The sequence below is a fragment of the Lepidochelys olivacea genome (assembly GCF_965140295.1).
Source record: "Lepidochelys olivacea isolate rLepOli2 genome assembly, chromosome: 8".
NCBI classification, from domain to species: Eukaryota; Metazoa; Chordata; order Testudines; family Cheloniidae; genus Lepidochelys; species Lepidochelys olivacea.
Genome location: NC_140418.1, coordinates 13256674 through 14207542, shown reverse-complemented (window position 1 = coordinate 14207542; position 950869 = coordinate 13256674). Strand labels below are relative to the sequence as shown.

The 950869-nt window shown below is 41.5% G+C and overlaps 1 protein-coding gene across 1 annotated transcript; it reads right to left on the bottom strand.

Annotated features, from left to right (window-relative positions):
* Nucleotides 1-178716: 178716 nt before the first annotated feature.
* On the bottom strand, nt 178717-669658 carry FSTL4 (follistatin like 4). Its single transcript, XM_084635901.1, has 17 exons — nt 669564-669658; nt 669285-669334; nt 659961-660096; nt 629842-629875; nt 512669-512917; nt 386928-387118; nt 378174-378294; nt 258148-258314; nt 229036-229156; nt 216135-216296; nt 215022-215156; nt 213376-213402; nt 207863-207981; nt 190278-190427; nt 189567-189674; nt 185964-186073; nt 178717-180481 (listed from the first exon to the last, which is right to left on the bottom strand). The coding sequence occupies exons 3-17, from the start codon at nt 660084-660086 to the stop codon at nt 179779-179781; spliced, it is 2523 nt and encodes an 840-aa protein (XP_084492027.1). The 5' UTR covers nt 660087-660096; nt 669285-669334; nt 669564-669658; the 3' UTR covers nt 178717-179778.
* Nucleotides 669659-950869: the final 281211 nt, after the last annotated feature.

Here is a 950869-nt window from a genome sequence, read left to right as displayed (position 1 = left end):
ATAGCTTTCAGTTTGGCCATACAGATCAAACTGACATAGCCTGAACTAGGGCCCTTTCTTGTTCTTGCTCTATTAAGCCACAGGATGAAGACACCACAATCACCATTCTTGAAGGATTTGTTTGATGAACCATCCGTGGACACAAGAATCTGTAACACATACTGGTGTACTGATCCCACATTAGGTCTGTAATGCTGGTGGACCATGCCAGCTCATGTCAAAGTCCCCAATTCTCAACTGAACACTGGCAAATACATAGCTGGGATCAGTCTTTCTCAGTGGTGGGTTAGTATTGTTAAAATAAGTAGTAGAATGATAAGAATATGTTTAGTGTTTAGACTCTATTGAATGCTTGTGAGTTGCTTCATTCATTAATCTCCCTTGTAATCTCACTGTATCCCATATGATGAGGTAACATTCGAGAGGTTGTATTGTGAGCCTCTGTGACTGTAAGTCAGGAGAGAGACATTAACTAGTGTGATGTGCTCATTGCCAACAAAAGCTGTTACATTTGTTTCTTGCCCTCCCCCTGTGAAGATGAGTCATGCAAGTGGATTCTTCCCAACAGCTGAGTTTACAGCCCAGATTGCAGGGTTAGTGGGGGATAAAACCCTCAAACAAAAGGAACTGATTACCTCTATGCTGCTTGGACTTTGGGCATGGGTAAGGTTTCTAGGCATAAGCAAGAGATCCCAGCTGCTTAGCCTGCATTATCCCTAAGAGACAGATGGAGCTTGTTTATTATAGAAGCTTCTATTTCCTTTTGAAACTTAAGATAGAAACTCATTTGTGTATGTATGTTTACCTGTTTTAACCTTGTAAATAACTCTTATTTCCTTTTCCTATTTAATAAATCTACACATAGTTTATTATAGGATTAGCTACATTGTCTTTGGTGTGAGATCTAAGGTGCAATCTACCTGGCATAAGTGACTGGTCCTTTGGGGCTGGGAGTAACCTGAATATTGCTGTGATTCTTAGTGTAAGAGACCATGTATTACAAAGGTACACTCCCGTGGGTGGCAAGATAGATCGGTATACCCAAGAGGATGGTCTGTGACTCCATGTTAAGGCTGTTATAATGCCTCAGGCATTTACACTTGAAAGCTGGTTGGTGAAATCAAAGCCTAGAACTCACACCTAAGTTGGGATTTCTGCCATGCTTCTTCAGTCTCCCCATGAGGTTGGTATTTGTGCTCTTGAGCCACTGCAGGCAGCATTACATGGTCTTAACCTTCCAGCCAGCCATGCCAAGAACCAGGTGTCTTGTATTTAACTGAAGAAGGTCTAAATTGATGTTCATCCCAGTATCTATGCAGGGAGCAGATTTAAGCTTCCAATTGCTCAGGATTAGCCTTTGGGTCTTCCAGGCTCATCCCTTTTCCAAATGGCCAGGTATGGGCAATAATAGAGTATTTCTAAAATAAGTGTCATTGAGTCCCAAAAGTCATGGTGGTTCTTCTCCATAAAGCTCTTTGGGATGTTCCAGCTTGTTGTTTTTGGTTTATATTATAGCAGTGCCTACAGGCTCCCACTGAGATTGTAGAAAAATGCTTCTCTGAGCACTTCAGAACCTTCCAGCAAAGGTTATTATCATGATTATTTGTATTAGAGTAGTAACCTACAGGATCATTCTCCATCATGTTGTCCAAGAGACTTTACAATCTAAATAGACAAGTCAGACAAAGGGTGGGAGGGAAAACAGGTACAGAGAGGGGATACTGACTTGCCCAGTATCCATCACACAGCAGCTCAGTGGCAGATAAAGGAGTAGAACTTGGTTCTCCTGATGCCTAGGTCAGTGCGCTATCCACTAATCCACCCTGATTTCCCTGACAATAATGCTGCCACACTTACTCATCCTGGGACCCCCATCGAGGTTGACTAGATGTCCTGATATTATCGGCTTTGTCTTAGATAGGCAACTATTACCCCTCTCCCCATCCTGATTTATCACACTTGCTATCTGGTCACTGTGACATTGCACCCCATAATACTTTATAGAAATATGCTTATGAGTGTACATATGACATAACTGGAATATGTTTTATGCTAGATATGCCATGTAACATATCTTTGCAAAGGCTATGTTCTACTGCATGTATTCATCCTATTCATATGCATGTATCACCTTTATATCTGGAGTTATACGCGTTGGCTCTATGCTTGTATTTAAAGCGTTTGCTGTAGAAAGCACCTAAGGCAGATTTGGTCAACATAGTGTGAAGGGGTTATTCAAGTAATTGGGAGTACTTGGCTAACAATGGACCTTGATAGATGCCAATCCACATCTGAGCTTTTCTGGGAATGTTTGGGCTAATGTGGGCAATGGCATCTGCCTGTAGAGAACTGAGTCATGCATGGACATGTGACTTGCCCATTTGACTCCAAAACTCCATCTTGTAGCTGTGATTCTACACAGGGGGAGAGAGGGGTTTCCACCCACAAGAGACAGACTATATAAGCCCCTGGAAACCCCTTCATTTTGTCTTCAGCTGGCTCAAGAGATAGCCTCTCCACCCCAAAGAAATGCCTGAAAGAAACTGGAACAAAGGACAGTAACTACAGGGGTGTGAGTGATTGCCGGACCCAGACTAGGAAGGAGTCTAGTCTGTCAAAGAAGCTTATTGGAACATCTCTGAGGGTGAGAATTACCTGCATTTAGTTTCCTACTGTATTAGGCTTAGACTTGCATGTTTTTGTTTTATTTTGCTTGGTAATTTGCTTTGTTCTGTCTGTTATTACTTAGAACCACTTAAATCCTACTTTTTATACTTAATAAAATCACTCTTTACTTATTAATTAACCCAGAGTAAGTAATTAATTCCTGGGAGAGCAAACAGCAGTGCATATCTCTCTCTATCAGTGTTATAGAGGACGAACAATTTATGAGTTTACCCTGTATAAGCTTTATACAGAGTAAACCGGATTTATTTGGGATTTGGATCCCATTGGGAACTGGGTATCTGGGTGTTGGAGACAAGAGCACTTCTTAAGCTGTTTTCAATTAAGTCTGCAGCTTGTGGGGGACGTGGTTCGGACTTGGGTCTGTGTTTGTAGCAGGCTAGTGTGTCAGGCACAACCAGGCAGGGTTCTGAAGTCCCAAGCTGCCAGGGAAAACGGGCTCAGAGGTAGTCCCAGCACATCAGGTGGCAGTCCCAAGGGGGTCTCTGTGACACAACCCATCACAGTCACTGTAACCCCATCCCACCTCTCTCAAAGCATTACACTTCTGTCCAGCTGTTTATGATAAGGACGCCCGTGGCCTGTCAGTAACTTTTACTAAAAATATACATAACAAAATGGGGAGCTCAGCTGCAGAGCAACTGTGAGGGCCCGCTCCATGCTCTGGGGGTCCCTACCCCGCTGTGAGGGCTTGGAGCTTCAGAGTCCCCCACCACTGGCAGCAGCCAGGAGCTATGGGGCGCCGCCTGGCAGCCAGTAGTGGCTTGGAGCCCGTGGTGGACCAGAGCTTTGGGGGTACCCCCTGCCTGCAGTGGCTTGGAGCTCCGGGAGGTCCCAGGGGGTCCTGCTGCCCACAGCAGCCAGGAGCTGCACCACTGCCACCCCCGGCCGCTGGGGCTGAATTCACGGAGGTCGCTGGAAGTCATGAATTCTGTGACTTCTGTGAAAAAATGGTAGCCTTAATGATAAGTTGTCTCTGGTTTTCCTTCATTTTAAGATTTGGAGCCTGATCCAAAGCCCACTGAGGTCAATGGGAGTCTTTCCACGGCACAGGCCCCAAACTAATCTCCATGCATGAACTGGGTCTCATCTCATTGTCAGTATAGATTCTTGACTCTAGGTAAGTGCTGGAATGAGAGGCTGAGATTGTAGAAAAGTTTATGGACCTTTAAATGATTCAATCCAATATTCTTCCAAGGTTTCTTCTCAAGCATCTTTTATAACCAGTCTTTCATTTGTAATAATTATCCTACCTTTTAATAGTTAGGAAGGCAGATTAAAAGTTTTGGGCCTTGTCTTGGCTGCTTTTCCACACTCTTGTCTGACTCCGTATCTGATTTCCATGGTAGAAAGTCGTATTAGCTCATTCCCTAACTGATGAATTCCTGTCCTACAGCTCTGTTTATTAGAGAGACAAGCAAACTATTAAGAAAATTGGTAAGTCCTTTTCCAGTGCAGGTTTTATTGAAAGGTGCAGTGCCATTATTGTCATATTGCAGTGAGGAATTTATTTTGTAAAACCAAATTAACGGGAAGCAGTTTCATTAGTGAGTATTGCCGCTTAATGAATTATTTTGATTTCAGGCTTTTTTTTTTTTTTAAGTGTCCTTAAAAGCTATTTGGAACAGCCTGAAGAGTCGTCGTTTATTCAACTAAAATTGCTTTTATTAGATAACTGAGACCAGAATGTCTGATAACACCATAAATATATTTAAAATGCCACAGAGGCATCATAAGTTGGGGTGATGGTTCTCCATCAGGACGTGGGTTGGATTCCACTTAGCCCAGAGTGAGTGATTTGAACAGTGCAGTGAGGGTGAATATAGGACAAACACCCTTTCAGCTGCCCCTCGTTACAAGAAAGCCCTCATATTAGATGCATTTTCAGCTTCACCCAAACCTGAGGTTATCCCACTCCTATTATTGTAGATTTGCGTCAGAAATACTGATGCATGAAACTGAGGGTGCAGGCAAGATTAGTTATACGAAATAAAATGACTGCCCTAGCATGTGATGCTTCCTGTACTAGTCTTTTTATTTTCCTGTCCCTCTTCTTGGGCCTTTGTCACATACTGGGCCTGATTGTTAAAACTTGCCTTCCCTATTTCTGCAAATACAATTTGGTGTGGAGCAAATGAGGACCCAGAGGCCTTTAGTTACCAGATTCTGGCCACAGCTAGGGCTATATTTCTTTATTTGATCTTGTAGATAACTCTGCCCTTAACATTGTTCCCACTATTGTTTGCAGGCTTAAAAAAGAGCTGGCTGAGTGTTAAAGATCAGCCCTTGGGGATCACATTGAGAAGGCTACGTTTACTCTAGATGGTAAGAATGGTTTTGTGGTGAAAGCAAAGGCCTACATGCAGTAGACATGACATCTATTCTCACTTCTGCTACTCGCCTCCTTTGTGACCTTGGGGACATTAACATCTCTGTTGAATTTTTAATCTGTAAAATGGGAATATTTCACCATCATCCTAGAGGTGATGTCAGGCTAGTCATTAATGTTTCCAAAATGTCTGTGGATAGAAAGTTGATTAGAAGTATTAAGGCATGATTCACAAATGCAAGCTGTATTATCCTTGCAAGCCAAATTGTCCTTGTTGCATGATCACAGTCTTTATTATATTGAAATACCCAAACTGCATGTGTGTGCTTTAGAGGCTGAGTGTAGATTAGATGCTGTATCAGGGAAAGCTGCAGGAACCAGGAGTCCAATAGTCCCCAGTCAGTACAATATCTTTCTTCATGCATTTAAAGGCAGAGTTTTGTTTTGTGAAAGGAAAATTGAATCTCCTGAAAAGCCAGTGCTAGCAAAGAATGATCAGTATGTTAAAAATCCAAGTGGGCATTGAACCCTCTGACTGAGTCAGATTCCTGGGGAGAACACAAGTGATCTTTGTAAATATCCTTCCCTATCTGTTGGGGATGCTATAAAAGGAAAAAAGAATGATAGTTCTATTGTGGATGTTTCATACATTAGTGTCACATTAATTATAATGTTGCCCCTTTGGTCTAAATGGTTAGCAAAAATACGGGTCTTAGCTGGGTTGTTTCTGTTTGGATGAGAAATTAGTGATACACATTGGGTATATGCCTAGTATAATCTTGTTTGCTTACCCAAAAAAGTACACAAATTTCAGTTTCCCAGAGCGCACTAGAAACAGAGAACAGGATGAGGTTTTCTTGGTCAGAAATCCCCAGATGTACCACTGCAGCAAACTCTGTGCCTGAGAAGTTGTGTCTCTTTACTTCTTTTCAGGGTCATGCTGAGAACTCCTTCTGCTTTGACATGCTCCCTCCAACACCCATAGCCTGCAACCAGTATCCTGTGTTTGGAGCTCGGAAAAACCCCTATTAATGCACAAGGTTTAGCTCTGGCTTGGCCATGTGACTTAGTCCTTGGGTGGTAGCTCCTATCATCTGCAGCTGGTTTACTTCATAAAAGGGCTAGGCTGCACATTCTGTTGAGCCAGAAAGTGTTCAGTATATCTGTTGGGTCTAATGAGGTCTGTGATTGTCTTTGGATCCTAGACACATACTCCTCATGGCAGCTATTATAGCATATTATTATTATTAGCTAGCTATTAATAGCTATTATTCAGCATAACAATATTTTGGATCTATATAGCAGTTGTTCATCTGTAGATCTCTACATGTTTTACGAAGGTGGGAAAGCATCATTATCTCCTTGGTATAGAGGTAGCTGAGGCTAAGACTTGCCAAGAATTGGGACTAGAACACCAGGTTTCCTGATTCCAAGCCTCATGTTTAGTCTACTAGATGTCACTTGCCCTTGCCCAGTTTGGAAAATGTGTGCAATAACCCCACTATCTCTTGCTTGCTAAGAAAGCTCTCTAACTACTCCGCACAGCAGTGGGATGCAGAGTCCTGATTGATAAAGGCCTCAGTCCAGAAAAGCATTAAAGCACATAGTTAACTTGAAGCTCATGAGTCATCCCAGATCCAGGGGCTATAGACAGGAGATGCACTGTACAAGGAAAATAGTTGAGACATGAGCCTGGAGCACCAGCCCAACAGATTGAATGCTTCACGATGAAAGAAGCATTTAGGGGAGGGTAGTGTTTTTAACAGGTACAGGCATTCTGTGGCCTGCCACGAGCTTACCTGTATAATGCTTGGTCTCCAATGAAATGGAAATCAACAGGCTTTGAGGTGTATAAGGCCAATAAGACCATGGAAGATGCTTAGAGTGAGGAGGCTGATGGCTGAACCATGGTTTGTTGGTAAAGCCTGTACCTGTGACATGCTTCTACGTCACTGACATTATTTCCATATGCATATTGCCACTTTCCCTTTTCATTGGGATTTCTGGTTTATTTTTCTCTCATCTCATATACAGGAGAACCCAGGGGAAGGAAGGTCTTGTGCTCGTGCACAATCACGCATTCAGACAGAATAGGAAGTCTATGTGGTCCATTAGGCAACTCATATAAGGCATTTTTCTTAAATTATCTTGTCTATTTTTCTTAGATCCTTGGGGAACTGATTCAATTTTCTGCCAGCCAATAATTTATTTGTTGTGATGTCCATGCTCTAGGTAAGCCCCCAACAGCTGAGAGGAGAGGGAGAAACAGAGGCGGGTTGCTGTTGCAGTGAGGTTGTGGCTTTTAATGTCAACTATTCATCCAAGTCTTTTCCCCTTCCTTTCCTTAGGGAGTTAGAGTTTTATTAATGACTGTGGTCTCCTGCAGCTGTTAAAAGGAAACTAGATGTTCTGTGTTGGGATAATGTTTGAAATCTATTCACTCTCACCTCTGAACTCTTTTCCTAGCAGATGTTAGACAATAGGTTTGCTTGATACGTTTCCTGTTTTACATACAACTTCCTAGTGAGTAATTGCTTTTCTTATTGCTCAGCTGCAGCAAAGTACCTAATGTGCCCTCCTGGTGTTTAATGTGGAGTATATGCTACATCAAGGCAAAGCATTATTGGCTGCACTGATTTTTTTTTTAATTAGATATACTGCACATACATGATAGGGAAGGAGTAGGATAAGGCTAGCTAACCTAGGGATATGTTCTAAATGCTTATACAGGAGCATGAGAATAGATGCCAACTACCCAAAAGTGTGAGCTGAGGGTGAGGGAAAGAAAGGTTTGTTAATGAATGGAAAAAGAAGGGAATGCATTTTTGCGTTAATAAATCATACTCTGCACATACGATACGTCAGTGCATTTGTCAAGGGATCTCAGAGCATTTAACATCCATGCATACTTCTCAATGCTCCTGTGAGGTAGATGAACATTCTTGAACCCCTTTTGCACATTGGTACACTAACACAGTTGCCCCAGGTCACAGAGTGAGTCAGCAACAAAGCAGAGAGAATACTGACCATGAGTTTTCATTCATTCATTTGGCCACTAGACAGACTCCGTGCCATTTAGTAGCATTAGTAACATGAAAATTAGGATCATGTATAATATTTAAAACCAAATCAGAATCAGTCGTGTAATTTACAAAATCAGCTCCTATCCCTGGCGCTATCTTGTTTTCCATTTTCCAGGTTGTCTGTTATTGACTATTTTGGGAGTGGTGCATTGCATTTGGGAGTGGTGCATTGGTGCTTCTTTATTCAATATGCTTATTTCCTCCAGATCTGCTGAGAAACTATCACTGTACAAAAGAACTGTCAGTCTAAGTTTGAGTTTCATTCACCGAGAGCATTCAACCAAAATATTTTCTAATTTTCTGCTGGAAAGCAAGTCTCAATCAGATTTTACTGGGAAGAATTAGTAATTGCTTATTACACTGGAAGAATATCACAGTTTTATGTGCTTGAGGAAAAGTCAAGAATTGCCTCTCCAAAGTAAATCTGAAAAGGAAGATTAATCCTCCTTAAAGCACAAAGGGGGAATAGTGCTAATTTAACAGATGGTGTTGGCTAGAAAAGTCTGTTTCCTGCTTGCTATTAAAAATAAACTTCGAGATGTGAACAAAACTATTCCTGACAGTTGACAATACATCTAACACCTGCTTTTCTGCTTTCCCTTTCTTCCTCCTCCCCCAAATTACTGCTCTGCTCAGTGGGGCTCCTGTAAAGGTTTGCAAGAAATATTGGTAAGGGGTCATTCAGTAATTTATCAGGAGTATAAAGTATTCCAGGAAGTGAGGCGGAGGAAACAGCATTAGAGCTCAGTGTACCCTGCTAGGATACGCAGTGCTGAAAATCCCTCCTTGCCTTTGCTGGTTGTGTTTGATTCATGGACTATTGGAGGGGAAAAAGAATACTTCCTCCTCTTCTAAACCCTGTGGCAGAGATGGGTGGGTGCCCCTCTAAGGGGAAGAAGGACTCATCCAGCCTTCTGTGACTGTTCAACACAGGCATCAATTGCGGGGAGAGGCCTCATAAGGGAGTTGGACCTAGGAAGGGGTTAATGGGGGTAGCTGTTACACCTGGTGGGCGGGGGGATGGGGGTGGGTCAGGCAGGGTGGAAGTGAGAGGAGGGGGAAGGGAGCACATACAGGTTTCTCCTCCTTGTTGGAGCAAGAGGGAGTGCTGAGGAAGGCTGTGGGAAGCAGGACAGCCAGCTGCAGTAGCGGTCTTTAGGGAGGGGAAAGGAACTGACAAGGACTGCCGGAGAGGAGGTTCTCTTGGCAGTGCACCCTGGAGAGGGGCAGAGGACAAAATAAGAATCCAGAGCAGACTAAGGCTTTCAGCCTGCTAGCACAGAACATGCTGGAGTCAATTTACTTAATTACTTACATTTTGAGGGGCCTCAGGGGTCCCTGGCCTAGGAAAGAGGGGCTGAATATCCATTTGTGGTATGTTGTGTTTTCAAATCTGGATGCTGGGACACTGTTACCCTGGAAGGGGTGAGGCTATACATGACCTGGCTGGAGGGCAGAGTCACTATAAGAACTGGACCACCAGAGCCTGAACGGCTATCTGAAGGAGGTGACCTAGGGGAAGGTCCTGAAATTCCACACCTTGGCCACAAGGGGGTGTGCCAATGGGTGAGTCACACTTCTACACCCTGATTCTGGAAAGCACATAGGGCACCTGCTTTACTTTGGGAAAGCACATGCCTTACGACTGTTTTGCTAGCTCTTGTGATTTTATCTCGGCTGTCATATCTTGAGTGTTTCTTAAAGCCTCAGCTCCAGGAAGCAGGTGATGATGTGAGACTCTCCGCTTTCGTTTAAAAAACGAAGTACGTTTCTCAGCCTCACAATTGCGGAGAAAAGACTGGCAATCAAAAGAACCCAACACTTACTCTTTTTTTAAATAATTCATTATTTTGCAGGGAGCAGGCTCCTGATTTTTGAGTGCTTGGGGTCGGCAGTCCTGTTAAGTGCTTTCCCGAATAATGGCCATAAAGCTACAGAATGGCTCCACACCTCTTCCCCAGCTCAGTTTGAATCAGCCTTATGAACAAACAATGGAGAATGATCCTTTGTGTTTGTTGGAATCTTCCACTAGAGGTGGGTTAGCAACAGCCCTTTATCCTTGTCCTGCGTTAGGTGACCTAACAGCTCTTTCCCAACTTTAAGTTCGGTGATTCTTTGAAACATTTATGCCATATCTGATTTTCTTTGTTGTCCTCTAGTTATTTTCTCTTTTCTTTCTTGTCTGTCAAGCAAATGGCCTGGTGATTTATTTTGTTACATTTACTTTTGATAGAAACAGGGAATGCAGCTCTGGTCATCCAGGAAGTTGGTTTCTGTCTATTGAGTACAATGGTGACATGAGTTAACTTTTTTTCAGTTACCCCAGGATGTACCACAAGACATAGCATAGTATAATGCAGGGGTGGGCAAACTACGGCTCGCGGCCTGGATCCGGCCCCTCAGGGGTTTGGATCTGGTCAGTGGGATTGCCCCCCGTGGTGCCGCAGGCCCCGTGCCACTCTCAGAAGTGACTGGCACCACGTCCCTGGGGCCCCAGGGGAGGGGGGGGGCAGAGGGCTCTGTGTGTTGCCCTTGCCTCCAGGCACTGCCCCCCCCCAGCTCCCATTGGCTGGGAACGGGGCCAATGGGAGCTTTGGGGAAGGTACCTGGAGGCGAGGCAAGGACAGCGCGCGTAGCCCTGTGCCGCCGCCCCCGTCTCCCACGGGCCACGCAGGGACGTGGTGCCGGTTGCTTCCCGGAGCAGCGCCTTGTGGGGCCAGGGCAGCCATGAAGGGAGCCTGCCCTGGCCACGGTGCGCGCCGCTGCCACCCCGGAGCTGCTATAGGCAAGCGGCGCTGGGCTGGAACTCGAACCCCTCCTGCACCCCGCCCCCCAACTCCCTGCCCTAAGCCCCCTGCCGGAACCCGCACCCCACCCCCCTGCCCTCAGCCCTCGCCACACCCCTGGGCACCCCTGCCCTCAGCCCCCACCACACCCCTTCTGCACCACAACCCCCTGCCCTGAGCCCCCTCCTGCACTCTGAGCCCCCTCATACACCCCGCACCCCTCCTCTGACCCAAGCCCTTGCCCTGAGCACGTTCCTGCACACTGCACCCCCTCCCACACGCCGCACCCCAACCCCCTGCCCTGTCCCTGCGTACAATTTCCCCACCCAGATGTGGCACTCAGCCCAAAAAGTTTGCCCACCCCTGGTATAATGTAACAACTAGTGTGTTACTGCTGCCCTCTGCTGGATGGAATATCACTCTGCTCTGGTCCTGTGTGTTTGAGAGACTTCGGCTGAGATTTTTAAAGGAATTGAGGTATTGCTAAGCTCAGTGTTGATTCACCTAACTGATTTAGGAGTCTAACTCATTTTTGAAAGGGATTTAGGCACTTGAGACCCTAAATCCTATTGACAACAATCCCTATCTGGCTTTAAAAATCTGGGCCTTTGTCGCAAATATTTTTACAACCTTGGATGAAAAGTGCTGTATAAGTGCTAAATATTATTATTTTTAATTATTTCTGTGTCCAAGAAGGATTCTGGTTTAATCCAAGTTCAGGATCCCTGAGCTTTTTGAAGCGGAAGGTCCTGAGTTCTGTTCACACTGGGAGTTTGACAGCCAGGGTATCACCATTAAAGGAGAGCATGAACTGTATTTTTGGAAAATGACCGGATGTTTTCCGTAAAGGGGCAATGTCTTTCCTCCTCAGTTCTTGCCCCAGCTCATCCTTCGATGGTCCACACAGAGCTTGGTGGATGGTGTCAGGGAATAAGAAACCAACTTTCTCTACCTGCTATTGAATGCTTCTCCTTTTTTTTTTTTACTGCCCTGCCAGTTCCTTTGCTTCTGGAAGCCTAGAAAGAATTTGTTTATTTGTTTGAGATGCATGCTAATCAGGTTCCGCAAACATTTCAGTTCAATTCTGTACATTCATTAGATGAGTAGAGTAATTACCAGTATGACAAGTCTGTAGGTCAATCTTGGCTTTGGAGATAAGAGGAAAAATGATAACTCAATTTCAAATGTAGATCTAGTTGCATTTAACATTTATGAGTGGCAATAAAAGTGAAGGTTGCAATTGTATCTGCAGCATCAAGCCACACAACCTAATTTTACACACTCAAACATCTGTTTCAGGATCATAGCTGAGAGTGTCAGATAATTGGCTTTTTTTTTAGACCTATCAGTTAGGCACCATCGAGTTTATTATAAATTCAAACTAATTTATTAGTAAACAATACTTGTGTTGAACAATGTTACAGTATAATAGTCATGGGAATTGTAAGTATGCAAGACATTTGGAGCAAGAAATTTACATGCTGCCAGTTCAGGATGATGTTGATACATGATGGAATTAACTATTCTGCGAAGAGGGGTCAGTTGGCAATGCTAATGCTGTGTAAGGATGCTCCAAGGAAGATGCCAATGATTTACCAGCTTTCCATTAATTCCTGCCAATTAGCATCTGGGAAGCATGGCAATGAATAACAGTGAAAAGATGTTTCAGCTTCCTTGAAAATAAAAGCTAGATTGAGCCCTCCTGCCTTTGTATCCTTTGTAGGGATACTGTGTGCACCATATCTGTATGTCAGTGTTATATTTTTGAGATTGTACAGTAATACTCACAGTATTCCTGTGCTAGGTAAATAGCTGATCCCCCTATGAAGGACTAGCAACCTAAGATCACAGGCTGGGATGGCACAAAACAGTAAAATATGATACCAAAACAGGTACAGAAAGAGAGTGGCAGGTAAGGTGTGTCATAGAACAGGGGAGTTTTAATTATGCATTTCACCTTGTGCACAAATATTGCTACTAACCTATCAGAGTCCAAAGAACAGTTAAATGAAAGATGAGAACTCTTTGCATACCCTTCCCCGCTGATTACCAGTTCACCTTTCTCAGTAAGAAAAAGTGTTGCATGAGTCTGGAATTTCTAGCATCATTTCCATCACAGTGAGTTGTTAACACATCAAGAAATTAGAGGCAACCCACTTCTGTAAAATAAACATCAAATATGGCACCCACCACATTCAAGCACTACTTTGCTTCTTCCTCTAGTTAACTTCCTTTTAACTTCATCTATGCCATTACCTCTTTCCTTTCCACCTGTTCTCCACATTGGGGCAATACGGTTGGGTCATGAAATAGAGACCAAGGAGGGTTTAGGATGGGAGTTGTAGATGAAGACCTCGGTTTTCCTCTCAGTAACCTCTGTGACATTCTGGGTTGCAATCCATACCAATCAGGGGTTGTCACAACCTGCCCTGCAATCTTGGGTGCCTCACAATAGTTTACTGGTGTAGCTCCCACCCCGGCCTCTCACAAACAGCCTGCCAGCATGCAGATCACATGCTGAGTGTCTGTGTACAGCTGCAGCCTGCCAGCCACACATCAGTCACACTGGTTTCCACCAGCCTGGGTTACTATTTTCAGGGCAACCACAACGCACTCCCAGTCTCGTATTTCCCCCCAAAATGTGTTTTCTTCACTGTCCGGCCCTCTCTTGGATAGCCCAGATATTGTAGGTCTGTTGCCACTGATAGGGGTCAATGTACAACAGTTTGCTACTTTAAATTGAGTTACCCACACAGTTCAGTTTAAAGACAATACTGGATTAGTTTTGATTAAAGAATAAAATGAGTTAATTTAACTACAAAGAGAGAGATGTTAAGTGAGTACAAGTATAAAACATTAAAGTCAGCAATGGTCACAAGAGAAATAAAGATAAAATACTTTCTAGTAACTAAAATTTAACAAACTTGATTTGATTCAAGGTGAAATTCTTACCACAGGTCCCCAGCAACATTGCTGACCAGATTCTTAAATCAGGATCTGTCCCAAAGTCCAAAGGGCTGGTTTCTGTTGTCTTCTTCAACGAAATAGAGATGGATAGGGAGAGATACCATGGGTAGAGTTGCCAACTGTCTAATCACATGAACACCCTTACACCGCCCCCTTCCTGAGGCCCCGTGCCTTCTCTGCCCCTTCTCTGAGGCCCCGCATGACTCACTCCATCCCCTCTCCCTCTTTTGCTCACTGTTCTCCACCCTCACTCACTTTCACTGGGCTGGGGTAGGGGGTGGGGGTGTGGGCTCTAGGCTGGGACTGAGGGATTTGGAGTGTGGGAGGGGGCTCAGGGATGAGCCTGGGGCTAGGGGTTGGGATGCAGGGGGCGTGTGGGGTGAAAGCTCTGGGAGGGAGCTTGGGTGATGGAGAGAGCTAGGGCCTGGGGGAGGGGCGTCAGGGTGCAGGGGGAGATGTGGGGAGATGAGGCTCTGGGAGGGGGCTCAGGGTTTGGCACAGGAATTGGGGTGTGGGAGGGGGTGAGGGGTTCAGGCTCTGGGAGGGAGTTTGGGTACAGGAGGGGGCTCTGGGCTGGGGCAGGGGGTTGCGGTGGAGGAGGGGACTCAGAGTTGGGGCATAGGATTGGGGTGTGGGAGAGGGTGAGAGGTGCAGGCTCCAGCCAGGCGATGCTTATCTCTGATGGCTCCTGGTCGGCGGTGCAGTGGGGCTAAGACAGGCTCCCTGCCTGCCCTGGCCCTGTGCCGCTCCTGGAAGCGGCCAGCACATCCCTATGGCTGCTGGTGGGGTCAGGGGTCTCCACACACTGCCTGAGCACTGACTCTGCAGCTCCCATTGGCTGGGAATTGTGGCCAATGGGAGCTGTGGGGGCAGAGCCTGCCTTAGCCCCACTGCGCTGCTGACCAGGCAGCTCCACGTGCTGCTCCCAGAAGTGGTCAGCACATCCCTATGGCCCCAGGGACTGTGGAATTGGCACTCGGGGCAGGTGCAGAGACCCCCTGCACCTTCCCGGGGGCGCAAGTCATGCTGGGCGCTTCCAGGAGTGGGGCCAGGGAACATAGGAAGCCTGCCTTAGCCCTGCTGCACCACCAGATTTTTAGCTCCCTAAAATCTCCTAGTTTGGCTTCAGTAGCCTCCAGGAGATCGAGCCCGATTTTGGGAGACTCCTGACGAAACCGGGAGGGTTGGCAACCCTAACCATGGGGTGTTTTTGCCCCTCACTTTTATGGGCTAATCACCCTTTTTCCTGAGGGTTATCCCTAGATAAAGTTCATTCTCGCTATGAGGATAGAGGCAAGGAGGCTCATGGTGAAAGTGGTTCCATGCAGTTGGTTGCTAAAATGCAGACTGGTCTGTTCCTGCCCCCTTGCTGTCTCAAGGACGTTGTTTACTACTTACATGTAAACTAGGTAAACACACACTCCTTTGCTTAAAATAGACCTACTTGACCCTTCCAGCCTAAGGCTACAGGGTTTGGACATGTGCTATCAGGGCTACAGGGTTTGGACATGTGCCACCAACATCATTCGGGGGAAATCATAACATTACATATAATATTGCTATACATTTTGCCATAATATATGTGTGTATACAGGGATGCATTTGGTTACAATCTCACCATCTCTTTGTCCACCAGGACTGATTGAACTGCAGTACAGTAGAACCTCAGAATTATTAACACCCTAGGGAATGGAGGTTGTTTGTAACTCTGAAATGTTCGTAACTCTGAACAAAACATTACGGTTCTTTCAAAACTTTATAACTGAACACTGACTTAATACAGCTTTGAAACTTTACTATGCAAGAGAAAAATGCTACTTTCCTTTTATTAGTAGTAGTTTGGTTAACACAGCACTGTACTGTATCTGCTGGGTTTTTTTTTTTTTTTTGGTCTCTGCTGCTGCCTGATTGTGTACTTCTGGTTTCAAATGAGGTGTGTGGTTGATTGAGCAGTTCGTAACTCTGGTGTTCATAACTCTGAGGTTTGAATGTACATTTTTTTCTGTTTCTTCTCTGTATATTGCTGTTGCAGAAATTGTTTACAATTTGTCTGTGCAGTCTTTGCCATTCTGCTGATACATAGGTGATTTTGTGTGTGATATTTCTGAGTTAATCCGCAGTGGAGTTTTGGAATCCGGAATCTGTTCTTAACTCTTTTACTGGATTTAGATCAGGCAGTTTTCAACAAAGCTGTGCAGCTGGCTAATTATTGAGCCTCTGTATGTTACTGGCCTAGTGGATGCAAGCAGTAGATGTGCTATAACTTGATTTTAGTAAGGCTTTTGACACAGCTCCACATGACATTCTCATATGCAAACTAGGAAATGTGGTCTACGTGAATTTACTATCAGGTGGGTGCAGAACTGGTCGAAAGACTTTACTCGAAGAATAGGTCTCAATGGTTTGCTGTCAAGCTGGGAAGGTGTATCTAGAGTCCCACGGGGGGTCAGTACTGGGCCTGGTACTATTCAATATTTTCATTAATGACTTGGATAATGGAGTGGAGAGTATGCTTATAAAATTTGCAGATGACACTAATTGGGGAGGGCTTGAAAGCACTTGGGAAGACAGGATTAGATTCAAAAGGACTTTGACAAATTGGAGAATTGGTCTGAATTCAACAAGATGAAATTCAATAGAGCAGGCGTCAGCAACCTGTGGCATGCATGCCAAAGATGGCACGCAAACTGATTTTTACTGGCACGCTGCTGCCAGCCGGAGTCCCAGCTGCCGGCCCAGCTAAGTCCACTGCCTGTCTGGGTGAACGGAACCCCAGGCTGGCAGCAGGCTGAGTGGAGCCAGCGGCCGGGATCCCGGGAGGCAGGAGCCGGCGGACGGAACCTCAGACCAGCAGCGGGCTGAGTTGCTCAGCCCGCCGCCGGTCTGGGGTTCTGTCCGCTGGACCCGCTCAGCCCGCTGACAGTCTGGAGTTCTGGCCACCGGCCCCTTGCCAGCCTGGGTCCCAGCCATCTGCCCCGCTCAGCCTGCTGCCAGCCTGGGATACCAGCCGTCAGCCCCGCTCGCCTCGCTGCTGGTCTGGGGTTCCAGCCGCCCAGCCCCCTGGCAGCCGGGGTCTGGGCATCTGACCCTGCTCAGTCCTCCTGCCGGCTTGGGGTACTGGCAGCCAGCCCAGGGCTTTGCTCCTGGCCTGGGCCCAGTGCTCTGCAGCCCTTATCAAAAATTACACTACAATTAGCTTGAAAACTTGAAAACTTAAAAACTTAGTATATTACAGTAATCATTAAAAAATGTATAATGTTAATAAATACATAGGTTTGATGAAACAAAGTAGCTGTACTTATATGCCTGTGCTTAATTTGTGGTTTTGATGATTTACCTTCTAAAAAAATCTCATGTCTCGCACCCCCAGAAAGGGCATCTCACACCCCCAGGGGGTGCGTGCACCCCAGGTTAAGAACCACTGCACTAAACTGATAAGATCTGCATTTTACTTTAATTTTAAATGAAACTTCTTAAACGTTTTAAAAACCTTGTTTACTTTTGTAGGGAGCCAGGGTGGCTCCCCTCCGAACCAGAGGGTAAATAGCCACCCTCTGAGCCTGAGTGGGCGGGGCCAGGCCAAGCTTCCGCCAATCCCCGGAAGGGGAAGGGTGGGACAGGAAGTACAAAGGGCAGGGCCCTCTGCCCAGTGAGGAGAGCACCAGGGAGGGAGACAGAAACAGGCTGCTCCCTTGAGATCCTGCAGCTGACCCAGGCGAAGCCCTGGGCAAGGAGGAGCCTGACCGGGGGGAAGGCCTGTGGCAACCAGGGCTGCCGGCCGCTGAATACCCAGAGGACCTGGAGGGGCCTGACTGCAGCCCGGGCCAGCGTGAGTCCGATACCGAGGGGGTGCGGGGGTGGCCCGCAGCGGAATACCCGGAGGAGATGGAGGATCCGGAGCTGCCCGCAGCGGAATACCCGGAGGAGATGGAGGATCCGGAGCTGCCCGCAGCGGAATACCCGGAGGAGATGGAGGATCCGGAGCTGCCCGCAGCGGAATACCCGGAGGAGATGGAGGATCCGGAGCTGCCCGCAGCGGATTACCCGGAGGAGATGGAGGGACCGGAGCTGCCCGCAGCGGAATACCCGGAGGAGATGGAGGATCCGGAGCTGCCCGCAGCGGATTACCCGGAGGAGATGGAGGGACCGGAGCTGCCCGCAGCGGATTACCCGGAGGAGATGGAGGGACCGGAGCGACCCGCCTGAGAGAGACCAGGTAGGAAGTAGTCCAGGAGCCCAACTACTCCGTGGGCTGGGTGTGTTTCGTCAGCGGGTGCGGATTGCCCCACTGACCCAGCAGCGGGACCTTCGCCTCCCGCCACTGTCAGGGCCCTGGGCTGGAACGCAGTGGAGTTAGGTGGGCCTGCGTTCCCCTACCCCAGCGCTCCCCTGCCGAGGAGCGCGCTACTGACTCTGGCCGGCGCTCCCCTGCCGGAGGGGCGCGCTATTGACTCCGGACGGCACACCTTCCCGCTAATTCCCCAATGCCCAGGAGGTGGGGCCGAGGCATGCCACGGAGACCATTGCTCTCCATCGCCCCTAGGGGCTCGGAGGACCGACTGACGCCTGTCACAACTTTACATACAATAGTTTAGTTATATAATATATAGACTTATAGTGAGAGGCCTTCTAAAAACGTTAAAATGTATTACTGGTGCGCAAAACCTTAAATTAGAGTGAATAATTGAAGACTCGTAACACCAATTCTGAAAGGTTGCCGACCCCTGCAATAGAGATAAGTGGAAAGTACTTCACTTCAGAAGGAAAAATCAGATGCACAACTACAAAATGGGGAATAACTTTCTAGGTGCTAGTACTGTTGAAAAGGATCTGGAGGTTATAGTGGATCACAAATTGAATATGGGTCAACAGTGTGATGCAGTTGCAAAAAAGGCTAATATTCTGGGGTGTATTAACAGGAGTGTCATATGTAAGACATGGAGGTAATTGTCCCACTCTACTTGGCACTAGTGAGGCCTCAGCAGGAGTCCTGTGTCCAGCTTTGGGCTCCACATTTTAAGAATGTGGACAAATTGGAGAGAGTCCAGAGGAGAGCAACAAAATTGATAAAAGGTTTAGAAAACCTGACCTATCAGGAAAGGTTAAAAAAACAACAACTGGGCAGGTTTAGGCTTGAGAAAAGAAGACTGAGGTGGGGGGACCTGGTAAGAGTCTTCAAATAATGGAAGGGCTGTTACAAGAAGGACTGTGATCAATTGTCCTCCATGCCCACTGAAGGAAGGATTAGAGGTAATGGGCTTAATTTACAGCAAGGGAGATTTTCCCCTCATATCTAACCTAACTTTCTAACTATAAGGAAAGTTAAGCACTGGAAGAGGCTTCCAAGGGAGGTTGTGGAATCCCCATAATTAGCGGTTTTTCAGAGCAGGTTGGACAAACACCTTCCCAGGTATAGTCAGGACCGTCTTTAGGCATATGCAGAATACAAGGCTCCGTAGGGAACCTAAAAATTTGGGGCAACACTGGGTCTTAGTGTCCACCCTCCTGACTTTCCTATCCCTCTTCTGACCCTTCCTGCAGGCTCCCACAGTTAGCTGCTGCAGCCTGGTGACTCTTACTCCGGTGGGGATCTAGTAACTTAAAAGTGAAAAAGCCTGCCAGACCTATTAGCACAACATTGAAACTGGTAAAGAGCCATTCAGGTGGTAAAGAAGCCATTTAGCAGGCATTTGCCAAACCGCAAGTATACACTGTCAGTTTCTGAATTTACTGACAAAAACAATTGTGCATTACTGTAATATTTACTCAGAACATATTAGTCTACAGGACCTTAGTTTAAAATTTGCTTTAAAAATATTTCATTAGTGAGTTGGTGAAGTTTATAAAATCACATCCAAAAAATCCTTGCATAGATTTTTAGGTGCAGAATCATCTTTAGCCTTAAATGCTTGGATCTTCAGACATATAATTTTTTAAATAAATCCTTCAAAAGATCACCCTTAAATAAAATACACATTTTAATTTTAATTACTATAGTAAAAAAAACTTGCTTCCAAAGTCTTCCTGTCCTTTCTGTCCATCCCTTTCTCCTTTCATCCCCCACCCACCCCTTGAAGAGAGCCCTTAAAGGGAAAACACCCCTTTCCTTCCAGATAGCTGGACAAAGAGTTTCCCTTTCTTTACTTCTGACTATCTGATGAATTACTTTTAAGAGGACCCTCCAGCAAAATCAGTACCTTAGTAAGATACAAAATCCTTTGTTATGCCTAAAATCTTTGGAAACATATTTTTTAAAGTTGGTGGGTTTCAGAGTAACAGCCGTGTTAGTCTGTATTCGCAAAAAGAAAAGGAGTACTTGTGGCACCTTAGAGACTAACCAATTTATCTGAGCATAAGCTTTCGTGAGCTACAGCTCGCTTCATCGGATGGATTTAAAGTTGGTGAAGTTTCATAAACATGTCTATTGTTATGGAGATCACAAAAAGTAAATTAGTGTTCCCTTTTTCGATAAGCAATGAACATTGTTATGAACACACTAAACCTCTGTGACTGATTAATTTAAAATAATGTCTTATTTCAGTGAGTTAAATATGTAGTAATCTGGAATGATTACTTTATGAAGGCTTAAGAGTAATTTAAAATATAAAATCAGCTTAGAGATACTGATTAAGAAAATGTAAAACAGAGAAGAGCTGCATCATGTGTTCCATAATATTTAATGTTGTATTCAGCAAGACAGCTGACTCACCCTTACTACAAAGTTTTTACAAATAAATTTCTGACAAACTTCAGGGCATATCAAAAAACCTGTGATTGACATTTTTTATTCCCAAGTTTAGTGCTTTTATTTAGGTACATTCTGCATATTCATTCTGTGTGAGGAGTGGGTACGCAGGTCTCTGCGGGGAACTGGGACTCTCCGCCACCGTGAGGTGGGCCGGGCGTCTCGCTATCCTTTGATGCCCCATCCCCCACCCCGCCTCCCGGGGCTGCTGTCAGGCATAGGGGCACCAGTTTAATAATACAGCATAGGGCCCCATAAATCCTAAGGACGGCCCTGGGTATGGTCTAGGTTTACTTGGTCTTGCCATAGTGCAGGGAGCTGGACTTGATGACTTCTTGAGGTCCCTTCCAAACCTTACATTTCTATAATTCTATGTTCTCTCAAATTGATTTTCACCATATGTCATTATTACATTGTATTTATTACGTACAGTATTTCCTCGCTTAACGTTGTAGTTCTGTTCCTGAAAAATGCTACTTTAAGCGAAATGATGTTAAGTGAATCCAATTTCCCCATAAGAATTAATGTAAATTGGGGGGGGGGGTTAGGTTCCAGAGGAATTTTTTTCACCAGACAAAAAACTATATTTTACACACACACACACACACACACAGTATAAGTTTTAAACAATTTAATATAGTACACAGCAATGATGATTGTGGAGCTCGGTTGAGGTAGTGAAGATAGATGGTGGGATATTTCCCAGGGAATGCCTTACTGCTGAATGATGAACTAGCATTTGGCTGAGCCCTCAAAAGTTAACACATTGTTAATGTAGCCTCACACTCTACAAGGCAGCAGGAATGGAGAGAGGGGAGACAGCATGGCAGACAGACACACATCCTGTGTGTGGGAGGGAGAGAGAGAGATGCGCATTTCCCCTTTAAGTACGCTGACCCCACTCTAAGTACACTGCCTTTAAAAAGATCAGGAAGTTGGGGCAGCAGCTGCGGCCAGCAAGCTCCCTCTGTCCTGATCCCTGTCCTGTCCCCACCCTGCTCTCTATGGAGAAGGGGTAAGCGGGGGGGGGGGGGGGTGGAGAGGAGTCAGGAGTGGGGAGGGACACCCTGACATTAGCCCCCCTCTACCTCCCCCTCCCCCCCTCAGCAAGCATGAGGCTCCGGGACCAGCTCCAAGGCAGAGGGCAGGAGCAGCACATGGCAGTGGGGGGAGGGACAGCTGAACTGCCAGCAACTGGTAGCCTGCTGGGCGGCTGCTGCACAGGAAACTTAGAGGAAAGGGGAGCTGATCGGGGGGCTGCCAGTCCACCCTGGTTCCAAGCCCCCACCAGCTCACTGCAACGGGCTGCTCTTCCTGCAAGCAGTGGACAAAGCAGGTGGCTGCCAAACAAACTTATAAGGGAGCATTGCACAACTTTAAACGAGCATGTTCCCTAATGGATCAGCAACGTAACAATGAAACTATTTTACATTTGGGGACAATGTATACCTTCAAATCAGCGGCACTGCTATGGGTACCCACATGGCCCCACAGTATGCCAACATTTTTATGGCTGACTTAGAACAACGCTTCCTCAGCTCTCGTCCCCAATGCCCCTACTCTACTTGCGCTATATTGATGACATCTTCATCATCTGGACACATGGAAAAGAAGCACTTGAGGAATTCCACCACGATTTCAACAATTTCCATCCCACCATCAACCTCAGCCTGGACCAGTCCACACAAGAGATCCACTTCCTGGACACTACAGTACTAATAAATGATGGTCACATAAACACCACCCTATACCAGAAACCTACTGACCACTATTCCTACCTACATGCCTCCAGCTTTCACCCTGACCACACCACACGATCCATTGTCTACAGCCAAGCTCTGCGATACAACCGCATTTGCTCCAACCCCTCAGACAGAGACAAACACCTACAAGATCTCTATCAAGCATTCTTACAACTACAATACCCACCTGTGGAAGTGAAGAAACAGATTGATAGAGCCAGAAGAGTTCCCAGAAGTCACCTACTACAGGACAGGCCTAACAAAGAAAATAACAGAACGCCACTAGCCGTCACCTTCAGCCCCCAACTAAAACCCCTCCAACGCATTATTAAGGATCTACTATCTATCCTGAAGGATGACCCAACACTCCCACAAATCTTGGGAGACAGGCCAGTCCTTGCCTACAGACAGCCCCCCAACCTGAAGTGAATACTCACCAGCAACCACATACCACACAACAGAACCACTAACCCAGGAACCTATCCTTGCAACAAAGCCCGTTGCCAACTGTTGCCCACATATCTATTCAGGGGACACCATCAAAGGGCCTAATAACATCAGCCACACTATCAGAGGCTCGTTCACCTGCACATCCACCATTGTGATATATGCCATCATGTGCCAGCAATGCCCCTCTGCCATGTACATTGGTCAAACTGGACAGTCTCTACGTAAAAGAATAAATGGACACAAATCAGATGTCAAGAATTATAACATTCATAAACCAGTCGGAGAACACTTCAATCTCTCTGGTCACGCGATTACAGATATGAAAGTTGCGATATTACAACAGAAAAACTTCAAAACCAGACTCCAGCGAGAGACTGTTGAATTGGAATTCATTTGCAAATTGGATACAATTAACTTAGGCTTGAATAGAGACTGGGAGTGGCTAAGTCATTATGCAAGGTAACCTATTGCTAGTTTGAAAAGCCCTTAATGACCGAATCATATATTTTAAAAAAAAATCATTGTCATCCAATTATAAAGTGTAAAACTTAAAAGCTGATCTTTGTGAAGCCATAGGCTTACAGAACTCGAGAGCCTGGTCAATGAAAAATTAGCCAATTATATTATTAAATGCAGCATTGACTGTTGTTTTGTTAAAACACTCCTCTTCAAATCCAGTAAAAATACTCTGTAACTGCCACTTGGCTTAATAATATGCTCTCCCACAGTGTAGAAATGACATCTTACGTTGAAGAGAAGTTGACATCTCCCATCAAGAATACCAAAGTGTGCTAGGGAAAGAAAAAAGAAAACTCCTGCCAAGTCCACTATGACATTAAATAGTTGTCAGGCAACGTGCTTTATTATTTACAACAATTATTATTACTACAATAGAATCCAGAGACTCCTAACTAGGATCTGGGCCTTGTTGTGCTAGGCATTGTAAAAAACAAACACACACCTTAAGAAACTGTCCTGCCCTGAACAGTTAAAGACAAAGTATGGGAAAAAGGAAGTATGGGGACTTCCATGCTACAGATGGTGACCAGAGACCTTGAAGAGTCTGTGACTTGCGTAAGCTCACCTAGTGGTAGAAACAAGAATTGAACGCACATTTCATGAATCCCAGGCCTTAACCACAAAACCATCTTGCCTCTGCAGCAGTTGAGCCGTAAGTAGTCCAAAGACAGTAGCTTTACCAAGTGGGCTAAAGTGGTAGGATTTTGTGAAGCTTGTCTTCCTTCCATTTTAATGAGATACATGAGAGAGCCCATCTCATATTTGTCACCAGTTCTTATCTAGTGGCCGGAAATAAGAGGTCTGATTTTCTGAGCCCTACTTCGTAGAACAAGCAAATCCCTCAGTTTGCCCGTGCCTCTCTGTGTACGTGCACAATTTACACAATTTACACATGTGCTTGTTTGTGCAGAGGAGGCACATGTTTGTGTGCGCTAAAGTACAAACACACACCTATTGGGGCAGTGAGAAGTATTCTGGCTGCAAAGAACTAGCTGCAAAAATATTCCAAACACTAAATATATTTGTCCAAATACCTGTTTATTGGATCTTGTCGAGCAATGGTACTGGCCGAAACACAGCTTTCGGGAGTTTGTGTTGAGAGGTCGTGTTGTTCAGTGGATACTGCACTGGAGTCATCTTCAGGAGACCTGGGTTCTATTCCTAGTGCCGTCACTGCCACCTTAGGTATCCCACGTCTTCACCTTGTGCTTAAGTATCCTGATCCTTAATGTGGGGATAGTGATTCCTTCGTAAAGCACCTTTGCGCTGGATGGATGACAAGGGCTGTATATCAGAGAAAGGGAGTTGAAGTGAGGAGGCATGGGTTCTATTCCTGATTCTGCCTCTTATGTAATCTGGAACAGGTCATTTAACCTCGCTGTGCTTCCTTTTCTCTGTGGATTACAGGGTGGGGACTCCTTTTGTAAAACTCTTTGATATCTTCACTTGGAAAGTGTCATGTGTGTGTGATTATTATTATGATATTCTCATAATTAGCGTTTAAGTGGGAAACATAAATCTTAACAATCCAAAAACAGAGTGGGGAAACTCTCTAGAGTCAGTTGCATTGCGTTTCTCTTTAATTTATTATATATTTCTCTTTTTCTTTCTCAACCCTCCTTAGGCTATAGGAAAAACTATTTTAAACGTACTTTGCTTAAATAATTTGAGTCCACTGCTTATTTAAGTTTCTGATGAGTATGCAAGCTGTTTCCATGAGATGGTTGAACCAGATTCCTTCCTCTCATCATACAGCAGTAAGCATATTTACTTGATCTTGTTGAAGAATATACTTTGTCCTGGATAGTATAGATGGTTCTCTGCTGTCTTCCGTCCTTGGACCTTGTCTCATAGTTTGGGATGCAAACATGATCTCTTTTAGCAGCAGAGGACTTCAGTTCATAGCACAGAATAGAAGAATATCACAGTCCCAGAAACTGTATGTATCCTCTGTTTGTTAACCAAAACCACACTACAAAGCCAGGAATTCTAGCAGATCATCCTTGGATTTCCTTCTTCCTTGTACTACATGTTTTGAAATACCTAACAAAACCATGAACACATCTTGTTCTGTTCTGTGCTCTAAACAGCAGTGTCTCAGTTATCTTGCAGATGTTTGTTCTGTGCCTACCGATGGCTGTGACAGCAAGAAGTACTGCATTCTGTGAGTGTCAATAGTGTGCCAGGTTTTTTCAATGGGCAAATGATGTGTGGCCAACTAGAATTCTTCAGATCAATAATTCAGTGACAGACAGCTAGAATGGAAAATAACAGTAGTTCTGTGTAGCATAGTTCTGTATAGCGCAAAGAATGAAGAGACACATAGCTGGATTCTATCCACATGTCAGTTCTGCCAGCGACTATTAAGTAGTATGAATAAATGTTGTATATTTCTCTTTATAGATTAACATGAGTTGGCTTGCATAGCTGTGTAGGCCAGTAATATACAAGAGTTCTGAGACATATCTGCTGGAGAGGGAAAATTGCACAAGTTAACCAGCTCCCAGAATGAATTAATTTTCATTACCAGGCAATGACGGAGCTAGTTTGCCCTCAATAGAACTTTAGAGCTGTCAATCATTTCTCGAACAGCCCATTTCACCAGGGCTGAGCTTTTTTTAATGTACAAATAACAGCTCTAAAAACATACAGTGTCACTTGCAAATGCACCTTTAAAGATATGTTAGGCCCAAATCCTGCAATTCGATGCCCCTAGGAAGCCGTGTTGAAGATAGTGGATCTCCACAGGGGTTTGCCTGCAAGGATCCAGTGGAAGGATACACGTACAGTGGAAAGTACATTCCTGGCCCTTTAAAATTCCTCCTGTCCTTCATTGGGTTTTCTATCCCACGGCACAGGGTGTTTCTATTGAGTTCCTGTTAATAATACACTTCTTTCCTGTTGTACGTGAGGAGCTATAAAGTTCTAGGACTGTGGTTTTTACGTCCGTTCCAATATTCTTCATGCTCTAGCAAACCTCCCCATTGTGTCCACCAGATATCACTAGAGTATCTTACTTGGGCAGTATGCATTTTAGCAGCATTTAGCTGCCTGATGGCATGGCTTCTTCTTCCCTTCTTCCCTTCCAGAGACTGGGGTCACCACCTCCACAACACAATTAACCTCTACCGGCCTAACAAAGGGTCCCGCCTCTTTTCCTTCACTTGGTCTTTGGCCGGGGGAATTGTTCTGCATGGAATTTGCTAAGAGCTTTTACTGTGTTCACTACTTTAATGTTAGCCTGACCTTGCCTTTGTGCCCTGAATTACCTTCCTATTACTATCCTAACTCTTTCTTTGTATTTCAAGCCTAGGATTGCTTTATGGTGAATTTTGAGAATGATTAAAATATCTTTAATTGTGAGGTTTTTGGTGATTCAAAGCCATCGAGAAATTCAGACCCCACTCCACCACTCCTTCCATTTTATGTCCCTGACCATTGTGAGAGCCTTTTAACCTTTTAAAAACATCCCAATGGTCTGAATCATTCAGCTGCTATTTTCTTGTAACTTCATCTTTCTGACTGCATTGTATGGTTTCATGCTCCACCAACTTTGATCACAATGCTGTCAATGCCTCGTGAATCCATCACCAGAAGAGAGCACAGATACGATGAATATAGAGTATCACTTTGAAAGCATTCCCAGTATTTGTCAATACACTCGACTTTTTAAGGTGGAAGTCCACAGAGAAAAACTGTGACGTGGCCTTTTGGCCCATCACTTATTCTGCCTATGTGTTGACTAAACTGTCTTGCATCCCTGAGCCTCACTTTATTATGTGGGTGATCTTTCTGCCTCAGTAAAAGGCTGCTGTTGCAATATCAATTGAGCTGCCATTTTTGGCTCTTGCAGAGAGTCCTATGATGGATTTATACCATTTCTAACAAAATTAGGAGAACTCTGTTTGGCTTTTTTTTTTCCTTTTCCTCATCAATTTGCATCTTTTTGAAGAACTGTGACTTCCCCCAGTGGACTGGCTTGTTGAGTGAATTTACTCCAGCTGCACTGCAAGTTAAGCTGATGTTCAACAGCAAACCACACAACATGGGGTGTGATTGTGAGAGGATTTTCCTCATTTAGTTATGCTACGAAGCATGTGTGTGTGTGGGGAGGGGGCGTGGGGCGGGCAGGGAGTGACCTGAGTTGTACACTCCAGTCTCTGGTGAAGATTATAATATGCTTCACTAAACTGTCAAGGAGAATTAGTTGGAAGTTGAACATCTACTGAGGAGTATCCTCAAATCCTGTTTTCGGTTCTCACAAAAATCTAGTGTTTCCATGGCAAAGTAAAATCCATTTTGACATGCTTCATGTTTTTTTTCCTCCTCATTTGGTTTTGTCATCTCTATTTCAGACATAAGTAAGGCAAGCTGACAAGACAATAAACCATGTAGCTTAATAGCTGCTTCTTGTTCGTCACATTTTACATCTTCATGGGATTTTTGCAATTGGTAGAGCTAATCCTGAACTGACTTCGCTTTAGTGTAAAGATGGGCCAAGGCCATTTATTTGAACCTGCTTAGGCTCTGGTTAGAAATAAAATGGGACCTAAATATGGAAAACCTCCTATAGTTTTCCCAAACTTTTGCATTTTCTCTGTGTCCTTAGTTAGTGGTCTGTCCAAGATGGTGTTCCACAACTATTCTCATGTTGCCCCAATGAACTTCAGCCTAGAAGCAATGATTGCTCGTCAGTAAGCTCGTCAGTACCCAGTACTTGTATTGCTTTATTGCTGTGGGATTAAATGTTACCATTTTCGCTACAAAAAGCCATCTCACTGGTGAAAATGGACAATATTCAAAATTTGTTGTGAACGCTGACATTTTTTTGTAAAAAATAGATACCACTGGTCCAAGAAACAGCTCCATGCAGCTGATCAGTTTGGAGTGGCGCAGATACCAGGCAAAATGTTTAAAACCAGTCTGTGCCATTGGCTTTCAGTGTGATGTAGGCTTCAAAGAGCCAAATTTTCATAGTATTTTTCATAGTTACTTAGGTGCCTAAAGATTGCAGATAGGCACCTACTGGGATTTAAAAACAGGCATCTAATGTCCGCTGATTTCAGTGAGACTTAGGTGCCTGACTTAGGAACTTTTGAAAATCCTACTTGGTGCCTATCTGCATCTTTAGGTGCTCCAATGCCATTGAACAATGAGCCATATGTTCAAGGCCATCAACTAACTGGTAACAGACTTCTTGGGCATGGTGCTGCAGGAGCAGAGGCTTACAAAAAACTAGGCAGCGACTTTCCAAGGAGCCGACTCCCTTTGGGCAGGTAGGTAAGTGCTGAAACTGAGATCTGAAAGTGGTAGAAATCTCTGAAGCTATTAACAGTCGCTTTTCTATTTCTAGGACAGTAAGCCTTGGATAGAGAAGGCAGTCCTTTTAGGATGCAATATCAGTTGTGCACTTCCGGCAGTTTGCCTTGTGGACAAGATCCTCAGTAAGCTCCTTTCCCACTTAGAGGATAATATTTGTCATTCCTCAGAGCAGTTTTTTGACACTCATCTGTGGCTTTTCAAGGGTTCCCACCAACACCAATCACACCACTTAAGTTTACATAAGTGAAATTCAAATGAGGTATGAGCCAAGCACAACAAATATTGTGCTATGAAGTTTGGGTGTGAGTTACAGGGGAATAATCTACTCTTTTAGTTCCAGTTCTTTAAAAAAAGAAAAAACTCTTCCAGATGCAGCATTTAATCCAGTGTAGCTGGTACTTAAATGCCGCTGTTCTGAAAGACCAACTGAAAAGAGTTTTTAGATTTTTGACAGTTTGTAGCTTAAAAAAGCATGTAATGATTAAAATGGTATTCTGCCGGCAGCTCGGTTTCTGCTCCTTTTTTGATATTTTAGATTAACTGATTTCTGATATTTTGTTACCAAGTAGCTTTTAAGAACCCCGAAACAGTTAACTTTTATTCCTTGTGCATTTGATTTTCACTGTCATGGATTTTTTTTAGTTGTCAGTGAAGTGGAGTTGAGACCACAATGTAACAGATGTAACTGGCAACAGATCAGTCATTATGAAAGTGTAAATGTGATACCAGTGGAGATGGTTTCCCATGCACTTTATCATTGTTGCAACAGATGTGAAAACTGGAGTACTCTTCTATGAAGAACAATCTACGTGCCTGTTCCAAAGCCCATTGAAGCCAATGGAATGAATCAATGGCTCCCGTTGATTTCTAGGTCTCGGAGAAGGCCCTAGATGATTGCTAATCCCATTCATAATATCTTCAAGCTCAAAGGAAATTTCCCATACAGGTTCCGCTTCTGCAAGAAAAGCCAACCAAAACACCATGCACACAAAAATAATATATACAAATCCATATGAAAAACCCCAGTAAGAATCTGATGTTGAAACTGAGAAGAACAAAGAGAAGTGGAAGGAGAGGTTGACTTTCCATCTTTAACTCATCCCTTTGGGCCTGGGCACTGCAGAACTTGGTCCATTGGACCAGTGAAACTTATTTTCAGAGTCAAACTGCTTTTGTAATTCTAAAATTCCAGCCCTGGAGAGGCCATAGAGAGGTAAAGTAAACCTGAATTAGAGCAACATCAAACTCACACACAGTGCTTTTTGGGAAAGGCCATGTGAGGCTAACGTTGGGTTAGGGAACTGGCCCTATGTATTCATGAGTTCTACAAAAGAACAGTGTAGTGGTTAGAGAAAGAACAAGAGAGTAAGGACTTCTGAGTTGAAATCCTGCCCCACTGAAGTCAAAAAGTTCCGGTGCTGCATACCCTCTTTTTCCTGGATGACCTTGTGTATGACTAAAGAAGTGGCAGGATTATAAGATGCAAGGGAAAATTAAATGGGTGAATGATTTTTTTATTCAAACTGGTTAAGAAACTTTTGTTGTTGTAAAAAACCTCATTGATGAAAACCTCTGCATAACTCTAGAGAGAGAAGTACTTTTGTTAAAGTTTCAATTAACTTCAATTAAGTACTGGGATCTCACGCGATCCATATCACTGGGACTTCCATGTCCTCTAGTAAACACCAGGAAAGATATTTCTGACACTGCTAATCAGGCATGAGAAGGAGAGTTAGGGACGGAGTCCAGACACTATAGCCTAAATATCCTTTCATTTGTAGAATTAAATTAGACCCAGAAATTATTTGTGGGCTTTGGTAAAATTAAGGCTCTTCAGGCCTACATCTGGCTAGCGCTGCATTCGTATTTGTATGTATAAGGCGACAAACTATTTACTGTGTATAGTCAACCAGTTACTGTTCTGAAATAGGTCTTTAGTCCAAAAGATGGCAGTGTTTTTCTATTTCCGTGTGAAGCAAATTCCCTTTCACAAATGAGCTTTGTTCACTATTGAACTTCTCCCCAGTGCATTATTTTCCAGGGCTTTACGTACAGTAAAGCCCATTATTGTGAAGGCCAAATTAGTGCCTAAAAAAAAGTCTGTCTGTCTATCTATCAAATAATATCACAACATTCTGATGAAAAATAACACAGGGAAGGAGCCTTCCTCAGTTATTAATGGCCAGTATTTGTAATATTATTGTGTTTCATTCTGGAAGCCTTGGTGGAGAGATGCAGCTTCACAGAGTGAATGTCACTTCAGCTGGTATTTTATACATTTTACAAAGAAAACCCAAGCATATTTTTAAAATTTAATATTAAAAAAGGGAAGACATGTTTCCTTCAGTCCCGTTGGCCTTGTAACAAAGAGGCTAGGTCCCTGGCAGCGTAAAGCGGCCTTCAAGCCATTTGAACTAGCTTTCTGAGGATTTCCCCAGGCTAGGGAGAATCCCTCGGTGGCCCAGAGCTGGTATAATTCTTTCTGCAACCATGGTAAGGTGATGAAGTGAAGCCTGGCTTCTGGCATGCCCCCCTGGAGCCATAGACAGCTAGGAGTAACTGGGAGTAGCACTGAGGCTGCTCTAAGTCGTGCTAGGGAGAAAGCCAGCCCATGCTTGGTCCCAGGATCAGGAAGCTACAAAAGGGGCATTAAGTAACCTTTCCTCCTCCCCTATCCAGCCCCCTGAGCCTGCACTGAATGCAGCTTGGGTGGGCCTGAGGATATGGTTACATGATCAGGTATTCAATGGTCACCCACATACCTGTTATCTCAAGGCTAGATTACTATGGTACACTCCACCTGAGGCGAGTCTCAAAAGCCTGCAGCTAGTGCAGAATGTGGCTGCCAGCTGGCATCTATGTAGGGAAGGGGGATGGGTGCAACCTTGTAGGAGTGGGCCCTCCCTTCTCTCTCAGTGGATCCTCGTGCTCAATCTGACCACTTTTAAAATGAGATGTAAAAGAGCACTTTGTGCAGGGTTTCCCCTGCCTGTAGATCTTGGATTTGTTGGACACTTAGGTCCAGATCCTGAGCCCCACTACAATCGCTTTGTGCTGCCAGAGTGGCGTAAAGCTGTCTGAAAGGGATAGCTGAGGGATCCCAAAGCATGGAGGAAACCTGGATCAGAGTAAAGCTGGGATTGCTGCCATTGCACTAGCCCTTCCTACCCCTGCCTCCCCACTCCTTAACATGAAAGGACAAGACTGGAGCCAGAGGACTGGGGAAATGACATACTGGAGAGGGAAAGGGCTACGTGACATAGTAGCAGGAAATGAAAATAGTTCCGACCCCTTCTTTAGCCAGGTGAATATCAGCTGGTAATGACCGCAGAGCAGTCATGGCAGAAATAAGCAGAATATTACTGCAAGCAGCTTGCCACTGCATCATGCTTCCTTTACAAGCTAATAATATTGCTCCCCGACAATATGCTTCTCCCCTCTTCTGTATGGGACTGACTGGCTGTGACCAGCTTAGTTGCACCTAGGGTGACCAGATATCCCGATTTTATAGGGACAGTCCCGATGTTTGGGTCTTTTTCTTATATAGGTTCTTATTATTCCCCCACTCTCTGTCGTGATTTTTCACATTTGCTGTCTGGTCACCACCACTTTCTCTATTCCTGAGACCTATTGTCACTAGTCCATTAGGTACACATCCTATATCTTAAACAAGGGGAGGCTGTGATTTACTAATGCAATGCAAGCTCAGTGCTGCTAATACAAAACTCTGCAGTTTTAAAAGGCATAAAAATAAGATGGAGTGGTAGAAGGTGGGATGAAAGTAGCTGCTGTGTAGTATAGTTGTTTTCCAGCAAGAAGCTATGACATACTGTAGGCTACCTCCATAATAGCCAGTCTGGTCTTGCTGTGCTGTTACATTTTTCCCCCTCCCTCCTGGGAACTCTATAGGATAACTGATGGCAGTATTTCAGTCCCCGCATAATGTCCATATAACTGCCTGTGGCAACCCAAGAAATGAAAATATAAAACTACAGGGAGTTTAAAAACAGGTTGAGTGATCTAAATGCACCTCCATCCCCTGGTGAATTCACTTAGTCGGATTGCTTAATTGGAGGTGATAATGCAGGATTATTTGATCTGGCAACATCTATACTGCAGTTTATGAGACAGGAATAGTCAAGCAAAGATCCCAGCAAGGGAGAGAGAGTGAGAACAAATTGTTTTACTTCAGTAAGAAAATGCAAATAGAAAAAGATGAGAACTTTTAAGGCCATCTTCAAATAGAAACCTCCACAAATCCGTGAAGTTGTGTTTTATTAAGTATAATACTCCTAAGAACAAGAAATAACCTCCTATAATAGACACACAGAAACAGGACTAAATAAAGAATGAATGAAGCCGTTTTCTAAGTTCAAAGGTACTCCTTGAACACAAGTCAATGGGATCTCTGGATACGTACCCCTTTAAAAATTTGGCCATTTATTTAGTGGCTTAAATCTGTGTTCAGATGGCTAACTTTAGGCACCCTTGTTTGAAAATTTTGGCCAAAACACTTGGGCAATTTTAATAACCTCAGAATAATGTGGACAGTAAGAAATATTTTCTATTAATACATTGCTGCTGAGAGATTCACACATGGGTGTTTTTTAAAAACTAATTTGCAATGGTGCTTCCTGAAACATATACAAGTGCATACATATTGATTCTATTAATGAAAATTAAGCATGTACAAATCTGCTTCAATGGAGACTGCGGGGTATGGAAATGGAAAGTTAATCATACTTAGCATTTATATAGTGTCCATCGTCAACATTCCTTACACATATCCAGTCAGTGTCAGACCCTTGATTGGAATGCTGGAGTTACCAGCTGCCAGGCCTTTACTTATATATGCAGACCATGATACTCAGTATGAGGGAGAGAAAATGGAAATATTAAGTGTCAGAAATAAAGATCTAAAATCCAGCTGATCTTGACATTAGATCAAAGTGGTTTGGGCCAAAAAGTCAGATACAGAAATATTGTGAAGCTTTTCTATTTTTAAAAGTGAAAATAGTTTTTAGCTTGGATTTAAACATTCCGCTGTGGGGTTAGCAATCCAGACAATGCAGCGTTGTGCTAATGCACAAAGACCAGGAAACAAAACTGACCAGAAAATAAATGTGATGTTGGCTAGTCTATTTTCAATGCTTAAACTTGGCTAAATTGGTGACATGTAAATCAGTTTTTTTTTAAATAAATCACTGTTTTAATAATCTAAAGCTTTATTGGTAATGCAGGCAAGGAATTTTATTTTTAATATGCTTTTTAAGTGAGTGTCTCGTTAAATGCTTGAATACAATGGCAATGAATAACTTACAGATTGATGAATGGAGCTATGTCCTGCACCAGGGCCTACCGCCGTAGTAGTGTTTGCAGGATTAGCACAAGTACACTTCCTGCAGACACTTAGCGCCAGGTTTTCAAAGATATTTAAATGCATAAAGATACAGATAGGCACCCAGCAGGATTTTCAAAAGTATCTATGCAAGTTCAGGGCCTAACTCCCATTGGTTGCTAATCCTACTAGGTGCCTAGCTGCATCTTTAGCCACCGAAATACCTTTAAACATCGGGCCCTTAGTGCTTGTCTGAAATGAGCCGGCAACGCATTCGATGCTTTAGTCTTCAGATAAAACAGAGGGATGCTATAGGTTCCGATGGTTGATAATTAAACAGTTTCTGAGAAGTAACTGAATGATAGGACTTTTCAGACCTATGATGAGTTCAAAATTGCTCAAGCCAATGAGAAAATAATTGCTGCAGATGTGCTGGTTCTTTTATGCAGGAGGCATGCTTCAAAGGCCTTTAGCTGTTGTTGTTTTTCATTTATGCTGGAGTCAGAGCAGGAGAGATTGCTATTGGCAGCAGTACATGAAGCATATTGGGAATTGCCTGGGTCAAATAATTCCGCACTCTCTTATCAAATGGTACTTTTAGGAATATTATTCCATATATTGGTTATATTAGTGATCTGGTTCATCCAGTAACTGAAAGGCAAGTGTAGCCTGTCTGTATTGCAAGAAGACAACCTCCCTTGACAGAGACAGAGTGGAGTGGGTTTATTCAATTCTGCATATAAATTACTTACTTATTTTGATAAGACTGTATTGAAATCCAGAAGAGAGATTTGAGCTATAACTGTAAAATGTCTATCACCATAAAATAATGCCTGCATTTTATGCTTTTTGTGCTGAATAGCTTATATGTTACATTAAATAGATAGATGCCATAGATGGGTAATATATATTATCCTTTGTGTCTACATATATACTGATAACCTTAAAGGATCAAGGCCTTTTCTTCCTAGTCAGACCGGACATAAACAGAGAAAGTTGCCTGGTGGATCAGCCAGCTAAGAGCGTGCACACATTGCAAGTCATTGTTTTTCCTTTTGACGTTGATACTATTAGTTCATGTGATATTAGGGGTGCTGGAACAATTTTTCTAGTGGGAGTGCTGATGAGGGAACCTGTGTATTTGGTGTTTGTTATTATTACTTCAAGCCGGGGCTGCAGCAGGGCCTCTAGTTCCAGCACCATTGTGTGATATTCTTTATTTGTAAGAAAAGGCAACTCTCTTTTCTTTTTTTTTGGTATGTATTTTGTATTTTTTATGGGTCTGTATATATAAGAGAAAATGAGTCACAGTCATTAGGGTTCCCCACAGCAGAACTGGCTTTTCTCCTGTGGAGGGTTTATGGCTCATTGGTGTCTGTACTAGCTAATAGCAAAAATTAAGGATTGGAACAGACATAAGTTGTTTACAGAATGACATTCATATCTAGAGGAAGTAGCTGCAAAAACAGGGTTAAACTCGGAGTTATGCCTTTTCAAAACACTTTTGAAGTGTGCTGCTATGAAATGGTCTGTACTTTTAAAAAAGGAAAAGAAAACAACCCTGTGTCTTTCAAACAACTAATTAGCAGGCTTCCGAAAAATATATTACTCAAATGTTTGGTACTTCAAGCCTGAGAGAATGTTGCGTGAGATTGCCCAGTATTAGCTCTGCTCACTTAATGACTAGCTGGGAATCAGTCTCACTAAAGACAAGCAGACAAAAGCTTGAGTTTAAAGAAGGGATGCATGGGGTCTTCCAGCTGGATTTGATTTGCACATGGGGCAATTTAGAATTTGACATAATTGGAAAAAAATTCCTATCCTCTCCCATCTGTTTACTATCCTAATGATATCCCCTTAGTGATTCATGCTTCCTCAGGTCATATCCTCCTTGGCCTTCTTTTTAATAAATGTGGTTCCATTTGAGTAAACCAAATAGTTATATGATCCTCATCTATTTCCCAGCCAGGTCACCTGCCCTGATTGCTGAGTGTTCTAATTATTCAGTCCAGGTTTAAAATCAGCCAAAGTGAGCTCATCTGGAATGAGCTTTCCAGTTTGAATCTTTGTGGGCAGGAAGAATCAGAAAAAGGGAAGATCTGCCTCAAAGTTTTTCCAAGTCAGTCAGGTAACTTGTTAAAGTTGACTAAAGTCAGTAAAGTCAACATTTTAGAGGCATTGGGCTTATGCTCAAATAAATTGGTTAGTCTCTAAGGTGCCACAAGTACTCCTTTTCTTATTGTTATCACTGACTACTCTACATCTGTTGTAAGAAAGCAGATTGAAACCAAGTACCTAGAAACTTATGCAAGCGTTAATTAGAGCTTTCCACAAAACCCACCTGTGAAGGACATCTGTTTGTTTGTTATTGTGTTTTTTGTTATTGTGCAGAGAACCAACTCCTTTCAAGTCTATCCCCAGCCCCAGTGGTGGTTCAAGAGATACAGGGAGACAAAGAGCTTGGGATTGATAAATGGACATCCCTGAAATTCAGGTTAGAGAGACGGAGGCTGTGGAGGTGCCAGCCACACTCACTTACAAAGTCCTGGAACTGGAGTTGTCTGGATAAACTAGACCTGCCTAATCTTTAGATAAGTCAATCATACATATACACTATTGGGTTATCCCCTCCCTCCCTTTGCTCTTGTTATGCTTTGTTCCTAGTCCTGAGATTAGACAATACTTTGTTTTCGAAAGACTGTTTTTATATTGTGTTCACAGCTCCCGGGTGGCAGATTCACAAGGCTTGAGCCTACTCAGGCCTGCTGAGGAATCACGGTTGGGACACAGGGTGCGGTACGTTGGGGCTCTGTCTGAGAGTGGGAGAATCACAGGATTCCATCCTGAGAGGTGAAGTTGCAAGGTCAGTCACCTAAAGAGGATGCTCCCGGATGAGGAGCCAAAGGTGAAGATAGCCCCAAACGGTCCCACCACAGGCAGCAGGGAGCCTCACGGAGAGCTTCAGAGCAGTGCACCGCCCAGGAGAGGCCATGGAAAGCAGTTTTTCTGCAGACATGTACCATAATAAAGCAACATTTTCATACAATTTGCAACACTGCAAACTGCTTCTCTCAGCACAGATCCAGAATACTTGAGTTCTGATCCAGTGAAGTATAGGAGGAGCTATCTTGGTGTCCAAGGTCTGCACCAATGAGCTGCCTCTGTGGGCCCAGATGGGCATGGTTAAACCAAAAGTCAGATTCTAGGCTGGTGGATTGACTGTGTATGAGAATACCCTACACAGGGAGCTGTTGGCCCCTTAGTCTCACAGAAAGCTAGGACAGCACTTGGCCTGCATGTCTTTCTGATACACTGTAGAGATTTTAAAAAAAATTCCATTTTAATAGAATGAAAAGGATGATTTCTTCACAAATTGATGCTTTGCCATGTTTTATTAAATTAATCCATTCTGCATTGGGTATTATCTGAGTTTGTATTCAGTAGCCACCCTTTTTTGGAGTCAAATAAGTGACTAACAACTAAAAACCAAAATAGATCCATCCCAGCTCTTGTATAACACCCACAAAACATGCTTTCCTCTAGTATCCCAAGCCATGTTCTTTGACTTAGTTTGCGAGGGTGCAGTGCATGGTGTGCATTTACTCAGTAGTGGTTGGCATTCGCCCTAAAGCCAGTTAAAGAGAAGTGACATGAGAGTACAGCAGGAAATCCAAATTATGTGCAATGTCATTACATTTGTGGGGCTTTTTACTGCTTAATGTCATGTGGTGCCAGACCACCTGTTTGCTTCCAATTGCACATTTGGACTTTTTTTTAAATGATTACACTGGCGTAGTCAGTGCTGGGGACTTTTTGCCTTTCAGAAGGGTAGCTATATAGAGCATCAACAGAAATATACACAGATGTTGGGCTCGTTTTTATGTGTCTGTGTTGCTCCCAGAAGTACCACCTTGAAAGGACAGTACTTTGGGGACAGCATATGCCAGTTAATTGTTGGGTGCTTTTGGTAACATCATGTGTTGTGGTAACTGCTTCAAAGCGGGTGAATTAGGAAAACTGACCTTCTCGCAGAACTCGACATGCTCTTTTTATCTCTTCAAGTGGTAGCCCTGGTGCTGAAGACATTTTAAAATGTTGATTGAACACAGCACTCAAGAATAAACTATGGGGAAAGAATCCTGCGCTGGCAGAGGGTGGAATAACATTGTTTTTCACATCTAATTTTTGTGGTTTACTTCTGCCCTCAGGAGTAGTTTAAAATAGTCTCTCCCCTCTTTGTATTTCCAGGGTGGGACCATTCAGTGGTGAACATTTTCCATGCTCTAATGATGTATGAAGAAACACTTATTTACAGGTGTCCTGATCTTGCAGAGGCATCATTCCCATCAGTAATGCCTGGGCCCTTTGGTTTGCTTAACATGAAAGCTTTGGTGGTGGTCTGGTATGATTCCTCACACTGTGTACGTCTGGGGCTGTAAAGATGCTCAGGTGTGTCTTTGTCTTGAAGTTATTCTATGGACCTTTCTGGCCATTGCTGGTGTGTGTGAATGGTTTAGTAAATGAAGGCACATTTTGAGTAGTTCTTGGTCCAAATTCTATTCCATGAGTATAGGTCCCTAGAATATCTAATGATTTCAATGGAGTTACTTTAGATTTATATTCATAACTGAAAGCAGAATTTGACAGCAGCGTATATAATTTTTGGCTGCATTATTCAGCAGCATGAATAGCTTCAGTCACATCAGTATTCGCAAAAAGAAAAGGAGGACTTGTGGCACCTTAGAGACTAACAAATTTATTTCAGCATAAGCTTTCTTCATAAGCTCACTGCATTGGATGCATTCAGTGGAAAATACAGTGGGGAGATTTATATACATAGAGAACATGAAACAATGGGTGTTACCATACACACTGTGACGAGAGTGATCACTTAAGGTGAGCTATTACCAGCAGGAGAGCGGGGGCGGGGGGAAACCTTTTGAAGTGATAATCAAGGTGGGCCATTTCCAGCAGTTGACAAGAACATCTGAGGAACAGTGGGAGGTGGAAGGGGGTAATAAACATGGGGAAATAGTTTTACTTTGTGTAATGACCCATCCACTCCCCGTCTCTATTCAAGCCTAAGTTAATTGTATCCAGTTTGCAAATTAATTCCAATTCAGCAGTCTCTCATTGGAGTCTGTTTTTGAAGTTTTTTTGTTGAAGAATTGCAACTTTTAGGTCTGTAATCGAGTGACCAAAGAGATTGAAGTGTTCTCCAACTGGTTTTTGAATGTTATAATTCTTGACGTCTGATTTGTGTCCATTTATTGTGTTCTATTTATTCTTACCCAAGATCCATAAACCTGGAAATCCTGGATGCCCCATCATCTCAGGCATTGGCACCCTGACAGCAGGATTGTCTGGCTATGTAGACTCCCTCCTCAGGCCCTACGCTACCAGCACTCCTAGCTATCTTCGAGACACCACTGACTTCCTGAGGAAACTACAATCCATCGGTGATCTTCCTGAAAACACCATCGTGGCCACTATGGATGTAGAAGCCCTCTACACCAACGTTCCACACAAAGATGGACTACAGGCCGTCAGGAACAGTATCCCCAATAATGTCACGGCAAACCTGGTGGCTGAACTTTGTGACTTTGTCCTCACCCACAACTATTTCACATCTGGGGACAATGTATACCTTCAAATCAGCGGCACTGCTATGGATACCCGCATGGCCCTAAAGTATGCCAACATTTTTATGGCTGACTTAGAACAACGCTTCCTCAGCTCTCGTCCCCTAATGCCCCTACTCTACTTGCGCTACACTGATGACATCTTCATCATCTGGACCCATGGAAAAGAAGCCCTTTAGGAATTCCACCATGATTTCAACAATTTCCACCCCACCATCAACCTCAGCCTGGACCAGTCCACACAAGAGATCCACTTCCTGGACACTACGGTGCTAATAAGCGATGGTCACATAAACAACAACCTACACCAGAAACCTACTGACCGCTATTCCTACCTACATGCCTCCAGCTTTCATCCAGACCATACCACAGGATCCATTGTCGACAGCCAAGTTCTACGATACAACCGCATTTGCTCCTACCCCTCAGACAGAGACAAACACCTACAAGATCTCTATCAAGCATTCTTACAACTACAATACCCACCTGTGGAAGTGAAGAAACAGATTGACAGAGCCAGAAGAGTACCCAGAAGTCACCTACTACAGGACAGGCCCAACAAAGAAAATAACAGAACGCCACTAGCCTTCACCTTCAGCCCCCAACTAAAACCTCTCCAACGCATCATCAAGGATCTACAACCTATCCTGAAGGACGACCCATCACTCTCACAGATCTTGGGAGACAGGCCAGTCCTTGCTTACAGATAGCCCCCCAACCTGAAGCAAATACTCACCAGCAACCACACACCACACAACAGAACCACTAACCCAGGAACCTATCCTTGCAACAAAGCCCGTTGCCAACTATGTCCACATATCTATTCAGGGGACACCATCAAAGGGCCTAATCACATCAGCCACACTATCAGAGGCTCGTTCACCTGCACATCTACCAATGTGATGTATGCCATCATGTGCCAGCAATGCCCCTCTGCCATGTACATTGGCCAAACCAGACAGTCTCCATGTAAAAGAATAAATGGACACAAATCAGACGTCAAGAATTATAACATTCAAAAAACCAGTTGGAGAACATTTCAATCTCTTTGGTCACTCGATTACAGACCTAAAAGTTGCAATTCTTCAACAAAAAAACTTCAAAAACAGACTCCAATGAGAGACTGCTGAATTGGAATTAATTTGCAAACTGGATACAATTAACTTAGGCTTGAATAGAGACGGGGAGTGGATGGGTCATTACACAAAGTAAAACTATTTCCCCATGTTTATTCCCCCCCTCCACCTCCCACTGTTCCTCAGATGTTCTTGTCAACTGCTGGAAATGGCCCAACTTGATTATCACTACAAAAGTTTCCTCTACCACCCTCCACTCTCCTGCTGGTAATAGCTCACCTTAACTGATCACTCTTGTTACAGTGTTTATGGTAACACCCATTGTTTCATGTTCTCTATGTATATAAATCTCCCCACTGTATTTTCCACTGAATGCATCCGATGAAGTGAGCTGTAGCTCACGAAAGCTTATGCTCAAATAAATTTGTTCAGTCTCTAAGGTTCCACAAGTCCTCCTTTTCTTTTTGCGAATACAGACTAACACGGGTGCTACTCTGAAATCTGTCACATCAGTATTGTGAGGGGATTCATTGGTACCTCTGTCTGTCTGACTTGGGCTTGTGAGGCTATAAAATTGCAGAGGAGATGTCCAGGCTGGGGCTGGCACCTGAGCTCTGGCGGTAGCATGACTAGAAGTATTCCCCACTCTTGGTAGGATGCTCTAAGCTCTCAAGTCAGTCATTGGAAGATGCTACAAATATTTTTTAAAGATCTGCATTTACTTTAACTGTTGCAGAATACTCTGCATGTTCCTGGAAGCAATGGTTAACAATATCTTAGTTTTGGCTTCGGAAAAAATTCTTCCAGAGAATGAAACATTGCTTAAAATATACTTTCAAAATAGCAGTGCCATAATGCCACGTCTGCAATAACACCCGTCGTGCATGAATGATGAGACTTCTGGATATGAGAGAGTTGCCCTTAGTTTAAAGTACAATTTTTTCTCACTTTACAATGATCAAGATCAGCTATAATGTATCATAAAAAGATCACAATTCTTAACTATAATATAGGTTGAACATTGATACATAAGCAGCAGCATGAGTAATACTTCAGAATATTCAGAATTGACGGGTATTCTATTAGTCAGATGGTTTAACAGAGGCAGTAATTTAGGGAGCAGGCTTAGAATAAATGCCAAGGATCCCACTATGTTTTGATGATCATCTTTGAGGAGCTGAGCAGTTGAAAGATAAGTCGGAGTAGTACAGGGCAGGGGTTTAAATGCATGCTTTTCAAGCACTCTCTGTTTTTTAATAAACTAGGAAGATGCTGTACTATAGTATATGGAATTTCTGTGAGGCAAACTTGCAGCCAAGCCAGGGCTGCTCGCTCAGTGAGCAGAGTTTCTCCAGGCTGTATCCACTGCTTTCCTGGATGCTTTCAAGGAGCAGTGGGTTCTGTCCAGGGTTCTCTGCTCAGTGTCCCCTCTGCATCTCTGGGTCCATCACTCCCGTCCCAGTTTTTCATTTGTTGTCCCCTGAAATTATTTGATGTCTGGGTTCAGTGGCTCCTCCCCTTAAGATGGCTTGGGCTTTAGATATGAGCAGGCTTATGCTCACGTGACCCCAGTGCTTCAACAGGTGCCCCTCCACCGAAGCTGCAGTGAGTCAGGACCCAGGCAGCAACACTGACTTACCACTCCAGCAGAGCTTGCAGTGACTCAGCCCTCCAGCATGCATCAGCAACCTATCGCTAAGCAGAGTCTGGGTCAGCTGATCCCCAGAGTCAGGTACTTCCACAACCCCACCAGGACTGCAGATCAGTCTGAGCAACAGCGCTACCCAGCCAGGAACCATCCTGTTGCCTTGCTGCACACCAGACTCTTGTTTGCTCCTGTTTCTGGTCCTTCCCAAGGCTTGCCTGAGACCTGTCCCAGTATTGTCTTTGCCCTACGCCAGCCTCACTCCAGACCCGTTCCAGCCTTGCCTCCACCTTCTGCAGACCCTTGGACTCTGACTACCTGGCTTTGACCTTTAGCCTGTATCTGAACACTGGCTTTGATATCAACTTGGCTTATCTTTGGACCCTGACTACCCAGCTTTGATTTCTGGCCTGCACCTGGACTCTGCCTATGGCTCTGATTCTGGTTTATCTATGGACTCTGATCTCGGTTTTGACCTCAGCCTACACTTGGCCAAGGCCCAACCTTATGCCTAGCTGCAACCTGTGCTCCAACCAATAGACCTGACTATTGGAGGCAGCGCCTGACAGTTTCTGCCAACTGGCCAGCTGATCATGGAAGAAACTACATAAACATGTAGAAATCTAGTTATACTACAGTATGTGATACATAAAAGGTATATGCTATTTTAAGCAGAAGTCTAGGAGCTTGAGTTGGCTTTAACCAAGCTACTTGATCTCAGTTTGTGCCTCACTTTACTCCTCTGTAAAATGGGTATAAAAATAACTCGTGGTTTTTGAGACTTCCTGTTTGTAGAGAACTTTGAGAGCCTCCTATGAAAGGCACTGTGTGAAGTACACAGTATCATTATAAAACTCCTTTTAAATACTGCTGTGTATGAGCCTTTTTGCATTAGCTTTTGTCTGGAGTGTATTTACAGCTCATGTCCCTCAGACTGCAATGTGAATTCTTAAAGATCAATGTCTATAATAAAAACAATTAAATTCAGAAAATAATTGTTCAGGATAAGCACTGATTTCTTCTACTGTGCCCACTGGCATGTGGATCTGACAGTCTTTCGCTTTTTGTTATTCTAAGGAGCGCCACTTAGCGATCTCAGATATTCTACATTCAGTGTTTGTGCACTTTAAGTGGATTAATGTAGTCAATTCTGTACTGTGCAATCAAGAAGCCATTACACAGCATTCAGAATTGCAGTGCTGCAGTCATCATAAATCTCTGTTTTTGTTTTTGTGTACAGCAGCTTGGTTGTTCAGAATGTTTGCAGTAGGCACAACTCATTCAGCCTCTCACTGAAAGATACTGATTTGTTTTTATTCCCCCTTTCCACAAACTGCTAAACAAAAATGTTCAGGTTAATTGAAGAGCCATACACAGAGGAGGAACACAGCATGGACTTTTTAATTATTAACAGAGAAGCCAGTATTTTGAATAATATATATATACTGGAAATTTTGTACGGTCATAGGACAAAATTCAGCTGTTGTCACATGCTAAAGCAATATAGATATCTGTGTCTGTCTATTTTATCTAGTCTAATCTATACATCCATGGAAATAATAATTACATGATGATGGCAGAGCCATGATAAATTCCTTTATCATGCACTCTTGACCTATCTCACATGCATTGTGGCCGTTGTAGCTTGATGGAGTTCATTGAGGCTTCCCACTCAGTTATTAAACCCTGCAGTCTTCTCCTGGCAGACTCCTCAGCCCACCTGGAGCTAGGGGCTATCTGGGTGTATCTGCACTGCAGAGTTTCCTGGGTCTGGGCACCTGGGTAAATCAAACCTGCCTGCAAACATCCGCACTTAGGCCTAGGTGGTGGTGTCCACACTGGTGCTGCCGTAGCCCAGGTTCAGCACTTGGATTTCTGGAGACAGACCCCAATGATCTTAGCACCTGACTAAGACTGAGATGTTTTAGGAATTGTTTTGTGGTATATTGTGGGACAACTTCTTTGTCCTCCCCAAGCCCTTGCATGGCAGTGTCCTTAGCTCACCTACGCAGTAGCATAAACTGTCTCTGGCTCAGCATGTTCCTCACCTCTGTCTATTCCAGCTTTTGTTAAGGCATGAATCCAGGACAGGTGAATGAACTGTTCCTTGCTTTTGGCTGTGGAGTTGTTGCAACAGGATGTAGACCGAGAGAATGGGACATGGTGGAAGGCATTTTAGCAGTGACTTGTGACCCTCCGAAGGTGGTGGCGGGTCTTGGCCAGGAGATCATGCAGCCTGGATGCTGCCATGGTGGAGCGGGAAGCAGCTTATGCATGCTACCATTGCTGCAGATTCCTCTTATGCAGACTGGCACTTCTGATACAGGAAAACTAGCACCGAATGGTGGGATCACCTCTTCATGCAGACCTGGGAGGGCTACAGAACTTCCTCATGAGGAAGGCCACCTTCATGGAGCTCTGTGAGGAACTTGGCCTGACTCTTCAGCACCAGGCCATGCAAATACAGGATGCCATATCAGTGCAGAAATGGGTAGCTATTGCCATCTGGAAGTTGATTACCCCAGACTGTTACAGGTCAGTGGACGACCAGTTTGGTAGAGGGCAAACAGGCCAGAGTGTGGTTACCAATATTGGTTTTAATCCTCTTTCAGGTTGGAGAAGTCTTCAAGGATGTTAATGTACTGGATATCCCTGATTAAAAGAGGGATCAATTTTTCCATGCCTGTGGTAGAAGACCATTTATATGCAAAGAAAATATTTTATCTCTTGTTGCCTGATCAATGAATGGAAAAGACTAGTAAGCTTGGCCATTGGAAGTTTGCCCAGGCCAGGAACCTCACTCATTGTGTTGTGTTTCTCTTGCATGAAAAAATCTCAAGCATCCCCTGAAAAATTCAGGGAAAAATTCAGAAGAATATTAACAGGAACCTAAACTAGGATGAAGACGCTTGATAAGAACAGAACTGCCTTTTCCCCTGACCCTCACCCACCTGGAGAGAGTGCCAAGAGGTCAAGTACCACTGTCACCAAGGGACTTTTTCACTTAGTACAGCCACTGGGATGTATAAAGCAGGCTGTCTGGAACAATGCGGTAATGCTACTATTGTATGACACAATAGCGGTACACAGGTATGATGGACTGACTGCTCTTTTTATAACTCTGTATGGAAATATGCACTCGTGATTGCAATCCCAGCTTTGATTCTTTTTGTCTCCAGTAATCAGTTCAAATGTAGCTAGAATAAATCAATGGCTGCATGTTTAAATCCCTCCCTCACCCCCCCCCCACACACTTGGAATCATGTTGGGAGAAAGGAGGGGGCAGGGAAATGGCCAACTGAAGGTTACCCCAAACCACACAATATCCTCTACAATATTTGCATTGCGGGGAAACCCTCCCATTTATGCTGCAATTTCCCCAATAATAACAACAAAGATGGCAATTTCCCCCATAATAACAACTTTTGTGGCTGTGATTCTGGCTCTGATTCAACTTCCTCTGCAACCCATTCCTGGACAGATCCTCGGAATATGGCCCTTAGGACATCACCCAACTCAGATGGTCACATGGTCAGTTCTGTAGTCTGTTTCTGTTCTTCTGCTCCCTCTGCCAGGGTTTTTTTCTTTGGTTTGCAGTTTTGACACCCCACTCATAAGTTGTACAAGAACAATGTATGTTCCACATTTAACTTGCCTGCAGAATGCACTCATAAAACCCCCCCAAATGGGTGAAGATGGAAGGATGTTGATGGTATATGGCACTTTATCAGAATAACGACTTTTCTAATTTTAAGGACCAAATAAAATGCCCTTTACCGAAAAAGTAACACCTTTACAAAGTACAACAGAAAGGAAAATGGGGAGGCTAGCACTGTAATGGGGACAGAGTTAAGGGTGTTTGGCAGCCTTATCTGTCCATTTCAATACTTTCAAATGTTTATGGAGTCGTTCTTTTAAGATTAACATAACTCTGAATTTCCTGTGTTTATAAAGGTGATTTGTTTGACAACTACAATCATCTTGTTAGATAATACTTTACCGTTGAGTTAGGGATATATCATGATGAACACAAACACACAAACACACACCACACACATTTTAGAGATATGGTAACAGGAGAATTTGAAGTGTCTATGAAGAGTTTTGGTACCTACACTGGTGGTACGTCATATTATTTATGCCTTGCCAGTTTTATAGTCCCATTCTGATGGCATCAGAGCAGGCTTGGCCATCTGTATATAATTGAAGGCATGATTTGTCCCGTGTAGGAAATTTGGGTCAGATGCTTGATCTTGTATAAAACTAGCAGGCCTGTGACAGAAACAGCAAAAATCTATACTCCCCTGCTACATAGACTCTAAACTGAGAGTTTATGCTCACTCAGGCCATTGCTTGGTATATAGTTGCACCACCATAAGAGCAGACCAAGGGATGAATTGTGACACACAGTCACAGTTTGTTCGCTGGTTCACCCCTTACTCCAAGGTCTATGTAAACTGCTGCTGGTCTACACCAGAAAGAGATTGTTTCACTCTCTCTATCAGCTGAGCTCTGCCAGCCAGTGCATTAGGACGGGATGGAGCTTTTGGGTCCCCCTTTCCCTGCCCCTGCACACCCACTCCTTTATGTTTGCACTAGGGTGTACTGCTTTCCCTGCTGCATTACATAAGGGAATAAGGGCACCCTATACCACTTTACTTCTCTGCATACTCCTCTGGGATAGCTCAGTGGTTTGAGCATTGGCCTGCTAAACCCAGGGTTGTGAGTTCAATCCTTGAGGGGGCCATTTAGGGATCTGGGACAAAAATCGGGGATTGGTCCTGATTTGAGCAGGGGGTTGGACTAGATGACTGAGGTCCCTTCCAACCCTGATAGTCTATGATAAACCAAATCTTGTAAAACATCATACCATGGCTGTTATGGAATAAGCATTTCTCAGTAATTTACAAATAGTATAGCATAGTACAAGTGCCTCTTAACTTTATTTTCCTAGGTACATGTATGAGTGTCTGTCTAAGTGAAAATTAGGTGCTTCTTTTGTCTACATCATCAGTGGTTGCAGTTCTGTACCACAGAATAAAGGCAGATTGCACTTGGAAAAATCATACCTAATCATAGCACACAATGTCTTGAAAAGGAAAGGAAGGAGAAATGCTGTAATCTAGTAGTTGATCATATTTTTTTCTGCTGTACTGTCAGAGGTGGGGATGGTAGTTAAGGTTTCTGGATTCTATTCCCAGCTCTACCCCTGCCAAGTGATCTTAATCTTTTGTCAGGCCTCTGGCGAATCACTTCACCATTTTGTGCCTCCAGTTTTCATTTGTAAAATAGGTATAGTGAAACCTACCTGCATTACATAGGTGTTGTCAGGTTTAGTTAATTAAGGGCACTTTGGAATCTGCAACTGAATGATACAATGTCAGCGTTAACTAGTATTGGTTATGGGTTTAAATCAAGTACTTTCATTAAGATGATGAACCTATACTGAAAATATTAGCTGATCACATGAAGCTATAAACTAGTAACGGATAACAAAAAGTGAGCAAGTTAACTATACTACAAATATTTTGGGGCTTAACACAATGGCTTAACACAAAGTAAAGTATATTTTCAAAGTGCTAACCAATGACTTGCCAGAATTCTGTGGGAAATGACATACAGAGTTCGTTTATTGTTTTGAAAGACAGGTTTTGAGTGCTAATAACAATCCACCCATGCTTTATTTTTTACTCTCCATCCACAGCTATCCACAAATTCTGGTTTAGGATTCTGGCTGGTGTAATTCAAGAGGTGTTTCCTTACTAAGAAATACTAAAATTACGACTACCACTAGACAGCATTTTAAACTATGCACCAATTAGTACATTGTGGAACTGATTCTTCCCTCAGACTAGTTTTCCCCCATTCTGTCTCCATTGACTTCAACAGAGTGATCCTTTATTTATGTGAGCGCAGCTAAAAGAATCAGGGGCTACAGGTTCAGTCACTGTGTGCACAGAATACTTACATCCAATTAGTGACTATTGTCTAACACTGGTACCTTGAAACCTCCCTCTCTAAAAAGAAGGAATTGAAAAGCCAGTGCACTGTTCTGAATAAATAACCCAACCTAACTTTTGTTCATTAACATTGACTCCCGCCTTCCCCCCCAAAAAAGAAAAGTACTGTTTTAATGTGGTAACCAAACAGAATATTTGCTAACACTGGGTCTCACTACCCATCTGGGCTTTCCCATGATCATCCAAGGAGATTTGGGCAGGGGACAGCACTTACCTCAGGTGGCGTGGCTCCCAAAGCGACCGGCACCCCCCCCCTCCAGCAGCGGCTCCTAGGCAGGGGGGAGGGGGTCTCTGCACGTCATTGCCTGCAGGCTCTGCCACCCTCCTGCAGCTCCCATTGGCCGCAGTTCCTGGCCAATGGGAGCTGCGGAGTTGGTGCTCAGGGTGGGGGTCAGCGTGCAGAGACACCCCTGCCCCTTCAGGGACATGCCAGCTGCTTCTGGGAGCGAAGAGGCACGGAGGGAGGGAGGCAGAATGGGCAGGGAGCTGACTTAGCTCTGCTGCGTGGCTGCGGGCATGTCTCTGTGCGCCCCTTGGTCGGGGGGGCAGCGGGTCTCCGTGCGCTTCCCGGAGTGGGGGCAGCATGTAGAGCCACCTCCCCCCTGCCAGGGGCACACAGAGACGTGCCAGCAGCCGTCCGCTACTGGTAGCGGCGTGGGGCCACTGGCCAAGGCATGCAGGCAGCCTGCCTGCCTGAACCCTGCTGCGACACCGGCTGGGACTCGGGGCAGGTTGTCAGATATTTCTCCTGCATTTTGGGGGGCCCCCTGTTGTTGGAGGCTCCTTGCTACCACACGGTTTGTTTTATGGTAAATCCACTCCTGTGTTACAGTAATTTCATAATGCCTTTCTTTTTAGGCAGGGAGATCCTAGATCAGAGGTGGTCAAACTGTGGCCCGCAGGCCACTTCCAACCCAGTCCCTGAGCTCCTGGCCTGGGAGGCTAGCTCCCGACCCCTTCCCTGCTGTTCTCCCCTGCAGCCTCAGCTCACTGCATGGCTGGCACAATGCTCTGGGCGGTGGGGCTGCGAGTTCTTGCCGGGCAGCGCAACTGCAGAGCTGCGGCCTGAGCCAGTGCTTGGTGGTGTGGCTGGCTCCAGCCGGGCAGCACGGCCACCTGTCCTGGTGCTCTGGGTGGCACGGCTGTAACGCCACCAGCCACCGGTGCTCCAGGCAGCGCGGTAAGGGGGCAGGGAGCGGGGGGGGGGATTAGATAGAGGGCAGGGGAGTTTGGGGTGGTGGTCAGGGGCAGGGGTGTGGATGGGGTCAGGGCGGTCAGAGGGTGGGGAACAGGGGGTTTGAATGGGGGCAGGGGTCCCAGGGGAGCAGTCAGGAAGGAGGGGGGGTTGGATGGGGCAGCGGGGAGCAGTCACGGGCAGGAGTTCTGGAGGCAGTCAGGGGACAGGGAGGGGTGGATGGGGAAGGGGTCCTGGGGGGGCCGTCAGGGGACAGGGATCAGGGGGGTTGGATGGGGCAGGAGTCAGGGGTCGAGAAGCAGGCGGGGTCAGATGGGGAGGGCAGGGCCATGCCTGGCTGTTTGGGGAGGCACAGCCTCCCCTAACTGGCCCTCCATACAATTTCAGAAGCCCGATGTGGCCCTCAGTCCAAAAAGTTTTCCCGCCCCTGTCCTAGATGCAGCGACAGAAGAGCAGGAATGCACAGTAAAAACACTTTTTGTTCATCTTCGAAGAAAACAATATTTAAACTCACAGCTTGATATTACGGCAGAAACAGAAACAAGTGTCTGATTTATTCGCTTTAAGCTTATACATTTGTATTAGTGAATGATTCTTAGGATTAGATTTGAGTAGTTCTCACTTCTCTTTGTGCATTTTGTCTTATTTGCACCCTTAAACATTAATATTTGGATGGAAATTGCTGAGGAACAGCCTGGCCTCTATACTGCAACTGGGGGAAGTGTGATTCCCAGCATGGGTAGACAGATTGGAGCTCGTGCTAAAAATAACACTGGGGTCCATGCAACACTGGTGGCAGCTCAGGCTAGAGGCCTGAGCTCTGACCCAGGGGATCGGGGGTGTGTGCCTTGGACTTGGGCAGCTGGCCTAACTGCTGCTAATGCAGCAAAATCCACATTGTTATTTTTAGCACACTAGCTTGAGTCTGTCTACACCTCCCAGCTTCAGTGCAGACATACCGGAAAGTGTTTGTCACTTTAAGCTTGCTAAGAATCTGGCCCATTGTGTTTTTGTATGTGTGATAGGGCATGAGAATCTAGAAAAGATGTCTCTTGGGTAAGAATCATGAATTAATAGATAATGTATCCTATTGAAAATTAGGGTAATGGCTCCCACACGTATGTTAATAAGCATTACTTTATTATGGGGCCTCATACTGGTTGGAACCTATGGAAACAAAAATGCAGTTCTCCTCAATTCTTAATTGATAACAGAACCTCCTTTAACTACTTTAAGTCTTAATACCCATCTTTAATTATATTTCTGCCTAATACTTTGAATACCAAAATGCAGAGAGTACCTGAAGCTACAATACATCTTACAATATAGCACAAGACTGGGTAAAGCACCTGTACTGGCCAGAGTGGTATGACCTCACCACTATTGCAATCCCTGAAAGAAGCTGTGAGCAAACACCAGAGTAGCTCTGTACAAGATAATGGCAAGAAAGACTCATTTTCTAACTATAGGTTTCAGAGTAGCAGCCATGTTAGTCTGTATTCGCAAAAAGAAAAGGAGGACTTGTGGAAACTTAGAGACTAACAAATTTATTTGAGCATAAGCTTTCGTGAGCTACAGCTCACTTCATCAGATGCATCCGAAAGCTTATGCTCAAATAAATTTTGTTAGTCTCTAAGGTGCCACAAGTACTCCTTTTCTTTTTTCTAACTATACTATCCCTACAAACAAACACAAATGGGAAGTACCTTTGGAAAGCAGTTGCCTTAAGCAGTGATGACTAGTGACCTGCTAAAAAAACCCATCACAGCTGACCTCCACCTCGTTAGAACTTTCTGAACAGACACTCCAAATGCATAGCTGTGTGTGTGTGTGTGTGTGTGTGTGTGTTGACCTTGAAAGGTAAACTAGGGCCAGGATTTGTGTAAAATGATTAGTGATTTTGGATGACTAAATTTTTGAAAGTCAAACCGGGGTTTTCATAGGATTGGTGCTCAAAATTTGGCCCCTGAAGCACCCAGAATCACACATCACTTTTGGAAATAATTTGTCTTGCCGGACAGGAATAAGCGTTCAATAGGAAACAATCCTGAACTGGCAGTAGGATGGATTTGATAGATTTAACTGGTCTTCTCTCTATGATTTTGGGTCTAAAACTAATCCTTCACAAAAGTCCCTGTGAGCTGGAAAAATACTAAGCCAAAAAAGCACTTTGAGACTGCATGAAGATTTGTAACAAATAAGCCAAGAGCCACTCTGAAAAGTAATGATTTAGGCAAGAGGTGTATCACATTTTTTATGATCATTAGCTCATCAGTTGTGTTGAACTGACCAGGAAGTGCTAGAATGGAGGGAAAAAGTTGATCCTCCATCTAAGAGACAGATTTGATTTCTCAAGTAAAAATCATATTATTAAAGATTTGGCACCTTCAGTTGATCATGTTGGATATACATTTGGTAGCACAGGCAAATACACTGGACTGCTATTTATCCCATTGACACAGTGCTACTAATTTGCTTCAGGAGCTATGCAAAATAATTACATTATAAAAAGAGAAATGAAAGGGCAAAAATGAGTTGGGGTTTTAGGTGACTCAAACTCTCTGGGCTTTTGATGTACTTCAACATTTTATAACATCCTGCGTTACTATATCTATATTGATTCACATCATTATGCAAATACCATAAATTGCAATAAAATCAATTAATGTGCCATTAACGCTCATAAAAATGTGTAATCACCAGTTTGCTGAGACGGTATTTCTGGTTTGATTGCTGGCAGTCTAATGGCCCTGCTAGAGGAGGCCTGTGAACAGCACAGTTGCTGAATGATCAGTGAGAACGCTAGTTTTTTTGTTTCTATGCTGCAAAAACGTGGGCCAAAAATTTCAACTTCAATGTCTCAAGCCAGGCACCTAAGTTCGTATTTAAGCGCCACTAAAGAAAGGCTGGGATGAGACTGTGCCACTAAGAAGGACGATGCTGGCTTTTAGCTATCTTTGTAACCCCATGATTCTTGGCTGCTCCAAGAGTAATTTAGATCGGCTCTGTGGGCCTGCCTCAGTTAAGACAGCCTCCCCAGGTTACCATGGTGGGCCACAGCACAGCCCCAAATTTCTGCAGCATTGCCACCCCAATGGGCTCCTCCAGATCTGCCTCAGTATGCCCCCTATGCTAAAGGCTTGTGAGCAGGCCCTCAGAAGTCAGTGGCATGGCTGTCTCCATCAGTTCCGACACTGGAAGAAATCCTCCTCTGGCTAGATAATGGGACTTTCCAGGTCCCTTTACTGCTTTGTTAACCAGTATATTGTGACTGGAGCAGGTGTGAGGCTCTCACCCCACTTTTTGGAAGTGCTGAGTGGCAGGTAGCCTGGCTTTTTAAAATTATACCATTTTTGTTTAGGCATCTAACTTTAGATGCCAAATTGGAATATTTTGGCCTGGGTTTTTAAACGTCTGAAGTTTCTGTGTGCTTGCCTGGTTTGTTCTCTTTAGGTGTAGCTATTCACAGGGACAGCTCTTTAATTTGTCTTGCATAAGAACCTGAAACAAGCCTGCCAGCAAATTGACATGTGAAACAAGTGTGACCAGGTCTTCTGAGATCATTAGTGCTGATGTGGAACTTTACATCTTCAAAGTGCCTTTTAAATAATAATGACATAGTACTTGGTCTAGGCTCAATCATCGAGAGGTAACAACTATTAGCAAATCCTGCTATGTCCAGATTTGGGTATCAGCAGGCTCTGACTGCTGTGAAACCATTGTAGTCCCACTGTGCATGGCAGAATGGGGCAGGATTTAGGCAGCTTGTGCAACATGGGATTTGCACCCTTTGTGAGCTGCAGAAGAGAACACCATGACTTCTTGCCTCTCAGAAGGAGATTTTTGTTTGGGGGGAGGGAAGGTGAGGATTAGTACTTCTTTGACTGATTATGCAGCTCCACGGGAGCTCCATGGGAGCTCCTACATGCTCCCATGCACCAAAGCCATAGGCATCTTCTGCTGCTCAGCCTTGCTCTGCTAACAGCAGGAGTCAGAAACCTGCTTGAAGAGGCTGTGTAAAATCTGCTGACTCATCATGGAGTTAATTTAACAACAATCTAGTTGTTAATTCCATCCAGCTGGCCAGAAACAATGAAGTTCTGTGGCAGATAGGTTTCAAAGGGTGACTGGCCCATTTAAGGAGAGATGCACCCCCCACCCCCACCATGTGATAGATCCAAGCTGGGGGATGGGGCCAAGGGATTCGGAATGTGGGAGGGGGCTGCGGGTTGAGGCAGGGGGTTCGGGTGTGAGGGGGTGAGGACTCTGGGCTAGGAGTGTGGGCTGTGGGGTGCAGGAGGGGGCTCTGGGTTTGGGGGCACTTGGGGGTTGGGGTACAGGAGGAGGTACAGGCTTTGGGTTGGGGGATCAGGCTCTGGAGTGGGGATGGGGATGCAGGGTTTGGGGTGGAGGAGGGGGCTCTGGGTTTGGGGGGCTCTGGGCTGGGGCAGCTGGTTGGGGCATGGGCTTACCTCAGGCAGCTCCTGGTCAGCAGTGCAGCGGGGCTAAGCTAGGCTCCCTGCTCGTCCTGGCTCTGTGCTGTGCCCCAGAAGTGGCCAGCAGGTCTGTCTCCTAGGTGTGGGGGCAGGAGACTCCGTGGCACGCGTTGCTCTTGCCCGCAGGCATCGCCTCCCCCCCCCACAGCTCCTATTGGCCAGGTGCGGAGCTGATGCTTGAGCAGCGCACAGAGCCCTGTGGCCCCCCACCTAGAAGTCGGACCTGGTGGCTGCTTCCGGGGCGCAGCACAGTGCCCCAGGAGAGGTAGGGACTTATTCCTGCAGCATGGCTGACCAGGCTTTTAATGGCTCGGTTGGTGGTGCTGACCAGAGCCACCAGGTTCCCTTTTCGACCACGTGTTTCGGTCGAAAACCAGACACCTGGTCACCCTACTCTGAAGCATACTTTGGCATAGCCTCGATCCTTGCCAGGCCAGTGAGCTAGCTGAGTGGCTTGCAGAAGTCCTGCAGAAAATCCTAGCACAAGTCCTGGTTCAGTAGAAATTGTAGGCTGAATATTCCTTTTTTACCATTAAAGCTGAACCCTAAGATTTGACTTTGCCTATCAGTTTGTTCTGATGAATTCTCTGTAGTGATGTAGCATATGATTCTCGGTAGTATCTGAGTGGTTCCCGGTAAACTTAATCTTCATGGTAAGATTCCTAATGGACTCCATAGAGTTTTCCGCTCTTCATCCTTGACTGATTAAAGGAGGCTCTTCTTGGGGAATGATTTCTCAGAGAGGAGGCCCTAAAGGTAGTCAGTTTCTGCACTGGCTAAGGGAATCCCCTGTTAAGAGAACTTTATCTCCTACTCTCACAGGCTTTGTTCTGGGCTTTGAGAGCTGCTTTATCCCAGAAAAGCACAGGATTTACTCTACAATAAATACAACAAAAAAAAAAAAAATCCAGAACATCATTGTAGCTTTCAGCACTGCTCTGCTGGTTCCACGTTCCTTGGGAATGCGGCCTACGGACAAGTTATGCCTGGCAGGTGCTATTGCTCAGAGAATGGTTCTTGATTCACTGTGATTCTTGTTTGTGGTACTGCTGGTGAGCAAATTGGGTGCTGTGTCCTTCTCTGACCCATCTTCAAAACTACTGACCCTTCCCTTAGACCTTTGCACTTAAAGGGAGGAAATTCAGCAACCTGCCCTAAAAGGGGGAAGAAAAGGAACTTACGTAGTTTTTATGGGAACTTATTTTATGTCCCTAAACTGGGGAACCTAGTCACATCAGTTTGAAAACATTACTGTGAAGGATTTTTACCTGAGTGCAATACTTTTTTTTTCCCCCTGAGTGCAATATAGTATTTTATGTAACACTGAAATATCTTCATTAACTTATCGAGCCTCAACTCTCTGTTTGGCCTTAACAAGATCTTAAAGTGTGTGTCAAGGCCTGACCTATCTGAAGGGTAGTTTAGGAGAAAGTGCAATTGGCCTATAAATAATTCACTTCAGTGCCTTGGCTACCATTCACCGTAGTCCCTTTTAATACCCTATAAACTCAAATGTACCATGCTATTTCTCTGTTTCCAACAGCTCTCTGGGGGACAGAGATAGGAATAGCACCATCAGACCATATGCTGTGGCGAGCAAAGCATATGAAATTACAGTGGCACTGACTCACACATAAGTGCTTGATTTTCTAGGTCATAAAGTTCATGCAGTAAAACATAGCTTATTTCTCTGTCCCTGTATTATATATATTATATAGATATGTTGAGAAAGTTTTAATGTCACAGGTCTTATTCAGAGTGCGATACCTTTTTAAGCATCAGACTGCGGCAGGGCGCTAAGTATGTTGTGAGGTCAATTTCAGATTGCTGAGTGTTTTGGTGAGCAGGGAGCCCACCGGAGTCTGTCTGTCTCAGGGAGTTTTCTGATACAGAGGTAATGTCACACAAAAAGGGGTGAAAGAGGAGCAAGCCTTGTTCCAAAGCAAGTAGTTTAATTTAAAACGTTAATGCAAGGTGTCTCTGTAAGGCCCCCTGCCTCTCCTGTTGAGAGTACTCTTCGGAAGACTTTTCTGTGCTCCCCCCCACGAGTGACGCAAGTTACAGCAACCTAAGCGCTGTCCACACTGGTGCTATGTCGGCAGGAGGCATAGCTTCCACGCTCTTCTGTTGGCATAGGCCGTCTTCACCAGACTTGCTACAGCAGTGCAGCTGCACTGATGTAGCACTTCTAGTGTAGACCTGCCCTATGTCAGTGTCCTATGGGAGTGGAAAATAAAATCAGGAATTGTCTCTGCTCAAGCTCGCCGAAGAATGTCTGAGCAATCTTCTGAGATCAAAATATGGGACTCCATGGAGGGACAGAGACCCAAAATGAAGCACACATCCAAAAGTAATAGTGCATTTCTCTTTCTAAATGACCTGAGCTATATCATTTCCCACAAGCACTATACTGCTTGCTTCCTACCAGGACACCAATGACTGTCACTCAGGTAATGGTCTAACACACAAGATGTTTAATATAGTACCCCTATGTAACACACATGGAGCTAACATTGAGCAAAGCAGCAAACTCTGCAATGTCCACATCCAGGGATTTTAGGTAGGGCCCACCTCTGTAGCTACACTCATAGAAATAGACATGGAAAATCCAAAGCCAGCACTTATCTAAGTGTGAATCTTTGTTTTGATGCACCATATTTGTTTTCTTGTAATTGATAATCACAAAATGGTGGTTACACTGGGCTTGAGAGATCACACAGGGCATCAAGGTGCAAAGGAAGTGCTTGTCAGATTTTATCATTGGAGCCTGACTCTCCACTCACTTATACCGATATTACATCTGTGTAACTCCAAAGACTTTGGTGGAGATACTCCCGATGTACACCACTGTAAGTGTGAAGAGAATCTGGACCTTGGGCACCTTGATTTTGTAGATAAGCCATCCCAAACTAGTCTATCTCTTTCCTCGGTTATAAAACATACATTACCTTTAAGGCAGTTGTCCCAGCTGGCATGAGACCTGGAATCTCCAGGTCTGTCTTGCACAAGGTCTTCCACTAAGCAGTACAAAATTGGTCCATTTATAATTCATTTTAAGGTCTAAATCTCAGGATGATGTTGAAATGACTACAGCTCCCTGGAAGGCAGCTAGGATTTGTTCTACCCTTCTCTTGTTCTTCAGAAAGAAATTTATTTTCAGCACAAAAACTCAATTAGAACAACAAAAGTGAGAGAGACAGCGCAGGGAACAAAAGCTTTCTCCTTGCTGTGACCTCCTTTCAAGAGCTTTTCAGACAAGGGGTGGGCTTGGGTGCTGGCATATTGGAGCTTGCTTGTAAATGTATACTGCAAAAGCTCTCCAAAGTCCTGCATGGCGGGCATGGCACTACCTGGGCCAATTGTACAGTCTACTTCCCTTACTTTAGGCTCCATCTACCGTACAAGCTAGGTGTGTGATTCTTCTGCTCTCATGCACACACTCATGTTAGTGCTCATTGAGTTAGTGAGTGTAAATAGCAGTGCAGCAGCAGTAGCATGGGTAGTAGCACCAGACGCATGGCTTAGCTGGGTGGAGTATGTGCCCATGGGGTTCAGCTGGGATTGTGCTTGGCATAGCTAAACCATGCCGCTGCTGCCAACCCTCTTCTACCATGGCTACAGTGCTATTTATACTCTCACTGGGGAATCATACCCCTTGTCCGTAGGGTAGACATAGCACATGTTGAATTAGTTCTCCCTTCCCCACCTTGATGAGTTGTTTATTATGAGTAAAGCGGGGGTAAAGCTTTCATGTATTGATTTACCAATTCCCAGGCTGAGCCAAAGAGCCATTTCCATTCCACAAATTTCCAATGTCCAATAAGTCAGTGAATTGATAATATGACTGTGAGTAACCTGAGAGGTTTGAATCCTCCCATACCAGAATATTTTCCTTAGCTGGCCTTTCTAACTAGCCTAAGATCTGCAGGTTCTGTTTTCTGGTCTTAGTAATTTTCACCCCACCTCTACATTATGTCCCACCACCACCAATGTGGTAACATTTCCTGAGTTCTCTCTGTAAGTATCCATTTGCATCGCTGATGACCAAATAGAAATGTTTCCTCTATAATCACCTCCTTCTCCTGTTGCCTGATTCTTTCAATAGTGTTGCAACCCAGGGATTGTGCTGTGAAATATGCTGGACTGTGGCATTACTAGATGAATCTGACAGGAAGAATAGGTCAATTAGCAAGGGGAAAGCTTATGTTTACATGCAACTAACCAGGTCATTAGAACAATGGTAATGGAAACAACGTGCACAGGACGTTTAATAGGGCTTGGGGAGAAATTTAGAAAAATCATTCTCTGTTCTGCCTTAAAGATCTCTGCTGAATATTCAGCACTGGTTCCATATGTGGAATTTCAGTTGGTATCAGTAGGATTTCCATGCGTGGATTAATGTGGACTATAGACACTTACACTGGAGAAGGGAATTTTATCCTTAGGTTTTATTGATTTAGTTGGGGATTGGTCCTGCTTCGAGCAGGGGGTTGGACTAGATGACCTCCTGAGGTCCCTTCCAACCCTGATAGTCTATGATTCTATTTCCTTTTTGTCACTAAATGACTAGTGAGAGAATACAGCCCCATTTCTACCAATAGAAAATGAGCTAATCCTTGCTCCTCTGAATCTCTGCAAAGAGAAGTGCTATGGTGTCTCCATCAACATCCTCCAGTCTGTCTGTGACACCAAAACAATCTGAACTATACCATTTCAGAAACCCATGTACCAGCAAAGTGAATACCTGCATACTCAACTTGAAGCAGGTGTCATCACAGTCATGATTCCAGTGCTGATTGCCCTGGATTGGGAATCTAGAGGAAACAGACATTTGAGAAAAACTGACCTTTTTAAAAGCAAACCATGTCCTGGGGTGGCCAACTTTATCACAATCAACCTAGTTCAGTTGGGTGTATAGACAAAAGGCTTTGGTTGCAATATACAAACAAGGGTGGTTTTTAATTTTGTAAAACTGACAAAATAGTCTTGTCAAGCTTCTCAATAACTGTTTTTTCTTTACTTTTTTCTAGTTGTCCTTTGAACATAGGGTTTGAATGAACCCAATATCTCAAGAGTAAATCTCAGTTGACCCAGCCAAGGTTTGCCTACATTTGCAATTGAAAAAACCAGGAATGTTGCATTATTTCAATGGAAAACAATAAATCATCTCCAGATTCTGGCTACTGGAATGTTAGGAAGACGAGATTAACTTCTTGTCATCGTTTTCACAGGTTATTTTTTATAATTTGAAGGAAGGCAGTGTTTTGATGTTTCAGCCCCAATTCAGCAGTGAGCCTCCCAGGACATGGTCTGATTTTAAAAAGGTCAGTCCTCCCCAATTAATGAAAATTAAGCAGAGAACACATTCCTTTCTTTGAGACTGACCTGTTTGCCAACCTCAGTTTAGAACATGTTAATAACATCACACAATGGAATCTTATAACTTTACATACAGTGTTGAGACACATTGGATCAGGATGCTAAAAACCAGCAAATTATATGTTTTCAGATAATATATTACAAGGCATACTTTGTATGAAGATGATTACAATAGTGTGTTAGGGTGTGGACACAGGTATATACTGTCACAGCAACCCCTACATGCCTTTAAAATCCAGACCTAACTCAGGTTTCCTGGATTCTGTTCTACTATTGCTTCACTCTGTGACTTCAGGGAAGTGTAACTGCTTCTGTGTGCTAGTTTATCCAACTATAAAATTGGGTATAATGACAAGACATATAGTCACAGTTTGGTGGAGGGTCCTTTAGTTTGTAAAAAGTATCTTGCCCCAAATGGAACAGAGAAGTCCAGTATCGCTAAGCAGAGCAAGATAACTACCTTGCTTGTAGAATGACATTCCAGCCAGTGAGTGAAGGGGTTAGCAGGAGAGGCCATGTAACAAAAGGACAACTATCTTCAAATACCTGGAATAAACATTGTGATGTCTCTTTATATGGCAGTTACTCATAGTGGCCAGTCCATTGTGTGGAAACCAGGTGGTCTGTTGTTAGCCATGTGCATCTATTCAAGCAAACTTGGCAGGGACATCTTGCTCAGCAAAGCGGAACACAGAATTTATCTGAGTGATGAAATTTCGCTCTTCCACCCTAAAAAGTACAGTTCCTCTTGAGACACTTGTTTTAGTTGCGCTGCCCCAGGGCTATTTTGTTTCGTTGAACTGTTCACTTGAGTAAAAGCTGTGGGAGGGTTGGGGAGGGGGGCGGGTTTTTTTTTTTAAGAGTACCAACATTAATCACCTTCACAGGATGATTTATAATATGAAGCAGTTTTAAAGAGCATGGGGTATGGTTTATCTTACCATAATATTTTCTATTTTGTGTTTCGTTTGCTGCATATAAATGCAGGTGGCTGTGCACAGCTGTGACGGGGGGTCGGGGGGGGGGGGCTGGTCAAAGGTTTTTCAGTTATTATTACTTATTAAATACTTATGTTCCATTTGTGCCAAGAGGCTAATCAGGGTAGGCCCTGTTGTGCTAGGTGCTATATCAACAAATACCAAAGAGCTTAGAATCTAAAAGACACAACATGGAGAATGAGATGAAAAAGCAGGTTGGAGGAGGCAGGGTAACAACACCCCCGCACCCCACCAAAACCAGCGAAAAAGAATAACTCTCAGCCAGTGAGTACCTGTGATCACAACTTGCCACCTGCTTACCTGGATGGCGAGAAGAGAATAAGAAGGAAAAATTCCTTTCTTTTGAAGTCAATCTCTGAAAAATGTTAAGGCTAGTGACTTCTCTTAAAAAGACCAGTCGGAGAACCAACTATTAGCTGCAAAAATGCTGGAAAGAGCCCAGTTTGCTATTAAATTTATTTACAATCTACATGTGACTTTAAAGTTTGCATAGCAAGCCTTAACCCTGCCTGAAATCAGCAGCCTTAGATGAGAATTCATTGCCTAATTTAAGATGATCGTCCTTATTTGGCATTGCACAATAAGAGGTGGCATTATGATTCTATAAACTGCAACTAATTTCACCATTGAAACTAATAATTTTGCATGATTCAATGTGGTACTTAAGACCATACCAAGCATTTTAGTTCTCACAGGAAAAAAAGTTACGGATTTACATAGTAAATTCTTCTGCACTGCAGAAGAGCTACAATTTTCTGTTTGTTCATTGTGATGAATTGCAGTTGTAGTCACTTTAATACTGAACATTGCTATAAAAATAGCAAATACAAAAATTCTTTAAGTGTGTGTTTGGTTTTAGCAAATTACAAAGTCGTGATTTTAAGTTTCTGCATTCAGGTTTACTTCTGCCTCACAGTGGGATAATGCAATTTACAAGATGTACTCTAGCTTTTGTTTTCAAGGGATGATGGATAAACTCCCCAATATGTCTTGCAGCAAGTTAAACTAAAGGTGAATTTTCTTATTTTTTGCTTCAGTAACAAACTGATACTATTTAGGATCAAGACCATAGACTAACATTCCCAAAATTGGGCATAATTTAAGGTTTAAAACTATTTTAAATTAATGGACAGCCCTCAAATTGAAGGTGGATTCCTAATTTCCCATTTTGCACATGAAGTGCCTCTGAACTGTTTAGGCTGCTAAAAAGGACATCTAAATTATTAAGTTTATGGCATGTAGCTGACCTAGGGATCAGAGAATTTGCTTGACCACATTTTAAATACATTTGATGGCCAGATGTTTGAAATCTGCTCATTAAACCAGGCAGCTGTAACTGATGCCTCTTTCTCATATCTCTGGCTGTGCTGAAATTTTCCAAGAAAGCATGGTGACAGAGCAGTGGTGTTGCCCCATATCTTCCAGATTGTGCCAAATGTACTGGAACCTCTTACTCCTGGGAGGGCCTCACTAACATGTAAGTGTATTGTGGGTGAGTGTTGGAAGGATGCAGAAGCTTGGCAAGTGGCACTGAGAAGAGAAAGGAAGATAATTTAAGACTGTAGGAGGAAATGTCCTGGTATGTTAAGAGAGGCGAGACACCTGCTTTTATTCCTAACCTTGTCACTGTATCACAGTATACGTTGAGCAAGCCACTTGATCTTTGAGCCTCAATTCACTCTTAAATATGATTATACCAAGGACCTTACAAGAATGACATATCTTAACCTGGACATTGAAAGAGGAGTAGGAGGGAGTCTTAGAAGTGGAAGAAAGATTTTCATTTGGAAAAGGGGCTAATTTAACATTGCAGACATGCAAGAAAAGGGAGGTATCCTCTACTGAGCAGGGAGGAGCCTCTGCACCCCGCACTAGTGCTTCCACACACTCATGGGAAATGGTACATTTCTGCTACACCAGGTCCTAACTATGGCCCCAGTTCAGCAATCACACATCTCACTGTCAGCCTGTGAGCAATCCCATTGACTTCAGTGGGATTACTAAATTGCTTATAGCTAGGAATGTGTGTAAGTACCTTGCTGAATCAGAGCTATAAATGTAACCATATTGGTTTGTTTGTTGTATGAAAGTTTCCTGGGTATGCTCTTCTAAATACAGCTCTGAGAGAAGTAATCAGACAGAATAGGAATTCTCTATCCTCAGTTACTGAAATTGCTGCAAACTCAGGTATTGTTTGGTGTAAATGAAGCCTACTTCAGGCTCCCTAGGATAGCAAAATAAAAAAAAAAATTGCACTGCTCTGAATGACTGTTCAAATGCTGTTACCATATATGCAGGCTCAAGGCATTTTTGCATAGATACCAAAGCCCTTGTCAAATTTTCTGTGTGTCAGCTGCCACACAGAAAGTGGTCTCTGATTTATTTTTGTGCTGAAAATTTAATTAAGGGAAAGAGAGTCCAATTATTACAGTGCTGTCTCCCAGAGTGACCTGATTATTTTGGTTGCACCTTTCGTGACAAGCCATATTTTCTGAAGAAAAACTTTATCGATTCTAATATTTCTTGGGGCCTTCCTACAGGTAGAGTCCTCCAGCTTTATGCTGACTTCCGAACACAGCCCCACACACTGCTCCCAGGCCTCGGGAAGGCCCTGCTCTTTTTGAAGGAGCGACTCCCATTCCTCTCATCAGATAGCTTGTATAGCTATGAACATAAACACCAAATACAAACCATACAAACATAACAATAAAATACTCAAACAAAATTACTATTAAATATGTGTAACCTGATCCCATGTCTAAAACAACCTATCCCAAGCTCTTCATATTCACAGACGTTTTCAGAGGAAAGCAAGAATATTATTAAGGGCTTAGTATATGTCAGTAAACAGTCCAGGCCTTGGCTGTCGAGGGGAGTGCCTGGCTTTCCAGGTGTTGTGGTCGTAGGTGAGATCAGCTGAGGCACTCAAGCTCGTACCCTCTTTTTTCAAACAAACAAACCAGCACCAGTTTGGCTGGATGTTCTCAGTGAGGGTCACCCTCAGCTTTGTAACTCGCTCCTCCGCTCTTGCTGACAGACACCGAGTTTGGTAACCTCTAGGGCATGCTGTAGAGCAGGGTTGTCAAACTGCATTGCTCCTTGGCCCCCTTCTGACAACCAAAATTACTACAGGACCCCAGGAGTGGAGACCGAAGCCTGAGCCTGCCCAAGCCCTGCCACCCTAAGAGCTTCAGTCCCAGGCAGTGGGCCTGTAACCTTAGCCCAGCAGCCCAGGGCTGAAGCGCTTGGGCTTGGGCTTTGGCCCTGAGCCCCAGCAAGTCTAAGCCAACAGTGGCTACGCCATTAAAATGGGGTTGTGACCCACTTTGGGGTCCTGACCCACAGTTTGAGAACCGCTACTGTAAGCTTTCTTTTTTCTTCTGCGCTTTTTATTTGGAAACATAAAAGCATGAATGGATCTAGGTAGGTGAGTCTGAATCGTCCAGTGGTCTAGATGAGTGAACTCATTGTGGAGGCAGAGTAATTTGTTTTGGTCTCTTCATTTGTGGTGCTTGTTTACTTTACTGTAAATCTGTTGAGAGTTTGTTGTATTTTCAAAAAAATCAAAAGCCAAGATTTACAAAAGCATCTTGGGTGCTCAACTTGACACATCTTAAAGAGGCTGGATTTTCAGAAAATTCTGTACATCAAAACCCCTTTTGGGAATGTCAGATTGGGCACCAAAGTACAGACACCTCCAAATCACTAGTCACTTTCACAAATCTTGGCCTAAAGAGATACATAACAGGTGAATGAGTTCAAAAACACTTCACAGTAGCTCAAGGGGCTGATCCTGTGAGGTGCTGTATGCCTTTGACTCCCAATTAGATCAACAGGAATGAAAGACACATAGCTTCTTAAAGGAGATGCCAAGTCATTCATGGGACCAGCCCTAAAGACTGCTGTGCCCAAGAGGTATCTGAAACAAATCTCTGTAGTGTTCAGGAAATATTTGACCCTGAAACCAAATAATTATAATAAAACTTTGATCCAAGACAAACTGCTGATTTATTTTAGCTTTCATTGAATTGCCAAAGGAATCACTGAAAGTATTGATCATTGATGAAACATTCTATAGTGAATAGAGGATGCACAATGCTTGCGTATTTCTTCAGATGTGACAATGGCTTGTACCAACTCTGGAACTCCTTGATCACATGTTGCTCCATCTAATTCCCACAGATTCATTTTCTTAGCAAAGAGACGCTACAGCAATCCTGGAGTCAGCCAGCCTCACATAAATCACAGCTCGGTTTAAAAGAAATGAAATGGAGTGCACGTCTCTTGTCTCCTCTTCAGTTTCCAGGTTAGCTGAAGAGAGCAAATCCCACACACCCCTCTTTTTTTCTCCTCATGGAGGATTTGAAATTGTTTTTTCTCTATTCACTTTTCTCAAATTCTTTCTTTTTCCAAGAACTCATCCTGGACATACATTAAAATTGGTTTTCAAGCCATGAAATTGAAAATTGATATGTTCACACTCAAAATCATAAAGCAATGTTTTGTTACTTTCATCTTGTAACCTCCGTTCTTTGGTTCTTTAGATCGTCTGTGAATCTCAAAGTGTTTAATATTTTATCTGCAAAGAAACTAATCTGATTTTAAGAAGTAGAAATTTAAAAATAACTTTAGAATTTAAATCTATACAACTTAAAAAATGGCTTAAAATGACTAAGAACATCAGAATGACTATACTGGGTCAGATCAAAGGTCCATCTAGCCCAGTATCCTGTCTTCCAACAGGAACCAGTGCCAGGTGCTTCAGAGGGCATGAACAGAACTAGTTGCATGTCCTGAAATTAATAGCAAATGCCACATAGGGCACTTCTAGTTTCCATTTTCATAATAATCTAACCACTAAATACTCTTGGGGGAAAAGTAAAAACCAGGGTCCTGATTCTGTATAGCTGCTAAAGTCCTGCCACTTAATCCATAAGGACAGATCTGGGCCCAGATATGAGAATTGATCACTTGAATCTCATGTATAATTTGCATGTGGTCTTTTCTCTCTCTCTCACTCTCTCTCTCTCTCATATACCAGTAACCTTGGCGCAAAAGTAAAAGTAAGCTTCTCTTTTACTATAGTTTAGAAGTACAGTACTCAAAATCGTTTCTATTTGCTTGCAGGGCTTTTTTTGTAAATTGTCTCATGCTGCCAGCAACATGTCTGAAGATATCAGGGTAGACCTGTATTGCGATTAAGTAGGGCTGTCGATTTAATCACAGTTAACTCATGCAATTAACTCAAAAAAATTAATCACGATTAATCACAATTTTAATTGCACTGTTAAAGAGTAGAATACCAGTTGAAATTTATTACATATTTTGGATGTTTTTCTACATTTTCATATGTATTGTGTTCTGTATTGTAAATGAAATCAAAGTGTCTATTTTTTATTACAAATATTTGCACTGTAAAAATGATAAAAGAAATAGTATTTTTCAAGTACTGTAGTGCAATCTGACGTGAAAGTGCAACTTACAAAAAAAGATTTTTTTTTATTACATAACTGCACTCAAGAACAAACCAATGTAAAACTTTAGAGTCTACAAGTCCACTCAGTCCTACTTCTCGTTCAGCCAGACATTCAGGGTATGTCTACACTACGAAATTAGGTCAAATTTATAGAAGATGATTTTTAGGAAGTGATTTTTTACAGTCAATTGTGTGTATCCCCACTAACCACATTAAGTCAGCGGAGTGCATCCACAGTACCATGGCTAGTGTCGACTTTCGGAGCTTTGCACTGTGGGTAGCTATCCCACAGTTCCCACAGTCTCTGCTGCCCATTGGAATTTGGGGTTGAGCTCCCAATGACTGATGGGGCAAAAACATTGTCATGGGTGGTTTTGGGTACATGTTGTCAGTCGCCCCTCCCTCCGTGAAAGCAATGGCAGACAATTGTTTTGTGCCTTTTTTCCATGCAGACGCCATACTACTGTCAGCAGACAATGCAGTAGGACTGCTAACCGTCGTCATCATCCACTGCTTCCACTGCTTCCACTGCTTCCACTGCAACTCTGCTCTCCTGGCGCCATGAATCCACCTCGCAGGTGCTCTCATCATTCTGTATAAATACCTCATGGCATCAGTCGTCATCCACCACTTCCGCTGCAACTCTGCTCTCCTGCAGACGACATACCACAGCAAGTATGGAGCCCGCTCAGCTCATCGCTGCTGTTGTGAACATTGTAAACACTTCGTGCATTATCCTACAGTATGTGCAGAACTTGCAAAAGCAGGCGAGGAGGCGACAACAGCATGATCATGGTAGTGATGAGGACATGGACACAGACTTCTCTCAAAGCACGGCCCCTGGCAATTTGGACATCATGGTGGTAATGGGGCAGGTTCCTGCTGTGGAATGCCAATTCTAGGCCCGGGAAACAAGCACAGACTGGTGGGACCACATAGTGTTGCAGGTCTGGCTTGGAAACTTTTGCATGTGTAAGGGCACTTTCATGGAACTTTGTGACTTGCTTTCCCCTGCCCTGAAGCACAAGAATACCAAAATGAGAGCAGCCCTCACAGTTGAGAAGCGAGTGGCGATAGCCCTGTGGAAACTTGCAATGCCAGACAGCTACCGGTCAGTCGGCAATCAATTTGGAGTGGGCAAATCTGCTGTGGGGGTTGCTGTGATCCAAGTAGCCAACGCAATCATTGAGCTGCTGCTATCAAGGGTAGTGACCCTCGGAAATGTGCAGGTCATAGTGGATGGCTTTGCTGCAATGGGGTTCCTTAACTGTGGTGGGGTGATAGACAGAACTCATATCCCTATCTTGGCACCGGAGCACCTTGGCAGCCAGTACATAAACTGCAAGGGGTACTTTTCAATGGTGCTACAAGCACTGGTGGATCACAAGGGACGTTTCACCGACATCAGTGTGGGATGGCTGGGAAAGGTGCATGACGCTCGCATCTTCAGGAACTCTGGTCTGTTTGAACAGCTGCAGGAAGGAACTCACTTCCCAGACCAGAAAATTACCACTGGGGACGTTGAAATGCCTGTAGTTATCCTTGGGGATCCAGCCTACCCCTTAATGCCATGGCTTATGAAGCCATACACAGGCAGCCTGGACAGTAGTAAGAAGGAGTTCAACTATAGGCTGAGCAAGTGCAGAATGGTGGTAGAATGTGCATTTGGGCATTCAAAAGTACGCTGGCACAGTTTACTGACTGGGTTAGACCTCAGCAAAACCAATATTCCCATTGTTATTGCTGCTTGCTGTGGACTCCACAATATCTGTGAGAGTAAGAGGGAGACGTTTATGGCAGGGTGGGAGGTTGAGGCAAATCGCCTGGTGGCCGATTACGCACAGCCAGACACCAGGGCGATTAGAAGAGCACAGCTGGGCACCCTGTGCATCAGAGAAGCTTTGAAAACCAGTTTCATGACTGGCCAGGCTATGGTGTGACAGTTCTGTTTGTTTCTCCTTGATGAAAACCTGCCCCCTTGGTTGACTCTACTTCCCTGTAAGCCAACCGACCTCCCCCCTTTGCTCACTGCTTTCAGGGGCAATAAAGTAATTATTGTTTCAAAATCATGCATTAATTATTAATTCATCACACAAATACAGAGAAAATTCGCAAGGTTGCCCGGGAGGGGTGGGTGAAGAGGGAAGCACCGGGTGGGGTGGTGGATGAGGGGAGGAGGGAAGGACAAAGCCATACTACAGTTCAAAACTTATTGAATGCCAGCTTTCTGTTGCTTGAGCAATCCTCTGGGGTGGAGTAGCTGGGTGCCCATAGCCTCCCCCCCCATGTTCCTTATGAACCTTGGGGAGGAGGGCAGGCAATTACACAGGGGCTGCAGCGGTGGTCTGTGCTCCTTCTGCCTTCCTGCAGCTCCACCAGAAGTCGGAGCATGTCAGTTTGCTCCCCCATTAGTGTCAGCATTGCATCCTGCCTCCTCTCAGCATGCTCCTCCCTCCTCTCATCGCGTTCATTTAACGCTTTCCTGGACTCTGCCATTGTTTCCCTCCACGCATTAGAAACATTTGCAGCTGCGGGAGAAAAAAAAGGGAGACTAGTATTTAAAAAGATACATTTTAGAGAACAAAGGGAAGACTATTTCACACTGAATCAAGCGATTCACATTACATAGCACATGTGCTTTACCCCCCCCCCCACACCGCGTGGCTAGTATCAGGGAAGATCCCTCTCAACCAATTGCAAACAGCTCAGCATGAACGGGTCTCCCCTCACCATGTCGCAAAGGCTTTTAGAGTACCTCCAGGAGAGCTTCATGGAGACGTTCCTGGAGGATTCCCGCTCCATCCCTAGACACGTTAACAGACTTTTCCAGAAGCTATACTGGCTGCAAATGCATCCCAAGTCTTCAGGGCAAATTAATCATTAAACACCCTTGCTTTTAAACCCTGTATTATATTTACAAAGGTACACTCACCAGAGGTGCCTTCTCCGGCTTCATTGTCCGGGAGCCCACTTGGGAGGGTATTGGCTCTAGGGTGATGAAAAGGTCCTGGCTGCCGGGGAGCAGGGATTCTCCGCTTGCCTGCTGCGCGCTATCCTCAACTTCCTCATCCACAAAATCCTCATCCCTGTTGCGTGAGACTCCCCTCTTGCAGGTGTCCATGGACAGTGGTGGGATAGCAGTAGGCCCCCCCTTCCCCTTCGCAGAATTGCATGCAGCTCATCATAGAAGCGGCATGTATGGGGCTCTGACCCGGAGTGACCGTTTGCATCCTTTGGTTTTTGGTAGGCTTGCCTCAGCTCCTTAACTTTCATGCGGCACTGCTGTATGTCCCTGTTGTAGTCTCTGTCCATCATGCCCTGTGCGATTTTGGCAAATATATTGGCATTTTGTCTTTTGGAACGGAGTTCTGCCTGCATGGATTCTTCTCCCCATACAGAAAAGGAGGACTTGTGGCACCTTAGAGACTAACCAATTTATTTGAGCATAAGCTTTCGTGAGCTACAGCTCACTTCATCGGATGCATACTGTGGAAAGTGTAGAAGATCTTTTTATATACACACAAAGCATGAAAAAATACCTCCTCCCACCCCACTCTCCTGCTGGTAATAGCTTATCTAAAGTGATCACTCTCCTTACAATGTGTATGATAATCAAGTTGGGCTATTTCCAGCACAAATCCAGCTTTTCTCACCCTTCCCCCCCCACCCCCAAACTCACTCTCCTGCTGGTAATAGCCCATCCAAAGTGACCACTCTCTTTACAATGTGTACGATAATCAAGGTGGACCATTTCCAGCACAAATCCAGCTTTTCTCACCCCCCCCACACCACACACACAAACCCACTCTCCTGCTGGTAATAGCTTATCTAAAGTGACCACTCTCCTTACAATGTGTATGATAATCAAGGTGGGCCAGTCATGATGCTTGTATGTAAACTAAAAACTCCCCCAAAGCAAGAGGCAGTTTGGAGCTGGTGTTCCAGTTCAGGCCCTGCCATATTGCAAGGAGCAGAAATAATAGCAGTAAGATTCTTCAGCTGGCAGCACAACACATCAGAATCTCATCTTTTCTGGCAAAACAGCAAAGGAAGTAAGCTCTCCAGTCCTCACAAAACTGTTCCTCCTTTCTGTATATTGCTAGGGGTTGAAGTGTCAAAGCTCTTTCTGCTCCCTGTCTGGGAGGAAGCAGCACTGCTCTATAACTTCTGCTTACTCTTGGCTGGTGTGGTGAGAGAGCTGCTTTGTTGATTCAACCTACTTTAACCATTATGAGTGTTAAATGGAGTCTTAAACTCCACTTATCGTTCCAGCATCAATCTTATTTATTCAACCCAAGCCTATAACTCATTTGCAATAAAAGGAGATGCAGTAGTTCTTCCTGCTGCCATAAATAGCATGCTGCACCTCCAATTATATGATCAGGACCCCTTTTGTAGAAACTCTGGAGTCTTTCTTTGTGTGAACTGCTTCATGTTGCCCTGCAGGGTCAAGCAACGTTGCAGATGAATATGTAATGATTTCACTCTGGCTATATAACATGCAGTTTCTCATCCTGCTTGAAATTGATTCTCTGCTGTGATTATGATGGCTGCCTTCTTGGCAGACACACTGGGGATAGAACTGGGGACCTCCAGAACTAAAAGCATGAGCTGCTAAAGCAAAAGAGCCCAAACTCTGTGGCTGGGGGGTTGTAACAGACTCATAATTTCTGTGCACTGGTAGGGAGACCTATAACACCTGCTCACAATATTCTGCACGTGCATAAAAGGGTCTAGGTCAAATCTGGCCTTTTTCCAGTTTCATATAGCCCTGGATTGCATGCAGTTCCCATGAAAGTAATTCAAGGGAATTACTTGTATGAGGGTGACTTGCTGAAGATGCCCTTCCACAGTCACTTCAAAATGAAACTAGCTTCCAGTCTGAATGGCTTCATGTATTTGATTTGATTTGATTTATTTTTTACCTAGCAACCTTTGCTGCTAGGAATTAATTGACCTCTGTAAGAATATCATTGAGTAGCTGGTGTATAGGGAGAACTCCTCTTCCTCTAGCTACTGAAAAGGAGCCTCTTTCTCTAAGTTCACCACTGAAAGTGAGAACACTCCTACTTGAGCAGTGTCCAAAGGCCCATATGAACACAGAACTCCTCCATCAATCATATACTGGCATAAACAAGAGAATGACTGCAGCTTTCTATCATTAGTGAAACACAGTGGTGTCTGCAGGGCTGGCCTCCTTTCCCATGTTTTGCTCAAAATTTATTTTCATGCTCATCGCATGAATTTTAATGTGTGTTTCTGTGTTCTGTCTATTCCGTGCTCTGATACTGATTCATTGTTGGGGTCTTGAATAAATTGTTTACCTTTTCTGACTCAGTTTACCAAGCTGTAAAATTTATTTAGTACCATATAGCTCTGGTGAGGGTTTCAGAGGTTTAACTTCCAGCACTGGTAGTAACTTTTGTGAAGCACTTTGATTGACACCCTGCCAAATTTTTTATAAGTTTTTAATAATAAAATGTGTTTCACACCAAGGAGAAAATTAATGAATACCTCCTTGTAATTGAGAGGATGCTCGTTTTGGTATTGCGATCATTCATTCAGTGAACTTACTGGAGAAATGTTTAAATTAATACAATACCTTCCAGAGAGATCAGTGTGCTTTCTGAGGGGTGTTGCTCAGAAACACGAGGTTTCTATTCCCATAGCATCTTTGACCATTTACAGTTATCTCTAATTCTATCATAATCTCTCATTAGTTTTTAACAAACAGTTCTCATTGCTATAGCAACTCTACTGAAATCTCTCTGCCTAAATAGCCATGCCAATTTCATCCGATCAAAATCTGACCTCTACATCTAATTGTCTACATTTGACTGTGGTTTTTCTTTTCTCCAAGTAGAGAATTTGCTGTAAGAGAGAGCCCAGAATTATTAATAAAGTATTTTTTCTTCCTCTTCAGCTTAAACTGTATTTTATCTTCAGTGTATTAAACTATGCATATAAAGGAAAAATAAAAACCCTCTTGAGATGTAATCATCTTGTTCCCAGGCATATTACTGGTGGCAGAGCTGTATATTACAAAATGAAATAAGTGAAAATTCATCAGCGTCATAAAAAAGATGCATAGTAGAGATTTAAAAAATAGAGTATAAAGCTATGCAGAGAACATGGAGCGTCATTGACTATAAATTATACAGCTATGAATCACTGTGTTTAAGATATGGAAGCAGTGAACTCTCTGATTGAAATGATGCATTCAATATTGAAAATCATGAACTGAATATGAAAGCAAATATTTAGGGGTAATTTTTTCTTTGTATCCCCAGAACATGTACTGCAGCAGTAGTGTTAGCAGGCTTCCCAGCACTACCCTCAAAGATGTGTCTTAGCTTGATCCTGAAGAGGTGGTAGTTTATCCGCTACGTGAATTTTTTTGTTGTTTTGCCAGAACCTGGGAATGGGCCACAGGGGATGGATCACTTGATGATTATCTGTTCTGTTCATTCCCTTGGGGCACCTGGCACTGGCCACTGTTGGAAGACAGGATACTGGGCTAGATGGACCTTTGGTCTGACCCAGTATGGCCGTTGTACGAATTCACTCCTTCTTCTAAAACTAGCCAACACACGCTGCCAGCTGTAATGGTGGGTGATTTTTTTTGGTTTAAATTATTACTATTTAGAACTGCACTGAGACCACCATTTCATTTCACAAAGCTGATGATGGTGTCAGAAACCATCATCCTTTTCAGATCTGGGCTGGGTGTGAGCCACCGACCTATACAAATGAATCCATGTCATGTTACCGGTGCCCTGAGGCATTCAATCTCCCCTTCATTTTTACTCTGGAAATCTAACCGTGCGTATGACAGATGCTTATGTCTGTGTGCATAGCTGGATGGTGGATGGCCTCTGTTTTGCCACTTAGCTTCTGGAATAATATCTTTTGTGTAAACAGCAAATTTTCTCCCAGCTGCAGCTTATGAAAGAATTTTATAGGCAGGGTATTTTTAAAACGTGTTTAATTTTCGGGGACATGAGGCATATGATAAAAATAAGAGATCATCAGCGCAGTATAACCCTGAATTTTGATTGGCTGGCTGAATAAAAGTGTTATACATTCCAGAACTGTGTAAAGTTGAACAACTCTGGAGGCTAAATTATCCTCTTCTGCCTGACAAAGGTTTTCTTGCCAAATGAATGGCCTAAGTTGGGCCTGTGAATGATGGTGCTTTAATCATAAAAACCATCATATTTCACAGATTATAACCAATAGTGAAAGGAAGTTTGAATTAATTCAGAAGCAGAAATGGTCTAGCTAATGTGTATTAAGATGCTTTGCAAAAGGTATTGTGAAACTTCCATTATATCCTTCTGAACTCAGGTCTTCGAGATGGAGAGCTTGTGTTCTGTTCATCCTGTGGAGAAACATACAATATTTCCCCCTAAGATAAAGAGTCAAGATGGGTAAAAAAACTGCAATAGCTTATAGTTCCCTAAATCAGAGAAGTGCTTAATGAGCACAATACTGTGGCATTTGGGTTAATTTAATGTTTCTACCCTTGTTTTCACTTGTGACTGCTGAACCTCAAAAGTTCTGGAGTCTGATTTTCATTAGGGTTGGGATTTTCAAAGGAGTATAAGTAAACTAAATGCTCGAATTTCATTGAAACCAAGTGGTTGTTGGGTGTGTCTGTTTTATTCTATACAGGTTCATGAACCATGTTCATCTCCATAGTATCTTAATGCCATCTAATAATGCATTAAGCGATGTGACTAACATCCATCATGTGTTTAGTTCTCCTTGGAGAGACATGTATGTAGTGGGGTGTTTTGTGCTTGGATGTTTTTCATTACCATGCACACACTTTGCTGTTTGTAAGTTAGAAGAAAAGGTTAAAGAAATGTGCTCTCCACTTAGCCTGGAAGGTGGTGAGGTTCTTAGTTTCTGGGAGAGTTCATTCCACAGTCTTGGGCTAGGTCCTGAGAAAGCTCCATTTCCTGCATAAATGAGCTTTACCTGTACAGGGAGATTTTGGCAAACCAGTAAAGTGCCTGAAACCATGATGGCTTATTGCTAAAAGCAGTCAAGTCAGCAGGCTGTAAATTGGCCATGTCACAGCCTCAGTTTGACCAAGGCAGGAGGGGAGGGGGTTTTGGGTGCCACAGAAAGGGCAGCTTGACCCCGCATCCTTCTTGATAAGAATTGTGTTGAAGTTGCTGATACATGCACCTTAGAAGAGCAGGATGTGCCCTCAGGAATGTGTCAAACAGGGTCTCCAGGCTGCAAACTCTGGAAAAACCCACACCAAGTTAATCAATAATCAGAAGGAACCTCTTGCTTGATCATTGAAACTGCTTGATTGACAAGTTTTCTTTAAGGGACATGTCATTCTATTACTAATGTATAAATAAGGGGAAAAGTTTGAGGTAGTGGGACTCTTCAGGACTGGACTCTCCCTCTGGATACATCTTGTGTTCCCCACCGGCAGCCACTGTGCCATTCGAGAGCCACACTCAGCTTTGGTAATTATTGAGGGTTGGGGGTGTTTTATTAACCTGTTGCAGACATGTGTAAGTGCTTGAGACTAAGTAAAGTTTAGCTTTAAGTGAAAGCATTCTTGTGTTGTCCTGTTTGCGCCAGCCATCAATTGGTCGGACAGCCGTGTCTCCCTTGATTTATTTCCTGACACCACCTCGCACAGAGTAAAAGTTACCAAGAGCTTTGCGTTGAAAAAACCCCAGGTAATATACCCTTGTTGTAGAAAGTTCCCATGCACCAGAGGAGTATAGCTGTCAACCATGGTTTTCATCCTGGAGCTATAGATCTTTTAGTTGCCTTGGGTCCAGGCCATGGAGCTCCTTGAAGATAAGGACTTGGATATTCTATGGGAGATGAGGACTGGTTTAATGTGTTTTGAAGATCCCAACCATCCATCAGGATGGATGTCCCAACCTGATGAGTGTGTAAAATGGAACTTGAAAAGTCTTCAAAATCCTCTCTCATAGAATTTTTCAAGATGGTTGTTTCTGGTTGCAGCCAGAAAAGCCTCTCACACAAGACTGCTAGCTCAGGTCTAGCAGGGGGTGGGAATAGTACTTCTCTGAACATTTCATAATCCTCCAAAAAAAAGTACATTACAGTAGCCCCTGCAGGAATCATGGCCTCGTTGTGCTAGACTCTTTACAGGCACCTGAGAGGCAATCACTGCCCCAAAGACCATGCAATCAAAATAGAAAAGGCAAAGGCTTGGAGAGGAAATGGCGTCACAGACAGAAGAAGTGATTTGCCCAAGGTTACACTGTCAGTCGGTAGCAGAACATGGAAGAGGACAATGCAGTTGGACAATGTGTGATTTAACTTCTGAAAATGAACCAAGATTTCAGGGATTCCAAGCTGTTTTCCAGCCCTTAGTTTGCCCTGTTACATATGCAATTATTTCTTTAGATGTTTAGGAATATAATAAGCTATCTAAATGTAGACAGCATCTTTTCTATTTAAAGATTAAATGCCTGGTCTTGCATTCTATGCACCACCACATCAAAGGGCAGTTTGGGTACACAAGGAATGTATTATTGGGCCACTAAAGGCTACCAGCCTTCATAAGTAATTGCAAACCAGAAGAAAAGCTTCTGTACGGACCTGAACAGCATGAGTACATTCACATTTGAGGAGAAAGATTCTGTAAAGTAAGTTGGCAGAACTGTGGGGGTGTCTAGAATGGATACAAGAAAAACCAAACTGATAAAATGATAAAGCTGTTCTTTACAACATTAGCAGCTGTTTCCCATCGTTTAGACTTTCAGATTAGATTTAAATAGCCAGACCGTATGTTTTCCATTTATATGGTACACTGAAAATATTGTCATTGTCAGTCGTGCTCAAATGTACCACACTCACATTGGGTGAATCTTTCTTTGTTTGCAAACATGTTTAAAAAAGTAAATGAAAACTGAGTTTCTAGAATGATCTCTGCTTTTTGTTTTTTTCCTATCTTTGCACATTTCTCCCTCCCTTACACCAGGAGGGCCCACTGGTTTTATAGTACTGTCACAGGTACTTGGCTAACTGCACCTCTTACTTCTCCTTTGTTTCTTTGAGTGCACCCCCTTGCAGGCAGGAGAGAGAGAGCTATGGATAAAGCCGTCTTGGTTGCAGGGCTTCTGCTGTGGAACAAACTTAGAGGAGATCAGACAAATTGCAGTGTTGTTTTAAAAATTCATGACTGGTTGTATAACTCCTAACACTGTGAGACCCTGATCCTTAATCAGAGCCTCTAAAAACTACTACAATACAAATAATTACTATCTCATTTCAAGCAAACATCCCTGGAACTTTTTCTAGTGAAACACACTCTCCAATTCTTTTTTTGTTACTCTTAGTTACAAATTTTTAGAGAATGATAATTTTTATTCTGTTACATGTCTACTTGCTAAATTCATTATAACAACCTTATATCTACTCCGTTTTATGGGCATATCCTGGTCCTCTGTACACTTTTGTCTCCTTTTAAAGTTGCCTGAGCTTATTGTATATTTAGTAGATGTTGCTGTGACTAGCCAGACTCTTTTAATTCTTTCCATCTATCAAATATTCTTATGATGTAGCTTTTCTTCATCATGACAACCAAACCTTCTCAGATTACCTAGTTCAGTAATCTCATGAAATAACTCAGTAATACTTTCCAAAGCAGATAAAGAAAAAGTAATTGCTCATTTATAATTGCCATTTATAATTATAATGTTTTCTAATCAGAAACATTATTGTTCAAAAGTTTGAATCCCTGAAATAGAGAATAACAACTTCCCCTTCCATATTTTTTCAATGAAAGATAATACATGGGGAATTCAAGCATCCGTATCACTCAGGATTACATTAAAAGAAATGAATCTCCAGCTAAGAAATTCCCCGAATAGCTTCCATTTGTCTAATGGGACTCTCATTTCAATCTCCAACTGCTTATTTTTCTTGAAGTTTCTCTCTCAGCTTTTGGGAAGTTGGAAATGAGGGGGAAGTGTCCTTCTAAAAATAGTCATTCCAGGAGACATGCCCCACTCTCCCCAAAAGAAATGTATCAACTCGTTTGATAAGTTTGCCTGTCTGGCTCTCTCTTTCTGAATGGCTGATTTGGAACATAGGAGCTGGGATTGAGTAACCTCAGGACAAGTTCTTCATCGTCAACATTTCAGGAAACCAGTGTTTATCTTTTTCTTTTTTTAAGGTGCTGAGCACAGATGTCTGGATTGGCAGCAATTAGCCCAGTTAATGAATGCATGGCTCTCTATGAAGTGATGGATTATTTTGTGCAAATTCTGTACAGCCACTCAACCCTATCAAATATCCTGATGGCACAGATCAGATGAGTTGTGCTAGTAAACACCAAACGATTAGCTAATTAATTAATTGTAAGAAGACTGCATAAAAAGAGAGCTAATCTGTCTAATCTACTCTGTCCATCATCCCATGTTTGTGACTGTGTCATCTGAGCACCTGGGATAATCTCACCCCAGTACATTGACAATGATTTTGCCTGTGAATGAAACATAAAGCATTTTCGTGGGTTAGAAACTGGAAAAGAGGGTAGGATATGGGTAATGTTCAGTATGGCAAAAACTGAACAGTGGGGTGCCCCAAAGTTCCATACTGGGATGTGGGTAAGTTTGTGTATCTGGAGAAACGGGGTTCTTGCAAAGCCGAGCCAGTTAGGCAACAGCTCAGTCTCCAGTTGGCTCTTCAGCTCCTCCCCTATTTGCTTATTTCAGTGCCTGTTTCTATTCCAGCCAGAAGCGGGTGGAACAAGGCAACTGGAGCTACAGCTGAGAAACACTCAGCCTGCAACTTCTAAACTAACTCCATTCTCATTACCTTTCTGCAGAAAGGGCGCTTAACCCAAAACCGCCTCTAATCACTGGAGGGGTTGTAACATTCTCTGGCAAGTTAGTGGATACATGGGGTGAGGAAGCATGGATGAATTTGTTGCAGGCACTGAGAGAAAGGGTGGGCAGGCATGCATGTGTGTGTTGCCAATTCACTCTTGATGGTTGATTGCTAAAGCTCCAGCTTCTGGAATCAGGTGATTACCTGAGAATCTCAGCTTTCATTTTAAAAGTAAAACAAGCTTCTTGCTCTCATATTTGTAGAGAAAAGCTTGAAAATGGGAACCCTAAATGCTCCTAGGGAGTTGGTAGAATCTCCTTCCTCAGAAGTTTTTAAGGTCAGGCTTGACAAAGCCCTGGCTGGGATGATTTAATTGGGGATTGGTCCTGCTTTGACCAGGGGGTTGGACTAGATGACCTCCTGAGGTCCCTTCCAACCCTGATATTCTATGATTCTATAATTCTCCAGACCTAGAAGTTACTGAGCCCCAACCAGCTGCACCTGGACCCCCATCCTACCAAGTCCTAATCACCCAGACCCCCAGGAAGAGCCACCTGCACCCAGATTCCCCCGTCGAGCACCATCCCCGCCCACACCCAGATCATCCCGCTGAGCCCCAGTCACCTTCAGCTGGACTGCCCCCCCCACAGACTCCAACTCCCCCTGCACCTGGAACCCCCCAAACAAGCTCCTGTGCATCCAGATCCCCCTACACTGGACCCCCCCCCAGTGAGCCTCCTACATCCATATTGCCCCACACAGAACCCTCTCACCCCACACCTGGATCCTGCTTGGCTGAGCCTGCATGCCCCACACCTGGATTGGGGATCAGGGCTGGGCATGTGTGTGAGACTGTCCCTCTCACTCACTATTGTGGTGTGCCCAGTATGGAAGGCCAGGGCCTTGGGGTGTTTCTGGGGCAGGCCCAGCCCTCACGCAGTGTCAGGGTTGGGGGCAGCCTCACCGCAGTGTCCGTGTCCTGGAGGGGAGGGGCTGCAGGGTGACCCCTTCTCCCTCTGGGCAGCCAGTGGCCTGGGCTCCCCACTGCTGTGTTGGAGCCTCCATTCCCATTGCCCTTCTAATCTATTGTCTGTAACCTTTTCACTTCTAGTCCAGTGACTGTACAGTGCCAGCCAACTCGGGCTCAAGGGCTTGGGCTATTTCACTGCTGTGTAGACTTCTGGACTGGGGATGGTGCCCAGGCTCTAGGACCCTGCAGGGTGGGAAGGGCCCAGCGCTCTAGCTGTAGTCTGAGGCTGGAAGTCTGCACAGCAATGGAGCAGCCTCACAGCCTGAGCCCTGCAAGCTAGAGTCGGCTGGCACGGGTCAGCTGCAGGTTTTTCTTCACTGTGTAAATATACCCTTAAAGTCTTCTGTGCTTGACATGCATGGAAATATTAGTATTTCCGTCTGCTCTGTGAAGCCATATAGATGTACTAATATGTCTAGCAAGGAATCTATTTGCCAAAATACATTTCCTAAATCTTTTTTGTTGTCTGTATTGTAACAGACATACTTGCTGACAGGTATTTTGAAATAAATTACCAAAATAATTGAAAATTATATGATTATATTGTGTTATTTTCACAAATAAAATATGCAGAATTTTGTAGAGTTTTAAAATAGAGTGTGCAGAATTTTTAATTTTGGGGCACAGAATTCCATCAGGAATAATATATAAGGAGTCTCCTTGGGGTCCTCTTTCTCTGCTGGGGGATGGAGGTAGCTGCTGTTGTACCATTAAAAAGTGTATTTTTCAATGTGAACATAACACAATTTTTTTGAGTGTGTGTTCACCACAAAACTGGGCAATATGCTGGAGCTCTATATCTCTACCTCTCTATCTTGATGTTGCCAGCTTGCATTAGTTCATCTTTAGTCTTTTTTTCTTAAAGCTCCAGCTCATTTTCAACTTTCTTTCTTTCTTTCTTTCTTTCTTTCTTTCTTTCTTTCTTTCTTTCTTTCTTTCTTTCTTTCTTTCTTTCTTTCTTTCTTTCTTTCTTTCTTTCTTTCTTTCTTTCTAGTGTCTCAACCTTGTGGTTATGGAAAGAAGCTTGAAAATGTGACAGTTAAAGGCTCAAAAACAGAAGGCAGAAAAAATATTATTTTTAGACTCTCATGATTTTTGCAACCAAGGCTCTGACTTTTGTGGGGAGGCAGGACTGATCTTTGTTGGGGTTGGCAGTGTGGCTTTCTCGTAACTAAAGATGAAATCCTGGCCCTATTGAAGTGTATGGCAAAACTCTCATTCTCTTCAGAGTCCAGGAATTCACTATAAAAATCTGTTACTGGTGAGTCCAGCTTTAGGAAGCAGGAGGTGGTTTGGTGCAGGAGGATTGAGCCTCCTGTAATGCATCCATAGTGAGCTGTATCTTTGAATATTCAGGGGTTATAATCTTTTTGTTAAGATCTCGTAGTTATGCTAATTTGTGGGGTTTGTTAATTATTGAGCTTTAATGTTAATCACAGAAGCAGAACTTGCAACCTATGACTGCTTTCTAGACTCAGGAAAAATGCTGCAGCATGTAATTATAAAGTAAAGCACACAAATGTAAACATTTTGATTGTTTCTGTTATGTTGCTTAGGTAACCCCTTTCCCATGGCTGCATTATCTGCTTCACAAAGTTAGTTAGTTTTTATTTTAGCACTTTTCATCAGTAGATCACAAAGTGATCTGCATTACAAAGGAGGTAGGCATCATTATCCTCATTATACAGAAGGGGAAACTGAGGGACAGAGTGGCCACGCCACAACTAGAACCTAGGTCTCCTAAGTCCCAGTGCAGTGTGCTAGCCATTAGGCTACCTTGTCTTCCATGAGTTCATCCATTTATCTGTGAATCAGGGAAGTGTCATTGTCCTGATTTTACAGATGGCTATTCTGAACATTCGTGGTTCCCTGGTAAATAGTACACAACTCACCGTCCTGAAAGTTTAGAATAGAATAGAATAGAAGTTTAGAGATAGTTGTACAGAAAGAAATTGTGAATCTGTGTTTCACTGAAATCTTTAAGGATAGCAGGGTATAAAGCAATAGATAATATACTGTACTGTTACCCACTCAGAGTAAATTGAATTTATTCTTTTCCTCTGTGGCTGCACCACATAATAAATTTAAAATAAGAGATTTATTTCCCCTTGATATTCTCTTTTGCCCACTTGCTCTCCCTGCTGCTTTTAGGTTTCTGATTTTATCACAGAAAGGAAGTATTCTAGCTCAAAACTTTTAAATTCTTTTGTCGGCTCTGATGACTTGCCAGAGTAATGTTTTCTCATTTCAAGGCTCTCTCTCTTCCCCGCTGGTATTCAGATTCAAGACTTCAGGGATTCATTTTGAAGACATGCCTTAAAGGTTACTCCCTTCAGTTTCTTAATACCTATTATTTTAAGGTTAATCTGCAGTTTTTTCCTTAGAAGCCTTCAATTTTTGCTTTAAAGGACAAATGTCTTTTCCTGCTATTTTGATGGGAGCTCCTCATTTTGTACCAAGCCTCCAGCTTTTTGCCTTTGTGTTTCTCATTTTGATTCCAAGCAACTGTAATAATTCTGAAAAACGTCAGACCTCTCTCCTAGCATACCTAGCAAATGGGTAGATACCTATTAACACTGAGACAATGGAAGCAAATATTCCCCCACGCATAGTCCTTTGAATTCGTAAACAAGTGTTGATTTGACCCTGTTCATGAAATTTTTTTTAAGTTGGCTTTCTATGATCAACTGAGAAATTGAGTTTTACAGAGATAAATTCACATGAAATGTGAATTTTAAGCCAGAATGTTTAAAAAACAATCAGATTGAGTTGATGTATCACAGTGATTCTCAACCTTTTCGTATTGGGGATCCCCCCTGCTGTACCAGGACCCATCTCCCATATAGCTGAGACCCCCACATCATTTATCATTATAGGAATGGTGGGATGGATGAGGAAACCCCAGGCAGAGGACCCTTTGCATATCAAATTATAATATTCAAATTTCACGCTCTGCTGTTTAGTTACGTAAGTCATCAAGGAACAGAAATAATATGACATCATTTATATTGCTGGCCCACATCGTGCAGATTTCAAGGTTTGAATAATGAATATTCACAACCAACTGTTCGCGAGCTATTTATATAAAAGGAGAAAATGTCGAGAATAATTTCAAGATCTCCTCTTGAACACTTTATAAGACATAGAGATGAAGCTTGATGAATAAATTATTACTTATCAATTATTCACTCAGTTTGAGAACCGAGCTAGTTTTTAAAATTATTTCTAGAATCACCATAGTTGAGACCAACGTAACTCTTTGCTTGTTGTGTAATTTATTTATTAGCATACCGAGGACCAATTCTGTATTCCTCTTGAAGCATATACATGCATGTATGCACAGAAAAGAATTTCCAGTGTAGAGAAGGAATTAGTTATTAAAGGATAATATCTTCAAGTTCTTATTGAGGCATAGAAATGCAACTCCACTCTCCTATTCCTCTAAACAAAAAATCCTTAAGGGAATGGCAAAAACAAACCTTTCTTTGCCCTGCTAGTTTTGACAGCTCATCTTCCCTTTAGAGACTTCAAATACCTATGATTAGAGATAGCTTAGTAATAATAAATACATAACAGCTTCTTATAAAGGTAGACCATCGTGACACAGGGAGCTTTGCCAAGTAAAGACTGCAGGCCTTTCTAGTTTTCATCATTAACTTGCCCCTGATGAGAAGCTACAGAGATTTAGTTTCCAATTCAACTATGCTTTACTAAAGATTTCTTTCTCTGAAACATGTGTCTCACTATAATAAGCAAAATTCTCAGCTCATCTCTTAAATAGTTGGCATGCAATTTTTACATATACTTCATAATGTAAGTATTCTTGTACCAAACTAAGAGCTTAAACCAAAACCTGTTGAAGTTGGTGGGAATCTTTCTATGGACTTTGTATCAGGTCCTTAAAGTCAAATATAATGATAGTGTGTATACCTTCCCAATCCTTTATTAATTTTAAGTTCATTCTATGGTAAATATTAGGAATGAAAGTTACAGTAATCGGACAAGTATTGATGGATCTGGTTTAAATTGCCAGCTGGTGATGTCGTTTCTGGAAGGAAGACAAGTCATATCACCCCTTGCGTATGTGAAGTTCGATCCTGGAAATTAAACAAAAGCCTAACTCTTCTATTGTTTTCTCCAAGCATACAAAGAAATCCATCATATTGTGTATCTGCATGGTTATAAGGGACAAGAAAATAAAAGGAGGGGAGATGGATTTCAATCTAAGTGTCTCTTAGAGAAGCTGGTAAAGTCAAGACACATGTTCTTACTGAGTTTTGTCTTTCTCGGCATCAACTGGAAGACATATTTCCTGAGAAACTTCATAAAAAATAAAAGAAGTAAGCACTTTCAGGGACAAGAAGGTCAGTGTGTGGGAAGATAAGCAGAGAATGATATGCAGAGAATGTTACAGAGCCATGAACAAACACAACCTTCTACCCCTGTGGGAAGGGATTCCACGCACACATTTGAAGTTCACGTGAAAGCGTTTAATGAAATAGCAGCATAGCCACGGCCTCTTTTAGGGATCAATAGGCGATTCTCTCTTTCTCTCTAAAAAGCCATTTGACTGAAGTGATTGAATCTCACAGTGACCTTATGATGAAAAAAGCCATGTAATGTGGCTGTAATCAAGTTGGTAGTTGATTCGGATGCATGCCCTGTTCTACAGCAGTAGCAAAGGAGAGTTTAAAACTTAACTTCTAGAAACATAACTCAACACATTTTATGAGCTAAAAGTTCAAGATAACTTCAACACAGTAGCTGGCAAAATTGTTCCCTAATTTTGCCTTTACTATATTTGCTCATGCCTTTTGACATACATGTTTTAACAAAGAGACTCTGTCCCAGAATCTGAACTCCTTTCTCTCTGCTATTGCTCTAACACATAATTTAACATCTAGTACCTATTGCATTATGTCCCACATACCATCCTGTCTTTTGTTTTGTTTTTTAGTTTAACAGATTTCAATTGGGTAAGGCATCTTTAATATTAGTCACTTCTATTTTCCACCATATTCATCTTTGCTTTGGTTAATATGATCTGAAAAATGTAAGGAAGTGCTAGAGACATTTTGGATTCTATTACTGAGCTGAATATGCTGTGATAAGAAAGGCTATGACAGAGATTTTCCATTCATAGTTCAGAACTGCTCTGTATAGTACGATTTAAAGATAGGCTAAGCTGCAAAGTTCTTTTTTGGAGCTAGATACTGATTTGTTGATGTTTAGGGGTTATTGGGATATAGGGGCTTGGCTTAGGACCATCTCTCTTCTGAGTGCTGCCTATAAATACTGCTGAGAGATTGCATTCCTCTGGAATCCTGGAGTTAGTAGGCAGGAAGAAATGTCTTCCACGACAATACAACTTTTCCACTTATTCTGACATTGGACATCTTGCTCAGTAATTAGCCCGCTTTCATTGTTTCCCTGTGTTATTTGCTCAATCCCTCGCAGTGTTTACTGTGGGAAACAAAGTCAGTACATAAGGAATATAAGAACTGTGCTTGTCACTCCCCTCCGTTGGCTTGTCTGTATCCACCTGTTGTCTCTTGTTTTGTACTTGGATAGTAGACTCCTTGGAGCAAGGATTGTCTATTGGTTATATTTTTGTATCCTTTGGGGCCCTGATTTCTGATTGGGACCCCTAAGTGCTACCACAATACAAATAATAATAATAATTAATAATATAATAATGTGAAAGAATGTATAGGGGTCAGGGGAAATGTACAGTATCCCTTTAATGTACAGGCTGGGTCCTGCAGCCTGGGGATAATCAAGGAGGACTTTTTCTGCCTAGAGGCTGAGCCATATAAACAGAAAATGGAGCAAGAGAGAGGGGAGTAGAAGCCAGGCACCAGTAGACACCCTAACCCGATTCAGAGACTTGGGTGTGGACTGTAAGTGTGGGAGCCCTGAACCAGTATCTTAATGAACTGTTTTTTTTTCAATTATTCCTGTCCTGAAACCTGATTAAAAAGGGGATATGGCATTTTGCTAATGTGTCAGTCTTTCCTTGCCCTGGCCGATTAAAGTAAATCTGCTGCTCCAGTGGGGAAATGAAGGGGAGGGACACATTTGCGCCACCACATAGTGCCACAAGGATGTGCTCGGGGGCTGCCTCCACCTTTACACGCAGCATCTGAATAGAGACTGAAAATCCCTCTCCCATCAAGAAGGGCCGAGAAGGCAGAGAGGTGCCTATGCTATCTGGGGCTGTGAGATGTCTGACCTCCCAGATAGGTGGAGAAACTGCAATGACCCCATAAGTTCTCATCCCAGGGCTTGGCAGGGAGCCTAGTGGCTGCATTAGGGATGGGACAGGCCACCTCTGCATGAACATCAAAAAGGAGGGGGACTGGGGACATATGGTCCTGCCAATCAGGTGTGCGGACTGTTGGCAAGAGGGGTACACTGGTTGGGTCTGCCCCTGGGCAACCAGAGATGATCTGAATTGCTGGCTGACATGGGGCTCTGAGATTCATGGGGAGGTCTGGACTATTAAGGACATTGGGACCCAGGCAGCTGCAGAAGCTGAACAAAGGAGGCGACCTGGGGACAGGGGACTAAAGGAACACAGTTTTGGGCCATGAAGAGTGGTATTCTGTGGGTAATTTGCTTTAAATATGGGGAAGAAAGGCATGTTATAAAATGCTGACCTAAAAGAACTTTGGACTGAGGGACTGTCATTATGGAAATATATGAGATTACACTCCTGGGCTAGTCCCAGATGCTTGGGCCAGGGGGCAAGCTTCAGGGGTAGGGTTGTCCATGGGTTTTAGACTTTTCCCTGCTTGCCTGGGATGCCCTGACTCAGTCCTCGGCCACAGAGGATGAGTGTGTGAGGAGCTCAAGTAGCTTAATATAGGAGCCTGAAGAGCTCTGATAGGCAGCAGGGTTCCCAGGTTGGGGGAACTGGGACAAAGACTTAGAGGAAGTCAAAGGTTCATGGGGGTGACAATGGCTCTGATAGTCTTACTGAACGGGTAAGTAATTTGCAGACCCAAATGCAGGTTTTTCTACCGAAACCGGCTGAGCAACAGGAACAAATCCAGTGCCTAGAGGGCAGGCAGAAAGTACTGAAAAATGTTTCATGACCATTTTATTAGATTTTAAAATCATCACACAAATTAAAGTTGGCTACTCAAGCCTTCTATGAAGCACTACATCTACATCCTTCTTGGTTTCTTGTTATAATTTTGCACAACTCTGTTAATGAACTTCTTGAATGCAATGCATCCATCTTTGTTGGCTTCTTGTGTTTCTGGTACTTCCATTCCTTCAATTGATATGCGTATTAGTTTATTCACACGATCAGGCAGAAGGCGACTTCTTTCAAAACACAAAATTCTATTCAATGATGAAAAAGAATGCTCAACTGTAGCTGTTGTGACTGGGAGTAGCAAGAGATTAACTCCTACTTCTTTCAGCCCAGGAAAGATAGCGTAAAGATCGGATCGAGCCACTAGTGATAATAAAAAAGAAGTTGAAGTCAAATCTTCATTCATTCATCGTATGATATTCCACTCTGTGTTCAAATTCTCTATTCTGTCCTGAGCACATGGCAGCCCCATTGCTGGTAGTGCCTCACTCCACTCAACTGTTGGTGTTTTATAAGACAGGGATCTGTAAAAGCTACGCAGAGATTGAGTAGAATCTAGAAGTCACTGTTGTAGATTTTTAAGAATCAAGTCTGTGTACTTTTTCAGTTGTCTTAACAAACACTTCTTGTCCTCTTCACTTAAGGATTCAGTAAAAATGCCTTCTGGACTGAAATCTTTGCTTCTTCCAGTGCTTTTTCAATGGATAGCTCTCTGATTGATCCAAATGTAGCTTCTATTGCTGGACAAAGATCTACTACTGTTGTAGCAGATGCCTGGATGGCATTGTTTAATGACCCAAGTGGTTTCAACAGTAGACTTACAAGAGAGAGAATGGCAGTAGTTTTCTCTGAACGTAGTAGCAAAAGTAATCCACTAGCCTCACTACTTCGATCCATCCCATCTTGGTAGATACTTTCTAAAGCCAGTAATAATGGCTGGAGTAATTTTAAGACAACAGCCAAAGATCGCTCATGAGAAAGCCAGAGGGTTTTCCCAGACTAGACTAATTTGAACTTCAGTCCCAGTGTATCTTCTATATTTTCCAAGATATTCAGTTTTTTTTGGACTCTTGCTGAAAAAAGAATGTAATGAAGACATTACATTTATAGCTTTTTAAAATGTCTTTTGAAGAGTCTGCAGTTCATACTCGCGCTAGTTGGAGTAGATGGCCTCTGCAGTGTGTATAGGAGAGACTAGGGTTACACTTTTCTAGTGCTAGTGCTCCACCATGTCTTCCAGAGAAGTTTGCAGCTCCATCAAATGCACAAGCAGCCATCTGTTTGGTGTCCAACTGACAAGCATTTAACTCTTCTAAGATGTGGGTTGTCACAGATGCAGCCAATCTGTCTTCTATAACTTGAACATCTAGAAATGCATGTACTGGCCTACTACTGACATCAAGATAATGTACACATTGACTTAATACTTGATGACCATTTGCATCGGTGCATTCATCAGCCATGTATGCAAATTTTTTGAATGTGTTGAGAGAGTTCTTCACTTTTTCAACTGTTGAATCTTTCACTGTTGCACCACACATATCTAGCCAGTCAGTTGAGTTTCTTGCAGAAAGATAGTGAGCATTTGCTGGTCTTGTTCGGAACCAGTGTTCAACTTCAGGATGAACAAGTGACAATGCACTTAACATTGGCCTCCAGTTTGTAGTGTGTGGTATCTCTTGCCTAAATAGAAAATATGATGCCACAGCCATGTTTGTTTGCATGAACTGTGTTGTGTAACAGCCTCATTAACACTCACCAGTGTTGTCCTTGGTCAGTGGAGACTTAGAGTTCAGAGGTGCTTTCACATGAGTTCACCTCCCAGGTGTGGGTGCAAGAAGACACCTTTCTTATTCCTCCAGCTGCTCACTGTTCGCTCTGGCCACTGTTGTTTGTTGTGCCACCGTTCACTCCATTGTTCTGTTGCCAATGGCCCTGTGCCATCACCTTCTTCTGCCACCTGCCACTGTGACCTCTGTGAGTTGGTCTCTTGAGGTTCCACCCAGCTCTCCGTGATCTCAGCTGAGCTCTCAGTGGGGGAACCTCACTGTTAGTGCAGACTGGGCCATCTCTTCCACAGAAGTACTGTCCCACAGCGGGCCTAAAGCACTTAGACCTGATCATCAGTGATTTCAGCTGCAGTGGTCACATAACAGAACAAAAGACTATCTATGAAGCCTAATCAGCTCTGTCTTTAAACAGTGGAGAGGGGCAGGTCTAATAGTACTTGTGACTCAGGCAGACCATCAAGCAAAACACCTGTCCCCACCCTCTCTCTCAATGCCCTAAATCAGCACAGGCTAAGTACAGTTCTATTGCCCTTTACTCATACAATAAGAATAACAACATTTCATTACACCTCCATCCGCCCCCCGCCGCCCGCATTCAAGTGATTTGTAACCCAAACCCAGCCAAAATCTATCACTTGGGCAACACAGCTCTGTTTGCTGGATACCTAGGTAGATTAGGTGTGAATGTAAATACAGTCTGGTCCTGAAGCCTTTCCCCCCAGCCCCCAGCTCATCACTAGCTGTCAGGGAGAGCTCATTTAGACTTTGCTTATAAATCATAATTTGAAATTATTAGGTTGGCCAACATCACCAAAATGAATGCACTGACATGGTCATAAAAACAACAGCTGTACAAGGAAGCTAGTCTATGTTAATACTTTTCAAATCTATTGTACCTTTTCAGATACATGTATTTTATCATACACTGTATATGCTTTTAAAGTGTGTATTAATGTTTCAATTTCAATTCAAATTTCCAAACAATCACTAAATTGGCAACACTGCATGTAACTAGTTCACAAAACTGGGGGTGGGAGGTGTTGGGGAAATTCAGTATGGGTGTAGGGAAATCCCTGGCATGACTGGAGAATAGCCAATAGACTCTGAATCCAAGGAACGCCAGGTTGCCTGTCACTAGGAAACTCAAGTGGAAAAGGAGTTATGCAAAGGGAAACCTTCTCAGGAATTGGAATGGGAGAGGCTTGAGGAAACCCTACAGCTTGAGGAGCCACTCCTTAAAGGGCAGCTAGATATGATTATTGTGGTCAATGGACACCATCAACCAGCTGAAACAGGAGGTGAGGGACGCTGTGGACAGGCAGCACATCCTAGAGGAGAAAGACAGTACCATGTTGAAGGGTGTAAAGCTGCTGCCACACCAAGAACTGAAGTGAGCAGACAAGGAGCAACTACAGGAGATCCTGACCAACAGCAAGACCCAGACATCAGCACCTCCCAGGCCCAGCAGCTGCTGTCAGAAGTGGAACTAAAATGGGAGGTGGAGGAAGAGGAGACGAGTCTGCTAAAGGAACAATTGTGAAGAGGTCAAGACCTCTTGTCTCCAGGAAGAGCTGAACAATAGCTGAGAAACTGAGAAGGCAGCAAGAGTTTCCTGGGGCTACAGATGGAGAAAGAAGGTCTTTACAATGACAGCAGGACCAGAATCGAGGAGATTCAGCACAGGATGGATGAGGAGCTGAAATCTCTGCAGATCTGCAACCAGAACTGCAACAAGATATGCAATCAGCTATGCAAAGTTTCTTCAGGATGCAGAACCAGCTGCAGAGATGGCAGAAGGAGCATATGATGGCTCTGCAAGCCCTCTAGGATCGGAACATAGTGCTCAGTCTGGAGCTGCAGCAATGGCAGAGCAAGAAGGAGATGCTTGTGGGGCAACAGGATGACCAAAATGTTCAGCTGCAAGAGTCCTACTGAGACAAGAGCCACCTCCAGGAAAAAACTTATGTCTCAAGCCCTCTCAAGGTGGCTTGATTTCTCCGTAATGATGCCTCAAGAAAATAACTTCTGTATTATTGAATATTAATTTTTAAAACTACAGGTTTAAAGAGGTTGAGTTGTTTGATGGATGAGCACAGGACTGTGAGCTGGGATCTCCGAATGGTAAATGGGTTGCTGTACCTTGTGTAATGCTTTTAATTAGCACATGTCATTTCTCTTATGCACGCTTGCACTTCATCCATAGGCTTTTAGTTTTAGAAAGGAAGCATAGAGTTGCTCTGTGGCCTTGCTGGATGGCTTCTATTGGCTTAGACGTTTTGTTTTATTATTGCCTTGCATTGAAATTGCGGTGACCCAGTCAAGGACTGGAGCCCCATTGTGCTAGGCACTGTGCATATTCATAACAAAAGGTGGTCACACACAGTTTACAAATGAAGTCAGAAATGGTTTGCATGTGTGATTTGACATTTCTTTGGCCTGTCCAGGATGGGGATGATCATTCCTTTTTCCCATCGTTCTCCTCTTCTGTTTCCAGCATGAGGGCTGCCCTCCTGCATCCTGATTGCCTGGTTACTAGGTGACTAATCTATCTTCTTGAATAATGATGAAATGGTGCAACGGCATAAGAGAAAATATATCCTTTGAAATATTCCCCTGACTACATGCATTTTGGGGGTTCTGTTTAACATATGCAAAATTAAAAAACCTTTATTTTTCAATTCTCCTTTTTCACCGGAGATGCAAAAGTTTGAGAAACTCTGCTTTTGAGCACAAAATGCCTTGTAACTGAATGACCAGCTAGAAAGCTACCATTTAATTAGTCATGAACCTGCTATATGTATTCATTTAACAATTGCTGCTTAGGGATTTGAGAATACAAATCACCGTAATAAATCCAGGGAACACTTCATTTATGTTTCACCTTTGGCTGGTGGTCTCGTAAATTATATCCTCAAATTATACCCCAGGATGTCTCCAAATTATTACTGACTTTTACTTGCTAAAAGAGTGTGGTTCTAGTCAAAACATCTCTTCACTTCGATTGTTGGGCGGGGGGAAATGAGAGAGCCAATAATGCTGACAATAGAAGCAGCCACATGAAGGTTAGAGGGACAGTGAGAGGCTGTCAGATATAATGTATGATGTTATTAATATGAAGTCTTTGGGATCAAAATAGGGCTCACCCTTCTTGATCATTGGGTTAGAAGGAGGAAGTGAGGGAGCAGTGATTCTTACTTCCAGAAGAACATCATTTGCTAAGACATAGGCAAGTGATTCATCTTCCAGAGAGCAGAGGGGGAGGGATAGCTCAGTGGTTTGAGCATTGGCCTGCTAAACCCAGGGTTGTGAGTTCAATCCTTGAGGGGGCCATTTAGGGATCTGGGGCAAAAATTGGGGATTGGTCCTGCTTCAAGCAGGGGGTTGGACTAGATGACCTCCTGAGGTCCCTTCCAACCCTGATATTCTATGATTCTATGAGGGGAGAAGAGAATGGAAGACAGCAATACCAATATCCCAATAAAACTTAGCATTTATATAGTATATTGTATGCATAGCTCTCCAACAGCTTTACAAAGGTCTGTGGTGGTATATCCCCATCTTACAGACTGGAAAATTGAGCCACAGAACTGGTAAATGGCCACCAAAGACTATGTGGTAAGACAATGACAAAACTGGGAATAGAATCTAGATTTTGACTCCCAGTCAGGTGTCCTATTCACTGGGCCATTCTGCCTCTGAATGCGCCAAAGAACTCAGGCAGCCACACAATCTGGATTTAATTAATTATTTACTCATAATGTTTTCTCTTTCACAGTATTCTACTTACATATTTATTTAAATAAATATGTAAGTAGACTTGTCTGTTTTAGCTGTATGATCCCAACCAAGTAGCGGAACCACACAGGAGCTGTGAAGTATAATTTCCAGCTCAAATGTGTAAATCTGTTTGGAAAACAGGAAGCTCATAGAAATTTTCATAGAACAAACATTCAATGCCTTTAGAATGTGTTGCTTGTAAATCAAGGGAAAGCTGTTTGACAGTTGTAGCTACTCTTATAGTTTGTGAATTATCCACACAGGAAAGCTGTAGTTTCTATGTCTTTGGTCTAAATAATTCACCAGGTCGGTATATGGGTTGCTCAAAAAGTTTCACCGATAGATAGTCCTTTAAGTATCAAATGGACATATTGGCTACATGTCATGCTTCTGTTTCCTAATTGGATGTGCATAGCTCTTAGAAACAGATTTCTGCTGCAAATATTGTCCATTATAAATGTCTCTTCATTAATATTCTTCAATTATTGCTTAAACTTGGCTGTTTCCAAGCCTATTTCTGCCAGGAAACTTGTTTGCTAGAATATTCACAGAAAATAAAGACGAAAGGGGTGTGAATACAGTGAAAGTGAAATTGTTTAAAACTTGTGGTGGATTTTCAGTCTCTTCTTTGATTGTTCCAAAGTCCTGGTCAGAAATCTGGAAGATTTATTCCCAGGGCATTACAGTTGGTATTATTCCCATTCAAAAGAAAGTGAGTCAGTGGCAATTTCTGGCATGCAGACCTGAGCTCACTTCACTAAAGTGAACACGACAGCCATCTGAGTTTTTAAAAGCCTGAACCGTTGCGTTACTGAGGGTCTCCTGAAACGTATCCATCGTCATCCTCAGATCACTGATTTCACTGGGAGTTGAGGATACTCAGCACTTTGCAGGATTAGGCCTCTAGTCTGGTATTGGGTACTGTGTGGGGAACTTCTGCTTTGAAAAGCAACATTTGTTCTCTTGTGTAACACTGTATCGCCCAGGCTGGCCTTGTATAGTTGAGAGCTGGGTCCCAACGCTACCGCAGTCAGCCTATTTCCCTGATTTCAAGAACTATTTCCGGATAGCATCATTAGGGCCACTTGCCACCTTATTGAGGGTGGGTGTCAAGGTTCCTCCCCCACTCTGAACTCTAGGGTACAGATGTGGGGACCTGCATGAAAAACCTCCTAAGCTTATCTTTACCAGCTTACGTCAAAACTTCCCCAAGGTACAAAATATTCCACCCGTCGTCCTTGGATTGGCCGCTACCACCACCAAACTAATACTGGTTACTGGGGAAGAGCTGTTTGGACGCATCTTTCCCCCCGAAAATACTTCCCAAAACCTTGCACCCCACTTCCTGGACAAGGTTTGGTAAAAAGCCTCACCAATTTGCCTAGGTGACTACAGACCCAGACCCTTGGATCTTAAGAACAATGAACAATCCTCCCAACACTTGCACCCCCCCTTTCCTGGGAAATGTTGGATAAAAAGCCTCACCAATTTGCATAGGTGACCACAGACCGAAACCCTTGGATCTGAGAACAATGAAAAAGCATTCAGTTTCTTACAAGAAGACTTTTAATAAAAATAGAAGTAAATAGAAATAAAGAAATCTCCCCTGTAAAATCAGGATGGTAGATATCTTACAGGGTAATTAGATTCAAAAACATAGAGAACCCCTCTAGGCAAAACCTTAAGTTACAAAAAAGATACACAGACAGAAATAGTTATTCTATTCAGCACAATTCTTTTTTCAGCCATTTAAATAAATCATAATCTAACACATACCTAGCTAGATTACTTACTAAAAGTTCTAAGACTCCATTCCTGGTCTATCCCCGGCAGAAACCCAGCATATAGACAGACACACAGACCCTTTGTTTCTCTCCCTCCTCCCAGCTTTTGAAAGTATCTTGTCTCCTCATTGGTCATTTTGGTCAGGTGCCAGGGAGGTTACCTTTAGCTTCTTAACCCTTTACAGGTGAGAGGAGCTTTCCCCTGGCCAGGAGGGATTTCAAAGGGGTTTACCCTTCCCTTTATATTTATGACAGTGGGAAAGGGCTAAGGAGATGGAGCTGTGATCCTGCCCATCCTGTGTACTGGCCAGGAGAGGGGAGAACATGCTGCAGCCCATGGAGGCGTATAGGTAGAGCTAAGCTGTCTCACATGCCTGGGAGGTCTAGAAGGCATGTTGCACAGTGCCTGCTGGCTGCCTGCTCTGGTGGTACACTTCTGTCCTCTCCCAAATTGTGGACTAAATGCCATCTCATCCTAGGACTTCAGAGTGAATAAAGGGGGTGAATCACAAGCCATTGTGCTAATCCTGTAATTTTTAGGCTGTTCCATTTTGGATCTGTAATGATTAATCAGTTTCAAGGAAAGTTAAGAAAAGTTCCTGGGTTTTTGTATGTTACTGTGGGAGTGAATAAAAACCACTTATATAAAAGTTTATTTGGAGCAATGTATGTACTGGCTTGTTCAGACTTTTTGAAGGCAAGGTATAACTGCACCACTGTAAAAGAAAAGAAGGCAGTGCAAACGTAAATCTTTCTCCTTGATTTTTGTCTTAAGTGTAATCATAGGTTCCTTTGACTGGCCAGATTTTATTCCTGTAGTCTTACTCTCACTGCCATGGCAACATTTGTGGTGAGCACTGAGTTTATTCACTTCCATTACTGATAGGTGGGAAGGTTTTTGACAACGCTTCTGACAGGAAAAACACTTAATACTACAATACAGACTCATCATATGGTCATTGTAGCTCTTCCGTATTCTCTGCTCCGCTTCTCTGTTTGAACAGTTCCCTCCCCTCTCTGTAGGATTCCCATTCCCTTTCTTTTCAGCTACATCTAAATTATTAGCTACATGCCATTTGTTTTTATCATGGGGCTACAAAATGTGCTAGGAATTATGCTTCCAGAAATGATATGGAGCTTCTTATCCTGAGGAGTCTAGGGAATAATTATTTTAATATTTGGTGTTTTATGCAGATAATATATCAACATCAAATGTGTATATGAATGTACCACTTCCTTCCCCACCCTCTTCATTATCCGGGATCAATCATAATATAAACTGGAGAATTCACTTTCTCTCTTGGGTATTTTCCAAGCTTAGTAATTGATTAACTTTCTTTCTCGGAACCATGCAATAGTTCTTCGTCAGCTCAATTCATGTTGAGCTCAATTCATGTCGAGCAATTCATTCACAAAACGAGCTGAAGGATTTTCTGTGATTTGTGCCTAGGATGTCCTTTTAATCAAAGGAAATCTATTAGTATTTAGTTCCAAGAATACTATCCCCTTCCCATCTCTGTGAACCTTTTTGGACAAGGAGGAAAAATAACCGTCCATAGGTTCATATGGTGTACGCTGCACGAGTAAACATTGTTCGTTATTTTGATGGTCTTGTTCAAAATGTCATTGCTTCTTTTCTTTAAAGACATCCAAACCTCTTAACATATGAATTGAGCTTTCAAGTACCTCTGCTTTGAGCACTTTGTGCAATAAAGTATGTTTGACAGTCATGTACTTAAAAAGGTAAAAATGAAATGTCCATGGGATAAGAGGGAAGGTTCTCTCATGGATGGGTAAATGGTTAAATAATAGGAAACAAAGGGTCGGAATAAATGGTCAAATTTCAGAATGGAGAGAGGTAAATAGTGGTGTCCCTGAGGGGTCTGTAATGGGACCAGCCCTATTCAACATATTCATAAATGATCTGGAAAAAGGGGTAAATAGTGAGGTGGCAAAATCTGCAGATGATACAAAACTATTCAAGATAGTTAAGTCCCAAGCAGGCTGCAGAGAACTACAAAGAAGCAAAACTGGGTGACTGGGCAACAAAATGGCAGATGAAATTCAGTGTTGATAAATGCAAAGTAATGCATATTGGAAAACATAATACGAACTATACATATAAAATGATGGAGTCTAAATTAGCTGTTACCACTCAAGAAAGAGATCTTGAAGTCATTGTGGATAGTTCTCTGAAAACATCCACTCAATGTGCAGCGGCAGTCAAAAAATCGAATGTTGGCAATCATTAAGAAAGGGATTGATAATAAGACAGAAAATATCATATTGCCTCTATATAAATCCACGATATGCCCACATCTTGAATAACTGTGTGCAGATGTGGTTGCCCTATCTCAAAAAAGATATATTGGAATTGGAAAAGGTTCAGAAAAGGGCAAAAAAAAATGATTAGGGGTATGGAATGGCTGCCATATGAGGAGAGATTAATAAGGCTGGGACTTTTCAGCTTGAAAAAGAGGTGATATGATTGAGGTCTATAAAATCATGACTGGTATGGAGAAAGTAAATAAGGAAGTGTTATTTACTCCGTCTCATAACATAAGATTTAGGGATCACCAAATGAAATTAATAGGCAGTATGTTTAAAACAAACAAAAGTAAGTAGTTTTTTTCACACAACGCACAGTTAACCTGTGGAACTCCTTGACAGAGGATGTTGTGAAGGCCAAGACTATAAAAGGGTTCAAAAAAGAACTAGATAAATTCCTGGAGGATAGGTCCATCAATGGCTATTAGCCAGGATGGGCAGAGATGGTGTCCCTAGTCTCTGTTTGCCAGAAGCTGGGAATGTGTGACAGGATGGATCACTTGATGATTGTCTGTTCTGTTCATTCATAGAATCATAGAAACATAGAATATCAGGGTTGGAAGGGACCTCAGGAGGTCATTAGTCCAACCCCCTGCTCTAGTCCAACCCCCTGCCTTCTGGGCACCCAGCATTGGCCACTGTTGGAAGACAGGATCCTGGGCTAGATGGACTTTTGGTCTGACACAGTAGGGCCTTCTTATGTTCTTATGTCCCTGTCCATGGCTTATACAGAGTACAAGAGAGAATTCTGCCATGTAACCAAAATACCTAGCATCCTCTACAATGTGAGAATATAATGACTAAAATGTGAGGCGAAACGGAAGATTACATTAAATTTTCTTAAGGGAAATCTACTTGGTGCATTTTTGAAGTGTTGTTTGTTTACTGTGACATTATAACATCAAAATGCTACCACCTACTGATACGCTAATGGAAAATAGACAAGCTGCCTTGTGTGGTGCAAATATTCATTGTGTGGTAATTTTAAAAACAACAACAACAACAGAAACTCTTCTAATGGCAGAAACGCCAATCCAGTGTACTTTCAGCTTGCCTTATAACTTAAGATTAAAGGAATCTTAAGGAAATTCATTTATTAATGTTTGCATCCTTGAGGACTACAGTTTAAAGTGACTTGAAATTGAGAACTAACCTAGTTTGGTGATTCGTTTCATACTGAAATCAACTATTGTTTTTGTATTGTGGTAGCTTTTAGGGGTGGAGCCCCAGTCAGAGATCAAACTCCACAGGGCTAGGCTTTGTATACAAACAAGAAAAAGGTGTGACCTGCCCCCAAAAGCTTATCATCTAAGTAACTATATCCTTTCATTTTGCCTCATTTCACTCCCATACTGTATATATGTGTCTTAGTGTTTTGTACCTTACACTCAGTTCTTTAGTCAATCTGCCTTTACTGAAATGAGACACAATAAGCTATAAAAGTCTCTGTTCCTTTGGTATATTCCAACAATACTTTCATCTGGTGCTTCTATTCTACAGTGTTTTGATGGACTCTGGTGTATCTTTATTAACCGAGTGTTTAGCACTTTGGTTAATCTTTATTATTGTATTGCTAACTGTCTCTGGATTGATGATAATTATATTGCAGTTCATTTAGGCTCCTAACCACAAAAGTACTTAGGTGCCTAATGCCCTGGTTTAGGCTCCCCTGTGAGCCACAAAACACCTGTGAATGCTGTAGGTGCCTAAACTTACTTGACGCCTATGTTTTCAGGGTAAAAGTTCCCTTGGCCCCTAAGTTTCTGCCCCTGGGCATGTGCACTGCTGCTTCATGCTCGGTGTTTGGATGCCTATACCCTGCTTAAGCCCTAGAGCAACCCACAACCTTAAGTGCTTTGTGGATCTGCGCTTAAAGCCAGGAAGTTATCATGGGCAAGATGATAACTTCACTGATTTGGGTGAAGTCCAGAATAACTCCATTGCCGTCAATGTAGTTACTACAGATTTACACCAGATGTTATATTTCAGTTCAACTGGGGCCTCATCCAACCACAGCTTTGTTGGATAGGTTGCCAGCCATCAACCTTAAGCTAACTAAGGCTCTGATCCTGCAAAGATTTATGCAGCTGACTTCAGTGGGCCTATTCACAGTGCATAAATTTAGGCACAGACTTAAATCTTTGCAGGTCAATGATTTTCCAAGTGTGTTCTGCTGCATTACTTGTGTTATTTCAGGGGCATACACAGCAAATGTGGGCCTATATTTCAGATATTCTGTTTGCTAATAAGTGAATTAAAATTTTCCAGAGCTTAATTATTGGTAAAATGTAAAAAGGGACCCAACTCTTCACATTGCACAAGTACTTTTTTTTTTAGTTTTTGCTGAAGGCCTGGTTAATTTCACTGCAGTCAGAAATCATTTTTTAGGCTCAATCCTTCCTGTAAGGTGTGTGTTTCTGTGAACTCTGGCCATTCATAACTGTGCTTCTTCATACTGTGCTACTTCCATCAGATTCTGTATTCAGCTATGTTCTCTCACTGAACAGCCGTGCGTGGGAATCTGGCTCATTGTAAAATTCGTTGGAAGAATGTATTATCAGGTTGGATCGAGTCACTGCTATTAGCACATTACCGCCTTTAGAAAAGGGATAAGGCTGCATTTAAAAAGAGCAGAGAAGAGATGGGAGTCCAATTTTATAATAGTACAAAGTGAGCAAACAATGGTGCAATCATTCTGACTAAATTAATGAAGCAGGATGTTGTACGAGAAGGTGGGAGCACAGTACAGAGAGCTGGAGGATCTGCTGCTAAGGAGAACTTTCCCCACATATAAGGGGTGTATTAAATCCATGGGGTCTAGTACAGCCTCAGGGTTGCAGTGGTGACTACGAAGTGACTCTGCATCTAACAACAGCTCCACAGTTGGTGACTGGGTGCAGGGAAGAGAATTCCTTGCCCTAGTGCTCAACCAAGCTATTCAGCATGGGCCCTGGGGAGTCAACTTTGCCTGAGGGCACAACAGTTTAATTAGAATTAGTTTAAGAAATGCAACTAAGGCATGTACCGTCACGTCCCTGAGAAAATTCTCATTTTGCATGTATACTTTTGCACATCTCAGTCCCGATAGAATGCTTTAGGGCTTGGAATGCCGTTGCAGATATGCTACGTGCACCAGATCTGAAGAAGAGCTCTGTGTAAGCTTGAAAGCTTGTCTCTCTCACCAACAGAAGTTGGTTCAATGAAAGATATTGCCCCATCCACCTTGTAACTTGGTTTACAGTTAGTTTCACAATAAGTAGTCTTGTTTCTTATGGCAAGAGAGATGATTAGCAACATTCAAATAACCAAGTCTAGATAGTGAATAGTGTCAGATGTGTCATAGCGGAAAGCTGAGATGCCACTGGCAAATGATCAAAGCAGGCACTGATTTACAAAGTGGTCCATAGTTTGTGACTGGTGCTCACACTCACATTGTGCATTCTCTGCCATCTTCCAGAGATATAAAAGATGCCAACATCTGCCATGCAATGTTCTCAAATGGTTAAATGTGGACTATTGTTTCCTAAATAATTTGAAGCCTGGAAGTTCTTCTGTGGGGTTGGCAATCAAGTATTTGTGAGGGACATTAGCATTATCCCAGTATTCTTTCCATTGTGCCTCAGATTGAATGAGGATGCTTTGAGAGCTTTAGCCTGATTCCAGAAAGGCTTATGAGATTTAGGCATGTCTTTGGAAAGTTCTGGAGGTGCTCATGAATTGGTAAAGTTTAAGTTGGCCATGGTTCAATTATGCTGATAAGCTGTATGAATGTGTCTCTGGATTTGGGGTAGGTGTACATAAGCCACAGAGGGAAACAATTGAATGAATATTAATGTTCCAGTTATGATTCTCCTTGCAGCAGTAAATTGCATAGCTAAAGATTCACTGAGGCAAGGTGGCAATTTTCATGTGGCGCTCCTGTTACATGTTATTGATCAACAAAATAAATAATCAAAAAGCTACTGGACATTGATTTGTCAATGTGAAATTTGTTAAGACTCCTTGTCTGAGACAGCACAGACAAACCATAGGACCAACTCTATGTGTATATCAACTTAATGTGGAAGGTTTGTCACATGCTAAGTGTGACTGTCTTTCCAGAATTCTCAAGGTGAACAACCTTGACGTTGCTGCTCTGCAAAGGACAAAATGTATGGCTATGAATTTGTTGTTATCGTGCATGACACAATGCACACCAGGCACAGTCTTACAGATGTTTCAGTCCTGGAGGAATCCAGGACCATGGGAATCTCTTCACAATAAATGAGACCAGGCACAACTGGTGCCTAATGGAGCAACCCTCTATAGATGAACTGCACTGACTACACAGGTTCTTATATAATTTGACATGCCTTCAAGGTGTCCATAAATTGCAGTGTGCAACTGTAGTAGGTACACAATGACTTAGTAAGAGCTCTGAAACTACATTGGGTTATGCTATGTTTGTACTTTCGGCCAAATCTTGGTCCTATTCAGTCAATGACGAAAACTCCCATATGAAGTATAATTGGGCCAGGATTTATCTCTCTCTCTCTCTCTCTCTCTCTCTCTCTCTCTGTGTGTGTGTGTGTGTGTGTGTGTGTGTGAGAGAGAGAGAGAGAGAGAGAGAGAGAACTGTGTGCAAGGAGATCATGAATCTAAGGATCTGCCCACATAGATCTCTTTGCAGGATCAGGTCATAGTTTTGATACGTCTAAAAGAAGCTTAAGGATCATCTGCTCATCATTACTTACTTTATTTTGTCTAAACTGAATTCTATTACCAATTGGCCAAATGTAAAAATGTCATAGCTTTGCAGAGGAGGTAAACATTATTTCTGACATACATACAAATTCAGACTAAGCTCTAGGAAGTGAGGAGTGGGGGGAAAGGAAAAAGCAAAACCCTAGCAGGAATGGCACAGCTTACCAATGAAGTAATCAATTTATCAGGAGCAAATGCACACCCATTGTGACTCATGTTTATAGTGGTGAGAAGAACAAAGTCCCAAAGCTGTTCTTTCCAAAACCATGTCTGCTTAATTCAGTTACTTTATAACTTCAAATTATATAGATTCCCTCCCCCACTCCCCGTCCTTTGTGTTTGTTTAGGAGAGTGCAGAGAAACTGAGCAGTGCCGTGTGTGAAGAGACTGACGCTCCTAACTGATGGAATAAATTTAGAAAGGAGGAAGACAAATAGACAAAAACAGTCTAGGCTAAAGAGAGGGCAGGAAATAGAGAAAAATCAGTGTGATTAGAATAAGTAATAAAGAGGTGCCTCTGAGAACAACATATCAAGATGATGTGTAAGCACAGGCGCAAAGAAATAGTAAAGTCTGAGGAGAATAGAATACAATATCTCTGGAAGAGCCTTACTTACAGCTGCTTTCCAAACACCTTGCCTAGCATAGTCTGTGCACTGGGCCCAATACCTCCATGTCCTCCTTCTGGAGCAGTGCAGCTCTGCACTATCCCTTTATCAGGGGAGAAGGTTATATTAGATATCTGGCGTATAAGTCCCATATCACAGAATCATAGAGAAAAGATCAGTTAGCTATTTTGTCCATTGCTTTGCCAGCCACTGTGTTGTGGATCAGGATTTAGGTGGTCAGACCTAGAGATCAGGGCAGTGATGGTCAGGCCTAGCAGTTGGAGCTGGAGGGTCAGAGTTGGAGACAGAGTCAGGTGTCAAGCCAAGGGTCAGAGTCAGTCAGTCAGCCAGCCATGGGTAGGGAGCAGGAACTGGGAACAAGGCAGGGCTCAGGAGCCAAGTGAGAAGGCAGGGTTTGATGTAGCATTCAGACAAGGATTCACCTAGCTGCTCAGATAACTTTCTGTGCCTCTTTCTGGTTTAAATAGAGCGTCTGAGCCAATCAGAGAGGCTGGACATCTCTTCCAATCAGCAACGTTGTGGGCTGTGCCTGTGGTGATCTTGGGTCCACCAGCCCACCCTCCCTGCTGGTACCAGTGAGCTGTCAAGTGGTGATTGTGGTTTGAGGACTGCCGAGGGACCAGGGTTTGAGACCGATGATCCCTCACATGCTGTGGGATCATTGGTCTCAAACCACTGGTACCTCACATGCTGTGGGATTCTCTCTTAGTGGTTAAGAGTGGTTTTTCCACAGTCTAACAGGGAAAACTTCCTGACAGTGGAATCTGGCATTCAGCCTGAATTTTTGCTTTTAAAAATTCCATCCCTTTACAGCTAATGCCATCTCATACCACCTTAAATTATTTTCCACTGTGGGTTTAAACCCTTCAGAAGCTAGAATGGGTTATCGTGTCTCCTACTCCCCTGTGTCCTATAATTGTCATCAGCCAAGCTCTACGTATTTAAACCTATTAAAATTTTTCCCCCTGTGTTCTAATTTTGGAACTATAATGGTTGAAGGAGTCAGACACATAAAGACAAAGTTTTTAAAAGACAGGTTGATCTTCAGGGTCTTTCCAAGACTGGAGAATATAAACAAAGCATCTAAGTTTTCAGTTAGCAAACTGTGTGTTAGGACAGCCATCTGCACTTTACCCTTGGAACACCACTAACGGCTTTCTTTTCTTTTCTTTTCTTTTCTTTTCTTTTCTTTTCTTTTCTTTTCTTTTCTTTTCAATACAAGAATTTTATATGATATTGCAACACATCTAGTCTCCAAGGGTACACCTACACTGCGATAAAAGACCACGGCTGGCCCAGGTCAGCTGACTCGAGCTCATGGCGTTTGGGCTGCAGGGCTATAGAATTGCAGAGTACACACTGGTCTCAGGCACAGAGGTTTTCGGAGCCTGGCTACAGCCCAAGTCTATTTCCACTGTACATTTTAGCCCCGCAGCCTGAGCCCTGTGAGCCTAAGTCAACTGATATGGGCTCTGAGATGTGGGGCTGCTGCTTTTTTAATGGCAGTGTATACATACCCCAAGTGACCAGAACAACAACTCGGCGCTTCATACTTCTGCTGACAATGAGATAATAGCTGAGTGGCTTTCAGCTTCCATTATTCTGCATAGCTTTTAGGGCCACAGAAAACAACACAGGTGTCTCCTACAGAAATACCCAGCCTTCTTAGCTATTCACAATAATAGACAAATAAATCTGGAACAAAATTTGGATACAATGGCCTGCAATCTTTTTGGTTTATGTGGCTTAATGTATGTGATGTATGTTGTACCAGTTCTGCGTTAGGTCACCATATATTTTTTCTTGGAGAAACATATGCCAATGTGCTGCACTCTTTCCACAAATAAATGTAATTCAGCAACATCCACCTTAGGCTTTGCAACTTAAGCCTTACAGCTTGCTTTATAACAGACAAGCAAACATGGTGCAATGTGTTTTTAATTCTCTTTGGTGTTAAGGTTGAATTTTTCTGTAGCAAGTGGATCAGGTTGAAATACATGTAATGTTATGTCTAAACATAAACTCTGAAGGTACAATATGGTCATCTGCTCTCCCCATCCCTCTTCAGCTACTGCTGTCACAGTCTATTAAAAAGTCTTCTGTTCCCCCACTTTAAAAATATGTAAAATATCACTTTATTTAAGACTCAAGTCCAATATGAATATGGACTCCATTCATCCTTAGGTCACTGTTAAATTAATCTTAAATTAGAAGCAGTGTTGCCTGGTGGATCGATAACAGGAATGGGAGTCAGAAGAGCAGAGTTGTGTTCTTGGCTTTGCCACTGACTGTCTTTGTGACCTTGAGCAAGTCACTTCACCTCTCTGTGCCTCTGTTTTCCCTCCCGCCCTTTGTCTGTCTTGTCTATTTAGATTAGAAGCTCCTTAGGGCAGGGATTCTCTGTCTGTCAAACACATGTTAGTATAGCACCTATATGGGGTCATGATCATGACTGGCGATGATTGGTGCTCCTATAATAACAAACTTCGCAGCACCTGATGGTGATTTGGTGATGGGAAATGATTTGGTGGCTCAGTCCGAGAGTGCTAAAGGAGTTGGCGGATGTGATTGCAGAGCCATTGGCCATTATCTTTGAAAACTCATGGTGATCCGGGGAAGTCCCGGACGACTGGAAAAAGGCTAATGTAGTGCCCATCTTTAAAAAAGGGAAGAAGGAGGATCCTGGGAACTACAGGCCAGTCAGCCCCACCTCAATCCCTGGAAAAATCATGGAGCAGGTCCTCAAGGAATCAATTCTGAAGCACTTAGAAGAGAGGAAAGTGATCAGGAACAGTCAGCATGGATTCACCAAGGGCAAGTCATGCCTGACTAATCTAATTGCCTTCTATGACGAGATCACTGGCTCTGTGGATGAGGGGAAAGCGGTGGACGTGTTGTTCTTTGACTTTAGCAAAGCTTTTGACACGGTCTCCCACAGTATTCTTGCCAGCAAGTTAAAGAAGTATGGGCTGGATGAATGGACGATAAGGTGAATAGAAAGTTGGCTAGATTGTCGGGCTCAACGGGTAGTGATCAATGGCTCCATGTCTCGTTGGCAGCCGGTATCAAGTGGAGTGCCCCAAGGGTCGGTCCTAGGGCCGGTTTTGTTTAATATCTTCATAAATGATCTGGAGGATGGTGTGGATTGCACTCTCAGCAAGTTTGCAGATGACATTAAACTGGGAGGAGAGGTAGATACGCTGGAGAGTAGGGATAGGATACAGAGGGCCCTAGACAAATTGGAGGATTGGGCCAAAAGGAATCTGATGAGGTTCAACAAGGACAAGTGCAGAGTCCTGCACTTAGGACGGAAGAATCCCATGCGCCGCTGCAGACTAGGGACCGAATGGCTCGGCAGCAGTTCTGCAGAAAAGGACCTAGGGGTTACAGTGGATGAGAAGCTGGATATGAGTCAACAGTGTGCCCTTGTTGCCAAGAAGGCCAATGGCATTTTGGGATGTATATGTAGGGACATTGCCAGCAGATTGAGGGACGTTATCGTTCCCCTCTATTCGACACTGGTGAGGCCTCATCTGGAGTACTATGTCCAGTTTTGGGCCCCACACTACAAGAAGGATGTGGAAAAATTGGAAAGAGTCCAGCGGAGGGCAACAAAAATGATTAGGGGACTGGAACACATGACTTATGAGGAGAGGCTGAGGGAACTGGGATTGTTTAGTCTGCGGAAGAGAAGAATGAGGGGGGATTTGATAGCTGCTTTCAACTACCTGAAAGGGGGTTCCAAAGAGGATGGATCCAGACTGTTCTCAGTGGTAGCTGATGACAGAACAAGGAGTAATGGTCTCAAGTTGCAGTGGGGGAGGTTTTGGTTGGATATTAGGAAAAACTTTTTCATTAGGAGGGTGGTGAAACACTGGAATGCGTTACCTAGGGAGGTGGTGGAATCTCCTTCCTTAGATATTTTTAAGGTTAGGCTTGACAAAGGCCTGGCTGGGATGATTTAGTTGGGGATTGGTCCTGCTTTAAGCAGGGGATTGGACTAGATGACCTCCTAAGGTCCCTTCCAACCCTGATATTCTATGATTCTATGAGTCTATGATTCCAACTGTTAGTGAAGAAGAGTCCAGATCCTAAAAACACCCACCACATACACACTTGCCAGTAATTTTGTTGACAGTAAAGATGCCAAAGTCTGAATGGTCACAAAGACTGACCTATCCTCTAGTCCTTGGGAGTGGGTGTGGGAGGGGTGTCCCTCAGGGTCAGGGTTATGGCACGTTGATGGAGAGGTGTGGGGAAGCTTTGCATGCTTCATTGAATAAATAGCAGGCCTGTACATCCAGCAGTTTTCCTAGGCATTAAAAAAAATCACTTTAGAAATGAATGGCCGAAGTCGCCCCTGACCAAGAAGGCTTGCGCCTCCTTCTGAGAAGGTTCCAACAAAGGGGTAAAATATGCGATCTGTGTCTTTCTCTAATACCTTGCAATTAAAAACTACATATTGCCCTCCTCTCCCTGTCCACGGGGTTAACAGGCTGACTAAAGGCGTTCTGCCACCCAAAATTATTTTTTTAGGTTTGTTTGTTTTTTAATGAAGCATTAAGCACTCTTTGGAATCAATCAGCGGGTTGTAAAATTTAGCAGATGTTGCACCCAAGCCACTTGAGGGAGATTCAAATCAGTACGCTTTCAGGAGTAATGCCACGCTGTGAGTTCATACACTTGATATCTTGCGCTGGGGCTTGTGAGACAGGCACCCTTATTTATTTATTTATTATTTTAATCACTTTTTCTGGGTGCTGCATCTGCAGTGTTCTCTTCCCAAATGTAATGTATCTTCTTGGAGGAACAGAAGCAAATATTTATCTTTTGCAAAAATGTATATGAGTATATGAAGCTTTCTGTCTAAAATAAAACCCCCAAACCCTGATCTTTTAAAAGCCCTCTGTTCTATATATAAATGTTGAGAATATGGTCTGATGTCTGAATTCTCTTTGATGCAAAGCTTTTGTGTTAGCAATTGAATCAGTTTGATAGACATTTTAATACTGTATTTCAAACATAAACTATGAAAGTCAGGAAATTGTTATGTTTTCTCAAATGTTCATCTTGCCAACAGACACCCCTCCGACTCGGCAGCTAGGTGGTGGTTTTGTGTATGACAGAGAATATATACTGAAAGCAAATAAAATAATGGATTCTGTGCTCTAAACCTAACATATAGGGGCAAATTGATCCCTTGAGCAACTTCATTGATTCAGATGGAGGAATAGCAAGGGTGCATTTGGGCCATAATTCCACACATGGTTAACATATGGAGTCTGGAGCTGAGATTATGTTTTTCTAGGTAATTGTGATCAGACTTGATTGGAGCGTTCAGTCTGAGAACAGTGTCGCAAGCATTTAGAAGAGTGTGTGAAAACATAGCTATGTGTTGTTCTTACACACATACAAATAATGGTTGTGGTGTATTGAAAACTGTGTTAAAATTACAAATGATCACTTTAAGGGGCCTCCTGGTCCTGTTTGCAGGTTAGGGGGCCCTGCAGGAAAGCATGCAATATGAGCCTTAAACAGTCAGCTTGTAAAGAGACATCCTATAGCAAGATGGGATGAGTTGTGCCTCTCGGTCTTCAGGGAGCAGCCTGCTTTGTCTCTCTTTCTTTTTAGTTCTTGTGTATCAAGGATTTGGATTTTAAGAAATAAAGTAGTGTCATGTTGCAACCTTCCAAAAAGATTAAAACCATAAAATACTCTAACTTCTCTGTGTGGTATGCTGAGCTTAACTTAAGGAACGAGTAATGGTTTTCTGCTTTTTTTAAAATTATTCTTCAAAGCATCCTGGAAGTGGGGAACAAGCAGACAAATATAAGTCAATTACTGCCTTTGTAGTTGACTGTGTTCTATGGTAATGGATGGGAGAGAGAGGTGTTTTCAATCCAGAGTCAAAGGATCCCATCAAGGAAAACATAACCTTTGAGCATGGCGAGCGAACCTTTAAAAGTTTTTATCCACTGCATAATAGTCAAAGCATGTACTGTAAAGAGAGAGTTCACTGATGGCAATTCTGCCAGGTCAGGAACATCCTTTGTTTGGGAATAAAAAAGACAAATTACTGGGATTTGTTTCTGATCCTTCCAATAGGTTTGTAAGAATGAACGACCTTACCTTTGTCTCTTTTGGTGTTTATGGTGTTAACGTCCTTTGTATTTCTTGAACTTGTGCATTAGTTGTGAAAGCTATTATATAAAGGAACTGAATTGTGTGTATCCAAGCAGAGGAGTTCTTCTGGTACTCCAGTGTGGACAAAGGTACTGGTCTGCAGCAAGGATTGGGGTAAATCCTCTCTTACACTTTGGGCCTATGTCATTACACAGAGGGGCAGCTGCACCCCCATAGCGGGTAAAGAAACCATCTGAATAGGGATCTGTGCTAGGTTCTAAATCAATATCCAGTGTTGAGGATGTAGAACATCTTATGATATGAATAGAAAGGAGGAGGAGTAACCAGAACCACCTATCCTTTAAATTCTGGGGAGGGGAAAGGAATTGGATTCAAAAATCCGCAGGTAAATCCAATTTGGTTTTGGTTCCAGATCAGAGCTATTTTTTGGTTTCCATTAGGTTGTGGAAAGTGAAAATCTCCTGAGTTCAGAACAGCTTGTGAGAATCTGGTATTTTCAATCCTGACCCTTCCCCTGGTTTTGCCTCAAATCTTTATTCCAAACAGAAATCTGACCTAGATCCAGACCCAAACTTCACTGGCTCAGCCCATCTGTAAATATAGCAGTATCCTCTTGTGAGAAGTGTGCAGTGAGGCTAGGATGGGAGAGAACTTGAGGAAAACCTGCTTGGCAAGCAAACCTACTTACCTAAATAAAATAAAATGACTACAAATTGATGAAGCATATGCATCTGGGTGATTAATGGAGCCAGTGGGGAAAGAGTGCTGTTTTCTGTGTTTTTTGTACTCCCTTCTCCTCTCCTCTTCATCTCTAGTTATATAGCTAATATATCACATCTGGCTTTCATTGCCCCCTGCCCAAAAATGATATTCAGCACAAAATCAAGACTCACTAATTCATTTTCACTGAGTTGAGAAATTTCAGCCAGAAGTCGCAGAAACTCTGTCCCCATCCCTCTGAACTAATAATTTAATAAACTGTTAAATCTGGCTTGCGCAAGCCAAGAAGTGGCAGTGTGCTTGGTGGGGTCAGGGTAAGAAAGGTCATGAGGAGGCAGCTGCCAATACATGGGATACCATCCAAAGAGATTGTTGGAAGCCCTACTGAGGCGGCTGTAAAGGCAGGGTGGCTGCAGAACTTCTAACATTCACAGGGGAGAAGGAAGACCGATGATCCCTGTCAGGGATGCTGTGCTAAGAATAATGGAAGGAACGCTCTCCAAGGGACAGGTAGAAAATTAGATGGAGTTGTCTTCCTGGAAGACAAGACACAAGATATGACTGAGATTGGATCTGAGGTCAGTGGGCAAGGCTCCATTGATAATGGTGCATTATTGGCACTAGTGACATTGCTTCACATGATATCTCACAGATTATAGACAACTTCAGGGAACCTGGAAGAGTGCTGAAGGAGAGAAATATTAAGTAACCTTCTTGGAGATTCGGCCTGTTCTGTGAGTGAAGAGATACAGAAGGTGGAAGATTCTGGAAGTGAACCACTGGCTAGGTAAGTGGTGTAAGGTAAAGGGTTTTTGTTCTGTGCAACATTTAGTCTACCTTCTATGGGGAGTGGAGCTGTACAGTTTGGATGGGATCCATCTCAGTAGAACAGGAACTGATCTTCTAGGGCTATACTAGTAAGGAGGTTGTTAAACTAACAACAAAAAGAGAGGTGAAAGGGAGGAACAAATGAGTACTCATTTAGCACAAAATCAAGATGTTGAGAACAAAATTTAATCAAGGCACCAAGGGAGATGAAGAGAAGAAATTCTTTAATTGCCTATATACCAATGCTAAGAGATTGAATTTATGTTAATAAATTAGACATTTCAGTTCCTCTTGTTTAATTATTCAAACTGGTTGATGTAACTGAAACGAAGATTAGCACAATTGGAATGTTAAAATCATTGGTTATAACTTAGTTAGAAAGGCGAGGTGGCACTCTCAAAAATGTCATTACCTATTTTTGAGTTACTGGCTGTTCAGAAGTAAATGTTCTTGAGTGCTTGTGGATCAACTGTTCTAACAGATAAAGCACAATATGGGATCCTAGCCGGTGTCTGCTATAAAATGCCAAATCACACTAGAGAACAGGTTGGTTGACTCCTTAACTACCTATAATGTATAGGGGGATAAAAGCTCCCTTTTCACGGGGGATATCAATCTGTGTGACATACTGGAAGTTTCATGCTGTCAGTACTAAAACATCATAGGAATTTCTAAAAAAAAAAAAAAAAAGTCTAGATGACAATTTCCTAACTCAAGAAGTGTTGCATACAGCATAGGACAATTCTGCATTAGATTTTGTCTTAGCAGAATTGATCACAGGACCAAAAATTGGTGATAGCTTGGTTATATTTGTTATGTGCAAACATCATAAAGTCCAACCCAGTTAAATAAATATAATATAATATAAACTAAAACATATAAAATATATACTTGGTGCTTTAAAAGGGCCAGTTTCACAAAGATGAAAACAATTGTCAGACAAATCAGCTGGGCAAAAGCATTTAAACAAAAAACTGTGAATGATAATTGGGAATTCTCTAAGAACATTTTACTAGAGGACCAAATAGTCACAACTGAGAAAAAAGACTACACTACTAAAAAACCAGCCTGGCTTAAAGGGGAAGAGAAAGCAGCTATAATGTATTATCAAACATTATGGGGAGTCACGGCAGGGCCCAGGGCCAGCCCCCATTGCAGGGAGAGGGAGACGGGGGGAGGGAGAACCACCCAGTGCCACTCTGCCCTCAGCCCCAGCTACAGTCCACGGCCTCGGCCCCTGTCTCCCAGCCCTGACCATGGTGCAGCTCTGCTCTCAACTCCGGCTGAGGCTTTGCTACCAGCTGCAGCCCCAGCCACAGCTCTGGCCCCCAGCCACGGCCCCCGGCTCTGGCCATGGCCCAGGGCCACCAGTGGTTCTGCTCCCAGCTCTGGCTCCTGCCCCACTTCTGGGCCCAGCTCCCCACCGTGGCTCCCGGGAGGCACAGACAGATTCCATTACAGGTAAAGGGTGTGGGGCATGTTTGGGGGCGACTGATATAATGTATAGAAATGGGATGGGGGAGGGAAGTTGATAGGAATAAATATAAATAAGAAGTTAGGAATGATAAGGGAAGCAGGACACAAGGAGAAATCTATGGCCAGTAGAGTTTATGGCCATAAGGAGTTTAAGTATATGGGAACAAAAGGAGCCTAAACAATGGTATTGGTTCACTACTAGATGGAAATTATAGAATTATCAATAATAATGCAGAAAAAGGAGAAGTGAGCAATAAATGCTTCTGTTCTGTATTTGGGGGAAAAAGCTAGATGTATTAATCTCATATGATAATGATAAAATATTTTCTATTTCAACAGTAAATTGAGGAATTTAAAAGGTAGCTACTAAAGTAAGACCAAGAGGTCAGATAACTGAAATCTAAGACATTTAAAAGAGCTGGCTGAGGAGCTCTCTGAACCATTAATGTTGATTTTCAATAAGTCTGGGGAAAGTCCAAAGGACTAAAAAAAAAAACAACTAATGTTGTGCCAATGTTTACAAAGGGTAAAAGAGGATGATCTGGCATCAATCAGCCTGACATCAGTCCCAGGAATAATAATTGAACAGCTAATATGGGACTTAATTATATTACTCTCCTTTAATTCTTTATTAATCAATATTGGTCAACATGAATTTATGGAGAGTAGACCTTGTCAGACTAATCTGACTGGTTTTTTTTTTTTTTTTTTTTTTGAGATTACAGGTTTGGTTGATAAAGGAAATAGTGTTGGTGTAAGAAACTTCTGTAAGGCATTTGACTTGGTAATGGGGAATTTTGCTTAAGAAACTAGAACAATACAAAATCAACATGGCACACATTAAATGCTTTAAAAACTGGCTAACAGATACATCTCAATATAATTGTAAATGTTAAATCATCCTTGAGCGGGTCCTGCGGAGATCAGTTATTGGCCCTATTCTCTTTAACATTTTTAATGGTGACCTGGAAGAAAATGAAATTATGGATAAAATTTGCAGATGATGTAGATTAGGGGAGTGGTAAATAATGGAGAAAACATGTCACTTGTCCAGAGCAATCTGGATTACTTGATAAACTGGGGACTAGTAAACAAAACGTGTTTCATAAGTCTAGGAACAAAGAATGTAGACCATAGTTACAGGCTTCTATCCAGGGAAGCAGTGACTTGAAAATAAGTTTGGTGTCACAGTGAATAATCAGCTGAAGATAAGCTCCTAGGATAGTGCTGTGGCCAAAAGGGCTAGTGTGATCTTTGTATGTATAAACAGAAATATCGTGTAGGGAGGTTATATTTAGAGGCAGTTGAAAGTTTTCTACTAGAACAGTTTTCCTTTGGAAAATGGTTTCAGAGTAGCAGCCGTGTTAGTCTGTATTCGCAAAAAAGAAAAGGAGGACTTGTGGCACCTTAGAGACTAACCAATTTATTTGAGCATAAGCTTTCGTGAGCTACCGCTTTATGCATCCGATGAAGTGAGCGGTAGCTCATGAAAGCTTATGCTCAAATAAATTTGATGTGCCTTGAATGTGCCTGCCTGGCTTCCATGCTGTCTGGACTGCCCAACTCTCCATTGGCCCTCCAGGTGGGCTTCCTGGGTGGCCAGCTCCCTGCGTTGTTCACTTCCCTGATAGCCTGGCCAGATTTCCTGGGCACAGCGTGGCTGCTTGCCAGGCAGACTGTCCAGGTCGCTGGGGAGCGGGCCCAGAAATGTTCAAATATTTCTTTCAGTTCTTCAAAATTTGAAGGTGGATTTTTTTGAAAATTATTTTCTGTGGACTATTTCACATTTTCAGTTGTATTGTTCCAGTTTGGAATGAAGATGTTTTCTGCAGGACTGAAATTCTGTTTCCCACACAGCTTTAGTAATATTACCTACATCCTGGGTGCTCGTGCGACTGTTAGTGGACTACTGTGTCCTGTTCTGGTGTCCAGAGTTCAAGAAAGATGTTGAAAAACTGGAGAGCATTCAGAGAAGAGCCACAAGAATGATTGGATTAATACTAAACATGCCTTGTAGCAAGAGACTGAAAGTGCAATTCATTTTGCTTATCAAAGAGATGGTTAAGGGATGACTTGATGACATTTCACATGGTGAGCAGAAATTTGATAGCAGAGAGCCCTTCAGTCTCACACACAATGGACAACAAGATCCAATGGCTGGAAGTTGAAGCTTGGGCAAATGTAGACTAGAAATAAGGTGGACACTTTTTATATGGAGGGTAATTGACAATTTGTACAATTTACTTCTCCATTTCTGGAAATTTTAAAATGACGATTAGCTCTTTTTCTAATCTTTTTCTACTGGACGTGACCCAGTAATAAATTCAGAGAAGTCCTATGACCTCTGTTATGCAGACGATCATAATTGGCCTTAAAATCTATGAATCAGACATATTCCAATAATAGAAGGCATGATTTGTGGGTAAGATCTGATTTGTATATTGATCTGGGTCTGGGGCTTGGTCCTTTGGGATCGAGAACCTTTTTTCTTTTACTGGGGTATTGGTTTTCATAACCATTTGTCCCCATAATGAGTGGCATTGGTGGTGATACTGGGAAACTGGAGTATCTAAGGGAATTGCTTGTGTGACTTGTGGTTAGCCAGTGGGGTGAGACCAAAGTCTGCTCTGTTTGGCTGGTTTGGTTTGCCTTAGAGGTGGAAAACCCCCAGCCTTGGACTGTAAACTGCCCTGCTTGAAGCAATTTGTCCTGAATTGGCACTCTTAGTTGGGTACCGCCAGAACCTGCATTGTTACAGATGGACACCCAGCCAGTTAGCTGTAAAATTCCTCTTGGTAGCTGTTCTTTACTTGCTTTACCTGTAAAGGGTTAAAAAGTCCCCCAGGTAAAGGGGGGGAAAAATGGGCACCTGACCAAAATGGCCAATGGGAAGGTAGAACTTTTTAAAATGGGGAAAAAAATCTTTTCTCTTTGTCTGTTGGGCTCTGGGCTGGAGGGACATGGAGCAGCATAAATACAAATTATTTGTATAGAAAATGTTTAGTTAGACACAATCAGGTTTATTTCTTATTTTGGCTTGTGGCTCTCCTCTGTGCTAACCTGGATGCTTTTGTTTGTTTGTAACTTTGTTTGTTTGCTTTGCTGTTGGGGCAATATTCCTATTCCAAATTCCTGTTGGGCCATTGATTACACAAATTAGCATAATTTATTGTCTCATAAGCTCTACTTCTGACTTTTATTTCTGGCAACAGGTGGCTGTTTGTCATAGTCAAGAAGTTAATTGTTATAGTGCAGATAATTAGTAACATTATCTGAAAAACAATAGATTTATGACCCACACTTTCATTATCTCACTGTGGGAAATACAAGGTACCTCCTTTAAATGGTTACAGTTGCAGGAAAAATACTGCATAGAAGCTGCTTGGTTCTTCAAGTTGTAAATGGATGGATATTTATCTTTACAGTATGATATTAATGTAAAAAGCAGGACAGGTTAATGGCAAGAGGCAAGGGTCACAGACAGGTCAAGATCCAGACAAATGGAAAGTTACTTGACTTCCATGTTCCTCAGTCACCTGTGCTGTAAAACCGGGTCAATAATAGGAACTTTACTGAAAATGAAGATGTATGTATTCTGGATAAAGAAATCAAAAATGTCAGAGGCCCTATCAGAGGTTCCTAGGAAAAGAGAGCATGTATTTTCATGTGTGGTACATTTCATAATGATTAATGAAAACTAATAACTTCCAGAAAAAATAGGTGGATATCCTGGGTGCTGTGCAGTACGCAGGAGGAATTGCCTTTAAAGTTAAGAATGTGATTCAGTTTCCGTGGCCATTCCCTTCTTGGCATCTCTCCACTGAGACTGCCAACAAGCATGCCAGGTGGGGAGCTGGTCTTTGTGATGTGGATTCCTGTTCAACAGGAATTTCTGCAGGTCCATTTCAGAGCTGTATGATAGCTGCGTTCCGTCACTGTTAGCCTGGTTGGATTAGAACCGGCAACCAATTGATGACAGGCTCTGTACTGCATTATTGATCTCCTGAACCATCCACCCCCCTTCTCCTGTTATTGTAATGTATAGGAAATGATATTAGGCTAAATTTTTGTGTCTAGCTTTGTCACAATGTGACTACCTGAAACGACAGCCAGATTTTTAAGAAGGTCTTTTAAAAACGTTGCTTCTAAAACAGAATGAGCCTAATTTATCCCTGGTTTAACTCCATTGACTTCCATTGAGTTATACCACAGATGAATTTGGCTCATTCTCCTAGAAGCAACAATTGTAACAGGCTTCCTTTAAGGTACTCATACTGTGCTACCAGTTTAACTTTGCACTGCTAATCTATCAATGTGTTTACTGGGTCATTAGTAATGTATAGCATCAGCCACTTTTATTTAATATTTATAGATTGTTTTCTACCTCTCTTTGGCTCAAGCTAGGAGTTCACTTAAACACTGTTTTCACTAATGCTTTGTTGCTGGGGGATTTGTGATGAACGTAGTTTACCAATCTGCATTTGTATACAAGCCTTCCTAATGAATTGGACCCTTGAAATGCAGTACTACTTCTGCTAGTAAGAAGCAATAGTAGAGAATCTTGAACCACACTTATTTAGTCTGCAATAAGTATCTAATTATTTCCCTTAAGAATAGCTGTGAAGTGTCTGAGTGAGTCAAGAATCCCTTTTTGGAGGTGGGGGTGAAGTGTGCACATTTTATGAACAGTATACAGTTGTTCAGGTTTTCTGCCCTGCATAATTTGAACATAGTGAGCCAAATTTTTCCATAAAGTAACTTTATACATGCCAGTAGGATTGGAAGATGGTGAATGTTGGAAATGGCAAATTTCTCATTCTTTTCCAAAACATAGGGGATACAACGGGATCTTATACAGACTGGAGATTGACTAACAACCACCATTCCCTAAGTAACAAATTCATTATAGAAACAAGTATGAGAAACAGTCAAGGAGCTGGTTACAGATCTAGTCGAATGGCCCTTCTTGGGAACACAGACTACAGAAATGGTACAACCACCTCTACATTGGTACCTTCTTAGTACAACTACCAACCCCCAAAACTCTTATGTTGAGACTTCTAAAGGCACCTACAGGATTTAAACATCCAACTCCCATTACCACTAATGACTTTGAACATCTCAGCCGTAGTATGTTTCTATACAGTGTGTGTAGCCATACCATGCTTTTGTAAAGCATGGACGTGTGTTAAGGGCTGTTATAAAGAGGACTGTGATAAACGTCTGCTGAAAGTAGGATAAGAAGTAATGGGCTTAATCTGCAGCAAGGGAGATTTGGGTTAGTTAGTGGGAAAAACTTTCTAACTGTAAGGATAGGTAAGCACTGGAATAGGCTTCCAAGGGAGGTTGTGGAATCCCCTTCATTAGAGACTTATAAGAACAGGTTGTACAAACTCCTGTCAGAATAGTCTAGATATGATTAATCCTGCCTCAGCACAGGAAGCTGAACTAGATGACTTTTTAAGTCCCTTGAAGTTCTGCATTTCTATGATTCTGTGACATGCAGTCTTGATAATTACTTATTCCATGAAAAACCAGGATATTTGGAAGCAAAAAAAAACCTCATGCCCCAAAGCCTGATGTTTTGGTAAAATGTCTTTCAACAGCAATTCATCTGTTCTTTCGTGAGTGATTTTTCTGGTAGTAATTCCTCCTAGAATGGCATTTTATTTTGTGTTAAGGGAGTGCATGAAATCATCCGACATAATAAAGACCCTCCAGGAGCAGAAATCACCAGTAAAATTTTCAAACACAGGAGTTTCTTCTTACCAGATATTTCATGTTATTTACAGTGCCTATCATAGACTATCTTTATAAGGGAGCCTTTATGGGCATTTTTCTGCTAACCCAGTGAAGGTGGAATATAATTGTAGTCTTGGAAATACTGATTATATTAAAGGCCCTGGTAGATCTTTTTCAAACCCAGCTGAAATATTGAACCTAACAAGATTCAAAAAAGGTATTGAATATATACATGGATATTAAGAATAGCCAGAATTATCATCATTTCTGATGACAAATTTTGGAAAAGATATTAAAAGTTGTGCTTCAGGATTTAAGGTAATCTCAAACTATTATAGATGAGGATTAGACATATGTGGGAGTTCTTACTCTGCCCTGTGAAGTGCCTGGTTCTTGCCACTGTCAAAAACAGGACATTGGACCAGATGGACCTTGGGTCTGATCCAGTCTGAATATTCATATATCATATATCCAGTATATAAAATATACTGAACCCCAACTGGCAATAAAGCTGAGTTAGATGCTGAAGAATGGAATAGTGTCATGTTTAGCCAAGGAAATATAATAATGGTCCTTGTGATGGTGGGAGAGATTCCCCACCCAGTCCAAAGTTACACATCTTCACAATGTGGGGGAAACAAGATTAGTCCAAAACACTGCGGTGTCACAGGTGACAAAATGTTCATTGTGGCAGTTGCACCGTACGATGTAGCACCCAGTGGTGTCTAGAAAGAGGGGGTTTATATAGAGTAAATGGAGAAGGAAAGGAAGCTGATGACTTTGATTTCAGCTGTCATTAGGTCCAGGGTATTTCCAGGAGGGCTGTGACAGATCCTGATGGGATGATGTCAAAGCGAGGTGCTGGGCCACATGGATCACAGAGATTTTTTCATCTTTATTATAAAAGTGTCCTGATGCCACATCCCTTGAAACATGTTTCCGTTTCACTGATTCCAGCAATAGACAATAAACGCACTGTAGCAATTATCCCTCTGACAGGGGTTTTTTAGGTCACTGTTTTGGCTTGGATGTATTTCTGTTGATTCTCTTCAGACGGCCGGTCAGTGTAATTGAATTTCTTATGTCTATTTCTTTTGCCAATACCATGGTGGAAGAACACAGTTTTATGACTCCCTCCCATGAGCTTTTTGAGGCAAGTCTTGCACAGACAGTGATTCGTGGGCCTCTGATGGTGAAAATTGATCTTTGCTCCTGTCCTTTCTGAAGTGGTCTGTCTCATAGCACTGTAAAAAGTGTATAAAGAATTAAACATCTCCAGCATGACGCTTTCCTGCCTTTTAGGAATACAAAATTGGCTGTGGTGGGGTACAGTACAGTCACTATGTACATGGGAACCTATTTCCCAACCTGCAAAGAACAAAGCCGAATATTATCTTTGAGAAACTAAATTGTGCAGCAGCCCAGAAGCTAGATACTAAATGATTACACAGGGGACAGAAAAAATTACCTGGACAACGAATAGAGCAAAGCTGTGGTGATTGATGGCCCCAGAGTTCAAAGTTTTCTATTTATCTGCAGAGCATGGGGAATGGTAGTACAAATTTCCACCATACCATCTACCCAAAGTGCCTCACCACTGACCTGTGTAGACCACCTTGAAGGGTCAGAGGGTAGTTCACATCTAATCACTGCTTTAGCTCTCTTATGACACTGCCACCCAGGGTGCCTATTAGTGCCACTAGAGATTTGGATAACTGTTCACTAGGTAAATAGATTGTTCTTATTTTATGTTCATTTGAGCTATGAAAGAGAGAGGTATTATTACACAGACCCTTGAACTCTCACTATCATTCTGGGCCAGATTTGAAAGGGTAACCTGTAGAGGTAAAAGGCTGTCATCTTTCATCAGTTCCCCAAGCCATCCAGTCCTCTTGCTATCTGCACCTTTGAACATTTGCATTAAGATCCAGATAGCAAATAACTGGTCTCAGAACAGCTTACGAAACAGGAATTTTAAATGTATCTGGAATGGAAAATGTGGCATTCTGGAATCTAGCTTATCTGACTGTGCAGTAAACACATCGCATGCTGTAAGCAGCTCCTAGCGCTCAAAAGGCCATGTTGGAAAACAAGCTAGGTGAATTTGTCCTAAACTGAAATGCAGGCAGCCTTTCTGCAATCTTTCCTTCATAATGTGTTTTAATCAAGTCACACTGTGGAGAGTTTGTGTTCTTCACCGTTGATCCCAGCCAGAAATCTATAATCTGATTCCGAATTTTTATATATATATAAATAGAAACAATTTAATACTTTATAGAAAAGTTGTGCTCACCATATAACTTGGATTTCATGTGAAATGTGTTTTCTATGCACGTCGACAGGAAGTGCTTAAATGAAAACTGCAGGAATGATTAAATTTGTATTATCATGATCACGCTGCATGTGTGTTAGTCATGATAATTTCTCAACACAAGCAAGCCAATTAATGAAGCATTTTCTCTTACATTCTCCATAGCATAATCCCATTAGTTAAACATGGCACACAAATAGAAGCAAGTCATATGCACTGAGAAAAACAATTAGTGCAGCAGCCATTTTGATTGAACTAAGAATTACCATGAAATAGGAGTCAAGTCCACAGTGTTTTCTGACCTTCTGTTCTGACTGCCCTGATGTTTATGCCCACAGTTTATTGTGGATGCAATAAATGTGCGTGCAGAAGTGGAAGTCACATTAAGGCCCAGTTACCCCTGAAAACTGGGCACTGACACAGGTGAAATCCAATGCAAACTGGCTAGGAAGTAAAAAAACAGTTTGATTCATGGGGAAATAAATACATCAAAATATCAATGTAAAGATATGGCTGAAAATCTATTGGTAACAAACGGTTTATAGAGGTCATAACTCACAAAGGCCTGATCATTTAGTCATTGAGAGAGAATACATAAGCTGTTCAGGGAGGCAGAAGGTTTGATCCACCAGGGGAGCATCCTAGCCTGAGTCTTCCAACAAAGGGATATCATTTTTAAAATTAATTTCTTCTCTGTTTCCTCTTTGCACATATTACAGTGAGAAATAACATTTTCAACATTACCTAGGCCCTATGTTCTGAAAGTATTTCCAAACAAGCATACAGGGAGCGGTTGGTTTCAATCCCACTGTCATGGAGTTAGTCTCCCACCGTGTGTCCTTGTGGTATGACTGGGTCCTGGACTCACTAGCCTTGGGTCCTCAGTGTGGAGGCAGTTGACAGCATGGGTCCAGCTGTGGGACACTGAGCTCTCTGACTGAATCCCATTGGAGTGCACCCCATCTGGGGCTGTCAAAGATCCAAAGGGAAAAGAAACACACGTGAACTAACACAAGCCTGTAGCCAGCCTTGCTTCCTTCAGACAGCCTCTGTCAGGCTGTGGTCCTGGTCAGCATCCACAGGTGAGTCACTGGTAATAGCCCTGAGGTAACTGATCTGCATGAGGTCCACCTTCCCCTTGGGAGGGAGGAGAGAGGGTCTGACAGGCAGCTGTCCTTCAAGTGGTTTCTGCTCTGAGTCTCTGCTAAACCCTCACCAGGAACTACGGACTGAAGGTCTGCTCTCCTCTCAAGTCTGCCTACAGCTTTGAGCTGGGCTTCTCCCCTTTGGATCCTCCCTTCAGGTCTGATGCTCCTTGCAGAAGTGGCAGGGATCATCAAACACAAAGCAGTTCATGAACCTGCGCCTGACCAATGTGGGGTTTGTACATCCCATCACACGTACATATAAGCATTTTCTTTGACTTGGACAGCTACAACCAGACTTAATTTAATGTCTCTGCTTTGGAGTTGGAATGCAACTGCAGAAAATGAGGTAACCTGTTGTGGCATTGTGACTTGTACATCCAGTCTTTCAGTTTAACAGGCATTTATCAGGCCTATGGAAACCATAAAGCTAACTGATACATTGCTGCTGAGCTAAAGGTCAGAAATTAAGGCTGAGGGATTAGGCATAGAAAAATTATGGTAAATAAAAGCAGCACTGACAGCAAGGGGAAATGAATCATTTCACAAAGCCGAGATTGCTTAAAACTCTTGCATAGGACCCAGGGAGCAGAGACATAGAATTACAATGGGACTCATTTTATGCTAATTCAAAATTACAGTTTGAAGCCCTGGCAATTGCTGATAAGAATAAGATTAGCAAGAATCACTTCTACACGAATGCATTCAAAACAGGCGTAGAATAGCGAAAGGAGGAGGACACCAGCTCAGCACGTAGGACAACAGACTTTTTTCATGTCAGTTACTCTGCTACATGATCTTTGGGCTTAGCGATTTAGTTTCAACCAGGGAACCAGTTTGTCTGGTATTTCACAGGCCTATCAGAACCCTATTCACTAGATAATACACAACCTTTAAGATAAGCCAGTGGACACTTTGGAAATTCGTTTTTCAGCAAAAATTACTTACTCCTAACATACCATCAATATTCCTGGATTTCTTAAGCAAAGGTGTATATGCGAAATATTTTCCTTTAATTCAACTGATAATTCCTGAAGTGACTAGCTCATTTCATAAACCTTTGAGACTAAATAGTAAATTTAGCCGAGTTAAGCTTATGCTTGGGCAGCAGATTTAAAAAAAAAAATTAATTTCCAATACAATGCCTCCAAAATCGCTTGACTGTAAATGCAACAATTTTGCCTTTTCTGCAAGTTTCATGTTTTTATGACTCCCAGTTGTTAGTCTGAAGCTTTTGTATTAGTTTTGGAAATCTGATTCCCTGGGGAAAATTGTTAGTTTATCTCTATGTGTGACTTCTAATCCAAAATCCTAACAGAGAAGATAGCATCCCAAGATTTTATGTAATAGCCCCGCTTATTATATTTTGGGAGGCATTGTGCTAAAAAGGTTGTGGTAAAGATATAATACTTTTATAAATAATCGCTGTTGACAGAGGCACTGAAGGACAGCTATCTCACAGTGCAGCTCTCTCGATAGGTCTTGTGGGAAGGGAGGGGTGAGCGGAAGGCATTCTGGGTCTCTGCTCAGTGCCCCCGATGCACTGCTTCATGTCCCAGCAGCCCTATTACTTCCTTATTTCTTTCGTGGCATTTTTTTAACACTCCTTGCTGTCTGGCTACTTTCCTCGCCACATCTACAAGCAGGAATGGATCCTGCACTGCAGTCCGCTACGCTGACAGCTGTCACGTGCACATCTCTTAAACTTGCAAAGAGAACTGCAGTCAGAGATGCCTGATGAGCTGCCTGAAACGGAAATAAGTAACATTCGTTTGCTTTTGGCACTAACTGAGGAGCCACTGTGCAACGGCTTTTTTGGGCTAGGGAAATGAGCTCTGAGCGGTGGGATTGTATCGTTATGCATATCTGGGATGACGATCAGTTGCTGCAAAAGTTTCGGATGCGGAAAGCCACCTTCATGTCACAAGGACACCAAACTGAGAGCTGCACTCACTGTAGAGAAGCATGTGGCAATCGCATTGTGGAAGCTGGCAACTCCAGACAGCTACCGATTGGTAGCGAACCAGTTTGGAGTGGGGAGATCAACCGTCGGTGCCATGGAAACTCGTGTTCAAGGCCATTAATCGCATCCTACTGCGCAAGACCGTGCCTCTTGATAGTGTGCGTGACATGTTGGATGGCTTTGCAGAAATGGGCTTCCCTAACTGTGGTGGGGCGATAGATGGTATGCATATCCCTGTTGTTGCCCCAGCCCACCTTGGCACCGAGTATATAAATCATAATGGGTACTTCTCCATGGTTTTGCAGGCGCTAGTGGATCACCATGGGCGTTTCACTGATATTAACGCTGGATGGGCCGGAAAGGTGCATGACGTATGTATCTTTAAAAACACTGGCCTCTACAGAAAGCTGGACTTTCTTTCCAGACCAGCAGATCGCTGTCAGGGAAGTGGAAATGTCCATTGTGATCCTGGGAGACCCATTAATGCAATGGCTGAGTAGGTGCTGAGTAGTTGCTGTGCATTTGGCCGTTTGAAAGCTCGCTGGAGATGTTTGTACAGTAGTGGAAATGAGTGAGGAAACTATTCCCATGGTTATTGCGGCGTGCTGTACTTTACATAACATTTCTGAGGGGAAGAGTGAAAGGTTTACTCATATGTGGAGCATGGAGGCTGAATGCCTAGCTGCTGAGTTTCAGCAGCCAGACACCAGGGCTATTAGAGGGGCATAATGTCTGGCAGTTAGGATTCGGGATGCCTTGAGGGAAAAGTTTGCAAACGAAAATCCTTAAACTTTGCTGCTGTGATTGGGAAAGGAAGTGTTAACAGCATGTGCTGGGCTTCATGGCGGTTCTGTCTGTAATTTCAGTGAAGATAAAGTGTGCCTCTCGTGAACTGTGTACCTCTCGTGAACTGTGTGCCTCTCGTGAAGGTCATTTTCTTTTTGCGGTGAAAAGTCTGAGTTTCACCGCAAAAAGTCATTAACAAGTGTAGACGCTCCCATGGTTTTTACTCAAAAAAGGGATGTTTTGCACTTCAAATGGCAAGTGTAGACATGTCCTTATTCTCCCAGATTCATGACAATTTACGCAGCGGACAAGAAGGCAGGCATGATCCCTGAGCTGAATAGGAATAGGCAGGATTCTGGGGGATGAGAGATGGGGTTTCTCCCCTAAATAAGAATTAAAATTCAGGGAAAAGTATCTGGGTAAAGTTGTATTTGTTAATATGAATCCAATACAAAGCTGTATGCAAAGTGAAAAGGTAACTTACTTTCCCTGCAAAGCTGCCTTTCTGCTCATTCAAAACATAGAAGGGCTGCATCTTGTTGATCATTCAGGCTTAGGTTGCTTCTCTTCAAAGTTCCCCAGTGACCTGTAAATTGGGGCAGGAATGTGGAGAAGAGCTTTCAGTTCCTCCTCCTTAGCTCTCTTCATCCCGGTAAGCATTTTATCAGCCTATTTTCTGTTTAGTTTTCCTTGGGGCTTTTTTTTTGTGGCCAGTCCAAGAGGGAGCATGGACCAAAGCTCCCAAAAGCCACTTCTTTAAAAAAGTCCACAATTCAGTAATTATGGTTGTGGTTAAACATGCTCTGGTAGATAAGATTAAGCAGGATTTAATTTGATACCAGGTGGTGTCAATTCCAGGAAATACAAGGCTACCCATTGAATTATTTAATTATTTTAATTTATGGCCTTGGCCTGGGAGACCTGTTACTAAGGAACCTTAATGTGGAGAAGTTTGGGGATAATAAACCCTATAGGATTTGAATGGTGTCACCTTCCTTTTGGTTCCAGGCCCTTTATTGAAGCTCTTGTTCTTAATAATATGATTTTTGTTTCATAGATTTATAGATTCACAGGCCATAATAAACCTATGTGCTCTTCTAGTCTGACCTCCTGTACCACACAGACCATAGAACATCCTCAAAATAGTTCCTCTGATCTTGATTTAAAAACTGGCATTAAAGGAGAATCCACCATGCTCCTTGGTAAATTGTACAAATGGTTACTTACCCTCACTGTTAAAAATGTATGCCTTATTTCCACTCTGGGTGCTCCCCTGGGGTACAGAACGTCACAACCATATCAAAAGCTTTGCTAAAGAAAAGGTATATCACATCTATCGCTTTCCCTGTATCCACAGAGCCAGTTATCTCATCATAGAAGGCAATCAGGTTGGTCAGACATGACTTGCCCTTTGTAAATCCATGTTGACTGTTCCTGATCACCTTCCTCTCTTCCAAGTGCTTCAAAATGGATTCCATGGATACCTGCTCCATGATTTTTCCAGGGAGTGAGGTGAGGCTGACTGGTCTGTAGTTCCCTGGATTCTCCTTCCCTTTTTTAAAGATGGGCACTATATTTGCCCTTTTCCAGTCATCTGGGACCTCCCCCAATCACCACAAGTTTTCAAAGATAATGGCCAATGGCTCTGCCATCACATCAGCCAACTCCCTCAGCACCCTCGGATGCATTGCATCTGGCCACATGGACTTGTGCATGTCCATCTTTTCTAAATTCAATGAGTGAATTTGCCAATTTAGAAAATTAGTACTGCAGACTTGATAATCTTTGTTAATTTTTAATCCCTTCTGTTTGTTAAGTTTTTTACCCTTAGACTAGCTTCATTTACCTTTTTGACATAAGGTTAAAATGTGTATATATTTTTAATGGGCATAATAATGTTCTCATCACAAAACAATGTGGCAATAAGGCATAACTATTCAGAATGATCATTGCATTTGCAGCTATTAATTAGTGACTGGTTTTGAAAAAATTTTAGTAAATGTGGGAAGCATGTTAATAAGCCATTATGGTATGTGTTTGGATCAAATAATGATGTTATGTCAAACAGTGGATTTATTGCTCCATTTTAATCATTTCAAAATAATTAAGAAGTGTGTGCATTTGACTGCACAGACATGAACTAGAAACCATATATCTAAATTATGAACTGAATGAAGCATTTCCAGCAAAAATGAGAAGCAAAATACTTTTTTTCATAGTCATTTGACAGGACCAAGTGAATGTATGGTTTCTAACACAAATGACTTTTCACTGTTCATTTGTTTTTCCTCTGTTTGAAAGTTGCTGGGGGGCAGGGCAGAGGGAGCAAAACATAAATCTAAACCATGTGGACAAAACTTCAGTGATCATTTCAAGGTATGCACAGGCTATAGGTTGCTGAGCACCTCTGTCTCTCATTTAAAATCAATGGACGTTGAAGGTGCTCTGTATCATGTTGGAGTGGGACTTAACGGAGGGTAGTATCCTCTGTGATACGTGATGTTGATATGAAACCAAACCTATTGAAGTACCTTGCTGCCGGTTTTCAGTTTTATACATGTCTGATAGCAAAGGATTACTTGGTAATTACGTTACAAGCTCTCTGAGCCACCCAGTCACTTAAAAATGAAATAATTTATTCTTCTGTTCTTATAATTCTGAAAAGGCCAAACCAAATATTATCAACGAGAGATGGAAAAATTCACAGCCGTAAATTCTGCTTAAAACACCTGGTGAAATAATGCAATGGAAATATTAGGAATGTGGGGGTGAAAATCTTATTTTTAGAATAAAAAATGTTGGCAGCAATGGGATTATGTGAAAGTTGATAATTTCGTGCAGACTTTTGATCATTTCTCTGAAGAGCTGAAATAATTAAAATCCACTCGTAACTTGAATGAGCTGACAAGTATAATCAGTTGCACTTCAATGCATTTCCCATCATCTTGCTCCAGTCGGAATATACACACATTTAAAAATAACAATGTTTACATAAACCCAGGGAGAAGAAGCTCTGGTAGAAGCAGGGGCTCAGAGAGCTCCTTTGTGGTCATGAGCTGCGATGCTTCACTCCTTTTACTAAAATGGGGGGCCTTTGCACTTCTATCTGGTGCCTTTCATCTGAGAAACAAATGATGCTTTAAAAAAGTGAATATTCCCCCCCATTTTACAAAGGGGGAAACTGAGGCACTGGGTGGAAGTGACAGCTTCAATGTTACACAGGACACATGTATTGTATAATTATTTCTTATTTGTATTGCAGTACCACAGAGGCCCCGGCCCCATTGTGGTAGGCACTGTGCAGACATATAACAGAGAAAGTCCCTGCCCCAAACAACTTCCAATGTAAGTGTAAGCTAACAGGTGGGATATAGCAAGAAGAAAGGGGAGCACAAGGTAACCCTGAGATGTTGTTGTTCCCTGTTTTAACCATTATATGAAACTGCCTCGATAATAGCTCTGTTCTTGCTCAGAGAGGTTTGTGTGAGAATCCATTTGAAAACAAACCTTTTGAGATTCACCCACTGCTACTTATATCTGTTACAGATAATAATTGCAGAAAGTTTCACATTCACTTCAATTCGCAAGTTCAGTATTTTCCAGCTGTGTAGCTGAGAGATCTTTAGTTTTGTGCTTGTTAACGGATCAAAAGTCTGCTACTCTTCTCTCACTGTTACTTAGTTTAACATATTGGGGCTCTCCGGCTCTACATTTGAGGTTGAAAACCAGCATGGAGAATTCTTTGCAATCTGTGTTGTTGCAGCACTCGGGGAGCTCATGCTATGAATGCTACTTGGGGAAGAGAAAATAGACAGTATGTTCTATTGAGCTGAAGGAAGGGGTAGACTTTGTGAAGGCTATCTCCTTCAGTGGCAACACTAAACCCCTTTCAGGAAGGTTTGAATGGCAATGCATATCTCTCTTTTGAATGATATCTTACTTTTCTAAGCTTTCTTTTTTTCCTGGTTAAATTCAACTATATTTGGATGGTTGACTTCCATTTATTTTTGCACTGCTTACCCTGATCAGATGCACGTAAAAAGATCCATGTACTGCTGGGATATAGCATCCTCTATGATGTTGTCAAGAATGTCACACACCAGAAATCTAAGGTGCTGTCCTCTGAATAAAGCTTCGTAAATGCTTTGACTATCTGAATCCCAGTCAGTGCTCACTAAGCTCATTAAGCTTTTCTGGGAGAGCTGTAAGTGCGCTTCAGGGGGGTCTCCTGCTCTTCCCCACAGGCTTCGCTGCCACTTGTTTGGCTTTGCCTGGTAGTGCAATATTTGCTATTGCACTGGCAACAGGAAGTCCATCATGGTCAAGTGCCAGCCACTAATATCCATAATGAGAGCTCAGCACAGATCCTCTTGTTGTACTCCTCCAAAATTTGCTGTTCCAGGATGACTGTAACCTGATTGTGCAGCACACAGGAATCTGTAACTGACTCCTCTTTGCTTTAAAAGGGAGCTGACGCTTCTGTCTTGAGCAGTACCAAGCAGAAGAGTAATAAGGAAAACTATGTGAAATGTAGCTACACAGTGAGATCCTCTTGGTGTTCTTTCCAGGTTCAACTGTGAATATTTGGATTGGCATAATAAACCTTTTTTCTTGATCCTGTATTTTACAAACCTCTTAGAAATGGTACAGAGAGAAGGAAAAACACATTGAATTTAAATTCCTAGGGACTAATATGGTTACATTATTAAGGGAAAGTCTAAAGTTCTATCATTGGGGAAATGAATTCAAAAGCATTTCAGTGGTTAGCCAGTCTGAAGCCAATTTGTGCCAAAAATATTGCAAACACCAAATAGTCAAATGCTCAGTCTATAGCACTGAAAAGTGGGCTTTTTTCTTCTGTGGCAGGTAAACTTATGTGTAAGGTGACTAGCTCTGTAGGAACCATTCTATTATAGGCTGTCAGGAATCAGAAGTGAAACATTATAGGAAGGAAATTGTAACATGGCAGGCATAATGGCTTTTGAAAGCACTTTTATCCTTCTGAAGACACGAAGAATCATTTCTAATGGCTAAAGAACTGTTTTACTTTAAAAAAAAACCCTCCCAAATAATCCTTCAAACTGTTTCCATTTTAGGCAGGTTCAATGATGACTATAATCCCCATCAAGTGCTGACATTAAATATAAATAAGAAAAATGAGAAATGAAATGTAAGTTTTGTTAAAAGAGTTCTGGGAAGCAGAGGATGACTGCATTGTTCTCATGTCCGGAACTAGGGTGTGACACAGACAACTTGAAATGCAGCTAGTCCTGATGGAATAAGCGGCTTGTTAAAACAATACTTCTGCTGAGATGAGTGTGTGCCAGTCTCCCTGTGTTATGTATAATGCATTCTTAAATCCTCTTCAATAAGGCTTTTGGGAGACAATAAACACATGAAATGGATCAAGCCTCATGTGTCAAATAGAGGCGTGCAGTGACTGCTAGACCAAATATATAACTAAACCTTTTCAAGGGATAAATCCGCTGCATCAGTCCATGCTGATGCTACCTAATGATAATCTTCTTTATAATGACTGAGCCAGGAGTGAAACTCTGGCAGAAACGTACGTTTCTATACATGGGAACTAGAGTATGTGTTCACAAAGCCATACAGACTGGCTATATGTTTGCTCTCTGTCTGTGTGCTGTCAGAGAACTCGGTGGGCCTCCCTGTCCGTGTACTCCCTCCAGAAGTGTTTGAAATACAAATATGTCCAGTCTAGTAAAATCTTATGAGAGAAGGCTCTGGATACCTCAAAAGGGCAAGGGATATTTTATTTGCCAGGATTTTTACTTGCAATGAATAAATAGTGTCATTTGACGATCCACATTTGAAATTTAGAAAGACGTAGTTCATATTGGTAGGATTAAAATTTGACATCACTTTTCCTTCCGTATTCTATATGATTGTAAAGCCCATGTAACTTGGGCTATCAATTTCACACAGCCAGTTCTTAATCCCCTGGAAATACCCTGTTGACTTATTGTTGCTTATATAAATACAGTTGGAAAGCTCACTAGCTGTTGGTGGAATTGAGGTCAGGAAAATATCTTCCACATGGGGCTGCTGAACGGCTCCACAGCAGCTGAAGTAAATCCACTGTTCCTCCTCTCCAACTGGGGGATATGCATAGCAGTGGGTTCGTTATTCTTTTCTGCCCTCCTCCCATGTGATCATGTGCAGGCAGATCACTGGAAAGTCAGCTGCTGCGTGCTTGAAGTTAGTGTTGGATTGTGAAGGCTTCCAAAAATTCTGCTATGGTGTTATTCAGACACGAATAGGTGGTGTGACAAAGTTCCTCCTCTGCCTTGGTGGGTCCTATGCATATTGGTGGATTTTCTCACCTCACAGGTTCACGGCAGTCCTCAGTTTGGCCACTTCCGTGGCCCAAATCTGCCGTTCACTCAGTTAGCCTCATCACTGGCCAGCATGGGGAAAGGAAGAAGAACAATACCCGCCGTCTCTGCTGATCCACCTAGTGGATCGGGGAACAGGCCAGAGACCTTCCCCTCTGGTGGAACCCACAGTCCAGTTCAACTCCTCTGGTATCAAGTAGGGAGTTGGGGGGATGGAGGGATGGGGGGAACCCGGACCCACCCTCTACTCCGGGTTCCAGCCCAGGGCCCTGTGGATTGCAGCTGTCTACAGTGGCTCCTGTAATACCTGTGTGACAGCTACAACTCCCTGAGCTACTTCCCCAGGGCCTCCTCCCAACACCTTCTTTATTCTCACCACAGGACCTTCCTCCTGATGTCTGATAATGCTTGTACTTCTCAGTCTTCCAGTAGTGTGCCTTCTCACTCTCAGCTTCTTGCGCCTCTTGCTCCCAGCTCCTTGCACGCACACCACAAACTGAAGTGAGCTCCTTTTTAAACCCAGGTGCCCTGATTAGCCTGCCTGTTGTAATTGATTCCAGAAACTTCCTGATTGTTCTGGAATCTTCCCTGTTACTTTACCCAGGGAAAAGGGACCTACTTAACCTGGGGCTAATATATCTGCCTTCTATCACTCTCCTGTAGCCATCTGGCCTGACCCTGTCACAGTGGATTTACTTACTTACTGCTTCAAATATTCCTTTAGATCACAAGTGAAATAGACTCTCTGCTCTTCCAGTGGACATACTAAAGATAGTTGATACAAAAGTAGTAAAGATAGTTAAGACCCAGGCAGACTGTGAGGAGCTACAAAAGGATCTCTCAAAACTGGGTGACTGGGAAATAAAATGGCAGATGAAATTTAATGTTGATAAATGCAAAGTAATGCACATTGGAAAGCATAATCCCAACTAAATATAAAAATGATGGAGTCTAAATTAGCTGTTACCACTCAAGAAAGAGATCTTGGAGTCATTGTGGATAGTTCTCTGAAAACATCCACTCAATGTGCAGTGGCAGTCAAAAAAGCGAACAGAATGCTGGGAATAATTAAGAAAGGAATAGATAATAGGACAGAAAATATCATGTTGCCTCTTTATAAATCCCTGGTACATCCACATCTTGAATACTGTTTGTGGATGTGGTCGCCCCATCTCAAAAAAGTTATATTGAAATTGGAAAAGGTTCAGAAAAGGGCAACAAAAATTATTAGGGGTATGGAACGGCTTCCGTATGAGGAGAGATTAATAAGACTGGGACTTTTCAGCTTGGAAAAGAGACGGCTAAGGGGAGATATGATTGAGGTCTATAAAATCATGACTGGTGTGGAGAAAGTAAATAAGGAAGTGTTATTTACTCCTTCTCATAACACAAGAACTAGGGGTCACCAAATGAAATTAATAGGCAGTAGGTTTAAAACAAATAAAAGGAAGCATTTCTTCACACAACGTCCAATCAACCTGTGGAACTCCTTGCCAGAGGATGTTGTGAAGGCCAAGACCATAACAGGGTTCAAAAAAGAACTAGATAAATTCATTGAGGATAGATCCATCAATGGTTATTAGCCAGGATTGGCAGGAATGGTGTCCTTAGCCTCTGTTCGCCAGAAGCCGGGAATGAGCGACAGGGCATGGATCACTTGATGATTACCTGTTCTGTTCATTCCCTCTGGGGGCCTGGCACTGTCCACTGTTGGAAGACAGGATATTGAGCTAGATGGACCTTTGGTCTGACCCAGTAGGGCCATTCTTATGTTATTGGCACAACTCACAAAATGGCAACATCTGGCATACTTAATGTTTGTTCAGAATGAAATATCAGAGGCCTTCTGGCAAAGCAGTGGAGGACACTGGCAAAGTCCTGTATGTAGACCCAGGACTGTAATAACAGGGACTAGGACTAAGATGCAAAGATCGAGCTGTGTGGGGAAGAATGCATGTTGCTTGCCTACACTGTGCCTGACTTCAGTCATTTCTACAAGTTCTGGGTTTCATGATAACCAAACTCTGCCCATTTTTCAAAAAATACTGAGAATGTGGAAAGAAATTCAAAAACAAGCAACCGATTCTAACTCATCACTGTGTATTCTGTAGGTAGCACATGCTCTTGTTGCAGACAGGCCCCACCACTTTGTATATGTGTCTGGAGAAGGGAGCATTTCAAAATCCTGGTCCCAATTTCGATGTTTGGGTCCTCTTTGTTTGCCCAATTTTTGAAAATTCCAAATTTCTGAAGCTCTGGCTCAAAGCATTTTTGCTGACTTGATGGCAGTAGTTGTAGCAAACACACTATTTATTATGAGTGAGCAGTTTGTAATTGCTTTATGTTTATTTTCAGTTCTCAAATTAAAACCATTTACGGGTTGGAACAGATGTTAAATTCAGGGCTCTTGTCAATTGTTGGTGCTCCACACATGCACAAAAAGATGTTTAAAACCAGAAGCCTGATTGAATTTTAAATAAAACCACTTACTCTGGTTGGATCCAAAATAATTGAAACTGTAAACATTGCCTGCAAGAAGAAATGAGTGAGTCATGGAGCTGAAGAGAGATCCCTGATTTTTTTAAAACCTAGGATGGTGTTAAAGGGACACTAAATAATGGCTAGTTTAACTAATGCTAAATTATAGGAGAAATCCTCCAGCCAAATTTAATTCATGCTTTGCTGTATATTAGTATTGTGCCAAATACACAGAGCTTAATGGCTGTTACTTCAAAATGTTAGTAGAAAAGCTTTTAAAGATGGAAGGTATATTATTTAAATGTATGCTTCGCATTTTATCCACAAGTTGCAGGAGATTTCAACTCTTTTGGGGCAGGGGGATTATTTATTAATTGTATCCATTTTCGTTACACAAGGTGAGTGTGCGATTGGGTACCACCGTTTGTGTTTGTACATTGCTATACAGCTACCACTCTGCAACTTGCTACTTGGGTCGCTCACAGGCATTGTGTGTTCACCGACCCCTGATTATGGCCCTGGTTTAGCAAAGCATTTAAGACTGTGCCTATGCACTCTGCTTAATCAGGACTTAAGCCTCATTGAAGTCAATGGGGTTTAAGCACATGCTGAAAATTAAATATATGCTTAAGTGTTTGTCTGGATAGGACCTAGCACATTCTCATCAGGGAAGTGTGCATGCCCAACTTTAAAAATCTACTGCTGGTAATTTGTGGGTGTTGATTGTGATGAGCTTTGTCTCCTAGAGCATAACATGAAAACAAAGGTAATAATAGGAGGACTTGTGGCACCTTAGAGACTAACCAATTTATTTGAGCATAAGCTTTAGTGAGCTACAGCTCACTTCATTGGATGCATTCAGTGGAAAATACAGTGGGGAGATTTATATACATAGAGAACATGAAACAATGGGTGTTACCGTACACACTGTAACCAGAGTGATCACTTAAGGTGAGCTATTACTAGCAGGAGAGCGGGGGGGGGGGGGAACAACATTTGTAGTGATAATCAAGGTGGGCCATTTTCAGCAGTTGACCAGAATGTCTGAGGAACAGTGGAGGGTGGAGGGGGGGAATAAAATGGGAAATAGTTTTACTTTGTGTAATGACCCATCCACTCCCCGTCTCTATTCAAGCCTAAGTTAATTGTATCCAGTTTGCAAATTAATTCCAATTCAGCAGTCTCTCCTTGGAGTCTGTTTTTGAAGTTGGTTTTTTTTTTTGAAGAATTGCAACTTTTAGGTCTGTAATCAAGTGACCAAAGAGATTGAAATGTTCTCCAACTGGTTTTTGAATGTTATAATTCTTGATGTCTTATTTGTTTCCATTTATTCTTTTACGTAGAGACCTCCTTGGTAAGAGCAGCAAATCAGAGCTACGGCAGGAGGCAAGCAGAGCTCTCCCACTTCCCTTCAGGAGAGAGGACTTTTGGGATAGGGGAGAGGGAGCAGCTGACACCATTCTCACAGGAAGTGGGGAGAGCAGAAAGAGCCCAACAACTCAGGGTGGCCTTGCACCCCTTCCCCCTCCTGTGAACAATGGGTCAGTGTGCTCCCTGTTCCCCCTCACCTCTGCCCCCCTGCAACATCAGGCCTAGCACAGGGGAGAGGGGGGTGAAGAACCTGTGGAGCTTCCCCACTTCCCCAGGAAGGGCAGGGGGAGAAGAGCACTCAGCTTTCTTGCCTCCCCTCACACCTTAGGACAGGGTGATGAAGAATCCTGGAGCAGTGGATTGGGGGAGAAGGGGCAGGTGTGGAAGGCACAGAATTAAATAGAATTTGGGGGTTTGAGGAGAAGCTGAGAACTCTACATCATCATGAAGCAGAGAGAGCTCCTGCACTGGGGCCCAAAATCGCCTTACTCCGTAAAATTGGCAACACTAAGGCTATGTCTACGCTACCGCAGTAAGTTGACCTACGCTATGCAACTCCAGCTACGTGAATAACGTAGCTGGAGTCGACTTACCTTCGGTCTAGTTACCACGAGGTCTACACCGCGGGGGTCGACGGGAGAAAATCTCCTGTTGACTTACCTTACTCTTCTTGTTGGGGGTAGAGTACAGGGATCAACTGGAGAGCGATCTGCAGTCGATTTGGTGGGTCTTTACTAGCTCCGCTAAATCGACCACCAGTGGATCAATCTCAGAGCATCAATTCCCGAGTGTAGACCTGCCCTAATTTGCATCCTCTGTCTCTCACACACGTGCAGAGAGAGAGAGAGAGAGAGTCTAGTTCTGGTGTCCACAATTCAAATAAATTTGAGAGGGTTCAGAGAAGTGCCACAAAAATGATACATGGATTAGAAAACCTGTCTTATACTAGTAGCTTCAAAGAGCTCAATCTATTTAGCTCAACAGAGAGAAGGTTAAGGGTGACTGAGTGCAGTCTTTTCATACTACATGGGGACAAATACTTAATAATGGGCTCTTCAATCTAGCAGTGAAGGGTATAACATGATCCAATAGCTGGAAGCTGAGAGCTAGGCAAATTCAGAATAGAAGTAAGGCGTTAATTTTTAACAGTGAGAGTAATTGCCCACTGGAATATCTTACCAACAGGTGTGGTAGATGCTGATAATTTTTAAATCAAGAATGGAAGTTTTTCTGAAAGATCTGCTCTAGGACTTATTTTGGGGCCTGTATTATACCTGAAGTCAAACTAGATGATCACATTGGTTGTTTCTGGGCTTGGACACATTGGGAGGGGGAGTTCAAAAAACCAAGACTGATCAAAACACACCATATTATCTTTTGTTTACGCTCTTGACATTGGCAATGCTGTGGTCTGGTCTCTGCACCAATGCAGGAGCCTTTGAACCCTGACAGAGTTCTTTGTTCTGCTGCACGTCTTGGCCATTCCTGGTCAAACTAGTTTAATAGCCTGGCTAGAAACTGGCATTGTCCCTTAATGACTCTTAAAGACTTTTAATGATTGGCTATCTTGAGCCATCCTTCTCCTTCCCGCCGGTATTACACACAGACCCCTACTGAATTTAAATCAATACATTCATATGGTAACCACCGTCCCAATAATCAGGCTGACACACAGTATTCATAAATTATTACAGGGCAGCTCCATATGTCACCACCTGATGTAAGAAACCTTTGAAAGAAGCTTGCTCCTTTTTCTGGGATCCCTGTTGTGATGTATTTCTGAATCAGGTCCCATTTTTGATGTGCTTGTTAGTAAAATGCCAGTTATTTCAAGAAAATGGATATTAATTACTGAAAGATGAGTGAAAATTATGAAGGAAGATTGGTGTGCAAGTAATTGGCATTTAAAACCATTAAAACAAAAAAAAACAAACCAATGTCACATTCCCAAATTGTCAAATTTTATGGCAGGTTAACTCAGCAGCAGGCTGACATTGGTGAAAAAGTCCACAAGAAAACTTTCAGAGGCAACTATGTGACTGAGGCTCCTAAGTCTGATTTTTAACAGCCACGTAAAAGGCTAACTTGGGTGAAAAAGTCAAGAGACTTAGACACTTAGGAGCCCAAGGCCCATTGACTTTTTCACCCAAGTCAGCCTGCTGAAATGATATGTGTAAAACACCTCCCCTCCTCTATATGAAACCCATGGCCAGTGATGAGCTGCCAAAATATTCACAACCGGTTCCCGATAAAAAGTTCTGATTTAAGGGATGTGTCCCAGTATGTATTTTTTGTACCAACAGGGTTACCATACGTCCGTATTTTCCCGGGAGGAATTTTTTTCCTGGACAGCGATTTAAGAACCAAAAAGCCTGACCTGTCTGGGAAAATACGGACGTATGTTAACCCTGCCTAAAGTTCTTTTTTAAAAAGATGGGCCTGAACTAGAAATGAGCTCCGTTTCACATGTGTGGGTCCCCGCCACTCCCTAGGGGTGTGCTAGGGTGACCAGATGTCCCGATTTTGGGGTCTTTTTCTTATATAGGCTCCTATTATGCCCCACCCCCCATCCTGATTTTTCACACTTGCTGTCTGGTCACCCTAGGGTGTGCACATGTGTGGGTCCCAGCTGCTTCCTGCCTTCCTCATTGAAGCAGGTGTACAGCTTTACTGCCCTGGGAACTGCAGGGCACCAGTGGACGTGGGGCCAGCTGCAGACAGGGGCGTGGGGCAGGGCTAGCTGGAGGCTGGGGGGTGCAGGGCTGGCTGCGGGCAGGGCAGGGGGTGCAGAGATGGCTGGAGACAGGAGGGTGCGGGGTTGGATGGAGGCAAGGGGTGCAGGGCTGGCTGCGGGCAGGGCAGCGGGTGCGGAGCTGGCTGGAGACAGGAGGGTGCAGGGTTGGCTGGAGGCAAGGGGGTGCGGGGCTGGTTGGAGACAGGGCAGGGGTTGACTGGAGGTAGGGGCTGGCTGCAGGCAGGGCAGAGGGTGCAGGGCTGGCTGGAGACAGGGGCTGGCTGCAGGCAGGGGTGTGTGCGGCAGGGGCTGGCTGCGGGCAGCGGGTGCACAGGTGGCTGGAGACGGGCTGGCTGTGGGCAGGGCAGGGGGTGGCTGGATAAAGGGGCTGGCTGGAGGCGGGGGGTGCGGGGGTGGCTGGAGGCAGGGCAGGGGGTGGGTGCGGCAGGGGCTGGCTGTGGACAGGGCAGGGGGTGCAGGACTGGCTGGAGACAGGGCAGAGGGTGCGTGCGGCAGGAGTTGGCTGGAGGCAGGGCAGGGGATGCGGCAGGGGCTGGCTGCGGGCATAGGGTGCGGGGGTGGTTGTGGGCAGGGCAGGGGGTGTGTGCGGCAGGGGTTGGCTGGAGGCAGGTCAGGGGGTGCGTGCAGCAGGGGCTGGCTGCAGGCAGGGGGTGCAGGGCTGGCTGCGGGCAGGGCAGGGGGTGCGGCAGGGGCTGGCTGCAGGCAGGGGGTGCGGGGCCGGCTGTGGGCAGGGCAGGGGGTGGCTGGAGACAGGGGCTGGCTGGAGGCAGGGGGTGCGGGGTGGCTGGAAACGGGCTGGTTGCAGGCAGGGGGTGCGGGGATGGCTGGAGACAGGGCAGGGGGTGCGTGTGGCAGGAGCTGGCTGTGGACAGGGCAGGGGGTGCGGGGCTGGCTGGAGATGGGCTGGCTGCAGGCAGGGGGTGCGGGGGTGGCTGGAGATGGGCTGGCTGCAGGCAGGGGGTGCGGGGATGGCTGGAGACAGGGCAGGGGGTGCGTGTGGCACGAGCTGGCTGTGTACAGGGCAGGGGGTGTGGGGCTGGCTGGAGATGGGCTGGCTGCAGGCAGGGGGTGCGGGGGTGGCTGGAGGCAGGGGCTGGCTGCAGGCAGGGTGGTGGGTGCTCACGGGGAGAGCGGCTCGGAGCAGCCCGAGCAGCAGGACGCAACCCAGGCCCAGCAGAGCAGCCAGGGACCCACCAGGCAGCAGCGGGAGCCCCAGGGTCAGGGGAGCAACAGCAGCAACAGGGCTCGCGCCCAGGGCCAGGCAGCAGCCCAAATGGCTCCCGCAGCGCAGCGCCCCCGGTGGCCAGAGGAGGAATTACATCACTTCATGGCCGGAGCCCATCAAAGCCTCAGCGCCCCCTGCAGGAAAGCGGGTTAACAACCGGTTCTAAAACTGCTTCAAAATTTAACGACCCGTTCGCGCGAACTGGCTCCAGCTCACCACTGCCCACGGCTGTCAAAAACCTACTGCCTTAATGAGCCGTAATGTTTAATTTTTATGCACAGACTCATAACCTGTACATTTATTTGCAGAAGGATGTAAAAGGCCAGATACAGTTGGTGTGAAAAATGCTTTATATTGACCATGCAGCAATATCTTGTAGTACTGTATGGTCTTGTAGCACCTTATTGGTTTGAGCATGAGTCCACTGGAAAAGGAGTATTTCTAATAGTTATATTAGGGGACAGATACTCTATCTCCACCTCTGCCATGAACTTGCTGTGTGATCCTGGCTGAGTTCCATAACCTCTTAATTTTTCAGTTTAGCCACCTGTGAAATAGAGCTGACATTATGTTCCTATCTTACAGGGGTATTAAGAGACATTAAGAAACTTAATTGTTTGTAGAACACTTTCAGGTTTTAAGTTGCTATTTTTTTAATAACCTGAATTTGGTGCTTTTATTTTATAAAATAAATTCAACTTTACGAAAATGACCCAGATTGAAAATTTGAAATGTGGAGTCTAATGTACGAGCAATTACAAATATTGAAATGGAGTACTCTGAAACCTACAAATATTGAGTTGACATTGCTTTGGATATTTTTTTTTTTTAAGTTTAAGAGGGAAGGAATTTTTTAAGTAGGGTCGATTTTTTTGTAGGGGGCATTTCCTTACCTAACAAATGCCCTGTCTGTAAAACCTGAAATGTTATGGCCATTAATGTGGACAAATGCCTTAGGGTAACAAAATTGTGCGGGATGCTGTGGTTTGTACTTTGTGATGAAGCATTTCACTACATATGTACTTTTTTCAAGTGCACAATATAATATACAGATTTATACCACTTGCTGTGTTTTTTTAAATCTGAAAACTCCCATTGAGACAATAGACTGTGATTGTATTATAGTAAGCGCTAGATGAAAATTTCCTATTAGTAATAGGAGATTAAATAATTTACAAGAACACAACTCTTCTTGGGCTCTCATGGCTTATGTTCCTAATGCATGGATTAAAGGTCACTAATACTGCACATTGATATATTGGTATGATTGCTTTGATGTAGTAGGTCAAGTCTATCATTGTAATGATGAATGGATGAAGCTTCCCGAAGAGTTGTTAACTGGGTTATGCCGAAGCTTTTTAAATTGATTTAACGGATTGATTATTTATTTATTTAGACAATGATAAAATGCACCCCTTGCATAATCTGTGGGCACCTGCCCAGAAATGAAACAGTCCATCTAATTAAGGCAGTGTGTTTGTTACAGGGCTTTCATGTCTAAAATCAGGACTTTTGAGGGTTTATTTACATAATGAGTCACGGTCTGGTTTCTTTCATCCAAGTCAGCCTGCTGCTGAGTAGGATTCTGCCATAAACTTTTCAGTTTTGCTCTCATGGAGTATGGGAGGGTGGCCTGGGGTTTTAAATATTTTTTTATTGCATATAACAGCATAATTCCCTGCAATTAATGGGACCCAGCCCGCGACAATTTGCATATTTTCCCTATAATTTGTGACACATTCTTTGTCAGGACAAAGCCATGGCTTTTCTCATTGGAGTCAATTTAAATCGACTCCCTCCTCAGTCTATTCTCTCTGAGGGCCAGGTCTGTCCCAAATCCCCAGGTACACACATCCATGACCTCTGGGAACAGAGGGCGAGGTAACTTGCACTTTCCTCAGGCTATTCAGAGCCTGAGGCTAAGTATACTACACACTTCTGCTGGCATAGCTTTGTCAGTCAGGGTATGAAGAGGGGCAATCCCTGACTGACATAGCTGTGCCAGCGGAAGTCCCTAGTATGGAGGCAGCTCTAAGGGCAATCCCAAGCACAGTCCCATCCTAGGTACAGAGTAGGGCTAGCCCAAGCCAATGCCTCTGCTGGTTCGGCCACACTGCCATTTTTAGTGCACTGGCTTGAACAGAGCTATGTGTCTATCCGAGCTGGAAATATACCTCCCTGCCGTAGTGTAGACAAAGCCTATGTGTTGGTGACTTTCCTTGTAACCCCAGGGGAGTTCGTGCAGCTTCATTCATATCATAGTAAATAACTGCTTATGGTCAGCGGGTCTGGATATAGATTCACAGACGTAAACATCAGAAGGCACCACCAGAACATCTACTCTGACCTCCTGCATGACACAAACCATAGAATTTCACCCAGTTACTCTTGATTTCCATCCATTAATTTGTGTTTGACTAAGACATATTTAGAGTGTTGTGCACGTCAGAGTGATCTGAAGTATCCGTGTCCTTCCTCCACATATAAGCAGTGTCTGTTCTGCTTCTGCAATGCTCCTACCGCCTTTCCCATTTCAATGTATTTCTAATATACTTTTCATTCCATGCCAAGCTGTTTCCAGGCCGCGTCAAAGAGCGGTCAAAGACTCAGATACCGCGGGCAAGACTTGCAGTCGTATCCAGTCATACAATAAGGACCCCCTCCGCCCTCTCAGCAGTCTCCGTGAAACAGGGGGTCTCTGTGAGACAGGGAATACAAACACTACACCAGATGAACCAGGCAAACACTTTTTTGTCACATAGCCTTTAAAAAATGGGTGCTTTACCACAGAGCCAGCATTGTTCTCTTGTATAGTTAAAAAAGAAAAAAGAAAAAAAAGGCAAAAACAGATGTTTGTTCTGCTTTCTACAGCTGGAAGGAAAAACACACACCTATCCATCTTATTATTTACTGGATAATGCAAATCATGGGGAAAAAATTCCACCCCTCAAAGGAGAAGTTAGTGTTTTGAATACCTCAGTTCTCTTCAGTTTTTTTCCCCAGCATCTGTGTTACCTAATAAAAAAGCAATAAGATGGACAGATGAATTTTCATGGTTCTTTTTTCTTCAACAGACCATGGGGGGCAACATCTGTTTCTTCCAATCTTCTCCCCCCACCCCCGTACAGGAAATTAAATACAAATTACTATGTTAAGGTGACGTAAGAATCTATCTTTATTAAAAATTAGGAAGTTTAGGCTTTAATTTAAAGTGGTGCCAAATACAGAGGACCAACTCCTCAGCTGCAGCTGAGGAAGGGAGACAAAAATGCCTTTCAACTACAAATCCTGGACCATGTATGCTTTAAGTGAAACTGGCTGCCAATGGCTCTATAAACCATAATAGCATCTGCAGGAAAAACCCCAGCAGCGGCCTTGCCTCTCGCCACACTCCCTGATATGTGTACAGGGAGGGCAGTGGTGTAGCAGCCCCGAGGATAAGCCTCTGTGGTTGGCTTCAGGGACTGTAGAACTGCTTTGGCCCAGAGGTGCAATGCAGGGCAAATGCAAAGAAGAATTTGAGCTTGTGTTTCATCTTGTAAAGCTTAAGTTTAAGCTTAAGTTTAAAGTCTAAGTCTGCAGAGCTGGTGGACTAGGTAGAAGGAAGATTTTCTAGAGTTTGAAGTATTGGCAAATTGAAAGGCTTGCATTTATTTGAAATTAAGCTGGAATTGGATAGGTGAAAGCTTTCATTACATTTGCTGTCATTTTAATGTTAATGAATTAGGCTCACATTTGTATCATATTATTTTAGAAAATACCATGTACAAGAGGTCTACTGATGGAGAGACCTTGCAGAGATCCCAGAAGTGGTGAAATGTTATGGAGGTCGAGATTCTACAAATCTCTGGCAAGTTTTGGGGGATCAGAAGAACCACTTGGAGATTGTGAACAGTTTTTATTTTGTGATTTCAATCCATGTTTTTTTGTAGGAACATTGAAAATTTTAAAACAATGTTTTTCTACCTAAAAGGAAGCATGTGCTCAGCATTAGCAATAGGAGAATCTTGCCAAAGGTTAAACTGGTATAAGTGGGTGCTACTTTGTTTCTATTCAAATTCTCCTCCCCTCCCACCCAAGCCTCCAGTTTTATGGTATCTTTGTATTTGTTTTTAATTCTGCTTACTCTTCCATTTCTCACCTTACCTTTTTCCAAGGGATTTTTCCCTTTCTCTTCTGTGTTTGCTTCTTCATTATGGCTTTTGCCTTTGTGTAACACAAACCTAAACATTTGAACTAATAGTTGGACAAGTTCAAGCTGAGCTTTCAAATAGGCAGTGTTGAAGTGAGGTCAAAATTAGGGGTAAACAAGTTTGTCCCTTCCCTGTAACAACATCAGTCTTCCTTCAACCTTGTCCACCCGCTCTGCAGACTTTACAGAGAGCTAAGCTTCAAAATGGCAAACATGATACAACCTTCTTTAAAAAGAAGGAACAGGTAAGACAAGACAAATGTAATACCTTGGCCAACAATAAAAAGACATGAAATGCTACCTGCAATCTTTACATGGTCATGGAATTTTGTCCTGATTTGCAGCAATTCTGTATAGGACTATTTAGAGCTACGCCATTTTTATTTTAAAGTATGAGATACAACTTCTGTTAAATTCCATTTAACAGTTTGCAATCTTGATTCATGTTCTGTCATATTCACATAATAAAAGTCCTACATATAGAGCATATTGTTAGTCACTGTGATGTTTAGGCCTCTCCATACCTGCTGAACAGAGAAATGCTTTAAAATGATTGCTTTAATAGAAACAAACATATATAAAACTACACGAACACATGTACACACACCACACTTCAGGCCTGATCCAAAAATCATTGAAAAAATAAATGGGAAACCTCCCATTTAGAGTCTTTAAATCAGAGCCTGAATGACTTTTTCTTTTAGTTTTAAATTGAAGATGTCTTACTGGAACAGTCACTTTACAATGGTTGGTTCATAATTAAAGGGTATTTTCTAACAATGAGTCCCTATTTATTTTTTGTTTGTCTCGTTGTGTTCTTTTTGTGGCATGAACTGTAATAAAGCCATAGTGTTTCTATCTCTACACTGGTCAAAATTTTTTAGCTCAGATGCATATAAAAAGGTGTCATCAGGGAACAGAAAATGATACTTCTGGATTACAGGCAAAAGGTCTGGAGTCTGTGGTAGCCATGCAGGCTGACAGCGAGCAAGTTATGCAACCAGAAGAAATGGTAATTAAGTCACTGAGGCCCTGATTCAGCAAAGCACTTAGGGCCAGATTTTTAAATGTGTTTAGGTGCGTAATTGGATTTTCAAAAGCTCCTAGATGCTTACAGTACATTGATTTCAGTGAATGTTAGGTGCCAAGATGCTTTTGAAAATTCAATTAATGCCTGAATTCCTTTAAAAATCTAACCCTTAAGCATGTATCCAAGGTCCATTTAATCAATGGGACTTAAGTATGTGTTTGTGCTTTCTTAATTATACACTTTGAAGTTAAGCACATATTTAAGTGCTTTGTTAAATTGGAGCCTGAATAAGATAGCATTGTAATTATTTACAGCGTACCATAAGTGTGAACAGTGCATTGGAGACAAACCTGCCATTTTTTTGTTGTTGCTATTTTGTGACATATTTTCTTGTCTTTACATGTTTCAGAATAGCAGCCGTGTTAGTCTGTATTCCCAAAAAGAAAAGGAGTACTTGTGCCACCTTAGAGACGAACCAATTTATTTGCTTATGCTCAAATAAATTTGTTAGTCTCTAAGGTGCCACAAGTACTCCTTTTCTTTTTGTGTTTACATGTGTCTTTCCTGGCACTGAAATGTCATCTATTCAAGTGCTCAATATTTTGTTCTGTTTCATTTCACTATAGGAGAAACTAGGGTGACCAAAAGAATTCTATTCTCTTTTTGGTGATGGTTGTGTTCTCATTAGCATTTCCTTTATTCCACTTCTCATTTCATTCACCCAGCCTGAAATTGGTACTTGATTGTCATGTAAACCACTTTGCAATTGCACTTGTGAACTGCAAAAGTACAGTACCAGGCAATACAGCAGATTTCAGTAATGTTAGTTCAAAAGATATGATTCTATGGATGTTAATAAGGTCACACTTGCCATGGCAATCCACCTGACTGATGCTTTTTTGTGAGTTGTAGAGAGTTTATAAACACCTCTAAACTCTGTTCAAAAAAAGCAATTTTGTCACAATAATCTGATTTCACTCTACCATATGGCCTTATATCACTGGCATCCTTTTTTCCCTGGACAGTTTTTCCCTGTGCTTGCTATAGCAACTTCAGAATGTATTGCAAAGCTTGAAGACTGCTCCTAGTAGAAGAAAGTGCCTTGGTCAATGATTTTGCACTACGAATAGGCATGAATCTATTGCATGAGCAAAAGACGCAAATATTTAAATAACCATGACTCTCTGTTAATGTCTGTTTGCCTATTAGAAGGTCATCGAGATAGTGAAGAATGAAAAACACTTCTGAGTTTTGCTTTGTAACTTTCTCTCTTCGAGAAGGCAAAAGAGGGACACAACCTGGTGCAATTTGCACTGTGAGTTAATTGGACCAGACATCGAAGTCTTAGATAAATCATGCACTATAGCATTTGACACACTGTGTTACTTCAATTAGTATGATGTATGCCATTATCTAGACAAAAGGAAAGATGTACCGTGCTAATCAGGATATTAAAGTGACACTACTTAACAAAATGTGCATGGTAAACCAGATCCAGATAAAAATCTCAAGTCTGCAGAGTGTATATGGATTCATTTTTTAGGAAGTCTTGAGCATAATTCTGCTATCAGAGCTGTAGGGTATCTTTCAACTGATATCCAGCTTTTCCATCATATGCAGAGTTCCCATTGCTGCTTACACTGGGAGTTGTGCACACTTAGGAAGCACAGAGTATGCAAGTCAAGATCTTCTGCACGTCTTGTGGGAGCAGAATTTTGCCATATTTGTCTAGCACTCTGGGATTCCATCCAGGGCCTTCAGCCTGGAGTTTTATAAATGGTCTCTCTGCTAGTTGAGCTGACTACAAGTCAGTAGGCCAAAATCTGAGCTCAGCTTCATGTGTGCGAAGAAGTACTGATGTAACTGAGAGCATAATTTGGCATGCTGATTACTAAGCATGTTAAAGGGTCAGTGTTAAAATAGGTAGGCCAAAGCAGCTGTGATTTGGTTTGTGGACATGTACTTGCTATTTTATTTTCTGAGGAAGAGTCTTGTACCTTTCAATACCTTGCTGCCTGTTGGAGATGGAGCAGGAAGACAGAGGGCAGCCTGACCTGCGTAGGTATGCCTGAATCCACGATAATGAAAGCATCTATCATCCTCCTGAGTGTGTGCGCAGTAAAGTAAGTTCAGTCTTTTCCACAATAACTTTTATTTTGGGGAATAAGCACATTTTAGGGATCAGGAGAATGGCAAGGCTAAAAATATCCTCTATAGCATGTATGTTACATTTTGTGATTGGAAGGCCTAGAACTCTACATACAGAGACGTATAATTAGGATGTGCCCCTTAAAGTGCCATCTTCCCTTAATGTGGAATATGCCCTTAAATATCCTCCTAGAAAGTCTTTCAAGCACTGAAGAAATGTTTTTTTCAACCAATTTGCAGAGTAGAGTAGAATACTCAGTGAACGGAGCATAGTTTGGTTCCCTGACACTTGTCATTCCTGAATAGCCTAGAATTTTTTAAAATCAACCATTCCATTGTGGGAAGAAAGCATTTTCAGGAGGCAAATAATGAATCATTTATAATAGCGCTCCACTGAGTACAGCACCTCAGTATATTAATCAGCTCTCTGCCCATACTGATATTTATCCTTCACTACTGTAACTTCAAAGGTTTCTGTGCTTTGTTTAATAATTTCTTGAAGAGCATAGAGCTTTGGTCTATGTGTACTAGGTACCTATAAGTAGACCTATAATATATTCATTATTATTATTACAGCCATTTACGGTCTGCCCATCAATGTCTTATGTGGGCAAACTACATATAGTTCAGACTTAAGAGCAAATAACATAGCCCAGTAGCAAGGAAGTTTGATTGTATCTGACCTAGAGCACTGTATGCTCCCAGTTAGCTCCCAGTTTATTTACAATACCAATTGACTCTCTGTCCTTTACATTTTCCGAGCATTATATTATGGAAACCATAATAGCAACATAGTCATGATGAGTCACTGTGTGTGTGTGTGTGTATGAGTTGGGAGTTGGTAAATAACTTGCCCAGATAGATTTTTCAGTTTGGTGCAATTTGCCAAATCTAAGGTCCCCTACAACATTTGAACAAAATTGGTTTGGTTGATTATTATTTTGTCAAGTTCAACTCCCTCCTTCCCAAAGCCACTGTCCTCCCCAGAGATTAGTGGCCACAGATGACTTTTTGCATTGCTACAACTAAACTCTGGTTTTGAAGTGGACATTTTCCAGGTTGGAAGCGTACGGAGTAGACTTGCTTTATTGCGTCTGTAGATGAAAACCTAACAAAACCACCCAGATGTCTTTGCTAATGTATCCAAAGAAGCGCCTACACAAAGCATCAGAATGATCAGAGACTTTTGTTGTTTTTTCCCCTCCCAAATTATAGAAAGAAAAAGCCAGGACTGGCAAGAGCTGGTTATTGTTGGTAGAAGTACAGAAAATACTGTTGCCATGACGAACCTACAACTAACTATAAAGCAGTAGCACCAGCAAAGAATACCATTATAGAATCATAGAAACATAGGACTGGAAGGGACCTTGAGAGGTCATCGAGTCCAGTCCCCTCAAGGCAGAACTAAGTATTATCTAGATCATCCCTGACAGGTGTTTGTCCAACCCGCTCTTAAAAATCCCTAAAGATGGAGATTCCACACCTCCCTAGGCAATTTATTCCAGTGCTTAACCACCCTGACAGTTCGGAAGTTTTTCCTAATGTCCAACCTAAACCTCCCTTGCTGCAGTTTAAGCCCATGGTACCACGATCATGGTGCTCTCCTAGTCTGGGTCTGTTTATTATCAGTGCAGACAGAATTCTGATCATCAAGATATTCACTTATTAGTTCTACCTTCTGTGACTTCTTCTCCAAATGGAGCCCTTGGAAACTAACCAACATCGTTCTGGGCTTATTCTACTGGAAAGTTATGGCAACTAGTGACATGGATCATATGGAGAGTCTGACGTGGTAGATTAGTTTATAGTAGAAATATGACTCTCAAATCAATATCATCATGACACCATCCAGGCTATTCTTTCTGCCCTGAGGGACAATGAGGTTTCTGTTACTGTTCACATGCACAGTGGCATTCCTGCGTTTATGTTTGTTTTGCTGTCAGTTGTTACAAATATGTTTAGCCCGTCAGTGGCAATAACAACACCCATCCTCTTAGGTGTCCTATGTTGAGCACCAAAAAAATGAAGGTACCTAAAATCACTACTCACTTTTTGGACCTTAGTGTGTCAGCACCATCTTCTTGGCACTTAACTGTACCTCTTCCTACTGTGCCAGCAGGCAATATGTTTGCTTTTGGATATAATAGGTGGCACACTTTTAGAGCATGCAGGATGGTGCGGCCTGCTTTCCTGTAGTGTCCCCAGTCTGCCCCTTATGCCACGAAGGGGGCACAGTTATGACTCTCTCTTTTCCGTCTTTCCTTGCCTAACCCACTAGAAGTGCATGGAGGGAGCAGTTCCGGCATATTCCTGGGCACGGAAAATTCAGATTACCCTATTCTTTGTATGGGATGCTCCATGGAGAAAATTCTGCTGTATTTGTTGCAGAAGTTGGTAGGTGCATACTATTTGTAGTACTGGGCCAGGCAGGTCTAGACCCACCCATAACTAAAGGGCCCACTCCCTTCAATTAAGGGCCCACTAAACCCAGGCCACAGCTGATTTCTTGGGACAACAGATGAAAACAACAGAGCGGGAGTGGGATCAGCACCACCTGTACTAATGCCAACATGTAGGTTTTCGACATGGGGTGAGGCGGCCATGCCTCCTGGTTGGGGGGAGGGAGGAAGGGGCCCCAGCTGCCATTGATGGTAGGGAAGGTTGTGGTGGCAGTGGTGGGCGGAGGGGCTGTGGGCATTGGTGATGGGGTGGCAGCCATGGCCAGCTGAGCGTACTCTCTGGAGGCTGAGGAACGAGCAACCCCAGAGCTGGTGGAAGGTGGAGCTGCGGTCGATGGCAGGGTTTGCAGCAGTAGAGGCCATCGCTGCAGAGGAAGCCTTCCTGGCGGGGCTCTTGCCCTTTTTCTCCCCTGCCCCCTTCTGTTGATGGGGGCGGGGGTCCATTGATGGTGGCAGGTTTGGCAGCAGAGTCCCTTGCTGTGCCTGCTGCTGCTGCCCCATGGGGAGGGGGGGCGGGGGGGCTGGTGGTATCGCCGGCAGCATTGATGGTGGCAACTGCAGGGTCAGATGTGGGGGAAAGCTGGGGTGGGGCAACAATGGTGGCTGGGTCCCTGGGCAGGACAGGAGAGGCAGGTAACAAACAATAAGGGGGAAGCCTTGGGTGGGAATCAGGTAACAATCAGTGCAGAGGAGACAGGGGAGGCATGTAAATGTGTGTGTTGGGCGGGGGTGGGGGGGACATCAAGAACTGCAAGGAGAAGGGGGCCATTGAGACTGGAGTTGAGGGTTGCAAACCACAAGTGGGTGGGAGTGCCTGGTGGGCAAGCAGGGGGATGAGGAGGCCCTCCAGCCCAATGCAAACTGAGTGGAAGTCGAAGGGGGTACATGCACCCAGGCGTGCTTGTGGAAGAGTCTGTGCTGAAACAGTCCCAGAGAAGGTGAGTGGAGGGAGGCAGGCAGTCCAGCAAGCAGATGGGGTTCCGCAGCAGGAGTGATGGCGGAGTGGGTGAGGGCCCCACGCAACAACAGCAGCGTTGTTCTCCAGAAGGAACAGGTGTAGCAGCAGAGGCTCTGGTGTGTAGGAGCGAGGGAGAGGGTAGCAGGCAGAGAGGGAAGAATCTCACGGTTAAGGTAGTTGAATGCTGTCCTGGAAGATTCAGTTATATCCCTACCTCTGCCATAGTGTTCCAGTGTGATGCTAATTCAGTCACTTACAACCAAACTTTTCACAGTTGGTCACTATGTGTGTGGTCATATGTTCTGGCTGCCCAATTTGAGATGCTGAGTCTGATTTGCAGAAGTGCCGAGCACGCACAGCTGCGACTACAGGAGCAGAGTTTTGAACATATAAAGTGCAATATAATAGTAAGTATTCTGAAAAATCTGATCCTCGGAGTCTTAAATTACAATTAGCGTATACTTATGACCTTAATCTTTGTGTCTGTTCCCCATCTATAAAATGGGGATAATAACATCTTCCTGAGCTCATAGAGGTGTACTCAGAATAAATCAGTGAATATTTGTAAAGCAGTCGGATACTATAGAAATAGATGCCAGAGAAAAATCCATGAGGAAATTAATAATTCAGTTTTTGGAACAGAGATTGAATACTGTGCAGTAAATCAGGTCTGGGGCCACACATTCAACAACAAGGAGAAAACTAAATACTGAATTCCTGCTCATTAAGCAAGCACTGTCCATTCGGTGCACGGAAGGAGGCAGAACTCCTGTATAAAAAATAGCATGTGATCATGTAAGTAAAGACTGTACCATAATGCAAATGAACAAAGGGGTGGGGGTGGGGGGGTGTCACATTAAGGTAGCACAGGTAATCTAGATTCTGGCATTTCCTGACTTTCCTAACTTTTCCTGCTTGACTTTGCATCCTTAATATTCTTTTTAATGCACTTTTTGTATGCAATTATATTCACATATGAGTAGAACTGATCCAACTTTCGTGTTCTCTTTTACAGTTTTCATTTAAATGTTCTTAGCATTGGGCTGGGATGAATGCAAGAATAGTAGAGCACAAATTGGTTCTCATGTTTTCTTATAGACTGCAGAATATAAATCTTGAAAAATGTGCTTTGAATGGGAAAGGATACAACTTAATGATACACTTACTCTATCTGCTGCCTGGGCATTCAGTGAATTGTAATGCATATTGCAAACTCTCACTTGTGACAGAAGTTTTTCTGTGCTTATAAAGTAATTTCATTGCATCAACTGCAGTGAAGGCCTGTAAGCACTGTGGTTCCCTCTTTAAAATTATCTAATTGTTATCTGATTTAATAGAATTTTGAGCCCCCAAAATTACAGTCTGCCAAAAATTACACATATATATTATAACAATAATATTGCATTTATTTTCTGAGCTCTAAATAGCTATAGGATATATAAGAAACTTCTTTAGATATCATATATATCTAACCAAAGAAAATTACTTGAATGGGCGTAAAATGAAAATTTTGTGGATTATAGTTTCTATTTATAAATTTTGTTTCTTGCGTACCTGTTCCTCTTCCTTTCTGTTCATGTGGATACATTATGTGTGTTATCTGGCAGGGGGCTGAGCGGTAGAGATAATACCTCCTCTGTGACTGGTCGGATTTCTGCTCTCTGGATGGGCTTTGAGAAGGCACTTTCCAAATTTTATCATGATCCTTTGGATATACCTGGGCTCCACCAGGTCAGAACTGTAGGCTCTTCTTGAGTTTGTGTCAAGTCTCTCACAGAACCAGGAACTCATTAGGGAAGAAGTGGGATAAATATTAAAAGCATGGTTTGAAGACCTGGACTGTTTGTAATATTAGCTGACTCAGAAGAAATTATATTTTAATTATTCATCCTTGGGTTCTCTCCATCCATATAGCCTTCTAACTGACCACCTTGCTTCCAAGTCCCCTAATCTGCCACTTCCTTCCTGAACTCCAACCACCCCAGTACTTGTCTTCCAGCCTCTCAGTTCCCATCTTCTCTCAAGCAGCAGTGTATCACCAGGAAAACTAGAGTTTGAGAACCACTTCCCTAACCCCATTTCCCTTACTTCTTTCACAGTACAGCACAAGGTTAGAAAAGAAGAGTATCTGATTTTATTTGCTAGAAATTCTCTACCACACAGGGGGAGCTAAAAGGAACTCTTGTTTCATTTTAATGCTGGTGCATATTTTTTTATCCTGTTACAGTCTCACACACAGTAACAAATTACTTATGCCAGTGTCACTCATTTCCCCCATAGACCTTTTAACTCCCAAATCAGCATGTAGCAGGTTGCAAATGGTATTTGAAAAGGAAAACCACAGGCATTCTGTGGATGTCATCCAAATAAAGCAGCATGGATTACAGGCAGAAATCAAATTGGAACACATGGAAAGATCCCACTGAAAGTTTCCTTACTCACTCAACATATGGTAGCCTTGTCACAGGAGTCAGGATTTCCCATTTGACAACTGCAGACCACCATCAAGGGGTTAACTTTAAATGGAGCCTTCTATAAAAACTAATAGCAGTAGCAGGAAAGCTGCATTCTCACAACATTTTGCTTGATATAGAGAGGATACCCCAGACATACATTGTGTGCTCTATTGTCGTGGAGCGTGCTTACATTTGTTCTTTCCTATTTTGGTCTCTCTGTGTAAAAGTCATTCGGACTGAAAGTATATGGTTGGTTTTGCATAATGGAGAAACACCGTAGTATCGACCTACTGACATCGTGTTAGTGTATTCTAGATCAGTGGTTCTCAAAGCCGGTCCGCTACTTGTTCAGGGAAAGCCCCTGCCGGGCCGGGCCGGGCCGGTTTGTTTACCTGCCGCGTCCGCAGGTTTCGCCGATCAGGGCTCCCACTGTCCGCGGTTCGCCGTTCCAGGCCAATGGGGGCTGCGGGAAGGGCGGCTAGTGCGTCCCTTGGCCCGCACCACTTCCCGCAGCCCCCATTGGCCTGGAGTGGCGAACCGCAGCCAGTGGGAGCCACAATCAGCCTAACCTGCGGACGTGGCAGGTAAACAAACCGGTCCGGCCCGCCAGGGGTTTTCCCTGAACAAGCAGCGGACCGGCTTTGAGAACCACTGTTTTAGATCATGTGTTCATGGGAAAAATTGCTTGCTTTGTCACAGTTTAGTCTAAATAAAATACATGAATAGGTTATTTGTTTTGTGGAAGCCTTGTAGTAGTGTCTTCACAGCATCATCATCGGCACATAGCTCAGTAAATATGTTTGGGCTTAGTGGTCAGAGTAGGGGGCTAGGAGTCAGGATTTCTGTATTCCCTTGTCCCATGCTTTGCCACCGACTTGCTTTGTGTCCTTGGACATGTCCATTATCTCCTGCCTCAGTTTCCCCTTCTGACAACCCATCTGTGTCAAGCACTTTCAGACCTATTATTTAAAAGTGCTATATAAATATTCAGTATTAGAAGCCAGAGTCAGGATACAATGTGATCTCTCATAATCCCAACATGTAAAACATAAGTTACTTATATAGCATTCACATGCAAACTATGTCTATTTTGGTTCCACCTGGGATGTGAACATTTGATTAATTACTCAGAAGGGAAAACACCATTTATCTGTAAGATTTTATGGATTCAAAGTGCTTAGGGAAGATAGGATCCAGAGGTCACATAGGCCTTTCTTGGATAAAAATAAAATAATGGGCAATGACTGATTTGGGGGCTGGGGCCTGTCTGTAACCCTATGTGTGTGCATAGAGGATACTGCACACTGGAACTTTCAGAGTATGCCCAATATTGGACTTAACAGCAAACATTTTTTTCAGAAATATAAGGTCAGAAATGTTTATGGTAATTATCTCCCATTCCCTTTGTTAACATGTTTGCAGGCAAAGCATTATAAATAGCATTGATAATATTGCCTCACAAGCACCATATCTTGTTTGTTATAATAGAAAATGGCAGGGATGTAAAAATTGGAGGTTTTTATTAACAGGGTTAATAAAATCTTGCTTTGAGCCTAGATTAAATCACTTTGAAGTGCCAATCTTTCCTTTGCAATATTTTGCTTCTAGACAGTGACTTAGAATGGAATTCCCAAGATGTACATGTGTTAGTTATGAAAACACTTTTATAAGGTCTCTAAGTTTTAGTACAGCATCTTGCTTGCATTTGGCATAGCAAATATAGCTGTGGAAGTTTTATGGGGCTGGGCTTTTTTATATATCAGTTTGTAATTGATAACTGCTTAATGTTTTAGTCATAAATTTACTGAATTCATTTTGAAAAGCTTCTTTTCCCAGACAGCAGAAGAGAATACAACGATAAACTAAGCTAGGTCAAAGAGAAAAAATAATTTTAAATGAATCCAAACATCTAATTTATCTGGATTTCTAATTAATTGAAAAGTCTAAGTTGCTAAAGACAACAGTATTGTAAATCCTATTTATCTCTACTAAGATTTCCTTATTTCTTCCAACTCTTTCTTTTGCACTCATACATCAAGTCAATGTAATGTGACTTGCTCTAGTAAAGTGGAACCAAAGGTCAAGGTTTTCAATCTCAGGGTACCCATGGGGACACCTTTTTGTGTAACACCTGACTGATTCAAAAATGGAATTCTGGTTACCCAATCTATCAAGGCATGGAATAGTCTAATGTTCAATCTTGGCGGGGGGGAGTTCATAGTGTACAATGGCAGAATAAACACAGCAAATGGAGTTACTCCATGGATGATTTTGGCCCACTGTGACTATTTTCATTAGTATCTATTACCTTCTGACACTTTGTAATAACAAATGTATAAAATTGTTTTACAGTTGCGTAATACTCACTTGGTTAAGACCTTTCAGAACGCATTCATAGGATATCATAATGAATTATATTCACTCCTCTGCCAAATGACAGTGTAATGTAAAACCTCAGTGGATTGCTTTGGTCGACCTTTTTATACTCAACTGTACTGGTTTTGAGGTCTTTCCAGTTAGAAGCGGGTGACCTTGCGAACAATCTTGGGGAGAATAGCTTGTGGGGGTGGGTCTTTGAACAAAGGCCTCACATATGTTTGTTTGCTGCTGTTTGAATGAAGTACAAGGGCTAAAACAGGTGTGAGCTTGATTACAAAATGCTGATTAAAGAGGTTGCAAGGGACAAAATGTGCCGATAAACAGAGGAAATGACAAAGGACCCGTACCAATCTATTTGCTGTGTTGGCCTGTGTGACAGGTTTCCAGAATGGAGAGACCCATGTAACCATTCATATTCCGCCCCCTCAGCCCCATTTTACTTTGTTGCCATATTTAGGAACCCTTATCTCTTAATCTTTAATAATTCTCCTGGGAAGCAAAGATCCTTTTTTCCTTATTAGTTACACAGAGAGCAAAACGGGTCTTAAACAAGTTTTTCCAGCTCTCTAACATGTTTGTGCCATAGCAGGAACTATGAAGTGGACTGCAGAGTGATTTTTTTTCCTCTGTTACCATTATCAAAGCTGAGACAATACCGGAGTTTCTCCACCTTCTATCTGGATTGTGTCTGCGTGTAGAGGATAGTTTCCTGGGTTTATGAATGTTCGCTTCACCCGTTTTCGTGTCATTAGGGATTGTACCGTGCCGAGCACATTGGGGCCCAACCGAGTTGTGGCTTTTAGGAGCTTCTGTAATATAAACATTTAATAATAATAATCATTAATAAGTAGTAGTAGTACCAACAAACACGTGTGTAAGTACATACACGTGCAAAAAAAGCAGCTTTTGGTCATGGAGTTGCAGCACTGGCCAACTGAAGTTACCTGCTTTCATTATTATTACCCACAGGATTTCAGGGAATAACAGCCACTGGATCACAGGTAGATTGAGGACAAAATATCTAATCTAACTGTGGTTCTGGGTACACATTTGTATCTGGCTCCAACGATGCTCTAATTTTTCTACAGTAACTTTCCCTGATTCAAATAGCAAAAGTGGCTCAGAACAGAATAGTTCTGTTTGTTTTGCCTTTGAACATAGTCTAATGTAATGTGCTGCAAATAGCAGACAGACAGAGGATGAATATGCTCATATATGTATAAGAACATGGACACTTCTACTTTGAAATCGGTTAGGGCCTTAGGTCAGCTATTAAAAGGCTAGGAGTATTTGTGGCACCTTAGAGACTAACCAATTTATTTGAGCATAAGCTTTCATGAGCTACAGCTCACTTCATCGGATGCAAAAGCTTATGCTCAAATAAATTGGTTAGTCTCTAAGGTGCCACAAGTATGTCTTTTCTTTTTGCAAATACAGACTAACACGGCTGTTACTCTGAAACCTATTAAAAGGCTGTTCGGGTGGATGCAGTGCTTGAGCAGAAAATGCTAAGGTATCTGTCTCAGGGTGAATGCTTCCTCAACTCAAGGGCATTTTCTTGAAGTTCACCAACTTCAGTGGACTGTAACCCACTGAATGCCAGGAACAAGGCACTGGAAACTATTCAGTTAATGCAGAATTACTTATCCAAACAAGATGATGTGTCTACAGAGTGACTAACTTCACATATTCTCACATAACATACCGGGTGAAATCCTGGCCTCATTGAAGTCAGTCACAACTGGGTCAGGATTCCATTCATGGTGTTGTTCACAGCTGTTGCAGATCTCATGGCATGAATAGGTCAGAGAGACTGAACCACTAAGCATGGCATGAGGCTATTTTGTATGGCAGTGAGGGGAATCCAGCCCTGCCACTGCCTGGGCTGGAATGGCCATGCAGATATAAATGATAGGCATATACTGAAATGTAGCTTCCAGGAGATATTTACCCAGTTAATTGGCATTGGCCCAATAGTAAAGTAAGACACATAGTACACTTCTGCCAATGCAGCAGAGTTCACTCTGCATGACCTTCAATCCACCATGTTTCCTATCAATTAAATGCAGACAAAAACAATTGTAACAGCCCTTGGCATCAGACAAAGCTTGAGATGTTCCATCATTTCCCCCAGCAAACTGCAGAATGAATTCTCATCCTATTCCCATAGATCACTCTCATTTCTCTGCCCTTTTCTTTTCTTCTATATACAAGGGACTGGGTTCATTCCCATCATTGGCCAGGAGATACAACTTTATGGAAAAACAAATCTCCCAAGAGTAGGCATCTGAGGTGATTTTTTTTCCATCCTATTTCTGCGAGGAGGAGAGACAAAGACAAACACTGCATGTATTCATGTTTGTGTTGGGCTACCTCTGACAGACACACTCATGTTCAATTCTGATGTATTAAATTGGTCTTAGCACTTGGCTGTGAGATTTCTGAGGAAGTGCGGAATGAGTGGTAACTTGAACACACACATGTTGTAAGAAATTCAGAAAAGCATAACTTCAGAGAAGCTCAATAGAATGTAGCATATTGGAAACAATGTACTCTAGTGCATACCTTTCATCCTTGCCTTTTGAATGTGCTTTAAAAACAATGATGTTCCCTTTAGCTGTGTCCTTTTGGTTCAGTAGGCTTCATCGCATGAGAGAGAGCAAGCCAGATATGAAAGGGCAGCAGAAGAAAGGGAGAGGAAATAAATAGCAAACCTGTATCTCTGATGATAGTTTAAAAAAAAAATAGAAAGGGAATCTGTATTTTGTGAAAGAGAAAACAGGACACACTTTAAACATTGCAGAATTTAACTATTGCACATATGCACAATCTGTATGTGAAGTGACTATGATTGTGTCGGCTGCTATGGTAACTGAATGGGCAAATGCCTCATTATACCTTTTGCTAATGGCCTGGTCCTGGTGCACACCCTTAAATGTGACCACCCCCACAAGACAAGCTTCATTGGCCCAACAGGCGCTCTGCCTTCCAGACCTGCTCATCAGAGCGAAATCATGAGCCATATAATGCTTTCCTCCCATAAAAAGAGAGCACGAGAGAGCTGCCCTTAGGACAATCCCTGTATCTTCTACCAGTGGTTTTCACACATCTTATGTGTCTTAAATAATCCCTGCCCTATTCCATCCTCCAGTGTGTAATTTCAGCCTAAAACTGATTGATCAGTTTAAGCCCCTTGGAAGGACACACACCATCTGGCTTTCAGAATAAAAAATGGTGGCAGCAACATTCAGAATCAGTGAAAACAAGAAATCAAGACTGTCTGGTAATTGAGTGCTCCCTTCTTCTTAGCATATGGGCAATGTGGCTCAGCAATGCATGACCAGGATTCATCACCGAATTTGGTCCGCTGGTTGGATTATTCACTTCCTCAGCTTGGGCCAAGTAGTGACGGGGCATGCAACATGAATGCTGATCCATGCCCCCATTCAGTACTCCCAAAACAGAAGGAGGGAAACAACCGCTGGTAATGGAATGACAGTGTCCAAGAGTTAACGTTCCTTACTGAAGAGTGCAACTTTACAGTGTCCTTGACAACTAAAACATTGCTGCAGAGACAACAGGCCCAGCCTTGTGTTCATACTCTTAGCTAAAGAGGGTGCTCTTCATTGAGCTGGGCAATCAACATCCTCAGGCAGAGTTACCGGTGCCACCATCTGCTTTGGTAACTTGGGAGTTGTGACTGACTGGATTAGTGACTGGAAACTGCTTCCGTTTCTCCCATGCATCCCTAGGCAAGTTTCCTAACATAGGAAGCAAGAGGGGAGGGGGTAGTTGCTCATTAGTTTCGCTAGCTCTGGGAGTTTTCTACAGGGTCCCAATAGTGACAGTGAACATCTGGATGAGACATCCATCCTCTGCCTAAAAAAATAGCAGGGTTTGTTGTCCATCTCTCTAGTCATAGAATTATTTTACTTCACAGAATGTTCACAACAAAAACATTTTAGATCAGAGGAAGGCACAGATGATTAACTAAAAGAACCCACCCAATGAGGCAAGCTAAATCAATTACTTTTTCCACCCTGTGGATCTCCTGGTAAACAGGTAGGGCCAGTTTTCTCACCAGCGATGCAACAAATGTTGGATTAATCAGAAAGCCACGTTTGTGAATATTCATTAGAGGGCAGGCAAGTTTAACAAAAAGCTGTTTAGTTAAAGCTGTGTGTAGCAGCAAAATGAAAGGCCTAAAAATCATCGAACTCATATAATGATCATAAAACATCTTAAGAAAGCCTTGAGTATTAAACTTTTCTTTTTACCCATTTATTAAAGTGTTGCAATTCTGAACTTTGAGCGTGCTGTGCATGCTACTTCACTCCACAGCCCAGAAGAAGACGGGCTATACAGCAGAAGGGGCATGTTCATTATCTAAGAGTGAGAGAGCAATTTGCATCACGTCTGAGTGGAAATTTACCTGCCTCACTGTAATTAGCTTTAATGGGCATTAAACATGTAAATCCCCATACATAGGCATGAGGATATTAGTGATTGGATTATAAATACTTAGAATAATCATCAAAGGGATGGTTCCCACCCCTAGGGTTGCCAACTTTCTAATTTAAAAAAACTGTACACCCTTGCCTCGCCCTCTGCCCTGTGCCTTCAACAAGTCCCTGCCCTTGCTCACCCCCTTCCTGCTTCCCGCCGTCGCTTGCTCTCCCCCATCCTCGTTCGTTTTCACCAGGCTGGGTCAGGGGGTTGGAGTGCAGGAGGGAATGAGGGCACCGGCTGGGGGTATGGGCTCTGGGGTTGGGGTGAGGAATTTGGTGTGCAAGAGGGGGCTTTGGGCTAGGGCCGAGGGGTTCGGCGTGTGGGATGGGGCCCAGGGCTGGGGCAGTGAATTGGGGTGTGGGGTGTGTGTGTGGGCTCTGAGAGGGAGTTTGGGTGTGGGAGCAGACTCAGGGCTGCAGGCTCCAGGTGCTGCTGACCTCAGGTGGCTCCCAGGACACAACAACATGCCTCTCCAGCTCCTAGATGGAAGGGTGGCCGGAGGGCTCTGCGCACTGCCCCTACCCACAGGCTCCACTCCCGCAGCACCCATTGGTAACTGAACATGCCTGCTGCATCCCAGGAGCAGAGCACCTGGCAACCCTACCCATCTCCCACGAAAGATTTCAAATAATGATCTATTTTTCAAGGTTGCAAAACACTATGTATTTTGTTGATATTTTATACTTAGAAAACAGTTGCTTATTCCTATTATTTTTAGTCCAGTAGCACTTGTGCAAAGTGGTATCTAAAAATACAGGACAGTTGCTGTTCTCAAATGCTTAGACTCTACATAGAAAGCCACGTGAGGAAGAAAAGGCAGCAGTACACAAGCAGGACAATTAGTTCCTAGAGACATTTGCTGATAAATAAACTGAAAACAAAAACAACACTCACGGGACTGATGTGAAGCTTGGCACCCATCGCTCTAAGTGCTTGGACAAGGTGAATTATGCTTGACATGTAGGTTTCCTCTTCACTGGAGTGTTGTTTGGCTTCTTGTAATGCTTGATCCTGCTATTGATGGGAGTGTGGTTAAAGAAGCAAAACTTTCTAGGGTGGAGAAAGCCTAAGTTTGTGATTGAGTCAGGACTACCAGTCTTATCCTGTAACTACTAGTTGTTGCTTCCACCAAACACAAAAGCTCAGCATAAGATTTCTCAATAAATTGCAGAAGATCATAGAACATTTTACTTCTGACAGCAAGAATGAACTATAAATCCTCTGAAGCTGCCATATTCACTTTATGGAGTGTGCTGGAAACAAACCAGCTGTACTTAGGCACAGGTGACCTGGGATTTGTTGGCACTGAATTTTCAACACACAGAATTTGTTCGACCTTCCCACTCTTGCTGAGCAGGTGTGAAAGTGACATTAAATCTTGTTGACTCGCATTTCCACGATGGTCTCAAGGCAGTCGGTGGCAGTTTGAACAATGTATGCTACACAACGAGCATCCATTAACTGTCTTCCTAGTTTCTCCTGCAATGTAGAGAATACATTATTCCCCCGCAGTGAGCATCTCTTCCAATGCTGTATTAGTACAATTGCTAACTCATGAGCCTAATTTATTAGTATCGATAGTGCAGCTGTGGTTTCGCTCACTGCAGATGATGATTCAGGGTTTGGTAAGATGACTTAAAGAACCAATCTAAATCAGTCTCCTGTGGCTTAGTTTTTAATAACTGGAAGCCTCAAAGTAAAAGCACATTTAACACATTCTATATGATCCCAGTTCTGATAGGCATGAGAGCATGAGCAGCAGTCTGCCTCTGTGTTTAGGACCAGAAGTTCAGATGTTCCCAGCGTTTTTGAATCAGTTTAGATATGCAGGGCATTGGAGGACAGCTCTGATTGAGTTTCACAATACAAGCGAAGTGAAAACACCAGCCACTTTTTAGCTGATTACAGTGCTTTTCACCATGGACCCAAAGCAATGGAAAAGTATAGCTTCAGAGCTATGTGTGTTTCCTCTCTTTGGGGATGGGGGGAAAGTGAATGGCAAAAACAGTTACTTCTCTCACTTTAAAAGTGGCAAAGAGTCCTGTGGCACCTTATAGGCTAACAGACAGACTGGAGCATAAACTTTCTCTCACTTTGAGCCTTACCCAAAGCCCATTGAAATCTGTGGAACTATACCCACAGACTTTGGCTCAGTGGGAGGCCATGAACATTGAGCTGTCTGCTTCTGCTTATAACCCGTCTCTCCTCGCTATTGCGTTCTATTGATAGAGTGGTGCAACGTACTGAAGAACTGAGTCCAAGGTGTCCAGTGACATGGGGGGAGGGATAGCTCAGTGGCTGGGGGGAGGGATAGCTCAGTGGTTTGAGCATTGGCCTGCTAAACCCAGGGTTGTGAGTTCAATCCTTGAGGGGGCCATTTAGGGGTCTGGGCCAAAAATTGGGGATTGGCCCTGCTTTGAGCAGGGGGTTGGACTAGATGACCTCCTGAGGTCCCTTCCAACCCTGAGATTCTATGAGTGCATCCCTGCTGTAAGTTCATTGATTTCAATGTGGTCACATGGGGCTTACTGTGGCCTAGCGTATTTGCTTTAAGTCACAAGTAGTTGTTCAGGGATGGAAACAATGGAATGACCACTGCAAGATAATATGGAAGGCAGTGGGTTTCTTGTCTCGATGTTCAGTTAGAACATGGAGCGTCACAGTGGAGCATCCATGAACTGAATATGCTTGGAAACTTTAAGTTCCCTTTCAGCTTTGGAGGTGAAGGGCAGGTTCCATTACCATGCAGTGTGGAGGAGGCTGTTCTGTGAATAACAGAGGCTTTCCATCTCCAAAGATTATCAGCCTGAATCTTTTCACTAGCATTAAGTTGAATTTATAAAGTATAAAAATACTAATTAAAAATGGCCAGCTTGGCTGTGCCATAAAGGGACCATGGAAATACTTTGAAGGGCCCCCCCTCCCCTCCGGTACTGTTAAGGTCTAGTCAAAAGCATAACCTCTGGCAACGTTTGCTGCAGTTAATATTGTTGATAAGCTAGGATGTCTGCCACCTCTCGTGTTATGTCTTAATTAAGAAGAATTTGTTTCAGCACATAATGTTTGTCAAAAGTGTGTTTTGCCTTAGGACTACTTTACAGCTGCTGTTAGAAAATAAGCTATTCAGCCATCTGTGTCTTGGTGTTGCCCCAGTTTCATGGAAAGACAGACTAATTTCCCCTCGACTAAAAGCATAAAGATTAAAACAAAAGTAACAATGCAGAAAGGGCAAAGTCAGCTTTAAATATGTGCAGAGAGTATTATGGCACACTGTGCCTGAGAAGCGCATGTCTTACTGGGCTCTAACCCAGATGGTTTTCCAAGAACGTCTCTCTGAGGTTTCACTGCCAAATGCAAGATGGCCCTGATCCTGTCGCCTAAGGAACTCAGAGGTTATGGATGGTTCTAAGCAGGTCAGACAAAGATGTACAATTCATTTACACCCTAACCTCTCCTGTGGGGCCTTAAAGCACCTCCTACTTTAGCCTTTTGTTCAGAGAGAGCCTGAAGGTGGAGTTTGGCTCTTAAAGTGTGGCAAGAGGAGTGCAAAGGCTGAATAGGTAACACGTTACTTCCCCTCTGGAGAGCATATTATATTATATATGGGGTACCTAGCGCCTTTGAATGTAGAGTCCTCAGTTAATCTGCTTCATTAGTCTATTCATCAGAGTTACTTACCCAGGATGGCTAAGTAGGTCCATGGCCAGGGGAGATGTCCTGTGTTTCATGTGCCTGAGCATATTAATTGTAATTTACGATGCATTTTGCTGTTAATTATTTGCATTGTCCTAAACCACGGACCCCCTTTTTGGTTATAGATTTCAGAAGGGATGGCTTACATGGACACCTGATATCCACAGCTTCAAATGCAAGCAGAGTCAGCAAGGTCCTTTGTCCTTCCTGGTAAGATATATTTGTTCATATCCTTGGAGCTATACTGATTTACACAAGTTGAGGATCTGGCCTGTTGCTTCAATGTAATGTCTTATGTGTGTTTGTCTTTCAGAATATATCTTAAAAACCAAGATCTGTCTGTTCCACATGGACATTAAAGAGCTTCCGGTTCTTCTGGGTCCTAGAGTAGGGATTTACGCAGAAGGGTGTGGCCAAAATTTCCATACGTTCCCATTCCCATTGGATTGCCCACCTGGCTGCAGCATTCTACCAGAGGTGGGTGTATCCTAGCTAGGACACAATATTAAATATAGTTATTATTATTATCCACAGTGAAATCAAGAATCATCCTGAGGAATAATTAAAAAGTGAGACAATAAAACAGGTAGCAAACAGGCAATATTAGATCTTGAAACCATTTCAGAATCTGAAGTACAGTATGCAGCCTTATAGCTTTGATGCTGAGTAGCAATTAACTAATCACATTACTGGCCCAATGCTGCTCTGTTATGCCAGTCTAAATTTGCAGTAATTCAACTGAAGTCAGTGGTGCCACTCCAGATTTACCTGAGTGGCTGGGGGAGAAGATATATATTTTAAAAGGATTCTCCCTACCTTGCCTCAAAAAGAGTGAAAAGAATATTTTGAGTCAGGTATTAGCTTCCTCTGTTTTCTCTTTTAATTCCCATTAGAGTAAATGACATGTGTGTAATTAACTATGGGCAGTCACTTCTATCTAAACTCCGCCCCCGGTATGTTTTCCTCCTACAAAGTCTGCCTGCAAATCATTTGTTTTCATGGAATAGTTTTGCCGGGTATTGGAAATTGTAGAAGATATTCAGCAGGAAGGGTATTCAGCCTTTTATTTTCTAAGCCCCACTGAGCTAGATAAAGTGAAGGAGTGAGAGACTGCCTTTTGCCCATTAGCAATTACCTGAGCTTAGTGGTGACATGGGATTACAGGAAACTTGCTGAAAAGACGACAGATTTCAGTGAAACGTTTGAGAGAACAATATTAAAGTGAGATTTGTAGAAATATACTTGATGAAAAATGATGCTCTCACAGTTAACTGCTTTGATGCAAGGAAATGTACCTGGGGAGGCATCATTCCTTTTCCATTATCCAGTGGGGGCCTCTTTCATTGGCTGTCATAGGTCTTCCAGAGCAGACCGATTGACATTTCAAATGTCTGCCTCGCTTGGTGAACTAAGGGCACGCTGTACTTGCCGTTATTTCTTTAGACAAATAGGCCGGGGGAAGTGCTATTGAGTTCTATAAACGTTAATGTGAGTCTGAGCCTGGAAAGGCTGGAATGGGGAGGTGGCAGGAGCTGAGGGAGAGGAGCAGAGTTTTTGCATTTAAGGTAGAATTTTGAATAGCGGGTAATGCAGTGTTGTGCTGGGAAACATTCAGGGCCGGCTCTAGGATTTTTGCCACCCCAAGCAAAAACATTTTTGGCCGCCCCCGCTTTTTTTCCGTGCCCCCCTGTCCCCGGCTCCACCCCAACTCCGCCCCTTCCCAATCCCTTCCCCAAATCCCCAGCCCCACCTCCTCCCCTGGGCGTGCCACATTCCCCCCCCCCCCATTGCTTCCTGCGGCTCCCCCCTGCAACCCCCCACCCTAGCTCACCTCCCCTCCGCCTGCCCCCTGAACACACCACCGCTCCGCTTCTCCCCCCTTCCTCTCAGGCGAGGGAGAGGCAGCACGCTCAGGCGAGCAGGCGGAGTGGAGGTGAGCTAGGGTGGGGGGGAGCGCAGGAAGTAACGCGGGGGTAGAGGAACCGCTCCCTGTCCCAGCTCACCTCCGCTCCACCACCGCCGCCTCCCCCGAGCTGCTCGGCTTCTCCTCCCTCCCTCCCAGGGTTGCCAGGTGAAACAGCTGTTTTGTGCGGGGCAAGCCTGGGCGGCACGCTCAGGGGAGCAGGTGGAGGCAGAGCAGACGCGAGCTGGGGCGGCCTGGCCAGCGCCGGAATGCCGTCCCAAGCGCCTGCTTGTTTTCCTGGTGCCTAGAGCTGGCCCCGGAAACATCGTGCCGTCTAGAGGCACAATGCTGCCTGGTGTTGCTGTCACACCATCGGGGAACATTAGCAATGTGCAACCCTTCAGCTCAAGGGATCAAGCATGGGGCAAGTGCCACTATGCACTGGGGAAGTGGGAGCAAGTAGCTCTTCCACTTTCTCACCTCTGCATATCTGCACAGGGACCAGCCACAAGGGTGCACAAAGTTGCAGCTGAGATGCCATTATTCTTTATTCTGTCCCCAACACCCTTTTCTTATCCTCTCTTTTGCATGAATTATATTCCAATCTCTACTCTAATCCTCTCTGATGCTTCTGTCCCTGTACTGTTTTTCTCTTTCATCTTCCACCTCTTTTCAGTTCTATTTCTAGACTCGTCTTTCCCCCAACTTTCACCTTTAAAACTTTTAATCAAGTTTCTGTTGTTTTTAAAAAAGAGGGAAAGGCTGATTTTTATGACTAAAGCCGAGGTTGGGATTCAAGTAGTCTGTGTCCTAATTCCTAGTTCCTCTGACCTAGGCAATTCACCTAGCCTCCATGGGCTTCCAGGTTTCCTACATCCAAAATGAGGACAAAGCAGTATTCTCATTTGCAAAATGGAACTATTATCCTGAGGTTTGCAATGTGAATTGGAGGAACTTTCTTTTCTCTGATACGTTCCTAGTTTGTGGTAGTGACGAGCGACTAAGTATAATTTCATTTTTAGCTCAAATTTTGTGGATTTGGACAATTTTTCCCCCCTATTTTTCATGTTCATCTGAAGTTCAGGCATGTCCATATTTCCAATGAACCGTACAGTAATGGAAATGCTAACACAAGTTAAACAGTTGGATGAGTGAATGTGAGTTTTATTTAAATTTGCCAATAGTTGGTGTTGCCACCTCATGCTATTATATCCTGAAACGTGTGATATTTGGTGGTTGTCTTGAAGTCCGAGCTGCTAGACGGATGTGATTAGGAGACTATCTTTAATTTGTTTGTTTTTTTAAAAATAAGCTTATTGTCCTCATGATTGCAGAGAAAAGCTGGAACATATGACCCAAGTACAGCTTAGAACACTCAGAAACCGGGAGGCAAAGAAAACTGGTTCCTTATCCCAGCATACATTTATCAGACACGTTACTCATCTCTAGGTTTCAGTCTTCTCAGATGTCACATACTGTAAAAGTGAGATGCTTCAACCTGGTGAAGTCTGAACTTAGGGACTTGAGCTTTATCAAATTTTTAAAGGGCCTCAAAAAGTTCGAGGCTGCTGTACCTGAACATGAATCGGTACTTTGCTTTTCCTCACAATTAGTACATCTCAGTCCTACGCACTGGTAGAGAATCCAATTTTTAAAATGTATTTCTACATGTTATACCTGAACATCAGCTGAACCAGCTTAATAGCGTCCAATTATACATAGTTGTGTTATGTGGTCAATCATAGACTCAATCAATAGTTCAGTTCTAGTTGCGGTTTCCTCCATTTATAGTTAATTTCCTACTTTGCATCCTTTTTAGGGAGTTTCAGAATGGATCTATCAGAGACTCCAATAAATGGGATTGAGAGAGTACGTGGTCTTCCTCTGGCTCCCCTGTTGCGTTCTTAGCTGTGTTTATACAAATTAGCATGGAGGCAATTTTTTTATCCAGTCTAAAGATCTGTCTTCTATCAGTGCTTCTTGAATGTCGTATTGCTTGTTGGCAGTTCAGAAAGAGCATTTATGGGTCACTGGATGTAGTGCCTTTTTTCAGCCAGTGTTCCTTTAAGTACCAAAGTCAGGGGAGCAAGGCAGGGATGTTTTCTGCCTGGTTTAGCAGTCACTTGTTTTGGCATGGCTAATTTAAACATTTAAATACACCCTTCTACTTTTAGATACTTGAAGGGCAGCTGCTTGCTTTTGCCTCTGCCTCCTTGCAATCTGGTAAGGGTGGTGGAGTAGAAAGACCAGGGACTCTTCTGAGACTCTGCTTCTCAGCTTTCTGACTTCCCCTGTAAGGTAACTCCATTGTTTGCCTGCAGTAAGAGATTCACTCACTGTTCACAAAATACTGTGAGCTTGGAACCTAGCTGACGGACTGAAATAATTTTTAACTTGAGGCTCCAATCAGGACCTTTGCTCTGACTGAGATGCATGTTCTCAAACAGAAAGACATGCCGTAAGTGGACCAACTTTACCATAATGCATCTGAATCAATCACTAAGGATCAGAGTCTTCCCTGATTTCAACCCTGCACAATCCCATTAGCTACAATAAGATTGTACAGGGCTTGGTCTGAGTTCTGCAGCGCTAATCAACTAGAAACGGATACCTTGGCTCTCATGCCTGCATATATTAGGCTTTATACCCTTAAAAGAAATTCACAGGTGTCCCTATACTTGACAGGTACTATGCATGCCTAGAAAGAAAAGGAGTACTTGTGGCACCTTAGAGACTAACCAATTTATTAGAGCATAAGCTTTCGTGAGCTACAGCTCACTTCATCAGATGCATATCGTGGAAACTGCAGCAGACTTTATATATACACAGAGAATATGAACCAATACCTCCTCCCACCCCACTGTCCTGCTGGTAATAGCTTATCTAAAGTGATCATCAGGTGGGCCATTTCCAGCACAAATCCAGGTTTTCTCACCCTCCACCCCCACACACAAATTCACTCTCCTGCTGGTGATAGCCCATCCAAAGTGACAACTCTTTACACAATGTGCATGACAATCAAGTTGGGCTATTTCCTGCACAAATCCAGGTTTTCTCACATCCCCCCACCCCCATACACACACAAACTCACTCTCCTGCTGGTAATAGCTCATCCAAACTGACCACTCTTCAAGTTTAAATCCAAGTTAAACCAGAACCCCTGGCCCTGTGATGGTGTCCCCTGAATAAATATGTGGGCACAATTGGCAACGGGCTTTGTTGCAAGGATAAGTTCCTGGGTTAGTGGTTCTGTTGTGTGGTATGTGGTTGTTGGTGAGTATTTGCTTCAGGTTGCGGGGCTGTCTGTAGGCAAGGACTGGCCTGTCTCCCAAGATTTGTGAGAGTGTTGGGTCATCCTTTAGGATAGGTTGTAGATCCTTAATAATGCGTTGGAGGGGTTTTAGTTGGGGGCTGAAGGTGACGGCTAGTGGCGTTCTGTTATTTTCTTTGTTAGGCCTGTCCTGTAGTAGGTAACTTCTGGGAACTCTTCTGGCTCTATCAATCTGTTTCTTTACTTCTGCAGGTGGGTATTGTAGTTGTAAGAAAGCTTGACAGAGATCTTGTAGGTGTTTGTCTCTGTCTGAGGGGTTGGAGCAAATGCGGCTGTATCGCAGAGCTTGGCTGTAGACGATGGATCGTGTGGTGTGGTCAGGGTGAAAGCTGGAGGCATGTAGGTAGGAATAGCGGTCAGTAGGTTTCCGGTATAGGGTGGTGTTTATGTGACCATTGTTTATTAGCACTGCATGCCTAGAGTCATTCGTAGGCCTTTCCACTAGACTGTCTCTAAGCCTGTAGTATTTGTCCAATCTAGATTCTCAAATGAGCTTACAAAAGGAACTCGAAAGATAGGATGGGCCAAATTCTGCTCTTAGCTTGCAGTGGGAATTGCACTGGAGTAAATGTGCTCAGAAATTGGCCTGCTATACTTATGCACCTCATAAACTTACCGGGAATGTCAGTAAACTCCCTTCTTTACAGCACAGCGCCCAGATCCTCCAAGCCAATGAGCTGTTTTGTTACTCTCTCTAGTTATGTTAGCTCAGCTTAATGTAAGGGACCTGATCCTGCAAACCCTAAGGCATGCAAGAATTCCCATTGCAGTCAAGTTCTTTGGTACTGGCACATCCTCATAGTTTTTTGGTTTGTAGAGCAACGTGAATATTTATGGCCCTGAATAATAAATAAATTGTGAAGATCTCAATCTAAATAAACGTCAAGGTTATAAAGTTGGTCATTTATGTATTATACATGTAAATACATATTCCCAAACAAATACCAGACTGCTCCCCACCCATTCTGCTACCTTTACTCACGGGGCCTAGCACCTTATTTATTGCATCTCATTGACTTCAGTGCAACTGCTGGAGGAATAAGATACTATTGCGTAGAACCCTTATTCACATGTGGGGACTCATAGTTAAAAAGAACTGGGTCCAAACTGAGTTCTGATTCACAGTTTACACCAATGGGATTGCATGGGCTGTGCTGGTAAAATGAAATGTAGGTTGTGGGAGGGCAAAAAGTGCAACTCTGTGCTGTTAACATCTAAAGGAACGTTTTGTCTTCACCAAAGAAATTCAAGACAAATACTAAAAATATAAGCACGATATCCTTGGGGGGAAATTTTCCTTCCTGCATGCTGGTTTACAAAAATTGCTTTGGATTGCTTCTGTGACTTTCCTTCTATTTTTAATGAAGTAGAAAGACAAACATTGATTAAAATCTTTTTCAATAGTGTGTGTGAGGAACTTTGCTAGTTCAAGGAGGAACAGCCGACTTCTGTATTTAAATTAGTGAACTATCTGCAGCTTTGTTGTTGGTTCCCCGCATCCCCCCTCACGCGCTCACACAACCAGGCTTAAGGGCACAACAAAAAACAGTTTGATCTCTCTCACGCTGTAAACCTTTCAAATATATATTGCTTTGTCCATCTTACTAATAGTAAGGCATTCAGTGGCAAATAAGTTTTTTTCCTCCATTAGAGGAATATTATTTCCTTTGATTTAGGCCCACAACACTTATAATCATGTATAGGAGAGGAACAGAGTGGCTTAGGGGATTGGCAATAGGTTATTATTATTACTCTTCATACTATTTGTATTACAGTGGTGTCTTGAGGCTCCAATCAAAATTAGGGTCCCATTGTGCCAGGCACTGTACCAACATATAGTGAGAGAGAGAGAGAGTCCCTGCCCCAAAGAACGTAGTCTAAATAGACAAGCCGGACAAAAGGTGGAGGAGCAACAGAGGCACTGAGAGAGGAAGTGACTTGCCTGAGGTCGCACACAGAGAGCCAGGAGCAGCGCCTAGATCTGCCGAGTACCATATGCCCTATCCACTGGCCCATACTGGCATCCCTTGTTTAGGGCTCCGGTTTTAATTGGGCCCAAGTTGGAAGTGACAAACCATGAAGCAGCTGGGTTTGCTTGTGTCTGGCCATATCAGCAAACAGCACCATGATCACTCTTTGCAGTTGATCAGTCAGGAGTCAATGCAGGCGACAACGTCATGATACAGTTATTATTGTGGTTTACGCTGTTCTCGCTAATGTGTGCATTCAGGGTTTGGGCTGTGGCTTTTGCCTAGGTGCCGCAAATTATTTGTTGATGGGTACATTCAATAAATTGAAAAACAAATAAAATAGTCCAGTATATGAAGTGACAATAAATGAAATGGATCTGTCACATATTTTAGGTAGAGCTTATACAAAATCTTTTGGCTTATCCTCGGGCCAAATTGTGACTGGTACTTGCATGGGTGGATGATGCAAGGCGCTTCCCCACCAAAGCATCACACAAAAGGGGCAGGGAAAATTGCATCTCATGAGCCCAGGAATGTGGAGGAACTGCTGCCTCCTACAGGGGTAGGCATGAAGATGTGGCCGTGAGCAGAAAGGAGATATGGCCCAGCCTCCTTCCTGGCATGTGGAGTAAGCTGGGTGCACTGGAGTGGCAGTAGGGAAGCAGGCTGTACCAGCATAAAGGTTACAGCTGGTACATTTCCTCAGCCAATACACCCAAACTCCTTTACCCCCCCTGCAGAGCCCAGCTGCAGGACCCCACCCACCCAGATATGGGGGCCCCTCCGGCCCAGAAAGTCCCCCGCTTTGCCCAGACAGCTACCCACCTTCCCTGCTCCGTACCTCAGGAATCCGGAGGGAGAAATAGCCTGATACTCGGTCCCAGGCTTGCACGGAGTTTCCTGCACACTGCTGCCCTGTCCTTCCCTCAGGGCATGCTGGGAACTCTAGCTTTCCCCCAGCAGTGTCTTCTATGTGCGAACTGGACTCTGCTGGGTCCATCAGCCCTTAGTGGTGGCTAGGAGTACTGCAGCCCATTTCTGTGGGGGAAAGGAAATTCTGCATGCACAACATTAATTTCTGCAAAATTCTGCATTGCGCAGTGGTGCAGGATTCCCCCAGGAGTAATTTTCAAAAGAGGGGTCTAAGGAAATTCAGCATCAACTCCTGTTGAAAATCTCAATCTTAAGCAAAAACTGTTTTTTGTTTGTCTTAAATGGCCCCTTTTACTGGCATTGCTGAATGGCTGTAGTGAATGAAGTACCACTGTGCACCCTTGATCATAGCTGAAGGCAGCTCAAACTACTACTATCCATGGTGTGTTACTGCTGATACTAAATAGAGCAGATTTTTAAGGCTGTTGGGCACTTTTTTCACCAGTTCTATTTTTTTTGTTTGCTTTGAAAAGAGCGAGTGGGAGGCCTTACACACATCCAATGTAAAAGTGCGTATGCCAGGTTGGGAATTCCTGAGACTAAACAGGGATAAAACCGAGCTTGTCAAGATAAGTTTTTATAAGTTTTATTGTTAAAAAAATCCTCAGAAAAAGAGCATTTACGAGTACAATAATTTATAGATAGCTTTTGTGGCTCATAGACCAAGTTTTAATGCAAATACATTGTGTCATCGTTACTATATAATACATCAAAGTAAACACAAATTTATTTCAAATGTCACAAACTGTTACTGTGTCGGTACAAATTGCTCTCTACTAAAGTTGATGTATTAAAAATAATGTATATTTATTTTATAAATAAATAAGGGAAAAGGTCACATGTATAGTAATTACAACCAGGAGGCTTTTTGAGCTGAAAATGACCATTTTACATTGTTTGCATGTCACTGCTTAAAATGACAATCTGCCTGGAGACACACTAGAAATCTTGTTCATCTTTGTATGTGTGGATGGGGTCAGGGTATTCACAATATGGACCAGAGATGCTGGGTGTTACAGGACTAACTGGATCACAGAAGTTAAAATGTGATTTGAATGAGCTAAGGGTGGGAAACCAGCCTAAGCGGAAAAACAGCCAAAGTCCTCTGAGGTGTACAGTGGATCTGTGATCTTTATATCGGTTTGTCTGTACAATGAATTCACAATCCCTGATTTACAGAGAGAGACTTTTTTCTGGAGTTAAAAGAGATTGATTATAAAGTCAACGGCGGGACAAAATGTGCAACTGGGAGTGTTTTCCTGAGGCAAAGAGAAAAAAATGCAACATTTGAACTATCCAATGAGCAACAGTGGTGGGTTTAATTTAGGAGACATTATTTTGCTCAAGCTGTGCTGTACCTTCTCTCCAGCTGCCTCACAAGGACACATGGCAGCCTGTCCTTGAGCTCATCTCACATGCTGCAAATTAAAGTCATGGTCGCAAGGAAGTCTTGGCATTACTTTTCATTTTCATAACTGTTTGCTGCTGTGGCTGCAGCAGTGTGAATTTCCCAAGAGCTTTGTGATGCTATTTCTAGACTTGTGTTTAATGGCAAAGTTAATGGACACTTTGAAAGCCAGGATGAAGAATGAACCCACACGGGCAAATGGCAGTAAGATCGAGTGCTTCAAAGACGTTGCTTTGGCAAGCAGTCAAATGCGGTTCTATTAAAATGCAAATTAGCGTTCAAAATGAACCTATTGCCTTCTGCCCTCTGTGAGTTGAACCTTGGCTACCAGAGAAATTCTGGCTGAGATTTTTCAAAGCCAACTAATAGATTTAGTCACACAACTCCCATTCATTTCAGTCCCCTACTTGGCTTTGAAAATCTCAAGCCAGAGCTCCCTCACATTATATGCACTCAGAGTCTATTGACCATCAGGTTATTGCATAAGTCCTATCTATATAATCTTTTGCTGATGAGGGTGAATAAGGGGCAGTTGATTGTTGGGAGTGGATAAACTTCTTGCTTCGGTGGGAGTCTCATTAGTTTATTTGTTATCAATTAGGTATTCTGTTTCCATGTGCCCCCCAGAGACCCTGATGCACACATCTTCAAAATATGAAAGTAAAAAAGAAAAACCCATGGGAAACAACTCTTACTCCCATGTTATGGTCCTGCCCACCTTCCTTCTGAGGTTGAGTGCTGCTCCCTGCCTTGTCTTTCTTTGTTCTCAACTTTTCCATATAGCTTGGGTAGCTCTCCAGCTGGAGAGAAGGGAAAGGACTGCCTGGAGACAATATAGTTTAGCACTGCATCTCCCAATGCCTTTGCCTCCTTGCTTGTCAGTGCCAATAATACCAAATAATCTGAATGCCTGATGTAAAATGGAAGACGAGAACACATTTTGAATTACAGAAATATAATAACCCTCAGATATATCAATGTTTATTAATTATTTGGGACACTGTGCATGTAACACCAAAGCAAGCGATTTTCATTCTTTCGAAGGGACAAATGGCCTGTATTTTTAAAACAAATGTCTCCCATGCAGTTTATTAGATTTTGCAGGACAATGAAGGTGTTTTCAGGCTAGAGTAAATTAGTTTTACTGAGTTACAAGGTGGGTTGAAGCACACATTCTATATGGAAACTGTGTGTAATTAAATAGCATCACTAGACTCAGTGTTGTATTGCACGTATTTCTTTTTGATTTGTCCCTTCCACAGGAGACTATTTGGCCTTCTAGTGCAGCAGTCTACCTTTAATAGTGGTCAATTCCTTGTGCTTTAATAAGATAGCACTACAGTGCTCCTGATGTGTAGCAGCAAACACCTAAGGAAGATGGGGAAGAAAAAGGGTGAAGTTATACTGCGGTGTTGCAGTGAGATACTGAACCCTCTAGAAATTTTGGGCATGTTTTCTGATGAATGGTCTTGAGCCAAAGCCCAGTGAAGTGAAGGATAATCCTTGCATCGACTTCAATAGGCTTTGCGTCTGGCCCTATGTTATTATGAACGAATCTGTTTTTTCAGTTCCTATTTTCTTTATTTATTATTTTAAAAATTCTGCTTCTTTGGAGATGGGAAACGCTTGGGACACCTATGGCTGAAAACCCATCCTGGTTCATCAGTGAAGGCAGCAATCAGATACTAACAAAAACACATTTAAGAAATGGAAACACAGAGGACACAGATAGAAATCCATACATATTAGAAGCTATGGATTGTAGAAAATTGTTAAGAGAAGTGAACGATATCAAGGAAAAATACACCGCTGGAAGGGCTAAGGACAATACAAAGGAGTTTTAAACTGCATTAGGAACAAAAGAAGTTTTGCTATTGGTATAGGCCCTTAACTCAGTGGAAATAGTAACATTGTTAATAATGATGAAAAAAAGGCAGAAAAGTTAACTAAGTATTTCTGTTCTGTATTTGGAAAGAAGCAGGATGGTCTACTTGTATCACACCAGGATGATTAATTCCTTTGCCATACAATTATAATCTAGGTGGATGTTAAACAACATCTATGACGAATAAACATTTCTATATCAGCTAACTTGCTCTCAAACAGTTACCAGAGGAGATCTCTAGGCCCCTAGTGTTAAATTTTAATAAACCTTAGAATACTGGATAAATTCGAGAAGATGGGAAGAGTGCTGATGTTGTGCCAATATTGAAAAAGGGGAAGCAGGATGACTCCTGTCATCAATGCTGGGCAAAATAATTGAAAAGCTAATACAGGGTTCAATTAATAAAGAATTAAAGGATAGGAATATAATTAATGCTGGTCAACATGGTTTTATGGAAAATAGTTTACTTATCAAACAGACCTAATTTCATTTTTTGAACAGATTACGTTTGGTTGATAAAGATAATGCTGTAGCTATAATATATTTTGCCTTTTTAAAGACATGTAATGTAGTAGGGCATGACATTCTGATTAAAAAATTAGCACTCGACAATACCAATAAAGCACATGTTAAATGGATTATGTATTGGGTAACTACACATCTCAAAAAGCAGTTGTCATTGGGAGTCCTCGTCTAAAGGAGTTGTTTCTAGGCACCACCATTGGGATTGGTAGCAGGCCCAATTCTATCAATGATCTGGAAGTAAATATAAAATCACTGCTGATTAAAATTTGCAGATAATACAAATATTAGCAGAGTGGTAAATAATTATGAAGATGGTGTCATACCAAGTGAGCCAGATCATGCTGTAAGATGATCCCATTAAAACAAAATGTGTTTTAATACAGCCAAATATAAAGTTATGCATCTAGGAACAAGGAATGCAGGCCATACTTATAGAATGGGAGACTGTATCTTGACTCTGAAAAGGATTTAGGGGGTCAATGTGACCCTGTGGCAAAGAGAGCGAATCTGATTTTTAGATGCAAAAATAGGGGCGTAGTGAGTAGGAGCAAGGAGCTTGATATTTATCTCTGTATCTGGCATCGGTGAGACTGATATTAGACTACTGGTGTCTTGTTTTAAGTTTCAGAGTCGCTAGAAACTGCACAGCTGTAGTATATGGATGGGTAGCCATTGGGGGTTCAGACAGTGACATGGGCATGAATAAACATGAAGTTCAGACTACAGGGATGGAACCCTGTGGTAATCCAGAAACATTCATTTGACTTGCACTTCTGAAAATGCCAGTTCTCTAATCTTTGTGAACTTGGAGTGGCTTGTTTGACTAAGTAAGTGCTCTTTTTGGTTGCTTTAGTCATCTGGTTTCCTGGCCTCTTTTGTGTTTATGGGCTTTATCCGATGGTTTCAGGCAATTGTCAAAGACATACTATATAATGAGAGAGGTTATATTGTAGGGGCAGGATTTTAGAATTGCACTATAAGAATTAATGTATAATTTGATTTCATCCTGCTAGCCACCCCATTTGAATAGCAGAAAGGAATGACCCTCTGGGATTATGAGATTCTGTTTTCCCATATGCATTACAAATTGGGCGTTCTTTGTTTTAAGGTTTAGTTAGTAAGAGACAGGATTCTGTATTGTGTCTATGTTAAGTAGACTAGAGGAACACTGAAGGCCTGGGTCTCAGTGTAAATTGTCTTGGTTATTGATTGTAAAACTTAGCAAGGTTTAATTTGCAATGCCTTTTTGCGCGATATTAAATACTACTGTTTGTATTCTCAAAGTCTCTGTAAAAGACTGTTTGTGTGAATGAGGAATGCATTCATCATGAAAAGATAAGGTGTGAAGGCCATTGTTAACCAGATGCTCAAGAAAGGAGGAGCGAAGACACTTATCGAGATTTGTTGACTCCAAAGAACCATCAACGCATATCCATGATTGAGGAAGGGCAAATTGACAACCCTGAGGTGAAGGCTGGCACCCCTAAAGACAATTGATTAAATTGAAACCAGGAGAGGATGACCCTCTCAGAGGTGTTTTGGAATGTTAACACCAATCAAGGAGTAACTGGTCAGAAACAGACACTTCAACAGAGAAAAAGGACTATAAGAACAGGGTGCTTTGCCACGGGACTTTGGGTTCATCTTGCCACACTCCAGGAGCATTGGATTGCGGCCGACAGAGCCCTGCTCCCCATCTGGCTGGCCACTAGATTGATCCAGACTCTGGACTGGTAACTATAAACATCGACTCGCAGGACTGTGTGTGTGAGATTGACAAGCATATGCTAAGTGTTGTATTCTCAATAAATGCGGCGTGCTGCCTTCTTCCCTATAAAGCTCCCGTGTGCTTCTTATAACAATATGCTGAAGTTAATAATTAAGCTAGCTTCAAGGCAATGGCAGTCTGTGTGACAGAATTATCACAGTGAGAGTGATTTTTTTAATAGCATTTTGAGCTGTTTTGAAAATGGAAAATAAATTTGCAAACTTTTAATGCAAATGTATTTTTTTCTGTTTTCCAGTATTGTCAACCCAAACATTCAAAAATCACGTGTCAGCCCCACTCAATGCCAAATCCTGAGATGGGCTTAAAAATCAGGTTGTTTTTTTTTTAAAAAAAGCCACTTTGAGGAATTTAGTATTTGCCTTTAGGGTGTACTCAGGGTCAAGTTTTCAAGATCTTCTCTGCAACCAGGAGGGCTAGAAACTTACTTTTTGTTTTAAATGAAAGCTGAGCTTCATCACTGGTTTCAGTTAGCCCGGGCTCTAGTTAAAGGACCAAATGTCCGGGGACTTGTACAAAAAAAATCACACGAGTCGTTAACACTGGTGTTTGGAAGAAATTTTGAAAAATGTCCAGCTGGGTTGACTGGGGTTTGCCCTTTCTGGGCAATGCATTTCTGTGAACAGGGTGCAACTGATGCTTGGATAGGGCAGCAGTGTAGTCTTTGATATATCTGGCAGCGATACATAGGTATGGTTAAGGAAATAACCCGCACCTGCACTGACATGTAAGGTCCACCTATTTTGAGCAGGTGAAGATGGGATTTTAATATCAAAAAATATATCAGACTAACTGTTTTGCACTGATTTCTTTTGATTCACAGGTGCTCGTGAGTAGATGGTGGCTGTAACATAGTAAAAAGAACTGCATACGCTTTATTTAGACGGCTCATTCATTTGCATGGCTGTCTTTCAGTGGAATAAACAAAAGCTCAGGCCACTCCCTTCAATTAGCAACAGTTTTCTAGTGCAATCCCCAAAGATTTAACACCATCTTGATTTCTTAGGCACAGGCAGGGCTTCAGAGAAGTCCCCTCTTTCATTTTGGGTTTTGCCTTTTTTCCTACAAAATGTGAACATGTACAAAATTCACCAGTAAGCCAGATTTAAGCCTCTTCTTCCCTAATCCCTTATCTCTCTCTATTTTTTTAAACAAAATCTTGATGTTAAAAAATGTTTTTGCAATGGCTCCACTGGCCTTCCCTTTCCCTGTGGTTTTGTTACAGTCCATCGCATAGGAAATAATGTTTAGTTGCAGCATTGGTTTATTTAAGCCAACATTTTTCTTTGCTTATGCTCAAATAAATTGGTTAGTCTCTAAGGTGCCACAAGTCCTCCTTTTCATTTTTCTTTTTAGGCATTTATATCATGCTTGCTACTGTAATAGCTGAGCACCATATAATTGCTTAAAGAAAGGCACAGGTTCTTCTTTCCCCCGCTGCAGAGATTTTTTAATGGTTTTGTTTTTGTCCGGTCATGGCTCAGAATGCTAACAGCAGCAGCAAAAACGTCTCTGTACCAAGGGGACTGGGCTAGGCAATGAAGCTACTGGATGGCATGATAATTGTGGCTGACTCAGACAGGTATGATGCAGAGGTCGTTGTGTATGTGTGTGCATCCCAGAATAAGTAGTTTGAGCAGCAGCATCAGTCTATAGCGACGTAGGAGCGGGATGATGCAATTCACAGAGGACAGCCCCTGGCATTATCTATCTCAGAGGCTACTAGAAGTACAGCAAGACACGGGTTGAGGGGAGGAAGGGACGGGGTAGGCTGCATGGTGTTTGGGGTGGGGAGGGGGGAAGACAGGTTGGTAGTTAGGATGAAGAATAAACTCTTAGGAATTGGCAGAGGGGGTGACTTTAAAATTGATCTCTGGCCTGTTTTCTATAGCTTAAAGTGCTTTGCTGCTTCTGAAAGAGAGACAGTGTCCCTTTTGCAAAACAGCGAGTCAGGAAATGCAGTAGCTTTCAGATCAGAAATAGGGTGGGATTAGTAATCCCATCTGGAAATCAGCCACCACCTACTTTCCTTTATCAGACGTTGTGTAAAAGCAAGGCAAGTGGAATTTGGCCCTAACTTTTCACAACATAAGAGGCAAACTATGGGGGTATAAAGTGGCATGTTCTTAGATACACAGCCCATTTAGGCCAACTTCTGACTGGCTCTGGCTGCTCTCATGTTGACATGAGAAGTCAATAAAAGTCACACGGAATTTGGCTGTGTGGAAACCTGCTAATCAGGAAGACTTGTCCAGTCCAGTGGAGAGAATGCTAAATGAACAGAAAGCAACTGTACTCAGATAAACATATGGATATTTTTCTCATTTAAAATCCTGACAGGTATGAGACAAAGGGACATCATAGAAGAGACAGAACATTTATTTACTCCATCAAGCTGCACCCTTATTGACTAACCATGTTCTCATATAGATGTCACCCTGTACCTCTGCCCAACCTCCATCTTGTTAACGCCTTGTAAGATCATGTCTGATATTAGCATGTGAGCTCATTAGGGAACACAAATCATGGTCTTTTTACCTGTATTGGGAGACACCCAGCAGACTTTTGAGCACTGTAAGAAATAATAATCATGATATAAAGAAGATGGAGAGTTCCAGTGTAGATTTACTGCTCATTGACCCAAACTGCCAGGTCAAGATTTTCCAACACCCCCATTTCTATTCAAACGAAATTTCTGACTCGGTTTAGTGAACAGACATGAAAGTCTCCTGCCGCCACATTTTCACGGTTACCTGTAACAAATTACAAGTGTGCACCCATCCTAAGTTTGAAGAATGTCCAAGGATATTTAGTTGATTTATTCAGTGCAGAGGTTAAAAAAATCTCAGTAATAACAGGTAATTCACAGTTTCTGGTTCTAAATCTTAGTACTCCTCCTCTTTCTTTAGCTTGTACTGTTTCAAAACCAGCTATATGCCCAAGTCTTGGACTGCATAGCTAGCACTGCTAAATAAGAGGCCTTCCATATTTAGAAAATGAAAAAGAAAGGGGAAAAATTACTGATTAGAACAGCCATGTTATTTCTTTTGTATTACCATTTAATCTAAGCAGTGAATGATCAGGGACTAGATTCTTACTGAAATCAGTGACTATTGTCTGTGATCCTAGTGTCCATCAAATAGACGCCTAAGTGATACATCAGCATATTCAAGTAACTAATTATTTGCTAATCCAATTTAAATTCATTTCACTTAATCATTGCGATTAGTAATTCATTAGCCAGGAAAAATGTGAAGTGGTGAAGCACTTGCTACTTACATACCAAAGAAATGAAAAAGAAACTGCAATCAAGGAGATTTAATATGCTTGCAATCAAAGGCAAACACAAGTTAAACCTTTTTGGTACAGAGAAATGGGTGAGCGTTGTGGCATAAGAAAAAAAATCCAGAATAACAAATGTGCAGCACTTTAATGTTAGATTGACCATGATTGGAACGGTTCACAAGTAGCGTGGACAATCTAAATTGTACTTCATTGCCTAAGTATGCTAGAACCATTAGGATAATTTAGAAAACACGTCACCAGAACTTGGGCTGTGGAAGGAAAAATGGGAGCATCTTTGGAAGGTTAAAGTGGGAGTTGGAGTGACTTCTAGTCCAATATTTTGAGACAAACAGAAAGATGTGAGGGCTATTATACATCCTTCACAGCCTATTTACACCAGTTGTAAGAATATTTACCTGAACAGATATTTACATTTTTTAAAATATTCTTAAAAAAGTAATATTTGCTTGATCTATGACACAATGAACTTCTCTACAAGGAAACTTACAATAGACATAATAAAATATTCAAGAAGGCATAAAAGATAACACTAGCGCAGTGGTCTGGCCTAATAAAACACGTTTAGGATGACTGCAATGTATGGATACAACTTTGTTCTAGAAAGGAGTTGTGCATATTTAAAAGTACTTACAAAGTTGATCTCCTCCTTTCCTTACAGGTGTATGTTTCCTCACTAGATGAGTAGAGAATCATGAACACCACGCATTTCTAAATGAAGGTATGTCCATGTTTTAATGATGGGACAACGTCTTCTAAACTTTATGGCTCATAAGAGAAAATATGTAGGTTTCATCCTATCGATGCTAAAGGGCAATTTAAAGGATTTCATATCTAATGAATTCATAGGATTCATTGCCTTTTTTCGTCTGTCCAAACAGATTTATACTAATCAGAGAACTAAGATGGTTATAACTTACTTGATGTCTATAGCCAGCCTATAAAATGCAATTCTTTCGGTAAAAGCTAATGCTTAAAGGAATGTTATCAGTGTTACTCTGTGTCCTTTCAATTTAAAATCCCTTTTTTATGAGGAGGGTGACAAACATCTATGTTAGAAAATAGTTACTGCACCTTTAAGTATCACCGAATATATTCAACAACTGCTTTCGTATAAACTCTGGGCAGTCAAGGTCACGCTAGAGCATAGTTATACTTTCATGTAATTCAAAAGGCCAGGTGCAATGATGTAACAGATGCTGTCCCTGGAAAAGGGAGTTTGCACTAACATCAAGATTACATTTTCAAAGCAGTTTGTGGGATTTAGCTGCTCATTTCTTACTGTTTTAATAGTACTTGTCTGGCTTGCACCACTTTGGAAAGTTACCCATAACTACTCTTGTCCTAATTAGTTCATGATGATGAACACTGACAGCTACGAAACAGAACTGGAGAAAAGCTTTTTATGTCTATAAAAGTGCAAATGGAACTTAACTTTCTCACTGCCAGCTGTTGCATTCTGGGGTAATTTATTTGATTTTTACATGAATCTAATTTCTCATAACTAAATGGTAATTGAAGATAAAAAGGTGTAATATAAATGGGAGGAAAACGGCAACACAAAAATAATCTTTTCCAGAATCTTTGAAGAGAAACATGTAAATTAAGACTAAAATTATAATGGGTGAATGGGTTGCTAAAAATATGTTACTGAAACTGGTGGAGATGGAGTTGGCTATGTAGCCATTGTTTTATGAAGAACTAAGTCGCTTCAGTGTTGGTAAATTGCTAATGAGGGAAATGAATAATTTCTAGAAATGTTTCTGCCTACATTGAGCACAAGCCTGGCTATTATGCTATCTGGCAGGCAGGAAATGATTTTTCACACTATGTCCTATCTGACTTGAGTCACATGGTGCTGAAGGAAGAGTGCTTTATCTCCTGATACGATAGATTCTGCATATCTGACTACCAGTGTTTTGTGGCTTTCAAAGTCACCTTCCCATCCCCAATTTTTCCACTAAGAATTTTCTCGAATACAAACAGACGATGTTCTTTATACACCCTGCATTCCAATAGCAAAAGAGAGAAAAGGAAAAAAAAGAGAGTTGACCATAGATACTTCTGTCATGTTTGGTACTGAAATTATATCAAAGAATTCTTCTCACACCATCCCTCAAAGGAAACTGATCATTTTCCATTAAATGTATCACCTAGATGTCTGCATTTTGAAAACTGCTTTCTGTGATTTATTTTCCTTATTACAAAGGTCAGTTTTAAATGTGTTTTTACTGCTTACATGTTCAGGAAATGTTAAGGGTAGTATAATCAGGGCCCTACAGTCAGAAGTACAGTTGATTTGAAGTTAGACTGACTGAAAGAAAACTGATGACTTCAACATAATGGAGAGACTCATCAGTACTGAAACTCAGAAGCTGTTTTGTTCTACAGAATCATCAAGTTATGCATCTTATTCAATACCTTGGTAGAGAAATTATTCTCTTTCCAGGTATACATTCTTTTCATAAGCCAAGCCGTAAATCATACTTCCAAAAAATATCCCAACACAACCCAATTTCTATTAGCAGATCATACCTTATACTATAAAACTTGCAAGTATACCAGTGTTGCACCATGAAGCTTATACAGGTTTTTTTCCCAGTGAAAAAATATACAATGCGACTGCCTATTTGTTGCAGTGTAAGGTCCAATCAGTACTTGTCTGCTGCAGGCTCTAGTTTTGTGCCCTTTCATACTTCTCCAACCCAGACCACTGTGTTACCCCTCCTGATACCTGAAACCTCACAGTGTAATGTGTTTTGTCTCCCATTAATAACAAACAGTGAATTCTTAGCTGGTGTAATAAGATACTGTCCAAATAATCCACTGTCTTTCATAATTCTGGTGTAGCTGCTCCAGGGCCAGTCTTTGGACATGATAGGGTCCTTTAAATTCTTCAGTACATTCATTTTCCCTGTTGACAGCTCTACAAAAAGCACATCTGTTTGCAAATGTGACGTAGCATATATATAGTACTGATTGCCCTCAGTGAAAGAGGGTTGAAATGTCAGGTCAGATACGTGTACATTTGTTTGTAAGTCATAAATCAACTTGATTTCCCCTTGGATGGTTATTGCCTGGACTTTAATCCTGCCACTGTCTTCAGCTGCACTGACCAAATAGCGTCCATCAGGGGAAATATAGGGCGTACCCGATACGTCACTGTTAGGGCCAATCACAGAATCTGTAACACTGTCAATAATGAGCTGGGGAGAGGCTATTACTGATGTATTTTTTTTACACTGGACAAAGAAGTAGCCGCCCAAATGGGTATAGGCCATGCTCTGTGGTTTGCAGCTATAGTTTCTGAAGCGGATAGTCTTGATGTGGGTCACAGTTTCCAGGTCAATTTTGTGAACTGCAGATTTCGATTTGTTAAAGATGAAACCGAACCTGAAATATAAAACATGACACTGCCATCATCTCTGGAGCTGTGGCAACATGCTTGAGAGAACACTGAAACCAGCAGAAGTGGCAGACTCCATGCTGTTGTTTTCTATTGTGTGTAATAATGTTCGCTTTTCTCTATGAAACCTCTAACGTTTTAATTCTTCTGCTATGTGCTAAAAAAAACCCCTACATTTTTGGTTAACATGTCATTACGAATGAGGGGCATGACCCCACGAGCCGTTATACATGCAAGAATTCCTGGCTCACATGAACAGTCCCATCAACCGTGGGAGTAGTGTGCAGGATTGGGCACTTTATGTGTTATGCTGGAGTCACTTGCGTGAGTGAAAATTAATTTTACGTGGAATATCTTTTTATCCATTCGATACAGAAAGAAGGAAATTAAGTGAGATGTTTGTCTGGTCTTTGAAAGGTTAAGATTGCTTTATGAAACGTGACAAGAGACTTGTTTTCACACAGTTAAAATATATATTTTGCTTCAATCAGTGGGTTTATTTCTTTAATCTTAAACAGAATGTCAGTGAGACACTCAGCAGTGATTTCACTGCTGAAGAATTAGCCAATGTACCGTATGATCCCTTGAAAATCACTGAGCTTAGCCTTGCGTTTTCCCATTATGCTCGGATCCTTTAGAAACGTCACTTAAAATAGCTGCAGTAAAGATTTACATGGCATTAGGTGTGGAGGAAATAGGAGATGACACCAGTGTTTCTCCTGAATGAGCGCACTTGGACTATTTAAAAAAAAAAAGCCTTTCTTTAGAGCATTTCTTTCAAGACTCCCTTAATACTTGGCCAAGTGCCTGAATAAGAGAAAACCCAGGCTTTTATCATAAACTTTAATTTGAAAAAGTGGCTTAGAATGTGTGTTACGTGCACACAGCTGCTGAAGAGGTGCTATGCCTGTGTGAAATTTGTGCTCTGAAATCTCAGTGAAAAAACTTGCTCTTCATATTCTTTTAATGGACAGCCATCGAGTCTGTAGGGCATCCTGGGAACTAGCGCCCCCCCCCCAAAGAGAGAGGTGACTCACCCTGTGCAGTAACTGTAGTTCTTCAAAGATGTGCTCCTCATAGGGGCTCCACTTCTGGTGCATGTGCGCCCCATGTGCCTTTGATTGGAAATTTTCATTAGCAATGTCCGTTCAGCCCACACGTGAGGATATCAGCAGCATGTGTGATATCCTCACACATGCTGTTGATAGCCTCTCGGCTTGCACTGAGGCTTTATCAGGTTGCATGGGCACATTGCCGCTCAGTTCCTTTTTCACCACTGAGCCACAGAAGGAAACTCCAAAGCACGGGGAAGGAAGGTGGGTAACGGAGCAGTATTCCCATAACAAGGAGGGAACTTTGGAATCGATTCCAGCACAGAGGAAAAAAGTGCATTGCCAGCTGTTGCATCAGAACTAGAGGCATTGAGAAAGGCATATGTACCGAAAACCTTAGTGCAGCTCTCGGATACTGGACATTTTTAAGTACAGCCATAGATGTATGTAGATTGTGACCTCGTCAAGCAAACGGCGAGAACCCTTCAGTAGTGGTATGGCAGACTCTTAAGGCATCCAAATGAACCTTGAGAGAAATAAGTAATAGTCCTGTTTCCTTTAGCTGCAGCACATATTCCAGAACAACTGGATGTAAGGCAAATTTGGGGGTAGTATTTTGGAATTCACAACAGACACTAAATGTTCTCCATTTTTGAAGGTAAGTATTTCTGGATCTTTCCTATTTTTAAAATAATATCTGTTGTAACTCTGATGGACAGACCAACTAACCCCGCAAATCATTGAGGAGACACACCTTGAGGTGGAGAATGCTCACATTGGGAATGCAGCATTCCACTGGCATCCTGGGATAGGAGCTGAAGAGGGATTGGAAGATTTATCTCTGGACAAAGAGCTAGGGGAAACCACACCTACCTTGACTATGTTGGGGCTATTAGGATAACTCTGTTCTTGTCCTGTCTGATTTTGTTCACTGCTTTGAGAATCAGAGGCATTGGGGAACCACATAAAACAGCTTCTTCATCCAAGTGAGGAGGAAGGCCCCCACCAAGGAATTACGACCTAACTGAACAGAATAGATGGCATTTTTTGTTCGTAGTGGTAGTGAAGAGATCAACATCTGAAAATCCCCAAGTCTGAACTACACCAGCAATAACTTGGGAATCCAACTCCCATTTGTAGTCTTGGGAACAAACACCTGCTAAGAGTGTTGACTTGAAATTTTGCCTGCCTGGGAGATAGGTTGAGGAAATTCTTATGCAATGTTTTGTGCTCCAGTTCCATAACCTTAATGCTTTGGTGCAGAGGGAAGGAGATCTCACTTCTCCCTGCCAATTGATAATAGAATATGCAGGCAGCATTGTCTGTCATGACTTTGCTAGACCTGTCTGAGGAGAGGCAGAAAATGAAGGGAGACATTTCTGACTGCTCTGACTCTTAACAGGTTGATATGGAGGGTGGTTTCTTGGGGTGACCAGCTGGGTGTGGTCTCAGAGTGAACATGTATTGTTAGGTTTCAGAGTAACAACCGTGTTAGTCTGTATTCGCAAAAAGAAAAGGAGTACTTGTGGCACCTTAGAGACTCACCAATTTATTTGAGCATGAGCTCAAGTACTCCTTTTCTTTTCATGTATTGTTAGAGCATTGAGGTGTGCCTCCCCATTCTGACAGATGCATCTGTGGTTATGGTTAATGTTGGTGTCAGTTGGAGTAAGAGGACCCCCACCCCTACATTGCGATGAACCTTCCACCAGTCCAGGTGGCAGTTAACCTGTTGAGGAACTGACACCTGTTTGGCAAGAAAGCTGATCTGAGCCACCCTTGGAAACAGCAAAAGCATAATCTTGCATGTTCAGTCACAAAAATGCAAGCGGCTATGCGACCTAGAACTTTGTAGGGTTGCCAACCCTCCCGGTTTGGCTGGGAGTCTCCTGGAATCGATCTCGATTGCCCAGAGGCTACTGAAGCCAATCCGGGAGATTTTAGGCTGCTAAAAGTCAGCGACACACCAGGGCTAAGGCAGGCTCCCTACTTGCCCTGGCTCCATGCTGCTCGCAGAAGTGGCCAGCATGTCCCTATGGCCACTAGGCAGAGGCGCGGCCAGGAATGGGGAATGGCGGCCAATACGAGCTGTAGGGGTGTTGCCTGTTGGCGGGGTCAGCACACAGAGCTGCCTGGCCACCCCCTGAGCCTAGGAGCTGCTGCTGGACATGCCGCCACTTCCGAAAGCCACCTCAGGTAGGCGCTGCCAGGCCGGAGCCTGCACTCCTCACTTCCTCCTACACTCCAGCCCCCTCCTGCACCCAGACTCCCTCCCAGAGCCTGCACTCCCTCCTGCACCCCAACCCCTTGCCCCAGCCCTGAACCTCCTCACAATCCCAAACTCCCTCCCGGAGCCTGCCCTCCCTCCCCCAGCACAGAGCCTCTTCCCATGTCCAAATTCCCTCCCAGAGTCTGCACCCCCTCCTGCACCCCAACCCCTTGCCCTGAGCCTCCTCATGATCCCAAACTCCCTCCCGGAGCCTGCACCCCCACCTCCAGCACGGAGTCCCTTCCCACATCCAAATTCCCTCCCAGAGTCTGCACCCCATCCTGCACCCTCAGCCCGGAGCCCCAACCCACACTCCCTCCCACACCCCAACCCCCTGCCCCAGCCTGGTGAAAGTGAGTGAGGGTGAGGGAGAGGGAGTGATGGAGGAAGGGGGGCAAGACAAGGGTGTTTGTGCAATTAGACAGTTGACAACGATACCTAGAAGTTGAAGACCATTTCTGACTGAAGCCTGGGGGCTCCCTTGAATAATTCTGACAGAGTATGATAGTGTCATGATGTCCATGGGAAGGAAGGCCCTGGATGCGAAGGGGCACTAGAGTTTCCTCGGGACTGATGGCGAGGAGGGGGAGGTCTCCCGACCTGTCTCCAAAGTGAGGCAAAAGGAACACTCCATCATTAACAGTCACTGCTTGATTTCCTGGTTCTTCCGTGGCTTGGATTTGAGGGCTAAACAAGATGTTACACTTATGTGGCTCTCCCAGGCAACAAACACATAAAGTGTCCATTGCTGACTGGGATAGCCTCTTTACACACAAGGCAACATTTAAACCCCTGTGAACCGGGCATGCCCTATGCAGGGAAGCTTTCCCCAGAGGGAATAACACAATTTTTCAATAGCCAGTATCTAACTATTACTACTTACTAACAAACTACGTAAAAAGAACTCAGCGAGCAGCCGAGACAAGCACGATGCGGACACACTAAGCTCTGTCTCAGCCCAACACAGGAACTGAGGGCAGTTTTCTTGCGCAGCCTGATATAGCCTCAGTGTGGGACACGTGGGTATCAGAAGCACCTGCATGGGCCAAATGGACACTGCTAATTAAAATCTCCGATCAAAGGTGGCTGGGGCACATGCACATCTGACGTGGAGCATCCATAGGGGCACTACTTGAAGAAGGTCTAGATATTTATCTGAATTAACAGACAGTTGGAAGTGTCAAATTACTGTTTGTTTCAGCAAGCAGAACTATTTACATTGGGTCAAAACCTGCACATAGTCACACCAATGTCAGTAATAGTGTGGCAGTCATCAGTAGAACCCTAATCCAGCAACTAACTTAAAGGTAAGCATGTGCTTAAGTACTTTGTTGGATTGGGGTCTAAAAAGCAGAATATGGCACACAACTGAGCTATACTGGCTCCATAAAGTGATTAGTAGTTGTACTATAACGTGGTAGCAATAGAATCAATTACTATGTACTTACCATTGATTTCAACAGTTAACATGGAGTTGTCACATTAATGCCAGGAAATAGTGCATATTATTTTGAGTTAAGCGTGTTAGCTAAATTGTAATTCCCTTGGAAAATATTGTAATCACAATACCTGGTGCTCATTTTTTTAAAAATGCATGCACCATTTGTGCAGTTGCTGTTACTGCACACACATCTCATATTTCAGCATGCAAATGGTCAGTTATGTGTTCAACAGCCAAACTTTAGATGAGAATAAATTTTTTACCACTCAGCTCAATAAATCATAGGATATGTCTACCGAGTCCTTAGGGGCTTGTACTGGGATGGCTAGCCCATGCTGAAGCCTGTGCTGTCATGTGTTTGCTAGCTACTGTTGCAAACAGTACAAGCACACCTTAATTTGCAGTGTAGACATACCCTCAGCGGTACACTTTGAATCTTAGATTTCTTGTAGTATGGCTTTGTGGTTAAAGCATGAGCCTGAACCTCAAGTTTCTATTCCTGTCTCTACACAGACTTGCTGAATCATTTGGGGGCAATTTGCTTATCCTGTTCTTACATCAGTTTCCACATCAGGAAAATGGGGAAAATAATACTTAACCAGATCACATGTTCATTAATGTTTATATAGTACTTCAAGCTGATTAGACAGAAGGTTCCCTAGAAGCACAAAGCATGATGATGACGAGTCATTAGGACCATTCCTTACCTAATGTGATTAATAATAAGATTCGTAGGTGGTATGAAAAAATCATCCACATCTTCAAATGGCGTGCGGATGATATGCTGATTTTCCCCTGCACTTGCCTCTGATATTACCTACAATAAATAAACAAAATGTTGAGCATAGGGAAAACAAGAAGGAAGCGAGAAGTAAATACAGATTACAGAACTGCGTTACACCAAAAAGATTTTTGCCATGTACCTAGGACATTCAAATTGATTAATACTTTCAAAATAGTGTTTGGAGTAGCTGCCCTGAAAAAATGTTAATTAAAATGGCATTTGAAGATTGACATTTGTAAGGTAAGTGCACAACTCTCTTTGCTGTCATATGATGATGTTTGTATCCGTAGACAAAGCAATCATGCACAAGTTGAAATAGTGTGACAACACTAAACCTACAATAATGTATTCCAAACTGTTTAAAGAAAACATTTATTTCATATTTATTAACTCACTTAAATGCACAGTTTTAAGTTTTAATTCACTGGCTTGAATGGTCTAATGCTAAGTCCCACAGCAATTAATTATCACTTTGAAGGAGCAGAAATGTTCACCCATTGATTGCACCATGTAAAATACATGGAAGAGCAGAGAAAGGTACTCTCTCGAAATGCTGTCCTTCAGAACAAAGCAAACCTTCTGCTGCCATGGAAACTCTGATTTATTATCTCCCTTATAACCCCAGAAAAATGAGGAGGTAGAAATGTTCAACAATTAAAATGTTAAATACAGAAATTGTTTACTGGGATTGTTTTGATTCAAGATGGTTTAGGTCAATTCATTAGAAGTTTCTGCTAATGTAATGTGCTAACAGGAGTTCTTTTGAATGTAAGGCTAAATAATTCCTTAAAAGGTTTAGTTCAAACTTTCTGGTCATGCCATTTCAATTTCTTCCAATTAAATTGTTTGAGAAAAATGCCAATTTTTGCCGAGTGCTTTCATGAAGCCAGAAATAGTATTGTATATTTGCTTTCCCATAAACTAGTAACAACTGAACAATAGCAACCCCTTAATAGGCTGCATAACTTTGTTTAATAAACCCCTGATTTCTGAAGAGGGAGAAAATGAAGGTCAAGCTGTACAGCCGAATTTCTTTATTACAGACTGTGGGAAATCATTAAGGTTTTTGTTTGTGTGTGTGTGGGGAACCTCATCAAATTGACACTGCAAACTTTTGGTGGAGGTGGGAGGGAGGGATCAGAAAAAACAAAGGTAGACTGCTGCTGATGTTAATCTAATGCTATCCATGCGTATCTGCACTTCACAAGATAACGGAAAGGACCATCTGAGAACTATAGCCCTATAACAAGTTTCCAGCTGTGCAGTTGGTGTTGTCTTGTTAATAATCACAAGTCTGTGCCATCTTTCCTTTAATTACAGAAACCTCTCACAGCTGGACGGAAGCTATTAAGTTCGAAAGCGTAAAGAGAATCCATTTTGTCTTCCTGTATCTTGTCCAGGAACCCATGCTAGTCATCAGGAAAGTTAGCTGAGATTGCTTCTGAAACTTCTGTTTAGTTGCTGTTGTTCTGTTGCCAGAGGTTACAACAGTGCAGGAGTCCTCATTATTTAGCAGGGCCCAATTGGTTTGTAAAATCTGTATGGCAATATGGCAACTGCTGTAAAGAAGATGATTATTTATGTGTAAACGTCTGGCCTGAATAGTTTAACTGGGCACTTAGCTGCTGTGCGGGGAAGCAAGAAGAAGATCCTCCCACTCTCAAGTGCCAGCATAAGGGCTAGTGTAGACTCGAGGTGCCAGGTTCACAAGGTATTTGCGTGCCTAACTGCCTCTTTAGGCACCTAATGCCAACATTTGGTGCCACTGACATTTTCAGAACCACCGTCCAGCTGCTAGCTAACCCTGTAGGCATCTAAGTATCTGCTGGTGGGCCCACGTCACTGCTTGGAACCTGCACTCAAACTGAAACCCCAGAGCAGTTCTCAGACTGGACATGCCCATATCTCTCCTAAAGCACTCAGTTGCATTAGTATGTGCTAAACATGCCTATGGGCTTGGGCCCCACACACAATCAGGGCCAAGCAAGTTGGGAATTTTTTGGCTTGTGCTTGTGCGTGTCCCTAGAATACTCAATAGCCCTGCCGTTAGGGCACTTGCCTGAGAAGGGGAAGACTCAAGTTCACATCCCTGCTCCAAATCAGGCATAACAGTCTGGATGGCCTCCTCTGGTTTTTCATGAGAAAAAGTTGACCTTGTTTTTAGGCGCCTAACTTCAGGAGAGGGTTTGTGGATAAGAATATTGGCACTTCCCTCTGGCCTGTCAGTCAGGTGTCTAAGGCCACATCAATGGGAGTTAGCTGCCTAAATACTTTTGATTGGGGTCTAAGCCCCACCCCTTTCCTCTGCATTTCAGTCCTGGTTAGGTTAGGCCACGCCCTGCTCAGCTGGCTCCCAAGAATCTCCTTCTTGGGCACCTAACTCTCTGTATGCAATGCATGGGTAGCCCAGGCAGCTAGCTTGGGGCTCAGAATTCCACTAGGTGCCTATGAGCTAGGCATTGCAACACCTAAGTACCTGTCTGTAGCTAGCCCTAGATTCATCGTGGGGAGAGGGGATTAGATCATTGAATTGGATCTCCCCTATATCACAGGCCTTAAATTTCATCCAGTTACTCCTGTACTGAACCCAACAACTTGTAAAGCATATCTATCTTCCAGAAAGGCATCTGTGATCCTTAAGCTTCCTGCATTCCTATGAGGAGTGGAGGTAGGAGGTCAAGAGGATCTGTGCAATGGTAGATCTCCCAGTGCCTCACCACTTCCAGCCCACCCATCTCACTCTGTCTACATCCAGTTGATTATTTCGCTAGCCTCTTTTCACCTTGGAACTGATTTCCAGTACCTCATGGGGATTGCCCATCCCTTGCCTAGCCCTCCAGAGTCCTATACTGAATCCCTTCGTGTGGCAGAACCACAGTGGGGCCATTGCCTTGAGAGTCTCTGCAGACCAGAAAGCAAGGGCAGGAAGTGCCATTCAGGAACTTTTTTTTTTTTTTAATTTTGAGAGAAATAAAATCCAGTTCCTAGGACACTATGGTTCCGATTTCAGGGGGGCTGTGCACACACACAGTGCTTACTGACGTTAGTTGTGGGTGCTCAGCATGCCTGAAAAATCAGGCCCTGCACTGTTGGCATAACTCGAGAGAGAGCAGCACAGTACTACAGCTGCTCATCCAGACAGGAGGCCGATACTGGCAACCTAATGCAGTCACATGGCTTAATTCATTTTTATGGTGGGTACCAGATGAAAAAAATAGATGTCAAAATAACAGCATGAAGCCAAATCTCTGCTCTTATGCTAAACTCCAGGTCGGGTTTTATTGCTGCATTATTGGTAAAAAGAAAAGGAGGACTTGTGGCACCTTAGAGACTAACCAATTTATTTGAGCATAAGCTTTCGTGAGCTACAGCTCACTTCAACAGATGCATACTGTATGCTTATGCTCAAATAAATTGGTTAGTCTCGAAGGTGCCACAAGTCCTCCTTTTCGTTTTGCGAATACAGACTAACATGGCTGTTACTCTGAAACCTATTGGTAAAATGTTAACTTTACATAACACTTACCTGCAGTGTTGGATGGGACTTCTGCATGTTCCCCCAGCTAAGGACCCAGACTTGGTCGTGTGATTTATCATAATGTAATTTGGCTGGTAGGGGGTGAACATCCATAGACTTCAAAGAAACAAATATTTGTATTCATATTTAGTCAAGTGAAGGTGGATTATGAACATTATTTATGTTAACATTTGTTTACAAAGATTGATGTGAACATTCCCGTAGAATCCATTATCCACCCCCCACACTTTAGGGAGATGGAGGCACAAATTTGTGTAGTTGGCTGAAAAAAATCACAGTGACAGAAATAGAAATTAGGTAGCCTGATTCCAGTCCTCTGATTTGGCTAATCAGACGACACTCCATCTCCCACCACAACTTCTATCTACAGGGGCCAATTTCTGATAGTGATACACCTGGCAATCTGGTTATAACTGAGGTCAGAAACTGACCCAGTAAGTGTAGGTCAGAAATACTTTCTAGGAAGCTGCAAACATGACTGCAGACTTATTCCTAGGACTATGAGAATCATGCCATAAAGCGGTTTTTTGAGAATGAGGTTATAGCATGGCAAATGACGCAGTATACCCCGATGAGTGAAAATAGTTTATCTGTTCGACACATGAGCTCGGTCAGAGGTTCACTGGGTAGGGACCTAATTCTTTAGCAGATGAAAACCGCTTTGCCATCATGGAATAAATAGCTCTTCTGGTTAAGTACCTGCATGACTTTCTGTGTCTGGATATCAATGATGATTAGTCTGTTCTGCTTGGGCTGGGTCACATAAATATACTTGTCTCTGACATTGACAGCTGAAGCCCAGAGGCAGGACTGAACAGCGCCACCTTCAACTCTAGGACAGATCTCTTCCTGAAAGAGAGAAGAATAGGTTTAATTTGTGCAAGTTCAGGGCCATGCTCTAAGCAGCCTGCACTTTAGCCTGAAATCATAGAACAAAAATCCATGGGGACTATGGTATGCCTAAATTATCCCCCCCCCAACTTTTTACCTGGAAAACATGAAATAATTATTGTATTAAGTAGCACACTGTAGTCTGGATCTGTCCCAATGAGATTAAGCAACTGGAGCTTGCTGCAAGCTCCCATTTATTTTCAAATAATCATGATGCTGCACAGAACAGAATCTTCTGAAGTATCCCCTGGGACAAGGGGACTTATAGTGCTCTCAACATTTATTAGCAATATAAATCTCATTTTGGGTTTAAAACACAGTGATTTATGTTTTAATGGAATTATTGCACTGCATTGTTCCTATAGCTTCATTCTCAGTTTTAGAAAATCTTGCTCTCAGGTCCTTGTGCATTTAGAGTAGCAGCAGAAGAGTCCAAAAGTCTCCTTAACTCCAACCTGGAAACATCTTGCATTTAAAAGTATCATATGCTGTGGGCTTGATCTTGTTGACCTTACTCACAGCTGGGTCATTTGTTGAAGCCAGTGGGACTAAACATCATTAGAGCCAGCAGGATTTGTCCTTTGCTATATTTTCTGTAATGCTGCTTCTCCTTTTTGGTGATAGCTTTCTCTTCATATGCTTGCTTTCCCACCTTGTGCATTATTATTGATGACCGGTAAGTTATTCCAACAGTAATGGTACTTTTCAGTTGGTACCTCTCAGGTGCCTAATAAAGTACAATATCATTTAGTTGGGGATCTAAAGCTTGGAAGGCCACATTCTTGTTGAGTTCTGGCCCCTCTGCACTACTTTGTGGGTGCACAAAGGCTGGAAATCAGCTGGATTTAGCTGCTGAGAAGTCCTATGGTTTGGTGAACAGAGCTTGTGCATCTACGTCCTGGCCCACCACTCCCACCCGGTCCTGGCATAGAAGTAGGTTGGGGGGGATGGAGCTGGAGTGCACTGGGCCTTGGCTATCCTCTGGCGGCACGTGGTCCTTTGTGCACAGAGCTTTGAAAGTGAACCAGAAGGCAGAGCAAACACCACGATTTATTCTGTTCTTAAAATATCTCATAACTTTTAGGCCACTCTCATGATCTTTGAGTGCTACTTGTGATTTTCATAGGTGGGGGTTGGCAATATTCAGTAGCAAACTTGCAACCGGAGACTCAGGAAGCTATGAGTCTCCATGACAAACTTTTCCTTCCCCATTGCCCCCACTTTTGCAGCAAATGGAAACTTGGCACAGCAGAAAATCTGGGTCCAAGTGAACTGTCCAAGGTCCCGCAGCAAATCAGTGAGAGAGGTGGAAACAGAACCAAAGTCTCTAGACTCCCAGTGTGGTCTATTTTCCACCGGTCCATGCTGTGTATCTTAGAACAATAGTCTTCCTTATCTGAGATTAAGTAGAAGTGACTAGCATGTGAGAGGATACAAGCACAGCACAAAGAATAGTTTTAAGAAATGCACTAAAAATAACCTTTGGCCTGATCCTACAACCATTGAGGCCCCCAGCAAAACTTCAATGAGAGCTGTATAGCACCCTGCGTTTGCATTGTGGATGAGGCTGCAAGTCTATCACAGAGGTCACGGATTCCGGGACTTTCCGGGACCTCCGTGGCTTCTGCACTCAGTAGCTGCGACCCCAGGGCTACCCAAGCATCTCAGATGGCCCTGGTGACTGACCCCAGGACAGCCTGGCAGCTTGGGTGGCGCTGGGGCCAGCTGCGGTGGCTCCCCTCCCCACAACAGTGGGCCACCAGCAGTCCCAGGCCACCAGCAGCTGCGGTGGCGGTCCCAGGCTTCCCCCTACCAGCAGCCACTGTGGCTGTCCTGGACCGGCGGGGCCGCCCCGCAGCGGTAGTCACTGTCCTGGGCTGCCCCTGGCCAGCAGCAGTGGCAGCAATCCTGGCTGGTGGGCTGCCCCTGCCAGTAGCAGCAGCGGTGGTCCTGGACCACCCCTCACCAGCAGCAGTGGGCACCCTCGACGAGTACCAGCGGGTGTACCAGAGCCCCCCCCTCTAGAACCTCCTAGAACACCCAAGATTTAATCAGGGGTATATAGTACAAGTCATGGACAGGTCATGGAGCCTGAATTTTTTTTATTGCCCATGACATGTCCATGACTTTTACTAAAAATACCCATGGCTAAATCTTAGTCTTCATTATGGGTCATCCTAATGGGTGAACTTGCAAAAGTTCACCTGCTAACTAGCCATTAATTACTTTTGTTTCTTAATGGCTACTTTATTTGAATGCATAGTTTTGGAGCAGATACAGGACATGGGGAGGAAATAAATGCATGTGTGTTTTTGTCAGTGCAGCTGTGGCTCTTAGGCCTTGTCTCTACACAAAAGTTGTACCACTTTAGCTATCCCAGCACAGTGAACGGGATATCCCTGCTGTGGGTTCTGTTATGGCTTATTTCTGTACGAGAAGGGGAATGAATCAGCTATAAGCACTTTTCTATCAGTACAACTTCACCCATACTAGGGATTGTACCAATATTACTATTATAGTAAAAGAATCAAACGCCTAGCACACATAGTTACACCGGTCCAGTCACTGTGTAGACCAGGCCTAAGTTTTGAAGATAAGGGGCCAGATTGTCTTGTTTGGCTGAGTTCTGATATATGCCTCCCACAGATCCTGGAGCCAGCCAGAGTCCAGTCTGGTTCCTGGTGTAAAGGCTTGTCTACACAGGGAAACCCCCCACAGCATGTGGTGTACATTAGCTACTCTACACTGACTCCCCGTGCGGATACTTACTGTATGCTAAGAATGCCTTTGTGGGCATCGGCTTAGTGCAATTTGTATTAAGCTAACCTCCCTGAGGGCACTTTTAGTGCACAGTGGGTGTCCACATAGGGAACTAGTGTGAAGTACTTAGTGCACTTTAAATTCATACCCTAGCTTACTGTGCACTAACTTCCCCTTGTCATAAATATAAAGGGAAGGGTAAACCCCTTTGAAATCCCTCCTGGCCAGGGGAAAGCTCCTCTCACCTGTAAAGGGTTAAGAAGCTAAAGGTAACCTCGCTGGCACCTGACCAAAATGACCAATGAGGAGACAAGATACTTTCAAAAGCTGGGAGGAGGGAGAGAAACAAAGGGTCTGTGTCTGTCTGTAGTCGTCTTGGCCGGGGATAGACCAGGAATGGAGTCTTAGAACTTTTAGTAAGTAATCTAGCTAGGTATGTGTTAGATTATGATTTCTTTAAATGGCTGAGAAAAGAATTGTGCTGAATAGAGTAACTATTTCTGTCTGTGTATCTTTTTTGTAACTTAAGGTTTTGCCTAGAGAGGTTCTCTATGTTTTTGAATCTAATTACCCTGTAAGATATCTACCATCCTGATTTTACAGGGGGGATTTCTTTATTTCTATTTACTTCTATTTTTTATTAAAAGTCTTCTTGTAAAACACTGAATGCTTTTTCATTGTTCTCAGATCCAAGGGTTTGGGTCTGTGGTCACCTATGCAAATTGGTGAGGCTTTTTATCCAACATTTCCCAGGAAAGGGGGGGGGGTGCAAGTGTTGGGAGGATTGTTCATTGTTCTTAAGATCCAAGGGTCTAGGTCTGTAGTCACCTAGGCAAATTGGTGAGGCTTTTTACCAAACCTTGTCCAGGAAGTGGGGTGCAAGGTTTTGGGAAGTATTTTGGGGGGAAGGATGCGTCCAAACAGCTCTTCCCCAGTAACCAGTATTAGTTTGGTGGTGGTAGCGGCCAGTCCAAGGATAACGGGTGTAATATTTTGTACCTTGGGGAAGTTTTGACCTAAGCTGGTAAAGATAAGCTTAGGAGGTTTTTCATGCAGGTCCCCACATCTGTACCCTAGAGTTCAGAGTGGGGGAGGAACCTTGACATGGTGGCATAGTGGTGGGATTAACCTGAAATCATTTTGAGATCCAGTTGAGATTTTTTGAACTAGAAATACAGATTTTAAAAAGAATTTTTTTTCCCCTTTGGAAAGGAAGTCCAGAAAGCAGTTGAAACTGAAAGCAGATTGTTTTTTCTCTGCTTTGTGGCCAAGCAGAGACAAAAGGGGATTATCTTTGTGAATTGCAGGTTTTCTTTGCCTGGAGGCAGGGTACTTAACTCCTGCAGGGAAATTCACAGTCTTCCAACCCAGAGTTTTTTTTTCTTTTCTTCCTAAAAGTAAATAGGGGGGGTGTGTGCTCTACCCATTTGCCTGGAGACAAAAGTGGCAGGGTTTTTTTTTTTAGGATTTTGATTTTTTTTGTTTTACAAGGAGCACAGGTTTGAAAAGGATTTTTTTTTTCTTTGGGCTGGGTAAGCAGGTTTCCAAGTAGTTGGAGGTTTTTTACTTTAATTTGGGCCCAGAGCAGAGACAAGGGAATTGTCTTTTTCTGTAGGCTGACAATCACTATCAGAGAATAGGTATTCTATTCCAGCACAGCAAAATTTTACAGCCAAGTTTTGTTTGTTTATTTCTAAACCTTGGGTGTAAAGTTAGTAAAAACAGAGAGGTTAGAATGGCAAAATCCGCGGCTCGACTACAGCTCGAATTAGCCAAATTTCAGGCTGAGGAAAGACAAAGGGAACATGAAAGACAGATAGAACTCATGCAGCTGAAGAAGGAACAAGAAAGGGAGGCAGAACAACACCAAGCGGCTGCTCACAGGAGAGCTATGGAAGCGAGGGACAAAGAACTGGAGGAGAAGGACAAAGAGAGGAAGTATGTGGAGGAGATGGAGAAGATAAAGGCTCAGCAGAATATCCCAACAAACCCTAGTAATCCTTCTCCAAGTACCACTTCCCATCCCAGAAAGTTCCCCACCTACAAGGCAGGCGATGATACTGAGGCCTTCCTAGAAAACTTTGAAAGGGCCTGCCTTGGGTACAACATCTCTACTGACCAATACATGGTAGAGCTGAGGCCGCAGCTCAGTGGACCCTTAGCTGAGGTGGCAGCTGATATGCCTAAAGAACACATGAACAAGTATGAACTGTTTAAATCCAAGGTGAGAGTCAGAATGGGGATAACACCCGAGCAGTCTCGTCGGAGGTTCAGAGCCCTAAGGTGGAAACCAGACATGTCATTTACCCGACATGCCTACCACATTGTGAAACATTGGGATGCCTGGATATCAGGAGCAAGTGTTGAATCTCCAGTAAATTTGCCCTTCCTAATGCAAATGGAACAATTCTTAGAGGGTGTTCCTGAGGAAATAGAAAGATACATCCTAGACGGGAAACCCAAAACTGTAATCGAGGCAGGAGAGATTGGAGCCAGATGGGTGGAGGTGGCAGAGAAGAAGAAAACTGGTCGCAGTTGGAGCGGAGACCAGAAGGGACCACCCCAGACCACACCCTATTACCGGGGGCCGCCCAAAGCCCCACCTACCTCCCAAAGAACCCTCCAGACCCCTTATCGTCCCACCACCCCGTTCTCCAGCAACCCTCCTCGCCCCAGTGACCCGTCAGCTGGACGATGTTTTAAGTGTAACGAGCTGGGGCATGTAAAGGCCAACTGCCCCAAGAACCCCAACAGATTACAGTTCATTGCACCGGAATCACACCAGAGGTCCACAGGCCCAGATACCTCCCAGATACCCTTGGAGCGGAGGGAAACTGTGAGTGTGGGCGGGAAGAAGGTCACCGCGTGGAGGGACACCGGAGCACAAGTGTCAGCTATCCATGCTTCCTTAGTGGACCCCAATTTAATCAACCCAGAGATCCAAGTGACGATTCAACCCTTCAAGTCCAACTCTTTCAATTTGCCTACAGCCAAGTTGCCTGTCCAGTACAAGGGCTGGTCAGGAATGTGGACTTTTGCAGTCTATGATGATTATCCCATCCCCATGCTGTTGGAGGAAGACTTGGCCAATCATGTGAAGCAGGCCAAGAGGGTGGGAATGGTCACCCGCAGCCAGGCTAAACAAGCCGTGAGGCCTAGCTCTGTTCCGGAAACTTCTATCAGGACCCAGTCAGAGGTGATGGACCCGGACCCCAGGCCAATGTCTACAACAGCAGTAGTGGATCCAGTCCCAGAGACCCAGACGGAACCAGTCCCAGAACCGGAACCAGCCAAACAACCAACACCAGACCCCGTGCCAGCACTGAATCCAGTACTTGCAACCTCAACACCAGAGGGCCCCACCGAACCTGAACTGGCAGCAGCCGATAACCCTACACAAGAGGCTCAGCCGGAGCCTGAATCCCAACATAGTGCACCAGCGGAGAGCGGTTCACAGTCAACAGAAACAGCTCCATCCCCTATATCGCTTCCAGAGGGACCAAGCCTAGGTCCACAATCCAATGAGGAACTGATGTCCCCAGCATCAAGGGAACAGTTCCAGACCGAACAAGAAGCAGATGAAAGCCTCCAGAGAGCTTGGACGGCGGCACGGAGCAACCCACCGCCTCTCAGCTCTTCTAATCGATCCAGGTTTGTTGTAGAAAGAGGACTTTTATACAAGGAAACTCTTTCTGGGGGACACCAAGAAGACTGGCATCCTCAGAGACAGTTGGTAGTTCCAACTAAATACCGGGCCAAGCTCATGAGCTTAGCCCATGATCACCCTAGTGGCCATGCTGGGGTGAACAGGACCAAAGACCGTTTGGGGGGATCATTCCACTGGGAGGGAATGGGCAAGGATGTTTCTACCTATGTCCAGTCTTGTGAGGTGTGCCAAAGAGTGGGAAAACCCCAAGACCAGGTCAAAGCCCCTCTCCAGCCACTCCCCATCATTGAAGTTCCATTTCAGCGAGTAGCTGTGGATATTCTGGGTCCTTTTCCGAAAAAGACACCCAGAGGAAAGCAGTACATACTGACTTTCATGGATTTTGCCACCCGATGGCCGGAAGCAGTAGCTCTAAGCAACACCAGGGCTAAAAGTGTGTGCCAGGCACTAGCAGACATTTTTGCCAGGGTAGGTTGGCCCTCCAACATCCTCACAGATGCAGGGACTAATTTCCTGGCAGGAACTATGAAAAACCTTTGGGAAGCTCATGGGGTAAATCACTTGGTTGCCACTCCTTACCACCATCAAACAAATGGCATGGTGGAGAAGTTTAATGGAACTTTGGGGGCCATGATACGTAAATTCATAAATGAGCACTCCAATGATTGGGACCTAGTATTGCAGCAGTTGCTCTTTGCCTACAGAGCTGTACGACATCCCAGTTTAGGGTTTTCCCCATTTGAACTTGTATATGGCCGTGAGGTTAAGGGGCCATTGCAGTTGGTGAAGCAGAAATGGGAGGGATTTACACCTTCTCCAGGAACTAATATTCTGGACTTTGTAACCAACCTACAAAACACCTTCCGAACCTCTTTAGCCCTTGCTAGAGAAAACTTACAGGATGCTCAAAAAGAGCAAAAAGCCTAGTATGATAAACATGCCAGAGAGCGTTCCTTCAAAGTAGGAGACCAGGTCATGGTCTTAAAGGCGCTCCAGGCCCATAAAATGGAAGCATCGTGGGAAGGGCCATTCATGGTCCAGGAGCGCCTGGGAGCTGTTAATTATCTCATAGCATTCCCCACCTCCAACCGAAAGCCTAAGGTGTACCATATTAATTCTCTAAAGCCCTTTTATTCCAGAGAATTAAAGGTTTGTCAGTTTACAGCCCAGGGAGGAGACGACGCTGAGTGGCCTGAAGGTGTCTACTACGAAGGGAAATGTGCTGGTGGTGTGGAAGAGGTGAACCTCTCCATGACCCTTGGGCGTATGCAGCGACAGCAGATCCAGGAGCTGTGCACTAGCTGCGCGCCAACGTTCTCAGCCATCCCAGGACTGACTGAACGGGCATACCACTCTATTGACACAGGTAATGCTCACCCAATTAGGGTCCACCCTTACCGGGTGTCTCCTCAAGCTAAAACTGCTATAGAACGGGAGATCCAGGATATGTTACAGATGGGTGTAATCCGCCCCTCTGAAAGTGCATGGGCATCTCCAGTGGTTCTAGTTCCCAAACCAGATGGGGAAATACGTTTTTGCGTGGACTACCGTAAGCTAAATGCTGTAACTCGCCCAGACAACTATCCAATGCCACGCACAGATGAACTATTAGAGAAACTGGGACGGGCCCAGTTCATCTCTACCTTGGACTTAACCAAGGGGTACTGGCAGGTACCGCTAGATGAATCTGCCAAGGAAAGGTCAGCCTTCATCACACATCTCGGGCTGTATGAATTTAATGTACTCCCTTTCGGGCTGCGAAATGCACCCGCCACTTTCCAAAGACTTGTAGATGGTCTCCTAGCGGGATTAGGAGAATATGCAGTCACCTACCTTGACGATGTGGCCATATTTTCGGATTCCTGGGCAGACCACCTGGAACATCTACAAAAAGTCCTTGAGCGCATAAGGGAGGCAGGACTAACTGTTAAGGCTAGGAAGTGTCAAATAGGCCTAAACAGAGTGACTTACCTTGGACACCAGGTGGGTCAAGGAACTATCAGCCCCCTACAGGCCAAAGTGGATGCTATCCAAAAGTGGCCTGTCCCAAAGTCAAAGAAACAGGTTCAATCCTTCTTAGGCTTGGCCGGTTATTACAGACGATTTGTACCGCACTACAGCCAAATCGCTGCCCCACTGACAGACCTAACCAAAAAGAAACAGCCAAATGCTGTTCAGTGGACCGAAAAGTGTCAGAAGGCCTTTAACAAGCTTAAAGCGACACTCATGTCTGACCCTGTACTAAGGGCCCCAGACTTTGACAAACCGTTCCTAGTTACCACAGATGCGTCCGAGCGTGGTGTGGGAGCAGTTTTAATGCAGAAAGGACCTGATCAGGAATTCCACCCTGTAGTGTTTCTCAGCAAAAAACTGTCTGAGAGGGAAAGCAACTGGTCAGTCACTGAAAAAGAATGTTATGCCATTGTCTACGCTCTGGAAAAGCTACGCCCATATGTTTGGGGACGGCGTTTCCACCTGCGAACCGACCATGCTGCACTAAAGTGGCTTCACACCGTCAAAGAAACTAACAAAAAACTTCTTCGGTGGAGTTTAGCTCTCCAAGATTTTGATTTCGACATCCAACACATCTCAGGAGCTTCTAACAAAGTGGCTGATGCACTCTCCCGTGAAAGTTTCCCAGAATCAACTGGTTAAAATCGTCCTTGAGATGTGGAAAATATTGTTAGTCTTTATGTACTTGGTAGTATATTTAGAGATGCATGTGTCTTATTAACTCTGTTTTTCCTAGAGCTCCAGGAAGAAATCCCAGCCAGTGTTTCACCCTAGCTGAGATTTGGGGGGCGTGTCATAAATATAAAGGGAAGGGTAAACCCCTTTGAAATCCCTCCTGGCCAGGGGAAAGCTCCTCTCACCTGTAAAGGGTTAAGAAGCTAAAGGTAACCTCGCTGGCACCTGACCAAAATGACCAATGAGGAGACAAGATACTTTCAAAAGCTGGGAGGAGGGAGAGAAACAAAGGGTCTGTGTCTGTCTGTAGTCGTCTTGGCCGGGGATAGACCAGGAATGGAGTCTTAGAACTTTTAGTAAGTAATCTAGCTAGGTATGTGTTAGATTATGATTTCTTTAAATGGCTGAGAAAAGAATTGTGCTGAATAGAATAACTATTTCTGTCTGTGTATCTTTTTTGTAACTTAAGGTTTTGCCTAGAGGGGTTCTCTATGTTTTTGAATTTAATTACCCTGTAATTGGCCCCCAGTCCCAGTCTCCCTCCTTTTCCCACTCCCAATCTTCTCCCACCTTTGGCCTCCAGCCTTCTGTCCCTTGGCTCCTTGTCCCAATCCACTCCCCTCAACTCCTGCAAGGTCCTTCTCCCCTGTGCATTTGAGTCAGGCAGCTTTCTCCTCCATGTTACGTGGGCACCTGATACAGTATGCTCTCATATGGTTTGAACAAAAATAAAACATTCAACTGAAGCCATTAAAAATCAACATTTGCCAATTGCTACTTTACAGTTACTACAGATACATTGCACATGTTACACATATTTTAAAGCCAGAAGGGACCATCTAGGCAGCCTTCCTCCAGAAGAAAGGCCATGGGACTTCACCCAGTAACTCCTGCATCAAACCCAACAACTTGTGATGGAGCTACAACATATCTTTTAGAAAGACATTCAATCTAAACACATCACATCATGGAGAATCTACCACATCCTTGGTAATCTGTTTCAAAGGTTAACCCACACTATTAAAAATTCCATCTGACACTGTCCCCAATTAGAAACCTCACTGCTACAAACGTATCTCCATTTTTATTTTTTCTAGCTTCAACTTCAAGCACCTGCATCTTGTCATCTATTTGTATGTGAGATTAAATAGCTTTGCAGTTTTGGATGTCTCCTCCCTATATAAGTCCTTACAGATAATGATACAGAGATTTCTCCTGTTCTAATTCTAAAGTATAGGTCCCTCAGTTATCCGATGAAGTGAGCTGTAGCTCGCGAAAGCTTATGCTCAAATAAATTGGTTAGTCTCTAAGGTGCCACTAGTATTTCTTTTTGCGAATACAGACTAACACGGCTGCTACTCTGAAACCTGTCATGGTGACAAATGTTGACGTTTAGGGTGATCACTGTACATACATGTATTGTTTACATTTAATGACAGAAAATTAAACCCAACTAAATAAAATGCACATCTGATTAATACAATTACATGCATATTATACATTAAATAATCAGTTATTGCTAAGTCTATGATTTTGGCATGGAAATTTTAGTAAATTTCATAGCAGAGGTGTGGGAAAAATATGTAATGGAAAAGTCACCAAACAATGGGGGATGGAGCAGGTGGAGAGTGAGCCCACTCTGTACTCACCTTAGAGAGGTGGCTCCTGTCCTATGGGGCTGGGGCTGGCTTCGCACTCCGGCGGTTGCAATCTTGCACATGGAGTCGCAGCTCCACTCAGGTTTGCCCTGTCTAACCCTCCATATATGGAGACAGAAAATCAGACAGATCAAACCTGAGTGGTTTTGGAACCCAATATGCCAGGTCGCAGTGCCCCTCAGTTTCATGGACTTTATTTAAATTCTCAATTTCCATGACCATGATTTCCATGACAAAATCAGAGCCCTAGTTACTGCCAATTTAGTCTGGAACATATTTTTAGAGATAATTTTTATATTAATTTACTGAAGCTGGGGACACATTGAGTGGATGGCCAATCAAATGAAAGCTGGTTTAACACTGAATTATTTACCCATACAGTACCATATGCAAAATGTCAGAAAGAACAATAACATTAATCAAATCAGGAGTCTAGCAATTGTTTCATCATATAAATATTTTCAACCAGATGGTTTGTTTTTCCAAGAAACCATTTACTCTTAATGTGGAGAAAAAACAAATAGAAAATACTTGAAGTGTGATTCTTTTCTGAAAGATTAAAGTAAAAATGTCACATTCTAAGTCAACAGATCTGCCCCTATGAGAATTCTGAACCTTATTTGCTGATAAAAAATTTTTGTAAGGCTTTACAGGTTCATTACCCCGGCAGAACCATCACAGCTATAGGAAAGTGAGTTGGGTTCATTTCCAGGTAATGCATCAACTGAATTATTAATTAAGTTGAGACTGCTATTGTTGGCAATGGGCAGTCTAGAAAGAACTCATCTTGACATTCAGATTGCAGACAAAATCTCAGATACTGGCAGCAAGGGGGCAAAAATCTTTTACTTGTAAACTGTGTTCAGTTAGGACGTGATCCCTGCAAGTAATTACAAATATGCTTAATTTTATGCATAAAGTTAAACATGTAAACAAATGTTTGTAGGTTTGGAGCCTTGATCTGTAAGTCATTGAAAGAGAATAAATATGGAGGATTATATCCTGACCCCATTGAAGTCAATCGGATTTTTAACACTGATTTCAATAGGGCCTGGGTTTCACCCTCAGTCTCTTCTAGTCTTACAAAATTAAGACTTGGATAAAGGAGTAGAGGGTATGCTTATAAAATCTGTGAATGACTCCAAGCTGGGAGGGCTTGCAAGCGCTTTGGAGGTCAGGATTAGAATTCAAGATGACCATGACAAACTGGAGAATTGGTCTGAAATCAGCAAGATGAAATGCAATAAAGATAAGTGCAAAGTACTGCACTTAGGAAGAAAAAATCAAATGTACAACTACAAAATGGGGGAAAACTGGCTAGGTAGTAGTCCTGTTGTCATAAATATAAAGGGAAGGGTAAACCCCTTTGAAATCCCTCCTGGCCAGGGGAAAGCTCCTCTCACCTGTAAAGGGTTAAGAAGCTAAAGGTAACCTCGCTGGCACCTGACCAAAATGACCAATGAGGAGACAAGATACTTTCAAAAGCTGGGAGGAGGGAGAGAAACAAAGGGTCTGTGTCTGTCTGTAGTCGTCTTGGCCGGGGATAGACCAGGAATGGAGTCTTAGAACTTTTAGTAAGTAATCTAGTTAGGTATGTGTTAGATTATGATTTCTTTAAATGGCTGAGAAAAGAATTGTGCTGAATAGAGTAACTATTTCTGTCTGTGTATCTTTTTTGTAACTTAAGGTTTTGCCTAGAGGGGTTCTCTATGTTTTTGAATTTAATTACCCTGTAAGATATCTACCATCCTGATTTTACAGGGGGGATTTCTTTATTTCTATTTACTTCTATTTTTTATTAAAAGTCTTCTTGTAAAACACTGAATGCTTTTTCATTGTTCTCAGATCCAAGGGTTTGGGTCTGTGGTCACCTATGCAAATTGGTGAGGCTTTTTATCCAACATTTCCCAGGAAAGGGGGGGGTGCAAGTGTTGGGAGGATTGTTCATTGTTCTTAAGATCCAAGGGTCTGGGTCTGTAGTCACCTAGGCAAATTGGTGAGGCTTTTTACCAAACCTTGTCCAGGAAGTGGGGTGCAAGGTTTTGGGAAGTATTTTGGGGGGAAGGATGCGTCCAAACAGCTCTTCCCCAGTAACCAGTATTAGTTTGGTGGTGGTAGCGGCCAGTCCAAGGATAACGGGTGTAATATTTTGTACCTTGGGGAAGTTTTGACCTAAGCTGGTAAAGATAAGCTGAGGAGGTTTTTCATGCAGGTCCCCACATCTGTACCCTAGAGTTCAGAGTGGGGGAGGAACCTTGACACCCCTGTAGACAACCTCTAAGTTGGAGCAGCTCAGAGCACATTTAATTTAAACCTGTCTACAGGCCCCAGCAACTTTATGCTACCATAGTGGTATAACTGAGCTGGAGCAGGGACCAAAATCTGTCCCTATGGGTCTAATACAGCACTCACTTCAAATTTAACACATTCAGCCTTCCCCATGCTAAATGTTCTTTTATGCCGATTGGATAGCAAATGAAGCTGTTTCTGTTGTAAACCCACCAAAGGTTGGCTTGTTTGTACAACCACATCACTGTTTACATGGCTAATGTTAAAATAATAAAAAGAAAAAAGTAATGTAAATCTAAGTTATTTAGAACTATCTGAACCAGGATCTACTCCTGCACTCATTGAAGCCAATGGCAAAGGGCCCCAAGACTTCAGTGGGAGGCGGATCAGGTCTTCAGAGGTTTCTCTAGAGATCAGACATATAGCACTGCTAAAAGTTCCTTTTTAAACCCACCACTGTTTTCTTTAAGTGCCCTTATTTCTTTGTTCTTTTCAATTTGAATTTCCAGTACCACCTTTCCAATATTTACAGCTCGTCAGAAAAGAAACCCAGAAGTCTGTCTTTGAGTTATAAAACCTTATTACCGCTGTTACAATATGTCCACATAGAGTGCTCAAAGGTGAGGATCAGAGTGTCGATTTATAAGGTGATATATTAAAAGGGTCAAATGAAGGGAAAATATTAATCTGAGAGTTATTGATATTTAAAAAATACTTATTTAACAGAATGATGCCCTTTCTTAGAATTATAGAATCATAGAATATTAGGGTTGGAAGAGACCTCAGGAGGTCATCTAGTCCAACTCCCTGCTCAAAGCAGGACCAATCCTCAACTAAATCATCCCAGCCAGGGCTTTGTCAAGCCTGACCTTAAAAACCTCTAAGGAAGGAGATTCCACCACCTCCCTAGGTAAACCATTCCAGTGCTTCACCACCCTCCTAGTGAAAAAGTTTTTCCTAACATCCAAACTAAACCTCCCCCATTGCAACTTGAGACCATTACTCTTCGTTCTGTCATCTGGTACCACTGAGAACAGCCTAGATCCATCCTCTTTGGAACCCCCTTTCAGGTAGTTGAAAGCAGCTATCAAATCCCCCCCCCCCCATTCTTGTCTTCTGCAGACTAAACAATCCCAGTTCCCTCAGCCACTCTTCATAAGTCATGTGCTGCAGCCTCCTAATAATTTTTGTTCCCCTCCGCTGGGCGCTTTCCAATTTTTCCACATCCTTCTTGTAGTGTGGGGCATAAAACTGGACACAGTACTCCAGATGAGGCCTCATCAATGTCAAATAGAGGGGAATGATCACATCCTTTGATCTACTTGCAGTGCCCCTACTTATACAGCCCAAAATGCCATTAGCCTTCTTGGCAACAAGGGCACACTGTTGACTCATATCCAGCTTCTCATCCACTGTAACCCCTAGGTCTTCTTCTGCAGAACTGCTGCCTCACCAGTCGGTCCCTAGTCTGTAGCAGTACAGGGGATTCTTCTGTCCCAAATGCAGGACTCTGCACTTGTCCTTGTTGAACCTCATCAGATTTCTTTTGGCCCAATCCTCTAATATGGTAAATAAACAATCTTCAATATGGTAAATAAACAAATGACAAATGAAACATTTCTGGCCATATTTCAGTACCTGTATTTGAAGATATTTTATAGTTCAATGAGATTATACAAGCGATGCCTTATTGTGCAATAGCATGACATAAATACTAAAAAAACTTAATTCAAGGCCTTAAAGGCATGTGATATCTCGCTATTACACTTGTCATGTTGTGTATCATTGCATTTGATCCAATACTAAAAGTTCACTGCCACTAGGACAAAATTTTCCTTTACCAGTTTTCTTTGAATTCAGATAATCCTGGATTTAAAAAAATCCCAGTGTTTGTAGAACATTCCAAATGGACAAATAGGGAGCCCAAGTAGTCTTTATTTGTAATGGAACTTACACAGAATGTTCAGTAGAGGTGTAAACTTCTCCACATCACTATCCCCACATGCTGCCACTGTATCTCAATTCTGACTTGGGAAGCCATTGCATGAAAAGCTTATATGCATGTGAATAAGGTAACCATAGTCAAAGGCTCTGTGCCACATTAATAATCCCCATGTCAGAATCATAATATGCATTGTTTTTATTTTTAAAATCAGCCTTAGAAGCATAGGGATTGCCATAATGGATCAGACCTGAAGTGAAGACCAATTGCATATCTACCCTGCAGAAGAGGTTACTCACTTTGTGCAGGAACTGCGGTTCTTAGAGATGTGTCCCCCTCTTGGTGCCCCTTGATCAGAGATTTTCAGTTAGCAATGTCTGTTGGGCCCATGCATGTGTCCTATGCCTCCTTGTGCCAGATATCGAGGCTATATGAACTGCCCTCAGTTCCTTATCCATCCAAACATTCCCTAAGGAACAGTCTGAAGCAGAGGGCAAGGAGGGAAGGTAGTGGAGCACCCATGGATACACATCTCAAAAAACTGCAGTTAATGTATGAAGTGAATAACCTGTATTTCTTCTTCCAGTAGTATCTCTATGGGTGCTCCACTTCAGGTGACTTCTGAGCAGCAACCCCCGGTGGAGAAGGGAACTTCGAAATAGAGTCCAGAACTGAAGATAGTACTGCAGAACCAAGTGCTGCATCAGATCTGACTGCATGGATCAGGACATAATGTTTCAAAAACATAAGGACTAAAGCCCATGTAGTGGCCCAACATTTTTCAGATACTGGCACAGTCTGTAGTAATGCCGTAAATGTTGCCTCAATTTGGTTGCAGACCAGAGAGTCCCCAGACTCTTAATAAACCTACCTGATACCAGATGAGCAAATATGGAGGATCTTTCTACTAGAAGATGGAAGCCTGATATTGCAGCCAGAAGGACCTTAACTGCACTAGTTGATAACCCTAATTTCTTTAGATTCAACAAATAATCCAGGTTGACTGAAAGGGGCAGCAAATCAGGCAGAAGGCAGCAACACCATCTATTTCATTTCTGCAGGTGCAGGTTGACCTCTTTCAACTGTTCAGTAATACCTGTTACATTTCCGTAGAGAAGGAGGATTCTAACCCCATGAGCCATGCCCTGAGGCGGAGAACCAATAGCTTGGGAAGAAGCACATGACCTGCATCCTCTGACAGGAGATGAGGCATGGTTGCGAGTTTGAATGACGGTTGGACACACAGGTAAAGCAGGTAAAGGTACCAAGCTTGTCTTAGCCAGGTCAGCACTATTAGAATATTTCTGGCTCTGTCCTGCCTGATATTGTTTATCACCTTTAATATCAGCAACACTGGCGGAAACACACAGACCAGACAGTTCTTCCAAGATAGAAGAAAGGCATCTCCCAAGGACTGGTGGCCCAGACCCTCTCTTGAGCAGAAAAGAGTACACTGCCTTTTCCTGGAGGTGGTGAAGCGATATACCTGTGGAAGTCCTCATTTTAGGAACATGTTGGGGAGAACTTGGGTGTCTAGCTCCAATTTGTAGACCTGCGAGAGGTGTCTGCTGAGGACATTCGTTGTGGTGCTCTGAATACCTCAGAGATAGACCACTGAGATTCGGATCTGATGAGCAATGTACCAGTTCCATAGCTTCATGACTTCAGGGCACAGAGAGGGAAATCTTCCTGCTCCCTGTTTGTTGATACAGAATGTGCAGAATACGTTGTCCGTCATGACCCAGATTGATTTATCCCTTATGAGGGGTAGGAAATGAAGGCAAGCCTTGACAGCCCTGATCGCCAACAGATTGATGTGGATACTGGTTTCTTGAGTTGTTCATCTGCCTTGATTTGTGCAGGTACTGAGGTGGGCTTTGCATCCCAATAGCGATGCATCTGTCGTTAAAGTCACTGATGGGGCTGACTGACAGAAAGGAATGCCTGCACAGATGTTGAGTTGGTTCTTCCATCAGTCTAACGAGTTCATCATTTGTAGAGGAACTGTCACCTCTCTGTCCAAGATGTCTCTGACTGGACAGTAAATTGTTCTAAACCACCCATTTCCTCAGCCCTCAGCTGGGGAGACCTAGTTGCTTTGTGGCCCAGTTCTGATTTGGTAGCATTTTACATCCACTTGGCACAGCTGGAAATGACTACCCAAGGTGTTGGATATTGGCAAGCCAGGCCCGAGACACTCTGTGATTCCAAGGATAAACTTCCTTCACCTTTTGCATGGCCACAAATCCCCGCCTTGCACATCCTCAACTGGACACTTTGAAAATGTAACATTTTCCTCGTACTGTATATTCTCTTCACAAGATCTAGGGAGCACAAGCTGACAGATGACTTGGATACTTTATTACAAAAAATCAAAACAAAAACTTACATAACTTGTAAAAATCCTCTCAGTGGGTTTGATATGTCTTCGGATCTCACATTCGTTTGGCTGAATGATTGTGATCCCATCATTGGAAAAGACATAAAACATATTTCCCACACTTAGGCCTTTAAGAAAAAAAAAACAAAGCTAAATAAGCAGAATTTAAAACAACAACAACAAAACCACATTTCTAGACTTTTATTTTTGGAAGAACAACAAAAAAATCACTTTCCAGAAAAACTGGTAATTTGGATGCAGTTGGTGCATTCACAAAAATCAAACTTCATGTCATAACAAGGGCTTCAAGGTGTGAGGAAGGAGATACAGACACATTCAAAAACACATTGCTTTGGTGGCGGCAGTGACAAAGTTAGGGAAATATCCTGAGGTCTTCCATGATTATATCTGTGTCAGAATTTGAATGTGTGTGACATTCTAGCCTTGCCAAATCATGACTTTTTTTCTCTTTCCATTTACACTGGAAATAGTTTGCTAACTGTTATGCAACCAAGAAGGAACTGTCAGCTAAAAACACACACACACAAAAAAAAACCCCTCAAAGTCACACAGTTACAATTAATTTGACCTTTTGCAATTTGCAAATTGTAAAGATGAATAAAAGCATTGCTTGATTATTTCATGAAATACATTTTAAAAAAATCCATCCTGTATTCTAAAACCACCTGCGTGAACCAAAAATAGCCACCAAAACAAATACATTTTTGAAATTTTGCAAACTGTAATTCACAAATGTGGAATATTTCAGCATTGCAATAGCACTCATCTATCAAAACTGGGGCATTCCAGGAGCTTTTGAAAAACTGGCTCCTTCTCAGTGGATTTCTGGTGTAAGGTTACAGTTTCATATTTCTGTTTAGCAGAAATGCCCTACAACACTGATAGTTTCTTCTTCAGCTACATGCAAATGCAGTAAATAATATCTTAGAAAATGGATTAGGGAATCTTTTCAAACACTATACTCAGAAAGATCCCAACACTCTTTAAATTTTTATACCACCCGCTAAATAAATTCTTCCAATGGCCTTTGTTATCTCAGATAATGTTGATAGTGTACTTATCTGCCAAACTTCCATGGCACTGGTGATATAGAATTTTGTCTTTAATAAAATTTGCTCCATAGAAAATAAGGTCCTGATCCTGCAAACACTTAGAAACATGAGCAACTCCACACTACTGGGACTAGGTTCTCCTTAGATTAGCATCTATAAATCCTATAGGACTACTCACATCTAAAGCATTACTCCACATGCGTTAAGTGCTTCCAGGATTGGCGCCTGAATCATCATAGGAGATTTTTACAGCAAGAACTACGTATGATTGGGACTAACACAGTTTTAGCAAATTTCATAAAATATTTGCTGTATTTATTTAAATGAAATTTCAGCATGGGAGGGTGTTCCTTAAATCTAAACTATCTTGGTGTGAAATATCTGGCTTCAGAGTACAACTGCATGTAGAGAGACTTTTTAGCTTTTGATAGGTTTGTTGCTGCACTGAGAATCTGATGCTTTAAGATTAGCCTCTGAACCATACCACAGAAATACCCCAGTTAAGGCATCAAGCGGATACGGAAGCTGTGATCCTTGAAGGTGATGCCACAGTGAGGGACCATGCATTCTGAAAAAAGCATAAATGTTGAATTTCTACTCAGGCTCTACCTAAGGATTAAGTAGCTTGGTAGGTGCTAAGGGCTAATTTTCCAGAAGTACATTACCAGGCCATTTTGCCCAGCCATTATAGCCAAAAATCTACCCTCACTGCATGCACATAGCTCCCACTTATTTGAATGGGAACTGAGTGTATGTATTGGAGAGCAGAATTTGGCCCTTTGTGCAATGAGTGAACGAATTTTCATATGTAAAATAAAAGTTTCATTTTAAAAAGTGAAAACAGTCATGCAATAAATTATGACAATTGTGATAGATACATGTTATTATCTGCATGCACATTATTAGTGTTATTTTATTCAATGATTTGGTTAAGAATATGAATGCGAATTTCAGCTTTTAGTAGTCCTTAATAGCAAAAACACTGCTTGATAATGCCTTCAGTTCTGTGCAGATTTGGAGTTACTCTTCCAATTTACTTTAGTTACCTTGCAATGTTTTAACATCATGATCCTGAATCTACTTCCACTAAAGTCAGTGTGAGTTCTATGTCTAACTTCAATGGAAGCAGGACCAGGCACTATTTAAAACATTAAGATGTTTGTTGAAGATAACACTCTTTTCGAGGTTTACAGGATATTAAATTAAAATGCCCTTATGGTTAGTAATTTTCAATCCATCTTTTGAACACAAAAGTTACTTTTCACTAGTTAACCCTTGGAGTTCGACTGTCATATCAAAAACGTGCACCTCAGTCCTGACTGGTTTACACACAGGAATGGTCCAATCGGTGTCAATAGGGCAATCCATGTAATGGTTTTCCTCATTCTAATCCAAATTGATTGAAGCATTTAAATAGCTAAAACTGGTAATACAAGGCTTTCGTCTATAATACTGATGATTATTTGTGTGCTCTCCCTGTCCTCCCTTGCCCCAGACATAATGAAAAGTATTCCAGCTTTGAAAATAGTGTGACGATTAATTCTATATCTGAGCCACCCACTCTTCCATCCACTATTTTCACTGTACAAGATATATGCACATAAAAGCATTAATTATTGCATATATTTTCAATTCTATGTGAAACTGGCTGAGAATGCTGTGTGCACTCATTATATAACTGGGTTATAGTTGTGTACATGAAAACTTTTGAAAATATAGCCCTCTTTCAATGATCAACTGTAATTATTTTAACTCTGATTTAAAGCAAAAAGCTTGCTTCATGCAGCACAACATACAGTCATTAACTCACATCATTAGTTTACTGCAATATCTAATTTATTGTAATATGACAACATGAGAATTTGATCACCTTAATGCAGCGGTTCTCAGCTTGTTCAGGGAAAGCCCCTGGAGCGCTGGGCCGGTTTGTTTACCTGCCGCGTCCGCAGGTCCGGCCGATTGCGGCTCCCACTGGCTGTGGTTCGCTCTGCCCGGCCAATGGGGGCTGCGGGAAGGGCGGCCAGGACGTCCCTTGGCTCACGCCGCTTTCTGCAGTCCCCATTAGCCTGGAGAGGTGAACCGCAGCCAGTGGGAGCTGCAATGGGCCGAACCTGAGGACGCGGCAGGTAAACAAACCGGCCTGGTGCGCCAGGGGCTTTCCCTGAACAAGCAGTGGACCACAGTTGAGAACCACTGCCTTAATGGACTCAGCTGTACCCATCCTTTTGGTTAATAATATTTATTAAATCACCAGCTTTAATTTTAACAGCGAGGAAAAATAAGTTAAATTAAATGTAAAAAAAAAAACCCAAAAAGCCCTCTCTCTCATCCAGCCTTTTCTCTTTGCCAAGTTTTATCTCACTAAATTAGCTCCTTTCTCTACAATGAATTTGCAGATCGAATATTTTACAACTTAATTTCTAATATGGAGGGAAAGATTTATATAATCGTATTCTAAACACACAGTTATTTCAGGAACATTGATAGTAAATCTGCTATCACAAGCACTGTTTCTCCCTCTAAAATTCAGAATTTAATTTAGAAATGTGCAGGTTTGATTCTGATCAGTTTACAGTAACTACACTGTATTTAGTAGAACTATTATTCAACTTTACGTATTCCTTTAATTCCTTTATTCCTATACTTTTCTGTCTGCTTATTCTATGTAAAGTTATCTCACCCCCTCCCCTCGAGGATCTTTAAGGTAGAACATGGGATACACAGTATATAAACAACCATGCACCATTACATAGGTGACGCTTGACTGATTTAATTCAACAGCAATTTCAGATCTGAGCAAACTATACACTCGAATAGAGCAAACCTAAATGCCCACAGTGCAATTTACATGAAGCTCAGCAGTGGAGAAACAATCTCCATCATTGTGTATTACACAGTAGCTGGTGCTGAGTTGGGAATAGGGAACAACTGTCTCAGGATAATCTGCTCAAGTTAGTGATCCTGCCACTTCTAATGACCCAAAACCTAATGCTTTTACACATATGCCATCAGCACTACTGGAGAGAATGGGACAGTGGATACTCTCTGGGTGTTCATATGCAAGATGAAGAACTAGAGGTCACTGAAAACTGTCACTCTCCTTATGCCTCTAAAATCCTGAGGGCAAAGCCAAAGCAAAACAAAAAGCCCTAAGCCAAGTGAAGCAGTAAGATCCTCTCTTTGCATATGTAGAGGACCGGGTGTGAAGTGGTCCTCATACTCTCAGCTGGTAGGATGGAAATATATGCTTTGCCTGATGGCAGAAGGAAAGGATGCTTGTGCCAGATACATTAAGGAAATTGCTCAAGTACAATGTATTCACTGGTGAAGTCTCGATCCATAATGCTAGTAGCCTAGTATGATCTAGGCTTCCTTGTGTGGAAGCTACACAAATTAAGCCTGCACCCAATGCAATGCCAGCTTATGACTGAACTTTAAAAAAAAAACCCACCATTCACATCTTTTTAGCAGGTGTTTTATAGTCCAGGGGCCAATTTTTCCAGTGCACATATGCAAGATCCATGCAAGATCCAAAAAGTGCACAGAGCCAAATGTCCACATTTGTGCATGCAGTTGCCATAACTACGTATGCAAGTGGATAAACTGTAAAATATCCAGTTGGGGCACAACTGTTTAGATACTTTTGCATATTCATTTACTGCCATAGCATATGCAAATCAGTATGTAGATATATTAATACCCATTTTTGCACATAACTACAGTACTACACACAAGATCAAATCAAATATTGGCCACAAGTGTCTCCTAAAGGAGTTTGAGTCCATTAGCTACTTAGGATGCTTTTTTCCTCTAATTTAGCCTTCAAGTTACAGAAATTTTGACCTTGTGCAGGACACACTATAAATCTGATCAGATTAGAGTTCTTAATTGCCAATTAAAACAAGAAGAAATGAGGCATCCTGTGCCCCGCATATCTTTAAAGGATTGGAGGGAGCAATAACTATGGTTTCACCCAACACATATGAACACAAGCAGTGGGTGTGTGTGGTTTACATAAACAGTTGTACATACTGTACTAGTAAAGAACAGGCCTAGAACAACATGAACCACATGTTTAAAAATGGAACATACTGAATTTATATCTTACATTTGTTCATTTGCAATAAATTGAGATCATAGTTGTTCTGGAAATTCTGTTAAGCTATTGATATTTGCTAAGAATCTGACATTAAATTGCATTAGTGATTGTTTCTGCCAAATCAAGAATTTCAAATGTATCATGATCACCTATTATTTTATAGGGAAAAAAATCAAAGGGATTATGTCCAGGATTTAGATCACGAAAGTGACATATATTATATGAAGCTTAATCAGACAACCGTGAGAGCCGATAAAGTTAGTGGCAAGTCAGTGGAGAATGGCCCATTATGGAATTATTGAAGCAGACAAGCACATTATCACTACAACAAAACAACTTTACTGCAGTACCTTCCTCTCGCCACAGTATGTTTGCAACTGCAGCATCAGAAAATTGGGAAAGCCAGAAAATAATCAAGAAAAGAAAAAAAAACATACAATGTCAAAATTTTCATTGTAGCAGTTAACTGAATTAATACTCTGATTTTAAGTGAACTCTTTAATTTGTGAAAACTTCATAGCATTCATCCAGGCAAAGTATTTAATTTGAATAAAACATCAGGAAAAATAGACATTTCCAAAGTCAAACTTCTCCTTGTGGGAGAGTCCTGCAGTCCTTGCACTGGTAAAATTCCCATTACAATGAATGTGAGTTTTGCCTGCACCAAGACTGTAGGATCAAGCCTTGATGTACAAAATGTTCTCCTGAATGTAATTGTAGGTATGGTACAGACAGTGATTTCCTGTACATTTTCATTAAGCAATTATAACATCTTTCTGAAGCCTAGAAGAGATAGTTATACCAACAAAATGCTTCCCCTGGAAATGTTATGCAACAACAGTTAGGATTCAAACAACATCCTTAGGTATATTAATTGAATTTCAGTTTGTAATATTTCAAATTATTTCTCACCAGGATATAATTTCCCTTGCCCAAAGGTTCAAGTGAAAGTGACTGATATTTGCAAGAATACACAATTCTACTAAATGAACCAAGTATTGCCATGAGTGTGTGTATCTATTGTTAACATCTAATTCAGAATGTGGTGTATTTTTGGGAGGTGACCTAAGCAGCCCACACCTGTACAATCTGCAGAACCTTTAGAAGCGTCATTTGCAGAAGCACTCTGGAGAATTACCCCAAAGTGGCAACCAATCAGCTCTTCCGATATTGCAATTTCATGTTGGGTAGTGCTAATATAACACTGCTGCACTCTAACTGAAGATAGTGGCTAAGATTTGGATGGCAAAATATTTGTCTTTGTTATGGAAAATAATCTTAATATTTTAAAACCCATTTTGCTTCTTTTCAATGTGATACAGGAACATGAAAAAATTCAAGCAATCTGAACTGATGACATCCCTTAAAGTTAAAACAGTTTCACAGATCACTATTCTAGGCATCCAATATTTGTCTATTTTGAGTATTAATTGTCTTGAAAAAGGAAAAGTCTGTACAAACAGAACAATGAAATTTCATTTTTAAAATCAGGCAATCGTTAGAAGAAATCTCTGGGTTGTAGTCTTTTACAGCCAAAAATATTAGCAATGTGTTACTTTAGTAAAGCTATCTATGCTTATATCTCAACACAACCCTAACACACAAAAGACCCTCAACGATGTGATACAGTAAGTCGTCTATCATACCTCATGTGATATCTTCTCAAAATAGAGCCTGATTCTGTAATCACTATGTGGGCAGAATTCACCCTAGCTTCAATGGGAGTTCCACAGATTGTGTGGACTGATTCCAGGACCAAGTTGTAATTGCAAATATGTGATGCTTATTTTAGTGGACTAAAGAACACAAGGCAGATTACATTCAGGTTAGGCCTCTTCGTGTAAATCCTTACTAAGGCAACATTTCCATTGAATGTGTTCAGGTACACAATGATTAAAACTAAAGAGGGGAAATGGTAACTTCAGATAAACCACATAGCATTAGAACAAAAATAAACAGTGGGTTCCTAAAAAGATAAAGGAAAAATTAAGCTTACGAGTCTTCCTGGCTGAATCTTCGATGAAGAGAGACGATATGTCCTCATCCACTCCCACTTCATTTTTAGCAATGCATGTATAGGCACCGGTGTCTTCATATCGAACACTACTGATATGAAGTTCACTTCCATTTGCTGCAACGAAGACATCCATAAACTGTTCCTCACTGTGATAACACAGCTGTTCAAATGCCCTAGCTTCCTAAAGAGGCTTGTCATTACAGGCTTGCAAAATGACAAGTTTTTACCTGTGAATATTTTCCATGTTTAAACTGAGATTTTGAAGAGTTTGTGGATTGCTAGAAGATGGAAGTGTTTTCTTTTCCTAGTGTCAAATACAGACTTACCACAAAGAAATAAAGTGAAATTCCACACCCAAACAGAATGCAACATCTCACTTATTTGCCTCGAGTAAAACTTTGTAAAATTCCCCCTTTTTTTTGGTGCACAAAATAATACAAATACTACACATTTTTTTCATCAAACCAATGAAAAGCTGATTTTTCACCATTTTAGCAGAGGGTGTGAATGTTTTCTACACAATCCCACCTATTGTGTAGTTCTCCTATAAAGCACTATCATTTAAAATACCCTTTTAACCGTGTGTTAGGTGAGGTCTCGTTTCGTTATATTTCTATTGCAAGTACAATTTACACATGATCCTGCTCGCTGTTAGCTTTTAAAAATGGGGGTCTAAAATTAGCAATGAGAAATAATTTCATTTGCAGATGTTAATCTGAAAAGGGAGATACATGAGTCTGAGCCTGATTCTCAATAGACTTGCATCTTGTGTAGTCATTTACACCTGTACAAAGTGAATGTAATATATTGCCTTTCTGATTGTCCCTGATTTAAACCATGAGCGAAGCAGTGGAGAATCAGGTACACTGTGTTTTAATAGAATGCTGTTATTGTTTATACCAAGCAACATTGTACTTTATGGAAAAGTCACTGGAGAAAGAGATAGAAAAAAAGAACAGAGGTCATGGAACATAATTTTCATACTTTTGTGACAGCAAAAGAAAAAGAACATCTATTTTTAGGTACAACATAAACCATTTAATTCCTTTTTTTTTTTAACAGTACATAAGTTAGCCAGAATTCTGTCCTTACCTAGGAGTGTTAGTTGTTTGGATAATTTTGGCATGATATCAATGCCATTTTTTAGCCAGGTAATTCTGGGATTAGGAATGCCTTCTGCGTGACATTTGAGACTTGCGGATACGCCAGGTTCCTGTGCCTGAGTTTCGGGATATACACGAATCACTGGTGGCACTGTGGAAATAAGGAATTGGTGATTTTAAACTAACCTGTCAATTGTCATTTCTCTTTGTGCTTTGTAATCCACTGACTTTGATCTCTGTTGTAGAAAAAGCCTGATCCAAAGGATTGTGAAATAAACAACATTCTCTTTTCCATTGTAAACTAGAGTTAAGGTTGCAGTGTAGAAAAATCATTACTGTATTCTGTTGACTGAATCAAAACAAAAATGCTCCAAAATTAACTTCAAGAGGTTATCCTTGAATCTGATTTTGTAGTCAAATCACCTTTGATTTTTTTGTTCACTAAGGCCTTAAACCAACTCCGACTGAAGTTATTGGAAAGACTCCCATCAGCTTCAATGAGAGTCGCATTGGGACCTAAGGGGATTACTCATGTGCTTAAAGTTAAGTATGTGCTGAAATGCTTTGCTGGCTCAGGGCCTAACGATCTTGCTCTCTAACAAACTGGAAACATTGCCCTGAAATTGGTGGGAGCAGAATTGGATTCTCTGCCTGCACTTATTCAACAAAAGGCACACAACTATTCAATATTTTTAATTATTAAGAATGAATTAAAATAAAATTGCTTAAATATTTACTACATAAGATTCTGAGCAAGTAGGCTATTTATAAATTATTGATTAAGTTGGAAGGTATCAAAAAATTGACAGGCTCTTGCAGGAAGCATTTGTGTACTGATTGGAAGAACTACTAATTATATTACAATTTCAAACAAGTTAATTGATTTTGAGTCATGTTGCGATCATTGCTCAATTCAACAAACCTTAGTATTACCCATTAACCATTCCTTCACTATCTACTCTGGTATGTTTAAATATTTTAAAATAATTTCATAAGTGTTTTTAAGTTTTTAATTATTTAGTTTTTCAGATAGGAAATTTTGGGAGTCAATGAAGTAACAGTTTAAAGACTCGCAATTCTGTAGGATGCATAGGCCCCAGGATGATAAAAGTACCTTCATCTAACAGCTGGTATAGAAGGAAACACCACCAAATGAACCTTATCTACGGCTTGTTAGGGTGCTTGATATCTGTCTTGGGGCAGTTCTAGTAATTAAGTTCAACAACACGCTCCTTAAAGCTTCTTTTTGATGAGCATAACTAGTGAGAGAAGATTCCATTCTCTTTCCCTTGCCTACTAGGTACCTAAAATGGGTATTGAGTTATCACCCCTGAGTAATCTTTTCAATGGAGTCAGACATGAAAGCAAGGCTTCAAGTCTGATTTTATGGATTTGAAAAAGACTGTTCAAGTGACTAGAGGCAATGAAGAAAAAAAGCCACTCCAGAATTTACAACAAAGGAATGTTTTTAGAGTCTACCTATGCATTGGGTATTTAGATTCATTTTATTTCCTATTCATAAAGGAGCACAGTGCACCATTAGTGCCCTGTCATCCATGGCAATAAGTAACACAAACCACAAGTACTTTTAACCAGACTGACAAGCTTAGTTTCTGACCCTGCCATGTCTACTAATCATAGTCTGTCTAGAGGTATAAAATGGTTTAGATTTCATATTTCAAGAGAGCTGTGTGTAGAGGCTACTATAAAAAGCAAGCTTAGTTTTAGTCAATTAACATTAGAAGGATGCAGTTCCTAAACAAATGGATTTATTGGCATTTGACTTAATCCTCCTCCTATTAAAATCAATGGCAAAGCTCCCATTGACTTCCGTGGGTGTAGGATCAAGCCATAGGATAGGAAAGATACATATTTTCTAATATAAATTATCCTGGGTTTTTTCAGCCCATTTCCTGCTCAAACGGCCTTTTAACTTTTGACTGCTCAAAGGACACTGTTGTGATAGGGATCTCCAAGCATGTCTGATGATTTCAGATTTTATTTTGGCATGGCAATTGCTGGATTTCTTTTGTTTAATGCAAAGCCTTAGGGTTAGATAAAGGCACACTACTTAACAAAGCTGAGACTTACTGGTCTCATCAGTAGGCTGCAAGCCAGAAACTCCTGAGCAGCAACCCCAGTCTTGATATCAATTCCCCATGTAGCTTTCAACAAACCCATTAAAGTTCTCTGATTCAGTGTTCCCACCTGTGAAATACATAATCACCTCACTGAACTTTTATGAAGACCTGGAGTGCAGTGTTTGTTTCATGGAGACACACAAAGGGTAACATTTTCGAAAGAGCCAAAGTGATTTAGGAGCTTAAATCCCATTTTCAAAAGCATCTAAGAAGCCTAAGTCCCATGACAGTCAATGAGGTTTGTTTTGATTCCTAAGGGCTAGATTTGCTAAGGTATTTAGCCTCCATGCAGATAGTTGCCTTGCCGGACTTTCAAAAGCACCTAAGCAAGTTAGACACCTGTCAACTGGCACACAAGCATTTTGAAAAGCCCACTAGGCACCAATCTTCTTTGTCAGGTGCCTAAATGCCTTTGAAAATCTGCCCTTTAGAAGCCTGAGTTTCACTGAGAGTTAACGGGATTTAAGCTCTTAAGTACCTCACTTCTGAAAACAAGACTTTCGCTCCCAAGTCAGTTAAGTGTTGCAATGCTGAGAAAAGAAACACTGAGATACCTTTAAAAATCTGGGCCTAATTCACTTTTGAAAATGGGACTTAAACTCCTAAGTCACTGAGGTGCATGTGAAAATCTTACCCTAAATCTAGTGGTGCTGTCTCAAGCAATCATTCTTTAACACATTCATAGCACTTTCTGAATATTACCTAGTTACCACTCACAAAAGCTGTGTAGATTGATTAGGTGTCATTGTACTCTATTGTACTACATCATTCGGGGATTTATCCAATTCCCATTTAAGTTAATGACAAAACTCTCACTGACTTCAAGGGTGCATGTTTAAGCCCTCTATGAACAGGGTACTAATGAACAAAGCAGAGGTTACTTGGATCTTCCTATTTCTTCACGTTGCTTACTTGGATTAAAGGCATTCACGTACTTTATTAGCAACCAGAGACTAGAACAAATTTACACTGCCAAATGTAGCCACTAGGTATCCTAGGCACTGAATCAATGTACTACACTAAAACTGGCTTAATTTGAAATTATGGCCTGCTGCACATCTTTCTCAGAATGGTTAATAAGGGAATCACATTACTCTCTCACCTTCAAAATAGAGAGCATCTACTCCTGCTTTTTCCCCACACTTTGCTTCCTCTGGCCCCATTTTAACATTTATTGCCTTTCTCGTTTCTCATCCTAATTCATTATACAGGCAAGTCATTATGTGCAACTGGTTTATGATAACCGGTAAACTACAGACTGCACTTCTATTGTCCTTGCTACAAATTAGTACTGTCCAGGTAAGCACATTTGTTCTTAAACTGGCAAAGATATCAGCGTAAGACTTTGGAATATATGGACTATAGTTTGCCATTTCCCTTTGTGAATATATATCTCCAAAATGATACTATGTCTACAGCAAAAGGCAACATAAAAATGCCATTATATTAAACAAAGTTGTAAAGGAACAGGACTCATGCAATAGAGAGATTCGCTAAATAGACTTGTCTGCAAAGGGCCTGATTCTGCCATCCTTACTCATGCCGTCTTACGTTGTGAGTAGACCCATTCATTTCTGTAGAAGAGCTCACAGTAATAAGGTGCAAGTCGCTATGAATAAGGATGACCAAATCAAGCCCCAAAGCAATACATTGCTGCTACAGTATATATGTGCTTTAGTGATTATTTTAATGAATGGATTAATCATTCCTCATATGTTTTAATTCTTTCAGTTCGCAAATGAAAAGGCTCTGCAGCCCTCTCTCTTTTCAGTTAAATGCCACACAACAAAACATTGCATTGTTCAAAACATGTCTCCACTGCTGGCAAATTCTCCTAGAGGATCCTCATAATTGAGCTGAAGAGCCAACTACCTATGGAAACTGTATTCAAGGAACACATTATTGTGAGTTATGCTGATGTTTTTCAGAGCATAGAAACAAAGGAAAATTATTCTCTACACCCAGCGGTCTCTTGATTTGCAAACTATCAGTTTTTGTAGCTGATTACAATTTTACAAGTGTCTTTATCCTCAGCAAAATCTTTTTGTTAGAAATGATAAACTGCTTTTTCTCCCACTAAACTCAACATATGCAGTACAGAATTTTCATGTGATTTCAGGAAATGGAAAAGAAAAAACATTTCCAAGTACTCTTCCTATCAAAGATCTATTTGCAAGGACAATGTGGATGGATTGGTTTTAATTTTAGATCCTTCAGCATGTTCATTTCTTCATAAGACATTAGGAGCAAGCTAGTGTATGTATATTTGCTCTCTGCTTTTGCCACTGCTATACAAATCATGAGATACAGACACATCAGATCACACGTTACATGTGCCACATAGCCACTACATATGGTGTTGAGATTTTTGTGGCAGGTGCCTTTATGCTTGTGGCATAAAGGATGTTAGCTGACATAGTTTATCCAAGCCCGTATATCCTTCCTTGTACTAGCTTTCTTATGCATACACATCAAAACTAGCATCAGACTTTATTTACATTTCACTGTTAATAAACTCTTTGACCATGTCATTGGTGGTATTTCTAAGTGTGCCTTAGGTAAAATGTGATCACGATTCATCACTGAATTTGGTCTGCTGGTTGGATCATTAGCTTCCCTGGTCTGGGCTAGGTACCAATGGGGAGTGTGATGTGAATGCTGATCAGTTCCCCCCAAGCCATATTAATACTGCATATGTGGAAATGCTAACCATATACCACCCTTGATGTTTCCTATGAGAGGGGACTCACAGTCTAAACTGGAAGTCAGGAAATGTGGGTTTCATTCCCGGCTCTGCCACTGACTTTCTGCTTGACCCTGGATAAGTCATTCAAATTGTCTGTGCCCTGTTTCTGCCTACGTAAAATGGGGACAATGCTTACTACGTCATAGGTCTGAGTCTTCATTCATTAATGCCTGTGAAGTGCTCTGAGATCCTTGGGAATCATTTACAGAACTGCAAAGTTATGAAACCATTAGCCTGCACCCAGGGGCTGATGTTAAGAAAAATGCAGCTAAACATTGCACTGAGGTCCCCAAGCCTCGGATTACAAAAACAAGAAGACAAAGGCCCACATCCACCATGATCCTCAAAAGCCCTGTAGGGTGCCACCTAACCCTGGAGTTGACTACATTTCTGCTGTTAAAGTTCTTGAGGTGCTTAGGGTTTCTGCCTCTGGGTATATGCACTGCTGCCTTTGTTCTGGAGCGTGAGGCCTAAGCCCCAGCAGATCCTCAAAGTAGGTATACTAGATGTTGCCCTGCCTATCTCACCTGTGGGGCCTCACCCAATAGGCGTTCTCAGAGCATGCCTAACTTCAGACAAAATGTGCTGGTGGGGGGTGCGGGTGATAGAGTAGGACTCTCTTATAGCCTTTAACCCAATGGTTAAGGCACTCATCCAGGACATGGAACTATGGGATATTCCGAGGTGGAACTATGGGATATTCAACTCCTGTTGAAGCTGCTCCATTAATAAATAAACATGCACTGAGCCAGAGAGAGACTGAGACTGACTCATTAGTCCTGTGGCTAGGGCACTCACTGGGGAGGTAGGAAACCCAAACTGAAATCCTTTCTCCTCATCAGGCAGAGGGGGGAATTGAATTGGGGTGCCAGCATCCCAGGTGAGTGGCCTTACCTTTGGAATAAAGGTTATAAGGGAGCCCCCCCCTCCGCTACCCCTTCGCCCCCTCAACCAGCTAGTTTGTATGGAGTTAAGTATTGTCTCTGCTATTCTTACAAGACACAGCTTAGGCACCAGACTTCAGGAGAGGTCCACGGCTCTGGATCTCAAGAGAAAATAGGCACTTCCCTCCAGCTCAAACTTAGGTACCTAATTTCTTAGGCATGGGGATCAGGTTTAGGAGGACACATCCCTCTCCTCAGCATTTGCTATTGGCTGTGTTAGGTTGCTCCCCATCTGAAGTGCTGGCTTTGGTGGATCCCATTCTTAGACAATTCTCTTTCCCCATGCCTCATCCAGGGTTCATGGAGTCCACTGGGTGGCTAAGCATTTAAAAGCTTGATGCTGCAATGCTGAGCATTACAGCCCCTAAGTCCCTTTGTGGATTTGTGTCAAGAACAATAACGTCTTTGAAGCATGGTTGGGTCAAAAGCAACAACAAAAGAGCCTAACAGCATGCTACAAAGCCATAGAACCATTAATATATCTTACAGCTGAAGCTTCCTGTAATGGAAGTATATGTGTGGTGTGTCATTAGAGGCAAAACAAAATTATCTGACCTAATGAAGTAGAAAACCAATCAAATAATTGAAAGAGAGGCCTGAGGAAACATGTTTTTCTTTCTTTTGCTCATATATATTTGGATAGAAAGGGAAACATTGTGTTACAATTAGCAGTAATGTGAAACTAAACCTATGTTTATTCTAAGATTCAAATGAGATTCTGGAAAGGATCTTTGTCTTCAGACAGTGACATTCTCTCTGGAATGCAGCCATCTTCACTGTGACAAAAAGGGAACTAGTGTGAACAGTTTATTAACGTGGTTGGGTGAAATGAAACGTTTCCAGAGGTGGATTTGCAATAAATGAGATTATCCTGTAATACATTTAACTAACAGAGATCGGCCCGAAACTAAACCCTGCATTTGAACAACATTTAACTTTGGGAGATGTTTGGATCTGGATTAGGATCTGAACTTCATGATTCATGCCTATCTTTAACCTAATCAATGTGGCATCACATGGCAATGTTACATTCCTAAAAGAGACAAAGGAGATTCCTGAAGTTAATCAGAAGATTGGTGTTTCTGGTTGGATGGAGTATACACTGGGGCCAAAGGCATTTCCTTGTATAAAATTAAGTGGAGAAAAAGAACAGAGGAAACATGTTTTGAAAACTGGAACTGCGCATGCTTATTGGGTATAGTTGTAACTATGCATTTAGAACTGTTGCATATATGTGCCAGGATGTGACAGGGGATGTGTTAAATCAACACATCATTAAATAGGAAAGCAATGACTGACTGAGTGCAAAGGAAAGAAATAATACAAAACCGGCCTGGCATGTTAATCGTGGAATGATTTAGAGTAGCAGAGCAGAACATAAGTTTGTTCCTTTCTTTGTTGCTTGCTGATATTGCCAAATGAGATCTGAAAGAGGACATGAAGGCCTGCAAATATACTAAGTACCACATGTGCCCTTGAAGAAACAACTTCATCCCCCCCTGCTTCCATCCTGCTAACAGTATTACCGGCTGCTGATTTAGGCAGGTGCTCAAGAGATTGCCGCCTTTCTTTTCATTAGGATCCTTCAGAACCTTCTGCTTTTTCACAAAAGTGTGTTGCTTTATCAATAATCCTAATCCAGACAAACGAAGACCAACCACATAGCACTATTACATTACATTTGATTATTCAGACCCCATCAACCTAGAGCGTAAATTTGAGGATATTGTTTTTCCACTTAATTTAGCTTCAGCCAAAATACTATTTAGGATGTATCAATAATAGTCTTCGAAAATACCTTAAAAATGGTCATTAAACCTGGAAGGATGAGGAACGTTGTTTCTTTGTCTACTTACAGTTAAATGCATCTTCACTGCTTTAATAAACCAGATGTGTTGAAAAGCATTCAGTTGCAACAGACTGAGGCCAAATACACTGCAATGTTTCGATGCCCCTTTCTATCATGGTTTTCTCAAAAAGAATACACTTCATATTTCTGAGGTATTACCTCCTTGGGTATTACCATCTGTAGGGATTTGGGTTTTGTAACAGGAAAAATGTCAGTGGTTCAAATATTCCCTTCGGGCTGCATTGTGGTCATGAATAGAGTCAGTTGCAAATATACCAGCTAAATATTTTTCTCATTCTGAATTTGCTGATTTGTCAAAAATCAAAAAGTTCCATGGGGACAGTTTAATTTCAATTAAGTTCTTATGGAACCCAGGCTGGGTTATGGCAGAAACCAGCCTGCCAGGCAGGTTTTCCTTCTAGCTTGTCTGCCTGAATCTTCAGCAGCCTATGATTCCTTGGAAGCCCACACTTTCAGGCTCTGAGGGTTCCTGGGTCCCATGAGGGACTGACCCAGCATCAAGGTTCCATTGCCTTTCATGGAGAAATTCCAGGATTTGGGGTTATTTTCCCAAACTGGGACAAAACCAAATTTCAGAATATCAGAATCCTCTGTGGAATGGAATTATCTTTCTCTGCCCATCTCTAGTATGCTAGAGTTGCAGTAGAAGGGTGCAGGGAGCTACCATGAAGAGTTTAAATCAGTGGTGTTCAAACTTTTTTTCTGGTGACCCAGCTGAAGAAAATTGTTGATGCCCATGACCCACTGGATGAGGATGGGGATGAGGGATTTGGGGTGTGAGAGGGGCTCTGGGCTGGGGCTGGGGGTTTGGGTGCGGGAGTGGGGGTCAGGGCTCTGAACTGGGGCTGCAGCTCTGGGGTGAGGTTGGGGATAAGGAGTTTTGGGTGTAGGAGGGGGCTCCGGGTTTGGGGGTGCTCAGGGCTGGGGCAGGGGATTGGGGCCTTACCTCCAGTGGCTCCCAGTCAACGGTGCAGCAGGGCTGCAGAGGCAGGCTTCCCACCTGTACTGGCACCATGGACTGCAACAGCCAGCAGCAGGTCCGGCTCCTAGGTGGAGGTGTGCAAGCGGCTCCGTACAGCTTTCGCCCGCAGGCACCGCCCCCCAGTTCCCATTGGCTGGGAACCAAGCAATGGGAGGGTGGAGCTGGTGCTCGGGGCGGGGGCAGCACGTGGAGCTATTGAAGTCCTCAAATCATGAGGTTTAAACCACTGGTTTAAATAGGTACATATAAGACATCACTGACATATCTGACTGCTTCTAACATTCCCCCTCTGCCTATGGGCATGAGGGGTACAGCGGGTTTACCTGGTGGAGCTTCATGGCTCCAAAGGTGTGCAATCATTTGGGTTGTGAGCGCAATCAAGATTCAAGCCTCCTACCTACGTGTTTCACTGCAAGCAGCAGCAGGTGCAGGGCAGTGGGAATCACATGCTACCCTCTTCTGAAGCATTGCTGTTGCTGAGTGCAGTACCCTGGCACTCCTAAGCCATTCTGCCTGCAAGTACCCATGTAGGCAGAATGACTCATGGGATCTCAACTCAGCAGCTACAGTTCTGCTCCTTTCCTCTTCTCTGCTTCCCTGGGGAATTTCCAGAATTTCTCCCTAACTGTTAAGTAAAAAGACAAGAAATTCCTGAGATGTACTGTGTCTTGGGACCCCCACAATGTCTTCTTTTGATGAAGCAGCATATTTCTGTCATCAGTTTTTGTTCCATTGCCCCAACATCAGATGCTGCAACAAGTAATCACTCAAGTATAAAAGCAGAGTTTTAATGATGTGGGAGAGTAGCCAAGCACATTAAGAACTACAACAAAGCAGCTTTGCAAAGCTCAAGAGCTCACATGGGAATACGGGACACTGTGTAAGACAAAGATTTCTACAGACTAGAGTATTACTAGGTCAAACTTGTGGTTCTCTTTGACATGAGTGCATATGACTTTAATATTAGTATTTGGGGAGGGCACTTTACAACATTACAAGGCAAACGAAGATGAAAGTTGTAATGTGAAGCCCTCCTTTCGATAAGAAAAACTTCAGAGCTAATCTGCAAAACTCTCCCCCACCCAGCACGTTCATCCACAAATACCACACATCCCTCCCAACAAGTTACATCTGAGAGACAAGCTTGAGTATGCCTCTCATTAGAGCCACTGACTGAAAAATCCCACTTCCTTTAATCTTTGCATTTAGGTTTTAGTTTCAAAAGCCTTTGGGCCTTGAATTCTAAGTAATGACAAAGTCTACATTGTTGCCTGCCAACTAAACTCCATTCAAAGCTCATAATACGTCATATAATGTACAAAAGATTACGTTGTTAGTCTGCTTTTTTCCCACCTGCCAGTCATCTCACAAGTAACATTTTGAGAAAGGAAACCTATTCTCACTCATTCTAGTTATCTTTATTCTAAGACATTGCAAGTTACCAAACCAAAAGATGAGAAATTATTGTCCATAAACATTAGGATAGATTCCAGTCAAACGACCTGCAAGCTTCTTCCATTTGGCCTGCCCCTGTGTGTTGTATGATCTTGCAACAGAATGAACTGTCATTTGCAGGGGAAGGGGAGGAAGAAAAAAAAAGCACCTGAGTCCAGTTAAACAATCTTTCAGAGACGGCTGGGCCTACATAAACCAAACCAGCTCATTCTGAGAAGATGAAAGGAAGATGAGGCAACCTTCTGGAAGAATGAAGCAGTTACCCAGGGAAAAAACAGCTCCAGAAAAAGGCAGGTGAAGATACAAACAATGCTGGGAAAAATATAGACAAAGTGGTTGAGGTAATATCTTTTACTGGACCAACTTCTGTTGGTGAGAGGAACATGCTTTTAAGCTACACAGAGCTCTTCTTCAGGTTTGGAAAAGGAACTTAGGGTGTCACAGCTAAATACAAGGTGGAACAGATAATTTAGTATAAGAAGTTAGCACATATTCTAAGGGACCATTCAAGGTGAAGTGGCCTTTAACATCCTTGGAGTCATAGGACAAAAAAGAGGGTTAGTGGATTACAGATTGTTGTAATAAGCCATAAATCCACAGTCTTTATTAAGACCATGATTTTTAGTGTCTAGCAAACTTATGAATTTGAGCTCTCAGCTCATCTTCTGAAAGTGTTGTGCAGGTTTCCTTGGAGCATGGGGACTAATAGGGCAGATATAGAGTGATTGCTTTGTGAAAAGTGTTCACCCACAGGTGATAGGCTATTTTTGTCTTATTATTTTCCTGTGTGAGTTCATTTGAGAGCATAGTGGTTGTCTGGTTTCACCCACATAGTTATTATTGGGGCATTTAGTGCATTGGATGAGGTATATCACATGTTAGGCATGTGTAGGACCCACAGATCTTGAAAGGTGTGTTGTGGGGGGTGGTGATCATTGTAGCAGTGGAGATATGTTGAAGAAAAAGATACTGAGCTTGGGGACAGCTGGCTGCAGGCTGTGGCTTACCTCCCCAGAAATCTGTAGACTTGCCATAGAGAAAAGAGAACTACTCTCCTCCCCAATCCCACTTTTCTTTGTTGGTCAGGGTATCTTGGCCCACCAGATGATAGCTTGGAGACAGACCTCCCTGAACTTATCCACAAGGCCCCTACCCTGATCATACTTAAGTTTCCCAAGAGCCCAACTATGGCTTTAGTTGACTTGCATAAAAATTCCTATTTATTATTTCACTTTGCTTTAACCTCCACCTACTGATCTGTCTGTATTTTTCTGTCTTTCGCTGCTCTCAGGCTATGTCTCTTTTTGAATGTCTGGAAAGTACACAGCTCATTAAGGATGCTCCTGTAAAAATAATTTGTTGTGACAAAATATTTCCACAAAACTAAAGCCCTTAAAATATCAGACACACAAGTATTCATTCAGGTGGAGTGGAGTAAACACAGCTATGTTTTGCAAAAAATTTGATTCTCTGGCCAAATTAATATATTGGCTGAAGCTAGAGTGTATCAGTCTGTGCACTAACAATGATCATTTTCAACAGTGCCAAGAGAATATGAAACGCTATCAAATCCAGACAGTAGTAGTAACATCCACTTTGCACATGGGGGAAGTAACATCCACTTTGTAAATGATGGCACAGGGGAAAGGCTCTGGAAAATCAGGCCCAGAGTGTTTAAACAAATTGTTACATTGCATGAGTTGGGGAGCTAAGGGCCTTCTAAAGGATATCCATGTGTGGGGCCAAAGTCTGAATCTGATGCTCAAGTTGAATATACCTTACTCACTGTGTATGAATGAAGTCACTGAGCCAGATCCACCAGTTCCTCAGTAGCACCGATCAGCCAGACAGTTGCCTTAAAGGGACGGCCGAGGATTAGCCAGTGGTGAAGAGCTGACTCTTTCACTCCTCCTTCCTCCAGGTATGGGACAGTTAAGGGCAAGGAGGAATTGGGGCAGAATGCTCTTATGCTGTTTTAAACTATGCTGGGGGCCAATCCAGCCACTAGCCTTGGGAAAGCAAAAAGGTGATTCACAAGTGAATATAAGCTCTTCTCTGCTGGAGATCTACTCCACAGCACTCTTTAAGAAGTAAGGTGCTATTACATCAGAGTAAGAATGTCAGAATCTGTCCCTACGTGATCACTCAGAAAGATGTTTATAGTTGTTGAATAGTTCCACAGTGTTGTTGAATAGTTCCTCTTCACTGTGGAATCCAAAGAGCCAGATTCTTAGCTGGTGTAAACTGGCCTCAATGGAACTATGCTGATTTACACCAGCTGATAGTCTGACCTATACCAAATAATTGGCTTTAAGAGTATTGTGCTATCATGGTATATTTATTTAAGCATTCCAAACTATTTAATACAACAGGAATCAGTTTCTGAAATATGAAATTAGTGATCTGAAGTAATACTCCTACCGATAAAAATAGCCATTTGTCCACACTATGCTGTGAAGCACTACAGCTTAATACAAGAAAATACCATAGTATACTACCAAACATTTTGTTTGTTTTATAATGACTGATAGGCTTTAGGAGGCAAAACTAACTCTATAAGGCTAGATATATCTAACGAATACTAACATAGCACAGTATGATGATGTGAATGTGCAAACCAAGAGCTGTGTTTTTTCCTTTTACAGAGAAAATTCGACATGCTCCATTTCATAACTCTTTGAGAACAAGATTAACATTCAGCATTGCTTACAGGAACGTTTTCAGTGGATTGTCATATATGCCATTTACTAACCATTCACCTGAAGGATGTGGGTCTGATACAGCTCTTCATAGCCGTAGGCGTGACAGGTGTAATTGCCCATGTGAATAGTTGTTACCTTGGTGATGTAGAGGGAATCATCTTCTCCAAAATCCTATAGGTAACCAAAGACAAGAAAGAGGCCTTATTTAGCAAATTTATTTTAAATGTCACACAAGACTAGGCTATCTTTTTCAGCTTGTTTTGATAGGATCTCAACTTGGCAACACAACTTGAATTTTCAGTAGTAAATTTTGGAATGCATAAATCAGTATGTGAGAGGAAATGAGTGACAATTTATGAGTAAGATGATGCAACTAAAGTAATTCAATTGAGTGTGAACTTTTTTGCTTGGTGTTAAAAAGATGCTCGATGCTTGTAAAAAGATGACAGTCTCCAGCCATCTATCAGTAATTTATAGTGGAATTTAATATCTGTCTACTAAGGTTATAAAGCAATCTCTAACTTCTGGGTGAGTTAAAGACCATTTGGATCTATGCTGATCGCTAACACAGTGCATCTTGACCTAGAGTCTCGATGAGAAAGAATTGAAACTAACAGTTATCTATAAAACACCTTATATCAAAAAGGATTTTAAAAACAGCCTAGTTAGGAGGTAAGGAGAAAGAGCATTTCTTTCAAAAATGTTTTGATATTTTTAATTGGTTATGTGCCTTTCCCTAGCTGTCATCTGCAGCAGCTTTACTTATATTTTCTCCATGTGTAAGTTAAAATGAAAGTTATTCCAGAGAATTCTCATGTCTGTGTTGCTAGGTTTGGGTATCTGGATATTTTGCCCTTGTGCTCTGCTTATCAAGTTATTGCAAGTGATCCCAAACAGGACTATATTGGGGAACAATATACACAGCAGCTTCTTTTCTCTCTTCATTAGCATTCAGACTTCTGCTGCTCTAAAATGTTTACACTTTTATGCAAAACCCAGAAGGAAACACGTAAAAAAACATAGTTAATTAGCTCAAAGAATGATTTTTCCTTAATTAGCTCAATGCATGAAGCATGCTAAATGAAATCCTTTGCAGAATTTCGCTGGAGAAGTACAGTAAAATTTCATGCTATGTAATAAGAGGAATACAAAATAAATACAACAGGATGAATAATAAACAGGGTTCAAAATTACTCCACTGGTTAAAACCCAAGAATGTTTGACCAAACTCCAAGTGTGGCTGGATGAAGGAAAGCTGCATATGCAATGTGCAACAGGAAAATCCCCACAGGAAGTTTTATCCGTTATGACAGCCTTTTTAAATACTCCCATTCAGAATAAAATACAATCCATCTGGTTTGTTTGATATGATCTTGAAAAGATACAAAATTTAGTTAAGGGGCCAAATTCTGAGTTACATGTGTCAAACCCTCATATAAGTGAGAACAGTGGAAATCTATGTAGGCCAAAATGTGTGTCTTTGTTCAGGACCAGTGGAGAAAGTTTCCATAGGGATGGGACAGATGCATCCAATGCTGCCCCCCAAACCACAGGCCTGGAGGTGCTGAGGGAAGCTAAGGTCTTGCAGTCAGCAGACTTTACCCCGAGCAAGCCCTTTATCCAGATCCTTCCAGCCACAGTTACTGGGCAGGAGGGCTCTATCATCTCCCATTGCAGGACTGCCACCCCAAGTGTTTCAAAAATTGAGTCAGGATCTCCTACCCTCCTCCAGTCATGAGATTGGTTTTAAAATAATGAGATTTATTTTGTTTTCTGGTTTATTTGTCTTTTTTTATTTGTTTTCTGGTTTCTGAGCCACTAAGGTTCCCTTCTTCATAAAGATTTTTCTCTGCAACCATGAGGGTTAGAAACTGACTTTATTACAAGGTGGAAGCTGAGATTCCCATTCAATCTCTTGATTCCAGAAGCTGGGGCTTAAAGAAAAATATTGCTAACTGACTCTTTTAAATCTCTGTCCCTGAACCACACCAGGCATCAAAGAGGGTACACTATCAATACAGGGCAGACCATGAGTGGGTGAAAAGGTGGCCCTGGAGCTCTGTTAGGTTTTGTACACGTTACAAGATGGAATAAGGAAGTGCGTGAAGCATGAGTGGAGCTTGCCAGTGGGACTAACATGCCCCTTCGTCCCAGATCATGCTCTTTGATGCCTACAACGTCACAGGTGGCAGAAATAACTGCGGACGTGGCTACTGTTGTTTCTGCTAGCATGACCTTAGCACATAAACTATGGTTTTGCCAATGCTTCTTTACAAAGTTGTGTGTCCCCTTCAATTTTTGGTCTGCCTTCAAACATCTACTCAGAATTTGGTCCTAAGGGTGAAATCCAAGCCGCAGTGAAGTCAATGAGAGTTTTGCCATTGACTGCAATGGTGCTAGAATGTCACCCTAAGAGTTTACAATGTATAGTCTGATCTATTGGAAATAGCTAATGGAAAGTTAGGGCCTGAACTTGCAAATGCTACTAAGCATAGTGCATTGATCATTCCCATTGAGCTCAATCACTCTTCTATCATAAATCTGTATTCAGGGAAAAATGTCTGTCTAACAATATAACATGCAAGATGCAACTCAGAAAATTGTATTGCATGACTCCTGGAAACTAGGCCAAAACTTGCATTTGTATTGAAGCAAAGGTCTGTCTTGGGGCACAGCTACACTAGAGTTTACAGCAGCACAGCTGCACCGATGCACTTGAGCCGCTGTAAGATCTCTAATATAACCGCTCTAAGCCAATGGGAAAGAGCTCTCCTGGCCTGCTCAACTACTCCAGCCTCCATGAGCGGCAGCAGCTATGTCAGTGGGAGAAGCTCTCCCACCAACATAGTGCTGTCTACACCGGCACTTATGTTGGTGTAACTTACGTCACTCGGGGGCTGATTTAGTCATAAGTTATACTGATTGTAGGGTACAGTGTAGGGTAGACATAGCCTTTGGTAATCAACGTGCTGAGACTTTCTAAGGTAAAGGGCAAACTCAGGCCACAGATCTAAAAGACAGAAGTAAATCTATATAAAATAGATTCAAATTCCTCCTCTGAATGTGGCAGAAAGAAGATTTGAATCCACATCTGTTACCTCTCCCAAGTGAGTGCCCAAACCACCAGGCTTATGAGTCATTCTCTCTCTTGTTGGCTCAATGAATATTCATGTATTTATAAAAGGTAGAGCAGCTTCAACATGCGACACTGACAGCTAGCTACCTCAAAATAGACTATAGCCAGGTAGTTTGGGCCCTCACCAGAGAAGGTCCTTGAGTTCAAGTCCTTGCTCCAGAGTGGGAATTCAAACCCACTTGAATCCCTTGAATCACAGGCAAGTATCTTAACCACTGGGGTAAAGGTTATAAGGACACACAGAAATACATACACCAAATATTTTCTGGTTTTTCAGATTGCTGGCCAAACCGAAAAAATCAACCATTCACTCAGCTCCAGGTGGCAACCATTGTTAATAAAAAAAAAAAAATTGCACCAGATAAGCAAACTGCATATTATACAGGATATTTAACATTTTTGAAAGCTAATCCTAGTTGCAGCTCAGATTGAGTTTCGATCAATAAAAGTAAGATGGCTACTTTTATGGAATGATTTATATGAAGTTATAGAAAAACAAAACAATAAAATCTTTCTTTCAAATGATGCTTCCTTATAGACATTACTGAATAATGTTTGAAACGCTTGGTTGGTGCTCTGTAATTGTCTTTTTATGGATGATATATTTTCTCTGATGCATACAAATGTATTAGTACAAGCAAAGATCCTTCCAAAAACAAACAGATGCAAGATTATACTATTATTCCTCTCCTCTAATATATTGTTCCTCTAAGAAAAGCTTTTTTCTTAAAAGCATGGTTTTGACTTTTAAAAGCTATTTTCTGATTCTTAAAAAATAAGTTTATCAAATATGATTGAGATAACACCATATTTTAATGTCAAACATAGAGGGGTAATATTTCCAGTGTGTAGGCGGTCATGCATATATAGTAAATCCCCATGACTGAAGATAAGAGCATTATTCAGGATGACCGATATCAAAACCTGGGATTATTACATTCTATCCCAATGAATTATCCCATTCTATCCCATATTGTCTACAGAAAGAACATCGTATTTTTGTAACATTAATGACTGTTTTTTCCTTTTTGCATCTTATGGTTTTCTCTGTTTTTTCCCTATGGACCTTATCAGTTAGTACATCAGAATTTTACATTTACGTATGCACATTGTAACAAACTGGGAAAATATCTGTTCCGTTTATGAATATGATGCATACATTTGCTATGGAGTTAGACCAAAAGGGGTTGTTAAAAGAACAAAGGAAGAAAGATAAAATAATGGCCTAGACAAGGAGCATGCCCACAAACACTCTAGCCCAATAGCAGACTTACAGCCATGAAGAGGTGACTACAGCATTTTGCCAAGGCTGAGAAGAGGGAGATCAAGGGAACTAAGCCATTACAGGACCCAAGGCCTAGAAAAGGGAAGGCGTATGGGTGAGCTAAGGAAGGCTGCCCACGAACTGCCAGTGAGAGCTAGGGTGACTGTCCCGCCCAATTCGGGGCAGATGTTCCTGAAATGCAGAGTTGAAGTCCCATTCCCAAGCCGAATTACTGCAGATTTCCTGTGGCTCCACTCCATACCTGCCTGAGGCTCTTCCTGTCGTCGGGGGGCCTGAGGTGGGTCTTATTCTTTCCCCCCTCCCCCGCGAGAAGGCCTCCCCCCGCTCCTCCTCTCTCTCTGGGGCTCCATGCCTGACCAGTCCAAAAGCCGAAGCTGGGCAGTACTAAGAGACACTAAGGGAACTCCGGCTGTTGTGGGGAGCCCGGGGGGGGGGGCGGATGGAGACACAGGCCAGGGGCTGCTCTTGGGCCCCCCAGCCCCCTGCCTAGGTCAGGTGGAGGGTCCAGGACTCCCCACAGAGGGACATGGTCGCTGGGTGGCTCTTAGCACGGCCTGGCTCTGGATTTCAACCTGGCCAGGGAGTGGGACCTTAGGGGGAAGAGGAGGAGCAGGGACAAAGCCTTGGGGGGAGGTGGGGGTTGGGGGCTCCAGGGGAAAGAGGAGGCGCAAGGGGGTAGGGGGTCTTGCATGTGTCCTGCTTTTGCCTTTTGAAAAAGTGGTCATTCTATTTGCGAGCACACAGCAGAAGTCACTCTTGTAGCTCGCAAGGCAACACACAGACAGAGGACATGCTGCAAGCAGGACAGTCTGCTCCTCCCAGCCAGACATGGAGTTTGGCTGACCTGAGGGGAACTTATAGAAGCTGTTAGGAAAGATTAAAGTGTAACTAAGACTCATGTATATAGATCGCTTATTGTTTTTACTCTTTGCTCTGTGTGCTTGGACCTTTTGGGGGAATGAATAAATAATGCTTTGCTTTGAAGAGACATTTTGTGAGTCACTTTAATCAGCTCACAGGTCCCCAAAGTGAAAGGGCTTACAGGTGCCTAACACAGTTGGGCCTGTTGCGTTATCATGGTTGAGAAACAGGGAGACTACTTCCCAGAGAGCCAGTCTAAAAGTGTCTGGACTGCATGGTTCCAGCAGTGAGGTACAGGAAACCAAGCACCTAATGGGGTCTAAGGTGCCATTTGCCCTAGAACGGTGATATGCATGCACCCACCCTATCTCAGAAGAACATTATGTAGGTTGAAAAGTCAAGCATTGAAAGTTAGGTAATGACAGAATTAAAGTTGCCTTTGTATGTGGTACATTCTAATAATCTCATTATAAAACAACTGTTAAATGTTTTAGTAAAAATCCTTGTTTTTCAGCAGGTTCATGACTGATAAGTTCAAGCCGTGACAGAGGGCAAACTGTCTTATTCTACAACCTGTATCACTTTTTCCCCTCTTGGAAATAAAAAATGCTGTACTTCCTTGTGAGTATCATTTACATTTTGCAGGGACCCTTCAAAAAAAGGATTGATAATTCACTCTCTGGATACATTCAAACTTTGCAAAATTAAAAGCCAGTGTTTTAAATTGATCAGAGCCTGCTATTATATTTAGCAATCTTAAAGTCATGACCATACACAGTCAATTTTAAAACAAAACTACTCTAGACAAATGACACACGCCTTTTCTGTGTTCCATTTCCCTTCCATCTGTACTGATTACCAGGATTTTGCATGTTTATTTATCCTACTTCTCCTTCCCAATACATTCATTGACATCACGATCTGCTAAGGTTCTGAGACATCACATTTAAAGAAGTGTAAACTTTTGTTTGTAAATCCAGTTCACATTTTGCCACAGGTGAAACAATTTCATTCACAATTCCACCATGATTTCAACAATTTCCATCCCACCATCAACCTCAGCCTGGTCCAGTCCACACAAGAGATCCACTTCCTGGACACTACAGTGCTAATAAACAATGGTCACATAAACACCACCCTATACCGGAAACCTACTGACCGCTATTCCTACCTGCATGCCTCCAGCTTTCACCCTGACCACACCACACGATCCATCATCTACAGCCAAGCTCTGCGATACAACCGCATTTGCTCCAACCCCTCAGACAGAGACAAACACCTACAAGATCTCTGTCAAGCTTTCTTACAACTACAATACCCACCTGCGGAAGTAAAGAAACAGATTGATAGAGCCAGAAGAGTTCCCAGAAGTTACCTGCTACAGGACAGGCCTAACAAAGAAAATAACAGAACGCCACTAGCCGTCAGCTTCAGCCCCCAACTAAAACCCCTCCAACGCATTATTAAGGATCTACAACCTATCCTAAAGGATGACCCAACACTCTCACAAATCTTGGGAGACAGGCCAGTCCTTGCCTACAGACAGCCCCGCAACCTGAAGCAAATACTCACCAACAACCACATACCACACAACAGAACCACTAACCCAGGAACTTATCCTTGCAACAAAGCCCGTTGCCAACTGTGCCCACATATCTATTCAGGGGACACCATCACAGGGCCTAATAACATCAGCCACACTATCAGAGGCTCGTTCACCTGCACATCAACCAATGTGATATATGCCATCATGCCCCTCTGCCATTTACATTGGTCAAACTGGACAGTCTCTACGTACAAGAATACATGGACACAAATCAGATGTCAAGAATTATAACATTCATAAAGACAGGTTTCAGAGTAACAGCCGTGTTAGTCTGTATTCGCAAAAAGAAAAGGAGTACTTGTGGCACCTTAGAGACTAACCAATTTATTTGAGCATGAGCTTTCGTGAGCTACAGCTCACTTCATCGGATGCATACCGTGGAAACCAGTCGGAGAACACTTCAATCTCTCTGGTCACGCAATCACAGACATGAAGGTCGCTATCTTAAAACAAAAAAACTTCAAATCCAGACTCTACTGAGAAACTGCTGAATTGGAATTCATTTGCAAATTGGATACTATTAATTTAGGCTTAAATAGAGACTGGGAGTGGCTAAGTCATTATGCAAGGTAGCCTATTTCCCCTTGTTTTTTCCTACCCCCCCCCCCCAGATGTTCTGGTTTAACTTGGATTTAAACTTGGAGAGTGGTCAGTTTGGATGAGCTATTACCAGCAGGAGAGTGAGTTTGTGTGTGTATGGGGGTGGGGGGGGGTGAGAAAACCTGGATTTGTGCTGGAAATGGCCCACCTTGATTATCATGCACATTGTAGGGAGAGTGGTCACTTTGGATGAGCTATTACCAGCAGGATAGTGAGTTTGTGTGTGTGGTTTTTGGGAGGGGGGTGAGAACACCTGGATTTGTGCAGGAAATGGCCCAACTTCATTATCATGCACATTGTGTAGAGAGTTGTCACTTTGGATGGGCTATCACCAGCAGGAGAGTGAATTTGTGTGTGGGGGGGGGGGGGTGGAGGTGAGAAAACCTGGATTTGTGCTGGAAATGGCCCAACCTGATGATCACTTTAGATAAGCTATTACCAGCAGGACAGTGGGGTGGAAGGAGGTATTGTTTCATATTCTCTGTGTGTATATAAAGTCTGCTGCAGTTTCCACGGTATGCATCCGATGAAGTGAGCTGTAGCTCATGAAAGCTCATGCTCAAATAAATTGGTTAGTCTCTAAGGTGCCACAAGTACTCCTTTTCTTTTATTCACAACCCAATATGTGATTGTAATGTCACAAGTCCTGTACTGCTACATAAGTGAATGAAGCTGAGAGAAAGGGAATGAGTAGCAAAATTTGACTCATTGGGTTCAATCCTCAGTGTGACCCAGCTTTCTGCTTGTGCACCTAAGAGCAGGTGAAAGGTTCAAAGGAGGCATTGATGTTTTTCTGGCTTCCAGTCCTGGAAGGCAGTTTGGCCCACAGTGCATATTAGAATAGGCTCATGGCTGCTTAAAGTGTGTGTATCTCTGACACTGAGGTGGGAGAACTGGGTGACGTAGAACCAGCTACACTGACTCTGTGTTACCTAAGAAAGCTTGTACAGTATACAAAGGGGAATGCCCAGCTGCCCTTCTAGGGCAGGTTTGAGGTCCCTTTGCCCTGCCAGAGTGATGCAAAGGGCAATTAGCACATATTAAGATTGTGTGTATTTTATAGAATGATTTGTAATTGTTTAAGCAAAAATAATTTGGCTTTACAAAAATAAAAAGGGAGAAATAATGGAAAAACTATAGCCCGGTGTCATGAGTGAAAGCATTCTTTCTGTGCAGGGCTAGTACCACCTAATTTTTTAATTTTCAAAGATAAACTTGTGCAATCCCAAGTATCTACTTTGTTGAACAAATACTCTGAGCATGTACAAACTGGTCTCTTTCTGTAAGCAAATAGCCAGGTAGACGCTAACTGCTAATCTGCCTGCACATCCATAGTATCATCATGTGCAAATAAGATGTTTGACCATATTTGAAAACCTGAGTACATTGTGTGAACAGACCAAAAATGTACATCATGTACTATTATAATTACTGAACAGTATTAGTGCTCCTAGTAGTGAACAAAGCAAACACAAACTCCTGGTTCTTTCACCCAGGTCTCTCATTTTGAGACATATAATTAATTTAATCACAGCTGCCTCAGTTCCACATACCTTTGATGTCCCTTGCTTTTATTACTGAAAATTATTTACATCAGAAATAAAGAATCCTACAACTGTGGTTACTGAGTTATTTACACTAAAGGAATGAATCCCACAGCACTTTTCCGATTATCCTGCATGAATAATCATAGTAATGTACAGCTGGAAGGGAGCTTGAGAAGTCATGAAGTCCGACCTTTGCACTCAGAGCCAAGTAAATCTAGAGTAGACCATCCCTGACAGTTGTTTGTCCAACCTGTTCTTAAAAACCTCCAGAACTGGGGATGCCACAACCTCCCTTGGAAGCCTATTCCATGGCTTAATTGCCCATCGAGTTAGAATTTTTTTCCTAATACCTAATTTAAATCTTCCTGGCTGCAGATTAAGCCTCTTTTCCTTCATAGTCTTTGTATGGTCTTCATTTTGGATCTTTCTCACACACTGTACATCACTGGATGTGGGCTTTGGCAGGGTGAGAGGTATGCCTTTACCAAACTATTCTGTCACAGCCTTTACGCATACCATATTGTGGTCTAGCCTCACAGCAGAGAAGAATTTTATGCACATCTTTCTTTAGTGGGTTGTTGCTGAAATACTTCATAGGAAAACTGTATTAGAGATGGACTTGTATGTGGTATGGACGATCACTTGGACATATTTAGTTCTTTCCTCTGTCACTAACTCTTAGCAAAAGGAACCACTGTGATTCATCTTGAAAAAAGGGTGGGAATGGATCAGGGACATCACACTGGGAATATGCACTGTGTGGGCCACCGCCGTGCTCAAACTTGCTGTGTAACAGGGGCAGGTGCGGTGGGCCATAAGAGAGGGGACAGGAAGATCCATTGCTACATAGTGCATCATGTCGGACCTCCCTGAGTGGTGGACACTTCTAGTGGAATATAGGGCTACTTCAGCATTTGGAATGGCTCTGCAGACTCAAGGGGACCATCCTTCTGCCTTCCTCCTACATATCTGACCAATGCCTGGCCTGGAGCTAGATGTTAGGCTAAGGTAGCAAGGACACAGAGGGAACTCCAAGTTACAAATGCAGTTATGGCTTTGAATTCTGAACACCCCCAAGTTTAGTCTTTGCTGGTTTGGCCGATTGTAAAGATTTGTACACCTTCCATCAGAGTTTGAATTTTAAATTCACCCAAACTTCAGAGGAGATCAGATCTGAGGGTTTGGTTTGAGCCCAACTCTATTTATAATATTTATGTCTGAAAACATCTGGATTATCTAAAAATGCTTCTGCCTGCTGCCTTGTGTACCTAGTGAAAACATTGTGTGCCCCACACCCCTCCCATTGTGCTGACCCAGAGTTTTAAATCCTACTCATCCTTGATTTTAACTAGCATCAGCTTCCCAACGCTGATAAATACCTGTCTAAAGGGTGACTGAAAAGGCCCTGTGGATTTCTAATTCGATGATGATAAAGAGCTACCAATGCCAGTAATTACTAGCAGCTGTCAAAGGGTTGATATCAAGGCCTAGCAACATATACAACCTCAGCTAATGATATTCTTGTCATTTGAGTCCATCAGAACTTACATGATATGAAACACCCCATGTAAAAGCAAGAACAAAGGATCACCATTTGAGCTGTTAAATGCATTTCATAGACTGGATGAGACATGATCTCCTGTCCACTGTCTCTCTAGAACTGAGGTTTTTCAAACCCACTGATTACAGCATTTCAGGGCTGATTTTATGCCTCACTATGCAATGTATTTCTCACTAAAGGTAAAGAAACAGTGCCAGTATTTATTGATGACCACTATTGTGATTAAAATTTGGTGAATTCTTTTTTTTTTGTATTCTGAAAATCTTGCTTGATCTTCAGAGTCCCAGAAACAGCCATCTGATAATTTTTAAAACAAAATGTACCCAGAAATTTAATGAGATTATAATTACAATGCAAACTCTACAACATCTATCACTTTGAAAATAATTTCTCCACACTAACCAAATGTCTCATCTTTTTTACAATAGATTCATGAGTGATTCATATAAAAACTAAATTAGTCATGGACTCTTAAATCATTTTCTTTTGCCCTTTTAATAATTCATTTCCAGAGACAAGCTGAGAACTTATGCTTCATTAGAATTATTTGTTCTTGATTTTAAACATGCTTATTGTGACAGATATGGCAATCTCCTAAAATATCTTTGAGAGATCTTACTATATTAATTTTATGTATCACTGTGAGCCAGGGATTGAATGTACTTTCATGGGGGAGGGTTACCACAGCCTATCAGGGACTAAGAACAGTGAAGGATGATTAGGCAAATTCACTCTGGTTGTAACATCTCCAGAGACGTATCACTACCTGGAGAGGCTCATAGACAAACACCTGTCAGGGATAGTGTGATCTGCCAAATTGACAGAACCCTCTGTCCCAGGCAGCTGGGTGGCAATCCTTCCAGATGGAAAGACTGATACCTACTAGAGCCTGAGGTTGGATTTGGCAGGGGTGATCTAATAAGCTTATTAGCATGAATATGGTTTCTTTTCTTATTTTTAATATGTTTTCTCTGTCATGCTTTAACTCTAAGAATAACTATGCTTGCTTAGAAACAGCTGTGTGGTAACTCATAACTGCTGGCAATTACATTATTCATAGCCTTTGAAGAGTAAGCAAAGTGCAGATGCAGGCCTGTTTAGACAGTCTGGCTTGCTGGGAATAAGTGTAGACAGGGGACTGTGCAGCCTGGAAAAACCCCGGGCAAGAGGGAGAGACACGTGGGTCTCTACCCAGGAGAGGAGCTAGGAGCCTAGAATTGGGTGCCTGTGGTGGACCATGGAGGAGGAATACTGGTGCACTTGCCCTGAACTGTGACATTTATCTTTTCAATAATTTAAATGGGGTTAAATTCAGCCTTTAACAAATGCAAGAAAGCTACTGCAAAGGCAGCCTGATGGAGAATTTAGTTTTTCTTTTTCTATTATTGTACTAATAAGACATTTTTTCTGATAGACACATATGGAAAGGGGGCATTTTCCGGAGCTTCTTTATTATACTGTAGATAATAACTGACTTCTACATGCTCCATGAATTTAATACATATTCAAAGTCAATACTATAATAATAATCAAGGAGCAGACTTCCTGATGAGTTACCTCGGAATGAAGGTGTTACCATATCAATAGTCTTAAGATGTAATGCCTGATGGCAGAGGGCAGGCAAGGGGGTGTTCCAGAACAGAAGTCAAGGGTGAGCAAGTGGTCAGGTAGCTGGCAGGTCAATCCGTGTCAGGGGCAATGGTCAGAATTCTCATAGAGGTGAGTAGCCAGAAGATCCAATCTAACGGGCCCAGTCAGTGGGTCTGGGGAGGTGACGTGGGGCAAGCCAGCAAGTCAACAGGGTAAGGTGGTCTAGGCAGCAACCAGCAGGCACCGATCTGTTGTTCAGACCGCTTCCTCTTCCTGTTATGGACTTTATATAGTCCAGACACCTAGTGAGAGTGCTGCCTATCCATCCAGTCAGGGGCCTGAGGTGTGGCTGCTGTGGGCTTGTAGACGTTTAGCACTAAGGCTGTTGGTCAGGGGTAGCGGTTCAGTGCATCTCCGTAACACAATGACTAAGGATGCCGCCAAAGGACCTGGCAGGACTGGATTCAATGCTGGTGTCCTGACAGATGCCTTTAATAGTTCACTGTACCAGAAATTCCAGAAGAAAGCAAATCACCAGTCCCAGATGATGCACTTGTGCAATGGTATATCATGGGAGGAGATTTCTTTTTGACTCCAACCAATAATCATCTTATACTCTGAACCATAAGAATTGACCGTCGTTGACATTTTTATTCGAGCTACTGTAACTATCTTTGTTCATTTGTGTGTGAAATCATTGAAGTCCAATGATCTCAATGGGTCAGGATTTCAACCTAAGATTGAATCAATTTTTTGATCTTATTATCCTATTTGCCTCAATACCTTGCAGCAGTGAGTTCCCTCAGTTAATTTATTTCTCCCTTTTAATTTTAGGAGATCTCTGTTGCGTTCATGGCTCTGCTTCTCTGGTATGTTGTGAAGCTTTAATAAGTAATGTTTTCAGATTAATTCAGATTCTCAGATGGAATGTGCTGTAAAAAACAAAACATGCGTGCATATTTGTATACTTACCTGTTTTTACACACACACACAAAACAGAGTGTATCTGATCCATCTATAGCGGGATTACATCTGACATTCCAAATTTCTCAGAAGCTTCAAACACCTGCCATCTGTTTTTTAAACAAACCACAAGCATAATATTTTCTTCTTCCTCCCCAAATGTGGACTTTTTCTGCCCAAAATTACATAGATTTGATGTTAAGGACAGACAATAACCTGTCATTCAATCCTGCAGGTTTAAAGTCTGTTATATTGTGACTCTTCTTGGCGAAAAATGTGAGTGTTCCAAATTTAGCGGCAAGTATCATATATCCCACTGGAAAGTGACACTCTTCCCATTTCAATGGCATAAACCTCTTGCGTGAAATCCTGGCCCTATTAAAGTCAATGTCAAACTCCAATTAACTTTAATAGGGCCAGATTTTCACTCAGGTAGGTCATGAAATCAGACCCTTTTAGATATTCTATCCCCCACTTTATCTACCATCTGCCTACCTAATCTAAGTGTCCACATAGCTCTATGTATTTCTAAAATGCTTATTAGTGATTTATTGTCACCAATATTTTATTACTTTCTTTGTACTCACACACTGAGCTATTTTCTCTGTAATGAATACTGGGATAATTATTTAAAAATGTGCATACAGAAAAGTCTCATGAAGAAGGGAGGGAAGAGCAATCCTAATTCACTACAAAGTCTCTGCTAATATACACCTCTGCTAACACATTCTGCTCCCTGGTTGCTCCTTTTGGGAATTACGATCAAATTATTAATGTTTAGATTGTAAAGAGGTTTGGAACAAACAAGGTATTGCTCTTATTTCCTGTAATCAGACAGTTTCTAATAATAGTTGTGATGGGAGGACTATGGATGGCAAGTGTTCAGGGATAGCATCAGGAAAAGAGATTTAACATCTGCTCACTAGTGCATTTGAAAAAAGAAAAGAGAAAAATTAAAGTCTCCTGAATAATATAAACAGTTCAGACCTCCTGGAATTGTGATGTTTCAGAATATGCAGAGATACACCTGCATCAAGTTTACCTTGTCTCAAAGATATATATTTGTTTCCCTAATGTAGTCTGGGAAAAGAACATTACTGCTGAACAACATATTCAAACAACGTGACTCACCATCTAAAAGTGCAAAACCCACAGATTCTGTTAGCTGAAATCATTAATTCAAATTGGTATTCACTCTCCTTGTCTACACTAGACATTGTGAACTTTATTCTGACATTTTATACTGACATGTACACACACCTCCCTGCCTCCCCAGCTTTGGAACGCCACAAAGGTCTCCCCACTGAGTTGACTCCAAGTTGCTCCTCATGGGGACGGCATCCTTCTCCTAAGGAACAAAGTTTCTGTTCACCTTCCAGAACCTATGGATTTCAATGGGCGTGTCTGAGGCACAGTGCCATGCTTGAAGAAACCCTTTGCCTTCCCTCTAGCTCTGTGGTCCACTGTCCCACTATTTTCCTTCCCTTTAAAGGAGGTGTGTGTGTGGGGGGGTGTATCTTCACTGCTGAGAGGGTACCTACAGCTTTATTACCTTTTCTGAATAATCTCAGGACTATGGAGGGAGTAGATGTACATCACACCATGGGCCTAGCTCTACTAGCTACTTACTTAGATTGTAGACTCTTTGAGGTAGGGAATTGGCACTACATTAGCCTGGAAAAGGGCTAATGTAGTGCCAATCTTTAAAAAAGGGAAGAAGGAAGATCCTGGGAACTACAGGCCAGTCAGCCTCACTTCAGTCCCCGGAAAAATCATGAAGCAGGTCCTCAACGAATCAATCCTGAAGCACTTAGAGGAGAGGAAAGTGATCAGGAACAGTCAGCATGGATTCACCAAGGGAAGGTCATGCCTGACTAATCTAATCGCCTTCTATGATGAGATTACTGGTTCTGTGGATGAAGGGAAAGCAGTGGATGTATTGTTTCTTGACTTTAGCAAAGCTTTTGACACGGTCTCCCACAGTATACTTGTAAGCAAGTTAAAGAAGTACGGACTGGATGAATGCACTATAAGGTGCGTAGAAAGTTGGCTAGATTGTCGGGCTCAACAGGTAGTGATCAATGGCTCCATGTCTAGTTGGCAGCCGGTGTCAAGTGGAGTGCCCAGGCGTCAGTCCTGGGGCCGGTTTTGTTCAATATCTTCATAAATGATCTGGAGGATGGTGTGGATTGCACTCTCAGCAAATTTGCGGATGATACTAAACTGGGAGCAGTGGTAGATACGCTGGAGGGCAGGGATAGGATACAGAGGGACCTAGACAAATTGGAGGATTGGGCCAAAAGAAATCTGATGAGGTTCAATAAGGATAAGTGCAGGGTCCTGCACTTAGGACGGAAGAACCCAATGCACAGCTACAGACTAGGGATCGAATGGCTAGGCAGCAGTTCTGCGGAAAAGGACCTAGGGGTGACAGTGGACAAGAAGCTGGATATGAGTCAGCAGTGTGCCCTTGTTGCCAAGAAGGCCAATGGCATTTTGGGATGTATAAGTAGGGGCATAGCGAGCAGATCGAGGGACGTGATCGTCCCCCTCTATTCGACATTGGTGAGGCCTCATCTGGAGTACTGTGTCCAGTTTTGGGCCCCACACTACAAGAAGGATGTGGATAAATTGGGAAGAGTCCAGTGAAGGGCAACAAAAATTATTAGGGGTCTGGAACACATGACTTAGGAGGAGAGGCTGAGGGAACTGGGATTGTTTAGTCTGCTGAAGAGAAGAATGAGGGGGGATTTGATAGCTGCTTTCAACTACCTGAGAGGTGGTTCCAGAGAGGATGATTCTAGACTATTCTCAGTGGTAGAAGAGGACAGGACAAGGAGTAATGGTCTCAAGTTGCAGTGGGGGAGGTTTAGGTTGGATATTAGGAAAAACTTTTTCACTAGGAGGGTGGTGAAACACTGGAATGCGTTGCCTAGGGAGGTGGTGGAATCTCCTTCCTTAGAAGTTTTTAAGGTCAGGCTTGACAAAGCCCTGGCTGGGATGATTTAATTGGGGATTGGTCCTGCTTTTGAGCAGGGGGTTGGACTAGATGACCTCCTGAGGTCCCTTCCAACCCTGATATTCTATGATTCTATGATTCTAATATCATTTTGTTCCCCATCTGTACAACACCTAGCAGAATGGAGTCCTGGTCAATGACTAGGTTTTTTAGGTCCTACCTCAATACACATAATAATATTAATTAATAGCGACCCCCCCATCCCTCATGCAATTACTGGACTCCACAGAGAACTCTCTTTGGGGTCCAAAGGACAGGGACAGTGTATGTGGCCGATCTCTATGCCTTTCCATGCAGGACACGAGAGGGGAACTGCCTGAACCAGTGATGCAATTTAGGTACCAGAAGTAGGAAGGCTCATCTTTCATTTAGGCTCAGCTCTCATCTTGAGAGCTTCTGGAACTTCTGGGGTTCTAATGCTTTGAAATAATTCCAACACCGGGCTAAACACCGTTGGGGCTAGAGTGTATCTTGTTTTGCATAGACGCATGAAGTGGGGATGAGACTGGAAGGCAAGTTCTCCTCTGCCTTGCAGCACTGCAAAGGGTGAGGCACTCCTTAGCCAGGGACAACGGAAACCCAAAAGGAGAAAGGGGTGTTGAGGCATGTGCCTGTTTCTACTCAACAATGACTAGCAGGAGGCACTGAAGAGGGGAGCCTGACCTGTACTCTTTCAAAGCAGCAGACACACTCCCAGAGACATTCTAAATAAATAACAAGGCCCCAGATTGTACTGTTCATGGTAAAGACAGAGGATGGTTCAAAACCCCTTGTTGATCTAAATTTTCATCATACATGTTGATGTTTTACTGAGAACAAAACGGTCTTACGTTCTAAGACTGTGCGCTTCAAAGGACAAAACAAACAGCCAGCTGTTTCTCATGTTGATATTTTTGTGGTTGCACTGACAACCTATTTAATTTTAGCCTCTGAACCAGAAAAGAAATATTCCATTGAAGGCACCAAATAGATACAAGATCTGTGAACCTCATTATGATGCTAGTACAAGAGATTATGTATCCTGAAAACATCATAAATATCAATTTTGCATTTAACCTTCACCATCCAGGGCCTAGAAGGACCTAATTCGCTTGCTAGGTATTGTATGACCAATTGCAATTTCTTAATCTTTGACTTTAAAGAAAGAAGCTTCTCTCAAACTGTACAACATGCCATAATTTCCTCACATCACTTGATTACTGTATAATCTAAGATGGCATGAGAGCTTGATCGTTTTAATAGCCTCTGTTCCATCAGCAAGGGTGTTCAGAAGGGTTACTCCCGTGTGACCTTTATATTAGTTAACAATGGAAACTACTTTAAGAACAAACAGGACTATTCCTCCTTCATACAGCCTGCTCCTATGAGAAGTTTAACTTAATTATCACATGGGCTGTTAACTCTAGAATGGATTTCAAAATCACACATTTAAGATGGATTTTTAAGAGCAGATTTATTATATACATCCTAAGGGGTCTGTGGATTGGATCCGGAATTAGCCAAAATAAGGTGGATGTGTATGGGGAATGGATCTTGCAAAATAGAGGGATATGCGTGGATGTGGGAGGAGAACACATATCTGAAATATGATTTTCCATCCTTGTCATCAGCAGCTGACTCAAGTGCATATCTTTAATTACTCCAGCAACAGAGTGTGAGCAACTAGTTACATGGGGAGCAGTTCCTGTGCACTTGCTACAAGGAATCCAGGTTTTGCCATGTCAAGGTTCCTTCCCCACTCTGAACGCTAGGGTACATATGTGGGGACCTGCATGAAAAACCTCCTAAGCTTATCTTTACCAGCTTAGGTCAAAACTTCCCCAAGGTACAAAATATTCCACCCTTTGTCCTTGGATTGGCCGCTACCACCACCAAACTAATACTGGTTACTGGGGAAGAGCTGTTTGGAAACATCTTTCCCCCCAAAATACTTCCCAAAACCTTGCACCCCACTTCCTGGACAAGGTTTGGTAAAAAGCCTCACCAATTTGCCTAGGTGATTACAGACCCAGACCCTTGGATCTTAAGAACAATGAACAATCCTCCCAACACTTGCACCCCCCCTTTCCTGGGAAATGTTGGATAAAAAGCCTCACCAATTTGCATAGGTGACCACAGACCCAAACCCTTGGATCTGAGAACAATGAAAAAGCATTCAGTTTTCTTACAAGAAGACTTTTACTAGAAATAGAAATAAATAGAAGTAAAGAAATCACCTCTGTAAAATCAGGATGGTAGATACCTTACAGGGTAATTAGATTCAAAACATAGAGAATCCTTCTAGGCAAAACCTTAAGTTACAAAAAAGATACACAGACAGAAATAGTTATTCTATTCAGCACAATTCTTTTCTCAGCCATTTAAAGAAATCATAATCTAACACATACCTAGCTAGATTACTTACTAAAAGTTCTAAGACTCCATTCCTGGTCTATCCCCGGCCAAGACGACTACAGACAGACACAGACCCTTTGTTTCTCTCCCTCCTCCCAGCTTTTGAAAGTATCTTGTCTCCTCATTGGTCATTTTGGTCAGGTGCCAGCGAGGTTACCTTTAGCTTCTTAACCCTTTACAGGTGAGAGGAGCTTTCCCCTGGCCAGGAGGGATTTCAAAGGGGTTTACCCTTCCCTTTATATTTATGACATGCCATAAGGAGGCCTGCCCCTGCCTACTGCAGATCTGCAATTACTGCTCTCACTCTGGCCCCTTTTAGCCTAATATGTGCCAGTACACCAACTTGGGTACAGTGCAGCAGAGAGTAGCCATGTTGTGTGAAGTATTGCTTAGGATTCAGACTGAGTAGTGGGTACACAACTGTAGTGATGCACAAAACTCCTGTGGGGACTGATGCAAGGATAGTCCCTAAATATGGGTTTTTTTGGACACATACAAAACCAGAACCTACAAAGTCAATACAAGTTCCTTAAATATTGAACATTTCATCTGCAAAAGGTACAAACTGTAACTCCAGATAGTTTTCAGGATCTGCCCTCTCAGGACTCAACCTGCAGTCTTAATTCAGACAAAAATCCTACTGAGTCTTTGGAATCCAATCAAAGTTCCAGTAAAGTCCATGGAAATAACTCCATTAACTGCAGCTGGATTGTGCTCTTGGTGAGAAGTCCACAGATGTATGAGATGCTGCAATTAATTTTTTTTAACTTTCCCTTAGCCAGTTCACCAAAAAATAGTGACCAATTCATCAAAAAATATGATTGGCTTCTGCACTGTTTAGAAGATGAAAATGAAGAAAATCTGAACCCAGGTAAAATTGGGAATTTGTCCAACTCAGTAGTTTGCTGTTCTGGCAGAGGAAAGAGTTTTCTGTAGCTGGAATGCTGGGAGACCAGGTGCCAGCTCTTGCCAAGCACTAACAAATTCATTGCTGGAAACCAGTCTGTTTCACGTATGTCAGGGTGGGGAACTTGCGGCCCGTGGGCCGGATCTGGCCCATTGCTTAATTTCATCCGGCCCGCGGCAAGTCTCGGGGCCCCCATGCAGGGCTGGAGCCATGAGAGCTGGGTCGCCCTGCTGCGGGCGAGAAACCCTAAGCCTCCATGCCCTCCCCTGCCATGGGGCTGGAGCTGCGAGTGCCACTTGCCCTGCCATGGGGGGAAGCCCCAAGATCCCCCCCCCAGATGGATGAGTTCAACGTTTTATATTTTTCTCTCTCTCAAATCCCCCCACCCCCAAATTAAGTTGCTTTTTACTTGTGTGTGGCCCGCGATAGATTTTTTTCTGTGAGTCAATGGGCTGTGATAGAAAAAAGGTTCCCCACCCTGATGTATGTGTTAGTACAGTTAAGATGGCTATTATACTTATAACAATGTGTTTAGACTTTATGCAGTTTCCACGGTATGCATCCGATGAAGTGAGCTGTAGCTCACGAAAGCTCATGCTCAAATAAATTGGTTAGTCTCTAAGGTGCCACAAGTCCTCCTTTTCTTTTTGCGAATACAGACTAACACGGCTGTTACTCTGAAACCTATGAAATCCTTGTAAATTAATGCATGTATTAATCTCACTTATACTAACTTTATCACATGCTATAAAGTAATATTTAAGTTTTTGCTTTTTGACTGTAAAAATGTTTGCTCTGAAACCGTGAACCGAGTCAGGAGGGATCTTCTTCTAACCATCAAGAAGCCTATCAAAACTAAATGAGCCTTTGTGGGACATCACAATACACAGATGGAGAGGATACATGCAAAAGGGCTTGTCCCATCAGCTTGAATTCTGGAAGAAGGAAATAAAAATAGCTGACAAAAAACATTTTCATCTGTCTTTTGCTGTTTGGTCTCTCAAAGGGCTGGAGCTACAAAACAGAAGCACAGACCCCCAGGATCAACATGGTTAGCCCCTGTGTGACCAGATGTCCCAATTTTATAGGGACAGTCCTGATATTTGGGGCTTTGTCTTATATAAGCGCCTATTACCCCCGTCCCGATTTTTCACTTGCTGTCTGGTCACCCTATTTAGCCCTTAAAGACATTCAGAGCTGACAGAGGACTACAAGTCTGTCACCTATTAAAACCATAGACTGAAACTCATTTATGTATATATGCTTACTGCTTTAATTTTGTAATAACTCTTTCCCAGTTAATAACTCTTTAGTTAGCCTATTACAGGACTGGCTACAAGCACTGTCTTTAGTGAGAGAAATAAAGTACAAATTGGGGTACGTGACTGGTCTCTTAGGACTGGGAGCAGCCTGAGTATTTTGAGAGCTTTGGTGTATAACAGCCAAGTGTCACTAAGTTGAGCTTGCCTGGGTGGCAAGATAGACTGGAATGCCCAATGAGAGTGTCTGTGACTCCACGGTAAGACTGTTATAGTGCTTCAGGAGTTCACGTTTGTTACTAGGTTGGTAAAATCTAATTATAGAACATACAACCAGGTTGAGGTCTCTGCCCTGATTCTTGACAGTTTGCCCTGAAGTTGGCACTCACGGTCATGAATCACTCCAGACAGCGTGACAGTAGCTAAAGGATGGTTTTCAATCGGCAAAAGCTTGCCTTTTTTGTTTTCATCTAGAGGGTAAGAACTTTTTACTTTGTTGTGAAGCAGTAGAAATGTGATTTCTTTTGGCTGGTTTTGCTGGCAGTGTGACTGACTATTTTTTAATCCGTTCAGTGCTGTGCTTTGCTCAAAACAGATGTTTCTTTACATGGGATTATTATTAAACCATATTCACAGCTGATGAGCACGATAGCCTGCGGTAGTCATATCACATGGCAGCATGTAATCGGAAGTGTCTTGAGTTTCTGAGGCAAAGTACCGTACCGTCTCATGATGGAATCATTACGTGCAAACACTGGCCATCATTTTTAAAACTGGGTGACTAAAACTGGACATATATTTAAGCACCTAAAAAATGGCCTGATTTTCAGAGGTGCTGAGCCCACTGACTCCCACTGCAGCTGTGGGGCCATGTAAAAATCAGGCCACTTATTTATGTGCCAAATTGCGGGTTTAGGTGCCTTATTGTAGGTGAAAATAATATACTCCTCTGTTCTCAAAATTGTAGTGAAAGGTATGAGAGCTGAAGAAAGTTTGGAGAAAAGATCAGTTATTTAATACATGGTACATAAAAATAATATTGTATCTAAAAGTCTTTGAGGCTTCTGGGTTTTCTCAACATGAACTGTTTGACCAAGTAACACTGTAGCTATTAGAAAAGGAGTACTTGTGGCACCTTAGAGACTAACCAATTTATTTGAGCATACGCTTTCGTGAGCTACAACTCATGGAGCTGTAGCTCACGAAAGCGTATGCTCAAATAAATTGGTGAGTCTCTAAGGTGTCACAAGTACTCCTTTTCTTTTTGCGAATACAGACTAACACGGCTGTTACTCTGAAAACTGTAGCTATTCTAATATCTGTTTTACAAGGAGGGTGGTTAGAGGCTGGTCTGAAGGTCCACACATTGGATCTTTGAAGAGCTATTTTGTAAATGACTAACCAGTGAGCTGGCTGCAGCTCAACTCAGACAAAATGGAGGTGATGTTGGTGGTAAAGGGAAAACATACAGAATTGTTCCCTCTTTCGAGAGTAGTGCCTTTCTTTTGTGAAGGGGCTTCTCAGTTTTGGGGGTCTCTTGGATCCTCAATAGCTACTGGATCTCCAGTTAGCAGCGGTGACTGGAAGTATTTTTTTCACTTTGCCTGGCCAAGAGATTGAAAACTTTCCTCTCTGATCCAGACTTCATAACAGTGGTACAGTGGTAACTGGCACGCCAGTAGTGAGCAGGAATCCAAAAATTCCCAGACTGATAACCTTCTTGAGGAAGTTTAAACTACTGCAGTGTACTCTATATGGGGCTACTGCTGAAGACAACTTAGAAAGTGCACTTATTTGATATCTCTTATTTGTCTCTTTTCTAAGGTAAACAATCCCAATCTTTTAACCTCTCTTCACATGAGAGTTATTTTCCATTATATTCCTCACCCTGGTCTAAACCGGCTCATATTTGGTAACCTCTGTTCTGAGATGAGGTGACCAGTACCGCACATAGTACTCCAGATGAGAGAGTGCCATCAATTTATATAATAGCCGTATAATCTCACAAATGTTCAGGGTAAGAAAATAAAAAAAGAGTGAAGTGTTGAATTAAGGTTTTTTCTTCTTTTAAGAAAAATTCCAATTAATAAAAATAAAAAAGCATAATGCTAGAGTGAATGTGTAGAACTGCTAGTGGACAGCTCTATAAAAGGGAAAAACTGGGGACTGTGACGGGGCAAGGCCAGATGGCTATGGAAAAGTAGTGGGAGATAGATATATTAGCTCCAGGCTAAACAAATGCCTGGTACCAGGATAAGTGAAATGGCAGCTGCTCCAGGTCAATTAAGACACCTGGGACCAATTAAGAACTTTCCAGAAGGCAGGGAGAAGGCTAGGTTGATTGGGACACCTGAAGGCAATCAAGGGCTGGCTGAAACTAGTTAAAAGCCTCCCAGTCAGTCAGATGGGTGTGCATGTCAGGAGCTGTGGGAGGAAGTTGTGCTGTTGGAGAAGCTGAGTAGTACGCACCATATCAGGCAAAAGGAAGGAGGCCCTGAGGCAAGGGTGAAGTGGAGCTTGAGGAAGTGAGGGTTGCTGTGGGGGAAGTAGCCCAGGGAATTGTACATATTATGTTTCTAAAAGGTCAGCTACCATAGCTGATACTATTAGGGTCCCTGGGCTGGAGCCCAGAGTTGAGGGTGGGCCCGGGCTCCCCCCCCCCCGACACACCTTTGCCCCCTGATTAATCACTGAGACTGGGAGACAACAGAAACTGTGCAAGGAAGGATAACTTCTCCTCACCTCCCTCTGGCTTATGATGAAAATGGCTCAGTAGACTGTGACCCATGTCTCTAGAGAGAGGAGGGTTATGTGCAGGATCACAGTGAGCCTCTGAGGCTAGTGAAATCCGCCAGGAATGCAGGATCCACGGAGGCAAGGACAGAGCTTTGTCACAGGACACAATGGAGAATTTAGCCCTACTGTGCTTGTCACAAGATAAACTAATTGACACACACAAGCTACAGAAGTAAACAAACTATATACTGCATTTTGTTAACTTCTGGGAGCACATTTTATAAGGGAAATTATTGATTTTTCATCAAACAAGTGGAAAGATGAGCCATAAACTAGCTACTAAGTACTCCTGCTTCCATGCATTTAATTGCCTGGTGTGTCTTCAACAAGGAAGCACTTGGCTTTTGGGGTTTGCGTTTGTCACTAATCAAAACTTTAGACAGCACGTAACTTTCATCCTATCCAGCATCAGCATCAAACCTATATCTTAATGATGTGTAATAAAAAAAAAACATATTTTTGGACTAATGACCTAATGGGGATTTAAATGAAAACTGTACAGATTAATGTGAAATGTGTAATGGAAGGCAGAGATGAATTCATGTATTAGCTATCCATGTGATACTTGGTAAGCCAAGAAGTGCTTGCTTTCTTGGATTCTGCAGTCCATTTGTTATAGTTAAATTGTAAGCCAAATTGTTTGCGTATCTGTTCTTTCCATATTTCTGGAGGAGGCACTCAGTTATTTTATGAATTTAGATAAATTCCAACATCTCTGCTGAAACATATGAGTTTAAAACCATTCTATGTGCCAGTTTTTTACACAGACCAATATGAAACAGCTCTGCAGATATTATAAATACAGTGGGATCTATAATTTGATTTATTATATTTTGGACTTAGGAGTGGTTTCCTAATTTAATATATTAGCAAATGTTCTAATTGTTCTTCGAGAGCAAAATGATACACTTTAGAAAGAAAACAATTTAATCATTTAACTCTTTATAATTAGATAACCTGTTGTCACTATCTAAAGCATCTACATTTCAACTAAGGGACAAATATAAAAAATAAATTTTCATTGTAAGAAAATGGATGTAGCTTCTACTTCGTAGTCACAAAGGTTCTCCTTATGACTAAATATTATTTTGGTGTGTAAGGCAATCCTAAATGTTTTCAAGGGGAAAAAAACATTTAATTACATATATCATTAGGATGGCATTTTGTAATAGCTATGTGACTGAATTCATTAACAGAGCTCTTAATAGATCAGACAAGATAAATTGTTATTGTGTTACTCATGAAAACTTCTCCTTAAATAAGCAGTGAAAAGTGATTAATATTTTGTTGCCAATCAAAATGTCTTAAAAATATTATAAAGAAAAAGGCATATAAATAACAAGGTTTTTTTTAAAAAAGAAAAGGAGTACTTGTGGCACCTTAGAGACTAACCAATTTATTTGAGCATAAGCTTTCGTGAGCTACAGCTCACTTCCTCAGATGTGAGGCGCATCTGAGGAAGTGAGCTGTAGCTCACGAAAGCTTATGCTCTAATAAATTGGTTAGTCTCTAAGGTGCCACAAGTCCTCCTTTTCTTTTTGCGAATACAGACTAACACGGCTGTTACTCTGAAACCTGTCATTATGCAAGGTTTTTTTAATCTTCTAGTTTTAGTGTCTGTGTAAATTCAGGATTAATCCACTCTTTTGTTGTCCATCTTTGTCAATTCCTATTTTAAGTTAGATCATATTTCTGTCTTCTCACAGTACAGTTATCAGGAGACTGAACAGAGCAGTAAAATACAGCTGAATCACTTAGTCATAGAGTATTCCTAGTTCTGTACTACAGCTTGCAGGAAGGATTCTGATTACCACTCATGGTCGGGTTTATATTTTGATCTAGTTCCCTGAATAACCATTAGCGTTTAGAGGAGGGAGAGTCTAATTGAAGTATAATATGTGGGTTTTTCTGAGTGCATGAAGATCCAGTAGGTTTGTGTGTGATTGCAACTGTGCCAGAAGCAGGGAGGATTTCCCTGAAGTTAAAAAGGTACAACTAATCTCTTGCTGCACTTCCAGTTAGCCAAATTTCTAACCTTATTGTGAAAAGCAGAAATGCAATTGAGTTTCTGCTTGAGGCATACTAAAAGAAAAAACTGAAGTAATTAAATTAACTGACTTCAAGTATATTAAGAAGCATACTGTCTTTCCTTTCTTGCCCCAATGCCTTTAAATAGAACACTGAATAATGTGAATTTCAGTACTCACAAGAGACACTGCAAAGCATCACAGTCAACCTTTAAATTATCTAATGTAGCCCACATCCAACTGGAGCAATGGTACACAAATCTCTGAAAGAGTTGACACCCACATTGCAAACCTGAATGGCAAAAATTGCTAGCCTTTCCAATCCCATGTGCTCAATCACCCAAGAAATGCCTATGCATACATACCAAGATGCAACATCATCATCTCAAATGCAACTTCATGTTGCATGGGATGCAATGTTGTAAGATTGTGACAAAACAGAATGACCTTGGGAAGTGGTGTCAATGCCAGTATACCATGTTTTTGGTCCACGGCACTCATGGGCAAAGGAAGCGTTGCTGGAATTACCTGCAGAGACTCGTGCCTCATTTTCAGAAATGAGCAGCACTAACTCACTGCTGCTTCACATATTCACATCCCAGTTCCATACCTGAAGAGTGGGCTGAGAAAGACAATTGTATGGACATAAGATTCCCCCACTCAGAGGATGCTGATTTAATGATGTTTAGGGAGGGCGTGAGACATGCAGTCAGTTTCCGCAGATATTCCCTACACTTAGACCATAGTTACTGAAAGGTATCTAGTGGTAAATGATGACTTTCTAGTGGCAACCACTGTATTCATCCCTCAAATCTCCTCCTTCTGGGCAATACTTGAAACACACAGCCTCTCCCCACTTACTAGATGATGTATGTGAACCCACAGAGTCCTTTAGATTATTCTGATAAAGGGCTGGAGGTGCAAGATCATAATTCCAAAACCTACTGTGTGACACCACTAATAACAAGAAGGAATAATACAGATGCCAGTGGAGTGTCAGTAGTAGTAAAAGTCTTTGGAGATTAGTTAAAGGAAAAGATGTCAAGGTGTTTAATAGCTGTAAAAGCTGTTTACTGTAGTAACGTGTTAGATGACAAGATGAAAAAGATAGCAAACTGTAATGTGAAACATTAAAATGGAAAAACAGATATTGCTTCTCCTCCATGTAAGTCTTTGCAAGTGCCATTTTGATAAACTTTCCAGTGATGTCCCCTTAGCAAGAGGCCTAGCCAGCACGAATAACTGAGAGCAGAGACAGGTTTAAAATGTGAAGGATTGACTGAGATCATTTCAGGTCCAAAGTGAATACTAGTCAAAGGAGTGATGAGATTGTGCATAAATTATCCCATTTATGCGTTAGGACATATTTCCTCTTAACATTCAAAGACAAGTCTTGTTTATAATCAACTCACCAATACCAGGCACAGTTGTAAATCATGTAAACCAGGAGTCCACGTGTCCTAATGCTAAATTTATGTGATTTAAAAAGGAATTAAAGTGTTCTTGGTTTTGAAAGTTTTCTCTTAAAAATTCTAATTAATATAACAAAAGTTAGATTTTATCTGAAACCTCAAACCAAGCACCTTCTAATTTAAGGCTGTGTGGGAATTTAAATTCCTGGACTTTGGTTTTGGTTCCAGGTCACAAAGAGGGCCTCCAGTGTGGATGTGGACAGTATCTCCTAAGAACACCTGATCTCATGGATTTCCCCAATTTTTGGTTGAAATCTTGTTAGAACCTACTCTTGAGTGTGAAGATTCAAAGCAGTTAAACCTGAACCCTAGCCCTAGTTTAACCTTGAGCTTGACCACCAAGTCCTGTCTTAAACCTAATCCAGAGCTGGGTACTAAAACAGTTTTCTCAGACCATATCTAGTGAAAATTATAGCCAAAAAATTCTGTTCCTGGACTCCTGATTAACATGACGCTGACTGACTTATGATTAGCTAAACTAAACATTTTGGTGAGATATGCCACCTTCACCAACTACAAATAACGAGTCTAGTCTGTGATTAGAAAGAGGCTAATTCCAGAAGATTATTTGTACCAAATAGTAAACACACAGTTATTTATTAACAAAACCACACAATGCATTTTGTTATGTCATTTTCCTGCTATAATTTTGAAAGCCACAATTCTACACTTAGTATCTTGGCAAGATTCCATGCAATAATGACCCAAAAGTGGTTATTCACATCATACCATTGAAGGATATTTATAAGAAATCAGGTCAGGTATACTGGCTTCTGGCTAGCTTTGCTACCCTGCCTGTCTTCATTAAAGTTCCTCTACATTCCTATGTTAATATTATAGCAATATGTTGCCTGTTTCAAGTTGCATTTCAGTGTCATGTTCCAGATGGCAACACGAATTACACTTGAAAAGGGTAGCACTTGCTTTGATGGAAAGAACAGAATGTTTAAAAAGGTGAACATAGCCAGTTTGTGCTTGCAATAAAATAGTCTTTAGGCATACAGGTTCCCCGCATCTAGGATGCGCACACACACACACGAACAACATTTTCATACAGTGGCAAAGAAAAATGCAATACAAAGGTGCAGCGTTCACTTATATCTTGCACTTTGTAGTTTTCACTTTTTAATGCAGACAATAAAACAATGGCTTCTCTACATTTCAGCAATCCAGATTCCACAACAATTTAGTGGGATATAATACTGTATATACCAGCTCTTAACCTAAATTAATAAATATTAGGATTAACAAGAGCTGAACAAAAATATAAATCAACTAATATTGTTCTGTAATTAAAATCTGATGTACTGCATATTTTAATGCTAAGAGAAAAGAAATAGGCACCATATTTTCTGTACACTATTTCCCACCCTCTCTAAAATGAAATGTTATTAATGAAATGAATAAGCTTTTATCATTATTCAAGTATTGTCTTTAATATAGTCCATAACTCACCAAGTTAATGTAAAAAAGCACAAAGAAAGAAAGCAGCTAGCCCACATATTCATAATTAGGCATCAACATAGGGTAGTAGGATGAGTTAATAGATACACTTCCTGGATGTGCATTGCCATGCCCTATAGAATGAGCTGAAACTTCAAACTTCCCAACAACCAACCAGCAGCTCATGAAAAGTTTAGCCCTGATCATCCCAAAATATAAGTGGAGAGTAGGAGAAAAGGGGGTTAAAATGTATATTATTTGACTGGATGTATAGGAGAGATTTCAGTCAACTACAGACTTGTGGTTTCTCGTGATGGATAAATATGTTCCTTCTCACTGGGAATAAGATGGCTGGGAGATTCATGGCTTATGTAGCCAGTCTGCCCATGATTTTTAGGATTGGCACCCATTGGCCCTCGGTCTCGTTGGACTGTCATGAACCATGAGGGATGAAATGTTGGTGGTAGGTGTACTACGTTACATGTACTACGTTGCACTACGTTATCCATGCTCCAGCTGTTTATTTTGTCTGAGTCAGTTTCCTTTTCCTCCCTAGTCGTAGTCCATACTGAACAAAATATCCATCTTCCAATATTCCATTGTAATAAAACAGATCACTTAAAGGTATCATCTTTTAAATGAACAGTCATACGCAATCCACTAGAAAGCAAATTAAAATCAAAATTCAAAACTTACGTTGATATCTTCCAAATCTAAGAAGTTCAGTATGACTCCATTGCGTTTCCAAATAATTGGGGGCCTAAGGGTTCCATGGATGGCACAGGTCAATACAGCGCTCAGTCCGACTGTTACTGTGGTAATGCTAACCTTCTGTTCCTCCGGAAGAGTGAGTTGAACCACCTCTGGAAAAAGGGAGACATTATCAATACCAAAACGAAGCCATTATTTTCCCACTGATTCTTTGGGAAGATTTCAAGCTTTGACAAAGATATACACAGTAAAAAGGACCAGCCTAAGCAACAAAGCAAAACAGGATACATTGCAATGAAATCTTCTGTTATAACTGCTCATGGTCTTTGGATGTCAGACAGCTTCCTTGCGAATTAAAGAAGAGCACTGATCTCAGATGTGCTCATTTCCTCCATGAAGAAGCAGAATTAAAATTACATATACTGAATCAACAAAATATTGTAACTGCATTTTTGAGTAAATCTATTTGTTTTGAATTTTTAAAGTAAAATATGGAAGCTACCAGTGTTTAAAAAAAATCAACATTTGCCAAATATTACGTGGCATGTGAGGTACCACTTTTTTCCTCTATTAAGAAATTGCAACATCTTTCCTATATTTTAAATTTAAAATTTTAATTGATTTGCACCTACATCTAAAATACATGTCTAGTTCAGGCTCTAGGCACCTTTAATATTTCTTTAAAACCAAAGAAGGTCATACTGTTTTCCTGGCCAATGGTTATAAAGATGTACGGCTGTATGTATAGGTAAGACCTTTGATGTCAGAATTACTGCCAATGCAGATAGCAAGCAACAGGGCAATCAAGCTGCAATGTCATCAAAACTGCAACCTTCACAATTTTATCTTTCCTATGATGGTTTTTTTTCACCCCCTTGTCCCTCTTCACAAGTCTCCAACAAGAAAAATCCGTGAAGCTATGTCGCATTGAAATGCTCAAAACTGGGCTTTCAAGTTAATAACCCATTAAGATAAATGTGGAAAGTTCAACACCACTTTTGGTGCTATATTGCCTCAGTCTCTGGCTGCAGAATGAACAAGACAGCAGTGCATTGATTTAGAGAGCCCCTACATCTACGGAATCCAGACATCTTCTGTGCCTGTGGATTTCTATTGCTTAATAGTTGCTGTATAATGCTAACTGAAAGGCAGCGGCCATGAGGGAAACGGCAAAACAAGATTTTTATTTTAAGCACAAACACTGACATTATGGAAATAAAAACTTGTGAAGAAACAGCAGGAGTCTCATCACGATTAAGTAACGAGAGTTATCAGACCTGGAATTTGATTCAGATAATAGCACTTCCCCCTTAAACCTGTCACTTCTCTGGAGACAATTTCAGGAATATGGAAACATTAAGTACTTTTCTTCATTTTGATAGCGATGGGGATGCTTTAAGTGACACTGTTTAAATGGGTACACCAGACATATGACATGGGCCTATCACTGGGCAGCTGAGTGGCCGTGAAAAACCAGTAACAATATTACAGCCACAGTGACTGTGCTTCCAGACAATCTGGAATTTGCAAGGAAGACAATAGCAGGAAAACACCACTTCATCCTTTGTGTATGTTAGGGCTGATTAGCTTTTGTCAGAAACTCTGATTAGGGACAGAATCACTGGAACATTTGATTGCGTACCCTCTGCTGGCTGAATGTCTTTTTCCTTTATTCATAGCCACAGAAATTAACTAGCTGGTGTGAGATAAAGATCAAAGGAATTGAGACTGCCTCCGCCACACATTTTAGGAAAAACTTACTCTGACCAATGCCCAAGTTGGAATATGAAATGCTGGCGTGGGCCAATTTATTTCCCCTCAACCCTTAATTTTAATTGGCAACATAAACATCTATCCCTCTTTCCCTTTCCCCATTCCAATTAGCGAAATGGACCCCTGTGCAGAGGGCCAGCACAAGTCATCTAATAGAATTAAATTAAACTTAAGTGATACATATGCCCTCTTCTGGCCCTCTGAAGAGGGATGAATTTCATATAATCTGAACACTCATTTGTCCCATACTGATTAATGTTCTAAAAAACTGCTTGGGGGCAGGAACGTGTAATCGGTTTTCTTACTTAGAAAGCTTATGCTCAAATAAATTTGTTAGTCTCTAAGGTGCCACAAGTACTCCTTTTCTTTTTGCGAATACAGACTAACACGGCTGCTACTCTGAAACCTGTACTTATTTATTGTTTGCTTACTATGTATCAGTACAAAGCCTAGCACAATGAGGCCCTGATCTTGGTTGAGGTCTCTAGGCACTACCATAATGCAAATAACAATAATAATTCGGCCGAATATAATTTTTATAGCTACTCTTTCTTGCCCACAATTTGTGCTCTTTCTAAAGTAGCCCGAGGAATATGAAGTGGAAGAAGGTCTGATCTCTTGCATACTGCACATGGAATGTTATATTGATTTTTTTACAGTCCTGAATCAGCCTAAGACCTCCAGCAGTGGACACAATTTGCAGCACACTAGGCAGTAATTACCTTCTGACTTAGTTGGGGGGAATATGGACAAGAAGGATGCAGTGGTCATCTTTTCTGAGCTGCCTGTCTACTTTGATGCTGATGATTGTTTCATGCCACATGCCAGCCACCTGAAAGGCCTTTGCACACAAATGTTCACAATCATTTGATAGATTGACAAACAGTGGGAGCATATGAAGTAAATCCTTTTAGTCTTCCCAATGCTACCAGAGGGAGAAAACCCACTAAACCAGAAAAGTCACCAAGTTAATTACTCAAAAGGAGCCAATGCAAATGAAAAAGTCAAAAGAAATTAAAAGACGTGGAAAATATTGTTTATGTTCATGCATAGGTTGCAACGATAGATGCTGTTTTCCTTTTAATTTAGCACATTGCATATGGTACAAGTCAAGGTAAAGGAGAACATTGTATCTTTAATACAAGCAGTGCAAAAGATATTCCTTATAAAGATTTTCATCAGAAGGGGAAATCACAGCCAGTAGGAGAAATCACAACCATGTTCCTGCCCTCAAGCAGTTTACAATCTACATAGACAGGAGAAACAAAGAGTAAGAGGGGAAACAGAGGCACAGGCAGGTGAAGTGACTTGCCCAATGTCACACAGTAGAGCTGTGGCAGAGCTGGGAATAGACCTCCTGAGTCCCAGTTCAGACGAGTTCCCTACCCACTGGATTACAATGCTTCTAAAATCCTTTTGTCCTTGTTCATGGAAAACTCCAATTGGTGTATTCATCTTAGGACTGTGCAATACGTAGCCACAGTTACTAATTATAACACCATATTCTATCACAGGAGCGGGCAAACTTTTTGGCCTGAGGGCCACATCGGGTTTCTGAAATTGTATGGAAAGCCGGTTAGGGGAGGATGTGCCTCCCCAAACAGCCAGGCATGGCCCAGCCGCCACCCCCTATCCGACCCCCCCCTGCTTCTCGCCCCTGACAGCCCCCCTGGACTCCTGCCTTATCCAACCCCCCCTGTCCCCTCAGCCCTCCCCCGGGACTCCTGTCCCATCCACCCCCCGCTCCCTGTCCCCTGACTGCCCCCGGACCCCCTGCCCCAACTGCCCCCTGCTGCCCCATCCAATCCCTCTTCTCATTCCTGACTGCCCTCCTGGGACCCCTGCCCCAGTCAACCACCCCTTCTCCCTGTCCCCTGACTGCCCCCTGGAGCCCATGCCCCCCTGCTGCCCATCCAACCCTCCCTCTCCTTTCTGACTGCCCCCCCCGGAGCCCCTGCCCCCATTCAACCCCTCTGTTCCCTGCCCTCTGACCGCCCTGCCCCCTGTCCACATCCCCGCCCTCTGACCACCGCCCCAAACTCCCCTGCCCTCTATCCAACCCCCTCTGCTCCCTGCCCCTCTCACCGCGCTGCCTGGAGCACCGGTGGCTGGCGGCACTACAGCCGTGCTGCCCAGAGCACCAGGACAGGCGGCCGTGCCACCCAGCTGGAGCCAGCCACGCCGCTGCACAGCACAGAGCACCGGGTCAGGCCGCAGCTCTGCAGCTGCGTGGCCATTCAGAGCATTGCGTGGGCCCTGCAGTGAGCTGAGGCTGTGTGGGAGAGGGAACAGCAGGGGAGGGGCTGAGGGCTAGCCTCCCGGTCCAGGAGCTCAGGGGCCAGGCAGGAAGGTCCCGCGCGCCGTAGTTTGCCCACCTCTGATCTATCATCATTTCCTTACTTTCTGACCTGTGTATGCACGCTGGTTACATGTTTTAGTAGTGTAGCTGTTTTTGAATAAAGTACAGAGTTCCTTTTTATGCATTCTGAATGTACTTGACAGGATAACAGTTAATTAATATAATATGTAGCATGCAGTCCGGCTAATCAGGACCATCTTCCTTTAAAGATAAATGAAATAGAGGATCATTCACTAGAGAATTGGGTTTTATTTCTTGTTAAATTTTTTCCTTAATCTCATGCACTGGTTCTCACACTGCATTAAATTCTATGAAACACTCCTAAAATCTATCAACACCCTCTTCAGCAGGATTTTGTTTGAGTGATTTACCGCAATAAAAATTAGATGTCTCTGCAAATTGTAGCCAAACAGGCTTTAGTTTTGCATGTTAGAAGTGCACTAGTGGAAAACAGATCTACTTCTAGTAAAGGAGAAAACTTAATAGTTGCCAGACTTTAGTGAAATAATATCCATGAGGTCACTTTGAGATTACAATGCATAATAAGTACAGATCAATTGAAAAACAAAAACACCATCAATTTTTGTTTTCTCACCGAGTATGTTTGAGAGCACGCGGTGAGTAGCACATTAAGTTCCAAATACTTTTACATTAAAACAATTATAATTATTTATCATGCCTTTAATCATTGCTTTACCAAAGATTTTTATCATTATCCAAGATATGCTTATAAAATCAGGTTTATTCAGATGCAACTCTATGTTAAATGGACATAATCAACTTAAAAACCACACTTCTGTGTTAATGTATTCGTTTTTAGCTATTGTGCTTACAAGCAACAAAAGGAGTCGAGAGAAATTGCCGTTTGTTTGTTCATTTTGTATATTTGACAATATTTTGAGTATACTCAGTTTTACTGTATCCTTTGTTTAGGCCCTGATCCAGCAAAGCACTGAAGCTGACAATTAACTTTAAGAAAGAGGGTTGTCCCAGTGAGTATTCATGTCCACAGGACTACGCATATGCCCAAAGTTAAACATGTGCTTAACTTAGCTTTGTCGGAACAGGGCAATAGTGAGTTTCCCATGTTATTTGTGGGTCTTTCACACAACTGCTGCAGAGAAGAAAGACTTAAAAAGATAGGAACATATGTCAGTACCGGATTTACCATGGCGCCGGGCTCACGGTCCAAAGGGGGCCCAGCCTGCTCTGCTCCGCCCCCCGCTCTCTCCTGTAGGCAGTGATGAGCTGCCAAAATCTTAACAACTGGTTCCCTCCTCACCCCACAAGGGGGTCGTTGCCCACCCCTGCCCCCTGGGACTCCCACCCCATCCAATCCTCCGCGTTCCTTGATGCCTCCCCAGGCCACCGTATTGGGTCCCACCCCACCCCTGAACCAGAGGGACCTGCCGGGGGGTGAAGTGGGGAGTCCCGGAGGTGCTTACCTGGGGCAGCTCCCAGGAAGCATCTGGCAGGTCCCTCTGGCTTCTCTGGTGGGGGAGCGTAGCTAGTGGGGAAGCAGCCACTCCCCTCACTGTTCACATCAAAAGTGGCATCTTAGGTGCCGACTCTGTGGGTGCTCCAGGGCTGGGACACCCACGAGGAAAATTTGCTCCCCACCATCAGCTCCCCACCCTGCGCCCGGCCCCAGCTCACCTCCGCTCCGCATCCGCCCCTGAACGCACTGCCCCGCTTTGCTTCTCTGCAACCCCCCTCCCTTCCCCCCCCGGCTTCCCGTGAATCAGCTGTTTGGCGGGAAGCCTGGGAGGGCTGAGAAGCAGGCGGCGTCTTCACACTCAGGCCAAGGGTGGCGGAGGTGAGCTGGGGCAGGGAGCGGTTCCCCTGTGCCCCCCCCCAGGTTACCTGCTGCGGTGCGGGCGGCCCTCATTGTGCACCCCAGCCCCAGCTCACCTCCGCCTCGCTGGGCCTGAGTGCAAAGCCGCCGCCTGCTTCTCAGCCCGCCCCGGCTTCCCGTGTGAACAGCTGATTCGCGGGAAGCCTGGGGCAGGGCGGAGAAGCAGAGCGGGGCGACACGTTCAGGGGAGGAGGCGGAGTGGAGGTGAGCTGGGGCCGGGGGTGGGTTGGGGTGGGGAGCTGCCGGTGGGTGCTTTGCACCCACCAAATTTTCCCCTTGGTTGCTCCAGCCCTGGAGCACCCATGGAATCGGCGACTTTTGGCCAGTTAAATTTAGAAGCCCTTTTAGAACCGGTTGTCCCTCGTGGAACAACTGGTTCTAAAAGGGCTTCTAAATTTAACAACCGGTTCTAGCGAACCAGTGGGAACTGGCTCCAGCTCACCACTGCCTGTAGGGGCAGAAGCTTGATGCTGCCAGCAACCAGGCTCCTCCCCGGCCTCTTCCCCCAGCGTGCTATGTTCCCTCCCCTCCCCCTATCCCTGCCGCCGATCAGCTGTTTGCCGGCAGGAGGGAGGGGGAAGAGCAGATCCTCAGAGTGCTTGCAGCTCCAGGGAGGAGGCAGAGAAGAGGCAGGGACAGGGCCTTTGGGAAGGGGCTGGAATCAGGGCTTACCACCTCCAGCGCCCTGCCATGAGCACCCCCACAACCCCAGCCCACACCCCCAGCCCTCTGCCCACCCTGACCCCTGCACCCACCTCACACCCCCCCAGCCCCCTGCTCTGACCCATGCACCCCCTCACACCTCCCCAGCTCTGACTCCTGCACCCCCACACATAACCAGCCCCCCCCACACCCCATGGCCCTGACTCCTGCACTCCCCATCCCCACCCCCATCCTGAGCACCAAACGGGAGCTCCTGAACCCCCCCCCCACATTCCCACCTGCACCCATCACACCAAACATGAGCTGCCCCAGGTAAGCGCTCCACACCTCAACATTCTGCCCCAACCCTGAGCCCCTTCCTGCACCCTTCCTGCCAGACCCTGCACCCCAATAGTTTTTTTACAATATTTGGAAAGATGATTAAGTGGTCACACTTGTGGGGAGGGATAGCTCAGTGGTTTGAGCATTGGCCTGCTAAACCCAGGGTTGTGAGTTCAATCCTTGAGGGGGCCATTTAGGGATCTGGGCAAAAACTCGGGATTCGTCCTACTTTGAGCAGGGGGTTGGACTAGATGACCTCCTGAGGTCCCTTCCAACCCTGATATTCTATGGTCCGTTGAGACCCTCTGTGATTTTCAAGTGGTCTGTGGAAAAATAAGTTAGACTACAAGAACAATCAAGGTACCTCACTTTATTTTCATTTACTTGCTATTACTTATAGGAGGAGGATGAAGAAAAAAAGAATGAAAAACAGGGTTGGCGGGGAGATAAGAGAGAATGTTCTTTTTCTTGGCTGGGTCCCAAGGAGGGGCCCCAAAAATGAAGCTGAGCCAGGGGGCCCTCCTAACTCTACATCTACCACTGGTTGTCACGTCATCTGGGCTGGGGATACTGTGTCAGCTGATCCCCACAGTTTCCAACCTACCTTGGCAGTACAGCAGACAAGGCCCTGCCCACTACCTCCTATCCACTCAAGGCTTAGCCCTCTCACTTTTAAAAATGATTGCTTCCCACCCCCCCCCCCCCACACCCTCCACCTGGCTTTTCTGGCAGCCCTGTTGCCAGGCATCCAATTTTACACTGGAAACTCCAGCAGAAAACGGGACCTGAGTGTCCGGTTAGTAGTGCTGACTGGAAACTAAAAGTCCAGTTATAGGAGTAACCACATTAGCCTCCGCTCCTCCCACTCCCAACACCCACCCGAGAGGGCTGGAAGAGAACCTGTCCTGCTGCTGTGGGAGGAGGGGCAGCTCAGTGCAGAGAGAGACGAAGATAATGGGCTAGAACCAGGGAGGTACCCGCTGTATGTGGGCAGGGGCGGGAAGGGGGGGGGGGGATTCTGTTTACTCCCTCCCCAGCCCTGGTGCGCTTGCAGTTTACCCCTGGCCCCTCCCTTGCTCCAGGGACCAACCCTAGCTCCCGCCCCACTGTGCTTTTGCTCTCAGCCCCCTTTACAATCATTCCCCAGCGGGGCCCACAAATATGTTTGGCACCGGGCCCACAAAAAGTTAATCCGGCCCTGATTGTAATACCACAAAAAGTAGATGAAGGGTCTGTTTGCCCTCTAAAATTGGTTTCTGATCTCTCTTAAAGGCATCCGATGAAGTGAGCTGTTGCTCACAAAAGCTTATGCTCAAATAAATTTGTTAGTCTCTAAGGTGCCATAAGTCCTCCTGTTCTTTTTGCGGATACTGACTAACATGGCCACTACTCTGAAACCTGTCTTAAATCACTGGCCTTGGTTAATACAGTGCCAGTAAATCAGTGCAGATTAATTTTGACTTGCCTTTTCTTTTAATTGGGTAACTTGTATTCAGAGCAAAAGTAGGATGGTTGCCTATAATCATTCTGAGCTGTGTTAAACATGCTGATTTCTATTTGCATAGTTTTGAGTGAAACTCCTGTGCATTCTAGGGAATCTGGGCACTTTCAACACGTAACCAGTGAGTTTCACCACTCTTCTTTGCAGAGATATAACAATCTCTCTAAAAGGCTGTAAGAAATAAGGAGAATTGGCACAAAAAGGAGGAGGTAAAAGCATTTAATAGTTGAGGAGAAGGGTTTATGTCTACTTAAGTCACAGACATTAAAAAAACAACAACAACAAAACTCAGCAACAATTGCACAGTTGTAAAAAGAACAGATTGAAAATTCAGCCTATATACAAGATAGGATGTTGTGATAGGATGACCTGCCAGTTGACACCCAAACTTGCTTCACTGAGTAATGCAAGTCTAGGATCCATTGCGGGCAATACAATGCAGCAGAGATAGGCCCTCATTACTTTAGACTTACCTTTAGTATTTAACTAATGAAACCTGAGCTATTGGATTGGATTTGGATCGATGTGGGTTTGGAAATGCACTGGGTGCCTTAACAGATCAATACATTAAAAAGGAAGATTTTTTTTTTCTTTACCAGAATAAGCCGAAGTATACAGTGTGGGTCCATTTCTAAAATATTTTAGTTAGTGGTCAGTGATATTCTAGATGTTTAGTATTGCTAGAGAAAAATCCACAACTGCTTTAATGATTGATATATCAGAACAAACATTTTTTAAAAATTCCATGAGTGCTTTTTTAAAAAAAATATACTGACTCAGTGGCTTTCAGGTTCCTGTTTCCTTCCCAGTTGTTTGTGAATATGGTCCAGACTTTTAAATCTGGTTCCAAGCTGCCAAAAACTGCTTGTTTGCTGGAGTAGGTTCATTTTTCAGAAATGGTATGGAGTGGCTTCTAGAAGTCAACTGTACAGTACTGCCAACTCCAAGCATTGAAAAACCATGAGTCTGGTCTGCCAAAATCACAAGACTGGTTTAAATATCATGAGATTTTATATAAACAATACATATTAAAGAGGTTTTATTTGCCTTCTGGTTTTTGAGCCTTTTTTGGGGGGAAGAGGGGGGGAAGAGGGGGCAGTTGGATCAGATTTTCAAGCTTTTCTCTACAGTAATGGAAATACCATGAGGCTTGTGATAAAATTGTTAGTACTGGCAACACGAGGAGAAGGGCAAAACAAATCCCCGAATTACTATAAAATATGCCTTGGGAGGACCCATTGTAGCTCAGCACTATGCTAAGTTATTTATTGTTATTAATATCAAGATACCTTTTCACATGTTTTCCCTATTCCTTCTCCTCTTTCCTATTTTATTTCTTAGATTGTTAAACAGGAGTTGTATTGACTTACACAGCAAGCTATGCATGCTAATGTGAGCAGGTATTACTTCTTGTGCTGTTTTATCATGGAAATCTTTCCTCTCCTCTCATCTGCAGCCCGCCAAAGGCAATCATAATTTCACAATGAAGACATGTATAATTGAGGTCATTATAGGGAGCAACCTGGAATGAGCATCTACAGAGCAAAACTCATTGGTTTAACATGGTTTAGACATAATTTACATAGTAAATGTGGGTTGTCAGCCCTCCTTTTCTCATGTGACACTCTATACAGAAGTTGATTCTATTTTTTAAAAATACTTTGTATCTTTAATTAGATCTTTTCAGTTTAAACCCTATAAATAAATTGTTACTACCTTTCATCATTGTTACATTTGTTCACAGATACCTTTTTCAGTGCTTGGAAAAATGAAACGGTCCACTTTATTGCTTAAGCTCTGCTTAAAGGACAAAATAATTTTTATCCTATAAGTGTTCTTAATTAAGATCGGACGGATGAAAACTTAATTCTCACCTTAACGTAGGGATGGATGAACTGTTTTCCATGAGATAAGAATCAAATATAAACCTTCACCCAAAACCTCAGAATGAGCTTGAACAAACCCATGTGTTTTGGGGTGGAGATGGAACAATGGGTTGTGCAGCCCACAGGTGTAGGGCATTGTTACTCCTGTCCTGGGGGAGTTTAACATGTACTACATGGGACAAAAATTTATGCCTCTATGTACTTCACCAGTACCTGCAATTTGTTTTAGAAGATGAATACTTCACTAATAAAGTCTGTTCACTACCCTAGGGCCTGATACGGCACCACGGAATGCCATGAACATTTTGCCATTGATTTCAGTGGGAGCAGGATCTGGTCTTCTCTGTCTGAACAAGGCTCAGTTTAATAGCTATTGTCAGAAGGGAATACTAACCCAAGAAAACAAGAACATTAACTGGGGGAGGGCAGGAGATGCTGAAAATTATGGTAAGCCTTTTATCATGATTTTTCATTTTCACATGACCTCAGCGGAATTAGTCTCTGTTTCAACAGAGGCTTACCCAAGGAAAAAATGGCCCTTAGTTACATCTGGGCTGAATTTGGCTCATGGACTTTAGAATGGCAGTGGGATGTCTGACTAGGAAGAGCTGTCTGATGGTAATTGTAAACATAAGGCTGAAGAAGAGGAAAAGGACAGGCAGAAAAAGGATGAATCTACTGGCTAGAGAGACATTGGATGAGATGCTGAGGGAAGATGTGGTTATCTAATTAGACAATGTAGAGGAAGAGGAGACGATAACCAAGGACAGATTCCTGTGTATATATGCATGATGTGTTCTAGAGATAATAACTATAACTGACATAAAATCTATGGTATTAGGAAGATGTATTTGATTTTGTTCCCAGCCCCAGTGGACAGACCATGTAACAGTGTTGAGAAAAACTTTCACACGTGATCTGTTTTTTGTTAAAAATTATTTGCATGTGTCATAAATATAAAGGGAAGGGTAAACACCTTCAAAATCCGCCCTGGCCAGAGGAAAAACCCTTTCACCTGTAAAGTGTTAAGAAGCTAGGATAACCTTGCTGGCACCTGACCAATGAGGAGACAAGATACTTTCAAAGCTGGAGGGGGTGAGAAACAAAGGTTCTCTCTGTCTGTGTGTTGCTTTTGCCGGGAACAGAAAAGGAATGGAGTCTTAAAACTTAGTAAGTAATCTAGCTAGATATACGTTAGTTTCTGTTTTGTTTAAATGGCTGAGAAAATAAGTTGTGCTGAATGGAATGTATATTCCTGTTTTTGTGTCTTTTTGTAACTTAAGGTTTTGCTTAGAGGGATTCTCTATGCTTTGAATCTGATTACCCTGTAAGGTATTTACCATCCTGATTTTACAGAGGTGATTCTTTTACTTTTTCTTCAATTAAAATTCTTCTTTTAAGAACCTGATTGCTTTTTCATTGTTCTTAAGATCCAAGGGTTTGGGTCTGTGTTCACCTATGCAAATTGATGAGGATTTTTATCAAGCCTTCCCCAGGAAAGGGGGTGTAGGGTTTGGAGAGGATTTTGTGGGGAAAGATGTTTCCAAGTGGGCTCTTTCCCTGTTATATATTTGTTAGGCACTTGGTGGTGGCAGCAATAAAGTCCAAGGGCAAAAAGTAAAATAGTTTGTACCTTGGGGAAGTTTTAACCTAAGCTGGTAAAAATAAGCTTATGGGGTTTTCATGCAGGTCCCCACATCTGTACCTAGAGTTCAGAGTGGGGAAGGAACCTTGACAGCATGGCTTCATAAAGCTGTGGAATAGACACTTTAACAATATATATTACAAGGAACATGGCCTTGCTGTCACAGGTTCTGCAGGTTGTTGAGGGTCAACAAACCAATCTTATTTAGAAGTGTTTTATCACCTCCTCAGCTGTAGACATGTCCAGAGTCAATGGAGTATCATCCATCAAACAAAAACAAACAAAACATTTCCTGAATAACAGTCTGGAAACATAGAAAAACCAGCCTTGCTACTGAACATCACCAGGGGTCTGTTTTGCTTTCTCTTCCCCCCTCCATCAATATCAGGTAAAGGATGAGCTGAAACCAGGATTTGCCAGAAAGCTGCCTTATGGAAAATCAAAAGAGTACTGAGCATCCATAATCCCTGTTCTGAGTGGAGGCAGGGGGAAGGGACCTCAGTAAGCCACTATATACTCAAAAGTAGGTGTCACTAACTGAGAGGATATTTGGCTAGGATATCTACACTAAATCAGTGGATCTCTGAGGCAGCCTCTACCAGTGGGGCTCTTATGTTTTCCCCTAGAGGAATCCTTGAGGGGGACAGCAGTTCGAACACTACAACCCTCCCCCAACAAAATTCCCCTCTTTGGTTTAGCTGCCCCATCTGGCATTAGGGGTTCTTGTTTCCACCCTTCTGTGGCAGCCAGGGAGAATCACATCCCTTAGTAGCGATCAACCACTGTCTATTTTATTGCAACAATACATTTTCAGAGTTTGATTTCTATGGAAAGAAAATGCAGCAATGCAGTATTGAGATAAGGCTTGTAAGCTGAATTAATATATATAACAAAATGATTTCTATAGCCAAGTGAAAATAAACACACCTCAGCTTTATTTTGTAACTTCAATAATTCAAATTATTAATGTAATTTATAAATCCTCAGTATCTTGGGTATGCTACCTCAAGGAGTATTTTATTGTAAATCCTCCATTAAATTAGTAATGCTGTTTTCAGAGTCATAAAAAGGCATAACCATATTTCTAGAGGTATGAAAGAATTTAGTACCTTAAACCTTTTCTGTCATTACTCATGAAGTCCACGAGCTATGACTCTCTAAGATAGCTTTCTAATCTTGTACTGAAAATATAAAATGATGTGGAATTCAAAATATGAATGGGGACATAATCATCATTTTACTGAAGTGATTCTATGTACTGTTATTCTTAGAGAAGACAACTCCCTCTCTCACGCCAATCAAGTTTGGACAATTCTTCACAGTCCAGATGATAATGTATTTTAGATTAAACAAAATATGACAATGGGGGAATTTTAAAAAAAGAAACTAAACATTAAAACCCCATTTAACTGTTCTTCAGTAACTGACATAATATATGAACCCCACTTGCCCATCCATCGTGATGTGTATTAAAGTCAATTATATGGACAACAAAAATAATCAGAGTTATAGAAGTTAGTACAATCAAAGAGTTTTGAAAGGATAAAATCCTCATGCTTAAGAGTTTAAATCAAATTCTACCTATGAGGGATTCAGATGAGCTTTCATTGGGCAGATTATCCCATATCTGCCTACTGTGGGGTTTTTACACCTTCCTCTGAAACAGCTGGTGCTGCCCATTGTCAGAGGCAGGATACTGGACAAGCTGGACCACAGTCTGAGACAATATGACAAGTCCTATATTTCCATGTTCCTGATTTTTATGCTTACTGGGTAGATTAACAATATTCCAGCTAGTGAACATGTACATCTAGAAGAGCAGTGAAAGAGGAAAATGAAGACGAATCACAACAAAGGTGATGAGAGGTCCCTCGACACATATTCCCATTAGCTTCAATGGATGTTAGAGTCAGAGATTTTCAGGCCAGAAGGGACCATTCATTTAAAAGGACATTGAGGCACCTAACTCCCATGGGAGTTAGGCATCTAAATCTTTCTTTGAGGATCTGGGTTTGAATGACTACTTAGATATTTATATGCTTTCTTAATCATATACAAATTCCTTTAAAACCATATTTTACCATTTAAATTTGGACTGACACTGTATAACTCTCCAGTTATTCACATAGTATGTACATTTGTTGATATCAATTATATTAAAGTTTAACCAAGCAAACACTCTGTACACACATTTTTTGAAAGCTAGGTTCCCTTTTCTGTTAAAGGAGTCAGCATAACATATTTTCTATTGTAAAATCCTATCCTTCCATCCATGTTACTAATCAGAGGGAAAATATTAAGTGTACGGAGGAAGAGATCATTCATTCACTCTTGAAAGTACATGAATAAATATAAGTTGTTCACTGCTTACTTATCTAATCTCCTAAGGGTGATAAGTGAGGGATTTGTTATGTAAATAGGTGTAAGTAGACTATTTTAGAGAATGGTTTACATAAATATATTTGTTTTTATATTAAATTCCTATTTACCACAGATTCAAAGGGTGATCTTGATATGATTAATTTTTGGTGAAACATTCCCATGTTGTGTCAACAGTGCCATGCATAGACTATAATGGCCTTACATTTTTCTAGTCAATTTATTAATTTCAAAGGTAAAATTGCTAATGGACTAATGGCTTCTCCTAATTACTCCTAACAGTCATCATGCCATTAAGACACTTGACTCGCAATTTTTGCCCATTCTAGTCAAAAAAAAAAAAAAAAAAAAAGGAGGCAGAGACATACTGTAATTTCCAGCTCTGTCCTGCTCATAGAATAACATGGAGAAAGTAATTTTAAAGCCAGGAGATTTATTTCTATGTTTTGACATTGATGAACGAGTGTTTAGTTGCTCTCCTCCAATTAATGTCAAGGACAGTTGCACTCGTAAATCTTTGAATATTGTTTTGGTAACGTAGAGGGTTAAAGTTAATGCTTCCTCTGAGTTCTTAATTCACCATGTTCTACCGGAATAAGGTTGTAGGAGTCTGTTATCTGTATATGATATTATCTACAGCTGTGTAAACTGCACAATCTCAAATAAGTCCCTTCAAGAACCAACAACAGGCCGTATTACTTTAAGCTTGTGGCTGCAATCAGAGCAAATACTATTAGACACGTGAATGTATCTGTGTTATCGCCTGATACTGGGAGTCTAAATGTAAGTCACTGATTTTGGTATAATCCATGTATTTCAGATACTATGCTGCACAATAGGAAAGTGTACTAAAAAGAAGTATGAAAACCTAACTATTGTACAGTTGCTAATTTTAAACCTTAGAATTTTCACTGTAATATTTTTGCTTTGAATTGTCTATTTTCATGGTTCTTACAATGACATCAGCCCTGTCTCTGAGTCTAGGACAGTAAACTGAACATGCCCAGAAAGTCAGCTGCAAAAGTAGCTTATTAGCTCTCCCCTAAACAGTTTTCCAACCCTTTCTTGCCTTTCCAGTTAAAAGCTGGTAGTGTAAAATAAAATTAGTTGTTTCAATGGTCTCTGTGCTTCTGTAACTCTAGAATAGCTTAGTTCAAATATATACACTTGAAATGTCCACTGCCTTTAAAGCTTCTACTAGTCTTTCAGATAGGCCCTATCTTTAAAATGGGAATGGAATTCAATTAGCATGGGCAGTCTTTCAAACTAAAGGAACTTTTTAAGGGCAATCACTGTATATATTTGAACTATGTTGTCTTTGAGTTATAGAAGCACCGAAAACACCTGAAAGTACTAAACTTTTTTTAAAAACTCCTATAAGTTACAGTGGCTGAACACATTTATACCTGATTTGAGGAGAAAAAAAAATAGCTTCTAGTGTAGGACTTGGCATACCAAATTCTCCATGGAGTGAATTTTTATGGCTGCTCTGTAAACCCCTAGGGTTTATCGTGGAAACATTGACAGACCATTAACTATAGCAGCACTTGTGGGAATTGCTATAATATGTAAGTAAATTACTTTGAAAATAGAGACAAGTCAGGCCATAGGGCATTGGGGGTTCAGCAAGCATTCAGAAATAGTTTAAAACTACTCAGATTTCACAAATAGCTCTATCAAAATGCTTCGATCCAAAACCCTCCATTCCAATTTATGTTGTGACTTCCTAAAGGTTGCATCATACTGGCATCATGCAAGTAGAATAACGCATGTATGCAGAATAAAGACGACTAATAAATGATCCATGATGTTTCTAAGATTGCTGGAAAAATTCCAGGCATTTAAGTTTATATTTACACACTACTTTCAGCATCTCTCAGCATACAGTGTTAGTAAATAACCAATCTGGGATATCATATCTTTTGAGTTTGTAAATGAGCATTGCTAATATTATTCCCGGAACTTTCACTGCTGTTTCCAGGGTTGATTGTGAATTTATCCTTGATGCTTATGCTGGGTTTTGCATCCTTTCTGACTGTAACCATGCTTAGGCTACTTAATAAATACGGCGCTTCAGCTCTCTCCATGTCCACACTGACCAAAGGCAAAGCTTGAGCCTTTTCATCATTCTCCTATATGCTTGAACTTCTACTCAAGCTGTCACCCACATTGGATTCTGCCCTCACTGAAGACAGTATCTAGTTTCTCTCTAAGGCACTCAGTGATTGCCCCCACTAACAGTTTCCAAAGCCCCAGTCTAGGTGATTAAAATAAAAACAGATTTTATTGGTAAATTACAGTTATGTACAGAAAAAACAGAAAATAAAAGATAACTGAACATAAACACACATAGCTAGATACTTACAAAATGCATCCCTGGGCAGGCATAGAGCTTGCATTACAATATATAGAAATATTACCTACAGCATTGCAAAACAAAACCTCTCATTTTAAAGGCTCTCAGGGTCTCAGCCTGCCACATGTCTCTAGGAAGCAGCTACTCTCCATGTCCCATGTGCAGTTCATTTTATGGTCTTCCTCTTGGCTGACAAGTGTTTAATCTAAATTAACATATGGTGTGACGTTATATCTGTGGATCCGGACCAGAATGATACAAATGGTTTGAATTCAGTTTGGATGACTACATAACTGCCACTGTCATCAAAACAAAAATCATTTGATGTTATCTGAACAAAATGGGTATATGGGTGACCTGCATACATTTGCATTAAATTTACATAAATCTGCATACCATGTCCTGGGCTCATGCTTTAGAGGAGGGAAGAGAAAGACACACACACAGATGGTAGTGGAAGGACTGGAGTGGCAAAATTGAAGGGTCTGAGGTGGAATGGGGCAAGATGGGAGAAGAGATTAGATGTTTTGTGGGTGACCAGAAATAAATTCACTAGAGGGCTGCTATATCCTCTCCACCTCTGTCTAGCTTTTGCTCTTTCCATCCCACCGTCTGCCTCTCTGTCTCATGCCATTTCCAATCCCGTCCCACCTCTCTCACTCTTTTTCTCCCTCCACCACTTCACTTTATATCCTTCCAGCATTTCACTCTCTCTCTCTCTCTCCAACCAACCCCCCCAGCATTCATCTCTCTAATTATCTGTTACTTTCACTGAGCACCAAGTTCTCCACCCACCTCCACCTCCCAGACATGTAGTTTGGGGCAGCAGAACTTCACATCGCCTCCCAGACACTAGTGGGAGCAGCAGCTGATTTAAAGCATAACTGATATTCGTTCCTGTGACTATGGTCCCAGCTCCTGGAATACTGTGATCAGGAATCTCAGCTTTCAGTTAAAGAAAAAGTGTCAAGCCAACATTGTTGCAAAGAAAAACTTGAAAATGTGATGTCTGTCTGAGTCTGTAGAGAGCCTGAAAACAATACCTAAGAGAGATGTGAATTGCTCCATAAATATCAGTGAGGTATTAATGCCCAGACTCCACTCGGGGGGGGGGGGGGGCTTCAAACACCACTTCAGCCAAAGACTGTGTGTGGCAAGAGAAGAGTGTGGGGGAAGGGGGGTGTCTGGCCTATGCACACATCCAGCTGATACACTTGGTTGTTGGGGTAAGTACCAGGGGCTCCCCTCCTTGCTGCCACTTCACCTCTCCGGGGGGGAAGGGGGACCCTGTAGTCAGGATTTGGAGGAAAATATGGCCACTGCCCTTTCTCTCTGTAGGGAGAAGGGTCTCCTGCCATTGCTACTTCAAATGGCAGATGGGCGTGGGCTTCTCAGTTTTGGATGTCCACTTTTGCTAATGTATTTTCCTGTTTCCAAACATACATGAGTACTTCGGTAATATTTTCCTTAAGCATGCATTATAAATATTGCTTTCATAGATGTTATAGGCTTTTGTTTAAATAATGACTCCAACTAAACAGGCCAAAGGCAAATCTGGGAGCTACCTAGCCAGTTAGACTCCAAGTTACTGCCAAGCAACAACACAGTTTTATTCAGATGACACGTATCTTGCATATTTTAAGAACATATTGGCTCATAATATCATAACTTATGCATCAGCTATTTCACATATGACCATACCATGTTCTAAACACAACCTGTATCTTAATAGAAACTCAGAAGAATGCAAAAATGTACAGACAAAATAAGCGTAATATTAGAAAGAAATATATTACTAAACAAAAAAACCAAAAAATACTGGAGTCAACTGAAACAAAAGAAAAAAGAATAGTAATCCCCCCAAGAGCCATTTGATTTATTTAATCAGCACATCTATTGTTTTGACCAGGTTTTCTTGCAGTTAAATCCTTTAAAATGAGAACCCCTACAGTTAAAAACCTTTTAACAGTACCACATAAACTGAACAGATAATTAATCAGCGCTCATCTCTGATTCTTGGCAGGCACCGAGAGCTTTTTACAAAATTTTGAATCAGCATTTCAAAGACACATGGCTTGGAGTTTCAGTGGGTTTAGTCTCCACAGGGAGTTCTAGTACTGACAAGCAAATCCTTGGAAGGGACCACTAGGTAAATGGTAAGTACAGGTTTTATGTGGCCAGTGAGGCAGTTTATCCCACTGGAGCGGAAATCTCTACAGAGAATATTTCAAAGATCAGGGGAAGAAGGTTAGATGAAAAGAAATCACATTGTAGTTTTTGTATGACACATGATTGTTGTGAGTATACCTTCAAAATGGCGGTGTTGTCAACACCCATGATTTATTCATAAATGTCATATGGTTTGTTTTTTTCTTTAAAGCCCTAGCTCCTGGAGTCATGATTACATGAGAATTTCAGCTTTCATTTTAAAGAAGTTTTCCAGCCCCCATGGCTGCAGAAAAAGGCTGACAAGCATGAATCCTAAAGGCTGAAAAAACAGAAGGAAAATAAAAAGACCCAAAACATTATTTTTTAAAAAAAATCTTATGATTTTTAAGGCAATCTCACTATTTTTGAATACTTGGCATTTAGAAATACAGAAATGGCTCTAAAGATTACACTGCTATAAAGTTTTAGTTGAAGCTATACTTACACTGATTGAAAATAAATATTATGGACCAAATTGTGCCCTCGGATATCCATGTGCATTTTGTAAGCTCATGGGATTTGCTTGTGGATATCTAAGGGGAAAACATGGTATTTTTTAAAGAAGAATTGTAGTGGAGAAGAGAAAATAAATGATACCTAAAGTCATCTCAAATTTAATTCATATAGTAGCTTTTGGACAATGTGGTTTTATCAGTTGCAATATCCACTGGAAAAAGATTGATTTAAATTGGATCTATGATTGTGATTCCAACAGCTTTCCTCTGATAACTCTGATTTTCACCATCTTAAACAAAAACACCTCCTTTCCATCTCAATTTTTCATGTGTTGCTTCTAGCCAGAGAATAATTTATAGAGTAGGTTCTCAATTCTAGTTATGAATTTTGCCAAAATCTGGCAGCATTTATAAACTTCTTGTAAGGTCTGGTGGAATTTAGAAGCTCTGCCAACATAAAGCTGCACTAGCAGAGTTTCAAAACTATGTCAAATGACCCATCTGAATTCAAAGAGTTTGTAATTTTCATTAGCTGAAGAGGAAACCTATAAACTCTGCTGGTACAGCTGGTGGAGTTTGTATATTCCATCAGTAGAACCAATCAGGTTCAAGAAGATTACAAAATGCTGCTAGTGAAATATTGGATCCAAATCTATTTCATTGAATATTAGAAATTGTCTTTATACCACAAATGTACCTAGAACAAAATATAATGTATTAGAGAAAATGGGTGGTAATAATTTGCAGCAAGTTTTTGCATGCTGGTGTTTTAAAAAACTCTCTTAAAATATAAGGGAATTCCCAGACGAAAATATTGCAGTTAAGGTTGTAATAGTGAGTAGACAAGAATGTACTAAAATCACTAATTATGAAAAACCAGATATTTTAAAGCCTGGAAATTTGTATGTTTGTTTTTAATTCTGGACCTGTATTAATGTTGATCCTTGACCTATCTACCTACATCTGTATTACCCCAATCACTATATAGCCACAACCTTCATAATACATCTAGGTTTACAATATGGACCACAAAACCTCTTTGCCTTGAATACAGTAAAGACAAAGAATCAGAGCCACTGATGTTACCACAATATGGAAGTCATATGCTTTTGACTAAATTTCATACTGAAAATACCAAAAACAATCATGTAAATTTATAATACACCCATTATATGTGGGGTATCCACTAGTACATTGAGTTTCCTACACTGCAACTCCTCATTGATAGTAAAAAAACCAACCAAACAAACCTGTTAATCTGATTCCTTATCTCTCTTTATACTATCTACTTCATGGGTTATCAGTAGGGTTGCCAACTTTCTAATTGCACAAAACTGAACACCCCTGCCCCACCCCTTCCCCGAGGCCCCACCCCCGCTCGCTCCATCCCCCACCCTCTGTCGCTCACTCTCCCCTACCCTCACTCACTTTCACGAGGCTGGGGCAGGGGTTGGGGTGTGGGATGGGGGTTGAGGACTCTGGCTGAGGGTGCGGGCTCTGGAGTGAGGCTGGGGATGAGGGGTGTGGAAGAGGGCTCTGGGCTGGGGCAGGGGGTTGGAGTGCAGGGGGGTATGGGCTCTGTGGTGGGGGTGTGGGTTTTGCGGTGGGGCCAGAAATGAGGGGTTCAGGGTGCGGGAGGGGGCTGGGGCTTGGAGTGGGGTGAGCGCTCTGGCTGGGGTTGGGGATGAGAGGTTTGGGGTGCAGGAGGGATCTCAGGCTGAGGGGTTTAGATTGCAGGCTCTGGGGTGGGGCAGAGGGTTGGGGTGCAGGGGAGGTGCAGGCTCCAGCTGGGGGTGTGAACTCTGGGGTGGGGCCTGGGATGAGAGATTTGGGGTGCAGGAGTGGGTTCAGGGCTGGGGCAGGGTGTGTGTGGGGGGTTGCAGGGTGCAGGCTCCAGGAGGGAATTTGGGTGTGGGAGGGGACTCTGGGCTGGGGCAGGAGGTTGGGGTACGGGAGGGGAAGCGGGGTCCTGATGGCGCTTACCGCAACTTCTGGAAGCGGCCGCCACATCCCTGCGGCCCCTAGGCGGAAGCACGGCCAAGAGGTTCCGTGTGCAGGCTCCCGGCCAATGGAAGCTGGGGGCACTTGGGTGGGGGCAGCGCATGGACGCAGCAGTTGGTTCCGGGAGCTGTGCAGAGCTAGGACAGGCAGGGAGCCTGCCTTAGCCCCGGGCCCCGCTGCACCACCAACTGGACTTTTAATGGCCCGGTTGGCTGTGTGGACTGGAGCTGCGAGGGTCCCTTTTCGACCAGGCATTCCAGTCAAAGACGCGACGCCTAGCAACCCTAGTTGTCAGAGACCTACAGAGGTTCAAATCCTTTTATAGGCTGCTACTTAGTAATGACCATTACAAGCTTCTATCATGAGCTGAAGGAGTAAAACCTACAACCGTAACAACAACAATGAACCCCGTTACTTTTACCATTTTTCCTTCACTCACCTCCAAAATTGATTAAAAGTTGGTTATAGAAAGATGTTTCTAGGCAGTCACACATCTCTCCTCCACCCCATCAAAAATAACTAAAGAAGGCAGAAACACAGGTACTTTCAGAGCCCTAGCATTGTACTGAAATATGTGAAAAATGTTACAGTGGGTTTTCTTATGTATTTGTAAGACATAAAGGAATAAGAAACCCCTATGTTAGGTAGATGATGATTCATTCCACATGCATCCTTAGGAAGGAAGATAAATTGTAAGCCCTGGTGTGGTCACTGGTAAATTCTCAAAGCTGAGATTGAGTGATTAAGGCACCTAGTTTAGAATTTGGGAATCTTGGGCTTAAGTCCCCTCTCCAGCTAAGACTTTTTGTGTGACCTTGGACAAGGAAGGCCAAAACACAACTGGAGTTGCAGCTAGCAAAGGATGTGAAGGGTAACAAGAAACGTTTCTACAGGTATATTAGCAACAAGAAAAAGGTCAGGGAAAGTGTGGGACCCTTAATGGACGGGGGAGGCAACCTAGTGACAGATGATGTGGAAAAAGCTGAAGTACTCAATGTTTTTTTTGTCTCAGTCTTCACAGACAAGGTCAGCTCCCACACTGCTGTCCTGGGCAACACAGTATGGGGAGGAGGTGAGCAGGACTATTTAGAAAAGGTGGACATGCACAAGTCCATGGGTCCAGATCTAATGCATCTGAAGGTGCTGAGGGAATTGGCTGATGTGATTGCAGAGCCATTGGCCATTATCTTTGAAAACCTGTGGTGATCAGCGGAGGTCCCGGATGACTGGAAAAAGGCAAATGTAGTGACCATCTTTTAAAAAGGGAAGAAGGAGAACCTGGGGAACTACAGATTGGTCAGCGTCACCTCAGTCCCTGGAAAAATCATGGAGCAGATCCTCGAGGAAACCATTTTGAAGCACTTGGAGGAGAGGAAGATAATCAGCAACAGTCAGCATGGATACACCAAGGCCAAGTCATGCCTGAACAACCAGATTGCCTTCTATGATGAGATAACTGGGTCTGTGGATATGGGGAAAGCAGTGGACATGATATATCTTGACTTTAGCAAAGCTTTTGATACAGTCTCCCACAGTATTCTTGCCAGCAAGTTAAAAAAGTATGGATTGGATGACTGGACTATAAGGTGGATAGAAAGCTGGCTAGATTGTCGGGCTCAACGGGTAGTGATCAATGGCTCGATGTCTAGTTGACAGCTGGTATCAAGCGGAGTGTCCCAGGAGTCGGTCCTGGGGCCAGTTTTGTTCAACATCTTTATTAATGATCTGAACGATGGGATAGATTGCACCCTCAGTAAGTTTGCGGATGACACTAAGCTGGGGAGAGTGGTAGATATGCTGGAGGGAAGGGTCCAGAGTGACCTAGACAAATTGGAGGATTGGGCCAAAACAAATGTGATGAGGTTCAACAAGGACAAGTGCAGAGTTCTGCACTTAGGACAGAAGACTCCCATACACCGCTACAGGCTGGGGACCGACTGGCTAACTACCTGTAGGGGGGTTCCAAAGAGGATGGAGCTTGGCTGTTCTCAGTGGTGGCAGATGACAAAACAAGGAGCAATGGTCTCAAGTTGCAGTGGGGGGAGACATAGGTTGGATATTAGGAAAAACGATTTCACTAGGAGGATGGTGAAGCACTGGAATGGGTTTCCTAGGGAGGTGGTGGAATCTCCATCCTTAGAGGTTTTTAAGGCCCACATTGACAAAGCCCTGGCTGGGATGATTTAGTTGGGGATTGGTCCTGCATTGGGCAGGGGGTTGGACTAGATGACCTCCTGAGGTCTCTTCCAACCCTAATCTTCTATAATTCTAAATCACTTAACCTCAGTTCCCCATCTGTAAAATGGGGATAATAGCACTCCTCTGCCTCACAGGAGTACTGTGACGATAAATACATTTTAAAAGATGGCTCAGATCCTAAACTCAGCTAACGTGATAAGATGGCTCAGGTATTACAGTAATTTGGGCCATATAAGTACCTAAAATAGAAACCATGTCACTAAATTTTAGCTTATGTGGATTCCCATTAAAGACCATAAGGTTTCACAGATAAAACCAGGTGTCACACTGAAATTTAATATGTGGAAATGCTTTTAAGGGGAGATTCCAGGCAATTGATTCGAGAAACATGAGCTTGTGGTATATGAAGAAGATAAAGTTTTAAACAGTGCATCCTCAAAAATAATAGGAAAAGAAAATAATCTAGTATATCATATTAAAAGATACATTAGAAACCAAAATGTGCCACTAGTAAAATACTATTCATTTAGTGATATATGCATACAACCTGACATAAGATCCTTAAGACTAATAAAACCTTGTAGCAAGATGATTGACTAAAGCCACTATGGATTTCTTTTATATTACACACACAAAAACTACATTAAAAGAACATTATTAAGGTTGCAAAGTCAAAAACTCCAAAGTTATGAAATGCCAGAATTACGGTTGCCTTTGCAACATTAATTCAGCCCCTTTGTGAGTATGCATTGTGACAGGGTCTTTAATTACGTGATCAAATATTCTTTGCACATTATTTTTGCACAGGACCCCTGCCTTATACAGTGCACAGAATGGATGATGCACATTTAAGGAGCAGCTATTCAATATTTTTTTCTCATTGTTGTTCAATATGTGGCCTCATGTTCTATTTACTGCATGCTATTCAATCCCTACTCTGAAAACAGAATTATTTTCCTCATGGGCTTTTCTATGGTACTTATCTATGTAGTTTCTGGGTGCTTCACAAATATTAATTAATTTATTTTCACAACATCTCTGTGTAGTGAGGGGGTGGTATTATCCTCATTTTACAGAGGGAAACAGAGTTAGAGTGTTTAAAGTCAAAAGTGTCCACTAGACTTGGGCACCAAATTTGAGATGCTTAGGACCTGATTTTACAGAATACTTAGAATTGTATGACACTTTATATACAACTCCCATTGACTTCAATAGCAGCTGTAAGTGCTCAGAATCTAGGTTCTCAAGTCAGGCACCCAGAGAATGAGGCACACACAATTAGTGAAAAGTTTGGTTTAAGTGACTTGACTAGCATCAGATAAGAACACTGTGGCACAGGCAGAAATAGAATACAATTATTCAAGGTAGCTGGCGTCCTTGCCCAGCCAATCCCAGTAACTCCAATTGGCCCCCAGTCCCAGTCTCCCTCCTTTTCCCACTCCCAATCTTCTCCCACCTTTGGCCTCCAGCCTTCTGTCCCTTGGCTCCTTGTCCCAATCCACTCCCCTCAACTCCTGCAAGGTCCTTCTCCCCTGTGCATTTGAGTCAGGCAGCTTTCTCCTCCATGTTACATGGGCACCTGATACAGTATGCTCTCATATGGTTTGAACAAAAATAAAACATTCAACTGAAGCCATTAAAAATCAACATTTGCCAATTGCTACTTTACAGTTACTACAGATACATTGCACATGTTACACATATTTTAAAGCCAGAAGGGACCATCTAGGCAGCCTTCCTCCAGAAGAAAGGCCATGGGACTTCACCCAGTAACTCCTGCATCAAACCCAACAACTTGTGATTGAGCTACAACATATCTTTTAGAAAGACATTCAATCTAAACACATCACATCATGGAGAATCTACCACATCCTTGGTAATCTGTTTCAAAGGTTAACCCACACTATTAAAAATTCCATCTGACACTGTCCCCAATTAGAAACCTCACTGCTACAAACGTATCTCCATTTTTATTTTTTCTAGCTTCAACTTCAAGCACCTGCATCTTGTCATCTATTTGTATGTGAGATTAAATAGCTTTGCAGTTTTGGATGTCTCCTCCCTATATAAGTCCTTACAGATAATGATACAGAGATTTCTCCTGTTCTAATTCTAAAGTATAGGTCCCTCAGTTATCCGATGAAGTGAGCTGTAGCTCGCGAAAGCTTATGCTCAAATAAATTGGTTAGTCTCTAAGGTGCCACTAGTATTTCTTTTTGCGGATACAGACTAACACGGCTGCTACTCTGAAACCTGTCATGGTGACAAATGTTGACGTTTAGGGTGATCACTGTACATACATGTATTGTTTACATTTAATGACAGAAAATTAAACCCAACTAAATAAAATGCACATCTGATTAATACAATTACATGCATATTATACATTAAATAATCAGTTATTGCTAAGTCTATGATTTTGGCATGGAAATTTTAGTAAATTTCATAGCAGAGGTGTGGGAAAAATATGTAATGGAAAAGTCACCAAACAATGGGGGATGGAGCAGGTGGAGAGTGAGCCCACTCTGTACTCACCTCAGAGAGGTGGCTCCTGTCCTATGGGGCTGGGGCTGGCTTCGCACTCCGGCGGTTGCAATCTTGCACATGGAGTCGCAGCTCCACTCAGGTTTGCCCTGTCTAACCCTCCATATATGGAGACAGAAAATCAGACAGACCAAACCTGAGTGGTTTTGGAACCCAATATGCCAGGTCGCAGTGCCCCTCAGTTTCATGGACTTTATTTAAATTCTCAATTTCCATGACCATGATTTCCATGACAAAATCAGAGCCCTAGTTACTGCCAATTTAGTCTGGAACATATTTTTAGAGATAATTTTTATATTAATTTACTGAAGCTGGGGACACATTGAGTGGATGGCCAATCAAATGAAAGCTGGTTTAACACTGAATTATTTACCCATACAGTACCATATGCAAAATGTCAGAAAGAACAATAACATTAATCAAATCAGGAGTCTAGCAATTGTTTCATCATATAAATATTTTCAACCAGATGGTTTGTTTTTCCAAGAAACCATTTACTCTTAATGTGGAGAAAAAACAAATAGAAAATACTTGAAGTGTGATTCTTTTCTGAAAGATTAAAGTAAAAATGTCACATTCTAAGTCAACAGATCTGCCCCTATGAGAATTCTGAACTTTATTTGCTGATAAAAATTTTTTGTAAGGCTTTACAGGTTCATTACCCCGGCAGAACCATCACAGCTATAGGAAAGTGAGTTGGGTTCATTTCCAGGTAATGCATCAACTGAATTATTAATTAAGTTGAGACTGCTATTGTTGGCAATGGGCAGTCTAGAAAGAACTCATCTTGACATTCAGATTGCAGACAAAATCTCAGATACTGGCAGCAAGGGGGCAAAAATCTTTTACTTGTAAACTGTGTTCAGTTAGGACGTGATCCCTGCAAGTAATTACAAATATGCTTAATTTTATGCATAAAGTTAAACATGTAAACAAATGTTTGTAGGTTTGGAGCCTTGATCTGTAAGTCATTGAAAGAGAATAAATATGGAGGATTATATCCTGACCCCATTGAAGTCAATCGGATTTTTAACACTGATTTCAATAGGGCCTGGGTTTCACCCTCAGTCTCTTCTAGTCTTACAAAATTAAGACTTGGATAAAGGAGTAGAGGGTATGCTTATAAAATCTGTGAATGACTCCAAGCTGGGAGGGCTTGCAAGTGCTTTGGAGGTCAGGATTAGAATTCAAGATGACCATGACAAACTGGAGAATTGGTCTGAAATCAGCAAGATGAAATGCAATAAAGATAAGAGCAAAGTACTGCACTTAGGAAGAAAAAATCAAATGTACAACTACAAAATGGGAGAAAACTGGCTAGGTAGTAGTCCTGTTGAGAAGGATCTGGAAGTTATCATTGATCATAAATTGCATATGAATCAACAATCTGATGCAGTTGCAAAAAAGGCTAATATCATTCTGGGGTGTATTAACCTAAGAGATGGGAAGTAATTGTCCTGCTCTACTTTGCACTGGTGAGGCCTCAGCTGGAGTACTGTGTCTGGTTCCAGGCTCCACATTTCAAGAAAGATATGGACAAACTGGAGAGAGTCCAGAGGAGAACAAGAAAAGTGATAAAAGGTTTAAAAAAACCTGATCTATGAGGAAAGGTTAAAAAAACTTGGGCACGTGTAGTCTTGAAAAAAGAACCCTGAGAGGGGGAACTTGGTAACAGTCTTCCAATATGTTAAGGGCTATTATACAGAGGACAGCCACCAATTATTTTCCACGTCCACTGAAGGTAGGACAAGAAATAATGGTCTTAATCTGAAGCAAGGGAGATTTAGGTTAGATATTACGAAAAACTTTCTACTATAAGGATAGTTAAGCACTAGAATAGGCTTCCAAGGGAGGTTGTGGAATCCCCATCATGGGAAGTTTTTAAGAACTGGTTAGACAAACCTGTCAGGGATGGTCTAGGTATCCCTGGTACCGCCTGAGCACAGGGTTCTCAAGTATATGAATTCTCAAGGTCCCTTACTTTTCAGAGAATTACCTTTTATAAAGTTAACTGCTTCAGAGACTGTGCTTGAAATACAAACTTCAGCTGAAATAAAGTCCAGAGGCGGGTTTTTCATTTTTCTCCCCAAGAAAATAGTTTTCCTCTGAAGTGGGACTTTCTCAAGAAATGGAGAATCAGAGACACAAAAATCTTGATGCCTACAGAAGTAATACATACACCCATATTTTTTCTCTCTCATACACATACACACACACATACACATCACACTACTTTTTGTGTGCCATTTGCACTCTTTGACAATTTAATTTTTAAATATAACTTTCATATGTCAGTTTTGCTTCAGACTGCAACTCAGGTACTGAAAGTGTATTATATTCAATGCCTCGGTCACGCTAAACCTTTTGTAATTGCATTTCACTCTCCTTTTCTTACCAAACCATTTTCAGATTGACTTTTACAAAACTATCCAAATTGTCTATAGTTTACATGGTCACATAGATTATGGAAATCTGTTTGAATAAACTTATGAATTCAATGAGAGTATTGTAAAAGAGTTGCATAATGAATTGAAGAGATAGTCTAGACTATGATAAAAGGTCTCCATAGACGACAAAATATTTTTCTCTCACTTGAAAAAGTTTCCCTTTTGAGAAGCTCTCTCTTGTATCATAAAAGAAAATCAGCAGCTTTATAAATGGTATTTAAATTCTACAGAAGATAATTATTCCTTTGGTCGGAATACTTTTTGTTTGTTTAAGTTACAAAAAAGAAACCTATACATACAAGGAGAAGACATTCTTTCTTGATATCATGGAATTCTTCAGGATATAACTTCAACAAATTGAGAAGTGATTATTATTTCACAGTGGTTCTCAATCTTTTTACCATTACACTCACACTTTTATCCAAGCAAATGAGATTAGGTCCCCACTTCACATGTGCTAGAAACAACATTCAAATACATCAGCTACCAATGAAACAGCAGAACACTGAAGGATAAACCATTATACAAGCTTTGCCATTATATGCTTCAATGAGATGGGGGAGCTTGCTTCTGGCACAGAACTTATCCAACTGGGCAAAGATGGACCCAAAATTGAAACTGGAGGGTGATCCGTGAGTCTTCAAAGGGAGGTCCCTGGGGAACATGATGGGGGAAACAGGGTCTCAAGAGGAATGCCTCTTCCTTCAATCTATTTCCGCCCCCCCCCCCCCCGCTCTTGGGCCAATCCTCCCAGCCTGGTTCCCCTTGAACTTCAGCTGCCTTAGCCTATTCCTCCATTCTTCCCCCTTCCAAGCATCTGTCACTCCATTACCTACTGAGGGCTCCTGCCATCCCATTCCTTCCTTCTCACCTCTCTGCTAGCAAGACCCTGAATCTGCTGCCACAACCTGCACCTCCTCCTCCTCCTCTTCCTCCTGAGGTGTCTGTATGCTGACTGGTCACCAGGAGAGTGAGGCGGGTCACGGTTGCACTGAGAGTGGAGGAGGAGTGCTTAGTGCTGGTGCCTCAGTGGCTCCACTGAAGAGACTTGATGCATTGAACATAACTTTAGCATAAAAGTTAAAAGCATTTCCAGATAAAACTTGCAACCCAATAGCCAATATTAATAAGATCAATAGCCAGTTTGTAAATGCCAGCATGTATTATCTATTGCTTAAATTATAGCTTTGAGAAAAAAAGGCTTTTCACAAACCTAACGTGACATTGATTCACTAAGGCATAATACATAACTGTAGGGCACCCACTGACAAGCTTTCTGCAAGCTTTGATGTATACTCCTTTATGATTTCTATCCATTCAAAGCAATCTCAAATCCTATATTTTTAATTGGCTCAACTATTTATTATTATTAATTTGTGTAAATAATTAATAGTAATTTATTGAGACATTATTTAACCAATTCTAACACTTCAGTTGTAGTACTAGAGTTAAGTTTTCCCAAGTTTTGATTAGATATTATGTAAAGCTGGGCCTCATTATTATTATTATTATTATTATTATAGTATCTAGAGCAGTGGTTCTCAAACTAGGGCCTCCGCTTGTTCAGAGAAAGCCCCTGGCGGGCTGGGCCGGTTTGTTTACCAGCCGCGTCCACAGGTTCAGCCAATTGCGGCTCCCACTGGCCACGGTTCACCACTCCAGGCCAATGGGGGCTGCAGAAAGGGCGGCCTGCATATCCCTCGGCCCACGCCACTTCCCGCAGCCCCCATTGGCCTGGAGTGGCGAACCACGGCCAGTGGGGGCCGCAATTGGCTGAACATGCGGACATGGCAGGTAAACAAACCAGCCCGGCCCGCCAGGGGCATTCCCTGAACAAGCGCTGGCCCTAGTTTGAGAACCACTGCTCTAGAGCACCCAATCAAGATCAGAACTTCATTATGCTAGGCTCTGTACAAAGACACAGTAAGTTACAGTTCCTGCCCTGAAGAGCTGGCAATCTACACAGAGAAAACAAGGCCAAAGTGGGGATGGGAAACAGAGGTATTGTGAAGTGACTTGCTGAGACAGAAGTAGAATCCAGGATTCCTGATTCCCACTTAAGTGTCTAGACATGGCCTCCCATCTCCTGAATTTTATTGCAGAAACCAGAAGCAGCATCTGTACTGAGCTGTTCTGTAAACTTACAGATACAAGGCCAGCTATTTATACTTAACTGTATGACACTAGCATATTCTTCTAAAGAAGCATGGTCGTGTTTCCTAAGATCTTACATTTTTAAAAAGCACTAGGAGGATGCACACTTGCTTCTTGGTCTTTTGAGACAAAGCATATTTCTATTTACAAACTCTATAGACAGAGAAGATTTTGTTTTTTCCTGACAAAATAAAAAACTCTGAGTACCCCCACAGACTTGGAGAAATGTACTCATTCATATTGCTATGTTGTGGTACATGATACTTATTGTATGGTAGAGGTGGCAAATGTGATCATTCCACGCACTGCTTGTTTTTACCATTTCCTTCAAGCTCCATCAGCCTGTAGCCTCCCTGATTTTTGCATGCTGGAAATATGACCTGTCCTTTTGCCATCGATCACTCTTTGAACTTCTCGTTGAAAGACTTTGTATTTGGCCCCTGTGTGGTTGCTCAGAAATGGGAGGGTGGGCAAGCAAGCAGGTCCCTTCTACTTCTCGTGCTTCCAGAATGTAGGGATCACTCACTACTACTCCCCACTAGTGTGAGCAGTGAGGCCATAACTGCCACCCCAGAGTGCAGCCCGCACACTAGTGGAGCAATCTGTGTCCTAAGACATAGAGCCAGTCGCTAGCCTCATGTCTGTAATGAGCAGCACATGGTTTAATGGTATCCCGTAGGGGTCCCAGTGTATGGTGGGTAGGAACAACTAGGAATGTGCAGTTGGAAGGTTTTTTTTTCCCCCCATATTGAAGCAGTTTCTCTTGGGGTATTTGTGTGGCCCATTGCACAATGCGATAGCTTCTCTGGTGGAGTGTCCTCATTTGGTGAAAATGGTTTTAAGTGTGTTAAAGTGTGTACTCTGGTCTTTCTCCTCAGAGCATATTCTGAGTGCTTTGCTGCAGATAACAAATTTCTTGCTGTGTTTGGGGTGGTTACTGAATCCGTGAAGGTAAGTGTGATGATCCATGGGTTTATTGTATATAGTAGTCTGTAGGGTTCCATCACTGAAGCTGATCGTGGGGTCCAGGAAGTTGATGCTGGTGTGGGAGTGTTCTAGAGGTAGTTTGATGGATGGGTGGTGGTGGTTGAAGTATCATGTATCTTAGATATCTCACACAGAAAACTGATAAAAAGACAAAAACACGGTATCATCCATGGGCGAGCACTTTTCACAAAATGATTTCTCCATGTTTGACTTCTCAGCCCACTTCCTCAACGGAAACCTACGTAACACCTTCAAAAGATGAGTGTGGGAGTTTAAATTCAAAACTTTGTCAGACATTAAAAATCATGGACTTAATAAAGACACTGGATTTATGGGTCATTACAATAATCTATTACCTACTAACCCTCCTTTGTCCTATCACCACAGAGGTGTTAGCTGCCCTCTTTACCTTGAATGGTCTCAAACAACATGTTAACTCCTCCCACTAAACAATTTGTTCCACCTTGTCTATAGCTGTGACACTTTGAGGGCTTGTCTACACTTAAAATGCTGCAGCAGCACAGCTGCGCTGCTGCAGTGCTTCAGTGAAGACACTACATACACCAATGAGAGGGCTTCTTCCATTGGTGTAGGTAATCCACCTTCCCAAGAGGTGGTAGCTAGGTTGACAGGAGATTTCTTCCATTGACCTAATGCTGTCTATGCCAAGGGTTAGCTTTGTTTAATTGCATTGTCCAGGGGCTGTGGATTTTTCACATCCCTGAGCAACATCATCATACTGACCTAATTTCCTGGTATAGACCAGGCCTATGTACCTTTCCCAGACCTGAAGAAGAGCTCTGTGTAAGCTTGAAAGCTTGTCTTTTTCACCAACAGAAGCTGGTCCAATAAAAGATATTATCTCACCTACCTTGTGATGAGGTCACAGTTGGAGTTCAAGCCAGTTTACATTTATACTAACGCAAATCTTGAACTAACAGCTTAACGCCACAAGAAATGTTATCTAAATACTTCTTGCATCATCATGCTGTTATACTGTAAATTCGTCACTAAAGTGGCTATTACTGGAATCTTTTGATCCTTTCCTGGCTTTCCCTGGGATCTGAAGCCTCATGTTGTCAACCTCTTCAGATAAGAAAATAGGCAGTGCTATCTCACCATACTGCTTTCTTTAGGAATAGAAGCAATGAACCCTATCCTTTGTAATACTAACATCTCTCCTGGCTTCTCACATTTCTACTTGAGCAATAAGTAACACTCTCCCTGCCTGTTTCTGAATGAAGAAGCAACATTCTTGTTGTAGAATTCCAACCCACACAGGTGTATTCTGGTAGATAAAGCTGAATATTTCTGACCTATGAAGGCTCCTTGTCAAAGTAGAAACTAAGGGCTACATTGACTCCTGACTTTCTAGATCCTCACAAAGTTCCCTTTCAATCTCCTCAACCTGTCATCTTCAACCATATTTATCATCAAGAACTGTGCATAGATAGGAAACACAATGGACTTACTCTGGATACATCATTTATTTCTGCTTGTTATTGATGACCTTTCATAACTCCTCTTTGCTTTACCACTCATGAGTTATGAGGTCATCAATAAATCTAGGAAATAAACGGAGTACCCAGAGTCAGCCTATTGTATATCCTCATGTAGAGTGCCTTTTTATTATCAACCTCAAATAATTTATCTCCTGGTATCTTGTTTTTCAGTAGAATAATAGATACAAACACAGGGGCACATAAGAGATAGATCAAACAGTTTCACCTCATTTTAGGTTTCATTGAACAAAATTGGTTATTCAGAGGTTTGTGGATAAGAGTTTAAAATATATTAGGAAGAAGAAGTTACTCACTTTGTGTAGGACCGGTGGTTCTTTGGGATGTGTATCCCTATGGGTGCTCCACTTCAGCTGTGCATACGCCCCTCGAGCCCTTGATTGGAGATTTACTATTATCATTGTCCGTTCACTCTGAGCATGGGCTGTATACAACCTTGTGCCGCTCTCTGAGGGCATACAGGGGACTGTGCGGGCAAACCGCCCTCAGTTCCTTCTCTACCTGAATGTCCAGCAAAGAACAGTCCGAAGCAGAGGGGAAGAAGGGCTGATAGCAGAGCACCCACAGGCACCCTACTCGAAGAAGCAGCAGCAAAAATTATTGAGCCATCGGGTGAAAAGTGAATCAAATGCCTCTGAAGTTCTACAGCTACCAAAATTCTGCAACTCCACTTAGGATCTCACCACTTGCACTGAGGGAACCCTATGCTCAGTAATAAGTGAAACAATCAGATTGCTGGATGTTATGAGCATTCTTGGAAATAGGTTTGACATAGAAATGACAACAAAATATACAATGCAAATCGGTACAAGGATCCAGAGCAGGTTTTTGAGGGCTACACACAGGAAGTGCTTTTTTATCCTTGATCCAGAATTGTTATACAATAGGTACAGATAATGACCCTTCAAAATCACCAGGTTGGCAACATTTCTCTAAAAGTTAAGTCCGCCTTTAAAAAATCATTTTTGTCTTTGACCATCAGTAAAACAACGGTCTGAAATGCCAGAAGATTTATATCACATGGTAGAATAATCCTGAAGGTAATACTTAAATTCTTCAGTTGTTTTTGTCTCAGAAATCACTGTGTTCCAATATCCTTTAATGACCAGTTTTAAAGGTCATATTAGTCTTTATTTTTTATATTTACTTCTCCCCCACCCAATTCTTCAGTTCAGCACAGGTTTTTCTTGCCACCAAGAAAACTGATGTGAAACAATACTCACTAAGGATCCTTAATTTTACAATTCGTGAAACAATGACAAATATTTGGTCATTGTTCTAGCTGTCAGTCAGCATTTCCATTCCAAATTCCAATCTGGAGAGGTCCTTAATTAGGCCATCTAAAGTCATGTTAGTTTGAATCTTGCTACACAGCTGCTAGTCCAAAAGAAAACTCTGAGCCAAATACTGCTATTACATATGTATGCACAACTTGAAGTTGGGCAGAATTTGGTTCTTTGTTTTTATATTATAAAAATATTTAATTTTATATTCTAAAAATACATTGCAAATCAGATAAGATATTTTTACTTAAAAATGACAAATTATTTAATTTTCAAAATCCAGAGGCAGAGTAAATAATGAGGAAAAGTGGACTCATTTTCAAGACATTATACGAAGGTTTCTAACCATCAGAGGAGTGAAGTTCTGGAACAGCCTTCCAAGAGAAGCACTGGGGGGCAAACGACCTATCTGGCTTCAAGATTAAACTCGATAAGTTTATGGAAGAGATGGTATGATGGGATAGCATGATTTTGGCAATTAATTGATCTTTAACTATTCATGGCAAATAGGCCCAATGACCTGTGATGAGATGTTAGATGGGGTGGGATCTGAGTTAGTACAGAGAATTCTTTCCTGGGTATCTGGCTGGTGAATCTTGCCCTCTAGCTCAGGGTTCAGCTGATCGCCATGTTTGGGGTTGGGAAGGAAATTTCCTCCAGGGCAGATTGGAAAAGGTCCTGGGGTTTTTTTGCCTTCCTCTGCAGCATGGGGCACAGGTCACTTGCTGGAGGATTCTCTGCACCTTGAAGTCTTTAAGCCATGATTTGAGGACTTCAATAACTCAGACATAAGTGAGAGGTTTACTGCAGGAGTGGGTGGGTGAGATTCTGTGACCTGCATTGTGTAGGAGGTCAGACTAGATGATCATAATGGTCCCTTCTGACCTTAATGTCGATGAGTCTATGAGACATTTTGGATTTTATAAGTGATTGGAGTTGCAAAAGGCAGATCCTGATCGATGTAAACAAATGTAAAATAACTAGCCTCTGAGCAAAGAATCTGTCTAGGTGCTAACTATAACAATCACGCAACATACTGTTCAGGATTTGATTTGTTTTTGTAGAAATCTTTGAAACCATCAGATCTCAATGCACAGCAACAAGAAAGAAAAGTAAACTGATACTATTACTGTCTGAACAGAATGCAAAAGAACAGGTTGACTCTTGCTTCAGCAAAAGGCACTTGGGTAGATCTTCACTGGGAATATTACATCACTGTAGGTTTGGAAAGCTATTGCCTTGGTGAAGGTGCAGAGCAGGGAAACAAAGAAGAACCAAATAATAAAGATTTGAAATGATGAGGAAAGTTTAAAAGATATAACTTAATTCTCATAAAGAAGAGAGAAGGTCAAGGTTACCTAATAAAAGTTTTCAAAAGCGTAAAAAGGTTGGAGAACCGTGATGATACTGGTATACAGTCACATTAGTAAGGGATAAAAATATCCCAAAGTTATTTAATAATCCAAGGAAACATGGACTGAGCTGGGAGCTCAGGTAGAACAACTTCAAACAAAGAAAAAGAAACCTCTGGAGAATGTTTTTGGGAAATGTATGTAAAGCAAAAAAAATAAAGGGGTCAGGAAACACCACCGCTTGTTTCTAAGGGGTGTGCTAAGAATGAGAGCTGTGTGAATAATGGATTTTTTGTTTCACTGGCAATTTGGAAATATAAATTAAAAAAAGGGGGTTGGATCACACCAAAACCAAAATATTTTGAAATTTTCTGCAAATAGGAAAGTTGAAAATAATTTAGTTTAAGGTCATCTGCAACATTTGTTTGGCCCAAAATTAAATGCTTGGGGGGATTTTGAGCTTTGAAAAATGTTTTAAAAGTTATTGTGAAGGAAATTTCTAAACAAAGTCATTTTGAACAGAAATATTGAAATGTTCCCTTTTGAAAATGTCAAAAGGGAATGTTTTGACTTTGGGGAAATTTTTGTTTGTTTGTTTTTGGCATGAACAATTCAGTGAAATCAATGTGAACTTGCAAAACATTTTGCTGTTGTAAAATCTGCATTGTTTGCCAAAAATATATTTGGCCAAAAAATGTACCCAGCTGTAGTGGGAATCAGAAAGGTGGGCTATTCCTAAGAGAGATAATTAACGATCAATACGTGTTCTCTATTGGCTTCTTTGCGAAGATGCCTGAAATTCCCCATAGCTTGATGGCACAATTTCTGTTTTTTTTATTTTTAAATTTAGAATGGCCATCATTGGAAGCCTAATAGGCATATTCTGGCCTTACGATAATGAATGAACCTGGCTGAAGGGTAGGAAGCTCACAAACTGTAACTTACTTTGAGGGGCTTATTCAGCAAAGCTTCCAACTCTGACAAGCATTTTGCAGCAGCTCCACAGTAATTACATTTCTGAAGCTTGTGAGGCCCTGCGTGGTCAGCGGATAAGTATGTTGAAACCATATATTGGAGGGATTTGTGCTGAATGAACAACTAAACCAAATCCATCCTCTCTGAACTGAAACAGCGAGAAAAATCAATCCACTAACCCTTTTTTGTTATGAAACAATTATTAATGCTTTGTTACTTATATGGCACGTATGAGGATCTGAAAGCATTACATAAACACTTACTAAGACTCCAAACATTTCTGCCCCCATTTTACAGATGGATAAAACTGAGGCCAAACAATTTCTCTCTTGGTTAAAAGAAAGGTTAAATACTAAAATAAATGGTATTGTGAAATTGTGCTTACTTTATTGCACAAAAGCATAGCAATTCAGAGCAAAGAACAGTGTGGACTTGTGTCAGTATTGGGAGAGGATCTCCTTACAGGGACAATCACCCTATTTAATCTTACTGTTCTAGGTTACTGCAGCTTGTATGTTCCCTACCATATGGATCCTAGAAGAATGGATTATCTAATATATTATACCTGCAGCAGTGATGAAAAGAAGGAATGAGTAGTAGTTACCACGCATTCGGCGTCAAGCAAAGATTATTGCCATTTGTAAGACAGACAAGGACCCCTACAAAGTGTTGAGTTTCTGCCCAAAATTCTTGCTGTCTGTATTTCAAGGTGTTTGAGCCTCCAGCGAATCACTCCGGATTTGGATGATGTCTTGCAGGTCAACGAGTGGTCAGCGGTGACCATTGTCAGTCATTCTCTTGTCACTGACCCAACCATCTGTCCACCAGGTTTTGATCTGCCAAGGCACCTGTCGTAATCACTGAATTGGTTTCGAACAGAACTGGGCAACTGTGTGGCCAATCTCTTTCAATGGGGCTTTTCTGATGATCCGAGATGCAGCTGTGGTCAGCTTCAGACTTTGGCTATGTCTACACTAGCACTTTTGTGGGCAAAACTTTTCTCAGTTGTTTTTTCACACCCCGATTGATAAAAGTTTCACCAACAAAAGTGCCAGTGTGGACAATGCTATGTCGGCAGGAGAGCATCTCCTGCCAACAAAGCTGTGGGTTGTTTAATCATGCCAGCTGGAGAGCTCTCTCTTGCCAGCCTATAGCGGCTATACAGGAGACCTTACAGCTGCAGCTGTACAGCAGAGCCGCTGTAAGGTTCGTAGTGTAGTCATAGTCTGTGTTGCCTATCCTCAAAGAGTGTCCACTGACGTATTTCAATGGCGGTCTACCTGGCTGACGATGATGCCATCAAATGGGCAGGTGCATTGTGCATAGGCTGAGAGAATGATGAAAGAAATGCAGCAGACTCTTGGATCACTGCACGCTTAAATTTGCATTTCTCTCAGGCATAACAATGAGGTGTGTGACCTTGTAGAGCCTCTAAAAATTGGCTGTTCTGTACACAATCGTTTCATGTTCCAGATGTGGTCTGTTATATCCCCCTGACAGGCAAAGTCTTTACTTTGCTGCCATTACTTTCAGCTTGTTATGTGAATCAGCAACTTTTGAAGCAATGCCTCCTTTCAAGCACTGACAGGAGGACTGGGGTCCAGAAAAGCAGATTTGCAGAGTGTGTAACCTGCGGAGCAGTTTATTGGCAGCAGGGTAGCAGATTTTTACAATCTTTTACAGTTGAACGGGGAAAACTCAATACCATTAACTGTCATAATCAAGTATAGTTATTTGCTTCGAACATTTTTTAAAATAAGCCTGTCATTGAGACAAATACCTTGTTATTGGTAGGAATTTCCCAACTGAAGCATTGAAAAACTAAATCATTAGCCACCTCTTAAAGCCTTTTTATCCAAGCTTTACCCCACCACCATCATTGCCATCTTCTGCAGGTGTGTTTTCGTGTGCATTGCTGAGCTGACACCCTCCCTCTTGATTCCACAGACCTATATAAATAGGTTTATATTCACATTGTTTTCTACTTGATGTTGATTCATCTTGTCATAGGTCCTAGAACTAGGGGTGCTGCCACACCCCCTGGCTTGAAGCAGTTTCCATCATATCCAGGGTTTACAGTTTGGTTCACTTGTTACCCTGTACACAATGGCTCTCAGCACCCCTACTATACAAATTGTTCCAGCACCCCTGCTTCTTGGGCCATTCATAAGAACATAAGAATGGCCATACTGGGTCAGTCCAATGGTCCATCTAGCCCAGTATCCTGTCTTCCAACAGTGGCCAATGCCAAGTGCTTCCATTCCCTGTTGTCCTCTCCCAGTTTCTGGCAGTCAGAGGCTAAGGGCACCCAGGGAATGGGGTTGCATTCATTTTTAGTTATACTTACAGCTAAGGAAGAGTTCAAATTATCTGGGGGAAAATAGGGGTTCCTCCATATAATGTATAGACACATACATTATTGACCACCCTAACATAGCGGGAAATCACTATTTTGTAGAGATTGGTTCAAAGGCATTTTTGTTCTTTGATGTCATGCAAAACCCACCACCACTGCATCATGTTTTGTAATATTTTATTATTATTTACAATACACCTGTCATAAATATAAAGGGAAGGGTAACCACCTTTCTGTATACAGAACTATAAAATCCCCCCTGGCCAGAGGCAAAACCCTTTCACCTGTAAAGGGTTAAGAAGCTAAGATAACCTCGCTGGCACCTGACCAAAATGACCAATGAGGAGACAAGATACTTTCAAAGCTGGAGGGGGGGGGACAAAGGGTCTATCTGTCTGTGTGATGCTTTTGCCAGGATCAGGTCAGGAATGCTCTTCAGAACTTCTGTTAAGTTAGTAAGTAATCTAGCTAGAAATACGTTAGATTTCCTTTTGTTTAAATGGCTGGTAAATAAGCTGTGCTGAATGGAATGTATATTCCTGTTTTTGTGTCTTTTTGTAACTTAAGGTTTTGCTTAGAGGGATTCTCTATGTTTTGAATCTGAGTACCCTGTAAGGTATTTACCATCCTGATTTTACAGAGGTGATTCTTTTACTTTTTCTTCAATTAAAATTCTTCTTTTAAGAACCTGATTGCTTTTTCATTGTTCTTAAGATCCAAGGGTGTGGGTCTGTGTTCACCTATGCAAATTGGTGGGGATTTTTATCAAGACTTCCCCAGGAAAAGGGGTGTAGGGCGTGGGGGGATATTTTGGGGGAAAGATGTCTCCAAGTGGGCTCTTTCCCTGTTCTTTGTTTAACACGCTTGGTGGTGGCAGCATAGAGTTCAAGGACAAGGCAAAGTTTGTACCTTGAGGAAGTTTTTAACCTAAGCTGGTAAGAATAAGCTTAGGGGGTCTTTCATGCAGGTCCCCACATCTGTACCCTAGAGTTCAGAGTGGGGAAGGAACCTTGACAATACCAAAAGATTGATCAGCACTGTCCAAACAAATGGAAGAAGACAACCCCTGAGCTAAAAAGGCTATGGTCTAAATGTGTGTGAAGGGTTGGGCACAGGCTGTGACATGACTGCATTGATATTCTGTAACTGAAAGCCGTTCTATCCATAAAAAGCCACAGTAAAGAGAAATAACCATTTATATTAGCCTAAAGAACACAATGTGTTATCCTCTCCTAATCTGAAGAAGTAGGTATTCACCCAAAAAAGCTTATGCTCCAATATGTCTGTTAGTCTAAAAGGTGCCACAGATCTCTTTGCCGCTTTTACAGATCCAGACAAACACAGCTACCCCTCTGATACTTCATACAACACTGTAATCATGTTTTCATATCAAAATATCAGTGGTTTAATATTTCTCTTGCCTTGGATACCAATAAATATTGCTGAAAGGGATGATTAGTAGGATTATATTTTTGATAGTATCTTTCCTCCGGACATTTAAATATTTTAAAGTTTTCTATTATTAAGTTCTGATTCATGTCCTGTGAGGTCTGATTTTAATCTGAAATTGCTGGTCAAAGTTTTAATGAAGAGTTAGCTACCTCTGAGCCCCGGATCATTAATAGCATCTGGAGCATGCAATAATAGTCTTGCACTTGAAATGACCTTCACAGAGTGAGGTCTACTGAAATAACTGGTTTTCCAAGGTTCTTCTTGAAATAAGAGAAATATATCTTCTAGAATGTAATTTAAGAACTACTAGGCTGATGGCAGTTTTGATTTTATTGATATTAGTATAGTGAGTACTGTATATTGTAAAACTGATAGAGTGGGGAATAACTTCACTACATATCAAATTTGATGGAGCTGGTAGCTTACTGCAAACATAAGCATGGGAGCTATCACCTAAAGACGCACTTTATATTTCTTTGTGGTGTTTCTTTTCTTTTTTTATGTTTCATTTTCAGAATAACTTAAAACAGTGTCCCTGAAAACAATAAAATATGCTTGTGTAATGCTGCCATTTATGTGCAGTTACACTTCATTATCCCTATAATCTAACACGGTGGCTCAGAAAGAAGAACATGAACATTTTCTGAGTGATTTAACAGTATGCTTTAATGATGTATTGAAAACGAACATTGACCCTATGTAATAGGTGCTAAACTGACACTTGAAAGCGCTCCATCCATTTTACTCAGACGGACTATCTTTCTTAAATCACTGGTGTGTCATTTTTATGATGTAGATCCATCTATTGAAGCTATGGGACTGTGAAATGTCATATAAAAAAGGCAATAAGAAAAAATAAAATTAAGTTGCAGGTGATGTGCATTAGCATTTCAAAAACGTTCTATTGTATTACACTATTATTCCCTCTCTGTCAAGGGGCAACAAGATTCCATTCTCACCTTAAAGAGTCTGTGTGGCTGAATGTATTAACTCAGTGTGTGAAGAACACTAGGTGTCAGCTGAAGGGCATTTTACAATAATGGTAAAATATATTTAGGACTAAATTTGATAGGACACTAGGGCTGGCCTCCTCCTCAAATGACAAAGCTGTGATTGCTTATCTTCTTCTTTGTTACATTCTGTAGCTTCCAGGCTTTTGACGAATTAATGTTTTCAAAGTTTCTACCTGCAGAAAAAGATGGAAATAAAACACACCAAGGCAAGGGAGTTAACTGTAACCCTAAAAGGTCAGAGTCTTTCACTGCCCAGTTGGCAAGGTTCACATAAGTATTTATGTGGAGAATACTAAGCACATTCTGTTGTGAAAAACAACACAAAAGTGGCTCCCTTAGCTTATTTCCAACTCCATGGCCACTAAATGGAGGTGAGATTGTAAAGGGTCTTAAATCTCCTAAAATCACCACAAGACAGAGAGGTTGCGGTTTTGGAATACTATTTAAGGGCATATGTGAGACTCTTAGCAGCACTATAATTAAAAATTTAATTATTCATAATGATTTCCTGGAGGGAAGCAGGCCAGCAGCTCGATGGTAAGAATCCTTCAGATGTTCCTATTTGCTATGTGTAATGGAATCATTTGAGAGAAACTAGCCACACCAGTGGGTTTTTAGAGTTAGAGACCCTCAAAATGACTAATAGAAATACATAATTAAATAATTCAACAGACCTGGATATTTATATCTATCTATCTTTGGTAGTTATATGGCCCTCATTGCCATAGTATCTCAGTGCCTACTGATCTGTAATGGATTTATCCTCACACCTCTGGGAGGAGAGGTGGGCGGAAGTTCTGTTATCCTGCTCATACAGATGGAGAACTGACACACACAGCAGCTAAGTGACTTGCCCAGGTTCACACAGGAAGTCTGTGCCAGAGCAGGGACTTGAACCCAGGTTTCTCAAGTATACTTAAATAAAATTCACTCTTAGACTAAAAATTTCAAAGCCACCTCAGGGAATTAGGAGTCCAAATCTTTTAAGTGGCTTTGCAAATCTCAGCCATAATTGTCATGAATGGTGGATTGTAAATGGTGGATTTTTTTCCCTTTTGGTCCTAATAAAACCTTCATATCTCTCCACATCATTGTGGATTCTCTACATGGCACTGATCTCACAGAAAAAAAATGTGTAGAAATATTTCAGATTCTGTACTCCTCTTGTCCTTCCTCTGTCTCCTCCTTCCAGCTCCTGCTCCCAACCCCTTGCTCCTCAGGCTCCTATCCCCCACCCTGACATCCCTTGAATCTCACGTTGAGTCTCTTATCCCACTTCTCTCATCTCTGAACCCTCTGCATTCAAATCAGGCAACTTCCTCCTCCTCTATACTGCCTGGTTGTCAACAGGGGGAGCTTTGACCATGCAAAAGAGACAATCTTACTGCCCTTAATTCTGGTGCTAGGCATCACAGTGGCCTCCAGCTGAGGAGAAAAAAGCAATTGCAGGGAACATCCTGCTCAGTCTTTGCATGTTTAATTGCTCAGTGAAAATGGTGCACGTACAATCCAGTCACCTGTAGGAGCTGTGAGTGACTGGAACATACTCAATGCAGACAGAATCGCTAGAGAATTTAGCTGTCAAACTCTAACAAAATATTGGGCATAGAGGAATTACGTTTTTTCAAAGACTCATAGCTTGGCCAAATTTGGGTGAATTTTCACCGGGATGACTAAAAGCGCATCCCTGACACCAGTGTGATGCCCTTCCCAAATTGCAATTCCCTGCTCCAAAGCATGAGGGCACTAGAGCTTCTCAGTGAAACCGTTGTAAGAACTTTTTTTAAACCAGGCAAGACAATGTATTTTTCCCTAATCTTATTCCTGGAAACAGATGAACCATATTAGCTGAAATTTTCAAAAAAAAAAAAAAAAAAAAATCAAGCGAACACCTGGCATGGAAAAGTTCAGGTTGAAAAGTTTAAGTCTAGTAGTTATAAGCAATTGGCAACAGGGTCTTGTAAGAGAAAGTGCTGATCAACCTTAACTACATGTCGGGTGCTATTGATACATAAATAACAACATAGTACATAATAATTTTAGGAAGATTGATACACATACACACTACAGGGAGAGCTTGTAGTGACCCTAGATTTTGGTTGCCTAACAACTTTCCATTATTATGGTTTCTAACAACTTTTTTTTTGTTGAGATGCTCTCACACCACCATTGTTTGCATCAAGCCTTTGATATCTGGCAGCAGGAATCACCTCAGGCTATGGAACTGCTTTTTCTTTGTCTCACAAAATTCCATGAAGATTTAGCTCAGAGTATGCATTGTACAGTAATAAATAAATACTAACCCAGCTATACCAATTAGAAATCAGTTAAGGCATATTACATTTTCTAATAGATTGGGGCTGTATGGGCTGGTTTTGTTCAGTCAGGGCTTCTCACTTTGGTATTTATTTGTATGCCCCAGGGGTTCACAAAAGGTGTCAGGTGGCTGCAACCACCCTGCCTATTCTATACTGCTAAATGGAGGAAGATCTCAGCTAGATCCGTGCTACATAGGAGAGGGAGGAGGGGCCAGTGAAGAAAAGGGTTGAGATCCACTGTATTGTGTTACTTGTAGGGCAGAGCCAGAATTTGCATCTGTTTATGGGTATTCTAATCAATGCATAATTAAGCTCTATTAGTTTATGTTTATACTCTGTTCCTACTGCAGTCTGTTGCAAAACTCCTGTTGTAATAAATGGGGAAATGATTTGGCTCTTATTCTAGTCTACAAGGAAACATTTGACTCCCCAGGCCATATTTTATCCTCATTTATACCCATGTGTATAGAGTCAAGTTCAAGGTCTTGTCTTTTTATTTATCAATGGCCTGGGGCCAGGATATCTAAAAGAGCTGAAAGCTTCAGGAAGATGTCTGCAATCAACAACCAACTGTGCTCCTCTGGCACATTGGAACATTCTACTGTAAGAGTGAAACTCAGCTGCGTAGGGGACTGAGCTTTCTTAGGGACCAGCCAGAGACCTTGGAACAAACTCCCCCAAGAACTAAGGACCATCACAAACCTCACCACCTTTCTCTCCAAGTGCAAGGTGGACTTCTCCAACTTGCCTTCTCTGACATAAGAGAAGCAGCAGGTAATTTAAAGAAAATGAAAACAAAGACCCTATCAGAGCAAGACATGGCCCTGTACCTACGTTTCTCCAGTGCGGGAGAGGATCAGAAAAAGAACAAACCACAGAGATAGATGCAGTGTTGCTGTAGTCATGTCAGTCCCAGGATATTAGAGAGACAAGGTGGGTGAGGTAATATCTTTTATTGAACCAACTTCTGTTGGTGAGAGAGCAAGCTTTTGAGCTACACAGAGCTCTTCTTCAAGACCTGAAGGACAGCTCTTTGCAGCTCAAAAGCTCATCTCTCGTACTTACAGAAGTTGGTCCAATAAAATGGATTACCTTACCCACCTTGTCTTTTACAGTGAGAGATATAATTCACGCCGCTTAATTTAATCTCAAAATAGGCATCAGACACAATGGTGATGAGGGCAGTGTAAGAACCTATACAGAATACCTTCACAATAGACAAAATCTACCACCCCCTTACATCCGAGCAGGCAATATGAAAATATGCAAGCTCTTTTTAAAAAAAGAAAAATTCAACAAGCCAGCACAATCACAAACCCTAAAATACAGGCATTTTCAAATATCTCCTGATAGTTTGGATAGAAAATACTTTACCTGCAATTAATTAATGTAGTGGCATGGGCATGAAATTACATGTGGTATAAGGATTTGTGGGAAGAGCCTGTTTAGGCAATTCATCAAATCTCTAGGTCAAACAAAAGACATTTACATCACACTGCCAGAGCATAATATTAGCATACACAATATGTCAGGAATGGCCCTGTTCTCAAAGCAGGTATCCTTCTCTCTTTTTCCTAGTCATTACAGAATGTTTAGCAATACAGTTTTAACAAGTATAGTTAGATTGCAGCTAGTATACTGATAGATAATTGACCAACACTTCATAAATAATATTACCATTAATAATTATGCATTTACAGTATAAAAAGTGTCTGTCATCTGAGGATCTCAAAGCTCTTTACAATCATTAGTCTTCCCAATACTCCCGTGAGGTACGATCTTCAAGTGTTATGCCCCTTTTACAAATGAAAGCATAAAGATGTTAAGAGACTTGCTCAAGGTCATAAAGCTAATTAGTGGTGGAGTTGAAAACAGAACCAAAGAGACCTGAGTCCCAGTCCTGTGATCTGATCACTACATCAACCTCCCTCCATCTCACTTCCACTTGCAGAATCATTCCAGTGTAGGACATTCAGAGTAAGACTACCCCTCCAAAGAAGGGAAAAAACTAAATCTAATATTTGTACCTCTCTATACTGTTGATCCATTGTGCACATGTACAAATGCATAAATAATTGTACTAGAAGATGAATGCAAAAGATTATATACTTTATAATCACATTCACTATAACCTCCACTATTACTGGTGTTGAGATGAACTAGTTAACACTATGGTAGAGCATAGACTTCACTCACATGTAAGGGCAGAGCCTTATGGTAGTGTGCAGTGTTAAACAACAGCTAGTTACTTGACCATTTACCAAAATCAATTGCAGATTAACTTATACACCATGCATCCCTTTATCTGGTGCTATGTTTAATCATTTAATTTGATTAGAATTTTAAATACCTTTTAATCATCCTAAATATTCTTATTATTGCAATGTATTATTGGAATGTTAGATTGCAATTTAATTTTAAAAATATCATCCACAGATAAATTATTCCATGTTCATTCTACTGTAGTCTTTTTGGCATTTTCATGTAATAATATAACTCCTTTTATTACTCCAGGAGTGCCTAAATTATAAGAAGATAAGAATGGCCATGCTGGTCAGACCAATGGTCCATCTAGCCCAGTATCCTGTCTTCTGACAGTGGCTGGTGCCGGCTGCTTCAGAGAGAATGAGCAGAATGGAGCAATTATTGAGTGATCCATCCCCTATTGTTTGGCCCTGGCTTCTGGCAGTTAGAGGTTTAGCATGAGGTTGGTTCCTTAAAATCTTGGTTAATAGCCATGGATGGACCTGTCCTCCATGAACTTACCTAATTCTATTTTGAACCCAGTTATATTTTGGCAATGAGTTCCACAGGTTCACTGAGCATTGTGTGAAGAAGTACTTCCTTTTGTTTGTTTTAAACCTTCTGTCTATTAATTTCATTGGGTGACCCTTGGTTCTAGTGTGATATAAAGGGGGAAATAACACTTCCTTATTCACTTTCACCACACCATTCATTATTTTATAGACCTCTATCATATCCCCCCTTAGTCGTCTCTTTTCTATCTAACCAGTCCTAGTCTTGTTAATCTTTCTTCATATGGAAACTGTTCCATGCTCCTAATCATTTTTTGTTGCCCTTCTCTGTACTTTTTCCAATTCTAATATGTCCTTTTGGAGATGGGGTGACCAGAACTGCACACAGTATTCAAAGTGTGGGTATACCAGGGATTTATATAGTGGCATGATATGATATTTCCTGTCTTCTTATCTATCCCTTTCCTAACATGGTTCCTAACAATTTGTTCACTTTTTTGACTGCAGCTGCACATTGAGATCTTTTGAGGGAACTATCCAAGATGACTGTCTCCACTGTGAAAACTGATCATTTATTCCTACTCCTTGTATCCTATCATTTAATCAGTTATTGATCCATGAGAGGACTTTCCCTCTTATCCCATGACTACCTAGTTTTACTCCTGGGGACATTCTGTGCCAAAAAATTAAAAATACTGCAAAATTCTGAAAATTTTGTTTGCCAAAATAACACTACATAATCACGCCAGTTTCAATTATTTTGGTAATTTATTTCAAAATACCTGTTAGCAATTATGTCTGTAACAACAGACACACACAAATTTCCCTCCGGGAATAGAGAGTTAACCCCGCCCCCCATGTCAACCCAGTTCATGTTTCCCTGCCTCCTTCCCTCCCACAGAGCCCATCCAGGAAGTCAGACCACAACCCCTTCCCCCAGAGCCCAGCCACTGCCCCCCCACAGCCAATACATCTGAACTCCTTTCTCCCCCACAGAGCCCAGCCACAAGACACCCCTGGCCCAGATACCAAGCCCCCACCCCCCACGAACCCAGCTGCAGGCCCCCTCCTTGCCCAGTCTTCAGGGGTGCAAAGAAATGTTTGAAAAAGTGAACCCAGGGTAATTGATCTTCTCCTGTCTGTCTGTGTCTGCGGAGAGCCTGAAACAATAGCTCTGAGAGGAGTGAACGTCATGAATCTCAGTGAAGTTTAATTTCAAGACCCTGCTCGGGGACATGCTGCAAACATCACTCAAAGGGCTCTGTGTATATCAGGAGGAGGAACTTGCAGTGGACCCCTCCAGAATAAACCCAAGCAGATATCCCCCAGCTGCTGGGGTACGGGCTGGGGGATGCCCTGTTGACATATTTGGCTGTCCACAGGGAAGAGGGGACTCCTGCCACTGCTCATGGGGAGAGAAGGTGCTCTCTGCAGCTGCCCTGCCTCTTTAGGAGAAGAGGAAGTTCTCCTGACACTGCTGCTTCAAGTAGGGTCATGGTGCAAAGATGGGGCCCACGTCATAGTGCACTAGGGTCCCAGACTCTCTTAAATCCAGCCTTGCTGCAATGTGGCTTCATTGCCGTGCTCTACTCATTCTTCTAAAACATTTCCTACCCATGAGTCACAGGGATGAGGTCAGCAAAGTCAACAGCACATCATTCACACTGCACAAGTGTTCTCCTCTGAAATGGGTCTGTGAAAAGCCTTTTCAGAACAGAATCACATTGTACAGAGTTCACAGCCAGATGCCTAGTGAACAAAGCTCTGATACCTGGCTAGGCACTGAAATACCAGTACCTAGCCAGGTATCAGAATATGGGTACACGAATGGTAGAGAGGTAGAAAAAGACATAGGGGAAGATTTTCAAAGGAACAAATGGGAGTTACTTGCCCAACTCCATTGACTTTCAGTGGGATCTGGGTATTCAACAGCAAAATTTTGTGCTGACTTAGAATGAGGTGTGGTGCAACTCAGTGCCAAATTTTGCTTAGCAAATATTGGAAATTCATATATTTTAAAACAAAGACGACCCAAATCAGAACATAAGGGGGAGATTTTCAAAGACACAAGGGCACTGACTTATATCTTATCCAGAACAAGGAGCAATGGTCTCAAGTTGCAGTGGGGAGGCTGAGGCTGGATATTAGGAAAAACTATTTCACTTGGAGGGTGGTGAAGCACTGGAATGGGTTACCTAGGGAGGTGGTAGACTCTCCATCCTTAGAGGTTTTTAAGGCCCAGCTTGACAAAGCCCTGGCTGGGATGATTTAGTTGGGGTTGGTCCTGCTTTGAGCAGGGGGTTGGACTAGATGATCTCCTGAGCTCTCTTCCAACCCTAATCTTTTATGATTCTATGATTTTAGGGATAATTGCACAGCACAGCTTATTCCAGAAGGGGATTCCTACACATCTCATCTGAGGAGCAAACTTAGGCCTGGTCTTTACTAGAAAATTCAGCTTTAGATATCCCAGCAAATCCTAGAGTACACACAGTTTATACTAGCAAACATGTGCTTTTTCTGGTATAGTTTAATCAAAGCTATATCAGAAACACAAGAATTATGTCTACACTAGGGCTTTGGCTGGTATAAAAATGTTTTTAAAAAATCACTCCCCCTAACTGACATTATTATACCGCTAAAAGTTTCTAGCATAAATCTTGGCTTAGAGTTAAGCTGCAGTGGGATTGATAATAAATTACATTCTGCTTTACAAAGCTGTGAAGAAAACATTCAACAGATGCCTGCCACGTAGGGTAACATTTGAAATATCATGCAGTTTTTGGCTACAGCCTGTTTCCTTTAAACCATAGGCAAACCAGGTCTGATAGTGTTGTGTAAATGACAGATCATTCTGCAGGGGCTGGGTAACTACAGTATCTAGTTGTGAGCATTCTGATTCATGCCATGGTACTAAATCAATAGGGTGCTGATGCTAAGCAACTGTTTATTCCTCTGTGGAGAAGAAACGTTTGGTATATTTTCTGCTGCCAGCAGAAAATTAGTTACATTTTTTTTTCCATTTTGTAGTTTATGGGTCCACAAAAGGTGATTGTGTCATTACTGTTATCTAATGAAGGGAATATAGCTAAGAGTCAACCACATGTACAAACGTCTTTCTTTCTTTCTTTTCTTTTCTTTTTTTTTTAATTTTAGGTGTCAAAATTTTGTTTTCGTTTTCTATCCCACTTTACACATTGCAGATAAGTGGGACAGCTGACCAAAGAAATCACAATCAAACCACAAATGCAGCGGATCACTTATTGTGTTGGGAGTATATGACACTAGTGCTATGGGATCTGCATTGTTTGCCTGCTGATTTCCAGGCAGCGATTAAGGTATTGTCTATGACTTCTAAAGCCTTAAATAGCTGGCACTGGCCTACATGGGGACCACTTCTTTCCCCATTGCCATGCTGCCACCTCTGTGGTCTGCAGGGACACTTGAGCTGGACCCCTTGTGAGCGCTCCAAGACTCTGGAACTTGCTGTCCTCCCTTGAGATGGAATAGCCTGAAATTCGTGACTTTCTGGGAACGCAAAAGACATCCGTTTGAGAGGGGGCTTTGCAAGGGCTGAGGGTATAATGCTGAAAAGGCAGAAAGGAGTTTCTGTAGGTGGATGGATGTCTGAATTCCTATTGAATTGATTATTCTAATGCTGCTGAGATTTAAATTGCATTGCTAATGGTATGTTAGTTGTGGCCTTGGATAAGCATCTTTTTACTTCCACAAACATCTATGGAACTGTATCAGGGCCTAATCATTCCCATTCACCTAATCATTCCCATTCATTTCTACTCAGAACACCAGTTAAGCCCATAGGTACTGGAACTAGGGGTGCGGCGGTGCTGCACACCCCCTGATTTGAATCACAGAATCATAGGACTGGAAGGGACCTTGAGACGCCATCTAATCCAGTCCCCTGCACTCAGGGCAGGACTAAACATTATCTAGACTATCCCTGACAGGTGTTTGTCTAACCTGCTCTTAAAAATCTCCAATTACGGAGATTCCACAATCTCCCTAGCCAATTTATTCCAGTGCTTAACCATCCTGACAGTTAGGAAGTTTTTCCTAACATCCAACCTAAACCTCCCTTGCTGCAATTTAATCCAATTGTTTCTAGTCCTATCCTCAGAGTTAAGAAGAACAATTTTTCTCCCTCTTCCTTGTAACAATCTTTTATGTACTTGAAAACTGTTATCATGTCTCCTCTCAGTCTTCTCTATTCCAGACTAAACAAACCCAATTTTTTCAATCTTCCCGCATAGGTCATGTTTTCTAGACCTTTAAGCATTTTGTTGCTCTTCTCTGGACATTCTCCAATTTGTCCACATCTTTACTGACATGTGGCACCCAGAACGGGACACAATACTCCAGATGAGGCCTAATCAGTGTGGAGTAAAGCGGAAGAATTACTTCTCGTGTCTTGCTTACAACACTTCTGCTAATATGTCCCAGAATGATGTTCGCTTTTTTTTGCAAGTGTTACACTGTTGACTCATATTTAGCTTGTGGTCCACTATGACCCACAGATCCCTTTCCGCAGTACTCCTTCCTAGGCAGTCATTTCCCATTTTGTATGTGTGCAACTGATTGTTCCTTCCTAAGAGGAATACTTTTCATTTGTCCTTATTGAATTTCATCCTATTTACTTCAGACCATTTCTCCAGTTTGTCAGGATCATTTTGAATTTTAAATCTCATACTCCAAAGCACTTGCAATCCCGCCCAGCTTGGTACCATTTGCAAACTTTATAAGTGTACTCTCTATGCTATTATCTAAATAATTGATGAAGATATTGAACGGAACCAGACCCAGGACTGATCCCTGCAGGATCCCACTCGTTATGCCCTTCCAGCATGACTGTGAACCACTGATAACTACTTTCTGGGAAGGTTTTCCAACCAGTTATGCACCCACCTTACAGTAGCTACATCTATGATTCATTTCCCTAGTTTGTTTATGAGAAGATCATGAGAGACAGTATCAAAAGCTTTACTCAAGTCAAGATATACCATGTCTACTGCTTCCCCCATCCATAAGGCTTGTTACCCTGTCAAAGAAAGCTATCAGGTTGGTTTGACACGATTTGTTTTTGATAAATCCATGCTGACTATTACTTATCACCTTATTATCTTCTAGAACAGAGGTGGGCAAACTACGGCCCGCGGGACCGTCCTGCCCGGCCCTTGAGGTCCCAGCCGGGGAGGCTAGCCCCTGGCCCCTCCCCTACTATCCCCCCTCCCCTGCAGCCTCAGCTCGCCGTGCCGCCAGCGTGGGAGGGGGCTGCACTGCAGGGGCAGGGGAGAGCAGGAAGACAGGCTAACCTGCAGCCACAGGGGAGAAGGTGGGCGGTGCAGGAGCGTGGTAAACGCGGGTGGAGGACTCAGGAGGAGCACCGTGTGGCCGCACAGCTGGCCAGAGAGAAGTGGTGCTTTGAAGGGGAAACCGCTGCTTCTCTCCAGCTGCCCCTGCTCCTCCTGAGTCCTCTGCCCATGTTCGTAGGGCTGCATTCTGAAAGGGGCTTAAATGGGGGGTTGGATAGAGGGTGGGGTCCCGGGGGGCCTGTCTGGGGGCGGGGTTGCAGATGGGGTCCGGGTAGTTAGGGAGCAGGGGGGGTTGCATGGGGGTGTGGTTCCAGGGGGGGCAGTTAGGGGCAGGGGTCCCAGGAGGGGGTGGTCAGGGGATGAGGAGTAGGGGGGGTTGGATGGGTCAGAGGTTCTGAGGGGGGCAGTTGGGGGCGGGAAGTGGGAGGGAGAGGATAGGGTTAGGGTTTGGGGAGGCACAGCCTTCCCTACCTGGCCCTCCATACAGTTTTGGAACCCCGATGTGGCCCTCAGGCCAAAAAGTTTGCCCACCCCTGCATTAGGCAGTCACACTGGAGAAGGTGAAGTGGTGTGCTTTGCCATTGCTATAGCTAAAACGTTTGGGCCAAGTTTTCAAATGCCCATATTCGAAAATGGAGGGTGCATATCACACTCTTGGGTGAATTCTGCACCACTACACAATGCAAAATTCGCACAGAATTAACATTCTGTGCAGATTTTGTTTTGTTTTTTTGCAGAATTAGCGCTCCAGAGTTGCTGGCCACTGCTAAGGGTCGCTGGACCCAGCAGAATGCAGCTTGCAGTGCGCCTGCATGGGAGTCACAGGCAGGCTGTGATTTTGGGGTTTTTCTGGCCCTGCTTAGTCATATGGTGTGGCCAGGCCCTCTCCCTACTCAGCACCTGCCAGAGCCAGCTGTGCCCCACAAGGAGAGACAGGAGCAACAGCTGGGCGCTGCAGGGAGGGGCCGCTGCTTTCTGAGAGGGGAGACTGAGAGTAAGCAGGGGAGCCTAGCCAGGGGGAGGGGGTGACTCAAGCTGTTCTGGGGGTGGCCGAACCTTTAAATTGTACCCCCCCACCACTGTCAGCAGGTATGGGTAGTCTCTGCCCAGTGGGACAGTAACAAAGCTGCATGGAGTGGAGCCTGTGGCTGAGCTTTGATAGGAAAAGGAGTGTGGGTGTCTGGGCCAGGGGACCACCCGTGGCTGGGCTCTGGGGGAGAGGGGGTGCAGGTGTCTGGGCTGGGGGTGGCCATGTAACCCCCTCCAACACCCCACAAATACCCCATCCCAGTACACACACACACCTCCAGCACCCCTAAATACCCTCTCCCAGTGCACACACATCCCTCCAGCACCTGCCAAATACCCCATCCAGCCGCTCCCAACTGTATCCCACCAGCTCCCCTTCCTCTTCCCCCTCCCCGTTCCCATGGCACTGTCCTCTATTTGGGAACTTGAAATATGGTAACCCTACAGCAGCAGGGCTAAAAACCAAGCATCAACTAAGAGAGGGAAGGGGCAGAGTTTTCCCCCAAGATGTGCCCAGCTGAAACGTGTGACAGACCCAGACTGAGATGCCCGACAAAAGCGTAACAGAGAAACAGGAACTGGGTTGTCGTAGGGGTTTGTTTAACACTTGACTCCTGGGGGAATTTTTTTTTGGTGTCTGTCTTGCTACAGACATAACCGGGGAGAGGTATTTTGAAATAAATTACCAAAATAATTGAAACAGGTGTGATTATATTGTGTTATTGTGACAAAAAAAATTGCAGAATTTTAAAATATTGTGCACAGAATTTTTAATTTTGGGACACAGACATTCCCCCAGGAGTAGCATATGTGCGGCTACCTGAATTAGACATGTAAATATACTGATGCATACATGCAGGTTAGGATTTGCTACACACTTGGCGCACGTGCACAAACCAAGATAAGAAGGATTGCTCCAGGGTATTGGCAAATCTGACTGGCTGGCTCACACAAAAATACATGCATGCATTTTCAGATTTGACCCCTTGCCGCTAAACATCTTTACACTGAACCTTTCTATGTTTACCGTTATCATTATCTCTGGATTGTTGTTCTGAGTGTGCAGCTGTAGAGGGCACGCTGAGGTGGTTTGAAACAATCCGTCTGTGCCTTGCAACTGCAGGCAGAATAGATCAGAGGTTTGGGGACAGAGTACTTAGCAGTAACCCTAACCCATAAAGGAGCAGTATGAAGTACCCTTAGAGTATTTTTTGCAGCTATTAGCAGTGATGTAGGAGGGTGGCCTCACCCCTACCACACTTCTAGCCCCCTTAGGGGCTGCAGATACATGACACTCAGGAAGCACTCTCCTAGGTACTGGGCTGGGTGAAAAGACAGTTCTTGCCCCCTTTCTGTCCCCGCCTCAGCACATCTACAAACAATTAGCTGAAATTTAGCTCATAGTATCGTGTCAGTCACTTATTAATTGGAACCAGCATGCTTCATTTATTTGATTTCCACCCACCCCACACAACTTATGTACAGCTATTTAAGCACTAGAATATTTTCTGTTTTGTTGTTGTGAAGAGTGAGAATATTAATAGGGAATGTGCCTCGTTGCCAGTGTGTCTTGTGCTTGATGCAGTTTCTGATTGCTTGCGTGCCTTGTGGTTTAACGCATTGCAGGCATACCCTGGGGCTTAATGCATGCATAGAAAGGCTTTCAGTGCAGTTTGGCTCACTGCCAAACCATTTTGTTTCGATGGGTGAAGCCCCAGCAGTGCTAATATCCCTGCATAGAAGGAAGTGTGAAGTTCGGGCTTTAGAAAAGAGGAAAAATGTTGTTATAGATTCTTTCATGAGTTTGTTTCAGAAGTTTCAACAGCTATCTTTTTAAAAGGAGGGGTTTTTGGGGCACAATGAAAGAAAATGGCCTTAGGTCCTGATTCAGAAAAGCATTAAAGCATGAGCTTAAACCCCTATTCAAGACAGCGGTTAAGCCTGTGGTTAAAATAATAAAAAAAAAATCCAAAAATCCTTACACACTCTTCTCACTCAGTCACCCAGGGGAGAGTATGAGAGAACAAACATGTGACTGATGTCAGTCATTTGCTTAATGTAATGTAGGTGCTTAGATACTGTCATGATGAGCGTGGGATAAGACCTTCTATAGAACAGACTCGAAGACGTGGTCTTAATCAGGGGCGCTGGAACAATTTTTATAGTGGAGGTGCTGAGAGCCATTGAGCCAAATTGTAAACCCTGTATATAATGGATTGCGGCTGAGGTGGAAATAGGAGACAGACTTGTTGAAAGTCTCTGGGTATGGATAAAAGGGGTAAAAAAATAAGGGTGATGTCATGGTAGAGGTCTACTACAGACCACCTAACCTGGAAGAAGAAGTGGATGAGTCTCTTTTTAAACAACTAACAACATCATCCAAAGCACAGGACTTGGTGGTGATGCGGGACTTCAACTACTCAGACATCTGTTGGGAAAATAACACAGCAGGGCACAGATTGTCCAACAAGTTCTTGGAATGTGATGGGAGACAATATTTTATTTCAGAAGGTGGAGACAGCTACCAGCGGCAAGGCTGTTCTAGATTTGATTTTGACAAATAGGGAGGAACTGGTTGAGAATTTGAAAGTGGAAGGCAGCTTCAGTGAAAGTGATAATGAAATGGTAGAGTTCATGATTCTAAGGAATGGTAGCAGGGAGAACAGCAAAATAAAGACAATGGATTTCAAGAAGGCAGACTTTAGCAAACTCAAAGAGTTGATAGGTAAGATCCCATGGGAAGCAAGTCTATGGGGAAAAACAACTGAAGACAGTTGGCAGTTTTTCAAAGAGACATTATTAAGGGCACAAGAGCAAACTATCCCACTGCATAGGAAAGATAGGAAGTATGGCAAGAGACCACCCTGGCTTAACCAGGAGATCTTCAATAATCTAAAACTCAAAAAAGAGTCCTACAAAAAGTGGAAACTAGGTCAAATTACAAAGGATGAATATAAACAAATAACACAAGTATGTAGGGATAAAATTAGAAAGGCCAAGGCACAAAACGAGATCAAACTAGCTAGAGACATAAAGGGTAACAAGAAAACACTCTACAAATACATTAGAATAGGGGCAGGCAAATTTTTTGGCCCGAGGGCCACACTGGGGTTGCAAAACGGTATGGAGGGCCCAATAGGGAAGGCTGTACCTCCCCAAACAGCCTGACCCCCGCCCCCATCTGCCCCCTCCCACTTCCCGTCCCCTGACTGCCCCCCTCAGAACCCCCGCCACTAACTGCCCCCCTGTGTCTCCACTCCCAATCCAACCCCCCCTGCTCCTTGTCCCCTGACCACCCCCTCCTGAGACTACCCCCTCTATCCATCCCACCCTGCTCCCTGTCTCCTGACCTCCCCCCACCCCGAACCTCCGCTCCATCCAACTGCTCTCTGTCCCCTGACAGCCCCCCAGGTCCTCCTGCCCCTTATCCAACCTCCCCTCCCCCACTCCCTGCCCCCTTACCATGCCACTCAGAGCGGCAGGACAGGCTTATTGGAAAGCCTGGGAGGTGGGGGGGGGGCGCAAGCCGCGCAGCCCGGCAGGAGCGGCGGGTCAGAGCATTGCCCATGCAGTGGCGTGGCTGCAGGGGAGGGGAGACAGCAGGGGAGGGGTTTAAAGAAAACTTGGCACTTTGTGCTCAGTGCCACTTTAAATATGTGGTCACTGATTCATGGGTCTGTGAGACCCACGCACCCAGTGCAGAAGCTCACCACAATGCATGAGAATAAGATGTACAATTTCTTAGATGTCTTTTGCAGTGTGAAACTGTTTGCACAGCTTACATTTCAAGATAAATATTTTAAGTGATGAAACATTCTTCATTATGACAATTTGTGTCAGGATTTTTTTTTAAAAGTATTTTAATGAGTTTTCTTTAGCATGGCTCTTGCAGGTGTCAAGAGAGAGCCACATGGATTTATCATAAAAGCATTATTTCTGTTGGTCTTTTTTTAAACAGAAGGTTAACTAGCTCCTTTCAATGTTGTAGCATCTGCGGGTTGATGTATTTCTTAGTTTCTTTCTAATTAGAGGCAGATAATCATGGTGACAGTGATAAATGTTATTGCACATAGTAAATTTAATATTACAAATACCACAGTCTGATTTTTACTGCATTGTCAGAGCTCTTTGTATCAAACACAAATTAGGAAGGCAGGTTTTTAAACGTTTCTTTGTAAAAAACCTATCCAAAACCACCCAAGGTTATTTCAAGGCATACCAATCTAATTAGCAGGCTGCTGCTTAAGTATAGCATCTAACTTTCTGGTAATGGATCTCACATATGGTTTAAACTTTCAGTCTATTTTGATATCAGTACATGTAAATCAGGAATTCAGCATTATTAATGTAATGCAAGATCTATTGGCTATTACTCTTTTTTTATAGTTTATTTTAGTTTGTGTGAATTCAGGGAAATACCAAAACCAGAGGAAATATTGGGCATTCTTTGGTACATAAATAAATGATATCTGTGTTTTTTTCAATTGCGCAAATAAACAGGAGGGCTTTATAACAGAAATGAATGCATCATTTCATAAATTAAAGAAATGATACAATGTATTTGCATTTCACTCGCCATAGGAAAATGGTTTGGCACAAGTGTATGGGCTCCAGACCCTAAAAATATTGTAAAACAATTACTTTCCTATATGACCTGATTGCCCCTCACCCTTCAGTGGTTAGACAAAGGAGACAGCACAATACCCTTTTACTCTCCTTGTGTTCACCTCACAAAGGTCAAGGACAATTGCAATCTGTGCTATCAGAAGCACTGGGACTTCTCTCTCCGTTTACACCAGATGCAAATTGACCCCTTGGGGCAGAGAGTTGATTGGATAATAATGCTCCAATCCTCTACCAACACCAGGTCACAGAGCTGGCCCACCACACTAGGGAAACAGCTTGCACCATCCCCTTTGCATAGTGGGGACCTCCTGAAGCATAACATCTTCTGGAGTTTCCCTTGGAGGTTGCAGCTCCACACCATTCCCTGGATAAAGACCATCATCTGGCCCCCCACAAGCTCACAGGTGCTATGTGTTCACTGATAATAAATCATTCGAGTTTCCTTTTCTCTTTACTTTTCTATGGACAAATCACATGGCCATTACCTTAAACACAGGCCTAGAAATTCAGCACTCCTTACATACAAACCCAAAGACAGCCATGTTCAGGGGCAGGGTGCCAGGCTCACGTGTTCAGGAGAAGACTGGCTACATGAACAATGAGAAAAAATAAACTGAACTCCCAAGTCTGCAGGAGAAAAGGTGCTGAGGGGCAAGGAGTGTGGGAAGGTCACGGCCTCCTGGTGAGTGCAGGATTGCAGTGTTGGTGGGAGACTAGCTAAACAGGTAAAGCTCCTTTAGCATGCTCCCCAGAATCCAGGAGACACTATGGCTGAAAAGAAGCATTTAACATCTCCTTAACTTTGCAGCTGATCCTGCAATGAGCTCCAGGTGACAGACCCCATGCACCAATGTCTACAGATTTCAATAGGGTTCTATGCAGGTTCCAGGATCCATTATCATGGAGCAATGAGGCCATAGTTTGCTCTGTGTTTCCATCTTTCTATATATAACACTCACAAACACGCACACAAATAAATATATTTTATAAATATGAACAATATTTCTCTTATTAAACACATGTAATCAGACTTTTCATATTGTTATTCTGCCTAAGTTCCTACTTCAAATTTGGGCAGCTTGTATGATATTAAAACACAAAGTTTTGCAGAATGTACAGTTTGTGTGATTAATGTCTGCACTCTAGAGGCATAAATGTTCACCTTATTAATAAAATCATTAAATTATACCAGTGGTCTCATCAAGGGACCAATTTATCTCTCTACATACGATATGCTACTAGGTCATGTACTAGTCCACTGAGAAGACAGAGGAAAGTTTGCTCAGGATTCTCTTAGATTGTACAGATGCTAAATGAAATTTCAATTTCATAGAACTTTGAGCAGTTAATTTCCTGTGTTCATAACTTCCATCTGTGTTAGCAGCAGACCCTTGAAAACGTCTAATGAAGGATTAATAGAAAAACCACATAAAATCTTAATGCTGATTTCCTTCTTCACTGTAGTTATATTATTAATGTCATACTTCTTGGACAAGATCACACATGCTTCTTTAATGGACAAGCAATAAAATAATTAAATTAAATTAGCAGATCTGTATGTGGCTCTGATATATTAGGGTGCCCTATTTTTCATAATCCGTTAATTTAAACTGCGATTGTTTCATCCAAGTGACAAACAAATGCCTCCTGGAGATTAACAATATTTTATAGGTACCTCTTTTAAGTTAGTTAAGAATTATCACAAACAGATGTTACATGTAACTTGAGATTTAAGGAAAAAATTATACTGCAGCAGCTGCATGTAATATCTACATAAAACGTGAAGAACATTGTGACATTGTGTAAATACCAGGACTCAGATGACTATACATTTATAGCTTGTGTAAATATACATTGAGTTGCTAACTGGAAATTTCATAATTTACTCCAAGTACAGGACAAATACAATTACTTTCTGAACATAGGCTGTACATTTTCTATTAAATAATATAAAGATAAAACTGTATCTAGTTAAAAATGTCAATAGTCAATTATATTAAATATTTAACTGGAAGGTTTGTTTCCTCTGTAGATGCACTGAGTATGTACAGTGTTATTTCTCTCTAAAGATCTGTCTCAGGGGAATAAAAAGAATTCCTCTGGTTCTTACAAAAATTAACCCTACTGTTGAGTTGAACAAGAAATCAGATGTCTAGGAAAGTATGCAGTGCCCCTAGTGGCTGTGCACATATGAAACCTCCAACTGGTCATTACTGTATAAAATCCATTCATATTCTAAGCGGGGATGATAGTGCTGCCTATTATCAAGGTTGCCCAACATTTTCCATTATAAGATCCTGTTTTCAGTTGCTTATAACTTTGCCCAATCTTTAATCACTGTGGCTGAAATTTTGCTTATTGGGTATCTGCCTCAGACAGAATTTTGTGAAAAATTTCAGAAAAACAGTTCAGCCATTTCCAAGATTGAGTGTAGGGAAAAATAAATTGTTTTGCCTATTAAAAAAAATCCTGATTACCTTTTTATTTGAAAAACTCTTACTGCCCCCATGCTTTGAAATAGGAACTTGCAATTGACAGGGGTGGGGTGGGGTGGGGAAGGGGACTGGCCTTTGTACTGGGGATGTGCCTTTTGCTGTCCCTGTGAAAATCCATACAATTTTGACCAAGTTAGAAGCCTTTGAAAAATCCCATCCCCCTCTTGTGGTGGTCCACAAAGAGGATGGCATCCTACTACTGCTGTCATTTATTCTGTTAGCTTAAGTGGCAGAGCTGTGTGTGGTGGATCTAAAGGTTCCAATTCTGCTGATAACCCATGTGGGTATCAATATGATGCAACATAATATAATTTCTGCATTTTTTTCAGTTTGCTTCTTTAAAAACCTAAGAAATTACTTACACACACACATACACACACGTACGTTAAAATAACATTATAAAGGTTGGCAAAGTCAAGCACACAACAGGTAAAAAAATGCCAAAATAAAAATTGCTTTTGCAACCTTAATTCTTACATATACGATATGATGGTCTTTAATTACATGATCATGTGCTATTTTTTTCACATAGCCCCTGCCTCATTCAGTGCAGACGATGGATCTGCTCTGGGCATGAATCAGTGTTGGGGAGTAAAAACGACTCTTGTCCGTAGGACCACTGCTTAATTTATTGCAGAAATTGGAAGGTGTTTTGTGTATGAGGCAGGGGACAGCTGGAAGAGAGAAAGATGGTCGCATTGTTAAAACAGTTGAATGTTGCCCTGGAGAACTGGATTCTATCTCTGCTTCTGCCATAGATTTCCTATGTGATGCTACTCAAGTCACATAAACCACACTTTTCACAGGTTTTCACTAATGTTTCTTATTTTCTCGGTTCCTGCCTTGAGACTCTGGAGGCTGATTTACAGAACTGCTGAGCACTCACAGCTGTAACGGAAGTCAACGGGAGTGCTTTGAACATATAAAGTGCTATATACTAAAAAAAAATCTGAAAAATCAGCTCCTAGGCATCTCAAATTGGGCACCCAAAATTAGAGGATACATTTGCCCTTAAGTGTGGCTCAGCTCCCCATCTGTAAAATGGGGATAATACTTTCCCTCCAATCTGCGCACGGCTGTTAAAATAAATTCATTCATATCTGTGAAGCTCTCAGATACTATATTGATGAGCACCATAGAAAAGCACATAAGGAAATTAACAATTCTTGTCTTCAGAGTAGGGTTTGAATGGTGTGCACTAAAAAGGGTATGGGGGCCACATATTGAACAATAAGCAGAAAACAAAATATTAAATGAGCATCGTTCATTCTGTGCACTGAATGAGCCAGGGAAAAAATAGTGTGCAATCATAATGCATATACACAATGGGACCAAATTAAGGCTGAACCTTAGTTCTAGCATATCCTAACTTTGGAAACCATATTTTGACTTTGCAACTGTAATCATGTTCTTTTAATGTAGTTTTTGTGTGTGTAGTATATATATGGAATGCACAGCATTAGGTCACCAGGAATAACATCTTAGCAGCAAAGTTTCCATTATTAAACTTAGATAAAATATTCCACCTTCCATCTGAGAGAAATTATCATAGTTCAGCCTCTCTAGCACAGGCATAGACAGCTGGAAATAGGCTGCATTTTTAACCGAAGGTATTGCACTTGAATAAACAGTTTACTGGCAAATGTTAAGAAATTGTTCTTGATCTCAGCAGTGAGCTTCCGTTTTCAGTCTCTGTGTATATTCTTCTGTTAATTTAATTCATTCACTTTAGCAAAAAATTTCTTGTAGGGATCTGCTCTACAATTTAAATATGAATCCTACCTATGTTACCGTGATCAAATCCATATTATTACTTTGCTTTAAATACTCAGCAGTTATACTGTTCTACATAGGACCTGAGACTGATTGCAATATACTAGAACAAATCAGGAATAGGTCAAGTGAAGTCAATGGAGATACGTTGGGACTGAAGCGAGATTAAGTTCAGAATCAGGCCCATCATGGTTTATTTTTGGTAGTTTAGTATTTATAACAGTTGCATTTTAATTCTCCCCTCCTGCACTGAATCCCATTTTATGACATTAATAGAGGTGACCTTTCTAGTGCATTCATTTTGCAGTCTTATTGGCTTATTCTCTCTAGTACAATAAAAATATTTAAAACACTATTTCATGATTAGTTGTACAGTGTCCCATGTGAAATCAATAGCATTTAGACGTGAACTAAGTAATGCAATCTGTAACAATGAACACAATCTGAACTTGCCAAAGAACACACATAATTATTAGAATTATAGTTTGTATTTAAAGATCTAGCAACTTTCCCAGTTAAATTATGCACATATAGAACATAGCATAAATATCGTTACACCTTAGGCACAGAACACAGTCAGTGCAAATACAGGCACACAGCTTTTACTTATGAATACAGCTGCAGAGTAATTACGCAGCAAGAAAGCTAATGCAATTAAAAATAATGCAATATAAAATAGTGTGGAAATTTAATATGTTATGCTGTCTCTTTCCCTTGCTTTACTAGAAATGTGTTTTTTTTTTCCCCTCTTGGTCCAGGTGACAGAAGTAATGCAAATAAGCCAGAATACATAACCACGGTGTTTCATTAATGGGGTAATGAAGAAATATTGATCCTGGACTGTTAATACTGTTGAAACAATCTTTCTACATTGGTAACACTGGTATTCCATTAAAAATTTCCAGACTGTATTAACAATATCAGGATTTACTGTGGGTTCTTTTTGAGGCTAATGTATATGTGCATTTACCATACAAACCCTGGCAAAGTGATCCCCACACACAGCAAGACTCTTCTGCAGAATTTCCTTATAAGATGAAGATTGAATTTTGTTTAGCTTGGTTAAAGAAATAGGGTCGGGTAGAGCAGGGCACTGTCGGCATAGCCTACACTTAAAAGTTTCACCAGTATAGGGATATGGGTTCGGAGTATGATTTTTTTTTTTACTGAAATAGTTATATTGGTATAACCAACAGTGTGGATGCAGTTATACTGGTATAAGGGTGATTTACACTGTTATAGCTTGCTCCTCCTTCCCAAACCAGCATAAACTATCCGGTACAGGTATAAGTACTTTTATACTGTTGTAACTGCATCAACATGAGGGAGTGGGGTTGCTGCTTTCACTATAATGGTATAGTCATAGTGGCAAAACTTTCTAGTGCAGACAAGTTCATAGAGTGAAGACCCAATCATGAAACTTGTAGTCCTTTCTTTGGACACTTTCATGTCAACGAGAGTTTTTCTAGAGTGCAAAATTCAGGACTGGGCCCTTGATTTTCCCTATTTTCTCTTTCTGGTCAGCAAAATATAAAATAATTTGGGCCACAAATCCCTTTCAGAGATTGTCCTCCATTGACCTTTCAGAGGATTGAGATTTGCTTCCCTTTGGAAGAGGCAGCATCCAGACCTGGAAAGTTCCAGGAAATTCATGGGAGACAACGGCTATCAGTGGAAGTCCTATATCTCACATAGCGTCTCTGGCCACTGGCGATTCTTCCAACTTTCTGCCATGGTGGCTTCCACACACAGTCCCACACACCCTGACACCTCCACTTGCTCTCTAACCACGGACTCTGGACCACATAGGGCGCATCAGGGGTCCAGGGAAGGGTAGATGCTGCCACTGAGGAGTCTGATCCTTATTTCCATGCAGAGGAAGGGTTCTCCATTAATAGAACATGGTGAAAATGAACCATGCCTCTGGTACCAGAAAGAGTACAGCTTTGCAAAAGTCATGGTAATATGGATGTAGAAACATATTTTTGGATCTTGATTTATCCGAATGAAGGACAGATATTTTTTGTTTTTCAAATTTTAAATAAATGTTACTGTGTGTAAGCCTTGCTGGAGCCCTAGGCATAACTAGCAGTGTGAACCAAGGGCTATGAACCAGTGTAGGTCTGGCCTTGGCAGAATAGGAACACACCAGGTATTGGCTAACCAAGTAAGCACATTCCTGACTGGAGAGGATGGTATAAAAAAACCCACACACATCTCTCAAGTACCAATGTAAATGCATTCCTAAGAGATGGCACAGGAAGACGCCAACCCCTCCTAAGATAAGTATGGATGACAGGATCAGGGTGTTTTGTTCCAACTACAGGTACAAGGAGAAGGGTGGTAACTGAGAATGTCTGGAGTGTAATACGTAACTTATTTGTATCAATGTAAAAGAGGAGAAGTCATAGGAGGGGCAACTTTGTAGAGCATCCTGGAGTGCTAACTGAGCAGGTACCATTGTTGCGGGCATGTGTGTATTAATGTACCCGTAGCTCCTATGGGGTGCGAGTACCCTGCTTTGGCAACAATGAACCTGGCTGAGCGCCTTCACCACTTAACCGAGCCTGTGATCGTTCTTAAGAATACTATCAAGGTCTGTGGAACGAACATGCTGCACTGTCTGCGAGTTCAGCTGGCATCACGACGCCAAGAACAGTAACACTGGCAGCAGTAACAATGCTGCAGCAGCGTTCCACAGCACTAACAATGGACACCTACTAGTTAGCAGTTTTTAAAGACTAGTGCCAAAGTGCCATGTGCATAAATTACGTAACTATTGGGAGTTATTACAGTAATCCTGGAGTAAGTTACTGTGTAATTACCACACTTTCCAATGAAGTGACTATGCCAGATTTTCTGCTGGCATAACTCCACTGAAGTCAATGGTGGTATGTCAGTAGAAAATCTGGCCCAGGATATTGAAATTTTGTCATTAACTCTATTAATACCAAGGGCCACTTCTGTGCTGACTTGCACTGTTACAATCCTATTGATAGGTTTCAGAGTAACAGCCGTGTTAGTCTATATTCGCAAAAAGAAAAGGAGTACTTGTGGCACCTTAGAGACTAACCAATTTATTTGAGCATAAGCTTTCGTGAGCTACAGCTCACTTCATCGGATGCAACTTCATAAGCTTTCGTGAGCTACAGCTCTGTAGCTCACAAAAGCTTATGCTCAAATAAATTGGTTAGTCTCTAAGGTGCCACAAGTACTCCTTTTCTTTTTGCAAATCCTATTGATTTCAGTGTGGTTGCTTTGGAGGGGAATGGGGTGATCCTGCTCCCAGTGTAGTCAATGGCTCTCAAAGAAAGTGACAGAAGGATTGGGGTCTAAATTAGGCAATAATTTAGATTCAAAAGTCAAGGATCTCTTAGAGAATAACAAATTTAAACCCACTATCTAGTTATGATTCCGTAAAATACTTTGATGGGAGTTTTGCCTGAAAAGGGACATCAGAATTGGGTCCCTTAATTTAGTGACATGACTGAAAGCTCAAGGAAATCATCACAGCTTTCTCACAGTTCCCAGGTCACCATCACAGTTTCCCTTTACTAAATCCCCTCTCTTTAAGTGTACGAGAAAGAAGTTTCCTCTTACCAGATCCCAACACTGCAATGGAACCAAATCTACCCTCAGATTATTCTTTATTACTCGCAGGTATGCACAATGCTTTACAATCCCTGGGCACTACCTGGGTCCAAAACCATGAGTTTATAATCTCATTTGGCTAAAACCAGCACACACATTTAAAGCATCAGTCACAACAGCAGGAGCCAACAGGATCACAGGAAACCATCAATCAAACCAGGCAAGCCTAAAATAGTGGGCCATAAAGGGAGATTTGAAGAAGGAGATGGAGAATTCTGAGCATATAGGGGGGATGAAAGAAATTTCAGAAAAGGTGTGCTGCTCCACTGACTCCAAAGTGAGCCAGATGCGAACATCCAAGGTTAGGATTCTATTTGTCTGTTAAAATGAGAAGCACAGCATGCAGCTAAGAGCAGAACTTACCATGCAGGCACCAAGGGCAGCACGAATGGCCAAGATAGAACATCATACTAAAAACAAAGGGGAACAATATGTCTTACTGGAGGTTTGTGAAATCCAACTGTACAAAGAGGATTTAAAGATGAAGCAAAAGATGATTTTGAATTCTTATGGGAAGTCTGAGTTTTAGAACTGCGACAGGGTGAAGGAAGGACTGTCATTTGTAAGGGGGGGCTTTGTGAGCCGGAAGGGAGCAGGAGAAGAAATCATTATTTCCATTAATAAAAGGAAATTTATTTGTGAAATATACTCAACATAACAGGAGCTCTATATTATGCTGGGAAAATTGAGATTTGGATCCAGGTGGGCTGGGGACTGCCAGGTGTTGTTCAGTCCATTAGAGTGATATGAAGCCAGGCGTCTGATGTCCGATTTGGATCATTGTCTAGTTGGTAGAAAAGTTCCCAACACTTTTTATTAGTACCCAACTTGATATTAATTTCATGACCATTTTCTAAAATTATAGAAATTTGGTGCATTTGATATCAATGTTACTTGCTAAAAATGTTACGATCTGTTCAGATAAACCAGGTCAGCTTCTCAGTACTTGCCCAAACTGAACCTTTGGAGGTTCATAGGTGAATAGGGATAAAGCATTTTTTAGGAGTAGCTTATAAAGCAATAGCTTTATAGAAAAGACACATTGTATAGAGAATAGGAGCGTTTTCATGTGTTTTGCAGAAAAAAAAGAGTGCATGTTGATTAGAAATGAGTGAACAAAGGTTACAACAACATTACTAATGTATATAAATACTATTCAATAAAAATCATAGAAAGTGTTTGTTAAAATTCCAAGCTATCCTAGTTCTGCCACTGACCTTTTGTGTGGCCTTGAGCAAATCACCTCATCTCTCTGTGCCTTTAGCCTTGTCTGCTGAAAAAAAAAAGTTTGCTTTTTACCTTGACAAACGAATGTGAGCTATCCAGAGGTGAAAACACAGTGAAGACAAGGCCCTTTCATTTTACTTAGGGAAACTAAGTGAAGTCAACCCCAGGCAGTTGTATAATACTGACTTGTCTAGTTTACCTAAGCAAAACTAAAGTCTTTTGTCTTCACTGTGTTTTTACCTTAGGATAGCTCATGCACATTAGCTACTCTGAGGTAAAAAAATGCACCCTTTTTAGCAGTGAAGACAAGGCCTTTCATTTCCACTCTCACCTTGTCTGTCTCATTTACTTGGATAGTAAGATCTTTGGGCAGGGACTGTCTCTCACTACGGCACTCATCCTGCACGACGGCACTCAGTTGCAATGATGCCAATGGGAAGGTTTAAGGTGTGTAAAGTTAAACACGTGCATAAGCCTTTGCAGGATGTTTTTGTACAGTGTCTAGTGCAACGAGACTCCCAATCTCATTTGGAACCTCTAGGCACCACCATAGCAAAAATAATTAATAATAATAATGAATGCAATCACTTTTTTTTTTGTTAAGTAATATAATTGAATGGAATCATGATCTGTGCCAAAAGCTGTGAATGTTTTAGTCAGTATGTATAAAATCACTATTGTTTTTTCCCTTATATTAAGAGTTGCTGGAGATTTTCTAGGAAAACTCTTTGACTTGACAATAAGGAGAAAAAAAGCTTATTGTATGACTTATTGTGTGAGTGTGTGTGTGTGTGTGTGTATCTTTATGTATCTATATTGTAGTGAATTAATTAAATTGTAAATTAAATAATAAATTACTTGTAGGTTTTCCCATAAGTTTCATACTATAAGAATATAAGAGGTATTTTAAACTCTTTCAGAGTCTATCTGATAAAAATGCAAAAAAAAAAAAAAAAAAAAAAACCACCACCAAGAAACATTACCAATTAGCACACCCTAGCAGAACGACAAATCATAATAAACATGCCTTCTGTACTATCACACTACCATTAAAGACTTCACGTTTAAACCCTAAATATTACTAGCACTTAACATCTACATTCTCAAAATATTAGGGATATTGCAGGCTTTCTAGTAATTTTGTGTGTGTGATATTCTCAGATAGGTTTGCCTTGCGTACATGGGATGTAAGCACAATAAAACAGAGCAAGCTTTAAATTACAGATGTGTGTTTCATACTTATGATGAATCAGTGCAAGACATAAATAGCCACAGAAAAAAAATGCTTAAAGTTGTACTCTGACAAAGTTGAATAATTAAGAGCCAGATTGTATCCCGAAACCCATGGGAAGTAATTAGAGAGGCTAGGAAATTTTGTAAGGTTCACCTTGTGGTATTTAATTCAAATTGTTCCCTCGCAGGGAAAGGTCGGAGAGGGAGTGAATCTTCGAAGGAGGTGGGGGTACAGTCTCTCAACCTTGTGCAGTCATGATCTGAAGGAAAAGGGGGAAGAGAACCTATAGCTCTGCGGAGAGTTAGGAGCTTTGACTTCCTTCCTAGCTGACCAGGCACCATATGCTGTACACATCTCTGTGGCACTTCAAGCAGCTTTATCTCAGGTATGAATACCTGGGGGGACATCAACCAGCTTTGAGGGGTGGAATGTTCCTATTCCTACATATGGTGCTGATCCAAAGCGTATAGGGCAGGGGTGGCCAACCTGTGGCTCCTGAGCCGCATGCAGCTCTGCAGAGGTTAATATGCAGCTCCTTACCTAGGCACTGATTCTGGGGCTGGAGCTATAGATGCTAACTTTCCAATGTGCTGGGGGGTGCTCACTGCTCAACCCCCTGCTCTGCCCCAATCCCTCCTCCCACTCCGCCCCTCCCCCAAGGCCCCTGCCATGCCCTCACTCCTCTCCCCCATCGCCTCCTGCGCACATGAAACAGCTGACTGCAGGGGGAGGGGAGAGTAGGTGCTGATTGGTGGGGGCTGCGGCAGGAGCTGGGGGCTGGGGAGCAGATGGGGGGCTGCTGACGTATTACTGTGGCTCTTTGGCAACGTACATTGGTAAATTCTGGTTCCTTCTCAGGCTCAGGTTGACCACCCCTGTTATAGGGTCTTCCATTGTATCATACCAGATGGGTTGAAAAAGACTGATGTCTGCTGTTTTGTTTGAATTTCTAGAAAGTATATTTGGAAATTGAAACAGAGGACATATATCAGTATGTCTTTTTGTGTTTCTGATAATGCATTCAATTTCACTCCAATGACTTCATCCTTCTTTCACTTGCCATGTAGCTGTTGTGGATTGTTTATAATATAAATGAGGATAAATGATGAACTCACTTCAAATGAGGAAGAGGTACAGTCACAGTTTCACCTGAAGCTGCACAATCTGAATTTCTATAAAACAACAGTCTCTGAATGTATGGAAAACTTGACTCTGCTATTTTGTGATTACCTTTATCCCTGACTGATACAGAAGCATCATTACAGCAGGCCCCAGTTGGGATTGTTCATAAAGTATAGATTTCAGAGTAACAGCCGTGTTAGTCTGTATTCGCAAAAAGAAAAGGAGTACTTGTGGCACCTTAGAGACTAACCAATTTATTTGAGCATAAGCTTTCGTGAGCTACAGCTCACTTCAAAGTGAGCTGTAGCTCACGAAAGCTTATGCTCAAATAAATTGGTTAGTCTCTAAGGTGCCACAAGTACTCCTTTTCTTTTCATAAAGTATTTCAAACGTTCCAGGCTCATTTCAATGATGTAAACATGAGTATGTCAATTCCTCCAGGGATGTAGTATGATTCTGATGATAACATGTTCCCTTAAATAGAGATTCCAAAGAAACAGTTTCCATTATTTCCATTTCTGCAGAATTGGTAACGTACATTTTATTCTTGTGATGTGAATCATTCAGCTAAGTTGGTGCATGTTACTGATGGAGAATCAGGGAAGAAAAACAAAATATGCATCATCCATCTTATCCTTTGCTATGAGGGTACTGTATCTCCATGATCTCAGATACCTATAGTTGGTGAAACAACTCCAATTTTGAAGCAGAAAAATAAAAACAAAATGAAAATAAAATTCTATTTTGAACTACTTATCTGTAAGGTGAGGGAGAGCTCTGTGGTTTGAGCATTGGCCTGCTAAACCCAGGGTTGTGAGTTCAATCCCTGAGGAGGCCATTTAGGGTTCTGGGGCAAAACTGGGAATTGGTCCTGCTTTGAGCAAGGGGTTGGACTAGATGACCTCCTGAGATCCCTTCCAACTCTGATATTCTATGAATCTATTTTAATAAAAGATTTTTTTAAAAAAGTTAGCTGCAACTCATTGTATGTGTTATTTATGTACCACTATATACAGTACACATTGACCTAAATATGGTATCTCGCTTATTGTTGTGTTAACTGGGTAAATATTTTTGTCTAATATGACCTTTTCAGTAATGGCTGGCACCATCTCAGAGGTCATAATTTCTGCAGTAAGGTTTGGTTTTGGGCTCATCTGATGTTAGGTAATTAGAAATATAAAGGCTAGTCTCAGCTTTCCTTTAAAAAACAGAAAACATAAGTCCACTCATTTAAACACTTAACTTTAGGTGCCTAACTAGGCTCTCAAGTGTGAAAATTTTGGCCTATTTTTTTCCTTGCAGATATAATCTTGGAAGAGCAAATCAACCATCATGAAGAGGGATGAGAATTTCTCCTTGTGATTTTTCCTAAAGACCATGGATTATTTATAGTCCTCTTTCGAAATGTCCAAAAAACCTGTCTTGTCTTCTGAGTTGATGTGGCCTTTGGCCACAGGAAAGGATACCTTGAGATCTAATGGACTGCGTGTGGGACTCAGAGCTGGAGATACCTGTGCTTTAATTCCAGTTTTACCCTACATCCCTCTGTGTCTGCAGTCAAGACACTGAACTTTTCTGTCTCAATATCTCTATGTGTAACAAACAGGCAAGACTTACCTACCTATCTCACAGTATGGGGTTGTGAGGATGTTAATTAGGGACAGACTAACACCCATAACTCCATTTAAAGTAAATGAGAAAAGTGGGTGCTTGACATCTCTGAAAATCAGATGTTTTGTGACTGGATCATATGACCACATCAGTGCTGAAATTCACCAGAATTCACATAAAATCCTCTAGTTACTGGGGCTCAAGCTGCCCTGAGATCCCCTGGTTATCGGGATAACTGTCCCATGGAAATATTTTCTTTTTGTTGGCAACCAGTCACAGTACCAGCAGCTGGGCGCTGCTTCCTCATCAGCAGAAAGCTGTCAATGCCATGAAGATTGACTTCCCTCCCTCTTCAGATGAAATGATTCAGGTAAGCAAAGAATCATCTCAGTGATCCTCACAAAAGTCTGGGGCTACCACTGTATAATGGCTTGAGGACAACGGAAAGAAGAAGATTTGGAGAGGAGACAAAAACTTGTTCTGCAGGTCCACTCGAAGTTGCTCAGGTTCTGCCTTCCTCCCCCAGCCAAGTCACTTGTATTGCCTTGAACATTACAACTTCTGTCAATGCTGACTGACCATACAAGTGACAGGATTGTTGGACATGATGCCTGGAAAGAGTAACACTTTTGAAAATGACCTGAACATACAGCAGCTCAGTGTTCTGTTCAGATTCCAAAGTAGGCAGGTACCAAGTGAGTCTAGTCAGACCTTTTTTCACTTCTCCCACTGCAGATTGAGAACTTTGTCATTGATTTATACTGGCAGTTGAATTAGTGGTATTAGTAGGATTATAAATCATTTATAAATTTTACCCAAATGTTTAGACATGATATCCATGACCTTTATGACACGTAATTTTGCTTTAAAGAACTTCAAGGAAAGACCTTCTAAATCAACTTGCTTTTTCTTTTTAAATGTAAAACTGTCAGCTCTAGGTGATCCTGGTTCAGTAAAGGTCACTTAAATTATCTTTCTTTACTATATATTTTAGAACAGGGTAGGAGACACAGATTGAAAAGTGGATGAGGAATTTTCTGGCACATGAAACTGTCAATAGAATAGTTAAGCTTTGTGCTTCCACTTGGCCAGTTTCTATTCTTCATGAAAGGATATCTGAAACAATTAGGCCTGTAATATGCTTCTATCAAGCATTTGTTCCTGTTTGATCTTATACGCATAAATAAAAACATAAAGATGGGAATGCATTTTTATGACATTCACATTTTTTATTTTCTCAGTGTCCAACAATGAATTTTAATTTCAGTTTGTGGAATAAAAAAACCTCTGAACACCAAGATTTCACATTCGAAGATTTAACCATGCTCTACTATTTGCAGGGACCAATACCTGTAATAATGCTGATGACAATCTCAAGATTTGTACTCCCAGGACCTACATTTGGTCTGCAAATTCAATCAGTTCAGCAGTGTTCTTACATCTACAACTACAGGCCTGGCTCCAAGCGTGATAGTGGAATACATGTACATATTAAGGTCCCAAATCAGCCAGGTACTTGAGCATGTGCCTAACTTTCGGGATGCAAATAATCCTGTTGACTTTAATGGGATTACTTTCATGTTTAAATCTCATGTGCTTGAATACCTAGCTGAATGGGGTCCTAATCACATAGTGTAGTGTACTGTAGACCAGACTGTGTCTGACCCTTATGCAGGTGTACAGGAAAGGGGCAGGAAGAAGCCTACACAAGGGCCAATCAAAACTGAAGTCCCTTCAGCCACAAGGAATGCTGGTACTGCTTCCTCTGTGCATTCCTGGGGATTCACATTGCCTCCAAGGGATTGGGAAGGAGCAGGGCATACAGATGCGTGAAGCCGATTCTCTCCAGTAGGAAAACGAATGAAAAAATCTTGGGGTTGATTTTTGCAGATGGAGACACCTGACTACATGTGAAGCATCTTGCACAATTCAAAATGGACATTAAACGTGGCCATTAAGAGGAGAATATTTCCCTACATCTCTATTTGTTTGAGCTCACTATGGAGAATTGTGATATTTGGTTCAATATCACAATGATTTGCCCTTGTGACAGTTGCCTATAGCATTAAGGACACACACAGGGAACTGCATAAGTCAGCCTGCTCATACGTTGCAGATCTTATGCTGTTCACTTTTGTGTTGGTGAATTTGCAAAAAGGGACATGTTTGGACAAAAAAAAATTAATGGAATTATAAAACCCTGAAATTCTTCATTAGCTATGGCTCTCTCAAGTGGATTTGGATTTAACTGTGGACAAGTATTATTATTACTGGATTTTAATTTACTCATTTGAGATGTTGACGACTCTGGCTGTATGTGATTTTAAAAGTTTCTCACACTTATTCTGCTAGAACTGGAAATGTGTCCATGGGATTTTGTCTGTTTTTATTCACTGGAGAATCATAAACCCAGAATTACCTGGTGTTGGTTCTATTTCAAGTTTGATTAGTTATGCACATGCGGCCAGATTTTCAAAGGTGTTTCGGTGCCTAAAAATGCAAGCGGATACTTAGTGGGATTTTTCAAAAGCGCCTAAACAGATTAGGCACCTAATTCCCATTGAGCTCAATAGAACATGGGAGTTAGGTGCTGAGGCACTTTTGAAAATCCCAATAGGTGCCTATCTGCATTTTTAGGCAACTAAATACCTTTGAAAACCTGGCCCATAATGTCCAGGATTCTCCATTAAATAATGGTCTCTAGGACTAGCAGCCTAGGATCTTGTAGTTTCATCAGCACTGATTGTTCTTCAAAATGCTATGCATATTTAGTAAGATGGACAAGCATGGGTTAAAAAAGCATGACTGTAATTAGTGCCTATAGCAGGGATCACAGAGAAAAGAAACTCTATTGATTAAAAAGGACCTTCTGAAAAGTAAGGGCAGAAGACCACGTTTGTCAGTAACAATAAAACTGTATATTTGTATTCAAAAGAAAAGCACTCATTATGAAAGAACTTGCTTCAACTGCTGGTAATCCTTTTTATTTTTCTTTAAAGGTTGATTTGCATAACAAATGAAGAATGGTGTTTAATTGGAGTTGATGAAGTAACAATTGTGAACTAAGTTGCAAAAAGCTTGTTTTAAATGTTGCACTTTTAACATATGGATTATAACACAAACTGCAGGATGCTACAAACTGCCTCAGGCTTTGCAGAGTTCCGTATGCTGTCAGTAATTATACTGGGCCTAGAATGTTTATCACACCAAACTCTTGCCCTGGCAGAACAATAGAAGCCTTCAGTTACCATAAAATTGCCAAAAGCAAATTTATACTTATTGCATTTTCACAAGACTGCTGTTGGTGGTGGCGATGATACCATTCAAGCCCCTACCTGCGCAGAACCTTTTTACAGAGGATTCAGAGCTTCGCTATTCACCTTTTGACTTGCCAGGAGTATATTCATGGTATGGTGCAGTGAAATATTGGAAATGTATCGCATGACTGATGTCAATTAAAAACAAGGCTTGTTGAACCAAAACGTTTTGCAAATGATGAAGCATACTCAAATGCAGATGCATTTCCTGTGGTTTATACTAATGGTGTGCAGGTACTGGTGGGGGGGGGAAGGGAAGCTAAATTGTGTAAAAGAAGATCATTGGATATTGAACCTTTCTGCCATCTGAACTTTATGGAAAATGTAATACAAATTAGACCATGCAAGAAGCAAAGAGTGCTCAACAAGCAGAGAGCCATCCTCCCCCTCCATGCTCAACTGCCACAAAACAGCTTACAGGTATCAAATATTCAATTCATTGATTACTTAATAAAGTTACAGACAGATGTTTAATATTTACATTAACAGAGAAGGACTGGCAGGGAATGGATCAGTTATTACTTTATTGTGATTCAGCATTATTGTCAAGGCAGGAAGGAGAAAAGAAACTAAGAACTACGAGAAGAGGAGATGCTAAAAGAAGACTAATACAAGAAAAAGGTAACTGCACTGTGGACTTTCTCACCCTAACAATCAACTTCCTAACCCACCAATTATACGTCAAACTATCCCACAAAGAACATGAGGAGCATTCTTATTTAAGATATGCTAGGTAGCAGTGAGTGATGTCCTGGAACTCTGGAGAAGGGCTAACATACCACCCATCTTTAAAAAAGGGGGAAAAGGAGGAGCCAGAGAACTATAGACCAGTCAGCCTGACCTCGATACCTGGGAAGCTACTAGAGCAATGTATAAAACATTCAATTTTTGAATACCTGGAGGATGAATGGGTAGCAGCCAGCATGGATTTACTAAGAACAAATCATGCTAAACCAGCTTGATTTCCTTCTTTAATAGGGTAACTAGTTTGGTGGATAGGGGGAAGGCAATGGACATAATATACCTGGACTTTAGCAAGGCTTTTGACACAGTCCTGCCTGACATTCTGATAAATAAGAAATGCAGGGTTCAGAGGAACTACCATTAAGTGGATACATAGTTGTTTAAACAACCACTAACAATGAGTGACTATTAATGGAATGATGTCAGATTGGAAGGAGGTTTCGAGTTGGGTTCCTCAGGGATCCACAGCATAGTTCTCAGTCCAGTGTTATTTAACATCTTTATTAACAACCTGCATGTAGGTATAGAAAACATACTGATCAAATTTGCAGATGACACAAAGCAGGGGGAAGAGTGTAAACGCTTAGGAGGATACAGCTACAATTCCAAGGGATCTTGATAAATTGGAAAACTGAGCTATAGGCAACAAAATTAAATTCAACAAAGATGAATGCAAGGTGCTACACTTAGGGAAGAAAAATGAAATGCACAAACAGAGAATGGGGAATAACTGGCTTGGAATTTTGGAGTTGTGGTGGGTCGCAACCTCAACATAAGTCAACAATGTGATGCTGTTGCAAAAAGAGCAAATGCAATGTTTGGTTGCATTAACAGAGGCATTGCATGCAAGTCACTGGAGGTAGTGCTCTAATCAGTGCTGGTTAGGCCTCAGCTGGAGTACTGTGTCCAATTTTGATCACCACTGTATAGAAAGGATGTAGGGAAACTAGAAAGGATCCAGAGGTGAATGACAAAGCTGATCAAAGGGATGGAATGCCAGCCATATGAGCACAGGCTGAAGGAACTGGGTATGTTTAGTTTGGAAAAGTGGAGATTAAGGGGGGCATGATAGCAGTCTTCAAATACTTGAAAGGCTGCCATAAAAAGATGGAGAAAAGTTGTTCTCTCTTACCACAGAGAGCAGGACAAGATGCAACGAATTCAAAGTACAGCATAGCAGATTTAGATTAAATCTCAGGAAAAAACTTCCTAATTGTAAGAACAGCAGGACAATGGAACAGACTGCCTAGGGAGGTTGTGGAAGCTCCTTCGATGGATAGCCATCTGTCTTGGATGGGTTAAAAATGACAAATCCTGCATCTTGGCAGGGGGTTAGACTAGATGACCCTTGCAGTCCCTTCAAACCCTACGATTCTATGTCCCCAAAAGGGTGTTTCACACTGCTGGGGAGTTGTCTGTGAAGGCCAAGTGTGTATTGTTGCTAACCACGGTTTCTGAAATGGTGCGGAATGTGTTATGTCCTTGGCTTCATTTGCAGTTAAATCACAGTCACCACTGGTACAGTTGCACCTCTTGGTAACACCCTTTGCTGGCAACATTCAATTTTGCTAAAGTAGATAAGGCTCAAGAAAATGTGTGTGTGTTTTTTGAAATTCCTCAAGTGCTATAAATGGATATTTCTATTAGTGAAAGCCCAAACCTTATGTCGTAGAAGCAGTATGATAGAGAAATAACTGCATACATTCCATCTCAGATTCAATTAATTGCTCATGCAACACATTCCTGCCTTTCCATAATAATGACAATTGTGTCAATTACCACCTAATGCCAGCATAGTATGTTTTAAAAACAGATCAGTACTTGGTGCATCTTCTTTTTCTGCTACATGAAGAGATGGCTTGCAACATGATATGGAACACAAGATCAATGCAAAACCCCCCTAAGGCATTTCCTGGCAAATGAGAATGAGTTACATTGTAATCATTGATACCACATATTTAAATACAGAAATTACAAAGTGAAACCTGTGTTCTGGGTGGATGCCAACTAACATTTTTGCTCTACATAATTTAATTTGGCATTCATGGAATAAGTGAAATATGCAATTGGAAAACTTGAAATGAATGTAAGTCAATTAGCAATGGAACAATGTTTTCTCCAAAATTTTGCATCTCTCTTGAGATAAAATAAATGCACGGGGTTCCATAGCATGTGTGCTGCCCTAGAATGAATTGCCAGTAACAAAAATATTTTATATTGCAGCATGCACAATAATCAGCAAAGCTAGGATAAAAAAAAGGATAACAGTTTGCAATCCATACTTGGCAAGTAGTAAGTACATGCAAACTTTTGTTGCAAGATCCACAGCTTTAATTTATAAAACAATAACACTACCTGACACCTACAGAGAATGGTTTTGTGCAGTTATTTAATTTATATATATATATTCATAACATTAATACAGATATTGCCCACATTCTTCAGAGATACTATACTTAAATCTTCTACAGAAACATTGGAACATTGATTTCCCAAGCACCAATGAAGTACAGGGTCAGTTAAACACTTATAATGATGCAGAAGCAAATTAAATAACTACACCAAAAAGAACCCCATTCTGCATAGCTGACTGGTGCTATTGCTTTATACATTAAATGTTGTGGACCTTGCAACTAAATTTGTTTGATACAAATAACTATGGACTTGGTGATTATTATGATGTGTCTGGTTTTATGGAACCCAGGAGTTAATCCAAGCTGGTATCCACAGGTATCCAGGAACTCAACACTGATTTCCATTCAGTTGCCTAGTGCGTGAATGGACAACACAGTGAATCGACTGCTGACAGTCTGCCTCTGACCCACCTGCATTAAGAAGTCTGTCCAGAGGACAAGAGCCCTACTCAAAACCTCAGAAGTCTTTGGGAAGGAACTCTTAAACAAAGTAACTCTGAAATAGATAAAAGACAGTTTGTGACCTGAGCGAGCCACCCACTGAGTGGGGAGGTCAGACTAACAGAGAGGCAAATGTTGCAGAATGTTTGGGGATGCCCAGGTCAAGTGGGACCTACTTAAACAGGCAAGGAAAGGCTAAGTTTAAGTTAGACAATGTTCATTAAGTCTTTTGGCTTTTTAAGCCTTTTCTTTCTATCTGTTCCAGTCCTATGGATTAACAAATAATACTTCAAAGAAGCTGTACTTAGTTATTGCAATTTCATATAGGTCATTAGTTCCTGAAGTCTATAGAAGAGCCAACCTAGTTGGGCCAGCTGATGTGATACAGTTGGTAAGCAGGGCATACTGTAGCCTGGTGATCCAGTTTATAAGTGGGGTGAATGACAGAGTTCCACTCAGAGAAGTGCTGGTGTAGGCCTGTCACTTGGAAACGATTCCCACGGAGAAACACAGCAAGGGCAAAGTTACAGCTCATCCTTGAACCATCACGCCCACTATGTCTAGGAATGGGATTCAACCTACATAGCTGTGATTTCTAATCAAGGCATATGTGTTGTGTCCAAGGGATACAAAATTTATAACAGGAGTCAGTCAATCACAATGTAATCCATTAACAGCGGTATCTATAAAATGATTGCATGTTTGTATTCTGCTAGAGTTGCCCACAACTGAATCTTGCTCAGTGAAGTGGTTTCTCCCTGGTTTGTATTGGCAGAAAAGGTGAAGTCAAACTGATTAAAAAAAAAAAAGGCTTTCAATTCTACTATAAAACTGCTCTCTTCTTCAACTTGGGACCCAGCTCTGCAGCCCTAATTCATGTGATTATCCCTCTGTAGTCACTGGATGCAACTGGAAATTACTAGGGCTGTCAAGCTATTAAAAAAATTAATCACGGTTAATGGCATGATTAAAAAATTTATCATGATTAATCGTACTGTTAAACAACAAGAGAATACCATTTATTTAAATATTTTTGATGTTTTCTACATTTTCAAATATATTGATTTCAACTACAACACTGAATACAAAGTGTACAGTGCTCACTTTATATTTATTTTTGATTACAAATATTTGCACTATAAAGAAATAGTATTTTTCAATTCCTCCATAACAAGGACTGTAGTGCAACCTCTTTATCATGAAAGTTGAACATACAAATGTAGAATTATGTACAAAAATAATTGCATTCAAAAACAAAACAATGTAAAACTATAGAGCCTACAAGTCCACTCGGTCCTACTTCTTGTTCAGCCAATTACTCAGACAAATAAGTGTGTTCACCGTTGTGGGAGATAATGCTGCCTGCTTCTTGTTTAAAATGTCACCTGAAAATCAGAACAGGCATTTGCATGGCACTGTTGTAGCTGGCGTTGCAAGATATTTACGTGCCAGATGCACTAAAGATTCACATGTCCCTTCATGCTTCAACCACCATTCCAGAGGACATGTGTCCATGCTGATGACAGGTTCTGCTCAATAATGATCCAAAGCAGTGTGGACCGACACATGTTCACTTTCATTATCTGAGTCAGATGCCACCAGCAGAAGGTTGATTTTCTTTTTTGGTGGTTCGGGTTCTGTAGTTTCCACATCAGAGTGTTGCTCTTTTAAGATGACTGAAATCATTCTCCACACTTCATCCCTCTTAGATTTTGGAAGGCACTTCAGATTCTTAAACCTTGGGTCAAGTACTGTAGCTATCTTTAGAAATCTAACACTGGTACCTTCTTTGTGTTTTGTCAAATCTGCAGCAAAAGCGTTCTTAAAATGAACAACATGTACTGGGTCATCATCCGAGACTGCTATAACATGAAATATATGGCAGGATGAGGGTAAAACAGAGCAGGGGACATACAATTGTCCCCCCAAAGAGTTCAGTTACAAATTTAATTGACACATTATTTTTTAACGAGCGCTATCAGCCTGGAAGCATGCCCTCTGGAATGGTGAATGAAGCATGAAGGGGCATACGAATGTTTAGCGTATCTGGCACATAAATACTTTGCAATGCCATCTAAGAAAATGCCATGTAAATACCTGTTCTCACTTTCTGGTGACATTGTAAATAAGAGGGCAGCATTATGTCCTGTAAATGTAAACAAACTTGTTTGTCTTAGCGATTGGCTGAACAAGAAGGAGGACTAAGTGGACTTGTAGGCTCTACAGTTTTACATTGTTTTGTTTTTGAGTGCAGTTATGTAAAAAAAATCTACATTTGTAAGTTGCACTTTCATGACAAAGAGATTGCATTACAGTACTTGTGTGAGGTGAATTGAAAAATACTATTTCTTTTGTTTATAATTTTTACAGTGCAAATATTTATAATAAAAAATAATATACACTTTGATTTCAATTACAACACAGAATACAATATATATGAAAATGTAGAAAACATACAAAATATTTAATAAATTTCAATTGGTATTCTATTGTTTAACAGTATAATTAAAATTGTGATTAATTTTTTTGAGTTAATCATGTGAGTTAACTGCGATTAATCAACAGCCCTAAATTACATTTGCAATTGTAGACAATGGGACTAATTGCATAACTAAGGATGATTCACATGAATGCGAGTTGGAAGATGGAGTTTCTTGTTTTGAAATTTGCCTTGAGCTACTAGGTTATGTTGTCTGCTAACCTCTGTTCTTCAACCGATGACAACTAAAAGGAGTATAGGTATTTTACTTCAAGATTTTGACCTGAATTTCAGATTTTTGGAAGGGGTCTCACACCCTCAGGTGACTAGCCCAAGCTATTGACCGTGCTGACGCAGCCATACTGGTATTGTTAGAGACCTAGCTTGAGCACAGCGAGCGCACGTATGTCTACCCGAGCTGGGAATTACAGTTCCCGGCTCCAGCTGCGGTGTAGACATACCCTCAGATATCATGGCCACAGACATTACAACCATGAAAGTTATGGTGAATGGACTGAAACTGAGAGTCTAGACAGACTAAAAAGACATCTCCAGAGTTCTTGAGTCCCACCATTATCCAGATTCCCCTACAGTAATGAATATTATTTTTCTCATTTAATAAAAATAATATCTGATTTCTGCTTCCCCTTGAAACAGTGCCAGGAGGGGGAGAAAGAAAATCAGGCAATTTCTGATTGTAGGCAGGAACAAGGGAGCTTTCTTTACAGTGCCCCTGGTAGCTTTGAATTTCAGACTGAGTCTTCAATCACGAGATCCACTTCTTTACCCCAGTGCTTTCCACTTATACAGGTGTGGGATGGAGCGGAGGGTAGTTTGATAAGCATGTATATCCTGCCTGCTGGGTCTAGAGTCAGTTCTACCCCCTGGTACTGAGTGATGTTAAGATGCTGACTGTCAACTGAGATTTATAGACAACAAGTATTCAAACTTGCCAATTTCTGAGAGCGAGAATTGTTATTCACCTCTAGGCAAGCACCAACATTTCTAGCTGAATGCCTGCTGCTAGACATCAGAAAAGGAAGAAACTCTATTGTACTTTACATTCCGTCTTTTCATTGCTTTGTAGGGCCACTGTAAGAGTGAAGACATTGCAACCCAATTTAACATATTCCAAACAATACAAGAAGCCACATTTAGAAGAAGCAAGACATGTGTTAGTCTCAAAATACCCTGAACAATATATACTTCTCAAACCTATTTATCCTGCTTACCATTACATTTCTTTCTCTCCAGCCCAGCATTGTATTAGATGGTACTACATTGCTTTTATGTAAAATATTTACAGTAAAAATCACATATTGCTTACCTCAGTATTGCCTTTCACTGAACCCCAGCCTTTTGTTAAGTTTTGTAGTGTGAATTCAAGGCCTTTGAGATCACTCAGCTTTAAAACAGTTTCGATTGATCTAGTCAATAAAAGGAATTAACAGCCCCCTGAAAGTTAGGTAATTTGTTTTAAAACATAAACACTATAGGGTTGTGGTGTTTCAACTAATAGCTTTGGACCTAATTTTCTTCCAGTGTAAATAAGGAGTAACACTTTTGAAGAAAACAGATTTACACTGATGTAAAACTGATGTAAGCAAGAGGAAAAAGAGGAGTTGACAGCAGTTGAACCTCATCAAACAGTGTGAAATAATTGATTATGAATGTGCTAAAAATGCCTTTTACAGGGCTGGTGGCAGTATACCACATTTGAAGTTGACAAGTTCAAAGAGGGCATGATTTGTTCCTTGTCGTGAAACATGAATCACTATTTTCTCAACAGATGGAGTGAGAATAATCACGTTACCTCTCAGGTAAGTTCTCATGAATTACCTGGATTTTGAATTTTCAGTTAACACGTAATTGCCAAAGATGGCTCCCCTCCATATTGTTGCTACAATGCAGTAAGAAAGGCTGAAATTATAACAGAGTGAAATATCATAAGCAGGTTGTTTTTGAAAGAGAGCAGACATCTTCTGATTTTGGCTTTGTCTTCAGGAAAAAAGGTGTATTTTAACGTTAGTTAATATCTGTTAAAATCTTAGTCTACACAAAGCAGGTTGTTGTTTTAATATGTGTTAGCTAGTTAGAGGGTTCAGCCTTTTTCCTAGTGTTGGCATGACCCTTATGAAAGGATTTAGGGACACAGTTTGATTTCAATTATGGCAAAACCCCCAGTCAGCATTTATCTACATCTGGTCCTTATTCTCCTACCAAGGCTCCCAGAGAATCACTGTATGTATATATATATATATGAGTTTAAATACCCAGGTGGTAACCCAAAGCTAAATTCACTGACCTTTGAGATGAGGGAGATTCCGTTGAGTAGGACACAATGTATAAAAAGAGAAGATATGAACCCATATCTTCCCTTTGGCCTTTCAGACTTTGTATGAGAGGAATGAGAGATGACCAACTCAGGAGAGCAAACAGCAAAGGTCAAGCTCAGAGCTGGGTGAACAATGGGCTTTTTGGTTTGCAGGCAATTTTGAAAAATAATAATAAAAACAAGTTCCAGGTCAGATTAAAAATTTCATTTTTTTGAAATTTTCAATGTACCAGAAAGTTTAAAAAAATCACAGAGGGTCAAGGAAAGTTTCATTTGATTTGAAATGAAATATTTTGTTTCAATTTCAAACATTTTAAAATGTTTTTGGAATATTTTAAAATAAAATTAAAGGAAATTTTTAAATGAATTTTTTCCAAACAAAAAAATTTGAAACTTTCATTTGAAAATATCAAAATGAAACATTTCAATTTTTTCTGAATTTTTATAAACAGACAATTTGGCTAAATTGACAAGAATTGGCAAAACATTTTGGTGTCACTGACTATATTCCACTCTCCCCCTAAAAATATTTGACAGGTTTCAGAGTAGCAGCCATGTTAGTCTGTATTCTCAAAAAGAAATAAGGTGCCACAAGTATTCCTTTTGTTTTTTCTAAAAATATTTGGCCACCTAGCTTATTCAAGATATATATACAGATGAAACAAAAAGGCATTTATGTAAAATGTATGATTGCTCTCAGTTTTAAATTAAACACACACTATATAGGTGACATACAAGATTGTGTTGTGCCTTCATGTTTTGTTAATACGACAATTTCTCTAATGTGTTAAACGTAAAGAAAAAATTCCTCTGCTTTAGGGTTATAACTGGATTTAAAAATATTTGGATTAAACCAATTATGTGATAAAAGCTACAAGTCCCTTCCTGTAGAGAGAAGTGATCTGGTGAGCATGGCTAACATGTTTAGTGATTCAGTTTCTTCTTGATTCAATAAACAATAACCTAAAGGGTAAAAATCTCTGCTGCTGAAAGGTGAGAATAGTAATTGTATTTATCAAAGATACAGTAAGAAGCAATGCATTCGTATTTGTCAGGAACTAGATGAAATATGCTAACAGGTTTAGAATTTATTATTTTCCGTTAATACCAGGAGTATTATTTTAATTCCTTTTCATAGTAAGTTGTAAAATGACCCTGCTGTTGATAATAATGTGCTGCTGTGCATAATAGATGTTATTTTGATTGCAAGAGAATGACTTGGATAGGCCAGATTTAAAGTTGACAGACTGAAACAACAGGGATTTCTATTTAGATAATCCCATTCAAGTCCTGGGTTTTATTTATTTATTTATTTATTTGACTTATTTGTATAGTAATATTTTGATATACTTTAGTATATTAATAGTGATGAATACTATATCTCCTTCTTCTCCTTAAATAAAACAAGAACAACCGAGAGCCCTACCCCAAGGAGAACATTCTATAACCTAAAAAGGGCGGAGAGCTGGAAGGCCCAGAAAGTCTGCTATTCCCAACCTATTTGAGATGGAAGGTACTCAGATACTACAGTGTTACACAAAAGTCTTAGATTGCTGGAAAGACTCAGGGAGCCGGAAGAATTTTATAGCAAATTATCTTTTAGACTAATGACATATTTTTTTGTTCACAAATTGTTTCCAAATAGATTATTGTTTTCTCACATACTTCATTTGTTGAAGTTACTCAGTGAATCATTTTTGGCATATAGATTGTTCACAAGGAGATTATTGTGTCTACTGGATATCTCAAATTAGAAAGGTGCTGGTCAGTTTTGATTGAACACGTAAGTTGGTCCCCTCATTGAAAATGGATCAAATCTGCTATGATTGACACTGGTGTAAAGTAGAGTTGCTCTGGATTTACAATGGTATAAATGAGAGCAGAATATAACCCAATATCTTCATACTTTCCTGCACATGAGTTACTATGCTGTATAACCAATTTGTCTGACCTAAACAGTGAGGAAACAAAATCTAGCTGGGATTTTATTTTTTTAAAATATGTTGTAAAGCAGGGTGCATTCTTCTGGTTCTGTAAATAACAGACAACAAGAAGTTTTTTTTAACTATTCTTCTCACCTCTAAGTAGAATGGAATTTTTTTAACATTACAGCTCTTGGGTAAGGACTGTTTTCCTGCAGTGATTTAAAAACAAATAAACATTCTTCTTTTAAATAAACTAATATAGTTCTTGGAAATTGGCATTTTACTTTTTTACTCAAAATATTTCTGAACACCTGGAAGTTATTAGGTATAATAATCAACTCTTCTTTGCCTTCAGCCTATATTTCTCCTCAGGGTTCTCATGAAACATTTTTAATCCAATAAAAGGAAAACCTGATTCAAGTAGTATTGATTATAGATATCTTTTAATCTTTCTCACTTAGACACTCTTTTGACTGCAGATAGATGGCTGCGCATACAGCTTCAGTGTCTATACACCCTAACCGCACGTTCTAAACTGTACATTGTTAACCATTACCTTTTTATTTTTACAAGAAACACACTTGGCTTAAATGTTGCCCGCATAAAGATATATGTACAGCAATGTGTCATAGAAATGCCAGTATTTCAAAAGAGATAAATATTGACAGTGTGAGGTGTGAATAAGAGCAGAAGTCCATTCTGCCAAGTGAGTAAAGATTGTGATGCTGTAAATGACAAAGAGGGCCCTGTGTATCAGTGCTTCTGGAAAGGCAAGACATGGCTTTCCTTTAACTAACATCAGTCTTACCTCCATTGGGTTCAGTGGATGAGAGGAGAAGATACAAAACTAATGTCTTGACTACTTGTAGTTATTAAAGATCCCAGAGCACTTCCAAAAGTGTTACGGTACAAATTATGGTTTCTTGGCCACGTTTCAGTTTGGGTAATTGTAGTTTACTTTAAAATAATGTCCTATGTAATTTAATTGGATAATATGTAATGGCTTATTTATAGCCTTTGGAAGTTCTTACTTCTGGAATAAGAATAGACAGAGATGGTAATCTGAACTTAGCTGTTTATATACTTAGGGTCCATCTGAAAGTTTGCCCTGTAAATGTATGTTATTACCACCTTATCAATTATTTTACTTTTATAGTGATTATCAGTCTTAGGCAATGTTCCCTCTAATATTTTCCATCCATGTACAGAATAAATTTTGTTATGTGCACCGAGGTGTGTACGAATGTGCGCTACCAGCAGAAACAAAAAAACCTAGGATATAAAATATATATTTTTAAAAAGTTACCAAAGGGATAATTACTCCATCCAGGACAGGTTAGGCATTTTAGAACTCACTACTCAAATAATTAGATTTAAGTGTAAGAGAAATAAAAATTATGAAATGTATAGACCAGTCAAAACACTAAAATAACACACTTTGAAGGAATAAAATTACAGAGAATATATGTGCATTCCAGGAAATATCAAGAAGTAACAACAATAATAATACAAGTATGTGTTGGGAGGTGGGTGTGAAAGAGACAGAGTGTATGTGTGACCCAGAGACTGTGTGTGTGTGAGAGAGAGAGAGAGACTGTGTGAGCTGGCTGCTGGGGAAATCTCAGAAACTGTGCACTGTTTCTTTAAGAAAGGTGCTCAGTCACTCACCATTCACCACAGAAGCTCTGAGTCCTGAGCCAGGCTGTGTCCCCTCTCCTCTGTAGAGATGGGTAACAGGGGCATGGGGAGGGGGACACCCTGACATCAGCTTCCTCCTCCTCCCCCACCCCCTGCACAGCCAGCAGGAGTGTCCCACTGCAGGACAGAGCAATGCAGGGGGAGGGGCACCTGAACACATGCTTCCGGCTGTGCTCTGCTAATCAGCTGGGCGGCATTTGAATCTCTCCTGAGCGGCCGCCCAAGCGCGCAGCTTACAGGGAACACAGGATTTAGGGTTTTATATTGCTGCCTGTCACTGTAGTGTTTGAGCACCTTTGACAATAACAAAATCCCCGGTGGACTTCATAATGAACTTACTAAAATTACAGTATGATCTGACATTTTGTTTCAACTCAGACCGTTAAAAAACCACTATCTCATTACCTCTCCCACATTGTAATTTTTATTTGACTTTCTTTTTTTAAAACAATGCAAACATTGGCCAAAAAAAGCTTACTCAGTCTGAAGTCTGATCTTACATCACCAAAGCCAATGGGAGTTTTGCCATTGACTTTGATGACAGCAGAATCAAGCCCTTGGGGATCAATCAAATCAGAAATGGGGCATAACCACAAAGGCCAGAAACAGAAGTAGATGGAGTTCAAAAGGTTAATGGAGAGAAGTGAGTAAGTATTGACAATGTGATGCTGGAAATCAGTTAACAAAAGGAGGAAAACCCTGAGAGAAGCCACACTTCATCATCATATTACATGGCTGCAATGGGGGTTTTCCATCTATTGCTATAGCCGGATGCTGCAGGCCTGATACTGCTCTCTCTCATGCTGGTTTTACACTAATGTAGCTCCACTTACTTCAATTAACACAACTGACTTCAATTATGTTTTTCCTGATTTATACTGTTATAATCACAAGCAAACTCGGGCCCAATGATTTTGTGAACAAAGCACAGGGCAAAGTAGGAGGCTATGTTTGAGATAGGTGAAATCAATCTAGGAATGGCCAGTGATGGAGGCCATATGTATTCCTGCCTCCATCCTCAGGGAACTACCATTCCCAGTCTCTGTGGGTGGGTGGGTGCGGGGAGAGCAGGAGCTCCCCAGGACTGCAGGAGAGAGCCCATCTTAATATGGGCACCCTCTGATTGGTGGTTTGTTCTCCCAAAACGCTCAGACTGAATATTCTGAGGTGAGCTAGGTGGAAAGGAGGCAAGCTAGGGCCACAGTAGCAGAAGAGATTGACTGGGACACATAAACAGAGAGACAGAAAGAGGGAAGTATAGGGAATAACAAGACTGTACCACACATCACAGCTAACATTTTGCTTTTGTGTTGTTTGTCTGACTAGCTTATCTATTGAGATTCCTTTGGGGCAGGGAACTGTCTCCCCCGAAGCGATTTTGCACAGCCCCTAGCATAATTTGGGCACTATCACAACGTTAACATAATAACGACTATAAAGGGATCATCCTCTTCTATTCATAGAATGGGCCTGTTTTATTTCCTGATGTGCAAAGTGCATGTCCTTTGTGCATATAGTAGCCACCTATGGTACTGACAAACATGCAACATATGAGTGGTCTTCATCGGTGCAAAATAAATCAGGTGCATTGGAGTCATGGCTACATCCAGCTTCATAATGTGTTTGTGCAGCAAAAGTCACACAGACCATTCCATAAGCCTGCCACTTTCATGCAGCAGTGCAAACACAACGGCACTTAATGGACAATCATACTTCTGAGAGATCAATAGCAACGTAACCCAAAGCAAAGAGTATCAGAGCTAATGCAGTGAAGGCTGTGCTATGAAAGAGATCATCTGAGGAGGATAGGGGGAGTACTTTAATCAGATACTATAGTTTGTGTAGTATAAACAATTACCTTCTCTTCCCTTTCTCCTTCTCCACAACCCCAGCTAAGAGGATTTAGACCAATTACAACGTCAATTAATTGCACCAGCATGAATATTACCCTTCCATCTGAATTATATGCCTCAGGTAGCTGTTTGCTCTAAATCACTGCACCACCCTTGACAAAGTCAACAAGATGTGCACAATACAGCCAAACAGAAAAGTGAAAGGAAGATTCTTAGAGCAGCCAAAATTTTAAAAAGGAGGATTGTAAATATGGAAGTGTAACTATCAGACTAAAACAGTAACAATGAAACAAACTGCTAATTGCACCCTGTGGGGTATAAAATGCAACCTGTGGGATTCCAAAACCATGGAGGTATGGGTATTTTTGCCCTGCCTCTTGTGGTTTCTATGTAGACGCAAATAGTATCTAAGTGAACCATGAAAAGCTGAATCCATCTGAGAGTCAGAGTCCTAGAGTTTAAGGGACCATCAGATCATCCAGTCTCGCCTCCTGTATAACTCAGGTCACCAACACCAGCCAGAGCCCACACACTAAATCAAGCAACCAAAATGAGACCAAAGTATTACAGCCCACAGTCCTTTGAGAGTAGCAACAACGTAAACGTGTTTCAGAGTAACAGCCGTGTAAGTCTGTATTCGCAAAAAGAAAAGGAGTACTTGTGGCACCTTAGAGACTAACCAATTTATTTGAGCATAAGCTTTCGTGAGCTACAGCATCGGATGAAGTGAGCTGTAGCTCACGAAAGCTTATGCTCAAATAAATTGGTTAGTCTCTAAGGTGCCACAAGTACTCCTTTTCTTTTAACATAAACTTGGTAAATGCCTGCCTAGGCCAACAAGTAGCTTGTTATTTGTTCTTTTAACGTGGCATCTCTTACAGGATCCGTGATGGATGATCTGACAAAAGAGTCCTGACTAAATCTCTGAACACTGGTTATATTCTTAGTACCAGTAATGCACTTCCCATACTCTGCCTCTGACTTGTTTGTCTTTACAGCACTCCTTGGAAGGAGCAGATAAAGTTCTCTTCCTGATAAATACTGCTCTTTCATCTGCTGCTGGCCCAGAAGGGACTCTGTCCAGCATATGAACTATAGGGAACGGGGTGGGAGGGGAGGACAGTAGGGTCTGTCTGTGGGGATTGGAGAGGCAGCAGCAGGGACAGGTCTGAAAAGTGTTCCATGAATCAGTTCCAAAGCTAAATTTTGCCCCCTTTGTTTTTTAAGTCTCCACTGACTTCCATTAATCTAGCGTAAAATTCCCAGGCTAAACAAACAAGAATATATTTTGTTTTATTAAGAGACCTGTCTATCTTGCTTGATGGGCAGGTTCCACAAAGTTCAGTGTGTCGTACTAGATTATTTAAAGGGATACCATCAATTTAATAATCACACAAACAGTCTCATTTTTATCTACTATTGTTAAAGGTAATGCCTAAGGCCAATCTAGCTCAAAGAGAATAAGGAAAATATTTCCCAATCTATTTTTACTTTGTTTGTGCATTTGACAAGATTTTGGGTACAGTCAGTTTCATTATTTCACCTGTATAATTCCCCCTGCTCCATTTGCATATGTGTGGAGGGGGAGAAAAATACATTTTTTTAAAAAATTAAAGAAATGGATCATAAAACCACTTGGGGGCAAGAGTCCAACTTAAATTACTTTTAACTACATTTAGCTTATTGTTTTAAAGCGAATAATTTCAAGTCAATGGCACCTCTTTAACCTGCTCATTTAAACTTCACATCAAACATCACAAACAGCAAATGGAAATAACAAGGACACAGTCCTCCTACTCAAGAAAGCCAGGACACTCTTATCAAACAAAAGTGAACCTCTGCAATTGCCTTAGGGATGCAGGAAAAGTTCACACTTTAAGTCTAAATTTCAGTTTGTACTTTAAAGCCTTTTCTACACAAGGCAAAATGGAAACGTAGTAATTATTATACTGTATAAGTGCATTACAAATTAAGGACCCATTCAGTCAAAATTCCCATTGACTTCAAAGGGTAAAAGACTGATTCCTAATTGTAGTATATTAATATTATTGATTCCTATTATGGTAGTGCCGAAAGTCATAAAATCATAGAATATTAGGTTTGGAAGAGACCTCAGGAGGTCATCTAGTTCAATCCCCTGCTCAAGGCAGGACCAACCCCAACTAAATCATCCCAGCCTGGGCTTTGTCAAGCTGGGCCTTAAAAACCTCTAAGAAAGGAGATTCCACCACCTCCCTAGGTAACCCATTCCACTGCTTCACCACCCTCCTAGTGAAGTAGTGTTTCCTAATATCCAATCTAGACCTCCCTCACTGCGACTTGAGACCATTGCTTCTTGTTCTGTCATCTGTCACCACTGAGAACAGCCTAGCTCCATCCTCTGTGGAACCCCCCCTTCAGGTAATTGAAGGCTGCTATCAGTCCCCAATGAGTCCCCAATTTGGATAGGAGTCCAAGGGTTCTATGCATTATACAAACGTATCAAGAGACAGCTTCTGCCCCTAGATGCCGACAGTCTAAAAAAGCATATGCCATGACATCGAGAAAGGCTCACAAATTTGCAGGAAGAAAGTTTGATTTTGTTTGTTCTGATTATTCTGCTGTAGTTTTTGATGTCAGAGGAAATCATGGGAAATGGCTCTTGAAAACAAAAAGTATTTACTTTCAACTGCATTTATATTCAAATGGAGTAAAGATAAATTCCATATTCTGTCCTAATATGCTGCCATTTGCCTGCATATGCAGAATATTGAAGCCTATAGAAAGCTTTTCATCCCTCCCAGAAAAAAGAGTCAAGATGAAAAATGAGTACTCTCAACAAATCTTCAGCAGTCAATTTGTTAAGCAACCATGTAAGTTCCTTGTGTTTGAAGCAACTGAGCAATACCAACAAGATTCGTGTACTACTGCAAAAGCTGCATGAGGATTAATTATGTTATATTCTAGCATATGAATGTAAGGATAGCAAATGAATAAAATAGAATTTTATCTTAGTATTTGGCCAATGAAGAGCTATTCAGGCTATTAATGCTCTAAATGAAGAAAGCATTTAAAGTCTAATCAATCAAAAATCTTCTCACCTTGCTCACACAACGATTTAACCTCTTCAAAACCGAAGGCTGGGTGATAAGCAAAACAAGGATGAATGGTTTGAAATGGAGTCGTGAAGTGACATGCATAGGCCTGTTTGCATGAACTATATGCATTGCAAACATTTTGAGCCTGGAATACAAATACAAGCTCCAACAAGCATAAATAAATCAGGTTTTTTTCCTTTCTCATTTTCCACCACTGTACACAGACGATGTATTCCATTGTGGAAATACAGTCACACCGGGCCAGACTCTGATCTCAGTTTCATCAGTGAAAATCCTGAGTAAGTCCCCTGAAGTCAAACATTTACACCATTCTAACCGGGGGCAGAATCCAGCCCTCGGTGCTGAACATATGGCTGTAAAATTAAGAAAAATTATTTTTCAAGAGATTTATGGAGCTTACAGTTTGACAAGATTTCCTTTTAACGTGACTGAATTGCACAATATGTGTTTAAGGATGCAGAATGCATAGAAGTCTATTTATAAGAAGCCTTTTATAGACGTGTTTCATAAAAATGCACTTAAACGATCAGTAATGTTCTGTGATTAACTAGTAACATTCTCTGAGGTGATACAAAAAGTAGTTCGTTGGGCAGCAATCTCTTTGGCAACTAAATACAGGAAGCTCAATAATTGGATTAATAGAAACAAATACAAGTAGAAAGAACTAAAGATTTACTAATTCCCCTTGGCTAGATCAACCACTCCCCCTTGGTTTTCTACTGATAAGTCTGTCTCTCACTACAGCTAGTGTCCCATGTCTGTCTCTGTCTCTTTTAAGACTTAGGCCTAGTCTACACTTACAAGTTACGTTGACATAGCTATGGCGCTCTGGGATATGAAAAATCCACACCCATGTGCACCATAGTTAAGCTGACCTAAACTCCGGTGCAGATGTGGCTAGAATTTCATTGACCTAGCTACAGCAATTCAGAGAGGTGGATCAACTACAGCAATGGAAACCCCCCTGTCCCCTTCTGTCACTGTAAGAAGCATCTGCACTATGGCACAACAATAGCTTAACTACAGCACTGCACTGCAGCCGTGCCACTGTGGTGCCCATAGGGTAGACGTGACCTTAGGGTCTCATTTAGCCATAGCATAAGTGAGGGCAACGCCCACTGACTTCCATTAGAGTTGTACCTTTATATCAAGGCTATATTTTGTGCCTCTCATTGCTGCTTCCAGGGAGCATACTACACCCCCTTCCCCTCCCCCCCCCGTTTTGATTTGCTTCAAAAGCCCCTCTGTATTTTGCTACTTGAACTATTCTTCATCTTTCTCTTTTTCACTCATTTCCTTTCTCCTTCTCCATTTCCAAATCATGTTTCTCTTTTGTGCTTTAATACTTCCATGACTAGATTAGTCTCTAATTCTAGTTCCCAAGCCCAGATCTTTTCCATCTAGGGCCCTCTTTTGGGGCCAGATAAATAACTGACTTCAGTGAAGCTACACCAATTTACACCAGCTGAGGTTTTGGCCCTCTGCTCTGTAAAATATTTTATGTAAGACCAGGTCTACACCAAAAAGTTAGGTCGACCCAATTTCGTCACTCAGGGATGTGAAAAATCCCCGCCCCCCCCAACTCCCGCCTCCCATGTGACATAGTTAATCCAACCTAACTCCCAACATAGACAGTGCTAGGATGATGGAAGAATTCTTCCATCAACCTAGTTACCACTTCTCAAGGATGTGGCTTAATTACAGTGACAGGAACCCCCCCGCCCCGTTGCTGTAGCGTCTACACTGACGTGCTACTGAGGTGCAGCTGCAGTGCTTCTAGTGAAGAAATAGCCTTATTTCCACGCCCAAAAATGATGATCTGAAACTTCAGAAGTGCGAATACCAGATGCACACATGGGAGAACAATAAAGCTCTTAAAATACAGGCAAAAATGATTAACTGTTAAATATGCTAGCCAGATAGTAGACTAAACTGCATGGAACAACCTTGCAGTGTTGTTAAAATAAGTGTTAAGTGGCAAATGGCACACAGCTTCTCATATGTGTAGTAGCTTGAGTTCCTGTAGGTGAGCGTTCCTATTCCCAAACTTCCTGCACAAAACCTCTCTGTTATGATTTTCCGTTTCTTGCAAGGTGAAAGGGCAAAGGGAAAAAAATAAAAGATTTTACAGCAGCAACTGGGGATCGTGATACAAAGGAACATTGTCTCTCTCTCAAAATAAATTTCCACAAGGGAATCCACCTCTATAATTTCAGATTCACTGATGGAATGACAGAGCCTTGGTGCTTTGACCAAACTGCATTTCTCTTTTCATAGTTTCATACAGTTTGTTATTTTTCTAGGCGCCATTGAGGTTGGATAATAGTTCCCTTCAAAATGTCCCTTTGAGTTTTTGGAACCTGAAGGCTCTGGACATAGTTGGATAAGAACTGGTTAAAGGGGCCAGTACTGAAGAATGAACTGTTGGACTGGAGGGGAGTTACAAATGGAGTTCATCAAGGATCGGTCTTCAAAACAATCTTATTCAATATTTTTATTAATGACCTTGGCACAAAAAGTAGGAGTGTGCTAATGACATTTGCTGATGACAGAGTTGGGAGGTATCATCAATAAAGAGGAGGTTAGGAATATTATAAAGGAAAATCTGCATGAACTTGAAGGTTGGAGTAACAGAAATAGGATAAAATGCAGTAGTACAAAGTACTAGGAATGCATGTAGGGTCAAATAATAAGAGTTTCTGCTATAAGCTGAGGGCTCATCAGTTGGAAGTGGTGGAGCAGAAAGACCTGGGTGTGTTGGTCAATCACAGGATGACTATGAGCTACCAATATGATGCGGCTGTAAAAAAGGCAAGTGTGATCCTTGGACATATTGGGCAAGCATTTCCAGCAGAGGTAAAGAAGTGTTGATGCCATTGTTACGAGGCACTGGTAAGACTCATTTGGAATGCTGTGTACAATTTTGCTCACCCATGTTCAAGAAAGATGAATTCAGACAGGAAAAGGTGGGGAGAAGAGCTTCTAGGATGATCAGGGAAATGTAGGTTCTATCTTATGAAAGGACATTGGAAGCACTTGGTTTGTTTAGCCTACTGTAACAAACCTTGAGATTAATTGATATGATTGATCTCTATAAATACATCTGGGGATAAACAGCAGAGAGGGTGAAGTTATTTAAGCTCAAGGACAGTGCTGGCTCAAGAACAAATGGGTATAAACGGCCTATGAATATTAGCCTGGATATTAGAAGACAGTGTCTAACCATCAGAGGGGTGAGGTTCTGGAACAGCCTCCCAATAAGAATAGTGGTGGAAAACAACTTACTCGTTTTAAGTGAGAGCTGGACATATTTATGAGTCAGATTGTATGATGGGGGATGGGGACTGGCAGCCCTGAGGGTCCCTTCAAGTTTATGTTTTGTGCTTCAAGGCTTCAGGTGGTCACCTGAAGGGGTCAGGAAAGGTTTTTTCCCCCTCCTTCCTCTGAAGCATAAGAGATGGCCACAGCTGAAGATGGGACACTGGAGAGGGCCAAGGCTCTAATGTGGTACCAAGCATTCTCTCTTTCAGGTGTACTTGTGGCACCTTAGAGACTAACTAATTTATTTGAGCATAAGCTTTCGTGAGCTACAGCTCACTTCATCGGATGCATACTGTGGAAAATATAGAAGATGTTTTTATACACACAAACCATGAAAAAATGGGTGTTTATCACTACAAAAGGTTTTCTCTCCCCCCCACCCTACTCTCCTGCTGGTAATAGCTTATCTAAAGTGATCACTCTCCTTACAATGTGTATGATAATCAAGGTGGGCCATTTCCAGCACAAATCCAGGTTTTCTCTCCCACACACCCCCCCACAACCAAACCCAGGGCCTAATAACATCAGCCACACTATCAAAGGCTCGTTCACCTGCACATCCACCAATGTGATATATGCCATCATGTGCCAGCAATGCCCCTCTGCCATGTACATTGGTCAAACTGGACAGTCTCTATGTAAAAGAATAAATGGACACAAATCAGATGTCAAGAATTACAACATTCATAAACCAGTCAGAGAACACTTCAATCTCTCTGGTCACTCGATTTCTGATCTCAAAGTGACTATCCTTCAACGAAAAAACTTCGAAAACAGACTCCAAGGAGAAACTGCTGAATTGGAATTAATTTGCAAATTGGATACAATTAACTTAGGCTTGAATAGAGACTGGGAATGGTTGAGTCATTATAAAAAGTAACCTATTTCCCCTTGTTTATTATCCCCCCCCCACTGTTCCTCAGACATTCTTGTTAAACCCTGGATTTGTGCTGGAAATGGCCCATCTTGATTATCATACACATTGTAAGCAGAGTGATCACTTTAGATAAGCTATTACCAACAGGAGAGTGGGTTTGTGTGGGGGTGGGGGTGGGGGAGAGAAAACCTGGATTTGTGCTGGAAATGGCCCACCTTGATTATCATACACATTGTAAGGAGAGTGATCACTTTAGATAAGCTATTACCAGCAGGAGAGTAGGGTGGGGGGGAGAGAAAACCTTTTGTAGTGATAAACACCCATTTTTTCATGGTTTGTGTGTATAAAAACAACTTCTGTATTTTCCACAGTATGCATCCGATGAAGTGAGCTGTAGCTCACGAAAGCTTATGCTCAAATAAATTGGTTAGTCTCTAAGGTGCTTTTCTTTTTGCGAATACAGACTAACATGGCTGTTACTCTGAAACCTCTCTTTCAGGTGCTTACCTAGCTGGATCTTGCCTACATGCTGAAAGTCTAATGGATCGCTATATGTGGGGTTGGGAAGGTATTTTCCCCCAGGTCACATTGGCAGTGACCTGAGGATGTTTTCACCTTCCTCTGTTGTGTGGAGGTTCAGGTCACTTGCCAGGATTATGTGGGTCTCTCTCATTTAATAATTTCTCTGTCATCGAAGGGGGCTCAGGTACTGGTGCACCTCGGTTCCTCCTATTCTCTGTGGCACATAATAGTTATGTCTCCCGTGGGCTGTAATACTTTTGTCTACTTTTGGGGTACGGGTGATGGGTGTTAGTGATATACAGGAGGCCAGACTAGATTTTCTGGTGGCCCCTTCTGTCCTTATACTCTATGACAAGAAGGGCAGAATGCAGGATGGGGACATAGGCCTCAATCAACCTCTCCTTTCCAGGTGTTGTTTTTCTCCTCCTTGGCCAGTCATCTCCTGTTTTCTCTTGCTACCTTTACATTAGGCCTAGACACGAGAGGAGGATAATTAATTTATTCCAAAATTATCATAAATGCCACTCCATGATAGGCCATTGGTGGTTAGTCAGCATCTTTGTAATGTCTTTAACTAACCAGGAGAGTCCTCAAACCAGATTATGTTATTCATCATAAACCACACATTCCCCATCACCAAGAAAATGTTCTTTTAAAGTATATGTTGGGAAATGATTAGTCTGTTTATGGAGATCTTGGGAGGAAAAGGATCTTATCATCTGGAATGTATTTTCAAAAATTGTTTGACTTTCCTTTGGCAATTTGCAGTTCAATCATCAGAGAGAGGAATTCACATCTCCTATTTCTTACAGATGAGCTTCTTGAGATGAAAAAATTAATAGGATAACAATTATTTGCTGGGATAAAATATATTGGATTTGAGATTTATCATCTATATCTATCTTGCACTCAGCTCAGAAAAGCAAATATTTGTGCAATGCCATGATAGTCTGATAACTGAGGGTTCTGATGACCATGGGAGCAGGGCTATTGCCTTTTCTACAGTGAATGCCTTGTATACAGCTCCTCTGTCTCCCCTCCTATCTGCTTTCTAGCTTGCTGGTCTTGCATGCTCCTCCTTCCTCCATTAGAACCGCCACTGCAATGTGCAGACGTTTGAAACTGCAAGTCACAATGTCCTTAGGGTGTCCAGACAGCAAGTGTGAAAAATCAGGATAGGAGTGAAGAGGGGTAACAGGTGCCTTTATAAGACAAAGCCGCAAATATCGGGATTGTACCTAGAAAATCAGGACATCTGGTTACCCTAAATGGTTCCAGAACCCCTCTGAGACTTTCTAAATTGAGAAAACAGATTTTGAATTTGCCACACTTTAGAACCAGACATCAATCATCTTCCAAGCTGTTCAAGAGAGTAGGCCTACTTTATTCATTCCCTATATACCATCAGAACTGTTGCTACTTGCAGCTGGATAGCTCCAGTAGCTTCTCTCTCCTCTTCATTCTTCATCTCTTCATTGAGGAGAAGTATGCCAGGGCATGCAGCAAACCTCAGTGGCCACAGTTTGCCTCCTGACAGCTGAAAGTTGCTGTGCAATGGGAGTACAATAATTGAAGTTTCACATGTCAGACTTCGTATACATCTGAAACAGACTAAAAGAGTTTTCCAAAACACTAAATAGACCATTTGACTGATTTGAGTGAGTAAGGAAGCAGTTAAGTATGGTATGGAATAAGCCCTCTATTACATATACTATAATTAACCAAATGAGTAGTGGTTAGGTGATGATTAGGCCACGTCTAGATATCACAGCGAAATGATGGTTTATACAGGATTTAAGTCAGGGCACACTTTGGTCCTCTGCAGCTTTGGTTTCCTTCACTCTTTTCATGGCAAAGGTGTGTGTACTTCAGTTCCTTGCTTTACTGGTCTGGTTGTGACACTGTTGGATTTATATAACACAAATACCATTCTTCTCAATCTTAATGTGTCGTGCTGCTCCCAGTTTGGAATCTGCTCTTCAGAGTCATCCTGGCATTAAAGTTACTCTAGTTCTTCTGCGTGTTACACCAGGGTGATCCTTTCACCCTGTAGTTGTTACATTTCGGACAATGATGAAGACTGGCTGGCAGTGATTTTACTGCACCCCAGGCTAAAATAACAAGCACATCAGGTGGTGATGAGCAAGCCACAACCACAACAGCAAGGTCATCCTTCTGGGGAAAAGTCATCCTGTGATATTCAAAAGTTTCCAGCTGAACTAGAAGCAGATGGGCTCTTTTGGAGAGGGAAAAAATGAGATGCACACTATGGAAAACGTTTGCAGCTGTAAGCAACAATTTCAGTGTAATGGAATCTGCGCATTGTCAATGGTAACAATCAACATTTCAGAATCCCTTGGCATAAATGGAACAAGCTGAATCAGGCTGACAAAAAGTTGCCGAATCCAATGCTGAAAGCTATCAGGTACCTTCAGGCACAGTCATTGCTACAGCTCTAAATAGAGGGACCTTAATTGCCACACATGCTGACACCAGCTGCAGGAAGTGGCTCTTGAAAGAAGGAAGGGACATAGGGAGTCTCACTCAGCCCTAAGAAGCAGAAAATTGGCTATTGATAAGCAGAGTTTCCAGGAGAAGCAAGAGAAGCTTGTTTGCTGCAGGGAGCTACTCTGAGGCCTGTGCACCAAAACAAAACATTTATATTCACAGACCCTATGTCTGCAAGCCGTCTGCTGAAAAGCAAAATAAAATAAGGAAGGGTAAAAGAAAGCCAGCAGAAATCTCTGAGAGGAAGAGAATTCTGCTTAACTTTTTCTCACAAGCTGTTCAGAATTCAGCCAGTTCTTTGTACTTTATCTAGCACTTGAATTTCTAATTGCGGTTTTATTTTGCAGTACCTGTTAGAACTGATTGAAGAGTGGAAGCAATTTATTCACATATAATTTATTAGAAAATGAAAAGAAAAAGTTGGTCAAATAAACTCTACTGATGAGTACATTTTAAATAGACAGAAAAACAGGAGACTGACTGGTTAAAGACTATTGTAAAAGAGATAAAGAGACATTTAACTCTAAGGGTATGTCTATACTACCCACTGGATCGGCAGGCAGTGATCAATCCAGCTGGGGGGGAGGGGTCGATTTATCGCGACTAGTCTAGACACGATAAATCTACCCCCAAGCTCTCTTCCATCGACTCGTGTACTCCACTGGAGCGAGAGGCGCAGGCGGAGTTCACTGGGGAGTGTCAGCAGTTGACTCACCACAGTGAAGACACAGCGGTGAGTAGATCTAAGTACATCGACTTCAGCTGCGTTATTCACATAGCTGAAGTTGCGTAACTTAGATAGATCTCTCTCCCCTCCCCCAGTGTAGACCAGGCCTAAGACCCTGATTTGGGAAAGCATTCAGGAAAGCACATAAGCATATGTTTAACTTTAAGTATGGACTTAAGTGCTGTTGGTTCTTAAGCGCATGTTTAAATGTTTTGATTTGATTAAGCACATGCTGAAGTATTTTCTCTAATTGCAGCTTAAGTCACCTATTCAAATTTAGAGCTGGTTGGATGTTGTGACCAACAGTCCTCACTTTCTGATGGCAGTTTGGTGGCACAATGGATTGGCGATATCAGTTCAGTTCCTAGTGGACAAATGTCCAGATCACAACCACCACTACTGCATTTGGAACCCTCATTGGCAATCTTAGCAATGGAGAAAGACTAAATGGATGTAGCAAATAACCTAGCCATTCATTTTGAGAAGTAGCCCCTGCAGATCAGAGATATGGCACAAGGCTCGGGCAATGCAGAGAAGCTAGCACTAGTGTGTAAATAAAGAGAGGACTTCATTTATTGGAAATTTCAGATAAGCACTTTTCATGAGCCCTAAATCTACTTATAAATATAAAGGATGACTCCTGTTTAAGTAAATACTAAAGGAAAGCTATTAATTTCTTCACTGCATGCAGTGAAGTAAATACAAGAAGCAAAGTATGAACAGGAGGATGGGAAACAACAAATTTCTCATAGGTAGTAGAAGAAAGATTTTAAGGCATAATTTACAGGCAATTTTGCAAATAAAATATATTAATAGGAAAAATCCTAGAAAATATATTTTTCTACACCATTATTTCAAACATTCCTCAGAAACTCATTTTAATATGTCTGGCTCTTAAGCAAAATCTAACTCATTAAATAAACTTCTTTGGCTGGGGAGAGGGTTTTCAAATCCAAGAAAATTTCTTGTCAATCTGATTTAACTAAAAAACAGAATTTTGTTCAAATCTATGCTTGAAATACCTATTATTTTAAGTTATCCATGGCTCTCTCCCTGGATCTGTAGAAACTATGGACCAAATTCTGCTCTCCATTTCACCAGGGTTAATCCAGACTTAATGGGTTATGAACTTAATGAAGTTCATGAACTTAATGAAGTTAATGGGACTTCAGTGGAGCTACTCTTGATTAACACCTGTGTAGTCAAGATTAGAATTTGGCTCCTGGTCTTCATAACATCTGGAGCCAGGTATTTCAATTCCTCCAAATAAAGGTCCAGTTTCAATAGTACTAGACTTGTTACATATTTAATGGGTAATTGTAGAAGAGCTGATCTGAGCCTGGATAAGGACATCAAGTGACTATCATGTGAAATCAACGTCTGTTCCTGAGTTTACTGAAGAACAGAAGCAGAGAAAATAGAGAACACAGTCCCTATCCATCACATGATTCAGAAGCCTACATTGATAACCCTCTTTCTTCCTCTTAATCAGATCAAGCTCTGGATCACATAGAATCACAGAATAACAGAGTTGGAAGGGACCTCTGGAGGCCATCTAGTCCAACCCCCTGCCCAGAGCAGGACCAATCCCAACTAAATCATCCCAGCCAGGGCTTTGTCAAGCCTGACCTTAAAAACTTCTAAGGAAGGGGATTCCACCACCTCCCTAGGTAACGCATTCCACTGTTTCACTACCCTCCTAGTGAAAAAGTTTTTTCTAATATCCAACCTAAACTTCCCCGACTGCAACTTGAGACCATTACTTCTTGTCCTGTCATCTGCTGTCACTGAGAATAGTCTAGATCCATCCTCTTTGGATCCACCTTTCAGGTAGTTAAAAGCAGCTATCAAATCCCCCCTCATTCTTCTCTTCCATAGACTAAACAATCCCAGTTCCCTCAGCCTCTCTTCATAAGTCATGTGTTCCAGTCCACTAATCATTTTTGTTGCCCTTCGCTGGACTCTCTCCAATTTCTCCACATCCTTCTTGTAGTGTGGGGCCCAAAACTGGACTCAGTACTCCAGAAGAGGCCTCACCAATGTCGAATAGAGGGGAACGATCACGTCCCTCGATCTGCTGGCAATGCCCCTACTTATACACCCCAAAACGCCATTGGCCTTCTTGGCAACAAAGGCAAACTGTTGACTCATATCCAGCTTCTCGACCACTATCACCCCTAGATCCTTCTCTGCAGAACTGCTGCCTAGCCATTCGGTCCCTAGTCTGTAGCGGTGCATTGGATTCTTCCGTCCTAAGTGCAGGACTCTGCACTTGTCCTTGTTGAACCTCATCAGATTTCTTTTGGCCCAATCCTCCAATTTGTCTAGGTCCCTCTCTATCCTATCCCTACCCTCCAGCGTATCTACCACTCCTCCCAGTTTAGTGTCATCCGCAAACTTGCTGAGGGTGCAATCCACACCATCCTCCAGATCATTTATGAAGATATTGAACAAAACCGGCCCCAGGACCCACCCTTGGGGCACTCCGCTAGATACCGGCTGCCAACTAGACATGGAGCCATTGATCACTACCCGTTGAGCCTGACAATCTAGCCAACTTTCTACCCACCTTGTAGTGCATCCATCCAGCCCATACTTCTTTAACTTGCTGACAAGAATACTGTGGGAGACCATGTCAAAAGCTTTGCTAAAGTCAAGGAATAACACATCCACTGCTTTCCCTTCATCCACAGAACCAGTGATCTCATCATAGATGGCAATTAGATTAGTCAGGCATGACTTTCCCTGGGTGAATCCATGCTGACTGTTCCTGATCACTTTCCTCTCATCTAAGTGCTTCAGAATTGATTCCTTGAGGACATGCTCCATGATTTTTCCGGGGACTGTGGTGAGGCTGACCGGCCTGTAGCTCCCAGGATCATCCTTCTTCCCTTTTTTAAAGATGGGCACTACATTAGCCTTTTTCCAATCTTCCAGGACTTCCCCCGATCGCCATGAGTTTTCAAAGATAATGGCCAATGGCTCTGCAATCACATCCGCCAATTCCTTTAGCACTCTCGGATGCAATGCATCCGGCCCCATGGACTTGTGCACGTCCAGTTTTTCTAAATAGTCCCGAACCACTTCTTCCTTCACAGAGGGCTGGCCACCTCCTCCCCATGCTGTGCTGCCCAGTGCAGTAGTCTGGGAGCTGACCTTGTTCGTGAAGACAGAGGCAAAAAAAGCATTGAGTACATTAGCTTTTTCCACATCCTCTGTCAATACGTTGCCTCCCTCACTTAGTAAGGGGCCCACACTTTCCTTGGCTTTCTTCTTATTGCCAACATACCTGAAGAAACCCTTCTTGTTACTCTTAACATCCCTCGCTAGCTGCAACTCCAGGTGTGATTTAGCCTTCCTGATTCCATTCCTACATGCCCGAGCAATATTTATATACTCATCCCTGGTCATTTGTCCAATCTTCCACTTCTTGGAAGCCTCTTTTTTGTGTTTAAGATCAGCAAGGATTTCACTGTTAAGCTAAGCTGGTCACTTGGCATATTTACTATTCTTTCTACACATCGGGATGGTTTGTCCCTGTAACCTCAATAAGGATTCTTTAAAATACAGCCAGCTCTCCTGGACTCCTTTTCCCCTCATGTTATTCTCCCAGGGGATCTTGCCCATCAGTTCCCTGAGGGAGTCAAAGTCTGCTTTTCTGAAGTCCAGGGTCCGTATTCTGCTGCTTTCCTTTCTTCCTTGTGTCAGGATCCTGAACTCAACCATCTCATGGTCACTGCCTCCCAGGTTCCCATCAACTTTTGCTTCCCCTACTAATTCTTCCCAGTTTGTGAGCAGCAGGTCAAGAAGAGCTCCAACCCTAGTTGGTTCCTCCAGCACTTGCACCAGGAAATTGTCCCCTACAGTTTCCAAAAACTTCCTGGATTGTCTGTGCACTGCTGTATTGCTCTCCCAGCAGGTACCAGGATGATTGAAGTCGCCCATGAGAACCAGGGCGTGCGATCTAGTAGCTTCTGCGACTTGCCGGAAGAAAGCCTCGTCCACCTCATCCCCCTGGTCCGGTGGTCTATAGCAGACTCCCACCAAGACATCACCCTTGTTGGTCAGGTTTCTAAACTTTCTGCAGTTTTTCTGCAGTTTCATACTTGAGCTGTGAGCAGTCATACTGCTCTCTTACATACAGTGCAACTCGCTCACCTTTTCTGGCCTCCCTGTCCTTCCTGAACAGTTTATACCCATCCATGACAGTACTCCAGTCATGCGAGTTATCCCACCAAGTCTCCGTTATTCCAATCACATCATAATTCCCTGACTTTGCCAGGACCTCCAGTTCTCCCTGCTTGTTTCCCAGGCTTTGTGCATTTGTATATAGGCACTTGAGATAACCTGCTGATCGCCCCTTGTTCTCAGTCTGAGGCAGGAGCCCTCCCCTCTCACACACTCCTGCTCGTGCTTCCTCCCGGTATCCCTCTTCCCCACTTACCTCAAGGCTTTGGTCTCCTTCCCCCGGTGAACCTAGTTTAAAGCCCTCCTCACTAGGTTAGCCAGCCTGCTCGCAAAGATGCTCTTCCCTCTCTTCGTTAAGTGGAGCCCGTCTCTGCCTAGCACTCCTCCTTCTTGGAACACCATCCCATGGTCGAAGAATCCAAAGCCTTCTCTCCGACACCACCTGCGTAGCCATTCATTGACTTCCACGATTCGACGATCCCTACCCCAGCCTTTTCCTTCCACAGGGAGGATGGACAAGAACACCACTTGCGCCTCATGATTCTCAGCTCCAAATCCTACCGGCCATTTTCATGCCCCCTAGTTCTACTTGATATCAGGAACCAATGAACCTTCTTATCAATTCTAGTAACCCTACTTATTCTTGTGTTACAATCTTATTGTGGTTGTATTTTCCCTTTTTTAGTATTAATGCATTTCTTTCTGCTGGTACTGCTGGGGATGAGACAGGAACAGCAGACATAATACAGAGTGTCATGCCTGAAGAAGTAGGAGATAGCAAGTCTGTTGAGCCGTGTAAATGGAGAGACTTGCCTAACAGATTTGAAATGACTGACATTCCATAGTACCCTGAATTTCTTCCTGTTGTGGAAATGGTTAAGAAGCTTCTCTGTGGTAAGGAAACAGCCTCTTTTAGAAAGATTGCTGTGAGATATGAGATTTAAATTACTCATGAAAGTTCAAGATTTCCAATGTTTGCAGGATGAGGAGAAGTGCAGTGGACGAAGGCAGCTGAGGCCATGGGCATGTCCATCTGCTACTGAGATACAACCATTTCTAAGCAGAAGAAACTCGTACTTCTCTCAGACATTTGCAGCCCTGTTTTTAAAGCAGCATACTGGAGTTTATAAACTCCTTAATTTGTTAAAATGGCAATTGTGAATGTTCCTCCTGAGCCTTCATTTGAAAATGTTCATTAGCAGGAGGCTGGTGTACAGAATTAGTTAATTGAGAAGAAGTGAAGTATCTCTATGAGGAAACAAGTTGTAACTGCAGGCGTGAGTGAAACCCCTCCTCCAAAGCACGGCTCAAGCCTCCTTCATGATGCTTGCAAATTAGAGTGTCTTCTTGCCCTTCCTCACATGGGTTGGGTCCTATGTTCTTCATTTTTTCAGCACTTGGTGCCTCAACCCAAAGCGTCTCCTCTCTGTGTCTGACACACTGTGTCCTTTGGAAAATAACTACTACTCTGTTCACAAGGAATATAAACCAGTACACAAACAACACAATACGTGAATACAAGTTCCAAAACATGAAATGCCACACTTGGAATGAACAATATAACACAGGGGACTTTACTGGGGACATGAAACAAAGGGTCTAGGGAGGGAACAGGTTATGGTAACTAAAATAATGAAAGGTTTCAGAGTAACAGCCATGTTAGTCTGTATTCGCAAAAAGAAAAGGAGTACTTGTGGCACCTTAGAGACTAACCAATTTATTAGAGCATAAGCTTTCGTGAGCTACAAGCTTATGCTCTAATAAATTGGTTAGTCTCTAAGGTGCCACAAGTACTCCTTTTCTTTTTTTAAAATAATGAAAAACAACAATGTAACAAATCCCCACCTCCCTGCATTCACCACTTCACAAAGCCTCCCCCAGCTTCCTCCCTAGCACCTTTCCAGGCAAATGTTATGCTGAAGATAATACCTGTGACGAGTGTTGGCCAGTTCAAATAAAAAAGAAAGGTGTCTTCACCCCTGAGTGGGGCAGGGCCCTCTCCTGGCTCCTTGGTCTGGACTCATGTGGAGGTCTTGCAGTATTTAATTTGAAGTGAAAGTGCCAGGGCTCAAACAAGCAGTTGCTGGGGTTCAAGCATTTCTTTTATTTTCATAACAGATACTGCAAGACTAAAGGGGCTGAGGCTCTAAACAGCCAAGCCTAGAGGTGCTGGTGCTCAGCCCCAGTACAAATTAAGTACTGAGGTCTTGGCTGGTTCTAGGTAGCCAGCGCCAGGTTGTTTCGCTGCCCAGACTCCTGGTATCTGCAAAGCTGGCGCTTCCTCATCACATACTAAATCCCACCATCGTTAAAGTCCCCCCTGTGTGGGGAGCGGGAGTAGATTAGAGACTACCAAGGCTGTGCTGTTCCTCTCCTCTCTCAGCTCCAAATCCAAACAGTCCAAAAGAGAAACCCAAACTAATCCCTTTGTCTCCGAGACAGCCTGCCTCCTCCCACTGAGGGACTGAGCAATCCTGGCTCCTCCTAGACCCAGCAAACTGTTGATACAAATCACTTGCTTGCCACTGGCTTTTTTTAAAGAGTTTCCAGTCTATTCCATCCCTGGCGCTGGCAGGGAAATGCTTTCTGGAGCCTTTGGAGTCATAATTGCTGTAGTCCAGAGGGTGGTACCCCTAGAGGCTCAGTTCAGTGTTCCAGGAGCTGGCAAGCATCAAAGGGTGTTACATAAGCAACTTACCTTTCTCTCTTTCCTCTGAAAATAATTTGGGGATTTTGAATGTTATCTGTGACATGTACAGTAGGTTTGTTGTGTAAATTGAGTAATCTAGAATCAGCGCTCAAAGTGTGAGCATCATGGCATGAAATGGCATTTAGGGTATGCAACATAAGCCTGTGTTTGAGCCTCGGCTCAAATCTAACACCTTGCATCTACACTGAAACTGCACTAGCCCAGGGCTTAGACCCAGAGTTGCAGGGCTCAGACCTAGAGTCCCAGGACCCTGCAGGGCTGGAGGGTCTGAGCTTGAGTTAAGCTAGGACTCTGTGTCTGCGCCCCATTGCTTTGCAATGTAGATGCAGCCCTGCTTGATTTGGGTCCCAGGTGTCAGCCAGAAATATCCCATACTTCCATGGGACAACTTCCTTAGCCTTCAATATCCCAACAATCAGCAATCCACTTTATTGAAAATGGAAGCCACACCCCTGCTTTGCAAACTGATCACTGATCTAGAAGCACACTGTCCGAGAGCCTAGCAATGGAGAGCTACTTCCTGGTAACAAGCAGAGAGGGCAGTAAAATTTTCCCACAGTGCTCCATAGTCTAGGGCTAGAATAGCCACATTTCCGGGAGGTGGTGGGGTGGAGGCAAAGGGGTATGCTAGAGATTCTGGGATATAGTTATTTTTATTTGGGTCTGCAAACTGCAGTGTGGACACTAGGGCCCTGGGTTTGAGCATAGGTTAGAAAAGTCTTAACATAGGGATAAAATACAATGTAGACGCTCAAGTCCAGGGTTCCCTGACATGGAATAATGGGCATACATTGAAGTGTATACATACCCACAGGCACCTCTACATTTTGCTTTATCGACCTATTGATGGCAGGGAGGTGAAACAGCAGCTTCCATTGTTAACTGATTCTAGTCTAATCCTAACAATGTGCTCACTGATTTATTTTACCTAACTCTAGCTGCTCTGTCAGGAATCCCACTGGAAAATGCCTGTACTGGTAGGAAAAATGGAGCTCAAGACTTCCTAGCACCTGATCTGCAAATACTTACACATGTGTACCTTTACACATATGAGTAGTCCTACTGAAGTACAGTGGGCCTATTCAAATGACTCAAGTTATATACATGCATAAATGCAGACAGTGTTAGACATTCAAGAGTCCATATTATATAAACCTGTAAGAGAGACGGTACCAGAGTACTCAGAGTCTGAGGAAATGACATACTTAAAATACTCTGGGGATGCAAGGGGCACAAGACTTGGCATATCTGAATGGTCCCTGTAGTACAGCATCCTGTCTGACACTGGTCTATTATAAGATGTTTCAATAGAAGGTGAAACAACCCATCATACAAATGAGTAAATGTACAATGCTCTGATATGGGCAGAAATCTCTTCCTTACAGTTCATTACCAGCATGGGGATTCCAAGTGAGACATTAGCACTCAGATATCAATTCCATGGTCTTAATAGTTATGAAGCTATCTGTCACCAGTTCAAAGATGGAGCAGGGCCAGTGCCCCTGTGCCACATCAGTTGACCCAGATTAGGCTTTAAAAGAGGGCAGCTGGGCGTGGGGAAGGAGGAGCAGCCCAGTGTGAGAGACCTGATGAGTCAGAAAGCAGGGCTGCCAAAGTCTCCTGGGAGGGGAGGCAGTGAGATCCTGAGATGTAAAGAGTGAACGGAGGAACTGTTTGTTTGTTTGTGTAAGTTTGGGCAATAAAACAACCGCAAAGAGATTGTGGGTGTGACAGTGAAGTTCTCAGCAAACCGGGGAGGAGTCCTACCTTGTGACACTATCGTAATAGGGAATAATAAAGTTTAGCAGGCTAGAAGTAGGATATAGAGCCATTTTCCTCTAGACCAGTGAACTGAATCTTGATGGCTGGAATGACCCACCTTTGTTATCATTTGACAGCTCTTGAAACAAATGCAAACTGATCTCAGCCTAGTTTTTAGTGCACAAGCCCGCACATAAAAACAAAAATAAAAAAATCTCTTCCCATCTTAACTGGCCTCTCTGCTCTTCCTCTCAGCTGAGGTTTAACAGACTGAGTGAGCAGGATGACTGGACCATTCTCTCATTCCTAGAGGTAAGGAGTAAAGCACATTGGCACTGCAGTATGAGGACGCTTGAATCACAACTGCATATGCTGGACTTTTGCAGGGATTAAATAAAGGACTTCAGTTACCTGTGTTCTAGAAGATTAATGGCTCAAGTAAGATTTACTGAAATACCTTTGTTTTAGAAGAAAGGAAGATTAGAAAGCTTATAAAGCAGGAATATTATGCTCAATTAATTGTTTGTTATCACATGAGGAGAAATGGTTAAATAAGATATACCACCCAAGTCCCTTAATTTTCTTTTCCTCCCTTTCTCTTTCCTTGAAGAAAATTATACCGGCCAATTCATCCCCTGCCTAATATTTAACAAGGGAAATGTGATCGATGATTGCTAGGAGCTGTTGGTCTTATCCCTGGACCTAAAGGGGTGAAATTAACCCACCATTCTTCTCTCACCTCTTAAAAGCCTTGGAAGCAAGATGTTTATAGATAGCTGAGGAGAAAAGGAGAAATTTTCTATTCCCTAAAGGCTGCTTTTAAATAACTCTTACAGAGAGAAAATCTACCAGCTCATTACTTCTATATCCTGAGCATCTTCTGGAGAGAATTGTATTAGCACTTAGTTGCAGGGCCCAGGGCGAACTGGGCAAAATCTCAGGGTGCTGTTATAAATGGGGCACCTTTGGAGCAGGGGTGACCCTCCCCCTGCTGCTCTGCTGGTGTCTGCAGCCGCACGGCTCCTGCCCCCGCCTTGGAGCTAGCCCTGGCCAACTGCTGCCAAAGCTTCCTGTTTTCTATGGGGTGGGGGGGAGGAAGAGTAGGGGCACTGAAGTCAGGCTGTCTCCTGCCCCCCCTCACCCATGTGCCCCATCTCCACAGAGCGGGGGACAGGACTCACCAAGAGTGGGATGGAGCTGCTGTGTCTAAAGGTGCTGTGTCTTCAGACTGGTGAGTGCCACTCACTTAAAGGGGCAGCGCGCAGTCTCTCACAAGCTCCCCCAGCTCACACACTGTGTCTCTTTCACACTCACCCCTTATATTGTTGTTGTTACTTGCTGGTACTTCCTGCAAAGCACATATATTCTCTGTAATTTTAGTTTTAGTTTTTTGACTGGTCTATGCATTTCATAATTTTATTTCTCTCCTATGCTTAAATTTAATTCTTTGAGTAGTGAGTTCTAAAATGCCTAACCTGTCCTGGCTGGAGTAATTATCATTATTACTTTTATGATCATATTGTGGTTTGTCATTCATTATTTAAAGTGGTACAATCAAATAATAGTATCCTTATAGAACTTTAGCTTGTACTAACCTTAGCAGTGCCAGTTTAAAAAACATTAGCTAAACACGTAACTTTAGACACTGGGCAAATGAAGGTTGCTTATTTTCAAATTGTATTTTTAGTTATATCTGTAAAATAACTTGCATGAAAATCAATGCAGTTCCAACTATGATACTAATAGCAATGATGGAGTCAAACGTTAGTGAGTCACATACATGATTGTGATCAGTAAACATAAATGCCAAAATAATTAGAAAAATAAATTCCCTTACTTAATAAAAGAGAAAATAAAACTTAATCACATATGTTAAAATTATGTTTTTAGTGAAAAACAATTGACTAAAATAGATTAGATAATGGTAGTAACACAGTGTGTGTCTGTTAGAGAAAGTAAGCAGATTTTATTTATCTCTACTAAAGATAGTGTACAAAGTATCAAATGTGTGTTTCTAATATCTGTTAAAGCTCCAGAATTGATATCTCAAGGCTTGGGATTGGGAATATATTGCTGTATTATCTCCTGATCGTTCTAAATTTACATATAAACTTTTAACATGGCTTTAATGGAGTTTGTACATATTTTGTTTTTTCTTTAGAGCGCTCCTGTCAGCAAATTCCTAAGTTATTATTTGCAAAAACCCTAGAGTTTTCAGGTGCCTAAATAGTCCCTGGAATCATGGTTAAAGTTTCCTCCCACCTCCCAAAATCTGAAATGGTGCCCCGTGTGAGCCAGGACTTGCCAGAGGGCTGCAGGAGGGCCGTTAGCTCTGGCAAAAGGCACAAAATTGAACACCCTAGCCCCGCTCCTTCCAACGCCCCACCCCCTTCCTTGCCTATTCCTCAAAGCCCCACCCCCACTCACTACATTCCCCCTCCCTCCATGGCTCACTCTCCCCCACCCTTACTCACTTTCACTAGGCTAGGGCAGGGGCTTGGGGTGTAGGAGGGGATGAGGGCTCTGGGGTGGAGCCAGAGATGAGGGGTTCAGGGCATGGGAGGGGGCTCTGGGCTGAGGGATTCGGAAGGTGGGAGAGGGCTGTGGGTTGAGGAAGGGGGTTGGGGTGTGAGAGGAGGTGCGGGCTCTGGGCTGGGGGTGTAGGCTCTGGGATGAGGGGTTTGGGCTGCAGGAGGGGGCTCTGGGTTTGGGGGGGCTCAGGGCTGGGGCAGGAGATTGGGGCACAGGCTTACCTCTGGTGGCTCCTGGTCGCCAGTGCAGTGGGGGTGCGAAGGCAGGCTTCCTGCCTGTCCTGGCACCACAGACCGCACTGCATCTCGGAAGTGGCCAGCAGCAGGTCCAGCTCCTAGGCAGAGGCAGCTCTGCGCGCTGCTCTTGCTCGCAGGCACTTCCCCCCAGCTCCCATTGGCAGTTCCCAGCCAATAGGAGTGCAGAGCTGGTGCTCGGGGTGGGGGCAGCACACGAAGCCCCGTGGAACCCCTGCCAAAAGCCAGACCTGCTGGCCGCTTCTGGGGCACAGCGCGGTGTCAGAACCGGTAGGAACTAGCCTGCTTTAGCCGGGTAGCACCACTGACCAGACTTTTAATGGCCCAGTCGGCGGTGCTGACAGCAGCCACCAGGGTCCCTTTTCACCTGGGTGTTCCAGTCGGAAACTGCACACCTGGTCAGCCTACCCGCCAGTATCAGGCCACCCTGCCAGTGCCTTCTTTGTGCCAGGGCTGAGCTCTGGCATCTTTCAATACAAATTAAACACTGGAGGAGGCAGTAGGGCCCAGAGGTGATGGGGGGTGAGGGGGAACCCAGGGAGCCTGGAGTGATGGGGTGGGGGCACCAAAATACCAGTTCGCCCAGGGTGCCATTTTCACTAAGGCCGGACCTGGCAGAGCCTGAAAAGCAAAGTCCGAAAGGCAGCCTTTGGCCATTGGTTTATTCATTTGTTGAAGCCCTGTTTATGTGCTAGAACACAAACCGTATTACTTGCAACAGCATTTCATATAATTTGCTTAATGCACTAGAATCAATAGGTAACCAATGTTAACACATCGAGGAAGAAGTGATGTTACTTGTTTACTGTATTAAAAGAAAAGGGAAAACAACGTTCAGAGCCAAATCCATCTCCTGTCAACAGGGAACACTCTGGGGCAAATTCAGTGCTTCGGGCTACGGTGCTGCACCTGATCACTCTGAATTTGGCACACTGGGTCAGAGGGAGCAACTGAGGGGATTTCTATCTTGGGGAGACAGAATGCCTCTGAGCGGGCAGAGGAAGTGCACCTGCTCCTGCACCCATTTGTGAGTGCAGCTTCCCCCCGCCCAGCTGACTGGTGCTTGAGAGATCAGAACCATGCCATTGCCTCCTCTATACTCCGGGAAGAGAGCAGCCCTTCTGCTCTCCAAAATACAGGGATGTCAGTTCTGCCCAGGGCCAGATTTACACCTTACGTGCCCCTAGATACAGCATCTTCGGCGTCCCCCGCCCCAGCTGATCTTTGTGTTTTCCATAAAAAATTAAATGAAAATAAATATAAACACAGCCTCCCTGGGAAGGCATGAGACCCTCTGCCATGCACAGCACTCCCAGCCTAAGCCAGGACGTGGCCCACCTGTCGCCAGTGAGGCACAATGAGGAGGCTCTTTTCCACAGCGAGTGGTCCCCGGGTGTCTTCCGTCCCTCCTGCAGCCCAGCGCTCTGGCTCTGCCCATGCCCCTCCCTCTCTCTCCCTGGCACGGGGAGGATGCAGTGGGGCGGCGGAGATTGGGAAGGGGCTGGGACACCCCCAGGACCTTCAGCAGCTGCCCTGCCCGGCTGTGGCTCACAGCTCCCTCAGGTGGATTGACTCGGAGGCTCACCCTGCTCCAGCCCCACACGCTGGGTGGCCACCAATCCACATCAGGAGCCAGTAGAATCAGATGCTTTATTGAAACTCTGAAAGTATATTTTTAGGATTGTAGAACTAGTTCAAGTTCTCAATCCTTTGTATCTTGTAATTTAAAGCTTTTTATCTCACTGGTGAGTTCATATAAATATATATACATACACACACACACTCTCTCTCTCTCTCACACACACACAGTATATTAAAACAAGGATCTATTTTGATGTTTGTGGATGAAGTTTTCACTCTCACCCTCTTTGCTCTTTTTGGCACAATAATTTTATTATTGTTATTTCCCTACCCCACTCTACTCCATTTCACCCTGTTTCACCATGGGAGTTTTCCTTTTTACCCCTTCCCTCTCCAGGTTCATTTCTCTCTAGAAATCGTTTGGAAGTTTTAATGCCAAGAGATGAAAACTGCTTCATACTTGTGCCATGCTTCAAATAGCCATGAAGAAGGTGGCTGTTCTTAATGCTTGTCAGTATTCAGGAGTGTATCTAAGGTCTTTTGTAACAAATAATTCAGGTTTGTGTGGCAAACTGAATGACAGCTAAAAGATGCAAGTATGCAGTGTTGTTGTAGCCGTGATGGTCTCAGGATATTAGAGAGACTGGGTGGGCGCGGTAATATCTTTTAGTGTATCAGATTTGTGACCTTAGCTTACTAGGTAGATGAAAAATTCTCTCTCTAAGCATCAAATTTCCATTAATGTTGCATGGATATCAGTCCGTTGATTACAGGATCTGAATATGGCTTAAAATAGGAGGTGCTGTGACTATTTGTCAGTTTGCATGAATATAACAAAAATACAGCTGATGTATGATACACATAATAGGATTTCAGCATAGCTTCAGAAATGTGGCAGTACACACCGCAGGAGACATTTCTTTCTACATGTTGCGCATCACTTTCCCTTTGAAGCTGTGGACACTGGGAATCAAGAGGACACATGTTTAAAAATGACACATTACAGACACTACAGCAGAGGTTCCCAAGCTTTTTTTTTGCTGTGCCTCCCCTTCTCTATGGGAACCATGTAACAGCCCCCTCCCCCCAGGAACTCCTGCCCGTCTGGGGCAGAGAGTGACTCATCAAGGGGAGCTGGTGGCTCAAGCCCAGGGTGGCAGTAAGATCCGGCTTGCTCTATCTCTGGAGGAGCCCAGAACTGTGCAAAGTGGACTGGGCTCCTCCTTGCCTTCCCTTCCCCTTGTGTAGAGCTTGGTGCTCTGGAGGGGTTTAAAATCCATAGGGCTGTGGCTGGCCGGGTGCCCAGCGCAGGGCAGCAGCAAGGAGTGTACAGGGAGTCCCTAGCACTCACGGCGAGGGAGAGCAACACAACAGGCTGCTGCTGCTGCTGTGCCCCTTCTCCTCCAACAGCTGTGGACTCCCTGCTAGCTCTCCCCACTGCTGCCCCGCCTGGCCACCTGGCCAGCTGCAGCCCCACATCTCCCTGATAGTCTCACTGTGTCCCCGAGTTTGAAAACCAATGCGTACAGCAAAACCTGCTCTTGGGGCCAAATCCCAGTGTCATCATAAAGCCTGAGAAGCCATACAGTTTGCTGAGGTGTTCTGGGAGAGAAATCCTCCTCTGCAGGCCAGAGAGGAGCTGCTACCACAGCTTTATTGCTCCTGTCACCCTGGAGGAATGGCCATTACAGCCATGGAACTAGTTCTGCAGTAACTCAGGTTCTCTTCCCTCTCCACCTTCATAGTCCCCCTGCACTGCTCCCTGTTATTCAACCCTATCTGCCAGGTAGAACAGCAGCACAAGTTCCAGTACACCCCCTAATAATTATTAAATGAGATAAAAGGCACAGAAGAAAGAAAACATACGAAAAAACGGTGGCAAAGAAATAAAATAAAGAAGGTATTCTCTTCAGTACTTAATACACCAAAACCCAAGATGGTCCACTTGGGCAAACATTCCTTCTGTCCAAAATGCTTTGGTACACGTGTTGCCATTTTATCCTTCTAAGTAGTATATAAAACTGTACACCTCCCATATATTTATTATCTCTAAGACCCCTTAGTGGAAAAGCAGGTTTCTTAAAACAGCCTCTGCCTCCCCCCTCCCCGGCCCCATTTTTATGTATAGTATCCAAAAATGCTTTTACAGGATAGATTAACCATTTCTCACATTTGTCCTCTCAAAATCCTTAGCAAAACAGATAATTTCAGCAAAAATTTTAGAAAACTCGAACATTTTAGGGTCTGAATTTTAGAAAGAGCCTCCACTTCTGCAGAAAGAAAATTGTGCCAGCAAATAATTGTGCCTATAATTTTGCACTCACGGCTAATGCAAATTATAACAGACCTCTAACTACTTGAATACGCAGGTACAAATGTGTAGTTAGGGTTAGATCTGGATCCTATCATATGGGCCCACAAGTAACTGTGTTTACATTTAATTTTACTGATGCAATTTTGCATCCATAAGTAATTGAAAATACTATTATTTGCATGTGCAAAATTTCTTCAATGAACTCTGCTGGTATGAATCAAATAATTATTTGGGATATAGCGTTCAGCCAGTTTTATGCATCAGTGAGTCACCCATACACATATATAAATATTTAGATATTCCAATCTTGCAAGAGTGTATGAAGACATTTGACTACGTCACCTTTGAAACACTTATTTTACTCAACACTGGAAATTCTTACATCTAAAAACAGAGATAACAAATCAATGTCCCCGAAGAGCATTTTTAAATTACCAAAGCACTGTATTTTAATGAGTTTTCTTTGCAATTTGTACACAATAGATTTCCAATACCAACTTGTAATTAGTTCGTTTTCTCCAATCATTATGTATTAAGTCCACTAACATTTTCCAGCTGGTATCTTTTGAAATGAAAGGTATTTGGAAAAATTACTATGCTTTTGCAGTTGACATATAAATACATTGGCACTAGTGTGCAGTTGATATTGTAGAGTAAGAGAAAACAGTCAAACTGATACAGAGCATCAAAATTGGTTCTTACATCAAAGTCTCTGGTTTTGACTGCAAATTTTGTCCAAAAATTTTTGACCCCACAAATCTTAAAATAGTTAAAATAAATAAAATTTACCAACTCTAAAAACTTCTTGGTGATTCTGTATAACAGTTACTTCATGAGACTCCCTGTTCATCCACAGACAAATCATGTTGTCACAATGTATAAGATTTGTATTGATCTAATTTGCGTGTACAAGCTCAGAATTTGAAAGCATTCCCAAATTTCGCCCAAGGAAACTTGTTCATTCCATTGGCAAACACACCCTCCCTTGTGCATTTTTAATTCACATTAGGGATGCGTGAAGAATTAGAGTTTTAGAACTGAATTAGAACCAGAAAGGACGGGGGGAAAAATTCAAAACTGATTTTCAAAACAAAGCATGGGAATGAGAGTCAGAATGAGAAACATTTTTACATTTATAGACAAGAGGGTTCCTATTTGTTCCCCCCTTTTTTCCTGCCCTACTGCCACTAGTTTATACTTTAAAATAGTCTGATCTTGTCTGCAATTTGTTCTTCGTTCATTCTCCTGCAATGATTGTTCCTCCCAAACTACAGCTGTGCATTTAATGTGGATGTACTTAGAGATATATGTATCTCTCTCTATAAAGTGTTTATATGTAAAATGTTTTGAAATATGATAAGAATGATCAATGCATTGACTGAACAGCAAGTATTTCACTTTTTTCTTTTGAAAAGTATTCATTCAAATCCTTTTTTCCTAGATAGAGCATCAAGTATCTCAAAATCTCACTATTCATGTACTAGAAAAACTATTATATAGCAGGCTTTCCCAGGGCTCCACTTTGACAATGCCCAATGACAAGCATAGGGCACAGAAGGCAACCTTTGAGAGCCATAAGTGCTTTGAGATTTGGAAATTATCTTGTGTCATAATTTCTGACCTGATCTCGTGACATATTCATACTGTATCGAGCAACTTCAATCAAAAGCTCTCTAAACCCAGTGTGACCTACCAGCAATAGTGGAACTGTTTTAGGATAGTCAAAGCAATCTCTAAAGGGCTGTTTTTTGCTTTCCTATAATCTAATGAAATGCAAAGCCAAGCTGTCAAAAATGAATGTCAGTTTGAAAAACCCTAATGAGCTAATGATTTCTATCTCACTGTTAATAACCTCTTATTAACTAAAGCAATATTGACAAGACAAAGCAATTTTGACTGAATACATGTTTTCCTTGTCTTTGTCATATTTGTATTACTAATTGACCTGTCCACACTGATGTTATAATATAGAGCTAGAGTTTTCCCAGACAGTTTTGCATCTGCCAACCTTCTACTCTCTCATTTGGGAATGACAAAGGTAAGGCCAGCAATGACATACCTAATTTTAATTACTTCCAGTCTGACACAGTTCCTGAAGAACTACCCAAAAATCACTCATCTGGGCATGTTCAACATCCTACTCAGCTGAGTAACATGCTTGCCAAATTACTAGATTGTTTCCATGCTTATTAATTAGATGTTTTCTCTGCTCTAGTTCTTACAACAGCTAGGCCTATTACTACTTGTTATTCATTTGTTGAGTTTTATGAAAGAAAGATAGAAAGTAAGAAGCAGACAAACACATAAAACAGCCAACCTAGCACCTAACCAGCGTTCTTCACATTTCCTGGGATGTGGACATCTTGAAATAATCAAGTTACAGCTGGGATTTTTTTCACTATGTCTCTTGAGCCTGGATGTCTGATAAGGTTCAATAATCAGAGATTGGAAGACACCCACAATTTGCTCTTCTTGCAAGACCCACCAGGAAAATATTTATACTGCTTGACATGTTATTTATGTATGATCAGGAAGAATTTAAATATTAAGCATTTTTCTGCCTTGCTAACAGCTATTTAGAGCAATTTACATGAATGCAAACAAACTCAGAGGGATTGTACTCAGAGGATTAATTAAAAGGACAACGTATCTTTCAGAAAAGCAGAATAGAATGATTCATTTAGAGACAAAGTGAGATATCCATTATTTTGCCCATAATCCAAAAGTGAGAGTTAACTCAACACTTGTATGTAAATAGTTTATTTAAAACATCTGTTAAATTAGTACCTATTAGATACTAGTAGCTTGAAACCAGAACCATTCCACTTTTCAGGAAAGATAAGTTATGCAATTACTCTGGTGCATTCATTTACAACTGATCAGCATATCATAATGTTAAAAATGCTTTCTGGACAGCAGAGTGGGGAGGAAGGGAGAGAGAGAAAGCTACCAAGCAAGCATGAGAGAGGCAGACCGACAATTTTGTAGCTCTTACAGAAATGCCATGGGAGTTTTTAAAATGAACTATGATTTTAAAAGCAACAAAAGAGTGACACAGTGGAGAGTTCAATTCTTCAAACCATCAAGGTCATCTTTGTACCTCCCTTGGATTAGAGCATTCTACAGGTATATGGTGCATTGGGACAAATTTAACGGAACAATTTTGGGGAAGGGTAAATTTGATTCAGACTTTATGATGTCATTGAATTCTGATAATTAGATTTCACAGTCCGTTGAACAGCCATCTTTGCAAGCCTATTGCCATCATTCAAAAGTGATTGACTTAATTCATATGGATCTGAGCAAGAGAGATGCCAATGCACTGGGTCACACCTATGAAAAAGATGGGAGGACGTTGTACCTTTAAAAGCAGCACTTTGGCTTGGATTACTGACATTCTGGCTCATAATGAAGTGATTAACACAAAGTTCAGACACGCAAAGATTACAAAACCAAACTATGCACCTAAGACAACTATGTGAAGAGCAAACATTTTTGAAATGCATTCTACAAGATCATATTAATAAAATACATTTCCCAGGAAAAGTTGTACTTTAACCAGGATTTTCTTTTTACTTACAAAAGCTGCAAAGTTTCTACAGATACATAAACCATCCCACTTTCTAATTCAGGATGCTGACAAACCATTAACTTATCCTAATAAAAGCAGGTTATTTGGGGAAATCCAAAATGGAGAATAAAGTCATAAAATGGGCTAATTTTGTTGTTTGGATGGAGAATATTTTTTTCCACAGTAAGTTCTTTTGAAATATCTTAAAGAAAACCAAGAAGTAATACTACAGACATTTTTGAATACTTATCAATTACTGACTGTTTTTTAGGTAGTATCTCACACCTGTCTGATTTTCATTACCTATTTAAAATTCACTGAACTACAAATCCATTTAAAGCAATATTAGAATTTAGCTTAGGGTTCCTGTGACTTTGAAAACCCATTGATCCAGATATGCTCCCAAGTAACTGCATGTCAAGTCTTTATAGCTGGGTTAATTCACTTTATAGTCTTCTTAATGTACAAGGTTTTATGTTTTATTGCATATCTATTATTTGCAGCATGAGTTGATGAATTAAATGCATATGTGGTTTAAAACAGGTCCAAGGTGCCAGCTGGGACTAATTTTAGAGCACTTTAAAAATTATTATCCCAAACCTTTTTTAATTTAAAACTTGAAATGAACATAACAGAAGCCACTCACTTTAGAAAAGATGAGTATCTGTGGAAGCAGCAATTCTAAGGTGATTCCATTTGCCTTATTACTCTAGGTGGACAAATAATACTGAACATTAGCATGCTATTTCAGGAGATGTCAAGTGACTCAGAGCCCACTTCTGCTGCCCTTACTTATGATGAGCATAGAATTTAATTCTATGAGTAGTCATTGGGACCACTCATGGAGCAAGGTACTATGTTTAATGTGAGTAAGGGGGGGGGAGGTAGTATTGAGCTTTTACTTTGCAGTTCTGTAGTTTGTAAAGAGGAATAAGAGGCAGAAGCACCCGCTGAAATCATTTTTATCTTACAAATGTTAAACTGACAAGGTCAGAATCCTGTTGGAAATGCCCCTAGTTCCACTGATTTCAGGAGCACTACCTACATGCTTCAAGTTATGCATATACAGACATATCTTGCTGAAATAAGGGCCATAATATCTACCCTTCAGAGGGAGGGCGTGAAACTTCATTAATGTTTGTAAAGCCTTTAACATACTCAGATAAACAAGCTTTGTCTAAGCACAAAAAGTGTTATTATTTTTGGTAGAAATCAGAAGGGTGAGCTTTGAAGTACCAATACATGATTCATAATGGATACTGTTAATTACTCAAAGAAGAATCCATAAAACTTACCAACCCAGGCAAATAATTGATAACTCAAGAGCTTAAAGTTGCGCACTGCTTAAGTACACCTTGCTGAATCAGAGCCAGTATACATGTTGCGAATGGTTAAACAGGTACAGAGATTTGTCCCAAGATCACACGGCAATTCATTAGCAAAGGTGGAAATAAAAGGTATTGAATTCAGGCAGAAGAGGCAGGGGAAAAGCCTTACTTTTCTCACCCCTAAAATAACAGCTATTCTCACTCTGTGGTTAGCCAGGTTTCCTGAAAAAAGTTCTTGAGAAAATTCAGTGGCAAATCCTACAAGCACTGTTCCTTCTGGCTTCCTAAAGACTACATACATGTTCTACTTACATTTCCAGTAATCCAGCAATATCTTTTAAATGCCATTAACAAGAAGCACAATGAAAGCCAACAAAATAGTCCATTGCCTGTATCTCTTTATCAAATCCATAAAATTCAGTTATTTCCTGGTAAGCACACCTTACCTTAAGGAAACAATCCCCCGCCAATGCTGACACCGCCCCCCCCCCCCCCCGCATACACATATGATGGAAAGTTCAAAATGAAAACAGCTATTTCATACACACATTTCTGGAGACAGAACATTGTCCTAAAGGATATTCATATAACACCTGGACTGTAAGCCACATTTTGTCATTGCAAAGGAGAGGGGGGAAGAGCATCATGACTTACGGAATGCAGTATAGAGTTCTTGCAGGGTTAAGTAACCATCATTGTTGTAATCATCAAATCGGAGAAGATCTTCCAGCGTGCAATCCAAGAAATCATCCTCTACAGCTTCTTTCTCCATTAGCTGCGGGAACAGAAAGTTATACTAATGCTGAGTTGCGACACATTGTAATTTTGAAAGAAAATTTACCATTTCAACAAATAAAAATGATATGCCCCAAAAACTGAGAATGGTGTAAATTCTTGAAATCAATGCAGGTATTTTTATTTTCCTGTTTTTCATCTTTACAGTCCTATCTGAAATTTTTTGCAGCCATCTATTGTAATTTATGAGGCAACTGGTTGTGAATTGACTGTTGAGGGGTCTAGGATGTCAGCCATTCCTTATCAGCATGGGTGTAGAACAGGGCTTATCATAACTGTGACTTTTTTTCTTAGCAGTATAATTCTTGCACCCAGATATTCCAGCTGGTGAAGTGAATTAATTTGTTACTGAAGACTCCATGAAATGTAAGATACAAGGGTAATATTTTAGGATAATACCTGTCCTCTGATGAACTTGTTTCGAACAGTTGCACCTGGCACAGATGACATTGTTTCTTTGCTATTTACAGTATATTAGCGTAGGGGGCTAAAGCACAGGCCACTTCTAGTTTATTGCTGCATGAATAGAAATAGGGGCTAATTTTATTTAAAGTGTTCAATTCACTTATGAGGCTTAAGTCTCATTTTCAAAAGCATCTAAGTCACTTATAGTCACTGAGGGGGAGATTTTCAAACTCAGTGGCAGTCGGGCACTTAACTGCCATTTGTTCCTTTGACAATCTCCCCTTATGTCACTAAGGGGAACATTTCCAAAAGTAATTTCTGCATGTCGGACCCTAAGTCCAGTTGACTCTCCTGTGTGCCTAAGGGTATGTCTGCACAGGGATAAAAGCCCTGTGGCAGGGCCATGGCTGACCCAGGTCAGGTGCATGGGGTTCAGGCTGCAGGGATAAAAGATGCTGTGTAGACATTTGGGCTTGGGCTGGAGCTTGAGCTCTGGGACCATCCACCCTCTCAGGGGCCCAGGCTCCCGCCCTAAAGTCTACACAGTGATTTTTCAGCGCTGCAACCTGAAGCCTGTGAGGTGTTTTTTTATCCCCGTATAGACGTACCCACTGCTCCTACATGATTCAGGCACTTTTGAAAATTTTACCAAAGATCCCTTCCCCAAAGAAACTTATGAACTCAACTGCCAATACTGCACCCCTTGAAATCAATGGGGACAGAATCAGGCTACAGGAAACAAACATTTGCAACCTGGGGGACTCAGAGGAGAAGGAGAACTTAGACCCCAACACTGCACCTTTACCTCTGTACGGATGCATTAAACTCATTGTGGCTCTGCACAGTTGCTGGAGTCCTCTGCAGGGCATCTGCTTGCAGGATCAGGTCCCTTAGAAAGATTTTTGTTTGTTAATAAATTTGGTTAGTATTTGGGGGACTGGTTTCAGAGTAGCAGCCATGTTAGTCTGTATTCGCAAAAAGAAAAGGAGGACTTGTGGCATCTTAGAGACTAACCAATTTAATTGAGCATAAGCTTTCGTGAGCTACAGCTCACTTCATCGGTGAAGCGAGCTGTAGCTCACGAAAGATTATGCTCAATAAATTTGTTAGTCTCTAAGGTGCCACAAGTCCTCCTTTTCTATTTGGGGGACTAGCTGAAGAAATGAAGCCCACAAACGCTAACTCATGTCAATGTAATATCACCATCTCAGTATATTAATAAAAAGGAATTAAATGTCATAAATGGAATGTATATGCTTTATATCACTTGAGTAAATTCATATTTTAGTTGTTATTCCTTTGGCTTTTTCTGATAGTTATTACCGACTCACTGAACTCTTTTACCCTCAGTTGTTTCAGGAACATTCTCTCTTGTGACATGTGTGGACCTCTAAACTTGGAAGAAAGAAATAAAAAAGGCATGTCCTCCAACCCTTCGTTATAAAGTAATCTAGCCTTGCAGCAATTTACAATATGTCTATATGATGTGAAAGCATCAACTGCTCACAATATGTGGATCAAGCAACGTCAGTGAATGCTGCATTTTCTCTTGAACTCAAAGTACAGTTATTGGTCTTTCTTTTCAATATTTCCCAACCATGAAAAATCAAATTTAAGGTGTAGACATTTGCTTAAGATTAATAGAGGTTATGGGCCTGCTGCAGGAAGAAGAATCCTAAACACAATGGGAAGAAATTACCATATTTGCTTTATAATAAGATTCAACATAGGATATTTGTGCAGCATGCGGTGTGTTAACATGAAAATGAAATCTTTTGCCAGTAAAAGTTGTGCTACAGTGCATTAGGAGATTGGAGAACCTATCTTATGAGAGGAGACTTAAAGAGCTTGGCTTATTTAGCCTAACAAAATGAAGGATGAGGGGAGATATGATTGCTCTCTATACATACATCAGAAAGATAAAAGGTTGGGAAGGGAGAAGAGTTATGTAAATTATGGGACAATGTTGGCACACAAAAAAATGGATATAAACAGGCCATCAATAGGCAGATCTGTGGCTGCTAGTAGCAAATATCCCCAGTGGCTGGTGATGGGACGCTAGATGGGAAGGGCTGTCAGTCACTACAGAGAATTCTCTCTCAGGTGTCTGGCTGGCAGGTCTCACCCTCATGGTCAGAGTGTAACTGATCACCATATTTGAGGTCAGGAAGGAATATTCACCCTAGTCAGATTAGCAGAGCCTTGGGGCTTTTTTGCCTTCCTCTGCAGCATGGGAGACAGGTCACTTGTTGGTTTGAACTAGAGTAAATAGCAGATTGTGTGTAACTGGAAGTCTTTAAACCAACGGTGGGGAAACTTTTTTGTATCAGGGGCCATTGACCCACCAAAATATATATATATATATATACATCAGTGGCGGGCCACACATGTTCAACTCACCTGCCTGGGGGGGAACGAAGGCTCGGGGCTTCCCGCCCATAGTGGGGTGAGCCCGCATTCACAGCTCCAGCCCCGCAGGCACCGGCTTGCCCTGCTGTGGGGGGCAGCCCTGAGTAGTCCATCCCACCCCTACCTCCCCTGCCCGCCCCCGGGCAGGTGAGTTGAATGTGTGTGGCCCACAGGATGGATGAAAATGAACCTGCCCATGAGCTGTAGGTTCCCCACCTCTCCTTTAAATCATGATTTGAGGACTTCAATAACTCAGACAGAGATTATGGGCCCATTACTGGAATAGGTGGGGGAGGTTTTGTGGTCTGCAACATGCAGGAGGTCAGACTAGATGATCATGATGGTCTCTTCTAGCTTTAAAGTCTATGAAACTATTCCGAGGGCTGGCGCTCTCTCTGGTTTTGACAGGAAATGGCATGCTGAGGAACCTTCCCAACAAAAGTTTAGTTGAGAGTGATACATTTCCACCAAAAATTCAGTTTCCACAAATCAGCATTTTCCAAAAATACGCCCCCCCCCAAAATGTTTTATTTATACTAGTTGAAAGTGCCCTTTATGTACTACTCAAACTCTATTTAACGAAGTGCCATCTTTAGGTGACTTGAAATGATCTCTCCACAGCGCTTCATGTGATGAGAACAGAGCTGGACATCTTTTCTCTAATGAAATAATATCTCCTTGCAAGTATATCCAAAATATTCAACATGGAAAACTTAAAGGTAAAAATAATCCTAGACATAAAATAGATTATGTAGCCCTCTTAGATATGGACAAAATTATATTACTTGTCTTTATGACTAGTATAGACACCAGCCAAAAGCATATGTACTATACACTTATTTCTCAACATATGTTTTACCTCTGACAGTTGTTTCTTTAGAATATATATAAACCCTTTACACATTCCATTCTATATATATGGTCAGAGCTTTAGCAAACACTTAATTCAAAGATTCGTAATTAAAATTAAGTATAATGTAAACGACAGGATCTTTCAATTTATAAGAGAGTATAAAGAAAACTGCTGAAATGTAGAATATTCAGGGCAGAAAAATCTTTAAGAATCTTTCTTTTATTTACAATTTTAGTCTTGGCCTTATTGTATTAAAGGCAATTTGAAGTAATAATGCTAAAAAAATGACCCTTCACCTAGCAAGTAAAAATGTTCAATAAAAGTGAGATCAACCATAACTTCAGAGCTCAATCTTCTAAAGATAGAAATTTCCCTGTCTTCTTTTATATTGAAAATGTATTAACTTTTCATATGACTGACAAGTTTTTACTAGCTCCTTTGATTTCATGTCAGAAGAAAAAAAATAACCCGTGTTAGCTGCAATGTATTCAGTAGATTTATGAAAATGACTTTAAAATACATTGGAGTTTTAAATGGAAATAACATTCCAGTTACCACAGTTGTTAATAGCTTTGTATATCCACAACTCTGAAGTTTTTGTGATATTTCACCGTAATGAGCTCAGAAGGAAACTTCAGTAGCGTCATTCCATTGACTATGGCTGGAGTCGGATTAGGCCCTAAAAGGAGAAAATGTGACCATACTTCTTCATTTTTTATTTCCAAGGATCTTCTCTCACTGAACAAGAATTGTTTGATTTGAATTTAATAAACAAACTGGCAAAGTTATTCTCCCTCCTCTTAAGGCTGGTTTCTGTCTAGCCCTTACATGAGTGCATGGTGGGAGTGGGATGGAATAAGGAGCCATCCCCCTTGCGGAGTTTATATAAGAGACTTGCAGAAGTACAATGCACAGGTAATGCTCCTCATGGATGGATGATGCTCCAAAGCAGGAGGGGATGAGAAGAGAGTCGATGAGGCGGTGGGAGTGGATGACCAGTGGAGTTGGCTGGAGGCTCTAGGAGTTGTATGCTGCACTCCTCCAAGAGGCTGCATTCCTTCCACACTGCAGGGCTCTGGGACGCATTCTGCCTCCACTGCTCCTCCTGGGACAGTGCTGCTGCACATTGCCCCCGGAGAAGGGCTATGCCTAAATGCTACAATGTAGCCTTTAATCCTGACAATCAACTTAACAAACGAGCCTGGTTTTTACAGCAGTGCCTCTACCTTGCCGCTCTACCATAGCAGGTGAGATTGTGATTCCCTGCAGCCTATTTTCCCTTTTAAATAAATGAAAGGAAACAAGAAGTACCAACTTCTGTGCTGGCCACCGACAATGCGATCACAGTATCTCCCACAGCACCACATTTATTTTATTTACCGCTTCTGCTTTGCAGCAAAGCGCCCGTCTTTGGAGTTTCGGATTTAAAACTCTTACAAATTAAAAGACCCAGCTCAGATCAAACACCAACCTACGTAGCAAAGCAGGCAAATTAGTTGAGTTCACAAAGTAGGGAAATTTAAATAGATCCCTCCCTACGAAATCCCTGGGAAAGAAACTGGCCACGTAGCATACCCTGCAAGTCAGCGATGGCATGAGAGTTAAAAATAACTTTAAAAGCATTGTTGCAATGCCAGGAGTCCATTTCAGCACCAGACTTCCACTACCAGCGCTCTAGATCTTTTCTCTCTTGCTTCATCTGTTGCCAGTCATTTGTAAACAATAGGGAGGGGTGAAGAGGACACTGGGTAAGAGAATGCCTAGGTACCACTGTAACTGATACACAAGGACCAAAGATTACCATAAGGCCTGGTCTATATTGAAAAAGGTTTATTGGCATAATTCCGTCAGTTAGGGGTATGATTTTTTAACAGACATAGTTATGCTGGTAAAATCCCTAGTGTATATGCAGTGCAGTTATAGTACAGATTATTTCATGTCACTGAAAAAGAATAAACTATTCTGGTATATAAGTATAAGGTTATATCGATGCTGCAACTGAAGGTTTGATTGCAACTTGGATAGGCATACCCATTCTAGCTATGATTTAGATAGCATGGCTAAAAATAGCTAGGAAGACATAGCAGCACAAGGGTCAGCATGGGCTGTATAAGCCCCCCCAGAACCTTGGATCCATACTCATAGTGTCAGCCTGTGCTAAGGGTCTGGGCCACGGCATCTTTACTGTTATTTTGGGGCGTGCTGGCTAGATTCAAGCCAGTACAGTTACGGCAACCTGAGCTGCAGTCACACTTCCAGTTGCAGTGCGGGTGAATACATACTACATCTGCTACTATCAAGCATAGACAAGGCCTAAGCGTGTTCTCCTCTGGGAGATGTGGATACGCAGCACCCTGGAAAATCAAACCCATAGCAACTTGCCCAAAGCTGCCCAGCATATTAACGCTAGAGCTGATTTTAAAACTCAGGAGCTTCCAACTTCCACTCTTGTGCTGACTAGACCTTGCTGCTTCCTCACTGAAATAGTACTTCTTCTTAATTCTTAATTATAAACCAAACCCTACGCAAAAAACTAGCTCATTGAGTTTTGCCTTCTATTTTTTTCCCTAGAAATATGGAGCAAATGAGGTTACACTGTGTGATCTAATAACTATAAATGGCTAAACCTTTTTTCAGTGCAAGTTCAGTTTTAATGTCCTGATGGAATAAGCGTCACATAAATGGAGAATGAAATATGAGAGTAGAACAGACAATCAAGTGTCAGCCTGCGTAAAATAAAGATATTGTCTTACATCCATCACCTTTCCTTAAAAAAAAATATCATATTTAGATCAGCTACTTTATATATTCATAGCTATGAGATCTAAGAAAATTTACTCTGACACCTTGAATTGTCTAATCTTATGTCATGTCAACTGCATTAGGATTAAAGCTACAGGAAACTGTTCTACCTACTAATAAACTCATAAGAGGAGTAAGCTTGCTAGCCTGCCATTTGTCTAGTCGATTCACTTTCATGATAAAGCTGAAAGCATACATGCTTACCCAGAAGAGTGAGAACTAGAGATACTTATCTAGAGCGAAGTGATAAAATGCTAACTTTTGCAACTGAAGTGGCTTCCTAAGAGCCATTTGCTTCTAATTATTCTCATGTAAAGCATAATAGAATAGTAAATATATACAGATAATTAATTACAAACATTCTGAGTTTGTTTCCCTAATTTTAAAATTCTCTTGTGGTTTTAATTAGGTGAGCTGAGACAAACGTGCTAAGAGACCTGTGGAACTGTTATTGTTTTCTGTAGCTTGCTCCCCTGTGGGCTTTTTCAAACTCACTTCTGTCCACGGCCCATGGCTATCATTTAACATTCTATGATGCACTCAAATCCAACTTTACAGCAGAGAATTCTTATTCTTTAACAATTCTTCGGAAGATGCTCACCTTCCATTCAGAATGCAACTATTTACTCTCTGAACACTTTTCTAACACTGGAGCTCCTAAAATCCCAACCCCAGTTTTTTTGACAGGCAATGCCCTGCTAAAAGTCTACGAACACACAAACAACTTTTCTCCCCTTTTCCTGGATTGGGGGGGGGAGGGCGGGAGCAGCAATGTCCCCAAAATGGGCTGCTCTGAGGATACAAACGCAACTACTCCAGTGTCTATGACAAGTGACCATCACATCCACACCACCACTAGTCTCCCACTAGCATCCTCTGTCTGCCACTCCTGCATCACAGCAGGACTTAAGACTCGGGAGACAAGCTTCCTGCCGGCAGTGGGTTTAAGTGGGAGGGGTTTGTGCATTGGCCAATCCCACTCTCTCATCCCAGCCAGCCAAATGACTAACTGGTACAGAAACCTGCAGCAAGCAGGGTCACTGGCTTGGATGCAGCTATTTGACCCATAGCCAGGAGCTAATTTGTCACTTTGAGAAGTTATGCTTCTCTGCTCCAAAGGATAGCCACCTTCACCATTTAGTCTATGGCTGGGACTATTTATCCATGGCTGAGGCATGGTAGGTGAGTGCTAGGGCACATCCATCCATTGTGAGCTGACATACTACACCTCTGGGGCCCAGGCTGCCTGGAGATCCTTTACATGTTTAGCGGGTGATGGTGTTCCGGCACAGAACATGTGATGTATCTAATGCTGTGTGTTGTGTAGTGTGATTGCCTTCCTCTTCTTGCTTCATAGCCAGCAGCCAGCAAGCTTTGGCGAAAGGAACACAGAGTATATAAATCCTTCTTGCTGGTACATAGGGTACCAAGCTCAGGTCAGGGTAACCTCCATGGTCAGGACTCTCTCAGTACCTCCATTCTGGCACCTGCTGGAAACTGATTGCACCTTGAGTACACATGGAAATCAGTTCAACTCTCAGTGCTCCATGTTTGGTTAACTTTACCAATTAGATTAATTCAAACAGCATAGCATGTTGGTAATTAAAGATTATTATTTTTGCAGACTCTGCATCTTCTCTCATTTTATTATGTTCAATAATCAACACTTCAGTAACTGCAAAGAGATGTGGGGGGAACAAAGCTGTTCAAATATTTTAAACTTACTGTAACACTAATGCAGTGTTTGGAAGGTGGTGGAGGGGCAAGCTTCATTTTCTAATTTAAATCTATTTTTAAATGCAAATTAAGTCTATATTTGTCAGCAAACTGGAAGAATTTAAGGAATGATTGTAAATAGCGAGGGATTTATTTTTGGAGGGGATGGTGAGAGACCTGGATAAACTGCCATATTTTTCTTTGTAAAGTATCCTAAACTGCTTGAGAAAATGCCTCGGTCTCCCAAGGGAGGAGGGGAAAAGACCTTTTATATACTACAGTAGAATTTTCTTCCTTCACCTAATGTTAGACAAACAGTTACACACAACTATTCTCACAAGAATTTGGCTGTGTTATATTCAATTTACACTTTGAATGAAAAATGCAATCCATTTCATAATCCAATTTTCATTGAACGATAAACCCACCTGAGCCAGTTCAGAGCTGCTGAGGTGCCCGTCACTGTTTATATCCAAGTACTTAAACATGTCTTCAACTAACAAGCGCTTCTGGGATGTTCTGTCCTCTACAGGGCTGCTCAGCTGGCTGTGGTGATGAGCTTGAAGGTCCAGGAGTATGCTTTTAAGACGACTGTAGTCTGCCATTGTGCAAGTGTCACCTAAAACATAAGATTGTATTACTTGACCATGTATTTTTACCTTGATCTGTGTAAAGGACTGAACTTCTAAAGGGAAAAGTAAGGCACAATCAAAGACAGTCTGTCTGTGCAGACATTAGCTCTCAGATGCTATGCTTTAAGGAGATCCTATAGTCATTCCCTGTTGTAATAGCTAGCATTTTTAATAAATCCTACCTCAAGGAAGCTCTTAAACATGTTCCCATACAGATAACAAAGTTCTGATTAGCAGCTACATTACGCCTAATAATCTCCACCCATATTAGATTATATTCCTACTATATATTCCTTAACAACACTTATAAAATAAATACAGACACCCAATGATAAGGAAAAATAAATTCTAGCAAGCCTGAGTTTACAACACTTTATGATCATAAATAAATGCCACTCTAGAGCTCTGCACCATGTAAATGGTGGCATTGCCCTGACTAAAAACTGTACGGCTTTTTGGCAAATGAGGCATGACACACACTGTGATAGTAAGTATTTTATCTCACTGGCAACGTGCTACAAAAAAGAGAACCTTACATCCATCACAAGCTGATAAATTGGCCACCGGGAAAATAATAGAAGGTGTCAACCTTAAAGACCTAAATGCAGCTGGGGTTCATGGCACTGATTGTACCTATCACCCTGCGTGGAACTGAAGCAGAAAGTGATCGTGCTAACCCCTGAGATACTATCCAGTCCAGGGCCAGATTTTGCTTTCAGTAAAAACGGTGGCCTCAATGTAATTATTCTGGAGTGACATTGGTGTATTTGAGCAAAGAATAAGACTCAATGTTTATGACCTAGAAATTCCTACTGAGGCAGCATTGTAAAAGCATGAAAGGCAGTTCTCCAATGACTTCCCTCAGTGTGAGTCTGGAGAGCATCTTACTCTGACTTAAGAGGCTTATGACAGAGGTTCTTATTCAGTTTAATTCTAGACATCAGCTTTTAAAAAACTTTTTAATTTAAGGCCCATTATTGTCCTTTTTGGGGTCTGTTCCTAGCACAGGCGGAAATTGCTTAGGTAGATCTGGGGTGCATCAAGACAACAATAACTCAAAGTAAATCTTCTTTCATAGAGAAGAGGCTCTTTCAGGGACAGATTTTCCATCCTCTTTGTTGCTAGATTGCATCGTTTGATTGGTCACTTTGATGGGAGAAAAAGACAGGAGGAAATAAGGAGCATTTCCCTATCTGTCCCCACTCCAATCAAAACTGGATTAATACTACAAGGTGGGATGTATTTCTTTGACAGTGGACATATCCATTCAGAATATTTTTTGGCACCTCTGTGCTCAGAGCCTCTAAAAATACCATGATTCGACTAGATGTAAGGCATACAGGCAGGACCTACCTTCATTGCTTCAGGTGGCATTTTCCAATCCATGTCCTAGAGAGATCCATGCTGAGACTAATATCAAGAAGATACTTTGGATCCCTCTTCCCCTTCTGTCAACCCCCTACATTTTCTGAAGGCCTCTCTCCCCCCATGGATATAGACCACTCCACACCTGTCATCAAACTTCCTGCAGTGACCAGGAGGACTGCTGGAGAGCGATGCAAAGAATTCCCTCTCCTTTTTGTTATCTCCACAGAGCTCCTGGCCCTTCCTCCTTTTAATCTAGGAACGAGAACTGAATTTACACACACCTGTTTACCCTGTTGTGCTAATACTGGGTTGCCAATTTTCTCTTTTGCTTATTTATATTTACTTTTTCCAACATCATATCAACTGATTCCCATTCTGAGTGGCACCTAGATCTCTGTTTCTTTCTGTCACACATTTAGTTAGAGAAAAATCAACTGCCTTACCCATTGTAATCAAACAGTTTTGCTATCCTGATATATTTTTGGCTTTTGCTACTGCAATCATATTTTTTCCTCTCCAGTGTTCCAGATGAATATCACAAGTAGGGAAAATAAATCTGTCTGGTTTGCTTCCAGATCTGTTTTTTAAATTTATCTTATTATTATAGGTGGGCCATTTGTTGATACTGATACTGAGTTTGCCCAAACAACCCTGTCCATAAGAGTCATAATCAGTTCCTTAGTCATTCAGGGCAGGGTTTGCATGGTGTGAAGTCTCTGAAGTATAAATCCACATAGTGAAAACCTGGTTCAAAGCCCACTGAAGTCAATGCAAGTCTTTCAGTGGACTCTGTGTCTGGTCCTACATTAAGAAGATTGTATAGCTGCTTCATTCATTGAGGAACATCCATCCTCTGCACTCACTGAGGCAGGGGCCCTGGGGTAAAAGTACTAAGGGATCATGTAAATAAATACTATATCATAATGCATGTGCATAAGAGGGCAGAGTTAAGGTCACATGGGAAATATAAATGTTGGCATTACCTAACATATGAGTGCTTTGAATATTCGAATATAATTTTTGTATGTAATTAATTATAACAACTCTTTACTCATCTATAATGCCTTTCATTCAGAGATATCAGACTGTTTAACAAATATTCATTAATGAAGCTTCGCAATGTCCTTGTGAGGCCGGTTAGTGTTCTCATTCTCATCTTACCATGGGGGCACACAGAAGTTAAGGGTCAACTGCTGCTCCCAATGAATTCAATGAGCCTTTATCATTGACCAGGGCCATCCCCAGCTATTCTGGGGCCCTACGCAGCCCTTCCCCCCTGCGGGGGGGGGGGTTGCATGTGGGGCCCCAGGTCTCTGGGGGGTGGGGCAGGTCTCTGTGGGAGGGAGGGGGGTGGGGCTGGCTTGTAGGGCGGGGGGAACCAACCCCCCAGCACTCACCAGTGGCACGGCTGGCGCTGGGTTGCTGCACTTCCCACCGCCATGAGTGCAGGTCCTGCCCTGCTGCACTCCTCAGGGGAGTGGGGGCAGGGCTGGGGCGGGGCCGGGGCCACGGGCAAGAGGTGCGGCAGGGGCTGGAGCAGCACACCGCTGCGCCGGGCACCAGGAAATTTGGCGCCCCGCATTTCCTGGTGCCGTACACAGCTGCGTGCTTTGCGTCTGGGTAAGGACAACCCCGTCATTGACTCTTGGGGAGCTGGCAGGCTAAAAACAGTAGCATAGCTGCAGCGGCAGGAGCAGTGGCAGCACGTACAACCGCCTACCGGAGCCCCATAGGTACGTACTTGGGGCAGCTAACCCACGCTGCTGCCCTACTGTAACCACGCTCCCATGGTTAGCACGCCAGCTCAAGAAGAGTACGTCTACACGAGCAGGGATATCACCTTTCTGACAGTGAGGCAGTGGCAGAACTCTTGAATCCCGTCCCTGTGCTCGAACCATGCTTCTTTCCCATTTATTAATCTTAAAATTCATAAACTTTCTGGCCTAGACTTAATCACCCTAGAATGACTTGGAATTTGGCAACAGATCACTGAGCCATTACACCCCTATTTGCAAAATTAATTTGCTGTGGCACAGCGCCATGAATGCTGTGACTTGAGCCAAAAAGAGAGCGCAGATACGTATATAAAGAAACGTTATCATAATGCGTCAGTGCAATCAGATATATCAAATCCGAAAAGAATGGGAACACTGTATCACAGTGCCATTCTTATACCAGGAGCTTGCTCTGAACATGTTGCCAGATGAAGCAGAGCAGACATTTACAGGGAATGAGTGTTTGAACACAAACACCATGGGGGCTGGCATATCTTGCCTTTGGAACTCTTTGGAGCTAATTGGATGCTTCATTTGTTGTATAAATACCACTAAGCAATTAGACTCCTGAATAACTGGGTTGCTGGAAGGGATCTGCTGGGCAGAGAGCTCACTTCACAACCTCACCAGCTATTGACCCAATGTAATTTTTTACCCTTCCGTATGTGTTCTCTATCCCAAGGAAGTCTCATCTACTCAACCTGCTGCCATGTTTTTAAATGATGCTTGTGCCTACACCTACCCAGCAACCATCACTCATCCACATGGTGCCCCTTCCAATTATTTACGTGCACTGCTGGGCAGGTATAAAAATCAGAGCTGCATTTGTGACCAAGATGCGGGTGTGCACAAATTTCAGTGGCACATACATCACTAGGATTTTGTAAAGGGGTTTCTACCTGCTACCCACTCCTTCCTCACGGTCCAAGCAGCCACAGTCTTAAGTGGCACCCCATCACTATTTTTCCTGTAGATACTGCAAGTAATTATCAGATGGAAATGTAACAACTCACCACACCTCGCCTCATCCTTTGAAAAGCCCATCCCCGCCAACATGGTGCTTGCTAAAGTATGGTGTACTACAGAGATCTGAGCACACACAGGATTTGAAACTCAGCCCCTTAAACTGCAGCACAGATCAGTTCCAAAACACAACACAAACCACAATGGAGACCAGAGATGGACAAAGTCAGCAACAGCCACTAGCAGCAACTTCCAGAGGCTTTGCAAATCCTATCATATCCAGCAAAAGGCATTTAGAAGAGCATCATGTTGCTTTTACTTCCACTCCTGCTGCTGCTGCCATGTCCAGTGTGGGGAATTGTCCAGCAAAGATCTGCCCTGAACAGTATTATGGTGTCACGCTACTGAGTACTAACCAAAGAGAACCAATATTATTGAACAACATCATAGCTGCATTATCCTTTCCTCCAGGTTAAAAGAGCACAAACTGATCACAAGGATAAGAACAAACCACCACCACCACCAGTGTCATTTATCATCACAATCAGCAGAATGAGTAGCAAACTGCACAATCATTGGGGAAAAGGGGAAATTATGGCATTTTTAACTAAAGGAACTGGGGCAAATTCCTATCCTTACAAACAAAACTATGGCATCTTTGATATTGACATCTAAGAAACAGAACTGCATTTTTAAGGCCTCGCCCACTTAGCTATCATTATTTCTTCTACAATGAAGAATTCAGTATTACATTTTCATAGCTTATATCACTGTTACAGGGCAAACTGTGCTTTAGACTCCTTGTATTGCCTCTTGAGAACACCACTTTGGAGATAGGGTTAATTAAATTCACCCCTCTCTGGGCATGAATCATGCAGTTCAGCCACTCTGGAATGGGATACCTGGCTGTCCAGTGCCCCATTTCCCAACTGCATGAATGCAACAGGCCCTATTGGGTTTGGCAATACGGTTGACAACTTTCTAATCGCACAAAACCATATACCCTGGTCCTGCCCCCTTCCCTGAGGTCCCGCCCTGCCCTGAGGCCCCTCCCCTGCTCACTCCATCCCTCCTCCTCCTGCTCTCCCCCATCCTCACTCACTTTTACTGGGCTGGGGCAGACAGTTGGGATGTGGGAGGGGGTGAGATCTCCAGCCAGGGGTGGGGCCATAAATTTGGGGTTCCAGATGCAGGAAGGAGCGGGCTGGGGCTGGTGTTTGGTGTATGGATATGGTGAGGGCTCCAGTTGGGGGTGTGGGCTTTGGGGTGGGGCTGGGGATTAGGGGTGCAGGAGAGGGTTCAGGGTTGGGGCAGGGGTTTAGGGTACTGGAGGGGGTTCTGACTTGGGGAAGGGGGTTCGAGGCGGGGGCTCCAGTTGGGCAGCGCTTATCTCAGGCGGCTCCCAGAAGCGGCTGGCATGTCTGGCTCCTAGGCAGAGGGGCAGGGGACTCAGTGCACTGCCCGTGCCTGCAGGCACTGTCCCCACAGCTCCCATTGGCTGCAGTTCCTGGCCAATGGGAACTGTGGAGCCGGCACTCGGGGTGGGGGCAGCGTGCAGAGCCCCCTGGCCGACCCTGTGCCTAGGGGCCAGACATGCAAGCCACTGCCAGGAGCCACACAGAGCTAGGGAACCTGCCTTAGCCCCATTGACCAGACTTTTAGCGGCCCTGGGCGTTCTGGTCAAAAACCGGACACCTACCAACCCCATCTGGCAACAGTAAGAGATTCTCTTCAGAAGCCTGTGACAATAGAAATTTGCAGTGACACAGACCCTGGCAGCAGCTTCACAAGGAAGCATTATTTAGTCATTCACCCAAAGGCACAAGGCATGCAGAGCGAAGGTGTAGAAGATATACTCATTGTTGTGCCCCTCCTGTGTTTGTCGCCCCTCTGCTGGCAGGAGCTCAGGCCATCTGGTGCTTTGTCTCTTCCTGTAAGTTGGCCCTCTGACCAGGTCGCTTAGAGTCTCCCCCCTTCCAGGGTAATAAAAAGTTCAATGAAAATCTAAAATGTCTTGAATTTATAGCAGGCCTTCAAGCCTGGTCTCAACTCAGTAATCCCTGCCCCTTTATTCACAAGGCTTATACCACCTTTCCTGGAGCGGTTGGTAGAACCCAGGCTCACCCTCTCCTCTGGGTTCCAGCCCAGAAACACTGTGCTAAGCAGCTGAGGTCTGCTTCTTGTGATCCCTCACTACTCCCTTGGGCTGCTCCTACCTTTGCTTGTTTGCAGGAGTCTTTCACAAAATGGTAAAAACAATAACCGTTTATTGCATATTTCCCCTCACCTCACTCTTAAACTTTTCTTGAAGGCTTTGGTCCATTTAATCTAACCCAGTCATGTCCATCTCTGGGTTGGTATAAAGCAGACTTTCCTTCTCAAGGCATGCTCTCTCTGGCTCTGTGTGTTTCCTGATGCTCACTGGGACACACACACACACACACACACACACACACACACACTCCTTAGCTCACCCCCTTCCCTTCTCTAGGCCAGGGATCCTGTAATGCAGCAGTTCTCAAACTTCATTGCACCATGACGACAAAAATTGCTATACTATCCCAGGATGGGGGAGCCCTGCTGCCCCGGGGGCAGGGCAAAGCTGAAGCCCAAGGGCGCTGGGAAGGGGGCATGTAACCTTAGCCCTGGGCAGTGGGGCTTGGGCTTTGGCTTCAAACTTTCTCGGCCCAGGGCCAACACCAGCCTTGGTGACCCCATTAAAATGGGGTTGAGACTCACTTTGGGGTCCCAACCCACAGTTTGAGAACCCCTGGTCTAATAGTTTATTCTTCTTCTTTGATCCTAGGCATAGCCTTAGGGAAAGTAAACAATTCTTAGTCTGGATGGAGTCAGGTGTGGGGATTCCCCAATAAACAGCTTTTCTATTAAGAAAAGGAGTACTTGTGGCACCTTAGAGACTAACCAATTTATTTGAGCATAAGCTTATGCTCAAATAAATTGGTTAGTCTCTAAGGTGCCACAAGTACTCCTTTTTTTTTTGCGAATACAGACTAACACGGCTGTTACTCTGAAGCTTTTCAATTGTTTCCTCAAGGATTCTTCTCTGTGTCATTATTTTGCTTTTCCTGCTTGGTTGCTTTAACAGCCCTAATTGGTCTAACTTCACAGCCAGTAACCATCATAAACAGAAACACAGAGGCATGCACCATATGGATGAAAAATGATACAGACATTTCCCAATTCTCCATTACATATAAAGAAATTATAAAGAATGTTTATTAAAGTACAGGGGCAACATGAGGCTCCTATCCTCACATCCACAGGTACAACACCCATTGTATTCCAGGGCAGTTCACATTAGTCTGTTGGAGTCACTCCTAAGGATCTGAAGTTAGAAGTGGACCCAAGAAGCATGAAATATTTTATTAAAGTTAGAGATCAGTTTGAAGCAAACAATCCTAAATTTTGTGGATTTTCTATATCCAAACCTCAATCCAGGTCCATCTTGCAAATGGCCCTCGTCCTTATAACTGGCCAAACCAAAGCCCTGGATTCAACCTCCTCTGAGCTCAGGATGTCCAAAATCCAGATTCTGATCCACTTTTTGTAGCTTGAGCCTATCTCTAATTAAAATGCTATTTCCACTGTTCTCCATAGACCAAACTCCTCCCTGGTGTGACTAAACTGAGTTACACCAGGCAAGACTTTGCACCCATATACTCAGTGGAGTGCCAAGGAAGGGATAAAAAGAAAAGGAGTACTTGTGGCACCTTAGAGAATAACCAATTTATTTGAGCATAAGCTTTCGTGAGCTACAGCTCACTTCATCGGATGCATACTGTGGAAAGTGTAGAAGATCTTTTTATACACACAAAGCATGAAAAAATACCTCCCCCCACCCCACTCTCCTGCTGGTAATAGCTTATCTAAAGTGATCACTCTCCTTTAGTGCATTTATCCCTCACCACATCCCTCTGAGGTAGAGCAGTGCTATTAGCTCCATTTTACAGATGGGCAACTGAGGCAGAGAGAGATTAAGTGACTTGCCCAAGGTCACACAGGAAGCATGTTGCTAAGCAGGGAGTTGAACCCAGGTCTCCCAAATCCCAGATTAAACCACTGGGCACCCTTCCTTTCTGATACTCTACATCCTAGCAATGTGGTGTCTATAACAACTGCATGCAACTCACCCATATACAACTCTTCTGCAAGCTCTTTGGATTCATGTCTCACTCTCTCGAGTCAAAGGGGAAATGCAGACCTGGTGCAAGTCCACTGACATCAACAGAGTTGTACTCACTTGTGCCAGGTTTGAATTTGGCAGAAAACGTTTCACAAAACATTTCACGGGTGCTTCTCAGCAATTATTTTGCCATTTTCAATCACTCTGCGCATTGGCAGAACACGTTGGGAGTATGTGCTGTCACTGTTTTCTTATTATTTCTCCTGTCTACACTGTAACCTGGAAAATGTTACTACTTCAGTAGGCTTTGCCAGTCCTGATTTCATGGCCTGTTTATCAAAGCTATTCAGGAGTTGCTCTGAGATTCATTTAGCTCTGCAAGAACATTACAGTGTGCAGCTGTGAAAAGCTTACAGTGCATCAATTATTATTTGCTTTAAAAACTGACTCCTTTAAAATATGTGCTTGAGTCAAAAACTCCAGAAGATTTTGGACAACTTGGATTCAGATGTCAACTTTGCCACTGAGGACTATTTCAGTAATGGGCTGAACCGGAGTAGCCTATCTGAGCACCTCTGAAATTTGTGACTCGGTCTTGCTTCTAAATATTACCTAACAGGAGAGCTTTGAAGCAATTCATACACTATATATGCATATACTACAACTAAGGACTGATTGCTAAGACTGAAAGCTGTTCAGGGAGAAAAGTCAGTGGAACCAGCTTGATACTCAGACACTCAAAAGGCATAAGGCACCACTAAATCAACTGAAAGCATTAAGAAGAATTATTTAAGCATCAGTAATTGCTATAAATTATCATTGCTTTAAGTCATTTCCCTTAGAGACATTCCGATTAAACATGTCCTGATTAAGTAAAGTGTACACTATTAGCTTTAGCATCACAGAAACTGAGAGAAAAGGAGACAAGGAGAATGTGAATTCTGTCCCGATGGAGCATGCATAAGGGGCTAATTTTTAATACTATTACTGAACACAAGAGGACAGGACAAAAAAGAAAGAGTTGATCAAACCATATGAGCCCCAGAGGACAGCTTCAAGTGCTTTGCTTTTTTCCAGATACAGGAAGAGGGAACAAGACTGAGTGAGTACTTTTCACTTTCTAAATTAATGTCGTGTTTGGAAAGTTACCAGATAGCCAAACTAGAGCCTGAAATATTCCATCATCCACGGGACAGGTACAGCATGGGCCGGGAGCAGTACCTAAAACTTCCCCCACACCTTGTTTTTAGTCTGATTAGCTGAAATTTAGAAATGAAGAGTCATTTTGAACAGGAAAAATGGAATTTTTCCTTTCAAAAATGTTGAAGCAAAACCTTTGAACAGTTTTGAAAAAATATTCTTAACTTTTTTTTTTAAGTCAAGAAATTCACTGAAACCCACCCTGTTCATAAATGGTTTCAGTCTCCGTGAACTGGCATTTGTCAATGAAAAATTCCTGACCAGCTAGCTCTAAAGGGGAAGCACCTACAGGGTATAGGAAGTCTGCTCACATTAGTTGATAGGGGTATGCCCACCTTTTGTCAAAGAAGCTCCTAAGACAGAGGTGCTTCTGGCATCCCAAAGCACCTCAATTCACAGACAGTGGTGGTGGCCAGAAACACTTTTTTCCAATCGGCCTCTGGCCACGAGCTTGTGACCTCTTCTCTGAAGTAAATCTTGTCACTGTTATCCAGGTTTTTGTGACCTCCAGTGCAATTCAAGACGTTGATGTATAAAATTGTGCTTGGTTTAGGTATTGGCTACTGTTAGGATATAGATATTCAGGCCTGTCTGCAAAGGCCTGTACTTTAAGAATTTAGGTATATTCTTATCACTTGTCTAGTTCTAGAGGTATAAAAGAAAGAATCAAAATCACTGTCTGCTGGTGTAAGGGCCTTCTCTCACTGTGACAGTCTGAGGCCCTGTTCTTAGGCTAAGGCCTTTGGCTAAGCAGCAGAGGCAGCCATAAGCTAGGAAGCGAACAGTCACATCCTCCCATTCCAAACTAGTCACATTGAAATAAGGTGCTATTGGGCTGTTAGGCACTATCAGGACAGGACTGTATTCCTATCACATCCAGAGAAAGGGAAGTGCCTAGAAAATGTAAAAGGAAACTTAGTTTGATAGCATCCTGTATGGCAAGAACTCACTTATCAATAGCTGGGATGTGAAATCCTCACTTCTGTATTGTTTTGTCATTATGGTTCCCACTTTGCTATTGTTTGTCTGTATAATCTCTGTCTGGTTCTGTGATTGTTCCTGTCTGCTGTATAATTAATTTTGCTGTGTGTAAACTAATTAAAGTGGTGGGATATAATTGGTTACATAATCATGTTACAATATGTTAGGATTGGTTAGTTAAATTTCAGGAAAATGATTGGTTAAGGTATAGCTAAGCAGAACTCAAGTTTTACTATATAATCTGTAGTCAATGAGGAAGTGAGTGGGCGTGGGTGGGGGGATGGGAACAGGGAATGGGGGTGTGGAAATTGGAATCATGTTTTGCTAAAGGGGGAAATGGGAACAGGGAATGGGGGTGCAGAAATTGGAATCATGTTTGGCTAAGGGCAGGAATGGGAACAGAGACACAGGTGTAAGGCTCTGTGGTGTCAGAGCTGGGAAGGAGGATACTAAGGAAGGAAACTGGAATCATGCTTGCTGGAAGTTCACCCCAATAAACATCGAATTGTTTGCACCTTTGGACTTTGGGTATTGTTGCTCTCTGTTCATGCGAGAAGGACCAGGGAAGTAAGTGGGTGAAGGAATAAGCCCCCGAACAGCTACCTTAGTAATTATTTCTCTTTCACTATCTCTCATGACAGCAGATGAGAATAGCTGAGGCACATTTGCTAACAGCCACTAGGTTTGAACTTTGGAAGTCTGGAGGCAAGATATTTTTGGTCAACACTCCCTACACCTCTGTAATTTTGTTTCCCTGATGGTTTGTCAAAGAATTCATTGTTCATCTATTTACTCAGCTGCAGTCCCTTATATACATGACTAACTTCACACACTGATAGTCCCACTGACCTCATGGGACTACTCACCTGTATAAACTCACTCACATGCCTGTTTGGAGGACCGGGGAGTTATAACCTAATCAAACCTATTTGTTAATAAGGCACCAAGTATACCTATGGCACTGTATTATAGGGGAAGCTGGTAATAACTCCTATGTTTAGGCTGCCTAACACTTTCCCTTATAAAGGATTCTTGAGTCCTTTTAGACTCATAGATTTTAAGGTCAGAAGGGACCATTGTGATAATCTAGTCTGACCTCCTGCACATTGCAGGCCACAGAACCTCATCCTCCTGAAATAGACCCCGAACCTCTGCCTGAGTTACTGAAGTCCACAAATAACAGTTTAAAGACTTCAAGTTACAGAGAATTCTCCATTTACACTGGTTTAATCCTGCAAGTGTCCTGCGCCCCATGCTGCAGAGAAAGGCGAAAACCCCCAGGGTCTTGGCCAATCTGACCCGGGAAAAAATTCCTTCCCGAACCCAAATCTGATCTGTTAGACCCTGAGTATGTGGGCAAGACCTGCCAGGCAGATACCTGGGGGAAAAAATTCTGTAGTAACTAGAGCCATCCCAATCTAGTGTCCCATCTCCAGAAGTTGGGAATTTTTGTTACTGACGAACCACATGTCATTGTAGGCAGTTCCATCATACCATCCCCTCCGCAAACTTATCAAGCTCAGTCTTGAAACTAGTTAGGTTTTTGCCCCCACTGCTCCCCTTGGAAGGCTGTTCCAGATCGTCACTCCTGATAAACTCTCACACCTGCATTGTTTGCAGCAGACCCTTGTTATTTGCCCGGGGAAACCCCTTAGTTAGGGTAGTGCCTTTTCCTTATCCCAAGAAATTCCATTCAGCTTTTGTTGTGAAAAATACTATTTTCCTTCTCTCATGTACATTTCTCAAGAAAACTTCTTTCGTCCGCATGCCAGAATAATAACTAAGCATGCCAACTTTCTATGACTAGACACATGTCACCGTCCAAGCAACTGCAGACACTGGACTGGGAACACCTGGGAGCAACCAGAGCAGCTGTAGGAGGGGTAGGGTGGAAGCGAGTTAGTTTGGGGTGCCCTCACTCCTAGACCTGTTACAGGACCCCACTGGGGATGTCACATGGGGCAGGAATCACGCTGGGCTCCCTGTCCCTAAAAGTTCCCCCCTGGTGCTTCCCAAACCCAACACCTGGCCCCAGCACTTCATTTCCCCCCGTCTTTGAGGGCACAATGTGGAGCTACAGCTTCCTTTCTAAGAGAGAGCTCGGCCAAGTTCCCACACAACCAAGTGCATAGCCCCAGAAACCCATCCCCTCAAATGGGACTGGGGCTCCTTCAGCCTTAATTGAGATCCCTTGTGCATTATGATGCTATCTCTAAATATATGATCACACACTACAGTACTTGTTCCCACAGAACTCTGATCTTATTCAGCACTCAGAAGGAGGAGGCAGAATTAAGGCTGTATGGGCAACCATCAGTCTGGGATTTTCTAATTTTTTACTTTGTAACCTAAACACTGTTCTTTTAACAGAAAGAAAAGGAGTACTTGTGGCACCTTAGAGACTAACCAATTTATTTGAGCATGAGCTTTCGTGAGCTACAGCTCACTTCATCGGGTGCATCCGATGAAGTGAGCTGTAGCTCATGAAAGCTTATGCTCAAATAAATTGGTTAGTCTCTAAGGTGCCACAAGTACTCCTTTTCTTTTTGCGAATACAGACTAACACGGCTGTTACTCTGAAACCTGTCTTTTAACAGAGTTTTTAAAAAAAACCACACAAATAAATACACTTAATAATAAAACCATAATAAAAGATTCCATGTGCTCCAACTCAGGCGGACCATAATCTTTATTAAAAAAAAAAGTCACCTTCCTCATTTAGGCAAATTTTCTGTAGCATCCATGTCGCTTCTAAATATTGCTGCTCATAAAATGCAGAGGTAATGTCATCTGGTAGTAATTCTTTGTACAATACTGTAAGCCTTCTCCAGGGATAGCTTGCATGTTTTTTTCTTCCCATGATACGAGATACCAGGGGCGCAGAAATGTCTTTGTTTCCCTAGTACTGCTGGAGATCAGTCTGTTTACCTTCTGCGAGCTGTGCATGCTGCTTACAAGGATCTTAAAAGAAATTGCTTATGACTTTCAAATAAATCCCACACAAGGTGAATCCCCTCCTGTGAACTTTGGATAAAACCTTGGCATATTTGCCAAGTTCAAAGACTGGGATTTCTGGCAAAAGTTTAGATAAACAATCTAAATACCTACTTATCCTCCAGGAACATTCTGAAATGACACTTCCACCCCCAATCCCAGCCTCCTCCCTGCAGCCTGTGCTGATGTTGCATTACTTGAGATGAAGCCGAAAGCGAAACACACTGTAAAATTAACATAACATAGAGAAGTCTTTAATTTCTCTCTTACTTTCTATGGGAGATCTTTGAAGAAACAAGTCCTTTTTGTCTGTTTAAAGCACTTACAAAGCTTCTGATGCCTAGCCATCCTTAGAATTAGGAAAACCAAAAAAACAATAAAAAACAAAACAAAACAGAGTATTAAGCTCTGATTGCAAAAATGCTGCAAATAACACCTGTCACATTTACATGTTCCGTTCACTCAGAGCTATTCGGTTTTTTGCTATGTTTTTGTAGCAGCTGCACAATTCATTCTGTTTATAACTTCTGCAAGCTTTGGCAGATAAAATATTGATCAGCCTGCCAAGAAACATAGAGTGTGATTCTATTTTCATGTCAGAACTTGGTAATGAAGTACATTTATCAAGCCAGTCCTTTTTGTGAAAGGTCAGTGGAGAATGTGGCTAAATTGTGATGACACCTCATTAATCTAGCTTCCACAATAATTGCCCCCTTTTGAAAACTGTAGTCCAGGTTTCTGTGAATTGTAGCAGATTATTACAGTGGGATCCAAAACCGATCCTCGATTCATTTTTGAGTAAAGGCAGATAACAAGGAAATAAGAACTTTGGCAACTAAACATCCTTCAAAGGAACATTTTTAAAATAAAAACAAGGAGGGAAACGAAAGGCTTTCTTTGATGGAAAAACCTAATCTTGCTGCTAAAATATTATTCTGCAAAGGGCATTATAATGTGGCGCTTTTGAGAAATTTACCTGCAACTTAAATGTGAAGAATGATTTGATTCATAGATTCCAAGGCCAGAAGGGACGGTGACCATCTATTATGGCCTCCTGGATAATACAGGCCATAGAACGTCCTGAAAATAATTTCTAGAGCAGATCTTTTAGAAGAACATCCAATCCTGATTTTGAAATTCTCAGCAATGGAGAATCCACCAGGACCCCTGATAAATCGGCCCAATGGTTAATTAAACTCACTATTACCTGCAGTCTGAAGTTGTCCAGCTTCTGCTTCCAGACAATGGATAATATTATACCTTTCTCTGCTAGACTGAAGAGCCCATTATCAAATATTGTTCCCCACATAGGTACGTAAAGACTGTAATTAAGTCACCCCTTCACCTTCTTGTTACGCTGAACAGATGGAGCTCCTTGCATCTACCACTATACAGAAAGTTTTCTAACTCTTTCATCGAAGGCTAACCCTCTGAACCCTCAGCTCTTCTCTGAATCCTTTTACCAACACCTTTCTTGAATTGTGGACATCAGCGCTGGACACAGTATTCCAGCAGGAGTCGCACCAGTGCCAAACACAAAGGTAAATAACCACTCTTTTCTTCCTCAAGCTTCCCCTGTTTGTGCATCCAAGGACCTCCTGAGCTCTTTTGGCCACAGAGTCACACTGGGAGCTCGTGTTCAGGTGATTATCCATCACAATCCCCAATCTTTTTCAAAATCACGGCTGTCACAGTTCAGAGCAACGGCACATGTATTTCCCCTCAGTGGTCACTTTCAGGCTTCCAGCTCTCCAGCCATTGCCTCTCTGAGTGGAGACCCACGTCTTGCTCCTTTCTGTTTGGGGTATTTCCAGGCTGCACAGTTCCCTGCCTTCACTGTGTTTTTCCCAGCACAGACAGGCTACCCATGGAGACCTGCTTTCTCTTCACAGATAGTTAACAGCGGTAATTGCTACAGTTAAAAGTTACCACACTGCTAGGGTTGTCACAAGATACTGTCACATGATGAAACCTCCAGGAATTATCCAACAAAGTTGGCAACCCTACACACTGTTCTTTCTGTGCAAGCCTATTTTATTCTTAAGGTAAATACACCTCAGGGAAAATATATTAAACACAGTAAAAGAACCTACACACACTAATACGCTTAGCAGAGTTCACCGTAACATGGATTCTGGCAGGAGCAATCCTTCAAACCTCCCCACCCCTTCCACTTACAGGGATTACTTGTGGTCACAAGTTCATCACAGCTTCAGCTCAGAACAAGCACTCAGTCTTATGGGTCTTCAGTAGGCCCAGTCCTTCCACCCTGCCTAAAGATCAGAGTCCTCTGTGGAACAGAGGTCCTGTCTATTTGCTGGAGCAGGAGGAAAGCATTGGACCAGATTAATACCTTGCTATTTAGCCAAAACCCTTTCTTTGTATGTTGTCTCTGGAGAATCCAGTTTGAACTAGTATATGCATCTCTCTGCAGTGGGTGGTTTCAAAGATACATGCAATGCCACAATAACACATACACAATTCCATTTTAATGTTCCTAGATGCATTCATTTAGTTTCAGAGTAACAGCCGTGTTAGTCTGTATTCGCAAAAAGAAAAGGAGTACTTATGGTACCTTAGAGACTAACCAATTTATTTGAGCATGAGCTTTCGTGAGCTACAGCTCACTTCATCGGATGCATACTGTGGAATTGTATTAAAACACATATTGCTTGCTTGCGCCCAGCTAACCAAGTGATTCAGACTGATCTGTATCAGTGACCCATCCTCTTTATTATTTACCACTCTCCCAATCTTTGTGTCACCTGCAAACTTCATCAGTGATTATTTTATGTCTTCTTCCAGGTCACTGATAAAAATGTTAAATAGCTTAGGATCAAGAACTGATCCCTGCAGGACCACACTGGAAACCCACCTGCTCAATGATGATTCACCTTTACAATTACATTTTTACCTACTGGTTAGCCAGTTTTTAATCCATTTAATGGGTGCCATGTTAATTGTATATCTTTCTTATTTTTTAATCAAAATGTCAAGTGGTACCAAGTGAGTTCCAAAATGACCCATGTGCAGCTCCAATGCTTAACTTGAACTTAATGGGGCTACTTCCAGTCTGTGAATTTAAGCATGTGCATAAGTATTTACAGGATCCGTGCCCTAAACTAGTACAGGCTGCTGGATCCATTCCAATTTGTATCCACAGAAGTAAGACATCCATTATAGTTAGTTGCCGGAACCAGACGCCGTCAAAGTCAATGGCAAAATGTTCAGTCTTGTCAGGATTCCAACTAAGAAAGTGCAAAGGTGCCTGATGATTCAACTAAGAAAAATACAAAGTTGATCAAACTTTTTTTGAACCTCAGAAAACACAGGAGATGAGGAGATGTTTTCCTGGAAATATGTGCTAATTCTTATTTTATCCAAATCAAATTTACTCATCCCTACTTGTAGTAACAACGTGCTTAATTTGTGCCGGGGCTGAGCTGGGGCAGTCCATAGCCCCAGCACCTCTGGGTTTGCTGTGTCAGTTATGAAAGTAAAAAAATTGCTTGAGCCCTGATCCCTAATTGTTTGAACCTGGATACCTCTTTCATTACAAAGTAAGCACTGTATGCAACCTAGAAGGTTCAAATGGCAACACACAACTTTATACCCTTCTCCTAACCCATGCTGCAATCTACCTTTATGTATTTGCACGTTTGTAGCTAATCCTAATTCAGTACAGATTCTTTTGTTGCCTGAAGCTGGTGCGCTAGGATTTCATGATTGGGAATCGCATTAGGAGCCGTCTGCCTCTAGCCAGCAAGGTGAATTACACATGATTATTTATCGGCATGCTCAGCTGTAAAGCAATTGAGAGTGCTGTATTTGGCACCGCTGCAGTCAGATATTTGCCCTTAACTGCAGTATTGTGCTAGTGAAGGAACTCTGACCTCAGCTATTCCAAGGGTGAAGCATAACAACAATACTTGAAGACTCTACAGAAGGTGAACTCCAGTGGCACTAATTTTCAGGGCAACCCTTCACCACCACCGAATGTGGTAATAAAGAGGTGTTTGGAAAATGTCATTTCTAACTAAGAAGGCAATGGGAGGGTCATTTCGTTGTCCTTTAGTTGTCAGTTACTTTAGAATGCATTGGCTGTTTTAGGCAACCTGTCAGACGGCAGAACCACAGCTCTTATGGTAATTTCCTAGCTTGAGGAGCAAAAACACTGCAGAAGAAAACAACACTAAGAATAGCTTTGTTTTCTTTTCCTTTTATAAGTGGGGAACAAAAAGAAGTGGTTTTTGCAAACTAGTCCTTCAACTGATAACATCAAAGGCATTTGAGGAAGGGCCCATCTCGTCAGTTGTTCTGTTCAGATTTTGTCCAGTATTTTGGCAACTAATCCTACAATGGGGAAAAAAAAACCACATTTTTTCGACAAAGGTGGAATTTTGAAATTTTCTATTCTTATATCCTCACATGTCACTAGCTTTGCCTACTAGGCTAATCCAAAGTGAAACACACTTCTGTAAGCAGGATAAGGTGACATACTGTAGGCTGTTTTATTGTTTCTTTTATAAATCATATTAAAATTTGATTATCTGATGGAAAGGAAATGTCAAAGACCTAAGGCAGGAAGCGTTAACAAAATCCCTAATTAAAATTTTACAGAATCTGAATTTATTTAAGAAACATTCTAAATTTCCTTTCCATTTATGGCCAAATTGTCAATGGGCCATCTGAGTGCATAAAAGAAATCAGTATTATTTGCATGCCTATGATTGTAAAAATTTGGCCCTTAAACATTAGGTTCTGGAATCTGACTAATCCGATTACACGAACTCTTTAGTTCTAAGAATACACTGATCTCAGTTTTTATATTGCCAATGGCTGACTCTACCAGTGTACATGTTAGGGAGAGGAAAATAAGGGATGATTTGGGGGGGGGGTTTCTTATAAATACTTATTCTCCACATACAAATGCCCTACAACTCTCTTTCTACCATCTCCTTTTATTTATTATTATTTACTCTTTTTTACATGGTCAGATGGGTGTATCCTTTCTTCTCTCTGACTGCCTCTGTGTAGTCATGAGGGAAAAGCTTTAAGACCCTTAAACGGGTCAGCAAAGAATAACTTGATCAGCACTCCACTGGAGACATCTAGCAAAGCGCCAATATAGAGCAGACTCTAGAGTCCTGTGGTAAATTCAGAGCTATCTTGCAAAGTGGAGGACCCTTGTAAACTTTGAGCTTCTTTCAGCTGTGGGATTTGCTGGGTCTAAACATTGCCTCTGGGGAAACTGGTTTAGAAAAAATGAAAAGTGACCCAAACCTCAGTCTAAGCAAAGCAATCATTCGACACCTCGATTACTTCAGATACATACTTCCCATACCAGATCAGTGTCCATTTCTGCTTCAGCAAGCCATCCCACGGATACCACTGCTGGTTGTCCACAAAATCAATCAGAGGCTTTGAAAAGTCCTTATTGACATTGATGGGCTATCTTTCATTCTTGTGTGTTCTGCTGCTTCTCTGGACACAGAGCTATGTATTGTATTCTGAGTATGGCTCAGCCAGAGAAGCGCTTGAGCACATTCAAACCCTCTGAAACCTTGCAATGAATTTTGGGTCAAGAATATCCAAAAATGTAATTACCTCCTCATTTTTATCTTTGAAATATGATTCTGTATTCATTTCTAAGAACAAGATGGCTACTATTATCATTAAGCCAGTAATATGCTCTGCATACACAATCAACATTTACTTTTTGCTCATTTGTTTATTTTTTGACACCAGGATTCCTGCACTGTATTTTTCAATACATAGATGAGCAAAACTGCACAAACAAAACAAAATAAAACTAAGCAGCTTTTTATAAGTATTTATTTATATCATATTCTATAGTTAATTATTGAGGTTGCAGTTTAACTGAACACCTGGCCTTTGCATGCATAAAACGATCAATAGAATAAGCTCCCTCAAAGCACTCTCTCCTATTCCTCAAGTACTTGAAAAAGGATATACGTTATTACTGTATTTTCTTATGGAATTTTAGGACAGTGATAATCCATGCCCCTTCCCACAAAATCAAATAAACAAATTATTGTGAGATAAAGGCCTCAAATCCTATAGAGTGATGATAAGAGTTATTGGCATGGCAGTGTGCACACTACAGGGGAGTTAATTGTAAAGCCCACTGTGTTATGCATTAATTGGCCAGGATAAACTCTGCTGGCAAGCACTATAAGCTCCCTAGTGGCCACTAACGTAGCACTGTTTCAATCAGCGTTACAGTAACATGCACTAGGGAACTTTTAGTGTATGCCAGTAGGGTCTACCCAGGCCAGTTAGTGTGCAACATACTGGTCCCCTTAGAATTCATACCCCTTTAGTGTGCACTGCCAGGCCATGTGAACAAGCCCACAGTTACTGTAAAATACAGGACATTGTTTTACAATAACTATATTGTAGGCAACTTCACTGCAACATTTATACAATGTCAAACAACGTGGCAAATAACCCAACACACTGCTGCTGAAATCAAATAAAGCCAAAGACAATGATCTCTACCATCCATACACAGTGCAAGTTTAAGGCCCTACATTGGACATTTAAGTAGAATTTGGTTAATTTTAAAATGCTCCCATTGCAGTATGTTATCTGGCAGTCTACTTTACAAACCATTAATTCCCTCAGAGTCTAAGTACCTATTTTACTCCTGCTTTGAATTTGCATGTTAGCTGTAACTTTACCAGAGTTACACTTAAGAGGACCAGATGTTTAACATAATGTAAATTCATGAACAGTAGCAATCTTCAGCTGCTGCTACTAGAAAAATGCAAGTAACAAATAAATACCAAAACTAACTTGCCAATCTTAAAGATATTTTTCAGTTAATGCGATATCCATATTTTTCAGATAGCCATATTTTATAAAGCGGCAGAAGAGTGCACACTGAATAAATCAGGGAAATAGAACAGAATGTATATGATAGAATGGCTGCTATTAAGCACTGGACATTTACAACTTGAAAGAGTTAAATTTACCTCAGCAGCAGTGGTTTCATTTGATCACCAACAAAAGGAACCCATCCATTGCTCTTGGAGTTCTTAAAATACATTCAAATTCACAATGTTAAAATATATAGTCATTGCAACAAATAAATAAACTCTACCTCTGGCTGAAACATCATAAACCTAAGTAAATGCTATAGCCCTCCATCTGCCTCATCTACAAATGCCCAAGAAAAGAGATGAGCTTTACAGCTTTCATGGAAAGTTAATGAATCAGGACTTTGGTTTACCAAAGGGAAAAGGGAGTTCCAGAGTTTATTATGGCAAATGTTCTGTAAGTAGAATTGAAGGTGCAGGGGTGTGGAATGTTTGAAGTAGTCCCACGGGACATGGGTTTCTGGGCAGCATGCAAGTGAGAAGATGCATGACAAATGCAATTTATCACATGCCTCTATCACCACCACATCTGTGTATCCCGAACTTATAGATTTTAAGGCCAGAAAGGACCATTACAATACCTAGTCTGACCTCCTGCATATCACCAAATGATTTCTGCATCAGTCCCTTGACTTCTGGTTGAGCTACAGCATATCTTCTAGAATGATATACAGTTTTGATTTAAAGACTTCAGCTGACAGAGAATCCTCCACATTCCTAGGTAAGTTGGTCAAATTGTTAATTAAAAATGTGAGCCTTATTTTGTGTTTCACTTTGTCTAGTTTCAGCTTCCAGCTGTTGGATCTTGTTTATCTACTACATTTATCTACTAGATAAAAGAACCCTCTACTGTCGGAAATCTTCTCCCCTTGCAGGTACTTGTAGATCATGATCAAGTCACCTCCTGGCTGTGTCTTGTATAAACTAAATATATTCACTATATGTCCCACTGCATGGCAGGTTTTCCAGACCTTGAATCATTCTTGTTATTTTCTCAAACCCTTCCACATTGTCGACCATTCTTTTTTTTTAAAGTATGGATATGAGAATTGGACACAGTATTCCAGTACTGGTTTCAGGAATGCAATCACATCTTTCAGGTTCTATGCAACTTCCCGCTGCTTACACATCCAAGGATTGTTTTAGCTTTCTTAGCCACTGCATCGCAATTTGAGCTTATGTTCAAAAAGATTCCACCGTGATCCCCAACTCATTTTCGAGTCACTGCTTTCCAAAATACAGCATCTGTCTATATATGAGAGTTAGTCCAATACTGCTAAAACAATGTTCATCCCAATTCCATATGGATGTTCGTACAGCTTAATATTCATTACATGCAATTATTCGCACCAATCAGTTTTTGTTAACACTAATATTTGGGAAATGACTGTTCTCTCTCCATCAGCATTCACACACAAAAACGGGTATTCCTACTAACTACAGTAAAAGCTTTTTTATCCGTGCCTCCACCTAGGAGAAGCAGAGACATGTCACTGCTTCCGGGGAGCCACGCAGAGCCAGGTAGAGAGCCTGCCAGCCCCGCGCCAACCAGACTATAAACTGGTTATGAATATGAAGATTAGAAATGCCAATTTATAGTGCTTTTAGTTGGTACAGGGCCAGATAACAGTTTTTACTGTACTTGTTATTCACTATCTGCCTTTTATTACTTATGCTTCTGTTAAAAAATATCTCAGTAATGCAATCAGAAAGATGACCTGATACCATGTGATTTAGGTGCCCAATCTCACCCTGTGAATAAAGAATACTAGATCGTCAAAGTGAACAGTTCATGAATGATTCTTAGGCTTAGAATTTTTCATCCAAGCTACTCAGTGAATACTTGTGAATAACAAATACAACAACAGAAATCATGACTCTTTTACAAATGATTCACAAACAGAAATAAGGGACACATTCACTGCTTAATTTATTCACAATAACGAATTTGACCAGCCCTACTATTTATCCATTCCTTGATCCACATTCACACAAAAACAAGAGCTTATATACATGTACTCACATTACACAATTTTGTGTCTCTTATGCACTCTCCAAATTACACCTTCTCTTTAGGTTGCATTGTTTCTCCTTGCAAGCTAAATTTGTCATACCGCATCCTAAGACATAAAGAGCAGGGGGAAAGGGAGACCAAATGGGCTTTACATAATGAGACAGGAAAATGAGCTTAAAGAATGTCTAATTACTTAAGATTCCAACCCAAAACAAATTCACAGCATAATGAATTGATTCAATTATTGAGAAACAGTATGTTCATAGAATCATAGAATATCAGGGTTGAAAGGGACCTCAGAAGGTCATCTAGTCCAACCCCCTGCTCAAAGCAGGACCAATCCCCAACTAAATCATCCCAGTCAGGGCTTTGTCAAGCCTGACCTTAAAAACTTCAAAGGAAGGAGATTCCACCACCTCCCTAGGTAACGCATTCCAGTGCTTCACTACCCTCCTAGTGAAAACGTTTTTCCTAATATCCAACCTAAACCTCCCCCACTGCAACTTGAGACCATTACTTCTCGTTCTGTCATCCGGTACCACTGAGAACAGTCTAGATCCATCCTCTTTGGATCCACCTTTCAGGTAGTTGAAAGCAGCTATCAAATCCCCCCTCATTCTTCTCTTCCATAGACTAAACAATCCCAGTTCCCTCAGCCTCTCCTCATAACTCATGTGTTCCAGTCCCCTAATCATTTTTGTTGCCCTTCGCTGGACTCTCTCCAATTTCTCCACATCCTTCTTGTAGTGTGGGGCCCAAAACTGGACACAGTACTCCAGAAAAGGCCTCACCAATGTCGAATAGAGGGGAACGATCACGTCCCTCGATCTGCTGGCAATGCCCCTACTTATACACCCCAAAACGCCATTGGCCTTCTTGGCAACAAAGGCACACTGTTGAATCATATCCAGCTTCTCGATCACTGTCACCCGTAGGTCCTTTTCTGTAGAATTGCTGCCGAGCCATTCGGTCCCTAGTCTGTAGCGGTGCATTGGATTCGTCCGTCCTAAGTGCAGGACTCTGCACTTGTCCTTGTTGAACCTCATCAGATTTCTTTTGGCCCGATCCTCTATTTTGTCTAGGTCCCTCTGTATCCTACTCTCCAGCATATCTACCTCTCCTCCCAGTTTAGTGTCATCTGCAGACCTGCTGAGGGTGCAATCCATACCATCCTCCAGATCATTAAAGGAGATATTGAACAAAACCGGCCCCAGGACCGACCCTTGGGGCACTCCACTTGATACCGGCTGCCAACTAGACATGGAGCCATTGATCACTACCCGTTGAGCCCGACAATCTAGCCAAGTTTCTATCCACCTTATCGTCCATTCATCCAGCCCATACTTCTTTAACTTGCTGGCAAGAATACTGTGGGAGACCATGTCAAAAGCTTTGCTAAAGTCAAGGAATAACACGTCCATTGCTTTCCCCTCATCTACAGAGCCAGTTATCTTGTCATAGAAGGCAATTAGATTAGTCAGGCATGACTTGCCCTTGGTGAATCCACGCTGACTATTCCTGATCATTTTCCTCTCATCTAAGTGCTTCAGAATTGATTCCTTGAGGACCTGCTCCATGATTTTTCCAGGGATTGAGGTGAGGCTGACTGGCCTGGAGTTCCCCGGATCCTCTTTCTTCCCTTTTTTTAAAGATGGGCATTACATTAGCCTTTTTCCAGTCATCCGGGACCTCCCCCGATCACCATGAATTTTCAAAGATAATGGCCAATGGCTCTGCAATCACATCTGCCAACTCCTTTAGCACTCTCAGATGCAGTGCATCCGGCCCCATGGACTTGTGCTCGTCCAGCTTTTCTAAATAGTCCCGAACCACTTCTTTCTCCACAGGGGGCTGGTCACCTCCTCCCCATGCTGTGCTGCCCAGTGCAGTAGTCTCGGAGCTGACCTTGTTCGTGAAGACAGAGGCAAAAAAAGCACTGAGTACATTAGCTTTTTCCACATCCTCTGTCACTAGGTTGCCTCCCTCATTCAGTAAGGGGCCCACACATTCCTTGACTTTCTTCTTGTTGCTAACATACCTGAAGAAACCCTTCTTGTTACTCTCGTGACAAAATTTCTCATCTACCTTGGTGGGTCTTGCGCTTATTGGTGGATTTGCTTGCCTTGGAGCTTCATGGCAGCCCTCAGTTGGCCGTTTTTCTGAATTCACAGTCCAGGTCGACTCCTCCTGTGTCTGACCAGGAGTTGGGAGGTTTGGGGGGAACCCGGACCTGCCCTTTATTCTGGGTTCCAGCCCAGGGCCCTGTGGAATGCAGTTGTCTAAAGTGTCCTGGAACACCTGTGCGACAGCTACAGCTCCCTGGGCTACTTCCCCATGGCCTCCTCCCAACACCTTCTTTATTCTCACCATAGGACCTTCTTCCTGGTTTCTGATAATGCTTGTACTCCTCAATCCTCCAACCGTCTGCGTTCGCACTCTCAGTTCCTAGTGCCTCTTGCTCCCAGCTCCTCACACGCGCACCACAAACTGAAGTGAGCTGCTTTTTAAACCCAGGTGCCCTGATTAGCCTGCCTTAATTGATTCTAATAGCTTCTTAATTGGCTGCAGGTGTTCTAATCAGCCTGTCTGTCTTAATTGTCTCCAGAAGGTTCCTGATTGTTCTGGAACCTTCCCTGTTACCTTACCCAGGGAAAAGGGACCTACTTAACCTGGGGCTAATATATCTGCCTTCTATTACTCTCCTGTAGCCATATGGCCCGACCCTGTCACACTCTTAACATCTCTTGCTAGCTGCAACTCCAAGTGTGATTTGGCCTTCCTGATTTCACTCTTGCATGCCCGAGCAATATCTTTATACTTTTCCCTGGTCATTTGTCCAATCTTCCACTTCTTGGAAGCTTCTTTTTTGTGTTTAATATGAGCAAGGATTTCACTGTTAAGCCAAGCTGGTCGCCTGCCATATTTACTATTCTTTCTACACATCGGGATGGTTTGTCCCTGTAACCTCAATAATGATGCTTTAAAATACAGCCAGATCTCCTAGACTCCTTTCCCCCTCATATTATTCTCCCAGGGGATCCTGACCATCAGTTCCCTGAGGGAGTCAAAGTCTGCTTTTCTGAAGTCCAGCGTCTGTATTCTGCTGCTCTCCTTTCTTCCTTGTGTTAGGATCCTGATTCGACCATCTCATGGTCACTGCCTCCCAGGTTCCCATCCACTTTAGCTTCCCCTACTAATTCTTCCCAGTTTGTGAGCAGCAGGTCAAGAAGAGCTCTGCCCCTAGTTGGTTCCTCCAGCACTTGCACCAGGAAATTGTCTCCTACACTTTCCAAAAACTTTCTGGATTGTCTGTGCACTGCTGTATTGCTCTTCCAGCAGATATCCGGGTGATTGAAGTCTCCCATGAGAACCAGGGCCTCTGATCTAGTTGAAATAGCTAGGGAAGACTGTGCTTCTTGCAGGGGTTTCTCAGCAAAAGAATTGAACACACTTGCTGCTCTTCTCAGCACAGCAGCGTTTGCATAGCAACTATTTCCAGGTAATGGTATCACCATGAAAGTCCTTGATCATTGTGAATTGGCTGTAAGGAGTGCCTTACTGGACTCTGTACCAGCCTCCCTGGGAAACCCAGAAGTGGTGTGGATGGGCTTCAGAAGGAGCAGTGTTGTTATTATTGCTATTTATTATTTATTTATGGTGGTGCGTGCTATGGGAACTTTCTCAATACTCCAGAAGATTAGCCTCTTAGTGTTTCCTTGTGCTCCCCCATCTGTCTCCACCTGTTTGTCTCTTGTCTTTATGTATGTAGATTTGGGGCAGGGACTGTCTTTTTGTTGTGTGTTTGTACTAGGCCTAGCACAATGTAACTGTGATTTCTAGGCAATATGAAAAATAAATAAATTATAATGAGGCACAAACCATCTAAATCAGGGGTGGGCAAACTTTTTGGCCCGAGGGTCATATCGGGGTTGCCAAACTGTATGGAGGGCCAGGTAGGGAAGGCTGTGCCTCCCCATACAGCCTGGCCTCCTGCCCCCTCCCATTTCCTGCCCCCTGACTGCCCCCCTCAAAATCCCCGACCCATCCAACCCCCCCTGCTCCTTATCCCCTGACCGCCCCCTCCCGGGAACCTCTGCCCCTAACCACCCCCCCCCCCAGGACCCCACTCCCTATCCAAAGCCCCCCCAACTCCTTGTGCCCTGACCATCCCCTCCCAGGACCCCATCCCCCATTCAACCCCCCCCTAGTCCCTGTCCCCTGACTGCCCCCCGGGACCCTCTGCCCCTTATTCAACCACCCTGTTCCCCATACCAGCCGGAGCCAGCCACGCTGCCCAGCAGCAGCTTATGGCTGCAGGGAAGGGGGGACAGCAGGGGAGGGGCTGGGGACTAGCCTCCCCGGCCGCAAGCTCAAGCCCTGGGCAGGACGGGCCCATGGGTCGGATGTGGCCCGTGGGCCATAGTTTGCCCACCTCTGATCTAAATACAGACAGGCAAGCAAGCAGAGAGAGATTACGGGACAGAACACATCATCAGTAGGCAAATTATATACAAGCTAGATGTATTCCCTTTAGGCTTCACATCAGCAGTGGACCTTTAAGAGGGAAATAAATGCAGACAAGCTAGAGGCTGGTATGAGCTCAGGGAGTTTGTGCTATGCATAGACGCTCACGTGGACAAGGCTAAGAACACTGGCAAAGCAGAAGAGACAGGTGGCAATGCAATGTTTGAGAAGGGAGAATAGTGAGACACTGGGTTATGTAGAGCATTGGTGGTGATGGCAAGAAGTTTGAATGGGATGTGACAGCACATTGGGAGTCAGTGGAAGATTCAAGTCCTACCCTGTCAGAAGGATAATTACTAAGTGGGAACATTGCTGGGGCCTCTGAAGACTGAGAGAGGGGCAATTGTATACTGCCGCCAGTTGCCTTAGTAGACATGAACTCCTGAGAAGAGATAGTTAAACATGAATAAAATATTACTTTCATTGTGATGTAAAGAGTCAGGATGTGCTGGACTTTACATGGGTGTCTGGAGGCATAAGGAGGCTTCTCTCACCTGATGTCCTTCTGTAAAGGGGCTAGGCACAATTGCAGTCTGATGCTCTCCAGGAAGAAAGGACGGCTCTGGTCCTCATTAGATGCTAGCTACCCCAAAATCGGCAGAGAGGAGGTATGGCAATGAGCCAGACAATACAGGCCACAAAGGCCATGCAGCATGCTAAGCCCCCCTAAGGGTGGCTGGTGTGTTCTCTCTGAATGAAAGCGAACCCAACAGAGCATGTGTTACCCTGAGGTGCAATGTCTTCCAGACAGACCTCCCCCCATAGAAGAAGTGACTGTGCACCACTCCAATGTGGGCCTGTTCCTTGATGGAACATCTAGGCCAATAATATGACTTTCATATTTTTAAATCTTCACAATTAAAAAACAACCCAACAGGAAAAGACCTGCTGCTGGATTGCAAGAAGTGAGCAGGGCTCCTGAAAATGGAGAGAGAGGCATTCTGCATAAATTTAGGCTTGGATTTCTGTCTCGCTGCTTCAACAAATCAGAGGTAATTAGTTTAAGGAAATCCTACTGTGTAGAACTGACATCTCCATTAGTGCGATGCTTGCTATCTGTGGTTTAATCTTTTATCCCAAAAGTCTCATGATCCTGTGGGTTGTACCTTTTTTGAGTTGAATAGCGTGGTCTTGAGCAGAACTACAGGCATCTGCACTGCAAGGCTCCTTGCGTGTTTTGTACACGGATGCATTCTTAAAAAATCTTTTGGGCCTCCTGGGAAAACTTTTAAAAACACTTTCTAGAATCAAGTACACTTGAAATATATTTTCTCTACATATTTTCTCATGCTTTTATTACTGGGGAAGATGCATGGGAACAAAGCATTGTTTTTCATGGAGTGAACCCTTCTGACTTCCAGTGGGGATAGGAACGGCCCCGAACATGGTGGAGTTGGTGTGTTTGAACAAGAGAGCGAGTACAGGCAGGTGAATTACATTCTTCGTGGAGGATCTTTCCATGGGTACTTGCTGGTGCACTGACAGTTGCCTCTGCAGCAGAGGAGTGGAGGACACATGAGGAGGCTTGTTAGAGCTCTGAGGAGGAGCACTGCTATGTTCTATTGGTGCAACACTGTTCAGAACTTATTTACTTAGCCTGTTCAAAGAAATTAGGATGTGCCCTTAAGAAAAGAAGGATGGTTTTGTGGCTAAAGCATCGAATTGGAACTCAGGAGACCTGGATACAGTGCTTGACTCTGTCTCTTAATTTACTTTGTACTTCATTTCCCCATCTGTAAAATGAGGATAATGAGCCTTCCTTTCTCCCATTATTTGCCTGTCTTGTCTATTTACTCTATGTATGTATAGCACCTGGCACAATATGGCACTGGCTTCAGTTAATCTCCATGGGCTACCATAACACAAATGATCATAATAAATAAGGAGGCTCAAGAGAACCTATCTGGCCCTTATATCTGTGATTAGTTGAACTGATTGGTATAAGATGTGATTGTAAGCAGAGGATTAAGGCTTCAGGTGAAGTGGGAGATAAACAGCAGAAGCAGATGGATGCTAAGGCTACATCTACACTACAGCAGGGATCGATGCTCTGAGATCAATCCACCGGTGGTCGATTTAGTGGGTCTAGTGAAGACCCGCCAAATCGACAGCAGATTGCTCTCCAGTTGACCCCTGTACTCTAGCCCCGACGAGAAGAGTAGGGTAAGTTGACAGGAGAGTTTCTCCCGTCGACCCCCCGCGGTGTAGACCCCGCAGAAACTTGACCTAAGGTACGTGGACTCCAGCTACGTTATTCATGTAGCTGCAGTTGCGTAGCGTAGGTCGACTTACCACGGTAGTGTAGACATAGCCTAAGTTAAAAACCATATATCCTTTTTCTGTTGCAAATGTGCTTAGAAATCAAGGCCAAGGAAAGAACAAAATCAAGGAAAGAAAATATATGTAATCAGAATTGTTTCTAAATCAAATGCTTTCTGTTTTTTTGAAGGGAGGGAATAGACTGTTTGGGATAGAAACACCTAGGAAGTTCTGTGTCTGTCAACCTGTGGATCCATACTCGATCAACAACCTGTAAAATCTTCGCCTGGCAATGTACATCAATTAAAAAAAAGTCTATGACATTCATTTGCTGTATTGAATTAAACCGGATTGCATTCAGTGAGCCAAATTAATCCTTGGCATAACTACACTGACTTTGGTGGCGCACACCAGGGATGAATTGGGCCAACTAGCTTGTTTTTTTGACAGTAGCTACCTTTTCATTGTAGCCCCCATTTGCCACTTCAATTCTGAGAGAAAAAAATCTCATCACAACCTGCAGTCCAAGTATCCTGTAATTTAAATTAGCAAAACCACATGGACCTTTGTTAGATAAATGGTATGTTTGCTCAGTATGTCTGCTTCAGTTGATGATGCTATACAATCTGCTGTTTGACATTTTACAGTCCTCTATCTTAGTCCTATTATCAAAAGCAAAATTGGCTGGATTCCTTTGAGAGGTATCCACTGCTCACTTTCTTATGGCTGAATGGTACATCTATCATATAGTTCTAGATAGCAAATGTAATATTTGAAAACTTTAATAAATGTTAAAGCCCTCTGGCATTAAGAAAAAAATTACTGATATTGTTGTGCTCTTAAAATATATTTAACTTTCCTAACAATTCACCAGCTTTCTATTTTTAGAATCAGCTATTCACTATCATTTTGTATTGACTCCTGTGAATCATGCTTGTTAATAAGGATGCTTGTCTCTTTGATCTTGTTTGTTTGTACCAGCATAAAAACAGTGAATTCCTATGCAGGGAAAAATTGTCCAGTAATATTAATAAAGACCTGAATTGCCCCATCCTATGGAAACACCCATGAGAGAGGGGTTGGGTGGTGAACTCAGCAAGGATCCACTCACAGAGTCTGAACTGGATCATTCTGTGGGTGTGTATGGTTAGCTTTCCGCTATCCCCGCCATGTGAACCCTAGTGCTTGTGCCCACAGAACCCAGGGTCTTCTGTGCCAGCTCTAGGACCTCATGGTCTTCACTCTGGCTTCCTATTGGATTGCCCTGTTAGGAAATCCCTAGCCAGCAGCTGCCCCAGACCTCCCTTTAATGGTGGTTTGCCCAGCATGGAGGGACTGTGGATGAGTTTACACTGCCCCAGGCAGTATAGACTCTATTCAGGTTTTCCATGAAGACAAAGGGAATCCCCCAAGCCTATCACCAGTACCACTCACGAAGCGTGGATCCCTAACTCAGCAGGGAGGTCCAGGGTGGGGAAGAGGTTATTAGTTCTGTGGAGGAATCTGATTGCTGACCTCTCCCTCTACATGGGAAGGTTTGTGAGGAGGTTTAATATGGAAGTGCCCTTCCTCACTGGCCAGATGATTTGTCCCATAGTCATTTTGGTTTATCCATCATTACAGCAACATAGAGATCTGCATCGTTATTTCTATATTGTTTTGGTCAGGCTGATACTTATTAATCAATAAAAGTGACTTGATTTAAATCCAAAACATCCAGCTTTAGAGTGAGAGATGAGCAAGCAATTTCAGAAAGAAATAACACTTCCCCCTCACTAGCGGCATCTCCCTGAACCATCATCTGTTTTTACAGCTGAACCTTTTGCAAAGTTCTGAACCGCATGGTTAATTGTTTCACCCCCAATCATCTTTTATTTCCGTGCGGCTGTCCCCTTTCCTGTTGTGCCTGGGTGCAGAACAGGAAACAGGAAAGAGCAGAGTTCTCGTGATACTTCCAGTCAGACTAAAAACAGAAAGCTTCAGATATCTCACAAGGAAGCCTGCTCTGGAGATAGCCTTCCAAATCTTGCAGGCCGAAGGCATCCAAAGAACCCTCGTAATAAAACATTCAAGATTTTAGGCACTTCCCGAAACTGCACCCAGGCTCTGAAATTTGTACTATTCACGCGTTAAGTAATAAGGCTCAATAAGATTATTGTAAGTATGATTATTTCTTGTTTGTCAAGGACCTGTATAATGGTCTAATAATGACATGCTGTGGCTGTTATTCAGCAAGTTATTAGACCTCCAAGACATCCCATTATTAGATCATAATGTACATCCTAGAGGGCATTACTGCAATTTTAAAATGTTAACGTCTAAAGAAAAAAACTCATCAAAAGGAGGAAACAGTACTTCTAGGGTGAAGACGTTTTAAAAGAGAAATAAGGAACTTTAAATGGGGAACTTTTTAATTCATGCTGAAGGTTACATTTGATAATCTATAACATTTTGAACGGAAAATTTTACAAAACATGAGTGATTCCATCTCTCAAGCTGTGTGAATCTGAAACTACTCATTTTAAATAATTTGACAGTTTGTTAACATTAGGGCCACTTTTTCACACCTTTAATGACGTTACACAATATCTTTTTTCCAGGAGTGGTGAAATCAAAAAATCAGCAGGGCCCTTTGTGCAGTAAGGTCCTGCTCACGATGAATGAAGGCATCACAATTTGCCTTGAAGTTACTGACGTGCAATGATTGCCTGAAATGAAGAAGGGCTTTAAACTCTGACCCTACCCTCTTTGGTCAGGATTCAGCCCGTAGAACCCCAGGTCTTCCATTTCCCACCCACTAATTGTGCCACTAAACCATGTTGCTTCTTTTCAACATAACACAGGCCCTGGTCCTGTCTATAAATATGCAACTGCAGGTTTGGAATCTTGAAAACTGCAATGTAATAGGAAGAAAAATACACTTTTTTTTTTTACCAGCTACCCCTGAAAACACAAAAGCATTCTTTCTTTTCTCTCAAGGCAACAATTACGCTTGCTTTCTTTTTAAAGGTCCAAAATATGATGGGCAAAAATAATGAATTAGGAGACAGTAATTAAATAAAGGGTTATAAGTACAATAGATCTTTTGGACTGAATTCTCCGTGGAAATCTTCCATTCCTATTTTGGGATGTGCTTCTCTTAAACTGTGTAATGATAGATGATGAATGGGACAGTCATCCAAGCGCTACAGGTTCTTTGCTGCTGACAAGGCAAATAACCTTGGAGTGGCTCAGGGTACCAATTCTGAGGTTGATCAACTTGAGGCCCGTCAAGGTAACAATATCGCAAAATTGAGAAGTCGGCAGTGGAATTTTTCTTTATATGCTGCTGTTAAAGTACAAAGTGAAGCTTCTTACTGTAGAACTAAGGGGGGGAGGAGGAGGAAATGTTTTTCCTTATCTTTTCAGTGCTAAGAATGGCAGATATTCTAGGGTAACATGAATAAAAATCCAATACCTGGATGTTAATTCATGTGTGTGCCACACTGAACTCTGGTGATGGAATTAACATAATTCAGGGGCCAGTCTGCAAGTGCAACAAGAGTAGAGGGTGGTGACAGAGGCACTCAGCACCTTACCAGATCAGGCCATAGAAGGGTTTGGGAAGTTTGTTCATATCGTCCCTACTCTTTTGTTGTATGCAAGCTCAGGTTCAGTTAAAGGAAGCTGTCTATAGCTATAGATCTTCGGGGAAAAACCTTTCCCAATGAGATTTCCATAACTTTTTGCTGCTGATCTGGCCAGGTATACTGTAAAAAGACTTTTCTGTAGCAAACTGCCACTTTCACTTCCTATTTCAGCCAGAACTCTGCAAATCAGAAGTGTGGAAAGTGATAAATGATGGAGGAGGAGAAGGGGAGCACATGGCATAACTATCAAGCAGTAACTCTGCAATGTTAACAGACTCTTTGACCTGGGGGATGAGTAAGATTTCTGGAAAGCAAGTGGGAGGTGAGATTAAAAGGAAGAAATCCCAGCGGACTCTTCCAAAGTAGAGTCAACCATTTATACAACCTTCCTCATAACATATTTGCCATCTAACCCATCTCCTCCCCAAATGGTACCAAAAACAAACAGGAAGACCTGATTATAGCAATTAATTCAGTCTGATTAGTTTCAGACACAAGACATTTCTTAATCATATTCCCTGTTCCATATTCATAACTCTTTCTATTTGTTTCAAGTACATGGAATATAGTCAAGTGTTTAGATACAATACAAGCTACATTCCCCATTGATGGAACAACAAACATATTTCCTTATGCTTATGGTATCCACAGTGCTTTTGTGGCTTTAAGAGAATGAATAGCATGTTCAGGATGTGGCAGCTGACAGTGGGAGGAGGCAGATGGTTTGAGGTTAGACAGATAGTTCTCGAGTTAAGATGCTCTGTATATATGTTACCTATGTATCTAATAAAGACTGTTGTTAAGTTACTAGCAATGAATTATTATTAAAACTAGTAGATTACTTGAATATAAAACAACACAGTATCTATATATAGCCAGGAAGGTTTGATCCTATTAATGATTTACAGGCCAATTTCATTCACATATAGATCATCAAAAGCCAAAGTAGCTGTGTATAAACAGTACATGACATAAATGAAACCCCAAAAGGGGATAAATCTCTGAGGTTTATTGCAGTTGGAAGATTAGAATTCAATATTGCAGAATGGAAAGATGTTAAAATGTGCGGATTTTGTTTTCTTCATTCAAATGAAGAAATGGGAGGTCTGGTGCTGGCATGTCCGGTGTAACACTTTTACTGGCATGGATTGTATTTGTTGTTGGCTCATAAGAAAGAAGTGATGTATATTTCCCACTCACTCAGAATGTCCCCAAGTCAGAAAGTCCAGAGAGACCCTCTTTTCTACAAACACTTGAGAAATTGTTTATGATTAATCCATAATAAAGTAGATACAAAAAGACTGAATTTCAGTGTTCCATTCATGAGAAGGAATGCTGTCATAGTTAATTCTCAAACTGTCCTCTTTATAGTTGTGAAGCAAAAACACACATGGCCAGGGTAATTAATTATATTGTGCTTCAAGTTAGCTGAGCTTTATGGAAAGTGACTTCTCTGGTATTAGTAACTTGATCTTTGCTCCTATGATAAGTACATTGAAAAAGTGATCTAATTAAAGCTTTATATAGGAAAAGTCCTTCAAACACAGCAGGTTCTCTTAGACAATAGGGCATGTTGATAACATGTCTGCTTCCATAGCAAAAAGTTATTCTAATTATCTTGTAAATTTAGTAGAACTTGTTACGTTTGTACACAAGAATTAACATTAATCAGACAGCCTGATCAGTTTGTATATGGAGATGTAATATGTATGTTTCTCTTCTTGCTGAAGACAGCATTGTAACTAATGAGGATAAATTACAATTGGTTGTAGGAAAAGGAATGAATGCTGCTGCTCCTATGGAAATCGATGGCACAAATCCTATTGGCTTAACTGAAAGCACAATCAGGTCCTAAATGTTATAAGGTTTGTCTCAGGTACCTCCTAGTGCAGTGGTTCTCAAACTTTAGCAACCTGAGGACCCCCATTTTGATTTAAAATTATTTGGGGATGCCCAACCCCCTCAGCTCCTGCCCCGCCCCTGCCCCGAGGCCCCGCCCCCACTCACTCCACCCCCTCCCCTTCTCCATCACTCACTCTCCCCCACCCTCACTCACTTTCACCAGGCTGGGGCAGGAGGTTGCGGTGTAGGAAGGGGCATGGGCTCTGGGAGGGAGTTGGGTGTGGGAGGGGGCTCAGGGCTGGGGCAGGGAGGTGGAGTGCGGGAGGGGATGAGGGGTGTGGGGCAGGGTTTGGGGTGCAGGAAGGAGCATGGGCTCTGGGAGGGAGTTGGGTGTGGGAGGGGGCTCAGGGCTGGGGCAGGGGGGTGGAGTGTGGGAGGGGATGAGGGGTGTGGGGCAGGGGTTTGGGGTGCAGGAGGGCAGCGCTTACCTCGGGCAGCTCCCAAAAGTGACCAGCACATCCCTCTGGCAGTGCTTCCTAGGCGGAGAGACCAGGGGGTCTCTGCACACTGCCCCTGCATGCAGGCACCGCCCCCGCAGCTCCCATTGGCCACAGTTCCCGGCCAATGGGAGCTGCAGAGTCAGTGCTCGGGCCAAGGGCAGCACACGGAGACCCCCTTTCCCCCTCTCCTGAGCTGCAGGGATGTGCTGGCCGCTTCTGGGAGCAGTGTGGACCCAGGGTCCCCGTTCCTCCCCCTCCCTCCCAGCGCCTCCTTCACGCTGGGGAACAGAGTTGATTAGCGGGGCCCACGGACCACTTGGAGTACTCTCAGGGGATCCTCAGGGGTCTGTGGATCCAAGTTTGAGAAATAGTGCCTTAGTGTAGTATAAATCCAAACTACCACTAGAAGAGTGCTTCTTGTTATATTTTCACCAGCAAGTGCTGATGTGCAAAATAGTATTACAAAAATAAGTTAAACTGTTTAAAGCTCACAAAAAGTAAAATAAAGATTAGGTCAATCCAAATGTCAGGTTAGGGCTTATTTTATCTAGATCATATTAACACTGATGGGAGTTGATAGCTCAGTGGTTTGAGCATTGGCCTGCTAAACCCAGGGTTGTGAGTTCAATCCTTGAGGGGGCCATTTAGAGATCTGGGGCAAAAATTGGGGATTGGTGGAAGTTGGACTAGATGACCTCCTGAGGTCCCTTCCAACCCTGATATTCTATGATTTGTACATACATTGCCTATGGTTGTTCCTCTTCCCCTAATCTCTGCCTATTGTCTATTTTTAGATTGACAAGCGCTCTGTGTAAACTCAGGTTTCAGAGTATCAGCCATGTTAGTCTGTATTCACAAAAAGAAAAGGAGTACTTGTGGCACCTTAGAGACTAACCAATTTATTTGAGCATAAGCTTTTAAGATGCATCCAATGAAGTGAGCTGTAGCTCACGAAAGCTTATGCTCAAACAAATTGGTTAGTCTCTAAGGTGCCACAAGTACTCCTTTTCTTTTTGTGTAAACTCAAAAGCTTGTCTCTCTCCCCAACAGAGAGAGAGAGAATACAAGATATCACCTCACCCACCTTGTCTCTCGAATATCCTGGGACCAACACAGCTACAACACCATTGCATATCTTTAGATTGTGAGCCTGATCTTGAATGTTTTGAGAGTACCTAGCACACAGTGGGTGCTACCATAAGCAAATACTGATAGGGATGTAACAATTTTGCTCTGTGTGTTTAATTATATTTGCCCTTTCAAGCAGTTAAAGATTTCCTAACCTTTTCGTTTCCCATGGCACAGCACGACTACAGATCATGGCACTAATTCTGCTCTCTCTCTAGTTTCATACTGGTATAACTCCATTGACTTTAATGGAGTTACTCTGCACTCATATCAGAGTAAATAAGATTAGAATCAGACCCCATAGTTGCCAATGAAATTTATTTTTACCACTCTGTTTTTTCTACAATTAAAAAAAATCAAATGTATTTTCTAAATTTAATTTTTCAAACATGTAAAATACACATACTGTCATTTCTTCACCATGTGCTGGAATGCTCCTGTCTTTAAGAAGACAGTAGAAGACATCAGACCATCATTTTATAGGTTTAGCTGTATCCACATAAACAGAATAAAAAAAATTAACGGATCCTTTTGTTTGCTAATTTGGTCCTTGATAATCAGTGAACAGTCATATTAACACGACTAAGCTTCCAAACTGAAGCTTAGTCAAGCAAATAAAATACACTCTTGATTTTTTTTGTTAATATACCAGCCAAACATCTGAAAACTTTTAAAATGATAATATAAAATTTTATGCTTCACATGCTAGGTTTTGTAATATCACAAAACGTTTTGAGTTACAGTCAGTCAAGTAGAAAACATGTCTATGGCTGGCCGATAAATTTATTGAGAGCTGTGAAAAAATTCTATCGCTATCTAATGGAATGTAACATCCTGTCATTCCAAAGATACCAACCTACACCCATTAGCTTAATTCTTGTTTCAAAGACTTTTAAAGTGACCCATGAAAACAAATAAACATTAGTATACAGAACTTGTGTAGTGATGGCATGCATGAGTCAGATTTATAGTAACAGTGTAACAATACTATGCTCTTAAAAAAACCCAAAAAACCAAGAAAGCATTTGTAGCCATTTAAATGAATGCAGAATGCCAAGGGCCATTCAAAGGGTGAAATATGAAAATGCATGGATGGAAACCTTAGAATTACTTTTCCACTATTTGTTTTATAAAATCATTGTGCCCATCATTTCTGCTTCACCTGCAGTATGTTTGTGTAAAATACAGCGCATGCTGACCCACTAAATAAAATATCCAGTACTCAGCAGAGAGTATTGTCTTTTTTTAAAATCCTTGCCACTTATTGTACATATTTTGCCTACAGTAGCAAAAGAACTAAGACTATAATTTGAAATGAGCAATCTATTTGGCTAATTTTGCTTTTTTCCCCCCGGTCAAAAGTTGTCATGGAATTTTCTCGTTTGTTACTCAATATAACTTGCAAATTTTGTAGGTATGTAGCTCTGGTCTGCAGAACATAAATCAAAAGTTAATTGGTGAAAACAGCTTTTGTATTTGAATGTATATTAGTGAACAGCTTTCCCCACTATTTGCTCAGCTATAATTATCAGGATGTTTCCTGTATTTTGTGAGCTTTATGACATATCACGTCATGAATTTGTTCTAGGAGATATTCAAAATGATACAAGAATGATGATAAAATGTGTACTCCATTGATTGCTTGTCAAAATACAGATCTCATACTGCCATTCATTAACTCTCATTAGAAACAAATTAAATTTCCTTGTCAAATGGAGTGAGATCTGCAGGTTCTGTCAGGTTAAAAAGTGCCTAGGAATTTATCTTCAGATCTGAGCTTAAAAACAGAAAACACAAATCTGTATCATAAGATGGAAGAAACTGACTGTACAATCAATTTGTTTTTTCAGGTTAACTCCAACAAAAGACACATTAAAAAGTTGATTTGGGAAATAGTTACATTCCATTTGTATGTATTTTCCTTGGGCATTTCTTTGTAAAATATGGAGAGTGAAGAAAAAACAAACTGGAAATTAATCAAGGAAATTTTCTGACATCCATATTCACTGTTACATTCAGTTGTGATTTTGCAAATGAGGGATGTAATAGAGATCAGAATAGTGCTTGAGCCAGGCAAAATATGAACAAGGTAGCTCAAAATGGCAACGACGGCACATTTAAAACATCACCGGCTAGAAACATCTACTGATGCGGTTCCCTCCATTTATGAAATAATGGTCTGCTGCTATGGCAATTCATTAAAGGCGTGAAATGCGAAAGAACTACATTCAAATGAGGAATGGAGAAACATACAGCCAGAGATTGATGGACACTGTGAGGTTACCAGTAATCTTCTGTGTCATGGCACCATAGCAGCACTGCTGTGAGACACCATCAAAACTGCAGATGTTATGTTAGTTAATGCAAAATGCACCATGGAACATGAGACCAACCTGTATGTTGGGGCAAAATACATTTCCTAAGCATGTATTTGATGTTCACATTATTGTTGATAACAACTGGAGATGTGCTTGAACAAAAACCTCAAGAATAAATATGCACAAAGCTGTTAGGAGGGTATCAAGCCTTCTAAATCAATAGTGGATCTTGCAATTTCCTGTACCTCTCTATTGGGCTGTACCGAAATCCTGGATCAGAATATCCTTGAGGTTTGGGATGTCTGAAACCCAGATCCAAATCTGCATTTTGTGGCTTGGGCCTATACTTAATATTAGCACTTTTTAATAACTACTGCTAAAAGCTTTACCGCACTTCACCACCCTATTAGCTGATGCGCTTATAGGCGGTCATGAATATGGCTCATCAATTATTCCCTCCACACATGTGTGTGTATTTTAATAGGGAAGTAAGTTACCACTCTGTGTAGTGATTCCTTTGTAAATTCTGCCACAATAATGAATTGATTGAATGAGGTTTTTCTTCCCTTGGGGAACTGTAACAACTAATGCCTCTTAGACTTGCATGCAAAATTCGCCCCCTCCCCAAATTGTGTTGATGGGAGCTGTCAAGGTTCCTCCCCCACTCTGAACTCTAGGGTACAGATGTGGGGACCTGCATGAAAAATCTCCTAAGCTTATCTTTACCAGCTTAGGTCCAAAACTTCCCCAAGGTACAAAATATTCCACCCTTTGTCCTTGGATTGGCCGCTACCACCACCAAACTAATACTGGTTACTGGGGAAGAGCTGTTTGGACGCGTCTTTCCCCCCAAAATACTTCCCAAAACCTTGCACCCTATTTCCTGGACAAGGTTTGGTAAAAAGCCTCACCAATTTGCCTAGGTGACTACAGACCCAGACCCTTGGATCTTAAGAACAATGAACAATCCTCCCAACACTTGCACCCCCCCTTTCCTGGGAAATGTTGGATAAAAAGCCTCACCAATTTGCATAGGTGACCACAGACCCAAACCCTTGGATCTGAGAACAATGAAAAAGCATTCAGTTTTCTTACAAGAAGACTTTTAATAAAAATAGAAGTAAATAGAAATAAAGAAATCCCCCCTGTAAAATCAGGATGGTAGATATCTTACAGGGTAATTAGATTCAAAAACATAGAGAACCCCTCTAGGCAAAACCTTAAGTTACAAAAAAGATACACAGACAGAAATAGTTATTCTATTCAGCACAATTCTTTTCTCAGCCATTTAAAGAAATCATAATCTAACACATACCTAGCTAGATTACTTACTAAAAGTTCTAAGACTCCATTCCTGGTCTATCCCCGGCAGGAACCAGCATATAGACAGACACACAGACCCTTTGTTTCTCTCCCTCCTCCCAGCTTTTGAAAGTATCTTGTCTCCTCATTGGTCATTTTGGTCAGGTGCCAGCGAGGTTACCTTTAGCTTCTTAAACCTTTACAGGTGAGAGGAGCTTTCCCCTGGCCAGGAGGAATTTCAAAGGGGTTTACCCTTCCCTTTATATTTATGACAGGAGCACTATATAATAGCTAGTTTTTTTTTCTGATGTGATTGCAATGAGAATATCTTGCAGCTACCTAGCTGTCAAAAAGTGAGTATAATATGAAATAAACAGCTGCACTAAATGTGAAGTTGGAAAATATACTAACCTCCTGTATCGATGAAAGAGTACTGTCCCCTTTTGAATCTTTAATGACCAAGCTTGTTTCAAAGACACATAGCTCACCCACAGTGGTTCATGTCAGGAGACGAGATCACAGAATTCCTGTTCAATACTTCCTAGAAGTATTGGTTCTGTGAACCATCAGTTCATGATTTGCAACATCAATGAATTTATGAGCCTAAACTTTTCTGGATACGATGACAGTACATTGCTCGCTCCTGATTAGCTCAGCAGTGTGCAACATATGCGATCATGCTGTATAGTAACAAATAGCAATTCTAAAGGGGAGATCATAAGAGCCACAAGCGCCCCTAAATTATACCAGCTAGCTATTGAGTCCCTGACTAGCTTGAACCAAAAACTGGAAGTCTGTTGTGCACAAGAAAAATTGTCTTTGCAAAGCAGACACCTCAGATCTGAACATTTGGCCCTGTAAGAAAGTCAGAATGTAAAAAATTGAAAAACTTAGGTATGGTGATACATTACAAGTTTGTGAATATCAGCTTCCTCTAATATTGTAAGAGTTCAGAGCACAAACGTACTACACATTTTCCCTATGACAGAAAGGCACGTAAGGAGGTAGCCAACAGAGTTATCAAAAGATCTTCCATGCCTGTGTTGCAATTATTTTTCAATATATTCCTTTTCCTTGCAGTCTGCATTCTATGGAGCCCTCCAGCTGGCTATGGGCAGGCATCTGTTTCCTTTTTCAGACCAACTTTATATGTAGCCATATTAACTCTTCTATAGAAAGGTGGTTCTGTTGTCACCTCTGTAGCTTTAAATCTTATCAGTGAGTGATTTATTGCAACACAGAGTCAAGCAATATATCTTCCCAGCAAAACTGCTCACACTTGACATTTATTATATTAGTGTGAAGCAGAAAGCAGTTTCTTTTTATTAAAATATATAATTGAAGATTTCCCCCCCAGTATATTATTGTTAAAAATCACTGTGTTGGCTTAGATTCTGAATTTTTACTACTTTGACTTGAATCAAAAAGCACCTTCTTTGGCTACTTAGTGCACTCAGATATCCATCAGCTGTTAAAAATATCTTGAAAGACAACAGGAACTGAGTCATATCTGCAACCAATTTGGACACATGATTTTTAAAAAATGTTATTAAACTAATTTAAAATCAGTGTTCTGAAATGATAGTTTAAGTATTTTAACATTTGATAGAAATAATGGAAAATATAGGTAACTTTCTTTAGGTTAGATGCATTCATACCCCACTTACCTACATGTATGCATGCCTACCAAAATAACAGTGATTATAGCTCTTAAATGACTTAATAGAGGTAATGAATCACAAAAACAGAACTATAACTAAATATAAATTTAAGTACTTTGTAGGCTAGACACCCAGACTGTCAAATGGTGACACAAGGGATACATTTGAATACACATTCAACTTGGGAAATCATCTTTTTTCTCTCTAAAGATTAGCAACCTGGATCTGACATGCTACATACTGTATTTCTGTTAAATCTATAGGATATGGCATTCCTGTTTGGTGCAATTACTTTACCATAATAAACTCTCTAGCGTGTAAAATTAACCTGAGGCATGTAGTTTTTAGAGTTGTGCTTGTTATTAGACACTAAGTCTACTTACACAGTACTCAAGCTTCATGAGCAAAACTCTCATTGACATTATACTGAGGGTGACATAAGGATTTAGATTTTCTGGGACAATGCCTGACGCTATCATCATGCTCTTTTCTAAATCTCCAGCGAATGCCAAGTTAAATTCCTCTTCTGTGACTTACCTCACATATTGTTTTTCTAGTTTCAATAAACAATATGACATACTCAGCTGTAATAAGGATGTGTTGCTCTCCCAAAACACGTCCACTCGTGCTTGATTTATGAGTCAAGAAGCATAATGCATTGCCTACGTCATAAGTTCTGAGTGACAACAGCGTGTATCTTCATGGCCAGTCAAGCCCTTTTTAATCCTTGGGAATAACTCCAAGTACCTTGATGTTTAATTCTTCCTTCTTTGTCATTTTCAGAGGTTCCGTATTGTGACAACCCACCCTTACGTTGAAGGGGGCTGAACAGAACTTGTTAATACTGCTCTCACAGTCAACTACTTGAGGGAAGGTTGCAAAACGATGGCCTCCCCTTGGAGAGTGAATGTACTACATCTTCAGTACCCCCAGACACTGCTAATATGGAGAGCCTGGAATGAAGCTTGGACTCTCCCTAAGGCAATATTATACCTGCTCAATGGGAAGCACAACTCTAGCATGATTTTTTTTAAGACAGACAGACATAGGGCCAGATTGTAAATCATGTGCTCACTTTGAGTACTACCTTATTTCTCAAATAGTCCCACTGATTTCAATAAGGCAGTTGAGCAGTAAGGTACTATACTCAAAGTGAATATGGGGTTCATAATCTGGCCCGTAGAGACTACTCAGACAGATATTATAATATGACAATAGTATATTACCTCCTTGACCACTGTTTAGCTTTGGTCAAACCGCATCCCCACCCCATCTCAAAAAGAACACATGCAGCAGAAATAACAAAGGTTTTGAGAAGGACAATAACAGTGATTAGAGGTTTAGAAAGGTTTCCACAAATCACCAGGGACTTAAAAATATTAGGACTATTTAGTTTGGAGCTAAAATGAACAAAAGGGTACATGAAACTGGTATAAGAAATAATGAATGGGATTGAGAGGGTCAGCTGGACACTTCTACAGTATTTGCAGTCCCCTTTCCCATAACACAGGAAAAACAAAGACCATGAAATTGAAAGGCAACACATTTAAAATTGACCAAGGGAAATAATGATGCATCAGGCGTGGGAGAAAAAAAAGTAAGCTGTGGAACTCACTACTATAAAGTATTACTTAAAAATAGAGCGTGATAGGGATTGCAAAAGAATTAGACATTTACACAGATTCTAAGAATATTGTTCACAGTTACAGTAGCTACAATAAAATGTATAAGGGAAATTAACTCTCCTGTTTCAGGATATAAGTCACCCAGTAGCTGCCCAGAAGCTTCCCATATAGACATAGTTTTGAATAATTATTCTTTGGAGTTTTACACCTTGCTTCTGGCACTGGTCACAACTGGAAACAGAACACCAGGGTAGATGCATTATTGATTTGGTCCATTATGACTATTCCTGTGTTCTTATGTAATGTGTTGCCAATTGACTGCAAGGGCACAACATTTTACATCTACCAGAAAACTGCAGAAGGAATTGTATTGAAACAGAGCAAGTTTACAAAGATTTAGTCCACACATAAGGAAAGAATTAGGAAATCTCTCTAATTCTGCACAATTATTTGAAAATCAATATTCAGTTTATTCAAAGCCATCTAATAATCTACAGACGCCATTCCTGAACTCCTAAGCAAGTTGGCCAGTAGCGGGAGTCAAAAGGCTGTCCTCCATAGGGCTTACAGGGGAACCGATAGAAGAAGGAAAGGTCCTGTTAGAGCTGTGGAAGATATCAGAGTCTGAGAAGCATTAAGTTAGAAGATGGATCAGACGAGGAAAATACGCAACTAATGCAACAGCAAGAGGAAGAGGAAGGACTAATGCACATGAAGCTATTTATATCTGTACACAGTATATCCCACAAGGATCATTATCTTGTCCATTTACAAGGGCCACTACACCAAGGTAGCTCGGAAGATTCAGAGCAGAAATGGCATCTGAAATAAGCATACAGGCTCAGCTTGGGGAGTTAATGCGCAAATACTGTGGAGCTCAGTGCTCACTCTCTGCAACTCAGCTGGAGAATACTGTGCTCCTATGTGGTTAAAATCTTTATACACAAACCTAGTTGATGTAAAACGGAATCAAACGATGAGACCAACAAACACCAAGTGGCTAACGGTCCCTCCTTCTAACATCCCGCCTTCTAACAGCAGGTGTTACATTGCAGCAAAGAACCTCCCTGACAAAATTCAGGAGATACCACACCCACCACTTTTCAAAGACATATGGGAAGCACCTTGCCACAGACTCATCAGCAGAAGACAAATCTGAACTAAGTTACTGACCATCTCTATGCTGGGTGCTGCCACATTATGGCAAATAGAATGCGAACAAGTTGCTCCCTCTCTAGGAAACTCCTCATTCAGCCTGATAAGAAACTCCCTGGCTTCAAGCGGCCATGCAATCTCTGGTGAAAGTTCAAATGTGTCAGATGCAGGGTGGTGAGGTGTACAGCATATGGCCACATCTAGGGACTCAGGAACAGCCCTCTGTGTAACTGTGGTGGAGTTGAGGACACTGCACACCTACTAAATGTCTGCTCATCTCATGCTGGTTTATCACGAGGACTTTCCAGAGTCCACACTGCTGATCCTGAGACTACTGGATGGCTAAAATGTGTGATGCCTGTCTAAGCCCTTTTGATATTTTCCCCATGTTGGATCCTAGAGACCAATCTTACCTTGGAACTTTATCAGGCCTTGATACCCCTCCAACTGTACAGAATATGTCAAATAATGAACATTCATGATTGGATCGATAACATTCCACCTAACTTACTAAGCCATTAGCCACCAGAAGGCTAATATGGCTATTAAGTTTTGTAGTTCTTACACATCGTTGTTTTATCTCCCTCCTGTACATTTTATATTTTGTACCTTTTTCCATCTTTGTTGCACCACTTGTGCATTTGTTAATAATAATAGCATATCCATGATACCTACTAGGAAATATATTTACTGTCGTGTTTTAACAGTGTTGAAAGAAAATGTCAACTCTTTCTCTCCCAGTCAAAAACAAAATATATATTTCTGGTGATAGAAATGGGGACCATACGCTGATTCTTCCCACTTCTGTTTTCTTAATAAAATAAATAAATATTGATAACCATAATTTACTAAAGTAACTTTTTAAAACAGCTTCCTGTTTCCCTGGCAGAGTTCTCTTCATCCTGAAGAAGCCCTATGGATCCTCCTATTTTTTTCCCTTTTCCCATGGTTCAGAAGAAGGAGCATCACACTTGCTGATCTAAAAAGGACTAAAAGGGCCTTCTTTTGGAGTGTGTGGGTCACTACCAAGCAACATAGGAAACCTTCTGCCTCTCAGCTGCTGAACTCATTGCTTCTGCTGAACTAAGAGGAATGCTGACAGCCAGGGAAACAAAGCTCCAGAAATTGAAAAAGTTTATTTTGACTTCTGAGCAATATTCAGAACATAACAAGATAACAAATGGCAATAGCCCCAATATACTGAAAAATAGCAAGGTGCCAAAACTGGGAGATTCAGGCAACTGGATGGAGTGGGGCCAGATCCCTAGTTGGTATAAAATGAACTCAACGCAGTTACTCCAATTTACATAAGATAAACATCTAGTCACTTGTGTCTGAATAGTGGTAACTAAGTCCTGGTCTACACTGGGGGGGAGGGAGGAGGAATTGATCTAAGTTACGCAACTTCAGCTACATGAATAACGTAGCTGAAGTCGACGTACTTAGATAGACTTACCGTGGTGTCTTTACTGCAGTGAGTTCACTGCTGCCGCTCCCCTGTCGACTGCCTGCACCTCTTGTGGAGTACAGGAGTCAACGGGAGAGCGCTTGGGGGTCGATTTATCGCGTCTAGACTAGATGCGATAAATCGATCCCCGCTGGATCGATCGCTGCCTGCCGATCTGGTGGGTAGTGAAGACATACCCTAAGTGTTTCATGCTAGGGATGCATATACAAGTGCTTCTGCTGGCAACGTCCTTAATTTGATCATGACTAGTATTACCAAATAAATAATGGACATACTAGTACTGTTCTCTTAGATTACTGACCTATGGAGAAGAAAGGCATGGAAAATGAAGTCCTGTTTAAGCACAGTCTTGGCTTCTGATAGCAGTAGATAAGTTGCATTATTGGAGCTAATATAAGATGTCAGCTGACACTCATATGGGGGATAGAAACACTGAAGTAATCTGTTACTGATCTGTCCCCCTCCCCAAGGGGCAATATTGCTGGAGAAATAAGAAGGTAAGTGAAAGTTATGACAGGTATGGTAGGCCAGAGGGAAAAAAAGGTAACAAAAGAGATTACTGACCAAGATTTGCAGCAGAGGGCAAAAAAAGCAATAGAAAGTAAGAAGTCCCCTGCGAGTTTTTGTCCAACAGCAGCAGGCCAGGAAATATAAAAAGCACTATAACCAACACTAAGTGTTCAGGAACAGGAAGGATGTGAATGTTATTTTTATATGGCTGCCATAAAATCATGCACATCATTCTGTGGAATTTTGTTAGGAAATCTACAATAAGGGACATATTTGTAAAACTTGGCCTCTGTTTTTGTGTTCACCAGGTGCAAGTAACTGGACTACCATTATGTGTGTGTGCCTTTAATGTCACTTGTTATTGCACCCAAAGATCGGATACTAAAATGTCAAAGTTGCCTTCATGGCACCCACAATTAGATCTCCAGGCATGAAAGTGGAAGCCTGGCTAAGGCTTATGTATCACACACAATAAGCTAAACAGTAGGTGTGTGAAATCGGGGAGAGAAAGGGAATATTTAAAGGGAAGTTAAGTTTTCCACTTTTCGAAACCACAAAAAAAGTTACATTTTTTATTTCAGCTTTGGGTAAAGACCCCAGGTTGGTTCTCAGGTTTTGGTGACGATAGAGTTCTTAATAGCGTAAAAAATATTCTTAGCTGATGGACAAAATGAGATGCTAAAAATGAACAAGAAAATGCTGAAAGAAAACTTGAAAGGCATTCGGTAACATCTTAATTAATATGAAGAGCTTAAGGCCTGAAAGAAACTATAAATCCAAGATGTATAGATTTCTGATTAAGGTTTACCTTGTCATGTTCTGCAGGAGATTGGAAACACTTGTAATATGGAAATACATTAGTAAAATGATAGGGCTTTGTTACCAAAGATAAAGCAGTAAATAATTCAATTAAGTGACCAAATCAGAGGTGCAAATCCACCCTGAGAGTGACGTGGAAAATAGAAATGAATGCATCTTATTGAGGCTAGAGTTGCAGTTTCAAACTCTGGTGAACAAAGCTTTAGCCTATAATCTTCCCAGCTCAGCAGGCTCACAATCTATTGCAGCCTTCAAGTACCTCTTAGCAAGGCTTGACTGAAAAATGCTTAACAATGGGCATGTCACCTTTCTGTCTTGGTCCTGTGTTTATGAAACAAATATTTTCATTTAACCCCTATTGTGGGTCCCTCTCACTAGGAACCCTGCCCTGTAACATACAAGGTGGGGAAGAGCAACTTTCAGAAAAAAAATTAAGCAAGACCAGGGAAACCTTGCAAATGATTGAAAGGGAATTTGAAGCAGCCTGAACGAAGCTGCTAAAACGGAAGGCAATGGCCAGAACTAGATGGATGCATACTAATCTCACAGAAAAAACACAGGGCTAGATCCTCTTTATGTGTGACAAAATTCAGAAGGGAAAACACCTCCACATCTCCCACTGCTGCTGACCTGCCACGCTGCCTCCTCTGGGAGGTGGGTACATGACCCTTTCTGTCACACGGAGGCTGAGGCTCTGTGGAGCTTTGTGGGAATGAACAGCAAAATATGCAAAGGCCAGAACCCATGACGGCCAGAGCTGGGCCCCACCCCTGCTTTGTGCACTGACACATGCTTCAAGTTCCTTCAGCCTTCTCCAATCGCACTGCCCACGGTGATGGGGAAAAGCTGTGGAGGGGATGTTACTGATGAGTTTGTTGGTGGTAACTTAGGATACTTAAACGGACTGCAAAGAAAACATATTCATTTGTATGCTAGTCTTCTGATCCTTCCATCTTGCTCTCTGATCATAGCCCCCTTGGTCATAAGCCCTTCTGTAATGGCAGCAAAAGGAAGGAGATGTGGGTAATAAAACCCTTAACATTTAATCCCCCCCTCTACCCTCCTACAAGGGATTGGGCCATTACTCTCCCCTCCAATAGCACAAGCTAAAATGGCTCATGGTTTGAGTGAGAAAAGATTCATACCATATTGAACAGCGAGTATGTCAAAAACACCAAGCATCATCCAAAGGTGCTTGTACACTGCCCTATGATTCTCATGTAACTCTGCCCTGTAGAGAAGAGCTGGAAATGATGAGAGATAGTAGAGAGTCTCTCACTTCAAGGTTGAGCAAGTGCGTGTGTGTGTGTCTCCTACATTAAGTCACATTCTGCCAGGGATGACAGCCCCCTAAGAATAGATTTGTATCTGGTAACCTGTGTATATATCATCCCTATTTCTCAGAAAACTAACGAATCTGCATTCAAACCAACTACTGCTTTGTGTTTGTCTTATCTTGGGAGGGGGAGGGGGTCATCATTCACGACAACGTATATAGGAAAACACGGGGAGGGGTGAGCTAAAATCCAGTGTACTTGTGAGAGAGACAGGCAAAAAGAAGACAGCACCTCAATACACTACTTTCAAAGGCTTCTAATGTCAAAATGACCCCTGAAAGTGAGAGCACAGAAGAGGAGCATTGACCAAGCAAAAAAGAATGAATGCCATGAAAGAAATGTGAGAGTCACCAATAAGTATATACATCAGATATTGACTTATTCATAAGATCCCATTATTTCTCTCAGGACTAACAAAACAGGCCTTAGTTTGTTGACTAAATCCAGCAGTTTTCCTGAGCTGGCCCAGCTTTACTCCCAATGAGCATGATTGAGCCAGCATAGTATCAATGCCTTACAGGCTTGGGTCAACCATACATAAGCTTATGGAACTTGCATTGCATTTGTTAAGACTGCACACACACACGATATGCAGTGTAGAGATGTGCTGAAATATGTATTAATGTGCCGACGCACAGGGAAGTCATCACATCTTCTGCACGTGAACAGCAGGAGTCAGAGGAGGATGTATACAAGCTTTAATTTAGCCAGCTCTGTTATAAATTTAAAACAAGTTACCACCTAAAGGCAACTCATCCTGGCAACAGGAAAAGGGAAGAGGCAATAGCTGCAGTGAGCTGTCACTGTCCTGACCCTCTTTTTACACTCAAATCCAGACAAGTCTAACTTTCCAAGGCCTTATTAGTGTCCTTCAATCCATACCAACAGTCCAAGACCCAATGAACTGCAAGCCTTCTGCAGTTATCCAATGCACAGTGCATAACCCCATACACACAAAATGCAACACATGATGTCAACTCTATGCATGCAGTCACCAGCCTATAAGAGAAAGAGAGTGGGGTTTCTAGCAGGACGAGTGGAACAGGAAAAGGCTGGCTTTTGCCTACAGTCTCTTTTTATGGGAGTAGCCTGCAAGAAGTGCTGGGATTGGCCAATAGCAACCTCCTCATAGAGGTGTGGCTGCTGTTGGCTGTTAGGCACCACTGTCCTCCTCCAGGTGTGTGGACCATATTCCAAGCTCCCTTCCCCTCCCTCCTCCCCCCCTGAAATTTCAGCACCAGCAACCTTTTGCAGACAGTGGAAATTCTTCTCCAATATAGTCCAGTTTCCAGCTGCCATGCATATTTGGATTAGAGACTTGAAGATAGTGAGTTAAAAGGACAGTGGGGGTAATGTTTGAAAGTCCAAAAGTTTTATAACTTTGTCCTGAGCACACAGCAGGAGACCAAGACCTAAAAGTTTTCGTCTTTAGAATTAGATCACTTCTGATTTCCTTTAGGCACATATATAGAGGGCAGAGTATCAGCTGAATAGCCAGATCCATTCAATTATTCACTGCTAAAGGCTCCAGATAACTTTTAAACAATTCATATGTCCTACACCACTGAGTAACATAATAAAGGGCGCGTTTAAAAAAGGAGTTAATGTGATTAATCTCCCCTTGTACTTCTGGGATTTTGGAGGGAGGAGAGCACAGTGAGAAGTTGACCTGAAGCAATGCAACAGAATACAAAATGCATGGTATCAAATTAGAAAAAGCTAAAACTTCCAGCCAGGAAAGATGGTTGTTGAGCCCTTCTTAATTTATAAATATTTTTGAGGGGGAGGGTTTTTCTTTTTCCTTCTTTCTCTCTAAAAGGCACTGACTTGCAGTGTCTTCTCTCTATGCTGGATGTGTCATCCTACCATCCTGCCCCTTCAGCTACAATTAGGGTTGCCAGGTGTCCATTTTTTGACCAGAATGCCCAGTTGTAAAGGGACCCTAGTGGCTCCGGGCTGCTAAAAGTCCAGCTGTCAGTGCAGTGGGGCTAAGGCAGGCTCCCTGCCTGTCCCGGCTCTGCGCGGCTCCCGGAAGTGGACGGCAAGTCCAGCTCCTAGGCACAGCCAGTGGACTCCGTGCGCTGCCCCCGCCCCGAGTGCTGGCTCCACAGCTCCCATTGGCTGGTAAAGGAGAGGTGCAGCGTGCAGCCAGACATTCTGGATGCTTGCGGGAGTCGCCTGAGGTAAACACCGCCTGGAGCCCACACCCCAAACTGCCTCCTGTGCCCGAACCCCCTGCTCCAGCCCTGAGCCCCCTCCTGCACTCAAACTCCCTGCTGGAGCCTGCACCCACACCCAAACTCCTTCCTGGAGCCCACACCCCCTCTTATACCCCAACTCTCTGCCCCAGCCCTGAGCCCCCTCCTGCACCCAAACTCCCTCCCAGAGCACACACCCCCTCCCATACTCTGAACCCCTCAGTCCCACACCAGAGCCCGCACCCCCAGCCAGAGCCCTCACCCCTCCTACACCCCACCCAGTGCCCCAGCCTGGAGCCCCCTCCCACACCCTCATTTCTGTCCCCCCCCAGCTGGAGTCCTCAGCCCCCCGGCACCTCAACCCCCTGCTCCACCCCACACTCTGAACCCCTCATTTCTGGTCCCATCCCAGAGCCCTCATCCCAACCCCCTTCCCAAGACCAGAGCCCTCTCCTGCACACCAAACCCCTCATCCCCAGCCCCACCCCAGAGCCCACACCCTCAGCCATAGCCCTCACCTCCTCCCGCACCCCAACTCCCTGCCCCAGCCTGGTGAAAGTGAGTGAGGGTGGGGGACAGTGAGCGACCGAGGGAGGGGGGGATGGCGTGAGCAAGGTCAGGGCCTCAGAGACGGGGTAGGGAAGGGCGGGGCCTCGGGGAAGGGGCGGGGCTGAGGTGGGGCAAGGGTGTTTGGTTTTCTGCAATCAGAACGTTGGCAACCCTAGCTACAATCATAAGCCAGATGAGGTCAGTGACTAAGGCAAATCTTTTCCTTCATGGGCTGTCAGATACTGTTAGCTTAGCTCAGTCCCTGATGCCTAGAGTTTTTGGATCAGTTGTACAGATTGCAGTGAAACTGCAAACCCACCTAACCAAGGCCTACTTTAGCTGAACAAGATTAATTTAGACCCAGCTATTCTAAACACTCATCTCTGTGTGCAAGAGCGTCTGATACTTTTACACATCAGAAACTCACATGATATTGAACAGCAAGAAAAAACGAGTTAAAATGGGTTGCACATTTTGGGAAAGACACATCACATGATTCTCCTTTTATCTATCTTTAGTATTCACACTCAGTGCACCGTAGGGTGACCAGACTGCAAGGGTGAAAAATCAGCACAGGAGGTGGGGGGTAATAGGCGCCTGAATAAGACAAAGCCCCAAATATCGGGACTGTGCCTATAAAATCGGGCCATCTGGTCACCCTAATGCACTGCAGGACAAAGGCCTCTTCAGCAAAACTGTAGATTTTCTAAACTTCTAGAGCATTGGGGTATATTTCCCCTCTGTCCAAACGCTAGGTTTTATCGTCTCCTTTATCCAAAAAAACCCAACAACAACAACAACAAAAACCCCAGATATAAGCCACACCAAATCTGTATCTTAGGACCTGTGCCAGACTGAATACATTATATGAGTAAGTATCATAACAAACCTGTTACTAATAGCGCTGGTCAAAAATATTTGAAAGAAACGGTGTTTTTCTCCTCTCTTATTGAAAAATAACTTTGTGAAAAAAATGGTGCCCGTTTTATATTTTAATTATTTTCATATCAAAACATTACTGACATTATAATCAAAACAGTTATAGCAATTTATCCAGTTTTATGAAACAAAAAGCTATAGGCATCGTGATAACATTTTCGTTTAAAATTTCAAAAACAAATATTGAAAACATTTCACAAAAATGTTTAAAACCGGCCCACCTCAAACACTTTGAAATGAAAACAACTTAGAAATTTCCTCCTCCTTTTTTTTGTTTTTTTGTTTTTTCCCCTTTTCGAAAAATAGGTATCAGTTTTCAACCAGCTCTATTTACTAACTAAGAATTTTTCAGGTGTTCCCATGCTGCACACCTTGGTCACTAGGAACTTAACAATGACAACAGTACTAAAACACAGGCCTCCTGCTTCTAGAGCACAGACTTCTACTTTAGCTAAAGAAAACTCTCCATTAGCTAAAAGAAAAGGAGTACTTGTGGCACCTTAGAGACTAACCAATTTATTTGAGCATAAGCTTTCGTGAGCTACAGCTCACTTCATCAGATGCTCACGAAAGCTTATGCTCAAATAAATTGGTTAGTCTCTAAGGTGCCACAAGTACTCCTTTTCTTTTTGCGAATACAGACTAACACGGCTGTTACTCTGAAACCTCTCCATTAGCTGTTAGCAATATAGGGCCTATGAGGACATGCAGTAGAGGACAATGTTACGTAGGCAGATCAACACGAAATCTTATCTAGAGGAGACCAGCTCAAAATTGAAACTTTCACACACATTGTTATTTGTCTTTCTAATACTTTGACTTTTCAGATAGTATCGTCAACAAAAGACTAAAATGACAACAGATTATTTATTATGTCATTCACTATCCACAAATATTAATGGATTTAACTTAAGAACATATTCTTCCTCTTGATTCGAGAAACAGCTCTCTCCCTGACAGTAGCTTGTTCCACATGCATATCACAGGGACAAAAATATCATTTGTGCCTTTTTCATTTTCATAGCCCTTTAATAAATTAGACCTAGGAGCCAGGGAACAACTTGTTTCATTATGGAATATGCTGAATAATACAATATTTGGTTTGACACAGACATAGAATATGCCTTTTCAAGAGGACAGCAGGTCAGAAATACTTGTTGATTCTAATCTCTCTTCTTGAAACACTTAGGAACAGACACATATTACTAAAAGGCTATCGAGACAGATATTGAGTCCCATTAAGAATGTAAGTGGCCACTGGATGTCACAATTTCTATATAAAATACAATAGAAAGGACTTTTTTTGGTAGTAAAAACGAACAATGATCCTCAATGACATTAGTACTGCAGAAGACATAGGTACAATGCTTTGCAACATTGTTAGTTGCAGAATTGCTTCTTCACTATGTTATCTATAACTAAAAAAAAATCATAAAATGTATGTTACGGTATGAATTCCAATAATAAAGTATTATGATTGTGTCCTATGCTACAATTCATCCAACATTTCCACCCCCTAAGTGTTCTATCAATTTTTCAAATAGACATTCAAACAAGATATAGACTCATAGCACTGAAACAGAGCCACCTCTTGGGGGGAACTATGGCAGCTGTTTCATGGCACACAGCAACACTACACAACAAATGAAAAAGGATAAAATATCTGACTGAAGTGACAAGAAATTTCAAATTAGCAGAATGTAATTACCCAGTTGGGATCTAGCAGGGACTTTCTTAATTTATCCTTTAAAAATACATATCAGAGCAAGGGCCACAATGAGGGTAAACAATCCTGGTGTTATAAGTTCCATTATGAGAATTTATTGAGATTCAGATAGCTCATATTTATGGAAATTGAAAACTAAGTCCACAAAACATGCAAAAAGTGATGAATGAGCTCAACTTTATACACTGAGATTTAGTCCCATTGACATCAATGGGATTACCAATGGGACATGCAGAGTAATTTACATTAAGCATGTGCATACATTTTTGCAGGACTGGGATCTAAGGGATGTATTCTACTGTTAATTTTCATGCTTAAATTAAGGAGCCAAATTTTCCCATTAAAATTGTCATGCTGCACTCTCTGGCTTCAATGAAGCCAGATTATATGCATCAAAGGACAAAAATTTGGTTGCTACATTTTCATTATTGACATATAGAAACATACTCAAATTTCTATCATATTAAAATATACTAAAACATATGCCACCCATCTTCCATATGCAGTGTCACAGTGGGTATGCAATCTGATGGTCTGAGCAGCTGATTTATTTTTACCTCTATGTTGCTCAGACTGAAAAATATCCAATTCAGTGCACAAGCCGAACATTGCTACTTGCATATCTGTCAGGGAAATTTATTTTATGGACAGTTGAAGACATGACATGAAATGAATTGCTGGTAGAATTTCTCTGAAAGCAATCGTACATGTGGGGACTATGTGCCAGATACACCTATTGATAGCTGGTCTTATTTCTCACAAACTGATGAGAGCTCTGCTGCCAGTGGCAATGATTAAGAACGGTCATTGTTTAGGAATCCACTGATTGTCTGCACAGCTTGTTCAGTGCATTAGTTCTGGTAAAGCATTTTCACACCAGTGTTTTCTGAAACATCAGAAGGAAAAAACGCTTAAGAGGGCAAGCATGCATGCCCAAAAGTAGCAATCAGTGGATTCCCAAACAGTGACAGACCCTAAACATTGCTGTCTGTATGAAAGATTTAGCCCTAATATCAAATGAGTACCATAAAAGATTTGAAAATCTTAAAAAGAAAGCAAAAATGTGGCAATTGCCTTACAGCACCAGTATTTTTCTTCTGATCAGAGGATTTTCTATTACTGATCAACAGTTCCAAGAACATCCATTCCCTTCAATTCTACTCAGGGATGAAAGTAACTGAGGCCACTTACTGGTACTGGGCTGGGCGGCTCCGGCACCTGGAAGGGGCAGGGCTCAGGTGGAAGGGGCGGGGCTGGGGGTAAGTCTGGCTGGCCTGCGCCGTTCAGGGCTCTTGTGTTGATTTAAAGGGCCCGGGGGTCCGGACGCCGCTGCTGCCATAGCGGCAGTGGCGTCCGGAGCCCCAGGCCCTTTTAAATCGCCAGCCCCAGGGCAGTTCCTCCCTTTGCCCGCTTCCCCCCCCCCAACCCGTTGGCAGCTGGGAGGGGCCAAAAGGGGCAGGAACATTAAAGCGCTGCAGGGTCCTTTGCCACGACAGCACTTTAATGGTGCTGCCCCTTCCTCCCGCTCCGTCAGTGGCCCTGCCGGTATGGGCCCTACCAGCAGGGCCGCCGACAGGGGAGGCAAAAGGGGGCAGGGACATTAAAGCGCTGTGGGCTGGGTATGGGCCGGTGCGGGTTCTCACCGGTACACAGTACCGGCCCCTACCGGCTCACTTTTACCCCTGATTCTACTCTTGCTTAGGTGACCTGTATCTTGTCAATTGATACTGTGGATTTAACAAAGGCTCTTTTTGGCTAAATATACACACCAAGTGGTGAAACTTAGCTATACAAATGAAGCAGCTCTACATCACAAAAATTGCTAGCATCATTGTTTCAGCCTGCAGTCTGTCTTTGTATTGACTTCTGGAGCAAAGGAAGGCACTCAGGCATGTTCTACACTTTCTGGCTGAAGTAATGTGCTAGCCTGCATGTTTTCCTTGATATTCCATAGTTGAGTTTGGTTTGCACAGTCATAAGAAAGAAATCCTTGTTCACCCTGGTTAGGGAAACACTGCTACAATCATAGCAGCAGCTGCTCTTTGTAGACATCATTGCTGTGGGCACAACAGAAGCCATAGTGTGGATGGAACCTTTGTGTTGTCGATGGCTAACTCATTACCTAGAATTCGCTCCCAGCTAGTTCAGAAGTTAGCAGCACAGAAGTTTCTGGTTATTTGCTTGGCTCTTCAAAGGTCAGGGAGCCGCAGCTATTGTACCCTCAGAGCTAGCCCTGGGAGTAACAGAATGATCAGGGGATCTCCACAGCTGCAGAGCACCACTCCCCCACCCAAACTTCTCTGCAGAGCAGAGCTCCAGGGATTCGAATCTATGGGGACTCCTCTCTGAGCACTTCAAATCGTGCCTCACTCTGTCTAGCACTTTCTCATCTCCATCTCTGGAGATGGAAGAAAAATGACTTAAGATTCTCCAGTGCTAGTTGCTGTGGCGTGATTCTCCTGAGGAATACCACATTATTATATTTGCTGTGTTCTCTCTTTACTCTCCAGTCAATTGCTTGTTTTCTTATTTGTGTACAGTTGGGAAAACATTTGCATGAAAGAGCCTCAGTCAGATTTAAAAGGAGAGGAGAAGGGGAGAGAAATGCGAGAGTCCCAGTTAGTGTAATTGCTACTGTTTAAACAGCAACACTGAAAAGAGCAAGCCTTAATATTAGAGATGGTGGAGCACTGAAACTGATCAGCTGACTGCCTTCCACCACCCCACATGTCCTATTTTAACTGAATTTCGAACCTGGTTTTCAACTACACAAGGTTGAAGTTGGATTTGCCAAAACCAAACCCACTGAACAATGATTTACAAAAATAAACAAAAGCTCCCTTCTAGTGCTCAATGTCTCCACTGTGCATTTTATTTCTCTCTATTTCTGTTCAGACATGGATATTTCACTAATCTGTATGAAAATCTGGTTACAGTCCAGTCAATCATCTTCAGAGTCAGCCTGCACTCCTGCAAGGACTTTATTTTACTAAAGCAGCCCAGTCTAGTTGCAAACCTCAGCAGTTACACTGTAATTCCACACAGAGGGAAATTGCTTGGGCAATTGTTTGAGTTCCAGGCTATATCCTGAGGGAGATATTTTACAGTGGCAACAGGTTATCTCAGACAACCGAACAGGAACTGCTGTGCTGTCTGTGATGTATGTAGAATGAACTCCTAGAATCCATAAAAGTGACAGACATTAGATGGAGTGAACTCCTAGGCCTTCTCAAATTGTTTCTGTGTTATGAATGCCTCTTTGCCTACTTCATAAACGGGACTGGTCTGAAAATAAAGATTTATCTGTTAATACAAATGGCTTTTTCACAACTGTAGTGGTTAAATGCTCCTACCTTGAAAATGTGCACATTTGTGTGTGTATGTGTAATACACATGTATATATATATATTATACACGAATATGTATCTGTGTAGATATACATATCTGTTTGTGTGTATATATGCATATATGTGTATGTTCACATTTATTTCTATACAACAGGCACACGTGCACACACACACACACTTTTACATATATTGATTGCAGCACATAGAGTGAAGGCATAAACAAGTAAGGTTTTATCCCACCCTCAAATACGCAAAAGCATTTATCAGAGGGGGCAAAAAAATTACCCTAACTTCAATAGGCATTGTATCAGGCCCTAAAGTTTATTACTGCTAAAAATATATGTTTAAATGTACAACAAACATTTGAATCACTGTGACGATTTACTTTTGCTCCTGAGCTCAGACACCCATGCAGAGTGGGTTAAGAAGTTGTTCCTATTATTTCTCAGGTATCCAAGATTAAAAGGTTATTCATGTTTCCTCAGCCCCTTTTCTCCATTGGTTTCAATCCAGCTGTTTAAAAATATAGGATTGTAAATAGCATCCATGATTCCTGGAATGAATCTACTTCATGTTTTGGTACCATCAGTTTCTGTGTGACCATTTCTGGCACTACATGATGATGCCTAGAAAAAACCAGCTTCTGCTGTGAAAGTATTAAAAGTGCCATGCACCATTAATAAATGGCAAGAACACTTTATTTGAGACAGGACAACTTGAGCCTAAGTTGCTTTTCTGTATCAATAAGGAAGAATTGATGAAGATGGTGCCATACGCCAGCTTCACTTAGTGAGAAGTAATTTCACAATCATTAGTCTGTACTAATGCAGGAGCTGTGGAAGCTGATCAACGTTTCTTCCAAAACTTGAAAATTACCTGTCAATTTTCACTAGCATGAACACAATGCTGTAAAATTGGGCTTATGACTTTGACATTGACAGGAGAACACTGTTTCTGTATTGCTTCAACTGGTGAGCAAAAGGGAAAAGCCAAAAAGGAACACTCCAGTGCGTTGCCAGAAAGAACAATGAACGTCCACAGCCAATAGCTTGACAAGCTCTAAGTGAGTTGTTCTTCATCTTGACTGTATGCCTCCTTCCCTAACTCACAATTGCATGAGAGAACCTCAAAAAATATGGCCACTTTTACAGCTCAGAAAAGCATCCAGATGTTTGGATGCTGTAAGGGACTGCGGAAGACTTTGTTACGGCCTAGTTAGGGAACTTCCGCTTTCTCGGAGCCGACGGGTCACTGTAGGACATGGAACACCAGCTATAACCAGCTTTAGGCCGGTTTTGTCTGCCCTGTATGGCCCTTTGCCAGGTAGCGGAAAGCCCCTTTAGGAAAGTATCTAATTACATATTCATAAGCTGTTTCTGTGTACTGCTTATTATGGCTCGCTGGTCACCCCTTCTTCGGACTCCGTCCCAGGCAGAGCTCTGGTGCACTGGGTTCCCCGCCTCCGTGACAGCAACGCTTGGAGTCCCCGTCGCGGGTGTGTCACTTACCTTCAATAAAGCCAATAACTCGATGCTTTGCTGCGTGTAGGCCTTGTTCTTTCGGAGCACTCTTGATAGGCCTGTGGCCTAGCACAGAACAGATGCCTATTCATACCAGTTATGTATGACTAGTTAGAGTGGAGATCTCATGAGACCAGGATATTGTGAGAGATTTCAGGTATTGCTAGTTGGAAAAAAAATCACAAAGGTAGCCTCTCTCTTGGGATTTTCATTAGGGTTGCCAAGCGTCCGGTTTTCGACCAGAATGCCCGGTCGAAAAGGGATCCTGGTGGCTCTGGTCAGCATCGCTCACCAGGCTGTTAAAAGTCTGGTTGGTGGTGCGGTGGGGCTAAGGCAGGCCCTTGCCCTGGTTCTGCATGGCTCCTGGAAGCGGCCAGCATGTCCCTACAGCCCCCAGGTGGAGGGGCAATCAGGGAAGTTCTGCCTGCTGCCCCCGCCCTCCAGCACTGGCTCTACGGTGACCAGATGTCCCGATTTTATAGGGACAGTCCTGATATTTGGGGATTTTTCTTATATAGGAGCCTATTACCCCGCGTCCCACACACACACACAGTCCCGATTTTTCATACTTGCTATCTGGTCACCCTAGCAGGCTGGGAACCGTGGCCAATGGGAGCTGCAGAGGCGGCACCTGCTGGCCCCGAACCTAGAAGTTGGATGTGCTGGTCACTTCTGGGAGCCTGCCTTAGCCCCACTGTGCCGCCGACCAGGAGCTGCCTGAGATAAGTGCCACCCAGCTGGAGCCCGTACCCCAAACCCCCTCCTACACCCCAACCCCTGCCCCTGCCCTGAGCCTCCTCCTGCATCCCACACTCCCTGCCGGAGCCTGCACCCACTCCTTCACCCACTCCTTCACTCCCAGCCAGGAGCCCCCTCCCACACTCTGAACCCCTCATTTTTGACCCCATCCCAGAGCCCACCCTCCACCCCAGATCAGTGAAAGTGAGTGAGGATGGGGGAGAGCGAGTGATGGAGGGAGGGGGGATGGAGTGAGTGAGGGTGGGGCCTCAGAAAAGGGGTGGGGCAAGGGTGTTTTGTGCAATTAGAAAGTTGGCAAATCTAATTTTTGTGCCTCATTTTGTGTAGAATCTCTAAAATTTCACCAATCTATGAATTCATCTTTAAAATGTAGTTATTGTAAGCAAGCGAGCAAGCAACAGTGAACACTTTCTCTACCACTGTATTTTCCACTGAATGCATCTGATGAAGTGAGCTGTAGCTCAAATAAATGCTCAAACTTATGCTCAAATAAATTTGTTAGTCTCTAAGGTGCCACAAGTACTCCTTTTCTTTTTGCGAATGACTAACATGGCTGCTACTCTGAAACCTTTCTTTACCTCTCATCCCATATGGTGCACAAGAAACAAGACATGCTTTCTTGGCTGAGCTTTTTCAGCTAGCTCACAAGAACTCCCAACAATCTGCAACTAAGCTCAAGGTTTTCCTCCATAGGTTAGGCATCCTCTCTCATGCTTTGCTTAGAGGCTCTTTAGAGCAACCCGTCTTCTCTGAAATGCAGCTGAACATTCTCTGTTACTTACTCGGCACAGACAAACTTTACTTTGCTGCATTTGGCAAGGAGCTCTACTTCCTGCTGGGGAATCTCAGCTTTTCCTTAAGTCACAGATTTGATTTCCTACTGGTTGCAAGTCTCCAGTTCTAATTTTTGTTTACACAGAGCAGCACTGAGGTATCTTGATTGATAGGTTTTTGAACAGCTTTTTCTGAAATCTCATTTGAGCATCTTGGGTTGTTCTTTGTCCTTTCTTAAAGCTTGCCATAATCTGAAGATACTTTTCTCTTCACAAACTAAGTTACTTTTTGGTACCTATTCCATATCACAATTTAGGACTGAGCTATGTCAGACACCTTGGGGCATGTTCTCATGTAAATGCCTTTGACATTTGCAAGTGGATTGATGCTCATAGCAGTTACGAGCGTAAATAAAATATGCTGAAATGACACATTAATACTCATCAGCAGCAGTTGGAGTAAATCTGAACAGTCATTTGTCTGCAGTTGAAATTAGTTTTGTATTCCTGCATCAATACCAATCAGAACAGCCTTACTCCTTACCCAACCTTACCCCTGTCTGTGTCTTCTTCCTTCCCACCCCCTGGTCACAGCCCTGCTCCTGGTCCTGGCTCTGGCTCGGTGCAGGAGAGCACAGACAGGAATAAGCAGTGTATGACCCTCAAAAGTCTAACTAACCTCCTGGTTAGTTTTTGCATGAGAGACTCCTCAATGAAATCCCAGAATGCTGCAAGAACTGGTGATGGTAGTTTAGCTGGTTCTCTCCCTTCTGCCCCTCAGATGAGGTAGAAAAGATAGGATTTCACTGTTTCAGATCATTACAAATCCTCTGAGACTATCACACAGGATGTAACCCCACTGCCTAAGACAAATTCCACTTTGGGTAATAACCACATTTTGCCTACCAAATTCAGCTTGACGTTTCAATTGGATGCACTATTAATCTTTATTCGTATGCCAAATGGTTATATAATTTTGTTTTGCGCTCTGAATGTTCCATTCCAGAGCCAGTTGTATTTTAGTAGCAGGTGAAGTAATTTCTGCATGTAGTTTCTGAATATCACTGCAGTCTAGAAATACAGGCATTTTGTAATTGTAAGGTATTATCAACAAGACATTTGTGTACGTGCGCTGTCCATATGTGAGCTCCACCAACATCTCATCTCATAAACCAGATGTTCATCCTTTTAGTCAGCAAGTGTATAAAAAGGTGTTTCAGAATAAGCAGAAAAAAATTTGTTCGTAAGCATTTCCCCTATGATTGCTGAGATGATGTCCACTAGAAGCTATCTGCAAAAGGGAATTCTAATCTTTTTAAGAAGGGTACTGTTTATCAAGAGAAGCAAGGAATGTTCAGTAATATAATATCCCTATTTTGTCTAGTTGTACAGTAGTCTAAGGGAGTAATGGTCAATTTTTCAAAAGTTGGCTCCCGATTTGTTTCTGGGTGTAAATCTGCTGCCTGTACAAATCATATAACGGAGTGTAAAAGTACCCATTTCTGCAAACAATTATCTGACTCTTGTAGAAAAATACCTGCTTCTTAATACGACTATGCCCACAGTTTTTGGTTTTTTGGGGGGGGGAGGGCCGCAATTTAAACAGTTATTTTCTAATGTCAGCTTTTAGATCTTTATCTTGTTTTAATCCTGTTTTTACCACTACAAAGAACCTGTCCCTTCTTCCCAAAACGAAAAAAGGTAAAAGAAAAGTAACTACAAAGATAAGAATGTTTCAACGTTTGCAATAATATTAATACATAAAATAATAATAATTTGTATTGTGCTAGTGCCTGGAAGTCCCATTCAGAGATCAAAACCCTATTGTTCTAGGTGTTGAACAGATAATATGAAGTAGCAATACAGTTCTTCTCCAAAGAGTTTACAATCCTCTTTATAACAAAAGACAACAGGTGAACAAAAGCAGACAGACTGGGATGGATGGGAAGTGAAGGACAAGGTAACAGTGAAATGTGTAAGTTTTGCATGGTAAGCAATAGTCAGAGCTTACCACCTGTCTAGCCAATCTGCTAAATTCTTGCCACCTGCTTAGCAATGTCATGCTTTTCTAATTTATGTCCGGTATTACAGCAGTTTGAAAACTGGTTTATAATCTCTTACAATAAATCCGAGCTGCATACTGTCATACCTTGTGCCATTTTATGCTAAGGTAGCCTCCAAAAACACTAATGGCAATTATTTTCAAATGTTTCACAGTTCATTCAAGCTGAGAATTGCTTCTTTCCTTATAAAAATTCAGACTCTGGGCTGAGAAAAGTGTTGTTTTTCTTAAAGACACATTTTTTCAGACGTTTTAAATCTTACTTTTAAGGTTTTTCTAATCATTGTCATGTTAATTTGCTTTTGCTAAAACAAATGAGGTTTTCATGTGTTAGAGTCTTAAATTTACTGTTATGTTCAGAGTATTTCTTTGTGACAACAGGGAAAGGTATTTATAAATCAAAAGTTATTGATCTTATTAATAACAGACATGAGTTTTTATTGGCTGCAGGGGATTTAATACTATATTGAAATTCTGAGTGTCATTACTGCACCTGAATTCAATCTCTAGGCTTTAAATTCTCCTAAATATCCCTGTTTAGTCAAGGATAAAAACCTCGTCTTACAGTAATAAATAACTGCAACGTGGCTGTGAAAAGCCCCAAATCACATCTTCTTATTGATCAGTACTGGGCTGCTTTAATTTAATAATTTGTATGCTAATTTACAGAATTCATAAAGATTGGCATTTTCATTACATAAATTCATCAACATTTTTCATCTGAGGGAAAAAATATTATAGTGAATATCTTACAATAAAGTTCTATTCACTAAAAATTATTAAAAAAATAGAGAAGTGTAGCTAAATAGTGTAGCTCACACCACAGGGATCTAGGGCTAATACGTATGTATCAAAGATGCGTGTGCATTAGTTATTATGATAAGGCTGTAATGCAAGGCCTACAGGCCTACAAGATCATAGCATGGTCATAAAAGGCCTCAGGCCTCAAAGAGATTGGCATGACTAGTTGACTGTGAGATAACCCCATGCCAGTAAAGTATAAGATTACAGAAAAAAGATGTGTTAAAGTGCTGATGTTCTGGAAGCTATGCAGGAATAGACTGGAAAATATGCCGCAAAGAGCCAGTTAATACGCAAGACCCCAGATAGTACCCTTTGGGGGATTCTGTATTAAGTTCAAATTGCTATGGTAACTCATTGATGTCTACATCAGTGAGAATAAGGGGAACTAAGGGGGTAGCCTATGAGAAATGGGGCACCCTAAAATTCATGGGAGTCAAAGTGCAAATAAGGAAAAAGGAGTTGACACTCTCATGTATATGAGTGTGAGTATATTACTTGTGGTTACACATCCTCATGTGCTCCTAGAGTCTCCCAACCTGAGGATATTTCTAATGGTGGTTCTCACCTTGCTAATACCGATACTGTAGCACAAATCACTGTGGTTTAAGATACCATTGGTAATACCAACCGATCAATATTATGAAAGGCTACCGAAGACATGTAAAACAAATCAAGGTCATACAGAAGTAACAAATATAAAATCTTCCTAAATCCACATATAGTCAGGTGCTTTTCTCCCACATCTGAAAAAATCTAGCACTCCCCAGAATGTACTATATTCTAGAGCTCCTTTCCAATTTAGGCAGAATTCAAAGTAGGACGTCATATGCAATTCAGGAAGTCTTCAGACACATTACAGGATGTTGCACAGCCCTATACAAATTAATTTTGCCAACTGCATCTGCAACAATTTGCAAAAGACCTAAGAAGAAGAGAAGATGGCACCGATACAGAACACCAATGAGGTAGGTATTCGGTCTGGCGTAAAGCAGTGCTGGAAATGAGAGGAACATATGTAGCCAGTACAACTCAACATCAGGTTCTCAGACTATTAACACTAATTCATGCTACACGAGTCAGTCTCATTGTCACAGGCGGTGACACTAGGGTCAGTCTCATTGTCACAGTCATAGGACAATAGCAGTCTGGTACTACTAAAGATACTTTACTCCATGGGAACCTGCAGGAGTCACCACAATTCCTCTGACAAAGAAACCAGCCTGGGGTATTATTTTCTAACACGCACTCTGTCAGATCATACATTTCTCTTCTGCATACAGTATCATAATGTTGTGGAAAGTGAAATTACCTATTTTGTGAAGACAGCATGGTAACTGCAATCAAATGCAGCAATGGATTTTATGAGTGGTTTGCTGGGAAACCTCATTCAGGTTTGCAAATCAGCTCTGCAATATCCCTAATTCTAGCCTCCATGGATGGGTGATTTACTGACCACCATTTCATGCAGTCTCATTTGTCTAAAATCAGCCACTCAAACTCATGCTGCAGCTGACTCCAGTGCTGCTCTTTTTCAAGCCAGATAACTGTTCAGTTAGGGAGAGTGGGTAACTCATGTAATCCCCTTCTGCTCCGAAATAAGTGCCAGTTGTACCTGTTCTCTTGGACTAACCTTTGTCATATTTGCTAGCCAAGCAATTTATTTAATTTGTTTTCCAACTGAAGAGGTGAGGGATTGATTTACCTCCTAAACTATGATCAAGTATTCCACCAGCCTCTCTAAATGACTATCTGCCCCTTCCCTCAATTATCATTTGAACAAGAGAGATTGAAAATAGCTCTCAGATTTCTTGCATCAGTTTAAATAACTAATGATTGCTGACTTCTGGAGTTGTACCACCTGGTGACAGCGGCTAAAGAGACTTATTTTTTAGACTTCTTAATGTCTACAGCTATGTCTACACTTAACCCACTACAGCAGCACAGTGCTGCCCCGCTGTAGCACTTCCGTGGAGCCACTCGCTACAATGGTGGGATGGATTCTCTCTGTAGTTAATCCACCTCCCCAAGAGGCAGGAGCTAGGTTGACAGAATTCTTCTGTCAGCCTAGCACTGTCTACACCAGTGGTTAGGTCAGCTTAACTACATTGCTCAGCAGTGAGGATTTGTCACACTCCTGAGCAATGCAGTTAGGTCAACTTAACTTTTTAGTGGAGACATGGCCTATGTATTTTAGGGGTTTACACTACTTTTATACTTGTGTTTTAGGGTTTTATGTAGGGTGGCAGCATTGAGAGTGTCATTTTTATATTGGAAAGTCTTTTTTGAAGAACATACAGTTAACACATTTAGAAAGCCAGGTTTTACAGCAGACTGGTTTGTGACAGTTAGAAATAACAATCAGCATTCCTGAATGCCTCATCTTAATGACAGGGAGGAAGACAGAAACTAATCTAGAGAAAAAGTGTATAGAGGGGCACTTTTCCAGGGTGAAAGGTTTGCATGTATCAGAGTGTCCACACACGTGTTTGTCTTCCTGTTTTACCAGCCTCCTGGTCACAGATAATTCTCAGCAGACACTTCAACGATCTGATCTTTTAATAAATATTTTCTTTTTCTTCTTCCAATCTTCTCATCCTTTCCACACTTTGTCTTAATTATTAATCTATTGTTGTCCAGTTCTTTCACTCTTGTTATAAGTGACAATATCTTTTCCTAATTTGTTCATTTGGGGAGGAGGAGAAAGGAGATGGGTAGGTGCATTGCTGAGTTTTTTCTTGCAAATGATATGACTAGTCTTCTGAGGTTTGCAACCTGCCTTTACACTAAGGTGTTCCTTTGATGGAAAACATACAAATAAAGACTGAGTAATCAGATTAGTTAATCAAGCCATACTAAAGAACACAGTAGCAGCTAATTAAAATATCCAGTTAATCATATTTTCTTCAGCACAGTCTGCTAAAAGTGAGCCAGTAAAGCACATGCTTTTGAAGGAGATATGGAATGAAATAAGACAAAAATATGCTTTTCTTTCTTTGAGAACCAAAATGTTCAGAAATCAAAACAAAATGGTGAAATTGTTTATTTAGCTTCTTCTATTTGCACTGAGTGTGACTTCTAGACTTTAAATTCCATGGATTAATCAGAGCATAGAACCCACAGAGACAGGTATGGTCTTGTCGTCGATTGCTAATATCTGAGTGCAGTTTTACTCCTCATCACTATTGGTCCTGAGAGTTTCATTTTTATTCTTAAAATTCCTTTTACCTTGAAAATAAAAATGCTTCCTTTGAAGAGGAGGCAGCCTTTGTGCTGCCCATTGCCACAACATGCCTGCAAAGCATGAAAGACTCTTGGCAGAGCAGAGCAAAACAGAGCCAATGTAACTGCTATTAAAGCCTTATTCCCTCCTGATGCTGGAGGGAAGATGACAGTGCATAATGTTGCCAACCATGACTTGGGTCTGCAGCAAAGCACTCTCAGAGCAACTTTCAAGTATGAATCAGAGCCTGCATGCAGAGAATATAAAGCAGCTTCTGACCCTGGTATGACAAAAGAGGTTTTCTGATTCCCAGAACAAGGGTTATGCATACAGCAAGAGTTATTACCATTAGAGGTTGTGATACAGTCAACCTTATGGTTGTAGGTGAAATAATTAACGGTTACTGCATCAATGTTACAGCTCACTCTCTGCATTAGCATTACTCCAATGCTAACCTCATCATGTTGATCCTGGCCCATGACACCTTATAAGGCTCTGTTTGTGTGTTCTGCTACTAAATTACATTGATAGCAGGTTAGCAACTGTGCCTTCCATACAAAACTATGAATCTCAAGATTCAGAGAGCTGGATTCTTTTCTCCCTCCAGCACTTCTTGCAATCATTGGTGTAATTCAATTGACTTTAATGCAGTTATTCCTGCCTCGCACTAGCGAAGGTGAGAGGACAATCCGGCTCAGCATGTTATACACATGCTAGAGTTGCCAGGTATCCTGTCAGATCTACTGATCGGACACCCTAAATCCAGTTACTGCAGGCGGGGGAGACAGGGAGGTGCCAGTCATCACCTGCACCATCCCCTAATCAACCGGGGCCACCTCCTACCCACGTTCAGCGGCTGCAGCTCCCAGCCACAACTCCGCAGGTGAGTTCGACTTGGTGGGGGGGGGAGGAGGAGGAGAGGGGGAAAGCAGCGAGTGACTGGGGGGAGGGAGGAAAGAGGAGAAAATAGGGGCGGGTCCTTGGGGAAAGAGGCAGGGCCGGGGCAAAGCTTCTGGGGGAAGAGGCTGGAAATGAGAAGTGCTGGAAATGAGAAGAAGGGGCAGGGAAAGTTCCGGCACGCCTGCTGGTTTTTAAATATTACAAATCTGGCAACCCTGTACACACCATGGGGGGCTCGCTTGGCTTTCGCAGTTATCTGGAACGAAGTAGCTTTTTCTTTAAAAAAAAAAAAGTGCTATGCAGAACTTGCATCCCCTCCTACACTGATAGCTGTGATGTAGCTTGCTCAGGATCTTAAGGAGACCACTGTGTAACCCATGCCACCAAAAAAGTATAAAAGGGGGAAGCGTCACAAAAAAAGTTGCATTTGGCAACAGGCACCAGATGTAGACTGAGCCTGTATCTATAGGGTGGAGTGGGCAGCACAGAAGATGAGAAAACTGGGGTAGCAAGTTGGCTGGGGCACCTCGGAAGAGGCAGGGAAGGAGAAGGATATTGGGGTGGGCAGGAAGAAAAAATAAGTTACTAAGAAGCTGAGTGACTCTAGTTACCTTGGACACTCTGCTACTGTGCTGTGTGTTTGTCTTGCCCATTTATATTGTGAATCTGCAAGCTCTCTGGCACAGGGAATGGGTCTTACTGTCTGTGGTCATAGCACCTAACATGCTGTGGATGCTAGCAAGTTATTAATATATAATTTATTATTAATATTAGCAGATTGGAAGGAAGTGAGTAAATTACAAGATTTCAAACTGGCAGCATTAAACTAATGGGTGTGTTGGGTTTCTTTATGAGCTGGTTGCTTTTATATCTGGGCCCCAAAACTCTACCTCTTGGGCAAACTACTACTTACTCTATCTGCCTCTCTGTCTTCTGCAATGGAATTTTACATGTTTTGCATCATTCACCATCTGCAGTAGCAATTCCAAAATGTGAAATCTCTTTTTTTTTGGAAAATTTATATTAACATAAAAATTTCAAATGGGACCAGATCAAAATCCCTGTACCCAAAGATCCCTGAACTTTGTGAAAATCTGGATCTGGATCCAAGCCTACCCCTAATGAAATCTACAGAAACCATGTCTTTAACCACGAAGAGCGAATGAAGGGAGGGTGAAGGCTTTGTGTAAATTAGTTTCCTTCCCTGTTCGACTAGTCTCCTGATTTTTAAATGAATGTTTCCCTCTCTCTGACTCTTCCTCTGCTTCTACATGCCTTCCAATGGCAACAGGGGATTTTTATTAAAGTTCATCCAGCTCTGATGAAATGGCGTGGACTCCTGTGATCTCCACTCAGCTGTCTGTCGCTGGCTGGTAAAACAGTCTCTTATTGTTTCTTTTTAAAGTCTTGATTGTTTTTCCTTCCAGAGAGAATCCGATTGAGGACAATATCTCCCTCATCAACAAGGCACATTTTAATATTTCTTGAAGGACATTGAAACAAATTTTGTTTCCAGTTACAGTAGTGTAAATTCAGACTTAGTCCATTGACTTAAAAGACAGTTTTAGGTTTCCCTTGAATGGTTGGTGCATATCACTGAGGCAGGAAAGTATATCATTAGATATTTGTGTTTTGTAGTTTACTGGCAGGATGTGAGGAAGTAAGTGTCTACAGAATAATAGGTGAGCGACCTACCATTACTATTAGCTAAAGGCCATTTTTACTACCCTTACTTGTCCTGAGTAGCACTTATTTAACTGAAAAGTTCCACTGAAATCATACGATACAATTTGAAATCAGTGGGACAAGTCACAGAAACAAAGAGCTTAAAGATCGCAGAATCCATCACTATGGTAGTTCCTTTGGCTTACATGATGGAGAACGTGTGTTTCTGGAGCTTGAGGACCAAGTTTCTAGTCCCAGCTCTCCTGTGTGTGTGATTTATGTACCAATTATGGCAATGAGTCTGCAGTCCATGGAACTGCTGCAGTGTGACTAGTTACGGAGGTATGACATATGAGCTGTGGCAAGGGAGGTCAGTATCTGAGATTCATACAGCCAATGCTGTGGAACTGTAGGCTCAGGAATCACAATTAGGGTCCTCTTGTGTTGTGTCATGGAAGACTATGAAATCCACGCGAGCTGTACTCATGAGGTTGGACTTTAAGCTGGGTTCACTCACTGTCATGCTGAGCAATGCTTAATCATTGAGTTCACACACAGTTGTATAGTGAAAGATTGACAGCTTTTTCGGTACTGATGAAAGTGTATGTGCAAAATTATGCTGTTCTCAAGTGAGTAAAAAGGAGAAAAATTCACTGCACTAAGAAAAGACCAAATTAATGAGGTTTAAGAGTTTAGATTGCCAGACTTTTGCTCAGTTCTGAAATTCAAGGCTTTGCACAACATTTAAGGACCCAGAAAATCCACTGCTTTAGCCTTTTGTCTGAACAAATTGGGTAATTATTGTGCCTGAGACATCAATTATACACTAATGTAGAAGTCTCTCTATTTGGATCGAGATGATTTTCCTCAAAAACTGTAAATGCCGGAAGGGAGATCCTCTTCCTAATAAAGGCCTCATCTTGCAAGGTAAGCTGGAGTGGGATTTGGGACCCTCAGCACTTTGCAGGATTGGGTCCCAAACTTGTGTTTAAAATGGGATGTTGCAATCACATTTTATTGGATGAACAATGTATACAAAAACTTAAATCAGAGTCCAAAAGACATGTCAATTTCCCTGGCTGTTTTACAATAACTAAATCTATTTTCCAGTCATTTGTACTGCTCAACTTATTGATCTATAGCACCCAATAAACAATTGCAAAATGACTATTTTCATAGGTTGCTGAAGCCAATTTTGGTGTAATGCTAAAAATACAACTGTCCCTAGGTTGATACACACCTGCTTGTGTCATCTGTTATCCTTGTGACCTCATATTATTGCTATTTATTCAAATTTAGGAAGACTTGTTCATATCAAGACATAATGCCATGGGAAAGTCTGCTAGTTCTAGCTGTTGTATTTGCTAAATTAATAAGTAGGGTCTTTACTGATCATAAGTGACATCTACAGTGGAGCCTGCATTTTACTGATCCGATATGTCTCTGCAAGATGCCAACAGAAATATAGAGGATGCCAATAAAATGCTACATAATTCATTTAATTGCTTAGCGTCTGTGCTTTGTAATAGGTTATTCTGTGTTTTTATTTAAGCTCTGAAAAATACCAATTGGGGGCATTATACCAAAGGAAAAATGGGGGGGGGGATTTTTAAAAAAGTGCAGGGATCACCTAACTCTGCTCTAACTGATGGCAATGGGAGTTTTACTAGGCCAACACTGAACATTTTGAAAATCTCACTGTAGAAGTCCAAGATTAATTAAAAAAAGCTAAAATGCTTCTTGGAAATGTCTATTATTATTACTATAATAATTTATCAGCTACATTTCTGGAGTTTGATAAGATTTCTCTCTCTCTCTCCTCTGCCCCTTCCGCAATATATTTCCATGTTCAGAAAGCCTCATGGTATATTTTTTCCAGTTCCTTCCCTAGCTGTGCCTACACCAAGTGTTCTACTGAAGCCAGTATGGCTCATTTACTCAGTGACAGCAGTTGCACTATCCTGTGGCTGCAGGGAGTATGTAAACTCCCGGGCACACAGCAGGCACTTGGTTCATATAGTCTGCCCATCCACAAGTCAGATTTAATAATGCTTTCATATTCACAACTAGAGAAGGGAAACTGGCTGCAGACCAGGAAGAAGGTGTCTCTAACCCTGTTGCTGCTGTCTGAATTTATTATTTGACTATAAATTTCCTAGATTATAATCATCCTTCCTGATTATCTGTGATTATGTGTGATGTACAGAACAGAAGACTCAGTAATTCTTTGTGTACATGGAGAGATACTCATGATGAGCAGCTTGGCACACCTGCTGCTGTGGTGAAAGATGCTATTCTGTATTGTGCATATATTTCATTATCCAAACCTGTGTTTTGTTTTGTTTCTATTTTCTGTGATGACAGTTGCATCAACATTGATTCTGACCTCTGTGTCCTAACAGCCTAAACTCCCTTCTAAATAGCCCCTTGTCCTCTTGTTTAATGCAAAGCTGCTGCAATCCCATGTGATATCTTTGGGGACCACTGTATTAAATTTATGAATGATTTATGTATGACTGTGTTCCACTGTATGTGGGTGGTGATTAAGGCAAGTCGGGGGGTGAAACCATAAACAACCTCAGAGAAGTACCACCCTAGGGTGGTTTGCATACACTGGTTGAAGTTGGGTTTTCCAGAGGTCATGAAATAAAGAAAGGGCTTTTGGAATAAATGGAGGAGTTTAAACAAACTCCTGGTCTTCCTTTGATTCAACAAACTGACAGGATCTTGGTTCCTAGGGGGACCCCAAACTTTGCTGAAGGATTGGAAAGACTGCCACCTACCACAACACCTGTGTTGGAGTTTGGGGTGACCTCTGGTAAGTGTTTAGTCAGTGTGTAGAAAACTTTTTTCCCTCTGTACTGCTTTTTTTTTGCCATATGAATAAATGTACTTGCTGAGAAAGAGTTATGTGGTACCTTGTAACCATTGGCAATACATAGTCCATAGACCTGAGAGAGAAAGCAATACACAGGGGTTGGTCATTAGGTAGTCTGGTTTGCTGGTTTGACAGTATATGTCAGGAAGCTTAGAACTCCTGGTCAGAAGATAGTGAAACAAGGGTCTCTGCCCAGAGAGAGATGATGACTGAAGACCTGACTGGAGTGGACCATCGCAATGTTCTCTCTAATTTTTTCCATCCGTGTGCGGAATGAATTTTGTTATTCCAAATTATCAAGATAATGTGTGGATGTGCGCCATCAATAGAAACAAAAAACCTAGATACAATATATATTTTTTAAAAGTCATCATAGGGATAATTACTCCAGCCAGGTCAGGCATTTTAGAACTCACTACTCAAAGAATTAAATTTAAGCATAAGAGAGAAATAAGAATTATGAAATGCACAGACCAGTCAAAAAACTAAAATAACACACTTTGAAAAAATAAAATTACAGAGAATATATGTGCATTGCAGGAAGTATCAAGAAATAACAACACCACCAGTGTGTGTGTGTGTGTGTGTGTGTGTGTGTGTGTGTGTGTGACATGCACTGCTCCTTTAAGTAGACTGGCACTCACCAGTCTGAACCCTGCTTGTTCAGATACAGTAGCAGCCACCAGCAAGCTCTGTCCCACTTTTGAGCCCTATTGTGTCCCGCATCCCCCCCAGAACTCTGCAGAGATGGGGTACGTAGGTAGGGGGATGCAGGGGGAGGGGGACACCCTGACATCACCGCCCCCTCCCCCCAACTCTGCACAGCAAGCAGGAAGCTTTCAGGGTATTGAAGTCTTTCCAAGAAAAATTGTCCCAGACAATCCACAGTCCTCTGCTTGGTCTGTGCCAGATCCCCAGGGCTAGTAGGGGAGCCTGCCCTCTACTCCAAGTTCAAGCTCAGGGGCCCTCCAGTTAGCAGGCAAGGCCTGCACTGCTATCCATTGCTGCTATTTCCCTGAGCTTTCTCCTACTTTCCTGGCTTCCCCGCATCTGGGTTTGCCAGCCTCCCAATTCCCTCCTCTCAGGGAGTGTCATAAATATAAAGGGAAGGGAAAACCCCTTTAAAATCCCTCCTGGCCAGAGGAAAAATCCTCTCACCTTTAAAGGGTTAAGAAGCTAGGAGAACCTCGCTGGCACCTGACCAAAATGACCAGTGAGGAGACAAGATACTTTCAAAAGCTGCGGGGGAGGGAACAACAAAGGGTCTGTCTGTGTGATGCTTTTGCTGGGGACAGAACAGGAATGGAGTCTTAGAACTTAGTAAGTTATCTAGCTAGATATGTGTTAGATTCTGATTTCTTTAAATGGCTGAGAAATTAAGTTGTGCTGAATAGAATGGATATTTCTGTCTGTGTGTCTTTTTGTAACTTAAGGTTTTGCCTAGAGGGATTCTCTATGTTTTGAATCTAATTACCCTGTAAGGTATTTACCATCCTGATTTTACAGAGGTGATTCTTTTTTTACTTCTATTAAAATTCTTCTTGTAAGACCTGAATGCTTTTTTCATTGTTCTTAAGATCCAAGGGTTTGGGACTGTGGTCACCTATGCAAATTGGTGAGGATTTTTACCAGACCTTCCCCAGGAAGTGGAGTGCAAGGGTTGGGAGGATTTTGGGGGGAAAGACGTTTCCAAACAACGCTTTTCTAATAAAAATAAACCCAGATAAACGTTTGGTGATGGCAGTGGAAGTCCAAGGGCAAAGGGTAAAATAGTTTGTACCTTGGGGAAGTTTTAACCTAAGCTGGTAAAAGTAAGCTTAGGAGGTTTTCATGCAGGTCCCCACATCTGTACCCTAGAGTTTAGAGTGGGGAAGGAACCTTGACAGGGAGTAAACGTGGACTACCCTCTGTTGTCCTTAAAACACCTCTGTCCTCCCAGGGAGTGACTGCAGCCTGCCTTCCTGCAGCCAACTTCTGTTGCCACCTCCTGGGCTTTATACAGCCCCCTCCCTCCCCTGTCCCTGCCCAGCTGAGCCACATTTAATCAGCTTGTGCTCCCTGGATCCTCCTCCAGGTGCAGGCTGGAGAGCTAATTGGCCCTCTTAGCCCCTTCAGGCCTTGTGCGGGGTGACACCCATCACAGTGCCCATCGGGTCAGTGGATGAGAGTAAGGGAAGGAAATGTAAGAATATGAGAAAGAGAAAAGGGAAAAACAGACTGAACAAACATACAAATAAATGAAAAGAAATGTCACATTCCATAACAAACATAGTCTTAGCTAATAATGAAGTTGTGTGTTCTCAACAAAAACTAATCTTTCTGCAGTCTTTTGATATTAATGTGCCACAAGTAAATATGTTCATATTTACTGAGATTTCTGTTTTCTGAAATGTCAGAGTTCCTTTTGCATGTTGCAGGGGAAGATAGTGATAGAGGATGTGGAAAAAGCTGAAGTACTCAATGCTTTTTTTGCCTCGATCTTCAAAGACAAGGTCAGCTCCCAGACTACAGCACTGAGCAACACAGTATGGGGAGGAGGTGAGCAGCCCTTAGTGATGAAAGGACAGGTTAAGGACTATTTAGAAAAGCTGGACACTCACAAGTCCATGGGTCCAGATCTAATGCATCCAAGGGTGCTGAGGCAGTTGGTTGATGTGACTGCAGAGCCATTGGCCATTATTTTTGAAAATTTGTGGCGATTGAGGGAGGTCCTGCATGATTGGAAAAAGGCAAATATAGTGCCCATCTTTAAAAAAAGGAAGAAAGAGAACCCGGGGAACTACAGACCAGTCAGCCTCACTTCAGTCCCCAGCAAAATCATGGAACAGGTCCCTCAAGGAATCCATTTTGAAGCACTTGGAGGAGAGGAAGGTGATCAGGAACAGTCAACATGGATTCACCAAGGGCAAGTCATGCCTGACCAACCTGTTTGCCTTCTATGATGAGATAAATGGCTCTGTGGATATGGAAAAAGCAGTGGATGTGATATACCTTGACTCTAGCAAAGTTTTTGATACGGTCTCCCACGGTATTCTTGCCAGCAAGTAAAGAAGTATAGATTGGATGAATTAACTATAAACTGGCTAGACTGTTGGGCTCAACGGGTAACGATCAACAGCTTGATGTCTAGTTGGCAGCTGGTATCAAGTGGAGTGCCCCAGGGGTCGGTCCTGGGGCTGGTTTTGTTCATCATCTTTATTAATGATCTGGATGATGGGATGAATTGCACCATCAGCAAGTTTGTGGATGACACTAAGCTGGGGGAAAAGGTAGATACACTGGAGGTCAGAGTGACCTAGACAAATTGGAGGATTGGGCCAAAAGAAATCTGATGAGGTTCAACAAGGACAAGTGTGGAGTCCTGCACTTAAGAAGGAAGAATCCCATGCACCGCTGCAGGCTGGGGACTGACTGGCTAAGCAGCAGTTCTGCAGAAAAGGACCTGGGGATTACAGTAGACAAGAAGCTGGATATGAATCAACAGTGTGCCCTTGTTGCCAAGAAGGCCAACGGCATATTGGACTGTATTAGTAGGAGCATTGCCAGCAGATCGAGGGAAGTGATTATTCCCCTCTATTCGGCATAAGTGAGGCCACACCTGGAGTATTGTGTCCAGTTTTGGTCTCTCCACTACAGAAGGGATGTGGACAAACTGGAGAGAGTCCAGCGGAGGGCAATGAAAATGATTAGGGGGCTGGGGCACATGACTTATGAAAAAAGGCTGAGGGAACTGGGGTTATTTAGTCTGCAGAAGAGAAGAGTGAGGGGGGATTTGATAGCAGCCTTCAACTACCTGAAGGAGGGTTCCAAAGAGGATGGAGCTAGGTTGTTCTCAGTGATGGCAGACGACAGAACAAGAAGGAATGGTCTCAAGTTGCAGTGGGGGAGGTTTAGGTTGGATATTAGGAAACACTATTTCACTAGGAGGGTGGTGAAGCACTGGAATGGGTTGCCTAGGGAGGTGGTGGAATCTCCATCCTTAGAGGTTTTTAAGGCCTGACTTGACAAAGCCCTGGCTGGAATGGTTTAGTTGGTGTTGGTCCTGCTTTGAGCAGGGGATTGGACTAGATGACCTCCTGAGGTCCCTTCCAACCCGAATATTCTATGATTCCATGATTTTATAAGCACACTCTCCATTCCATTATCTAAGTCATTAATGAAAATATTGAACAGTGTCAGATGGAGGACAGATCCCTGCAGGAACCCACTAGTTTTCTCCTTTGTGCTTCTTCCTATTGCCTTTTATGTACCTTGCTAGGTGTCAACTTTTATGAGCTGCCTCAGGGCAGAACTCCTTTCTGTTTTCTCTACTTGTAGTTGGGTAGCACCCACAAAGAGAGAGGCACTATCCACATACATAAAGGAAGCCATAGCCCTTGGCCTACGGACCTTACTATCTTTTCTCTGCTGCATCTTTGGACTAATCCTGAGTAAGAAATAAGTACTGCATATCTGAAGCAGTGGAGGACCCACCACTCTGTTCCGTCACATAGTTTTGTGACTTTGATCTCCCAGGGAGGTCACAAACACATTTCAGAGGGACACAAACAGCGTCCCTCTCCTTACAGCTACACGGAAGGAGGTTCTCAAACTGTTTTCTGTTGTAACATAAAGCCCTGGTATGGAAAAGATTGAGAACCACTGATCTAGACAGATCATGGCAACCAGAAAGACGTTCAGGCAACCAGAAAGACGTTCCACATTTTACTGAGCAATTAGGCTCTTTTACAAAGTGATGGGGATTATATAAATGCAATGGAATTCTGATATACTAGGTGACAAGTTTGAAAAGCAATAAGGAGTCGTTCTCAGAGACAGAACTCTCATTGATTTACATGGATGCAGGATTCTGCATGGATGCCCGCATGACTAGGGAAGAAGGAAGCTGCAAGCAATTCTATACAGTCGAGAGAAAAGATTAAGCAGCAAAAGTAAACAGATGGCTGGGCTTGGACAAATTTATATCAAACATTAAACTATAAAGTAAGAAAGAGACAAAAATCAGAAATGAGGGAGAAATTAAAAGTGCCATCATTAAGCAGACTGCAAAGAATAATTTTAAAGACATCTGTACATGAATGTAAAATGCCAAGCAACTGCTATATGGAAATTAGACATAGATTGAAAAAGGGGGCTATTTATTTATATTAAAGGCGACATCAAAATGAGGAACTTGGAAGTTAAAAGAGTGTAAGTAATCTGAAGAATTTACTATTACAAGATACTATTGAAACAAAGAACTTAGTAGGATCCAAAAATGACAAGACACTTATAGGAAGAGCTTCTGCAATTACTTTAGAAAGGATAAACCCTCATAAGCCATGAGTTTTCAGGATAGAAACAAACCTCTCGCTGCCTAGGGTTAAGAAGAAAAATTCCCTGCAGGTATATTATATAATCATCTACTGTGAGTTTTATACCTTTCTCTAGTATTCTGCACTGTCAGCATACTGCACTAAATTGGTCATTGGCTTAGCTGGGTATAACAATAACAATTCTTATGTTCCCATGTCTTCAGATCAAGTAACATGAGGGTAAAAGCTGACACCTAGCAAGGGACATAAAAGGCAATAAGAAGAGGTGCACAGGAGAAACTAGTGGGTTCCTGCAGGGATCTGTCCTCCATCTGACACTGTTCAATATTTTCATTAATGACTTGGAAAGGGGAAGGAAGATACAGTAAGCAGCCAAAAAGAAAAGGAGTACTTGTGGCACCTTAGAGACTAACCAATTTATTTGAGCATAAGCTTTCGTGAGCTACAGCTCACTTCATCGGATGCATACTTCAGTCCTTTTGATGAAGTGAGCTGTAGCTCATGAAAGCTTATGCTCAAATAAATTGGTTAGTCTCTAAGGTGCCACAAGTACTCCTTTTCTTTTTGTGAATACAGACAAATACGGCTGTTACTCTGAAACCTGACATTAAGTAGCCAAAGATTCTGTTCATCATTCCAGAGCATATACGAAATTATGCAACAATATCAATAATCAGTTAGCCACATGTCTGTACAGCTTTGCTTCCATGAATAAAGTCTTCATCAATTGGAAAACAAATGACTTGTATGAGAAGAAATACACACAAAAACCAACCTCCTTTTGGATCACTGCCATTATACGCTGCCAACTGTTATCACTTTAAACAAGTGATAGACTCCAACGTTACACAGATGCTGCAAAAATCCCACCACACCCGAATGTGGCTCTATTTTAGATTCAATTTCTCAAAAGAAGCAAGTTTCTTTGGCAGTTTGAAAGTTTCCTTTTCAGTGGAGGTATGCTATATGCTGCATTGCCTATGCCCAAATCTGCTCTGGCAAATGAAAATGAAGCTTTTAAACTTTAAAATAGCCGAAGGTACTAGCTACATCTGAGAAGTGAGTCCAAAACTGCAGACTGCCACCTGCTCACATTTTTAGAGCGACACCAAAGTAACTTGTATTCTGATTTTGAACAACTCATTATGTAAAGTAAAATCTAATTGAAAGTCATCGTGGGACCACAAAAAGTCAGCACTTTGTCTTCCCATTCCATGCCAGAAAATCTAAAGCCAAAAGTCTCATGGGCTTCAGAGAGGGTATGAGTTTTTCATCTTAGCTGCCATTTACCCCAATTAGTGTGCAGTTCAGCCAGATCCTTTGCCAGTTTGTTGGAGTTTTTTTAGCTATTGAAAATCGGAAAAACATATCTAGAGCACAGCACATGACATAATAGATAACATCTACTAGCCACTGTTCTCCAGTGACCCCGAGACGGTACTGTGCTAGGCAGATCTAAGCTACAGACACAACTGAGGGATGATTTTCAAAAGGGCTCAGCATCTTAGGTGGATCTTTCTATTTGTAGGATATTCAACCATTTTTAATTTTTTTTCTATTCCCAAACAAAACTCCCGCCCCGCCTCCAACTAATTTCCCATGAAATGAAATCCCCAAAAATTTGTTTCAAGTCAATCATAACTTTTGGTTTAGATACAATCAAAACATTTCATTCCCATTTAGAACTTTTAAAACTTTGTATTTAATATAAAAATCTATTAATTCTGATAAGAAAAATTGAAACGTTCCATTCCACAAATGTTACGTGTCATCATTATTGAAACACTTATTTTTTTCAGACCAAAAAAACCATCAAGGCATTTTTTGTTGAAAAATCGTTTTGATGAAAATTTTCCAACCAGCTTTCATGCTCACCACTTAAAAATCTGGTCCCAAATGTCTCTTGAAAATAAGTGGCAGCAAATGATGGAGCAAACCAGTAACTTGTCTCTGAAAATAAACCTGCAAGGAATGAATCTGCTTAACTTTCTTACTGATCTCGTCTCAAGCAGCTTTGCATAAAGATTTAAAATCATGAACAAACCCCACTTCTAAGTCCATTCACACCCTCTGGGGACCAAACCTACTGGCCCTGTCTTCCCCTCACCCCACTGAGACATTGTTTCTGGCTTCCAATTTTTGTTCCATTAGTTTAGCAGCATGAGAATAGAGGAAGATTAAAGTAAAATGACAGAAAAAAACATCTTCTAACTTAGAACTTATTCACAATTTCCTGTCTAATTAATTTTTTGTCATTTCTCCATTCAAGTGACATTTCTCACATTTTGAGAGGGCAACAAGCCCATGTTCAGGCTTTAGCACATTGGTGGGGGGAAAAGGGTCTGATGCTCACTGTTATATGGAACAAGTGGGAAAGTAATGGAAAGCTCATACACTGGTCGGTATGGTGCTGTGTCCATGACTTCCATGCTGCATAAGCATACACTTCAGATTCCAGACAGCTAATCAAATTTCATTAAATCTGTCTAGTATTCTGTGGTGCATCAGAAACTTGAAGATGATCATGCATTTCAGCAGCCAACCTGCCTGTCATTTTGTTAATACAATCTACAGACTGCAGCATTTTCAATAAAGAAGCAAAAAACATTGCTCACTGACCTGCCTTTCCAGTCACAGGAAGGTGATTTCAACTAAACTGTGCAGCAGAAGAGAAAACGAATAGCTGTCTTAAATAACTGAGATATTAACATAGACAAACATGACCCTCAATAGAGAGGTTTAGAAGAACTAACTGCTCTAACTACAGGATACAAATTGAAAGAACTTGTTGGATGCAGTTTTAGAACATTTTATTTGCTGATATAAATATCTAGTAAAGTCTGGTTTCAGAGTAACAGCCGTGTTAGTCTGTATTCGCAAAAAGAAAAGGAGTACTTGTGGCACCTTAGAGACTAACCAATTTATTAGAGCATAAGCTTTCGTGAGCTACAGCTCACTTCCTCAGATGCATATCGTGGAAACTGCAGCAGGCTTTATATATACACAGAGAATATGAAACAATACCTCCTCCCACCCCACTGTCCTGCTGGTAATAGCTTATCTAAAGTGATCATCAGGTGGGCCAAGCTTATCTAAAGTGATCATCAGGCCCACCTGATGGCCCACCTGATGATCACTTTAGATAAGCTATTACCAGCAGGACAGTGGGGTGGGAGGAGGTATTGTTTCATATTCTCTGTGTATATATAAAGCCTGCTGCAGTTTCCACGATATGCATCTGAGGAAGTGAGCTGTAGCTCACGAAAGCTTATGCTCTAATAAATTGGTTAGTCTCTAAGGTGCCACAAGTACTCCTTTTCTAGTAAAGTCTGTCAGTTTCTTTAGTCCAAGGCACATTCCATTTCCTCCCATAAAGTGGGTCAGAATTTGCCTCCGTTACAGAATCTTCCCATCTTTACATAGGTGGCCAAGGGGCCAGGCCTGTAACAGACCCAGTAAGAAAACTGGAATAGTAAAATTCCTTATTTTTCCTTCCCTTTGGTGTATTTTTCCTTCCCATGTGCCCCTAAAACGTCTGTTATGTAAATACAATGATGTGGTTTCCCTTATAGTCTCTTTCTGTGTCAATACTGACAGGCAGACATGAAGTTCCAGAAATATTCCTCTTTTCCACCTTCATCTTCTGCAAGTACCCTATGCAACAGTTCCCAGTCCCCCTCCACTTCCCACTGGCAGGTTCATTAATTACCTTCATTGAGGAATTAAATTAAGTTCCTTGTTTTTCCAGCATAGAGTGCTTGGTTCTTCAGTCATGCATTTCTATAGCAGTTAGGCTATCTCAACCTAATTCCCAGTAGACATCTGAACACACAAACTCATTATACAAATGAGCCTAATGGGTCATCTTTTGTCCAGGGAGATCCAAAACTGGACGAGAAATGATACACCAGTGAGGAGTAAAGTGAAGTAGTACTCTGAAGTAACTCACACACGGTTGTCTGCACTGTGTTTTGCTTTAGCTGGAGCTATCAGACCCTCACTTTCAGGAGTTCTAAAATTTACCAAACTTAAAGAAATGATCATTTAGAAAAGAACTGTTTTTCATTCAAGTGACTTCTTTACATTTTGTTGCCAAAACAAAGGAAGATATTTGCTGCAGGACAAAATTTGTATAAGCAACTGTGACAATCCAGGTCCAGATGGGGCATGACGGGGAAGGGGAGGGAGAACAGAAAGTTTAAACGCCCAAAATAAGCAGTTAAAAATCAAGAGATGGTATGCAATGTTATTGTACCATAAAATGTATAGAGTAAGGTCTATTGGGAAAGCTTATAATGTTCTAAATTTGATCATCATTATGAGCTATGTATACAGGCTATGGTTATGGATTTATGCATTTGTGTACAGATAGAACTGTGCTCATAAACTTTGGCTCCACCTCTCAGCTGGGAGGCGAGCCATCAAATGGAGAGGCACCTCCAAAGCCAGGTGCTTATGCAAAACCTGACTCAAGTAATGATCCATTGTACAACCCAAGAAAAGACAAATGATGGGCCATTAGAGTTAATGGAAAGACGTTGAGACAACTGGGAATTTCCCCCTCTCTGAATAACAATCATGAGTCACAATCCAGGAGAGGGAGGAAAAGAAAGGAGAAAAGCCTTTTAAAAAGGAGACTTGAAACTGAAATTTTCATCCAGAAACTGAGGGACAGCCTCTAAGTGGGAAGCTGTCTGTGAAACCATGGATCCACCCAACAGTTAGGGGTATGCAGGGAAACTATTCAAAGGCAATAGATAACTTGTATTAGAAAAGGGATTTTTATCTAATATAGAAGCGTAAAGCTGGAGGTTGCATCTTTGTGTGTATTTTCTGTGTGACTTGTATGTGTTTGCTTCCCTTATTATTTCATTTTTGAAGGAGAATCATGAGTCTTCAAGCTTTTGCAATGCAAGTCAAAAAAAAGTTTTCTAGACTTGAGATGGAATCTTGCTGTTATTTAGGTCTTCTTGTTTTGGAAGATCCTTGTCCCCTTGAATATAATGGGATTCCCAAAGGATTCTCATGTCACAGCAGATTTGCGGGGGGTGGATATATATCCATACAGGAAGCCATGGCTGTGGCGCTAATTCTGCTGTGCCTGTAATGATCCACGTGACAATGTTAGGTTGCGAGTTGACAAGCGATGTGTGGGAGCTATGTGTCCAGACAGGTGAGCAGAAGGGGTCCATAGAATTTGTGGATCAGCTCTGAAGGTTGTCCCAGTCAGTTTCTAGACAATATTGACACACAGCTTTATTTTATCATGACTATTTTTCCAGGGGCTAGTGCTATGTGGGGCTTCGGTCTAATGTTTTGGGCTGGGACTGTGTCTTATCTACTGATCACAGAAGTCCACATGCAGTTCCACCCTAGTCTTTTGATTATTTAGATGGAATGATGACACAACAGTCTTGGCATGGTTTGCTTTTAGCTAACAATATAAGAAATATTCTGCCATTGTTTAAAGTCCATGGTTAGGATTTGTTCTATGACAGGTAAATCCTGTGCCTGTTTAGTCAGAGCAACATCATTAGCATAGACAAATTTCTGAGATGATGTTCTGGGAAGGTTGCTGGTATAAATGTTGAACAGGTTCAGTATTAGGACTGGTCCCTGTGGTAGGCTATCACTGGGAGTTTGTGACCTGCTGACGTAGTCACCAAGGAAAATGTGAAACCTATGCTCCTAAGAGATGGTTGAAAAAAAATAATTAGGCTTCTAAATCACCTCGGTGCTTTTGCAAATTTTGTCATTGGTCAGTCTTCTATCTTCCATAGAAATGTGCATTGAAAACTCTTTGCTTTATGTCTAGGCTACTGGTACTACTAACGGACCCATTCCAAGTAAGTTTTGCCATTTAATGCATTTTCTGAGTCTGTGGTACTCTTTAAACCGAAAACCGTACAGGGCAGAGACGGTCTCTTACATACATTTAGACAGTGCCCACCACAATGGGCCCTCAAGGCACTACTATAATACATAACGATAATAATAATTTCTAAGAAAATATACTTCTGGCAGTTCTTAGTTTAGCGAAGGTGCTTTTAGATAACACTCAGTAGTTGCACTAGCCTCCCTACCTCCCTTTATAGGATATACATGTATCTGAGGTTTTATGCAGTATTTCATGCTTTTCCTCTCTCTTCTTTTATAGTCACCTACAGTACTAGCCCAGGAGTGGGGAGTGACACAACTGAATCCTCCACTGCAGATCTGCAATGCCCAGTAGGACAGAGTTGATCAAAAAGCACCCTTTTGAAGTACCTCTCCTTGAAGGGATAAATGTACCCGATTGCCTGCACTAGGATCTGAAACTCTCACTGTCTGTCCAGTAACCCACAGAACTGAACCACAGCCACATGCTTCACACATTCAAATACACTTTTAAAACCTTTCATACAAAGAAGCTGCACTCCCTGGCACAGGGAGTCCCTCGGTTAACTGGGTGTCCAAGATACCTTGCACTATTTTAAAAATGCTTGCTCTAAGCTATTTTTAGAGCATATTTACCATATTAAAGTACCATGATATCTATTTTACAGAGTGTTTTATGACCATCTGGAAGAAAGCATCACTATCAAATAAACAGATTTTCTTATGCTAATGTAACTCACTGGTGAGTGCATTTTACAGGTCACCATCTGTGCCCAGTCCACAGAGAATATGAGTTTGCTACAGTGAAAACTAGAGTGAATTGATTCTTTAGCTCAACCTGTAGCAGCATGTGATTTTAGCTCTGGAGGTCCCCAGGTCAATCCCTAGTGTATCATCCAAGATGGAAACCATTACACTAATCTCTTACTGAACACAATAGACACTCCTCAATTCCTCTCCTCCAGCCTATCAGGGCATTTATCTAGGAGACAGATTCATTAATTTCAGCTAGATTTAAAAAGCAGAACACTAAGGCCTTGTGAGTTAAATAGTTTCAAACCAGGAAAGAGTTAACTCACAGCCATGAAATTTAGTGTCAGAGAATAAAAAATGGTCAGAGATAAATAAGTGTTTTCTAGAGAATAGCCCTTAATATGAATCTGGAAGCCAAAAGAAAAGACTAGCAATCACACCCTCTTTATTATATGACTCCTTATGATCTATACAGAGCAAAGCAAATAATCTGAATTGTAATGAATAATTTATTTGGTGATTTATTTATTTTTTTCTGCTTACACATTCTCCACAAATGCTAAGTTAGCAGATTTATTGGTTATTCAGAATTAGTCACTAAATTATACACATTGAGCTAACGGGGAAAGAAAATGCCATCCCTGCTCAGATTGACCTGTAGTTTGTTCATGAGCAGTTTGGTGTGAGTATAAAATATTCAAAATGTGAGCTGTTTTGACAGGTCACATAGCATGTGTCTTCTCCCAGAAGAACTCAGACTCAGGTTTCCACAGCAAGTATTTGAGACTACAAATCTGAATCTAGCTTTCTGCAAGTATTCGGCAACATTTTCTTAAAATTGGCTGCTTCAGCAACATTCCTGCCTGTAACTCATTTACTAAATATTCATGAATAGCAAACTAAAGGTCCACGGAAACAGCTGAAGTGCCTTCATATAAACATAAAATCAAATCTCCACTAAAATGTTTTGTAACATTTGTCCCTCTCTAGATTTATTAGAAGAATTTACAATAAATGCCTCACGTTCATACTGCAACTGTGACTTGAGACTCTCAAAACCTGCACAACAGGCTTGCCAAGTGAGGTAGAGGAGAGTGCTGTTATATCCATTTTACAGATGAGGGATCTGAGGCAACTGAGGAATGAGACAACTGGCTTTTCAAGGTCACAAAGCAAGTCAGTAGCTGACTGGAATAGAACCCAACCCCCTGTCTATTTGTATCAGCGCAACTAGATCGTAAAGTCTCTGGGGCACGGACCAACTTTTTGTTTTGTGTTGAAAGAATACCGAGCACTATGGCTGAATGCTACGGTATTCAGAGGCACTAATACAATACAAATAAATACATACATACATGCATATATATACACACGCCAATGCCAATCATCAGTGTAAAGTGCTTTGCAGTGGGGCAATATAGGGCTTGCAGTGATCCTACTAATCATAGCAGGGTTCCATGTTGGTGCATGGGTCTGTCTGTAGAGAGCTCAAGGCAGCACTGGGACTATAATCCCTGCTCCTACCACACGCACGTAATGCATTTGACGAGCATCTGCGTTAGAAGTGGGTAACGATGTTTGTAAGTGAAACTGTTCTCTGAGCTTGGATACCAAACTGAAAGGCCTGCATATACTCTGGATGCAGTGACGTTTGTTTCTATGTGCTTTGCAATACATTTATCACAGTTCTCTGAAGAAAGATAAATAAATAAAGCCCCGTCACTGCCTCAATTATTTTTCTGTGTAATCATATTTTGGAAAAATAAAATCTCTTATCATTATTCCCAAACAGCAGCTGCCTTCACTAAATTTGATAAACGAAACCATTTGGGTGGCAGAAGAAATGAAAGAATGAATAAATACATACACAAATAAATAAATTTAGCAACTAAGGTCCTGAATACGTGATTACAGTTATTGTGGAAAAATAAGATGGCACATTTTACAATTGAATCTTTGTTTAGCTCAGCAGGATGTTTTCAATTAAAATAAGCCCAGCTCAAAGGGAAGATCCTATTTTCAACATTTAGTTTGGATTGGCTGTGATGATATTCTCTCTTCTTGAAATGTTACGTTTTATATAACTGTAAACTAGTAAATTTGTCATTCTTCTTTGTAAAGAGTATCTTCTGCATCTGAAGAGAACTCCAAGGTGAAAGATCATAACAATGATATATTCCTTTTTTCTTCATTTCCACATTTTTCCACGTTTTCCTTCAGCAAAATTACTAGAAAATGCTGGAACCCATAAATTGTGGATTTTGCAATATTCACATACCTCTTGACCTTCTATTCCAGTGCCAGAATTGTGGGGGTTTGCCAGTTCTGTTATGTGAGTGAATGTACAGCAGTTAAATTGTTTTTCAAAATCCACTTCACTGAGCTTGCATCTACGTTTTATGTGCCCCTTCACGTAGTCCCTCCAACTTGCCTCACCCTCTGTTTTCTCCTATAACTCCATAGCTGGGTGTCACTCTCTCTCCTTTGTTCTTCTCCTTTTCTCTCTAAAGGAGATGGATGGCCTTGTGGCTGAAGCATGGGACTAGGAGTCTGAAGACATGGGGTGAAGTCCTGACTCCACTGAAGTCAATTTTTGCCATTGACTCTCAGGGGATCAGCACATCACCCGTAGGTTCTGTACCCTACCTGTCACAGAACTCTTGTGAGCCCTCATTAGGTAAGTCATTTAGGGCTAGACTGGGGCTGTAGATCTGCCTAGTAGGACATGTAAAATGAATTGCCACAGTGGAAACTCGAGGAGGCATGGTGACTAACTCAGGCACAGTGCTAGTGGGAGCACAGGAAACCCAATCCCTGCTACACCCTTTTACAGGATACAGCATGGGCTTCTACTGCACCAGCTCCACCCACTGATGTCTGGAAGGGGGAGGAAGGAGGATAGCCCTGCCTCTTCCCCTCCCACTCCATCAGAGAAAGTAGCACTTCCTCCAGCAGTCCTAGCACCAAAGGTTGAACATGCCCGTCTCCCCTGGGGCTTCTTGTCCCAGCTCTCAGCTGGGTCCAAAGCCGCCCTGGCTTCTTGCCCTTGCTCCCAGCTCCTGCTGTGAAACTGACAAGACAGCTGATGTAAGTAAAGCAGTGTCTACACAGACACTGTGTCGCCCTAACTACACAGACATAAGCCTTATGCCTTTCGTGGAGGTGGTTATTATGTTGGTGTAGTAGGGCACCTACATCAGTGGGAGGAAGGCTGTAGTGTAGACACTGACATAATTAGGCAGCTTATGTCAACCTAACTGTGTAGCATAGACCAACCCTCAGTTTCCAGATCTGTAAAATGAGGATTACTATTTCCCTGCTACTCAGTACTTTTGTGAGGCTGACTTCATTAATCTTCATAAATCACTTTGGAAACACACTATAAAATGAAAGGATTATTAGTAAAAGGCGTGTGTTTAGTCTCACCTGGCAATCTTTCCTTTTTTCTTTAACTTATGATTGATGCTCACTCAATTAGTGTTAACAGAATTTATAGGTATGCTTTACAGCCAAATAGACCACACAGGGAGATGCTCACATCAGATGTGCTAATTCATATAAAGTAGCCAGTCAAAAAGTACCCACTGTCTGCAGCTGTATTACTGTAAATTGCATACTCATCATCTCAATTGACTTCTGGCACCAGGGTCTTCACATGAGTCCATGAATTTCATGAGTCCCGAATTTCAGCTGTGCATTCAGCTGCAATGCATTGTGTAAGAACACTGCATTCCAACTGTGATCCTGGGTTCCTACTGCGCTATCAGTATGCAACCACCATAATAGCTATACTTTTAACAAACCATTCAATTTTAGATTGAAATTCCCCACACTCCCTCAGCTTTTTAAGCAAGAAAAGTGTCCACTAAAAGCGAGTTTTGAATTGCTATCAGGTAGTCCACATCTACAGATCACTCATTAGTGGAATGTGTCAAGTTTTAATGTGCTTCGGTGAAGTTTCATTTTTTAAAGAGAAAATATTCAGGCAGATAACCGAGTACTTAATAGACCTCAAACTAGAATACAGCTTCAAAACAAAATGCAAAAAAGCAACCTAGTAATTGCAAAGGATTTTATCACTACCTCACACTGTAAGGCTCCTGCTGTGTGCTGATTTTAAATAGTATTCCACTGACTTTTTGACACCTCCTATAGGAATCATTCCTCTGAATGCACATTAGCAAAAAATGTTTGTTAAATCAGACAACAGACAGTCAGCAGCTGAAATGAACTCTGATGGAAGTTGTATCTTTTTATTTTTCCTGTAGCCACTTAATTGAATTGGCAGCATTGAGGCTTTTAGTATTCCCCAGTATTTAGAATTTCAATTTACTCCATGGATTTTTACACTGAGCACCCAATCAAAATTAGCATTTGTGCTGAATGGGTTTTATCAGCTATTCTCAAATGTCAGACCTTCTTATCTTTAAAGCATTTCTAAATCTCCTTGCCTCTGAGTCTTCCTCAGTTCTAAAATTTATTCCATGTATTCAGTTTCCCTCCTTCGGTTTCCAGTACCCTTTATCATGGTCTAATCAGATTAATCTTTGATGCTCATCTCTATCTTTTAATCTTCTCAGTTTTCTTTTTAAAGTGATCTCTCTGTGTCTCCCAGGGTTCATTAAGCTATTAAGATTTTCCAAGTTTCAGAGTAACAGCCGTCTTAGTCTGTATTCGCAAAAAGAAAAGGAGTACTTGTGGCACCTTAGAGACTAACCAATTTATTAGAGCATAAGCTTTCGTGAGCTACAGCTCACTTCCTCAGATGCATATCGTGGAAACTGCAGCAGGCTTTATATATACACAGAGAATATGAAACAATACCTCCTCCCACCCCACTGTCCTGCTGGTAATAGCTCATCTAAAGTGATCATCAGGTGGGCCATTTCCAGCACAAATCCAGGTTTTCTCACCCTCCCCCCCTCCACAAATTCACTCTCCTGCTGGTGATAGCCCATCCAAAGTGACAACTCTTTACACAATGTGCATAACAATCAAGTTGGGCTATTTCCTGCACAAATCCAGGTTTTCTCACATCCCCCCCACACCCCCATACACACACAAACTCACTCTCCTGCTGGTAATAGCTCATCCAAACTGACCACTCCAAGTTTAAATCCAAGTTAAACCAGAACATCTGAGGGGCGGGGGGGTAGGAAAAAACAAGAGGAAACAGGCTACCTTGCATAATGACTTAGCCACTCCCAGTCTCTATTTAAGCCTAAATTAATAGTATCCAATTTGCAAATGAATTCCAATTCAGCAGTTTCTCGCTGGAGTCTGGATTTGAAGTTTTTTTGTTTTAAGATAGCGACCTTCATGTCTGTGATTGCGTGACCAGAGAGATTGAAGTGTTCTCCGACTGGTTTATGAATGTTATAATTCTTGACATCTGATTTGTGTCCATTTATTCTTTTACGTAGAGACTGTCCAGTTTGACCAATGTACATGGCAGAGGGGCATTGCTGGCACATGATGGCATATATCACATTGGTGGATGTGCAGGTGAACGAGCCTCTGATAGTGTGGCTGATGTTATTAGGCCCTGTGATGGTGTCCCCTGAATAGATATGTGGGCACAATTGGCAACGGGCTTTGTTGCAAGGATAAGTTCCTGGGTTAGTGGTTCTGTTGTGTGGTATGTGGTTGTTGGTGAGTATTTGCTTCAGGTTGCGGGGCTGTCTGTAGGCAAGGACTGGCCTGTCTCCCAAGATTTGTGAGAGTGTTGGGTCATCCTTTAGGATAGGTTGTAGATCCTTAATAATGCGTTGGAGGGGTTTTAGTTGGGGGCTGAAGGTGACGGCTAGTGGCGTTCTGTTATTTTCTTTGTTAGGCCTGTCCTGTAGTAGGTAACTTCTGGGAACTCTTCTGGCTCTATCAATCTGTTTCTTTACTTCTGCAGGTGGGTATTGTAGTTGTAAGAAAGCTTGACAGAGATCTTGTAGGTGTTTGTCTCTGTCTGAGGGGTTGGAGCAAATGCGGTTGTATCGCAGAGCTTGGCTGTAGACGATGGATCGTGTGGTGTGGTCAGGGTGAAAGCTGGAGGCATGCAGGTAGGAATAGCGGTCAGTAGGTTTCCGGTATAGGGTGGTGTTTATGTGACCATTGTTTATTAGCACTGTAGTGTCCAGGAAGTGGATCTCTTGTGTGGACTGGACCAGGCTGAGGTTGGTGGTGGGATGGAAATTGTTGAAATCATGGTGGAATTCCTCAAGGGCTTCTTTTCCATGGGTCCAGATGATGAAGATGTCATCAATATAGCGCAAGTAGAGTAGGGGCTCCACTGACTTCCTGAGGAAACTTCAATCCATCGGTGATCTTCCTGATAACACCATCCTGGCCACTATGGATGTAGAAGCCCTCTACACCAACATTCCACACAAAGATGGACTACAAGCCGTCAAGAACACTATCCCCGATAATGTCACGGCTAACCTGGTAGCTGAACTTTGTGACTTTGTCCTTACCCATAACTACTTCACATTTGGGGACAATGTATACCTTCAAATCAGCGGCACTGCTATGGGTACCCGCATGGCCCCACAGTATGCCAACATTTTTATGGCTGATTTAGAACAACGCTTCCTCAGCTCTCGTCCCCTAAAGCCCCTACTCTACTTGCGCTATATAGATGACATCTTCATCATCTGGACCCATGGAAAAGAAGCCCTTGAGGAATTCCACCATGATTTCAACAATTTCCATCCCACCACCAACCTCAGCCTGGTCCAGTCCACACAAGAGATCCACTTCCTGGACACTACAGTGCTAATAAACAATGGTCACATAAACACCACCCTATACCGGAAACCTACTGACCGCTATTCCTACCTGCATGCCTCCAGCTTTCACCCTGACCACACCACACGATCCATCGTCTACAGCCAAGCTCTGCGATACAACCGCATTTGCTCCAACCCCTCAGACAGAGACAAACACCTACAAGATCTCTGTCAAGCTTTCTTACAACTACAATACCCACCTGCAGAAGTAAAGAAACAGATTGATAGAGCCAGAAGAGTTCCCAGAAGTTACCTACTACAGGACAGGCCTAACAAAGAAAATAACAGAACGCCACTAGCCGTCACCTTCAGCCCCCAACTAAAACCCCTCCAACGCATTATTAAGGATCTACAACCTATCCTAAAGGATGACCCAACACTCTCACAAATCTTGGGAGACAGGCCAGTCCTTGCCTACAGACAGCCCCGCAACCTGAAGCAAATACTCACCAACAACCACATACCACACAACAGAACCACTAACCCAGGAACTTATCCTTGCAACAAAGCCCGTTGCCAATTGTGCCCACATATCTATTCAGGGGACACCATCACAGGGCCTAATAACATCAGCCACACTATCAGAGGCTCGTTCACCTGCACATCCACCAATGTGATATATGCCATCATGTGCCAGCAATGCCCCTCTGCCATGTACATTGGTCAAACTGGACAGTCTCTACGTAAAAGAATAAATGGACACAAATCAGATGTCAAGAATTATAACATTCATAAACCAGTCGGAGAACACTTCAATCTCTCTGGTCACGCAATCACAGACATGAAGGTCGCTATCTTAAAACAAAAAAACTTCAAATCCAGACTCCAGCGAGAAACTGCTGAATTGGAATTCATTTGCAAATTGGATACTATTAATTTAGGCTTAAATAGAGACTGGGAGTGGCTAAGTCATTATGCAAGGTAGCCTGTTTCCTCTTGTTTTTTCCTACCCCCCCGCCCCTCAGATGTTCTGGTTTAACTTGGATTTAAACTTGAAGAGTGGTCAGTTTGGATGAGCTATTACCAGCAGGAGAGTGAGTTTGTGTGTGTATGGGGGTGTGGGGGGGATGTGAGAAAACCTGGATTTGTGCAGGAAATAGCCCAACTTGATTGTTATGCACATTGTGTAAAGAGTTGTCACTTTGGATGGGCTATCACCAGCAGGAGAGTGAATTTGTGGGGGGGGGGAGGGTGAGAAAACCTGGATTTGTGCTGGAAATGGCCCACCTGATGATCACTTTAGATGAGCTATTACCAGCAGGACAGTGGGGTGGGAGGAGGTATTGTTTCATATTCTCTGTGTATATATAAAGCCTGCTGCAGTTTCCACGATATGCATCTGAGGAAGTGAGCTGTAGCTCACGAAAGCTTATGCTCTAATAAATTGGTTAGTCTCTAAGGTGCCACAAGTACTCCTTTTCTTTTTAAGATTTTCCAAAGCATCCATTTCATAGATCAAGATATTGCTATGTGGAGCGCTACCTGACAGAGCACTGGTTTAGCACACAGATGGTTATTTGTGCAGGCCTTAATTCAATTAGTAAACATTACCTGAAATCTGTCTGTGGAATTTTACAGTGACCGAAGAAGTAAAACCTCTTTGGTTTCACAAGGGGTTTGACGAAATGAGTGCAGGGGTTTGCAGGCTCATATATTTCCACAGGCTTCCCAGACCAAGGAAAAGCTCATTTCTAGAGAATATCCCTTCCTTTACTGAATATTTGAAAGGTTGTTGCTCGTTTTAATTATTCACCATTTGTCCAACAACGGTTTAAGGGCAAATGTTCTTCAACTTTCTTGACATTTTTACAGCAATGTAGAAAAGCATTTGATTGGCAAAGCATTTGATTTATTGAATGGATAGGAGTATGTTTTCATGATGCATGTGTACGAGTGCCATAAGGTGTACATAACATGGAAAAAATGTAGCCCATTGGGTGTACATCCTTTACCACAGGCAGAACATATTACTGGGAATATAGAAGAAGAGTAAGATAACATCCACTTAACACCTACTGGACTTGAATCAACACAGCAATTGTGTGTACCGACAGCTGCAAGACTGAGAATCCCACCTCAGAGGGCTAAGTAAATTCAAAGTCTGCTGAACCTTCTAAAAAAGAAAAGGAGTACTTGTGGCACCTTAGAGACTAAGCAATTTATTTGAGCATAAGCTTTCGTGAGCTACAGCTCACTTCATCGGATGCATGCAGTGGAAAATACAGTGGGGAGATTTATTTACAAAAAGAACATAAAACAAGGGTGTTACCATACACACTGTAACAAGAGTGATCAGGTAAGGTGAGCTATTACCAGCAGCAGAGCGGGGGCGGGGGGAACTTTTGTAGCGATACTCAAGGTGGGCCATTTCCAGCAGTTAACAAGAACATGTTGGGGGGTGGGAATTAACATGGGGAAATAGTTTTACTTTGTGTAATGACACATCCGCTCCCAGTCTTTATTCAAGCCTAAATTGGACACAAATCAGACGTCAAGAATTATAACATTCAAAAACCAGTCAGAGAACACTTCAATCTCTTTGGTCACTCGATTACAGACCTAAAAGTGGCAATTCTTCAACAAAAAAACTTCAAAAACAGACTCCAACGAGAGACTGCTGAATTGGAATTAATTTGCAAACTGGATACAATTAACTTAGGCTTGAATAAAGACTGGGAGTGGATGTATCATTACACAAAGTAAAACTATTTCCCCACGTTTATTTCCCCCTCCTCTGCACTGTTCCTCACACGTTCTTGTCAATTTACATTTACTTCTGGAAATGGCCCACCTTGATTATCACTACAAAATGTAAGAAAAAAAGAAGTGCTCTCCTTGTATAGAAGGAAGTTCATGGAGGATAGGTACATCAATGGCTATTAGTCAGGATGGGCAGGGATGATGTCCCTAGCCTCTGTTTTCCAGAAGCTAGGAATGAGCAACGATAGACCACTTGATGATTACCTGTTCTGGTCATTCCCTCTGAAGCACCTGGCATTGTCAACTGTCAAAAGTCAAAAAGAAAAGGAGTACTTGTGGCACCTTAGAGACTAACAAATTTATTTTAGCATAAGCTTTCGTGAGCTACAGCTCACTTCATCAGATGCATTCCTATGCTCAAATAAATTTGTTAGTCTCTAAGGTGCCACAAGTCCTCCTTTTCTTTTTGTCAGAAGACAGGTTACTGGGCTAGATGGACCTTTGGTCTGACCCAGTAGGACCATTCTTATCTTCTTATGAAGTGTACAAATAACAGGGCAGGAAAGGAAAAGTCAGAACAATATCTGGAATTGTCGGTGCCTGAATATTAATATTGTTGGTGCTGAAATGGTTCTATCTAGTTCTATTTCCAGGAGTTACTTTAGGCTTGTTGGTATTGCCTCCTTTACCCTTTGCACAGCCATTTTATCTCACCAATACCATTACTATCCCCATATTCTTCTGAAAGCTAGTTAATAATCTTCCTTTTTTTGTTACCCCTGCTTGAATCTCCAAATAGTGCAGAATTACTGTAGTTTGGCTTTCCCCATTTCATGGTAACTAGGCCCAACGGCCTGTGATGGGATGTTAGATGGGGTGGGACCTGAGTTATTACAGAAAATTCTTTACTGGGTATCTGGCTGGTGAATCTTGCCCATGCTCAGGGTTTAGCTGATTGCCATATTTGGGGTCGGGAAGGAATTTTCCTCCAGGGCAGATTGGAAGAGGCCCTGGAGGTTTTTCGCCTTCCTCTGTAGCATGGGGCACATGTCACTTGCTGGAGGATTCTCTGCTTCTTGAAGTCTTTAAACCATGATTTGAGAACTTCAAACATAGGTGAGAGGTTTTTCACAGGAGTGGGTGGGTGAGATTCTGTGGCCTGTGTCGTGCAGGAGGTCAGACTAGATGATCATAATGGTCCCTTCTGACCTTAATATCTATGAATCTATTCATGATCATCTGCTTCTGAACAGGACATTTCCAGTAGTACTTGCTTGATGCTATAATATTACCAGGGCTGAGTAGGTCTTGGGGCAGATCTTCAGTTGGTAAAAGCTGTCAAAGCTCTACTAAAGGCAATGGAGCTATGACAATTTACATCAGTTGAAGATCTGCTCACAGATTGCTACTACTCATAAAAAGTTCCGGTTCAATCTGATTCATGTTTTGTGCAGAAGTTTGGGTGGTTCTTATTTTATTTGAGGCAGCTTGTCCATCCTTAATAAAAATATGGCATGCCTTGGAATATAAAGTGGAATGAATGTTTTATTGTATTCAGGGTGATTTGAAACAGTGACTTTCCTAGAATTTCTTCCCTTTTGTAGATTTCGAAGAACATGGGAAATGACTGTTCTGTTTGTGTTTTATTGTGAAACAGAATGATAGAATATTAGGTCCTGATTCAGCAAGGTACTGAATCATGACTTTAAGGGTATGTCTACACTACGAAATCAGGTCGAATTTATAGAAGTTGTTTTTTTAGAAATCGGTTTTATATATTCGACTGTGTGTGTCCCCACAGAAAATGCTCTAAGTGCATTAAGCGCAGTAACTCGGCGGAGTGCTTCCACAGTACCGAGGCTAGCGTCGACTTCCGGAGTGTTGCACTGTGGGTGGCTATCCCACAGTTCCCGCAGTCTCCGCTGACCATTGGAATTCTGGGTTGAGATCCCAATGCCTGATGGGGCTAAAACATTGTCGTGGTTCTGGGTACATATCGTCAGGCCCCCTTTCCCTCCCTACCTCCATGAAAGCAAGGGCAGACAATCGTTTCGCGACTTTTTTCCTGGGTTACCTGTGCAGACGCCATACCACGGCAAGCATGGAGCCCACTCAGATAACCGTCACAGTATGTCTCCTGGGTGCTGGCAGACGCAGTACGGCATTGCTACACAGTAGCAGCAACCCCTTGCCTTCTGGCAGCAGACAGTGCAATATGACTGGTAGCCGTCATCGTCATGTCCGAGGAGCTCCTGGCTGCGTCGGCCGGGAGCGCCTGGACAGACATGGGCGCAGGGACTAAGTTTGGAGTGACTTGACCAGGTCATTCTCTTTAGTCCTGCAGTCAATCCTATTGAATCGTCTTATGGTGAGCAGGCAGGCAATACGGATTGCTAGCAGTCGTACTGTACCATCTTCTGCTGGGCAGGCTAGCAGTCATATTGCACCATCTTCTGCCGGGCAGGCAAGAGAGGAGGATGGCTAGCAATCATATTGCACCGTCTTCTGCCGAGCAGCCATGAGATGTGGATGGCTTGCAGTCCTTCTGCACCATCTGCTGCCAGCCAAAGATGTAAAAGATAGATGGAGTGGATCAAAACAAGAAAAATAGATCAGATTTGTTTTGTACTCATTTGCTTCCCCCCTCCCCTGTCTAGGGGACTCATTCCTCTAGGTCACACTGCAGTCACTCACAGAGAAGGTGCAGCAAGGTAAATCTAGCCATGTATCAATCAGAGGCCAGACAAACCTCATTGTTCCAATAAGATCAATAACTTAGGTGCACCATTTCTTATTGGAACCCTCCGTGAAGTCCTGCCTGAAATACTCCTTGATGTAAAGCCACCCCCTTTGTTGATTTTAGCTCCCTGAAGCCAACCCTGTAAGCCGTGTTGTCAGTTGCCCCTCCCTCCATCAGAGCAACAGCAGACAATCGTTCCGCACCTTTTTTCTGTGCGGACGCCATACCAAGGCAAGCATGGAGGCTGCTCAGCTCACTTTGGCAATTAGGAGCACATTAAACACCACACGCATTATCCAGCAGTATATGCAGCACCAGAACCTGGCAAAGCGATACCGGACGAGGAGGCGATGTCAGCGCAGTCACGTAAGTGATCAGGACATGGACACAGATTTCTCTGAAAGCATGGGCCCTGCCAATGCATGCATCATGGTGCTAATGGGGCAGGTTCATGCTGTGGAATGCCAATTCTGGGCTTGAGAAACAAGCACAGACTGGTGGGACCGCATAGTGTTGCAGGTCTGGGATGATTCCCAGTGGCTGCGAAACTTTGCGTAGGGGCACTTTCATGGAACTTTGTGACTTGCTTTCCCCTGCCCTGAAGCGCATGAATACCAAGATGAGAGCAGCCCTCACAGTTGAGAAGTGAGTGGCGATAGCCCTGTGCAAGCTTGCAACACCACACAGCTACCGGTCAGTTGGGAATCAATTTGGAGTGGGCAAATCTACTGCTGGGGCTGCTGAGATGCAAGTAGCCCACGCAATCAAAGATCTGCTGGTATCAAGGGTAGTGACCCTGGGAAATGTGCAGGTCATAGTGGACGGCTTTGCTGCAATGGGATTCCCTAACTGTGGTGGGACCATAGACGGAACCCATATCCCTATCTTGGCACCGGAGCACCAAGCCGGCAAGTGCATGAACCGCAAGGGGTATTTTTCAATAGTGCTGCAAGCTCTGGTGGATCACAAGGGACGTTTCACCAACATCAACGTGGGATGGCCGGGAAAGGTACATGACGCTCGCATCTTCAGGAACTCTGGTCTGTTTCAAAAGCTTCAGGAAGGGACTTTATTCACAGACCAGAAAATAACTGTTGGGGATGTTGAAATGCCTATATGTATCCTTGGGGACCCAGCCTACCCCTTAATGCCATGGCTCATGAAGCCGTACACAGGCAGCCTGAACAGTAGTCAGGAGCTGTTCAACTACCGGCTGAGCAAGTGCAGAATGGTGGTAGAATGTGCATTTGGACGTTTAAAGGTGCGCTGGTGCAGTTTACTGACTCGCTTAGACCTCAGCGAAACCAATATTCCCACTGTTATTACTGCTTGCTGTGTGCTCCACAATATCTGTGAGAGTAAGGGGGAGACGTTTATGGCAGGGTGGGAGGTTGAGGCAAATCGCCTGGCGGCTGGTTACGTGCAGCCAGACACCAGGGCGGTTAGAAGAGCACAGGAGGGCGCGGTATGTATCAGAGAAGCTTTGAAAACCAATTTCATGACTGGCCAGGCTACGGTGTGAAAGTTCTCTTTGTTTCTCCTTGATGAAACCCCCCACCCCTTGGTTCACTCTACTTCCCTGCAAGCTAACCACCCTCCTCTCCTCCCTTTAATCATTGCTTGCAGAGGCAATAAAGTCATTGTTGCTTCACATTCATGCATTCTTTATTCATTCATCACACAAATAGGGGGATGACTACCAAGGTATCCCAGGAGGAGTGGTGGAGGAGGGAAGGAAAATGCCACACAGCACTTTAAAAGTTTACAACTTTAAAATTTATTGAATGCCAGCCTTCTTTTTTGGGGGGCAATCCTCTGTGGCAGAGTGACTGGTTGGCAGGTGGCCCCCCCACTGCGTTCTTGGGCGTCTGGGTGTGGAGGCTACGGAACTTGGGGAGGAGGGCGGTTGGTTACACAGGGGCTGTAGTGGCAGCCTGTGCTCCAGTTGCCTTTGATGCAGCTCAACCATACACTGGAACATACTGGTTTGGTCCTCCAGCAGCCTCAGCATTGAATCCTGCCTCCTCTCATCACGCTGCCGCCACATTTGAGCTTCAGCCCTGTCTTCAGCCCGCCACTTACTCTCTTCAGCCCGCCACCTCTCCTCCCGGTCATTTTGTGCTTTCCTGCACTCTGACATTATTTGCCTCCATGCATTCGTCTGTGCTCTGTCAGTGTGGGAGGACAGCATGAGCTCAGAGAACGTTTCACCATGAGTGCGTTTTTTTTCTTTCTAATCTTCATTAGCCTCTGGGAAGGAGAAGATCCTGTGATCATTGAAACACATGCAGCTGGTGGAGAAAAAAAAGGGACAGAGGTATTTAAAAAGACACATTTTATAAAACAGTGACTACACTCTTTCAGGGTCAACCTTGCTGTTAACATTACATACATAGGACATGTGCTTTCGTAACAAGGTCGCATTTTGCCTCCCCCAACCGCGTGGCTACCCCCTCAACCCTCCCCCACCCCGTGGCTAACAGCAGGGAACATTTCTGTTCAGCCACAGGTAAGCAGCCCAGCAGGAACGGGCTCCTCTGAGTGTCCCCTGAAGAAAAGCACTCTATTTCAACCAGGTGACCATGAATGATATCTCAGTCTCCTGAGGATAACACAGAGAGATAAAGAACGGATGTTGTTTGAACGCCAGCAAACATACACTGCAATTCTTTGTTGTACAATGATTCCCGAGTATGTGTTACTGGCCTGGAGTGCTAAAGTGTCCTACCATGGAGGAGGCAATAAAGCTGCCCTCCCCAGAAACCTTTTGCAAAGACTTTGGGAGTACATCCAGGAGAGCCGCAAATGCCAGGGCAAAGTAATCCTTTCACATGCTTGCTTTTAAACCATGTATAGTATTTTAAAAGGTACACTCACCAGAGGTCCCTTCTCCGCCTGCCGGGTCCAGGAAGCAGCCTTGAGTGGGTTCGGGGGGTACTGGCTCCAGGTCCAGGGTGAGAAACAGTTCCTGGCTGTCGGGAAAACCGGTTTCTCCGCTTGCTTGCTGTGAGCTATCTACAACCTCATCATCATCATCATCTTCTTCGTTCCCAAAACCTGCTTCCGTGTTGCCTCCATCTCCATTGGAGGAGTCAAACAACACGGCTGGGGTAGTGGTGGCTGAACCCCCTAAAATGGCATGCAGCTCATCATAGAACCGGCATGTTTGGGGCTCTGACCCGGAGCAGCCATTCGCCCCTCTGGTTTTCTGGTAGGCTTGCCTCAGCTCCTTCAGTTTCACACGGCACTGCTTCGGGTCCCTGTTATGGCCTCTGTCCTTCATGCCCTGGGAGATTTTCACAAAGGTTTTGGCATTTCGAAAACTGGAACGGAGTTCTGATAGCAAGGATTCCTCTCCCCACACAGCGATCAGATCCCGTACCTCCCGTTCAGTCCATGCTGGAGCTCTTTTGCGATTCTGGGACTCCATCATGGTCACCTCTGCTGATGAGCTCTGCATGGTCACCTGCAGCTTGCCACGCTGGCCAAACAGGAAATGAGATTCAAAAGTTCGCGGTTCTTTTCCTGTCTACCTGGCCAGTGCATCTGAGTTGAGAGTGCTGTCCAGAGCGGTCACAATGGAGCACTCTGGGATAGCTCCTGGAAGCCAATACCGTCGAATTACGTCCACAGTACCCCAAATTCGACCCGGCAAGGCCGATTTAAGCACTAATCCACTTGTCAGGGGTGGAGTAAGGAAATCGATTTTAAGAGCCCTTTAAGTCGAAATAAAGGGCTTCATCGTGTGGACGGGTGCAGGTTTACATCGATTTAACGCTGCTAAATTCGACCTAAAGTCCTAGTGTAGACCAGGGCTAAGTGTGTCAGTTGTTCCATTAATTTGAACTCACCTGCTTGAAGCCAGGCACATGCTTAAGTACTTTTCTGTTTCAGAACCTTAGTTAGGAAAAAGAAAGATATCAGAAGTTGGTGATTTAAAACATTTTTTCTCATCTGTTCTCTGGCACCGAATTCAATGTGGTGTGATACTCCAGATGGCATAGGAAGTATTGAAAAAAGAGGCCCAAGGTAGTTTCACATTCATTCTGCCAAGTTTGAAATGGAACTCAGTGAGATCGTCTTTCATTATTGAGCTTTGTCAAATATCGCTTTACTTAACATAACATAAACTAGCAAATCCCTGGAAATCAGTATTTTAAAATAAATTCAAATATATATATATATACACATACACACAGAGTTTGAGAAAGGTGCTATAGGTGCATTCAACTGCATAGTTAATTGCCTCATCTACTGCAATTGTGGCCTGGCAATTTAGCTTTCAGGCATGGAATAAACAACAAATTTAGTATAGCTAATCTTTCCCTTAATTTTAGTATAATGTAACTCTCAATTACTGATGGAAGTCTCACCATTTCCAAAATGTACCTGCTTGGCGATTGCTGAACAAATGCAGAAGTAATCTCTCTAAATGGCAAAATGGTCAGCTGCTCAAAACAGTCCATGGGAATTACCTGGAGTTCACTACTCAGAAAACCAGGCATTGACTACATATTTAGCCTGAGCTGCTAATTTTCTTTTTATTTCCTGACACATTACTGGCAGTCTGTTTTTATTCCACTGGCATGGAATTTTGTGTTTTCAAAGAGATTTTTTGATCACAGATGTTTGTGTACCAATTCAAGCCTTTCCAACTGTAGGCAAGGTCAATTTTGTACTGAAATATAGAGGAGGTATCTAAGTGATATTGGAGTACAATTAGCTAACATCACAAATTCTAACTTTCAACGTTACATTTACACTTAAAACTGTATTGGCAGGCACAATAGTGAGCCCACTGATATACCAACATCAATTTACATTCTCCCCAACTCTGGAGACAGCTAGTCTCTCTTTATAAATATTTTAAAAACACACACACACACACTCACCAATTTCATATTTTTGTATGCTGAATGCACTTGGGAATAACTGAAAAATAATGATTTTTGTTTCTTATAAAAGCTTGTAAAGCTGTGGCCTCAGGTTTTCTAGGTAAAATTTTGTCTCTGCAATGAATTGCAAATATCTAAGTGAGGGCTTGATTCTACAACCTTAACTCAGATGAGTAGTCCTATTGAAGTTAGTCTACCTGAGTAAATGTTGCAGAATCTGGCCCACTGAGTATCAAGCACAATCAGGTACATTTCTGTTTGGTAACATTTCTACCCACAATTCATTATGGGTAAAGAGAAGGTGTTGAGCATTCTTCATACAGAGGAGCTGACTCTGGAAGGAGCTGTGAATGTCACTTTTGGGGTTTGAATCTACAAAGACAAGTGCAAAGCAATTCAGGAAAGCATCATCTCAGCCATCTTGCCATCAGCAGGGAGAAAGGCCCTGCCCACAAAACACAACAGGGTCACAACATCACAAATGATATCAGCAAACCAGAAGAGCCAAACTGGATTGATCAGATCACAGTTTCTTCAATAAGCTGCAAGACAGAAATGGGCAACAAGTTGCCTGAGTTGTCATATTCCGAATCAGTGCAGAAAGAATACACTGGAGAAAAAGCAGGTGTCAAACGCTTTCCTGAATACACTAAACACAGATCTCCCAGAGGCCTAAACTTAATGGAGGGCAGAAGGATGCTGTATGTAGTTAGGCATCTGGAGGGAGACGTCATTCTGTTTTCTGTGTACAACTGAGGAGTTTCGCCATCAGTTTCAGGCCAGACTGCAAACCAGTTACCATTGTTTGTTAGGCTCAGTTACTGTGTTTTCTCTTCTATGGAGACTACTTTGGTTTTCTCTCTTTCTTTGTCCTTGCCCCCCACAATAAGCCCCCCCCCCAAAAAAACAAAACAAAAAATACATTTTCTAGCTGGAAACCTAAATATTGTGCTCTCTCTGCAACGAAGATAAAAAGCCCATAACATTTATTTATTTTTAATTTCTGATGCTTTTAATGTAAATCAATTCACTCTCTCTTTAATTTCTGTCTTGAAATACTGCCTGAGCAATTCCAGGCTGAAGCACTTAAAAAGAGTTTTCCAATAATGGCAGATTACTGCACTGTGTGTACAGCCATTTGAAGCCTTTCAAAGTACAGTAAACACTTCAATTAAGAAGTAATTGGGTTTCTGGTCTTTACAAGGTCTTTTTAAAAAAGGGTTTTTAAAAAATAAAATAAATTATTTTACATGTTTGTGCTACGTTCCTTGTGGTTTGCCTGAAGAATTCTACAGCAGTGATTGGGAAATGTCCTAGCATGTGGTCCATGTTGCTTCTTCAGGTTCCTACAAAATACACAGCACACACTCAGCATCGAGGGTAAATTAATGGACTTGGTGACCAATCTCACTCTGTTCATTTTGATGGGATACCTGGAAGTACATTACAGCACTGGAAATTGTCATTTTTCTGGCACTTGATTGTTCGTTTCTGAATTACCACCTCACAGAACTGTAATAATGTCCAACTCTGTCTCACTGGTAAGGTAGCGTATGATTTTGTTGTAGCTAAGGGATCATTCCTCTAAATCTCTAAAGTTGCCGTCAGTGGAAGCTGCAAATATTCTGACTGTACTGGAACAATTTTTAGACCCTTCATTGCTTATCCAATAAATAGTGGGTACCGGAATCCATTTAATATGGACCAACACTAGAATTAGCTGCTAGTTAATGCTAAATGATAAACCGCATAGATAAGAGAAACCTGCTTCTCCGTTCTGGCTTCAAATATCTAGCAGATCTTGTTCTGCTGCCCAGGCACATGTACACTCTGACAGGAATGAAGAAGTTACAGCAATCTATGTGGGACGGCTGGCACATGACCGCTTGGGAATCAATCCGATCCTGCTGACAGCAAAATGCTCCAGTAAAACAGGGCAGTTGCCTCCTGAGCATCCTCTTCTGGCCAGAGGTCACTCTGCAGCACCCTGACTCTTTCTCCCTCCCTTATACAGACACTATCCACTTTTTTGTGGTCAAAATACCCCCGTTTAGGGTATTAAACCAGACAATCCTGCTTTTCTGGAGTTTCTCCCCTATCCAGGTTTCAGAGTAGCAGCCGTGTTACTCTGTATTCGCAAAAAGAAAAGGAGTACTTGTGGCACCTTAGAGACGAACAAATGCATCCGATGAAGTGAGCTGTAGCTCACGAAAGCTTATGCTCAAATAAATGTGTTAGTCTCTAAGGTGCCACAAGTCCTCCTTTTCTTTCTGCCCTATCCAGTATTCAGACAAAAGTGGACATGGTTTGTCTGGTATTGGATGGGGGACATCGTTTTCAAGAGTGCACTGCTCTGCCCCCACTGGTGACCTCACACTCAAGGTCACACTGGTGGGGGCAGAGCAGAGTACTCTTAGAAATGGCACCCCCCGTGTAGTGTGACCTTGCACATACCAGGCATGGGAGGTCATGCTGGCCGGGGTGGGATCACTCCAGCAGGGGCAGAACCACAGGGTTGCTGCAAGTACTGGAATGTCCGGTATTCCGGGGAATGCATGAGTGGCCACCCTATCTTGGGGTCTGGGTTTATTCACAGAAAGTAAACTCAAAATAAAACTCAAAGTCTTAAATTAAAGTCCAACAAACAAATGTTTCTCTTTCTACTCCTGGGCGTCTTTGCCTGCAGAGCTCTGCAGTTTTTTCACTACTTGTTCTGGGTCCCTCTCAGGCCTCCCTGCCTGGAGAGATTTTTATACTTGTTCACCTGCTTGCTCAGAGTCTCAGGCTACTCCCAGCCCTTTCTGGTGGGAATCTTAGTCCCAAATCCGGGGGGTCTACCGGAGCCTGCTCACTCCTAGCAGTCTCTGTGTCCCCCTTTAACTGCAGCTTCCAGCTGCTCATGATAGGGAAATAACACCTGATCCTTCTCCGGTAGGGCCAGGGGGACTTAACCCCCACTCACCCCCAGGCCCTGCCCCCACTCCACCCCTTTTCCCAAGCCCCCAACCCCGCCCCACCTCCTCCCGCCCTGGCCCCACCCCCACTCCACCCCTTCCCCCAATGCCCCACCCTCCTCTTCCCTGCCTCTTTCTGCCCCTCCCCCAATCACACCACATCCCTGCTCCTCCCCCTCTCTCCCAGTGCCTCCTGTAGGCCACGGAACAGCTGATCCATGGAGGGCAGGAAGCACTGGGAGGGAGGGGGAGGAGTTGATTGGCAGGGCCACCAGCAGGCAGGAGGCGCTGGAGTGGGAGCTTGGCTGCTGGTAGTTTTTTTCTGTGGGTACTCCAGCCCTGGAGCACCCATGGAGTCGGCCCCTATGGTTAGGGCTCATTCTTTAGTTAGAGTCAGTGTGTGGACCCAGGCTTCTCCAGCCTATAGGGCAAGACACCTTGTTACTGCCCCACAGCGGATTTCCTATCTCAAACTGCCTACTAGGAAAGTCACTCTTTAACTAGGTGGCATTCTCTCAGCCAGCATGATTTTCAAAAGGGAGATTTAGATTTATCTGCATATTCAAAACATGAGAATGAAATCTATAAACTCTGTTTTCATATACAAAGCAAAGCATAGCAAAAAATGAACTAGATATGAAGAAGCAATTTATAAAGTTACCTAACAAAGAATGAGACTTTGAGGAATGATGGAGAGCATCCGGGACCCTGATTTAATCACTCAGCCCACTAGCAAATGCAGTAAAGTTAACATTTTTAATTTTTTTTTAATAAATTCCACACCATAGTTTGGGCCCATTATGTTTTACAGCTCAGTTATTTAAGATCATTATGTCAGTATGAATATATTCTTTTTTATTGTAATAATTTCCCTTTACTGCCAGGAATGCTATCTTCGCTTTTCTACCTGTATAGAAGAATCTCATTAAGTAGATACACAGAGATATTATAGCTTTGACTTTAAATAATATATCCCTTTGGGCATTTCCTCATCTGCTTTTGGACACTCAGTTCCCATCATCCCTGAGCATGGATATTTGGATGTTGGTAAATCACTGTGGTTTCTTAATCATTCATGTGTAAGCAAGCACTGGGTTGGGTACATAGGATTGGGAATTGGAAACAGATACAACTAAAATCAATTACCCTGGCCAAGATGTCTTGAGAATGGGCTCCAAATGGAGTAAGAAACAAAAAGATGTGAGCAAATTTTGGTATTATTCCCTATTGGAAAATAGGAGAGAGAACAGCTGCATATCAGTTAGTAAATGTGGAGCTCTAGTCGAATAACTTTTTTCTTAGCACATCTCTTCCGTGTAATTGAGAGACTTCTCCGACTGTCTTCAGAGGACAGAAAGGAATTTATTCTACTAGCACTTATAAGAGTACTGGACAAATAGGCCAGTTTCACTATGGGAGGTTTTTTGCCTTCTTCTGAAGTATTAGGTAGCATTGCACCTGCCAAAGGTTGGGCAACAGGCTAGATGAACTGTTGTGATCTGACATGATGTAGGAATTCATGCTTGTGTGTCAATTTGCGTGAAATAATAAAATCGGGAAAATTGCAGTAAACTTGAATGCCACTAAACTGCTTTCAATGAACATCTGCAATGGGATTAACACAACTGGTGAGAATGAAAGTCCGATGTTGTACTGCTAGTGACATTTATGAATGTGACAAATTTTGGACATGTTTCAAACAATGATTCCTCTGCTTCTATAGATGGGCTCTTTTCATGCTTTCTCAGGTGGCTTTCATAAATCTGAATTACAAATGCAGAGTTTTATAGACTAAAATGTGGTTCCACTGGGGAAATTGAAATTCATATCACTATGACAAGGTCGGCCTTTCACTGTAATTGTGCTCTGAGGGACAGTAGTTCTATGGAAAAGCGGCCCTTGTCAGGAACTGCTGCTTATTACTACTACTGTACATCTAGATTAACATCAGGTTTTGCATACAATGAATATGATTATTTACTTTGGAATGCATCTTTTGAAAAGCACTTGCATACAAAAGTCAACAGCAGTTATCCTCCACTACCTCTAATGAACGGAGACAATGACCCAGCAGGTTTTGAAAGCTTGTTATGTTGGTATTGTACCTTTGTCACTGGCAATAAATTTTACTGGCAATAAATGTTCAGTATCATTAATTGATTTATGGGTTTTGGTCATATGAATAATTTAAAACTCACTTGCAACTGCTTTGTTAAAAATTAATAACATGTTTGTAAGTTGTTTTTATAGTAGGTCCCATAAGAGAAAACAGGTAGTTACTGTAGATATTGTTTAAATATTGAAGATGAACCCAAATCAACCCTCAGTCCACATATCTTTGATTTGGGGGAGATCTGGATCCAGATTCTAATCCTAATATTGTGACTGACCACTGCATAATGGCAAAATCTTTGATCTAAACACACTTGAGCATTAGGAAAATTCAAACCCCAATCCTGAATTTTGTAGCTAGACCCAACTCTATTGAACACATCATGAGCAATGTATTGTGGCAACATTTAAAGACATCATTTAGCTTCATGCATTCTTGAGGAATTTGAGTTCTAGATTTCCTCATTCCTTTTCCAGAAGAAATGACATCACAATCACAGGCCAATAAGGTTGAAAGAATAATTTCACTCTAAACCCATTATCACACCTTTGTAATTTTCCTTCTGGTTGGCATTTCTGAAGTTTATTCTCAATCCAGATGTGAACTGTTTTGAAACATTTTAATAAAATCATTTGTGCATTAAGTCATGCCAGAATGAAAAAACAACAGTTTTCTTCAGTGTCTCCTATCTAATGATCTCTAATTTTACTGTAAAAACATTGAATTAAGCCTCACAATTCAAGTACTATCGGTAAATAGCATTAACCCCATTTTACACATGGAGAAACTGCAACACAAACAGTGAAAACTGACTCACACAAATTCACACACACAAATAGAATTTAGATGGTGGTCATCATTAAAGAGTCAGCATCTACTAACAGTGACTATTCTGTAGTTTCTGAGATACTGAAGTGTGACCGGGTGCCTAAGATGGACCACACTGAGAATGCCACACTCAGGGCAGACTGCAAGAAATAGGGCAGTCAATCCTCAAAATGCTGGTGTTTTATTTTATAATTAGATTCACTAAACCAGTAACAAAAGAGCTTCCACAGTACCCGTCAATAACCTGATTCACTATACGTGAGGTTCTTCTAATCCCAAAGGATCAGCCACTTATATGGTCAATATGTATCTCAAATCTTACCCAAATATCTCACTGTCAGCCAATCCTTAGTAAATGAACTAAAGATTTATTCATAAAAGAAAAGAATAGAGTTAAAATGGTTAATATCATATATATACAAATTATTGCAAAGTCTTTATATCAGGTTTGTAGCAGTGACAGAATAGATGCTGGCTTGCAAAAGTCTCTCTGATAGCTTTCAAAAGATTGGAAGGTCCTCATTACATAGGTCAATATACTCCTTTTAGTTATAAATTCACAGTCCAAAGAATTAGAGCACGAAAGAAGCAAAATGGAGATGTCTCAGGTATCTTCTATATTCTTGGTCACGTACATGGCAATTTACTGTCCCAAAGAAAGCCCACAGCGCCTGTGTATGGAAAAAGAAAAGGAGTACTTGTGGCACCTTAGAGACTAACAAATTTATTAGACCAAAAGCTTTCTATGCTCTAATAAATTTGTTAGTCTCTAAGGTGCCACAAGTACTCCTTTTCTTTTTACAGATACAGACGAACAGGGCTGCTACTCTGAAACCTGTGTGTATGGAAAGCTACTGGCCCAAGATGGAGTCTCCGGTCACATGAGCCTATCACATGTCCTTACATGCTTTGCTGACTCACAGGGGGGTGGCCATTGGCTCCTTGTCCTTACTGTATGAGGCATCCGGGCAGGAAGACCTACTGGGCGGGATGCAGTTCTTCAATGGCCCATTGTGAGAGTTGAGTGCCCTTAATGTGCCATCAATACATAGCTGTCTAACCCTGATGTAAATCTGCCTGGGGGTTGTCACCCAGGACTACAACATATGTGTAAGATACAAGTACATAGCTAATATTCATAACTTCAGGTACAAAGATGATACATGTATATAAACAGGATAATCATACTTAGCCATTCATAACTTTTCTGTTGATCCCGTATATGACATACTTTGTACAAAACTTATGGAATGTGTGTGATTGTGGTAACAACAGTGATATAAATGGTCACCTTTCTGATACACAGCATCATATGCAGCCTTCCCTGTACAGAGACTAGGAAATAGCTATTGAGTGTTAGTTGTCATCAAGAACTAACTTTGCAATAATAAACCCTGTATATGCCTTTCTAAAATATTTTATTTTACTGATGATCTGAAAAATGCCAACATTCTAAAGATAATTAAGGACTGGGAGCAAAAAATGTTACATTTTTTTAAAGGATTCAGCTGAGGTCCAGACAGCCTATTCATTTGCCTATGTCAATGAATGTTCATAACTATCAAAAAGAGCGTGTACTCTGGCCTCCAAAAATAAGTAGTACCAACAGGTTTCAGAGTAACAGCCGTGTTAGTCTGTATTCACAAATCAGATGTCAAGAATTATAACATTCATAAACCAGTCGGAGAACACTTCAATCTCTCTGGTCACGCAATTACAGACATGAAGGACGCTATCTTAAAACAAAAAAACTTCAAATCCAGACTCCAGCGAGAAACTGATGAATTGGAATTCATTTGCAAATTGGATACTATAAATTTAGGCTTAAATAGAGACTGGGAGTGGCTAAGTCATTATGCAAGGTAGCCTATTTCCCCTTGTTTTTTCCTACCCCCCCCCCCTCGCAGACGTTCTGGTTAAACTTGGATTTATGCTGGAAATGGCCCATCTTGATTATCATACACATTGTAAGGAGAGTGGTCAGTTTGGATGAGCTATTACCAGCAGGAGAGTGAGTTTGTGTGTGTGTGGGGGGGGGCGGTGAGAAAACCTGGATTTCTGCTGGAAATGGCCCACCTTGATTATCATGCACATTGTAGGGAGAGTGGTCACTTTGGATGAACTATTACCAGCAGGAGAGTGAGTTTGTGTGTGTGGTTTCGGAAAAAAAAGGAGGGGGGGGGTGAGAAAACCTGGATTTGTGCTGGAAATGGCCCACCTTGATTATCATACACATTGTAAAGAGAGTGGTCACTTTGGATGGGCTATTACCAGCAGGAGAGTGAATTTGTGTGGGGGGGGCGGAGGGTGAGAAAACCTGGATTTGTGCTGGAAATGGCCCAACTTGATTATCATACACATTGTAAGGAGAGTGATCACTTTAGATAAGCTATTACCAGCAGGAGAGTGGGGTGGGAGGAGGTATTGTTTCATGGTCTCTGTGTATATAATGTCTTCTGCAGTTTCCACAGTATGCATCCGATGAAGTGAGCTGCAGCTCACGAAAGCTTATGCTCAAATAAATTGGTTAGTCTCTAAGGTGCCACAAGTACTCCTTTTCTTTTTGCGAAGTAGTATCAACAGTACCCCGAACTTACAGTACCCCCTAAGAAATCCTTGTTTATACCTTAGTCACAAACATTCCCTTTAGGCAGGAAAATAACAAGAATCCATTCGCACGAGGCAAGAAAATGCCACTGTGGGATATATCCAAAGCTCAGTGGTTTGAGCATTGGCCTGCTAAACCCAGGGTTGTGAGTTCAATCCTTGAGGGGGCCATTTAGGGATCTGGGGCAAAAATTGGGGATTGGTCCTGCTTTGAGCAGGGGATTGGACTAGATGACCTCCTGAGGTCCCTTCCAACCCTGATATTCTATGACTATGTCATACAGTAGGTGAGCAGTGTTGACCAACTAACTCTGTTACTACAGTAGGGTCAGACACTTAAGGGAATTCTTGAAATTGTCTATTCCTTTAGAATAATCCAACCACAGTTTCCTTTCTCCAGCACTACCAGATGAATGCAAGAATGGGCTTTTTTTTGTCTTGTCTACCCAGTTAGAAATTGTATGCATTGTTGCTGTAGCCACGTCGGTTCCAGAATATTAGAGAAGCAAGATGGGTGAGGTAATATCTTTTATTAGACAAACTTCTGTTGGTGAGAGAGACTTTCAAGCTTACACAGAGCTCTTCTTCAGGTCTGGGAAACGTACTTAATGTCACAGCGAAATACAAAGTGGAACAGAATATAAGTAGTTAAGACATATTTCAATACATTCAGTCCCCATCCTCTAAGGAAACCTGCACACCACTTTCAAAAGACGAGGCTGGGAGCTTAAATTCATAACTTTGCTAGACACTAAAAATCACGAACTGAACAGAGACAGTGGATTTATGGATCTTTGCAACAATTTACGACTCATTAACACCCACACACACCGCCCAGCTATCTCCCTTCCCTTTCCTACTCTATGACTGGAGGGGTGTTAACTGGCCACTTCACCTTGAATGGTCCCTTGAAATGTGCGTTAACTACTTACGCTAACCAATCTGTTCCACTTTGTATTTAGCTGTTTCCCAAATCTGAAGAAGAGCTCAATACCAGGGCTTGTCTACATTGGCACTTAACAGCGCTGCAAAAAACCACACCCCTGAGTGCTGCAAGTTTCAGTGCTGTACCATGCCAGTATAGACAGTGCACTAGTGCTGGGAGCCGCGCCCCCAGCGCTGGTAGCTATGCAGCTCGAGGAGGTGGGTTTTTAGAGCGCTGGGGCAGCACTTTAATGTCCTAAGCTGGAAAGCTGGTCTCTCTCACCAACAGAAGTTGGTCCAATAAAAGATATTACCTCCCCCACCCTGTCTGGTTAGAAATTGGCATGCAAGACCTCAGTTTGCAGTCAGTTGTTGTTATTATCTGATGGTTGTTTGGTGGCTTACATTCAATGAGTGGCCTCAGTCCATTTCCCAAAGGCTGCAATACTTCAAAATCAGCACCCCATATGGGGGTGGGGTGGGAGGAACCCTAAAAACCTTATCATAATAGGATACTAATTGCACCCATGACAAACTCTGCGGAAGAATAAGAGACTGATTGGATAGAAAGACTGCACTCTCTATGGCATTGAGGACACTCAGCACTTTCCAGGAAGTTCTCTGTACTTCCCAAGATCGGACCTTTTATGCACTGCTCTGTTTCCATTTTTCTACTGTATGGAGAAGCTAGAAGTTAATTTTCTGTGTGTATTGTGGCTAATATTAGCCAGGTACGAAAATGAAAGACTAGCACCCCGTCAGATAACAAGTGCACTAGTGAGCAGTACAAATGTTTTTATAGGAACACCAGCTAGTAAGTGTGAGCCACATCCTGGCACCTTTTCCCACATCCTTTCCTTTTAATTTCCCACCTATTTCCCCACACCTTTTGCTTTTATTTCCCACCTCCCTCAGCTTTCATTTCATTTCTCATCTCAAGTGTTAATGCTAGGCATCAAAATAAGCTTCATTCTCCCCTCTCAGCTTAAGTGAAAGGAATGCATTTCAGATGTTCCAATGGTGGTGTTTGAGTGGGATGAGTTTATGCTACCCTAAAGAATAATTAACTGCATTATGTATCTCTACCCTAAACGATCACTGAGCTGCTGCTCCAGCTGCGGCCATCTCACACTTTCTCAATCTCCTACCATGTCATAAAAATTTAGAGTGAACTTTTCTTTTCAGATGCAAATGGCTCTGTTGTGTGTTTCAGTAACTATATAAACAGCAATGATACCCTCCCTTATGTTCATACGTACTAGTGAACTGCCAAACTGAGTTTAATGTCTAGTTTGCTCAGAAGCAAGGTTGACAGATTGCATATTTCATAAATGGTGGGCTTATATGACCCCAGTTCAGCCAATCTGCTTTAAATTATAGGAGGGAACGGACTCAGAATGAAAAATCCTGAGGTTTTCTTCCTTTAACTGTTGGCAGTGCTGCAGGGACATCCCTTAATTATTTTGTCCACTGGCTGATGCACAATGTGATAACACTAGGATCAATTCTGCCAGGTGTTATGCATATACTGCAGGGTGCTGTAAACTTCCACTCTTGTTGTCTTTATGGATATTATGGTCACAGGCCCTCTAAAATCAAGACTGACAAGGATTCACAGATAGGTACTTATATAAGATGAGATGAAACAGCTGAAATAGAAAGGAGTCCATGAGTTAGATCCACAGACGTGTATCAAGGATCCTGCTCATGAATGACTTACCCCCCATTTAAAAGCAAACTTCATGCAACTTGGTAGAACAGCTCACATAATTCACCCACTCCTGCACTCCCAAAACACCACTGCCTTTTGTTGGAGTTTTAAAAGCACAAGGATGGGGACCATTTACCTAAAATCACTTTTTTTCCCCACCATTTCATCCGTGGTACATTTTTTTTATTTTCCATTACGGCTTTACTGACCATATCTGAAATCTGTCATCACACACAAGATTAGTCTGTGGCTGGCTGGATGCCAGTACACTGCAACATACATTTGGATTTCTTAGTGATGAACAGCATACAGACACCACACCTCTAGCGGGTTCCACTGAAGAGATGTTTTTACAATTAGCTTGAATAGTTTAACTTCCAGGGGTGTCTATTAACATAATTCTCTATCAAAGAGATAGAGATATCCTATCAGCCTGTAAATTATATCAAATATTTGCTTCATTAACAATTATCCTTTTAGGAGGAGGGGAAGGGAGGAAAGAGGTTCACTTGGAGTCTTCATTGGCTGTTTGTTAGTCTCTAAGGTGCCACAAGTACTCCTTTTGTTTTTCCAATGTAATTGCATACTTTTCCTTCTTTTATCCACTGTCCGCCTATACTATATCTGATGAAGTCCTTTGATTCCAGTCCCTTTTTCACCAGTGGGGTTGCCATTATAGGATGTAATGTTCCCAGACAAAGGTTTCAGTAGTGATAATGTGCATTAGACTCTAATCAGATGCTTTTGTTCTTTTATGATTCATCTTTGTTAGTCCAATTGGCATATGCTGTTGCTCTCTGTTGGGACTTCATCCGTGTTGTTTCTTTTGATTTTCTTCGCTAGGTTCATATTTTCTATTCTATTGGGGATTGTTACTACTTTTAACTTTAAACATGCAGGGCCTGATTCTTACGCAAGTCAAGTAATATCTTACTATGTAAATAGTCCTACTGATTTACGTGATAAGGGCCTGCTTGACATGAATAAGAGTGGAAGAATTGAGGAAGTATTTATTATTTAAATACTGAGAATGTTACAGAAGTCAAATTATGTTGCTTACAGAAAAAAATGGGCAAGAGAAATTTGAGTTTGCATTTTTTTTTAAATGGAGACAACTTGTCCTCCTTTGTGAACTGATAAAATGACAGGTTTCAGAGTAGCAGCTGTGTTAGTCTGTATCCGCAAAAAGAAAAGGAGGACTTGTGGCACCTTAGAGACTAACCAATTTATTTGAGCATAAGCTTTCGTGAGCTACAGCTCATTTCATCCACTGCATGCATCCAATGAAGTGAGCTGTAGCTCACGAAAGCTTATGCTCAAATAAATTGGTTAGTCTCTAAGGTGCCACAAGTACTCCTTTTCTTTTTGATAAAATGATGTGCACTGGGGGTTTAGTCAAGGACTTTTAAAAACTGAAAACCATCTGTTTGAGTTTCTGTATAAAGTGGGGATGTGTGGGATTAATCTACAAGAGGTGTCAAAGGGCACTCTCCCTAGAAAAACATAATATGTTCATCCTTGTTTTTTTTTTATTGTTAACATTTAAAAATGGGTATAAAAACACAAATACGTAAAAGAAAATTCATGAAAATAACTGTAATTAAATAATATATAAAGAGCAAAAATATTGGTACTTTGATATGAAAGGACAAGTCTAGAATCCTAACATAGCCTTTCTAATAAGGGACGGCGGGGAAGGGGGAAGAGAGGACAGGTATTTTGGACCCAAAGGAAGGGACCCAAAGTGTTTCTTTGGTTTCTCTACTGAAAAGGGAAATATTTTCTTTGTGCAAGATGAAATCCTAACACCCCTGATGTCTATATGTGTTTTTTCCCACTGACTTCAATGCAGCCAGGATTTTATTCAGAGCACTTTAAGGCTATATTACACACCCTTGGTGGCAGCGTGTAGTATACATATAACTGCACACAGCCGTGAAAAGCAGGCGGTGTCCACGCTGCAGTGTCTAGCGACATATGTCAGTGAAAGGGGAGAGGGGAGGCAACGGGGAATGACTGACACCCGTGCTCCATGCCAGAGTCTTTCCTTGCAGCGGGGAAGGGTTCCAGCAGCAGGGAGGTGGCAGGACACGACTCCACTAAAAAAAGCCATTTAGACAGGAAGGGAAGGCTTCGGAAAGTAGAGCGCACGTAGGGCATGCAATCGCATACATACCCATGCCCTTCAGGTTTGGCTGCACTCTACTCACCTGAGCTGCGTCTCACCACCAACACTACTATTTACCCCTGTGCTAGGGTAGCTATGTGCTCTACATGTTGCTGTAGGATGAATAAAGCCTTCACAGAGGAAGCCAGACAGCTGGATTTACAGTAAATAATCTTCTTCATCAACACCTTGAAAAGGTCTATTAACTAATTCTAGTATTGGATCCACGGGGAAATAGCCTCGGCTGAAGCTACACCAAGTCAGAATATGGTCCAAGAAGGATTTCTATTTCTTGGGAACCAAGCTCTTGATCACCCCTTAGGCCAGGGGTTCTCACAACAAATTTTTGGGTGGCCTCAAAGTGCGGCTACCAACTCTTGGTGGTGGACGTGCTGATAAATTTTTCCTAAAATATTTAATTAGCTTTAGGAAAAACAAATAAATAGGCACATACATGGGTCCAAATCATTCTAGTTTATTGAATCTTTTTGCAGACTCAATAATAAAAATAATGTAGTTGTCTCTGTTGTTTACTGAACCTACACAGAATAGAAACACAAATAAGATGCTCTGTGGGTTCTTGTCTTTTTTGTTGATGTTTCTTTTGCTTTTTTGGTTGCTTTTTTTAAAAGACTTTCTAGCTAGTAAGTCTGCTGCTGTGAAAAGTGATATTAACAAACCTACAAATATCACTTTTCACATCAGCAGACTTACTCAGTCCTGGCAAGCCCAGGGACAAATTAAGCCTTGGATGGGGAGGTTGGTAGGGAGGAAGTGGGGGTAACATGACAGGCTGGTGGAGGCAGTGGGGAGGTCAGGGGCGATGGGGGTGTGAGCCCCACAACTGGGGGTAGGAGCCCGGTGGCCAGAGCCTGATGCTCACCATCCCAGGGCTGGAGCCAACCCTACCATCCCCAAGAAGGTGGGGAACTCACTAGCTGCCTGCTTCTCCGGCATTTGTCTCTCCAGAGGGGGTCAGTGTCCAAACCCTGTGATGGCCCTGTGGGAGGGACCACTGCTTTGCCATCACTGCCCAGGAGGCTGTGGCCACAAGAAAAGCCACTGGTGGCTGCATTTGAGAAACGCTGCCTTAGAAGCTTCTAGTATGCACCCTGAATAGCTAGAGAATCAATCCCAAAAAGATGAAGTTAGGAGGGGGTTCCAGTTGAAGGGTTGGGGAGCAGAAGCTATTTAGCTTTGCTGGTATTTAAATGAGAAAGCAGAAGAGAGAAGCAGCTGTACATTGTACAATAGTGGATGCCTTTAATGTAGTTTATACAATTAATAAATATATATACCAGCTCTGTCGATAGCAAATAAATATTTTAAATGTAATTTTACTACACTAAAATATAGAAATACTACTATTTATTGTAGCTATCTAGTTTTACAATCCTAGAAATCCCTTAGATAGATGTCCTGGATACTGATAAGATCATTATTAATGAGGCAATCCTGCATTGTGAAGATCCGAGCCTCTTTCTAAATGGGATTAATCATATGCTTGCCACCAATTCTCAATATGCTTTAGTTCCACTGGAGGCATCTGAACAAGTAATATTGTAAATTTAAAGTGGCAGATACTAACAGTCAGCGGGACAGCTGTCATTGGATATCACACACACTGATTTTTCCAGCTGGACAGCTACATAGTGTGAAACCGAATAGATTTTCTGGAAGTTTGTAAACTCTTAAACAGAACTAGTTCATATGTATTGAATTCAACCAAATATATGACCGTCCTCTCAGAAATGTTTCAGAATGCTGAAGCCCGAAAACAAGCTGCTTCTAAGAGTGCAAGGTACAGAAGCCAGCAAATAAGATCCAGTAGTAAAAATAACACCAGTTGGGGCTGAATCAGTCTTATACAAGGCCAGTCGAAAGACACATTCGTTATCTGCCTGTGTGTGCTTTTTAATCAGAGGCTTTGTAGCTTACCTGCACTCAAACACTAAGATTTCTGTCAGCCTACAAAGATTATCTCGAGCTATTCATAATTAGAAAGAAACCTTCATAGTGTTGCAGAATGGAGAGAGATCAAGATCAGAGAGGTTGCAGATGGAAAAGTCCTATTAATCTATCCTATCCACACTCTTTCCCAATAAAGAATTGTTCATGGTAGAACAGTATATTTTCTAGAAATGGGTCCAGTCCCATTTTAACCCTGAAACTACTGTAACCAACATCCCTGATTAAATATATTATTCCAAAGCACTGAGGCATACTTATCTAAAGGCACTAAATCCATTTCCTTTCACCTGCCCAGAGTCCCAGGATAAAGAGCACATATTGGTAAATAGTCTGTATCATCATTTTGAAAATAGGGAACCCAGAAGCAACTATCTTCTATGCCCATTGAAGAGGCTATATGGAATTCCACACTGATTTTGTGCTAAATTCCGACCTTAGGCTCATGCATATGCTCACCGACTTCATCTAAGCGCAAAATTTGGCAAAAGTTTTATGAGGATGCAAATTGCTGCCAGGCCTTTGCTGCAAAATAAAATGATATATTAACGTAAAGGCACAAAATCTATTTAGCTTATTGAAAAAATATTACCAACATTTTGGGGGGAGTGGGAGGAGGAGAGAGAGAGAAAACAGGATTGGAATAAGAATATTAGAGTTTGTTCATGAGCTCATACATCTCCAATTTTCCAGTTAAATTGCTGTCAGATAAAATAAAATTAGAGATGTGGTATAGACTGGACGGAATCAAAATATTGATAAGGAAATCAGCATAGTACAGTGCGTTTGTAATGGAACGGTCAAGAATTTGTCAAGCTAGTGGCACTGAATGCATACAGTAGTACAAATTAAATCTGACAAGCTGTGGTGTAAAGTCACTGCAAATCCCAGCAAGAAAAACTGAGGTTTGTATAATAGGATGAAGAGGGTATGTCAGAATCTGACAAAAGTATATGCGAAGAATGAAGCAGGGAAAGTCAATGCAGCTCTTCATTCTGTAACATAGGTTTGACTGACAGGGGAGCATTTCAAGACTGCTGATCTTGCAAAAAAAAATAAATAAAAAACCCATGAAAAGGCAACAACATACAGTAAATCTAAATGGAAGAAAAATCTTCTAATGTGGGTACATTGCAAGGAAAATAAATTGTTACCAAGTGTTTGAAGAAACTCATAAATTAGGGGAGAAAATAGAAAGGAATTACAGCAAGAGGAATAGTGTATGCACAGTATTTGACACACAAAAATAGTGAGAGACAAATGAGTGAAGAGAATAAGTGGGTGTAAAGAAAAAGAAGAAAAGAAAAATGAATGGAAGTGGAAATAAAAGAACTTTTGCTATGGGAAAACAAAGTAAGGATGGCAAATCCCTGTGCTAAAAACAATATTTTGCTGTGTTGCCAAAGTGTGTCTGTGCATCTACTTAAATAGAAAAGTCACAGACCAAAAGTGCATTTCAAATAAGTGGAAAAACTGTGATTGTGTTTGTGGATATTTTTGACTGTCCATAATGAATATTTTTTCTAAAAGGCAAAGGAATTTCATTCTTGTATATTTTGTTGCCCAATTACAATCACTAAGCACTTAGTGCCCCAGTTTCAGGGCAACTGCGCCTGTATTGCCCTTCTATGGTTCACCAAGGATACCTGCCTTAGACTTCTGGCTTTCAGTCATCACCTTTCTTGGGCAGAGACCCATGTTTCACTCACTCCTGACCAAGGATTTTAAGGCTGTGTAGCTCACTCCCTTACACTGTGATATCCTCAGCAAGCCAAATTGCCTAAAAAGGCCAGGGCCTGCACTTTGCTTTCTCTCCAAGGGCTATGAACAGTGTATTGCCCACAGTTATAGGTTACCACACAGCTCCTTCTAAGCAAGCACATTTATTCTATTTGTACAACTGTACTATTAGTCAGAAAAGCATCAGAGTCCCACTGGCCCCTGTGGAGATCAGGAAGGTGAATTGTCATCCAGAGTCTGTTTTCAGATGAAGTTTTGTGGGGATCCAACTTCCTGTTGGGGAGCAGAATCACTCTTCTCCAATTCTCCCTTAGCCTGTGCCTAGTTTCCACCTTATTCTTCCAGTATTTCCCTAGAACTCATCTTTGAGCATCCCAGGTTCTCATGTAGATGTCTGTCCAGCTGGATCATCTCTTGGGTGTCAAATTGCTGATCAATTCCAATTTTGCAAATAATGTATTCCATGATACCTTTACGGTAAGGTCTTACAAAAACAAAATTTTGTTGTATCCTGAACATTTTTACTGATACAAATTAGTGGTTGTCCACACTCTCCACTCATTCAGCAAGTCTGTTTGCCAATCAACCAGATTACTTCCAGACAATTTGGTCCACCTGCAGTGGACTGAAACAACTTTAATACTAACCTAACTGCCGTCTGCTGGTGCTAATAAATGTTGTGATACTGGGACTGAGGAGCCAATACTGGGAAAAAGGGGAACAAAATATGAGTTCACCAGGATGAATCTTAAATCATCTTCCATGGATTTCCTGACATGAATGCCTCCAGGGATGATTAATTCTTCTCCATGAAAGCTTAGTGGAAAGCCATCAAACCCTTATTCCCTAGAAAGAGGTGGGGTATCCTTTTTTTGGGGATGGGGGTGAAAAAATAAAAGCATAAGTCTAAGGTAGGAGAGCGATCTCTGCCTAGGAAACTAACAGCTTTGCATAAGAAATAGAATGACCCAAATCAGGACACAGGCTGTCACAGAGACTGGTAGTAAGAAAAAATGCTCGGATGAAGACGGAGTTAGTTTAGGACTTTAAATATCCTTTATTTTCCCATTGTCCAGATTCAATTCCAGTTGCGCATTCAGCCTCCTAGTAACTATAATAGTACAGGGTAAAATGCCAATGAGGTACTGTGAATCAATCAACCTGTCCTTATACACTGCTATCTCCAAAAGTAGCACATCTGAGCACTTCACAGATCAAGAACATAGACAATTTTTTTAAAAAATTAAAATAAAAATTAAAAAAATGAAGAAACCAACATCTTAGACACTATCTTAGACACTTTGAGTAAGTGAAATGTGGTTGATCTGTAGTTATGTGTAAAGGCCATCAAGTCTGACATTTAGATAATTGGGTAAACTGGAAGACCATAAGGATTCAATCTATAGTGTTATTCAGATACTGCTACTTGGGGATTTTAATCTTAATTGAAGAAGCCAACAGGGAAAAGCACCTTGAAGAAGTCCTCTGTCAACGTAATCTTACTCAAATAATTTAAGTATCTACTTATGTTGATTATAGAAAACAAATAGAGAGCCCTTGCAGACTGACTGAGATAAACCTCATCTCTAGTTCAAACAGACCATTTTGCACTTTTAGGCTCTCTTCTCCAGTCCCTGAGATGGAACAGTGCAAACAGCTAAATTTATTATTCCAGTATATACGTTTATCAGCCTAACAGTTTATTATTATTAATATTCTTGTGATCGTAGAACGGCGCAATCTCCGCGAGGGCTGAAGGACTGATCGATCAAGGTGATCAGGCTGAATATTATTGTGCTACGTGTTGTGGAAACATACATTAAGAGACAATCCATGCTCCAAAAATCTTGCAGTCCAAACAGATAAGACCGATAAAGGATGGATTAATGGAAGCATTATTATTCATGGTCTACAGATGGAAAACCAAAGCACAGAGAGATTAGGGATGTAACTGCATTGCAATCGGAGGTGTGACTCCAGCACATGTGACCTACCCAAGCTAGCTGTGCTCTAGCTAGCTCAAGGGAAGCCACAGCAGAATGGGCAGCAGCATAGGCTATACAGACCCAACCAGGACCCTGAGCATGTATGTACTCGAATGGCTAGCCCACGATGCTGCAGCTGCCCTGCTATGAGGTACGTCTACACAGCAATCGCTGGTTTGATTGCTTCTTGTGTACACATACCAAAACTCATTTTAATCTAGGTAGCCCAGCAGTGAAGCCATGGGAGCATGCCACACCTTCACTTACTATTGGTACAAAGTTAGCTTGGGGAAGTCAACAACATGCGGCAGTCACACCTCCGATTGCTGTGTAGGGATACCCTTGCCAAGGTTACATGGGAATAGAACCCAGGTCTTCTGCCTCTCAGTCCAGTGTTTTAACTATAAGAAGAAAAGGAGGACTTGTGCCACCTTAGAGACTAACAAATTTATTTGAGCCTAAGCTTTCGTGAGCTACAGCTTATTTCATCGGATGCATTCAGTGGAAAATACAGTGGGGCATATTCTCTGTGTATATAAATCTCCCCACTGTATTTTCCACTGAATGCATCCAATGAAGTGAGCTGTAGCTCACGAAAGCTTAGGCTCAAATAAATTGGTTAGTCTCTAAGGTGCCACAAGTACTCCTTTTCTTTTTGCGGATACAGACTAACACGGCTGCTACTCTGAAACCTGTTAACTATAAGAGTATCCTTCCTCTAATGGTAAGTGGCTCTTTATATGTTTTGACTGGAGAATTTTGTTTCCGAATATCTGTAAAATCTATTTTTTTTTTTTGCTTGTCTTGTTTTTTGCCCAGGTGTGAAAGTTTTTTCACACAACTCCTATTCGCTGAAGAGTGACTCTAAACATTGCTCCATTGCTGAAATGTTTAAGGGTTTCTTGAAACCAAAACACAAAACTATTTCTTTCTGACATAATTTCATGGTTTATTCAGAAAACTATTCAAGCATGACACGGTATCATTAGATATAATGCAGCCATTGCAAGGACACTGATTACTGAAATAAGAACTCATTTTCTTTAACAGTATATAAAATTAAGAATGACTAAAAAACTGGTTCAAAAATATCATTTTAAAAGGGCAGACTATATGCAAGTATGAAAAAAAAAATTCCAACAACTTTCTAATGAGGAGGGAGAAGTATAAGGCCTAATTTTAAAGCTGCAATGAGCACTTGCAGCTGCATTGGCTTCAATTGAATTTGCCAGGGTTTAACACTTTGGGAAATAGATCACGAGCTCACTTGTTGAACCTGCTCTTTTTTAGAAAGTTAAGAGACACTATGATACTGTGTTTTCCAAACTGAGTATCTCTAATCTTGTAACTGGCTATGCTGTATGTGGGACTAGAGCACAGGGAACGGATATTCATCGCAAGGACAAAGTATGTAACTTGTTAATTACTTTGGCTCCCACTAATACGTTATTGAGGGAAAATGCCATAGATCAATTCATTCCAGTACAATATTTAATTAAATAAGGATCAGCATAAACTCCATGAGTAGAAACATTCGATTACTCTTCTAGGGCAAAATGAGACATCAGCTTGTTGCTGTTGCCTTGTTTCCCGTATTTCCAAAAAGACATCAATAAAAATGAAGCTTTCAAAAATTAATTTGTATGCGCAAAGTAGTTTGTTAATGGTTTATTTTCTGCAAATGAAACAGAATCAACAATATTTATAGAAATAGACCTAGGCAGATTCAAAAAGTTTATAAAACAAACTAATTCCACTGACCCACCTGTATTTTATTCTTGTATATCTGCCTTTACCCTCTCCCTTTTCACTCTTACTATTTAAAAAAATAATTCTGTCCCTTGTAAGACAAGATAAATTGATTTTGAGGCTAATTAGCTTTTAATGATAATGCATCACACAAGATGGGAATGGCAGCCATTTCTCCCTCATTAAAGATGGAAGGATAGCCCAGTGATTAGGGCAGGGTACAATTCCCTGCTCTGCCACAGAATTCCTACATGGCCTCAGCTAGTCACTTCGTCTCTCTGTGTCCCAGTTTCCCTTCTCTAAAAACTTCCCTAACTCACAGAGGGGTTGTGAGGACAAAGACATTAAAGATTATGAGGCATTCAGATACTATGGTAAGGAGGGTCATAGAAATACCAAAAATAGACGTATTTCTGCCATTGAATCAAACTTTTTTTAAAAAATACCCTTTACTATTATCATGTACAAACACTTATGAATAAACAAGGGGTGATGAATAGCTCTGCAGACATTCAAATACTTCTGAATATCAAGTGTCCAGTGATCTAAAGCTAAAGGAATTATTCTCATACTTGACCACCTAATTACCACTGGGAAATCTGGAACACCCCACTCTTCTTTCTTCTGGTACCCGGAGCTACATTTGATAAATGTAATTTTCAGCTACACTTTATATTCAGTCGTATGTGCTCTGTACGGCATGTCACATTATATTGGAAATAATCTGTGATTGCTCCCAGTACATTGCGTTATATCACATGGCTTCTGCTAGTGCAATCTCACTTGATTTGTGACCCTGCGGCACACTACCTAAGAAAATATGCTTTAAAAATCATGGAGCACAGCTCCCTTCAAGATCTGACCCATTGATAATAATGGAAATATGTTTGGAAGGAATTGGCTGTAGTTATGAATAAGCCAGTTGAGTATTTATATTTCCTATTTGTGACTAGACTCTTATTTAACATCTTTATAACTTAATTATGGTAGCGTTTAAAGGCTGACCAGGGCCAGACCTTATTGTGAAAGCTGTTGTAGAAACAGGGAGTAAAAGAGAGCCGACAGACAGCTTATCGTCCAAACCCTTGATCCTACAAATGGATCTGTGTGGGGGTATCCTTTGTGCCTGTGTGAAGTCTCATTCACTTCAATGGGGCTCCACATGGACATAATGGGTCCAACAATGCAGAACTGATTGCAGGTTGGGGGTGTAATGTATGAAACAGAAATACCCATATTGTTCAGTTATCTGTACCTACAGTATGAGTTATTACAGAGCCGCTAAATCTTTACTTTAAACCCATTCTAATCCTTTTGATAATCATGCTGCAATGACCAATATAATAATCTCCCTAAATTTCAGGCATATCAGATAGAAGGTAACAGAGGAATTAACAAAAGAAGAGAGAACTTGGTAGACTAGTTGTAGAAAGGGTTTTATAATGCCATCTGACCTTCATTATATTTAAGCAGCAGTGTGAGTTATACCTCTAAACCTCTCCCTCTTTTCTCAGATTAGTTGCTCACACCAACTCTAATTCTTCGTTGGTGTAAACTGTTATCAATCCACTGACGTGAATGGAGTTGTGCCAATTTGCACAAGCAGATAATTTGGTCCACTTAATTTTCTTTCTCCTTTTACAAGGAATGCAGTTTGGATGGCTCATGATGATACTGGGGAAGCCAGATATAATCCCTGATATGGAAGGCAAATTCTAAACCGAACATTTATAGTTGCGCTCTGACAACAGTTTCCTAGTTGGTAGATAGCTATCTTCCTACATGCTGGTTTTCACAATGTTTCTGTCTTGAAAATTTCACAGGTTAATGAGTGGAGAAGTACAGTTTCCAAAAGAGAGATTGTACAGCAAATCTAAATAAATACAGAAGAGACTACGCCATTAAAATTAGTTTAGAGCAACGCAAAGCTGATTGGATACACAGACCCAATGTCAGAGCTGTTGTAAGCAGGGACAACACCGTTAGGACTGGAGTCTGCCTACAAAATCTTCTTAGAATTCCTAATTTCTCTCAATTCAATTCCCCCCCATTTTTATGCTATCCCATAATTCTTAATGAGAGTTATACATTCCATGCATTCCAGGTAGGGCTGAAACTGAGAGTTGGTATAGGTACTCATTATGAACGGTCCCTGTTGTAAATCGAAAGGAACAGCTTTCAAGTCAATGGAGTCATGCTGGTATAAAACTAGCATGAAATAGAATCAGGTCCTTCATCCACATAATTTGCTTTTGAACTGGTCCAATTGAATTCAGAGGTTAACTTGTATTAGACATACAACAAAACTGTCAGAAGTGGCCACTTGTTCCAAGTGCCTCAACTTCTGGATGCCCAACTTGAGACACACTGGTCCTGATTTTTAGAAGTCCCGGATACTCGCAGCTTGATGTAACAGACCATTTGAACGCCATTTGCAGTAATTATCCTGCAGAAACTGTTTCTTCACAGTAATTATCTAGAGGTAGGTTCTCTGATCTCTGTCAATTAACCAGTTTCCAAAAACTTCAATGATATCTAAAGGAACGCCAATGAATCTGGAGCACTGCATGTATTCCCTGCTGCATTCATGATTTGCTCAATACCAAGGTCACTTCTGATTGAACTTGGAAGAAAGAAAAAACAGAAATCACAAAGACGATGAAGGACAATCCTAAGTGGGGGGTCTCTGGAGGAGAGTTCCATTTGTGTTAACTTTAGCTCTTGCCACTAATTCTGGTAGAATCCAGATTTTAATTGCTTAAGTGAATTGTTCACGTCCTGCATTTTGGCTATGTCAGATTTTTCTGCAGGGGACAAGCATTTATTCAGCCACGCAGCTGTTCCAAGACTGATATCACTGCTTCTGCCACTGTCAGAACAGACAACATTTGTGAATAGTGGTGTGTGCATTATAACTGATAGGGTCACTCTGTCTGTGGGAGCATCTCACTCCAGAATGCCTTAGCCTTAGGACATACTTCACTTTTTATTGGGCAGGTGTATTTATGAGTTAAATTGACCTGCTAATTATTACTCTCATCTTGTTCAGCCTTGGTCATGACAGCTTTAGCCTATTATTTCTCATATATACACTCACTATTTCCCCCCATCCCTCTCATCTCATCCCACTATTTCTTCTTGTCATTGCTGGCACAACAGCAGTGATCCAAATGGCATGGAAGATAATTAATTGGATGTATAGCCAAATACCACCAATACAATTCTTTCTTGATTGTTGCTGAAACATCCCTGGCACATCCACAAATCCTCTAATTCTCACCTACTGTGGAATCCATTGCCAAAACCCCAATAATGTGGGACACTAAGTTTCCACATTCAGTTATATGAGAAAATTATGACTTTCTGTTCCCCTCACAGAGCACTTATGATTTCCACTTCAACCCTTATGTAACAAAGTGTATTATTTCTAATGTGTTTGTCCCGTTCAAAGCGTTACAAAACAAATTCCATAGTAAAGTGTTATTACATTTGAAATTGTTAAGTACCTACTGACTACAATGCATACAATGTATACAATGATGTGCATTATTTACCAGTCTGATTTCATTCTGGGTAACAATGCTCATGGATTTAATAGCTTCATAAAGTGTCGTGCCAGAATAAATCACCCTCAAAAAAAATCCACTTCAACCCTTATGTAACAAAGTGTATTATTTCTAATGTGTTTGTCCCGTTCAAAGCGTTACAAAATAAATTCCATAGTAAAGTGTTATTACATTTGAAATTGTTAAGTACCTACTGACTACAATGCATACAATGTATACAATGATGTTCATTATTTACCAGTCTGATTTCATTCTGGGTAACAATGCTCAGGGATTTAATAGCTTCATAAAGTGTCGTGCCAGAATAAATCACCCTCAAAAAAAATCTCTTAGAAATAATATGTAGCACACAGTCATTTATCACAACTGAGGTAAGATGGACACATATAATAAATGATATCCTACCTTTGAAGAAACAGTCCTTGCTGTGGATAATGTAGATTTTCTTCCTCTGCAAGCATGAGGCTCGGTGGAGTTCACAGTGATTTTCATAAAATTTGCCATCAGATCCACAGACTGGCATATAACTGGGCTTGCAGTCTTCTAGGCATTTGCATTCAGGCTGATTAGTCTCCTTGTTCACAACACACTTACTTCCCCGGCCACAGTATTTTTTTTCGCATGATGCATGTAGGCCATCTTGCCCATAAAGCACTGAAAAAGTAAAAAGCTTAAACATTAACTATATTTCCTTAACAGAATTGAACAGTTCTTTTGTTTTAGCATGTACATTCCAAGCTTATAGAATATAAGGATTCCAAGGATACATAGGCATCCTATGGACAATATTGCATCTGTGATACAGAGAGTATCTTCATACACAGGCTAGCAGTTTTACAGCCCCCACTGAGCAATGCATTAAAGTGTGTGCTTAAGTGGTTTGCTGAATAGTGATTGGCATAAGAATGTGGTTAAAGGTAAGCATGTGCTTTGCTGAACCATGGTCTTCAGTTACTAAAACCTATACTATGTTCATTCTGCAGTTCTGATGTGGTATTTTAAGACTTTGTTGGGATTATATTCTTCCTTCCCAACTTAAACATTGAAAAATTAATGTCTATTGGCCTGTATAAGCATCGATGACCAAGCTAGATGTGGATCTTTTTTTCTGGTAAAACTAAAGGTTCTTGAATTCAAAGAAGTCTACTCAGGTATCACTCACTTGGGCCCTCTCATCTGACACTGGCAGAACCCACAGTGGCTATCAGTGACGCAATTAAGACTCTGAGAGCTGGTGAAAATTAAAAAAAGAAAGAAAAAATGTGTAGGACCGATCCATAGCAGGGGTCAAAGATTAATCATTTTTGTGTAGGGTGGAATTAATCATATTAATGTGCTAGCTTAACTTTGTGGCAGATACTTTGGTTCACATTGGCTGTACCGTATATTAGGGGTGGTTAGTTCTTTAACTTCATTCTAGTATTTTGCATTACTTAGTTATATGCAGGATAGATACCTATTGGCAGATCTCTTATAAATGTATTAAATAGATATCAGTAAAGAACTCACTCTACAAAAGCAAAACAGATATTTATTAACTATTAGTTAATCCATTGCTTTTATATCATAATAAACAAATCACTCAGATACTCTAACCATGCAAACCTCCATTTAGCACCCCATGTACTATGTGCCAGACACACTGGTATCCTCACCTATGCTGGCTATCAGCTTCCTACATGGGTGACATTTTCAAAAGTGCTCAATGTTGACCTAACTCTGCTTCCAGTGAAGTCAATGATAAAATTCCCATTGACTTCAATGGAAGCAAAGTTAGGCCAATACTGAGAGCTTCTGAAATCTCTCTCCTGCAAGGAGTCTCATCAGAGTCAATGGAATTACTAATGGAGTTAATTGCTTCCCAATATGAGTGAGGCCATCAGCACCGGGCCCTATGTAAATATAACAATAAATAATGTCTACTTTCTTTTAGGTATTAGCACAATATGATGAACTGAACATTACTTGTATTTTCTATTGTTTTATGTTATTATAAGCCTAGGAAATTTAATTCTAGGCTGTAATAGCACAGCACCTAAAATTTCTGCACTGAAGGGCTTACAACAGACCTATTATTACTATAATTTATAGAGGACAGGATATTTTGAAATAAGCCACTGTACAAAGAGTAATAACTAGCATTATACTCAATTATGAGTTTTGGAAAATTAGAAGATTACTGTGCTGCATTAATTGCAATAAGCATAACATTGAGAATTACAAAGGGATGTTGCAGAATGAATAATTAAAAAATGAAGGTAGTTTGGTAACCAATGTTTCACTGCAAGCTTTAATTAATCTCCCTTGTTGCCCATTTATGATTTCCCAATACTACATGCTGATAGAAAATGCAACAGTGTTAAAAAGCAAGACCTCTGAATCCATTGCAAACACCAAGGGGTTAAAAATAGTTGTACAAAATGCAAGTCAAAGTTTCCACATGTAACAAAACCCATTTTTGCTTGCTCCTTGTTAAGTTTTTGTTTTCATCACTGAAAACTCGAAAGGAAAATAATCTGTTATTGGAGGATTAACTATTTGACTCAATAACTCATTAAAATTCCTACACCTTGGCAGGCTAAGAAATATTGACTTTTTCCTGACCCATAATAAACTAGAAGGCCAAAAGTGTCTCTGGGCAGTTTAAAAAGTACAGTCCCTCAGAGGGAGATCAGAATATCCTTTATTCACTTCACTAATTGTTCAGCATGTCTCTTCAAACTATTCACAGCAATACACATATTGTGACCTCTACATGACCTACTGTCAAGGTCATCTGTCATTACAGTATCTATTGTTCATTTGTCAGAACAAAGGTTGCGTGAGTGAAGAAACCCTCTTAAACTTTCATTATTATAGTTGCTTGGCTTGTTCAAAAGAATGTGGCACACTAGGAAATGCATATCAGCATTTGCTGGTGCAGTTTAAGGTAAAATATTTATTTTAGATTACATTTTTTGTGTTTTGTTTGTTTGTTGATTCAGGTAAGATCATTGATCTCCCACCCCTTCTACAAAAATCGGAACTAAATTAGATCTGTTTCTATGCTTTCTTCTTCGATCCCAGATATCCTACAGAGTGATCACCCACACGGAGTCCACAGGCATTCTTTTGCAGGATGGAAAAGGTTGTGTTCCTGCAAATCCTGGTTGCTCGCTTAACACGGTAACCTGTCCTGGATTGTGTGGATGTGCTGGGTTGTGGAGGGGATTTTAGTAATGTTAAACGATCCACCCCTACACACACACACACCCATCCTTCAGCGAGGCTAGATTTCTAACTAGTACACAAAGCAGAGCTAGTTACTTTGCTCTCTGGTATATATTCTGCAGTGTGTTGCTAACACTAGCTGGGAGCTGCATGCTGCCCTTTTTGAAGAAAAAGCACACACTGCCCCCATTGCATATTTATTCCCCCCCCCCACTCTCTGCCCCAATCCATCCTGAGCCATCCTTCACTACTATAGCCACTCTTAAAACATAGTAGCTGTGTGCCCCGCCCACCTCATCATTATGGCTGGATAGGCAAGGACAAGATTTCTACCTTAGCATCAGCTTGATCTTTTTTGTCTTTTGTTGGTTTCTCTCATAATATCTGCGTTCTTGAAAAACAAACATTTGTGTTCCCATTGTAATGCAAATATTACTGACCTTTAATGCTGTGATCAAGTTTGGGTAAGTAACGATATATATAAGACCTCTAGGTACCTCAAGTCTTGCCTATTCTACATACAACGAAATGATCATTTAAAACATTTCTGGCTTTTGTTCATGGATAGATTTATGCCATTCTACTGGCCATGGAATTCCTGATGGTAACTTTTGTGCAGGCTAGATTCCAGTAACTGCTTGAACCCCCCTGTGGTCGATTTAGTGAGTCTTCACTAGACCCACTAAATCGACTCCCCAGTGGATCCATCACCTCAGTGGCGATCCCCGGTAAGTGTAGACATACCCTAAGTTAACTTAGACAGCACTACTAATAAAGAATAGTTATGACCAAGATTTAGGTCCATCAAACATGAGTAAGTAAACATTAAGCAGTCATGAGATAAGAGGGAAGGTCCTCTTATGGCTTAGTAACTGGTTAAAAGACAGGAAAAAAAGGGTAGGTATAAATGGACATTTTTCAGAATGGGGAGAGGTAAATTGTCATGTCCCCAGAGATCTGTATTGGTACAGTGCAGTTTAACATATTCATAAATGATCTGGGAAAAGGGGTAAACTGTGAGGTGGTAAAAACTGCAGACGATACAAAATTACTCAAGATAATTAAGTCCAAATCAGATTGCAAAGAATTACAAAGGGGTCTCACAAAACTGGGCGACTGGGCTAGAAAATGGCATATGAAATTCAATGTTAGTAAGCGCAAAGTAATGCACATTGGAAAAAGTTTCAGAGTAACAGCCGTGTTAGTCTGTATTCGCAAAAAGAAAAGGAGTACTTGTGGCACCTTAGAGACTAACCAATTTATTTGAGCATGAGCTTTCGTGAGCTACAGTAGCTCACGAAAGCTCATGCTCAAATAAATTGGTTAGTCTCTAAGGTGCCACAAGTACTCCTTCACATTGGAAAAAGAATTCCAACTATACATGCAAAATGATGGGATCTAAATTAACAGTTAACACTCAAGAAAGAGATCCTGGAGCCATTGTGCATGGTTCTCTGAAAACATCCACTCAATGTGCAGCAACGGAATGGAATGTGAGGAATAATTAGGAAAGGGACAGATAAGACAGAAAATCATAATGCCACTATATAAACCCACATCCTGAATACCGCATGCAGATCTAGTCACCCCATCTCAAAAAAGATATATTAGAACTGGATAAGATACAGAGAGGGCAACAAAAATGATTAAGGTTATGGAATAGTTTCCATTTGAAAAGAGATTAAAAAGACTTTTCAGCTTGGAAAAGAGATGACTAAGAAGGGATATGATAGAGATCTATAAAATCATGAATGGAGAAAGCGAAAGTGTTATCTACTCCTTCACATAACACAAGAAACAGGGATCACCCAATGAAATTAATAGTCAGCAGATTTAAAACGAACAAAAAGAAGTACTTCTTCACACAACACACAGTCAACCTTTGGAACTCGTTGATGGGGACGTTGTGAAGGCCAAAACTATAATGGAGTTCAAACAACAATTAGATTATTTCATGGAGGATAGGTCCATCAATGGCTATTAGCCAAGATGGTCAGGGATGCAACCCCATGCTCTGTGTGTCCCTAGCCTCTGATTGCCAGAAGCTGGGTTCGGACAATGTGGGATGGATCACTTGATGATTGCCTGTTTTGTTCATTTCCTCTGAAGCACCTGACATTGGCCACTGTCAGAAGATAGGATATTGGATCATTGGTCTGACCCAGTATGGTCATTCTTATGTTTTTATGAGTAGGAGGATCTCAGTCATACAAGAGGAATCCTCACAGAAGTCACCAATTGAGGCGCTGGAGCAATGGTCCCGGTGGCACAAAACTTTTGCTTGTTTCAGCTGTGATATTCTCTTCCCCTTATTTATAATTGGAAAATGAATATTTATTTGCATTATAGTAGCACACAGAGACTCCAATCAGGAGCAGGGAATGACTATGGTAGGCAATGTAGAAACATAAGGGAAGACAAGATCCCTGCCCTAAAGACCATACAACTGAGTGCCATAGTTTGGTCACAGGGAAAAACTTTTACATACAATTTAGTTAAATCCTTGCAAACAGTGCTGCAAAATGGAAATCCTGAAACAACCTTCAGTGTAGCAGCGCTTGATACTTTGGTTACCTTTGCAAATGGCTGCAAATTAAGTATTTGGTTAATGATAATGATGCCACTGGGACATTTCCCTACTTAGGAAATAATGCACCAGAACTTCAACTGTATAAGTCGGCACAATGCTATTGAAGTCAATGATTTGCATTGATTTATACCAGCTAAAGACTAAAACAAATTTAATGTCATGCTAATATTTGTAGGTTTGCCATTCTCAGCAATTAACTTAATTGAAGGATTATCTAACTGAAGGGTCCACATGGGGAAGCTACTGTGGTGCCCCAGACTGTGTGGTGCATCCCATTACATATTCTTTAGCAGACAGACTTTAAAGATAAAGGCTTAAGATACACTGAGCAGTCCAGAAGCCACATGGAGGATTTTAAAAGACATTCTTAATTAATTAGCAGCTAAGGTAAGTAAACGTCCCCCATTAAACTTTTGACCTTGGTCATCCAGTGTAAAATCTTTCTGAAGTCTCAGAATCACAGGACTGGAAGGGACCTCAAGAGGTCATCTAGTCCAGTCACCTGCACTCTTGGCAGGACTAAGTGTTATCTAGACCAGTAGTTCTGAAACTAGGGGTGCCGCTTGTTCAGGGAAAGCCCCTGGTGGGTCGGGCTGGTTTGTTTACTACCACGTCCGCAGGTTCAGCCAATTCCAGCTCCAACTGGCAGCGGTTCACCACTTCAGGCCAATGGGGGCTGTGGGATGCGGCGGCCAGCACGTCCCCCGGCCTGCACTGCTTCCTGCACTTCCCATTGGCCGAGAATGGCAAACCGCAGGCAGTGGGAGCCACGATTGGCCAAACCTGCAGAGGCGGCAGGTAAACAAACCAGCCCAGCTGGCCAGGGACTTTCCCTGAACAAGCGCACCCCTAGTTTGGGAACCACTGATCTAAACCATTCCTGACAGATGTTTTTCTACCTCTTCTCTTGCTACCTCTTGTGATGGTAATTTAGAACACACTTCATAACAACCCAAAGAGCATTCAACTGTAAGTAAACATTGAATTTCCATGGCTCGTCAGCTAAGAACTGTGCTGTAGTAGGGCCAGATAATGCTGGAATGGCATACTGGCACTTTTGCCACCTGGAAGACACCATTTTGTTCTCAAGCATGCAAGGTCACACCACATGTAGAATGTCATTTGGTAGAGCAAAATGGTGTCCTCTGCACAGCATGATGCGTGCAAGGTCATGCTGGCGGAGTTATTCCAGTTGTTGCCCGTTCAGGACTACACCATTGCTTAAAACACTGAACTTCTCTGCTTTTGAGACAAGAATGAAAACTGGGATGTAGTTCACTAATTAAACAAGAACCCCCTCAATATTTTTCTTTCACATTATGAAAACTGAATGAATTTCCCACTCCTACAAGGATTATAAAAAACAATAATGGAAAAGGTAATCAAGTGAAACTACCAGCTAACTGCTTGCAGTATTTATGAGCCCCACAGCACTGCATGAAAAAGATATAATTCGTTTAATTTATTAGTCATAAAGAAAGTAATTTACCTAGGTTAAAAAATGATCATCTTGTAAAACAAGCCACTTTTCAACACTAATTAAATTTACCAAACATGGCCAGAGACTAAGGAGTTATATTATATTAAAGTTAGTCCGATGAGAAGTGGAACTTCATTTGTCTCCATCAATGACAAGATTCTGTTCCTCAAATGGGGTTTTGGCTGGAAACGTGAGAAGTTTGGGATTCTGACTGAAAAACAAAGGCCAGATGTGGTTGGTAATACAGCTGCAGTTCAGGAACTGTGTCAAGTCCTTTAACAGGGTTTTGTTTATTTCAAAATAAAAAGTTAAAGGCAAAATGAAGATGTAATTCCTATCCTCGGACTTATGAGGCTATGCATTCTCTAACTACTGATTAATTCATGAAGACCGAGGCCCTTTCTGCCTTTTATACATTGTTGAAGATATTACAAAGTACAGTCAACTTTTCATAATTTTCCCATCCCTAAACCCTATTCCTTACTTTGGCAAAACTCCCAAGGAGTTCAATTCAAAGTTAGTTTGAATGAGGAGCAATATAATAAACTGGGCATCATCATCACACCCTACATTAAAGTCACAGCAAAAAATAGATACATTATATCAGGCTTTGGACCAATTGTAATTATGTAATTCTGCACCTGTAAATCACAAAAATGTAAATTATAATGTTTGCATAAATAAAAAGATTGCAAATTATTTGAGATGAAAACTGGACTTATTAATATCCATAGACACACTTTTGGAAGTTGTTAACTATTCCTGATTTACAATGTGGGAAACAATGCCACAAATCGCACAGCAAGTCGCTGTCAGAATAAAGATTATTTACTTGGTCTTCCTGGTCCTCAGTTTTCCCTTATTTAAAAGGGGAACTATCGTATGTTCCTGCTTCAGAGGTAGCGATAGGAACTCAGTGATGTTTGCAAAATATTATGTGATTTAAATGTATTTTTATTGTACCTGCATGAAAATCAAATCCTCAGAAGTGCAGGAACTACTACAGTAATTTCTTACGAACCAACCTGGTTTGTCCTTTAGATCTCATGGGAATCTAAAAAAACTAACAAAATTCATTCAGCCAGTGCTGAATTATGTGTCTGCATCATTTCTGTTTGGAATATATAGAAGAGGTGAATTATTTTTTTCTTTTTTAAGAAAACACACAGAAGCCCAACACAGCAGAAATTATCTGATAACAATTTAGATGAGGAAGATCCAACACACATATACTGAGCTGTGTCTAACCATGGAAAATTTACACCCAGAAAAAATTCATTTGAGAAAACATAAGCAACCTTAATTGCAGTGGTTTTCTACTACTAGAATATACTGGATAGAGGATGTAAAGGAAAAAAAATATATAACCTCTACTAAATAAAAAACCTGCAGTAAATCAACAGTTCATGTATTACTTCACTGCAGTTTCAAGTTCAGATTTTTTTGTACATCTTGATTGCTACCTGTAATAATCACGTACTATCTAGTCCTGCAAAAATATGATCCCATCTCTATTAGATATTAATGTTTTGGGAAGAATACAGATTGTAGATACATTTGTTGCTTGGAACTTCCCATACACTTGGCTTAACATAATTTATTTTACTTGTGCTGATAATAAAACTGCAAATACCACAGCATGGGACCTTCCACCTTCTCTGACTAGCGCATATATATCGTATGTTCATAGGATAATTCACGCATTGAAGTAATATCAGTTCAGACATATGCAAATAACACTGCCTCCTGTTCAGCTAACAAATATGCGTATCCAGTGTCATCGCTGCAGTAAAATGAGTGTAAAGCAATGGGCAAAAATTCATTAACAATTTGCATAACTCTTTAAGCAAATCTCTTTTTTTGCATTGCATGCCTATTATGAAAATGGAGCAGCAGCAAAAGGAAATTCACCTCAGAAAAACTACTTGGTGTTGACTGAATCATTACCAACACAACCATTATCTCTGTTGCTAGTCTTTCCTGTTCTTTCTTTCTTTCTCTTTCTTTCTTAACAAGATGGTGACTCATCCTGGAAGAAAAATATAGAAAATGGGACATATGCTTCAAGCTGTTTTGCTGATGATGCAACCTGCTAAAGTTTAAGTTTGCTCATGACATTTGGCACTGCCGTACTATTGAAAAGATGAACAGGTTTTATAACTACAAGGACTGCCCACTCTTTCAGGTAATAAGAAGGTTTGGAGGTCATGTGCATTATTCACAAGCACTATCTAGGGAGAGAAATACACACTTCTCACTCACTTTTCCAAAGGAAAGAAATACAGTATCCTTGGAGGAGAAGAAGAGAAAATTATCATCTACTACATTAATCTAGAGGCCCTATCAGAAAGGGAAGATACTGCATCTGAATGAGGACATGGAAATATTGTTCAAAAAGCCATAAAAGATAAAGCTATAATTGTTTCAGTTATAGTACACATTCAGATACATATAAACAAACAGACACACACACTCTCTTTCTATATCTTTATACATTGGCACCTCTCTAGATAGCTACATTACTTACGAGTGCCAAAGCCATGGATGGGTAATGCAAGTCATTGCAAAAGAGTGCCAACAGAATTTTATACCAGGCTGCACTATTTTATTTTCTGAGGATGTCACATATTAAATTAAAAAACAAAAACAAACACCTCCAAAATTACCTCACAATTTTAGAGATTTTTTTAAAATTGATGCTCGTTACTATATCACTGCATATCATACAAGGTAAATTAGTGAGAATGATTCCAGCTGAAAAAGACTCTGATGGAGATGAAAATGATTAGGCACAACTAAGAAGTTTCTAAAACTGACCAAAAATAGCTCTTCTATATGTAAGAATGTTGGGGTTTTCAGATCCAATCTTTCAGACTTTCCAGGCCTACAAGCAAATACTGTCTCCCCAATGGAAAAGTAGGAATCTCTCCATTCCGGTGGTATAAAGCTTATACTTCTAGGTCCTGACTTTGGACATTAAACCTGCCACAGTGCAGAAAGAAGCAGTGTCTCTTCTGCGCCTCAATATATTGTTTTGCAGAAATGCCAGATTGGAGTGGAAGGAGGAAACATTTCTCTTGCAGATTTTTTACTTAACAGCAGCTGTTTGAAATTGATCAGTTGTTAATAATGTTTGAATAAGTCCTGGCAGAGATGGAGTGGACTATGACCAGACCCTACACTAGTGAAGCTGATAGGAATTTTGCTATTGATTTTTATGGTGCAGAATCAAGCCTCTCGTGGGCAAAATTCAGGGGAGCCAGTCCAAGGTGTCTGCTAAATCTAACTTATCAACTCAAGATACAAGTTCTACATGGCATATATAAATTTTAAACAGCGAATATGCCAAAAATCAAGAATAGCAAATAAAGCTGGCAGCCATGAAAGCAATATTTAGCTACACTGTCATAAAGGGGATGCACCAATATGAATCAGTGAAGGAAACAGCTGCTGATACAAGAAGAGATTAAACAAGCTTTGGATTGACACAGGTGAAACCTATAAAATAAGGACAAATCAGTAACAGAGAAAAAGTCCCCATAATCAGTATGCTTCTATGAAAAAAAGAAAATTTTGCATTTGTAACCAAAGGGCAGGATACAATCTGTTCCTATAAAGTGTCCAATTTGAACCTGATCAGTCCTTTAAGAGGATTCCCAGAGTATAGCTTTGAAGGTACTGAACCATGAATTCACTGAATCAAGTGCAATTCTCCTTCCCACTCTCCACACATATCACTGGATTCCAGTTATGGACAACCAGAATAACTGTTAGAGGATGAACTCTCTCCTAATAATGTATAATCCTCAGAATCATATATCAAAGAGACTGGTAGTAGCAGGGGAAAATATAAAATTGTTACAAGAAAAGGAAAACCTATCCTGAAAAGACTTTTCATTATACGTTTTCTGTGACTGAACTGCAAAAGCCTGAAATCCCAATAATGTGCACCGAGGGAACTGCTTAATTTGTGTCAGTATTGTAATTATTTATCCACATAAAATCCATATTTATCCATATCTGTGGGATCAAAAGTTTGGTGTTAACACACATTATTGGCATGGTGTTATGTTTATGAGTATGAAACAAGAAACAGAGGGCATGGATACCAACAAATCAAAAGAGCAAATAATGTAAATTACACCTGGAGATAATTGCAGAAGAAAAATGTAAACCCGTGTTTGAAAAACTGGCCAAAACATCCATGCTATTAATGTGTGACAGCCAAGCTTTTGGGGCCATTCTCTTCTCTTTAGTGAGAAAAAACCTGAAGCAGATCAGTCATCAAGTCTTATTGGCTTATTTAGAGGATTATATATCATAGGTATTTAATAGTGAATGTAATTTTATGATATTATTACAATGTACCAAATACAGTTTAAAAGCTAAATTATGTTTGGCTGCTGTGTCATTAGGATTCATATTGATCCAAGGACAAAATTTGGCCCTGGGTTTCGTGACTGGAAATGTCATGAAAGAGATGACAAAATCCCTTTGAAAAAAAACACAGAAGTAGTGAGAAACATTACTGGACTCTACAGTTACATCCCCCCCATCCATCAGAAGGCCTTTCTTTTTAAAACTTAATTTATTCCAAGGTACCCAAATTTAAAGCTTAGTGAACAACTCAGTACAGGAGTTAATGTTCATATCTTTCTGTTATGTTTATGTTATGTCGATCACAGTGCTTCAAAATAGTGTGAAGCACACAGGAATGCATCCGATGAAGTAAGCTGTAGCTCACGAAAGCTTATGCTCAAATAAATTGGTTAGTCTCTAAGGTGCCACAAGTATTCCTTTTCTTTTTGCGAATACAGACTAACACGGCTGCTACTCTGAAACAGAAATAAACAAACACTCCAGTATCTGATTGGTAGGTTCTGGATCACAGTAACTGTGGGAAACAGAACCATTAAAGTTCAATACCCTACACACTTCTGAAAGAAAGATATGAAATCCTCATAGGACTTTGCTCAAGGTTGGTCCTGTTGCATTTAATTTCTTCCATTAGCCCTTCTCACTGCCCCAATCTTCAATCTTACTTTCAGGACCATCCTTCCTTTCCTCTTGTTTTCAGTTGTCTTTTACCCTTTGACCACTGCAATGAGTGCTTGCACTCCACGGGCTATTGTAAAAGATGTGAGCGATCAATAGTTCATGGTCATGTATCTACCTGCTATTCCTTAAGTGAAATTCCTGTGACAGAGTATATGAAAAGCTTAGAAAGTGATAAAGTAATAATTAGAGAGGACCTGTCTGTTTTCTTCAACTATATTCCCAGTGCAAAGAGCAGAAGCGAGTTGGAAAGATTAATTCTGGCTGATTATTTAGCTTTATTTGTTGATGCTTTTCTATTAAACTTTCATTTTGATGCCAACATTGGTGGGTTTGGTGTAAATTATCCACATAAACGTTTCCCTTCCCTTCTTCTGCTATTTTCCAGAACCCTATTTGAAGACTTTTTTCAAGTCTTGGATTGATCATTGCATTGGTCACACTTTTCACTTCCTCCTATACGTATTTATTTCTCTAAGGAAGCTAACTTTCTTTCTCAAAAAATTGCCTTCTTTCTTTATAAATTGCTGTGATTCTGAATACCTCCACATATAACTTTTCTCCCCTTCCCTGGAATAAGACAGAGTTCTCGCTTCACACTGTTTCAATAACTGGCTCAATAATATTTTTTTGCAGTGGTAGAAATAGATCTGGTGTTCTTGGTCAGATGTAAGCCTCCATAGCTTTTGAAGAAGTTCAGATCCAGATCATTTCCCTCTTTCTATTGGGTCCCATTAGAACAGCAAAGCCAAATACTCCTGAACTTTGGAAGAGTTTGGATTGAGAGACGAGTCTGTGTTTGAAATCCACAGCTTAGGCCCATCTCTTCTTGGAGGAGGATCAAAGCAATATCCATCAGTATGTTGCACCACACTGCAGCAAAAGGTGAACCTACCAACAGCCATCACTGTATGATTCCTATGCGTAAACAACTCATTTACTGTGAAAATTATTTTTTCTATTGTATTATTAGGCATGGTTCAGAAACAACAGAAGCTAAACTCTGATATGAGGAAGGACCTCACAGTCTTGAAATCTCATGGTCTCTGATTTTGGTCATCCACTGCCCCACTTTGTAGTCAACTCATTTACAAGAGAAAAATTACTTTTCTCATTTATTTTATACATATTTCACCCTGACACATGCATAAACCAGATGGCACTGCATAATGGATAGATTGATTTTTCAGTTTCCTGATTATTCATTTTCTCACTCAGTATATCAATTTATAAGACTCCACATCGAACCAAAATAGCTCATCAGCATATTTGTCCCAGAAATGGAAACATATCTGAATTGAATTTATTTTATTATTTTTTGGTTGCAGGATGAGCAGGTGACGAGATAGATATATTTAATGAATACCCATTTGGCCTCTTATTACATTATTCTCAAATGCTGCTCTTGGGGAAAAAAGATAGCATAGCTCGGGATGAGGGAGGATCTATTGCTCTGTGAGGTCTAAATGATGTGATTAATTATAGAGAGCTATAGACTTCATGATAGTGAAGCCTGTGTCAGCAAGTCCTTATTTTAGGTTTTGTGGTATGCAATGGTGTCTTGGCATCAGAAGTCTCATTCTTGGAACAATATTTTAAGTGCTCTCGGGGCAGGCCATATAGGTACAAAATGAGTGGCATTAAATTATCCCAAAATTCATTAAGCTTCCACAAAATGCTCTCACTGGTGGAGAATGAAAGAGACTGGCATCGTGACCTGGGCATCTCCTTACGAACAAATAAAATAAAAGCTATAGCTTTCTTCATTAAATTATCCCGCAAAATTCATTAAATTATCCTCTATTCAGTGGGAATAGAGCATACACAGTAATTTTCGGGAATGAAGAACTTAACTGCGCAAGCAAGAAAGGTTTAAAACCTGAACATTCACATGAACCTCACAAATATGTACACACATCCCTGCTCCTATAGTTTAGGTGGTCTCAAGAGAGAACAAGGATGGCCTCTTTTACAAGAGTCACTTTATAGTTTATTTTATTTTTTCCAAATTAGATTAAATTTCAGGTCATGTATCTAGAGAGACTAAACCAATAGTTTTAAATCCCAACAAATAATTAACAAAACCCATTAAGGAAATGTTCCACTCCATTTAGCTCACGAAAGCTTATGCTCAAATAAATTTGTTAGTCTCTAAGGTGCCACAAGTCCTCCTTTTCTTTTTGTGGATATAGACTAACACTGCTGCTACTCTGAAACCTTAGTTTCCTATGCGTCCTATGAATAACTAAAGATAGATAATGGTGCTAAAAAGATAGATTGGGCATATACAAAGTTTTATTAAGAGTCTATTTGTGGGCTTGAATATGTTTGGATGTAAAAGTTGCCAGTTTCAGAAAACAAATGGGAAGAAAAAAATAAATAAAGCCATTTAGCTATAATGGGTTTGTATTAGTGCAGGTATTTTGGGGTGGAGGGGGAGCTTACTGCTCAAAGCATACTGCATGTTTGACTCACTATTGCATTACTTGATTGAAGAGGCTCGTTCAGAAATGGGATTAGGATCATTCTGACATCACATCCCAATCAGCACAAACTTCTTGCTGAAAACTGTTGAGGTTGCACAGTCTTTTCAGATTTTTTCCCTCCAAAGAAATTTCATTTATGTTTTCTTGCCTCGATGCTGTACAGCCTCATACATTATAAGCAAAAGAGTCTTACCGTATAATAGAAGTGTGAGGCAGGAGCCAAACAGTTCCATTACAGGGAGAATTACAGTCATGTAACAACTGAATGAGGATGTATTACATCTGTGTGGGACACAGAAGGAAGGACATTTTTACAAATCAATCTTGAGCTGTTACTCAAGAAGGAAACTAACTAGTGGCAGTACCTACTCACCAGCTCAGTGTAAATAAGTCATTTGCCTGCCAGTGTACATTCCCTAACTTCACCCTTAATTAATCATTTTATTCCAGTCAATAAGATTGCAGAATGCAAATGAATTGAGGGGGAAAAGTAGACAGATGACAGAAGGGTGGTGGTCCATATCTACTACTTGACCATCATTTGTGATGTTGAGGGGGCTGTAATGGGGGGGATAAAAGTGGAGGAAGAGAGAAACAGAAAGAGAGAGTTTCTTAGCCACCATGGTAGTATGCATGGTACAAATAGACAGACAGACCACTAGCTCTTTCATTACAATTGTGGGCCTATGACAGTAGAAATCTATCCCTCCTCTACTTCCTTTTCCCTCCAATTATTTGATCTTGTCAACCTTCAAAATGCAGCAGTTAAGAGTCTAATGTAGTTAAATGTTCAACTCTCTCTCTAAAAGGAATCACTGGGCCAAATTAATCACTCATGTAAAGAGGCGCTTCAAAAAGGAGCTCCAATAACTTACACAAAGCGGAAGCATGGACCTGCCACTTGAAAGGGTCCATCAGGGGGCAGGAAAACTGTCTCAGCAGAGGCAGCCTACCAAGGGACTGTAACATTCTCAACCTGAGGGGTGAGCCTAAGTGCAAAAATATCGTGCTGGGCCACCAGAGAAATTCATAGATTCATAGATATTTAGGTCAGAAGGGACCATTATGATCTTCTAATCTGACCTCCTACACAACGCAGGCCACAGAATTTCACCCACCACTCCTGCAAAAACCCTCAAACCTATATCTGTGCTATTGAAGTCCTCAAATCGTAGTTTAAAGACTTCAAGGAGCAGCAATTCAAATTGCTGTAAGCAAGGGAGTCCAGGGGGTTCTCACAGCACTGTCTGAGACATAAAATAACAATCCAAATGAGATTGCTGCATCATGACCTCATTGTATACATTATTGTTTGTGTGTGATTGCGATTTGAACCTCTGAGGGAGAAGATCTTTCCCATTTTCTAAGCCCAAAAGGAACCCTTCATAGATCTCTTCTTTTGGGATTAGGGAATTTCAAAAATGAGGAGGCACGAGAGAAACCAGGAATTCCTTTAAAACCAATAGGGACAAGAGATTTCTTTAAAGTTTTATTGCTTTTGATACATATTTTAGAGCTCTTCTGAAACTAGGGAAGTAAAGGAAACCCTGTGAGCCCAGTCAGCACACGAAGAGCTCTATAAAGTGAAGAAAATTGAAAACCAATTTCATTTAAAAAAACAATAAAAGAGAAACTGGCTGAATTAGAAGAAAACATTTGCAAAGAGAAGGAAAGTCACATAAGTATGTATGTGCACATATTTATAACAGTGGATGGTGTCCTAAGCAATGATTGTCTGCTTAGTCGAGGTGGCTTTTAACTAAAAGGTTGAACAAAATGGTATTGGAAACTGCATAGGAATCTTTTTAAGTCATTGCCAACCAGATGTACAATGGTGCACCCAAGTTAGATGCACTCCTTTTCAAATAGAACTACCTGATTTTATGGAGACCACTGAAACACCTACTAAATACATGACACGCTGTTAAAAAGTTCATAGAATGGATGTTGTTTTGGACACTCCTAATGTTCTTAAAGGTATGAGACTGGAGCGGCCATAAGGCCAATGGCATTTTGGGATGTATAAGTAGGGGCATAGCGAGCAGATCGAGGGAGGTGATCGTCCCCCTCTATTCGACATTGGTGAGGCCTCATCTGGAGTACTGTGTCCAGTTTTGGGCCCCACACTACAAGAAGGATGTGGATAAATTGGAAAGAGTCCAGCGAAGGGCAACAAAAATGATTAGGGGTCTGGAACACATGACTTAGGAGGAGAAGCTGAGGGAACTGGGATTGTTTAGTCTGCGGAAGAGAAGAATGAGGGGGGATTTGATAGCTGCTTTCAACTACCTGAGAGGTGGTTCCAGAGAGGAAGGTTCTAGACTATTCTCAGTGGTGGAAGAGGACAGGACAAGGAGTAATGGTCTCAAGTTGCAGTGGGGGAGGTTTAGGTTGGATATTAGGAAAAACTTTTTCACTAGGAGGGTGGTGAAACACTGGAATGCGTTGCCTAGGGAGGTGGTGGAATCTCCTTCCTTATAAGTTTTTAAGGTCAGGCTTGACAAAGCCCTGGCTGGGATGATTTAATTGGGGATGGGTCCTGCTTTTGAGCAAGGGGTTGGACTAGATGACCTCCTGAGGTCCCTTCCAACCCTGATATTCTATGATTCTATGATAAGCTTTTATTTCAGTTTTGACCAATATGAGTGAGCCCTAAATATACCCTGATTTGAGACCAAAGCGAAACGCTGTCAAGCTGCAATACAATCAACAAGAGCATTTATACTCCTCCCTTTGACTCCTCTTATATCTTTATTGAAGCTCTTTCCAGGGCGAGTGAACATATAGAGAAACTTTATTTTCAAAAAAAAAGCATCTAGCTCTGTTGCTCATCACGCTGATTTTGCAAACTCCTAGAGCTGCATTTTGTATGATTACCTAACTACAATAGAAAATGTTACTCCAGCACTATTATATGCCTTATGCATTTCAATTTGGTCCTCTTTGTCACTGTCTGACACATTTTGGGGCTTTTGTTATTTCACAGGGTCCTTTAGCTATGTTTAGACAAACCGTTGACATTTTGACCTTTCTACTGGCTATGTCTCAAAGCTAACAGCCTCTAAGCTAATAGTTGCCTTTTATAGCTTCTTCCCTGGGGCATTACAGCTAATCAGCTCCTCTTCCTAAAGTATTGCACTCTCTCCTCATGAGAGGAAATTATTCTGATTCTCTCGTGGACGATTTTTTTCTTTTTTTAAGATACTGTTTAGTGGTCCCTAGAGATCTAATAGTTAAGTACAGGACTCCTGCTTCTGAATATCAACTGTTGAGCTCTTTTGATTGCTCTTGTGGATGTGTAGGGACAAAGTTCAATGCTGGTAGAGAGGCTGAGAACATAGCCATCCTAGTAAAAGAACATCTGGTTGATAATACTGAGATTTCTCTGTCAACTTGAGCTGTCTAGTACCACTCTGAAACCTGAAAAATTCTGATAACTTCTCCCTACCTTCCACCATGCATCGGCTCACATTTTATCATGCCTCTGAACTTTCTGGATTTGGCCAGAACCAGAGGTGGAAACGTGGGGATATTAAGAAGCCTTTAAAATATACTACGCAGGCAAAAACAGAATATGTAACACCATCCTTAAGCACTTAAACAAGCAAAACAGCAGCAATAACTTTCCACCCATGTTCCTCCTCTCCAGTCCTCACGTTTACGTACTTCTAGGTACACAGGGAAATGGAGAGAATTAAAACTACTGCTCTTAGATTACAAGACTTTTTCTGTATTTTGTTCATAGCAAATACGTATTTGCCTGATGGAACAGTTCCAATTTGTTAAAAGATAAATGCATTTTTTTCAAAACCTTCTGAAAAGTAATTTTTAAAAATGGTGGTGGTAAGAGAACCCTTAAGTTTTAAAAAACATTCATGTTGCTACATAAAGTGACAAAATGCTGAACCTGAAAGTTAACACTGACACACCATCCTTAGCTCCTGCTGCTTTTCTTTTGTTCCGGTTTTATCCACAGTCGTAGGAGCTGGGGATAAAATGACAGCCTAAATTCTGAATGTCACGGCTTTGTCAAGTTTTGTTACACTCTTAATGCTCTTTTAAACATAGTCTTTGGGGGTTATAATCCTCTTCACAACGTAGAAAATTGAGGGGAGGTTGAGATGGACAGAACTTGCCTACCGTAATAATTTAGCGTGTATTTTATAAAAAGCAAGCATAAGTAGACTTCAGTGGTGCTACCCCAACTTACATCAGCTTAGGGTATGGTCCAATTTATATGAAAATAACAGTAAGGCTGGCAAGAAAACTCTAAGCTAAGGTTACCTCATGACCGTTCCTCTGTCTAGTCCTGCATCACTAAGACTACCTTTATGTCACAGAAGTCATGGAATCCGTGACTTCCAGAGACCTCCTTGACATTTTCTGCTTCAGCCCTGGGGGCTGTGGGACTGGAGCTAGCAGCTAGTGGGGCCCTATAGGTTTCCAGTGACAGGCGATGGCCTCCTCAGGGGGTCCTCCTCAGGGTTCCAGCGACTGGGGACAGCTTTGCAGGGAGGTGTGGGAGAGAACCTTGCTACTCCCAGCCACCATGGTGGCAGGAGAAACCATGGAGCCACAGAAGGAAAAGTCACAGACAGGTCACGACTTCCATGAATTTTTGTTTATTGTCAGCGACTTACTAAAAATAACCGTGACAAAATCTTAGTCTTATACATCACTTATCTATTAGTGAACTGTAATACTGTAGTGCAAATGATGGAAAATGAAAGTTCATCCACACACTTATTCTGTGATGATTAAATACCCTAGTCATATGTGTTGTTGGAGTGGATAGATGTAGGACCTCCCTTTTCTGCATAGCCACTCCTCCACACTGCCACAAAAGTGACAGCTAGAATAAAGAGGGAATATGGTCTAGGGGTTAAAGCACCACACTGGGAGTTATGAGGTGTGGGTTCTTCTCCGGTTCTGCCATTGACTTCCTATGTGATTGTGAGCAAACCAGAACGTCTCTGTGCTTTAGCTTCTTACTGTAAAATGAAGATATTAATACATGTTTATGTCATAGGGGATATTGGGAGACTAAATGCATTAATGTTAGTAAAGCACAGAGATCCTAACTTGAAAGGTAATACAGATAGAGCAATTATATATGTATACAGCACTCTCCCTTTCAAAATGCTGTATACAACAGAGTAAAAACCCATATGCTAAAAACTATAAGGCGGCACCATGTCACTTACAATATAAAGACATTAAAACAAATGGGGGGATCCAATTTAAAAAGGGGGCAAAAGGGACTGGGATAAAAGATTAGGAATAAACAGACATCATCAATCATCCTAAACATATTTCTGAGGCAGAAAAAGCTTTATGGTGATTTTTAAGAGAAGGGACAAATGAAATAAAATGAATTTCAGGACAGGACACGTTTCACACAAACTGAATGAGAGCAACTTTGTACTCACCAGATGAATTGAGACAAAAAAGGAGAAAAACCTAAAGAGCACATCATGCATACATAGATACCCATGAGTACAAGGCTCAAAGAGTAACTCTCAAATGTAGCCAGGGCCAACACCATTACGGGCTTTAAAAAAAAACAAAACAAGAGTCCCAAATTCTAGTCAACCCCAACATAAAGAATGCTGTGTGAGGATAACATGACCACAAAAATGTAAACACCTATGCTTCTGCATTCTGAACAAGCACCAAGCAACTGAGCAGTCCAACCAAGAGAGTGAGTTACAACAACTTAGCTTCGTGCTGCTATTGCAAGATCGTGATGGTGCAGCCAATGCACATTGCAGAATTGAAATAACACTATTCTACTATGTCCAACCAATGGCATTCCAAGCAAATGGCAGGGTCAAAACAGCAGTAAAGATTCTTAGAATGCTTCCCTCCCTTTCTCCCCTTCATAAGGTATAAACAAGGAAGAATGAGACATCTAAATGACTTTTACATCCCAACAGTGACAAAAATTGTTAAGCATTGCTATTATTGTGGGTGCTTTCCCAAGTATTAACACTATTCCTCTTTCCTTTAAGCAGATGATCAGAACTGCTAGTTTGTGTGAAGATCAATGAGGACAGCTTTTAAGATTACAGCTGTTGCTGGGCTGTCAATTTATGCATTTTTCTTACTCTGTCTCTCACATGGCAACTGTATTTATTATGACAGAAAAACATCAAAAAGGAACTATGTAGCAACCATCAAATTTTCTGTTAATATGCAAACCATAAAGTTGAACAAAAATTAGCAACAAATGAGCAAAGTGTGGACAGGGTTTTATATTTAAGATTTAAAGCTGGAACTCATCAGATTTCTTATTAACTTGCAGTTGAAACTAATTCCTTGGTGGCTCACAAAAATTGAACAAATCTATTTATTTTAAAATTACGGGACAATGCAAGTATCTACTCAATTTGTCTTTTTCTGCCAATGCCAGTTCACCACATTGGGTCAGAGCATTCAATTTCCAGGGAACATGAGGGGAAACAAGTGATGATGACTCAGATAGCGGCAAATGTAAGTGGGACGAGTGCCCAAGGCTGTGTCTGTACAGATGCCTGAAGCACGAAGTGTGTGTTAGTATCTGTGGTAAACTTCTTTGACCTGCAATATTTGCCAGTCTTTTGTGGTGGTTGTTGTTTAAGCCATGGTTTCCCCATGATCAGGATCAAAGACATAATATGGGAGGACAGATACCAGAACATGCTGCAAAATTATAAATGATAAATGTGGTGTTCAGCCTCGCTAAAATGAAATGACAGCAGTTGCTCCATAGTTAAGGTACAAATTGAGTTTCCGTTTTCAGCCTAGTTTTGCTGTCTCCATATCTCTCCTGCCCATCTCCCATCCTCCCAGAATAACTGGTCTTAAAACAGATAGGTTACATCTAGGGATGTGGTAGAATGTTTGCTGCAAAACTTGAGTGAATGAAAGAAGGAGTTCCTGAACGACAACAACCTAACAACAGAGTTGTTAAACAAAGTTCCCAAATTCTACAGAACTCACTGACGGGTGGAGATCAGAAAGTAGAAGAGAGATTTATCCAGTTTACTCTACTAGCTGAGATCTAGTTGACAGGACCAAAAGTTCTTATTGATTAACATGAAATTACAAAAATCTTTAACATTTTCCTCAGCTACATCACGAGAGAACATAGCTCAGGCAATCTTAATACAGGAGTCAAAGAATTTCTATAAAGCTAAGATTTTATTTATAAAGAATAAACAACGGGTAGAATTTTCAAAAATTCTAAAACTCCTGTTGACTTCAATGGGATCAGAGTTATGCCACTTCTTCGTTTAATGTGAAAATTAGGCCCAAAGTATCAGTGAAACCAGAAATTTCCTCCTTTTCTAAGTAGAAGATCAATTTTTAGTTTTCTTTGAATACCAGCGATATTGAGTACATTGTAGAGTTGTTTCTCTTAATCTTTGGGACGGAGTTTAGTACAGGTTCACTGCTGCTAGAATATTCCTTCAGCAAACAATGAGGCTAACTGTAGAACAAGCCACTGATCCATGAGCTGACACAGTAGAATTGTGCTGGGAAGCTGTTTAAAACCTTCTTCTGATGGATTTACATGGGCACCTCTGTGCTGATGATTTAAATTGATTATGTTACATTAAAATATTACACAAGTATGATCAATACAACCATGCTGGTATAGGTGCTGCTGTCTCTGATGCACTTGGTAACAGAGAAGCAGTTTTGAAGCATGAGGAGTAAAACAGAATAAAATTATGACAGTTAAATATTCCGATCTAAAACAAATACATATTTTTGAAAGAAACACAAACTTCCAGTCTGCTTTCCTCAGCACAATTCTACTTCATGGGTGTAAGTCACACGACAAGTGCCTAAATGTCTTTGAAGACAGAAAATGAGATATGGCAAAGAAAGTTGCCGATGCTAAACTCGTACTGCGTCGTCCAAAGGGAGCACACAGAAAAGTTCATGCAAGGGACAGACTAGAATGCATTAATTCTCAATTAGATCATAGCATACAACAAAGTACAAGGCATTAGCGTCAGATTTGTTCACCCAAGGAGTAAGTGGTTCATTTCACTTCAGAGAAGTCTAAACTAATGAAATGTCATGGGGACTAAAAGACTTGATTTTCCTGCCTGCATTGATTTGGAGCTGCATGCTCTGCTACTTGTTCTGACCTGCTCATGCTGTTATTTTCTGAACAGCCAGATGTACTGTAGTGGACATTGCTTCACTTGTATTTTCTGCTAAATAACTTTCTAGGGACAACACACAGTATACAAACGTTTAGAACTAGAGATGCACTGTAGGAGATATAATCCGTTGGATCACTCTCACTATTGCCTCCTAATGTTAATTTGTCTCTATCCAGTAGCAGAAGATTCATACTGTTACAACTTACTTCTTGCAGGAGTTCACCAGAGCCTAAGTTTGGTTTCCGTAAGGGCCATGCTGCAAGGTTTGTAAATTCAAGCTTTTGAAAGATTCTTTCCTTGGTTCACATTGGGGATTGATGTGAGGAGCATGCATGTGTACAGGACAGGGATTGCCCCTTGCTAGACTGTAAAATGAAAGATTACACTTTTTAATGGTGTGTTATTGAGGGGTAGAATTTTCAAAAGTGCCTGAATGACTTAGGATCGCCAGTTGCAGTGAAAAATCAATAGACCCGTACGCATAAGTGACTTTGGCACTTTTCAAAATTCCACCTGGGGTCAAATATCTGTTTTTAGATACATAAAATTAATCCTCATATTTCCTATGTAGACCCTGAAATACAGCAAAGACTCCACCTACACAACTTATGGCCTTTGCTAATTAAAACTTCATAGACATATTGATGGAGAATATATCGAACAAAATCCAGAAGGAGGATTTTTGTATGATACATTTTAAACAGTCTACTGTAAACTAAAAGAGCAGCAAGGATGCAAAGGGAGCTTTCTCTGCACCCCCTACTTAGTAATAGTAGTGGAGAATATAAACATTGCCGGATAACTGCTCCACTAGAGCTAGTTGAATTATTTACTGTGAATAATATACATTGTGAATTCTGCTCTTTATTCTGTTCATGAATGATTTATGAACCAATCCAGATTTCTACAGCTGTATCAGTTATTCATAAAGTTTCATCTAATAGTATAGTAGACAAATTTTAGCCTGTGAGCTGTTCATAAACTGTTCACTTTGACTATTTGTGAAGTGCGAATTTTCACCTCAGTCACATGATATTGCATCTGTTCTTTGATGGCATGACTGAAGCCTTTTAAAAACGTGAGAACACTGAATGATGACTAACTCACATTTGATACAATTTTTAGATGAATAATCATTTGTGCTAATCTTTGTGCAAATATCAGGCTTCATAAAATTTTTCACAATTACCTATTGACCTTGACAAACTGGAGAATTGGTCTGAAATCAACAGGATGGAAGTCAATAAAGACAAGTGCAAAGTACTACACTTCTTTTACTACTACCTTTAGTCTTGGCCATATGAGGTCAGCTCTTTGAGACCTGCTCCATTCACTCTGTCTTGAAGCAGTTCCTCAGAAACTCCCCCGGTAATCTAATCTTTTAGTATAACATCTATCCATCTAGTTTTGGTCTTCCAAACCTTCTTTTACCCTTCACTTCTAAGTTTAACTCCCTTTCCTATGGATTCCCTCAGCTTTTCTATGTTTGATGTGTTCACACTTCCCCTAATTCATTTGTTCTGAACATGATCCATCCTTGTAACTCCAAGCATCCATCTTAACATTTTCTTCATTTCCACCATATTCAAGATCTGCTCCTGTCTCTTCCTCGGTGCCTGCCTTTGGGAATGATACAAAAGTGCAGGCCAAATTACAGTCTTGTAGACCTTCAATTTGATAGGTATTCCATTGCAGTTCATTCCACTCACTTTTCACCATTCAGTCCATGCTTTTCTTGTTCTGATGAAAGTTCGTCATTAAGTTCACCATTACGCTGTACTACTGAATCCAGGTACTTGACCTTGTGTACCTCTTGTGGTGGCTGGCCCCCCAGTCTCATTGTCATCCTGCAAGATATCATGAAATCTGCAAACCATGTACTCTGTTTTATCTCTGCTGATTTTCACGCCATTACTTTTAAGTATGCACCTCCATCTTTCTAACTTGTCTTCCACTTCCTCGTTGATCTTCCCCACAAGCAGTACATCATCTTCAAAAAGCATGTACCAGGGTGCCACGCTCTGGATGTTCTCTGTAAGTGCATTGAGCAACAATATGAATTAAAAGGGGACTTAGTTCTGAGCTATAATGTACTCCAGCTCATACTAAAAATTTTTTAGTTTCTCCACCTGACCTTCTAGCTGTGGTTACAGCACCGTCATACATTTCCTGGAGGAGTCCAATACAGTCTGCAGGTGTCTGTTTCATTCATTCTCATACACGACCAAACGACTTTTCTCAGAACATGGTCATAAACCTTCTCAAGATCAATGAATACTATGTGCAGGGTTTTCCTCTTCTATCTAGATTGTTCCACCAGCAATCTCAATGCAAAGATAAAAAGAAAGAGAGTACTTGTGGCACCTTAGAGACTAACAAATTTATTAGAGCATAAGCTTTCGTGAGTGAGCTGTAGCTCATGAAAGCTTATGCTCTAATAAATTTGTTAGTCTCTAAGGTGCCACAAGTACTCCTTTTCTTTTTATGAATACAGACTAACACGGCTGCTACTCTGAAATGCAAAGATAGCATCCATTGTTGAATTGTCTGGCATGAATCCACACTGATCCTCACCGATCTTTAATTGTCTTTGTAGTCTTCTATCAATAACTTCCTCTCAGATCTTCATCATGTGGCTATGACTTTAATGCCACAGCAGTTATCTTGTATAGTTCCTTTTCTTTTAAATATTAGTACTAGCGTGCTTTCTCCAGGTATCAAGCATGTTTTCAGTCCTAATGATTAAATGAAGAAGTTGTGCCAAAATGTTCACGCCTATTTGCCCCAGGCACTTCCATTCTTATGCTGGTATGATAGTCGGAAAAACTTCCAAACTGTAAGGGATATAAGGATATTTAAGCACTGGAATAGTCTTCCAAGGAAGGTACTGGATACCCCTTTACAGGAGATCTTTAAGAACAGGTTAGACAAACACCTGTCAGGAATAGTCTAGGTATACCTGGTCCTGCCTCAGTGCAGGGGCTTGATTACATGACCTCTTAAGATCCCTTCCTGCCCTACATTTCTATGGTTCTATTCTAGTATTCATGGCTCCAAAAACAGTAGTCAGTTGAACTCACTGCTTTCATATGTGCAAAATATCCAAGAATCATTTAACTTCCTTGCGTTTTATTTTATGATTTTATGAGAAAACTTTCAAATGAGTACCTCTTTCTCAAGTTACAAGGTCCACAGCAGGTCTGCAATAGATGACATTTTGGAAGCAGAGATCAGCTCAAAGAATATTGTTGCAGATTAACACCATCCAAGTATAAAACTCGGGTAAAAAAATCTGATCCTTTAATTATCCATTTTTTTAAAAATTACATGCTCCATTTCCTAATTAAGAAATTCCATTTTCTTCTATGCACAGAGACCAGGAAACAATGGGTGTTACCATACAGACTGTAACAAGAGTGATCAGCAAAGGTTCTATTACCTGCAGGAGAGCGGTGTGGTGGGCGCGGGGGCGGGGGGGGACCTTTTGTAGTGATAATCAAGGTGGGCCATTTCCAGCAGTTTACAAGAACAGTAGGAGGGGAAATAGTTTTACTTTGTGTAATGACCCATCCACTCCCAGTCTTTATTCAAGCCTAAATTAATTGTATCCAGTGTGCAAATTAATTCCAATTCAGCAGTCTCTCCTTGGAGTCTGTTTTTGAAGTTTTCTTGCCAAAGAACTGCCACTCCCAGGTCTGCAATCGAGTGACCCAAGAGACCGAAGCGTTCTCCGACCGGTCCTTGAATGTTATAATTCTTGACGTCTGATTTGTGTCCATTTATTCTTTTACGTACAGACTGTCCAGTTTGGCCACGTGTTACAGTCTGTATGGTAACACCCATTGTTTCATGTTCTCTGTGTATAGAAAATCTCCCCACTATATTTTCCACTGTATGCATCCGATGAAGTTAGCTGTAGCTCACGAAAGCTTATGCTCTAATAAATTTGTTAGTCTCTAAGGTGCCACAAGTACTCCTTTTCTTTTTATGGATACAGACTAACATGGCTGCTACTCTGAAACCTGTCATTTTCTTCTAAAGGCTTGTCTACATGGGAAGTTAAGCCGAATTAACTAAAGCTGTTAATTTAAAGTGCATTAAATCTCTGTGTGGACATTCTCATTCAGAAGCAAAAGTGGCCTTAGTTCACTTTAGCTTAAATTAATGTGCTTTAACTAAAGCACTCCTAAAACTCATACCTGCAGTTAATTCAGCTTAATTTTCCTGAAGGTCCCCATGTAGGCATGCCCTAAAAGTCTAATTTCTGTAGTAGCTCATGAATGAAGCTTTGTCTCTTCCTTTGCAATTATTCTTCCTTGCCAGTCATCTGGAGTTACATCTAAAACAGAAAAAGTACTGTGTTTGTCCCAGAGACTTCAATGTGTCTTCAATATAGGGATCAAGGGAGTGCAATATACCCAAAGTGTGTGCAGTATCACCAGCCCCTAGCGCTGAAAAATCATGAGCTAGACCATGACATTATGAGATTAAAAAATCCTGATTTTTTGGCCTAAAGTAATAAATATGAGGTTCTTTATTTACCTTATGGCTTTTGAGCCTGTAGGGTGCACCGCGGTTACATTTTTAAGGTTTTCTCCACAACCATGAGGGATAGAAACTCTCTTTTACGAAAGCTGAGATCCTCACATATTTAGAACACCCCTTAAAAATATCTACTATCCCAAGACTCATGATAAAATATCAAGTGTGTGTGCATGCATGTACACACACATGGTTACATACCACAGATGGAACCATCAAGAGATGCTGTTGGGATCAATGATTCTTACTTGAGCCCTGGAGCAAAAAAATCTTGAGTAGTGGATGGAGGGGAGCAGCAGCCATTGCTCCAGAGCATCCTTTTGAACAAAAGTTACAGAGACAAGTAACTTACAGTTTGGTTATGAATTCTATCAGAAGATTACACAGCTTATTGATATGGACAACATGAGGAAGAGGTAAATTTCAGCTGTTTGTTGAATCTCGTCAAGATGGTTTCTTAAAAGAGCAACTGCAGTCAGAACAGTGACTATATATAACTAATACCATGCAGGTCCACATTGTCTCACTCTTTTCCTTTAGCAAATGCATCCAGCTGGCAAATCAAATGAAGATTTTTCTAACAGGCTGCTTTTCAAACTCAACATGAGATCTGCAAATGAAGCTGGGTTCTTTCTTCCTTGTGCTCATTACCAGTAATAAACATGTTGTAATTTGGTATTAGATAATAATTTTGTTAATACGTACTAAGTAGAATGGAATCCGGATATTTCTCCACATCTACTTTGGTTCCAAAAGGAACTTGATTTGTCAACAAAGAAAAGAAGATATGTGTAGAATACTCACATAAATCAAGGCATTGTGGAAGAACTTTTCATTTTTACATAGTCACTTTTATGGCTTTAACTACACTTTAACCTCAGCAACACTTCATAATGATTATCTCCCAGTTAACATAGCATGTAGAAGACTGCCAACAGAATTATGTACAGCATCACTCTAGTTTTGCCTTGGATGCTTAGGTTAGATGGAATTATTCTGAGGCAACTCCTGCAGTGGTGATAATTGTTGGGTACAGTATTTTACAGTATAAATGACAACCTGAAAAACTGAAACATGAAAGGAACATAAGATTTGTCATACTGAATCATTACACTACATTACCAAATCCAGTGTCCTGTCTCCCACTATGGACAATACATGATGCTTTAGAACAAAGTGAAAAATTCACACACGCTCTCCCAAAAGCACCTTGCCAATTGTGGGATTCCTCCCTGAATCCAAACCTATTGGTTTATTCCCTGATCATGACAATTACTTACACTTATCTCTTCCTGCATATATTAAATGATGTACTGGTCCTAATATTGTACAACTCTTTCTAAAAGCCACCTATAGAGCATTAGAACTTACTGAGTCACCTTGCTGGTATGGAATGTGCCATGCAGCTTCAGCACTGAATGTAAATACATCTCATTAGTGCTGATTTTTTCTGAACATAGTTAATCTCCTTTGATCCTTGAATTAGCCCTACCACTGTGTATGTGTACTTTGTTTAAATTCCAGTAATGGCTTCCACTGACTGATTGTGACCAAACCACAGCTAATATTTTGCCGTTTTTAAAAATACTATGACACTGATAGATAGCAGGAAAGCACTTTCAAATGCTCACAAGGAAAGAAACATGAGCTTTTCTTCCTTTTGATGCTAGGATGTCTTGAATATTAGTGCTGAGCTCGCTGACTTTGCAGGAGATTGGCAAAATGTTCCTTTTGAGATGGATTAGACACTTCAGCTTCACTTTGCCTATTAATCTCAGCAAGCACCCGCTGCTTTGTATATTACACGCACTACGGATTATCCCACAATATAATCCCAAACCTTCTAAGTGTATTGTAGACAGGCTGTCTTCTACTACGGTACTGCTGTAGTGTTTTGTGTAACAGGGGTACAGGTGCATAGTGACAAACATTAGCCTGCTGTACAAAGGATGCAGTGGGAGGAGATGAATGATGTGAGTCGTATGCACAGTGCAAGAACTTTCCTACTGATGCTACACTGGTGATTCGAGGCAGGGGGTAAAGTAGGGGAGGAGAAAGGAATGTCCCGCTGATCACACATTACTGCTTCTTTGCAAAGGAACGGTGCACTCTGGGCTAACAAAGTGCTACAGACTGTGGCATACATTTTACCCAGCTGGGGGCCTGACTTTTGGGGTTGTGAAATACGAGCCCCAGTCTTAGTGATCTCCTGACACATAGCAGAGATTCAGCCATGCTCCCTGGAGAAAGGGGTTCTTTTCAGTGCAGCAGGGGACAGGACTTGGCCCTGAGTGAACACAGTTATCAGTGGGGTTAGGTGAACTGGTTCAGGAGAAGTAAGAACCATCATTCTCTATAAAAATCTTTGTCCAAACTCAAAGTTAATTCAGGGGGTTGTTTATTTAAATCATTTACAAAAGTACCCACCACTGAAATGACACCTGGGAGAAGGGAGAGGAGGAAGGACATCAAAATAATATTGTTGTTTAGAGATAATTCACAGGCTCAGTGGTTATCTACAATGCCCACTACCAGCTTTCAGCCTTCAACCCCTGCGTATAAGGTAACAACTGGAAACAGGGAGCTAAGTGTGCATGTAAAAAATTGACCCAAACAGGACAGACTTCCCCCGAATTTGGAAAACTGCCACAGGTGAGACTGGTTTCAGTGATTTCTGTAGCAGTTTTGAGTGCCTCGCATTTTCCACACTAGCTGCTAAACTATTTTCAAGAGCAGTTCAGCAGGGCCCTTTGTGACAAATACTGTAGAAGAGGCTTGAGAACAAATTCTGGGACAACGGCCCAACCAATGATAAGACACTGTCCTTTTGGGTTCAGAATGAACCTTGAAGGAGCCCGAAAGGACAACCCAGCTGATATAAATTGTTTTGGAAGGATATAGAATGGATTTTCAAAAGAGCTCCAAACTGGCATAACTGCACCCATTGTGGTCAATGAGACTTTTATCATTCAGTGGGAGCAGAGTTAGGCCAATACTGAGTGCTTTTCAAAGTCCTGTGCATAGACTTTAATAGAGTAAAAGAATCTGGCAAGTACCTTAATCCCAGGTTCGCAAATGCTTGGTTGGATACACTATTTGTTTTCCTCAGCCATTTGCATCCACATTCAGTCCAGAACCAGAAGTTTGTACGAAAGCCCACCCAATTTGCAGACTTAAAAGACAAGGCAGAGCCCCATCTTGTAAACCCCTCTTATACTTATAAGAATACGACTCTGCTAATTTAACAAGACCTAAACTTGCTCCCATTAAAGTCAATGGGAGTTTTGCCACTGACGTAAACAACAGAATGGATTCACCTTGCTAACACACCTGACTGTATTGCATTCTATGAATTATAATCAAACAAACTCTATAAACTCTATATAAAACAAACTCTATATAAAACAAACTCTAAACACATTAGTGTTCTACCAAAAAACAACAATAGCCAGGAAAATTAATATTAAGGAAGATAATCCATTCTTACCTCAAACAAGGGGGCTTTTTTATTAATTGGTTTTGTTGTTGATTTTGGTTGTTTTTACACACCATCCTAAATTAAACACAAAAGTGAGAGCCTTGAATTTTAATTACCTGGCTATGATTTATTTATGTCACAATCTCAATGCGAGTTAAACAAAAGGGTTGTTAATGCATTTAATGTACTTGAATGTTAAAAGAACAACATTTATAAAAGAGAAAAGGAAAAGAAAAAAACCGAAATAAACAAAAACCCTGCAGCTTCTCTGTGAGGTTATAAAATTCATAAAATTTACTTAAGAGACCAGATAGCTCCACGTCTGTGTTACAGTCCCTCAGTTAAATGTGTCTCTAAGCAGATCTCTCGTGTATTGCACCCACTGAAAAAAAGTTTTACAGTTGAATTATTTCACAGACTTTTGTTTATCTGACAGGTCGTAATGGGTTAAATAGACATTCTGATCTCATATTTTTATAAGTGGGTCTGGACTAGTATATCCCAGATATATTCTACTGGTGCATATCTAAATGTGCCTGATGTCTAAAATAGTAATGTATGTACAATATTAAGGAAAATCACAATTTGAAAAAAATTACTTAAGACCATTTCATAGTCAATTTACAAAACAATTAATCAGGCCACATTGTAAATAAATGTTTACAAATATATGCATTTTAAAATGTACCAGGATTAATATGCATCTAAAACCACATGCTATATGATCTATCTATAGTGCTATAAACATGCATCGTATTTTCCAGACAAAATTGCTAAGCCCTTATGTGAAGAAGCTTACTCCATAAAGGCCTATCAGTTTTATGTAGACTCAGTTGTAGGGACCATTGGGATTACTCACATCTGTAAGTCACTGTAACAATACATGATGTTAAGCATGTGCATAAGTCCTTAAAAGACTGGGCCTAAGCTGCAGATCTTATGATTGGAAGGGACCCTTGCCTCTCCAAGGAAACCAGTGATATCAGTAGAGCTCCATCTGGGCTCAAGGGTCTCCCTACGTGGATCTGATTACAGAGTTGAAGCATGAGATATCCATTCTGCAGAGATTTATTTACTGCTATGTGTACATATTTGTAGTTTTTAAAAAAAATATTAAAAGATGGAAGAGTATCCGAAATGAAGGGCAGAACAGAGCTGTGCAAAATATTTACCTTGAATCTCAAAATCACTTCCCAAATCCAACATGTATTCAGTTCATGTGTCGCAGCCCATCCTCACAAAAGCTTGCCAAGCAGGGGCTGAGCTTGTTCACACAGCTAGTGAACTTTCCTTATTTGAACCAGCCTCCCTTGCTCCTTAAAACATCCAACTCCTCCCATTGGAAGCCCCAGGGCACACCAACCCTAAGACACCTAAGACAAGAGAAGGGTGGTCGCAGGGGCTAGGATAGAGGGCCCAGATGTGTGGGGTGAGGAAAGAGAATTCATCTCCACCTCACATGACATGAACCCTGCACAGTTTGCACAGCCATAATATAAATTATGACAGCTTCCCTGAAATCCCTTTCTACTAAATTGCGTTCCTTCCTCCAGTGAAATTTCCCATAGTACCTTCTCCCCACCCCCTCACTGCTCTCTTCCTGCATCCAATTATTTCCCACCTGAAACTCTCTGCTATCGCTATATTATCCCCAACTTTTGCCTGAGATTTCCCAACATCAAGCACTTTGAATGATATCAGCAATGATAGACTTCATCCAATTACCTATTGTGAGCAGTTTGTACTTTACTCCTACAGATCAGCTAATGCACTGAAAAAAATCAGTAATATTTTATTAAAATGATCATGCTTGAGGAGCTATTGAAATCAATACCCTATGGAGTAGAACTTACCGTTTATTTTTAAATTATAACCCTTTATTTCAGTGGCAAGTTTGTAACATTTCAAATAAATCTTTACTATTGAAAAATGTTTGCGCTGTAAACAGATACAAATATCACAGACTTTTGCACAATACCAATACACGTTATTAACATGAATGGAGATAGCTTTACTAACCCTTGTGCAGAACTCAAGCATGATAACAGCGCAGAAACTTAATATTTCTATAGTGCTATAAATGTTCTACAGGCTTTACAAACATTTGCTAATTAATACATTTTAAAATAGGTACTAATTCAATAAACAGTAACCACAAAGTAGCATAAATATGATATATGTGTGGATTTGTTTTTGCAGAAAGCACATGCCACCTGTACAGTATATTAAAAATGTCTTAAATGTGTTTACTGTTACTTTAAGGAAAGGATATACTGAGCAAAATCCTGTCTCCACTGAACTCAGTGGCAGAACTTCCACTGACTTCAACGTGGCTAGGATTTCAGCTGTCGTCTTTTGATTGTCCTCACATAATTCCCATTTGTAGTATGAGGAGTCATATGGATACATCGAAGGCTCAGTTGATGCTACTGACTTCAGAACAAAGATTCTTGATTTCTAATGGCAAATCAGAACTTGATGTTGCTGATACAGTAGTGCAAGAGCTGTTGCTTATTGCAATTGAAGCAGAACGCCAACCCTCTTTCGGGCCGCACAACCCTACCAGTGAATGTAGACACACAATGTTTCAGTTTCCTTTACTTATCTCCATATTCACACAGCATTCTAGATACACACAGCATATTCTGACATCTAACCTTCCTGTCAGCAGTTGTACAAGAAGCTGTTTCAAACCATTGCAAGTCATTTTGAAACTACTCTGTAAATGGGCGACCAGTGCTAAGTAACAACCTAGACTCTATCAGGTTACTTCAGAGCAAGCTGAGTTTAGACTTTTGAAAACATGATATCGGTACACAACCAAAGTTATTTATTGCTACACTTCTGTGTGCTAGCCAGCATGCGAGCACATTTAGTCAACTAAGTGCATTACTTTACTTTATAAAAACAGATCTTGACTGACATTCATGTTGACTTAAACTTGCAAAGACACTGTACAAAATACCTTCGTTAAAAATATGTAGCATTGGTTTTAAGCATAAGGAAATTCTGAAGGCAGTCGTTCTGTTTTCTCTATAGTGCGTTGGTCTCTCAGGGAAGAAAACTATTTTGGCTCTCAAAAATACATCTATGTGGGACACAGAGTTCATGTTTCTGAACCATGCTGTCCTTTCTAATTCTAGCCTTGAAGTTTTCTGCACAGACCTAGCAGCAAAGTGTTTTTTTCCCCTTCAGAGGAAATAACCACACTAACCAAAAATAACTTGGGAGCTTCAGATGTAAAAGCTGTCTTAATGGTTAGGATACAAGTTATATGGTCACAGCGCAAATTACATTATGCATCCCCTGACTGCACACACTGAGATTATGACTGCTCACTGCACTCAACACACAGATGGTCACAAGGGATCACTAAAAGCAAATTCTGGCCCTGTCTATCATCCATAATTCAAGAGAAATCAGGGTTAAAAAAAGTGCATGAGCAATCAACATAATTTATAGGCTGCCATTGGGAGAGCTGGCAGTCTCCCGCATCATAAAGTTTAAATAACGGTAGTTTTAACACCAGATGTACCCACAGCTGTCCTGAATGTAATACCGTTAGCTCCATTACTGCATGAAGTAATACTTTCCTGGGTTCAGTATCCCTAGGAAAACATCACACCTGTCAGCCTTACTTCACAAACAGCCGACTTAATGCAAGATTTTACCAGTAACTTTTCAAAACTAATCAGTCAAATACAGACAAAAGAAAGTACTCAGAAGGAAAAAAAGACCCTGAAAAGTTTTCTGAAACAATGGTCAGAAAGGATGTTTCATGTAAAATTAAAGGGGGGAAAGGGAAGGAAAGAGCACTGGGCATCTTTGATGAAAAAATTACAAGATAGTCTTCTGTGGATGGCACACAAATTCGGAAAGGATCTCCATTTACATGAGCCCTTTTTGATTTTTGATCATCTGGACATTGTCTCCTGAGATGGGCCATTTCCCTGCTGCTGTAAATGGACCCCTCCCCCACACACCAATTTCTTCAGACATGACTTTACTCAAAAGGTGGTCAAATGAGTTCAATTAGGAAGAATGAAGGTGATCATTGATTTGTTCAATCTAAATTAGCTATAGGCACAATGCTTCAGTTTCAAAGTCTGACTGAAACCATAGATGGTTAGGTCCACAGATGTTTAGAAGAGCATTTTTTCCCAAAATCAGAGAATTTTAAGCAAAACTTTTAACGCTGAAAAAGCAAAACTTACCATTAAATGGAATTCTTTGGACATAACTCGTCCAGATGGAAAAGAATTGGAAGTAGAACTACAAGAGGCAACATTTGAGATTGTAAATTAGCCTTTAGTAAAGCATTCTTCACCTTCACTATCCCACTGCATTGACCATGGAAAAACTATATACACAACCACAAGGAGAATGCAGCTGATATGATACATGGATGTGGAATCAAATTTGTGCTTATACATTAAACAGTCACCAAGGCAGGCCTACTTTCTGACATTCTGAAAATGGCTGGTTTCAGAGTAACAGCCGTGTTAGTCTGTATTCGCAAAAAGAAAAGGAGTACTTGTGGCACCTTAGAGACTAACCAATTTATTTGAGCATGAGCTGTAGCTCACGAAAGCTCATGCTCAAATAAATTGGTTAGTCTCTAAGGTGCCACAAGTACTCCTTTTCTTTTTGAAAATGGCTGCTGCTTCTGATCTGAACCCTGGCTTTGGAAAGAACCATTGCAAGATGCCAGGCAAATCCTGGAGGTCTTGAGTGCCCTCAACTCTCATTGCAGTTGTTGGGTGTTGATGAGAATTGTTGTCCCCGTCAATTGCTCAGCAACTTGCAAACTCAGGCCTCATCTGTTTCAGAAGGAAAGGGTATATTCATTTGTGATTTCTCTCTCCCCTTCCAATAGCGAGAGAAGAATTTAAATCAGGTCTCTCCATAGTCTGCCTACACACCTGAACCCATATACACAAAGAGGCGAACATTTTTCTTTCATGTTTAATGGACACTATCCTTGGCTGTCAAAATCTTTTTTGGCTCTTGGCCTGCAAGAACTGAAAAAGAAGCAAGAGGCAGATGAATTACTGAGTCAACTCATGACTCATTGGAAAGAATGCTGGACAAAACAGACTAAGAAAGAAATTGCTATAAAACCATGTTGGGCAGTTTCCAGGGGTCTTACCATAAACCAAGTTTTGTTGTGAAAAGGGACCACCCTGGTTATTCCTGCATCACTGCACCAGGAAATCCTTGACAGACTGCATGAAGGACACCAAGGCATCACAAAATGTGGGGAGAGTGCTAAACAGTCTGTTCGGTGACCTAGGCTGAACAAACGGCAACTGAAAGTTGAGAAATGATATATTTGTGCTCACATGAGAACCAGTCCAACAGAACAGTTACTACCATCTTCTCTACCAGGGAGATCATGGCAGAAAGTCCGGATTGATCTTTTCTGTCTAGATTACACAACCAATCTTTGGTGACTGATTATTTCTCATGATTCACTGAAGTTGTCAGGCAGCTCAACACAACATCAAGTACAGCTGTGGAGAGGATAAAACCTATCTTTGTCCATTTGGGGATTCCACAGCAAATCAACTCTGACAGTGATCCTCAAGTTTCATACAACACGTTTAAGAGATTTGCAGATAACTATGGTTTCACTTGGGTCACATCCTGTCCATAGATCCTTCAGAGTAAATGGTGAAGCAGAATGTACAGTAAAGACAATAAAATAACTTCTTTCAAAATCCTCAGATCCTCATCTTTCCCCGTTGGAATACCAATCAACACCTCTAGCAAATGAATTCAGCTCTGCAGAACTGTTGATAGGAAGGAAGTTGCGGTCCACTATCCTAACCATCCCTTCCAGATGGCTTCCCAAGACCACAGGAGAAGGAAGATCAATATAAAAGCCACCAGAAAAGGGACTTTGACAGGTGCCATAGAGTCAAATCCTTGGGAGTACTGAATCCAGGAGATCATGTTTGGGTGAGAGATTCTCAAGAAAAGTGGACAGTGCTAGGACACCTTGATCCTACTTGGCTAGTGTGCCAGCAGGAATCATTCATCAGAACCAGAGTCATCTTGTGTCACCAGGTAGCTCTCCAGTTCACCATGATCTCTACCAAGAGACTGAACTTGTGAACAGCACCCCATCTGCTCACATAAAACTGCCACAGGTCCTACTGCTCCTCTCTGCAAGGACAGAACTAGTAAAATAAAAATTGCCTCCTGCATTCCCGGAGGATTACATAAGATCTTGAGAATTCAAGAAAGTCAGAGACTAGTCGCCAAATATCTTAAAAGGGCAGAATAAATCTCTGACACGAGACCAAAGGTTCAGGCAGTCTACACAGTCCTTCATGGTGCTGTTTATTCGTGTTAATATTTTATTCTTGTTATATGTTGTTTAATATAAAATTTGGATAAAGGTTTTATTACCCTTCCCCTTTCAGAAAGGGATGTGGTGTTAGTTGTGAATGTTTACATTACAAAATGCTGCCTTCAGGGGGCATAAAGCAAGGAGGTATGGGTCTGTGTAAACAGAATAAAGTCAGTCTTGCATTCACTCCACCTATGGTGTGCTGGGTCTCTAATCTCTACACCTGCTAGGGGATTTTTTCACTACTGACCCAGAGGAAAGAGTCCCACATAGTAAGTCACCAGGAGTCCTTGAAGTACTTTGATTCCCCTTGGATATCTCCTTTCCAAGTATTGACAAGCCTCAACCTTACATAGCTTATTACATTTGACACGATCACAACCCAAAGTGGCATAGCTGTAGGTATTCCTCTAGCAAGACTTATTATATGGATGAGTCATTTAACACAAACTTGTCTCGGCTTCATTTTGGATTTTTTTCTATTTGAGGAGATATCAGGGGCACAGAAAAGAGAATACTCGTTATCTGTCCATTCCAAAAGTTTTACATCTTCATTCCCACCCCCTTTCTACTTCCTTCTGCCTTTAAAATATTACATACAACCCTCTCCCCCTTTCACGAACATGGTGTCACGGTTCAGGTGAAAGTTGCAGCTGCGATCTCTCTCTGGGGGTACTCTTTCCAAGTGACAGGACTCAACCTGCACTTCCTCCAGAGTGGACCCCATGGTTCACCCCACTTTAGACGGGATCACCAAGCTACAAAATCTTCTGTTTTGTTAACTGTAATCTCATGTTTTAGAGTAACAGCCGTGTTAGTCTGTATTCACAAAAAGAAAAGGAGTACTTGTGGCACCTTAGCGACTAACCAGTTTATTTGAGCATAAGCTTTCGTGAGCTACAGCTCACTTCATCGGATGCATACTGTGGAAACTGCAGAAGACATTATATACACAGAGACCATGAAACAATACCTCCTCCCACCCCACTCTCCTGCTGGTAATAGCTTATCTAAAGTGATCACTCTCCTTACCATGTGTATGATAATCAAGTTGGGCCATTTCCAGCACAAATCCAGGATTTCTCACCCCCCCCCCCACCTCCCCTCAAAAAAACACACACACACACAAACTCACTCTCCTGCTGGTAATAGCTTATCCAAAGTGACCACTCTCCTTAAAATGTGTATGACAATCAAGGTGGGCCATTTCCAGCATAAATCCAAGTTTAACCAGAACGTCTGCGGGGGGGGAGGGGTAGGAAAAAACAAGGGGAAATAGGCTACCTTGCATAATGACTTAGCCACTCCCAGTCTCTATTTAAGCCTAAATTAATAGTATCCAATTTGCAAATGAATTCCAATTCAGCAGTTTCTCGCTGGAGTCTGGATTTGAAGTTTTTTTGTTTTAAGATAGCGACCTTCATGTCCATAATTGCGTGACCAGAGAGATTGCAGTGTTCTCCGACTGGTTTGTGAATGTTATAATTCTTGACATTTGATTTGTGTCCATTTATTCTTTTACGTAGAGACTGTCCAGTTTGACCAATGTACATGGCAGAGGGGCATTGCTGGCACATGATGGCATATATCACATTGGTGGATGTGCAGGTGAACGAGCCTCTGATAGTGTGGCTGATGTTATTAGGCCCTGTGATGGTGTCCCCTGAATAGATATGTGGGCACAGTTGGCAACTGGCTTTATTGCAAGGATAGGTTCCTGGGTTAGTGGTTCTGTTGTGTGGAATGTGGTTGTTGGGGAGTATTTGCTTCAGGTTGGGGGGCTGTCTGTAGGCAAGGACTGGCCTGTCTCCCAAGATTTGTGAGAGTGTTGGGTCATCCTTCAGGATAGGTTGTAGATCCTTAATAATGCGTTGGAGGGGTTTTAGTTGGGGGCTGAAGGTGACGGCTAGTGGCGTTCTGTTATTTTCTTTTTTAGGCCTGTCCTGTAGTAGGTGACTTCTGGGAACTCTTCTGGCTCTGTCAATCTGTTTCTTCACTTCCGCAGGTGGGTATTGTAGTTGTAAGAATGCTTGAGAGAGATCTTGTAGGTGTTTGTCTCTGTCTGAGGGGTTGGAGCAAATGCGGTTGTATCACAGAGCTTGGCTGTAGACGATGGATCGTGTGGTGTGGTCAGGGTGAAAGCTGGAGGCATGTAGGTAGGAATAGTGGTCAGTAGGTTTCCGGTATAGGGTGGTGTTTATGTGACCATTGTTTATTAGCACTGTAGTGTCCAGGAAGTGGATCTCCTATGAGAAAACCTGGATTTGTGCTGGAAATGGCCCACCTTGATTATCATACACATTGTAAGGAGAGTGATCACTTTAGATAAGCTATTACCAGCAGAAGAGTGGGGTGGGAGGAGGTATTGTTTCATGGTCTCTGTGTATATAATGTCTTCTGCAGTTTCCACAGTATGCATCCGATGAAGTGAGCTGTAGCTCACGAAAGCTTATGCTCAAATAAATTGGTTAGTCTCTAAGGTGCCACAAGTACTCCTTTTCTTTTTGTAATCTCATGGCTACAGGGCCCTCTCAAGTCAGACCTCTCTGGTGACAGGTCTCACTACCTTGACCTCTCTCTGAGTGGAACCACATACAGCACTACCGTCTCTGTCCAACTGCTGTCTGCATACAGCCCCCAGACTACGGGGGAAAAAACAACAAAAAACCCCGCCCTCTCTTTATAGAGACTGTTTAGTGTCCTTTAGATCGTGTCCCCTCAGCTTTGGAAAACTGACTGTGTATTTCTGGCTGGTGACTGGAAATATCATCTTCCCAGTTAATGTTCTAGCTTTTGCTCCCTGAACACACTTGTTATTTATCCAAAGATGTCTTATATCTGGCCATTGTTTAGTTTCCTACTTGTTCTTCGTAACAACCCCCTTTTGGGGTAACTCCCTGTACTCAGGCAGAACAACACCAAGCAGCTAAACCAAGGCATATATAATATTTCCCATACTCCACACATGGATACAACTAGATCATATAAGAGAAATGCATTTAGCCCCTATCCTTACTGAAACAAAATGTTAAGCTAAATGAAACATGACAAACGATGGAATATAGCCTTTTGGGAAGGTCAAATTCAAGTTTTGTGACCCATAATGTTTAGTGGCAATAAATAGTCAATCATAAATGCTTAGTGCCTTCAGGATGCTTTATTAACTAAATGAGATGCATTTCTCGTTCCAATCCATGTAGAGATTGCTTGAAGATTTGAAGTATTTTCTCCTCCTGATGGGTACATAACTTGAGTGCCACTTCACTGGACTTGAGTGCTGCTTCACATACCTGGTACAGAAGACAAGACGCATATGGGGTCCTGCCCCGGGTACCACATTCACTTTGAACTTCAGTATTTCAAAACGAACGCTGCAGTAGCATTCAATAGCAAAGGGGATAATAGAATGAATGATAGCTGGGCATTCAAGTCAAAGGGAGAATGCATTGCCATGTCTCTATTATAATCAGCGTGCCTCTATATTTTACAGAACCCAAAGCTGTGATTCTTCAGATTACACAGAGAAGTCAAACTATCCACTTGTTCAAAAGGACAACACAATAAAACGACCATTTTTTCTGCTAATGAATAACTTGCAAGATTGAAAAAGATATACTCTCCAGCAGCTAAGAGGTTCTGCACAAGAAAAAGGTTTATCTGATGTCCTCAAAGAGCTGATACTGGTAAAAGCGTCAATGTTAACAAAGGGACAGATAGGCTGATTTTGATGTTTTTGCTTTTTGTACTCAATTTTAAAAATTTTCAACATTGGGCTAATTAAAACCAAATTCTGTCTCATACACCCACACATTGCCAATGAATTCCTATGCACTTGGTACCTAGTGCAACTGGTAAAACTCCATATAGGCTGATGTCTAGTCATCCAGAAGGTGGGGTGATGTACAGTTACCCAGAAACACAGGAACATTTGAGGGTGATTTTGGACAGTAGTATCCATAAAGTGAAGTTCTCTCTCCTTCCAGGGAACCCTGGCATTGACTGGCCACCAACCATCCAGATACTACCGAGCCATAGTAGCCTATCTTCTGACTGATTGGTATCCCCTCCAGTATTTCTGGGCACTATTGCAACATTCCCAATCTTTTCTTCAGAAATACATATTTCATTATATGAGTGGCAGAAATCATATACGGAGTATTTATATCGCACAGAGATGTTCATAACTAAGAATTTTGTAAGAAGCTGGTTATTTATTATATCCCTTGGTCAGCTGTGAATAATGCATTAAGCAGAATTTCATTACACAAGTATATTTTCCAAGGGTACAAAACAGAGAGGAGCCCCCAGGGGTCTTATACGCCAGGTGAGTAATAATTAAAACATAATAAAATAGCTTGTAAAATTATTTCCCCACTCAACAAGGAAGAAAAGTGATTGATATTTCTGTCTGTTTTTGAGGCAGTTAAGTCATGTAAGAGCAACAATCTTCATTCTAATTTGGACAAAAGGGTTGTAGGCTGATTTGCAAATTTAATGAAACTTATTGGGGCTGTGACATGCTACCATTCTTTTGCTTTTTGACTACCCATATACAAAATCAGTTATTTTCTTAATTTTTATTAATTTGATCCTGGCTGAAACTTTGTCATTGTTGACAGCAAATATCACAAATATCAGTGTGAGAGAAAAATTATATATCTTTTCTCCAGGCATTCCCCCATTCCCCAAACACACACACATTTTTCATAGGGAAAAGGTACCATTTTGGAATAAAAATTGAGGGGGTTTTGTGTGTTTTGTTTTTTGGTGACTAAATTGCAGACTTCCACCCACAGAAACTGCCTTTCATTTTCCTGTAAAGATTTTGAAATTAAAATGGAGTAGATATGCAACAAATATTTCATGTGGACTCAGTAGTATTAGGATTGAGATGAAAAAAAATCAGCAACATTATTTAAGGCCCTGGGCTAGATTTACTAAAGTTAGCACAAGGAAATGTTATTAAACATTCCAGCAGCAGCCAGGATCCTTCTACCCCCAGCTGCTATTGTGTTTCATCAGGGTTTCTGTGGGGGAAGGGCAGCTTTAAGTTGCATCATGCCTCCATAGGAACCAGTGTCCCCTCTAATGTTCCTGGCCACTCTTACCCTCACCAACTGCCTACACTCTCTTTGGAGCAGCACTGTGCTGCACCACAGCGGATGCAATGATCATATCACTTTTCACCACCAAATCCTCCTCCTCTTGTCTTTCCATTGCTGGCACGTCCTCCAAGGTCTACACTAGCAGAAACTACAGAGACCTAGCGGTGCATCAGGACCTACAAATTTTGCAATTAGAAAATGTGTTTTGGTTGCAAGTGTGGCACTGCAGAGATACTGAAGTAATAAATAATAAAGAAAGGTTGTGAGGTGGTGTTAGCATGTTGGTGAGAGAGGGTGAGGTCCATCCACCCTTCGTCAAAAGTTACTGAATACTGAGGAGGCAATCCATCTGACTAGTAAACCTGATGGTTTTTTTCAAACCGTTTGATAGTCTAGGCACACTAGTCAAACTCTGAGGAGAAGTGTAACACAGTTAGGACAGCATTAAATCGTAATCAGAGAAGTATCATGGGATGTCTGGGAAATGTTGCAGAGGGTAGCATCAATCATTACTACTTTCAGTGGCAGAAAGCGTCATGGACTGTGGTGGAGGCCTTCTGAAAAGTTGTAATTAAGCAAAATATTTGTGAAGTAAAGGTGCTACTCAACTTGAGTAAGGGTCTGAGAATCTGGACGTTAATGGCTACTTCACAGTACTGACAGAGTACCCCCAAAATACCTTTCCTCTACAACAGCAGTTTTCAAACTTCATTGCACCATGACCCCTCTTCTGACAACAAAATTAGTACATGACCCTGGGTGAAGGGACAGGGGGCCTGTCATAAATATAAAGGGAAGGGTAACAAGCTTTATGTATGCAGTAACATAAATCCCTCCTGGCCAGAGGTACAGAATCACTTACCTGTAAGGGATTAATCGGTTCAATTAACCAGGTTGGCACCTGACCAGAAGGACCAATGGGGAAAGAAGATACTTTCAAATCTGGCGGTGGGAGGGGAAGGGAAGGTTTGGTTTGTGCTCTCTTTGTTGGTACCTTCTTGGGACAAAGAGAGAGACCAAGTAGGTAACCCAGCTCCTAAAAAAATCCTGAACTGATACAATTTCTGTAATTTTAGATGTAAGTAATAGCAAGGAAATGTGTTAGATTATCTTTTGTTTTAGTTTGTGAATTTTCCCTATGCTAAGAGGGAGGTTTATTCCTGTTTTTGTAACTTTAAAGTTGAGCCTAGAGGGGAATCCTCTGTGCTTTAAATCTTTTTATTTACCCTGTAAAGTTATCTTCCATCCTGATTTTGCAGGTGTAACTTTTACTATTTTTTTAGATAAAATTCTTCTTTTAAGATTTTCAGTGTCCTAAAAACCAGGGATTTGGTCTGTGCTCACTTTGTTAACCTATCGGTTGGTATATTATTCTCAAGTTCCCCCCACCCTCAGGAAAGGGGGTGAAGGCTCTCGGGGGTATATTTTGAGGGGGATAGGGCTCCAAGTGGCTCCTCCCTGAATGTTTGTTTAAATCACTTGGTGGTGGCAGCAATACCGTCCAAGGACAAGGAAAGGAATTTATGCCTTGGGGAAGTATTTAATCTAAGCTGGTGGAATATGAGTTTAGGGGGTCTTCCATGCGGGTCCCCACATCTGTACCCCAGACTTCAGAGTGGGGAGGGAACCCTGACAGGGCCAGAGCCCAAGCCCTGCCGCCCCAGGTGGGGATGGAGTTTGGCTTCAGCCCCAGATCCTAGCAAGTCTAATGCTGGCCCTGGTGACCCCATTAAAATGGGGTCACAACCCACTTTGGGGTCCTAACCCACAGTTTGAGAACCACCGCTCTACAAGAATTACTGAGGGTCCAATCCTGAGGCCACTGAAATCAATGGGAATGTTGCTATTCATTACAGTGGGAGCAATCTAATGTATTTATTCCCTTCCAGTTTGTCAAGCCATGGATAAACTCACTCCATCTACAAAAGGGAACTTAACTGAGTTGCAAAAAACAAAACAAAACAAAAATCTGTGCTACTTGTTTTGTTTTTTATCTCTGTGTGGCTGCATTAATGCTGTGTCAGACACTATCAGTGTCAGAAGATATATCAGTGTTTGCTGGAACTGCAGCACTTTCTGAATGAAAAAAGAAAAGAAATGAAAGCCGCAAGGAAAATGAAAATTATTAATTACCCTGGACATTCTCTAACTGAATTCTCCCTCCCAACTTCCCTCAGCTGCTGGCACATGGCAAGCAATGCAACTGCCTTTATAGTGACACAGTTGTGCATTTCTGGTTTATACCGTTCCTGTCCTATCAGATTTGTTATATAGTCTGTTTTTAGTTTTCTTTTTGTCTGGGTAGTGGTTTTTTGGAAGCAGGAATGGGAGGATCATTCACCACATTGAGGGATTATCCCTGTCCCACTGGCTGCATTCAGCAGAATGCTTCTCTCCTCTATAACAGGTTCATATGTTCTAAACCACTATGCTCACTTGTAGTCTATTACTCTCTATCATAGTTGGATATTTTCCCTTACCCTACAGTTGGGAACTCTTGGTTGTTTGTCACCAGTTAAAACAATCTCTGAGAGGTACAGCTGGAAAGAGGCAAGCTCTTTAGTCTCTATTAGTGATAACAGATCTTCGTCTTTTCATGATATTTTCTTTGGATAAGGGGAAAAAAGTACACAATGGACCATGCAGTGGGATGAAGCCTGTTACTGACAACTCCGCTCCTCTGGAGCAATGGAACTCTACAATAAGGGTAAAGGCTGTCTGGAGGAGACACAATGTTCTTGTGGGGGGCGGTCGAAGACTGTGGAATAATTTCCTCTAGGAAACATCACCACCTTCTGCTCCAAATGCAAGGCATGCTTCTTCGACCTTGCCTTCGCTAACAGCTCCCATTGTACGGGAATAGCGAACTGCGGCCACTGGGAGCTGCGGGCAGCAGTGCCTGCAGATGGTCAATGTAAACGAAGTGTCTCCTGGCCCACCAGCAGATTACCCTGACAGGCCACATGTGGGCCGCGGGTTGCCCACCACTGATCTAAAGAGTCACAACACCTTTAAATCTGCGAGGACTCAGAAGCTAAGCATCAATAATATGTTGGACACTCACAACATTTCATCTGCATCTCAAATGTGAGCAAAGAAACTGACAAATTCTAATACAGTGCTACTTACCCCTTATAATCCAGCTTGTGTCAGTCATGCAAATTTAAAAGGTGACCAAAAATGAACAGGTAACAGGATTTATGTTTCTGAGTACATAATTCATATTTAACCGTATCTTCATAATTTTTTTAATTAAAAAAATTAAAATTAAAATTATGTGCTAAAGCAAGTCATCAAGATGCAAGAATATTTTCAGGCTTGGATGCAATCATCATCAAACACTGCAGTACTGACAAACCCTAGCAATCAAATATCAGGTGTCAGATCCCCAAAAAATCAAGAGATTGTCCTACAATCATGGGTTTTTTAAAAAATAATTAAATTAGGGGTTTTTTTTAAATTTCTTCCTAGGATTTGAGGGTTAATGTTAACATTTAGGGTTAATTTTTTCAATCTTCTCTCATCAATCATGAGGATTTGAAACTTACATTTTTTTAAGGAATGCCAAAATTTTCACATAATCACAAGACTCCCAGATGGAGCTTTAAGAAGACCCCAAATATCAAAATAGTTGGCAGTACTGCACTGGCTGATGTAGCTCTAAAGTCCTCCCTGAAAACCAAGATAGAGCACCAAAATTAAGATATTTCTAATTGCATCCGAAGATTGTTCAAGTAAGTAGTATTGGTAGATGATACTCAAAGTGCTTTTCTACACATAGCATGTACCTCCAAAGTTACTCAGAAGATTAATACCATCTGCACTAATAAATCTACACTTTTTAACATTACTAAGATTTTTACAGGGGAAGACGGAAAGTCTCTATCACTCTCTTTCTGACACGAAGATCTGAACTTTATAAAAATCAAGGATACTCCCATCATACACCTTCTACAGACTTAATACAATCAGTTATGTTCTGCCCAATGGCAGTCATATGGAAAAATAAATATGTATTCCCCACTAAAGGATTTTATAAAGAAGTTCAGTGACAGAGGGCACTTAGCAGCCATTGAAGATAAAAGATATATGTGAAATTGAGTTACATTATCTTGTAGTCACAAGAAAAATGGAAGGATAATGGCAGAACATCAGAAATAAATCAAATTATCTTTACACTTTTTTTCCAGAACAAAATCTTAAATAGATTTTATTAGCTATACAAAGTTGAAACAACCAACTACAGTAAATACTGAAGATGCCAAGCAGCAGCTAATCTGTGCAACTGTGATTTTTCAATGAATTGCAATGAATTAAAAGAAACAAAGAAGCAGCAGTTTATTCCAGTAATTAATATATAGATGTACATGGCTTCAAAATCTGCATACTAGAATTGGTAGATGAATTATATCTGCCAATGGACACCAGAAATATCTGTTTGTAGCAAAACATATTTTACCCAGAAAATGGACATCTAGAACACTTTCGGAATGCTCAAACCCACCTTTCATGGAGAAAATAACATCACATGGGCAACAAAAGGGAGGAAAATAGACTATAATTTGCATAAATGTGGTTGTGATAAAGTAAATTCTTATACAAGATGTCATTACTAAAACCAGCATCACCACAATTATGGCCCAATGTTGCTCTAATTGCTTCCACTGAAGTCAAAGGAAGTTTTACCACTCATTTCAGTGGGAACAGAATTAAGCCAATGCTGAGCACATACATATGAAAATCCCACCCTACATTTTGTAGCTAACATACACTGAACTAATACCCTTGTGCCGGACCTCATATTAAAACAAAAATAAAGTCAAAATGAATGAACATATGTTTAACTCAAAATACAGATTACTCAACAGATTAATGTGGTATTTGGAGATCAAATTCTTTCCATCAGACTGTTGGTCCATTTCTTATATTTGACTAGATGGTTCAATTTCTTTCCCTCCACCCAGCAAGAGTTTTTATCAGAACAATTTTATCCTGGCATTTATCTGGTTATAAAAATAAAATGAATTACATGGGGGGCTTTTTTTTAAGTTTTGGAATTTTTTATTTGATTTTTTAACAAAAAACAGTTAACTGAGCCTGAAATCATAGTCTTTTCTGATTTTGAATCCTTGCTCCAAGAAGGAAGCGGATTATCAAAAAAGTACATCAGGAGGACTTGCCACTTCGGTTTCTTTATGCCTGAAAGCCTACATTTTATCTTTGGAATCAAAATGTCAGGGCATTCAAGGTACATTTAAAAAAAATGTCCTGATCCCCAAATGTTAATATTAAATGTTTATACTCCCCCGCCCATAACCTCCACATTTTATTCTGAATCATTGTGGGAGTGCCTGGAAGAGCAAATTGATATGGTAGGTCTTCAGTTCCCAATGGCTCATTTAAGTATTTTGGGAGATTTTAATGCTTGAATATGTCCTCCAGCAAACGCATTATTAGGGGAAGAAAATATTAAAAAAATTTTAACTTTCCCTTGAAACTCTAGAGATCAAGTGGTTAGATATTAAATTAAAGGCTTTATTAGATACATTGAATCTGATATCTGTAAATGGAAGTAGTGGGGGGGAGTGCGGGGGTAGAGAAGGACATTTTACATATATTTCATCAAGTCGATGAAATTCCAGGAAACTTGATTCCCTCTCCCAGGATTTCTCCATACTTTCTATACTGTGACAAAGTTCCTCCTCTGCATTGGTGGGTTTGCTCGCCTCAGAGATATATGGCAGCCCTCAGTTTGGTCACTTTTGCTAGTGGCTCAAACCTGCCATTCACTCAGCTAATCTCACCACTGGCCAGCATGGAGAAATGGAAGGAGAACAATCCCCACAGCTCTGCTGATCCACCTAGTGGGTTGGGGAACAGGCCAGGGACCTTCCCCTCTGGTGGGACCTACAGTCCAGGACAACGCCTCCTGTATCCAGTAGGGAATTGGGGGAATAGGGGAAACCCGGGCCCGCCCTCTACTCTGGATTCCAGCCCAGGGACCTGTGGATAACAGTTGTCTACAGTGTTTCTTGTAACAGCTGTGTGATAGCTACAACTCCCTGGGCTACTTCCCCATGGCCTCCTCCTAACACCTTCTCTATCCTCACCACAGGACCTTCTTCCTGATGCCAGATAGCGTTTGTACTCCTCAGTCCTCCATCAGCATGCCCTCTCACTCTCAGCTCCTTGTGTGCCCCTCACTGACTGAAGTGAGGTCCTTTTTAAACCAGGTGCCTGGTTAGCCTGCCTGTCTTAACTGATTCTAGCAGCTTCTTAATTGGCTCCAGGTGTCCTAATTAGCCTGCTTGCCTTAATTGGTTCTAGCAAGTTCCTGATTGTTCTGGAACCACCCCGTTACCTTACCCAGGGGAAAGGGACCTGCTTAATCTGGGGCTAATATATCTGCCTTCTATCACTCTCCTGTAGCCATCTGGCCTGTCTCTGTCACAATACGTTCTCGCCCAGATAGTGACCATCAACCTCTCTCTACAATTATGAATGATGTGCTCTTTTTAGAGAGAGTTTTAGTCCCATGGGTGAGGATGCCTTAATTAAAATTTCTGGAGCAATCTGGTTGTTAAAGACTAAAATGGACCCCAGCCATTTGTGACAAATTATCGAGGAAATTGGTGGACTGTGATGTTAGATTTCTTAGAGATGTAATTATTAAATCTGAGAGTTCCTCTCAAATTTGTGAAAGATATGAGTGCTGTGAAAGATATGAGTTCCTTACAGCATCTGTCTCTAAACAAATTGATTTTGGTTTTAATTATTCCAAAAATGCTTTCAAAGATGAGCGCACTTGGATTGATGCAGACTGTGTGAAGGAAAAAGTCTGCTGTGGTGCATACAGCTTATAGGGTAAGATGCAATTTTATTTCAGAATTTAGTAGGTGCCAGAAGAAGATATAAAGGTTTATTATATCATAAAACCCAAGAATATCTTAGATTCTTGTGGAAGGATATTGAAGCAGCAGTTAGAGATAAAAATTCTTCCATATTTTGGAAGATGGTGGCCTTGGGCTTTGGTAGCTATACTCCAGTTGAGGAACCCCATATTAAGGATGAAGCCTGGATTGCACATTTTGGCCAGGTCTTTAACTATTCCCTCCCACCATTTTTTATATACTTCTCCCATAATTGATTCAATGACAAATCCTCTCTCTGATTTACCACTCTGGCCTTCAGTAATGGACAGTGAAGTCCACTCATTAATTTTAGCCAACAGGAAAAAAAGCTCCAAGGGAAGATTTTCTACCCACTGAAGTTTTCCAGGAGACTCTTGATAGGGGGTATCTAGTCTTGGCTTTTATTGTCATTAATCATACTGGATGGATTTTGTCTAGCTCTAAGTCTAGTTCTATAGCTCCTATTTTTTTAAAAAAGGGGGCAGAAAGAATCCTGAGTCATGCAGACCTACAGTAGAACCTCTGAGCTACGAACACCTCGGGAATGGAGGTTATGTGTAACTTTGAAATGTTCGTAATTCTGAACAAAATGTTATGGTTGTTCTTTCAAAAGTTTACAACTGAACATTGACTTAATGCAACTTTAAAACTTTACTATGCAGATGAAAAATACTGTTTTTAACCATCTTAACATAAATGAAACAAGCACAGAAACGGTTTCCTGACCTTGTCAAATTTTTTTTTAAACTTTCCCTTTTTTTAGTAGTTTACGTGTAACACAGTCCCATACTGTATTTGCTCTTTTTTGTGTGTGTGTCTGCTGCTGCCTGATTGTGTACTTCTGGCTCCAAATTAGGTGTGTGGTTGACTGATAAGTTTGCAACTCTGGTGTTTGTAACTCTAAGGTTCTACTGTATTAGTCTGTTTGTTGTGGCAGGGAAAATTAATTCCAGATTTTTACTATCTAAATTTGAAATACGGGCTTTAGAGGCTAATTTACTATATGAAGAGCAGTCTGGCTTCAGGGCTGATAGGGCCACAATAGATAATTGTTTCATTTTATCCTATGTGATTTATAAATATACTGTGGTTAAGGGTACTAGAGTGTATGCCACTTTTATAGCTCTAAGATGGCATTTGATTCTATAAGCCAAGACAAACTTTGTGTGAAATTAAGAAGGACTGATACGGATTTAAATTTTTTATGTATTCTGGAGGCACTACACCAGAGCAACATGGTTAGGGTAAGAACTAAAGACAATGGAGGACGTACGAACATTTTCCCTGCTTGTAGGGGAGTACATTAGGAATGCCTTCTAGCACCTTTTCTTTTTAATTCATTTATTTTTGCTGTGGTGTATGTCAAAGAAAGGTAATTTCTTTCTGCTACAAATTAAGGGTAGACCTCTCTCCGTTTTATTATACACCAATTACATGCTCGTTTTTATCACAGATTCCAAGAGGACTCTGTTGCTTATCTTCTTTTCCTTCTTATTGTAATTCTCAAGACCTGGCTGTCAATTATAACAAGACCAAGATCATGATTTTTAGGAAGAATCTTCCACAAGTTGAGTGGAAATAGAAGGCCACCTTGAAGTACAAATCATGCTTTTAGTTACTTATGGATAAAATTTCATTATTTGGACAATGGTCCACTTATCCTAAAGGCTTAAAACAAAAGGCCCTTCGCTCTGCTCATATGGTGGGTACAGAGTTGCCCCAGAATGAAGTTTTTCTAATTCTGCTAACACAATATAGGAGAAGCTCTATAGGATCAAGGTTTGGATTATCATTAGAAGACAAATTTCGGTCTTAGAGATCATTCAAAAAACATTCAGGGGATTTAATTGTCCCAAACTTTACCCCTGCCTCATTTTTATATGCCAAGGTGGATATTTTTTTTCAGTAAGCAGGAAAGTTGTTATTGTTTTTTTAAATTTTGGTCTAAGATCTCTACTCCTCCAGATTATAGATTGCCCTGTTGTTGCATTCAGGAGATGCAGCAATAGCCTGTGTACTCCTTATTGCCATGGTATAAAACCCTCCGATTTATTATAGTTAGGTTGGGTGTTTCTATTAATCACTTACTGTCAACATCTTTTAATCATTGTAATCCACTATTTAAACAGAGAGTGACAGATATTACCCAACAAAAAGATTAATGATTCTAAGTTTGTCTTTTGGTTTTCTACTTTGAAGACGGCCATGGTTTTTTACTGTATTTGAATGAGTTATCAAATCCTCATTTATATAAGGCATACGCTACGTTAAGATTCCAAACTACAGAAACAGCTGTTAAAGGTAGATATGAAAAAGTTCCTTCATATCTTTGTTTTTGCCCATGTCAATCTGGAGTGTTGAAAAATCTACCTCATTATTTTTTGGATTGCAGAATTTTCCAGATGCTGAGTTCTACCTCTTTTGTATAACTTTTTTTATCACCACCTCAAAAGATAATGTTTTAGTATTTTCTCAATCCCTAATAGTAATTAAATCAGTGGTAATTTTTGGCCTTTTTAGCATTGTACCAAAGAAGAGAGTTTATCAAGTTCTGATTGGTATTTTGATGCACTATATGGATGTTGCTGTTGTTTCAGATTGCATATGGTTCTTGTTGTATTTGCAAAAGACATATGTCAGATGTGCTCTAATAAATGAAAATTGATACTTGATTCATAAAACAATATATCAATTATATGTATTTTTGCTTTCCTTTGTACTGATGCTGGTAACTATGATTGTTATATTTATTTAAAAGAAAAAAAATCAAAGATAAAATATCAAACATCTCTGAATCATATCAGAAAAATCTTGCAGAACCAGTGTATTGCCTGAGAATAACCTCCTGGCTTCCCACTAAACATGACAATTGCTGGTGTAGTGTTATAAGCTTTCAGAGCACTTTGTAGAGTGTGCTTCCCAGCTCGGACAGACAGACACATGCTACACCTGCAAAAGCTGGAGTGCTAAAAATAGCAGCAGAGCCAGGGGTAGCACAGTCAGTGGCTCTAGCTAGCTGCCTGACTACTTAGCCAAGCATTTAGGAGGGTTTATATTCAGCTGCTATTTTTAACATGCTAGCTTGAGCAGAGCTAGTGTGGGTATGTCTACATCAGCTGGGGATCACACCCCTAGCACCAAGTGTAGACATTGACTTACAGTCCCTTGTTCTTTCTGGGTAAATCCATACTAGAGAATTCATAGTATGTACAGTTTAACTCAGAACTGATAGGTTAACTTGTGTAACTGAAGGAGATAGGCCATTTATTTGCATAAGTATTTGACTTTATAATTTACCACTAGGCTTCAGGTACACTCCTCTGTGGAATGTATGAAGTTCCAACAGAAGCAGGAGCATTAATACCACTTGTAAATTACCAGTGCCTAAGTAATTTGGGCAACTGGGAATACATTTCAGAACATTTAAGTTTTAATCAATTCCTTCTCTGGAGCATTGCAGTGCAGTAGCATTGCAATCAATTTGCAGACTGACTATCAAAGCCCTACATGTGAGCTAGACTCTTACAGGATTTAAACCAGCCCCCTTTTTTTGTGGGGGATTGTTTACTTCTCAACATTTGGGAGTTTCTCTTAATATGCTACTTTTATATCTGCATCTAGTTAAAAATGAAAAGGAATATCGTGGCACCTTAGAGACTAACCAATTTATTTGAGCATAAGCTTTCGAGAGCTACAGCTCACTTCATCGGATGCATTCAGTATTTTCCACTGAATGCATCCGATGAAGTGAGCTGTAGCTCTCGAAAGCTTATGCTCAAATAAATTGGTTAGTCTCTAAGGTGCCACAAGTACTCCTTTTCTTTTTGCGAATACAGACTAACACGGCTGCTACTCTGAAACCTAGTTAAAAATGGTTTGAATACCTGAAGGGGTTTTAATCTATTTTCCCAAGTGGTATTGCTCTTGTTTGAAAGATTTAAAAGTTTAACTAATTGTTTTTGCTCCTGGCAAGTCTCAGGTGAAGGTAGCTTTTCTGAGATTATATAATAGCACACTGAAATAATTGTTTCTCTTTATTATTTACATGATCGATTTTGGAACAAACAAACAACTGCAAATTATAGTCCTATTGTCTGACCGGATCAAGGGGCCTGGTAATACCAAATGATGAAAACATATCTGGAGTGGTTTGTGTAGGATCCTGAGATGGAATTATAACTTCACTATGATAGCTGCTATTTAATTTTTTTTATATATGACACAAACATGATACCTTCTTTATCATGCAATCTTTCCCTGACTACTAAGATCATCATTTCTGGTCTGAAGAATGAGAGCCCCAAATCTGTCTCTAAGGATGAATCTTCCATCTCAGTACCTATAAATACTACAGAAGGAGCAATACCTAATGTAGGAGGGGGGAATAAGATGGACAACTGGAGTCATTCATCCAGGCTGAGTGGGTCAGCGGGACAGATAACTCCAGGAAGAGAGGTTTCAGAGTAGCAGCCGTGTTAGTCTGTATTCGCAAAAAGAAAAGGAGGACTTGTGGCACCTTAGAGACTAACCAATTTATTAGAGCATAAGCTTTCGTGAGCTACAGCTCACTTCCTCAGATGCATATCGTGGAAACTGCAGCAGGCTTTATATATACACAGAGAATATGAAACAATACCTATTCCCACCCCACTGTCCTGCTGGTAATAGCTTATCTAAAGTGATTTCCAGCACAAATCCAGGTTTTCTCACCCTCCACCCCCCCACACAAATTCACTCTCCTGCTGGTGATAGCCCATCCAAAGTGGCAACTCTTTACACAATGTGCATGACAATCAAGCTGGGCTATTTCCTGCATAAATCAGGAAATAGCCCAGCTTGATTGTCATGCACATTGTGTAAAGAGTTGTCACTTTGGATGGGCTATCACCAGCAGGAGAGTGAATTTGTGTGGGGGGGTGGAGGGTGAGAAAACCTGGATTTGTGCTGGAAATCACTTTAGATAAGCTATTACCAGCAGGACAGTGGGGTGGGAATAGGTATTGTTTCATATTCTCTGTGTATATATAAAGCCTGCTGCAGTTTCCACGATATGCATCTGAGGAAGTGAGCTGTAGCTCACGAAAGCTTATGCTCTAATAAATTGGTTAGTCTCTAAGGTGCCACAAGTCCTCCTTTTCTTTTTTCCAGGAAGAGAGTTAGATGGAAGGGAAGGATAGCATAGCGGGGGAGTTGTGACCTGATGATGTTGTGCATCCTCAACCTAGGGAACGAGAGCTAGAAAAAGAAAAATAACAGAAGGGCCTAGGCTGTAAAATGCTGATTCAGATCCTGGTTTTTCCAGTTTGGCAATGTTTGTATTCAGAAATTTGGTACTGGCTCACGTCCAGAAAATCATAACACTTAGCATTTTACTTTTTCCAAATATTCTAGAAACATTAGCTAAATACTCCTGTGCTATGAGGAAGGTATTGCAAATGCTGTCACCATTTTGAGAAGGCCTAAGAAGATTTAAAAGAGTTTCACAAGCAGCCAAATACCCAAACTTGGCTAAACATCCAGACCATTTAAGTTTTCCTCTTGCAACTTCTGAAGTATTGTATGGGATTCTGCAATACAAAGATGAAGTGGGAGGAAATATACATTGGCAAATTATACTTATATTTTAAACAAGTGCTATCAATCACTTATTCATATTATCTCACAAACATCTTACTAAAATACAATGTTTAATACACAGTCGATTCATGGCATAGTGATGTATTTGGAACCTGTAATGTTTGAATACAGTAGGAACTATTGTATACAAATTAAGCTCCCATATGCCAGAGTATTTTTATAGCACAGAATTCATAAGTTTTCTCCCTGTTTAAGCAAACAGCAGGGTATTAATGTTCATAAATGAGTTGAAACCACATATTATTTGAGAGAATGGATTATTATACATAATTTTCTATTGATTCTCTAGCACTCAGCTACTGGTACTTGTTTCATGTTCTCTATGTATATAAATCTCCCCCTGTATTTTCCACTGAATGCATCCAATAAAGTGAGCTGTAGCTCACGAAAGCTTATGCTCAAATAAATTTGTTAGTCTCTAAGGTGCCACAAGTACTCCTTTTCTTTTTGCGAATACAGACTAACATGACTGCTACTCTGAAACCTTTCTAAAGAAACGTGGTTTTGATTTACACTTCTCACCTATCCAATGACAGAGGGTGGTAGGAGAGCAGAGTGTCCACAGAACCTTAATGTTTGCATCAATTCGATGTTGCTGGATCCTAAAACGGCGGGTAAATAGTTCAGATTAATTCTTGTTGGCAAAGAGAGGTGCAAATTGCATCCACAAGGCCCACTGCAGTTTGTGTTTTTGTTGAGGGTGAGAGGAATCACTCATGTGGGATAGCAGATGCAGCCACTCTGCCCCTAGAAAGTACTCCAGGGAACTTCTATAGAAGTTGTGCCAGCAGAGACTATACACTGAATCAGCCCGTTCCCAAAATATGCTGGCTATCTCCCTTCTTCAACCAACGTTCCCACTTTCTGGGTGGATCAGGCCTCCTACAAGACCCTCTAAACGTCAGGACTTTTTGCCACAGTTTCTGTTAGCAAAGCTAACAGGTGTACATCCGGCATGTCTCTATCATCACAGAGTTCATGGCTGTGTTATAGAATGTGAAAACCTCTGGAAAAGCAAAATGTCAATCAATCTTTCCCATTTATACATATTCACTGTCCATTGGCGGAGACTACTCTATTAATAGAGAACATTGGTCTACTTTTTATCTGCTTTACAGTAAAAAGAAAAAAAATGAGTAGCATGCAGACAGAAGCAAGAGACAGTGAGATCCATATTTGTTTTCCCTTAAAGGATCCCACAGTTTTCCTTTCTGTCTACTTTGGCTTCAATTTGATTCAGCCTCTAATAATCGATTAGCATGAAAGTGACAATCAGGTCAACACAGTCTTAGGAGCCTTTTTGTTTAAAGATACAATTTCCTTTCATATTGCTGCGGTACTATTCACAGCAAATCAGACAAGGATGAAAAAATCTTTGAAGTGCTCTAGAATGTATCAAAATGTTTGAATGCTTCTCAAACTGAAGCTTGGATTTCTCTCCGAGCATATTTAATACATCCTCCCTCTCCCCCGCCCATTAGACACATCAATGTATTTCTTTAGGCAAAACTAAAATTAATAAAACCTTGGCTAGAACCTCTTTACGATGGGAACTGTGCTTTTTCTGCATTCTCTGTGTGTCCATGCCTCATATTTGTATCTCCTTTTGTTTTCCTACATATCTATTCCTATCTTAGGTACCATGGGTGAAATTCTGGCTCCACTGAAGTCCATGGGAGTTATATCATTGACTTCAATGGGACCGGTATGCCAACACAGGGACCTTTCTCTTCCTGGACCTATTTCTCTTCTCCAGCCTTCTGTGCCTCACCTAAAGTTATTAACTCAGCATTTCCAGGCCATTGCCACTCCTCACCTAACTGCTTGACATCCTTTTCTGAACTCACCTGGATTCTGTTATCTATCCATGATGGCAGGATATACTTCCTGTTGTGCTCATAAATTGGTGCTGCGTGAACCTCCTGTTGTGCTAGCATTTCAGCACGATACGGTTAGGAATCCTTATTACTTTGGTGTTGCTACTAATGCTTACTGGAATTATATTCACAAATCCTATTATAAGGTCTGTTCAGTGATATGTTTTCACCTTATGGAATCTGAATGAGTTTAAAAAAAAAAACAACCTTTCAAATGTCCCACAAACCATGAAGGATATGAGTTTTCCTGGTTTGCAAAAGTATCAGGTTATCTCTCCGTAACTTACTCATTAACTCTGCAATTCTCAGGAGGAAAATCTTTGATTAATTTCAGAAATAAAAACCATTTAAAAAACTCTTTCCACGCAATTATTTGGGAGCGGCAGCAGCAGCAAATGGGTTTTTTTCCAATGGACGCAGATTTTCTCCCAGTGTGAGCCACTTAAGATACACCGGATACAGGTAGCTCCTGACCTTCAACATTTTTGTAGACTCCAATTCTCTCCGTGAAGCATTTGCTAAAATGTTAATAGGGCTGCTTGAATTGCGGCTGTCTGTGCCAGCTCCTGTGAAAGAGAGTGTTCTTCAAATTTGTGTGTCTCCTCCCATGTTTAAGTTCAGAAGTCTACCCTTCACTTTGGGGGATTCTGATTTTTGTAAAGAATACAGATAGAAGTTTACCTGTAGAACTGACCACCATATTCTCAGATACTGCGGCATCTCTCACATTGAGGGCATTGCACATAGTTTCATGCTTCAATTACCAAAAAATGCTCCTTACTGTCAGGCTTATGATTTCAATAGCAAATGACAGCCCAGACAAATATCAGTAAAGGGACACCAGTGCTATACACTTCTTTCTGAGCTTTCAGAATGGAACTTGCTATTGTAGGAGATAATTTTTTGAGAGTCTAAAATTATGGTTTTCCTTTGATTGCCATGAAACAAAAAAAGCAATTACTTCTTTCATGGATTTCATTAATTCAAGTGGAGTTGACTTGCATATTCAGTTTAGGGGCTTTTCTTTTAATCATATATATTAATGTAGCCAGCAGGCCACGTTTTAGCTTTCCAGACAATAGCACCTGCAACTTGACTGTCTATGATGCTCACATGTACACACACACAGAGTTCATTCTATAAATATCTCAAGTAGATGTTTGAATCTCTGACTTTATTAATGAGCAAGAGAGTGTTCTGCATGACAACCTGTCTGTTTATTTAGCGAGCTGACACTGTCTCGGGTGGAGAAGGAAAACTCTGTACTTATTGTAATGTGCCTAGAATAAATTATACATTTTCAGGAAATGATACGATTCCCTTTCAGCTGTTAGAATGCATTTTGAATATCATGCACTTGCAACTTTAATAATAATTTCTTCAGTAGTTCTCTTTTTAAAGATTCTATTTAGATCCCAAGGCTCAAGAAAATATAGTTTATCATTCCTCTTATCAACAGTGACTGAGTTCATCCAGTGAGTTGCTTCATCAGTTTCCTTTATGACTTTCATCAGATCAAATCTAGCTTTTAATTTTTCATGAAGAACAACATTGCACCTTTTTACATGGATGGATAACTGGAGTAATTTACTTATCTACATTAAAACTGTGTTTACCCAGCGAGAAACCACTGATCCTTTCAAGCCTCTCATGATAGATGTGAATTAACTTAAAAAAAAATGCATTCACTTAAAAAAAAAAGCCATGGTTGATTTCCCCTCCCCCACAAACACATTTTCTGAATATTTGAGATGGGTCTGGCATTTTATGTACTGTATGATTTATGAAGCACACTTCCACATCACACATTCATGTGTAGTTGGAGGTCTAAGTGAAGGCACTGATCACCACAGCTAGGTGAAAATTTTTTGTTTCATGCAGATTTCATGGTGCAACTTAATACTTTCAGTTACGGTGAACGAATGCAAGAGAGTTCCATGCAGTGTCTCAGATTCATCATAAGCTATTCAGGACAGGTCCTTCCTCTACATCCACACAGTATCAAACACATTTTGGATGCTACTTTCAGTCTTTACATGGAGACTAGATGTCTTTCTAAAAGATATACTCTAGTTCAATCATAAATTATCAGTCAGGACAGCATTCACTTACGCAGTTAGAAAGCATTTGCATTAGGTGAAATTCCATAACATGAGTCATGCAGACTAGCTTATCATAGTCATCGCGTCTCACCTTATAAATGTATTTACTTTAAATTCTATGCAGACAATAAAAATTATGTGATAGGAGCAGCTATCTTAAGGTAGATTGAAAGTAGCCTATTCATATTATGCAAATCCACACATTACAGGTGGTTGATTAAGGAACAAAATCTTGTGTGCTTGACACTGCATCGGGGTTGCAAAAACAACCTTTGGGCAAGTAAGAGAGAGCAAAGTACATCTGGGGCGGGCAAGTGGAGTTCTAGACATTTTATAATCAGATCAAGGGAATAGAGAGATTGGATAGACAGAAAAAGGAAGGATGGGAGTGACAAGTCAGACTATACTTTTGTTGGATCATATTAAAGAAGTTCTGTATTAAAATCACAAATGAGTTTGATTCCCCATAGTTTAAATTCCAGGGTATTACTAATTAAGAGGTCTCTTGGTTTTTGGTACTGTTTCTCTCCCTCTATGTGTGAAACTTGCAAGCTGCTAATTGTGTTAGTACATTCTAAGACAGAGTCTGTTCTCAAAGCAATTCTTTGTAACAACAACTACTCACACAGAGAGAGACTCAAAGCAATACTCTGTAACAATAGAAACAGCACCCAGAGACTCCCCGCCCTTTTGCTGTATTCATCTCATCCCGGACAACTGGAAAAAGGCTAATGTAGTGCCCATCTTTAAAAAAGGGAAGGAGGAGGATCCTGGGAACTACAGGCCAGTCAGCCTCACCTCAGTCCCCGGAAACATCAGGGAGCAGGTCCTCAAGGAATCAATTCTGGAGCACTTAGATGAGAGGAAAGTGATCAGGAACAATCGGCATGGATTCACCAAGGGCAAGTCATCCCTGACTAATCTAATTGCCTTCTATGATGAGATAACTGGTTCTGTGGATGAAGGGAAAGCAGTGGACATGTTGTTCCTTGACTTTAGCAAAGCTTTTGACACGTTCTCCCACAGTATTCTTGCCAGCAAGTTAAAGAAGTATGGGCTGGATGAATGCACTATAAGTTGGGTAGAAAGTTGGCTAGATTGTCGGGCTCAAAGGGCAGTGATCAATGCCTCCATGTCTAGTTGGCAGCCAGTATCAAGCGGACTGCCCCAAGGGTCGGTCCTGGGGCCGGTTTTGTTCAATATCTTCATAAATGATCTGGAGGATGGTGTGGATTGCACTCTCAGCAAGTTTGCAGATGACACTAAACTGGAAGGAGTGGTAGATATGCTGGACGGTAGGGATAGGATACAGAGGGACCTAGACAAATTGGAGGATTGGGCCAAAAGAAATCTGATGAGGTTCAACAAGGACAAGTGCAGAGTCCTGCACTTAGGACGGAAGAATCCCATGCACCGCTACAGACTAGGGACTGAATAGCTAAGCAACAGTTCTGCAGAAAAAGACCTAGGGGTTACAGTGGACGAGAAGCTAGATATGAGTCAATGGTGTGCCCTTGTTGCCAAGAAGGCCAATGGCATTTTGGGATGTATAAGTAGGGGCATTGCCAGCAGATCGAGGGACGTGATCGTTTCCCTCTATTCAACATTGGTGAGGCCTCATCTGGAGTACTGTGTCCAGTTTTGGGCCCCACACTACAAGAAGGATGTGGAAAAATTGGAAAGAGTCCAGCGGAGGGCAACAAAAATGATTAGGGGACTGGAACCCATGACTTATGAGGAGAGGCTGAGGGAACTGGGATTGTTTAGTCTACAGAAGAGAAGAATGAGGGGGGATTTGAAAGCTGCTTTCAACTACCTGAAAGGTGGTTCCAAAGAGGATGGATCTAGACTATTCTCAGTGGTAGCAGATGACAGGACAAGGAGTAATGGTCTCAAGTTGCAGTGGGGGAGATTTAGGTTGGATATCAGGAAAAACTTTTTCACGAGGAGGGTGGTGAAACATGAAATGCATTACCTAGGGAGGTGGTGGAATCTCCTTCTTTAGAAGTTTTTAAGGTCAAGCTTGACAAAGCCCTGGCTGGGATGATTTAATTGGGGATCGATCCTGCTTTGAGCAGGGGGGTGGACTAGATGACCTCCTGAGGTCCCTTCCAACCTGTCATAAATATAAAGGGAAGGGTAAACCCCTTTGAAATCCCTCCTGGCCAGGGGAAAGCTCCTCTCACCTGTAAAGGGTTAAGAAGCTAAAGGTAACCTCGCTGGCACCTGACCAAAATGACCAATGAGGAGACAAGATACTTTCAAAAGCTGGGAGGAGGGAGAGAAACAAAGGGTTTGTGTGTCTGTCTGTAGTCGTCTTGGCCAGGGACAGAACAGGAATGGAGCCTTCGAACTTTTAGTAAGTAATCTAGCTAGGTATGTGTTAGATTATGATTTCTTTAAATGGCTGAGAAAAGAATTGTGCTGAATAGAATAACTATTTCTGATAGTGATTGTCAGCCTACAGAAAAAGACAATTCCCTTGTCTCTGCTCTGGGCCCAAATTAAAGCAAAAAACCTCCAACTACTCGGAAAACTGCTTACCCAGCCCAAAGAAAAAAATTTCTTTTCAAACCTGTGCTCCTTGTAAAACAAAAAAAAATCAAAATCCTAAAAAAAACCCTGCCACTTTTGTCTCCAGGCAAATGGGTAGAGCACACACCCCCTATTTACTTTTAGGAAGAAAAGAAAAAAAAAAACCTCTGGGTTGGAAGACTGTGAATTTCCCTGCAGGAGTTAAGTACCCTGCCTCCAGGCAAGAAAACCTGCAATTCACAAGATAATCCCCTTTTGTCTCTGCTTGGCCACAAAGCAGAGAGAAACCAAGCTGCTTTCAGTTTCAAAGCTGCCTTCTGGACTTCCTAAAAGTTCCTTTTTAAAATCTGTATTTCTAGTTCAAAAAATCTCAACTGGATCTCAAAATGATTTCAGGTTAATCCCACCACTGTGCCACCATGTCAAGGTTCCTCCCCCACTCTGAACTCTAGGGTACAGATGTGGGGACCTGCATGAAAAACCTCCTAAGCTTATCTTTACCAGCTTAGGTCAAAACTTCCCCAAGGTACAAAATATTACCCCCGTTATCCTTAGACTGGCCGCTACCACCACCAAACTAATACTGGTTACTGGGGAAGAGCTGTTTGGACGCGTCCTTCCCCCCAAAATACTTCCCAAAACCTTGCACCCCACTTCCTGCACAAGGTTTGGTAAAAAGCCTCACCAATTTGCCTAGGTGACTACAGACCCAGACCCTTGGATCTTAAGAACAATGAACAATCCTCCCAACACTTGCACCCCCCTTTCCTGGGAAATGTTGGATAAAAAGCCTCACCAATTTGCATAGGTGACCACAAACCCAAACCCTTGGATCTGAGAACAATGGAAAAGCATTCAGTGTTTTACAAGAAGACTTTTAATAAAAAATAGAAGTAAATAGAAATAAAGAAATCCCCCCTGTAAAATCAGGATGGTATATATCTTACAGGGTAATTAGATTCAAAAACATAGAGAACCCCTCTAGGCAAAACCTTACGTTACAAAAAAGATACACAGACAGAAATAGTTATTCTATTCAGCACAATTCTTTTCTCAGCCATTTAAAGAAATCATAATCTAACACATACCTAGCTAGATTACTTACTAAAAGTTCTAAGGCTCCATTCCTGTTCTGTCCCTGGCCAAGACGACTACAGACAGACACACAAACCCTTTGTTTCTCTCCCTCCTCCCAGCTTTTGAAAGTATCTTGTCTCCTCATTGGTCATTTTGGTCAGGTGCCAGCGAGGTTACCTTTAGCTTCTTAACCCTTTACAGGTGAGAGGAGCTTTCCCCTGGCCAGGAGGGATTTCAAAGGGGTTTACCCTTCCCTTTATATTTATGACACAACCCTGATAGTCTATGATTCTATGATTAACAATTGTGATTAAAATAGAGATAGAGGATGTATGTGGATGGATGCTTGGTGTGGATAATAACTAAATGATCAGGGAGGTGCCAGTCTAAGACTGCAGTGTCCATTGGCTGAAGAAGGCGTCAAGTGGAAATAACCAGAGGACCCCCGGAGGGCAGACTGAAATCCACCCAACAGCCTCAAGAATGGGAGAACCAAAAAACAAGATAACATCTGGCAGCACGGAGCCATCAGGAATGTGACATCTGCTGATTGATTCAGCAACAGCATAATGAAGCAATTCCCATAGACTGGCATAGGAAGAAATTCCTATAAAAATGGACTCTAGAAAGTGAGAACTTTGGGGTCTGATTCTGCAAACCAACTTCCAGGAGTATCAGATGTGCATCTGACGAGGCCCTGCTCCCTCCTCATGTCCAGGCCACCTGGCCAGTGGCTTGCCATGAGCAACTCTAAGGCTGGTAACTATGATAACAACCTTGCAGAACCTGTGTGTGTGTATGAATGAATGTGTGAATAAATATGAGATTGAATGGAATGTTATAGCTATAACTAACTGCTTACTATGATTCTTTCTGTATTCACAATAAATGTGGTATTTTGCCTTTTTCCCTTTAATAAGATCCTGCTGGTTTTTATTTTATTGGTATAACACTTTGAGTTGGACATGTAAATTCTAGGTCAAGGAGACATATCCACACTAGCTCAGATTGAGCTAATTGTGTGAAAAATACATTGTCACAGCAACAGTACAGATAGCAGGAAGGTCTAGTCATGTCAGAAACACTAGGCACAAATTCAAGGCAGCTTGCCCCTCCTGTTACGTGCTTTGCCATGACTACACTCTATTTTTAGCATGCTAGCTGGATCAGAGCTACCATGGGTATGTCTCATCAACCTAGAATTTACATCTCCAGCTCACAGTGTAGACATACCCTTGCCTGAGCCCACTACATCAAGCCTGGTGCCAATCTTACAAGGACTGACTGAAACTGGAGCTGGACCCAAGCTGCAAAGTTCTGATCCAGAACTAAATTACTGGTAACCCCGAAATTGGAGGGGGCTGTCTAGTGATATTCTAGTTCATTCCTATCTCTATATAATCCAGTTGGGCATACTCCTGTGCCTATGCAGGGTCCCATTTAAATCACTGTAGAACAAGGATCTTTTCATGATGAACTAGATGCAGGATAAAGGCCCAAATGTCTGATTTACAGTTTCTTTTCCTATTACAAAGGGCTCCTCAAGGAATCAATTTTTACTACTCACTATTTTTATATTTAATAACTGTGTTCTTCACATTCTAATTTTTTTATATGTTTTGTCCTGTAATTTATCACCAGACTTTTCCAAAATTGAAAACTGACAATTACTAACTTGGAATTCATGACCCTCTTATTTCCCCAAGAATGATAACTCTTACTATCTATTTTGCACTTATATTTTTATTAGGTTTTTTCATAAAGTGAACATAAAATATCACCCTGTTTCTTATTGAACTTAAAGTTTATATTTTGAACAATAGAATGAGCAGCAGAAAGAGCAGCTTTATTGGTTAAAAATGAAATTTACAAGATTATTTGGAGGATACTATTTATTGCACCAGCAAAGTAACATTGATAACACAAGTTCTGTAGACCTCACAGGTTCCCCATCATTCATGCACTGGTCTGGCTTTGAAAAGAAATGTCATAGCTGCTTTGTTTGTATTGTGAGGACAGTGGTGGATTTAAGAGGCACCATTATCAGTAAATTCCAACTTGCTCCCCCATGCAGGTAACATAAACAAGGGGAACAAAGGTAGGTAGGTAGGTAGGAACAGTAAGGGTGTGGAAGGTGGGAGGGAAGGGGAGGACTGAGACCCAGGATGGGACATGATGACTTGCCCTGAGAGGTCCAAAACAGAAGGAATTCAGGGGCTGGTGGTGAGAGAGTTGGCTTATGTGATGACAGGCATGTTGTATGTGAATGGGACACAGTGGTGCATAAGTGGATGTTTGTATTCAAGGCAAGTTAAGGGGAGCTAGGGCTGAATTTTATGAACTACTCAAAGCATTGTCTGGCCTACTGGCGTTTGTTAGTCACATCCTACACACAGTCACTTGAGCTGGACAAGCCCACAAAAGTGAGTAAAGAAAGAATTATTTGCATCTCTGATAACAATCCAGGCTGAGGAGGTATGGGGTCTGCATCTTCTCACCTACAGTGGTCAGCATCTCCAAGATGCCTAGCGTCTCCTCCTATCTACCTATCTTTTGTAGGCCTCCTTTAGTTATGGCAGACCTCTTCCTTCCTTCCAACAAACCTCGTTGGGCTTCTCAGTGTTCTCTTGCTCACACAGCACTTATTTTAAAATCCACCCTAATGACAGGAAATGCTAGTGCACAAATGTAATACTTCATTATTAGCTTTTGCACAGTTTCAAAATTTGCCATCTAGGGCCTGATTATGGGGAGAAAATATGCCTTGCCTTTGAGTTACTGAAGACAATTTGGAGCATCCTTTGCTGCAGCAACTGATCAGGGCATCCATTCAGCAAAGTATGTAAGCACACATTTAATCTCCAACATGAGTAGTCCCATAGAAGTCAGTAGGACTACTCATGTGCTTAAAGTTAAGCACATGCTTTAGTGCTTTGCTGACTCAGGGTCTGTATGATTTTATTAGGACCTGATCATGCAGCCCTTATTATGGAAGGAGTTCCATGTATTATACAACAAAAAAGCATATTTAGATTCTGTATACAGTTTTAGTTTGAAACACAGTTGCTAGGGAAATGATGGTACCCCCATTATCTCATCAACGAATCAATTTAAACTATTTTCTCAAGGTGCCCAGGAAACTCAAATTAAATTCCAGTTCTGATACCTTTATGTAGCAAATCCTCTCACAGTAAACACAATGGAGACTGTTCTGCCATTGCTTTATGAGGATTTTCTCAAGCAAAACATCACTCCACATTTGTGCAAGACCGGACATATCTGAACAGGTTATATCAAGTTCTACAGGGCCATATGATGCAATACATGTCCTATCCTATAGGGTATTAAGATGAAACCAATAGGGGTTGAAACTCTTTAGCATGTCTCAGGAAGCACTTAGCCCCTTTCTAGGAAATCTGGAAATTTTACAATAAAATGGGAGAAGGCATGTGGAATAACATTAGCAGATATGGCTGAATTACAAAGTCCATTTTGACACTTACTAAGAGGAGTAGAAATAGACTAGAAATGGCACATGGAAAAAGTTCACTTATGTTCAGGCTTTTCTCTGCAGCCGCTTTCATATTTATGGAACGTATTTCTTACTGGGAATGTTTTCATTGCAAGTGAAAAGCATTGCAATCTTGACTGAAAGCTGAAGCAAATATATTGTGACACTCAGGACATCCTTGAATCAATTTGAAGGCACTCACTGAGGTATTGAAACATATTTCAAAAGGACATAATTATAGATGCATTTTAGGAACTTAACAATTCTGACTGCCCAAAACATTTTGCTTTCATTGGCAATGTCATGATGTTTACAACATTCCGACCTCAGTTTAATTAAATATCTCCCATCGTGTTACTCGAATCGCCCTTTAATTAGAGATCAGTACACATCATAAACAGTTGAATGTAGTTATATGATGATGATTAGTTTTGGTGTAACCTCACTCGAATATATTTTACAGCCTCCTGTTTTACAAATGATTGAATTTAACAACTCTAATATTACAAGTCAAATAAACGTAATTGATTTCAGAGTCTTTTTTATTAACTCATGTTTAAAAAATTATAATCAGGCCACGATATAAAAGCAAAACTTAAAAAGTTAAATAATTTTTAAATAAAAAACACCTAAAACAGGCAATTAAGGCTACATTATAAAGAAGTGCTACCATAATCTGTGCAATTACTCACACAAATGAGCTCATTATTTGCATGCACAGTGATTGCAACTGTACTTGCCAGTCAGGATACTGTGTGTATAATAAACACAGAGCCAGAATGTAGCTGGTCCTTATGTGACTGAAAGAGGGCACATGGCGCAGTTGTGAAGAATCGCTTTATGAGACCTGCTGCCTGGGTAGCACAGAGGACTCCTTCCTCCCTACAGCCCAGTGACAATCAAAGGGAGAGGAATGGGATGGTGGTAGGGCTGTGGCCTTGTTTCCCCTTCTGCATTGGCCCATGGAGTTCGAGTGGCATCTGAAAGAGTGGGGCAGGTTGGCACAGAAATTAAAGTTATTGTGTCCCTAACTTTTTAAAAAAATCTTACCCAAAAATATGGAGAAGGCTGACGGGGCAGGGGGGTTGGGGGGAGGGGAAGGGATGGGAAAATAATATTAATACAAATAAATCCATGAAATATCAGTGGAAATCAATCTCAAAAGAATTTATGAACTAATACAATGCCCCTAACTTACCCCAGTTTATTACAACTCAGCTTATCTGAGCTCACATGGCACTGTGCTATAACATTATTGGGGCTATACTGGAGGAATTATTATATTATTTTTTCTACTTATGGCTAACCTATCAAGCAGCAGAGACTGACAACTATTTTTGTGTGTGTGTGTTGTGAAGCCACTATTTTCAGCACTATCCTCATTCCTCCCATTAGACATTCACTGCACAAGCAGTGTTGAAGTTATCCATTTAAAATGTTCTTGATTTGAGAACTTAAAAGAAAAGAACATTACAGACGTGCCCTTATGGACTTAAAAATTACTCCCCACTACAAATAGAAAATCGTTGTATCACTTCACATTTTGTATGAGCTCTTAAATACTCAACTGTAGAATGATTTAAAGTGATTTGGGTTGCACGTATGTTCCACACATGAAGATATAAAAATACTGGAATGCTCCAAAGTGTAAAAGAACACTATAAAAGCACATTTGATTGAAAGATTAATCAGCAATGCTAGGAGGCACCTGTTAAATCTTTCTTTGCTTGGTTTGAGTGATTGGTAATAGGATGGAGCCTTTCACTGGTTGTTTATTGTCTCCAATCTGGCCCAGGCTGCTAGTAACCAAAAGATGTCACACTCTGACAGCAGTTCAAAGGCTTATGTAAAATTATCTTAGTCTGCAGCCTGGTGGAAAAGTATTCACAGTACAGCATAATTGTCATAATTATTCCCTTTGTTGGGAATCTGCGCAGAGAAGAGAGGGATTAAGTTGCCTCTGTAGTCCCTCCAGGTGCTAGATTCTGCAAGTTGCTCAGTACTCTGTCCAGACCCTTAATTTTCAGCACATGAGTAGTCTCACTGAAATCATATGGGGCTACTAATACTAGAAAAGGTATACACATGCTCAAGCATGTCCAGGATTGGGACCCAAGTCTGTAGACTCCATGGGCCTGATCTAAGGCCAACTGAAGACAGTGGCAGTCTATTGTCTTTGGTCCAGGCCTAAGATGTGGTCCTAGATGCTTAAGCAGATCAAACCTCTAAAGCCATTGAGGGTTTATTCATCACTAGCTGTCCTAAGTATAGTGAAAATATTGGTATTACACAGCTGGAATCCAAGCATTCCATTGGTCATATTTAAAGCTCTGACAAAGCAGAAACAAAGGGTCTTTGTGTCTCAAGGCCCTGTAGAGAATTTGGATCACTTTCCTAATTTTCAAAATCACATTAGTTTATTACTAGTGGAGTTAAACATTTGAGGAACTGATTTACACTGAATTCTTTTTCAACTTGATTTATTAATGAATTCTACCTATTGAGTTTATCCTTCTAAAATACTTAAATTTTACAAACCTACCAAAAGATTTGGTTTTGCCTGTATATTGCTTTCAGGGAGATCATTAATATCTTATGACACTAACATCATAGGTCAGATTGAGAACATCCTGTAAATTTAGCAAGCATTACCATATCTATCCAATGATATATACTGAAGTAATCACTGTGTAATTGTCTCGGAGGCGTCTTTTATATACTCACAATGCTCAGATTATGTATAGGGTTGGATTTTTTTATGTCAATAGCCTATTTCTACATATGCAGCTGTAGTTTCTGATGAAGAAAGGCAATAAAACCAAACAAAAATCCTAGCAAGAAAAAAAATGGACTTTAATCCTATTAAAAAAAAATGACGACCTAATTTTTCTGGTCTAACATTCTTTTGTGGCAGTTCCATCTGCTAGAATCCAGCCTGTGTGTGATCTTCTTGGCCTAAACCTTTCCTCATTTAAGCTCATGAGCACTCCCTTATGCTCTCATTTCAAGATTTACCAAGTTTCACTTTCTGACTCAAAATGCCAAGACCCATCAGTATATAATCTAATCCAGTCTTTCATTACAACCCCACCTGTAAAACTGAACCTGAATCTGATCTAGTCCAGTGACCAGCCCACCAAACAGTTATCTAGTTGGCAGAGCTCAAGGGAACATTTATAATCCCATGATGTTTACAGAACATATGCAGAATGCTTCCCTATATGGGAACTAAGCCATTGATATTTCATACCAAATGCCAACATATTAGGAAATGTTTTTTTCATAAATCCCCTTGGTTTTGCTCCAGCAAATGTCCCCTTTCTTTACTATATATATGTCCTTTTCCTTACTGATTTCTACAAGATTCAGTGTAAAATTTTCAAAGTTTTCCTGCCAAAGTCTCACTGAAAGTCAACAAGACTTAAGGCATGTCTACACTTACCTTCGGAGTGATCAATCCAGCAGGAGTCGATTTATCACATCTAGTGAAGATGCGATAAATCAGCTGCCGAGTGCTCTCCCGTCGACTCCGGTACTCCACTGGAGGGAGAAGCACAGTCGGAGTCAACGGGGGAGTGTCAGCAGTCGACCTACCACAGTGAAGACACCGTGGGAAGTAGATTTAAGTACGTTGACTTCAGCTACGTTATTCACGTAGCTGAAGTTGCGTAACTTAGATCCATCACCCCGTGGTGTAGACCAGGCCTTAAATTCCTAAGTGCTAAGGTGGGATGGCTCATAAGTCATTTAGGCACTTTTGAAAATGTAATCTACTATATATTTTACTTGGAGAGCACTAAAATGTGATGAGCTGCTGAAGTTATTTTTACTCTTAGAAGCCCAGCATAGCACTTGCAGCCAGGGGAGGGATGGCCAATGTGGATTTAAACTACATTTGCACCCTTCCAATCCTGGGCTGCTTTAGGAGTTGAAGAACCTCCTGGCATAACTTTGGCAGCCCCGGGGCCCTGTATAATTTATAGCCTCCGCAGGGCTACTATATGTTCCTCAGCATTGCACAGAACCTTCAAAGGACAGGGTGCTGCAGCTCTGCCCTGCCACGCTTCTCCCCTCCCTACTCTTCTGCCCCAAAGCACACCCCTATGCCAGGGCTTGTGAGGTGGTTCTTGGGAGACAGCCTTATAGCTCTCTTCCATAGTATCTTCACTGGGAGACTCCTCCCCATGAAAGTTACCAGGCTTTTAGAGCACCTTTACACTGCATTAAAGGTCCACTGCAGGGGTGGGGATCTCGCCATACGTTGCTGTGAAACAATCACATCAAACCTTAAAAACCCTCTTGAATTTCACTGAAAAATCTTATTTTAATCCTCAGCAGAGGATGGTCAGACAGAATGACCAACATGCCCAGGGACAAGCCCTTCATTTAATTAAGATCCTCTAGAGAAGGAGGTGCTGTCAGGACTGAGGAGTATCCTTATCTCTGAACAAGTTTACCCTTCTCACTCCTCCACCCATGTGCAAGTCTCCTCTGCTCCAGGCGCAAGAAGTAGAAAGGAACTATAAGACTCCAAGGAGCTGGTAATATTCTTAAAGTACCTTGTGAAGAAAAAAAAAAGCTTTTGTTGTGCCTAATGGACCTGATTCTCCCCTTGTTTATACCAATGTACAAATTCACTTCAATGGAGTTCCTCTTAATTTACACCAGGGTAAGTGAGAGGAAAAATCAGACCACGGAGTTTCAAAAGAGGGAACTGGTGTTAAAACAACAGAAGTATTATTGCATTGTGGGCAGGAAAGCTCTTTGCAGATGCCATCTGTCCAAAAAAAAAAACCAAATAAGAACACAAAACATATACCTAATGTGATTTAAAAGCATTATGCACAGATCTAATTTAAGTATGCTTGGCTGGCCACAGCTTGAGTCATTGTTGGCTTGGTTGTGGTGCTTGTACTCCCAGCTCTGCTAGCTGGGACGGCTGACTTCAGAACAGACTTATAAGTTATAAATAGAGGTGACTGGGCTGAAAAGACTGGGCTGATTGGGCTGAAAAGAAACCTGGATGAACTTTCTCCCATCACGAACCCAAGCATTCTTCAGAGAAGTTTTCCCTACCGCTTCCAAATCTGCCTTTTATTCTCTTGTTCTTCTCCCACTGAAGTCCCAACTGACTTCCTACCCTGAATCAAAGCTCCTACTCAGCTCAGCCATTGACACATTGCAAGTAGGAGCTGCCAATGATTGGGGAGCACAGCCCCACTGTAGGTTCCCACTGCAAGCTCCCACCCCAGAAAACTCCCAACCCCTCCTTCCCATTTCCACTCTCCTCATTTAATCATATTTTTGCCCTCTAATCCTAATCAGAGTTCCAAGAAGCATGGAGTGAGGCCTAGTATACTGATAGCAGGGGCTATCAAAATGGGGTGACTGATGGGGAACGTGGAACCAAAGAAGAAGAGAGGAGCAGCCGCCAGAGGCCTCTGTGAGGCAGTTAGCTTTCAATGAGCATCCAGGTTATTTCTCCACATCATTACAGGGTTTGCCCATCTCCCCTTATAAACACACTGGTTTGTTGATAGAGATCAATGGTTCCATGGCAGTGGTGTTTTGAGTATCTACAATGAATTCTGAAGCCCTAAAATTATTCCTGGCCTGCAGGGTAAATTCCACTGAGTAACCCAAGGTTCTTATTAGAAAAGGCACTGCCTTCCTGAGAGACAGATGGAATTTTCAACCTCCAGGATGATAAAAGCCCACTTTTTACACATCATACATGCATGCATGATTCGATTTCCTCAGTGTCATACTAGGGGCCTGTCAGAACCATCAGCTTGCTTCAGGCTAGCCAGTCCATGCTCCTCCCTGTGCTGGGAGACCAGCAGGGAATTCCAAAGACTCTTCTATGAAAATGGATCATTAGATATTTATTTACTATTGCATTTCATTCTTAAAATAGGTCATTCATGCAAAACCATTTTATTCTATCAGTGAGTTTTCAAAGTCAGTGCGGTTGTCCCCAAATTAGTTATCTGAGTCAGTGCCAGTAAGTACCCTGATGCAACCATAGACCATTTTACACATTGTCAGTTGATGACTGGAAAAGCTGCACCCACTTTCTTAGCCATTTGCAAGTGTAACCCTTCTGCCCGTCAGAGTTGGCAGCAACAAGGGCCGGGTTCAATATCTAGGGGTTCCATTCCAATAACACAATGCAAACCGGCTCGAGCCCCCACCCAGTGACCTGGGAAAAATATATACCACCCCCGCTGGGCGCCTCCAAGAGGCAATACTTCCCCTCTCGCAAGCACATAGTCTGAGTGTAGCAAAAGTCTTTTAATAACAGAGAGAAACAATGTGGCATTATGTTGGGGAAACACCACCAACAGGATTCATAACACAACCCATGAGCAAAAACAACCCCACCCCAGGCAAATTGGGGCATGCCCTTTTCCCTTTGGTTCTTGAGTCCAGCAACCCCAAATCACCCAAAGTCCCAAAAGTCCAATGCCCCAAAAGTCTCTGTCCCTGGTCAGGGCAGCCCCAGAGTTCGAAAGTTTATCGGCGGAGCTTTACCTCCCAACCTGGGTGGAAATGGGACGGGGGTAAGAGGCACCTTACGTGATCTGAAGCTGACCGCCCCATAGCTCCATAGCGGCGCTCCGCCAGCCGCCCCACGAACTCCTTCGCTCAGCTGCGCTCCGCTCCGCCAGCCGCCCCACGAACTCCTTCGCTCAGCTGCGCTCCGCTCCGCCAGCCGCCCCACAAACTCCTTCGCTCAGCTGCGCTCCGCTCCGCCAGCCGCCCCATGAACTCCTTCGCTCAGCTGCCCCACGAACTCAGCTCCACGGCCCACAAGCAGCTCCTGCCATCCACACACTGCTCCGCGTCGAACTGCTCCACAATATATCTTCAGGCTCCCCCACTACTTAACACAACACTCAGTGATTTCAGCTCTTAGGTGAATTCAGCTTATAGTAGGGGAGCCCCAGTGCTGGTGCACTGTCAGCCCAAAGTGAGCTCAGCAGCCTATAACTAGACTTCTAATGAAATCAAAATTAGCTCTGATATTCCACAGTGGAGAGAGGAGGAAGTGCAATCAGCATGTAAGGCCCTCACCAAGGGGCCCATGCCACCAAGTACTACTACTTGTCCCCAGCCTCTCTCCATTCACACAGTTTTGGAACCCATGACCCTTGCCTAGCGAGTGCTACTTAGTTGATGGTGAATCCCTCCATCATAACAAAAGGCCACGTACAGTTCCAAGCACAGTTCCCATAATCAGGGTAATAACAATTTATTCTTCCTGCCCCAATAACAGAGACACTGGGGATCCCACAGCAGCCAAAGTGACCATTTGGGCAGCTATGGTCTCATTCTAGGCGTGGTGGGTGTGCCTATGCAAATGAGATCGGCCCCTGAAGTTCTTTTCCACAACTTGCCACACCTCACCACCAGATGTCAGGGTGGAGCTCATCCTGACACTGCTTACACAAGGTACTTTGAAGGTGGCCACCTTAAGGACAGCACAGCATTGAGGAAAATGAAGAAAAACCAAAAAGTTGCAGAATACATTTTAGATGAACATATTTATATCCACATTTGCAAGAATATGCCATGGAAAACAGCAAGCAGCAGTAACTAATTCCACTAAATCCTCTGAGAGAAGAGGAAGATTTTTCACTCTTTGAAACACAGTAATGGAAAAGCAATTCCCACATGCCCTGCCAGATGCAATCATCTTGTTTGAAGATATATATAATTATATATGTTAAATGCATCAGTCCACTTTCAAGATTAGTAATAATGATCTTACATTTTAATACAATCTTTCAACCCTGAGAAGTCCTAAAGGGCTTTACAAACTTAAGCAGATACACACCAAGACCACTGCAGCTACCTCTGGGGTGAAACTCAGCAGTTGTTTAACAGCTACATATATTGCAAACTATATATTATGGACTAAATAATGGCTGTCCCATAATGAGTACACTGGAGGGAGGCAGAAAGAGGGCGCAAGGAAACCTGTTTCCTATCCCTGAAAAAGCTGTCCCCAGTCCTTGACACATGATGGGCCTGCACATCCTTAGCACAAGGGGGTAATGGTATGTCCCACAAAACAGCACCACTACTTGCTGAGAGATTAAGACTTGGTTCTTCACATATAGGTTGGAAAGGCCTAGAACAGAGATCGGCAACCTTTGGTACGCAGCCCACCAGGGAAATCTGCTGGCAGGCCGGGACGGTTTGTTTACCTGCAGCGTCCACAGGTTTGGCCACTCATAGCTCCCAATGACCACGGTTCACTGTTCCAGGCCAACATTCCTCGACCCACGCCTCTTCCCGCAGCCTCCATTGGCCTGGCGGCGAACCACGGCCAGTGGGAGCTACGATTGGCTGAACCTGCGGACGCTGCAGGTAAACAAACCGTCCTGGCCCGCCAGCAGATTTCCCTGCTGGGCCATGTGCCAAAGGTTGCCGATCCCTGGCCTAGAATCTTAATAAGATTGACTAGCTGAATGATTTAGACATTCCATCCACAACAGAAAATGTACTGGGATGAAATTCATCCCTGTAATGAAGGCCCAGGCAAGGTTCCACATGAGGGAAAGCATGGGGGAGCCATAGGTGGAAAGGTCTCATACAGGAACTAGATGCCTTGGGAAGTGGTGATGGGGGGTGGGGAGGGGGAGGCAAGACTACAGTTCCTGTGTTTATGCACAATCTCGTTGCCTTTATATCCTGCTGGAGACTATTGTTGCTGCTATTGCAGGTCACAGCCTGGACTGTCTTGTCACCCTGGCTCTGAGTTGGAGATGGGGATTTTATAACTCTGTGCATTTTATTGGCCTAAAGCCTGGTATCTCAAAGATAAAGTGAATTTTTCCCTCAGGGCTTAAGTAATGTGGAGATTTTTGCATGGGCTGTGCATTGGCACTCAGGTAAATTTTATCCAAAATGAGAAATATTTGAAGTTACACAATCATTTTTAATATTGGCAGATAAAGAAAATGTGCTGTTTTTAGCAAGCAGGAAATCAAGATTCCACTATCCTTTATTGAATGCAAATCCAATACCTTTGGTATGATATTTTGGGACTTGGCAGTGGTATGGATAAGAATGATTCTCCCCAAACAAAATTTGTTTCATTATTTTGAAAGGGAAAAAAAAGATTGTAATTAGAGGATAAGGATTAGCTAAAAGAAGTAACTTTACAGTCTTTTGGGGCTTGTCTACACTTACCGAGGGATCGGAGAACAGTGATCGATGCATCGGCAGTCGATTTAGTGGGTCTAGTGAAGACCCACTAAATCAACTGCCAATCGCTCTCCCATCGACTTCTTTACTCCACCAGATCGAGAAGAGTAGGGGGAGTCGACGGGAGAGTGTCTCCTGTTGACATGCGTAGTGTGGACCCCACGGTAAGTAGATTTAAACTATGTTGATTTGAGTTACGCTATTCACATAACTCAAATTGCGTAGCTTAGATTGACTTTCCCCTGTAGTATAGACAAAGCCGAAGATAAGATTGTATTTCAGTGTAAGATAAGCTTGTAAAGGTAAATCATCCTCAGGTCTTTCCTCAGTATTTATGGATGGGATCGTAATATTGAATGTTGAGGGGAAAAAATACAGCAGTTTGCACATGAACATGTGGACCATCGTGCTTAAACACTTGAGTAAGGAGGCCAGAAAGCTGAACTGGATAACTGTATTACACACCATCTGAAACAGACTCTGGCCCCCACCCACTCGCCGCTGTCCTATTGCTTACAAAAGGTATATGGAGTCCAACTCTGCCAGCCTTTTGTGGAGTAGAACCTTGTTTGATTTCAATGGGATGACTCACAGTAAGTTTCAACTTTCCAGAGAGAAGGAAGGTAGAATCACATCAGCACTTCCGTGAAAGGACATATCTAAAAGTAAATCTAAGTCTGAAGTAAATCCAAGTTTTGCCATGTACTTCAATGAGAGCAGAATTTGGCCCTCAAACAGGGCTGCTATTGGATCACCCCATCCAGGAACTCTAAGTAGGAAGGGTTCCTATTTCTGGCCCTGTTCTTTACAGCTCACTCACCACCATGGTATGCAAGTAGAATATTGATGTTAATATATTATCCATCCATGAATACTGACCCAAGTGACTATTGTCTAAGGAATTGTTCTTCTCTTCTGTCTGACCCTCAAATGTAAGTTACAAGCATAACCTTCCTCCTCCGCTCTCAAGCATAGTCCTTGGCCTTTTTCATAAGCAACCTTAGCTGGGAGCAAAGAAAGCTTTTAGGAGAACAGGGCACTTTTAGAGGCTTTTAAATCATAAATAGCATCCAGAAAGTAATGATAAAATAGACAAAGGTTTGGCAAATCCCTATTTTGAGTTATAGAATAAAACACTCAATGATAGAAGATGAGTGAAAGAGGGAGACTTTCCACGGGCTTTAATGGGTTTGGAGTCATTATTCATTTAAGGTCAAATTTGTGGAGAAAGTCTTTGTGCACATTCTCCATGCTGGGGTAAATTTCACAAGTACTTAGGCTCAAATTGATCATGAAGAAAAAGGAATGGTAATAAATAATGTGACTGACATATGTATTTCAAACACAAGTAGGGTTTCAGTATGTGTGTTTTGCACCTATTATTTTATTTTTTCTGTGATTAAAGATGAACTGAAACCACAAAGCTTGGATCCTGATTGATATACTCCAAAGGTCAGGGGCATCTAGATGCAGAGTTTGGATGAAGTATGGGTGGTTCGGCCCATTTGCAGATATTTGGATCTGGATTCGAATTTCACACACACACACACACACACACACACACCCTCCCCACCAAGTTCAGGGTTTTTTGGATCCAGTCTATTTATTCAGATCCATCCCTAGTCCTTATAAACCTTTAAAGAACTGCTGAAACAGAATCACATCATATGCTTCATGATTTAACTGCATGTCTACAATACGGTCAGAGGGCTAAATATGTGCACAGACACTCTGTCCCTGGGACACAGCAGTACTGTACAAAGCTGATCAATGACAGGTTGTTAATGCTGGTGAATTCAAACCAGACACCACTTTGTTTTTAAAATGAAAAATTACTGAAAGACAATGAACTACCTAAAAATCAGTTTAGTTGTAATAGCAATAAATAACAATAGCTACAATTGAAGAATTAAACGTATCCATAAAGAGAGGACATCATTTAACTAATTTGACCATTAAATTTCATAGAAATCATAGAATATCAGGGTTGGAAGGGACCTCAGGAGGCCATCTAGTCCAATCCCCTGCTCAAAGCAGGACCAATCCCCAATTTTTGCCCCAGATCCCAAATGGCCCCCTCAAGGATTGAACTCACAATCCTGGGTTTAGCAGGCCAATGCTCAAAACACTGAGCTATCCCTCCCCCCATTTAGAAATACCAATACCACATTTAAGAGATGGAGCATATGGGAAGACAGGGAGTTACAGTGCTTTTCAGTCTGTCACCACACACAAACCAGCAAAGCAAAAAAAAACTATAAGATCAAACATTAGCTCTGGTACAATAGTCTAGAAAGAATAAGTAGCTGTTGACACCCAGATAGCAGCTATCAAAACAGCACCACAGCAGTTTCAAGAGAAGATGTGTTGGGTATATGAAAGTCATTTTATAAATCTAAGCAAGATATAGGAGAGAAAGGCAAACCAGGAGAAGTTATTTCAGGTAGAATTTTAAGGGCTATAGAGGGGGAAATTGGTCTGTGTTTTGTTCCTAAACAAGTCTGTGCAAACTCTGGAAAAGGTTGCCACACAGAATGGTATTGTGAAACTCTGGCTCTTAAGATGAGTTAGCATATAAATTAAATGCCCTGAAAACAAGCAGCTTCTATTATTCTATCTGGGGTTACACAAGCAAAAATATGAAGTTGTATATTTCAAATGGATGCCTGTATATTTTAAATCTTAGGCCTTTTTTTGAAATGCATATCATGTGCAGCTTGTAGGCTCCTGGCACGTTGTCAATTTGGCCCTTGTTGCAAAATCTGAGGAGCTCTGCTTCAACTGAATCCACTGATACAGACTCCATCAAGCATCGACCAGCAATATTGTTCTTGCTGTCAGGCTGGCATTTCAGTAAGAGAAAAGGGCAAACTAACAAACACACAGCTATTCCATTACACCACATCACAGATGCATGGGTTTGCCTCTAATCTAGGCAAAGAATATCCATTTACAATTGTTGCCCATAAAATCTTTCCAATGTTGTCTTTACAATATACTGAAATATATAATATTGCCTGAACTTCCCTCTATTTAATAAAGGGGCTACATGAGGAAATACTGAAGTAACATTAGTTACCTCAGGCAACTGAGCATTTTTTTTAAAGGAAGATCATTGCAAATCTTGCAGTTATATGTCGGGCTCAGTGTAGAGGGCTGCCTTCCCCAGAGAGGTATACAAAGCTACCGCAGAGTTGTATACCCACCATAAGTCACAGAGAAAAGTCATATAAAGTTGGTACACATGACTGGAATTCTTTCAGAAAGAATTCAATACAGCTAAAAAGAAAAGTTGCTTTGACTTTGACAACACAGTCCTTCTATAAATATCATTCAGCTTCTGCGATATTTGGCCTTGTTCATTAAATGTGGCCATCGGCATGAGGAAATATTTGACACCAGTGTTATTTCAAATGTTCAGCAAATGTTCAGCATGACTCTCGGAGAACAAGACGATCTTCAGGTGCCGAGCACGCTTAATTCTCATTAACATTAAATGGGGCTTGAGGTCACATCTCTCTCGGGGATGGGGGAGGGGGAGGGAAACACTGCCTAGCAAGATTAGCCATTTAATAACTAATGGTGGATGAGCAGGTTTAATTAAAGTAACAACCAAACATTTTAAAGTATAAAGTTCAGGTACCTTTCCCCCCACCTCTGGTCACTGGTTTGATGAGGTCAGTCCTGATTTCCCACCTAACAGAATGGACCACGTGAAGGTCATCATCTTCCACACCAACTCATGGATAGACAACTAAATCAGACGACGTGAACTGTAAAATCACTACCTCTACTCTGGCTTTCTGTATTAGCAAACATCAAATGTCCAGCTATCCATTGAGATATACCCACAGCACGGGAACTTAAACATGCAGAAAACTAGACAAAACTACTCATCTGGCAGATTATGGATAACATATCCCAACAATGCCTGAAATCACAAAAACCAACATGGATCACATGTGACCACCTCATGTCTCTGGATCTGGCCAGGGAATGGCAAAGTGTCTGGACCTCATCTATCATTCCAAAAAAGCACATTATTACTGACCCAACAAGCCACCCTCCCGGTTTCAACCTGCCATGCAGACTTTGGACCACATTGAACTGCAGACGAACAAACCATGGACGATGTGGTTATTTGATGTATAAGTGGAAAGTCAAAGACCTCCTTTCTTGCGACTGCAGTGAGAACATCCAAACCACAGAACACATCATAATGTAGTTCCCCAAATACGGATTCAAAGGTGAATTGGATGATATCGACGTCACAGAGGAATCCTTGAAATGGCTTATGGACCTACAACTGCATCTATAGAATGTTGCTACATGCAATATGTGTGCATGAGAGAGAGTTCTCTTGCATAGTTCTGCACTACTCGCTTCCAGTAGTTGAATCTGACATGGAAGGAGACCTAGTGACTAAGAGTCTGAAATATGTCTTATGGGAAAAGTGACTGTGAAGACATTTGTCATATACACATTGTATTGTCCTCTCCTCTTCCTCCTTGCATTCTATTTTACACAATGTTTCCAAGTCCATTTAACTTTCAACAAACAATATAAAAGTCCTTGGCTAGATTTATTGTAACTATTATTGGCTATAAATTAACAGGTTCAGAGTCTACAGCTGGAATCACAACAGATCCTCCAGGAATGAGATGTTGTATTTAACAGAGAGAAAACCTTAGCACGTCTATCTCTCACATAAGCATAGTAATTCTTTAGGGATATTGTTTTACTAAAAAGCAAGAAGGGAAATAGTGTGGATCTCTTCTTGGCCATCATTTCCATTGGGCCTGAGGGTAACTACAGAAGATGCAGCAAGATTTACGTGCATTAGTTCATGCTGCTGGCTAGAAATTAGATTAGGTCTTATTTGATTTTCCCCCTACCTCCTGACATCCATCCCATTTTTCTGTGGATGTTTCAAAGCTCACTGTGGAGTCCTGGAAGAACAGATATTTTAGGAAACAAGTTTTACATCACACCTGCTGTTTGGAGAACATATGCTAACTTTTGGAAGAACTTATTCTGTGACTTATAGAACTTAATGAGAAAAAAAATAAATAAAATCACTTGTGTGAAAAGTGGGCCTTACTCTAGTACCTATTCAGCACTCTATTCAAATATAATAAAGATCCTGTGCAGTGCTATTAAACTGTATTTCAAGATCATTCTCCTATTACATGGTCAGGACATGTGTTCTTTTCAATTTTCTCCAAAAGAAATTGTCAATGGGGAATCACTCCTGAATCTGGCTGTTTCAGTGGGTATCTGCAGGTATCTGTTCTATTTGATCAATGCTCTAGAAATAAATATAAAATCATTGTTCATAACATCTGCAGATGGTACAAAGGCTAACAGAAAGATAAATAATAATGAGGACAGGGATCTGCATCACTTGGTAAGCTGGACACATTCAAACAAAAGGTGTTTAAATAAACTCAAATGCAAGGTCACACGTCTGGAAGCTAAAAATGCAGGCCATACCTACAGAATGGGGAGCTGTATCCTGGTAAGTGGTGCCTCTGAAAAGTATTTAGGGAACAAACAACTGAACATGACCTCCCAGTGCAATGCTGTGCTAAAAAAGGGGTAACACAATCCTGGGATGTGTAAACAGGGGAATACTGAGTAGAAGTAGGGAGGTGATTTTACCTCTTCATTCAGCATTTGTTAGACTGATACTGGAATACTGTAGCCAGTTCCAGCATGCACATTTTAAAAAGTTTTTTTTAAAATTGGAGGGGGTGTGGAAAGAACCAAAAATATAATTTGAAAGCTGGAAAAATCTCTTACTGTGAGAGATTTAAGGAGCTCCAATCTGTTTAGCTTATCAAAAAGATGACTGAGATGTGACTTGATTAGTGTATAAATATCTTCGCATGGAGAAAATAGCACATACCAAAGGGCTCTTTGTGCTTTCCTCCACTAGATTCACTAGAACCAGTGGCTGGAAGTTAATGCCAGACAAATTCAAGTGACAAATAAGGCAAAAAAATTTAACAGTGAGGATTGTTTAATGATTGGAACAAACCACCAATGTAAATGGTATATTCTCCATCTCTTCAAATCAAATGTTATGCTCTCGTCAAAACACAAGTTATTGGGCTCAACACAGAGGTAACTGGATGGAATTTAATGGTCTATGTTATACAGGAGGTCAGACTAGATGATCTAATGCTCCCTACTGAGCTTAAAATCTATGAACCAGTGGGAGCTTTGGCTCATTAAGGACTGTAGGAGTTGTTCCATGGTAAGGAGCGAGACACAAATGCTGGTCACTAGTTTGAAAAGCAGTTTTGTGCACCTTTTGAAAGCACATACTGCTAAATTGAGCTGTGAAGACAAACATTCATCTCAAAGGCATCTGTGAGAGATTAGCATCCATTTATTGTGGCCACTAAGTACAAACAATTCTGTACAAAACAAACGCATTGCTGGCATTGTTCCACTGAAAGTCAATGAACATATGCTGATTCACACCAGCTGAGGAGCTGACTCGTCAGAACATTGCTTTAAAATGAAGGATGGTTAAAGCCCAGTTTTCTGTGCTAAAAGTCCCCAACTAACCAAGCTTTTAACTTATCTTTGTTTAAGCACTCTTTCAGGGGTCAGCTACTTCTTGATATTCCTGGCAGGACTGTAATGAAAAATAGTCCACCTTGCCTCTGTTGTACCCCACTGCTTTCCCTTCTGTCCGTGGCTGAGTCACAAATCAAATTATTTACACTTCCAAAATAAATTCAGCATAATGGACTGGCCACAGCACTAGCTGGGAAGCCTTTTGTTTTTACAGCTTTGCCTGCAAATTGCCCAGTCTTTTCGGCAGGAAAGTCAGGACACAAATCTCCAGGGCATTCCTTTCCAGAATGCTGTAGCCTCTAGCTGGGGACTGACATTACATATTATCAGTGTTAGAAAGGCTACCAGCACTTGGTACAGTAGCATCTTGATGAAAAGCCTCCACATTTCCCTTGAATGTCAAATTGTTTTCTATTCTCAATGTTCAGACTTGGGCCTGTGTGTTCACCTTTAAGAATGTCAGTTGATCTACCTTCTCAGTATTCAGAGTTCTTCATTATTTAGCAACATTTGCAGATGACACTAAACTAGGAGGAGAGGTAGATACGCTGGAGGGTAGGGATAGGACACAGAGGGCCCTAGACAAATTAGAGGATTGGGCCAAAAGAAATCTGATGAGGTTCAACAAGGACAAGTGCAGAGTCCTGCACTTAGGACGGAAGAATCCCATGCACAGCTACAGACTAGGGACCAAATGGCTAGGCAGCAGTTCTGCAGAAAAGGACCTAGGGGTTACAGTGGACGAGAAGCTGGATATGAGTCAGCAGTGTGCCGTTGTTGCCAAGAAGGCCAATGGCATTTTGGGATTTATAAGTAGGGCACTGCCAGCAAATTGAGGGATGTGATCATTCCCCTCTATTTGACATTGGTGAGGCCTCATCTGAAGTACTGCGTCCAGTTTGGGCCCCACATTACGAGAAGGATGTGGAAAAATTTGAAAATGTTCAGTGGAGGGCAACAAAAATGATTAGGGGACTGGAACACATGACTTATGAGGAGAGGCTGAGGGAACTGGGGAACTGGGATTGTTTAATCTGAGGAAGAGAAAGAATGAGGGGGGATTTGATAGCTGCTTTCAACTACCTGAAAGGGGGTTCCAAAGAGGATGGATCTAGACTGTTCTCAGTGGTAGCAGTTGACAGAACGAGGTCATTACTTGAGTAATGGTCTCAAGTTGCAGTCGGGGAGGTTTAGGTTGGCTATAAGGAAAAAGTTTTCACTAGGAGGGTGGTAAAACACTGGAATGCGTTACCTAGGGAGGTGGTGGAATCTCCTTCCTTAGAAGTTTTTAAGGTCAGGCTCGACAAAGCCCTGGCTGGGATGATTTAGTTGGGGATTGGTCCTGCTTTGACAAGGGGGTTGGACTAGATGACCTCCTGAGGTCCCTTCCAACCCTGATATTCTATGATTTTCTGATTCTCTGATTCTATGATTCTCTGACACTGCATGTAGAATAAGCAGTGGAAACAGAACTGCTTAAATAACTATTACCCAGGAAGCATCTAACGAGTGGCAACTCCTCCAGAAACCAATCTAGGTGTCTGAGCTCATCAGTCTGTCCCTCACTTCCATGACTATCAAATTTAACCACAAAATTAAATACATAAGATAGGTTTTGTTTTTTAATAACCTGCAATTGGCTTTATTCTCAAGACCATCGCACCTACCACATCTTCTACTTTCCAAACTATGAAAATCTGCTGCATCCTGACCCTTTTGCATGCCCTTCCCCTCCTTAGCATTAGCTTGGAACAAGTTTGGCTCCAACAAACAAATGTCCTCTCCATTACCCCTTCACGCCTGCTCTTCCTCTGAACGGATGCAACTCAATCTCCATTTTCCGTTAAGCAGGGAATCCAGGGCCATCAGACAGAAACTGCTTTGAAACATAATTTTGAAAACTTCCTTTAAAAAAATATTCCGTCATGAAGTCCTCCATTATGTTAATTTAGATTTTTCTTGTTTTACTCCTGTCACTTTGTCCTCTGATTTGGCTTTCATTTAAGTGCCAGTCTTAATAACTATTTCACACTGAGCTCTGCTGGCTGTCCTGGATACATTAGCAAGTAGTAAGTGAAATTAACAAAAGAAGCTGTCATTGCATCTAGTAACAAAGGGCTTATCTATACTACCAAGTTCTGTTGACAAAACTTATGTCGACACCCAAAAGTCTACAAAACAAAAATGGCTAAAGGGTGTTCACACTTGCTCACAGATCATGCCCACAGTGGGGACACCATCATCGACAGGGTGAGCAATGCACCGTGGGTATGCATTCCACAATGCAGCATTGTGGGAAGGAAGAGCTGATCGCGGAGCATCTTGGGATTCTCTCCGAATTCTCCCACAGCCCCCTCAGCTGCAGAGAGCAGCATCATGAGTAGCTCTGTGAGCTCTCCATGCTGAGGAATGGCAAAACAGCACAGCAGTCTGTCCCCCTTCCCCTGCAGCAGCAGTCGGCCTGCTGCTGTGTTCCTAGCGCAGGGCAGAACAGGAGCATTCCAATGATTTGCTTCCTGTTTGTTCCCCAAAGGGAGCAGCACACAGATACTTCCCGGAGCTTTGAAAGAGGAGGGGCACATGCCTGCAGGGCAACACAGACCAAAACACTGAGCAGAGCAATCAGGACAGGCATTGTGGGATACTGGCAGAAGCCAGTTCTGTTCACAAAACAATCAGCAGTGTCTACACTGGCTTTTTGTCAACAATAAAGGGAGGGGAAAAGACAAGGGGGTGGAAGTTTTTTGTCGCCAAAACAGGGCGTTTTTCATGACACAAGTCCCATTGTAGTGTGTACGCTCTTGCTGTTTTGTTGCAACAGGCAATTTTTGGCGACAAAAATAGTTAGTGTAGACAAGGCCTAATTTCAAACAGAGCTATGAAATTTTACCATTAAATATTTGGTCTCACAGCTTGAATACCAAACACTTAAGGCTCACGGTTATTTATATGAGTGTATTCTATGTAGCACTCTTGCTACAGAAAGCTAGCTATTTTTAAAAATGCATTAAAGCATGAAAGAAAAAAAGATTAAAAATAATGCTCTAAAGGCCGTGAATAGCTGCAGGCCTTCCATCCTTACATTGACTGACCAAGAGGTAAAATGTTTCAAAAATGCTTAAGTGGTTTAGGAGCCAAAGTACCATTGGCTTTCTATCAGACTTTGGCTTCTAAATTACTTTGTAAAATAGGACACAGGCTAAATGACTTTGGAAAATGTACCTTATATTTGTAATATTCATACCATATATATGTATTCATTTGAAAAGTTTGAAAGCAGCAAGTAAAAAAACCATAATGTCCTAATCTTGCCACTTAATCGAGAAAAGTCTCAGTGCCATTAATCTTATAATTTTCTGGTTTAGTGCAAAAAGAGTAGGGAGATTGGGAGTTGAAATTGCTTTATTTAGTTATCTCTTGTGAGATACAATTCTGAACCAATGGGAATTTCCTGCATCGTGTGAGAAGAAGTTGGACCTCAGGGTTCCAATCCTGACTGTGTCACAATATAACCTTGGTCAAGACATTTAACCTCTCTCTGTCTCAGTCTCCTGATGTGAAAAATGGGGATAACACGTCTCTACCTCAGTGAATTTAACTTCGCCACACAAACCTAATGTGCTTTATAAAGCACTTTGAGATCCTTAGAAGAAAGGTGCTATATAAATGTCTTCCACTCTCTTTTTAGTGCCACTTGGTAAGAATCGAAATCAGCCTTCTCTTCAGGTTTATCTAGATAATGCTCAGCTCAGCTATATGTTATTTCAGCTACTTCAAGACATTTTAGAAATGCTCATTTGGTTAAAGTCCACATCTCTTATTGGATCAGACATTGCCTTTAAAAAACCTCCCACCTATTGTTAACATAAATTCCTAGGCAGAGGTGCATTTGCAATATTTGCTCAAAGCTCATCTTTACAACAGACTCTCACAATTTATTTAATCGAGCAGCACTATTATTAGACCAGCTATTCAAGCCTCTGCTATAATACTATGGAAACATTCAGGAAGATTAATTTCCTCAGCAGAAGGAAACAGACTCATCCTTCTGTCCAGGTGGTATCACCTGCTCCAGGATTTGGGGTCTTTATGGGAGCTGCTTGCATGGCAGTGCACCGGAGGCATTTAAGGGTGGGCCGGGACAGAGGATCCATCAATGTGGATTCTCCAGCCCTTCATTCCATGGTGGGCAGTTCAGTAGTTTCTGCAGAATAGTGCTGCTCAATATAAATGGCTTGTTTAACGCACTAATTTTCATATTCAGGATCATGCCTATTAAGATTGTAAGCAGCTTGGGATGGCGGCCATCTTTTTATTGTGTATTTATTCAGTGCCTCGCACAATGGAGCCCTGATCTGGGATGCAACTAAATAAGAACAGTTTCAACTGCAGATTTTAAAAATGTTTTGACACCTCATTGTTTAAAAGCAATAGTTTTAAAAATTCCTTGCTAAAAGAGTTGAGAAATCCTCCTCAGTCCTTTTCAAAATGAGACTGGCTATCACCTCTTGGAAAACTTTTTTATCCCTGACCTCTGCATTGTCCATTGTGGTGAATGGTGAGGCATGATCAGCTTTTGTTTTTTATTTTGACCCCAACTGCAACAACTGGTAGGGCAAATAAATGATCAGCTGTACACGCTGGCTTTGATTTAATTTGGTCCACTACCAAATTGTGCTAATACTGAACATTCAAAAATAGGATGACCATTTTTATCCAGTGGGATTGGACTGAAAAGTTAGACCCATAATGGAATATATGGAATTTATAAGTCCAGTGTGGGATAATCACAACTGCCTAAAGGATCTAGGTACCAAATTCCTGTTGAAAGTCAACTTCCTTTGGCACTTTTAAAAATTCTGCCCCCAGTGACACAATCTGAAATTTGGGCGACCAAGGCCTTCCAGTTCTTCAGGGTCCTATATTACTCACTATTTTAACCAGGGTGTCTCAACTCTCCAGATGAGAGGCATGTTAAATTATTGAGCTTCCTAAAAAGTCATTCAGCAGCACAAGCAGCAGCATCATGGTGAGATGGCGAAAAAGAGGAAGAGTGACTTTTTTATTGTATTTATAATCAATAGCCCATTTTACATTCTGTACAATTGGTCCCAATCCCTAACACAGATGATTTTCCTATGTAGCTATGGAACCCAAACCATACTTGCCATACTTCTCCATTACCTACAGAGTATTGGTTATAGATTGTTCAGGATGAGAAAGAAATAGCTGGACATCATCTGTGCAGTCTTGATTTCTATACTCGGTACGTTCCTTATTGCTCTGTCCCAACAGTCAAAGGGCTTAAGTGATATATCAAAAAGAAAAGCTGAGAGAATGCAGCCCTGTCACATCCCTCTTCTAGTGTTAAAATTGTAAAATAGTGAAAGTTAAAAAATGGTCTGGAAATCTAATTCTTAGCAGAGTTTGAAAGAAGAACTCCCACTCATCCTGATCAAAAGCCTTGGCTGCATGCTCCAAGATTAACTGTAGTTAGGCCCTTCAACTGAGCCATGTAAAATCACATTCATCACCCCCTAGCATTATCTGGTCCATGAAAGCCTTGTAAGAATCAGCTTCATCATAACCAGGTCTAGGTAGCTAGCTAGCACATTGGTCAATATTTTAAAGTCAGCATTTACAAAATACCCTACTATTAGGAAAAGTTCCAAGGGGTCTAAAATGTCCACATTAAGCCATGACACATATTGTGGTACAGGGGAACTATGAGGCAATGGAGTCCTGGGGTATACACAGAGATATAGAAGTCTGACAACCCATATAGATTTATATAGCTTAAGGGATCTGTTTGATGATTATTTCCCTGAGATATTTTCATAAATATCAATTTTGCTTCCAAGATTGAAAGTGCTAGTAGCACCAGAGGAGTAGACAGCGAACTACAGACTGCAACAGAGTCAAATTAATGGTGGTTTTGTTCGCTTTTGCGAGAACTCTAAGAGTTGGTGCTACTATGTTAAAAAACGTGGGTGTTTCCTCTCAATGTTTTCATCACATTTCACAGCTACTAAACGCTGACTCATTTATTACATTTCTGACATTTAAAAAACAAGCAAAGCTCAACTAATGGTGCTGCCAACCGCTACCTGTTTCTTTCCTAACCCAAAATGGATTCATTACCTGTTGACCATGTCCTATGAATTGTTCCAGATTATCACAGGGAAATGCTTTCTTGCATGTGGAGTCACAAGATGGTTGTTAACAGCAGAGTAGGGTGAGATTCCTTTCCTGACTTCCCACTGCTTGGATGATTTCCTCCTTGTTAATGGGATTCCTTGCAACTTTTCTGGGACCCAGTATATTGGGGAGTAGGTCATTTTCATCAGAACACAACTGTCACGGTTCCTCCCCCACTCTGAACTCTAGGGTACAGATGTGGGGACCTGCATGAAAAACCTCCTAAGCTTATCTTTACCAGCTTAGGTCAAAACTTCCCCAAGGTACAAAATATTACACCTTGGACTGGCCGCTACCACCACCAAACTAATACTGGTTACTGGGGAAGAGCTGTTTGGACGCGTCCTTCCCCCCAAAATACTTCCCAAAACCTTGCACCCCACTTCCTGGACAAGGTTTGGTAAAAAGCCTCACCAATTTGCCTAGGTGACTACAGACCCAGACCCTTGGATCTTAAGAATAATGAACAATCCTCCCAACACTTGCACCCCCCCTTTCCTGGGAAATGTTGGATAAAAGGCCTCACCAATTTGCATAGGTGACCACAGACCCAAACCCTTGGATCTGAGAACAATGAAAAAGCATTCAGTGTTTTACAAGAAGACTTTTAATAAAAAATAGAAGTAAATAGAAATAAAGAAATCCCCCCTGTAAAATCAGGATGGTAGATATCTTACAGGGTAATTAGATTCAAAAACATAGAGAACCCCTCTAGGCAAAACCTTAAGTTACAAAAAAGATACACAGACAGAAGTAGTTATTCTATTCAGCACAATTCTTTTCTCAGCCATTTAAAGAAATCATAATCTAACACATACCTAGCTAGATTACTTACTAAAAGTTCTAAGACTCCATTCCTGTTCTGTCCCTGGCCAAGACGACTACAGACAGACACAGACCCTTTGTTTCTCTCCCTCCTCCCAGCTTTTGAAAGTATCTTGTCTCCTCATTGGTCATTTTGGTCAGGTGCCAGCGAGGTTACCTTTAGCTTCTTAACCCTTTACAGGTGAGAGGAGCTTTTCCCTGGCCAGGAGGGATTTCAAAGGGGTTTACCCTTCCCTTTATATTTATGACAACAACCTTATTTCAGTTGGAAAGGTTTGCAATTTTAACTCTCGAACCTCATAATATAGCCCTGAAGAGAGGTTGGGCTCAAAATGTTTGGTGATGAAAGGTCAGAAAGCTGAACTACATGTTGTTTCTGCTTGTGGGAGCTGATGGCTCTTCTTGAAGATTTTATTTTTTTCATCTATGCATTATATTTCTTTGTAATTTTGAGGGAGCAACATTCCCAAACAGTACTGCTGCAACACTGATGCATCTACCCTGTAAATGTTAGCTATTCACCATCATAGGTGCTGGAACGAGGGGCGCAGGGGGTTGAAGTGTTTTCCATTATATACAGGGTTGACAGTTTGGTTCAATGGCTCTCAGCACCTCCACTATACAAATTGTTCCAGTACCCCTGTTCATCATAAGATTGTATTGCCTAAGGAATTAGTTGATCTGCACACTAATTTCAGCAGAATATGTTCCATTTGCACATTTCCTGGATTTGTTATTTCCTGGACAAGTGGCGTATTATGAAAAGTATTACAATTACAATGAAATCAATTGGTTGGATCTGTGTAAGAGAAGCCATGGTGTGGCCAGAGATTTATACCAGGTTGAAAGCTATGTAAATATTATGAAAATACAGTTTAAACAGATAGTACTATCAGAATAACACCACTCACCACATCTTCATCCCAATGTTTATCCCCCTACAACAGTGCTGATAAAAAGAGAAAAAGTATCCAAGGGTATGGCTGGAAAACTGGATATAAAGTATTAAATACTCCCATCACAATTAATTCTTATAGTTAGGGCAAGAAACAAGTATAGAATTGTTGCTATAAAGAAAGTTAACTGCTCGTTGAAATATTTATAGAACTGTATGAGCTGGCAGGTCAAGACACAGCCTTACCACATTCATCATGTCTAAGAGCAGAGAGCTCGGATCTGCAATAGTAACCTCATCTGCTGATAAAGAGATTGTTGTCTGAACATTCTGCTACTTGGGTTCTAATTTAGAATAGCCTAATTCGCTCAGCATGAGATGGAACGTTGTGTAAACCAGCATCTTTGAGCAGATTTTATATATATATATATATATATATATATGGATTGCATGTGGTGACCAAGAATAGCCTATACACCTGTAGATTCATGTACAACATATATTGCATATATGCTCGCACTAGTTAATTGTAAGTTCTCTGTCACATCCCAAGGAGAAAAACTATCAAATCAGTGTAACGTCCAGCTACCTTGTGTGTTCTCAGCAGGGTTTGAACCCGGAAAATGCATCTTCACAGCACAGATCTCTATCACTTGAGCTAAAGGAATAGCTCAACTGGCCAGAAGCAGCAGGTAGGCGTAACAGTGGACCAGTTACTCAACTGGGGGGGGGGGAGGGTTGTTTCATGTTCAACCTCAGCCTGGACCAGTCCACACAAGAGATCCACTTCCTGGACACTATGGTGCTAATAAGCGATGGCCACATAAACACCACCCTATACCAGAAACCTACTGACCGCTATTCCTACCTACATGCCTCTAGCTTTCACCCAGATCACATCACAAGATCCACTGTCTACAGCCAAGCTCTACGATACAACCACATTTGCTCCAACCCCTCAGACAGAGACAAACACTTACAAGCATTCTTACAACTACCAGACCCACCTGCTGAAGTGAAGAAACAGATTGACAGAGCCAGAAGAGTACCCAGAAGTCACCTACTACAAGACAGGCCCAACAAAGAAAATAACAGAACACCACTAGCCGTCACCTTCAGCCCCCAACTAAAACCTCTCCAACGCATCATCAAGGATCTACAACCTATCCTGAAGGACAACCCATCACTCTCACAGATCTTGGGAGACAGGCCAGTCCTTGCTTACAGACAGCCCCCCAACCTGAAGCAAATACTCACCAGCAACCACACACCACACAACAGAACCACTAACCCAGGAACCTATCCTTGCAACAAAGCCCGTTGCCAACTGTGTCCACGTATCTATTCCGGGGACAGCATCATAGAGCCTAATCACATCAGCCACACTATCAGAGGCTCGTTCACCTGCACATCTACCAATGTGATATATGCCATCATGTGCCAGCAATGCCCCTCTGCCATGTACATTGGTCAAACTGGACAGTCTCTATGTAAAAGAATAAATGGACATAAATCAGACGTCAAGAATTAGAACATCCAAAAACCAGTTGGAGAACCCTTCAATCTCTCTGGTCACTTGATTACAGACCTAAAAGTGACAATTCTTCAACAAAAAAACTTCAAAAACAGACTCCAACGAGAGACTGCTGAATTGGAATTAATTTGCAAACTGGATACAATTAACTTAGGCTTGAATAGAGACTGGGAGTGGATGGGTCATTACACAAAGTAAAACTATTTCCTCATGTTTATTTCCCCCACCCCCACCGTCCCTCAGACGTTCTCATCAACTGCTGGAAATGGCCCACCTTGATTATCACTACAAAAGGTTCCCGCCCCCCTCTCCTGCTGGTATTAGCTCATCTTAAGTGATCACTCTCCTTACAGTGTGTATGGTAACACCCATTGTTTCATGTTCTCTGTGTATATAAATCTCCCCACTGTATTTTCCACTGAATGTATCCGATGAAGTGAGCTGTAGCTCACGAAAGCTTATGCTCAAATAAATTGGTGAGTCTCTAAGGTGCCACAAGTACTCCTTTTCTTTTTGCGAATACAGACTAACACGGCTGCTACTCTAAAAGAACATAAGAATGGCCCTACTGGGTCAGACCAAAGGTCCATCCAGCCCAGTATCCTGTCTATCAACAGTGGCCAATGCCAGGTGCCCCAGAGGGAGTGAACCTAACAGGTAATGATCTAGTGATCATAGTAATAGGTAATGATCTCATTGTTTCCACTAGTTACTCCACAGCCATACAGTCTGCTGATTTGCAACTATTACAGGGAACCTCCAGTAGCTTTTCCATTTCACTGCAAATCAAGGTAATTTACGTTACTGTCTCTCTGAAGTACAATACTGCAGTAACTGGACATGCCCTAAAGTGTTCTCCATCAATATTGTCAGATTATTCCTTCAACCAGAGAGGGACGATAAAAAAAAAGAGACAAACAAGGGAGATAAGAAGGGAGACCAGAAAGTCATTTTATCACAGCAAGTGACAAACATATAATTACGTTTTTAACAGACAGCAAGTAAGGAAAATAGGTTACGTTTATAGCAATTTTTAAATAACAAATTCAGCTAAAGAATAAAGTGGTGACATCTCATATACTTGTGATCAATAAATAATGAGCATAGAGAACACAGATATTTATCTTGATGTTAAATAGACATTTCTTCAATACTCACCAAAGGCTAAATGAATTTTGCATTTATTTCCTCCCCAAGCCCCAGAGATTTTTCCCTAGACCTCATGTATAAGTTCATAAAAACCTCAGACTGCCTTTGTGCCATCAAGCATGCTAAAAGGGAAATGAAAAGTTCTTACGTGGTATTTGTAATGTTTCAGGTTTTAAAAAAATATGAGTATAGTCACTAATCTGAGTTAAATGATACATTCACCATTACAGTAAGAGATGAGAAAATGTTTGGATATAATCCATTCAGGGAATTTTGTCTTTGTCTGTCTTTGAAGTGTTAGGAACCAGATCTCAAAATTATCATATTGGCTCATTATTTGAAATTTTCAAAATTCTTCAGCACATTCTTTATTTGCACATTGTGAATTTACAGTTAAAAATTCAAACTGAAATGTGTTCTATGTTGGTTAATTCCAAAGACGCAGACTGACACAAGTTACATATTTTTACAGTCAGAAAGTTAATAAAATTTGCTTATGGAAATTTGCTTTTTACAAGAAGCCACAGTAATAAAGCATTGAAGCACAGTAAGAAAGTACTGAAATGTTTGAAATAGGGCTGTGAAGAGATTTAAAAAATTCATTGCACTCTTAAATAATAATAGAATACCATTTATTTAAATATTTTGGATGTTTTCTACATTTTCAAATATATTGATTTCAATTACAACACAGCATACAAAGTGTACAGTTCTCATTAAATATTTATTTAAATCACAAATATTTGTGCTGTAAAAAACAAAAGAAATAGTATTTTTCAATTCACCTCATACAAGTACTGTAATACAATCTCTTTATCATGAAAGTTTAACTTACAAATGTAGAACTATGTACAAAAAATAACTGCATTCAAAAATAAAACAATGTAAAACTTTAGAGCCTATAAGTGCACTCAGTCCTACTTCTTGTTCAGCCAGTCACTCAGACAAACAAGTTTGTTTACATTTGCAGGAGATAATGCTGCCCACTTCTTGTTTACAAAGTCACCTGAAAGTGAGAGCAGGCATTCTCATGGCACTGTTGTACCTTGCGTAGCAAGATATTTACGTGCCAGATGCACTAAAGATTCGTATGTCCCTTCATGCTTCAACCACTATTCCAGAGGATATAGGTCCATGTTGATGATGGGTTCTGTTCAATAATGATCCAAAGCAGTGCAAACCAACAAATGTTCACTTTCATCATCTGAGTCAGATGCCACAAGCAGATGGTTAGTTTTCTTTTCAGTGGTTTGGGTTCTGTAGTTTCCACATCAGAGTGTTGCTCTTTTAAAACATCTGAAAGCATGCTCCACACCTCATCCCTCTCAGATTTTGGAAGGCACTTCAGATTCTTAAACCTTGTCTCGAGTGCTGTAGCTATCTTTAGATATCTCACATTGGTACCTTCGTTGCGTTTTGTCAAATCTGCAGTGAAAGTGTTCTTAAAACGAACAACATGTGCTAGGTCATCATCCAAGACTGCTGTAATATGAAATACATGGCAGAATGTAGGTAAAACGGAGAAGGAGGCATACTGTCTCCCCCAAGGAGTTCAGTCAAAATTTAATTAAGGCATTTTTTTTTAAAATGAGCGTCATCAGCATGGAAGCATGTTCTCTGGAATGGTGTCCGAAGCATGAAGGGGCATACGAATGTTTAGAATATCTGGCCCGTAAATACCTAGTAATGCTGGCTACAAAAGTGCGATGGGTATGCCTGTTCTCACTTTCAGGTAACACTCTAAATAAGAAGAGGGCAGCATTATCTCCCATCAGTGTAAACAAACTTGTTTGGCTTAAAGAAAAGGAGTATTTGTGGCACCTTAGAGACTAACCAATTTATTTGAGCAAGCAATTGGCTGAATAAGAAGTATTCAGTGGACTTGTAGGCACTAAAGTTTTACATTGTTTTGTTTCTGAGTGCAGTTATGTAACAAAAAAAAATCTACATTTGTAAGTTGCACTTTCACAATAAAGAGATTGCATTACGATACCTGTATGAGGTGAACTGGAAAATATTGTTTCTTTTGTTTATCATTTTTACAGTGCAAATATATGTAATAAAAATAATAATATAAAGTGAGCACTATACACTTTGTATTCTGTGTTGTAATTGAAATCAATATATTTGAAAATGTGGAAAAACATCCAAAAATATGTAATACATTTCAATTGGTATTCTATTGTTTAACGGTGCGATTAATCACGATCAATTTTTTAATTGCGGTTAATTTTTTCAGTTAATCGCATGAGTTAACTGCGATTAATCGACAGCCCTAGTTTGAAGAAAATGAGCAGTATCTTTTTTGCACAGCCACCCCCACTTCTTTCTACACAGCTGTTTGGCTTTCCTTGCCACAACCAGCAGCTCATTTCTTGTTCCTCCTTCTTTTGTGTGTTTCAAGGCAAGCAAATGGCTTCCAGCATTTCTATTCTGCTAGCCTAAAACCTGGGAGCTTCCTGAATCAGAGTACAGCCCGTAGTCAACCACAATCCCACCATCACACTTTTTGTTCTTTCCTTCTGGTTTCAACTGGGAATGCCAATAGTTAAAAGCATGACATTTAAATGTGTTGTCATTTGTATTAACAACCAATCCAGCATCCCATTGTGATAGACATTTTTAAAACCACTTTTCCCTGCATTGAAAAAATACAATCTTGTGACACCGGCTTCATTTCCTAAAGGCGCCCAAAAAGCAAAAGACAGCATGAATTATGTCTTCAGAACCACTAGCACTGATGAGATTCATAATCTCTCTAGGATCAATGATAAAGATGCTATTTTATTCTTTGCAATCTCATTTCATTTTACTCCAAGGCAAAGACACTTCCCACAGCTGTCCCTAACATTTTCATTCAACCTACACCTCCTCAGAACTGGTCGCACTGTATCTTCTCTATTTAATTCATGGGTGAGCCACAGGAATGTGGTAACGTTAGTGAAAAAACAAACAAGAACCCACCAAAATTCTAAAACTGCAATGTTCTTTCGAAGAAGGCATTGGACTGGCACTCAGAGATCTGAGTGCAAAATCCAGCCCTTACACAGACTTTTGTAGGAATTTAGCCGAGTGGCTTAAAGCCAGAGCTGCAGCTCTTTTGACAATCCGCTCTCACCCCGCATTGTGGGTGCCGAGTACTTTTGAAAATCTGGCTTGATAGCAATGAACAAAAGGCTTCATTAAGCATTTATTTGCACAAAACATTCCACCTTTCTTTTCTAAATACATTATAAAGGGGATTTAAACTCTCCTACCCTCATTCAGAGTCTGCAGCTCAACAAAAAAAAATTACCCCATGAGACTGCAGACACAGGTTGGGGCTCCAACCCTGAAGAGGAGAATTTTAAGGAGATTTATGAAAAAAATTGGTATACTAAGTAAAAATTAAAAGCATAAAACAAGTATAAAATAAAACCCTTTGCTCATTTCCAAGGAGATCATAAAAAGTGGCTGGATATTGCATCCAAAATGACTCTCAGTCTAGAGCTATCCTTCTCCATCCTCTGATTAAACCTTCAAAGGTCAGACAGTACCAAAAAAAAAAAAAAAAAAAAGGCTCTTCTGTTTTGAACTAGTTACCTGAAGGAAACTGTTTTGAGAATAGTCCCCTTGGCCCTAGGAAAGTAAGATCCAAGACCTACTGCTCGAAACACAAAAAAAGTAAAATAAATGGAAACTCAGAAGAGGAGAGCATGGCATTAGAACATTTAGGCAAGTTTCAGTTCCCTGCATGAAAAGGTAAATTATCAAGTAAATTGCACTACATTAGCATCCTTTGTTGTGGTTCCATTGTCAAATAAATGAGATAAAATGCATTTCAATTTGCTCATTTCCACCATTAATCATTGTGATATCTGATTCTGAAATAATCCTTTTACCTTTTCCTAGGGGAAAAAACCCAAAATTGGATTCTAGGGAGTTACTGAATGGCTACTTGGTAACACTGGGAACGAGGCTCTTACATAAAATTTATGTGAATTTAATCAAAGCCATTGAATCATTAACAAAATAGCAAGATTTACTAACAGGGAAATATGTTTTGAGTTTAAATAAAATGTAAAGGAGGACTTGCGGCACCTTAGAGACTAACAAATTTATTTGAGCATAAGCTTTTGTGAGCTCCAGCTCACTTCATTGGACGCATTCAGTAAGTGAGCTGTAGCTCACGAAAGCTTATGCTCAAATAAATTGGTTAGTCTCTAAGGTGCCACAAGTCCTCCTGTTCTTTTTGCGGATACAGACTAACACAGCTGCTACTCTAAATAAAATGTGTATGCCAAAATGGATGTTGGGTGACATTTAAGTGTCATACACGCATGACACACCGCAAGACAAGTCTTGTTACTATTTCATTTGCATGATTCAGATAAGACTAGAATGGGCAAAGTACTAGAAAATGCCACATGTAGGAAACAATATTGAATTGGCAAGATGATGAATGACTCAACAGGTATTTTCTCTCTCTTTCTTTTATGAGTCTTTAAGCCTATTCTAGGAGAGTATGGACTCAGTTTTCTAGAAATGTAACTACACTGACTTAAATGAACTCCTGATTTACACCAGTGTTAATAGGTGAATCAGACCCCTAATTCTATGTTTGCAGTGCACCATTTGTATAGGGACTGAATTTAAGACTATGGATTAACATCCTAAGTGACTACTTGACTCCCTATTTTCAGAGCAAACTGCAAAATGTGTGCGCCCATGTTTGTGTATATAAAAGAAAGCAGAACTCTTTCAGCTATTTCAACATTGCTGGTATCTAATGGGGCACACGATAAACTGACAGACAGTGAGATTGCCTGTCTAGCAGGTCTGTCCATGGTCTCATCAGGTTGGCTAAACCATTTGGCTATTCCTAAAATACTTGTTTAAATTATTTTTCTACAAATCCCTTCTCTCTTTCTCTCATGCATGCACATTAAATAAAAAATAAATCACCCCCTCTCCCGCATTAACTAATAATGTAATTGCTCCTGCATGCATGGACGGGAGGAAAAAATAAAATAGAAGATTAAGAATTTTTTCTTTCTAAAAAGATTAAAAAAGAGCTCAGGAAGGAACGCTTGAAAGATAATTGAGATATCTAATCAGGCAGATAGAAGCCATGTATTGCTTAGCTCTAGCAAACAATTATCAAGGAATACAGTTCCTTGTACAGTGACTTACACTGCCTGATATTGAAAGAATCAGCATGGACCTATTCTGATGTGATTTGTAGTGTCTGAATGTCAAATGGTGTGAAGAGACATTTCCAGTATGCTCCATGTTCTTACCAAGCTCTTTGAAGCCCACAAGGCATGGTGACTTTTCAACATGTCTCCATAATGTCTGGAGGCAGACTTTTGTTAAGAAAATTTGCAGGGGTATCTACATCCAGTCAAGACCAAGACGTACCAGGACTTTATTGAGAATGCCCATTTTAAGGAGGCCTCCAACCTAGATTTTACTTGCCGTAAGACAAGTAGACCAATTTAGGCCCACACCCAGAACACATTTACTGAAGCATTTTACAGCCCTATGTAGCCACCTCCTCTCCCACCACCATGGCGACTACCCTGCTTTTATTGTATTCATTTCCTACAGCATTTTCACCTAGCCCTTAACATTATGTGCGCCAGGAAAATTTTCACGACCACTTGCATCTAAAGTATCTATGAACTCAGTTAAATCTTTCAGCTATTTTAACATTGCTGGTGTCGAATGGGGCACACAATAAACTGACAATGAGATCTCCTGCCTAGCAGGTCTGTCCATGGTCTCATCAAGTTTGGCTAAACCATTTGACTATTCCTAAGATACTGGTTTAATTTTTTTTTCAACAGCTACATACTCCAGCCATTGAATTTTCATCCTGGAGTGTGTAGGGGGCTCTTGGGGGTCATTTCAAAGTGTTTTTGAAGACAATCATCTCTTCTGGCAGCGTAATGAAAACAGAACTGATATTTTTAAAGTCAGTCTTTCGTCCATAAACAATATAACAATATTCAAGTCTTGCACTGAGCATGCTGGGTACATGCTGTCAATATTCTCTCACATCCAGGGTGTGGATTTGTCCATCCCATATACACAGCATTGCATCTGCTCTAATTGCAACTCTGTTCCTATGAATTGCTGTTTTTCCTCATGAACCTTTTTGGCACTGAATCATCTCTCATCTGCACTGATGCCAATGCAGAGTTGGACAGGTTGATAAGAACACAGAAGCCACATAATACTGCATCCAATTTCTAGCTTCAGTGACTCTATTCCCAGAGAATAAAATTTGCCAGTGCTGCCTCTGCTAAAAGGTGACAATGAACCAACAGTGTTTAGTGGGTAATAAGGAAGAGATGAAAACCAAATAAAACCATAATAATTTAGGGAAAAATAAATAAGGAAACATGAAAGAATATGGGAAATATAAAAGTATGAAACAGGAAAGTCAAGAGGTATGATAACAATAAGTATGTAACTTCTAAACAGAATGGAAAAATAAATGCATCATGACAGGAAGAAAAGATTTTTTTTTATTAATGCAAATATAAGAAAGCATTTTTAAAGGACAATTTTTGAAAAAAAATTATATATATATATATATATATAAAAATTGAAAAAAATTTATATATATATATATATATATAATTTTTTTTCAAAAATTGTCCTTTAAAATCTGCTTTCTTATATTTGCATTAATAAAAAAATGTTATATAACCCTTCTGCCTGTCAGAGTTGGCAGCAACAAGGGCCGGGTTCAGTATCTAGGGGTTCCATTCCAATAACACAATGCAAAACCGGCTCGAGCCCCTACCCAGTGACCTGGGACAAATATATACCACCCTCGCTGGGTGCCTCCAAGAGGCAATACTTCCCCTCTCGCAAGCACATAGTCTGAGTGTAGCAAAAAGCCTTTTAATAACAGAGAGAAACCATGTGGCATTATGTTGGGGAAACATCACCAACAGGATTCATAACACAACCCATGAGCAAAAAACCTACCCCAAGCAAATTGGGGCATGTCCGTTCCCTTTGGTTCTTGAGTCCAGCAACCCAAAATCACCCAAAGTCCCAAAAGTCCAACAACCAAAAAGTCTCTGTCCCTGGTCAGGGCAGCCCCAGAGTTCGAAAGTTTATCCGCAGAGTTTTACCTCCCAACCTGGGTGGAGATGGGGCGGGGGAGGGTTAAGGGGCACCTTACGTGGTCCAAACCTGCTGGCCCTACCTCTCCATGGAGCTCCGTTCTGCCAACCGCCCCATGAGCTGCTCTAGGCATCTGACAAACCGCTCTGCTCTGCTCCACCAGCCGCTCCGCTCCCCAAGCTGCTCTGCTCGCCATCCCACAAACTGCAATGCTCTGCTCCACAAGCCGCTCTGCTCTGCTCGCCGTCCCGCAAACTGCTCCACCATATACCTTCAGGCTCCCCCACTACTTAACACAACACTCAGCGATTTCAGCTCTTAGTAAGTTTAGCTCTTTTGTGATTTCAGCTTGTAGTAGGGGAGCCTCAGTGCTGGTGCACCATTAGCCGAAAGTGAATTCAGCTCAGCAGCCTGCAATCAGACTCCTAATGGAATCAAAATTAGCTCTGATATTCCACAGTGGAAAGAGGAGGAAGTGCAATTAGCATGTAAGGCCCTCACCAGGGGGCCCATGCCACTAAGTATTAATACCTGTCCCCAACCTCTCTCAATTCACAGAGTTTTGGAACGCATGTCCCTTGCCTAGCGAGTGCTATTTAGTAGATGGTGAGTCCCTCCATCATAACAAAAGGCCAAGTACAGTTCCACTGTCCTTAATTCACATAATCAGGATAATAACAATTTATTCTTCCTGCCCCAATAACAGACAGTGGGGATCCCACAGCAGCCAAAGTGACCATTTGGGAAGCTATGGGCCCATGCTAGGCGGGGTGGGTGTGCCTATGCAAATGAGATCAGCCCCTGAAGTTCTTTCCCACAACTTGCCACACCTCACCACCAGATGCCAGGGTGGAGCTCATCCTGACTCTGCTTACATCTATATACACACACACACACACAAACATATATATATATACACACACACACCTATATAAACATCATAAATATCCCACAAAGAGAGAAATAAGAACAAAATAATATATGTAAATACTGAAAATGAATAAACTAGTTCAAATAAACTGTTGATTAACCCCCCAAAATTACATACTGCTTGAACGAAACAACCATAAAATGTTCAAATATATTAAGTAAGCTTAAAGTAAATATATTCCCATAGGAATCCAACCCCTTAGGGATTGACTGGGATGGGAAGCAGAAATACCACAAGGGGACAAAGCACAGTATTTCTCATTTTGCAGCTGAAACGAGAAGTTAATTGAAATCTTGTAAGAAGCAGCATTTTGTGAGATTTCCTGTTCAATTGTGCAGACACAAAAGGTTCGAAGACAAATCCAGGTTTCAGGGGACTTCATCTGGGGCTTTGTGTTATTATCTGATGACCTCAGTGAAATCAGTCAGAGGTCTTCCCATAGGTTTCCATAGCACAACAAACCACTAGAATTGGTAACCCCAGTGGCAATCTTAGTTGAGAGGCCAAGTACTGAATGTGCATAGAGGTTGGACTCCCCACTAGAGAAGTGGTCTTTTCAGATTACAATTTTGACAGAGCAGGGTGAGGAAGCTCACGCTGCCAGACCCCATGCTGTGCAGTTAAGGAATTAAGCATCTTGGGCCATCAATTACAAACACCAATTTCAATTTGGCAACATTTATTAGCTACTGAGATTTCCCAATCTGAGTCCAATAGTTTTATAATTAATTGGAAGGCGTTGCTGTCTCCAGATCCAATCCTTGGGACAGGTTAACGTGTGGCCACATACAGCCATCCCTTACCCATGGCCCACTTTGCCAGCCAAATAGCTGGAGCAGAGATCAGTGGAAAGAAAGTAAGTTTTTCCTCTTCTAAACAGAGCAGCAGGCACCTCGTGAGGACAGACAGTGAGTAGTGAGACCCTCCAGCTAGGAGGAAGGCAAAGAAAGTGAAGGAACTGGTGCTGCTGCCTGACAATTTTCATGACATCCCTACATATATGCAACACATCCTCTCTTTATCCCAGCTGCCTAGCGAAACAATCAGATATAAGAATGCTACTCTGCACTGCATTAATGTGCAAAGGTTCTAGAGTTCTATAGTACTCATCCAACGACCGCTTTAAATATTATAAACAAGTGGAATGGTTTAGGTAAACAACAGTAGGGTTGTGACAAGCAAGGAAACACTAATGGAAAGTTATTAAATTTGTATTATTTATCTGAGAGACTTGAACAGCTCCAGAGCAGCCTATGAGATCTACTGACTAAACACATATTTATAAAAGCTTTAGAAACCTGTTTTATTTACTCAATGGACCAAAATGGCTTATTCAGATCTATTCTGGTCTATTGAATACAGTAAATGTGTATTTAGGCACATAATAAAAATCCTTATGAAATTTCTTTGAAAAGTAATTACATTACCATACGTACAGTACATTTTTCTTTTCCAAATACCAAAAACAACTGAACCATTTTACAGACTCATAACTTATTATTAATATATACACACACAAGCGTTAATTACTGAGCTGGGACATCGTCTGCAAACACGCAGCCTGGACTGAACATTTACAAATGAGCAGAAACCCCCTGAAAAATAAGGGTCTACAACAGAAAATCTGACGCAGTCTAAGCTCTGGAACCATAAACATGCTGCTGCACCAGTAATCATGCCCCAGTATGACCCCCAAACCACAGACACCAGTGATTCTTGAGAGCTGTGTTGATGGGATAAGATAATAGACCTGCTGCTGAGTACTGCAGACTGTGGGCTAGTTCCTTAGCTGGTGTAAAATCAGTGTGGTTCCATAGACGTCAAAAGATCTATGCCGAAAGAGAACAACTGAGGATCTTGCCTTGAGTTTTATTATTTGCTCCAAAGGGGAATATATTTCTCTTTGGACTAGGATGAAGTAGATTAAAATGATACACCAATATGATGCTTTGTTTCATGGCTGCTGGGTCTGGGGAGATTTTCCGAACTTTTTTTTTTTTTTTTTAAAAAGATGAAACTTTTCCTTACATGATAAATGGTCCCCTTACCATCTCCAGGCATTGCCAGCTCTTCATCCTGCCAGAGTTCTTCAAGAGCTCTCCTGAAACACTTAAGTCTGGATGCACAAAATGATGCCATGTCTACACTACAGGCAGGATGGTGCCAAAGCTATGCCATTGTAACCTTATAGCGAAGATGCAGGCTACAACGATGGAAGGTTTTTTCCTGTCACTGTAGGAACTCCATCTCCCCAAGTGGCAGTAGCTTGGTCGACAGAACTTATTTAATAGTGATGAGGGAACTCCCTCTTCCTTTCCAGCCCCCCTGGCTATTTTATGTGAGCTCGTCTCGGGGCCCAATCTGGTAGGCATGCCAGAGGCCTATCTTCCCCCCAGTTTGTGAATTGCCCTAGGGCTTGGGCAGGAGATAGGCATTCAAGCATCTAGGCTTCTAGGGAACTTTTATTGCAAACATTTAGGCAACGAGTGAGTTTAGGAGTTCAGCATAAGTTTTGGAGAACACAGTGGAGCCTAAAACAGGAACTTAGGCACCTAACTCCTTTTGTGCATCCAGGCCTTAGTGTAATCAGCACTCCATTCCCAGGTCTGCACACGCAGAATCTCCTATTTTCTAGTGGTCCTAGATAGCACGTCCTTCATGACATGACATGTGGTAGAGCTGGCACCTTTCAATAAATGCCTGGAAGATGACACTGAAATACAAATGAAAAAAAAGCAGAGTTTACTTTTGATACTTAATGCAGGTCTTCCTCCAAGGAAGTGCTCTACGCACCATAGGCGTCAGGGTGTACTGCATTCATGCTGACAGTTCCATGATTGTGGCCAGATCCTCTGAAGCATTAGTGAAGGTTTGGGCTGGTACGCTGGAACAAAGCTTCCCTAATGTTAGTTTACCCAGCCAGAGGCAGATCTCCCTTGCATATGGGGCTCTTCTGATGGTACAGACCCACTGTAGTGGTTCCTATGCCACCTCTCCATGGCGAGTAAAGGAAGCACGGCCAGGAGAAAAGTGTGATCTGGATTTCCCAGTGCTCTGACAATCCCCAAGTGCTCAGTTGACCCATTGGGTCCATAAATTAGAGCAGCCTTCAGTGCTTTACAATCATTTGCTACATTATCACTGCCTTTGCATTCATGCAAGTTATTCCGGATATGTTACCACTGGGGTTCCACTGTGTAGCCACATCGAACCAAATGCAGAATTGGGGCCAAAAAGCTCACTTTATCTATGATGATTATTAAAACACACATACTGCATTTGTCATAGGTAAAAGCTGTGATCATCTGTTGATAGCCATCCAAATTAAGTAGATAGGAGCAGTATAATTTCTATATTTTAGTGTTCTCATATGTGAGTATCAGTTGCAGCTCAGAAAACATTAACGCAATTGATTTCCCTCTGGGTTAAAACGTCAATTGAAGACAGAAATGGCATTTTACATTAAAATGAAATTGGTCCTTGGCCCCCTACAACGTAAGGCCCTATTTTTTTTTTAAGAGCAAATAAGTCTACAATTGAAAATATAAGCTATTATTGTGTAGCAGAGAGACTGCTGGGGCCTGGCAGGGGGTGGGAGGGTTAATCATGAATCAGAAAATCTGTGACAGAGTCTATAAACTATCCTGGTTATAGGGTTTTGTGGCCTAAAGTCTGTGTAATTCATTTTACTAATTTCAGGAGGATGCTGGATAACCTGGTTTGCTGGTGAGTATTTACACACTGTACTCCATGTGGACCAGCAGAAATAGCTGTTGCCAGCTTTTCATTTAACCCTTAGAACAAGGATAGCTTCTAGACCGACAGTCAGATATGTTTAGTATATGTCACTAAGGCTGTTCAAATCAATTTGTACCTTGCAGCAGCCCCTGCACACAAAGCAGGTGTTGTACTGGAGATCCCAGTCACCCTGGTCCAAGGTTTGCATCACAGCAAGACATTTAAGCAGGCTTATGTGGTAGGGGAGAGAAAAGGAATCTTTCATATGGATAGCAATGCACTCCCTGGGATAATCAAAACCAGATGCCTTCAAGTCTGGCTCTCTCCTTGCATTTTAAGCTGGCTATTGATAATAGCGAAGATACTTGAGCCAACAGCTCTCCATCTGCAAGCAGGCCATTCTATTTTAATTACTTCCTCCTTCCTTCAACTCAGGCTAGCAGAGAGCCTGAGTGCTGAGCTTCAGGGCACATTGTAATCATGTCCTTTTCTACCCAGATCCTGAGAAATGGGCTGAATGGGGAGTGGTTCAAGTTTTGTGGGGAAGGATGGAGGGGTTTTGTGCTGACATTGTGGACAAATGCATACGTTTTACATAGTGAATTGTTATTAACCCAGAGCTCTGAATGGTTTCATTTTATAAATTAAAACAACATGTATTATTCCACTGCTGAGTGTTAAGGGTTCTTTAATACTGTAGTGTCTTGGAGAAGTAAAACCAGACAGGCACACCAACACAGATAGAGGGCCAATGTTCTTTATTTGAGAAGCTCCAGCCATCTGCTCCAAACAACTTATACACCCAACTGACCTCTAGCAGGTGCTGGAATTCTCAGGCTACTTTCTACAGGTCACCTCCCTACCCCAGTGCTGTACAAACCCCTAACAGGTTAATACACACTCTTATAAAGGTTCCCTATTCTCACAAAACATAAGAATGGTCATACGGGTCAGACCAAACAGTGGCCAGTGCCAAGTGCCTCAGAGGGAATGAGCAGGTAATCAAGTGATCCATTCCCTGTTGCTCATTCCCAGCTTCTGGCAAACAAGAGGCTAGGGACACCATCCCTGCCCATGCTGGCTAATAGCCACTGATGGGCCTATCCTCCATGAATTTATCTAGTTCTTCTTTGAACCCCGTTATAGTCTTGGCATTCACAAGATCCTCTGGCAAGAAGTCTACAGGTTGACACTGTGTTGTGTGAAGAAATACTTCCTTTTGTTTGTTTTAAACCTGTTGCCTATTAATTTCATTTGGTCACCCCCTAGTTCTTGTGTTCCTTATTTACTTTCTCCATTTTATAGACCTCTATCATATCCCCCCTTAGTCATCTCTTTTTCCAAGCTGAAAAGTCCCAGTCTTATTTATCTCTCTTCATCTGGAAGCTGTTCCATACCCCTAATCAGTTTTGTTGCCCTTTTCTGAACCTTTTCCAAATCCAATATATCTTTTTTGAGATGGGGCGACCACATCTGCACACAGTATTCAAGATGTGGGCTACCATACATTTATATAGAGGCAATCTGATATGTTTGGTCTAATTATCTATTCCTTTCTTGATGATTCCCAACATTCTGTTCGCTTTTTTGACAGCCACTGCACATTGAGTGGATGTTTTCAGAGAAAAAAGAAAAGGAGTACTTGTGGCACCTTGGAGACTAACCAATTTATCTGAGCATGAGCTTTCGTGAGCTACAGCTCACTTCATCGGATGCATACCGTGGAAACTGCAGCAGACTTTATATACACACAGAGAATATGAAACAATACCTCCTCCCAGCCCAGTCCCAGCAGGACAGTGGGCTGGGAGGAGGTATTGTTTCATATTCTCTGTGTGTATATAAAGTCTGCTGCAGTTTCCACGGTATGCATCCGATGAAGTGAGCTGTAGCTCACGAAAGCTCATGCTCAAATAAATTGGTTAGTCTCTAAGGTGCCACAAGTACTCCTTTTCTTTTTGCGAATACAGAATAACACGGCTGTTACTCTGAAACCTGTTTTCAGAGAATTATCCACAATAACTCCAAGATCTCTTTCTTGAGTGGTAACAGCTAATTTAGACCCCATCATTTTGTATATATAGTTGGGATTATGTTTTCCAGTGTGCATTACTTTGCATTTATCAACACTGAATTTCATCTGCCATTTTGTTGCCCAGTCATCCAGTTTTGTGAGATCCTTTTGTAGCTCTTCACAGTCTGCCTGGGACTTAACTACCTTGAGTAGTTTGGTATCATCTGCAAGTTTTGCCACCTGTTTACCCCTTTTTCCAGATCATTTATGAATATGTTGAATAGGACTGATCCCAGTACAGACAACTTTCAAGACCTTCCTCACTGGGCTTCCTCCTCGGATAACATTAAAAAAACAACTGCCCCTCTAGGGAGGTTGAGACTCACCGGTGTGGCACGTCCTGCTGGTGGTATGGGAATTAGCTCTTTTCCAGCTTACAGAGCGCCCTCTGCAGGCCAGTGTGTCTCCTGCCACTGGCCCCATGTCTCTTCCAGACCCTGGTGCCCTTTTCCTTGGGGTTCTGCCCCCCAGCAGTACCCCCTTACTCTGGGTTTCCCCTCCCAGGGGAACCCCCAACCTCTAAACCCACCTAGCCTCAGGGGCTACTGCCAGTCATCATCTAGCCCCTGCTCACTGGGGCAGACTGCAGTCTGTAATGGCCACTCATCATTGGCAAGGGATTAGGACCTGCTTCCTTTGCCTATCCCCAGGCTACCCCTCTGCAGCCCCAGTACCTTTTGTAGGCCTTCAACAAGGCCTGGGGGTTTACCAGGCTGGAGCTCCCTATGCCCTTCCTCTGCTCTGCTCCCTTGCTCCCAGGCAGCTAGCCCTTCGCACTCCAGGGCTAGAGTGAGACTCCTCCAGGTTCTGGCCCACAGCCCGCTTATAAGGGCCCTAATTGAGCTGGCCACAGCTGTGGTCAGCTACTCCCTCAGGTGCTTTCACTCCTTTTCCCAGCTGCAGCTCTCTCCAGTGCTGCTTTTAACCCCCTGCCTACTGGAGTGGGGCAGGCACCCCACTACAGCCCCCTATTCATTTGAAATATTGTCAAGGACATTTGTTTTTCACACATTTTAATGAGCTGCTGTGATTTGGAGTCACTTCAAAATCAACAGACGTCCTGGATTCTTTGTGGCTTCTTGCTCCTTTAAGAAGTTGCTTATTTCCCCTCCTCCACCCCAAGATGTCTGTAAAACAACCCAGAATGGTAGGTAGGATGTATTTGCCTCCAGGTTCTGCATTTTCTCCTTTGTACCATCAATCCAAAATCCCTCCAGCAGTTACTTCATTGCGTCCTTGTTTATATTTGCCACAAGAACTTCAGTTGTATACTGAGCCTCTGCACATTTTAACACCTTCTCACTCTTCACATCTATAAGTCCACCAGTTATTTCTCTTTGGAAGTTCTCTCTCAAGCACTTGCTTTTCAGCCTGGGAACTCCCTGAAATCTTAAATCTGCCACCTTGCAACATCCACCAATTTCTTGAATTAGGCTTCCAATTTGCTCTTCACAGCACCACTTTGTGTAAAAGAACAATGCATATAGTGTGGCAGAACTGCAATTTGTCATTTTGGACTTGCAACTTCAAGTGGAGCCAACAGATTCCTGAGCCTGCTTTTCCATTTCTGATATTGCTGAGCCACTGCTGCATCCATGGACATCAAATGCTGGGAATGTCTGCAGTGCAAATGCCAGGCAGCTTTGATTGAGTGCTCGTGCTTTGTCTGCTTCACATTCTAACAGCTCAGACATCAGACTAACCTCCAGCATGTTCAGGTTAGGATGTGGTGATCTAAAAGGGACATATCTTTAAAAATATCACCTGTACTTTGTCATCCCTGCCCTCTTGCCAGTCAGCCCATGGATTTCACTAGGCTGACCAAAAGAATGTCAGTCCCCAGGTAAGATTAGTATTTCATAGAACATCAGGGTTGGAAGGGACCTCAGCAGGTCATCTAGTCCAACCCCCTGCTCTGGAAACATTTTATTTTTAGGATCCCTTTCAACCATAGGTTTTCACCAGAGAAAAAGTGTGATTTCTGAAGCTGCTCTTATTAAGTATTATGGTTACCTAGCAGGATCCTTCTTGGAGACAAGGCTACTCTTGGAGACAATGAAAGGAGTTCAAGAGAAAAGGAATACGTTTGTTTACATGCTCAATCTGTGTGTCTCATTTTCACTGGGGACAGGAAGCTTGGTGTAGCAGCTAATCATGCCAGGGAAGAAACCTGTATGACGGGGGTGTTTTTATTCAGCTGCCAGTACAGTTCATTCTGTATTCAAATGGAAAAATTCAGCTGCTTCCAGCCACATCCAAACAGAAGAGAAAGTAATTTCCAGCAACTGACGATCTATACATTAAACTGGAAGAAGCTTTATCACATGACAAGGAACCTTTCTTTTTTGTCCTCTTCTAATTTTTCCCACAAATCCAGTGGTTAATTAGTGCCAGGGCTTGGCAGTTCATAGCCCTGGCACCTCTGGGCTTGCAGCATCAGTTGTGAATGTAAAAACAAAATTGCTTGAGTCCTGGCACCTCTTTCATTACAAATTAAGCACTGACAAAATCTCTCAGCTCTCTTGCACTGTTGGTGCATATTTCCTGCCCTCTAGGGAGTCAGGGACATATTGCGAATTAGGCTTGTCTGCATGCCCCATTCTAATATTTGGTTTGCTTGTAGCAGCTACCTTGTTTCTTGCTGTTCGAGGAGGTTTTTAAACCCATCTAGGGGGTTCATCTAACTTATGACACAAACAAAGTTACATATCTGAATACTGTATAATGAAGGTTCACAGCCATGGAAAGTTACCTATTCCCTCCACCCCAACCAGACTATCCAAATGTGGGAAATTATCAGTGCATTTAGTTCAGGGAACAACTCCTTGCTATTTCTATCAATAAATACACCTTTTCTGAGGACACATTTCATAATCATTTTACTGTAACCACTGGAAATGCTGGAGCTGACTATGAATGGATTTAGATTTTCAGAGTGTGAAAAATAATTTGAGAGCCAAACATAACTACTGGAGTTAACATTGCTTATATTAGAAAACGGGACTTAAACTATTTGAATTCACTGAAACTGACCACTCTGGTACATTTCTGGCTGGCTCATCCTTGTCCAGAATTCCACATCTATGCACATATCAGAAGCAACTAAAGGATGATCTATCTGAGATCAGCTCTACTGTCTGTTTAATATTGTGCCTGACACTGGCTAATGAATTGACTCTTCTACTATTGCCCCCAAACCCCAGGCTGTTTTAATTTTAAACCAAGAAATATGTCAAGTGATAATTAACTCTCACTACAGACAGGTTTGTACAAAAGTAATTAACTTCACCATTTCTTCACATTGGGAAGATCCTGACTCCAGAAAGAGTGTAAGATTGTCTTTGACAGCTGCTAGAAGAGTTGTCTTTACCTTCATTAATTTCCATCCATTCCCCCACACCACAACCTCAAAGCTAATTACTCCATTGCATCAGACTTTTTAAGGGTATCGCACATGAAGGAGGAATTGGAAATACCATTTTGAGTATTATAATTTTACAGCACTGGTCTATTTTTTTTTTTAATGTGAGCCTCCCCTTTGATTATTATTGTGACCTCGTCCAATTCCCCATCTCCAGGCAATCAGATTGCAATTTTGTGACAATATATGCCCTGAAAACATCCAGTGATGATAAAAATTCATATGAAATGATAAAACAGTTGGAGATTTATAGTGATGTGAATTCTTGCTTCAAGCAAAGAGAGAATGATTGTTAAAATTAGTAAAATAAGCAATGTACAAGGCAATTTCTCCTCCTTATGACCTTGCAAAAGATAGGCATTTTTGTTTAAGAGTTTTGAAGTTTGGCCACCGTTTAGGTTTTTTAAAAGGCAGGTGCTGCCATGGAATATGGTTTCCAGAGCTGGCCCGAGACAGTCCAACAATTCAAGAAATCCAGTTCCTGGGATAACCTCCAGCCCTTTGGCCATCATAACTAAGAGCTTGATCCAAAGGCACTAAAGGCAATAGCATGACTCCCACTGCTTGTAATGGGTCTTGGATCAGGCCCTAAGGATATTTTGTGGCTCTTTGAAATGTGCAAGGAAGGAAGGAATGGCAATTCTTTACATTGTTTTTAAACTCTTGAGCCAATTGTACATCTAGGGCATAAGGAATTGCTATTAAGTGATAGGAAATTAAATGTTCCTGAAGTTCTCGGGCCCAGCCACTGCTGGTACAAACTGGTGCAGCTCCACAGACTTCAATGAAGCAATGCACATTTACACCAGCTGAGGATCTCGTTCATTATGTTATCACAGTGGGGAAATCATTTAAATAAGCACTGTACTACTACTGAACAAAATGAGAAAAGCTCAGTTAACACTTTAATTTTAAATCAATGCAATATAAATAATGCAAAACTGCATACGACCATGGAGCTGTTCATAATTAACACCTTTTAAGCAGGGTTTTAACATTTTAATGCAGAACCAGACGTCAAAATTGTGATCTTTCTGGTAGATTGTTATTAGTCTGTGAATAAGTCTTGACATGCATCTCATTTAATAGAGTTGTTTGGACAAAGAGTGGAAGAAATCAGTTTGATTATTTCTTGGGTGGATGACTTGAAAAGCAGTTTTGACACTTATTTATTGAATGGATGAATATGAGCAACATAAAAACAAATTAAGAGGATGACTAAAGTCTTTGGGCTAGATCCTGAGTTGGTGTGTAAATTGGTGTAGCTCCATTAACTTCAATGGAGCTTTGACAATTTACATCTGCTGAAGAACTGGCCCTTTAGGCTTGTAATTAACCGTACACTTAGGCACATATTTTATACTCATAACACAGTTTCAACATTAATGGATTTATGCTTCAAGGTGCTGAATGCCTCCACTCCTGTGAAGTCGGGGGGAGGGGAAGGAACCTCCAGAGATTACGCAGCATCTCAGGATTGGGGCCTAAGTGCTTGAGAAAACCAGTAAAGGGTATAATAATAAATCAGTTGGATGAGTGGAAGTTGATTGGGACAAATCTTCAGGCTTTAATATGCTAAATCATGCATGGTCTAACCTACTGGAACTCTCTATAGACCTTTACCAAAATAGTAGATACATTAGAACTGGTGGGTGTGATTTATTTATCCATGCTCATTATGTGATGAGAGCTCATTGACATTTAAAGGTAAAACGTCCCACCCTTAGGCTAAATGCTCCTTCTCTTCATTTGGAAATGCTCCTTAGGAAACAGTCAATGGACATTTTCACAAGTCAGACGAAATGCCTCCTTTCTTGTCTACTTATGTGAGCCCATTTCTAATTCCACCCAACTGTCCACTCAACTTTCTCGGTTACCCCTTTAGTCTGCTGCATCTTTGCTCTCACTCTCTCTGGGCTCAGGATTCCTCCTCCTATTTGCAATGCCTATAGTTCCTCTTTGTATTCTTCCTGAGCTGTTGCTTTCCCTTACCTCACCTCTCTGTCTACTCATTTGTTCTCTTGTCCCAATTGTTCTCTGGCAATATTTCACTCTTTTACATAGTTCAGCAGATTTCAAAGTCAAATTTATTTTAAAAATGTATTATGTTTCCCTTTATAGCCTGTAGTGAGCACAAACGAACTTGCAAGGAAGCTAACAATTTAAACTTACTAAGGACATTAATAAGTTTCACTTTGAAGTCCGCTGCTCAGAGAGCAAAACAGAAAGGATGTGTGGCCTAGGTCAGACACTGATCACACTGCATCTGGCTCAGTGAAGATGTCTATGCAATTCACTTTGAATAGGATGCTTGGCTGTATTAAGCAGGGGATAGAGAACAATACAGAAAATGAGAATTATGTGACTCAATAGTGCATCCTCATTTCAAGTATTGCACGCAGTTTTGGTTATACAATCATACAAATTAGACTAGAAAGAGAAAATGTCTGGAGAAAAGCAATGGATATTTTTAAAGGTAAGCCGCAAAAGGCTTCCTTATGAAAGGAAATTAAAATTATTAGGATTATTTATTCTACAAAGGAGAAGCAAGGGTTATATAAAAAGACTACTAGGGTATAAACAAGTCAGTCTGTTCCAACTTTTCCCTTAAAATGAAATCTAGGGGACATTCAGCTAAAAAAGGCAATATGTCAAATTTTGCCCTTATTTACCCCATGTGCCTTTTCTGAAATCCAGCCCTCCAAATTTGGTTCAGTGCCCCGTATTCTGCTTTCTATTACATGAGTGCAACCCCCATGGAAATCAAAGCGAGTTGCACTCATGTAATACACAGAAGAACAGCTTAATATGTTGAAAATTGAGAATGTGGAAATATTTATGCAGCATCTAGTCAACTTCAAGAATTTACTTTTTTTCAGTTCATAGATCATTTTTATTCGAAATGTAGTAAAATTCAAATAATGGTTAAACACATGAATAAAAATTAATCTGCAGTTACATTAACTAGAATTAAGATGAAAATAAATGTTCACACTTTAGAGTATAAAACCATCAGCAGCTGTGGTCAGGAAAGAATTGCCCCTCCATAGCAATTAGGACCTGATCCAGTGCCACTGCAATCCACGGAAATACATCCGTTGACTTCAATGGGCATTGGAGCAGGGACTTAATTTCTCTTTGGTGCTAGCCTGGAGACGTCCTCACACACACGGAACTCAAAGACTGTCCATTTAACTAGAACTTCTACAGCTACACAAGGAAGACTTTTTTGTATCTACTTTCCTCCACCTACTCTCATGCACCTGTGCAATGAGGGGCACAACTGAGCCTTCGACGTTTGTAGAAAAGTTTTCAGTAAGTCTAGTTCAAATATTTCCATCGAAACTGTTTTTCATCTGCCACCAAAATGGAATACCTTTTTTTCCACAAAAATTGTCTGCTTTCCACAGAAAATGTAATTTCTTAGTTGAAAAATGGAACCTCAGAGATCAAAGAAAAATTTCCACCAAGAACTATTTGGAAATGTCAAAAAGTTTGCTTTGCTTTATGGAACTAAATCAAAATTTCATTTCAGTTCGACATAAACAATGTCCTTCTGAGCAACCATAGTGCCTCACTGGAGCTGTCATTCAGCTGTCCCCTGCCCCATTCTCCTCCTTGGGGATGGCTCCCCAGATGGACTAGATCTCACATGATGCACTATGCCATTTGACTCCCATCACAGAGGCTCAATGGGACAGGAGACCATGGTGGAATTTTCCAAATAGAAATTCAGTTTTCAGCCCAAAAATTCAATTTTAATTTTTTTGCCAAAAAGTTGAAGTTTTCCACAGGACATTTTTTTTCCCAGACAGCTCTAGTTTTGAGATCCTCAGATAAAAGCCATTGTGTCAGTGCAAATGGTCATTATACAACAGACCTAAAATCTCAGATTGGATCATCCTATTTCTTAATACAGACATATAATAAATGTTTCTGTGCAAGGCAGAAATCCAATTCTTTTAACACTTTTCATGTCCTGTTCTAATGCCATTTTTCCTCATTGTTTTACAAACACTATTACAGGACAAACTGTTTTATTCAGGAACAGCTGAAGGGATTTTCTGGAAAGGAAGACATTGAATAACATATGTGGAAGCACTGAATAAAAATGTCCATCGAGTTTAGAAAATCCTTTCACATTTTTCTGTGATCAGATATATATCATCTGCCATTCCTGGTAACATTCAATTCTTGACTTCTGTGCTGTTTGTAATTCTACAAACATACTTTGATTACAGATAGGCTGAATTACCCCAGAACTGGAGAATCACTTTACGTAGACTGTTTGTATTGCAGTCCGACATTCTGGGCAATTCACGTTGACAGATCATATTCATGGCACTGAGACTGGCTTGGAGAAAATGAATGTGACGCACCAAAACATGCTTGTGACCAGAAATACTTATCGGGCCTTATTCTAGACTGCCATGTTCCTCATGTGACCATTTACACATGTGTAAAGTGGGCATAAAACACTACCATAATTATTTAGGAGCATTTTACACCTACTTTGCCCAGTGTAAATGACCACAAAAGATGCAAGGCAGTGGTGAACCAGACTTAAGTAAAACTGACAGGGCCAATAACAATAAGAGAACTGTAGACAATATTAACTGATATTCAGGGGAGAGGGGGATTTCCAAAAGCACTTAAATAACTTAGAAGCCTAAGTCCCACAGTTTTCTAAGTGATTTGAGTCTAAATCTCAATGATTTTCAGTGAGACTACATCTCCTGAGTCCCTTTTGAAAATGGTGGTTAGGGTCCTAAATTACTTAGGGCCAGATTTTTAAAGGTATTAAGGCACCAAGTATGATTTTTCAAAAGCACCAATGCACCTAACACTCTTTGAAGTCAGTGGGAATTAGGGCCTAGATGCTTTTGAAAATACCACTCTGTGCCTAAATACCTTTAAAAATCCAGCGCTTAGGCAATTTTGAAAGTTTTACTCATGGCCTTTATTTTCATAAGCATAGAACTGAATTATTACATTAATAGACATCTAGCAGCTAATATCTGCATCCTCAATAAACAATGGGCATAAAACTGTGGTTCAGTGATTTTAAGTAGTAAAACTGCCCCAGAAAAACAAACAAACAGAAAATGGCTGAACCTTATACCTTGTTGGTCTGAATTTAAAAAAGAATAATATATGGTTTACTAAGGGGTTAATTTCAAAGCACATAACCTCAGATTTTTTTAGGGGGATCTCATATTCAGCACTGACTCAAAATTGTCAGTCAAGCGAACAGACAGTTTTGTTTGGGCAACAGCATACCTTCTTTGGTATTGGGTACTTTACATCTATATGGATAAATAGCAACAGAACTGGAAGTGCAGTTATACTGTTACCCAATGTGTTGTGAGGTAATATGAGTTATATGAGTAAATGTCTTCAACCATCTCACAGAGTTATGTAAAACCTCCATCTGCCTAAGAGATGTTACTGTCAAGTCTGAGATTTTCAAAAGTGCTCCGTGTTGGGCTAATTCTGGTCCCACTTAAATCAATGATAAAACTCTCATTGACTTCAGCGGAAACAGAGTTAGGCCAATGGTGTGCACTTTTGAAAATTCCTTCCTAAGGAATTTCAATCACCTATGATTTATGGGTACCTGATATAACTTGATATCTTGATTTTTTTTTTTAAAGGAGCGATACACTTTTTAGCAAGTTAACTCTGGAGTGCCAGCTACTCTTGAGGCAGGTACATGCACCTCAGCCAATCAGAGTTCTCCTTTAACAATGGTCATATAACAAAAATACATAATAAAGTCTCTCTACTGTCTGAGTTTGACCTACTTCCTCGGGAACCTACAGAACTCCTTCTTCTACAAACCTACTGCAAATTAAAACAAGAGCTCAATATTTGCCCAGATGGCAACATACATTTTAAATTGACCTTTTATTATCCAACATACAATAAAACCCATGATGGTTTACAGCCTGCTTCTCAGAATTCTGAATGTCTGGAGCAATTAAAGAAGCTAAGGGAATGAAATTAGGGAATTTATTAATCTGTTTAATGGATGACTGTTACCCACTTCACATTATACCAAAACAGATTAGGCAGGTGACTGAGAGATCCAGAAAACATCTGCTAAACAAAATCAAAATTAATGATAAACAGAATGAGTTCTTTGATAGCTGATTTTCCTCCATCTGTCTATAACAATAAAAGAGCTGCTAGAGACAGCTGCCAATTAGTTCCTAATTCAAAAACCCTTTTAGGAAGTGGGATCTGAGCTCAAGTAGCAGTACAGAGGCATGACTCTTTTATTTAACATTTATGTACCTTTGAACAAACTTGCTAATTGCTGTAGTTGTTATTACCCATTTGGTGATGGCCTTCCCCCATCACACTCTTCCTTCTCTCCTGGAGTTTATAGCCACTGACTGTATCCATGCACTTGTGGATGCATGTTAAAAAAATCTAGTGATTATCTATCAGTATCTCCTGATGGCATTCTCCCTTTCTTTTTTAAACCCTGGATGGTCTTTATTCACAAAGCAAACATATAATTGTCTGTGACATCTTGTTGACGGTCTGGAGAGGCAGCTGACAAGAAGTAATTAAACTGGCCACTCACTGCATCCATTGTGGTTCCCCCTTTCACTGCTAAAGCTCAGAATGATGTTACCAGTTCAGGTAAAATGCCAGTTTTAAAAACACCTGTATAGATGGATTTTAGCGATTACAATAAGTAACCTGCTCACAGACCTAATACTCTGATGTGTGCCATTTAGTATCACAGTTTTGACCAAATCCTGAACCAGAGAGAGAGAGAGAGACACTGCATCTGTGGCAGTACAGGGAAGGCAAAGCATCAAATGTTCCATCTTTACTTCTAACCATCTTCATCCCAACCTTAAAATTTTCTCTTCCCCTCTTATACAACTGGGCCACCTCCCCAGGCAATATTTACAAAACATCCTCCTCCTTTACTGTTCCAAAACCCCTCTAAGCTATCAGGTACCTTCATGTGTTGCTTCCAACTAGTTCGCTCATGGGGAATATTCTAGCATCACGATTTGGGTTAAAAAACCCAGACCCCTATATACAGATATCTTTTTGAGAAATACATTAAAATGGCAACTTACAAGAGCAACAAGGATAACAGGATTTTCAATTTCATTTCAGTAAAGTATAATGGGATTTATTCATAGAATTTAAAGTACCTTTAATTGAATAGATAAAAGGCATTACAGAGAGCTACCGTGTATATACATGGTACCTTTGTGCCAGCTCATGGGAAGATGGATATTTACTTGTCCTAATTATTCATAAAGATGATGTCCACAGCAAGCTTGAGATCAATGCCCACCTCTGTTATTTTCAAGCCTGCCTTAGTGGGAGTACCTCAAACACTGACATTCCCTTCCTGCAATGGAGATTCTCAGAGCACCATTCTGCAGTGGATTTGGGCCGAGTAATTCTTTTTTCTCCCTAGCAGATTTCAAAGTGTGAGTCTGAATCCCTAGTCAGCTAATGTGTTTATAAGTGACACTAGGAGGACAGAAACAAAAACAAAAACATCTCACACATCCCCAAGACTCTGTCATGCTACTTTGCATTGAATTATTTTTCCATGAAAACATCTGCAGGTGGGTTTTCATAAAATCTGACAGACAAATGTTATGAAGCAGGCTCTTGAAAATTTGGACAACAGTAGCCTCTTTCAAGTTTGTAGATTCACGTTTGTTTCAACATGCTACCTCAAGATCACTCAACAGTGACAAACAAATTGGAAAAAAAAAACCTATATTTTTCCTACCTTTTTTTCTTGTGGCTTCAAAGCCTCTCAATTCCTACAAGAAAAAAGAGATTTTTTTTAAGTATACAGGAATAGTTCATACGTAGCATAAAAACAGACCCACTAAAACATAGTCCCTGTCAGAGTGAAGTGCTTATGAGGCTTTAATCAATAACTAAACAGCTACAACTTCAAGTATTTAATGGATCAGTAGGTTATCCATCAGAGTCATCATTTTTGATCAAATTATAGTGAAAAGCATAAAACCTTAATTCAAATAAATATTTTTTTCCCTTTTGGGTTACAAGATCACAGGTCGAAGGGATTTTGTTATATTAACTATGTTGGTTTTACTTGTAAAACAGATACCAATCCTGGAAAGACTTATGTGCTTAGTTTTGAGGAAGTGAATAGGCCCAGATGAATTGACTGCATTACTCGTGTTTAGAAGTAAAGATGTGCTTAAGTCTTTGCAGGATCAGTGCTGTCGACAGCATCTCTTGCAAAACATTAATTACTGCCATTTCTAGTAAAGCAAGCTTTTTTATTTTAATTTGATGCCTACAGAACAGTCACCAAGAGACCTATATTCCCAGACTATATGCCATCTCTTGAATCTCAACCATAAGTAGGTGTGTAACCATAAGTAGGTGTAAAAAGAAAAGGAGGACTTGTGGCACCTTAGAGACTAACAAATTTATTTGAGCATAAGCTTTCATGAGCTACAGCTCACTTCATCGGATGCATTCAGTGGAAAATACAGTGGGGAGATTTATATACACAGAGAACATGAAACAATGGGTGTTACCATACACACTGGAAGGAGAGCGATCAGGTAAGGTGAGCTATTACCAGCAGGAGAGCGGGGGGAGGGGAGGGGAGGGCGACCTTTTGTAGTGATAATCAAGGTGGGCTATTTCCAGCAGTTGACAAGAACATAAGTAGGTGTGTGACAGACCATCTAATTTAAAGCTGAGCTAATAATTCATGACTACACACAAACATATTTTCATGAAAATATCCCAAATAAAATACCACCTCTAACAACCAATACCTGAGACTGAGGAACTGGGGAGGATGCTGAGAGAAACACAAGCTACATCCTTTATTTACAAAGAGTAGGACTCACATGACTTTACTAGTAGCCCCACTGACCACAATGGGACTGCCCACCTGAGTAAAGGCTGCAGAATCAGGCCCATTGATTATAACCTTAAAACACAAATAAAGCCAACTCACAGAGACCTGCCTGGCTCACTGCATGTTCTCATATGGTGATTTATCACTTACACTAGCAGAAAAAGCATATGGGTGTTCCCTTGAGACAGCAGAGATCAGTGCCAGATGCTGACTTCCACCAACTAGGAAGCTAAGATCTCAATCCTTGCTTTGTTGCACCTACTTGTGCAGTAAAATTAGTTTTTGATGATCCACCCTCAGATTTTGAGAGCTGGTTCTCCTCCCTCTTACATCTGCTGCTGTGCCCTTGGTTGCATAGACACATCGTACATCTGAGTTCCTCAATCCTCTAACATAGGTTCAAAGTCCTCTGTTGTTACAGATGGTGGCCTCTCTAACCTCATTTCATTCCCTTAGCACTCACTGTTTGTATAAGTTTATTTATCTAAGCATGGAACTAAGCAAAGGTTTACTTCTCTTCTTCCTCTGAGAGTGAAGTAACACCTGGCCTCCCTAGATAACAAGAGTTTCATGCTCATATGATGCTTATTCTGTTTTCGTATGGACCTTATTATTTTAATTTTTAAAGTACAGTGGTCTACATTTAGACAAAGCAAAGTAAAATATAGCACCATATAGCTAATGTCATGTCCACATATACCTACTACCAGATGCAGGCAGGGAACTCCTGCCATATGGTAAGATACCAAGAGAGTGCACTCTAAAAGTAAAAAGATGTTGAAACTGAGAGGAAAAACAACAGGGTATAGGAGTGATGACAGGTGACAGTTCCTACCAAGCTAAATCAAGACTTAAGATGTAGTGGACAACATTATTAACTACCTCAAACTAGTTAGCAGGAAAATTTAGCATTGGATCGAGTTACGTTATGTAACGAAGCCACACGGTACTATATTTAGTCATATATTAGATACACAGAACTTTTTACTGTAGATGATTTTGTGTCTTGTCTTCATCTATCTTAAGGCCATAAGAATTCCAAGTAGAGGTTGTTGAAAATTTTCTGACAAAACCAAGTTTCTTTGAAAAATGCTGATTTGTTGAACCAGAAATTTCTTGTGACAGTCAGTCAGGTTTGACAAACTTGCTGAGTCATGGACAGAATTCCCTGCCAGATCAACTGGCAGGCTATCAGGCAGCCTTGCCATGAAGGCTGCTCCAGGGCTGGGGACCCTGGCACATAGGGACCACAGTGCCAGATTAGCTAGTCACTCAGATTGAACCCAAGTCCTGAGTTTCAGCCAGCTCTAGTTCCATATTTGCTTATCAATTTATAGAGAGGAGGTCCCTTCTAGTGGGCCCAAATTTCTCCATCCTCTGTACAGAATTACACCATTGCGTTCACAGATTGACTTGGAAATTGGTGATACAACCAATATATCCTACCTACTCTGATCAGTGCAAAGCAATTGTTACCATTAACATATATGGATATGTACAGCCAGGAACAAATTCTTGTCTGGTGTCTAGTTGCTGTGTAGACATACCCCAAGTGACAGAAGCTCCTTGGCAAAGGGTCATTGGAAACAACTTCACTTCAGACCTGAAAAATTCGTCTTGCAGGATATTTATCCATAAAGAGTAACATTAATGTATCTACAGAAAGCACATAAATTGTCAAGACTCAATCATTGCAAGAAGTATGGAAAGATAATATATAAGGAATAACATATTAAAGTTGAACATATGCTTTATGGACTTGGAGTGAAAATTAGTCACCAGGGTAATGTGTGTTGGAGATGACCCATTCAAGCAACAGGAGTTATTACCCCTCCCTAGTCAGCTGCTGATGTAATACAAGGTTCTATTGTCTAGTTTTGCTATACCCTGAACAGTCAATGGAAAACCATCAAAGAAATTTGCAAATGATCAAAAGCACTTGGAGGTAAAAAGGAACATAATAGCAGGCAGGAGATTGCCCTGGCTATGAACAAAGGCAAAAGGTTGTTTCAGTATAACAGAGTGTAGAGAAAGGCACTCAGTATTCATTCACTGAGAAAACCTCTTAAGGAGCAGGAGGGGTTCATGACTGTTTGGATTTTGGCCCTTGTGAAACCAGTTAGTTCTGAAACAGACTGAACTTGGGGGTGGGGTGGATTAGTTTATTGTATAGGAAAGGAGACTACTGATAAGTGTACACTTATCATTTGCATTTTATTATTTTGTTTTGTGTTGTAACAATTTTCCTCCATCGGTTCTCTTTTATTTTTAGTTAAATCTTCATTCTTTCTTATACAACCCTACTTGTCTTTCACTAAAAGTGCTCATGAATGCTGTGTGGTGTACAGAAGTGGTGGTTTAAGGTAAAACAGGTAAACTGGGTTGTGATAAGAAAAGGAGTACTTGTGGCACCTTAGAGACTAACCAATTTATTTGAGCATGAGCTTTCGTGAGCTACAGCTCACTTCAGAAGTGAGCTGTAGCTCACGAAAGCTCATGCTCAAATAAATTGGTTAGTCTCTAAGGTGCCACAAGTACTCCTTTTCTTTTTGCGAATACAGACTAACACGGCTGTTACTCTGAAACCTGGGTTGTGATGCTGACAGATCAGCTCAGATCAGAGCCCTTGGGCAATTCACTGGTGGGTGAACTTCAAAGGCGTGTTAAAATACTATTTTGTACCTGGACAATTCACTTGTTAAAATGGATGTTAATTGTATTTGTCTTCATCTACCTACATCCTGTCTGATGTACACTAGTGTAACTAAATTAACCTGTTGTTGCTCTATCCTTTTTCATGTCCTGTAACTCTGTAATTACCTTTACATTATGTATACGACTCTACTTAATTAACATTACGTCAAAAGGCCTGTATTTAGTGTTTAGAAGTGAACTTAATTTATATGTAGATGATATGAACGCTAATGAAGAATTGTTCCTGGCTATCCCATTATGTACTCTGGTAACTGGATAACCTTAATTTAAAGTGTGTTAGTTTTAAGATAGGAAAGTACTGGATGTGAAAGCTTCATGAAAACTGGCAGTTACATAGACTGATTCAGGTGGAAACTTAGGATGTGAACCTTGTCCTTGTAGAAAACTGCATATGGCAGATCTGTGACCAATGCATTCACTTTTCCCACCCTCCCTAGCGGAGGTGATGGCCACTAAAAAAGCTACCTTTGCTGAAAGATGTAGAAGCAAACAAGGTATGAAGCTAAAGGTGTGAAAGGAGGATCCATGAGAGCAGGCAACATTGAATTCAAATCCCATAATGGTGCTGGATCCCTGATAGGCAGAAGCAATCTATCTAGCCCTTTCAGGTTGTGATAGGGTGAGTAAAAACAGTCATTGATTTGAGGGAGAAACTCTGAGATGGCCACCAGATACACCCTAAAGAAACTAAGGGCTACACCTGACTCCTTAACATATAAAAGATAGTCCAGAATGTCTGAGTAGGTGACATATTGTGATAGGCTGCCCAGACAGAAAATCACGTCCGTTTCCACAGCTTTTGTGGGAGGTTTTCTGCTTTTAAGAGAACATTCCGGACTGCAGCTGAGCAGTGAGCCTCCTCTGCATTTTACCAGTGATGAACTATGCCATGTCATGCAGCATTTTAGGATTCAAGTGCAGTGCCCAGCTATGGTTCTCTGTGATGAGGTCTCTGGTTATTAGTAACAGCAAAGATTCTCAAGTCAACAGCTTGCATAGGTTGAATACTATGGCTGTCTTGGACAGGCTGGCACTATTAAGATCATTCTGCCATGATCTTGTTTCAGCTTGAGAATGACTGAGGATTAGAGGCACTGGTGGATGTCCATACAAATAGGTCCTTGTCCCATGGAAAAAGGAAAGCATTGGATATTGATCCAGGGACTGGAACTGACCCTGGAACTGAAGTGGAGTCACTGAGTTGCCAACAGATCCGCAAGTGGAAAAATCTCTATGTGGAACACTGAGACTAAAATGACTGTGTTGAGGAGACTATTTGTGGTCTAAGTTGAAGGACCTGCTCAGACAATCTGCCAGACCATTTTGAACCCCACGACAAGTGAGACACCCTGAGAGTAACCAAGCTCTGAATGAATAAATTCCACAACTTGACTGTCTCCTGGCAGAATCTGTCTGACCTGACATGTTTGTTCCCGTAAAATACAGCTGTAGTGTTGTTGGCAAGCTCTTGGATGGCTTTCCCCTGAATGTGAGCCGGGCACTGCTGACATGCACAAACTATTGCTCATAACTCAAGAATGTTTATGTGCAACCTGGCCTCATGCACAGTTCACAACCCTTAACCCTAAAGACTCCCCAGATGCACTACCCACCCATGGCTGAAGCATCTGTCACCAACCTCAGAGGGGAGAAGTGGCAAAATAGGTGCTCACATGCAGACATCGTCTTGACTCATCCACCAGGTCAGAGTCAGCAACAGGTGGGATGCACGCTAGCTTGTCCAGGTGGTGGATGTGGTAGACAGATCTGAGCCAACCTGTAACACTCTGAGGTGCAGCCTGGCATGAAGGGTCACATAGGTACATGCAGCCATGTGGCCTGTGAGCCTGAGGCAATTCCTCACAGTAGTCTGCATGTGATCCTTGATGGATACACAGGGGTTGTGTATAGTCTAAAATCTGGGAAAATGCAGAAGTGCTCTGGCAGAGGTCGAAGCCGGGACTATCCCGATGAATTCTATCCTTATTAGAAGAGGCAAAACCATCCACTATTCTTGGTTTAATTTCAGGCCCAGAATGTTGAACAGTCAGTCTGATAGAAGGGATAATACTCCTACGTAGGCTGGTATTGAGGATGATATTTTGTCTCATGGTAGCCAGAGTGTAGAGACCCAAGGAATTCTAAGACTCCATGCATCTGAAGAAGTGGGTATTTTACCCACAAAAGCTAATGCCCAAATAAATGTTGTTAGTCGTTGTTTTTAAGGACTTCTAAACCATTTGAGTTCTTCCACATGTGCAAAGCCTCATCTGTTTTAGATGAGAACAAGGATAGGTTCTCAATTGTGTGTCATACCTCCACAGGAATCCCTGAGGACTACAACCAGGAAGAACAGTGCATAATTACTGCCTATGCCATGGCTGCAGAATCCGTTGTGTCCAAGGAGACCTGCCGAACTGATTGAGAGAAGAGGCAGCAACAAGGCACTGAAATCTGTTCTTTTGGAACCTTCCGGCAGTTTATTCCCAAATTGAGAGACTGCCTCCCAGTTAGAATAGTCATATCTTGACAACAGTGCATGATGATTGGCAATATGGAGCTGTAAATTTGCTGCAGAATAAATCTTTCTGCCAAAAAGATGTTGGCATCTTTTTCTTTAGGGTAGCCTTAGCTTGGTCCTGACAGTTTTCCTCCTTCACTGCAGCCACAATGAGGCGAACCCAGCTAGGATGTAAGTCAAACAGTGCAAACCCCTGGGACAGAACCTGACCGCATTCCATTCCTTTGGAATGGAGAAAGGGGTTTGCCACAGTGCTTTGATGGGATGCATAATGGCATCGCTTTTAGGCAGAGCTACCTTTCCTGCCACAGCAGGATAGAGAATATCAATCAGCTTTTGGGTATTCTCCTCCACTAGCACCATCTGAATGCCAAAAGCAGCTTTCATTCTCCAGAGAAGCTCTTGGTACACCTTAAAGTAATCTAGTACAGGGGAGGATGCCTCTGGTATCTGAGCCTTGTCAGCTGATGAGGATGCATGAAGAGGAGACCAGAGGAGAGTGCTCCTAAGGGTGGTCCTGTGGAACCAGGGTAGGGTCAAATCTGGTACTTGAAACACCATAGGCTGATCAGTACAAGTTCTCGGTACCATCAGAAGGCGGCTCCCTCCCAGGGACAAGATAGCAGCAATGTTTATCTAGATGCTGGGGACATCCAATCGGGCAAATGAAGGGGCTGATAAAATACTGAGCCCCAGGTATGTCTGGTCCAAACATCCCAAACCCTGTCTGTTCTCTTTTCAAACCTACACAGATGAGTATGGGAATGGGACTGGAAGAAAGCTCTGGACTCTTGGTATTGTGAAATCGAGAGTCTACCTTGGAGTCTGAATCCTACACCCTAGATTTCAAAGAGCTGACCTCTTATGTTTCCGAGACCAGGATTGCTCTGAAGTCCCAATAATGGGGGATCTTCTTCAGCTCCTATCTGCAAGCAAAGCTTGGGAAGCACTCCAGAAAGGAGTCGTCAAAGAGCTTGCCTTGGATGACCAAAGGGGGGTTTCTAACGCTGGTCCATAGACAGTCTCCATCAGGATGTAGTAGAGGTGCTCCTCCCTCAGCTTCTTCATCTTGGGTCTGGAAGCTGTGAAAAATTTAGCACCTGTCTCTAATATGGCCTCACCTAAACTCTTGAGACAGCACAAATGAGGGTCATTGACCAGTCTGAACCTAAGCAAGGTTTGAAACCTTGGTACTATGGTGTATGCTCCCCTAGGACCAGGTGAGGCCCATCTGACTGGGCGAAAGAAAACAAATTAAGAATACATTTTTTTAAATGAAATAAGAAATAAAGACACAAAAAGGAAAAAATATCAAATGTCAAATGATGAAAAATGAGTATCACTAGGAAGCAACCAAGTAGTGAAGAGTTTGTTCACAGTGAACACATACGTTCTGACCACACACGGTAATAAGGAACTGAAGGAGCGGGAAGAGCTCCACCCTTTATTTCTTTGGCTTCAGAGCGGAGCAGCACAAATGTGGACGGGGCTGTCCCTGTACGTATTATGAGGGAAACCTCTCCAGCACCAGTGGACAGGCACGCACACACACCTACAGTGGAATGGACATATGCAAGCACTCGAAGAACTTCTTCTAGTTTAAATCCCTGGCACTTTGATTAAAGCTGTGACTATCTGAGACAATTTGAGACCACTCTAGTTACTAATGCAAACATATCTCTCTCTGTTGTTACCTTGTCCTCTGTCCTACCTGTCTATTTTTTCATCTCTCTAGTACTTAGGTAATATATGATAGTAAGATCTCTGGGGTAGGGGATGTCCTTACATTATTTGTTTGTATAATGCCTAGTACAATGCGCCGTAATTCCTGATTAGGGTTCTTAGGGATACCATAATAGAAACAACAAAATAATGATTTATCCCTCCTTTGGGGAATATTGTCCATATGCATCGAAGGATTAGATTTTTATCAGCAAATGTTGGTAAACAGCGCTTTCACTGTAGGCACGCAAAACAATGAAAAAATATTTCCATCTATAATCATCAAAATTTACAGACAGGCAATGCAAGAAAAATACTGCTTGAGATCTTACAGAGGAAAATCCAGTGATTTAGACTTGATTTAGGCTTGCTACAAATGGACTAGGGAATGAATAGTATATTTTTTTTAAAAAAGGTATGATTTGTTGATTTCAAGATATTTACTTTGTTAATATCACATGTCAAAATACACAGTTTGTGTTTTAACAGTTTATAAAGCTTAACTTTTTAAATCTCACTGTACACTGTCATTAAATAATTCTCACCCTCCCATAATTTCACAACTGTGAAAGTTTAGAGAGAGACATCTAAAAAAGTGCTTAAAAATAAACATTGATATTATCTGTCAAAACTATAAAAAACTAAAAACAAATTCTGCCAAGCCTGATTATCCAACATTCAAGCTGGACAGACTTCAAAAACAACAGAGTATGCTGAGGACTTCCAACTATTAAAGCTTCTAATCCCAAATCCTTTTTTATTCCCCCACCCCAGGCAAATGTTGCACTGAACCTTATGGGAAATTTGTTCAAATGAAGGCTACAGGATTTGGAGCTTTGTTAGTTATAGGTTGTGTGCAATGTATTCATTAGTATGTGGTAATTCCTTCGGTGACACCTTCTTCCTCTTCTGTGACACCCCTTGAACTTGAGTTTCCAACCTGAACAGATGCCACAGAGCTGTAGAATCTTGGCCGGGTTCCTTAAATAATAATCCTCAATAAGACTAAAGGACTGGTTGGAAACTTCAAGTGCACTGTTAGAAACAGATTATTCACCAGCAACCACACACCACACAACAGAACCACTAACCCAGGAACCTATCCTTGCAACAAAGCCCGTTGCCAACTCTGTCCACATATCTATTCAGGGGACACCATCATGGGGCCTAATCACATCAGCCACACTATCAGAGGCTCGTTCACCTGCACATCTACCAATGTGATATATGCCATCATGTGCCAGCAATGCCCCTCTGCTACAAGTGGATGGGTAATTACACAAAGTAAAACTATTTCCCCATGTTTATCCTCCCCTCTCCCATTCCTCAGACGTTCTTGTCAACTCCTGGAAATGGCCCACCTTGATTATCACTTCAAAAGGTCGTCCCCCCCTCCCCCCCCCGCTCTCCTGCTGGTAATAGCTCACCTTAAGTGGTCTCTCTGGTTACAGTGTGTATGGTAACATCCATTGTTTCATGTCTTCTATGTACATAAATCTCCCCACTGTATTTTCCACTGAATGCATCTGATGAAGTGAGCTGTAGCTCACGAAAGCTTATGCTCTAATAAATTTGTTAGTCTCTAAGATGCCACAAGTCCTCCTTTTTTCTTTCTGAGATTATCCTCAGTATCATTAACTAGAGTGAAGGGAAATGTAAATCAAACTAAGAGTTGACAAGGCTCATCTAACCCCAGGCCAAAGTAGAAAAAACAGCTATGTTTGGATATTTTCTTATAATATAATTCTCAACAGACATAACCTGTGTGATCTAGAGGGATGTCTAAAATGGCAGCCAGGATTAGGATAAGACATTTTAAGCATTTATTCTGTTCATACAGTGAAGTTCTGAAATACGTAGACAGTTACACTCCCAGGGGCCTCTCAATGCTTTCCCCAATATTGCTGTTTGAGAGATGAGGCACAAGGTAGAAAGATCACAGATACATTCCTATATCATTCAGTCTGTGTACATATAGTATGTGCAAAAATGAAAAGCGCTTTTAACCTTACCCTGGAGCCCCGTCTTTTAACAAGTTGTTTGAATTCTTCATAGTTTAAAGGTTTAGCGCCTAATAGTAATACAACCATTACATTGATCAAAATAAAATGAAGACATGAAGCATTTAGAAAGGTCAATTCCCTTTCACCCACTCTTTTTGGTATATCAGTAAAAACATAGGCTCTGTGAAGTTTACATGGAAGCTCCTTTTCTTCTTGTAACATATTGGCCCTTTAAACGACAGCTCTGATTGAACCTAATATTAAACAAACAAAATGCAGGTGAAAATATGTGGTGGAAAAGCAATAGGAAAATGTGACATCATACTTCAATCCATCATTCCTCGTTAACTATTAGAACAAGGGTGCTTTATGTTTTCAAATAGCTTGAGTTAAATCATCTCTTTCTATAGAGAAACCACAACACAAGAAAAACTAAGGCAAAAATTGAGCCTGGTTAATAGGTAGGGCTTGGACGGAGGCCACAGGCTTTTGCCACTGCTGGATGGGGAGAGAGGCTTTGGAAGGTTTTCAGTGTTTGTGTTGGTGAAGCCACAGCGGGGCCAGTGTTCAAGTTTATCTTATTTGCCTGCTGGGTGACCTCAGGCAACCCACTTTTCCTTGTGCCCCAGCAAAATGTAAATGGAGACTGTGATGCTGACAGGCAGGTGCCAGCCCATGTGAGATCCTCAGGACAATTCACTGGCATGTGAATATCAAAGGAGATGTAGACTGTATGGTTTTCATCTGCCTGTATCCCATAGTTTGCTATTACATTACTAGTACATTATGTATATCCTATAATTAAATAACCCTAGATTAAAGGTGTTAGAACTTTGTGAAAATTAATGGAATATTACTTGTATCGTTCTCACTTATCTATTGCTATGTAACAGTGGGTATTTGCATTATGTATATCTCTGTAGCTACATTACTCATCAAAGAAGATGCTAACTTCAAAGCAAGGGCCATTGAGTTCACAATGGAAATTCACAGACTCATTCTGCATTCCTTGTGCACAGCCAACAAAGAAAGGCCCACATGGGTACAGAAGCTGTCAGCTAGCTTTTTGTGTGAGGAAGATATAAAAGGTGGATTCAAAGAAAGATCCTTCATCTCTGAACTGTTTGGACACTGACAGGGAACTGTTCCAGATGCTAGGCGGAGACCCCCCAAGTTACTCTGGGTGACCCTGAGAGACATTTGGAAAACTAGAAGATTACTACATCTCGGCTATCATTTTGGACTTGCAAACTTTACCTCACCTGTCAGCACTTTAACCTCTCAATAACTCATTTCTTTTTCTTAGCTAACAAATCCTTAGTTTACTAGAAAACTGGCTACCGGTGTTGTTTTCGGTGTAAAATCCAGAGTACCAATTGCTTTGGGACAAGTGATTGTTCCTTTGGGATTGGGAGTAACATGAGGTGGTGTAATTTTTGGTTTTAAATAACCTTTTATCACAAAGTTCAGTTTGTCTGGGTGGCAAGATTGGCTGGAGCATCTAGGGAGACTGTCTGTGACTGGTATAGTGATCCAGCAGTTCACATTTGTTACTCGATTGGTGAAATCTAATGACAGAATATACCATCAGTTAGGGGTGTCTGTCCTTGTTTTCTAACAGTCTGCCCGGAGACACAACTGAGTGCCTGAGCCTCTCCTTACAGCATGACAAAGACAATCACATTTCCTTTGTAAAGCATATTAACATCTATCGATGAAAAGCCCTAGGTAAAAGAGCTAGGTATCATTATATATAATAGATTATTAAATCTCATCAGGGAACATCACCAATAAGGCTAGTTTAAATGGTTGAAAGCCTTGTACCTGTTGCGTCCAGAGGTACATAATTATAGCAGACATATTCTAATCTCAGGTTTCAGAGTAGCAGCCGTGTTAGTCTGTATTCGCAAAAAGAAAAGGAGTACTTGTGGCACCTTAGAGACTAACAAATTTATTTGAGCATAAGCTTTCATGAGCTACAGCTCACTTCATCAGACGCATTCAGTGGAAAATACAGTGGGGAGATTTATATACACAGAGAACATGAAACAATGGGTGTTACCATACGCACTGTAACCAGAGTGATCACTTAAGGTGAGCTATTACCAGCAGGAGAGTGGGGGGGGGAAGGGACGGGGGACTTTTGTAGTGATAATCAAGGTGGGCCATTTCCAGCAGTTGACAAGAATGTCTGAGGAACAGTGGGGGATGGGGGGGATAAACATGGGGAAATAGTTTTAATTTGTGTAATGACCCATCCACTCCCAGTCTCTGTTCAAGCCTAAATTAATTGTATCCAGTTTGCAAACTAATTCCAATTCAGCAGTCTCTCGTTGGAGTCTGGTTTTGAAGTTTTTTTGTTGAAGAATTGCCACTTTTAGATCTGTAATCGAGTGACCAAAGAGATTGAAGGGTTCTCCAACTGGTTTTTGAATGTTATAATTCTTGACGTCTGATTTGTGTCCATTTATTCTTTTACGTAGAGACTGTCCAGTTTGGTCAATGTACATGGCAGAGGGGCATTGCTGGCACATGATGGCATATATCACATTGGTAGATGTGCAGGTGAACGAGCCTCTGACAGTGTGGCTGATGTGATTGGACCCTATGATGCTGTCCCCTGAATAGATATGTGGACACAGTTGGCAACGGGCTTTGTTTCTAATCTCAGTTACTCTAAGGTCCACAAAGTCAGATGAGTCACAAAGGTGTAACTGAGATCAGACCTTAGGTGTTCAACCAGCTCCTTATAAAAGAAGCACTTCAGCTCTCTTTAAAGAATTTTTTATTGTTCCTCTTAAGTAAAAGCACAATGAAGTTTGATAATATACTAGTGCAGAACCAAACTACTTTGACAGAAATGACACTAAAGTACTTGGATGCATAGCCTGAGGAAGAATAATTTTCCACAGAAGCTGTAAAGCAGATGGTTATAAATGAGCCTTATTTCATGGGCATCATTTAATGACTGCAAATTTCTTTAACTAAAAATGTAATTTTATCAAAGCATAAATCATATGTTTTGAAGAGGGAATTCGCTTCAGATTTTTCATTCACTCTACAAAACCTTTACATGAATGTGGCTTGCAAATCATTTTAAATACCATTTACCTAATACAATACAACAGCTTTAGTCATCAAGGTTAACTTTTAGCACCTATTATCCTCCTTTTTAATGATAGTTAATTGAACTAACTTAAAATTAAAAATGAAGTTCTGTAAAGGTCTAATTTAACTGTGTATTTGAACTGCATGAATCATTGTTTATTCTGAAATCAATGTAATACCTATTATTCACAAGGCATTTATCTATTGGAGGGCTGCCCTTCTGGAGGACTAACCATTCTTGTGACTTGAAAGTAGATGTAGTGTCAGCAAGTGTGAATCACTATTACTACCTGAGATGGAAAAAATATAATGGAAATAGCATATTTCTTCAGATGTTCCCCCTGCCAGCTATGACAACACAGCTTTATTTTGCCTGAGTCTCCGTATAACACCGACTTACTTCAGACACCTGGATGAACAGACATACAATTTGACAACATTTTTGCACAAAACTTTTCTGCTGCTATAAAAGAAGGGTCTCCAGCTGCCACGCAAAGAAACAATGGATACTTTGTGTAACAATCTTCTGATTAATGTTGAACCATGGCTTTTGCCAATAAACTGAGTATTTTGAAATGGACTATCATGGGGTGGCCAACCTGAGAAGAATTTACCCATGTACACTGCCAAAGAGCCACAGTAATACGTCAGCAGCCCCACATCTGCTCCCCAGCCCCGCTTCCAGAGCCTCTCGCCCACTGGCAGCCCTGCCAATCAGCACCTCCCTCTCCCGATCAACTGTTTTGTGGCGTGCAGGAGGCTCTGGGAGGGAGGGGGGAGGAGCGAGGGCACGGGAGGCTCAGGGGAGGGGGCGGGAAGGGGTGGAGTGGGGGCTGGGCCTGTGGCAGAGCCGGGGGTTGAGCAGTGAGCGCCCCCCGGCACATTGGAAAGTCGGCCCCTGTAGCTCCAGCCCCGGAGCCGGTGCCTAGACAAGGAGCCGCAGATTAACCTCTGAAGAGCCGCAGGTAGCTCCGGAGCCCCAGGTTGGCCACCCCTGGACTTTCAGATTTCCTTGAGAGAAAAAGCAAAACACAATTCTAGAAAGAATGTATTCCTTTATAGTGACCGAGGCAAATACTCTCCAGAGTGACAGAGAAAAGTAAGATCTAGCTATATAACATGATGCATATGCAGTCTGATGCCTGATGGCAATGTGGCATAAAGGTTTTATTGATGCGCTTTGGGGATGGATTGAGTAGCAAAACCACGAGAGTTATGCTGGTTAACCTAGATGAATGCAAATGAAGCCTTTGTACAACAAAAGGATATTCAAAATACGTATTTGTTGTGTGTGTGTGTACACAGTGAAATACACACACTGATTATCAATATATCTCCACATACACAAATTGGCCTAACACTACAAGATGCTGTTCTGTCCAGAGCAGGGTGTGCAAATTTCTTTTGCAGATGGAAGCTATGTGTATGGATGCAGTATGGTCAAGAACTTGGCACTGACTGAAATAACTTAAGACCCTGCACGTCAGCTCCCTTACTCAAAAGTGCACAAGATAAAGAGGGGCAAAGAGTGAATGTCTCTAAGTCAGAGCCTAAGTATGGTCCTCTGTGACGTTATCTGATTAAAATATGACCATGTACATCATTGTTGCTACCACTGTTATATAATTGCAACAGATCTTGTACAAAGTATGTCAAGTAAAGGGTCTATGGAAAGGTTATGATTTGCTGAATATGATTATGCTATTTGTATGTATGTATCATTTTTGTATCTGAAGTTATGAATATTAACTCTGTACCTGTATTTCAAATTTCAGAGTAACAGCCGTGTTAGTCTGTATTCGCAAAAAGAAAAGGAGTACTTGTGGCACCTTAGAGACTAACCAATTTATTTGAGCATGAGCTTTCGTGAGCTACAGCTCACTTCATCGGTAGCTCACGAAAGCTCATGCTCAAATAAATTGGTTAGTCTCTAAGGTGCCACAAGTACTCCTTTTCTTTTTTCTGTATTTCAAATGTTTTCTCCTGTGGTAACACCACAGTATTTAGCCTGCACATCTTAAAGGGACTATTCAAGTTAAATGAATCATCAAGGAACACTTAACTCACAATGGACCATGGGAGATACCTATCTACACTTAATGGACTTTCCTCTGCTGGCCTCTAATATGACTAAGCAAAGCATGCATGGACATGTGACTTGCCCATGTGACTCCAAACACCATCTTGTTCCTCATAATTTTCTACAGTGAGAACAATGGGTTTCTCTTCACTTGGCAGAAGCTATAAAAGACCCTGGAAACATCTCCATTTTGCCTCCTTCCTGCTCAGATCTCTGGATTATGAATTTATACTAATGGGAGCATTCTAACCATTCGACTGAGACCCTTCCAAAGATTTGGAAGCAACCAGAGACTTCACAAGCCAGCAATTTATTCCATCATTGCTACGAGCATGATCCAAGAACTTTGCATTTATTGTACTTATTTGATTCCTTTTAACAAATTTTAACTCTCACCTTTTCCCCCTTTCTTTTTATAAATAAACCTTTAGATTTTAGATATTAAAGGATTGGCAACAGCCTGATTATTGGGTAAGATCTGAATTGTATATTGACTTAGGTATATGGCTGGTCCTTTGTGATCAGAAGAACCCTTTTGTTTGATTAAATTGGTTTTAAATAACCACTCATCATTAAATCTAGTGTTCTTGGTAGTGATACAACAGGGGGTTCTCAAACTGGGGGTCGTAACCCCTCAGGGGGTTGTGAGGTTATTCTGTGGGGGGCTGCGAGCTGTCAGCCTCCACCCCAAACCCTGCTTCACCTCCAGCATTTATAATAGTGTTAAATATTTTAAAAAGAGTTTTTAATGTATAAGGGGGGGGGGTCGCACTCAGAGGCTTGCTGTGTGAAATGGGTCACTAGTACAAAAGTTTGAGAACCACTGTGATACAAGGACGGGAATGCCTCAGGAAGCTGCTTTTCTGACTGCTTGTTGGCCAGTGTGGTGAAACAGAAGTTTACATTTGTTGCTGCTTTGGTTTTTCTTATGGGGGAATAACTACCAGTTTCAGGGTGTGCCTGCCCTATTTCTCAGCAGTTTATCCTGAATTTGGTATTTTTAGTTGTGACCCACAGAGGCACGGTGACAGTCCTCCACAAACAAATGAGGTTCTCAGCTAAACGTTCCCCTCAAGCCTTTTTCCTGCAAACAAAACAACACTCAATAATACAGGATTGGGTTTCCTCATGATCCTGTGTCCTTCACTTAACAGCAGTAAAAACAGAGCCATGTAGAGTTTCAGCATGGCTAATATAGACCCGGCATAGACCCTGGGTGAGAATTCAGTTCAGTAGCCCGCTCTGAATCCAGAGTTGTGCTGTGTTCACTGTGCTAGATGGATTTAAGCTAGCTTGGGTTGGGTAGGCTAGCATGCATGCGTGTAAAACTTTTGCTAGATAGACATACCCTAGTCTCACTAGTTTCACAAACTAGGTCACTACAACTATCCACCATTTGTTATTCCTGGTGTCCCAAAGTGGATGACAGGTAGTGCTAGCCCCCCCCCCCCCCCAAAATATTGAAAATCTGTCCTGCAGGAAATTCCAAGATTTTGACATTTGTCTTTGTCCTGAAGTGGAATGAAAAGTTGAAGTCTTCTAACTTCGCATGAAACAAGATATTCTAAACATTTTGTTTTGATCTTATGGAAATGTTTTGAGAAGGTAAAATTTCATTTTGACTCATAATCTATAATAAAATATAAAAGTCAAAATGTTTACTTATTACATTCCATTATATTATAAACTATTATGAGAAAGTCTAAATGGAATGTTTCAATAATTTCCTGTAAAAATTGAGAAAAAAAATCAATACTTCTCATGAAATGTTTTGATTTAGTCAAATCAATATTTTGCAATGGAAAACTGTTCTGTCAGAAAAAATGTTGACCATCTCTAATGACAAGCTTGTTAAACAAGAAACTCACAAAGAGCAAAAAGACAGGTTTCAGAGTAGCAGCCGTGTTAGTCTGTATCCGTAAAAAGAAAAGGAGTACTTGTGGCACCTTAGAGACAAATAAATTTATTAGAGCATAAGCTTTCGTGAAAATTCCCTGAATGCATCCAATGAAATGAGCTGTAGCTCACGAAAGCTTATGCTCAAATAAGTTTGTTAGTCTCTAAGGTGCCACAAGTCCTCCTTTTCTTTTTGCAAATAGCAAAAAGACACTTCCACCATGAATTAAGGAAACTTTCATGATGTGCAAATGTTCTTGGGAATCATATGAATATTCACAAATAACGTATAGTTTGATTAAGTGGCTCAAATTCCATGTACTGCTATTTGTTTGCATATTGTTCAGAAAAATACATCATCTATGCATGCTCAACTGTTTCCAAAGAGTGCTCAACACCTCACTGGTTTGGGCCCTTAATTCAGTCTTTGGTGGAATGATATAAGACTTCAGTTTATGTTGGAAGTCTTTGGTTCTTCAACATTTCTTGCTTTGCTTATATATCCCTGTGGTATAGTCCAGTCTCTGTACTGCAATTTCAAAATCTGAATGCATTTTACCAGAAGTAATATAAGAAAACAAACACAAAGTTAAAATAAATATCAGCCTTTGTTTACTGTCACATAAAATTAGCCTTGTACATGTCAGGTTAACTTTATTAAATAAAAGTTAATTAGTAATTGACCATTTCAACTTGTTATGGCTGTTAATCTGTGCACAAGTTACATTAAGAGACCAGCAAACACACACACACACCTGCCAGCAAAATAAATTAAAAACTAATTAACATTTTGATTTGGAAGGTAATCAGTGGTCTATCACACTGAACAAGTAATCTACCTGCCCTGGATTGTCCTAACAGTTAGCAATTGATGATCTAATTCCAGTGCCCCATGGGAATTCTTTCTTAACATGTCTAAATTTTCCTCTACACTCGGGGAACAACTAAGTGAAATAAACCAGTTCTGTGTGGAACTGCTTACCTACATAAAATAATGATTCCAGTGTCACCTCCAATAGGATCATTTGGAAACAAAGGCCATTCAACCCTCAGTCTACTGGTGAACATAATGGACCCATGCACATTTAGAATAGAGATTGGCCCAAATAACAAAGTTAATATACAACTGCAAACTTTCCAGATGTTCAGTTCTGGAGGTTTGGTGTTTTAGAAAGGTAAGATCTAGCACCAAAGTAGGGTACATTCATTAACAGCTTGTAAAGATGATTAATAGATATTGTTTATTTATATATTATATACGCACACACACACTTATGGAAATGAGCTGTATGTGTATATACATAGAACTGTTCTACATGGTTATAAGCAGCCTATTGACCCAGAGTCTATCATAATTGATAATCATTTATTAACCTTTCATAAGCTATTTAATATAAAAGATGCTTTTTTAAACAAAGTGCAACTCAAAAATCTATTAATACAATGTTAAAGTTACTCATGCTTAAAAAAAATCACAAAAAGTCAAGAAATAGTGTTGTCTAAATGGAATCTAGACAACTTTTTAAAACAAATTCATATTTGGTTTTTGGCCCATCTCCTAACTTCTGCCTGTTTATCTTTCCTTAAACTGTGAGCCCCTCCAGGCTGGGACCATCTCTTCTTGAATGCCTAGAAAGTGCTTTGAAAGAACAGGCAGGGATTGGTATTGCAGAATCACATTTTCTTTTTTTAAAATTAATATGAAACAATACATTAAGGAATCACTTGCAAAATAATACATTTCAATTATGACATTTTGCTATGGTAAAGCCACTAAGTCCCCAAATCATGGCAGCAAATGCAACCCTTTTAGCAAAGGTAACAGACAGTGGGAGCAATGCACTACATAATGCATTGGTTGAGAATTATAGATCAGTGTAAGGTACTTGTGTTTTTACAATGATAGTGTCAGAGTTCCCTTCAAAGAGTAGTTAATGGATTCGGCTCAAGGGTCAAATAATGAGCAGAAATCCCGGCACCAGTGAAGTCAATTAGGGCAGGACTTCTCCCTGACAGTATATTTACATTGGTGGGGGTGGAGAGGTCAGAGTGTTCTTATCTCAGGTTAGACAAGTCAGGTTAAAATAGAAGTGACGACAATGCCTCTTGGATTTTAACTCAGGTTTAAATTGAGCTGCTAACCCAAATTAAAATCCAAGTTGCATTGTCTTCATTGCTATTTTATCCTGAGTTAAGAATACTGGGTTGTTGAGTTTTTTTGTTTATTCACTGATCTTTGTGGGTAGGAGGTGTATTTGTGCACGCAGTGGACATAGTCCTGGAATAAGGTTTGATGCTGAGCACACACAAATATCACTGGTTTCAATGGGAGATGCAGGTCCTCAGAAGCTCTGAAAATTGTCAGATCCCAGATTTCTCCCATTTGACACCCAGAAACCTAGAAACTCAAAAATAAATCAGTGGCCATTTTTGAAAATTTGGCTGGATGTATTTGTCCTTTTTCACCTTCCCCCATTTTAAAGTTTATTTTATTTAAATTAAATGTTTTAAATGAAAACCTGCTTTGATTTGGTCTGGAACCTCAGCAGAGTTAGTCAGTCTGTTTTTTCAATTAGATTGTGTTGGATGGAATTTTTATTTTTAGAACTGCCACTGTTTTGATGTAAGCACATTGAAAACAATGTGTCAGAACCACCTGTTGCTATTCTGGAGCATTACACTAAGCTTTTCTCAGTGCTATAAAACATTCCTGCTGACAGCAATTGTCTGGGTAGTAGAATTAAAGCAAATAACACTATTACTCCTATAAGCTTTCGCTCACTGGAACAACCTATTGAAATATGTGCACTGTTTTCCGTGGCAGTCCTGGGGGACAAGATGGGTGAAGTAATATCTTTTACTGGACCAATTTCTGCTAGTGAGAGAGACAAGCTTTTGAGCTGCACAGTCATTCTCCTACACAGTTCAGTTTAACTCAACAAGATACAGGATGCACAGGGGATAAATTCAGCATTGGTGCCATCTCCGATTATTTTGATCCTAAATAGCAGACAATAAGCAGTCTTCTTTTCAGTGCATTTTACATCTAGGAAGCTCCTTTAAAAAAAGAAGTTTCTAAAAACTGAACAACATGGGTGCCTCTTTCATTGGAGTAGGCTGCTTTCTCTAGCTGTTTTGAACTGCAGCTCCCAAAGCCAGTCTCCTGTGTTGTCCCAACCCTGCAATATATAATGGGCCATATTCTCTGCAGGCATAGCTCCATGGAAAGAAAGGATGGCATGGAGAGAAGTTGTATTTCCAAACTTCTTAAGAGAAAGGACAATAAGATTGGAGGCTGTATGGGTGCACTAGGATGGGAATGGTGCAAGGATAGGTGTGCACACTGGCCATCGCAGCAATGCTCCATGCTTATGCTAGGAAGAGCTCTAGGACGCATAATGCCTCCAGGATCTTTTGGAAAGCAGTATAGCTCTGCACTGCCCTATCACAAGCAAGAGGCCTGAAAGGCATAATAGAGCCCTGATGTTTCAGTAGTTTGCCTACAGTTCGTTGGCTTTGCAACGTTTATATAACTTTATTTTGTAGCTTTGGTTTAAAACGTTAGGATTTTTATTGTTTACAATTATGAACTTACTGCAGAGGCACCAACTCCATGGGCGTTCCAGGGCTAGAGCATCCATGAAAAAAAAAAAGAGTGGGTGCTCAGCACCCACTAGTAGCCACCCACCAATCAGCAGTTTGGCAGGCCCCACCAACCAGCTCCTCCCCCTCTCCTCCCCAGTGCCTCCTGTCCGCCACCAATCAGCTGTTTGGTGGTGGGTGGAAGGTGCTGGGAAGAGGGGGCAGAGTTGGGTAGGAAGAGGTGCAGCGAGGGTGGGGCCTTGGTGGAAGGGGTGGAGTAGGAGTGGGGCCTCGGGGCCAAGCTGGGGTGGAGCACTTCCGGAGAAAGCTGAAAGTCAGCGCCTGTGACTTACTGTATTTCATGAAAGATGCTAATGAAGCACAAAACATTCCCTCACTATCTTCTGAGCCAGGCTGGGGGAAAAAAAACAAAAATTCACTGTTCTTTGAGGAAGCTGGGTTTCAGTATAGAAGTTGAAAGGACAAATTTTAAATCGCCCTTTCTGGTAAAAACATTCAGAGAAGCTTTGATGGCTCAAATCATATAGTGTCATCTGTTCACCATACGGTATCTAATTGAGATAACCGCTGCATCTCTGATTTTACTCACTACTGTTTCTAGAATTCAGATAATAAAGCCAGGTATAGCTCAATAAATTTCTACACCATCACAGGAAAGCTCATTGGAAGCGTGCGTTAGAACACATCTGCATTTTTACAGTTCCTTTCTCATCTAAAACTCCTCTTCTTGACGATACAAAAATCTTGACACACTGATGGGAGATTTCCCCATCCCCTTCACACGTTTCCAGAAATATGCTATGGACATAGACTTTACATTTCAGAAATAAACAGGCACCATTTCACCTGCTCAGGTTACATGGTTTATCAACGGGAATGTCAGAAAGCGTACCCCTCCATCACATAACTGCCTGATAACTAGATAAGTGAGGGGAATTTTATTTTCAACAACAAACATTTTAGTTTGATTTTAAACTCTCCTATAAGAATCTACCTGCATTTTCCAACCCAGATGTGATTTTTCACAGCCACATGACTGGGACACTACTGGAACTTATCAACATTTGATTCCCGCCCATGTCAGTCTGTGCTGCAGCTCAGCATGAAGCAAGAGCATCCAAAATCTAGCTACTTTTATTTAGAGCAGAGATGGGCAAACTACAGCCTGCGGAACCGTCTTGTCCAGCCCCTGAGCTCCCGGCCAGGGAGGCTAGCCCCCAGCCCCTCCCCCACAGCCACGACACTGCGTGGGCAGCGCGGCTTGCACCCACCCACCTCCCAAGCTTTCCAATAAGCCAGTCCTGCCGCTCTGAGCAGCATGGTAAGGGGTAGGGAGGGGGTTGGATAAGGGGCAGGAGGTCCCAGGGGGCAGTCAGGGGACAGGGGGTGGTCGGATGGGAAGGAGATTTGGGGAGGGGGTGGTCAGGAGACAGGGAGCGGGGAGGTTGGGGTCCGGAGGTGTTGGGGGGGTCCCAGTGCAGGGGGGACAAGGAGCAGTGGGGATGGATGGGTCAGGGGCTCTGAGGGGGGCAGTCAGGAGGCGGGAAGTGGGAGGGTACGGATAGGGGGCAGGGGCCAGGCTATTTGTGGAGGCCCCCTCCTCGGGGGGTTGGGGGGTCCCAGGGGGGGGGGTACAGGGAGAACGGGGAGGTTGGATAGGGGGTGGGATTCCAGGGGGGCAGTTAGGGATGGGGGTCGCGGGAGGTGGCGGTCAGGGGACAAGAAGTGGTGGGGGGTGTGGATAGGGGTCAGGGCAGTCAGAGAACAGGGAGGGGTTGGAGTCCCGGGGGGGTGGTTAGGGGTGGGGGGTCCCAGGAGAGGGCAGTTAGGGGACAAGGAGCAGGGGGGGAGGGGTTAGATGGGTTGGGAGTTCTGAGGGGGGCAGTAAGTGGGAGGGGGTGAATAGGCGGAGGGGGCCAGGCTGTTTGCGGTAGCACAGCCTTCCCTATCCGGCCCTCCATACCATTTCACAACCCCAATGTGGCCTTCAGGCCAAAAAGTTTGCCCACCCCTGAGTTAGAGCATTAATATTACAAATGTTCAGGATCATTAGAATCCAAACAATCTCTAATGCAGCTGCAGTACAGTCACATTCCTGTATTCACTTGGTGGTCCCAGTTATTATCAATAAAAATATGACAGTCTCCCTAGTGGACTGAACATTGCAACAGCCTGCATGGACAGAACACTTAGACATTGCAACTGTCTGCGTGTGTTATCAAAACTAAATAGAAACAAGGCAACTGCAAGCACTAAAACTTGATTTTGGATCCACAAGACTACTTGATGTGCACCAACTGACCAAGTATCCCACCGACTTTACTGTGGACTTTGCCCATTTCCATAGACTTCACTAGTTTAGGTTCTGTGCAGTGTCAAGTATACACTGAGAAGTGATAAATAATGGGAAGATGAAACAATTGTCTTGTTTCAAGCAATTGAATATTTGCATTTTCTACCCTTCCACCCATCTGAATGCTCTGCAGGCTGTATTAGTAATTCAGGCTCTATAGGTGTTTGGTTTTGAGGGAGGAAGGACAGAGTTCATCGCACTTTGATATGTAACTACCTAAACTGCAAGCATAGTCTAGACTTGTTGAGCAGAATTGAGAGCAGAAGTTTGCCATCTCCAAATAATTAGAACAACATAATTGTTTTAATTGTTAGGATTATCTAGAGTGAGCACAGGTACAATTTACTGAAGATAACAGTATGAAAAAGATTATACTCGAACTGCTCCACCAGAAACATTAGGCTTAATTATGCCCAATTAATGCTGAATGAGCAGTAAAGTGAGAGAGAAATCTGGCCCATTTTGTTTAAAATCAAGTCTGATTCAAGTCATTCCCTTGGGAAAGGTTTTCATCAAGTTACCTGCAACAAAAAAAGAGCATGACATATGCATGACAGAGAATGCATTACTGATATTAATTCTTTATGTAAATGCCAAGCTATTAAGTCTACTGCTGCCTATAAAAATGAATGATACAGTATGCCAGTCCTACTTAAAGCTCATGTGCAAACAATGGAGAAAGGCTTTATCAACAAATCTTCAGAGCTGAGGGGGGAAAAAAATGTATGAAGTACCTAGAAAACTTGTTACCTACAGCTGGGAAAGGTCAGATTACCCCCCTTCGGGGGGGTGGGTGGAAAGCGTTCCGAGCTACCTACTGAATTTTCCTAAACTGAAGTTAAAGATAAGGAAAAAACTGTTTGAATGAGGGAACACAGTCGAATGGATTCAAAAAACATGCCAATATAAATTCAGTTGTATATTTCTGAGACTCAAAGGAAAGGGAGAAACAAAACATAAAATGGATCCAAGGGATGAAGATGCAAACTTGGAATGAAAAGCACACTCACTGTATTGTACATACCTTATGTGCAAGCATACACCTTATGTGCAAGCAAGTATATTATGCAAACTCACTTTTTTCATTCAGAATTTAGCTGTTCCTCAGGGTTCTCCCGTAGGATCATTCTCTTTCCCCGTCTCCCCGCCCCTCCCCCAAGCATGTCCTCTTCTATAAAGTGTTTCTCAATCCTTAAAAGTAGAGCTAGCCATAAAACCTGGTTCTTTCTACCTCACATAGAATTTCAAAACACAAAGTTCAAATTCAAATGTTCTGACACAAAGGTGGTGACAAAATGAGATTAAAATTTTAGCATCAAACTAAATTTTCATCTTTGTTTCCTTGCGGAGGAGGAGGAAACCAAATCATCTAACTGAAAACCCAAATCAAGAAGAGGGGGGGGAAATAAAAATTCTATTTTCAAATTTTAATTTAGTCTTGAAACTTCCTATTAACATAATTTTAAAAAACAATTAAAAGTGACGTCTTCCTGCGAAATAATTTTCATTTTTTTGATTGAAAAAATGTCAGCTAGCTCAACACAGAGTCTTTCCCTTGTGTAATATAAAAAGGGATTTAACTAGCATATACTATATAAACAAGGTAAACGGTTCTTTAGAATGTGCTAGCTAGTTGAGTGGAAATCGAAGGAGAAACTTGATCTTCTCTTTGACCAGCACTGTCTACATTAGAGGTTTAGAAGGGTTAGTTAAAACACACTAACATGCTCTTATAAGCAAAAATCCTTTTACCCTAGTCTAGAAATACACTTATACTCCTTATCTAGCACTAATTAAGACCAGATTAGGCTCAACTACTCTCCTATTCTAGACCCAAGACTGCTCCAAACACTATTGAAAAGCACCTAAACATTTCTACTGACCTTATTTTTCCTATGTGGTTAACCATAAGAACCAAACAAACAATCTGAACCTTCACACATCCCACCAGGTGAACTCAAACTTCACCTTTGTTATTCCAGACAGTTTACAAGGCTTCCTCTGCCTTGATTTTTTCTTGGCTCTGGATTTGTAGGTATAGAAACTGCAATTTCAGAAATCTCACAAGTAAGCTATTTTCCGTCTCTCTCTCACACACACACACACACACACACACACACACACACACACACACAACAGAGGTCTTGATATTTCAGCTCAATATTAGCTTTAAGTGCACCTCAGGGCCAAAGCAAAGCAAACCAAACAATGTTCTTCGTGGTTATACCACAAGACCAAGATTCAAGAGACCTGAGTTCCATTCACTTTGGCCTACATTTTCACAAATGTTCACAGATTCTATGTACTTTCTATTCCTTGACCTCAAAGTACCCAACAAGTATTGACTGATTTACTCCTCAAATCTTCTGTGATGCAGGAAGCATGCTTTCTGCTTCTCGGATAAGGAATCTGAGGCAGAGAGAGAGAGAAATCGTAGGATTTCCAAGTGTCCACTAATTTTTGGCACCTCACTCTATGGGTGTCTAACCTGTGACAAATGGGTCTTCAATTTTCAGAGATGCTGAACACTCCCACTGAAGTCAACAAGAGCAGAATCTGTCCCTCCAAGCTTTTACCAAAAAACACATCTTGTAAAGAACGCAGTGGGAGCTACTTAGTCAAAGATTTATATTTAAATGAAAATAGTTCTGTTTTTGTCACTCATATGGAGGAAATTAAATGTTTTCCTTTTTATAGTATAAAAATTTTATGCATGTAGGTGAATTTCACCCTTTTTAAAGAGAGCCAGCACAGGTCTAGGTACCACCTTCAGTTCCTTTTGGAATAATTTCTCCCTTTATTTTTGGCCCTCCGCATAGTGGTAAATTACACTCAGCCATAACAGTACAATACTCACTGGATTTTGAAACACTGGAAGGATAATACAAAAAGTGAAATCGGCCTCTATGTTGTTTAAAATAGCAAGCTAGGATCGTCATCTGAAAGAGCAAGCACAATGACCTTTAGACCTTCTAGGTAATTTGAGATCTCCAACAGAAGCAATCGAGACTCCTAGACATGGACCGAGACAAAAACTATTACGTCGGTTCCAGATGGACAATTCACTCTGCCTACTTGCGTCACTGACGTCTGGTGTGCACATATAACTATTTATGGTTGTGATGAAGACCAATGTGACATTTGTTGCCTTCTGAAATTTTAAGTGACTCAGATGCCATGCAAACAGTAAGGCAAATGATTGGTGCGCTGGCAAGCTGATGCCTGCCAAATGCCAGCAAAGAGAAAATCATGGCATCATTTAAGATGTATGACAGTTCTGTTTATGAGTATGAAACATTTTATTTAAGGCCACAGTTTAAATGGCAGCATAGCTATGAATGGCAGTTATATTCTTTATCTATCTAAATAAATAGGTATCCAGGAGACGAGGTGATACAAACATTGTAAAAGTCATCCACACAAGTTATCAAGGAAGTTGGACTCCTTAGATGATAGATTTTAAAGCTGCCACACTCTTTTATTTACAGTTAGTTATTATGTCTACACTCTGATCCCTCATTCACATTTAGTAGCACTCACTCCACAGGTAAACTCATGCATTTCAGTGGGATCACTAACTGAGTAAGGTACTCCTCAGTATGAGCAATCTAGCAGTATGGAGGGGGGGGGGAAATCACACCAGTCTACACAAGACTTTTCAATTCACTTAAATCATTACACATAACATAAATGGTGTGTAGAGCCTTATGAGTCCTCTGCACTGGGGTAAATTTCACCCAAGGGATTATTCATTATCCCAATAGCATGTCATTATTTGCACTCAGTGGCTTTCATTTGAGTAGCTCAACGTACTTTGCATTTTACAGATGTGGCAAAAGTAAGCCAAAAAAATTAAATGATTTCCCCAAGGTCACACAGCCGTTCAGTGGCATAGCCAAGAACAGAACCCAGTAGTCCTGTCAATAAGTCTTCTATGCTAATCACTAGACATTATGAGCAATCAGTGGCATATAAATATTTCCTTTGCCGATTAAACAAAAAGCCACAAGCAATACCTGTAATGGTACAAGAATATTTTCCATTTTCACATTGACAAAGGATGATAATATTGTCCAGGGCTATTTGCCAGTAATGTACCACAAAACATAATACAACATTTCCATTTGATATGCAGTGATGCGTGTTCTTTTGTTTGAGGAACTCTCATTAGCAGATGGAAGTTCTGCATGTAGAATATCCAGTAAAGGGATGCAAAGAGTCAACATGGCCAGGACACAGGAGTCTTAAATAACTCACTCAATAATTTTTTGCTGTCTGTCCCTTACCCTTGTTTTGATATATTTTGAACTAAACTCTCTACAAAATTAACTTGAGATCATTTCACCTGTGAAATAGCCCTTTTCTTATTCTAAGAAAATTAACTTTAAAACGTAATTTTAGTTAGTTACAGCTTAGGAATTTTGCCATTTATCATTCCACAGTTAGAATGTCTTCTAGTAGAATTACAGCAATTATATATAAATCAGAAACAATTTGTTTGATAATTAACAGACATTTCTTATGAACAAGCCACCACCATGTCAAAGCAACTGACTGTCACGGGTTCTAAATCCATGAACTGTGAGAAACTATAATGTTTCCATTTCTAGAACAGTAAAGTTGCTGATGTTATAGGACAGGAAATAAAACAGAAGTTAAACAGAAGCAAATACAGCCAAGAGAGAATAGGAACTTCCCGAATAGTTTCTGTTGTGATAAACAGTGGCATGAACAAGCTGTACTTTCTGAAAGGGTGAAATGCATTCACTCTGAAAGAAATTAAAAGAGAATGGCAAACTATTTCACAATTCCACTGACTGTCTGGAATAGAGTTGCATGTAATTTGTTTTCAAATTCCTATTGGTATTCTACTCCTCACTGTACAAACAGTATTGCTTGTTCAACAAGCCTTCTGTGCTGCTACTTTTTTATTTAATCTGCATTTATAAATGTTATACCCCTTGAAGCTATTTCAACTACAGCCTTTGTACATAAAAACATTTCAATGTTTTAATAATATTCACACTTCTTACAAATCTTTGAACAAATACATCAGGAGCTTAGATCTTTTCACCCTGAGCAAAATTAAGTAATTGGTGTAATAACTTTATGGTTTTAGAGTAAGATCAACTGAATGAATGTCTTTCGAGTATTTTAATATAAACTATAAAACTATTATACTAAATCATTTGATTAATGAATTTCACTCCTAGGAGTAACATTCTTTAAGAAAGTCAAAATTTCTAACAAGCACGTACTTCATGAAGAATGGCACAACAGTTTTTAAATCCAAAAAGCGTGCAAGATAGAATTAGTTATCTTTAAAAGAAAGCAAAAGCAATTTGAAACAAAAGACATGAGTGGATCTTAAAGCACATATACAAAATTAATTTAACATTACAAGCACCAATATCTTGCATAGTGCTCCAAAGCAGAAAAGAGATGGTATGATGGGCGGGGGGGGTATAGAGGTAGGACAGCTCAAAGCAGTAACAGATTTGTGTTGCTCTAAAGATCAAAGAAAGAGTGCCTGTGAGTGTGAGAGACAGAGTGCCAACCTTTGCAATGTCATCACCAGCTCGGTCAGAATTGATTTTTTGAAGCGATCCCCAGCAGTGAATAATAAGTGTACTTACAGTGTATCTTGAGAAACACATCATGTAAACCATCTGATTGCGAGAATGAATGTACACACACACACCAACATTCTTAAACATAAAAATGTCTTGGTGGCTGTTCCTTCATAAAACTACTTTTAATGGCTAATATTTGGTCCAGAATCTGTGACGTGACAATTAACATGCTTCAAGTATGCCATTAAATAACTGCTTCAAGAGTCTGCCAATTTAAAAAATAAAGTCACTCATTTTGAAAACATAAGGCAATTTGTTAGAAAATTCATGATAAATCGGAAGTCAAAAACATAATAAAATAAAAAGAGTTTCATCATTCTCATTGTACTTTTAAAAAAATGTTCATGTTATCCCCACAAGTTTGGTCTGGGCCTCATTATTTCAAAATAAGTTTAAAATCTGAGCTTACTAGATATTTACATACCTATTATGATGAACAAATTCACTTCGAGAACTCTGATAAGGACACAGTCTGAATATTTTTTACTTGAAATACTGATGCAGAATGCTATTCAGAGTTTATAAAGAGTCGCTGTTTAATCATTGCAAAGAAAGCCAACTTTTTAACTTCAGCAATGAAAACACAGATTCAGTTACTTGCACAGTTCCCAGAAGCCTAGTGCCTGTACGGTTAAGATTGCATTGCAATTATATAACAATGAATGAGAAGGCATGCCTTGTGATCAAGTAACCCACTATAAAGTTACTCGGTTGACTGTATGCAGTCTTAGTAATAGTAAGCAATGATGACCTATTATACCTTTAGAAATCCTTTCCATTTTCCCATATTACACCACAAGCCTCAGTTTGGGGGAATCTAGTGAAATGTGGGAAGGTTCTGAGTGAGGATCTTGGCAAGCCACTTGAAAACAACTGTGGATTAGCGTCCCCTTTTGTAAAATGAGAAAACCAGTTTCTAAGATTTTAGTTCCTCAGGTGAATGTCCATGTATAGTGGCAAAATATTAACTATTACTACTTATACGAAAACATTTTTAGACCCAAATCCTGCAACTGGTTTCATATGGGTACAGAGTTTCACCAACACAGAATGAGCTGGAGGATTGAGAACTTGGACTGTAAACTTTTTGGGGTAGGGACAAGGTCTTCATGCGTGTTTGCACAACACTTGGCAAATTGGGGACTTTGAGCACTACTGTAATAGACTAATAAAAGAAACTACAGGTGGGGAGAAGAAGTGAAGCCTTCTGTTTTATAGAACATATAGCTCAGAGTTAGTAATTCCATTGTCCCCCTCAGCAAGTATTTATCTTCACAATATGACCCTCGCCACTTTTCCCATACTACATTGAAAAAGCTGAAAGCAGCATTAGAAAGAATATGAAATGATAGCTGATTCACAGTACCTTTTGTTGCAACCTCCCTGCATCCGCATAAAGCCTTCTGATCCTGTCCGATTCCATCCACCCCCAAGTGACTGACAGGAAAACCTCAAGCAACACCAGAAGTGACCAAAAGCTTCTTGATTTCATTATTTCAAGTCTGTTGAGAACAAGATGACAGCTATCAAACCATTATGTGAAAAAAAAAAAAACACTACAGAAACAAAAGAAACACCCCCCCACCCCCATGCAGCTTACAGATTCAGTAGTTCAGCTAAAATTTCAGCTAATTTATGGCAGCTATACATTTAAAAATTACTTGTGGAACTATTTACACTCACATGGCACAAGTAATGGAATAATGAGTTCCTATGGGTACACTTGTCAAGTTATGTGCAACAACAATTTCCAAAGGAAAATGCTCCTTTATTTTAGTAATTTGATGTACGACTGAATGAAGGAGACCTAGCAAAGATAGCATGGCAGAAGAGTGTGGTAGAAAAGAGACCCCAAGGAAAGCTGAGGAAGCGATGGATGGATTGCATAAAAGAAGATGGTCAACAGGTGGTTCTTAGTCGCCCAACTTCGACAGACATGACCCAAACCTCAGTTGATGGGATAAAGAGAAGAAGATGGTTTATCCCTGCCCTTCACGTATTGCTCATCTTCACAGGCCTTGATCCTACAAGCTGCACCACATGGGAGGAGCTTTGTACTTATGCAGAACAGATTGAAGAACCGGGGTTCTTTAGGGCAGGAGTTGTCCCTGTGTGTACAGGAAGGGCCTATCCCATTACAGCCGCTACAGGAATACATAGTGTGATGTGACGCTCTATATCATAAGCGTATTTCTATAAAGAATATGAATACGGCATAACTAAGATATATTTTATGCAAGATGGCTCACGTAAGATATCATTGGAAAGGTTATGGTTTACTGAATCTGATTATTCAATTTGTATGCATATATCACTTCTGTATCTGCAGTTAGGAATATTGACTATATAACAATTACAACTGTGGTTACACCAGACAGTAAGCAATCAGCCTTAATGAGCCATTAGGAAAAAGACAATGGGTCTTTGAAGATATGAATCCCCCATCTTCCGGGAGTTCCTTCCTGTGGACATTGCAAATAAACTTGGTTTCATGGTTGCTTTGACACTGCAAGGTCAGGTGATGATGTCACCTGGTAAAAAGTACCACCTTGGACACTGCTAGTACTTTCCCACTAGAAACAAAGGCTTCCCACCTTATGTAAATTCTATTTAAGGCTGGGGAATAAGGCAAAGAGGTCTCTTTTCCATTGCCTTCCTGCCCAAGAAGAAAGGCTGTTGAAAGTACCTGAAGATCCAAAGGAACTGAACTGAGGCCTGAGTCCAGATGAAGACAGGAGTCTAGTCTGTAAAGAGAAATAACTGGAACTCTCAGCTACAGAAACTCTACAACTTGCCTAAAACAACATTTAGGGTGAGAAATTACATTTTGTAACTTGTTTCTTGTGTGTATTAAGCCTAGTTTGGTGTTTTGTTTTATTTGCTCAGTAATCTGCTTTGTTCTGTTTTCTATCCCTTATAATCATTTAACATTTACCTTTTATAGTTAATAAAACTTGGTTTTAGTTTATTCCAAAATCCAGTTTGTGCAATTCAGATCTTGGGGGGGAAGAGGGGACAAAAAGCTGTGCATCTCTCTCCACATTGAGGGAGAGGGTGAATTTTTATGAGCTTGCACTGTGCAGACGTTCTATACAGTGCAAGACAATATTATTTGGGGTTTACTCCCCTAAGGGGATGTGCACATGAGTGCTGGGTGAATCCTCTCACACAGAGCTGACTTTAATCTGTGTCTGCAGCTGGGTGTGGCCTTTTCTGTGCATATGTGCTATAGAAGACTTGAGGGCCTGGCACAGCCAGGACTGGGTGAGGAAACCCAAGCTGGTCGAGTGGGCAGAACCAGTGGGATCCCAGCTCATCTGAGTGGGATCCCAGCTCATCTGAACCAATTAGTTTGCAGAGGAAGACCCCAGCTCCTGTGTGGACCCCCAATGGTTTCACCGGGACTCTTGGTATAGGGAGTCAATCTACACAGATCTAGTTGCAGGATCTTAATGTATTTTACATGTACCTGCACTGAGTTGATAAATTAATAGAGAGTTTTACTTCTTAAAGAGTGCTTATGAGATTATTTCCCAAGCTATGGCCCAGATCACTTCGTCCTGTGGCAGTGTCCCAGGAAGGGGAGACAACGCTTCCAAGATTTCCTCACAGCAGATCCTCCAAAATCATTCCATGGTGGACCATGAAATGGCAGTAGTTCTGTTTTCACACTGCACCAGCTTCTCCGGGCATGTGCCTCTGAGTTGGCTTTGGAACCCTTCCCACCTTCCAGGCTTCCTCCTAACTCTTGAGCAGCATAATTTAGTTGGCAGTGCATTGCCAGGAACTCCCAAAAGATGCCTGCCCCATTAAAGGAGGAATTTCTAGGTATGGACAAGGGCTCCAGGCAAAAAGCTGAACAGTCCAGGGTGGCATTACCGTTTGCCTGGTCTTCAGCTTGGGCTTGATGCATGTTCCCCCAACTTCCTGAGGTTGGTTTTGTTCCAACCTTAAATTCAAATCAAAAGTCTCCTCAAAGCATGGTGAGATGACATTGCCAGTTATTTCTTGTTTCACATTAAAAAACAAAAACGCCACCTGCAATATTGTGTTTCAGGGGAAAGCTGGACTAGATTCCATAGAAAGATGCAAGCATACTGGTTAGGATAGGACTGAACACCGTACATTATCAAGTTACATGGCAGTCGCCAAATTAAGCTCAGGAGTAAATAGAAGTGACTGTATTGAAGTCAACAGAGTTACACCAGGGTAAATAGGACCCCTGAAAGATAGCAAGTGAGTGATACAAAAATGTTGTATAACAAGTGAAGGACTGTATCTGGTCCTGGTCTAACACTATGGATTTCAAAGCTTATGCCCCTTTACACCAGGGCAGAATTTGGTCCTAGATATTTTGTCTGCCCGAATGTGTACTGTCAATAAAACAAACACCAATTACACTCTGCACACTCATCAGCACTCTTAAGTCCTCGCTATTCCTCAGTACTATTCTAAACACCATCAACTGAAAGAGATCAGGGTGAAATCAGAATTTATTAGGCTTTCTAAATTCTAATTAGAAACTCTCAGATGTAATGCTATTAGAGCCGTAAATAAATGTGCAATAAACCAAAGCCACTATATCAATACGCTACAAATATATATTATATTATAAACCACTCTGGCACAGCAGTCCTATTCCTTACATTTTTATAGAGGCATTTTGTATCATTTGTTGATACAATCACAGCAAATAGAACAATATCATTTTGTAATTCTGGAGATTTCTGACTTATCTGCAGTTTAAAGTTCTGACTCCAGAGCTCAAACATCAAAGAACTAGCCATGCCCAGTTAGAATTAGTAACTAACCACATGGAAACAGGATGTTAAATTGTTCAAATTAGGTAAGAGAATAGCTGCATATAACATCAAAAACTACCAGCAGAATAACTGCCTTCCAATAACACCAATAGATTTTAATGTGATTTGAACAACTTGTATCTTTCTCAGTTCAATTTACAGATTACTTATTTTTATAGCAACACTGCCTGGCAATATTTTAATTAGTTTTACTCATAATACTGACATTTACATTAATACATAGTATAGATCTGTGCGTTCTCTGGGTTAGCTCATTCAGATGCCAGAAATACAAATGTGGGCCAAGTTCTATAATCCTTAATTGAGCAAAAATTCCCATTTTGTCATGAGTCCCAGATGCTAGGAATTTAATTAGAACCAAATTGTTGGAGAAGCTCAGCAGCATTGTCTTGTACGGAGTTGCTTCAGTGAAGGGTTGAGATAGTTAAATGAGAGGGGCTCTCCTCCTTGCAGAATCGGGCCCTTAATTCTCAAATACTGCATCTTAAATGGCTGTATAATGCTCAATTAAATTTAAAATAAATGATGATCAAAAGTTAATTGAATTCAGTAGGAAGACATCCTTTGATTGCAATGGGCTTTGGATCAGGCCCATCATTGGTGATGTGCCACCAGTTTTTTCTCCTAATTTGGGAGACAAATATGTAAAACATAAACCCACATGGGCAGCCCTTCTCCATGTAAGTCTCTCAGTCTGGACTTGCCTAGGCAAGCTGATCTGTATAAAAAGAGCAACTACTGGACAAAGTGCTTGGCTGAACACTAGAAATCTCTTGAGAGCTCAGAAAAAATCTGTCAAACACCTACCCTTCATAACCTGTGTGCAAGCAAGGAAAAAAAATGATTCCAATATATTAGATAATTTTAAATTATCTGAAGTCTCAGTAAATCTGATTTTGTTTTAAGAATGGATGAATTTTTAGGGGCCACATTCATGATTGATGCACTAGCTATTGTATAATTACAGCTGGGATAAGTTTAGCCCTAATAATTTAAGTTGGAGCTGCAATATGAAACCTATATAAACATATATAATTTACAATTCCTTCCCCCACACTGAGCTAGATTTTAAAATGTTTGCTCCTGGACAGCAGTGCTTTACCCCATGAGTATTTACAATGCATAAGGGTGGCAGAAATCTGCCACAACTAAAAGAAAAACCACTCTAGTTATAAAGAATCCCTTATTTGGATAGTGTCTGGCACAATGGAGCCCCTGAATCATGACAGGGTCCCAGATGTGCTGCTATAATGCAAATAAGAGCTTAAGAATGACCTTTCTTAATGCAGCTGTTTTCAGGTTTTTAAGCTGTGTCTCATTCTAAAGGTATAAAAAGACAAGAACTATTGTAAGATACTAATCTTTCTGCCAAACCTACATTAGAAAGAAAAAGCTATTTTAGCTTCCTAAAATTATGACGGTTGTTATAAGAGAAAATGTTAGGGCCAAATCATTAGGTGTCATAACTTGGATCCATTTACACCAGCTGAGAATCTGGCCCTTAGCTCCTCCAGTACAAGATTCAAGTTTGCTTTATTATATAATTAGCGAGCATTTCTGTGACCTGTAAAATCATTTTGATACCCATCATTTTTGTAAAATGCTACTAAAGCTAAGAAAGTTGTCATGAAAAATCATTCTAAGGTAACCTTTCAGCAAACCATAATGACGTTAAATTACATTTCCAATTAATTATTTACACTATCTCTGATTAATACTTCAATTTTGATGAATGAGGTGCCTAAATGCTACCAAGTGCAATATTAAAATTGTGTCACACATCCTATTTAAGACATGGAGCATTTGTACAAATTTTAAACAACAGCGGAATACTTTGTTGAGAGCTGTTTTGATCGCTGTCTAAAGCTCATTCTTGCAAGGTACTACATGCTACTGGAAAGATTCTGAAAACCTCAAGTCCTGCTGACATCAACTGGAGTGAAGGACATTCAAGAGTCCCTCAGTACCTTGCAGGACTGGACCTTCTGTTTGCATCTTCAACTGTTGCATCACCTCTGATGTGATCTTTCCACAAGGTTTAGTCCCTTGGTTTGTTTTGTGGTTATCTACAATATCACTTCATTACCCCCACAGGACTGACTAGTTAAATGTCAATAATACTAGAAAGCTGTTTGCACAATCCATAAATAAGACTTTTAAAAGGGTGAAGTGGGAGAGGAGTCAGATATTTTATATATTTATATATTTCAGCACTCTTCAATGTCAGTTGCAGGGTAAGTGGTGGTAAATCATGAATGCAATGATCACAGGTTCAAGGTCATCCTCAGCTGAAGAAGTGATGTGCAATTCTACTATTATTTTGGGTGGGAAAGTAGCCCCTTTTCTGAACACACAATCCCTCTTCTCTTTGTATGCTGCATTACACAGATGTTGACCTTGGTTAAGGGCAACAGCAATAGACTATGGCCCAAGGTTTAAGAAAGTTCCTGAGAGTCAACTTCTAGCAGTATTGATTCTCATTGACTAGCTGTGTTGGTTCAACACATCTTTTTAGTTGGGTGACCACATTTGATCCAGTAAATTATTTTTTAATTTTTTAAAATATCTAAACTTTTAACCAAAAGCCCTCTCACTCTGGTTGGTTTCTCTACCACAGCGGTTCTCAAATTTTTGTACTGGTGACCCCTTTCACATAGCAGCCTCTGAGTGCAACCCCCCTTATAAATTAAAACACACTTATAATATATTTAACACAATTATAAATGCTAGAGGCAAAGCAGGGTGGAGGATGACAGCTTGAGACCCACCCTGTAATAACCTGGTGACCCCCTGACAGGTTCTGACCCCCAGCTCTACCATTTATCAATTTAACTATCTATAAAAATTCACTCACTGTCACACAGAGAGCTTGACAGAACTAAATCTGAGTATGTTCAACTTTAACCACACACACACACTAGCAGGTAGGTACTGTCTTCTTCACCCTAGTTCCCCCTCCCCCCCTTTTTTCCCCTATTACCCCCCATTTACATTTTCAAACTGTATGCTTTTCAGGGCAGAGACGGGGGTCTTACTCTATGTTTGGAAAACACCTACCACATTTTGGATGTTACCATGATCTAAATAACCCAGATCTATAGGAAAAAACAAGTTTGTAAATACACACACAGGCAAATTACACACACACACACACACACAACCATCCATTCCCAGTACTAATGACATTTATGTAAGGGGAAAACTTGATTTGAATGCATGTCTCCGCGTTCATCTTCCTAGCTTCTCTGAAGATGATCATTAACGTCCCCTTTAGTCTGGCAGGAAGCAGTGTCTCTTTCGAGCTATGGGGCAATTTCCCATCTACACGACGCTGTGATGACGGTTGTCTACCCTTAAATGTGCGGTGTGATACAACTCCCTTTGCAGTTAGGAGCGGAATCCCGTGTAGCAAACGCGGAGTTGCGGGGAGCGGCGGGGAGAGACTGGGTTGTCACAAATTCTTCACCTGGCACGGGTGGATTTTGGTGGATTTTCCAAGTTGTCGTGGGGTTTTTGTAAATTGTTAGATTATTTATTTAAAGAACCATTTTGTTACAACGGTAAAAGGCAGAACAGCCACCGAGGCGACACCTAGGGGCCAAAGACCGGGAACAGACGCAGCTGCAGCTTCAAGGGGCAATGTCAGGACCACAGCCCGGGGACAGCTCCTGTTCTCCAGCGAAGCCCAAAGGGCGGCTGTGTTCTCTTCAGCCCCCCGGTCCCGCACACCACCCGATCTAGGAGGTGCCGGGAGAGATCTATGGTTCAGCTATTTCGCACATGATTTTTTGCCGGGAATGGAAGAAGCTCACTCCCCCATTTTCCGTTTCCAAATATATACACGCAGTCTTCCTGGATTCTCGCTCAGCAAATAAGAGGTTGGTTTTTTTTTAAAAAAAGAACCCGAGCCCTGTGAAGTTTCTCATATTTCTTTTGCGCTGCAGCCTGAATGAGAACGACCCAGGAGCCCCTGCCCCCAGGCCCCCCCGCATGCCAAGTTACATTTGGAGACAGGATCCTAAAGAATACTGTGAACTAAATCATCAGACAAACGCTAAAGGGTTATCCCCGCCCTCCCCCAAGCCTGATCTCATCTAATAACCAAGGAGAGAATGGGCAGCTTTAAAGCTGCATTTTTAAGCGAGCGTTGTGGCCTTTTAATAATAGGAGAAATATTTTCAAACTAATTAAACTCCCCCCCCCCCCCCCCACACACACACACGTGTAAATACACTTTCAGAAGCCCCGGGGAAGAATTCTCTCAGACGTCAACCTTCTCCACAGTTCGGTGCTGTGGAAATTCAGCCTGCCTCTGGCTTCCCATTTCCCCCTTATTAAGCTAACTCCTTGCCTAAAGTACTGCTGATTATCTCAAAAGCAAAACAGCGTCTGAAACCAAATCCACTGCCAACAAGGGGGGGAGGGGGGAAAGGGAGGTTGGTGCGGACGGGAAGGGGAGCACAAACAACAGAAAGGAGAAAAAAAATCCCACCCTCCCATAATTTCAGGAGTCCATTGACAAGTAACTCAAGAAAGAGCGGGTTAGAGGGCACGGAGTTAGCCGTGTGTGCGGACGTGGGCAGGAGGCTGGGTTGTGATGGGGCGCGGGGGAGGGGGGGGGACCTGGACGTGCGTGACCAAGGTTCCCTAGCTCCGTTACCAGCCCCCAGAAGGAAGAGGCCAGGCTGCCAGGCGAGCTCCCGGGGCTGGGAACTCGACCGGCGCGCTCCTGGAGAACGCACGGCCACCCGCGGAAATGCGGCTGGCTTGAAGGGTGTCTCCGGACCGCCGCTTGCTAGAACTACTGCGTAGAGATGCGTTCCGTGGGGAAACCGACCCAGGCAGCTCGATTAGCCTGCGGCGAGAGGATCCCACGATCCCTTTTGCAGCGCTCCACAAAGGGCAAGGCAACCGGGCCGCCGCCTGGTCCGTCCCCTGCTCCCGGGGGCCCTGTCAAAAACTCTCGCTGCTACACCCCGGGTTTCCATCAGGGCCATCTGAGAAGATGAAGAGGGTGAGCCCAGCGCTAGCCAGGGAGCGAGTGAGGAAAGCGAGAAGGGGAAAGAGCAATTCCACAGCAGGAGCGGTTCTCTAGGATATGGTTAGAACCAGCTCTTTTTTTGGGGGGGGGGGGGCTGGCGGGTTTTGGCGGCCCCCTTGCATCGGAGGCTCAAGCCCTGGTTCCTGCTCCACGCAGCTTTGCTGCCTCTGCAGTGACTTGTAACACATTCAAACTTGTAAACACGAGCAGGAGCAAGGGCAGACCCATAGGAAGATGCAGGAGAAGCAGCTTTTGCAAAAATGAACGGTCAGATGCTGTACCGGCTGCTCATCCCTGTCTCCCCGTCCCAGCTTCTGGTGCTCATTCCCCTAAGCCCTGAGAGCGTACGATGCCCACCGGGAAATGCTCCCCGGGAAACCGGAGAGAGATGGCAAGCCTGGGATCGCATCCCACCCCCTCCAGAGACTGCCCTGGGCTGCGGGGTCCCGGGTCCAGTGCACGGGGGTTAAAGTATTGCACCTCCAAAGCTGCTCCTCCTTCCCCCTACTGCCTCCCCCCAACCACATCCCCTGCGCTGCATTCCGGGGCAGAAATTGCTCCGTGCAACCCAGGCTACCATCCGCCAAGTTAATGTTGCAAACTCTGTCAGTCATCGTTAGGGACTCTGAATTACCACCACCACAGAGCTCAGCAAGCCCTCTGCGAGCCTACCTGTGGCCGGACACTGGGAGGAACAGGAGATCGCTTTAAAACCCCACAACACTGACACATTAACCTTACTGGGGGCGGGGGTATACTGCCCATGCATAACCCTCCCTTACCCCCACACCCCCACGGAATCAGAGGCTTCTAGCATGTTACTTACCGGTAGGATTCCCGTGGCAGAGACTGAGCACAGTTTAAAGCCTGTGGCAGCTGGAAGAAGAAGAAGAAGAAAAGGATGTCAGAGTTTTGGTGTGTTTGTTTTTTTTTTTAAAAAAAAATCTCCTTATGGGGAGAAAGGATACAGAAGTCTGCAGGAGCGTTTGTGGGGGAGAGGGAAGGAAATCATGAAAGGCTGGAGCCTGAAGGAGGAAAAACCAAGGGAGATTAAACAAAAGACCGGAAAAAAATATTTATATATATAAAAAAAAAATCACAACACAAGCTTGGCGCTGGTGTCGGTCGCAATCCAGGAGCTAGGAGGTGTAAATGCTGAATCCTGCCCTATTTCTGCTGCTTGGACCAGAGCTGCCTGACGTCACCCAGTCATTTGCATATTCCACCCAATAGCGGACACCTGTGTGGGCTCAGCAGCGGGGCTGGGAGCCGGGGCGGAGGGAGTCCCGCAGGCAGCCAGGCGGGCGCTCCCTCTCCAGGAGAGCCAGGTAGGACGGGGGAAGGGAGAGGGGTCAGAGCCAGACAGGATCCATCAGCAGGACTTCCTGAGCAGAATGCTGAGTGACCATCCGTTTTTGTGCAGGGCTGGGTAAAGACCGAGCCAGCCCCACATCCAGTGTGACTAGAGGGCAGGACTAGGAACCAGGTGCTTCTTACTAGCTCCAGTTCACTTTGTGACCTTGACCCAGGTGCTGCGCCCCGTTGTGCCTCAGTTTCCCTACCTGTACAATGGGGATGATACCACCCTCCTCGGGGTATAGCCAGGCTTAATTCATTATTGTTTCTAACCCACATTGGCCGACAGAAAGTGCTTTTAATAACCTTCTCCTCTTCAGTAGCATTTGTCACTTTGCCTTTCAGTTCCACCTCCTATCAACTGGAAAGTCATAGTATTCAGACTAGTGTATTGACAGCAGGCACGATTTTCCATTGCCCTGCATCTTGTGGCCATTTACATCAGGGCCAAATGCTTGTAAAAGAGCTACTGAAATCAGAATACAGCATGTCACACCCACTTTGCTCTGGTGTAAATGACTGCACCAGGTGCAGAGTAACTGTGAATCAGGCCGATTGAGACCACAAGAGGAGACTTTATTTTTAGCTTTCATATCTGAAGAGATCACTCAAGACAATAGCTCCAGGGTGAGCAGAGGTTAGCTCCCAGGCTCTGAGTCCCTGCTCTCAAACTCAGCTGATCAGTAGGGGACTCTCTGGCCTTTGAATGACTCAGCCAGAGTAATAAGGATTGCTGTAAGGGCTTACAATGGCAGACAAGAAGCAGGACTCAAGTAAATAAATGCTGAGGGAAGAAATGCATGACAAGACTGAAACTTTTGTCTTATCTGCAGCTGATGTCCCTTCTGCTGAACTTCAGTTTTCAAATCTCATTTAAGTGATGGGGCAACCCCCCCAGGGATGGAGGTGATGCGAGGTTGTTATTAGGCTCCACATAGTTTAGAATCACACTGACTGTGGCTGCTGAATGTGGAGTCATTATTCCTCTCTATCCAGAAAGGTGCCCATCGATACTGCTGCAGACTAAACAACAAAAAACAGGTTTTAAAATCTCCAAGAGGAGCTGGAAAATGGACTTGGTGGGATTATGAAGACCAGCAGCTGCACTGCTTAATGAAGACTGGGACTCCCTGACAGAAAGCTGAAGGAACTGCTCTAATTCCTAAAGAAAAAAATAGACGTATTAGCAAAAAGAAAAATCATACCTGGTGAAAAATCCTCTGAGAAATGGGTTACTACTAAAGTAGTTTGAAATAGTCATCTCCAAATTAAACACACAGTGACCTTATCCTTCGTCAGGTTTGAAAAGCAGCTGTAAAAATGTGGCACTCTTTACAGGTTTTGCAGCAGCAAAAGCGGAGTTTGGGCACAATTACTATTATTGGGATGGGAATGAAAGTTCTGAGGCATTTTCATCCCAAGAACGTTCAGACTTGAGCTGGACTGTTGCATTTTGACACAAGCATTGAAGTCACATGGTAGTTCTTGGGGATCCTTCACTGAATGACACTACTTCATGCGCTCAGCAGAAACTATTTTAAACTGTTCCCGGAGGCATGAGAAGGAAGGGGAAGTGTTACACCTCCAAATGTCACCAGATGGGGAGAGAAGTCAAGTGGCCTATCTCCCTCAAGTTAACTCCAGATACTATTGATACTATTACAGGGCTCGGAAGAGGATTGGTTGGTCATGGAGGTTCTGAGGGGCCTGATGTGAAGACTCTATAGAAATGGACCAGAGATACAAAGTATAGATCAGCTTCAAAGTTCACAGGTATTCAGGTTTCTATATCTTCTCCAAGCCAGGCTGACCTTTTCGGTATGCATGTAACTTAATATGAAAATCTTGGTTTCTCAAACCTTGAACTAATTCTTTCTTGAACCTCGGACACATTACCCCACCATTGGGTGCATCCAAATAGTCTTCCATTCTCTTCTCTACAACTCTCATTTGATTCAAAAGAAAAACAGTAAATACACAAGTTTTGGGATTGATCAAAATTGTTCTGTTTGAACGGTCTAAAATTGGATTTAACTAAACAAAATTTCAAAAAAAGTATCTGCTTTTTTACAGAAAATGTTGATGTTGAAAAATTGAATGCCCCCAAAACAATTTTTCAGCTGAAAATAAAAATAGTGTTATTCTGAAATGTCACCACAGTGCCTCATGGGAGTTGTTCAGGCATCTCATGCTCCCATTCTCCTCAGCTATACTTCATCTGCCTTGATACACTAGAGCCATGCAATTCAATGATGGGCCACCTCCTCTCATCAAGAAGGGAAACCCTGGTGCATCATCTAGGATTTAATCTGACCGGGGGCCATACTAATAGAGTAGAATGTGAGCAAGAGGAACCTGAACTATAACTCCCATGATGCACTGTACCAACATTTCAGAGTCAAAATACTTCCAGATTTGAGTTTTAGGTGAGAAACTGAACCCCGGAGGGAGCCTTCTGTGGGGTCAGAAGTTGTGAATGGTGGAGGGGCTGGTATAGGAATTGGGCAGACATGGGACAGGAAGTCAGTGCTCAAAAGCTGGGAAATTGATGGCACTCCTCGGCAGAGTTTACTAGGAGACTGGCAACACAGAGAGGACCTTTTTACAGAGCCCCCATCCATAGTGAGGTAGCCCCCATTAAACAACTGTCCTGGGGAGCTGTCGGGGAATTTGGGAAAGTCATATGGATAATCCGACCATGGCTTCTTGCAGCTCCATCAGCATCTGTGGGTTTTGGCATGCAACTACTGTTCATTGCATAGGTGGGAACACACTGTCCACTAACATGCAATAGAATGAAGGTAAATTCTGTTGGGGGACTGCTTTCTGCATCCACAGATATTTCAATGGGATGGGACTGTATTTACATAACAGCAATGTGCCAAGGGGAGCAAAAAGTGCCATGAAGGATATGGATGCCCTTCCACATTAGCAATAGTGAGTGCACCAAGTACAGCTTTCCAGGGAAAAGCAGAGACGTTAACACAATGCTGCACAATATTCATGCACCGACTCTAATGTCCTTTTAAAAACACACACAAATATAAATTGACTCACACCAAATTCACTCACGAACCATTGAAAATAATCAGGACCATACAATTTCCTACCATCCGGAAAGCTACATACCCCAGAAAAAGACCAATATTTTTAGACTTAACTCCATATTTAGGCACATAAATGTGTGGCCCTCTTTTCAAAGGCACTGAGCACCCTCAATTCCTACTATTTTCATGGCAGACCAGGGTTCTAGGCATCTCTGAACATTTTACACTAAGTATTTTGTACCTTTCTGTATTTATATTTTGCCACCTTTTTAAAATAAAATTAATAATTTTTTTAAAAAAATTAAACTACTGTCTAACATTCTTCTCTGTCCCCCAGAAGTCCTCCTCTGATAACTTAATGAGCTGACATCTTCCCCTGCTTACCTTTACGCTATATAGGGAATAGAAAGTTTGTAGTTAAGCTACAGCAATTGGCATCTGTGTGACTGAGCTGTATGCTAAGATCTCCATTGGATAAAGTGGCACTTTTTGAAGGGTGTGATCTGTAAAGCTCTGATGTGCCACAAGATACTCTTTACTGGTTCACAGAGCTTACATGTGTGGGCAACGAAAATGACTTTCAGAGATGGGGTGGGAGAAATAAACCACTATCACCGTTGGTGATGAAGAATGGATATATTCTTAATATTTAGGGATGGATGAGTTTGAAGCAATTCAGTGTAGCAACTGTCTTTAACTGGGAATGAAAGGGACCAAAACATTTTTATTAAAGAAGAAAATGGTGATTGTAGGAAGCAGAAAAGAAAAACGGATTATTTTAGGTCAGACACAGGGAATGGGGAGTTTCCTGATGCAGAGAAAAAGAAGCAAGACACTGCAGTTCCTTGTCAGACAAGGACTGGACAGTGATCTCTAATGCTGACCTGAAACCAGCTCATTTGAAGATGAGAAAATTATTTTCTTCAGGCTCAAAGTGTGTTGGAAACTAAAAAGCCAAAGGAAAGTTCTTTGGAAACTCGGAAGATGAAGCAGCGGGGTAGTATAGCTCGTGCTCTATAAAATAAATATGAGTAAATACAGTGAGAGTAAGAAGAGGGAAAGACAGATTAGTCATGGAGGAAGCCACAGAAGTTCAGGCTTTATCTACATTCACTTAAAACTGAATACATTTGTATGTTTTAAAAAAGAAGGCTCCGAAACCAATTTCCATCTCCCAGGCTTCAGATCCTTGCACTGCAATTTAGGATCATATTTTTAAATATAGCAGGCCTGAATCTCATTTACACTAAGGCCTCTTTACGCTACACTGGAAGTGCTCCTAAATAAGAGGGGAGGGGGAAGAGATAAGATTATCTTATTTGAAAATTTAGGTTTAAAGTATAGCAAGTCATTTCCTTTAGTATCCAAAATCCTATGGTGGAGGTAATTTGAACCCAGGTCTGTTATGGAACAATTTATTTGCTATACTACCAGGAAGCTGGAAGTGTAACATGACAGAGGGATTTATGATGGTAGAACCAAGAGCCTGAATCAATACTGATTAAAAGGAGAGACACAGAACTAAATTCAAACAAAACTAGACATGTATTAAACAAATACAAATGTGACAAGAGACATGATTCAATTATTAGGAGTCCGTCTTTTAATTTCTTATTAAGATGACAGCATCTCTCTTTGCCCACATACATTTAGTTAAGCTTTTTTGCTTTGACAGTGCATAAAATTATCCATGCTAACTCTGTATCTCTTACTTGTAAGTCAACTTGAAATTTGTCATCTTTTCATTATCCTCTTGGTCAAAAACTAATAGGAAGGAACAAGCTTAATAGCAGCTTCAAACCTCTAGGGATTATGTCAGTCTTGTGTACATATGCCAGTACAATTAGCATTGATAGTCACTTAATCCTGTAGCCACTGACACACAAGCTCACACACTTAGGGCCAGGTCCTGGGGTGCTACTGAAATCCACAGAGCACTGGTCAGTGGGTGCTACGCAAAGGTGGTTTAAAGCTAATATTTGTGCTCTTCTGACCAAGTCACTACTCTGAGCAGGGCCAGTTTCCCAACTTCAATCAGAATGCAACAGTTAGATGTAGCCAAAATACAGCCCAAGACAGAAGTGGCATAAAGACATTCTGGCCACACCCTCCCAGTTATGCTGGCAGCAAAGAGTATGGGTAATATATAAGCCCTTACATTAGCTACACCACTGCTGCGGACACTGGAATGATCCTCCCTCAGTTGGTTAAAGTGGCTTCAGGGCCAGTGGTGTGGCTCAGAGTAGCCACAGTGTATCAGGAAATCTCACCCAATATTTCATTGCCACATGTTAGTAAATTATCACACATTTGATGAAGATACTACGCCACTGGATTCCAGTTACTTTGAATGACCTGGCTGTGCTATACTGTCTAACAGCAATTACAATGCTTCATTCTTGCTTTGATAGCTGTAAGCCCCCCAAAAAAGGTAACAGATGTTTTATACCAAAGAAAATACTAAATGTAGAAACAGTGGCTTGATTCATTTCACAGCTGTAGTCTTTTTTGATTTGTTTGTAATTTTCTACACTACTGCTTCCAATTTGATACTGTCTGGACCTTGGATGACAATAAGAATGGGATAACAGATGATGAGCTCAAAATACTGAACACAGTCATACTCACCCTACATGTACCTACAATCAATATGTCACTTTGAGGAAGAAACCGTCAGCCACTGGGCAAAGTTTGGAACATAAAATGTCACAGCACCCAAGCTATATTTCTTATGCACTTAGAAGCTGTCAGTACAGGTAGCTTGTTTCTGTGTAGGAGACACCGGACAATGGTTCATAATCAATAGTCTCAGATAGTCTCAAATTAAAACCAATATGGCATATACGTACATTTTTCAGCAACTCCCTCCACAACAAACATACACAGGGCCAAGGTCAATGCTAGTGTGAACACATGCTATTTTCATTGATTGGGCTTGTGTCAAAAGGAGTGGCACCTGCTTCACTCAGGTCAGATTTGGCTCTAGATTTATGAACCAACTTCTTCCCCCAGACGCAGGGGAGAGACTGCTATTGGAGTCAGTGGGAATTATGCATATACAGACAGGAAGATATTAGGCCTCTAAGTACTCAGAAAAATAAATTTGACTTCGTAGTTTTCTGAACTCAGTTGCTTTCATAATTAAAGCTAACTCAGACAAGAATTCAGTGCATACACACAAGCTCATAGAATATCAGGTTTGGAAGGGACCTCAAGAGGTCATCTAGTCCAACCCCCTGCTCAAAGCAGGACCAATCCCCAACTAAATCATCCCAGTCAGGGCTTTGTCAAGCCTGACCATAAAAACCTCTAAGGATGGAGATTCCACCACCTCCCTTGGTAACCCATTCCAGTGCTTCAGCACCCTCCTGGTAAAAACATTTTCCTAATATCCAACCTAAACCTCCCCCACTGCAACTTGAGACCATTACTCCTCGTTCTGTCATCTGTTACCATTAAGAACAGTCTAGATCCATCCTCTTTGGAACCCCCTTTCAGGTACTTGAAAACAGCTATCAAATACCCCCATCCAACTCTTTCCCCTTGGTCTCATAAGAAAGTTAAACATCCAAGAACTTTCACATATTTTAAGCCAGATTGTTTATTATATATATTATAGTAATTTTCAGGAAGCCTAATCAAGGGTCAGGATTCCATTGTCTGTATCCCAAATGGTTAAAAGTCCAGAGGTCAGACAGGATGCAACAGACAAAGGTCTGCAAGTAGGTGAGAACACATAGTACTAAAATAGAGTTTAGTAGAAATAACAGAGGTCTCAACAGGCCACTAGCATAACATATCTCAGTCAGCATGAATTCAAACTCAAACAATATATGTGAGCAAGGATGAACGTGCTGTGTACTCTTTGTATTGTCCCTACAGTGAGATGGCTGGAGGGAAGCCTGGAAGGATGTGAACATTCATGGAGGTCACAGCTCTTCAAGAAAAAAAAATATATGAAACAAGATCGAAATGAGGCTCTAGAGCTGCAGAAAAAGGTAAACCCTTACAAAGTAACAGTGAGGATAGAGTAACTTGACTCGCCGAGAGAACAAGTGATTTAGTGCAGGTCTTCGGCCATTTACAATTTTTAAAGGTGAAAGGTCCAATTTTTGTAATACCTGAAAATTAAAGGGCCAGCCACTCTATCTTTGAAATGATAGTTTCTTTCCTGGAAGAGTTATCAGTCCATTACCAGCCAGCTGGAACCCATCCACACAAAAGTAATTGGCTATTGATATACACTAATGCTGAAAAGTTATTGTTTTTGTTCATTGCTACAGAAAGATGCCCTTTCTGTATAGCATTTAAAGTAATTATAAATGGTTATTGCAAAATAAATAAGGAAAGAGATGTTTCTCAGATGGATTAAGATCTATTCCTAAAATAGATTTTAAATCACAGAGCGATGTGACAAAAAGTCACTGGCATTGGATGTACTGTGCATACATGTCCATAGGACAGACCTCTTATACTGAACTTTCACTCTGTTTAGAAGTTAATTATAACTCCCTTATACAGTCTCCTCTGTATTAAAAGGCATGGAATGTAGGTCTTAATATCTTCCAGCAGATATTAAGTGTTACATTTGAAGGAGATCACTTTGTCCTCTTCTCTGAATGAATAGGAAGAGAGAAAAAGATACATCCTTGGCTCCAAGTCCTCGTGTCAGCTACCAGTGAGTACTGAAGAAGAGCTAAGCCAATTTTGCTACAACTGCTCTGTACTGGGACTAAAGCTTCCAGCACTCCCAGTGACTGCAGGGATGAAGAAAAGCTCTGCTACCACTCTCAGCAGAGGAAATTTTTGGTCAGTACTCCTCCTTTTCCAGTATTAAAAAATAAAATTAAATTAAAAAAAACACCCTTAAGCCTTCAGTTTTGTTTTGTTTTCTTCTCTACGGTAACAGGTTTCCTGTGCATATATGAATGTGTAAAAACTGGTTAATACGCAGTCCAACTTGCAAAGATAAGGGTTACAAGACCCTACGTGAAAACATGAATCTTTTAATGCATACAGACGCTGTTCTTATTTGAACACATGGGAAAGGTCATAATTTTTACTTACTGCCCCTAAGGAAGAAAAGAATCTACACTGAAACTTCACAAGCTGGTCCTTTGTGTTGCCATCACTGCACTCCAGCTCTCAAGGAGACTAGCCATTTCCCTGGGCCTCCCCATCCACAATTTTTTAAAGCTCTTGTGCACGCAGCCTGCATGCACATCTACACAACGTAGACCCCTGCCTTACAGATTTGCTCTCACAAATCCAGAGACTGATCCTGCAAGCTGCTGAGCATTTCCTGCAAGGTACAACGGGTCTGCAACTTCCACTGGCTTCAGAGAGATGCTACAGGGACTAGCATGCCACAAACACCAAAGACAGATAGATGACACATTGCAGGATCACAGCTGTTCACAAGCCAGTCACTCGCTAAATATCACAGATGAGCAATGATGAATAGAACAGAGGACCTTTTGCTTCATAATGCTGCCCGCTACCCAACTGAGCTAAAGAGATTCTCTGCTGTGAATAACTTCAAAGCTGATAGCTGCCTATGAGCAGCCACTAGACCGTACTGCTAAATAAATTCTTAAGCTGATCTGATTCCAACCAGCAGAGGGTGATGGGACACAAACACAACCTACAACAATAGGATGGAAGAGAGAAAAGGACAACATTGGAGGAATGGAGTAAGTGGGAAAGAAGTTGATCATGATGTCAGAGCAACTTTATGGAGATTTTTTTTTAAAGCCCTGATGTGAAGGGGAACACTCACAGCCAGTGCCACCTGGTGGTCAGGTGGGCCAGCCTCCCAGGCATTCCACTTTCTCACTACTGCTCCACCCTGCCATGGTCTGTCCTCTCAGTGACTCAGTCCCCTTGCCAGGTCACATTTGCAAGTCCACCCATTTCAGGGTGTATATATAAAGGGTCCAATAATGAGGAAGTCTTCAGGATCAAGTGTGGCGTTCATGGCTTCCCCCTTTGGTCAGCACCCAATGGACTGGACCCTTGTATCTTCCGGGTCTTCCATCAATCAAGTTCCCTGCCAAGGGACAGGCTTTCACAGTTGTCCCCCTATAGGGACTGGTGGGGGAGTACAGGCCCACTCTCTCCACTAGGCTCCGGCCAGAGCCCAGTGGTAGACAGCTTAGCCCGGCACACTGGAGTGCTGTGGTTAAATCACTTCCTACAAAGGCTCTCTCCTCCCACGAGGTTAAGTAAAGAACTGAACATAAAAGTAAAGACTTCAAGACTTATTGTTCCACAGAAAAGTTACATTCAATGGATCAACTCCCAGTCCCACTGAAATCAGTAGTAAAGCTCCCCTTGAATTCAATGGAACCAAATCTTGGCCCAGCAGATTCATCTTTGGTATTACTTCATTTTCATATCTTAGACACCACATATGGTTTTTATAGACCCTTCACAATCTATGGTGTAGCAAAATAAAATTATTGGTATTTTCTGTTTCTTCCAGCAGCATTACTACCGTACAAAGCAGCTTTGGTGGGGCTGTTTTAGTCTAAAATTAAAGGCAAATTTCATCTTCTACTTCTTCCTTAATAAACAGTACTGCCCTGCCACAATTATTGGAGTGGTATTGTTGTATAGCTCATCTAGGCAAGAAGGGGAATGGGTCAGGATGATGGCTATCTAGCCATATACCAGGTGCTATATCCTGCCTTCCTTCTGTGTGTGTTACTCACTGAAGTTAATGGAAGTGTCACATGAAATCTTATTGCAAAACATAGCTTCATATCATCCTATTACATGCAAACATGGAAAGAAAATCTATCACAGTGGATGGACAAGAATTAGAAGTCCTTTAAACTTATAGTATATTAACCTGGATAGGTTGACACTTGTTATTCTATACCAGAAATGAGACAAAAGAAAAGATTCAAGCTTTAGAGAGCCTTAGAATAAATACTATGATCCTTCTCTAATTAAAATCACATAAATACCTGCCAGCTGTGACATGTACAGTAGAAACATGGGCATAACCAAGCAAAAGCTAAATGTTGGTTTTAATCACATGACTGCTGTGACATTACACCCCATATTCTTCATAGAAATATGGTATGAATATAGCCTAAGATATATTTTATACAAGATGGGTCTTGTATGGTATCATTGGAAAGGTTATGATTTACTGAATGTGATTATCCAATTTGTATAGCATGCATTATTTCTGTATCTGAAGTTAGGAATATTGACGATGTAACAATTACAACTGTGGTTATACTTGGAGATGCACAAGACAATATACCTTTGGGTCTGCACTCCAAGGGAGGTGGGCACCTGAGTGCTGGGGCACGTCCCTTCAGCTGAGTCTTCCCAGAGCGGATCTCAGTGTCGGTGTCTTTCTGCAGCTAGGTGTGGCCTTGCCAGTGTGCGCGTGCTAGAGGAGGCTTAAGAGCCTGGCTCAGCAAGATAGGATAAAGGGGGCCCAGGCCGGCGGAACAGGCGGGCTCAGGGGCATCCCAGTAAAGGAGGGGCAACCTGTCACAACTGCTTTCAGCCAATCATGAGCTAGTATTTTCCTCTTGTATGTAATATCATTGAAATCCAAGTGACTCAGCATTAAAACATCAGGACTACAGACCCCACACTATACACCTTTAGTGACATTAGATCCATACATAACTATTAATGCCAGTACTTATGTAATGCTTTTCCTCAGTAGAGCTCAAAGCACTTCACAAGGGAAGCAAACATCATTATCACCATTTGGGAAAACCAAGGCAAGGGGAGACCAAGTGACTTGCCGAAGGTCACTCAGACCCAGTAGGTCAGGGCCAGGGCCAGGAATAGAATCCAGATCTCCCAAAACCTAAGTCCAGTGGTTTAACCACTAGGCAGCACTGTCTTAAAGTAATTTTCTGAGAGGAAGTTAAAAATCAATTGGACATCGCATGTAGTATAAATTCAGTTACTTGATTGATACTCTAATGACTACTGTACCTTAATTAACACAGTTTTATCATTTAAGGTGTGAATTCAGTTTCAGTTTTCATAACACCGCTGGAGATTTAGAATATGTAATACACACACACACACACACACACACACAGATTTTAACGTGGAAAAACTGAGTTCTGTTTCTCATTCTGGCTTTTTTACTGTCACCTTCACTTATATCTACAGTTTCCAAGGTCACGCTCTCACAGACGTGGTTGATACTCTTATGGCAATTCCTTAGGCTACTGTCTTCCCAAGACTTCGACTCTCCTTACAGCTTTCCAGGTCAAACATTCTCACTGTCTATTTTTGCTTAGCCTGAGGTGCACAGATCAGACCTCTCATAAGTTGCTGCTACTACAGCAGATTCCTCAAGTCAGTTTCTTCCACAGTTTAATGGTACTTTTTCCTCGGAGAATATTCCCCTTCCATGGATGCATTATGATATTGCCATTAGCTATATGATCACATACTATTTCTCAAATAGAGAAAGTCATGAGGAAGTCACCTAACTTAGCTGTATACTCATGCACAACATAGGCTTTTAGCTGAAGTTAGTGAGGATGACAACTTAGCTGGCCTATATATACTAGCAGATGTTCACTTTTGTTTCTATCCCAGGCCTGACCCAAGAATGTAGATATGCAAGTTATATTGTTGCCCTTTCTTCCGACACCAGTGTCATCCCTCTGCTGAGCGTTGGCAGATGACCGTGGTCTCTCAGGGGAGGAGAAATCCGTGACAGTGTCTGGGTATATTCAAAGACCACCTGAAATGAGGTGATCAAGGGGCAATCCCTTTTCCCAGAAATATCAGCCCAACACCAATGCTCAGTTCCCAGGAAGCAACTCTGTCTCAAGAATTGACTCTAGTCAGAGCCCAGAGACAGCAAACTCACCTGCAGCTCATGCATCTCCCTCTCTTCCCAAGCTACCTCTACACAATACATTGTATACCCCAAACTAACACAACCACAGCATGTCTTCCCAAGAGTCAAAGCTCTCTTGCATGTTAAGAAAAATGACTGGTAAGACTCTATGTAGCAGCTCCAGCAGGTGACACCAGCCATAATATATCCATTGAACCTGTTAGGACCTCAACATTTCGTGTACAATTTAGGGTGAATGTTTGGAGATGAAAGGACAGGAGTTTTCTTATTTTTTCATCTTACCTAGCTTACTCATCTTCACGAAGCCATCACTAACTCAGCATCATTCAAAGCGTTGAATACTTTGTTTCTTTCTTCTACAACAGCAGAAAGAAGCTGCGCTCTTAAAGGGAAGGGTAAACCCCTTTGAAATCCCTCCTGGCCAGGGGAAAGCTCCTCTCACCTGTAAAGGGTTAAGAAGCTAAAGGTAACCTCGCTGGCACCTGACCAAAATGACCAATGAGGAGACAAGATACTTTCAAAAGCTGGGAGGAGGGAGAGAAACAAAGGGTCTGTGTCTGTCTGTAGTCGTCTTGGCCGGGGATAGACCAGGAATGGAGTCTTAGAACGTTTAGTAAGTAATCTAGCTAGGTATGTGTTAGATTATGATTTCTTTAAATGGCTGAGAAAAGAATTGTGCTGAATAGAATAACTATTTCTGTCTGTGTATCTTTTTTGTAACTTAAGGTTTTGCCTAGAGGGGTTCTCTATGTTTTTGAATCTAATTACCCTGTAAGATATCTACCATCCTGATTTTACAGGGGGGATTTCTTTATTTCTATTTACTTCTATTTTTTATTAAAAGTCTTCTTGTAAAACACTGAATGCTTTTTCATTGTTCTCGGATCCAAGGGTTTGGGTCTGTGGTCACCTATGCAAATTGGTGAGGCTTTTTATCCAACATTTCCCAGGAAAGTGGGGGTGCAAGTGTTGGGAGGATTGTTCATTATTCTTAAGATCCAAGGGTCTGGGTCTGTAGTCACCTAGGCAAATTGGTGAGGCTTTTTACCAAACCTTGTCCAGGAAGTGGGGTGCAAGGTTTTGGGAAGTATTTTGGGGGGAAGGACGCGTCCAAACAGCTCTTCCCCAGTAACCAGTATTAGTTTGGTGGTGGTAGCGGCCAGTCCAAGGTGTAATATTTTGTACCTTGGGGAAGTTTTGACCTAAGCTGGTAAAGATAAGCTTAGGAGGTTTTTCATGCAGGTCCCCACATCTGTACCCTAGAGTTCAGATGTGGGGACCTGCATGAAAAACCTCCTAAGCTTATCTTTACCAGCTTAGGTCAAAACTTCCCCAAGGTACAAAATATTACACCTTGGACTGGCCGCTACCACCACCAAACTAATACTGGTTACTGGGGAAGAGCTGTTTGGACGCGTCCTTCCCCCCAAAATACTTCCCAAAACCTTGCACCCCACTTCCTGGACAAGGTTTGGTAAAAAGCCTCACCAATTTGCCTAGGTGACTACAGACCCAGACCCTTGGATCTTAAGAATAATGAACAATCCTCCCAACACTTGCACCCCCCCTTTCCTGGGAAATGTTGGATAAAAAGCCTCACCAATTTGCATAGGTGACCACAGACCCAAACCCTTGGATCTGAGAACAATGAAAAAGCATTCAGTGTTTTACAAGAAGACTTTTAATAAAAAATAGAAGTAAATAGAAATAAAGAAATCCCCCCTGTAAAATCAGGATGGTAGATATCTTACAGGGTAATTAGATTAAAAAACATAGAGAACCCCTCTAGGCAAAACCTTAAGTTACAAAAAAGATACACAGACAGAAGTAGTTATTCTATTCAGCACAATTCTTTTCTCAGCCATTTAAAGAAATCATAATCTAACACATACCTAGCTAGATTACTTACTAAAAGTTCTAAGACTCCATTCCTGGTCTATCCCCGGCCAAGACGACTACAGACAGACACAGACCCTTTGTTTCTCTCCCTCCTCCCAGCTTTTGAAAGTATCTTGTCTCCTCATTGGTCATTTTGGTCAGGTGCCAGCGAGGTTACCTTTAGCTTCTTAACCCTTTACAGGTGAGAGGAGCTTTCCCCTGGCCAGGAGGGATTTCAAAGGGGTTTACCCTTCCCTTTATATTTATGACACGCCCCCCAAATCTCAGCTAGGGTGAAACACTGGCTGGGATTTCTTCCTGGAGCTCTAGGAAAACAGAGTTAATAAGACACATGCATCTCTAAATATACTACCAAGTACATAAAGACCAACAATATTTTCCACATCTCAAGGACGATTTTAACCAGTTGATTCTGGGAAACTTTCACGGGAGAGTGCATCAGCCACTTTGTTAGAAGCTCCTGAGATGTGTTGGATGTCGAAATCAAAATCTTGGAGAGCTAAACTCCACCGAAGAAGTTTTTTGTTAGTTTCTTTGACGGTGTGAAGCCACTTTAGTGCAGCATGGTCGGTTTGCAGGTGGAAACGCCGTCCCCAAACATATGGGCGTAGCTTTTCCAGAGCGTAGACAATGGCATAACATTCTTTTTCAGTGACTGACCAGTTGCTTTCCCTCTCAGACAGTTTTTTGCTGAGAAACACTACAGGGTGGAATTCTTGATCAGGTCCTTTCTGCATTAAAACTGCTCCCACACCACGCTTGGATGCATCTGTGGTTACTAGGAACGGTTTGTCAAAGTCTGGGGCCCTTAGTACAGGGTCAGACATGAGTGTCGCTTTAAGCTTGTTAAAGGCCTTCTGACACTTTCCGGTCCACTGAACAGCATTTGGCTGTTTCTTTTTGGTTAGGTCTGTCAGTGGGGCAGCGATTTGGCTGTAGTGCGGCACAAATCGTCTGTAATAACCGGCCAAGCCTAAGAAGGATTGAACCTGTTTCTTTGACTTTGGGACAGGCCACTTTTGGATAGCATCCACTTTGGCCTGTAGGGGGCTGATAGTTCCTTGACCCACCTGGTGTCCAAGGTAAGTCACTCTGTTTAGGCCTATTTGACACTTCCTAGCCTTAACAGTTAGTCCTGCCTCCCTTATGCGCTCAAGGACTTTTTGTAGATGTTCCAGGTGGTCTGCCCAGGAATCCGAAAATATGGCCACATCGTCAAGGTAGGCGACTGCATATTCTCCTAATCCCGCTAGGAGACCATCTACAAGTCTTTGGAAAGTGGCGGGTGCATTTCGCAGCCCGAAAGGGAGTACATTAAACTCATACAGCCCGAGATGTGTGATGAAGGCTGACCTTTCCTTGGCAGATTCATCTAGCGGTACCTGCAAGTACCCCTTGGTTAAGTCCAAGGTAGAGATGAACTGGGCCCGTCCCAGTTTCTCTAATAGTTCATCTGTGCGTGGCATTGGATAGTTGTCTGGGCGAGTTACAGCATTTAGCTTACGGTAGTCCACGCAAAAACGTATTTCCCCATCTGGTTTGGGAACTAGAACCACTGGAGATGCCCATGCACTTTCAGAGGGGCGGATTACACCCATCTGTAACATATCCTGGATCTCCCGTTCTATAGCAGTTTTAGCTTGAGGAGACACCCGGTAAGGGTGGACCCTAATTGGGTGAGCATTACCTGTATCAATGGAGTGGTATGCCCGTTCAGTCAGTCCTGGGGCGGCTGAGAACGTTGGCGCGTAGCTAGTGCACAGCTCCTGGATCTGCTGTCACTGCATACGCCCAAGGGTCATGGAGAGGTTCACCTCTTCCACACCACCAGCACATTTCCCTTCGTAATAGACACCTTCAGGCCACTCAGCGTCGTCTCCTCCCTGGGCTGTAAACTGACAAACCTTTAATTCTCTGGAATAAAAGGGCTTTAGAGAATTAATATGATACACCTTAGGCTTTCGGTTGGAGGTGGGGAATGCTATGAGATAATTAACAGCTCCCAGGTGCTCCTGGACCACGAATGGCCCTTCCCACGATGCTTCCATTTTATGGGCCTGGAGCGCCTTTAAGACCATGACCTGGTCTCCTACTTTGAAGGAACACTCTCTGGCATGTTTATCATACCAGGCTTTTTGCTCTTTTTGAGCATCCTGTAAGTTTTCTCTAGCAAGGGCTAAAGAGGTTCGGAGGGTGTTTTGTAGGTTGGTTACAAAGTCCAGAATGTTAGTTCCTGGAGAAGGTGTAAATCCCTCCCATTGCTGCTTCACCAACTGCAATGGCCCCTTAACCTCACGGCCATATACAAGTTCAAATGGGGAAAACCCTAAACTGGGATGTGGTACAGCTCTGTAGGCAAAGAGCAACTGCTGCAATACTAGGTCCCAATCATTGGAGTGCTCATTTACGAATTTACATATCATGGCCCCCAAAGTTCCATTAAACTTCTCCACCATGCCATTTGTTTGATGGTGGTAAGGAGTGGCAACCAAGTGATTTACCCCATGAGCTTCCCAAAGGTTTTTCATAGTTCCTGCCAGGAAATTAGTCCCTGCATCTGTGAGGATGTCGGAGGGCCAACCTACCCTGGCAAAAATGTCTGCTAGTGCCTGGCACACACTTTTAGCCCTGGTGTTGCTTAGAGCTACTGCTTCCGGCCATCGGGTGGCAAAATCCATGAAAGTCAGTATGTACTGCTTTCCTCTGGGTGTCTTTTTCGGAAAAGGACCCAGAATATCCACAGCTACTCGCTGAAATGGAACTTCAATGATGGGGAGTGGCTGGAGAGGAGCTTTGACCTGGTCTTGGGGTTTTCCCACTCTTTGGCACATCTCACAAGACTGGACATAGGTAGAAACATCCTTGCCCATTCCCTCCCAGTGGAATGACCCCCCCAAACGGTCTTTGGTCCTGTTCACCCCAGCATGGCCACTAGGGTGATCATGGGCTAAGCTCAAGAGCTTGGCCCGGTATTTAGTTGGAACTACCAACTGTCTCTGAGGATGCCAGTCTTCCTGGTGTCCACCAGAAAGAGTTTCCTTGTATAAAAGTCCTCTTTCTATAACAAACCTGGATCGATTAGAAGAGCTGAGAGGCGGTGGGTTGCTCCGTGCCGCCGTCCAAGCTCTCTGGAGGCTTTCATCTGCTTCCTGTTCGGTCTGGAACTGTTCCCTTGATGCTGGAGACATCAGTTCCTCATGGGATTGTGGACCTAGGCTTGGGCCCTCTGGAAGCGATATAGGGGATGGAGCTGTTTCTGTTGACTGTGAACCGCTCTCCGCTGGTGCACTATGTTGGGATTCAGGCTCCGGCTGAGCCTCTTGTGTAGGGTTATCGGCTGCTGCCAGTTCAGGTTCGGTGGGGCCCTCTGGTGTTGAGGTTGCAAGTACTGGATTCAGTGCTGGCACGGGGTCTGGTGTTGGTTGTTTGGCTGGTTCCGGTTCTGGGACTGGTTCCGTCTGGGTCTCTGGGACTGGATCCACTACTGCTGTTGCAGACATTGGCCTGGGGTCCGGGTCCATCACCTCTGACCGGGCCCTGATAGAAGTTTCCGGAACAGAGCTAGGCCCCACGGCTTGTTTAGCCTGGCTGCGGGTGACCGTTCCCACCCTCTTGGCCTGCTTCACGTGATTGGCCAAGTCTTCCCCCAACAGCATGGGGATGGGATAATCATCATAGACTGCAAAAGTCCACATTCCTGACCAGCCCTTGTACTGGACAGGCAACTTGGCTGTAGGCAAATTGAAAGAGTTGGACTTGAAGGGTTGAATCGTCACTTGGATCTCTGGGTTGATTAAATTGGGGTCCACTAAGGAAGCATGGATAGCTGACACTTGTGCTCCGGTGTCCCTCCACGCGGTGACCTTCTTCCCGCCCACACTCACAGTTTCCCTCCGCTCCAAGGGTATCTGGGAGGTATCTGGGCCTGTGGACCTCTGGTGTGATTCCGGTGCAATAAACTGTAATCTGTTGGGGTTCTTGGGGCAGTTGGCCTTTACATGCCCCAGCTCGTTACATTTAAAACATCGTCCAGCTGACGGGTCACCGGGGCGAGGTGGGTTGCTGGAGAACGGGGTGGTGGGACGATAAGGGGTCTGGAGGGTTCTTTGGGAGGTAGGTGGGGCTTTGGGCGGCCCCCGGTAATAGGGTGTGGTCTGGGGTGGTCCCTTCTGGTCTCCGCTCCAACTGCGACCAGTTTTCTTCTTCTCTGCCACCTCCACCCATCTGGCTCCAATCTCTCCTGCCTCGATTACAGTTTTGGGTTTCCCGTCTAGGATGTATCTTTCTATTTCCTCAGGAACACCCTCTAAGAATTGTTCCATTTGCATTAGGAAGGGCAAATTTACTGGAGATTCAACACTTGCTCCTGATATCCAGGCATCCCAATGTTTCACAATGTGGTAGGCATGTCGGGTAAATGACATGTCTGGTTTCCACCTTAGGGCTCTGAACCTCCGACGAGACTGCTCGGGTGTTATCCCCATTCTGACTCTCGCCTTGGATTTAAACAGTTCATACTTGTTCATATGTTCTTTAGGCATTTCAGCTGCCACCTCAGCTAAGGGTCCACTGAGCTGCGGCCTCAGCTCTACCATGTATTGGTCAGTAGAGATGTTGTACCCAAGGCAGGCCCTTTCGAAGTTTTCTAAGAAGGCCTCAGTATCATCACCTGCCTTGTAGGTGGGGAACTTTCTGGGATGGGAAGTGGTACCTGGAGAAGGATTGCTAGGGTTTGTTGGTATATTCTGCTGGGCCTTTATCCTCTCCATCTCCTCCACATGCTTCCTTGCCTCCATTTCCCTCTTGTGGGCAGCCTCCTGTACCTCCTTCTCCAGCTGCATGAGTTCTATTTGTCTTTCATGTTCCCTTTGTTTTTCCTCAGCCTGAAATTTGGCTAATTCCAGCTGTAGTCGAGCCGAGGATTTGGCCATTCTAACCTCTCTGTTTTTAACTAACTTTTCACCCGAGGTTTAGAAATAAACAAACAAAACTTGGCTGTAAAATTTTGCTGTGCTGGAATAGAATACCTATTCTCTGATAGTGATTGTCAACCTACAGAAAAAGACAATTCCCTTGTCTCTGCTCTGGGCCCAAATTAAAGCAAAAAACCTCCAACTACTTGGAAACCTGCTTACCCAGCCCAAAGAAAAAAAAATTTCTTTTCAAACCTGTGCTCCTTGTAAAACAAAAAAAAATCAAAATCCTAAAAAAAACCCTGCCACTTTTGTCTCCAGGCAAATGGGTAGAGCACACACCCCCTATTTACTTTTAGGAAGAAAAGAAAAAAAAAAACCTCTGGGTTGGAAGACTGTGAATTTCCCTGCAGGAGTTAAGTACCCTGCCTCCAGGGAAAGAAAACCTGCAATTCACAAGATAATCCCCTTTTGTCTCTGCTTGGCCACAAAGCAGAGAGAAACCAAGCTGCTTTCAGTTTCAAAGCTGCCTTCTGGACTTCCTAAAAATTCCTTTTTAAAATCTGTATTTCTAGTTCAAAAAATCTCAACTGGATCTCAAAATGATTTCAGGTTAATCCCACCACTGTGCCACCATGTCACGGTTCCTCCCCCACTCTGAACTCTAGGGTACAGATGTGGGGACCTGCATGAAAAACCTCCTAAGCTTATCTTTACCAGCTTAGGTCAAAACTTCCCCAAGGTACAAAATATTACACCTTGGACTGGCCGCTACCACCACCAAACTAATACTGGTTACTGGGGAAGAGCTGTTTGGACGCGTCCTTCCCCCCAAAATACTTCCCAAAACCTTGCACCCCACTTCCTGGACAAGGTTTGGTAAAAAGCCTCACCAATTTGCCTAGGTGACTACAGACCCAGACCCTTGGATCTTAAGAATAATGAACAATCCTCCCAACACTTGCACCCCCCCTTTCCTGGGAAATGTTGGATAAAAAGCCTCACCAATTTGCATAGGTGACCACAGACCCAAACCCTTGGATCTGAGAACAATGAAAAAGCATTCAGTGTTTTACAAGAAGACTTTTAATAAAAAATAGAAGTAAATAGAAATAAAGAAATCCCCCCTGTAAAATCAGGATGGTAGATATCTTACAGGGTAATTAGATTCAAAAACATAGAGAACCCCTCTAGGCAAAACCTTAAGTTACAAAAAAGATACACAGACAGAAATAGTTATTCTATTCAGCACAATTCTTTTCTCAGCCATTTAAAGAAATCATAATCTAACACATACCTAGCTAGATTACTTACTAAAAGTTCTAAGACTCGATTCCTGGTCTATCCCCGGCCAAGAGGACTACAGACAGACACAGACCCTTTGTTTCTCTCCCTCCTCCCAGCTTTTGAAAGTATCTTGTCTCCTCATTGGTCATTTTGGTCAGGTGCCAGCGAGGTTACCTTTAGCTTCTTAACCCTTTACAGGTGAGAGGAGCTTTCCCCTGGCCAGGAGGGATTTCAAAGGGGTTTACCCTTCCCTTTATATTTATGACACACTTGTACCTTTAAGTGTCTGTGACACGATAAACATCCCCATTGATAGTACAGAATAACTGTAGCACAGGGGCCAAAACGAACTAAGAGCAGATCAGAGATATACTCCCTAAGGATAGATTGTACAGCCCTTTCTCTTGCCTACAGTTCCACTGAATTAAATGGAATTGCGATGTGGGTGCTCACTATTTGTGTGTACGTGTTGTACAACTGGGTCCTGAGTAATCCATAGCCGTGAATTTAATTAACTTTGATGGGTAATTTATTTCTCAGTGTTGTCATGCAGTCCTTTAGAGACTAGCAGCCAATACTAGTCAAGGTAGATTGGCAGTGGACAGGAGTAATAGCTATTGCTCTTTTTAGCTCAGATTACTTGGAGTAGAAAGTGGAGAAGTATAGCATGGACTACAGGTGCAGTTGATGCTGCCTTTGCCTCTCCAGTTTTTTATATATACTTAATGCACCTCATCATCATTTTTTCCCTCTACTTTTAAACTGGAGGGACCAGCCCAAGAGGGCTGCCAACTTCCTTTTCTCCCTTTGGCTTCGCAAAAAGAAAAGGAGGACTTGTGGCACCTTAGAGACTAACCAATTTATTTGAGCATGAGCTTTCGTGAGCTACAGCTCACTTCACACGGCTGTTACTCTGAAACCTCCCTTTGGCTTGTAATCCTACCACCTGGTTACCCACTCAGAACTTCACAGTTTCAATGTGTTCAGAGTCAAGGATTTGGGTCAAACCCATAGTTAGTTTTCAGACAATATGCTTGTCTGAAAATTATATAAATAGAGGTCTCCTTATTTGCCTCCTCCATGACTCCTAAGGAGTATGCTGTAGGAACATCAAGCCAATAACACATAAGTAAGGCTAAGATTTTGTCATGGCTATTTTTAGTAAAAGTCATGGGCAGGTCATGGGCAATAACCAAAAATTCACGGAAGCCCGTTACCTGTCCCTGACTTTTACTAAAAAGAGCCATGACAAAATGGGGAGGAAGGAGGGCCCAGCACCTGCAGCAACTGAGAGCTCTGGGGTCCCCCGCTGCCTGTCGGAGGGGGTCTCTCACCCATAGGGGAGAGGAATCTCCCCACCTCCCACAGCAGCTGGGAGCTGCATGGGGAGGAAGTGGGTGCCTGCAACAGCTGGATGCTGCCCCTGGGTGAAGCAGAAAATGGCACAGAGGTCTCTGGAAGTCACAGATTCGATGACCTCTGTGACATAATCGTAGCTTTACACGTAAAGCTTCACCCTCCATAAAGCTACACCCTGCAGATGTATCTTTCTGAATCAGACCTGTCTGGAAATTGTTTGAAAAGGAAATAGCTTCTTTCAAATTTCCTGATTGCTAGTAAGTGTGTAGCCAGAGCCAGCCTTAAGATATTTATGGCGTCAACAACAACGAAGGCCACAACTCCAGTTGGAAGTGGCACTCAGCCTCTGAGGTTGGTTCTTCTTTGGTGGGCCTGCTGTCAGGGAGAGGGAACAGGTAATCAGTTTTTTCTTTACTAGTCCTGCTGCCATTGGTGGTTTGATACAGAAAACAAATCGCTGACACCCGTGCAGCTAGAGCGAGAACCCATGTTGGCCAGTGAATTGCACAGCCCTCCTAGAATAAAATGCCCCCAACAAGGATAGTTGGGGTTTAGGGCAGCCATGTGTAACATTTAGTTATACTTTTGTGTTTGGACTCAAACAAAATCAAGTTTAAGGATAGTGGATAACTATTTGCTGTGCAGTATTGTAGTTCTTACAAGTTCTTGTTGTAGATTATATATTACAGTCCCATAAATTCATTATGAACACTTCATGTAAGTGCTTAATTCATTGTCATCTATATAGCACCACAATCTTTTTCATCCCCTAAACTTACTGAAGAATACCAGATGTACAGGGTGGGGGGTGGGCACACCCACAACAGGACAAAGCTTTTCAGCCTACAATTATTACAGGTAACCAGTAAAATGAAAACTGCGCCTTGTTCCTCAGCAGGTCAAGTCAAGCCAAGCAATATTTTTTCAAATCAAGAGTACATATACACAGAGAAAAGAAGTTAGGTTTACCTCAGCCTACCCATTCGGGCTTGCTTCTAACTCAGGAATAGCCTCCATTTCCCTCATGAGCCCCTTTCTCCACTCAGCTCCCTTTTGTTGGAGCCAGGCACTGCTTTCCCCACAGCTGACCTCACTCCACTCCCTTGCAATCCCCAAAGTAAGGACAAACAGCTGTGGCCCTTCTAGTTTGAGATAGATTAACCCCCTCCTCACTTCCCCAGAGATAAGGAACAGGACTTTTAAAATTGTTACTTAAAATTAGGCTTCAAATGCCACATACCAGCTTGCATTGAATCACTTTAAGTACCTAAAGAAGTGGTTGCATTGTCAAAGATGGAGTTAGGAGCCTAATTCAAGCACCCAGTCTTTAAAATTTTAGCTAGGAGTATACACACCAGCACTGTCATTTCTTAAATCATAAGAGCAGCATTCCTTACTGGACTGTTTCTAAAATTTTACATTCTATGAACTTTCTAGATTGCCAAGGAGGTAAGACAACTACGCCTGACCTAGACAGAAACCATGCACATTGCTGCTGTTTTTATCACTAACAGTACAGCAATGATTTCTACAAAACAACAAGAATTGACAAGTAGTTTGTATTTTTAAAGGGTCCATGGAATTTCCTTTTCAATCTAGAGCTATACCTTCATGTGAACATGCCCTTCCCTGTGAAAATAATACTTAACTACTTATACTTTAAGCACATTTTGAAAGAGGGTTTCACTCAAAGTAGTCCAGATTTTTATCTCTGCCAGGTAACTTCTCTTTGTGAAATAGATCTGAGTAAAACTCAAATTTGAGTAAAACTCCTGTTACAGTTCAATGGGAGTTTTGCTTGAGTAAATACTGAATAAGGACATCAGGATTTGGGCAATACTTTAGATGACTCACCTGGAGTAAACTTTTTACTTAATTTGATTTCAAGTAGTGACTTTGTTAGCAAAAGTCTGATGTACCAGGATATATTAGCACAGTGGGGAATGAGCAGGAGGAGGAGGGGGATCAGATTGACAAATACATTTATGAATAAATGTATTGACTTTACTGTTATTTGTGGGGTTATTATACGTGGTCTAAATACTCACAAACAACCACAGAGTATTCACAAGTGTTAGTACAAATGAGTATTCACAAATTCGTACCAGACATGCTATTCATTATTCTCCTGATTAAAAGTTACAGTCATCCAGAAACAATGCTATCTAACTTACGTGACGAATCACAGGCAATGATAAACAAATAGCAAATTGTTGCAGTAAAAAAGTTGTGAAAAACTCATAGGCTGAAAATTATTCAACTAATACAGTAATAGTTATTAATAACCAATACAATCACACACGTTGGGGATTGCTCACAAATGATTCACAAACAAAAAAAGGTACATTTGCAATTAATATTATCCACAATTAATAAAGTGACTTGGTATAAACAATGTGTTTTCAACCCTGACATTTTCACAAACAACAAATCTGATAGCACAAGTGAATGTCAAGTTTAGTCACTCCTTTATTTGATAGCCATATTACAGAAGAGACTGTTTACTCATGAGTTGCATCTTATCTAATATTATTCAGAGCTTTGCTTGCGTATGAAATGACTTCTCTGTATTTTGATAAACAACCTCATTGTTCCTTTGTCATGTCCTTTTCTGAGCAGGAAAGGTATTCAGCTCCCAAAATGGTTTCAACCTCTACCACAGCACTTCTTTGTATATCTGATCCGAACACAATTCATTTCTCTTTGGAAGCTTTGTCAGTGTCTGGGTTCCAAGCTTAGTTCTGAATGAACTGGCTATAACACAGCAGTTACAGCTCCCCAGAAAACGACACTGTAACTCTGTCACATTTTTTTTTATTAATTTGGATAGGTCTTTTATTTTAGCAAGGTCTTTTTATTACCTGGGATAGCTTTGAACCAGTTCTGATATGGATGAGTGAAGACCAAAAGATCCAACTTTCTATCTAGAGCTATTCATTTATTTGTAACCACAATCTCTTGATCAGTGATAGTTTTTTGTTTTTACTGACATTGCAGAGCACACAAACATATCCAGACCTTTCACAATTGCTTCCATGTGATTGGATACCACGTATTAGCTGTCAGGTAGAAAAATGTTCAGCATTTTGGAATGAAAATAGATACAACCAGGAGTCTTTACTGGCATCACAATTTTCATGTCCACTACCACTCATAAAAAGCAGCATTTGTAAACAAAGCAGGGTTTTCCCTGGGTTATTTATGAAGCTATTTTATTTTGCATGACACAACAGTTTCATGTGTTAACTAGTAATGGATAAGTCTGAAAAGACTTGGTTTAGACAACACCCAGAAGTTTGGGGGCACTGACTCGTGATTTTGAGTCCCTGAATTTTTGGATGTGCAACTTGAGACACCTGAAAGGTTGTCTGATTTTCAAAAACAGTTAAGCATCTGCCTCTTTAAATCAAGCTCCTTTCAAATCTCTTCCCCCAAAATGGAGACATCCATAATTATTAGTCATTTTTACAAATCTTGGCCTGGTTCTTAGCTTATCTGGTCCTTTTTCAGCAGGAAATATCATGAAAAGGCTATCTTATGAGATTGTAGACACTTCCATCCATCTTCTAGGCCATATATACACAAAAAGCAGCCTTGCTTATGGTAATTTAGCATTGCTCCTTTCATCTATAAGCAATTGGTTCTGATCTCACTAACAACAGTACACATCAGAATGAACACCATTGAAGGGAACAGAGTATGCTTGTGTAAGTGAGGTCAGACAAACCCTGGAAGTGAAGACACATGAGAAACTGAAAAGTAATTAATGAAAGCTAACTGAAAATCTTCAAACCTGAAAAATGGTTCATTTCAAGTTCTGGACAAATATTCAAGGTAATTTGTATTTCATTTAAACCAGTTCAGCCATCTATAGTATTACTGAAGTTAAATAACATTTCTTCTTATTTACATTGCTTGCAAGCGAATGACATTTTATAAATATGACCTGAACACTCAAGAAATTCCATCTGATTGCATCATTAGGTATCCCTTACCCAGAAAGAAAAATACAAAGATTTTGGCTATCCAACAAAATACCCTATCCTGGGGGTTAGCTCAGCTATCAGACACTTTTAATAACCTTTCATTGTATTTCTGCAATTCAAACTCTAAGAGCTTTACAATACTTGAACCCAATTCTGCAAGCTGCTCTGTACAGGTGGATCCCTGCACCTGTAAAGATCATCCAGTAGAGGGTCTGCCCATGTGCATCAGTGTGCAGAATCAAAGCCTTATATTTTGCTAGTAAGTTTTGTGAAACTGTGCTGTTAAGTAAATTATAAACCAGAAAGACAAAGTCACTTGCCTCTTTAGATGTCTATAATCTGAGTCTCCATTTCCCTTTTGGCATCAAACCACAACCTTGATTAATTATAAGTAGAATTAAATTCTCATGATTTCATGTCCCATTATGCTATCCAATACTTCTTTCAGAATCTGAAAGGAGCTGGTGTTCTGCACCGTTACATGAATTCTAATGTTTCACTGGGATCTGCTGGCATTTTAGTCATATGTAAATTGGTACATCCAATTCAAAAGCCTCATGGTTAAAAAGGATCTTTAAAATCATAGGAGCTTTTTCCTCAACTGTGCTTCTTAAAAATCCATTTACAAAACTGCAGTGGCTTTTATATGCTGTGAGTTTTCTAGTTCTTCAAATGCAGAAAATCTGATTTTATATTCAACATAATTTCCCCATTATTGGTCTTTAAAACACTTTGAGCAGTAGCCACACTCTGAAGGTCTGAATGTTATTTTTAGGCATTTATTCTACATCTATCTTCCCTCCTCCATTGTAGCAGTAAATTTCTTCTCTTCTGAACCAGTGACTATAATCACTCATAACAGGTGGTACTTAGCCACAGCCCAGCATCTGGAAGGATGCTGAGCTCCGCCACTCCAGGGGAAGCACTGGAAGGCATTCTACCTCAAGGAAGCACAGTAGCTTCACAAGTTCCACAACCATTCTGGTGTAGGGAATAAGGAGTAATAAGCTGCAGCCCTTTACACAGCAAAGCACATTCCTTCCGACGCAACTGGTAAGCTCTGCTGCTGGCTGCCACATAGGAAGGGCTTAGCCAGAGGTGAAAGTAAGCCGGTACGCCCCGGTACGGCAAGAGCCGGTGCGCCGTACCAGGGTGGATCAGCTTCCCAAGGCGCAATTTAAAGGGCCTGCGGCTCCCAGCAGCGGCTGGAGCCCCTGGCCCTTTAAATTGCTGCCAGAGCCCCGCTGCTGGAGCCCTGGGGAAGCGGCGGCAGGGCTGGAGCTGCGATTTAAAGGGCCCAGGGCGGTAGTGACGGCCGGAGCCCCGTCCCCTGAGCCCCGCTGCTGGAGCCCTGGGGAAGCGACGGCGGGGCTCCAGGGACAATTTAAAGGGCCCAGGGCCCTTTAAACTGCTGCCAGAGCTCCTGGCTGCTGCTGTTACCCCGGGGACTGGGAAGGAGGCACTTGCCGGTACAGGGTGGGCTGTGGCTGGCTCTAACCTCCTTCAGCCCTGCCCCTTCCGGGGGCCAGAGCTGGCCCCAGCCCAGCCCCATACTGGTAAGTCCCTAGACTTACTTTCACTCCGGGCTTAGCCATGGTTCTATCTCCTGCCTCCTTTCCAGCAAATTGCTTCCAGTGGCGTAGTGCTCAAAAGCCCATTAGCTGTGATTGTGGGAAATCCTTATGCCGTGTATGGAAGGTGGGGAATACAATCCTAACTCCCCCTAACATCCCTGTATGGCCTTGTGACAAAGTTCCTCCTCTGCCTCGGTGGGTCCTGCGCTTATTGGCAGATTTTCTCTCTTCAGAGGTTCACGGCAGCCCTCAGTTTGGCCACTTTTGCTCGTGGCTCAAACCTGCCATTCACTCAGTTAGCCTCATCACTGGCCAACATGGGGAAAGAAGGAAGAACAATCCCCGCAGTCTCTGCTGATCCACTTAGTGGATCGGGGAACAGGCCAGAGACCTTCCCCTCTGGTGGAACCCATAGTCCAATTCAACTCCTCCAGTATCAAGTAGGGAGTTGGGGGGATGGAAGGAACCCGGGCCCACCCTCTACTCCGGATTCCAGCCCAGGGCCCTGTGGATTGCAGCTGTCTACAGTGGTTCCTGTAACAGCTGTGTGACAGCTACAACTCCTGGGCTACTTCCCCAGGGCCTCCTCCCAACACCTTCTTTATTCTCACCACAGGACCTTCCTCCTGATGTCTGATCATGCTTGTACTGCTCAGTCTTCCAGCAGTATGCCTTCTCACTCTCAGCCTCTTGCGCCTCTTGCTCCCAGTTCCTTGCATGCACCACAAACTGAAGTGAGCTCCTTTTTAAAACTCAGGTGTCCTGATTAGCCTGCCTTAATTGATTCTAGCAGCTTCTTGATTGGCTGCAGGTGTTCTAATCAGCCTGTCTGCCTTAATTGTTTCCAGAAAGTTCCTGATTGTTCTGGAACCTTCCCTGTTACCTTACCCAGGGGAAAGGGACCTACTTAACCTGGAGCTAATATATCTGCCTTCTATCACTCTCCTGTAGCCATCTGGCCTGAACCTGTCACACCATGTATTGTTAATCTGTGACAGTAAAATGTCATTCACTTCATGCTCATATTGTACTTAGCTCAAGAGAGCCCTAATCTGGTTAGCGTCAAGATATTGGAATATAAATGTTAAATAATAACACACAGACATGGTAGTTAAAGGTAATATCTTTTATTGGGACAACTTCAACTGCTGGAAAGGACAAACTTTCAAGCCACACAGAGCTCTTCCTCAGGTCTGGACAAGGTATCCAGACTGTATGAGCTAAATACAAGGTTGTACAGATTTGTTAAGCATAAGGGGTTCAAACGTGCTGTAGGAGACCACTTAAAACGAAGTGGAAAATTAATGGTTAGCAGGCACGTGGCTGTGTTATAAGTTGTTGTAATGAGCCATAAAACCAGTATCTCTGCTAAGTCCATGGTTTTTAGTGTCCAGCAGAGTTACGAATGCAAGTTTCCAGGCACATCTTTAGAAGATTATGCAGGTTTCCTTTGAAGATGAGGACTGAGAGGTGAGACATGCAGTGATTGCTTTGTGAAGTATTCGCCCATAGGTGATATGCTGTGAGATGGGTTGGAACCCCTAGGATGTCAGCTGAGGTGCTGAAGATACCACTGAGCCCACCTTTTTCTGGCAGCCTGGGCCCCCTTCAATCCTGTCTCGCTGAGCCAGGCTCTTAAGCCTCCTCCAGCAAAGCACACAGGCAGGGTCACCGCCAGCTGCAGAAGATACAGACACTGAGATCAGCTCTGGGAGGATGCATCTTAAGGGAATTACTAAAGCAGCCAGATGTTCACCCTCGCCATTGGGATACAAACCCAAAGTTGTATGAAGTTCGCCTCCTCCCTCCATGTGGAGGAAGGCATGAACAGCTTCTCACCCCCCAGTTAGAAATTACATAAACTGGGTTATATTATAAACAAGAGATAATTTTATTAACTACAAAAAGGTGTATTTTAAGTGGATAGAGAGGTGGCAAACAGAGGAAAGCAGATTACTCAGAAAATTATACAAAACACGCAAACTAAGCTAGATTCACTACAGAAAAACTGGTTACAAATAATAATTCCTCACCCTAGATATTGGTTCAGGTAGAGTTCTTCACAGGCCAGAGGTGTCCTTTCTAGCCCGGGTCCAGCAGTTTTCCCCCACCCTTTCAGTTAGAGTGTTTTTGTTTTCAAGTATCTCTTTGGGGTGGGGAGCAGAGGTGAAGCAAGCTGAAGACAATCATTGTTTTCCTCCCCCACCTTATATAGAATTTTCATAAGGCGGGAATCCTTTGTTTGATTCCTCACCCCTCCGTGGAAAAGTACATCAGACCAAGGAGTTGGTTAGTATCAGGTGACCAGATCACCTGACTCTGTCGTCCACGAGTCAGTAGAATTATGGAACGTTCACAGGAAGGCCAAGCCTTTTCACAGTCCATTGTATTAGTTGATGGGCCATTAGCCCTGTCTGGCTTTTCCATTGTAGTCCCTGAAGTGTCAGCAGTGGGAGTGACCCAAAGTAGCAAATATGAAATACAGATACACAGGTCAATATTCCTAACTTCAGATACAACAATGATACATGCATGCAAATAGGATAATCATATTCAGTAAATCATAACCTTTCCAATGATACCTCATATGGGCCATCTTGCATAACATATACCTCAGTTATGGCATATTCATAGCATAAGCATATTTTCATAAAGCATATGGAATGCCACGTCACATGCTGTTTATGCCTTTTATCATTTTTTCTGTGAGAGTTCATGTGAGAGCACAGGGAGCATCAGGTTTCATCCACACAGTTGTTTTTGTGGCATTTGATGCCCTGGATGAGGTACCCTACATGTTGTGATAGACAGGTGTAGAAGCCAGGGATCTTGAAACTAATGACATACCTGAGATACATGCCCTCAAAGGAAATCTGCATAACACCTTCAAAAGATGAGCCTGGGAACTTAAAATCATAAATTTGCTGGACACTAAAAACCATGAACTTAACAGAGACACTAGTGTTATGTCTCATTACAACTTATAAACACACCCTAATGCTTGCAACCCCTTAAGCCCAACTCATTTTTAGTGGTCTCCTACAGCATGTATGAGCTCCTTATGTTTAACAATGTGTCCCACCTTGTATTTAGCCTAGGCACTCTGGCTACCTTCTCTAGACCTAAGGAAGAGCTCCATGTAGCTCAACAGCTTGTCTTTTTCACCAACAGAAGGTGTTACCTTGTGAAATGCTGAGACAGATAAAAGATTGCAGATCTTCTCCAAGTAGCCCACGAAAGATGGATAAAGTAAGTGTGGAGGAATGGGTTCCATTGTTGAAAATCAGATTCATATAGTGAAAAGCACTGAACATGACGCTATTGGAATTTTTCTGCAAGGTCCTACAGCTCTTCGTAGTCATCATCTCTAATAGCTTTGTCAATACACGCCTTAACGTCTGTATGTTGTTCCTCCATTGCTCCTCTACATGATATTATTATTATTATTTGTATTCCAGTAGTACCTAAGGGTATGCCCACATGGCAATTAAACACATCCATGGCTGGCCTGGATCAGCTGATTTGGGTTCATGGGTCATGGGCTGTAAAATTGCAGGGACGCCCCCCACATCACAGGGTGCCAGAGCTCAGGCTCCAGCCTGAGCCTGAACATCTACACTGCAATTTTACAACCCCACAAGCCCAAATCAGCTGACCCAGGCCAACCATGGGTGTTTAACTGTAGTGTAGACATACCTTAAGAGCTCCAGTCACAGACCAGGGTCTCACTGCGCTGGGTGCTGTGCAAATGCAGAACAAAAAGAGGATCCCTGCCTCAGAGCTCACAATTTAAGTATAAGACAAGAGACACCCAATGGAGACAGATTGATTGGGTAGTACAAGAAAACAACGAGACAACATTGGTCAGCATGATAGACAGTGTATTAACACTTTCTGTACAGTCAGATAGGTCCCCATTTTTACAACCACGCTTTTGGCTATGCTGAAAATACCGTGATTTGTTTTTAACTGAGACTTAAGATCAGCCATCTAACACTGAATTACGTGGACACCAATGGACAAATGAGTGTCTCCCACTTAGTTATTTTTTCCCGAAGGAAGCTAATATTGCACAAAGCACATGATAAAATGTCTTTAACGGTCCTATTAAAGCTAACCTAGTTGTATATCAAAGTCAAACAAAACACTGAATATACTTTAAATCAAGGTCATCCTGATAAGATGGGTCTGAACTATCACAAACTGCTATCATGTCCATTATGCTGGCAGTAAGATCAGTTTTCATTTACATGCTCTTTCCACTCTGAAATTCTCTATTTTCCAGTCTGCTGTCTACACCTTCCTTCTTCACAGTTCCCCATGCTCATCTTCTTTTCATTTCCCTTCAATAATAGAATCATAGAAATGTACAACTGAAAGGGACCTCGATTGGTTATGTATTCCAGTCTCCTGCACTGAGGCAAGACTAAGGATTATTTAAACCATCCCTGACAGTTTGTCTAACCTGTTCTTAAAAACCTCCAACAATGGAGATTCCACCCCTCCCTAGGTAATCTGTTCCAGTGCTTAACTACCCTGACAAAGTTTTTTCTAATGTCTAACCTACATTTCCCTTGTCACAATTTAAGCCCATTGCTTCATGTCCTGTCCTTAGTAGATAAGAACAATTTATCACTGTCCTCTTTATAACAATCTTTTATGTACTTGAAGACTTATGTCCCCCATCAGTCTTCTCTTCTCCAGACTACACAAACCTAGTTTTTTCAGTCTTTCCTCGTAGGTCATGTTTTCTAGACATGTGTCATAAATATAAAGGGACGGGTAAACCCCTTTGAAATCCCTCCTGGCCAGGGGAAAGCTCCTCTCACCTGTAAAGGGTTAAGAAGCTAAAGGTAACCTCGCTGGCACCTGACCAAAATGACCAATGAGGAGACAAGATACTTTCAAAAGCTGGGAGGAGGGAGAGAAACAAAGGGTCTGTGTCTGTCTGTAGTCGTCTTGGCCAGGGACAGAACAGGAATGGAGTCTTAGAACTTTTAATAAGTAATCTAGCTAGGTATGTGTTAGATTATGATTTCTTTAAATGGCTGAGAAAAGAATTGTGCTGAATAGAATAACTATTTCTGTCTGTGTATCTTTTTTGTAACTTAAGGTTTTGCCTAGAGGGGTTCTCTATTGTTTTTGAATCTAATTCCCTGTAAGATATCTACCATCCTGATTTTACAGGGGGGGATTTCTTTATTTCTATTTACTCCTATTTTTATTAAAAGTCTTCTTGTAAGAAAACTGAATGCTTTTTCATTGTTCTCAGATCCAAGGGTTTGGGTCTGTGGTCACCTATGCAAATTGGTGAGGCTTTTTATCCAACATTTCCCAGGAAAGGGGGGGTGCAAGTGTTGGGAGGATTGTTCATTGTTCTTAAGATCCAAGGGTCTGGGTCTGTAGTCACCTAGGCAAATTGGTGAGGCTTTTTACCAAACCTTGTCCAGGAAGTGAGGTGCAAGGTTTTGGGAAGTATTTTGGGGGGAAGGACGCGTCCAAACAGCTCTTCCCCAGTAACCAGTATTAGTTTGGTGGTGGTAGCGGCCAGTCCAAGGACAACGGGTGGAATATTTTGTACCTTGGGGGAAGTTTTGACCTAAGCTGGTAAAGATAAGCTTAGGAGGTTTTTCATGCAGGTCCCCACATCTGTACCCTAGAGTTCAGAGTGGGGGAGGAACCTTGACAACATGTAACCATTTTTAGTCCAGAGGAGGGCAAATTCTCCAATTTGTCCACATTTTTTCTTGAAGTGCGTCCATAACTGGACACAATACTCCATGTGAGGCCTTATCAGTGGTGAGTAGAGTGGAGGAATTACTTCTTGTGTCTTGCTTACAACACTCCAGTTACTACATCCCAGAATGATGTTTGCTTCTTTTGTGACAGTATTACATTGTTGATTTATATTTAGTGTGTGATCCACTATAATCCCCAGATCCTTTTCCACAGTATTCCTTCTTAGGCATTGTGTGTGTGTGCAATTGATTGTTCCTTTCTAAGTCTAACACTTTGCCTTTGTCCTTATTAAATTCCATCCTATTTATTTCAGACCATTTCTCCAGGTTGTCAAGATCATTTTGAATTCTAATCCTGTCCTCCAAAGCACTTGCAACCACTCTCAGCTTGGTATCATCCACAAACTTTATAAATGTACTCTCTATGCCATTACACAAATCATTTTAAAGATATTGAATCCAACCAGACCCAGAACAGATCCCTGTGGGACCCCACTTAGGCCTGGTCTACACTACGGGGGGGACTGATCTAAGATACACAATTTCAGCTATGAGAATAGCGCAGCTGAAGTCGACGTATCTTAGATAGACTTAGAATCACTTACTTTGTGTCCTCGCAACGCGGGATCAATGGCTGCCACTCCCCCATCGACTCTGCTTCCGCCTCTCGCCCTGGTGGAATTCCAGAGTCGACAGCAGAGTGATTGGGGATCGATTTATCGCATCTACACTAGACGCAATAAATCGATCCCCGATAGATTGATCACTACCTGCCAATCCGGCTGGTAGTGTAGACGTGACCTTAGTATGCCCTTCCAGATTGGCAGTGAACCATTGGTAACCACTCTCTGAGTATGCTTTTCCAACCAGTTGTGCACCCACCTTATAGTAGGTTTGCCAAGGCTATATTTCCCTAGTTTGTTTATGAGAAGGTTACGTGAGACTGTAGGACATCACTACAAGTTGAGATATGACATCTACTCCTTCTCCTCTATCCACTAGGCTTGTTACACTGTCAATAAGGATACTAGGTTGATTTGACATGATTTGTTCTTGACAAATCCATGTTGACTGTTATTTATCACCTTATTATCGTCTAGGTGCTTACAAACTGATTTTGTGATTATTTGCTCCATTATCTTTCTGGGTAATGAAGTTAACTGGACTGGTCTTTAATTCCCTGATATGTCCCTTTTCCCCTTGTCATGGATAGGTACTATATTTGTCCTTTTCCAATTCTCTTGAATCTCTCCTGTCGTCCATGAGTTCCCAAAGATAATTGCTAATGGCTCCGATCTCTTCAGGCAGTCCCTTAAGTATTCTAGGAATTCTTTATTTTAGCATCAGATCCTACTCCATTTACACTGATGTTCACTATGTTAGTCACAATCACTGCTAACCTTTTTGGTGAAAACTGAAACAAAAAGGCATTTAACACTTTGGCCACTGCTGCATTTTCTGTTACTGTCTTTCCCTCCTCATTAAGTAATGGGCCTACCCTGTCGTTGGTCTTCCTCTTGCACGCAGGGTTTTTTTAGTTTTGTTTTTTTTATTTACACCGCACAACAGGAAAGAATGCAAAACAAATGCCAATTAGGTATTAAAATGAGTACTTCTAGATCTTAAGGACAAATTCTAGCCACTAAACAAAATCCAAATACACAAGGAAACCACATGGAGGAAAGAGGTAGGTCACTGTACCTTTCATGCCTACTTCAGCAGCATGTGTGAGAGAGACTAGCTGAGAAACCCATAGAGTCATGGAGTCAGTAGCCATACCCCCATCCCTTTACTACACCATCCTCAAATAACTCCTTTAGATGGCCCTTGGGCAGCTATTTGACTAATTGTCCTTCCACATACAAGGCAAAGGCACCGGTTCTGCTGCATGCTAGCCCTTCCACAGCCATTACATTAGCCAGAAAATTTGGCCCTTAGCAATTACTAGTGGTGTGACTTTCTTGAATTTATTCAGTAGAAATTATGTGCTAAATCATTCTTGGTCTGTAAGAGATTCATGAGCAGTTTGTTGTAAGTATTTGATATCAAATTCAAATTACCATTGGTGTGTTTTGAGTGGACACACAGATCACTGTAAGGTTTTGTTACTTGATGCCTTAGAATCAGCATTCCAGTGAAAGCTGTGCAGGATGCTTTCAGTGCTTAAGAAACTCCAGCTGCTGCTGCATACCCCCTCAGCAACACATGCTGCCACAAACACATCAAACCTCTCCTCCAACTCCCTACACTGGCTTCCCAGGGGATATCCAACTGAGTTCAATGTCTTGGTCCTTCTCCTCACTAGCATGGTCCCCTGGCCTCTAAACGATTGGCTAAAATTCCAGGATGAAGACTATGCAGTGTAAACAACTATGCTTCTCTGGAATAATAGAACTCTCTACCATAAGGGTAGGATACAGAATTTTTGCAAGGCCTGGTCCAAGACTGTGGAATGAACTCCCATAATCTTGCCTTATCTAACATGAATATATAGCTGTGTGTGTCTGTGTGTGTGCATGCTTCCCCCCGCCCCCAAAGCAAAACACTTCACTGCACACACTTCTTCTCCTGGGGAGAGGATAAGAAAATAAGCATGTGACAGATGATAGTCCCATTGCTCAATGCACTACTGGTAGGCGCTCTGATACTAGAGTGATGAGTGCGGTAGAAGAATCTATATAAAATAGATTTTTTGGGGGATACCCACCCACTGTGAATTAATTATAACAAACTGAAATATTAATAAAATATCATCCCTGGGGTGTCTGGTTTGTGGTGTTAAACCTTCCCATGTATTTCCAGTATGCAGTCTGATGGACAGTCAAGATGAACAGGAATTTTAGTAGCAAATTCATACACAGCTACAAAAATGGAATCCTCTCAATCAGGTTAAACAATATGTTTTGTTTCAAACTGATTGAAAGAAAAATATCAAGGTATTCTGTACCTAACAAAAAAATCTTTTATTAATTAGTGCTCTTGCTAGCTCTCAGTTTTTCCCAAAGACTCTTTAAAGGGGGGTTGTCTTTGTTTCTTTTTTCTAGAGGAAATGTCTCTGCATTATGAAAGTCCTTTAGTAATCTAAGCTTTACAGTTAAAACACATTCTGAAAATCCTTAAAGTTCTTCATTTTACATAAGTGCTGGGAATATAAAGAACATTTGAATTGGACACAAAGTTCAGTTTCTTTACAAGCTCAGATGTTCAAAAGATACATTATTCTGCTAACCTTTAAAGTTCAAACTGAAAAGACAAATGTGTTTTATGCTTGAATCAATTTAGAAATTTCCAGGTAATTGAAGACTATGAATGTTATTTGATAATGTTAAATCCTTTTATATTAATTACTCTGATTTGCAAATCAAACAAAACTCAGATCTTAAACTGACTGATTCCATATTTAGCCCTTTTAAATTACAATTTCCTCCCCTCTCCCCCCATTAGGCTGCGTTGTTTGGCTTTTTGTTATGTTGCTTATTATTTGTACTGGGATTTTTATGTTGCTGCAGCACCCAGTACTCTTTAGTCAAGAGATGAGGAGGGTCCCTGTATAAATAAAACACTCAAAATATTGCTAATTTAACAATTTTTTGGAAAAACAGTAGATTTAGTGGTCTATCGTTCTAATCCTGCAATTGGATCCTCATGGGCAGACTACTTCCCATACATGGAATCCCATTAACATCAGTGGGAATCCATGTACAGGCTGGGGTCAGCTTAACATGAATCTGATTGCAGGAGCGGTGCTGAAGCATGAGTCACAGTCTAGTACCACACAGCTACAACCTTTATGTACCACTAGCATTTTAAACCATATTCTTGTTCCTCACTCTTTGCATCTGCTGCAACATGTGTTACATTTCTCCAGTGTTAAAGATGCAGGTAGAAAGACCTACTGGAGACGCATGATCACAGATGCTGTTCCAGACGACTCACTCCTGCAACATGCTGAGGGGAGAAATACCTCTTCAGAGATGCTGAGTGCCTTCCCTTCCCCTGTATCATAAGGGGGTAAGGGAGAATCAGCACTTTTCAGGATCTGGCCCTCAATCTGAAATATCAGTGGCCTCAGGACATCCTCATGTGTCAGCATTTAAATTGCAAGTTTTAGAAGTTTCTATTTTCATTATGGACTTTATTGTCAAGATTATGCAGATAGACCAAATTATACTGTCGAACAACTAATTATTTTGGGGTCATTTAAAGTTACATCTTGAAGGATGGGGTCTTTAGTACTAGTATCTCCTCTAGAGCTTACTGTTAGGGAAGCAATAAAGGCTAGTGCTGGTAACTGCTTTGAAAATAGGCAGGTTCTGATTTTAGACTCTGGTCATAGGAGACCTTGTGACGTTCAATTCAGTTCAAAGCAGAGAGGAACAGAAAAAATAAAGCTTTCACACAGATTATCACAAATAAAAATGGAACATAATGTTCGATATGACCAAAGTTACACCACAATACTTTGAAAATGGCAGCTGACCTTCTATACTCCTCTGGGGCCAGATTCTGATACCCATACTCGCACTGAATAGTACACTACTCTGAGATTAAACTAATATTTCCATGGGACTGCTCATAGAATAAGGTCCTATACAATGTGAGTAAAAATTGCAGAATCTGCCCCATGGTCATTAGATATGGGTTATGACCAGCAAGGGGGCATCTTGGAATCAGTTCTCAGGTTTATCAAAGCTGATTATTATTTAAAATAGAGGCAAAAGCCCTGGGTCGTGGGTGGAGTGGAACATAGATGCAGCTGTGGATGACTTCTGGGTGTGTGATTATTGATGACTGTTGCCGTACAATTGCTTCATGAATTCTAACAATCCTCACAGAGTTATTTAAAGAGAACAAATAGCCCTAAATGTCAGATCTCTTTTCCTTCCCTTCTATAGCTACATGGAGACATTGCTGAATACTAATTATTCTTTTAAAATATTTTTTATTAGATTTCAATAATATAGTCTAAGCTAAAGGTAAAAATAAATACACAATGAATGTCAAGGTTTGACCAATTACGTAAAAATATACTGTACTCGTATGTCATATACTTTAAAAATATTTATTCACTGTACATATGGTGTATTACTAATTCAGTGAGAGAAGAAGAGGAAGAGAAAGTAAAGAGAAGAGAAAACAAGAGGCCAGAAAAACAATGAAGTAGCTAAAGATTTACATACTTGCTTAACTTCCCACTTGTGAATAGTTCAGTTGGCAGCGAAAGTTAACCACATGCAGAAGGGTTTGCAGGATCAGGGCTTACATTATTTATATATTCACAAAATTTATATATCCACAGAAAAGGCAAATTAGCAAAACAGATTTTACCAGTGACACTAACTTTTAGGATTTCACAGGATTTTGAATCATTGCTCTAATAAATTAGTGTGGGCAATCAAAGGTCTAGTATTGTGTCTGTGAAGTTTACCTGGCACAAATTATTCTAGTTCTAACATTTTGTCCTTTTCCTTTTTCAGGATAGTCACAATCCATTACTTCATCATTAGCCTCAGAACCCTGTAGCCTCCTAGGGCCTGATCCAAAGCTCACTGATGACTGTGACAGCTTTTACTTTGAGTTCCGTGGGCTTGGGATCAGGCTCCAAAAGCCTGTAATAAGCTTCAGTAAACTAATTTCTTAAACCTGAGCTCTGCTGACTTCAAAGAATCATGGGCAGAGTCAGTATGCCGTGGGTTATGATGGCTCCCAAGTCCTGCACTATGCCAAACACTGCTGCAGGCTTTAAAAGGAAAGCTGCTTTTCACAGGGAAACAGAATTTCATCACCCATTAAGTATACTAAAGGCTTTAAAACATTTCATTTTAAAAACAATATCACCCTGATGTATACTAAGAACTCTTTCATCAGGTTGTCCACCACAAGGGTCCTTTAAAAGTCTGTTGAGTTTCTGGGATTCTTAATGATTTTCCAACTATGCCAAAAAACAAAACACCACAACAGACAAGTCTCTTATAAGGATTAAGATTGCATTTGCAGGCTTGGTGTTTCTGTCTCAGGGACACTGAACTTTTGAACATTTCTAGACAGTCCTCTAAACATTTAGAGCTGGAGCAATTTATATCAGGATGGTGCTTTTTGTGTTTTGAAAATCTTGGAAGTCCACTTTTCCCTGTACTAGGCACAACTAATGTACTCTTAAAAACAAAAAGAAAAGGAGTACTTGTGGCATCTTAGAGACTAACCAATTTATTTGAGCATAAGCTTTCCGATGCATCCGACGAAGTGAGCTGTAGCTCACGAAAGCTTATGCTCAAATAAATTGGTTAGTCTCTAAGTTGCCGCAAGTACTCCTTTTCTTTTTGCGAATACAGACTAACATGGCTTTTACTCTGAAACCTGTCTTAAAAACAAAACATCACAAATGTGCACTTGAAGCACATAATCCATGGTGTAAAATCTGTAAGAGGAGAAATTGTGCTAAAGAGTATTAGAAATCTATGATTTTATAAAAAACAGTCTGAGACTGGCTTGTGTTCCACAACAGAAATAGACAGCAACTGGAAGAGGTCAGAAAGGAAATAATAAGGGTATTTACTCCATTTCAGAAGATTAAAAATCCTTGGTGAAAAGGCTATAGCCTGTCCTCACCTGGCACCTACTAGCTATGGTTTGGGCTGCCTGCTGTAGATTATCATGGCATTGTATGTGATAGAAATCAGTGCAACAGGAAAAGAGTAAGTTTCCTGGTAAAACCCATGAATCTGCAACCTTTTATCCCAGAAATAATATGGAACTTACCAATAGTGAAGAATGCATCTCTGAGTTGACTGAACATTAGAGACATAGCTCATTGGGCCCCAAGATCCTCCCTCCTCATGTTATTCCCTGTGCCCAAAAGGCCCCTACTGATCATACTTGTGCTGAAAGCTTGCTGCGTGCTCTGGTATTCTCGTTCCTCTCCAACAAAGCCTCAGGCACAATTACCTGACTTCAGGGTTGTTTTTTGTCATGAGGTAGCCAGCTAGCCTTTTCTACCCAAAATCCACTATCAGGTTTCAACCATTCTCAGCCAAATACTTCTCACAGAGGAGATGGCTCCTCTCTCCACTGCCAGTCTCACTTATTTGCAGGAGCACCTCTAACTACAGTTGCAAGGCCAAACACACTCTTCTCCTGTGTCCAGCGGCAAATCTTGCTTTCAAATTTAGCAGCAGTTGTGTTGAAGGTAAGAGCATATTATGGTAACTTGAAATATCGGCGCAGGCATAGTATCTCCCAGCCTGGCTGGTGAAAGATTGAGGTAGGGGAGAGTTAAACTAATTTTCTTAGATTAACCCTATTTCTTCACCCCCACCCCCCCATTTTAGATACACTTATTTCTTTACAAGTTGTAAACCAACAACTGATAGAGGTACCTTAAAATCACCACTTCCTCTATGCATAGCTCACTGAAAAAGGAAATCTTGATGAAATAAAGGCACTCTTTAAAAAAAAAAAAGTTCTTGCTCTGACAGTCCATCATACATTTAACATCATGGAACACCAAAAGGTCTTGGCTTCATATCAATCTCTGAAGTGCTTATGATTTATTTCCCAGAATTTCCAGAATGTACCCCTACCAAAAGGAAACAAACAGTGATTCAGTAGGCCTTTGAAAATTAAAAGAAAAAAATATTTTACTGGGGGGGAAACCCCCAAGCCTGTAACTGTAATTGTTAATGTAATTGCACTTGACCTTCTGCATTTTTCTGCTGAAAACAACTGACTATTTTTAGGCTGGATTTGATCGGTCTACTTCAGATTTGAGAGGGAAAAACAGACACTGTAGAATTTAACACACTGTATTCTAGGCTACCATATAAGATCATACCATATAGACCTTCATTTTCTCCCAGCTACTCACTAGACCTCATTTGATGGCAAGGAGGCTAACTATTGTCCTACACCCACCAACAGTAGTTTGAACAGGGAAGCACACTTTGTACAACATGTGATGCATACGGAGCCATTAACAGACAGGACCTGTGCAGCTAAATTCGATTGACACGAACAATCCAGCCTTCAGAATGATTTGTCATTGACAAGAAGGCAAATGTAGGGAGGGCAAAGGTGACTACAGCAAGTTCACCAGCATTAAATTTTGTGGTGCATAACATCTTAGATACATTCGGTGCTGTGTCTAACAGTGTTTCAGCTGCTTGTAACATTTGTTACCAGCTCTTCCAAGGCCAAAGGTATTTTAGAAAAGAAAAACAAAGCATAGCCCTCATATATCAGTATGTGAGAGACAGAGGCTATGGAAGCAACGGCATTCTCCTGCTGGATTTTTTTTTTTCCTGAGTAGCTTCATGTGACATGGCCATTTACCATAAATCCAGTACGTCTAACATCCTGTACTGCTACAAAAACCAAATTGCACTACTGAATGCTTTCAGGAAATCCAACAAAGTAGTCATGGCCTGATCCACAGAGGTCCTGAGCACCCACAATTGCTCCTGAAGTCACTCATATAGAACTTGCAGGTTTTCAGAATCTTGTGGGACAGCCTGAAATAGTAGGTCTGATTCTCCTCTTGCTTATACAAGTGTAAATCAGGGGTAACTCACTGAAGTCACCAGAGTTACACCAATGTAAAACTGGTGAGAGAGCAGAACAAAGCCAATAGCTCTATGATGTGAACTGTCCCATGTGCATATGTAAGGGTATTAAGTGAGTATACAAGGAGATTTGGGTTCAGGAATCACCTTTAGGGGGAGAGACATTTCATTTGTACTATACCTGGGATCAACTCTACATTTCATTTGTACTATACCTAGGATCTACAGTGTCTGTGCTTTCCTAGAGCCTAATTAGGACACAGATTAAAGCCAGCTGAGTAAAGCTCAATCCATATGAGACAGAAGGGATTTTAGAGGGTTAGGAGAAAGATCTTGTGTATTGGGCAGGTTTCTTGAACCCATTATTGTCTATCTGTTTTAGGTCCTCCTTTACTGCCAGCAACCATGGTATCATCCAGCCTTTGTCAAAAAGAATTGCAACTGACTGGTGCTTTTAGGAAGCATTTACTGCTTTTGGAATGAGAGAGACAAGGTGGCCAAGGTAATATCTTTTTAGTGGACCAACTTCTCTTTGTGAGAGAGACACGCTTTGATGCTATCAATGGACAAGAATGTCTTTTTGTATCTGCTGCTAGCTAGGCATTCCTAGCCTGGTTACAAAAGCATGAATTACTGTGAGCATCAGGCTACACTTGAAAATGACTTGGAAGCACAAGCTAGTTCAGAATATGGCTTTTGAGATCATGTGGGATGTTCAAGCTAAATTTAAATATAATGAGGATGCTAACTGGGATCTTCCAGTGGGAGGGCAAGTTTTGAGTGAACTTGGGACAACTTTCAGATGCATGGAAGAGATTTATGGTTTCATTCTGGATCTATGCAAAACTCAGCTTCATCTGAGTTTTAATTTGAATCAGAAGTCCCATATGAAACTTAGAATATGTAATCCAGAAAGAACCTAAATTCCCCTTGCTCCTGCAGAAGCCACACTAAATCCCTTCAAATCAAAACAGCAGAATTTCTACCCGCTCTAGAAAACAATCCACAATTCATTAAAGAGCTGCTACTTTATTCATTTATCTTCATTATTGCATAAAGCCTATAATGAAGAAAAAACAATGTGCCAACAATGGACATTCTTATTTTTAAAAAAATCCATCCCATGACCTGCAATATTGACAACATGAACTGGAACTAAAACAAATTCCTTAACTGTTTAGTGTGGAAAGACAGGGTAAGTAATATTAACTTTGCTAATTGTCTACCTGTTTAGCTAATCTAACATAATCAGCCTTGATTAGCTTTTGATTTCACACTGCTTGTGTGTGCCTTTTGCTTAATTTGTGGACCATACAGAAAAATCATTTTTATCATTTGTTTCATGCACAGAGGCGGACAGAGAACAGCAGACAGATATAGGAAGATTAACTGTACTGGAATTAAAAGGATAATTAAGATCAGAATTTGGGAAAGGTCTTTTTTGGGGCTTCATTCCAATCTCTAGATTAAAAATGAGTATAAGCAAGAGGTATCCAAGAGAAATATTCATATGCAAGGTATTATACAGATTCTCATTTTACAAAACTATATAATGAATGACTGATACCCATATTCTCTTATTAAGAACAAAAGTTTCATTTGTGCTTTAAAGATCTCAGGGCATCAATTCTTAAGACTCAATACTTCAGTGTTTTAAAAGAGCATGTTTAAAATGAGTGTAAGAAGAGATCACTGTCTGTACATCTCTCGCAACTATCAGAGTACATCAGAGATGTGCCCAACGACGTGTTATGATTGTACATGTTTGGGGCAGAATCTACCTGGAAATATGTGTACTTATGGGGGAGCAGAAGGCGGCGAGACGTAATTAAGGGTTAAAATGTGATCTCTGGAACCTTAAAAATCCCCCTTTATGAGAATGATTTCTTGCCACATACATCTTATTCCACTGAATAACACAGAGTTACAGTAAATTAAATAGACTTCCTGCAGTACAGGTAGAATTGCTAAGTTCCAGGACTGTACACGTCTTGCAATAAATGAAAAAGGAAGTCTGGATGACTCAGTGGATTTGTAAAAGGTTGCGGAATTCACAGACTTCACCTTGAAATCATCAGTTCAAATTTAGACTGATAGAAATTACATTGTCACTATGTGATATCTCATATGACAAGAATTGGCAGTCTCTCACATTCTAGCGAATGTGTGTCCAGATCGCAGAAATCACTTGCACAAAAAGAAAAGGAGTACTTGTGGCATCTTAGAGACAAACAAATTTATTTGAGCATAAGCTTTTGTGAGCTACAGCTCACTTCATCAGAAGCTTTTGCTCAAATAAATTGGTTAGTCTCTAACATGCCACAAGTACTCCTTTTCTTTTTGCGGATACAGACTAACACGGCTGTTACTCTGAAACTTGCACAAAACAGATTGGCCACAGAGTGGTGTTATAGCTCCTTGAGTCTATCGCTATAAGGCACATTTTCCAATCATGTAATCATTCTCATGGCTTTTCTCTGAACCCTCTCCAAATCATCAACATGCTTCTTGAACTGTGGAACACTAGAACTGGACACAGTATTCCTGTAGTGGCCACACCAGTGCCAAATAGAGAGGCAATATAACATCCCTACTCCTACTTGAGATTCTCCTGTTCATACATCCAACAATTGCATCAACCCTTCTGACCACAGCATCGCATTAGGAACCCACGTTCAGCTGATTATGCACTGTCAAATAAAAAGGGAAAGGTAACCACCTTTTGTATATAGTGCTATAAAATCCCTCCTGGCCAGAGGCAACATCCTGCTACCTGTGAAGGGTAAAGAAGCTCAGCTAACCTAACTGGCACCTAACCCAAAGGACCAAAAAGGAGACAAGATACTTTCAAATCTTGGGGGAAGGAAGGTTTTTGTTTTGTGCTCTTTGTTTATGTGTTTGTTCTCTCTTGGGACAGAGAGGCCAGACAGAAATCCATCTTCTCCAACCCATCCTAATCCAAGTCTCCAATATTGCAACCAGTATAGATAAGCCAGGCAAGGCGGAATAGTTTATCTTTTGTGTAATGTGAATTTTCCCTGTGTTAAGAGAGAGGTTTATTCCTGTTTTCTGTAACTTTTAAGGTTTTGCCCAGAGCGGGATCCTCTGTGTTTTGAATCTGAATACCCTGTAAAGTATTTTCCATCCTGATTTTACAGAGATGATTTTTACCTTTCTTTCTTTTTTTTAATAAAATCCTTCTTTTAAGAACCTGACTGATTTTTCCATTGTTCCAAGCTCCAGGGGTTTGGGTCTTTGATGATTTTGTAACAAATTGGTTAGGATATTATGCTCAAGCCTCCCCAGGAAAGGGGGTGTGTAGGGTTTAGGGGATATTTTGGGGGAAGACATCTCCAAGTGGTCTCTTTCCCTGTTCTTTGTTTAAAATGCTTGGTGGTGGCCGCATACTGTTCAAGGACAAGGAAAAGTTTGTACCTTGGGGAAGTTTTTAACCTAAGCTGGTAAGAATAAGCTTAGGGGGTCTTTCATATGGGTTCCCACATCTGTACCCTAGAGTTCAGAGTGGGGAAGGAAATATCCAACCCAACCCTGACACCTAACCTGCTTCCCAGGCTAGCATCCCCCATGCTATAGGCATGGCCTGCATTCTTGGATACCTGATGTATGACATTAGATTTGGCTGTATTAACACACATTTGCTTGCACCCACTTTACAAAGCTATTCAGATTGCTCTGTAACAGTGACTTGTCCTTCTCATTATTTAGCACTCCCACAATTTTTGTGTCTTCCACAAACTTTATCAGTCATGGTTTTCTTCTGAGCCATTGAAAAAAAAAGTTCAAAAGTATAGGGCCAAGAACTGATCCCTGTGGGACCCCACTCAAAACACATCCTCTTGATAATGATTCCTTCTTTACAATTACATTTTGAGACCCATACGTTTGCCAGTTTTTAATCCATTTTATGTGCCATGTTGATTTTGTATCATTCTAGTTTCATCTTAAAAATATTGTGCAGTACTAAGTCAAACACCTTACAGAAGTCTAAGAATATTCCATCAACAAGATTACCATTATCAACTAAATTAGAAATCTCATCAAAAACAGATGTTTAGTTAGCTTGACAGGACCTGTTTTCCATACAGTCATGTTGATTGGCATGCAGTATGTTACCCCTTTTAATTCTTTATTAACTGAATCCCATCTCAGACATTCCATTATTGTTCAGGATCAATGTCAGGTTGACAGGCCTTTAATTACCCAGGTCATCCTGTTTACCCTCTTAAAATATTGGGACCACATTAGCTTTCTTCCAGTCCTCTGGAACTTCCTCAGTGGTCCAAGACTTATTGAAAAACTCTCCCTCCTCAGTCAGGGTACAGGTAAGTTGTGGTGAGAAAGAAACCTGAAGTGATCCTATGGGTGCAATACCTGTTTTGTTGATAAGCAGATAACTGATCTCTAGGGCAGTAAAATTCACCTACATTAAAAAAAAATGCCGGTTAATGTCTAAAATACTTTGTTTTTTCTTTTAAGCTGTAAACTGAATGTTTGGTTCATGTAAAAAGTTTGGACATCAGTGTGGAAACTCATTCATAGAAGGATAAAAAGTCTAATGAATCCCAAACTGGAAAGTGAAGTCAAAATAAAATGGTAGGGCACAACTGCTTAAGAAGTAAAATATCCAACCAGATGTTGCTAGCAACTGGTGTTCTTCAGTTTATAACTAATATCCTTTTGCCATCCAAACATGTTGAGACATACACCACAATGGAGTAAGTAGAACCGCAGGATACACCATGTCTCCATTATAATATAATAGTTGTAGAAACTGGCGCTTCAAAAAGTCCAGTGCATGTTGGAGACAAACAGAAAACCATATTAAGTACTTCTTTCAAAGCTGAGTGCTCTATCCATTGGAATCAAGAGGAAAGAATTTCCATCTGAGTTATTGGAACGTTCTGCTTGTTCACAGGGACATGGCTAACTCTGTGCGGAGAACTCAAAGGTACCCACTGAACTGGGAGATAGTAACTGATGGGATCCATTAATGACTTTTCCGATATAAACTTGGACAAAATGTTTAACATATTGCCTTCTGCTAAAAATCCAAATATAGACACTTGATAAAATATCCACTTTATCCAAACAAGATCAGACCACATGTTAAAACATATGGAGCTTGGTTACTCAGTCTCAGCTGCCACTGAAAAAGTCCCATAGAGCCCTTCATTTTGAAACCAATGGGCAATCAACTGTCAGCTGCCAAAGTAGACTCTTACAATTGCATAATTTGGTCTGCAGAATGTATCTCCCTCTATTTAATTACATTTTATGTTTAGTGGTTTTTAGTGGAACTGGGTGCATAATAAACAAAAAAAAATCTGCAAATATTCATCCAAATTTTGAAATTAATTATTTCTAGCCACATTTGTGCCCTCTTTGTGTTTGGTTTCCCAGAACAATCAAGCAATGGAACTGCATTGACTTAAATGTTTGTGGAAACTGAATTTCAAAGTCACACATATGATAGTAATGGAAATCATATTGTAAATCTGCATGAATATTTAATTCTGAACTGCTTGTAAGATTAGGAACCTGAAATGTCATGTGACTTCTCAGACCATTCACAACTAATAATATTCATAGAATGGCATAACAGAAGGGAAAAAAACAATAATTGATTCAACAATAAATAAGAGGATATCGTGGTCTGTTAGTAGATATTCAGGGGCAGAACAGTGGATGATTTCATAAAATACATTGCTGGTTGCAAATTATTCCCTCAGCTTAATATTTTTAGTTAAATCTAAAGTTTACCATTGCTTTATATATCTTTAATATACATACTGAATATATGAGTAAAGCCAATGAAGTTGTGCTTAAAAACCTGAACTTTCTCTCCGATTGCCCTATTTGATCGTGATACATCATATAGTACCAAAAAAATGTGTATGGAGCAAATTAGACTTGATGACCCAAAGTAAAGCAAATCATCATGACACAATCAATACCATGAAGGGGGTGTATGGGTTGATTTTGTGCAAAATCTGGGGAGATAATTCATGTAAAGAAAAAATTGCATATAATTGAGAAACGAATAATTTAACGATAACCTGGGGAGCTTTAAATTATTAACCTTTTTACATTTTATTTTTATGGTGCAGGATACCTGCATCTTACTCTTCTGAGAAAATTCCATCTTTTTTCTCAGCTAAGTCCTTGTTCCGCTTCCAGTAAGACTATGGGTGAAATTCTGCCCTTAGGTGAGTGAGAATGGCATCCCTTCTAGGCAATGAGAGTTGCTTGCATACATCTGTGACACTTTGGGGGTTAAAGAAGTTAAGTTTGTTGTTCCCTTAAACAAACAGTACCCAGCAGCTTATTACCTTAGCTGGGGTTAGCAAACACTGTTTTTTAATCAAAGCACTGAGCTGGTTTATAGTAAAAGTAAGACAAGTTATTAAATAAAAAGTCATATGTTTAAGTGATATGAGAATAATAAGAATAAGGATAGATATGGTTACAAACAAACAAAAGTAAAATACACTTCTAAGACTAAAACTTAAATTTCAGCAAGTTACAATCTTTGCCTAAACAGGTTTCTCACCTATGTTCAGTTCACAGAGAGTTCAGCCCCTGTGGTTGAATGATCCAACATTCTGCAATTTCACAAGCTGTGGCCCCTGTGCCTGGTACTGAAGTTAGGCTTATCAGCCTGTAATTGCCAAGATTGCCTCTGGCATCTTTTTTGCATCACATATCTATAAAGTCCTTGGTGGGTTTACTGTACATACATCATGCAAGAATATGAATGATCAGTGAGTTCTTAGGCCTGGTCTACACTGGGGGGCAGAATCGATCTAAGTTACGCAACTTCAGCTACGTAAATAACATAGCTGAAGTCGATGTACTTAGATCTACTTACCGCGGTCTTCACTGTGGTCAGTCGACTGCTGCCACCCCCCATCGACTGCGCCTGCGCTTCTCACAGCGGTGGAGTACAGGAGTTGACAGGAGAGTGCTCAGGGGTCGATTTATTGCATCTAGACTAGACTCGATAAATCGACCTCTGCTGGATCGATCGCTGCCTGGCGATCCAGCGGGTAGTATAGACATACCCTCAGTTTTCCAGAAAGATATATTACATGCCACCTGTTGGGTGCATATCATGACAGCTGTGTGCCAACTGGCATCAGGGTACTGTTAGAGATGCAACATCAAAGGGCTGCATTTATCCCCAGATGTAGCAATCACTTCAACTGAATTATGCCCTATATTTTCATTTAAATCAGACTCACGTAAATTATGCACTAAGATGAGCTGTGCAATGTGAGTATAAGGGTAGAATAATGAATACATTTAAAGGAAATTATTTTGTTAGGTCAGGAAAAAGTGTTTATTTCCATGGCTACCCAGAAACTGTTAATTGCCATAATAGAGTCCTTTGTTTAGAAAGAAGTTGTTAGGTTTGCAGTCTGCAGTGGAATGTCCCATGAGAAAACCAGTAACTTCAAAGAACAGTTTTCAAAATGGAACTACGAGATGGAACTGCACATGACAGCAACTCAACGTTAGTGAGTTTGGTCCATACAACATCCTTATTCATCCATATTCTCTGTATTAAAAAAAAACGAGAATAATATTTGTTAAATTCTAGGACTCCCAGCAGTCCACAAAGCCTTGCTGCTCATCATCTTTTTTGTGTGTATGTACAAGACCATCATTCATATAAAAGACTTCAGACCCCCCACCCCCTCCAGCAGATCCTATTACTGCTTATTAGGTTAGTGGAAACCTCCTGGATTATCAAAATGGAGTTTCCAATTAGTCGACCATCATTTATTGGCTGCACATTTAATGGCACCCACTGTAACTCTAACGGAAGGCTATTCCATCGAGGGCTCATTGGAGAAAATAAACGTCTGAAACTGTGATGTTGGAAAGAACGATAGCTGATCTTTGCACTAAATAATGCAGAGTATGAACTCACTTGGGCTACTCTATATGACAATTAATATGGATTTCGATTTCCCCCTCCCCAAGGCTAATGCTGATCCAGCCATAGGTAACATGCATTTTATGTAATGTTGAAGGTACTTCCAGGTTTTTAAAGTTTCTACATGAGCAAATTATGCTGATGGCTTCTTGGTTTTGATGGTTCTGTGTTTCTAGGATAATTTAAAAAATTATAAAAAGCTGAACTCCAAGGATTATATTTCTGCAGCCCTTAATGAAGGCTCCAAATTCGTTAAAACAGACCATGACAACAGCAGCACCACTTCAGAGACTGTAAATATGGTAAAAAGAAAAGGAGTACTCGTGGCACCTTAGAGACTAACACATTTATTTAAGCATAAGCTTTCGTGAGCTACAGCTCACTTCATTGGATGTAACACAGTCTGTTGCATCTGATGAAGTGAGCTGTAGCTCACGAAAGCTTATGCTCAAATAAATTGGTTAGTCTCTAAGGTGCCACAAGTACTCCTTTTCTTTTTGCGAATACAGACTAACACGGCTGCTACTCTGAAACCTGTAAATATGGTGAGAACAAACGGATTACAGGGAGATTACTACATACTGTTTTATGCTAACTTCCAAGTGAAAGGAGCTCTTGCCATAGGCTCCGACTCCATGGGCGCTCCAGGCCTGGAGCACCCACAGGCAGCCCCCCGATCAGCGCTCCCCTCCCACCCCCCGGCGGGCCACACGGATCAGCACTTCCCCGTGCCTCCTGTGCACCACGAACATCTGTTTCGCAACGTGCAGGAGGCTGGGAGGGAGGGGGGAGGAGTGAGGATGGAGCTCGGGGAAGGGGCAGAACTGGGCAGAAAGAGGCAGGGCAGGGGTGGAGCAGGGGCAGGAAGGGTGGGGGAGCCTTGGGAGAAGGGGTGGAGTGGAGGCAGGGTCTGGGGCAGAGCCAAGGGTCAAGCACTCCCTAGCAGTTTGGAAAGTTGGTGCCTGTGGCTCTTGTCCCTTAATTTAGTAAGCAGTAGTCCTACAACATATGGGCTACATCTGTCTGAATGTACCAGAGGTGCCTATTTGTTCTCTTCTCCTAGTTAGCAAGTCATTGCTTGTGCTTCCCAGTGCTGTTTGCTAGGATGTATGGATTAACCTGAAAGCTATCAGACTTCATAGCCGCTGCTTTCCCTTTTCTAAACATAGTCACTAAATAAAATTGTAACCAGTTTTAACCATATCTTAAGGAAATCAAAACACCATCAATGATAAAGTCATTAGAAGTCTGAAGGGTAGTTTGAGCTGTCAGACTTTCACTAGGTTATATATTTTAAAAGCGTTCACGTACTCAAAGATACATTCAATCTGTCAATAAGAAAATTATTCTTGCTAGGATTGTGTTTTGATGACTAAAAAAGAACTAAAGTAAACATAGAGTTAGCCCTACTAACATAGTTACACATGACCTCTGGAGCACTTTCCTGAACAGAGCATTCCACCTTTACTCACATATGGGTTTATTTGAGGAAAGTTACTCAGAAAATTCTGCAGGTTAAAAGAGTTACAAAGTTAAAGTTAGAAGAGTTTCCCACTCTTCTTTCCTTAGCAGAATGGAGTAGGGGAAAGATGTGGGTTCATCATTAATTTAGCAGATAGCAGGGATCTTGGAGATCATTCCAATAAATCCCTGACCATATCTGAAGGTCTCTTCTTAACATAATGGGGCAGGGGATGCCACACACACACACAGTGGATACATTGAAGCCATAGAAGGAACATATGGGCAAGATTCATCAGCCAGATACTACAGAAAATTCTTTCCTGGGTAACTTGGATCCCACTCCATCTAATATCCCATCACAGGCCATTGGGCCTATTTACCATGAATATTTAATCACCAAAACCATGTTATCCCATCATACCATCTCCTCCATAAACTTATCGAGTTTAATCTTAAAGCCAGATAGATCTTTTGCCCCCACTGCTTCCCTTGGAAGGCTATTCCAAAACTTCACTCCTCTGATGGTTAGAAACCTTCATCTAATTTCTAGTCTATATTTCCTGGTGGCCAGTTTATATCCATTTGTTCTTGTGTCCACATTGGTACTGAGCTTAAATAATTCCTCTCCCTCTCCGGTATCCCTCTCCTCTCAACCTTCTTTTAGTTAGGCTAAACAGGCCAAGCTCCTTGAGTCTCCTTTCGTAAGACAAGTTTTCCATTCCTCGGATCATTCCTAGTAGCCCTTCTCTGTACCTGTTCCAGTTTGAATTAATCCTTCTTAAACATGGGAGACCAGAACTGCACACAGTATTCCAGGTGACGTCTCACCAGTGCCTTGTATAACGGTACTAAAACCTCCTTATCCCTACTGGAAATACCTCTCCTGATGCATCCCAAGACCGCATTAGCTTTTTTCACGGCCATATCACATTGGCGGCTCATAGTCATCCTGTGATCAACCAATACTCCAAGGTCCTTCTCCTCCTCCGTTACTTCTAATTGATGCGTCCCCAGCTTATAACTAAAATTCTTGTTATTAATCCCTAAATGCATGACCTTACACTTCTCACTATTAAATTTCATCCTATTACTATTACTCCAGTTTACAAGGTCATCCAGATCCTCCTGTAGGATATCCCTGTCCTTCTCTAAATTGGCAATACCTCCCAGCTTTGTATCATCTGCAAACTCTATTAGCACACTCCCACTTTTTGTGCCAAGGTCAGTAATAAAAAGATTAAATAAGATTGGTCCCAAAACAGATCCTTGAGGAACTCCACTGGTAACCTCCCTCCAGCCTGACATTTCACCTTTCAGTAGGACCCGTTGTAGTCTCCCCTTTAACCAATTCCTTATCCACCTTTCAATTTTCCTATTGATCCCCATCTTATCCAGTTTAACTAATAATTCCTCATGTGGCACGGTATCAAATGCCTTACTAAAATCTAGGTAAATTAGATCCACTGCGTTTCCTTTGTCTAAAAAATCTGTTACTTTCTCAAAGAAGGAGATCAGGTTGGTTTGGCATGATCTACCTTTTGTAAAACCATGTTGTATTTTATCCCATTTACCATTGACTTCAATGTCCTTAACTACCTTCTCCTTCAAATTTTTTTCCAAGATCTTGTATACTACAGATGTCAAACTAACAGGCCTATAATTACCTGAATCACTTTTTTTTTTCCTTTCTTAAAAATAGGAACTATGTTAGCAATTCTCCAATCATACAGTACAACCCCTGAGTTTACAGACTCATTAAAAATTTTAGCTAATGGGCTTGCAATTTCATGTGCCAATTCCTTTAATATTCTTGGATGAAGATTATCTGGACCCCCCGATTCAGTCCTATTAAGCTGTTTGAGTTTCGCTTCTACCTCAAATATGGTAATGTCTACCTCCATATCCTCATTCCCATTTGTCATGCTACCATTATCCCTAAGATCCTCTTTAGTCTTATTAAAGACTGAGGCAAAGTATTTGTTTAGATATTGGGCCATGCCTAGATTATCCTTGACCTCCACTCCATCCTCAGTGTTTAGCGGTCCCACTTCTTCTTTCTTTGTTTTCTTCTTATTTATATGGCTATAGAACCTTTTACTATTGGTTTTAATTCCCTTTGCAAGGTCCAACTCTACTTGACTTTTAGCCTGTCTCACTTTATCCCTACATGTTCTGACCTCAATAAGGTAGCTTTCCTTGCTGATCCCTCCCTTCTTCTACTCCCTGTATGCTTTCTGCTTTTTCTTAATCACCTCTCTGAGATGCTTGCTCATCCAGCTTGGTCTACAACTCCTGCCTATGAATTTTTTCCCCTTTCTTGGGATGCAGGCTTCCGATAGCTTCTGCAGCTTTGATTTAAAATAATCCTAGGCCTCCTCTACCTTTAGATCTGTAAATTATTCAGTCCAATCCACTTCCCTAACTAATTTCCTTAATTTTTGAAAGTCAGCCCTTTTGAAATCAAACACCCTAGTTGCAGATTTATTTTTGTTAATCCTTCCGTTCAGTTTGAACTGAATTAGCTCATGATCACTTGAGCCAAGATTATCCCCTACAACCATTTCTTCTATGAGGTCCTCACTACTCACCAAAACCAAATCTAAAATGGCATCCCCTCTAGTCGGTTCAGCAACTACTTGCTGAAGGAATCCATCAGCTATCGCATCCAGGAAAATCTGAGCCCTATTGTTATTACTAGCACTCGTCCTCCAGTCTATATCTGGGAAGTTAAAGTCTCCCATGATCACACAGTTTCCATTAGTATTTACTTTATTAAAAACATTAAAAAGGGCTCTATCCATATCCAAATTAGATCCCAGCGGTCTATAGCACACCCCAAGCACTATCCCAGGGGAGGCCCTAATAGTTTTTTTAGTTTTGACTGCAAGTGATGGAGCCCATTGGGAACATTTCTCAGATATCCCTCCTTTTGGTCAGGAATAGGCTGTGCCAGCAACCAGCTCATCTCTCAGTATTTAGCTTGAATTTTACAATTTCTCTGTACAGACTGCTGAATGGATCCAAATCTCAGACAATTTTGTGTATGACTCAAAAATACAAAATCCAATCTCAAAGAAGGTACAAACAAAATTAGTCATTTTAAATGCTGAGGATCCTTTGCAAGGAACAAAAGAACCAAAGCAGCTCGTGATTATAATATATTGAAAAGCTGTTATTGAGTGATGCATCCATCTAATGATCTGAAAAGGAGACACTATGTAGCTTGACCTATCTAGTGCTCACTTCAGGCATTTAATCTAAATGGCCATTTCAGAGTTTTAAAGACGATAATACAGAATCCAATGCAGTGCAACAGCCTTTGATGACAAAAAACACAGACACACAAGGTAATCTTTGCAGTTTAACAATGTAGATAAATGGATGTTTTTATATTTCCAAATGATTCATGAGGCACAGGTGCTTCAGACAACAAAGAAATAATGCAATACAGCTTCTCAACAATGCATTTTTATTTCTTATGTTGAGGTATTGATTCACTGCTGGTGCTTATTCTCTACCAACTTAACAAATCCCTTTTTGTAAATGGTCAGTGTTCAATAAGGAAACAACACTAAAGTTAGTGGGTAAAAAAGTAAGAGTAGTTATGAGACTAGAATTCAAATTGCCCCCTTGCTCCCATTAGTTCTTTCAGAACACAAAATCTAAACACTCTCATGGCTTGTTTCTATTGCCTGTCATCTCCAATGAGTTTTTTCAAAGCAATCAAGGAAAACACACCTATTACCTTCAGATAATAACTAACTACCTTGCGAGAGTGAGAAGGAAAGACATTTGGCTCTAACAGGTCCTGCAAGGTTGTAGAAAACTACAGAAGACAGTAGCGGTGTCCAGTATTCTCAGTTCACCAGACAAAGGCTATGTCTACAGCAGCACGTACCCATGCAACTCTCTCATGTGGCCACTCTATGCCGACGGGAGAGAGCTCTCCTGTCAACATCATTGAACCACCCCCAACAAGCGATGGTAGCTGGCCAACACAGCACTGTGCACACTACCACTTAATTTATGCTGCATATGCGTAACAGATGTGTCATTTTGTAGACGGTTCCTTGTTCACCATGAGCAGCTGCATCCTCTGCTTGTGTTGCCAGATTATCAATATAATGCCGTCTGTCCGCTCTCACAAGGTGTTTGACTTCCCAGTGTGCCTTGCTATACTGCTCGTGGTATTTGTCCTTTAGCTTCTGCGATTTTGTGTCTAAAACTTTTCTCTTCAGGGCTCCTCTGGTTTCTGTGGCGTTTCATGTGTTGGGTGTAATCCACTTCTTCCTTCTCTTCTGCCTGTAGCTTAGACGGGCTTCACTGCTCTGTTTATAAATTGATGTTATTTTGTCCCACTTCTCGTTCATCTCCTCATCTGCATTCTCCTCCTCTTCATCAAGGTCTGCAAGTGCTTGAAACCTGTTCTTTAACTGCAGAACAAAGGCTTTCTGTATTTCAGGGGACTATAGCTTGTCAATGTCAAAGTCTATGTCCCTTGTTTGGTGGATCCACACTTCTCAGTTTTAGCTTGATGGAGGCTGTCACAAGGTGGTGGTTGCTGCCAACATCTGCACCCCTTCTCACTTTCACATCTGTCAGTGAGCATTGCCATTGATCATGATATTGTCAATCTGGTTCTTATCTCTTATTTCTGCTAAAACCAGTAGCAACGTGCGGCAGAATCAGGCTCCACTGGTGCAATTCACGTGATGTAATTTTGGAGCTATGGTAAGGATTGGTGGGGTAGGAGGGCTGAGGAGCAGTAGGATCTGCCACTATAAGAATCCCCTAGCTATCATCCCCGCACAGCCTGAGCTGAGGAGCAGTGAGGGGCTACCGCACCCATATGTAGTTCCAATACTCTCATTAATGCAAGAAATAGCAGGCACTCTATCCTGCTCATCCATTTTTACTATGGCTTACGTGAACATCATTCCACACATTCATTTTAGAGATGTGGAAACCAGTGTTCACAGTAATTAAGTGACGTGTCCTTGGTTCAGCATCAGAACCAGTATTAAGACCAAGGGTTTTTGATTCCCAGTCTTTTGACCAATAGTTCAGTGCCTTTCCCTCCCTGGGAAAGACTCTTATCCCTCTGTACCTGTTTCCCCAATGTACTGTAATCATATTTAAGTAGTAAATGAGGCTCCCAGTATCCATAGCTACAGGTAAGTAAATGTTATTACACAGTTTTGCTCCACTCTCAATAAAACCCAGATATCAGTGATCCAAAGCTCACTGGAGTAAATATAAATTTACTGGACTGATTTGGCCCTCTTTGCTTTAACCACAAGTATTTCATCTCCCTGGGCACAGTCCTGCATTTCTTACTTAAGCAATACTCCCATTCACAGCACAGGATGCAGATGGAAGAACATTAGCATTGTATCCTGCCTTTTCGGATGAACTTACATTTATATAAAACATTTTTAAAATTCTTTTTTTTAAATTCTTGACCATCTCTGAGGACATTCAAGAAGAGGCAAGAGAATTCTTTCAGGATCTGGAAACACATACCTCATACTAGTAAGTAGCTCTAGTGAAAGAAACAAGCGCAGTGGCAATCTATAAATGAGCACTCCCAACTCCGCTTTGTAGAACTGAAGTGCTGAAGGGAGATCCCATTAAAGAGGGAAAAAATGAAGAGCAGGATCATGAACTCTGTCAGTTCAGTGGGACGGTCCATGTATGACATGGAGCAGCTCAGGGATAAGTGTAATAACCTCAGTGGAACAAAGCAACTGGAATGTGACTATCATGGTAATATAACCTTGTTATAATTGCTCACTGGTGTTGCATAGATTGTTAAATAAGAGATATGTAGTGATGCGATTTGAAAGCTTGTAAGTGTTTTGTTCCCTCTAACATGGATATGAGGCTATAAGCCGCAGCCTAGAAAAACTAAAAAGTTTACAAACCCATCTGTAACCCCAAATCAATAATACAAGTCAAAAATGATATTGATCATTGCTGAAGGAGATCCCTTGTTACATGATAAATTTAAATCATTAATGTTAAAAGAGTGATTAGCTCCTCCCAGTCTCATCACACTGAATTTGATCAACTGATGTAATTAAAGATGCAAATTTAAGGGATATTTTTAGTTAGTCATAGGTACTGCCTAATTGCTATAAGTCATTTTCTTCCTGCTTTGAAGAAACTCCTGGCTCCCCTGTGATTTAGAATACCGACAGAAATAAAGGAATCATAGAGGTTTGGCCTTGATATACAAGCCTATTAAAATCCCTGAGGTGAGACACACAGCTAAAGACTACTCTTCCAAAACAGGCTGCACAGGACCATTAAGCAGCGCAGTAATAGCTTGGAATAGGTTCCTATAGTATAGGATGAAGCTATAGTAGGTGTGCTGGAAAGAACAACCTCTATTATAGAGGGTTGAATAAAACATGGGACACAGCAAGCATTTCAAGATGCTGAAATATTGGCGTTGTGACTGACTATGTATCAATCATTCCTTACCTAAGAGATTAGAACATAATGAAAGTTAGGAAACAACAAAGTCTGAAGGAGTTTGTTTGTCCAAATACATCCTTTTATGGTGGATGGTCAAACAAGGGAAAGAACCAAATGGATCACCACAGAGGATCTATATAGCAACATTCAACATATGATATTAATATAACTAAAACACCCCCTTAATATCTAGAGCAGGCTACCCAATATTGAGAGTCACAGTGAAACCCAGTGCCAGTACGCAGCGCTTTGACTATGCCCCTTCAAACACACCAGACAGTAGATCTGAGCCAGCACAGAGGAGAAAGTAATCTGTGCCAGGGATAGAAGTGATACAGTTCCTTAACTTCCTTCCCCAAGGCTGCAAGGGAGCACGGCAGAAAACAGAATTGAGAGTGTGACCCTCCAAGTCCTAATCTGGCTTCTCATCAAGGCACACCATAACTACAAGCCACAATCTAACCATGATCGAACTAAATTCCCTTGAGCATTAATGCATGTGGTAAGTTTTCTTCGTATGAGTAGTCCCCCTAAAGAAAACAGAACTACTCAGGTGAGCAGAGATAAGCATGTGTGTAAGTTTTTGCAGGATCTAAATTTAAAGCAAGCACCTCTGGTAATTTGAGAGAAAAGACAAGGGAACCACATTGTAACATTTTGGAACAACTGTACATTATGACCACTCGCACAGCTAGAGCTAGTCAAAATGCTGTGTGATTGATCAACAGAGTCACATGGTATTCTTCCTGTTCCCTCATTCAATAACTGAAACTTTTAAAACAGGAGAGTGATTAATGACAAATAGTGAACAATGTGCTTCTGATTTGGATTTTTGGATGAATTAACATTTGGGCTCACATTTAAGAATCGTATGGGTTATTGCCCAACAACCACACACTCACAGCAGCAAAACACTCCCCATATTTTTGCAGTAGATGATCAACCCTTTCCACCATGTTGGCCCCTTACAGATAAGACCCTTTCGGTATGTTTTTTAGCATATCACACAATGCCTCTTTTGTCAGGTCTTTTTTTTCCCATTAACAATTACTATGTAATAAACTATTTCATTGGTTTTGCTTACCGCATGTATTTCTGAAAACAAAAACAATAAATGGCAGTAAAAGACAATAAAATACACAACACTGGTGTTTTATTACAAACAAGCCAATACCGTACACTGCAGCATATTTTGCAGCTCAATGCACCAGACGTACTGTCCAGGTGAATGTTCCCTGCTGTAAATTGCAGCACTACGGCTCTTTTCTACCACACTCTAAAACTTCTTTTGTATGATGTGCCCTAAAACAAGTCTAGTCCTTGGCCAAATTTACAGGGAAGATAAAGGCTGACAGTTTTATGCAGAGGCATTTTTTAACTTGCTTGCCACGCCGGAAGCACATTCAGACTTTGCACTGGAAAGAAGCAGCTTTAACCACTCCACATAGTCTTTGCAGAAACTACTCTGTGCTTTCTAAAATAAGTTAGAGTAGATTAGATTGATCATAATGGATCATATTACGGTAGAAACCTGATCCATTATGTGGACTGTTTGCTAACTTGAAGAATATGAAATAAGAATTCTGCAGTTATCTGGACAATTGTCAATTCAAAGCATTGGAAAGCAAAAAAAAAAAAGTTCTAGGTTTGCTCTGAACACAGGGGTATTTAGAAGCCAATGGTATGATAGTTGCACTGACCTTTGATACTCACTGTCTTTGGTCATTCCCCAGTATTCTACATCCAGAAAGTTACCCATTTGTTTTTGAAATCTGAACACAGCTGTTGGAGTACCCAGAGACAGGGGTTCTAGTGCAGCTGCATATTATAATGTACATCACTCTACACCCCCTTTTACACAGGTCAATTTGTTGAAATATGCTTCTTTAAAGGGAGGAAGTGTCAGGTTAGAGGGGTGGCTAAGAGTCTGGGTTCTTGGGCTCTGTCACTGATCCAGTGTGTCAAGTCACTGATCATTTCTGGACCTCAGATTTTGTCAAGTCACTGATCATTTCTGGACCTCAGATTCCCCATATGTGACATAGGTATAGTAATACTTACCTACACAACAACCAGTGTTGTGAGCCCCCATTCATTAATAATTGTAACTGGAGGCCCTATATGCTATATAACTATAATATGCTAAGTATTGTTTTTATTATTTTATACTTCATCTACACACATGGTTATTTCCTGAAATAGTCTTCAGTTCTGTGCACTGCAAATGAAGTGGCAAAAGATTGCTGGAATAATTTCACACCCAAGAGAAGACAGGTTCTCTTAATATATCTCTAACCTTTTCAGCAACACTCTGGGCCAAAGAGATATGTCCTATCTATTCTCTGACAAAGAAACGGTCATAACAAATTTATAACACTGTCATAACAAACCCTTCTTAGGTACCTCCCTACCACAAGATTCAAGTTGACCACTGAGATGACCAATTTACATGAATAAAATCAATATTACAATCTAGGTAAGAGGAACCCCTCTACGCATCCTAGCTATGTCACATCAACATTTGCATCACAGCGGATTTCCAGTAATGTAGCTTGCTTTTGTGGTTCCAATTTGATCTTTTCTTGTTCACTATCTTAAAAATTAGAAGCCATACAATATTTCCTAATAAAGGTAGTAATGTAGCTTCCAGAGAAAATGACAAATTGCATTCTCCTGTGAGCTGACAAAAGCAATTTCTTTCATTGTTCTCTGTGACATACTCTGTGAAGCAAAGAACTAGGTTCAATTTTTCCCTCTGTACCATGCTGAAATTCACTTCCTCATATACTTTTACTAGCACATGGCCTAGTTGCTCAAAGTCGTCGTCCTCGGGGTTCATTTTCAGCTCTCTCAGCCTTTCATAACTCAATGGATGGCTTCCAGGATATGGGTCATATCAAACAATAAAGCAAAAATTCCATATAAGGACAACATTTTGTGAAGTTAAATCTACTAAATGAGTTTCATGATCCTTTGTGGATCTGCATCTACCATTTGGAACAACAGGGAGTCTTTGTTAAGTAGAAGACAAGCTCTAGTGGGGCTTAATATTGCACTATTTACAACAATTACCATTGGTCTCAGTGGAGGACAGTTAAGGGAGCTGAAAGTGGATTGTTCTGTTGTTTCTTCTAGCCACACAGCTGTGGCAACTCTGTGTAGAGGAGACTACAGTTTCCCTGCCCCCATGGGTGCAAAGGTAAATTAATCCTTGTGCTTGCTCTGAAACTGCCCATAAACGCTCAGTGGCATTAGCTGCAGTGTATTGTGAACACAAACACTTATCTGCAAGTCACAGGATTGAGAACAACCACCCATTTCACACAGGCCATCATAGGACCTTTAAGCAGTATGAGATTATCTCACTGTCTACCTGGCCATTTGCCCAAGTCAGCATAGTGCACTTTTTGGAAGAGACAAGACCAAGTTACAAAGTCAATGTGTGGATATGAACATCTCCAAAGTCTGGCGTTATGGTTTAGGCCCACCTTTGCTTTCTGAAACTTGGTTATCCACAGATTAGCTTATTTTTGTTAGTCAATGCCAGGTTTACGTTTTATTCAACTCCCCCCACCCTCCTTCCCCCCGTCTACTGTCTCAACACTGGATGAGTTTACTGTGTTCATTTATGTAATATATTTGAATTTGTACTCCACAATAAAAAGGGTCACTTATCCAGTGCTCCAGGCACCCTGGCCATGAATTACTAACATAGAAATAATATGAAGCAGCCAGCAGAACACTTAATTCTCCCTCCACCCACAAGAGATCCGCTCCCTCAAATCCCACCCTAACAGCAATCTGCCCAAATAGATGCACTTTACAGAGTGTCCTGAACTGTTCCAGAGCTGAAGGCCCCTTATGGTGAACGCTGTACTGCCAGTCCCCTCTTTTTTAAATTGAGGGGGAATCCAGCTCGAACACCTCTGCCAATCACAACTATGGCAGTACAGTACGAGGAGAAATGGGAGTCTCTCAGGAAGGAAGGTCCCAAGACATTTGGGGGTTTTAAAGGTCAAAATAAACACCTTAAATTCAATCCAGAAACAATGAGGGAGCCCGTACAGATCACAGAGCAGCAGTGACTGGTGGTGCCACTGAGAAGCACTGCTGAATACCAGCCAATCCTCACAATGCCACGATTACGCAGCAGGGTATCCTTGCTGCACAGCTCTTTACAAAACTTCAAGGAAAGTACAGAGAGTTCTGCCCAAAAGTGGAGAAATTCTCAAGGGCAAAAGTGTCACTGAAGTCAACCTAAATCAAACAGGTGATAACTCCATTGGGAGAACAGAAGACCTCAGTCACCAGTGTGCTTGCTTAATATCCCCCGTTTTGGAATATTTCAGTCACTCTCTTCATCTGCACAGCAGCCAGGAAGATGAACTCTTAGCAGATTAAAGCTATGGACCATTGAAAACAGTCTCTAACAAGAATATTTAACATGCATCTTTAAGACTGATGATTTATCACTTGTGCCCTTTTTATACGGATACCTGGTTAAAAGTATCAGATTACAGCTCTGGAAATAGGAGACTAAAACTCTCCATCCCCAGAACAGGCACAGCATCAAACTTCAATCATGCAACATCCCACCCAAATGTGCCTTGCTCAAGTCAAGGGGGACAACTTTCATCAGTGAAAGGGTAGTTCCTTTTCCATGCTCTTTCAAAGACTGGCCTTCCTTTTCCCCCTCCTAATTTTTCATTTGTGCGACAAATAGTACTTAGCTTTTCTATAGCCCTTTTAATCCATATATTTCACAGTATCCTGGCATCACATCCCCATTTTCCAGATGGGAAAACCCAGGCACGGAGCTATAACATGACTTGCCCAAAGTTAGTTGAGTTGTCCGTAGCAGAGCCAGAAATAGAAAGTAGGTTTCCTGAGCCAGTTCCCTACTCCCTAGACCATACTGCCTCCAAAAGTAAGGACAAAACCAAATAGATATGATAAGAAAACATTTTTCTGGCCCTGTAACCTTGCTCCCTTCAAGTCTATTCGAATGCTGGTGCTAAAATCATCTCCTTGGCTCATCACTCTGATCGTGTCAAACTCCTCTTTGAGTCCTTCCCTGGGTCCTGCTTCATCTCCACATCAAATACAAGCGTACTTCTAGTCTTCACCTTCATCTAGAAAAAAATCCTTCAGAAAATCTCAGCAGCCCCTATTTTATCCTCCTTCAAAACCCTCCTACGACTCGCTTCTTCTGTAGTCCCTACAAAACCCAGACTTGACCATAGCTGGGCAGGTGACAAGATTTGACTGATACTATCCTTTCTTTCCTTTTCCCTTCCTTTACCCCCATTAAACTAAAAAGTAACTAAAAGGCTAAGTAGATTCATTTGTTCATACACTGCACTGAACATTAACTATTCCTCTCCTGTTTATGTCTTTAGATCATTAGCCTTGCAGGTCAGGAATTATCTCTTTTTTATGTTTGTACAGCACCTGCACATTGGAGTCCCAATCCTGACAAATGAAAATTGATATGAAGAATGAATACAATATGAAGAATGAATAATAAATAATAATAATTAATAATAAAGAAGAATGAATACAAATAAAATATGAATTATTGAAACAAAACCATCTTCTTGCTTGGAAACTTTCTTCAAATTTTGTTCACAATCAATGACAACAATTGGGTTTCTTTCTTTATTTTTTCGCTGAAGTAGGCCATAATTTAGGATGATTTGACAGAGTCTTGGAAGTAAATATAATGACTGTTTTTGATAAAAAGCAACAAATGGGACTGACATTTACTCTTATTACATTTCCTAGCATGTCAGTATTTGTAGCCTGCACAGCTTCAGGTGTGTACCCAAGTAAGGTTAATTTAGTAAAGTTGGTTCTGTTGACGCTAGGAAAGTTTAGGGTCATCGGTTTTAGAGAACCAATGGGAACCAATCTCCAAGTTTTGTGTTTGGCAGCTCAGGGTTTTCAGATTGTTTAGGTCACAAAGTACAAATAAATATCTTTTATACAGGGATGAAAAGCACTTCATGAATTTTAATTTAAATGTATAGTTCACTACGTTCCTACTTACACAGGATGTACGTCATTCATGGAGAGGACCCTTTAGAAAGGAAAATTAAAGCAAAAACTCTCATTACACAGCATAGTGAAAATGAAAGTCTTTTTAGTGCTGAATAATGATTTAGAAGCTTGTACCACCTTTTATTTGTCCTGTATCTTTCCTCCTGCATATATCTCTGATTCGCTTTCATTCATGAGCTCCTCCAGAAATTTAACAGCTATTGCATTTGACTTGAAGATCAAATAATCAAGAGATGATAACAAATATTGAAGTATCTTCAAAGTACATGACAAAAACCCACCTAGGGCAACAGTGGCTCTTTTATAGCCAGAACTGATGTCTCAAGAGCAACAACAGCTTTCCAGACTGGGTGGATCGCTTGTTCCTTTTCATTCCACCTTTTGGATTTGATTTTATACCCGTTACTAGCTGCCTACTGCTTCATAACTACAGCATCTTCCCTTGTATACCCCCGTGCAGCCCCATAAAAGTGAGGTAGAATTAAATCCAATGTCCCTAAGTCTGCACCCAGCAATAGCTTTGTAAACCCAGAGTAGCTCAATTCATTCAATGGAGTTACACTCACTTTGGTTGAAGAGACCATTTTTACTACCAGCAGAAATACCACTGATTTTTTTTATTGATAGATATGATCTTCATTTTTCCTCTGATATTGTTATTCTCCTCCCCAACTTGGTCTCCCTATTTCTTTTATCCTATACTTCTTTCTCCCCTCTGTCCCCCTCTGCTGCGTGTTTCTTCTCCTCCCTGCGTTTTCTCTTCGCTTCTAATTAACTTTACACTGTGGGGGATCCCAAGGGTGCTTGTACTTGTTCTGAGTTAGGAAAGATCTTCACCCACTATTATAAATCAGCTCAGCGTACATGTCAATTTTGCCTTTCCATTTTCAGATTCACCAGCCTTCTTTGCATTTAACTTCCCCCTTTTCTTTTCTCTATATTTCTTCATCCGCATTTTCTTACTCTCATGCACTTTTCTTGAGCGAATAGAAAAGTAACAGAGAGAAGACATGCATCAGATTCTCAATGAGCTTTAAGATGCTAACGTTCAGCACGTTAACACTACTTGTGAGAGCGCAGTAGGACGGCATCTAAGTCTCTCAGCCTGTCATTTGGGCGTGATACACCTATACAGACACCTTTCCAAGTTTAGACAAGCTGGGAGGGAGGATGCCTTCAATTCCATATTTCCATGCAGACCAAAAGTGTCAGATCATTGCATATTCCTAATGAACATCTTAAACTTTTCTCTTAACACCAAAGACAAACAGAGGGGAAAGGACGTTACCATGCTGGCAACTCCATACCACATTAACAATACTTTGTATTATATGAAAGCAAATTTTCCTTTGTGTCTTGTATTAAATGATAAATCGATATTAATGTCTCATTCATATCTCTGAGGAAGTGACAATGAAAAAGAACAGGAGTAAGACTGGCTATATAATTTACACAGACTTCAATAAGGCTGTTAAAATAGCATGGCTGGTGAAATAATCAATTAGACTAGGGACTGTCCAAGGAACGGAGGCCTAGATGTGATGGTACAAGGTGAAAGATGAGCAAGGAGTTCAAAAACAATTGGGGGCTTGCAGAGATTAATAGAGAGGTAGGGCAGATTTTTCATGCTCACTTGATGGCCTCAAAAAGGTAACATGCATTAAGGTCTGAACATTTGCAGATGACTCAAACAGGGATGGACAATGCAGAAAGTGAGAACAAGCAGATTTACTTGATATCACTGAGAGAGGGGAACCAATGGAGGGATTCACTTTGAAGGGGTAGTCATGTTGCAAGGTGAACTTTGTGCATTTTGTGTGAACTGGATAGGTGGAGCTGTGTGTTAGGGTATCCAGAGAGGAGGCTGATGAGAAACAAGGGGGGCCTGGATGACAGTTACAGTTGCATGGTCAGAGAGAAAAGACCAGAGCTAATGAATGTGATTATGAAGGAAGAAGCAGCAAGAACTGGACATAGGGAGGATGTGACGGGGACAAAACGGCAGGTTGCAGGTCTGAGTAACTACATGGTGGGGTCATCAATAGTCACTGAGAATTCAGCGCTAGGGAAGGGTTCAGAGGAAAAATGGAGAGTTCAATCTTAGCCAGGTTAAATGTAATCTGACAGTGCAACATCCCAGATGTTGTGTCCAAGAAAATGGCTGAGATGGGAGGTTGAATGGAGGGAGATAGGTCAGGAGTGGCAAGGTAGATTAGCAAGCTGACATCACAGAGATGGTAGCTGAATCCAGAGGTGGCCCAAGCGCATGGTTCTTAGACACCAGGGTGACAGACAGATAAAAACTAAGGACATAAAGTAGCCACACAATTGTAAGTACCTTGTAGTGGAAGCTGTGCTTTAGTGGTACGAGCGAACTAAGGAGCAAGGGCCTTCTGCCATTTAGACACGGAAAACTGGGATCTGAGAAGGTAGAGACTGACAGAATCTCTGCTCTGAAGAAATGGTCCCAGTTTATCCCCATTTTTCTAGTAGTTGGATAATGAGTAGATACCAAAGGAAGAGGCTGGTACACTGAAGACACATCCAACTGAATAAGCACCAGGAGGGCATAGAAACTCTGCAGCTTGCAATCAGCAGGTCAGTCACATGATTACCCAAACTCAAAAGGGTCTTACCTATTCTTTCCAGTAGAAAGCGACAGTGCAGACACACTATGGGAGGATAAACACCCACACACACACCCCGACCAAGTATATTGTTATACTGATAGTGAACCATATTGCCTGTGTGGTTTTCCAAGCTGCTAATTAGACTGGCAGGTCACTGGATCAGCCTGATGCCCTAAGGGTTAATGCTCTGCACACGACAAATCTATGCTCAATTCCCAAATCCTGAGTCTCACTCCTAGGGCCAGAAGAGGATGGGTTTGCTGTGGAGCCAGTGCCTGAGGAAGCCCTTAGAAGACAATGAGCATGGTAGTGTTCAAAAAGTCTTAATGTCCTAATTTATTAACAAGAGACTGATAATATCTGACAAAGGATGGCAGATAAATTGTTAAGCAAAATGCAACTATGCCAGCAGCAGAAATGGAAAATTATAATAAAAGCTTTTATGACTGCAGGAAAATTCAAAGCTAATTTGTCCATTCAACTAAAATTTCAATGTCATTCTCTTAGCTATGTCAGAATGTTACATCAGTTAACATTCTAATTAAATCATTGTGGAGTGGTGTACATTGTAGATATTAGCTTAGATAGAGTAAAGAACCTGCCACAGGTTAGAAACCTGGTGTCTAGTTCCTGCAGGGCAACGTTGATTTAGACTGTCTCTTCATTTAATGGACCCATCTGCTCTCCCATGCCCAATGGGAAACTTATATACTATACATTAGGTCATCTCTTTGGTACTAAACAGCTAATACAGCTGATGTGGATATGATTTGCTCATTGCTCATCTATGACTCTACAATTGCATCTGTAATATTCTTACTTTCAGCTATTACAGTTCAGATTTAAAGCCCTGTATCCCTTATGGAGACATTAGCAAAGGATACACAAGGCATTACCAGAAGTTAAATCCTAAAGTCAGTAGAAATAAGTTACAATATTTTAGCTGCTTTCCCCAACAAAGCTCTTCAGTGGATCTAATCATTTCATTTTCAAGGTAAGATCAAATTGATATGGGCCTAAGGTTTGTGACAGACTTTTGGGAATAATTTGCACTTAGGGACAAATCCCAGCCTGTCCTTTGTGAGTGAGAAGAGCCTTCTTGTAACAGAACTATTGCGTTTCCACTGGGCAAAGAGTGGGGAAAGGATAAAAGACTTCTCAGAGGAGTAGTGACCAGCAATAGTTCTGCTGGGGCACTTGTTGTCTAATTACCAGAGTATCTAAGCCATCAAGAGAGACTTCAAAGCATAACAATAGTTAACTTCATCAGTTACCAATAAAATGTGATCAAATATACAGCACACTTCAGTTCATTGTTCAATGCTCAGCATACCTTCCATCAATCCTGTCAGTATATCTTAGGAAACTTCATTTTCAGGAGCAAACTCTTAAGCAGACTCACAATTAAGAGAACAGATACTTAGAGACCCATCCTCAGCTTGTGCAAATCAGCACTGTCAGTGGAGCTACCCTAGTTTACACCAGCTGAAGATGTAGCCTGAAATCTCTATTCTCTTAACTGTGGGTGCCTTATGCTTGTCAAAATGGATCTCCCCTTTTGTGAGTAGCCCAGACAAAGCTTAGCTTTATTAATGACCACCAAGGGACATTATTTAAGTATCGGTAAAGTTTTATTAATGTTCTTTAAGGCCCAAACTCTCTTAAGATAAAGAGGCTGGAGCAATTATTTCAAGAATTAAGCTTGAACAATTATTAATTACAATACATACTATTTCTTTTCTCCTCTAAGTCAGAATGGCAGTTCCCTCCAGATACAGGTATCTTACCCTCATGGATAGAGGCAAGGAACACTGTGCCTACCCCAAATACCATGCAGCCTCTTGCTGAGCAGGGAACAGGCAGGAGAAAGTACGAACAAGAGCAACAATATTAAAAAAAGAGGGCAAAAAAATTGGAAATACAGAAAGGAAAAGACAGATGAGAACGATAAAGAGACGAGGGAACAGAGACAGAAAGGGAGAGGAAAGATTGGATTGAAAAATAGAATAGTGGCAACTGTTCTGAGACATGGCACAAAAGGGCCAAAGAAGGGAAGTGTCCACCCATCCACCAAGCCAACACAAGAGAGATATCAAAGGCAAGGATTAGGAACCACTGCACTGTACTTTTTATGGCTCTTCACAAGGTTCATGGACACAAATTGCAAATAGAATACTCAGGGCTAATTTTTTAGCTTTGATTCAGGTTTCTCACTAAATATATTTCATTGAGACAGAAGCCTTAGTAATAAATAATGATGCAGATGGAGTTGAGAAATTAGAAAGTCAGCACACATCCTTTCATAAACAGCCTAACTAAAAATAAGTGTCTCTTTCACACACACACACACACACACATGGCTATTTTGTATTCATTTTCATTAGACATGTGAAGAAAAGTATGATCCATTTTAGAAACAATGAAAGTACCATTCCACCTTGCTCTGTAGAAGTTATTTGGACTGGCTAGGAGGAGGAGAGCTGCTTATACACTATGCTAAAGCATACTATGTTTTCCAATTGGGATACTAAAACATTCAGTGTTTCCTCATGCTGGGGGAATTCTTAGATGGCTAGATTTGCCAGTTGGATGGCCCGTTTGTGTTGCGGTGGTGATCAAGAACTGGCTCAGGATCACTAGGCAGCAGCTACAGCATGGCTGCCATTTTAGTAATGAGCTGAAGAGCTGGCCAATAAAAGTACCAAAGACTCCAAATTTCCCTGTCCACTTAAAAGTTCCTCATTTTCATCAGTCATTTCAAGATCTTAAATAATCCCTTCTGCTCACTATTGGTGGTGGGTGGGTGTATCTATAAGTGTGAAAAAATGTCCTACAAAATTGCTTTTGCTGTCTTATAATCAGCTGAGAGAACTGTTAACCTGATGGGCTACAGTAGTTGAGAAGTAGGTTGTAAAAGCTTTATATTCAAATGAGGAAACAGTAAAATATTACACAAGCTGTTTGCTTGCAGTTCATGTAAACAAAAGAAGGCCTGAGCTAACCTTTGCAGACGAGAAAACAGAGAATAAATAGATCATCATCCCCTGAAGAAAGTGTTCTGCCAGCTATGGTGGATTTATGAATTCACATTGAGGAACATCTCTATATGGGCTGAACTGTCTAGTCATTTTAAAGATAAATATTACAGATGAGTGAATAATTCACTCATACAAATGTCTGGAAAAAAAACTAAATGGACTGTGAGTACAGGTAATGTGAAATTGTAATGGTTATTCCAAGTCGTATTTGTAAATAAATTTTTCCAGTATTCACTCAGCCCTTCTCAGTACGTACAGAAACCTTTGAAATCACCCAAAATGGGAACCGTTGTGATTCTCCCAATGTTAGCATTCATATTAGAAAAAGTTTCTTAATTTAGTCATCATTATGAATATACAGCAGAGTGCAGCATATGGGAGCTGATACTGATCTTCCAAGAGGTCAATCAATCACTATATTCCCCATAACACCTTCAATGTCAACCCCTTTTTTACAGTCACAACACAATATACATAGTTTTATAATTCAGGCAAAAAAGGGTATCTTTAACAGGGCTGTTAAGCTGCCAAGAACTCTGTGTACTTTTGTTTCTTCAAAAGGTAAGAAATTTTGCAGTTGACTCAAGCGTTAAAATCCTTTTGTACATAAACAGATTAACTTCATAAAAAGGGGGATTATTCAATTTATCATATAATCCCTTCTGTTCATTATAGCATCACTGTGTGGTCTGTGAGTAGAAAAGTGTGTCCATTCATGGTTGAACACAGACATAAGAATATAATCAGTTACTAACATAAATAGTAAAAGGCCATGAAACTCTTGCATACAAAGCGGAGGCCCAGTTTTAAGGTCCAATATTAAACATTAAAAGTTAATATTTAAGCTTTCCTCCTGGCTCCCTGTCTTACTGTAGTTCCCTTCTGAGCATATGCACAACGTGCCTCAGGTGGCACATGACCAGGATTCATCAACAAATTTGGTCTGCTGGTTGGATCATTAGTTTCCCTGGGCTGGCACTGACGGAGAGTGTGACATGAATGCAGATCTATGCCCCGGACTGTAGTTTCCTACCAAAGCTAGAAGCAATTTCTAGATCTTAGAAGTGAAAGAGTAACATCAACCCTTCACCCTTAGAATTGTCTGTTCATTTTCAGGGCTACTCAGAAACGCTGATATTCCTTCATGTCTTGTTCCCACCTTCACCAGCATAGTAACTGAACTCATAAACATTATCATAGGAAATACTGGTGTGTACTGGCACCAGAGACCAAGAGGAGGAAGCACCATTGTCCTTTATAATGTTATTCTCCCTCAGTTTGATCCCGTCCCTAGCCTCTCCTGTTAAGGACTATAAATCAGGCCCTATTCTGATCAGATCTCAGAAGACTCCCAAACCTCAGTATGGGTTTGATCCCATGAGTTTTACCACTGAGTTAAACGAGAGCAGGGCCAAACTCAGTAAGTCTTTAAAGCAGCTACCTGCGTTTTTAACTCAACCAGAAAAGATGACATGACGACAAAAGCAAGCCGCCTTCACTAAGTAGATCTGCCTTAGCTCTATCCCATTACAGATAGCTGCACTCCTGCAGAGGTAATTGAAATATTCTACCATAACATAGCACAAATTCTATCAAAAGAAAATGGATTGGGAGAAATCGCACAGGGTTTTACTAATTCGCTCTCTCCAAAAATGGAATCATTTTTAGTATGTGATCTATACATTGATGAATGCTTGCAGCTGGCCCATTAGCAGAGCTCTGCTGGAAATGTCACATTTTATTTTGCCAGCCTCGTTACATGTTCTTTTCTGTAACATTTGCATTTGTCTTTGCTCTAATACAAGGCGGAAAGCTCTGAATCAAACTTAGCATTCACTAAGGAATGTTTCCAAGGCAGACCTTTGTAAATTTACAGTGTCTCAACTCCCCTCCAATAGCTGTAACCTTTTCCGTTTGAAGTCCTGGCCTTTGATGGCTTCCATTGTCCTTATTCATCGCAATGATCCTTCAGAGGCCTTCAATATGCTAATAATATCAAAAGCACTTTTGCAACACCTCTCCCACTATAAGCACCGGTGGTCTTTGCTGTCCTCAATATATACTGAATGCTGAATACAAATATTTCACTTTCAGTCATGCCAATAAAAGTTACATAGCTACATAGATTTAAATAGAATTCTCAAACTTCTCAGTCAGAAGAGAACAGATTTACTGAACATTAATGTCTGATTTAGCCAATTTTCCTGCTAAAAGCGTATGCCCATATTTTGCATGTTTTCTCAAGAGAATTAAATCTTTTGTATTTTGTATGTGGGTGCATATGCACATGCAAGATCTTAGATATCTGAGCATCAACTTTTGCTTGCCCAAAATTCACACATGTACAATTTACCATTAATTTGAGGTTGAGGTCTCTATGAAAATTGGCCCATCATGTGCTTCATCCTGTGTGCAAATATCAGCTCTGACACTAACTTAGTCAGGCTGTGGCCTTGGAAAATTCACTTAACCTGTCTGTAGCCCTGATCCAGAGCTTTATGAAGTCAGTGCAGACTCCCATTGATTCAGTGGACTTTGGATCAGACCCTAAATCTCTCTCTCACAACCTGTAAAATGGGAGTATTGTTACATACCTACATGTAGTGTATAGGAATTGAGTTGTATCCCTTTAAATTGTGTGTGAGCCCTCTGTAGATCAGGCTTAGGCAAGCCCAGGTGCAACCTTAAATTATGTCCCATAAACATCATCACTTCTGTCTGATTTATAGTCTTAGTATGAACGGCATTCCCATAGGCCGATAGAAAATTTGTAACTCTGTGCTCTAAACTACTGTTTCCTAGAGCCATAGCATGAATCGCTTACTTCAGTCCCTGGGTAAATCTTTCCATCAACCCATTTGTGGCAGGATGGCAAGGAACGGATGTGACAGATTTGATACCATTTCTTTTGACTAACAATTTAAACTCTCTGGATGTGAATTGAGTTCCATTGCACTTAAAATCTGCTCAAGAACTCCTATTCTGGAAAACAATAGGCTTAATTCCTCCATTATCTGAATTCACACAGAATACTTCTGGATATCTACATCAATCAAAAATATACATTCCCATAAATGACAGGTTTCAGAGTAACAGCCGTGTTAGTCTGTATTCGCAAAAAGAAAAGGAGTACTTGTGGCACCTTAGAGACTAACCAATTTATTTGAGCATGAGCATGATGCATCCGATGAAGTGAGCTGTAGCTCACGAAAGCTCATGCTCAAATAAATTGGTTAGTCTCTAAGGTGCCACAAGTACTCCTTTTCTTATTCCCATAAATGGTCCATTATAGCCTATATGGATTCATTTGTCATTCCCAGGGATGCAAAGGAGCATTCTCAGCATACGTTGCATTTGCTGACAATCAGAGGAACTGGCAAAGCAGTATCATATCTGTTTATCAACCCATAGCCACCACACAGAACTCCTAGCCAGGACTTTCATTTTTACAATTCCCAAATGACACCTCATGTAATTCTTTGAGAACACGTGGCCTGAGCTTTGTAGGAGTAACTACCCTGGCTCCACACACAAGGCAACTTTGACACTCACTTAACTGCTCTTTTTCAGCAAAGAAAGCTCAAAACAGTTGTTTGCGTGCCAGGGGGGAGGGTGGGGAGGGCAAGGAGCATCCATTTAATGCATCATTTTAGCCAGCACTAGATCATTTTTAGTTTTGAATTGTACCATGACATTTGTAACTAGCCAGAGTTCAATTTGTGCCACATATAACATTTCAATGGTCTCTGGTTCCCCTTCAGTATCTTTACCTGCTACATCCAATGGCAAATGTGTCAAACAATCTACATTCACATATTGGTTGGTACTTTTGAATTTAATAGAATAGTGAGCACCGAAGAATATCACCTACCTCTGTAATCATGCTGCAACCATTTCTGGGATGCCTTTCTTTGAGTTAAGGAATGAAACTAGAGGTTGATGATCTGCAGCCAGAGTTAACGGTTTCCCATAAAGATACGGAGGTGTTTTTTTTTTAACTCCCCAGAATAAGCTCAGAGCTTCTCTATCAATTTGAGAACAGTTACATTTCACAGAATAGGAATCTGAAAGCAAAGCAACTGTCTTTTAATGTGATTTTCCATCACATGCAAAATTATGGCTCCTATTCCATATTAAGAAGTGTCACAAGCAAATTTTATAGAATCACAGGGCTGGAATAGAGGTATAGGGCAGAATGGGACCTTGAGAGGTCATCTAGTCCATCCCCCCATGCAGAGGCAGGAACAAGTATTCCTAGACCATCCCTTACAGGTGTTTGTCCAACCTGTTCTTAAAAACCTCCAGTGATGGGGATTCCTCCCATGGACCATCCTCCTCTTAAAAACCTGTTCAAGTACTTAACTCCTCCTTCGTCTATCCCTCGATGCGAGGATGATGTTTGTCAAGGGGATTCATTGGTGAGTTTTTAAGTGTCTGAGGAGCCGAATTCTTGCCCTGCAGATTTTTTTCCTAATATCTAACCTCCTTTGCTACAGATTAAGCTGATAACTTCTTGGCCTACGTGCAGAGGAAACGGAGAACAGTTGATCACCATCCTCTTTATAGCATTCTTTAACATATTTGAAAACTTACCAGATACCCTCCCGCCCCCACCCGAGTTGTCTTTTCTCAACACTAAACATGCCCAGTTTTTTTAACGTTTCCTCATAGGTTGGGTTTTCTAAACCTTTTATCATTTTTGTTGCTCCTCTGGACTCTCTCCAGTTTGTCCATATCTTTCTTAAAATGGGGTGCCCAAACTGGATGCAATATTTCAGCTGAGAGCTCTCACATGATGCATGGAGTGGAACAATGAATACACCCCAGAGTAGTATCTGCCTTTTTCACAACTGCATCATATTGTTACTTATATTCAATTGTGATCCACTAGAACACCCAGCTCCTTTCAGTAGGACTACTTTCTGGGTATCAAAGTTAGGCTGACTGGTCTATAATTCCCTGGGTCCTTTTTGTTCTCCTCTTTAAAGATAAGTATTATATTTGCCCTTCTCAGTCCTCTGGGACCTCACCCATCCTCCATGAGGAGACAAAGATGCATTGGTGTAAGAACCCCTTTGGATGCTATACACTTCTGGGCCTCATCAAAAGCCCTGGTATGCTGTGTGGATCAACAACATTTGTTCATTGTTTCCATTCAGAGGATGTGTCACAGGTTGGCTGTCCCTTTAAGACAAGTTGGGCTGAGCCTCACCTGTGCTGACTAGATACTCCCCACCATCCATCTGGTCCTGACCAGCTAGGTGATTTATTTAAAAGGGCTAGAAAACTCAGATTGAGAGTGAAATCACAGAAAATGGGCAGGCTTCTGTGGAAGGCCCTGAATGATGTTCTGCAGGAGATTGTGAGGGGACTCTAGGAAAGGAGCCTGGGAGTCAGGACTCCATTTCAGAGCCACAGAGAGACTGAAGGTAACTAAGAAGGGACTGCGAACCAAGCCAGAAGCCCAAGTGGGCTGAAAATACTTTTGGTTTTGCTGGGACTTTTGTTACCTTGAAAGAGGATTGAACTCTGTGACCCAGCCAGAGGCCCTAGCCCCAAGAATGTGCGGAGAGACAGAAAACCATGGGAGGAGGAAATTGAAGCAGTGTGCCTGCAGCATCACACTGAGCCAGCAGGGGGCGCTACAGAGCAGGCATACCCTATGACAAGATGCAACACTGCTGGTATGTTAAGCAAGAAACTATGGTAATAGCTGACCATCCCCAGAAAGGAACATAATGACAAAATACTTTGTGGTTGGGGTGCTTTAAGATAGCTTCAACCTTGTCTTGTAGCTTATGCAAAACTTCTTTATCCGTGATAATGCCACAATCGATAACTGGAAAAATTCAGATTTTAACTTGTTTGCTCCAAGACCATATTCAGATGTCATCACAAGTATCTTTTGGAAGTTCTCAGGGTGCTCTTCATTGGTAGCTTCTATGACCAGCATATTGTCCAAGTAACACTGACAGCCAGGAATACACTTTAATACCTGTGCCATGGTGTGGACTCATTGCCATAGGATACTGTGAATTTCCCGAAATATAACTGGGTTAGATACGTTCTGGAGGAAAGGTCCATCAATGGCTATTAGCAAATATGGTCAGGGATGCAACTTCATGTTACAGGTGGCCCTAAACCTCCAACTGCTAGAAGCATGGTCTGGACGGCAGGGAATGAATGACTGGATAATTGCCCTGTTCTGTTCATTCCCTCTGAAGCATCTGGCACTGGCCACTGTTGGAAGACAGGATACTGGGCTAGGTGGACCAGTATAGCCAATTTTTATGTCTCACTGCCAATTGGATGCTACTCCAAACACTTGCCTGCTATACTGTAATAAGCTCATGTCTGTTAATTGTGAGGTTCTTCTGGTCATTTTGTTCAGTCTCCATTTATAGGTAGGGCTTCAGCAAAGCTGATGTTGCAGAAACATTTATTTTAGCTTAATTCATTAATGTTTGTAAAGTTCTGGGAAGATGTAAACAGCATATAATCCTTGAGAATATTAATATTATGACTTCAAATACTACACAATAAAATTGGATATAATTGTTGTCCTGTAGATATCAGTGGGACTCTATTATAGGCATTTAGAGCCAAATTCTGCCTTTAGATTAAATAACTTGACCTATATTTGGCCAAATTGTAACAGAATTTGGCCCTACATTATTTTATTTGCTGTCCTCGACTGCAAAGGTATCATCTCACCAAGGGATTTTTTAAAAATCACTTTTGCCAACATTGCTTTGCGGTTTTTTTTGTCATTACAAATTTCATTCACACTCTAAAAATGCGCAGCAGCTACTTTGTCCAAGAATTGTATTAAAAAACAGAGTGTTTTGCCACCTCTCTACCAGGTCACTAAGTGTGTCAGCCAACGAGAATCTCAGCGTAAACAAAGTTTTTCTTTGGTTGTTGGAGCAGGAAGCCTGTCACTGGACACAGTTCAGCATTTTTCTAACTGCCAGAGCCAAGATTCTGCACCTTGGCCCTATCCAGATGGCCTAGAAAATGCTGCTCCTGACTATCTAAAGCGCCAATTTTGGCCATTGGCCATGATAGCCGTGTAAGCCATTCAAAATGCAGATAACTACTTCTTCCTTCGCGAATGGTTAAAGGGCTGAGCAGAAACTTGCATAAAACCTGGCAACACTTCATACAACTCCCATTTCAAGCTCATCTTGCACTAACATCAACTGAGGAAATCCAACCTTCCACCCAATCAAGACTTCACATCAATTAAGTGAAAAGCAGGGTTAACACATTTCTTAATTACCATTACAAACACATTGTAGTTTTTCTAGTGATGAAAGCTCATCCCATCTCATCAGGCTAAATCATCTTTGGGTTTTTTGACGAACTAAATAAATGCAATGGGATGTCAGCAGCACCTCATGCTGCTTTATATAAGATGAAATGCTGGTAGTATATTTGGGGCTTTTGGTCTCCAGGCTGGCAGTACATAGGCATAATGCACATAGCCAAGAGTTAATGCTCCAGGGCAGATTAGCAATAGTGTCACTCTCTTATAGAATTCTTTCCTTGTTCTATTTAAGAGCTTGACACCAGTTTCAGGGCAACTGCTTGTCAGGCTCTTCCAGCCGCAGGCTACGGTGATGAGTTTACCGCTGGGGATGGGGAGGGAGGGAGAGGGAGAGAGAGAGAGAGGGGTCAGGCTAGAAAGAAGTACTTGCTAGCAACAGTGGCCAGGAAAGAAGTACTATAAGGCCCTACAGCTCTAGCCTATAAATAAAAAACCTGCAACCAAGGGCGGCTGAAAAGCGATATGATTAATCTGAGTCATTCATCTCATACTGAACAGTCAACTGCATTAAAAATGTAACACTGTCATAAGATTTCATATACTTTAATACCACAATTTGTAGCCTATGCAAATCTTAGACAGCAACAAACACTCCACACTCAAATTTATTTCCAAATTTGTTTATCCTGATATACAGGTGATATCCATACACTGTTTAGCACACTAAAAGTGTCCATCGGATAAATTCAACTGTCAGTTACTTTCAGTACTTACCAATAATATTCTGACAAGGTGAATATAATCATTACTACATGTATTTTAGGGGTATATTTTCTCATCTCTGTGTGGAGGATTAGTACAAATTGGGAACTACGTGAATACACCAATGTAGCAACTCCAAACAACCCCTTTTGATATATATCCCATTACAATCAAGAGTATTTCGAAGAGAATCTATATTACAATTCTAGAGCTTGGTTAAAAAAGTACAATGACTGTTAAACATAATGAAAAGTAACTACTTGGTGTGTGGCGTGGTGGTTTCTTACACTTTAGTAAACTTCAATAATATTGTCTATTTCAATTTTAGCTTTCAAAATATTACAGGAACCTACTCCACACTAAAGGCCAATCTGAGCCTTAGTCTGTGAAAATCAGTGGAGTTACATTGGGGATCATAGAATATCAGGGTTGGAAGGGACCTCAGGAGGTCATCTAGTCCACCCCCCTGCTCAAAGCAGGACCAATCCCCAACTAAATAATCCCAGCCAGAGCTTTATCAAGCCTGACCTTAAAATTATCTAAGGAAGGAGATTCCACCACCTCCCTAGGATGAATTTGGCCAGTTGAGCTAACCATCAACAACATTAGAACATTTTGAGAGGTGTAATGGGATGACTCCTATGTGTGTAACCTCTTCAACCATGGTTCATTGGGATTTCTTCTACGCACTTGCAAGACACTGGCTAATCCTGTGGGATCATGTCTGTCTAATGATTGGTCCACATAGAAAATGAAATCTTACCTGGTATGGTATGGAGAATTAAGAGTTATTCGATTAGCTCAAGAGGTTGGGCTGGTGCTTTTGGTACCAAAGGTCAAGAGTTCTATCCTTATTGAGGAATGTAGCACCTGTAGGATTGAAGCCATGGAACTATTACAAAATGGTACTCCCAATGAGGTTTAAAATCTTGTGGACATAGGATATTTCAGAACTTCATCTAACACAGAATATGTAATACACTGGCGAAGTATGTATGACCCTGTTTCCCTGTCTTGATCAATTCACACAAATGACAAGGGTCTCCTACTTAGTCACAGTTAGTAGAGTCACTACTTTCTTTCAAGTGGTAGAGGCCAAAGGATCATTATCAAATTACTATTATGGGAGAGAGTATGCAAATATGATTCTATATTGCTGGCAAGGGTATGGCAATGCGAATACCTGTATTACATTTCTGAGTATGCCTAGTAAAAAGTAGGGATGACATTTACAGAGGCACTCAGCACTGACCTAACAGCACTCCCAGTGAAGTCCGTTTATTTCCTGTACACACACTAGTTTGACCAATAACGAGCACTTTTGAAAATTCCACCCTCAATGTTTCCAGAAGCCAGAGCAGACTCAGATTAAGCTGAATGCTTGTGCAGTTAAACCCTCTTCTCTCCTGAGGACCCAGACCCTTGAGTGCTAACTGAAAGATTAAAACATTTTGCATTTGAAGCCTGACACCATACCTGCACAGTCAATGAAAGCTTTGCTATTGACTTCAATGGGCACAGGGTCTGTGCTGAAAGTCTTCCATCTTTCCCTGCTGATAGCCATGGTCCATGTATATTTGTGTAACCACAGATTCATTATATATTGATGGTTTTAGAAATATTTCACCAGATGAGCATGAAAACTAGAAGATATGCAAGCAGCAGGAAGTTGGTATAAAAAGGCTCTCAAGCTACGATTAAAGGAGTGAGCATTGGTGTCTGTATGTTTGTAGAGGCATTCTTAACAGCTACAAAATGTCTTTTTTTTTCCCCCTTACCTAAACTTTTTTAGAAAAGCAATCCCTCAAGTTCTTAAACTGAGATGTTAGGATCTGATACAGCATTCACTCGTATCCTGGTTGTATCAGTCACATTATGTTTTCTGTGATGTGACTAAATGCTACATGACTGATAGGATTAGACAATAAAAATTAGATCTTTTCCGTGAAACCATGATTGAAAACTAGGGTGAGGGTCGTGTGTTTGCTTTTTAAGGAAAAAGCATTATATCAAGGAAGATAGAAAGGGATACACAGTTGAAAGCCCACATTCAAACTCTTTCTAACTTAAATGACACTTGGATCTGAACCCAGATGCAAATTTAATCATTTGGGACAATTTCTTTTGGAAACAAGAATATTTAATCCAGCTCTAACCCATCATCTACAGATCAATACATTCTATCTAGAACTGTAGAATGCAATTTACCATCTGAGCTTGAAGCACCTGTTTGGATACCCAAGTCAATATTCTTAAACATGTTCCCTAGTAAAATTAACCATTATCTGTCCCACAACTGAGAAAGTCTGCATGTTTATTTCCAGCAATGCCACTAAATATCAACATCCTAGAGATCTTGTCCTTAGTAAAGCAGAAGAGGAAGGAATAAAAAAAATTGCAGTGCAGATGCAAGGCAGAGTTTTTCCTGAATAGTTTTTCACAGGGCATAACAGTTCTTTACAAACATTCCCTAGCTTGTTTCTTAACTGGCAAGTGAATATAAATTGTCCCAGTACAATGGACTGCACAGTAAGATATGGTGCTTAGGCAAACTACCCCATGTACAGATGCTGTAGGCATTATGCTGCAGTACAACACAATGCCTCCAGGAGAAAGGAGAGATGCAGCTTCTGCACTGTCATGGGATTGCATATGCCACTGCCATGGCATATGCCCCCCCACCCCCTCCCCAGTATGGAGCCAACTCTGCTTTCTGGTGCAGGGGCAAAGGTACAGTCAGAAACTGGTTCCCTCTGGAGAACCTACTGCCTAAAGAAGTGCGAGAATCAAACACACCTTGCACAACCATTGTTACTGGCCCTTAAGTGGATGTGTAAGAAAAGGGAATTCTCAGCTCTTCATGCCCTGCAGGAGCAATTCACAATATGGCCCTTACTCTCATTTGAAGCTGAAGTGTCAAATAAGCGCTATTATTAATAATAATAATAATGCAATTAAATTGGTTCACTTTGCAGTGATCTGTTTAAAGGAAGTGGCTAGGGTGTCATTGAATCATGATGCCTAAAGACAATTGAACCTGGCCATGGCATGTTGATGTTCAGTAATTTAGCCAGCTAGACCTCTTTCTGTTTAGTGGATAATGCTGAACAAAGCTTATTGAATAACTGGGTGCAAATCTGAGAACTCTGAAAAGCCAGCATAAGCATCTGGTATTCAATAAACCAAGGCTGTCCACAGGGACCAGGTCATAAAGAAGTCATCTGCTGCTAGCTTTCAAGATATTATAGGTTAGCCCTTCCTAGCATTAAAAAAAAGATAATAATGGGGTAATTGAAAATTGTGTTCTGTGTTAAACAATCTATAAACCGGATAGATTTACCACAATCTTACATCAGCAGCAGGAATGGGTGGTCCAGCGAGCAACGGGTGCTGCTTTGTGCTGATGACAACTGCAGTTAAAGTCATTTCTGATCTGATGGGTGATTAGAATGAAATTTGTTTACATGCTCTCTTGGTTGAATTCTTAGGAATAAATGATACATTGGTAGGAGTCATGACAGGTCCATAAACTACTCACAAATGGGACGGGGGAGTAATATTATTCACAGTAAATAATCCAACAAATTCTGTCTTTCAGGATATGTTTAGCCTGCAAAAAATGGTGTATTTTGAACTCCAGTTAACTAACTTTAATTAGCTAGTAGTGAAGATATAGCTTTTAACTCGTTAGAAGCTCAAGTTAAAGCCAGGGGAGCTGGGGTTTAACTTCAGCTATTAACCCAAATTAAAAGCCCAGTTGTCGTGTCTTCACTGATACTTTAACCAAGGTAAGAACACTATGGAAGGCGAGTGGTTTGCTTTGCAGTGACGTCCTACCCAAAGTAACTGATTGATCCCACAGGTCAGAGAACTACACCCTGGGTGAAAGCAAAGAGGCTCATGTCTATGATATATTGTCACAACGAACTGAATTTACTGCAAGAGATTGCACCCAAAAGCGGGGGTGCAGGTGAAATTTTGTAACGGTAAGTACCAATTTTACTATCTGGCTCTAGTAGTTTTCCCTAATATAATCCCACCCACATTCCTGAATACAGGCCTTACAGCACATTTATCCTCCGGTAAGTGTTCTGAATACACAGTATACCCAGCAGGTGCTGAGCAACACAAGGCTCCGAGACCAGATCCTTGAGAGAGAGCCCCTCCAAATGGCCACAACAGTTCTAGGTGTCTGACAAAACAAAAGCCAAAATTTATCATGTTCACTGTTGTCTGTCATCTTCTTACATTTTATTTGCCACTAGATCTAAGCAGATCCCAAACTAAAGGTATTTAAACATTAAGAACAGAGTTGCTTTAATTAAACTATATACAAACAATTATGCTTACATACAATGGCCACAATTTTCACACATGCTAGGTCTCTGAATCCAATTTACATATCTAAAGCAGCCGTCTTATTTTCAGAGGCGCTGAGCACATATGACTCTTCTGAAGTCAATGGGCTATGTTTACTTAAGAGCATAAATCCAGATTTAGATGTCTAACTTCTAGCACCCAGGCCAAGAATTTCAAAAATGATTAGAGATTTGGGGTGCCTCAATTTTAAGTGCCCTGCTTGAGAAGAGATAAAAGTAACTGACTTTCAGAGTGGATCAATGTACTTTCATTTTAGCACTTTCCGTAAATCAGGTTTTTTAAGGGACCCAAAAATTGAGGCACACTTCTGAAAATTTTGTCCCATAATCTTTCTGCCCTTCTATTTAACCACTGAGGACCTTTGTTTTCTAGAGTCCATCTGTTTCTACTGCCTATTCCCACTCAAAGTCATAATCACAATGGGTACTGCAGAAACGCCTTTTTCTTCTTCTAGCCTTCTGTAGGTTTAGCTCTTCAAGTTCTTTTCTCCATTCCAGTCTGTCTTGAAGTATTTCCTCAGAAACTCCACAGCTAATCAGATCCTTTTATAGGACATCCCGCCATCTAGTTTTGGGTCTTCCAACCCTTCTGTTATCTGCCACTTCCAAGTTGAACACCTTGTATCCTATATCTTATTCTGATCTTCTTTCCACACCCCTAAACCATCTAGGTCTAGGTTCTATCAGCTTTTCTATTATTGGTACCACCTTCATGCTTGCCCTAATTCATTTGTTCTGAACATGTCCCATTCTTGTAACTCCAATTATTCACCTTCACATTTTCATTTCCACTGTATTCAAGATCAGCTCCTGTCTCTTCCTCAATGTCCAGCATTCACAGCCCTACAAACATGCAGGCCTAATAAATGTCTTGTAGATCTTACTTTTCAGTTTGATAGACAATCTCCTATTGCAGATCATGCCACTTTGTTTAGTCTATGCTTTTCCAGTTCTGCTTATCAGCTTGCTCCTGAGTTCACCATTTTCCTGTACTATCAAACCTAAGGGTGCTGTTCTAGCCTATCAGACACAATGGTAACTTCAGAGGGGTGTAGGTGTGGGCATGTGGAGCAGGGAGGAGGAGGAAATAAGCAGGAAGATCAGATAAACTCTTAAGAAACAAAGTTTCTGTTTTCATGCAAATTCCCTTTAACAACAAAGGCTGAGGAGAGAGCTGTACAAAAAATACTGTGCATGAAGGCCTGTTCAAAATATAATTATGTCTAAATGCAATATCTTTAAACCTTTTGCACTATGAACACCTCCTTAAATATTCTTTTTTTCCTGTTGTACATTTCTCCATTGACTTTAATAAAGCTCTTCATAAGCCTCTGAGGTTGGGGAGCTTTTTAACAGCTTACTCCTGAGGGCATTCTGTGCCAAAAAATGAAAAATTCTGCACGAAAAATTAAAAATTCTGCAAGTTTTAATTGTCAATAAATAAATGCTGAGGCTCCAGCATGGCAGTGGGGTGCACAGGCCACTGGCTGCACAAAGGTGGGAGATCACCCTGCAACCCCCCCACCCCCAGGACACAGACTCAGCGGTGAGGCTGCACCCGACCCTGACACAGCACAAGGCCTGGGCCTGCCCCAGAAACAGCCTGAGGCCCTGCCCCTCTGCACCAGGTGTGGTACAGGCAGGTTCAACCAGGCAGGTTCCAAGTGTGGAGGGGCTCAGTGTGGGGGGATCCAGGTGTTGGGGGAGAGGATTCTGTGTGGGCCAATCTGGGTGTCTGCCAATAGGCAGTTCAGCAGGAGCTCTAGGTGTGGGGGGATCTGGATACACAGAGGCTCATTGGGTTGGGGGGGGGTGTTCCAGATGCAGGGGCAATGGGACTCTGCAGATGTTTCCAAGTGAAGGTGATTAGGGTTCAGCGGAGAGAGTGAGGCTTGGTGGGGTCATGGTCTGGGTGTAGCTAGTTGGGGGTCAGTGGTGTGGGGGCTCAGGGTGGTGCAGGGGGTGGAGTATCGGGGGGGTTGAGTGCAGGGAGATCAGTGGGGGGGTGGTCTGGGTGCACGGGTGAGAGTCCAGAGGCAGGAGTCTCCAGATGCAGGGGTTGAGATTCAGTGGGGGTTCAGGTATGGAGAGCTAGGGGAGTTCTGGATGTACCCAGTGAGGCTTGGCAGGGGTGTCTGAGTGTGGGCAGTCCAGATGCATGGGGGTTGGGTGAATGGAGGAGCAGCTCCCTGTACAGCGATTCCTACACACGCACAGAGCTGAGGAGCATTGGGGGCAGGAAGCAGGGAAGGATGCTGAGCTTCCTGCAGCTGGGTGAGGTTTCTGGGGATGTGTCTGACACAACCCCAGCAACTCCTTGTAGAGGAAAAGGAAGCCCCGTCCTCTCCTGCCTCCAGCCCAGCCTAGCAGCTGATTCTGGCTCAGGGTAGGAGCCACTGGCTGGAGTGTCCCCAGCCCCACAGATATTTACCTCTCTGACAGCTGCTCCGGGTGCCTGAAACAGTGTACCTGGACTGCTAGGGAGTGGTGTGTGACTGCTCTTGCAGCTTCCCTTTGCTTCCCTGTCAGAAAGTCATTTTTCTGGGGGGGAAGCAAAAAAATCTGAAGGAGACAAGAATTCTGTACACGCGCAGCAGCACAAAATTCCCCCAAGAGTAACAGCTGCTACAACAACAAACAACAACCTGCCTTTTCACTGCTAGGCAGGTGTTTCTAACCATTTGCAGCCTTCACAAACAATCTGGTTTTGTAAGATCTCCATGCCACCTCATAGTTGGTCATGTTTAATATTGATATTCCATATGCTTTACGCACACCAAAATAGCACTTTAATGAGGAAGACTTCTGAATTTGTGAAAGGAAACAAATTAGGTTAGGGTATCTTTAAACAACCAAGTCAGTGCCATTTTTCTCTTTTTTTTCCCCACAGAAACATTAAAATAATAAAATGAGAAATGACTTGGGAGGGGGTCGGAAATCACCATTTACCTTGCGGTCTTTAGAAGCTAAAAACTAAATTACTGTAATTGGCAGTTTATTAACAGGAAAATTATGCTAAATAGCTTCATGTTGCTGTCAGGAATTATATTCAGTAAGCTATGAAGATGGGCCCCTTAGTGTAACATTTGCATTTGCTCATTTAGGAAGAACAATGGTAATAGATGAGTGAAACATGTATAAATTATATACCAAAGAACATTTGCATGGCTGTAAAAAGGATATCTTGATACCAGCATGATTAAGCCTTTTGTTCATTAAGCTACAGTATCTACTTAAGGAGGGAGAGGGAGGGGAAAAAAACACAGTAACTTTATTTAGAGGCGTGTAAAAAATGAACTCTAGTCCAAATCACTTGGATTTCAAGCAGGACTAGACTATAATGGCAGTGATCATTTTATATTTATTATGCTGCACCAGTACCAGTTTTCCTCATTGTGGATGGAGACTGAAGATGTGATAACAACATGCTCGTATCCCACATCAAACTGTGGATATTTCTTTCCCAAAACATTCACATGCCCACACGCAGTTCTCTAATTTCAGGAAGGAAGGTGTGGGGGGGCATAGTACATCCCCACAGATAGGAGACAGTGCAATGAGCAAAATGGTCTTGTTATTGGGTTCTCATGACTTCATGCTGGCAGTCTTTATTTGATTCTTCTTCTCCCTCTTTCTGTTAGTTGTTTTCATTACCTCTCCTGTCTCCTTTGCATTTGACATTTCACAATAAAGGCTGACTTTAAATATCACCCGTACCCGTAAGCTGCAGGGAAGACCATAGTAAAGCAGAAGAAAACTGGGTCGTTTTAATGTCCTGATGAAAACCAGCAGGGACAGCACATTAAGTAACATGGACCGCCTTTGTAAAACCAGGACACAATGTCCTCCTACTCTCTACCTGTACATAACCGTCTATTCTACCAGGAGTCTCTGAAGCATTGAATAAAGAGAGTTCAAATAAGTTATTTAGTAACTCTTGAATTCAACTGGTTTGGGAAGAAAATTGTTGCTTTAAATATATTGCTATCAGGATTTGAAAAGTCCCTGGAGTTAGCATCATTCCTACCTGTGCTACTTTTCTGGGAATTAGTGACACACAGTACTATTATTTGATTAATTTGAATTCATTTATGAAGATATTCTAAGGCAAAATGGCTTTGGGGGATGAAATGGCAAAACTACACCTTCTGGGAAAAAAATCATGAATTATCTTTTGTGGCAATTTCCCATTCTGGTCTCCTCTTTCATTAGCAAGTGGTCCTACTGGACCAGATCCTCCACTGATGTAAATCGTGTAGCTCCACTGACTGCAATGGATTTACACCACCCCAGTCTTCTACGGGAGTATCTCCATGAGTAAGGGCTATAGGGCCAGACTTTTATTCCAAACCCCTTTCCATAACACAAGGAAGTCTAGCGGTCAGAGATTATATTTGCAGAATACTTCAGGTGAGCGCTCTTCTTGCCCAACAATGCTAATCACCTGTTCACACAGACAGAGGTATGCAATTATTTGGGTAGGTTGAAACTCCCTAGCAAGTCCATAGTCATTAAAATCATTTACAGTTTCTGGTATGATACTATCCCTTTGATGAAACACAATGAGGAAATAGATATTCAACACGTTTATACAAGGAATAGTAGTGTTCTATTTGGCTTGATCATATAATAATTCCATTTATTGAAGCCACTTAGCTCAAATAGATTGCTCTCTGGCAGTATTATACCTCTGTATAATACAAGATGGGTGCAAGACAGCTTTACTGTTTATATGAGGTCATTTATATCTAAGTCTTTAGCACATGCACTGCTGGTACAGAGAACAGGAATGTCATTTCAGGCCTGTCATAAATATAAAGGGAAGGGTAAACACCTTTAAATCCCTCCTGGCCAGAGGAAAAAACCTTTCACCTGTAAAGGGTTAAGAAGCTAGGATAACCTTGCTGGCACCTGACCAAAATGACCAATGAGGAGACAAGATACTTTCAAAGCTGGAAAGGGGGGGAGAAACAAAGGTTCTCTCTGCCTGTGTGTTGCTTTTGCCAGGATCAGAGCAGGAATGCAGGTCAGAACTCCTGTAAAGGGCTAATAAGCAATCTAATTAGATATGCGTTAGATTCTGTTTTGTTTAAATGGCTGAGAAAATAAGCTGTGCTGAATGGAATGTATATTCCTATTTTTGTGTCTTTTTGTAACTTAAGGTTTTGCCTAGAGGGATTCTCTATGTTTTGAATCTAATTACCCTGTAAGGTATTTACCATCCTGATTTTACAGAGGTGATTCTTTTACTTTTCCTTCAATTAAAACTCTTCTTTTAAGAACCTGATTGCTTTTTCATTGTTCTTAAGATTCAAGGGTTTGGGTCTGTGTTCACCTATGCAAATTGGTGAGGATTTTTATCAAGCCTTCCCCAGGAAAGGGGGTGTAGGGTTTGGGAGGATTTTGGGGGGAAAGATGTTTCCAAGCGGGCTCTTTCCCTGTTATATATTTGTTAGACGCTTGGTGGTGGCAGCAATAAAGTCCAGGGGCAAAAGGTAAAATAGTTTGTACCTTGGGGAAGTTTTAACCTAAGCTGGTAAAAATAAGCTTAGGGGTTTTTCATGCAGGTCCCAACATCCGTACCCTAGAGTTCAGAATGGGGAAGGAACCTTGACAAGGCCCATGAATTCAATGGGAGTTTGCCACTGGCATCAATCGGAGCAGAAGAAGGCTTTAATCTCATTGCTCATACTGTTTTGTGGCTCAAAGAGGAGAATGTTTTGTGCATTTATATGAATTAGGCATTATGGGCAGGGTCACTGCAACATAGGTGAATTTTGTAGACTGGGAAAATATTGTATTTTCAGTGTCAGTATCATTCAGTATATTTCAACATTCTTACCACGTTCTCCAACTATGGAAATGTTGCTACCTATCATTCTACCGTGCAGGGGTCAGTACCATTTTGATGAGATTTAGTAGAATGAATGCAGACTAGTTGAGTCTCAGAACTAAAACTCAGTGCATTACTTACAATGAACAACAAATGCAACAAATTTGGCCTCATTCTTTGCTTGCAGATATCCAGGAGCAAATCTCAGTAACTGCAAAATATGTCATTTGATTAACATTTTTGATTCTATGACTGACTGGAAATAAGTCTTCGGAAGTGCTCTCTACTTCCTATTCAGCTGAAGCTGGGTCATTAGTTTGATTGACCAGACAAATCACGTAGTCTTTATTATATTTCCTTTCCCTGATTGAATCAGTGTACTAAACATTTTGAGTGCTAATACTTCCATGTAAAAATTTTAAAATTTCTTTCCATGAACTTTAGTTCAGCATCTGATATCATCAATGGCAGACAGATGCTATTCTTTGAAGCATATCAGAATTTTTTTTTCAAGGTAGGCATGCCAAATATATACTGTATGCAAAGATTTTACTGTTGCTTTTGTGAAACATTTTATGAGAGAATAAACCACATATGTCTGATACGAGTCACCTCACGTAATGCATGACTTGAAAGAGTCCAGATATACAGTGATGAAGGCAGGATAGGAATCTATATAGAGTAGAATAGAATCTATATTTTCTAGTAAAAAAAATCCTTAAGCTGTCCTTTGTTTTACATTTAAGATCTAAATCCACACAGATACCTGTGTAGCATCAGTACACTTCGGGATTTAGTCAGAACCATAATAATTTTGAAGCCAAAACCATATTAACATGCCACATGCAGATATAAACAGGAGGAACATCCTACAAATGGACTGGATGGTTGCAGTGATTTAAAGTGGGTAAAATAAACTTGGAGACATTCAAACTATTTGTGATGGTTTAAACCTGCTTAAGCAAAAGAGTCACAATATGGTTCCTGAGTCTGCTCCTTAATCCAGAGCAGGCGGCCGGGGGGCGGGGAGGGAGTAATCTGCCTCAGCCCTACACCTGGAACAGATTTACTTTCCCCTCCATGCCAACTTGGTTGGGGGTAGTCAAGTCAAGGCTCCGTCCACCTACTCCATGTCCAGCTGCATAGGAGGGAGAGTAGTGGACCTACAGAGGCTACTCTTCCTCCCACACTACGACCCGCCATGTGGGGCGACCTCTATCCTTACCTCTCAAATTGCATAGGTGCGTAACACAGGTCACAACTGTGCCTGTAATAACTAACCACACAGTAACAATTTAAAACAATGACAACAACTTGGTCACTACTCAATTATGAGTACAGCCCAACACCCATTGAAGACAATGGGAGTCTTTCCATTGATTTCAGTGGGCATTAGATTAGGCTCTATATCCTGACAACTCTGGCAACTGAGTCGGACACCAATACTGCTCTCATCTGAAGTCCCTTCTATTTCCTTAACACAATGCATTACCTGGAAGTGTTGGGGAAGTGCCTCACTCCAGTTTAAGCCAGCTCTCATGATCCCAGAACGTAATTCTTTGTAGCAAAGCATAGGCCGTAAAAGAGGAGTTCAATGACCAACTTTAATGGGGAAATAATCTCCAGACTTGGAGAAGGGAAGACTGTTGAACAATAACCACAGAGCTCTTTTAAAAGCTGAAAAGCAAATCAAATTTCAAATACTGAAGATGAAAAAGTTTAAATATTCCCCACTCGCCTGGTTTACTGGACTGAAATGGAAAGAAAAAAGGCCTCTCTGTTACATACATGACAGATAAAACTCTCTGCTCTGTGAAAGCTCCTCCATTTACCCAAGTCCCAGAACTTCCCTTGTTAATTATTATTTTTAATTACTGTAGAGCTGGAAATTATAATCAGTACTATATCCATTTGACAAATATATATTCCATACATATCTCAGCCACCACACTATTATTTTGAATCCGAGAAGTGAGCTGTAGCTCACGAAAGCTTATGCTCAAATAAATTGGTTAGTCTCTAAGGTGCCACAAGTCCTCCTTTTCTTTTTGCGAATACAGACTAACGCGGCTGTTACGCTGAAAACTTTTTGGTTTGGAAGATCAGGTCACAAACAAACTTTTTGGTTTTTATATTTAAATTGCCCCTGTAAACGGCCAGCATATGCAGCACTTATGTCTTCAAAATAGGACATAAGTGAGATTTAAGTGGTGCACAGGCTTGTGCTGGGACTCTGCAGTGGGGTGAACTTCATCCTCAGAGTTTTATCAATAGCTTGGGCCTGAGTCTGTTCTTGCTGTCATCTCTTTTGCAAAAACAGAACTCCTCTGACTTCAACATAGTTACTCCTGATTTACACTAGTGAGAGGTCAGAATAATCCTGTTATAATTAAAGTATTTGTATATATATTAACACTGAGACTAGTTATGTCCTTAGATCTGCCGAGACTAAGTGCCTTATAAGCCCTGTTAAATCAACACTGCACTGCTCTTGCTTTTCATTGTTGGTACAAAGATTTACCCTGAATGGTTCATGTGTACACACAAAAATGATTTCACCTCATGTTAAGCAGTGGAGACTATTGTCTAGCTTGTTGGAAGAGATGTGCTGCCCTTTAAGGCCTAGAGCAGTGGTTCTCATCCTATTTACTATTGTGGGCCGCATATGCAGCTCTGTGTGTGTTATGTGGGCCGCATCCACACAATACATACTACCTGCATGGCCCTGAGGATGTCACATGGGCAGCAGCACACCCAATGTGTGCTGATTGGGCCGCAAGCGGCCCACAGGTTGAGAAACACTGGCCTAGAGAGTTTCTTGTTGCAGCAGCTTCATAATAGCTCAGCATGAGGACACTGACCTGTTTCCCCCCGCCCCACAGTGACCAGGAAAAAGGGGGTATTATTTATGTCCACACCAGTGCAAGAAAAGCCCTCTTTTACCTGGACCAGGCAGAGCTGGAGAGGAGGGTGGCCACTTACTCCACCCACCCTGAAGGGCAGGAGACACTGAACCTAGTGAGGTAATGCCAATAGGCTACAGGGAGGGGTCTGGTTTCCTAGGAGCTATGTTGGGGATGTCTGAGGTATGGGCACCTCTATAGAAGCTAATGGCATTACACAGCTGTGAGAAGCAAACCTTCAGTTGTTGCAGCCGCTGGGAGCTCCCATGGGTGGTGGGGTTTGGAGGTGGTAATAATGGAAACCCTCACCAGAAGCTGGGAGCACTTAATTGCCGGGGGGGGGGGGCAAGAGACAGAGAGAGAGATTGCTGAGCACCCTACAACTCCCCCAATAGGGAATGTGAATTTGTGGGATAAAATTGCTGCCCCCAAGGCAGCTGTGGGGCAACAGAGCACTAAGGGTGCCCCCATGGTCAATCACGAGCATGGTTATGCTGGGGTAGATGATCTGATGGGAGTTCACCTTCTTAGTAATACTAAGGATAACATTTTGAGAGGGAAATGTTATCACACATTATCACTGTGCACAGGGAGATGCTGACAGAGAGTAAGCCTGGGCAACGAAATGCCCAAGCAGCCAAGGATGGCTAGAACTTGGGGAAATTGGGAAGCCGCCTTCCTAATCTATGCAGGCTTTATTGCAGAGGCTTACCCAGACAGAAGCCTAGCATTATTCAAAAATATGGATATTATCAGGCAGGCATAAGATATGCTTGTTGGCTTGGTTTAACTTTGTCAAACAGTTTAGATTGAGGGCACCAACACAAACCAGAACCTGGTAGTGGGACATACCACATCATATGCTGTGGTTAGAGTGGTTGGCACCACAGAGGGCTGGTTTTCATGTTGACCACAGTCTGTTCATTCCACCGCAAGCCCGCCAGGGGCCTAAGGCTCATAACAACATTTGCTGCGCATTTCACGAAAGCAGGGCTGTTTTCGTAGCATCTGCAAATTTAGGCATGCTTGTGGAATGTGCTTTGGGACCCCTACAGCCCGCAATTTGCACTGCAGTCAGGGAAGGGTGCAATATGGAAACAGAATGGGGTAAGTCAGGTGCTGCCTGCATACCCAGGAGGGCAGGAGCAGAGTATGGAGGGCACAGCAGAGGAGGGTGGGGGGGACAAGCTGAAAATGGGGGGGCTGGACAAAAGCACCATCTCCGCTTAAGTTGGAGGTGTTAAGGGTTCTCCTTTGCAAATAACCCTAACAAGATAGATGGGGCATATTAGCGGAATGGGTTTGCTGTGGGGTTTAGGAACCCCTTTACGGAGTAAAGAAGTCATGTGATGTCCAAAACTTTGAAATCCTTAGTGGGAATGAGTCATATTGCAAAGGAAAAGATTACACAAGAATTAAAGGAGAAGAGAGTTGCAAGGCCATTCAATTGCTTATCTATATAGAACTTCCAGGTGTCTCCCCTAAGCTTGGCTCCTAACAAGGCTTCAGGCAAATATCACTTAATTGAGCACCTTTCATACCCATGGGGTAGCTCAGTTAGCGATGGAATTCCTTGTGTTCCACGCACTGTTCTTCCACTGATGAGGCTGTGTGCATAGTTAGGTCTTGTGGCCCCGGGGCACTGATAGCCAAGTATGATATCAAGTCTGTTTTTCGAGCACTTGTGGAGCATACCTCTGTCTTTAACCTTTTGGGGGTCTTCTCTGAAGGACCATTTTATACACTGGAAGGGGAGTTCGGTGATATTAACCTTGAGGAGGTCAAAGACAGATCAAGGAAGCCAGGGTGAATCCATTATTTTAAAAGAGGCTGGTGAGCCCAGGATCTGCCCTGCAAAGCTGTTAGGACACGTGAGGCAATAAGGTCAGGGAGCGATGGGCCCCTCTTAAATCATGGTGCGGTCACTCCCATCACCATGAATCAAACATACCAGATTGTTACAGTTTTAAGACCGGGACCGACAAAATTGGGGCTTCCAGCACATGATTGTGGTACCCACTCATTAAGGATATGGCCGGCAACACCAGAGGCCCAGCTGGGTCTTGGGGCTAATGCAAATTCAACCGATTGGCATTCTGAAGCATACAGAACATATGAGACCCCCCCCCAGGTGGGGAATCAATGTTAATTTTCCTTTGTATTTGCATTACAGATGCTGGTGTAGCTCTGCCGGCAGAGTATTGTTTACTGGGAGCTCAGGCAGGCTTCCAGATTGTCAGGTGGTTCACAGCTGGGCTTTGGTAATGAAGCAGTCCTGATCTAACGTGGGAGGAGGGGCATGTTATGGGACCAGCTGATGCCCCTTCTGTACAGCGTTGTGGCCCATGAGAAGGCACCAGATATGACTATGGTTCACCTGGGGGAAATGATTTGGGAATGTGTAAAGGAGTGGACTTAGTGCTCAGAGATAAGAGGGACTTGGGGAAGATCCTGCAACTTTTTCCAAGAGTAAAAATGATTTGGTCGGATATGTTTCAATGCACGGTGTGGCAGGAAGCTGTGAAGCCCCCTCAACTTAAAAGGTGAGGAGGTATGTGAATAGGGAGGTGGCGAAATTCACCATTGGCATACATGGGTTGGTAGTTTCTTATCCAACATAGCATAAGGGCACCAGAATTATTTAGGGAGCCTGGGTTGGACCTGTCAGACTTGGGAGCTGACACATTTTTGGCTGATATAATCAAATTTCAATATCTAATGAGATAAAAGACTGACCTCACACTTGGTAAAGCAACCCCCTATCCTTTCATGTATTTATACCTGCTCCTGTACTTTCACACCATGCATCCGATGAAGTGGGTTCTAGCCCACGAAAGCTTATGCCCAAATAAATTTGTTAGTCTCTAAGGTGCCACAAAGACTCCTTGCTTTTGCTGATACAGACTAACAAGGCTACCACTCTGAAACCAGTAAAATGTTAGCAAATCTCTGTCCTTAAGATTCAGACACCACCTACCACACACCTCTACTGATCCACAGCTTAGATTTATGCAGCCTCATATTGGCATGTGGGTGGCACAGTTGTAAAACAAAGAGAAACAAGTTTGAATAGCTGCAAATATTGATGTACATTTTCAAGACTGGTTTCAGAGCAGCAGCCGTGTTAGTCTGTATTCGCAAAAAGAAAAGGAGTACTTGTGGCACCTTAGAGACTAACCAATTTATTTCAGCATAAGCTTTCATGAGCTACAGCTCACTTCATCGGATGCATACTTCAGTCCTTTTGATGAAGTGAGCTGTAGCTCACGAAAGCTTATGCTCAAATAAATTGGTTAGTCTCTAAGGTGCCACAAGTACTCCTTTTCTTTTTTCAAGACTATAAATCTGAACAGTAACTCGCTCCTGTACCTCGGAAGCTTTGCGGCACTTTTGCCAGCAGCTTTTTCCTATGAGCCAGAACGCAACTAGCATTTTTGTTTGATTTGTGACATTAGGCATCCAAGGTTACAGAAATGTAAAATATTATTATATATATACACATATTCTGAAATGATTAAGAATTTAACCTTGCCTTTAATTTTACATGGTGTCAGTGAGGAAGATTTAAAAGCAATAAACAAACTTCTTTCTGCAATAGAATCAAATAGGAACCATAAACAATACAGTCACACAGTGCTAAACTGAAGCTTGGCGGGTGGACAGCCACAACATTTGTTCAATAAAACTCATTTATATGTAAAAGATTGAATAAAATATCTAATTATGCAGACGTAAATTATATAACTAAAAAGAGATGGACTCTATGGGGGAGATGTTTTATATTATGCATGCAATTATAATGGTACAAGGGTGTTAGCTACATGTGCAATCTAGCTCTAAACTGCCAGAGGAGTGATGTGAATTGTGGCATTATCAATATAACTGTTGACATTTTAATAGTTTTCTATAATAGGCTAATTGCTGCTAGACCCACTCATTATTTACTATTTGTCTTTCTGCTGAGATATAAAACCAATGTCCTGACTACTGATAAAAGCTAAATATCCAAAGGCACTTTTTGAAAAACTGATGATATGTTAACCCGGACATCTTAGTCAAATTTCAGTTTGCGTAGGTATATTTCTGCCAACCTAAAATTCTCCCTATAGTTTTCATTTGAAGATGTTATTATTCAGTTCCTGCATTATACTGTTGGGCAAAGTTACTGTACACTCCTAGGCCTTGTCTTCACTAGGAAAAACAATGTATTTTAGCTAACTCACCCCTAGGACTAACCCAACATGTATCAAAATTAAAACTGCCTTATCTAAACTAGGATTTTATCACGTTAGCTAGTACAGTGTGACAGAGCAACAGCTACAGGAACGTCACCGAATATTCCTATTCAGGTACATCTGCACTAGAGTTTTTAAGCCTAGGGATCAGCCTAGGGACACAAGCCAAGGAAGAAATGTTTGGGGAGCATCCAGATTAGCCTTTACAAAGAGGTTAACGACCTTGTGGAAATCAATTAATTAACAATCAGTTAACTTGAGGTAAAAAAATTCTTGTGAATACAAGCCCTCAAACAACAAGCCCTCAAACATTAAATAAGGACTTAAAATTAGCTGGATGAGACTCATGGACTGGGGAGTGAAATGCTATTCTAGAGAGCCCCAAATGATCACCTAAGAGAAGAGTTTTCTTTCTTCCTTTGTTTTATTTTCTTCAGGCTCAGACTTTCCATAAACTCCCACTGATCAGAAATGAACAGGGGCAGAAAACATCAACTCTTGTCTGCAAAATTCTGTCTCTCTTGCCCTATTGTTTAAAGTAGACAGAAACATGCCAAATGCACAAAGACATGACTCCAAGATATGTGTGTCTTGGTCTACATCTACACTACAAGCTGTGGGTGTTATTCCCAGCTCGCACATACATATTCACACTAGCACACAAAAAGTAGCATAGGTGTGGGTAGCATGGACAGCAGCAGCCGCCCCAAGTACGTACCCAGGGGGTTTAGGAGCATTTGTACTCAGAACAGCTAGCCCATGTCCCCACTGCCCATGCTACCACGGCTACGCTACTATTTTTAGTGTGTTAGCTCACATGAGAGCTAGTGTGAGCGTGTGTACGTGAGCCAGGAATGACACCTCTAGCTCATAGTGTAGCTGTATCCTTAAAGAGAAAGGCCCAGGCCATACAGTTCTGATCTGGTACCAAATCTCCCTAATTTGGGTGGGGTTGGGAATGTGGGATTTCGCATCAGGCTACGGTAAAGAAAAGTGGGTCATATCCTCAGTAGGTGTTCATTAGAATAACTCTCTTGGATCCAAAGGAGCTACACTGATTTACACAATCAGAGGATCTGGCCAAGGAGGTGCTGCAAATTTTGAACATGGATTCATGGTCAGATTTTGAACTCACCTAAAGGTCAGTGGATTTTGGATCTGAGGTTTTGGTTCATCTCACCTTTAGTTTAATCTACAAAGTCATTTCCCCCACTACCACCTGAACATTATTTTGCTATTTGTGAGATAATAATTGTAAAATGGCTAGTTACAAATAGTGGCTCATTACTTTGGGTGGGGTAACAGACTGAGCTGCAGGAGGTAAACCACTAAGAAACAGAGACCCTGTTTATAGCCAAGGTCCCAGGTAGGAGACAATGACAGACCAAACTTATGTCAAAGAATGGTCTAAAAATGGAATCCTTTCCACTGTTGCGCATCAGACACAACTGGCCCAACAATAAGGAGAATTGTTTCAAAATAGACTGCTTTTCATTGTACAGCAGACACAAGCAGCCCATCAATATTTCCAACACTGCTGCATACTTACTAAAATCCCCTTTGTATCCCACACATAGGAAAGATTTGGCATGTGAGTTTTACCGTAATCCAGATGGACTGGCAGTGCCATACACAGAAGGAGCCATCTGGAACCCATGTGTTTCATTTTGTATTTGCAAGCTACCCAATAAGAGTCAGATGCTACAAACAGAGAGATGCATTTTCCCAAAAGCTCCTAATTTATGATGGTTTATAAAAAAGTTTCTCCATCTTCTCACCAACCCCCGCAAAAGGGAGTTAAAGAATGTTTCCCCTGAACCGTGTGCTAAATTTAGCCTAAATTAGATGCATGCAGCCAATACTACCTGCTGCAATGTAAAAATAACTGTGTATTTTTGTAATTATAGCTTCCTCTATGGAGCTTCCCATTTTAACCTGCTTTAAGTAACAGATCGTTCTCTGCAGTTCCTTTAATGTGGCTGTTGATCTGTCAAAGAACTTGGTTATGTCTCACAAGCCAGTTGGCTGAACCTACAGAAGAAGGTGAAGGACAAATGGGGAAAAATTAACCAAACTCTCAAGAAAGCTTCTGTTTAAGTTTGGAACAAAGATTCAGGTCGGTCTGTATTTTGTACAAAATGGTCTGCCATCCCCAGGTTAACAGCTGCTGAGGGGCAAACAGCTTATTTCTGCCTTTAACACAAAAATATTTTAAGTTTGTGCTAAATAGTGTAGATCAGGAAACAGAGAGATGAAAGGGACAATTAAAATAAAGGACACGTTAAACTGAAAAACCAAACCCCACACAGCAGATCTGGTTTGTCCCACAGCCTCACTTTGTGCCAACATTTGTAAATACAAAATGCCATGACTAGGATGATGGGATGTCACCAAGGGATGCCAATCTTCAAAGAAGAATGACTATAAAATACTAAACTAAAGGTTAACTTTGTCTAGTGACAAAGTTAATTAAGCTAGACTAAAACCATAGCATTCTCTGCCCATTGTAGGCTGGCAGGTACAAGAATAGGCCAAGTCCAAAAAAAATGCCAAAACAACACACCAGCACTACCCCAGGACTTAATTCTATCTCACCTATATGGATGCGTGCTGCTACACATAGTATCCTAAAAAACTGGTTATTGAGCATCTGATACAACAGTTCCTTTGCAGATATGTTACTGGACGTTTGTGTTTAGAATTCAACCCAGTGACCTTCCAAAAATGGGTCTCTCTACGGAAGTGTTGCTGCACATGAAGTCTGACCACTATGATCTGGAGACTACACAAGCCTGGGAGTTTTTGCTGACAGGCAATCCAACCAAAATGCAGTGCTTTTCCCATTCAAGGTAATAAACTACAGGGGTGTTGTCAGTCACCATCTGAGAGCCTTCCGTGATGTATGTTTATATGGTTAAATGAGTCCTTACTAGTGATTATTGTGGACCACCTTCCTTATGCTATATTTTGGCAAAGAAAAAGGCATGTCTGCCTCTTTCGGTCACAAACCCAGGATTCAGATCTGTGCACAAAAAAGCGAAGGGGATATTTTCGTCTCCGCAATCAAGATTAGGCACAACAACTGAACCAAGAAGTGTCATGAGGACTTTTCACGAGTAGCACAGAGCTCCATGTTTCTGCTGAGCCCTATGATAGAAAGCATCAGAAACTGGACTTCCCCACTAACCCTGTATGAAAGATATGCTCTTCTATGGCCAGTGTAACAGCTAAGGCTTTAAACTTTTGATCTCTTTTCACATAAATTATGGACTATTTAGCTGCTTATTTAATATTTATGAGGCTTGAGTTTTAAGCTGTTGGTACAGTGAGTTGATTTTGTTGGCTCTATTTGCTTTTTAATTGAAAGAAAAAAAAAGTAAAATTCCTAGGCACTAATGCCAAAAATGAGAGCCTGCCTTAATAGATTATCTGTTGCACAAGAGTTGGGGGGCAGGGTGGGGAGGAGAGAGAGAAATAAAATGCTTCAGATTACAAATTTCATAATGACTTACTGCTCAGTTAGCTGAATAATAGTTTGAGTCATAATTAGCCAGGCCTTTCATCGCTTTAAGGGGCAAAGATTTCTATCCACAGCACACCTTAAAATTTGCATTTTAATGGGCAAAAGATATATATCAGTAATAGCACTGATTGATGCTCTCTTATCGCTGGTAATAATGCAAAATATAGCTGAGGAGAGCAACAGTGCACCAGGATCGATCAATAAAGAACAAATGGTGGCCAAAAGATGTCAAACCTAAATGTCATTGTATTGACATGTTTGTAAATAACTTTACAAAGCTCACACCACAGGTTAAGACAAAAACATATTGATGCCATGAACACATGGAGTAGCCAGTTAATTGTAGTAGATTAAGGGTCCATTTCTTCTTCTGCAATTATATGAGGAAAAGGTGAATATAAATGTGACTATCTACAGATGGAATAGATTAAACATGAAAAATAAAGTTTCCCAAACTCATCAGCATCATATCATCCATTTCCGAGAAACACACCATCAGATTTTGAATTGCTTTGCACAGCACATCAGCTGTGCTGTAAATCAGACAGCATTGTGTTCTATTCCTTAGCATCACTGTTCACCCTAATTCAACAGTCTCAAACAAAACCTGTAACTATAAGAGAATATTTTTTTAAAGGACCAGGGTATTATGGAAGGGATGTTTTCACTTTTTGTGGGGAAGGTATGTTAAACTCATTGTGACCAGCATTAAGCTCTTGGTTTGTATGTTGTCTAACCAAGAGGGTTAGCAAAATAAAGGCAGGTAACAATGTACTACTTGTCAATACTTCCATAGTGTTCACTCGGCCATTGCAGGTGTTTCAGCTGCATTCATGTTGACTAGAATAACCCTTAGAGGTCACGGTCCTATGCCACCTACTGGACTGGATAACCATTGCAATGTGTTTGGTAAAATTAAGAATGACTATCTTAATAAAAGTTTAATCTTTCCTTCCCCACCATCCACCTCAGATAGCAGAGGCAATTGCTTAAAACAAAACAAAACAAAAAATCCCCACACTGCCACCACTGAGAGACAAAACAACAAATAAAGCAATCAAAACATAGCACAGAAATAAAAACAGGACAGAATAAAAAACAAAACACTACTACGGAATTCCTCTTTCCAAAAAATAGGCATGACAATTAGCAACTAACATGGTGTTAATAGGTTTGCTTGTGGCTATAATTACTGTTTAATTCTCCATGCCAAGAAGAGTTTGTTGACAATAGACATGATTACTGGAAGTGAGCCACTGGTAGATTGTATGGGGAAATATATATATGGCATTCATGACATTATAAATAGTTAAGTGCCCCAAACCATAGATTAATATCAATATTTCAGGAATATAAGCATTCCCAAAGAATGTTATGTTCCAACTTGAAGCTTGTTTACCACAAGCCTACAGAAGTGAATTCTTTTTCATTCTCCACTGACACAACTGAGGGGGACAGGAAAGGGCAGCTACATGGGAAGGCATGAAATTCTGCAATGGGTTGTGGAGGCCTTTTGACTCAAACAGCTGCATTCCCACATGATATATGACCCTGACAAAAAAAAGAATGAGAGAAAACACCACTTTTTACTCTTTAACCATCAAAAAAAAATAGTTCAGGATGATAGGATTAAGAATGAATTAAGTTGTTGAAACTAGTGGCACCTTAGAGACTAAGGGTGCCACAAGTCCTCCTTTTCTTTTTGCGAATACAGACGAGCCCGGCTGCTCCTCTGAAACCTGTTGTTGAAACTGTCACTCTCTCAGTAGAAAAAACCTGGAGAATTGAATAGTTTGTTTTTTTGACAGCCTCCCTACACTTTTAGAAAATAGTGCTCAATTTTAACATTACCTAATTTTAAAGTATATACATGAAATGGTTGCATGACGAAGACACAGAGTTTGCATAATGTTTTCTCTTGTTTTGAAATTACATTGAGTCCATGGAGCAAATTCATTCCTAGAGTAAACACATGCAACTCCCATTGACAGTAATGGGATTTGCTCCAGTTTATGCCAAGAGTTACTTTGGCCCCATGTCTTCTATTGTGTTCCACAGAACACCAAGCACACGTTAGCACTCAACAAATGGTAATGCATATACCAATGATAAGAAAGGGTCAGATACTCAAGTTCTTACTCAGTTCTTGATGAGGCAAAATGCTCAGTGTGTGTAATTTCTTTATCAGAAAGTGTTGACTACTTTAATCCCTTTAATCAAAAAGGCCCACCATTTCCTCTCACCAGCAATTACTAACTGCTCCAAAGGAGCCTGGATACCTCTTACTCACAAATCTGGGACCATATATTCGTTGCTGCCAATTATTAAAACACATTGTCTTGTGAACAAAAAAAATCCTTCATTCAAAACAAATTGGAAGGTTGCTGCAAAATGTCATTCTTATCTAGTTATAATCATCCTTCAAATATGATATTAATTCTTATTGGAAGTAGTGCTGAGGTGTATAAATGGAATGGGGAACAGCAACACTATTCTTGAAAATGAAATTCACATTTGAAGCATAAAAACGAAAATGAAATTCACTAGCTAGATGTGGACCTCCCCACTCCATCACTTTAGAATTGTATCTTAGTTTGCAATTTTTACAAGTTCCTGTGTTGGCTCAGTACAGCGCAAACATGAACCATAAAGATTATAATCAGAAAATTAAAATTTGCCATTAGTGAACATTCAACCAAAAAGTTTGCCTTTCAATGAGTATTTGAGCAACAAAGCTTGGATGTCGGAGGAATTTGAACACAGAAAGGACCATGAACATGAGGAAACCAAAATTTCAAATTCAAGTGGAAACTGGGTCACTTCCAGGATTTAGCTTTCGTTATGTCTGTGGGTGTCCAGACATGTGGTGATAGAATGTCAAAATGGGTTTGCAATTAGTTTTTTTTTTATTTTTTAACTATTTTTACTATTCAGTACTATTTTCATTACTATCTTAGCGAGGACAATAAAGATCAGATATGATCACATTAAAACAATCCCAGTCATTGGCTTTCTTTTCACACACCAATCAGCCCTTCCATTTGTGCAATCAATTGTTCACAGTTTTATAGTGATTGAAGTAATGCAATTACATTATATGGAAAATCCATATCAAACAGTGCCATCTACATCTGCTTCTGACAGACAAATTTATAAACTCTCTGGTAATCAATAAGCACATGTAGACTGGCTGTTAAATTTCTCTTGGTTTTGCCATCAAAATTTGCTAGTGAAAAATATAACCTTCCATTGTAGACCCTGCTTTACTGATAGCCTGGTGGCCACCTCTGACTCCTTCCTGCATTATAACTGAGATTAGGAAGGAAAGACATGTATGTCATACCCTATTGAAATCATTCAGTCATGCTCCTACACTGTGGGGCTGATTCTCTTCTCACTTATGCCAGTGTAAATCAAGGGCTTCACACCAGTGTGAAATCAGTGTAAGTCAGAGAAGAATTTGGCCATCAGATGATTTCAGTCATGCTTTTTTCGTCCAGGTACATCAGGCTCTACAAACGGATGCTGAAGCGGTTTTGAATGAAATCAACTGTAACAGAAAGATAACAGATTTCCTTATGTCTGATCAAATTTTGGTGCATCACCAAAAGGGGAGGAAAAAAGACTTTGTCTTTCTAAAGTAATTGAACTTTATGCTCTGCTACTGTGGAGCCCACTCTGGGAGCTCAAGTTACTGTAATTTACAAATCTTATTCCCTGACCTTTTCTGACATCACCAATGCTGCTGTCACACAAAGAGTGTATTAAATGGAGCAGAAGTCATGTTGGTTTGTGTGAAAATCATAAGGGAAAAACATCAGCGTTAGCCATATACAAAAGGAGGAAAAAAATTATTTCAAAGATCGGAAGGGCAACACGCACAACAGAGAGAAAAAAATCATCAAAACCTATCTTCACAAAATACATTCTAACATAAATACAAACCCACTGATCTTGTCTGAACATACTCAAAGCCTAACACAGGAAAGATTAATGGCAAATAAAAATGTGCAGTCAAAAGTTCTCAGAGACTTCTTTCCCCATCCCACTAAGCGGCCATAAACCATAGTTTGGTCATAGGAGCAAAAAAAGAGAGTGTTGGTATTAGTTCGTATGTGTAACACGTCCCCCTCTAGTGAATAATCCACATATGAAGATGAGATCCTACTACTGCTAATGGAGTTACTCCTTTAGCCGTGCTGGCAGAGGCCCATGCTTTTAAGCACAGATGGTCCTAGGTTCAAACCCCACTGATGATCCATGGAAAGGGGAAAGGGTTTGTTTCACAAGTGGTTATCTATGACAAGTCACGCAGAAAAGAATTATATAAGCTGTCACATGATCTCCTGCTAGCTTTAGGCCCACAGAAGAGCTTAGGAAACAGGAGGGAGGTTTTCATAAATACAAATGGAGTGTAACTGCAAGTTATGCCTTTGAATATCTCAACTGGGTGCCTAATATGATGCTCCAATGTCCAAATTTAGGCTTCTAAATAAACGCTGAGTGACCATCCAGCAGCTCCCATTGACTTTATTAGAACTATTCCAATTTATACTAGCTGAGTGTCTGGCCCCATTTTTCTTTGCTTCCAAGCTGATTATATTTAAAACATTTTTTAGCTACTGGGACATCTGTGGTACATATCAGAGACTGGAGAACCAACCGGGATGTGCAAGGTCCCTACATATGGTATGAACACCATTAAAAAGACATTTCCATAGTTATCTCCAATTGTACGCAGAGGGGGAAATTGTAGTTGAGATACTACCATGTGGTAACTGTTGCAAGTGCTGCTTTTTTAATGGCCATCACTGCATGTGTCCTGGATTGTATTTACTTTTTCAACAGAATTTTCTCTTTGCCCATCCCTGATTTTTCCCCCCAGTTTCCTCTTTTTCACGCTGCCTACTTTCTCCATTTTTCACACATTTTTCTTGCTTTGCAATTCAACTTTCAAGCCCACATTATGCAACTGATTTCAAAATCAGATAAAACAAACTTATTTTCTACTTAAAAAAGCAAAATGTATATAATTGGTTCTATAACTGCATAGTTCTATAAGTGGTTAGTTTTCCACAACCTTAAGGTATAGCTGAGCTTCGCACAGAATCAGACAAGCTGAACGTTAGCCACTGAATGCCAACCTTCCTCCAGTCGCGACTTCAGGTCAACTCCATTGAAGAGAATACAAAAACCCATTAATGGTTATGGGGATGGAGCTCTGAGTGTTCTGAATATAAATGGAGATGTTACACAAAGTTCACAGACAGAAAGCTTTTGTCCAACATAGAAAAGTAGCAGGTTTACAGCAGGAACATCAACCCTATGTATAAATAAAGGCTCCCAGTGGTTTATACAGACCAGCTTGATACTGGTAAGGGTAGTGAGATGCAGACTCTCCAATTTATTTGATATTTACTTTATTTTAGCTTTTGTTTTAGTTATGTTCATGTGTGATATTACATATCAGCTCTGATTATGGATGTGCTACAACGTATTGGGCATGATTTTTAAAAACCTTTAGGCACACAATTACACATGTACAATGATCATAAATGCAAATCAGGCAGCAGAGTTTGCAGATAGACAGCTCTGAATATCTGCATGGCAATAACGTAGTTGCAGTAACTGCATGTGCAATGAAGATAAGCATTTTGCACACAGCTTTATTACCGCAGGGAAAAATACAACAAAAATCCAGGTGTATAATTTTATTTATGGATTCCTTCTTCCACAATATTGAAACCCCTCCAAAATAGGGACCATAGCTTCCTGTGTAATCATGTCTCTGCCCATGACCAGGGCCTACACTGACAGCTACATTCCACCAGAACAATGCAACTCTTCACCAATTGTGGGAGGCTTGTGAGTGTAAGCAACAGAATGTTCACAGGAGCTGTACCCAGACTGGACTACGAAAAGGACCTCACCACTTCCAGCAGTTAATGAAAAACACAACTTAATTCCTCCTCAATAATTAATTTGTACCACCACCACCTGAGACACACAAATGCACCTACTTACTCACACATATATACACGAGCAAACAAGCGGTTATTTTAGGAGGGTGAATCACTGACACCTCTCCTATTACTGTCCCCATTTTACACGGTTTCTAAAGAAAATGCAACACATTGAACAACTGTTTCCAGTTTTCTTTCCTGTCCTCCCAGACTTCATCCCCATTTTGATATGCTTTGCTATAGGAATTGTGAAGAGCAGCTTACAGGCAGGTTCTGGTTCTGGAAAGCTACCATTTCTTTTCTTTATGGTTATCCCCTTGCTACATGTGCACAGCATTTCTTAGATTTTGCTTTATGCCCATGTATGAAAAGGGCATCGGTCTCCAATTAAATATATAGGTAGACACACAAAAATAATGGATATAGCTCATGCAATGAACTCCTGTTCTCAGTTTAATCTAAGCCGCTATTACAAGATAGTCATGAAACGTTGCTGCATATTACAAGGTAAAAAGAAAACAATACTGCCCTTATAATGATGATGCTATCTATAATACCCTAGCTCATACAGAAGGCTACATTGCTAGCTTGGTATCCAAGTATATTTAACCTCATTTTACAGTTCTTATGACAAAGCCTGTTTATGACGTACCTCAAAATAATCAGCTTCCAAGGATGATGTTATAAAAAGGATACAATGTACTGCAGGAATTGCTAGGCTCCTGTAACTCCATTGAGGAAAATATTTCTTCACATGCCTATTTTATAATTGCTCTTATGTCTGCAGTGACCATGTCAGGCGATGGGGCTGTTCCAGCTTTGCATCTGCCTCACCCATTTCACAGTGGCAAACTATAGGCTAGTGAGGTGTATTTGTAAATATGGCAAAATGCTCTGTGCAAGTTTGGGATGTACATAAAAACCAGGCCACAGAGTTACAGGAAAATTTCTTTGGAGTTTCCAGAATGTAAGCCCCCCCCCCCGCCCCCTACAACTATGCAAGAACAGTTTAAGCACAGAGATCTTTGCTCTGGGAATCTGAGTTGTGGCTAGCTTGGATCCACAGATCCATTAGGTCAGGGTAGGGAACCACTATATTCTTGTATCCAGGAGAAATCAAAGCTTTGGATCTCAAACCTATACAATTTGTACCAAACCGTTAGTTGACAGAAGAAAGAAGCGAAAAATCACCTCTTCTTTCCTTTTTATTGTACTTCTCCCCAATGAAATTGAAAAAGTAGATGGCAGCCTGTAAAGTTACACTGGTTCAAAATGGAGTGACACAAAGCATCTTGTGAAGGAGAAAAAAAATAATCCCAAGCGTCACAGAAATATTTCTAGAGACAAAGCAAAAAAGTAAGAGAATCTTTAAAAATTTGAGTGTTTTAAGAACACAGATCAGTTTCTGTGGTAACAGTTTAACTTTAGAGAACAGGTAAGGCAAACACTAATAGATTGCACTACTCTGTCCTACTCTGTAGTGTAGAAACATTACCACAGAAATTGATCTGTGTACTTGTAGGGGATAGATGGAAAACTAAGGTTTGGGATTGTTTCCAGTTTTGCTAACATGTGTTTACCCAAACTGAATTTGGATTCAGGTTTGAAATTGTACGAGAATAAGGGGGCAATATTCCGATTTTTACATTTTCCTCATCATTTGCAAAGATGAATGGAATTTTAGGCATCAGATTTTGAGGTTGTAAGCATGAGATGGCCTGTGTGAAAGCAGAACTATGCATGAAAAACACAGAACTTAGGTTATCTTGCTTGCCTTAAACTCACCTCTTCTTCTTAATGAGATTTTCAAGCCATTCGCCATTCAATTTGAGTTTATAAGGAAATATACAGTCACTTTATCCTCTGTGGGTGAAATTAACCCCTGGGCGGAGGACCACTTAAATCCTACTTAAACCACTACTCTTCTGTCTGTCCTCCATAATCCTGACAGTCATTCCTAAGTCTGGTGAAAGGAGGAGAAATAAGTGTAAGCAGTGTCAGGATGAGCTCCACCCTGACATCTGGTGGTGAGGTGTGGCAAGTTGTGGAAAAGAACTTCAGGGGCCGATCTCATTTGCAGAGGCACACCCACCACACCTAGAATGAGACCATAGCTGCCCAAATGGTCACTTTGGCTGCTGTGGGATCCCCAGTGTCTCTGTTATTGGGGCAGGAAGAATAAATTATTACCCTGATTATGGGAACTGTGCTTGGAACTGTACGTGGCCTTTTGTTACGATGGAGGGATTCACCATCATCTAAGTAGCACTCGCTAGGCAAGGGTCATGAGTTCCAAAACTGTGTGAATGGAGAGAGGCTGGGGACAAGTATTAATACTTGGTGGCATGGGCCCCTTGGTGAGGGCCTTACATGCTGATTGCACTTCCTCCTCTCTCCACTGTGGAATATCAGAGCTAATTTTTATTTCATTAGAAGTCTAGTTATAGGCTGCTGAGCTCACTTTGGGCTGACAGTGCACCAGCACTGGGGCTCCCCTACTATAAGCTGAATTCACCTAAGCGCTGAAATCACTGAGTGTTGTGTTAAGTAGTGGGGGAGCCTGAAGATATATTGTGGAGCAGTTTGCGGGACGGCTGGTGAAGCAGTTCAACACGGAGCAGTGTGTGGATGGCAGGAGCTGCTTGTGGGCCGTGGAGCTGAGTGAAGGAGTTTGTGGGGTGGCTGGCGGAGCGGAGCGCAGCTGAGCGAAGGAGTTCGTGGGGCGGCTGGTGGAGCGGAGCGCAGCTGAGCGAAGGAGTTCGTGGGGCGGCTGGCGGAGCGGAGCGCCGCTATGGAGCGGTCAGCTTCAGATCACGTAAGGTGCCTCTTACCCCCGTCCCATTTCCACCCAGGTTAGGAGGTAAAGCTCCACCGATAAACTTTCGAACTCTGGGGCTGCCCTGACCAGGGACAGAGACTTTTGGGGCATTGGACTTTTGGGGTTGCTGGACTCAAGAACCAAAGGGAAAAGGGCATGCCCCAATTTGCCTGGGGTGGGGTTGTTTTTGCTCATGGGTTGTGTTATGAATCCGGTTGGTGGTGTTTCCCCAACATAATGCCACATTGTTTCTCTCTGTTATTAAAAGACTTTTGCTACACTCAGACTATGTGCTTGCGAGAGGGGAAGTATTGCCTCTTGGAGGCGCCCAGCGGGGGGTGGTATATATTTGTCCCAGGTCACTGGGTGGGGGCTCGAGCCGGTTTGCATTGTGTTATTGGAATGGAACCCCTAGATATTGAACCCGGCCCTTGTTGCTGCCAACTCTGACGGGCAGAAGGGTTACATAAGCATACAGCCATACATGTTGCAGGGGACCCCAATTAAAGTCAAAACACCTGATGTTCAAACATCAAAAGGTTCACTTGGGACAAACACCTACAGGTCTGGATACTTTTCAGAACCTTAGCCCAACTATCCATCTCTCCAGTGGCCAATACTGTTCAGCAAATTTAATCAAAACAAGCTGTCTCACATGATCCATGGCTTCCATGTGCAGTCTCTCTCCTGATATTTTGACTCCACTGATTCTGATCCCAATGGAAACCCACATGTTGTGCAAAAATGAAGTATTTTTGGTTTGTTTTTTAAATAAATAAACTGGGCTTTTATGGAAAAAGTTTGTGTCAACTAAAGTGGATTGTGGAGGCTCCACGGTTAATTCTCAAATGGTCACCCTTCTCCTAACTACTGCAAAACCAAGGCCAGTAAAAGTAGGAAAGCGTTTGCTCTGTCATATTAGAAAAAAAACCTAGAGTTGAAATACCCAGTGTGGATCCATAGGGCCAAAGAAAATAATCCTTTTGAGTGTATTTTCTGACCTATTAAAAATTAAGCACAAGAAAGAACAAGCCAGCAGGAAGTAGCTAGGAATTAGCTGTTTGGTAGTATTTTTTAATTTTTTACATCATATCTGGCAAAGCTTTGGAATATTTAACCTAACTTTCTCTTGATTAGCGTTTTAGCAACAAAATGAGTATTTTTTTTTTAATCTAGATGGCATTTATGCTTCAAAATGCAATACTTGGCTCGTTTGCTGTGTGGAAGAATGAAAGAAATTAACTGTGTTTGTGGAGGACTGGTGGCTTTATGGTAATGACAATATGGAGCCTTTTATTTTTAGGTCACCAGTTGGAACTGGCCCCTGTTGATAGTGAATGAAAGTCATTGATACTGCAAGGGTTTTTGGTGGCCAATATGAAATGGGTTGTTAGTTTCAGTCCTGTTCCAGTGATTTTCCACATCACAAAACCTGTACACGAAGAGGGGAATTTCAAGGTCCACAACTCGCAACCCAAACAAAGTCAGTGAGCTTGCAACTGGTATACACCGAGGCAGAATTTAATAATAATACACATTAAAGGTCATCGCTAAAATGCAGGCCTCCACTCCTGAATTTGGCTGGCAATTCCAGATGATCAGTAAGCGTGAAAGGGCAGGAAGTACTATTTTACTATTTTATTCAAGTAAGCAGATGCTTTCCTCTCAGAAGTAAAGGCTTCACATGAGACAGCTCCATTTTTGTTGTCTTTGGTTACAATGAAGTGATAGAACAGATAGGGTTTCCGACACCTGCAGCAGAATCATGACAAAGTACAGCCAGGAAAAGTTTCTGAGAAGTAATCATTTCTTCTGCTTTCTTAAAAAGCAACACCACAGCATGACTCATTATAAGTACACAAAAGGTAGGCTTTTATGGTTTTACCACAGGTACAATGAAAGCCATCACAGAGGAGGTAAGCTATGTATTTCAATGACAATGTAAATTTGATATAACACTTCGCTTATAACAAAGCTTTCTTCCTTGCAAATGTACTCTTCAGAAATTAACAATACTTTTTTTTTGTGTTGTTTTCCAGGACAATTGTAGATTACTTGAATTTAATTGCACAGTTGTTAAAGTGAGTTTTGGAGTACATCTTATGGTGAAAATTAAATCTTTTCATCACCCAGCCATATTGAATAGCTAAGATTGCCAGTACTAGTTATTAAAGATACAGATGCTTTAAAGTTTGATTGGGGAGTTGTAGCGAACAGCTTGAATTTCAGTGGCATAAGGGGAGGGGGGAGTAGGAGGGGAGAAAAGCAAAGCTGAGCATAACCAAGCAGGAATTGTTTGCTGTCTGGGAGCTGTTTTTTGAAAAGAGCATTAGAACATTTTGGAAGAAAAAAACAACAGGCAATATAATGGTGTTTTCTTTCTTCAACATCCAAAATTCATGAGACATATCATCCAATTTACCCAAAATGATTCTGTTAAAAGCTAATCAAAACCACTATGGTGCTCAGTATTTCACCTAGACTTATTTTTCTAGTTATTTTCCATTTCTTCAATGTCAAACCACTCCAAAAGATTCAGCATGAAGCAGCAACATCCAGTGGACTAGGATTGAGAAGACCTGGACTCTGTTCCTGGCTCTATTGCTGACCTGCTTAGTAACCATAGGCGAGTCAATTAATCTCTCTGTGACTCGGTTTCCTCATTTGTAAAATAGAGATACTGATATTTATCTTCCTCTGGAAAATGCTTTGACAACACTATGTGGGTAAAATTCACCCATGTGTATGTGGTCAGTGCAAGATCTATGCACAAAGTCCCTCTTATGCCTTCAACCTAGCACTTAAAGGCTTTGGCAAGCCCTCAGCACATGTATGAATTTCACCCTTAAAGACCTAAGTATGTTGCCTTCAAGAAGTGAATCAGTGATTTAATACCACCTTTAAAAAGAATCCTTGCTATTGCCTTCTCTTCCCTCTGTGCTCTGCCTAGTCTGTCAGGTCTTCAGGTCTTAAGCTGTCTGGATTCTGTCCAGCACCAAACACGTTACCAGCACTTAAAATACATTAAAAAATTTATTTAGTACTCATGAAAGGTACCAAAGTCTTCTGTTTATACACAAAACAGACATAGCACAGAAACAACCAGGCAAGCTTTCCAACAATGCATTGTGGAAACGTACCTCAATCCTGACCTGGTAATAAGAAGTTAGATCAGACTTCCTGGCCATAACAGGGAATTATGCTTACATTAAACACATTTCATTTTGTGACTTGGCTGATCAAAAGAAAAGCAGACAAACCACCAAAATCACAATTGTTTTAGCATATGAGAAAATTGAGCTTGCCAGTATTACCCATCCCAAGAGTTCTAAAATCATGAGTCAGGCCTCCTAAAAAAAAAAAAAAAAATCACAAGATTGACTTCAGAATCATGAGACTGTTTTAAAATAATACATGTGGGTTATTTTTATTTGCCTTTCAGAGTAAACTCACTTTATATTTTCAAACTGTTCTCCACAACCATGATAATTAGAAACTTAACCCTTCTCCCCTTTCTCCCCCCCCCCTTATTTTTAAATGAAAGCTGAGATATTAATACAGTCTGGAGTCCAGTACCAGGCCTGGCAGGAAAATATCAAAAAAAATCACAAGACTCACAATAAAATCATGGCATTTAGCAGCACTGAGTAGTTTCTAACACATTAGTCACTGAAATCATATTCTAGGACAGAGAAATTCTTCTTACTGGAGACCGTCCCTTCTTATGAGCATTAAACCTCAAGGTCCTCATAATAGTGTGGCGTCTTTCCCTTATCTGGGATTCAGTCACTGCATTTTTAACCTAAGTGTTATATATTTTTATTTTCTTTTAATCTTCTGTATATTTCTTTATGGATTTTTGTACTGCGCAAAAAATAGAACACTTTAAATTTTAAAAAAGGTTAGGAAATCGTTAACAAAATGAAAACCGCAATTTAGTCTATTTCACTGCCTTACCATGCATTTTTATGGTGCTTGTGTGATTTTTTTTTATGTCCCAGGGTGCCCAGGCAAGCTGCTTTGTTCTCCAACTGCCACCATTCCTGAGTTGGAACATGACACGTAGAGAAGACTTAACCAGTGAGAACCTGCTGCAGCAAATATATTTACGCTCTGGACCCAATCTTGCTCCTGATTAAGAGAAATTCAAGATAACTGTTGACATCAATGGAGACAGTTTGGCCTTTATATTATATCCTCCACTGGGACATGTTTTTTTCACTGAGACAAAGGAGGCAGGAGGAGCAGTTTTGCTCGTGGTGAAATAAAAGTAAAAGAAAATCAACAGCTGAAAAATGACTATTCTTGCATTTTATTAGCCATAGTGGAAAACGAAATCTACTAGGTATTGATAGGATCCTCATCACTGTAGCCTTTCAGCACCTCATAATCATCAGCAGATTTTATCCTCACAACACCCCCGTAAGGAAGGATCATCTCCATTTTACAGATGGAAAACTGAGGCATGAGGTAGCTAAAGGGATTTTCCAAAGTCACACAAAAATTCTGTGGCTAATGAGGAATTTAACCAGTGATCCATCTACTAACGCATTTTCTCATCTCTAGAGGATCCAGCCCCCACACTCTTTGTCTAGACTCAATCTACCACTGAAGTTATAGGAGGCATTCCATTCCAGTGGGCCCTCAGTCAGGCTGAAACTTCTGGCTTTCTTCCAGAATGCAAATAAAATTAACGAACATTGATTGTGCTGAGATGCAAAGTGAAAGAAATTTTACTAGGAAACACATTCTTAAAATCCTATGTAAAAAGTATGAGGGAATTAAATTTAACATTGATTCTCCTGGCTCCCTGATAACCTTTAAGACTTTGATTACAATAATTGTTCTCCCTTTAACAGGCTTTTCCCTAACAGGAAGAGGAAATATTGGAGATTACAAGAGCTCTCTGTTAGGTCCAACTCTGCTCTCCTCTCTGATCTTGGTGAGCAGCTAGTTTTTCAGGCCAAGTTACTTAATTACTGTCAAAGTGTTGCAAAACACAAAAATCACAGCACAGCAACTTTATAGTTTATTGAGACTTGGGTCAGAATGAGAGAGGAATTCAGAGAAAAAACATGGTCACTTTGTCAGGTACCCTCTCAGCAATCCGATTTTCTGTTAGCTGCTTTAGTCTCTGCTAAAACGATAGAACACAATCAGATTTACAGAGCCCTGTTCCTTAATTACACACATACTTAACCTGAGCTGCACTTCCATTTGGAAAACTGCTATTATCTTTTAGTATTTGTTACGTATATAATAATTTGACTCAGTTAGGGTTATTGCCCATTAATTTAGCTCTCCCATGGTCTTGGAAAGCATCTATGATATCCCACCTTACTTGCTCAGGACTTCTAAACCCAGGTCAAGACTTAATCTAAATGGATTCCTGCCACAGGCAGCAGTAAGATGCTAAGATCCATGTAGTTTTCCATTTTGTCACATGTTTGTATTGTATATGTTACAGGGGAAATCCAGCCACAGGAAGAGGGTGGGGTTTCACTCCACCTTAGTTTTATTGTATATTATTTTACCTTACCAAGTCATACTGGCATAAAGAGAATACCTCCTCTCTTGATTTTCTGAAGGCTTTTACCTAAACATAATAGGGCATGTAATCATGTAGAAAGAAATGCATATTAAATATTACATTTACTGGTGTGTCTTAATCACACGCCATAACAAGCTCATTCTATTAGCAGTTTTCTAACTGCCCTAAAAAGAAAAAAGGCAATTAAATTAAAAAAGCAGAGTAACACAAGTTCACAATCTATGGGGATGTTAGTGGGCCAGCATCCAATACAAACTAATGAACAAATGAACTGGAGCAAATTCTAAAAACACACTCTGAATTATTTTGGTTGAACCAAGAGAAATGTGGCAAACTGGGAATTTTATTGATTCAGTTCAGAACTTCATGACACATATTTTCATAAAATCATGGCCCATGGCCTCCTCCCAACACCTTCTGTATCCTCACCACAGGACCTTCCTCCTGATGCAAGATAGCGTTTGTACTCTGCAGTCCTCCAGCAGCACGCCCTCTCACTCTCAGCTCCTTGCGCGCCACTCACTGACTGAAGTGAGGTCCTTTTTAAACCAGGTGCCCTGATCAGCCTGCCTTAATTGATTCTAGCAGCTTCTTAATTGGCTCCCGGTGTCCTAATTAGCCTGTCTGCCTTAATTGGTTCCAGCAAGTTCCTGATTGTTCTGGAACTACCCTGTTACCTTGCCCAGGGAAAAGGGACCTGCTTAACCTGTGGCTAATATATCTGCCTTCTATCACTCTCCTGTAGCCATCTGGCCCAACCCTGTCACACCCCCTTCAGGTAGTTGAAGGCTGCTATCAAATCCCCCCTCACTCTACTCTTCTGCAGACTAAACAAGCCTAGTACCCTCAGCCGCTCCTCGTAAGTCATGTGCCTCAGCCCCCTTATCATTTTTGTTGCCCTCCACTGGACTCTCTCCACTTTGTCTACATCCTTTCTGTAGTGGGGGGCCCAAAACTGGATGCAATACTACAGATGTGGCCTCACCAGTGCCAAACAGATGGGAATAATCACTTCCCTTGATCTGCTGGCAATGCTCCTACTAATGCAGCCCAATATGCCGTTAGCCTTTTTGGCAACAAGGGCACACTGTTGACTCATAGCCAGCTTCTCATCCGCCATAATCTCCACATCCTTTTTTGCAGAACTGCTGCTTAGCCAGTCAGTCCCCAGCCTGTAGCTGTGCATGGGATTCTTCCGTTTTAAGTGCAGGACTCTGCACTTGTCCTTGTTGAACCTCATCACATTTCTTTTGGCCCAATTCTCCAATTTGTCTAGGTCACTCTGGACCCTTTCCCTACCCTCCAGCATATCTACCTCTCCCCCCAGCTTACTGTCATCTGTGAACTTGCTGAGGGTGCAATTCATCCTATCATGCAGATCATTAATAAATATGTTGAACAAAACTGGCTCCAGGACCAACCCCTGAGGCACGCCACTTGACACCGGCTGCCAACTAGACAACGAGCCGTTGATTACTACCCTTTGAGCCCAACAATCTAGCCAGCTTTCTATCCACCGTATAGTGCATTCATCCAATCCATACTTCTTTAACTTGCTGGCAATTATACTGTGGGAGACGGTATCAGAAGCTTTGCTAAAGTCAAGATATATCATGTCCACTGCTTTCCCCATATCCACAGAGCCATTTATCTCATCATAGAAGGCAATCAGGTTGGTCAGGCATGACTTGCCCTTGGTGAATCCATGACGACTGTTCCTGATCACCTTCCTCTCCTCCAAGTTCTTCAAAATGGTTCCCTTGAGGATCTACTCCATGATTTTTCCAGGGACTGAGGTGAAGCTGACCTGTCTGTAGTTCCCTGTGTTCTCCTTCTTCCCTTTTTAAAAGATGGGCACTACATTTGTTTTTTTCCAGTCATCCAGGACCTCCCCCGATCACCATGAGTTTTCAAAGACAATGGCCAATGGCTCTGCAATTACATCAGCCAATTCCCTCAGCACCCTCGGATGCATTAGATCTGGACCCATGGACTTGTGCGTGTCCAGCTTTTCTAAATAGCCCTTAACCTGTTCTTTCACCACCGAGGGCTGCTCACCTCGTCCCCATACTGTGTTGCTCAGGACAGCAGTGTGGGAGCTGACCTTGTCTGTGAAGACCAACGCAAAAAAAGCATTGAGTACTTCAACTTTTTCCACATCATTTGTCAGTAGGTTGCCTGCCCCATTCATTAAGAGTTCTACACGTTCCCTGACCTTTTTCTTGTTGTTAACATACCTGTAGAAACCTTTCTTGTTACCCTTCACATCCCTTGCTAGCTGCAACTCCAGTTGTTTTTGGCCTTCCTGATTACACCCCTGCATGCTCGAGCAATATTTGTATACTCCTCCCTAGTCATCTGTCCAAGTTTCCACTTCTTGTAAGCTTCCTTTTTGTGTTTAAGCTCACTGAAGATTTCGCTGTTAAGCCAAGTTGTTTGCCTGCCATATTTGCTATTCTTTCTGCACATCAGGAGGGTTTGTTCCTGCGCCCTCGCTAAGGCTTCTTTAAAATACAGCTAGCTCTCCTGGACTCCCTTCCCCCTCGTATTAGCCTCCCTTGGGATCCTGCCCATCATTTCCCTAAGGGAGTCAAAGTCTGCTTTTCTGAAATCCAGGCTCCATATTTTGCTACTCTCCTTTCTTACTTTCGGGAGGAGCCTGAACTCAACCATCTCATGGTCACTGCTCCCCAGGTTACCACCCACTTCTATTTCCCCTACCAATTCTTCCCTGTTTGTAAGCAACAGGTCAAGAGAAGAATGGCTCCCGGTTGCTTCCTCCAGTAGTTGCACCAGGAAGTTGTTCCCAACACTCTACAAAAACTTCCTGGATTGTCTGTGCATTGCTGTATTGCTCTCCCAGCAGATGTCAGGTGATTGAAGTCCCCCATTAGAACCAGGGCATGTGTTCTGGAAACTTCAGTTCATTGTCCAAAGAAAGCCTCGTCGACCTCATCCTCTTTGTCCAGTGGTCTAATAGCACACACCCACCATGACATCACCCATTTTGTCCATAGTTAATTGTTTAAGTGCTCAAGCAATGACTGTCAATTTCAAACACCAAACCTCTGGGCTACAAATGTTCCTACCAGAAAATTCAGCATCGGGACAATTTGTGCAGAGGTGTTGTTGCTGTCTTTTGTTTCTGTTTGGGCTGACTGGGAGACTTTGGGGATAAGTCACTTAGGCCAAAGTTTTCAAACTTGGATGCATAAAGTTATCAGCTCCCATTCCCTGTGTGCACTCAACACCTCTGGAAATCAGGACACTGATTTAGGTGCTTAAATATCAATTTATGTGCTTCACTTTAAACTCCAAAGTTTGAAAAATGTTGACTTAACAGATGATTAAACTGCCACACACAAATAAACTGGATAGAATATTAACCTACCTTACACGTGTGTTAGCGAGAGAAGGTGGATGAGGTAATATCTTTTACTGGACCAGCTTCTGTTAGTGAGAGACATAAGCTTTCAAGCTACACAGAGCTCTTCTCAGGTCTGGGAAAGGTACTAAAAGGGTACCGATAAATACAAGATCAAACAGATAGTTTAGCATTAGAAGTTAGCACAGATTCTAAGTGACCATTCAATGTGAAGTGGCCCATTAACAGCCCTGTAGTCCTAGGACAAAAAGGGGAGTTAGAGGGCTATGGATTATTATAAGAAGCCATAAATCTAGTGTCTTTATTAAGGCCATGATTTTTAGTGTCTAGCAAAGTTATGAATTTAAGCTTCCAGGTTTGTCTTTTAAAAGTGTTGTGCAGGTTTTCTTTCAGGATGGGGACTGATAGATCAGATATACAGTGATCACTTTGTGAAAAATGTCCACCCAGAGGTGACATGAAGTTTTTGTCTTATTTTCCTGTATGAGTTTATTTGAGAGCATAGTGTCTGTCTGGTTTCACCCACATAGTGGTTATTGGGGCATTTAGTGAACTGGATGAGGTTCACCACATATTGTGATAGGCATGTGTATGACACACGGATCTGGAAAAGTGTGTTGTGTGATCATTGTAGCAGTAGAGATACGTCTGCAGGTCTTGTATCTGTTCTTCTGACAGGATCTGGTGCTGCTTTGAGTTGGTGGGTCTTGGGCTGTGGGGAACTTGCTTCTGATGATGAGCTTGGAGAGGTTGGGGGGTTATTTGAAGGCCAGAAGAGGGCATTCAGGAAACATTTCTTTTAGGATGCGGTCCCCATCAAGTGTGGGTTGTAGTTGTTTGAGGATACCCCACATGGGTTCCAGGATGGGGTGGTAGGTGACAATAAGGGCGCATGGTCACAGGGGGTTTATTTCTCTAGGGAAGCAGGTTGTCTCAGTCCTCAATCTCCAAAGAAACCTGGACAATCTGGAAAATCTTTCACTGGATTAGATTCTCATCCAGGTCTGAGCTTCTTGCACCTACTGGGTGGGGAAGGAGGTAAGAGAGGAGCTCCTTAATCCCATATGTAAATTAAAGCTGCTTCTCAGAAACTCTAGCTTCCCTCAGTGACCTTATTCCAGTAGAGGATCAGCACAGTGAAGTCCTGCTGTACCATGTCCCTCCCTGCCACCAGTCTACCACCAATATGCCTCTTCCTCTATGCCAGAGGTGGTGAAAGGGTTGCCTTTGGCAGTTACATGGCAGTAGAGTGCTACTCTACACAGAGGAAATTCTCCCATGGCCAGCTCTGACCAGTTTCCATGCACTTTGTACTGCTTGAGCAAGCAGTGCAAAATGGACTTAGTAGACTGGAAAATGCAACCCACTGACTCAGCAGGAACAGGATTGGGTCTGTTTCACTACGCATTGCTGGCAGATTTCTCTCAGGGAGGTCAAATGTGCATGCATGGTGGTACCCCATTTATGCAGAGTATTTTAGAGATGTGCAAAACATTTAGATCAATGAGAAACCAACCCATTGCTCTCACTTATGTGGGAACTAGATGTGAGATGGGGCTAACAAATAGAATTAGTTGATTTTTACCTATATACACAAACCCAGCCAGTTTCCAAATAAAGCAGCAGCCTGTATTCTAAGTGCAGCCCCGATTTTCCCTTTTCAGGGTATCTGCCTGGGTGTGAATTTTTTCTTTTGCGCATATTTGCTGCTTGAATGCTCTCATGGCTGTTCGACTTGTGGTACTGACAGCCACCCGTAAATCCCAGCAATACAGCTCCCTCCTCCTGCCTCCATTAATTGCTCTCCTCTCTGCTTTCTGAATATCCCTGCTGTGTGTCTCAGGATATGTCTACACTATGAAATTAGGTCGAATTTATAGAAGTCGTTTTTTTAGAAATCAGTTTTATATATTCGAGTGTGTGTGTCCCCACAGAAAATGCTCTAAGTGCATTAAGTAAAATAACTCGGCGGAGCGCTTCCACAGTACTGAGGCTAGAGTCGACTTCCGGAGTGTTGCACTGTGGGTAGCGATCCCACAGTTCCCGCAGTCTCCGCTGCCCATTGGAATTCTGGGTTGAGATCCCAATGCTTGATGGGGCTAAAACATTGCCGTGGGTGGTTCTGGGTACATATCGTCAGGCCCCCGTTTCCTCCCTCCCTCCATGAAAGCAAGGGCAGACAATCGTTTCGCGCTTTTTTTCCTGAGTTACCTGTGCAGACGCCACACCACGGCAAGCATGGAGCCCGCTCAGGTAACCGTCACCCTATGTCTCCTGGGTGCTGACAGACGCGGTACTGCATTGCTACACAGTAGCAGCAACCCATTGCCTTGTGGCAGCAGACAGTGCAATAGGACTGGTAGCCATCATCATCATGTCCGAGGTGCTCCTGGCCACATCGGCCAGGAGCGCCTGGGCAGACATGGGCGCAGGGATTAAATTTGGAGTGACTTGACCAGGTCATTCTCTTTAGTCCTGCAGTCAGTCCTATTGAACCATCTTACGGTGAGCAGGCAGGTGATACGGATTGCTAGCAGTCCTATTGCATCATCTTCTGCCGGGCAGCCATGAGATGTGGATGGCATGCAGTCCTTCTGCACTGTCTGCTGCCAGCCAAAGATGTAAAAGATAGATGGAGTGTATCAAAACAAGAAATAGACCAGATTTGTTTTGTACTCACTTGCTTCCCCATCTAGGGGACTCATTTCTCTAGGTCACACTGCAGTCACTCACAGGGAAGGTGCAGCGAGGTAAATCTAGCCACGTATCAATCAAAGGCCTGACTAACCTCCTTGTTCCAATAAGAACAATAACTTAGGTGCACCATTTCTTATTGGAACCCTCCGTGAAGTCCTGCCTGAAATACTCCTTGATGTAAAGACACCCACTTTGTTGATTTTAGCTCCCTGAAGCCAACCCTGTAAGCCGTGTCGTCAGTCGCCCCTCCCTCCATCAGAGCAACGGCAGACAATCGTTCCGCACCTTTTTTCTGAGTGGACGCCATACCAAGGCAAGCATGGAGGCCGCTCAGCTCACTTTGGCAATTAGAAGCACATTAAACACCACACGCATTATCCAGCAGTATATGCAGCACCAGAACCTGGCAGAGTGATACCGGGCGAGTAGCCGACGTCAGCACGGTCACATGAGTGATCAGGACATGGACACAGATTTCTCTGAAAGCATGGGCCCTGCCAATGCATGCATCATGGTGCTAATAGAGCAGATTCATGTTGTGGAACGCCAATTCTGGGCTCGGGAAACAAGCACAGACTGGGGGGACCACATACTGTTGCAGGTCTGGGACGATTCCCAGTGGCTCCGAAACTTTCGCATGCGTAAGGGCACTTTCATGGAACTTTGTGACTTGCTTTCCCCTGCCCTGAAGTGCATGAATACCAAGATGAGAGCAGCCCTCACAGTTGAGAAGCGAGTGGTGATAGCCCTGTGGAAGCTTGCAACGCCAGACAGCTACCAGTCAGTTGGGAATCAATTTGGAGTGGGCAAATCTACTGTGGGGGCTGCTGTGATGCAAGTAGCCCACGCAATCAAAGATCTGCTGATATCAAGGGTAGTGACCCTGGGAAATGTGCAGGTCATAGTGGATGGCTTTGCTGCAATGGGATTGCCTAACTGTGGTGAGGCCATAGACGAAACCCATATCCCTATCTTGGCACCAGAGCACCAAGCCGGCAAGTACATGAACCGCAAGGGGTACTTTTCAATAGTGCTGCAAGCTCTGGTGGATCACAAGGGACGTTTCACCAACATCAACGTGGGATGGCCGGGAAAGGTACATGACGCTCGCATCTTCAGGAACTCTGGTCTGTTTCAAAAGCTGCAGGAAGGGACTTTATTCCCAGACCAGAAAATAACTGTTGGGGACATTGAAATGCCTATAGTTATCCTTGGAGACCCAGCCTACCCCTTAATGCCATGGCTCATGAAGCCGTACACAGGCAGCCTGGACAGTAGTCAGGAGCTGTTCAACTACAGGCTGAGCAAGTGCAGAATGGTGGTAGAATGTGCATTTGGACGTTTAAAGGCGCGCTGGCGCAGTTTACTGACTCGCTTAGACCTCAGCGAAACCAATATTCCCACTGTTATTACTGCTTGCTGTGTGCTCCACAATATCTGTGAGAGTAAGGGGGAGACGTTTATGGCGGGGTGGGAGGTTGAGGCAAATCGCCTGGCTGCTGGTTACGCGCAGCCAGACACCAGGGCGGTTAGAAGAGCGCAGGAGGGCGTGGTACGCATCAGAGAAGCTTTGAAAACCAGTTTCATGACTGGCCAGGCTACGGTGTGAAAGTTCTCTTTGTTTCTCCTTGATGAAACCCCCCGCCCCTTGGTTCACTCTACTTCCCTGTAAGCTAACCACCCTCCCCTCCTCCCTTCCATCACCGCTTGCAGAGGGAATAAAGTCATTGTTGCTTCACATTCATGCATTCTTTATTCATTCATTACACAAATAGGGGGATGACTACCAAGGTAGCCCAGGAGGGGTGGTGGAGGAGGGAAGGAAAATGCCACACAGCACTTTAAAAGTTTACAACTTTAAAATTTATTGAATGCCAGCCTTCTTTTTTTTGGGCAATCCTCTGTGGTGGAGTGGCTGGTGGCCCCCCCACCGCGTTCTTGGGCATCTGGGTGTGGAGGCTATGGAACTTGGGGAGGAGGACGGTTGGTTACACAGGGGCTGTAGTGGCAGTCTGTGCTCCAGCTGCCTTTGCTGCAGCTCAGCCATACACTGGAGCATACTGGTTTGATCCTCCAGCAGCCTCAGCATTGAATCCTGCCTCCTCTCATCACACTGCCGCCACATTTGAGCTTCAGCCCTCTCTTCAGCCCGCCACTTTCTCTCTTCAGCCCGCCACTTTCTCCTCCCGGTCATTTTGTGCTTTCCTGCACTCTGACATTATTTGCCTCCGTGCATTCGTCTGTGCTCTGTCAGTGTGGTAGGACAGCATGAGCTCAGAGAACATTTCATCACGAGTGCATTTTTTTTTCTTTCTAATCTTCACTAGCCTCTGGAAAGGAGAAGATCCTGTGATCATTGAAACACATGCAGCTAGTGGAGAAAAAAAAAGGGACAGCAGTATTTAAAAAGACACATTTTATAAAAACAGTGGCTACAGTCTTTCAGGGTAATCCTTGCTGTTAACATTACATACATAGCACATGTGCTTTCGTTACAATGTCGCATTTTGCCTCTCCCCACCGCATGGCTACCCCCTCAACCCTCCCCTCTCCCCGTGGCTAACAGCGGGGAATATTTCTGTTCAGCCGCAGGCAAACAGCCCAGCAGGAACAGGCTCCTCTGAGTGTCCCCTGAAGAAAAGCACCCTATTTCAACCAGGTGACCATGAATGATATCTCACTCTCCTGACTATAACACAGAGAGATAAAGAACGGATGTTGTCTGAATGCCAGCAAACATACACTGCAATGCTTTGTTCTACAATGATTCCCGAGTACGTGTTACTGGCCTGGAGTGGTAAAGTGTCCTACCATGAAGGACGCAATAAGGCTGCCCTCCCCAGAAACCTTTTGCAAAGGCTTTGGGAGTACATCCAGGAGAGCCGCGAATGCCAGGGCAAAGTAATCCTTTCACATGCTTGCTTTTAAACCATGTATAGTATTTTAAAAAGGTACACTCACTGGAGGTCCCTTCTCCGCCTGCCGGGTCCAGGAGGCAGCCTTGGGTGGGTTCGGGGGGTACTGGCTCCAGGTCCAGGGTGAGAAACAGTTCCTGGCTGTCGGGAAAACCGGTTTCTCCGCTTGCTTGCTGTGAGCTATCTACAACCTCATCATCACCATCATCTTCTTCATCCCCAAAACCTGCTTCCATGTTGCCTCCATCTCCATTGAAGGAGTCAAACAACACGGCTGGGGTAGTGGTAGCTGAACCCCCTAAAATGGCATGCAGCTCATCATAGAACCGGCATGTTTGGGGCTCTGACCCGGAGCGGCCGTTCACCCCTCTGGTTTTCTGGTAGGCTTGCCTCAGCTCCTTACGTTTCACGTGGCACTGCTTCGGATCCCTGTTATGGCCTCTGTCCTTCATGCACTGGGAGATTTTCACAAAGGTTTTGGCATTTCGAAAACTGGAACGGAGTTCTGATAGCACGGATTCCTCTCCCCATACAGCGATCAGATCCTGCACCTCACGTTCAGTCCATGCTGGAGCTCTTTTGCGATTCTGGGACTCCATCATGGTCACCTCTGCTGATGACCTCTGCATGGTCACCTGCAGCTTGCCACGCTGGCCAAACAGGAAATGAGATTCAAAAGTTCGCAGTTCTTTTCCTGTCTACCTGGCCAGTGCATCTGAGTTGAGAGTGCTGTCCAGAGCGGTCACAATGGAGCACTTTGGGATAGCTCCCGGAGGCCAATACCGTCGAATTGTGTCCACAGTACCCCAAATTCGACCCGGCAAGGCTGATTTAAGTGCTAATCCACTTGTCAGGGGTGGAGTACGGAAATCAATTTTAAGAGCCCTTTAAGTCGAAATAAAGGGCTTCATCGTGTGAACGGGTGCAGGTTTACATCGATTTAACGCTGCTAAATTCGACCTAAAGTCCTAGTGTAGACCAGGGCTCAGTATTTCTTGAAATAAACCATTCCAGTTTAAAACCAAGTCTTTCCTCTGTCTCACCTTTTTACCAAAGAGCAAGAAATGGCTTATTCCTTCCCTATATTCTTCTCCCTAATAACCCTGTGTAACGGCGGGCACTCACCCCTGGAGCACCCCTTAGCAGTGTGGTGCAAAAACACAGCAGCATCCCTGTCTCAGTTTCCCTTAGTGTGCTTTCAGTAAGTCCAGTGATGCCTGCATACAATGAACAATGCCCCTGAAGACATCTAGTCTATTTAATCACCACCAAATGTGGTATGCAAAAAAGCACAAGGAGAAGGCTTGAAGTCCCCAGGCTTCTCTGCTGCTTGGAGCTCTTCAGTCTCTCCCCTGCTAACTAAGAGTATCTCCCAGACTTCCTTGTCTGGAGAGCTCTCTCTTTGTGTTCCGGGGGCTGTTCCTCTCTCCAGCAGCCTCTGCTCTCCAGGGAGACACCTCTTGGATAGCTTCCTACTCAGCTCCCCTGAGGACCTCTCTTCCCAGAAGCATCCTCTCTGTGTTCTGAGCCCATACCTAAGCCTTCATAACCCTATATAAGGCCCAGGTGCTCCTTAACTAATTAACTACCACCCAGGTACTTATCCAATTTACTGTGCACAGGTGGATCTGGGTTGGCTCATTCTACTTAGCAGAGCTTATCAGCCTCCCTGCTGGGTGCCTGATGCATCAGAGGGACAGTCCTCAGGAACAGCCTAATAACTTTATCAGCAGCAGCAGTTGGTACTTAGAACCTAGTCCCCTCTTTGGGACACATAAAATGAGCTCAGCACAGAGTTCATCAATGTACAGCACCAGCATTATACATTGGACTGGACTGATGTAAATGACAGGTAAAGCTTAGAAACACTGGTCTAGTTAACTATGTACAAACTTCAATATTTTTTTAGAAACTTATCTGAAAATTTTGAGGGTCTGGAAATCTTGAGGGACTTTTTCTTATTGGGAGATATATCACATTTCCTGGATTCTTTATCCCTCCCCCAGCTTTAATAAAAACAAATTTATATAGTAATTTTAGAGTTCAAAAGGTTTGACAAACATTGATTTAATTTTAAAATAAAAGAATGTAATAGCCATAATACTGACAAGAGACTTATTAATTCTCCACAGAATGGGTTTTGTAGTACTTGAAACATATATGGTACTTCAACCTTCAGTCATACCATTCCAGGTATCCTGAAGGAAGAGTATCTTTATTACAGGAAGTCAGAAAAATGTGCACTCATACCGGATTTATTTGCAAGTGACATTGTGGGAGCTTGGTACAGTTCTCAGGATATAATTAAAGATGACTGCAAAAAGTTTGGGGGTTCAATTTATTTGTTCTAGAATAGAGGAAGTCTTGTAACAACAAAAATGGCCCAGCTAATTCCTTTCTCTTCCCACCTCAAAATAACCAATGTTGAAGAATAAATCAATTGTGCTGAAAAGACGGTTTGTAAGAATTTTGAGGGAAAACCAAAAAACACCTCTTTTGTGAACTTGAAAAACGACTTCTAGTTTTCAGTTATTAGAAACATCACTATGTGAAGACATTTAAAGTGACCATTTAAATGGAACAGCTTAATATTCATGTTACATTTTAGAAACACCAGTTCTTGTGCACTTTTATACTCAAATTGTTCAAGCATTTGAAATGAATCTCAACACTTTGATTATTATTCCAACCAAGTACAGCAGATTTTTATCTAAGGTTACAATTTGGAGAGATTCATAAAATAACTTCAGCAGATTTTTTTCTGTGACTATACAAAAAACAAAATACTACTACTGAGCAATCCTTTCATTTAACTTTGATTTTCTTACCTACTACCTCACCCAACAGAGAAAATTATGTTGTTACAGAGGAACTTTAGGCCTATTTTGCTTTCTGTTTTCTGGTAATTGGACATCAATATTGGATGCAACTATGTAAAGTAGATTTAAAAAAAACAACAAAAAACCCTCTAGCATTCCTGAAATTATTCAGACCTCAGGCCTTGAGAAAGTACCAATATGGAATCATGTGACCCAGAAAAAAATGTTTTAACCTCACTGTGCTTAGTGAACTTCGGAGACCCCCCATCCAAGCTCAGAAAAAGGAAGCAAGAATCTGTTCCTTTTTTTACCAGTATTAAACCCTCATCAATTTGTTTCCTTTAATTCGTTTCTCATAGCACTCCAATTGGTCAAGGACACTAGCAAGCTTCAGCATCTGGGATTCATGCTGTGTTTTCTGAAGAGTAAGAGTAAATGGAAGGAGGTGTTGACATTGCATAAAAAGCATGATATTTCTCTAAAGACCTAATGGATTAATGGAAAAACTTCCTAACTGTCAGAGTGGTTAAGCACTGGAATAAATTGCCTAGGGAGGTTGTGGAATCTCCACCACTGGAGATTTTTAAGAGCAGGTTAGACAAACACCTGTCAGAGATGGTGTGGATAATACTTAGCCCTGCCATGAGCGGGGACTGGACTAGATGACCTCTCAAGGTGCCTTCCAGTCCTATGATTCTATTCTATCATTCTATGATTAATACTGTAACCCTTCTGTCAGATGGAGCCATCAGCAACAAGGGCCGGGTTCAGTATCTAAAGGAGTTCCTTTTCACGCGTACAACTCAAAACGGGCTTGAGCCCCCACCCAGTGACCTGGGACAATCACACTCCACCCCCTGGGCACCTGAAAGAGGCAATACTTCCCCGCTCGCAAGCACAGAATCTGAATATAGCAAAAACTTTTATTAAAAGGAGGCAAGTAACTCAACATTAATTTGGGAAAACTCTGCAACTAGGGTTCATAAACATAAACCATGAGCAAAAGACCCACCCCCAAATAAGTTGGGCAGAATCCTTTTCCCCTCATGTTCTTAAGACCAGCAACCCAAAAGTCCCTTTAACATGCTCATCCCTTCTCTGCACCCCACTCACAGTTGCTGCTTAATTTTTAAAAAATAACAGACTTGATAAAACCTTGAGGGGCCATTTAGGGATCTGGGGCAAAAATTGGGGATTGGTCCTGCTTTGAGCAGGGAGTTGGACTAGATGACCTCCTGATGACAACCCTGATATTCTATGATAAAACCTTTAAAGCCGATCAGCGGCCAAATTCACTCTTGGTGCAAACTGGTACAGCTTGATATGCACAGATTTATGGTGAAAGGTGAATTTGGCCAAATGAGATATTTATCTCAGATGAAAACCTGTCCATTTGAATCGTTTCATGTTCATTGGTATTTATTATTTTATTTTTATTTTATGTGTTTTACAGCCCTGATAATTATGTTCACATGCATCTCTCAATGTCAAAACCCCAACTCCCTACGAGGTGATATGGTACATTGATATAATGAGCCAAGTAGTCACTTGCCAAGAGCAGTTAAAATTCAGCCTCATGAGCTCTTAAAATAATCAGCATGAAGGTGACAATTAGACAAGTGACCCTGCTGTGCAAAGACACTGCAACTCTCAGAGTCCTCCTCTGAAAGGGAGGGTCATGAAACAAGGACATCCTGCAGTCCTTAGTCACAATAAAGTTCTGTTACTTTTAAGAGCCCGACTGATTTCTCTATTGTCCTAAGACCCAGGGGCTTGGGTCTGCGATCCCTTTGTAACCAATTGGTTAGGATATTATTCTCACGCCTCCCCAGGAAGGGCGGTGTAAGGGCTTGGGGGGATATTTTGGGGGAATAGGAACTCCAAGTGGTCCTTTCCCTAATTCTTTCTTAAATCACTTGATGGTGGCAGCGTACCCTCCAAGGGCAAAGAGTTTGTGCCCTGGGGCAGTTTTACCCTAAGCTGGTAGAAATAAGCTTAGGGGGTCTTTGATGCGGGTGCCCACATCTGTACCCTAGAGGTCAGAGTGGGGCGGGAACCCTGACACAAGCACTACCTCTCTATCACAAGGGCAGAAAGTAATTACAGCTGATAGTACAAATATGAAATTAGCACCTGGCTAGAGGGATTAGTGCGGTTAGCAAGAGGTGGTGAAAGGAATGCTGGCTATTTAAATGTGTTTTACAATAAGAGTTGCAACAAACTAAGGGGAGGGAAACATTCAGATGAACCAAAACCACAGTTTTGAAACCCAAAAAAATTTAGTTACACTTTGATTTTAATTTTGTTGTCCCCTGCCACTTCCTTGTTTAGGTTGGGACACAAGAGGGAACACTAAAATTAACCAGACACACATTGTTCTTATGGTATTTCGTATCTAGGCAAGTGGGAAATCTCTGAGAAAGCCTGACCTTGCTATATTTTCAACCTAATCACCAATCGAGCTTCCTCAGCGATATCTGGAAAAGACCTGAGGTAAAACACAGATGCCTGTACAAATCAACTCTCTGAAACCTCTTGATTTTTCATGCTACTGTTTCTTTTCAGACCACATCTACAATCATTAGTAAACTTAATAAAGGAATGTGGTGATTTTGGCAATTGCAAGTATACTTAACATTTTATCCTAGCTCTTTTTCATCCTGTCCCTTCCAACAGTCATTACACATTTATTAAGTGGCTCCTACAACTGACTTTTCTCACTTCTAAAAATGACTAGCTCATCAGCATAGAACATACATCTAGGTTCAGTCCCTCTTTCCTTATCTTTCCTGACAAACCATTCTCCTTCACAGTTTTATCTGTATAACTGATGAACCACCCATGACATAATTTATAACACTGCCTAGCAACCTTCTAAGCGGCACACCAGTCATTTCAGAATTGCACTCTCAACTCTCCTTGCTTGCAGCGCTAGCCAGGTCCTATAAAATAATTTTTTCCCTAAGCCATCTAAAACAATCTACTGGACTAGACAAAACTGCAGCAGCACAATTAAGAATAGAAAGTTATAATTAATATTTCAGACCATGGAGGAATGTGTTGAACGTTATTAAAACTGGGGTTCGGAGAAAAATATCTTAAGTGAGAATTTTCTCAAGCACAAGCACGGATCAGCCCCTCGCTGCTTTTATATGTTTGGAGCAGATTAAGGTCTGGTGTATCTGGGGGAAAAGGGATGGGGAAAGGATAATGCTACCTCTGCACAATCATTTCTCATTTACTCTCAGTCCATGGTTCCCCTCCTGGGTGTCCTATGGGAAAAGTTACCTACAGCTAGGTCAGTGGGCTAGGCTGGAAGGGAGTGGGTAAAGCCACTCTCCATGGCATTTCTCAACACTGCTGGGAAGCATAAAAGATACTGGAACAAATAATTTAAAAAATCAACTTGAAAGCACCTAGAGGATAATAGGATTATAAGGAATGGCCAGCATTGATTTATCAAGAACAAATCATGTCAAACCAACCTAATTTTCTTTTTTGACAGGGTTAGTGGCCTAGCGAATAGGTGGGAAGCAATGGTTGTGATATAAATTGATTTACTAAGGCTTTTGACAGTCTCACATGACATTTTCATAAGCAAATTGTGGAAACGTGGTCTAGCTGAAATTACTAGAAGGTGGGAGCACAACTGGTTGAAAGACCACACTCAGAACAGTGCTCTATCAGACTGGGAAGGCATATTTAGCGGGTCCCCTCAGGGGTCAATCCTGGGTCCAATATTATTCAATATTTTCATTAATGACTTGGGTAATGGAGTAGAGACTATGATTATAAAATCTGTGGATGACATCAAGCTGGGCAGGGTTGCAAGCAATTTGGAGAACAGGATTAAAATTCATACAGGCCTTGAACAATTGGGGAACTAGTCTGAATTCAGCAGGATGAAATGCAATAAAAGACAAGTGCAAAGTACTTCACTTAGGAAGGAAAAGTCAAATGCACAACTACAAAATGCGGAATAAATGGCTAGGTGGTAATAGTGCATAAAAGCAAATGGGATTTATAGTGCATCACAAATTGGATGAGAGACAACAATGAGATGCAGCTGCGAAAAAGTCTAATATTCTAGGACATATTAACTGGAGTGCTGTATGTAAGATACCGGAGGTAATTGCCTCGCTCTACCTCAGAGATCAGCAATGTTCGGCAACCATAGGCTGGGAGCTGCAGGAGGCTGTGCCTGTGGATGGTCAATGTCTCACGGCCCGCCAGCGGATTACCCTGATGGACCACGGGCCGAAAGTTGCCAACCCCTGCTCTACCTGGAGCTGGTACCTCAGCTGGAGTACCATGTCCAATTCTGGATGCCACACTTTAGGGAAGATATGGACAAAATGGAGAGAGTCCAAGGGAAGGGGGCAACAAAAATGATAAAAGGTTTAGAAAACCTCACCTATGAGGAAAGGTTAAAAACACAGGGCATCTTTAGTCTTGAGAACATAAGACTGAGGATGGACTAGATAACAGTCTTACATTAAGGGCTGCTAGAAAGAGGATTGTAATCAATTGTTCACCATATCCACTGAAGATAGGACAAGTAGTAATGGACTTAATCTGCAGCAAGAGAGATTTACGTTAAATATTAGGAAAATCTTTCAAACTATAATGGTAGTTAAGCTCTAGAACTGGCTTCCAAGGGAGATTGTGGAATGCTTATCAATGCAGGTTTTTTAAAAACAGGTCACCTGTCAGGGATGGCCTAGATCTAATTGGTCATGATAGCACAAGTGGCTGGAATTGGTGATTTCCTGAGGTTCCTCCCAGCCCTACATTTCTATGATAATATGCATCCCTACCCAAGGGATATAATGAAAGCGCCAATAGGAACACAGATCCCATTTGAGCAATGCTGTCATGGAGGGGTGGGCAAGCAAAAAACAGTGCTTCCACATGGTTAGCTATGACCAGAGACAGATTTAAAGATATCTGCAGATCTAGGGGAAGGCATCCTTCCCCATTCCACAGGTGTGGTAGAAAGCCTGCCTATAAGCTTTTTTTAAATTTTATTTTATTTTTAAAAGGCAGAAACTCCATGAACAAAATGACAGTTTCCCGTACCGAAGGCTGTGAAAACACATCTAAGGGATGATATAGCCTCTATTCTGCATTTCATCACATCTTTTTCATCACAGAATTTCAATCTGAACTTCTGATGTTCAGATTAGTGTAGTTCACTTTCACCTAGTCAAGAATTAGCAGACTCTCTCTTCTATGGAGTAGTACTGAATACATAAATTTCCTCCCAGTTTCATTCAGATTATTTTACGTTTTTCTGCCATGGTAGACAGGATCCTAGTACAATGAGATATACTCTTAATTATTGCATCTCTTGCAATTCAGCAGAAAGTTTCAGTGGGACATCACCATGACCTGCAGACATGAAGCAATCTGTATCGCTCCAGCTGTAAATGCATCAAAAATGTCCCCTGCCGTTTCCCAAAGTTCTAAAAGACAAAAGCTTAGAACTGTTCAGTAAAAGAAATCTTCTCTCATAGGCAATGCCAATGTTCCATTTCTTAGAAATTCAGAGGGGTCTTTTATTTTCCTCAAAGAGTCTTTCATGTTCTTATATTTTATTTTACAGCATTTGCAACACCCACCATCCTCTTCTGCTCCCCACACTACGCCTAATGTCCAAAGATAATGCTGAAAAGGACCAACAAACTGAAAATCTAATAAGTCTTTATGCTTTTCTTCTTCATTTTTCAATAGCTATTGCTAAAAAACTTTGTAGTCAGAATCCATGAAAACTTCTAAAAATAGGAGTGCAATCTGATTTATTGCCAAGTTGTACTGGAAAATACATTGTTCTTAGATAAAACAGACCCTGCTTCTATTTTTAGTAGTCATTCATCAAAACATGCATGAATGCGTACACATCTTTTCCATTTAGTGGCCCCAGGCATATAGGTTTTGGTATATACACCACCACCCTGCATTCTAGACTTCCATTAAAAGCTTAGAGGGATGTCTACAAGATCCAAAGAAAGGGATGGAAGAAGTTCCAATAGAATAGTTTGCAGGAGTGTCATGTACAATAAATGGTGATTAGAGTTGAAGTCATAGATCCACAACAATTACCAAGAGCCTCATTGCTCAACTCCTTTGTCCACATGCTCTGGGATGCTTACAGAGGATTCTTTCCCCTGAACCCATATGAAACCTCTATTGAACAAGCTTATTATTTGGACAGGATGAGGATTTGCCCCCTTGTAAATAACCTGCTACTATGTGGTGCTGACTTTGCAATTGCATAGTCAACACCATGTGTTGGAAGAGAGTTGGCTCTCCAAACTCCTTATATGCAAGTCAAGAGAATGAATTGCATTTATGTTTCCACCAGCTCCAGAATCACAACATGTATGTATCCCTCGCTCCTCACCACTTCATCTGTTCTGAGCAGTTTCATTCTTTTGCTACTGGCTCAATGTATGGGTTCCTTAGAGTCTTGGGCCTACCACCATTAAACACTATGGAAGTTCTGCCATTGAATTCCATGGGTGGGGAGCTGTAATTTTGTCATGTGATAAAGTCTTCTGCTGTTTTTAAGTCACTGTATTTCATGATACTGCCTCCTCCCCCCCCCCCGTTTTTTTTTGTTTGTTTTTAAAGAAGACACCATGTTCAAGTGAATATTGAAGTCAACAGATAGTCTCATATTGATATCAATGGGCTTTGGATCAGACTCTACAGAGAATCACCTTCTATGGTTCTATCTGGTGCCACAGATTCAGCAACCACATACAGTACCTCCTTTCACAGCTCTAAAGCAAAGATCTTATTTCCTTGACATGATTTCAAATTTTTAATGTAGCCACTTAACTAGTTTATAATCTGAATTCTGAAATGTCCCCATCTTCTCTTGAAGATCATTGGGATGAATTTTTTTCCTTCTTTTTGTCAAAAAATGCATGTTCAGATCCAGTCAACTAAAACAAAACAAAACTGGCTAACAACTTCTAATTATCAGTCTCACTTATATTGGCATGAAGACTTCCAAAGTCACTTGAAAAGGGTAAATTAAAGAGGAAGAGGCAGGGCATTTACATTTAGATGTCCTCCTTGTTGCACCTCAAAACAAGATCCTTGTGGTATTGGTCACATGAAAAAAACATTACCTAGTCATGATGAATGTGTCCAAGTTACTTTGAATAAGCAAGGGCACAGGGGACCAGAATTACTTACTTGATAATTTTCCTTTCTGCTTGTGGTGTGTCCCACAACTCTGATACATATTGTCTATTTCCCTCCTATCTGCATTTTCTGAAGGTGGTTCAAATCTACAGCACAGTCAATGCTAGCCATGATTGCTACTAGATGATCTCCAGCTTGCTACCAGATGATTCATTCCAAAGATGTGTAAAACCTCATAGAAAATTATTAATACCAATAGCTTTGATCCCAATTAACTCTGTAGTAGGCCACTGCCTACCTACCTGGTAGCTATCCAAACAAAATGCTGACCCTCGGTTGTGAAGCCATCCAGGGTGGATAGAATTATGGGAGATGCTGCTAGCATAAAGGATATTATTAGGTGAGAAATTTTCCATTCTGCAGCTTAGAGTTTCCCACAATTCTGATACTGTACATATGGGAAGTAGCGAGCAGTGAACTGGAATAGGGAGAGATAGGACAATGAACGAAATGAGAAAGGAAAGACCCCCTTTGAGGAATGCTCAAATGGCAAGGTTATGACTGGACCACCACCTGCAGCACCTTCCTACCAAAGGAGGCCTCTGCAGAAGACAAAGTCCACTTTATAGTGTCTGATAAAGATGTTAGCCAATGACCATGTAGCTGCTCTGCATATCTCTGTGATGGAAGAACAAACTTTGTCAGCCTACAAGGTCATCATGGATCTTGTGGAATGCACCTTGATTCCTGGAACAGAAATGCCAAATGCCTTGTATACAACAATGTATAGTCTGACCCATCTAGCATGATGTTAGAAGCTCAAAGGGATGGTGGTCAGGGCTTTCTATACCAGTGGCAGGTCCCACTTTTGGAAGATAAGTCTGATCACTAGTCTGGTCAGTCTGACAGCTCTGAGAAACTTGGATACCTAAAGATTCTCTGCCAAGGTACCCATGAATCTTGAGAATACTACTGTACTTAGGGCTGACACCTGGAACACTATGGTGTTGGCCTGAACCCCATTATCTACACCTTCTTGAAGGAAGTCCAGAATAACCAGAATCCCAGGAGCTCTTGGATTTGTGTTGCATTTCTAACACTATGAACTAAGCGTAGTCCAGATGGAGGAGTAGGCTTTTAGCATGGAAACTCTCCTGGATGCCAGCACAGTCCTGATGACATTGGGAGAAAGGCCAAGTGAAGCTAATGCCTCCCTTTCAATAGCCAGGCTGTCAGCTGAACACTGTCTGGGTCTTAGTAAAGGATGTCTGGTCTCAGCAGTAGCTGTAATGGTGGTTCCACCTTCATGTCTATCAGATCAGAAAACCAGGGTCTCCTTGGTTAGTATGGATTTAGCACTATCACTTTTACTTCTTCTCACCTTATCTTTCGGATCACCTTTCCTAGGAGGTGAAAGAGCAGGAATAAGTAAAACAGCCTTCTGTGTGCCAGAGCATCTGTACTGGGACTGCACCTGGACTGGGGTCTGCTTTCCTGGTGAAGTATTTTGGTCATTTTGAATTCTTCCCATTGGCAAAAAGGTTAACTGAGGAGAGACTGAACTTCTACAATATGAGAGTGTAAGAATGGTATCTGAATGAAGACTATTGTGAATGTTGAGACAGTCTACCTTTTGGTTCATCCCGCATTTTATAGGTATTGCCTTCAGGGAAGAGAGAGTCCTTTCTGCCCACTCCATTATCACCATCATGTCTTCATGTAGAGTTATACTCCTTGTCCCCTCTTGCTTGTTTATATAAGCCACAGTTGTCCGACTGGACCAAGACATGGTTGCCCGCTAGGTAGCTCTGGAATCTTAGGAGAGCTAGTTTGACAGCTCTGAGCTCCAAGAGAGTGATGCTCCGATTCTTTTCCCAGGAGTTCCAGGTATCTTGCATTGTTCTGGATCCCAGATGTGCTCCCTATCCCATTAGGCTGGAGTCAGTTGTGAGAATCGGAGGGTCTGGGATTCATATGGGAAAATCTATGATGATGTTCTCTGGCACTATCCACCATTTTAGGAAATCCAGCAGCTGGTTCAGAATCCTGCACCTGCATGCACTCTGGGAAATTATCCCATACCCTTTAGAAGAAAGGCCTGAAGATGCCTGATTTGTGACCTCACCCATGGGGTGACCCCTATGCACTAGGAGGCCTAGTTGCTGGAGACATCATAGGTGCTGACTTCCCCTCTGCCCAGTGGGTGCTCGACACCTGCCCTGCTTCTTCTCCGCCTCCTCCCCTGAGTGCACCATGTCCCTGGTCCTCCCCCTCCCTCCCTCCTAAGCACCGCCAAACAGCTGTTAGGCAGCGGGGGGGCAGGAAGCACTGGGAGGGAGGGGGAGGAGCGAGGATGCAGCACGCTGGGGGTTGGGGGGGTGAGAAGGAGGTGAGGATTGGGGAGCTTAGTTGCCGGTGAGTGTGGTGCACCTGCTAATTTTTCCCCATGGGTGCTCCAGCCCCAGAGCACCCATGGAGTCAGCACCTATGGGAGACACTGAGCTATTGTTGGCATTAAACACTCACCCAGCATGGGCATCAAATCCTGGATCTTCTGTAATCTGTCTAATGATGAGAAGATTTTTGCCACCTATCTATCTCTGCTACCAGGTGAATTATCTTTTTTGAGGGAATCAAGAAGCCCTTTTGTTGTTTAATACAAAGCCATGCACTTGTAACAGATCATGAGTCCAGACTGTGATACTGTGTGCTGTGGCCTGGGTTGAACTCTGATCATAATGTTGTCCCAAAATGGATATAGGTAACTACTCTGAGCTCTGGGTCTGACTGTGGTTATCCCCAGTATCTTTGTAAAGACCCTGGGGGCTAATGAGAGACTGAACAGGAGTGTTAGATACTGGTAGTGATCTGTGCTTCACGCAAACATCAGCAGTCTGTGGCGGCATCGACACATGTGGAGAGATGTGTATACCAGATCCACAGAGTTCAGAAAGTCCCCCTGCGACAGAGATGTCACCACTGAAGCAAGGGTATCCATTCAGAATTTCATTTTTCTTCACTTAGTAGAAATGCTTGAGGCCAAGGATGGCTCGGACACTCCCAGTGCAATTCTAAACAAGAACATGAAACAAAGTCCTGCAAGCCATTCTTCTGAGGGAACTCCTCCTATTGCTCCTATGTTCAGGAGACGAGGAGAGCTCATTCCAGACCATTTTGTGTTTGGTGGGGGCCGCTGGAGATGGGGGACTGGATGAAGAAGGAATGGGGTAGAGCCCTTGTCAAGGTTCCTCCCCCACTCTGAACTCTAGGGTACAGATGTGGGGACCTGCATGAAAAACCTCCTAAGCTTATCTTTACCAGCTTAGGTCAAAACTTCCCCCAAGGTACAAAATATTGCACCCGTTGTCCTTGGACTGGCCGCTACCACCACCAAACTAATACTGGTTACTGGGGAAGAGCTGTTTGGATGCGTCCTTCCCCCCAAAATACTTCCCAAAACCTTGCACCCCACTTCCTGGACAAGGTTTGGTAAAAAGCCTCACCAATTTGCCTAGGTGACTACAGACCCAGACCCTTGGATCTTAAGAACAATGAACAATCCTCCCAACACTTGCACCCCCCCTTTCCTGGGAAATGTTGGATAAAAAGCCTCACCAATTTGCATAGGTGACCACAGACCCAGACCCTTGGATCTTAAGAACAATGAACAATCCTCCCACCACTTGCACCCCCCCTTTCCTGGGAAATGTTGGATAAAAAGCCTCACCAATTTGCATAGGTGACCACAGACCCAAACCCTTGGATCTGAGAACAACGAAAAAGCATTCAGTTTTTTACAAGAAGACTTTTAATAAAAAATAGAAGTAAATAGAAATAAAGAAATCCCCCCTGTAAAATCAGGATGGTAGATATCTTACAGGGTAATTAGATTCAAAAACATAGAGAACCCCTCTAGGCAAAACCTTAAGTTACAAAAAAGATACATAGACAGAAATAGTTATTCTATTCAGCACAATTCTTTTCTCAGCCATTTAAAGAAATCATAATCTAACACATACCTAGCTAGATTACTTACTAAAAGTTTTAAGACTCCATTCCTGGTCTATCCCCGGTAAAGACCAGCATATAGACAGACACAGACCCTTTGTTTCTCTCCCTCCTCCCAGCTTTTGAAAGTATCTTGTCTCCTCATTGGTCATTTTGGTCAGGTGCCAGCGAGGTTACCTTTAGCTTCTTAACCCTTTACAGGTGAGAGGAGCTTTCCCCTGGCCAGGAGGGATTTCAAAGGGGTTTACCCGTCCCTTTATATTTAGGACAGCCCTTAACTCAAGAGAATATCCCTGACTCATTCTCTCTCTCACCCACTTGTCTGTGGTCAGTACAGACCATTCCCCTGAAAAGCAGGATGAGATTCAGCCTCCTAAATTCAGATCTGGGTAGAGGCACATTTGCTCATTGCCATAATGGGCTCTTAGAGGCAGGGAAACCACCTTTTGACTTTCCATCTGATCCCTGGTTCCAGGGCTGCTGGGATACCTGTTCTTTCCTCTGATATTTTTGTGAGGAAAATGAACAAGAGGAGTGTTTCTATTAGTAGGTTTATAGTCCCTCCTTAAAGCACTGAGTGGGGAAGGGAGGAGAGGGCCTGTTTCAGTTTGGCAGTGCTTTCTACCACTATCTTATCCAGTTTTTTTCTCCAAAAAGAAGAGATTCTGTGAATTTAGGAGGAGCACAGGATTTGTTTGGAATGAGCATTCATCTTCCAGGGACAAAGCTAAATGGGGCCCCTGGCCCTGGCTGAAAATCTTATTGCTTCCACTGAGGGATCTGCACCAAATGCTGTTGCTATGGAGATTTTCTGAAGAGTAGACTGGAAGTGAAAGTAGATTCTGTCCTTCAGGGCCTTAAGGACCTCCATCCGGGACACTAGCTCTTGCAAAGCATATAGCTGCCAGAGGTGTTCTGAGCGTGGCTGAAGAAGCTTCAGAATCCCATCCAAGGAAAGCTTCAATCTTCCTATCTACTGGATCTGTGAGAAAGAAATCCCTTTCTGAGGAGATAACCATATCTCTTGCTAATGATGCCATTGGAGCCTCGACCTTTAGAGTAACAGTAATGGCAGGTTTTAGCTCTGAAACTCGTAAAATCTATGTGTATGCCTATGTATAAGTTTACCCTTGTCAGTAGTTTCCCACTCCTCTCTGATAACATCCTCAAAGGATGGGTGCAAGCAAATCATTGCCTCAGGGATGGATTTGGAAGGAAAGTATTTGTTTTGAGGCTTGTCCTCGAAGGCCTGTTCAGCTTGGATTTAAACTGTGAATACAACCTTTTTGCACCTAGTTTCAACCTCTTAAGCAGAAGAAACCTTTCTTGTGCTTTTTTTTCCCATATCCCACTCAGAATCAGAATCTGAGCACTCTCCATCCTCAGTGGGAGAGGTTGAGTCAGAGGAAAAGGGAGGCTAGATATGAGCCCTGCTTCTCTCCCCAAACAATTTAAGGCCCAATTTAGGGCTTGGGGCAAGGAGATCAAGTGCATTTCAAGGTCTTATCTTTCTAGTTTTATGGGACCCAGGCACTTACCCCCAAGCTATCTGGATGAAGTCCTCCTCATCCTTACAGCCTCTCCCTGTTCTGCTGTGTCTCCTGGTTGGGTTCTTCTATGTTGGAATCGCAGCTTCTTGGGGCATTAGGGGACCCAACATGCCTGTCCAACTCAGAGCACTGTGTCCTAGTAGTACCAGGGTTGGCTGACTGAGAACAGGCAGAAATAGCATAATTCACCCTCTGAAGAGACTTTAAAAGCTGCCTCACGAACGGAACATCATTTGGACTTAGCCTGGAACTTACATAGCTGTTCTGCCTTTCCTGAGTGTGTGTATGGGAGAGGCAGTATCCAATCTACTATGGTCTGATTTTCAGAAGTGCTGAGTACTCGCTACTACCACGGGAGTCATAGGAGGTCAGCAACTCTGAAAATCATGTCCCTTCTCACTAGCCATCCTATATACCTATTTGTCATATGACCTTATGCAAATGGTCTCACTTTTCGGTGCCTAAATTGACCCATCTGTAAAATGTGCATAATGATACAGAATTGTTTTGAAGCTTAACTAATGTTGGTGCAGCTCTGAAATTCTTGGATGAAAGGGGCTATATTAGTGTGTAATTGTGTGTAATTCAGTGATACAACAAATGAGATATTAAAAGTACAGTCAAAAGTTATCATCTGACTAAAATGTGTAGCAAACATGGAAGAGATATGAAGAGATCAAGAAGAATGAAAGCGGGGAAAATAGGAGAGAAAACAACATGCAAAATGTAAGCGCCAGAGAAGGAAAGAAGGTTTAAAAAACTAAACCAATTAGGAGGTTAATAAAAGGTCAGTATAAAAATGAAAGTAATGATAAGATTAGAGCATTACCGAGGCAATTCAATGATAGTAGCCATTTAAGAAAAAGAGAGAGTGTAAAACATTGACTGAAAATTAGATTGCAATGAAGTTTAAGAGTGAAAATTTACAGAGTGAAAAGAATGGCTGGGAATGATGCAATGAAACACTAAAGTTGGTACACACATGGAAAGCCAACAAAAAATAAATTTGCAAAGGCATTCTCTATAGCTGGCAGTGGGAGTTGCAGAGAGTGGTTTACAGGCTAGTCCAGCACAACAGGAAAATCAATTGGTGCTTTGTTTGTTTTCTCTTGACCCCTTTTGCCCTGTAAACAGGTCACGATTAAATACAGACTTTCCACAGGTTTTACACTTACATGTATCATGGCAGTGTGGTAACTAGCCACTTGGTAATCTTTTACTCTGCATGTTCAGAGAAAGTACAAGAGAGAAGCTTGGGGGAAATTATTTCTGTATGCAACCTAACTGCCACACTTTTATTAAACTCTGTAGATCCTTGAAAACAGAATCTAACGGGCTTTCCAAAGGGCCATACTTGGAACAACGCACTGGAATCTCCTTTAACTATTTAATTTAATCAGCATTAGAGATACCGCTTCAGTTCCCTCTGCTGCTGGGTCAACTGAGGGATGAGGAACAAGAAGATTCAGTGTATCTTCACTTGCCTATTTCAGTGTCCAAAAGGCAAAACTACTAGTAGTAGAAGAGGTCACCAGCTTCTTAATGTAAGAAGACTGGGGGGAAAGTTGAAATAAAGGTTTTGAAGAAGACACTGGACTGAATTGTTAGTTCAGCTATGGTAGGAGAGAGAGAGAGAGAGAGAGAGAATAGAAAAAAGGTGGTGCAAAGCAGATGACACACCCTCCTGATCAGGAATGTGTTTATGCCTAAAACACACCGAAAGACCTATTCCTTCCTTTTTATAAAGATTATACTAATGCCAGGACCTGCTGAGGTTCTTATAGGTGGGGACGGTCACACCACCTAGAGTTAAGGTTACCTAACACGTCCCATGATAAACTTCTGTTTTCAAATGCTTATAAAAACTTTCCAAAATTGAACCCCTTGGACTAAAATTTTCCATAGCAGATGTTTGTCTCAGGCTGAATTTTTTTTGGAAAGTTTCAGCCAAAACAGTTCAGCCCTTTCCAAGAAAGAGATTGGGGGAAAATATGTTATTTCGCCCATGTTAAGAACATTTTTTACAATTGTTTGATCAAGAAGCTCTACCAGCTCCATGCTTTGGCCAGGGATTGCTCTAGTGTCAGGGATGTCTCTTTTGATGCACTTGTGAAAAAATGCCCTAATTTAGCCAAGGTAGCCTTTGGCAATTTTCAGTTCTCACATGCTCAGTAGAGGGTTTGTTTTTTTTGTTTTGTTTTGTTTTTTAAAGAGTTCGTTAGCTAAATTTTCTGTAGATTCCATCTGCACTGAGCATGGTCCATCCTGAGGCAGCAGCAGCTGAGAAGGACTATCCCAGCAATAGCTGCTTCCAGCTGGCTAGGACTGCTGTTGCACTGAGAACCAGAATAAAGAGCAGGGAAACTGTATTTTCAATTATCCCTGTGTGCCGGGGCTCCCACTTTCTCCAGGGTCCCAGACTCCCAGCTCCTTGGCAACCTTCCTGGTAGAGAGCTTGAGAGCCAGGCCAGGGCTGCCAGACTCCCAGATTCTGTAGATGATTCTCTCCCCAGGCTCCCAGCCTAGGAGGTAGCTGGGAAGCTTGCCAGCTGGGAAGCTGATAGGAGGCTCAGCACCACACAAGATTGGGCCCTAGATTTGGAATGAAGCAAAAATCCCATTTACACAAAAACACTGTACACTATTTAGCAGGTAACACAAATGCTCCCACTTCAGGTGGTGCCTAAAATCATTTCCATGCAGCAGAAAAGAAAATTAATTCTGACAACCGAATACCCTGAAGCATTTATTACAGAGATTTTTTCTTCATATCTAAATAGGATTTTCCTAGTCATTTGATGCATTCTATTGATTACAATAGTTGTCCTCACAAGGGCTGCAATGGCAAAACTGCATTATTACTAAATAGGATAAATACCATGTTTGCAAAGTGAGAAATCAATAGACCTTTGCTTCCCTTCAATGGCCTTCTTGGTGCCTAGTAATTTTTAATGGCTTTTTGTCATTATTTTTAAATGTATGGAAAGAACATATTACCTAAAACAACATTAGGGGTGTTTTGTCACTATTTTCTCCTGAGGAAGCCTTCATTTCCTTTATATAAAAGGCTGAGAACCTTTGTTTCCCCTAATTCACCCTCCCCCCACTTGGCCCTGTGCCATTTCAATGACATCCTGCTGACTTGAGAAGGAATGAATAGGATTCCCCTTGAACTTGGCCAGTCCTTTTCTCCAAGGGCTGAACATGCTGGTTCCACAGCACTGTCAGCTTGTATAGCAGGAAATCAGAACTGAGATTTAAAGGTACGAGGAGAGCCTAGAACGGTCCAATGCCTATAATTGGGGCCAGGTTTTCCGAAGAGCTAAGATCCTAGGCACCAAACTAAGTGGCCAAATTTTCAAAAAAAAAAGAACAGCACATCAGCTCCTCAGTAACCTTCACCCAAAAGAGTAAATTATAACACAGGGTCATAAGATGAATGTTTGCATCAGTCAGTAGATGGTTTCATTAGCAAGGGCCTAAACCAGTGCTTGTTTAAGAGATTTTAGCACCCTACCCTGCCCAGGAATGGCATTGGCAACCTCATAAAGAAATGGACTCACTACCTCTCTATTTAACTTTACTAGTCATAATGGTAAAGATCCAACTCCCAGATCATAGCGTGATGGGTTCTTAGATTCCCCCAGCAACACAAAGAGCAAAAAAAACATCCAAAACTCAAACACAGCAATTGCAGTCCATCCCGAGACTGACCAGTCGAACAGGAATCAGCCAGACTCATCTAACTAGGACTGATCGTGACTATGAGGTGAAGATATCATCCTCCAAGCGTGAAAGATCAGATACCAATGCCAAGCAAAACCATGCCCATCATGGTTTAAAAGGTAATTAGCTGCATCGGTGGGCAACAGTGATGACTTTCCTGAGGAGATTGAACCCAGTAACATGCATGCCATAGCTCAGCTGGTCATAACACGGCTTTAAGCTGTTGTCATGATCTATTTTACTCCATGCTGTATAAAACAATATATACTTCTGCTAATGCAAATCTCTCATGTTGTATGAATACCAAAGAACTTCAGATGCCACAACCAATACACAATGCTTACCCTCATTTCTCAGAACTTGCAACGTGAAAATATATATTTTAGATTCTCATTTGCATTCAAATCATTCTTGATATGCTATGGGAGTATAGACAAAGGGGAAGCACGAGGGAAAATTCAGTTGGAATTCGAATGCTGGGGGAGAGGAAGGGAGAGAGAAAGAGTGTGTGTGAGAGTGACCGAGTGTCTGTCCATCCACCCACCCATATGATATGTTGCAAAAGAGGTAGTGTGTTATTATTTATATTGCTATAGACCGATAAGAATTTAATTTTTTTTAAAAAGGACATTGTGTATTACTTAAAATCATATGTCTTTGTTTAGCATTCATGGCAGCTTTAAATGCAGGGTGTCTTCAAAACAAGGGCAGTTCCTATTAAATTTAATTACATTCTCCTTCAGCCTGAGCACTAAAGGAGCATGGTAGAGATATGCTTACTAACAGAGGGTGACTTCTAAATTAAGACAGAGTACATGATAATTTTATTTGCTGGGCCCCCATCTGAAGTTTCTCATTGTATCTCATTTTATAGATTAGATGGGAACTATACGAATAATTCAGACTTCCTTTACATGAGGCAACTTTGGGAAAAATCCAATCCTCAAGGTGCATGTAGGGAGTTCTCATTGTCTTCTACCTATCGAACAACAAAATGGCTCTTTATGTCTGCAAATCAACTGTAGCAAGGTCAAGGTTTGAATATTCTCTGGGTTATTCATTCATTTTTAAATAAAAGAAGGTATCAGCCTCAGTAGCAGCATGTTAATATTTTTCAGAAATAATGATGACTTTTCCCATTCATTTGATTTTACAACAGAACAAATGGATTTTCTGTTCCTAAAACTGTTGCATAAGAGCTGCTACAATTCATGCCAGAGGTGATTGCTCTTCAGTGGTAGACAATGTGATGTTTTCCACCTAAAGATTGCAAATGTGTTGTTAATTTGCCAAGTGCTTTGGAATTCTTGATAAGAAAAGTCATTATATAAATGTAAGATCACCCTCATTCAGCCAAAAATATTAGCAGCTTGTGTAAAAATTGAATACACACACAGATAAAAACAGGTGTGGTGGAAAGGGGCCCAAGACTGTGGATTAAACCCCAGCCCCAAAATGCCCAGGATTTCACCCTCTCTACACTAACCAGGTTCATATACCACATGCATCACCTTACTATCTTCCAGAATTGCTTTACATGAAGTGACTATCCTTTTCATTTCTTCCCCCAGGCTGAAAATTGTGTTTTATTTTTTTAACTGGCTTCCATAGAGTTGTGCCCATTTAAAACAGCTGCATAGTTATCCTATACAATGCTCTTAGTTCTTCATTTGTGTATTTATTGTGGCTGAATGACAATTGTCAGATATATTTAAAAACTTCTACACACCAACTATGTATTTTTTTGCACTGAAAAAAGATGGGATTAGATCCTACAGTTCTTATACTAGGCAAACTCTCAGAATCTGCTTTTTAGAAAATCAAGAACATACCACAACATGCAAAATATGCTTGCAACTGCATATAATTTGTTCATGCAGGTGTCACAAATGTGCACAAAATTGGGGAAACGTGCTAACGGGCAATGAAATAGCTACCTGTCCATTTGCACTTGCATGTACCTAGTTTGCCAGCAAAGTCACTGTAACTTGAAGCACAGATTATAGATATCATTCCATCTTCATTTTTGTGAGTGGGTTTTGACCATTTGAAACACCAGACACCCACTGATTTCACAAAAAGTTTTGCCAAAGGAAGGACTGAAAACTTGACCCAGATTTATCTAGGCACTGACCATGTAATGTGGGTACTATTTATGTTTACATGTCTAATATGCTGCTCAATAACCAAACATTACAGGCAGTGCTCATATCACTGACCTTGAAAAAACAGATTATAACCATATGCCTAAATCTCAGAGTAATGGGGCAAGAAATTGTGTTGCAGTATAGCCACCCAGAGGACAAAATCCACAACGGCCACTCATTACACTCTTAGAGAGTGAGGAGAGCTAGAGTGTGCTTAACAATCACAAAGACTTCTCAAACAGAGATTGTATATGGGAAGGAAGGATTATTTACAGAGAGCAGTAGAATTTGCCCTTGCTCAGTGTCCAGGGCTGAAGGAGAGAACAGAGCAAGGAAGTAAAACAAAATGTCCAGCAATGTCAGAACAGAAACAAGTGTTTCTTTTTTAAGCAGGGCAAAACTGCCACCCTCATCACAACTCTCCCTGCACCCCAGAAAGTTTTCCTCGATTTGTTTTTCCAGTTTGTTTTTATCACCACCACCAAAGGAAAATAATGCAAAAGCAAAAAAACGTGGACACGTCTGTTTTAATTCTACAGAAGGAAATATTTCATTTCATGATCATTCATACTGAATTATTATATATTTGTTTCTGGCAGCACTCTCTGCGTATGAGGTGCTTTACAAAACACAGCGACATGGTCCCTGCTCTAAAGAGCTTAGTCTTTACAGAACTGCTGTTAGCTGCATGCCATTGGAGATTTTTTTATAAAATGATGCCCAAGGACGATGGCTATTTTTGTGCAGGTGCATCAGACCATATAGTTTCATATATCCAGACACAGGAGATCAAACCAGAAATGTTCAGCACCAAAGGCACACTCCTCTGTCACTTGAGATAAAAGAGAATGCTGTCAGTAGAAACAGACCACTAATCACTGGGACCAACCACTAGAAGGAGACATGATTCATACAAGAAGCTAGCTTACAGATCAGTGGTTTTCAAACTTTTTTCATATGCGGACCCCTAAAAAATTTCAAATGGAGGTGCCGGACCCCTTTGGAAATCTTAAGACAGTCTGTGGACTCCCTGTTATAGATGAAGCACTGGAAATCAGGGGAATGCCGATGCATATGGCTAAAGAGATGCCCGTCTAGCCATGTGCATTTATGACACAAAAATAAACCAGCCTGTGGCCCTCATTTTAAGAAAATCAGATCCTTGAGGGTCTTTTCTGTGTGCTTTCCAGGTCATTGGTGCCTTCCCCTTCACTGGAAAAAGCATTGTTCTTTCTACCTTTTTCTGGCTTTCAAATTTTAATTTGTACTCATATTACTCACTCTTGCAGTTTTTATCACAGCAACATCTTTCCTATGCCTCTTACCCAGCAGTGAGTCAAAAATGGTGTTCATCCCCTCCTGCTGCTTATAAATCTTTTTCCTAGAATACCTCAAAATTACCATGATAATTCACTACTCCCAATTAGAGTTATGGTAGATCAAGACTGGGAAAGAAATAAAAAAACTGTTGTAGCTCACCAGGGTACCAAAAACAACCTGAATAGTGGATTTATGGGGTAATGTAAGTCTATGGCTCACATGGTAATCATCTTTCACAGTGTACTGAAGACCACTTTTTTGGGGAGTTTTTCTTTAAATGTAAGGCTATATAGTTTAGTTCAGGGATCTCAAACTCAAATCACCAGGAGGGCCACATGAGAACTAGTACATTGGCCCGAGGGCTGCATCACTGACACGACCCACCCCGCTAACCGCGGCCCTGCCCCCACTCCACCCCTTCCCCAAATCCCTGCCCCTGCCCTGCCTCTTCTCTGCTTCCTCTCCCGAGCACGCAGCTCCCCGCTCCTCCCCCCTCCCTCCTGGGAAGTCCTAAGCGCCACCAAACAGCTGTGCACCTGGGAAGCACCTGGAGGTAGGCAGAGGAGTGGGGACATGGTGCACTGGGGGTGGGGGGTCAGCAGGTGAGGGGAGCTTGGCGGGCCGCAGGAAATAACTCTGTGGGCCACATGTGGCCCGTGTGTTTGAGACCCCTAGTTTAGTTCTATAAAAATGACTTGTTCACTTAAAGTGTACTGCAAAACCATTAAGGATATAAAATGTTCTGTTGAACAAGTCAATATTTTTTTTAAAGTAGAATCTAAAAATTCATATTGGTGAAACACATGCAACAGCTCTGCATTTCCAACCACAACAGTTGTAAGAGCTCATACTAATTTTCCAGTTCATGGACCTAAAAAGCAAGCAGCAAAGTCCTGTTCAGGAAAGATGAACCTTTCCTGTTTACAGTTGCCTGTCATCAACAGCATCATTAATTTAAGCAATGTTGAGGTTAATTTATTTATTTCTACCTTTATTCATCCAAACCATCACTAATAGCTTCACAGCCCCTTATCTCCATTACATCCAAACACAGCAAAGCATGGAGGTTACAGGATAGCACACAGCTATCAGGGGTACAGAGAATGAGGGACGTGAGTGTCAGAGAGAATGAGTCTGTGCAAGAAACACCGGGAGAGACAGTGATTTGACTGCCATGTCAAAGAGATGTGAGATACATTGGTTAGGCAGGGAAACTTGCCCTTCCTGCTGGCTGTGCTATACCCATTCTATATTTTAGTTTCTAGTTTAGTTTATCTGGCACCTTTCATTCATGCTAAATTAATTTGAATTTTAAAAGACATTTTATTTCTTTGCCCCTTTTGCAAACAACATTCTTGAGGGACCATGTTACCTTTTTTTAATCATTTACCTGTACTTAAGATTATGGAACCTTTCACGGTACAAGAAAAAATAAATCTTGACACAGTATATTAACACATGGTATTGTCCCTCTGCTACGCAATAGCATTGCGGATTGCCCATTGAGGAGAAAACAGTGACACAGAGATGAGGTATTTCTAAGTGCAACTTGTTTATTCACACTGTACACACCAGTCTTTGAACAGAGGCGTTCACAAATGGTGCACAGGCAATCCTCCATTCCAGAAGTCTCAGACCAAACACCAGTGCCCAGGTCACCGGAAGCAATTCTGCACCAAGAGTTGACTCTAGTTACAAAGATGAAGGCAGAGAGCAAACTGTTTTTCACAGCTCCTCCCAAGCAATCCACATTACAAAAACAACAACACTGCTTCAAAGGCTATACACTGCTCACACGCGAACAAAAAGAACTTTTAAGACTATGTGTAACAGCGCCAACTGGTGACTCCCATCAAAACAGCCTGTTTTGTTACCCTGATCCATACATTCCACGTCACACAATGAAGTCTATAAATCAGTAGGAGCTGCTGAGTGCTGTGCACACTAATTTTGCTGTCTAAATAGGAGCTGTTGGCTTTTTCATCTGTGTATAGGTACTGTGAAATAAGTGAGCCAGGTAAGACAGTTTTTATATCGTACTTACCTGCAGAAGCAATACATCAAATGTTGCTATGAAGTTTCCATGCTATTGGATTGCTGCTTACAGTCTCTAAATTGAAGTTATGTAACGTGATACAATATCCAATTACACTGGTTAGCCATCCTGCTGTAGTCATATATTATTTGTCTTTGCTGTTATAGAACAATCATATTCCGTTAAGAATTGTGCTGACACAGTTGTTATTCTAGCCAGATTAGTTTCTGAATGCGTACAATGAAATGTAAGTCTTGCTGGGTAGTTTATACCAGATCTATATTAAATATTATGTTAATGCTGATGTTTTGCCATACATGAAAAACAGAAACCGCCAATAACAAAACCCACCAAGAACTAAATCAGGTTAAAACTCGCTGGAGAATGTTCAGCTGCAGGGAGTAATGTAGTGATATGAAGTCTCACCAGTAGTTCACTATTTTAAATCCACGTGGGGTACAATTTTCAAAAGCACTTAAGTGACTTGGCAGCCTCAGCCTCATTTTCAAAAGTGACTTAGGCTCTGAGGAGCCTACGCGCTGCAAAAAGTCAATGGGATGTAGGCTCCGATAGAGATTCACAAGAGTTCGGTTTCTTGTGCTTGGCACATAAAAGCAGAAGTGTAGAAGCCACACCATGGCGTTGCTCTGCAGCAGAGTGACCATGGTTTTTCCAATGATAAAATCAAAGGTTTAGCAAATATGAACAGGACATTGTTTTCAACCAAAATAACTGGTGAATGGTAAGCTAAGACAGACTCTAGTTCCCTTAAAAACCCTACTATTATTAATTCTCCTTGATGCAGGGAGCACTTCACCATTCACTATTCCACAACTTCCAATGAGGAGATGAAGGCCAACTATACGGTCCCCTGTATCAATACTATCAGTTACAGTGACAAATGATGTTCAGTTATTTCAGCACATGCCACCTTAACGTTACTCTACGCAATCAACGTTCGTGAATTTGACAAGTCACAAAACAAAGCAACATTGTCCAAGGAAATACATTTTGAGCAGATGTATTGTGTAAGATCATCAAGATAAGGAGAAGTATGAATAGACCCAGCACAAAAATTCTCCTGATGTCAGATATGCAGTGTGTATCCGTGAGCTTCGTTGTCATTTACCACTGAGCAGCTGAAATTCCCCTTCATACTCTTGTAGAGTATGAAGCATTCAAATTGTCCTTCCAGGGAAAATACCATACCAATTGTAATGTGTGAGGACAGACAGAGTTTGTGTATAGTTTGGTATAATTCTGTATGCTTATAGATGGATTAAAATCCCCAGATTTTTAAATGTGTGCATGCAGTGGTATATACAATAAAAGTAACTGCATGTAGTAACTGCACGTGCAAATGACCAGTGAGACATCCAACTAGTCACTTATTAGCTCAATTAGCACTATTTTCTTTGAAATGACATTAACCGCATGCAAAATTTGTAGAAATTGCAGTGCACACCTTTTAAAAAGATGCATTCCTATAAACATTGTGCTCTTCATTAACTCTTTCTAGGGTACCTTTATAAACTTCTTATCGCTTAGCGCTCTCAACGTGTTCTTTCAAATCTCATGCAGATTAGCAAGATAACGCATTCCCTTGAGAAATTTCTGCTTTATAGAGTTCAGCAGGGTTACTTTGTCTCACTAATGACAATTCCCAAACATTGCTTCTATTTTACTTGAGAAATGGAGATTTTTCCATCTAACAAAGAACTGGCTTTAAACACTGATTAAACAGAGAAGGAAAATTTGCATTATTATTAAACATTTATATTTACTGTGGTTCCTAGAGGCTTCAATCGGGTTGGCGCCTCAGCCTACTATGAACTGAACAAACATATCTGAGGCACCAGGTGAGAGCCATGAGGCTGTTTGTGCATTTTGGAGCATCATTATATGGAAAGCCCCAGAAAGGCTGAATTCTTGTACAAATTAAGCAGATATTCATTGCACAGGATAGGATGAATATCTGAACCACAGGCAATGTATCCATGTAAGGGAGATTTTCAAAGGCATAAATGGGAGTTAGGCAGCAGTGTCCAACTTCTATTACCTGAGAATTGGGAGCCTAAATGCCCTTTGGGCCTTTGAAACCAACCTGGTAATTTTATAGTAGCAAGAGTCAGTATATACCACATTCTATTTCTATCATAAATACAAGGTGCTCTTAAATCATTTGGAAAATCCCACAAGTCCCCTGGATTTCCCTATCTACATATCCATCCACACTCTGAAGGCCATAAGGGAGAGACAACAGGAGGAGAAGATTCAAAATGAGGGCCTGGGGGAAAAAATAACAGCAGTAGAAATTTCACAGAATTTGGGATTTGTGGCCTAAATTTTCAGAAGTGACTAAGCGTCAAAAACAGTGTCACCATGGATCACTAAAGGGCCTGATGATCAGAAAATGCTGAGCACACTCCCTCTAAAAAATATCAGACCACGTAAAGGTGTTACAAGTTCAGCACTCACAGTAATTAGTCACTTTTGACACTTCAGGCTATTGTCTATAATCTTAGCTTCAAACACTGGTTGCCATTAGCGCCCAGTAACGAAAGTAAAATGCTACAATATACTCACAGAAGTAGATTTGGGTCTAAAATGAGGGACTGCTCTCCAAAGGGGGAAACTGAATGGCATGTTGATGATACATACACTAATATTACAAAATGGGTAAGATTTGGTATCGTGCGGAACACAGTGTGATGTAAATTACAGCACAGCTAAACTATGTTGGGTCGTTATTATGTAGACAGTGCTGACTAGCTGACAGAACACTGGCTTGAACCTGACTTCTATTCTCTAGCTCTCCTACTAGCCAGCTGGGTGATTTGGGGTAAGTCACCTCTGTGCCTCAGATTGCTCATCTATAAAATTGGGAGTATTGATATTTTCCTCCTTTTGGAATGCACTTTCAGATCTCATTAGAATTTCCCACTCCATACTACCTGGTCGGATAAAATTTAAAGTTGCTGGGTTGTTTTTGTTGTCGTTTTTTAATGATTTCAGCACAAAATATACCCTGTTTATGGGTGGCAAGATTGCATTGCCTAGCTACTCTGTTCACATGCAAGGTAGGTGTGGTTGCAAGGAGCCTTCTCCTCCAGCTTCACCACCCAAAGGATAACTCCTGAACACAGAGACCACTCCTGGATAGGTTTCAGAGTAACAGCCGTGTTAGTCTGTATTCGCAAAAAGAAAAGGAGTACTTGTGGCACCTTAGAGACTAACCAATTTATTTGAGCATAAGCTTTCGTGAGCTACAGCTCACTTCATCGGATGCATACTGTGGAAAGTTTAGAAGATCTTATTATATACACACAAAGCATGAAAAATACCTCCTCCCACCCCACTCCTGGATAGTGACCTTGTCAGTACTGGTCACATTTCCTTACACCTAGGAGCTCCTTTCCTGGGGCAGTGCAATCTTCCAACCTTCCCCTCAACCCTTCCCGTAACATGGGCCAGCGCCTAGCAAGCACAATCTGCTCCTTAGTGAAGTACTGAGTTTTGCTCAACTTTTATTTGTTAATAAACAATAAAGACCTGAGTGTGGGGAACATGCTGTCTGCGTGGTGCTATTTAAACTAAAATGTAGGAGTGTGCTTCTGTGAACATCTGTCTCAATAATAAAGATGGAAAAAATATATTTTTATGTGAGTTCTCATGCCTCCCTGATGCGATTCCATCCGCTGCCCTAATCTCACCAAACTTCGTCTCTTTCTAATTTGTTCTGCTTTATGTGAAACCCCCATCCTGATGGCCTGAGCTCACATACAGCTCCTTTTCTAACTCTTCTCTCACTCAGCAGCAGCCACAGAACCAGTGACACAGGAAACAGCAGACACAGAGCCAAATGAAAGGTGACAAGCAACAGTGGCAGCTGAAGTGTGGACAAGGGAAACAGCAATAAGTGGAAACAAACATGGCAGTAATTGGAAAGAGAGAATACACCGAAGACAGGGGAATATGCCAAATACCAAAGACAACACACAAATCGAAAGACAAAACAAAAACAAAGTGACCTACAAAGATAACAGTATATTATTAACTGGCTTAGACTGAAATGCAATTAAAAGACAAGAAGAAAACACAGGCAGGGAGGGAGGAAACCTAAATAAAATCAGCTAAACACCTAAACAGATAAGAACTAGCCATGGGATCAGGCAACAGTACGTAGATAAGGATCCCAGACAGCTTTGGTGTGCTTAGGGATTCTAGAGCAAAGCTTGAATTTGTGCCCCTTTCTTGTAAGAACTGAAATTAACGCCATCTTCCTCTCCTAAGATATTACCCTTCTGCAAAAGCCTGATGGAAATAAGTAAAACAAATAAAACTCTTAGCAATCTGTTACTGTAGTAGTGTATGTACAGTATAGCAAAAATGGGTCACATTTAAATTCATACTGTAGGACAATTGATTTTTCAGATACAGTTTTGGTCAGTGCATCAGTAACATTGAAATTTAAAAAAGGGAAATGGAATGCAAGAAGGAAGGGCAATTGATTTCTTATATTAGAAAATCTTACAGGATATATTCTTCTTCTCTGCAGAAGTGGGTTGCTTTGTTTACATAAGGGAAGAATGTAAGAGCTACATCCGTTTACGCCAAATGTTAGCATGTCCCTTTGTGTTTAACAGCATGTACAGACACATGCAAATCATACCAGTTACAATTCTAGAAATATAACCAGCTCAACAGTTGCTAATCAGTTCATTGATTCATGCTCACCCTGTAGGACAAATTCAGTCTGACAGTCCATGATAGGAGAAAGCTTTTTAGTTAACTAACCTTGACAAAGAGATGTGGATGGCTTATAGCAATGCTGGCCACCACTGAGTCATAGCCACCTTCAAGCATCTCCTCTGGGAAATCTCAATTAGTCCTTTGCTCAATGATTTCCTTTTCAGAGAAGTCTGAACAGTTTTAGAAATAACTGTAAAACTAATGGAAAATCCAAGAGACAGGGTGACTTAATCAGAGCATTCTAGAAATGAAGGGCCAGGGACAGATTCCCTTTTACAAGAGGGTACAGAACTATTACGAGAAAATGGTAGTGTGAACTCCTATGTAAAGCTACTTGTGAAATTTAGACCCCATCATTTTATATGTATAGTTGGGATTATGTTTTCCAATGTGCATTACTTTGCATTTATCAACACTGAATTTCATCTACCATTTTGTTGCCCAATCACTCGGTTTTGTGAGATCCTTTTGTAGCTCTTTACAGTCTATATTCCTATTTCAAAGCTGTTTTATTTCGGTTTAACATTGCCACCAAGGCCACAGCATTAAGGGATTATGGTCACAAAAGAACCATTTTATTTACCACTTTAACTTGAACACAGCATCCATCTGCTCCAAAATATTGTGTGTGCAAGGGAGTTTTAGGAGTTAGTAGCAAAGCTCCAGATGGACTACAATATGGCCTGATAGCATGTTTTGCAAAGGCATACAAGGTGGACCACAGCAGGTCTTTCAAATGTTGATGGCCTGGAAGAGACTGAGGTAGGGGAGGGCTGGAAAATAAAGCACCACCAACTATTGCCCCGTGTTCCTATTTCTCCAGCTGCCCAAGTCAGCCAATGTCAGTGTGCAACAGGCTATACTGGCCCCCTATCACTGTTCTGTTACAGTTACAGCACAGAACCAAGGCCTGGCATGAGCTGCACTTCTTAGAGTCTCCATGGCCAACCAGAAGCTACAGCAAAGAATAGTCTATATTAGGAAGAATTGGCCCCTTTGGGGCATCCAAACTCTTATTTTATAGCCATGTGGTTTGGCCAGGACAAATTACCTACAAAAGGAACATATTTTCCAATTCACAAAGAAAAAATGTCAAACATATCATTTGAAAACACATGAGAACTAATCAGTTGAAACAAAGAGCTAAATCTCCCCAAGAGTAAAATTTAAAAACTTCCAGGCAATGTGTATAGATTATATGAGTCCAGGCTGACAGACACTATGAAAAATAGCCACTTTCCTTTTTATAGTAATTTTACTTAAGTACAGTAATCATCAATTTGAGGCATGATTCTTATCTCACTTATACCGGTGCAAATCAGGAGAAACTCTGTTGAAGTCAATGAAGTTACACCAATGCACACCTAATAGAAGTAAGAGGAATTCAGTACATTGGTGAGGAAAAAAGAGATGAAGAGGACTGGTGCTCTTTTTGGACAGGAAACAAGACATTTTACGATATCCTGTTAAGACATGGACAAAACTGCCATGTTAATGACTACTTCAAATGCCCACACTCTCCATCTCATGATATTTCACTACTACATCACACAATATCACAAACTAAATCAGAAATTAAAGCTTTGTCATCTAAGTGGGGAAAGAAATTCTGGGTCCAATAATAATAAAAATATCATGGGGAAAACATTTTTGAATGTCTATATATAATAGTTTCATTATATGTTTCTATAATTTTCCGATTTTAATATTGTTCATTAAAAACATCTACATCAAGAATTAGGTGCCATTCTTATTTCCAACTGCAAGAGATTTTGAAGCTTCAGGTGTTAATTCCATGGGAAGTCATATTTCTTCTGAGGCTGAAAGTAGCTGATATGATTTATTTTAATGGCCACAATTAAAGGTTTCATGGGCTAAAGCCGAGACCAGATCTCTTTATAATAATTCTTTAGGCTACTGCATAATTTATGGCCCTTATGCACTTTTCATGATCTAATTTACCTTCCTCTTAAAATATTTTGTAACTGTGTCCCATTTATAATGATATATATCCCATTATAAAACATACCCAATACTTTGCTATCAAAACAGCATTTTGTGTGTATAAACCAAGATGCATTACTACAAGCCAGAATTATTCCCAGACACTCACTGATATACAGAACATAATGGAATTATGCACAATTTCGTATATACTGTCAAAAATACAAATAGAGTGAGAATTTAATAGCAGAGCTGCAAAGAATGCTTCATAAGAGATGCAAACTTCTGCAAACAGTATTAAGCAACAGGGTAAAACCTTGAAGTGAGGTAAATGGAAGAACTGGCATAGAATGAACTTTAAAAAAAAAAGTGTGATCTTATATTTTGCTATGTCTAACACAGAGAGAGACTTCATAAGCAATGTACATCATAAAGATTGCCCCAAGACATGAGGGAATGAAAACGCCAAAAAAGGGGAAAGATTGCAGCTTTACTGAAGGCAAGATTTACTAAAAATAGTCACATTAACGAAGACAAACTCTCCTATATAACTGAGGTCATCACCAAACCTGCTTCTAACAAGGAAACAAAGTGCTCTCTGAAGACTCCCACAACTCAGGGATTGCTACTCATCTTCATATGATTTAACCACCTCCACGTTCAAATAGAATTCTCTTGACCGCCAGTGGACTTCTCTGGCTACACTCCTACCCTGCTATATAAAGCATGGAAATAATTAATGAAGTTTAAAGATGAGCTGCCTTCCTACAGTGCCAGCAGAGTGACGAACGCATCTTTTCTTTCCTAATTCATGCGCTCCCCTACAGAAACTTCTCTGCAGCCTTCTGACCATTTGAAATCTCCTCCTAGTTTGCCTCCATAAATGCTGCTGTGCCAGATAATTCTCTATCACATTAGTGTATTATAACAACTACTGTATGGCTTATGCCATAACTCAGTCACACAGCCCTTATTTGGGCAACATTATTTTCTGTAGTTTGACAATGTCTGCATTTATATAAAAATAGGGTGGGAGAGTGTGAGGCTCACTCACCACAGTGGCACCTCCCGCTGGCCATCTTGGGGATTAGCTCTGCCAGCCAGTGCACTCTCTCCAGGTAGTTCCTCAGTCCAAGTTCTGCAGCATCCTCTTCATGTCGCAGCCCTCCGGCCATGTCACCAGCTTTATTTATTTATTTATTTACTTTAGTCTCAATAAGTTTGCGTTTTTATGCCAGTGCTACTATCAGTTCAGAATATTCCATCCCTCCTCATGATCTCTGAAACACCTTGCTCACTTGAATTTACAAAAGTTGGTGTAAATCCAACAACCACATTCAAACACATAACTTTTGCTACTACCTCTTTTGATATTAACAGAACATTGTATAACAGCAATTCAGGGAGACATACTAACAAACTGAAACCCAGAGTTGTGTTTGGATAGCCAGCCAACACTATGCCATCTTTTTGATGCTAAGAGCCGCATCTCTGCATATTCCAGACTCAGCAATACACATCCACTCTGCAACTGTGCCACCAGATAGTGCTGAAGTTCTGTGTAACACAACATTTGCTGGACCCCTTGGTTCCTCTTACAAAAGAATACTTTACACCTCAGTTTAAAATGTATCTTGATTTCTGTATGACTACTGAAAACAAGATGGCATATTGCTTTTGGCAATGATAAAATCAGACTGTTATTCTTACTGTAAATTGAGTACAGCTCGTGTGTGTGCTACCTTTTAAGTCCATTCTATGCAAGCTGTAGCACAAATAAAGATGAATACTATCTCTTTCAAAGCTAGCACAAAAACACTACTCAGTCTTTCAGGAACTGAACAATGCTTATCACCATTGCACGGCAATCTTTTAAGCTTAGAAATACTTTTATTATTTCCAGATTTCATTTAAGATTTTTGTTAAATCCGTTCTTTGAAATTTCTCATTTTAAACTCTGCCTATCAGTGTAAAATTTGCAACAATTCCTAACAGAGAAGCTACCTGCAATGCACAGATTCAGTATCAATTTACAGGCGCTCAAAAGCAGTTGTCCAATTTTATATTTATATATAGTCAAGAGCTTTGGTTTGCTGTGCAATGGGGAAAAAAGTTAAGCCACTGAAAACTACTAAAGGCTTAAATCCACCAGCCTTCTAAGCATCAAAAAATCCGTTTGAAATATATTGTATATTCATTTCAAACCTCTTAAATAAATAAGTAATCTGTACTCAAATACTGTGGAGGGTATAACTGATCTATCCTCTGAGGTCACTATTCAATTCTGGTTCTTAACATGGGCAAACTGCTGATATTCTTTTACATACAAGGTCTAGGCAAAAATGTTTGATGTCCATTATTGTCAGTTTCTGCTTTTTCCATGTATAGTTAGATTTTTGGATTATAAACTTTGAATTTTCAGATACCAGAAAGCAGAAGGAAAGCAAATGGTCTAACCGTTAAGATGACTGGATCTGGGCTGTGTTCACATCATGATGTGAAATCCACTCAGTGCACAAAGTCCACATTCTATGTAAGTCCTCTTTAAACTCTATGTTGAACACTCAGTCTGCACTTGGGCTTTATGCTGGCCCTCTACACTGGGTGCTCTGTGTGTCTTTCCCAAAATACACAGGAGAGAAAGCAAGCACTCACTTTAAAATGCACCTCTGGGGAGGTATTGGACAGTTTGGGTCAAATGTTCTTCTAAGTTACCAAAAGTACATGGAGAGCAATTCCACTGAAGTCATTGGAGTTATTTCATGTTTATACCGATTTAACTGAGGGCAAAACTTTGCCCTTTGATTTCTCTTGTGTAACAAGTTACTCGTCTGAAATTCATACCTCTTGTATTATTGTTTTATAGCCTTCCTCATTTTTAAGATTAGGTTTTTTTAATTGATTTTCATAAAGAAACAGTGAAAAATACAAAAAGGTAAATGACTTGTGGCTTGTATATGGTTACAAATATTGCACACTTCACAACATCTCCAACAGAACTATGGAATTTCACAATTTTAAGCTTGTCAAAGCTGCAAGACAAGACAGTACAAAACCAGTCAATACTACGTAGACTTAACATGTTAGGGCAGGGGTGAAGGCCTTTTTCACCGGTATCACATTGGTAGTTTGTTTTGTGTAACCTGAAAAATATTCTAGATTCTCAGATTGGCCAGAGCAGTCCTTGGCACACTTGAGATGTGAACAAAGGTGGCATCACAGCACTTTTCTGTCTTTCCCTCTCCCCAGTCTTGAGGATGACCTAAAACCAGTTGGACCCCTGACATTTTTAGAACCATTCTGAGTTCTGCTGGCTGCTCATGTCCAGCTCACCCCTTTGCCAACGGGCTCAGGAACAAATGGCGCTGATTCAGTGATGCTGACTTTATGCCATGGAAGGATTCCCCTACACAAGATGTTTAAAACAGATTTCAATCCTCTTTGCCCCACCAAAGTGGTGCAAAAGGAATGGAGCAGGGTCATGGATCTGGCTGACTGTATTTTCAAATTTATAAGAGTACACTAACCCAAACCAGAACAAGTAGTGATGCGCTCTGTCTGAGGTAGATAGTTTTTTATCTAATATTCAAAAGTATGCTAACAACAACAACAACATTCAAGCCCATGATCCCAAAGTTCCATGCTAACCAAGCCTGAAGTATTAGCACTGAGGTATCCTTGGATCTCAATATATGTTCTTGGCAACTGGATCACTGCTTTAGATTTTTCAGCTTTTATCATTCTCTTTAAAAATGTAACTCCCCCCACCCCCTTAAGAAGTTTGAATCTGGGTACTTTTGAATAATGTTCAAAATAAGTTTTCTGGAAAAATACATGCAGAGAGACCTAATTTGCTCATTCAGAATTGATCATTGTACAGGCCAACTCTAGCACATTTTTACTAAGCCAAAATTCACATTTGTTATTATTTATTATTGTTCCTATCCAGTGCAAGCTTTGCCTAGGTGAGGGCTGAATGATTTAGCACAGCATTTTTGTCATGGGCAGTTTCACTGTTTCTAAAAAATATCTGCAACATTACAACAATCTAAAGCATTTCTACAGTATTTCACCATCTAAGATATAAAGTCTCATTTCTAAACTTACAAAATGCTGTGTGAAGTATAATTTTAATGGAAGTATATTTTAATGAAAAAGGACAATGTGAATGCACCCTATTTTTTCCATAAAAATAATTACAAGATCTAAGTAAAACAATAGTAACCTCACTGGAGGTTAAGAGAGTAACTAGGGTCACCTCAGTTTTGAATTAAATTTCCAATTTATGTGCGTATCTTAGAATATGAAATGTATCAGAAACCCATCAGGAGGCAAATGTTAAAAAAGAGATTCACAAGTTACATCAAATTAGATGTCCATAAATGTACAGTCCTAAATGATCCAAGAGCCCAATATAGCAATTTGCTTTTTATTTGCTCATAAACATTAATGGGAAAAAGCCTAAAGAATAAAAGCAAAAGCAAAATGTCACTTGAAAGCAAAAAGTGCTATAAAATGCTTCTTCAAGTAATGCTGCTTTCAGGATATAATGTTCAACTAGTCTTGGAAAAATCATGGAGCAGGTCCTCAAAGAATCAATCCTGAAGCACTTGCATGAGAGGAAAGTGATCAGGAACAGCCAGCATGGATTCACCAAGGGAAGGTCATGCCTGACTAATCTAATTGCCTTTTATGATGAGATTACTGGTTCTGTGGATGAAGGGAAAGCAGTGGATGTATTGTTTCTTGACTTTAGCAAAGCTTTTGACACGGTCTCCCACAGTATTCTTGTCAGCAAGTTAAGGAAGTATGGGCTGGATGAATGCACTATAAGGTGGGTAGAAAGCTGGCTAGATTGTCGGGCTCAATGGGTAGTGATCAATGGCTCCATGTCTAGTTGGCAGCCGGTATCAAGTGGAGTGCCCCAAGGGTCGGTCCTGGGGCCGGTTTTGTTCAATATCTTCATAAATGATCTGGAGGATGGTGTGGATTGCACTCTCAGCAAATTTGCGGATGATACTAAACTGGGAGGAGTGGTAGATATGCTGGAGGGGAGGGATAGGATACAGAAGGACCTAGACAAGTTGGAGGATTGGGCCAAAAGAAATCTGATGAGGTTCAATAAGAATAAGTGCAGGGTCCTGCACTTAGGATGGAAGAATCCAATGCACCGCTACAGACTAGGGACCGAATGGCTAGGCAGCAGTTCTGCGGAAAAGGACCTAGGAGTGACAGTGGACGAGAAGCTGGATGAGAGTCAGCAGTGTGCCCTTGTTGCCAAGAAGGCCAATGGCATTTTGGGATATATAAGTAGGGGCATAGCGAGCAGATCGAGGGACGTGATCGTTCCCCTCTATTCGACATTGGTGAGGCCTCATCTGGAGTACTGTGTCCAATTTTGGGCCCCACACTACAAGAAGGATGTGGATAAATTGGAGAGAGTCCAGTGAAGGGCAACAAAAATGATTAGGGGTCTAGAACACATGACTTATGAGGAGAGGCTGAGGGAGCTGGGATTGTTTAGCCTGCAGAAGAGAAGAATGAGGGGGGATTTGATAGCTGCTTTCAGCTACCTGAAAGGGGGTTCCAAAGAGGATGGCTCTAGACTGTTCTCAATGGTAGCAGATGACAGAATGAGGAGTAATGGTCTCAAGTTGCAGTGGGGGAGGTTTAGATTGGATATTAGGAAAAACTTTTTCACTAAGAGGGTGGTGAAACACTGGAATGCGTTACCTAGGGAGGTGGTAGAATCTCCTTCCTTAGAGGTTTTTAACGTCAGGCTTGACAAAGCCCTGGCTGGGATGATTTAACTGGGAATTGGTCCTGCTTCGAGCAGGGGGTTGGACTAGATGACCTTCAGGGGTCCCTTCCAACCCTGATATTCTATGATTCTATGATTCTATGATTCTTTACAAGAGTTTAGATGGAGCGAGGATTGCAGGAGTGGGCCTGAGAAGTGTTTGTTGGTTTACCATAAGAACTGAATGGAAAGACTGAACATTCCATTCAACTGGGCCTCTCGCCTCTCCTATAGGGTCTAATCATGCTCTCACATGACTGCAGTGGTAGTCAGTGGCAAAACTCCTCAAGATCAGATGGGCATAGCATTGGGAGCATCTCACTGACTTCAATGCGAGAGAGAGACTGAGATTGGGCCATTAATGAAATCAGAGATGTCCTTAGCTACTTTGTGCTCACTTTTCTTTCCCCTTGCTGGTACTAAATATATTTTCCACTTCAGAGTAAATACAGTAAAAGAGGTCTTGTCACAATGGCTCCACGACTAGAGACATCTGCCATTCACTCAAATGTATAACTAATGAGGAAGCTTAGGACAGCTGGGAAATTCAGAAACAGCACAACTATTATTATTAATCATGACCCTGATCCTGTGAGGTGCTGAGCATCCTAAATTCCCATTGCCACTGGACATCAAGGGAACTCAGCACCTTGTAGGACTGGGCCTCATTGTTACGGCAGTCTACCTGGTGACTGAGTGAAACAGAACTTAATTTAGTGGCAAATTCTAAGACCATTTGTGACGACATCCTTAGAAATGCAACATAATCAGTTTGGTCCCTCCCTGAACATATATTCTTGACTTGACTGGTATTTGAGTCCTTTGTTAAATGTAGATTTTGCACATTTCATGGGGATGAAAAAGATTCAGTTCTACGTCTCTGGTGTGATTTTGATACTGACTGAGACCTTCACCAAAAGACTCGTCATGTTCTTTCAGTCTCCTGGAAATTGAAAGTGCCAGGGCTTTGATCTCAGATAGATATTTCTGACTTCTTCAAAACTGCTTCTGGTGCCTCCTCCTTATCTGACTGCTAGCAGTGCACCTTCTTATCCACTGAATGCTTACTGAAGTCTCCCATGGCTCCTTACAAACTACATTTCAGCTTTTCTACTAGGGAGCTGGAACCCGAAGGAAATGTTGTACTGATCCATAAGAGTACAAGCTGATTATCCATGTCTGCATTATATTCTTACACAGTAATCTGTTGGGGGTTTAAAAAAAAAAGGCAGCAAAAAATTGTAGCAGTTCAATTTTCAAATCATCACTTTAGCACAAAAGTGTGTACATCTATTATACTTACAAATTTGTGTCTTCAAGTGGATGTTGGATGTACAAATTAGTGGCTTGTGGAATTATCTACTTATTTGCAAGTGCATGTTCCTGATTTGCAAAGGTAAACTTTGCCTTTCTGCATGTGAAGGTGGCAGGGTGCATTGCATATTCATTAGTGCAAGCACATTTTGTGTGTGTCACCTATTTATGCAAGTCTTTCAAAATCTGACCCACAAAATTACAGTTTATAATTACATATATATTCTACTTTTCTTGTTCATTTACGGATTTCTTTTTCTGTGCAGAAATTGAGTTGCTGTGAATATTTTCACTATGTGTGTTTTGTTATTTTCTTTGAAAGACACATTTCTTTCTATTGGGATTTGGGAAGAGTAGCCTGGGAATTTTATCTCTTGTTAGAAATCAGAGTAGAGAAAAAATACCAAGGATATTCAGGGGAAATTTGTCTACTATAGGTGAAAAAATGTTTAAGAACAGTTTATTGACATGGAAAGACTACATTGGTGACAAGGCCATTGTTTGCATGGAATAGACTATCTGCAACTTCTGCATAATGTCTAGAGCCATCAAAAACTTGTGAGCCAAGCTCTCTCTCTTTTCAAAGTGAATTTAGCACTTTACAAGAGTAATAGACTGCATGAATTGTAAGAGGAATACTTCTTGGCATAGAACAATTATGAGTCAGGCAGTAGGCAATCCTTAATCCTTGCCCTGTATACTCTGAGCCATGAAACAGAATAGGATTTTCAGTGTGTAATTGACTTACAAGCACAAATGACATTGCTTTCCACCTCAACATAAGGAAGCACGTTTAACCTTGAGTGGTTGGTGTGAATGGGACAAAATGTTAGAATTAAAGATGGTTCCAAGCTGTAAATTGCAGATCTAAATCCAGATGTAGATTTCAACATTCCCAAACGTCAGTGCTGTTTGGATCCACCGTGTTGGTGCAGTCCACTATAGGGAGAGGGGTCCCATATGAATTTGAAATGCAACATTCTGAACAGCCCTCTGCCCCAAGATTTCAGGATTGTTTTGATACTGGTGTCCATTTCTACTTACCACGACTACTATGTTTTTAAATGTTTCTATTCTAAGTAGGAAATAGTAGCAACTCAACAGTCTGCCCAATCTTCCCTCACAAATGCTCTCTGTTCCCACTCTTGAGTCCATGCCTTTTGGCTCATTGCCACTTACAAGTGGTATAACCACTCAGGCCTGATCCTAAATGGTGCTGAGCATTTTCTGAGAGGTGATGTAGGTACACTTAGCACCTTTTCGATGATATTCAACACTGTGCCTAATTAGTCTTCCCTGTGCACAAAGCACCTCCCATGTCTCCTTCAGATCAATTTAAATGGAACTAGTTGCAATGAAAGGTACTACTTAGTCTGAGTAAAAGTAGTAGAATTGGGCCCTATAGTATAATTTTATCATACAACATACCACAAGAACGGCCTTTTTTTTTTTTTTTAAGTGTTTTCCAGCTTTTGCTTCCAACCCCAAATGAGAGCAGGAAGTGCAGAGGAGCATGAATATTTTTATAAGCATTTAAGTAACAAACTTTTCCAAGCTTCCAGAAGGGTTCATTTTTTGGACTCAGTTGTTCTTATTTGATTCCAACAGACCTCTTGGGCAGGATGAGGAGACATGAGGAGAACAAGAACACATGTTTATATACATGAGAGGCTAACACAAAAGCTAGAATATTGATCACAGAAATTTTAATTATCTTGATATTGATGGAAGTAACCTTTGCGGAATCGGTAAGAAAGCATCGTTTTCTAAAAGATGGACCCATTTTTTTTTCCTGGAGACAAACCATTAATGCAGGACACTGATCTACAAAAAAGATTAATTCTACAACCATTGAAACCAATGTAGAGCCTGCCACTGACACTTCAGTGGGGGCTGGATTGGGCCCTAAATGCTGTAATGTATACACAGCATGGACACCTTATTTCAGGGCATATTCGAGAGAGAGAGAGAGAGAGAGAATATACAGAAGACACTTCAAACAGAGGCCAGCAGCTTCTGCTTTAACTTAACACTTATCAGGAAATTATATTTTTCAAAACACAGTATTTATTGTCTTGTTACAGCTGGCTCAACTTTTACACATTGATATTTTAGGTATTTTATAGAAAATGTCGTCATTATGAAACATTATGGTAGAGTACATAGCGTTAATGCTAGCTCTCTTCTGAATTAATCCATCATCTGACACAGATGCGCTGTTGATCATTTAAAACTGTCACCACTTGCTAGAAGGATAGCTTTTTTTCCAGGCTAAATAAATTCACTTTTTACTCTATGAGAGTAACTCTGAGCATGTAGGGTCAAATTCATTCCTATTAAGAGAGCCAACACAAGGCTATGCGCCACTTATGTCCTTAAAATACAGCATTTTGAAGACATAAGTAGTGAATAAGCCTTGTACTGACACTTGGCACAGGAGCAAATTTCAACCCCAATGATTAATTTTGCTACCACCACTTCCTGGGGAATTTTCTGTGATGGTTATCATATGCTGTAGTAGTCATTCTTGTATTTAATGCATCACAATGCGAATTTTGGCAGAGGTAAAGGATGAGGTTAAATAGCACAAACATTCACTTTGTTCTGTGCCCATATAAAGACATCCTGTTACTATAATGTCCAATAAAAAGTATCTTGTTGTTAACCAATATCTCACCCAAGATCATTGTTGAATCTTGAGCAAACCACATTGAAACTTTTCCTCTAGAATTCAAAAATAGCTATTTACTCTTTTCGATACAGTGTTCAGGGAAAATAGAGACCTCCAGACTACTAAAAGTAACACCGAGCTATGGTGTTAAAGCAACAGTTATTTTCTACTGACAACCAATTTATACATGATCCCGTACTTCATTCATAGGCAAAGTCTTATGGTCTCTATTAGTTTTTACCTGCATCAGAGGTGTATCACCAAAAATGAGACAATTCAGGGAAAAATGCAGTTTACCAAGCTGAGGACTTACACAGGGATTTCACATTCAATATTCTTTTCCGGCATTAATTAAACAATGGCCTGACCTGCTATAGCAACTCCTATGTTCCTACAATAACTGAAATGCTAAGCATTCACTTACAGCTCCTTGATTCTAAGTTAATGGATTCCCAAGTCTTTATGAGTTTTTTTCCATCTATTATCTAACTGCTGAAAGAAAGCTCTTTCCCCTTGTTATTTTTGAAAAATACATTATAGACAGGGGAAGCCATAAGGGAATAGTGAGAAGTTTTATTCGAATGGGGAAGGGTGTAGGAGCTGTCAGCAGCAATGTAAAACAATCATTGGATCTTAAATGCTAAGTGTTATAGTAATAATTGATAATAAAATGTTTTTAGGTGTCTCAGTGGTCTAAATTTTAGCTAATCTAGTTTAGTCTCAATAGCCTTAAAAATAGAAACTTAGAATAGGACCCAGAATCAGCAACATATTAAATGGTAACATTTGTGTATTTGCATTGCTCAATGGAGAGTGACAGTTACATTTAAAACACACTTGTCCCCACTGAACTCACATACCCTGCCTTGGACACCAAACCCTATCACCTACTACCCATCTGGTCAAACTTCCAAGTCTCCTCTTAGCATTCCCTTCCTTCTGCCTATAGTTCTGATCCCACTCCCCTACCAGCATACAATCCACCCCATCAGCAACGGCTGCCCGATTCCTGATCCCTCCTGGCTCAGTGCCATTTCTCTCTGTTCCCACTAGACTGGACATGCCTCTTTTCTCCTTCTGTCTCTCCCAGTCAGTCACCAGTTTGCTTCCTCTGCCAGTTCTTCTTTACCACGTGCTTCATGAGGTCTGACTGCACTGACCGGGTCCTCCTGGATCTCCAGTGTCTCTACAGGACTCCCGACTAGTCTCCTGAAATTAACTTAGTTTTCATCCCTTGGTTGTTCCAACCCTCCCAGTTCACCACACAAAGGCCAGTTTCTCCCATTTGAAAGGTGCTGTATCACCCTTTCCTTTCTCCACAGCCCTCCCCAATGGATGTGTCAGCCTGGAGCATGTATATGATAGGGCTCTCGGATTCCAGTCACCTTGTTCACTAGGGCACAATTTCTCAGGGAGGGAGAAGCACATGGAGAAAATTTCAGAGTAACAGCCATGTTAGTCTGTATTCGCAAAAAGAAAAGGAGTACTTGTGGCACCTTAGAGACTAACCAATTTATTTGAGCATAAGCTTTCATGAGCTACAGCTCACTTCATCGGATGCATACTGTGGAAAGTGTAGATGATCTTTTTATAAACACAAAGCATAAAAAAATACCTCCCCCCATGGGTATTTTTTCATGCTTTGTGTGTATAAAAAGATCTTCTACACTTTCCACAGTATGCATCCGATGAAGTGAGCTGTAGTTCACGAAAGCTTATGCTCAAATAAATTGGTTAGTCTCTAAGGTGCCACAAGTACTCCTTTTCTTTATGGAGAAAATTCTACATCTCGCTCAGACAGGGGTTTCTATGGGTTTGCTCCATAGACAAGCATTTTGTCCAAAGACAGATCTTTGCAAACATGAGAAATCGATAACACTGCTGGGGTTCAGGAAATTAAAGGATTTTTTTTAAAATGTATGGGAAAGCAAACATTTTCTGTAACACAGTGTACATGGAATTTGAGCGGAGGTAAACAGAGTCCTGGGCAAATATATCAGAACTAATGCTGTGTGGTCTTCGAAACATCTAAACCTGAACGGTTTCTTTAGTAAAGCCTGAAATGAGCTAAATGCAATGAATGTCGCAGTACTTGAGGACTGTGAACTTAAATCAACTGCACCAGCTCACATGGGGGGAAATTCATGGCAGGCCCATTTAACAATCCAGTCATTTTATAAGCTGAAAACAGCAAAACTAACTATATTCTGGACCAAAGAGAACCCTGTTCTCTTAATTCCATTCGTCACAGCAATGGAAGCATAGCAAGCATATGGCGACACTTACATATAACCAGTCTAACATAACGTCAGTATCAGAAAGGTACACACTATTGTTGGGCTGGCTGTATTTAAATACCAAATATCTGTTCGGTTATGTCATGCTATAGAAAGTAAGTAAAATGAGTCAGGTAAGAACAGAATAATTCATACAACTGGGACTAACATCTGAGTAAAGCAGATGAAGGTTAAATGGCTGTTTTTCATTAGTTCAAAATTGTATTGATCTCTATTAGCAGTTATATTCACTAGGTATTTGGAAGACATCATATTATAATGCTGATACAGAGTTAAATCTTTGAACATGACCAAGCTGCACTATACTTACATAAAATCACATGCTTAATCTTGGCTCCCAAGAGGTACAATTATTTATCTACCAGACTACTGATATGGAAAAACTCAATAGAATTCAATAGAAAATAGTAACTTTTTTGCACCATCATATAGCTTGGAACAGAAAATCATATCCCTGCTTTAGAATTCTAGGGGGTGGTTAAAACAAGCACCCTGCAGAAATGATCTCATTCTCCATTAAATTATACATGTTTTTAAAAATAATTTCTGTAGTGCCCTATCAGCTTTCTATAGTGCCCCATTGATTCAAAACCATTTGAATATGCCCCAGCATAATTTATAGCAACCACAGGGTAACAAAGTCTATAGGGCTTTTCCATACAAGTGACAAGGCACCTGGTCCATACACTTTTGCATTTATTGCTTGGATTTTTTTTTTCTTTTGTGGTTGCAGTGTGTTCCAGGCCCTGCATGCCTTTGCATCAAAGTGCACTTTTGTGAATAACTGATTGGAAGGGGATTTTTATTCTCTATCAAGCATCTCTGCTTCTGGTGGCAAACCCAATGCTGGCCTCACCAGGAACAGCAGCAGCAGAACTGAAGGAGGGAGAGGGTGATGCCCTCACACACTTCGGTTTCTGCTATTCCACACAGGTACGTGCCCTGCGCTTGCTGCTAAAGGAAACAACAAGCCAGTCGACAAAGCCCCAAGTCAACGATGGCACCTTTCACGCTGATTTCAACAGGATAGTTTTGATTAAGGAACAATCTGCTGCATTTTTGTCCGGGTTAATCAAAAGCACCAAGGCATCATGCTCTCCCCTCGGCCTGCCCCTGCAACAAGGAGATTCTCAACGCTGCATATTGAAAAATGCTCTTTGAACATTTTACATTTCTGCTAAGTTGCCTTAATGGATTTGAAAGCCTGAAACTACCTAAAAATTTGCCTTCGCAGGAAATTAACTCACTGAGCAAAACAATAAAGGGGTGGGAGATTTTTTCCCCCAAACACTGATAAAGTGTTTTGTTTTTTCTGTTTATTCATTTTTTTTCTTTCAGGTTAAAACTAAATGTTATTTCCTTTAATTTCAAATACATGATTTCACAAGGACCAGACATGAATTTTACACATCTTACTACAGCTGTGCTGGTGATGGGAGAGAAAGAGGTGCTGGAGTCAAATTCATCCCAAGAACTTGGTGAGCGAAGGACAGCTCAGCAGGAGAAAGGGAAAATACATTGCACCCAGCTATAATATATAAAGCTGAATCTATCTTCAGCACAATAGCCTGGCTACCTCACCACACAGTGGCTCTATCATTATTGATTCTGATAAGAAAATGAAAACCGCTATATTTAAAGTGACAAGCATTCCTAGTTCTTCTAGTCCTGTAAGTCAAGCTAAATGTCTGTCCGCTTTGTTCACTGCACCTGTATCACTGCTCACGTTTTCTTAGCTGCCTTCAATTTTTTTTCTTTTTCAAGTTTTTCCCCTCCCTTTACTTTTCTTCTTTTCCCCAGTGTAGGACGGAAAGAAGACACAGCCCAAAACCAACAGAATCTATACCTGCTAAATTAATTAGGCATTTCTAGTCTTTCATAGAGAGCACCTCAGAGCCCAGTTGTGACTTTAAACTGTTCTGAAGGATGGCATAATTATTAAAATCTGATTTTTATATTACATCCCAGGTACCTTCCTTTACCATCTAGCTTTGGACAATGAACAAAATCTGTAGAATTAAATTAAGCCAAGTGTTCTCCGAACACCACCTATCCCCATCACCCATCCCCGCCCCCCTTCAAACAGCTATGGGTCTTGATCTCTGATTACACAGGGTTTTTTTAAAAAACAGCTAAACCACTGAAACATATTTTCCAAGCATTATATGAAAGCAATTTTAGAAGATCACTCATGTGTAATCAAAAAAACTTAGCGTAATAATAAGCTCACTAACACAGATACTAAGTTGACATACAGTGCAATTTCCTTGTTATATGCATCAAATACAGTCTAGACAGAATATTAAAGGAGAACATTTGTTTATTTTTAAATATCCTAGACATAAGTGGTAAAATAAGCCCAACTTGCAAGCTACGCTTAGAATATAAGTACTTAGAGCATTTAACCCTCTGTACTCATTTTATCATCTTTTTATGTCACAGGGGAAGATAATGCAGAAAAACTGGACTTTGCTTTCCACAAAAATGCAGCTATCAAGTCCATCTGCACTTTCCTTCCCCTCTTCTGACTCCACTGAGAAAAGGCAGTTCCAGTAAGGACCTGCTTAAGACACTAAACAATATTTTTTTTGAAATACCATCTTACCAGGACTAATGTTTTCCTGGAGTTGAGGGACAGACTAATTTGAACCTTTAGGCATAACTCCACGATTGGGGTTTAGCGAACTCATTATTTCAGCAGGAGCAGAGTAGCTGAAACTGAAGACAGCACTTGGAACATTTAGGGATGAATAGCCGCCATTTCCCCCTATGCATCACCTGAACATGCAGCGCAGTGACTGAACATACAAAGGATAGGTATGCACTTGTGTACGTGCACAAATATGAAAATGCTTAATGCTGAAAAGCCAGATTGTGAACCCCTTGCTTCCACTCGTGAGCAGTTACTTGCGATTAGGGTATGTCTATGCTGCAATTAGACACCCGTGACTCGTCTGCACCAGCTGACTCAGGCTCACAGGGCTTGGGCTGCAGGGCTGTTTAATTGCAGTGTAGACTTCCAGACTCAGGTTAGACCTCGAGCTCTGGGAGGTGGGAGGATCCCAGAGCTCTGGCTGCAGCCTGATCCCAGAATTCTACACTACAGTTAAAGAGCTGAGTCAGCTAGCACAGGCCAACTCTGGGTTTTTAACTACAGTACAGATACACCCTTAAAAGGATAACACCTGTACTCGATGGATCAGAAATAGCAATTTCTCTTACAATTAGGTATGAAAATCTAGGCAGGGAGCCTTTTCCATGTGTAATGCATTTTTTAATACCAGTGTATTTTGCTGTGCAAAAAGTGATTCCCAACAGTGACCCTGAAGGAGGCATGGAAAAGTGTTTGCACAAGCATCTGCAATTTTTTGACTCTACCAAGTTAACATTCCATATGTGCAAATATTGGTAATGTCTTTTAGAGTCTGAGTCAAACTCAGCACTGCCGTAAGAAGAGGTACCTCACTGTCACCAACAGAATTATGTGCCCACTTACACCGGCAGTAAATTTGGCTCTCTGGCTAACACGGTTTGTCCCTACGTGGCTCTGAAAGACAGAGAAACTAGCTCCGTGTTCTGACTGGATTGCCAATAAGAGTATAATATTATACATTCTGGTTCCCTGTTTTGTATGAATAAGCACTTTGCTTTGTTTGAAGGCAGAAGATGCATGTGATGCTTATTGGTTGATGAAACTCTATGAACAGCTCTTCTACCCCAAAATCACATTTGCTCATGAGCATCTAAACTCCAGTAATAACTACCATGAACCATTTCATGAGGAATACAAGAGCCACTCAACATTTATAGAGGCCTTACAAACTGCACTCTATGAACTAACGCAGTGCCCTGTATCATCTCTGGAATAACTGTGGCATCATGAATTCTCCTGACCGATTTCATTTACAGAAGTTCTATTTCATTATACCTGTTAGCATGTTGATAAAAAAATATTAATCATCAGTGGCCTCACATAGAAAGCCTTATGCTTTCTAAGGCATTACAAATAGGGTCGGAGCACACTTTGTATTGTGTAGCATTTACCAAAAATGAGAAGCCAGCCATACCATCTCAGGGTCTGAGCCTGTAAGATTCTGAGTGTACCCAGATGGGTGCTGAGGCACCCTCAGCTCTCGAACATAAACAGGAGTAAGAGTGCTCAGCATCCTGTAAGAGAGACTCTGAGCACTGCAGGATTGGGCTCTACTAACTGGCAAAGCAATCAAGGAGAAATAAAACAGATTACAGAAATTACATTTGAATAATTCATAATGATTTGCCTTTCCATAGCACATTTTGTCTGGTGATCTAAAAGTGCTTTGTAAAGGTGGGTAATTTATTATTCTTAATTTACAGATAGGGGAAATAGAGGAATATAGACATTATATTACTTACTTTAGGTCACACAGCAAGCTGGTTTCCATTCCTGGACTCTATCCACTAGTCTCGCTGTTTCCCAATTTATCAAATTAATTAAAAATAAAAATAGTAGAAACTTCAATTTTCAGGAACTACTGAATTGCAATTATAATGTACAGTACCCAAAACATGTTCCTGCAATTCAAATGCAAGTAGTCCTGTTTTAGTCAATGAAATAAGGCAAGGAATAGTAAGGATTGGACTCTTACTTTCTAGTTATAATGATCACATATTTAAGTACCTAGGCATGACAAAGTACACCTAAGACAGAAAGATCAGATTCTCTAATGCAGTGACTAGCTGAACGGGTCTTCAGTAAAAGGACACACAAAAAGGAGTTACACATTAAATGTCACACTGAAAAGAAAACCTGCAATGGTGCTCTAAGTGGAATAGCGGGTTTCGGGGAAATTGAACATTATTTCACTTTAAATGTACCAAGGGACATTTCCAGTACCGGGAAACTAAGCCTTTAGTCCATGCCCTGATAAGTCAGAACAAATTGACTGTAAATAGACTTGACTGTCATCATCTTGTCATAAAAGACATTCAGGTTCAGCAGCAAGCATGGGAAAATGGGGAACAAGGTAAAAGTCTTACAGCTGGAATCCCAGATGTTAAGGGACCTTAGTGTGAGAGTGGCTCAGCATAAAAACCAAAGCCAAAAGTTAAACTGTACTGTATCAAATTGAATGCTTCAAGATGACTTTGCAAATGTTGATGGTGAAACAGTATGAAGACTACTTCTTGTAATAACTCTCCGCCCCCAGATGAGGAGAGAAAAAAAGTCAGTCTTGTAGTTAAGGCACTTGACCGGTTCTTCATAGAATCATAGAATATCAGGGTTGGAAGGGACCCCTGAAGGTCATCTAGTCCAACCCCCTGCTCGAAGCAGGACCAATTCCCAGTTAAATCATCCCAGCCAGGGCTTTGTCAAGCCTGACCATAAAAACCTCTAAGGAAGGAGATTCTACCACCTCCCTAGGTAACGCATTCCAGTGTTTCACCACCCTCTTAGTGAAAAAGTTTTTCCTAATATCCAATCTAAACCTCCCCCACTGCAACTTGAGACCATTACTCCTCGTTCTGTCATCTGCTACCATTGAGAACAGTCTAGAGCCATCCTCTTTGGAACCCCCTTTCAGGTAGTTGAAAGCAGCTATCAAATCCCCCCTCATTCTTCTCTTCTGCAGGCTAAACAATCCCAGCTCCCTCAGCCTCTCCTCATAAGTCATGTGTTCCAGTCCCCTAATCATTTTTGTTGCCCTTCGCTGGACTCTCTCCAATTTATCCACATCCTTCTTGAAGTGTGGGGCCCAAAACTGGACACAGTACTCCAGATGAGTACTTTCTTGAGTGATCAGGGTTCAATTTCCACTGCCATCTTCCTGTGTGATCTTGGGCAAGTTGTTTATTCTTTCAGTGCCTCGTCTCTAAAATTGGGATAATACTACGTCCTTTCTCCCACCTGTTTGTCTGGTCTATTTAGCATTTTAAGCTCTTCAAGGCTAGGGCTCTCTCTTACAATGTGTTTGTTCAGTGCATAGTACACTGGAACCCCTCTCTAGGCTGTAATATCTATAATAAATAATGTAGAGATACACGTTAACAGATGTGGGCATCTTAACATTTACACAGCTTGTGTCTCTCACCAACAGAAGTCAATCCAATAAACGATATTACCTCACCCATCTCGTCTCTCTAATATCCTGGGACCGACACGGCTACACCACCACATAATGCAGCACTGTTCTACTGACACTAAGAAAAGTTTACAGCAATATTCCTTATTGTGTTCAATTTGAGAGAGCATTTATTTGTGCATTCAAAATCCTGCATATGCCCGCATGGTTACAAAGCTTGCCTGCAGAAATATGATGGTTTATATGCTTAAGCAGGTGGGCTCAATTTCCGCAGGGGCAGCTAAGGAGGTCATCTGAAAATTTAGCCCTTCAAACAACTTTAACTTGAAGGGCTACATTTTCAAGAGGTGTCAAAACCCAGTTCCTAAATTAGCATGAGCAACACTGCTTACTTGTGATCACCAAATCCAAGTTGGGCATGAAAATGCTGTTGGAGAATCAAACTTTGAAACTGCTTTGGAAGATTTCAGCATGAACAAGAAATAGTACAAGTCAAAAAAAAAGTCTGTTTTTATGCACTAGTGTCACTGGCAGTTTTTGTTTTAATAAAAAAAAAATCAACCTAGCACAGATCATTGATGCAGAAATGTGTAGGTAAAGGTCAATGCAAATACGAAATAGACATCTCTTAATATCATTTGATGTGGAAAAAATACCGATGCTTCTCTTTTGACTTCAGATATCAAGATGATTACAAACCATGTCTATTTTTGATGCCAGAAAATTAAAGGAAAAAGACAGTCCTATTTGGAAATGGATGACAGAGAAACAGTAGATAATAAGGAGATGTGGCCAAAAACCACAATAGACAGATTCTGTAAAGACCGATAAGATCACTTAAGACCTACAATAAGAGATGCCAAAGACAGTCCACTGCTTACACAGTAAACAGAATAATGATGGATTGGCTATGTCAGTATAACCCAAGTGAAAAGGTGATTGTGAGGGGTGTGATGACAGTTCTGGGTTTCAAGAAGCGATTGTTTTCTTTTAGATTTTGTTTTTATTACTCAGTTTTAGAGCTGTACTAAGCAGGTAGAGACAAAAGGCCATAAAAGGGGGAAGTTAAAAACAGAGATTAAGAAGTCACATTAAAAGAATGCTGAGGAGTACGGCTACGAGAACAACTTAACAGCATTCTTGGTGTTATTAGGACACTTACAACGGTAAGTCTCTTGCATTCTCAGAAGCTCTTTCTATTGGGTATTGGATGTAGTATCAAAATCATCCACGGCAGAGAGGGGAAGAAACAAGACAACATACAGCCTAGTGGCTCCCTCAATAAAACAGGTAGCTTTGTGTTTGGGGATACCTGAACAGTCATCTTCTTAGCATATGTGCAATGTGCCTCAAGTAGCACTTTACCAGGATTCATCACCAAATTTGATCTGCTGATTGGAACACTAGCTTTCCCAGCTTGGGCCAGGTACTGACCATGCCCCTCACCTGAACAGTTACTAAATTGTTTAATTCTGTCCTTTGGAGCTAGTGAATAATATGCAAATAACTCGTTATTTGGTGAAATTTAGCCTTTAGGGGGACATGTCAGGAACCTTCACATTGGAGTCCTCCATTGATCCCCCAGGATGGGGAACACCAATCCTGCAAACTTGGCCACTGGCACTCTACCAATCTTATAGGTGAATACAGAGGGGATCTTTGCCCCCTAAGAATGATGTTTTTCAGCAGCAAGCTGCTAACGTGATTACAAACAGTTTAATCCTCCAAGAAGCCCATTCCACCCAGTACTCTCAATTAGAGTTATCATATTGCAGCTACTATTCATCAACAGTTCAGAATTTGCACTTATATGAAACTCAGACTTGAAGCTTCAAGTACTTGGACAACCTGAGGAAGGCAACATCGCCTGGCACTACCTACCTGTAAATCTCATGAATGTTTACCACCCTTCTTCTTAACAGTGGCAACATCCTCCGCTCCCTTTTTTCCCCCCACATCCTGCAGTGGTGTGCAGAGACTTCAGTTCACCTTACATGAATGCCGGCCATGCCACCGATTCTGCTGATGGCGGAATGCTTCTTGATTGAGCAAGTGCTTTCAATCTATCCTGCCTTTATGACCCCAAGCAGTTTCATACTTTCTACTTAAACCCGTTGGGGTACTGAGTTATCATCAAATCTTGTTTTCACCTCTTTGGATGCTCCATTTTCCATTTCTCAGCTTGGAAGTTACCACTTGAAAATTACCCATACTCTCACCATCGCCCCTTTAACAGTGATAGCAGGGCTAAAGATCATAGTGGCTGAAGTATACATATACAAGAGATGGAAGTTTCAGTGTGCCAACTGGCACTGCTTCAGAGAAGAACAGACTCACTCCTCAGAGTCAGGGAGTCATGGTTTGTGGCTGATGAGATGAACTTGGCTTACATGGTCTTCTGTGAGATTGTGTTAAGTGTGGCTAGAAAGTCGATTCCACGTGGTAGGGTATATATCTCCTGCTAGGATGATGTCTGTGACAACCGCTATAGAAAAGTCAGACAGTCTGCCTCTCCTGAGGGAACAAAACAAGCCACTAATAATGTTAATGGAATGTCCTAGTGTGTAGAAACAGGAAAGATGGCACAAATGTGTTAAAAGCCTGGACTTCACATACTGAAGCCACAGGACTTGGGACCTCCATCACCTTCAGGCAGAGAAGCCTAGATACCCTACCCATCTCAGCAAATGCTTTGGCAGCCCACCTTGTGGCGAACAGCTGACAAGTAATGACAGATCACAATCAGAAGGTATTGACTGCTCTCAGAAAGATTTGGTCAGCCCCCTCAGACAACTCCAGCTCATCCCAACCATTCACTAGGGAAGAACTGGAATCAGTGATTTCGTTCTTAAACAAGGGTCCTTGGCTTGACAACATTGATGCAGAGTTCCTGCATCACATGAGTTCATCCTGTTGTGACTTGCTGCTAAGACTCTATCATGCTTCTCTGGAATGCTGTACAGTTTCAAAGGTTTGGCAAAAGCTACACATAGTGGCATGTCTTAAGCCTGGAAGGAAGCTGATGATCTCAGGAACTATTGCCCAATTGCTCTGATCAACATCACATTTAAACTGCTTGAGAGGAAAAACTGGTACTTAAACAACTGTTGTCTTTAATAGGCCCACGATTACCTCATTACCAGACAGGGTTCCAATCAAGCCATAGTGCTGAGGATCAAGTGATTTGACTGACATCTTGTATTGAAGGACAGAAGGTTGTCACTGTTTTTGTTGACCTTTCGTCAGCATAAGACAAAGTTTGGCACCATGAACTGGTCCTAAAATTATATTCCATGGTCCCAGATAAGAAACTTGTAGAGATCTTTATGCAGATGATTTCTAACAGCAGCAATCATCAAGTGTGAAGTGTGATTAATATGAACAAAAGTAATGTCAAGATTAAAATGGACCAAAGATATTGTCAATGTTAGGCCTCAAACTTCTGGAAGCTTCAGAAAGCAAGCTTTGCAGAATTAAACTGAAACTTGTGGTCAGGATGCGCTGCAACCAGATAACACTTTAGGCTGACTCGTATGTATTGAGATGATCTATGTGCTTGTACATGGATTACTGACACACATTGACCACATGAGAGACAATCGGCTACATGGAGATAAGCTACACATCCACACATAGTGTGGTTGCTTTGATTTTATAAGCTAACACCACTAAGAATTTGGCCCACCCTGATTGGTTGGCCTGTTTTAAAACACGGCCGACAGATGAGATAAAAAGTACAAAGGCACAGGACTAAAGGTGTGTGTTTTGGTCATAAGGGGATCCCTTTCTGATTGGGAAACCTGACCCACACTCCCTGATCTGAAGGGACGTGCACTTCTCAACTGTCTGTAGCGGGCCAGTGCAGAAAACGGCCGACTGAAGGGTAACATATTTTTGGATGAATGCAGGGTAAGATTATGGAGTAAAGAAGTCTAGTTGCTTGAGCTGAATTGATCTCGTTTGTATCGATACTATAGTGTTAAGAATCAGAGGGGTAGCTGTGTTAATCTGGATCTGTAAAAGCGGCAAAGAGTCCTGTGGCACCTTATAGACTAACAGATGTTTTGGAGCATAAGCTTTCGTGGGTAAATACCCACTTGGTCAGAGAGTGTTAAGAAGAGTAGTAACTACTTAATAAATAACAACTTTACATGTACTTGTACTTGTCTTCAGCTATGTGGGTTCCCATAGCTGTCCCGCTGACTTGAAGATATGTATTGTCCCCAAATGTGAAATAGTTGTGGGTGAGGACAAAGTCACAAACATCAGCCACCAGGTTTGCCGTGACATTATCAGGGATACTGTTCCTGATGGCTTGTAGTCCATCTTTGTGTGCAAGTTAGTAATAGAGGGCTTCTACATCCATCTTACATCTTACAGACAGCCCCTCAACCTGAAGCAATTACTCACCAGCAACCGCACAAGAAAAATACTAACCCAGGAACCTATCCTTGCAACAAAGCCCGATGCCAACTCTGTCCACATATTTATTCAAGTGACACCATCATAGGACCTAATCACATTAGCCACGCCATCAGGGGCTCGTTCACCTGCACATCTACCAATGTGATATATGCCATCATGTGCCAGCAATGCCCCTCTGCCATGTACATTGGCCAAACCGGACAGTCTCTATGCAAAAGAATAAATGGACACAAATCTGACATCAGGAATCATAACATTCAAAAACCGGTAGGAGAACACTTCAGCCTCTCTGGCCACTCAGTAAAAGATTTAAGGGTGGCAATTTTGCAACAGAAAAGCTTCAAAAACAGACTCTAATGAGAAACTGCTGAGCTTGCAAACTATGCAAACTAGATACCATTAACTTGGGTTTGAATAGAGACTGGGAGTGGGTGGGTCATTACACATATTGAATCTATTTCCTTAAGTTAAGTATCCTCACACCTTCTTGTAAACCGTCTAAATGGGCCATCTTGATGATCACTACAAAAGTTTTTTTCTCCTGCTGATAATAGCTCATCTTAACTAATTTGCCTCTCACAGTTTGTATGGTAACTTCCAACTTATCTGTATATGTGTGTGTGTGTGTATTTTTATATACACACACACAGAGATAAGTTGGAATATATATATATATATCTCTTACAATATGTTCCATTCTATGCATCCAATGAAGTGAGCTGTAGCTCACGAAAGCTTGTGCTCTAATAAATTTGTTAGTCTCTAAGGTGCCACAAGTACTCCTGTTCTTTTTGCGGATACAGATTAACACGGCTGCTACTCTGAAACTTGCCATTTATATTAATCCTTATTCGGTGCTGGTCTTTAATCTTTCTTTTCTTATTTTGTCTGTGTTGCCTTTTTAGCCAGAAGTAATTAAAAACCTTTTCTGAGGAATAATTAGTAGTTTTAATTTCTCTTATATGGGCACTACTCAACCTCATTACATCTGTGTTGGGTGGTGGGAAGTAGTGATCACCCAGGGCACAATTAGAGCCCTGATGCGTGTCCCCTTCTTCCTTCATCTCTTCATGGAGATGGTTCAAGTCACCCATGTCATATGAATAACGGACTTCCCCAGGGATCTGTACTCACTCCAATGTTTATATACACAGCTGACCTGCCATGTACCTCGGCAACTAAGTTGTATATGATAATGACATCTGTTGGGTAATAGCCAGAAGGAGCTTGAAGGAGCTCAAGTCCTTCTTGTTGTTTGACCTTGATACCTTGGCCAAGTTCTTTTTCAAGTAACAACAAATTAAACACACTGAAGACTGTCATCTTGTTTCCATCTCACAAATCAATTAGCTCATTGACAGTTGCAGGTTTTTCTGAACAGTCAGCCAATCATTATTTAACCATAACCTACTTATTTGGGGATAAAGCTTGATCGCTCTCTGTCCTTTCGACAACACATTGAGAAGACACAATGTAAGAGCCAGTTGAGAGTTGTACCCCTCTGCAGGCTTGCCAGCAAGTCACTGGATGCTAGTACAGCAACTTCAGACATCTGCCAATGCCCTACTTATTTTCCCTGCCGTATATTAATTGGCATTGTTATTGAGGCAAGTTGGACTTAGCAATTAACTCTGCCTTTCATATCACTGGTATGACCAGGACAATTCCAGTCTCCAACCTTCTGGTGCTGGCTGCCATTGCTCCCCCAGCAATGAGGGATAAAGGCAGAGCCCTGGACAGACTACTTCATGGAGCCAACTATGGAGACAGTTTACTTCACAATTTCATCTCAAGCCACATGGCTAAAGTCAAGGCACTCCTTTTCTGAAATGGTTTCACTTCTCAGTACATCAGACACAACCTTCCTAAGTGAACTATAGCAACCAATGGCATGGGACTATATCTGGGCTTGATGGTGCATTTCTTGGCTGATAGACAACTCAGACCTGCACCTCTAAACTCTCTGGGTCAGCTCTCTCATGCCCTTCAGACCAACCATATGAACCCAAAGATCCTTCTTCATTACAGCAGGATACCTTATTGTCATGGGTAGTTTAACTTACATCATTACAGCTGGGGTTTCTTGAGTTCCCAGGCTGATTGCTGAGAACAGACATGTATTTATGGAAGGAGAAGAAACTGATGCCCTGGACTCCAGCTACTCTTGGGATGCAATAGGGGCTCCACTGAAGGCAATGACAAAACTCTCATTAACTTCAACAGAGCCAGAATTTCAGCCTTGATTGCAATCTTGGAAATCAAACTCTATATGTAGGGGCCTTGGTATGTGATAGTTGTCATTGTTACTTACATTTAATGTTTATATGCCAATAATTTCTTCACTGTAAACAGGTCCACAAACTAAAATGTCTAAATAATTACCTGTTTACTATATACTGTAAACATAAAGAATGCACATATTTATCTTCCACAATGGTGTGTTTTGCAAACAAAACTAGCCAGAAAAAGAGAAAAAAACAATTACTCTGAAAATAGTTGTAATCTCTAAATAGAACGTTTATTCCATTTGATACTTCACCTGGATAACAATCACAAATTTCATTTCATTTCATGATATATGGTAAAGCATCTTCAATTCAGACAGGAAAATCAATTCTCAGACGACAAATATATAACTGAGTTAGACACACTTTTGCAGTTTTTTACAAATAAAAGGGAAAATGACAGTTCCTAATCTAGAAAAATTTATTCATTATAAAATTAAACTGCAAAAACTCACGAGTCATCATAACCCACTGCAGAATGACTATTTTTGAATAAAAGACCCCACCGCCCACGTAGAGCCCCATGGGTCTGCCCATCAAATCCAATTACAGGATTGGAGCGCTAGTTTGAATAATTGTGCATATCGTTTCCCAATCCTATGAAAGAGTGTATGACCACCCGTAACAAAAAGAAATATACTGTCTCCAGATTTCTTCTCTGTCTGCATTCTTTCCTAGTTTGCTTTCCATACTCAGATACAGGAAATTCATACCTCAATGCATTCTGTAATCTCCCTCTTTTCACCTCTTTGTGGGAAAGTTTCAGGGGAGACACCAGAGGCACTATGCAGGCAAGGGTGATCCACATAAAACGAAATGGGAGAACCTGGAAGGTGTACACAAAGGTGATCCCCCCTTTTCATTGTATTAGATTAACAAGAAGTTAGACAAGACTGGCTTTTCATAGGAAAATCTTTTCATGTGGTCTTTTGTTATATATAATTTTTGGCTACAAACATATTCAGTTAGTGAGATTCTTCACAGCAGCATGCACTTGAATGATCAGCTATCATACCAGAATGCTTCAAACAATCTTCCTATCACCATCACAGAGGAAGAATCTCACCACGATTACACACTCTGCTAACAGCTGTCTCTTTTCAAATGGGGAGGTTCTGAAATGTTGGCTTTCTGGGTACAAGTGGGCATTGATGGGAAATATCTGCTTTCAATAGGTAACCAAACCTGTAAATTAATCCACTTAAAGAATAATAATAAAAAAATTAAAATCAATCATAATGCCTTGTACTTATGCCAGACAGCACTTTTCATCCTAAGATTTCAAAGCACTTTATAAACATTAACTCCCCCGCTGATGTAATTTTATCTTCACTTTGTAGATGGGGAAATAGAGGCACAGAGAGATTTCATAGATTGATTTTCAGAGGTCCCCTCAAGTTGCCATTATTATTTTAATTGGGCCCACTATGTTTAATTGTCCTCTGCACTTTCATTAAGGCCACCTAAGTTCAGTTCCCAGTGCCCTGCTCCCAGAAATGGCAGGGGTTTAGAGTGATGCACAGCTCTTCTGTTCGGTGCTTGTCAGGAAAGAGCAATGTCCTGTTCAGCAGCCACCCCCAGATAATTAAGGAGATGCACTGATGGACACTGAAAGGATGGTAGCCAGGGCCTTGATGCCACGAACAATCATGCTTAAGTAGCCCCCAATTCACCAACTAGTAGGGCATGTCTTCACTGCACAATTAGCCCAGTGATTGGCACTTGGGTCTGAGCACCCATGTTAGCCTAGACTCGGTGCAAGTGTTCCCACTGCAAAGCCCAACCACTTTGCTGTGTCCTCACTGTTTCTACACTCAGTGTGTGCCAGGTGGCATAACTCATGGTTCTTTGTGCCAAGACACTCTAGGACTCTTTTACAGTCCATTGTGCCAATTGCAGAAGAACCTGTCTGCCCTTCAGATAGAAGGGCATTAGAGGACTATCAGCATTCAAATGATTTTGCTTGAGTCTTCACTGCACACTATGCAGATTCTAGACCAAGTTAAAGCAGAGCCTGGGATTTAACTTATCCCACCAGCCGTACCAGCTTTCCCTGACTTAAAGTAACTCTAAACCTAGTCAGAAGTTCTTCTGTGTGGGTGGTACCAGAGCTTGGGCTAAAGCCCAGGTGAGAGCCCAAGTTAACTGTGTAGCAACGACATACACCTAAAGTTAAGTATGTGCGTGAGCATGCCTGGTGAGTAGCTAGAGTAAAGGTGGAGGATGAGCACATTGCAATCCAACATCTATACAGGCTGTGTGTGCTGGGGTTCCACCTCTAAGAAATTGTGCTGACTTCTGTGTAGGTGCCCGGCAGCCACTCTGGAAACTTGGCTCCCCATGTATGTCCTGTACAGCCAGCTACTGTAAAATAAAAACACCATCCTATTTCACTGCTGTAATAGCAATCAAAGATTGAATCATGACTTTTATGTCTCAACCCAATTCTTATTTCTAAAATTATGCCTGCCTATTGGCCTTAACAGCACTTACCTGTGCTATTACTAACATTTACTTTTCATTTAAGGGAGTAATTGTTTGTTTAGTGGAACATCTCAATCATTTTAAGATAAAAAATGAAAAGGTTGGAAGATTTCCTCTACTAGGAGATCCTTAGGAGTAGGGTAAGGAGCTTCAACATGATTGTTCCCCATTGTTATTTTAAAATATCACCTGTCCATTTCCCTTACATTTTTTCCTCATGTTCTGCACATTCTAGCCATTTCAAGGTGAATCCAGCCAAAGTTGAGTCTAAAAATCTTGCAGTGAGAACTTGAATTTTTTTCCTCTTATCTAAAGTGTAAAAACTGAACATAAAAATTCTGTTTTCTAATTTCTGGACAAATTAATGATGTGGCAGGTAGAGACTTTGACTTAAGGAGTAAGAAAAACAGAGCTGGAAAAAACTTTTCAAACATTACACTGAAATTATGAAATTCTTGTGCACTTTAACAGTGCCTCATTAACCCACTATTGATTTGCTTTCAAGATACACCAAACTTGGCCATAGCAGCGAACGCAGCAGGAACTCAGCACAAACAATCATCTTCTGAGGAATATAACGAGTCCAATGATAAAGCCATTTTAACAGCCGAGACTGGGAAAATTACATTGCTGTCATAAATAAGGGCAGCTAGCAATGAGTCAAATTCCACCATTGGTTACGTTGGTGTAAATCTGGACTAGCATCATTGAAGTTATATTGCGGAAATTATGTTTTGAGTCAGTTAAAACTTCACATCTATTGTATGCTTTTCTCCCTCTTCGATTAGTTTAAACTATAAAGTGACCTTGAAGCTAATATGGTTTTTTCCCAGATAGCTAAGAAATCTGAAGACCAATATTTCTCCTTCAGAAACAAACAGTGAACGCACAAGAGCAAATGCTGAAACTCTTACTCAGGGCTAGATGGTTGAGAACAGCCCAGGGTAGGGCAGCGTGGCACCACATCATGCGAGATGGAGCACAAAGAACTCGTCTGCTTCAGAGAATGAATTCGTCCCCGTGCTCCTCAGAGCCCAGGGCAAATGTGTACATGACTACAGCTCTTTATGGATTCCAACCTGCACTCCCCTATGCACCTGTCCTGTTTTGCAGGCTGGTGTGTAAGAGGGACAGAATAAAAGGCCTCACAAATGTTCATCCAGCCCTATTTTTCCTGCCCTAGTTGGGCACTGTGCACCCCCACAGCAAGGACAAAATAGTGGCTGAATTGACCTGACTACAGGGACTGCAATTGTATTTGGCCTTTATATACAGCCCTCAATAAAGTCCTTAGGCCTTCCTCCGATCATTACACACTTGTGAAAGAGCCAAGTAGAATGCAGCCCTGACTTTTCATTCAGTCTAAGGCTAAGGCAATGGGAATTTCCCTATGCACCAAACAAAGTAATGAAGGACCTCAGGGTTTGAACCATTATCAGACACATCCTTTACACCATATTTAAATTAAAGTAAGAGCCAGGATTCCCACTCGCAGAAGAATACAAAAAGTTTTTGTTTTATTTTGCCTGTCTGCATTGTGGATGAAAATGCACAAAGGGATTTCGAGAGCTTATTAGCTGGCTTTAATAGTTGTATTAATAAATCCTCCAAATTAATTGTGTAGTGACAAAGTTAATTACACTCAAATGAGATAGTATATTTCTCTACAAACATGATAAAGAATATACGAAGAGATATGCTGCTGTCTGGAAGCGTAAAAAGAACATTCATCCACCAGTACATATCCAGCTGTAATACACAATTAAATTGAGGACTGTAGGGATAACGTAAGAGATTATGGGAAAATATTCACTGGCTGATTTACCCGAGGAAATATTGAAGGAATATTAAACTAGGGTCAGATCCTTCAAGATGCTAACAGCCTCATCGCTTGCCGGAGAGCAAGAGTCAATGGGAGTAGAGAGTGCTCAGCGCTTTGCAATATATGGCCTTAAATCTGCTTTATTTATTATTTGTATTGGTGTAGCATCTAGGAGCCCTAGCCATGGTCTGGGACCCCACTGTGTTAGGTGCTGTACAAATACAGATCAAAAAGATGGTCCCTGCCCCAAAGAGCGTACAATCTAGATGTAAGCCAAGAGACAACAGATGGATACAGATAGATGGGAGTACAAGGAAACAATGAGATCATATTGGTCAGCATACAAACTGTGTTCTCAGTACCACAGCAGCCTAATCATTGTCACTTTTTTAAGGCATCATGGCAAAGGAGAGTTCTAAGGAGGGATTTGAAGGATAATGAAGAAGTGGCTTTGGACACATTTACAAGGAGTTCCTCCCAAGTGTAGGAGGCAGCATGGGAGAAAGTTGTTTGAAAATTTAACAAGTAGGCAATGGAGGCTGGTATCATGGGCTGATCAGAGGCAGAAATCAATCTCGCAATAGTGAATGAGAACTGATAGGTAAACTTATAGACTTTAAGGTCAGAAGAGACCACCATGATCATCTAGTCTGACTTCCTGCACATTGTAGGCCACAGAACTGCACCCACCTACTCCTGTAATAGGCCCATAACCTCTGGCTGAGTTACTGAAGGCCTCAAACCATGAGTTAAAGACTTCCAGTTCCAGAGAACCCATCATTTACTCTAGTTTAAAACCTGCAAGTGACCCATGCACGATGCAGCAGAGGAAGGCAAAAACCCCCCAGAGTTCCTGCCAATTTGACCTGGGCGGGAATTCCTTACCAATCTCAAACACAGAAATTAATTAGACCCTGAGCATGTGGGCAAGACCCACCAGCCAGATCCCTGAGAGAGAATTTTCTGTAGTAACTCAGAGCCCTCCCCATCTATGTCCATAGGAAGGGTGGCGATAGGCCATGAATGGCCTCAAAAGTGAAGACATGGAAGGTGTAGTAATTGAGACATAAGATGAGCCCCTGGATGAGAGAGCTGTAGCCATGTGGATGGATAGGAAAAGATGTATCTTAGATTATACAGAAAGAATCTGCAAGAGTTAGGGTTTGTCTACAGGAACATTTAGTTTGTGGAAAGCTGGGATGTGAATCTACCCTCACTAGCCTCTTTGAAACAGGACTAAACCAAAGAGCATTAACAAACGGTTAATGTGCATGAGTAGGGCACAAATGCACAGCTAGAGCATGGCTGCCTAGTGCACTCTGGCTTGCATCAAACCAGATGGTTGTGTAGGCAAGCCCTTAGACATACCCTGCATGTGAGAGAGGTTCAAGTCTAACATGACACCCAAGTATCTGATCTAACAGACTCACCATTTTTTTCAGCTGGTCTTACAGCCAGCTTCCAAACATCAACCCCAATTCACCAGGGTAAAAAAAACTTTGGTGTGGCAGGCAAGGATCCTTGGTCAACTCTTGCTCCTCATCTTTATTGGCCCCATCCAGCTCCTAAGGCTGTCTGCTTGGCCCAGGAGCATCATTCCATTGACTACCTGTCTGCTGGGCTCAGCACCACCCCTCCGGCTCCCAGAGGATAAGCCCTTACTCTCCCCTCACACAAATGCAGATTTTGGTTTGCTTGTTGGCCACGGGTGGTGTCAAAGCTCTTTAAGGAAGCACCAGGCTTCCTGGAGTGTTTACAACTAATGAGCCTGTAGGAGGAAGAGCTATGGAGGAGTTCCAGGATGAGGGGATGATTAGCTACCCCTTTGCACCAGCCACGCCTCTTTTCCAGGTCTTCTGGGGAGCTTATTTCTGCAAGTGCTACAACCTTCACATATGGCCCAATCCAGGACCTACTGAAGGCAAGGGATAGAGTCACACTGGACTTCAACAGAAACTGGATTAGGTTCACAGAGGGGGAGGGGCAAGGATTATATTGTATGCAGCCCTACATAGCCTGCCACTTTGCTCAGTTATCTCCACCCTAACTAAGAGCCTAATCCTGCAAATACTTACCACTGAGTGAGTCTCTTGACCACACATTTTACCCTTCCAGAAAATTATGCACACAGAATACACGACCTCAGAAAAAACTAGCAAAGATTTTTCAAAAACGTAACCTAATGTTAAGCTTCTAAATACATTCATTAGCTCTTAAATAAGTGCTTTTAAATAAGAGTACTGAGCATCCTATCAATGGGAGATGCAAGGATCTCATCACCTTAAAAACAACAGGTCTCTTAGTTTGGAGACTAAATATGGATTTAGGAGCTTAATTTTGGCTTCTGTTTTTGAAGATATTGGTTTAGAAGGCTTACACGTCTGTGCCCTACTTATATAGTGCCCATCTGTGGAATGTCCTTTATATGATCACTGTATTTATGACACAGTTGACAAAAAACCTCAAGATTTTAACTCTATTGGATTATTTTATCCCTAATATTGACAAACATACATCTATACACATGAAAGGTAGGAGGTGAGGTACGGAGTAGCAGTCCTGGTTGTCAGGACTATCATTTAGATTGCAATGGTACTGCACTGCATTGATATGCTCTCGGTGTGTGTTATATTCGTGTGGTTTCTCTGTGTGTTGAACTTTAAAGCAACTTTCTTAAAATTAAAAATATAAAACACGAATGAGCTTCCTGGCATATGGGCAAAACCTACTTCTGAGCAAGTATCCTGTAAATTAAGTGTCGGTTCAGAGCATTTTGAAATTACCAAAAACCCCCAAAAGATGTATAAAATAGAAATGCTGACAAAAGTTTTACTCAGGCAGCTTGAACAGTGCTGCTATAATGATAGAAAGCTATTGATTGTCACTATTGTTCTATTCAATTGACTAGGTCCTGCAAATCTCAGATAACACTCATGTCATTAGTAGTCTGTATTGTGCACTATGTGGCTATAACGGATTACAGTGCTATCACTGCTTTGATTGTCTGATAGTACAAGTGTTGGGGAGCTTTGCTATTGATTTGTAGATAAAAAATATTTTGGTACCTTGAGAACTGTCAGTGGAATTCTTTGGCCAGAAAAGAGCATTGTACTTTAATGTTAGGTCATTTGGTAATTAAGTTAAATTAATTTATAAGTAACTTTTGGGAGAGAGGGGTGAGGTCACTCAGTGGGTTACTGCACAATCTTTTCACTACCAGACACCAGATTTCAAACTGCAGTTTATTAAGGTAGAAGAGTCTAGTGATTTCATTATACTAGGGGTGAAATTTCTAATACAAGGCCTATGCCCCACTTAAGCCGTTGATTAAGGATTAAGATATTGGTTTGTAAATTAAAAATATAATCTACAAATCAATAGCTTAATCCTTAATCAAGGATTTAAGCGGGATTTAAGTGGTGCATATAGGTGAGCAGCAAACACCAGTGACTTGGTGAATTTAATGTACCCTCTCTACATACACACACACACACGCACACACACACACACACACCATCATTTGAAAACTTATGTCTATTTTAAGTAGAGGTATAATGTGGAACTGCCAGGGGGTGCCATTACCGTAGAAACAGGGATAAACAATGACACTATCAACAGATTAAAATGGCCACTTTGAAATAGTTGCATTCATTTCTGTTAGTTTAATGATTATGTATTATTTCTAAACAAAATTGAATTTCTTTGTGACTTCAACACATCACAACAACAATCTAAAGGGTAAAACAAAATCTAATAATACATTTGTGCAGGTCTCATTGAAATATAGTGGTGGTAATGACATTTCTAGTCAACATCATTCTCATCATCTTGTTCATCAGTATGATCTCTTTTGCAAGTGCATGGGTTATCACAGTCTTCATTGCTTTGGCAGGTGCACAGTTCTGTGCAGGGTAGGTTGTTCTGACTATAGACAAAGTTGTTCGCGTAGCGACCCCTACTGGTGCAGTCACAAATAAGATCTTGGCTCAGATCCATTTGGTCTTTGAAGAATACAAGTAGTAGTTCATCATCTACATTTTTCCAAACAGGTTTCAATGGTGATCCAATATCTGTGCGCATGAAGAGATCCAAATCTTTGTTTGCCAACGTGCTCTTTTGGCATGCTCTTCAAAACTGTCCTCATATAGTACATGTTTGGCCAATGACTTGCTCTTTTTTTGATAGCTAGATTGAGGTGCAAACAATTTAGGTCTCTATGGGTGTCTCTTCTTCTCTTGCTCTAGTCACACACTACTGCTACCAACTTCCTTGCTTCAGAAGTTGTGGCTTGTCCGTAACTCTCCCCCAATTTGGCAAGATCACTGAATCAGTAAGCTTCCTTTGGTTTGACAACAAACAATTTTTTTTCTCAATACCAAATAGGAATGAGACAGAGTCATAACCTGTTGATGCATGTAAAGCAGGAAGTATATTGCAGAAGTCAGGAGTGAGTTAGTCACAAATTGCATGCACAGATATGAAGTGCCACTAAGTTTTGCGGGTAATGGTGCCTGTTTCAATCCACATCTTATCTGTGTATTCTTTTTTTGGACAGTAGTAAACAGGGAAAGACCAAAACATCTGTATTAGCTGACTTAATTACCAGGATTCCTTTGACACTAAGAGACCCAAAAGCCATATTAGCACATACAGCATGCTGAAGTATCCTTGTGTCTGCTTCCTCTTGAATACTGTACAAGTCTTGAGCTTTTTCAGCACCTTTACTGGTGATGAACTTCAATACTTCATCATTGGAAAAGCCTCCAGCAAGAAGGAGTATTTATGTTGGGGGTGCTCCTACACACTCAGGTGCCTTCTGAACCATATATGAACAGAGGAATTTTATAAGTGACTGTTTGCTGGAAGTCACATTCAGAAACATTTTCCATGGAAGTATAGGGCATCCACCAATCACCTGGTATTTCTTGGACATGATCTAAGGTTGGATGCAACACTTTCTGAAGTTTTCACAGTTACTGTTGTCATATCTGTCAAATAATTCAATTACAGAATTAGCTTTGTCAAATGCTTTTAGGACCCATCTCAAGTACTCAACAGCCAATTCACTGAATATGTGGAATTTGTCTCCAGCCATCATTTGTGTGACAGCAATGACATCTCTCATGTATCAGAGTAACTGCCGTGTTAGTCTGTATTCGCAAAAAGAAAAGGAGTACTTGTGGCACCTTAGAGACTAACCAATTTATTTGAGCATAGGCTTTCGTGAGCTACAGCTCACTTCATCGGATGCATACTGTGGAAAGTACAGAAGATCTTTTTATACACACAAACCATGAAAAAATGGGTGTTTACACTACAAAAGTTTTCTCTTCCCCCAGCCCACTCTCCTGCTGGTAATAGCTTATCTAAAGTGATCACTCTCCTTACAATGTGTATGATAATCAAGGTGGGCCATTTCCAGCACAAATCTAGGGTATAACAAGAACGTCGGGGGGGAGGGGTAGGAAAAAACAAGGGGAAATGGGCTTGAATAGTCATTATGCAAGGTAACCTAAGTTAATAGTATCCAACTTGCAAATGAATTCCAATTCAACAGTCTCTCGCTGGAGTCTGGTTTTGAAGTTTTTCTGTTGTAGTATCGCAACTTTCATGTCTGTAATCGCGTGACCAGAGAGATTGAAGTGTTCTCCGACTGGTTTATGAATGTTATAATTCTTGACATCTGATTTGTGTCCATTTATTCTTTTACGTAGAGACTGTCCAGTTTGACCAATGTACATGGCAGAGGGGCATTGCTGGCACATGATGGCATATATCACATTGGTGGATGTGCAGGTGAATGAGCCTCTGATAGTGTGGCTGATGTTATTAGGCCCTGTGATGGTGTCCCCTGAATAGATATGTGGGCACAGTTGGTAATGGGCTTTGTTGCAAGGATAAGTTCCTGGGTTAGTGGTTCTGTTGTGTGGAATGTGGTTGCTGGTGAGTATTCGCTTCAGGTTGGGGAGCTGTCTGTAGGCAAGGACTGGCCTGTCTCCCAAGATTTGTGAGAGTGTTGGGTCATCCTTCAGGATAGGTTGTAGATCCTTAATAATGCGTTGGAGGGGTTTTAGTTGGGGGGCTGAAGGGGACAGCTAGTGGCATTCTGTTATTTTCTTTGTTAGGCCTGTCCTGTAGTAGGTGACTTCTGGGAACTCTTCTGGCTCTGTCAATCTGTTTCTTCACTTCCGCAGGTGGGTATTGTAGTTGTAAGAATGCTTGATAGAGATCTTGTAGGTGTTTGTCTCTGTCTGAGGGGTTGGAGCAAATGCGGTTGTATCGCAGAGCTTGGCTGTAGACAATGGATTGTGTGGTGTGGTCAGGGTGAAAGCTAGAGGCATGTAGGTACGAATAGCGGTCAGCAGGTTTCCGGTATAGGGTGGTGTTTATGTGACCATCGTTTATTAGCACTGTAGTGTCCAGGAAGTGGATCTCTTGTGTGGACTTGACCAGGCTGAGGTTGATGGTGGGACGGAAATTATTGAAATCATGGTGGAATTCCTCAAGTGCTTCTTTTCCATGGGTCCAGATGATGAAGATGTCATCAATATAGCGCAAGTAGAGTAGGGCCATTAGGGGACAAGAGCTGAGGAAGCGTTGTTCTAAGTCAGCCATAAAAATGTTGGCATGCTGTGAGGCCATGCGGGTACCCATAGCAGTGCTGCTGATTTGAAGGTATACATTGTCCCCAAATGTGAAATAGTTATGGGTGAGGACAAAGTCACAAACTTCAGCCACCAGGTTAGCTGTGACATTATCAGGGATAGTGTTCTTGATGGCTTGTAGTCCATCTTTGTGTGGAATGTTGGTGTAGAGGGCTTCTACATCCATAGTGGCCAGGATGGTATTATCAGGAAGATCACCGATGGATTGTAGTTTCCTCAGGAAACTGCAATCATGTAAACTGTGATGTCTTTGCTGCATGCTCTTAATTCATGGCTTCTTTCAGTTTGAGCTTCCACCTGATGCCCTAATTCAGCTTTCTCTGTTCTTCTCATTGTTCTATCATCATGGAGAAGGCATATAGCCAAGATCCTATTGGATGACTAAGAACAGCTGCCATTGAAACATTTTCTAATATTCTGAGGCTTTCACTTTGGCTACTTCAGACTGAAGGATTGAAGCAGTATTATATAAAACCATTTGTTCATCAGACTCACAGAAGATCATCCACAAAACATTTGGATGACTTCAATTCCTGCTTCAGATTACTAGCAGCTTGAATAGAATCAGCTAATGTTATTGTGTTGCATAGAACAATGGTAGTCTTGCCTTGTCCGTGCTGTGCATAGACTGAAATGTAGAACGACAATGTTTTTCTAATCTTGCCTGTAATTTGCTACGGTTTCTACATCTTTGTAGCAGCTTGGACAGGAAAAGAGCCTTTTTGCTGTACATAAGATCATTGTCTATCCCTTCAATCAGCTAATAAAATGCAATGTCATAAGGTGACTGTATTGTTGCAGTGTAACTAGATGGTTTTGGTCTAAGATTTGTTTTACTCAAATTGGAAGAAAGGCATGTTGAGCGATAAACTGCGTTCTTAGCAATCAAGTCTTCCACAGATATTTTGCGCAACATGTAATCATCTCCTCTTTGAAGTGCTGCCTCCCTTACACTGGTTGCTCTCTCAAATGCTTCTATTTCATGAAGTTTCTTGCCTTTCCTGTGTGCTTATCTCCAGCAAACATTGCAACAAGACCAATCACTGAAGGTGATCACTGGTGACTTTTAATACATTGTCCTTTGGTAGCTTTGACCAACAAAGGCCACATTAAGGTGTTGAAATTAATGTAAAACTGGTAGTCATAGTCATGTTGCAGTGTTTCTGGAACTGTGCAAAAGAGGACACTCATCTTGGGTACCATTGTTTAACCTCGCCTACAGGCTTACTTGACAGCTCCATATCATACATCATCCAAATGTACATAAAATAAGCTTTCAAATTTTGTATGATGTGGGATATGTAGGCTGAGTACATTAAAAATAAAAAGTGTGGCCCTTTTTGGAGAATTACTGCACACCTTACCCTATGTGCCAAATTCATCCTTGGGGTAAGGAATAATTCTGGTTATTCCAGGGATAAATTTGGCCTTGCTTGGCCATTGTATGAAAGTCACCATAGATTTTGGCCCAATTAAGCATTTTGTTCTTAAAAGCGTCTCAGAACAATCACGGCAGGGCTGGGGAGTAGGTCAGGATGGAAGTAACTGATGCAAGTAAGCCTAATTAGTTTATAAAATGATGGAATATCACATAAGGTGAAATACCCTGTATATACTCAGAGCTGCAATCTAGGCAGAACACTGTATCATAATTGACTGTCATTCATTTCAAATGCTATAATTTTCTTATGATGCAATCTAAAATGATTTCTAAAGAATGTTAGCTGATAACTCTGGGTCAAATCCTGCCGTCAGCAAACTTGACTAAGCACAAAGAACCAAAGAACATACCAAAGACCTGCTCCTGTATCTGTTACCCACACAGTTAGATCCTTTCTTTATTTAGACCCATTTGGCAAAACTCCCTGCTGGTGTTACTACACTGACATCAATGCTTTTCTTTGACCCCATTCTTCTCTGGAGTCTGACACTTAGTTTTCTTCACTGACAATCTGGAGATTTGCAGCCAGGAGCTCCTCGGTTCTAATCCCAACTCTCACACTGACACTCTGTGTGGCCCTTTCACTAGTATTGTAAACTTTTTGGTCCTCTCTTTGCTTTAAGGAGATCCAACATGGGTCTGCTCTAAATCAAACATGAATGTCGTTTGGCTGGTACAGAAAGAGCCAAACAGTTTTCCAAAAGTGTGATCAAGATTAGGTTCTAGCTACATGTTTGAACATCTCTTTTGAAGACCGTTTTGAACATGACTTGGCCCTCTGTGCATTGGCAGCCAAAACTGTCAAAAACTGTAGGAGGGAGCCTTGCTCAAACAATATATTCAAACTGCTTTCAAATACAATTCTTACTCTCTCTAGTGTAGACTGGGGCTCTGTGTCCTAGTTTTACCCACCTGCAACATGGGGATAACACAAGAATGTCAAAAGAATTAATGCTATATGTTTGCACAGACTTCTCTGTACCAGTAAGTACTGTGTATTATTTCCATAATATTAATGTTAACAAATCTCTTTCCCTGCGGAACCACCTTTGGATTTAACCCTTCTGAAGAAGCCAAATCTCTCTCTGGTCTTTTAGCAGCCAAACTCCAAGACATACGAGCAAGTTTTCAAATTCTGAAAACATATCACTGTATCACAATTGCACTGGAGAAGTTACTTTAAAGGAGCTGCTGGCGTGTGCAGATGATTTTTGTCGGGTCCTAAAAAGGTCTTTCTTGAAAGCATTCCTTTTATGCTTATAGCACAGATTCTTCAAGAGAAAATATGCACCTAAAATACAATGAGCCATAAGACTTACTAAATATAAGGGAGGTCAAGGGGAAGAGCACACCCACAACCCTAAGGATCGGTTGTCTCCAGGATATAGAATATTAGTGGGGATATTATGAATCCCTTGATTTGGATCCCTCTGCCCCAATGTAGATCAAATTACCTTTCTCTAAAACGTGCATGCCAAAGTATGTGTGCTCTTAAATTGAAGGCAACAGATTGCAAGGCAGTGGTGAACGTTGGACATTCATTAATAGGAGAAAATCTCTATTCTCTGTTCCAGTTTAAGATACTTTCTTCAAAGAAGAAAACTAACTCCTATTGTCCCATGTCAGCAATTGAAGATTTGGGTCATTCATAACAGCCTGTGATTTTCCATTGTAAAGTTGTAAGGATACAAGAAATCAAGCAAAGTTGTGCTTTCTCGAAGGCAGATCAATTTCAGAAACTCTACAACAGCTGCTTGTACTGCAACAGCTGGGTACAAGACTATTAAGAAATACTACAAGCCTAATGGTAATTCTTGCTACTTTTCATAGTAACGAAGTACAATTTTGGTTTAAAAAGTTGAAGTTTCCATTTTACACCCCCTCCTTGATCTGAGATGATGGGTTTGTTTTTTTTAGTGTGAGGTTGCTTTGTTTTTATGATTATTGCAGTGGAATGGCTTGACACAAGTTAATTTCATAATGATTGGATGATCTCCTACAATCTCCTCTGATTTTTAATGACTATGACCCTCCCTCCATTTCCTGATGAAACAATCATCTATATCTAGAACATTTAATATATTTAAAAATATTCTGGAGCAGATTCTCTTGTTGTGATACAGTTGCTTTGCACTCCGGCCCTAAGACTGGTTCAACCAATAAATGGAGAATCACCCCCATGTAAGAGTCTTCAGAGACAGCAAAAAATTTTAAGCCACTCTCCTCCCTGCTTTTAACAGTGCTATATTAAAACTTGCAACGATTAAATTTTGCATCCATTTTTACCTCCCTTTGAGGTAAGTTGCATCTTTTACATCTATTTCCCTCCTACTAAATGCAACAAAAGAAGATTATCTTAAACTGATAACTTTTGGACCTTGAAAACCTACCACACATTAAAAGAAGCATTTTAAGAAGTCCTGAGGGAGCTTGGCTTATTAAAACAAAGTATGCTTCAAATATGAAAACCCCTGAATACAGGTGGTCTCACCATTTATTTTCTCAAAGTCCTATACCTTTTAAGTCAGAAAAACCTTTAATTCAGACAACCCCATGGGACATTATACACTTAAAATGTTCCAACCACCCCTTGCAAAAAAAAAAAAAAGTCAGAATACAAAGGCAGTTAAATATCCTATTATAGCACCAAAAAGCCACACAAAAGTCATATCTGTTGGCTCCTGCTTTTATTGTAAAAAGACTTTTCTCTCTGGGAACCCCATACCCTTCACTTACAAAACCTCTGCCAAAAGGTTTAAAACAAATAAAAGAGAATTGAGCACTTTAGAGCGATTCCCTGCTTCTCTTATGTCAGAGATAGACTAAAACTAGAAAGTATGTTCTCTCTCACCCCCCATTACCCTCCTCTTTCTTTTTAACTTTTTCTCCCTTAACTAATGTGTTTCTCACAAATACACTGGCCCAATTTTTGCCCCTGTGTAAGTGCCTGTAACTGTGACTTCTATGTGAGGGCTGAAATTGGTCTTCTGTGAATAGCAAACAGACCAACTGGTTTGGCTAAAATCCAAACCGTAACCAAACATTTTGACAGATCTAGTCTTTTTCAGAGGTTCATACATACTATTAATATAGGCTGGTTTTATTTTTTCATAATCCCTCTCTCCCCTCTTCCTAACACAGAACTAAAAGTAGCATGAGATAGGTCTAGCCTGCAAATAGAAGTTCCAGAAGGCTCATGATCCTATAAGATTTCCAGTTATTTCAAGTTTTACCTTTCCTCTAGTATTTTTTCTTGTGGTTTATTTTTCACCCATAACTACTTAGGAGCGTTCTGCTGCTACTGGGACCGCTAATCTGATCCATAGCCTGGATCTCAGGGAAGAAGGAGAGCAGATGGGGGGTAGGGAGAGACAACTAATGACATACAAAAATCACAAGGGGTTTTTAAATATGAGGCATTTATTAAACAAAAGAAATATAGCTACAGATAAGCAAACAAGCTGCCCTAGAGCTCCTATTCCAGTTTTGTCTGTCTCGTCTTTTAAACCAGGAACCAGACCCTGACTGAAATGTTAGACAGCGTACAGCCACATCGAGGGCACATCTGCTTAAGTAAAACCAAGTCATTTTTTCAAAAAGGATCTAGGATCTTAAGAGCCTACATCCCACTGAAAGTCAAGATGATACGCATCTAAGAGCCCGATAGAGCATCTTCACTACATAACCTTCATTCAGATTCGCTAACATGTGGCAACTAACACGAGATAAAATCCTAATGAAGACAAGGCAGTTCATAGTTTTCACATGAATTTGCAAGTCAAGGTAAAGACTATGGAGAGTTTCGTTCTACCAGCTAACTCATGTTAAAACTACAAATTACCTGGTCTTCAATAGAATTTTGTCTCACATTGGTAATTATGTGTTTGTTCGAATGAGTAAAGAGCGCATCTTTTTTCCTAGTGAGGACAAGGGCCAAGCCGCTTTTGAAAATGGGATTTGGGCATATTGAACCTTTTCCCCCTAGTGGCTAAATAATACACTGCACATAAGCCTGGGGATCATGTCTCCTATAATGCTAAGTATATTCATCTGCCCTGATTAAGCCAAGGGTGGTGGTTTAAAACACACACACACACACACACCCCTCTCCATTCCATACCAATTTATTTCCATGCAAAGAAAAGAGTTTGCAGAAAGAGTCCTGTCTAAAACTGTTCACAGCCAGAATACAGGCATAGAGCAGAGTTGCTCTTACAATGCATGTGTGCTCTTTTGAGGCAGTAGCATTCTTCCTGGCTTTTGTGGCTACCGAGGACAGTGAACAAGCAGTACTGATTTCACCATTGGAAATTACACGAAAAAAATGCTTTACTATGTATTTCCAGTTAGTTGCCATTTGAAGCATATTCTTCCCCAAAAGTCCTCGTTCATAAAGTCCCTCATAGTTAAACCTAGCATACTCTGTGATATTACAGCTGTGCTGTCAAACTGCATTTCCCTCAAATTTTTTCTGCTGCATTCTTGACCCGAGTTTCACCAAGAACACGGTTTTAAATTAGATCCCATGAGAAACATCAGAGTAAATTCCTAGCCTCATATTGTTTATAAAATTTGCAGCTATTTGTACATCATTACAGCTATGTTTGAGGTATTGAAAGCTGTGCCAGTTACAGTTCTTGTGTAGTTTATTTACCAACCACACAAGAAGCAAAAGGGTAAGTGTACAGCGGGCATAAGCCAGTGTAACTACATTCACGTAAACAAAGTGGTACTTCCTTATTCCAGGTTTCAGAGTAGCAGCCGTGTTCGTCTGTATTCGCAAAAAGAAAAGGAGGACTTGTGGCACCTTAGAGACGAACCAATTTATTTGAGCATAAGGTCTCATGAGCTACAGCTCGCTTCATCGGATGCGTTCAGTGGAAAATACAGTGGGGAGATTTATATACACAGAGAACATGAAACAATGGGTGTTACCGTACGCACTGTAAGGAGAGTGATCACTTAAGGTGAGCTATTACCAGCAGGAGAGCAGGGGTGGGGAGGGAACCTTTTGTAGTGATAATCCAGGTGGGCCATTTCCAGCAGTTGACAAGAACGTCTGACAAACAGTGGGGGATAAACATGGGGAAATAGGCCTAACCACATCAGCCACACCATCAGAGGCTCATTCACCTGCACATCTACCAATGTGATATATGCCATCATGTGCCAGCAATGCCCCTCTGCCATGTACATTGGCCAAACTGGACAGTCTCTACGTAAAAGAATAAATGGACACAAATCAGACGTCAAGAATTATAACATTCAAAAACCAGTCAGAGAACACTTCAATCTCTCTGATCACTCGATTACAGACCTAAAAGTGGCAATACCACAACAAAAAAACCTTCAAAAACAGACTCCAACGAGAAACTGCTGAATTGGAATTAATTTGCAAACTGGATACCATTAACTTTAGGCTTGAATAGAGACTGGGAGTGGATGGGTCATTACACAAAGTAAAACTATCCCACCCCCACACCGTTCCTCAGACGTTCTTGCCAACTGCTGGAAATGGCCCACCTGGATTATCACTACAAAAGGTTCTCTCCCACCCCTGCTCTCCTGCTGGTAATAGCTCACCTTAAGTGATCACTCTGGTTACAGTGTGTATGGTAACACCCATTGTTTCATGTTCTCTGTGTATATAAATCTCCCCACTGTATTTTCCACTGAATGCATCCAATGAAGCGAGCTGTAGCTCACGAAAGCTTATGCTCAAATAAATTGGTTAGTCTCGAAGGTGCCACAAGTACTCCTTTTCTTAATCCAGGATGTATTTAGTCGATTGGATTTAGAGATTTAGGGTCTCATTCTCTGTTCTGTTACACTGATTTTGTACCAGTGTAACACCATACACTGATGTTGGGACTTGCAGAATCAGGTCTTTAACGTCCTATTCATATTTAATGCCCTTTTAATTTTGAAGATGTCTCATTATGGCAATATTTTTCATCATTTTAGGGAGAAAAAGGCAGGAATAAATCTTTTCCACAATTCTGTGTTTCAATCATTTAATTTATTTTCTTCAGTTCTGAGGGATCAGAATGTGAAAGGATGCAATTTCAGGCTTGTACAGTGCATATAAGCATCAAAAGTGAGAACAGGGAAACACAAATCCTGCATTAATGAGAGCACTGCTGCACAGAACTGGTCGAGAATTTTTCAACAATTTTTTTTTGTTAGATATACCAGCAAAGCTTTTAGAATGTTGTGTAGGCCAGAGTCTTTTTCTCTTGATACAGATGGCATCCAGTTCCATTTACTGTTTCTGCTTTGCTATTACAAAGTTTCTGACACAAAAGAAAGATTCAGAACATTGGAGCCATTCAACTTCAGAATATGTTGTCTGAAATAAGACCTACAATAATGTATTTGGCACAAGAAACTTCCCAGTGTTTTTCATTGTTAGCATTTTGGGCATCAAGGATATCTTTCCCCCCAAAGATTCCAGATTAATCCTAGTAAGAGAAAAGATATTCCTTAATTCCAAGGGGGGGAACATCCTTTATTTCCAAAGCAGATCTGTCTCTTTAATTCTGCATAAATAAGGCACCATCTAAGGTCCATTCCCTGCGTTCTATCTCCAATAACTGATGGAATCATTAAGGTTAAGGTATGCCCCTTCTTACAATCTCAAAACCATTTCAATTTAAGAGGCTCAGTGGCACTTCACATTAATTGTTCACTTAACCTTTTAAGACCCCAATTTAAATGGTGTTTTCAGCCTCTGAACAACATGGAGGTAGCAGTCCTTAGTAAAACAAAAGCAATGGTTTTGACTCATTATCAGAGAGTGTTTATATTCAAAAACAACCGCATTAATAGATTCACTTATTCACTTCAAAACAACCCTGGACCTTTCAAGCATGCAATTAAAATCTGTGTCATTTTATATGGAGCAAAACAAAAAAAAAAGGTTTGTTTTACCATCTAATCACCAAGGGATGACATCTCCTTTGGCTGATTATGGCACTGAAATTCATAAAACAGTCAAGATTCATGAATATTTTCATGGCTTCCCAGCAGGTGTCTGAATCATATTACCCTGGGAATAGTGACAAAGCAAAAGTCATGCACTTATAATGTATGAATCTGTTTTTTTTTCTTTATTTGACCAGCTCCAATTAGAACAGTAACTTTAATCCATCAGACTTTTTTTCCCCCAAGCACTGAATATTTACCCTCAAGATTTCTCAGGCTCGTGACCCCTAATCATTTAAGGAATGTAAGCACGCTACCTATCACAGAGAATTTTCAGGAAAAAATAGATCTTTTTGATCACAAAAAACATCAGCTATTAATTATATTCTCTTACATAGATAAATAACTGTGTATCAGATAAAGATTTATGCTAGTTTTAAAAAGAATTTTTGGAACTACCTGTCAATATGGCATCTTCATAGCTGTGCCTGTAGCTCTCAGCAAGAGCCGCTATTTACTGATGTAAGCAATGCAGTTTGGTCATGAATTTTGAGGCACGAAGAGCTAGATTTTCAAAGATATTAAGGTGCATAAATATGCAGATAAAAATGAAGTGGGATTTTCAAAAGCACCTAATCTGCTTCAGTGCCTGTCTTCCATTAAAATCAATAGGAGTTATGAACCTAAGCAAGTTAGATGCTTTTGAAATCCAGCCAGGTATCCAGGTGCATATGAAGATGCCTAAATAGCTGTGAATATCTAGCCCCAACTATAAATCAGCATTTGAAGGGATGAGAAAAGCAGGGGACTTTCAGGGTTTCAAGATTAATTCAGTTTCTTGGGGTGGGAGGCGGTATTAGTTTCATTTTATATATGGTAACAGTAGACTAACTAGCTAGAGTAACACAAAGGACCCACTACAAACCTTGCAAAGAGTGACGGGGAGATAAAAACTAACTCACTGTTCTAAGGTTTCAGAGTGGTAGCCGTGTTAGTCTGTATCAGTAGAAAGAATGAGGAGTACTTGTGGCACCTTAGAGACTAACAAATTTATTTGAGCATAAGCTTTCGTGGGCTAAAACCCACTTCATGGGATGCATGATGCACATGATCCATTGTCTACAGCCAAGCTCTAAGGTACAACTGTATTTGCTCCAACCCCTCAGAGACAAACACCTATGAGATCTCTCTCAAGTGTTCTTACAACTACCAGACCCACCTGCTGAAGTGAAGAAAGAGATTGACAAAGCCAGAAGAGTACCCAGAAGTTACCTACTGCAGGACAGGCCCAACAAAGAAAATAACAGAACGCCACTACCTGTCACCTCCAGCCCCCAACTAAAACCTCTCCAGCGCATAATCAAGGATCTACAACCTATCCTGAAGGATGATCCCTCACTCTCACAGATCTTGGGAGTCAGGCCAGTCCTTGCTTACAGACAGCCCGCAACCTGAAGAAAATACTCACCAGCAACCATACACCACACAACAAAAACATTAACCCAGGAACCTATCCTTGCAACAAAACCCGTTACCAACTCTATCCACATATCTATTCAGGAGACATCATCATAGGACCTAATCACATCAGCCACACCATCTGAGGCTCATTCACCTGCACATCTACCAATGTGATATATGCCATCATGTGCCAGCAATGCCCCTCTGCCATGTACATTGGCCAAACTGGACAGTCTCTACATAAAAGAATAAATGGACACAAATCAGACGTCAAGAATTATAACATTCAAAAACCAGTCAGAGAACACTTCAATCTCCCTAGTCACTCAATTTCAGAAATAAAAGTCGCAATACCACAACAAAAAAATCTTCAAAAACAGACTCCAACGAGAAACTGCTGAATTGGAATTAATTTGCAAACTGGACACCATTAAATTAGGCTTGAATAAAGACTGGGAGTGGATGGGTCATTTCACAAAGTAAAACTATTTCCCCATGTTTATTTTTTTTCCACCTACTGTTACCACCTTCTTGTCAACTGTTGGAAATGGGCCATCCTGATTATCACTACAAAAGGTTTTTTTTCCCCTCCTGCTGATAACAGCTCACCTTAACAGATCACTCGTTATAGTGGGTATGGCAACACCCATTTTTTCATGTGTATATATCTTCCTTCTGTATTTTCCACTCCATGCATCCGATGAAGTGGGTTTTAGCCCACGAAAGCTTATGCTCAAATAAATGTGTTAGTCTCTAAGGTGCCACAAGGACTCCTCATTCTTTTCACTATTCTAAGGGATTTACTGGATACGGTTAGCCTGATTTTTAGCTTTCAAAGCACCCCTTCTATTGACTGGCACAGGGAGCATGGGTTTTATTTTATTAAATCATCGGCTCCACTAATCCAAAAGCCAAACAAACAAAACAAATCCTTAATCTACTCTCCTATTACAAGCTTCACATTATTTTTTCCCCAGGAAGTTGCTTTGAAATTTGAGTCCACAGAGAGGGCACTGTGATATAGTGCTGAAGGCAGTTTCCGGCTACATCTCATAGTGGATTTAATAGCACATTTCTCTGTGCCGCTTACAATCTTTTGTCAAAGCGGTAGACAAGTATTTAATTTTATTATATCATAATGCACTTTGATCATTTTAATGTGACAAAGGGTTTTGATTTGTGGGCTAGATCTCATTAACATCCAGGCAAAGCCATTGAATATTAGTCTGGAAAGAAGGAAAAATATAGCAAGAAACAGGAAAAAAAAATAAGAGAACCTACCCCCTTCTTTGGATCCTACTTCTAAAGGCAATATAATAGCCATCAGATTGAGCTGGAGGGACATGGCACTGCTGGCACTTCTCTTCAGATTTGTGGGTGAATGTACTGTTTTTGACATAGGCCAAAGTTTTTAAACTTGGGTCCAAGTGCAGGCACTGAAAATCCTGCGCTCAGTGAACATTGGTTTAAGCTAGGTATAGCATGGGATGGTGCCGTAGCACTTAGCATATAGGTACCAGATCAGCAAGGTACTTAAAATATGCTTAACTTGAAGCACTCGTAGTGCTTCGGTACCCTAAGCACTTTCCTCTTACTCGACTGTTTGCTTCTATTACACCTCACAGCAATAAGCACTACAGGTAGGGAGTGGGTTGACAAGCGTGCGAAGCAGGCAGAATCTTGGCTCCTCCCACCTACACTCCAATCACGGTCTCCGCATCAGTGAGCTGAGGAAGTAAACTGCACCAAATATAAGGCTTATACAGATTATTTCCCCAGCGCTCACCCCCCTGAAGCAGGGGGAACAAGGAAACAGATTGTGACTTGATCTACTTCAGGGGCAGCACAAAGCCATATGGCGAAGCTATGATTTAGCTCTTAATATATTTTAGTAAAAATATCTAGACCTAAATAGAGGCTTCTGGGTCAACAGAATTACAGCTTTCTAAAATCAGAAAGGCAAGACAGCGTGGGCTAATCAATGCAGTGATAATAAACACAAGTGAGGCAAGGCAGATGTTACACTTCTCTTTAATCTGACTTCTGTTGTTAGCTTGCTCTCTATTGTCTCGCAATTTGAACTGGTCAGAATGTCAGAACCAGTGCCACAATTTCAAGACAGCATTACTGTTTGTCCAATGCAGTGTCTGCATGTCATGAACAAAGAAAAATAAAGGGAGTTGCATATTAGATGGCAGCACATCCCAAACTGATCCAATAGGGGGAAATGTCTTTCACCCAGAGAGCTCTCCTTTAAGACTGTCAAAGTTTTGAACCATAGTCCAAACACTAAAAGTTCAAGTTTGCTTGGATGTGGATTGTTTTTAAATTAAAGCCTAACTAAGAAAAATCTAACAAAGGCTTTGGATACAAATCGGTTTTGGTATGGCAGTCAGGAGCACAAACTGGAGCAGAGCCTGTTTGCCATGTAACACTGAGCACTCAGCATAAAGATCTTTTCCCTAGAAATCTGCCTGTCTGCCATATTTCTTATCACTAAAGACGACATTTTATAGAGCCACTCACTGTACTCAGAGAACCTTCAGCCCAGGTTCCCTTGCATCCGCAGCGCACTACCGTACTGTGTGCCATGTCTTGATCTGGGCCTCCACATCCTGTCACCCTCTACCAACAATATCAGAGAGACCGCCTTCCAAACGGAAGTGTTGCCAATGTGGCACCAGATTACGATCTCCCACATGGAAATACAGATATAAAGTGTCCCCATAACAAAGTGCTGCAGGCTGCAGCATTGTCTTTTCCCTCCATCACCCAAGCTGCCAGAAGCTACGCACACATGTTGTAACAAAAGACACACATTTTTTTAAAACATAAGAGCATAAAAGAAACTAGTGATTGGTCAGTAATAACCACTTCAAAGTCACTCCAAAGCATTGCGGGGGGGGGGGGGGGAAGAGAGGGGTCCCTATTCCTACAGCATCTAGGAGTGCATTTAAGCATCCCGACTAGAAACATCAGTAGCAGCTGCAAAACCTGTTAGTACCTCTGCATCATTTACGAGTGCAACTGAGAATATTGGTTTATTAGCTCAGGCCCTTTTTCACTAGCCTAGACAGAAGCCACAGTATGACAGCAAAGCCAAGCTGTGGGCACATATTTATAAGAAAAATGTCTCCACGTTGACTGATCTGAGAAGGTCAGATAGAACTAGTGTTTTAGAAACTGAAAAGTCACCAACTGAAGACACCTTTGATTTAAAAAAATGGTTACATACTTGTGCAGTAGCTGTTGTTCTTGAAGATGTGTTGCACATGTCTGTTCCACTTCAAGTGTCTACACACCAGTGCACCAAAACCAGGTATTTTTCCCATAGCGGTACCCATTTGGCCCTCTGCACACCTGTACTGCCATCCAAAGGCATAAAGGGTGGATCCACCCTGACCCCCCTCACTTCCTTCACATCAGAAACCCAAATTTTCTGACTGACAGAGGGGAAGGAGGACAGAACAACAATTAGCAAACAGGTACATAATCCTTTTTTATTTCTTCATTTGCTTGCAACATTTATTCCACTTCAAGTGACTCACAAGCAGGACGAGATCAGGGCAGTACTGGAGTCTGCATGAACAAGGATCAAACAACTCTCTCACATCTAGCATGATCTCTTGAGGCTTGGGAGAGAGCATAATGAGTAATGAAGGTATGAACAGATGACCTGCTCACAACCCTGCAAATGTCACTGAGGGGCACATGACCAAAGTTAAGCAGCTGACGCTGTTTGTACTCTTGTAGAGTGTACTGAAACTCCGTCACATGGAGGAACCTTAATGATACCATAACACAGCAGGATGCAGGAAGAGATCCATGAGGAAATCCTCTGAGGAAAGACAAGTTGCCCCTTCACCCTGTCAGTGAGGGAGACTAACAATTGAGGAGACATCACGGAAACATTTAGTCCAGTCCATGTAAAAAGCTCATACCCTGTGGACACCCACAGTATGAACTCTTTCCTCATCTTTATGAAAAATTAGGCTTTGGAAAAAAAAGATTGGCAAGCATATAAAATGATGGAGGTGAAAAATCTGTTGCCACTTTGCATCCACATGCTAAATTTCTCATTAAAGAGATATTATCTTTAGAGAACACCATATTTGTGGTCAGGAACTAAAGCCTGCAGTTCTGCTACTCTACTGGACAAAGTAATGGCCAACAGGAATGCTACCTTCACTGAGAGATAAGAAATGGAGTCTATAGGCTCAGAAGAGGGTCCCATTAAAGCTAAGATAAAGTAAAATTTAGATCCCATGATGTCATGGGATCTCATCAGTGGGAAGAGCCTGTTCAATCCTTTCAAAAAAATCTAACACTCAAGGGTTGGAAAAGACAGATCTCTCTTCTTCTGCAAGAGGATGGAATTCAGAAATAGTCACCATGTGAACTCTTCGGAAATAGAGTCCTTTTCCCTTTAGGTGGTGCAGGTAATCCAGAATAAACTGCATGGGAACTTGCAAGGGAGGAGTACCCTTCATCCTGTCAGAATGCCATTGCTGTGACCTCAATCTGCGCGAGGATGAAACCTGAGTGTGTCTGGAAGGGGATCTTGATGTGTAAGAGCCCACCCCCAAGAATGAGAAGTTTAATCTGAAGGCCAAAGTGGCTGGGTGGTGTTGCAGGACATCACAACCTGGAATAAATAGTATTAGAGGAAGCACTGGCGGCTTTACTATTGATAGTACCATTCATCCGCCCTGCTGACCAGCAGAGCTTTCGGCTGCCATCAGTACTGAAAACTGTAGAACCCCGAAGAGTACCAGGTGTGCTGCTGCTGAGGAGGATCCAGGCACCAGAGCTTGCATGGTGGGAACAGACGGTGGCAGAACCTCAGTGTCTTGCAGCAAAGGTAAGCCCGGAAACTGACAGGCAAAGAAAATCCCTGGCTGCTGCATTTATGGGTGCCAACATTGTCCTTTAGGCTAAATAGCTCTTTATTCTCCCTGGTGTTTACCCCTCTGATATATTTATAGAGAGCCATCATATATTTAGAGATGCATGTGTCTTATTAACTCTGTTTTCTCCTAGAGCTCCAGGAAGAAATCACAGCCAGTGTTTCACCCTATCTGTGATTTGGGGGGCATCTCAAATATAAAGGGTAGGGTAACCACCTTTCTGTATAGGGTGCTATAAAATCCCTCCTAGCCAGAGGCACCATCCTGTTACCTGTAAAGGGTTAAGAAGCTCAGCTAACCTGGCTGGCACCTGACCCAAAGGACCAATAAGGGGACAAGATACTTTTAAACCTTGGGGGGGCGGGGTAGGCTTTTGTTTTGTGCTCTTTGTTTACGGGGTTGTTCTCTCTTGGGACAGAGAGGCCAGACAGAAATCCATCTTCTCCAACCCATCCTAATCCAAGCCTCCAATACTGCAACCAGTATAGGTAAGCCAGGCAAGGCGGAATAGTTTATCTTTTGTTTTATGTGAATTTTCCCTGTGTTAAGAGGGAAGTTTATTCCTGTTTTCTGTAACTTTAAGGTTTTGCCCAGAGGGGGATCCTCTGTGTTTTGAATCTGAATACCCTGTAAAGTATTTTCCATCCTGATTTTACAGAGATGATTTTTACCTTTCTTTCTTTATTTTTTAATAAAATCCTTCTTTTAAGAACCTGACTGATTTTTCCATTGTTCCAAGATCCAGGGGTTTGGGTCTTTGATGATTTTCTAACCATTTGGTTAGGATATTATTCTCAAGCCTCTCCAGGAAAGGGGGTGTGTAGGGCTTGGGGGGATATTTTGGGGGAGGAAGACTTCTCCAAGTGGTCTCTTTCCCTGTTCTTTGTTTAAAATGCTTGGTGGTGACAGCATACTATTCAAGGACAAGGAAAAGTTTGTACCTTGGGGAAGTTTTTAACCTAAGCTGGTAAGAATAAGCTTAGGGGGTCTTTCATGCGGGTACCCACATCTGTACCCTAGAGTTCAGAGTGGGGAAGGAACCCTGACAGGCATTAATACTTCTTTGTCTTTACTGGACATGCCTTGCCTGATACTTCCTAGGATTGCACTTGCTTTTTTTCGCAGCCACATCACATTGGTGACTCAGTCATCCTGTGATTGACCAACAAACCCATGTCTCTCTCCGCCTCTGTTGCTTCCAACTGATGAGCCCCCAGCTTATAGCAGAAATTTTTACTATTATACCCTAAGTGCTATTGAATTCCATCCCATTTCTGTTACTCCAGTCATCAAGGTCATCCAGATCTTCCTGTATAACACTCCAATCCTCTGTATTGATGATGCCTTCCAACTTTCTATCAGTAAATGTCATTAGCACATTCCTAACTCTTTGCACCAAGAGCGTTAATAAAAATATCAAATAAGATTGATCCCAATACTGATCCTTGAGAAGCTACACTAGCAAACTCCCTCCAGTCCGATAGATTGCATTTCAGCACAACCAGTTCCTTCTCTTCAGCTAGTTCCTTACCCACCGTACAATTCTTTCACTAACCCCCATCTTCTCTAATTTAACTAATAGCTTCCCATGGGGTATTGTGTCAAATGCTTTCCTGAAGCCCAAGTATATTAGATCTACTGTATTTCCCTTACCTTAAAAATGCATTTTCTTCTTTGAGATGGTAAATCAGGTCAGTCTGGCACAATCTACCTTTGGTAACTCATGTTGCATTAATCTCCTTTTCCTTTTACCTTCATGAATTTAATTGTTCTTGCCTTCACAGTTTGTTCTAAAGCTTTAAATACTACTGAGGTCAGACTAACGAGCCTGTAATTGCCCAGATCATTTTTTTTCCCTTTCCGAAATATAGGTACAACGTTAGCTATTCTCAAGTCACACAATACTACACCCGAACAGATAGCTTTATCAGAAGTCTTGCTAGCATACTATCAGGTTTCAGAGTAACAGCCATGTTAGTCTGTATTCGCAAAAAGAAAAGGAGTACTTGTGGCACCTTAGAGACTAACCAATTTATTTGAGCATAAGCTTTCGTGAGCTACAGCTCACTTCATCGGATGCATACTGTGGAAAGTACAGAAGATCTTTTTATACACACAAACCATGAAAAAATGGGTGATCATCACTACAAAAGGTTTTCTCTCCCCCCACCCCACTCTCCTGCTAGTAATAGCTTATGTAAAGTGATCACTCTCCTTACAAGGTGTATGATAATCAAGGTGGGCCATTTCCAGCACAAATCCACGTTTTCTGGAGGTTCTGCTTCTCCGCCCACCCCCTGCCCAGGCTTCCCGCGAATCAACTATTCATGCGGGAAGCTGGGGCAGGCTGAGAAACAGGCCGCCGCTTCCCGCTCAGGCCCAGGGAGGCAGAGGTGAACCGGGGTGCGAGGAGGGCCCCCCACACCGCAGCAGGTAACCCGCGGGGGAGGGCGCGCAGGGGAACCGCTCCCCACCCCAGCTCACCTCCGCCACCCTCGACATGAGCAGGAAGCCGCGGCCTGCTACTCAGCCCTCCCAGGCTTCCCGCCAAACAGCTGATTCGCGGGAAGCTGGGGGTGGGGGAGCGCGGAGAAGCAGAGCGGGGCAGCACATTCAGCGGAGAAGGCGGAACGGAGGTGAGGTGAGCTGGGGCCAGGCGCGGGGTAGGGAGATGCCGGTGGGTGCTCTGCACCCACCAAATTTTCCCAGTGGGTGCTCCAGCCCCAGAGCTACCAGGGAGTCGGCACCTAAGGCACCACTTTTGATGTGATCAGTGGGGGAGCACCCGCTCTCCCTGTTCTCCCCACCCCCACAGCTATGCTCCACTGCCCCTAGGAGCCAGAGGGACCTGCCAGATGCTTCTGGGAGCTGACCCAGGTAAACACCTCCAGGACTCCCCACCTCGCCCCCCGGCAGGTGCCTCTGGCTCTTAGGGGCGGGGCAGGCACCCACTACGGTGGCCCACGAGACCCTCCTGCCCAGTTCTGGCAGTCATGGGACAGGGGAGCAGGGTGGATGGGGCAGGAGTCCGGGGGGGGCATCAAGGAACGCGGGGGGCTTGGATAGGGCAGGAGTCCCAGGGGAAGGGGTGGGCAACAACCCCCTAGTGGGGTGAGGAGGGAACCCTTGTTAAAATTTTGGCAGCTCATCACTGGCTCCATATCGAACACATTGCAGTAGTCTAGCCTTGAGGTGACAAAGATGTGGATAACAGCAGTGATATATGAACGGGGAAGAAATGGCTAGTCCCCTGGACAGATAAACAAAAAAGGCAGTCTTTGGGTATTGCTGGAAACTGATTGTCCAACCATGACTGGGCATTATACTGTGCATAATTTTAAGTCATTACCTATAGAAAGAGTGTATTCAAAATCTGCAGTTATTGACAGTTTAATGTTCACTCTGTTATGGTATTTTACAACTATTTGCCTTACACTGGTTTCTCATACAGCTTAATTGTTATCATTAATCACAGTGCCCAGAATTGCGCTAGGCACGTCATTCTTTTCATGAACTATTGTGTGCAGGCAGCGTTCTGCTCATCCAGTCCTTTCAAACAAATCTAGAAAATGTTCATAATTTTGTCATTTATGCTCTAACCTCTGCTTTCTACCTTGCAGGAAGAGACTAAATAGAGTTGAAGGGAAGTGTATTGTTCCAGTCGCTTGACGAAGGGATGGTTTGTGACTATTGCACAATTAAGAAACATTTTTACTTTTTATTTCATTTGCTTTTCTCCAATATTCCCTTTTACACTAAGTTCCAAAGAGATACAATACTTGCACCCATTCCCAGTCAATTATGTGGTCATTATACAGTTTTTCATGTAACATGCTGATGGGGTAACCTTAAAAACTCCTAAATACCCTACAAATCATGTTCCCATATAAACATCTTACTGTCATTTGGAGAACATACCAGTCACTGAATTACTTTGGGTCTGATTGTGGCCTTGCCTAATTCAAATGCCCACAGAGGATAAGGGTGAGTAAAATCCTACCCCATTCCCCGTGTGTGGCTGCATTAGAGCTCCCCATGTCCATGCAGAAGAGAGCAGGGAACATGTGCCTGATATTCCCCCATAGCAGGTGGGCAGATGGGAGATGGAAAAAACACGCCAGCCAGCAGAGCTGAGCTGGTACAAGGGGTGAGTGTAACCTCCACCTTTTAAAGGATGGACTATGTTATTTCTCCATGGAAGCAAAAGTGGGAATGGAGAAGAAACAATATCTTCCTAGGACTCCTCTTAGGGTGGCCCAGCTATGCACCACTCCTTACGCAGAGCATTGACAAAGGTTCAATAACGTATCCCTTTGTAGTCAACAGCAAATTCTTGGCTCTATGAGAGGGTTAGCACAGGGACAAGCCTGGGATCTTCATATACAAGCGTTTTACAGGAGAGGCCAAATTCATCCCTGGAGTAACTTCAGTGCAGTGGAGTGAATTGCACTAGGGATGAATTTGGCCCCTGTGCTGAGGATATCCATTTTCAGCTCTATCCACTGCCATTCAGTTTGTAGCTGAAATGTCTTCAGCAGCCGCCTTAGAGACCTGCAAAACTCAGTGAGCTAGCAGAACTGAATCTTTAACTAAATGTCAAACAAAACTGCACTGGAACCTTTGGGGGCACTTTAGACTAGTTGCTGAAGACAAGGTGTCACCTGTTGGAGGTGGCCTTTAGCGAAGGTTTCATTTTACTGAGGATATAATTTAGGTTACACTCTCCTCCTTGTAGGGAGCCTGTCTATTTGCCTGTAAAGCTTCAGGCACACCTATGGCACTATATAAATAATACATATATTTATTTAAATGTAGTGTCTTTAAGATGAGCTAAAAATTGCTTTGTGTTTGCAAGCAGTTTTCATCCAGCTATAGACAATTGATGGAATGTTTCCAGCAACAGCATGCCATGGGCCAGATCTTCAGCTGTTATGAGTCAGCAAGTCAACTGCGAGATGCCAATTTACACCACCTAAGCATGTGATCATAAATCTGGATATAGTGCTATTCCTCCCTCTGATTCCCAAGCCAAGAAAAGAGACTCATGCATACCTCTGATATGCTGCCCCACATTGTAAGGGTTGCTGTAGTTATCCTCATCCTGCAGAACTACTTGCAGTCATGATGATTTTTGTAAGCTAAGAAGTTTTAAGGATTGAAGAGGCAAGCATCATTTCAGCTGGAATCAAGGGTTTAACCATCAGTAGAACTGATACAAAGGTATTATATGCATTTAACTTATACTGATGTCTACTACACCACACACAGAAATAGTCGTCAATATTAGGCAAAAGGAACGTAAAATAGAATTCAACAGCTAAGGCCAAGAAGAGCTCCCTTCCCATTTTTATTTGGGGACTACAAATTTAACAGAAAATCTGAATCTCTGTCCACATCTTAAAAATAGGACAATACATATAAACACCCATGTGTAGGAGGGTGGGGGAGTATATACATAAAATAAAGAAAGAGTAATAATACAGGTCCTGCTGTTGTGCATGTATGAGCCATCATCTAGTCAGCAGTTTGTAATTTTTATTCATATTTAAAATGCAGAACATGTTAACATGGCCCAGCTGGTAGCATCTTGCTTCAGGAAGCACATGAGAATGCAGTCTACCCTCCTTCCATCGTTTTCACATCCTCACCTTCTGTAGCCTCTATAATTCATTCAGCAAGTTCACCAGCCCTCATCGGTTTTTCACTAGGTTAGGAGAACTAGTTCAGAAACTCCCGCAACTCGAACTTTTATCCATTTTTAGATTTAAATCTAAACTGAACTTTAAAAGTGTTTGAAAGGATCATTTCCAATTTCTTTGTTTAGTTCGTCATTGCTACGCTTACACAGAAATGAATGTGCCAAAACATGGCAAAAAAAGGTTTTGAGACTAAAATCAGAAGTGAAAGGTCTGAAAATGTCATTAAAAAGCCAATGATCATAACATTTCAGCCTGATTCTGCATACTCAAAAGATAGAGAAGATTCAGAACTAACCCAAATTTGAACTCTCAGGGCTAAACCGTCATGGTTCTGAGACCAGGGAAAGAGTCCTGGGAGACCTTTTCTCCTCCAATAGAACCACAATTTGGTTACTAGTGATCCAGCTGTGCTAGCATGGAAGCCAATCAATGCTGACTGTAGGACTCCAAACCACAAAGGGAACATATTGGGGCAAAGAAAGACACACCTCCCTTCCCCCAGTGACTAAGTGTGCTCCCCTGAGCATACACTCCCATTGTGCCTGTGCCTCCACTCAAGAAGGGGTCTGTTCAGGCGGACGTGTTCATCATCAAGGCCCTAGCCCTCCGGCTAAGAGCCATAAAAACGTGTCTTAAACTGTTTGACGTTTTATTGCATCAAATAGGAACATTTTTCTTCCCAGTGTTCAGTTTGAAAGCCTTCCTTCAGCTGCTCTACTGCTCCATTTTTAATACCTGGGTAGAGTCATGCAAAGCTACCCATGTCCATCTGATTCTCATGTATATGTTAACACTAACATGTCTAAGTTTTCATATATTTGACCCAAGACAAAAATCTGGCAATTCCATGGATAAGCAACATTGTTTCCCATTGAAAATGGCAAATTCCAAGCATCCCCAGGCAATATAAAGTTTTTTTTTTAAAAATGCCTTTTTCTAAGGCAAATTCCATCATTTTGACAGCAGAAAACAAAATTCCCTTATTGGATAATCGTTTTCTGATTCCAAACCATCCTCTGGTGTTTGTTTCGAGCCAAAAAATTTTAGAGGCAAGCAAAAATATTTCATTTACCTGCACAGTGAGAATTTTTGCCAGTGGTTCGAATGTTTTCATTCAGTTTCACTTCTGACCAGAGAGCTTTTCCTGCTTTCCTCCCCTAGGTTTCAATCATAAATCTTATCCATCAAAAGTGATGGTGGGAAGCCACTTCCTTGCAAAATGTCATTTAATTCCTATTATCTATGGGACCTGGAACGGACACAAAAAATCTTCCCCAGAAATTCAGCAAAAGACTTATTAAAAGAGAAGATAAAGAGGACAGGTAAGCAGGATACCTTCCTTCATACCAGCCTAGACTTATTTTTACAGAGAATGTTATTCATAAAATTGATACACGTGACAAACAAGAAGAGGGAGAGAGGACAAAGTCATTGTACTGAAAAACTTGCTCTGATAAAAAAAAACCCCTATAAAATTGTTAAAAACCTAACAGCTCACTAGAGCTTTTTGCTGGAGCAAGTACTCTACGTCCAATAGCGCTTAATGACATTAAAAAATGAAAGGAGTTTTAATGCTCCCTAAATTTCTGTTCCTTCTAGTTTTACAAGGGGTGATGTGGCAATCTAATTATATTGCGTTGTGAACAGATATTATGTCCTGCAAGTAAAAGTAAAGGAAGCTTCTTTTTTATTGCTCTATTATGCAATTGTCGCTACTTTTTATATCTGTTTGTTTTGGTGCAGTAACTTGGTATTCTAACTTAGCCTGATGTTTTCCTTTACTGTTCATTGCTTTCTGCTGAAAAAATAACCTGTACAAACAGAAACATCTTACCCAGACAATAAATGAACAAGGCCATTTCTTTATGTCTAGCTCCCTCATACAGTATGCATGCAAGAGAGTTTACAGAGAGTTGCTAGGACCAAATTCCTACTCCCTTAAAAAGGAAGTTACATAATGGATAAGGCTACTCTCGGAGATAACTAAACACTACTGATGGCTTTTGGGATTGCACAACGGGCACATCATTCTTTGAGACTCTGCAGATGAAGCAAGTTACGACTCAAACCCTATCCTTTCGTGTAAAAACTCACCCTTTGCCCTTTTCAATTATGTATGGCCAAGCATCTAAAATAGCTTCCGCTGTCACTATGATTTAACAGTCAGGTTGATCTTAAAAGATCACTTGTTTTCAGGACCAACATGGCCTGTCTAACCAGCTAAATAGGTATATAGTTTTGAGAGCTCAGGATTTATTTACTGACCCAGAGCCTATCACCTGAATCTCTCTCTAATCATTTCAAGGCTATTCGGAAGGTAGTCCTTGAATAATTTTTAGCTTAGCATAAAAAATTGCCTAATTGTTATTCATTTGACTTGGCAGCTATTATGCACTGAAGTGACCTTTGCTTCTCTGTTAATTATAAATAGTTTTGTGTATTGGATAAATTGAACTGAATTAGCTCAGTTTTAAGCTCCTATCAATAATTTCAATGGCTATTTCAAACAAATGAAAAATAAAACAGCCCTGTGTGGAAAACGTAGACTTTGCAGTTTAAACTAGGACAATTTGTTGATTTAGTAGTAAAGCCAGAATTTAATAATAAAGTTAAATGCCAACGGGTTTTATTTTTTTCCTCTACACTAAGGTCCTCACACTTGCTGTGGAGCATAAAGAATTTACAGGTCTGGCCCCCTCACAGTATGGCAGCCCATTAACTGCAGCTGTCAGAGATATCTGCCTGGCCTGATTACTGTCAAAGACAAGCGGAAATAACAGCGTATTCAACCCCTGCCTCAGCACTCCTTTCCTCTGCACTGAACTGTCATCAAATGATTGTACTTCTGCTACGATACACTTAAAACAAAGCTCAGGAACTGTTTACATTCTCAGGTGAGGTCACATTTAGGTGAAATGTATGTATGAGGGTAACAATAAATCCAGCCTTAAAAGAGCAATCCGTCTTACTTTCGGCTACTAAATATAAGCCAGAATTACTTTGGGTTGCAAAGTCAGCTATAGAAGGTTATAACCTAAGCTCTCTTCCTTTTTAAAAAAAACCATACATACAGCATAAGTTTGGGTTTGGTTCTGTGATTTTTTTCTTTTTTTAAGACTCTGGAGCCTCAGAAAGGAAATTGCAGTGTCTGTTTTAGGCAGGAGTGTACAGCAAAGGGATGAAGCTAGCTGAGCATTGATTTATCTATGTAATTTAATTATAGGCATGAAGAAACCCCTTTTATGTGCAAATAACTTACAAGGTTCAGCGATGGGAAAATTTGTCATAATAGATCACACTATTGGTCTGGGAAGTCCAGTAGCCTATGGCAACGGTCTACACCTGATGCTTCAGAGGAAGGTGAAAAAACCCATAAAGCATCTAGCCAATTGTGAAATGATGTCTAGGAGACTAGGGGGAAATGGGAAATTCTTTTCTGAGCCCTGTGGGTCTTTGCTGATCTATGTAATTACATAAATACTGATAAAAGTGTCACATATTTTATGCTCTCACCAAAATCTTGACTATGATGTTGCTTAGAAAGGAGGGAACTGACACAATCAGTCACTCATACATACATATTTAAAAGGCTGCCATGAGACATTTATGTGCATCTACTTTAAAGTGTCTGAGGATCTTTTTAAGTATTTATATCTCAGATATTCAGGCAATTCTGAGCAGGGAGATTTCTATCACCTCGAAGATATTGCTGCTGTAACTATTAATTTGAAAAGGCAAAGGTGACATACTCCTTATGGAAGTAGCCACACCAAGAAGTATCAACTTCAAACCAATGATGCCACCTCTGAATACTGATTGGCTAGAACTTTCACACCCCCCTTTGGAGTATGACAGTACAGTACTTTAGGAATGACCATGCATCACCAAACAGTACGTCAGTGGGGATGAAAGCAGTGTGTGCATCCAGGAGTATTTTTATACTCCTATCCGACAGTAAATGCACACTGTCACATTATGCATTGTAAAACCTCAGAGGTAGTTATTTCAATGACCAAACTAAACAAGATTGAAATAAGGCAAGGTTAGCCCTTTCTAGGATTCATACACCCACCCTTGGGAACTTTAAGGAGAAGGTCAATTACCAGTAAACAAAGTTGTATAATGGAACAGGGCAGCCATGGCTTTTAAATATCTATGATACCATTCTCATTTTCAGATCTTAACCTGTTGGGTAGTTTTACTATGCAGTGCTGAATTACTGCTACATTCCACCACAGAGGCAGTTGGATTTCCGTAGGAGGTAAAGCAAATTCCTCTCTCTGTCTCTTTCTCAAAGAGCCAAACAGCTACACAGACACACACCTTGTTTACTCATACTTGGTACCTCAACTATCTCGTTTGATGCATGGATTGGTTAGGATAGATAGGGAGGCGAGACAGTATGCTAATGAACCCAGCAGCTTGTCTTCATTTCTACTAACAACCAATGCTACTGAATTCTCTACCCAGTATATAACACAGACTGAGCATAGATGAAGAAAAAATTAGTTGAGAATGGGATCTGGATAAGTCTAAAATGATACTGATAGGTTGAGGAAGTCAAGACGAGTATCTGCCATTTGTGATATATGTGGCAATATGGGAGACTGGCTGGATCTCCAGATGCTGCTAGATGATCAGATAGCACCTATAACAAGGATATTATTTTTCTATCTACGTGTAGACAGAAGGTTGGGCATTTTTTCTGGATGTGGATGAAGCTATTATAATCCATGCTTTTGTCCCTTGAGATCAGACTATCTCAAAGCATTCTGCATGGGGCTTCTCCTTGAAGCTGGTACAGAACCTGGTAGTTTATTTGTTAAATGACATATGCCAGACTCACACAACACTAATCTCCATGATCCGTACTTGCTGACTACTGAATAGAGAGCAAAAAGAAAAGGAGTACTTGTGGCACCTCAGAGACTAACGAATTGATTTGAGCATAAGCTTCCATGAGCTACAGCTCATCTCATCGGATACATTCAGTGGAAAATACAGTGGGGAGATTCATATACACAGAGAACATGAAACAATGGGTGTTATCATACACACTAACGAGAGTGATCAGGTAAGGTGAGCTATTACCAGCAGGAGAGCGGGGGGGGAAGGGAAGGGGAACATTTTGTAGTGATAATCAAGGTGGGCCATTTCCAGCAGTTAACAAGAACGTCTGAGGAACAGCGGGGGGGGGGGGAGCGGGGGGGAATAAACATGGGGAAGTAGTTTTACTTTGTGTAATGACCCATCCACTCCTAGTCTTTATTCAAGCCTAAAGTTAATTGTATCCAATTTGCAAATTAATTCCAAATCAGCAGTCTTTTTGAAGTTTTTTTTGTTGAAGAATTGCCACTTTTAGGTCTGTAATCGAGTGACCAAAGAGATTGAAGGGTTCTCCGACTGGTTTTTGAATGTTATCATTCTTGACGTCTGATTTGTGTCCATTTATTCTTTTACGTAGAGACTGTCTGGTTTGGCCAATGTACATGGCAGAGGGGCATTGCTGGCACATGATGGCATATATCACATTGGTAGATTTGCAGGTGAACGATCCTCTGATAGTGTGGCTGATATGATTAGACCCCATGATGGTGTCCCCTGAATAGGTATGTGGACACAGTTGGTAACGGGTTTTGTTGCAAGGATAGGTTCCTGGGTTAGTGGTTCTGTCGTGCGGTGTGCGGTTGCTGGTGAGTATTTGCTTCAGGTTGGGGGGTTGTCTGTAAGCAAGGACTGGCCTGTCTCCCAAGATCTGTGAGAGTGATGGGTCGTCCTTCAGGATAGGTTGTAGATACTTGATGCATTGGAGAGGTTTTAGTTGGGGGCTGGAGGTGACGGCTAGTGGCGTTCTGTTATTTTCTTTGTTGGGCCTGTCCTGTAGTAGGTAACTTCTGGGTTCTCTTCTGGCTCTGTCAGTCTGTTTCTTCACTTCAGCAGGTGGGTACTGTAGTTGTAAGAACGCTTGATAGAGATCTTGTAGGTGTTTGTCTCTGTCTGAGGGGTTGGAGCAAATGCGAAAGCTTATGCTCAAATCAATTTGTTAGTCTCTAAAGTGCCACAAATACTCCTGTATCTTTTTGCAGATACACACTAACATGGCTGCTACTCTGAAACCTGAATAGAGAGCATCCTCCATGTGGGGCCTTCACCTTGATTAAAACAACCCAGATTTCTTGACCTTTCAGGCACACTGCAAAGCCCACTTATTTTCATAGGTTTGGGGGCAAGGGGAAGCTCAGTGAGAATTTCTTATCCATGTGACAAGACTGGGTACAATTTTATTTATGGCTTATTTCTGGCGAGGACAGACTGCTGGATTTGTGGACGGCTTTAAAAGACTGTATTTTTAATTCTTCTCAAAAATTGTGGATAGGCACTTTTTCTCCTTGTAACAGAGATAGAAATAAACAAAAATTATTTAATTCCCTATTTATGTCCACATGTAAATTTCATACTACATCAATTAAACTATGTTTAAGTCCTCCATTTGTAGGTGAAATCATGCATTTAAATGTCTGCATGGTCAACATTGTGGTCACAATTTTATTCATAACTGAGGGTTAGATCATTAAGGTTATATTTGGAACTCCTGAATATGAATGTCAATGGATTTCAATCTTCACCCTCTAGCTCTTCCACAGGTCAGAGAGAGGCTGGAGTTGGCTGGTCTTTTCTCCACCCGTCCCTCTGACGCAGGGAAATTTGATCTCAATCTCTTGTTTTGTTTGTTTTTAATTACTAAGGCAGCTTACTGAAAATATAAACCAATGATGCATACACTCACCTGCTTACCCTGGATATGGGATGTGCTAAATAACATGTAACAGTGTTCAAGGTCAGATCTTCCTAGAAGAGAAGCATTATTGATTTAGAAGAGTCAACATTACAGGCTCTGAGGTCAAACTGAATTGAAAGCATTAACACCGATAACTATTGAGCGTCCTTATATCTGTATTCAATAACCTCTGATCTTGGTCAGTGCTGGCAGAAATATTATATACCCCCTATCTTCCATGTAATTCTTATTCTTTGACCATTAATTCTCTTGGATTTGAGGAACTGGAATATTATCACTCAATGGTCCTTTCTTTATCCAGTTGAAGATATATTTAGGATTTTGAATGTACCATGTCAAATAAATTGAGAAATACAATACAAACAGTACTGTAATATGTAATTAATTTAAGTAATGTAACTGGTTGCATTCAACAGCAAAAAACTTTCTTTGGTCATCAGATATCTGGTTTGTAGAACCTGACCAAAGACAACGATCAGGTTCTTTTTAACCAAATTAATAAATCATTCCCGCAACGATCTCTCATACCAAAATGACATGCACTTAATCCAAAATGCAATCTTATTAAACAGTTAGATATGCCCCTTCACACTCTGAGCATTTTTTGTTTCTGAACATCGAGAGAGAGAGTAGAGTAGACAAGGCCCTTGTCAGATGGCAACTCACAGATGCCTAAAAATAAATCAAAAGCAGCAAGTGTAAAGATCAGTAAAATGGACGTGAGACATTAAGAAATGGACAGATACCCAAGATATAACTTTTGCTAGCAAAGAGAGGATTGAAAAAAAGATACAAGTTTTAGTTAAATCAGAGTGAAACTTGGAAACAAGAGGAAGAATCCTTCTAGCTTGGTCTCTATCACTTTCTATTCAATCTGAAAATGTGTGCAAATACACATGCTCCTCTAGGGCTTGTCTACACAAGGAAATGTAGTCATTCCACACATAGTCCAGCCTGTCTTGGGTAAATGAAATAACCATTCAGGTTTGTTTTAAAGACCTCTTATTCTCTCCCCTAGTTAGAGAGAAACAGAGACACCTCTGATTGCGTTCTGAAAATAATAGTATGAATGAGGTACCACCCTGGTTATTTCACAGGCACAACTCATGTGGAGTCAAAGGACTTGTCTACACTACAGGCATTACAGCAGCACAGCTATGGAACTGCAGATGCGCTGCTGCAGTGCCACAACGTAGATACTTGCTACTGCCACAGAAGGAGTTTTTCTGTCTCTATAGTGAATTTAACCCCTCGAAAGGCGGTACTTAGGTTGACAGAAGAATTCTTCCATCCACCTAGCAGTGTCTATACCAGGTTTTAGGTCACCTTTATGATGACTCTTGGGAATGTGAACGTTTACACACCTCAGAGTGACATAGCTAAATCGACCTACATTTTAGGTGCAGACCAGGCCCCATGTAAGTAGCTCCAGGGGAGCTGAAACAATTTTTATGGGGGCGGGGGTGCTGACAGCCATTGAACCAAACTGTAAACTCTGTATACAATGGAAACCACTTCAAGCCAGGGGGTACAGCAGCATCCCCAGCACCTATGAGTAACTCCAAAGAAGTATATGACCTTACACTCTATCTAAGCAACATTTTCTAGGGAACACCCACCACCGACCCACTCCCACTAGTTCAATACTCTTCCCTCTCACCAATAAATCTATCCCACCACTCTCCACTCTTTGGTTCAGTCACTTTCAACCCACATGCTTCCTCCTCCCCAGTTCTCAATGAGGCTTCTCCAGGCGGCTCTTATCCCTAGCATCTGTTCCTCGTAACTGTAAACAAGTTGTCCTTCAGTAGCCCACACCACTCTCCACAAGTTGGAAAGATAGTCAGTTGGGATATGGGTTCCCTTTGGTTCCTGAGGTGGGCAGGTTCCCCTAAGCTCAGAGATTTGGGTGAAGGATCAAGAAGCTGGTGCAGAAGTATTAAAAGCACAGAAAGAAGAAGATCTCCCCCACTTCGTGAGTGAGGCCTTTCCAGTACCAGCTCTTCAGATTCCAGTCTGGGGCTAGAATAGAGAGAGGCAGGCTACAGAATTCCCACTCAGTGCAGCAAAAGCTTAGCCCAGTCTCCTATCACAGGCTACTGGAGTGGCTGAAAGGCTCGGATGCTACGGGATCACGTACACAGCCCTCATGCACCACAAGACGCATTGGCAAGGGCACAACAACAGAGCTCCCTTTCCAGCAGTTGATTGTTTTGTAGAGACACTGGGTGAACCCTGCATAGGGTGAACCTATTAAACAGAGCTTACCTTAGCATTTTTAGGCGGGTCACAAAACAATCGTTTGCTTCTTTGCAAAAAAAAAATATCAAACAAACCTATAATTATCACTATACTATGCAAAGGCCAGGTTAAAGATTTTGGGGGGAGGGTTAATGAGATTCTTTAGCACAGCCCAAACTTAACTTGCATAAAAATTATGAGTAGCATGGAAGAGGACTGGGGAAGAGGAGTCTTAAGATCCTTGAGCCTCCAGCTGAAAAAAGGAAAACCGAGATGCTTCTCTCTTTCAGTCTTAGCAATCAACTTGTATAAGTCACATCAGTCAGGCTCTCTTTGCAAGGAAGTCCATCTGGTTTTAAAAATAAAAGCGAGATTTTCCTTTGCTAACTCAAAGGCCAGTTACCAAGAAGTTCACAAAAGCCCCCCTCCACTTCTCCAGCTTCTAGCACACAAACAAGTGATTCTACCTGAAAATAAACATGAGGTTCCAAATACATTTGTTTACCACATTTGCTATTAATCCAAGTATATTAGATATTCCATACATCACTTGACTGCAGAGAAAAATTGCTGGCTTGATAAAATAAAAAAACAACCCAAATATGTAAATTGTAAATGTGCTTAGTTAATTAAACAAAGAGCCTTTTGAAGTTGAGACTCAATTTATCTTGACAAAGTAGGATCAGAACAGGTATAAAAGAAGCACATCGTCTGTGTTTACCAAATGCCTCCGAATATGGTTGTAGGTAAGATTTAGGATAGTGGTCTTGTTAGAGCAATTGTCTGATTAAGTGTGGCAAAAAGCAGAGATACCGGACAAGACGGACCAATGCTGGTCCATGTGGCAATCCCTTTGTTTTTCCTCATTAATATTATATGGTTTATTTCAATCCCAGGGACTACAGAGCACGCTGCACTCACAGACTGTTTGACACAACCTATAATTCAAGCATATTCTAATAATCTCTGGTGCATTAAACATTTGTCAGTCTGAAGCTAGAATTTGGGAAAGTCCCAGCTTTGTCACTGATTCATTGCGTGAATCATCTCACAGGGATGTTTTGAGGCTTAATCAACATGTGTAGGATGCCATGGGATCACGTACATGCACCTTTTGTCTGAAGATCTCAAAATGTACAATGTAAATGCAATGCATTCATAATTATATTAATTTTCACAGATCAAATTAATTAATAGATTGTGATTCTCCCATCCATAATGCATTCACTGTGCACACAGAAGTAGTCACATTTTAGGGGAAAACAGGATGGGAACTTGAACGCAAAAATTTTGTTACGCAAAACCAGAAAAGGCTAAATGCAAGATCCGTGTTGCTTAGCAATGGAACACAGGCAGGCAGGCAGGCAACGTTTGTGTGTTCATGAGGTGGTGACATTTACCCACTCAATCAAGCTGTATAAATTAGCATAGGTGGCAATGTATGCCACTCTCGTCTCAAAGGAACAAGGCTAGTCTTGTCCCCTAGCTACCCTAAACTAGGGCACAAATGTTGTTGGCAGGGCAGATTGTAAAGCACTGCAGAGCCTACATTTGCAAGAGGCCCCAGAAAAGGACGGGCCACCACAGGAAGGCAGAGTTTTGAGCTTGCTCATGCTACTCCTCCTCCCCAATCCACACAGAGTGTTAATGGAGCACCCCTCTCTGCCTGGCGTGGAGAGGAAGGGCAGGTGGAAACACATGCTGCAGGAGGTGAAGCAGCCCTGGCCCACAGGAGGAACCCAGGGGAAGACCTGCCAGCTCCTCACCCAGCCTGTGGGGGAAAGAGAGAAGTTCCCAGCCCCCATAGACAGAGGAATCGGCACAATGAGTTGGTGCTGAGGAGGAGGGAGACTGGGTGTCCAGATGTGAGACACAAACTTATTTCACTCAGACCAAAGAACCATCAGATTGTAACAACTTTCCATCACTACCAACCTAGGCTGAATTCAAAAACTGAATTAAATTTTTCTAATCCACAAACCATCCAGTCCTGAGTAGCAGGATTTTCTTGTTGTTTTTTAACAAAATCTATACCACTAACTATTGGGAAATATTTGTGATGGGTTCCCCCCAGAGTGCCACTTGGAACTGGGGTACCACTGAGCCCGCCTGACTCACTAGCTGGAGTTCCCTTCTCACTGTACTGCTGAGGCAAGCTAGCCAAGCCTTCTCCCAGGCTTCAGACTGTACTTTACCAGTACACACACAGGTAGCGACACACCCCACTGCAGCTTTACACACAGACACTGAGATCAGCTAAGGAACTGCCCTGTACGCAAGTGCACACACCCCTCTGGAGTGCAAATCCAAAATTATACCACCTTGCATTGCACAGAGAACTGTACAGTGTAAGCTCATGAAAATCGCCCCCTCCCTCAACGTGGAGAAAGATATGCAACAGCTTTCTGCCCCACCACCACCCAGTTATGAATTGCAGACACTGGGTTTCAGACAAAACAAAAACAAGTTTAACAACAAAAGGTAGATTTAAAGTGATTATAAGGGATAGCAAACAGATCAAAGCGGATTACCTAGCAAATGAAACAAACACGCAAGCTAAGCTTAATATACTAAAGAAACTGGTTATAACTAGCAAATTCTCACCCTGAATGTTGCTTAAAGTAGACCGCAGAGGTTCTTGAAGGCAAGCTGCTCTTGCTTGCAGCTTAAAACTCCAGGTATTTCTTTCACACACCAGACCCCTCTCTAACCTGGGTTCAGCCCTTTCTTCCCCAGTTCAATCTTAGGTGTTTACAGCAGTCATCTTGGGTGGGGAGACAGTGAAGAACCAACCATGTTGAGGTCACTCCCCTGCCTTAAATAGCTTTTGCATATGGCAGGAACCCTTTGTTTCTAAACTTAGTTCTCACGGCAGTCAGTGGAAAAACACTGGTATTCCAAGATGGATTCCAGTACCAGCTGATTTGATCACATGACCCTGAAGCCATAACTCAAAGCCTGGTTATAACATCCTCAGGAAGACTTCCCAGGAACGTGGGAGATTAGCATCTTCTAAGACCTATTGTTCTCCCTAATGGTCTATTGACTTGTTCCCAGCTAGCCCTAGACTGATTGCATTCTGTCTAGTGGGCATTCCCCATGTGTAAACACAATTTGCAGTACAGATACATAGTCAATATTCCTAACTTCAGATACAGAAATTATACATGCATACAAATAGGATAATTATAATCATAACCTTTCCACATGCCTACCTTGCATAAAATACATTATGATTATGTCCAGGGCTTTGGAGCTGTGCTCTGGCTCCACTCCAGCTGCAGGCAAAAACCTGCAGCTCCACTGCTCCGGAGTTGCTCCACGCTCCAGCTCCAGGCTCCGCTCCAAAGCTCTGATTAGGTCAATCATATCATAATATTACTATGAAAAATATGGGAAGCAGCATTACAATATTGATACTTTCATTTATGTTAAATCTTATCAGTAAGTATCCTTATACACCTTGTCTATAGGCTACTTAGTTACAAGAACCATAATGAAGTACAGAAAATCTCATGCAAACATTCCTTATGGGGGAGAGATATTCCAAATACTTGTTGTCAGGAAATATTCACTAACTAAAGAATAAAAGTAACATTTTTTAAAATGTCAACAGTATCTGTAGGAGGAACCACTACTATAAACACCTGCAATAAAAACGTTTGTTTTTAAGCAAATCTGGTCTTCAAGATTAAACTTGTCCTTTGTAGTAACTAAGGCCACAAAATTATGAGTTATTACTATTTAATAACTGCCCACGTACCAAGGCCTTTAAGAAAAGATAGAATACATGACTCAGAATAAAAACCCAAGGTCTAATGGCTAATTTTTTTCAATAGACTGAGGAAACAGTCGCTGCAGGCTTTCACAAGACTGTACTGCTGGTATAGCTAAAGAGAATTCCTTCTCCCCCCCCCCACCCCTTCTGTCTGTGAATAAATAAATGAATTTAAAATCATATTAATATAAAATATTGATGGTAGATCACATTCCAAACACAGCAGGAAAATGGGGAACCTGAGGGAATCTAACCATGAAAATGTGTAGAAAGTCAACTATAAAGGAGGCATCCTGGGGCAGAATATTGCAAACTTTATTGCATGTCTCCCTCCGGGTCAATCTGGTTAGGAAAGAGGGGTTGTGTTCATAGTGATGTCTTTTAGTTTAAGTGGTATGAAGGAGGATAATGTTTGCCATCAAGAAGGCTTGTGATATCAAGTTAGCAAAACACATCTGAGCTGAGAGGGGAACTGAAACCATATACCGTTTTTAGAAGGACACTTGACCATGGAGTGAAATAATCAGAAATGTAACTCTTTGATTAACAATGCACAGACCCAGCTCAGCCATACATAGCAAGATCCCACCATTGTTGTTCTAATGAGGAGACCAGAAATGGAAGATGCATACGGCTGTTCTGGCCTCTGTATAACAGCTCCTGAGTGACTTTGCATTGTATAATTGTACTGTTAAAACCAGTTTAAAGAGCATCAAAAGAATGTGGAAGGACTTTGTATAAATTATATGAATTTTAAACTGGGCATTTCATTAACTAGCTGAATGTTAATGGAAAAACTGTAATTTGAGCAAACATACTTGCAAAGACGGTCAAGGGATGCACCACAAAGGGACCTAACAAAAGTTACTTGTGGAATAAGTCACTAATGGAGCAAACCAGCTGGTGTACAAGGTATGTCCGAAAATGGCTGTACCAACAGTTATGGCCTAACTTGTTTTACCCAAGCGTGTGAGACAAAATGTGTCACACTGGACCAAATTCCAGTCTCAATTGTAAGAACTCAAATGGATGTCTCATTCCCTGATTGGATGGTGTCATTTTGGTTGGATATTTTGAATCTTCAGAAGTACTATGGGTCACCATTTGATTGGTCCACTGCAGCATCTCCAAGGTGAGGAACCAAGTTGGACCACCCAGCAGAAATAGGCTAAAACAGCTTGTCTTCTCCAGCACATCACTTTGTGAAAGCCAAAGAGACCTGGAAAGGCGAAGACTGGGGTCCTGGGCCAGCTACCTGGGAGTCCTTCTCATGACACCAAGTATGTATCCGGGATAGGCACCTTTATTTTTCAGCAATTCGGGTTGCCCACTACCACACTAGGAACAGTCTTTTGTCATGTCTATCTTTCGCTCCACCTGTTCTGAGTGTCAACTCTTGCTTTGAACAACAATTGAACTGAAAGCTGATGGCTGAACAAACATCTGGTAATAAATAACACACAAACTTTCTCTTGGGTGATGGCCAACATCTGTCACATGACCACTTTCTGAAACTAAGTACCTAATTAATGCAGAATTGTACCTGCTTATGTATCTGTTTTAAAGAGTCACTGTTACAGTGTGTGTTTTACTTTTGTAACAAGTTCCAAACAAGATTGTTGTACAGTAGCTTTAAAACTGAACAAGTTACTGTTAACTAAGATGTAGAACACTACATGTGTCTACCACAGTTAATGATTCCACACTGCTTTCAAATTCTAGGTGTTTATAAATACAAAATGAGACCAAGTTTTTTGAACTGCACTCAGTCTGTATGGTCTGTCAGTCATAAGTGTAGTTTATGTTAGATAGTTAGGTGTAGTAGTCAGATTCTGGGGCTAATGTTCATTATGAAATAGGTAACAAGGATTGATTATTATAGAGCCATTGGCAAGAAGACCTTGGTAAACTGGCATGTAGGTGACTGACCCAATTGTTTTGTGATCCAGCTTTGGATTGTTTTTCCTCTGTTGTGTAAGCAGTACCAGAGCTGATAACCAATTGGCACAAGTTAGGCTCCATTCTAAGAGATCCAGTCAAATATCTAAACAAAGTCACCTTCCCTGGATAGCAATTGAACATATTTTCTATTGTAGTTATGTGATCGGAGTCTGAAAACCTGAATGATTATAGCAACAAATGTTCTAGTTTGTTAGCCAAATCATAGTCCAATAGTATTTGTCTTCTCATATTGTATACGATTATTTGCTGTTTTTAAGAATAGTTAATAAAACTTAACATTAAATTCAACTCTCAAGTCCTTTTCTTTAGTTAAGCAATCAAAATTAAAATTACCATAAGAAAGCAGGTATGGGCAGTCAGTTAAGCAGTTGCTTAACTAAGGTTTGTTTTATACCCTATCTTTCTGTGTCTTCAAGGTTTTTAATTTTAAAATGGGTGCCAGATTTCCAGAAGCTTCGATTTGGAGCAGAGCATGTGATACATGTAAAATGTAGTTCTTAGCTAATGTATCGTTGTTGAAAATTAACTGGTCCTGTAGACTTCAGGGCTCCCTATTGGAAATCTGAGTGCAGCTTCATTATAAATCTGTTAGGTTTGAAGCCCATCTGAACTAAGCTTACATGCTTTTAAGTTTTTATTAATATTATGGGGTTTTTTATTTATTTATTTACTGGCGCTTACGAGCTTAATTTATGGTTGACAAAGTCCAGTGTTTTCTGGGATTTACATTGCAACACAAGGCATTACACAGCATCAACACATGGGAAAACACTTGGCTTGCCAAGTTAAACACTTCCTTGTATGATTTTGTAAATCTTTTTCCCAGACAAGAACTTGCCGCCATTATTGTTAGATTCTATATCAGTGAGTATATACAAACTGTTCTCTGTTAGGCTTAGCTCAGTCAATTTGCTTAAGTATCCTGGTGCACAAAGTGGTTTTTAAAAAAGCTTGTTCATATGGTTGCTACTATATTCCTTTAGTTATTTTTATAGCGGTATAGGGCCTGATTATGATCTCACCTATACTGATGTAAATTTGGGAGAAACTGTTGAAGTGAATGGAGTTATACTGGTACAAAACCACTATAAGTATGATCAGAATCAGGTCTTTAAACCACAGTTATTCGAGTAAGGCAACTACAACTGGTTATTTTTGGTATCATGATTTTTGATATATACCATGTAAGCAACAGGAAACCTTTTTGACAAGAACAGCATAATTCCTTTAGAAAATTCTTCCTCTTATTTTTTAAAAGGTTAATGTAAAGTGCAATTTCTTATGGGACCCACCTCTGATATTTCTCATTTTCTCCATAATCTGCAAACTTTTATTGTTTAGTTTATTCCTTTACTATTGGCTATATTTGAGATGAACACTAACCTGGGTTGGAATCTAAACTTTTTTAGTGTGTACTTGCTTGCCTCGTTACTTGCCAGTGGAATTGATTTTAAAAATAAAGAGGGTGCAGATAGAAAACGGCATGGAAGATGAATTTCCCAAACAAATTTGGAATTGAAGAATGTGGTAGTATTGTTTTAACCCTATATTTAACTAATTGTTCTTTATTTCAACATCCCAGACTTTTCTCTCTAAAATTCCTGCAGTTTAACTTTCCCTTTAGTTCAGTTAACCGCCACCTACTGTTGCACCCAAGAACTGCACCAGTTTTTTTAAAATTATGAATGTCTATACCTCACTCATGAAGCGACCATCCCTGCAGCATCTGAGCACCTTACAGATATTGAATCTATCTTTACATCATCATTAGGAGGTTAGGAACTGAGGCACAGAGAGATTAAGTGACTTGCCAAAAGTAACACAGGATGTGTGTACCACACAGCAGGGAATTTATCCCATTTCTCAACTCCTAGGCTAGTACCTTAACCATGTGACCATCCTAAAAGAAGAAAATATGATATGCACTTAATGCCTTCAGAAAATTGACTCTAATTACCTTCAGCCAAAAAGCAGGTGGAAGGAACCCAATAGCTAGCATAAGTACACAGCAATGCAGCAAAGCAATTTACATCACAGAATATGCTCTCATTCAGCTGAACAGCGCTTTGTAGGGAACCGTGGGAGTAGCCAGCAAAAGGTACATAAGCATACACAAATGGGGCAGAAATATAGAACATCAGCATGAGCGCCCTTACAGCAATTCCTATGGCCAGAGCAAAAACCAGTCTCATCTCAGACACGTACTGTGATATGTAGAGTTTAAAAGAGGTCCATTGACTTCAATGGATGTTGGTGCATGACCTATGGCAGCCCAAATTTCCATTACTACTGTAATGTATGGAATACGTGTGCCCCCTCAACTCTCTCCATAGCCTAACTTGTGATTTTTGTAGATTTCTCGCAGATGTCTGGCCTCGTGCTGTTTCAGGCCATTGCTTTGGGATAGGACATATATTGTACCACAGACACTTTCTTTCACTATAGTCCTGGAAACATTTTTAGAACTAAGTTCTGGTTCTTTGCTTCTTCCCATTACAACAGTTTAGCTTTAAGACAAAAGAAGATTAGAGATAAATCAAAATTTGTTGATATTTAGTTGAAAGAACAGGGACCTTTTTCTAGTCTGGGTCCTACTCTCCCTTTGCAAGCATCATCATGTAAACAAAAATGGGGGCTCATCTCTGTTTCACAGCTCATCCAAAATCATTTTTGGTGAATTAGAGATTGCTGCAAAAATGCTAGACAGCCGTGGTATTTCCTTTACAGCTTCCTTTCCCTGTGGCTGCATGAATCATATCACACTTTTAGCCGATTTCTTTCTGTCAACGGTAAAAATATAAGTGTCACTAACTTTAGATTTCACTAATTTTTCCACTTGCAATTTTCAGCTTTTCTGATGTCTGCAAATTCCAGCTAGTCTCTCTCTTGATTTTAACAGTGAGCTATCGTAGCACACCACACCCATAAATAAGACTTTCAAAGTAAATACTCTGGTTGTGTAACTTCTAAGGAGAGAAAGCATGCCAGCCCACCAACAGGTGTTAATCAACATAGCTGCATTGATTTAAATTTCTGCCAGTTTACATCAGCTGAGAATCTGGCCCATAGAATTTAAAAGCTAAGTTATTTTGGAATGCCTTCTTCATAAAGCATAAAGGCACCTGACAAAGCCTTTGTCTGAGGTCAGCCAGATAGTGCATTGGTTACTGTATTAATTAAGCCATTGAATAGTAACAGCAAATTAACACAACCTTTGAATAAGAACCAACATTTTTCAATTTAATTAATTCACTGTATATATATTTTCCAATCAGCAGCAATATGACAGACAGGATTTTTATTTAATTTTAATTTTATTTAATTTAATGTGAGATTTTATTTACCCCATGTGCAGCTACTAGTAACCTTGAGCTTTTCCTTCTAATCTTATTTCTATCATCTAAAAGCTCACTGACTACATTTTTAAAGGACACAGTTCACAATCATAGCTATATCTTATTGATGTCCTCAAATCGAAAGATTAGTTTAAACATTATACAATCATTTCAAGATTAATTTTAAATTCCTAAGGCCAACTTTCTCTTTTTTAAAAAACAAGTCTAAAACTTCTGAACAGAAAATGTCTGTCTTTAGAGAGAACAATCAAGTCCTGTCAGAATTCCTGCCCCAATACCTGCATTTGTTCCCTTTAAGTTCCAGCAATTACTTTATGATAATTTTGTTGTGTTTTCAATCTTGTATTGTGTTGTTCAATAAAGCACAGACAATTGACTGTTTGGGGGGCCTTTGTAATAGCCTTTGTGTGTGTGTTTACTTGGGAAGAAATGTTCTTATAATTTCTTCAGGGAATCAATATCTTCCACTGCATATGCACTGCCCTGTTCGGGATGCCGATTGCATGGAGAGAAAGGAAAATTATTGCATTGTAAATGTAGGCAAAAGGTGGTAGGTAAGCTGTAATTAAAGTTTGCTGATAATAAAAAATGAAGGAAATAAGCAGACTCCATGGTCCGTAAGTGTTAGCACTTCTGCACAATCACACCATTCTGCAGATGAAACTGCACTACGGTGCTCTTTTTCTGCACAATTAGCCTAAGGAAGCATAGCTCACATATAGCACCCAAAAATGCTAGCATCCTGCATGCACTTTGAAAATGTTTAAACATCTCCATCCTTCAAGCACTTAAGATTCTTAATCTTTTAAATCTTAAACATTAGTAAAAAGTAAATAACTATACCGCATGATTTTTAAAGATAAAATCACATACACAAACTAGCTGTGGATGGTCAGAAATATATAACTGGTACACTTTGTATTTTTGCTTTTAAGATGGATGCCCAATGTAAAAGCTAGCAGTTAGCAAGTTACCTTAATCAAAAGTCAGTGAACCATCTTGCAAGGGTTTGCCTGGCAGGCAACCATAATAAATGGCTTGAGATGGACACCTATATTACTTTGCATTTATCAACATTAAACATCATTTCCCATCATATAGCCCATTCATCTAGCTTGGTTAAATCCCTCTAAAGTCCTCACAGTCCTCTATGAATTTGACTTACCTAAATAACTCTCTCATCTGCATATTTGCTACCTCACTGTTCACCGCACACTTTCTACAGTAAAGCAACTGGCTAGCAAGCGAAGTTAATAAAACGGTGGCAGAGGGTTGACAAAGAAAGGGCGAAATAATCACTGCAACCAGATCAGTGTCCTCAGATATCCAGCGAGTGTCAGACATGTTTTAGTGGTGACCAAGACTTTTTTATGAAACAAGCTTTTAAGGAAAATGGTCAAAGCCATGGGTGACCTTTAAAAGTAGACTGGGCCGTAGGCACAATCCTGTACTATTTGGAGTATTTTTACAATATATTTATCAAGCATTCTTAAAACTACAATACCCACCTGGGGAAGTGAGGAAACAGACTGGCAGAGTGAGACAGGTATCCAGAAGTTACCTACTACAGGACAGGCCCAAGAAGGAAAACAACAGAACACCACTAGCCATCATGTACAGCTCCCAGCTCATACCTCTCCAGCACATCACCAACCATCTACAACCTATCCTGGAAAATGATCTCTCACTCTCAGACGTTGGGAGGCAGGCCAGTCCTCGCTTACAGAGAGATCCCCAATCTGAAGCAAATACTCACCAGCAACTACATACCACAGAAACACTAACCCAGGAACCAATCCCTGTAACAAACCCCGTTGCTTAATCTGTCCCCGTATCTACTCTAACACCACCATCAGAGGACCCAACCACATCAGCCACACCATCAGCGGCTCATTCACCTGCACATCTAATGTGATATATGCCATCACGTGCCAGCAATGCCTCTCTGCCATGTACATTGGCCAAGCCGGACCGTCTCTATGTAAAAAAATAAATGGACACAAATCAGACATCAGGCATGGTAACATACAAAAGCCAGTAAGAGAATACTTCAATCTCCCTGGACATTCAACAACAGATTTAAAAGTAGCCATCCTTTAACAAAAAAAACTTCAAAAACAGACTTCAAAGAGAGACTGCAGAGCTACAATTCATTTGCAAACTTAACACCATTAATTTGGGCTTGAATAGGGACTGGGAGTGGCTGGCTCACTAGAAAAGTAGTTTTCCCTCTCTTGGTATTGACACCTCCTCATCAATTACTGGGAGTGGACCACATCCACCCTGACTGAATTGGCCTTGTCAACACTCATTCACCACTTGTAAGTTAACTCCCTTCTCATCATGTGCCAGTATATTTATGCCTGTACCTGTAATTTTCACTCCATGCATCTGAAGAAGTGCAGTTTTTTACCCATGAAAGCTTATGCCCAAACAAATCTGTTAGTCCTTAAAGTTCCACCAGACTCCTCATTCTTTTAGAAAAGCATCCAATCTTGATTTTAAAATGGTCACTGATGGAGAATCCACCAGGAGCCTTGGTAAATTGTTCCAGTGGTTAATTATTCTCACTATTAAAATTTTACACCTTATTTCCATTCTGAATTTGTCTAGCTTCAACTTCCAGCCATTGAACCATGTTATACTTTTCTCTCCTAGACTGAGGAGCCTATTATTAAATATTTGTTCTCCATATAGGCATTTATAGACTTATCCAGTCATCCCCTAATCTACTCTTTGTTAAACTAAAGAGACTGAGCTCCCAGAATCTATCACTATAAGGCAAGTTCTCTCATCCTTTAATCATTCTTGTGGCTCTTCTCTGAGCCCTCTCCAATTTATCCACAGCCTTCCTGGATTGTGGGCACCAGAACTGGAGAGTGTATTCCAGTAGCTGTTACACCAGTGCCAAATATAGAGGTAAAATAACCACTACTCCTACTCGAGAGTCCCGTCTATGCATCGCAAGATCACATTAGCTTTTTTGGCCACTGAGCACTCATGTTCAACTGATTATCCACCATGACCCACAAGTATATTTTTTTAAGAGTATCTGCTTCCCAAGATAGAGTCCCTAATCCTGTAAGTATGGCCTACATTCTTTGTTCCTACATGTATACATTTAGCTGTATTAAAACACTCATTGTACCAAGTGATCCACAGTAGATCAGTGAATTGTTCTCTTCCTTATTTACCACTCCAATTTTTGTGTTTTTTCTTCCAGGTCATGGATATAAATCTTAAATAGCCTGGGGCCAAGAACCTAACCCAGAGGGATCTCACTAGATGCAGACCTGCTCAATGACAATTCCCCATTTACAGTTCTAATTTTGGGACCAATCCATCATTTTTAATCCATTTAATGTATGCCATGTTAATTTTATATCATTCTTGGTTTTTAATCAAAAAGTCATGCAGTACCAACTCAAATTCCTTACAGAATCATAGGACTGGAAGGGATCTCAAGAGGTCATCTAGTCCAGTCCCCTGCACTCATGGCAGGACTAAGTATTATCTAGACCTAGTCTAGATAATAGAAGTCTACGTATACTACATCAACACAATTACCTATATCAACCAAACTTGTCATCTCAAAAAAAATACATCAAGTTAGACAGGATCTATTTTCCATAAACCCATGTGGATTAGCATTAAATACATTACCCTGCCTTAGTTATTTATTAATCAAGTACCATAACATACACTTTTACCTTGCCCAGGATTGATATCGGGCTGACAGGCCTATAATGATCCAGGTCATTGTGTTTATCCTTTTAAAAATTAGCATAACATTAGCTTTCTTCCTGTCTTTGGAAGTTCCCTAGTGCTCCAAGATTTATTGAAAATCATCAATAATGTTCCAGCAAGCTCCTCAAGCAGCTCTTCTAAAACTCTTGGATGCAAGTGATCTGGACCTGCTGTTTAAAAATGTCTAACTTATATAGCTTCTGTTTAACATCCTCCAGAGATGCTAGTAGAATGGAAAGAGTACTATCACCATACAATGAGACAGTATCACCTATTTTTCCCCCAAATACAGAACAGAAATATTTATTGGACACTTCTGCCTTTCTTGCATTATAACTGATAATTCTACCATTTTGATCTAGTAATAGATCAATACCATTGCCAGGATTCTTTGTTCTGAATATAAAATATATAATATAATATTTAAAAACCTCCTTTTTGTTGTGCTTAAGTCTGCTGGCCATATATTTCTCTGTGTCCCCTTTGGCTTCCCTTATTTTTCTACAATTCTTAACTTCTGATTTATATTCATTACTATCTATTTCCCTGTTCTTCCATTTGTTATTGGCAGAGGTGGGACTAGCAGCCAGAATGAAATCTGGGCCCCATTAAAGTCAGTGGGAGTTTTTGCCATTGGCTTCAGTCATTTAGCTTACCCATGAAACCACACTGCTGGAGCATAGTGTATTCATCTTTCCAGTTGATCTACGAGTGATCCAGCCTGAGAAAGTCAGTCATTTCTAAGGACTCATTTTTTGAGAACCTCTTCATTCAATTAAGGGCCATAGAACCATTGAAATGCTGGGATGGAAGGGACCTCAAGAAGTCATCAAATTCAGCCCAATGTGCTTAGGCAGAACTAAGTAAACTTAACCCATCCCTGACAGGAGCGTTTGTCTAACCTGTTCTTATAAACCTCCAGTGGTGGGGATTCCTCAACCTCTCTGGGAAGCCTATTACAGAGCTTAACTATCATTACAGTTAGAAAGTTTTTTTCCTAATATCTAACCTAAATTTCCCTTGTTGCAAATTAAGCCAATTACTTCTTGTCCTACATTCAGTGGACATGGAGAACAATTGATTGCAGTCATCTTTATAATAGCCCTCAACATATTTGAAGACTTATCAGGTTCCCCCCTTCGGGTTTTTTTCCCCCTCAAGATAAACATGTCCAGTTTTTTAAACCTTTCCTCACAGGTCAGGTTGAAGTGCGGCACCCAGAATTGGATACAATACTCCAGCTGAAGCCTTACTAGTGCTGAGAAAAGCAGGACAATTACCTCCCGCATCTTAGGTATGACACTCCTGTTAATACACCACAACATAATAAGAAGTCTTTTTTTTTCGCAACTGCATCACAGTGTTGATTCTCATTCAGTTTCTGATCCACTATAATCCCCAGATCTTTTTCATCAATACCACCACCTTTTATTGGTGCTTATTCAGAACCATGTCTGTTCACACAACAGTTTTCAAAACAAAAAAACAGGGCCAGGTGCATTGGATTCATTTTTCAGTGTTCACCCAGCTCCTTATTTAGTATTCATGGAGTGCTGAAAGTGTAGATAGCTCTTTACAAAGAAGATGACGGACAGGGCCCCTGCCCTGAAAAGCATACAATCCAACCAGCAAATGAACAGATCTATACCAAATTTGGGAACATATTTTGCTAAGATGTTTAAAAAAAAATCACAATGAACAAAATGATAGAAAGAAGATTTTAAAGGGTTTTTCTACACAGCCCTGCAATTCAGAATTGCAGCACACACTGCTGTGGTATATATCCCAGTGGAAACTGAAAGGTACCTACTTCACATTAACGTAGTCCCAGAGGACTACATTAATACAATTATGTACCCTTTCATTTATACACATCGCGTCCATATGGGAGAGTTATAGTGCAGCACACCATTCACACCTCCATAATCTGAATCCAAACTGCAGAGCCAGATAGCCTTAGCCTAAATGTAAATAAGACAGAAAACTAGAACTCAGGTACTTAGTATTCACAGCAGCCCTATCCACATTTAAAATAGCAAAGAGCTAAAATTAGCCCCAGGAAAACAGAGACAGAAATAAATGAACTGAGTCACCAAAAACACAAGTGTCAATAGCATTTGACAACTTGCAGAAACGCAAAATCTAGATTAAAAGAGAACTGTGTATAAATGATGCCTGGGTATAGAAGAGAATTCAGTGTGTAACAAGTTGACCGTCAAGTTGATAGAAAGCGGTTAAGGGCTAGATTCTCGCTTGAGGGAAGTCAACACATCTATGTTGACGAGTTCCATTCACCTAAACATGGGCGTCACACGGCTCCGGCATTTGGGGAAGCTGGAGCAGCACTGGCAGGGCCACAGGGGAAGAGCGGCAGCAGGGCCTCAGGGCGCAGTGCAGGCAGGCCACAGCCCAGGTGTCTGCGCTCTCAAAGGGGGGCGGCTCTGAGGCCGCTGGTGAGGTTTAGCCTCCCCTAGCCTATTATACCCGCTGCCCATCAACCTATACCAACTTAGAGCAGTTAAGGATCTGGCGCTTTAAATCTAAAAATGCTGGCTCCCAGAAGAGCATTGTGCCAAACTGCAGGTGACTATTAAAAAGACAGAAGGGAAAAAAATAAACCTGCTCCCTCGTGGCAACAAGGAAGCATTCAACTTTTGTCCTTTTGGTTTCTTTCTGTTCCTTTCATGCCTTCCTTCATCTTCGCAGGGTCGTTTCTGTCCTCATACCACCTTTGGGATTGCTCACCACTGAGTATCCAATAAAAACATAGCTGAGCCATTAAATCTACCCCCAGTTAACCCAAAGTCTTTAATAAAAGAAATTCTCCACAAGGGATAAATACAGTGTCTCATTTTCTGATTCTCAGCAGTCTCCTGTCACTCTACACTTATTAAAACCATTGCTAATATACTGCTCCCGGTTAGCAACTAAAATAGTTCAGTTATTCCTATTAATTCACCAATAAAACATGGTCTCGTGGTGCAATAAAAAGGGTTTTGTCACTTGTTTTACTGATCTGACCAAAAAGTTTTCCAAGTTTCCCTCTGCATATTATCATGAAATATTTTATATTGTGGGTGGGTATAAATGTGATTTAAAAATAAGCATCTGATCATGTTACAGAAGTTACCAGAATGCCCCCAGAAATTTCATAATGATTGATGGTACAGCTTTTTAAAGTGAAAGCCTGCCTGATATGAGAGAAAGACAGACAGAAAGAAAGAGCAACTCATAACAGTCCATCCAGAGAAGCAAACAGCTCTGCAGCAGGAGAAATGGCCTTGGTCTAAGGTTTATATGTCAAGAGACACAGAACCCAAATAATACTGTATTAAAGACACAGATAGCAACAAGAAGTTTGAAGGTCCTTGTCAAGGTTCCTTCCCCACTCTGAACTCTAGGATACACATGTGGGGACCTGCATGAAAGACCCCCTAAGCTTATTCTTACCAGCTTAGATTAAATACTGCCACCACCAAAGTGTTACACAAAGAACAGGGGAAATGCCCACCTGGAAATGGCTCCCTCCCAAAATATCCCCCCAAACACTACACCTCCTTTCCTGGGGAAGGCTTGATAAAAATCTTCACCTATTTGCATAGGTGAACAGACCCAAACCCTTGGATCTTAAGAACAATGAAAAGCAATCAGGTTCTTAAAAGAAGAATTTTAACTAAAGTAAAAGAATCACCTCTGTAAAATCAGGATGGTAAATACCTTAAAGGGTAATCAGATTCAAAACATAGAGAATCCCTCTAGGCCAAACCTTAAGTTACAAAAAGATACAAAAACAGGAATATACATTCCATTCAGCACAACTTATTTTATCAGCCATTTAAACAAAACAGAATCTAACGCATATCTAGCTAGATTACTTACTGACTTTTTACAGGAGTTCTGACTTGCATTCCTGCTCTGGTCCCAGCAAAAGCATCATACAGACAGAGAGGACCCTTTGTTTTTCCCCCCCTCCAGATTTGAAAGCATTTTGTCTCCTCATCGGTCATTTTTTGGTCAGGTGCCAGCGACATTATCTTAGCTTCTTAACCCTTTACAGGTGAAAGGGTTTTTCCTCTGGCCAGGAGGGATTTATAAGTGTTTACCCTTCCCTTTATATTTATGACAGTCCTGCACTTCTTTACTATTAGACACAGATGTAACCACAGTGCACTAAAGATAAATAATAAAATCAGGCTTTTAGGCAGAATCTCTGGTATTTTGTCCCTCTTGAGGGGAAAAAGTACCCTCTTTCCCAACAAAATTGTCAGGACCTCCAAACATCTGGAGTCAGCCAGCCCATGTGGGTCCCAATTTATATCACATCACTTCTGGTTCTATAATGTACTTTCAAAATCTAGCCCTGCTGGAAAGCGTGGCTCATCATTTTATTTATTACATAGGTCACTTCATTCATTACAGTAACTGAGCCACTGCATCCATTTATCAGTAAACAACAAAGCAACACTATACCACAGATTATAATAGAAAGTAAAGATCCTATCCAATTGAAACTGTGGGAGCATTTGCAAGCAGAAAGAATGTAATGACTAAATTTGAATTTGGACACCAGGGCTCAGTTCTCTCCCACAGGCTACAAATAATTGTCTTTGGAGCTAGAAGTAGTTATTTATATCCAGCAGCAGAGAGATCCAGCCCTATGCAAAGATATGCAAAAACGCCATGCAACCTTTAATTGCCACAGGTGTCCTGGGACCTTGATTGTGTGTTCCATTCAAAAGACACCTCCAGGTGCCCAGAGATCCCTAGCACGATGCTCAGGAACAGGTTCAACACTCAGGGTTTGTCTACACTGCAATCAGAGGTATGACTGAAACACAGGTAGACATACCGGAGTCTGCTAGCTTGAACAATAGCAATGCGGCCATGGCAGTGTGAGTGGCAAAACAAGTTGTTCAAACTCACCTGGTACTATATGTATGTACTCAAGCTGCTATCCTTGCTGCCATGGCTTTAATGCTATTGCTATTCAAGCTAGCTATATCAGATAGATTTACACATGCTGGACCCATAGCTCTGATCTTAGCGTAGATATAGCCTAAGATGCAACAGCATCACTTTCTGAATCACCAACACCAATTTTTGCAGCACTTTCTTCACTGCTGCTCATCCCTAGCAATTTGGCCTGATCCTGCTCAGGTTGAGAAACTGGATGCAACTCCATCATAAGGACAAAGTATTCGCAGCAGGCAGCAATGCCCAAAATCTTCACAAAATAGTTTGAATTCCACAGTGTTAGGGATTCTAAGCCAAAAGTCAAAACAATAAAGTGGGGTTTTGAAATCAAGGGAGCTATGCCAACGTACATCAGTTGAGGATCTGGCCCAGAATTTTTAAACAAGTTAATTTTTATTACACACAGGCTCATTAGGTAATAGAAGTGGTAGTGCGTCTAGGCAACACTGTCCTGAATGGAAAGAATTTATCAGACCAGCTACGTGTTGAATAATTTCCTCCGTTGGCTCCTTTTCCCTCGCTGGGAAGAAACCTGTCATTCTGAATCCTAAAGTCACATGAAATCTGCTCCCGATGTGGATCACCGTGCTGTATACATCATCATGAGTTGTTACAGAGTATCACTGTGCTTTGACTTTTCTTTGTGTTTACTCAATATCTGTAGCAGTAAAAATACTTTGCACGGCAGAGCCATTGAATTAATATGAGCAGATTTATTGTGCATTCTTTATAATATTTCATGTACTCTGGACTCAAAAACTCTAACACAAATATTAGGAAAACAGATTCTGACAGAAAGGTGGTGAGAAGCCCCATAAATATCCTAATGCCCCTGTGCATGAGGAACCCGCTGACCATGTAAAATGGCTGTTTGTGTGGATATTTGTACCTACCCACAGAGGTAATGGCCAGAGTAAGGCATCACTTCTAGAACTACAGCCTGTGGAGACTTGTGGGGGTAAAAAAAGCTGACACTCCGGTTCTATAAAAGAATGACGACAATCCCTAGTTCCACAGCAATGGAACAGCGGTATGAGGCAGTGGTTGGTGGGCATGTGGCTATGGCACATCTTCATATCTCCAGCTTCTGGAGAACATAATAAATAAGGGTGCTATTGGCACACTGGAAAGGGGCGATTTATACCAGGCACAACAGCATTAAAACAAATAAGAATTAGAAGCACAAAAAACATGCCTTTCCCTGCCCTGCCCTCTCTTCCCAAACACACACACAGAAACAAAAAACCAAAACAAATCCCTGCATTTTTGTATGGAGTTAAAAATTCCCTGATATTTATTACAGGATTTGTCATTCCCCTACCGCCCCCCCTTTTAAAATGAATTTTCCCATTTTAATTCCCGATCCTTTTTCCCTTTTGACAGCATCATTTCAGAGTGGGAAGCAGAAAACAAAAATAAAATATGTTCCTCTAAACCAGCGTTCATTCTACCCTATCAGTAGATTTTGTTTTAGAGAGGCTATCAGATGTGATTAATTTATCTGCTTAAATACCAACCAGATCTTTTCTCCCAATGACAAGTGGCTGGAGTCCACTATACTAAAATACAGAATGTGAGAGAGAGACCACATTGAGGTTTTTTTCCCCCCTCTTTTGTGGTTTGATTCTAAGTCCATTGAAGTAAATGGAAGGCTTTCCACTGATTTCGATAGACTTTGGCTGAGGTTCTAAGTGAATTAATTTATGCTAAATGAATGCCAAGCTATATATTGACATTGCTTTAACAACTTTGTCCAATAGATGTCACTGCGGATGACACCATCCTGAGCCAGACTTGCTGTAACAATAAAAGGTTACTCCTACTATTGTGAGGGGCCTTGCAGTCATTAGTCTCTGAAATTGCTTTCTGTGGTATAAGAAGAGACACAACAACTGGCTAATGTAATAAAAGTGTTTAGGTTCATTCATCCAGAGAGGCGAGGATAATAGCAATGGATTCTGAAAAAATTCAGAGTCACTCAAACATCATGGGCTTGAAGTTTTCTTAATGGAATCAGCCATTTTTCAGGTTGAAGTTCATGTTCTCCCGCTCTCCGCAGCCATTCAGAGAGCGTGCAGGCTCCAGAGGCAACGACATTGGCACCAAAAATGCTGAGAGCGAATGCAGCTGAGCTGTTGTATAGGATGTATAAAGAAAAGGAGGACTTGTGGCATTTTAGAGACTAACAGATTTATTTGAACATAAACTTTCGTGAGCTACAGCTCACTTCAGGATGTATAGGGCTACCAATCTCTAATTGGTACCTATGAACAGCTGCCATTCCTGATCTCATTGAAATCAATGGAAGTTTTACCAGAGGTCTGAATGGAGACAGGGACATCGTTTGATTCCAGACCGAAAAAGTATCAGGGAAGAGAGAGGCCTGATGGCAGAAAGAATGACATCTCTAAGCAAGCCTGCCAGCTGAGGTCACAAATACATACACACACAAACATGTCCAATTCAAGCCAATTCATTCACAAAACGGTACAAAATTCAACAATTACTACAACAGAACAGATTGTACCAAAACAATCAATAACATGATGCAATATGATTTGCCTCATTCATTCAACACCCTAGTGGAAAGAAAAAAAGATAAATAGTAACAGACCAGATTGTTTATAAAGGTTCCATAATGCTACAGTAAAAAAAAAAAAAAATCCGTTTATAAGAGCAAGTCTGTAATAGCACTCAAGGTTGAACTAACAGGTTACACATTACCTTAAAGGTGAACTGAACTGTTAAAAGCTGTTCAAAGTACAAGTAATTAAAAATAAGTACATCACTTCTGCCCTCACTGACACTACTGTAAATCTGGAGTAACCACAATGACACCTGCTACAGAGTGAGAGAAGAACTTGGCCGTGTACGGTTAGAAAATATTAAAACTAATTTTTTTTAAATCCGTTTTTACCCACTGACCTTTAAACAAGCTGTACTTATTACTTGCAAATTCATACTTTAAAATGTTTTATAGCTTGTATAATTGATTGTTTTATTTGCATACAATTTTGGTTCAGAATAAAAGATGCCATTTTAACTTTACAGCAAGTCATTGTGCTGATGGCAATAATTGTTTTGCTTACCCTGACAGTGGTACTTTCAGGTTCACACAGCTGCCAAAAGCTTTCCGGTGTCTGCTGCTCTTAGGTCTCTGAGGAAGCCAGAGCTCAGCCTAACCATGGCAAAACAACATTTCCCTGTGATGAGCCATGATGCCAGCTGCTCTAAAGGAATGACCATCAGACATGATATCAGCATGAGTTCTCTCTCAATTCCAGGATCCTATAATGAGGGAAAAAAAAAAAAACAGACTACTTGACTTGATAGTATAGTTGAGAAAGCTCCAATTACAGGATCCCTTTATATTGAAGATTTACACTGCACTATTTGGATTTTAAAAGAAAAAAAGTGATTTTTATCTATCAAAGAATAAAGAAATTAAATAATTTTTATTTAAATTAAATACAGAGTTTAAATAAACCTATTGACATTAAACTTGAAATCGGCTTATGTTAAGGCCTAGACTTACTAAAAACTATTACCTTTACTGTTTAATATTTTTGTATTTAATATAAATTAATGTATGTTGCCAAGCTTTAAAGAAAGTAAAACTAGTCACTGGCTAAGTTTTTGGAAGCTTTTTCGTTTTGGAAGATTTTGTTGAAGTGCTAAATCAACGTTTGAAAGCAATAGTTTGTTGTTTTTCTTTGGGGGGGCAGGGTGGTGCAGAAAGAATGTTTTCTTCATTTTGTTTTATTCAAATTTTGTTTTATTCAGTGATTATTTAATTCAAAGTTAAGAAGTCAGTGGGAGTTGAAAAAAAGCAGGAAAGCTTGTTTTCTTCTTCAAATCTATGAATAAAAACTCAGTATGAGAAAATGAGATCTACTACTTCTAAAAATCTTGAAGGACATGGTGACGAGAAAAAAAAATCTGTTCAATTCATTAATTAGAGATCATACTTCCTTTGTTAAATAAATCAGTTAGTTTGAAATGCAAAACATGCTTTGATAAACTTCGTTTTTCCTTCTGTACCCAGCACATTTAAGGTAGCTTTATTTAATAAGAAAAAAAAATAAATGCGGTTTTTGGTTTTTTAACTGAATTTCCATCCAAATAGGGCTTGACAAAAAAAAATCAAGCCAAAAAAAAAAACAAAAAACCCCATCATTCACCACTTTCTAACATAACAGAAAATCTAAAAATTAACAATCTGCATAAATGTAAGTTAAGCTATATCATTGCTTAAATGTGTATAGATATATAGTGTATGCTCCCAGCTAGTAAAAAGAAGCACCAAATTTAGTGCAAAGGCTATATTTAGTTGCAAATCAACATGTTTTAATGTTGACCAGCTGACTAGTTACTTAGGAAAATAACTAAAAAGTACAAACGCAAAGTATGATTAAAATCAACTATTTAAAATCAGGATTTCCTGCTTGCTAATTTAAATCATAATTAAAATCATCTACTTAAATCAATACACCCTGCTATAGGGCACAATTCGCATTTACATATATGTGCCAGAGAGGTGTAAAGGGGCCTTAGTGTATATGTTCAGGTCAACAGTGATGTAAACAGGCCAAAAGACTATTAAATGTTTCTAATGCTGGAGGAGTATAACAGCACGGGTTTCTTCTGAATATCATTGGTCTTCCAAGAGGCAGCACCTAAGAAAGTGCAGCGGCCAAGCTACTCTGGACCAAAAGATCATTGAGGCGATAGTAGAAGTACAAAGCAGAAAGGCCGACGCTCCCTCCCCAATTAAAAAAAACAAACAAACAAAAAAACACAACTGCCATCCTTCTGTGTGTTCGTGTCTTTGCAAGGAAAGCAAGTCTGCAGTCTCAGATGTGCCAGGATCCTCAAGAGCCTTGAAAACGAAAATGTTTGAAGGATGAAACTCTCTAATCAAGAGAATTGGGGCGGGGAGGGGGGGTCTATTGTACTACCATACAGGGATTAAAGGACCTAGCTCATATTTTCAAGTGGATTTTTATTTCTCTCAAGAGCTGGAGCTGCCACTGGTTTGGTGTGCATCGGTAAAGAAATAGTTCCCATCTCTGGAAAAAACTGGATATGAGAGCAAGCAACATCAAGCCGTTCCCCTGTTAATTCAGTGACCAGTAACAGACAAGTGTGTGGGGGGCCGAGGTCAGGAACAAGTACAATTGGCCAGAGATGGAAAATGTAACCTTTGAGGAGTGACAACTGAGGTTATGTGGATAAACGATAATGTGAAAGGTTTGAATTATTCATGTGTGATTCAAGGTAAAATAATTTAACCTGATAATATCTCACTTGTTGTGGCATCTTGCAGGCCTAAGGAAGTTTAACTCAAGGAACAAGATCTGAACACAGCATGGGTTTCACATGTTAATTTGTTTGGGCGCATTCCAATCAAAGCACAATCTCATGGGCGTTTTAAGAGTACAACACAAGCAATATAAACTTGCTGGCCTCCCTTCAATTCTCCACCCTTCTCCCCCACTTCTTTGAACACGTAAATGTTTTATTTTGCTGTTATTCTTAATTTCAAGCTGCCCTTTTACCTAGAAATTTAGGAACTCCTTATACACAAAGCCAAAACTCACTGTACTACTGGAGATTTGTGGGAATAATCTTAGCCTTATGGAACTATTACAAGAAATTTGGTCTGTTATTGTTGGTATTCTTTCTTCTGCAGGTTGTCGAATGAGTGGTGCAAATCATATTGCACCATGTTTTTATCGTTTTGGTACAATCTGTTGTGTTGGAATAATTACTGAATTTTGTACCCTGTTGTGGATGAATTGGCTTGAACTGACATGTCTGTGTATATATGTATTTGTGACCTCATCTGGCAGTTTCCAGGTTGTTTATTTCACCCAGCTCTTTATAAAAACAACCCAAGTAGGTCAGAAAATTAGAATTACATTGTTACAGTTTTCAGAGTAGCAGCCGAATATGTATTCGCAAAAAGAAAAGGAGTACTTGTGGCACCTTAGAGACTAACAAATTTATTTGAGCATAAGCTTTCATGAGCTACAGCTTACTTCATCGTATAACATTCTCTATTGTTGAGTCTGTTAGGATATAGATATTCAGGCCTGTCTGTAAAGGCCTCTACTCTAATTTAGGTGTATTCTTATCACTTAGCTAGTTATAGAGGTATAAAAGAAAGAATCAAAATCACTGTCTGCCGGTGTAAGGGACTTCTCTTACTGTGACAGTCTGAGGCCCTGTTCTTAGGCTAAGGCCTTTGACAGGCAGCCATAAGCTGGGAAGCAAACAGACACATCCTCCCATTCCAAACTAGTCATATTGAAATAAGGTGCTATTGGGCTGTTAGGAATACAATCCTGTCCTGATAGTGCCTATCACCTCCAGAGAAAGGGAAGTGCCTAGAAAATGTAAAAGGAAACTTAATTTGACAGCATCCTGTCTGGCAAAAACTCACTTATCAATAGCTGGGATGTGAAATCCTCACTTCTGTATTGTCTTGTCATTATAGTTCCCACTTTGCTATTGTTTATTTGCATGGTCTCTGTCTGGTTCTGTGATTGTTTCTGTCAGCTGTATAATTAATTTTGCTGGGTGTAAACTAATTAAGGTGGTGGGATATAATTGGTTAAATAATCATATTACAATATGTTAGGATTGGTTAGTTAAATTTCAGGAAAATGATTGGTTAAGGTATAGCTAAGCAGAACTCAAGTTTTACTATATAGTCTGCAGTCAATCAGGAAGTGAGGGGGGGAATGAGAACAGGGAATGGGGGTGGGGAATTGGAATCATGTTTTGCTAAGGGGGGAAATGGGAACAGGAAATGGGGGTGGGGAAATTGGCATCATGTTCTGCTAAGGGCAGGAATGGGAACAGGGACCCAGGTAAGGCTCTGTGGTGTCAGAGCTGGGAAGGGGGACACTAAGGAAGGAAACTGGAATCATGCTTGCTGGAAGTTCACCCCAATAAACATCAAATTGTTTGCACCTCTGGACTTTGGGTATTGTTGCTCTCTGTTCATGCGAGAAGGACCAGGGAAGTAAGTGGGTGAAGGAATAAGCCCCCTAACAGAGTCCATTCACAAATTCACTTTCATTTTCAAGTTGTAGAGTAGTAGGTGTGTTAGTCTGTATTCGCAAAAAGAAAAGGAGTACTTGTGGCCCCTTAGAGACTAACAAATTTATTTGAGCATAAGCTTTCGTGAGCTACAGCTCACTTCATCGGATGCATTCACGATGAAGTGAGCTGTAGCTCACGAAAGCTTATGCTCAAATCAATTGGTTAGTCTCTAAGGTGCCACAAGTACTCCTTTTCAAGTGAACTTGTTTCTTGTGACAGATTTCCAATTCAACAGCCCTTAGGAAAGAAGTCCTTTTTTCACAGCGCATGTACAGTCAGGACAGCAAGTTAAGTTATTTTTAACTGCACTATAACAGGTTGATACCAATTCCATTTTCACACATAGCCCTTAAAATGATATAGAAATGACAGCGTATTGACACCAATGTCGTCACGGACGGAGTCAAAAACTTTGCTTCCTGTCACTGGGCTGTAGATAAACCTTGCATGACAAATTAGCACCATAAATATCCAACAAATGCTGTATATAGACATGTTATCTAAACCGGGCATTCTCATACTTAGAGAGAGAATGCTGCTTCAGATATTGCGCATAACAGGAGTTTTCACTAACCTGTTGTAGTAATACCTTGCAGTTTTATGGGGGGGGGTTTATCTATAGCTCTCCCAATTCTTTACAAAGTTGGGTAAGCCGCAGTCTTATTCTGAAGTAAATTTGGCTCATGCAATCTGGTATTTATACAGCAACTATGTATGAGCAATCCCCATAGAAATAAACAACACAAAGTATGTAGGGACAAAATTAGAAAGGCCAAGGCACAAAATGAGATCAAACTAGCTATAGACATAAAGGGTAACAAGAAAACATTCTACAAATACATTAGAGGCAAGAGGAAGACCAAGGACAGGGTAGGCCCGTTACTCAGTGGGGGATCGGGGTGGGAAATCACAGAAAATGTGGGAATGGCAGAGGTGCTTAATGACTTCTGTGTTTCAGTTTTCACCAAGAAGGTTGGTGGTGATTGGACATCTAATGTAGTGAATGCCAGTGAAAATTAGGTAGGACCAGAAGAGGCTAAAATAGGGAAAGAACAAGTTAAAAATTACTTGAGGGCATCTGATTTGTCCAAGTCACCAGGGCCTGATGAAATGCATCCTAGAAAACTCAAAGAGCTGACTGAGGAGATATCTGAGCCATTAGTGATTATCTTTGAGAAGTCATGGAAGATGGGAGAGATTCCAGAAGACTGGAAAATGGCAAATATAGTACCCATCTATAAAAAAGGGAAATAAGGACAACCCAAGGAATTACAGACCCATCAGCTTAACTTCTGTACCCAGAAAGATAATGGAGCAAATAATTAAGCAATCAATTTGCAACATCTAGAAGATAATAAGGTGATAATTTACAGTCAGCATGAGTTTGTCAAAAACAAATCATGTCAAACTAATCTGATAGCTTTCTTTTGACAAGGTAACATGCCTTGTGGATCGAGGTGAAGTTGTAGACGTGGTATATCTTGACTTTAATAAAGCTTTTGATGCTGTCTCACATGACCTTCTCATAAACAAACTAGGGAAATGCAACCTAGATGGCGCTACGATAAGGTGGGTGCAAAACTAGTTGGAAAACCGTTCCCAGAGAGTAGTTATCAGCGGTTCACAGTCATGCTGGAAGGGCATAACGAGTGGGGTCCCGCAGGGATCAGTTCTGGGTCCAGTTCTGTTCAATATCTTCATCAATGATTTAGATAATGGCATATAGAGTACACTTAAAGTTTGCGGATGATACCAAGCTGGGAGGGGGTTGCAAGTGCTTTGGAGGATAGGATTAAAATTCAAAATGATCTGAAGAAATGGTCTGAAGTAATTATAATGAAATTTAATAAGTACTCCATTTAGGAAGGAACAATCAATTGCACACATAGAAACTGGGAAATGACTGCCTAGGAAGGAGTACTGCGGAAAGGAATCTGGTGGTCATAGTGGACCACAAGCTAAATATGAGTCAACAGTGTAATGCTGTTGCAAAAAAAGCCAATATCATTCTGGGGTGTATTAGCAGGAGTATTGTAAGCAAGACACGAGAAGTAATTCTTCCATTCTACTCCACACTGATTAGGCCTCAACTGGAGCATTGTGTCCATTCTGGGTACCACATTTCAGGAAGGATGTGGACAAATTGGAGAGAGTCCAGAAAAGAGCAACAAAAATAATCAGAGGTCTAGAAAACATGACCTATGAGGGAAAATTGAAAAACCTGGGTTTGTTTAGTCTGGAAAAGAGAAGGCTGAGAGGGGACAAGATAACCGTTTTCAAGTATGTAAAAGGTTGTTACAAGGAGGGGGGAGAAAAATGGTTTTTCTTAACCTCTGAGGTAGGACACAAAGCAATGGTAAAGTTTAATTGCAGCAAGGGAGGTTTAGGTAGGACATTAGGAAAAACTTCCTAACTGTCAGGGTCTGTAAACACTGGAATAAATTGCCTAGGGAGGTTGTGGAATCTCCAACATTGGAAATTTTTAAGAGCAGGTTAGACAAACACCTGTCAGGAATGGTCTAGATAATTAGTCCTGCCATGAGTGCAGGGGACTGGACTAGATGACCTCTCGAGGTCCCTTCCAGTTCTATGATTCTATATCACAAGCAAGCACTGAAAACTAGGGACACTTGTCTATGGTTTCTTTTTTCCCCCATTTGAACTTCACATCACCTTAGATACTTTATCACTGTGCTGCATAATGGTGATATGTCTCTCTCTCTCTCTCTCTCTCAAAGAACGGCTGGGTTCATTTAAAGCTTCTAATGCTCTGTAGAAAGTACTGCACTGTGCATCCATGTGGAAGGCCAATTTTCATTAATCAAATATTCAGAAAAGTCAGGCTTTTCCTTACAATAAAACTACACAGAAATCAAAGCCTCAGCTAAAAAAGCACAAGTTAAAGCGTTGACATGTGACAACATGTAAACCCCAGGGCTTCACCGCATAACAGACATCTCTGAGCAGCCCTGTGGATGCTCCCTGTCCCACCCCTTGTATTCCAAACGAGGTTACATGTTAAGGGATACCTCCACCTGTCTAATAAATTCTTATTGTCCCTGCCTTTCAAAGACCCCCAAAGTACTTTTACAAACTGGGGACGCATCACTTGGACGGAACAGAGGAGGAAAAGGACCTCAGAGTATCGGTTGATGACAGGATGACTATGAGCTGCCAATGTGATATGGCTGTGAAAAAAGCTAATGCGGTCTTGGGAAGCATCAGGTGAGGTATTTCTAGTGGAGATAAGGAGGTGTTAGTACCGTTATACAAGGCACTGGTGAGACCTCATCTGGAATATTGTGACACGTTCTGGTCTCCCATGTTTAAGAAGGATGAATTCAAACGGGAACAGGTACAGAGAAGGGCTACTAGGATGATCCGAGGAATGGAAAACCTGTCTTATGAAAGGAGACTCAAAGAGCTTGGCTTGTTTAGCCTAACCAAAAGAAGGCTGAGGGGAGATATGATTGCTCTCTATAAATATATCAGAGGGATAAATATCTGGGAGGGAGAGGAATTATTTAAGCTCAGTATCAATCAGTATCAAAAACAAGAAAAAATGGATATAAAACTGGCCATCAGGAAGTTTAGACTTGAAATTAGATGAAGGTTTCTAACTATCAGAGGAGTGAAGTTCTGGAATAGCCTTCCAAGGGGAGCAGTGGAGGCAAAAAGACATATCTGGCTTCAAGACTAAGCTTGATAAGTTTATTGAGCGGATGGTATGAAGAGATAGCCTAATTTTGGCAATGAATTGATCTTTGACTATTAGCAGTAAATATGCCCAATGGCCTGTGATGGGACACTAGATAGGGTGGGATCTGAGCTACTACAGAGAATTTTCTCCTGGGTGTCTGGCTGGTGAGTCTCGTCCACATGCTCAGGGTTCAGCTGATCGCCGTATTTGGGGTCGGGAAGGAATTTTCCTCCAGGGCAGATTGGCAGAGGCCCTGGGGGTTTTCGCCTTCCTCTGCAGCATGGGGCACGGGTCACTTGCTGTAGGATTCTCTGCACCTTGAAGTCCTTAAATCACGATTTGAGGACTTCAGTAGCTCAGGAATAGGTCAGGGGTTTGTTACAGGAGCGGGTGGGTGAAATTCTCTGGCCTGCGTTATGCAGGGGATCAGACTAGACAATCATGATGGTCCCTTCTGACCTTAAAGTCTCTGATTCTATGAAAAGAATAACTAGGCCTCAGCCCTGTGTGAAGTAGGACCAGAATGGGCTTAGTGAACCAGTGGCAGCTACCCCCTTTTTTCCCCATCCCTCTTTTTAGGCCATCCCCCATTCTGCCACTTCTCTCCCTGCCCCAACTCCTCCCACCTCCACACTAGCCTGGTGACTATGTGAGATCAAAAAGGGGCAAGGTGGCCTGACTCCCTAAAACCACCCACCACTGTCTGGAGTGCTTGCCCACAGCCCATTTGAATCTACAAGAATCCAACTGGGCTGGCAAAATCTGACACGGTTGCCAAATAGGTCGTGTCATGCAAGACATCCGACACTTGGTAGCTTTGCACTGCCAGAAAGCCTCAGAGCCTTAATTAGCAGCTATTTACCTCAACACCTTGCTTCCTTTTAATTCTAGGGTTGCGGGGGCTGGTTTAGCCTTTCACACTGGTTAGAGGTGCTCTATAGGCTTTGGGGCAGCTGGGGGATAATCAGGATACAGGAACAGAGAGACACAAGAGTTGTGTATAAGGAGTTTGTGCTGGCCAAAAGTTAGGGTAAAGGAGCTGAAAAGCTACCTTGTATTGTTTGCGTATATTGTTTAAGTTTATTGCTTGTAAACTGCCTGGTGGGTTTGCACCCAGTGACTGTTACCAGACTGGGATTAAAACAGAATTTCTTCAATAAAACCCTAAACTCTGAGCAATGCTGCATTCAGACCAGAGCCTCCAGAGAACCTCTCTCTTTCTTATTGTGCCACCCCTTGTTTGGTCACTGGACAGCTTTTGTGTTTAACCATGTAATGCAGGTTCCTACCTCAGCAACTCTGGTCAAACTTATTTTCCAGCAATGGAAAAGGACATGGGGAATGGGATTCCTAAAAGATGTCAGAACTAATATCAAAATAATGGACAAAACACTACATGTCTCAGTCCTGGCCAATGGCTGGAGTCCCTCCAAGTCCTTGCTATCCACTTGCCAAAAGAAGCCATTTTCCAAATGAAAAGGATCTAACCAAATTCTAAATAATTCCATTTTATGCAATACCGCAGAAAAGTGGACACTGAAAAATTATCTGACTGGGAGCTTAGCAACAGAAAACCATAAATCTTCTTGGCACTTATATAGTTTTATTGCTAGGTGGTGCTTATGGGAGCAGCTGTTAACTAACCGATGCACAAGTTTGGCTCAGTGGCTTTTAGATTCTGAAGTCAGTAGTAGGTGCGATGACTATTGATTTGACTGCAGTGTTGTATTTACAATCTTTTCTCAAGTGAGACAGAGGGGCAGACTGAAAGGCTGTCACTCCCAAAGGTCAATCTGGGACCCGGTAAAGGATTTATGAGTGGGGTGCCATGTGAGTACGAATGAGAAATAACTGGCAGCAAGAACACTCAGATTATACATTGTTAATTAAATATGCAGTGAACACAAGGACATGAGAAAAATAGGAAATTAATTCACCGTCTATACAGTACATGAAACTAATGAATGTTTTTGAGTCTGAAAAATATATGGAGCCGGAAATTAGAACACTTTTCCAGATCCTACAAAACTCCATTAGGCAAGACAGTTGGCAAATCTGAATAAATGGCAATAAAAGAATGTGAGGTCCCTGGTGACACTGTCTGTGTCTGTCTCTCTCTCCCTCTCTAAAGGCCTCTGAAAGGTTATATTGAACGTAATGGGCCCATATTCTCAACTAGTGTAATCTGGTCAAGTTCCACTGAAGTCAAAGGAAGCTATACCAGTTTACAATCAGCCAATGTATGTACTTTTAGCTTTCAAAATCATTCAATGTTTGTTTACAAACTGATCCTCATAACATAAAAGGGCCAATTTAAAGTGTTTAAATGATTTTATAGGCTCAAGAACTGGTGAGCCAGCTACCTCAAATTTAAAGCCCCATTTACCTCGAGTTAGAGATTTTTAGGTGTTTGTGGGAGTCAGGTTAGAAGCCACATTTGAGTTATATCTCGAGCTATGAATGCAGTGTAGGCATAATAGTTATCCCACAGACATAACCCATATAAGAATGAGCAGGACTGTTCACCAAAGTCACTCTAGAGTAAAAGTGTACAAAACCAATGACAGACTAAGATCTTTGATCTGAGCAACTACCTCCTGGATTACATACCTTCAACCTGCACCCTAAATCAACAGGTTTTCCACAAATCTAAACAGATGAAGCTATAGAGCAAAACCCTGGTTTTACTATGGCTAACTTTTGGGCCCATTACAATCAAAAGGTTCTGCAGCTCAGACTTAATTCAAAGAGATTAGGTGTAATTATTATCAGTATCAATACGGAAATACCCCACAGTTACCAACTGCTACAACTTTCAAAGACTAAAACTCTACCTGCTTCTGTCAAGTTAACGGACTTGCTAATTACCAATACAAAAAGAAACAAAACAGTAAGTCTCCCTATAGATTATGTCTAACAAATTTTGAAGTGGCTAAACATTTTTGTTTTGAGTGTTTGGATTAATAATGTTATTATCACGACTCAGATTGTTATGGATTTCTGCCATAGCAAAGTCTACACATGTTCCTACCATTGAAATTCCAATTCTGCAACCCTTTTTCTTTAAAACATAAAAGACCAAAGACAGACCAGAAATATTCCTGAAGCCAGATTAACTGTACGGTTTTGGGGGCAGGAGGTTTATGACATTTACAATGATAGCGATGAGAACTAGTCGAGAATTTTCTGTGTAAGCATTTTTTGTTGGAAAATGTTGATTCATCAAAGCAAACTGTGGAAAAGGGTCGGTTTCGACAAATCTCTCAATTTGAGAATTTTTAGAAAAAGTTTAGAAATTGTTGAAACATTCTGTTGTGACATTTTCAAAATGAAAAGTTTCATTTTTTGCTCTAAACTTTATTTCAAAATTTCAGCCGTTTTACATTTTAAAAAGTTTTAAAAATTGAAAAAAGGTCAAAATTGAAACAAGAGGTTTCAACTAACCCAATCTGAACTTTTTCCAGAATCATGAAAATTTGAGATTTTGACTTGGAATGGGAAAAATTTTGAAATCTTGAAAACTCTCTCAGATGAAAATACCATTTCTGACCCACCTCTAATAATTACGTACATTGGATGGGGATTTTCTTGTTAAAAGGAGTGGGGAAAAACAAAATTATGTTTTCTACTCTACAATGAAAATAGGTTGCTTATACAGAACTAGATTCCATTTTTCCCCCAAATATTTCATGCAAGAGCACGTTAGGGTCAAAACCTGCAATGTACTGAGCACTCTGGCCCTGATACAACTTAAGCACATGTTTAAATTTTAGCATGTGAGGAGTCCCATTACTCACTACATTCCTGACCTAATCCTAGAAAGCGTTCTCCCCAACCCCACCACATGGTGGTCCGGGAGACCAATGGGTCTCTATACTGGCAAAATTATTTGCCAAACTGCGTTCAGAATCAGGTTGTTGAGATGCATAGATGACAAGGTATCTGCCATTTTCTACTCACTGCTTTACCTGCTGACCTGCTTCTGAGAAATACCACCTCTTTAAGCATTGCCTGACTGCAGAATAGTTCCTATGATGCTTCTCATCAAAATAGTTCATCAAATGGAATTCACAGTTATATATGCTTTTAAACAAGTTTAATAGAATCCTTCAACAACTAGGGTCAACACCGATATTAGTTTAAAGATTCTGCTCCTTTAAATTACTTAGTAGAAACACTATTGATATGCAACAAGGAGGCCAAAACCAACATTATTCATGTCAAACAGGGTGAGAGTTTATTTTTGATTGGTAGTACTATCTGTCAAGACTGTATTACATTTTTATAGGTTTTTAATTCAAACTTGAAGAGCATTATTTGGAAAACACCTGTCAAGGAATACAGACTATTTGGTTGTAAAGTCAACTCCCAAGACAATTTTAATGGAAAAACAAAATGAAATTAGCTGCCAAATGTATATGTACGCATAGCCTGCAGACCATTTCTACGGAAAGCAAGAGCATCTTGCACACAATAGCTATTTACAAAACACATCTAAAGTGAAATATTGCATCCCAGTGAGCTAAAACACTGTATAATACATTTTATTTTAAAGTAATACTAAGCAAGCCATTTACAAGTAAACCAGTAAGTGATGGTAGACAAATTAAGCATTTCTAGGCTTTGATACAAAAGTCACCACTTTTATGGTATATGATAATTTCTCCATTGTCGTTGCAAAGATATGAAAATACAAAGGGATCATATTTACCACTGGCAAAAGCAGACATCTGGAAAACCTATTCATTGTGGAAATTTAGTCTTTGCAACCAGTTAGGGACCTGATGTGTCTTGTTTTCCAGATTGGTGCTTCAAGATGCTGATGTGCCAATTGAGCAAAGCCCTTAAGCACTAAACTTGAAATTCCACTAGGTCTCAACAGGGCTGGATTTTCTTATGGCCCTTCTCATAACCCCTGATCACACAGTAACCAGCCTGAATTCTGTTGGACAGATTTCTAAAAGCACTCAGCTTCCAGTTTCACCCATTGTTCTCAATTGTAGATGCTGGGTGCTGAGCAGTTTGAAAATCTACGCTTTCAATTAGGTAGATTTCAATTACAGAGATTCCAAGAATTTTTGAAAATCTGTCCCATTCAGAAAGCAAGGCATAAATTGTCAGAGTATTTTTGGGAGCTACTATTAGATTAAAAAAAAAAAAGCAAAACAGAAAGACCAGGGAAAAGCTAAGAACACCACATGAATGAGTTTTGGTATCAGAACATCTGGACCTCACTTGAGGTTTAATTATTTCCCCTCTCCCCCAAGTGAGGTCAATAACAAGTTTCATTTCAGATTGGGGCTTTGATGTGTGCTTTCTATTAGTTTTCTAATGTGAAAGAAAGGCATGTTATCCTTGTTTTTAATAATGGCATAGTCAGCGCTCAAAACCTGGCTAAAAACATCAAAACAAACACTTTTTTTAAAAACTGGAAAGCACATAAATCAGAAGAAGAGGTTTTTCCCCTAATACAGCTTAACATCCTTGCCAGCTTCCATTATGTTCTGACATATGATTCAAATGGAAGGTTAATAATAAATGTCCATCACAATCATTTGACTTTATTAGCGTTATCTTAAAAACACACATGCTGTACATTTAGAATGAGGATTATTACACAGAAGCTTGTACCATTGCATTTACTGTTTGCCTTCTCCCCACCCCACTTTTTATTGTTATTCAAACAGAAAACAGATAGTGAAAAAGAGTAATACAAATGTTAGCCTTATAATGCCATCAAACACAGCTCTAGAAAATAAAGCAGAGTAACCAAAGCCTTTCTAAAGTATTTTGTGCTTGTTTTTGCTCATATAAAAAAAAAGACGTAAGGTACAAAATGAAAGAGACAGAGAAAGAGAGAGAGAGAGAGAGAGAGAAAGAAAAGTTCTCCAGCTCATCTTAGTATTAGCCCAAGTCTAGCCAGCTGTCTCTGAATAAGAGAAATGTTCTTCAGGACCAGGAGTGTGATGACTTGCTTGAAGAAAAGATCCCAGCTCTGAAGAGCTTACAGTCTAAAGAACAAATGTATCCAACACACTTCTGAATGGCAGGGGGGGAAGCTAACAGCGTAACAAGGTTGTGTACTGTTTAGTGTAGAGGACTAGATGCCAGGACTCTTAGGTTGTAGAAGAGCCTGTCTTGGCCACTAACTCTGTGCAGCCTTCCAATAAGTGACATCAGAACCCAATCCTACGTTATTAAACGAAAGGAGAGTTTTGCCATTTACTTCAGTGGCTGCAGGAGCAGTCCTTTAGGCATCTGATTCTGCAAACTGTTACTCAAGGAAACAATCTTTTCTCACAGTTGAAGTTCCATCAAACTCAATGGGATTATTCTGATGAACAGGGATTGCTCAGGGGTGTAAAGGTTTGCTGGATGGCTTCTGTTGTCCTCTCGATATTCATCCACCACAATTCTAGCAGCACGTTAAGTAGTCCTCTGAAATCAACAGGACTTATTGTGTACTACTTAACATGAGTAACAGGAGGGCAGAGTTTGGCCTTCGGAGAACTGTTTGGGACTATCATGATTTGCCCCAACAGTGGTAAGGGGCAGAGTGCTATATGTAAAGTTTTACTGCCATACAAGCTGCATGCATATTTTCAGCAACAAATCTCAACAGCTGTTGCACAGGAGACAAAACATTTCACAACCCCGAGAAATATAGGTAGATAGACCTAATTTTTAGATGTAGACGAGGCCTCAGTGTCCCTCTTGTCCAATGAATTAACCCAGACTCAAAATCCAGGTTTTTTTATATTGTCTAAAAGCTATTAAAACATTTTACCTCCAATCTGAACAGAAAAGTTTGAACAGATGGAGCCAACAGCTAGAAGTTAGATTTATTTTCCTACGTAGCATACCGCTGGACATGAACATAGTTGCATTAAATTTTCATCAGAGAATGTCAGCTGCAAAATTAGACTCAAGTCCATGACTTAACTTTAGTGCACAAAATAAGTCTTCATCCATAGATGCCCTTTTATTGGGGGGAGGAGGTTTGGTTAAATAAAAGTAGTATTTTCTCTGCTTCCCCCTAAAAACGTTGTTAATTTTAGATCAGAAAAACAGTACATGCAGGCCAACCAAACAAGATCTTTCAAAATGGAAACGTATACATTCTTTAAATAAAAAAGTTTTTAAAAAGGAGTCTCCAACATTCATCTGATTCCTGTTACCAGATCTGTACTGTAAAGAGTCAATCACGTTCATATTGTACAAGAACAACGAGCGGTTAACACCGCCCTAATCCGAGTCTTCTACGAGAGTGCTGGGCCTTTGTTGCCTCACATTTCACACAACTCCTTACCCTTTGATTTCTGCGATGCCTCTGATTAGATCCTCCTCTTATCACTGGGGCCTGGTCTACATTACAATGTTTAGCTAACGTGATCCGTCTCATGTTGACCTAGTGGTACACACGTCTATGCTTAAATCTGTCTCCCACTGATGAAAGTGCCCCATTACAGCAATAGTCACATTGCCTCACTGAATGGTGTTGAGCCACAGTCACTGTCCGGAGGCCGATGCAGCACAAGCGTACACACTGCGTTACTGATGTCAGCCTGTCAAGGTTCCTCCCCCACTCTGAACTCTAGGGTACAGATGTGGGGACCTGCATGAAAAACCTCCTAAGCTTATCTTTACCAGCTTAGGTCAAAACTTCCCCAAGGTACAAAATATTCCACCCATTGTCCTTGGACTGGCCGCTACCACCACCAAACTAATACTGGTTACTGGGGAAGAGCTGTTTGGACGCATCCTTCCCCCCAAAATACTTCCCAAAACCTTGCACCCCACTTCCTGGACAAGGTTTGGTAAAAAGCCTCACCAATTTGCCTAGGTGACTACAGACCCAGACCCTTGGATCTTAAGAACAATGAACAATCCTCCCAACACTTGCACCCCCCCTTTCCTGGGAAATGTTGGATAAAAAGCCTCACCAATTTGCATAGGTGACCACAGACCCAAACCCTTGGATCTGAAAACAATGAAAAAGCATTCAGTTTCTTACAAGAAGACTTTTAATAAAAATAGAAGTAAATAGAAATGAAGAAATCCCCCCTGTAAAATCAGGATGGTAGATATCTTACAGGGTAATTAGATTCAAAAACATAGAGAACCCCTCTAGGCAAAACCTTAAGTTACAAAAAAGATACACAGACAGAAATAGTTATTCTATTCAGCACAATTCTTTTCTCAGCCATTTAAAGAAATCATAATCTAACACATACCTAGCGAGATTACTTACTAAAAGTTTAAGACTCCATTCCTGGTCTATCCCCGACAAAGACCGACTATAGACAGACACACAGACCCTTTGTTTCTCTCCCTCCTCCCAGCTTTTGAAAGTATCTTGTCTCCTCATTGGTCATTTTGGTCAGGTGCCAGCGAGGTTACCTTTAGCTTCTTAACCCTTTACAGGTGAGAGGAGCTTTCCCCTGGCCAGGAGGGATTTCAAAGGGGTTTACCCTTCCCTTTATATTTATGACACAGCCATAACAGTACTCTCCAGCAGCTGTCCTATAATGCCTGTCACGGACTGCTGTGGTCACAGCTGTGAACTCCACTGCCTAGGAGGCATGGATATCGGAGGCCCCCTCCCGTTTAAAGCATCATGAATTTTTGAAATGCCTTCTCCTGGTCGTCCAGCTTGGTGAGCACACCTACCAGCTCTCTACTGCTGTGTGCTACTGACGAGCTCAGCAGGTCAGCTACATGCTCCAGGCATGCTCTGACTTGGAGTAGACAGGTATAGCCCTGCACGGACACACAATTTATATCCACGGCTGTGAATATCCATGGATATAAAGTGGATATCCACGGAGTTGCAGGGCTCTAGTAACAACGAGCAAGACCCGCAGGGCCATGGCCAGTGACTGGGCCAGGAACCAGAGTGGTGAAAGCAGCAGCATGTCAAGCTGCCGCTCGCAGAGGTCAGCGCCCAGCCCGGGCAGCTCATCTGGCACAGCTGTACCACCCCCCGCCCTGCCAACTGGGGCGGGCACCTGGCTCACTGTCAGCAGTCCCTGATTACGCTTGTATATGCGAGTGGCTTCCATTCTCCTGGACAGGAGTCCCTTCTACGCACTGCTTGGGCATGTAGAGAGCTGTGTAGGGTACATACCCACAGAGTTCAGCATGTCTTTACTTCCCTGAACAGAGCATCACCCTCCGCACTGCTGTTTATACCCATGCTGGGGGGGCATGTATTGTATGTACTCTATGCACACCCACTAAGGAGTGTGCAATGTAAACATACCCTAGGAGTTACTGAAGAGCATCTCCTTCAGCTCTTGTGATAGGAGCCTGTTTTTGCAATGGAGAAGGATCCAAAGTTAATGTTTACTATCACTTACAGGGTTCTGAACATCCACGGTGTGCAGTCCACTGAAGTCTGTGAACACCGAGATGCTTGTGGATTTGTTTCAATATAAACCCAGGTGAACAGGGATTCTTAAAGGAATCCACTGGCTGAAGGTCCCTGGTGATCCAATGTCCCATGGTTTAAAATAACTAAATTGTACCCCACGGAGCCATCATTTGGGAGAGGAGAGGGAGGAATTCTTTGCTCTCTGAGCAGGTTCCACTTTATTTGGCATGCTTAGAAAAATCATACAACAGACAAATTCTCTGATCTGTGTTTTCTCAATATTTGCCTGCATATGCACTTTGAAGGACTGGAATCTCATGAATCACATTAAAAACTTGAAAAAGCTCACGTGAACAAAGTATCCTGTGTGATTATAATTTCCACTCCCACTGAAACCTCTATGATCACTACTGAGGCCTCATCTACGCTTAAAGGTTTTGCCATATTTAACTATGCTAGCATAGTTTAAAGGGCAAAACATCCTAGTTATGGACACAGTTATGCCACTATACAAGTGTTTATCTTGGTATAAAACTTACTTGGATTAGGCAAAACAAAATAAACTATACTGATATAAAGCTTCTTATATCAGGATAACTGCATCTACATAACTATGTCAGTTTAAAAAAAAAAAAATCATACCCCTGACAGTTACACTGCTAATACTTTTTAAGTGTAGACCAGACCTGAATAGCCCTAATTTCCTGAGGACCCTCTGGATACAAATCAAGTCCCTGGTCAAGAGATAGCACAGGAGATAGTAAAGTGCATGGACTAAAGATGGACCCTAGCCTCAAATCTCAGATCCAGATCCTCTCCGGAAGTTCAAGGCTATTCAGAGGTAGAGGGTTGCTTTGAGCCATTATTGCGATTAAGAGAAGCCACATCATCTTCATTCAAGATCAAGAGTATTGAGGTCTGGGTTTTTTCTTGTCCCCAGACAAGAAAAGCATTTGGGTCCACAGATAACTGTGGGTTGGTAAGAAAACATCGCTATTTTCTGCAAGCAGGTGCCCAGCCAGAAATAACTCTACTTTAGTAGAAACATCTGGCACACCTTTCAGCAACATAGCACCTCCAAGGTCGAGCAGGTAAACCTGGGTATTCTTACAAAAGAGAGGTCAAAATTTCTAATTCTGGACTTGATATAGACTCTTTCTGTGGAGCTGGGCAAATAACTTAACTGCTTTATCTTATTTTCCTCACTTGTAAAAAAAGACCACCACCTACCACAGGCACGCAGTGAGGATGAGTTAACTGTCTGTATAACACTTTAAAGACAAACAGTTGCTACATAAATGCTACTCGCCCACATCATTCCATGTATTGATCAAAAAGCGGATTCACCCCAATACTATTTTCTCAGAAACAAATAGTCTTAGCCTAAGTCTCCGCAGTAACTAAGCTCCTCTAAATGTACAGTGCTTGTTTTACTGTATGTTAACGAAAGAGAGGGGCAAAAGATAGTATGTATACGGCTAATAAAATGGATTTTTTATATTCACATGGTATATACTGAAGGCTTTGATTATCCAGAGGATTAGCTTTTACAGTAAACACTCATCTGTCATACTTAAAATACGATTCTTCACATCTTGCATGTCCTATAAAAGAAGCAAAAAGGTTATGCTGTCCTCTCTTTCACAGTCAACAGCAGAAAACAAACATGGGTCATTTCATCTTTTATCATTCTTCTCTCCCTACCTGTTTTGTCAAATAAGCCCTCCTCAGGTGCTCCAGTCTAGTGGTCATGGGGTCTATTTGAGCAAGCTGCATGTACACCAACCAGCCTTCCTATTCATCACAGTCTGCCATGAAGTCTCTTGATAGCTTCTGTTCATTTGTCCATAGACTCAGAAGACGTGAAAAGTCTGAAAGGGAGATCGGGAAAGGTTAATTGGTTTCATTGACCATCTGTTTGTGCTGTGAATAAATGCTGAGAATAACGTGTAATAAATGGCATCTACAAGGATTAAATAAATCAATTCCAAGGATTAGAAGTAACCTATAGATTGTGTTAATGGAGCAGGAGTCTATGTAACAAAATCAGTCTTACTGAGATGTAAAGCCTTAAGACCTGTGGGGGATACCAGAGCAAGGTTTCCCAGGAAGCCTGAAGGTGAAGTGGGAAAAGAAAACAATTAGAGATATCCAATCAAAATTTGAGCAGATACTGGGAGGATTACAAAAGGAGGACACAGACTAGACCCCCGTCATTGAAAAAACAACAGCAAATGTGTAATCGCTTTGCCTTTCTTGTTTTCTCTTTGTTACACTCCACTTCCATGTAGCACTTGGAAGTTCCTGCACTGAAAGCATCCATTTTAGATACTTTTAATACCTCACTAGTGCCTCACTAGTGCCTTCCATTCAAGGCTCTCAAAGTATTTAAATACTTAATTGAATTTGGCCTCACACTGCCATGAAGTAGGTGAATCGAGATATCACAGAGCTGGGAACACAATTCCAGTCTTCTTACCAGTCCTGTGCTTTAACTGCTAGACCACCCGTACAATTTTCAAAAGCACCTACATGATTTAGGAGCCTGATTTCCAGATTTTGAAGATACTTAGGTGCCTTCAGATTCAGGTAGGCACCTAGTTGAATTTTCAAAAGCACCTCGGTGCCTAACTCCCACTGATTTCTATGGGAGTTAAGCACCTAAATACCTTTGCGTTTCTGGGCCTACAGGCTTAAGTCACTTTTGAAAGTGGAACTTAGGCCCTTTTCAAAATTTTACCCCACACTTCCTCTCCCTCTTCAGCTCATCTAAAATCTTCCAAGTCCCAGTTTAGAAGTGTGGCTCCTTTAAAGATTAAAGGAAAAAGAAAAACTCACAGCTTCATACATATATCCGGCATTTTCCAAAAAAACCCAACCCGCTCTAAGGCCAACCCATTTTCACAAGAGGGGAAAGAAAAGGAATGCGCAGACCTGCCCCAAGTTGCTAATCTCTTTCTGCTTCTTCCCCTCTCTCCTTCTTAAAAATAGTACCAGCTGTTTTGAAGAATTCTGGCACTATACAGCAATGCAGCTGAAGATACTACAAGTTATAATCAATTACCTCTTACAACAAATTGATCACATTAAGTAGCTACTGTATTTCAACATCTAAATGCATCCTTATTACCACCTTTGATTTAATTTTTGTTAGTGGGATCATGACAAATTGTTGACAAGCATTTGAATTATGTATTAATAAGTGATTGGTGGTACACTTCCCTCTCTCCCACCCAAAAATGGCCTAATGCCATCAAGGTAACTGAAAACTACCACAAAAAGAACAGGAGGACTTGCGTCACCTTAGGGACGAACAAATTTATTGGAGCCTAAGCTTTCGTGAGCTACAGCCCACTTCATCGGATAACCTGAAAACTACTATGTTAGACTAAAAGATGTGGAATGAAGAGCCGAAAAAAAAGGCCACAGTTCAAGGTGGGAAGTGATGGTGCAGCTCCCCAGCTGCATGGGGGAGGGGAGGTGCGGAAGAGGATCTGTAGCTAACCTAGCAAGGTGTGCTTTGGAGTTACTTTTCTTTATGTAATTGTCATTTATTATAATTATTATTTCTACGGCGGTAGTCCCTGCAAGCCCTGGTCATGGATCAAAGCCTACACACACACACACGCTGGTACCTGTCCCCAGAAGCTTACAATCTAACCATTAGGTGTGCATTAAACCAATGAGTGAAACTGAACCATTCTATAGAGGGCACTGCAGTACCCACCATGGGATGAAAGACTGGAGGTCTCTAGTTGAAAGATCATTTTTAAAGCACCTTTAAAATTACCATACTGGATCAGACCCAGTTGTCCATCTAATTTAGTATATTGTCTCTGACAGTGCCAGAATCAAACATAAAAGAAAGATACAACGCAGTGGATAACAATGAATGAAACAGCCCATAGATGAAGTTTAATTCTAACCTCCAGCAGAGGCAATTTTCAGTTGTAGAAATAAAGCCATATTGGTTGTAGAAATAAAGCCATATTGTCTTGTGTATAGCGTTCTCCTGATGTGTGGCCCATACTCTCTAGGCGATGTTTTAACAATAAAGCAAAGGCGAATTTGCACTGTGCTTGCATTTGCAGAATATTGATATGCGTATAGGCATAGCCACAAAGTCTGGTCCAAGATAGCTTCTTGAAAAGAAAGCTTTGGAACCAATATATTGAACAGAAATTGAATGATTTTAAATTCAGTCTCAAAATGAGCATCAGGGCCATCCTCAGGCATATGCAGCATACACAGCTGCGTAGGGCACCCCAAAATTTTGGGCACCCCCAGGTCTTAGTGTCTGCCCTCCCGCCTCTTCCTATCCCTGTTCTGACCCTTCCTGTAGGCTTCCACCACAGCTGGCTGCTGCAGACTGGTGAGTCTTCCTCGGAGGAGATCTAGTATTTAAAAGTGAAAAGGACTTCCAGCCTGCCAGGCCTATTAGCACAACATTGAAACTGTTAAAGAGCCATTCAAGTGGTAATGAAGCCAATTAATAGGCATTTGCTAACCTCCAGGTATATATTGTCAGCTTCTGAATTTACTGACAAGAACAGTTGTGCATTACTGTAATATTTACTCAGAACATGTTAGTCTACAGGACCTTAGTTTAAAATTTGCTTTAAAAATATTTCATTAGTGTGTTGCAGGAGATTATAAAAATCACATCTCTAAAAAACCCTTGCATAGATTTTTAGATGCACAATCCGAGTATTCATCTTTAGCCTTAGATGCTTGGATCTTCAGACACAGTTTTTTAAAATAAATCCTTCAAAACACCCCCCTATCTAAAATACACATGCTAGCCCGGGCTGCCGTCAGGCATAGGGGCACCAGTTTAATAATACTGCATAGTGCCCCACAAAGGACGGCCCCGATAAGCTGGATCCTGCTGTCACTGAAGTCAATATACAACTCCACTGGCTTCAGTGGGAGCTGGCTCAGACTCAGACAGTTGTTGGATGTTTGTTAAGTCATGCTTTCCATCATGTGTACATGGGGTGCCATAAAAAACTCCCTAATAACTGTGGCACTGCAGTATTTTCTACTCTAACTCACGAAAGCTCATGCTCAGATAAATTGGTTAGTCTCTAAGGTGCCACAAGTACGCCTTTTCTTTTTGCAAATACAGACTAACATGGCTGTTACTCTGAAACCTACACATACAGCAGTAACTGGCAACCACTGGACATGTGACGTTAAAATATAACAAGGGAAAATGAAGCACAATAGGGTGCATCATGGCAAAAATATATTTCCTTTCCCTTTCGCTTCCTCAGGGTTTACAGTCACATCAGGTGGCGGTGGTATTATTCATATAGAAGCGATGTCAGAAGGAACTGGGGGGGAAGATATCAAATATACAGATTAGCAGAAAGAATGTGAACAGAAAACATTTAAGAAACTCACTCTCTGGGGAAGAAAGAAGAAAGTTCCTACTGATCACATTCACATTAGAGCGCTTTCAGGTCTTTTATTTTTGTTGAACTTCCCTAGATAATTCAGATAGACCAGGACATTCAGTAGAGATGAATGGACTGACAGAGTTTCAGATGAGCTACAATAGGTCATAAAATATGGCCAACTTTCTTGTAATAGATTGTCTCTACACATATCCAGTGGCACTCAGAATTACCTCAGCGAAAGCCTGATTCCTCTGAATTTCATTTTCAGAATCATAAAAATGGTTCAAAAGAAATATTTTTTATGAATAGGAAGAATTATTCATGTCAGAGTAAATTTGTTACTCAGACTTCATCAGCGGATTTCAGGCATTGTACATGCCATGTGTAATTAGGGTGACCAGATGTCCCAATTTTATAGGGACAGTCCCAATATTTGGGGCTTTTTCTTATATAGGTACCTATTACCCTCCACCCCCTGTCCCAATTTTTCACATCTGCTGTCTGGTCACTCTGTGTAATATCTTGCTTAAAATACACCTTATTGAGACAGTAGTGATGATTCATTGGCGATCCCTCGATTAGAGAATGATCTCTACCACGGATTTACGTATAGGTCCTGAGATGACTTAGGAGTCCGATCCTGGAACTGCAATCCGCCCGCAGTAGGTACAGACATTTTGTGGCAGGTCAGTGGCCTGCTGGGAGACAGTTATTTCCTTCCTCCTCTCTCTTTTCAACTTAGAGGGCAAAGCACTTCTCCTCGAATCGGGCCACTGCCTGATGGAGAATATGGTGCCTTTGGGGTCAGTTAGTGGTTTGCTCTTCCCATCTTGTGATGTCCACATCAGTTTTCTTATATGCTTTCAGTGTGTCTTTGTAGTATTTCCTCTGACCATGGGTGAGCTGAGAGTAGAGGACTTGTTTGGGAGGCAAGAGTCTGGCATCCACACACAATGTCCAGCCCAGCGAAGTTGGTGCATGAGGATCATTGCTTCAATGCTGGTGACATTGGCTTCAGTGAGGATGCTGGCGTTAGTGCAGCAATCTTGCCACTTGATGCACAGGATCTTCTGGAGACATTGTTGGTGATACCTCTCCAAACTCTTCAGGTGCTGTCGATAGATCAAGGTTTTGCATCCATAGAACGGTGTAGGAACAACAGTTGTCTTATAGACCTGAATCTTGGTGTCCTGCCATAGGTCACCGTCCATGAAAACTGCATTGGATCAATTTCCCAAAGGGAGCACTTGCGCACTAGATCCTGTGCTGGATCTTACTGTTGATTTTTGCATTTTGAGAAAGTTGGCTGCCACCTATACCAATATTGAGTGAGAGTCCCAGGCTTCAGTAAACTTGTGCAAGAAAATCCAATATGGACTGAAGGTTATTCTCAGTGTGCACAAGGATGACACAATCATCAGCATACTGAAGATCAGTAATGGATGCCCTGAAGACTTTAGACTTCGAACAGAGACATCGAAGATTAAAGAGCCAAACATCCATTCCATACTGAATGTCAACTCCACTAGGGAGATGATCTTTAATGAGGACCAAAATGACTGCTAAATAGATGGAAAACAGGGTTAGGGCAACAACAGATCCTTGCTTAACCCCAGTTTTGATGATGAAAGATTCCATCTCAAGGTCACTACAGACAACCGTGGCAGTCATCTGATAATGGAGAAGCCTTAGGACCTTAATAAATTTTGGAGGGCAGCCAAATCTAGCCAACACCTTCCACAGAGCTTCACAATTGACAGAGTCAAAGGCCTTTGTCAAATCAATGAAAGCCATGTACAGGTCCTGATTTTGTTCAAGACATTTCCTGGATTTGGCGGGTAACGAAGATCATGTCAGTTGTCCAGAGAGACAGTAGCATAGGATATACAGAACGCCTAGGCTTGGAAGGATTCAATTTGAGTCAGGAAATGCCGATTTCACTGAACTCACAAACCCATAAAAAATATTTCCATCTATAATCATCAAAATTTACAGATAGGCAAAAGTACAAAAAATGCTGCTTGAGAACTTAGAGTTTAATTTAAGGATATTTACTTTGTATATTTTGACATGTGATGTTGACAATTTATAGTTAAACAGTTATAAAGCTTTAACTTTTTAACTCTGTGTCTACTGTCATTAAATAATTGTCCATCCCCACCCAACCCCGTTTGATCCCCTGATAATATCCCACCACTGTGAAAATTTAAATGAAAAATGGAAAAAATCCTTTAAAAAAATCAATACTATCTAGCAAATTTATAAAAAATAAAAATCTAATTCTGCCAAACCTAACTGTATCTTATGTGTGTGTGTCTTTGAAAGAGAGATGAGAGTCTGGAGGAATTAACTGTTTCGTTCAGATAAAATGAAAATTAACAAATCTTTGCCCCATCCTTGAGCCCAACCCTGCCCAAAACTTCTCTGAAGTTTGAAAAAGTTTACTAATTTAAAAAAAAAACAACCTGTAACTGATGAATAGCATTATAAATGGTCTGAACAAGAAGATCAAACCCTGATACATACAGAAAACATCTCTTTGTAAACTTAACATCAATTGATGGAGAAGTGTGTCCAACGAAGGGGAGTGGGGGAAGGTCACCTTCTGACTTTGACACTTTAAAAAAACTTCAAGTTTGAATCGACCCACTGCTCAAGAGGAGTTGATAGAAAAGCCAGAACAGACATGTTCTTCCTCTGGCCACAGGGAGTTTCATGGGAACAGAAAGTTCCAAAAAATTTCAACTCTGAAATATTGAATTGTTTTGTTTTGACATCTTTGATCAAAATTACATGTTTCAACATTCCCGAATCTAAATATTTCATTTCTACTTGTTTTGAGATTAATCTATGTCCCCCTGAGCTGCTGGAGTGCTTCATGGTATTTGTAGTTCAGGTGTCTCATGTCCCCATTCTCCTCTATGGGTTGGGTTCTGGATCTGGACTACATGTCCCATGATGCCCTATAACAGTTCAACTGGCAGGAATACTGCGGTACATCATAGGAGATGTAGTCCACCCAGGCAGTCTGGCCCACAAAAGAAAATGCAAGCATGAGGCACCCAAACTACAACTCCCATAAGGTACTGTGGCCACTCAGGCAGACAATTCAATACCAAACTGACCCAAATCAAAATATTTCAATTTGTTTCCAAAAAAAATGTTTTGATGTGGGTCAACATAACATGAAACAAAAGTTTGGCAAAAATCAACATTTTTCCCCCAAGGAAAATGTTTAGTTTTGTAGCGATTACATTTTAAATCCAAAAGGCATTTCCACAGGAAATTCTGCATCAGCTATAGCAGATGTTCCCAAACAGTGTTCCACGAGCTCCATTCAGGTGGTCCACAGATAGTTCCCTCTAAGGTGTGCACCTGGGTGGCTGCAAACGAGAGAAAGAAAAGCCGCCCACCTAATTCGTGGAGCCATGCAGGTGTGGCTCCATTAGGTGCCTGGACCCTGGAGAAGATGCACATGTAAGGTAAGGTGGTGGCCTTGGGGGGAATAGTGGGTAGATGGGAAGGGGCAGTGGGGTGAAAAGAGGGGTGGGAAGAATTTGGGACATGCAGGGCTGTGGTGGCCAGAGAAAAAGAGGTGACTTTCCCTAGTTCCAGGGCTGCGACTGCCGGAGAGTGATCCCACCTCGCTTTCCCAGCCCCAGCTCGGGCACTGCTGCGGCGGGGGAGAGAGGGCACATCCATCGCATTAGAAATGTAAGACTACTGATATTAAAATATGAGTTGTGTGCTTTTATTTGTAGAACAAAAAAACTATTATTAAGATATTTTTTATATAGTGCTTTTATCCAGAGCGCTTTATATATAGTTAGCTAATGGTACAAACAACATTTGGAAAGATCACTAAGTGATCTGCCGAGACCCTCAGCAATTTTCAGGTGGTCTGCGGAAAAAAATAAGTTTGAGAACCACTGAGCTATAGAAAACACCATCTTATAGGGCAAGGGTAAAAAGTATAAACATTTTATTTCCTCTGAAAAAGAAACGCTAATTGCTTTGGTGCTGTTCACATTGGCCTTGTTTTTATGTCTTTTTACATCTGGAACCATTAAAGATTGGTTAGCTAAAGTGTGCCATAAAAACAGGGGAATTCAACTTCACCAGCTTATGGAGGCATTCAGACAATACCTTATCCTAAGCCCCACTTACCCCCTACTTACTTTGCGATATTGCATATCATGCAATATTAGGCTTCCACCGCAATTTTCATTTTAATTAGCTTACTTTGCACAGTCCACAATTTTGCTTACATTTTAAGGTTTGCAACACACTTATTTCCCTCATTGGTTCAGAACAACCCCATTTACCTGAGCTGACAGCAGCTGAGGCTCAGGCTGCATTAATGATTGTATTATAGTTGCAGCAAAATGTCTGGTTATCAAAAATATTAGCAGGCCTAACATATACTTGAGTGTTTATATTGCTGCGGCAATTTCTTCTTAAATATGTTCTCTCTGGTTTTTCCAAATTACCACAATTAATAAAGGTCCATTATTAATTTTGCATGATTTTCCATGTCTTGTCCGCAACTCAGCCGCAAATATTTGATAATCATCCCGCAATTCAAGTAAGGCTTTAGTCCATACCAACATAACAGGGAGAGAGACTTTTTTTTTTTAAAAGGAAAATCTGACAGAAAATTGTGCTTTTGTGGCCAGTTGTCTTTGTAATAATACACCATGAGACTTGAGATCTTCAAAGCACTTTTTAAACACTGCACTCACATGAGGTAAGTAAATTTTTATCCTCATTTCACAGACATGCAAACTAATATGAAGCAGCCAGAATAAAATGACACACTCAGAGAGCTGTTACTAGAACTCAGAAGTAGAGATGAGTGAATAGCTGAATTTTTGGTTTGGTGACCAAAAGTAAAAAAAATTGTTTAACAGAATCACAGAAATATAGGGCTAGAAGGGACCTTGAGAAGTCATCAAGTCCAGCCCCCACGCTGAGGCAAGACAAGTAAACCTAAACTATCCCTGTGTGTTTGTCTAACCTGTTCTTAAAAACCTCTAATGATGGGCATTCCAGGACTTTCCTTAAAAGCCTATTTCAGAGTTTTTTAACTACCCTTATCATTCAAAAATTATTCCTAATATCTAACCTAAAATCTCATTTACTGCAGATTAACCCAATTTCTTCTTGTCCTACCTTTAGATGATCATAGACCTCTTTATAATGGCCCTCAACATATTTGGGCTATGCCTCCATAAGCTGGTGAAGTTGAAATCCCCTGTTTTTATGGCACACTTTAGCTAACCAATCTTTAATGGTTCCAGATGTAAAAAGACAAAAACAAGGCTAATGTGAACAGCACCAAAGCAATTAGCTTTTCTTTTTCAGAGGAAATAAAATGTTTATACTTTTTACCCTTGCCCCGTAAGATGGTGTTATCAGGTCCGCCCCTCCCACATCTTCTTTTCTCAAGACTTTATAAGCCTAAGTTTTCTTAATGTTTTCTCATAGGTCAGGTTTTCTACTTTTTTTTTTTTTGCTCTTCTCTATCTACACTCTCCAGTTTGTCTACATCTTTCCTGAAGAATAGTGCTCAGAATTGGACACACTATCCTAGCTGAGGCCTCACCAGTGCTGAGTAGTGTGTCTTACATACAGCCCTCCAGTTAATACAGCCAAAATGATATAAGCCTTTTTTGCAACTGCATCACATTGTCAACAAACAATGTTTCATTCGACCCAAATTTTTTTTTTATTTCATTGTTTTCATGTGTTTTGGTACCCCTTTTTTTAAAAAAAACAATCTAAAATCCAAAACAAAGTCTTGTTTCAAAATGAAAAGCCAAAATGTTTTTGTTTTGACCACTTCAAAATGGAACCATTTTACTTTTTCAAAAATTTATCTTTTTTCAGATGAAACTATTTGCAAATAGTTTCAGTGCCCCCAGAACTGCAATATTATTTATTTATTTATTTAGGACAAGCTTACTATTAATTGAAAAAACAATATAGGCCCAGCTTTACTCAGAAGTTTCTGGCTTTCAGTCCTGTGCGTGGAACACTAGGTCTAAGGTCTCTCTCATTGTGCTTACACACTTTTTTTTGAAAAAAATAAGTGCATACACAGGTAAGAATGTGTGATCTGCAGTTGTTTTACTGGGTATAAAAACAACTACCAATGCAATAAGACCCTTGGTCACGATGCTGGCTCCAAATCAGTTCTGACTTCCACCACGAATACAAAGAACAAATCAGTTTCACAATAACTATCCTGAAAAGAACAAGCTCAATTCAGCAAATCCAAAAGGTTTCAGAGTAACAGCCGTGTTAGTCTGTATTCGCAAAAAGAAAAGGAGTACTTGTGGCACCTTAGAGACTAATAAGGTGCCACAAGTACTCCTTTTCTTTTTGCAAATCCAAAAGGTTTCATTACTGGAGATATTTTTATTACTTTTATACTTTTCCTCTACTTTTTCTTTCCCCTTTCATCCCTGTGCCTTCCAGAGTGCATCACTTAAGAGCAACATCACAAGTAGGGCCTCATCTCACCAGAGTCTAGCAACTTTCACTGGTAACCAGCAACCTGTGTGAAAACAGCACTACAAGGTCACTCAAATGATTTTTCCTTCAAGATTTTCTACCCACTTCACTACAGGCAGCCTATCTGATAAATGAATCCTTCAACTGAAGCATCAGGGCTGAAGTGCCCACTACAGGGAGCTTACGTTCCCACACTCATTTCTAGGAGTTCAAAATTAAGTTCTACATAAATAAGTCACTTCAGAATAACCTTGTGCGGAGAGCAATACCACCCCCACCAAATCCAAAAACCCACCACATCCCTCCAACACAGAGAAGCACCACAGTTACTGATATTTTAACATGCTTAAGCTCTGGACACTGATGCTACCAGAACTATTGGGAAGGAATTATTCCAGCAGTGATTCTAACCTTTGGATACTACTGCATTTTGCAATAGTATTCAGCACATACGTTGACTAGGATCTCAGTTAGGATAATCCCTGGAACTCCAGTCCTTAGAGGCCCCATGTGAATCAAGGGTCAGATTTAAAATGTATAATGCATTGCTTGCATTAGACTAGAACCCAATCATGCGCTCATCGAAATCCATGGGAGTTTTTGCCATCATTTCCACAGGGAACAGGAGCTGGTCTTTGCTCTTTGCTATTCCGAGAGCTCCCTAAAATGCCTCACTGAATGTCATCTTAAAAATCCTACCACCACCACGAGAATAGAGGAAATGTTTTATCCCAAACCCCACAAAAAGTTAAACTGAAAGATACCACAATATACACTAGCAAATTCTCTAGCTGTATGTGACATTACAGATAATCTACTGAAAATATTGTCAGTATACATCCATGTTCCTGCTGCTCTAAAGGGATGAAAGAAAAGTACATAACTAAAGAATAGCATTTTTCTCATAGTGAACTGAAATAAATAAATAAATAAATATAGTGATGGGACACACTGAATCTGCTCACTTTAAAATAGATGCATTGGGTTTTGGTTTTTTTTAAACCCAGAGTCGCTTGGAAAGAAAAATAATTTCTGATTCACCAATTCTGGCGAGTTCTTCGACATAATTTGAACATGAGATTACTGGGGGATTTAATTGTTTTTGGTTTTTTGTTGGTTTTTTTTTAAATTAGACACAGATTTTAACCTTCAGATTCTAGATGACTGTTGGATCATATTAAAGAAGTTCTGTATTGAAATCACAAATGAGTTTGATTCCCCAGAGTTTAAATTCCAGGGTATTACTAATGAAGAGGTCTCTTGGTTTTTGGTACTGTTTCTCTCCCTCTATGCGTGAAACTTGCAAGCTGCTAATTGTGTTAGTACATTCTAAGACAGAGTCTGTTCCCAAAGCAATTCACAGAGAGAGAGACTCAAAGCAATACTCTAACAACAGAAACAGCACCCAGAGACTCCCCGCCCTTTTGTTGTATTAACAATTGTGATTAAAATAGAGATAGAGGATGTATGTGGATGGATGCTTGGTGTGGATAATAACTGAATGATCAGGGAGGTGCCAGCCTAAGAATCCAGTGTCCATCGGCTGAAGAAGGCGTCAAGTGGAAATAACCAAAGGACCCCCCCCCCAGAGGGCAGACTGGAATCCACCCAACAGCCTCAAGAATGGGAGAACCAAAGAACAAGATAACATCTAGCAGCACGGAGCCATCAGGAATGTGCTATCTGCTGATTGATTCAGCAACAGCATGATGAAGCAATTCCCATAGACTGGCATACGAAGAAATTCCTATAAAAATAGACTCTAAAAAGTGAGAACTTTGGGGTCTGATTCTGCAAACCAACTTCCAGGAGCATCAGATGAGCATAACAACTTTGCAGAACCTGTGTGTGTGTGTGTGTGTGTGTAAATATGAGATTGAATGGAATGTTATAGCTATAACTAACTGCTTACTATGATTCTTTCTGTATTCACAATAAATGTGGTATTTTGCCTTTTTCCCTTTAATAAGATCCTGCTGGTTTTTATTTTATTGGTATAACATGATGACAGCTAGACTTCAACCTAGGTCCCCCACATCCCAGAAAAGTGTCCTAACCACTGGGTTATTCAGAGGTACAGTCTCTCATATTTCTTTGCAAAAAGGTCACAGTTTTGTTCCAATACGAAAACAAATTCTGAAACCCCAACATTTCATTAACTGGAATTTTTGTTTTTCCAGCCAGCCCTAGTATTTCTTGAGATTGGATAGGGACATATTAATGTATGTGGTAGAACTGCTCTCTTTTCATATTGCAGCTGGTAGTATGATCTGACACTACAATGTGTTCACATCTGTCAAGTAAAAAGTTCTTTAGAACAAATGTAAAAGGACAAAGCCTTTGAGAAAATGCTGTGATAATTCTTCATGGTCAATGGGCTCATACACTTGTATTTTACTTTATTATCCCACTATATTAGGGACACTAAGGTATTGCCATCTATGCTTGACCTAGTAATTAGAGTCATTCACAACGCATCATTATTAAATGGTAGGAGTCCTCTGTTATAAAACAGAAGGGCAGCCAGGCAGTTTATATAGAATAAAAATCCTCACGTGATCAGAGGACCTTTCCACTTTGAATCACCACATTTAATATTATGGATGTGACCAGTGGCTTGCTCCCTTCGTCGGATTTCTGGTTGATTGCTTTTGCTTGAGAATCCACATCTCCTTTCTTATCTGATCTCCTTCAATTCTCCTAAACCCAGAGAGCAGCGCTCCACATTTTAACACTGGCTATGAGCCCAAAGTAGCAAGATCAATTAGTCTTCATTTTGTGGATGCCATTTTTCTTTAGTCCCATTGGCTGGATGAACTCTTTGTGTGTTATATTGTTCCTAAATACAAGGCCTCTTGTATAAATAAGATACTTTTGCTAGCTATCAGACACATCAAATCCCTGCTCTGGTGCCCCCTCAATTTGCACCATGTTTAGTGAAAGATGTGAGGAATAGAGAATTCAGTTGAACTCCTAGGACTTAATTCCTATGGGGTGCAAAGCTCATGCACATTGTAGTTCAGAGAAAGCTGAAGATGGTGGCTCTAGGCTAGGTTTTCCACCTCCTGCAATCCTGGGTCTAGACTGCACTCACCCCCAGTATAACTTAGAGTAGCCACAAGTCTGCTCTAAGTTATGCCAACTGGAACAGGCTGTTGGGGACCATTCACCAGCTCCGACTGTCTGGTGTTACGTGCACTTGGTCTCTGCCCCTCACCATACCATCATGCCCCCTCCTCAACCCAGAAAGCCTCTCTTACACAGAGTGAGGGGCAGAGGGTGGCATAAAGCCAGTTTTATACCATCAGAGATTCCCCAGTTTCCCCCTTTAGGGCAGCTCTAAGGCCCCTTTCCACTGGAAGAATGGCACAAAGGAGAGTCATCATGGGCCAGGGATCTGGCCCACAATAAAGATGTGTAAAATATTTATTAATAGACAGAAGTATGACATATGCCAATAAGGTTGGAAGCAATATGATTTTGTCTATGCATGCACTTATACAGCTAATTCACGGGCTGTACAGATAGAATCATATGTACTAAATACATCCAGTGATGTAAAGGCAATGGGATCTACTGGCATGAGGTTTTTTCCCTGTGTGGAGGGAGACCCTTCTGCTCCCTAACAAATCCAGTTGCAGGATCAGCATCTAAGTTTGTACAAGAAACGTTTCCTTGTCAGGAACGGAAGTGTTCCTCTGTGCAGATAACAGCATCATTTTGGATAGAAAGATGTAGGCTCACTGCATTTTGTTTGTTTTCAGAGACTGGAACAGCTTCAAGGTTATCGAGTTACTCAAATCTCAGGATCAGTGTGGGGTTAAATCCATCCTCCTTGAAACGATTAATGATTGGGGTAGTTGATGCTTTTGAAGAAATAAAGACAAACAATAGCTGCCTACAACTTTTAATTTTCCATAAATGACTCAACTCTGATTGAAAAGTACAGGCTAAATTCGGTTCTCTGGAGATGGATTCTTAACAGCAGTGCCTGTATCTGTAAGATTCTATTATGTCATGTGTAGGAAACATTATTATTAATTCTAGTTCTGCAGTTTCTCGTTGGAGTCTGTTTTTGAAGTTTTTTGTTAAATTGCAACTTTTAGGTCTATATTTGAGTGACTAGGGAGATTGAAGTGTTCTCCGACTGGTTTTTTAATGTTATAATTCTTGACGTCTGATTTGTGTCCATTTATTCTTTTATGTAGAGACTGTCCAGTTTGGTCAATGTACATGGCAGAGGGGCATTGCTGGCACATGATGGCATATATCACATTGGTAGATGTGCAGGTGAACGAGCCCCTGATGGTGTGGCTGATGTGATTAGGTCCTATGATGGTGTCCCTTGAATAGATATGTGGACAGAGCTGGCAGGGTTTGTTACAAGGATAGGTTTCTGGGTTCGTGTTTTTGTTGTGTGGTTGCTGGTGAGTATTTGCTTCAGGTTGTGAGGGGGTGCTCTCTGTAAGTGAGGACTGGCCTGTCTCTCAAGGTCTGTGAGAGTGAGGGATCGTCCTTCAGGATAGGTTGAGGGCTGGAATTAATTTGCCAACTGGACACCATCAAATTAGGTCTGAATAAAGATTGGGAGTGGATGAGTCATTACACAAACTAAAAACTATTTCCCCATGCTAATTTTTCCCCCTATTTTTACTCACACCTTCTTGTCAACTGTTGGAAATGACTATAAAAGTGAGTTTTCCTCCTGCTGATAATAGCCCACTTTAATTGATTTGTCTCACTAGTTAGTAAGGCAATCCCCATCTTTTCATGTTGTGTGTGTCTCCCTACTGTATTTTCCACTCCCTACATCTGATGAAGTGGGTTTTAGCCCACGAAAGCTTATGCCCAAATAAATTTGTTAGTCTAAGATGCCACAAGTACTCCTCGTTCATTCTACCCATAGCATCGCATTGTACACAAACACACATTTATATAACAAAATTTTTTAAAAAAATCTTTGCCTCCCACTGCAAAGTGTTTTTGTACATCCTTTTGAGATCTGTCAAAACCTGTGAAAAGATGGAGGTTTTTCTATACTGTGTATTATTGAACGCAACAGTCAGCCCTCTAGAACTCATCATTGATTGAGATAGATGAAGCTATTTAAAAAAAACCCACCTAATGAAGTCTCTTTGGAGCCTCTGAAACTCCACAGTAAAGATAAATGAGAAAATTTCTTGATATCTGTAATTTAAAATAATGGCTATCAGGCCTGATGCTGTTTTCAAGGTTTATTGAATTTTTATATCAACTTCTACATTCTACATGTAATTGAAACCCGAGATTACTGTTTTTCTCTTGTGTCACATTTAAAATGCAAAAAAAGATAGCCTCTGTCACACTGTTACTTCACAGGAGGCTGATCACTATCACAGCTGATTTGATACTCTAGCTGCAATTGCTGTGTACATCAGTGGGGACATACAATGGGATAACTTCACCTATGGACATGTTTATTTGCCAGAGCATCAGGCAAGCATTTCGATAGCTCCAGGCTAACAATGACATGTCCCTTGTGAATTAATTTCTATTTGGACTAGCATTAGGACTGTTTAGATTAATCAATGTTGCCAACCCCCAAGCATTCAAATATCATGGGTCAGGCCCTCACAAATTATGAGATCAGTTTAAAAATCACCAGATTTTAAAAAACAAATAAATTTGTGGTTCTTTCTATCTGACTTCTTGGTTTCTGAGCCTTTAGGGTGCCCTCAGTTCACATTTTCAGGCTTTTCTCCACAGCCATGAGAGCTAGAAACTTACTAAAAGCTGAGATTCACAGTGTTACAACCTGGCCCAATAGACCACTGTATGGTCACCAGTCTGTTGCAAGTAGACCCAAGTGCTGGGTCACACACGCAGGGCCATCCTTGGGATTTATGGGGCCCTACGCAGTATTATTAAACTGGTGCCCCTATGCCAGACGGCAGCCCAGGCTCGCAGCCCTGGGGGGGGAGGGACGAGGCAGAAAAGGATACCGAGCCGCCTGGCCTACCTCACAGCGGTGGAGAGTCACAGTTCTCCGCAGAGACCCTTGTACCCTCTCCCTCACGCAGACTGCACGGCATCGGTGCATCCGGCTCTGTGAATATGACCTCTGCCTAAGGAGACTGCTGCAGGCACTGGGTGTGCAGGAGCAGATCCGTTCTTACCTGTTGTCATGGGCGGTGGGTGAAGCTGCCACTTGGGGAGGCTAGCTCCCCAGTCACCTCTTCTGCCTGTGGCTCCGCACATACTCCACCCCTGCTCTGCCCCAGGCCCCGCCCTCTCCCCACTGTCTCCCTCCTCCTCTTCCCTCCCTGCTCACCCCCTTCCAGCCAAATCCCTGAACCCAAATGAAGCAAACATTTGAAAATACCACTCTTCTGCAATTTCTTTCTAAAGAAAATGGAGCATGTTTTCCACTGCATGCCAGAAGGTGAAGACTGGACATGCAGAAAGTACCCAATTAAAAGCACTAAATTTGGGAATAAAAAAATGTTAGTCACGGGTTTTTTGATATGCCCTGAAGTTTGTCAGATTTATTTGCAAAAACTTTGTTGTAAGGGCAAATCAGCTCTCCTGCTGAATACAAAATTAAATATTATGGAACACATGATGCAGCTCTTCTCTGTTTTACATTTTCTTAATCAGTATTTCTAAACCGATTTTATATTTTAAATGTACTCTTAAGCCTTCATAAAGTAGGTTTCAGAGTAACAGCCGTGTTAGTCTGTCTTCGCAAAAAGAAAAGGAGTACTTGTGGCACCTTAGAGACTAACCAATTTATTTGAGCATAAGCTTTCGTGAGCTACAGCTCACTTCATCAGATGCATACTGTGGAAACTGCAGAAGACATTATATACACAGAGACCATGAAACAATACCTCCTCCCACCCCACTCTCCTGCTGGTAATAGCTTATCTAAAGTGATCACTCTCCTTACAATGTGTATGATAATCAAGTTGGGCCATTTCCAGCACAAATCCAGGTTCTCTCACCCCCCACCCCCATACACACACAAACTCACTCTCCTGCTGGTAATAGCTTATCCAAAGTGACCACTCTCCTTACAATGTGCATGATAATCAAGGTGGGCCATTTCCAGCACCTCTCACCCCCCCCCCTTTTTTTCCAAAAACCACACACACAAACTCACTCTCCTGCTGGTAATAGCTTATCCAAAGTGACCACTCTCCTTACAATGTGTATGAAAATCAAGGTGGGCCATTTCCAGCACAAATCCAGGTTTTCTCACCCCCCACAGTGGTCACTTTGGATAAGCTATTACCAGCAGGAGAGTGAATTTGTGTGTGTGGTTTTTGGAAAAAGGGGGGGGGGGTGAGAAAACCTGGATTTGTGCTGGAAATGGCCCACCTTGATTTTCATACACATTGTAAAGAGAGTGGTCACTTTGGATGGGCTATTACCAGCAGGAGAGTGAGTTTGGGGAGGGGGGCCCGGAGGGTGAGAAAACCTGGATTTGTGCTGGAAATGGCCCAACTTGATTATCATACACATTGTAAGGAGAGTGATCACTTTAGATAAGCTATTACCAGCAGGAGAGTGGGGTGGGAGGAGGTATTGTTTCATGGTCTCTGTGTATATAATGTCTTCTGCAGTTTCCACAGTATGCATCCGATGAAGTGAGCTGTAGCTCACGAAAGCTTATGCTCAAATAAATTGGTTAGTCTCTAAGGTGCCACAAGTACTCCTTTCCTTCATAAAGTAATCATTCTAAATTACTACATATTTAACTCACTGAAACAAAGACATTTTAAATTAAATCAGTCACAGAGGTTTAGTGTATTCATAACAATGTTCATTGGTTTTAGAAAAAGGGAATGCTAATTTACTTTGTGTAATCTCCATAACAAGACACATGTTTATGAAATTTCACCAACTTTAAAAAAAAATGTTTCCAAAGATTTTAGGTATAACAAAGGATTTTATAATCTTACTAAGGTACTGATTTTGTTGGAGGGTTCTCTTAAAACTAGTTCATCAAATAGAAGTAAAGAAAAGGAAACTTATTTGTCCAGCTATCTGGAAGGAAAGGGGTGTTTGTCCTTTTAAGGACTCTCTTCAACAGGGAGGTGAAGGAAGAAAGGGATGGGCAGAAAGGACAGGAAGACTTTGGAAGCAAGTTTTTTGTACTGTAGTAATTAAAATTAAAATATGTATTTTAGAGAAGGGTGGTCTTCTGGAGGAGTTATTTAAAAAACGGTATGTCTGAAGATCCAAGCATTTAAGGCTAAAGATGAATACTCAGATTGTGCATCTAAAAATCTGTGCAAGGATTTTTTTAAGAGATGTGATTATATAAGCTCCAGCAACACACTAATGAAATATTTTTAAGCAAATTTTCAACAGCAGACTAACATGTTCTGAGTAAATATGACAGTAATGCTCAACTGTTTAGTCAGTAAATTCAGAAACTGACAGTATATACCTAGGGGTTGGCAAATGCCTGTTAAATGGCTTCTTTACCATTTGAATGGCTCTTTAACCATTTCAGTGTTGTGCTAGTAGGTCTGGCAGGCTGGAGGCTTTTTCACTTTTAAATACTAGATCCCCCCTGAAGGAAGACACACCAGGCTGCAGCAGCTAGCTGTGGGAGCCTGCAGAAAGGGACAGAACAGGGATAGGAAGAGCGGCGCGTGAACACTAAAACCCAGGGGTGCCCCAAATTTTCAGGTGCCCTACACAGCTGCCTATGCCTAAGGACAGCACTGCACACGTGCTTCCAAGTCAATTGGAGTCTACTCACGGTTTCTAACTCTGGGTCCATAGGGCATGCTCCCGGGCTCAGACTTCTTATTTGATCCCCTCCCTTGGGGCATGGGACAATGCAACCGGGACACCCTAGATGCCAAAAACAGATCGGAGTCTTCCCAAATCAGACCTCTGTAACTTACACACACTCCCCCCCTGAGCTCCACCTACTCTGTGAGCTCTCTGGGCTCCTAGTTTAACCCTTTTGGGGACTACACTGCAGGAAAATAAGGAACACAGACTTAGCGAAAGAGTTTCTAAACCACAGACATATTACTCTTAAGGCATTCAAGCATTAGAGATCTTTGAAAACAGGAGCCCTAAGACCCACCTTCCCCATGTCTGATCTCACTCCTGCAAGTCTGAGATTTGTGAGCATTTCAGGCTGGGCAGAGTCCCTCCTGTCCTCTAACACATGTTGTGGTCAGCCCCCCTGAAAAGAGCAGCATTCTGCTCTGCTGTAAGACCTCTTTCAGAGTAGCAGCCGTGTTAGTCTGTATCCGCAAAAAGAACAGAAGTACTTGTGACACCTTAGAGACTAACAAATTTGTTAGTCTCTAAAGTGCCACAAGTACTCCTGTTCTTTTTGTAAGACCTGTCTCTCTGCTGGGTGCTTCACTGTGACGATCCAGTCCCCTCCTCATGTCACGCTTGCCCACCATGCTAGAAAAACCATTGTTCAAGGAGGGTGGGCAGGCAGCTGAGTCCTCTGTGGGCAACAGCCCCCAAAATTCCATCTTTGTGGCTTCCCAATGACTATCCTTCAAGGAGATAAAAGGTGCCTTTCTGAGAGAGAGGCAGTTGTCTGCCTTCCTCTGCAGCAGGTGGCACGAGTCACTAGTAGGTTTATACTAGCGTAAATGGCGAATTCTCGGTAACCTGAAGTCTTTAAACCATGATTTGAGGATTTCAGTAACTCAGCCAGAGGTTGGAGGCCTATTACAGGAGTAGGCGGATGAGGTTCTGTGGCCTGCAACATGCAGGAGGTCAAACTAGATCATCATGATAGCCCCTGCTGACCTTAAAGTCAATGAGAACGTAGTACAACAGCTTGCCCTCAGGCAAGCTGAGACATGCTCAACACAATACGAAAAGAAGTCTATAATTTGACACAGACGGATCCCACTGTCACTCTCCGCTCTGGCTGCACATTCTTTTCTTTTTTTAAAAAAGGCAATACATAGACTCACGATAAAAAAATCAGAGGGACTGCAGTGTAAGTCTGGGTCTGTAAAAGCGGCAAAGAGTCCTGTGGCACCTTAAAGACTAACAGACGTATCGGACCATAAGCTTGCATGGGTGAATATCCACTTCGTCGAATGCATGTCAAAGAAAAGAATCACTGGAGCTGGGCAACACTTGTGTGCTGCAGGTAAAGGTTTTCTCTTGCTTCGGCATGAGATTGCCTCAATGGTGTAGTTTCTCCATGACTGTCTAAAACGTTGCCAGGGACCACTTCAGTTGACAGAAGGCCTCAATTTGTGGCATTGTCACTTTGGGATCAAGAGGTGAGAGTGTTTCGGGTATCATACAAAACTTGAGCCCAAACCTTATGCTGCTTGGAATTTCAGCACAGTGTAGTGCTTTTTTTAAGTGGATAACAGCCTGCCCAACATTCCCTCTCTTAAGAAAGCAGCTACTAACATCCACACAGAGTACTGCATAGCACATAAATTCTACCAGAGTAATCAACTCCTCCTGGCCTTTCTTTGATGCACTGCTCCTTTAAGAACATAGTCAAAAATGCTAATATACACAACCAGACCCCTTATCAGCTTACAGAGCTGACATTCCAGTGTGTGTCATGAATATCACATGCGAGTCTGAAGGTGGACAATTCTAAGAGGGCTACCGTATGAATAAACTATTCCTTATGGTTATCCCAACCCAACTGACTATCTGCCCGTACAAGTCCAGTGCTTGTTTCCAAGCAGGAAGCTAGCTGAATCATTGCCTGTCTCTCAGAGGACAATGGTAAACAGTGTAGCCTAGGGATCTTGCTGGGCAGATCATTTAATCTCTGCACTTTAATTTCTCCATCTGTAGGACAGAGATTATATTTACACACCTCTGTCAGTCCCATATAAAAGTTGCTACGTAAGCGGGATCTATTACTGAAGCCACTGCAGTCCCAGTGTACAGCTTACTATGCTGGAGTGTTTTGAGATACCCAGGGATGTGAATGGCACTATACAAAGTGACTCTCTTGTCATGCCACATTGCCAAAGTTGCAATCAGTGGAAGTGCTCAATCTGAAGAGAAATAGCATGCGTCAGGCCTCTAAGAAACCATATTAGTTTTAAAATCATGAGCTTTTTTTTTTTATTTAAAAAAGTTAATTTGCCTTCTGGTTTGTGAGCATTTACGGTACTTCTTGGAACATGTGTTCAAGCTTCTCTCCACAACCAGAAGGGCTAGAAGCTTCCCCCACACACTTTTTTTTGGGGGGGGTGGAGGGGGAGACGTAAATGAAGCCAAGATTCTCACATAATTGCTTGACTCCAGCAGCATGGCCTTTACAAAAAAAATAAAAAATAAAAATGAATACCTTCCTTCCAGCCTCTTTATGCCAGATAAAAGAGACCAAAAAAGATAGCGTTGCCAGGTGTTCTGTTTTGGACCAGAATCTCAGTCAAAATAGGGTTGCCAACTTTCTACTTGCACAAAACTGAACACCCCTGCCCCGCTCCTCCTTTGAGGGCCCACCTATATCTCACCCCTTCAAGGCCCCGCCCACTCCACCCCACCTCCCTCTGTCGCTTGCTCTCCCCACCCTCACTCACTCGCTCATTTTCACTGGGCTAGCTCAGGGGGCTGGGTGTGGGAGGGGGTGAGGGCTCACGGGTGGGGCCAGGGATGAGGGATTGGGGGTGTTGGGAGGGGGCTCTGGGATGGGACAGGGATCAGGGCTGGGGCAGAAAATTGGGGTACGAGGGGGGAGTAAGGGCTCTGGCTGGGGATGAGGGGTTTGGGGTGTAGGAGTGCGCTCCGGGCTGGGACTGAGGGGTTCAGAGGGCTGGGGCTGGGAGTTGGGGCCTGGGAGGGAGTCAGGGGTGCAGGCTCTGGGCAGCGCTTACCTCAGACAGCTGCCGGAAGCAGCGGCATTTCCCCACGCCGGCTCCTATGCACAGGCACGGCCAGGTGGCTCTGCAAGCTGTCCCATCCACTGGCACTGCCCCTGCAGCTCCTGTGGTTCCTGACCAATGGGTTCCTGTGGTTGTGGTTCCTGGCCAATGGGAGCTGCTGGGATGGTACTTGGAAGAGGGGCAGCATGCAGAGCCCCCTGGCTACCCCTGTGCCTAGGAGCCAGAGAAGGGATGTGCCAGTTGCTTCCTGGGAGCCACACAATGTGGAAGCTAGCAGGGAGCCTGCCTTAGCCCCGCTCTGCGGCACCACCAACCAGACAGTCAACGGCTCGGTCAGCAGTGCTGACTGGAGCCACCAAGATCCCTTTTCAACCAGGTGCTCTGGTCGAAAACCAGGCATCTGGTCACCCTGGGTCAAAAAGGGACCCTAGGGGCTCCAGTCAGCACCACTGACTGAGCCTTTACGAGCCCAATCAGCAGCACAGTGGGGCTAAGGCGGGCTCTCTGCCTGCCCTGGCTTTGCGTGGCTCTCCAAAGCTGTGGGCATGTCTGACTCCTAGGTGCAGAAGCCAGGGAGGCTCTGCACGCCACTCACAACAATGTCATCTGCTTGCCAGCACTCAAAGTGGTCAAACGGGATGGAAATGAGCCCAAACCAAAACCTTGAATAAAGGGACAAACCTCACCCCTAAAACACACACACGCACACAGGAGCAATCTGAAGTCTAAACCAAATCAGAAACCCTGCCAGAGCAGACTGAGGTACAGTAGGAGGGAGTAAAAGAAAAGTGATATTGCAAAATCCAGATTTTATGTTTCAGGCCCATTTCTAAAAGGGACCATGGTTCACAAAAATGATTACTATAGAGTTTTGCAATAGGAATATCCCCTGGCTACCCCTTTTGCCACAGATCCATCACAACTCCTCCTAGCAGATGGCACTGTTTATATTACTTTGATTCTTTCTGCATTGTACTTTACAGAAACCCAGGGACATATAAAATCCATGCACTCAGCTGTGGTGCATTCATGCTTGATTTCTCCATATGCCGGTATATCTGAAAGATTTCATTTACTCATCCATCCTGCAGCATGTACAGTAGTTTTAGATTTAAACAAAGTCTTTTATACCAACCTATTGTTGAGTAATTTAATCCCAAAGCATTTAGTCATATCTTTAAAGGCAATGCATGTGCGTGCGCATTAGGTGGTATGAACGCTTCATCAATAGAAAAACCATTATGGGTAAATTGCAGGGCTACTTTAATAAAATTGTTGCAGTAAAGTGATTTTGTATAAAGTGAATACTTTCACGTAAAGACCAAGTGGGATTTGGATTAATATGGCAATTTCACAATCATGGAGAAAATCTAAATTGTCTGCGTTTCAGCAATAATCTTGTATCACTGAACTAGTTAATGTGGGTTTTTTTAAAAAATCCAAGTAAATGTGAGTTT

What these genes read in the sequence shown, in the direction of transcription:
- FSTL4 (XM_084635901.1), bottom strand. Translation starts at nt 660,086, where the DNA reads ATGAAATCAAGAAGCTTTTGGTCACTTCTGGTGTTGCTTGAGGTTTTC. An exon ending in AGATTCAGCCAGGAAGACTC is followed by an intron (nt 213,403 to 215,021) that starts GTAAGCTTAATT and finishes CTGATGCTGCAG; the next exon opens with TTGCAAACATACTGTGGCGA. An exon ending in AGACACAGAAAGTCATGCAG is followed by an intron (nt 189,675 to 190,277) that starts GTACTTAACCAG and finishes GTTTCTTTGAAG; the next exon opens with TCTATGGATGTTCACCCCCT.